Below are 1,153,433 nucleotides of genomic sequence, written 5' to 3'. Positions count from 1 at the left end.
TCAGCATGGTCATGCTGAATAGCTGCGCGTTTACCGCTACGGCTATCTGGGCCTCGTTTGAGTTGAAAATATTATTATTTGCAGCGTTGCCAGATCTACGGAAATTTCCGTAGATCTACGGAATTGAGCACTTTCTACGGATCCGTAAGATAGTTTAGTGAGATAAATTACTGAAACAAATGTAAACCTGAAGTTACGAACACTAGGGTGATTTGGAGGGCCTAGAATACCCCAAACGTTCCTTGAATTAGCCTATTGATCCGTGACAAGGTTCAGTAAACTTGGTAAGTTATATATCTTTACTCAGTTAAGCAAGAAAAAATACTGGAATAAGTTTAGACCTGAAGTTCTGAACTCCAAGGTAATTTGGAGCACCTATAATATCCCAAACGTTCCTTGAAACAGCCTATTGATGCATGAGAAGGTTTAGTGAACAGCAAAGATTTTATGAATTCACTCAGTTTAGCGAGATGAATTTCTGGAATAAGTGTAGCCCTGAAGTTCTGAACTCCAGGGTAATTTGGAGGGCCCGAAATACTCCAAACGTTCTTTAAAACATCCTATAGATACGTGCGAAAGTTCAGTGAACATGGTAGATTATATAACTTCACCCAGTTTAGCAAGAAATACTACTGGAATAAATGTAGACATGAAAATCAGATTTCCAGGGTAATTTGGAGGGCCTGGAATATCTAAATCGTTTCTTGAAGTAGCCTTTTGATCCGTGAGAAGGTTCAGTAAACATTGTAGATTATATAACTTCACTCAGTTTAGCGAGAACAACTACTGGAACAAGTGTAGACCTGAAGTTCTGAACTCCAGGGTAATTTGGAGGGCCTGGAATATCCCAAACGTTCCTTGAAATAGCTCTTGAGATTCTCAGAGGTTGGTAGATTCTATTTGAATTTGCAATGTTATTGTTTTTAACCCATACAATTACTGTTACGGTTGTAGATTTCAAAGAGTGTGCTTCAGGACAGTTTGGACGTCCTAGAACATCCCAGGACATAGCAAAGCAAGTGAAATAGTGTTTTCGTTAAAAGAGTAATTCTGTATTATCTAGCCTGAACATCATTTATGTTCACAAACAGCATTTCACGCTTTGTATGTACTTATAGTTCAATTTTCCAAACTTCAGGATGTTCAGGATGTTCTAGGTTGTCAATTAGGTCATATAGGCATATTCTTCATATTTTTCTCTGATAAAAGAGTATATTTGGGACAAATTTGCCGAAGACAGTATATTTATTTGTTCATTGGTTCTTTTTTTACAGCCTTTTTTGTACTGCGGTCATATATGACCGCGCCGGCCCCAAAGGGTTAAAGAATGAAAAACAAAATATCGACTTTCACTTGATTAAGAGTTGCTTAATCCATTGCCGTTTACAGAAATATCATAACAGATATTGGCTGTAAAAAATGCTAAATTTTACTTATTCTGCCAACTAACATGCAAGTTTGCAAGCTTAGATGGCAATTTATGTGCTTAATTTGCCACAGAGTTCGAACTTCAAACTTTTTGATGGATTTGAAAAGTATTGTATTTTGCAATATAAGGAAAAAACAAAGAATTTTATATGAAGATTGCAACTCAATCAATGATCAATGGATTAGATCAAGGAAAATCATACCTTAAATTTTATGTTGAAATTGTTTATCGGCATATCGGTCTATTTTGCTCGAAGTAAGAGGGAGCATGGAGAAGAAAGCAATGAATACTAGATGGATAGGTACCGTAAGGGAACGGCGAGAGAAATTGGATTAGATGTTGAAGAGGGCATACCATATGAAACAGTACTACTTGAAACGTCACTTCCTTGTGGCTAACGTCCCCTATGGGAACGGCTTGGGTGTGTTTTGAGAATGACACTACCAAGACAGCCTGTCTTGGTAGTGTCATTCTCAAAACACACCCAAGCCGTTCCCATAGGGGACGTTAGCCACAAGGAAGTGACGTTTCAAGTAGTACTGTTTCATATGGTATGCCCTCTTCAACATCTAATCCAATTTCTCTCGCCGTTCCCTTACGGTACCTATCCATCTAGTATTCATTGCTTTCTTCTCCATGCTCCCTCTTACTTCGAGCAAAATAGACCGATATGCCGATAAACAATTTCAAAATAAAATCATCACGGTCGATACCTTTGTATGTTAAATTTTATGTAAACATTAATGAAACCAGTGTTTTATACAACTTTAGCGACCCACAGCTAAAAATTGTGACGTACTGGAATATGTCTTAGAATGCTACAATATTCAACAGCTAAAAATCTACCAGAGACATGTAATTTAATCCTAGAGTGACGCAAAAATGTAATTTTAGTTACGATGCAAACTAATGGTGAATGATAATGTGGTCTCCTACGAAATGGCAAAACATGTTGTTCGCAACTTGTTGCAGAACTCGATTTATACAGCACTCGTCGTACTTATCCAACTCGGCGAGCCTCAATGGATAAATGTCTTACTCATGCTGTAAACATTATCATTCTGCAACTTGTTGCGTAAACTAATATTTTTGGATTGTCCAACCATTAAACCTAGAAAAGTTAAACTACCTTATTTTACAAATTTCCAACCAAATCGGGATAGAACAATCACCTCAGAGTTCCGGACTTTTCGCAACGAGAAATGGCTGCAATTTCCGCTCTCCGTCCTAACCGCAATCTTTTGTTTTCAATTAAGTCACCCAGTGCACTGTAATAATCTATACGAACGTAACAGCAAACCGCTTCATTTCCTTTCCATTGCTAATTGTAATAAAACATTTTCATTCCAGTAGGCGCAAAAAGGAAACCCATAAATACCGATCTGCTTTCATCGTTGCTGATCTTGGTAACAGTATTGCATGGATGATTGCTCACCTGTGCTCTTATAGGCAGTCGTTGTGGTTTTCCTCCCTATGTGGAGGCCCTCAAGAAAGTTTCAGCTTCCAAGAACGAAATTCTATTCAACAAGATAACTGAACTGTATCGGCATGGTCTTGTCCGAAGCGTGGTGTCGACGTCGAGTAAGTAAGACAACAAGGCCAACAATCAAACTGAAGCATACGCCTGAAATGAGCCAGAAACATAAATTAGAAATTAGCTCGTGAAAGGAAAATATGGTTCTGTGTGTCGATTTTCTTGCTCCACCTTTGGTCCTTTGTCCAGGAATCGTCATGGAGGAAATGACCCGACCTCCCATCGTCTTCTCACAGCGCAGCGTGTTCATTGCAGCAGGAGGTTGTGGTTCTCATCTTTTCATTATCACGTCCTTAGCCATGCATTTATATAGAATTAATGTTAATAACATATAGGCACACAAGTGGCCACCAATGGACACAGCAGAACACACTTTATTTAATGCTCACTGACTTCACGGTAATATTGTGCTGCATGCGATGCGTGTAAGCAAGCGACTGAACAACTGTGAAGGTTCTCACATACAATTCACGTGTTTGGGGATGGCTGTAGCATAGCTAAAGCCCAGTCAAGAACAAGAAATCGGTTTGAATTGAAGACGTTGATATTAGTGACAAAGGCATGCATCGGGAAATTAAGTAGGGTGAAAATCTGAACTTGACCGAATTGAAGATTACAAAGAAATGCTTTGTTCAAATAAATTCAAAATTTACTCCAGAAATTACCTCTAACATTCTTTCGTGAACTCCTTCAAGAAGTCTTAGAAAGTTCCTCCAGAAACTTATTTATGATTTCTTTCTTGAATCACAGATTCTTGCAGAAATTGCCACTAGGATTTTGACAGGAATGCCTCAATAATTTATTTTCTTAAAAAAGCTGATTCCCTCCAGGATTTAAAACGTTTCTTCTATATTTTACTAAATATACTCTAAATAATCATTCAGTTACTCTACCGTGATTATTTTTTTAGAAGTTCTTCCAAAAATATCAACAAGAGTTCTTCTAATGATTCCTCATGTGATTTTTTAAGAAATTCTTCCAAAGATTTGCCATAGTTCCCTTCAAGGATTTCTCATAAAACTTTTTCTGGGCTTTCTTCTGGGTTTTTCTTAGGCATTCCTTCCAAAATTATTGCTGTGAACTCATCAAGTAATTTTCCATAAATTTCTTCGAATAATTCCAAGGGTACATTCAGGAAATCCTCCGAAAACTTTTGAGGATTACTCCAGAATATCATTAATTTTTCATCCAAGAATATACAAAAAGTTATTTTAGAAACTTTTCCAGAAATACTATAAAAGATAAATCTATAACTCGCTCTGACATTTTCAAAGAAGCTTTTCTTCGGATTCCTTCCGTGATTCATCAAAATTTTTTTTTTAAGCTTTCGTCAGAAATTCCGTCAAAAACTACTTCTGAATACCTCCAGCAAATAATCTGCAAATTATAATTAAAACATCCACAAATTCGGAAGAATTTTTCAAAAAAATCGTTACATGATTCCTTCGATAATTCCTCTTGAGATTAGTTTAGGATTTTGCCACAAATTCCTCTAGGCATCCCTCAAAGATTAATTACGAGATTCTTTTAGGCATTTTAGTTATTCTTTTTGCAATCCTTCTAGATATTTGTTCTGGGATTTCTGCAGGATATCTAGGTATTTCCATGAGAATAACTTCGGATATTCAGAGTTTTTTTGGGAGGATTCGTCCAGGGATTCTTCTAGAAAATGCTTTTAGATTTCTTCCAATGATTCCTCGAAAAACTAAAAAGTTCTTCTAGGTATGTTTTCCAGCAATTCCTCCGAAATGTTTTGTACTTCTCTCAAGTACTCCTCTAGTGATTATTTTGAAACTTAATCCATAGGTTCCTTCTGGGATTCTGTTATGGATTCTTTCTTAACTGTCTCAGGAATTTCTCCAGAGATTTTTTGAAATTTCGGCTAAAGTTCATCAAGCAAGGGTTTTGTCCAGATATCTCTTTAGTTTTTTTCCAGTGCATTTTCTAGAAATTTATTAAGGCATTCTTCCAATGTCCAGAAATTCCTTCAGGGATTCGTTCAGAGATTACAAGAGGAACTTCTTGTTTTTCAATTATTGTGTAAATTTTAATTCACGTAATCGTACAAAAATCCATCAAAAATTTAGGATTTTTTCATAGAATATCTATAAGTATTGTATAAAGAATTTCTTCAGGTTTTCTTCTGAATTTTTAACGCACAACGTCAGTGATGGTGCCTTCCTTAGCTGAGTGGTTAGAGTCTGCGGCTACAAAGTAAATCCATGCTGAAGGTGTCTGGGTTCGATTCCTGGTCGGTCCAGAATTTTTTCCTAATGGAAATTTCCTTGACTTCTCTGGGCATATCATCGTAAATGTCACACAATATACGAATGCATAAATGGATGATAAAGAAAGCTTTCAATTAATATCCGAGAAGCAGGCTCTGTCCCAATGAGGACGTCAATGCCAAGAATAAAAAGAAGAAGTCAGTGATAGTGTGTGTTTTGACATGACAAGGCATTTGGCATCGAAAGGCTGATATTTTGGAAATGTCCCTTTAGGGCCCGTACATTGTGTCAAGTAGATCAGAATTAATGTGATTTTTTTTGACAAGATCTTGCATTTCCCCATAGTTTTCATTATGAAATTCCCTAGTTACCCCAAAAAAAATTTACACAAGTCAAAAACCATTTCCGAATTTAAAATTACCAATCAATGAATGAAAAATGTAACACATATGTGATATTCCCTGAAAATTTTATCGAAATCCTTCCAACGATTGGGGCAAACGTAAAAATCAAGTTACAGTATTTTGAATCTTCGATGTTGGCACCCTGTACTGTGAACGTTAATATTGAAAGAATAAAAAAAGATTGAAAAATTTATTCAATGCACAGGAATGGAATGGAAGGTTGATAAAGAACGAGCAAAAACCTATTCGACAATTCAATCTAATCAATAATTCAATATATTCAAAAAATCAAACAAGCTCTATTTGCATCAAAACAAACTATTGTTTAGACCACTGCCACTGGTCTTAACGTTAGTTTGATCCAGGAAACAGTTCAACGCGGATATATGCTTTTTGAGCTTTTGAATAAAACATTAGACAAAAATGGTCTTCAATAAAGTTGTTTGTATTAGTTAGGCCCTTCATTTGTTGTTATTGAGCATCAGTGTGTTTCATAGACATGTAGACGAATTCCGGCGCGTATTTTCTTCGAAGAGAAGAAAAAATTCTTGCTTGTGAGAAATGGAAGAAAATTTCTTCGTTTTAGGTTATTGCCTTCAGTCTATTATGCTCAAAAACGGATTTTAAGTTTTTATCCGACGTTTCGGACACATTTATTGTGCCTTTTTCAAGGAGTCTGTGGAAAATTTTCTTCTCTTCGAAGAAATTGTTAGCCGAAATTCAGCTAATAGTATGATAAACTTTCTCATTTGTAGTAATTGTAGTATACGTGCTTCAGCAAAATTGTAGACCATAACGATTTAAACAAATTAAAAAAAAACTAGTTTGTAGCTCGAATGCTTGGAACTGACACCTGACAGAAACCTCAGAGTGGTTAAACTGGTTCCCCGAGGGAAAGACGTAACTACTCTGAATTCGTTCGTTCAAAATTGGGATTGGTGAACAAGCTCTCCTGTGATTCATGGTCCAAATATATCCAGTTTCGTCAGTTCGAAGATGGTCGGGCAAAAAACTTACCGAGGATAGTCAGTCTTCCTACCACGTCGAAGATAGAGAATCTGGAGCCAATCAGTATGGACGCATGAAATATGCCGAAGCACCAGAACGCACGAAACAAAGCATGATGGGAGCCTCCTCCGATCCCGTCATAGTCGAGTCATTATTCAGCGTGGATTCCAACGTTTCAACCGATTCAGTCTCCTGCCACCACCGCCGTCCTGGTCCTGTTTACGATGGTTTGGAAGGGGTCTCCCAGCCTTCCAGGAAAGTATGCGTGTATTACCAGACGTTGTTTCCGTGATGAATTGACAAATTTCAGCACTTTATCCGCTGCTGATGTAACATGAATGGCCCTTCCTTAGCCGAGTGGTTAGAGTCCGCGGCTACAAAGCAAAGCCATGCTGAAAGTGTCTGGGTTCGATTCCCGGTTGGTCCAGGATCTTTTCGTAATGGAAATTTCCTTGACTTCCCTGGGAATAGAGTATAATCGTGCCTGCCACACGATATACGCATGCGAAAATGGCAACTTTGGCAAGGAAAGCTCTCAGTTAATAACTGTGGAAGTGCTCATAAGAACACTAAGCTGAGAAGCAGGCTCTGTCCTAGTGAGGACATTAATTCCAAGAAGAAGTAACATCAATGACTCCTAAATGCAACCCAGTCACGTCTTCAAAAGCTCAACAACCGGGCCGCACTGAAGAAAGCCTCATGGAAGCTCCTGATCCTTCCGACCCTGTCAAGTGTAAAGCAGTCACCGTTCTTCATAGCCGTCCTGGTCCTGCGGTCGGTTGTGGTACGGGAGTCTTCCAACCTGCAACCTCAGGCGAGTACTCTTCCGTTATTGACAATGCTCCCGCGCCGATCGTCGGCTGATTTACTATCAGAACTCTGGCGAAATAAATTGTTGTGGGCTTCGTGCCCGTGCGGTTAGTGTTACCAAGCATTTAGCCGCATCGAATCAAGCAGTGTGGGTTTGATTCCCGCTCCAGTCCGTATTCCCCTTTCAGTAACATATTTCGACTGTGCCACTGGGCGTTGCATGTTAGTTCGTTGTCTACAAACTTGGAAATAATCATGTAATTTTGTGTCATAAAGGCCCGACATATTAAAGCGAGCGAAATGACATAAAATTACGTCTTGTTTCAGTTTTGCGTCAAGTCTTGGAAGCCTGAATTGTAATTTTACTTGTAACCAACTCGCATCTTGTAATTCCAAAATATGACGTAATTTAGTATAAACATAACCTCAACTCTCAGAATACATACCATTCCTATTTCTTTCTCATACATGTATTCTTTATCAATTTAATATAAGGAATAAGAACACTGCATGTATTTTTCATTATAATTTATTTTTTATATGCAGAAACTGCAACACAATTCATATTTCATAGAAAAGCTAACGAATTACTTTACCTACAGTACACTTTTGTTTCACTTCGCGTTAAGGATTCGGTGCGATGAGGCGATCGGGCTGTTCCGCACTCCACACACACGGCTCCGATGATGACGATGTGAAAATCAATAAACAGCAACTCAATTTCTTCAAATTACTTCAGCTGATAGAATAAACTAATAACGTTGCAACACCAAACAATCTGTTCAAAACAACACTTTCATCTTGATTCCGATGACGTTTCACATTCTCCCGACGAAATTGTATGATTGAGTCACTGTTCGTGTAATTTTCTGTTCCTTATGATTTAAAATCAAGTCAGGGGATGGAATATTGAAATGATTCGTTGATGTTTGTGTTTACATCATCGATGATTCAAAAATGAATCATATTTTGATTTATGGCACGATTAATTGTGTCAAATTTAGCTATTGTGTCAGCCTTAAAAATTATATTTTTTTAGTGTGTAGTGTGGTACTTCCTTCAAAAGACATAATCGTCCACTGGAAGCATTAACGTGTCCGTGTCTTTAAATTGCGACATAGATACATGCCTCTTAGTGACATCCGACGATTGCTACGATATTATTGTGTTGACTGAGACCTGGCTCGACATACGCGCTATCTTAACCCAGGTTTTCACAGCGGAATACGAAGTCTTTCGCTGTGACCGCAACTCAAGAAATAGTCGTAAGTTTGGCATTGGCGGCAACATACGGCTCTAGCTCATTTGGCATAAAGCCATTTGGCATAATTTAAAAAAAAAATGTTTTTTTTTAGTTTTTTCTTTGACATTTCAAAATGTTGAGCCATTGAAATTTTAGTGCCTGAAATTAGAATAATGTTTGTCTACACACTTCGAAAAAATCATGTAATTATGTGTCATTTAAGACCGACATATTAAAGCGAGTAAAATGACGCAATTTTACGTTTGATTTTATATCTCACTCGTGGTTTTGTGAGCAAATGTAGTAATTTTACTAGTGTTCTTTTTGAGTGATGTAAATTTCAAACATGACATAATTGATAATTACATATCAACATAACCTCAATAATTTCAATATATTCCCCGCTCATTTCTTTCGGACACTGATTGTGATTAATAACAAACACTTGTTTCAATAATTATTTTCACATTTCACATCGTTTTTTATTCTTCGATATGATATTTTACAATGAATTTCATCCTGAAGGATTGATTGCTGTATCGCTGGATCCAAGAGGAACATCTTCCATGAAGTCGATGCAAGCTGCAGCTCCACGCCAACACGGGCACGATGATAAATACTGATAACTTAAAACCCTTCATTATTCACTTTTTTTACTTAAAAGCTGTCAAGTTAATTTCTTCGCACTGAATTTACATCAAAGATTTGACTCAATAGAAAAAATTCACTTGCCTTCTGCATGCTGTGTTTACTCCGATGGCGTTTGACGTTTCACCGACGTTCTGCGTTGGAGCCATCGTTCAAGTAATTTTAAGTCATTATGCTGTAAAATCCAGTCAAGTGTCAAAGTACAGCAGGTCATGTCTCCAAACCGAACTGAATTTACTTGATTTCATGTTTATGTCATAGTGCATTTAAAATTGATTCAAATTTCAATTTGTGTCATGATCAATTATGTCAGTATCGATGACTGCGTCATCCGCAAAAATGAGATTTTTTTTAGTGTGTAAGACAAATAAATTTACCAGAAAAAAAGTCGAATATTGGTCATGATTTTTCAGTACAAAAAAGTTAATATCAAGCACAAGGAAAAACATTAAGAGATACATGTGGCCTTTTCAAGGTTTATCACTTAAGATGTGATGTTGAGAATATCGTTGGAGAATTGCCATCTACTCGTTCAACGATTGCAGTTGATACAGCTGTCCCTTTATGTGGAAGTTTGTCCCTCATCGCATAGATGGAGAACCGTTGTATGTAAACTAACTAATTCCAATGTAGTATCATAAGCAAGATTTCCAGTTCAAGTATGGTGAGACACAAACTCCGAATCGAATCGTTGGGTATAATTCGAATAAAAGAAATAATAGGCTTAAAACCCCTTGTGCGTCGTTCAACTGTCCACCTTATTAGAATCTTTTGAGGCTAATGTGTATACATTATATATGTATAGAATAAGTTGAAGTGTCAGATGTAACTCTCCTGTCTTTGCATTTCAAACTAAAAAATATCGCAGTTGAATTTGTTACAACTTTCAATATTTGTTTCAAAAAGCGTTATACGGCGCACAAGAATTTATTCAGATTAGTAAATTTCACTTTCTTTCTCACATGAGCTGTTCTTTTGGGTTTGCAGCTAAGCAAATCATAACTTTTATATCGTCTTGATTCATAATCCGGACACTTAAATTGAAGACGCATCGAAGCCAAACGTCGTATTTTCCAGAGCACAAATATAAAGAATTAGACTAATGTTTGGGCTGTAAAGTTGATCGATTTATCACCATCAGCGAGTCACCAATCGAACAAATTTTCTGCTCATGGAAATCATAATTAGTCAAACCTCAATTGAAATCATTCAACCACTAAAGAGACATCTAAGGTGGTTACCACAACTGGGTTGTTCAGATGTAATTTTCATAGATATCTATGACACATGCTAATTAAAACGAGCCATGGGAGTAGGATATTTTGAACCACAAATAATATATCCTAAATCGCTCCGCTGCTCAAAAGAACAGCTTATGTTTGAAAGAAGGTAAAATTTCTAATGCTGAATTACACTGCGGAACACGGTTTTGTCTCAAGAACCAAAATACCACTATTTACGAAATTAAGGGTTGCTGAGTCCATTGCCGTTTTCAGAAATATCATGGCACGTCTAGTTTTTGAGATATTGACGGTTGAAAATGCTAAATTTCACTGTTTCAGCCAACTTGCATGCAAGTTTTCTAACTTGTACGGCAATTTGTTTGCTTAATTTGTCACAGAATTCAAAGTTTATGTATAGAACAATAATTATAAACGAAGTTCATAATATTTTCGATGGTAAAAAGTTATTTTTTGGTGGTTCAGAAAAGTATTGTATTATGCCATATAAGAGAAACGAAGAATTTTAAATGAAGACTGCAAACATGTTGAAAAAAAATCAATTTAGCCTTAATTTTATCGTCAAATTTCAACTGATTTGTGTCTAAATTGAATGTTCAAGTCCTATTTATCATGTTTGGTAGATTATATCACAAAAATGTTTAATGAATCATATTTTAAATTTCATGTAAACATCAATAAAAGCAGTGTTTTATACAACTTTGGCGACCTGTAGCTAAAAATTTTGACGTGCTGGAACATTTCTGAGAACGGCATCAGATTCAGCTACCCAAAATCTACTAGAAACACATAATTTGATCCTTGAGACACGCGAAAGTGTCTTTTTTGTTACGCTGTGTTATTGAACGTGTATCAACTGATTTTCGTTGTGGTTAAAACATCTCTCTGGGAATCTTTCTTTTTTCAAACCTTGGCAGTTCTTCATAAATAATTTCTGTTTTCCATTAAGGATTGGGATTAGCAAATAGCTAAAACGTTAAACGAAAAAATCGTGGCATTAACATTGATTTGAGCGAGCTTTCTTGCTGGTGTCAAATAGTATACTTCTCATATCATTATCTTTAATGAAGCGATACGAATAAGTTGGTCTTATTCTACGTGTGGCATTGGGTGAAAATTCTTGGTCTTGTATACAATACTCGAGTCGAGTGAGGTGAGTCTTCATTTGATTTGCACGATGAGTCACTTAATTGAAATCAAGTATTGTCACCTCGCTATAGGAGATCGACAACTCTCACCTTACCCCTCCCGTAGAATAAGCCCAAGTAAAAAGTATGACTTGAAAAGCGCTGGTCGGTACTTGGACGTGAATCAATTCTGCTGTCTGAAGGTGAAGATGACTTAAATTTCGATTAAGGACCCATTCACAAATTTCATAACGCTGAAGAAGGTGGGTGGGTGTTCTTGAGTTGTTACAGCTCATACAACATCCTAAATATAATCATACAAAATGTGTCACAAGGGGTGGGTGGGTGTCAAAAATGACCAATTTCGGAGTTCTAATATTTGTGATAAAACTAAAGCAGATCATAAAAAAATCCAATTACAAGAAAAATATTATTTTGAAATGTGTTCTTAATATTATGCCAAATGGCCGTTATGCCAAATGGCCATTATGCCAAATGACTATTATGCCAAATGGCGTTATGCCAAATGGCATTATGCCAAACAACTTTATGCCAAATGACTACTACCACCGCGCGCTAGTAGAAGAGAAGTTTTAAACAAGGACTCAAAATATCTTATAAAGACACTATTTTTTACGGGAGATTATTCTCTTTCCACATCACTCTTTGTTTAAACCTCTAAGCTTGCTCATTCTATAATCATGTTAAGCAAAACTTGATGATTGTAATAAACAAAAGGTTTGTGTGATGGATTCAGTTTTTTTGCAATCAATGTAAATTGTAAAACATGAACTGCAACTGACAGACAACAAAAAAAATGTGATGATTCTCTCATAGGGAAATTTAATTATTAGGCAGGTTTGCTTTAATCGACGGTAATGGATCTTTGCGCAAAATTTTATCGACACTTTTTCAACAATTTCAGAAACAACAGGTGATAGAAAATGAAACATTAATGAATCAATGAATGATTTGAAAAACAGGAAGTGAACAAAAACTATATCGACGATTACATATCTATATGATAAAACATCTGAAAAAAAATAGCATCAAAAAAATCAGAATTGATGGAGTCCTTTACTTATCTTTACAAGGCCAAAATATCCGCTAGTCCAGTCTATCTGAACATCGACCATATGAAGTCTGTTCCACTGTTCCACAGAATTTGGCCGCTTCTTATAGCTTCTTCTCTAGCCATTCGCTTATCGTCAAATTTCAAAAATGTATGCAACCATGAAAATGATTTTAAAATTAAAGCAGAATGGCACTTTTTCCCAACCTTACATAGAAAAGGTCCGTGTGATGGTATCGGTGGCAACATTAAGCGATTGGCTAGAGATGCTAGTATTAGAGAGTCAGCAGAAGTTAATAACGCCAAACAATTTTTCGATTGGGCTGTGTCACAAAAGGTGAAAGACCAATTTAAAAAAGATTGGGAATTTATCTATGCAACTGAAAATGACTATTCAGAGGCTGAAAAATTTCTTCAGGAAAGATTTTCTAACCTTGTTCCAATTCCTGGAACAAAAAAATATCATTCATTTATACCAAAAGACGAACGAAGCAATTTTGCTAGTGAATTCTCAGATGCACATGAAAACCAAGAAAATACAGCATGCTTTGTTTATTATTAAGAAGCAAAAATCTTCTGGTGTTAGCAACCAAAGACAATCTTCCCGGTTGAAAAAACACACCGACTTACACTTCATTAAAACCAATCCCATATCTTTTTTTCAGATGTTTTAGAAAATTTGCAATTGCTTTGATAAAAAATCTTTGTTTTTCCGATGCTTTGATTGAAAAATGGGTTTTCAAAGAAAAGGCTTATATGGTCATTTTCCACAAAATTGGCCATAACTCAAAAACGAAAAAAAAGTACATTTCGAAAATTTCAGCAATTAAAGCTTATGAAATTACCTTCTCAAAAATATATTTTTGAAAATTTTCCACGAATTGAAACATAGTTTTTCCGGCTTTTCTTTACGAATTTTTTCAACGGTGGAACATTTTGTGGAAAACTGTTTCCAGTTAATATTTTTTTTTAATCCTGAGAAAATTTGCTTTCATTTTCATAAAAAAACTTTGTTTCTACGATGCTTCTTTCTTGAGTTATGATTTTTCAAAGAAAAGGCTCAAAATGGCACATTTGCACATTATTTACAAAATTGGCCATAACTCAAAAACAAAAAAAAGTACATTTCAAAAATTTCAGCGATTAAAGCTTATGAAATTATCTTCTCAAAAATATTTTTTAAAATTTTCCACGAATTGGAGCATAGTTTTTTCCGGCTTTTCTTTACGAATTTTCTCAACGGTGGTAAATTTTGTAGAAAGCTTCTTCCTGAGAAAATTTGCTTTAATTTTTATAAAAAAAAACTTTGTTTCTACGATGCTTCGTTCTTGAGTTATGATTTTTCATAGTAAGTAGTGTCTGGGGAAAACAAAAAAAATCCAACTGAGTTTTCCGGAAAAATAGGCGAACCTGAATTTTTCTCAACTTTTTTTTATTCATATATTGATGAGCCCTGCCTGTGGAAAAAGTTTCATGAAAATCTGAGACCTTTTGGCCCAAACCCGTACGGAAATAAAAAAAAAAACCCAGCTATCACGGTCGCGATGTCATAGAATGGTATTAGAAGAATAATGTCAATTTTATTGAGCAAGTATACTCCAACAAGACCAAATTGTTCACATATGCCACCGATTAAAAAATGTTAGACAATTATGAAGCGTAAATCTAAGAAAGAAGTCAAAATAATGGGAATACCGACTTATTTTTAAGTATTCTTGGAAATTAGCAGAAAAAAGTAAACAATAGTACCTACTGTACAAGCATTTATTGGAGGAATCCTCAAAAAAATAAGAAATATCAACTGGAAAGCTGAAAAATATTGCTTCTTATATTCTTTTATTCAATCCTAATAAAAAAGCGCATCAATTTGTGCGCATAAATATTTTTGAGCGTTTTCTCCTTTATGGAGAAATCACTCATTTTATGCATCCAAATTCTAAGGCGAACAGACTCAATGGTTTTAAATAATAAAACGGTTAACATTTTCATCACATACAAAGTATTCCAACAGTAAGTTTGATCTATTTTTAATACACCTATGATGAGGTATACACTATAATCTCAACACAGTATAGCGGTTATTTAATACCAAATTATAAAATACATACTTATCAGGGAGGCGATTTAAAAATATATTAATCTCAAGAAAGGCAAAAAAAATAAATAAATTGGGAAACACCTAGATCGACCGAACCCACGCATGAATTCCCAACAACACCACTGGTATCATTGTAAGACTACAAGACAATGTACTTCAAGGCGAGAACAGATCCGGATGCCGGTCAGCGTGTAGGCTCACATACGTGTATTCTACAACCTGGTCAAGGATGAGAAGCATAAACACAGCCTATCAACATAATCATGCGTTCAGAACGTTACGTTGGAAGACGTTGAAGACGAGCCTCTCTGTCTCTCTGGGTCCAGTCGGTTCTGTTGCCACTTTCGAAGCCTGGTTGAGCACAATAATCAATTCATTAAAGCTTGCAGCCACTTTCGAACCGTACCAATCATCCTCCTCCTAGTGCTGCTGAGTCAGTTTATCATGCTGGTGAGAATTATTGCAGTTGCCTCCTGCTGGGACAGGATGCTGCTAGATTTATGCAAATTTTCAACTCAACTGACGTTTAAAGTACGATCCACTGCTTCCCAGTTTTAGTCAGTCGCAAATGTGTTGCCTTTCAGTGTCGAAAGAATAAACCAGCTCTATGATATGTAATACTTCTGTGAAAGTTTGCTCGCCATTTCTTTGTTGTCGCTTCGAATTTCATCAGTTAAGCCTTCACATACCGTGCTGCTGTGGCACCTCTAGTAATTATTGCATAGAGCAGCCTGCCCCAAAGATAAATGAAATCACAGTTCATATTTCACGTTTCATCGCAGTGTTCAACAAAAGAGCCTCTAATCTGACCTCATTACTTCCTGCTAATGCTTCCATTCATTTGCCGGAAAATTCATCGTCCAGAGCAGCAGCAGCAAGAGCAGAAACCGTGGTGGACCATCGACCAGGACTCAGGAGTTAAACCACGAAAACGGGTTCAGACGACGATGCCCTCAAAATGCCAGCCATTATCATGCAGACCGGTGCCAACGCGATCCATCACACCCATGACAGCGAAACTCTGCAAGTGCATCTTTCACGGTTCTTCCCAGACTGTTATTATATGGAAAAGATCCTTCGAAACTGTGCTCATCGGTTGGTTTCATGGTTTAGCTGCATGTCTGGGCGAAATTTTTAAAAATAAGATTGTTGAACCCGCTGTGAAGTTACGCCCTTTTGTCCACAACATCAAAGAAATCAGAGATATTTGAACAGTTTTTTATTAACGTTGTATATCCGAAAATATATTGGATCATAGTTAGTTTGTTTAGTTAATTGAACTTCTGGATAAAAATGAATCAACAAAATTTTAAGTCAAGCCTCTTTTGTGACTTAATTATTGAAAACAATCTTTTCAAATAGATATATAAAGCATTTTAGGGGGTCCGGATTTTTGATGATAATAACGGTTTAAGAAGCACCGTGTATCTCCCTTCAAATCATTCCCTTGCTATTGCATTGGGGTGCATTTCGACATACAAAATTGCTAATGATTTTCGAAATTACATATAGAGCAACCGACGACGACGACGACGACCACGATGCTGATCTAACCTTTGCGTCTGACGGTCCCATTGAAGCCCATTCCAGAAGGGATGATCTCGATTTGGCGCCGAAAAAGGAGGAAATGGGGCTGATGCGCTGCTACTGCAAGGCGTACCAACTGTACACCATCACCATCATCATTATCGTCTAAGGGTATGCGATATGGATTTTTCCCATGTCGATACGAAACGAAACGATACGCGGAATATCTTGCGCTGATAATGACGAAACGAAACGAAATTTTAAAATGTTTCGTGTAACTCGATACGAAATCAAATATCTCACGGAATTTTTCGAAACGAAACGAAATTTTTGAGTTTGTTTCGCGGAATACACGTTTTAGTTTTTTTTTTCTTGTCAAAAGCTGGAAATTTGACAAAAGGCTTAAAAAACGTATTTTTAAATCCTCTACCATATGGAAACCTTAGTGTTGCTCAGCGGAATCCTTAGATGTTTTGGTAAGACTCTTGTTTGTTTGAAATCTTCTCAATAACTTTATAAGGTTTCATTTCAACATATCTGACATTCACACAAAGGAATGAGTGGGTTAAATGCAGGGTGGGTGTACGGCTGTCAACTACAAACAAAGCTCGCCTAACATCATCTCTCACGCGAGCCGGCCCAAACAGCATCATCTCTCACGCGGGCCGACCCAAACATCACAGGACGAAAACGTGGGCCATGCCAGGCAGCAAATGCTGATGCTTTTCAACACTTAAACAGCGGGATGTCTAGCAGCGTTGTAAGCCGCACGAACACATCCACAAAGCATGAACGGTAGGCGCACCTCGTTGCGTATACCCCCCTGGTTAAATGTACTAAGAAGTAGATCGAAAAGCAGTTACAAACATTTAACACAATCTCAAAAATATTGAGTAGAGCCCAAAATTAATTTAATTTTTAGAAATGCCTTTTTTTTAATCATGTGGATGTGATGTTATACCAGTATATACCATGAAACATGGAATAATGATTTTAAATTTTTTTTTGCTGTGCTGTATGCTTTGTGGCTTGAATGAATGTGATTGGGGACACAAATCGATAAGTGACCATGAAAACAATAAACTGAGAAGCAGACTCTGTCGCAGTTGGAACATAACGCCAGAAAGAAGAAGAAGAATAAGTAGAACAGAGGAATCACTGGTATATTTGTCTATACTGGAGTATTGAATTAAATTACATTTTAAAGAATCCATCAACAAATACCTAAGAAATCAATCAAGATGAATTTAAAAGAACTGCAATAGTAATAAATTCCAAGAGATATTGCGGCAGCAACTTAACCAGGATTGCCTGTTGGGGTTAATTTCGAAGTTCCTAATATTTTTTTGGAAAAACCTTGCATAACCTGTGAATTAATTCATGGAGAGATCACTCTGGAGGATCAAATCTGGATGAATGCAAACTTTTAGAAGTAGATGAAAAAAACGAATTTAGTACTATACCATTTAATTCCACTAGAGTTTGTATCCTTTGACAGATACGCGTATTTCGACCTCAACTGTAAGGCCGTCTTCAGTGTCGTGTACTAGACTCGACTTTTAGAGTAAACCTTGTAAAAATACTGAAGGTATTTCTATTATCTTGTAGAGCAAATACTGGAAAAATGATCCTATTCCAAAATCTGTGAAGGAATTTCTGGACGATTTCTGGAAGAATTAAGGATTGTTGATATTATCTCATTTTCAGATTATTTGTTTAAAATTGACTACAGAACCACATTTTCACTAAATTTTGAGCCTCGAGAGTATTTTGAAAAATATTTGATAATTTCAAAAAAAAAAAGTTTTGAACCTGGACTACATAGCATCAGTGCTGTAAAACGGTGAACAGAGTCTGTTCATGCACACCAGAAAAATGCTACCGCATCGGTGGTTCATTTTGTGCGATTGCGTTCTTGCTTTCTTTGCTCACGATCGCACGAACACGTATACTGTAGAGGGCATCGCATCATTTTATTTTGACATGCAATCACGCGTCCGATTCCCTGTGATATTTCTACAATAACACAACATATCGGTCAATTTCCTCAATACTGTCGTACATGAGTTTGTAATCTATCTATTATAATCGTAATCCTTCCAATTATTCACAAAAATAGCTATTAACGGAAAAAAGAACGGCTGTGAGCAGACTCTGCTCATCCAGCAATCACGCTCTTTTTTACATTTGTTTTGTTCTGGTTCTCCGATGCAAGAATCTGTGACCAAATCGGTCGATGTTGGTTCGTGAGCGTGTGAGCGTGGATCCTGCTTCATATTGGTTCATTTTGCGTAAACGGCATGATTCTTTCCACCACTGCATAGCATAGAGGAACCGCAAATAAAATTGACAAGTTCACCCATTTTCGTTCAGACAATCCGTCTTTTAATAAGTAAATTTAATGTTTGGCTTTTTTTTCTCGAAATTTAGATCTGCGAAAATCGAAAAAAAAATTGTTGTGCTTTTCCATTGTGAAATATTCTAGGTACCGTAATCCGGGGTAACATTGATCAGTTTTTGGGATATTTCTTGAATTTTTCATTTGAAAATGCAAATGCCGCATGTTTTATATTTTTAAAACAAGTACTGGCACCCACCGCTCGTGACCATATACTGCATTTTGGTTTACAAAAGATTTAAGTATGTTTAAATAAATGTTTTAAGTGATTTTTTGATTTAGCTGATATGGGGTAACATTGATTTGAATAACGTTCGGTAATATTAAAAATGTCGTTGCTTACTTAAATCATGGCCCCTGAAGCCGAATTTGAAGACCAAACTTTTACAAGTCATTTACTTTTTGAGTTACCGTAAAACGGGGTAACTTTGATAGTTTTTTCGAAGAAAACTTGAATATTTATGCATGCTTTTTCAAAGAATTATAATTTGTATTTTTAAAACAAGTACTGGTATCCCTACTATCGATTGCAGTTGATAGATTGCCAAAAGATTTATTCTGAATGGATATATAATTTTTCATATAATCGTAAGTCGGTTTTCTGTTTTGGGGTAACTTTAATAATGGAGTATAAATCGAGCAAAATAGAACGGATTACGGAACATTTATAAGGCGTTGCATACCCCTAGGCGTTTAACGCTATATGGAAATTTCTGACTTAAATTACAAAAATGGTCTCAGTTTTTAGAAATGGGTTTCGCTAAGAGATTTGAGACTGCATTCATGTTCTACTACAACTAGGCTGTCAAGGATAAGTGACGAACTCATTATAACTTTATCTGATAGTGATCGTAGAACAGATTGTTTGTGAGCGTTTCAAAAATGCTAAAATCTTATAAATTTTTAATATTTGCATATAAATCTTCCAATGTACTTGATTCCAACGAAAATAGCTTTGACATAAAGTGTCATACTAATACTCTTTACTATTACATTCGTTTTGCTTAACTGATTAATAGATACTTTGTTGTTTCGTTTAGTATTTTGTGGGTATCGCACTATCAAAGTTACCCGCATTATCAAAGTTACCCCGTTTTACGGTATTTCAAAAATAAAATCACTTTGAATCACTTTGCCTAAAGGTAGGCAATTTCCTAAGGAAATTCTAAATACCTAATAGTAGTTCGTTAATGTTGCTTAATTGAATAAAATTATGAAAGATTTGACAACGGAATCGTTTTCGGCGATGCCATTTCTAGTAACAATCACATTTTCCTTGCTCATACCATTTGCAGAACTTGTGTGAGACATGAATCTTTGGTAGTGTAATCCATAGAGATAAAGATCATTGATTCAAAATGTTAAGAAATTTACGCATGAAAGAAATGCAATTTTCACAAAAACCTTAATTTTTATTAGCTTATGAATGTAAGAAAGAGAGGCATCATTCATGCTTTGGAAATATTTCATCGATAAGGGGTCATGCACAAATTACGTCACGCTCCAAAGGGGGGGAGGGGGTCGAGCCAAGCGTGACAAGCCTTACAAAATTTTTGGAGGATTCATACAAAAAGTGTGACAAAGGGGGGGAGGGGGTCGAAAAAGTTGAAATTTAGCGTGACATAATTTGTGTACCATCCCTGACGATTTTAACTTTTTACGAGAAGGATCATACCGATCAATGTTACCCCGCTGATCAATGTTACCCCGGATTACGGTACCCCGACAAATTTGAATCTAAATCCGGAACCAATTTTGATAATGCATGCAATGCATGAATGAAATTTATAACTGATTTGTGAGTTTTCCTTAAAAAAAATCATCAAAATCGATCGAAAGATGGCGAAACTAGAGAATTTTGAAACTTTGATGTCGGTATTGAAAAGGTTAAGGTGATTATAAAACGAAGCCACACCTGAAATTTTCAAGAGCACAAGACTTGAGAACTAAACAGCGCTGCACGTTAAAAATCTATCCCATTGGTCACCACCAGCAAGCAAGTAAGATGATTGGTTTTCAACGTGAACTGTTGTCAGATACTCTCATCTTGTGCACTTGAAAATTCAAAGTTTGGCTTCGTTTTATAATCACCTTGCGGCAATTGGCTTCCAATACTTGTGATTATATATTATCAATATTAAACAATCCGAAAAAATCGCATTTTTTTTAATTGGGGGTCGTGAGGAAATTATGTCACGATATAAGAGGAGAGAGGCGTTGGTGGTGTGGTACAGCGTGAATAAACCTAGATTCATTTTACGATATAAAATAATGTAAGCATCTTCCTTGTTTAAGGTGAATATAAATCGAAAGCATGCCTCAGAATTTCAAGAGCACAAATCTAACGAACCCGACAGCCAACGAGTAACCAATCGATAAAGTTTTCAGCTTGAATGGACGTCTGGTTCTTTAGATTTGTGCTCTTGAAGATTTGAGGTGTGGCTTTGGATCACCCAAATCAACGCGATTTTTTACGGCGACAGCGACAAACAATCGCTGCGATTTCGCTGCTACATGTAGAGTTTTATGACACAACAACAAACTCGCGGCGATTTTTCGTCGCCGTCGCGGAAAAAATCGCGTTGATTTGGGAGAGCCTTTACTCATGTGGCGCGAATAATTGATGCGTTCTTTTAGTTTTCTCTTCTATTCTCCCGCTGTTCTTATGCAAAGTTAAAAGTCACGTCACAGCGGGAAAGCAAGAGAGAGAACTCAATGATCTGCACCACCTGAGCAAATCCAGAACATCAGGGACTCACGCTCCGCAGCTCTTTTTGACATTTGTGTATAAACAATTTTTGAGATAAATTAACGGATTTGCTCAAAAGGACACGCGATGTTCCCCGGAGGAAACGAATAACCGTGGTTTTGCTTTCTTCATTCTTATGGAAGATTGCGGTTGTTCATCAAACGCAGTTGTTCCTTTCCTGGGCTATTCGCCGCGAGGAATTTAGGGCAAATGGGCGGTTTTTAAAACTTTACAACAGCAGTGCGGTTTATCATATCCTGCGGACCAGTCAATACTACAGTCACCCCACAGTTATGGATAGCACACAGACAGGGATGCCAAGTCAATTTTTCGAAAATCTGGGAGATTTTGAAAATTTGTCTGGAAAAGTCTGGATCGCTTATCTCGTATATGGAGTACCTTACAAATTATTTACAAAACCTTAAAAATTCGTTTCAATTTTTATCTGGATCTTCCAGATTTTTGTAAAATGGGGCCTCAAAAATCTGGAATATGCCAGACAAATCTGGAAGGTTGGCAACGCTGCACACAGATATGGGGCAAAGTTGTATTAAACGGAGAATATCTCATCAAATAGAGTTGCAATTACGCAGAACCCATTTTACCTACGCGAACCATAAATCTATACAGCATCGTAATCAACAATAACATGCTTAAACACATTTGTTCCGTTCGTAGGAAATAAAATGTCATACATATACCTAGAAGCGTTGATTCATATATCGTCCCCTTGATGCTACTACTAGATAACTCGAAATTTGAAATTTTTGACTTCAATTTGTCAAAACAGTTTTCTTAATTAGATCTGCAAAATATCCACAGGTCTTAAGCGTGTGATTCAAAATATACAAGTTAAAGATCATTTTTCAATCATAATCTCTGCGATTAACCATCACCTTGTTAAATGGTCATACTTTCAAAGTTGCACATCTCAAAATTTTGATTTTCGAGTTATCTAGTTGTAGCATTAAGGGGACGATATGTGGGGCATTGGAACCCATACCACAGTTATGAATCTAAGATAAGACGATTCCTAAAGAAACGCCAAAACGTATGCTTTCACTGGCACACCATTCGTTTGCCTCGCAGATAGTTTGCTGTTATAGTGTTGTGATCCATGATATGATTCGATTTGATCCATAATACGGACCCATTTTTGACTGTAGCTTGAACTAGAAGCGAGCGCTTTGGCTTTTTTTTTGTTCGAAATTAAACTAGAATTTCGCGAAATTCCGTTTTATTCCGTTTGTTTTCAATTTTCCGTGGAAATATTTTAACAATTTGGCGAAACGAAACGATATAGCAAATTCAAAATTTCGCCTGTATGAGTTCCGTGGAATTCCGCGGAATTTCGTTTCGAAGCGTATTTGACGGAATCATTCGGTATTTCGCATACCCTTATTATCGTCAGCGTGGTCGTCGCTGCTTCAGTATTCGCTGTAAAGCGAATGGTGCATCGTCATTTTCGCTTTCAACAGCTTTTTATTTTTCCAAAACGATGCTCTGTAAAGGAGATGCAATAGAAAGCGCACCGGTCGCAAATCGATACCAACATGAAAATGTAACTTTAGTACACTGTAAAGAGAGAAGACGTTTTTTCAATCCTGCTTACTACCTTTTTAACCAGTTTGCATATTAGAAATCTATTACGTATTCAGTCTTGGTGATTTTTGAAACAAAACAAAACCAAACGAGAGAGCGCAAATGAATTTCGAGTCCTATCATAAAATTGGAAACAAGCAGATTCTGTGGTAGCTTTGTAATATAATTGAAATTTTATTTTTTGATTATATCACTTTAATTGTATCTTATATATATCAACATTTTAAACAAATAACTTTTTATTCGGTTCCCAGAGTTGACACGTGGTCGGAGAAGGCAGCGTACATTATTTCCGCGCCCTTGGTAGACAACAGGGCCGGTTTCCACCGGCGAGGTTCTCAGCTTTGACGACATGACGACCGAGTGAGAAACATTGAAAACTAAAAAGTTCTTTGACCGGATTTGATCCAGTGACCAACAAAGTGAGAGGCGAGGACTGTATCCGCTACCCCCCGGCGGTGTCGGTCGTTAGTGAGACGGCCGTTCTCCGTCGTTGAAGACCACAAATCTACGTGGGATGCGCCGTTGAGAACGGCAAGATGACCAATAAGTGAGCGAGAAGCACTAAGAGTCAAGTACGGGAGAGGAGACCGATCATTCTGTTTCGGACTGCCGTTCAGTTCGGACGTATTTTTCCGATTCGCTCGCTTTTCCGCCCGTTTTTCCGCGATTTCGCGTTCCCGTGACTGCTCCCCGGCTCTAACATACTTCCTTGGTATGGCTAGCGATAGAACCTCCCTGCAGCAACTAGCACCAGACCAACCGCGGCCCATAGCATTTGCGATGGGTCGCAACCGTAAGCAAAGGGCGGATTCCGCCTCGATCCTTGCCTCGCTGGCCGACAACTGGCAAACCAGCGTGCCGAAACGCGCACGAAATGAGGGTGCCAACCCGGTGGCGTACAACAGGTTGCTGGCAAACAACCAGTTTGCCTTCCTGCCAGTGTACCAAGTCCACCAGAGGGCGAAAGTTGCCCCCCTGTTCAGTGTTCACGCACATTGCGGCACTGTGGTCCGAACTAACGGCCTACAATATCAAGCCTTTGTTCAAGCTGCGCCACGAAGGTCATGTGCGACTCACACAATGACTGTGAGAAGGCCGGCAAGCTACTCAAGGCAAAGAGATTAGAATTCTACACCCACGATGCCCCCGGTAGCAAACCGATGAAGATTCTAATTCGAGGGCTTCTGGAATACTCCCCGGAGGCAATCATCCAGGAGATTGTGATGACCGGACTGAAGCCGACGAACGTGTTCCCCATCCGCCGAGTTCAAAGAGGATGGCATCGGCCTCTACCAGGCCCACTTGTAGAAGGGATTCATGGGCAACTGCCTCGCGTTCAATTCGCGGCAAATTTGCCGATGCGCAAACCACAACGACATGCCAGCTGATGGAGGAGGGCATTGAACCGAAGTGCACCAACTGCGGTTATAACCACGAGGGCAGCAGTCGTACGAGCAAGTATCCGCCAAGAAGCAGAGACGACAGGGCTAGTGCCGGCCACCCCCACCGCTGACTGAGGAGCACTTTTCAACTCCCCGTTCTCAGGTGCTCAATTTGCCACCGCTTTCACCAAACTACTGGCAGGCATCACACCAGTCGGCTCCCTCCGTTCAGAAAGTGGATGGGGGAATCCTGGACCCAGTGCTCCCGGCACTCCTCCCTCCGACGACAGCTCCCTGTACACACCGGATCAAATGTTGGAATATACCAGGAAATTGTTCCAACGGCTGCGCGCCAGCCGTTCCAAGGCGGAATAGATCGACGCCGCCAACTCGGTGGTATTTGCTATCCTCTCCAAATATGGCAATATCGCAAACTGGAATGCTTGTTCCATCCGGAACAAAGCTATCGAGTTCGTCGACTTTCTCGAGGAGAAAGACATCGACATCGCCATCATTACGAAGACGCACCTCAAGCCTGAGTTGAGCGTCTTCATTCCCAACTATCGACTTGTGCGGATATATCGGACCGGCTCTGAAGGAGGAGGAATCGCCAACGCTTTGCGCCACAACATCAACTGCCGCCTGTTGCCGAGCTTGTGTTTCCGGAATACAACAGCTTGTGCTGTTGAACGCATTCTTCACATCCAGAGTGACAACCGCGCATTAACGGATTCCGCTCCTTTTATTCTCAATTACCACGTTAGCTATCTGAACGACCGACTGGATAGCGTCCAGAGTAGATTTACCTTTCCTGAATCCAAACTGGTTGTTGGACAGGCCGTCCGCATCTTCCGTATACGGTACTAGCCTGTTGAGGATCAACCGCTGCAACAACTTGCCCATCGTATCTAGAAGACAGATAGGTCTATACGCAGACGGGTTACCAGTTTCTGTCGCTTCAATACATCCGGGTAGATTGATTGATGCATCCAGGGTTGCATCCTGGTTCTGAACATGTCCAGATCCGCAATCACTGCTGCTTCTAGGGCAACATTCGGGATGCCATCGGGTCCCGGTGCCTTATTTGACGTGAAAGGATTTCAATTATTTTTGTCAGTATACTCGTACACATATCTAGTTTTTAAAAGTGGTCAAAGGAATTCGGGAATGTTCCTGTGGCCGGAGCTATTGCGGTTAATCATTGGGTCAGGTCGGGTGACAAGGGTTCTGTGCTTTCATATCACAAATAATTTCCAGAATTGGCTATAATGTGGCCACTATATCAAGGAGTTTAAAAAAACACATCAACGTAAACCTTCCGATAAACGATTAAATTGATTAACCTTTACTCCTGCTTTGATTGATCCTACAAATGCCCATTTTCGGGTCCCCGGAACGCCTGAAATTCATGATAGAGTGGACAATTTGTATCTTAACATCTGTGTCAAGCTTATGGGAACGCATTTTAGTGACCTATTATGTTCGACCTCAACATTTAGAGAATTGAAACGATTTAGTTTCCTACAAATCTAGAGCTGGTTCTTCAGGGCATTAAGTCCGAGTAGCTGCATCCGATACTTGCTAAACGTTGCAAAACTATTCATTTATAATGTTGAATGTCAGATCTTAAGGTGAAGATCAATCAAAGCCAAAACTCAATATTTCTAGAGCCACGAATCTGGAGAACCAGACATCCGTTTGATCTGAAAACTTAATCGATTGGTCACTAGCTGGTGGTGACCGATCGATTAAGTTTTCAGCTCAAACGGATGTTTGGTTCTCCAGATTTGTGCTCTAGAACATTCCCGAGTATTGGCTTTGATTCATCTTCACCTTAACGGCTTGTGAAAATTAAAATTATTGCCATTGGAAATAAAGATAACTGGGCGTGTCCCAAAAAATCATCTTTTTTACCCGACTTGACCTAGTGACTCACCGCAATAACTCCGGCCACAGGAGTATTCCCGAGTTCCTCCGGCCACTTCTAGAAACTAGATATGTGGGCCAGTATACTGACAAAAAATAATTGAATCCGTTAAGTATTCGCTGAGCGGAGAGTTTTAGTATTTTTGATTTCGCCCAGGCCTATACGGGTTAATAATAAGTAAAGCCAATTATTTTCAAATGTACGGCACATTCGTTGCAAGGCCTTCAAGGCCTCTGATCCAAAAAAACACCTTCCCTGACATTCCTTCAAAGTGGTTTTCTCCTTGATTTGCAGAAAATATTTCAACAATGGCACCTCTTTTGCGCTTTCAATGATCGTTATCCCTATTTTTCACTAAAACTGTATAATCATCCATCAGCGGGCTCCATCATTGGCGTATCGTCACCGTTCGTGGATTACTTCGAAGCCATAAACATTGCTCACCGCTTGTCATGTTGCCATCATCCCACCAGACAGACAGCAGCGAGCAATGAAAGACTTATCTAGGTTTGGAATATGTAATGACTGGAGACTAGAGGGTCGGTCTTATCGTTTGGCGAGATCAGAATAGCGGTTCACCTGTCGTCCGCTTGCAATTCCCTATATGTCGGTAAGGCTGCTGAAAAATGAGCACAGTGAGGGAGGATTATTTATTCAAATGATTGATTAAAACTCATTTAATGTAAATGTGGGTGCAGGTTTTACATTATGAAGTCTGCACGGTTATATTGATGCCGAGTAATGTTTGCTCATATGAACGAGGAGGGTGGAGTTATTTCAAGTAAACTGACAGTTTCGATATGATTGCGATACAGTTCGAGCGAGTCGGTTTAGTTGAAGAGATTTCCTGTAAGTCCCTTTATGGGAATGTCACGGAAAGTTGGCTCAACGCTGAACCTCATTCAGATCGGGTTATAGATAAACTATTTTAATACCTTCGACAGCATTCGATGCAGCAGCAGAACAGTACTCGGCAGTTTCTATTCTGCTGGTGTCGCTTTCACGAATCGCAAGTGTACATGACCTCAGTTCAATAGATTCGTTGGGTCCAAATGAGATTCACGAGTGGAAAACCGAATTAAACTCTCCAACGGTAGGGCGATGTGTGTGTTTCTAGAGGAGAATGCATTAGAATCAAGGGGAATCGATGCGGTGGGGTTTGGGGACTTTTGTTCAAATGTGTGTTTGCACAGTTTTAGCAGCGAATAGAAACGGATGCTTCTGGCGCACTCAAATGGTCCTCGTGCACAGTGGTTTCATTTATCCTACGAAGCGGTCATGCATAATCTTATACGAAGTCTTGTGATAAACTGTAGAGATGGTCGTGTTACACATTTTTACAACTAGACAACTTTTTGCTTTTTGGCCTTCGAGCAGTACCACTGTGCAGTGTAACTAGTCGTGGTGCAATGAACGGCCCAGGCCACCAGTTAGGTATCCAACAGAGAAACGATATTCCGATTGACGGGTCCCGGAGATTTTAACCTGATTATGCGATACTGTTTGAGTAACCTCCAGTCAGGCAAAGCTTCAATCAAATGCCGGCTTACAAAGTGTAATGCCAGGCGTGAGTTTGGTCTATAGTTTTGGTGGCGGCGGAAATTTACTAAGCTCTTCGGTGATCTGGTGAATGGGATTAAATTTTCAATATCCAGTGTGTGAGATTCTGGATGGAATAATCATACAAGCTACGATGTACTTCATATGCAAATTGATCGGAGAGATTTCTTGAATGCAAATTTTTGGTCTTTTATGCGCTTGAGATCGTAAGGTACGAATACTTGGAAATTTTAGGTAAGCTACACTTATTTGAAAGGTTTCACTGTATATTTACTTTCATAGCTGCCTATTTACCCTTTCAAAACACTGGACAACAATTCATTTGATTCTATATTAATTGCAAAAAGTATAATTTTTGTCACTGAATGTTCTTCAGGATATTTCTAAATTGAATACTCTGATAGGTCTACTTATTATTTCTCTTTTAGAAACTCTTCTACCTTTGGTTTGGTCTTAACTCTAGTCAGATTTTTATAGTCCCTCTGGCACTAAACCGAATAGCGCCTTCCGCTTTTTTACTAGCGCTGCTTCCATGTACGTAAAACATAATATCGGAAGTAGTACGCTGTATAGCACATAGAAGCACTTTAAAATCTTAAAAGTTTTAATAAAATAGGACTGTCATTGCAAGAAGAGATGTTCTTACGAGTTATTCAAGAGACGCTACTCAGAATCAGAAGCATCCTCAATGTGTAAATACTGGTGGTCTCATTATTAGAACAAACAAAAACGGCGCTGGCTGCGTCCAAATGCAGGTCTATTAGGATAGGAAGGATTTGCTGATGTGTTACTTGCTTTATAGAAGGCGAGGAGTTCTCTGCATTTCCACATGAAAGCATTGGGATATGGAAATGGGTTTTTCAGGGATTCGTTAAATTAAACTATAAAGACATAGATTATCTATACTCTTTTTTGATTTTTTTTTATTTCCGTACAAAGTGGGCCGAAGGGTCTCAGATTTTCATGAAACTTTTTCCACAGGGAGGGCTCATCAATATATGAATAAAAAAATTGAGAAAAATTCAGGGTCGCTTATTTTCCAGGAAAACTCAGTTGGAATTTTTTTGTTTTCCTCTGGCACTACTTACTTTGAAAAATCAGAACTCAAGAACGAAGCATCGTAGATACAAAGTTTTTTTTTATGAAAATGAAAGCAAATTTTCTCAGGAATAAAAAAAAATAATAACTGGAAAAAGTTTTCCACAAAATTTTCCACCGTTGAGAAAATTCGTAAAGAAAAGCCGGAAAAACTATGCTCCAACTCGTGGAAAATTTTCAAAAAAAATATTTTTGAGAAGATAATTTCATAAGCTTTAATCGCTGAAATTTTTGAAATGTACTTTTTTTCGTTTTTGAGTTATGGCCAATTTTGTAAAAAATGTGCAAATGTGTGATTTCGAGCCTTTTTTGCGAAAAATCATAACTCAAGAAAGAAGCATCGTACAAACAAAGATTTTTTTACGAAAATGAAAGCAAATTTTCTCAGGAATAAAAATAAACTGGAAACAGTTTTCCACAAAATTTTCCACCGTTGAGAAAATTCGTAAAGAAAAGCCGGAAAACTATGTTCCAATTAGTGGAAAACTTTCAAAAATATATTTTTGAGAAGGTAATTTCATAAGCTTTAATCGCTGAAATTTTCGAAATGTACTTTTTTTCGTTTTTGAGTTATGGCCAATTTTGTGGAAAATGACCATATAAGCCTTTTCTTTGTTCCTGTTATTTTTTTTTATTCCTGAGAAAATTTGCTTTCATTTTCATAAAAAAAAACTTTGTTTCTATCATGCTTCGTTCTTGAGTTATAATTTTTCAAAGTAAGTAGTGTCAGGGGAAAACAAAGAAATTTCAACTGAGTTTTCCGGGAAAATAGGCGACCCTGAATTTTTCTCAATTTTTTTATTCATATATTAGTGAGCCTTGCCTGTGGAAAAAGTTTCATGAAAATCTGAAACCTTTCGGCCCAAACCCGTACGGAAATAAAAAAAAAATCCTCTTTTCGTAAAGGGAGGTAATAAATATGTAATTTTGTATGGGAGATTTCGTACCATTTCCAACATCCCGCTTCTAGGCATAATGAAGTTTGCCAGAACCACTAGTGGTTAATAAAATTCATCAAACGCTAATACAAAAACAAAGCATGATTGTCAAATGCCATTTTGTCGGCCACTTTATAGGGAGTCAGATCCTATTCTTGGCACTTTTGATTCACTTCGGTAGTGAGGTTTTTTGAAAGCTACAGAGCTAATATTTGGCCACAATATGTATCATACTGAAACGTTTCTTATTGCAAAGTTTGGCACAATTTGGTCGAGAAAATCCCCCCATGCCAAAGTGAAACATGGAAGTGCCCAAGTGGTTCTGCACCCTATCAACATTTACCAATTACCCCCATGTTTCGACTGCCTACTGGTTGAAAATTTAATGCAACACTTTTATATCGGCTCACAATTTGGTAGAATGCTTTATGTGCAGTTTTAAAATGTTAATGCTCCAAATGGGCTTTTCCCCTTCGACGGTTATTAGGAGCAAATTTATCAAACGCTCGTTGTCTTGTCTCCGGCCGTTGCGAGGTTTGAATTTTTCTTCATCACTTTTACGACCGCCGAAAGAGGGAACCGGAGAGCCATAAAAGGGATTTCGGTGGTCGTTTCGGTGAGCTTTTCAGATGGGAATTCGAGCCACCACCACCACTGGAGTAGAAAGGGGTCGTCCATTGATGGTAAGATGCACATTCGATGCATGCATAAGAAGACATTGTTCGCCCGAAATTGACAAGAAACCGGAAACGAGTACCGGTAAATGGGCTTTTATGACACACACATATCGTGGATGGTTTATCTTTCCTCTGCAGAAACTCGGGTGGATATTAAACGATAAAGCTGCTGTTGATGGCACATGGATATTGGCAAGGGAAAGCAATGTATATGTCGTGCATCACACGATCAAATTTAATTGACTGTTAACAGCGTAGATTATACGACCAAAACTGTACGTCTCAAGTAAGGGTATGCGAAATACCGAATGATTCCGTCAAATACGCTTCGAAACGAAATTCCGCGGAATTCCACGGAACTCATACAGGCGAAATTTTTAATTTGCTATTTCGTTTCGTTTCGCCAAATTGTTAAAATATTTCCACGGAAAATTGAAAACAAACGGAATAAAACGGAATTTCGCGAAATTCGAGTTTAATTTCGAACAAAAAAAAAGCCAAAGCGCTCGCTTCTAGTTCAAGCTACAGTCAAAAATGGGTCCGTATTATACCACTGACAGACATGTGATACCAGTACAATGATTTTCATACCATGCTGTACGCGTACAGTGGGAGGGTGACACACGTATTTTGCTCTCGTACATTGTATTGCGTTTGACAGCTCTGACCTAAACAAACTGTAGTTCTGTTAGGGATGTTACACAAATTATGTCACGCTAAATTTCAACTTTTTTGACCCCCTCCCCCTCACCCCCCTTTGTCACGTTTTTTGTATGAGCCCTCCAATTTTTTTGTAAGGCTTGTTACGCTTGGCTTGACCCCCTCCCCCCCTCGGAGCGTGACGTAATTTGTGCATGACCCCTTATTTGAGATAAACAAGTCAGATTATTTTTCAAAATGCTACTCAGAAATATCAAGATACTGAATATCATTCAGAAAAATAATCTAAAATTACAAATGTTGCTGAAAAAGCGGAATAAAAGCAAAATAATGGCTATGCGCTTTAAAAGAAAATCAAATTTCTATGCTCAAATGGCAGCCTGTGGAGCACCAACAAAAACACGTAGAATTTGGTCAATGGTAAGTGTTTTTTATTATTTAAATTCATTCATCTGTAGCGATGATTGGCAATTTATTGATGTTCCAGGTTGAGAAATCGTCATATTGGGAGGTGGGAGTACCCAAATATGCCGGAGAGTGATAGAAAACGTCTTCGGTCATCTTAAAGCACGCTTCCGAAAGATTGGGTGTGGACTCGAAGTAGATGTTAACAATGTTAATCGGATCATAAAGGCATGCTGCATCCTGCATTACCTGTGCAACGATCGAAATGATAAGATTAACAAGTCATGGATTGCAGAACAGCTGTTAAGATTGGCTTTGACCAAATAAGAAATGAAATATTATTGTGACATCTTTCCAACCATAAAAAAAAACCCCATCGGATTGTTAGACAGAATTGATTTTCTCATAAGCGGTTTGATGCGAGATCAATTGTATTTAATGAAAAAAAATTTAACTCCGTTTGATTTCTTTTAACTACTCCCAATAAAACAAATATAATCTATTTCGTGATTAAAACTCATTTATCACTTGAAAATATGATATGGCTGGTAGCGAGTCACTTTTCAGTAACTTGGTCACTTTTTTGAAGCCAGTCACTTTAAAGTCTCTTTTTTAAAGCCATTTCAACTAAAGTCACTTTTTTCGTCAAAAAGTCACTTTTTTCTACTGTTTTGAACTAAATTTTCGGGAGAAAATTATGAATCGGACTTTTTGAATCTAGGCTGTTTTAAGTTAGGCCATCGTTTTCTTGCGAAAAAAGCTTGGAAAAAAGTTAATCTTTTATTGAATTTCACGTAATTTGTTATACTATCTAAGTTATTATTAGTATTATTTTTATTATATATTTATTATTAAAAACACTTTACCAAACATATGGCATTCGTGTCTGATAGTTATTATTATTAGTACGGTGTAAGTTCATTGTTATGAAACTAAAGGTATTCTTTTTTTAACATCTCGTGAATTCTTTTATATCTTGTGGTGGATAATTAGATGTTTATCTTCTATTTTTCAACACTACGTTTTAAAATATGCATCCTAATTATTCTCTTTGTCTTCAAAACTCGTTTTATTAAACAAACCATCCTGGTATAAAGCACATAGATTCCTTAAAATTTTACAAAATTTATAATATATGTATTTAGCACTAAAACGCAAAACAAAAAAATAATTATTGAATATTCTATTTGAGAGTAAAAACTTATCATACTTCTTAGGATAGACTTTATTTGCAAACCAGACCTTTAAAAATGTCCGGATAGGTCTTAGCTAGAGTATACTCTAAGGTCGGTCGACCTTCCGCGTAAAAAAAACGTGTTATTTAAAAAACGACGTAAAAATCGCGTTATTTGAATAAACACTTTTTTGTAGGTCTTACCGATTTCGAGTTATACGGGTTTATAAAAAAAGTTAAAAAACTTTGACCCTTTCCAAATGTTAGTCTAGATCGATTTTGAAAAACAAAATATGCAAAGTATTGAGCTCTCGCCGAGCGGTGTCACGAACACGTGCGCAAATTTGCTGGTTGAAAAAACTGCCATTTGATTTTGCTGGGAACAGCTGATCTTTGTTTATATTTTCAACCAGCAATCCTTAAGTAGTGTTGGTGACATGTAACGTGTATGGACACGAGCGCAGAAACCACTATTTTAGTTTCACATAGTCTTCACACCCAGAAAGTTTCATCGAATTCTGAAGGGGTGCGGCCAATCCCTTTGACGAGTTGGCGTGAAATCCGTCATTTACCATCTCGCTAGTGCTAGATTGTTTTGTATTTTTGTTTATGTTTACATTTCATAAACGTCAAGCGAATGGAAATTTTTAGTTCACGGTTTCGCTACTGGTTGGAAAAAGCGCTGATGGCACTTCCATTTGCTGTACGTTGGTACAGTACAACGCCCGCAGACCATGATACGGTACTAAAATGCTTGCGTGATACCACCGTGATACTGGGTGACAGACATATGATATCACGGTGTACAGTGGTTTTGGTATCACATGTCTGTCATAAGTATTATGGATCAAATCGAATCATATCATGGATCAGAACACTATAACAGCAAACTATCTGCGAGGCAAACGAATGGTGTGCCAGTGAAAGCATACGTTTTGGCGTTTCTTTAGGAATCGTCTTATCTTAGATTCATAACTGTGGTATGGGTTCCAATGCCCCACATATATGAATCAACGCTTCTAGGTATATGTATGACATTTTATTTCCTACGAACGGAACAAATGTGTTTAAGCATGTTATTGTTGATAACGATGCTGTATAGATTTATGGTTCGCGTAGGTAAAATGGGTTCTGCGTAATTGCAACTCTATTTGATGAGATATTCTCCGTTTAATACAACTTTGCCCCATATCTGTGTGCAGCGTTGCCAACCTTCCAGATTTATCTGGCATATTCCAGATTTTTGAGGCAACCGCAATCTTCCATAAGAATGAAGAAAGCAAAACCACGGTTATTCGTTTCCTCCGGGGAACATCGCGTGTCATTTTGAGCAAATCCGTTAATTTATCTCAAAAATTGTTTATACACAAATGTCAAAAAGAGCTGCGGAGCGTGAGTCCCTGATGTTCTGGATTTGCTCAGGTGGTGCAGATCATTGAGTTCTCTCTCTTGCTTTCCCGCTGTGACGTGACTTTTAACTTTGCATAAGAACAGCGGGAGAATAGAAGAGAAAACTAAAAGAACGCATCAATTATTCGCGCCACATGAGTAAAGGCTCTCCCAAATCAACGCGATTTTTTCCGCGACGGCGACGAAAAATCGCCGCGAGTTTGTTGTTGTGTCATAAAACTCTACATGTAGCAGCGAAATCGCAGCGATTGTTTGTCGCTGTCGCCGTAAAAAATCGCGTTGATTTGGGTGATCCAAAGCCACACCTCAAATCTTCAAGAGCACAAATCTAAAGCACCAGACGTCCATTCAAGCTGAAAACTTTATCGATTAGTTACTCGTTGGCTGTCGGGTTCGTTAGATTTGTGCTCTTGAAATTCTGAGGCATGCTTTCGATTTATATTCACCTTAAACAAGGAAGATGCTTACATTATTTTATATCGTAAAATGAATCTAGGTTTATTCACGCTGTACCACACCACCAACGCCTCTCTCCTCTTATATCGTGACATAATTTCCTCACGACCCCCAATTAAAAAAAATGCGATTTTTTCGGATTGTTTAATATTGATAATATATAATCACAAGTATTGGAAGCCAATTGCCGCAAGGTGATTATAAAACGAAGCCAAACTTTGAATTTTCAAGTGCACAAGATGAGAGTATCTAACAACAGTTCACGTTGAAAACCAATCATCTTACTTGCTTGCTGGTGGTGACCAATGGGATAGATTTTTAACGTGCAGCGCTGTTTAGTTCTCAAGTCTTGTGCTCTTGAAAATTTCAGGTGTGGCTTCGTTTTATAATCACCTTAACCTTTTCAATACCGACATCAAAGTTTCAAAATTCTCTAGTTTCGCCATCTTTCGATCGATTTTGATGATTTTTTTAAGGAAAACTCACAAATCAGTTATAAATTTCATTCATGCATTGCATGCATTATCAAAATTGGTTCCGGATTTAGATTCAAATTTGTCGGGGTACCGTAATCCGGAGTAACATTGATCAGCGGGGTAACATTGATCGGTATGATCCTTCTCGTAAAAAGTTAAAATCGTCATTTAGGGATGGTACACAAATTATGTCACGCTAAATTTCAACTTTTTCGACCGCCTCCCCCCCTTTGTCACACTTTTTGTATGAATCCTCCAAAAATTTTGTAAGGCTTGTCACGCTTGGCTCGACCCCCTCCCCCCCTTTGGAGCGTGACGTAATTTGTGCATGACCCCTTATCGATGAAATATTTCCAAAGCATGAATGATGCCTCTCTTTCTTACATTCATAAGCTAATAAAAATTAAGGTTTTTGTGAAAATTGCATTTCATTCATGCGTAAATTTCTTAACATTTTGAATCAATGATCTTTATCACTATGGATTACACTACCAAAGATTCATGTCTCACACAAGTTCTGCAAATGGTATGAGCAAGGAAAATGTGATTGTTACTAGAAATGGCATCGCCGAAAACGATTCCGTTGTCAAATCTTTCATAATTTTATTCAATTAAGCAACATTAACGAACTACTATTAGGTATTTAGAATTTCCTTAGGAAATTGCCTACCTTTAGGCGTATTGCACAGTTCAAAGTGATTTTATTTTTGAAATACCGTAAAACGGGGTAACTTTGATAATGCGGGTAACTTTGATAGTGCGATACCCACAAAATACTAAACGAAACAACAAAGTATCTATTAATCAGTTAAGCAAAACGAATGTAACAGTAAAGAGTATTAGTATGACACTTAATGTCAAAGCTATTTTCGTTGGAATCAAGTACATTGGAAGATTTATATGCAAATATTAAAAATTTATAAGATTTTAGCATTTTTGAAACGCTCACAAACAATCTGTTCTACGATCACTATCAGATAAAGTTATAATGAGTTCGTCACTTATCCTTGACAGCCTAGTTGTAGTAGAACATGAATGCAGTCTCAAATCTCTTAGCGAAACCCATTTCTAAAAACTGAGACCGTTTTTGTAATTTAAGTCAGAAATTTCCATATAGCGTTAAACGCCTAGGGGTATGCAACGCCTTATAAATGTTCCGTAATCCGTTCTATTTTGCTCGATTTATACTCCATTATTAAAGTTACCCCAAAACAGAAAACCGACTTACGATTATATGAAAAATTATATATCCATTCAGAATAAATCTTTTGGCAATCTATCAACTGCAATCGATAGTAGGGATACCAGTACTTGTTTTAAAAATACAAATTATAATTCTTTGAAAAAGCATGCATAAATATTCAAGTTTTCTTCGAAAAAACTATCAAAGTTACCCCGTTTTACGGTAACTCAAAAAGTAAATAACTTGTAAAAGTTTGGTCTTCAAATTCGGCTTCAGGGGCCATGATTTAAGTAAGCAACGACATTTTTAATATTACCGAACGTTATTTACATGGGTGATCAATGTTACCCCATATCAGCTAAATCAAAAAATCACTTAAAACATTTATTTAAACATACTTAAATCTTTTGTAAACCAAAATGCAGTATATGGTCACGAGCGGTGGGTGCCAGTACTTGTTTTAAAAATATAAAACATGCGGCATTTGCATTTTAAAATGAAAAATTCAAGAAATATCCCAAAAACTGATCAATGTTACCCCGGATTACGGTACCTAGAATATTTCACAATGGAAAAGCGCAACAATTTTTTTTTTTCGATTTTCGCAGATCTAAATTTCGAGAAAAAAAAGCCAAACATTAAATTTACTTATTAAAAGACGGATTGTCTGAACGAAAATGGGTGAACTTGTCAATTTTATTTGCGGTTCCTCTATGCTATGTAGTCCAGGTTCAAAACTTTTTTTTTTTTTAATTATCAAATATTTTTCAAAATACTCTCGAGGCTCAAAATTTAGTGAAAATGTGGTTCTGTAGTCAATTTTAAACAAATAATCTGAAAATGAGATAATATCAACAATCCTTAATTCTTCCAGAAATCGTCCAGAAATTCCTTCACAGATTTTGGAATAGGATCATTTTTCCAGTATTTGCTCTACAAGATAATAGAAATACCTTCAGTATTTTTACAAGGTTTACTCTAAAAGTCGAGTCTAGTACACGACACTGACGACGGCCTTACAGTTGAGGTCGAAATACGCGTATCTGTCAAAGGATACAAACTCTAGTGGAATTAAATGGTATAGTACTAAATTCGGTTTTTTCATCTACTTCTAAAAGTTTGCATTCATCCAGATTTGATCCTCCAGAGTGATCTCTCCATGAATTAATTCACAGGTTATGCAAGGTTTTTCCAAAAAAATATTAGGAACTTCGAAATTAACCCCAACAGGCAATCCTGGTTAAGTTGCTGCCGCAATATCTCTTGGAATTTATTACTATTGCAGTTCTTTTAAATTTATCTTGATTGATTTCTTAGGTATGTGTTGATGGATTCTTTAAAATGTAATTTAATTCAATACTCCAGTATAGACAAATATACCAGTGATTCCTCTGTTCTACTTATTCTTCTTCTTCTTTCTGGCGTTATGTTCCAACTGCGACAGAGTCTGCTTCTCAGTTTATTGTTTTCATGGTCACTTATCGATTTGTGTCCCCAATCACATTCATTCAAGCCACAAAGCATACAGCACAGCAAAAAAAAATTTAAAATCATTATTCCATGTTTCATGGTATATACTGGTATAACATCACATCCACATGATTAAAAAAAAGGCATTTCTAAAAATTAAATTAATTTTGGGCTCTACTCAATATTTTTGAGATTGTGTTAAATGTTTGTAACTGCTTTTCGATCTACTTCTTAGTACATTTAACCAGGGGGGTATACGCAACGAGGTGCGCCTACCGTTCATGCTTTGTGGATGTGTTCGTGCGGCTTACAACGCTGCTAGACATCCCGCTGTTTAAGTGTTGAAAAGCATCAGCATTTGCTGCCTGGCATGGCCCACGTTTTCGTCCTGTGATGTTTGGGTCGGCCCGCGTGAGAGATGATGCTGTTTGGGCCGGCTCGCGTGAGAGATGATGTTAGGCGAGCTTTGTTTGTAGTTGATAGCCGTACACCCACCCTGCATTTAACCCACTCATTCCTTTGTGTGAATGTCAGATATGTTGAAATGAAACCTTATAAAGTTATTGAGAAGATTTCAAACAAACAAGAGTCTTACCAAAACATCTAAGGATTCCGCTGAGCAACACTAAGGTTTCCATATGGTAGAGCAGTGATTCCCAAAGTGGGCGACTTCGCCCCCTGGGGGGCGATTTTTGGGACGAAGGGGGCGAAAATTTTCAAAACAGAATTTGGGGGGCGAAAAAATCAGTAAAGGGGGCGAAAAGTCTAGTATGGGAGAAATTGAAAAATGACTCATAACGTTCGGAGGACACACGATTTGATAGAAATTTATGCTAATGCTTCTGAAGGACAATCAATTTCATTCTAAACTATTTCTAGTTTCACCTTAGATCGAATATACCTCTGATCTAAGCATGGCCATTTTAATTTATTCTAGATAACACTTGATGATTGTCAAAAGAAAATATTTGTGTTATGCATTCAGATTTTTTTCATATCATAGTTTTAAGAGTTTTAAGAATTTTAGGTTTTCTCAAGATCAGAATGATTTCAAGATACGGAGAGCATTGATAACACACATTGATACCGTCTCCAGACATTTAGCTGCACAGACTGTAACTTAACACTAGACAACGGACAAGCATGCTCCAGTGGCACAACCGCGAAACATTTTTGGCGAATAGTGTCAATGGCTGAAGCGGGAATCGAACCCACACCCCATGACACGATGCGATCACTGTTTGACGATACTATCCACTGGACACAAAGCCCACAATACTAAATCTGTATAAAAAAGTGAAAAAGTTTTGTATGCCATGAGTTGGCTTGAGAACGGATCAATGGATTCGAAACACTTTCACTGTTGCATTTGTTCTGGACTTTAAAGTAATCGTCCGAAGAAAAAGTTCAATAAAATCTCTAGAACAGTCGGGAAACGTAAGAAAACTAATCTGTAAATTCGTTTAGGAAATTTTATGACTTGATGGCAAGACGAAGTTTTCCAGGATCACTACTATTTAACATAAATATTTTTTTAATATTTCAATTGCTAGCATCCAGTTTTTCACAGAGAAAAATATGTTGTACCCTTTTTATGTTATTTAGGTTGCACTTTTTCTTACCATTCTTACTTCTTATGGTACAAATATTTTAATTAACAAATCTCTGAAAATTTGGCTGACTAAATCAGGTTCTAACGATGAATTAAAGCCATTTTGTGGAGTGTATATGTTTTCCAAAGCAAATATGTTTGATGTTTTTAACACTTTTGTAGTAATATACGAGTAAACTTGATAATTTGATCGACTTCCGTACGCCTTTTCTATAAGGTGATTATAAAACTAAGCCAAACTTTGAATTTTCAAGTGCACATGACCAGAGAATCTGACAACAGTTCGCGTTAAAAATCAATCAAATTGCTTACTTGCTGGTGGTGACCAATGGGATAGATTTTCTACGCGAAGCGCTATTTGGTTCTTAGTCTTGTGCTCTTGAAAATTTGAGGTGTGGCTTCGTTCTATAATCACCATAATATTGATCAAATGTTTAGTACAGTATATAGATTAATTCAAATATATGAACCATTCATCAGGGGGGCGATTCCAAAAAATATTGGCTTCGAGGGGGCGAAAGTCGAAAAAGTTTGGGAAACACTGTGGTAGAGGATTTAAAAATACGTTTTTTAAGCCTTTTGTCAAATTTCCAGCTTTCGACAAGAAAAAAAAACTAAAACGTGTATTCCGCGAAACAAACTCAAAAATTTCGTTTCGTTTAGAAAAATTCCGTGAGATATTCGATTTCGTATCGAGTTACACGAAACATTTTAAAATTTCGTTTCGTTTCGTCATTATCAGCGCAAGATATTCCGCGTATCGTTTCGTTTCGTATCGACATGGGAAAAATCCATATCGCATACCCTTAGTCTCAAGCAGAGTGTGTTGGCACCATCTTAGCGATGACATGGTTTTCTTCATACATGCGGTTTGAAATTTCAAAAAACTGTTGTAGAGTAAATTTGAGGAAAATTGTGATTTGATTATTTGATGGTTCTCACATAATCAGCAATTGGTCGTAATAATTGGAACAATTTCAAAAACAGTCATATATGTGTCTTACACTGTTAGGACTGTATAATTTCTTCAATAATTTTACCCTGTCTGAAACGCAGTTCTCATTAGATACACTAAAAGGCCCGGACTTTTAAGGAGCATATCGTTAAAGCAGACTCCACCGACTTTCGCAGCCGCATCCCAAATCATATGGATTTTACTTGGCTTCTTGGGATTTATCACTAGTCCTAGCGGTAAGTACCAGACCCTGTGAGAATTGAGACTTACGACCTCTTCGGTTGATGCTTTAGTCATGTATTTCTTCTGTTCATAATTGTCGATCAATTCGTTCACTCTTCTACGAAGCTCTGAGTCCCTGGATAAACGATTTTCTAGTCCCCGGAGTCGGCTCATCGCCATCTGGTAGCTCTCTGGAAAGTGAATGCTCTTCTTTTGCCACACGAACCAGTTTTGAATCTAGATCCTCGGTGCACTGTGGTTGCTTCCAAAATTCTACGAGCTCGTTGATCTTGTTCAGACTCAACGGGCTTTACCACAACGGCTTCCTCGACGGCGAAAAACTTCTTCATCGATCCATACAGGTTACTACTGCTCATTTCCTGCTCAATGTGTAGACTCAGCTATTCTACGGTTCCTTGGTTCCCAGAATTTCTGCCGTAGACACATCAGTCGAGGCGAGTTGGCTGCAACTGGATCATTTTGCCTCCTTCGCGAACGGTACATGTTCAATCCCGGTGATAATACCAGGTATGGCGTTGGTATAACTGTAGACTCTCAGACCCCGTAGGTGGGGGTAGTCCTTCGACAGCTCACTGTAGTTCAAACATTTACTGGGCTGTCCTTACTCTCGCACCGTCCGTACGATGCTTATCTCAAACGATTCCCGCTTGCCAGCACCAGAAATTTCTACGCCAACTCGTTTGGAGCCTCTTTCATGTTCCGATCTTGACCGGCCATCCTAACCGAAGATTATTCGGCTCTCCTTCAATCGATAATTCCAAGAATGTCGACGATGATCCATCATCCAGGAAAGCGTATGTTTCCACTCGTTTTCCGTTTCCAGAGAAAGTAACTGGCAGATAACGGAAAAGGGAAAACGACTTCGTGTGGGTGGTAGTTGTGGTGTACTGCTTCGACCGGCTTCATTATTTCAACCGGATCAATTCAAAGCTGGGCTGACTACGGTGCAGATGCTTGTGATGCCAAATACGACAGACATCTACCCCACACTTCTTCTTGGAGTGGCATGACCACTTTCGATGAGGAACTAAACACCACCGACACAAATTCTTCTGGCGCATTTCCTTCAATGTCGCTCCGATGTTTAACAGTTTGAAACTGGAATAGTTTACGATTTGAAAGTTTTCGTTTGCACAATACGAGCAGCCTATGGACCAATGCACGAGTTCACTATTTGACGTTTGAGCGGTGTCGTGTTATTTACGTGACCATGGCAACTAGTGAATTCGGCACCGCTCAAACGTCAAATTAGTGAACTCGTGCTTCGGTCCATGGACCTATGCACGAGTTCACTAATCTGACGTTTAAGCGGTGCCGAATTCACTGGTTTCCATGGAAACATAAATAACGCAGCACCGCTAAAACGTCAAATAATGAACCCATGCATAGGTCCATGGACCTTTGCACGAGTTCACTAATATGACGTTTGAGCGGTGCCGAATTCACCGGTTACTATGGTCACATAAATAACACGGCACCGCTCAAACGTCAAGGAGTGAACGCGTGCATTGGTCCATTGCGTTTGTCTTTTCAGCTGACGCTTCCTTATCTTGATTCGATGCATCAGATGGTTCATTGGCGTGAGTGAACAGCTTCTCTCTGCTTCGAATTATCCGTTCTGACTTGTTTCTGATGATTCTAAACAGAGTTAACATCGATAGTCCGATCTAACGCCTGATTTACAAGACCTGCCATGAAGCTGTTGAATGTGGCCAAGTTGACGATCGCAAATGGCAGACAATTAATAGTTCCATAAAAAATATAAAATTTCCATAAAAAATGCAAAATTTGCCAGTAAAGGAATAAGGGTAACCAAGACAGGCTGTCTTGGTAGTGTCATTCTCAAAACACACCCAAGCCGTTCCCATAGGGGACGTTAGCCACAAGGAAGTGACGTTTCAAGTAATACTGTTTCATATGGTATGCCCTCTTCAACATCTAATCCAATTTCTCTCGCCGTTCCCTTACGGTATCTATCCATCTAGTATTCATTGCTTTCTTCTCCATGCTCCCTCTTACTTCGAGCAAAATAGACCGATATGCCGATAAACAAATTCAAGATATGATTGAATTTTACTTTCGGCATCCTACCTGTTCAGTCCTCGAATAGCCATAGCGTTTCAATCAATATGGTATCGACACAAATGTGAAAATTTGTGACAGTTATGCCACTGCTCTGAATCACAGCCTACGTCATGAAAAATGTACGACTCGTGCTAAAAAATATTCATTTTGCATCTTGTTGCATAAATAACTATTTCCGAAAGAATTAGCTTTTCATCCTATTTTGCTTGATATAATTTTTTTCAATACAAATCTTCGAATCTTTAAAAGACACTTCCAAAATTTAATTTTGTGCAAGATTTTTTTTCTATGCTCTATAAACCTTGTTGTATTTACATTAAGACTACATATTGTTCAATATTTTTTTGGTGCTTCAAAACTTGATGACATAATGAAGACATGCGTGAAAAACGATTTTAAAAAGATAAACTATGCTCTGAGATATACCTTTTTGAATGCTTGCGACTACTTACATACACTATTCGATACAATCCTTACAACAAATTAAATAAAAAAAATTTTTGACTTTGATTTGAACAAAAACTACGCAAAATATCTTGTAGTGAACGAAGCGATTAAAAAAAAATCAGCAATGGATCCGGAGACTATTCAAGATTAAAGTTCATTTTTGGGTTTTTAGATGCGTCTATCTAACATTATTCAGCAAAAGGCACTTCCTAGTTTTTTAAAAAACGCATTTTCTTCACAATTTCAACAAAAAAAATAATAAAACGATGATATGTAGTTTTTTCAACATTAAATTGCTTGTTTGAGTGTAGTGAACATTTTTGAGCAGAGATTGACATTTTTTATCACACTCAAAATTTCTTTTGTTTAAATAATATATACAACCCCTAATTTTTTGGACCCATATAACTGTAACTCAAAATTCAAAGAGATGGCATATAGTTTTTTTAGACAAGAAATTGATTTTGATAGTCAAGTGAACATGTTCGAATACAAAAATAAATTTTCAATGATACTCAAAATTAATTTTACCCAAAAAACGTATTTCCTGAGCTTTTTGTTTGTAAATCTAAATTAAAAGCTATGACTTGTAGTTTTTTCGGCATGAATGTACTTTTAGATGTCAAGTGAACATGTTTGAGCAGAAATTGAAATATTTGATTACATTAGAAAAAAATTACCTAAAGAATAACGAAAGACCCTAGTTTTGGACCCGTTTGCCTGTTAATCAAAATTCATTGCTGTGACATGAAGTTTTTTCAATGATTGTGAAAGTCAAGTGACCATGTTTGAGTAAAAAAAAATATTTCCAAATATATCTCCAACACACTTGATTCGTAAAATCTTGAAGATTGATATGTCGCAAGCCCTGCTTCATAACCAGTCCGTAAATAGCCACTTCCCCAGGGGAGCCAAGTGTCCGGAAGACTACCGAAATGCAGCTAAAGTGGTCATAAAGGTCCTTAGTAGTTTAAAGTGAACATAAGTGATAAGAGTTAATATATTAATAATTAGGAATTCCCAGACATTTCAATATTTTATGCTAAGAATTTCTATCATTATTGATTCTAATAAGAAGTTGAATTATTGTTACCGATACGGAGATCTCTAAATTTATTGTTAAGAGCACAAATCAAAAAATAATTTGCAATGTAACGTCATGCAATGTAAATGTGATGTCGTGTTGTGAGTGTAATACAACGCAATGTTTACGTACTGTGTGCTGTGCCACGAAATTTATATGATATCACTTATATATTTACTTTGTAAATAGATCTGGAATTGTCGAATTATGAAAAAAAAAACTGTACATTTCAAAATGGTAAAATAAATGAAAGCACTAATAATTTTCTCCCAAAAATTGATAACAAAAGTTTTAAATGTTTTAAAAGAACAAATTTCCGATGGCTTCCGCGAGAACAAACGTAAACAAACACGAAATTCTCATTTACTTCCTTAAAAGAGGTTTCAGCCATACAAAATATAAACAGGAAGCCTTCAAAAACATATCAGAAATAAAAGTGCAAAGCAAACCACAATTGTATATGCTCCACCAAAGTAAAGGCTGCAAATCGTTTTCTGGCTCTTCCCCACATTTAACGAGTCCACCGGAGTCTCGCAGTTCCCATTTTGGCTTCCTGCAATCAGAAGCAACCGAAAGCCTCACAGTAACTAAGCCAGCAGCAGCTGGCTGGCAGAAGAATTCCAACAGTGGCGACGACGCATCATCATATAAGAAGCAAACGGCAGCGAAAATCCCCAACAAAGGAAAACCCCAACCGGCGGGGTGGCACTCTTCGAAGCAATCGGATCGGTTCCGCTGATGCACTAAGGAATGTTTGGCGAATGTAGCTGATCAAAAGTCACTTTTAAATTTGCTCATGTTTAATAATGTTCTGTGTATAAAGCCTAAACAGTTATGGAATAATGCCTCTTACTCAGAAATCCTTTATTCAAGTCTGTCTTAGTGATATTTTTTCCAGATCGTACATAATTGTTTTCTGTTTGCTAGCTATAATTTCAGTTTTTGGCCAGCTAGATTGTCCAAATGCCCCTTAGTGTGACGGTGGGGGAAGTTTGAACGATGCAAACATAAAAATCACAGCGGCGGAAATGAGTTCTTTCAGAAAGGAAAATAATTTTTAAGTCTTCAAATAGATTTACATCCGCTGTGAAATTTATTTTTATTATTATGAATAACATGAACTTCTTTTATGATTATGGGGTGTGTATATCGGAGACTGACAAGGACGACTGCAAATGGCAAGAAGCAGGGGTGTTCGCAGAATGAACGTGTGCTGTTTGCATGGGCTTTTGAAGAAACTAACAGTCATACACCATCACCAACGAGATGAACAGAGCTAGCTGAAGCATCAGACCGTATCGCGCTCGAGATGCCAGCAATGGCGATGACTAAGACGAAGACGACGACGAGGACGGGGAGATGGAGAAGCAAACGGTTTCTTTTGACGGACTTGTTAGTCGAACCGTCGTCGTCATTGTCGTTCTGCATGCGACATAAATATCGTCGTTAAGCAGCGGCAGCGTTGGCGGCAATGGAGATTTGTGCTGCCAGGAGTTTTATGAAGCTTTTCCGAATTGGAAATTGTTTGCGATTCACAGTCAGTGAAAGAGTCGTCGTAGAATGAAAAGTTACCGAGCATAAAGTTCAATCGAGCTGAAATTCAAAGGCGTCGCATTCCTTTTCGGCGTGTTTGGAATCGGGACAAGAAGCGACAAATCTACGGCGAACGGCTTACAAAATGACACGCCATGTGATAAGAAGGACACCGGAATTGAATATTGAATGCTGGGTAGGGCTGCCGGTGCCCACAATGGCTTCGAAAATGATTTGAGAAAGGGAGCGTTGATTGGATTGACCATTGCCGGCGCCAATTTGTTGCTGGGTATGAATTTGAGAAGGCTTTAAATTGGATGAGCCTTTTCCAAAAAGTGGGCTTGGAATTAACAGGATGGTTGAGATCATTTTAAATGTAATGCATTTTGCACCAACTTACAAAGATGTTTGTAGGTAGCCGCTTTCAAGATTTTAAAGAATCTTCTTAGATATGTGGGCCTTGATTCTACTTGTTGCATTACAATGTTGTACTCTATATTGCACTCTGCTCTACTCTGTGCAGCTTAATGGCTATATAAGATGTGTAGAATATTTCTTCCAATAGTGGAGGCAAAAAGTCAAACCTTGAAAAAATTTTTACGAAAAATATTTTAAATTTTTCAATTATGGGAATCTTAGAGAAATATAAAAAAGAACTAAGGTAGGAATTCCTGAAAATATATATTTTGCTGTGATTCCATACCATTTTTGCAAGGAATCAATCGTTGAAAAGATCTCCTGCTGATAATTCCATTCAAAATTTTTGAATAAATTTTGGTGAGTAATATATCTAAAGTAGAGGGGTTAGAGTTATGAACATCCCGTAATGTTAGAGCTAAGATGTAGGATCTTCTCTGAGTGAAATAGAAAAAGTAATTTCTTAACCACTCCACACTTTTTGGTATGACATTTGCTACGGCAAGGGACTTCACAGAGCAATACCAAACACATAAATCTCAAAATCAACAAAACAAAATTAATCCTCGCGCAAATTATGTTTGCACTTAAAATTGCGATGGTCTAATTGAAAGCAACGACTCTCGTGGTAGATTTGCTGCCTGTTTACCCATTTCAATTGCGTCTCATTTATCTGTGGCTTAAAATGTGGTCCCTCGTCGTTGATTTGGTAAGCTCCTAGGCCACCATCTAAAGAGATGTACGATTTGATTAAGTAACATCGAATTTTCAGTCGATAAACCCAACAAGTGCGAGAAAGATTTGCACTTCCAAGGTGCCACAGAAACGGAGTGGGAACGGTTATGAAAGCAACAGCCAGTAAAATGGCAACAAACGCTGCTGGTGGCGAAACCTTCGGGATTCCGTCATGTTCGATGCTCTGCCACCGGGAGTTATTGTCGGGTTGCGATGGGAATTCAGTCGTTTGATATCGGCACGTTCCGCAAATATTTGCACCAATTGGAAAAGCAATCTATTAGTGATCGCACTCGATTCGCTCCTTCCGTTCCGATCCGGCCGCCCACACTCACACACACACAGAGAGAGAACCGCAGACCCGCCGACCCCTCACGGTGCACTATGGGTTGGAAATCAAATTTTTTTGATAAAATCGGAAATATTTTTAAAGAACGAATTGTGTAGGAATAATGTTCATAATTGACAACATGTGTAATTGTATAGACTGGATTGTTTTGCGCAAAAATTATTAAAAAAAGCTCAGAAAGGATTTCTTTTTTAATTTGTTTTGTTGAAATAAATTAATGAATAAAACATAAATAAAATGAACACTTTAGTGGAATGGAGTGAATACAATATTATTTTTTATTGTTAATAATTATGACATTTAAGAGGGCCAATTTTTCAATCAAATTAGCAAGAAATTAGCTTCTATTAAATTATAAAAGAGTTAAAGTTAACCCATATCTTCCCAGAGTTCTAAAAATAGGACAAAGGCCCCGAATGTAAAAGTAAATAGGAGAACTATCATATTGCAAATATCCTGAAAAATAAGAGATTTAACAGAAAATTTTATTTTGCTGTGGAAGTGAGTAATGTTTGAATGTAGTGGCGTGTTTGACAGTTTATGTTTTTGATGAAATTGATCAACTAAATGTGAACTTTTTTTTTAATATTATTATTTCGGAAATCACTCCCCGATTTCGGGGGAGGGAACTTCCGGTTCACAGGCGCCTAGATGACCATTTGCCGGAGCTGTTTCGTGATCTACTCAGCTAGTCCCCGGCGGATGACGCAGTCTACTCCGAAGCGATGTTGGTCGGTGCTGTAATGCCGATTAGGGGATGACTTTTGGTTTGCAGGCGCCATCGGGTTTACTACCGATACTGCACAACGCGCTACTCAGTCTAGTCCCCGGCGGAGGATCAAGCCTATTCTGGTCGCGCCCGATGGTCTCCTTCATGCTCTTTCTTCAACAGACTGACTGATTTTACTGTTTATCGCGTCCCATTTTTCTTCACACATAATATTCTGAACATTAACGTCACTGCCGACGACGGCTCTTATCTCGGCTCGCTCATGTTTGAAGGGTAGGCATTCAAAGAACACGTGCTCAGGGGTTTCCTCGACATTGTTGCACCCGGTGCATAAAGACGACCTTGCGTGCCCAAACCTATTCAGATATTTCTTGACCTGGTAAAACCTGCGTCAAGCGGAAATTCACTTCTCCGTGTTTTCTGCTTACTCACATCGACAGGCACGAAATTATTCGATGAGTCCATCTACTGTTCTCTTTGCTACCCCATTGCTATTGCCATTTCCTCATGGTTTCATCTATGGATCTTTTCTGAATTCCCTGTGTGCCTCGGTCCATGTAGCACTTGCTGTCCTCTTCGAGTTGAGTCGATGGTACACAGTCCAACCGAGATTCTCACATGCTGTAATGCCTTTCGGTTGCTTATCATCACTTATTCGGTTTTGTGATGGGCTATCACAAGCTTCTTCTCTCGCATCCATACTTCCACGGCGTCTACTGCCTCTCAGTAGCAAATATCTCTACTTTCTCTAGTCATTCGCCGATGACTACGAGCACCACGTCAATCGCGAAGTCGACGATCTGTACACCCCGGGGGAAGCTCAGCTTCAACACTCCGTCATACACAGCGTTCTAGAGAGTCCGACCAAGACACATTTTACTAGCGTCTGTTTCGTAGATTAGTGTACAATTCTGAAAGTAGCTCCTCAAAATCTTACAAAGATACTCGGCGATTTGGTGATTGCAGCCCCACACTGTTGAAGACATTTTATGCGTCTAGTTTTCTTCCAACTTCTACGACCGTTTGAATGACATCAACGGTAGATCTACCTTTCCGAAAGCCGAACTGCATGTCGCATAAGCCGTTTTCTTCCTCCGTGTACTTTATAAGCCTGTTTAGGATAACTCATTCCAGCACTTTACCAACTGCGTCCAACATACATATCAGTCTACATGCTGAAGGATCTCCAAGAGGCTTGCCTGGTTTAGGCAGCAATACCAGCTTTTGTTGCTTCCAAATGTCGGGAACTTACCCAATACATGATAGTCGATACATTTTTGCAGCAAGAACCTGAACATATCCGGCTTTTCTTGGATTGCTGTTTTTAGAGCTACGTTGGGGATACCGTCTGGTCCCGGATCTTTCCTGGTTTTTAGGGCTTTCGCCACCGCGATCCACTCATCGTTCTTTACCTGGGATTCTTCTTCACCGTCATCCTGACCTCCGTACGGCGTGGACGGCCAGCTTGTCGATTCGTGCTTCGGAAATAGCGCTTCGATGGAAGTTTTCGTTTTCTCCGGACACCTATCGGGTGGTACAGCTGAGCCCTTTAGTTTCGCCATTGCAACTCTGTAGGTGTCACCTAACGGGTTTAAATTGGCATTGCGACAGAGCTCCTCCAGGAAGGCTTGCTAAGCCTTATTTCCCTGTTTAGAGCGATTTTTGCCGCCTTGTACGCTGGTCTTCGATCTGATCTTTCAGTGTCGTTGCGCCCAGTAGACTGGGTGGCGACAATGTCTCGGTTTACCCTCCCTTGATATGGTTGCATCGCACGCTCGTCGAACTGCCACGTTGTTCACCTGCCGTCCGCTATCAATATTGTACCGAATCGCTTGGCAATTCAAATTTCCGGACAGCCCAGGGCTACAAAAGGTTACGTCAATAATTGACCGTTGGCCATCCCGACTGATCTGGTGGTACCATCGTTGGCAACATCTACATAAAGCTTTACTAAGGCTTAACTTAGTTGACCCCCTTGAGTTGGTGAAGCAACTGCCCCATTCTGTGGCCCACGCGTTGAAATCGCCGGGTGTGACGACTGTTCTACGATCTGTAAGCTCTTTAGTCAGCATCTCGTTGAATTGGTCAATAGTTCATCGCGGGAGTGCGTAGCAGCTACAAAAAGAGACTCCGGTTATTTTGGCTATAACAAAGCTATCATCTGCACGATGTACCACTTCTCGGAAAGGGTATTTTCTTACCGTCCAATATCGCCACTAATTTTGCGTTGTCTGCTATACAGTACCCATCGCCGGTCGGGATACGGTATGGCTCCGATATGATTGCCACATAGCATTTGTACACCACCACAGATACTGTGTTGTACTGTGTCACAGTTGTTGAGGTTAATTTGTATTACTTTCACTGTGGTTTGGTAGCAGTTGCCTTAATGCAGGCTGGGCATTGCAGGCCTCCCGTAACATGGTTGTTACTCTCTTCGTTAGCGCCTTGTGGCCTTCTTCTCCGCACCTTCTGCATAAATTACCTCTGGCAGGCCCCTTGCAGAATCTATGAAGATGACTGTACACGTGGCACCTATAGCATGCTTCCGGCTTTTGAGAGGCACTCTGTGGACATACCGACCAGCCTACTTTTATCTTCTCAATTTTTAGTGACGGCCGCTTCAATTGGAAGCTTGATTGATGCTATTAGCATTCCATATGGCCCTTTCTTATGTGGATCAGCATCTGCACTTCCCCTAGCTCTCACTGCTCTTTCATGGCGACCCTTACATCTTCGTCCTTAGAGATTGCGTTCAAGTTCTTGTATTCAAGGGTCGCCTCCGAACACACGGCTCCCACTTCTACCGTATACCCATGGCTTACTCGGCGAGCTATTTGTAGGAAGAGCTGCTAGCCATCGGGTCTCTTTTGAGCTCCAGGATCATATCTCCGGTGCGGTTGCACCTGATATTACGCACGTCTACACCTAGCTGTTCGAGCTCCAGGTTTGTCCGCATTGCACGATGATGTGCATGAGCAAGTATGATTATGTATGTGTGTCTGTATATTTCTCACGTGGCAGGGAAGGAAATTTAATTATAGCCATTGAACAATTTTAGCGCTGGTATGTGTCAATCGGTTTTGATCTTTTCAATCTTCATGTTTCCTTATTCTTATCAGGGTTATGGCATGGTTATAACAAGCAAAAGATGGATATATGTAGATGGATCCGGCTTTCTTCCCAATAAATCACACTTTTTGTAAGGACTCTATTTTTATATGATTCGCCGCATTTCCCTGAGAAGGGGGCTACCCTCCCTTAGTGTGTGACGTAATTCATTAACGACTTCTATCATGTAGATTTTTTCGACTTCTTTACATTGTAATGGATCAAATAGCATGGAAATATAGTTGATAAATCTTGAAAATAATCTAATAGAACAACTAGATATAGACAACAAACTTTATATAATTTTTTGGATTGCCAAAAAATGTGAATTATGGTTTAATATGGATAAGTAGCCACTTATAACTGTGTTGTTCAGTCGTGATTTTCCGTCGCTACAACAATGTTTGCATCAATTTCATCGAAACCGCCACCCGAAATTGCTTAAAGCCGCATTGTACTACCAGAATGTCAGAGACATCCGTACTAAAACAAACTTGCAAGTCTGTGGCATTGCAAAACGGCGAGAACCTTGCACAGGCTGTTGTATGCATTAAACTCCAGAAGTCGTCGGTCTATGTATGTTACGTCCCAACTCAGCAATCCAGCGTGTATGTGAAGGCATGTTAGAAGTAGATATGATCGTCGTCGTGGGCGAATATAATCTTCCCCGTCTTAGCTGGGAAATCAATGACGATATTATGAAGTGCTTCCCTCTAACGCATCATCCGAACAAGAAGTTTTCTTTGTTGAAACGATGGTTGCGTGATGTCTACCGATGCAGATGGTATATCGATAGTACCGTTTTGAATCATATTACGGACAGCTTCAAATTCCGGACACTCTACTTTGTATGGGAAACATTTCACACGAAATGTTTCAGTTTTTGCAGTTCAAAAGTTCTCATTTTTGGAGCACGTTTTAATAAGCTTTTTCCATAAAAATCTATGCAAACTTATAATATCCAACTGCCTTGGACGTCTCTTTAGTGGCTTAACGACTTCAACTGATGGTTTGACTTTTCTATTAATGATTTTCATGAGCTGTCCGGAATTCAAATCAAGGTGTCCGGAATATGAGGCAAAAGTGAGGAAGCGTCCGGAATAAGAATCATAAAAAGGCCCCACATTTCGATTTATTTAAAATTATTCAAGTTGCGGAAGTGTATTCTTTACCTACCATTCAAAAGTTAATGGTTTCCGACCTTCGATAACGCTGAAAAGTGATACATAATGATTTATTTTGTATTCACTATGCTGAGTTATACTTTACTAAGGCCTTAAGTGTCCGTAATATGAATCAAAACGGTAACCTTGGGCAGTACTAAAAACTCAGCAACAGTAAAAAAGTTGCCGATCCTTGAATGGATGGAAGCGGAGATCGTGTAGCGAGCGTATGTTGATGCTTGTCCTATACCCGAAATAGGAGTTGAAACCTTGCGGCGCTGTGCCTTGACAAGTTGAGAGAACGACTCCGTAATGAAACAACATTCACTACCGGAGTCAAGAAGTGATCTGGCAATGTGTGCTGTACCATAACCGTCAACCAGTTTGACGATTGCTGTGGCCAGAAGTACACCCTTTTGCATTTGTACTGTGCTTGTATGACTGGTCGACTCATTGACGTTGGCTGACACAGGTGCCCTTGGTAGTTCTCAGATCGTTAGCGTCGACGATTCAATGGCATTGTAGTTCACGATGAATTTATTCCTTGAGTACAATTGTGTATGATGACGACCTTAACATTTCCTACTCAAGCTGGACGAGGGTAGTCTTTTTCTGATGGCCCTGTCGAAAACAATTTCGTCAAATTTGACGACGACGAACCTCTTTCTTTTTGGCTTCTGCAGTGAGGCTTGCGAATGGTTGACACATATAGAGCGGATGATGGGGCTGAGCACATCACACATTTCCGACCAGATTTGCCTTGGCCCCATGGCTAGTGAATGAGCGCATTACTGGCCTTTTGGTTTGTTGAGGAGTTGATGGAGTTTCGACAGCCTTCTCCTGAAGAGTTTGCAATACGTCGGATAAACGATGTCAAATCCTTGAATGTTACGACCCGGTTCGATGGAGAGAATTCTTCCCAGTCCCTTCGCGTAGTTGGGTCTAACCTAAAACTGAGCATGCGAATGAGAATGATATCCTAGAATTTGGTAAGTTCGCCAAGCTGCTTCAGAACCTTTACGTTGGCTTCAAAGTTCTCCATCAGCAAATGTAGTTCGGCCGCTGATTCACGTTTCAGTTTACCAAACTCGAAGAGCGCATCTAGATATGATTGTTTAAAGCGTGCGGGGTTTTGGTAGTGGCCAACTAATAAGTTCCAAGCTACTATATAGTTGTTTGCGCTGATGATTATTGATTGAATCAGCTTCAAAGCGTCTCCCGACAATGACGATCGCAGGTAATAAAACTTATGTATGCATGATAACTCGACCGAAGAGTAGACCAGCGAAATGAATAGGTCATGGAAATTCAACCATGTGTCGATATTTCCACAAAAGATAGGTAATTTAACGTCGGGCGTACATGCGACGATGGAGCCGGGACTTGCGAGCCTGAAGAAGAAGACGTACTCGCAGGAGATGATACGAGAGATTTATTCACCAGTAATAGTATGCCCTTTACTCGATAATAGGCGGTCTCGAAATCGATGCGATCCTTGATCTGCTTGACCGACGGAGGCTTCGTCGAGTGATTCCAAATCGAATTGCGCTCTTTGGATGTGCGCCCACAGTTTGTTGAGGTTTTCCAAGCGAACATGCAAACATAGTCGTTTTACTAAAAGTTCCATACTTTTAAAATTATTTACGCGTATTTATCGATTTACAGCCAATTGTAAACTTTTTTCTCCAAAAAATTCAAAAGGTAATTTCAGAATAACATATTATGAAGATAATACATGGAAAATGATATCGATTTCATTACAACAGTGCTGCCAATTTTGATGATTGGCATTGTGCTTTAAGAGATCTTCTAAAAATAAAGCAGTTGTTTTTCTATTGTACTTTAAATGTGACGCGAGGTCTAATTCAGAAACTCTATGAAGCCGTAGGTTATTTTTCATATTAAAACTATTTAAATACTTTCGTCAGAACGTACTTTATACCTAAATATTCTACCCATATAAATTAAAAAAAAAAACCAAATAAATGAATGAAAAACGATTTTATGATACCTGTTGCTAATTGTTGCTCATAAGCCTCTTTTGAAAATTAAAAATGTAGATTGAAATCGACCGTTGTAAACGTTGTTCCTTACTCTTGTAAAATATAATCATTTGGAGGCATTTTTAATATAACATTTTTTTATAATATTAGTCTAAGGATGTACAGAAAACTGAAGGCAATTTCATTGATAAATTAAAAAGATATAGCATGCACAAGGTGTCCACTTTATAAAAGGAACAGTCCTTAATTATCAAACAAAACACAACGATTTATGTGTTGTACTTGAGTTTGCACTACTTTAAGGTGAAGACGCATCGAAGCCAAACCTCGAATTTTCAAGCGCACAAATTGTTCTGAAAACCGACCGCACTGGAGATTGGATCGATTGGTCACCACCAGCTAGTGGCCAGTGAGTTTAATTTCCAACACAAACGATTATCTGTTCTCAAGATTTGTGCTCATGAAAATGGCTTCGATGTACCTTAAGGTTGATTTTTTCCTCATACTGAAAGCGCTTGGAATTTTGTCGCGAAATGTTGATTTCTGGCCCACAGTGCAGTGACGCAGTCCACATTCAGTCGGGTGACCGTTGGCTTGAGGATCTAGTGTTTCTCACGCTTCGGTCATCATCCCCCGCAAGGCTATCCTTTTCGGCGAATGATGTGCGGATATTGTTTGTGGAATGGAGGGTATTATTGTGCGGTTTATGATGGATAAATTAATTCCTTCGGACTGCGAACTGCTATTTCTCCCGACGAATGGTTATCATGAGCGTTTGATTGTTGGAACGCAACGGTTGCAGCGGATTGTGATGAGGAGATGAGAAACGATCGTTATTGCCGAAGCCGTTACTCATTTTGATGGCATCGTTACATTTGATAAAGTAAACCATATTTGGAGGCCAAATACTGTTGGTTCGGTTTCTTTTTTGTTTAATTTACGGATCATAGTATTAATGGCTTTGCTGTAAATGACTTTTCTTCATCGCGTGTGCCTTATCTATTAAGTTAGAACTTGAGTATCCTTATTGGCTATAAATGGAAAGAGGAATACATTATTTGGTATCCCTCAATCTTCGGAACTTCGAAGCTGTTATCATGGGCGTAGCCAGTACATTACACATTAACTTATATACGATAGATAAGAGTACAATCTACAGTCATATGCTATGCATACTTATTCATCTTCAGAAGAAGATGAATAAGTATGCAGGGATTTGAATTTATCAATAATGTTGTGAAAACACTGCTTGTAAGTAGTTTTTCTGCAGGCTCTATTCCCAAATCATGGTGTGTTCTTACTGTGAACTTTATCCCGAATCAACATTCTTACCGATCTGGAAAGTCCACTGTTAAAGTTGGACACGATCTCGACACAGCATAGTTGTAATCTTACTTGGGTGGTTTTTTCTGGATAGTGAGATTGTTTTTTATAACTTTCAATGTCACATTGCTTATATGATTTATTATCTAAAGAATCCTTTTTGAATGATTTATTGACTATTACATTGGCCATTCTTCTCCTTTAGATTTATTTCTAAATAATTGGTCATAAGAGCTAAGGCAGATTCTTCAAGAATTACATAACAATAGTTTTTTGCAGATTCCATCCAAAATTCGTTGACTGTTCTTTTTCCAAAATATTTGAATGATTTCTGGAAAGATCTTTGGACTCCATGATTTCCTCAATAATATTTAAGTTGTTCATGGACTTTTTGTGTATTTGAAAAAGCTTAACTTTGAAAAATTTAAACGAAATTCGTTTCTTTGCAGCAAACCAGTTGTTTTTTTTTTTCTTCTTCGTCCACTCCCCCACGCCCCTCTCTGGCAACGCCCATGACTAATACTATTTTACTAGAAAAAGGAATCCCTTGAATGCAAGCGGGAAACTTTTTATTTTCTGAGAAATTACAGAACAATGTTGCACATTTGTTCCGCTCTTCAGTTCGCTCCCCGTACGGAAGATTAAACCGAACGCACAGCTCGAGCACAAATAAAGATGCTCTTGTGCAGAAACGTTTCAAATTTAATACTGTTAGCAGTGAAATTTAATAATATCCAAACCGGAAGAAACTGCCGGCACGAGAGAAAAGTTGATTTGCCCTATTCGGTCCCGGTGTGAAGGTAAAGTTGAATACAAGAGATTCGGCAGACATCTGACGAAACCTGGAGTGCCCCAGAGTGGGTTCGACATACATTTCAACTTTCCGCATTGGGATGGAATGGAAGCGAAGGAAGGGTTTCACCTCGGATGTTGCATACAGTGCACTTACATTCACCGCCTAGTTCCTGCCACGGTTACTGTACTGCACAGGGCCGTGTTTGAAGGGGGCAAGAGGGCATGGCCCCCGGGTCTCTACATTTTATGGGCCATAGTAGGTCCGACTTTTATATCATCAGTAAAAATCGGACCTACTATGGCCCATAAAATGTAGAGCCTTCGTATTTCATGGCCAATGTTGTTATCAACCGCCAGCAAGGCATAGCATAGCATAGCATAGCATAGACTGACTGTACATGTCAATGGTTGCTACTCCGTGATTGATCGGAACTGGTAAGAATTGCACTGGGATCCAAATGAATAAGGGATGGGAGTTTCCGCTTACTCTCGAAGTGCAATTTTAGCAGATCTAATATTATTGATCAATAACGGCGCCGGTCAAGTCCTTACAGTCAGTTGGGATGGGGAAGGAATGTTAGGGTGTAATGATTGTTGCTTCTAGAGACCGAGAATACCTCTGCATCTCCACAATCACCACGGGAAGGGTGTTTATTAGTGAGGGAGGAAAAGATCTGGGAGTCACCTCTGGTCGGTGATGCGATCCATGGACAAGGGGGAAATATACGACTTATATTTAAAGCTAGTTTTGTATTTTTGTCTCTAGAAGTTTTTGGAAGAAGCTTTAAAAAATACGTCAACATCTATAATGTCGAACAATTCAAAAGATGTTTTTATTAATGACGAAAACTTAAAATTACATGTTATTATTTTAAATTATATGAAACAGGAATAATGCCGACACTTGTAGTGACTAACTATACATAGTTTGTTTGAAAATTACATATGAGTATTACTGTGCATTTTGTCTCGATATGGTAGAAGTTTTATAAAATATGTCAACATTCACAATGTCGAACAATTCAAAAGATAATTTATAATAATGTAAAAAAGAGAAAAATATATGTATATTGAAATTGTATAAGAAAAAAAGCATAATGCCGACACTTATAGTGACGAACCATACAAAGTTTGTTTCAATATTACTTAAAAGTTACGCTTTAAAAATAAAATGTGTCGTCACAAGGTAATCCATCCTCGACTGAACACAAAACTTCTTGGCGTCCCGAAAACAAACCGTCTTGCTTGGGCCTTCCCAAATACCTACCCAGCAAGACGCTCCAAAACAGGAAAAAAAATCTCCGGCGACGAAAACACGCGCGAAACCGTGAACAATATCTATCGGACGACGCAAAACCGAACCTGTTGTTATCAACTGCCAGCAAGGGCCCAAGGTAGACGAACTCGTCAACCACCTCGAAGGTATCCCCGTCTACTTATCGGAACACTGCTTCCTAGGCAAACCCTTTCGCGCTAGACTCCACCTACTAGCATCTTGGACGCATTCACCACCAGTCCAACTTTTGCTGCCTCGCGTTTTGAGTGAGCGTACAGATCTGCCACCTTATCAAGTATTCGGCTGACAATGTCTATATGATCCGCGAAGCAAACAAATTGACTGGATCTCGTGAAAATCGCAGTTAAGTCCTGCTCACCGCATAACACCTTCTAACAAAGAACAGCAAACTGAAAAAAATAATTAAAATTCAAATCAAAATTATCCTTTAGTCCAAAATAGCTTTCTGGCAAAACGGCCACCACTTTCTAAAATCCGCCCCTGGTACTGCACCACTCTTTAGGGTAGGTGTTTCCAAAGTCTGTTCGGGCTTGCGGCTCTGTTGTTGTCTGTTTCCCAGGAAAAGTTTTCCTCTAAAAGTGTAAACAGTTTGCCGGTGCTTTTTTTCTGCTCCAATAGAGTAAAGAATAAATAAAATAGGTTTCTTGTTTGCTTCCGCTTCAGTTCCGCAGCAAAGTTTCTTCGCCGAGGAGTGCGGCCATCATCATTGCGCGCTGCTCTGTGGTGGGTTTTCGGCTTCACAGCAAAATTTCGACCATTTAATTCAATTATTAGTAGCAAACTTTACGGTGCATTATGGTTTAATCAAAAACAATGTAGTTTCGGGTTTAATTTTCCTATGGCACGATAAATATGTCTGTATATGGTGGATTTTTTTAAACAATGGACTACAATTGTAACAATGATTACGAAGTTGGAAGAATGTCTCCTGGAACTATCTCCGACTAATAGAGAAGATATTTAGTTCCGATAATCAGATAATTATATGATATTTTAAATCACATTTCCTTTACCTTTAAGAATTGTATGCGGTCAAACTTTAAACGATTCCAACTATATTTTTCACTATACTGTCCAGTTTTGCATAGTCGACGTAAACACCACTGACGCTTTCAGCATAAGTTTGTCATTTTATTGGCAATTAACAAATACCTTAAGATTACAAATACAATCTAATTCCATTTTTGGATCTAATTCCTACGTTTCCTCTGCGCAGCCGCCTCACACACAGGTAGAGACGAAGAGCTCGTGGATGTTTCTTGCTGCTGTTGTTGATCAGTCCATCAGGAGAACGGGGTAAGGATTTCCATTTTCATTGCCATTTGTCGGTTGCCAATTATCCGGATCAGTTAGAGCAGATGCTCTAGAAAAGGGGCCAGTGTCAAATTTGTGTTTAAGCAAATTGATAAAAAGTTGTTATAAGGGGGCTGGGAATCAAACCCATGATCATCCGCTTATGAAGCAATCGTGAAGCAAACAACGCCACGTTGACCCCTAATAAGGTGGGTAGAATGCTGAAATGTCAATGGCGCTTACGTCGACTATGCAAACATGGGCAGTAGAGTGATGCAAATTTTGAAATGTTTGCTCTTCTATGCTTAAACAATTTTAATGATGGTAAATAGCATCCTCCCAAAGTTTGAAGAGATTCGGAAGAAATTTGACTGTGCACACGCCATCTGAAGTTTATATGGAGATTACTATGAAAAAGGCCAATTTTTTGTGTTCAGCTCTCTATCTCTTCGTCATAATATTTTTTGGAAAAGTGAACAAATTCTTCTAATGTGGAATCCTCCCAGCTACAACTTTGCCGAAGACCACTTTTCGATTAGACCTCAGGATAAATTGTTATTCATCATCATAAAGTTGGTTTGCATGTAGCATGATTCATCAACTGTTCGGCAGGCTACAGTGGTGCTCCTGGCGGGAAGAATAGATCAAAGTAATCCAGGCTACTATGTTCTACAGCAAATAAGCAGTGTTGCTCTGAAAGTAATTGAATGATCATCTCAGCATGATTTAGACTTTGTTATCAATAATAACCAATTATCCTTACGTCCCATCGAAATGTGGTCTTCGGCAAAGTTGTAGCTGGGAAGTTTTCACATGATATAAGTGTGTTTACTTTTTCATAGATTATTATGACGAGCAGTCACAAGACTGAACACAAAAGGTTTGTGTTTTCCATAGTAATCTCCATATAAACTTCAAATGGCGTGTGCACAGTCAAATTTCCTCCAAATCACTTCAAATTTTGGGAGAATGATTTTCATCATAATTGACGTCAATTAAGCATAGGGGAGCGAAAACTTCAAAATTTGCATCAGTCTAATGGGCAGCATAGGTGGCACTGTAGTCGATGATTTTCTTTTATTATTAATTCAAAGATTTTCCAACCAACAGAGAAAAGACTGCAGAAAACCAGAAATTTTATTTTGTCATTACTCCCTAAAACCCAACCCCGTTTTTAGACGGGGCACACTTTGGAATGTTGTGTATTTTTTCGAAGCTTGAGTATCATAATGATTTTATTTTAGGCTTAAATCTTGACTCATAACATGTATATAAACAAAGTTTTTTTTTATGATTTTTTAATTTTTTTTGTATTTTAAAAATTGTTTGAAAAATTGTATTCTTATAATATATTATAACCTTCAAATGCCTGGGGTTTATTTAACGTGTAATATAAAAAAACATATCTTTTTTATTTTATTACGATCAGCCGATCACAGAAGAAAAGGTTGGTGGTATTAAAATAATCTCAAGTCTGTTTTTTCGTTAATAACACGAATTCAGAATTTTTTTTTAAGTACCGTAATCCGGGGGCAAATTGATTACTATTTCACAACTTTCTGTCATGTTTTCTTTTGGAAAATTGTCAAATTTATTTCGGTAAAATCAGTACTTTATTGTTCTCTATCAGTTTATGTTTGGGTCACCTTAATCTGAAAATGATGTCACAATTCTAACAACTCGTGTAACATCATTTTATTACAATATTAAAATTTGTGAATCTGCACAATACGCCAATATGTATGCAATATCCCTTGAAATAAGCACGTCCAGAATAGGGATGTTCAAAATATTTGTTTTGGACCTTGCTTAGGCGAGTGATTAGAGTCCGCGGCTACTGAGCATAGCCATGCTGAAGGTGTCTGGGTTCGATTGCCGGTCGGTCCAGGAACTTTTCGAAATGGAAATTTCCTTGACTTCCCTGGGCATAGAGTATCATCGTACCTGCCACACGATATACGAATTCGAAAATGTCAACTTTTGCAAAGAAAATTCTCAAAATAATTACTTAGTAACTGTGGAATGCTACTAAGAACACTACGCTGAGAATCAGGTTCTGTCCTAGTGAAGACGTAATGCCAAGAAAAAGAAGAATATGTTCAAAAATGGCACGGTAAATTGCTGGGCATGGCGTACAATTGGTACCTCGCGTACCTGCAGGAATAAAATAGACCCTTTTGTGTGATCCTTAGCCTCCTGGCCAGCAACTCCTATCCCTACCTCCTCGTGGTACTGGCCGGGGTACGAGTAACCTTGAGGAAGATCGGGTAACCAACCTCGGTGGGAACTTTGGTCGTATGCTGACAGGGAAGGGGGGTTTGCTTTAGCTTTCACTTCTGCAAACCTGGAACGTCTGTACTCCATGTTAGGAGCGGCTCACAACCAAAGAATGGCAGAAAACTCGGAGCGGTGCAAAATATGCATGTGCTGCACCCGACTTTTGCGTGCGTCTCCTGTTTTTGTTGGGTGACACAAAAGAAGGTGCGAGTATTCCGCAACTGTGTGAGAGACAAAAGATAGCTCCAGCTCTACTCTTTGAAACTCATGGAGTAAAGCACAATGTGCTTCGTTTGGTGCTTTTCATTGAAAGCATAAACGAGAACGAATGTGACTGACGGCGGTGTTGAATCATTTTTTGCTTGCTCTTCACTTCAAAATCATTTTAGGGTTTATTCACAAATTTCATAACCCCGAAAATTGCCATTTTTGACACCCACCCACACCCTCTTAATGCATTTTGTATGAATATTTTTCGAATTTTGTATGAGCTGTAACATCTTAAGGACATCCACTCACCCCCTTCAGCGTTATAAAATTTGTGAAAGGGCCCTTAAGTAGAGAGTACGTGAATTTGAAACTAGGACGTAGGACATTTCTTACAATGTTCGGAAATTATTTTGTAATTAGAGGCCGTTCATTAAGTAAGGAGTTATGTGTAGGGTGAGTCATGTGGAGGAGGGGGGAGTTGTTTGTTACGAGCCACACCAATTATTTTTAATTTCATACAACAAATCTTCCCTCGGGAGAGGGGGTGTCAAAAACTTCTGAATCACAGTTTCAACCCCATCAGGTTCGACCGAACTACAATTTATTTGAAGTTACTTTGTTTATGTGTTGATCGCCGACCCAGTTCCTAAAAAACAAAAACGACAATAAACACAACGATCACGCGAAAACTTTGTCAGATATATTGAATCTAATCAAAGCAATCGTTTGTTCAGAAAATTGTCAAAACTCCTGGTCAACACGAACACGCTAAGTCTGCTCAACGCAGCGCATGTGTTAAAACTACACAGAATGAGGCATCCAATGCAGGACTGGCTGGCTGAGTGAAAATTATGTGCAAGTTGCACTCATGCTATGTGTAACCAATGTGTTGGTCATTGGCTGTGCACGGATCGAGATGGAAATGGAACTGACAGTCATTTCCCGCACGGCAGCAAACAGTTGGCCGTTGGTGAGATGGGGAATTTTCTAGGATTTTTTCCAGCGAAAAGGCTGAAGATAATCGCAAATGCAGAAGTTTTTTCCCAATTTGCTTCCGCTTTGGCCATTCGAATGAAAAAATCTCTGAAAACTTTAAAATTTGAATGTATTTTCAATGTTTTCAGAAGCAAAAACAAAAATGGAAGCGTATTACGCATTCCAAACGTTCCTCCTCTGTGCGCATTTCACTCATTCGGTTTGTTTACCACCGTTTCCACAAAACTGTGTACAGCCCCCTTTGCACAGAATCTGTACTGCATGAAGAGAGGCCGATTTTGTGTACTCAGCACTCATTTTTGAGCGGATGAAGTTTAGCGTGATGGGAGTTTTAGCACACAAAAAGGAATGGGTGGAACACAATTCATATTGCACTAGCACGTCTCTTTCAAATTGAACGTGCTGTCTCCCGGCAGCGCGTGCAGCACCAAAAGAGTTTTGAGTCGCACCCTATCCCTGCTCACAACAGCGTCTGTTTCCCATGTCGGGAGCGGCTGATCTTCATCCAAGTGCCGGAGAAGGACTCTAAGCTAGACTGCGCACTATGGTCCTCCGAACATTAAGGGGGAATGGTCCTCCGGAAATGTAAGGGTTCAATGTCAGGCCCTGTAAACCAGCCGTAAAAAAATCAAACAACGAATAATCAACGAGAGAATACGAACCGAGCAATCGAAGAAGACCACAGCGACGTAGAGGGACTAGCAATTAAAAGCTCGATACGTGGAACCGTAAATCTCTCAACTTTTTTGGGAGCACACGCATACTCGCCGACGCACAGTGCGTTGAACGTTTGGAGATGCGGGACAAAAATCAAATCTTGAACATCAAGCCATTGGTATGGAAGGGTAAGTTGTTTCTGATCAAAAGAGCAACAATTTTCATAAATGACATATACTAGACGCATTATTGCAAAACTGTCCCAAGCGCCAATTTCATTATTTGCCCAGAAAAGCCTTGCAATTTGTACTTTTATTGCTTATAATAATGTAAGAAGTTATTTGCCAGTATGTTTCTTCTCACTCGTAGCTGCCAAAGTGACTTATACACCTTTATGCGACAAAATCGCATTTTTTTTTAATTTTTCAGTTTTTAATATGAAATTTGAATAAAATCTTGGAAACTACATCTATATAAATAAAAATGGAGTGTTGTTTGTATGTCACGAAATGGCTTGAGAACGGGTCAACGGATTGACGTGAGTTTTTCACTATTGCACTCCACAAGGGATGCGACGTATTCGTGTGAGTAAAGCGTTTGGAAAAGTCTCCGAAACAATCGGGAAACGGGGAAGACTAAGGTGCCATTTTGTTTGGGGGATTTCTTGACGTTTTCCAACAGCCTACTTGATGGCAAGACGAAGTTTGCCGGGACCACTAGTTTAAAATATATTATTTTAAGCATGAACTAGCTCTGGTGTTATGTCTGGTTGAGCCAAGACTATATAGCGTTGCAAGATTTTCGGATTTTTTTTTATCACAAACAACTAATTTTCATACTTGTGCTGGTTAAGAAGTATACCTAAAAATAGTCAAAAGTCTCGAAGAGTTGCAGAGAGTTGCAGCTATATCTTTCAGACCTCTTAGAGAACACTCTAAGAAACATGTCTGTGAGTGATTTAGCTTGGAACTCGGTGGAACTTTTTTTGAATCGATAATCAAAGTTACATGTTAGTATTTCATAAGTTTGATTTTATAGCCAACCCAACGTGCTAATTTCTCATATTCAAAGTTAAAATTGGTGTTCTTATCACATCAAATATACTTTACCAACCTTCAGTCATATTCTCTTTTAGATTTTGATTGAATAGATTGATTACGAGACTCTCCGTGCCAGTTGAAACGAATGCTGAAAACATGCGACAAAATTTGGTTTTTCTGCTACTTCGACAACTGTCTGTTTCGACGCTTGTTGTAGATGTTTTAGTGCTTTGTAAAGCTTATAAATACTTGTTTCGATAACGGATGTTATCTATAAACACTTGTGGATACTTATTATCGCGGGAAAAAATAACTTGAAATTTGATTTTTGTCTATGGAGCAACGCACTGTGCGACGTGGTGAAGGACCGCGGATTCAGCAACGTAGCGTTGCATGAGGTGTGTAAGAAGGGATCAATGGTGCGAACGTTTAGAGGTAATTATACCATCTACCAGAGCTGCGGCAACACACACGAGCTGGGAACAGATTTTATAGTGATGGGTGATATGCAGAAGCGCGTGATCGGGTGGTGGCCGATCAATGAGAGATCCTAACGCTCAAATTGGCAAGGAGGAGGAGTTCAGACCGACAATTGGAAAGTTCCGCTCAGCGACTGACGAACGAAAACGGTGTTTGGGCGCATCGCCCCTAGACACGCCAGTGGAAGTTTCTGCTGTTTTGCCCATCCAGACAGCTCGCCCAAAACCCAGACGGTATTGTTCAACCGATGGAGTAGTCGACGGAGGGACAATAGGTCGTCGCAGTCCATGCTAGACGGCTACGGATGGGTAGATGGACAGACGACTCTTATCTCCATCATGCCCATGCGATTGTTGCTGCTGTCCTTGTCCAGCGTATTGCGATGCGGAGAACATTTAACCGAGGCTTGGATGCGGCGATGATAGACAACCAACGATGGCTGGGATGCTATCGCACTGACCAAGCCGATCGTTGTTTCTCTCAGTGGATGACGTCACTGATATCGATCATCAGAGCACGGTGGATGGATGGCTTGCTCTGATGATGATATCAAACGCATCCACTTCTCAGTTCCACTTTAGCTACACGGCGCGATCGGTCGCTTATTTAAATTGCATACCCGTGAATACAGTTAGGTTTATTACGTAGAATATAGTAAATAGTAATAGTTGAGAACTATTGGTTTTATTTGAACGGTACGAACTGAAATTCCCGCGTTCGCTCGGATTGGCTCAGGGTGTCTGTGGTTCTGCTGCGACTAAATTGAAGGTGATTCGGGAGCTAAAAAGAGTGTCGTATTGTGGACGATTTACTGGTACTGCATAGTGGAATTGCACGATCGAGTGGCGGTGATTGCGCCAATTTGTGACCAGAAATTTATTGTCGGCAACTGGAGCCTAGGCGAGAGTGTGGACCCTTTTTGCCAGAATTCGAAGGTGGGTTCCGGATCCGACATATGGTCCTTCGAGCCGGATGGTGCTGAACTGGAGTGGTCACGGATTGAGCGTGTAGGATTTTCGCCATCACGGTTTCACATTACGACGCTTTGTTACCGTGCTGTAATAGCGCGTCGCCATTCTTTCCGTGGATGAATAAGAGTTTAGCGGACAAAGGAAGAATAGGCTCTTGGCGCGTACCCAAGCCAAGCCAAGCCTGGATCACCGCCCTGTTGGTTTCCTGTACTAAGGATTCGGGACGGCCACTGCTAGCATCGGACTTGGAAGGCAACACTAAGTTTGCTCCGCCTGTGGGTTTTCCAGGTAATTAATTAGACACTTAGTGTATGTCTTGTCGGAGCTAGGCATTTCCTTTTGCTAACACCATTTTCATTCATCTGCACTGCGCATCGCTATTACGGAGCCATCATTGCTCTACGAGGATCGTCGGTTTCTGCAAGGATCGTCGTTCTGCTCAACCAGATAGGAAGCTCTGGAGTTTTGGATATTTGCTACACGATTATCAACCCGGATCGGAATCGGCGCTGGAGCTGATCGATTCCTGGGACTACTGCTCATCGCCTGCACGACCGACGGGTGGACTCAAGCAAGGAGGCAGCAACGTGGAACGTTGTCCAGGTTAGTGAACATTTAGTGTATGTCCGCCGAAGCGTGGGCGTTTGGATACTCCACAATTTTAAATAAAATTTATCCTCCTTGGCTTGCGACATCTACACCCACACATCCCTGCATTATACAACGTATTGAGGCTATATAAACTATAATTGAACGTTTTTTGGATACGTTCGGCTTCATTTGGCACGGGCATTGGTACACCGTTGTTTTCTCCGGGTGAGTTGCACGGTATATGTCCCGTCGAAGCAATTTTTTTGGATACTACAGTTAACTTCCCTCCCTTTCACGCGACTGATGAAATTGAACAAGATTTGATCCACATCTGGCTACGCTTTGCTACCAAAGTTGGACGATTTTACCCTATTGCTGCACCCGTGACGCTGTTCACTTGGTTAGGTGAGTCGAACAGTATATGTGCAGCCGAAGTTAAACTTTTGGATACTACCGCCACGATTCTCTCCTCTATTCACATCAATCCATCAAATTACCCTTGAGATTCCGAACAATCGACGTTGATTGCCACAACATTGTGTGGCCGAATACCGCCGACTGCGTAGGGTGTCCTGTATCACTCTTATAGGTTAGTTAGAGCATGATATATGTCCTAGCGAAGCTAGGCAATTACGCAGTATACTACACCATCATTTTCAACCGTTCAACAACCGATTGATTTCGACGAGTCATCATGTCGCTGGCATCGTACAAGGTCCTGGTGGCGAAGCTGAGCGATGTTCAACAAACCTTCAACGATATTTGGAGCTACGTTGACGATCTGCCGGAGGATGCGACCATCAGCCAAATGACTGTTCGTTTGGAAAGGCTGGACGACCTGTGGGAGAAGTTTTCCGAGTATCTCATCGAAATCAAAACTCATGCCGTCCACGACAGCGAGAAGAATCCGTACACAAAGGAGAAGAAGGACTTCAGCGATCGCTACTACCATGCGAAAGCGTTTCTACTGGATGCGATCAAGCTGAAGCAGGAACCAGTGGAGTTGAACACGTCGGCTAGGTTCCTAAATACGTCCGGTGGTGGGAATCTTGATCATGTCAGGTTGCCACAGATCAAGCTTCAAACTTTTAGTGGAAACATTGAGGAGTGGCTTAGTTTCCGCGATCTTTTCTCCTCGGTCATCCACTGCAAGGCGGATCTCCCTGAGGTAGAAAAGCTCTACTACCTCAAAGGATGCCTCCAAGGAGAACCGAAAAATTTGATCGACTCTCTCCAAATCACTAGCGCCAATTACAAGGTCGCTTGGGATCTTCTACAGAAGAGATACGACAACAGTAAACACTTGAAAAAGCTCCAGGTGCAAGCACTTTTCAAGCTTCCCAGCTTGACCAAAGAATCCTCATCGGATCTGCACACTCTCGTGGAAGGTTTCGAGAGGATCGTGCAGACCTTAGATAACGTCGTCCAACCTGGTGATTACAAGGACCTATTGTTGGTCAACATTCTCTCTGCGCGATTGGATCCTGTGACGCGTAGGGGATGGGAGGAGTTCTCTTCTACAAAACAACAGGATACGGTGATTGAACTCACCGAATATCTCCAGCGACGCATCCGTATGCTGGAATCGCTGCCAGGGAAGCAATCGGAGGCTAAGAACTCAGCTCAGTTCCACCAACCCGGGAAGTTCAAGACATCTTCGGTCAAGACGAGCTTCAACACCGTCCAAACATCCGGAGTAAATTGTGTTGTCTGCAGTGCCAATCACCAGCTGTTCCAGTGCAGTGTATTCCAAAGAATGCCGCGATCGGAAAGGGAGGCAGTTCTCAGAAATCATTCTCTCTGTAGAAACTGTTTCAAGTCCGGTCATCACGCTAAGGATTGCCAGTCGAAGTTCTCTTGCCGGTATTGCAAGAAGCGTCATCATTCGCTGGTGTGCTTCAGGCCTGACAAGGACAATTCTTCGAAGTCGGTAGTGGCACCGAAGCCGACGAGGTCCAACAATTCGAGGGATGAACAGGATTCTACGGAGACGGCTACCCCAGGTTCCAGCACTACGGGTAATTCTACATCGCAAGTATCCAACATGGCGGCCACCGATGCCGTGGTGGCTCACGGATCAGCCCAGTATTCCAAGGTACTGCTGGCGATGGCTATCGTGATTGTCGAGGACAACAGTGGGCATCGCTATCCAGCACGCGCTCTGCTAGACTCAGGGTCAGAGAGCAATTTCGTTACGGAGAGGCTCAGTCAGCGGTAAAGGGTAACTCGCGGGAAGACAGATGTAAAGGTCCATGGAATCGGCCAAGCAAGGACCAACGTTAGGCAGCAGATCCAAACCACCATTCGATCACGCATTTCGGATTTCTCCCGACGGATGAACTTTCTCGTTCTACCGAAGGTGACAGTCAATCTACCTACATCTACGATCAACGTTTCAAGCTGGAGGCTACCAGATGGCATCGAATTGGCTGATCCATCGTTCAATGTGTCCATGACGGTAGATATGGTTCTGGGAATCGAATCATTCTTCGATTTCTTCAGGAATGGACGGCAGATTTCGTTAGGAGAGCGACTGCCAGCACTCAACGAATCTGTATTCGGTTGGGTGGTTTGCGGTGGAGTATCGGTTCCCAATCAGTCGCTGAACATTAGCTGCAACGTGTCGGCTTCAGAAGGTCTAGAGGAGTTGATGGCCCGATTTTGGTCCTGCGAGGAGGTCGGGTCGGCTGAAAACTATTCGCCACAAGAAGCGCGTTGCGAGGAGCACTTTGTTCATACCGTACAAAGAGGGGAGGATGGCCGTTACACTATCGCTCTACCGAAGGACGAAGACGTTTTGGAGCGGATTGGTGAATCAAAGGAGATCGCAGTTCGACGTCTTCAGGCTACGGAGCGTAGATTGGCGAAAAACGCAGATCTTCGTACGCAATACTGCGCCTTCATGGCGGAGTACTTTCAGCTTGGGCATATGAGCAAGGTCGAGGATGTCCCAGGTTCGGTGAAACGCTGCTATCTGCCACACCATCCAGTAGTGAAGGAAGCCAGTACTACCACCAAGGTTCGCGTTGTATTCAACGCTTCGAGTGAAACGTCCACAAGGGTGACGTTAAACGATGCGCTACTGGTCGGACCGATCATTCAAGATGATCTGCGATCAATCATCATGCGGAGCCGAACGAAACAGGTGATGCTTGTCGCGGACGTTGAGAAAATGTTCGGTCAAATCCTGGTTCGTGAAGAAGATAGACCGCTGCAATCGATTCTGTGGAGGTCATCACCGGAGGAGGAAATCAGCACGTACGAGCTGAACACCGTCACCTACGGAACTAAACCGGCACCCTTTTTGGCGACTAGGGTCCTGAAGCAGCTCTCGGATGATTAGGAAGGAAGATTTCCGCTGGCGGCTAAGGCAGTCCGGGAAGATACATACATGGACGATGTGATTACTGGTTCGAATGACGTGGATGAAGCTGTGCAGTTGAGGGTACAGCTGCAGGAACTTATGAATGCCGGAGGATTCAGGCTTCGTAAATGGGCTTCCAATTATCCAGAGGCGTTGGATGGAGTTGGAACGGAGGATTTAGCCATTCCTATCACGGAGATCAGTCTAGACCCAGACCCGGCGGTAAAAACTCTCGGATTGACTTGGATGCCGAGAACCGACACTCTGCGATTCCAATTCACGATTCCAGCATTAGAAGACGTAGAACCCTTGACCAAGCGTAAGGTTCTATCGACCATCGCCACTCTTTTCGATCCACTAGGCCTCATAGGAGCTGCAATCACATCATTCAAGGTGTTTATGCAGCAATTGTGGACCCTAGAAAGCGAGGATGGAAGGCGATTGGATTGGGATCAACCATTACCTCACACGGTGGGTGAGACATGGCGAAGTTATCACCGACAACTACTGATTCTCAACGAGATTAGGATCAACAGGTGCGTTATGATTCCACAGACTGAACGAATTGACCTTCACTGCTTTTCGGACGCCTCGGAGAAGGCGTACGGTGGATGCGTTTACGTACGGAGTGAGGATTCAAGCGGAAACGTTCTGGTTCGTCTGGTCGCGTCTAAATCAAGAGTTGCACCCTTGAGTTGCCAGACAATTCCCAGATTGGAGCTATGTGGAGCACTTTTAACTGCGGAGCTGTTCGAAAAGGTCAACCAAGCAATCAGACTACCAGCAGATGTACATTTCTGGACGGATTCCACGTGCGTCTTAGACTGGTTAGTAGCCACTCCATCTACCTGGAGTCCGTACGTCGGAAATAGATGCGCAAAAATTCAACGGTTGACGGAGGGTTGGCAATGGCGGCATGTTCCAGGAGTTCAGAATCCCGCTGATCTGATCTCACGAGGAATTACACCGCAGAATATCTCAGGGAATCGTTTCTGGTGGCACGGGCCGGACTGGCTGTTAGGAAGTCCAGAAGGATGGCCACACTCAACAGTTTCATCGAACGCCGAGGAGGTGGAAAAGGAAAAGCGCCGAACTGTAACAGTAGTCACAGCGACAACCGCTCCGGAATTTGTAGAGGAGTATGTTGCGAAGTTTTCATCGTATTCGGAGATGATTCGGACTGCTGCAATCTGGCAACGATTGATGAAGCTCCTCAGGAAACCCAAGGCGGAGAGAAGAGGTGGATTTCTCTCATCGGATGAACTTAAAGATGCGGAATATACCATCCTTCGGCAAGTTCAGAAGGTAGCCCTCGCCGATGAATGGCGGGCCTTGTCAGAAGGAGTACCAGTGTCACTAAAATCGTCACTACGCTGGTTCCATCCTTACATTTCCTCAGATGGTTTAATTCGTCTCGGTGGCCGATTGAGACATTCGGCAGAATCTGAGGACTTCAAACATCCAATTGTTCTTCCAAAGGGGCATCGGCTGACTCGGCTTCTCGTTGAGCAATACCACGGAAGACTACTTCATGCTGGACCTCAGCTGCTATTGAGCACCATTCGGCTGAAATACTGGCCATTAGATGGAAGAAGCATCGTCCGCCAGGTTGTTCATCGTTGCCACAAGTGCTTCAGAGCCAAACCGTCTCCAGTGAAGCAGTTCATGGGTGAGCTGCCGGCTGAGCGAGTCACGATATCGCGCCCATTTTCCCGGACAGGCGTAGATTTTTTCGGACCAGTTTACGTTAGGCCAGGTCCTAGACGTACCGCGGTGAAAGCGTACGGAGCCATTTTTATATGTCTTGTGACAAAGGCTGTCCACATAGAGCTGGTCTCCGACTTATCGACGGATCGGTTCATCCAGGCGTTACGACGGTTCGTAGCAAGGCGAGGAAAGTGTGCCGATATATTTTCGGACAACGGCACCAACTTTGTGGGTGCCCGGAACCGGTTGCAAGAGCTGCTGCGTTTGTTGAAGGACAAGGGTCACAAGGAGAAGGTCAACAACTTTTGTTTGGACGAAGGAATGCGTTGGCACTTTAGCCCTCCAAGTGGCCCCCATTTCGGTGGACTTTGGGAGGCGGCGGTTCGTTCCACTAAGTACCATCTGCAGAGAGTAATTGGAGATACCCCAATGTCCATAGAGGACATGGTTACGCTGTTGGTTCAGGTGGAAGGATGCCTCAACTCTAGACCAATCACTCCACTCTCAACCGATCCTAGTGATCTAGAACCTCTCACGCCAGGCCATTTTCTAATCGGTTCGTCAATACAGGCTCTCCCAGAGACCGACGTAACCGATATTCAGTTGAACCGACTAAACCAAATAGAGCTGGTGCAACGGAAGGTCCAGGATTTTTGAAAGCGTTGGAGACAGGAATACCTGAGCCAACTTCAAGGACGAAACAAACGCTGGCGACCGCCAGTTAGTATTGAAGTTGGAAAACTGGTAGTAATCTGTGACGACAACCAACCGCCCATGCGTTGGAAGTTGGGCAGAATCGAGGAAACGCACCCCGGAGCTGATGGCGTAGTACGCGTTGTTACGTTGAGGACAGCTTCTGGGAACTTGAAACGACCGGTAGAAAAAATCTGTCTCTTGCCGGAACCAATCACGGAGCATGAATTCCACTCCAATTCCCAAAATTAAAATTCCTTTCCCAATCCAAAATCCATCTCCCGTCCTAGCCGAAGAGGAGTTTTTTTTTTTCTTTCTTTTCAGAAATTCATGGAATTTCAGGGTGGGTGAGAATGTTTGGGCGCATCGCCCCCTAGACACGCCAGTGGAAGTTTCTGCTGTTTTGCCCATCCAGACAGCTCGCCCAAAACCCAGACGGTATTGTTCAACCGATGGAGTAGTCGACGGAGGGACAATAGGTCGTCGCAGTCCATGCTAGACGGCTACGGATGGGTAGATGGACAGACGACTCTTATCTCCATCATGCCCATGCGATTGTTGCTGCTGTCCTTGTCCAGCGTATTGCGATGCGGAGAACATTTAACCGAGGCTTGGATGCGGCGATGATAGACAACCAACGATGGCTGGGATGCTCTCGCACTGACCAAGCCGATCGTTGTTTCTCTCAGTGGATGACGTCACTGATATCGATCATCAGAGCACGGTGGATGGATGGCTTGCTCTGATGATGATATCAAACGCATCCACTTCTCAGTTCCACTTTAGCTACACGGCGCGATCGGTCGCTTATTTAAATTGCATACCCGTGAATACAGTTAGGTTTATTACGTAGAATATAGTAAATAGTAATAGTTGAGAACTATTGGTTTTATTTGAACGGTACGAACTGAAATTCCCGCGTTCGCTCGGATTGGCTAAGGGTGTCTGTGGTTCTGCTGCGACTAAATTGGAGGTGATTCGGGAGCTAAAAAGAGTGTCGTATTGTGGACGATTTACTGGTACTGCATAGTGGAATTGCACGATCGAGTGGCGGTGATTGCGCCAATTTGTGACCAGAAATTTATTGTCGGCAACTGAAGCCTAGGCGAGAGTGTGGACCCTTTTTGCCAGAATTCGAAGGTGGGTTCCGGATCCGACAAACGGCATACGACTAATTGATTTCGCCACCTCCAAGAATATGGACATTCGTACCACCTGCTTCCAGCACAGATTTCCATACCGATACACCTGGAGATCATCACAGCCGACAGAATCACCAATCGTCTACATTCTGATTGATGGACGGCACTTCTTCGACATTATCGACGTCAGGACCTATCGTGGCGCTAATATCGACTATGACCACTATCTGATGATGGTTAAACGGCGCCCAAAACTCTCCATCGCTAACAACGTACAGTACTGCGGGCGATGGAAACCAACCAGGCCCCACTTTGAGGGAGGTTAAGGATGCCATTCACCAGCTCAAGAATAATAAAGCTGCTGGTAAGGATGGTATCGGAGCTGAACTCATAAAGATGGATCCGGAGAGGCTGGCTTGTCTGCATCGGCTGATAGGCACAATCTGGGAAACAGAACAGCTACCGGAGTAGTGGAAGGAAGGGGTAATATGCCCCATCTATAAGAAAGGTGACAAGTTAGTTTGTGAGAACTTCCGACCGATCACCATTCTAAATGCGGCCTACAATGTATTATACCAGATCATCATCCATTGTCTATCGTCTGTAGTAAACGAGTTCGTGGGAAGTTATCGGCATACGACAGTATCAACCACGTAGAGCTATGGAAAATCATGGACGAGAACAGCTTTCCCGGGAAGCTCAGGAGACTGATAAGAACGACGATGCAAGGTGTGCAAAATTGTGTGAAGGTTTCAGGCGAACACTCCAGTTCGTTTGAATTCCGCCGGGGACTACGACAAGGTGATGGACTTTCGTGCCTGTTGTTCAATATTGCGCTAGAGGGTGTTATGCGGAGAGCCGGGCTCAACAGCCGGGGTACGATTTTTACGAGATGCAGTCAATTTGTTTACTTCGCGGATGATATGGACATCTTCAGCCGAACATTTGAAAAGGTGGCAGACCTGTACACCCGCCTGAAACGCGAGGCAGCAAAAGTTGGACTGGGTGAATGCGACCAAGACAAAGTACATGCTAGCTGGTGGAGCCGAGGGCGAGGGCTCACCTAGGTAGCAGTGTTACGATAGACGGGGATACGTTCGAGGTGGTCGACGAAATCGTGTAGCTTGGATCTTTGATGACGGCTAACAATAACGTTAGCCGTGAAATGCGGAGGCGCATCATCAGTGGAAGTCGGGCCTACTATGGCCTTAACAAGAAGCTGCGGTCAAAAAAGATTCATCCCGCGTCAAATGTACCATATACAAAACGCTCATAAGGTCAGTAGTCCTCTGCAGGTGTGTGGTGGCGAAGGATGAACCACGAGCTCGCCCAACTCTACGGCGAACCCAGTATCCAGAAGGTGGCCAAAGCTGGAAGGAGACGATGGGCAGGGCATGTTGCAAGAATGCCGGACAGCAACCCAGCAATGATGGTGTTGGTACAAGAAGGCGTGGAGCGGAGCGAGCTAGGTGGGCGGATCAAGTGCGTATTGATTTGGCGAACATGGGGAAGAACCGAGGATAGAGAGATGTGGCCACGAACCGAGTATTGTGGCGTGAAATTGTTGATTCAGTGTTATCTGTCTAGTCTAGATGTTAACTAAGTAAATGAAAAATGGTTAAGTTTTTGATGTCGAATTCAAAGACTTCTTCTTCTGGGCATTAACGTTCTCACTGGGACAGAGCCTGCGTCTCAGCTTAGTATTCTTATGTGCACTTCCACAGTTATTAACTGAGAGCTTCTTTGCCAAACTTGCCATTTTCGCATTCGTATATCGTGTGGAAGGTACGATTATACACTTTGCCAGGGAAGTCAAGGAAATTTCCATAACGAAAATATCCTGGACCGACTGGGAATCGACACCTTCAGCATGGCTTTGCTTTGTAGCCGCGGACTCTAACCACTCGGCTAAGGAAGGCCCCAATTCAAAGGAGCTTCAAAAGAAATCAAAGGAAATTCAAAGACTGTTGCTGGTAGAAAGCTTAGCTTAGCTTAGACTGACTACACATATCAATGGTTGCTATTCCGTGATTGACCGAAGTCAGTGAAAATGCACAAAGAATCAACTAGAAGTTCAGCTGGGATTGGCCATAATCTTCTTCAGTGTGCATAATTCAGTGCCTCTATTTATACAAGGTCAAAACGGCGCCGGCCACGTCCTTGCAGTCAGGTGGGATTGAGGGAAGGAATGTTAGTGTGTAACCTTTGCTATTTGGAGATCGTGTTTGCCTCTGCATCTCCACAAAGGTTACTGGGAGGGATGTTTGTTAATGGGGAGGATCGTTGGGTCAAAGGATTCACTTTGATAAGCGATTAGACCATGATAAACAATGATTTGTGAGATATATATGTACATGCTTATACGTAAATATAATTGTTCATATAATTTCTATGTAGAGGAAAATTATGCCGACACTTGAGGTGACGAACCATTCAAAGTTTGTTGAACAAATACCTAAATGTAACATTCCTACAGCTGTCAGTACGAAAGCATGTGTTATTATATTTTACTCATTTGAAAAGAAACAAAAGACTCAATTGGTTGGGACATCATAGAACACTCTTATTCTTATGCCGACACTTACAGTGGCGAACCATCCAAAGTTTGTTGAATAAAGTGAACCTTTCGCAAGTCTACACTTGTAGTGTCGAACCATTCAAAGTTTTTTTAATTACAAAAATAAAGGTATATAAGGGATGTTCTGAAAAAAAAAATGTTAAACATAAATAAATCATGAATCAGAGTTTGTGTCGACACTCACAGTGACGAACCATCCATAATTTGTTGAAACATCATATTTACATCCCACCATTGTAACGATTAAATGTGCAGTCATACATATTTTATAGATTAGAAATAGTAGCATGAAACGAGCTCACCAATTGATCCGTTATCCTTGACTAAGCAGCCACAATCCACTTTTAGCTTTACTCGTTTGCTCGGCTAGCACTCAGAAAAAAAAAAAAAATTAGCGCGCGACCCGAAAAAAAAACACGGACGACAGCTCGGGCTTTCTTAACGCACTGCCCAGGAGCAAGCGTCAAGGTCGTCGAAAGATCAAAAAGAACGAACCGATTGCGGCACTTTTTAACTTACTCCAACCGAACTCCCCGATCACGCCACTTTTTCACTTACGAGACCGACGCGCGACATGTTTGATCCTGCCCTCGTCGCTCGCTCCGGCAAAAACAAGCGTCAAGGTCGAAAGATCAAACAGAACTCTCAAAGACTGTTGCTGGTAGAAAGGACAAATTACTGCTAGAGTTCAATTAGTCAGATCTTACTTCGTAACACATCTACATACTTGCATCATGGGACGGAACTTAACCTGCGAACTAAAACAACAAGAGTTGCTCAAGTAGTCGTTTAAATGGAATTACTCATTCTTACCCCAAAACCCTCTCAAATCTGTGATCGTTGGTGTGAATTGATTGCACCTAATAAAGAATCCATAAACGCGCAGTCAAATTTCTACGCTGGGCCCCATTCCGATTTGCATCGAAAGTGATTTTCCATCTAACCTAATTGCAGTCAATGCCCGGCGCCTTCTCTCATCTGGAAAATGGCTTTCCCGTTCCGCGCCACCGGCCCAGCGGAGGAGCCAGATGCAATACATGGATGTATCACTGAAGAACATAGCCGCCATCATCGATGCAACAGTGTTTGTAGGGTGTTCCGAAAAAAATAAAATTCGGAAAAGTAATGGTGCTTAGCCCTAGAATGATATGCTTATTTATACAGCCACCTCTCCCTTGCATATTGCATATCTTGATGTTTAGCTAGAGAATCATAGTAAAAGTTGATTTTCATGGTCACCTCGATGGACCTTTGGATTGCATTTGCATCGATTTTGTGTTCTATAAATCGATACCTCCCTAACTCGATAGCTTCTTCATAATTGAGTTACGGGGAGTTGATTGTAGCAACTTTCTATAAAATGGTTTGGGGATTCCCCCAGATTAATTAGGTTTATTTTCATTTTTGATTTATTTTTATGATCATGGATATTCGTACTTAAAAGTGTTTGAAATATTATTTTTTGCCTGCAAACTATTTCAAACCTAGAGAAATGGGTCATTCATATTATATACTCAATCTAAAACATATGGTTGTTTTACTTATCTCCGAATGTCGGTTCCCCGAATGTCGTTTCCGCTCATGCCAGTTCCACGAATATCCCGTTTCCCCTAGTTGCCCACTCCCCTGAAAATTTGTTGACTCTAGTAATTGTCTTGACTTCATACATTTCAAGGTGGAGAACGAACTGGTGATCTGAAATGCATCCTTCTTTATGCACTTAAAGCATGTTGAGTACTTCATAATTTATTGGGGTTTAGCTCATAATTCATTTCAAGACATCCAAAATCCATGCTGAGGGTCGTGGGTTCGAATCCCGCTGGTCGAGGATCTTTTCGTAATGGAAATTTTCTCGATTCCCTGGGCATAGAGTATCATCGTACCTGCCACACGATATATACATGCAAAAATGGTCAATCGGCTAAGTAAGCTCTTAGTTAATAACTGTGGAAGTGCTCATAAGAGCACTAATCTGAGAAGCAGGCTTTGTCCCAGTTGGGACGTAACGCCAGAAGAAGAGAAGAAGAAGATCCACAATTTAATAACATTTAAATTCGATAAAAAGAAGATACATTAAATCTGCTTTGAATGAATAAATTTTGGGCAAATATAAAATAGACCAAACTGTCTCAGCTAAACATAACATTTTCTTCATACAAGATAATTAACAAAGTAGGAAGCTTTTATGGAACAAAAGCGTTTCCCAAAAATGTTTATTACACCTATGTAGAGTCAATTACGTTTATTGCCTTTTTTCAGATGTAAACATCGAAAAAATAATATTTTTCTCATTTATCCAAACGGCTATAATTCAACTTACGCTGACAACATATTTTGTATGATCTTTTTCCCACGAAAATGTTTTTGTTTATAAATAGTGCTATCCAAGTAACCTAATAGTACTTTAATTCGCCCTCCTTGCTGATACAAGGCTTTTAAGGAGCTGACATGCCCTATATTAGCCGTATAGCAGCCCTATAAGCTCAAAAAGGAGAATTAGCGGCCTATTGGTTTCTTGGGTATCGCATATGGATTTCAGTTTGGGAAAAAAATTAAACATTTATTTAAGAAATTTCTGTTGACAAGAAAATAACTCTTACAAAATATTCTAACAAACGAATGCCCAACAATTGTCATAGAAAAATATAAAATTGTCACAGATTAATAAAAATAATAATGGGATTTGAAAACGTCTGCCAAAAACCTCAATATATAACAATTTTCATAATAAACGATTTTTTAGAAAGTCCATATGTTTTTCAAAATTGCAATAAGTAAGCTTATCTTGCCTTTTAAGGTTGAGTTCCATGGCGTTTTGGACTTTGATTTTTTTTTCTGAAACACCCTAGTGTCCATATAGGTACTTTGCCTTCCTGGTGGGCATTTCCGGGGCCAGCTTCCATGTCGTCCATGCTCGTTTCTCATGTCGAACTGACCGTGGAATGACGACACCGAGGGGTGTTGGAAGCGGTCAGCAAAAGGTGAAAAGTTAAACCATTCCGATTAGACAGCAGCCGGTGAATGGCTATTAGGCATTTCAGGGAAATTAATTTGAACGATGCATTTCGGGCTCGGACACACGCTCGGAAGTCTGCTGCAGGCCCTATCGATGATTACAGAGCATCAGAGAAGGTGGCTTTCCTGGCAAGGTGCAGCCAGCACTTTGTGCAATTGCATTCGGAGAGAAATGTCCAAATTGCTACAAAACAGAATCATGCTGGCGGTTACGAAATGTACCTTGCAAATTGTAGAAACAGATCGAGGTCATTGATGCGTTCTCATTTAGCTGGGAGGGTTCGATACATTATAAGTCCGATTGATCTTCCTGATGAGTGCATTCAGGATGTTTACAGTTTGAACTCTTTTACTGGTCGGTGACGGTACTAAGGGTATGTGATATATATTTTTCTTGTAGATACAAAACAAAATGAAACACGGAATTCCTAGCACTGAAAATTCCGAAATGAAACGATACATGAAAGTATTTAAAGTTTGGATATTTTTTCTTCATACTTGCAAAAATGGAAGATTTCTCCTTATGCTTCCAAAACTAAACTAAAAATATTCTCACATAAACCATAAGCTCTTTGTTTGAAACCGCCGATTTCGTCCCATTGTGCAACTGATTTTCAATGTTTTCAACAGTGTTCTATTCTGTCTCTCAACCAACCCATTCTGAAAAGCCGCGTAGGGGACTGTATGATTGATACTGATTGCGTTGGTGGTACAAAATCTGGAAAATAAATCTGAAGCAAACGGTTGACCGTTGTCACAGACAATTTCTAATGGATATCCAAATCACGCGAAAATTTCCCTCGTTTTCCTGATTGTTGGTCTTGCTGTTATAGATGTTTGAATTGCAACCTTCACATATCGAGAATAATAGCACAGCGCAACAAAAATGACATTTTTGCGTGTCTCAAGGATCAAATTATATGTCACTTGTAGATTTGGGGTTGCTGAATCTGATGCCGTTTTCAGAAATTTCCCAGCACGTCACAATTTTTAGCTACAGGTCGCCAAAGTTGTATAAAACATTGGTTTTATTGATGTTAACCTAAAATTTGAAGTATATTTTATCAATCTTTTTTGTGATCTTATCCACCAAGCATGCAGAAAAGGACTTAAACTTTCGTTTTAGATATATTTTGGTTGAAATTTTAAGATTAAATTTAGATTAAACCGATCTTTTTCAACATGCTTGCAGTCTCCATACAAAATTCTTCGTTTCTCTTATATGGCAAAATACAATACTTTTCTAAACCATCAAAAAAATAACTTTTCCTCATCAAAAATATTATAAACTTTGATGATAAGTATTGTTATACACATAAGGTTTGAATTCTTTGGCAAATTAAGCAAATAAATTGCCTTACAAGCTGGCAAACTTGCGTGCAAGTTGGCTGATATAGTCAATTTTTGCATTACAACAACCAATATCTCAAAAACTAGACGTGCTATGATATTTATGTAAACGGCAATGGCTTCAGCAACCCTTAATTAAGTAAATAGAGGTATTTTGAAGCTGGAGACAAAAACGTGTTCCGCAGTGTAGTCTGTGATTACTAGTAACTGATAACCGCCAGGAATCTCCATGAAATCTGCTGCTAACTTTTGCCACGGACTATTGGGTAACCATTTCATAAGTTCTCGCAGTTCGTCGTCCGAGCTGGTTGCAGTTACAGAATATGCTTCGAATCCAATACGTTTGAGTTTGATCCAGTCAGGTTCACTTAAAACGTCTTCATCAGCTCCTGTGTCGATTACAAAGTCCAAGTTGACACTGCCTACTGATACATGTCAGACTTGATTATCCGGAATTCGATTATCTGGAATTTTAGACTAGATTATCCGGAATTTGTTTTTTGATATTCTTGTTTTTCAGTTTTTATGCATGAATTTGAGATAATTTGTTATTGTAATATACAATATTAATGGTTTTGCAGTTTTAGACGTAGGTAAGAAAAGAGGTTTTTTGTGCATGCTGGTAAAAAAAAATGTTTTCTTCTCAAGACCCCTAATATGCCTAGAATTTATTTCTGGCTACGCCACTGCACAGGCATATAAATAAAACATAATAAAAAGATAATATTAAAGTTCTTTCATCGCAAATTTTAATTTTTTTTAGTGATTCGATTATCCGGAGGATTCGATTATCCAGAATGAAAAAAAAACGATGCTTCAGGAAACAGCAACGGAAAAAATGGTCGATTTGACCACAGCTCCTACACTCAAGCGACCTGGCCGGACATGATGGGTCTTTCGGATCGTGTCTTCCGTTACACCGGAAACATCTGAACCGCCTTAGTTTACTGTTATTGGAATGCATCTTCAACATAGAATCTCTCCCTGATTATCGATTGTACTGACTGAGATAGCCCAGACAACCACAAGTCGCATCAAAGTTCACGTATTAACTCATTTATTCATACATATTACATCAAACCCGCAAAACACGGAGGATAAAATCGTCAGATCGATGAGTTTCCTCGCATAAAACGCTTTTCTTCTGAGCTCATTTGCTCATTTTGTTTCGTTCCGTACATTCGTGCAAAGAAAGTCGAATCAATCCGTAGCAGCTGTCAAATCAACATTTGTTATCATAAGTTAAGTCGCCAAAGATCACAGATTAGTTCGGTACAAAATTTATGCACTCGCATTGTATGCTATTATTCATCACATAATATATGCACGTATATCGCCTCCAGTTTTGTACGTAGAAGGCCTTTTCGCGACATCTGATTAGTGAAATTTTGCACATACAAAGCTTCCAGGTGATTTCGTTATACGAACATTTTGGTTGTCTGGGAGATTTCCATTTCAAATGTCCAGTTCCCCAATCTGCATTTGAACTGACTTGTGGGTACGTCCAATCTTCAGAATTTCTTCGAAAGTGTAGAACTTCTCTAGGTATTTCCTCTTCAGGTGCCTGTCCACAGTGTTGTTTATGATTTAGTCTACCACTATGCTTTCTACTTGATCACCATAGTCGCAATATGCCGCCTACCTTTTCAGCCGAATGACAAACGTATCAAACTTTTCACTCGTTGTTGGTTTCATTTCACGAAATTGTTGACGTTCATACGTTTTCGACAGCTTTGAAATGAAACAATCGTCCAGTAATGTCATAGCAACATGATAACGATTATCTACGGCATGATTTTCGTCGACTTGAACTTGTTTGACCACTTTGCGTATGTCCGGTCCATCAAACATCATCAACGTTTTGAATTTTTCATCATGATCATCAACGCTTCTCCACGCCAGATACGCTTCAAACTATTCACGCCATTTTCCCCCGGCAAGCCGGCACCGGTCCATCGGCGTTTTCGGAAAATGGTGAAATCAACTGGTTTACCTGTAAGCAAGTGCATTAGGCGGGTCTTGTCAATGGACCAATGAACGAGTTCACTAGATTGATGCTTGGGAGGGGCCAAATTCACCCGTTACCATGGCCATGTAAATAACACATCACCGCTCAAACATCAAATAATGAACTCATGCATTGGTCCATAGTAAAACTATTCTTTCAAGAGCCATTTCTAAGTGGTTTTGCATTGAAAATTCATGTTTCATCCCGCTTCATATTGTAAATTCATCCCTAAGAATTTTAATCTCTGATAATGACTTTATTCTGCATTGAATGTATGTTTCATCCCCAAGGGACTGTGCCACTTGCACCTTGCCAGGAATCCTATGTGTGCTGTATACTTACCATAGGTCAAGCCATTTTAGGGAATGCCAGCGAAATGAAATTTAATCGAATCGGTCGAAAACTTTTTCTTGTTTCGCCAAAATGTAAAGACGTCTGTTCTGGTCTGTGGAACAACTTACATTGAATCTTTATTCATGGAAGCTAGACATATTATAAATCAAGGATTGCTTAGATCCTACAGTATGAACCTGGTGTTCACGACATTTTTGGAGAATTTGCCGTACAGTAAAAATCTGGTCCGTTGTCGATCGGCCGTCAACGAAGCCGGCATGATAACTTCCCACGAACTCGTTTACTACAAGTGACAAACCATGGAAATTTATTTGAGATACAGTTGACTCTCCCTTACTCGATATTCCGTATCTCGATATCGATATAGTAAAAGTTGGTTTTCATGGCTAACTCGATGGTCCCTTGGAACGCAGTTGCACCGCTTTTGTGTTCTGTAACTCGATACCTCCCTAACTCGATGGTCCCTTCAATATCGAGTAAGGGAGAGAGACTGTAATACTTTACAGGCCGCATTTAGAATACTGATTGCACGGAAGTCATCACAATCAAACTTGTCACCTTTCTTGTAGATGGGGCATATTACCCCTTCCTTCCACTCCTCCGGTAGCTGTTCTGTTTCCCAGATTGTGCCTATCAGCCGATGCAGACAAACGTCCAGCCTCTCCGGACACATCTTTATGAGTTCAGCTCCGAAACCATCCTTACCAGCAGCTTTATTGTTCTTGAGCTTGTGAATGGCATCCTTAACCTCCCTCAAAGTGGGGGCTGGTTGGTTTCCATCTGCCGCAGTACTGACGAAGGCATTTCCTCCGTTGTTCCGTCCTGCATTACCTGTGCTCTCAGCGCCATTCTGGTGTTCGTCGAAGTGCTGTTTCCACCTTTCAATCACCTCACGTCAAGATGCTCCTACCCTTATTCCTGCACATCTCAGTTCGCGGCACGAAGCCGTTGCGAGATGAACATTGGCGCAGCTGTTCCATCTCCTCGCACTCCGTCTCCTCCAGGCGGCGTTCTTTCCCCAGAAAGAGGCGGGTCTGCTGTTGCCGTTCCCGTCTATAGTGTTCCACGTTCTGGCGGGTCCCTCGCTGCAGCATGAGCGCCCGCGCTGCATTCTTCTTTATTCTTTATTCTTTATTTTGTTACATTCAACGGATCTTATAATGATCTAATTGAATAATTTTCTTAAAACTAGATGAATTCAAATATTACAACACATAACACACACAAGAAAACTAAATTGATTTGAACCGAATTGAACAAAACATGTTCATCATACATAAGGTTGCCATGTGTTACAGTTTTCTCTGAATTCTCTATAGAAGACTCCTGTAGGCCAAGTTGAAGCACGCATGGCACGATGTACGGAAGCTGCGACGGGTCCATCCAATTCGATACTAATTTTCGCACAATGATTTCGTCAGCATTTTTCAGACGCTCTGCGACCATCGATCGAATTTCATCCTCAGTGACGTTATTTTTTACGCGGGAGAAAAACATCCAAAATTTCTCGTTGCAATTCGCTTGATCAATGTCCATTTGTCGTGGAATTGCATCTATGCCTTTATGTGTACAACACCCTTGCGTTGAATTGTACGAAAGTGGTGTAGGTGAGGATTGGGCTAATGGCAGTTCGCTTGTAGTAGCACTAAATACACTCATACGCGAAGCAGTGATCTCAGCAAGCGCTTCGGGGCGGTCCATTAATTACGTAAGACAATTTTCGGGTTTTTTCAACCCCCCCCTCTTCCCATGGTAAGATTTTTTGTATGAAAATTACAAATAAATTGTATGGCGTGTAAGAAATCTTAGACCCCCCCTCCCCCCATAAACCCTTACGTAATTAATGGACAGCCCCTTTGCGAATAGAGACGATTTCTTCTTTCATTTCTGCAATAGCATTGCTAGTTTCATTGGATGATGAATGTTTTGCACCATGATTATTTTCATTATTTCCTCGTTGCGTATTAGGCAAATTCGTAGTACGTGATTTGAGTTCGGCATTCATAGTTTCCGAGTAACGGATGTCTCGCAACATTCCACTGCAGACGGCGCAAATCCAGAACGTATGAGGACTCTTCAGACAGCTAATTTTTTCTTCTTTCGATAAATCAACACATCTAGCGTGGAACGATCCAGCACGAAATCCTTCACAGGCGATTGCATCTTCACCAAAAGCTATCGACTCTTTGCAACTCTTACAGGCCATACCGATGTGTGCGTTTGAAGAAAAATAGATTGCAGCGGTCAGTTTTTTGATGCAGAAACGAGCGAATTTTATCTTCACCATGCACTTTAACTGCAAGTTACGGCAAAAGTGACTTAGAGTTAGCAATACTACGTAACTTAAGTACAGCAGACTCCTCCAGAATCTGCCTACATTCCTCGTCAAACCAATCGTTCCGTTGACTCCGTCACGTCGTTGCTCTCAGCTGCGTTGTTGATGGTTGCTTTCAATGTTCTCCAGCTAGCCTCTAGAGGGGCTTCATTCAGCTCACCCTCTTCCGGTGATGCAGCCTCGAGGTGCTGCGTGTATGTAGTTGCGACATCTGGTTGCTTAAGCTGCTCTATGTCATACCAGGGCGGCCGTCGGTACCGTACGATGTTAACGACGGAGAGTTTTGGTCGATTTGTGATTCTGTCTGCTGTGATGAATCACCACTGGTGATCTCCAGCTGTATCGGTATGGAAGGCTGCGCTTGAAGTAGGAGCTACGAATGGCCATATTCTTGAAGGCGGTGCAATCAATTAGTCTTAAGCCGTTTTCGTTCGTCAGCCGGTGGGCGTTGAACTTTCCAATAGTCGGTCTGAATTCCTCCTCCTGGCCAACCTGAACGTTTAGATCTCTTGTAGTGATTTTGACGTCATGACTTGCGCAGCTGTCGTACTTGCGTTCGAGGTGCGTGTAAAACCCATCTTTATTATCATCAGTGCTTCCGGAGTGATGGCTGTGCACGTTTATGAATCTGAAGTTGAAGAACCGGCTTTTGATCCTGAACCTGATCAGCCACCACCCGATGACGCGCCTCTACATATCACGAATCACTTTAAAACCTGATTCCAGCTCATGTGTGTTGCCGCAGCTCTGGTAGATGGTATGGTCACATTTAAGCGTTCGCACCATTGATCCCTTTTATTACACTTCCTGCAACGCTACGATGCCGAATCCGCGGTCCTTCAGCACATTGGCGTGTATACGTGTGCTCCCGATGATGTTGAGAGATTTACAGTTCCACGTACCGAACTGCCAATCGCTAGCCCCTTTACATCGCTGTGGTCTCCATCGATTGTCCCGGTTCGTTGATTATTCATTGCTTGAATTTTTTACCATTCCCCCCAAATGTTCGGACGACGCTCCTGGTTTGCAGAAGCAAAAGCAAGCACCCTCCTTTTCTGTCAGCATACCACCAAAGTTCCCACCGGAGTTGATAACTCAATCTTCCCTAAGGCTGTTCGTAACCCGGCCAGTACCGCGAGGAGGTAGGGATAGGAGTTGCTGAGCAGAAGGCTAAGAACCGCACAGAGGGTCTATTTTATTTCTTCAGGTACGCGAGGTACCAATGAATGGTACGCCATGCCCAGCCATTTACCAACCGCTTCGTAGTTACACTCCATTATTGATCAGAACAATAGAAGTTGTACAGAGATTCAATGAATGGGACTTGGGATTACCAAACAATTATCAATGTACACAAATCAAGATTTAAAAGTCAATGACGGCGCCGGCCACGCCCAATACGGTCATCGATGAAGGGAAGGAATATTAGTTGGAACAACCGACCATACCTCTGCATCTCCACAGCTGTTATAGAAAGAATTCTGGTTAAGTGAGATGAAGTCTATGATCTAGAAGTCAATTTTAGTTGGTAATGCGATCCATGATATAATCACGCCTAATCGGATTCGCAATATTGCCAAACACTACGATCAAACACTATTCTATTACGACATTGCACAATTCAGTACAGGAAGGTAGGCCTTTTCGTGACAGATTGGCAAAAATATATTTTGAAATCATTTTGGAGAATCAAAACAAATTTAGAAAACATACATTTCATCTGATTGAATTCCGTAGAATTTCGTTTCGAACGCTATTTGACGAAATCTTTCGATATGCCGCATACCCTTAGCCGTTACATGGGACATTTTCTATGTTGACAGGTATAATTGAAACTTCATAAGATTTCCATGGATATGACGTTGATAGGTAAATTTTACAGATGGAATGTATCGTTTCTGAAATCAAAGCTTGATGAGCCCAACATATCTATTGCTAAGGGCTCATCGGTTCTTTGTTTTCTCGTCAAGCCCACATGCACTGCATCAACATTTTGCAATGGCTCCGAAATAACAAACATTGCCTTGCTTCAGACCTATGCATCGACCATATCGGCAGTCATTCCGGCAGGCATCTCTAATAATGGCTAATGGCAATGATGTTCTTGTGTTTCCATTCCCTGGAGGCCGCACTTCAAACAAACCACATCGGCTACTGGCCCGCCGAAGAATGTACTAAAGGTGGAATATGGTACGATTTACGAAAAGCAGTCGTTGCTTCGCCAGCCGTAAAAATCGTAAAAATAACGACCTCCTTCGAGAAACAAAAGCATACCATCATCATGGAAAGATGTTGCGCTCAGACAAGACAAAAACCTCGACAGATTGCACTAGGATGAAGCCAAGAAGAAAAAGACTTCGACTGGCGAGCGATGGGATCTGTGATGCACAAGGACCAAAGAGCTTCGCTTCGCACTGGTTACTACCGAGAACCGTCTGCGGGGGGTTTTCTTTTTTCAGGAGATTTTTAATAATGTCGTAAAATGCCACAACAAGTGTATTTTGGAAGAATAAAATGCATAAAGTGGGTTGTTAAGATGGCAAAGATATATTATGAATCACCCCTCTCGTGGGGCTTCAAGTTTCGCTTCGCGTTGTACCATTACTCCGATCTCCGACATTGGCTGGAGAGCTTCTCGTGTGGCAGAGTGCCATATGCTGCTGGCAAAGATATCAAGAGGGTCTCTGGAATGGTCTTTGAGTCTTTATTGGACATTAGCACCTTCAGCTCTACGTCTGTGTCAGGGCTTTTTATTCTGCTACAGAAGCAAATAGAGCCATACCAGAAGTCACACATGTCCAGATATTTTCAACGTTAATTACATAATATGATTATGGGTAATTCTTTTTATCGCCGACACATGGGGTGTTGAAATTGAATCGCTTTTAACGCCTATGGCCTGACTTATTTGTTTCTTTATTGTAACATTCGCCGTAATTGCTGATATTGTGAAGTTTTTCATATGAGGTTTAATTCGTACATTTAAAAAAATAACATAATTTTGCAGTAGTTTGAACGATCTCGAAGCAATATCAAACCAATGTCTAATCCTTCTGATATATGAATTCGGAAGTTTTGATTGGAGTAGGTGAAAAATGCAAAAAAAGTATTTAAGAATACCTGTTATCTAGCAACTTAAGTCTTTTATCAATGTACGGTATAAAAGCAAGCCTCTTGTGTATTCATTTTGATTATTTGCATGCTTTGAATTTCACATTGAAATAGATCACAATATGATATGTTTACAGGCATATGCCGTTGATCCAGAATCCCAAATTTATCCCATAGAGAATAAATCCACCAAATGCTTCCCAGAATTCACCACAAAACTCATAACAGTGTTTTCGATTAAACTCTTTCAGCCAACCGCTCGTTAAATTCCCAATTGAACCGGAAATGCCTCTGAATCTAATTTCAATGCTCGTCCATAAATGTCACCCCGCTAAATGAACGGCAACGAAAACTTAATTACTGCCAAATAAAGCGAAACTTGCCTCCTCTATGCTGTGCCATTTGAATACGGCTTCCGAGTACGACGACGACGACGACGGTGTGACGATGGCGACCAAACAAATAGGATATTAATTTAGTTATCCTTTCAAGTGAAAATCTTTTCACCGCATCGCAAATTTGCCTCCGCACCGCCACACGATTGAGCTGTGCACATATCTACTACACCTACCTTCCTGCAGACGATAGTCGGTTCATTTCGAATATTGTCGGCAAGCAATAGCTCTTCCAGAGCCGTATTGAGTGCATTACCGGAGCAAAAACTATCCGAGTCAAAATGGCGCACAGTGTGACGAATTTTGGATTTTGTTTGTAATTCACTTCTTCAAGCATTATGAATGCTTAAAATGAGTATCAGAATCGTTTAACGCCAAAATATTCAATCCGAGTACTGCTTCATCTTGAGCCTCACGATTCATCCCCGTTTGAATGCAATGGTTAACACGAAAGACCTTGCATTTCAATTAACACCAGCACTTAAGGTAGATAAACTAGGAACTCCCATCAGCTTCAGACTTGACTGCTCGAAGCATCTGCAATCAATGGAAATGGAGGCTCTCATAGTCACTCTCTTTCGCGAGCTGATGAAAAAGTTGCTATCCAAATTGAATTTCGACAGATGACAGTCATAATCACTCGAGAGAAGCGAAGGTGTTCAAGGGTAAGTTCACCGGTTGGTTCCAAATTTTTGGACCTTGTTAAAAATTGGAGCTTGCACCGGTGTTGCAAATCATGAACCCATATTTTTTTATACCAGTTTTCTGGTCTATTTGTTTGTAACAGGTTAGCTGCGTTACCCATTTTTGGTCGGATTAGTAGCAAGATTTGGGCAATTCAAAACTGGTTTGACACAGTTTGTTTACCGTATTTCATTCCTACTCATTTGAAGTAAGAAGGAATAGGAACAATATTCAATCGATGCCGTTTTTGTTAAACAATATTTATTCCTCTACAGCAATTCCTCCGTCAATTCATTTAGCAATTTCTTCGGGGAATCCTACAGGAATTCATACAGAGATACCTTCCAGAATCGTCAGTTTCGGGTTTTTAAGAAAATTTATCCGGGGATTTAATCCAGGAATTTCCCCGGGGAATTCTTCAAGGATTATTTCAAAGGTTCAGGGTCATTTGGCCGAACGCCATTTGGTCGAATATCGTTTTGCCGAAAATGTAAATTATAGTGAACTTCTGTTATCATGCATGTTTCAATTAATTGCAAAATTGAAGAACAGCTTACTATTGAATAAGAATAAATCATCAAAGACATAATAATTGACTCTTCAGTGCCAGATTAAGAAACAGCCAGAGCTGAAAGAAGTACCTCCTAAGGCTGTGAACAGTTTCACCTATTCGTTTAACTTTTAGTTAAAATTTGACAGCTCGATAGTTATTTTCCCTCCGGTTAGAAATAACCCTGCTCTGGAGCACGGTTAAACTTGACAGTTCGAAATTTATTTTTTGCTCTGTCAACTTTGTTCTGAAATACCGTGGTGCATCAATACCCGGACGCTTAAGGCGCCCCGAATGTTCAAAGTCAAATATGAGTGTGTTGTTTTGGGAAATCCTATATTTAATATTGTTTCAAAGATTGCTTCAGGCCAGATCTCCATGATAGTGATAAACTTTCTAATAAAAACTATGATTTTAACATAAAAATCAGTCAAATATTGAAGCATGTCTTGTCTTTAAATCCGTACACCTCATGCAAACGATGTCTTTAAATCCGGACACTTTTGGATCAAAATCCGGACAACTGTGTTACAGCTGCAATAGCCGTTTGATTTGAAAGGAAATAATATCGACACGCAAATGAACAACAATCTCTAATAAACTTGATATCTGCGTTTGCCCTACAATGGCAAAAATAATAGCATATTTGTAGTAATATTAGTACGATTACCTACCTTAGCTGAAGAACATGTGGCTTACACTACATCAGATGCAGCTTTTGAACTGTTATCATTGAAGATATAGACTATTTATTGATAAATCAATTGAATTCTGAAAACTCACTACGCTATCCATAGTTGTTTTTCAAGTTTTCACTTATGCTTTCTTTCAGAAAGCTCACTTACACCAGTCAAACGAGGGTCATTAAGACGATGTCCGGATTTTAAAACACTGGCTCATAATCCCGGGCAGTCTTTTTACACACCGATAAATGTATATTTCCAACATATTCAACAATCGTGGAGTCACTTAACTTTCAAAATATCTCTTTTCAAACACTTTTAGTCAAAACATTCTATGAAAATTCATTTTACAAACTTTTCCTTTCACTTTTCTTTTTTCGCGCGTTAATCGATCGTTCAACTTGAGTTGAATTTGGATCGCGACGACATGACGTCCAACGTGAGCAAATTATTTGTTTTTATTTTTAATAATTATTTGACAATGGTTACTAGATAAGAAATGAAAGTAAAATAATCAGCAATGTTAATAAAAAAAGGAATGAATGAAAACCAAACATCACTAAATTTTAGCTCTAATTAGTTAATATAATCAGAGTGTCCGGATATCGGTACCGTCCGGATTTTGATTCACCACGGTAACTACTCGACTGTCAAAGCTCAAATGGGTCGACTGCGAAGTTCAATTTAACCATTTGAGGTGAAAATAATTATCGAAATGTCAAATTTAAACTAATAGTTGAACGAATTGGTAAAACGGTTCACAGAATAAATGTAAACAACTATTCACTTCTCTATTAGCGGCAATAGCTGCCAGTACAGTTGCGTTTGTAATCAACTTTTGACAGTGACTCAATCGGTTTACGATATATTAGTCCTTCTACAGGATCGGTTTGCTTTGATTCCTTAATAATCGTATTTAGTAAACTATTTTATAGTACTGGCAATCAAACTAACATGCACCTCTTGCAAACACGAAATTTTGGCTTATTCTTTACACAACGGAGAAACAGAGAGCTTCTTTGACGTGAGTGTGTACCGAGTAGTTTGGTTTACTGTACACGTCGCAATCTTAATTTTGGAAGATAATGACATCTCTATTAACCCTTGTGGTGCTTTGAATAAAACTCTTTATGAACGTATTATAAGCCCTAATTTCAATAATTATGAGAAATACTATTATTTCGAAAGAACAGCCTTCGATCAAAAGGAGGATAAATCTTATGAAAACAAAGGCGAGTGTAATGCAAATAATCGTAATATCAGTATTACTACAAAGAACAGCCGAGGATTTAAAGAGGGTAAAATTTCCAATTAAAATATGAGTGAAATTATTTCCAACAATAATAAAACCAATAGAACTCAAAAGAATAGCCTATGATTGAAAGAAGGAAAAATGTCAGATGAAATCATTGAAAATCACTTTAAATTTCAGCACACCGCACATTGGGGCAGAATCTAAAAAACGCTGAAACAACCTGTAGTGCTTCGGAATGAAAAGATAGACGTTCGGTGTCTCTAACAAAAACGATCCTTCCAATAAGGTCGATGTTTTGAGATAATCTTATTTTTTTAGTGTTATTCGTATACATGGCTCAAATGCCGTTTCTGTCAAATGGGAGTTTAACTGTATTTTTTTTTTCTGCAAAGTTGATCGTCAAATGCTGAAGACGTCAAATTTGCAAGGCCTACTTTATTTGAAATATAGACTTCTTTCGATCTTGCATAGGCGAAAAATGGTATTTAAATTGAAACAAATGCTCAACATGTACAACGGTTTAAAACGAAATTTCTTTGTTCAAGTTTGCCAGTTTTTCAAATATAGTAGGCGTTGGAAATTTCACATCGTCAGCAACTGTTTTCAGCTTAAATTATCGATCGACTTTGTCGAAAAAATTATATACCTAAATGTCATTTGAGCCATTTATGTAAATAACACTTAAAATATGACATTATCTGAAACCATCGGCCTCATAGAACGAATCATTTTCGTTGAAGATACCAAACGTCTATCTCTTCATTCCGAAGAACTACAGGTTATTTCCACGTTTGTTCGATTCTGTCCCAGTGTGCACCGTTGGTAACCCAGAGACGAAGTATGAGTCAAAGTATGTTTTTGGAGATTTTGAGGCTTCTCCGAGAATTTTTTCCACGAATTGCTTTGAGAATTTACTCTAAAAATTGTTCTAAAGATTTCCTTCGCAATTTTCCCCATAGTTCTTCCAGGAATTTCTTGTGTTTTTCTATTAATTTTTTTCCGCAGTTCCTCCAGCATTTACTTTGGAGTCCCTGCTGGAATCCTTTTGGAGTTTTTTCAAATATTTCTCCAGAGGTCCTCATGGACTTTCTTCGTAGTTCATCCGTGAATTCCTTCAGATTTCCTCCGGCAATCCTTTTCGAACTCCATTGTTTTTTCTCTTTCGGATTTCCTCGTTAGTTCCTCCTGATTTTTTTCGGAATTCATTCGAAGTTCCTCTAATAATTCTTTTGGAATCCTCTGGAGTTCAACTGGGAATTTTGCGAGTTACTTCTAAAATACTTGACTTTTGCTCCGGGTAATCCTCCAGAGTTCCTTAAGAAATCTCTCGAGAGTTTCTCTGGAAATTCCTCTGGACGTCCACCGGTGACTCCTCGTGGAATTCCTCAGGAGTTCCTCCTGGATTTTTTAAGTCCTTCCAGAAATTCTTCTGGATTTCATCCATCAATTCCTTGGAACTTCCTCTGGATTTTGATTGAAAATTCTTCCAAAAAGCTCCACCGGGAGTTCTTTAGTATTTTGTGTTTAGTTTCTGCAGTCTCCGAAGTTCCTCTAGGAATAGCGTAAGAGTTACTTTAGGATTTTGTCCAGAATTCCTTCAGGTATTCCTCCGGAAATTCCTTCAAAGTTCCTTCAATTACTCCAAAGTTCCAGCGAGCTAGGTGGACTCACCAGGTGCACCAGGACCTGGAGAGCGTGGGTCGCAGTCGAGGATGGAGAGAAGCGGCCATGAACCGAGTGAATTGGCGAAATATTTTTAGCGAAGTTTTATCAAGATAATTGATGTAAAACCAAATAAAAAAATAAAAAATAATATATCTTTCCGCATGGCGTAGATGCAGGAGTATATCCGGTCTTCTGTTGGCCATTTTGAAATGCATCATCAATTCCTTCCCCTTTCCCTTTTCCTCATTGGTCAGCATTCTGACGTGGCTGGTGCCATTGCTGCCAAAAAATAGAAGATCACAAGCACTCATACAATAAGACTGTCTGTTAGTCCCGAGCAGCAGGGTTGGTTCCTTGTGTTAGTGCAGCTGATTTGGCGATACTGGACGTGCAACCACGGGCGGCCAATCATAGTCAAGCATCAGAAAAATATGTGACCATTTATATCTAACTTTTCCACTTCAACTTTTGTCTTTTCAAATTTCTGTCTTTTGACCTTCTTCTTTTCCACCTTTTGTATTAAGATCTTTTGTCTTAGTTTCAAGTTAACAATACCACACAAAAAACCATTTAATCCAATTTTCATTTTATTTCACAACTACAAACACCTGCACTCTAGCATCCCACACTTTTTATCCACCTTAACACATTGTGCACCGATAAGGTTCATGATTCAATAGCAATGATTTCCCGGGACATGATTTGGGCAGGGGACTAAGTGAGATTGGATTCAATTTTTCAAGCAACTTTCCCATTAACAACAACCGGAGAGTTTGCTGATCTCTTCTCGGGAACCACGCTTGTCGAAAGATTCCATCGGTAGTGGATGATGGTGCGAAGTGCAAGTAAATAAATTGATTAAATCCGCAAAAGGCAGCATTCACCCAAACCATCGTGCGTCATTGTCGTGCTTGTCGACGTCGTCATCGTCGGCGGCATCCAGAAAGTAGTAGGTACACTTCATTGCAAAAGTTTGGGCTCCTCCCTACAATTAGACTAATGTCTAGTTTTCTTAAAGGTGAATTTGCATCGAAGTGCAACCTCGAATTTCACAGGGCACAAATCTTGAGAATTAAACAACCGTTCGGACTGAAAATTTTATCGATTGATCACCACTAGCGAGTGACTAATCCATTAAATTTTCAGTGCAATCGGTAGTGTGGTTCTCTAGATTTGTGCTCTTGAAAATGGGATGTTTGGCTTCGTTGCATGTTCACCTTGAACAAGCATAGCATAGCATAGCATAGACTGACTGTACATGTCAATGGTTGCTACTCCGTGATTGATCGGAACTGGTAAGAATTGCACTACGATCCAAATGAATAAGGGATGGGAGTTTCCGCTTACTCTCGAAGTGCAATTTTAGCAGATCTAATATTATTGATCAATAACGGCGCCGGCCAAGTCCTTACAATCAGTTAGGATGGGGAAGGAATGTTAGGGTGTAATGATTGTTGCTTCTAGAGACCGAGAATACCTCTGCATCTCCACAATCACCACGGGAAGGGTGTTTATTAGTGAGGGAGGAAAAGATCTGGGAGTCACCTCTGGTCGGTGATGCGATCCATGGACAAGGGGGAAATATACGACTTATATTTAAAGCTAGTTTTGTATTTTTGCCTCGAGAAGTTTTTGGTAGAAGCTTTAAAAAATAGGTCAACATCTATAATGTCGAACAATTCAAAAGACGTTTTTATTAATGTCGAAAACTGAAAATTACATGTATATATTTTAAATTATATGAAACAGGAATAATGCCGACACTTGTAGTGACGAACCATACATAGTTTGTTTGAAAATTACATATGAGTATTACTGTGCATTTTGTCTCGATATGGTAGAAGTTTTAAAAAATACGTCAACATTCACAATGTCGAACAATTCAAAAGATAATTTTTAATAATGTCAAAAAGAGAAAAATATATGTATATTGAAATTGTATAAGAAAATAGCATAATGCCGACACTTATAGTGACGAACCATACAAAATTTGTTTTAATATTACATAAAAGTTACGCTTTCAAGAAAAAATTTGTTATCATAAGCATGAAACGAACTCACCAGTTGGTAATCCATTCTCGACTGAACACAAAACTGACACTGACAGCAAAACTTCTTGGCGTTCCGAAAACAAACCGTCTTGCTTGGGCCTTCCCAAATACCTACCCAGCAAGACGCTCCAAACAGGAAAAAAAAGAAATTCTCCGGCGACGAAAACGCGCGAAATCGTAAGCAAAATATATCGGACGACGCAAAACCGAACTGTCCTGCTTGGGCTTCACGAAGCACTACCCAGCAAGACGCTCCAAACAGGAAAAAAAAAGAAATTCTCCGGCGACGAAAACGCGCGAAATTGTGAGCAAAATCTAACGGACGACGCAAAACCGAACTGTCCTGCTTGGGCCTCACGAAGCACTACCCAGCAAGACGCTCCAAAACAGGGAAAAAAAATATTCTCCGGCGACGAAAACGCGCGAAATCATAAGCAAAATATATCGGACGACGCAAAACCGAACTGTCCTGCTTGGGCTTCACGAAGCACTCCGTTGCATGTTCACCTTGAACAACGCTGAAAAGTCAAAAGGTCGAAAACGATTTTCTAAGTGGGAAATGTTTCCTTCTTTGATTATTTCTCGACCGTTTGTCCCTTCTTTTCTACTCTTAAATCAAACTTTTGCATGATGACTTGAATGTCTGTTTTGATGATTTTAAATAGTTTCCAGATTTGTCCGCCAAAATCTTGCTGGTACTCTTTGAAAATATGGTTCAAATAGTCATGTTTCATATTAGTTTTTGAAAAATGTCACAACTTCAAGTAAAAATTTAATAATTCAAAGAGAAAAAAATCGAAATACCTACGCAAGATTAGTAATAACCTTTTAAGTGAGCTATAGGGAGTTTCAGTTGGACCTGTAATCCCAGACACATGAACAAAACACTTTTGTATGTTTTTCAACGGGTGACCCGAAACTTTTCCACTGCAGTGTACATATCCATCTACATTCGGGAAGGAAAAACTTTTACTCGACACTTCTTCGCCGCCTTTATCTCGCATCTTGTGTCAATAGCGTTTCGTGTCTGGTTGATGATTTTGTGTGTTGAAATTTAATGACTCAACAAATTGCTTCATTTGTCGATGCCAAATGAAATGTGAAATCTGTTCGGTAGGATAAGTTCGCATCGCACTCGGCTGCGGTTTTCCTTGGGGAGGCAAGGCTATGCAAAGCAAATATAGCAGTTGGGAGGAATGTTGATCGAAGTATGATTTGGGAATCAAGTCAAGATTTGTATTTTTCTGTTTGATTGGTGGTTGGCGAGTGTGATCTGCATAGTAAGATCTTCAATAAACTAAAGAATAATATGTTTTGTTTCTTTACAGGTATGTACATTGAGTGACACTGAGGTGCTTCTATTGAACAAACGGGTCTAGAACTATGAGTAAGTAATTGCATTTGCAATGTTGTAATGTATGTCCATAAACTATACTGCATTTCATGAAACAGTGCAACGCACAAAATGCAAACAACATTCTGACTGCAGTTCCTGAAAGTACGCACCATCACTAGCAAAACTCTATTTGGGTTTTCAAAGCTAAGTTAGAAATTTGAAGTTCGCCCTTGTCAGTTTTCAAACTTTTTTTTATTCATTTATATTTTCCTGTATACGAAAAAATATCGGTGGAAATATCAATATAAAAACCAGTATATTTAGCTTCTAATTAAATGGGAAGTAAATTCATTTAACAATATTGAATGCACTGTTTTCGCTGACAAATCTGTTCCAATTCATTTGAAAAGGCCATTTTAAAATTCCATTTCACTGATCTGTGTCTTGAAATAAACTGTACCGTGCCTAACTTATCGTCGATAAAAAGACCACGCTCGTCTTAACACCCATCTTCCGGAATTTCTATCCACCAGAGCCGTTTTCTATTTCTGTATACGCAGAGCCAGTTGTTGTCGCGAGTTGCGAGATACGGATAGGAAGTTGAATAATTTGTTGAAAATACAATTACCATCGTTCCGCTTTCGGTTTTCGTTTTCCGGAACAAATGGAAAGCTGACTTCCAACTGCATTTAACGGCTAGTTGAAGCTGGATGCAATACGCAGTGATATATAGCGTTGACAGCATGGACGCATGGACGTTGCTATGGACTGAAAGCAAGTTGATTTGGAAACTTCTTCTTCTAATATGATTGGATTTTTGCGATGATGCTTGGAATAATCAGTAGTTCAAAGCAGAGTGTCGCGGAATAGTACTGAATCTCCTCTTAACTAGAGGATTTCTCTAAAATATCTTTGTTTGAATTAATCCAATGCAATTTATTAACCTCTCTAGTAGGTTGTGCAACATTTTGGCCAATTCAGTATGAGATAGCATAGGTAAGAATTTGCCATTGCATGTGGAAAGTGCATATGTCTCTAAATAAATAGCTGAAGGAAATATATCCATGATAGCGTTTTTAAATCAATATTCGAATAAATTCTCAAGAGTATGCATAACAGAATTAACGGTTAAAAACTAATAAACGTTTGCCAACACTTATAGGTTTTTTTAAGAAAAGTTCCTGACAAAATTACTTTGTTTAATTAAGAAAAAAAAAACCTTTCGATATCAGAAAAACAAATTTTGGGATAAAATTTGAACATTTTTGGAGAAATTCCTGAACAAGTTATTGTCATAAGTACAAACATTAAAAATTCTTAGAGAAGACAAAAATTTTTGAATTTGTTTCGAGAAATTTCTGATGATTTATGGTTCTGGAAACTGTAGAAATGTTCGTGAGAAATTCCCACAGAAGTTCCCGATGGAACTATTAAAGTTATGTTTGAGAGGAACTAAAATTAGTCCATGGAAACGTTCGGATCAAATGGAAGATATCCTGAAGAATCTTAAGGGATCCCTGGAGGAAATTTAAAGGGATTCCGCAGAGAATGCATTGGGACAATCCTTAGAGGAACGTATGTTATGCCAAATCAGATTAATGTAACAATATCTATGAACTAAATAAAAATTTGTTACAATCAGCAAATTATTTTTACATTTGGTTGTGTTCACCGATTAAAAATTTTGATTCAAACTTTTGAAACTTAATACTATTATAATGAACTAAAAATTACAGCTAGGAATAAATAGGTTATAATTTATACTGTTATACGCACCACAAAACACATAACATGAAACATCTATATAAATACACATGCAGGTACTGATAACTCTGATAAAATGATTACACAACACAGAGATAGCACACGAATGATAACAATCATATGTGTAGGTAATAAGCCGAACCGACAAGAAGCTTGTGTGGCTAGGAAAGCAGTTTGCCTCAATTAGTAGCCAACAGATTGTCAGGCAATAGAGAACAGTAGCGTGTATTAAATAAACAGATTATTTCGAATAAATAGGTAGTTGCATATGAGTTCGGAGTTTCAGTGGATTCTAAGAGAATAAAGAAGTGCCTACAAGTATCTAACAACTAGGTTTGAAGAATTCGTACGGTATTTTGTGTGGTGGACAAATTTCTCCAACGCTGAATAGCTTGGAAGGCGTTTTGATGCCTTTGCGCCTATTTTTTGGTATAAAAAACTGACTAAGTACAACAACAAGGCTCTTCGCTTATATTACCTTTGATTATTCTGGGAGTAGAACCTACGCAATGTTCATGAACAATTGCTGGGGCTGCTGCTTGTATTCTAAGCTCGGTATTCTGGTGCTGCTGATATTTCTCTGGCTGTTAATCTTGGTTGTTCTCTCACATTGTCATCTATTGCTCCTCGTCTGCATCTTAGATTTGTTTAGGGGGAGTACAGGTCTAGGGAGTGATGGGGAATACAGATTCTGCGTCAAGCTGAAGCAGTGCAGATTCTATCAATCGGAAATTGAATATCTAGGATAAATTGTCGACTCTCAAGACATATATCAGAATGCCGAGAAGCTGAAGGCCACTGCATAAATTCCACCCCCAACCAACATTTCCGAGCTTCGATCTTTCCTTGGAGCAATCGATTTCTATGGAAGACTTGTTCTCAACATGCACCTTCTGTGACATCCAATGGACAAACTGCTGAAACAAAGTGTCAACTCAACTCAACAACTCTGAATGCCAATATTCTTCCGATGAATTCGAAAAAAATCTTCAATTCAAGCTGCGAATCACTCATTATGACCCCAAGCTACCGATGATTGTTGCAGCAGACGCATCAAGCACAGGGATAAGCGCAGTTACACTCCATGAGTTCCCGAATGGCAGTTTGAAGGCAATCCAATACGCATCATGCTTACTCACACCAGCGGAGAGGAATTATGGTCAACCGGAGAAAAAGGCACTTGCTCGAGTGTATGCTGTCAAGGAATGCCACAAGTACTTGCTGGGACAACGTTTCGCTCTATTGGCGGACCGTACGCACCAAGAACAGGTACCGCATCATCAGCTTCAAACTGCAATCCAATGATCAAAGTGCCCTTGACGTATCGCAATATGCGTTTTAGATGAGCATTGGGCCCGTCGGTTGGACAGCTTTGGAATTGACTACAGTAATTGACTGCCGCATACAAATCAGGACGAGTTACATTAAGCAGCCTACCAACTCTCGATACGGCTTGGACGTGCATTTCGATTCTTCGCCTTTCTGCAATCGGAGACGGCTCTCCATCGGGACGGATATCGGCTTGCACTCGGACATGTTGAATCTTTCCAAATGGCTCTCCAAATATCTGCACAGGCTTATTCGCATGATTCGCTGATCAACGCTCCTTGCAATATTCATTCCGAGAAAACAAGACACCTCATTTGAATCCGTCATTCTGAACTCCTGGGACGAACAACTCTTCATGATCTTGATCTGCTTCAAATCGTGGCCTATTACCAAAATGTCATCAACATACAATAACAAGAATACTTTCTTGCCATTTTGATCTCTAACGTAGAGATACGGATCATTTTTACTCCTCACGAATCCGAGTTTGGTAATGAAACTGTCAAACCTATCATTCCAAACCATTGAGGCCTGTTTTAGGCCGTGAAGAGACTTTTTCAAACGGCAGACTAACCCGTCACCAACTTCAAAGCCTTCGGGTTGTGACATGTAGATTTCCTCTGCGAGATCTCCGTTGAGGACGGCCGATTGAACATCCATCTGATGAATATCCATGCGTTCTTTTTTTGCCACATCTAACAAAGCCCTCAGTGTGTCAACTCTAACGACTGGAGAGTAGGTTTCAGTGTAGTCGAAACCCCGACGTTGGCTAAAGCCACGGGCCATCAGACGCGCTTTGTATTTGTCCGGCTCATCTCCGTTTCCAGGCTTGATCCTGAATTCTCATTTGCAAGACACTACACGCCATCCCGTAGGAAGCTTCACTAGTTGTGGCCAGTCATCCCTCTTCTTCAACTCTGCTACAGTGCTTGGTAAGTTATCAACGTACTCGATCGCTCCGAAAGCATACCCGGCAAACATCATATCATAATCCCGCTGCTACGCAGGAGGCTTAATATTCCCGTTGTTTCTTCACCACTGACTCCAGCTCAAGCACCATCACCATCGTTTCCGATCCACCGGATACGAGAACCATCGTTGTCCTCGGCCACTCGCTCTCACTATAGCTTCTATTCTAGCATTTTCATCAATGATAACATCGCGAACGGTCACAATCCGCTTCTCATTGGGATTCCAGATACGATACCCGTAGCCCCGATACTCCATAGCCAACAAAAATATCTTTCTAGCTCTTATCGTCCAGCTTCTTACGGGTTTCTTTTGGAATGTGGCAATAAGCTGGAGAACTGAAAACTCTCAACTTCGAAACCACGGGTCGTTTACCATTCCACATCTCCGCAGGTGTTATCTTCTGCCCAAACGCATTGGCTGAGCTCCTGTTCGCTAGAAACGCTGCAGTTTCTACCGCTTCTTCCCTTGTTTCTCCTCTTGCTAATACCGGAGACATCGAACGGACTTTCTCCACTAACTTTCGATTCATTCGTTCACACTTAAATTATTTTACGGATTCCTGTAAAAATCTCAACAGCTGAACAGTTCGGTGAAATAAATAAACGGAGTACGGTAAATTTTTACAGTATTCTGTGAAAAGTCACCGGAATCCGTAAAATTTCGACGGAATTACGGTGTTTTATTTCACCGAACTGTTCAGCTGTTGAGATTACGGTGAAATTCACCGTAAGAGCTTAGTGTGTTCGCTTACTCCGTTCTGCTCAGGTGAGTAGGGAACGGTGAACTCCAACTTGATTTCCTGCTGTCGACAAAACGTACGTTTCAATGCTAGTAATGGACCCCTTAGTAGCTGAAATTCATTCTAGACGCTTTTCCGCAATGATATCTCAGACTCATATACGTTTTGTGGAGTCTAATAACAAATTCAATGTCTTTACTTCATAGTATGTCTATGAAACATACAAACTCATTCGATTTTTCCAGCGAAATATGCATTTGGAAAACTGTTGTCCGAATGCCTATTATGGACCCTCCCGGGGTCCATAATAGGATTGTTTACAAATTTGACTTTGCGTATTAAGGACCCTCCATTTGATTCCCATGTAACCCGGCTCGCTGCCGACGAGCCTATTATGGACCCACCTGGAAATGCGTATTATGGACCCTCTTGTGTGGTTTCATTTACAAAACTGTTCAAATATCTGTATTTATGCGTCTCAAACCAAATATTTTGCCTGAAACTGCTGACTAACAATGTAATCGAAGTTCCCCCGGTGGATTTTCATAGGAATAAAGTTGCTTTGAGTGTTAGTTTTATGTTTTTCTGTAGGGGGTCCATAATACGCAAAGGGTCCATAACCGGCATCGACTCCCTATATCTTTGCCAACATATTCCCCACCGTTATCCGTGCGAATACGAGAGATTTTGCACCCAAAATTATCCGTCGCTTGTGACTCGTAATCTCTAGAGCAACTGGCAACGTCATTCTTTGAATTGATCGAAACACAACTGTGAAGCGCGACCAATCGTCAACAAAGGTGACGAAATATTTTATTCCACTCCAGCTTGCAGGTGTGACTGGCCCATAAATATAGGAGTGCACCAGCTCCAACACTCGGCTTGATCTCCTTTCCCGCCGCAACGTGTCTGTTTTGGCACAACGCATGTTTCACAGATACCAGCTGCTTCTCGCCCTGCACAGCTTTCATGCCGTCGACCACATCTCCGTTCAACAGGCTTGTCAGATTTCTCTCTCCCAAATGTCCAAAGCGCCGATGCCAGAGCTCATTCGCCTTATTGATCTCCCCAGAAAATAATCGAGAATCGTGCGTACCTTTGGGTGTGTAGAATATCATTCGACTCTGTGTTTACATCAATCAATGAGCAAGCTGTTCAAACCCTCACATGATCGTCTCAGCAAAAAAATATTGCGCTTGTATCACAATGAAGCATAAAAGCCTTTTGAGTGAAATTTCATGCCAGTAAACGTAGTAGACAATAAAAATTACTAGTATTGTGTTTATATTTATCAACATCTTAGGAAAATCTGCTCCGCTGAATAAGATTTTCAATAACAATTTTTTTCAAATACAATACTTTTCATTTTTTCAGCAATAAAAACGACGGGCTGCATTTGACGTTGTGACAGCGGAATCTGGCTGCATATGACGTTCGATTGTTTCCTCTTCGCTAGTCTCTCCAGATTTAAGGGGGGAAATGTTGGATCATAGCAAGTCAGATGTTGGAGCAACTGAGGTGCATAGCAATGAGGCCTAATGCCATTAGGTCAAATGCCGTTAGGCCGAAAACCGTTATGTCGAAAGGGCCATTAGGCCGAAAGGGTTATTAAACCAAAAATAGCCGGTAGTTCCAATGGATCGTATAGCACATTATTTTAAGATCAAATGGGTTGCATTACCTAGAAGCTGTCAAAATAATTTTAAGGTCAAATGAGTTTTTAGTTGTTAGGTCAGGATATTTTGCATTACCAAGAAGCGCACAATACCACTGTAAAATATAACTAGAAAGAACAGCCTTTGTTTAAAAGAAGACAAAATAAGGAATAAAAATGGCGTAACAACCCTTTCGGCCTAATGATCTTCGGCCTAACGACATTCGGCCTAACGGCATTCAGCCTAACGACCTGCTCCCTTCACTCTTCACGAGTCTAGTTCAGGATTTAAGGGGGATATGTTGGGTCATAGCAACTCAGATGACACAGTCCTAAAGGCTAAGCAGCCCGTCATTCGTTTTAGCAGCCATGTTGAGATTGCAGCTCACAATTTTGAAGTAATAAAACTTAATCCTAACAGTTTATATTGATTTGAAAAAGTATCACTGTATGCGCTTACATGCAGAAAGTATGTTGATACTTTTCCAGCCGAGTCAGTGCTATACCAAATGATTGTCTCTAACACTTCAGTCGTCGCGCTGTTGTATTTTGTACAACACTGTTAAAAAGTCTCGCTTTTCGTTCACAACAGCAGCGTGGTGGTTCTGAAGGTGGCAAACCACGCGACGACTGGAAGGTTAATTCAAAATTGTGACAAGATTTAGCAAGAATCATCAACGACGCGTACAAATTTAACTGATTTCGCCTTAATAGAATACCGTATTCAATGCTGGATCGGATCTAGTCAGGAATTGACATCTAAGCCGTCTAAGATTACTAAAGTAGTGGTTTTTGAACGTCTTTAAGGTGAAGATCGAAGCAAATGCTTAAATTTTCAAGAGCACAAATCTGGAGAACATCCGTTTAAAGCGAAAACTTGATCGATTGGTCACTAGCTGGGTGAGACCAATCGATTAAGGTTTCAGCTCAAACGGGTGTTAGGTTCTCCAGATTTGTGCTCTTGAAAATATGAAGTTTGACTTATGCCAAGGTATATTGAGAGGGGGCTACAGCCCACTCGCTGTTTTGGAAAGGTTTCATATGACCTAACTAGGGAGGTAGAGATGGTACATCTGTCAGCTCTATAGTGTTTGTTGATCTTACCGTAATATTTTTTCCTGTTCTATTATAGTCAATGGAGTTAGTATTCGGTAATCAGGTTTTACTTTTACCTTTCCTGATGCGCTGGTTGAAATGTGACAAGGTTGTATGGATCAAGGTTGGAGGGATCTCGTTTTCGCAAGATTTAACAGAGTCCACTCTTGAGCTTTTGCCCCATCCTAGGTTAAAACCTTCTTTAATGTTTGCAGACCAGAAGTATTACCATCTTCCAAAGGAAATGCCAAAGGTGATGTTTAGCACGGTACAAAAAGCATTAAGTATCGAACATCGAAGTATCGATATCTGTGATCGGGAATCACATGTCCCATGAAATATTCTTCAAGGAACACTGACAGTATTTATTAGACTGGCCCTTAAAAAAAAAAGTTGTAAAACTCAACGGGGCATCCTCCAGATATGTGCTTTAGAGTGAGAAAAAAGGTCTCTGAAAATTTCAACTTAATTGGTTGCGCCACAAGCTGGCGCTTCAATTCGAAGTTTGTATGAGATATTCGTTTCAAATATATTGAAAATTAACCCTTTGTTACTGTTTCCCTCTGTGGACTAATAGATCGTGTTCGAATGAGCCCAAAATGACAAAAACACATGTTGATACCCTAATGAACATAATTACAGAAGGTTGTATCTGGATTTAAGGTTGTTTTCATTAAACTTTCAGTTGTTGAAAGTTTGGCTTGGATCAGCACTCCACTCAGCAGTACAATCAAATATATGCATGGGCCATGATAACCATCATGCCTTGTTGAAGAAATTCAGAGCTGTATTGCAGATCTATTTTAGATAGTGAAAACAACAACTTTATCAGTTTCATTCACAATATGACCTTCTACAATATTGTTCGTTATGGTGTCAAGTAGTGTTTTTGACACTCTGGGTTCAATTGAACGCGATCATCAATTTTCCTGAACCAAACAGTAGATGATGTGTTGTTTCCCATATGTTTGAGCTGAAAATCCCATATTAACTTCAATTCGATTGCGCCAGCTCATTAAACGACCAATTGTGCTGAAATTTTCAGAAAGTCTGCCTCTAACCATAAGGAATAATTCTAGGGGGTGCCCCGTGGAATTATACAACTTTATTTACCTCTCATACTGAGCTGGGCCAGTCTAGTGTTTATAGTACGAAGGTAAAAATTATGAGAAAAGAAGAAGAAGTCAGTTGCTGTTGTATGGCAAACGAAACCAAAAAGAAATTGTGGAAATATGCTTATGCTTAATTGGTAAAAGGAGTCAAAATTTATTTAAAAAATATAAAGAATTAAAATATTTATCCACTTGCGTAGTGTAGTAAAAATCCCAGAAAATATTGAAAATTTGTCAACTAATTATTAGCGTTATTAGCGGTCAAAATCATTTATCGTGACATCCCTTAGTTTTAGATTTTTTCTGTTAGACTGATCCACACTGGCTTCGTGGCCGTGCGGCTAGTGTAACCTTGCAAATAGCCGCATCGAGTCAAGGAGTACGGGTTCGATTCCCGCTTCAGTCCGGAAAACTTTTCGTCAGGAACGTATTTCGACTGTGCCACTGGGCGTTGCATGCTAGTTCGTTGTCTAGTGAGGTGCTTCCTTCAAAGGACATAGCCGTCCACTGGAAGCATTAACGTGTCCGTGTCTTTAGAAGCGATTCCCATGCAGTTTGGGTACATATATTTTGTTCAATTTAATTGATCTTTATTTTAACACCTCACAAAAATTCCAATCCTTTTGAATCAGAAATTAACGGAGGTCGTTTCCAGCAGCTCTGTTAACAACATGGTAAAAAAAAACTTTGAGCTGAGTCAGAGTGCATCCGAGAATGGCATGGCAGGCATCTAGTTCCGCAACTTTGCTCTTGGCCGTGCGATTCTGGGTTGTGTTGTTCATTGGAAAAGTTTCCACGGCGCAATTTTCAGCTCGCGGTAGCTTTGAAGTTGAATTTCCGGGCCGAAGTGAATAGTAAAAGTCTGTCCGTGGTGACCAAGACAGGGGGAGGAGAACGTGTTTTCGCTAACTAGCCTTTTGCGGTTGACTTTTCTGCTTCTCTGTGGCATAGTTCTTGCTTTTTGCGGTGGCCTCACTTGACAGAAGATAGAAAAAGTTCTCGGCCAGTTCGAATGATGTCGCCATGGAGTGTAACAAATGCTGAAGTGGAATTTCTTAATTAGCTTCTTTGTGGATAGCGGCCAAGAAAGTTGGGATTGGGACTGCGATTTCGAATCTGTTTCATCTTTTGCTCTCGATGAGTTGTAATTATGGTGACGAGTTTTGAAGTTACTGGCCTAATACGAACGAGCAAATTTCTTCACACGGGCAAATGCAATATGAAAACAAAATTTGTTATTTACTCCATTTATGAACCTAATATCATTAGTTTAGAATGAGTCAGCAATGAACGGAGTGAACTTTATGAGTAACTTGTTTGTTTTCCTCTTTTTTCATCCTTTCACAATTTCTTCTCCGACAGTCCGGAAAAACTCATTGAATTTGCTTTACGATAAGATCTCCCCTTTTCCACTTTCGCGTAGTTCAACTTTTCTGCCATTATCTTCCAACAACTCACATCAAAATAGGAAAGATGTCATTAATTTTATTTGTTTGCCATAAAGTACAGGAAAAGCAACGAAAGGAAGTTCCACGGTGTGCACACTATCACAAAAAAAAATCGAACTTCAGCCCGACCGGAAGACAGGGTGCTTAAGTTCAGTTCGACCCGTCCTTGTACAGATCTCTGCCGTTTCCATCGTCATCGTAATCGTATCAGGCCGGCATCCAACTGGCCAAGGTGCTGTTGGGGAGTAGAGAAGAAAAACTTTTAATATGCTTATTGGCTTCCTGCCAGTCTCCGTCAATATCGTCGCCGTTCGTTATTCGGTCGACAACTTCCGCTGGCAATCAACTTGTGTCTTCCTCGAACACCATCCCATGTCTACAGCTAGCTCATCGATGACAATCAATAAATTCATAACCCTGGACTGACACTCGAAACTTCGCCATCTTATCATTCAATTGGATGACACGCTCCAATCCAACCTTCAACAGCAAGTACAGTACAGCACTAGCTTCCGATCGAAAAATACCTCCCGGCAAAAATCGGCCTGAATAATTTTCCAAACATCGCAATCTACAAATGTACGAGGTCTTGCAAAATAAACGCATGGTTGAAGCCGGGTGGAACATGAGCCAAACACACCTCCGAGCAATTGTATCAGTTTGCGAAGTTCCATCCCCATATTATTGACGGCAACGGATACTCACTTTGGTCATACTTTCTCTCATCGCGCGCTCGGAAAGCGTAAACAGGAAAAGAGGATAGATAAACATCCGGCCAAACGCGGACACAGCACTGGATTCTAACTGTACCGAGCGACCGACGATGGTTCGGCAATTTCTGAACAGTGAAATCTCCATTTGCGTACTGGGTTGGGGGTACATAAAAAATGTTAAGTAAATTAAATAATTACGCAAATCGAACTTGAAGATACGTTAACGTAATTCTCGCCCTGGATATTCAGTTAGACCAAAAATGACTTCTTTGACAACGCTTCTGAAAAAACATTTCAGCTACCGTGTTGAATCGAATTGCCGGATGCTTCGAATCCCGCACACCAACCTCAACTCACTCAGATGCATTTTTTGCGTCAATTTTTATGAATGCATGATGTAGAAGCTGTTGATACTGTTGAAGCTGTTAATACATTCTACCAAGATTTGAGCACAAACACGGTCTAAGATTATCCTAACTTTGATTGAAGTATAGGTCAAAATATGAACAAGCACAAGTAGTGGTCATTATTTTTTTTTATAAATAAGATTTATAACTACATATAAAGTTTTCTACAGTCATGTTATATCAAGATTCTAGTTTAACTACTGATGAAAGCTATCCAAGTACTCCTACAGTCAATGGCACAAGATATCAACCAAATGCTAAAAGACAAAAGTTGGAGATCAGTACCTCATCGTCTGGAAGGCAGAATCAGCTGAAATTTCAACGACAAACTACAAATAATATGAAGCTGATTTATTTTGAAATCGTTACTTCTTCTTCTTCTTTCTGGCGTTACGTCCCAACTGGGACAAAGCCTGCTTCTCAGATTAGTGTTCTTATGAGCACTTCCACAGTTATTAACTGAGAGCTTTCTTTGCCGATTGACCATTTTTGCATGTGTATATCGTGTGGCAGGTACGAAGATACTCTTATGCCCTGGGAATCGAGAAAATTTCCTTTACGAAAAGATCCTCGACCAGTGGGATTCGAACCCACGACCCTCAGCATGGTCATGCTGAGTAGCTGCGCGTTTACCGCTACGGCTATCTGGGCCCCGAAATCGTTACATTGCAGTCATTTTTTAAAGAATTTCAGAGAGTTGTTTTAAGATAAAATTTAGGACCGCGAGATTTTTTTTAATTCGTAATTTGTAGAACACACCAACTTACTGACTCCAAACTTTATATATGGATCCGCACGAGCATTTATTTTATTCATAAATATCTGATAGAGCTTTGGTTACGTCCATAAAAAATCTCTTTGAAGTTATCTTTCCTTTTCTGTTCAGATGAGCCATTATTTTGATCCATTATGGCATAACCCGTATTCTTAGTGTAAGTGTATGTCTCATAATTCCATTTTTATGAATCTGTTATGAAGTATCGATTTATGTACAGTTTTAGTTTCGATTCCTCAAACTTTGATGGAAAAATCGAATGTGATGAAAAGCCCAGCAGTCCTTTGCAGAGGGTTACATCTCAGTGAAGATACACCCCTTATCAAAAGTTACTTACTTTACTTTTGATGGCATCACGTCAAAAAACTCGGCTTCTCGCTTCCAGTTTCTCGATCGTTCCACACTTCCTCGTCCACCACCTCGAAGGTATCCTCGTCTATCATGACACTGCTTCCTAGGCGGGCCCTGTCGCGCTCAGTTCCGCCTACCAGCATGTACTTTGTTTTCAACGCATTCACCATTAGCCCGACTTTTGTTGCTTCGCGTTTAAAGCGGGTGAACAAATCTGCTACCGTTTCAAATTTTCTCCCAATAATATCGAAATCGTCCGCGAAGCAAACAAATTGTCCGGATCTCGTGAAAATCGTGCCTCGACTGTTAAGGCCGGCTCTCCGCATGACACCTTCTAGCACAATATTGAACAATAGACACGAAAGTCCATCGCCTTGTCGTAGTCCTCGCCGAGACTCGAACAAACTGGAGTGTTCGCCCGAGATCTTCACGCAGTGTTGCACACCGTTCATCGTTGCTCTAATCAATCTTGTGAGCTTCACGGGAAAGCTGTTCTCATCCAGGATCTTCCATAGCTCTACAGGTCAATACTGTCGTATGCCGCCTTGAAATCGATGAACAAATGGTGCGTAAGGACCTGGTACTCACGGCATTTCTGGAGGATTTGCCGCCAAAGATCTGCTCCGTTGTCGAGAGGCCGTCGATGAAACCTGATTGATAACTTCCCACGAACTCTTTTTTCCATCGGTGATAAACGACGGAAGAGAATCTGGGATAGCACTTTGTAGACGGCGTTTGGGATAGTGATTGCACGATAATTTTCAAACTCCTGTTGGGTGACTTTTTGTAGATAGGGCATATAAAGGAGGGACTTCCACTCCTCCGATAGTCGTTCCGTTTCCCAGATTCTGATTATCGTCCGATGCAGACAAGCAGCCAATCTGTCCGGGTCCATCTTGATGAGTTCGACTCCGATACCATCCTTGCCAGCGGTCTTTGCTGTCCTGATCTTCTGTGCCTGTGTTCTCTGTACCATTCAGGTGTTCATCGTAGTGTTGCTTCCACCTTTAGATCACCTCGCGTCCGTCTGTCAAGATGCCCCCATCCTTATCCCGGCGCACGAAGCCTTTGCGGGATGTGTTGAGCTCTGATAGAACTTCCACGTTTCTTGAGAACGGTACAGCAACTTCATCTCTTGGCATTCCACCTCTTCCAGGCGGCGCTTTTTGTCCCAGAATAGGCGGGTTTGCTGTTTCCACTTCAGTCTGTATCGTTCCACGTTTTGCCGCGTACCATGCTGCAGCATTGCAGCCCGCCCTGCATTCTTTACCTCCAAAACCTCCTGGCACTCCTCGTCAACCAATCGTTTTTTGAGCTTCGTTCCACATATCCGACAAAGCTTACGGCAGCGTCGTTAATGGCTGTTTCAGTCGCACAAGATTGTACCGAGGCGAGCGTTGGTACCGTACATCGTTGATGATGGATAGTTTTGGGCGCAGTTGCACCTGGTGATTCACCAGGTAGTGGTCGGAGTCAATGTAAGCGCCACGATAGGTTCTGACGTCAGTTAGTGGTGGTCCAAAGAGGTTGCTCTTAGGGGAACTCATTGAAGTTTTAAAATAAGCATAAACAACCTTTGAGCTCTATCGAACTTGTTGTGGTTTGAGCCGTATTCATATAGGCAACAGATTACGTTTGTAGGTTTTTCTCCTTCTTGGGACGGGCCTGGTGTAGTGGTTAGAACACACGCCTCTAATGCCGTGGACCTGGGATCAAATCACATCCCCAAGATAGTCAATTATGACGTGAAAGGTTCAAGTGACGACTTCCTTCGGAAGGGAAGTAAAACCGTTGATCATGAGATGAACTAGCCCAGTGCTGTCAATAAAGACAATTAAACAAAATACTTAGAACGAATTCGTGTTACCAAAAGTTGCGTAAATCGAGGTTTCACTGTACACAGTGACGATAGATTCTGTATCTTCATACCAAACCCTCATCCCTAGCAACTACATTCACCTTGACATCGTCCGAGAGACGAATACTGCCACCGGGCAACATGGCCACGGAATAATCTCACTGCCGCCACCTGAATTGTTGAGTTCACTGGGAATACCGCATGGCAGCAAGCAACTGACGAAAACATGTTGCAAACTCCGATGTGGGTAGATATTGATGCCTGTGTGCACTGATTGGAAAGGCATGATTGACCGGCGGTAGTCAGTAGTCGTTCACGCGCTGCGAATTATGGTTTAATCAGATTTGCAACAAGTCGATGACGTTCCCGGAATTTGTTGTCGTGTTGTACATAATATCAATATTCAATGAAAGGTCAGACAGAAAAGACAAGTGAGCAATATGAATTAGTTTAAAAATAGTTGTGCATTCGTGCCATACATAGTCTTGTCATACAAAATAATACTCTGCGATAGCAAAGAGGCACTAGTACAGCGCTTTTATATGCAATAGTTTATTAGAAGGATAATTTCGGAAATAATATTCATGCACGGCCGTGCAAAAAAGATTTCCATGCATTTTTTTCCGCCAAAACCTTATTTTTGCATAAAACGTCAAAAAATGGTGTAACTTTATCAGAATAGTTTTTGAAATTTTGAACTGAAAAATTTTGCACAGTACGCATCTCCCGTGCGAAAACAGAATCGGGTGGACTGATATATACTTATTGAAGGTTTTCAAAGTGTAACTTCAGATTTTTACATAAAAACCACTAAATTGAACAAACAAATCTCAATTCTATCAATTAAGGTACAGTGGAGGAAGTGTATCAGTGGGGTAAGTGGATCATTCGTCAATATTAAGCATAAATACTTGAATATGTTGAATGTTTTCGCACCATTGCTTCGATTTAGGTTATATTCTTACGCCCACACTGATACTATTGCTATTGTTTTCCATCAATATAAAATCCATTGTATATCTGTCTAAAATCGAAAAGTATTATTTTTTTCGACACATTGTATGCATTTCAGTTCTAATTGAATGAATAACAACGAAAAATATGTGATTTTTATAAATAAATACAGATATATTGTACATGGTACGCTTACCCCTACTTTTTTAAGGGGTGGGGTAAGTGGATCAAGTATTATTATTATTTATTGGCAGACTGCTTACGAGAATTTTAATAAGTTCTAATATCCGCAAATGTTGTACTTCTATATAAAACTTGTGTGTATAAATGGATGAATTTTCTACAGATTATTCTAGTTACAATGTTTTTTTTTGTTCGAATAAATGTGAACTATGCATACACATTATTCATATGTATGTTTATATATGATTCATTATATTTTAATTAAATAAAGGTACTTTTTAATTTATAAGTATTAAAATGTAACATTACTAGCACTAATAACAAGAATGAGAGTAATATCATTCTTACTTTACATAATTACACCACATTTATTTTGAGAACAGATTTTTTAATTGGTGATCCACTTACCGCACCGTGAACGGGCAAGTGGATCATTTGGCGCAAATTTTAAAGTCCCTCATACTCAACACATAACAATCAGGAAAATCGGAATAAATGACGATTTGAAGTATATTAGTCCCTCATTAGTTATCCACAGAAAAAAGTTTGAATTACATTACTCACGTTAGCTGTACATAACAATGAAGTTGACTATTGATTTTTCTGTATCCACTTACTCCACGGTACCTTACTGCAAACAAATTCAATGGATCGATCTCCCAATTTGATACATCAATACGTCATGGATTTAATACATCAAAAAGTCTCAAATCATCCTCACACCCTAATCCATGGCTTCGGAATCAAAGGCTAACCGAAGCACAGATTCCAATGGAAATTAACCACAACAACCAAAGCATGCATCCAATATCAACCCTTATCTTCCGGAAACCATAGAAAGGAAATAATTAGAATTCAGTTTCTCGTTTTTCCAGCGTAGGCACCAAAGGAAGAGGCTCTGTCGTTCTGTTCGAACGTTTTTCATCCGCACTGGATTAGGCCTCTCGCATTGGACAAAGATCTCTCTATTTTTGCTCCACTGCAGGCTCACGTTCCAGTCATGAATCACAGGGAAAAAATCAACAATTGGTTGAAAATTGATCTGGTTCCGAGAAGTTATGCCACAGACAATTTACCACGGAAAGTTTCCATTGAAACTTTGTCTTGTGCCGTGCCTACCTCATGTAACAGGAACGAACGTCGTGTCGAGTCGATTTGGTATTCGTCCATGACTTACGTAGGGTTGATGTGCCGGTAATCGCCATAGTACGAGTATTTGCCACCCCGGATTGTACATCGTTTTAGTTCCAAACTTGGCATGAACCAGTTAGAATTCCTTCAATCACTTCAAAATGCTGTGACATCATTCTCATAAACTGAAGAACTTGCTAGGTAAATAACAGAAAAAAATATTTCAAGAATATTTGCTCCTTTGCTACTCATTTATCCATAGCGTTTCTGAATTCGCCACCCTCCATATGAAATTAATAGATAATACTGAAGCAGGTGATCCAGTATTCGCCACTCCAATTTTCAATGAAAAAAAAAATGTTTCTAACCAGTTCCTATATTTTTGCTGCTAAAAAAACAAAAAATATTTTCGTTAGGATGTCCAATACAGGTACACCTACCCTATGAACGGTTGGGTTGCACGACTAGGTTACCAATAATTTTGTGCAAAATTGTCATTCCATACTTGACACGCACGATCAGGCAGCGCAAGGGATGATAGTTCGGCCGGTGTTGCATAGCTGATGAATCTAGAGGGAGAATCCTGTTGCTTTCCAGGACATCGAGAGATGCCTTCGCCAGAAAATGAGCCATCCCAGTGAATGGAAATATTGATTATTATCTCCCACAAGGTATGGTTCAGTGTCCTGGAGGGAGGGACGAGCTTGTTCGCATTATTGTCACAGTATGTGCGGTATGGAAACCAGCCTGCCACTGTTCTAACTGAAGCTTGTAACAGCTTAAAACTGTGTTTATTGCTTTTATACAAATAAGTGAGTGTTTAACAAGCATGGTGAAATTGATCTGACTTTTATGATATATGAATAATGTCCACAAAAGTTTCCAACTATTCAGAAAAAAGAATTATCTAATTATGCATATCCTTAATAGAAGTTACTTTTATTATGTACTTCTTAAAAAAATGGTATGACTATTTGCAAGAATTAACATGTCACAATCACAATGTCAATCTTCAGCGAATGTCCAAATTTAGAATCAGGTTCATGTTGAACATGAGCATGAGCATGAGCATTGATGACCATACAATTCGTAGTTGCTACTCCGTGATTGACCATAATCGAAATTGTACAGGGAACCAACACATGTAGCTTGGGAGTAGCACAGCATCTTCAATGTACATTTTCGAGGACTCTGAAATTAGTAATGTCAATAACGGCGCCGGTCACGTCCTCACGGTCATCGGGGAAGGGAAGGAATGTTTGTGTGACATCCATTGTTACTAAAGACCGAGTATACCTCTGCATCTTCATGGTTGCTGCGGGGAAGAGTTTTGTTAGTGGGAGGGCTTAAAAGCTACATGATCAGGATTCATCTTGGTAAGTGATGCGATTCATGTAATCTCTGTTTAAAAAGTTATCTATCAATGCGTTGACATCCTAAGCATTGAACTATTTAAAGGTTTGAATCTCGAAACTTTTCAAAACATTGTTAAGCGCTTATGTCAACATTTGAGTGTCGAACCATCCTAGTTTGTTCAACAAATATATGAAAAATACATGTCATGGTACAAATGTGTTATTACTAACATGAAACGAGTTCACCACCATGAAACGAGTTAACGAGTATTCTATTCTCGACTGAACAGTCACAACCTCAGCGTCAACAAGCTTAATCAGGGATACGAAATCACTCCGATGGAGCGCGAATGAAGTGCTAACTGAAAAAAAAATCGCTCCTAGCGCTCGATAAATGAATTAGACAGCTTGGGCCTTCGCAAAGCACTACCCAAGCGAACGAAGCCAACCGAAAAAACACAAGTGATCAAAGCCACTGAAAAAACACCTTTTGTTGCAAAAATCTTTTTCCGCAAAAACAGATATGACAATTATCATTTACCACGTGCGTAGCGAGAAGCTTTTTCCGTGTTGGTGAACATTGCTACATTACCGAATAACAATCATAAATCAAATTTGATTTTCTTTATAAAATAACTGATTAATCGTGCATTGAAAAGATTGCAACAATACTGCTCCCTGTGTTCGTCATGACAATTTTTCCTGAGATTGTATCCCAATACGCAAAAGTTGGAACAAACAATTGTTAGAGCGCTTGCTCTGTTGTTTGCCTGTCGTCTGTTTCAATGACAATTTTATTCACTGCCCATACTCACAAATCTGTTAAATTTCATGAAAATTATACACCTCTCATAATTTACATTTGAACACGCTATTACCTACCAAGATATGGCAGAAATATTGATAAAAATTATTTTCGTGCGGCTCTTGTAACCCCAAATATTTGTTTGATGTTCGGGGAATCTTTGAGAATGCGACTAACTTTGATAGTGGGGGACCCGAAACATACTGAACTCAATAACATAGGGATCAGTTAAAAAAAACTATTATAAATGTAAAAAGTATTAGTGTAACATTTCATGTCAGTGCTGTTTTCGTTGAAATCGACACTCCGCCGCTTCTCGACATCTCGACGGCTACAGTTCAGCAACTCTTCGACAAATTAACCACGTAACCAACAAGAATCTCCGAAGCCTCGATCTTTGCTTCATTAGAGCTCAAGCTGGCTCCATTAGTACTCCATTGGACGTAAACTGACGGTTACCATTGAAGGTTTTTAATCCAATGAATATTTAGCCCCATCCGGAATTCCTCAAGGCTGCCACTTGGGACCGTAAATATTTTTGATATATTTCAACGGGTTCTATCCCGTTAGGCCGAAAGGGTCGTTAGGCCGAAAATGGCCGATATTTCTAATGAACCTAGAAGCCCACAACAACCGCTGCGAAATACAACTAGAAAGAACAGCCTTCGATTAAGAGAAGGAAAAAACACTGATGAATGCGTTAGCCATTTGAAATAGTACTAAATCATCAAATGTTATTTCGGCCCAACGACCCTTTCGGCCTAACGGCCATTTCGGCCTAATGACCTGCACCCCCATCACACATCCAAAACACGTTGTTAGTGTTCTGCATCAACTGTTTGTGAAACGTCAACGTTAACGCAAACCGCATGAAACGATGAATCACAGTAGCCTCGACAAAAAACGTTCTCAACACTTCGAATTGATAAACGAAGTGATCAAGCTAGGTAAATAATTAAACTACGAAAAACTGATACGAATCGGCGACGATCAAAACATCAATCCAAACAAACACAAACTTACAACTAATTCTTTATTTATATTCGAATATTTGAAATTTATAAAAATCAATTTGCACCATCTGTTCTATGATCATTATTTGATGAAATCTAAAATGATTCTCCACTTGTCCTTGACAGCACAGATATATTGCTGTGCGTTTGAAATGCAAATATCAAATGCGGGAACACCAAACGCGGTAAGATTTTTTACAAGAAATGCGATGTCAAAGTTAGATTTTTCTTGCTAGGGCAGCGGTGATTTATTTAATCGTTGCTAGGTGTACTTTTATTGTTTTGTGTTACCGCATTTGGAGGACGTTTAGTCTAGATTTGCATCCCAAATGCAAACAGCAATAGTAAAACATACATCCGATCTCAAATCTCTTAGCAAAAACCTTGAATCCTTCCTTTTCGAATGAACCATAGAGAGTTTCAAATGAATGTATTCATAGATATATGCACAGAACACTTCTAAGTTTTTTGAGATGAGCACGCTTGTGCACTGGAGTGTTATATTCTAACACGTTTTTTATCTATTTAATATACGCATATGACTTAAACTAAACCAAATCTATTGTAATGCCAGTTACTTTAAAAAACTAGGGAAATTTCTAAAACTAAAGTTTTATCAAAAATACATTATAATGGTGTTGGTTCTGGCAATCTAGCAACACTGCTTTTCTTATTTTTAAAACATTATACAAATTATATTCGAATACGGTATTTCCAACACTTTTTCCAGCTTCATCATAAGTGTTGAGAATTTTGCAAAGAATTAATTTATATTATTTAGAATAAACAGTTTACCGTAAGTGTTCATATTGTATTGAAAAGTCCAATTTGTCAAATGAAGTATGTAAAAAAATATCCACCCCTATGTTATTTTTAACTTCTTTTAAGACTATATGAGGAACAGGTGAGTTTAAATATGGATCAAAACAGACATCACTCAAGGTTATTTCTAAGATTTTTTTTCGGGAATTCTCGTAATTCAAGCAAAATTTCGGTTCCAATCGAAGTAATTTTATTGATTATCCCAAACAAATCTTCGGGAATTTATCCAATAATTTGTTCACGGTCATCGAAGATTCGTGCAAGAATGCCTCTAATTTTTAAAAGAAATGACTCATGTAAGTGATCCGGCAACCGAGAATTTGTCATAGGAATTCTCACAAGACATTCGTTTAGGTATTCTGCAAGAACTCAATCAGTAATTCTTTCAAGGATTTTTTCAGTCATAGTTCCAGAATTTAAGGGTATTTTGAGAAATTCCAGAAATTCAAGAAATTTTCTAGGGATTTTCCCGAAAAGTTAATACAAAATCTATCAAAAATTGCTCCAAAAAAATGCGAAGAATCATTTGTTTTTTCAGAAATGTTTCGAGGACCAATATCATGTCATCCGGGAAGACTGTGGCAGGAAATAATTTATGCAAGGATATTTGAAAGAACTTATGTACCTTCGAGGAAGATACGGATGATTCTCCAGGAAAAATTACAAATTTTTATTGGTAAGCTTACCAAACAAAACCCCTCTGCATTGTTTTCTGGAGCAATCCTCCAAGGACAATGAACGAATTTAAAAGAGACCAAATAAGTAATTGCAGAATGTATTGCTGCAATTCATGGAGAAACTTTATAATGAAATCTCATTAGAATATTTAGATAGAGGAATTCATGGAAGTGTTCCTAATAGATTTCGTGGACTAATTCCTGGAGAGATCAAAAAGTCATTCCTGGTTGTATCCATGAATACTTGAAGGAATTAATTTATGAAAACTTGAAGGAATGCTATGACTGGAAGAATTATTAAAACACACGCTATGTCTAAACCAACAGATTATGCAAATTGAATGTACCTCGGATTTTCTTCCGCTAGATATCAGTATTTGATCAATAAGTTCATGATCGGAAGGTTTCAAAATATTCTATCGCTGAAATTTTTCCCATACATTTTGTATGGACTGAAATGTGTAGGAAAACGTGATTTTCATTGACATTAATAGGCTGTATATGAAGAAAATAGCTAAAAGTGGAAAAAATCAAAATTTCACCGATGGAATATTTTAAAACTTTTCGATTATAAATATATAAACTAATTACTGAACTCTAGTGGAAAAAAATTCGAGGTACATTCGATTTGCATAATCTGTTGGTTTAGACATAGCGTAAAACAGTCACTCAAAGAACTTCTTGAAGAATTCTTGTGGCATTCCCTGGAATAATTCCTACATGAATTTCTTTAATTCTAGAAATATTTGTTGATTCAGTAGAAGATGTCCTGAAGACATTTAGCAAGAGCATGATAATAAGAGCATTGATGACCAGCATTGCTTCGTAGTTTCACTCCGTAATTGACCATAAAAATCGAAGTTGCCCAATGCGATCATCTGGGAAGGGAAGGAATGCTAGTTAGACAACCATTGCTACTAGAGACACTTGTGTTCATCGCTCGATTCATAACGCGATCCGGGACACTATTGTGCTGCACTAGCGACGTGCTACCCGATTGATCCTGCTCACATCACCCGCCCTCGCAGGAGCATGTGACGCGACCAAAGGATCAAATACTGCTCTACAAGAAGTCCTGATGACATTTAGTAAAAAAAGTCTTGAAGCCATTCTAAATTTCTGTAGAAAAATAACTGTAAGAATTTCTAAAGAAAATTTTGAGGACAACTCTTGGAGTGATCCTTGTGGACATTTCAGGAGGTACTGCGATCAGAACATTTCCATGCAATATATAATACCCATCATAAGTATGAAAGTGTGCATTTAAACAATCATATTTAATGTTGCAGCACCAGTCCCTACGATTTTGTTTACCATATTCGGATAGTGTAACAATTCACGAACCATAACAGTTCGTGGCACATCGCAATCGGAGAGCCCTATGAATGTTAACATTCCACGGTGTCTTTTTCATGTAACTTTATAACAAAAAAATCGGTATGTCTCAAATTTGGACCAATGAAAGACAAGACCTTCCTATTTCATTTGCTGCTAAAATGAAAATAATCCATCGGGGGGTCTAGTGCTTTTTTTTTGTTGAAATTTTGTTATTAGTAATATCATTTTAAATGCACCGTAAATTAATAAATTTTGGTGAGGTGAACTGTTGAAACGGATTTAGATAAAAATGTTGCAAAAATCTAGTGTCAATATCTTGTAGATTATGTTTTAGACAGCTCTAGACCTAAAAATTTACAGGCCGAGGCCGAAATTTAAATTTTCGAGTTGCCTCTCTTTTGCTTTCATCCATTGTTGAAATTTACATTGCTTTTACAACTAAGTATGTCAAACTACCTGTTTTCAATTTTTATTTGTAGCTCAAGAGCAATGTTCATCTTTCTGACTTGGTATAGGAACAAGCGATCGAAAGACAAAAGGTCGAAAGGACAATAAGTCGAAAAACAAAAAGAAGACATGACAAATGGTCGAAAATGCAAAAGGTCAAAAGGACTGAAGGTTGAAAGTGATTTGCATTATGGGAAATTAAATAATTTTTGAAAGAAGATTTTTGACCTTTTATCCCCTATTTATTCCTTCTCGAACTTTTGCCCTTTCGATCTTATGTCAAAGATTCTAGAGAATTGACAAGTTCACATTTGTGCCAATGACAGACGTAATATAATATTTCATGAATCCAATATTCTAACCCAATTGCAATAGCAATGCAATGTTGACACTATTGTCCATTGGAAAAGTCCAAATGAATTCATACAAACATCGAAAGGTTTCATTCATAACAAATCTACCTGTGAAAGATTGATCGTGTGATCGTAACATTTTGCTTAGAAAACTCAATAAGTGCTGTAATGTTCAGTTTTGGCATAGTTTTATTAGAGTTGTACGGAATTCTACAGTAATTCATAAAACAAATACATTAAATCAGTTCTGAAAATGTTACTCAGTAACTCTACGATTTTGCTAGCTTAATAACGAAATCATACGAAGCGTTAACAAAAATATCAGGTGAATCATAAAAATAGCCAAAAACGGTGATCTTTAGTGCATACAGACTTGTTTGCTATTTATATCCAGCAGATCTCAAGTACTATGTTTCGTATAGCTTTCTTGTGTTCAAAACTTTTAAAAGTGCCAGCTCGAATGATTAGCATCAAAACTTCCATCAAAAGACGTTCAAGTTAGCGCTGTAATTGAATTAGAAGAGTCACAGGGATTCAAAATCATGAAGTTTGAGCCGTCACATGCCTAGTTTTGGTGCTAAAATTTAGTGGTCCCATATTACGGGTTTGCCGGTGGTCATTTCGGTACCCAGAAGGACCAGAATAACCATCAATTTATTTTTTTGGCAAAATACATTTAAACATAATAAATCGTTATGAGTTGGACACAAGTCATTAAGTTTTTTGGCATCATTCCGAGTAATTTCATCGAATTGTCCAGATTGGGTACCTTCCGGGTCTCCAGGAACCGGTTCTGCATGGACCATACTGGACCGAGTTTTTCAACGGATGTGTACCTGTAATTGGTTCCTTATTACAGAGAAATTTTATGATAAAATATTTATCAACCGAATAGTACCAATGTGAATTACATACACAAAACTGCGATGGAAACTTACTTTTCGGATGTTTCGGGTTTCCGGAACCGGTTATGAATTACTCAATGATTTGAGAATCTCTATTTATAGTCCACGTAAATACCTATTCAACAATATGAGGACGGTTCAGATTACTTGTTTAGTTACGACACTACAGGTAGTCAAAGTAAGGGTATCTAAAGGGATTTTTTTCAGATGTGGCAGGTTCCCGGTGGCCACAGTGACGCAATTCCGGATCTCCGGATGGGTTTCCGAAAATTGACATGTGTACCTTTCATTTCAACCCAACAGAACTAAATTCGGTCAACACACTGATTTTTCGAGCTCTTTGAGTTTTTGGGTCGAAAACGACCCTAAGTCACAATTTGTAATTTTTATTTATGGAAGCTTCGTAAGGGGCCATTCAAAACTTTTGTCTCCGAAAAAATAAATGTTCCCACAAAAAATACCTAATTGTCAGAAAACGTCAAATTGCAAGGTTATTTTTATCAAAAGCTACAATGATTTGAATTTTGAAATGGGTCGAAAACGACCCAAGGTCCTTAATAAGGTTAAGTTATATCCCAAACTCGGTAAAAAAAATTGAAAACAAAAAATATTGTTCTAGACCCCCCGACCGATTATTTTCGTTTTGGTCGCAAATGAAAGGGGAAAATCATGGCTTTCTTGTGTCAAAATTTCAGACATGCCGATTTTTTTGTTTTGAAATTGCTCTACGAAACACACCGTGATTCACTCTCTCGTTTGGTACGTGGCACGAGAGCGTCCAAGAGCAGGAACTCTCCCAGACTGCAACAGTATCGAACCATTTGGGTGATTTATGTTTTGCATAAAATTAGTAATAACTTTCATATATTCTGGTAATGCAGCATTTAACAACCTAATTATAATCTATTGGATCATTCACCACCCCTTTGGTAGCAAAGAAAATGGAAAATATTCGCCTTTGTTTCTTGGTCAGAATAAGAGTGGGTCAGCAAATGTTTCAAGTGTTGACACACAGTGATCGGCGCCAAACAGTGGGTGGTGTGTGTCTGTCTTGTTAGCGTTCATGGCTCATTATCTTCCACAAACGATAAGGGTCATGCGTGTGGTATGAATGCAGGCGAATAAATGAGATGAAATTATGGCTCGTGTGTCAATGATCGTCAAATTTTCCAAAGCCTGCTCTGCAATCTTCAACGATTTCATACTTTCAATAACAATATGATTGTATTAGCTTTTGAAAGATGGCTAGGAACATCATATTTCAAGAATTGGATTTGAATACGTATAAATTTTGTTCGTTCCATGCTCTACGGAGCTTTCCAGAAGCCACTGAAAATTGACATCTGCTCCTGCGAAGCCAAAACGGTGCATCCATCCTTCGAATTGATGAATTCATCAATTGGCATAGTGACTGACGAAGGCAGGTTAATGATAGGAATGTCTTTGATCTTACCGTCTCTACAATTTTACCAGCTTCCCTAACAGGGAAGATATTTGACTTGAACCAACCCGGCAGACCAATTTATGGACATTTTTCAGCAATTATCCCACAGTGCTAACTAAATACATCGAGTAGAATGTGTGTTCCGGGAAGGTATCACATGTTCGCTGATGCATGGTTACATCTTTGTCAAGTTACGAAACTGAAAACATCAAAACATCGAGCTCCGAGCTATCGTTGGTTGGGTTCACGGAATTGGCGGACTGATGGATGATTGGGGGATGGGTTGAGGCTGCTGCTGCCACCTAGCGTGCACAAATGTGTGGGTGTCATTTTCATCCGATTCATGGAGCGTACAGGAAAATAGACTGATAACTGATGTAAAACCGCATAACATGTCATCCGAGCATACAAACGAGTTTTGAGGTGACAGTGGTGTCGAAACATGCTGCCATACACTTATAGTTGCTGCTGCCATTCCAAAGAGTAAGGTGGGGCAAAGGTTCTTGTGTGGAATATTTCTGCATGGAACAAAACGAAAATGAAATCTAATTCGATAGTTTATTTAAGGGCATAGCTACGGCTATCGTAAGGTTACTATGAGGTATGTTAGATTTTGCATAAATGTTAGGAAACAATTTTTGGACCCTAGTGGGGCACAAGTTCGAGTCATATATTATTTCATGTAAAAACTTGTGAATTACATAATATAAACATATAACCTTTATATATAACTAAATATGCTTGATCTTGTGGAAATAGTGACCTGAATTACCAGTTTAGCTTAGACTTTTAAGTATATTAAGATTAACTATATTTTGCTCGAATTCCGATCAAAATTGAGTGTGTATTTTTATGCAAACATCATATCATGATTAATCAAATTTTGACACAACACTGTTCAGTAAAATTGTAGCCAATATTCTAAAGGTTCAATGTGTGGTGTATGTTTTTTCAACTGTTCTAGTTTTTCTTAAAATGTTGATAATAAATCTTCGAGCTGTTTAGTGGAATACCTTTATGTAAATAAAAAACCGAATTCAGTACTATACCGTTTAATACCACTAGAGTTTGTATCCTTTGACAGACACGCGTATTTCGACCTCAACTGTAGGGCTATCTTCAGTGTCGTGTACATTACTCGACTTCTAGTTAAGTACACGGCAATTAAGACGACCTTACTGTTGAGGTCGAAATACGCGTGTCTGTGGAATTAAATGGTACAATACTAAATTCGGGTTTTCATTTACCTGAAATATTGATTATCCCACTAAGATCGATCTTTTGCCCCACCTTCCCCTATGTGTCCCACAACGAGCATCCCAACCATAGCATAGGATGGCAACTGTTCTGTTCATGGCCCATCCAACGGTGCAAAGTGAGATAGAAATCATAATATGTCACACACTGATTTCATTCGTCACCCAAGCGAGTAGTGTGACCTCAACCTCAACCCCCAAAGCTGCCTCCCACGGGGTTTACATAATGTGGCATCGAGGCGCTGCAGGAGTCACGCTGTTTGAGGTTTTCGGTAGACTGGGACAAGGCTTCAGCTGACGCCATTCGTCATGGTGCACCAGCTGAGCTTCACACCTTTATGGAAGCTACTCATGTTGCCGGAGCCTCGGTGTGACGACGAAATTTTGTATTGAAAGTGGGATTCAATTTCGTTACGGTAGCTATTCAAAAGAACTTCAGTTATTAAATTATGTGCAACTATTTTGTAGACTGCCACTAATACCTAATTGTTGTGGAATTTCTACTGGTGTATTGAAACAAGTGCACTATGGTGGAAATCATTCTAGCTTTTTTATAACGTATAATAACTCACCCTGCTAGAAACAGGAGACTGCACAGCAATGTGAAATATTTCGTACATCCGCAACCTGCTAGCCACAGCAAGTCACTACCATGAATCACCTTACCTTTAATACCAATACATTTCCGCATAAACTCTCGTAGATGCAGCGGTACATATAGACAACATTAGGCGAGCTAAATGTAACATCAAGTCTATCTCCTTCCCCTCAGTGGTCGGCAACCTGACCGTGATAGGCCAACTTGTTGTTTTATATTGAAGATCTTCTGCAATTATACACAGAAGATCCCCAAGCAGTCATCTGGTGAAGGAATATACATATTCATCTGATCTGGAAATACTATGTAGCAACCACAGATGACCTAAAAAGTTCATACTCATTTAAGGTCCTTGAATTTCATGCCTGTTACCATTCTGGTACGTTTACCCTATAATCCCAATCCAGAGCTAGTGAGCAATAAGGTAGTAGAGAAGAGAGCTATGCCATACTAGATTTCGGCAAGAAATTTTTAGAACAATATATGTATAACAGTTTACTATTTGAATTATATAATATAGGTAAGCCACTCCCAAACAACCAACCGCCAAATTGAATGTTAGAAATTATTGTTAGCACACTATACATACTACTCAAACAACTTGACAATATATATCACGAGATGACAGAAAGATAAGGTGGGCATTGGAAGTTTGGAATAGATCAAGGAGAAGAGTGGTGGACAAGGGGGTGTCTCAGAAGAGGAGGGGAGGGGCTTAGAGGTTAGCTCCGAGGTCTGATGGATGAAATAGTGCTTTCAAATTTAAACCATCAAAGTGTAAGTAACTATTACTATTACTATTCCTAAAAAGTTAAAGTTTGCCTAAAGTCACTGAAGTACTTTGTAGACCGTTCAGTGGTAGGTCATTTGGCATAAAGTCGTTTGGCATAAAGTCGTTTGGTATAATGGTCATTTGGCATAAAGTCGTTTGGCATAATGAGTCTGAAACCAAGAATTTCTTAAGATGACATTCGTTCTTACGTTTCTATTGAATCTTTCTGATGACATCAGACTTGTTGTGGAGTCAATTGATACAAAATGTCACTTTATTCAACAATCATATGCTCTTGAATAAACTTATGCATATTGGGAAAGTCATTGTCAATAGTATTTTATTAATTATCCAGAAATCTTTCAAATATTAATTCGTCTTTTGAGTTCTGCTATTTGAATATATTTTTGAGCTGAAGATTTTGATATATTAAGCACAAATTTACCCTTCTTTCAAACATTCTATTTTTTTTCTTAATATGATGTAACCATAATTATAGGTATAAAAAATGTAGATTTCAAAATAAAATTAATTTCACCTTCTTTCATGCTATTCTTTGGAGCTATATTTTTTGTTTCCAATCGACAAAAGGGCTGGCAATGAGACAATGGGATGTGCTACTTTTCCCGAATGTCGTTACTCCGAACGCCAGTTCCCCGAATGCCAGTTCTCCGAATATCCCGCTTCCCCGAAAAGTTTTTGCGCTCATAATTGTCGTAACTTAATACATTTCAGGGTAGTGAACGAACTGGCCATCTGACATGCAACCTTTTTTATTTAATTGGTGGTTATTTCGAGTTTAACCATCTTCAGCATTTTTGTCAACATGTGTATAGCCGAGAATGATAGAATACCTCCTTCTTTTGATTGCTTATCGTTCCTTCTCATTCACCATCCATTCACTGAAGACTATTATAGCATCAATTTAAACTGCACCTCTTTTTCGGGGAAACGGGCATTCGGGGAACTGGTATTCGAATAGCCGACATTTGGAGAAACGATATTCAGGGAAATGTAGCACAATCTTTTCGATAATTCTGAGCACAATTTTTGATGTCTTTTCTTTTTATTATGCCGTAATAGTTTTTGGCGTCCTATCTTATATTGGTTTAGTCATAAATTTTGCCTTCATTTAAAAATAAGCTCATCTTTATAGGTATACTGTTTGAAATTTTATTATTTAGTTAAATTAAATGTTAGCCTCTTTTATATTTTGCTGCTTTATCAATTCTTGCAAGACGTGCTGTTAGGATGATTTTTACTTTAGGATCATCCAATATTCAACCTAATTTTTTATTTGCAAACACATGTTCTCCTTCCGAGATATGCTGGAAAAAATATTATTTCAATCACAAATTTTCCTTCATACGATAATATACAGTGTTTTTGATGTTTTTGCGTTAGCCTTAAGCATTTTAAACGAAAAATAATCTGATCTCGTTTATGGACTATTTTTGCATTATGCCTCAATAATAGATTTTTGGATAAGAGCTTTTAATATTTTGCAAGTAAACTTTCCCTTTTTAACCAAGTAATATTCATCAAGTGTTACGTCCAAACTGGGACAGAGCTGAATCTGCAGCGAAATATTCTTCGAGCGTTCCCCTTTTATTAATAACTGCGAACTTTCTTCACAAATTAACTATTTTCAAATAAGTATATCCGTTCGGTGATTTCTTATTTCACAGAATGATCAGTAAAACTTGATAGAGCTCATCTGTCAAAAAAAAACCGAAGTTTTTGGTGAATTTGTACAAATATTCCATGAATTTAATATTTGTTTTTAGATGTTTCACCGAACAGTTGTGTACTGTTTTACAAATTTACTGTGATTTATTGGCTATTCAATATGCATTTCACCGGACGATTCGGTATATGTTTACAGAGTTCCTGTTAAATGGAAAAGTGTTTTTACTTCGTATATTCAGGGATATGATTTTATTCAAATCACTTCGAAGTGGTGCTGCTTTCCAAATAATGAACGACGCAGATGTACTTAGAGGCTCCAACACAATAATTGGAATTTCAAACACCGTTAGAAAGTGAAAACACTTAATCTCTATTTCCCACTAGTCAAATGTTTATTCATATTTATAACAATAAAAGTGATAACTACAAAAATATCAACCACTTTAGACTTATGTTGGAAGTTCCATCCAAGGTTCTAACTACCTTACATTTTAACATTGCAACACTATTTTTTCACTTTGTCTAACGTTCTTATTGTTAGATTAAAGAAGTATTCTGGATCAGCCAGTGGTTGTCAATATGGCTGACAATTGATTTCGCATTTTTTTAGTGAAAGTAGTAAACTGTTCCATTTTCATCGAACTAAATGTGAAATTTCCACAGAATTTTGTGTTTTTTCGCCTTTACAGAACATTTGGTGAATATTTGACAGTTCAGTTGAAAACATTTGTGTGTTACCTAGAATTTACAGTGATAGGCCAAAATTAGTGAAATTTATTCAATGACACGTTAGTATTATAATTATTTTGTTATACAATATTCATGTTTTAAACCGTTCCTTAACAAAACAGTGATACTAATACGACAGATTGACGGACATATGTTAAGACAGACATTATTGACGATAAACAGATCACTAGTAAGTACAGCACAAGACAAGAACTATGTAAACTATCTATTATGCAACAACATTTTCAGTTTTCCCATTGTAGAAGGCAAAATACAGTTGCCAAACGTCGGGCAGTAGAAAAACACTGTTTTAATTAAGGATTAAAGACTGCAAGCCATAAATACCTTCACTTATAATTGTCATTAAAGAAATTCTTCACTTTCAGTGCTATTTATCCTGATGCACCGTTCCGTACCCGTAAAATTGGTAAGGGCGCCACGATCTTCAAAAGTTGAGGAACCTTCTTCCCGTCTTTATCTAGCATTAGCATAAAGCCATTCGCAAAAATTTGTAGGTGGTCCCATCCGTTACCAAATACAGAGAGTTGGGACTTATGCTTGATTCTTAGACAAGATTGACGCATCCTTCAATAATCGGGAGGTGTCCTGGCCACGTCTGTGCAAATGCTATGGAAAGGGAAGGGATTATAGGGTTTCCCAGAAACTGTGAGCACGACTTTACCATACTGCAATTCAAGAATAGTGCAAATAAAAATCTGATTTTCACAAATTTTATTCTTGCACTTATCAAAAGCAAATTTGAATTTTTAAGCAACTTATTTTAATTACTGATTTTAATGGAAATTATAAACACAAGAATTTAAAATTTGAATGAAAACTTAAAAAAGATTCCAGTTGTTGTCGATTTCAAAGAAAAGAGTCAAAACCAAGTCCTGATATTTACGGTAAAATATGTTACGATCTAAAAGTATAGATATTTGACGTAAGAAATCTGAAACATATAGTTTTTTATATTGAAAATAACTGAAAAATTATTTTTGATTTATGAATTTCGTGATGTTATGTTATCTTATGTGGAGAGAAATACTAGTAATTTTTAGAAATAAACCATTTTCTCATGTGTTTTCTAGAAAAGCCAAATAAAGTTTAGGCACAAAATCTTATGGAACATCTTAGATACAATGCGGTAACTTCAACCGCATAGAAGGCTAAAACGATTCATTATCAGGTTTCAACTTCTTCTTATTATTATTGGCATAAAGTCTACACTAGTAGACTGCTTCCCAGCTTTCCAGTGTGTAATGTTCACGGTTATGAACCGAGAGCTTTCTTTACCCAAGATGCCATTTTACGGTACGATGATACTCTAGGGAAGTCAAGGGAATTTCCATTACAAAAAGATCCTGGACCGACCGGGAATCGAACCCAGACAACTTCAGTATGGTTTTACGTTATAGCCGCGGACTAAGGAAGGCTCCTTAAGTTTCAACGTGACACAAAAGTAAAGTCTTTGCTGACTAGATAGGAATTGATTTTCATAAATTGAAAAATTTCAATGTTCAAGGTTGTTTTGTCGAAAAAAATTTTCACAGGCAGTATTGAAAATTCCTCGAGGTAAAATACAATAATATCAAAATATTTTATTGTTTGAAAAAATATTATGATTCGCGTTATCAAAGTCGTGCCCATACTTTCTGGGACACCCTTAATTGATTTAAGTATGTAGGTGTTGAGAAAGTTGCTTAGGACTCTACAATCTCTAAAGTATTATGGGATATTGTCGAGTGTTTATGGGCAGGGTAAGACTATCGCCTTACCCTATACGTTCGGTAGACGTTCTGGTAAATATGTGAATAATCCTGGCTAAAGACCAAGCCAAACTCACAGAATTCATCGTTTGCTTCCGTCCTTATCAATGTTTCCGCTTCAGTCGGTATCGTTTCGCGTTTTACGCATACTGTGCTGCAGCTAATCCTCTTAGATCTTCTCGTCAAACCAATCGTTCCTTGAATTTTGCTCCACGTATCATCCGTAGTCGCTGCCTTAAGATGCTGCTCATATACATTGGCGACACCTGATTGTTTAAGTCATGCTACATTATATTGAGGCGGGCGTCGGTACCGTAGATCGTTGATGACGAATAATTTTCGGCGCATTTTCACCATCCCCAGATATTGATCGGATTCCCCACGATAAATTTTGACGTCAGAGGAGTGCCGCCCATCAATTAAAACGTGGTCAATTTGTGATTCCGTCTGCTTTGGTGATCTTCAGGTGTACCAATACGGAAGGCTCTGCTGAAAATAAGTTGCCAAACTCTATGAATATTCTTATTTAAGGAGGCGCTGATGTCTATCAACCCAAGACCACACTCGCTCGCAGTCTATTTTTTTTGTCGTCGATCTGTTTAGTCAACCAGGTAGAACAGTATCGTGGATCGTAGTTCGCTGAACGGGTTAGTGGTTTTTAATCTTTTGGCCATGTCGCTTGCTCCTGCGGGGGCAGGTAATGCGATCAGGATCAATCGTGTTGCGCGTCACTTGCGTAGCACGATAGAAAAGTTTTGCGGATCGCGGAACGGGTTAGTAGTGTTTGATCGTTTGGTCGCATCGCTTGCTCTTGCAAGGGCGAGCGATGAGCACTTGTTTGGCGTACAATGCGTTTATCGAATAATATCACGAATCCGGTTAGGCGTGATTATATCATGCATGTGGGAATTCCGGGTTGATACGACCAATAAGTCATGATACTTAAGTAAACTTCGGACTATGACACGCGAAAACCGTAAACTATAATTCGATCATCTTTATTTAATTCAATGCGATAGCGCACAAGTTCATACACATACTGATTTCACAATTCAATCTGATACATTGGAATAGGGTGACCCCAAAATATTTGAAGCGTTTATTTCAAATCACAACATTCGGCCGTCCTGACCGCCAACCGACTCGGGTGGCGCAGGTTCTGTTCCATGCTCCTTTTTCGTTCATCCTCGAATGTCTCATTCGTGAAATCGTTCAGTTCATGCTTCCTATTCCGGCTCACATAACTTCTGAAGAACCAAAAATTAAGGATTCCATACAAATTGAACATTTTCTTGTATCGCTGGTATGGGAAAAACCCTTTTCTCCAACGCTGCTTTCGTACGTATTTCTTTAAACGAACCAAAGGAATCCTGCCGAATCGCTTCTGATGTTTGTTCTCTTCATTTGTGTTGTTGCTCTACGGTTGACGATTCAGTAACATATTATGTCTAGTTTTAACAACCTTTTGCTCTGCAAACGATTCTGCTTTGCTGTGATCATCCGCTTCCATGCAACCAAAGGTTATCGATATTGGATCACTATTGCCTACGTTTGTGTTGGCTATAGGATTATTGTTTTCATGATATTTACACATTTCTTTATCGTTTACTTTGGGATTGCTGCACCTACTATCAATAATTGAGCCTAACGATGCTGTCTTTATTTGCAAATCATAGAGTTCTTGTCTCATAGCATAAGCCTTATGCACTAATTTCGACTACACATAGCGTCATAGTAACTGTCCTGTGGAATTTCCGACCACCACTGGTTGTTCACGTTCATATCACTGCGCGACACTTGTCATTCGTTCCAGCAACCGGAGCCTGGAATTCCCGGACGAGCCCCCAAATTTGTGGGAATTCCGGGTTGATACGACCAATAAGTCATGATACTTAAGAAATCATCGGACTATGACACGCGAAAACCGTAAACTATAATTCGATCATCTTTATTTAATTCAATGCGATAGCGCACAAGTTCATACACATACTGATTTCACAATTCAATCTGATACATTGGAATAGGGTGACCCCGAAATATTTGAAGCGTTTATTTCAAATCACAACATGCATGGCATCACCAATTGAAGACGATTCCCAGATCTTTACCTCATCCCACTAACCCAATATCCTCCCCATGACAACTGTGAAGATGCAGAGGATTCTTCGGTCTCTAGCAACAATGGTTGTCTAACTAACATTCCCAACCCTTCCGATGACTGTAGGGACGTGGCCGGCGCCGTTATTGACTATTTCATTTTTTTCTTTTTTTTTTATATAGGCACTCCGTGCTCGTGGCCACTGCTGTGCCGGAATCAGTTTTATCTGTATCTTCCTTACCGATACAGTTCTATTTTTAACTAATCTATATTTACATCTGCTTTCACTCTCTTCTGCTCTTTTGCTCTCGAGCAGGTAGGAGAGTGCTCTGCTGTTGGTCCAATCGATTTCCATAAGCCATAGTCCATTGCTCTTGCGGTGGTTCGTTTTGCCGTGTTCCTGAGTCGTTTGAGGCTGGCTGCCTGCGAAGTGGGTCAATTTGTCTCAGTCACCATCTGATACTGACGGAGGATGGATGTGCTCCCCTATGCACGGTCCTTCGTGCGGCGTCTTCTGGTGGCTGGACGGGTTATTTTTTGGAAGGGCTGGGAATTGAATCCATGACCTTCCGCTTATGAAGCGAAAGCGTAACCTCAAGGCTACGGACCCCCCTACACTATTTCATTTTGAGCTCTCGATTTGTGCACATCAAGAATGGTAAGCTAACCAAGCCCCATCCATTAAATCTCGTGTAACTTCGATTGCTCGAGTCAATCACGGAGTAGCAACTACGAATTGTACGGTCATCTATGCTCATGATCTGCTCATGCAATTTAAGAAGTATGAATACAGAGTCATGAAGAAGGACAGTAACAATATGATTTTACTTTAAATTTTATTAACTACCCCTCACTTTCGACACCGTTCTGTTCAATATGTAGTAGCACATATACCTTCATCCAGTGCAATTTAATGCGACGATTGCAGTGAATTGTTTCCGAAGCAATCCTACACTTCACACCACAGTTCAGTTTCAACCCAATCGGCACAGCTTTTGCCGTCGGATGACCGGAGTGCAATTATTAATGAAGCTTTTATAAATCATATAAAACGCATGAGCGCGAGGTGACGAAGCATGAATATTCATGCTTCCGCTTCGGGTCGATTGTTATAATGGTTTTGCGAAAGCGCTTTCAATTGTTCTCGCTACGTGTTGTTTCCAAGGGTGGCGATTGGTTGCTACGGAACAATGCAATTCGATTGGGATTTAAGAGACATCTTTAAAAGTGGGGACGTCCATGGGATGCTTACTGGAAATAAGTGTGCATGTTCAATATTCTTTCAGGTTGACTGAACTTTTAATTTTGTTATTTATAATGATGCAATATTTACCTTTTTTATTTTGGTAGATTTCTATTTAGATTTGAATTTAGATTTCAATTTAAAATTAAATCAAGCATTTCCTTAAAAGGAACATTTTTTACCAATTTAACCTACCTCTAACTGCTAACGGAAAGTGGTTGGATGGAGATTTGCGTCAATTAAAAATAACCAAATGATCATCATCGTCAAAACTTGGACAGGACTGCCAAACGATGTACAAATCCGTGGGGCAAATTCCACGCCAATCACGTTCCAGTTGCTGCTTAATCTGAAAGCAAATGGAAAACGGGAAAAGAGTTTTTAATTTGCCGTCTCCTTTCTGGTACTTGATTCGGGAGTTTTAGCGGGAAGGTGTGGGAAATGTATTTTAGGACATGGTGAGTGAGGATTCCTGAGAAGAATGATTTGAAATCTTTTATAATAAGATGAAGGAATTATGTTTCGTGTCAAGAGATTTTCCACGAATAATCGTTAAAAATATCGTTTGGTAGCGTTACAAAACGAACTATAGAAAATATGGGATATAATAATTGCATGATGATAGCAAGTAAAATGAATTGATGTGCTATTTGATAACTTGATGAGAAGGCACATTACAGTGAACAATACATAATAACGTCTTGAATCATCTCTACGACATAAATTTACTTTCAAACAAGGGTTGTTTTGCCCCACGCTTGCCAAATCGATGCACACTTGATCCGCCCACCTAGCTCGCTGCGCTCCACGCCTTCTTGCACCTACCGGATCCGAAGCGAACAGCATTTTTGCAGGGTTGCTCTCCGGCATTCTTGCATTATATCCTGTTCATCATATCCTTCCAGCTTTGGTCAACTTCTGGTTCATCCTTCGCCGCTACACACCGTTTTCCTGCACACCGCCAAAGATCGTCTTATGCACCCGACGTTCGAAGACTCCATGTGCTTGCAGGTCCACCTCAAGCATCGTCCACATTTCATGCCCGTAGAGGACTACCGGCCTTATAAGCGTTTTGTACATGGTACATTTGGTGCGGGTCTGTGTCTTTTTTGACCGCAGCTGCCTCTGGAGGCATAGTGGGCCCGACTTTCAATGATGGTGTTCCTCCGTATTTAACGGCTAACGTTATTGTCAGCCGTCAGCAAGGATCCAAGGTAGACGAACTCGTCGATCACCTCGAACGTATCCCCGTCTATCGTAACACTGCTACCTAGGCGAGCCCTATCACGCTCGGCCCCACCAGCTAGCATGTACTTTGTCTTGATCGCATTCACCACTTGTCTAACTTTTGCTGCCTCGCGTTTCAGGCAGGTGTACAGGTCTGCCACCTTTTCAAATGTTCGGCCAACAATGTCCATATAATCTGCAATTGTTTGCCTTGCCTTGACTGGATTTCGTAAAATCGTACACCGACTGTTAAGCCCGGCTCTCCGCATAACACCTTCTAGCGTAATATTGAACAACAGGTACACAGAGTCCATCACCCTGTCATGCCCCCCGGCAGGATCCTAACGAACTGGACTGTTCGCCTGAAACCCTCACACAATTTTGCACACCTTCCATCGTCGCTCTTATCAGTCTCGTGAGCTCCCCGAGAAAGCTGTTCTCGGCCATGAGTTTCTATAGCTCTACGCGGTCGATACTATCGAATGCCGCCTTGAAATCGATGAAAAGGTGATGCGTTGGGACCTGGTATTCACGACATTTTTTCAGGATTTGTCGTACAGTAAAGATCTGGTCCGTTGTCGATCTGCCGTCAACGAAGCTGGCTTGATAACTTTTCACGAGCTCGTTTACTAAAGTTGACAGATAACGGAAGATGATCTGGGATAATAATGTTGAGGCTGCATTTAGAATGATGATCGCTCGGAAGTTCTCACAATCTAACTTGTCACCTTGCTTGTTGATGAGGCATTCTTTCCACAATTCCTTCCACTCCTCCTGTAGCTGTTCTGTTTCCCAGATTGTGCCTATTAGACGATGCAAACAAACGACCAGCCTCTCCGTGTCCATCTTCAGATCCGAAATCATCCTTACCACCAGCTTTATTGTTCTTGAGCTGGTGAATGGCATCCTCAACCTCCCTCAACGTGAGGGCTGGTTGGTTTCCATTGCCCACTGTGCTGACGAAGACATTTTCTCCGTTGCCCCAACCTTCATTGCCTGTGCTCTCAGCGTCATTCAGGTGTTTGTTGAAGTGCTGCTAACACCTTTCGATCACGTCACGCTCATCCGTCCGTTCTGATAAAACTTGCATGTTTCTTGAGACTGGCAGAGCTGTCCTATCTCCCCACACTCCGTCTCTTCCAGGCGGCGTTTTTTCTCCCAAAAGTGGCGGGTCAGCTGTTTCCGTTTCCATCTATAACGTTCCCCGTTCTGTCGGGTTCCTTGCTGCAGCATGACCGCTCGCGCTGCATTCTTCTTCTTTTGTCGAACCAATCGTTCCGTCGACTCCGTCCCACGTACCCAACGTTGCTCTCAGCTGCATTGTTAATGGCTGCCTTTACTATTCTCCAGCAGTCCCCAAGAGGGGCTTCATCCAGCTCACCCTCTTCCGTTAATGCAGCCTCGAAGTGCTGCGTGTATGTAGTTGCGACATCCGGTTGCTTAAGCCACTTTAGGTCATACCAGGGCGGCCGTCGGTTCCGTACGTTGTTAACGTGTTAACGGCGGAGAGTTTTGAGCGCAGTTTAATAATCACCAGCTAGTGGTCAGAGTCGATGTTGGCGCCACGATAGGTCCTGACGTCGATAATGTCGGAGAAGTGCCGTCCATCAATCAGAACGAGGTCGATTTGTGATTCTTTCTGCTGTGGTGAGCTACAGGTGTAACGGTATTAAAGGCTGTGCTGGAAGTAGGTGCTACGAATGACCTTATTCAAAATCAATTATTGTAAGCCGTTTTCGTTCGTCAGCCGGTGGGCGCTGAACTTTCCAATAGTCGGTCTGAACTCCTCCTTCTGGCCAACGTGAGCGTTTAGATCTCCTATGATGATTTTAACGTCTTGACTTGGGCAGCTGTCATACTCGCGTTCGAGCTGCGCGTAAAAAGCGTCTTTTTCATCACCAGTGCTTCGGGAGTGAGGGCTGTGCACGTTTTTTATACTGAAGTTGAAGAACCGGCACATTCTTTCATTGATCGGACTCCACCTGATCAAGCGCCTCTGCATATTACCATCACTATGAAAGATGTTCCCAGTTCGTGTGTGTTGCCGCAGCTCGGGTAGATGTTATGGTTACCTCTAAACGTTCGCACCATTGATCCCTTCCAACACACTTCCTGCAACGCTACGATGCCGGTGCGTCAGCATGTCGGCGAGTATGTGTGTGTGCTCCCGATGAAGTTGAGAGCAATGCTGTAAACATTCGACACTTTGCGCGACTTCGTTTCGTTGCCATGGTCAGCAGTCACAGCATGAGCGTTAGAATGAACGTCGACAAATACAAAAAAGTGTCAATTGAATGTCGTCTGATACGATGAAATTTGCATAAATCATAAGTTTTGCATAGAATTAAACCAATGGATCGTAAACAACATGAATAGTTTGATGTTCTATGTCGAATGTGACACACATACAGTGAAAGCAGAACAGAAACAAACAAAACCGTAACGTTAACTAGCAAAGTTATCGTGGTCGGTGGCATTCAATTGATATTTCTCTTTTCGACATTAGTTTGATCACTCGTGTTGTGAATGTTTAAGGGAAGTGCTGCCGAATATCAGCGAAAACGTGTCGACTACCGTGATTGCTTACAACACTGGTTGAGAGATTTGCAGTTCCACGTACCGAGCTTCTAATCACTAGTCATTTAACGTCACTGTGGTCTTCGCCGATTGTCCCGGTTCACATTCTCACGTTGATTATTCGTTGCTTGATTTTTTTACGGCTGGCTTGCAGGGTCTCACACCAACCCCCAGATGGCAGGAGGACCATTCCCCCTAAATGTTCGGAGGACCATAGTGCGCAGTTTAACTTAGAGTCCTTCTCTGGCACTCGGACGATGATCAGCCGCCCCTGACATGAGAAACAGATGCTGTTGTGAGCTGCTCCTAACATGGAGTACAGATACTCCAGGTTTGCAGAAGCAAAAGCAAAAGCAAACCCCCCCTTCCCTGTCAGCATACGACCAGAGTTCCCACCGGGGTTGGCTACCCGATCTTCCATAAGGTTAGTCGTACCCCGGTCAGTACCACGAGGAGGTAGAGATAGGAGTTGCTGGACAAGAGGCTAAGGACCACACAAAGGGGTCTATTTTATTCCACCAATGGTTGTTATAATAGTTGCCAAAGCTAGTTAAAATCTCAATGTCTAGCCTGATAAGTTTCATTATTGTGACAAACACATCTTTAATCACTTACACCGAGCATGAGCATGAGCATAATTGACCGCCCGCAGTTGCTACTCCGTCATTGCCAGAACAGCTGTACTTACACAGGGAACCAACACACATTACTCGGGATCAGTAGCATCTTCAATATGTAAGTACTGGTGCTCTCATTATCATAAAAAACAATACCGGCGCCGGCTGCGTCCGAATGCAGGTCAATTTGAGGATGGGAGGGAAATGTTGACGTGTAACTTGCTTTATAGAAGCCGAGGAGTCCTCTGCACTTCCACAAGAAAACACTGGGATTTTGGATATCGGAAAGGATTCGTTTTGGTAAACGATAAAGATATAATTTGAAATGGATACGAAAGCATTGACACGGATTATCGATACCGATAATACGATTACTACGCAACCCAACCACAATTGAGCCGGATTCCGTCGCTCGCCCACAGAGGAGCAAGCAACAGATTCAACGGACCAAACACTACTCTCACATCTTTAATCACTTACACCGTTCAAAAACCGAGTATTTATTTGATGCATCAATCTACAAAATGAAATGTCACAAATCCAACTCTAACCGCATTTTGCACAACTGCCCTCTATGAAGAATGTCCATATTATTCCAATTTTCTGCAGCAAATTACGGAAATAAATAGAAACATGTTCCCCAGTCTCCTGCACCGGAAACGAAATGAGATCTGGTGGCTTCTGTTCGCCGATAGGTACGTATGAACTGCAGAACCCTTGGCCATGCCTACCGCAAACCAATCTCATTTCCACTAATGTCAACGCCAGTTCGGCGCCACACAAGCGAAAGACCGACGACGACGAGAGCGACAGAAATTGTTTACGTACATTTAAATTACTTTTTTAAAAGCCATTTTTAAAGTGTCGTTCCGTGGCATCGCTCTGCTAAATTGCATGCCATACAATAAGTGGCAGCCCAATAAGGGAATTCTCCTGCGATGGATGAAGGCAAAATGTGCCACAAAAGTATGACACAATACCGAGTGCGACGGGCATAATTAATGTAATATTTCTCTCATTTGGATAAAATATGACTGTCTCTGTCTTTCACGAATCTCATTTTGCCAGGGAGACAATCCAAGATCCATCGTTTCGCGCTTAAATGTGTTGCTTTGCTTCCATTTTTATTTCGCGCTATTTCGAAAGACCATTTCGCTTGCCACAGTCTACCGAAGAGCTTTTCCAGGATGTGTTATGCCTAGGTATATGCAATGCATCCCTCCGAATCACCCAAAAAGGTACTGGAGCCATCGAGGGAGAGCACAGTTTGTTACGCTGATGATTTATGCACTAAAGTGGCACATTATAAAGTACAAATTGTAGAAGTTGGTAATAAATGTCACATAATAAAGTGAGAGCGAGTTTCTTCCTGTGCTGAAGCTATCCACAGCCACCTTCAAGCGTGGAGCTTTGTTTGCGAGAGAGGCTTTGGATTTTGCAGCTGGAAACTCGTCTGCGGCTGTTGTCTCCAGCTGCCAACTTTTCGGAAAATGAAAAATAGTTGAAGGTGCCAAGAAAAATGACTAGTCTAAGAAGGTGGAACAAAAGGAAAGTGATGCTTTTGTGTATCTGCTCTCTCCTTGGCGTAGACGGCGGGAGGTGTTCATGAGGTTGTTGTTTTTGACAGTAAATTAACTGCAACCGTGACAAGCTACCACTGAATGAATGGGTACTGCCAATCACATAGTGTTTCAACTAAAGGTGCATGAAAATGCGCGACTTTGGGCTGAAAGTTGTGCTGTCGCAATCTCAGGGTAAAGAAGGGTGACTTAAAACGGCTAATGTACAACTGCGTCTATCTTGTCTGACAGATCTTCTGATACGTACAAAACAAGTTACAAAACCTTCACGACTTACCCCGATCCGGCTTAGAACACTCAGCTCTGTAGAATTGTGTCAACCATAGAATGATTTCATTGCGTTTATATATAATCATAGGATCATGAAAGCTTAGAGCGAGTGAAGATAGCAATCTAGAAAGGAGTCCACCAGAATGGAGCAAACAGGAAACACCAACTGAGTTAGAAAGACAGGTGAAACAAATGAGTACGCATTCGTGTTTGCAAGTTCATGAAAAACTCACTGTGCATGGTGACGAGCATCAAGTCCACCGTAGCGAAGTCCTGATAGTCTACAAGGTTAACCCAACGACAAACGCAAAAACCATCAGGAAAGTGCAGGAAGACCCAGAGCTGAGGAGTAGAGGAGTTGAGAGAGAATCTAGGGAAAAACAGGAGCATCTAAAACGCCGAGATGTTCTTTAAACTGAAGAAGAATCCAAATACGAAGATCTCGGTCTCCATAAAATGATTGCAACATTTTTGGGCACGAAAAAGAGCCAAACTGAATTAAAGATGCTACAGGCTAAGGATTTGAAGGTGAAGAGAGCTCCTAGTACGGATGGAATTCCTTACTAGATACTCTTCAAAAAATTTTGGTAAGGCAGACGCTGTTTGTTTTTTTTTTTAATATTAGAATTTTCGCACTTTTAGCAAAGCTGGAAACATTCATTTACCTCGGTTTTCTGAGATACTAATGGTGTGGTACGGAGAAAAAAGGGGAAACGACTCTGTACCACGCCACTTTTATTTGACTTGGGCTACAAGTCCGATGCCCCCCTGGAACTACTTCATAATATTACTTCAGGGGGCTGAGTCACCTCTTACTCTATTTGCTCTGGCTGCGATTTGTCTCTGCCACGTCACTCACATTTTGGGGCCGGCCACACGCCTGGGCCATGTGAGACTTTTTATGATAGATGCTCCTGTGCTTGTTGGTTCTCTGGACTTCACTGCGCTGCTCGTCATGCTCCTCGGGCGGACCGGTTGGATGCCGAGGTCGGTATTGCGATTCCGGTTGAGGGGTAACTTATGGTTCGCAAGCGCCCTAACGACCCAAAGCCGTGCGATTCATCGTGATCGATACTACTTGACATAGTTCACCATGGCGAAGTTAGCCTACTTCAATCGAGAGTTCCCCAACGGAGAAATATCTCCTGAAACCGGTAACGTTACGCGTTGTTCTTACTCCGTTATTGGCAGGTAGAGTGCCGAAGTCTGCCTAGCGATTCCGGTTGAAAAGTGGCTTTCGGTTCACTGGCGCTCCTACGACTTAAGCCGGTGATACGCTAAAAACTACTCACAAAATTCCTTGTCAGTGGATCCACCCTAATCAGACGAAGATTTCCTCCCAAACCGATGCTATACGTGCAGATGCCGAAAACGGTACTGCGATTCCGGTGGAGGAAAGCTTACAGTGCGCCTGTGAACTTGGTTCAAGTATATGTTTTTCAAAAAATGGTCACAGTATGATGGTTTTTTCTACCTTTTTTTCTTGATGCTTACAGAGCGTGTTTTACTTCCTTGTGGTGCTAAAAAAACAGCACTTTCTAAAAAAGTGGCACAAAAAATATACAATATTTGGTAATTACTTGAAATGATGTCCTACTGAGCTTGATCTGTCCTATCGTTTGCCGATGTCGTTGTAACGCGATGCGATTAATTGACTACCAGTTCCCTGAAATACTGTTCACGGTTTGTTTCCACTTATCTTAACTTGCTTGCGATCATTTGCCGGTGTTACTACGTGATCTACTTCACAAGTCCTCAACGTTGGACTTAGCCTATTCGTAGCTGGTCGGACAGATACGGAAGTCGGTCCTGCGATTCAAGTGGAGGCTAACTTCCGGTACACAGACGCCCCAACGACCATTTGCCGGTGCTGATTCGTGGTCTACTCAACTCAACCGGCGGCAGATCGATCGTTAACTCGATGTTGGTTAGTTAGGTGCCGGGGTCAGTTCTGCGATTCTGGTAGAGATGCCCAACTAACCATCACCGATACTACGTGACGCTCGAACTACTCAGCCCCGTCCCTGAGAGAGAACCTAGTGTACTCCGATCGCGGCCCGATTCCCTCTGGTCTTTCCGGTATTCTCCTTCGCTGCTTCCGAGCATTTCGTTTTGCACTTTTGTGAATCTTGAGCAGTCAAAAACTACACTGTTAAAAATAATGAAGATTACACGTCATGTAAACTTCATTCATGCAATGTAAACATGACGTCATGTAAATTTAAGTCTGAAATCATGTAAAAATGTGTTATATGTCATGTAACCACTCAGGATTCTGCTGGATTACATGACATATAATTGAAGTTTACATGACATATCATGTAAATATCCATGATACTCCACGCTCCAATTATGTGCATTATATGTCTCAGAAATTTACACGTTTCGTTCGAACTGTGTACATGTTGCGGTGTCTCCTCTATGTTTTGGTAATCTGGGCAGTGTGGGGACTCTGCGTGCCCGAATATACAGAGATACTTTTAGAAATATCGATGACCGGATAGGAACTTGACAGTTAAAAGTTTCCATCTTCATGTTCATCAACATCGCCAGGACTCGATACCCTCCACCTAAGTGATGCAAATGGGAATCATACCGGGTATATCGTATACAGTATCTGGCGAATCGTTCTATACGCACTCGCGATTCGCAATGCCATAATTTGAAACGCTCCGTCCAACTTTAAGTGGTTTCGCTTTGTTTTCAGTGTTAAGCAGGAACTCCATACTTCAGTATTGATGACGAGATATTGGCTAGCAGACGGCTCTTACTAAACCGCTTAGCTTTGGCATGATTATTATTATGGCCTCTACTGTACGTAGGAGACGTCTTCATTCTACTTGGTCCATGGCAGCTTGTCGCCAGTCACGTATTTTGGGAGGGTCCGTAGATCGTCTTGAATTTGATCGACCCATTTTTCTCGCTGCACATCACGTCATCTTGTGCCGGTCGGATTAGTTTTCGAGTACCATTTTCACCGGCTTGTTATTCGACATTCTGGTGACATGCCCGGCCAAACACAACCACCCCTTTTTTTTGCGAGATGAACGATGGTTGGTTATCCCAGCTGGTACAATTCACGGTTCATCCGGTTCACCACGTTCCGTCTTTCATCTGCACTCCGATGTAGATGGTCCGCAACACTTTCCGTTCGAGAATACCAAGGGCGCGTACCGGACTAATCAGCGTTTTATAGATTGTTAATTTCATGCGATGACGAACTTTACGCAATCGAAGAGTTCTGCAGAGTCGAAAGTAGGCACGATTTCCAGCATGTGTTTCTGGATTTTTCTGCTGGTGTCGTTGACGGAAATCGGGCCAAGTACACGAATTCTTCGACAACCTCGATTTCATCGCCGTCAAAATGAATTCGAGGTGGGAGGGTCCTCGCTAACTTGTACTTTGTCTTCGACGCATTGATGTTCAGTCCGATTCGCCTAGCTTCAGCCCTTAGTCGGATGTGCTCAGATCATTGCAGGGGAAGAAGGTGCTTCAGACTACCATACCATGAGAAGCTGCAAAGTTGACGCATCGTTGGCCGTTTTCGTTCGATACGGCGTGCAAGCTGTTCCGCCCGATCACCGGTCTCTACATCTCCTCTCGTCCTATCTGTGCGTTCATGTCACTAACAACGATATTCACAACTACCGAAAGCTAAACATTACATATATTTTGCAATTGGATTAAATGGACAAATTGATGTGAAGATTTGCGAAAAAGTTACACGTCTTCTCAGTGAGAATCGAACTCACGACTCCCCGATCTCTAGTTGGGGCGCGTTACCGCTACGCCATGAGAGGACTCATGAATGCAGAAGTTAACCTGAATTCGATTTCAGCTCAATAATCACGTGGTCCTTTTTCGCAAAGTGCACCTCTTCCGGAAGAATTAGATGCCCATCCAAACATAACGATTTCTATATATATATCCAATGCCTAGCCCGAGAGCGCATTATTTTTTATGTATGGAAATAGCACACTACACTAGCCAGCAACTGCGCTGGCTGAGGTGGGCGCCCCAACTAGAGATCGGGGAGTCGTGAGCTCGATTCTTACTGAGAAGACGTGTAACTTTTTCGCAAACCTTCACATCAATTTGTCCATTTAATCCAATTGCAAAATATATGTAATGTTTAGCTTTCGATAGTTATTAAACTTCCACTCGGCTGGTTAGCCGTAAACCACGATTCATAATTAAAAACAAGTAACGATATTCACGCCACGTGGCAAGCGTCCTTCATATATCTGTTCCAGCTGCACGTAAAACGTCTCCTTCTTGTCGTGTGAACAGTGTACGTTGATAATGCTGTAAGGTACCGCGGGGCAAGTGGGAACGAAAAAATCGATAGTTCAAACAAATTGTTCAATCAAATTTTCAAATGTCAATATTTTTCAAATCCAACAACACAATCACGTTTTGGCAAAATATTTGCTGGTGTGTGCATGAAACTAATCGAATAATTTCAAAATTGTGAAAACCTTGGAAGAAAGTTTTAGAATGAGCCATTGGACGCAGTTACTTCACTAAACGGGGCAAGTGGGACACATCCAGTTTCATGCGTCAATCCAAATCAGTAAGCCAACCATTACAATAATAGGATTGATAATTCATAGATTTTTTAATTTTAAGTACATATTTGATACATAAGGGATCAACCATAAAATACGTTACGTTTTAGGAAGAAACCCTTTATTTAATAGTATGTCACCTCACATTTAATATTAACTGAAAATTCCTCAATAAAAGCGTAAAGAGGAATTAAACATGTTCAAAATATATCATTTATAAGTTGTTTATTAAAATGTAGCACATAAACAATCAATAATTGATGAAACTATAAATATGTTTTGTTATTAATTACACTCCCGTGCATAAGTTTGGGTTCACCCCCTAAAAAACATGCAAAAGTGTTCTGTCCATATCTCTGTGATTACACGTCCAATTAAAACTCTCTTAGTCGCATTCGAAAGGCAAAGAGTTATTCTTACTTCGTATGTATTTTTTCAAAAACATTCTTTGAACTTTGTATACTAAATTTTTACTTAAAGTTGTGACATTTTTCAAAAAACACACTGAAAAATCATATTTAATTTCCTCAGGATTGGGTCGACCAAAATTTTCAATCAAAGTGTCATTAGAATCATAAACTTATATTCTTTGAAGAAACGCCACAAAATTTTGGCGGAAAAATCTGAAATGTATTCAAAATCAATGAAACAGTCAGTCAAGTCATCGTGCAAAAGTTTGGGTTCACCCCTCAGTATGGTGTATCGTGCAAAAGTTTGGGTTCACCTAAACTGACTTAAATCTGTGAAATCTCAAACCAATCATGTACACGCCATTATTTGCGCTCAAAAAAGCTTTAAACTATTAAAATCGGTTGAAAAATGGCAGAGATATTGACAAAAATGATGTGCGTGCGGCTCAGGTGAACCCAAACTTTTGCACGATTTGCATCATACTGAGGGGTGAACCCAAACTTTTGCACGATGACTTGACTGACTGTTTCATTGATTTTGAATACTTTCCAGATTTTTCCGCCAAAATTTCGTGGGGTCTCTTCAAAGGATATAAGATTACGATTCCAATGACACTTTGATTTAAAATTTTGGTCGACCCAATGCTGAGGAAATTAAATATGATTTTTCAGTGTGTTTTTTGAAAAATGTCACAACTTTAAGTAAAAAATTAGTATACAAAATTCAAAAAATGTTTTTTGAAAAATACATACGAAGTAAGAATAGCTCTTTGCCTTTCGAATGCGGCTTAAAGAGTTTCAATTGGACGTGTAATCACAGAGATATGGACAGAACACTTTTGTATGTTTTTGAGGGGGTGAGCCCAAACTTTTGCACGGGAGTGTATATGCTTGGCAGAAAACCACCTTATGGAATGGAATTGTTTTCCATCTCTATTTAATTTGGTAGAAATAACAAATAAAGTTCAAATAAAATAGAAAAGTAATCGTTCTCATGATGCATTTCAAATTTCAGCTGTGTGTTTGTTCAATTTTGAAGTCGTATTGCAAAAATAAAAAATAAATTTAAAAATAAAGTATAATAACACTTTTCTTCTCCCTCCTATGCAATTACGTAATTTGAGGTTGATCTTTTTTGATAAAAATCATTTGTTTGAATGTTTTAGTGCCATTCTCTAGGAGAATGTATGAAACGTGTACGAAATGTTTTTATTCTGGTTTTTGTTTTGATAGGTCCCACTTACCCCAGGTACAAATATATTCTGGGGTAAGATAGACCATCGAAAATTTCATATGAAATGAAAACAAAATACTGGTTTATCGTTAGCAGCTTGTAAAAATACTCAAAATTATAGCATACTGATGGAAATTCGATTTAAAACACATTTATTTTTTGCGAGTCAATGCAAGACGTGGAACGTGTCACAATTTGTCATGCAAGTTGAAAATGGCACTGAACTGACAACTGTTACATGAACCACATGGTAATAAAAATAACAATATGTTTAGTACTAAATACATTCCTTGTCATTGTATCTTCAACTTTCTAGAAGAATACCCCCATGAAAAACTTTTCATAGTTGAGCTATGACGAAACGCCCCACTTACCCCGTATTCTCACTTGCCCCGCGGTACCTTAGTTGACGAAACGGCCTTTTATACTCATCTTGCACATCCTTGTTGAAAATAATAAACTACAAAACAACCACGAGCCAACCGCTCCATACCACAGGTTACTGACTGATATCGCTCAGCACTGATCAGCTCAGCACCTCTCTTTTATTTCATGCCTGGGTATCAACATACTTACGATCCAACTCTCTTACCTCTACAGTTCTTACTTCAGACATCTCCACTGCAGGGTATGTGATGTGCCTGCTCTCCAACACACCTCTTCATCACACATCCTTTGAACCGCATACCCACCACCGAGCTCCTTCTGTCCTCTGAACTCCCATTGGCAATGAGCTCCTCTTAGATACTCCTCCTCCTACCCTTGAGCTCCTCCTGGTCAGCTGCACCATCATCCTCTTGGTTAACCGCACCATCCTCCTCTTGATTTCCGAGTTCCTCCAGCACTTCTGAGCTCGTCTTTTCCGATCAACCAGTACCCACATCCAGCCTCGACCGCACTCTGGCTTCCATCTCTTGGGCACTTCGTCCAAGCCACTTCCCGTCCAGGCTCTAACTCCTCACCAAGATTCTGCCTCCTCGTCATTGGAGCCGCCTTATCGTCCTCCAGGGGTTCCTGGGCCCATAACCTTGTAACAGCCTTTTTACACGGTTCGCTAGCTCGCATGAAACTCAAGGAATACTTAGGGTCGGCTCAATTCCTTGCCGTTGAAGAGACGCGGATAAGAGAGAAAACCACAGTGATCTACGGAGATGGCACGTTTATTTTTCAATTGCCCTACAGTCCCTAATCACCTATCGTCCTAACTGCGACCTACCAAGAACAGTTTTATTCACGGTGTGTATGTGTGGATATGTGGTCCCGTACGCTGCGCTTCGGCTAGAGGTCTGTTGGGTAGCACGGCCTCCTGTCCGTCTACGTGGGAACTCGTGGTAGTAATCTGCCTCTTCGAAGTGCTTGGTCGGTATTGGCTTTCCGGAAACACGGTGACTTGCAACGTCTCCTGCTTTTACTCTTGATGTGGAGTACTCGCTTCTGGGTATCGGACGCCTATTCGGATGAGCGATGTCCGGCCTTGGATGGGCAAACCGTTGCGGTTATAAACCACTGGGAATAATGGTCAGCAGCACCGCGACTTGGATTTTCGGATCACCACCGATAATATTCCTATCGAAAACGTGGGATAGGCTTCTGGGTTCGTCACAAGATACTTTTTAATTTAGTTTAGACATTTGTAATTTGTTTGGTGTTCTCGAACCAAGTGAACGAGGCGATCTCATTCGCTGGCTCTGGGACCTTCGACCGCCCATTCGAAGGCGTTCCTTTTGAGATAATATGGGTGTAAACCACCCGGAACCTCCCAAACAAAGAAGTTAGGTTACCAACGAAGTTCAGTTCCGTTGACATTATTGGTTGGTGCTGGAATTGTGAGTAGTGTCGCCTGCTGTATATAATGCCTATATGTGTATTTAATTTGCACGTTATGCCTATCTTGCTGTTTTCATCAAACTGTTACTGTTATGTTGATTATATCAAGTATTTTTTTTATTTTGTTTTAAGGATAGTTCGCATGATTTTTTTAAATTTTTATGCTATAATATTTCCCTACTAGCTAAACTGTTTACGTGTGGTTTTTTCTCTAATAATATATGCGAATAATTTAGTACGTATGAACCTTGATATCACACAAGTGGTGAGCGGAGTAAAACGACTGGTCACAACCTGTTGAAATAAAAAACTACAAAACAGCCACGAGGCTACTGCTCCATATTTCAGTTTACTGACTGATGTCTCTGCCAGCACCTCTCCTTTATTTCATGTCTGGGTATTAACATATTAACAATTCAGCTCTACAATTCTTACTTCAGACATCTACACTGCAGGGTGTGCGATGAATCTGCTCTTCAACAATCCTTGCGTTGATCGGCTGCCACTCGATAACACGTTGCCGCATCTTGCTCGACACTATGAAACCAGTTTTTAGCTCATGTGCCACAGCTTTGGTAGAAAGTAATCGCTTGATCCACACCTGCTGTCCAGTCCAATGAAGTTCCTGCAGCAGTACGGGGTTACGGAGTTATGGGGATCTAGTTTGTCATAGATTAGCGAAACCAAGTTCCATGTGTAAAATCGTTATCTAGCTCAAAGATACCCTATGTCTCTATTCTGAAAATGTGGGGATTCGTACCCGCGACCAACAGAATGGTTTTGCTGAATTACTGCCCTACGACTATTTGGGCTTGTACCTCAAACGACTATAAGTCTTCATCCACATGGAAAGAAATCAAACGTTTACCACCGACTTCATTCAAATATAAACTCGCATAAACTAGGGTTTTGTTCTTCTTCGTCGTAAGCGCTACTATTCGTCGTATCAAACTTTAAATGTTCCACTACAGCGGATATTCAAACTTACCTGCAACATAGATTCATTATCCAAGTGTAATTTTGTGAAAGCTGTTATGGATTGTACACTTGTACACCAAAAATGCAATAAAACTACTGTATTTCGGTAAATAACTTCAGTTCAATTATCCACTTTGCACTTTTTCACCGAAATCGCATGGACGAACACGATTTGAGAGAAATGCTTAGCGATCGACTGAGCCATACCACTTTCCAACACAAGTTTCTTCTCGCCCCCGTGGGTGACTTACTTCGCCGGGCACTTATTTTCACTATGGAAAACCTTCGTACTTCTTCACTAAAGGATTTCATTCCAATCACACGCCGTAAAACTTCAATAAATCACCAAATTTTACGAAATTTCCTCAACCGCCGCGTATAATCAGCCCTGTCGTCGTAAAATTTGAGCTTCTTAGTCGTCCCTTTTTGAGGGGGGCGTTGCTATAGCCCAGAGGGCGCTTCTATTCCCAGGCGTTGATGATGTCGTCTCATAAGAAATATCACAAATATTTTAATATATAGGGATCAACTGTGATGGAGGTTATGTAGCTATGGGTTTTCGACTTTCAGTCTATATAGATCATAAAAGAAAATCCGAAAACCCTTAGCAACATTTTGATACATCAAAATTACAAATATCACAAATACTTTAATATACATTCCTAACGAACGAAAACTAAAATGCATTTGCACGTATTTAGTCTGTGTTCCATTTCTATTGAAATATGGAACGAAGAGATCAAGTACATGGGCAGTGTTGACCAGACTCATTTCCCCGAAATTCGAATTGTGAAGCCATGAACAGTTATAACTGTCCGTTGTATTCCTGAGATGAAGGGGGAGGTGGTTGGGCTTGAGTGTTGCACATGGGATCCGACAGTTTCGATCTCGGTGGGCCGCAATTCAAGTTTCGGTGAAATGATTCGCACTCACTCACTCACTCATCTCATTTCACCGAAACTTGAATTGTGGCTTTCTGGGATCAAAATTGATCGATTGTCCTAGTATCAATTGAATCTACCTTAACAATACCTACTGTATATGCTATGTAACGGTTCGTAGTACTCCCTCAGCAGGTTATAGAGGTTTTGTCGCTGGTTAGTGTAGTTTTCGTGTCATTTGAATGTTGATAATTCAGGAAAGTGTTTGTGTTGTGTGTTTCTACTTCTTGTTTGGTCACCCGATAACCTCGCAGCCAGCCAAATATCTTCCATAATTGACAACCAGATGGCGTGTGCGGCATACAAAATTGGTAGCATACATTGCACAATGGTCCAGATAGCAAGTTTAGGCGGACATGAACTTTTCGACGTCATTTTGTGGTTTTAGAGTATAGGTTGCTTCCCAGAAGTGTCTCGAAATTAGTTGTACTACAATTCGTACGAAAGGGATTTTTTTCTGCACTAATCGCAATAGTGTCCTATACGCCAACTTTTTTATGTTAATAGATAGCAAGTTGGTATATTCAGCAAAGTTGTAGCATATTTTTAATACGAAAAACTTTGTAGAACAAACTTTTTCTCTATCTCTTATACTTTCTGAGATAATTGACTTTTTATATGAAAAACTGAAGAAAATCATTTTTTCACTCATAAGTCATTTATTTACTAATTTTAGCGGCCTACTATGTTCTACAAAGTTTTTGGTACTATTATATTCTAGAACATTGGTGAATGTACCACAGTTGTATTTCTTCTCGTTTTCTTATTGTCTTCTTCTTCTTCTTCCTGGCGTAACGTCCCAAAGAAGATTTTAATTTAAAATCATGCCGTATTAAAAGTCATAAATGGTAATATGTTGCAAGAGTTGAGAGGCATTCAATTTATTTATCTTGAGTCTTTGATTTATGTATAGCAGTAATTATTACAGTAGTTAAAGTCGTTATGAAATCAGTCATAGTAACCATGTCAAAAAAATGCATCCATGGTTTCATAGAAAAAATACATACATGGTTTTATAGTTTTAATTGCAATTTATGTGTTCTAATTGCAAATCACCCGTCATTGAAAATGGTCTTAAAAATATATATAAACATAATATATTCACCAAATTTCACTCAAATACTCTTTAAGGGGTGTAGAGCCACGGTGTGACAGGTAGGTTAATTTTCAAGTGCATCTTTGCGAGTTATTTGGCCTGTAATACGGCATGATTTTAAATTAATATCTTTTACAATAAGAAAACCAGAAGAAATACAACTGTGGTATACTTACCAAAGTTGTAGAATATAATAGTACCAAAAACTTTGTAGAACATAGTAGGCTGCTAAAATTTGTAAATAAATGACTTATGAGTGAAAAAATGATTTTCTTCAGTTTTTCATATAAAAAGTCAATTATCTCAGAAAGTATAAGAGATAGAGAAAAAGTTTGTTCTACAAAGTTTTTCGTATTAAAAATATGCTACAACTTTGCTGAATATACCAACTTGCTATCTATTAACATAAAAAAGTTGGCGTATAGGACACTATTGCGATTAGTGCAGAAAAAAATCCCTTTCGTACGAATTGTAGTACAACTAATTTCGAGACACTTCTGGGAAGCAACCTAAACTCTAAAACCACAAAATGACGTCGAAAAGTTCATGTCCGCCTAAACTTGCTATCTGGACCACTGTGCATTGGGCAGATTCCGGCCATCGCTACATCAGGCCGACGAGCAGGATGCTACCAGATGATGCAAGCCTTTTGTCCAATACGCTCATCCCGTGGTCCAGGTATAACGGCAAAGGTCGCAGGAAAGCCATGGATCGAGCAGGAACAGCGAGGACATCGGCAAAGGGGCCCCAGACGAGAAAGAGATAAGGTCAGACTAGCCTTAAGAAAGCTTCACACACCCAGAGAAAGGTAGATAGCGAAGCTAGAAAGCTAGAGAAGAGAACAGTGAGAGAGAGAAGAAGTAGAAGTAGAAGAAGAAGAATGAACAGGAGTGTGAAATGGCAACCCAAGTGTTTTCCTGAACCCGCGAAACCGCAAAGGATAAGCGTGCCGACCCTAGAGATGAGGGAGGAATACAGAGTCTCGTTAGCCGCTGGGAAGGGTCACCTTCTGTGATCCCTCCCTAAGCTGACTGTAGCTGCCGGTGATGAGTCGTGAGTTACAGTTATGTGACTATTTCCTAGAGTCATACAACTAATACAATTACGATGTGCCCTTTATATAGAAATCTTAATTCATGAAATAAATTCAGTCTTGTAGAACCTATCACTCAGTGTGAAAGGAATCATCTAGTTCCAATCTAAAAACCGTTTTTGTGTCTTGTCGTTTTGTGTCAGACAAGAAAAAATGTAGACTTGACTAGAATGCGAAGAAAAGTTTTGAAGTTGAACAAATATAAATTAATACCAACGATTCGATGTTTCAAATGTTTGATTATGTTTGTACGTAAAGTTATATATGAAGCTTACTTAGAGAAATATATGATATATTTTCTTTAAAAAAAATGAATCAAAATCATCAGTTTTCCAAAAGCAGAACATCTAGAACGTTTGAACTATTCTTTTACATAAAGAAGAGGTGTTCGATTTTCAGTAAATATATGACTTAAATTACAAATAAAACATCGCTGTTGAAGTGATAACATTGTAGAAAAAATCAACAATTTCTCTGGATTTCAATATATTTCGCATTGGTTTTATCTTTTGTAGTTTTACGTTAGTTATAAAAGTGAATCTTGGAATTGCCAAGTATCAATTACAGATGATTTTCAAACTTATTTCATCAAATTTAAAAACACAAAAATGCTGCTCTTGGTGCAAACTTGATTATGAAATTTATCACTATCACATGAAAATTATTGGTCTAGAATAAACAAGGGTATGAACTGACTGTCTTAAGAACATATAAGTTGAAGATTTTTTCATTTTTAAACTATACCATATTTCATCAAACTTCGAGAGTGGTCTTACGCTTCTCAATGATCACGTGCTTTTATCAAAGGATCTCTCGAGATAATTTAACCAACAATTTCTTTAACAATACCGAATACTAGAGATCAAGCGCATACAACCAATAGAAATAATAAACCATAGAAGAATAATGTCTCTGGTGTTCCCTTTGTTCTCGCTCAGAAACATGTTGGGTATATAAGTGTCAAATTGCATACATTTTCGCGTTGACATTTATAGCCCCGCCTATCTCCGCCAGCAAAAGATGTTCCTACTGCGACGCCAGCGACATTCTTCTTCTATGGGTTATTACTTCTATTATACAACCCTGTAGGCAAATGCTTTTATATAGTAATATCTATTAAACTAAGGGATTGTGCTACTTTGCCTTAAATATTGATTTCTCAAATGCCGCTTCCTCGAACGCCAGGCCCTTCAATGTCTGTTCTCACATCCTCATCCCGTTTCACAACTTCCCACATTTTAGGGTAGTGAACGGACCAGACATCTGGTATGCACCCTGACACTGAGAACTATTCTTGCACCTTCATGAACTGCATCACTTCTCGAAGAGACAAATCATTCGAAAGAATGGCATTCGAGGAATAGGGTTATTCTGGGAACTGTCATTAGCGGAAACGAAATTCGAGAAAAAGTAGCACAATCGTTCGATATATAGTAAAGACAAAATATAGATATTATAAACAATGTATAGAACGGAAAGAACCAAATACTACTCTTCACTTGATATACATTAGTTAAGGTCATAAAGCAAACAAAATTAAATTGGTTTCCTACAGGGCGTTAAGTTGCAGCTAATCTACGTGAAAAAAGTTATAATAACTTCAGGGCGTTGATACAGATTAAAAAATTGATTGATTTTTACAGGGCGTTACGATTCATCTCATTAATGTGAACTAAGGTAAAATTACTGCAGGATATTGATAGAGCTTGGAATTTTCAATTAATGTCATACAGGGCGCTGAGATGTACCTGATCTTCATAGGATAAGTTAGTTACTCCAGTCAAACTACTCCAGGGCGTTGATACTGCTAATAAATTTCAATTGATTTTCAATAGGGCGTAAATATGCTCCAGATCTCGCAAAGATCAATATGGAATTAAGTCAAATTACTTCAGACCGTTGATATAGCTTGATCGATTGATGTTATACAAAGCATTAAGATGTTTCTGAACTATGTGAAAGAAGGCCAAATTACTCCAGGGCGTTGCTAGAGCTAGGATTTTTTTATGTATGTCCCACAGGGTGTTGAGATGTACCTGATCTACATAGAATGAGGTCGAATTACTCCAGGGCGTTGATACAGCTCGGAATTTTCAATGGAAACAGAGCATTAAGTTGCACCTGATCTACGTAAGACAACGAGGTAAAAACAAGGTCAAAATACAAGGAAAAAAGATATCGAAAGGTATTTGCATGACACAAATCCAAATTACTCCAGGATGATGATACAGAATGGAATTTTCACTTGATGTCCTACAGGCCGTTAACATGCACCTTATCTAAGATCTACGTGAGACAAGTTCAAATTACTCCAGAACATCAATACAGATTGGAATTTTCAATCGATACAGGGCATTGAGGTGTACCTGATCTACGTAAGACAATGTCAAATTTGTGGAGGGCGTTTATACATCTTGACATTTGTCCCACAGTGCGTTAAAATGCAACTTATTTACATGGAACAAGGTCAAATCACTCCAGGGCGTTATTAAATCTTGGAATATTCGATTGATGTCCTACAGGGCGTAAAGATGCACTTGGTCTACGAAAAATGAGGTCACATTACTCCAGGGCGCTGGTAATGTTTGAATTTTCAATTGTTGTCCTACAGGGCATTGAGATGTATTTGATCGATATGGGATTAGGTCAAATTACTCTCCGGCGTTGGTAGAGTTTGGAGTTTCTATTGATGTCATACAAGGCGTCAAGATGCACTTGATTTACATGGGATGAAGTCAAATTAATCCAGGGCGTTTATGCAGCTTGAAATTTTTAAATAATGTCCTACGTAAGACATGGTCAAATTAGTCAAGGGCATTTATACATCTTGGCATTTGTCCCTCAGGGCCTTAAGATGCAACTGATTTACATGGCATGAGTCCAAATTACTCCAGGGCGTTAATAATGCTTGGAACATTCAAGTGATGTGGGGCGTAAAGATGCACTTGGTCTACATAAGGTGAGGTCAAGTTACTCCAAGACGTTGATGAGGCTTGAATTTTTAATTGATGTCATATAGGGCGTTAGGATGCTACGGATTTATATGGGACAAATTACTTAGAGTTTTCGATTTTGATCTAAGGTCAAATTACTCTAGGGCGTTGATAAAGCCTGGAGTATTCATTCGATGTGGTGAAATTACTCTAGGGCGTTGAAACAGCTCGTAAATTTCGATTGTAGAAAAGGCGGTAAAATGCCCTTGTTATATATGAAATTCTATGCAAATAGGTTTAAATTAGTATAGGGCGTTGTTAGGTACAAGTTCGAAATTTCGATTGATATTTTATCGGGCGTTAGATTGTTGTTGATTTCGCACATTTTTTTATGTCTTCGGGTGAAACATTCTAAAAAAAACTGAGAAAAGCTTCTTAGTCGTCGACTAAGCGCGACTAAGCAGGACGACAGGGCTGCGTATAATTGGGAATGTAAACAAAGTTTAATCCGTCGTACTGAGAAAAAAAAGCTTTTGCGCATCAATGTGTGCGCGACGCGCGATGTAAAAATACGGTTTCTTTGATTGTGTTGTTTTCGCTGTACTGTGAGCAAATGCCATAATTGTACGGTCAAAAGGAATTGTGTTCATATGTTTGGGCTGAATTTTGATAACGAACAATGAATTTTAAAGGAAATTAGTATATTCCATCATGCTGAAGGAATAGAGGGAGATGCCAATAGATCTATATATTCTAGTAAAACATTTTATTATAGCGTTGATATGTTGTATTTTAACCATTCAATACACACAGTGAGCCGTAAGTTGTGAGACGAATCTGGAAACTGATTGCGACGGAGTTGAAAACGATACGACGGACTGAGAATACGGTAAGATGCATTTTCTTTGCATTATTTCCAAAAAGAGATCAAGATTTATCAAAATTTTATTGTACAATGCTAAAGCCGTTTTGAGAATGAATTGTTTGCCATCGGTTTGTGTCAGCATCATTCACTGCAATACTGGGAAAATTGCAGTTTTCACTGATCAATGCTTAATACGATGGATACTAGCACATCACCCTACTAACTGTTTCTCTGATCCGGCTTCACACATACGATATTTACGGCAATAGCAGCAGTTGGAAATGCCTTCGGATTTCTCATGCAAGAAGTCAAGTCATTTTTTTCCCACTGCCTGACACCACATTTTCTCAACACTTTCTACTGAACTGGTGAATTTCGAGTGCATTGGATCAAACATACAGGGAGTAGGTATCATCGTTCCACACGAGCATTGCAGTTCGCAACACTTGGAGCGGTAAATTTTGAAACGCTCCTTTTTAGAGGAAACATATTCCTGCAGTTGAGCTTCCACATAAAAAAATGCACCCGGAATCGTACTTCGTACGGCAAACGAATTTTTATTCACTCTAATATGTTACTCTTTATTTCAAGTGTTCTGGATTATTTTTTGTATCTTTTCGGGGGGTTTCAAAAGAGCCATTATGCATGGATTCGCTTCTGTCGGGGTGCTAAACTCTTTGGTTCCGTCTTGGTTCATACGTTGGCACTTTTTTCTTGGCTTGCCTTTGCTCCTACAAGGTAGAGAAGGGACGTATGAGCATCGTTCTAAATTCAATTTAAAATGAATCAGTTCTTATTTTTTCGGACCATGCTCGGGCTTTTCCCTGGTTGCAGCCAAGTGTGGCAAATGTATAGTTTTTCGGCAGGGATTTGCAGTTCGCAAATGAATATTTATGAAGATTATCTGACTGGTTTTTCTGGTTGAGGGTTTCTTTCCCATTTCCAATGATTTTGCATACCTACATGTGAAGATTTTCGGGTGCCGATGGAGTCAATAAAGAAACAGTGCACTCTGTTAACGGAGAGGACATGCTTAGGGTTAGAGGGAATATATTTGGGGATTTCTGTCAACCTTAGCTTGTGATTTTGAGTTTAGAACTGAGGGTGCCTTTGGAGTGGTCGATGTTTGTGAAATGGAAACCGAGATGTGCAAACCGAGTTTCACTCAGAGATGACCACCACACGCCGCAAGGATTGAAATTCATCCTGTCTCTGCGGATGCAATGATTAACCAAGATTTTGCTCCAAGGGCCCTCTCACTGACTGGTTGCTCTAGGATAGGATGACAACACCGAATCCTACCACCTGTAGGCAAAGTAAGGACTGCGTGATGAGAGTAGGTAATGCAAACTGAACTGTTTTGGAATGCTTTTGCCAAACCAAACAAACACATTTACAGCTGTGGTTTTTCACCTGCACTGGATGATGGGCGTACTGTTATTAGAACAGATTCGGTTACACAGGTGGGGTCGTACCTTATGAAACCGCACACAGATGTGGGGGTTTGATGAGCTGGTTCACCGTGCGACATGCATTGCTAACCAGTCTATGTCTATAATATAAAACTATTTTGTACAGGTGAGAAATCGATTAATTTATGGTAGCTGAAGCAGATAATAATTCTGCTTCGTGGATAAGGACTTTCTAATATGATTTCCATTTAAATTGAGTATACCTTTACAAGGACCATAACGTAATTTAGAACCCTAATGCATATTATCACATCGGTGCTTAAATACCCTATTTTAATAGGGTTTTTCCCTTATAATCAACAGATCTAAAAATTAAAACACTCAGTTGTTCCTTGCAAACTTTTCTATAATTTTCTCAATGCTGGAAGTGTTTTTGATTTTCCCCATTAACGCAAAAATCCACATTTGTATTTTGTTCGAAATTTTTGATAATGTTTATTAAGACTTCAAAACAGAATCTATATGTGAGATTTCATTTTATCTCTTTTAATTTTCGGTTTGCTAATTTTGAAAACAGATACAGGATCGCGAGAACGTTGGAACTACTTTCTCTTCAGTTTGCAATAATGTCGTCTACAATACAAAATATATTTTTGTTGCAAAGCAATGTAATCATCAAGATTGCTATCAATATTCAGTCAGGTTATATTAGACGCTGTCAAATACTTTCCAACCTTGAACTGTCTAAGGTGAAGATAAATCGAAACCAAACTTAAAATTTTCAAGAGCACGGATCAGGAGAACCAAACACCCGTTTGAGCTGAAAACTTAATCGATTGGTCACCATCAGGTAGTGATCAATCGATTAAGTTTTCAATCTGACCGGATGTTTGGATCTCCAGATTCGTGTTCTTGAAAATTTGAGGCTTGGCTTCGATTCATCTTCACCCTAAAGGACGTCTGATAGTATATTAAAGTTCCATCCCTATTTCAGATGACTGAAAACAAGGTTGGTAGTGGTAAGATTGAGTATCGTTGAATAGGAAATTTCAAAAACAACGAGATCAAGATCAAATACAGCGTAAGTTTTGTTGAAGATGAAAACAGTCAATGTTTTGTAAAGCCCAAGCAAGCCAGTTCGTTTTTTCGTGACACTGTTGAAAAAGTTTTTATTTTATCGTTCCGTTTGGCGAAATTGAAAGTATCTTTTAGCAGCCCTGTTAACGATGGAGTATTAATTGGTAGAGCTTGTTTCATGCTTGTGCTACAAATGAGTGAAATATGATTACACAGTCATATCGTGACAACGTATTTATTTGTTCATAAACATTGTTTCGACACTCTGTGTCGGCATACTAAGCATCATATTTTTCATACTGCATATTGCAGGACACTTACTTTTCGTTTCTGTTTTCTTAATTACTGAAAAACTTTGTATAGCTCCAGCAGTGTCAACGTTTGGTTTGTTAAATTTATTGGGAAATATGTTGATTCATAATCTATGATTCACTTATCAAACTGATTATATATGATGTAACTCTCGAATCCTACCTCATAACAGAAGCTTTTTCCGCGATAATCATGGAGATACTATCAAGGTAAATTTTTCAAATAAATGATCCGTTTATGCCTAGGAGTATGCGGTCATTACTCAGTCACGCTAAAAAATGTACTCAACAGTTGCGTAATGAGAAAGCGTTAAGTTTTAGTCATTACGCAACTGATTTCACTTGCGTTGGGCGGCTTCCACAAATAACGTAACGCTCTAGGGGGAGGGGGGAGTAGGTATCAGGTATCAGAAGGCCAGCTCCAAAGGCACGTACCCCACCAGTTGGGAGATTTGTGCCATCACCATATTTGAGCCTATTTCATCATCTACCCGATGGAAGAGGAAAGGGAAGGGAAAGATGTGAGGAAATAGGAGTGGGATCCCTTGAAGAGGGAAGATCGCATAAGCGAAATGAGAGCATGTAGCTCCATACCACAATGGGTTCAAACAGCGCCCTAAAAAGGGCACTGCAAAACGCATGAGCGTAAAGAGAGCTCATTACCACAGCAGGTTAAGAATAACAGAATGTCCTGAAGATTCAGGCTTCTGAATTCAGTTTCTCTTAATAAGTGTTTACCAAGTAATTGGAATCGCATTTGCGAAAAAAACTGGACAGTTACATATCAGGTGATACGAAGTTACATAATCGGAGTCACAACTATCACACACAAATGAGACAGCACGCTAAATATTTGCCATGTGATAGTTGAGTCGGCAGTGGCCTGTAAACGCTCTGACCAAGAAACTGCAATTTTGCTTTGACAGATTTGTTAAATACTACGCCACCTTTTGAGATGGCTCAGTAATGTACAATTCTGTTTGACGACATGACTCCAAACTATTCCAATATTGCTTGTGCTGAGTTGCCGCCCAAGAATGTATCTGAAGCTTCACCCAGCACTTCGAAATTGGAATAGCCGGCTCAGGGCCAATGAAGTCATGCGATGCTCTATCGCGAGCTAGCTCATCAGCCAATTCATTTCCAGCGATGGAAGAATGGCCAGGTACCCATACAAGGTTTACAGAGTTGACTGACTTCAGTTACTCAATTAGAGTTCGACATGTGATAACAAGCTTCGACCTTGAGTTGGCCGAAGCAAGAGCTTTTATAGCAGCCTGACTATCTGAACAGGAGTATATAACTTTACCCATTACGCGCTGTTGAAGTGCTGATTGCACTCCACACATAAGAGCAAATATTTCCGCCTGAAAAACGGTGCAGTTTCTACCAAGTGAGTATAACTGATTCAGCCTTAGCTCACGAGAATATACTCCTGCACCAACTCTACCTTCAAGAAGGGAGCCATTAGTGTAACATACTACATTGTTTGACATACTTCTTTCCAAATAGCCAGACGTCCACTCTTCCCGTTCTTGAACTAGCGCCACTTGGGCTGCACCATTTTGCATGAGCCTGCAAAGATTGATCGTTGCTGTTCTTTTATGCTGAAGATTGATCTGAGCTAACCTAACCGTAGCCTCTACAAGAAATTTACAACATATTTTTAGCTGTGTAGCCATAACAAAATAGAATGAAAAACGATCACGGTCGATACCTTCTCCTATGTCTTTAACAGTTCACACTCAAATTTTATGAATTATTTTAGACGATCGAGAATTCATGAAAGTTGTGAATAAACTTTTGAGATTATTCATATTCTTCTTACGGAAAATCTGTTCATGTTCTTGCTTGGTCGAAAGTTAAATAGTGAAATACTTCGACGTTATATTGTTCACAATCGTTAGTCACTGCGAGCTTGTGTTGTCAATTCTGCGACCGAAGATCTTACAGGAGCAGTATGAATTTGTGTAATAGTTTCGACCATATCATTTGGTTAAACGTATAGTAGCCCAAAATTTCCGAATCTCAGGGAAATTAATGCCAAACAAATTCCATCTGTTCCACTTATCATTACACGCTGCATTGAACGCACATTTAGTGTTAAGATAAGCTACCCATTGCTTTCACTCTACTCGCTAGAGCAAATAACCGTAGTCATTCGTAGTATAAAGCGAGTTCCAACCCAACCGGATCGAGATTAGGTGCACCACGGCAGTTCATCCAGTACGATGCCAAGTGAGCCACCTCAAATCGGCTGGTAGCTTGGGAAATCTGATAAATATAAATGCAATGCAATTTATACCAATCAAAACTAATTGATTTTCGAGATAAATTTTGCGGTAGGAAAACTTGGAGAGTAGCAATAAATTTCAATGTATCCTTTGCAGTGCGCTCTTTTGCCGAATGGTGCGTTTCATTGGGTGGCGTTTGCAATCCTATGTGCCTCCACACTGAAAGCGACCCATCAGAGGAAAGAAGGGAAAACTTTCCTCACGACAACGCCGACGACGACGACGACCCGACAGTTCCGACTATCTAAAAGTGTTTTTGCGATTAAATTAAATTCAATATATATCCTTTCACCAAACGTAAACTTGGCTGCGTGAGGAGAGACTGCAGACTTTTCCAGTGTCAGCGGCATTGCCTCAATCGCGGTGTGTCTGAAAGCGTTATTAACGAAATTAAGCTGACCATCAATTTGGTACCCACCATTCAAAAGATATAGTATTTGAGCATCTTCTCCGCGAATTTGACAATAGGCCTCTTCACTGTTTTGATTTTGTATGGGATTTTGACGTTTACTGGCCTTGTTGTTTACTAAATTCATGGGAGAGTGAAAAAGAGAGAATGATTTTTGTGCAGAGCCCCATACTTCAACAAGAGAAACACAAATTATAGCCGAGAGTTAAGGTTTCTAAACTGAAGCAAACATTAAGTTAAAATTTGAATTTATTTATAGCAGCATCTATGAGTGCCGTTATCATTAAAAGTCGCTTTTCCTGATATATCAGCAAATGATTTTTCTACCGAGATTTGCACAATAACACTGCGGAACACGTTTTTGTCTCCAGCACCAAAATACCGCTATTCACTTAATTAAGGGTTGCTGAATCCATTGCCGTTTTCAGAAATATCAAGCACGCCTAGGTTTTGAGATATCGACCGTTGAAAATGCAAAAAATGACTGTTTCAGCCAACTTGCATGCAAGTTTGCCAGCTTGTAAGGTAATATATTGGCTTAATTTACCACAGAATTCAAACTTTATGTGTATAACAATACTTATCATTAAAGTTTGTAATACTTTCGATACGGAAAAGTTATTTTTTTATGGTTTAGAGAATTGTTGTATTTTGCCATATAGAAGAAACGAAGAATTTTGTATGGAGACTGCAAGCATGTTGAAAAAATCGATTTAATCGAAATTTAATCGTGCAATTTCAATCAAATTATGTCTGAAATGAAAGTTCAAGTTCTATTTGGCATGTTTGGTGGATTAGATTACAAAAAAGTTTGATAAATTGTACTTTGTACATGTAAACATTAATAAAACCAGTGTTTTATACAACTTTGGCGACCTGTAGCAAAACATTGTGACGTGCTGTAACATTTCTGAGAATGGCACCAGATTCAGCAACCCCAAATCTACTAGAGACACATAATTTGATCCTTGAGACACGCAAAAATGTCATTATTGTTACGCTGTGTAATCTCTGAGTATGTATCATTGCTACTAATATAACAAATACCTAGTAATGAATCATGCTTGCAAAACTCTTTATATAAGATATAATCTTTTCAATGCTGAGTGCGAATCATGATAACTTCCGTTTCCTTGGATGAAATATTATCGAATTCACGGAGAAAATTCTCGAATACTTTATACTTCTTCGCGACTAACAATGGATGAACTAACGTGTGAAGTTCGATTTTTGGACCAACTTCGCGCGTCGCGAGTCACTTCGCTATAGTGCGCACCTATCCGCACTATTTAGAAACGAGTCACTTCGCTATAATGTGCATCATCCGCACTATTTAGAATCGATTTGCGACTCAGCGAAGTTAGTCAAAAATCAAACTTCGCACCTTGGTTAACCCATTTTCTAACGCGAAGCAGTATAAATATCGATGAAATTTTCGATTTTTCAGTGCCGTATCAATTGGCCACATTTTCCTCGTTAATAACGCTTTTAGCCACACCGTGTTACCAACCCGCCTTGGTTTTCTGGTATACTCACAAGTTGGTTCGTGGCTGGAACTTCCCACCCATAAACTGCACTATAAATTCAATTTAGAAACTTACTTTTTGCAATCAAGCCACCCTTTCGGGAGGGACTTTTGCTTGAAATCTGATTTCGTTATCACAACTAATTGCACCTGAACATCGGGTGGGTGCATCGGTGATGTGGCTTGGTGGGAGGATGTAAGAGTGTGCCACCCCCTTTTTCCAGATCCAGCGCCAAGTTGAAGACGACTTGGCTCATTCCCCTAATGAATATTGCTTCGTTATTTAGTCCTTCAAATTCGGTTACAGTTGCACAGCTCGAGACACTGTGCAAGTATCAATGATCTGTCGTCGTCGTCGTCGTCATCTTCTCTGGTGCTTGTCCAGTTAGCTTCTACTAGCGATGATGCAAAACAAAACCGGACACTAAATGGATTAAGACTATCAGTCTAAAAACAGCCAAAGACAAATAACATCAACTGTTCGTGTTCGACAATCGTTGGACCGGATTTTATAAGGGTGGCAGATAAAAGTTGGTTTGTTCTCTCGGTGATTGCTAAGTTGTAATTATGTTATGTCTGGCTATCTGCATTGGATGCTGAAGTGAATGACATTTTCACAATGAGTCATTGACCCTTCTTTTGAGCCATTTCTTCGAGAGCGTAGCTGGATTTAGGTCAAGTAATGTATTACAAAAGTCGTTATAGATATACAATTAAACAAATGGAAATTTGTTTACTACATTCATTAGAATAACCGATAATTACCTGTTTCTTGGAACTCCCAGCTTTCTCGAAAGATTTATTTTAAGGAACAGCCATTGTATAATTTACTTTTAACATGATGTTAATAAAAGTGCTCACTAGAAACAAAATTAAACAACTCTTTTTTGTTTTATAGTTGGTAAAAATTTGGGTGGTAAATGACTGGACAATGCGTTTCATTGGTATTTCGCGTACCTGCAGGTATGAAATAGACCCCATTTGTGGTTCTTAGCCTCTTATCCAGTAACTCCTAACTCTACGTCCTCGTGGTGCGCCTGGGGTACAATTAACCATAGGAAAGATCGGATAACCAACCCCGGTGTGACTTTGGTCGTATGCTGACAGGGAAGGGGGACTCCTCTCTGGTATGATGTCTCCGTGAAAAAGTGGCATCAGTTCGTCGCGAAAATATCCGTTGAAGACGAATTTATCTGAACTGGGATACCAGCTCATCCCAAGAACGCATTCCGAGGTCTAAGCAGTATGGGTTTTGAAGCTTGTCTGTTGTTCCTCTGCGGAATCCCCGTCCCGTAAGAAGACTTCCTTGGAACTAGACATCCAGTTCCGTATATGGAACCCGGACTTTTCATGAACCGTTTTGACTAGCAGCGCAAGATCTATTGCCTCCTCGACGGTATCTTATTTATTAATTATTTATTTGGTTTTACATCAATCAGCTTGATAAAATCTCGCCAACAATATTTCGCCAATTCACTTCTTTCATGGCCGCTTCTCTCCATCCTCGACTGCGACCCACGCTCTCCAGGTCCTGGTGCACCTGGTCAATCAACCTAGTTCGCTGCGCCCCACGCCTTCTTGTTCCGACCGGATTTGTAGCTGTTACAGCTAATGAAAAAGAGAGCAAATTTAGGGTTAATTTTATGAATTAGTTTTGCTTTTTTGTTTACGGTGTAAAGCGCCGCTTTTGCTCAACCGAGCTGTCAGATGAATTTCCGTTTCCGCTACAAGTTTTTCACTTGCTCTCGCGAAGAGAAGACGTGATAAATCGATTCTTAAAACCGCGTGTGAATAAAGAATTGAATTACAGTCCACATGTTTTATTTGATTTGAGCTATCCGAACATGGTCGTTTTCGATCCGGATATGTTCGAACAGTGAATAAGTTTCCGACACCGGTGAAAAGTGCCCTGAAAGTGGATTCCGCCTCGTGAAACGCGAAGTTTTCGCTTGCGGAGTGACAGAAATCTGCTTCTTGTCGAATCGTGTTAATGGATTCCGCCACGCGGTGATTGTGTTCCGGAATGGGACTCCGCCCTCTGTGACTTGTTTTTGGGCAACGCAGAAAAAGTTCAGGAACACGTTGTAACGTGTCGGGAGTGATTTCGTCATGGCTGAGCCATTCGAAAAAGTGATTTGGTGTTGATCGCTGCAGTTAGGTATTTTGACCGCTGCACGGCGGAATTTTGGAAGAAAGCTCAAGTAGGCAGTTTGAACACGGAAGAACCTCGCACGAGATAAGTGATCGGCGAAAAAATCGGAAGAGCAATCGCCGAAGTGAAGTGAACATAACCTCACAAATTGAGAAGACGCTGTGATTGAAGTGCTAAAAAACAAAAAGAAAAAGGCGAAAGAAAGTGATGTTTCTCCGTTCCGGACGTCCTGTAAGGCTGAATTTTTCTCTTCCGGCAACACCCCATCTTCCGACGATATCGACACCGGTAGCATCCGTCGCCGAGCAAAAAATTCAGCACGTGGAGGAAATGGCGAAAACCAAGATAGCGGAAAGCATTGCGTCTTTGAGCCAATGTTTCGAGAGAGCACAAGGTAAGGTTACTCGTATTCAACAAGCTGTACAAGCAGCTAACCTTGATCATGAGAAGTTTAGTATTCACGCTCTGAAGCTGTACAAAAAAACAGTTGAGTCAGCCTATGAAGAATACAAAGAGCACCTGAACAAGATTTACCTTGTCGATCCTACGCGTAAAACGGAATTCGAACCTAAATTCGTGGATTTTGAGGAGCTCTACGAGTTTACCTGCATAGCGCTATGTAAAATGATTGAAGCTTATGAAGTTTCAAAGAAAACCCTAGAATTGGTTAACAGACTTGATGGGCATGCGGCGCCTTCGAGTTCCTTAGTACGATTCCCCCCGACCATTGTATTACAGCAGGCAGCACTACCGACATTTGACGGCAAATATGAACACTGGTTCAAGTTCAAGCAGATGTTCAGAGATATTGCCGACAAATGTACTGCCGACTCTGCCGCCACCAAGCTCCACTACCTTGATAAGGCATTGGTTGGCAAAGCGCAGGGTGCGATTGACGCTCAAATAATTCGTGATAATGATTACAATAGTGCGTGGGGAGCCTAACCCAACAGTTCGAAAACCTGCCGGCCCTGATTAACGATACGATCAACGAGTTCTTGCATTTGAAACCAATTACGTGTGAATCTTACCAATAATTGAAGGCACTAATCGACGACGTAGACAAGTGCGTTAGCTCGTTGGAGTTCCACGGTTTGAATGTAGACAAATTATCAGAGGCCATATTGACAACGCTGATTTCTACGAAACTGGACGCTGACAGTAGAAAGGTTTGGGAATCGAATGTTAAAAGAGGACAACTACCTGTTTACAAGCAGATGATGACAGCACTTCGTGATCACCTGAACATCTTGGAACGTTGTGAAAACGCGAGGACCACAAGGTCGCGGACCGCGAATCCTCCAACTCGGGCTCAACAAACTGCAAGCAAAGTGACGACTACCCAGAAAGCCGATGATACCTGCCCTCTGTGCTCAAGCAAGCATAGTGCTGAAAATGCGACGAATTCAAGATCTTGTACGTGAAGCGACGCTACGACAAGGCCAAGCAATTCGGGCTTTGCTTCATGTGCCTTAAGAGAGGTCATAGAACGTTGAACTGTAAAGATACCGCAACGTGCTTAAAATGCTTCAAACGCCATCATTAATTGATGCATCCGGAAGAAAACTTTACGAAGGAGAAGTCTGCTGCACCGGTGAAACCTGCTGCCGGAGATGCTACCGGAGAGAAACCTGGTATCGGTAGAAGCAGTGAAACGACAGTGGCGCAGTGTTCGGCAAAGTGCAGTGATGATGACTCGAAACAAGTGTTGCTAGGGACGGCAATAGTGAATATATTTGATGCTGCTGGAGTGGGGCACAGATGTCGTATGCTTTTGGATTCTGGTGCAATGGCAAACTTTATGTCTCAATCGCTGGCCGAGTTTCTACGAATTCGAAAACAGAGTGTAGATCTACCGATCGTCGGAGTAAATGGAATGAGAAGCACCGTGAGGCATAAGGTGCACGCTAATGTAAAGTCGCAGTATTCGGATTACGAGTTCTGTCTGGACTACCTGGTGGTTCCTCGGGTTACCGGGACGCTGCCGCAATCGACAGGTAACGTGGAGAACTGGCCTATACCTACCACCTTACGTCTGGCGGACCCGAAGTTCTACGAACCCGCCCAAGTCGCCCTGTTAGTCGTTGCTGAAGCATTTTATGAAATCTTGCGAGCCGGTAGAATCAGGATGCCTCCTGACCTTCCAATGCTGATAGAGAGCAGGCTAGGATGGCTGATATCCGGGCGAGTGAAAACTGCAACGCCGATCGGAACAGTGCGAGTGTTGCAAGCCACAGTCGACGAAGCAAACGAAGATCTCGTGAAGCTGATGAAGATGTTCTGGTCGATCGACGATCCGTCGGTTGACGTTGGATCCCCAGAAGACGATTGTGAGCGACATTTCGTGGAAACGCACAGCAGAACTGCAGACGGACGGTACAAGGTACGACTACCGTTCAAAGGAGATGTTGGAGATCTTGGAATGACTCGGCAAATGGCCGAGAAGCGTTTCGTAATCTGGGATATTACACTGTGTAATCCGCCCAGACAGCTCAACGACACGACTAAGAGTTGTCTTCGATGCTTCCATGAAGAGTTCTTTTGGAACTTCACTCAATGATTGGACCACAGGTGCAGGATCCATTGTTCAGCATCATGTTGTGTTTCCGTCTACCTAAGTACGTCTTTACGGCGGACGTGCTGAAAAAGTACCGGCAGATTCTGATACACGACGACGATACGAAATTCCAGAAGGTATTTTACCGAGAACAGAGTTCGCAGCCACTGAAGGAGATAGAATTGACAACGGTCACATACGGTACTGCGACTGCGCCATTCTTGGCGACCCGAGTCCTCAATCAGTTGGTTGAGGATGAGCAGGAAAATTTTCTTAAAGCGAGCAAGGTTGTGAAGGAGAGTTTTTATGTGGATGATGTACTTTCCGGAGCTGATACGTTGGACGAAGCAAGGGAGATTCAGCAAGAGCTCCTGGCATTGTTGGCTAGAGGCGGCTTTGGATTGCACAAGTGGTGCGCGAACGATTCTGAACTACTACAGGATATTCCAATCGAACTCCGAGAGAAGCAGATGGATTTCCAGAACCACGATATCAATGTAACAATCAAGACGCTTGGTTTGTCCTGGAATCCTGTAAGCGATCATTTCTTCTTCCAAGTGAGGCCAATGGACGGTGAGAATGTCAGCGTGACTAAGCGTCAAGTGATGTCCGACATAGCGAAGCTTTGCGATCCGTTGGGGTTACTGGGTCCGACAGTCGTAATTGCTAAACTGATCATGCAGGATCTTTGGAAGGGCCGACTGCAGTGGGATGAGCCGTTAGCTGAGAGCCAACTAGCAACGTGGACGAAGCTGAGGCGAGAATTACCGGAGATAGTAGGAAGGAAGATTCCACGAAGAGTGACTACGGACGCTGCAAGTTATCAAGAGCTGCATGGATTTTCGGATGCCTCTCGGAAGGCCTACGGATGCTGTGTATACATACGGAATGTGCAATCGGAAGGACCAGCTGTTATGAATTTACTGTGTGCGAAGTCACGAGTGGCTAGTGAAGGAACTAGATCGACAAGAAAAGGACGACATGAAACCCGCCGAATTGACCACGCCTCGATTAGAGCTTTGTGCGGCGTTACTGCTAGCTCAACAGATTGCAAAGGTGACTATAGCGCTCGAGATAGATGTGAACCGCGTGGTACTCTGGTCTGATTCAACGATTGTGTTGGGTTCGATAGAATCCATGAAGCCAGACGTTCCCGTCTTTGTCCGGAACCGTGTTCTGCAAATTCGTAAGTTGGCAGGGAAATTCGAATGGAAGTATGTGCCGACAAATGCCAATCCAGCGGATTTGATTTCGCGTGGGTTGTACCCGAAGCAACTGATTAAAAGTGATTTGTGGTGGGGAGGCCCAGTCTTCCTGAGATCGAACGATGGTGAATCTGTGCTGCTTTCGCTCTTCGAAACCGTGGATGCTCATCCTGGGCGAGCAAGTTGTGGAAGCTGCGAGTGAAATAGTGGCGGCAACGGCAGTTGCCGAAAACCGATTGCTGAAGGTGATTATGAACAATAGCGACTACCGTAAGTTGGAGAAGATCTTCGGATTCGTGATGAGGTTTATTCGAAACTGCCGTGTAAAAATTGAAGAACGACGTCAAGGAAAATTGACTAGAGAAGACTACCGAATGGCACAGCACGCTATGGTCAAGATTGTGCAAGCTGAAGTGTACCATGAAGAAATAAAGTGTGTGAAGAAGAATGAAGCAGTGAAGGGCAAACTAGCCAACCTGAAGCCCGAATTGGAGAATGCAACTAGTTTGCTCAGGGTGGGCGGCCGCATTCGGTATGCCTTTCTCCCGGAAGATCAGAAGCACCCATTGATTCTACCGAAGAAACATCATTTCACAGAAATACTCATCGAAGCCTTGCATCGTGAAAATCTCCATGTGGGATTGAACGGATTGTTGGCTGTGATCCGCAAGAATTTTTGGCCTGTTAATGCAAAGAGGTCTACCAACCGAGTGCTACGGCGTTGTGTGAAGTGTTTTCGGGTGCAGCCGAAGGACACCGATGTGCTTGACCGAGACTTGCCGAAGTGCAGAGTCACAGTTGCAGATCCATTCTCTAGAGCTGGCGTCGACTACGCCGGACCAGTCTTCCTCAAGCAAGGGAGACTCCGTGCGCTAGTGAAGGGTTATATAGTGCTATTTGTATGTATGTGCACCAAGGCCATACATCTTGAATTGGTGACATCGATGACAACGGAATCGTTTCTGGCGGCCCTCCTGCGATTCGTAGGCCGGCGTGGAAACGTTCATGAGCTGTATTTTGATAACGGCAAAACTTTTGTCGGAGCCCAGCGGCAGCTCAAGGAGCTGATGAAGGCGTTGAATTCCCAGCAACTTAAGAAAGGCATCGATGACTTTTGTCAACCTCGTGGCATCAATTGGAACTTCCTTCCTCCCAAGGCCCCACATCAAGGTGGTCTTTGGGAGGCCGGAGTAAAATGCGTGAATTATCACCTGCATTGAGTGCTCAACGAGTCGAACCTAACGTATGAAGAAATGAATACGCTGCTGATTCCAATAGAGGCGGTGCTTAACTCGCGCCCCCTTTGTCAACAATCGGATGATCCAGTGGACTACAGAGCGCTCAGCCCGGGACATTTTCTCATCGGGCGAGAGCTGACAGCAATTCCCGAGCCGCTGTATCACGAGGTAAGGGATAATGCACTAACGAAGTACCTAATCATCCAAAAGAGGAAGCAGGCATTGTGGAGAAGGTGGCCTGACGAATACCAAACCGACCTTCAATGACGTGGAAAGTGGTTCAAGACACCGTCACTCATCCGGACCGGCATGATGGTGGTCTTGAAAGAAGATAACATTCCTCCGAAGACCTGGAAGCTTGGTAGAATCACTGCAACGCATGCCGGCAAAGACGGCATAATCCGAGTCGTCAAGGTGCGTACCGCTACTGGAGAATACTGTCGACCAACAACGCAGGTAGTTGATCTACCTATTGCAGACAACGAATAGAAACAGTAGAATTAGAATTAGAATTATTTGTTTTATTATTCATTTTTTCAGCAAGGGGAAAAGCCAAGATGGAAACATTTTCATATTCATTATTATGTTTCAATCCCAGGCGTAAAAACCCCAATTTAAAGAGTGTACAAAGTTTCTTAAAACTAGTTTACAATTATTGTTTTCCCCTAACTAATAGTGCAAAATGTTAATCATAATAGACCTCAGACAGCCAGAAGACTGATTTGGAGGTCTTACTTCTCCTATATGTGTGCACAAGAGAGTCATCAAATCATTAGTTTAGTTCCTTATAAAATGTTATCCATAACAAATTTTTTAAGTTCTTTTTTGAATAAGTATAACGAAATTATTTGTTTTAAATTCATTGGCAAATTATTGAAGTTGACAATTGCTGGATATATGCATCCAAATCTAATGTAATTAGTTCTGGGTGTCACAAGGTTCATATTACCTATATTCCGTGTATTATGTTGGTGTAATTCATGCGATGATTGAATATCGAAATTATGCTTAATTAAATTACGTTTTACTTTGAAAATAAACAAAACTGATTCAAAAAAACTTATTTGATTTAAGTTCATTATTCGATTATTTATGTATAAATCTGGCGTTCTTGTGTTTGGATCTAAATATTGTTCCCAAAAGATAGTCCGCATGAATTTATTCAATGTGGTTACAATTTTGTTCATGACGTAAATAGGAGCATTTTGCCATATAATGTTCAAATAACTTATTTGCGAGTGAACGTGAGCATAAAAGAGATTCTTCTTCTCTTTGACCGGAAGCATGTAACTACTATGCCTTAGGACTCCGAGAAATTTAACTAGCTTTCTATATACATGCTCAACGTGCATATTCCACTTCAGATTTTGTTGCAATAAAAGCCCTAAATAGGATGTAGAGTCAACTCTTTCGACTTGTTCGTTACCTAGCCATAAACTATAATTTATATTATTAAAACGATCAGTGCTTGAAAAAATGATAAACTTAGTTTTTGTTGCATTTACTGTTAATCCATTGTCGTAAAACCACCTGTGAATTATGTCCAAATCATGTTGCATGTCCGAATATAATGATTCAATATTATTAGCGTTATAAACAATGGAAGCATCATCAGCATATAATTGGAGTTTACCTTTGAGTGGCAACTTAAAAATATCGTTTATGAACACAATAAAGAGTAATGGTCCTAAAATTGATCCTTGAGGAACACCATACTTGACTATTTCTAAATGGCTAATCTGATCATCAATAGTTACGCATTGTTTTCTGTTCTTAAGGTAAGTTTCAATTAAACGAAAAGCGTTTCCTCTTATACCATAGCTGTACATTTTTCTCATCAGTATATAATGTGGTACGCAGTCAAAAGCCTTAGAAACATCTATAAAAATGGTCGAACATATTCGCCGATTGTCAATATTATGTTGAATTAGATTAACTAAATTAACAGCAGCACTTGTAGTATTGGATTTTGGTTGAAACCCGTATTGATTCTTATCAATTATATTGTTTCTAGTGAAAAAATTGGTTAATCTGCTATAAATGATCTTTTCCAGTGGTTTGGACAATGTGGGAAGTATTGAAATAGGCCTGTAGTTTCCTAAGCAACTTTTTTGTCCATTTTTATAAATCGGCACAACTTTGGCTGTTTTAAGGCAACATGGAAAAACACCGGTTTCCAACGATACATTTGCAAGGTCTGTTAAAATAGGTATAATCGTTGTAGCATTTCGTTTGATAAGTTTGGCGGGTATTTTATCAACTCCAACAGCGCTAGTACAATTGAGTTCTTGAACGAAATTACTCATTTCATTATATGAAACTGGTAACATTATAATAGAATTTGGAATAGTATTATTCATAGTAAATTTTTTTGTTTCATTATTGAATGCCAAAGATAAATTATCGTACAGTTTATTTGGTATACTAACAAAGTATTTGTTGAAAGCATTACATATATCCAATTTGTTTTTTAATGTTATATTATTAGATACGATATCTGTAATACTTTTCCTTCGATCACAACTATTACCTCCATAAATAATTTCATTTAATATGTTCCAAACCTTTCTGATATTGTTCCGATTTTCAGCAATCAAATTATGATAATACAATTTCTTTTTATGTTTGATTAGTTTAGTAACATAATTCTTCTGTCTTTTATAGTTACATTTAATAATATCATTTTCTGGCCACTGAATCGTTCTTCTGTAAAGTTGATCTCTCAACCGAATTTCTCTTAATACGTTTTCGTTGATCCATGGTGCCCTGTTATCAATTCTATTACTTGAACGAAGCTCATATGAGTTACAATTCATAGAGTTTGTAATTATTTCTGTTAAACTCTCGAAACTCTCCACACCCTCCAATGTTTGTTGTAAATCTATAGATATACGATCAAAATCCAACCGAACACATCGACTTAAACCACGATTTACAGTAATACGATTACTAGATCCGAAGCTGATTAGTATGGATTTATGATCAGTAAAACTAACATCATCTAAGCTCATGGAGAACGTATGATTACACAAATCAGTTACAGCGTGATCTAATATTGAAACTACATCGCCATGTCCATATGTAGTGTAATTTCTATGAATACGATTTAAACACGTAAATCCATTCGATTCTAGCATTGATAGATACTGTTGGGAATTTGTACTGAGCAAATTAATGTTAAAGTCACCAACACAAAGCATTCTTCGATTCGATTCAAAAATAGAATCTAAATATTCAATACTTTCCCTGAAAGGAGCATGTGGTGGTCTGTATATTACAGATACTTTTATGTTCGGTTCCTTCAATGACAGAATGATTGCACTACCTTCACAAAATTCTTCAATCCTTATCGTTTCATACTCTATAGACTTATGAATAAATATACAGGCTCCACCACCCGATCTGCTTGATCTAGGACAGCAGACAGCATCGTAATTTGGTAGGTTACATATATTTAACTCATCACTACTCAATCTCATCTCCGATATACATACAACGTGAATAGTAACTTCAAATTGCAAAATATACAACAACAAATCGTCGATTTTGTTTCGGATTGAGTTAATATTTATATGCAGTAAGTTGATCTTAGTATTCGAGAAAGTATCATTAGCGTTAGGATAATGTATATTCAAATTGTCGATTAATTGCACATTACTGATAAAATCATCATCATTGGTATCCGTAGAGTCCACCGTATTGGTTCAACAGAATAGTCGATACGAAACTAACACCATCCACAGCAACCACACCACCAGCAACAACAGCAACAGCGCACACTAGGAGATTTCAAGCCTTCCTGGGAGACGAACGTAGTTTGTTGATGTCATCAATGGAATCAATGACGTAGACTTCGGCAGCATCATCGCGTTTGCAGTAGATGTTACCTTTGGTACACCACACATACTTGTATCCATGGGAAGCTCTGAGAGTCTTCGCCTCTCTGAAAATCTGCCTCGTTTCTCTGGTCAAATTTTCGTTGATGTAGATGTTTGTGTGGTTACGCTTGTTGTTCGGTGATGATCTGGAGTTGTTGGAAGATAGCCGACCAGGCTGCACCGCATTGCCGAAGTCAATTTCATCAAGATAGATTGACTTCCCCTTACGAGCGCGCAGAATATCATTTCGGACCTTCGAGTTACTAAATTCAACAAGAATCATCCCATTTCTGGCACGCTGAGCCCTCTCGATATCGGTAGAGAACAGCTGAACCCCAACAGCAGCAGCAACTTTCGTAACGATGGTCGACTCGCCCATTGTGAGGTCCTTAGGTATACCGTTAATAACAATTTCGTGTTTTAGCCCAATTTGCTCAGCTAAACGTAGTCGTTTCTTCATTTCACCAACTGAGTTGCTGAGAGCACGGATCTGGAGATCATGGTCACTCACGGTACTCAAGCAACCGGCAAAATCCTTCTTCATTTCTTCATGGAGCGATTTTATGTCCTCATACTGAGCGGAGATAAACATTTGAGAAGATTTCACATCTTCCATCGAACTTCTCATTTCATTTTGAGATTTCGACAATTCGCCAATAGACGCAGCCAGTTTCTTCATTGCTTCATCACTTTTTTTCTGATTAAGACCATTTTCATCACATTTGCCATTGATTTTATCAACCGACACTTGCAGGCACTTCATTGTAGTTAGCAGTTCGTCAATCTTCTTATTGGTTGTGTGTGAAAATTCACATTGGCTCGAGCAATAGTAGCAATGGCTCTTTTGAACTCTGTTGTATCGAGATTCAGAGATACCGGCACATTTCATATGCAACGAATTGCTACAGTAAACACATTTCACTTGCTTTTCATCTGGCTTAAGGTGAAGCGGTGTGTAACTCAAAGAATCATTAGAATCATCATTGATGTAACAGTAGTAGTGTCGCCTTTCCATGTATATTTTCAAAACAAACAAACAAAAAATATAACATTTGTGTTAAGCATATTTTTATGTAAACACATGGGAAATTTAGTAGATTGACGAGTATTGGAAATCAAAATCAACTGTTCAATCGTACATATCAAAAGAAAACATTACAATTTAATGAAGGGCAACGGAATTTCTCTGTTTTTATTGGATTTATCGCATATTTTTGTTATGCATCGGTACGGTTTATGTTTGCAAGAGATGACGGTGTTGCCAGGTGATTGGTGACAGATTTTTCTGGCAATTGTTATATGCTTGTTTTTGGAACATTTGCTGCATATTATAAAAACTTATCATTTGGCAAATAGTTTTCCATCATAAGATCACTGATTTAATAAAATTTTAATGATTTTTGTGATCAATCCACATCAAATGCTATGATTTTACAGATAGCAACTCTGACATCACTGCGCTCAACGATCGCGATGATTGTGCACACACGATAGACGCGTCCCGATGCATCCCGACGCATCGCACTGTGGAGCTTTTCAATTATTTTGGGTGGTCCAAATTGATAAACACTTGATATGATTTTATGTTTCGTAGAGATGGTTTCTGTAATTTGAGAGAATCGAGAAACAAACAACGTATGAGTTTCAAGTTTCTATGTTTTGCCCAACCTTTCCGCACTGAAAATTAATACAACAGAAAAAAAAATTGGATATTTTAGACTATAAACACAGGCATGCCTCAGTGTGCGGTGGTAGCGTCGATCGGCAACAAGTGAAAACCATCGCCATAATAGTTTTGAGTGATGCGGTTGATAAAACTTTATAAATATTGAAATCCCGGTGGAAATGTGCTCCTATAAGGAAAGTGAATAAAAGATTTGTTTAGTGGAAGTGTAGTGAACGCAATATGGGATCCAAAACACAAATGCTTGCCGCTGAATTACAATCGAAAAGGTAAGCACCTTCTATTTACAAGTGTAGTTGTGTGAGGCAATGAAATGCGGCATGAAATCGGAGATTTTTTTTGAGAATATAAATCTCATGTATATTGTCGCTAAATTGATAATGCTGTATCTGAAAGTGTTGATTAAATATTGAAATACCACCTGAAGCATTTTTCTTCGCATAAATTATCCATTAAATCATGTGATAAGCAGTTATATTTCATCGATGTTGCAAATACCAATACTATCATAACAATATGTTAATGATTTTGGAAGAAGCCATTTTGTGATGACGCACCAAAAGGCCTTAATTTCGTTATGGCATGTTTGACATTCTTCCATGGCTAGTCTTTTGTTTCGGCCAGCAACGACACTCATTACCGAAAGAGATACCAAGTCTTGCAAGAACAGAACTTCAAAGTCAAATCTATAGCTTGTTCACTAATTAGATCCGCTAAAAGCACTTTTAAACGAACCAGATATAAGAAGTTTTGCTAACTGTAGAGTTTTTTTGAATTTTGGAGCACTATTTTAAAGAAAAATACGAATTTAGTAGCGCGATGTATCGTAGCGTGACTTCGACTCTCAATAGCACTCACAGAATCATTGAGTAACCCAGGATTGTGCCTAGCCAAAGGGGGGTGTATGTTACAGCTAATGAAAAAGAGAGCAAATTTAGGGTTAATTTTATGAATTAGTTTTGCTTTATTTGTTTACGGTGTAAAGCGCCGCTTTTGCTCAACCGAGCTGTAAGATGAATTTCCGTTTCCGCTACAAGTTTTCCACTTGCTCTCGCAAAGAGAAGACGTGATAAATCGATTGTTAAAACCGCGTGTGAATAAAGAGTTGAATTACAGTCCACATGTTTTATTTGATTTGAGCTATCCGAACAGTAGCAAACATCATATTTACAGGGCTGTTGTCCGTCATTCTTGCAAAATTCCCTGTCCAACGTATCCTTCCCGTTTTAGCTACCTTCAGGATACTGGGTTCGCCGTAGAGCAGAGTGAGCTCGTGGTTCATTCTTCGCCGCCACATGTTGTTCTCCTGCACGCCGCCGAAGATCGTCCTTAGCACTCGGCGTTCTAAAACTCCAAGAGCTTGCAAGTTCTCCTCGAGCATAGCCCACATCTCATGCCCGTAGAGAACTAGCGGTCTTATGAGCGTTTTGTATATCGTGCATTTGGTGCGGGGGTGAATCTTTCTTGACCGCAGTTTCATCTGGAGCCCATAGTAGGCACGACTTCCGCTGATGATGCGCCTTTGTATTCCGAGGTAGACGAACTCGTCCACCACCTCGAAGGTATCCCCGTCTATCGTAACACTGCTTCCTAGGCGGGCCCTGTCGCGCTCAGTTCCGCCAATCGAACTTCCGCGTTTCTTGATAACGGTACAGCAACTCCATCTTTTGGCATTCCACCTCTTCCAGGCACCGCTTTTTATCCAGAAATAAGCGAGTTTGCTGTTTCCGCTTCAGTCTGTATCGTTCCACGTTTTGTCGCGTATCATGCTGCAGTATTGCAGCCCACGCTGCATTCTTCTCCTCTGAAACCTCCTGGAACTCCTCGTCGAACCAATCGTTTCTTGATCTCCATTCCACATATCCGAAAATGCTTTCGTCTGCGTCGTTAATGGCTGCTTTGACTGTCCTCCAGCAGTCCTCAAGAGGGGCCTTATCGAGTTCGCCCTCATCCGGCAACGCTGCCTCAAGATACTGCACGTTCGCATTGGCGACATCTGGTTGTTTCAGTAGTTTATATTATCCAAATAGTCGTCCACATAGTGATTGTGTACGATAGCGACAGCTGCCTCGGGGTACTTGGCCTCGAAATCTCTGGCGTTCTGATTCTTGATGAGTTGTGCTGGGGAGGGGGAGCAAGTTGCCCCAAATGTAGCAACGTTCATGACGTACATTTAGGGCTCCTTGTTGGGATCGCTTCTTAAAACGTTGAGCCTACTTATCTTCGGGCCTGATCGGGAGCTAGTGAAATATTACGTCATAATCCCGGTATTTCAGCACTCCAACTCATTTTTAATTCCGTAAGTTGAATTTAAAAAAAAATTCATTTGATAAAATAGTACGATGTTGTTGCGCCCGAAAAACAGTTGCTGGTTTGAGAAGTAGTCAAAATGCGTTGCATTGTTACTCAATGAACGGAATCCTCAAGTAGACTTGTTTGATGTTTCAGCGATGCTGTATTTAGAAAGAATAAACACATAATAATGAAGATAGAGTACAAATGACACCGTAGAACAGCAAAAAAGTAGTCTTGTGATTTCATTCACCATCGTTCTTCCTTGACCCAATCTCACCCCCATTTTTAATGTTTTAGACACCGTACCGAAAAAAAATATTTTTTTGTAGAATAATCAAATAGATTCCGGAAAATACGTGTGAAGTGTATTGAAAAGACGTTCAACATTCTACTAATATAACAATAGAGATTAAAGAACATGCGTTACACTTTTCACAGGAGAAATTTAATGTTGTTAATATTGTCTAGTTTCAACACATAAGTTTATTGATATATTCAAAAAACTACTATTTCTAAAAATGTGTATTGTGAATTATTATGCGTAATAATAGATTCCCTAACATATGAATTAGAAATTTTAGTAATATCAGCGTTATTAGCTGAAATATTTCATTAATCGTATTTTTCCATTTTGACCCAATCTCACCACCCAGACCTATTGTCACCCCCATCGACGGTACATTCGATTTCCCATAAAATGCTGAAATGTGTATTTTTCTGTCGCATTATTGGTCTTTATTGATTGTTGCATTCTGCCTTTTCTTTTTGCTGTTCCTATGGTAGTTATTTCTAAGGTAGGCCTACCTCCAAATCTCTTATCAAAACTAGACCCACTATACTAAACTTGGATTTAGGATTTAATTTAGAGATGTTACCTACATTACAAATTTCAAAATGACCTGTCAATAAGGACTCAATAATGATATTTTCTCCCACAGCATGCATATGTTTCGTTGCATTCATGTCGAAACAATGGATTACAATTTGCCGCAAAATTAAACAAAATTCAAATTTAAATTGCGTCATTGTTCATGGTGATTTGCCGTTATGCGCTCTCGATGATTCCCTCAGCAAAAATACAACTTCCACCGCCCCAACCAAAACCATCGCCGCCAAATCCATTAATAATACAGCGTCCTCGGCTGCCAAAGCTGGTATCTGCCAGTGCCACACGATGGAAAGTGTTTATTAACTATTTCCATCCAATGGTTGTCCTGTCCACCTCGTCACCCACAGTGGGATCTGGGCCCAAGCATAGCAACAGTTTTTCATTTTTCCATAAGCTCTATGAAGTCGAATTAGCTATGCCCTCACGTCTCCTTCCACGAGCTTGGTTTCCACGGTCGCCGAGCCGCTGTCATCAAGTGCCGGAATCAAGCTGGACCAGGACCATGGAAACGAAGCAATTTAATGATGACTATTGAACACGAGAGAATGAATATTTATTTTTCTCCCATGGCCCTCTCTCTCTTTATCCACCGCTTCATATCTCCGATGTCTATTCATGTTTCACTTTGGGCGATCGAAGGGTCAAAATCGGAAAAAAAAAAATGCTTGATCCACGTTTTCCTTGTCCATCCATACTTTTATTGAGAATGCATTTCTGAAATATTCGAACAAATTTTTGTTGATACCATGCTAAAGCTAGGGCTTGTGAGAAAAATGAGAAATTCAGTTGAAAGTTGCATACCATCTTCAATGTACAATTTCGAGCACTTCAAACATAGAAATGTCAATGACGGCACCGGCCACGTCCTTACGGCCATCGGGGAATATCGAGATCACCTGTGCATCTTCGTGGTTTTAAAAGATTTTTTTTAGTGGAAGAGTTCAAAAGCTACATGATCAGGATTCACCTTGTTAAGTGATTTTTAATGCCGAACTATTCAAAGATTGCTTTTTGTAACTGCGGCAAATAAATAAAACCATACGTACGTGTTTCTCATTTTTCTTTAAACAGGAATAAGAGCTTATGCCAAATCTAAAAATGTTAGCCTTAGCCCTTATTCTGACATCCATAGCATGTTAAACGATTAAATAAATTCTGCGACGCAGGAAAAACACGAACCGGCTTGCTTGAATTTCACCAAGTGCACTCTATTTCATGCATGTCAATGTTTGTTAAAAAAAAAACTAATTCAGAAATTTAAATAAAATAAAAAACGTTCTTAAGTACGGGTAATGTAAGAACGACACTGAAGTAGAAGTATTTGATTTTTATTGAAAATTTTCACGTCTCACTCTTTTTTGCCCAAATTATACCGCTCTAAAGTTATGCCGTTGAAAGCTATAGATTTAATTAGCAATTTTATATTAGATGCCAAACCAATTTTGACCACCAAACAGTATAGAAACCGCCTATAGTATGTCAGTTCGGTGCGCCACGAAGTAGAGGGCGGGCGAAGTGCTCAAAAAGTTGTTCTCTTGTTCCGATGAATAATTATCGACCATATTCAACACGGGCCAATTCGCGCTGCCATTCTTCTGTTCAATTTCGAATTATATCGAATGAATATTCGATTCGAGGTTTGTGGGTCCAATTTTGCGGAATTTGATATTGCATTTCCGTCCAACTCTGACACAATTTAACTCGCTCAATCAGTAAGATTTTGTTTACCCAAAAGGAGATACCTCTCCAGTCCGCCCACCCCAGCGCAACGATGTCAAATTCGTGGAATTTTTGGCACAAGTTTACAAAGACTTTCATGACCAGCCGGCATCTAACTTGGGACATGTTTACAGATTCCGCAACCATACCGAGCAGGAGGGTTCGGAGAAATTGACTGTGTTTGTCATTTCGTCAAAAAAGTTTTATGGCACGGTGCCAATCAGGAAGCTAGTGCGCCACCAATGGTATTCGCTTTGTGAACGAGTCGAACTTGGCAGCAGATTTTAGTGAAAGGTGAAAGTTGGCAGAAAAACACTCTTCTTCGCCATTACCTATAAATAGTGGTCCGTTCAGACTGGTAGGTTGATTGAGCATAAACAACGTATAATTGATAGTCTGGGTAAAATTTTGGGATATGCCTCTCATAATCGAAGTAATGATGCTTTGAAACATCAACTTGAAGAACTACGGTATTTATAGGAAAACATGCTGGTTATTATGTTCTTGGAACAATAAGTTTACATCAGTTCCAAATTTGATAAAGAAGAATGCCCTCAATGCGATTTTCTAAAGTTGAATTTTTATCTAGCATGAGCCCTTGATACATAGAGTAAAGTGGGGCAAAAGTTCGAGTGGGGCAAGAGTTTCTTTTTAAGATTTCTAGCTCAAATCAAATCAAAACTTAGAAATGTCATGGTGGTTCGAATGCTATTCAAGTAAGAGACTTTCACTCCAAATATCATAAAAATCGATTGAGATTTGGAAAAGTTATGGCTATTTGTTGTTTTTCGACGTAAATATTGTAATATTTGGTCAAACTTTCGATGCATGGAACCAAATGAAGATAAAATATTTTTCAATATTTTATGTAAGGGCGTTTCTAGGCCTATCATAAGGATGCTTTGATGTGGATTTGATTTCCATAAATAATTGTAATCAATTTTTGGCCCATAGCGGGGCAAAAGTTCGAATCTGCGGGGCAAAAGTTCGACCCATGTATGAACCTACGGAAAATGTTTCAAATTTCCTGAAATCTACATATTATCTTCAAAGGAGATTGGGCAAATCTGGGCCCGGAATGTACACAGATGACCCATATGTCATTTGAAAGATCTAAGTGAGACAAGAAAAAGTTTGTATGGGGTCAAAAATATTCGTCGTGGGAGAAAAAAGTTATTTCGCATGGTTTGAGATGGATTTTCTATGTATTTTATTATATTTTTGCTATATGTTTTATCGAATAAAAATAAAACATATATGTTTTCTGCACCTCTATGATGTTGAAAAGCTCTATGTCTTAAAGAAGTGAATTAGAACTTTGGTTCAGAGATGAAAAAAATACATGGTGATGTTAGACCATAATAACATTAAAATCGTTATAAAATATGTATGTATATTCAGTTAAGTTTTGTACCAGACCCTGCTACTCACATTATACTAATCGCAGTTTTTTGACCGACCAATTATTTTTTTCGCAATAAGGTAACATTACGACTTGTTTTCAAATAAAAAAAAAGTTAGCCTCATTCGATGAAAAACAATTGGAAAACAGCGGTGATAGAAAAGTGTGTGATGTCTTATAAGATAACTGACTTAATTGTTTTTGCTAAAGTACATATTTCTCCAGAACGGATTTTGCGAAGAGATCAATAAACTATCAGCTCAACCTCAATGAACAACATAATCAGCCTTAAAAACGTTAATGTGAATTGAAATGCTCATTTGAACTTATCAGTAACATATGCGTAATATTAGGATTTCATCTGGTTAAATCAATGACAATCTATAAACCATCTCACGCTGTATACTGCATACGTGGACCTTTAGTGTCACATGTACTCCTACATTATCTAACCAGTCTTAAGTTAAAATGTCAATCAATATCGTTTTACGAGTGGTATACGGAAGCCGTGGAGCCAAATGATTAACGCACAATGATTTCACCTGTGAGTGTATAGCTACTTTTACTGTAGTAGAACAACTAAGAAGGGTTTCAGCCAGCAAAACCAATTCCGGTAACGACTGCTCGAGATGCGGAGCGATGCTGTGGCGATATCCTTCTACTTCGGTCGCTGAAGGTCTTGCTGAGGCAAGCGTCGGTACCGTTCGTCGTTAATGACAGAGAGCTTTAAGCGCAGTTTTATTATTATCAGGTAGAGGGTAGAGTAAATGTTAGCACCACGATAGATCCTGACGTTGATTATGTCGGAGATGTGCAATCCATCAATCCATACCTAATCGATTTGGGTCCGTTTGCAGTAGTAATCGCCAGTTATATTAGTACGGAAGGTTATCTTGAAAGTAGGTGCTGCGAATGACCATATTCTTGGAGACGGTAAATCAATTAAGCTTAGGACATTAATGTTCGCCAGTCGGTGAGCACTGATCTTCCCTATAGTCCATCTCAATTCCTCATCTTGGCGTTCTAATCTCCCATGATGATCTTGACGTGGAAGCTTGGGTAGCAGGCCTACTTGCTTTCGTCGTCGTCGTTGCGTCTTTGTCATCATCAGTCCGTTGATCCTCAACCTGCACATTTTTTTGTTGATCGACCATCACCTGATTTCATGTTTTTGCATGTCGTTCATCACGATGAAAGTTGTTCCCAGCTCAAGTGTGGTTACTTCAGAACATTCACATTATTGATATCCTCATGAGTATTTAGCGATTTTAGCGAAGCATTTGTGGAGGCACATGTGCTAAAGCGTCGCCAATGGAACTGACATTGATAGCAAACTGAAATGGTTCTGTTCGGATTATTGGCAGTTTATTCACAGCAAACAGTCAAATACTACAGTTACTTCCAGTTCAATTGATTCCCTTCTCTGAGAGGCAGTAGCATGACAGTATTATGTTATTGATATCAAAGATAGAAGTGTGGTAACTGTCGCGCAGATTTCGAGCACGATTAAGCTGTGTACGACAAGCGAGGTATTTCTACCAGTGTAGAACAGAATCCAACGCAACCACAGTAATGTTAAAACGGATATAGTCTGGAAATTCCTTCCTGAGTACATAAACCGCTGGTTTATACAAACATATTACTAGAACACTGAATTAGGATAATACGATTTGATATTTGTGTCCTGTTACCTAAAGCGACGTGTTTGTCAATCGCACATACCTATATCCTTATTATTTTTGTTTATCATCGTATGTCTTAATTACTCACATTGCAGCAATACATCTGTGTCAAATCACAATGTTTGATAAATCTAAACAGTTTAAATAAAAACATGCATAAGTACATACATACGCACGAGTTCAAAGCATTTGCGCAAGAAAATATTATTTAATAGAAAACTGTTCAAAACATACCCCTTTTCATATCTTTCCAGCACACATAACTTTTTTCTCCCACGACGAATATGTTTGGCCCCATATCAACTTTTTCTTGTCTCATTTAGATCTTTCAAATGATATATGATTCATTTGTGTACATTCCGGGACCAAACCCCATACATTTTTGCCCAATCTCCTTTAGCGAAATTTGCCTGATCGTGCGAAAAATGTCACAAAAATTTTACATTTCCCTTAGTTCTGCGAAAAACTGCTATTTTTGGGGTGTATTACAATTAACCCTGTTTTGGGCATTTTTTGATGAAAATTTAGTGTGTATTTTTTGGCAAACATAAGTTTACGGCTGGTAGAAAGTATGCCTGGCATTAAAGTATTGATATTTTCTATTTTAGCCAACGAACTTTTGCCCCGCACTAGATTCGAACTTTTTCCCCACCGGTGGGGCAAAAGTTCGAATAAGACAAACAATTTTGAAACTGTTATAACTAAAAATGGGTAAATATTTTGACACAAGTTTGTTCAGCAAAGTTATAGCCAATATGATGAAGGTTTGCTGTATGGTATTTGTTTTGTTTCATCTGCTATTATTTTCCTGGAAACTTTGATTATACCACTAAGGTTGAACTTTTGCCCCACCTTACTCTAACTTTATCTGAGCAATTTATTGGAACCCCTTTGATGGTGACGGTATATCTACTTGAAGGTTGAATAGTTTGAGGTTTATGTGGGAATATTAAAAAATGAGTTTTGGAAGCATTAGGGGATATCTTTCATTTTTGCAAGTATGAAGAAAGAATATATCAACTTTTTTGCAATCTACTACACATGGCATGCTTCGTACTTTGACGAAGAGCCCTGTGTCATTTGCGAACAAAGATTTTTGACATCCCTGAGGTAACCCAGGTAAGTCAGATGTGGTTACCAAAGTCAGTCGCATTCATAGTAATTTTCACAAATTTTATAGTTCGCATAATTTTGTATTGATTTTATTTGTTTGTGATTTTGTCTCATATTGCTGCACATTAGTGATGCTTGTAAATTTATATTTTCACTTCGGAAAATATTCATACTTTGGCTAATCTTTCAAAAAATCTTCCAAGAATTCTTCCAAAGAACTCACGAGGAATATCACTTTGTGTTCACGAATTTTTCAAGTATTGGTGATTTGATCGTGAATTATTTCCGTACTTTTCATGTGCATTCTCCATGAACTCTGTTAACCAGTTTTCACTGAGTTGGGTTCTCACGGAAAATCATTCCAGGGATTAGTGGTTATTATTCAACATATATTTTCCTTAAGTTTCTTCAGGCTTTCTGATCTTAACAGACAGTTTATCGAAGAGTCTGTATCAAATTACTTAATCTCTTGAAGAATTCCGAATTGCATGCATTTCGAAAGGGCTAAGCTTACTGATTTCATATAAATTCAAATTGGTAGTTTAAAATATCATTCAGTTGTTCATTAATAATTTGATTAGGGGTCGTCCATAAATGACGTAGCATTTTAGGGGGGAGGGGGGGCTTCTCGTATTTGTGACGATGTGTGACGAGGGGGAGGGAGGGGTCCCAACTTATGGACGTAGCATTTTAATTTTTTTTTTTTGAAAAGAGTAGAAAAATTTGACAAACAGTTTTTTATCAAACATCTTGTTTGAATTTTTAACCTTAAGATAAAATTAAAAGATGCAAAACATCAATATTATAAAATTCAAAAATTTCTATGAAATTTATAATTTTGCTGACAATTAAACAGATTTTATGAAGCTTCTAACAGTTATGTGAATTTTATATTGTATTTGTGTCCAAACTATTTTATTTATGAATTAACAAATTAAAAGTTTAATAAATTAAGTAAAAATCAATGCTTTATTTATTATATTTATTGAGACATAGAATCGAATGTTTTATTTTAATTCACATTTTTTGCTGGAGCCTTATTTTCTCTAAAGAATACAATATGCTCATTTAGGTAAATATTAACATTATTATAGTAAAACAGGATATTTTAGTGCGTTCAATGTTTCAGGAGATCTCCACTCAGTCAACTCAACAATTCGTTTTGATATATCAATATCAATGATCTTGATGGAACAGCCTGGATAATCTTCCCAGGGCTACCAGAATACTCTTTTACCATTATTTTCAGGTTTTTTTTTGCATTTTATCTTCTTTTAGGTTGTTCATTACAAATTAATTCCAGTATTTCTTTACAAATTCTCCCAGCAAAGATACTTGAACTTATTTATCTTCAATTTGTGTAGGAATATTTCAATATAGGTGACGATGATGAAGTTTAGTTTAAATACTAATAGAGTTGATTGCATAAAAGTCGCTTATTTTAAATATTACAATTGTTATTTTTTTCTCTATCTAGCTACTGTTAGCTGAATGGATTTGAATTTAGTGAATAATTACGGACAAATTAAGGTATTTTGTTGATAATTTTCACTGAAATCTGTTTCTTAACCACGAAAAATTAAAAAAAAAAAATCCTCTAATATATCAAAATTTCTGTTTAATATATTTTAAAATATTTCGAACAATGAAAAGTACTGCAAATCAAATTTAACCTAAATTTAACAAAATAAAGTTTAAACTGCGAACCAAAATTATGTAACTTAAACATTAAATAAGTTAGTTTAAACTGTCTTCCAAATGATTTTTGAGCGCAACGGTATATCATATCAAACTATCATTCGTCAGATTACCCTGACGTGTCAGTCAGTAATTAATATCAACATTTGAATTTCTGGATTTTCAAAGTTAAAAAAATAATGGAGGGGGGGGGGGGGGTGGTGTCCTTGATATGCTACGTATTTTCCAAGGGGGAGTATCAGCATTTGTGACGAAATGCTACGATGGGGGAGGGGGGTGTAAAAAATCAGTGAAAAAATGCTACGTCATTTGTGGACGGTCCCTTATCACCAAAATTGTCTTCAAAATTATAGAGAAATGATTTTTTTCCACAAATTCTTCAGAGAGTGCACCAACAGCTCTCCAAACTTTGTCTTTGAGATTCTTTCTAAAGTCTCTCTTCAGATTCCTTCAACAAATCTTTCAGAAAATCTCTCAAAAATTCTCCAAGGATTTCTGGAAAAAATCGCAGCAAATATTATCCAAGACTTCTTGCAAAAAGCATTTAATGATTCTTCCAGGTTACCCTAAGGATTCCTTCTAAGATTTCTCAAGATTTTCATAAACAAAATCAACTGGGCGAATGTTCTTACCAATTTCTCGGAGAATTTACTCCAGGAAAACCTGAATATTTGTTAGGATTTGTTCACAAATTTCTCTACCAATCACTGCATATCAATATCCGATTCATATCAGATATTGAAAGTTTTGGGAGAACATTCTAACAATTCAGTCGTCGCGCTGTTGTATTTTGTATAACACTGCTGAAAACCCCTCGTTTTTCGTTCACAACAGCAGCGTGGTGGTTCTGACGGTGGCAGAAAATCCACACGAACTTTTTTGATGGACTTTTTTTAGCTATTGTGATAGAACTGCAGCTGTTGTGGTACTGCAGAAGTTTAACGAGAAAATATGTCAAGGAAGAAGAAATAACAAAATGTTGAAACAGATAGAAACAACAAATAAAAAACGGAACAACTAAAGAATAGTGATTATGAAGCTAGTAAAGTAATGTTAAAACTGAATGGCTATAAGCTTATTCAAACCTATCAGATAAATGAAAAAAAAAAACAAATTTCTTCTTGCAAATCTGTTTTTGAATTTGTTAATAAATCCCTTCCCAGTTATTATGATAATTATTGCTTCACAAATTCCTTGCCCGCTTAGCTCATTTTGGAATCAAAAGTATGCCTAGGGTTTTCCAACAAAATTCCTCTGAAGATTCGAAGGCAAGAAAGACGTTCTAAAAACACTTTATGTATATTATTCCTGTATAATCCAGGGATTTGAAATAAAATATACAGAAAAATAAAAATAAGGAGGATTTGTGATGTATTTTAAAAATGTTTCTGAAGATCTTTTGATGAACTTCGTGAAGAAAAAAAAACAAATCGTGATAACTAAAAAAAATATTACACCTTTGAAGAGTATTCTTTTAGTTGAATTCAGGAACGTATGCTGAATGAATTTGTGGATAAAAAGTAGACACAAGATGCACGGATGTCCTCTGGAAAAATATCACAAAATTATTTAGCTTACATTTATAAATTTTATTTTTTTTATTACTTTTCCATAGATTTGCAGAAAATGGTTTGAGCTCCCTCTTCAATATTCCTTGAGGAATTTGATTGTTCTAATTAAAAAGAATTAAAACTTTTCTTTGGAAACACGTAGTTTAGAGTTAAAACGATACGTTTACTCATGCGAAATTATATAAAAAAGTTAAGCGAAATTAGAGAAAGAATTAAGTTCTGGAATAAAACACAATGGCTGATATTATTGGACTTTTCTTAAAGTTCTAAACCAGGTTGAAATTCCATAGAAGATCTGTTATGAATAAGGCCATATTTTTCACCATAAATTGCATCTACAGTTTGTTTAAGAAGCTGCTTTAGTAATTTTAGCTATATTTGAAATTTGTCAGACATTATACGAGTTGTAGTTAAATTAAATTAGTGCATGGATTTTTTTGTAAAATTCCTATAAGGGCAATCATCATCACCGGACACCTCGAGCAGCAGACCCACCAAAATAATTGGGAATTGTAATGCAGTGATAATTGAAGCTTATGCTTAACATTTGAAATAGTATTGTTGGAATTTAAGGAACCGAACTTCCATGATACTTACGCGTTTTAGTGTAACGGTATTCTTTGCAACGGAGATGTCGAAAAGTTGAACTTATCGCAAACAATAACAAGCTGGATCTAGCGGCAATCTATTGAATGACAGCCAAATAATAAATCTTTCGGATATCACGCGATTCACCGAAGTCAGAACTGTCACACTGGTGATGTGTGCGACAGGCGAAGTTTTCTAACTATTCTTGTATAAAGTAAAAGAACGTAATTACTGGGGAAAAAATGGACAAAAGATTCTGAAGACTTTTCTTCACGTTAGAATCAAGTAAATTAATATTCTTTTAATTTGTTTAAATATCATCCACAATTTCTGGAGGGGGAGTAGGAGGGCTGGCCACCCGCATCTTGTTCCTACGCTAATGAACCTTGGCATTCTTGCTTCTGTAAGAACAATAGTCCAATTGTAAACATTTGCTAAATATATCAACAAAGAATGATAATGTACCTATAATGAAATCACCTTTTGCGTTATCCGATGCTTATATGTGCAAATTTTTCGTATAAGATGTCGTCAAAAGGCCTTATGCGTACAGAAGTGGAGGCGATATACGTGCAAATTTTATACGATGAAAATTGACATGCAATGCGCGTGTGAAGATTTTATTGCGATCTATTGTGTAATCTTATGCGACTTAACTTGTGATAACAAAGTTGATTTGACAGCTGCTATGGATTGCTTCGTACGTACTTTGTACGTGTAAACGAAATGAAACAAAATGCACTGACGAACTCGAAAAATATCGTTTTATGCAAGGAAACCCATCACTCAAACGATTTCCAACACCGTTTTGTGCGGGTGTGATGTTATTTGTACAAGTAAACGAGTATTCAGGAGAACTTTTATGCGACTTCTGGATGTCTGGGTTCTCTCTAGAAGTTTCTTGAGGTGAGAATGTTAAAAATTCCATCATCGCCATAGGCTTTCAATTTTTTTAATTTTTTTTATAATAGTTCTCATATTTTCCATATCAGTCCCATGCAAAAACAATAACAATTTTGTTAGTTTATATCAACTTCGGTTGCTTCAGACATAGTGGTGAGTTTGAACCATACATCAATTATTTGATTCAATTGTTAAGGTAAAAATGAAAATCAGAGAGGGACTTGTTACTAGAAGTGGTTGTATTTTCTGATGAATTCTTGTTGAAGTTTTTCGTTGATAAAGAGACGGAATAGAAGTTAGATGAGGCGACATAAACACGGGTATTTCAATTTGATTTTAAACAATTTGAACAGTTACTAGTAGGCAAAAAAAAGTCAATGAAGGAACTGAAATTCCTGCGACAACATAAGAATAGGAATTTTTTTTGGGTATTTCCGTTCAAATTTAAAAAAACTCAAACGGTTATCCGACGGTAGACAATTAGCTTGTGAATGAGCATGATTACAATTTTCCTGCTGGATATGATTATAAAACAAGCGATCAATAACTGAAAAAATAGAATCGTTGGAGATTCTGCCTGGGGAATTCTGGCTTCGAAAAACGTTGCCATTTATCTGCCTGGTACGAGCCTCAACGATTTGCTTGTGAAAAGGGCGATCCCAAAAGTAAGACATTTGGATGCCCCTCAATTTTCGCATACAATTTTTTTGTATTCCTTCACAGGACAGACGTTCTTAACATAAGAAGAACCTCCGAAAATTATTTATTCAGCATCACTATCTTGAGCACTTCCAGTCCTGTGGTTGTTTTCACGTCCAAAGCTTTCGCTTCCGCAAATAACTCCTTATTTCAAATACGAAACTCTCCAAGAATTTGTCATCCAAATTGGTGCTGCATGCTACGCGAATAGCCATTTATGGTTTGTTGTTTGTTTTTTTTATTAACGACACTTTACACGTAAACCGTGCATTCGTGTCGGATATTTATACAAATTCATTAATTAATTATTCTAAGCACCTAATTCACGAATCATATACAGATCAAATTCATTCATAAATTTTCCTACACTTTCTCGATATAGTAACTCTCCAGCCTAAATCAGGAGACTGTTTTCTGCCCACTTCATTGCCAGATTCTTCGTCTGCACCGAGTGTTTGCGTTCCTTCTTTCTCTTCGCTCGATGTTCTAGTTGACAGTCGCCGTTTCGTGGATGTTTCCAGTTCGCTGTCTCGTTCGCTGCCGTCGTTGTCGTCGTCGTCGTCATGCGGTGTTGGTGAGTGTTCGTCGCCGTTGTTCGTATGGTTCGTTCCATCTGCAACAGTAGAGCTGGACGTTCATTCTTGGTGTGTTGTTGTGCTGTCCCCTTTCTCGTGACGGACTGGTTTCGATTTGTCGTCTTTTGAATAGGTGACAAGTGTATGCTGTTTGTCTATTGTTATTCGCGATGGCACCGGCTTCTCCATCCTCATTCGCACGACTCGCACACCGTTCGGAATTCCCGCAAAATACTTTCTCCATAACTCGTTGTGGATAGAGATGACTTTGCCATACTGCTGTAAGTAGTCGGATATGGTGTTGTTAGACATCTGCGGTGGTTAATCGTGGATTCTAACAGTGGTAGTGGGACCATCCACGTACATCGGGATGTAGTAGAGTATCCCCTGATACTCAAGGTAGTGTCGCAAATGATGCTTTTTTGCCAGGCGTGGGGGTACGCCTGCGTCACGCATTTCGATGTACAGGCAGTTGTCAAGGTTGTGCAGCTGGATGTTCCTTACATCGGTCATGTCAAGCTTAACGACATCCTTGAGGAACTCCTCCACCTGATCCGTTAAAATACGATGCGGCAGAACACTGAAATCTACAACAAGAGTGTTTTTGCGGTGCGAAGACATCTTGTTTCTTGTTGCAGTGATCACGGAGTACTTGTAAAGACGGGAGAGCTATGTGAGCTCTTCGAAAACACGTCTAACGCGCACGAAAAGCGGCTGTCAACTGCCATTTATGGTGATTTTGATGTTTTCCAGGCAAGTCTTGGGCAAGTGCAGCGCTTATTACTTTAGAAGACAACGTTCGTCTATTGCAGCGATGTGGTGGTCTCTTTTTACTCTCTTTTTGGTCTGAGGTTTAGAGTAAAACGCTCTGGTCTAAGCACTTCAATGAACAGCTACCGGTTGAACTTGGTCATCTTTCATTTCCACCTTGTTACAAACAGCTAACAGTACGTACTTGCGTAATACCAAAATAAAGAAGTGATTAATGGGTTCCACGGTTCAAATAGCAATTCAAGGAGAAACAAAATTGAAATTAAGCATTATAATGAAAATATACTTGAATTCCAAACGAAAAGAAAATAAATTGAGGTTATATTAATGTTTTGCTAACGAAGCTCATACAAAACTATACGCTGTCTCTAGAATCTGTAACGCAGCGCTTCACTCGTGTCCAGTCTTGAGTTATTATGTATCCCATGTAGCAAACAGAAGTACAGAATCATAAATATGTATGAGTCTTGAATCCAACGTGACACCTTGACGTTAAGAAGAAAACTGTTGGTTTCGATACGACTGAACGTGCTGAAATATATATTCCATCAGAGGAGCAAGTAGCAGGAAGCATTTGAATTGCGTGTGACCCATGGATACTGCTGGCGCTTGAGTAGATTAGGACAATGATAGATGATGTCCACAGTGTGAACTAGAATGGAATTGCACTCACGGATAGAAAGGGATTTGCTCGATAGTCTTTCCATTGCATTTGTGTATTCATTTCGGTCAGAATTTTTACCTTCTCTACAATATCCTTTGCCGCACGGTTGGTGACCAACAACGTTCAATGAAACAGTTTTTAGTCTTCCGAAATGGTGCAACTGTCCGATACAGTTGAGCGGACATGCATCCATGAATAAGCTGCACACAAGAGCGAGTGATTCACTTCCAGGGTAGGGTTCAGTGCGAGGTGAATGAAATCAATTTTCAATTTATTAAATAAACAATCTATGCGTGATTGAATGGTTTCGCTATTGCAGACCCCCCCGTTTTTGCAATCATGCTCAGTGTTCTCACTTTGTATCGACGTGGCCATGTGCGGATGATTGTGATTGGGTGTCTCTTTTTGAAACGCGTGACCTCTGATGTGGTGTGGTGTATTCTATTATTGGAGTTCAGCACGTTCGTTGGTTTCTGGTGTTGTGTTCCTTTAAGAAGCTGAGATGGCAAACCGCAGTATTTACTCTGTTCCTGCTTGGCATATTCCTATTGCTACGTTTTTAAGTGTACTGGCATTTTATTTTGTCCTAGTGCCAAGATATTCTACAAATAAAAACCGAAGAAAAACTTCCAAAATTCACGTTTTATATAATAGATTTTTGGATAATACACATTGAAAACTACGTATGATTATAACTGATACAATAAATTGGGATAGAACTACTAATTATTTCTTTCTTGCTGTAACAACTTTCTTTTAAAAACGAAATCTGACTCTAAGCTAGTAGAAGTATTTCTACTTCAAACTCTTCAGGTGATGCGATGTGTCCAACTAGCATAAACCTTCACAGTTGTTAACTGAGAGCATTTAAGTCAAAAAACATATTGAAAATCCATTCAAATTGATCCGGGTGTTGGTCCTACTCCAAGATCTACTCTTCTTTTTACTTGTAGAGAAAAAAAAATCGGAAAAATTAACAAAAAGTATTCGAAAACATAGTGTTTCTAATCTAAGTTTTTACGCGTTTACTCAGTACACCAGTGCAACCGGTCGTGTAACTTATTTTTCCGGGCTCATCACACGAACGGTCGCATCGTGTACTGAGTACACGCGGAGCAATTTTTATTATAAATCTAAAGCTTGGCAGGGCGCATCGTACCTTCGTGCTGTGCGTACACGAATTGGTCATGGAATAATTTTCAAAAAAAAAATTATCCTGATAGCCCTACATGTTCTACGATTGATTTGGTCTTAACCGACTCTAGTCATCTTTGTAGCCAATTAGTTACTCATTTTGATTCTGATCATGTCCCTGTTACATTTCAAATTTCATGAAACGATTCTCAATCATATCAGCTCCACTTTCAATTATTTTCGAGCTGACTGGAATATATATGAAACATATATTGACTCTAATCTAGATGTTAACATTTCTTTACAAACAAAACTTGATATTGACAATGCTCTTGAAACTTTAACAAATTCCTTTGTTGAAGCCAGGAGCATTGCAATTCCAAAATGTGAATTTTGAATCCGTAATTATAGACGATGATCTTAAACTCTTGATCCGTCTTAAAAACGTGAGGAGAAGACAATTTTAATGCACTCGCGATCCTGCTATGAAAATTATATGGCAGGATTTGCAGAAAGAAATCAGGAAACGCTTTTCACTATTAAAAAACAAAAATTTTGAAAATAAAATTTCTCAATCTCTCTCTAAAATTTTGAAGTAAACCTCAGAAGCCAATACCGGCATTGAAAGAGGAAAACAAATTATTACTGACTAATTGCGAAAAAGCTAAAAAACTTGCTATGAAGTTTGAAAGCGCAAACAATTTTTATTTAGGACTCACTAGTCTAATTGAAAATAAAGTCACTCAGGACTTCGAAAATATTCTCAATCAAGAGAACGTTTTCGATAACTTCTTGGAGACTGATTTGGAAGAAGTGAGAACTATTATAAAAAATCAAAAATATGAAAGCTCCTGGTGATGATGGAATTTTCTACATCCTCATCAAGAAACTTCAATAAAGTAGCTTATCATTCTTAGTTGATGTATTTAACAAATGTTTTCAATTAACATATTTGCCTGACAAATGGAAAAATGCTAAGGTTGTTCCAATTTTAAAACCAGACAAAAATCCTGCAGAAGCTTCTAGCTATCGTTCAATCGGTTTGCTTTCCTCCATCAATAAAGTTTTTGAAAGGTCATTTTGAACAGAATGATGGCCCACATCAAAGAAAATTCAATTTTTGCCAATGAACAGTTCGGATTCCGCCATGGACATTCGACCACTCATCAACTTTTGAATGTAACAAATTCCAACTAATCTGAAAGCTATTCGACTGGTTTTGCTCTTCTAGACATAGAAAAAGTATTCGACAGTGTTTGGCATGAAGGTTTGATCGTAAAATAAAAAAAGACTTCAATTTTCCAGCATATTTTATTTAGAATAATTCAAAGTTGTCTGTCAAATCGTACACTTCAGGTTAATTATCAGAAATCTAGATCTGAAAGACTTCCTGTAAAAGCTGGTAATCCCCAAGGCAGCATATTGTGACCAATATTATACAATATTTTCACATCTGACTTACCTGAGTTACCTCAGGGATGTCAAAAATTTTTGTTGGCCTCTCCGCCAAAGGACGAGTTCTGCGTGTCATCTGAATTCCATTGCAAAAAAGTTTGGATATTTTTTCTTCATACTTGCAAAAATGGAAGATTTTTCCTAATGCTTCCATAACTCAACTAATAATATTCCCACATAAACCCAAAGCTCTTTATTTGAAACCTTCAAGTAGACATGTTGTCACGATGAGAGGGGTACCAATAAATTGGTCAGATGAAGTTAAGTATCTAGGGCTCATGCTAGAAAAGAATTAAACTTTTAAAAATCACATTGAGGGCTTTTTAGCCAAGTATAACAAATATGTAAAATGTCTCTATCCCTTTATTAATAGAAAATCAAAACTTTGTCTTAAGTACAAGCTTTTGATATTCAAACAAATTTTCAGGCCAGCCATGTTGTATGCTGTACCAATATGGACCAGCTGTTGTAATACCACGAAGAAAGCTCTACAGAGAATTCAAAATAAAATTTTGAAAATTATTCTGAGGCTTCCTCCCTGGTATAGTTCCAATACACAGAACATCCAATGTTGAAACATTGGAACAAATGGCATATAAAATAATTGATAATTTCAGGCATAAATCGTTACAATCTTCTATTGCCACGATTAATGCGTTATATATTTAGGTAAAGTTAGGTTAAGTAAATTGAAAACGTGTTTTTCTCTCATAAGCTGGTCAACTCACCTGTAAAAAATCTGAACTGCTACGGCAATTGAAATGTAATATGATGTTAATAAATTGGTTATAAAATCCTAAATTCGTTTTACCAAATTTGGATGATAGTGTTGTCTAATTACACAGAACACCTAGATATAAGAAATGAATGTAATGTTTGAAATGATACTTATAAAAAAGTCGCTGTGGTCTTTGCCGATTGTTGCGGTTAGTATTCTCTCTTTGATTATTCGTTGCTCAATGTTTTTACGGCTGGCTTGATGTTTTTCCGGCCCTGCAACCTGACACCAACCCGCTAGATCTCCGATGTTTGGATGTTTGAATGTTTGTAGGGCAAAAGTGCACGGTTTAGTTTGGAGTCCTTCTCTGGCACTCGGACGATGACCAGGTGCCTCTAACTTGGAGAACAAACGCTGTTGTAAACCGCTCCTAACTTGAAGTACAGATGCTACAGGTTTGCAGAAGCAAACCCCCCCTTCCTTCGTAGGTTGCTTGTACCCCAGCCAGTACCGCGAAGAGGTAGAGATATGAGTTGCTGGGCAGTAGGCTAGAAGCCGCACAAAGGAATCTATTTTATTCCTTCAGGTACGCGAGGGACCAATGGTACGCCATGCCCAGCATTTTCCAACCAACCCCTATTTCGAATATTATTTGATCCTGGTTTCTGATATATTCAGGGAAATACTCGGCAATTCCCGTGGAGTTAATCACATGTTGATTGCATATAACACCCCGCTTGATTGTGATACATCAAACTTCATTATTTTGCAATATATGTACATTGGGACTCATATTGAGTCTTTTGGCCACATTGAGCTCAAATATGGACACTTCACATTGAATACAGTACAGATCGACAAAATTTTATGATATATGCATAGAATACCTCCATATAATTGGCTCGTTTCATAAAAATCAATCAGTGTTGCCATCTACTCAGGAATTTTATAACTTGAATGGTTATTTTGGAAAGTGTGCAATTCATGCTTCAACTTTGCCGAATATCTTGAATCGGTATTATGACGACCGATTCGTTTCACGACTTCTTGATAACGGCCATAAAAAGCGAACATAGAACATCCAATGTGGAAAAAAATAATAAAAATAAAAATATTAGACAAAAATCATTGCAATCTTCTATAGTCACGATAAATGCGTGACATATTTAGGTTTAGTTAGGTTAAGTTTATTGAAAGCGTTTTTCCATAAGCAGGTGAAATCAACTCACCTGTAAATATTCTAAACTTCTATGTGATATGTTGTTAACAAAATGTTAATAAAAGCTAAATTTGGTTTTATCATATAAGTATGCTAGTGTTGCCTAGATATAAGAAATGAATGCAATGTTTGAAATGACACTAATGAAGGAATTAATTAAAATGTTTAAAGTCTACCTACGATTGACGCAATCAAAAAACGCGTATCGACAAGCTCAGGATACTCTTCTTTCGGGATATATATTCGTTGTGGAACTCTCCACTGGAGTTGGTTTGCTCCACTGTCGGGGACTAGGCCAAGTAGCATTGAAAATAACAAATCATCAGTTTTAGGTTTCAGTAACCTCAGTCCTGGTTTACTAAAAGAGTTTGAAGAGCAGTGAATTAGCAGCAATTTGTCACCGAATAAAAAAAGCTCAGTAAGTACAGAAGCGACCAGTAGGATTTGTGATGGGCTCCAGTATGATGCCTGCCATTGACGTTAAAAATTACATGCGTTGATGAATAAGTATCAAGACAAGTGTTAAGATTCAAATAAATACCATAAATTCAAACTAAAGAAAAAGAACTTCACAATTCAAACATACTGAGAAATATTGAAAATATGATCTGATTATACACAAACATTCTTCCACACTCAACTCGTAGCCTGTCGTGATTTTTTACAAATTTGACTTTAAGTAGCTTCCAGAAGCACCGGCACCGCAACCCAAAACGTGACTGGAATCATCACTATCTCTGCCAAAGCCGTCATGATTCATTTGGTCCCATCTTCGTGATTCACCCCAGCTGAGCCCACGTGTCAGCAATTGGCCACTTTGGTTGCAGCTTCCTCTGAACTTCTGACGACTGTGTTCTGTGCACAGTTGGTACTCTAAATAACTGGCACCTCATCACGGTGCCAGTCACAGAAGCAACAGTCAACGTAGATGGCCCTTGTTTTGGTGCTTCCGTTTCGTAACCCAGTGAATGCCATCGCGCCTGGTGGGGAAAAATAGATAAGAGACAGCGAGTTTCCAAGAAAAAGTTTCCTCAAATGGCATATATCATTCGTATCGCGCCCAAAATGCCCACATTGAATACTATGGACTAGGACGTCCCGTAAAAGCAGCCGCACACAAGAGCACATCAGTTATGCGACCCTACTGATAGACATTCATCACAATTCCTCTCATATTTTGTGTCGGAAAATATGCGTGGTTCTTGCAAATATTCCGGCAAAAAAGCAAAAACGAAGCCACCCTTGCAGCTGCGAACAGTCATTGAGGGTAGGCCGTGTAAGGTTTGCCAAACGAAATGGGCGATGGAACTGAAGCACAAAGAAAATAATCTACGAGTTGAAACAAAAAACCTCTTCGGAAAACATATTTATGTGTTTAACTCTGAACTGCGGTTTGGTTATTTGGGTCATAAATTGGAAATATTTTATGATCTTTACAATCGCACAGCTTGCAAACCACGCTTAGTTAATAGATTCTTAAAATTTTTCAAAGATTGGAATGCTCGTTCTTGAAATGATAATGAGAATGAGTTGACTAATTTTCTAACAGTTAATACCAAACACACACTCCCGTGCAAAAGTTTGGGTTCACCCCCTAAAACATACAAAGTGTTTTCTCCTAAATCATTGTGATTACACGTTATTCTTATTTATTTATTTATTCATTAATATTACCAAAGTTTTGAAAGAGGGAAAAACCCCTTTGAGTGATTTCCTTTCGAAATCTTTCTCAAAGAGGCACATGAGTTATTCTTACTTCAAAGGTATTTCTCCAAAATATTTTTTTTAAATTTCGTTTGCTACAGTTTTACTTAAAGTTATGACATTTAAAAAAAACATTTCCTCAGCATTGTGTTGACCAAATTTTTTAATTAATGCGTCATTAGAATCGTAATCTCATATACATTCAAGAGCGCTATCAAAATTTTGGCGAAGAAATCTGAAAACTATTCAAAATCAATGAAACAGACATTGAAATCATCGTGCAAAAGTTTGGGTTCACCCTTCAGTAAGGTGTATCGTTCAAAAGTTTGGGTTTACATGAACTTACTTAAAACACGAAAATTATTTGAAATCACAGAGATATGGACAAGACACTTTTGTAAGTTTTTTAGGGGGTGAACCCAAACTTTTGCACGAGAGTGTATAACAGTAATTACTGGAACGAATTTCAAACGAGAATTCAAACGCAAAATGATTCATACTTTTTTGTTTCGCAAAATGATTCAAACTTTATCGTTCGTTTCGAAATGGATAGAGCATGGATGGATAGAGTTGCTTTCATCCTTCATTTATAGGCGTATCATTATACATTACCTTTTTTTCGTCACTTGAAACTAAAGTTTTTAAACGTTGGGTTGGGATAGTTTTGTTTTCATAGCATTTTTTCCCATTCAATGCAATTCAATTGTAAAAACCTGAAGAGATAATTTCGGCGATGAGAGAGGAGAATAATATGTCACGCTATTGCGGATCGTATTTTATTGCTCCATCATCGTCGGTCTTCTTCAGTTGCTCCGAACGTTTGGGGTCGCCAGCCAGCGTATTTGTGGTCTTCCACAATGTAGCCGACTTCTATCTGGCTCCCTGCTGAATTATATTTTCGCAATTCTTTCTTCCGACATTCTCACTAAGTGACCAGCCCTCTGAAGTCTGCCGTATTTTATACGCTATATACACTTGATTTAATTTGTGATTCATGCGTCTGTGCCACATACTATTTTCGAGTTTCCCACCGAGTGTTGTCCGCAGCACTTGGCGCTCGAAAACACCGAAGGCTTTTCGGTCTGCTTCTATCAACGTCCAAGCTTCGTGCCCGTAGAAAGCCATCAGGAGAATGGTATCGCAATCCTTAAACGGACTTATTCGCATCCACAATTCGTCTTTTTGCTTCGCTGGAAAGTTCATTGTCACATTTCACAAGTGTTCCAAGGTATACAAGCTCTTCAACAACTTCATGGGGATCTGATCATATGCTACCTTAGCATCAAACTCACTAGGCTTACCTATCTCCTTCTGCAACCATGTACTTCATTTTTCACAAAATATGTTGACACCTCGTCTACAATCCGAACATTAGATTTCAAACCATCTAGCACGTATCAGCCTGATTGGATTCGTCGGAAAACCATGTTCAACCATATCTCTGGAAATTATTCCCTCAGTCGACAGCATTCCTCCGAATCTGGAAATTATCTAATACCATTCGCAAGGTAAACAACTCCCATTGTCGAGCTGCTTTATCGAAAACCAGCCCGGTATTCTCCGATGAAGGACTCCTCGAGCGGTCTGAGTCTGCTATACAGGATGCGTGACGCTATATTGTACGCCAAATTCAACTGTGTAATACGTCTGTAAAAGAACTGTACGCTTCCTTGTAGATTTGGCGTATGAGGCCATCCAACAACCGGTAGATATTTCTTCATCCTCCCATATCGTCAGAAGTACTCGGTGGATCGATTGGTAAAGTTGCTCACTTCTGTGCTTGATAAGCTCGACCGGTGTTCGGATAGAACTACAGACAGTCCTCAGAGCAGTATTGATGTTGACAGCTTGAAGCTATAATTAGATTTATTTTAAATAATTTCATCAATAACTTAATTTATATACACTTACAACAAGTGTTTCTTCTAATTTCCTTAGGCAGCCAAGAGTTAATTCCCAACACTGGTTGAAAGGTCATCTAAATGACCTTTATAGATATAAGAACATGTAAGATCAGTGGATCATTTCAATAATATATATTGTATAGACTTACTTTGCTTTTAAGGATTTAAGTTACTTAAATTACTCTTAAGAAATCTCAGCCGTTTCACGATTATTAGTGTCAATAGGTTCAATCTAGGTTATCAAATTATAAATGTTTAGATAGGATGACAAATTCATAATTAAATTCATAAAATTTAGTATATGTTGCACGAAAACTAACATTAAACCATCATAACAATGAAGAAATATAAGTGAGCATTGAAATAAAAAGAATAACACCTATATTAAGTTCAATAATTTAATATTCAGAAAAACGTGAATAATCAATTCTAGCTTTCCCAATTTTCTCCTTTGGTCGTATCAGTTTTTGCATATAAAGGGTGTATAGGTAGCCTTTCTGACGGATCGTTTGACGCACGTCGATTGTCTCATCGTCGGTCGCAACTCGTTGTACATTGAACAGGGGAATCGGTAAGCTCGGCGGTACCGGCTTGTTCCGATATTCCGAACAACCGGGATCTCCTCCTTCCCGGCAGCCTTACAGTTCTTCAGCTTTCTGGCAGCATTTCTAACCTCTTCAACGGTGGGTGGGTCCAGAGCTTGACCGCCTTCATCTACATCCACCCTGTTTCTCGCTACATTTCCACCTTCACCGTTCAACGACTGCTTAAAGTGTTGCTTCCACTTGGCAGTCACCGCCGTTTTATCGGTCAGCAAATTCCCCTATTCATTGCACAAAAAAAATGCAAAACGATCTTTTTACATAACCTTTTAGCATAAAACGTTAAACTTTGAAGGTCATCTACGTCCACACGTTAGCAAAATGGAGTTCGAAACGTGTCTTGGTTCAACTTGTTGTCTGAGTAATAGGTGCATTAACACCTTAAAAAAATCCGGGATGGAAAACGCCTGAATATTGGATTGGTAAAAGTCCCATTGAACGGCAGTCAAGCCATGGGATACCGTTTTGTCTCAAATTCCGAACAGACTCAAATTCCGAACAGACTCATATTCCAAACACTTAGTTTTTGTATGGCGATTTGGTTGAAATGTTTCGCTGAAATATGGCATCAAATGTAATTCAATTTGAACGTCTCCCAATCTATTTTATACATCGGGAGTAGTGATGATTCCCTAGTTCGAGACTAGATAAGCTAGCTGCAGTCATTTTACATAGAGTTTCAGGAGGTAGTTCAAAGACAAAAGTTTTTTACCGAGATACTTTTTAATTTAATTCGAAAACGGTAAGTTGTGGGTTGTTGGTCTGTTCCATAAAGTTGTTCAATTTCAGAAGTCACACAAATTTGCAGAAAACACCAACTTTCCACGACTTACCGTTTTAGAATTAAATTAAAAAGTCTCTCGGTTGATTACTTTTGACTTTGAACAACCCTCTGAAACTTTATGAAAAATGACTGCAATGTAATAATTCCCTTACAGGCAAAATTTCAAGTTATTTTTAGTTCGTAATCCAAATTTCAGCCAATTCGGACTACCAGAAGCTGAGATACAGCACCCCAAACTTGGGCATTTTGTGTGGAAAAACAGCATTTGGTTACTTACTGATGTCACGGACTGTATATTCTGAAAAAAGTCCTACGAATATTGCAGAGGAAGATTTGCTGTTCTAAGAGGCATTGATAGATCAATGATAGTAAACACTGAATGAAGCATAAGTTGAAGTACTGACAAATCTTTGAAACAATTTCCAATGCATCTATGGAATGGTTCATGGACAAAAGGTCGAAAGACAAAAGGTCGAAATTGATTTGCTTGGTGGGAATTTTTTCCTTCTTTGAAAAAATACTTTCGACCTTTTGTCCTTTCATGCTTTCCAGGCTGTACAGCTAGTCCATATTTGCTTGACTTTTAGTAATAGAAACTTCTTCGACTTTCCTGGCATAGAGTATAATCGTATAATGTGAATGCAAAAATGACAAATTTTGCAGAAAATGCTCTCAGTCAGAGGCAGTCCTTCCAGCAGGATGTAGGTGGCCTGTCGAAGACTCTTCAACAACCAAAAAAGGCAAAACTAGATCCAACCTTAATCGACGAATGGGGCAGCTGCACAGTATCGTCAGCCGCTAAGCGAGCAGTTGAAAAAAATCAACTTTTCTAGAGATGTCAACAGCCTACGGAACCCTACCCATGAAACTGTGACAAAAGGTCGAAAATGATATGCTTGGTGGGAATTTTTTCCTTCTTTGAAAAAATACTTTCGACCTTTTGTCCCTTCATTTTTGTTCTTTGACCTTTTGTCCTTTCGACCTTTTGTCTCTCGACCTCCTGTCCTTTCGACCTTTTGTCATAGATTCCTGTGGAATAATTCATGTTTGAATATTTAGAGAAATCCTCAGACTTATTCTTGGAAAATTACAGGATTGATTCTTAGGCGAAACAATTCTTAAATTATGTCACCGAAGGAACTCGTAAAATATTTTTAAATCTCTCCTGTTAAAATTTGGATGATTAAACATAATCCTAATAAAGAACCAAAATTTCATCAAGAATGTATCGAAAAACTACCAAAAGAACTGCAGGATTGACGAAATTAGAAAAAAAAACTGCATTTCGCTATTGAATCTTTTTTTTTTTTCAATAATGCTCAAAAATATATTCAGCAGAAATTCCTACACAAACTGCAACTGTCGAAGGTACTCTGCAAACTTCTTCGAGTTAAAAAGGCATTTCTGCAGACATTTTTACTAGAACTTTAAAAATAAATTACTCTGAATTGGAAATTTCTGGAAGAATCTTTGAAAGAGTTATTGGGAAAGTTTTAACAAGTATTTCTTAATCAAGAATATTTAAAAGAAAAATAATCAGGGATGTTGAAAAAAATGATGAATTGGAACACTATTTTTGGGATCCTCCTTATAAGAAGGAATCCCTTATAAATTTCAAACAATGTTTGAAGGAATATCTTGAATTAACTAGGAAATAAAAATAATACTAAAATGATTCCTTAAAAATATATAAATCCAAAAGCGGAATTCCGGGTTCATCTTCTGACCTCTAAGTTCGAAAGGCAACGCATTAAAAATGTCTTTTAATATATGCAGATGCATTTCCAAAGGTGCCATCTTAAGCTATTTTTCCTTTAAGTTCTTTGTTAGAACTCTTAAAACATTTCATGAAGCCTGCACATGAAAGTTCTGCTAGTACTACAAAGATACATTTCCTCACAAAAACTTTGAGAAGACTCATTGAAGAAATTCGAGGTATACTGAGAAACAGGTTCTGGAATAAACCTTGCAGTGATTATTTATGAAATCTTTGAAGAATCGAAAGAAAAACATCTAGAAAAATCTGAGGAGTAATTCCTAAGGAATATGTGGAGCTATCTCTTATTAATTTTTTTACATATTCTTTGATGTATTCCTGGGGGAATTTGTTTGACGAAAACTTGGAAAATCATTTTGAATTCCGTAAAATACTGTTGACAGATTACACTCAGGCTGATAGAATCGTAAAATGTTCTCTGGTAAGAAGGTTGAAAATTCATACAAAAGCTCAATCTCCGGGGCAATTTTTTTTTTCCATCGACCAAATAACCAAAATGATTTCTGGAGAGATCTTTGACAGTCTAATTTTGACTCTTAGATTTATTACTTATTATTCAATAAGCACACAACTTTTTTACAGATATGAATGCTGAAAACAAATTTTGAAAAATCAAAATAATATATTATCCTTCTTAGCAAACTATTTTTTTCGTCAGTCATAGGGGGGGGGGGGGGGGGCTACGCCTATGGCTTTAGATGACACACTTTCTTAGTGCTGTGTTTTCTTTTTGCTATTGATTCACATTTCTTCGGCTCTCGCTGCCCTGTACCGCTCTCTGTTCTGTCACGTACCAGCCACAAGCATACGGCTTCTGGCGACATTCTTCACGTATGTCACTCTCTGGCACTCTTCATCGAACCAGTCGGTTCGCCTTCGTTGTTGATCAGTGCCAATCACATCCCGCGCCGTTGTGGTCACAGCTTCATGGATAGGGTTCCGTAGGCTGTTGACATCTCTAGATAAGTTGATTTTTTTTTCAACTGCTCGCTTAGCTGCTGGCGACAGGCCACCTATATCCTGCTAGAAGCATTCTCTGCCGAATTTGTCATTTTCGCATTCACATTATACGGTTATACTCTATGCCCAGGAAAGTCAAAGAAGTTTCTATTACTTAACGTCAAGCAAATATAGACTGGCAGTACAGCCTGGAAACCAGAACTTATATTCAAAAATAATTCAATTCGAAATAACACATTGAAGATTATTCTGAGACTGTAGTTATGGTATATAGCACCAATGACTTTCATAGAATATCCATTGTAGAACATTGTTTTCAACCTAAGCTTTTTTTCGTGATTTATATTGATCTATTTTTACCTTTAATCTTTTTTATTTTCTCTTAAAAATATCTGAACTGGTATGGCAAATAAATATGTTGTGTCTCTAGTAGATTTGGGGTTGCTGAATATTATGCCGTTTTCAGAAATGTTCCAGCACGTCACAATTTTGAGCTACAGGTCACCAAAATTGTTTAAAACACTGGATTTATTGATGTTTCCATGAAATTTGAAGTATGATTTGCCAATATTTTTAATCATATTTTCCAAGAATGCAAAATAGGTCTTCACATTTCATTTAAGACATAAATTGGTTCATTGGATTAAACTGATTTCTTCAACATGCTTGCAGTCTTCATACAAACTTCTGAGTTTCTCTTATATGGTAACAAACAATACTTTTCTAAACCATCAAAAACTATCTTTTAAGCATTTAGCATATTATGAAATTTGTTGATTACTATTGTTTAACAAATGCAATGTGAATTATGTATTAAATTAAGCAAATTAATTGACATACAAGCTGGTAAACTTGCACACAAGTTTGCTGAAATCGCTCTGCATTTTCAACAGCAAATATCTTAAAAACTAGACGTGCTATGATATTTTTCACAACAACAGCCCTAAATTAAGTAAACAGCGTTATTATGTTGCTTTGAGACAAATACGTGTTTCGCAGTGTAATTCACAACTTTAAATGTTGAATCAACTCCATCCCTTTCATAGTAAACTCCCTAAAATGAAAAGCCTAATTCTATCTCAATTTCATTTCTGTTTTCATAACAGGTGAGTAATCGATGGATCACGTGCAGCCGTGGCTCCTCGGAAAAACCTTAATAGAGTGCGTCTATTTCTCAACCATCACCTGGTATGTCAGATATCAGTTTATGTGAAGCTTATTACACCTTCGTCGAGCGTCGTTCCGAAAATTCCACGCTTATCAAACGAGAACCCTGCAAGAAGCACGGCAGAAAGATTAAAATTTTATATGATTTACAATGTTACGAAGGTATCATCGCGAGCTAATGGCATACCGAAATTCGTTCCAATCCGAGGGCTTCTCGCAGTGCCGTAACGTGTTGCTAGCGATGATTTGTATGGCAGTCAAATAGCGCTACTTAATTGAAAGAATCTGGCTCATCCGGCAGTTTTCCGATACACATCGCAACCCAAGTTCTGACACCTGCTAAACAGATAAGGTGAAATTTATTGAAAATAATTTAGACATTTTGGCGAATACACCGAGCAACCCCGAAGACAAGAGTACCGGCCTCGTGTTCTCCGTCGTTCTAACTTTGCACCGAACCAACTCCCAAAGGCCGTGGAAAAATGTTTAATAAATAAACAAATCCCCTCTAATTACATTGTATAGCCGACTATAATCAAGAAACGTGATGCCCCGGTTTTTTCGCATCATCCATAATCCACCGTCCACCCGGTCAATGGTGCACGGTGGGATATATCCGAAAATTGAAGGTCAAAACTTCTTAGAGGCATTTTCGATTATAGGTGTCTTCGGGACATGGTTAAGAAATTTAAATTCGAGTAAAAGTATTATAATAATTTCCAGTACAGGTTCAACAGTGCAGCCGAGCAATTTTTTTCAAATATTTTGTTACAGTGTTGATCTTGGACATCGTCTTGGAAAAAAAAACTCTAAGAAAGTTACTTCTTCTTTCGTTTATTCACTGAGTATGGTTGCTATCACAAATAAATGGATTGGTGCATCTCTAAATTCAGAACTTCCTCCCAAAAAAGCGGGATTTAAAAATATCACTAAACGTGGCAACGATGGAAAAAAGGGCATTTCTCTGGAACTTTCTTCCAATGGTGAAATGGGTAATGTTGATAACTGCATCGGAATGAGCACTCAGTTCGATACATTAGACAAATTTTCCGAATATCAAAGTGAAGCAGCTTCTAGTTCAGACACACAGCTCAGGGTCAAGTGAGAAACCAAAGAGTTCCGCCAATCGTTGTCAGTTGTTCCGAATTTGAAGGATTTAGGCAGAAGATCCTGAACTCCATTAGGGTAACCAAGGTTTTCTTCCAAATCGCAAAGAAAAGAGACTGTCGCGTTTTGCCGAAAACTCTTAAGCATCGCAAATTTCTTCTCAAACATCTTGAACAAAAGAAGCACATATTTTACTTATGACGAACAACTGATCTTCGTTCTAGGTCATCTTGAAAGTTGTCTCAAGCAACTATAGTGACCGTCTATTTTAAGTTTCGTCCCACTGTGTGATGGTGCTTCGAGCACATTGCTCCAATGCGGATGATACTCTGTGGGTGACCTGTCGGTTCCTGGCTCCTGGGTACGAACCCCAATTCCTTCCCTAACCCCCAACCGACAGGGCCAGCACATATTTCATTAAGTGAGATCATTTGGTATGATACACTTTCTCATATCGCCTCCTCCATCCGCATCCTCGAGAGCTCGAGAAGAAGAATGAGCCGGTAAAAGCGCTAGTAAAATGACTAGAATAACAAAATCACGCTAATAATATTCATCAGGCACGTTTTCAATTTGTTGAGAAATGTTTCTCTTGGGCCGATTGACAGTGTTTTTTTTTGGTGGTGGGCATTAAAGTATGTTTGGGCCACAAATTCCTGGGAGGCATTTCTGAAGATTTATGTGAAATTATGAGATTTTTATGAGAAACAAGAAATTTATGGTAAAGGTGTCCGATATTAAGTGGAAGATACGGCAATAAGGCAGAGGGTATGTATGTTTAGTAGATTGTTGGAATATGCCATATTCTTTTTTTTTTCTTTACCGTTTTTTTGGTATTCCTTCCCCATTGGGAGCATGCTTTTAATCTTTTAATGTTCTATGAACACTTATACAGTTTTAAAAAGGATGTATAAAGTTTGTGGGCTTCGTGGCCGTGCGATGAGTGTTACCAAACATATTAGGCGGCATCCATTTATTACGTAACGCTAAAATTGAAAATTTTTGATCCCCCCCCCTCCGTAACGTTTTTTGTATGCATTTTTTTTTTTGTATGAGCCGTAACGCTTGAGCCTGGCCTAGCCGCTTGAGCTTGTGGACGGCGCCTTAGCCGCATCGTAAAGTTCGATTCCCGCTTCAATCCGGAAAACTTTTCGTTAGGAATGTTTTTCGACTGTGTCACCGGGTGTTGCATACTAGTCCGTTGTCTAGTGTGGTGCTGCGTTCAAAAGACAAATCGTCCACTGGAAGCATTAACGTGTTGGTGTTTTTTTAATTGCTGAAGTTTGCATTCTTGTACTTCAGATCCAGGAAATTCAGGCACTACGAAAATATTTTCTTAACCTTAGTAAGGACCTTGGGTCTTTTTCGTACCATTTCAAAATTCAAATCATTGTAACGTTTGATTAATTTAACCTTGCAGCAATTTGCTAGGTTTTTGTGGGAGATTTTATTTTTGCGGAAACAAACGTTTTGATTGCTCCCTAGCAGAGCTTTCATAAAGAAAGTTACAAATTGTGACTTACGGTACTACATTTGAAAAAAGTCCCTTTAGAGACCCTTACTTTGACAACCTGTAGTTTCGTAACTAAACAAGTAATCTGAATCATCCTCATATTGTTGAATAAGTATTTACGTGGACTGTGAATAGAGATTCTCAAATCCCTTAGTTATTCATACCTTGTTCCGTAAACCCGGAACATCCGAAGAGTGAGTTTCCATCGCAATTTTGTATATATAATTCACATCGGTACTATTCGGTTGATGGATATTTTTGCATAAAATTTCTCTGTAATAAGGAACATATTAGCGGCGCACATTCCCTGAAAAAGTCGCTCCAGTATGGTGCATGCGGGACCGGTTCCTGGAGCCCCAGAAGATGATCAATAGGGCTGTGCACAATGACGATTTATCGGTATCGGCGATATTCCAATGTTTCAATATCGGTATCGGTGATATATCGGATTTGACATTATCGGCATCGAACCGATATCCGATATTTTTAAATGATGGGATTTTTAAACAATATCGACTATTTCGGGCTCATTTGACACCAACTTTTGCATTGTGGAATCAATTATCTGAGTTTTGAAGTTATGGTATGCTATGTTCAGCGGATATCTGAAATTCCGTTTGACTAGTTTAAACATAATCAATTAATGTTGTCCTGATTATCGGACAGACAATAGTTTTATCGATACCGGAAAATATCGTGTCGAGAGATATCGGATATCGTATCGATAAAATCAAGCCGATAATATCGATATTATCGATAATATCGATATTATCGATAATATCGATATTTGCACAGCCCTAGTGGTCAATCTGGAAAATTAGATGAAATTACTCGGGTTTATGCACAATAACCAAATAAATTGTGTCCAATTCTTCACGATTTTTTATGTTTTGATGTATTTTGGCAAAAATATGAACAGATGGCTATTCTTGTCCCTTTGGAGCACCGGAATGGCCACCGGGAAACCCGTATTGAGGGACCACTATGTATTAGTACCAAAAGTAGGCATGCAACGGCTCAATCTTCAAGATTTTGAATACATGTGACTCTTTTAGTTCAATTTGAGATTAATGACCACTCTGGCTCATTTTGTCCACCGAAATAACCCAGAAATGGCCACCGGAGATACTTATATTGTGGGACATTTCGGATTTTGCACCAAAACCAGGCATGCGACGGCTCGCTCTTCATGATTTAAAATCTCTGTGACTCTTCTAGTTCAATTTTAGATGAATGACCACTCTGGCTCATTGTAACCACTGAAATAACCCAGGAATGACCACCGGAAATACCCGTATTGTGGGACATTTCAGATTACTTACCAAAACTAGACATGCGTCGGCTCAATCTTCATGATTTTGAATCTCTGTGACTCTGCTAGTTCAAATTGAGATGCATGACCACTTTGGTTCTTCTGAACCACCGAAATATCCCAGGAATGACCACCGGAGATACTCGTATTGTGGGACACTTCAGCTTGTGCACCAAAACTAGACATGCAACGGCTCAATTTTCATGATTTTGAATATCTGTGACTCTTCCAGTTCAATTATAAATGAATGACCAAAAAAAACTTAATTCAAAGACACAAAAGTCAATTTAGACAAACTGAGATGTAAAATTGTGAAAAATAACGGAATTGTTCTGGTGGGCTTCGATCCCACGACTCTCAATACGCTAGACTGGGCGCGCTAACCAACTACGCCACAGAACGGGTAACGATTCTGCAGCGCTGTCGGCAAAACCTGAGGACCTGGGCGGACATTTACTTATTATTGTGTGAGAAAATAAGTGTGCCAGTGAGAATCTGTAAGCCACCCCCATTAGCATTTTTAATATCTGTTCATTCATCTCTTCGGCTCTCTGGTCACATCAAATTTAGTCAGTTTTTATCATTATCTTATCTCACCCTGGAAACCGGCAACATATAACAAATTTTAACCCATAAAACAACCCAGATGATAATAATGACGGAATATCATGGCTCTTGTCTTCTGCCAAATTTAATCATTTGAATTTAATGATTTTGATGATCGTAGGACATCTTTAATGGCGACCATTTCGCTATCTAGACTTCACCCTATGGTTTCACGAGAGACGAATATTTTCAAGCATCCATCAAATTGATTGGTTTTTTTTCGGCTCTTCGATGCTGGGGATTGGGGATGATTTTACTGTTGTGATGAGTTAAGTGGTTTTGTATCAGTATGCTATGAAGTTTTATTTTGATCATCATTTTTGGCAGCTCATCTTGCCAGAATTTGAAGGAAATGAGTTTTACAACGCAAAAAATATTCAAGACAACAAAAAATAACGCACAGATGCAATTTATAGCGGGTACCGTGGTAGTGATGTCTTAATACTAAAAACAGCAATATCCACCGCTTTAAAGCGATAAGAAGCAACAATGAAGCCAGTAAAGTGTAACCCCGATTCGAGCTAATATCAAAGCTATCATAAGGAATCATTACCATTAAAAAAATGTCCCAATGACAGAACAACAAAAGGGCACCGAAAGTGTCTAGAACTCAAGAACGTGCCACTACGTGCAGCGGAAAAAGTTGACTGGAGATCCCTTCCCGTAATGTTGTTCTCGACTTCTGGCAAAAATAGAGACACCGTGACGACTACGAACGAGAACACAACCCGGTTTAATTGAACGTCGTCTGAATGGAAACTTTCTTAATTACAATCTACTATTAACACTCCGGGTGCGCACACACACAGACAAACACGGGCAACACAAACCAGGACTGAAGCTGTACATTCTATGTAGTTTCTTTGTTGCACTTTTTGTCGCTATCGTGTCCCAGAAGGAGCTTTACTTTCCTCCCGAAGGGATAAACACCGCAGACAAGTTCTTATATTACATCGCCGTCTACGTCGTCGACATCGTCTTCGGTTGGGTAGTGTTATAGTCGTCATCGAAGCCCTTTGCGCCTAAGGTAAGCTCATCTCATTCCCAGCCGGAAGGTGGGGTGGATTGAAGAAAGTTCATTTTTTGTGTATAAGAAACATTCTACCTGTCTTGTATCTACAGCACGTAGGACGTGGGTGCAGGCCACTTTTGAATCAGTGAAGTAAGCATGTATGAGCAATGAAATTAGAAACTCTAACGTGCGATTAAGTTTTAAGCCATCCGAAGCAGAAGTCACATTTTGGTAATTATGGTTCAGTTTAACGGGATACATTTTGGAACTATTTAACTGATTATCTGCTTTAAATAAATGAGTGACTAAAGAGCAAGCTGTATATGAAACTTGGCCTAAAAATTTCTATGGATTTGATTATTTGGCCACATTTACACTCAGCACAACATAACTTAGTAATCGGTTTCGCATCACAGTTTGTTTATAAATAATTTAGATCTCAGCTGAGTCAACAGAAATATGATTCATACTAGACATGGTCGGGTTTCACATTTTCCAAACCCGAACCCGACCCGTACCCGACTTATTTTATTCTTTGAAACCCGGACCCGACCCGAACCCGAGACAAACATTAAAAAGCAAACCCGGACCCGACCCGAACCCGAAAAATGTTCGCTGTTCAAACCCGAACCCGACCCGAAATCCGAAAAAGTTTTCTAAGAAAAACCCGAATAAAACCCGGGTTCGGAAAAATGATAAATTCATCGTTTCTGATGCATTGGGAAGGTTGTTACTTTGTGAACAATTCTCACCAAACCTGACCCAAACCCGACTGAACCCCACATTTTTCAAGCTCGAACCCGACCCGTACCCGATATTTTTTTAGCCTTCAAACCCTACCGGCACCCGAACCCGAAAAAATAAAAATTTTAAAACCTGAATTTGAAAACCTGAGACCCGACCATCTCTAATTCATACCAATGTAAAACTTATCACTTATTCAGAGACATCTAATACCTGTTTAGTTTAACAAACTTTAATTCGAATTGATTATACGTAAACACCGTTGCACTATGGTTCGGAAGCGGTCAAAACCTCACAAATCAAAGTTGTTTTCTCCGAACTGTATTATTTTTCCCGACTTTTTTAACATATTGGTGTTTGAAATCCAAAGTTTGAAGCAGATTCACTGAATTTTGACTTTTATACAACTCTTTGAGTGGACCGTGGACATGATTTTTAAAGAAAATTAATAATTGCGATCCATAATTCACCAGCTCTTTATGAATTTAAAACGAGCTCAAACCGCAATGGTTTCTTCATAGAAGTTGTTTGTAGATACATAAAGTACACCTGAATTGAATAAAAATTCTCATAGAATTTATACAAAGTAACTTAGACAAAAAATTCGTCAAAAACATACTATTTTTTATAAAAGTACCCTAAGACACAAGTAGCCCACGAATGCCCGCGTTGAGAATAAGTTCATCTTCTTCTTTCTGGCGTTACGTCCCAACTGGGACAAAGCCTGCTTCTCAGCTTAGTGTTCTTATGAGCACTTCCATAGTTATTAACTGAGAGCTTTCTTTGCCGATTGACCATTTTAGCATGTGTATATCGTGTGGCAGGTATGAATATACTCTATGCCCTGGGAATCGATAATATTTCCTTTACGAAAAGATCCTCGACCAGCGGGATTCGAACCCACGACCCTCAGCATGGTCATGCTGAATAGCTGCGCGTTTACCGCTACGGCTATCTGGGCCCCTAGAATAAGTTCATTCGAAAGCTAAAAACAAGAGCTTTCAGGTAGGGTACAAATCATCCAGCGAAAACTTGCGATAGGTTACTTTCGACGCGTTGGATGGTGCACGGAGTGCAATTTTAGATAAATAATAATGGTCTTGTGATACGCCAGTACGTGCATTGCAATCGTAGTAGCCATGAATGGCATCCCAGGAAGGAACTAATAACTCGCACCTATCTTTTTCTTCATATTCTTTCTGGCGTTACGTTCCAACTGGGACAAAACCAGCTTCACAGCTTATATTTCTTATGAGAACTTCCGCAGTTATTAACTGAGAACTTTCTTTGCCGATTTTTGCATGTGTATATCGTCTGGCAGGTACGATGATTTTTTATTATTTGCTGAATAGCTGCGCGTTTACTGCTCCGGCTCTCTGCGTCCCCATGCATACAATATATTGGTATTATACCTTAATTAAATATTGTCCACACCTCTACTTGGTATTTCAATAGTATTGAAGTGCTTCCAAAGAAAATTTTAACTGGTACTAAATGAATTCACAAAAAAAAAATAACACAAATTATCTTGACATGGTCTAACGAAACTCTTTCCTTGAATACTGCCTCCAGATAAAATTAAACAAATTGGAAAAATCGTGGTCATTCTCCCATACGAAAATTTTAAAATTTATGTGGACCATGGTCATTGGCCAGAACCCCCCTATCCCCCAATAAATGTCCACGTGGTTTCTGTACGACCCCTATAGACTTGTCAAACATGCTAAAACTGATAGAATGGATGAGACTTGCATTGAGGAAGGGTTAGATCTGAGATATATATCGATAAATTTACATGAATTTGCACAATTTTTCAGACTTCATATGATTTGCAACATATATTTTTGAAGGATTTTTTTCTAATCACAAGTTCACCATAGTGATTTTTTTACAAATTTGAATAATCGGCATATCAAAAAATAAAGTTGTAAATTTATGCGAGATGAACAAATTTGCTTATGATGGTTTTTGTGTTGAGCTTTCATATTTTTGGATAAATCGTTAAAAGTTTCCTTCATAAATTTCACTTTAGTCAAGTTGTTTTTACTATTGAAGTTGTGTATGGAAAAAATACTCAAAAATATACTTATGTTGAAATTATGTTCAAGTTATGCCCGACACGTAAAAACTATATTTAAATCCGTCAGTAACTAACATAGAACTAGCCTGAGCAACTTGATCATTTTGTATGGAAGGTTGAAAAAGTTGCAAATATATTGTCCAAACCTGTTAATTACAACTATCAGTCCAAAAACTGAAACATTTGAAAATTAAAGTCCATAATACTTATATATGGCATAAAATATGCCAAATATATGATTCAGCTATTTAAAAGCTATTTTAAAGAGAGTTTGAGGTTTTGGCTGATATTTGTTCTAGATCGAACCATATTGTGCGTTGTTCATATGGTGGAAGATTAGAAGCGTCCCTCCATGGTACATAATCGTACATAATCGTACGAACCTCCGCTGCACAGCTTCAATGCGGTCTATCCAATTCCTGTTATAAGGACACCATACCAACATTGCAGACTCTAAGATGGAACGCACTAGAGCACGATACACCCGATTCTGTTTTTGCACGGGGGATGCGTAGCGTGCAAAAAAAAAAAGTTTTCAGTTCAAAATTTCAAAAATGGTGCAAAAAAAGTAATAACATTTCTCGACGTTTCATGCAAAAATAAGGTTTTGGCGGAAAAAAATGTATGGAAACTTTTTTTGCACGGCCGTGTAAGAAAAATCCGTGCAAAAACAGAATCGGGTGTATAGTGCATTTAAGCATAATGGATTACGGAATCCATCAGCGGTCTTGAACATAAATCCGAGTTGTTTATTTGTCTTGGAAATACCACTCTCTAAATGTGGTCTAAAATTAAGTTCCTTGTCCAATATTACTCCAAGGTCTCAGACTTCATTCAAACGATCTAATGTTTGGCCAGACAGAGAATAGTTGAATATAATAGGATATCGTTTTCTGATAAATGAAATAGCACCACAAAGTTCTAGAGTCTTGACAGTCACGTGGCAGTACGTACGAAACATCATTGATAAAGATTGAGGGCATCAGCGGACCGAAGTTACTTCCTTGTGGAACGCCCGAAAGTAAAGCAATTGCGTTAGAATATTCAGCACCAATTTTCACTTTTACCGACTTCGTTGATAAGTACGGTTCGAACCAATGAAGAAAATTCAACAAGGTTTGTACTGACGGATCGTTTAGGAAAGAAGCAATGCTGCAAAGTTGAGATACAATTTTACAGGATTCAAAAAGTAATGTGTTGATGATCAATTCAAGTAACTTCGAACAAGCGCTTAGCGAAGTAATCCCACGACAGTTCGTAATATTACTTTTGGCGCCTTTTTTATGGACAAGACTATGGAACGACTGCTTCCTTGCTGTAGGAAATACCCTTAGTTGTAATGAAGAATTGAAGAGCTTAATCAACGGAACAATTATCGCATTCCTGCAGTTCTTCAGTACAGATGAGAGAATACCATCAGGATCAGGTGATGCAGAGTGTTCAAGTTTACATAATGCAGTTGGTACATGATCTTTAGTAATTACAAACGGACTAAAACTGAAGCTATCTGCAGGAGTATCACAAATTGCAGCAACTATTTGCGAAGGTGTAGCTGGAACGGGTGAACATTAACTGTGAAAACTATCCTAGCTGTTTCCTTCTGTAGAGGCACGAAAAAGGGGCTGACATGCGATCGATTCCAAGGAGATTAACGTCGTCCGCAAAGCCAAAGAGCATTTGCGACCGAGTGATGATAGTGACTGTTGCAATTTGCAACGAAACTAGACAGACAGTTTTCCGATTTCTTAAACGTTTTTTCAAGTTGCGATTCAACGCGATCGACAACGTTAAAAATCCCTATTAACGAGAGACAATTGTAGTTTTCATGTAATTTGTGTTGCACATAGTATTTTTAGGAATTTAGGCGTAATTTTGTACATATAACGGATTGAATGTGTAGATGCGACACAATGAATGTTGCGACAGTGACGTTTCTCTTCATCCTAGTTCACCTAAAATAACCATATCGAGTGCAATATTAATCTCAAATTTGTAAGTGCGTGTTCTTGTTTCAATCCGTTCATTGCAAAAAACGAAGTTGACACCTCATTTGCGATCCGTAAATCACGTGAAAATTTATGGAGGAGGTGGGTCACACAAATTTTATGTTTACTGTATGAGTAAAAAACCTCAAGCCTAATATTCAATTAGCATCATGTATATAATAAGGATTTCGAGTTAATAATTGTTTGAAGATAAGGTATATATATATATCTAAAAAAATATCTATTTTCAACTAACAGCTTTTTAAAATTGAAAAAGCTGTTAGTTGCAAATAGATATTTTGAAAGTTTTTGAAGGTTTATTAAAAATTGAAATAATATTGCATTTTATAATATATTAAATATTATTTCAAAGAAATTCAGTTGAGCTCTCTATCAATACTGATTTCGTCGGATTGAGTTTGACAATTCTTCAGGATACTTAAACAACAAGTTACGAAATAGTGATCAATTTACTCCCAGATAACGTCGCCGAAGTTCAACAAGCTTGATATGTTCCATGCCGCGAGTTCAAATTACTAGCAATAGTTTTTCAATAATGATTCGATGTAACCAAATATTTCCGCAACCCACCAACTGTCCCTACAACTCATATGAGTACTTTCACCTGAAATTTTATGGCAATATCCAACGGCGTCTGCTAGACGCCTTGTTATCTTTCGCCTGAAATAATTTTGCATCGTATAATATCAATAATTTCTTACAATCTCGCCGTACATACCCTGCATTCCTCACCCCAACTTTCCCACGCCATTAGTTCCGAGACATAGAAATTGTTGAAAGGCATGCTTGCTCGAATAGCAAAAACGCTCGCGGTTTTATGCAAGTGGGTACCTACATCTATAGATCGAGCTTGCTCTTGGAAGAATCCACATCCAAACGATTATATGGAGAAGAAGTGTTATCTCCATGCATGCTTTTCATTAAAGCCTTTGGCATCCACTCCCGGCCCAGCCTCCATGTCGCGAAAGCAGCACCGTGATTGTACCACATCGCACTCCATATGCGAAAGTATAATGAAGAAACATAATCCGTATTTTTCGCGTCGTGTAATTCTTTCGGTGTGACAAAGTGTTTCTCAACTTTCCATTCACTTTAAGAAGCTTTCAGCTAAACTAAATATAAAATTTATAAATTTGGAGGAAAATTGGGAACCCCTGATTGTCATACCGAGTAACACGTCTGTCGAAACGAAATGCTCACATTATGCTTGCGTTTCATGATTCCATCGTTGCCTTCAGACGGTCGTCGGATTTGAGATTGCATGGTTTTAAAGACAGTTTGCTTTTACAACGAAATATATCATGCAATCTGATCTCAACGAGGTTATTAAACCGAAAAAGGTGAATTCATTTGAGATTCCTAGTCGTTGCAGCTTTGATGGGTATATTTAGGCTGAAATAAAAGCTTAATTCTTTTGGTTCTCACAACATCCATTACCTCGAATGAAAAATGGATCCATCTGTATTACTCATTCACAAGCCATCACAAAAGTTGAGAGCATGAAAAAATAATTGACGTAAAAAGTTTGTTGATCCACAAAGAAAAGCTCCTCAAACAATAGCCGATAGAAATCTTTGCTTTTAATAGCTCTCGAGCAAATCCTTACAAACGCCTGGAAGGGGAAGGCCAATGCTACCTTTACGGATGAGGCAATGCAAGGTAAAAGTTGCCGGTTCTGCTCTTGTCGAAGATAAAATACTTTATTTTACGACGAAAATCTAAAATTCAAAATCCGCGGCATTGCTTCCAAACACGTAAAAAGTAGCTTTCAGCAATCGTAAAAGAAATTTAATTGCCTACACAATCTACCGCATACCAATTGATGCGTACGCGGGGTGAAATCTAGACGAATCAGGACACGGAGAGTTTATGCTTCAACCTGATGTTGCCTTGGGCTGCGATGCTTCGACCGAATCATGCAACGTATCGAATGCTAATTGAGCAACTCGTTGCCGCGAGGGCCAAATCACGGCAGAGCGCGCAGTGACTAAGAAACAAAACAATTCCAAGAATGGGGATGTTTGGCACCCTTTGGGTATCAGTGTCCTAGTGTCAACATACAAAATCATTTCTTGAAGAAATAAGTGAAATATCGTTTAAACTTGGTAACACTGTTTTTAAATAATAAAAATTCAATCTATTGAAGACTTATTAAGGATCCATGCGATTTCTTCATTTTTCTGAATGTGAGGTTGTTGGAAGTAATATTCTTTAAATCTTCCATTTTGAGCTATCAAAGTTTGGATTTTTTGTTAATAAGTTTATATATTTGATACACTTGGCATCAATGCCTTCAATGTGATTTTTGAAAGTTAAATTCTTATCTAGCATGAGCCCTAGATACTTAACTTCATCTGACCAATTTATTGGAACTTCTCTCGTCGTAGCAACATGTCTACTTGAAGGTTTCAAATAAAGAGCTTTTGATTTATGTGATAATATTATAAGTTAAATTTGGGAGCAAGAGAAATCTTCCATTTTTGCAAGTTCAGAGAAAAAATATCCAAACTTTTTTGCAATCGACTACAGATGACACGCAGGCTTCGTCCTTCGGCGGAGAGGCCTGTGTCCTCCGCAAACAAAGATTTTCAGTTAAGTCAGATGTACCTTCAGATTTATTGAAACGAATCAAATTTGTTACACGTAAAAGTTGATGATTTGTCGAATGTCCATCCGAATCCGAACTGTTCATTGGCAAAAATTGAATTTTCGTTTATGTTGACCATCATTTTGTTCAAAATGGCCTTTTCAATAAGCATACTTATAAAGGAAAGCAAGCTGATTGGACGATAGCTGGAAGCTTCAGCAGGATATTTGTCTGGTTCTACTTGGGCATTTTTCCATTGGTCAGAAAAATATGCCAACTGCCATTCAAATAACGAGCATTCCAATTCAAAATGTTTGAAAAAATATTAAGATCCTCTAGAAAAACGTTATCCAATAACAATAGTGTAGTAAATTTTTATCAACACGTATTACTTTTCTCCTCATGGAAAGGCAACATCTTTTCTTATATTTCTTTGTTTTTATATTTTAATAACAAGTAAAAACTGAGTAGAAACGAGTATTTCCGAGTTTATGTGGTTGATGATACACACCAAAACGACTCTTTCATACTTCAGATATGAAGTTTCCGCTGGGTCGAAATGGGTCAATTGGTTTACATTCCACAATGATAGAACAATAACCAGAAAATCCCCCAAAAAATGCCTTCATTCACCAAAATGGTTCACAATGCTCTCCTAGTCCTTTCCCAGTCACCATGGCATTGCCCGAAACGAAACCCACCCACGAAGAGGATCCACGCAAGTGGTAGGAAATCCGATAGACAACATTTATTGCCAATTTCGGTGACTTTTAATTTCGTCTCGTTTGATACCGATTGCTGTGTTCCGAGGGGTTTTACGGCTTGGATTTGATTCTGCTCAAACTCCTGTGGCGCGCGTTCGTTGCATTGCGATGTTTATTTTATTGCCTTCTGGTCTCAGTCTTCTATGTTCTATCTACCTGGGCAGAGCGAAACGGATCTGATTTCACTTTAGGGGAATGGTAAAAATACACAGCCATTCGGTCAATGGTCGGGTGATGTTGCCATTGTAGTCAGTTAGTTTAAGCCGTGGAAAATTTATGCTTCAAAAATCGATGCACCATTAAACATATACAAGTTTGAGTTTCATGTAACTAAAAACGACAACAAACCGCCATGTGGGGTGAGAAACCTGCAACCAGATCCCTGAGAAGCTAGATCAGGAAATGTGAGACTGGTAGATCAAATCACCAATGATCCAGTAAAACCAGCCCATGATCTGCGTTGTGGGAAGGGAACCGACAATACCCTTGTTTTCTCTCCGAAATTACCATACGGTAGTTCTTTAGGAACAGGGCAGTATGTAATACACTGTGTATAGCATTTTAACACATGTAGCAAATGTAGCCTTATTAAACTGCTTATCCTAACCGACTTAAACATTGTTACATTAGACCAGTCTCGGCTTAGCCAACCCTTGGTAGTCGAGACTTGATCAGCGCATCATAGGCGATGCAAGCTTTGCATTATCTGAAGACAGCCGTAGTTATCGAATTCCAGCACTTAGCATCTCTACACAATTCCTGAATTACATTGTACGGGGACGTGTCACTTCCATATGTAACGAGCATACGTTCTCTCACAACAATGAAACGTTTGCTATTGCATACCATAGGCTTCGCTGTTCCTTCCACATCAGCACAATTGGGGCACTCAGAAGATACTACGTTTCCTAACCTGTGCAGGTACTGCCTACAGTAACCATGTCCTGACAGAAACGGCGTCAGGTGGAATTCACTTCCCCATGGTTTCTTTGTATACCAATCTGACGCATTCGGTATATCCGATGGGTCCATCTTCCTTTAGTGAAGTTATCCCGTTCCTGCTGTCAACCCATAAGCACTGTATCTTTTCACGCGTTGCGGACCCCTCTGGTATCTCTTTGGTTGCAGCATTGAACATCTTCCCTGATGATGAGCCCGATGGGAGTCATTCCGGCAATGATGCATACGGCCTCTTTAGAAACCGTTCGGTATGCGCTTGCTACTTTTTAGCAGGTGATCCTATACGTGCTTTCCAACCGCTTTAGGTTTCTGCTCGTTCTAAGCGCTTTTGATCAGATTGGTCCTTCATACCATGTATGGATAGCGCCACGCCTGCCAGGAGCTACCGTTTGCTGGCAATTATAGCAGAGCTGTCAGACATCATCCTCGAAAGCGCCGCAATAGCCGTAGATCCCCTTTTACAGGAATATTCAACGTGGCTAGCGAAGCTGAGCTTGGCATCGATCATTACTCTAAGATGCCTAAGGGATCGCTTGAACTCTATGGTGTATTAATCAACCGAGATAAGCGCCCGTTGCTCGGACTTGCGGTTGTTAACCACCACCTCCTCAGTCTTGTAACGGACCAGTCCTAGTTTCCTAGACTTCATCCATTCCTCAACTATGGAAATAGAGTGCACTGCTGTGGAACTCTACTTCCTTCATCGATTCACCATAGACCACTAGGGTGATATCGTCGGCGAAGCCAACAATCTTAACACCCATCGGAAGGGGCAGCCTCAGTATGTCATCGTACATCGCATTCCATAACAGCGGGTCCAGAATGGAACCTTGAGGAACTCATGCGGTAATTCGAACGCTTTTCTGCCCCTCCTCTGTGTCATACAGTAGAATCCTACCATCAAAATATCTTTCTTGAAGCATACACAACTGCTATAGCTTTCCAGCTTGCGCTGTTGAACGCATTCTTCACATTGAGAGTGACAACCACGCAGTAGTGGATGCCGCTCCTTTTATGCTCGATTACTACCTCAGCTATCTGAACGACCGACTGGATAGCATCCAGAATAGATTTACCGTTCCTGAATCCAAACTGGTTGTTGGACTGGCCGTTTGCACCTTTCGTGTCCGGTAATAGCCTGTTGAGGATCAATCTCTCCAACAACTTGTCCGTCATGACTTGTAGACAGATAGGTCTATACGCCGACGGATGGTTTCCTTTTGGTAGTACCTACCAACAATATCTGTCGCTTCCATACATCCGGAAAGATTCCTTGATCTATGCAGCGTTGCATCGTAATTCTGAACATGTCTGGATCCACATTTACTTCTGCTTTTAAGGCAAGGTGGGCTTCGTGGCCGTGCGGTTAGTGTTACCAAGCATTCAGCCGCATCGAGTCAAGGGGTGTGGGTTCGATTCCCGCTTCAGTCCGGAAAACTTTTCGTCAGGAAGGTTTTTCGACTGTGCCACTGGGCGTTGCATGCTAGTCCGTTGTCTAGTGTGGTGCTTCCATCAAAGGGCAAATCGTCCACAAGCAATTAACGTGTCGGTGTCTCAAAAAAAAAAAAAAACATCTAGCATACCATCGGGTCCCGTGTCTTGTTTTACGCGAATGATATCACGACATCTTTTCGTTCGTTACCCTCGCCACTTCTTCTCCTTCATCTGCCACATACGGCGCTGGGGGGGGCATGAGCTTGTGGGATGATGCGGGAGTAGTATATCAATTATCGATCACAGTAGCTTGGGCGACTTTTCTTGGGGCGTTATGGCACCTTTGGTCTCAGCCATTACCACTCTGTAGGCGTTACCCCACGCACTTGAGTTGGCATTCTGGCATAGACTATCAAAGAAAGCCTCGTTTTTGACTCGTGATTTCCTTTTTGAGAGATAACTTCTCTGAATGCATCACTGCGTTCTTCTCTTTTTGCTTCTGCGCGTGCGCGTTGCAATCTTCGTTTATTCCGAAGGCAGATTGCTCGAAAATTTGCAATTGATTCACACCACCAGTACACCGGCGGCCTGTTCTCTCTGGGAGGGGCTTTTCTCGACATGGAACTATCACACGCTCGTGATATAACAGCGGTAGCTCTTCGCCGTTTAGGTCCAGAGTGTTCCGTTTGCGCGTCAGGACTTCAGTGAATACTTCGCCGCCGAAGCGCGCTGTTTTTCAAGCTCGGGCATGGGTCGAGTTACATCGCACTGCCCTTCGGCCGCCTGCTATTATACTATAGCGAATTGATTGATGATCGCTATGTGAATATCCGTCATCAACGCGCCAGTTCATGATACCTTAAAGGCTAGGACTACAGAACGTCACTTTCTTTAATTGACTCTGCACCATTTCTGCGAAAGGTACTAACTGAACTCAAATTTGCCAGCTCTACATTTAATGCGACCAGGGATTCCAACAATAGTTGGCTTCTTTGATTAGTGCAGCGGCTGCTCCACTCTACTACCCATTTATTAAAGTCACCAGCCATTACTACTGGCTACCGATTAACTAGTTCGGCTATCATCCTGTCGACCATGTGGGAAAACTCCTCAATCGACCATCTTGGGGGCGCGTAACCGCTACAATAGAACACGCCGTTGATTTTACCTATCGTTTGAGATTGTGACTACTTCTTGGATTGGATATTGTCCTGTCGTCTATAGCTGCTTGCATTTGAGACCTATCCGCCACCCAGTTCCCGTTGTTCGCTGGTATGTGGTATGGGTTCGATAGTAACACCACGTCGGTCTTCGTTTCCTAGGCTGCATCATAGTGGCTGAAATTTAACTGTGTTTCTTCCGTTTTGGGTCATTTGGGTCCACCCGTTAAGTGTCCGTTGCCGGCTCTGTCGAAACATATTGAGCAGTTAGCGATTTGCTTGTAATCGCTTGCCCTATGGCCTTCGGTGCCGCATTTTCTGCACATCTTACTTCTGACGGGACCATTGCAATTATACAGCTTATGGCCCTTCCCGAAACGCTTGAAGCAAACTTCTGGAGGCTGTTGTATGCTCTGCCGGCAAACCGACCAGCCTACCTTGAATATGACCAAGTTATTCGCTTCGTTGGCCTCTGCAACCGGCAGCCTGATCGCCGCCACCTGGGTGCCATGCGGGCCTACTGGCTACGTCGATGTCACACTGCTTACTGAGGGCAGCCGAGACCTCCGCTGCATCGGCGACAAGGATGGAAAAAAATCTCCAATAGCGACTAACAACATAGTATTTGAATGGTCTAAGAGGGCCGTTGCTCTTGCAGAAGCATGATTTGAACAGCTCATCACGCGCGCATAGTAAGGATAAATGGAGCATCCGATGCACTGTTTGTCGCGGGACAAACCGTTTGTCGGATGTTGTAACAAGTCGCGATTAACATGAATCAGAACGCGTTCACGGCATAATTTTTCACTCAAACCATACCCGATTGACATTCGAATCTTAAATGACATACCACAGGGCAGATCGCGGAATAAAAACGTAAAAATCCCCCAAAAGTTATGACTTTGGTTTGCGAACAATTGATCGTTAGCACACATGCCGAGCAATTCATTTTTCGCGGAGCGCAATTTGTTGTTAGGACCTGACGACTAATGGTTAATCGTTGTTGCTATGATCGCACGATAAAGAACAACCGCGATGCATCATTTATTTTGTCATGATCACTAGATTTCCATCCTTGATCGGTGACCTTGTCCAGATTTTACACTGGAGAGTCGCTTTCCTAGTCAAGGGTCTCACATCAACTCTGTCGCCAAGTAATTTTTGTGCTAGTTGCCTATAGACTGCACCTTTTTGCTTGGCGTCTTTCTTTAAAGCTAGGATGCCCCACACATCTGTGCCCAATGGCGATAATTTCTCCGGGCTTCGCATCGCCTTCAGAACCACGGCGTATTTCGCCTCCTCCGTTTTGATAACGAGGGCCTCGCCTTAGTTCCTTAGTTCCGTTTCACTGTCCTCGGTTTTGGATTCTCCATGGTCTCCGTTTTTAGTTTTCGCTGTTGTTTCTTGTTTCCAACTCGTATCCACGGGTTGCTGTTGCTTTGCGACCGTGGTTCCTGGGGATGCATTGCCTGGTTCGGGTTGTTTTTTCTTGGCTCTCTTGGCCCTAGAATTGGTGTTGGCCTCTCCATTGCTGTCATGTCCTCTTGATCGAGGAGCTTGGCTCGTGCCAGCTTTTCCGTTCTGAAGGACGAGCGCATACACTCAGGCAAATAAACTATCAAAATTCATTATTTTCACTTATGTTTATTTGCCACAAGAAATCGGTAAGCATTTCATTATTTTGCCTTATGACTTCATCTACATTTAGCTAAAGCAGTATCTTGTTTATTTCATAGAATAGCATTATGAACATTGATATGAAATTTTAAGAACTCAACACTTCGCCAGTATGAAGTACATTACTATTTATGGCGGAAATTATTATTATTAACAGAATGTTGTTCAAACCGTATTTTAAAAAATGTTTAAAGGATATTATTGATATTCTGATTTTACTAATAGACCACGCTGTAGTGAGAAGCGGATTTTTGAAAAATGCGCAAATGAAGTAATCAGATCTTTTCGATGGCGTGTATTTTATTTCATAAGATGTAAGATGGTTCATCATTTTCTATTTATTTCAATTTGCTTTCTGGTGTAATCTTCATCAGCATAATTACAGACTTTCTGCTCTGAGGGAGACAGCATTCAAGGTGTCCATTAATACACTATATTATTAACACTGGTTGCTGGTCGTGCTGATAGTATGAAGAAATTCAAAATAACATTCGTAGCTGAGATAAGCTCACATTGCCCAATTTAAACAATCTCGATGATTCTGGCAGCTGAAAATTGAAATTCATATTAACTTTACATTCCTTAATATATTTACTTAAATATTACTTTTACAAATTTCGAAGAAAATTAGTCAGCGAGTAATGAACGTAAGCTGTTTCAATTCTTACAGAGCTAGCCATTTTACGTTTTCATGATACTAGCCTTATAAGTTTTTCACACTAATAATAGCATTGGAAATCATTAGGCGCGCAATGAAATTTGTGAAGTTCATTATGTTCAACTATTTGTTCGCTTATGATCATCATTCCAATGGAAATGACTAACGACAGCAATGGAAATCGTAAGGCACGCTATGAAATTTGAAAATTATTATTATGTTAAACTATATTCTCGATTATGATTATTATTTCAATGTTATGAAATCCATAATAGCCTTTTGAAATCAGTTTTTACAGATTTTTCAAGGCTTCATACGGTAAATTTTATGAAGTTCGTTAATTAATTTGCCTGAGCGTAGGTCACATTTCTAATAACAACCATACTTCTTTTTGTCACGTATTCATCCTCGGAATGACTCCGTTTTAGCATCGCGTATCGAATAATATCATCTGATATATTAGCGTTCCCCGTAAAGAAGCACATTTCAGTCTTGGTGTCTTTTTTACTAAGTTTTGCTTTGGCCTTCTCGTATTTTTGCTTTTCAGCAAGGCTGATTGTCGCAATTTCAGCAGCTTTGTTTACAAGTCCTTGTTGATATTGCTTTTGCTCTTAACAAACTCGATGATGGCATCGAGTTGCTCAGCAGCCCCCTGAATTCTTGGGAGGTACTCCCAATTGCGATCCATGGCCACGATTAGTCCCTGGCCGTCAATCACCCCACATGTTGCACTGGAGCGGCCAATGCCTTCCATCGTCACAGTGTCTAGGCTTTTGGCCACACTGTTCTCACTTAAGTTGGTGATATTCACCTCCTTTCTTAGGAATGGTAAAGTAAGGTGGGGCAAAAGTTCGACCTAAGTGGTATAATCAATGTTTCCAGGAACACAATAGCAGTTAAAACAAAACAAATACCATACAGTGAACCTTCAACATATTGGCTAGAATTTTGCTGAACAAACTTGTGTCAAAATATTTACCTATTTTTAGTTATAACAGTTTCAAAATTAATTTTCTTATTCGAACTTTTGCCCCACCGGTGGGGCAAAAGTTCGAATCTAGTGTGGGGCAAAAGTTCGCTGGCTAAAACACAAAATATCGATCCTTTTATGATAGGCATACTTTACACCAGCCGTAAACTTAAGTTTGACGAAAAATACACACTAAATTTTCATCAAAAAATTGCCCAAAACCGGGTTAATTGTAATATACTCAAAAATAGCAGTTTTTTACAAAACTATGTGGAAATGTAAAATTTTGGTGACAATTTTCACACGATCAGACAAATTTAACTAAATTTGAAAATAATATGTGGATTTTAGGCAATTTGTAAATTTTTCCGCGATTTTATACATGGGTCGAACTTTTGCCCCGCTGATTCGAACTTTTGCCCCACTATGAGCCAAAAATTGTATTCAAGCATTTATGCAAAAACTATTACACCTCAAAGCAACCTTATGATAGGCCTAGAAACGCCCTTACATAAAATATTGAAAAATATTTTATTGAAAAATATTTTATCTTCAATTGGTTCCATGCAACGAAAGTTTGACCAAAAATTACAATACTCACGTCGAAAAACAACAAATAGCCATAACTTTTCCAAATCTCAATCGATTTTTATGATATTTGGATTGAAAGTCTCTTACTTGAATAGCATTCGACCCACCATGACATTTATAAGATTTGTTTTGAATTGAACTGGAAATCTTAAAAAGAAACTCTTACCCCACTCGAACTTTTGCCCCACTTTACTCTACACAAATTATGTCACGCTAAATCTCAACTTTTTTTACCACCTACCCCCCCCCCCCCCCCCCCCCCCCCTTTTTGTCACGTTTTTTGTACGAGTCCTCCGAAATTTTTTAAGGCTTGTCACGCTTGGCCCCCTCGGAGCGTGACGTAATTTGTGCATGACCCCTTATCGGGAGCCGGATCGGCGTCTGAGCTTACTCCCGCCCAGTTGGAGACGGATTTGGAACGTCTTCAATGCCTTCCACGGTTTTATAAGACGGGACAGCCTGCGCCGTTAGCCTACTCGCCGTTTCAAGCTATAGAATGTCGACGCTGTTACGCCTTCAGCCCCTGGACTTTCGTCCCTGCTGCCCCGTATATGAATGGGTTAATGACCGATATGAGTATAACCATCATCAACGCGCCAGTTCATGGTTCCTTTAGTGTTAGGACTACATAAACTCACGTCATTTCTGAGGAAGATGCTCGCCGTGTTTATATTTTTCAGCTCTTTATGAAACGCGGTCAGGATCTTAACCAATAGTTGGTGTAATTGGTTGGCTACCCCTTCTCACTTCCCATGCATCGCAAGTCAATACTATGGGTTGCCGACTGGATAGCTCGGCTATCATCTATGTTACCATATGAGTAAATACCTCAATCTACTACCTTGGGGATGCGTAGCCCGAACATTTCTCGCGTAACATTACTAAAGGACCTATCTAACATTGAGAGGCTCTCTTTGTTTACTTTCTCTTTCATTAATAACTGAGTCACATTAATCTCTTCTGTTGCGTTTTTTGTATGAAACGCTAGTCAAGGAAATTGACTTTCGATCTATAGTGAAAAACTTCCCAAAATCTTTAGTGTTCCACTGTTATAATCGAAAGAGAACGAGAGAGGAGAGAATCTCTCATTTGTACATAGGTCCTTTAGTAATGTTCCGCGAGATTTTCACTGGGATGCATAAGTTGCTGTTGTAGTGATCCTTATGTTTTCGATAGGCTTTGCAATGTTCAAAACGTGTGCTGCAATACTCGGTAAAGCAATTTCATTCTCTTGGCGGGTGGTGTATTTATGAGAAAATATAGTTTAGAAACGTTTAGAATTTAAATCGAACAGAAACTCGAAGCGGTTGATATGCACATATAAGTGTATGTGCTTGAAAGTGGAAATCTAGCATCAAACGGTTGCTCATCGGTTTCATCATCAAGAGAAATTTTAAACGTAGAAGTACAATAGGACTCCGCAACGCTTGAGAGAAGATGGAGACATAAACACATCGGCTAATACCAAATGTGTCAAATTCATACAAAAGAAACCATGGGAAAGTGATAGGGACCCAGATAGCCGTAGCGGTAAACGCGCAGCTATTCAGCAAGACCAAGCTGAGGGTCGTGGGTTCGAATCCCACCGGTCGAGGATCTTTTCGGGTTGGAAATTTTCTCGACTTCCCAGGGCATAGAGTATCTTCGTACCTGCCACACGATATACACATGCAAAAATGGTCATTGGCATAGTAAGCTCTCAGTTAATAAATGTGGAAGTGCTCATAAGAACACTAAGCTGAGAAGCAGGCCCTGTCCCAGTGCGGTCGTAATACCAGAAAGTAGAAGGGGAGGGAAAGTGATCTTCCATCTTACGCAGTTTTTGTCATGACATGATTGCTGTTGGCAATATGTGTCCACACATTTTCGCGCAAAAAGATGGTTTAAAAAAATCAATTAAATTCAGTCCATGCCTGAATTTCTTTATCGATGACATCTGGCGAGGCGTTTAAACAAATGTGTTTTTGCTGCCGCAAGTAAAACAGTTTCAAACTTTTTGGGTGGCAGCTTTTAAGCTAGAATGGAACTAAATAAAGGTGTCATAAGTTGATCCTATTAATTCACAAAAGAAAGATTTCCTCTTGCGAAACACAGATGTTCCTTCTATCAATTTTAGGTCTCCTTGTTGGGACCATCCCAACAAAAACTTTTCCAGTTTGGCTTCAGTGATTTATTGTTGGGTTCGTTCGCGTATGCCGATATTGAAAATATGATTGTTGGGTCAACGCTGGGAAAAGTTTTTGTTTTCTTAGCATTTCGTATAACAGCAGCAGAAACTGTATAAAATCTTGCGTGGGTTAATATTCTTTTGGCACTTATGCTATGTTTCAAAAGAACTTCTTTGCTCACGCAATATATTTTGTATTTCGACCATCAATATAGTATAATACGCTGCCATTCGTTTTGAATTCCCCAATTGTCTTTTTTTTCATGTTTGCATACGTATATCTTGTGGCAGGTACAATTATACTTTATGCCCAAAGGAGTCTACGAAATTTCCATTATAAAAAGATCTTGGATCAACCGAGAATTAAACCCAGACACCTTCAGCATGGCCTTTATTTGTAGCTACGGACGTTATCACAAGGCTAAGGAACGCTCCTGAAACACATCTCAACAATTATTAATTGATTAAAAATCGTTTTCATCATTTATATATTTTATACAATGAAATAAGTACATCCAGCAATTTAAGCATATAATTCCTTCTATACATCCCACATTAACACTATTCAGCCTCGGATAAGTTTTATGCGCTCACACAGTTGAATCATTTCCCCAAAGGGAAAGCTCACCTTAAGATATCTACCAACGCGTGGCAACAAGCCAAAGGGTTGAAATACCAACCCTGAAGTCAGCAACAGGTTGCCTACATATCACGGAAATTCCTCCAACCGATGTCCGTATTAGCGACTGAACACAATGAACGAGGGCAGCAATTTTGCATGGTGTTTATGGTGTTTCCGTGCAGCAAGCAACAAACTTCCTCCTGACCGGGGACTTTTACTCTTGTGCATGTGTGTTGTGTCAAGACGAAGAGTCCCGACTAGCTGAAACTATCAGAATTGTAACTCAAATTAAGTAAAAAAGTGGTATTTTGGAGCTTAAGTGAAAACTGTGTTCCCATGTGTTATACATAAATATGATAAAATATAGATATAGTCTGGCAGTCGGGTATGATTACACCCTAGGCGCAATCCAAAACTAGCTAAAACTGTCCAAGTTCACCTGGCATATCGGACGAAACAGACCACAAGACGGACCATGGGCGATTGTTTGCATTGCCGGCCGTAGTTCGTCTTTGCCACTCCTCTGCGTCTTTCCGAGAAATAAAGGTGAAAGAGCAAGCAGTCAGCCGACCGAAAGTCGCAAAAGCTAAATGGTCTCCCGAGGAACATTAAGTCCAATAAATTTCCACAAGATGAATGAACGTAGTTTATGTTGAAATCGACTGTGGGTTGCCGGCTTTTCTCTGGTGGCTGACCAGTTGGGCTTTTTTCAGACCGTTTCCATGCTGCATTTCACGCGAGGGAAGGTTTTCTGAGAAATCGGGGGGAAATAGAAATGACATTGAAATAGATTTTGAAAGTTTTTTATGGCTTCAGAATAGAATTTGAATGTCGCGTGGGAGACCAACAATTATACAATGAGGTTTGTTGGTAAAATGGAGCCAATTCATTAGAGAAGGAAATGTTGTATTATACAAACCTGCGAAAGCAGTAAATGACAATATAAATTTTAATAGTAAATTTTGCAGAATTATCTGAAACATATTAAATCAAAAATTGCCTAAAAAATATTAACGTCTCTCTCTTGGTATGACTTTGTTTGTTTCTTAACGTTATCATTGACAACAGCACAACCTATTATCCATTGAAACACTTTTTCCGTTTAGCTCTAAGGAAAACATATTTTGACATCTTTTGGCAATGAATACAAATTAAATTCTTCTATGAATGATTTTAAAAGTCAAGCCATTTTTTCGATTTATTTGCTATTGTAACTTTTCACATTATTTATGTAAAACAAAAATTATGAAACGAATTTTGGGTCAGAGATGCAATATTTTTGATTGTGTTCGGTCGAATAATGCATTCAGTTAAATGGATCTATTGCATGCCAAAAACAGCTCCATCTACTAAAAACGAAAAATAATTAATTCCTTAATCTTCCGCAAACCCATTCAACTATTCAACTGTCACTTCAAGATTCCGACTTGTGGAAATCCCGCGAAGAGACAATTTTCAAACTTCCTGTTGATTCCTGAGCACTTTTCAAAGACAAAGAAATTCTGCCCCATCCAGCCGCCGTTTTCTCATCAAAGAAATTTGCACCTCTAGCTTTTACTATGTACCTACTACACTACCCAGTTAACCAACCGAAAGCTATCCACGAGAGGTTCTTCGCTTTATTATCCTATCACTCGCAGGACACTTTGCTTCACAATCATCTCAAGTGCCATTTCGACTGAGCGCCATTACTTCTCTACACACTTTCGGAACTTGGTGCGCGTTTGGCTGGGTCCCTTGGCAAGCGACAGCACGGTGCTCCCTAGACTGTTATAATCAGAAAAAAAAATCCGTTAAATTTGTGATGATCAGTCGATTTCTATGGTTAAGCTACGTTTCTCGTAAAAACTTATCGTAAGGCCAGTTATGAAGTTAGGCCTTTTTGATGGTATAAGTTCATAAATTTAAAGGATAGATATTTAAATGGTTTTATTTTCTTTATCGTGATTACAAGAGGAAGCATACCATATAATTTTAGTTCATAGTTAATTTTTCCAGTTTTTAATCTCTGAGTGGAGCTTGTGGCGGTTAGGAGTTTTGTATATATTTCATAAATATATATGTTATAAATTTTGTAAATATTGTCCAAATTTGTATATAAAATAAGATAGAAATAATAGACTATTCCAAGTAACATTGGTAACTGGACAACAGCTTATTCAGATAAAATGCTATTTATAAAGCCTCTTTTCAGCTGAACAAGCTGATATGCAGCTACCAATGTTACCTGGGATGTGCAGTATTCAAATTAGAGAAAATCCTTTAGAATAGGTAATTACAAGTTGCGAACATTTTGCTGAATCTCTCCTAGGGCGGGGTTGTCGGTTTGTTCGAAAGGTTGGAAAGGGACAGCTGCACAACCATCGTGCCGAGTTATCCTTCCTGACTGTATGGTCACGAATGTGTACGAGAAAGTTTTCGGGAATTGACGAGTATCCGGCTTGTTCGATATTCACTTTCCTTAATCTGAGAAGTCACAGATTCGTGCACTACCCAGCAAACAAGAAGTGTGCGCGTTTGTAAAGTGTTTGTTTTCCGTAGTGAATTCGTGAAAAATGTACGTAGTTAGGATTTGTGTGCGAGAAAGCGTGAAAGCCAAATTTAAAAGCCGTAAGGTCGTTTGATTCGCAGCAACTAGACCCGCACCCAAGCGCGAGAACTTCCCCCTCCACGGACGAAACCCATTTCCAGCAATCCGCTAACCGGCTGGAGGTCGGCTGATCTATCACCAAATCGACCGAGTGATGTTCAGGGGCCCTCTAGGACTCGCAGGTCGGCCAATTCACCCAACCGACTGCGAAGCTCGACCATTGTCGCCGCCATTGCAAGACCCCGGCTCCTGTGAATGCGCGCGTCATTGAGCAGAACCGCCATTAGAGATCGCCGGGCATCAACGCTCGTCTAGACGAGAACACTGACCTGGGTCACAGGTCAGCGACAGCGTGAAAAGCCAACAAACTCGATGAGTCAAGCCATTAAAAACATTTTTTCGGAGCGGAGTGGGGCATCCGGTGAGGGCGCCTCGGAGTGTTTTTGTCCAGTCTTGGACTGAAGAGTATGAAGTTCTGTTTGATCTTTCGACCTTGACGCTTGTTCCTGCGGGGGCGGATCAAACATGTCGAGCGTAGGTCGAGTACTGAAATGAAAAAGCGCCGCGGATCGTTAATAATGTTTGATCCATTGTTTGAGTCGCTTGCTCTTGCGTGGGCGAGTGATGAACACTTATTCGGGGTACAATGCGTTTATCGAATTATATCGCGAATTCGATTAGGCGTGATTATATCATGGATCTCATCACCTACCATTGGTGACTCCCCCCCCCTAATCCCACTAACCCAATATCCTTTCCATGTCAACTGTGGAGATGCAGAGGTATACTCGGTCTCTAGTAACAACGGTTGCCTAACTAACATTCCTTCCCCCCGATGACCGTAAGGACGTGGCTGGCGCCGTTATTGACTTTTAAAATTTGAGCTCTCGATTTGTGCACATTGAAGAATGGTAAGCTAATCCCAAGCCCCATTCATAAATTCCCTGTGCAACTTTGATTGTTCTGGTCAATCACGGAGTAGCAACTACAAATTGTATGGTCATTAGCCTGGGACACGGTTATATGAAAAATTTAGATTCTCGCTCCAGTCCATTTTTTTGGATTGCACAGTTGTTATGGGACCTAAATGCAATCCAAAAAATGGACTGGAGCGAGAATCTAAATTTTGTCCCACACTAATGGTCATCTATGCTCATGCTCAGTCTTAGACTGAAGAGTATGCGCTACTAAAGCCATACTAGTGAAGAAGTGAGGATCATGACGCGTGCGTAACGAATTGCCGCCGCCAGCTTCGATTGTCACCAGGAGTGCAGACTGGCCCGCAGATGCTTTGATAGGACATTGAGCACACGAGCACAGAATAGATAGAGATAGAGAGAGAAATCGCACACAAGTTAGAGAGATAAAAAGAACGAACACACTCAAAAACTGATTTTTTTTTAATCTTTATTAACGAGATTTTTAGCCCTGGGCTAGTTCATCTCGGGACCAACGGCTTTACTTCCCTTCCGAAGCAAATCGTCACTATAACTCTTTTATTATAAGGAACTATCTGGGGGATGGGATTCGATCCCAGGTCCTCGGCGTGAAAGGCGTGTGTTCTAACCCCTATACCAGGTCCGTCCCCGCTGAAATATATGCTAGCATGGATTAAAGATACGTTTCAAATATAGATAGTTTCTTAATCAAATAAACGTTAATCAAATGTGTTATTGTTGTCCTAGTGTTTGATTAGTTTCATGTGTTGCCCGACACTATGCGTGTTTAGTTTTCGTTGCCCGTCCTCTTCATGGAGTTTGACTTTTGGGTTCTCAATCCGCTTCCTATTTGTTGATGCGTAGCGCGTCGAATGAAGAGTCTGCCCGTGATGAGAAAAAGCGAGCGACAGCATATGTTGGCTCGTATGGAGAATGAGTGATTCTCTTACCAGAATCTTTGAATGCCTTCTTGATTGTGTGGTTGCGTAGCGATAATGGGGTGAACCCCGTTCGGTCGTTTGGTTCGAAAGTCAGCTGAAGCGATCTGTAAAATGCCTTTCGGGACAATTCAATAGACTCGCCCTCAGGAGAGTCTCGACCGGGCAAATCAAAATTGGGCATGTGGTCTCCCTTGTGGAGTTTTGAGACAGATCGTCCGGGCTTGTTACAAGCTTTGAATTGGAATTCCTTGTCACCAACATGTTACAATTGAGCCATATCAACTTATATACGATCAGATTTGGTAACATATCATCTGCTGTAGACTTAATATAATACTGCTTAGGATATTCGCAAAATTTTGAGCTCTGCCCTTTCGGCAGCGTAACCATCTAAGATTCTAAAGCATTACATTTAAATAGATTAACCTTTACGTACCCGACATCCGACAAGGCATTTTCAAATAGCTGCCATTTCGTCAATATCCATTCGATTTTTTTGAAACCACCCTCAGTTGACTTCAAAAAGGTACCAGTTATTTGTCATCAATGGAAAATGCTGAATTTGGAACCATGACGGTGATATACTGGATTGTAGTGAGGTTACGAGGATGCCAAATTTTGGAAATGTGATTATTTATTATATAAATAACAAAATATTACCGTGTGACGTCACAATCGTCATGCATTCGAGAGAACTTGCCAATAAATCAAGAATAAACTCGGCAAGAACAGATTTAGCCACTTCAGAGCTCCTGGCTCAAGATCCACGAGGGCCTCTTTGAGACATTTCCGTTTTTTGTCCAAAACATACCGTGTAACGTCTCAATCTTTATGAATTCGACATTTCCGTTTTATGAAGCAAAAATATGTTAATAAATGGATCAGATCTGGTCATTCCAGAGCACAAGATACAGGTTCTGCCAAAAACTTCTTTGAAATTTTTCCGTTATATGCACAAAACAAGGTGTACCACAAGTTAAACATAATGAATTCAAAATGTATTCTAATAAATCTGGAATGAAATGTAAACAAAATGATGTGGCTTCTCTTTGCTGGTGCAGTCTTAGGCAGGATCTCTCAAAACATATGGTTTACACGAATTCGGAAAAACTGTCGACTTTCTTCGCTTGTGTTGTATAAAAGTTTAATTCTCTTGTGTTCTCTTCCCCAGTTGTTTGTGAGTTGTCCTCTTTTTTGTTGGAATGAAGTTCCTAACCATTGGGCAGTCGAAACCCCCGAAAGAAGTTGGTACCAACGCCACGATACGACAATTCAGTTGGTTCGGGATACGTCTCGGATGAGATACAGTGAACCCCGATACCCTCCCCACCCGGAATATCCTTAATAACATGTGACCATTAACCTCGAATTTTCACGAGTACCCTGGCTCCATCCCGTACTAACTTTGACATCTAGGAAATTATAAAATGTTATACAAATACAAAAAAAAAATGAATTTTGGCTCCGTAAAGCGTCAAACGCGTTCGAGCCTTCATTAAATGAAACAGTAAAAAAGGATCTTATGTGAACTTTATCACTCAGGGTTTCTCAATAAATTTCTCCAATAACTTAAAAGATATCCACTATGGAACACCCTGTGAGTAAACCATAGAAAAAACTTTTATGAATGGTAATCTCCCTTTGGCACACGTACCTTTGACATATTTACGGCCAATAATTATTTAAACTGTGTAGGTACATTAAGAGTACAACCTAGTACCCATTTAAGGAGAAAATCCAACCAAACGTCCATTCCGCTTATATACGATTAAAGGAATAATTTGTCAAGAATTTTATCAGGAATTAACCCCTGTACCGGCAGCTTCATGTTTTACCAGAATAAAAATTTTCAAACCTCGATAATTTTTTCGTTTCTCGATATTTTTGCACCTTTTTTTTCACAAGTACTCAAAGAGCTCTTCTAGATTGCGAATCCATGTCCCCAAACATACCCTTGCTGAACCTGGGCCATGTTGTCTGGAATGATCATTTTTGTTGAAACCGATATTATCTTTCGTTTATCGACATGTTCTATCGAGTGCACAAATATTGAGAAAACGGACAACGTGTTTTGGACATAAAACGGGAAAATACCCGATGAGGTGCTCGTGGAACCTGTGCTAGGTGCTCTGGAGTGGTCAAATCAGTTGATAATGAACTGATTCTTCGTTCATTAACGAGTTACCTCGAATTTATGAAAATTGAGACGTCGCACGATATGTTTTGGACATATAAGGAAAATGTCCACAAAGAGGCCCTGCCGGAACCTGTGTCAGGTGCCCTAGAGTGGCCAAATCTTTTGATATTTAGTTTATTCTTCATTATTGGCAAAAATTGATGAAATGGCAGCTATTTGGAAATTTATTGTCGGAGGTCGGTTACGTAAAGGTTAATGAGGCATTCCAATACCTTCAATCATGTTCAAATGTTGTCCATGATAATCCAAAATTACAAGCTATACAAGTTTCATACAGTTAACTGATTTTGCATACTCTCAACCGCTATAAGGCATTACGGAGCCAATTCAATCATGTTTTTTAAATTAGTGTTTGTAGTAACATATGCCGAAAGTGTGGTACACCAAAGTTGTTATTTTCGCATTTGTATATCGTGTCGCCATTAAGATGATATTCTATGCCCAGGAAAGTTAAGGAAACTTCCATCCCGAAAAGATATTGGACTGACCGGGAACCCAGACACCTTCAGCATGGCTTTGCTTTGAGGCCGCGGACTCTAACAACTCAACAATGGTCCAGAGGTGACCAAAACATCACAAATCAAAGTTGTTTCCACCTAACGGTAATATATTTCCCGACTTTCTTAACACTTTTGTGGTTTAAATTCGAGAAGCATATTCATTGGGTTTTGAATTTTATACAGCTCCTTGAGTAGATCGTGGACATGATTTTTCAAGAAAATTGATATTTGCGATTCAGCTATTTATAAATTTAAAGAGAGCTCAAGCCGTAATGATTTCTCCATAGAAGTTGTTTGTATATATATATATAAAGTACGCCTGAGTTGAATGAAAGTTTTCATTTAATTCGTACGAAGTGAATAAAGGTAAACATTTTTCAAGAAACATTTTTTTTTTCAAAAACGTTCCCTTGAACTTCAAGAGCACGCGAAGGTGTACGGAACGCAATTCCTATCAAATAATACTTATCTTGACAGTTATATGAATAATGGTGATAAACGAGTGATAAGGTTACATCATGCTGGACATGCTATCAACATTTCAACTATTCAACAATTTCCTTCTGCTTTTGGAATAAACAAATGTATAAGAAGAAAAATCATGGATACATATAAAAACTCAATTTCACCAGCACAGAGGAAAACTTGAACTACACGAGGCTTCTTCCCATGTTTTATCAAAGATGCAGTAATTGTGGTCGGAAGCAGGGCTGTTAAGTATCGTGACCGGCTTGCGACACTGACGAAACGAATCAACTCACTGTCGCAAGTCGAAACTATATCTCATGTGCTCACTTCTTCAAGTCGCAATGACAAAGCTCTCACGAGAGCTATTTAAATGTTGTTTTGATATTAAAATTTCTATCTCATTTTAGAGAATTTTGAGAAGTAAATTCGTTTGAAACGTTAATTGGATATCCTTCCTTTATTCCAACAATATAAACAACAATTATACCAGATAATTAACTGAAAAAAGTTAAGTTTGCGGTTCCGTCACAGGCCGTAGTCACGGAAAGATGAAAGAGAATTTAGAGAAAATCTCTGTCATTGTCTCGCCGTCCAATGACAGCGAGGTAAGCAACTATGTAAAAGTCGTATTGTATTTACATTGACGCTTTCCAGCCCTGGTCTGAAGGATGAATTGCATACATGTTTAGAAAGCAAGTTTGGTCCATTGTGCAATCTACTACAGATAACACGCAGGCTTCAACCTTTGTCATCCACAAACTTTTTATTTTGGCTTCCCTGTGGTAAGTTAGGTGAATCAGATGTGAAAATATTGTGTAATATTGATCTCAAAATGTTGCATTGAGGAACACCAGCTCTAAGTGGCGGTCCATCAATTACGTAAGGGTTTACAAAAAATCGATGGGTTGAAATACCCTGGAAATTGCCTTACGAAATAAATGGACAACTCTTAACATGATGTCTTTCAGACTTGGAGTTCTGATATTAACCTGAAGTGTACGATTTGACAGATAGCTTTAGATTAATCTAACAATGTACCTATGTTAGAAAATAAAAGTTTTTTTTTCATTTCACAATCTAGCCATCATACCAAACACTGAAAGAGCAAGATCAGTAGAATAGCCTTCAGATTTGTTGGAACGAATCAAATTTTTTAATAGGCAAAAATTGAATTCTCACATACACGTTTAAAAGCACACAAACTTTATGAACCTCCAAGGTTACTTTGGTTGAGTGTTGAGAACGACTGACCAGTACAGAATCATTGGAGATTTTTCCTTATAATAATGGTCTGGGGAGCACCGTGGGCCGGCGAAAAAGGAAGGCCACTTTATCCTGCCAAATGAAGCGCACTTTTACTGTGACTTTCAGCTGATGGTGGATTCGTCTCTCTGGATCTTTTTTTTTACGATTTGATTATTGAGTTCGCTGGCTTGCACCAAGCCAGGCGCCCTCTTCATACTTCATAAAGCGGGAAGCTATAATTTAATAAAATTCTCCACTTCCTTCCGAAGGCTGCTGGTGGAACGTATAGTGTTCAGCTAAGCAATTTGGAGTTTGTCAATGCTGTGTCATTCCGTTCTGGGGCTGTCGTAGCTTCAGTCAGAGGAGAACCAGTCAAGAGCACCCAGTGACGAGAGTAGTGTTGCTATGCTCTTAATAAGGATACTCTTACAGCCATTCTGGAGCTCGGTACCGATCCACTGGTTTGGTGAAGGACATATTCAATACCGAGATGACTCCGGCGAAGAACTCCACTTTGCGATAGAAGAACCGGCTTCAAGAACATAAAAGCAGTTCATATAAAAAATGTCGCCCTAGTCCAATAAAACGCGTATCTCAACTGTTGCGTTACTTTGGTTGGCTGGTTAGGGGTTCAATCGCATGATAATCAATGGTGGTAAAGATAGAGCAAGAGTCGAGATGTCTTTGCTTTTTCAGTATCTGCACCATCAAATGCAACAGTTTTAGGCTGTCGTAAAACATCGTACGAGCAAATGATGCGACGGAACGACTTGAGAAATGAAAATGTGGTACTGAAAAATAACTAAAAGTGAATTTTGATCAAATGTTCATTCAATCAAAACACCCAAACCTCTTTTTACGTAATTCTATTTAAGTTATATTACGTGATGATAATGATTGTTTATGCATTTGATATTTGGTCTCTTCAAATTGATACATTCTTATAAGCATTCATAAGAGTGTATAAGTATACTCTGGACATTCCAACAGGCACATAATAATAATAGCATAATATACAATAGGTGTCTAACGTAGATTGGTTAATCTTTCTGCCTCCTTCAGAATGACTTGTCAATGCGTTTTCCAGATGAGTCAAAAATCTTTAGACACTTTAATCTCGCAATTGCACTCCATACAGGAGTTAATTGGTTAAAGCATTCCACCACTAATCATTAAATAAAACAAAAAATCAAACGTTCCGAACTTCCTGGAATCAAATGCAAATGAAAGGTTCAATTAAACTCATTTGCTTCTGCTTTCTAATTTGCCCACCACCAAACAAAAACCGTCAATTATAATTTTTCTTCTCAATCAAACACACTTTTCCCAGCCCCTCCCCTCTCAATTCAGAAAGAGCCGTGGTTCCTTTCTTTTGATCGCCCATCACGGCCAGACAACTTTCGAAGTACGAAAAACACAAAATCCGAGGGGAAAATTGCGAGAAAAATTAACACCTCTCGACTTGGTCACCACACCCCTTCATTTCCGGAGGGCGACGCGCTGAAGCAAGAAATGCGAAGGCGAAGAAAGTTTGCTCGATCTTTTGTGCACGGCGAACGATGACAACGCGGTGAACAGGTGTAGGTATAGGTGTACCGTAAACCGAGGCAACTGTGATCTTGTTTACTGAACATTACTTGAAATTAAAAAAATAAAGATGTTTTTGTGTGTTGTGTTCATATACTTTTGTAAATTGTGACTGTCAAGTGATAACCATTGAACTTTTATTGTTATTGCTATAATTTTTGTTTAGGAAAATAAAAAAAATAAAACATCTTAAAGCCTGAATGCAGAAAAATCTCTCAAAAAAAAAAAAAAAACAATCAAAGGTACCCTGATTTACGGTACATACTTACCAACTGTGTACACTCACTGCCAAGCAAACGCAAGAGTGGTGTCACTCCCAAGAAACATAAACTTACTCGTGCAGTTGCTTTTTTCCTCGGTGGTTACCTATTTTTCACCTCCTCAGAAGAGTTGACTCCGCTGCTGGCTGTTAGCAATCAGCTCCAGGTGACTCTTTTTGAGGTGCTGGCGCTTGTACTTTGTTTCTTCGGTCACACTTCACTCTTTGAGGACAGACAAAAACGACGACACTTGGCGAGATTTTTAAGAATTTAAATTATGAGAAGATCTCCGCGCTTAAGTAGTGTCATGGAGTTTGGGTGCTTTTTTCGGTTAAGGATAACTTGCGAGATGAAGAACCAGCTAACGGCACAAAAGAATTTTTAATTAATTAGCCTGAATAATTCTTAAGATGACAGTTTCTTGAACTGTGGAGAGCGTTGGGAAAGTTTGAGGAGAGTACGGTTGAAATGCAGCATAGTAAACAATGAAAGACTAAGGTTTCCTAAAGACTCAGGATACAAATAATACAATTTAAGAAAACTTCAGAAGAGAGCAACATTTTGAAGCCATACAAGCCAAGTTATGTTTTCTAAAAAATGTACTTCAAGTAGACAGAAATAACTTCTCATGTCAGAAGGACTGCCTCAGAAGCACGTTTTTTGCCAATCGAGAGATTTGTGCCATTGATATATTTGATTATATTTCATAATCTACCCGGGGATGGAAAAAATCTGAAAACTATTCAAAATCAAGCCACAGGTAAATCATTTGTGTCAATTTCGTGTTTTTTATTAATTAAGGTGAACCCAAACTTTTGCACAATGACTTGAATTACTGTTTCATTGATTTTGAAAAGTTTTCAGATTTTCCCGCCTGTACACTTTTGTATGTTTTTTTAAGGGAGTGAACCCGAAGTTTTGCACGGGATTGTGTCTAAGGTAGCGAAAGAGGTCGATATTTCATCCGCAACCCGCATACTTGATTCCGGTTCATCTAATGTTGCACGAATCAGTCTAATCAGTTTCGTCGTAAAACTGTGTTCTATTATTATCGGCCATAACTCATTTTTCTTTACTGAATTGTACGCCGCCTTGAAATCAATGAACAGATGGTGAGTCTGCAAGTTCCCGGCCCGGAACTAATCAAGGATTTGTTGCAAGGTAAACATTTGATCCGGCTTTGATCGGCCCTAACAAAAACCAACTTGAGCAATTGAAGAGCGTTATTCCTCGATAATTGGCGCACTCCAGTCTTTGACCCTTCTTGTACAGAAGGCAGATGAGCCCTTCCAGCTAGCTAGAAAGCGATTTTTCTTCGTCCCATGTCCTTAATAGAGTACGGGGCAGTATTTTGTACAGCTGCTCACAACCGTGCTTGAAAAGTTCAAAAGCGAGTTTGTGTTTTCCAACCTTACTGTACTTAAATTCAAGGATTGCTTTTCTAACCGCATCTATAGTCGAGAGCTTCAGAGCCTGTCCATAGCTGCTGATGGTCAATCTGTTTTCAGACGCGCTAATGCTCTCTCAGTTCAACAAGAGCATTTTTACTTCTTCCACCTAGTAGCCACCATGATTGGTCTGCAGCAAGGATGGAAATCTAGTGATCATGACAAAATCCATGGTGCCTCACGTTGTTCTTTACCCTGCGATCATAGTAACAACGATTAACTTTTTGTCGTCAAGTTATCACAACAAACTGCTTTTCGCGAATAAAAGTTTAATGATTTTGAGGATTTTTCCACTTTTACCTAAGGATCTACCTCCATGTATGCTGTTTGTGATTCTAAAACCATTCGGACATTGGTTGAGCAATCAATAAAAGCGCGAATGCGGCATGTTTCAAGTTGATCGCTACTTGTAACAATATCCGATAAACCCTTTGTCCCATGACAAACAGTGCATCGGATTCTCCATATATCTGCTCTATGCGCGCGTAATAAGGTGTTGGAATCATGCTGCTGCGAGAGTAAAGGCCCTCTTAGATTATTCCAATACTGTGTTGTTGATCGCTAGAGACGATTTTTTTCCATCCTTGGTCTGCAGACATGTCAGCAAGTTACCTTCATGGTCATGAGAGACGGCGCTGTTTTTTCCTCACGTCCATTGACAGTTTAGTAAAATCTCTGCATATCACTTTTTTCCAAGCTGTTTTGTGTTTCAATAATGATGTCTGTGATGTTTTTTTTTTCAGCTGTTCTCGCTTACTTTTGTTATTTATAGTAGAGTACACAAAAGCTTCAAATGCCTGTTGTGTGTTGGCACGGTGTTGGACTCGCGATAGGCGTGTTTAACCACTAAAAACCTTTCCCTTCTGCTCCTGTGTCTCGATCTCCACCGGAACTACCGTTTCGATTCATACTACGGACGTATGACTCATCGTAATAAATAAATCATTCTGTATGATTCCTTCGCGTTATTAACTCTTTAAAACACTTAACTTTCTAATGGTGGGAGAAGATTTCGATTCATCTACATGAACAATTTGAAACTAAAAGAAATGTGTGGTCTTTTCATGATTCTCATTCCGGACGCTTCCTAACTTTTGCCTCATACTCCGGACACCTCGATTCGAATTCTGGAGAGCTCATGGAAATCATATGTAGGAAAGTCAAATCATCAATTGAAATCGCCAAACCACTAAAGAAACGTCTAAAACAGCTGGGTATTATAGATTTGCACAGATATCTATGGAAAAAGCTTATTCAAACGAGCTTCGAAAGTGAGAACTTTAGAACGGCAAAAATTGAAACATTTCGTGTTAGGGGCTCCTGGGGTAATATGCACTGCCGAGGCAAAACGCACCCTGTCAGTTTCTCTGAAATAAACGAGTTTTGAGAGAAAAACACTATGCGGATCGATGGAACGTTGCAAATTGTTGACACCCTGAGAATTTGATACATTTTGGAAAACTTAACAAGGAGATAGAGCAATAAATTCGAAAAGCACGATTCTGATGTAACTTTCCAGATCATTTCACTTGTTGTTTTGAGAGCGATGAATTGAGAATTTTCACAACCTTTCACCATAAAACAGATGATTAGAGACTGGATAATATGTTGATTACATGATTTGGCGAAATAACACAACGATTTCTATTTTTCATAACATTTTCTGTTAAGCGCCCGGTTGGGGCAACATGCACTCCATCGGTTGGGGCAGAACGATCCAGTCCAAAATAAACTACAATCACGAAAGTTAGGTTATTTGAAGTCTTTACCAACGTATTTATGCACAATTATATCATCTTATACACGAAAACTATCAAAAACTCGTGTTTTTACGATAAATAAAATTACGTTTAAAACACGATGGTGCATCTTGCCTCATTGTTGTAGTGCATCATGCCCCTTTGTTTAGGTGCGTCTTGCCTCAATGTTGTGGTGCGTTCTGCCCCAAAAAGCGGTGCATCGTGCCCCACATAAATCCTAATTCACACAAAAGTAGTGTTTGAAAAAAGTTAAATTTCCCAACAATCTAAATTTATTATGATGAAAATTCGCTCAACACCATGTAGAGTGAACCCAAACCAACTAGATTCGTGTATTAAAACACTACATACATGTTGTTTAGTATTCATTTCGGCACATTTTCCTTAAGTGGTGCATATTACCCCAGGAACCCCTAAATGTTTCCCATACAAAGTAGTGTGTCCGGGTTTTGAAGCTGCCCGTAATATGAATTAAAACGGTACATCACGCTATTTCATCGGGCGAGGGCTGTGCTCATGCAATTCTGTGCTTATGCACTTCGTCAGTCTGTTGGAGCTTTTAATGTCGTCAAAAACGCTGCTCTCCATGACATTTCTACGGTGTCTCTACGGCTACTCGTTTCGTCCAATTGGTGGTTGAAAATCTCGCCAGGACTTCTCTTGGGCTGGCCTCACGTCAGAGCCCTGTGGAAATTCTACTGGACGCTCATGTGCATTTCGTTGCTCTACGACGACTCGTTCTACACTGATGCTTTCTGAGCTCTCTAGGTTGACCAGTTGGATGCCGAGGTCGGTTCTGCGATTCTGGTGGAACCATTTGCCGGTGCTGTTTCGCGAATTACCCAGTTAGACCCCGGCGGTGGACTCAGCCTACTACGACTGTCAACCAAGTGCCAGGGTCGGTTTTGCAATTCCGGTTGGAGGATGACTTCCGGTTTGCCAGCGCCCGACCACTTATTACCGATACTACGCTACGCCCACTCTACTCGATCTAGTCCCCGACAGAGGATCTAGCCTGCTCCGATAGCGGCCCGGAGCTCTCTGGTCTTCACGCCATCTCCTTGGCAGCAACAATATAATCTGCATTATCCCTCTGTTCACCGTATTCCAAGTACTTTTATGCTGACACATGTTCTGCACGATGTTGGCCGAATTTGGGACGCGTGCGGTTTCTGACATCATCTTACTTCGTTTATCCCTGAATCAAGGGAAGTCGAATATAATGTGCTTCGGTGTCTCCTCGATATTTGGATAGGCCGGACAATTTGGAGACTCTGCGTGTACGAATCTGTTCAGATATTTCCGAAAGCATCCATGGCCTGACAAAAAATTGGATCAGGAAGAAATTACCATCTCCATGTTTCCTGACCGTCCACACCGGCACGTAAGGAATGAATCTGTGAGTCCACCTTCCTTTCTCCGTGTTATTCCACTCTTGCTGCCACTTGGCCATTGTATCCAATATGATGGAGATGATATTACTCACATTCCTTGTGTCCCTTTGCTGGTAGCATGCTATATCCTCAGCCAGAATGATTCAGATAGAGATCATTCCGGCGATAACTCACACTGCCTCCGACGATATAGGAACTCGCCACCCGTATGGCCATGAGCCGGAATGTACCTGCCAGCTTCTCTTGGTTGCGTTTGGTTCTCAACGCTTGTACCGCTCTCTATTCTGCTTGATTAGTACCAGACATTAACATTCGGCTTCTGGCAACATTCGTCTCATCCGTTACATTCCGGCACTCCTCATCATTCCAACCATTTCTGAATCGTATTTGAGCAGTATCTCTCGCACTGCTGTGCTCATCGCACCGTGGATAGACTCCCACAGATTGTTGAGTTTGTCGTCTACATTGGTTCCCCTTACCCGGTGGTATTCGACTGCTACACCTTCTGTTGATAAGCGCTAGATATTGAAACGCAACGGTCGCTGTGCTCTTGAGTTAGCCACGGTAGACAATCGTTCGTACACTGATTCGTGACTGATAACGAGAAAGTGATCAGAATCGATGTTTGGACCTCTAGAGGTCCTCACATAGAGGACATCCGAGAAATGCCGGCCGTCCATCAAAACATGGTCTATTTGGTTGCAGAGCTCGCCACTTGGGTGCTTCGAGATGTGCTTTCGGATGTTTTTGCGTTCATAGTAGGTGCTGCTGATGGCCATTCCTTTAGCTTCAGCGAAAGTTATTAGTCTCAAACCGCTACCCTTGGTAGCGGAGCGAATGTTCTCCGTACCAATTATTGGACAGAAAAATTATCACAGATAACAATTTTCATGTCTTGTCGAGATAATCATAAAACGCATCATTCGTGTCGTGTCGTGGAGTTTATCGTTTGTGGGCGCATAGATGTTGATCAGACTATAGTTGAAGAATTTGCCACATATCCTCAATTCGTTCATTAATTGGTTTCCATCTCATAACACGCTTCATCTGTTTCCTGATCACTATGAATCCGACACCATATGCTGCCTTATCCCTGCCACTATGGTTGATGATATATTTGAAAGTTGTTTTGGCGACGGGATCTGAGCTCACCTCCTTGATGGACAGACGCTTGAGATGCACCTCCTCACTCTAACTGATGTCAGAAGGGCAACAGTACCCAGGCTGTACTACCAGCTAACTACGCTACCCTTAGCCAGGCTTTATTCTGCTCATCTTGATCTGATAGATGAAGCGACCTCGTACGCTCACAACAATTATGAACCAGCATTCGCTGTTGGTTGAATAATCCGTGGCTGAGAGAGTCGAGAGAAACGTTGGCTCTATCCAAACGCACATCTTCCATTTGACAGCTCTAGCTTACTGCGAGGCTCTGCAAACACATCATCATTGCTTTTGGGATGAACTGAGGTTGGTTTCTCCGTCAACACAAGAGCATGATTTCGCTGTCCTCTTTGCCCTTTTGGGCAAAGAGCTCAAAGAGACAACGAAGAACTGTCTGGAAATGCTCTTCCCCGAACTGAGAAATGGGAAAACATGCTCTCCCCCTAACTGAGAAAGGGAGAAAATAATCTCCTTCTCTTTTAAGCACTGAGGTTGTCAAAACAAGCTCTTCACCACTGTGGGAATGAAAATAACAAAACACAAACGTGTGAACTCTTCATCCCGCAGAGCTCGTACGCTCAGTTTGTGTGTGGGTAAAATCGCTTCTCTTTTGTAGTTGATCATTAAAAGGGGGAGAAAGAGGATAAGCCAAGAGCAAGGAAGAAGCCTGCCCTTAGCTGGCGGTCTTTTTCATCGTTAGACTCGTGGAAGGGTGAAGTAGGAACTCCTTTCTGGTTATCGGATCACCATTTCACAGCTCAAATTCGGAATAGATGGTTCCTGATTTCCGTATGATCTGACTAGTTAAGGTTTTCCAAACCTTACACATGAGCAATTCTCGCTGAAATCAGGCCACCATCAGCACACATCATTAGAATTCCAGTTTTAGGTCACTGATCGCTAGTATATGCTAAAGCTAGAAGCTCTCGTATGCCAGCTAGCTAAACAGTTTACGGAAAAGACCATTATTTTATAAATTTTTGGTATTCATTTACGTGATATGTATCATATTTCCCTTGGAACACAAAACAAATCTAGTGTCATCGTATAGAGGAAGGATGTTACCTTCATTTGAAGCTTAAACACATTTTTCCGCCATCTAGAATTTTGCAAAACAAAAACGATTTTTCACCATTAGCGCACCGCTTGTTTTAAATTCTGAGATCAACTTCAGAAAGTTGAGAAAAAAACTGAGTTACATGGGCTACAAAAACTAGGAAAGCAATGAACGATTTTTTATTAATATTCAACGATTTTGACGTATATGACGAGTGCAATCAATGCAAATATCGAATTTTGTATAACAAAGAAACAAGTTTGCAATCGTTGGTGTTTTCTTCGAGTCGAGTGAAAAATAAGAGCATAAATTTAAGTGAAAAAATCAGGAAGCCATCTTGGATTTTGACGCCATCTTGGATTTTGACGCCATCTTGATTTTAAGTAGTAGAATGAGTTTTTCACCTCAACATTTGTAAAAAGATTTATTCAGCCAAATCGTTCAGTAGATCAGAGAGCCAACTGACTTGAACGACTCTAATCCAGTTAAACAGCGTTTGTTCCAACTTCTACTCAGATCGGAATACCACCATGAGGTAGCTCTTTTTGTCTTCACAGATCGCACAGGACATGCTTCTTCAAAAGATTCCATAATATAGGATGTTGTATTCATGGAATTTGGTCGGGCTGACCGTTATACTTCTTTTCTAGTAGATACCATGAAGGTTAGGCAATTGCCTATACTAAGTTCTGTACTACTCAAGTACCGTAAAACGGGGTAACTTTGATAATGCGGGTAACCTTGATAGTGCGTAACCCACCGCATACTAAATGAAATATCATAATTTCTGTTAATCAGTTAAGCAAAACGAATGCAAAACTAAAGAATATTAGTATGACACTTCATGTAAGAGAGGTTTTCATTTTAATCAAGAACATTTTAGGCTTTTTATACGAATTAAAAAAAATTACACAATTTCAGCATTTTTCAAACGCTTACAAACAATCTGTTCTACGATCACTATTTGATGTAGTTTTGAATAGTTGGCCACTTATCTTTGATAGCCTAGTTATCATAGAACTTGAATACGGTCTCAAATCTCTTAGCGAAAAGCATATTCACAAACTGGGAACATTTTTGTAATCTAAGTCAGAAATTTCCATATAACGTTAAACGCCTAGAGGTATGCAATGCCCTACAAATGTTCGTTATTCATTCAATTTTGTTCGAATCATACTCCATTATCAAAGTTACCCCAAAACAGAAAACCAACTTTCGATTATATAAAAAATTATATATCCATTCAAAATAAATCTTTTGGCAATTTATCGACTGTAATCGATAGCTAGGATGCCAGTACTCGTTTTAAAAATATAAATTGTAAATCTTTGAAACAGCATGCAAAAATATTCAAGTTTTCTTCGAAAAAACTATCAAAGTTACCCCGTTTTACGGTACTCAAATTAATATATGAGATACCACAGAGGATGTGATGAAAAATTGCATCGCTGCTCAAAATCAGCGGAAGGCATTTTACTACACAGTGTACGACAACTCGTATGGAATCATCCGTTGAGGATGGTACGTGGTAAATAAACCAAACAATAGACGTTTTTTCTATTGAATTCTCCAACAGAAACATCAATAGGGTAACGACTGTTTATTTTGTTCTTAGACGCTAACAGTTGGCGCCAGCGGCAAAAAGTACAGGCAACAACCTTTCCCTTTCGAACATTCAGTTTCTTTCACTGGCCGCCGTGCGACGACACTGTTGTTTGTATTCCACCCACTGATCGCGCTACACTGGATTCTCAAATTTCTCGAACTTTCTACACAAGGTCATGGAAGAATGGTAGTCGGAGAACTGTCAAAACGTATGGAAAATAATGAAAAACGTAAATTACTTGCAATTAGGAAACTGGATCAAAAAAGTAGTGATTAGAAATCAAGTGCATAGTGAATACATAACTTTTTGTGTTAAGTTCATCTTCCGTGGTGCTTTCTTTGCTTCAGGATTTCGGTTTTACTACCACTGAAAAAGAGCCATCTATTGCTTTTTCAGTTTTGAATATCGCCCTATTGTGACAGCACGTACATATCTTGTTGTTAACTCCAATATTAATGAAGATTGCTTTATTATCGAGCACGCATGCACGAGGTATGGCACGTGAGTTCGTCATTTCATGTTTACTGAAAGTAGCAAAAACTGGGTCCACAAGGTTACTTAGAAGTTTTCTTTACGGAAGTAAGGTTTCTGGAATATCACCACTTGGGCTGTACCATTTTGCATGAGTCCACAAAGGTTAATTGTTGCTGTTCCCTTATGCTGAAGATTGATCTCAGCCATCCTAACAGTAGCCACTACCCAAACTAGGCAGAATTCAGCAATTTTGAATCTCGGCACGAGAAATACCAGCTACAAAAAAACCAGATTGATTTTTATTAACCCTCTATTACCCAAACCCGCTTTTAGACGGGGTACCCTTTTTAAATTTTGTATATTTTTTCGTAGCTCGTAAATCAAAATGATTTTATTTTTGGCTTAAACCTTTGCTCATGCCACGCTTATAAGAAAAGTTTCTATGACTTTTGAAACTTTCTGGTATTGTTTTAAAATGTTTGAGAAATTTTACTTTTTATAACCTACAAATGCATGGGGTTTATTTGACGTGTAACACAAGAAACACACTACTGAGGGTAGTACAGGAAAGCCACAATACTGTGAAGGAGCCCTGATACTCCACAGGATCCGTTAGTGATTAGGTTTTATTAAAACCCCCCTAACCATTCGTTCCTAGGTACAGTAAGCATGAAGCCGTATCAAACCATGAATAAAGGATCGCCTATGAGATGGACTGTTACCACTGGACCAGGCAGCCCGTAGTGTTAATTCTTAGCGAATTAAAACAATCGCTACCGAAACTACGCGGCTACCTTTGCTGATCACGAAAAGGAGATTAATATCAATGGTTAACTCCTGACGTGCCCAACCAGCCACTATCGTATCCAAACATTCACAAAAATGCAACAAAATTAACAATAAAAGACAAAATGGTACGAAAACTTCAAAAGAAAGCAAAACCTTAAAAATAATTATTCTAATATGTATTTACTATTACTTACTTCTTATATGTTAAGAAGAAACAATTATCAATAGGCACAATACATGTGTCCGAAATGTCGGATGTGAGCGAAAAGCCTTTTTTTGAGTTTTATTTAAGACTGAAAGCCAAAACCTCAAACACCGACATAACAGTCGTACCTCCAAGTTACTTCTCATACATTAGGACATATTGATAATTGTTTCTTAGCCTGCCGCGAGAATGATCGAATGAATATATGATTTTTACATGAAAACAAATGACCATTGTGTTCCATTATATTTAACCAAGTTCACTTCACCACCTTGGGCGCTAACTTTCCTTCACTATTTTACACCTTATCACTCTCAAGATGAGCTATGGAAAACTTTTACGATCTTCATCATGTAGAAAATAAAACTTTACCCCTACTTGAATATGCAAAAAAGAACAAAAACGGAAGGGACATCCTATCAAGGTCCCCAGAGATTTCAATTTTCCAGCAATATCTCATGTGCCAGCCAAACTTCCACAAAACACCCGTGGAAATCAATGGAGCGGGAGTGTCCTGCAAGCAAGGGGAAAACAATGCGCGAAAAAATTACCCACGTTGAAGGGAAAAGCAAAAACTTTGAAACCCCACATGGATATGAGTTGTTCCGAGGAAAGTCTGAGGAGGAAAAGTTTTGCGATAACAAAAGTGCGCCTTTGAAATGGACAGGAGAAAAAAAAAAACTCCAGTAGCATTTCCCATTCGAAGAGGCAGAAAACTTCCGGCATCTTTTGTTTTCGTTACCGTTTTTGTCTTATTTTGAGGCTCGAATATTTCACTCTAGTGGCACTAATAAAATAATAAATGTTCCCTCAACGTTTTAGGATGCCGACAATAGCTCAAATACGAAATGGCAATGATGTGGTGTGGTTATTTTTCCAATTTTTTCACTTGTTGTTCACTTTTTTCACCATAAGAAATACGGAATGGAAAACTATATCAGCTGAGCTCCCGGTAGACCCATTTACCATGAAATGGATAAGGTATAGAAAATGTTTTGCAAAAGTAGATTCCCTTGTCGGTAATTGGTGTCGATTTGTCTTCATTCAATGCTTCTTCTATTTATACAACTATTAAACGAAGTTGTGTTTAATTTACTGTCTTATTTTGTTGTAAGTTACAAAGAGAATAGGACAAGTTCTAAGTTCAACTTTGAATTATGAGAACGATTCGGCATTGATGAGAAAGTGAACCCCTCATGTCAGGTGGTTTTGAATTCCTTTGAAGAAGTGAAAAAATATTATAGTTTTCTAAGACATAATTCAACATTATGTTTCCTCGTTCATGAACAATTTACATTGAAATGGATTCTATGTGGCCATTTAGCACATCACTTTGACACCTGTCGCTTGCAGTTGACACAGCTGTGATTTCATTCATACGAGTATGAAAAAAGCATGACAATCTTGTGGTTTGGATTACCAGAAACGTACAAAAATGATTTCTCATTTGGATTCGAAGAAAGTCTCCTGCGGTGTATCTCTTCTAGAAGAAAGGCATAGAAATTTCTCAAAGAGTTGTCGTTTATATAAATTACTCGTACTTTGATCATCTAAAGCAGGTAAACTGAGTAGGATACTACTAATGTCGCTCAGTTTAGTTATGGAGCTGACATGTAAATGGGATTTGATAGTTTCCTATTGGACAGGATCAAATAACATGGAGGAGACTGCATTAGTTTTCAAATGTAATGTTTTATGAACCATAGAGTAAGGTGCAGTAGAAGCTTCATGGTATAATCAATATTTTATGTAAAACTATAACAGTTGAAAATCAGTGAACACCACACATATTAGAAATATTGGCTACAATGTTGCTGAACAAATATTACAAGTCAATGCAAAAGTTCACACCAGGGGTCTGTTTATCGTCAAATGCTACAGCTGTATCGGAGGGGGTGGGGGGGTATCAATGCATGATAAAACCGAGCTGAATCGCTCTTTCTTTCGGGATCTTTTTCGCAGCAGCTGGTTTTCATGACACGTCGAAGATCATGATTGTTACAGAGGGCGATAAGTGAGAGATTCTCTTAATTTTCTCAGAATTCAAACCATGCTCTTTCTTTATTCATCCACTTCCCTGGCCACAAAGCATCAAAAAGGTGCTTATGACATTACATTCCAATAGAGGCACAGGCTATTTTTCGGCTGAATGATCTATGAGATATTCTACAATTACCGTAATCCGGGGTAACATTGATCATTTTTTTTGAATATTTCTCAAATATTTCTTATGAAAATGCAAATGTTGCTAATTTTATATTTTTAAACTAAGTACTGCCACCCATAGCTCGTGACTATATACTGTATTTTGTTTTTTGAAAGATTTAATGATGTTTTTAAAAATGTTTTAAGGGGTTTTTTGATTTAGTTATTATTATTTACTTATTTAACAAGAAATAGTGAGTCTTATGGGAAATCAATGTAAACCCACGGTGCCCCGACAGACCGTTATTATGAAAAAAAAAAAATCCATCAAATCTGAACATATGGCTCGGTTCCTAAAGTCATCCTGCATCTCTAGGCCATTTCAAAAAAATAGACGAAAAAAGTTAAAAAGTAAACAATAACATTGGGGTTTGGCAGATTATCGATGGATCGCGTGATTGAATTTATTTTTAGTGGCATGAGCGTGAGCAAGTGACTCTGCGTCAAAATCTAATGCGTGAAATCTCGAATGAGTCTGCTCTCGTGGGAGAACTCTTATGATTGAGATTTGAGTATGAGTCTACCAACACTGATTTCTGGAACATAATTTATTAATGGAGGTAGTGCTTCCTTGAAAGGTTCAATGATTTTAATATTCATAGATTTTATTTTATGTGGAAAAAAATTGAAATACTTTCGACTGACGTATTCCGGCAAATAATATTTTTGGCGATTTTTCATTCCTCAAACCGTTACTGCTACTTCCATAATCAATTGCTTTTTGCTACGCCATAATCAATTGCTTTTTCTTACACTCTTAGAACAAAAAGTTTTATATTTTGTGCTTTATTTCCAAGGAAAGTGAAAAAAACAAAAAAAAATACACAGTAATCAGATAATACATTCATCTTCAAAAACAGTGAAAACAGCTCTTGTATGAGCTAGATTCAAGCTCGTACCATTTTTAATATATTTTTCTGTGCCATTCTGTAAGCTGTAATGTTTTTGACAAATTTAATTACGCCACAATGACCTTTCATGAAACCTACTTACCTCATCGTGACCTTCTTGTAAGAATATTATACAATTTGTGTCAAGTCGAAACATCTCAAGACCACAACACGCTTCCTCTAGCGTTATTTAACTTGTAAATAAGGCACAAGTTAGAATACCAACATCCTCTACTTGTTACGTAATTTGAGAATACATAATTATTAGTGTTCATTAAGAGCCCATGTTATTGAGTGTGGTAAGCTTGAATTTCGTCCGGTGGAGAATTCTTTCGAGGTATACAATTTGCTAGATTTGCCAGGACACAGAATGCACGATACACAAATGCGAAAATAGTAAAATGGTTAGGACAACTCTGAAATGTGAAAGAATGTTAACTACGGTGAGGAGCAGGCTCTATCATAAAAGAGACGTTTAGCCAGGAAAAAATGTTGTTTAACTTCCATGAGCATTACACTCAAAGAAAGCGTCCACTTATTACGTAACGCTAAAATTAACAATTTTTGACCATCTCCCACCCTCCGTAATGCTTTTTGTATGGAAAATTTTAAATTTTTTGTATGAGCGGTAACGCTTGGCCATACTCTCCTCCCCCTAGAGCGTTATGTAATATGTGTACGACGCTTATGTTGTATATCACATAAACCATTGTTATTCTGGCGTTACATCCCTATTGGAACAGATACTGTTTTGCAGCTTCTATTCTGATAAGCTTATTAACAGTTTTCAACTTATATCTTTTGATTGCCAATTGACTATTCTTGTTTTTTGTTAATTGTGTGACAAGCAGGAAGATGCACTTTGATGTGGGAAGTCAAATAATTTCCTACTCGTAAAGATCTTCGGCCTGCGGGATTTGAACCCGGGATCCTTAGCATGGTTATGCTGAATATATTTGCCGCTACGGCTATTTGATCCCCTGTACGTGAACTATTAAGTTCAAAAGTCTACATTGTTCTACCCATACGAAGAATCATCGTCATCGTTGTCGGCATTGACGTTCAGATACATCACTCGAGTGCACGTTTCTTCCCAGATGACATCCTTTAAATTGCCTTTGTGTTTGAGCAGGCTCAACGCTGTATCATAGGCAGGCAACCTTACAGTACTTCTCCCCATTCCTGACAAAACCCCTTCACGTTGAGGTTTTTTGTGCTCCTTCAACATGGAAACCAGAAGAAAGCCTATTACTTCCCAAAATTGCTTTCGCCCGCTTTCGGCCTCCAAGGGCGACGAAAATGATTACTTAGGTGCTAAAATGATTCCAAACTGGCACGCTTTTTTGAGAGGAACAAAACGTTTCGTCTTTATGCAGGAGCTTCTCCCCGTTTCGTCATCCCAACGAAAGCGGTTACCTAAATCACAAGTACCGGAGCATTCGAAATTAATTAAAAATAAATGAAATTTTAATTGAAAAATATATTCCTTCTCGTTTTTCCACGATGGATTTCTGACTAGCAAGGGCAAGGTGTTCGTGCTCGTGATTTCCTGGAAAAATGGGAATTTGAATGCCCCCCTTACTTTCTTCGGTGGCACAGATTTGTGGGACAAGGGGACCAAGGGGTTCAGATGGCCTTAGCGTTAAATGCACAGCTATTCAGCAAGGCCAAGCTGAGGGTCGTGGGTTCGAATCCCACAGGTCGAGGATAGCATGAAAATTTTCTAGACTTCCCCGGACATGAAGTATCCTTGTGCTTGTAACACGATATACACATGATCAAAGAAATCTCTCAGTTAGTAACTGTGGAAGTGCTCATAAAAATACTTAATTGAGAAGTAGGTTTTGTCCAAGTTGGGACGTAACTCCAGAAAAATAAGATAAAGGGACCGACACAAAGGCACTCAGCGTGGGGAGACGTGAATTTAATTGTAGGTCTCAGCTGGTGCACTCTGTTACATGTGTTTAAAAAGGACCGCAGTTAACGGTGCCAGTAGCCAACCGAGAAACATTAAGAATTCGGTGGGGATTTGGTGAAAAATAGGAAAATAATATTAATTGCCCAATAAATCGGTTTCCCTTTCCACGAAGGGGAGCAGCTTCAGGTGAGGGAAAGGGAAAGAAAAATGGAATTCTTCTCATACTTTGGGCTGCCGTGAACGCGATTTTTTCAGTTTTGCTACAGGTGAAGTGATTTGAAATTTTGTCCGCACTTGGTGGATTATTGACGGTAATTAATTATGCTTGAAAATTTAGGATTACCTTGTCGGAATGGAACTAACCCCTTTTATTCTAAAGCAATATCGCACTGTTTCAGTTAAGCGAGATTCTAGCTTACAATCCTGATTGATGAACGTATTGAAACTTTTCCAATAATTTTACGTTTGAACGCACCTGACTTGTGTATATCAGAAGCAACATAATGATTAATTAATGATAAGCTCCAACGTGGTGTTTGGTGATTGTAGATTTTATGATATTTTGGAAGGCATTTTCTTGTTTTTCTTGTGTATCGGTAATGTTAACGTCGTACTGGAAGACCCTCTCCTGATGTAAAACCGTCGAATCTATTCCGATAAGACATCGATCAAATGGAAAGTGTAAATGACAAAATGTTCAATATTGATGAATTACTCTATGTCTATCTTTGAAATATAATCCAAATTGGTGCTAGTATTGTAGATTAACGATTATAAGTTTAATTATTACTAAATAGAAGAATCCAATATGTATTGACAGGTCGAGTACTTCAATAGTTTGAACTAAATATTTCACACTAATTTAATCTCTCGCATGACATGAATGCAAAGTACGAGTTCGATACCGACAAATGATTATTATGCAAACGTAAATGAAACTTCAGTTTTTGTTCAGCTCAACCACGTGGAACAATAACACGTTTCAATAATTAAAAACAGCGCTGGCTCATTGTTGACTTGCATCGCAAATAATCAGCAAGAGTGTATTTGCATTAACGAATTATTTAATGTAATGCAAAGATAAATACGCTCATACGTTAAAAAAAACCTCTCATCTCGACAAACAGCCACTTTTCATCTCGCAGTTCGTGTGTGAAGCATCTATCCATAAAAAAGTGAATCGTTTTTAACTCCAACTATACGGAAGTGACGTACTTTTGTAGCAAACGAATGCTGTGCTTCTCATTTACGGTGCGTTCGGAGTAGGTCCACCACATTTTCAGACGTGGCGTTGGGCTTCCGAAACTGGAATTAAATTCCCGAAAAAGTAAGTTTTAAACAGAGATCTCGCTCCTCAGCACGCTCTGCCAGTGGGGGTGGTTTCAGGCGAAGGGAACATGGGGTTGGACGGAATGTTTAAAAAGTTGATAATTTGTGAGACATTTTGAAAAAATGATTCATGGCAAGGAAACAACCACTGACTACTTAAAACATAAAAAAACGTTTAGAAAATATCAAAAATTTGAAGAAATTACTGAACCCATTTTGTCCCCAAAGACTACCGACTGCCAGAAACGGAGCACTGAATAAACATCGAACAAAAAAAAACTCGAAAGCGTTACCTGAACGAACAACAAGTGGAAAACATTTTCCAGCCATTAATGAAATTGTAAAACCAGCGTTTCGTGTTTTCGCCAGAACTGGAACCTCATGCATGGGCGTAGCCAGGATTCCCGTCAGTGGGGGGTTTCAGACAACCTCAAAGGCCAAATTTATACTTTTTTTTTTTTTTTCACAATATTAAAACTTTTAACACCTTCTGCTTGTTTTTTTTTGTATAATTGTTCTGATTTTTTGCATGACATGTTACACTTTGAAGAAGAATTGTCTCGTCATTCTGTAATAGTGAACAAAGAAGAGTGCAAATGTAAATTTAATTTCATGACTAAGGAACGAACTCAGTTGACGGTTTGAACGAAGTGAAGATGTCTGATGTTGGTTGGGTGACAAAACGGAAAATTCTAAAACATCGAATGACAAAACGTCGAAAGGACGTAGCGTAGAAAAAAGAGGCTTTAGGACATTTCGTCGAATGACATTTGGTCAAATGACGTTTGGTCGAATAACATTTGGTCGAAAGTACATTTGGTCGAAAGAACATATGGTCGAATGGACATTTGGTCGAATTTCTTTGGAACATTTATTTTGGTAGGATTACGTTAAGTTGGACGGAAATTTGTTTGTAAGCTTATTTTCCAATGTTTTATTGAAAGCTCATTTGGTAAAATTGATTATGATGTTCTAAGTGTTTTGAAGGTTGTAAGATAACGTATTTTTTTAAGTAATCTGAATCATTAACTTTGTTGAATAAAAATGGAACATTTCATGTAGTCTTAATTTTAAATTTCATAATAATTTGAAATTATGCCAAAATCTAGGATTTTGATGATTGTTCAAATGAACTTTTTAGAAGTAATTTTTATGTACATTGACTGAAATATTTATCTTCTTCTTCTTTCTTCTTTCTGGCGTTACGTCCCAACTGGGACAAAGCCTGCTTCTCAGCTTAGTGTTCTTATGAGTACTTCCACAGTTATTAACTGAGAGCTTTCTATGCCAATTGACCATTTTTGCATGTGTATATCGTGTGGCAGGTACGATGATACTTTATGCCCTGGGAAGTCGAGAAAATTTCCAACCCGAAAAGATCCTCGACCGGTGGAATTCGAACCCACGACCCTCACAGCTTGGTCTTGCTGAATAGCTGCGCGTTTACCGCTACGGCTATCTGGGCCCCTTTATTTATTTATTTATCTCTAGTGAAATTATTATTTTTTTGAAAATGTCATCATTCTTTGAAGAACCGCTCATCAAGAAGCTTATGTAGTAGTTTGTTGATGTTGAAAATATACAAAGTGGTACTGATTAAATTATCAAGAGACATGTGCTTATCAATATTTATCATATTTATGGAGTGTGACAGAAGGAATTCCTGAAGAAATGTCTAGAAAAATGTCAATAAAATTTCCTGAAAGAGTCCTTATAATTGTTGTTGGATAAATTCAGGTAAGAATGCTACCAAATTATATATTAATAATATTTGCATAGAGCAATGAAGATTTCTGATTGCATCTTTGAAAGATTCCTGTCGAATTTATTTATTTAACATAAATTTCAATATATTCTCAGGCTACTGTTTTTCTTTTTTTTAAGCCTTGGGTTCATATTCAATAGTTACTTGACAAATTCCGGTTGAAGTGCTAAAGAATTTGAAGAGCAAATGCCCGAAAAAAATCAATAGGTTAAGAGGTTGTGCTTCTTTTCTCCGAATGTCGGTTTCTCGGATGTGATTTACCCGAACGCCAGTTCCCCGAATACCTCATTTCCTTGAATAGCCCATTTCCCCGAAAAATATTTGGCACCCATATACAGTTTTGGAAAAAAATACTTGCATTTTTTTCGATTTTCTGTACAAAATGGTCCAATTTGGAAGCTTGGATCTCAGTTATTTGTGGACCGATTTGAACGAAATTTTCACAGTACGTCAGACATGTTATGGTTGTTGAACTCGCTATTGGAAAAATCTCTCAAAAATATATGTTGAAATTCAAGTTATGTCTGACGTGCTATAAAAACAACAACTTCCCAGTGGCGCCGCTAAAGTTTTGGGGGCCCGGTGCGTAGGTAGGTTTGCAGTTCCTATAATAGTGGATTTCAAAATATGCTTTTTATTACCGAACTCACACGTTCTTTCGAAAACGTTTAATATTTGGAAGAAAATTTCGTGATTTCCACCTGGAAGTACTTTTTGATGCTATGTCTAATGGAATCAAAAAATACATATGAAGCAACCACATTATAAGTTTCAATATGTTTCTGCTTAAAGGATCTACAAAGGTATTCTTGGACAACTTTCTGTATGTTGTACAGTATTTACCGTTTTTATTTTAATTTTCTCTGGTCAATTTGATAAATTTAAGCTAGGAATGGAAAAAGTTAAAGGACAACAACATTTGAGGATATTAAAACTTATTCAAATTCTCTTAAGTGGTCTGTCAATGTACGATAATAATAATTGATCCATTCCATTAAAAAGTATGGGGAAGTGTACCATGTCCAATATATCTGTATTTATTTATAAAAAATCCATTGTGATTCATTTAATTATAACTGAATTGTTTAGCATGAGTTATTATAGATTTTTGATTGATAGAAAACAATTTTGAAAGTAAGGTACCCCGGGGCAAGTGGGACATAAAAAAACGATAGTTCAAACAAATTGTTCAGAATAATTTTCAAATGTCAATATTTTGCAAATCCAACAACACGGTCACATTGTTGCAACATATTTGCTGGTGTGTGCATGAATTTGATCGAATAATTTCGAAATTGTGAAAACCTTAGAAGAAAGCTATACAATGAGCCATTAGACGCAGTTGCCTCGCCAAACGGGGCAAGTGGGACATATCCAATTTCGTGCGTAAAACCACACCAGTAAGTCAACCGTTGCAATAATAGGGTTGATAAATCAAAGATATTTTATTTTGAGTACATATCTGATGTACAGAAGGGATCAGCCATAATATACGTAACGTTTTAGGAAGAAACTCTACATTTAATAATATGTCATATCACATTTAATTTTAACTGAAAATTCCTCACAAAAAGCGTAAATATGTATAAAACATGTTCAAAATATATCATTTATAAGTTGTCAATCGAAATGCAGCAAGTAAACTTTCAATAATTGACGAATTTTTGAATATGATGTGTTATTGTTGTTATGCATGGCGGAAAACCACTTAATGGGATGGAACTGTTTTCCGCAACTACTGAATTTGGTAGAAATAGCAAATAAAGTTCAATAAAAAAAAAAGAAAAGTGATCGTTCTCAAGATGTATTTTAAATTTTATTTCTATCTTCGCTCAATTTTGAATTCGTATTTAAAAAATAAGAAAAACAAAATATGGCATTTTTTCTCCCTTTTCAGCAATTACGTAATATAAGATTGATTTTGTTTCAGATAAAAATCATTCGTTTGAATGTTTTAATGTAACTCTCTAATAATATGTTTGAAACGTGTAGGAAAAGTTCTAATTCTGGTACTTGTTTTGATAGGCCCCACTTACCCCGGGTATTAAGATATTTTGGGGTAAGTTAGACCATATAAATTTTCATATGAAATGAAAACAAAATACCTGTTTATCGCAAGCAGCTCGTAATAATAATAAAAGTTGAAACTTACCGATTGTAATTCGATTTATGACACAATTATTTTTTGCGAGCCAATGCAGAACGTGAAACGTGTCACAATTTATCATGCAAGTGGAAAATGGCGCTGAGCTGACAACTGTTACAAGAAGCACATGGTAATAAAAATAATAATATTTTTGGAACTAAATACATTCCTTATCATTGTATCTTCAACTTTCTTGAAGAATACCCTCTTGAAAAACGTTTCCTAAACAAGCTATGACGGTAGGTCCCACTTACCTCATATTCTCACTTGCCCCGGGGTACCTTAATTGATTTAATCGGCTAACAAGTTTGCTTGTATTAGGGAACGTATAGTACCAATTTTACAATAGTTTCAATGTGGACGTGAGAATATAACCTTAAACGAAACATTGATGCAAAAACACTAAAAACATTCAAGAATTTATGCTTAATATGGACAAATGGTCCACTTACCCCACAGGTAAACTTTTCCTACTGTATCTTATATTCAAAATAAGTAAAACAAGTGTGGAAGAATCGCTGAGTTTATTGGTAAACGAATACTTTGGTAAACGATGGGGTTTTATGGCCAAGGGCCCGCCAAGAAATTTCTTCAGTGGATTTCTAGGGAAAATGCTCAGAAGTCTCCCTAGTAAAATTCTTGGTTGAAACAAGTATAAATTCCTAGAATGATTTCTGTAGAACAATCCTTGGAAGAATCCGGGTAGAAAGATTCAGAATTTATGTGGCAATTTCTTTAAATATTCCTTAATACATTGACTTTTATACTGGAACACAATACAGATTATTACTAACAATGTTATAGTAGTTTTACGTCCAACACGTTTTATTGAAAGAAATTACTAGAAAATTCCTGGTGGCATTGTTTAGTATACTGTAGTATAGAGTTTCTTCATGAAAGCGCTGAAAAAAAGTTCTCTGGTTTTGTTGCTGAAGATGATTCTGAAGCAATCCAGTTTGAAGATTGTGCGATATTTGCCAGAAAACCATTCGCCAGAAAACTATTCGCCAGAATGACATCCGCCAGAAAGTACCATATGCCAGAAAACCATTTGCCAGAAAGTACCATTCGCCAGAAAACCATTCGCCAGAATGTACCATTCCCCAGAATGGACCATCCCCTAGATTTTTTTTTCAGATGAATCATGTTGTAGGAGAAATAATCGAGCCAGAGCAATAAAAAAATGTGAGATTGTTTTTGTTAGTTAGTGTACCAGTTATGGCTATAGTGGTTCCCTATTTGGCCATATGTGTTTCTAGAAAACTTTCACATTTTGAATAATTTTGAATGTTTCAACATCAAGATACATTTGATATCAAACTACTTAAACACACAGAATGATTAAAAATTTGAAGAAAAAAAAATTTCCCGTATAGCGTAATAGCCCAGTCAACATTTTGGTTGGTATAACTTTTGTAATACATCATTCTATATGAACCAATTCAATCGTATAGATTGCATGAAAAGGCTATATACCTACCAAAGTGGAGGCTATACTTGGCACGACTTTTTCAGACTTTCTGCAATCAGATATACGATGCCACAAAATTTGGATGAAAATATAAAAAGTTTCCAGCGAGTCTCGAAAGCGGGACCTTTGGATCAGTAATTGGACACCTTACCACTGTGCCACTAAGGGTTACTCATCAAAGGGTGATTATTTGCCAATATTTGCCAATGTTTCATGTACAGCAACACATACTTTGTTATTCTTTGAGGCCTATCGTCAGCAGATATAAAGTTTGGGTGGCAATTTTTGCTAAGTTATTGCGATTTCATACGATGCTTTCTGAATTTATATATGATCTGTCAGTTTATATAACATGACGCGATTCTGTGTTGCACTATTTACGACATGTTTTGTTGTCAACACAGATTGTCGTTTATGAATCGTATTTGGGATTTATCTACAACTTGTATTAACATTGGTAACGCTTTGTCTGGCACTGGGAGGGAACCATTATGTCCATAACTGGTACATCTACCATACTTAAAAAAGTACAGGGTATGTTGGACACCATCTATAATCGACTTAGTGAGCCAGCTTCAAATATCCGTTTTGGGTATTGTGGTTCTAGTATTCTACTTGTTGGACTAGGAACACATGACTTCCTTACGGTTAAAAAAAATCGATTTCTCGGTGGTTCAACGATCAACATCATCATTTGAAGCATTATAAATATAAATTAAAAATACAGCACTTAACCCTTTGGGACCGTGGAACTAGAAAGAAAAAAACATACAAAAGAATCACAATACCATTCATTAGACGCTGTTCCACTATGTATGAAAGATACTGCTTACTGATGTAAACATCTGATATTCAGCATGACGGATAAGATAAAAAAGTACGTTTTTTTTAATACATGTTTTCCCTGTAAAATGGTATTATAGTTTGGAAAACTTCACAAGAGATTCGCCCTTCTTTTCATCCTAAGCTGTTCTTCAAAGTTGTGTTGCTTCTTATGGACTAATTCATTGAATATTAACGAGACTTTAATATACGTTGCAACTATTGTTATGCAGATGTTGTAGCATGAGATTGTTTTTTTATAATTAGTAAATTCCATACGATTTTCTTTCTGAATTTTTCAGTTTCAATTAAATGTTTTTCTATTTTAATATTATTAAGTTTTACAGGGGATTTTGATTTGGAATATTTCACAAGTGGTTCTCCCTTCGTTTCATCATAATCTGTTTTATAAAGTTTTGTTGTTTCTTAAGGGCTAGTTCATTGGATATTTACCAGGGTTCTGAATTATCCTATCAATGATGCGAAATCTACGATTTTTCGCACGTAAGGAGAATGCTTTTTCGCTTCCTCGCGTGAATATCTTTTTTCGCTCACACTTATTTTCCCTAGAGTTACGATGGAGGATAATCAAAAATCGTTCCACTCCGGGGATAATTTCTTTTTCACCCCATCATATTTTCGCTCACCAACTACTCCCGAGAATTATCACTATGTGGATAAACAAAAACTGGTGCCGCCGACGGGATTCGAACCTACAACATTGCTAAAAACAGCCGCGATACGTGCATGCTATCCATGCTACCACATCAGCTTGACGAAAGTAGCAGTTAATTTGATGCATAAAAGCAACTGCTGCTTGTGGCTTTGGACACATGAAAAGTTCTCCATGGAGAGGAGAATGATAAAATAAAATTCTCACAGCTGTGGAGTTGTGCCATTATCTATTTTCGCTTTGTTTTGTAGACGGATAATTTCGCAAGGCAGCTTTTCGCTGAAAATTGTGGTGATGGAGAAATCCATTATCGTGAGAGTGAGTGAGAATTCGGAAGCTTGATATTTACAAGATTTCGATAATTGTGCCGTCTGTTCTGTGAAGTAATTAATGCGTCCACTCGCAAACCAAAGTTACATATACTATAACAACTTTAAGGAGCTTTCTGACAAATATGACAGTTGTAAAATTAACAAGAACATCCTATATATGAAGAATGGAGAATTCTTATTTGCCCCAAACTATATAAGTAGTGATAGGCAATGACTCTTTTTTGAATACTTTTGCATGTACTGAAATTTAGGTGACCATTATCACTAAAAATCTTTTGGTCTATTTTTACCCGAAAATTGTACCCTCGAATATCATTTCCCGAACGCCAGTTATCCGAATGACACTTTTCCCCGCAATCTGTTCTCCCGAATGACCCAAAATTTGTATGGATCGTGGTATTAGAATAGAACCACCCCTTTTACAATTCCATCCCCCCTTTAAGGACCACGTGGTTTATGACCGGCACCAAAATAGATGCAGTGCAGAACGAATAAGAAACAATCTTAAGAGTCATCTTAAGAGTGGGAAACTAGAAAGAACGATAAAGAAAACAAGAAAAAATGCTGAGTTCGGAGAAACTTCAAAGAACCGCTGATCACAAAAGAAGTGTTCATATCATATGAACGGTTCATCACCCTGAAATATACAATAAGTTATGGTAATTATGAGTGCCAAAACATTGAGAAAACGGAGTATTCAAGGAACTGGCATTTGCGGAACTGGTGTTTGGAGAAAGGACATTCGGAGTATCGATACTCGGGAGAAAGTAGCACAGCTCCAATAAACTGCCCATTGAAAAGCAAAAATTATCTGGTAGTTGTACAAGAAATTCTGTAAAATACAATATTCTGAGGAAAAATAGCTTGCGGTGATAGGAAATACAATTTTCTCGAAGTTAAAACAAGGAAAAACAACTTAGAATATTGTATCAAAATCTCATAGGCAAAAATTTCGCAAGAGATGTAGATTAACAGTGTTATATTGTCTCCACTCTGTGCACTAGCAGAAAGCTTAAAATGAGAAGAACGAGATTGTTACCGCACTACTAGTTATTTAGTGCTCTTGAAGATATGAAAAGTGTCACCGTCGAATATTGTGACGGCCTTCTTTGGATTCCGGGATATTTCACCATGCATTAGTTGATATAAATTGAAAGAAAAATAATTCTGGGGAATGGTACTTTCTGGCGAATGGTACATTCTGGCAAATGGTTTTCTGGTAAATGGTACATTCTGGCGAATGGTTATCTGGCACATGTCATTCTGGCGAATAGTTTTCTGGCGAATGGTTTTCTGGCAAATATCGCACAATCCAGTTTGAATTTCTATAAACTATTCTGAAAGAATTCCAGAAATAATTCTTGGAAATATTCTTTTGTTATATCATCTTAGGGGAGTTTTTGGATACGTTTAATAAAAAAATGTTGGTAGAATCCATGGCATAATTTCATCTGAATAAGCAAGAGAAATTTTCAAATAAATATCCTGATGAATAAATTTAGGTGATTTCTGGTAGGGATGTTTGGATGATTAAAAAATTAATACGTCAATGACTGTTCAAAATAAAAACAAAAAATCAAAATTTGAAATATTTACTTTTTTTGTATTTTATTTCTTTATACCCCAAATATTTTCCCGGCTTTGATACCACTTGGAACTAGGACATAAAAGATAATTAATATTTGCATCAGCTTAAATAGGTCATAAAAAAACTAAATAATTGTCTTACTAATTCTACAAAATTCATGACTTTGAAAACTTTCTAAGTTTCTACATCAGGGACGCATTTAGCTATTAGAGGACACAGTTTTCTCTTGCGTGTCGGACTTCAATCCTACATGGAGCTATTCAATACCAAAACATTTCCTAAAATCTCTCCTCCCATCGGTCGGATTGAATTGCTCTCTTTAGTAACATCTTCCTAAAGGTTTATAGAATGAGATTTCTTTTTGTGATATTGTGAATTTCCGCAACCATAGAAACACCCACGACTATTGAATCACTAACCCTTAAAAAATTGAAATTAGATTTTTTTCGTGAGTCTCCCTTATATTGACATATGACCCACATTTTGAAAAACAACCCTCTAAAGAAATACGAAAATATATTTGCTGTAGTAAATTTTTGGAGGAAAATCGTTGGATGTATATCCAGAGAGGAACCGAGTTGGAGGTTTCTTTACGAGTCCATCGTCCCTTCCCTTTGATTGGATTTTATTTGAGATAACTAGGATTCTGATATATTTCCTAATATTAGCTTTTTAGCGATCCAGTTTTTTTGTGGATACTTGAAGATATTTTGGGACAATTTCTTCAACAAGTTTCAAATAAGTTTATCATTAATCCTTTCTCATGAATATCAAATCAGTTTCGGAAAACTCTAGCAAAATATTGACCTGTCCTGCAGATAATTTGGCTTTCGTTTAATTTTTCTTCGCCCCCTTTGGCTACACCCTTGAATTTACGGTTGGGATGCGATATTGCCGACGAGAGTAAGTGGAATGTGCGAGAAAATATACACGGATAGTGCTTGTCCATATCACAACCCAAATAAATCAAACAATTTTGCACTCGTAGTAGCAAATGAGCCACCACCGGGTCCATGGAAGAGAGACAGTGCGAGAGGAAGGATACGGAACAATGAACAATGATATGCTGGCGAGCAGCTAATTAATTTGTTTTACCATGTTATGTAAGTACTTTTTATCAGTGATTTCACGCTACTTTTCTGCGAGATGCTTTCCGAGCATGCAATGAGGAATGTTCATATTATTTATGCTCTGTGTTTTTATAGCACACAAAAAACGTCAGTACAAAAAAATCAAAAAATTACAAAACATGTAAACTAATGTGAAACTCAAAATTTGTAATATTTCGAAAATAATTGAGCTAGAGGTTTGGGGCTCATTCATTTAGGTAATTCCTTTTTTCCAGTCATACATTTCCTACTTAACTCACCGATATATCTACCGGCGCATAAATATTAAATTGCAGCATCATTAATTCATGGAATGCTTTTTTTTCCTTTTTACCTCAGTCCATTTCATCGCACTCCGTTACTCACCGTTCATTTGTGACACTGCTGGCTCCCATTCTACCGGGGGAATTCATTTTATTGTTCCCTGAGCGCCTCCATCCTCTTTTTTTCCGTAGCAGTCCTCCATTCCGAAACCTTAATGGCATCCGATCCTGATAAGTTTTGAGTTATATTTGATGAGAGTTTTTCACTTTTATGGGTAATTTACATACGCACCTTTTGCGGGTTTCCCAGCAGTAAATTCGAAGAGCAACAGCCGTCACGCTATTCGAACGTAACTTCCCATGGGAAAAATACTGCTGTCGTTGCTTTTCGATGTCTTTAAAACTATTAAAACGATATTAGGGCCACTTAGGCTCCAATGAAAGAAGGTTTCCCTGTTTGTTATTAGGTAAGAAGTCAGGTTGGGAAAATTCGGTCGTCGGTGGAAACTTTTTGGAACAAGTGGATAAAGCGTGGGAAATGGAAAGAATAGGAAAAAAGAAAAGTTTTTTGTGTGAGTGTGTGAATTATTTGGATCTGTATTTTTATAAAGCCCATCATTAATAACTAAGCTACTGAAATATTCATCTGGCAATCGCAAAATAATGTCACTTAAAAGTTTCCAATAGATGTTCTATTATTCAGTTTATGGCTTTCTAATATTTTTCCAAGTAAGGCAATTTCATAGACAGCAGTCCAAAATTGAAAAAGGATCGTCTGATAATTATGTGACAGTACATATTATGATCGGAGCCCAGATAGCCGTAGCGGTAAACGCGCAGCTATTCAGCAAGACCAAGCTGAGGGTCGTGGGTTCGAATCCCACCGGTCGAGGATCTTTTCGGGTTGGAAATTTTCTCGACTTCCCAGGGCGTAGAGTATCTTCGTACCTGCCACACGATATACACATGCAAAAATTGTGATTGGCATAGTAAGCTCTCAGTTTATAACTGTGGAAGTGCTCATAAGAACACTAAGCTGAGAAGCAGGCTCTGTCCCAGTGGGGACGTAACGCCAGAAAGAAGAAGAAGACAAAACTGAACGTTTGTTCAAAGTCGTCTTGAGAGGTCTCTCGTTTTGTCGTCATAAGTAAAAAAAATGAGCTTCTTCTCTTCAAAATGTATAAGAAGAAGCTCACGATCTTTAAAATTTTCTGACACCACGCGACAAATGGATCCTCCAAAATCGGAACTTTTTTTTCTATCTTTATTAACGAGATTTATAGCCCTGGGCTAGTTCATCTCGGGACCAACGGCTTTACTTCCCTTCCGTGACTATCTCGGGGCTGGGATTCGATCCCAGGTCCTCGGCGTGAGAGGCGTGTGTTCTAACCACTACACCAGGTCCGTCCCCAAATCGGAACTACTGATCACGATAGGTGGCACCCTTGGAACAAATAATAAAATAAAAAGGAGTGATTTCTTAGAGGTTTTTCCCCCAATACGCTTTCGCTTATGGGTCCAACGAAAAATCTAAGGCACGGGTCCAAACAAGGATTGAAAAGGGATCAAAAAGTGGAAAAAGCAGCTCTTAAAAGAACTGAGAAGTACTCTTTGATTGTAGGTTTTTGTACGCACAACACGGGGGTATAATGTGCACTGCTTAACCCTCACATAGCAATAACGACTCATTATCACTGATCAAGCTGGTATATTTTCAGGTTATCATATAATTAACATCCACCTTATACCCCTGAACATCTAATAAATTATAACATTCTTACAAATCCGAGTCCGAACTAAATAACTGTATCCCAATGAAATGTCACTTCAATTGACAGTCTTCTTCCTAGAAGGAATGCCCTTGTGTCGGTTGTTATTATGTTTCACCCTGAGAAACCTGCAGAAATAATCTTCCAACTCATCAAATCCTGTCCATGGCAGAAATTATTTTACAGAGCTTAGAGGAGAACGGAAATTGACAACGGTTCGACCATGATTGCAAATAAGAAAATCAGCTCATCCCATACGGGTATACGTTCGTACGTGTATGAACTCGTATCGCCTTTCCGCTCTTTACTTTGTACATATGATGTCATCTTTCACTTCTTTCATCTTTCCGAGCTTTTCAAATGTCAGCTCTTGGAAGAATGGGAAATAAAAAGACCCGACACCTGATTTGCTGCCGATGGCAACTTTCAATTTTCTCCACTCAAAAGTATCAGCAGGGGAGAAGAGGCCTTATTTCTGTTTCATCGAGCATTTTCAGCGAAACCTGATTGAAACTGACAGGGCCTCCCTTTTGCACGGGAGTAGCTGAGTGAACGATTTCCTTCCCGCAGAAACCAGAAAGTTTTCACCATTGAGCAATATACGAACTTGGCATCCGGGTATAGATAAATTAAATTTAAATTAACTTTCTCCGGTATCTTTCGGGAACGGTTAAACGCAATTCGTAAAAATACCATTCCAGCGGGAAGATAAATTCGATGGTGGATAAGATTGCCATATTTTTGTGATCACTTACCATGTAATGTGCTTGTAACGAGCTGATAGTATTGCTGCCATAATATTGCTGAACTGCTGATTTGGTTGACCCCAAATGGAGAGTCCTGTTTTATTTTCATTTATTTATTTAACATATAAACATATAACACTGAATCAACAATTTCACGCCACTATACTCAGTTCGTGGCCGCATCTCTCCATCCTCGGGTCGGCCCCACGCTCGTCAAACCGACGTGCACTTGATCCACCTGGCTCGCTACGCTCCACGCCTTCTTGTACCAACCGGATCCTAAGCGAACATTATCTTTGCAGGGTTGCTGTCCGGCATTCTTAAAATATGTTAGGACATGCCATACTCAACGTATCCTGCCAGCTTTGGCCGCCGTAGAATTGGGCGAGCTCGCAGTTTAACTTTCGCCGCCACCCACTTTTCTCATGCACACCGCAAAATATCGTCCTAAGCACCCAGCGGGACTCCAAGTGCTTGCAGATCCTCCTCGAGCATCGTCCACGTTTCATGTCCGTAGAGGACTACCGGCCTTATGAGCGTTTTTTACATGGTACATTTGGTAAGAGCGTGAATCTTTTTTGACCGCAGCTTCTTCTGGAGGCCATAGTAGGCTCGACTTCCTTTTGATGATGCGCCTCCGTTATTGTCAGCCGTCAGCAAGGATCCAAGGTAGACGAACTTGTCGACCACCTCGAACGTATCTCCGTCTATTGTAACACTGCTACCTAGGCGAGCCCTATCGCGGTCGGCCCCACCAGCTAACATGTACTTTGTCTTGGACGCATTCACCACCAGTCTAACTTTTGCTGCCTCGTGTTTCAGGCGGGTGTACAGGTCTGCCACCTTTTCAAATGCACGACCGACAATGTCCATATCATCCGAGAAGCAAACAAATTGACTGGATCTCGTGAAAATCGTACCCCAGCTGTTAAGTCCGGCTCTCCGCATAACACCTTCTAGCGCAATAATGAACAACAAGCAAGTAAGTCTATCACCTTGTCGTAGTCCCTGGCGGGATCCAAATGAACTCGAGTGTTCGCCTGGCACCTTCAAGCAATTTTGCACACCTTCCATCGTCGCTCTTATCAGTCTCGTGAGCTTCCCGGGAAAGCTGGTCTCGTCCATGATATTGCAGAGTTCTACGCGGTCAATACTATCGTATGCCACTTTGAAATCTATGGAAAGGTGAGGCATTGGAACCAGGTATTCACGACATTTTTGGAGGATTTGTCCTACAGTAAAGATCTGCTCCGTTGTCGATCGGCTGTCAACGAAGCCGGCTTGATAACTTCCCACGAACTCGTTTACTATAGGTGACAGACGACGGAAGATGATCTGGGATAATACATTGTAGGCCGCATTCAGAATGGTGATCACTGGGAAGTTATCAGAATCTAACTTGTCGCCTTTCTTGTAGATGGGGCATATTGCCCATTAGCACATGTAGGGGCGGATAGTTTTTGTCCGATTGAAGTATCCATGAGTCGAATAGGGGCTTAGTATCTGCCACACAATATACGAATGCTAAAATGACAACTAAGCAAAGAAAGCTCTCAGTTAATAACTGTGGAAGTGCTCTAAGAACACTAGGCTGGGTTGCCGGCTCTGTCCCAGTGAGGACGTTAATGCCAAGAAGAAGAACAAATAAAGGCAGGGATCCGAGTCGCACCGTTTGAAGCCCATCCGCTCCAATTCGGAGTGCAGTGTGCTGTTCCATGATCTGGCCGCTTGTTTCAGGCCATACAAGCTTTTTCTCAGCTTGTATACTTCCCGTTCTTCCCCTTGCATCCTGGAGGTTGACGAAGAAACATTTCTTCATTAAAGTTGCCGTACAAGAACGCAGTTTTGACGTTGAATTGTCGTATCTTCATACCGTGTTTCACCGCCACGGCGCAGCCAGTAGAGACCAGAATGTTTTTGGCGAGCAACTGGAGCAAACACCTGGTCATAATCTGTCCCATACTGCTGGCTGTATCCCTGTGCGACGAGTCTTGCTCTGAAGCGGGCCACGTCTCCTTCTGCATTGCGCTTGGTTTTATACACCCACTTCGAGCCAACTACTTTTCGACCGGCTGACAGGTCCACCATCTGCCACGTTCCGTTCCATTCGATGGACTGCATCTCATCACCCATCGCTTCGTGCCATCTTCTATGATATGGACTATTCATTGCTTGGCCAAATTTCTACGGTTCCTAATGGACACCTGACACTTCGGCGGACCAGGAATTCACGACCAACCGTTGCGGAGGCACACCTTTCGTCGTTCGCTTGGATCACCGTAGTAAAACTTCATAGGGAAATCCTTCGAACTCGCTCTCCGATGTACTGGTATTGCCATCATCTTCTAGTTCAGCATCAGGACACTGGAACTCATCTGCGCTTGCATCATCGTCACATGAGCCAACATGGCTTGGTCACGCAATGTAACTCATCTCGTCGTCATCGTCATGGTTATCGTGCACAACCGCATCGTTACCTTTCATCTCGTCGAATTTGGCTTCGCGGCTAAAAGTGATGTTGCAGTTTGCCGAGTTGAGGAAACGATATGCCTTTCGTCCCTCGGCGTAGCCCACCAGTTCCATTTTGTTTACCTTCATCCAACTTTCTACGTTGTTGCTTTGGAATGAACACGTATGCGACGGATCTAAACACTTGTAGATGCTTGTAGGACGGCTTCCTACCGTATCACAACTCATATGGTGTCGTCTCGTTACACGCTGTTGGGAGTAAACTTAGGAGATAACAGGCAGTTACGATTGCTTCTCCCCAAAACTTCTCCATACCTGCATCGGCAAGCATACACCGCATCATTTCAGCGGTTCTTCCTCTCGGTCACTCCATTCTGTTGTGGGCTGTAAGGAGTATGTATGTATCCAAGGGGTGGATCACTTGCTCAATGTACATCAAATGCACATCGATTTGCATTAAATGCATTTTTTAGTTATGCACATCAACTTAGCTTTGACCTGTACCAGCGTTTTGAGCTATAGCAACGAGACATTGTTTGTTGTGAAAGTTTCGAAACTGTTTATCTGGTGGTTTGACTTTTCCCAACAAAAATTAACTTTCTTAGATGTTCTGCCACTAATCACAATGTTTTTTTTTTCATTTTAGGTTATCCAGCTGAAGTTCTGAAAATTTATTAATTTCGTATTATATGCCTGACTGATGCAGCTAAGTGATCTGTGAGTGCACAGTAAATATAATGGGAAAGAAGATGATCGCTTAACAAGCATATATTGTCGCACTGCCCCTTAGAAACAGTGCCATTTGGATTAAGGATTCATCGGAACCTCCTCTCCGAGAAATGCGTAGCCTTACTAGTCTTATCACTGATGGCAGTTGTAAATCTGCATTAAATTGAAATAGAAAGTTTTTGCATATTATTTATCCAAATAAATTGTTTAATTCAATGTAACTTCAGTTTGGGTTTGGAACAGGGTTTGAAAGATAAACTCTTGAGATTGATTTATCCATTAATTTTAGAGAACACGGTTACATCTATCCTTTGAAGTAGGGATACTTCATCTACGGGGTTGTAAATGGTGTACCCATGGCATATGGGATTAGAGTAAATAGGTAAGCTAGATTTTTAGCCGTTCAACCATAGACGAATTACCCTAGCGGTACTCCATTGTACGCCGTATCCATCACTATGGAGGGAAATGTTCTCCAGTTGTTGAAAGGACTACATACGGGTCACATCGGTGCTAGAATCATTATATTGGCGGGATACAACGGCACTGGATTATAATAAGAAAGATGGAGAATTCGTCAATTTTAGGAGTCATTTATTTCATGGCATTGTAATCACACATTCATGATTCACAAACTTGATAAGAAAAAATCGCAATACAGGTTATTTCAAACTCCTTCGTTGCATACTGCTCAATGTTCAATCAACAGCTTCAATAAACAATTAAAGCTATTGTGAACAGGTTTGCATTTTCGCTGAACACGCCAAAATGCCGTCTTTACGATGCCTTACTAACTTTATTGTCCAGTGAGAAATTTGAAGCTCTTTGGTAGCTAAGTGCCGATTCCAGAAACTTCATGAGTCCTAGGAAAGTTGAATCTATTTTTGTGAAACGAGTTTGACACTTCAAAACAGTCAACAGTTAAACTGTTCGAGCAAGCCATGAATTGAAATTTGTTGAGTGTGCATTTAAATGCATTTGAATGTTTGAAATTATTTCGATGCATCAGGAGTAGACCTGTTCATATTTGAAAAAATGTCTGAAAATCTACCGGTCAAGCATTATTCCGAATTATCATGCTAAGAACAATGTGTAGTTAAATTTTCAGCTCATTTGATAAAGATTTCAATATGCTTCAAGTTGAAAATGTGTTTTTGAGCTTATATCAAGGTTTGAAAAATCATAACTAGCATTTGGAAAACCAAAACCACTTGCTATTACCACTACTTGAAAGCTAATTCTATTCTCTTAAAGTTTGTCGAACACGCTAATAAGATCAAATTGAGTTTTAACATTGTTTGATCGAGATTTGTTCTCCGCAGTACCCTGAAATCACAGTTTTTTGAATATATATGGTACAAAAAACACACATTGACATTATTTTTTCAGACCATAGTCAACGGGAATAGAACATTGTAAAGCTATGAATTCATTAACGATTAACAGGTTACATGTTACTTAAGGCAATAAATTACAAAAAATGCCCAAAGATCGAGCACTGCATCGCAACCTGATGATAGTTAAATCACGCATGACACATGTACCGACGAATGAATGAATTGAACAAGTTAGCATTGCTTTTTCTTTCCGATTGATGATTGTTTTAATCGCATTTCATTGACGATTCAGAACGATTTGAAAACAATCATCATCATCGACTGAGAAAAAGCAGTGCTAACGTGTTCATTTTTTACATTCCACAAAGCTCACGATGGTGATCTTTGCTCCCCCACAGCGGATTCACATCTGTGCTTCCTAAGTTACAATTTTTTACAATTTATTTTCGTAAGATAACTTGTAACTTTCAACGGGATTGAGTTATAGATATGTGTAGTAGAGTGGTTCAAAAAATCGTTTTTGCTCCACACCGCTCATTCGATTCTAGATCAAATTCTGAGTGTCCTCCCAAAATTTGAGCTCATTTGGATGAAAACTGAGACTGCACAAGCCCTTCAAAGTTTATATGGGAATTACTATGGTAAAAGCAACCAATTCATTCAATCGGTCATAGTATTTGCCCATGTGCTCTTGGCAATTAGAACTACGTTGATACCGTGAGATACATTCATTAGCTACAACTTTGCCGAAGACCGTTTTTACATCGGACGCCCCAGTAATTAGTTATTGATTTTTGAATGAGTTGTAATTATTGGTCTGCTCTGCAGGCATCACTGGATATATGCAGTAAAACATAGTAGCCATGATTTGTGCGTGCTATCTTTCGCGCCAGGTGCAGCAATGTTGCCTGTTCAGAAGTTAAATGAGCACTGCTGAAGAATTTGTGACTGGATATAAATCAATAACTAATTACTGAGGCGTCCGATTTGAAAACGGTCTTCGGCAAAGTTGTAGCTGATGAATGTATCTCACAGTATCAACGTAGTTCTAATCTCCAAGAGCACATGGGCAAATACTATGACCGATTGAATGAATTGGTTGCTTTTCCCATAGTAATTCCCATATAAACTTTGAAGGGCTTGTGCAGTCTCAGTTTTCATCCAAATGAGCTCAAATTTTGGGAGGACACTCAGAATTTGATCTAGAATCGAATGAGCGGTGTGGAGCAAAAACGATTTTTTGAACCACTCTAATGTGTAGTCATCATGTTCTGGAAGATAAAAATCCTAAATTTTTATACAGGTATGTTTTTTAGAGAGAACACTTCCTAAAAATAGTGATTTTCAAGAACCTCGAAGCACAAACCTCAACCAAACTATGATAAAACTTGCTCCAATCGTAAAATCATGTTCGACAAAAGTTCGTAAAATTGAATCAACTACTGTGTAGAGGTATTTCCAATAATTTTTGGTGTTCCGTTCGGTAGTAATGATTTTTTATAGCTTGAATTTATCCTGAATATACATAATTGATTTGAAGCACACCTAATTTTTCTCCAAATTGATTGAAATTTTGACCATAAGTTCATTTCAACATGAAAAATCTAAATATTGGTTGACTGGTTGATTTCCAGACATTCTTGAAAATATGAATAGGTCTAATCAGGAGTGATCCACCCCTTGTATGTATCAGTATATACTGAATCTCCTACCGCCTCGCTTCGCCGTTCAGAAGACTTCGGGAATGAGCTCCGGGCCATTTTTCCTTCGCAACAAGTTCTGCACACGGTTTGCATTTCACACCGTTGGAGGTAAATACCAGTTCCTAACTGGTCACGCACGATCATCGCAATGGCATCCGCATTTCGATGGCCCAAACGCCTGTGCCACAAGTGTATGCACTCCTTCGTGTGGCTGACGGTTGTTATCATGGACTGCTCCGGGCTGAGTTTCAGGAAATACAACCCGCCTCTCCGTTCGCCGACGACAAGCACTGATCCATTCTTGACAATTTTGCATTGGTTTTTCTTGAACATAACGGTGAATCCTTCATCAACAATTTTTCTCCCCGACTTCTGTAATGTTCTAGGTATAATTTAGGACTAATGCATTTTTTTACAATTTTAAATAAAGGTTGCTTAGATGATGTTGATTACATTCATTACGCGTTGCTAACCAGCCTGGCTCCATGAACATTATCTTCATTACATACTCGATGCGTCGTTCCGAACATCCAATGGTTAGACTGCCTTTGATGTAATGGACCAAAGCACGATTCCACTTAATTGACGTTTGAGCGGTGCCAAATTCACTCGTTGCCATGGTCACATAAATAACACGGCACCGCTCAAAAGTCAAAAAGTTTACTCGAGTATCTGTCTATATAGTTTAAATCGAATTTTTTTAAGCTGATTGCAAAGAATTTCGACAGATATTGAACTGCACTATTGATGTCACTGATGCTAACTGCAGAACAGTTGAAAGGTTTCTGTGATTCGGTGAAAAATTCCATCTAGGTGTATAAGAGAGCATCAAGTCCAAGGGAATCCGATGCACTCCAAATTCCTTCCCGTTTCAGTGCAAGCGATTTCACGAAACCTGTCTGCTACTTGACTGTCGATTAACTTTCATTGCTATTTCGAATCCAAATCCACACAATATTTTCTCAAACCGGTGAACGTCGATGCAGGGATTCGATTACACTGCTAGCCGGATTATCTTTCTGTTGCCGTGTCTGTCCGTCGAAGTCCTTCACTGCTCAAGTCAATAACTTACCCTTTCAATTATGGTGCAATAAATACCGGGTGAAATCATCGACAATCGCTCGAGGATATCCTCCACTTGATTTTTTTCTCTCCACGCCGTATTTCTCCATTCTCAAGTTAACAAGTCGAAGTATGGTCGGTTCGAACATTTCAACATAGCATTGGATGAAAATACCAGTTGCTGCCAATAGCAAGCAAGAATCAAGCAGTGAAGAAGCCCATTCGAATCTGAAACCAACCTTGCAAGCTTTCGGTCAGAAGATCTGTTGAATCAAAAACCGTTATCAACACAAAAGACCTCTGGCATTTGAGAACAAACCATTCGCCTTTTTCCGATATTAAGAGCAACATGAGCCGATTATTATTTTCGTTGCCACTTTCTTTCAGAGCAAAAGCCCAATTCTTACGAAAGCTAAATTCCAACAAAAATATCAAAAGGAAAAAAAAAACTCTTAGTGCTTTGTTAAATTAAAATAAAAATTTGATTTCCCATTCCCGAGTCTGTCCGTTTCCAGCTGCCCTCATTTTTTTCGATTTCCCCTTAGTCGGTTGGATTTGGTTTTTCGTTCCAGGTCCTTCAATTCACTTAGATTGGACGCATTTGTTCCTTATGGACACAACAATGGCGGTAATGCGGATAAAAATATTACACTGGATGACGATGATGATGGAAAAAAGTACCCAAAAGGGGACGAAGAAAATCTTCCTTCAATTACTTGTACCTTCTCGACCCCCTCCCTTCAGAGTTCGTTGATATCTGGGCGCTCGCTGTCCTTCCGATTGGACCTGATTGGAGGCAAAAAAATGACGAAGGAAAAGGCGGTCAGTAGCAATCGGTTTTGCATTAAATCTGTTCGATTTTTTTTGTGCGGGTATGGTTCCCTTTCGGTTCAACATAGAAATTCATTTCTGACAATTGTTTTACATTTTATGGGTGATTCAAAATGGACCATTGATTTACTCCATTGTGCTTTAAAGAGAACAAATCAAAATTCTTCTTTTGGATGCATGGAATGAGAAGCTTTCAAAGTTTTGATTGTTGAGCTTCATGCTTTGTTAGAATAAATGTAAACTCAGAATAGACCTTTCAACAGATAACACCTACACTGCCATTTTACGCCTACTTGTCCCATGTACTATGTAAACTTTATGGGCTGTGGGAAAAGTAAGCGTAGAACGGCAGTACAATCCTCAATTAAACTAGGTAATTGAAATAGAATGTTAATAGGCTTCTACTTTAAGCAGAACCTCCATAAAGAGATTAAAGCAGTATCCAATTGGATGTAAGTTAAAGACACCGAAGAAAGTAGTCTAATACGCGTATCTGTCGGAATATAAGCAATTTGTGCGAAATTTGAAGGTACAATACTCAAATCTACTTTTAAGGTTCTTTTCTGGAATAGAATTTACATGTTTAACGCATCAGATATTAGGATCTTTTAGGCCAACTACAGAGGTACAATTCCGTTTACTAGGAAGTTTTAGTTATCATAAATAAATGATACAATACACTGAAAGTTTGCTACTTGATTGAGTCGGCAAAGGCTAGACACTGCTGATTTGCCAGCAAAGAATTAATCCGAGGTTCCATCCAAAACTTTGATATATATTGCTTGTTTTTCTCTCTCCGCGCCTTTTTTTCTGTTCGAGGTCGAACTCCTAGTACCTTTCCATTTGGTTAAAATTGGGAATACAGTCATCTCTCCCTTACTCGATATTGAAGGGACCATCGAGTTAGGGAGGTATCGAGTTACAGAACACAAAACCAATGCAACTGCGATCCAAGGGACCATCGAGTTAGCCATGAAAACCAACTTTTACTATGGTTCTCTAACTCGATATCGAGATACGGAATATCGAGTAAGGGAGAGTTAACTGTATATAAGCCAAATTTTTTATGGGAATAACAATATTGCGGGGAAATTTAAAAATTTGGATTGCTTCGCGGAAATAACGCGCAGCTATCAATCCCCGCACAGAAAAAATTAATCACAGCAACCGTTGAGGTTCTAAATACAATTCAAATCGTTGACAACTTACAGCATATCGATTGGTGCAGTTCGGCATGTTGTTGGAGAGATTCTGCAAAATAAAAAACTCATGCTGGTTCGTAGTTGCTTGATTTTCGTAGACTACGGTTTTGCATGTATACGGTTCAACTACACATAACTACGTTCAAGACCAACGTAGCTGGAAACCGTGGATGGAGTGTTTCCTACATCGGGAATTGTGTCACTATCCATTTTAAAGAATGATTCTCAATGGTTTCCCCCTCCAAGTATTTTCTATGTATTTTCCATGTATGCGGTATACCTATTACTAACATGCATGCAGCTGTATTTACAATTGAATCATTTTTGAAAAAGATGTACTATCAACGAAAGCTAAACCTTCCCATCAGCCCTTTAGGATGTAATGGCGCAATTAATGCATGAGTTCTGAACTAGCGGGATCTCCTCTTCATAGTGGTTCTCCACAAGTTCTCGTGTGAGAACCGAAAGAGTGAGAGATTAAACAAAATCTGTCGAAATCATCGAATTCATTGTGATAGTTGATGCAAAATAAACAGCCATAATGGACCAGTGCACGAGTTCACTATTTTGACGTTTGAGCGGTGCCAAGTTCACTCGTTCCCATAGTTACGTAAATAGCACGGCACCGCCCAAAAGTCAACAAGTGAACGCGTGCATTGGTCCATATAATCTTTAAAGTCATCGGTGACTATGATAATTTTGTTTGAAAATTTGGCAATCAGTAGCTCTGGATTTTCCATGAATCAAAATTTTTCTTGCAACGCGTAATAAAACAAATAATTAATTTGAACGCTCATAGAGTTTTCCCTTATGCCCTTCAGAGTTATCCTTATGTTGATACTTGATGGGCTACGTTTCACTACGATGAAACTATGCCGAAATGATGGATCTTCTTTACTGGGCTCGTGTCCTTATGTACTCCTCAACCAAAGACAAATTAAAGACCCCGATGTCCCTTGTAGTTGCCCAAAATTTTATGGCTCATAAGGTAATCTAGAATGCCGTTCAAAGTGTACTGCGATCTGTCAAACTTGGGTACGTTTTGCACTACCGAGGGACCGAATGCAGTACTAGAAGTGGTACCCAATCTGAGCCCGAGTGGGAAGGACCTGCCTCAACCGCAAAAAGCCATCGTGTACGCGGCCAACCACGAAGTCGATGGCCAAGTTCTGATTCTCGGTTGAATATCATCTTTACTTGTCCTTCTTCCGGTATACGGACAACGTAATCAGCTTAACGCAGCCTGCCGTGTTTTGTGCGATTGACAATATCTACCTCTTTATACACTTGGCACAACTCGTGTCGACTTCCTTCAATGTCCACGATTCATGGCCATATTAGAAAACCGGAAGGATTGGTGTCTAGTATAACGCGAGTTTTATTTTCGTTTGCTGGACTTCAGCTGGTTACGGAGTCCGTAGAAAGCGCTACCTTAACAAACGTCACTAGTGTTCCGAGATACACGAATTCTTCCACTACCTCAAACTTTTCACTACCTAGCACAATTTCGCTACCACTAACACGTCCGGACCCACGTTGACCACCATCTATCATGTACTTCGTTATTGTGGTTCTGATCGTGAGTCCGTTCCTCGATGTCTCCCTCTTGAAAGGCATGAACGCCTCTTTCACCGCCCGACGATCAATCTCAATAATGTCAATATCGTACGCAAAGCCAAGGAGCGTATGAGAACGTGCGACATGGTACCGCTTCTCTGTACACTGGCTCTCCTGATTGCATTTTCGAGCGATATGTTAAACAGCAAGTTAGAAAACCCTGTTTTTATCCATCTAAGTTTATGAACGATTACAAAATTTCGTATACCACCCACACACGTGCTGTCGATTCTTCAAGCGTTAAACGAATCAGTCTAATCGGCCTCGCCGGATAGCCATGTTCGAATTTGCCTCAGCTCGTTTCTCTTCACCTAATTATACGCTGAATTGAAATCTACAAACGTCTCCCTCGATAATTGGCGCACTCCAGTTTATGCCGTTTCATGTATAAAAGACAAATGATACCATACTAGTAGGCATTCTTTCTTCCTCCCATATCCTCGGTGACATGGTGAAGGAGTTCATGCAGCTGCTCACTTTCGTGTTTGAGAAGTTCGGCCGGGATCTCGTCCTTCCCAGCAGCCTTGTTGTTCTTCAGCACATTCATAGCTCTCATTACCTCATCTTGCGTTGGAGGTTGTACAGCTTGTGCATCTTCATCGATTTGAATTCTGCTACCATATCCACTTTCGTAATCCACGTTCAACAGCACTTGATAATCCTCGTCGAACGCCTTTTAAGCGGCCGTCAAGGAATGGAAAACCTTGGATGCGAGGACTGATGCATCCGAAAAAGAGCTTGCGGTGACAAAGTCCGCGTTTGAAGCAATGCGAACCTGTAGACGTGCACCCACGACATCCCTGGCGACAAACCCTTCAAGGCCGTCATCAGGGGTATGCACAACACTGACCCGAAGAGGATCCAAGCGGAGCTTTGGAACCGCTACAAACTGGACGTGACTGCCGTCCACAGAATGGCTCGGCCTGACGAGCTTACGAAAATGTACCCGGATTACCTCTATCTGGTGCATTTTCGTAAGGGCTCGATTTCGCTGAATGCTTTTCAGGCGGTGCGCACCATCGGAAGCATCATCGTAAGCTGGGAACCCTATCGCGGAAGCCGCCGCGATGTTACCCAGTGCCAGCGGTGCCTCAACTACCCGAAACGAGAAGCATTCAAGCAACTACGAAAGGCGGCTTCAACATCAAACCAGCCGGGACGAAGGAAAGAAAAGGCTCCGGCGTTCAGGCCCGAAGATTTCCCACCGCTTCCAGCTGGTGTCAATTTCCCACAGGCGCCCCCACCTGGCCGTGTCGGCACCCCCCCCCCCCCCTTACCGCTGCGAATCTACCGTCCGATGAGGCCACGGATCAATCTCTACCGGGCCCTGGAGGGTCTTCATCAGGTCATAACCGTGGCTGACGAGACGTGTGTGAGGCGAGTTCCAGTGAGAGGTAAGTTTGTTGCCATCGATTCCCACACCCAAATGCTTATCCACCTGCGCAATTCACGTAGAAGCCAGTTTCAGAGGAACGGAGATCTGAGTTTGAAAAGAGAGACGGCCTTTCTGAACAGGCAGATTGCTTCCAGAATGGCTTCAATCCGCAATGAAAGTTTCGGACGTGTTATCCACAACCTTGACCGATTTAGACCATTCTGGAAGGTAGCCAAAGTCCTCAAAACCCACCCAAAAATTGTTCCACCACTCAAGGTCGGTGATTCGCTTCTGATCACTCCGCTCGAAAAAGCCAATGTGATCGACGATCACATTGCTTCATCCCATCTGCTTGGATCGCAAATTCACAGTCCAATGGAAGACCAGGTTGCGCAATGCGTCCACGATATACAAAGCTCCCCTTGTGCTGTCCTACCAGAAGACAAGATCACCTCTGAACAAATATCCTCAGTGCTGAAGCAAACCAAGATCCGCTCTTAAAAGCGAAATCAGGCTTAGCAAACATGCTTGTCTTCAAGAACTGTATGACAAAGCAAACGTGAATCCATGGGGCGACGCGTACAGAGAAGCCATGGCGAGGTTAAAAGGATCAATCATGCCACCGGAAACGTGCCCGGAGAAAATGAAGGTCATTATTGACGCGTAACACGAAGCTACAACCTGCCCCACCGTCCTTACGGCAGGAAGGAGACTACGAAGAATCTCGAATGACAAATGAAGAGTTGATCGGTTTGGCGAGAGCCTTGGCCACAAAGAAGGCCCCAGGACCAGATGGAATCCCAAATCTGAAAACAACGATCCTCGAGAAACCCGACATGCTCATTACCACACTATTGAACTGCATTGACGATGGCAGCTGCCCAGACTTTTGGATCGCAGAAGCGCGCGAGGCAGCCGTCAGGGGAGGAGCTACCCGGCGGCGCTCGTAAGGCCAGGCGGATACTGACCCCGAAAACCGGCAGAAGTGCCGGAAAATCGGACCCCAGCCAGGCGTCCCGGAAAGCCGAGAAGGGTGGGCCCGAAAAGGCTGGCCCCTCACGGAGTGATGGGAACAGGGGGTTGCGACCTTTGAGAGGTCCTCCATCACCACAGGTCAGGGCGGAGCAGGGGGGGGACGCCCCCTGGACAACCGTAGTGAGGAAGAAGAAGAAGGAGAAGCAGGAAGTTCAGGAGCGCAGGGATACCAGACCTAAGAAAGGTAGGAGGGTAGGTGCCAAGCGCGAAAAGGGTGATGCGATCATCATCAAGACGGAAGAGTCCAAGTACTCGGAAGTCCTGAAAGCGATGCGCAGTGACGCGAAGCTTGCGGATCTAGGAGCCGACGTACGCAGTGTCAGACGCACTCGTACAGGTGAAATGATCCTCGAGCTTAAGCGCGACAAGGAGCGCAAGGGCGCCGCCTACAAAAGTTTGGCGGAAGAGGTCCTTGGCGCTGGTGTTGAAGTGAGGGCTCTGACGCAGTCAGTGACTCTGAAGGTGATGAACCTTGACGAGATCACTAACGCAGAAGAGCTCGTCACGGCACTGCGGCAACAGTGCGAAGTGCAGGTGCCCACCACCGCCGTTCAGCTACGGAAAGGTCCGGCAGGTACTCAGGTGGCCTTAGTACACCTACCTGTGGCAGACGCAAATAAGTCCGCTAAGGTAGATCAAGGTTGGTTGGTCAGTATGTTCACTGAACATACATGAGCAACCAGTGATCTGCTTTAGGTGCAGGGAACCTGGACACAAGTCCTGGGGCTGTAAAGGCCCTGATAGGACCAAGTTGTGCAGGCGTTGTGGTGAGGAAGGTCATAAGGCACTAGGCTGCAAGAACCCTCCCAAGTGCTTGATTTGTTCCGGCAAGTCCGTGAACAACAATCACCCAACGGGAGGCTCAAGGTGCCCGACCTTCAAACGAGCCATCAACGAAAAGTCATAGTGCAGGTAACGCAGCTGAACCTGAACCACTGTGACGCAGCTCAGCAACTGCTGTACCAGTCAGTTGCTGAGTGGGGGATGGACATCGCCATCATATCGGATCCATACCGAGTACCCGCCGGCAACGGCAACTGGGTCGTGGATGGATCCGCAAAAAATGGCGGCGATATGGACAACGGGTAAATACCCTGTCCAGCAGTTGGTGTCTACTACCTACGAGGGCTTTGTGATCGCCAAAGTAAACGGGGTCCTCTTCTGTAGCTGCTATGCGCCTCCGAGTTGGTCGACCGAGCGGTTCACGCAGATGCTGGACTGTATGACGACCGCGCTGACAGGGCGAAGGCCAGTTGTAATAGCGGGTGACTTCAATGCCTGGGCCGTGGAATGGGGAAGCCGTAACACGAACCAGCGAGGTCAAATCCTGCTAGAGGCACTGGCCGTGCTAGATGTCGATCTGGCTAATGTTGGTGCCAAAAGTACCTTCAGCCGTAACGGAGTGGAGTCGATTATCGACGTTACTTTTTGTAGTCCTGGCCTAACGAGTAGTTCGAACTGGAGGGTAGACGATGCCTACACTCACAGCGACCACCTGGCGGTTCGCTACAGTATCGACTACAACAACAGCAGGCAGCGGGTTGAGGAAGCGGCTAGGTCAAGGCCAAGCCCTCGTAGGTGGAAGACATCGTACTTCAATGATGAAGTACTTAGGGAGGCGCTCCGCCGTGAGCGTAACCTACTCGGCCTAAGCGGGGACGAACTGGTAGCGGTGCTTACGCGTGCATGCGATGCGACCATGCCTAGAAAAGTCCACCCTAGGAATGGGAGACCACCGACATACTGGTGGACTCAAGCTATTGCGAACCTGCGCCGTGCCTGCCTACGGGCCAGGAGGCGGATGCAGCGAGCACGTACCGAGCAGGAGCGTGAAGAACGACGGGCGGTGTTCACCGCTGCCAAAGTCGCGCTGAAGTCTGAGATAAGGGCAAGCAAAAAGGCCTGCTTCGAGGGACTCTGTCAGAGTGCCAACGCGAACCCGTGGGGTGATGCCTACAGGATCGTAATGGCGAAGACAAGAGGTGCAATTGCTCCTACGGAGCAGTCTCCACAGATGCTGGAGGGGATCATCGAGGGGCTCTTCCCGCGCCACAACCCTAGCCCATGGCCTCCTTTTGTAGGACAGCCGGGGATTGGGGCTGGTGATGAGGATAGAGTAACTGATGAGGAACTTGTAGGGATTGCAAAATCCCTAAGCATGGGGAAGGCACCAGGTCCGTACGGAGTTCCAAACCTGGCCCTCAAAGTCGCAATCTTGGAGGCTCCCGGTATGTTCAGATCTGCTATGCAGATATGCCTGGACGAGGGAGTATTTCCAGATGCGTGGAAGAGGCAGAGCCTGGTACTATTGCCAAAGGCGGGGAAACCACCCGGTGACCCGTCGGCGTATAGACCAATATGCTTGATTGACACGGTGGGGAAAGTGCTCGAGAAGATCATCCTCAACAGACTGTCGAGGTACACCGAGGGTGTAAATGGTCTCTCAGGCAACCAGTTCGGCTTCCGGAAAGGGAGGTCCACTGTAGACGCTATTCTGACGGTTAAGAAAACCGCCGAGATAGCACTCCAGCGTAAGAGGAGGGGTATTCGCTACTGCGCAGTAGTGACTCTGGATGTAAGGAATGCATTTAATAGTGCCAGTTGGGCGGCTATTGCTGATGCGCTCCTGCGTCTGGGGATACCCGAGTACCTGTTCAAGATTCTCGGAAGTTACTTCCAGAATCGGGTATTAGTCTATGACACAGAGGTGGGTCGGAAGTGCTTTCACATAACCTCAGGAGTCCCGCAAGGTTCCATCCTGGGTCCGGTGTTATGGAATGTCATGTACGACGAGGTGTTGAGATTAAAATTCCCGGCGGGTGTGGTCATCGTTGGCTTTGCCGACGATATTACGCTGGAGGTCTACGGTGAATCGATCGAAGAAGTGGAACTGACTGCAGCCCACTCGATCGCAATTGTGGAGGAGTGGATGAGCTCCAGGAAACTGGAATTGGCTCACCACAAAACTGAGGCTGTTGTTGTCAACAACCGAAAGTCGGTGCAGCAAGCGGTGATCAGTGTAGGCGACTGCACAATCACTTCGAAGCGCTCCGTCAAACACTTGGGGGTGATGATCGACGACAAGCTTACCTTCGGTAGCCATGTCGATTATGCCTGCAAGAGAGCCTCCACAGCTATTGTGGCACTGTCCCGGATGATGTCCAATAGCTCTGCGGTGTACGCCAGCAAGCGTAAGCTTCTGGCCAGTGTCGCCTCGTCCATACTGAGGTATGGTGGCCCGGCTTGGGGCACGGCTTTGTGTACCGATAGCAAGCTAGAGAGTACTTATAGGCTAATGTGCCTGAGGGTTGCGAGCGCGTACCGTACCGTGTCACACGATGCACTTTGTGTCATCACCGGTATGATGCCTATTGGTATCCTTATCATGGAAGACATAGAGTGCTTCGAAATGCACGGCACAAGAGGCATACGCAGGACTGCCAGACTGGCCTCCATGGTCAAATGGCAGCGTGCGTGGGACAGTTCCACCAAGGGAGTGTGGACTCACAGGTTGATTCCGAGGTTAGATATCTGGGTCAATAGGCGCCATGGGGAACTAACATTCCACCTAACACAGGTCCTTTCGGGTCATGGATGCTTTAGACAATATCTACACCGTTTCGGTCATGCGGGTTCTCCCGAATGTCCAGTTTGTGCAGGTTTAGAGGAAACGGCGGTACACGTTTTGTTCGTGTGCCCGCGTTTCCGCACAATGCGTGACCGCATGTTTGCCACATGCGGTCGGGACACGACTCCGGACAATTTGGTCCAGAGGATGTGTGCAGACGAGTTTGGCTGGAATGCCGTTTCATCGGCTATCACCCACATCGTCTCGGAACTCCAAAGGAGGTGGCGTGTGGACTCGAGGAGTGACTAGTGCAGGCGCTAATCAACAGGTGGTCCAAGGGTTCGCAGTCGGCTACGTAGGTCATACCGGTGCCCTACGGTCGAGATCGACCCTTACAGCGATTAAGTGGCCGCGGGAGAACATCCTGGTAGCGCTGCTGTCGTGGCGCCGGCCTACTGGGTGGATACGAGCCTCTGGTTGTTCGGGGCAGGTGGAGGCCCCTTCGTCAGCAATCCCAGCTGATGCTAGCTGATAGGGCCTGAGCCTTCAGTAGGTCAAATTGCGAAGCCCGCAGTATCAGTTCTTGATACCTGCGGTGCAGCTGGGCGCGGGCTTAGTGGTCGACCCTGCCCGCCTTCAGCGGACAACGGGAGGTGAGGACCACCCGGGAAGCTGGCAATGCGCCAGCATGCTACCTTGGTGGACCCCCATAAGCGTGTCATCGATGTTCGTTGCTGCATGGCTACGCAGCTAACCTGGAGGATGCGATGTGCAATAGCCCCTCTCCGAAGCAATACCTTCTTGGTGGTCCCGGAGAGACGAAGGGTTTGGCGGCAATGGAAATGGTTTAGTGGGTCGGGGGTGTAGTCCTGTTTACTGCTTGTACGTAGTAAATGGTCCCCAACCCCACACTCCCGGACCTCGGTCCGGAGTCTGTTGAGCAGATTATCCCCCCATTGCTTAGAAGGAAAAAAAAAAAAAAAAAAAAAAAAAAAAGACTTTTGGAAGCGACAAAAGTTGGCGATGCTGATGAAGCCGGGGAAACCGCTTGGCGAATATTCAGAGTATAGACCGATATGCTTGCTGAATACGTCCAGCGAACTGCTCGAAAGAGTAATCCTAAACAGGCTTACGAAGTATGCGGAGAGTGAGAACGAGCTGTCGAATATGCAGTTCAGCTTCCGGAAAGGAAGGTCTACTGTGGACGCCACCCAAACTGTTGTGGAAACCATGGAGACAGTTTAGAAACAGAATAGGAGAGGAAACCGTTATTGTGCGGTAATCACACTAGACGTGTAGAACGCTTTCAACTGCGCTAGCTGGAAAACAATCGCCTAATCGTTGAATAGCATGAGAGTACCTGAGTACATCTGCTGAATTCTGAAGAACTATTTTCAGAACTGGTTACTTATATACGGAACAGGCCAAGGAGTGCGAAGTACTCCAATTACACGGCGAGCGTTCCTCAGGACTCTATTCTCGGCCCGACTCTGTGGAATATTATGTACGATGGTGTCCTGAAGTTGAATCTTCCCAGAGGCGTAAAGATTGCCGGCTTTGTGGATGATGTGGTGCTATTGGTAGTCGGTGAACCAAGAGAGGCGGTGGAGGCCTTGGCATCGAGACGATTGATATGATAGAAGATTGGATGCGGGACAAGAAGCTGGCGTGAGCCCACCACAGAACTGAAGTGGTTATGATCAGCAATCGTAAGGCAGTGCAGCAGACAAGAACTACGGTTTATGGTTGCATCATCAACTCGAAGCTCGAAGGTAAGCATCTGGGGGTGATGATTGATTATCATGTAAATATCAACTAACATATCGACTATGTCTGTGAAAAGCAGCGAAGGCGATATCGGCGTTATCCCGAATCATTACAAACGACGCGTCGATTAAAAGCAGCAAGAAGCGGCTACTAGCGAGCGTCACAACATCGATATTCAGATATGGAGGTCCAACATGGGTGACTGCACGGAAGACCGAAAGGAATCGATCTCGTCTGAGTAGTACATATAGGTTATGGCTATGTGGGTTTCAAGTGCGTACCGCACCATTCCATTGGAGGTAGTCTGTCTGATAGCAGAGATGATACCTATAAGCCTTCTTCTCGAGGAAGATAGCTAGTGCTAAGGGACCGTAACACAAGAGGAGGCCGAGAAAGGGAACGTGCTGACACCATCAGGAAATGGCAACACCAGAAGGCCAGCAGATGGACACAAAGCCATTCTTGGTGACGATGTAAACGTTGACAATGTCATCCAACGGAAGTGCAACGACGCGGATGAGTGGAATGCGGTGAACAGGACAGTGACACAGAAAATGTCGGCACTACAGCGGAGGTGGAGAGTAGAGCAGCGAAATGAAGCGTAGATATCAGTGCCTGGCTTCGGGTCGTCGGAGCGCCAACGAACCGGAAGTCATCCTCCAACCAGAATCGTCGGAAAGGGCTGATACACACTGGACGGACCAGAAGGTTCAACCTGAATGAACTTTAGATACATCTTGTTAGTAGCTGTCAAATTCTCAGTGAATGAACGGTATGACAGTGGTCACTTATACATTGTGCAAACTACTATATGTTGACTGGTCACTGCGTCACCAGCGCTACTTCGTATCAGGTTCAGCTTAGTCGGTACATGTCATCCTGCGGATCGTTTTTGGTGACTGTGGCTTGGAAACCTCTTCCTTAGCAGACTCCGACGGATAAAGAATCCAAAACGGCTTCATAAATTTGAATACTTTGCTAGCCCAGTCCCGCTTGAATAGGTTTCGTCACTACGTTACTCAGTATTTTCTGACAAGACTGGTTGAAGTGCTTTCTCTGAGCAGACACCAACTGGTATAGATTGCAGATCCTATCCGGAAAACTTTCAACGTTCTGAGTTATTGACGTGCGTGGTGTTTATGTTGGATGCTGGCACAAACATTCCAGTTGGTGTGGAACGTGCCTTCAGAGCCGACCTTCTTATACTTCATATACTGCGTTTTTGCTCTAAGCTACCTTTGTCCGACTTCCGGCAGCTATCTAACTAGTGCTTTGGCTAGAGGTTAACAATAGATTTCATTGCGGTATGGTCGCTTCTTTCTGGACGGACTAAGCTTCTGAAATCACAGCATGAATACCAGTAGCGAAAATACAAGAGAAACTATATAGATTTGATTTTCTCGAGACCGATTAGCTGAAACCGGTAGCATTACAATACTCATTTAAGCAAACTTTAATAAATAATTCATATAGGTACAGTCAACTCTCCCTAACTCGATATTGAACGAACCATCGAGTTAGGGAGGTATCGAATTACAGAACACAAAACCAATGCAACTGCGATCCAAGGGATCATCGAATTAGCCATGAAAACCAACTTTTACTATGGTTCTCTAACTCGATATCGAGATACGGAATATCAAGAAAGGGAGAGTTAACTGTATGTTAACTAAAATTATTCCTTAATACCGCTTTTAACTTGGCTTGGTTTTGAAGAAGATCAGCCGATTATTTCGAAGAAACACAAGGTTTAAATGTTTCGGTATGCACAGCAAGAGCAAAAGTTCTTTTTTTTTATAAAAGAGAAGAATATTAAAATCAGATTATCTTAAATTCCAAACCGCATATAATTTTAATCAATAAGCGCCCGATTTTCATACATTCAATGAAAAGTTTAAGGCTTTGCCTGTTCTATCTAAAAAAAAATCTCTTCAAGCATTTTTGATAGTTGATAACAAAACTTGTAAACCAGAACATATGTCATGAACCAATTTTTGTCTTCCGCAATACAATTCTTACTTCTTGTTCCGGTGGTCATATGTCGAGGTTCACATCTGTTCCGGAAAATAAAAACTAGCAAAGATGACGACATACATCATCCCCTGCGATGAAAGGCCATACACGCTCTGTGAACCGCAAGGGGCGAAGGGTGTGACTCTGGCACACATAAATTTTATAGGAAAAGCATGTAGCTTCGATAATGAAACCAATTATCGGAATAAAATTTTCTTCGTTCTCTTCAACCGTCGATGGCCGTCCGATTCAGGCCAGAGCTTTATGATATTTTTTCGCCGCACACATATGAGCACGAACAGATCCTTTTTCTCCTACAGTGCACTGCACTTAAATTTGTTCGGTACCGTAATCTGGGAGCAAATTGATCACTGGGAACAATTTGACTAGCTCTGAACTGTGTTATAGTTCTGAATTACAGCTCTCAAGTATGCATAACATTTCGTTCGCATTTCAGATGTTCAATGGTTTGATGCCATATGATGATTTCAAACTAGTTTGTTCCTCGAAAAGGTTAGTTTGCATAAAATTATTCAAAGTTTTTAAAGGTGTAAAGAAAATACTGATGCTAACCCTGCATACAAAGAGCGGGTATTTGAAATTTTGTTTTAGCATCAGTCTGACCTGCTTACCCCAGTTTTAGATTTTTTGTTTTGAGAGACCTAACTGTAGGCATATTATTCGGATTTCTAAGCTTTATTTGACCGATTGAAAGGTTACTACACTAATTGCAGGGGTTTTGACAATTTTTCCAAATCCGTTTGACCCAAATTAAGCTGATAAGTTAATTTCTTATTCTTAAAAATGTGAGAATATTTGTAGTAAATATAGTGAAAGTGTACCAGTTATGAACACAATGCTTCCCTATTTTGCCATACGTGGCAATGCAGATGTTTTCAAATATTCAACAGCATTCAAAATGTGGAAGTTGTTGAGAACTTTCATATGGTCAAATAGGGAACCACTAAAGCCATAACTGGTACACTTTCCCTATGGTGATAAAGCATCAATATCAATTTTTCGAAGTTGTTTTGTCAATTGTTAAACATTTTTTGTCAATAATCAAGTACATAGCCAGAGCTCGGCAAAGTATTGATTTTTTCAAAATAAGTTTGACAATTTTTGGAATTTTAAGGATAATAAAACAGAAAATTCAGAAAAACTGATCAATTTGCCCCCGATCAACGGTACCTATCGGGGATAGAATCGGCGAACTCTCTGCCCGCCAAGGTTTAGCAGTTATAGTTTGGCGATGACGCATTTGGCACTTCATATTGTGTCATAGCGAAAGGGGCACTGCTGGCTGGGGATCGAAAGTGCCGACAAGTTGGATTTATTGAAGGTACAGATACCGGCAATAAAATTGATCGCTGTGCTTTGAGGCACGTAAATTGGAAGCATGGTTCCACACATTTGGAAGTGCAGCTCTCGATCTCCGGAGCAGCTCTCGAGGAGGACTGCACTTTCAGCACGTGGGTTTCCGTAATCAGCACTCGTGCATATGGCCCGCACTATCGAGATGGGTGAGATATGTTCGAGCGTAAATCCGAAATTGAGTGCCGCACAATTCCAACACGTTCACGTGCTTCATTCTTTTTGCTATCAGTGCTGATTTTTATGTTATATTGTGTGCGAAAATTGGCAGATTTATGATCCTTGGCGGTTTAGCGGTAATGTGGAATAGATCCATGATGTGGTACATGCTCAGGTTAAGATATGCAGAATATATCTCTATTAACGTAGCTTATTAAAAAAAAGTCTGACTTATACTTTGAGGTGCCTGTTCAAGCTTAAGTTGAAGTTAATCAAAAGTTAAGTTAACCGTTACAGCACTGGGTACTGACATAAAAGTTTCAAAATATTTTAGTTTTGCCGATTTTGATTAAATTTTCAGCAAAAATGACAAAATTTAATGAGTTATATTTTTGATTCAAGCAATAAAAGTTTTGAGATGGTTCCGGATTTAGGTACAAATTAGCACTTCCATGATTCAGTTTGGCATGGGGTTTTGTCAGCTAAATTGTCAAAGTGTCAGCAATAAGAAGTTCTGTAGTACTACGCGTATTGTGTCCGAATATGAGCTCTAGAGTGATGCAAATTTTGAAATTTTGGCTCCCCTATACTAAAACGATTCGTATTATTATAAATAGCATCCTCCCAAAGTTTGAAGTAATTCAGAAGAAATTTGACTGTGCACACGCCATTCGATGTTTATGTGAAGATTACTATGAAAAACGCCCACCTTTTGTGTTTAGCCCTCTATCTCGTCGTCATAATATTTTATTTAAAAGTGAACAAACTCTTCTAATGTCACATCTTTTCAGCTACAACTTTGCCGAAGACCACATTTCGATTGGACGTCAGGATAAACTGCTATTCATAATCATAAAGTGGGTTTGCATGCTCAACCAACTGCTCCACACTGTAGCCGTCGCTGAAAAAACGTGATCGAAATTGTTTTGACCTTGAAAACATGATTTTAGTACTATAGTGTCTTCGGGAAAGTTTTTCCATAAAATAATCGCTATTTTATGAAAGTGTCAATTTGGTGATTAATCCACCTAAAAGTGAGAACGAAATTTTATTTTTCGTATTTATGAATTTAAAAATAAACTTTATTCGGGAAAGTTGTAGGTAATATTAAAAGAAACAACTTCGCTGAAGACACCGTATGCATATTTTTTTGATTTTCATGTACATTTATGGAGTTTTTTGTGGAACACCCCTAAAAATCACTTTTTTCATCATAACTTGGTTGGATGATTTTGTACAATTTTCAATTGTTCTAGTGTTATTTGTTACTTGCAAAAACGCATAACTTTCTCCAAAAGAGCATATTTTTATCTCTCATACTTTTCGAGTTATTGAAGGTTTTATATAAAATTTTGTACCTTTTTGACACTAAAAATCATTAGGTCGCGCACATTTCCGCAGTCTGAAACATGTTCATCCAATGGTATACTATGAAATGCAGAATATGAATGAAATGCAGAGAAAGCCGCTTTTAGCCTGCTTTAGCATGACGGTCAAAAGAAAGTCTGAAAAAATGTTTACTTACATGCAGATGCACCCTATATTGGCTTAACTTGAATATCTGGCATCACTGTATCGAATATTATGCAATCAAATCAACAATGACATCAATCAACAACAGATCGGAATAATCTGTTCAGACAGGTTTACCACAGACTAACAGACTAAATATCATACACTCTTTTCATCGTTCACTTTTCTAACGTTAGTTCCATATATGAAGTAGGTGGTCAATTAGGGATTCCGGCTCCGACTACTTTTGCTGAATACCGATTCAACGGTACTACATCGATCAGTATCGGTAGGGCTTATGGACAAAAGGTCGAAAGACAAAACGTCGAAAGGACCAAAGGTCGAAAGACAAAAAGTCGAAAGGACAAAAGGTCGAAAATGATTTGCTTGGTGGGAAATTTTTCCTTCTTTAAAAAAAGATTTTCGACCTTTTGTCCCTTCTTTTTTGTTCTTCAACCTTTTGTCCTTTCGACCTTCTGTCCTTTCGGCCTTTTGTCTTTTGACCTTTTGTCATAGATAGTACTAGTAAAATACCGATAATGAATTTTTTTCCCACTAAACCAATAGAAAATGTTATAGTTTTCGTTTGTTCATAAGAAATCCCCATATTTTAGTTTTATTCACAATTATAACATTTATGTATTTTACAATAAATAGTTGATAATTTGTGGAGAATGAAAAAAAAAACATTTGTTGAAATATGTTTTTGAATATTAGTGATAGTTATCGGAAATATTTACCCTCGTGTCATGTGATTTGCCATCACCAAAACCGCTTGATTGATGATACGATTGGCGAAGGTTATTTATCAGCATCATACAAAATAAAACAGCGGAATTACTGAAATCTTAAGATATTCATATTAAATATCATGTAACCAAATTTGTTCATACATTTTTCTATGATAACATTCTGTTGAATTTGTTCATTTGTGGTGAACGAACCCATGTATAAAAGGGACCATTAATAAATTACAACCTGCTAACACTGCTCATCTACACTTACTTGTCCCATTTTCTATGTAAACCTTATGAGCTGCGAGCCAAATATTCGTAGAACGGCAGTACACGAAAGCGATTGTGGATTGTTTCTTCACAATTGTGTAAATATGTTTTAATGCGAGAAAATCGGTAAGTATTCATTTCAAACTGTTTAATTGCTTTTTGGTTTATATGAGTGGCACCCAATATCAGCATCCGTACTAGCTTTGGCTGAGTTTAAATTGATATTTCGAATATTTAAGTTGTCATTACGATTAATCGATATTTTGAATCGATGTTTGGAGCATCTAGAATCGAATGAATTGATTTTCTTAATTCGAGTTTTTGATTCGATACATTTTGTAGAAATCGATAATTATTTTTTAATGAATCGATGGGAGAGAAACCAAATTTTTAATTAGTGAATTTGTTGTATCGAATATGAAACTGATTTTATTGAAAGATGTTGGTGTCGACTGCTAATTTATTTGATCCCATCCCAAACTTCATAAATTTCAATTCAAATATATAGATACAAACGATTCGATTAAATTAATAAATTCACGGGCTGAAAATCTCCCTAATAAAGCTAATAATAATAATAAAATCAATAAATAGATTCGACAGTTCAAATGTGAATCGATTCAGTAACATCAATGCTATGGAGAAATTTGCTCAACGCTTTAAAGGAAAAATAAATGTTTCATAGTTATATTATACATTTTAGTTTTTGCTGCGAGCTCCGAAAAATTCTCAAGAAAGGACTGAGAATTCCTGCAGAAAAAAATAGCAATAAGTGTTTTTCTGCAAAAAATAAACAGCTAACGTTGGAAAGGTGAACGACGAAAAAAGTGTTGGATATGTTGTCTGTTTGGATTGAAGGTAAATACGTCGAAGACGAAATATCTGCTGGCTGGAGGAACCGAGCGCGATAGAGCTCGCATAGGCAGACGCGTGACGATCGACGGGGATGAGTTCGAGGTAGTGGACGAATTCGTCTACCTCGGATCATTGATAACGTCGGATAACAACTGCAGCAGAGAAATTCGAAGACGTATCATCGCCGGAAGTCGTGCTTACTATGGACTCCACAAGACCTTGCGGTCTGGTAAACTTCACTTCCGTACTAAGTGTACCATGTACAAGACGCTAATAAGACCGGTAGTCCTCTACGGGCATGAGACGTGGACAATGCTTGAAGAGGACCTGCAAGCGCTAGGAGTTTTTGAACGACGTGTGCTTAGGACGATCTTCGGCGGAGTATGTGAGAACGGCGTATGGAGGAGAAGAATGAACCACGAGCTTGCGCAACTCTACGGTGAACCCAGTATCACGAAAGTCGCCAAAGCTGGAAGGGTACGATGGGCGGGACACGTTGTGAGAATGCCGGACAACAATCCCGCAAAAATGGTGTTCAACTCAAATCCGGCCGGTACAAGACGAAGGGGAGCGCAACGAGCTAGGTGGTTTGACCAAGTGGAGCAGGATCTTGGAAGTGTGGGGCGATCGAGGAATTGGAGGTTAGCAGCCATGGACCGAGTTAGTTGGCGTAACATTGTGGCGCAGGTCATGTCTTGAAGGACGTAGCGCCAGCAAAAGTAAGTAAGTAATGTTGTCTGTTTGTGTGTGATAAACTTGTCTGAACAGATTATTCCGATCTTTTGTTGATTGATTATATTGTTGACTTGATTGCATAAAATTCGATACAGTGATGCCAGATATTCAAGTTAAGCCAATATAGGGTGCATCTGCATGTAAGTAAACATTTTTTCAGACTTTCTTTTGACCTGGCTAAACCAGGCTAAAGCAGGCTAAAAGCGGCTTTCTCTGCATTTCATTCATATTCTGCATTTCATAGTATACCATTGGATGAACATGTTTCAGACTGCGGAAATGTGCGCGACCTAATGATTTTTAGTGTCAAAAAGGTACAAAATTTTATATAAAACCTTCAATAACTCGAAAAGTATGAGAGATAAAAATATGCTCTTTTGGAGAAAGTTATGCGTTTTTGCAAGTAACAAATAACACTAGAACAATTGAAAATTGTACAAAATCATCCAACCAAGTTATGATGAAAAAAGTGATTTTTAGGGGTGTTCCACAAAAAACTCCACAAATGTACATGAAAATCAAAAAAATATACATACGGTGTCTTCAGCGAAGTTGTTTCTTTTAATATTACCTACAACTTTCCCGAATAAAGTTTATTTTTAAATTCATAAATACGAAAAATAAAATTTCGTTCTCACTTTTAGGTGGATTAATCACCAAATTGACACTTTCATAAAATAGCGATTATTTTATGGAAAAACTTTCCCGAAGACACTATAGTAATAAAATCATGTTTTCAAGGTCAAAACAATTTCGATCACGTTTTTTTAGCGACGGCTACAGTGTGTGCTCGGCAGGCAACATTGGTGCTCCTGCCGGGAAGAATTGATCAAAGTAATCCAGGCTACTATGTTATACAGCAAAAAAGCAGTGATGCTCTGAAAGTAATTGAATGATCATTCCAGCATGATTTGGACTTTGTTATCAATGATAACAAATTATCCTAACGTTCAATCAAAATGTGGTCTTCGGCAAAGTTGTAGCGAGAAAGAATTCCCATGAGAAGAGTATGGTCACTTTTCCATAGATTATTATTATGAGCAGTTAGAGGACTGAACACAATAATTTTGCCTTTTCCATAATAATTTTTATATAAACTTCAAATGGCGTATGCACAACCAAATTTCTTTCAAATCACTTCAAATTTTGGGAGAATGATTTTTATCATAATTGACGTCGTTTAAGCATAGGGGAGCAGAAACTTCAAAATTTGCATCAGTCTTATGAGCTCCGTAGCTTTCAAAAAAAAACCACTGCGCAAGTGAATCGAATTAGTCAATAATAGAATCCGGCTCCCTACGTAGAGTATTTCGAAATGGAAATTATGTGAGAAATGCAAAAAAAAACTTCATCCAAACACTATTGTATGCATTTTGGGAAAATGGTCACCGGATATAGGTTTCGATAGAGACAATACTTCCAAAATGTCATGCACTGTTGCCATTCGACGGCTCAAATTCACCATTTTTACCCAGAAGCGGATAAATATCATGTATTGAATTTGAAAGTGGTTCTGAACATCTTCGGACTAGTGCTGTATAAATTCGACACTTTGCGCGACGTTAGGGTTTTGGTACCGGGAGTACCGGTACCGAAAGTACCGGTACTACCGACAATTTTTTGGTACCGAAATACCGGTACTGGAAAACATTGAGTACCGGTATTTTCGGTACTGATGTAAAATATAATAATTAATTGGTTCAATAAATTCCTTTACAATGAATGTTACGTGAGTTTGGTTAAGTTCGTTAATGGAGAATTTCGCTGGTCAACCAAGGAACGTATTACATAATGGCTTATTCTAATTATCATCTTTTCATCACGAAGTATGGTTTATCTCCATACATTAAAACGTTGAAAGTACGCTCATAGTTTGCATATTGATTGAATTATGTTTTGGAACATTTAAAAAGACTGAAGATAAAGTTATTTAACGGAAATTATTCAAATAAAGCTGCTGATGGTGAATATCAAGCTTTCTAGAAAACTAGGCACATATATAATGGTTTAAGGATATTGTAGAATTTAGAAGTGTTAAGTAATATGGTACAAATATTGATAGAAATTATTCGAATTAATTCGTGTATCATAAGTCTGTTCTAAGCGAAATATTTGTTAACATTTCACGATACATGGGCAAAAATTCGAGCAACATTCGGATAACACTAAAAGAGCTTTGTACGTATCTGAAAGTTTTGTCATAAAAATACGCAATCGAATGGCAGTTGAATATTGATGTTTAACACGCTTTGCCTTTTTAGTAGTATTTTCATGAATGTAAAGGTGATTATTAATTTTGAACGATTTTTTTCACCACATACAACATTACACAATGCATCAGCAACTTTTTCGAATTTCCTAGAAAATGGTCAACTGTGGATGGTTAAAGGACATATTTGAATAAATAAGATCCATCCAGTCAGAAAAAAAAAACTCTAATTTCAACACATATTTTATAAATTTAGAACGGTTAACCAATTATTATTTTAGGACCATATTTTTAACTGTGATAATTCATAAAAATGAAGACTAAGCATTAGCAAACTTGTGTTTATTGACGAATTTGAAAAAAGTTGCAATTTTTGTCAAATACTGTATGCATACAACATGTATGCATGCAACATAAAGTTCATTGCAAAAAAAATCTTCCAGTACCGGTATTTTACCGGTACTACCGGTACTGAGAGTGACAGTACCGTAGAACCGGTACTCGTCAAAAGGGGTCGGTACTAGGAACCCTACGCGACGTTCGTTTCGTTGCCATGGCCATCTGTCAATTTATTTTACTGCATTCATGTGCTAACGTCACTTCTTACATAGCATGAGGGGTAGAATGAACGTCGTGAAACACAAAAAAAAACTGTGAATTGGATGTCGTCTGACACGATGACATTTGCATAAACCATTAGTTTTGTATAGAATTCAGGCATATCGGATCATGAACAACAAAAATGAACAACAAAATTTGACGTTTGAGCGATGCCGAATTCACTCGTTACCATGGTCACGTAAATAACACGGCACCGCTCAAACTTCAAATAGCGAACTCGTGCATTGGTCCATTGTTTTTATTGCTTGTTATGAAGAATGTAACAGACATACAGTGAAAGCAGCGCTGAAAAAAGACAGAAATAAACAAAACTGCAATGTTTCCTAGCGATGGTATCGTGAAAGGCATTCAATTGACATTTTCTTCTCGACATTCGTGTGATTGCTCGTGTTGTGAATGTGTAAGGCAAGCGATGTCGAATATCAGCGAAAAAGTGTCGACTACCGTGATTGCTTGCAACACTGCTTCGGACACCCGGTGACAGGTTTCAATAAGCCATGTCGCTGTCTGGCATGCCGCTCATTTTTATCGTTCGAAAAACTAGCATGATATATGGATGGCACTGATCACATTTTTTGTTAGGAATGACGTTCACGTGTTTTTCTGTGCGTGTTTCTACTCGTTCTCATGGTTGATGTTACCGGTAGATAACATAAATGCCTGCAGATTTTAATGTTACATGGAAAGATTAAAAAGTATGTCGCATAGTCACCAGCGCCATTGTTAAATGAGCTCTCCCAAATGTGACGCATAAAAAACGTAAATAAATGGACCAGCCAAGAAGTTTTAAAGTTGGCTCCGTCCTCTTCTATCTGGCGTTACGTGTACGTCCCAAACAGTTCAGTGCATGCTTCTCAGCTTACCGGTTTCAGGTGAATCAAAAGTGCAAAGAATAGGATCCGGCCTATGGGTTTTGAATAAAAAGTGCTCTGATTACTAACTAAAGAGAAGAATATTAAATACAAATGATTTTAAAAACTTTAAACAAAAAATTGAAAATATGGTCAAAGCTTCTGTTTTTTTACTGTGTTGATAATTATTTGCAAAACGATAAAATTACAATTGCTAAATAATTAAACATTGTGTTTTAAGTGGTAGGTATAAGGTAACTATCCATTAATTTAATTTTTCGTTTTTCGTTTCAGGTATGGTATTACTGGATATAAAAATAACTTCAAGATAGCAGTACAGATGAGTATACATTACATTACCAGTCCATAGTGATATCTGATTGAACGACTTTATAATGTACATGGTTGTAGTTAAAGGGTAGGAGGGGAGGGGGGGGGCAATGCAACAATCCAACAAATAACAGTCTTCTGAAATAGGGGGAGATCCCCCAGTGCCGGACAGCACCCAATACCGGACAAAGTCGAAACATTGAGAAATCATGGTCCAATCAAGATGGTGTATTAGTAGAAAAGAAAGCTATTATGTAGACTAATGTTTGCGTAGAATAACACATCCTTGAAATATGCATCCCTTTTTAAAAAAGTAGAAAAGTTTGAAAATCTTTAAAAAATTGACGTATTTTCTTAATTTTGAGCCTATTTAGTAATTATTATGAATATGAAAAAATACTTTGGATCCCGCGAGCATGATCGAACACAATCCTAATTTGATAGTATGAATGTATTTTGTACCAAAATTGAAGTAAATATGGACAAATTACAATTTTGGTTAAGCACCTCCTGTCCCTCAGTTTCGGACAGCTTGATTTGTTATATGATATCTTTGTAATTATTGTATCAGTGTCTCAAAATACTTTCATTTTTCATGGGTTCCGTCGACCATGGTATCAAACATGCAATAAAATTAAGAAGAATGAACATTCATAACAACATCGTAAAATGTGCTATTTTTCATCATATATGAAAGAGGTTTTTGATAGGCATCTTGCAAACTAAGAAAAACTCAAATTATTTTTGTAAATGTTGCAATTGCATTGAATTGGTAATTATAAACTATTTCTATAGTGTACACATTCAATGATGTTCAAATTTACAGAATTCGAGGCATTTCCAGATCGTGTCCGGTATTGGGTGCCACCTTTCAAGATCGATCAATTTGGTACTAAAATACATCATCAAAACTCAATGTCAAAATTCATATTTATATTTTCAAATTTATTTTTGTACACTATAAAAATGATAATATTTATCATAAATGGGTAACACGAGCCCATCAAATCAATATTTTTCGAATTATGAATTTAGTGGCTTAAGTGTCCGGTACTGGGGGATCTCCCCCTATATACTGAACAATTCTTACAGATCTTATAAGCGTAATCTTTGTGTAACTTAAACGATTTAAACAACAATGTAACTAGTTCTGTTTTAAAATTCATCAAGAAATTTTCTTAAGGATTCTTCATCAAATAGTACTTTCTTAGATATATGCCTAAATTGAAATTTTGAATTCTTCAAAAGTACCGCCGTGCGGGGTGACATTGGTCCTAGGGGGTGACTTTGACCGCCCTTTTCGATGCATCTCTTGACTAGCACGGGAGGCAAAAAACTAATCCATGACCATCCAGTGGCTATTTATTACGTATTCTTGAAGCTTGCCATATTGTTTTCATTATTCTGGTTTTAGTTTGCTGTAAAAATCTTGGCCCAAAGTCACCCTTATGGACCAATGTCACCCCGCACGACGGTACTCTTATTTTTCCATTTGGCGACAATTAAGGTTTTTTAGGAATTCCTCTGTCCACGCAAGGGAACCTTCTTCGACAGATTCTTTGCCTACAACGGCGGAGCGGAACAATCCGGAATAGGTCACTGGTTTTTGGGGGAAACAATTACTGCACTGTGGGTTTTCGATCGAGAGACAACATGAACTGCACTTCGTCATTTTTTCACAACGGCGTGTATTTAATCGGACGGGGAGAAAGTGCGATAATAACTAACTTGCTCACTGAGTGTGATACACCAATCGGGATGCGATTTTTCGAAAGATGGGATGCTGGGAAGTGCCCTTAGAGATATTGAGAGCGTATGATAATGATGATCATGGGTGTGGGATCTGCCGTGGGTGATAGTGTGGAGTGTATTTACAAATTTGGTGAGGTTTTGTCGCGCATTCTTTTGCGGTGGACGCAACACCCTCTGAGAATTCTATCGAAATTTCATCCATAAATTCCCCTGAATGGAAAGAAAAACTTGCATGAGATTTTTTTTTAATTTTTGTAGGATTTTGTTTAAAACATCTAGGAATAAATTGTGAATTTTATTTAAAAACTGAAAAAAATGGTTTAGAGTTGAAAGTTTATTGAAAAATTTATATTATCTGAAATTTGTTGTCTAAAATGAACCGCAGGACCATATTTTCAATAATTTTCTAATCCCATGAACATTTTAAAATGCATTTAAAAATTAATATATAAAGTGAGTTTCAGAAAACATGGTATTGGCGAACAGTTGTTGTTCACTGTAATATTACTTATCACACACAATTTCTTGATTTTTAAAATGCAATAAAAAATTGAGCAATACTGATGTGCCTAGAAAGTTTCGCCAACTTTTACTCAAAGAAAACAACCCAGCTAGTTTTGTTAGTACTCTTTTAAAAATTCTACTAAAGGTGCCTTCAGGAATTGTTTTACTTCATTCTTCTTAATATTTTTATATCGCTATTGGATCGTTTGTTCTCAATAAAGTGTTGATCTTCTCCTCATGGGACGTCATCATCGTCTGAATTGAATCCAGCGCCACCTAGTGGTCGGTGACACATATCCAGCAAAGCTTTCTTTTTGGATCCCGTCCCTCTATCATCTAACACCAGCAGTATGGATTCAAAATGTTATCACTGCACCAAGCAGGTGAAAACAATCGAGATTCTACAATGCAGTCTTTGCAACCAAGCAGTTCACATCAAATGCGTCGGTCTCAAAAGGCAGGATATGGAATTTGTGAACGAGCACAAAAATGTGGAATGGTTTTGCGACTAATGCATTGATCAGCTGCAACATGTAAAAGACAATCTCATAAAGTCAACTGTTGATGTCGTCCGAGAAATTTCAGATTCAATCAAGGTCTCTTTAGACGAATTGAAGATTGAACTTCGTGAAACCAAGGAACTAATCAAGTCACTTGCTGAGAAGAAACAATCTGTTGAATCTTCTGGGTTCTATCGAAACCGACCATGGCCAAGTATAAAACGAACTCGTGAGGCTGCTATACGGGATACAAAAAAAAACCTTGTCCAGATGTCAAGGTGATCAGCGGCACGAAGTCAGTTGAGGCAGATAATATTATTGTCGAGACCATTGCGAAACCAGCTGAGAAATTCGGGAAATATTTGTCTAGGATTGCTCGCCATGTAACCGAAGCGGATATTTCAGAACTAGTCAAAACCTGTCTACAGACCAAAGACGAGGTTGTTGTTCGAAAGCTCGTCTTGCGCACGAATTTGAAACGCCGATTTGAAACAATTTGCGTTCATCTCGTTCAAATTTGGCATTAACAAAGACCTGAGAGATACTGCTCTGGATCCATCCATATGGCCAAAGAATATTTTCTTTAGAGAATTTGAGAACCTGCAATCCGAACGGGATTTTTGGGGACCTATGAAAGTTCCCAGAATCGACGACAGGACCCCAGCGATGGAAACCTAAGCAACGTTTGTTCTATCAAGCTGTGACTACGACATCCTCGCCTTCACCGAACTATGGCTTAGACCGGACATCGATAACACTGAGTTTTCATCCGGTTACACCATATTCCGTTGCGACCGCAGTGCATTATCCAGTAATTTTCTTCGAGGTGGAGGAGTTCTTATCGCCGTCAAGAAATCATTCCAGTGCGAGCTGGTAATATGCACTGGATGCTGGTAATATGCACAAATCTGGAAACCGTAACCGTATTGAAAACTACCGAGGTATCACGCTGTTATGCTGCTTGAGTAAGGTACTCGAGACGCTCATGTACAACATCCTGTACAACTCCGCATTGCCAATCATATCGAATAGTCAGCACTGGTTCATGAGGAATAAATCAACTTCAATGAACCTGATGTGTTATGTCACCGCATTATCTCGCGAGGTGAAAGAGAAACAGCAGGTTGATTCAATCTACATAAATTTTGCAAAGGCTTTTGACACTGTACCGCATCTCTTAACTGTCGAAAAGATGTCGCACCTCGGATTTCCAGAATGGACAACTCAACGGCTGTTTTCGTATCTCTCTAATCGAACAGCATACGTGACCGTCAACTCCGCAAGCTCTAGCGCGTTCGAAATAACTTCGGGAGTACCGCAAGGAAGCGTCCTCGGCCCGCTGATCTTCATAATGTTTGTGAAAGATCTATATCACCTATATCGGGTAATTAGCTCTGCTTTGGACTGCATAGCTATGCAAGCGGATGTCGACGCCATTATTGTGTGGTGCAGTGACAACGGAATGCGAATCAATAGCAACAAATGCAAAGTGATATCTTTGACTCGCCGCAATCATCAATACAGGTATGAATATACCGCAGGGTCTGCCGTAATTTAACGCGTTCAATCAATCTGCGATCTTGGAGTTACAATCGTTTCAAAAATCAGATTTAACGAACACGTCGCAATTATCATTGCTAAGGCTTGGTCAGCGTTGGGGTTCGTTAGACGACACGCCTCAGACTTCACCGACATCTACGCGCTGAAATCCTTATTTTGTGCACTAGACCGGAGCATACTAGAGTACGCAGCTTCCGAGTGACGCAAACGTTGATGATTGAACGAGTTCAGAAGAAATTTGTGCGTTTTGCATTGCGCCACCTATCAATCCTACCAATCTTCCTCATTACCCAGACCGCTGCCGATTTCATCAATTTGGAAACTCTGTCGGCTAGGAGGACCCAACTGCAGCAATTGTTTATCTTTGACACCATATGTGGCAACCTCGACTGTCCTACTCTTCTTGGTGAAGTCTCTTTCAAGGATCCTTCTCGACGATTCCGAAGTACCTCTTTCTTGACAATTCCTTATCACAGGACTGCTCATGGTCAAAATAACTCTTTTAGTTTGTGTGTTGAAGCTTTTAATGACGTTAGTGATCGGTTTGATTTTAATTTGTCGAAAGTGATGTTCAAAACTAGGTTTAAAAATTTAGGTTAATCAAATCTTAATTAACTTTAAGACAGTCTGTACGTCGTAGACGAAGACGATGGAATATAATAAATAAACTCGTTCGATAATTACAACCAAATTATTTACAAGGATTATTCCATGATTTTATAGAAACTCAAAAAAACAGTTAATTCAATTTCTCGATGTTTTTTTAGGTAATCGGTCTGTTCTCCTTAACTTGAAGTTCTCGTTTTTTAACATACTGACGATTAAAGTCCTTAAATTGAAGGAACAAATATTTCTATTTGTAATACTCAGACCTTTCTTAAAATCTAGTGAAATGAACTAGTGTCCGAAAAGTAACGTTTTTACTGACAATCTATATTTTTATTTCAATTATTTTCAAACTTAATTTTATTTGCTAGTCAGGAAGGATTGTTGAATAGTTTTCGAGTTATAGAGGAAACATTGACTTATAAAGAGCGAAATGTATGGAAACATGATCAAAAAATCTGATCTGAGTGTTGCAAATGCATTCAATTTTCAATAAAATACTATTCCTGAAGTAAATACATTCAATGAAGTACGAATTTACAGAATTCGAGACTCTTCCAGATTGTGTCCGGTGTTGAGGTCCACCTTTTAAGATAAGTCAATTTTGTACTTAAAAACATCATGAAAAAAGCAATGTTTTAATTCGTATTTATATTTTCAATCTATTGTTCGAACGCTACAACAATTAAAATACTTATCATAACTGAGCAAGAATATCTAACAAAATCAGTAGCTTTATAATTACGAATTCAATGGCTTATGTGTCCGGTACTGGGAATCTCCCCCTTCACTATGATGAAGCTTGTTATTGTTGTTTAATCAGTACAAGTACACAGTATATATATACTAGTTTATCCAATATATTGTTTTTTAATATTCGTGTCTTTTAATAAGACACAGATTTTGAAGCTGCAAATACAATAAGGCCCTAACCAAATATGCATATAAAAATAAGTTTTTTCAAGTGCTTCAAATTTCCACCATTCTTTCACCACGAGCGACATTTTTTCTGCTGCCTTCGAGTACCCATTTCACAACTAGAATCGGGAAACTCCTCAGAATGGGAAATCCATGCGGGTAAAGCATTTTTTCCACACACTTTTCAATCCGATCCGCGAGAGTTCGGCTCACATTGCAAGTTTAGTGGAAAAAATATCACATCTCGCAGCAGAAAACACCAAACGTCAACTAAAAACCCGCACCGCACAATTCATCAAGCGTAAAAGGATCCATGGCCCGTCCTTCGTTCTAGTTGGTTCCCAGCAGTCGTTCTCGAGTTGTGCAAAATCAGCAGAAGGGGTTGACGGAAAAATATGGTTTACGATTATGATTGTCATATCGTTTTCACTTCGGCGCGAAACGATGTGTTTTATGCGAATGTGATCCTGCAAACGGTCGGCCCACGTCCTTCCTTTCTTCGAACTCCACTCCAGCGTGATTTTTCGGTTGAGGGGGGCGGCTTACGGGTTGTTATGGGAACATGGGCCACTTCATCACTGGAGCACAGTTGGGGATGAATGCTGGGGAAGAATTGTTGATTCGATTTTACGGTTCTATTTCCCGAACACCAATATCGAATCTGTATGGATCAGGGGTGTCACTAGATGCAGGTTCAGCGATAAAAGTTTTATATCTATGAACTACATCCTGGGGTTTTATATTAGACCAGCATTTGCACTAACTTTAAAATAATGCTTATACGATCAATTCATATTTTTGTGTGTATCGTTACACGTACTATAGAAGTACATTTTCAATAATCAAGTTACACGTATTCCCGGTGAGAATTGAACTCACGATTCCCTTTCCACTAGATAGGGCACGTTACACCTACACCACGAGAGGACCCATGTACGTTAAAAATAACCTGAATTCGGTCTCAACTCAATAATCACGTGGTCCAGTTAATTATATGAGTACATACTTAAGCCATGTAAAATCCCATTTTACCGTCGAAATTCTAAATCAAGTATTTCCGAATAAGCTACACTGCTGGTCTGGATATCGTAGTCAAAAACCAACAATCCAAACGAATCGCGAGTGTGAGTTGGTTTATATGTCATCAATTTTATCAGCGCCGAATATTTGTCAATAAATTATAGTGAAGAATCAAACAGGGGTATGAGCGACGGTCGTTGGTGGTCGATGGAGAAGGAAACAAATCATCGAGCTCACATTGTAGACTTTGCACCCTTCGCTTCGGTCGGGTGGAGAATTGTCCTTTTGGTTGGTGAGACTCGGTCCCCCATTTTCCGGACCGGGAACAAAACGGATCGTCAAATAAAGAAAGGATAAACAAATTCTCTGGTGATGTGAGCTCTCGACTATGCAATGGAGCAGACTGGACAAGAATTGTGAGCAAACGACAATGGCCTTCTGAAATCCGGTGAGGGTCAGGCACCCGAGATTCCCCTATAATGTGCTTTTTGCTGTTATTTGTTCCGGCCATAGTATGCAGATGTTGTCGGCTGAAGGTCGTTACGGAAACTATAATCATGCTTCTTGTTTCTTGGCTACTTTTCCCGGCATGAGAGGAGTTATGACTGTGAGCTTTTCAATAAATTGACTGCATTTGTGCATTGGTGACTATCTGGATTACGTCTGCGGCTCTGAATATTGATGGATTGATGGCAATTTGGCAGAGTTCAGTGCGAGCATGTTCGATGAGAATCAATTGCTTTATTTGCTTTTTGCAAAGGATATGATCGTTGAAAGGATGTTTCATTTCTATTTTGGATTTTTAAATTCCACTATAAAAAAATAAATTTCATGTTTAGAAATGTAGATTGCTTTTATTTTAGTATTTACTTGATACATGATGGGCCCACTGGTGTTGCTAGGAATTGCTTCTATAGGGAGCCTAGCAAATACTTGTTTACAGAAGTAATGTTGGTCGCAATAGTCAAGTTTTTCAAAAACTTCGTAGTTTTTATCGATTTGTATAAATTTGATTTATTGTTATTTTGTCTCACACATCAGTAATATTAATAAATTTCAATTTTCACTACGAAAAAAATCATTCTTTTTGCAATTTAGTCAAAGACTCTTCAAGAACTCTACCAAAAAAATCACAAAGAATGTAATTATTCAACGATTTTTTCAAATATTCAACCATGTGCTTTGAAGAGATACCTCCCAAAAAAATTTTGAATGGTAATGTCAGGATTCTTACATAGATAATATTTAAAAAAATTTCCACTCTCTACTATTTGTTCAAAAACTGCTCCAGTAAAATCTCAATATTTTTAGGGACTCTTTACAAAAATTCTCTAAGAATCACTCCATATCAGATTTCAAGAGAAACACACACCAAAAAGGTTTGAAAGAACTTTGTTGGCAATTTTTGAAATGACTGCAGCTTAAATATATTTCGGAAAAATTACTCAATTCCTGTGGCAAAATTCAAGAATTAATCCATGGAATTTCTGAAACTTGTTGACAATGAACCTCACAGAAAAGCTCAAGTGGTCCTTGTAGAATGTACTACAAAAACTCTTATTATTTTTTCTTCGTCTTTTATAATAGAAAAAAATTAGTGTTACAACGGATGCAATTTCTACTTAAAGCATTTGTAACTTTCTATTTTTATAAATTTCAGACAAACTTATTTGAAGGGTATTTTATCAATTATTTTGTAGTACTGTAATGGTAATGTAGTGGTAATTCGTAATGTAAGACTTAAAGAAATTAAAATCCTATGGGAAAATTTTGCATTACTTTTGAAATTCGTTGAGGAATTTCTGATGGACTTTTTGTATTTTTTAAAACTTCTTCAATTTAGAAACTTAAAAGGAGGATTCGAACATTCGAACATCGAACATTTCTAACGTAAAATAACGTAACTACTTTCTTTCTTGATGGCTACAGCGTAGCGTCACGTCATTGCCGGGCGTATTGTAGAGCTAGGCGTATTGTTGTATTGGGCGAAACTTCTTCAGTTGCCCCGAACGTTTAGGGCCGCCAGGTCTTCTTCCACTGCGTACAGCCAACGTATTCGTGCTCTTCCCCGAAGGCGCCGACCTTTACCTGGTTTCCTGTTGAATATTATTGAATACATTGCTGAATTAAATTTTATAATTCGTCCGACATTCGCACTAAGCGACCAGCCTACTGGAGTCTGCCGTATTTTTCACGCTTGAAAATATTCGCATCTTTGTACATTTGTTGCATCGTGATTCATGCGTCCGCGCCACACCATTTTCGAGAGTATTGTCCGCAGCACTTTACGCTCGAAAACACCGAGAGCTTTCCGGTCTGACTCTTTCAACGTCCACGCTTCATGCCCGTAGAGAGCCACCGGAAGAATCAATGTTTTATACAGGGCAAATTTTGTTTCCGTTTGCAAGCTGCGGGACCTAAGCTGGTTACGTAGTTCGTAAAAGGCCCTGTTCGTAGCCACAACACGTCTTTTCACTTTGCGGAAAACGTCGTTGTCACATGTCACAAGTGTTCCAAGGTTAACAAATTCTTCAACAGCTTCAAACACATCCCCATCAAACACTACCTCAGCACCTACACCACCAAGCCTGACTCTCTCTACCTGCAACCATGTACTTCGTTTTAGTAGAATTGATGCTCAGGCCTATTCTCGCTGTGTCCCACGTCAGAGGCCCAAAGGCCTCTACCTTTGACCTGCGATCAATTCCAATTAGGTCAATATCGTCCGCAAAGCCAAGGAGCATGTGCGACCTTGTGATAATAGTGCCATTTCTCTGCACGCCAGATCTGCTAATAGCACCCTCGAGTGCAATGTTGAACAGTAAATTCGAAAGTGCGTCTCCCTACTTCAATTCGTCTAACGTCACGAACGAGGTTGACACTACGTCTGCGATCCTAACACTTGAATTCGAACCATCCAGCGTAGCACGGGGGGGGGGGGGGCAGATAGCCGTAGCGGTAAAACGCGCAGCTATTCAGCAAGACCAAGCTGAGGGTCGTGGGTTCGAATCCCACCGGTCGAGGATCTTTTCGGGTTGGAAATTTTCTCGACTTCCCAGGGCATAGAATATCTTCGTACCTGCCACACGATATACGCATGCAAAAATGGGCATTGGCACAGTAAGCTCTCAGTTAATAACTGTGGAAGTGCTCATAAGAACACTAAGCTGAGAAGCAGGCTCTGTCCCAGTGAGGACGTAATGCCAGAAAGAAGAAGAAGCGTAGCACGTATCAGCCTAATTAGTTTCGCCGGAAAACCATGTTCAGACATTATCTGCCACAGCTCATTTCTTTTCACTGAGTCGTACGTCGCCTTGATATCAATAAACAGATGGTGAGTCTTCAAGTTATACTCCCGGAATTCTTCTAGGGTCATTCGCAAGCTAAACATCTGGTCCGTTGTCGAACGGCCCTCACGAAAACCAGCTTGGTATTCACCTACGAAAGACTCCTCAAACGGTCTTAATCTGTTAAACAGGATGCGCGACACAATTTTGTACGCCGAATTCAGCAGGGTAATTTCTCCGTAATTGGCACACTCAGCGCAGCGTTCTGTCTGTTCTATAACTCGTGACGCTGGATAACCGCGCCGGAATTTTAGCTTCAACGAAACATCAGACGAGACGATGACATCTGAGAAATGTCGCCCATCAACCAGCACGTGGTCTATTTGGGAGTAGGCATCGCCACTAGGATTTCGCCAGGTGTGTTTGCGGATATTCTTCCGTGCGAAGTAGCTACTGCTTATTGCCATCCCTCTATGCTTATTGCCATCCCAGCTGCGAAAGTTACTAGCCGCAGGCTACATGGGTAGAAATCAGAATCCAAAAACAAGATTATGACTCATGATATCATGATTCCAGTGTGTTTTCGTCTTATGAAAATACACCATGATTTGGACTCATGATATCATGAGTCAGATTGCCGTAACGCAACACACGCGTTAGGTTTTTGTAGCTGATTGCTCGGAATCATGAATCAAATTCCGAAAATGCTGAATCGCGCATCCGTTTATGATAAACAAAATAAAAAAAAAAGTTAAAAATAGAATACATTGAGATTCGAGCCAAGAACCTTCCGATTGTGAGCCACGTACTCTACCACTCAACCCCTTCATCATCTTGAATTAAGAGTGATCGATACGAATGAGATGAAGCAAAGTGCGCCGCTTAGTGTTTTCACACTGGATGTTACGCTTATGAGAAATCATGATTATGACTCCAGGAACCATGATTTGTGATCCTGATACTATGACCTAACCAATTTATGAATTTCATGATTTGTTAGTCATGGTGTGGGGATCAGATTTTTATCCGTGTATTATCATTGGTAACGATTTCCGTTTCAATGACAGGTTGGAAGAAATCTTCTTTCCATTTCTGCGCATTTGCGTCGCCGATGACTATCTTAACGTCTTGTTTTGGGCACTCTTCGTAGGCCTTATCCAGGCTCTCATAGAACTCATCCGTCATGTCATCGGGCTTATCGTTTGTTGGCGCATATGTGCTGATCAGGCTGTAGTTGAAGAACTTGCCCTTCATTCTCAACACACAGATTCGGTCGCTTACCGCTTTCCGAAAAATTCGCTTGATCTGCTTCCCAATCACTATGAAGCCAACTTCACGTTCTGCTCTGTCGCCACCGTTGTAGTAGATGTGGTACTTGAATGAAGTGTTAGTGATGGGGTCCACTGCTCGGAATTCACGTTCTCCGGTTCTCGGCCAGCGAATTTCCTGGATACCTACCACTTTCACGCCGACATTCCGCAGTTCACGAGCCAGGAGTCCAACACGCGCCGGTTCATTCAAAGTTCTCACGTTCCAAGATCCAACTTTCCAATCGTTGTCCTTTATTCGGGTCTGTTGCCGTAAAATCAATCCGTTTGCTTTTCTTTGGCCTTTCTTGGTTGGTGAAGAGTCTTTGATAGGCCACCTAACCAAAGTTGCGCTACCTACATCGTGCTAGAGGGGCTGCCTGCTCGGTGCTGACACGATACAGCATTGTCCGTTTGTTCTTTACATGATGACCACGGTCACAGCCATCACAACATTTATCAGGGCTTTGGACCTGTAGCTCTGGTTCTCAATAGTTATAAGTTCTTTCGGACATGCTACTATGGTGAGCCGTCATGCTCTAGCGGTGTACGTAACTAACGTAACGTAACTACTAAAGATATTAAAACAAAACAAGAGTCATGTACATTGATAAAGATGACTTTGCATCATGTATGATTGTTTTTTTTTTTGTTTTAAATATCACAAACAATTTTGTGGGGAAGGGGCTGGATGTTTCTGGAGGAAGCCAGGGGGGCCTTTGCCAATGGATGGACCACAATTGACTTCTTTTAAAATATACCAAATGGATAATTCTTCTCCACTGGGCAGCGGCATGTCATCCTGAAATGTTAAGTGTCATTACATCCTCTTCAAACCCAACGTGTGTGCGGCCTACACGAAGTTAAGGCTTTGTCTGGTTTTCTAGAGAATACTATTTTCGCATGTTGTTAATCCGGCAATCGTTCAACGTGAACATCCCAACGCAGCCTAATTTCTTACTAGCAGCTACGCTCACTCCAAAAGGCTCACTCAGCCGCATTCATTTTACGTTATGATATACCAGGTATTGAGTTTCCAATCAATCCTTATTTCGTTCAATGCACAACATGACCAAAAATTGAAGTCTTTTTTTATGAAATTGACGTTTCTTTAAGCTGTTTGTTGGTGAAATGATTTCGGAGATCTTAGAAGCAACTCGTCTGTGTTCCCGATCAAGATAGCTCAAAGCTGTAAATTTATTGCGGGTTAATTTTTGTTTACATTGAGTTCAATTAAACTTACATTTATTCTCCCTTTAGTTCGCCAACACTTCAATTCTACCAACAAAAACTCTACAATTAAATATTTCCGCTTTGCTTCTGTAATTATTTCAAATTTAGTTCAAACTCGGTAAATCTAGTATATAAATTTATGTTTTTATAATTCTTACGTAATAAACAATATTCTGCTAAATTGCATAAATCCAATGACTTGACAAATTACGTATTCATGACATTTCATGCCTGACAGATCATCTGACAGTTTTGAATCTAACGTTTATCCATACGCACACTAGGTAAGCTGGCGGGGGACTCCCCAGTGACAGCGTTGCCAGCAACATCCTCCCCCCCGTGGCGCCTGGAGTCCTTTCCGGCGTCACCATCTGGAACTACATCTAGAACTGCAAGTTTGTTGACCGGTCTGCATAATACTCCATTGGGAGTTTCCACGTCTGCTCTTCGCACTATTCCATCTTTACCAGGGTATGTACGGATCACCCGACCTCGTATCCATTCATTACGGTTACCCTGATCTGCAATCACCACTAACATTCCTTCCTTAATCGGTGGTACATCTTCGAACCATTTGCTTCGTCTTGCAATAATTGGCAGATACTCGACGATCCATCGCTGCCAAAATGTGTCACACATGTGTTGGATTAAATTCCATCCATCTACTATCTGGCTTACAGTTTGGACCTTTTCCCCATTTCGTTGCCTCGTCTGCTACATTTGCCTTCGTGCCTAGCCATCGCCACTCTTCAACTTTTGACAAGTTCAGAATCTCGTTGACGCGAAATGCTACGAATTGTCGGTAGCGTCGCGTGTCTGATCTTATCCAGGATATTACTGTACTTGAGTCGCTCCAAAAGCAAGTTCGCTTGATCCTTATAGAATGACCTTCTTCTATTGTTTTGCGCAGGCGTGCACCGATGACAGCTGCTTGTAGCTCAATCCGGGGGGTTGACAACAGTTGTAATGGAGCAACCTTTGTTTTTGACGCAACTAATGAGCATCGTATCCGTCCTTTATCCTGCACGCGAAAGTAGGCGACAGCGGAATAAGCTTGCGCGCTTCCATCAACGAAAATGTGGAGTTCCATCGAATCGTAACACGCAGGATCGTAGCCTTGGAAATAACAGCGTTGAATTTTCACGTTGTCTAATTCCTTCAGAACTAGTATCCACAATTTCCAACGTCCGAAAAGGTCTTCCGGAATTTGTTGACCCCGCAATTGACCGTTACGTTCAAATTCCGGGAACGACAAGTAGCATTCTCCGGGGACATCCAGGAGACGTTTCTTCAAGTTGGGATTAGAGAGCAAGATCGGAGTGCACTTCTCTTTGTTTTCCGTGACTCTCCCTCCCAGCCCATTATCACAATGGCATCTGATGTAGCTATTTTTGGAGCGACGTGTTCTCCAGCACAGTCGCAGTTTGTGAAGAATCTGAATGCGGCAGAGCACGCGCTGGAGCATCCACGTGCGGCTGCAGCAATTACGGACAGACATTATGTCGATGACTATCTCGACAGTGTCGATACAGAAGAAGAAGCTATCGAGATAGTCATCGACATAATGTCTGTCCGTAATTGCTGCAGCCGCACGTGGATGCTCCAGCGCGTGCTCTGCCGCATTCAGATTCTTCACAAACTGCGACTGTGCTGGAGAACACGTCGCTCCAAAAATAGCTACATCAGATGCCATTGTGATAATGGGCTGGGAGGGAGAGTCACGGAAAACAAAGAGAAGTGCACTCCGATCTTGCTCTCTAATCCCAACTTGAAGAAACATCTCCTGGATGTCCCCGGAGAATGCTACTTGTCGTTCCCGGAATTTGAACGTAACGGTCAATTGCGGGGTCAACAAATCCGGACCTTTGAGTAACATCGTGTTCAACGAGATCCCATTCACCTTGGCTGCCGCATCCCAAATTACGCGCACTTTTCCGGGTTTATTCGGGTTCAAAACCACTCCAAGCGGCAAATACCAAATGCGGCGTGGATCGAATTTGGCCTTCTCTTCTTCTGTCACTATGTGTATGTACCCTTTTGACTCATAATCCGCCACCTGTTGACGCACACTGTCATACAATTGTGGATTCTTCGCCAAACGGCGTTCAAGACATTTTAAACGGCGTTCCGCCATTGGTCGACTATCAGGGAACTCGAAGTCGTCCTGTTTCCATAGCAAACCAGTCTCGAATTTTCCATTTGTCTTTCGCACGGTCGTTTCTTCAAGAATTTGGCGAGCACGTTGATCTTCTGTCCCTTCAAGATTCGGCGCAACAGCGACACCTATGCTTTCCACCGAGAAAAACTCTCGGACGTAATTGTGAAGATCTAGCTCGGTTGATTCCGCGCAAATGTGCATTTGGCGATGTTTAAGTTGACTCTCTTCTCCGCGCAAATGTCCACAAACTACCCATCCGATACGTGTCTTCGCTGCTATTGGTTCTTGTTCTTTCCCTTCACGCACTTTAGATGTTGTTAGGAGATGAATATTATTGACTCCAATCAGTAATCCAGGGTTGGCTCTGTCAAAGCTCTTTACCGGTAAACGCCGCAGATGTTTGTACTGCTTTGTCAACTGGATATAATCTACTGTCTGCTCCGGAAGTCCCAGATTTTCCACGGTGTAGACTTCTGACAACTGCAGCACCATATTACTCCCGAGTTCAGAGATACCCAGATTTGCGATTTGAGTTGTAGCAACCTTCTTATCGATTCCACCGGTCCACTGCATGCATAAAGATAGCATTTTACCGTCCATCCCTAATTTGTCAGCTATCGCCTTTTCCAGAAGTGTTGCCGACGAACCATCGTCAAGAAAAGCGAACGTGTCGATGGAGCCAGTTTTCCCATAAAGCGTTACCGGTAGTACCTTGAACAAGGTCGAAGCAACAGGTTGTCGATGGATCGTGACGGTAGCGTTCGCAGTAACCAACAGTTTTTCTGATTCGGGATCGTAATGAAGCAGTCGATGGTGACGTTTTTGACATTCGTTCACTCCACAGATTTCCCCTTCACAAGGCCAGCGAGTGTGTGCGATGAGACATCTTCTACATAGCTTCTGCTCTTTCACGAACTTCCAGCGCTCGTTCACCGACAGTTGCTTGAACTCAGTGCACTTTTCAGCGGTATGTTCGTGAGATTTGCACATCGGGCAGTCCCTTATCTCTTCACTTTTGCTGCATCTCGTATTTGTTGATTGCTGATACTCTCCTTTCCGGATACCATTAGCAGATCCAGACTTTTTTTCGTATGCTGAATGAGTGTTCACATATGCCTTTTCTTTCATCCTTAGATTGTCGTCCTTCGGATGCTTCGTAGTCAGAAAAACGTTAGTTATTCCACTTGTTGCGGCGGTTACCTTTGTCATGTAGTCGCCAAACGTACTCAAGTTGACAACCGGTTGTTGCTCTTGATACAGAGCCCAGCTGAATTTGATATTAGGCGGAAGTTTCTCTACAAGTTCCTGTAGCAGAATGGGATTTGAAAGGTGACTATCCATTCCAATCGCTTTCAAATGTCCACAAAGGTTTTGGACAACTAGACCAAACTGGACTAACGTTTCGAGGCGGTCCGCTTTTGGAGCAGGAGTTGCGCGGACCTTGGCAACCATATGATGCACTATTTGTTCTGGTCTACCGTACAACGTCTGTAGCGTAGACATAATTTGTGACACCGTTGACGGATGAAGCAGAAAACTACTAACTGATTCTTTGGCAACACCCTTCAGAGCCCGCTGTAGACGAAGTAGATTTTCGGAATCTGAGTAGCCGCAAGAGATTGTTGAGTGTTTGTAGCTACTAATGAAGAGTGGCCATTCAGTTGGGTCCCCAGAAAATAACGGAAGCTCTTTTGGAATCACTTGCCTAGCTGCTAATTGTTGCCTAGTAGGTTCGAAATGTCCCTGCAGAAAATTATTGCTATCAAGGCCGTTCAACTCTGGAGGACTATACGGGTTGAACTGATTTTGAACGTGGTGCCCTACATGTGTCGGTCCTTGATCTTGGTTTATATTGTAAGTGCAATATGTTCCTGCCCTGCCTGACATACTAGAAAAGGGTGTATCTCTACCAGAGTAGAATCCTGCACATGAATCTAGCTCCAAACGATTACATAGGGCGTCACTTACCAATGTTCTTCGCGGATTACTCACGTAACTACCTGGCCCTATAGAAGGCACATCACTTTGCTGAAGAGGAACTGCGGCATCTCGTGTCTGCAACCTAGTAGCCTCTTGTGATCGAACCGACTGTAGTTGTTCGTGTTGATCGTGTAGACGGAATGATTCCAACTGCTGAGTAAGGCGATGCTCTCGCTCTCGATACTGGCGTAGCTGTTCTTCTTGTGTTGCTAGCTGCTGTTGTCGCTCTGCCTCCAGGGTTTGGAACCGGAGTTGACTCTCCTCCAGTTGCCTCCTCAACGCACATTCCGCATCTTTCGATTGTTTCCGTTCTTCCGCATGTTGGTCTTCCAGACGATTCAATCGATTTATCAATTCCATTTCTCGTCTCCGCCTCAGTTCGTTCTCTTGCAGGTGCTTCTGCTCCATCTCTCGTTGAACTTTCAAGCTAGCTTCGATTTCCTGCAATCGAGTTTCATAGCGCTTTCTCTCGTCGTCGCCTTGGTATAACATCTCTGATTCACGTTGCCGTCGAAGTCCGCAAGTTTCACGATGCCACATTTCAAAAGGGGTGGGGTTCGTTATCTTTTTGATAATCTTCGGATTGGTTCCGGTCATTAATTGCTCAGAAGTCGGCACGAGGTTTGAAACGGATTGTGACTCCTCCAATAGTCGTGCGTATTGTTGAACATTCACCATCTCTAACTTTGGGAACTCCACATCAGTACGCTCTGGACTTTCCCCGATCGTAACGCTACCTATTGTACGAGGTAACGATGCTCGCTGCGTAGTGACGGCCTGACGCTCACTGGTACCGACTTCACTGCTTCCCAGCGGCGTAGACGATACAACCGATGGCTGCTTTGTTGGCTGAACAGGGACCTTATCGTCGTTGGGGCCACTAGCGGAAGTGACATGTTGCTGAACCCAATCCTCCACTTTCTTTATGCTGCTTCTGCTACTACGTCGGCTCAACTGACTTCCGTTTTCTTCGTCCTTTTGGCGGAGTAGTTCATGTTTTCTCGCTATGAACTGCTTTTCACGGTCTAATTTTTCCTTAGCGGCTTTCTCGATAAGAATTCTTTCTTGCCGCAAGCGCTCTCGTTCTACTTCTTCCTCAGCACGCCTCTCCTCTTCCAAACGTTGGAGTTCAAGGTCAATGTGCGAACTGCGACCGCTTGTCACGCTAGACCGGCCAGATACAGATCTAAATGACCGCCCTGAACATCGCTTCGATGAACACTTCGCACAGCAAAACTCCTTCGAATTAACGGTATTGGTATCCACTCTCGCACAAGTGAAATGGTGCCAACGCTTGCATCTTCCGCATTGAACCATATACAACTCGGCATTGTTGGGACGTGTGCACACCGCACAGTCGAGGTCCTCTCCGTGCTCGAAATCGGTTATAGATGGCACAAACTCGTCTTCCGACAGATCCAGGTCTTGGCCTACAGGTCCCGAAGCTATTTCAACATTCGCGGCCTGCGTCTTTGAACGAGTTTGACGAACGAATGATTTCTCCATTCTCCAAACGGTCCGTAATAAATCTTTGAGATTATGTTGGTGAAATGATTTCGGAGATCTTAGAAGCAACTCGTCTGTGTTCCCGATCAAGATAGCTCAAAGCTGTAAATTTATTGCGGGTTAATTTTTGTTTACATTGAGTTCAATTAAACTTACATTTATTCTCCCTTTAGTTCGCCAACACTTCAATTCTACCAACAAAAACTCTACAATTAAATATTTCCGCTTTGCTTCTGTAATTATTTCAAATTTAGTTCAAACTCGGTAAATCTAGTATATAAATTTATGTTTTTATAATTCTTACGTAATAAACAATATTCTGCTAAATTGCATAAATCCAATGACTTGACAAATTACGTATTCATGACATTTCATGCCTGACAGATCATCTGACAGTTTTGAATCTAACGTTTATCCATACGCACACTAGGTAAGCTGGCGGGGGACTCCCCAGTGACAGCGTTGCCAGCAACACTGTTCTTTGTTGAATTTTGTAAAATTTTCATTACTGTTTCAAACAGGAAAGAGACATTAATTCGAAAAGCTCATGAATCATAAATAAACCATTTTCCTAATATTTGTGACTGTTTTGGAACATAAACAAAAATTTTAACAGACAGGTTGCTTTCAAAACAAACACATATATTGATACATCCTTACTATCCAGAGAGCTTCCATTTATATGCTAATGAGGGATAGGAAAGGCATCTCGGGTCAGCTTTAAATCATCACTCATCGTAAAATATTTTAAAGCCGATGAAATATGTCCATCCATCTCCATTGTCGCTTCCATTTCCATAAGTTGACCAGGTTAGATGCGTTCGGACAATGATCTGAATCAAACAAAATCCAACAGAAAAGTTTATGTTCGAGTGATAGTCCTGTGTCGGCCGGTCTCATCCTAAATAACTTTCTGAGCCCTTTTCTCACTTTCACAAAATCATCCGAACAGCCGGCATCATCATCACTTCAATGTCTGATTAAGGGAATCGCCATAAAATATGCCTCCTCACAGGAGCAGGATTAAAAACATACAAGTTGGAACGCTTCCAAATCCCGGTCCAGGAGGCGGGAAGTGAAATAAAAGTTTACTACCATTGTTGAGCTCTGTTTGTTTTCATAATGTAATGCCTTAATTATGGGAGAAGATTTTCCGTTTGTCATTTAGGATGAATTCCGGTCCGGATGGGAGCCAAATCATGTGAAAATATCATGGCCGGGTTTGGATGAGGCAATTTTGCACACGATTGAGTCCATATTATTACTGACAGATGGAATTAATGTAGAATGCAAACCATTAACGTGTTAGCAAATTTGAGAGGTCCTTTTAGAATAAAATGAGGTTCATGGTAATAATTTAGGATCCCTTTTCGTAGAAACTCAGTTAAATACCGAATTCAAACGATTCGTGCCATCAGCCTTAATGGTGCAGTAATAAATGATATTGCATTAATCCGTTCATCTTTATTTTTCTAGCATTACGTCCCAACTGGACAAAGCCTACTTCTCAGCTTAGTGTTCTTATGAGCACCTCCACAGTTATAATTTGAGAACTTTCTTTTGCCAATTAATCTTTTTTGCATATTTATGTCGTGGGGCAAATACAAAGAGGGAAGTCGAGAAAATTTTCAACTCGACCGGTTGGATTTGAACCTACCACCCTCAACTTAGTCTTGCTGAATAGCTGTGCGGTTACTGCTATGGCTGTCTGGGCTCCACATCAAAGGGAACATGAAAAATGTACATTTTGCGTCTCTTATAATTTTAAAAGTCCATAATTCCAGGAAACCAAATTATGATAAAATAAACACCACGTAGTATCTTTACTCGGTGATTAGGATACCAGATTTTATTTGTCTCATCTGAATTCTTAAGTTGTGCATCCATATAGCTATTGAGTTGAACAGTTTTGCAAGTTATCCCCTTTGACGGTATTCTATGCCCTGTAAAGTCGAGAATATTTTTAACCCAAAAAGATCCTTTGACGGTGGAATTCGAAACCAGAAACATTTCGATTAAAACTATCTTTGACGTTATCCCTTCACCTTCAGAATATAAAATGCTCCATATTGCGCATTTTATTATTACTATTATCATAGAAATCTACCGCTAATGCAACAAAAAGTGTTGTTCCGTTCATTCCACCGTCAATTTAATTCGACCTTGATATGAATCGATATAAAGAGCTTAGCCCGGAGAAACATGTTTCCTGACAAACTCCTCGGCTCCACTCTGGAAGTGGTGTCTTTCGAAAACAAAAACACATAAATTTTCATTTTCTTCACATTAGACAGTGATCGCCACTCTTCTCTGCCGGCGAAGATTGCCCCGGAGGCGTTGGAAAATACGTGCCGAAGTAATACTTCCTGTCAAGTGATATGGGGGTTGTTTACTGCCTTCGTTGTCGTCGTCGTCATCGTCTGCTACATTATTGGAAACGAACTTTTTGCGAACGCATTGGCTCAATTTTCCTCTGAAGACATATGTTGCCCACTGGGGATGGACGCCGCCAGGCAGTTCGGAAGCGTGAATATAAATTCATTTACCACTTGCTATAATTATTGGTCGGAAAATCCTTTGATCCGGCTCCGTGGCAGTATTTTTCCAGGATGTGGACAAATACACGCAGGCACGGAAAGAGATGGAGCGAGAGAGAGCGAACGAAGTCAATTTAAAACACTTTGACCTCGCCGCTTAATCACACTTCGCTACCCAGTGATGTCAGAATTCGTGCTCAATTATCTTCGATGTGGAATAAATTTAACACATGTAGTCAAGAAAAAGAGCTATTCATGATAAATCGATCATTTTGACTCAATCAACTTCTGAAAATGGCCAATGATGTTTAGCATGTAGCAAAGCATGTTTTTATTTGATAAAACAAAACAAAAATGGCTTTGAAACTGTTGATTTAGGAGAAAAACGTTCTATGTTGAAGTCGTTTGGGTAACAACAAATAATAAACAATGAAGAAACATTTTCTATAAAGAAAATTTTAAACATAAAATTTAAATATTCAGCGACACATAAACTTCATTTATTATATATTTTAAATGCTGCCATTTTCAATTACTCAAAATTTAATGCAAAAGTTATGAATCAAATAGAAATAGACCATCTTAGTAAGTAAATCTTGATTCCTCATAATGAATAATAAGTCAGAAGGAAAAAGTATGAACAAAACTCTCGAAAACTTAGTGGTTTTACGGAAATTAGCGATTAGCTGATTAAAATAACCTTTTTTATTATTTTATTTAAAAATTCATGCGTTGTACTTGAAATTACACAATAATAGCTACTTCCAGAGATGTGATCATAATAACCATAATGGTTCAGAATAAATTCGAAATCCTTATTTTGAGTAAAACTTTTTTTATTAAAAAATTCTCCATCGCGAAACATTGTCCGGAACATTTGTTTCCCATAACGATTCTATGGTGTAAATTTAGGAAATATGAAAAATAAGGCTCTTGTGGAATTTAAAATTCTTGTTTTGTTTTTGAAATTTTTCATGATAATTTTTTTTTTCAGTGTGTATATTTCTTGTAGCTCAAACGGTTCGCTACAACTTCTCTTAGGAAAGTTTTTTTTTCTAAAATCTTCAAAATAAAAGCTATATTTTGTATTGATAACATGCATGAAAAACCTCATAGGATATTTTTAAAAGTTATTCTTGAGTTGAAATATTCGATTAGTCAAAGAAAATTCTTATCCTACCATACAAAAAATATATGCAAAATATAATTCAAATGGAGCTGTCCATTAACTACGTAATATAATTTTGGCGGTTTTTCGACCCCCTCTTCCCATGGTCAGATTTTTCGTATGAAAATTTAAAATAATTTGCATGGTGCGTGAGAAATTTCATAGAATAGAAGTGTTTTCCAGTATACATATCAGTTTTCTTTCACATATAAGGAAATACATTGTACAATTTTTTTTAAATAAAATTTACTAATTTCAGTACCAGTTTTTTTTCTCTTTTTTTATTACCGATATTTTTAGCTCTGGGCCAGTTCATCTTGGGACCAACGGCTTTGTTTCTCTTCCTTAGGAAGCCGTCCCCAAACTTATGTCTTCAGTGATTATTTTCGATCCCAGGTTCTCGGTGTGAGATGTGCATGTTCTAACCTCTACAACAGGTCCATCTTCCCGTAGCAGTTGTTTTATGAAGAATGTCTTTCAATTCCATAAATTTACGAAACCCGTAGATCTGCCATCACTGCCGCTACCGTTGCTGTCGGTGGTTGGTGGCTTGGCTTTCGTGAGTGCCGTTTCGCCCGGATCAAAAGGACCCAAAGGATAGCACTTTCCGACGAACGAACGGGACCGAAAGGAAAGACGGAACTCTAATTTGAATTTATATTCATTACATTATTGTCGTTCGGGTCGGCATATTCTGGCTTATCCTCCTTGGGCACTCTGGGATGCAACAGAAATTTAATGAGTGATCAGCATTGGCCATATAATTAAAAATTACTTACGCCAACCCCGTGTTGCCTGGCGAGTGAACCTTTCGGGAGACGTAAGGCAAGTGGACGTAAGTCCAGTCCAGCCAGCGATACCGGGGTGGGTGCCGATGGGTGCTGATTTATTTGCATACAATTATTTTGCAATTCATCGAAACGAGACAGGGAAAGATATATTGGGGGTTGATTTCTTCGGTGCGGATCGGCTGTCAATTAAAGTGATGGTAGAAACAATGATTGCCTTGTGACGCATTAGTTGTAGGGTTGCACATCGTCAGAGCAGGATTAGGCTGATTTATACACAGTTGTTTTGTGATGAGGTTAATGGAAACTCACTGAAGCAGCTAATGTATAGGAATGGCTTCTAGCGAAATACACTGAAATCTGCATTTGTGTAAATTCCATTTATGACTGCAATTCATACTCACGCGGGTTCAAACGAATCTTATATATTGTGTTCCTCGTATTGAAATTCAACCTGTGATCTCTTCGAGGTTAACGAATTAAATTCATACTGAAACAATCTGGTGAATCTTACCGCCAGGCCGATTTTCGTTTCCCTACGTTGTGTTTGATTTGCTTCTTTTCAGGTCCCTTTTTTCTCCGTGCAGATAGATCACAGCAGCAACAGGTAAGTTGATTCTCTTCAGCAGGCAACAACAGTAATACACATGGAACACTACTTCTACAGTCCACTTTATTCCAATAAGAAAAAACAACTTTCACTTTCTTCTCTGTCACTTTACTTGCACACTCTTCAACTATCAAAATCAATCTAATCCTACTGTCCTACAGCTGATTTGCTAGAGGTCGGCTAGTGGGTATCCCATGTATATAGAAGTATACGAGCAAAGCAGATCGGGTTCAGAGTTGCCAGAAAAACCGGGCGAAAACACAAAATAGCTCAAACTGAATCGGTTATTCCATGAGCCGCGGTCAAACTGCATGTATATTTTGAGCAACTGATTCTAGTTTCTATCATACCCGCCGCCTTGAATGACATTCAACTTTCAAAACAACAACAACAACAAATGTTACAAGACTACTCGCAGAGGAACATAAATCTTAATTCTAATTTTACAGGAAATTTTACATCTATTTAGCTGCATTTGGCGACACATCATCGCACTGACTTTGCTGATCTGCTGGGCAAGTGATTTCGTTTGGAGCCGGTGAATCTGCTGGGGCAAACGGAAGGATGCAAACCTTTGTTACCGGACGCTTGATAACTCCTTTTGCGGTGCGCAGAGTGACAACACGGGTGATATTGTCCGTTCCTGGATGCAGTTTAACGATGCGACCTAGTGGCCAACGTGTGGTTGGCTGCTGTTCATCCAGAATAATGACGAGTCTACCGGGTAGGATATCATCGTTCCGGGCGTAGCATTTGGTGTCCTTTTGCAGCTCTTGGAGATATTCTTGCTGCCAGAGAGTCCAAAACCGCTGCATTAGATGCTGTAGTTGCCAATAATGATCCAGCTGACTAGTCGGAATCCGGCGCAAATCTGGGTCGGGCAGGGCCATTAGCGACGTACCAATCAGGAAATGTGCCGGAGTTAGTGCTGCTAAATCGTTAGGATCGTCAGTCATCGGGAGTAGTGGCCTGGAGTTCATGACGGCTTCAATCTGTGCAAAAAGTGTGGATAAATCCTCGTACGTATATCGAGACGAGCCTATCACTCGATAGATGTGCTTCTTCGCTACCTTCACGGCGGACTCCCAGAGGCCACCGAAGTGAGGAGCTTTAGGAGGTGTAAGGTGCCAAGTAATCCCTTCCGAGGCGCAAAAGGAATTGATTTCATCAATATGGTGGGCAGCTGCCAACATTGCAAACAACTGGGCAATTTCGTTCTTGGCTCCTTCAAAATTTTTCCCGTTGTCCGAGTGGATGTGTATCGGTCGACCTCGACGGGAAATGAAGCGACGGAGTGCTGCCAAAAAGGCGGAAGTGGAGAGCTCGCAAACTAGCTCTAAATGTACTGCCTTTGTCGAAAAGCACACAAACAAGCAGAGATACGATTTTGCAGGTGCGGCTCGTTTGTGAATCGGCTTTAAGTAGAAGGGACCAGCATAATCAATGCCTACAACGCTGAAAGGACGACTTGGGGTAACTCGTGACGCTGGAAGTTGGCCAATTTGTTGCTGAGCCGGTGCTGGATTAAGACGTTGACATCTGAAGCAATTCCGTACTACGCTGCGTACCAATCTCCGACCATCTATTGGCCAAAATTCTTCTCTGATCACTGTCAGGAGCGTGCGTCCACCGGCGTGTTGCAACTTTTTATGCATATATTCCACAAACAGGCGGGGGAATGGATGCATCTTAGGAAGTAGGGCAGGGTGCTTAGCTTGATAGGGGAGAAGCGAATGATTTAACCGACCACCTACTCTCAACACTCTCTCAGAATCTAAAAATGGGCTCAACTTTCGAAGGGGGGATCGTTTCGCTACAGTACGCTCTTGTTTTAACTCACGTAGTTCATCGGAGAAGCAGTCTTCTTGTGCAAGACGGGTCAGGAAGGCTTTTGATCTTTGTAACTCCTTAGGATCCAGGGCAATTCTACTTAGTCTAGACAGACTTAACGATTGCGATCGAGTTTTGTAGCGGCAATTATCAGCGAATCGAAAACAATATCCGACGACATGCGATAAACGAGAAAAGGAGGACCAGCGTAAGAATAATGGGTTGATTGGCGGCGTCGTGATCGTTGCAGCCACAATACGAGCTTCGATATTTTCCTCGGGTACTGTAGGAGGGGTTGAACTTGGCCAGTTTTCCTTCGGGCAGGCTAGCCAATCGGGCCCGCTACGCCAAAGCTTGCTCTTGACGAAATCTATTACCGCCATCCCTCGGGACACCAAATCAGCAGGGTTTTGATAGCCGGATACGTGATTCCATGCGCAACCATGAGTAAAATGCTGTATCTCGGAGACGCGGTTCGCTACGTAGGTTTTCCAGTTGTTAGGAGGGGATCGTATCCATTGCAGCGTGATGGCTGAGTCTGACCAAAAATACGATGCAGCAATCTCGATGTGTATGGATTTTCGAATTCTCTCGTACAGGTGAGCACCTAGCACCGCAGCGCTTAGCTCAAGACGTGGCAGACTTACACGCTTGAGAGGTGCTACGCGAGACTTCGAGGCCAATAGGCTTATACGAACTCGACCGTCAGAATCCTCGCATCGAGCATAGATGCACGCACCATACGCAACTTCTGAAGCATCGGAAAAAGCATGCAATTGAACACAAACGCATATCTATCGGCTCGATAGGTTGAAATGGTAGGAAGCTCGCTGCGTATACCATCCCATTTTTGGCGAACGGAATCTGGCACTGCGTCGTCCCATCCACAAGAAAGTAGCCAAAGCTCTTGCATGAGAAGTTTGGATTTCACAATTACCGGTGCAATGAGCCCAAGGGGATCGAAGAGACGAGAAATGCAAGAAAGAATGCTTCGCTTTGTTGGTGGTTCGTCACACGGGCTGATATGGGAGTCAAATCGCAGCGTGTCGGCTTCTGGTTCCCAGCATATTCCTAATGCTTTAATAGTTTCATTCGGATTAAATTGAAGCGATGACTGCTTTCCAATTTGTTCATCTTTCAGGCCACGCAAGACTTCTAATTCGTTTGAGGTCCATTTGCGTAGCTCGAACCCTCCTTTGGCCAATAGTTCACTCATTTGTAAACGGAGTTGAATTGCTTCTTGAACATTTTGAGCACCTCCAATAAAGTCGTCCACATAGAAATTCTTGCGCAATGCTGGACCACCAAGAGGGTACTTGTGACCTTCATCGTCTGCGAGCTGGTGGAGTGTGCGTGTCGCAAGAAAAGAAGACGGTGCTAGGCCGTAAGTAACGGTTTGCAGTTCATAGGTTCGAATCGGGGATTGCGGTGAGAAGCGGAAAAAGATTCTAACTAATGGTCGGTCTTCCGGGTGCAGCAATACCTGACGATACATCTTTGCAATATCCCCTACAACTGCCACCTTGTATGTACGAAAACGCATCATAATGTCGAGAAGGTCGTCCTGTACCACCGGGCCCACACAAAGTGCCTCATTGAGCGAGTATCCGGTCGACGTCTTCGCTGACCCATCGAATACGACTCGCACCTTAGTTGTCGTACTAGAGTCTTTGAATACTGGATGGTGAGGCAAGTAATACGCTACGGGCGGATCCTTTTCGCTTTCAGCCACCTCACGCATATGCCCAAGGTCGATGTATTCTTGCATGAAAGCATGGTAGTCCGTCTTGAGCTTGGAATCTCGTTCGAATCGCTTTTCCAAAAGTTCGAATCGTCGCAACGCATTCAGTTTTGAGGATCCGATCATTGCGTGGAAATCTGGTTGACGTGGCATGCGCACAATATAGCGACCTTCTTCATTTCGAGAAACGGTTGATTGATACAGAGTTTCGCATCGCCTTTCTTCTACGGAGTAGTTGTCGTTCATGACGAGTTCCTCATTCTTCCAAAAACGTTCAATGCTTTCTTCAAGCGTCACCATAGAAATTGTAGTCGAACTAGGTCTAGACTTGTTCGATGAGCTTTCAGGACAAAAAGGTGACGAAGAACCAGCTACGATCCAGCCAAATACGCTATCCACAAGAACTGGAAGATTTTCGGACAGCTGCAGGCGCGCCGCGCTAGGGAAAAAGGAGTAAAAATGCTTGGCTCCGAGAACAAGATCAATTGGCTGGGATTGGTTGAACGATGGATCGGCCAGAACGAGATCCTTTGGGATATTCCACCCAGCTGTGGATATATTCCTTGATGGAAGGTCAGCCGTGACTTTATCCATTATCAAGAAGTTAACACCGCATGAAAAGTGTTGATTCCTGGATCTAACTTCTGTGTAGACTGACTGGCGCACCGGCTTGGATAATTTACCAGCACCCTGGACTGTAATATTCACATTGCTGCGTCTCAAGCGAAGAATACTTGCCAGCCGTTCTGTGATTAGATTCGGTTGCGAGGCGCTGTCTAGTAGAGCGCGCGCTGGATGCTCCTGCCCGAACGAATCAACGATGTGTACAATGACGGTCAGCAAAAACACGTTTTCCCGATTATGTTGCACCGGGACACTGGCTTCAACAATGGGATCAAGCTCCGCTGCAGTCACAAGGGAATTCTGGGATGTCTCTGACGAAGCCGACGGACTGGATTGAGCCACTGGTGTTGGAGAAGACGTAGAGGCTACTGAAGTATTTCCGTTCGTAGATCGACGGGTGGAATCAGGTGTCGAAGTATGCAGAAGAGTGTGGTGCCTCCGATTGCAATGCCTGCAGCTCATTTCTGATGGACAGTTGCGGTAAGAATGGTCAACCTTAAGGCAGTTAAGGCACAGGCGCTTCGCATTAACTATCTGTAGACGTTCAGAAAGTGGAAGCCGCTGAAATTTAAAACATCTGACCAATGGGTGGGTTTGGTTGCAGGCTAGACATCGTTTCGAAGTACTAGTAGTGGAAGAGCACGATGAAAGATGAGCAATCGGTGATTGTTTCTTCGACAAAGGCGTAGACGAAGCGGAACCCGATGGCACGTGGTGATTAACAGAAATAGACTCCAGTACCCTGATCCTCCGTCGCAGAAACTCGATGAGACAGGAGTAATTTGGATCCTTGACCGTTGACGCATGGTCCTCCCATACCTTGAGCGTGTCGTCATGAAGTCGAGTACAAAGCAGGTGCTCGAGAAGAGAGCTCCAGGAATCAGTAGGCTCCCCTAGCTGGCGCAGTATCTTTGTGTGTCTCTCGAACTCGTCCACTAAACCGTGAAGTGTCGTAGCAGATTCCTTTTTCATTCGTGGAATGTCAAACAGCGCCTGCAGGTGTCGCTTCTTCATCAAATACTCGTTGGAGTACCGACCTTTCAAAGTTTCCCACGCCAGGTTATAGTTTGCCGAGCTGATTGAAATCGCTTCAATTAACTGTGCTGCCTCGCCTTTAACAGCTGCCCTCAGATAATGAAACTTTTGAATGTCCGGCACCTCAGCATTCGAGTGGATCAGAGCGACAAAGGTATCATGGAAAGTTAGCCACTGTTGGTAGTCCCCATCAAATTCAGGCAACGAAATAGTTGGTAGTTTGATTCCAGAGAGAGCATGAACGTTAGTGGAGCAGGGATTGCGAGCGTTTGAAGAAGTAGGAGTCGGTAATTTCGATATCAAGCTAGCTTTAATTGAGAAAAGGCGCGGTTCATAATCCGCACGAACACCTGCATGCATTGCCCTACCTTCCTCTGACGTAGCACAGTCCTCCAGTTGGGCTTGAATCGCTTCTAAATTGGCCCAAATGTTGTCGATGTGGCTAATCCTCAACTGAAGTTGCGCCTCGTCACGCTCAGCTACGTAGTCAGCAACAAAAGCCTCTGCCCGACCCAGCGATGCCAGTATCGTGTCCCTTCTGAAGAGCAATTGCTGTTGCGTAGCCATTTCCGGTGCGGTGGTCATCAGTTATGGAATGCAGCAGTCAGTGAATCTGAGAACAATAAGACCACGGTAGACCCGAGGGTGGGACAAAGTAGCTACTTGGAACGGTACTCACCTGTTCCAAGGCAGTAATATGCCTTGAATTAATCAATAAATGCAGCAAAAACCAGACGAGCACCAAATCCTCCGAATGCGTATCGGGAGCGGAGCAGCTAATACCAGAAGCCGTCGAAAGCAGTCCAATTTGCCGTAATAGGCCCATAGGAGAATCACAATCGACGAAACGGGATGGAAAAATCTTCGAAGAAATCCTTAGCAGCCACTGACAACGTCGTATAAAATCCAGAAGCGCAGAAAAATACCGTGTGGGATCACTTCGTACGGTCACGCTTGATGATGTCACAATAGCACTGGTATTCACTGACAGGAACAGAAGAGCATCAAAGGCAATGGCCGACTTCGAAAGGCGGCAACAGGAGGTCAATGTCCAGCTATTCACTTGGCAAACAATGCCAACATCCAGAAGCTTCTGCAGGAATAATAGCTACGGGGAAGCCAAGCCGCCAACTTCCAAGAATGGCGCCGGATGGCACTATGGCGACAGGCGAGTGATTGTTTGACGATCCCGGTAGAATGGCCAAATGAGAGCAACGAAGAGTGTACATGCAAGAAAAGTAAAATCTAAAGGGCACCTGTGCGGCCAGCAAACATACTCGGACAGCTAATTACCTGCTGCCCGATATAATCGAGCCTTGAGAAAATAACTATCCTCCGGGTACAATGGCTGTCGCAGTGACGAACAATGCTCAGTGTCGAAATGGCGGCTCCCAGGTCGTTTTTAGATGATCCGATGGCGGAATCCTGGTCACGGCACCAAAATTATGGTGAATCTTACCGCCAGGCCGATTTTCGTTTCCCTACGTTGTGTTTGATTTGCTTCTTTTCAGGTCCCTTTTTTCTCCGTGCAGATAGATCACAGCAGCAACAGGTAAGTTGATTCTCTTCAGCAGGCAACAACAGTAATACACATGGAACACTACTTCTACAGTCCACTTTATTCCAATAAGAAAAAACAACTTTCACTTTCTTCTCTGTCACTTTACTTGCACACTCTTCAACTATCAAAATCAATCTAATCCTACTGTCCTACAGCTGATTTGCTAGAGGTCGGCTAGTGGGTATCCCATGTATATAGAAGTATACGAGCAAAGCAGATCGGGTTCAGAGTTGCCAGAAAAACCGGGCGAAAACACAAAATAGCTCAAACTGAATCGGTTATTCCATGAGCCGCGGTCAAACTGCATGTATATTTTGAGCAACTGATTCTAGTTTCTATCACAATCTTAATATTCAAGTTTTTAGGCAATTCAAATGACACATGGTTCATAATTGATTTTATAATAAAAAATAAGCTGAACTCATTCGCTCCCATTATGAGACCATTTCACCCAACTCTATAAAATGATACTGTATGCCCGGGGAAATGAAGGAAATTTAAATTATAAAAAGATCCTGGATTGCCTTTCGCGCAAATGAATCGTTGAGGCTCGTAAAAGGTAGATGAACGGCAACGTTTTCCGTATCCAGATTTCCCCAGGCAGAATCTCCAACAATGCTCATTTATCAGTTAACGAACGTTTGCCTAATAATCATACCCATCATTTAAATTATAAAAATGCTCATTCACAAGCGTATTTTCTTCCGTTGGATAACCGTTCCAATCTTTTCAATTTGAAGAAAAATACCCGAGATAAATCCTATGCCAATGTTGTCACTCGTGGAATAGTTTGCCAACTAATTCTAACGGCAGAATTTTATTTGATGGTGCCCTTCAGGATACTACTCATTTCAGTGTCCTGATAGTTCTTCTTGCTTTCTACGATTGATTTGGACTTCTGTGCTCGGAGGTTTGTTGCTTCTACTTTGTAGAGTTTGGATATTCCAAACTATATAATTTATACATCCAAACATTCAAATTTAATTTCAAACCAATTCGAAACTCTTTTAGTCAAACCCCCTAAACACACACAATGATGCCATGCGAACACAAAGGAAACCCAATCAACTAATCCACTCAAACGTTACAAGTCAACTCGCGTAGGTACCCACCGAACAAGGAAAGGACCCGCCGCCGTCGCTGCTTGGTGATTGCTGAGCTTCGTACAAAATATGTAAATAAATTGACAAACCCGGTGCAGCATGTGTGTCACAAAGACCATCCACGACCAAACCACTGACTGTGCCATGGCTCGAAATTTCCCAATGGAAACGATTCTACATATCGCAAAAAAGCGCCCGGCTCCGCCACCACCATGCTTGTTCATTTACACGCCCCGTCACAGGAGTAAATTTCCATAGAAATTACATTTATCATTGCTGTTTCTGTGGCATAATTTACTATCTGCCGAAAGGCGAACGATTCGACATTGACGGGCGCTTCGTATGTCTTCCCGATTAGAAATTTACTATTAATTTTATAGTTGAACTTCAACCTATGGTGGGCTTCAACCTAACCCACCATTCAACCTGCGGTGTATACTAGAGTCCTTAATTAATATATAGTAATTTTTTTTATCAAGGCAGATTTTTTTTTATTTTTTCAGAACTCGAAATTCGATAAAGTTTTTATTATAGGCATATACTTGATTATATTTCTTCTATTTTCCAAAACTGTTGGGTGAAAATACAATCAAACTTTAGTTCAATCATCCAGGTTGACAAACTTCTGAATTCCAACAGATTATTTCAACAAAAGTAGTTGAAAACCATATAGTATTGTGAAAATGTAAAAAATAGCAATAAAATGTTACGTAAAAGTAGAATAGTTGATAATGAAATTGTAAAAAAAATGCTTTCAGTTGATTGATAAGCCTGTTGGAAAATTTGGTATTGTTATAACAAAACTTATTGTATTTTCACAATATTTTTATCAGGCTTACCTGTTTCACAACGAAACACGTATCACGATTCTGCAACTCTTCGATGCTTGATCGGTATCAGCTCAATCCGGCACAGAGGGGCTCCGCTTCTCCTTCATCGCCCAATCCTCACCCCCTTTGAAACCCTGTCAAGAATGCAAACAGGCACTCTGGGAAGCACGGCACCGTATACATGTGGTTATGTTTACACGTAATAATCATATTCATAAAATGGGATCGCACATAATTACATACGTTCTCTCGCACACACTTCCATCTCTAATACCTCCTTGATGCGCAGTCATAGAACCGTCGTCGTCTCACTGCTGTGGAGGTTTGCAGGAAATGCGTGGAAGTAAAGAAAGGTTTTATATTGGATTCAATGAAAATTGTCTCCCCAGTTAACAATAAGAGGATATGTGATGGTTTTATTCGAAGGAAACCTGTTGGGCGCTTTATACGTAGGTAAATTGTTAATATGAATAGCACTTTGTACCTTTGACGTATGAGATGAAAGAATCGTTAGAAGGAATAAAGAATTGAAGAGCTCAAATATTTCGTTGACATTTACCAGAAAATTTCGATTGATCAAAATTAATAAAATTATTTAAAAAATACACTTCAATCTCTAATTATTCTTTCTTCTTCTTTCTGGCGTTACGTCACAACTGGGACAGAGCCTGCTTCTCAGCTTTTTTTATGAGCACTTCCACAGTTTTTACCTAAGAGCTTTCTTTGCCCAAGTTGCCATTTTCGCATTCGTATATCGTGTGGCAGCTACGATGATACTCTATACCCAGGGAAGTCAAGGAAATTTCTTTTACGAAAAGATCCTGGATCGACCGGGAATCGAACCCAGACTCCTTAAGCATGGCTTTGCTTTGTAGTCGTGGACTCTAACCACTCGGCTAAGGAAGGTCAATCACTAATCATACAAAAAACCAATTGGCAATCACCAGCGCACAGTGGGACGAATGACCAAATTCGTGTTTTTTTTTCTTTAGTGTATTAAAACTTGCTTTTATCAGTATGATGTCTTCGTATGAAAAAAATTAAATTAGGGGAAGTGGTGATAAAATGGACACCATGTCTATTATCGAGGAAAAACAAATATCAATATTTTTAAGAGCGGAAATCAGAATGTCCGGGTTGATACGGAGGTCAAGTGAAGTAAAAATATCAACGAATTTTAAGATTTGAGAAAACCACGTTTGAAAATTTTAACTGACGTAACTCATAGCTCGGAGGTCTTGAGGTTTTTCAGTGTAATGAACATCGTTATGATATAATGTCAAATCTGATACTTTTAGATTTCTATTTGAAGCGGTTACAATCATTTATGGATATTTATTCGGTAATGCAATGAAAATTTTGAAAAATATTTGTTTTGCTGACCTTTTTTGCATGATGTCCAACAAACAAGAAAAAATATGGACAATTTTTGGTAAAAAATAGCTATTTTCATAGTGTTGTTGTTATCAGAGTACCAAATGGATGCAACTTGAATCTTCCTGGGCTCAAACCATATTATAATTAGTTGCATATTCTAACGGTTTCACTTGAGTCCATGAGTATCACACGAGGAAGCTTCGTTATATCTGATATGGCCACCCATTTGCAATGGTGTTCGTCTTTGAAAATGAATGCATTTAAACTATTTACACTATTGTTGCAATTTATCAAATGTCATCTCTTCCGAATGATTAAACTTGCTTAAAATACAGGTGAATAAATGCGATGATTGATTTATTGATGTTGGCAATCATTTATGAAGAGCTATCTTTTTTTTAGTTTGGCCTAGAATATTCAAGCTTCCTCATTTGGATACCCATGGAAACTGGTGAAACCATTAAAATATGCAACTGGTTATAATATAGTTTAAGCTCGGGGAGGCTTAACCTGCATCCATTTGTCTTGCCGATAACAACAAAACTATGAAAAAACTGCCTTCTTCTTCTTTCTGGCGCTACGTCCCAACTGGGACAAAGCCTGCTTCTCAGATTAGTGTTCTTATGAGCACTTCCACAGATATTAACTGAGAGCTTTCTTGACCGATTGACCATTTTTGCATGTGTATATCGTGTGGCAGGTACGAATATTCTCTATGCCCTGGGAATCGAGAAAATTTCCTTTACGAAAAGATCCTCGACCAGCGGGATTCGAACCCACGACCCTCAGCATGATCATGCTGTATAGCTGCGCGTTTACCACTACGGCTATCTGGGCCATATTGAAAAAACTGCCATTTTAACTAATATTTGAAAACATTTTCTCCTGTTTGCGTTTTAGAACCCTATTCACTTCCACAAAGTTGTGTATATTTACAATTTACATAATATTTTAGAAGTATTGTATGAGGTCCTTTAATAAAATTTCTTTGTATTTCAGTAGAGTGACAAGCTTGTTGAAATTTCATTATTTACAACTTTGTCAAAGACTCCATATTTGAAAATCATCAAACAAAATAAATTGAGATGTGCAGTGCCACCTGTGGCGGGATTCAAAACTAAATTTTCTGGTCACCCGATGCGCCATGTGAATAAATAAAAAACATACAGAAATACCTAAGATTTGTAAAAACAATCGCTTTTTCGCATATGTTGGCTACCCAACAGTAGAGAAACACACAATTATAACTATTGGTGTTATACATTTACTTGGTTTGTAACAGAGTGTTCTATTAATTTAGCTGATAAGCTGTTAAAATAACAAAAAATATAACAAAATATACACTGGCTGTAATCGTAAACTCAAAATTGAATGAATCGATTTTCTTCATTAGATTTTTGATTCGATTCAGAAAGATAAAATTGATTAATATTTCTCAATGAGTTGATGAACCATAAAGCTAGTTCTGAACCAGCCTAGAAACATTTCAAACGTTATTTAAATGAAAGCATTCAATTGTCAATTACAATAGCATTTGGTCTTATTTTGTAAATTGATTTGAAGGATTTGATTAAATCGGTGAATCGATTCGACCTAACGAATTTGAACCGATTCAGTAACATCGATGTTCTGGTCAAACTTGCCTAACGCTATCAGTGATACCCGACCAGTGGATCACAACAGAGTTGTAACAGGTTTTGTTAATCAGTTAGCACGTTTTTTCCTACAAAATATGTTATAATTTTGGCTGGAAGGTAGTTAAAGTAACAAAAAATATAACACAATTTCCCCTAAACTAAAAATGTTGAAACAAAATATGTTATTATTAGAATGAAACGTACCTTATTATGTTTCAAATCAAACAAAAATTTAACTAATTTTGTTATTTTCCATGACAGAGTGATAATTAAATTTGTTATAAGCAATTGATCTTAATATTTTTATAACAAATTGTGCTATAATTATGCTTAAAATTTAAACAAATTTCAAACAGACTTTGTTATTAGCGCTGATTTTGCTTTAATTAACACAATTTTCTCTACTCTAAACAAAATTGAAATAAAATGTGTTATAATTTGAACAAAAATAAAACTCATTATGCTTTAAATGAAACAAAAAAATAACTAATTTTGTTATTTTTCATAACTGAAACACAACAAAATTTGTTATTTTTACGGAAAGAAAATTGCACAAGTGTAAGTAATTGCACTCACAATTTTCATAACATATTGTGCTATAATTATATTTTAATTCAAACAAATTTAAAACAGCCTCGGTTATAACAACAGGTTTTGTTTTAATTTTGTTATAATTTCCTCCCTGAACTAAAAATGCTACTAACAAAAATAAAACAACATTATGTATGTAACAAATCTTGATATAATTGAGGTACAATTTTGTAATCGACTAGTCGGGTGGTGATAGCATTTATAAGCATTTACATTTACGTTGCCCGACCAGTGGATTACATCAAAGTTTTAAAAGATTTTGTTACCTCAGTTGGCACGTGTTTTCTAACAAAATATGTTATAATTTTAGCTGGTTAGTTGTTAATGGCCGGTACGCTGATCATAAGTACTGTGCAAAAGGATAGGACAAGAAACGATCAAGGATTGATTCCGCTACCGAAATTACTTTAGCTGTACGCTGCTGAGAAGTAGAGCTGATTTCATAACGTCGGTAACGCCTGCCGTAACAAATCAGAGGGAGCAGTCACTTTTCCGAACGGAATGATGTGCCGCTCAATTATTCCGCAAGTAAAAGTGATATTTCACTCATGCTGAATCAGCTGTCAAAATTACTTTGGTAAAAAGGGAAAATTTTACTTGAGTGATTTACGTTTCAGGTCCGTACTTGGCTTAAGATAACACAAATTATAACACTATTTCCTCTATACTAAACAAAAATGAAACAAAATATGTTATTATTAAAACAAAACATAACTGTTTCAAATTAACCGAAAATGTAACTCATTTTGTTATTTTCCATAACAGAGTCATATCAAAATTTGATATAAGCATTTGGTCTCAATTTATAATAACAAATTGTGTTATAATTGTTATAGTTGTGATTTTTTTTTAAATAGACTTTGTTATTAGAACTGATTTTGTTTTAATTATGTTATGATTTCCTCCATCGACTTAATATGCTTCTAACAAAAATGAAACAAAATTTGTTGTTTGTAACAAATCTTGATATGATTATGCTACAATTTCGATGTAATCCACTGGTCGGGTATCCATACCCAACTAATATTAAATGAAGATGTAAACATTTTAGAAGCTTTTTTTTATACGGCTTTGTGGTCAGTAAATGCGCTGTACGTACATGCCAACAAATCTGGCGAACCTACTCAGCTGTTTTTAAGCTGTGTTGGCAGCTTTTGATCAGTACATTACTTTGTCACGACTGTTATAGAACAAGTAGCTGTATAACATCTTCGGAAGGCGCTTTTTTTGCAACTATTGAATATTTTTTATACAGCTTCACTGCATTATCGATGAAATACTATATTCAAGCTGTGTCTCAGCAACCAGAACTCGATTCATAAGAATCTGGATTGTATGTTCCCAATGTTACACATTAAGAGTATCCGCCACCGCTTGCGATCGATTCAACTGCTATACAGCAGAAAGCAAATAATCAAGGCTAATAGCACAAGACAGCCGCAATTTTCCAAAATATTTAGCCAGAAGATCTCAACAATTAAGAATTGGTGAAATTGCTTTGCGGTAAATTCCTAAAATATTCCCAAAAATTATTGATGTTATTTAAGGTGGTAGATTTCTCAGATCAAAATACAGATCAGGTTTTCTCAAGCGAGGGATACGCACCGTGTTAAAAAAAACTTGATCCAAACGCGTAAACAAAATTATGGTGGTTCACGACAAATCATGGAAAAGTAAAACTTATTGATTTTTTTATATCGATAATCGATTACATTTACAGACATTTACGGTGTCCAACGTGATTACAAAAGGAATTACCAACGGAATTCCTAGAGAAATATGTTTAGCGATTCTTCAAGAATTTTGCAAAGAATTTTTGGAGAATAAGGTGCAGATTCTTGGGCACTTCCATGATTCACTTTGGCATGGAGGGTTTTTCTCGGCCAATTTGTATGTAACTTTGCAACCAGAAGCGCATCAATACGATGCACATTGTGGCCAAATATGAGCTCTGTAGCTTTCAAAAAACCTCACTGCCGAAATTAATCAAAAGTGCCAATAATAGGACCCGGCTCCCTACTCCGGCTGATTTTTTTTTTCAAATTTTTTTAACCCTCTAATACCCAAATTTTTATTTTCGATTTAAGTATTATTTTTCGTTATCTAAAATCGTTCTAAACACGTTCCGGGCAATTATTTATTTTTATTCGCAAATTTTAAAATTTCGGTTTTTGATTTTTATAATTTTTAATTTTGAACATCCCTAGCTTTTTTCATTTTTTCTTGAAGCCTTTTCTAGTTGTTCATTTTTGGCAATAATAAAAATTTAAATTTTGACGGCACTTTTAAAAACATTAATTTTTTTATTATTTTTCGGAGCGTATTTTATTTTCCGTGTAACTAACGGAAAAACAGCTTTGAAATTATATTAATACCACCAGGCTCTTTTTTTGTGATAGGTTGATCGTAGAAAAATATAAAAAGTACATTTTTTTATTTTACACGTTAAATGAACCCCAGGCATTTGTAGGTTATATTAGAATGCAATTTTTCAAACAATTTCTAAAAATACAGAAAAGTTTCAAAAGTCATAAAAAATGTTTTTAATATGCCTGTTATGAGTCAAAGTATAAGCCAAAAATAAAAACATTTTGATTTCCGAGCTACGAAAAAATATACAAAATTCCAAAGTGTACCCCGTCTAAAGGCGGGGTTGGGTATTAGAGGGTTAACAAATTCCAAAATGTATCTCTGTAAAAAGAATCTAAAGAAGTGAGTTATGGGTGCTTTTAAAATATGAGAATTTTTTTTCAATGATTTTCAATGTTTTTTTTTTATTTAGAACATAATGTTTTTTTCTTTCAAAAAAAAAACGTCAATGAATATTAGAGAAGGGGCCCTGATCCGCCGTACAACACAACTTAGTCGTGATACACTCACAAGAGGGTTGGATGACTCTGACGTCCATCTATCGGATAGGACACTGATTGAGCTGAAAATATTCTCAATGGGACGGCGCTGGGGCAAGTTGGTCGGTCCCTTTCTTTCGGCACGTTCGTAAAACTGTAAAATCATACAACACGCTCGCGAAGTGCTTGCTGTTTCGACACCATCTTGTTTGAGAGCATTTCAAAATTGCTAAAGTTTTATAAATTTTCCATATTTGCATATAAATCCTCAAATGTACTTGATTCCAACGAAAATAGCTATAACATGAAGTGTCATACTAATACTCTTTACTTTTGCATTCGTTTTGCTTAACAGATTAGCAAGCACATTGTTATTTCGTTTAGTATGTTGAGAGTCTCGCACTATCAAAGTTACCCCGTTTTACGGTACTTTGGATCTCTTCCATCCAAGCATACTGGTACTGGTACGGCTCAAAGTTCTCTGAAGGCTTTTCGGTCAAACTGAGGTGCTTTATCAAACCGACCATCCACTATCACTATGGATTGCGTTTATGCTCATTGCTCCAAAATGGCGCTAAAGGAAGCAAAGTTTACGAGTATCACATCGCCTTTGATGATTTCATTTTGTATTGGCACTCTTGAACTTAAAGAACTAGCAATAGAAATGTATAGACGCGAAAAGGGGTGGATGGCTGCATTCCATATTTCCTCATATATGAAAAAAAAAGTGCATCATCGAACCTTATCAACATTATTAAGCTTTCTGCTAGTGCATAAGCCTCGAATAAAAAGGACACTTCCGTGAGTTTAGTTCTTTTTAAGTTTCAATGGAATTCTTAAGTTGGATTATGTGCTATTTCACCTTAATTCACGCAATGCAAACTGATATTTAAAATTGATAAATAACTGTTTTCTTCTCTACCATCCACTCCTGCACGTGAAACCGAATGCTTATAAAACTTAAACCTAGCTATTGGCGTCCCGAGGCCCAACATCATAGGGGATCCATATCGCACCAAGAATTCTAATCTTATGACATAGAAACCCACGTGAAAACCCCGTCGAATCGTACCAACAATGGAAAGCCTTTCCGTGAACATTTTTCTTTCCCATTCTTCTGAATGAAAAATCGCCAAAATTTCCCGGTCCATCCATACGTGATTCCGGACCGATATTTGAGTGCCTATCCGGTGCCAAGACGGTTGATGTATGAATCTTTTCCCCCATTCCTTTGCGCTGTTGGATTACGCTGGCATTTAAAAAAGAGCAACCATTCGGTGGCACAATCCTACGACGAATACCTACTGTAGGCCTATTCCGGAACGGCGAACGGCAGATCTATGATTGCGTTGCGAGCCTAGCCAAACATTTGTTTATGATCTTCTCTGGTATGATGAAAACATCGACCGGAAGATTGAGAGCTACCTACCGAGTTGGACAATTGTTTTTGTCCTTTCGAATTGTTCAAGTTGGCTGAATTCAGTATGCTGGACGATCACGTTTTTGCTCTTCGATGTATGAAAAAATAAGGATGAATTCCAGTAGTGGGTAATTGCTATTTGAATTGCAATATAATTTCACATTATTTCAACCACATTTGCCCAAATCATATTTAATTACTGAAACTCAATAAATAGACATCATCATCAAACAATCAAAAAGCCGTTATGGCAGAAAAAATCTACCATTTTCGCAAACAGAAACATGATAAATTACTAGTCTCGGCGACAAATCAAATTAATTCAAACTGGAATAAATTGGTTTCATATCCGTGGCTCCGGTCTCTTTTATTTGGTATTTATCCTTCGACCACTTTTCTATTTACTCTGGCACAACACACACTCTGGGCCGGATTTAGTCTCTTCATGTGAACGGTAAATATTCCATGTGTGATTTTGATGGATCTACCTCTGTCCAAATGCCCTGCCTCCATTGACGGAAGCGACTGTATTGACTAGGGTGGGCTATCGGCACAGGTTTATAACGATTTTTTAATTGATAAACTTGGAAAAAAGAATAATGCAATCCCTCAACCCTTCCCAGGGGAGCGTACTTTGTCTTGTAGTAACGTCCGTAGCTACGTAGAAGTGTTATGCTGGGGAGATGTTGGTTAGATTCCCTGCTTATCCATGATATTTAAGAATTATTATGTATATACATTTCTTTACTAGAAATTATTGTGACCCAGAGGTACTGGTCCAAAGCCCTGTTAAAGGTTGTGATGGCTATAACCGTGGTAATCGTGTAAAGAACAAATGGTCAATACTGTATCGTGTCAGCATCGTGGAAGCAGCCCCTCTAGCACATGTAGGTAGTGCAGCCCCGGCTAGGTGGTCTATCGAATACCGTAATTTCGGGTGAAATTGATCATTTTTCACGGTTTTTCTAGTCTGTTTTCTATAATGTAAACAATCCCAAACAACTAAATGCAGGAAAACAAGTACGAAGGTGAGCCTCATCGACTTATGTACCGAAATTTTCTAACAAATGTCATTATAGTATTAACAAATACCTCTAAAATAAAAAATCAGAGGATCTCATTTCGAGGTGAAATTGATCACTTGTCAATGCCATTATTGCTAGTTTCCAAAACAACTCTATATGATAAATTTGAGCACCCTGAATCCGAATATGCTTGTAAAATTCTTAACAATGCAATATTTATATAAATAACGAATAGTTAAATTTCAAGAATTACGCTGTAAACGCCTAAATGTATGCAATATCCTAAGGAATTCAATGATATATAACAGAAATTCAATTATTTCAACCATATGAGCCAATTGGTACGAGTTTTGGTGATGAAATCTGGTTTGAGGATATATCTCAAGCATCCTCACAAACTTTCAGGTTTATACCATGTTCAAATCCTTGCTTATAAATAGAAGTTCATAGGTGTTTGTCAATACTGCACCGTGCATGATTTTGAAATTTTACGTTATTTTCATAGTAATAAACATTCTTTAACGCAAAAAACTTCACAACACACAATTCGACAATAGTTACGACAAGAAGCGTTCATTTACTGCAGCTTATATTAATATTTGTGCTCCATTACAAATAAATAAAATCGTGTGATACGATGATCAATTTCACCCTTCTGATCAATTACACCCGATTTTACGGTACTCTTCATCAACTATGAATGGCAGGAGTAGAGCAAAAAGATTGATTTTACGTAAAAAGACCCGGCAACGATTGGGAAGTCGGAGCTTAGATCGTGAGAACTTTGAATAAACCCGCGCATGTTGGACTCCTGGCTCGTGAAACTGCGGAATGCCGGCGCGACCCTGGTTTTGAGAATAGAGAGCATATAAGCGCCAACGAACGCCAATTGGCATTGCAGATGAGTTCTATGAGAGCCTAGATAAGGCCTAAGTAGAGCGCCCAAAACAAGATGTCAAGACAGTCATCGGCGACGCAAATGAGCAGATCGTGAAAGAAGCCTCCATTCCGTTACCAATGATAATGGCCTTCGGCTAGTAATATTCGCTGCTGCTTGAGAGATGGCAATAAGCAGTAGGGGGTAATTTGGTCATAGTGGGCAAAACGCGCCACCATCGATTAGGACGAACGATGTGTTTTAGAATGCTTTTTTTCACCCTAGATCATGGAAAATGGATAAAAATGCGTTTCCATATATGTTTTAACATATGTGTTTTTCTCATCCAAATCGATAAAATCGTATAAAAACGATTTTCGTTGTTTTCGTTGCAATTTTGTGCGATTTTCAATGTCATTTTTTAGGTCGATAACCAAATTTCTGAAACTATTGCCGAGAGCCAACTTGTGCACTGTCATAGTTTATATTACTTGCAAAACATATGTTAAATTTGCCCTCAAAAAGCTTATCGAAGGACCTAAACTCTAATCAACTCATGGTGCAAAACGCCCACCCCTATTTCATAACACCATAACAGCCGTTTGAATTAAAATTCTACCAAACGTAATGCCACGTTGAAGTTACGCAAAAATTGGAACCTTACAAATGTACATTTTTGGCATCAGCATGTATACTATTATTGAAAATTAACATCTGAACAAACGCCCGGATGTATGCAACACATATAAAAGCATGTTTGTGTGCGTTCGTTTACAGCATGGCTAACGCCGAGCTCAAGCGAGGCGTTTTACCCCGCAAAACAATACATACGCAGTTAAGCAACCATTTTTTTTTAATTAATTTATAAACCCCAGTAAAGTTAAAATCGATAGCTGTTTCTACTATTTGGTAGAAAACATGTTTGTCTATCCGACCATAATAAAAAAAAAACATAAAATAATGTTTTTCACATCTAAAATCGCTGTTCTCCTTAACGTGGGCAAACTACCCCCAGTCCCCCTACCTACTTCGCACGCAAGAATATCCGCATACACACTGGCACACAAATAGACCACATGCTAGTTGATGGGCGACATTTCTCAGATATCATAGATGTCAGGACCTTTTCATTCTCAATAATTTAGTTAACATCTAAACAGATAACACTGAATCAACTATTTCACGCTGTAAACATAGTCAACTCCAACCTTTGCGATTGTTCCCTGAGCTACGAAGACATTGATCACACTATTTGGCAATGTGAGAAATTCGAAGAGACAAGACCATCCCTGTTACAACAATTGGAACGAGAAAATCGAGGTCCGCAACCCATCAGAGATGTTTTGGGAAATATGGATATCATCTATATGCAAATCGTTAATAACTTCATCAAAAAGTCAAAAATTCAACTGTGAACTGTTCTTATAATAATAATACACCATTTTTGTTCATTTTGTGCAAAAAACTAACAAAAATACTATGTGTAAATAGATTGTAAACAACTAACATGAACAATCGGCTCCGTTAAGGTCTTCCAATGAGCCTAATAAACTATTTAGTAAATAAAAAAAAAACTATTTCACGCCACAATACTCGCTTCGTGGCCGCATCTCTCCATCCTCGGTTCTGTCCCACGCTCGCCAAATCGATACGCACTTGATCCGCTTACCTAGCTCGCTGCGCTCCACGCCTTCTCATACTAATCGGATCCGAACGAACGCCATCTTTGCAGGGTTGCTGTCCGGCATTATTGCAACATATCCTCCCCATCGTATCCTTACAGCTTCGGCCACCTTCTAGATATTGGGTTCGCCGTAGAGTCGGGCGAGCTCGTGGTTCATCCTTTGCCGCCACACACCGCCACCGTTTTCCTGCACATCGTCCTAAGCATCCGATGTTCGAAGACTCCAAGTACTTGCAAATCCTCCTTGAGCATCGTCCACGTTTCATACCCTTAAAGGACTACCGGCCTTATGAGCGTTTTGTTCATGGTACCTTGGTGCGGGTGTAAATATTTTTGGTCGCAGCTTCTTGTGGGAGCCATAACAGGCCCGACTTCCACTGATGATGCGCCTCCGTATTTCACGGCTAACGTTATTGTCAGCCGTCAGCAAGGATCCAAGGTAGACGAACTCGTCGATCACCTCGAGCGTATCCCCGCCTATCATGACACTTCTACCTAGACGAGTCCTGTCGCGCTCGGCCCCACCAGCTAACATATACTTTGTCTTGGTCGCATTCACCACCAGTAAAACTTTCGCTGCCTCGCGTTTCAGGCGAGTGTACAGTTCTGCCACCTTTTCAAATGTTCGGCCGACAATGTCCATATCATCCTTGAAGCAAAGAAATTGACTGGATCTCGTAAAAATCGTACCCCGGCTCTCCGCATAACACCTTCTAGCGCAATATTGAACAACAGGCACGAGAGTCCATCACCTTGTCGTAGTCTCCGGTGGGATCCAAACGAACTGAAAACCTTCACACAATTTTGCACACCTTCCAATGTCACTCTTATGAGTCTCGTGAGCTTCCTGGGAAAGCTGTTTCCGCCCATCATTTTCCATAGCTCTACGAAGTCGATACTATCGTATGCCGCCTTGAAATCGATGAGAAGGTGATGCGTTGGGACCTGGTATTCTCGACATTTTTGGAGGATTCGCCCTACAATAAAGATCTGGTCCGTTGTCGACCAGCCGTCAACGAAGCCGGCTTGATAACTTCCTACAAACTCGTTTACTACAGTTGACAGACGAAGGAAGATGATCTGGGATAATCCTTTGTAGGCCACATTTAGAATAGTTTTCACAATCAAAATTTTCGCCCTTCTTGTAGCTGGGACATATTACCCCTTCCTTCCACTCCTCTGGTAGCTGTTCTGTTTCCCAGACTGTGCCTATCATCCTTACCAGTAGCTTTATTGTTTTTGAGCTGGTGAATGGTATCCCTAACCTCCCTCAAAGTGGTGGCTTGTTGGTTTCCATCGCCCGCAGTACTGACGAAGGCATTTCCTCCGATGACCCATTCTTCATTGCCTGTGCTCTTAGCGCTATTCAGTTGTTCGTCGAAGTGCTGCTTCCACCTGTCGATCAGCTCACGCTCGTCCGTCAAAATGCTCCCATCCTTAACCCTGCATATCTCGGCTCGCGGCACGAAACCGTTGCGGGATGCGTTCAGCTTCTGATAGTACTTGCGTGTTTCTTGAGACCAGCACAGCTGTTCCATCTCCTCGCACTCCGTCTCCTCCAGGCGGCGTTTTTTCTCCCGAAAGAGGCGGGTCTGCTGTTCTCGCTTCCGTCTATAACGTTCCACGTTCTGTCGGGTCCCTTGCTGCAGCATGACCACCCCCTTGCTGCAGCATTCTTTTCCTCTAGAATCTGCCTACATTCCTCGTCGAACCAATCGTTCAGTCGAGTCCGTCCCACATACCCGACGTTGCTCTCAGCTGCATTGTTGATGGCTGCTTTCACTGTTCTCCAGCAGTCCTCAAAAGGGGCTTTATCCAGCTCACTCTCTTCCGGTAACGCAGCCTCGAGGAGCTGCGCATACGCATTGGCGACATCCGGTTGCTTAAACCGCTCTAGGTCATACCGGGGCGGCCGTCGGTACTGTACGATGATAACGATAATGTCGGAGAAGTGTCGTCCATCAATCAGAACGTGGTCGATTTGTGATTCTGTCTGCTGTGGTGATCACCAGGTGTATCGGTATGGAAGGCTGTGCTGGAAGTAGGTGCTACGAATGATCTTCGCCGATTATCCTGGTTCGTAGCTCTCGTTGATTGTTCGTTGCTTGACTTTTTTTGCGGCTGGCTCTCAGGGCCTGACACCAATCTGTTTGATTTGGACGGTGAAAGAGGCAGACGAAAACACCGAATTCGATCGTAAAGTGTAGCGAACAATACCCGGTATGAAACTCGAAAATGGTGTGTTGCAGATGCATGAATCAAGAGTTGTATGAACTGTACAAAGATGCGAATATTATCAAGCGTGTGAAATACGGCAGGCTTCAGTGGGCTAGTCACTTAATGCGAATGTCGGAAGAAAGAATTGCGAACATAATGTTTAACGGGGCTGTACGCCATGTAAAAGGACCTGGCGACCCTAAACGTTTGGGTCAATTTGAGAAGTATCGCCCAAGATTGACTAAGATGGAGCTCTACAATACGCTCGGCAATGGCGTGACACTACGCTTTAGCCATCAAGGTACAAGGTAGGTAAATTTCTTTGCCTTTCCAATAACATACACAGGATTCCCGTCAGGTGAGAGGCAAGCGACCTTATTGATTCATCGGATTGATTTCCATTTCCTGGGTCCCGGAATCGGCTCCAGAAATCTACTCTAGACTTATTAGTGAAATATTTCAAGGAAAAGTTGTTGGCGAAATTCAATATATTTTCGTATTGAATTTCGCCAAAAATTAGGAAAATCACTAAAGGAATGATGGGATGATGGAAAAATGGAAATTACAAAAATATGAACCACTATTCTAAAGAATTCAAAGCAGATTTATTTAACAAATTTTTGGAATATCTAAAGAATTTTCTTGCAAAATGTTTCGTCAAAGTCAAGAGTTTTACTAAGAAAAACTGAGTAAAACATGTCAAATGTAGAGTGTCTAAGAGAAAAAGCGACGTTATGTTTCAATATTTCAATTTTAAACTTATTTGAATCACCCTATTCACCAAAAATAGGCAAAAGATTTAGTCTCTACTCCTGTTCAAATATACCACAGCACTATACTGGACCATGTTGGCTTGATTCCTTTATTGATTGAAGGCTCTATATCCATTCTGAAAGACAAGCCCCGGCACACGTTCAGGTCCTATAACGTTGCGTATTACGCTGCGTTTCAGTTGATTACGAATAAAAATCATTGCAAACATGTTTTATTCATCGTCACTACTGGTTGCGCCCTTCCACTTTTCGGACTGGCAGTAGAGTAAGGTGGGGCAGAAGGTCGACCTTAGGGAATTAATCAATGCTTCCAGAATAATTATAACTGTTGAAAGAGTTTAAATACCACATAGTGAATATTCAACATATTGGCTACAATTTTACTGAACATGCTTGTGCCAACAGTTATAAAATTGATTGTCCTTAACAAACTTTGGGTCCACCAGTGGGGCATAACTTTGAAACAAGTGTGGGCAAAAGTTCGCAGACTGAAACTCAAATTATCGATACTTTTATTAAGAAATACTTTATATTATTCATAAACGGTTGCTGGAAAATACACAATTACATTTGATCAACATTTTCCTAAAACATGGTTAATTGTAATTTAATTAAAAAACAGCATATTTATAGCAAAACTCAAATTAAACGCGTCTTTCTTCGTGCGATCAGGTATATTACATACAAATTCTAAAGGGACTTTATTTTTATTTAGTTCCCAGCAGTTAAAGTTCATTCGAAAATTACAATTGTCACGTCTAAAACCAACAAACAGCCATAACTTTTCCTAATCTCAATCGATTTTCTTTGTTATTTAAGTGAATGTATTTTTCTTGAACATCATTTGAACCAAAATGACATTTATAATATTTTTTTTCTGAATTGAGCTACAAAGTTCAAAAAGAAACTTTTGTTCCACTGAATAATCCCCCTGTTTACTCTACATAGATAGCCCGTCTCGTTGAATAGATTCCGTAATGACAAATCACTTTTAACGTTTGACCAACCTGGTTGCTCGTTTTGGGAGGATGCACTGCCACCGACGTAGGAGGAGCCAATTTTTCCACTAATATAATTTGATTCCGACTCCACATCGACGCTTTCCAGATGGAATGAGGAAGCCATCTCCCGGAATGCCAAGTCAGGAAGTTGAGCGATACCCACACACACACTCACAGACCAAGCCCATTGTAACCGGTGGAGGCCTCTGGATTTCCGAAATGGAAACTAATAAACCACAATTAGATTACGTTTCGTTCCGACTAAATCAAATTATACAACTAAGCGATTTTTTCTGCCTTATCGCTCTACGTGAATGCCGGCTGGCTTGTCTCTTTGTTGGATGACAGCAATGTGTAGCCTTTCTATTCTGAAGGACGGATTGACCGTAAGTGGATGCGACGGAAGGCACTACCTCCCCTGAATATGGCAATCACTCGGATTATCTCACTTTTGGGTAAATCGGATTTCAGGCGAACGAGAATGATTTGACGAAAAACTGTAAATTGAATTGATTCTCCGTATTGAGATGAGAGATTGCATTTTATAAACTTGTTATATGGCTTATGCTATTATGGATTTAAAGAGAATATTAAATTATATGACAAGCTATTGAAACGAAATATTTCACTCAACATAATGTTTTAGAAGGTATCGTCATGAAATGGTCATCGTTTTTGTTAAAGCAATTGGTGAGTTTTCTGTGCTATGCAACGCTTTAATGATATTAAAGCACACAAAAACTCGAGAAATTATTGTATTTACTTGGTGATTTGAGACTAAAATTCAAGTTCTACTATATCTAGGCTGTCAAGAATAAGTGACGAACTTTTCAAAACTTTAAGAAGTTTAATACAAAGAGGTGATAAAAGTGATTATTTTTGTTTACCATGTGAGAAATAGTTTTGGAGGTAGGTCATTCTCCGAAAATCACAAAGTGAAAATATGTTGATCGCATTCTTATTTCGGGCCTACGGCTAATGCACAAAGCTAAAATTGAAATTTTACGGTTGTTCAATGCGTCAATTGCTTGATTTGTATTTTTCATGTTTTGGTTAAACGGTCAATTAACAAGCAGCATATTTTAACGTTCAAAAGTTGTTGTTCTTATACTAAATTGCTTTGTTAATAAAAAATCCCTACCCAAGCATTTCAAAACCTCTTCGACACTTGGTTAATGTTCATCATAAATAATTTCCTATCGATAACCTACATTGAAATTGTCGAAAGCTACTAACCCTTTTAGTTACAATAACGCACCAACGACGACACATGGTTTGATGTTTATCCATATCACCATATCGATGCTATCGACATCATCACTAGCATTGAATGTAGGCTCAAAGTAAGTACATACACCTATCGAGAATGGTGCAATCGGTTGTTTGTTGACTTACTGGCTTCCCCTTCCCACCGTCAGTTCCACCGCCTACAACACGATATCCACTCTCCATGCCGTCACCATAGAAATCCATCATGAGCACTAATACTTTGTAGGTATTTTTTTCTGATTGTCCCTGTTCCCCATGGCAGGGTGTTTTATTCCGATGAAAATTTCAATAAGCTTGACTTCGAACCGACTAAGATTGATAGCGGTAAAAATCAGGCACCAAAACTAAAACGCACTCGCACACACCCCCAATGTCCGATCGGTGCTCTTGCCATTGCACAGTGGCCCAGAAATCGTGGCAAAAATGACTAATTCTTTATATTTTACAAATTTTGATCACGACATGTATTGTTGAAAAAGTTTAAGGACCTATTTTGAATATAGTAACATTTTTTGGTTTTCATGGAACCCAAGTTTAACAAAATTGCAGTTATTCAAACATTTTGAGGTTTCACGTTAAAAAAAACCGGCTTTTAGACGTCCTTAGGCAAGATGATTTATCTTCAATCGATTTCTTAGGCTTTAAACGACGCTTGAGCAAGATATAACTTTGTGAGTAGTGGAGGGCGATTTGTACGATATGAAGAAATTGTTCTTTCATAGTTTGTCATACCTACAATCATAGCTGTTGATTTAATAGGGTAATGACAAATGAAAATTAATTTGCGTTCAGGAATTTTGAATCTAGCAAAAAGTGAGTGCACGAGCTTTGGCTAAGATTAAATAATGAAGTTCTCAAGCAAACGTTAAGAGTTTTGAACATTATCAACTATTTAAAAACATTGTAATGTTGTGCAACTATTAAGAGATATGTTGGGAAATTGTGTTTAACTAGCTTTTAAGAAAACTGGACCCCTGTGCGCCAGTGGCGTCGTCGTCCTTCTCGTCATAGCCACAAGCCTGTCGGGAACCTGTTGGATGGGTTGATCAGGGATAGAGGAGTGATTTTTTCTACGTTCGCTCTACTCGTTTCCGTTGCTGGGTGTAATAATGCGAGGAAAAGCGGAATAAACACAACAAATATGTGTGTACATACCTACTATCAGACAGGGCCGGATCATCAACCTTGAACCGAGGTATCTAATTTATAAAACAACATTTCGTGTGAATCTGCAAACATTACCAAAGCTAAAAAAATACAAGGGACATTCTTGGATGACTTGTTTTTCGCCAGCCTTCTTATTTTCTTCAAGATGGGAGATTTTATTAAATATGTTGAAATTTACATAAATAGTTTTGGCATTGTCAAATATCAGTACATATTGTAAATAAAAGCCAGGAAAGTAGCGGAGCCTGATCCCTTAAGCTCTAAGGTTGTTATGAAATACTTTAGAGCTGTTTGTGTTATTTCCGTGCAGAATCAAATTTAAGATACTTTTTGTTTTACTTTATTGATGTTTAAGATTTAAGATATTTTTCTATGAGACTCAGGAGATTCAATCAAACTTCATTTAGCTCATTTTTCAACGGATAAGACCGTCACCTCTACTTTTAGTTTCTACAATTTTTTTGAAGCAATGATTGCAGTAAACGCTATTAGTTCAAAGTGATGTATGGATAACATAAGGTTTATTCACAAATTTGACGTGAACTATTATGCAAATATCAGATATATTAAATTATAATCGATAGTTTTGCGAAAATGACAAAAAAACTGCATTGCTGGATGGTAGGTTTGCTTCGAAACAGTTGCAGGCTTTAAAATTTGAAAAAAATATTTCATATTTTAACCTTCACTTCAGTTCTTGACGGTCGTACTTGACAGTGAGCTATATACTGTGTGTGAGGGACATTGCCCCAAATCGTTTCATGCCACCTGTGTTGGTATCACAGAAACCGCCTTATGTGCTCTATCGACCAATATTATTTGGATCTGCGATGCTTGTATGGTGTTGTTCTGTAGAATAAGAGAGCGATTACATGTCTATACGTCTACGACCACAGAAGCACTCATATCTACTAAAAATAAAATTAACTTCTGTAGCAAAAGTTTCCCAAACCATCGAGAATGTTGTCATCGCTCAACCTTTTGGATGGATGTGATGAAATTGTCTCTTGTGGACAAACCGAGACGTCGCAGTGTTCCGAACATGCCTGAAGGCGAATCGTTTTCGATAAACCTTACCAATATCGATAGAAGCGCAACTGAGAGTGCTGCAAGTGAGATGAAATCTCTTTGAACATTCCTATTTCGTGTTGTAAAGAAGTGGTGAACCTTGTTTCGAAACATAAGAATACGAATACGTTGGGTTACGTATCTTTCAAAGTCCTGTTAAATGTGCAGCTTAAAACACTATCATTGAGCGCTTCTACGTGGGCGAAGGGAATAAAATTTCGCAAGTTTCCCAGTCGAATGAGTGAAACGTGGAAGCATACTATTGAAATGTAGACTCTAATTATATTCAATTCATGATTTTGATTGTTGAATTGATATTAAGTGTTTGTTCTTCTATAATATGTTCCAAAATAATATTGATTTTTTATCGCTAGATTTGGGAATGGGAAAAATTAAGCTAAGATGTTAATAAATGTAGTGAGGTATTTGAGACAATTTGATTTTAGATAGATTATAGTTGAAAAGTGTTTCTGTTTTAATTAACCAAGGAGAACTGTGCAGCTTTTGCTTTTCCTGCTTATTTTATGTTCGAATGTTGTCTCTATAGCTGTAAATGTTGCTCGCAATATTAGAACGTATTGGAAAATTTGGTTGCATAATCTTAAGTTATAGTCTGTACGGATTTTATTTGAAGGCAGTGATACAAATAAATAAATTAATTAAAACGAGAGCAAAGCTATACTCCCGAATGAATGAACCGATAGCATCGTCGAGAGGCTTGTGAGAGCCTTCTTCAGAGGGAGTGTTCGCGCATTCTGCCACTCAGTCAGGTTCAATTCTTACATTCTTTGAACAGTTAATGTTGCGATTGGGGAGGAGTGCAAGCAGCAATGAACGCTCACTACGAGTTTTGATGAACGCTTGCCGTGAGTGGTAGCGAACCGGTTAGTAGGACCTTGGAAAGAAAAATTGTTGCTCCAGTGGACCTTGGATGAAAAATGCCAGTGTTTTTAAATTTTTTGCCGGTTAAATATTATCTTTAAAGCTGAAACTAGTTTTCTCATTTGTGAAAGCTTTGAGAAGGACTTTGCAATAATGTTTGAATAATTTTGTAAAAAATTATGTTCGCATATGTTAAAAAATATATGCATTATTCAACTCGTAATTAAGACAAGATGCTTTATAAATTTAAGTTATAGAGAAAAATGCAATTTCCGGAAAAAAACTTAAATAGTCCAAAGAAATTTCATTTTTTCATTAAAAAAAATATGTTTTTGGGTAGTTATCGTTAAATAACTAAGTCAAAACCATTTTTATGAAAATGTGTTGTATGAACAGTTTGAAAACAACTAAATTTGCTCCAAAAACATGTAAAAAGATTTGGAATCGATTGATTATTTATGAAGTTATGGTCTAACATAGATGATTGTTAAAGTAAAATGACGAAACATTTGGATAAGAGAACTTTTCACTAAGACTAGTTTTGATTTTAGACAAATTTAATATTGTGCAAAGTTTTCATAAATATAATTTGGAATATAAGAGTAAAAGTAAATTATCGGTTGAAAAATAACAAAATTATGTTTACTTCACTGAAGGTCATTTTTTATAACTTGACAATTCACCTTCAAGACGCTTGCGCCTCCTCTAAATGTTAATATTTTTGGTTCAGATTTTGAGATTTCTCTTAGAATTGATTTGATTTCAGTAGAGCACACGAATTTTTGATTTTAAGACCTTTTGAAAAATAAGCCGCACCCTAATACTGAGTGGTACTGTTCATATTAAGTTTTAATTAGTCACCGCTCGATATATCTGACCCAATGGATTAGAAAATCGAATATCGGTTTTTTTTGTCGTTAGAGATTATCATATATTGAGATATTGTCTGTTGAAAATGCTGAATTTGACTATTTCAGCCAACTTACATGCAAGTTTTCCAGTTTGTATGGGAATTTATTTGCTTAATTTGCCTCAGAACTGAAACTTCATGTGTATAACAATACTTATCAATAAAGTTCATAAAACTTCTGACGCTCAATAGTTATTTTTTATTGGTTTACAAAAGTCTTGTGTTTTGCCATATAAGAGAAACGAAGAATTTCGTATGGAGACTGCAAGCATGTTGAAAAAATCAATTTAATCTCAATTAAATCGTGCAATTTCAATCAAATTATATCTTAAATGAAAGTTAAAGTCCAATGTTGCATGCTTAGTAGATTAGATCATAATATTTTTTGATAAATCATTGTTTAAATTTTTTTTGAATATCAATGAGACCAATGTTTTATACAAGTTTGGCGACCTGTAGCTAAAAATTGTGACGTGCTGGAAAATTTCTGAGAACGGCATCAGGTTCAGCAATACCAAATCTACTAGCGACACATACTTTGATTCTTGAGACACGCAAAAATGTCATTGTTGTTACGCTGTGTAATTGATTGTAGCTGTAGAAGCTGTTTCAATAATTAACATACTTTTTCAAAGCGTTTTACCGATATTGACACACAGCGCTAAGCAAACATTCCTGACGAGACTTCAACAAGTGTGGTATATTGTCAGAGATTTGTTGAGCACATGTCGGAATATGTTGTTAAACATCATTGGAGTAGCTGAAGTAATGTTTAGTACACGTCGAGTCCAGTACACGACACTGAAGACGGCCTTACAGTTGAGGTCGAAATACGCGTATCAGTCAAAAGATACAAACTCTAGTGGCATTAAATGGTATGGTACTAAATTCGGTTTTTCATCTACTTATAGGTATTCTACTAAACTGCTCGATGATTTGTTATAAAGTGATTTGTTTCTATACTTTTTTTTTTCTAATTGAACAGTTTAATTAACCTTATTTCAGTTGGAAGTAGTTGTGGTCTTTTTTATTTTGCATTGTGAAATCCAATATCCAGACAACCAAAATGTGCGTATAATGAAATCACGTGGAGGCTTTGTATGTGCAAAATTTCACTTATAAGATGTCGCGGAAAGGCCTTCTACGTACAAAAGAGGAGGCGATATGCGTGCATATATTATGTGATGAATAATAGCACACAATGCGAGTGTATGAATATTCTGCCGAACTAACCTGTGATCTCATGCGACTTAACTTGTGATAACAAATGTTGATTTGACAGCTGCTACGAATTAATTTGACTTACTTTATACGAGTGTGCGGGACGAAATAAAATCTACAAATAAACTCAGAAAAATAGTGTTTTATGCGAGTAAACTCATCAATCTGACGAGTTTATCAACGGTGTTTTGCGGGTTTGATGTAATTAGTATGAATAAACGAGTTGTGACGTGAACTTTCATGCGATTTCTTGTTGTCTGGGTAAACTCGACTATGTTTCAAGTGTAAACCAAATAGAACATCGGTTAAGTCTTATCGATCACCACAGTTACGACATACAAGTACAATACTTAATGCTAGATATGCATAAAAGAGGTATGTTCATAATTAATATGATAAACAAAAATCTGATCATATGTTTTGCAGCATAACAGCCCGAGAGAATAATTATTGTTTCTTTGAAATAAAAATTTTGGATTATAACCATAACAGCTTCATAGTTTCAATTATGAGGATAGCTCACTTTACCACAATAACGCAGCTCAAAGGAATAAGTTACTCAATAGGTTACCAAAAATAATGTATGTTGATTTCATTTTGCTCTCAGGATTATCCAATATATTGATACAAAATTACATAAACCCCTCTACCGGCAGCTTCATATTTTGACGCTAATAAAATATGCAAATTACAATAACTTTTTTTTTCTCAATATTTTTGCACCATTTTTTCACAAGACCCCAAAAAACTTTTCTATTTAAAGAATCCATGTGGATATTAATTATTGATGATCTAGTTTTGAAGATATTCCGATGTTTCTTAGGGGAATGACATTCTCCATTTAAAATGTATTTGATGGCCATTTTTTGTTTGGTCAATTTATCAAAAAAATAAAATGTGTACTGTACAATGCCAGATAATTAAAATCTAATCTGAAAAAGTCATATAAATCGGTTCAGTATTCTTGGAGAAATCTGAAAATTACGATTGTTTGTCCAGTGTGGTACCAGAAACATAAATGCTCATTACTTAAAGACGACTGCACCAAACTGCTTCATTTTTTCACATCATACTCGCATTAATGTATCATTCCGCGGAGTAAATATTCGAATAAAATATATTCGTTTATAAATTTCTTACTTTTATATATTATAAGCAAAAGTATTGAACAACGCTTACATCTTCAAAAACTGTGAAAACCTTAATGAACATGAAACAGATCAAAATTATCATTAAAAAATCTAACTATAACTCGAAAACATAAAATGTCTGTGATGTCAACGAATCATTCAGCATCCTTGGAAATTATTTATGGAACCGACCTGATTAAATTCACCCCAGTGATCAATTTGCCTCCAGATAACGGTATTCCATACAAAATATAGAGCACTTCCTTAATAAATTTCGATATATTTTTTCAGATTTTTTTTCTGGAGTCAATATTTCCGTGAAGAAATTTTTGGGAGATTTTTATAATTTTTAATATGATTTTCTACAGCATTTCATTACTGGGAAACCGTTCTTCCCAAGTGTAGAGATGTAACCTCAGATATATAACAAACCTAAGATTACTCATAAATTTGGTCCAATATCGAGAGGGTATATATGATTGAGCATTCAAGCGAAGTTTTCAGAAAGTATTTTGAATCTTATCCAAGAATATGCGGAACGAATCCTTGGAAATGAGTTACAATTCAAAGAGGGATTCCAACTCACGCCCGTGTCTTGACAGGCTGAGTTCTTACAATAACGCTAAGCCAGAGAAACTTAAAACGAAGGAATAAATTTCCTTGAAATGAAAGGATCATCACATTCTTTTTTAAATATTTCATAGTTGTATATTTCTATCAATCAAGTGTTGCAAGAAAGCACGATGCTTCAATGAACGATTCTCACAAACATCCTGATGATTTCTAAAACTACCCTACATAATAATTTTCTGCATAACCAACATTTCTTGATTTCGCGAGACACTAAATTTAATAAAAAGGAAGATATTGAATTATTACACAACATCATAACCAAGTCTTTGAGTCTTCAAAATCGTCGCTGACTAAGTTTATTATGTTCGTATCAGCTTTTCTATTGATGTAGTCTTTTTCAAAACAGGCCTGAATAAATATTAAATAGAAAAAAAATGCTTTGGTTGATTATCAAATGTAAGATTTAATGTAATGCAGCGAATCTGCGGAAGAAATCCATGCCCTACCGATTTTCCGAAAATTATTTTACCGCGGCCCGATTTAAGAACAAAAAGTTGAAAGACAAAAAGTCGAAAAAACAAAAGGAAAGGGACAAAGGGTCGAAAATGATCAGCTTCGGGAAACTATCCCTTATTTGTAATTGGACTATCGATCATTTGTTTCTTTTTTCTGCTTTGATAATTTTTTGTACATTTTTGCATCTTGATATTTTTTGTGTTTTTGCTTGTAAAACTGACCATTAATCATTGTAGAATATCGTATTGGCTATTAATTAAGATGGCTCGATGATATAATAAGGTTTAAATTAAATTAAGATGGGTGTTTACTAGGGCGGTTCAAATCCTAAAAATGTATGAAAATCCAATCTTCCATATGCTCCTTACCACCCTTACCATAAAAATAGTGATCTGTGAAATTGCCAGCTTTCAATGTGGTGATTCAAAAGTGACCCTAAGACAATGTAGGTTTAGATGGAAATAACTATGGAGAAATTTTGTACAATATTCCAAACATGCTAGTACTGTAATGTAAGTAGAAACTTATCATCCCATATTGAAAAATTACTCTTCAAACCTTAATGAAGGATGTTGCTGAATTACCCTATCGTATCATTTTTGGGTGAAACAATTGAGAGTGCGGATTTAACGCATTAATCAAGGCAATAGAAGATTCCAACGATTTTTACCTGAAATTATTAATTATTTTATTTGTCGTTTGTTCCAATGTTTCAACATTAGATATTCTATGTAACTCATTGGTACTATACCAAGGAGGAAGCTTCTGAATCATTTTCAAAATTTTATTTTGAATCCTCTGCAGAGCTTCCTTCCTGGGATTACACCAACTAGTTCATTTTGGTACAGCATACAATATGGCTGGCCTGAAAATTTGTTTGAATATCAAAAGCTTAAGAACAAGACAAAGTTTTGATTTTCTATATTTGTTATGTTTGGCTTGAATGCCCTCAATGTGATTTTTGAAAGTTAAATTCTAATTTAGCATGAACCCTAGATACTTAACTTCATCTGACCAATTTATTGGAACTCCTCTCATCGTGACAACATGTCTACTTGAAGGTTTCAAATAAAGAGCTCTTGGTCTATGTGGGAATATTATTAGTTGAGTTTTGAAAGCATTAGGAGCAATCTTCCATTTTTGCAAGTATGAAGAAAAAATATCCAAACTTTTCTGCAATCGACTACAAATGATACGCAGGCTTCGTCCTTTAACGGAGAGGCCTGTGTCATCCGCAATTAAAGATTTTTGACATCCCTAAGGTAGCTCAGATAAGTCAGACGTGAAAATATTGTATAATATTGGTCCCAAAATCCTGCTTTGAGGAACACCAGCTCTTACAGGAAGTCTTTCAGCCCTAGAGTTCTGGTAATTAACCTGAAGTGTACGATTTGACAGATAACTTTAAATTATGCTAACAATGTATATTAGAAAATAAGAGTTTTTTTTTTTTAAATAATACAATCAAGCCTTCATACCAAACACTGTCGAATGCTTTCTTTATGCCTAGAAGAGAAAGACCTGTAGAAATAGCCTTCAGATTTGTTGGAAGATTTACATGACTTTAACCATATGTCTTTACGCTACATTTTGGTGCATGGTAAAAAAGAGAGTAAAAAAATCTTGGATTTTTAACGTTACGTAAAATAAGTACCATGTTATGTATCATACCAAAAATCACTAAAAAGTTGAACAGCAGGATTCATCCTAAAAGAGATGTTATGCCTTATGGAAAACAATGTAAGCAATGATGCTGACATAAGGAACGCATACGTCATTCATCCATACTCCTAAATCCGAACCTGTCTTCAACAGAGCAGGCTACCAACCTCGGAAACTGACAAACGTGCGAGCGTGTCTCACATGTGCGTGTGCAACTTTATCGCCCTGCTGGTTGGTCGGACTCTGGTCTGAATAGCAACACCAATAATGCACTGAGCAGAGCGGCACATGTTACGTATGGGAGGACAGTACGTGTGTGTTCTGATGAAGGTTGTGATATCATTGGAACTCGGCGAAGGGGGAAGGGGGCTGTCGTATGCGTAGCGGAAGCAACAGATCCCATCTCAGTAGGGTGACACGTGATTGATGGTTTTGTTTTCCATGAAAAAATCAAAGACATCTCAGGTGTTACGTAGCCGTATCGGAAGTACCCATCAACCGATTACGATAAGAACCTCCCAGATTCATCTTGGACTCACCCTATCGTGAGCCCCCTACAGCACAAAAAAGACCTGTTGGCATTGCTAGCGCAAATTGTCCGGGCAGGACGAGGGAAAGAAATCAAGTCCAAGGAAATGAGGGAAGGATATTAAACAAGAGGAAAAAATAAATCAACATCACTGCCATTGGCGCGCTACAGCTGTCGGGTGGTGCCGCGTTCTGGTAGGTAGATTGGTATACCTGTTGCCACCAAATGAAACGGAACCAATTCCGTTGATTTGTTTACGAGCATTAAAAATAATTTATTTGCAGGCGGCATTGATTTGCTTCAGCTAGCATCGCGGTGAGTGATGACGTAAACTTGACCATGTGTCTCCAGGCGGAAAGCAGAATGATTGATAATTCCTCTTGGTGGCTGATTGGATTCCAAGCTGTGGATTATCAATTGTTATGCATGTTAAGTAAATTCGTATATGTAAGAATGTCATTATATACGCTTTTATTAGCTTCATATATAGGAAAATAGAAGCACTTACGAAAAACAAACTTGTTATGGACTCGTTCTCCCGATTAAAGAAAGGGAAGGAAAAGATGGGAGGAATTAGAGGTAGGGTCTTTACAGTAATATCACGCCAGGATCTGGGAATGTACCTGGTAGCAAAACTGCTTACAAGTAGCAACAACATGTTTGATAAACTCGAATCCCTTTTGGAGCAGAACAGTATAAATCCCATCCGCTCCTGGAGATTTGAAAGGAGTGTAGCATGTTTATCTTAACGCATTTCAAAAAGATCATAATTTAAGGATCATGACAACTTACATTGCTCAACTTCTAGGAAAACATTCCCACACGCAAGTTAGCTGTACTTGCATCTTCAAAGCATTTGGTACATGTCATTTTTCAACTAATCGACTAGGTTTCATTTTTCACAACCCATCGATTATCCACATACCACACAACTTGAGCAACTTATTTTGTTCTCATGACGAAGCGCATTCATGCTGAGAAGCTTCATATTTCAATTCCCATAAAGACAATTTCTACTTTTGCCTTTGCACTGATTTGACCCGACAGTGCAACGGCCCAGCGAACACACATGTAAACGTTTACCCATCCGTTTGGTAAACGCCTTCTTTTAAATTTGTATTCTATGATTGGTTAATTAATATTGGTTGTTTCAGCCTTCTCGTAATATAGTGGAGTACTAGATTAAGCTCGAGGTTAGCTGTAAGATCGACTTCAAAATAAAAGACAGAACATAATCAACAACCATAGAGTCAAGTTGACTAATTCCGATATGTCCTTTATGGTATCATACCAGATGGCGACCGGACTGGTTGACACTTTGTGAAATATTCACAGTCAACAAAGTTTTAGTGGAAAAATTGACAAAGTCTTAGTGGAAAATCAGACAAAGTTTTAGTGGAAAAACAGTGATATTATAAGTGATAATGGGCTTTTTCAGTAACGATGAGATTGTTGCCAATGCATCCACGCCCGAGAACACAGTAATTGCATCTACACTCGTAGTGATTGTGGCAGTTTTAATTCTTTTCGTCATAATGAGGATGTACACAAAGTACATGCAAGGAAAAGTGAAAGAAGAAGCGAGGAGAGAAGTACAATTAAGTAACCTCCGCACAGTTTGAAAAGGTTAAAAGGTGATTACGAACAAAACATTCTTGGTTCCAGTACAGTATGTGTGCAAATGAAAATCTAATACCGCCGTACAGTGCACAATTATGTGAGCATTTTGAGAGTTCACGGAAAAAGTTATTTCAGAAAAGTGGAAAAGAATGACTTTACATGGTTCAAGGTGAAATTGCGAGTCGTGTAAATTTGAGATTTTTTGCGGTGGAGCAGTGGTGCAACAATTCAACGTACAGGGATGGTGCCAGTGTCCAGTGATTCTAGGCAGCTTAATAAGAAGATGATGCCTGCTTGCTGCCGCGGAGATTCGTGGTTGCGGAATGCGGACCAGTTCGTACGTAAGATGATTCCGGCTTACCGTCGCTGAGGTTTGTAGTCGCGGACCAGTCGACTAGATGAGGTCAGTGTATCTATTTCTCTACGTGCAATTACATCACTATTACATCACCATCATATACTGATTTAGGAAAAATTATTATGTAACACATAGCAAGCATCACAAATTTATTGTTATTTTAGTAATTTCATTTATAGTTAATAATTTCCAAAGATTTAATAATCTTGAATTTCAAATGAGTGAATATGAAAAATTAAAACATTTATATAATTATATAAAAAAATCAATTAACACTCCTCTCACAGAGAACACCCTGAGAGAGAAATCAGATTCTTGTAAGGAAATTTATGAAAATTTGCAAATTTATTTTAGTGAAAACTCTGTGGATGAAATTTTAATAAGTAATGCAAAAAAGTGGTATTTAGAAATAAATCAAGTTTTAAAAGTCAAATTAGATAATTTAAACACCAAAAACCAGTTGGACGAAACTACGATCAGTATGGTGCAACCGGAAGTGGAACGTCAGTTTGACGTTAAACAAGCAACAGCGCTAGTGCAGCCCTATGATGGTAGTGCGGCTGGTTTGGAATCGTTTATCGATTCTGTAAATTTTTTAAAAGAATTGATTCAACCTAACCATACGGCAATGGCCGTAAAATTCCTTAAAACACGTTTAACAGGAAAAGCTCGCTGTGGCTTTCCAGATACGATAGTAACAATTGATGCATTAATTGAGCACATTAAAATAAAGTGTCAAGATACTTTAACACCAGATCTGATTGTTGCAAAATTAAATGCAACAAAACAGAGAGGGCAAATATTAAATTTCTGTGAAGAGATTGAAAATCTCTGTAGCAAACTCGAAAATAGTTACATTTCTCAAAAGGTCCCGGAAAATGTAGCAAAGGCAATGACCACAAAAGCAGGCGTAAATGCTCTCATTAATGGCATTAACGCTAACGAAACTAAACTAATCCTAAAAGCTGGCAATTTCTCTTCGATTAGAGAAGCCTTGCAAAAAGCACAAGAGAGTGCTACTGATAATACATCATCGCAAGTTTTCAATTTGCGGAATAAACAATTTAACCCAAATGAAAGGAAAATGAATTTCCGAGGTAATGGTTTCAACAGAAACCGAAATTTTGGAAATTGCTATAGAGGAGGTTTTTCTCAAAGACCCCAAAACAATTATTATCATAACTCTTCGCGTGGAAGATACCAACGTGGTGGTTACCATAACGGATACAATAATCGTGGAAGATTTAATGATAATCGTCCACGATATGACAACCCTAATCGAGTATATGTGGCAAATGTGGATCAACCGTACGGTCCACCACAAAACCAGAACCGCGATGCTCCAAACAGAGCTGCTCCCCAACAACAACAACAACAAAGTCAAAGAAATTTTTTAGGTCAGTGTTAACCATAAACCTTTCTGCTTCTAATTTTATCAAGATTGGAGTAGAAATGGCAAATTCAGTTTGTACTTTACTTGTAGATTCCGGTGCGGACATTTCTATATTTAAAACTGACAAAATTTTAACAAATCACAATATAAACTACAAAGTTAAAACAAGAATTACAGGCATTACAGAAGGAGAAATTGAAACAATGGCAATAACAGAGACAGTGTTGAATTTTGGAAATGGGATAAGAGTTAATCATTCATTTCATTTAGTTGATGCGAATTTTCCGATTTTAACAGATGGTATTTTAGGAAGAGATTTTTTGTCTCTTTTTAGATGCAATATTGATTACGAATCTTGGCTTTTGAATTTTAATATTGATAATATAGCTGTATCTGTTCCAATCCAAGATACAGTAAATGAGAATTACATAATTCCGCAGAGATGTGAAGTGATTCGGAAGATCAAAGATTTAAAAATCACGGAAGACATGGTTTTATTTTCTAAGGAAATTAAGCCTGGTCTTTTCTGTGGTAATGCAATAATTTCACCAACCTGTCAGTATGTAAAATTTATGAATACTACATCACGACCCATCAATGTTTCAAATGTTGACCTAGAATTTATGTTAGAACCATTAACCCGTTATCAAATATTAAATACTAGAAAAATTAATAAACCCGATGACACACAGAAAAGAAATAATGAAATTTTGAAGGAAGTTGACTTAACAAATGTTCCAGATTATGCAAAAAATGATTTAAAACAATTAATTACAAAATATACAGATATTTTTTCACTACCCGATGAACCAGTAACTACAAACAATTTTTACGAACAGACCATTAATTTGAATGATCCAGTTCCAACTTATATACCAAATTATAAAACTATTCATTCTCAAAGTAATGAAATACAATCCCAAGTTAATAAAATGTTGAAGGATAATATTATTGAACCCTCAGTATCCTCATATAATAGTCCAATACTCTTGGTTCCGAAGAAATCAACAGATGATAAGAAAAAATGGCGTCTTGTCATAGATTTTAGACAACTCAACAAAAAGATTTTAAGTGACAAATTTCCTTTACCAAGAATTGATTCCATATTAGATCAGCTTGGTAGAGCGAAGTATTTTTCAACTTTAGATTTAATGTCGGGATTTCACCAAATCCCATTGGATGAAAATTCGAAAAAATATACAGCTTTTTCGACCCAATCAGGTCATTACCAGTTTACAAGATTGCCGTTTGGACTAAACATTAGCCCAAACAGCTTTCAAAGGATGATGACAATTGCAATGTCTGGGTTGACGCCAGAACTAGCATTTGTTTACATCGATGATATAATTGTTGTAGGTTGTTCAATGCAACACCATTTACACAACTTATCAGTTGTTTTTGAAAGAATTCGAAAATATAATTTAAAATTAAATTTGTCAAAATGCAAATTTTTTAATACAGAAGTAACGTACTTAGGGCACAGAATAACCGATAGAGGTATTTTGCCTGACAGTAGTAAATATGATACCGTAAAGAACTATCCAGTTCCCAAGAACAGTGACGAAGTCAGAAGGTTTGTAGCTTTTTGTAACTACTACCGGAAATTCGTCCCAAATTTTGCAACAATTGCATACCCGTTGAATCAATTGTTGAGAAAAAACATAAAATTTGAATGGTCATCAAAATGTGAAGATGCTTTTAATGCTCTAAAATCATTTTTGATGTCACCAAAACTATTACAATATCCAGATTTTAAGCAAACATTTATATTGACTACCGACGCATCAGATGTAGGATGTGGTGCGGTATTATCACAGAATATTGATGGCAACGATTTACCCATAGCGTTTGCCAGTAAAAGTTTTACGCCTGGAGAAAAGAATAAATCAGTAATTTTGAAGGAATTGACAGCAATACATTGGGCTATCGATTACTTCAAAGCTTATTTGTATGGACGTAAATTTGTAATTCGTACAGATCATCGTCCATTGGTATTTTTATTTAATATGAAAAACCCAACATCCAAACTGACCCGGATGAGATTAGATTTGGAAGATTTCGATTTTACTATTGAATATATTCAAGGTAAAACAAATGTTACTGCCGACGCGTTATCACGTATAGTAACGACGTCAGATGAATTAAAATCTAAAAGTATATTTACTGTTAATACACGAGCCATGACAAAAAGAAAACTGAAAGAGTCTAAACGTAGTCAGGAACTACCTGATGAAAACAAAAGTCAAAACAATGCCGTTAATAATAAGCCTGATCAACTTGTTATTTATACGACAGAGAATCCGACTGAAACTAGAAAACTACCAAAACTTCGAAGTGCAATGGAAAATGAGAATTTAATTTTTACATTACATGAAGCATCACAAAAGAATAAAATAATAATACGAATTACAACACAACTGCGAAGTATAAGACAAACATTAGTGTTTGCACTTTCAGTGTTAGAAAAAGAAATGCAAATGAAGAGAATTACAAAAATCGCGCTATCGAGTCATGACTGTATTTTTGAATGGGTACCCAAAGAAACATTTAAAGAACTAGTTTTGAAATCTATAAAAAATTTGCAGATAATAATATATAATCCACCCAAGTTCATTAGTGATCTTGATGAGATTAAAAGAATACTTGAAAATTACCATCAAACACCGACTGGAGGACATATAGGTCAGCACAGACTATACCTCAAGTTGAGAGAAATTTATAATTGGACAAATATGAAAAGTTCAATAGCACAATTTATAAAGGCCTGTGAATTGTGTAAACTGAACAAGATTACCAAACATACAAAGGAAAAATTAACAATTACAAATACACCGTCTAAACCGTTTGAAGTGGTATCTATTGATACTATAGGACCACTTCCCAAATCAAACAATAATAATAGATATGCTGTAACGATACAGTGTGAATTAACTAAATATGTAGTTTTAGTCCCTATTCCAACAAAAGAAGCAAACGATTGGTTCGTTGGAAAGAAATCACAGGTGTTTAAATGAATACCTGCGAAATTTTGTCAACGAACATCAGTCAGATTGGGATGATTGGTTACAATTTTATGCATTTACATATAATACTAGCCCACACACTGATCATGGTTTAACACCATATGAATTGGTTTTTGGAGTTAAAGCAAGAGTACCACACGAAACATACACAGATAGAATTGATCCTGTTTATAATTTTGATCTCTATAGTAAAGAATTAAGATACAAACTTCAAAAGTCACATGAAATAGTTAAACAAAAATTACTTGAACAAAAACAAATACGAAAGGAAATAAATGATCGTTCGATAAACCCATTACAAATCAAGATAGGAGATATAGTTTATTTGCAAAAAGAAAACAGACGTAAATTAGATTCATTTTATTCAGGTCCATATAAAGTAAAATCAATAACAGAACCAAATTGTGAGATCATCAATTTACAAACAAATCAATTATCTTTAGTTCATAAAAATAGGTTAATTAAATCCTAGGAAGTGTTAGTTTTAAAACCGAGCCTAATCTCATAAAAAAATAATGAAAATCAAAAAACAGTAAAAAAATGAGATAGGTCAAAATTCTTAGCGCAAGCTGAGAAGTGAGAAATTCGGATATTTAATTAAGCATTTTTTCTTCTTGTTTTTGAATACATTTACCAATATTCTATCAAAATAATATAATCTAACATTGTAAAGGAGATTGAAACAACATTTTTTTTTCATTTATATCACATATGTTGACAAGAATTGAATGTCTTCACTACGTTACGTCATTCACCCAAAGGGGGATGGTGTAGCATGTTTATCTTAACGCATTTCAAAAAGATCATAATTTAAGGATCATGACAACTTACATTGCTCAACTTCTAGGAAAACATTCCCACACGCAAGTTAGCTGTACTTGCATCTTCAAAGCATTTGGTACATGTCATTTTTCAACTAATCGACTAGGTTTCATTTTTCACAACCCATCGATTATCCACATACCACACAACTTGAGCAACTTATTTTGTTCTCATGACGAAGCGCATTCATGCTGAGAAGCTTCATATTTCAATTCCCATAAAGACAATTTCTACTTTTGCCTTTGCACTGATTTGACCCGACAGTGCAACGGCCCAGCGAACACACATGTAAACGTTTACCCATCCGTTTGGTAAACGCCTTCTTTTAAATTTGTATTCTATGATTGGTTAATTAATATTGGTTGTTTCAGCCTTCTCGTAATATAGTGGAGTACTAGATTAAGCTCGAGGTTAGCTGTAAGATCGACTTCAAAATAAAAGACAGAACATAATCAACAACCATAGAGTCAAGTTGACTAATTCCGATATGTCCTTTATGGTATCATACCAGAGGAGCAAAACTATTAAGTGCCCATTGAATCGATTCAGTAGTTACGATACTGCGAGCCGAAGCCAGAGACTCGTAACTACATTAAAAGACATTTGATTCATCCATGTCCGCTAGACTGGCCCTTAAACAAAAATAAAATTCAACGGGGCACCCCCTAGATATGAGCCTTAGGGTAAGAAAAAGGTCTCTCATAATTTCAACTCATTTGGTTACTTTCCTAGCTGGCGCATTCATTTCGAAGTTTGTATGGAAGTTTCGTTTCAAATATATTAAAAATTAATTCTATGTCACTGTTTTGTTCCGTATACTAGTTAATCGAATTCAATTGAGCCTAGAATGACAAATTCACTAGTTGATACCCCAATGAAAATAGTTGCAGAAAGTTGTATCTGGGTTTAAGCTAATTTTCATTAACCTTTCAGTTGTTGAAAGTTGGGCTTTGATCAGCCCTCCCGTACAATCACATATACGCATTCGCCTTGTACCGCAGCTCGCCCAGCGTCATAGGTGGCTATGATGCGCTTAGTGGCTACCACCCAGCTATGTTGAAGAAATACTAAGCAGTATTGCGTTATTACTTCAGATAGTTTAAACACCAACTTTATCAATTTTAATCATGATACAACCTTCTACAATATTGTTTTATTCGGTAACAAGTAGCGTTTTCGACATTCTGGGTTCAATTGAATGCGATCAACAATTTTCCTGACCCAAACAGGAGATGATGTGCTGTTTTCCATATGTTTGAGCTGAAAATCCTATATAATTTCAATTTAATTGCGCTAGCTCGTGGAACAACCAAATGAGCTGAAATTTTCAGGAAGTCTTCCTCTAACCCTAAGGAATAATCCTGGGGGGTGCCCCGTGGAATTATACATCTTTATTTTTCTCCCATACTGAGCTGGGCCAGTCTAATGTCCATACATCCGGGGAATTTTATTTTGAATAAACATTCTAAAACTTCTTCATCTGTACAAGTAAAGTCACCATTAGGTAAGCGAATTTCGTTCACTTGAAAATCCTTAGATTATGGAAGAATTTTGTTCAGCCGACTGACTTAAATCAAACTGGATACATTTATCCAAAGTTTTTTCCAGCCGGATCGTTCAGCAAAACGCAGAGCAGCAGAGCCTTCTTGTAAGCCTTGCGAGCCGACATGAAAGACTCTGATCCAGTTGAACGGCATCTGTTCCAACTCCTTTCACATTATTTCCTAAGTCTAGTCAGATCGGAATTCCACCATGGGGTCCCTTTTGTAGTCTTCACAGACCGCAGTGGACATGCTTCTTCAAAAGCTTCCACAATGTAGGATGTTGTAGTTTCAATGGCATCATCAAAATTACATGGATTTTCCTTCGGCGGGGAGTATTCATGAAATTTGGTCGCAATCAATTCAATATAGAGTTCACAGTTTGTTGATCGGGGATTCCTAAACGTAAAGTCTACGAAGTTACATTCGAAAGTTCAAAGCAGAGATAGCGATGATCAGATAATGATTCCTTATCTGATCCATGCCAATTCGTCAATTCGTGACTGATTCTGTTTGAGCAGAACATTATGTCTAATACTTCTTCTCTAGTAGATACCATGAACGTTGGGCGATTGCCTATATGGGGTAATCCAGATCTGAACTGCCCTAGCCGCGTAGTTCCGGCGTATAGAATAGAACTACGGACGACCTGTTCCGGTGGTAAGAGTCCACCAAACGGGGTAACCCCAATTCAAGGTGTGATGCGAAAAACCGTGCTGAGGAATGAATGGTCGGGGTGAAAAAGATGTTCGGCCATTAACGGAGCCTGTGGGGCACCTGGGCACCCCTCACAGTATTTTGTCCCTTACCGCGTTAATGCAGGGCTCTGGCGTGGTGGACCTCTTTTCCCGTGCTACTCGTGGGATCCAATCATGAATACAAATTTAAACCAAAATCAAAATAATAGTAGTAGTGCAGGTAGTAGCAGTAGTAGGGAAGCGAACCCCTTCGCAAGAAATGGGTTAGCTAGGTCTCCGTTGAGGAGAGCGGAAGCAGGAGGAGGCAGCAGTGCACGTGCTGGAAACCATATTTCATCCCCGGCTAACGCATCGGGTGAGGTTATGGATGGAGCGTGATTGATGAGGGCCATCAATAAAAGTAGAGATGGGCTCTCTGCAGTGGAAGTGGCTGCACGGCAGCTCGACTCCATAATTGACTTTGCGTCCTCGAAGTCTAACATCAGCAAGGACCTCAAGAAGGCCCTGTTCAGACTTCGTAAGTCGATGTTGGCGGCCAAGCAGAACCATGCTAAACCCATGGCGACTGTGGCTGCGGCAGAACCCGTGGAATTGAAGGTGCCGAAGTCTACCCAGACGGAGCCCTTCGTCTTCGCGGGTAGCCCCAAAAGTGCGGAAGCGAATGCTTACAACAAGCAATCGCAGAAGCGCGCGAGGCAGCCATCAGGGGAGGAGCTACCCGGCGGCGCTCGCAAGGCCAGGCGGATATTAACCCCGAAAACCGGCAGAAGTGCCGGAAAATCGGACCCCAGCCAGGCGTCCCGGAAAGCCGAGAAGGGTGGGCCCGAAAAGGCTGGCCCCTCACGGAGTGATGGGAACAGGGGGTTGCGACCTTTGAGAGGTCCTCAATCACCACAAGTTAGGGCGGATCAGGGGGGGGGGACGCCCCCTGGACAACCGTAGTGAGAAAGAAGAAGAAGGAGAAGCAGGAAGTTCAGGAGCGCAGGGATACCAGGCCTAAGAAAAGTAGGAGGGTAGGTGCCAAGCGCGAAAAGGGTGATGCGATCATCATCAAGACGGAAGAGTCCAAGTACTCGGAAGTCCTGAAGGCGATGCGCAGTGACGCGAAGCTCGCAGATCTTGGAGCCGACGTACGCAGTGTCAGACGCACTCGTACAGGTGAAATGATTCTCGAGCTTAAGCGCGACAAGGAGCGCAAGGGCGCCGCCTACAAAAGTTTGGCGGAAGAGGTCCTTGGCGAGGGTGTCGAAGTGAGGGCTCTGACGCAGTCAGTGACTCTGAAGGTGATGAACCTTGACGAGATCACCAACGCAGAAGAGCTCGTCACAGCACTGCGGCAACAGTGCGAGATTCAGGTGCCCACCGCTGCCGTTCAGCTACGGAAAGGTCCGGCAGGTACTCAGGTGGCCTTAGTACACCTACCTGTGGCGGACGCAAATAAGTCCGCTAAGGTAGGCAAGATCAAGGTTGGTTGGTCAGTATGCTCACTGAACATACATGAGCAACCGGTGATCTGCTTTAGGTGTAGGGAACCAGGACACAAGTCCTGGGGCTGTAAAGGCCCTGATAGAACCAAGTTGTGTAGGCGTTGTGGTGAGGAAGGTCATAAGGCACTAGGCTGCAAGAACCCTCCAAAGTGCTTGATTTGTTCCGGCAAGTCCGTGAACAACAATCATCCAACGGGAGGCTCAAGGTGCCCGACCTTCAAACGAGCCATTAACGAAAAGTCACAGTGCAGGTAACGCAGCTGAACCTGAACCACTGTGACGCAGCTCAGCAACTGCTGTACCAGGCAGTTGCTGAGTGGGGAACGGACATCGCCATCATATCGGACCCATACCGAGTACCCGCCGGCAACGGCAACTGGGTCGTGGATGGATCCGGAAAAATGGCGGCGATATGGACGACGGGTATATACCCCGTCCAGGAGTTGGTGTCTACTACCTACGAGGGCTTCGTGATCGCCAAGGTAAACGGGGTCCTCTTTTGTAGCTGCTATGCGCCTCCGAGTTGGTCGACCGAGCGGTTCACGCAGATACTGGACTGCATGACGACCGTGTTGACAGGGCGAAGGCCAGTAGTAATAGCGGGTGACTTCAATGCCTGGGCCGTGGAATGGGGAAGCCGTATCACGAACCAGCGAGGTCGAATCCTGCTAGAGGCACTGGCCGTGCTAGATGTCGATCTGGCTAATGTTGGTACCAAAAGTACCTTCAGCCGAAACGGAGCGGAGTCGATTATCGACGTTACTTTTTGTAGTCCTGGCCTAACGAGTAGTTCGAACTGGAGGGTAGACAATGCCTACACTCACAGCGACCACCTGGCGGTTCGCTACAGTATCGACTACAACAACAGCAGGCAGCGCGTAGAGGAAGCGGCTAGGTCACGGCCAAGCCCTCGTAGGTGGAAGACATCGTACTTCAATGACGAAGTACTGAGGGAGGCGCTCCGTCGTGAGCGTAACCTACTCGGCCTAAGCGGGGATGAACTGGTAGCGGTGCTTTCGCGTGCGTGTGATGCGACCATGCCTAGGAAAGTTCACCCTAGAAATGGGAGACCACCGACAACCCTAGCCCATAGCCTCCTTTTGTAGGACAGCCGGGGATTGGGGCTGGCGATGAGGATAGAGTAACCGATGAAGAACTTGTAGGGATTGCAAAATCCCTAAGCATGGGGAAGGCACCAGGTCCGGACGGAGTTCCAAACCTGGCCCTCAAAGTCGCAATCTTGGAGACTCCCGGTATGTTCAGATCTGCTATGCAGATATGCCTGGACGAGGGAGTATTTCCAGATGCGTGGAAGAGGCAGAGCCTGGTACTATTGCCAAAGGCGGGGAAACCACCTGGTGACCCGTCGGCGTATAGACTAATATGCTTGATTGACACGGCGGGCAAGGTGCTCGAGAAGATCATCCTCAACAGACTGTTGAGGTACACTGAGAGTGTAAATGGTCTCTCAAGCAACCAGTTCGGCTTCCGGAAAGGGAAGTCCACCGTAGACGCTATTCTGACGGTTAAGAAAACCGCCGAGATAGCACTCCAGCATAAGAGGAGGGGGATTCGCTACTGCGCAGTAGTGACTCTGGATGTAAGGAACGCATTTAATAGTGCCAGTTGGGCGGCTATTGCCGATGCGCTCCTGCGTCTGGGGATACCCGAGTACCTGTACAAGATTCTCGGAAGTTACTTCCAGAATCGGGTATTAGTCTATGACACAGAGGTGGGTCGGAAGTGCTTTCACATAACCTCAGGAGTCCCGCAAGGTTCCATCCTGGGTTCGGTGTTATGGAATGTCATGTACGACGAGGTGTTGAGATTAAAATTCCCGGCGGGTGTGGTCATCGTTGGCTTTGCCGACGATATTACGCTGGAGGTCTACGGTGAATCGATCGAAGAAGTGGAATTGACTGCAGCCCACTCGATCGCAATTGTGGAGGAGTGGATGAGCTCCAGGAAACTGGAATTGGCTCACCACAAAACTGAGGCGGTTGTTGTCAACAACCGAAAGTCGGTGCAGCAAGCGGTGATCAGTGTAGGCGACTGCACGATCACTTCGAAGCGCTCCGTCAAACACTTGGGGGTGATGATCGACGATAAGCTTACCTTCGGTAGCCATGTCGATTATGCCTGCAAGAGAGCCTCCACAGCTATTGTGGCACTGTCCCGGATGATGTCCAATAGCTCTGCGGTGTACGCCAGCAAGCGAAAGCTTCTGGCCAGTGTCGCCTCGTCCATACTGAGGTATGGTGGCCCGGCTTGGGGCACGGCTTTAAGTACCAAGAGCTACCGTAGCAAGCTAGAGAGTACTTATAGGCTAATGTGCCTGAGGGTTGCGAGCGCGTACCGTACCGTGTCACACGATGCACTCTGCGTCATCACCGGTATGGTGCCTATTGGTATCCTTATCATGGAAGACATAGAGTGCTTCGAAATGCGCGGCACAAGAGGCATACGCAGGACTGCCAGACTGGCCTCCATGGTCAAATGGCAGCGTGCGTGGGACAGTTCCACCAAGGGAGTGTGGACTCACAGGTTGATTCCGAGGTTAGATATCTGGGTCAATAGGCGCCATGGGGAACTAACATTCCACCTGACACAGGTCCTTTCGGGCCATGGTTGCTTTAGACAGTATCTACACCGTTTTGGTCATGCGGGTTCTCCCGAATGTCCAGTTTGTGCAGGTTCAGAGGAAACGGCGGAACACGTTTTGCTCGTGTGCCCGCGTTTCCGCACAATGCGTGACCGCATGTTAGCCACATGCGGTCGGGACACGACTCCGGACAATTTGGACCAGAAGTTGTGTGAAAACGAGTTTGGCTGGAATGCCGTTTCATCGGCTATCACCCACATCGTCTCGGAACTGCAAAGGAGGTGGCGAGTGGACTCGAGGAGTGGCTAGTGCAGACGCTAAACAACAGGTGGTCCAAGGGTTCGCAGTCGGCTACGTAGGTCATACCGGTGCCCTACGGTCGAAATCGACCCTTACAGCGATTAAGTGGCCGCGGGGAGAACATCCTGGTAGCGCTGCTGTCGTAGCGCCGGCCTACTGGGTTGGTACGAGCCTCTGGTTGTTCGGGGCAGGTGGAGGCCCCTTCGTCAGCAATCCCAGCTGGTGCTAGCTGATAGGGCCTGAGCCTTCAGTAGGTCAAATTGCGAAGCCCGCAGTATCAGTTCTTGATACCTGCGGTGCAGCTGGGCGCGGGCGTAGTGGTCGACCCTGCCCGCTTTCAGCGGACAACGGGAGGTGAGGACCACCTGGGAAGCTGGCAAAGCGCCAGCATGCTACCTTGGTGGACCCCCCTAAGCGTGTCATCGATGTTCGTTGCTGCATGGCTACGCAGCTAACCTGGAGGATGCGATGTGCAATAGCCCCTCTCCGAAGCAATGCCTTCTTGGTGGTCCCGGAGAGACGAAGGGTTTGGCGGCAATGGAAATGGTTTAGTGGGTCGGGGGTGTAGTCCTGTTTACTGCTTGCATGTAGTAAATGGTCCCCAACCCCACACGGCGTCTGTTGAGCAGATTATCCCCCCATTGCTTAGAAGAAAAAAAAAAGATCTGAACTGCCCAAAATGATGTGATGAGCATCTGCATCACTGCACACAATCGGCGGAAGGCCTTTTGTTACACAGCGTTTGAAATCATCCGTTGGGAATGGTTCATCATGTGGTAAATAAAGCGACCAATAGACGTATTTCCTATTGAGGTCACCAACAAAAACATCAATTGTGACGGCACATACATCTCTGGTTCTTATCTCAGATATGCGTGTAGCAGCGATTTCTTTATAACGAGAACGCATGCACGTGGCATTACACGCGAGTTTGCCATTTCATGTTTACTGGAAGTAGTAAAAACTGGGCCCATAACCTTACCTTGATAGAAATTCCCATTACGAAAGTAAGGTTTTTGGACTTACGCCTCTTTGGCTGTACCATTTTGCACGAGTTTGCAAAAACTGATCGCTGCTCTTCTCTTATATTGAAGATTGATCCTAACCGTAGCTACACCCAAACTAGGTAGGAATAAACTTTTTGCAATCCCAGCACGAGAAAGACCTGCCACGAAAAAAGCAGATCGGTATCTATTAAAAGTCGTCAAAAATGAAAAAGCACAGAATACACTGAGTAAAACGCATAATGCGAATCCTTCTTCTTCTTTTTGGCATTACGTTTACATTGGAACAGAGCCTGTTTCTCAGCAGAGTTATTAACTGCGAGATTTCTATGCCAAAGTTGCCATTTTCGCATTCGTATATCGTATGACAGGTACGACAATACTCTATGCTCAGGGAAGTCAAGAAAATTTTATTATGAAACGTTCTTGGACCAACCGGGAAGCAAACTCAAACACCTTCAACATGGCTTTGCTTTGTAGTCGCGGACTCTAACCACTCGGCTAAGGAAGGCCCATAATGCGAATCCATAGAGGTGATGATTTACACTAAATATCTGCATATTCATAATACCACCCTTATTTAGCCTCAAGACTTGAGTCTGCACAATTGCCAGCCCAAGCCTCTACTTACTGGGATAGTCAACTGTGTGCCATTTTCATTCGTCCGCTCATTGAAAAAGGTACATATATCTGTTAAGGTGTCCATAACTCCAGTCTCTTGTTCTAAGGAAATTTGTAATTGAAGAGCCTTTGTATTGGTTCCCGAACCTGATTTACTTCTGAATCGACGATTTCACTGCTTTTTTTTTTCTGAACAATGAGTTTAAATTCAAATTGATACTGGATGTATACCTAATAAGGTATTACACACCAGTCCATTATATCAAGCAATGCCAGTCAGTATCAATCACAAAATCTAAATATTGTGACGACGTCCATCTAAGTCATCATTATAACGATGCCAAAGCTTAGCCCACGTCCTCCGACAAGCATCGCTGTTAGTATAAAATATTTAGATAAACCAAAAAATCCCCGAAACAGTTGAGCAGCATCAGTTCTGCTCCAGGGAAAACCTCTGCTTTATCGTAGATTCAGCCCGATAAGACGCCGTATAATAAAGAGAGGCAACGAGGCATCCATTCGGCTCGGACTCCGGTGAAGGCGCGTCGCAAAAAAGAAAACAAAAGCGTTGAATCATAACAAGCACAATAAAAAATAAGCGCAACGAATAATGCCACCAAAATCGTCAAAGCACGAAAAAACTTTTCCGGCTGAAGAAGATCCCGAGCGCACCGCCGTCCACTGCTAGGCTTCCAACACGCCAAGCTAGAGTTGTCCTTTGGAATAAAATTTCTTATTTCACGCTTTGATGAAATTATTATGACATTTCTAGATCATTTTCAGATGATAAGATTCTGATATATCTTCCTTGTTGGCTGCCCTAGGGTGTCCCAAAATTGCGATTAGTCGGAAAACAAAGTTTTGAGTGGGTAAAATCATGAAACATAGCAATAAGCGGTTGCCCCATTGAGATTTTCCAAAACGTTTCGATTTTTGTGACACTTTCAGAAAAAAAATCTAGTTTCGAAAAATTTTATGATACCCAATGATTTTTATATAACTTGCGAATCCCTCGAGGTTCAAACTATCTGGAGAAAATCATTCACTTTAAATCCCGGAAATACCACTGAAGCATCTCGAATCCCATATCTATTATCTGAAATCAACATGGTTTAAACAAATTCAGAAAGAATCTAGAAAGCTTCAGAGGTTTTTCCTTTTTTATCAAAAAATGTTTAATACCCAATACTACTTGAATCTCAGGCATTTACGGTAGAAATTAAATAATTGGTTGCTTTAATCTCAAGATCTTCACAGAGTCGAGAGAATTTCCAACTCGACAAGATCCTCGACCGGTGGGATTCAAACCCAGCTTGGTTCAGCTAAACAGCTGCGCATTTACTGGTACGGCTGTCTCAGAGTTCTCCTCTCACAACAGTTTTTTTATAACTTCTTTAGTTACCATTTGTAGATTACACCCCCAAGTATTCTGACAAAGTGCAATTTCAGACCACCCTATTTCTTACGGATCCAGTTCAAGAAAAAGGAAGAATGAAAAAAGAAACGGGAGGAAAACTTGTTGGTGCCAGTCGAGGCGGCTGGTTTGCCTTATATATTTTTCGCAGGCCGCTCATTATTATTTGTCCGGAGCTGTTGAAGATTTCCGTGAGCGATATGGTTTTGGGGCCGAGTTGTGTTTGGCTGCGTCTGGGCCGTTATCATTCCGCTTCGCTTTTCCGGCAATCGATAGGAAGTGTCACAATGAAACCAAGTCAAGCCGAAACTCTGCCCAAGATGGGCCCAAACATGGCAACGGACAAAGAAACCATCCGGATGACGACGTGTGAGCTAGAAATATTATCCCCGTCATGGATGAACAGACAACAAGGACGGTTTTGGGTTCGTTTTTCATCTCTCGTTTTTCGGGATCGCGATGGTGTTTGGATAGTTAGGTATACAGGACAAATTGGCCGATAACACAAGCTTGGTGACTGTGGAAACACTTGAATGGGACAATCGGAGCCGGACAGCTTTTGATGTGGCAAGATTAATACGTTTTGCTTATAAATGACGTTTGCTTTCATGATGCTCAAAAAATCTCATTAATGCTAATGAAGGATCTTGACCACATCGAAAGCTAATGAAATGGTGTCACATGGCGCAGACTTCAGATCTGCTAATTGGTGATGGATGCTACGTCCGCTTCTCGGATTTACTGGCTTCTTCTTCTTAACATAAGGTCCCCACTGGGACAGAGCCTGCTTCTCAGCTAAGCTTACTAGGAGCAATTCCTCCTGTTTTTGACTGAGAGCTTTCTTTGTCGAAGCTTCCATATTGCATTCGTATATTGTGTGGCAGGCAGAATAATATTGTATTCTCATGGTATTCAAGGAAATGGTCATTTTTGAAATGGCTTCGCTATTTAGCCGTGAACGTTACCATTAGACTAGGAAAGGACTCATAGACGTGTTTTGAGATTGCACGTATGGTCTCAAAGATCCCAAAATATGGATCAATGTGATCAGTGCATTCTTAGAACCGTTAGTTCATAATTGTGGGGCAGTAAACCAATACCATGTTATTAATCAAAAATAATTCGATACGAAAAGGAACTATAAAAAACAAAAATGGCTTTTCATAAGCATGACCTTAATGTGAAAATTGCAACAGCGGTGAAAATAGAGATAATAAACTATAGAACAACAATGTGACTGGCGTCGTAGTAGAAGCTTTTTTTACTTGCGGAAATAGGCGGGTACATAAATGTCAATGCAGTTTGACACTTGTGTACTCAACATGTTTCTGAGCGAGAACAAATGAACAGCAGCGACATTCGTCCTCTGTAGTTTTCTGTATCTATTGTCGTTTACTAACACGGAGCAACCGGGGTTGGTGCGTAAACCTAATTGAGTTGATGGGGCTGAATTTGTTTTCATTTGCAGCCATGCGAAAAAAATACTTATCGACTAAGTTTGTTTTTTCTCAAGCAACCGATCAATAGGGCAATATTCAAGGCTGAAAAAGCAATAGATCGCTCTTTTTCAGTGGTAGTAAAAACGAAATCCTGAAGCAAAGGCTGAGCTGTTTGTGGGCTTCGTGCACATGCGGTTAGTGTTACCAAGCATTTAGCCGCATCGTGTGGGTTCGATTCCCGCTTCAGTCCGGAAAACTTTTCGTCAGGAAAGTATTTCGACTGTGCAACTGGACGTTGCATGCTAGTCCGTTGTCTAGTGTGGTGCTGCCTTCAAAAGGCAAATCGTCCACTGGAAGCATCAACGTGTAGGTGTCTTACTTATGTATTCACATTACGCTTGATTTCTGATCACTACTTTTTAGATCCAGTTTCCTAATTGCTTGTAATTCACGTTTTTCATTATTTTTCATACGTTTTGACAGTTCTCGACTTCCATTCTTCCATGCGCTTGTGTTGGAAGTTTAAGGAATTTGAAAATCCAGCGTAGCGCGGTCAGTGAGTGGAATACAAACATCAGTGCCGCCGCCTTGCAGCCAGTGAGAGAAACTGAATGTTCGGAAGGTTTTTGTCTGTACTTTTAGACGCTGGCGCCAACAGTTAGCGTTTAACGCTCAATGCTCCGTCATCGTAATCATCGTCATCATCGAAACTTCAAAAGCAGTTTTTTTGTTCAAACCTAAAAATTATTCGATGAAAATGTGTTCACTGTGTTTCGGTTGGGGAATAGAATACAGTGAACACATTTTCCTGTTAAATTTCTTGATTTTGAACGAAAAAAACTGCTTTTGAAAATTCCAAAATCAATGACGGATCCTGCCCCCTTAAGAACGAAATAAACAGTCGTTACCCTGTTAACCCAACTCAAATTTGATGTAACTCATTATGGATCGATTTTTGGATTGTTTTGCTCTTTGCTCTCTGACAGCAATAACAGGGGCCGTCATTCGGAAGTGGAAAATAATTAGTTTAAAAAATCCTAATGACGCATATACACTACCCACCATAAGTATGGAATCGCATCAACTAGTATTGCGACACCCCAGTTGAAAATTGCAGCACCCCCTAAAAGCTTAGCATACTCATTGGTCTCAACAAAAGGGACCTCAGCACCTACACCGCTCTAATAACTGGACACTGCCCCAGCAGATACCATTTACAAAAGATCATAGCCATCCAAAACCCAATTGCCGATTCTGTAGGGAAACGTGCAAAACCTCCCAACACCTTATCTGCTCTGTCCTTTTTTGGAGCCGGCCTGTTGACAGTCTAATAATTGTTTTAACAGTATAAAAAAACAACCTATTGCCCGTTTAAAGAAGAGTAATTTCGACCAAACGTCGGTTCCGTCAATCGTACCGCTTATTCATAAATGGAGGAATTCCATGAGCAACAGAATAAAAATTTTGCTTAGAATATGTTAAGGATTTCATCAGAAATTCAACAATAATCTAGCCAGCAATTATCTTGTTTGGAACCCATTCGAGATTTCATCTATTATCCGCAAAGGGTTTTCCTACAGATTAGTGTTCGGTCCATCGATTGTGTCGCTTTACCCTTCGGGGGAGAGCGATGCAATAGAAATCAGACGTGTCCAGTTTGCGTAGTACGAAGAAAAAGTGGTGTGATCCAGTCATAAATATTTGGTCCATCGATTGTATTGCTTGCTCCAGCTGGAGCGAGCGATAGGACCGGAAACACACACTAACCCAATGTACTTTCCATGACAATTGTGGAGATGCAGAGGTATATTCAGTCTTTGAACTTTCGATTCGTGCTCTTTGAGAATGGTTCGCTAATCCCAAGCCCCATTTATTAAATCTCTGTGCATCTTCGACTGCTCCGGTCAATCACGGAGTGCAACTACGAAGGTGTCATCTATGCTTGAGCTCATACTCATTATCCGCAAGGGTTTTACTTACAAATTCTTCATGCATTTTTTCTTCTTTTATTTTGAAGCTTAACTCTTAATAAGCTAGTTTATTCGCTTCAATTCAAATTATATTGTGTCAGGCGCTCTGGAGTGGCCAATTCTATGAATATTTAGTTTATTCTTTCTATATCGAAATGTTCTCCCGTATTCTAGTAAATTGAGACGTCGCACGGAATGTTGTGGACATAAAACGGAAATGTCCCCAAAGACGTCCTCGTGGAACCTGTGCCAGAAGATCTGGAGTGGCCACATCTGTTTGTACCAGGGGTTTTCTTCTTTTATTGACATGTTCTTCCGAATTCATGAAGATTGAGACGTCGCACGGTATGTTTTGGACATGAAACGGAAATGTCCCCAAACTGGCCCTGGCGGAACCGGCATTAGACCATTTTCTTATATTTTCCATAAAAACTTCAGTGTTGTAACTGCAATCAATAAAATAATAATCAAATTTCCCAAATATGGCACCGAATTCAGCATTCTCCATTTATGACACATAACTGAAACCTTTTTAAAGTAAACTGACGGTAGTTTCAAAAAATTCGAATGGAAATTGACAAATTGGTAGCTATTTGAAAATGCCTTGTCGGAGGCCGGTAACGTAAAGGTTAACAATAGATGCCCTACACACATTCCTTCCCTTCCCCGATGACCGGAAGGCCTTGGCCGGCACCGTTATTGAGTTTATAATGCTAAGAATTCTCGAAACTGTACACTGTAGTTCCGTCTGTTGGTTCCATATGCAATTTTGATTGTTCTGTTATATGAAAAATTTGGATTCTCGCTCCAGTCCACTTTTTGGATTGCATTTAGGTCCCATAACAATTGTGCAAAATTTCAGCTCGATAGGTGAAACTATATTTTAGCGCCAGCCGTTCAAAGTTTGTATGGGATTTAATACCGTCGATGGGGGTGACAATGAGTCTGAGGGGTGAGATTGGGTCAAAACGGAAAAATATGATTTATGAAATATCTCAGCTAATAACGGTGATATTACTAAAATTAATAATTCATATGTTAGGGAGCATATTATTACACATGATTCATCACAATATACATTTTTAGAAATAGTAGTTTTTGTTTACTATATCAATAAACTTGTATGTTGAAATTAGATAAAATTTACAACATTAAATTTCTCCTGTGCAAAGTATCACGCATGTACTTTAACCTCTACCGTTATATTAGTAGAAGGTTTAAAGTCTTTTCATTGCACTTCACACGTATTTTCCGGAATCTATTTGACTTTTCAACAAAAATTTTATTTATTTCGGTACGGTGTCTAAAACATCAAAAATGGGGGTGAGATTGGGTCAAGCAAGAACGACAGTAAATGAAATTGCAAGTCCACTTTTTTGACATTTTACGGTGCCGGTAGTTCTCTTTTTCCATAAGATGTGTTTATTCTTTCTAAATACAGCACATTGATACGTACATTGAATAACAATGAAACTTTTGACAACTTCTCAATCCAGCAACTGTGTTTCGTGCGCAGCAACATCGTAAAATTTTATTAAATGGATTGTTTTTTTTTAATTTAATTATTTATCAGTGTTTTCATATTATAGAAACATCTCCTGGAAGTACAAATGAGTTGGAACACTGAAATATCGTGATTATGACGTCAACATCTGCCTGAAATGTATTGATCGTGGAATGTCGCTCCGAAATTTAACTATTTGCGAAGAATTAAAATAATCACTGTTTCAGTACACCTTTGGGGAAACTGAATAGGCTTCATGGCAATGGGGATGAGACTTTGAAGACAATTTGAGGGAAAAAAATAGAAAATTTATGTAAACTTGACGATGAATGTTGGGTTTACATATTTTTTCTCATAGCTCTTCAATTTTTTAATCGTTCTTTTAAGTGGGTTTATCATACTTGTGAAACATATTAGATTTCTTTTCATCTTGTTTGCATCGTATTTCATCAATATTCTTCAGCTGTGATTGGTTTTGCAACCATATTATCAAAAAGAATTTATTTCAATTACAGTGACCCAATGTCACCCCCTCTATGGGGTGAGATTGGGTCATTTTTCATTCACTTGTGGTGCCGCTGTGAATAAATATTTTTCTTTAATGTTTTGAACAGTTGTTAATGTACCATCAAAGCACATACACACCAAATTTGAAGTTTATTGGAGTTAAACTGCGATAGTTATTCAATAAATAATTCGTACACATTCCTTTTTGACCCATTGTCACCCCCAACGACGGTATGGGAAAACTTACTTTTGCAAATAAAAATCGCTAGAGATCGCCCATTGTCCTCTATAAAAATTATGAACAAAGATCTCGATAGGTAGTTCTACGATGAACAATATTGCTGAAGACTGCAAAGCAATCCGATGCTTGTAAAAAAAGTTATTAAGCATGGACTATTTGGAAATTTTGCCTAATTTTGTTATTATTGTTATTCCTTTAAGTGTTAATGAACGCTGCCTTGCCAATAGGTTTTCATTGAATAACTTATTTCACAAGTGTCGGATTGTTTCGTAATCTTCGGCAGTATTCTTCTTCGTATAAATACCTGTCGAGGTATGTGTTCAGAATTTTTCGGGCGATTTTAATTTACAAAAGAAAGTTTTCCCATAGTAAATCCCATACAAACTTTGAACGGCTGGCGCTAAAATATAGTTTCTCCGATCAAGCTGAAATTTTGCACAGCTGTTATGGAACCTGAATGCAATCCAAAAAGAGGACTGGAGCGAGAATCTAAATTTTGTCTCACACTAATGCTCATGCTCATGTGTTGGTTAGTTCATTTAATGTTGTTCTTCAATAATGATGCCATGAGCTATCCGGATATTATATCTGTGTCCGTATTAATTTAAAATTACCGACTCATATTCCTAGCACTCGACTTAAAATAGTGATATCCTATTCTTTTACATTCTAATTTCACTACAATAAACAAAACTGTGATAATAATACATTTAACCTTTGAAATTGCCGCTGCTTGGAACATGAGTCATGTTAGAAATTTTAGACAAAACGGTACTCCTTCGGAATCATTCCTTAAATGAGTCCAATCAAGCATTGTCTCTGCCTTGAAACCTACACTTTGCTTTTCTAGTAACGAAATGTACAACTTTTCCATAAACGTTTTTCCGCGAACACTGAGATTCATTCGGAAAACTCAGCCGATGATTTAATTGTTCCACAGCAAGTTTCAAGCTCGAAACCAAATGCTGGTCTTCATTTGTTGATGCCTAACTAATGTTTGCCTATTTGTTTATCAAACAACCCTCTTCTATACGCACTTCTAAAACGGTGAGCCAGCTAAATCGAGAAAAATCAAAACTTCTTGGAAAAGGTGGGAGAATGGGAAGCACCAGCTTCGTACACGATGTGTCATTCAAAACAAATCAAAAGCGATTACATAACACTTTTGGCTAGATTTCTTTCTCATCAGAGGAGGAGAGGAAAGAAGAGATCAGTAACAACTCTTTACCATATTCCATTTAAATATGCATTGTCTGTTAAGTTTAGCTTTTTGGCAAGATGTTTTTTTTTTTCAAACATCGTTCCAAGTTTGTTAATATGCTGCAAACGTCAGACACATAGTTTATTGAGAAAAATTCACAGAACTTCACTCATGAAATTTAAAACAAATTTCTTGCTGAATTTCTACATAAACATTTTTTTTTATAAATATACTAATTTTTACATTCAAGCCAAAATTGGTGAGGGAATTCAAGAATGTAAAATTAATCTTTTTAGACTTTTTGATGATATATTATTTTTGTTTGCCATCATCTTCCAATGATTTTGTCATTCGATTTTGGAGAAGATATCGAAATAATTTCCAGTTAGTTTTTTTAGTTTAGTCGGTCGATGTTAACTTACTGTTTGCTGTGGAGCGCAAGATTAAGATTAGGCAAGTGTGTGAGCTTTAGTGAGTTTCTCTATTTTGATGTGTTGGACAAGTGAACTACAGGTATATGAAAAAAACTTCTATATATCGCTGAAGAAACCACAACATACCATATGTTCGAAGTACTACAACATAATGTCAACGTTTAAAGGATTCTCAAAGCCTTTCAGCAACACCATCATATGCTGCATCAACAGATTAAAGAATTACTGTAGAGATTGACAATTTTACTAATGACATTTTGTTTCTCTTTTCCCATTTCAGGTAAGTCCGACTACTAAAGGGTATGCATTTAAGGAGGGTCGAAGGCGTATAATATATGAATATTGTCGTGCCCAGACGAACACCATTCTGGTCATTCGATTTATCTACCATTCACTACCATTACAAGAACACGAGACGAGCTACGCAACTGTCTCGCAAAAATACTGTACAAAAATATGTTTTTATTTGAAGAAGAATTATTTTTTGGAACGGAATCCTTCAATAGTATTCGGATTATTTTTTGTGTGGATAGACCCATACCCTATTTTTATGTTTTGGACTAGCTTTACATTTACATTCCATGAGATTCCCGTGCGTTCTCTTATATTGCAACTTTTCAATCAACGTTTTCCTTTCAATCGGCTGTCCGGATTAGACACATCAATATCGTCTGGCAATCTCTTTTAGAGAAGTTCCATGATTGGTAATAGCTTTTATCGCTTTGAGTATTGTGTTTCTTGAATTTGAAGCACGTTCCGATTTTCTATGATAATTGCGAACCTTGTTTACTAATAGCTACCTAAAAAGAAAACACAAAATCAATCTCTAATGAGAAACTTTTTACTTGCCCCACGTGATTAGAAAATTGATGGTGTTTTAATTTAGTTATTTTTATGTCTAGGTCGAATTATTCCCAAAACATTTATTTTCAGTTTAAAACTGTCAGAGAGTACAACTTAGATGTGGTACAGAAAATTATCTTCTGCAACTTTTTTCTACTGTAACGGAGTAATAGTTGACAGGTAGACAATCTTTCACTCTATAATGCAATAATGGTTGGAAAATCGCAGGAATCTCTTATCTATCGTAATGCTTTGAATGGCCTCAAAGGTTTACGCATGAGTTTGAAACGTGAATACATATCTTCAGTAAAATATTCAAATTATTTTCACTTACCCCATTTACCCACTTGCCCCGCGGTACCTCACATAAATTTGGTTTGCGATTGGCATCTTGGCCATTTCATATGTAATTTCGCTTTTGAATATTTTTAGCAAACCTTATGTAATTTTCAAGTTTGTTCTAGAAAACTTGTATGCAACGTTGCCGAATAAAGATTTCTGATCAGAAAAATGTTCGGAATTTATTATATTTTGCTTGGTTTCTATATAGATACTGAAAGATAAGTTAATCCTAATTGAACCATTATACGGGCCTCTGATTATTGTTTAATCATTACTGTTATGTGGTTATAGCAAGTTTGCATAATTTTTCAATATAGAATTTTAAATAGCGCTGTTTAAGGAACAGACATTTAAAAATGTATCATTTTCAACGTTTAACCTAGTCCCATAATGAATAAAAAAAAATTAAAAAAAAAATTCTGAAATATTGTTTTAACTTCTTTTGATCGATTCTATCTAAGACATGTGACACCTGACTTATTGTTAGATTTGCTCCTCTTTTATGATCTATGTGTTGTCAGAAAACCGAAAAAAAAATGAAAATTGAAAAGCTGGTGCTGAAGTTGTCGCACAAAATATTGCTGGCAACGCTGTTTGGCAGACCAATCAGCGGCTTATTAGTTTTGGCACAAAACTCAGATACGTTTTGTCGGGTCTCTGTCTCAGGTTTTTATTATTGCAGTAGTGCTGCATATCGTAAAGTAGAGAATAAAAAAAAAATAGTCACTTGGCAAATAAATCAAGCTAATAGTTGATAAATGTGGAAATGCTCATATCATAAGTACATAAAGCTAAAAGCAGAATCTGGCCCAGTAGAGGTGTAACGTTAGAAGAAAAGAGCATTTACGATGCAACGTGCGCAGCGAAACACCAAACATAAATTACAGCTTGTGTTAAGAATTCATATTATAATAATGTTTTGCGTGCATCAAATAGTTTTCAGAATAAAATTTTCATGTTATAATTTGAATAAGGTCACCCCAAGAATAGCCTTACTTATTACTTATTATTTATTTGAGCCATTCGCAAGCTTTTAGAATATTTACAATATTTCAAGTGAGTAAAATTACTCACGAGAGAGTAAATGTTAGCCGGAAACTCACTCACGAGTATGAGCTGTACAACTGAAACTCACGACTGAGTATACTCACGCGAGAGTTCAAGCTGTACAACTCATACTCGCGAGTGAGTTTGCAGTTTTCAGTGAGTACTCACGAGTTTCCCAACACTAATATCAAGTGCATAGAGACGTGAATCCTGTTTCGTTTCATCTGGAGAAGTATCGCCCAAGACCAACGAAAATAGAGCTCTACAATATGCCCGACAATGGCATGCCGCTAAGCTATGGCCAACGAGATATTAAAGTAGATATTATTAATGCTTCCACACAACATGTTTCAAAGTAAGCATAATACGAGAGTACGATGCGCAAAAAGCTCCATGGTTTTGATTAAAGTCAAAATGTTCACGAACGACTTTAGCTCTTCACAAATGATGTAACGATATTGCGAATATTAAAGCTGAAAGTTAATATTGTGAGCTAGAACAACTGAAATCTGAAATATATTCCATGCTTCTTCTTCTTCTTCTTCTTCTTCTTGGAATTACGTCATCACTGGGGCAGATCCTGCTTCTCAGCTTAGTTTTCAATGAGTTCGCCAAAGTTGCAATTTTCGCATTCGTATATCATGTGGCAGGTACGATGATACTCCATGCCCAGGGAATTCAAGGAAATTTCCATTACGAAAAGATCCTGAACTGACCGGGAATCGAACCCAGATACCTTCAGCATGGATTTGCTTTGTAGCCACGGCCTCTAACCACTCAGCTTAGGAAAGCCCCTCTTCGTGCATCCCGCGCCCTTTCCATGACATTTCCAGAAACTAGTGCTAGAATAACTTGGTTTCAAAGAACGTTTCCATCGGTAAAGGATTCTGAGTGGGAAAACAAACAAAACAAAACCGTATGAAAGCTTCGCCTACACTTTCTGGCAATTTGGTCCAAATCCCTGCACCACCACTCTCCTCAGATTGCTACGTATACCCGTGAGAGCTCACATGCACGCTCTCCGTTACCCCGCTTCGGAAGAGTTGATGGATTTGCCAGAGGGATACGATTTGTGTGACGATTCCGATTGCGACGGCGAAGATAGGATCACCACATCTCCCTCTCAATTTAACTTTGCTAATTTATTTAATGACTACCGTAGCGTAATGAAGTCATAGAGACGACGGACGAGAGAAGTGGTGCGAGTGCGACGCGGTAGCAGGACAGAAAAATCAGGTTGCGATCCTTTCGTGTCCTCCCGCTCAGTGGGGTGGTAAAGATACACGGGAAAGGGGTGGATGGAATATTGGGGGTTGCTCGGTTGGAAAACATTCACTCATACCTCGCGGTGCCGATGCGATGGTCGTCGGTTTTGCTGTTATCGGTACAACGCATTTCGTCATGCACCACTACGCACGAACTCACGCACAAACACAGAGCGCGCATACACAGATATACGCACACCCTCCTCCCGCCTCACGACCACCCACGCTCTAGACTGGTTCGGTGGATTGTTGACTGCGGGATGGTTACAAACGGTTACAAGTGTAAGTTGGTGAATGAATTTTCAATGATTATTGTTAAAATGAAGCATTATAAGAACAAAACGCAAATTGAATTGGCATTTTAGATCGTCTTTTTATAATGTAAATTACATTTTGCGCATGTATTTATTGCTATACAGTGCCCGTTCGATATTGGCATGCTTAGATTTTGATAAGTTTTAAAATGATTAGCGTAGCATAGGATTAACGACTGTACAAATCGTGGGTGGCTGCGCAATGCTCATCTCTATTAGTTTTGAGAAATCTATATGTAATGTGAATAAAACGTTTAGGATGTACGTCTTTTTGTACATAAAAGAAATAAACAAAAAAGCATGCCAAAATTGTGTAACAACATTTATAGACAGCCCAAGTTTATCTCAAAGTTCCTGTGGATCTTTTTAAGACTATTAAGTTCAAAACCGTCAAATTAAACTTCATTGAGCCAACGTATTTTTCACATGCTAAAAAATAATCTAAAATGTGCATTTTTTCTTCTATTTGAATAACGACATTTTACACCGAAGGTGCATTCATGTCAGGTTTATAAATATACAATTCAATATTTCTTCAAACTGGCTAAAAATTCATCGTTTTGAACGTTTATTGAACTTTACAATCCATCCATCAATGTCATCTGGAACGGGATCTGGACCGGAATCATCTTCGTCAGAAGCTTTCATTTCATCGTCTTTGTTGTAAGCTTAATTCGAGTATCAGTCACTTCGGCTATCGGATTTTGAAAATTCTTCCATAATTATGTTCCTAAAGTATTCCGACGTGTTTGTGCATATAAAAAGCATAGGACAAAGAACATGAAAGTCGGAATAACGGAAGTGAACTGAACTGTAATTTTGCACTGGACGTTTCATGGCGGTTTTTAACAGCCTACTTGATGGCAAGACAAAGTTGGCCGGGTTCACTAGTATTCCAATAAAAAGATGGGTAATTGAGGACCAGCTTAAAATTAAACTCATGGACATTTAGTCAAAATCAAAGATGTACTATATCGACATTGACTTATAATAAGAGCTTACTTACAATATTCGATTTCTCTCATTCGCTTTCCTCCTCGCATTATTACTGGCAATTTATTAATTTTTTGAAACACTTCCAATGTTGTATGATAACGGATCATCAAAGCTAGCATCATAAGCTAGAAACATAGTGGTAGTATTTATAACTGCGAAATTATCTGCAAAAAAGAGGATCAATTAGAAGAAATCAATTAAGTCAGATAAGCACACGCATACTCGCCGAAGTGCTGAATGACCGTGGATTTGGCATCGTAGTGTTGCAGGAAGTGTGTTAGAAGGGATCAATGGTGTGAACGTTTAGAGGTAACCATACCATCTACCAGAGCTGCAGCAACACACACGAGCTGGGAACAGCTTTTATAGTGATGGATGATATGCAGAGGCGCGTGATCGGGTGGTGGCCGATCAATGAGAGAATGTGCAAGTTGAGGATCAAAGGCCAGTTCTTCAACTTCAGCATAATAAACGTGCACAGCCCTCACTCCGGAAGCACTGATGATGATAAAGACGATTTTTACGCACAGCTCGAACGCTAGTACGACAGCTGCCCGAGCCATGACGTCAAAATCATCATAGGAAATCTAAACGCTCAGGTTGGCCAGGAGGAGGAGTTCAAACCGACGATTGGAAAGTTCAGCGCCCACCGGCTGACGAACGAAAACGGCTTACGACTAATTGATTTCACCGCCTCCAAGAATATGCCCAGAAAACCAAAAGGTACGTATAACGAAATCACCTGGAGGCTTTGTATGTGCAAAATTTCACTTATAAAATGCCTTCTACGTACAAAAGTGGAAGCGATATACGCGCATATATTATGTGAGGAATAATAACTTTACAATACGAGTGCATACATATTCTACCGTACTAACCTATGATCTTATGTGACTAAGCTTATGATGACAAATATTGATTTGGCAGCTGCTACGGATTGATTCGACTTACTTTGTACGAGTGTACGGGGCGAAAAAAATGTACAAATGAACTCAGAAAAAAGTGTTTAATGCGAGGAAACTCATCAATCTGACGATTTCATCCACGGTGTTTTGCGGGTTTGATGTAATTAGTATGAATAAATGAGTTATAACGTGAACTTTTATGCGATTTCTGGTTGTCTGGGTGGCCATTCGTAGCACCTGTTTCCAGCACAGCCTTCCATACCGATACACCTGAAGATAACCACAGCAGACAGAATTACAAATCGACCACGTTCTGATTGATGGACGGCGCTTCTCCGACATTATCGACGTCAGGACCTATCGTGGCGCTAACATCGACTCTGACCACTATCTGGTGATGGTTAAACTGCGCCCAAAACTCTCCGCTGTCAACAACGTACGGTACTGACGGCAGTCTAGGTAAGACCTAGAGCGGCTCATGCAACAGGATGTCGCGCAGCACCTCGAGGCTGCATTACCGGAAGAGGGTAACTGGATGAGGCCCCTCTTGAGGACTGCTGGAGAACAGTGAAGGCAGCCTTCAACAATGCAGCTGAGAGCAACATCGGGTACGTGGGACGGAGTCGACGGAACGGCCCATAGTAGGAGGTAGGGGTAGTTCTGGAGGACTGACTGATGGACGTAGCATATTGAAAGAATTGGATCCAAAAGTTTAAATTCATTTTTTTTAAACGTACTAGTTTTGTCAAACTCAAAAGCAGTTTGATGGACTTCAAATTAGTAGGTACCAGTACCAGATAACGAAAATGCTGATTTTTTTTTGAACTTAAGGGGAAGATGCACCGAAGCCATACCTAAAATTTTCAAAAGCACGAATCTAGAGAACCACCATCACCATCATCGTGTGACCAATCGATTAAGTTTTCATCTCAAACCACTGTCTGGTTCTCTAGATTTGTGCTTTTGAAAACTTGAGGTTTGGCTTCAATGCATCATCACCTTAAGGTTGAATATGACTCTATATTAATGTATTTTGAAGTTTGACAAGTTAATAAGATTTTTTTAAATTACCGTTAAACTTATTAAATGAATTCTTAGATTTTTCAGCCTGTAATCAACATTAAACTTTTGTTTTTGAATATCTAAATGTCAATATATTTAACACTTAAGTATTGACGCTGTTGTAATGTATACAACAATAGCAGAAAAACCTTGCTTAAAAAAAAAAAATAAAAAACGAGAAAGGGGTTAGCACTCCGGTCGTTATGCTACGTGATTTCCAGGGACAGAATTTGTGACAAACTGCTACAAGGGGAAGGGGGTGTAAACATTTAATGAAAAATGCCACATCATTTGTGGATGGTTTTATACAATCTAACGTATTACCTCAGTGTATGTGTGTTGTTTTTTCAATTCTCTTTATTTTTTTCCAAAAACTTCTTCGAAGACATGATTTTAATCAAATGCACCGTTTTTGTGTCATAATCTTTTGAATTAAAAAAAAATGTGCATTTTTCGTTTAGTGTGATTTCAACGGCAAAATATAGTTGTATGTTACAGTTTTGCTGAACATTAATATGTTAGAATCATAATCTATCTTAAGGTTTTTGGGAAGTGGTAGGAAAATGAAGGGGTGAATACCGTGCCTTTTAAATAGGTAAAAATAGGTCAAGACATTCTGTAACGCATGGACGAATTAGAGCATAAACTAGAGTGTTCCGGTTGAAACGGAGGTCAATGGGAGTGAAAACATCAACAACAAACTACGTTTGATAATCACGACTGATGTAATTTTAAGCTCGAAGGTCTTGAGGGTTTTCAGTGAGGTAAATATCGTTATAATATGATGTCAAAACTGATTCTTTTATTGAATGAGTTGCAATCTTTTGTGGATATTTTTTTTTAATGCAACGGAAATTTTGAAAAAAAAAATGGTTGACTCACGTATTTTGTTCATTCACGGTGTTAATATTAACACCAAAGGCAGTTCATTTTACCGACTTAGTGCAGGTAAAATTATTTTTTCCATATCTTAATGATAACGATAAAAAAATATGTAAAAATTTTGTCTGAATTCGTTTAGCATTAGTTGACAACCTTATTATTTATGTTGTGCTCTAGAACTATACAATTTCATCGTTTTCCATTGGATCCAAGATGATATCCTAATTAACTCATTTTACCACTCTTTCCTCTAACAGTTAGCACCTCAGAAGTTACTTTGTTATATTTCGTACAACACAAGTGAAAAAATATCTCTTTTCGTATACAGCACCAGCAAGATGCTACGGTCAACCGCGTGACGACCGGAAGGATGTAATTGATTGTCCAAAATTTGGGTGAGGTTGGACTTTGCTAATTGTGTGAATACGTTGTACCATCAAACACGTTAAGTTAACATAAAAATGAACAATAAGTTTTATTGAAACCTCACCCAAAATAGGGTTAATTGTAAAATGTCTAAAAGTAGAAGTTTTTTTTGCAAAACTAAGATATATCTTGAAATATTTGTTAATTTTGTTAGCGAGATTCCACGTATTTTGCTTTTTTATTTGAAGATAATATGTTCAAATTTGTATATTACATATAAAGTTTTTATGTCGGATAATATGTGACTAGACCTTTTGTTTCGCTTATTCGAACTTTTGCCCAACTATGGACCAATAGTGGATTCCAAACATTTATGCAAAAAAAATCAAAAAGCTACCAAACATCTTTATAATAAAATCTAAAAAAAATATCCGAGCTCGAAGCTTTGTCCCACTTTGCTTCTACAGATTATCTTAAAGTTGAAACTGACTGAAAATCAGTAGAAAATTGCCTAATAAACCGGGTAGAACATTACCCACTGTGTTTTATTAGAATGTGTAACTAGAGTCACCGAACCAGTCTAGCCATCATCTACTACAATCACATCGACATGACACGCACTGGAGGAACGGTGCGGTTGTTTTCGAAGAGAATAGGTCACGAGCAGCATTCGAAGACGTAAAAACAGTCGCACATTTCATCCCCAGTCGTCCCCGGTGTCCTGTTTGATGGCAAAATCGCGCGGACAGCTGGTTTCCATCAGGAGTTTGAGAATTTTCCAATTAGCAGCCGAAAGTAATTAATATTTGAGCTCCGGAGTTTTGCGGGAATGTGGGCATCGATTAAAGTTGTCGTTTTTCGGAAACAAATTTGATTAATTGTCTGCAATATGGTCTGGGATGGATGCGAGTTTGAATGATGGGGTGGGTGGAACTAGGTTATGGAACTTGGGAATTTCAGGATTCCGAAACGGTGAGGGAAGAATAAGAATGACACAAGAGTTCGATGCAATTCGGAGCGAGCGGCGGTGGGAAACGGACGGAAGAGACAATTACTACACACTTACAGGGCCCACTTACAACTGCATTGCCCGAGGGGGTGACGGGTTGAGAGGGTTGGAGGTGGATATGATGCAAGGTGTGTGCGAGACGAGGTAATAAGGTGCTGCGCATGTGTATTTGAGGGAAAACCCCGCCTCTGTGTGCAGCAGTATGAGGATCCCTGTCGGAAAGTGAGCGAGGAACTCTGGTCAGGATGCTGCTATCTGTATAGGTCACCGTGTCGTGTCGTCGTGTGTCCTATTGATGTCCTATAGATGTGTCGGTCGATTGACGAGTGTTGCGAAGAGCCGAAGCTTCGGGCTCCGAGCTTTCGAATAGGACTTCGTTTCGGTGGTTGTAGTTGTGCGGGTTGTACGTGTGATTTGAGACTTCGGGGCTTCAGGGGGGTGAAATTATGTAATTCTTCGAGCAGAATCAACAGTCTGTTGTTTCGAGTGAGGGTTCGGGAGGGTGAACGGGGATGGAAGCCAGTGGGTTCGGCGGAAGGTGGACATGCGCATTCAGAAGGCTCACGGAAGGTTTCACTAGTGGGGGTGGAAAGGTTTCAGGTTGTTTTCGTTTTTTACGTTCGACCGGTGTCGGTACAAAATTACTTTGTTGGCGCCTCTGTGGTTGTGTAGGTGCATCGGTTTTGAGGGGAACTGCTCGAAATGGTCGTACCTGCTCGAACGATAACTCTTTCACAGTTAATGCTCCGTAGATTGACTGTCGAATTCCCCCTCGTCATAGTCGCTTAGTCTTTCGGTGCAACGTGTTTCAAGTGGTTCAGATTCCTTTCCGCTTTGTCGTGTTTTATCCTCTCGAGTTCAACCAAAACGGAGGCACGTGTGGTTGTGATGAGCCATCGCTGTGTGTGGGCGAATACTGTCGTATCAACACGTACACCGTCGTTTGCGTGAAGGGGACTTTCGGCTTTTCCTAGCCCGACGAAAGGAAACTAGGAAAGAGTAACAACGGAGACTGATTTCCGAAGTCGACGTTCGGAAGCACCCGTTTTCCCCGGTGTGTTACTACATACTTACAAAACAACCGACGTGCGATCCGTACTTTAGTCTACAATTGAGTTTTGTATAGTTAAGTCGTGATCATATACACTTGTTGTTTGTTGTTATATTTAATTATCTGTCTATAAGCTGTGTCTGTGTTTTTCGGAAACCGTCACAAGAAGTGGAAGATCGCGATTTTTGCGGAAGAATCTAGGTTGACACCTGATTCTTCTCCAAGGGGGAGTTCAGAGAGAGTGAAAATTCTTTCCAGCCTCCTTCCGGCCAAACAGCGAACCGACGACAGCAGTCAATAAAGCGTTTTTGAACTACACAAGTGCAGGAGATTCGTCCGCTCAGCTCAGAACGTGTGTTTCCAAGCGAGTCGCGCGATCCGCCGTTCTCAGACAGATCGTTTCGATCTCCACCAGTTTGGTGATTTTGAAAAGTAATTCGGGCGTTCGCAGATGGTCAGCTGTTCTACAATATGGTCGACTGGTACTTCGTTGATAGGCGTTTCTCGAATGTATAGATTTTAGATTGAAATTTAAATTTTACGAAGTATAGTTCTTTATGTGCAATAGGAATTCCAGTGGTGTGGTTGCTAAACAAATTTGAAGAGAAATTTTCAAGTGATTGCCACAATTTCACGAGACTTTTCATGAGATTTCTCGTAGCATATGGTACTTTAATAGTATAAATTACAGCCTCGAAATATTTATTGAAATTAACTCTACTCATATAGTGCATACTTTTCTTTGTGGTTTTCCTTTTTCATGGCATTCAATAAACATAAAGTTTTTATAGAAAATATTCAATCATATAAAAAAAACATCATTTTTTGATGATCACTTTTTTGTGACCCAATAATACGATTTTGGCCTTCTTTTAAGGGAAACCATAAAATTGACACAGATTTTTTATAGGTCAAAAATGCGTGCTTTTTCCCTAAATGTTTTTGATCTCATTTGCATATTTTTAAATTTTACTGAAGAAATCAGCTTATTCGATTACAAATTGGCTAACTAGCCTCGATTACAGCGCAAACTATCTTTGACTCATTACTTATCATCATATTGTAGAACCTGACCGATCAAATGATAGACGAGATTGTAATCAAGTTGAATTGTGACTTGCACATCAAACATAGAGAAACTAATATTCTGAACCGTTTCTGCCATCCACAGAATTAAAAAAGCAGCAAAAACTTTCCCACCAAGTGGCAATTTGAAAACAATTAAATTTGTGCTTTGCATAAAAGAAGGCGAAGAAGCAGTGAGTTGTGTTTGATGAAATATCAACCATCCAGTGCGGGGTAGAAAAAAAAACTTGAAGTGTGCATCGCGAGTGAAGTGAGTTTACGCCAAAAAAATATAAAAATCTATAAATCGTCCTTAGAAAAAAATAAAAGTTAGTCCAAAGAAGTTGAAACTGTTTCTCGTCTCTACGGTTTGAGCTCAGCAGCAGCAACAGAGAGTATTTGCGCGTTGAAAAGCGAGGCAAAATTTATCGCTCGTTAAAGTAGTGGGTGTCGAAACGGGCGGAAATTCTGCCGTTCCAACCAAAGCCGAAAGCAGTTCGAAAAGATTGCACGTGAAGTAAGAGTAAGAAGAAGAAGAAGAAGCTGAGGCAGCAGAAGAGATCTAGTATAAATCATAAATACACATACCGCAAACAAGAATTCCCGAAACTCCGAGACATCCCATCGAAAGAAGTGTGGTGGTGACTGAGTGAGAGAGTGCGGCGAAGAGCTTCGCACACCCCAGAGCCCCTTTCATCGGTCGGCGGGGGAGAAAACGCATTCTCTTGTGTGAGTTTAATCAATTTAATAACATTCACCCGAACCACCCCCTCTCTGTGGGTTAGGAAGAAAAACCGCTCTCTGATAGAAAACAGAAAAACATACACACAGTTTTAGTGAATCGCCAACAGCGAGGAAGAAGAAGTTGATACCGAAATATAGAAAAAAAAAACTCTCGTAGTTCGATTCGATCCTGGAGCTCGAAGGAGACGACGAATAAAGCAGCCGCAAAGCTACTGCTACCACTCCGAGAAAAAAAAAGAAGAACACGCAGAAGAAGCATCCAAAAGAGAAGCCTGAAGTTATTCCCATATTAATTTCGGTTCCTGCAAGTGAATTCAATACATTCCATATGGTTCACATGATAGAAATCGTTCGTCAAGGGAAAGTTGACTTTCCTCAAGTGATTGTAAGTTGATTTTTCGCTTTCTTATTCGCTTGTACCCTTTTCACTAGTAGGTAGCTGACTTATGATATGATATTACCCGCATTCTGATATCCTTCTTGCATCCCTCTGGCAGAAGTTCCCACTTTATTTGAAAAATGTAATATTTCATTTTATTTACAACTTTCTATCTTTGCTTTTTCCATATAAGATACTTGTGATATTCAAGCAATATAGGAACGAACTCTTTTCCAGAAGATTTTGATAATTAAATACGGCACAGCATTTGAATAAGAGTTGTAGAAAATATTTTTTATTCATCTTTTTTTCTTTCCATTCAATTGCCTCGTTTTAATATGCAGGGTTAGTTTATATTTTAGAGGAAATTTTGTTCGCGCGGACGAACAATAACCTATTTTTGTATGGAAATCGAATGGAAAAACTTTTTGAATAAAGAAAAATAATTGATGTTACTGTTTAGGAATGATTTAATTTGACAAATTCTAGATACTTGTGATTGTTATCATAAAATAATAAATAACATCAAAATCTATGTAAAACATAATACAGAGTATGAGTAAAATAATTGTGAAATGAAAACATTTCTGCCATATTCTTAACATTATGTAAATACTTCTAAATGACCTAGATATTTAGCTTTAAATTTATTATCTATTAGCTACTGATCAAAATTTTTGGTGTGGATCAATAAGTGCTGAATCTAGTTTTTTAAAATCAATACAAAAATTATGACAGGGTTAAAAATAGGCCTTGTAGTTAGTGTTCAGAACGCAAGGTACTTTGGAGTGCGATTGCCACTCCAATCTGAAGAATTGTGTGCGAGTAGTGTAGTGCTGGGAGGGAGGCACAGATACTACACACGAAATATGATACAACACTTTTCCAAATTGCAAGATAACTCCCGCTCACCAACGACAATCAAGGCAGGCTTGGGAAAAATTGCTAGTTTTCTTTTATTGTGTACCTTCGATCTTTCTGGACAAACTTGGAAAAAGCGCCATAGTTTTATGTGCATTCAATTTTAATTTCGATTCGAAAACAGTAAAAAGATGCGTGTTTCAATACTTTATATTCGATCAAATTAAAAAGTGCTATCACCAGCACTATTGGTTTTGGGTGTGCAAGAAATTGATTTTCAACCGATCGTTGTCAACTTTGCTGAAATGCAAACATTTATTTTGTTCAATTACGCGCTTTTATCAAGTTTGTCCATTCTTCAAGATCTGGGCTCACAGTGACAGTTTGTGACAGCAGAATCTCGGCTCACTATGACGTACATAAATTCTGTATCGGTTTCTCCCTCTCAGGTGTAATGCTTTCCTCAAAGGGAAAGTCGTTCATAGGAACCATTGGTATTTCAGTTTTTTGTGATATATTATGGATCACTAAACAACATAAGCATTCTATCTTGACATTTTTGATTCACTTCGGCCGAGTGATTTTCAAAGGCTACTAGGCAACAATGAGCTCTGTCCAAAAGTGCATCCCAGTGCCAAGTTTTAGAAAAAGAACAACTCAATCTTCCACGAATTATGTTTTTTTTTGTTAAAATTTACTAAAAACTTAGAAAACAGAAGAATGTTCTAGTGTACTTAACTGTGAGCTTCGTGGCCGTGCGATTAGTTTTACCAGGCATTTAGCCGCATCGAATCAAGAAGTGTGGGTTCGATTTCCGCTTCAGTCCGGAAAACTTTTCACCAGGAACGTATTCCGACTGTGTCACTAGGCATTACATGCTTGTCCGTTGTCTAGTGTAGTGCTTCCTTCAAAGGACAAATCGTCCACTGTATCGGTCACTTTAAACACAAAACCAAACAAAATGTCATTTCAACCCCTTTGCGCGTTTCGGGCTCTCAATTCGTACAGCAAACACTTTAATATTTTTTGAATAATTAACAGTTTTTTTTGCAAATAGAACTAGGATGTGAATACACATATAACTTTTGAGAAAATCATGTGAGAAAATATGAAAAAAATGCGATTTATTTTTATTTGCAGCATCAATTGTTGCCCTTCAATTGTTGATCTAGGCATATATTATTAGGAAATTTGAATTAAAAAAAAAAAAAAAAGAATCGCAAAGTTTGTAGATACGTGAACCATTTTGATGCAGCAAGTAATGATATGAATACATAAAATTAATTGAATAAATTATGATAACCGTTTGATATTGTTTTTTGTTACACAATAAATGAAGAAATGACAAACTTTTTGAACAAGGTTTATTGTTAATGATTCTCAGTCCTCAGAACAGTAAATTAAACAGTAAATTCTGTCTCAATTTCTGTAATGTACAACAATCAAATTAACATGTATATTTTATCAATTCTATATTATATTTTCTATGAAAATTTGATGTTATAATGATGTTGCTTAAAATAAACTTGTAAGAAATATAAACTAAAATAACTTAAATTCGCACTTCATTTATATCGACATAATATTGAAGTATTAAGATTACATATTCCACCTCAAAGTAATTTGTAAATTCAATTCCTCACATGTCATGTCAACACAATTCTACTTGTTATAAGTACGGAATTTCGGTAGTAAAGAACTCAAACAAATCACATTCTTTGGATTTCAAATAAATTGAACCCAAACAGTGTATAAGCATGTAGAACCATAAAGTCAGATGAAAGCTTAGGTTTAGGGAATTCAATTATAGAATTGAGTTTCAGCTGATTTCAGAAGTTAGGAAAAAGTGCTTACAGACAGTACACCAGAGCAGCTTAAAACTACATTGAACATGGATCATTCCCTCCAAAGTGTCCACATCACGTCGACCATCAAGGAATTGGATCAAATGTTCATCATTTGAAACTTGCAAAATATCTAATTTTTTGTCGATCGGATCACCCTTTAACCCATGGAACTATTCCTCGTGATTGAAAATTTGACAAAACCCACGACTTTTAACTTGCTTAATACTTTTCTTATCTTCGAAATTATTGGAAAGAACATTCAGCATTTTTCAAGAAACCCAGATTTAACTAATTATTGATATAGTTTTGACTGTAGGTATAAACAGTTTTAAAATTTGGTTAATTTTTTTCACGGATGAATATTTCTTTTCCTTCATTGGCATTACGCCCTTACTGGAACATAGCATAGTATGTATCGTGTGGCAAGTACGAAAATACTCTATACCCTGGAAATTTTACATATCGAAAAAATCTTCGATCGTTGGGATTCGAACCCACGACCCTCAGCTTGGTCATACTGAATAGATGCGCGTTTACCGCTATGGCCACCTGTAGATTTAAAAAAAAAAAAACAAAATGATTTCAGCGGTATTTTATGGCTTTTGCATGCTGAAATCACCAAATTCCCTTGGAGTTATGAGCTACAAGCGTTTTGAAGTAAAAATGTCCATGTTATCGCGATGACCTATACATTTTATGATCTTAAAATATTCTCATATTTAAAGCCATCAAATTTGCAGAACACTGTTAACCCTCTAATACCCAAATTTTTATTTTCGATCTAAATATTATTTTTAGTTATCTAAAATCGTTCTAAATACGTTTTGGGCAATGATTTATTTTTATTCGCAAATCTATGAATTTTGGTTTTTGATTTTTATATTTTTTATTTCTGAACATTCCTACCCTTTTTCGTTTTTTTCTGGAAACCTCTTCTAGTTACTGATTTTTGGCAATAATAAAAATTAAAATTTTACGGTACTTTTATAAATATTAAATTTTTTAATATTTTTCTGGAAATATTTTTATTTTCCTTGCAATTAACGGAAAAACAGGTTTGGAATTGTTTTAATACCACCAAGCTCTCCTTTTGTGATAGGTTGATCGTAGAAAAATATAAAATATACGATTTTTTATAATACACATTCAATGAACTCCGGGAATTTGTAGGTTATATAAGAATACAATTTTTCAAACAATTTTCAAAAATGCAAAAAAGTTTCAAAAGTCATAAATAACTTTTCTTATATGCGTGTTATGCGTCAAGGTTTAAGCCAAAAATAAAATCATTTTGATTTCCGAGCTACGAAAAGATACACAAAATTCCAAAGTGTACCCCGTCTAAAGGCGGGGTTGGGTATTAGATGGTTAATACATTTCTGTTGGAAAAACTACAATAGTTTCACAAAATAGTGAAAAATACAGAAAAATACAGGTTGTCATGTTCTAATATTTATCGCGATGACTCATCAGTTTTATAATTTTAACTCTTTTTATGTTCATAAGAAACTAATTTTCTGCTTCGCGACCTTGTCAATTAAAACAATGCTTGAATTGTTAAGGTCTCGAGGTCTGTTAAAAAAATATTCAGTTATTTCACGATTTCGTCAGCCTCATCGGAAAAGAGCAAAAATCGGAAAAAAAATCGACTGGTTTGAAGTTTAATTTTAACTTAAGGACTTATCTTTATGATTAAGTTTTTTTTTTGTGTATTGACGACACTTTACACCATTCGTGTCGAACTAAAGTGATTTGAAATTTTCAATTCTTAAAACAATTCTTGTTTTATAACAATTTTTTGTTAAGCCCTTTTTCATGTAGAAACTGTAATAAATTTTTCGATTATATTAATATAAACATTGTTTTTTTTACTTAATTTTTCTATGTACCGTAATCCAATGTAGCATTGATATATTTCTTGGATAATTATAAAGAATTTCAAAATTTCGGTCTTAAGATGATTGTTCAGACGTGGCCAAGGTCATAATTGACTTTATGCACCCAATATTGCCAGTATATATTTGTTTAGTCTAATTAAAATAAATATAAATTTTAGGCTGACAAAATCGGGTCAAAAAGGGTTCTAAAATTGGGGGTAGATTAAATCGGGAGCTGACAAAATCGGGTCATTGCTGTATTTATTGAACATTTTTAATGTTTTTCAAAGAATTGAAACATTTTTTACAAAATATTAGGAAAAATACAATCTTAACAACAGTTTGAAATTTATTTGCAATGATCCATGTATTTTGTGATTTCAATGTATTCTCATATTTAAGGTTGTCAAATTTCCACTACTTAATCGATGCAATTTTATTGAAAGAACTACAATATTTTCACAAATTCAGCCATTCCATGAAAAACCGATAAAGTGGGTCACCGAATTCCTGTGAAAATTTGCTATTTTGTTCCTTATCCGAAATAAGGATACACGTATTTTTGGATTTTTTAATAAGGGTGACCATTTCCGAAATAGGGTGACCAGAAAAATCGCGATTTTGCAAAATTTTTATTTAAAAAAAAATATAACTTTTGAACCGCTTGACCGATTTTCAATCTTTTTGGATGAAATGAAGGCTAGAGATTTTGAATTTTCAGGAAAAATATAGAATTTCACAAAAAGTGTGTTTTTTACATAAAAAAAACTCAATAGTTTCCGTTTTTTATTTGTGTTTTGAAGGCCTCGGGGCCAAAGGGGCTATTGCTGTTCTCATTTTTTCAGAAGTTCAGAAAATTTTACGTCTACTGTCAAATTTTCAGCAATGTATGTTTTTTAGTTTTTGAGATATATTTTTTTTTAAATAAAAAATCAGTCATTTTTCATCGTCACACATCGTCTCAGCGCATTGGATTTTTTATTTAAAAAAAATCATAACTTTTGAACAGCTTAACCGATTTCCAATCTTTTTTTATAGAATGAAAGCTTAAAATTTCAACTTTTCAGACAAAATTAAAAAATATGATATAAATATGTTTAAACGTGAAAAAATATAAAAATTTCTAGTTTTTTTTTTGAAATTTTCATATATTTTAATGAAAAAAAAAAAAGCTTTTCAAAGTTTTCTATTTTTTCTGAAAAGTTGAAACCTTAAGCTTTCATTCTATAAAAAAAGATTAGAAATCGGTTGAACTGTTCAAAAGTTATGATTTTTTTTAAACATTACAAATCTAATGCGCTGAGATCTACAGTGTGTGCCGATGAAAAATGACTGATTTTATATTTTCAAAAAAATATATCTCAAAAACTTAAAAACATACATCGCTGAAAATTTGACAGTAAACGTAAAATTTTCTGAACTTTCAAGAAAAAATGAGAACAGCATTATTTTATTTATTTTGGAAATGGTCACCCTAATCAAAAAATCCAAAAATACGTGTATCCTTATTTCGGATAAGGAACAAAATAGCAAATTTTCACGGAATTCGGTGACCCACTAGATCGGAATGGCTGAATTACGATATAATACAAAAATATTCTGTTGCTACGAAAATTTGAAAATTTTACGATCTATATATTTTCTCTAAATCGTTGTATATTTTCAAGAAAAATAAGTGCGCTCAAAATTACTAGTAGCTGTTTGTTGCATACACTACAATATTTTCACAAAATCATGAATAATACAGGAATATATAAAATTTCTCTTGTAATTTTGGAATTGCCGAATCGGCTTATATTCTCCACGGTTTAAAATTTTCCCAAATTCATATAATGCAATTGTCAGAGCGTTCTTGATATCATCAAAAAACAACAAACGTTGAACGCCAAAACGTCTAAAGGAATATAACATTGAAAAGAAAAAATATCAAATTATTTATTTTTTCGGAATAAAATCACCCATCAAAGAACTTTTTCTACCCTTTTGACATTTTATTCCTTCGACGTTTTGACATTCGGCATTTTATTTTCGACGAGTTCAGTGAGAACTGCAATTAACTGAATGCCTCCAGACCATATCATTTTAAAGGTTTGGAACATTCTTAGATAAAGAAATAAATAATTAAAATTAAACTTTTATTTACAGAACGTTTTTGATGATTTTAAGAACTAATACATTTTCACAAAACTGTGGAAAATACCAGAAAAGTTTAATCAAATAACAACCTGAAGTTTACCACAAAGTTCCATGGATTTTATGATTTAAAAATGGTTATTAAAATTTCATTATTGAGAGTAATCATCTTCATTGATTATGTTGTGCAAACCTGACAACCCTAAATTTGAGAATATTTTAAAATCACAAAATCCATGGATTAATGCAGAAAACACCAAACTGTTGTAAGGATCGTAATTTTCCTATTTTATTCACAGTTTTGTAAAAATGTTATAGTTCTCTGAAAAAACGTCTAAAGATTTCTGAAAACATTATCTTTTTTGTATCTAACAATGCTTCATATCTTAAAAATGATAAGATTTAGAGATCTTAAAATTGATAAGATTTAGAGAAATTTCAGAATTTTCTACTTTGTACAAGATTTTGTGAATGTATTGTAGTTGTTTGAACAAACAGCTTTCAACGATGTTCATTAAATTTGTTTCTCATGAACATACGAAGATTTTAAAATTATAAAACTGATGAGTCATCGCGAAAAATATTAAACTACTGTAGAAAAAGTGTATTTTTCACTTTTCGTGAAAAATTGATTTTTTTATCAGTGTTTGCGAATTTGATGGCCTCTTTGAATGGCTAACAATCAAAACTTCAATGCTTATTGTTTGGTTACACCAATACGATCATCATGCAACCAAAAAAAACTGTAGGTTTCATGTAAATCTCAAGTACTACCGGTTACAAAATTAATAAGGACTTGCTCCGGTGTTTTAAATACTACAAATCAAACAATACTTCCTTTAAATATTTCAAAAATCTGAGATTATATGAGAAGCCTTTACATTTCCGAAGGTGCAAAAATTTAAAAAATTGGACTTAGAATAGCCGAGATATGGTGGGTTGAATTTAGCATTCCAACTGATTTTAGGGCTTCGTCCTTGGTGTGTTAATATATTCGAACCCTCCGAACAGAATCTCACTAAATAAAGAGAATCTAAAAGTATCACTGACCAGTTTTAAAGAGCTTGTGGTTATACTTGCAAAAGTGGAATATTTCACTCATTCTTGAAAAACTAAACTAAAAATATTCCTACATAATATTTTTAGTTTAGTTTTTCAAGAATTAGTGAAATATTCCACTTTTGCAAGTATAAAGAAAATATATCCAACTTGTTTGCAATCTACTACAGATGTCACGCAGGCTTCGTCCTTTGGCGAATGTAATATTTGTCCCGAAATTCCGCCTTGGGGAACACCAGCTCTTACAGGAGGTCTTTCAGACTTGGAATTCTGATAAATAACATGAAGTGTACGATTTGACTGACGATTTCAGATTATACTTGCAATGTATGTTGGAAAAATAAAGTTTTAATTTTATAATCAAACCTTCATGCCAAACAGTGTCGAATTTTTTTTTTCTATGTGTAGATGGATAAGACCAGTATAATAGCCTTCAGATTTGTTGGAACGAATCAAATTATTATACACGTAAAAGTTGATGAGTAGTCGAATGTCCATAACGGAATTCAAAATGTTCATTGGAGAAAGTTGAATTTTCGACAATGTGAACCGCCATTCTGCTCAAAATGACCTTTTTCAAAAAGTTTACTGATTGAGAAAAGCAAGCAACAATAGCTGCAAGCTTATTCAGGATTTTTGTTTGGTTTTAAAATTGGTACAACCTTAGCATTTCACCATTTTGCAGAAAAATATGCCAACTGACAATATTTGTTAAATATATCAACTAGGAATGTTAAGCTACTTTCTGGAAATTTCTTGATAAGGATGTAGACAATTCTATCATCGCCAGGGACTTAAAAGTTTTTAGATTTTCCAATAAGAGTTCTCACTTCTTCCGAATCAGTCCCAGGAATTTTCGAAAGCGCTCTCTTAATTGAGAATGCTTTCGAAATCGTGAGTAACTTGATTGTCAATTGGATTAGTGAGTCCTTAATTAAAATTATACGGACTTTTAAACTGCACAGTAAGTTTTTGAGGTTTCTTGGGATCAGTGAGTAATAATTTGTTTTCATTTTTCAATGCTGAAATTCGTATCTTAGTTTTTTTTTCGAAATTATATAATTTCCAAAAGGGCTTACAGCTAGTTACGCTACAGCGAAGTGTCGCTTTCGGAAACGTTTTGGAACCTCTGCTTTTTCAGTTTACCTATTTATATTTTCATACAGTTTCCTTACTGTACTTGCATCCATCTCGTCCACCCTACCCCAAGCAGCTCGACAAAGAGCTTTTTTCACCCCGAAACCCATTGCATGCAATAAGGATGCCTTTTTACTTTCCCAAGAATTTCGCTTCGTCCCATCTTCCATTCTGCTTCTGCTTCGCTATAACCCGAGCCGCGTATAAATTTCAATGATCGATCACACGACCCTCCCGAAGAAGGCCATCATTCCGGAGCGGAGTCGTTTGCTTACACCACTAACCAACCACCGCGCCTTCTATCGTCGTCGTTTTCCGAAAAATCGAACTTGTCTCTTCCAAGACGTCGACGAGCAAACAAAAGACTACAAAATAAATATGTAGTCCGTCCGAGAAGCGAAAGCCGCTGCTGCGATTATGCGACGAGATCGGTTGCTTGAAAGGGTATTTGGTCAGCAGAGAGACACTAGAGCTTCTGCAGAACACACGTTAAAGTTTCTTCAACATTCCGGTCTGGTTGCTCTCCCCTATCGACGTACAAAATCCACAAACCGTCAACAGTATGTAACGCTGGCGGCCACCCCCATAAAGCATTCCATTCATCCGTTTAAATTTTTATCGATTTTCATATTATTTTCTATATAAACATCTCGGCGATCCCGGTTGATGCTGGCTACGGAGCAGAGAAGAGAGGGTTTTCCTTCTTTTTTTTTCGCCGTAATCCATGTAAACAATCCGTCCTCCACAGTCGGGGGGTGACTCTTCAAGGAAAACGGATTGAGTAACGGGTTTCGCAGCCGAATGAGCGACCGAGTTTTCGCTTTTCGCCTGCCATAGATGTGTGGTAAGGTTCAAGGGACCGAAGTGTGTACACGGGTTCCGAAAAACGGTTTATTGTGGGAATTTTTCGACTCGATTTGCAGAGAGGTTTATGTGCCCAGGCTGTGGGTCGTGTTTTTGAGTGTGAATACTCGACAGCAAACAGCAAACGATTTTTTGGTGCTTGAATATACAGCCAGTTTGGACATGCTTTATGATACTAGCGTACTATTTCGTTTGAAGATGCCTTTTGAAATTTGGAAAATTTCAAATGAAATATGTGAAGGTCAGGTGGAGAAAACGCGAATCATTAGGGTGAAGATATCGTACATGGGACCGTTCTTAGTTTTGTGAGTCCGAGGCTACGAGGCTCGAAGGTGAGTTCCGTGAATTCCCTAAACATATAGTATCATCGTGGCTGCCACTTTTATTTATTTATTTATTGTCATCAATCATGTTTGTAGACCGTTACAGAGAGTTTCTTATGCGCTAGTTACACTTCTACAATCAATTACCTAATTTTTCTTCTTAAGATAATGTGCGGAAGTATTGTTTTAGCTTCGCTTTGGACCAAGTTAAGTCGATTGAATTGTAATGTTTATTATAAGTAGTCATCATTTGGTTCATTAGCCCAAATTTTGCATAATTAGTACGGTGATAGTTGATTGTAAATAGTTCTCGATGGCGTAAACGTCTGGATGGTACATAAAAGTTTAATTTAGATAATAATTCTGGTGAATCACCTTTATGGGATACAATATCGTTTATAAATGAAATCATTGCATATTCACGACGCTCTCTTAGTGTTTGAATATTAATCAACATACATCTAGCTTTGTAAGATGGTAATGGAAATTCTGTCCAACCTAATTTGCGAAGAGCATATAATAAAAATTGTTTTTTCACCGACTCTATCCTTTCATCATGTACTGTTGAAAAAGGTGACCAAATTATGCTGCAATATTCAAGTATTGATCTAACATAGGCAATAAACAATGTTTTTATTGTGTATGGATCATTGAAGTTATAAGCGAAGCGTTTAATGAAGCCTAACATATTATTAGCTTTATTTATCATAGTGTTATAGTGATCAATGAAAGTAAGTTTTGAGTCTAAAATTATGCCTAAGTCTCTGATTCTATTACATTTTTCAACATTTTGATTGCCTAAAGTTATTGTTACATTGGGAATGTCTCTTTTCCTGTTAAAAGATATCAGGTTACATTTTTTACATTCGGTTGTAGTAGGCTTTTCTGACACCACGTGTGGAAGATTTGTACTTCGTGTTTAAAAGTATGTATGTCCTGTGCAGTTTTTATTTCCAAATAAAGTTTCATATCGTCAGCATAGATTAATACTTTGCCCTGAACGGGCGATTGTCCCTGTTACAATTCCGTATTTACAATAGTGAAATCATCGATTTTCTTAATGTTTGTTATTTGGTAAAATCCTGGAGAATTTCATGAAAAAATATCTGAGGAATTCATGCAGAATTTAATGAGCTTTATCTAGGATGAGGTGCTCTGGAATTTTTGGAAAATGCCTTAAACAATTTTTGTAAAAACTTAAAAAGCCTAGAAAAACTTAAGGAAGTACACTTTTTAAGGAATATCTTCGGAATGAAAGTTATCTTCGGAATGAAAAAAAAAAACAAAATAAATGCAGGAATGTTAGGATAAACATCCTTTGGAAAATTACAGACTAAATCTTTGAACAAACTCTTGAATCACTCAAAACAGAATCGTGGAAGTCTTGGTGTAAATCATACCAGCAATCTTTAGCGTAAATAGGGGGGGGGGTGCGGTAAGTGCGGGCCACACTGGGCCCGAGCTCCTAGGGGCCCCAAAATTGCGTTGCGGATTTCTCATAGCAAGTTCAAGTTCAATAAGTTTTGGTTGAGATTTGGATCAGGACCCGTTTTATAGGTATGTACTGGGCCTCTGAATTATCCCTTATTGTTGATACGGCTAGGTTTAGCGTAGATTGAGGAGCCCGAGAGAACCGTTGGCTTGGGTCCCCACACTTTGGATGCATTTTAAATGGTTGAAAATGTTTTGTAAATTATGCTACTTGTAGTGAACAACAACCGCACGAATAATATGGTATCGATTCTCCTCATGGCTAAATGTGGCCCTGATGTACCCAACAAACATTTTTGCTAAATAAGAGTTCAACAAATCATTTTCAAGCTAACTTCGGTAGAATAAACTTTTATTCGGCTCTTAATGTTACTTGGGTAGATACTTAAGCGGGTTCTGGTTCGAACTTTGAAGATGTTCAGTTTGAATCATGGCTTTGTATGCACAATTGTTTTTTGTTAAATTCTGATTTCTGATCACTGCAGACGCTAGTGGGCATGTAATTTGGTCATGGATGAGCTAGAGCATGATCCTGAGCACCTAGAAAATTCATGTCTTCAGCAAAATTGTTCAGAAGCCTAACAGTAATTTAAAGTAGCACAGTTTGGTTAGTAATTTCGCTACGTGGTGCTAGGTGCATGGAAATTGGGTTATACTTCAATATTATACTCTAACTCATGATCCCGACCACCTAGAAATTTCCAGTTTTCAGCAAACTTGTTCAGAAGCAATTTGAGGCAGCACTGTTTGAACATTAATTTTGCCGCTACGTGACGCTAGTGTGCAAGAAAGTTTGGTCATATTCAAGCTCTAGCTCAAGATTCTGACCACCTAGAAGGTTCTTGTTTTCAGCAGTGTTGTTAAGAAGCTTGAAAGCTGTTGCAATTTTTTTTTGTTGATTGTTGAATGTTTGTCTATTTGCGTTAAATCACTAAATAGTGTGTAAAAGTCCCTAAGGTTTCAGTCAATCCTTACAAAGGTATAAACATTAAATGTTCCAAGAAAGCACATGGTTTGTGTCTTGTTCAAATAGCCCGAAATAAGGCAAATTTAAGACTTGATTAATATGTGTCAATACATGTTCGTGCAATTTATTGCTTTCCGACCACAGACATCAACTTGTTAATGTCAAAGGGTCGATTCAGGGTGCCCAGTAGGAGATGGAATCCTAGACAAAACTCAGCTATGAAGTCAGAACTTCTACCACTGTCGTCTGCAAGCAATAAAGCTTATTAAAAGACTTGTATTTACGGAAACGACTTGAGGACTCAAAATTTTAATAAGAAACCTCGTCATCCCGTAGGGCTCAAATAGAGACGTTCTCCATAAAAGTAATATTGGGAACTTGACAAATGTAAATTGATATTCTGTGATTTGCCTGCTCGTGTAATTGTCTTTATTATATTTTTTTGTAACAAAGCATTATTTGGCTAGACATTTTGTTGCTACGTGGCTCTAATGTGTATGTACATTTGATCATAGTATAGCAGGCCCAGCTCACGATAATGACAAGAAAGTTCGTATCTTCAGCAAAGTTGTTCATAAGCCTTAAAACTGTTTGTAGGGGGACTGGGGGTAGTTTGCCCACGTTAAGGAGAATAGCGATTTTAAATGTGAAAAACATTATGTTATGCTCTTTTTTAACTATGGTCAGATAGACAAACATGTTTTCTACCAAATAGTAGAAACAGCTATGCATTTTTACTTTTCTGGGGTTTATAAATTATTTTTTAAAAAATGCTTGAACATGTGTTGCATATATCCCAGAGGACTGACACCGCTGTCATCCTGCATACATTTTGGCTCTTCTTCACATCGTTTTTGGTACTTCGCGTTTTGGTACCCACTTTCTGGTCGGTTTGCCCCAACTTGCTTCTGATTTTCGAGTATACGGCTCAAGTGCTGCTAGTGCTAGTTTCTGGCAATTAATTATATTGCGTTGTATCGTCATATTTGATGACGTTTTTCCTCTTTTTAATATTTTGTTGAATGTTTAACGCATCAGTGAGGTATCATTGATGTCTCCTATCCAAAAAATCATATGTTTTGTTAGTCCCAAAAGAATAAAAAAAAAAAATACACTGGACGCCATGTTGAATCAATGTTGGGTAGCTAATTATTGGCTCATTTCACCCCCCTTATACATCCGGGCATTTGTTCAGATGTTATCATATATATATATATATATATATATATATATATATATATATATATATATATATATATATATATATATATATATATATATATATATACAATCCCAGAGTTGTCTGTCTGTCAGTAACGCTCTGAAATATTTCATCGAAAAGTTCCATGAAGCACTATAACAGCAATTTAGGAGCACCGCAACAGTCAATTTTAATATTAGAACAATACAATTGCAAATTGTGGAGCAATACAATAGCTCTTTGACAGAATATTCTGGAGTTTCCTGGAACATTGTTTATCCCAATGCGTAGAATTTTCTCGAACCCTTCATCAATGTCGTTTGGTTGTTGACTAAAACGTAAACAAATCAACATTAAGCAAATTGCAGTACGGTCGAATTTGAATCGGGTTGTAGTTGAAAATGTGAAACGGGTTTCTTCAGTTCCAACTCAGGTTTAAAAACGAATTCGACATATGCAAAAGCAAGATAAACACGAATGAGATAAATGTGCGCCAATTATCCGAGTGTTATTAATTTACAGCGAAACCTCCATGAGTCGACGTTCCATGACTCGATATCGACTAATGGATGCATACTTAAAACAGAATTTATGCTTACTATAATAATCCCTGAAAACAGTTTTCCACGGTTCGATATTTCCTTGAGTCGATAGCCTTTTCATCACAACTGTTATATTAAAATATAACAATGAATCATACTACACTGCAACAGCTATTCAGGAGAATATGCTAGAATTTTTGGTGAGATTCTACTCCCTGATTCATAGAATCTTCTGGAACTTTAAAAATATTTCACATCAGAAGAAACACTATAACAGCAAATAAGGCTGTAATTATTTCAGATTAGAACACTAAAACAGTAGTCGAGCACATGAAGGAGTATGGCCCGAGCATAAATTTAAGCGATTTGACGATCATCAGTATCATGCGATTTGAAAGATTCTACATAGCTTTTCGCTTTAAAATTTCGTTGGAACGTGGCTAGCCACGTCGGGTAAGCTAATGTGTGTGTGTGTGTGTGTGTATTCCATCTAACACCCACTGTCCGGCAGTGATATTATGGAAGAAACCTATCTGCAATGCTACTTTGCTTTTGCAGATAGCTTCAGTCCAGGAGTTAGAAGGTGATAGCTCTATTGCAGATCCAGTGACCCATTTCAGAATGGCTGGAGCGACACGTCCATTCAGAAGTCACCTTCACTTACAATAAGCCCCGCATGTATGCATTACCGTTATCAAATGGATAATGATAATACAAACACACTTCCAAATTCTAAAAATATACTCTTTAGAATTGGCTCGTATTTAGTTTATCAAAGCAACAATCATAACCAGAACAATCTCACCGAATTCATCCAAGTCGGTCGCGGCCCCGTCATCACCATGGAAACCTGCCAAGCGCCTCACTGATCTTTTTTTTCATCATGCCGTAGATATTCGCAAATATTCAGCGAACGTAAAACACACGGTTAATTTTCTCAACATTGTGATGAAAAGCATACGCAAATATTATTTCACAAAACAGTTGTTTCTGCAACATATGACGGGTGGCATAGCACCATTAGACAACCACGTCGGGTAAGCTAGTTGTTCAATAATAGTATACAGGCAAAAAATGTACATTTATAAGGTTCCAATTTTTGCGTAACCAACGTGGCATTACGTTAGGTAGGATTTGAATTCAAACGGCTGTTTTGGTGTTATGAAATAGGGGTGGGCGTTTTGCCCCCAGAGTTGATTAAAGTTTAGGTCCTTCAATAAGCTTTTTAAGGGCAAATTTAACATATGTTTTGCACGTAATACAAACTATGACAGTGCACGAGTTGGCTCTCGAAGGGGCCCCAGATAGCCGTAGCGGTAAACGCGTAGCTATTCAGCATGACCATGCTGAGGGTCGTGGGTTCGAATCCCGCTGGTCGAGCATCTTTTCGTAATGGAAATTTTCTCGATTCCCAGGGCATAGAGTATCTTCGTACCTACCACACGATATACACATGCAAAAATGGTCAATCGGCAAAGAAAACTCTCAGTTAATAACTGTGGAAGTGCTCATAAGAACAGGCTGAGAAGCTCTGAGAAGCAGGCTTTGTCCCAGTTGGGACGTAACGCCAGAAAGAAGAAGAAGAGTTGGCTCTCGACAATAGTTTCAGAAATTTGGTTATTTATCGGCCTAAAATTTGACCTTGAAAACCGCACAAAATTGCAACGAAATCAGCAAAAAACGTTTTTATACGATTTAATCGATTTGGTTGAGAATAACACATACAAACATATTAGAAGAAGCATTTTTATCCATTTTCTATGATCTAGGGTGAAAAAAAGCATTCTAAAACACGTCGTTCGTCCAAATCGATGGTGGCGCGTTTTGCCCCCTGGGGGTAATACCAGTTCCCCTACCAACACATTTCGGTAAGGAATTTTGATGTGAATGCAATGTTTTATAATTGGTACTAGTCCATGATCCCAAATACTGAGAAAGTTCTTGTAGCCAGTAGGCGCCGTCCACAAATAACTTAACGCTCTAGGAGGAGAAGACTCAAGCGTTACGGCTCATACAAAGCTTTGAAATTTTTCATACAAAAAGCGTTACAGAGGGCGGAAAATTACCAATTTTAGGGTTACGTAATGAATGGATGCTGTATTGAACGTTGGAATCTATTAGAAGCAAAACACTTTGAAGCGTACTTCTTCCGCTACATAGCGTTAGCGCACATCTGATATTGAGTAATTTTGAACATGTCTAGCTCATGATCACGATCACCTCAAATGTAACTAAAGTTCCACCATAGCAATATGCCAAAAATGTTAATACTTGAACCGTGTCGAAATCGGACTAATCTTTTATCACCATAATAATGACAATTAATTAAATTACTGAATTAAATTTACTAAATTAAATTAAATTCAATTTACTGAGTTAGAGCCTGATAAAATACAACCAAATTTACATGTAGCATCGAATTGTTATCAAAACGTGTTTCCTCAAGTTGCTCTCAAACTTCTGAACAATTTTGCTGAAAACTTTGACATTTTCGGTGGACAGGACCTATTGTCTGCTAAAATATGACACTAACGCCACTTTGCGGCAAAATTTCTAATCAAATAGTGCTACTTCAAATTGCTTTCAAGCTTTTGAAGAAATTAGCTGAAGACACGAATATTCTAGGTGGTCAGAATCATGAGCTAGAGCTTTTCATAATATGACACAAATTACATGTACACTAACGCCAAGTAGCCGCAAAATTGCTACCCAAAAAATGCTTCAAATTGCTTTATAATTGCTCCTGAGCAACTTTTCTGAAGACACGAACGTTCTAGGTAGTCTAGATCAAGAGCTAATGACTGCTGTAATATGACCATATATTGTACCCACTAGCGCCAAGTAGCGGCAAAGTAACTAACCCAATAGTGCTGCTCCATATTGCGTTCAATCTCTTAAGCAATTTTGCTTAAGACATGAACTTTCTAGGTGGACAGGATAATATGATAGAGCCTGCTAGAATATCACCAAATTACATGCCCACTAGCGCCACGTTGCGACTAAATTACGCATTAAAAGTTTCACCAAAAGAACGCCACGGCCACGGCATCTAAACACTTTGCCACAACTTTGTTGCAAGTAAAGATTTCGAAAAATTGTATCATAAATATTGTAGTTTCTGGGTGATGCTAAACTTTAATGGATGTTGCAATAGTCAACTGGGGTGTTGCAATAGTAGATGGTGCGATTCCATACTTATGGTGGGTAGTGTAGGTCTAGTGCAGAATAGATCAATTATTATTATTCGGCAATCGGAATAATAAAACTACAGAATGAGGTTTTGTCTCAAGCAACGAAGTACAGTTATTTACTTAATTTGAGGTTGCTGAACCAATTTCTTTTATCAAAAATGTCATAGCCAGGCTTGATAAAACTCCTCAATATCACCAGAGTTTGGTAGCATGACCACGCAGTTTGCTATATTTGTCCCATTGTGAGGGAGCGGAAAAATACTTAGCAGAAAGGCAACAAAAAATGAGCAAGGAAGATTCGACACGAAACACAACGGAAGAGAACTCTGCGAGGCGAGTACTAGAAAAATCCTCGCATTTCGAAGCACTCTAACTCCCATCGTTTGAAGACTCGTGTTGTGAATTTTAAGTTCTACTTTTTTAGATACATACATAGACGAAAGTGAAGGGGGTCCAGGACTTCCCTAGAATTGTTTTGGCCTCCTCAAAAATTTAAACTTACGAATCTAGACTGCATTTTGCTGAAGAAATTTTGACATCGAATGGGTCAAGCCCCTTTGCTTTGTGCTCAGGTTACGCATATGGATATCGACGGTTGGAATTCATTTTAGCGATTTCAGTCAACTTGCATGAAAGTTTATCAAGCATGAAGCTTTATGTGCCTTATTACTACAGAAAGTGGTTAGAACACACGCCTCTCACGACGAGGACGTGGGATCGAATCTTATCCTCGAAAAATAGTCACAAAAAGTTTCAGTGACGACTTCCTTCGGAAGGGAAGTAAAGCCGTTGGTCCCGAGATGAACTAGCCCAGGGCCAAAAAGCTCGTTAATAAATATAGAAAAAAAAATCAGTAATCGGATTCTAAAGCTTACGAATCGAAGAAGATTGCAATATTTTTGTTACTTAATTTTTTTTTCTTTGATGTTTAGAAAAGTAGTGCATCTGGGCATATAAAAGAAATGACGAATTTTCTGTGAAGGATGCAAGCATGATGAATCATTTGATTGAATCGATTTGAAATTGTGGAATTTCATTAAAAATACATCTTAATCAAAAGTTCAAGTCTTATTTTGCCTGCTTGGTTAACTGTACTACTAAAAAATAATAAATCATTATTTCAACTTCATTAACACATCATAAAACTAGTAATTTACTAAACTTTATAGGCCTGTAGGCCAAAATTGTGACGTGCTGGAACATTTCTGAGAACGGAAACAATGTCAGAAGGTTCAAGTTTGGAAACATACGAAGTATGTATTTTTTACGGCAGTATAAATTAACAAATTTTTGAAGTGAAATTCATTCATACTTGATTACGATTTTGAGAACTGTGAAATTAAAAACCAGCACCTATTTAAATGCCAACAAGCTATTGAAAGAAAATCTTTTTCGTCTAACCTTCTTCTGCTACGAACAGTTAAAAAGAAACCAGCACGAGCGAGGTAACGCTACATTCAACGATGGAGATAGGAATTTGAAATTAATTTCGATATGTCGTTTTGACTCAAATCCCAGACTGCTTCAAATTCTGAGCATTGTCCACCTGTCTAAGACGACTCTTTAATAGTTTGGTGAGTTCATCAAAAGATTTGACTATTCTAGTTATAAATTTCATGATTTGTACGGAGCACGAATCAAAGTGTCCAGAATATGAGGCAAAAATGAGGGATGATGAAAAGAAAGAAAGTTAGGAAACTACATATCATAAGCTGTAGGTTTCCAAGTACATTACAAAAAACGATAATTTTAAAAAAAATAATTTGCTTTTTTAATAGAGCCAAACCTACCCCTACTCTTCAACCATCCGAAGGTCAAACTTATGGAGATATTTGTATCGGCCTTATTTAAAATTATTTCAATTGTAGAAACGTATTTTTTCCATTCGATAAAGAGGGTTTCCAATGATAATGCTGAAAACTCATATAGAATAAATTATTTTATATGCTTTATGCTGAGTTACACTTCACTAAGGCCATAAGATAAAGATGAATCGAATCCAAAACTCAAATTTTCAAAAGCACAAATCAAGAGAGCCAGACAGCAGGTTAAATTAAAAACTTGATCGATTGCTCACATCTAGCAAGCGATTAATTGATTAGGCTTTGAGCTTGAATGGTTGTCTGATTCATTATTCCCTTAATCCCCATAGATCATTTTGTGACAAATTAGCGATTACTCATAGGTTAAATCGACGAATATTTCACAATCGGAACCAATATTGCATCAACACTTTCGCTGTTTTCCTCATCGTTGCACTCACTAAAATTGCATTGATACTCAAACCCGGGTAAAAAGAAGCGAACAGCCTATTTCCAATGCAGTTGCCACTTCACGGCAGGCAAACAAGCGAACAGCTCGAAAGATGCATTGAAGTCGTTTCCTGTGGAAGTTCTCTTTCGGCGGCGCACCAGCCTTGGAAGGAAATCTTTTTCTTCCTCTTCATATTCCACATTTCCTTTCAGTTCGGCCGGTTTTCTTAGCTCGCTCACTGCGCCCCGGTTTGCCGACTCACACTCTTCGCTGCCAATAGGAGGCCAGTGTTTGCAAGTTTCTCTCACCACTCTCCGGGCAAGTATGCTTTTCAGCTCTGCCAATTTTCATCTCTCGTTCACATGAAAACAGGCCGACCTCGGCTCAGGCCTCGTTTCCCTTTTGTCCTCATCGTCGGGTTTTCGGCTGAAAATCGGGCCGGGCTTGGCAGCCGCTGTCATATTCTGTCCGTGGCCACGCTACTGGTGCAGTGCCAGTGCTCTGGGCCGGGATTTTAGTTGGCGATTCGCTGCCATGAAGAAGTGGAAGACCAAGACTTGGGCGAAGCGAAACACCGGAATGACACCAAAATAGTTTTCATGCACTATCCAGCAAATGACAAAGACGATAACAGCCGGAAAATCTCGGCCCCCTTTGGTATGAGAAACTGTACGGTTTTTTGCTGCCGGCTCGCTGCCTTTCCGCGCTCGTACATGTCCGAAAGAAAAGTGGGTGGATCCTTGTCCGATGTGGGGATGAGAATTTCATTTTTTTCATGTTTTATAACCCTTTCGGCTGGATGTGTGCTCTTTTCAGCTCGGTTCGGGTACGCTTTAAACTTGGATGTAAATCACTGCATCAATATGTTGGGTGCCCTAAAATGGCGATAGTTTGTTGATACACTGGTAATAGAAAATTTGCTACTCTACTAGATTTTTCCCCCCGGAGTAAAACGATGGGAATTACGTCACCTGGTGGAACAGCTGATTCACCTAATGCTCTGCTGCGCATTTACGCAACCGTATCGTTGAGTAGAAGGGTTTGAATAGCTTGTTCGTGTTTGGGGCTTAGGAGGAAGCTTGCGATCGATACTAGGGGGATTTATATTCCCACAGCTGGTGCCGATAGACGAATGTCGTTGGGAGTCTATCCGACACATTGGGGCAGCAAGATGGGCTGGAATATTTTCTTGGATGAATGAGTTAGTCTATTGGTTAGAAAATCATGGTGCAATGCGTATCAAATATTTAAGCATAATATTAATTGTATGGATTTGAAAGTAAAAAAACGTCTTAAGTAGTGAATTAAGGTGTGTTAAGTTAGAACTGAGCTATAAAAAGAATCAAGACCTAGCAAAGTGTAAATAACGTGTTAATAGTTAACAAGCTTGAATTTAAACGTTTGCTCAATTATCCTTGAACTTAAAAGACAAATTATTGAAAATTATCTCTTGATTAGCATAATTGTGAAAATTACATTCATTTCTTATATTGAGGTGTCATGTGTTAGACAACAATATTCAAACCTCCATGAGTCGACTTCTGAAGGGACCATTGGCTCATGGAAATACTGAATTAAGGAACTGAAATGATTTGGAAAGCTGATTGGACGGACTATCAAAGTAATGTATTGATTCATATTCCAAACACTTAAGAAATACGAATCAAACTAGTACTACGATGGTCCCTTCCATAAGCGTTCCAAAGCATTTTTGTTCCTTGAATTCAAATGCATCTGACAAGCATGACCTGCTGATAATTTGAAAGTATTTTATTTCCTTGCAAAATAAAACTGTAAACCATTGAGTCTAGTAAAAAAAATAATGCATCACCTTTTACTATAAGCTTCACTCAAAAGTATGAATAATTATTTCCGAACTATGTGTTCATACCGTCTCATGATCCGAACACCTTGATCAAAATTTCGAATAAATAAATAGTATTCAAACAAATAATTTCATAAATAAATTTATATGATTTGGTTTAACTGACCTCAAACTATCGAATCATTTTTTGCGACTCATTTTTAATGACTTTAAACCTATTTTATAAACCAGGAGTTGTAGGTTTATAAAATAGGTTTAAAGTCATTAAAATGAGTCGCAATAATTGACTGTCATTTTCTGGAGATTCCATGACATGTTTCAGCGAAATATTTCAACCATATCGCCTTACAAAATCCGAGAGTTCGAAATTTGAGACAAAACGGTAACCATGAAGTTTTGTTTTAGGAATGGTTTTATGAGTCGATACTGGTTTGTTTAAAATTCCAAACAGGAATTATTTCGAAACTATCAGGCGAAACATTTTTTCGCTGAAATATGTCAAACATATCCAGGAAATGGCACTTCATTTCAATTAAACTTTAATAGCTTATTAGTTTTTTTATACTTTAAAGGTATAATCTATTTTCTAGTTCCAGGCCAGTTAAACTAGTTCAGATGAATTCTTTTGCAAAATAATTCATTTCAATACGATTTATTTGTGTTGTTCAAAATTTGAATCAAAGACAGAAGTAACACAGTGTTCGACTTTTGAATAAAATTGTTGTTCTATGTTTTTGCGTACAAAAAATACTAAAATAATCAGATCAACATTTTTATCAGCACAATCAATAGCCTGCAGTTAAGTTTCGCGAAGAAACTAAAATTTTAGTAAATATCAACTTTTTTATGCATTTGAGATTGCTGTTGGCCTTAACTGCACGGAATACGAATCAAAACGGTATCAAGTCATGGAAATCAACCCATGGAGGTTTGACTGGAATCCTAAGACGGTGAAACAAAAGTTGGCTATCACTAACTTTTTATTGAGAACACGATGAGTTCAATTTGTCGCAGTTCAGAATTTCTAGAGGAAAATTAAAATGACCTACTTACCGTATAATTTGTTTATCAGGGCAATGAGATATTGATTGCAAAGATTTTTGTCTAAACTTATTAAAAATCAACCCCAAAAGTTGAAAAATTCTATTTTCTATTCTTACTTTCCATACTTGTCATGTTATAAAGATTGTTGTTTGTCGTAAGCATCGATATTTTATTACCATTACGTTTCGATAATCTTATTATAGGCGATCTAAAAAGATTCAATTGATGATCGATCAGAGCTTCCATCAATAATCAGCAACAGGTCTTATTTCTTGAAATACTCAAGATATTTCAAGGAATTCTTTAAAAAATTATAATCAGAAATATTCCTAATTTTTTCTCAACAAATATTTTCAATTTCCTCTGAGAATTTCAGCAAATAACTCATGAATTCTTTCAGAAAATATCCGCTCCATCCATCACTCCGAACGCCATTACTCCGAACGCCACTACCCCGAATTTTTTATTTATTTATTTATTTGTTTAATTATTCATTTTTTCGCTAGCCCGAAAGCCGTTACCTCGTATGGGTCATTACTTCGACCGTCAATACTGCAAATGAGTCATTACCTCCGAACAGTATGAGCTACAGTGATGTATCTTGATTTGCGGGTTAAAAAGTTGACCAAACTGCTGAAAAGGCTTGACTTTTCATGTATGCGTTTGTAGTATAAACTGGTAATTAATTGTGTATAAAATTCGTCGGTGAAATGTTCGGTAAAATGGCTGCCATTTTTTAAAATGCAAGTTTATTAACGTTTCTATGGCACAGCGGAACGATTGTCTATCAGGTTGGCCTTAAAGCGGGTTCCATAGAACAACACTTTCAGCAATAATATCAGGGTGATCTTCCATTTAATTTCATCGTTGTTGAAACAAAAACGTCTAGAAGATCTTAAAGCTAGTAGTCTGACATCTTAAAAAAAATACAAGTGAAGGAAGTCGGTAGCAATGTCCAAAAGGAGATTTCACTACATCCTATTTTTGTGAATATTATAGCTATCCGTTTCATAATAAATTAACCATTTTTTTGGTAATAGGCTGTTCAGAGTATTGCAGTGTGGCTGTGTGAATCTCACCAAAGTAAGAAACATGTAAAAATTCTTTTTTATCTTCTCATATTTGAAAAAGAAAAAAGTTAAGCCAATCTCATTCGGGGTAGTTGCATGCGGGGTAATAGCGGTCGAGGTAATGACCATCGGGGTAGTGGCGTTCGGAGTAGTGTCATAGAGTCGAACATATTACATGAATATCACCGAGAATTCTAGAAATTTTGGAAGTATTGATCTAATAATTCGTCTAGGAATCCCTGAATAAATTTTCTTCCAAAAAATAAGGAAAATATCTCTTTTTAATTGTTGTTTTCGCTAAGATGCCTCACATATTCAGTATTTTTCCCTGGGGCTTTAGCAATTACTTATGTATTTTTCCCGAACTATTTAAAAAAAATCCATGACATGCTCTAGAAAACTACAAGAGATTCCAAAAATATCCTTAAAAAAGCCATCAGAGGATTTACCAATCAGTTCCAATTATTTTGGCTTCGGAAAGCTTCCAGAGTCATTCCATCAGATATTGTTACAAGGATTCTAGCTTAAACATCTTCCATAAGCTTTGAACAAAAACCCACAACCTGACAATATTCTTTAACTAGTTCCTCTGAGGACAGCTTTTGATTGTATCAAATCATTTTGCAAGAATTTATCCGGATTTTTATCTGAAGTTCTTCCATACATATATTTGAAATTTTCCTACATTACTATAGAGAATTTTCCAGAAACTTGCTTTATATATATTTACAGATGTTCACTCAAAAAAACTTTCCTAGAATTCTTGCTTGCATCTCGCTAGGAAATGGATTGGAGTTTATAAAGGGGAGTCTCTTCATAATTTTTCAATTAGTCCTCTTCGAATTCTTCCAGGAATATCATTAAAAAATTATCGACAATTTCTTCAGCAATTTCTAAGAGTTAATTTGAATAAATCTTGAATTTCTTAAATTATTACGGGGATTTAGAATAATATATTACAAAATATCTGCGAGAGCTCGCAATTCATCTAGAATGAGTCGCAAAAAAAAAAATGCAAATTGTACTGGATGAGATTCCAGTATGTCAGAATAATTGTTTTCCGTAATCGATCATTTTGACTAAAGAATTAAAAATGAATTTTAAAAATGAATTTAAAAAATGGCCATTATTTTCATGCAATTTATTTTAAAAATTTCAGTTCCAAAATTTTTGATTCTAGAAAAAAATTGTTCTTTGATAAAGTTGGTGGCGTTAAGGCTACAAGAAAGAAATATACACATAAAAAATGTTTTATTTTTTATCATGGAAAATAAAAAATTAAACTTTAATTTCAAGTGTCACAAGACCCCATTTTTTATTTTTTTCGAATTTTCGCCATACAATCTTGATAGGAAACAGATGTTTGAGACATACATTTTCATGATGGGGATATTTTTTCCTTAGAACAGCTTTCGGTTCATTTTCAAAATATTGATTTTTTTTTGTAAAATAAATACGTTTTGATGGTACATTTTGTATCTGAAAATTTTAAAATAGGCCATTTTCATTAGTTATTCGCGGTTCTTCTTCAAGAAAAATAAGTCAGTACAGAGAAATATGACCTATACTCTCGTACACTTATTTTTCATGATGGAGAATCACGAATTACTAATAAAAATTGCCTATTTTAATGTTTAATCAATAAATATTTGCATTTTACCAGATATAATTCGAGAATGGCTACATTAAGAGAGGAGATGTTGATAATAATTATAATTTAGAATTATTTCAACATTCTAAAAACAAAACTTTGATAATTAATCGAAAGTTGCTCTTATAAAAAAGAAAATATTTGAAATTTCTCCATCATGAAGGTTTTCCATCTGTTTTAATAGAAGATTCCATGATTACGGGATTCAATGATTAGGTTTCGACACGAATACACCCTTCAGGTTCACACAATGCTGTTGATAAAAAAAGATTCCATGATTAAATTTTAAATACCCTTACCCTCTTATACCCAGACTCGCCTTTAGACGGGGTACACTTGATTTTTTTTTTTTTTTTTTGGAAAATTCACGTAGGTATACATTTTTGAATAAACTTTGAAAGCGACTTTTAAGATATGATGTACTAAATCGCAAGAGAATCTTCTAAAGAAATAACTTTTGTTTAAATTTGCACATACCGTGCTGCTTTGAATTGCCACGCGTTTTGAATGCCGAACGCCCGCCTTTTTAACGGCGTTTTTGGACTTTATTCTGATTTTTGTCACTTGGGGTTTATAATTAGATAGCCTTCTATATGCTGCATTAATAAAAGTTGCACAAACAATAATTTTAAGGTGATTAAAGGCCGGTGTCCGGGGTTCGAACACGGTAAACAGTTATTTTGTTGTCCAATCCGCATTATTATCAAATTAATTAACTCATTGCGCGTGATAAAGATGGATAAATTACAGTTGAAATTATGAAAAAATCCACGTACTCAAGTAGGATTCTAACCCACGACTCTTGTATGCTGGACGAGTGCTTTACCAAATAAGCAACTGAGCCACTTGTCGAGCCAATAACTCTGAAGGTTACAAGCTTACACACGTGCGCAGAGCGAGTGCTATTTATTTAGCGTTGAAATTGCTTGCCTATCATATCCACTTTGCATGCAAGAAAGCATGCAATATTGACGAATGTTGATTGCAAGAACATGAAACGTTTCAGTTTCGCTCGGGATTGTAAGAAGTTTTAAATGAGATGGGTCTTTTTACAATACTTATCGTTGAATATTCAGGTATATGTAACTTTTACGTGCCGTGTAAATTTAAAAATTCTTGAATGTTGGTGTGTGTGTTAATTCATCTCAAGACCAACGGCTTCACTTCCCTCCCGAAGGCAGTTGTTACTTTCAGCTTAACGTCATAAGTGACTATCTCGGGATAGAATCAAATCCCAGGTCCTCGGCGTGACACTGCGACGCCTGGCTTGTTCCCTGGATTGAACGTGTAATATATATTTGAAAATATTTTATCATCCAGAAGATGTATCTATGACATTAGAGTAGCTTCCGGTGTTGATTTAGCAAAAACCTGAAGAGGAAACAATAGTTTCTACCACTGTTTGTTCGCAGAAGAATCACTGGATTAAGTTATGATATATTTAGATGCATTTAATTCGGAATTAAGTGAAAAAAAATCCTCGGTTAAATGGTACGATAAGGAATTCTTGAAGTGATTCATGACAGAATCTCAACAATAAATATATTTAAGCGAAAATGCACACAGTATCCGTTGAGAAATTCCTGAGGAACATAATACTTCAATGCACAGGTTAAGAATGATAATACGAAAAGGTTGCAAAAACTGTCATTCTGTGAGATACTGATGAATAAGCGGTTCTCCGACCCCTCCATGTATACAGTATAAAATGAGATTGTTGCATGTTGTGTACTTCATTTTTGAACACTAAGCAGAATAGCTACCAAAAATCATTTAGGCCAAAGGCAATATCTGTTTTTGATTCAATACCTGCTTGAGGGAATTGCAAAAACGACTTCAAGGAAAATTCCCACCGTGCATCGTACGACCAAAGTAATGACTACAGTCAAATGATTGCACTTGTACTATTATGCTCATCGAAAGCAACTCCATCTTCTGGATCACCCACTTACTGGAGTGCATGCGTTTCCACACTAATGATGCTATCACCGTAGCGCACAACAAAACCCTTGGCATTAATATTCATTCCTGTTTTGTCCGGGACATCATTGCAAGGCAATCATCACCATCGTTGGCTTGAAAACACGCACTCAAGTACTTTCCCGGAGTACCGTTCGCTAAGCTCCAATCAAAACCACTTTACTGCCGAGAGCAATGCTAACCGCAATGCTGCCTACCGGAGGGCCCAACTGGCAGGGGACGACAACATTCACCGGGAATTGAGTTGAGAGCTGGTTCAAGTGATGACGACCAAGACCAAGACCAAGATGACGCATGGTGCGTACAGAAGAAGAGGTATACAATTTTATGACGAATCGATTTAGCCCCAAAACGAAGGGAAACTGCCCGCAATATACCAACCGAAACCGAGTCTGATTGACTACCATTTTGGGAGCTCTGAACAGCCAATCGGAATTTATTTGTATGCCCCTGTTCCGGCTCCGAGTGCGTACATCTCCGGATCGATAATGATGGGTTTCGACATTTCGGTACGGCAGAAAAAAAGGTCTCGGATATTCTCTTATTGGCAAATCTGTGTGTGGTTGAATGCTGTTTTGCTCCAATCCTACATGCTGTAAGTACTTGATAAGCCTTTATCCTTCCGCTCGTACCGTGATCCTTCCGACGAATCCTCCGGGCTGTGCGTTGGCGGAGAGCAAAAATTCCCATTGTTATTTTAGCAGCCATCCGAGGAAAAAAATAAACGTCGAAAATTATTGCCTTCCTGGTCCTCGCAACGAGCCGAGTTCTTTTCTTTTATGTGCTGCCAACCTCTCCCCTCGGTAGCTCTGATCAGCGTTCGTCTCCGCTCTAATGCATATGTATTAGGTCCCGTGCCTCGGTAATGGGGTGAAAATATCGGCATGCACACCGCCATCCCCTACAAATGTAACCACCCACGCCACCCGACTCGTCCTTGAGCTTCTTTGCAACACCCGAAGACACGGAGAGATAAGCAGCCACAGCTTGGCAATTCAGAATATTCTACTGTTTGGCGCAGCAGTTCAAGAGTTCACCTTTTTACATCGACGAAGCAGCTGCCTAAAGAATCCGAACCGAGTGCTTTGAGAGAGATAGTACCGTTCTTCCCGTGGCAGCTGTCAGCTCTAAACGCGAATAAAATGGAAATAAAATAAAAGATTGGAGGATGTAAATCGCTGGCAATGCCGCTAAGAAAAATATAAATGGAATTGGAGCTTTTCCGCGATAAGTCGGACGGGGATTGATTCACCTTTTTTGCGGTATGAAGTGACTGTGTTGGACTGGATTAAAAACAGGAATACTGCTTTGAACCTACATTTTATGCTAAAAATGTTTCATGTCCTTTTAAGTCGGAAATAAGTTGTTGTCATGCTTGTCGTTTATTGCCTGAGAATATCTCTTTATATCGGATAAAAATTCTAATAATTTTGGTGAAAATAACAGAAATCTACAAAAGGAAATCTGGCTTACTCATAGTCCTTACCTCCTCGTCAAGTATTTGACCAACTTGAAAGATTTACATCATGGACGATTTCCTGCTTAGGCATTGAACTAAATCAATTTAAGTCGATTTCTATTGTTTGTTTGTCGAGACTGCATCACCTTGAGCATCTGGTTCTACTACTTCTACTGCGATGCCCTTAATAAGATCATCTAGCTTACTCTGTATGATAAATGAGCGCTATCATCCAATTCTAGGTCATGCTAATGGACTTCTATAACAACATTCGGTTTGGATTAAGTATGGTCAATCGCTTAAGAGTACCTTGCCCTCTCCAGTAAGACCCGGATGTGGTTGAACAGGGCACTTCTGCTCCCAACTGCACACGTCAGTACTTTTTTTCAATTGGCCGACGACTTTGTTCCTAATGGTCAACCTTTTTTTCTACTAGGGGGCAATTTGCAATCAGACCCCTGAGAATGTAACTTAGGGAGTGAAGGGATGCCGCACTACCGACGACACACTAAATCTAGCCCATGCACTGCAATTCTCGCTGAATTGACAAGTGGTGTACAGAAGGCACAGTTATTACCGCTACGCATTCTGCGAAGGGTCCGCAGATCATCCTCAACTTGATCGACCCATCTTCAGTGTTGTGAAAAACTCAATTTCTCACAACTCATGCTTGAGATTTTTCATGCGTGAGTTGTCAATCATGCAACTCAGCAGTCAAAAAATCATGGATGAGTTGGCTCACCTTTTTAACTCATTTTCTCGTATTCCCATAGTTTACTTACACACGGAAATAATTTTTTGTTAGTCTGGTAATATTATGTTAATTCTTTCTAACGTAAACAACAACATTCGGTTTTCACGAGATTTTGCCGGGTTTTGCGACAGAATCATTATTTACGGTTTGAGTTGATTGAGTTGATTTTGCATCACAATCTGAAGCGTGAGATTGGCGAAGCAAATCTCTAATGAGTTTGCTCTCACGGCGTATTGCTTGAGATTTTGAGTGTGAGTCTATCTACACTGCCCATCTTGCTTGCTGCTTCACGTTGTCTTGTGCCGGTCGGATTGTTTTCAAGAAACATTTTCACCGGGTTGTTTTCCGACATTCTGGTGACATGCCCGGCCCACCGCAGCCTCCCAATTTTTGCGAGGTGGGCGATGATTGGTTCTCCCAGCAGCTGATGCAATTCATGGTTCATTCGCTTTGTCCACGTCCCGTCTTCCATCTGCACTCCGCCGTAGATGGTCCGCAACACCTTCCGTTCGAAAACACCAAGCGGTGATCCTCTGCATGTAGGGTCCATGTTTCGTGCTCATAGAGAAGTACCGGTCTAATCAGCGTCTTGTAGATGGTTAACTTCGTGCGATGGCGAACTTTGCTCGATCGGAGCGTTCTGCGGAATCCAACGTAGGCACGAATTCTTCGAAAACCTCGATTTCATCACCGTCACTCGAGGTGGAGGCGTGCCATGTCTTCTCTTGAGCCCCTCGCTATCGTGTACTTGGTCTTCGACACATTGATGTTCAGTCCGATTCGCCTAGCTTCAGCCCTTAGTCGGATGTACGTATCCGCCATCGTCTCAAAGTTGCGTGCAACAATATCAATGTCGTCGGCGAAACCAAGTAACTGATCGGACTTTCTGAAGTTCGTGCCACTCGTATCTATCCCCGCTCTTCTTATCACACCCTCTAACGCAATGTTGAACAGTAAACACCTTGCCGTAACTCTCTGCGAGATTCAAAGGAGCTGCATACAGCACTTAACACATGTAGCAGAAGTAGCCTAGGGAAACTGCTTCTCATAGCCGACTTTAACAATGTTATAACTGTATACAGTGCAACAGCCTCGGCGGGACCAGACCAATCTTCTGCAGCCAACTCGCGGTTGGCACGCCATAGGCGCTGCAATTCTAGCATAATGTCAGTGACAGCCGTAGTTACTGTATTCCAGCATCCGGTATCCGCACACATTCTCTGGATTATATTATCCGATGAAGTGTCCCCTCCACATGTAACGAGTATGCGGTCTCTCACAACAATGAAACGCGGGCAGTCAAACATGACATGCTCCGTTGTTTCCTCCGAACCAGTACAATTGGGGCAAGCAGGAGGTTCTGATTGCCGAATTATGCAGGTACTGTCTATAGCAACCATATTCTGACAGAAATTGCGTAAGGTGCAAGTTCATTTCTTTTATACCAATTTGACACATTTGGTATTATGGATCTATCTACCTCAAGTGGAGTTATTCCATTCCTGCTGTCAACCTCTCAGCGTTTTCTCTTTATATGTGTTGCAGATTCATCTGATACCATTGAACTTTGGTTGAAACATTGAACATCTTACTTGATTATGGGCCCGTCGTGCGTCCTTCCGGCTATGATGCACACGGCCTCTACAAAAACCGTTTACGTGCTTTCCAACCGCTTTAGATTTCGGCTCGATGCACGCGCATTTGATCAGATTGGTCCTTCGTACCTCGGTATGGATAGCGACACACCTGCCAGGAGCTTGCGTTTGCTGGCCACTACTGCAGAGCTATTATACATCATCCCCAAAAGCGTCGCTGTAGCAGTAGATGCCCTTTTAATGACATATTTAGCGTGGCCTGCGAAACTGAGCTTGACAAGATGCCTAAGGGATTGCTTGGACTCTGTGCTGCAATAACCTAAGAACGGGCCATAAGAACCTTGAGGCAATCTTACGGTAATTTGAACGATTTTCTGCCCTTCCTCTGTGTCATTCAGTAGAATCCTACCATCAAAATAGCTTTCTAGAAGCTTACACAACTGCACCGGTACCTTGAGGCGGTGAAGTACGAGGGCTATCTAGATCTATACGTCGACGGGTCTTCAGTCGCTTCCATACTTCCGGAAAGATTCTTTGATCTATGCAGCTGCTGACAGAGAGTTTCGTTAATCTCCATCTGCAACCTGTTCTAACTTTGCACTGAATCCTTATCAGTTATCGCATATAGTGAAATCAACTTTTTGGATATTTTCACTATAAGGCCTTATATCCAAATGTCCTTAAAAAAGGAGTTTTGTTAGATATTTCAGAATCAAAATTTTCTAGGTTCTTTACGATGTTATACTTCATATCGCTGTTTCTATCTTCAGCAAAGAAGGAGCTTTAATATTGATACGGGTAATGCGTATTTTACACTTGCAAAATTTTTTCGAAGTGATCGATCAACGATACGGTTGGTCAGCTGCCTCGGAAAGTATCTGTTCTATCTTTATCATTCACAGGCAACGTCGCATTCATATTTCCCCCACTTAGGAGATGTAATACAGAGGGTCGATGTCGCTGTTTGCGCTGACTTGCTCAACATCATCGGTTGGAAAGTTTTCACTCGCCTACATGAGGACTGAGCTTCCTTTTCAACAAGCAAGACCTCTGTAGATAGAACCCTTACGACGATAACCTAGGGAGTGTAGAGATGACGCTTCTCCGTCCACCGAGTTAAATCAACAGGTGCACAGAAAATTGACATTACCCTTGATCTCAGATCCTTTCCGCCCTGAACCCTCATTATTATCATAGTAGAATGCCAGTAGAAGTTCTTACCGGCCACATCGGTGTCATTCTGCTCTTTAAGAGCATCCTTATCCTCCGCTGTGTCGTTGATCATTTAGATTTTTAACACTGGAGAGTCGCTTCTGAAATCTCACTATGACCTCATCGCTGAGCACATGTTGTGTCAATTGCTTGTTGGCTTTCACCAATGCTGAGTTCTTTTTGCTTTGCATCACCCACAGGACTTTGGCGACTACGCTAACGCTAATGTATCACCCCCAGGACTATGGAGTATTTTGCCTCTTCCGCTTCAATAACAAGTTTCTCACCTTTGTCATTCCGGTGAACTGTTTTCGGTTTCAGCATTTCTTGGTCGCATCCTGGGGTGCTTTTTCCTTGGCCTTAGATGTGGTCCGCTTCATAAAAACGTGGCTTAAGCGCCACTCTACAAGGGAGACCACGTGCCCAGTTTAAAGTTGTCCGGATGAGACTCCCCTGAGGGCGAGTTCTTTTATATTCCTCGCAAGGATTTATGGTCCGTTCCAGCTGGCTACGAACTAAAACGGCCAGACGGGAAAACACTATTATCTCAACATAACTGTATACCACGACGAAACTCAGAGAATCGGTGAGAAACCACCCGTACCCCTAACATCTCACTGGAGAGAAGTTCTCATCATCGGCAAACTCACTGAACTCACCACTGGTCATCTCACCGACCTTGTAGAAGAATTGAAACCACTCAAACAAACTCGATCACGTGAGGGACGGGACATCAAACGGAAATTGCGCTGTGACGTTAAATACAATCAAATAATCAAAATTTGATTTCGCTGAACATTACACTCTTAAAAATAATGAAAATCACTCCGAATTACGACATTATGACTGAATGACACATGATGTAAGGGGTGGTCCATTAAATAGGTAAGACATTTATGGCGGTTTTTCAACCCCCCCTCCTCCGATGGTAAGACTTTTTGTATGAAAATTAAAAATAATTTGTATGGCGCGTAAGAATTCTCAAACTCCCCCACCCCCCCATAATTCCTTACATAATTAATGGATGGCCCCTAAGTGATAAAATGACGTAAAAATGGGTTCTGAAAGATGTATTGAAGGAAAAATATAATTTTACATGATAAAGGACATGAAAACGATGCCGCTATGATTGAAGTTTCCTGAATCAGACCATCGTATTTAAAATGTGACACACATTCACGTCATTTGGCTCGCTTCTTTTATGTGCATCTAAAAGACATAAAATCGCATGATTTTTTCGGAGTGTGTACAAAGAACCTATGTACAAATGAGAGATTCTTTCCTCTCTCGCTCTCTTTCGATTGTAACAGTGGAATACTAAAGCTTTTGAGACGTTTTTCACCATAGAGCAAAAGGCAATTTCCTTGACTAGCGTATTATACAAAAAAAACGCAACGGAAGAGGTTAATGTGACTTAGTTATTGATTAAAGAGAAAGTAAAGAGAGGCGCTCTTTCTATCAATGTTAGATAGGCCCTTTTCAAACGTTGCGCGCGAAATTGATAGGAAAGAAACTCATATCGCATAACATTAATTGGACGTACTATTGGGGACAGATATATTCTACGTTCTACGTGGCGTAACGTTCATCGGTAGCTGCATAACCGTCTGAGCTTCTGGTGACAAGCTTGCTCTGCGCTGGTCACATAGACGAATCACGCACATATTTTCACGGGTCCGAAAGCGGATCCCAAGACGCTATCGAAAAAGTGTTTCAATCTTCAAAACTAGCTTGTAGATGGTTGGCGCTAATAGCACATTGAGTTTTCAGTCTTTGACTGGCCCAAAAATTCCTCCGCGACACCCTCACCGGACGTCGCACTTCGTCCCAAAAAAGAATGGTTCGATTCACCGGATTGCTATCGCTTACGTAACCGGCAGTCGATGACCTGCCGGCTTGGTTGATAGCCAAGCGATGGCCCTCTCGGGTGGTCAATACTGCCTTGCCGGTCAATTGACGGAGCAGCTGGTGGTCCGTCTACGTATTGGGCCTGGGCTTCTTCGGACCGATATGGTGACGAATCCGTCAACTTCTAGCTGTTTGGCGATAGCCAGGAATTCCTCGTCCGTTGGGGAGAGAAATGATGCGCGTGGGTGCGAAGAACTGTGAGCGTAAAATACAAGCTAATCTGGCAGGAAATGGAACGTAAGCACTGTCGAGCTTGTGAAGCGTCAGATAAGGAAAAGTGTTTCTCGAACGCACCCGGAAGTACGTCATTTTCCGCAACTCTTCGTGTACTGTCGTGACTACCCAGTTACATTGGGTAATTTGTATGCTAGTCGTGCTGCCTTACTTTTCCCACCTTACCAATGAAACAAATGGCTTCGAGCTAGGGATGCGTTTTCAAATGTTCGTTTGCCTACGCTCAGGGAATGCTCTCCAATTAAAATTCATACTTCGAAGACTACATGTTTTTACAACCTGTTCTCACAAATTTTTCACACAAACTATATACAAAATACTGACAAATTTCCTGACTGCTACAAAGTTGGCGCAGGCATTCCCCTTTCTTGGCGGGAAGCTTAACCAGCAACTGATGTCTTCAGAATCTCCTCTTCGGTTTCAACTATGGATCAATTTCGATGGGTACCCACAAACACCGCTACCCAACCCCACTGAAAATGACGCCATTGTAATTCCATGGTCATCTGTGTGAGCAGGGAAACCTTGCTAGAGTTGACACAGTTGTTCATAAGGTGCTACAAATGGTCAATGTGCAACTCATTTGGTCAAATCTAGTTTCGGATTTGGAATGCCTGCAACCATTTTGCGGAACGCGGAGTCTGCGCCTTTAGCCCTCTCGTGGGTTCAGGTCAGTGTCACCAAATCCTATTAAGGGTGAATATGACCACTACTACACGTATGTTATCCAGTACATATATCGTCAATAACACTGGCATTGGTCCCAATGTGCTCCAACTAGAGATGAGCGAAAAGAGTCGGAGCCGTTCAAAATATCCAGATCACTAGAAATCCGTGGCTTATTTTTAGCGAGAATCGTATTCTCGTATTCTCCTTCGTTTGTTGCTCGACTTATTCTCGATTACTTTTTCAAATCAACGTAAGTAACTTTCATACGATTTTGAGAAAGTTAATTAAGAAGAATCATAACTCGTCTTCTCAAACTGTTTTAGAATAAATCCCCTTTTGAGCATTGTGTCGCCGTGTACTTGGCCTAAATTTTGTATGCAATCAGCTCGCGTTAAAACACTAGGTAGTTCCTATCGTTTCCCACAAAAATTGTATGACAAAATGATAAGCCGTTTTATTCAGTTACTTACGAAGTTTTTGTACCAGTGTAAAATCGACTTAAGTAGTGTTTTGTCTTGATTTGAGGTTAAGACACTTTGTCTTTCCATACAACGGAGCGGCGAAAGTAAGGGTAAGGTAGTGAAAGTTGGAAATCTTACTAACGCCGTTTTGTAAATCCTGAAATTAAACTTTCTCAAAGTGAAAAATCGAGTTGATTTAGAGCGTGTAGAATTTTGTCTGCAAAACACGTAGGATTAAAAAAGTAGGTTTGTTAACTTTTCTAACTTGAGTCTGTTTGAATAAGTATTTGAGATTTGCTTTGCGCGCCACGGCACACATGCAAACACAGTTTGCTGCAGCTCCGTACTCTCAGCATACTCCAGCAAACAACTAATTTGCCCCGCCTACTGACATACAGGCAGATGAAAGATAGAGAAAATAAGTGAGAACATGAATGACAAAGCACATTTTGCTTTTTCCTCTTGGTTCGGGTAGGGAAAATCATCCGCATAGGTATATCGTGAGTTTCTGGAAAAGTATGCACTAAGAATGAGAGAGCGTAAGAAGATATGAAAGGTTCGACGTATGTCTCGCAAATGGGAGTGTGCCGCTCTTTCTTCCGTTCGCTCTTCTTTTGAGAGCCGCTGAGCTACAGAACTGTTCAAAAGATCCGGTTCACTAAAATGAGTGGTTTGGATCGGATCCGTTCACTAAAATGAGCCATTTTTCCCATCTCTAACTTGCATCAATACTGATATGATGGCTGCAACCCTTTCTAGTTTGGGCTAGAGTACTTGAGACGGTACCAGACGTTCCTGCTGACCCCAAACGGATGCACTGTGGATGTTCTCATAATACACTGCTGAAAATGTAGGCTGAGTCCTACCTAAGATGTAACGTTCGAAACTTAACAAGAGTAAGAAGGTATGCCTATACGCTGACCAAGAAGTCAAAAAGTCGATGACTGGGAACCAAAAGATATTAAATAACTTACACTGATGATGACTACAAGTTTTAATCGAAATGCTCGTATATTTGGAGACATTAAAGTCGAAAGAGGATCCTTGTATCAAATTTCCCAGTTGTTTCAACACTAAGTCCTATTGAAAGTAATGTATAGACCCATTAGTGCCTAAATTGTGTTTAATTTTCATGAACATATGAACACCTAATAAATGAAACGTTAAAATCAAGTTTCACATCAAACATTGATCTTGTTCATCCCTGATGGATGATGAAATCCCATCTCTCCCATTTCACAATCACGACTCCAAGGTCGTTAAAAAATCCCGTTAAGCATTTAATTTAATCAATTTCCGTGCTCTTTCACCTGCTTCCATTTCAATTCCAAATCTCGGAAAAACGCAGTTTTTCTTCTCAATCGACTCTAGCGCTCAATAACCTCATCGTCCCACAAAATTTCGTCCCCTTCCTTCCAAGTCTCAGCCATTGAGCTCGTGTGTTTGCTCGTGCTCTTCTTATAAAATCCGCAAGCCGCCTTAAGCACCGGAATTGCGATTTCTCAATGGCCCTAAAAATAGCTTGAGACGGGCAAATTTAAATATTTTCTTGACCTTAATCTTCATTTGCATAGGAAACTAATTTTTCTCTCAACTTTATATGCGAAATGTAGGCGCTTCTTCCGTTCGATTCTGGATCCGCTTGTTCCGCTCGTTGGGCAGACGACGACGACTTGAACGACTATTGAAAACGAGCCCACCGCCGCCATCATCTTCGTCCTAGTCGTCGTCGTCGGAAAATGGTTTGTTTGGGGTCGGAAGAATCCCATCGACGAGGACTCGTTTCGACACCTGAATTCAACGACCTAGAAATGATGTCAAGTGGAAAATTTCCTCCCAGCCCCAGCCCCATGAATGGATGGATAGGAACCACACGTTTGGCTTACCCACTTCATTCGGTAGGCGAGTGAGAAATAATCCCTAATACGATTCCCTTCCCGCTCCCAATCACCCTCACCACCAGTGAAGCCAACATGGTCGATTCGATATTTATGACACGGAAACATTTTGTAGGAATTTTTACGGCCTGAGGCGCCCGGAAAACTGGCGAAAATCTCTTATAAAAATTGATTTTTCGTTATAAAATATGCAGTAACCTTAACTGTGAATGTGTTGTACGGTGTTTCCTTTGCCGTTATTATAAAAAATAGCAATCAAATCTTTCAACGGCAGTTGTTGTTTGTATATTTGTTCTGTACCTCTTGACTGAAAACTATTAGATGAAATTTTGAGTTGATTTTAGCACATGAACGTTGTACAGTCAACTCTCCCTAACTCAACTCTAAAAACAATCTTACTTTGAAGTTTTTGGCTTGGCGATGGCTATTTTTTTCTATTATAACGGTAAATGACCCACCGTGGTTCCTCGGATTGGCAGCGGTGTTAGGTGAGAACCGACCGATGAGTGTTTATGTCATCTTTTTGAAGGATTCCCTTTTTTGGCCAAATACACATTTATTTGCTGCTTCTGAACCGGAGGATATATTTTGTCGTGTCACAAGGCGGCAAAGAGAGCACGGTTGCGAAATAAGCTGACGGCTAAAAGAGTCCCCCGTTGTCGTTGAACTGGGTGGAAAAATTGAATGCGAATGTCACACGGTGCAAAGCAACAGCAAAAAAAAGCAGCGCATAAAATATTAACACGATATAAAACGAGCACTTTTCGGCGTTTGCGTTTTGCTCTCCGGGCCCACCCACCTTTTGGCAGCAATGTGCTGCGCTATAAAATATGAACCCTGAAAACAGCCATTTGACACCGTAAAATTTACATTTTCCCATTGCGAGATGGCAGTGACAGAAGCAACCAAAAAAAAATGTAAGTCGCTGAACTAGATGGCTCGCAACTTCATCATCCGGATGGCAAGGAGCAGGCGACGGGTATTATTCACTGGGAACCAGCCGGTTGTTACGATAAGCAAGGTTGGAAATTATTTGATGGAAAACCATTCTGAATTAATGCGTTCGTGAAGCGAAGGAGACACATTCTGGAAACGAATTTGTATCAGAGCGTCGGAGAATTTGAAAATTTGGCACTTTTAGGCTACTTTGGTTGTATGAGCATTTTTAAGTGATCATAAAATTGTGACATTACGTATTGTTTTCATAAGTGATTCTAAACACATGCGTTGATCTTTCTTACCAGTTACCGTTGCATTGAAGCTGCAGTACCGCCACTATTGTTTAAGTATGAACATACGTATAACCTTAATTCAGGAACAAAAATGCCAATTCATAATAAATCAATAATGGAAAGTGTCTGCTGAACAGGAACACAAACAATACAAAATGCTCGCGAACACAAGAATGCTGATTCAATCGCATATGTCATGCTCGCAAGTAAACAATGCCAAAGTGATTCGTGAACGTGTTAGGAGCTGTTCAGAGTCAATTGCACTTTTGAAAAAAAAGCTACTTCTTCCTCGAGCTTTCCGATTTTTTTTTTGACTACAAAATGGGAATTTACTGCCGATTTCATGGATACACAATTGGTTTGTCTGTCAAACCCGTAATAAATCACACCTTTTTTGGTTATTCGCGACTAACTGTTCGCGACCTTTTTGATATATCTTTTGGTATGGTCTCGCGAACAGGTGGGTACGAACTGACTCACACCAAGCTTTTTCGCGAGTCTGTCGTGTTTGTTTTGCGTTTTTTTTTTTTACTCTCGTGAGGTGCTTCGTGATGCGAGCATTTCTATCACTGATCACAATCAACATACATTTGTTAGTAAAGATTCCACCAGACTATGTTGTTTTAACGGTAGGATCTGCAGTCCGTTCAAATATTATATCTTCAAGATACATATGATTCGCGAAGCAAAGAAACTGACTGGATCTTGAGAAAATTCTATTTTGGTTTTCACTCAGTTTAACTTTCTGTATGATACCCTCTAGCGTAAGGTGGAAAGTCCATCAGCATGTCGATGTCCCGGGTTAACGAACTAGGGTAACCAATATATTTTGGACCCCCTGGGCCATTTTCCTGCAAATTTCCCAGTTTAAATCGAAAGATCAACTCAATTCAGATCCCGGTTCATAAGGAAGGATGCAAACGAGAAGTAAATAATTATCGTGGAATAACATCGCTGTGTGCAGTTTCGAAGTTATTCTAACTAGTAGTCATGGGACCACTACTTTCCCACTGTTAACAGTATTTGAGCGATGATCAGCACGGGTTCATCGCTGGTCGCTCTACAAGCACCAACTTGTTGTGTCTCACTTCATACGCAACTGAAAGTATGACCCAAAGAGCGGAGACAGATGTGATTTATACTGATTTGTCCGCGGCCTTTAAAAAAGCATAGTTTAGCCATAGCGATCGCAAAATTAGAAAGGCTTGGAATTAACGGGAATCTTTTACAATGGTTTCATAGCTATTTGACAGACCGCCATCTACTTGTTGCCATTGGAGACTGTCACTCCGACACTTTCTCTGCATCATCGGGTATTCCTCAACGAAACCACCTGGGCCCCCTGATATTTCTCCTGTATTTCAACGATGGGAATTTGGCGCTTAAAGGACCACGATTGTCTTACGCGGACGATCTCAAAATATTTCTCCGCATACGTTCCATCGACGATTGCCGTTTTCTGCAACAGCAACTTGACGCCTTTGCCAACTGGTGCAGTGTGAATCGTATGGTAGTCAACCCTGACAAGTGCTCTGTGATAACCTTCTCAAGGAAAAAGCAACCGTTTGTCTATCAATACACTCTGCGTGGAACGGACATAGAATGAGTAGAGCATGGGAGTAATTTTGGATTCCAAACTCACGTACAAACAGCACATTTCGTACGTAGTAGACAAGGCATCCAGAACCCTTGGGTTTATTTTTCGCTGTGCCAAAAACTTCACCGACGTTCATTGTCTGAAGGCACTTTTCTCTTCCTTAGTCCGCTCCTCGCTAGAATACTGCTCAACTGTATGGAGCCCATCCTACAGCAACGGCGCGGAAAGAATAGAATCCATTCAACGGCATTTTCTTCGATATGCCCTTCGAAGACTACCCTGGAATAATCTTTTTCGTCTGCCCAGCTATGAGAGCCGATGTCAGCTGATTCGTTTGGAGCCACTTTCATCCAGACGGGATACTGCTAAGGCTCTTCTGATCGCTGATGCACTGGGTAACCGGATTGACTGCCCATCTATATTGGAACAGATAAACGTCAACGTTCAACCTCGGGCTTTGCGTAACAGTGCAATGCTGCGGCTGCCCTATCGTAGCACAAACTACGCAATGCATGGAGCTATCAATGGACTCCAACGAACCTTCAATCGTGTTTCGCCACTCTTTGACTATCACTTATCTCACGAAGTACTCCGTAGTAGATTCTCATAATATTTTAGTAGATAGTTGTATTTAAAAGTCTGTTCTTGCTTTTATTTGTTTGCAAATTTTGTTCGCTTTTATTGTTTGATTAGTGACGTTTCATGTACTTATTTTTTTATCATCATTTGGGCAACTCAGCCTGTTGATGAATATCAATAAATATAAACAATTCGCATGCCATTTGAAAAGATAGGACTATTCCGCACTGGCATAAACCGTTTGTACATAGAAAATATGTTTATTTTATCTGAAATTAATTTAATTTAATCAGTTCATCCATGCAACCGTTACAACACGTTACACACAGAAATTGAAGCCTTCTGAAATTTTTCGCATGTAAACAAAAACAAATTTTTGAACTAAAAGCGTAGAATTTCTTCAGTTTTCTATTGTCAATCGATTGATAAGACTATGGGCAAGCATATTATACAACCAGTGTCGTGGACTTTGTCGCCAAACGATAAAAAAAATGCCGGGTGTCCAAAATATATACTTTGAGGGTCCAAAATGTATTGATGTGTCCAAAATAATGAGAAACAGTGCTTCACAATTCAATTATTTTCGACGTTGGATCCTACATGACCGTATGGGCATTTTTATCTCGTAGAGGAAGTTTTTCTCTACATTTTGGCATGTTCTTCAACTTGGTTACGCTGTGCAACTAATTAATTGGGACAAACAACTAAAATCATTTCCTTAGGGGGTCCAAAATACGACCGTTACCCTATAGCATGACTCGAACAGCTGCCTGTGATTATGCATAGACCAATACAGCGGGTTCTGTTGTACGCCGCTTCAAGGTCGACGAACAGATGATATTTTGCGGACTAGTATTTAAACATTTGTCCATCTCAGATTTCAGTAAGATGCTTTGATGTATATGGGGTTTTCTGTATAATCTCCAATTCTGGCTGCCAGCTGATGTAGCATTAAAGCTCTTAGGTCCCATTTTGATTATTTTTCTAATGCTAGAGGAATTTCTTGATTTTATTTAAATGGCAACTCCAGTAATCTTAGACCCTTGTAGATCTCTGTTTAAGGCGAACAATGACCTTCCAGGTAACTCATTCAACATATGTGGTACTTCTCAGAGGCGCGTCCACCTTCAAAATCATGGGTAATATTTTGTGCATAGTGAAGCTAAGAAATATTTTCAACTCTATGGATCCCTAAACTTGTAATTGAAAGTTACTATATTTTAGGGACTTGAACGCAAAGTATACCAGTCGTCACCACAGGACTAGTATAGCTTTTTGTACCTTAGAAATAGTATATTAAAGACCTGTTGTCCGAAAAAAGATACCTAAAAGGAATCAGAAAGAGGTCAAAAAGAAAACAAGGATGAAGTAAGAAAACAAAACCTAATAGGAGCCAAGATATAAGACTTGATATCATTATGCCAGACTTTTTTGAGAATTCCTCGTTACATTGCGACAAGTATTACTGCTCGTATGTGTTATTTCCATGATTTGCTATAGAAATTTCATGAGATATTATTTCAGGTATGCTCAGGAAATGGAATTTCTTTATCATCAAAAAAATCCCTCCAAAAATTATGTGAGATTTTTTTCAAGATCAAGATTTTATCCAGTGATTCATCCATAGAATTCCCTGGGACATCCTCCAAGTTTCCTGGGCAAAACATCTTCTCAAATTCAATCAATAACTTCTTCTGAAATGCCTCCAGGAGTTTCTAGGGGTTTCTTTCAAAATTATCTTTCTGGCTTTATATAAGATTTAAACTAGAAATTTATCTGAAGATACTTTCAGCAGTAGCTTCAGAGATTCCTTCTAGGATTTCTACAGATATTATTGCACTAATTCTATGAGATTTTCTAAAGTAAGTCTTGAAAGCTTTTTTTTTGCGCTCCACCATAAGCTTTGCGACTGTGCTCGTGTCGGCCCGGCTTGGATGGTCCTACAGCAGAGGCTGGCAGTCGAGATGAATGGATGGAGAAGACTGACGTTCGAGGACTTGGCAAGACCTGCCTTGGAAAGAGTAAATAGACGTAGACGGGTTTTTGCTTTGAAAATGTTAGTAAAGTACATCACTTTTGTTAACGAGTGTAACGATGGCATCGATGTTAGAGCAATAAATTTTCATCTTGATTTGTAAATAACTGTTTTGTAAACCGCTGAACTGACTGTAAATATATTGAACTTTAACACACAAAAAAATAGAATGCCTTACAGGAAAGGCCAAGAATTTTTTCTGAAAAATAAATCCGTGAGGCATTTTTGAAAAAAAAAAAAATCTTAAGTTACCTCTGATAAAACCTGTGCATGTTTTAAACTTGTCCTTAATGTACGAGGACCTCTGAAAGAACTCCTGGACTATTGAGGAAGTTTTAAAGATTTAATAGATAATTTGGTGAGATGATCGAAATTAAAAACCAATCATATCTCTGGACAATATTTAACAGGATTTTGTTAAGGTATTTCTCGGAAAACATTGAAAAGAATCTCGAAAAAAAATGTTCATGTATGATTGGAGGAATTATTGGAAAAATTGCTGTAGTAAAAGCTGGTATAAAAACTTAAATAGACTTTTGAAGATTGTATGGAAATGTTTTGAGAAACTTTTTAAGAAATATTTGGAAAATCTGCAGCGGTAATATTTGAATTGAATGCTGGAAAAATTTCAAAAACAAAAAATGATTTGTTCTAATAACCCCTCAAGGATCTCCTGAGTTCCTGGGAGGAAACGTGGATGAATTATTGAAGAAATCCACATAAACAGGCGGAGAAATTCTTGCATGTCTTCTTGAACAACCTTTAAGCTATTAACAAAAAACTACTACAGGCGACTCGAGAAAATCCACCAACAAAATCGTAGCATCAGGACACGACAGGGCTGGACAGCATTCCTATCTTGTGTGTGTTGTGCTAACAATCTCTACGAAATCCGGCAGACTTGAGTGGGCTGGTCACTTAGTATGAATACATAGGAAAAGATGTTAGGATTCCAGTAGAGATGCATGTAGAGATCGCTGATTCCATGAAAGATTGCAATTGTCCTGTAAAACAGTACGTAGAACGAAGTATTTGAAACAATACCGACAAAGATGAGACTCCGAGATATCATCATCGTGAAGCTGAGGTGTTGTTCAAACTATGAAAGCCAAAAACTTGATGATACTTACAATTTAATACTGATTATAATTGTATTCTAGAATGTTGCCAAAAATGGATCTATTTTGTTGCCAAAATCGAGGGGGTGCCAAAAACGGAACCCTACTGTATTTTTGTTTGGAATACATATAAAATTCAAGACTTTTCTGTTTTTTCAATTCAATACTAACAATAACATTATTTTTTTGTTCCTTGAAAGAGATCCGCACGCTAGAAACCGAGATTTAAGTTTTAAGGTTTGAATGTTTAATAAAATCATGTTATATTATGTAAAGGAAAATGCCGCATATAATTTTTTTTTCACGATTGATAACATTCATCAGCCCAGCTTGTCGAATAACCAAGATCAAAACAATAAGGCAGGGTTGCCCAACGAACTGACCACGGGTCACAGCACCCCATGGCTTTATTTTATGCGGCCTAAAGAATATTAATACCCTCCTCATGCCTGATCAATGATTATGCACTCAACAACAAACCACAGTCTCAAACAAAAAAAGAATAAAGAAAAATCCGGATTGGATTCTTCTAATTTTACAAAATTTCAATAGAAAAAAAAATTTCAAATTTCTAAAAATGTCTAACATGGTGATTCAAAAGCAGAATTTTATTATGTTCGAAACTAGGAAATAAATGTTTAAACAAAATGCAATACATTCCTGGGCATGAGCATAACTCAATTTATGGGAAACTTAGTGCAGAATCGTGGATATGATTATTTCAAAAACTAAATGTCTTTTATGTTTCTAGACTTCTTTGTCACATTTTTAAGGTACATTTTTGAGTACAGTTTTCGAACAATCCTGCGCAGCATTCCAAAGAAATCTGCAGTCAGTAGTCTGTAACAAATTGCATTGATCTTTTTTGGAATTCTTGGTAAATTTCTGTCAAGATCGGTATTGAATATCTTTCCAGAGAGTCTCGGAAAAATTCTACGAAATTTTTAAGCCACTGTAAACGATAAGGTCCCTGTTGGTGTTTTGGTACGATCCTTAGCTGATTTTTTTGATCTTTTGTTGTTGTATGTTTCGAAAATCGCGTTGAAAATCTTAGTGAATTAGATCCATTAATCATGAGATATATGCATATATGCATCAATAACTTTGTTAGCTTCTTGTCAGATGTGTGGCGCAATCTGTTGATATGAATTTTTGGTACTATCTATAGCTGCCAGCATTTTTAGCACAATTTCTCACGACAGAACAATTCTGTTGAGATGACGACCTACGAAAAATGAAACTGAAGGACAATCTTGGAAACAAAATTGATAAGATCGAAAATATTTAAATTTATTAGTTTCACGAAGCATAATATTATGAAACGTGCTTATTTTTCAAATAACTATTGACCTCACAACAAATCAAAAGTGAAACATCACTATTTTAAACTATGTCAGATTCGAACAAATTCATCTACCCAAAATCAACCCATTGAAGGATTTGTATCCTCGCCGCACTAATCGCAACCCATGAAAACTATTAAGATAATAGACTGATAATGTCCATGCCCTCGTGCGTCAACCTAGACAGCAAGTATGTAAGCGCTAGCTCTCCTAACTGCAGGAAAAGAAATCATTACACAGTAGACCGCCTGAATCCTGTTCGCTGTGCCACCCCTACTTTGCCCCTTCTCCTCCCTTATAGTCCACGCGACGACAAAAGCCATTGGCAGGGGGTTAGAGCACTCATTGTTCGGTTTTCCCTGTGTCGTTACGGTCGTCGGTATCTGTACAGTTGTGTTCAGAATAATATTAGTGAAGGCCGATTAAAAGGCGATTTTCATACAAAATGGTTAAATTTGGCATTTCATCATTTCTCTATTAGCAATCGGCAAGAAATGTTGACTCAGAACTACAAACATGTTAAATTTCATTATTACACCTGCTATGAAGTAAGACCCCATGTAAATCATTTAAAATAATAGTAGTTTCTGTGTTCCAAATGTTTATACAGAAACATTTTTTTTAAATGGCTTGTCTTCACATTGAAGCCATGTTTCTCAAAATGGTTGCTGAACAAACATTTTGAAATCAAAAACTAATATCATTTTTAACGATTTCACCTGTTGTTTATTATTTTAAAAGATGATTCGAAAATGATGATGAAATTTAACATTTTTTTATTTCTATATGAAAATTGTATGCCGATTTTTCATAGGAAAACAGTAGAATACATGTCTAGATATAGCATTCTGTATAAAATTAAGCATTCACTACTATTATTCTGAAAACTACTGTACATACACTTTGCAAAGCGTAGAGACTCCAAGCAAAGCACTTGAGCGACTAGCTCCACTATAGGATACGAAAGGATATTTATGCACTCACTAAACATAAAACCGTAGAGCCAAGTAATGGGCGAATTGTAGCGAATAAAACACCCTCCCACCCGTGGAGACCGAAAGCACAGTGGCATTAAATTAAATACAGAAAAATGCTATTTGTCTTTGGGCTGCCGTTAGCCTTCCCTTTCTGGGCAGCCGGATTTATGTATAAACACTCCATAAATATTAAATTCTTATTCTCTGAGACCACTCTCCACCGTCAACTCGGCTCTGGCTCTGCGGCTAAGTCGAACAGAGGGCCTCAAAATTAATAGAAAATTAAAATAAAAACAGAAACAAACTCGTTCCGTTTGTCGCGCCGGTTGGAGCAGGGAGAGCAAAAAAAAATCACTAAACCCGTGAATTTATCGTTATTGTCCAAAGCCGGGGCCATTCGCGCTCTATTGTTGTGCGAGCCTTCGTTGGCCTCATCCGGTCCGACTCAAACACACACTCGCACACATGTGGATACGTGGGCAAATATTGAGAATAATAGTTACCATACATAGTTTTTCCACCCTCGCCTCGGCGCAGACAAAAGCAACACTCATAAATTCTGGCACAATAAAGCGCTGAAAACATGAGCTAGTTTCTGGTGATGTTCTGGACAGACGGGAGAAAAACAAACCACATCCATGGACGTAGAAAGAAGGAGTGGCAGAGGGGGTCAGCACTTCTCCTCCTGATCGATGCAAAAAAATTGTCAGAAATATTAATAGTTTGTTTGAATTTCAAGATATACCGTTTTGATTCATATTACGGACACTTAAGGCATCAGTGAAGTATATGTAATCAGAAAGCAAATAAAACAAATCATTCTGTGTAATTCCTTCGCGATATTATGCCTTCAAAACACTGAACTTTAGGATGACGGGTGAAGATTTTAATTCTGCAGCATAAATAATTAAAAAAAATATAAATGTGATGACTGATTATGATTCTTATTACGGAAACTTCCATTCTTTTGTCTCATATTCCGGACACTTTGATTCAAATTCCAAACAGCTCATGAAAATCATAAATAGAAAAGTGGAATCATCAATTGAAATCATCAAACCACTACGGAGACGTCTAAGGCATTTGGGTATTATAAATTTTCATAGATATCTATGGAAAATGCTTATGAAAATGAGCCTCAAAAGTTTGAACTTTTGTACGGCAAAATTTGAAACATTTCATGTGAAATGTTTCCCATACAAAGTCGAGTGTGTTTAATTTTAAGCTGTCCGTAATATGAATCAAAACGGTTCTTTGGCTTTTGCCAAAAATCCTCCAAATTTTCTTTAGTAATGTTCAAAAACATATTTTGTAGGATATTTTTGGAAAAATCCTGAAAAATGAGTAGGTATGCTTTAAACTATAATCTACGAAGGTTTACCTTAAAGTATCTATTGTAAAATTCCTTAAGGAATCATCAGGGTAAATCTTAAAAGAAGGTTTTATGCAATTCCAATTAAATCTTTGAAGTATTTTATGAGGGATCTTTACTTTAGAACCTAGAAGAACGCATGTAGTTATCGATCAATAGCAAAACCTTTAAAAAAGCAAAAAAAGTTTACGAGAATGTTGAGTTAAAATCCTAATGAATTCCTGACGGATTCTTGAAGGAATTCTTCGAACAAAAATAACTTTGCCTGCTGAATTCTGGAGTAATTATTGGATGGAAGGAATTTCTCCTGGAGATCTCGTTAGTTTGATTTGGCTCATGAACAAAAGGTCGAAAGGACAAAAGGTCGAAAGCACAAAAGGTCGAAAATGATTTGCTTGCTGGGAAATTTTTTTTCTCACCGATCTAACCTTCAGATCCCCTTATAGAAATCCTGTCTACGCCCATGACCACACCACCAATCCACAGTCCACCCTGCGTCAAAAACGAACCCAACGAACCCATAAGAAAGTGGCAACTATTCAGTATAGAAAACGGCGACGACGGGCAGCTTTTGTGCAAAACTTGACATTGTTAGCGAAAAGTTAGTCCGGAAAAACTGCACACATTTAATGACGTCATCAATTCCACCGGCGACGACGTGCCTCTGGTTGCCTTTGGGTGCCCAGTGAAAAGTTGTTCTTAAAGACTGCTTGTCGTGCCTTTTTCCAATTCGTCCTTTTTCTTCTCCAGCGGAGTGTACAAAGTGTGTCTTTCCCGGAGCTAGATTTAGACGACAGCGAGGGCGATGTGATTGTTGTTTGCCGTCTTTCCTAGGAGATGGTTACGTGCTAAGGAGCGGATCTGTAAAGAGTTATCTTCCTTTAGGTGACCTCCTCCACGGCAATAATCGTTAAATTATATGATTTGACGGAATAATCGTAAAAAACGAACGGTAGCGAAGATAAACGGGACCGTGGTAGTTGCTATAACGAAGGAATTTACTGTGACCAGCAAACGAGAAGAATGGAAACACTATGACACAGCATGGTGGGGAAAGAAGTTCATGGTATGGCAAATGCGACTCTTGGATGACTATCAGTAGTGCAATGGTTAAGGCTCAGCGATGATCATCGATATGCAAATGTAACAACCACATCGGAATACAGATCAGTTTTATTTGGTCTACAAGAAGGACTAAAGACAAAATGCCGTCATTTCGGAAGTATTTGACGAAAGCGGTTATTCATTATGAAGGAAACACCTGTAGTACTGTGGGGTGGGGCTCTAGAAATTAAGGAGTATTTATTATTGCTTTATTATTGCTATTCTATGATGTTATGATAATACAGTATCTAACAAAATGCTTTAAGTCGAAGAACTAAAAGTTTTTTGAAAGTTCCTAGGAATAGCATTTTATTATCTTTTTTTTTATTTATGGATTTTCTGTGGTAGGCAGGTTCATCCTCGATTCTAGGAAAAGCTGTTCTTCGAAGTTAAACGATATTTTTCGGATAACAAATGTCCTTAATTTAATGAACAAATTTTTCATCGGTATCCTTTACTACCTAAGTTGAGCTTTAAAACCAACAATTATATTCCATCAATTTCTGATACGAAGTCACTTTAGTGATTCACCAAATTTACTGAAATACCACCCTTATTTCACAGCAGAAAGCGTGTTTGAAATTGGTTAAAATTTCTTTTCAGATTCCTCGAGGAAAAACTTAAAGAATTCTTCTAGTGATTTATGCAAAGATCTCTTCAGGTATACTTCTGCGATCTCCTTCAGATATGTCTCTATTGATTCCATCACCAAGTCTCCTTAAAAAATCTTCCAGCGTTGTTTCAAGAGATGATTAGAGGGTATTTTTTGTAATTTGATCGAGGAAACCCATGATCACTACAACGCTTTTCTTGACTATTTTGACTTCCCCAGTTATAAAATCATTCTACGTTTCTTAAAGAAATTCATTTGATTTGGGGATTTTTACAGAAAGATCTACAAGAATTCCTATGTCAGTTCCTCCAGTTATCTTTTCAGTAATAATATGGATTTCTTAAAACATTCATCCACATTTTCCCTATGAATTGCTCCTAAAATTCCTCATCTGAGGATTTATAATCAAAACTCTTCCAGGAGTTCCTCTCCAAATTTAACCTGGGATTTCTCATGAAACACCTTCATAAATTTCTCTAAAGATTTTTTATTGCGAAATTACTCCTGCAGTTTTTCCAAACAATTGCGCGTTTATTTTTACAAGTGAAATCTAGGCCACAACTTTCATAGGTTTATCTGAGGTTCCACACTACAGCTAAAACTATAGTAAATATGCCATTAATTCCAATCATCTTAGAAATTTACTTACGAAGTACTTCGAGACTTCCTCAATAGCCTAAGAGTTCTTTCAGAAAACTTTGTAGGAGTTTATCAAAGGTTATTTTCAAACTGCATCGAATTTCATTAGATGTTACAATGAGATTTCCTTCTGAAGTATCTCCCGGATTTTTGAAAAATTCCACTGATAATTTAAAAAAAAATCCTTGATCTTTTTCTGGAGATATTCCTGATAAAATGATTGAGAACATTCTTTGAAGACATATTTGGGAAATTTCAAAATCACTGGGATAACTCCTGAAGGAGTTCTCTGGTTGAAGTCTGCACGAAAATTATGAAGGAAATTCACTGGAAGTCCTCTCGATAATTATCAGTAAACTAATGTGTTTCTGAACATTAATTAAGAAAACAAGAACTGTATGCTCTTTAATTGACATTCTTACATAACCGCAGAAAGCGCAAAATCATCCCCTTCTATGTTAACTATTCTGCAAAAACTTATTTGAACATCTCCGGTACATCCATCTTACGAAAGTACAATTACCCCGAAGACCATCACCCCGAATGCTATTTCTCCGAATTTAAAATTTTCTTGACATGATGACATTTATGACATTTCCCCATGATATTGGAATTCGGGATTATGGATGATTCGGGATTTTGGAATTCGGGGTAATGACATTCGGAGTAATGGGGTAGAATCCTCTGAAACGTATGTATGGATGTCAATGAAACTTTTATTACTGGATAAACAATTCTTCTGGATCATGAGACTGTAGAAAGTTTCTCGCTTTCACATCCCATAGTAATTGAAAAGAAAAAAATTAAATACTAAGTGGAGCAGACAATCTGATCTGCAAATTTATTTGAAAAGTTCTTGCAGGATTTCTAGAAGAAATTAATGGAGTAATTTTTAAAGTAACGATGTTTGAATTTTCAGAAAATTTCATCAATAATGTGTGCTTGGAAAACCATTGATGAACCAGGATACATCTTTGCAAAAATGTGTCAAAAAAATCTACCAGGAATCTGTGCAGGATTTACTGGAGAAATTCTTCAAGAACTGGTTTGAAGAACAATTGAAAACAAAAAAAAGTAGGATTTCATCAATAACAACCCTGAAGAACCATTGCAAGAATGTTCGAAGCAAAATCCTATTGGATTCCTGAAGAAATTCATGAATAACCTAGAAAAACGATTATCAGCGGTCTATCGAGAAATTCCCTGAAGACTTCTGAAAATAAATGACAAAGAAATTCTCTGAAGAACTGCCAGAAAACTCTTCTGAGCTTTACTGTAAATATTACTGATATGGGATGTGAGATGTGTTCTAAGGTAATCCCTTGGAGGAATTCATTACAGGATCCCAGAAGAAGTTTTTGGAAGGATTCTTGTAGGAACAAATTGAGCAATCTCTGGATGAATTCTTACAGTATATCCGAAATAAATGTATTCAAATATCTCTGGAAAATCCTTGAAGAATCACTGTTGAACAAATATCTGGAACATGAGAAAGGAAACATTGTGGAATGCTTGAAAAAATCTTATACAATATCTGGAGGAAATCTTTCTTTTTTCTTTAAAATAAAGAATTATTGTTGATTTACTCCCGCGTGCTTGTGCGTGGTCGTTTTGAACATTTTACATGCGGTGATATTGGCATATTTTTTCTACTGCATTTGCTAGCTTTAAATCCTTAGCATCCAAATGCAGGTCGATTTGAGGATGGGAAGGAAATGTTGACCTGTTTCTGGCTTCTTGGAAGCCGTTGAGTCATCTGCACTTCCACAAGAAAACGCTGGATATGAGAAATGTTTGTTTGTATGTAAGATTTGTCAATTCGACAATTTTAAGGGCAAAAACCCAGGAAAATGGAACGTTAGAGTAAACGGGATATTCGGGTTGGAGAACCTACAATCTTTTATCCGACGTTCGTAGAAAAGTAGCACCACTACGATGAAAACTTTTAGTTCTCACCCATGGCATCATAGGCATCATCATCTTCATAATGTACGACTCATTCCGAGCATGTCACCGACATGACCAAACTGTCAAACAACTCTTTTGTGCTTCACAAAATTCAATAACCCGCACCACCGAAATTCAGCGAAAGACAGGCGGCAGCGGCGGTTCGGAGGTCCAATCAATAGCACAAAACGGTAAACGACGCCATCGGAACAAACAAGTGTCGTAACTAAAGTGTGCTCCAAAATAGCTCTTCTGTCACCTGGCGTAATTATTTCCAGCCACATCGTCATCATCATATCGAATGGCGCGTGCTGGCGAAGGAGCGGCATCTCCCGAACCCCCTCGTTCAACTTTGCATGGCGCTTTTAATAGTGCGCGCGTAAAACCAAAATGACGTTCCCTTCAGGTTCTGTAACTCGTTCCATTATTGCGTTCGGCATGTTTGCCGTGCTTCTTCAAGTGGGGTCTTTCGGGCTAGCTGCCAACAACAGTGAACGATTAGCGCGAAACTACAAAGTGCGTGCCTGAATTGCGGAATGAAACCATCCGGCCGAGAACCGAAGGACCTAGCTAGTATGATTTATGGCGATATTCCTATGATACAGTCGTTTTCAACCTTTTTGACGCTACGGCTCCCTTTGAAATTCTACAAAGATCAAGTGGACTGGAAATGAATGAAAGTTTTTCACAGATTCTATTGTGATTTTATTTGCAAGCACCCCAAAGATATTGACCGAATGTTAGCATTAAGCAATTTTCAAAAAACCGTGCCTCGTTACCGAAGTCAGATAAAAAAACCGAAGTCGTATATTCCTAATATATATCCATCAATCAAGAAATACGACAGTTATTAGAAATAGTTGTTTTGACTTCCTGAGTATTACTCACGACCCCCTAAGGATTCGCGTATCGCCGTTTGAGAAACTCTGCTTTAACGGTATCGCCTGGCTCTATGCCAGTCATTTCGCCGTTCCCCCTCCCGAGACATTTTATACCACCACCAGGAAAAGGGGTGGAAGTTTTCAATAAATTGATACTGTGAGGAATAATGGGTGGTTTGGCGCGAAAAGAAGTTTGGAGAGGGCATGCCATCGAACACCCGGGAATAATGTTTTGAGTGGAATATGATACGTGCTGCTGGGCTTCGGAAAGGGAAACTGAAGACATGGAAATACATAGTAATTACTATCATTCTGGTTGAGAACGCAGCTGAGACGGCAGTTGACAATAATTAAAACTATGAGTATCACTGAGAGGGCCCTAATAGCTGTAGTGATAAGCGTGCAACTCTTCAGAAAACCATGTTGTTGAAAGTTGTGGATTCGAATCCCACCGAATTTTTTTTAAAGCGAATTTCCTTGACTTCCCAGGGCATACAATATCTTCGTGCTTTCCTCAAATGACAATGGTGAAATTGAAAACTGTGTAAGTGCTCATAAAAAACTACATTTAAAACTCACTCCTGGTTGGGATGTAATGCCAGACAAAAACAAGAAGAAGAACAATATCAATAGAAAAAATGTAATTCTTTCAAATGAAGGTCGAACGATACAAATAGGCAGCGATGGATAATTTAGTCAAAGAGTGCGGTAAGATGGACAAGTTGTCAAACGCGTGTCCCTCAGTCGCACTCCTCCAATGCCTTCAATCACTCGGAGACAGATAAAAAATTCATGTGCGGCACCTCCTAATGGTACGGTATTGTCACATCAAGGACGAACCTTCAGGTATTTTCCTTTGTGGCACACAAAAATCCCGTGTTCGTGGCGTGTGCGGAGTTGCCGTCGCCTGTCGCTTTTAATTCTCAACTCTAAACCCCTCGTTTTGTGAGCACAACAAAAGCACACTGTGTCGATGATGATGATGATGTTGATGGCATCAACCCACCAACCTATATTTTTCCTTAGCGGGGTGTTCTGTTGAGGACGTCTAGCTCGTCTAACTCGACATCCATCACTACCGACATCCATGGCGGACGTGTCCCCGTTCGTGTCTTCACCGTCAACCCCTATAATCTTCTTGAAATAATTTAAATTATTGATAGCGCCAGCAGCAGCGGCAACGGCAGCAGTGACGAGCGACACAAATCGGTCAAAGTCCGTTTGCGAGAGTTTAAGGGAGGTACTTGTGAGGCAAGAAAACCAGGGTCGGACACGTTTTCGGTTGCTTTAAATTATATGTACCATGCCCACACAGTTACGGATCACCCACAGTGACGGATCACTTTGGCGTTCAACATCGGATAACTCGCTCAAAACATAAACGTTGACCTAAAACATATTTTCCCATGTTATACTATTTGTCTTCTACCATTTGTAATGTCAAGCACAACATTCAACCGCTAAATAACGGTGTATTTGACAAATGTTTAGTTGATACCACACAGCTATCATTATATGGTCGTTTTCTGTAAGAAGTGCCGTCAGCATTCATAAGCCCCCACAGGTGGTAAAATTCAAATGTTATACTATAGAACATGCTCGTTCGTTTCGATTTAGTATGAATTCATCTTTGGAAAACATTTTCCTCGATTGTTGATTCTAAATACCGAATATTAGCACTTCTAACTAGTGATCCATAATATGGACCAGGAAATGATTGTTTACCACGGTTATGAATCACTTCCAAATAATGTAGATTTCTGCCATTTTAAGCATTGGATTCGACATTTTCAGACAATAGCACTAAGAATAAAATTAATAAAACAACAAGGTTTGTAAATTTCATTTTTTAGCAGACAAAAATGGGTGAAAAACTTGGTGTGGAGCGAAAACAGTACATGTCTCACTTACTACAATGCAGTATCACAAAAAAATGTCATTTTACCCTTGTTTCCAGCTCTAACTCTGCTATTTTTTGCAGTAATATGTTACATATTGATAACTTTCGCCAAATCATGGAATACAGATGCATTGAGTTAAAAATCTCTTAAATTTGCGCACTGATCCGTAATATGTCACAATTTGATCCATAATATGAAAATTGATTCATAATATGGTTTTCAGAAGCCTATACAATTTTTATGCAATCCTATGTAGATATTGCACTCAAAACAGTTTACTAACCGAAGTTCCAATTTGAAACGATTCAATTCGTGATTTTAAATTACAATTTTACGTTTTCCATGTCGTTTTATTAAATTCTATAGGTTGGACTCCACACTATTTGATCCATAACTGTGGGGTCATGGTAAATTGAGACGAGATTAGTGGTCTAATTTGAATCGCTTCTGCTTTACATGCGCATGAGTGTGATTGACCGCCGCAGTAGCTACTCCGTTATTGCAAGAACAGTGGTACTTACACAGGGAACCAAGAGACACTAATCAGGATCATCCTTAATGTGTATTGTAGTAGCAGTAGCATCCTTAATGCGTAATGTGTAGGTCAATTTAGGGATGAGAGCGAAATGCTGACGTGTAACGTGCTTCATAGAAGCCGAGGAGTCCTCTGCACTTCCACAAGAAAACACTGGGAGTTTGGATATGGGAAAGGATTCGTTTTGGTAAACGATAAAGATATGAATACGTAAGCATTTCACGGATTGATCGATACCGACAGTGCGGTCACTACGTGAACCGGACACGATCTTTAGTTCGATGCTCGCTCCACAGGAGTATGTAAGAGATTCAACGGATCAAACACTACCGACGCGCAGCGTTTTTTTTATCCTCATTTATTTTCGCACAACTCGAAACGGTTTCAATTGATCCGGATTTCATCGCTCGCCCACAAAGGAACATGAAACTCCCAAATTGAATTGCTTCTGTTTTATAATCAGAAAATCATGGGTTCAATCCCAGGCCAGTTCCTTGTTGTTATAGTTGCTTCTGTCTTTTTCTATCTTACATAATCTACACATCCATAGCAATTACTAGAATGAGAGACGTTTCCTTCGCTTCCAGTTTGTCTTTCCTTACGCCTGATAGCTGACCTAAAAGCGAGTCTCCCTGCCATAAAACACCCTTATATACAAGTTCCATACAATTCCTCATGAACTCGCGAAAATACAGAGGTATATACGGTCTACGGTGGGCGAGCTAAAAGCAACATACATACGGCTCAAGATGATTGTGCTATTTTTCCCCGAATGTCGTTTCCCCAAATGATCTGTTTCTCCGAAAAGAGGAGCAATTCAAAAAGGCGCAATAATAGTTTCCAGTGGCACGATGGTTAATTTGAAAGAACTGTATGCAATCAAAAGAAGGAGATATTTGGACATTCTATACACATGTAGCCAAAAATGCTGAAGACGGTAAAACTCGTAAGAACCGCCAATCAAATAAAGAAGGGTGCATAAAAGATCACCAGTACGGTCACCACGCTGAAATGTATAAAGATATGAAAATTATAAGTTCCAAAAACTTTTCGGGGAAGTGGGTTATTAGGGTTAATGGGATATTCGGAGAACTGGCATTCAGGGAATTGGCGTTCGTGGAAACGACATTCGGAAAAAGTAGCAAAACCGCTCAAGATGCTTGTTAGTTCCAAGCAATCCTGGTTGGATTCCTGTGTAAGTACTGCCGATCTGGCAATATGGGAGCTGCAATCACGGAAAGTGTATCAATCTCAAACTCTGGAAAGTTAACGAAAGTTGAGACATGAATGTTTTCATGAATATTTTTGATTACTTCAAGTATGCGGAGTAGCTGACATTCAGATTCTCCAGGTTATTTTTTACTAGTTCTTCCAGAAATTATCTCACTCTCTTCGTCTTTTATATACACACGCAGTTCTTTCTGGGATTTTATTTGAAGAGAATGGGGAAATTCTTCAAAAGGATAATGTACGAACTTCTTTTGTGATCTCTGCAGGAATCGTGCTGATTCTCTTCTTAGGTTTTCGGTAGGATTTCTATCAGAAGCGTTATATTCAATGTAAATCTCCAAATTTCTTAAAAATCTTTAAATTATTGTAAATAAATAACCTGACTTATTTCAAAAACCGGAGAAATCTCTTAAAGCATTCCTGGAGCCTTGAACAAGAATCTGTAGGAACATTTCTGAATGTTTTTATGATGTAATTGATTGGAAGATTATGACCTGTTCAGCATATCTGTTTTTATTTATATCTGGATAAATATCCCAATTGCAATCGCTCATATCGCTACCTCTAAATATTACCTATTTGTAATTTGTAATTTGAGGCAGGAGTTTAAAATGGTTAAATAAAAATAACAAAAACCAAGAATCTCTAGCAAATTTTAAATCTTATATTGTGATAAAATGTATGGTGCGTTTGATTTGACCTGAAAACTTAAGAATTTTTGGAAGTAGACCTATTTTTGTTACCTCGGCTTTGGGCAAAGATTCGTAGACGCCGTACGGCAAAAGTTCGCACTAGATTTTCAATGCAAAACAATCAAAATACCTCCAAATGGATGAAATGTACGAAACTAAGATATAAAACAATACAGTCAAACGAGGTGACTTGCAACGGCGGGGTGACTTGCAACACATTGCAAATTACAACTAAATTTCACTATAAAACACAAATTTCAAAACAAAATTTGTTTTAAATGCGTGTGACTCACAATTCAAGTAGGGGCCACGACTAAGGCTATTATTATAAATATATTTATACATTAAACATAATTCTTTTGAATATCTTGAAAACTGATATTTGATGGAGGTTCAAAATCGTGACCTGTAAACATGACATAGATTTAATTTACAAAAGTAATACTCTGCATGGTGTTTCTATAACTAGTAATTGATAATATGACGAATTTTCAGTTCGATCTCTGCCGTCGTCAGACACAGCCAAAGGCAAATGTGCGCTCTACACTGCGGTATTTCTTTGTCATCAGCAAGTGCTGTTTAGGAATCCCTTTTGTACTCGATTTTGCACTTTTACCCAGTTCGTCGGTGATTCGTTGCTGTATAAATTACATCTGTACATCATGACTGATGTGATGATAGTGAACACCGTTCAATTTCGTTTCCCAATGGGAAGCCCACGACCGTCTTGGATCAAAATCGCCAATTTTATCAAGCAATTGGAGACGGATGTGGCACTAATGGAGACAACATACCGAACAGCGCGTGATCGATCGTTGTTCATCAAGTTTACAACCCAGGAAGCTATGATGAGTTCACTAGAAAGGAACGCGGGACCACGATCGTTTGTCTATACCAGTGGAACAACAGTTGAGGTGCGAATGACGATCGCAGGTGATAATATGCGTTATGTACGTGTATTCGATTTACCACCGGAACTACCTGACGATGAACTAATGTCTGTCCTCGGAGAATTCGGCAAAATAGAACGTGTGGTACGAGAAAAATTCCCTCCGAATTTGGGCCTCGACCATATGTTCACAGGAGTGCGGGGAGTTTATATGGACGTCAACACAGATATCCCACCTTCAGTCGATATGGTGGGTCGGAAAGCTGAAATTTTCTACGACGGTCTGAAAGACTCTTGTTTTCTGTGTCAAACTGTGGAACATCGAAGGGACTCCTGCCCAAAGCGAAAAACTCGGGAAAGGAAGCAGGAAAAGAAGAAGTAGGATAAGTCAGCGAATTCATACGCTGCAGTAGTTTCCGAAAAGCAAGCATTACCGGCAGAAGAAGTGATACCGACGAACGAAATAATCGAAGTTCTCGATGAGGAGTTTATCGACATGCCTTCGGAAACAGACGACATGGAACAAAACGAGTTAACATTGTGTGGAACTGAACCGGCTTCGAAGGAGGAAACGCAGCGGCAGGAGAGCATGGAAAAAATGAAAGCGGCTGCCCTTGCCATCAAAGAAGCGTTTGAAAACGAAACAGCAAACATACGGCGAGCCAAATTTGCGAACTCGAGTTCCAGTACTGATTCACAGCCTAGGAAGAAGAGTTCCCGTAGATCATATAATTGAATTTCTTTGAAATAGTTTATATTTAGAATAACACATTTTGTAAACAAGATCACAGTGCTCCAATTACCGTTATTATCAAATAAAATATACCATTCATACGGCAGTCAGCAGTTGATTCCTAACGTTGTTCTGCACCTCTGGGCCGATTTTGAAAAAAATCCTTAGGCAGAATTTTGAGTTACGCCCTTTTGAAGTTTATATGATAGAAATCACACGAAATATGCCATTTTTACTTGTTTTAACAAAGAGATTATACAAAAAATGTAGTTTTGATTTTTTATCTGGTTTTATATATTGAAAAACATTTTCATAAAAAAATTCTAGACCGACATTTGGAAAGGGCCAATGCTATGTTAAGTTATTACTTATCAACCAATACACGAACAATTATATCTAACAATCTAACGCCTGATAGTGATTTAGGAAATTGTCCCAAGCATTCAAATATGAATGAATAATTCTTGGACAGGATATGCAGATACGCCCTTTTGAAGTGTATGGAAAGAACATTGCATGGTGAATTCCGTTTCATCTATAATCAACGGTTAGGTGCATACATAATCATTACACCTCTGCGGTTGTTCTTATTTCATTCAATTTAGTAAGTTGCACAAAATTTACACGTACACATATTGTCTAGATTGACATTATAAAAGGGCCAAAGTATAATTGAAATATATACACATCAATATAGCTGAACTTGATCGCAATATTCGAACATGACATATCTGTATCTACATAATTCTATATTCTATTCAATTCTATTTAATTCTATTTAATTCTTTTCTATTCTAATCTGTTCTATTCTATTCAATTTTACTCTACTTAAATTTATTCTATTCTGATCCACCCTACTTGTTCTTATACATATTTTTACAAATGCCAATGTTGTAATCAAAAACTGCGCGCAAAAGAATTGAACGATACACTTTCGATGTTTGTTCGACTTTATAGCGCAGACAGGTCTGTGAAACAGCGTTATGCACAGCGTTGTCCGACGCCAGCTCATTATGTCAACCTAGTCCTCGACCAGTTGCATTGCAGACAAGCATGGGAAATATTCACTCGAATATTGCATTTCTCTCGCTCACATCCACAAGCGGTCAAGAGCGAGATTGCCGTTTCTCCGACCAAGCTGAGTGTTTCAATTTCCAATGCGCTTTCTTCTTGTTCGCCGAGCGACAAGTTAGACAAAAACGGCAACAGAATGATTCACTGCCGACTCCTTGTGTCGAAGGCATCCGATTACTGTAGCGAATGATTCTTTACATTCCGATTCCGTACGAGTGGCATTCGTATTTGAGAGCTGAAGAGCGTTCACTGACTGGTAATACACAAGGCGAAATGTTTCAGTGAACGCAAAATCTGTACGTTTCGCAGGAAGCTTTCAGTGATCGAATGGCGAACGCGTTCTTTCGTGTCTCCAATTTAAGAGAGGATAGGTGCTCTCTCCGCTTCGTATATCTTTTCATTTTCGGTTTATCTCAATCGTTTACGATTCGTCGGGATTGCGCTCACCCTAGTAGCGTTCGGCAGTCATTGAACATTCAGTGGCAGCATATACTTTGCAGATATCTTATCGGTAGCGTTCGGGTGAGTGAGTGAATTTTCCCATGCTTGATTGCAGAAGTCTTTTACATTAAACATGGTGGTATGATATTTCGAAGATTTTGTCAGACTCTGCTCTTCCCAGCTCTCGACAAACTTGTTCAAATTACCTTAAAAACAAGGATCCAGCTCAAATGAAAAGCATTTAATACAAAATGCTTCAGTTCCTTAAAAAACATAAAAACTATCATATATAAGTTGAAACCCTTATTTGGACTTACTGTGAAATAATAATTAAAATCTTCATTTTTATGGATCATATGAGAAGCACGCATTAGGAGTCAGAATCTGTGCATAGCATTTTTTACTGAGCTGGGAGCACTAAAAAGCCGTACAAATATCGAAAACGTACCGTTCAAATCTATTGCGCGCAGTTGGTAATTTTTACAGTGTCTATTTGTAAAAATATGTATAAGAACAAGTAGGGTTGATCAGAGTAGAATAAATTTAAGTAGAGTATAATTGAATAGAATAGAACAGATTAGAATGGAAGTATGTATGTATGAATGTATAATATAGATAAAGATAAGTGATGTTCGAGTGTTCCGGTCAACTTTGATACTGCCATTGTCCAGCTATATTGAAATGTGTATATTTCAATTATACTTTGGTCCTTTTTCAATGACAGTATAGACAACATGTGTACGTGTAAATTTGGAATCGTTCAAATGTTACGTAACGAGGAGGTTCGGTAGTGTTACGGTTCATACAATTTCCATACAAAAGCTGTAACGTGGGGGAGGAAAGGGGGTCTCAAATTGGAAAATTCTGCGTTACATTTGAATACAATTTGAATCATTCCTTCTATGCAACTTGCTAAATTGAATGAAATAAGAACAACCGCAAAAGTGTAATGATTATGTATGCACCTAGCTAATCGCTGATTACAGATGGAGCAGAATCCACCATATCCCATATTCCATATTCTTTCCATACATTTCAAGAGGGCGTATCTGCATATCCTGTCCAAGAATTTTTCGTACAAATTTGAATTCTTTGGACAATTTCCTAAAATCACTAACAGGCGTTAATTTGGTAGATATCATTTTTCGTGTATTGGCTTATTAGTAATAATCAAACAAAACATTGGCCCTTTTCAAATGTCGGTCGAGAAAAATTTTAGAAAAATGTATTATTTAATATCTAAAATCATATAAAAAATTAAAACTAAAAAATTTTATAATAATTTTTTTGTTTAAACAAGTTAAAGTGGCATATTTCGTGTGATTTCTATCATATAAACTTCAAAAGGGCGTAACTCAAAATTCTGCCTAAGGATTTTTTTAAAAATCGGCCCAGAGGTGCAGAACAACGTCAGGAATCAACTGCTGACTGCCGTTTGAATGGTATATTTTATTTGATAATAACGGTAATTGGAGCACCGTGAGATCCTCGGCTCCGTGGAGTTTTTAATTAAACAATTGAGCCACTCAAATAAACGAAGTAGATAAAAACAAATATATGACGAATTTTATTTTAAGAAATTGTAGCAAAAACTTTCTAATAAAAATCTTTTTTTTTTAAATGTACCTATACGGGGTTACTTGCAACACTTTATTTCTAAGTAATTTAGAGTTTTATATTCGTGAAAAACTTTTGTGATAGGTCTACTTTATAGGCAAAAGGGTAATAATTCATTTATCAACTACAAACACTTGTTAAAAATATTGTTCAGTTAAGATATCGGACCTTGATGATTTAACGCCTCTTTTACCCATACAAAAAAAGCTTGATTATTTTCTTACAAAAACATATTCAAAATGCTCTTGTACTGGTTCGAATGCTTTAAATACACGAATAACAATACTCAACAAGTGTGACTAATAAAAATATCAACATTTTGTTGGCAAAAACAATATTAGCATTGAGTGTTGCAAGTCACGTTTAAAAAATTTCACCTTTTTGATGACTTTTGATATAACAAAATAATTCGCCTCAATTTTCTGTCATCCCATTCTATATGCGGGCCAGCCATTAAAAGTTCTACAGGGAATTTAGATTTTTAGATGATGTTTAGATCATGGTTTTGGTTGATTGAAGTTGAAAAGTGTTGCAAGTCACCCCGTTTGACGGTATAACAGGGAAATTTTACGTAAATTTAGAAAAGGGCCGAAAAACAACCTTTTTTGAGACTTATTGGCAAACATTTCTTCCAAACATTCTGTAGACAGGAGAAGTAATTGAGTGTAATTACAGCAGGATGCTCCAAGTAACCAAACAGCACATTCGTTCGCTCTGCGTGCTAATATAGTGCTTCGATACAGCTGACATGCCCTATATTAGCCATACAATAGCATCTCTTTCTGAGCAGCTTTTTTTCGAAAGTTTTCAATAATTCGTGTGCTCTTCTGAATTTAAATCACATTAAAAGAGAAACCTAAGTATTTGAGTATAAAATATTGATATTTAGAGGTGGTGCAAGCAACCTAAAGGTGAACTATCTAGTTATTAAATTGAGTGACCGATGAAAAAAAAAGCTCCGATTGGGCTGAAATTTTTACCGCAACTAGGAAATAACTTGAAATTTGTGCAGTGAAAAATTCACAGCATTCTTGGGGTGATCTTCAATGTAATCGCAAATACTCCATTTTGTAAAAAATGCTGAATTTTTCATTTTGATCTATTTTTGACACGAAAGAATTTTGAGCAATATACCTTATGGCAAAGATGTTTGATTCAGCAAGAGAAACATGTAGAACAAAATTTTACTGAGAAATTCATACTTTTCAAAATATATCAAAACCAAAATTTTGACATTTCTTTCAGTATGGGATATTTGCGATAACTTCAAAGTGTGTGATCAAAAAGGTGTGAGTATTTTCACTAACTTCAAGTTATTTCCTGATGGCAATAGAAATCAGAGCCTTAGGAGTCAAGACCAAGTCACCAAACTTGGCCATTTTGTATGAAGTGCGGCAAAATGTTCTTTGTTTTTGCTGGTCACTGTATGACGTACAGCTAAGTCTTCACAACTTTGTTATTTTCTAACCAATTGTGAAGCTCTTTTCAAAAGCAATATCAAATTTGTCTAAGGTTCAATCTTGGACTTAGTTAAAATAAGTTTTCTCCATGTTTTTCCTTTACTTACTAAAAATCATCTTTGTTTGAACATAATTCATAAATAATTACCCGATTTCAAATAAATTTACATGCTTTTGAAGCTAATTCAATTGTTTTTTTTTAAACTGCGAATAAATTTTTTTTTTTTAAATAGGTTTGACTTTGTTATTAAACAAAAACTGTCCATAAAACAATTTGTTTCACGACATATTTTTTATTTTTTTTTCGATTTGAATGTTAATATTTAAACTGTAGCTGTTTTTTCTTAGTTTTGAACTTTGAAAAGGGTTTAGAAACAATTTTTCATAAGTAATATAACATTTTTTTTTGTTTGCCGTTTTTTGAAAAATATACGTAATGAACTTCAATTTAAAGTGAAAATTGTAATTTCCGGCGAAAAAGGATTAACAATCCAAAGAAATTTAGTTTATTTTAGTAAAAAAATAATGTTTTTGGTTGATTATGTTACATAACTATGTGAGAATATACATTTGATAAAATGTATCTTACACATGATTTAAAACAACTCAACTAGATTCAAAAATATGTAAACTGATTTAGAATCGTTTAAGTATTCAACAACTTTCAACTAAGACAAGTTTGATTTTCTACAATCTTTTTTTTTAATTCAATATTGAATAGATTAAAAGACAAGGTTGGTGGAAATGACGTGATTATTGGTCTAATGGCTACCGCTTTTGCTCCATAAGCAGAAGGTCATGGGTTCAATCCCAGGCCCGTCCTTTTCCTCGTACTTTTAGTTGTATATCTGTCACTTGCTTTTGTTTTCCATTCTTAATCTATCACACTCAAACTATTCGTTCATAGCAGACGGACGAGAAACCGTTTCCCTAACGCTTCCATTCTCCCACGCGCATGCCTTTCCTTACGCCTGATATATAGGCAGTCTGCTAACCACAAAAGCAAATCTCTCTGCCATGCCTTTCCCCCAATCCATACACTTCTGCATGCACTGGCGTAGATGCAGTTGGACTTAACGGTCTACAGTGGGCCAGTATAAGTGCAACATCATTTTCTCCCCCTTCCCCACGTTGGTCTGCATTCTGACGTGGCAGGCGCCATTGTTGCCAAAAAATAGAAGATCACTTATACACTGAAGGTGTCTGTTAGTCCCAAGTAGTCATTCGGTAGGTTCCTTGTGTAAGTGCAGCTGATCTGGTGATACTGGAGTAGCCAGCCAATCAAGCTCATGCTCAGTATTTTTTTTTAATTCTATATATAATAGATTGATCAAAAGAGCATCAAAAACGATTAAAAAATAAACAAAAAAGTTTTGAAAACTTCACTGAATATCATATTTTAAAGCTTGAAATTTACCTCCAAGCCGTGGCGCAAGCGTAATATTTTGACTCTATCTTTGAGTTTTTTTTTTTTAATGTGATTTGAATTCAAAATGGCACACGAATTTTTGGTTCTGAGAACTTTTGAAAAATAAGCCGCTCTTTAATACAGCTATAATAAACAATTTATGCACCGTAATCTTGTCTTTTGTTAAGTTTGAACTTTTGTCTTGTATGATGATAAAAGTTGCCCCACTTAATATCATATTTATTTAAATACAAATGAAGCTTAAGAAAATATATTACTGCGTTTGAAAGGTAATATGCTCAGGAATAACTTACTCTACAAGCTGGAGCTGAAATACATTTATAATACAATTACTTTCCTTGCCCAATGAACCAAAAACTTTCCTTGCCCAATCAAAATAAAAATTCCTGTAGAAATCCGTAAAAAAGAATCTGAAAGATTCCAAACAGAAACTATAAGCTGAAGCCTTGGAGGATTTTTGGATTTAATCTCTTGAGGAATTCCTGTACAAAAATTTAGTAGAATCCTTAAAAAAAATACTGGAGGAACCTTTAAGTTTCTGGAGAAATTCCATGAATATTTTTGAAGAAATCTCTAGAGAAATTTCTATAGCAACTTCTGAAGTAATCTCAAAAATAATCATTGGAAAAATACCTGAATAAATCGTAGAAAGAACAACTGAATGAATCTTTTGAGGAGTTCCTGCAAAATTACTTTGAGAATCCTTTGAGGATTTTCTGGTAGAATCCATTGAATCATACTTGTAGGAATGTAAGATGGTATTTCTGAAGAAATCTCGAATGAACTCTGTTTAGAATCTCAGAGTATTAAAAAAGGTTTATGTAGAAATGCCTTGAAAAATTCCTGCAAAAGTCCTTGTTGGTTAATATAACGAGATTATTCCTAGAAGTACTCAAGGACGAAATTCTGGGAGAACAAAACTTGGAACTATCCTAATAAGAATTAGTGGAAAAATCCCGAAAAGAAACTCTGGAGAATTTAGGGAAGAAACTGAGAGAGTCCTCGGTACAATCCTTTAAAGAATCTCTTAACGAATTCTCGAAGGAACCTCAAGAGAAGTTACAGATTATGATAATGAAGTTATCTCTGGAAGTGTTTCTGGTAGGCTTCCTGTACAACTTCCTGCAATTTCTGTTCTAATCCCTAGAGATACCCTGAATCAGGAATGACTAGAAGAATCGCTGGTATAATCTCTTGAAGAAACTCTAGACAACCCAAGGGAAGTGTTTAATAGCATCTCTGTACGAATTCCCGAAGGAATCTTTGGAGATATTACAGTATAAAACTGTGAAGTTATACCTGGAGACCTATTTGGAAGGCTTCCTGTAAGATTGATTGGCAAAATACCTGAGGCAATTCTTATAATAATCCCAGGAGAAACTTTGAAGGATTCAACGAAGAAGAATCGCTGGTAAAATTTCTTGAAGAACTCTGAAAATCCCTTGAAGAGTGTCTAAAAGAATCCCTGAATGAATTCCCGAAGGAATCTCAGGAGAAATAATAGTATAAAACAATGAATGAATTGAAGCTATACCTAGGAACCTTGCTGGAAGGCTTTTCAGAAGACCAAATTTTGGAATACCTGGAATAAATCCTGTAGTAATACCTGGAGAAATTCCTGAAATTTACCAATTCTGGAAGAATTATCACAGAAGGAGTTCTGCATAATTCTAGGAGCTATAGCTGGAAAAACTCATAGTAGAATTGCTTCGAAAATCTCTGGAAAATTTTAAGAGAAATCTGGACGAACATCTGAAGGAATCCCTGGAAGCATTTATGATGAAATTTCTGGAAGACTTCCTTTCAAAATATCAGAAGAAAAAATTGAAGCATTTCTAGAAGAATTCCTATGGTAATCCGCGTGAGGAAATTTTGGAAGATATGAAGAATAATTTTAAAAATTCATGACAGAATTCATTGAAAAAATAAATTGTTCAGGAAATCCTGGTGAAATCCTTGAAGGAAGTTCTAGAGTAATCTCAACAGTTGTAAAAGGATGGAACTCTACTCATTTCACCATTGGCTGAATTGGTAATTAAAGGAGCGAACTCAATCATCCGTTTCCCACAACAATCTTCACAAAACTCTTTAGTGTTCCCGAGCAGAAGCGAAGTACTTACAGGCAAAATTTGATAAGTAGATAAAAAACCGAAATTAGTACTATACCATTTAATTCCACTAGAGTTTGTATCTTTAGACAGATACGCGTATTTCGACCTCAACTGTAAGGCCGTCTTCAGTATTGTATAGGTACTAGACTTGACACATCTGGTATAATCCATTTTACGAGGTGTTTTGAATCGTTTGTTTACCAGCTTTTCAGAGACAAAATTTTGGTTGAATCAAGGAAGAATAACTAAAGGAATTCCTGGTCAAAACCGTTAAAAAATCTCTGAGTAATATTCTAGAGGAATGTCTGAAGGAATCTCTGTAATAATTTCATGAATAATTTTTAATGGGATCCCTAGTGAAATCTTTGGATTGGCTGACAATTCAAAATAAGCAATATTGAAATAGTTTGGTGTCGTATTGTCCCACAAAGTTTTACATTACTGAGCTATCTTCAAGAGTGGAAGCATTGACTAGCACTGGAGGCTCAATTATTAATAATCATACATTCAGCTAGCTGATTCATTCGGATGCGATAAATGTGAATCCGAATGCGGGGATTCGTATCATCTGATCTCTTGAACACCTTACCAGAACAAAACCAAATTTCTATAAAACACACTCGAGCCTACTCTGTGCAAATAACACCAACGATAGCATTTTTCGTTGTTTCTGTGTTTAAATTATTAAAGTCTTCTCAACGTTTCCTCTTAAACCAAAAGACGAATGACACCGTCGTCTGAGAGTTGTGGATCGCTTCGAGTAAGGTTCTAAAATATCGACCCTCAGTGTTCAATTATTTTTCATTCCGATTCCTCCCCGCCGCCGTATACAGTGACAACAACTCCCTCAGTTCGGAAATACGGTGAAGATACAAAATTAGAATACTTTATCGTGACACATTCCCGCCCCGTTTCCCGTTACCAGGATTCCACTCGTACACATTCAGGGTGGGTCGGTCACCAGGGAGGATGGAAATTAGAATTTGAGAACTTCTCTATCATTCAGTTGTTCTGAGGGTGACAAAAAAGAGAGAGAAAAAGAGACTGAAGCCGGGCTTTGCGGTGTATCATTATTAGTGTCCTCTCGCAGTCGCAGGGGAGCGGTCGAGGATTTCAGGATTCACGCTTTTTCGGGAGAAGGATCACACCTCACCGTACCTATGCCCTGAGGAAAGTAGCTTAGATTGGGTTCGTTGTCTCCTAGCAATAAACCAGTCACTCCGACGCTTGCTGGTGACCGCATTATTGAGCAGAAGAGTAAGGGGAGACTGGGTAATATGTGTCTAAGGAAAAAAAACTCAATTTTAACTGGATTCCATCGAAAATTCTATTCTTGTCGGGTTTACAGGGAAGTCGCATAAATAAGTTTGCAATAACTAAAACAGTCATTTGATTGTGGCAATCATATTTAAGAACTTTAATGTCAATAAACAATAATCACTATGCAGTTGTTTAAGTTTCAATGATGTTCTCAGAAAAAACATTGCGTATAACGTATTTTCTTCCACGTTATTCACTTCCAAGGTTGCCGACTATGAATGCGTATTTTCTTATGTAGAAATTGGGAACTGTTTTTCCGTGAAAGTCTTTAAAATTTATAGCGATCTCGTTTCAAATGATTCAATTTGAACAAAATACCTTTTATCTTGCACATATTTTGGTGGCGCATTCCACACCTAGTTCCCCATCCACCAGGCTCTAGCTAGACTTTGAAGCACCGACCGACCGTTGGGATTCACCACACCATCATTTGCATTTATCGATTTTTGACAATTTCAAGGGATAATTTGAAAAGTTTTCCGATCGATAGAACGAGAGTGGTGTCGAAAAATAAATAACTCTCGAGGTGGATTCCTGCTTCAGATGAACGTTTTTTTTTCGCTCTCCGTTCTCCGGTCTCTCAGGATGTGAGGGCGGGCAAAGGTCTAGGATCGTTTTTTTTTTTTGGTACTTTGCCCAGAGATGGGTACCGACCCAAATTGAACATGGGTTTTCCCGAGATGGAAATTATGCTAATAAAGCAAACCAAATTGAATCCTACCAAAGGTGACTTGGAAATGAGTTTTCCGGTGGGAGAATACAAACAAACGTATATGAGAGATGTGTTACGTGATGAAATTGTGAGGGTTGGGGAGGCGGGGTTGCTGAAAAGTTTAGCCGACTTTGAGTATGTGTTTTGTGTGTTTTTATTTCGGTTGGATTATTGATTGTGGGGTTTTTGTATGGTAGATGATGATGGGTATTAGGAATGTGAAAAGTTGTATGTTTTTTTTATTGATGATGGAATATTTTAAGAGTTCATTTGATTTAGCTGGAATTCAGCTACTGATTTCTAAGTGATCATCAGTTCGTGACGTTTCTCAATGTCAGGAAAATGTGATCAAATTTTGTTTGAATATGGTCGACGTAAAGATCATGCAATCATTACGTAAGATTTAACAGGAAGAGCTAAAGTTTGTCTCACAGCCAATACATTTGAATATCCTTGAAAAGTAGTGTGTAACGATCGCTTGCCTCATAATAACAGTTATCATTGAAACTTTTTTGTAACCTGGATCCAAACTGAAAAGAGATTTAAACTTTTTTTGTTTATCGAAATGATCAACTTGATGGGACATCTGTGGCAGTTGCAATCATCATTCATAGGCGTATAAAACATCAACTTTTTTCGTCATTTGAAACCAAACGTTTGAAACTTTCGGAGTTTCTGTTAAAACACAGCTTGATAAATACACTTTTATAGGTGCCTGCTTGGTAGCAAGTTAATTTGCATCAAACTGACTTGCAGAAATTGACTCGCAATAAGTCAAAACATTCTGTCATTAGTGACTTCAATGCAAGCGATCGCTCATGGAATAATTCACAAAGCTACTCCAACGGCAGGATATTTATCAATACAATACCCTGATAGCTATACTTGCTTTTCCTCTTTTAGAAACCTTTCTACGATTGATTTGGTCTTAACCGACACTAGCCACCTTTGTAGCCAACTGGTAAATTACGCTGATTTTGACTCTGATCATGTCCCTGTTACATTTCCGACATGGACATTCGACCACTCATCAACTTTTACCTATAACAAATTTGGTTCGTTCCAACAAATCTGAATGCTATTCTACTTCTATACATAACAAAAAAAAAACATTCGACAGGGTTTGGCATTATGGCTTGATTGTAAAATTGAAAAACTTCAATTTTCCAACGTAGAATAATCCAAAGTTAACTGAAGGGAATAAGAAAACCAGCATAAATCCGAACATTTTCAAATGCTGGGATGTTCCATTTACTCCAATGCACCCTACCTTTATTGATAGGCGATTTTTTCGATTTATATTGATCTCGTTAATATTAGACATCAAATATGTGTAACAAAAAATATCTTTTCTCTTTTTTTATTCTTGCCTGTAATATTAAGTTTTATAGCCTAAAGTTGAAGATATAGTTTTTCGATCTATAAGGAGCCGGATCCTATTCTTGACACTTTTGATTCACTTCGGCAGTTGGGTTTTTCGAAAGCTACTTAGTTCATATTTGGCCATAATGTGCGTCGTAGGGCCTCTTTTTGCAAAATTTCAGATAATTCGGCCGAAAGAAACCAACCATGCCAAAGTGAACCATTGAAGTGCCCAAGTAGCTCGGCACCCTATCAGGCGATTCTTTTCTAATTAAATCCCGAATGAATGACATGTGCCACTAAATTTTGGTATCGTAATATTCGTTGCGGCAAAGTGAAGCTATTCGAAAGATCAAGCTGAGGCTGATAGAATTGAATACCTCCGGTTCGAAATTATTTCTGGTTGGAAATTGGACGACGTTTCAGAGCTAGAGTACTTACATACTTGTCAAATTATGAACGAATGCAAAAGTGGTCGATTGACATAGGCTCTCAGCTACTAACTGTGGAAATGCTACTAGAATAACTTTGTTCCTGTTGAGTAGTAACGCCGGCAACAAGAAAAACATATTTGGTCCATAGCTGTTTGAAGATGTCTTTTGAAAAAGTGTTTATGGAAACCGAGGGAATCAAGAATTTCCATGGTCAGCGTTACATAATTTATACTTAGCATCAATGAAAGAGAATAAATATTTTATACAAATGTACTGAAAAAGGTCGTCGAAAATGGAAGATTTAGCTTTCCGAGTAATGGTGCGTTCCGGTAAATGGTACATGCCGGTAAATGGTTTTTCCGAGTAATGGTACATTCCGGGTAATGTTATTCCGGTTAATGGTATAGAATCCTTAATCTCGTAGTTATCTACGTATTAAATCTGTACAAACAACTTCACGAGCAATAGCATGATTGATAAAATCATTCAAGCAACAAAATAAGCCGTAGTTATTTTAAAAATTGTCAATTTTTTTTACTCACCCACTTAAGTTATAGATTTTTTTGCGGGACGCTTGTTAATAAATAGGATATAAATAGGATACGGGACTGTGCCTATAGACGTTAAGTTACTTTACTATGGAGATTAAGCTTTGGTATTTCTCTAAAAAACCATTACGTGATATTATATGTTAGGCAATATTTTTTCAATGGTATATTCCGCAAGTGATTTAAATCAGCATAAATGTCTGTGAATAAAAGCTATTTTTCATTCGATTTTAGCAACACGTCCTTAAGTTTTATGTTGCCAAAACAAACAGTATTTTCATGGTGCATTTTTATAACACAGCAAAAATAATTGATAATGATTGTAAAAATCTAACAAGTTTTGGAAAATCGTTCGATTTTGGCACAATATTAAAATGTATGACAAAATCTAACGGCTTCGCGTTGCCGTCAAAATTTAACCGTGCTTAAATTGAATAGGCACTGTGCGTGTTAGAAAGAAATCTAAAAACGGATTGGAAATGAATGTGTAAAAAAATAATAATATTAATAATAATAATAATGTAATTGCAGTGGTCAAAAACCGCACAGTCTCGTACTTAAAACTCGCACTTTTTTAAATTTGAATTATATTTTCTCCGGGATTTTTATTTTACATGGTATTGTCTAAAGGGAACATAAAGATGTGGAGAAATATTGAACAAAAATATCCAAAAGTTCCAAAATAGCAAACTGTTCAACTTTGATCTCATATAGGGTAGAACCTCCGGTTTTGGCCATACGCCAGTTGTAGCCTTAGTGGATTATACATTGTTTTGCATAGTCAATCAGTATGAAACTTTTTGTGTTCAATGGATTACAGTCACATGATAGAACTACATTAATTTACTCGTCCGTGTTGATTAAAAACATAGCAAAAAAGCAATTGATTTATTCTTATTATTTTAACTCCCATACCAATTTAGGAACCAAAGTCAAATATCCACTGGTTCTGGTGGCCTTTATTACCCAACGATATTTTCAAAGAGAAAAAATGGTTTGAACTCAGTTTTGATATTTTATTTACATAAAATGGATTGAAAGCTTGCATTTGACATATTTGTTGTAAAAATAGGGCTTCCCATATAATTATTGAATTTATTGAAATTTTCTCTTAGGCAGGCCAAAACCGGTGCTTTAAAAAAATGAATTTAAGTTGGAGTGAAAATTCGTTGTCGACAATATACACTTTCAATCAAAGATGAATATGTGATCAAAATTGAAAACGTGGATGATAAAACAATACTACTTGTTAAGATTGAATAAATGGATAAAACACAACATTTCTTTAATGAACTCCATTATCCTTCAAACAATCATCACTAGGCATAGTGCAGATCCATGTTGTATCGTTACGACAACTACTTGCTCTGATGCACAACCCTCTCTAGCAAATGGAATAGCTCGTTATTTTATATGCACTACAGCATCATTCCAGTTATTCTCATCACTACAAGGGTGTTTATCCCTCTTATTCGCTTCCAGTTGCAATCAAGATAGTTGTGTATTATCCCGAGTTGATAATCAGCAGCAGTCGACAGAGCTTGTGTAACGCAACGATCACACATTAATTAACGCCAAACACATCACCGAACCGTCCAAATAGAGTCTCGTCATAGCTCGAAAACGAGATTAAAATAAATATTTTAATTATGACAATCGATGCGAGTAATGGCGAAATGCAACCGAGCGTTTTCACCGCTCTGCTGAGTCGTTCCATCCCCTAAGCACCTCCGAATATGAACAAGACTGGCTCGGGTTTGCTCTTGGGTGGGATTAATTTAGGCACCAATCTGATAAATTACTGCAACTTGTGCGCGAATTGTATGTATTGACGCTCTGTCACAAAACGACATCAGCGGATGTTGTTAATGCAAACAGCCGCTGACAGTTAGTTGCCTCGGGATAGATGCACTGACGATGACGACAACCATCCGTTCGTTCGATGGTTCCAATTCACAGTGGTTGCAGCTCATACAAATGTTGACCATAAGTACAAACCTTACTCAAATCATTCGAATGCTCATATTCATGGACAGAACATGGTTTTTGAAGGAAATTTTCAGGAATTGGTCGAAGAAAAAACAAATCGGTTTTCACCAGAATCGGTTTGAAACATACAAATTTTGTTTATTTAACCAATAAAACTGTATCAACCTCAAAATTGATTGAAAATCAATTTTTTGTTCACATCATTATTTTTCTCAGAACTTTTTGTGGCTTCTGAAATTGTTTGGCTGCTGATTATGACAAAAATGCGATCTCACAAAGATTTACTATGTAACAAATAAGCGTGTGTAAAAAAAACGCAAATTAGGCCATAGTATACAAAAAATATTGTAAAAATTGAAGCGTAAATGATTATTTAAGAGCGTTTTCTATATGCATTGAACCAGCTCGAAAAAAAAAAAACAAAATTGTTGGTGGAGTACTATATCATACACTTTTGGACATTATCAAATTGTAAGCATGTCAAAAATGACTCTACAAAACAAAGATTTTATTTTCGAATGATACAGAATGAGCTAAAAATGGTTAAAATTTAGTACAGAAACATTTTTTTTTTTGGCGCGACATTCAAGAAATTTGTAAAATTCAAAGAGATTTATTATTCATATTCTCTACATGTTGTAATAAATCTAAATATAAAGCGATTGATCTCAAAATCTGAAGATTTGTAATTCCTTACTCAAACGCCAAAATACACCAGTGAAAGAATTGGCAAACTACATCTGTTGAACTTTTATGATTTTTGTCCATCTTGGGACCACTGTGCAACGTGTCATCCAGAGGAAAAACTGTGCACTGTGTTGTCATTGTCGCTGAAGCGAAAAGAAAATAGATCCGCTATTTACATGAACCAGGAAATATCGACCAACCCTTTCCGTTCAGAGCGACACCGACGATGACGACGACGAGACATAACGGCGAGATCTGGTTCTGCCAGTCGGTCTTTGCGTATGCATTCCGGAATGCCATACACCGTCTGCATTAGTGTTTATGTTTGAATGATAATTATTATTATCGTAAACAATTGCGTTGACGTTTATAAATGTACACCGCAAACACAGACGCGCACTCGGAGCCGGAGTCGGAGGTCGGAATGTTCTCACGTCGCAACACTGGGATGCTTGTTTTCCGGTCTGTTCTTCTCGACCTACACCAGCCAGCGCCAGGATTGTGCTGAATCCCATGCTAAGCGTGTTACATGGCAGCAGTTCGGGGGATGGACCAACCATTCTGTCGGAGCCCGAGAACATGAATTACGTGGCAACATGAGCAAGTGTCAACCGACCCGGCACAGATGAGACTGGGTTTCCGTGATTCGCATTAAAAAGCGTGATTAGGTAAATACAGCCGGGATTTTTAATTCAACTGGTTTCTGGGGAATTTTCCTGGCATTTAATCTTGACTATGGACGTAAAAAAGGAAAAAAAAACATGTTTGAAATTGTTTAGGGTCTATTTAATATAAAAAATGAAGTTTGGAGGAATTTTTGAAATTGTAAACGTACGAAAAAAACAAACATTACAAAGTTGACAAATCTTACAAAATTTACAAATTTACAAAAAATCTTGTCGATTGAGACTATACTAGTTTGTCCTTCCCTTCAGTTTCAGGTAACTTCTGCTCTCCTGTTTCTGACGCAGCTTTAACATTTTTTCTTTATGTTTACATTACGATAGGAACGCACATGTATGCAGAATGCACTTGAGAGTTTTCATGCTGCATTCATTTACACATTTCTATTTCCCCTGCATTTCATACCTAACAGCTGAGGGATGAACAAAAAAAACGAAAAAAAAAAATCTAGGAAGCTGATATAAACACATTCCAACGCGCGCTCCGCGCTGCTTGCACTTGATATCTTCTCTCGTCACTGCTGCTGCTGCGCTTCGCTATCTGATGCCCTCGGGGTGCCATATGGTGGTTACGTGTCTGGCACAGAAGCAAAAAAATATACACAGAAACTCGGTCCCTCGCCTCGCGCTGCGCTTCCACTCACCACCTACATTCTTATAAACCATGCAATTTTACAAGTGCATCATCTACATGAATAATTTTATAATTTTTGATTTTATCATTCACATTCTCTTGTTGCATCGTCGTCATCCTCGTTGGTTCCGAGTGAGGATGCGAACCTAGTGCCAGTGCACACAGGATTAACTGAACACATATTTTGGTCATAATATGGAACTTCGTTTCGGGGATATTCACGTGTCTTCTATATTTATTTTAAGTAACTGATATGCTAGGGTTGAAAAAATGATTCCAAAATGCTGCCTTGAGGAAAATCACTTTTTCGGATTTGTGGTCCAAATAATTAACCTACAATGTACGATTTGACAGATAGATTTGGATTATTCTAACAATCAATTGCAATTGATTTGCGAAATATTCCATGAGTGCTGTTTGGCATTAAAGCCACCAATGACTTTTTTTTTATTTATTGCGAGTCAGTTCTCGCAAGTTAATTTGAAGCAAATCAACTTGCTGCATTGCATTGAGAAGAAAAATAGGCAGCTATGAAAGTCTATTTACCAAGCTGTGTTTTAACAGAAACGACGAAAATAGAAGATGTTTCAAATGCCTTTGAATGATGATAGCAACTCCACCACATTCGTGCACATCGTACTTCATGCTGTGCGTACACGAATTCTCTCTGCTCTTGGAAGTTTTATATAAACTACCTAAAGCATTAAAACAGTGCTTTTCAGTGCTAAAATTAAAAACAGTACTTTTCAGTACTATTTTTTCTACTATTGATCCCTTTACGATCCTTGTTTGGACCCGTGCCTTCGATTTTTCGTTGGACCCGTTGACGAAAGCTAGCGGTGGTAATCCTTCTTGGACACCGTCTTGGAAAAAAAAACCACTGGGAGGTCTCGCCTTCTTTCGTTTATTCACTTAACATAGTTGCAACTACAAACAAAAGGAAGGATGAATCTCTGAATTCACAACTTCCTACCAAAAAAGTGGGATTTAAAACTTTTACTAAACGTGGCAAGAATGGCAGGAAGGACGTTTCTTCGGAATGCAAACTTTCATCCAAGGGCGAAATGGATAATGTTGATAATTGCATCGAAATGAGCAAACAGTTCAATGCTCTAGACAAATTTTCCGAACACCAAATCGAAGCCCAGGCTCTTTGATTCAAGTGAGGAAGCAAAGAGTGCTGCCTATCGTGGTCAGTTGTTCAGAATTTGTAGGATTTAGGCAGGGGATCTTGAACTCCATTAGGGGAATCAAGGTTTCCTTCCAAATCGCAAAGAAAGGAGACTGTCGCGTTTTGCCGGAAACTTTTAAAGATCATGAACTTCTTCTCAAACATCTTGAAGAGAAGAAGCACAAATTGCTTACTTATGATGACAAAACTGAACGTTTGTTCATAGTCGTCTTGAAAGGTCTCTCAAGTGACTACAAGTCACCTGAAGAGATCAAAAATGGAATAAATTTGGATTTTCCCAAGTCCATTACAAAAAAAGAGAACCCAGTTAGGCTTTCTCATGAATATTGTTTAGTTTGTTAAACAAAAAAGATCTAATTAGTATTAAAGCTTTATAAAAAGCTAGACTTATGTTCGATGCCCATGTGACATGGGAACATTTCCCGAAACCTGGAGGAAATTACCAGAACCCACTCAGTGGGGTCATGGTCCAAAAAATTGCCGCATGGATGTTAAATTCATGATTTGCGGAGGTTCTTCTCACGCTAAGGACGTCTGTCCAGTGAAGGAAGATACCGATAAGTCCATATGTGCCAATTGCGGGAGCAATCATAAGTCCAAGTTTTGGGCTTGCCCTTTGGGCGTGCGAGTCGTCGAGGCCCGAGTAAGGGAGATGAACGGTAATGTCCATTATGATAACGGTCGTTTCGGGAATTTTCCAGGTAAAGTATCGAACAGTACTCATTTTTCAGTTAACGATCGCTTGATTAGGAATCATACCCATCAGGGAGATCATAATCATGCTCATTCACAAACTAATTTTAATCCGTCGGGTAGCCGTTCGGATCTTCCAATTTCGAATGTATCTACCCAAGGAAAATTCTTTGCCGATATCGTAGCAGGTAATTTGAACTCCTTTCCTATTCATACTACGAGTATCCATTCTAATTGTTTCAAATCAAATGGGAAACACCCTGCCACCACAGGAAACTTCTACTCCGTCTCTTCATCTACTGGAAATTCTAACGGGAAATAATCAGATAATGAACCCACTTCAAGTGATATGTCTGCCTCTGATTTTAATTTTCTAACCTAACAATTGAATCTAATGATTGATGCAAAGTTCAAAGCCACCACTATGACTGAAGCAGTCCAAGTTGGTGTAAAATTTACAAATCAAATTGTTATTGGATTACGTTTTTCTTATGGATCCAATAAATAAGAATTTAAATGTTTGAAATTGGAATGCTCGTTCTTTGAATGGTAAAGACGACGAGCTGTTTAACTTTCTTACAGCTTATAACGTGAATATAGCAGTTTTTACTGAAGCATATTTAAAACCTGAATGCAAACTAAAAACAGATCCTAACCTTTTTTGTTTATCGTAATGATCCACTTGATGGGGCATGTGGTGGAGTTGCAATCATCATTCATAGGCGTATAAAACATCAACTGTTTTCGTTATTTAAAACTTAAGTTTTTGAAACTTTAGGTGATTCAGTTGAAACACAGCTTGGTAAATATTATTTCATAACTGCCTATTTGCCTTTTCAATGCTCTGGACAGCAAGTTAATTTGCTCCAAACTGACTTGCGAAAATTGACTCGCAATAAATCTTTTTTTTGTCAATGGTGACTTCTATGCCAAACATCGGTCATGGAATAATTCTCAAAGTAATTCGAATGGCAGTATTTTATTTGATGAGTGCTCTTCAGGATATTCCCAAATTCAATACCCTACGTGTTTTCCTCTTCTAGAAACCCATCTACAATTGATTTGGTCTTAACCGACTCTAGTCATCTTTGTAGCCAATTAGTTACTCATTGATTCTGATCATGTCTCTGTTACATTTCAGATGTCCCATGAAGCGATTCTCAATCCTATCAGCTCCACTTTAAACCATTTAAGAGCGGACTGGAATATATATGCACCGTATATTGACTCTAATCTTGATGTTAACATTTCTTTACAAACAAAACTTGTTATTGACAATGCTCTTAAAACTTTAACAAATTTGGTTGTTGAAGCCAGGAGCATTGCAATTCCAAAATGTGAAGTAAAATTTGAATCCGTGATTATAGACGATGATCTTGAACTCTTGATCTTAAGACGGAGAAGACGTGAGAAGAAGGCAATTTCAACGCACTCGCGATCCTGCTATGAAAATTATATGGCAAGATTTGCAGAAAAAAAAAATCAAAAAATGTTTTTCACAAATAAGAAACACAAATTTTGAAAATAAAATTTCTCAATTGGACCCTGGCTCTAAGCCCTTTTGGAAATTATCTAAGATTTTGAGAAAACCTCAGAAGCCAATACTGGCATTGAAAAAGGAAAACAAGTTATTATAAACCAAATGCGAAAAAGCACAAAAACTTGCTATGCAGTTTAAAAGCGCGTACAATTTCAATTTAGGGCTTACTTGTCCAATAGAAAATCAAGTTACTAAGGACTTCGAAAATATTCTCAATCAAGAGAACGTTTTCGAAAATTCCAGGGAATCATACCCATTATGTAGAGAACTATTATTAAAAAATTCAAAAATATGAAACCTCATGACAATGATGGAATCTCATCAAGAAATTTCCAGAAAATAGCTTATCATTCTTAGTTGATATATTAACAATTTTTTTCAATTAGCATATTTTCCTTTAATTTTTCACCATACATTGTTAGAATAGTCTAAAGTTATCTGTCAAATCGTACACTTCCAATTAATTATTGGATCTCCAAGTCTCAAAAACTTCCTGTAAGAGCTGGTGTTCCTCAAGGCATCATTTTGGAACCAATATTATACAATATTTTCACATCTGACTTACCTGAGTTACCAAAAATCCTTGTTTGCGGATGACACAGGCCTCTCTGCCAAAGGACGAAGTCTGCGTGTCATCTGTAGTCGATTGCAAAAAAGTTTGGATATTTTTTCTTCCTACTTGCAAAAATGTTAGATTTCTCCTAATGCTTCCAAAACTCAACTAATAATATTCCCACATAAACCAAAAGCTCTTCATTTGAAATCATCAAGTAGAAATGTTGTTACGATGAGAGGGGATCCAATAAATTGATTAGATGAAGTTAAGTATCTAGGGCTCATGCTAGATAAGAATTTAACTTTCAAAAATCACATTGAGGGCATACAAGCCAAATGTAACAAATATGTAAAATGTCTCTATCCACTTATTAATAGAAAATCAAAAAAAAATCGTTACAATCTTCTATTGCCACGATTAATGCGTTATATATTTGGGTTAAGTTAGGTTAAGTAAATTGAAAACGTGTTTTTTTTGTCTTATAAGCAGGTCAACAACTCACATGTAAAAAGTCTGAACTGCTACGGAAAATGAAATGTTATATGCTGTTAACAAAATTTCAATTAAATCTTAAATTTGTTACACAGAACCTTACACTTACACTTACACAGAACTTTCACAGAACACCTAAATATAAGAAATGAATGTAATTTTTGGAATGATATAAAAAAAAAGAAAAAAACTCAATTACATACGACATCCTGTCGATCAACACGATAAACAAAACATTTTGGATCTCTTTTGATTTTTGATCCAGGTTTTAAAATCAGTTTTAGTAATAACTGCTACATGCATGTTATCCGCTGATAGCAGCGGAACAGCTCGTCCGCTATTCCATCGAAAGAACGAAAGATTGAAAAATTTCAAAGATTTATTTGGATCTATTAGAAAACCGAAATCCAATAACAATTGTGTTTGCATCTCACAATTCTGTTGTAATTCCCTTTTTGTAATAGACCATTTAAACAAATTCAAACATTTTAGCCATAAATTTGATCAAGTTACTCCCAAGTGCTACGCTGAGTTTCCTCTCTTGCTGATGGCGTGTGTCCTCGGGCGGACTCTGTGTGGCGGCCGTGTATCGTGAAATGTACACGCTATACTGTGAAAGCATTTATCGTCGTCGTCGTCGTCATCACGCCGCCATTGTACACGACAAGGACTCAGTGACTGACTGTTGCAGCAGCTATCTGTGCTGCCTCTGTGCGAGAGAATGCATATGTTTTAAAACGATTCACCGGAAGGAAGTTGCAAATTTCGCTTTGTGCGCTTTCAGCCCTTTTGCTGGCGATGGTTCTCTGCATTAATGGTACCAGGCTCATTGTGTTCATGTTAATATATCCTTCCTGGTGGATGCAACACGATCAGTGTACAACTTTAGCAGACACGGAAACGGAGGGCTAAGCGATAAGGCAATGCCGACCCGTTGTAGGAGGGAGATAGACGCGGACTCTGTCCTTGGTAATTTATTTCTCTGGATGGGAGCGACTTTAAAGATTGGCGAGATGTTTAATATGGTAAAGTAACTGTGATAAGATGAAGTTCTACTATTTGAGAAACAAGCATTTTGCATCCTAGTATATTTTCAGGGTCCAAATCAGCTGAATCCTAAAAAACATTTGAACAATATTTGTAAACTTGTCTACAGACTTCGAATAAAATTTGATATGATTCTGTGTGATATACTCTTTGTTCAACTTGAATCACAAGTCTGACGTCACCTCGGGGCTACCTTCTTCGGAAATCAAGAGGACTTACAACTCACTAAACCTAATGATCGCCTTGATGGTCTATAGCTTTAATTCGTTAATGATAAATCTCTATCTTACTCACGGGGACAGAGCCTGCTTCTCAGCTTAGCGTTCAATGAGAACTTCCACAGTTATTAACTGAGAGCTTTCTTTGTCAAAGTTGCCATTTTCGCATTTGTGTATCGTTTGGCCCAGACTCTATGCCCAGGGAAGTCAAGGAAATTTCCATTACGAAAAGATACTGGACCGACCGGGAATGGAACCCAGACACCTTCAGCATGGTTTTGCCTTGTAGCCAAGGACTCTAATCACTAATGCTCCGTTTGTAATAGTTCTGAAATTTTTGAACACTTTTTCATGGTAGAAACATTGACGAAAATCGGTCCAAATCGCTTTCCCCCGCTTCCTGCATGGAAGCACCCATAAAAAAAGCAACGGACGGGTATCGTTTTCCTGCATCGTAATCCACCTGTCAGCTAATCGTACAGGTAAAGGCAAAAAATCGATACCATTCCTATCAAAGCCGTCCACTAACACCACACACTGTCTAAGCTAGCACTCACGCCAACAAGACGTGATCCAACAACCCCATCTGGTTTTGCTAGGACAGACAACCAACAACCAACCAGCGTGCGTTTTGATGTATTACCAGGGCTATTGATTTATATTTTATTACACCCAAATAGAGCCATTAGCCAATCTCACTAAATTACCATTACGCCACGATGCTCACCGCTAGGAATAAAGGAAAAATTCCCCCTTCGCCATCGGCGTCCCCACCCTCGCTGCTCGTGAACGAGTGCCTCGTGGAAGTGACTGGTGCTGGCTGAGCTGGAGAAGACATATGTTTTCCACGCACAGGTGATCGCCACCCGCCCCGGATGCATCCGGACCGAAGAGAAGAGAGGAAAGTGCTCGCTTATTGAACCACGTTTACTGACAATAGGCCAAACTCATCCATTGCGTTATCTATTACGAACACTTTGTTATAATCTGAAACATAATATAAATGGTAACTAATTACGTTAATGGACGTGTGTTTGTGTGCGCTTGCGGAGGCCCCAGACACAATGGCCTATTCCGGTATTGGTGGTGCGGGGTGGTGAGTCAGGAAAGGAACGTTCCCAAGTACCATGGGCGTATGCAGAGAGGGGTAGAAGGGGACATGTATTGCCCACCGTCTGGTCGACGGGAACAAATTAAGGCACTAAACTCAAATTCAAAATATTATCCTAAAATCAACGAATTCAAAGCTTAACTATTTTGCTTAAAAAGAAAAAAAAACGTCCCAACGTTACAATCACCAGCAATCATCGAAAACGAAAAACCAGTTTTATCGTTCAAATTTAAAGAAATCCTCATGAAAATCTATCAATGAATTATAGATAGTAAGTACAATGCAATGATAGATTTTCTTGAATATTGCATCAATTTCGAACGAAAACACTGGTTTTGAAAATTTGAAAAACGATGATAGTTATCTTCCTCTTGAAGCTCAATATTTTAACTGAAATGTTCAGATTGTTTTCAAAATGGAGCAACTTTATACACATGGTACTGCCCATATAATCATACCTGTCCCATATGGATTTTTGAACCAACACATTTTTTTCATTGCAACATTAATATGTACTTTATCAAGCATATGTAAATTAACACATTTTGTTTGAAACAGTTGTAGAAAAATATAAAGTTGGTGCAGCCCCATGTTGATTGCACGGCAGAATTCTCTCTCTGTCGCTCTTCAACTAAACAATGTCAACTTGAACAGGTACTGGCACCTTTGTTTTCAGATTTCCCGAAGGAGGGAAAGAGAGATTTTCTGATGACGTCACTGTGAAATGGACAATTACGTGCCTTGCTTTGCGCGCCACGTCACACATGCAAGCACATATTTCTGCTGCTCCGTACTCTCAGCGCTCTCACATGACGCGTTCACCATGGCAGCGCCTATAGATATACAAATTTGACCCGCCTACTTGCAACAGGCAGATAATAGATAGAGAGAGAGAAAATGTGCTCACTTGAATGTAAAAGCACTATTTGCTACTTCCTTTTGGATCGGGTAAAGGAAATCGGCCGAGTATGGTGGGTTTCTGAGGATAAAAATGAGAAAACGAAAGATACGTAAGGTACGGCGAGACGCACGTCGGCCAACCCATTTGAGATAACCGCTATTTTTTCGTTCGCTCGGTTCTCGGTTCAGTCCGTTCTTTATTTGTGAGCCGCTGAGCCATTGAACCGTTAAAAAAATCCGGTTCACTAAAATGAGTGATTCGGATCGGATCTGTTCACCATTTTGCCCATCTCTAATCTAGAGAATGATTTATTTTGAATTTGTTTTAGCATTGATACATTCATTCCAGCCAAAAGTTCGCGGTTGAATATTTTCGGTTCACACAACAGAAACCCTGGCAACACTGTATGGATTTGACACCTAGGTCCTAGGTCAGCCGTTTACAAATAGAAACATAAAAATTTTCATCTAATTACTACAAAGTTATAAATTAATTAATGTTTTGAACCGTTCTGATCTATTATTCAAAAAAGTGTTTAATAAGAGTTTCCGATGGTAAATGTTAACAAATCAAAGAAAATCGTACATTTTAGAGACACATATTACACTTGATTGCATTCTTTTGATTTGACGTAAAAATTAAAGTACTTTTGCTAGGAGAAATTTTTGTTGTTACCTTGGCTTCGGGGCAGGTAGCTTTGGGGCAAAAGTTCGCGCTAGATTGTCAAAGCAAAACAATCAAAATACTTTCAGCCACTTGAATTTGACACATTAATGAAAAAAACCTACTCGAAATTGATGAAACGTACCTTTGGCAGAACATTTTATATGAATTCGACAAAGAACTGAATTTTGGAAGGGACAGAAACACAGCTTTCGTCCTTTATTAGACATGATGCCGAGAAATTCTTCTTAAAGTTCAGTAGACACGAGAAGTACAGGAGTGTAAATGAAGCTATTACAAGCAATTTGCGAGAGGAGATGAGATTTTCGACAGATGTTTGTAGCAATGATCCTTTAAAAAAATATAAAAAACAGATTTTTGAACAGTTCTTGATGAATATTTCAACGAATTCTTTCAACGGATTTTATAAAGGGCATTCTAGAAATCAGATCACTAGAATGCCCTTTAGAAAATATTTATTTTAATATTCGAAGAAGCTTGCAGAGGTGGAGTTATAACATATCTTCGAAAAAAATGTGCGAATTCTGATTGAACTGTCGGGTATACCCGGAGAAATATTTCTAATCTTGTAAAAATCTTTGAGGAAGTTTCTTAGAAAAAGTAATCATCATACTCCTGGGAATATTCATGGCAAATTTCTGGCAGCAATTTTTGTTAAACTCATCTTAATCAACTAATGTTTTTTTTATTTTGGCAAGAACTTTTAGAAGTTTCTTATTGGATTCCTGGATAGATGTTCCTGGCAAGATTCATAATAGACCTCGAATGATCTAAGAAGAATTCTTGCATTATCAGTGGTGGATTACAGACAACCTTTTGAGTGTTTCTGTCCAGGAGCCAACAAATGAATCAGGCGAAGGATCTTGCCTAAAATAATTCATCGAAGATTTTGCGAGCAAAGCACAAAATTTATCAAGCAGTTGTGAAGGTTCATACCAGGAAATCTTCCAACAATTCTTCGTATAATTTGCCAAGGAATCTGATAAGAGATAGATCTTCACATCCCCTTGAATTTACCGAGCTAATTTCAAAGGAAGCTCCAATAATGACGTTTATTGTTTTTCGGAATTTCTAGACCCCCTCCACCCTCTGTCGAACATCTTCAAATACTTAATACATGTATTGTCGCACTTTCGTAGACCCTCTCTCCCCCTAATGATAAATGTCATTTTTGAATGATACCTAACATCAAAGAGAAAGCAAATCGAAAACATATCTTGTACCCAGCATGATAAAATAATTTGATAACAATTTATTCGTTCTGCTATCATTTAAAAGAATGCCATTTCCCCGAATGCCGTTTTCTCGAATGACCCGTTTCCCCGTAAAGCAGAGCAGTTCTAATAGGTGCCATAATAGTTTTCAGTGGCAGGATAGTGAATTAGGAAAAACGATAAGCAATCAAAATAAGGAGGTATTGAGCTATTCTCGACATTATACATGTTTCCAAAAATGCTAGGGACGGTAAAACTCGTTAGAACCGCCAACCAAATAAAGAAGAGTTCATAACAGATGACGTACGTTCATCACCCTTAAATGTATAAAGTTATGACAAATATGAGTGTCAAAGTGTTTTTGGGGAAGTGGGCTGTTCGGGGAAACGAAATATTCGGGGAACTCGCATTCGAGGAACTGGTATTCGGAGAACTGCTTTTCGAGGAAACGACATCGTGGAACCGACATTCTGGGAAAAGCAGCACAACCCATATAAACTTGTTGTAAATTTTAAAATTTAATATAATCATAAGTTTTGTAGTGCTGTATTCAATTTGCTGTCACTGATAGCAACAGTTATCTATTTGATTTGATGGAACACCTCGAAGCTCTCAGTTTTAATATTAAAACGGTTTTAACAAACAAATAAACTGAGTTATCAAATTCTGCGACATCATAGCACCAAAATTAGTTTTCAATATGTTCTCACACTTTGCTAGGGTCCTTTTACGATTCCTCTTTATATTTCACTATTAGTTTCTTCAACGAAATTCCTTTTCAAAAATCATTCCTGGGTTGTGATAAAGAAATCATTCGTAGGAGCATTTTGAATTTCTTATACAAGTCTTCAGTTTTCCAGAAGTTGATTCATGGATTCCTACGAGAATTATTTGGTGATTTTTGAGTGAACACATACTGACAAAGATGCCGAGGACGGTTAAACTCGAAAAACGCCAATGAAATAAAGAAGGGTGCATATCAGATGACCAGTTCATTCGCCACCCTGAAATGCGCCATAAACTTTTCGGGGAAATGGGCTATTCGATAAACGGGGTATTCGGAAAACTGCCATTAGGGGAAAACTAGCACAACCGTTAAAAGAATTCCAAGAAAAGCTTCTGAGGCATTTACTGTTAATATTTTGCAGGTATGTCAAGAGAAAGGCGTGGAGATACGCTTAAATTTGAAAGAATCCCGGCATACTTTCCAGAATCACCCGAAAAAAAAAAAAAAATGAGTGAACACCTCTCTAAAAGCAGCATATTTTTTTACCACACAAAACTTTTGAAATCTCATTTTTTTTTTGTTTTCCGATATTTTTGCTCTATTTATACACAACTTCTCAAAAAAATCTTCTTTTTTAAGAATCTGTATCTGTTTTTAACATTGGTCATCTGGTTTAGTAGATATCCCGAAATTCTTTGGGGGTGCAACGCGTAGCCAACAACGTGGGTTTTCTCGGGCTACAGATTTTTTTCTTATATTCGGCTACTCGTTTTCATAACATTAGTAATTGGCTTTTCATAATATTAGTAATTGGCTCAATCGTTTTTTTTTAATCGAGATCGAGAATTTACAGTATTGGACAAAATATTTGCAACTTTTTCGATTTTCCATACAAAATGACTAACTTTGGTAAGCTATATCTCAGTTATTTATAGACCGATTTGAATGAAATTTTGGCAGAACATCAGACATAACTTGAATTTTAACATATATTTTTGAGTAATTTTTCCAATAACAAGTTCAAAAGCAGTAACGGTTTGACTAAAGTCAATTTTTTGACGATTTTTTATAAATGACATAACTAAACATATTGAAGGAATAGCTTCATGGTATCTAGCAAAGTTGTAGATTTTAACGAGGTGAACAAGTTTGCTGAAGACAGTTTTTGTGTAGGGCTATCAGATTTTGAGATAAATAGTTTTGAATTTTTCGTCGAAAATTACATTTTAGATAAACTGTTATAATTTATAAACCCGTGATTGGAAAAATCACTCAAAAATATATGTTAAAATTCAAGTTATATCTGATATTCTGTGAAAATTTCATTCAAATCGGACGATAAATGACTGAGATCTAGCTTACCCAAGTTGGTCATTTTGTATGGAAAATCGAAAAAGTTGCAAATGTTTTGTCCAATACTGTATGTATTAGATTCAACATTGGCCGTAAAACGTAATAACTTAAAATAAACTTCAATTATTATTTTTAGCTTTCTTGAAGACAACTCAATGGGGAGCTTATTTATACCTGAGACTCAACTTATTTATACCATGCTAACATTTTTTTATTAATTGACTAAAACCAAAATTATGGCCTAATGAGATTTATATGGAGAATATCGTTCTCTCAAGGAATTCCTGAATATCTCAAAAACCAAGTAACCAAGTAACCAATGACCACTATCAATTCAGATTCCCACAACTAGTGAAAAAATGGTGCAAAAATATAGATTTACTAAAAAAGTGAACGCAATTCAAATTTTGTTTGTGTAAAACTTAATAAACATCACAAGAATAGTTTCCAGAGATATTCCTAAAAATCATTGTAATAAACCTTTATGAAACTTGTGAATAATGTATGTCATTGAGACCCGGAGAAAATACCATGCAAAATAAAGTCATTAATTCAATCATTTTTGAAACCTCAAGGTTAAATTCTTTGAGGAATTTCGAAATTTGTGTGTGGTTCTTTGCAGGAATACTTCGAAAGATTGTTTAAGGATGCATGAAAAATACAAGAGATGTTCTTGAAAGAAAAGCATGTGTAATATATCTTAGGGAATGGGATTTTTTCCAATTAAATCTTTAGACTTTTTCCAATGTTGGGTATTCCTCCAAAACGAGAATGGTAAGCTAATCCCAAGCCCCATTCACTAAATCCCTGTGCAACTTCGATTGCTCTGGTCAATCATGGAGTAGCAACTACGAATTGTACGGTCATTTATGCTCATGCTCATGCTCATTCCTCCAAAACATTTAAACCAAGATACATTGTATACTTCACTTCAATCACTGTGAATGAAAAAGATGGTGAATATCCTTCATAGACAAAGATTTTATGCAAACAACGTGTATAATAATCGTTTTTGCGTGAAATTCGTGAATGAATTGTTGAGCTCACTCGTCCACCCCTGAAAACCTGTTTACGCCCATGCCCAGCACTATCACACCGCACAGTCCATCGGTTGCTGGTGTGTTGTTTGCACTGTGGGAAACGAAGGATGGAGGCATGGATGGCTGCCACCAGCTCTCTAGGATAACCACACTTATTCACAAGCCTGTTTCGACCGAAAGTGTGTGGCTTAACGATATCGTTGAAGCGAACAAAGTCCAATCAAGCGTGAAGAACTTTGGTCTTTTGGATGACCGGAATTCCAGCTCGCCATTAGGCGAAGAACGAAACCAGACAAAGACATACTGCGCCCGCTCATCCCTACTATATCATTCACTTTGAAAATTTATTTATTACGACGTCTCACTCCTCGCTCCTTTTGGCCCTTCTCGGTTCAGCAGTACAGAACGAACCGAGATCGATCTAGTAATTAATTAATTAGAGCCCCAGCGTTTTGCTTCTTCCACTTGACATCTCCGGTTGAAGATACTTCAGCCTTCAATCTCCGGAGACCCATCGCTACCGCAAATGCTGCGCTGAGAATGCCAAGAACCGAATTCCAGCGATCTAAGAAGTGAAACTTTTTTCCGAGCGAAAACTTTCACCGCCTCAAAGAATCCGGAACAAATTGTCTCCCGAGGTTCAATTCGAGCAGAAACCCAAGAACGCTCGAAACAGAGTGCATTAAAATATTAACGAAGTGTCTTCGGAACAGAAGGACAACTTGCCACGCCGAATGATTGGTCTCACTATTTGCTCAACATAACTGAATGAATTGATAGCCTCTGTTCGTTTGTTCGACAGCAGCTATTGCAGCTCGTAAGCTCGGTTGAATGGTGACGGAATCCACCGGGGAAATAATTAAAAGTGGCTTCCTCGATTTTCATTTATTACATATGGTGTGGCGTAAGGAAGGGATGGAGCAGACTGAGGGGGAATCCACTTGAGTAGATGAAAACGTCGTTGTCGTCATCCTTTGTCATTGGGACTCCGGTGGCGATTGTGCAATAGGGATGGGCAACACACGATGCAGCTTAGGAAACGGTTGCACGATTTTCACTTTAGTTATAACGAATGGCTAATGTCCCAGGAGGGAAGCACTGTCTGAGCTGAAATCTGCCTCGGAACTGTTGAACGTTTGAAGTGTGTATGATGGAAGATGATTTATGCGATGATTTTCTCTAGCTTTATTTTGACACCGAACCTTAATCGCTTGTACATTATTAAAGGTTGTTTAATTTCAGTGATTGAACGTAGATTATACTACTTAACATAATATTCGATGCGGATGAAATATCGAAATTATCTTTTGTCATAGTTTTGCAGACAAAAGCCACGTTTCAGAACTGGACAATTAGATTCCTACCAATAAAAATTGAGCAACTTTTTCCTGGTTGAACAGTAGATTTTAAAATTTTCGTCTCACTCAAAAACGTTGGAACCTTACGCCAATTCAAAAGTGTATAAATTTAATTGTTACTCCGGAATGTTTGGATGGCTTTTACAGCATAATATTGTTTCACTCTATAGATCAATAATGAAAAGAATCATCTATCACTTTGTAGTTAAAATTGCAATGACTCTTAAAGCCTCGAATCACGGCAATCCCACAAACGTCGGTGATGTTCCGCTTTAAAACCGCCAATTCCATCCCGTGGTTTATCAGTCTATCCCGCACATTCAACAGGCAGCCATCAGCCAACAAACAAGCGGCCAACAACGGCACCAATTAGCTCATCTGTCAGAGCATTCCGCACCCGCATTTTCCAAACCAGTGAAAACCGACTTGTCATTCAAAGCCATCAGCCAGTTGGAAAAGTGTCACTTAAAACTGCATAATTGACGACAACTGGCACCGCTTTCGCTGCAAACAATACCCCAAGTGACGTCCAACAGCTCGCTTTTCGTAGCTAGTGAATCAACAGCTCCCCAGATCCTTAATGACAACATTCTACTTCTTCGAGAGGGCCGGGTGCTGCAATTGCCATTGTAGTTGTTGAATGGTGAAAACTTTTCCTTCCGCAATTGTTTTTTCTAGCGCTTCGCCGTTTTCTTCTCTCGGTCCGCTCTTAATGCTTGTTGGGAAACTTTAATCCCCCTTTCCGAGTTGTTTTCCGCGCGGCTTTTCTTGTTCGCTGCTGTACTCATCTTAAAGACAATCAACGGGAACAATGAAACTATTCAGGATTTTTCTACGAGCAGTAAAGTTCCTTCTACTTTCGCCAACCAGTGCCAGTGGCTGCAACATTTTTATCGTTATCCTTTTCGGTTTTAATTGTTCACCTCCGTCCCCCATTTTTCCGGGTGTTGAGCTGAAACTGGAGCTCGTCCAGAAAAGCGCAAAATTTCACAATCAAACTGTGAATGCGCTTCCGTCCGAGAAACTCCATTCTTGGGCGAAAGGTTGCAACCGGCGGCAATCGTTGGAGGAATGCTCATTAAATGTTTCTCACGATCCACGGGGTCATCCCTCTTGGAGCGATGCGGGACCGAGACCGGAGATCGGTGCAAAATCAACACGCTTAAGCTCACTGTGAACTGCATTCGAAACGAGTGCCCCGTGCTAAGGGTATACGACATGCATTTTTTTATGTCTATATAAAACGAAACCTTAGCCGAGTGGTTACCCAGTAAACACAAACTCGTATACAATAGCGCATAAGAGTACAAATGTGGAGGCGATATACGTACATGCGCCATAAGGCTGAATGCAAGATGTACGTATATCGCCTCCACATTTGTACTCTTATATCTCATCATAAACGATGGTGTGTTTACTGGGTAGAGTCCGCGGCTACAAAGCAAAGCCATGCTGAAGGTGTTTGGGTTCGATTCCCGGTCGGTCCAGGATCTTTTCGTAATGGAAATTTCCTTGACTTCCCTGGGCATAGAGTATAATCGTACTTGTCACACGATATACAAAAGCGAAAATGGCACCTTTGGCAAAGAAAGCTCTCAGTTAATAACTGTGGGAGTGCTCAGAACAACACTAAGCTGAGAGGCAGGCTTTATCCCAGTGAGTACGTAATGCCAATAAGAAGAAGAAAATGAAACGAAACGATTTATTTTTGGAAACTAAATTAAAAATTTCTCCCGTAAAATATTACTTCTCCTATTATTCGTGTTCTAAAATACATTTATAAAACGACAACACTGATGATATTGCTGTTACTTTCACACTTTACGATACCGCCTTCTGTCAAACTTTCATTCATAAAATAAGAGATCATCTGTTCAAAAACGTCTCGTAAAATGGACTTTTATCAACTTCACCTTGATGTCTACAGCAGCGTAGCGTCAAGTTCAATCGTCAACAATATTTGGCGATACTTCTCCAGTTGCCCTGAACGTTTAAGGTCGCCAGGTCCTCTTCCACAGCGTATAACCAGAGTATTCGTGGCCTTCTACAAAGTCGACGACCTCTACCTGATTCTGTGTTGAATATTATATTCCAACACTCGCACAGTGACCAGCCCACTGAAGTCTGCCCTAGTAATCCTTTATAAGAGAGATTCGCGGAAGCTGACATTTCTGTCAAAGTGTGAGCCAATCGAGCAGCGAGAGCTGTCAAAGTGTGAGCCAAACGAACATGCGTTATGTTTGTTTTGAACTCTTCATGAGGAGTAATGTAATCCGCTTGAAATTATTTCTGTAAAAGTAATTTTGCATGAAGAAAATATATATATATATTTTTTAATTTTTGTTAATGCGATTTTTAGTTGTTGATTTTTTCGGCTGTTAATTAGTTTACATATGTAGCTCAAAGATCGATAACGGAATGAGGAAGTCATGTCCATGTTACAATATTATTCTCGACGCCGAGCAAAATTCAGCACTGCTGGTCTGTTGCCCAACCATTCCATTTTACTTCCGCTTATCTCTCTATGAAGGATCACTAGTCTGCCCTATTACACACGCTAAATAATACAGGACAAATGTTGCTTGTTCGTATTTCTTTTCACTGAATTGTACGCTGCTTTGAAATCGATAAACAATTTGTTTGTTCATTAGTGACACTTTCAACTAGAAGGGTGCATTCGTATCGTGCATGGTGAGTGTGCATTTTGTACTTCCGGAATTTGTCCAAAATCATTCGCAAGGTGATTATCTGGTCATTATCAATAATAAAAATGAAATTTTTCTTACGCTATTGAAAAAACGTATCGAAAAAACCCAGACACCTTCAATTTTCTTTTGTCTAAGAATCTGTTTCTAATCTATGGGAGCTTAAGGGCTAAGTAACCCGTAATTTGTGTTGGCAGCCATATTGATTTTGCAGCTCACAATTCAAAGTAATAAAACTTAGTCTTCATAGCCAATATTGTTTCTGTAAATTATCACTATATGTGCTTAAATACAAGAAGTAAGCTGATAGTTTTTCAGCAATTTCAGTGCAATACCAACTGATATTAATCACTCTGAAAACGTGAGATAAATTAGCAACTGTCAATAATATCTCGTACTAATTTCAATAACGGTCTTCTTCGCCCTGAGAGGGGTAGAAAAACAATCTGACCAAAAATTGAATAGATTACAATACATAGAAAGGTCGAAGATGTCCAACATTGTTCACGAAAGAATAAAAGTATTTGGGCTTTATAATATCGGACATTTTTTTTATTCTTTTTTTTTACATAACGAACATCTACAATTTAGTCTAAAAGGCCTTTTTGTTTAGAAACTCTTTCATTACTAATTTCATATACAAGCCACATGTATGTATAAGCGTATGCCAGTTTGTAAGTGAGTCTTCATAAACCTCTTGGTGTCAAAGAAGAGAAGGAGTGCGTGTCTGCTCAAAGATCCGGAACTCAATCAATTCGGGATAATAAAGTCCAGTATCAACATTTTCTCTAATTTCCAGCTATTTCAGCCCATTTTCCTGAACATTAATTGAACGTTTATGTTTATCACATTCACAACAAGAATTTTTAGAAGCCATAGTATACAGTACAAGGCAGATTAAAATACGCATTGGCTTTTATTTTTCATATCAAATCCAGACCATTGTCTTTGCTCGGATCTCAGCTCTTAGAGCTCCGATTGACGAGAAATTTTCACCGCAGCTCGAAATTTGTCAAGAGGCATGGATCTTGGCTGAAGATTCACATTTTTTCACATCCAAAGTTCTAAGTTATCACAAATCATCAATTTCAATTTCAGTGGGCTCGAGGCCGTGTGGTTAGTGTCGTCAGCCAGTAAACGCTTTGTAAACGGTTCGATTATCGCTGCAGCCATTGACATTTTTCTTAATGTTTTTCTACTACATCATTGGAGCATATTTGTCCATTGTCTAATGTTAAGTTACAGTCTGTGCAGCTAAATGACTGAAGACGGTGTCCATTTCTTCTAGATTTTGATATAGAAATAAAATTTGAATTGAATTTTCTGGAGCAATATGCTTTACTGTTAAATTGTTCAATCCGGTAAAAAAACAAGAGTGTCAGTAAATCACATTTTTGCACAAAATAAGATCTAAAATATATATTTATTTGTGTTTAAAAATATTGTGCATTCTCTACTAAGTGAAATTTATGTAACTTCTAAACTGCAATGAAAATTTCAGGTCAATTGGAGCAATAAGAGCTGATATCCGAGCATCGAAAATCCATGCCTTCAAACATGACCATATTGTATGAAAAAATGGCCAATGCCTACTTTTTTCGGTCTTGTACTGTTTAAGAGAAAAAAAAATGCTTTGCGACTCTCTAAGGCTGTGAACTGTTTGGCCGATTCGTTTAACGTTTAGTTGAAATTAGACAGTTTGAAAGTTATTTCCCCTTCGGTTGAAAATGTTGCTCTGCTCTGCAGCATCTTAAAACTTTATAATTTTAAATTTATATTATACTCCCGGTAATTTGAAAATAACTAACCATTTGTATATCAAAGTGCAAAAAGGTCCACCGCAGAGTTTAATTTATTCATTTGAGGGACAAATAACCATCAAAATGTTAAATTTGGACGAATAGGTGAAATTGTTTGAAGCCTTATGCATGTATTCAGCTAATCACAATCTTCATTTGTTTCAAGGACGTGGCCATTGCATCTTTTGAATGTTGAAGGATGCGTCAATCTTTTCTAACAGCCTAAGTTAAATTTGAAAACCCTGATTGGATAGTGGGCGGGAAGGAGATAACACTCAATGAATGCATTTTTGCATAGTTCTTACGTTGCACAAAACCCAAAATAATGAGTGACTCAATTAATGGTTTGGAAAATGATGTCTACTATACATATGGTCAACACTGACATAATGTCAGTTCAACCCTGGAGCATTTGAAAAACATATAGCTTGTTCCATAAATAAGATATTCATTTATATTCTAAGAATTCAGAATTTTTGATTATTTTATGTTGATAAAAACGGAATTATTTGTTGACGAAATCGGAACGTGATAAAAACTGAACATACCTGCACAATGAAATTATTGAACTTATTATGCTCTAATTTCAAGTTGGTGTACGGGCCAAATATAAGACAAACTCTCCGCGGTCCGCACAAAATGAAGACGTGGGCCGGATACGTCTCGCGGATTGAATTCGGAGAAAATTGAGAGTATCTCTCACTTATCGCTCTCTGTAACAATCATGATCCGGTACACATCATGAGAACCTGTTCATCATCTACTGGTACATCTATGATGCAATTGGGGGGCTAACGCTGAATGATAAATCTCATACATGCAAGCTCCAAACCTGGGGAACTCTATTGCTATCAGATGTTCGAAGATCATTAGTCATGCCAGTGAAATAAAACACCTACCCCCAAAGTTAAATGAACGAGAAGAATAAGTTTTACCATTTATCTCTCTCTTTGGGTCTCTCGTTCGCAACTGTGGTTCATCATGCTTATTACAATTTGCGAAACATTACCAATCTTGGACCCATACAGAAAGGATGCGTGTTTCGAAATCAAATGAGAACGAATTCTGCAATACCTGCTGACTGTTCATGTTAATGATTGCTACTCCATGATTGATCGAAACTTCAATCCAAATGAAGAAAGGGTGGGACTTTCCGTTTGTTCTTGCATATATTAGCAGATCTCATATTATTGATCGAGGCCGACCAAGTCCCTACAGTCTGTTGGAATGGAATAAGAATGTTAGGGTTTAACGAGTGTTGCTTGTAGAGAACGAGAATACCTCTGCATCTCCACAATCACCACGGAAATAGTGTATATTGGTGAGGGAGGAAATGATATGAGAGTCACCTCTGATCGATAATGCGATTCATGTATGATGATGAAAAATAAGATTCATTTAATAAACTAGTTTTAAATTTTCGTCTCATGATGAAAAGTTATTGGTAGAAGATTAAAAAAATACGTCAACATACATAATGCCGAATGAAAAGATTGCACAACGCAAACTTGACACGATAGATTCAAGGGTCCCAAAAACAGACCGTATTGTTTGGGCTTTCAAAAACACTTCCAAGCAAAACGCGCCAAAACGAAAACTTTCCCAACGAACACTACGTCTAAAAGCAAAATTGGGAATATCAACGTAGCTCGTTGCTACTTGTCATATTTTAATGAAGCAATCGCAAAGAGAAATATATGCAGAACCAAACTTCAGTTCGAAGAACACTATTTCAAATAATTCGAGAATCGTGTACGCTGTAAATTTGATCGATCGGCTTTTCATTTATAATCTATCGACCAAATTTTCAGCGAAGAGTACTTATTCTCTAAATTCATTTTTCGAATACATGAAGTGTGGCATTCATTCATCTTCCCTAAGTTTTCGCATTTCAGGCGATAAAATCAAGCTCATTAACGTCGAGATACAAAATATCTTAAGTCAAGAAAACGGATTGTTTTGTGTTTAAGAAATTTTCACAGCTCTATCATTTTTTTTTTTTCACTAGAAACAAGAACAAGAAACATTCAGTCCTGATGAAGTTCATTTCGGCTCACGGAAGAACCTTGTCAACTTGCTGAAGATTCGTAAGTCAGTTAAACCACTAAGAAGCTTTCATCGTACTCTCTTGGACGTACACTTGAGCAGGAACTTGTATTCTATACCAGCATTTAAAATTAATCGTTGTAACAAAATTGTACCAAAATAGAATAAAAACTATGTTTAACTTCGAATTCATCAAACAATAGGTTTAAACATCTGAATATACTGGTTGTTTTTTTTTTTGCATTGAGAGCCAAAGATTAGTAGAACAGTTCATAGCAAGTTTCTGTACATCAAATGTTGATGTAGGTATTTCAAATTACATATTTTTTGGTTCCACTTAAACTAAACAGATAGCTCACCAAAAACTTTCAACAATTTTTCGATTACATAATGAAAACTTCATGCCTGGTGGTTGCTTATTAGTTTTACGGTTTTTGAAATCATGCTTGACGCTAAATATTCATTTCAGATGCTTTGCGTCTGTTGTTATACGGCAAATTTGACTGTAACTCATAAGAAAATCACAAAAATGAATAAATCCAATATTGTTAGAAAATGTATTGTTTTGTATAAGCAAAACAAAAAAGAAACTCAGCTTAACATTTGGTGGACGTTTTAGTATTTTAAGCATTCAGTTTGGTTTTTCGCAACATTCAATTTTATTTCACCTGTTACCAAAAAAATTGAAATTCGAAACAAAATCGGGAATAGCAAAATTTACCACACTCCACGGTGTTCCACGAAATTTTGTTTCCGCGGTACTTTGCGAAAACTATTCGAAATCTCGCATACCCCTAGACCCCACCAGGCGATTACTTTTCCGCGGAAGGATAAGACCAAAGAAAAATAATCGGAACCCTTAATTTTTCTTCCCTTTCGGCGTTGAACAGTAGTCGGGTTGAAGGAAAAAGAAAACCGGACAATGGTCTGAGGGGAAGGGCTTACGGACTTCGCCCAAACCCGAGGAAATGAATGAGCGAACGAAATTTTCCTAACAGAGGTAATCAGAGTGGAGATACAAAAAGATTTTATGCGCGGGGATCGATGAAGGTCCAGAGAAAACGCGCGGTGTATGGAGAGGGGTATAATTTAAATTGTATTATGGCTGGGGCTCAAAGAGAAATGCTTTCCCCTTGTCGTCATCGGATCGGGCATTGCTGTAACTGCACACACATTGCCACGTCCGAGTCCAAGCCGACAACGCCGAGTGCCAGGAGAAAAATGTTTTAATTAAAGTCGAAGGGTTTTGTGTTGTGTTGGGTTCGGGGCTTTGTTGTGGACTTGGCGGTTGGGACGAAGAGCCTCCGTATTGTTTCAGGCGTTGTAGGCGAGAGGTCACTGAGGGCGGGAAAATGGTGGACTCTGTAAGGTGTGATCAAACGATTCCGAGAAGGATAACGAATGATCCTGGTGGGATTGGTTGGTGAGCACGTGATGTGAATTGAGCGCTGCATTCAGTGGTTTAATTTAGTTTGTCTTGCTTGTGACCTAAATAAATAATAGTGGTCTGGGGATTGAAATGGAATACTAGTAGTGGGAAGAGTTGATGAAACATGAGAATAAGCATAGTTTATTTTCATGTTTCCATACAGTTTTTGTAGGACAGTTAGGTAAAGATATATATATATAGTTTTGATTTGCAACATCTAATTGATAAGAGAAGATACGCCTAGTCTATTTCCACAAATTATATCACAATTTTCTTCATATCAAAAGCTTCTTATTCGTCTCCGTACTTGTTTTCAATATTCTTGCAAACCCCAACACAATTTTTTCAAATCGTTTTATTAAAGAATCAACATTAAACCATAAAGTTCTTAGTTTTTCGAGTGACTATGATTAAAAACAACTTGAAATCAACTGAAATCAGATATACAAATTGCGACGGGCCTGGTCTAGAGATAGAACATAAACCTATCACGTCAAAGACCTGGGATCGAATCCCATCCCCAAGATAGTCACTTATGATCGTAGGGTTAAAGTGACGATTTCCTTCGACAGGGAAGTAAAGTCGTTGGTCCCGAGATGAACAAGCTCAGGGCTAAACATCTCGCTAATAAAGATGAAAAAAGATATTCAAACGGTTTGTGACGTTTATTTTATTGAACTCTTTTACTCAAAACACATTACCCCGAAACAAGGACACTGCACCATTTCCCTACCTCCCCCTTAATCGTTAACCAATCCCACTTATCAGCAGACTACAATTACTCCGCTATTTGCAGCGATAAGATAAAAGCCCTTCTAGTTTACGACTCAGAAACATTCACTTTTACTACCGCTTTTCTCAATTGTATAACCTACACCTATCGGTTCCCCTTCGTCAGCGAGTGAGTGAGTGAATGAGAGGCTTGTGGCTGCAGGAATCGGTACCGTCGAACAGCGGCTCAGGAATAAAACCATTTCCATGTATATTTCCATCCATCCGCTGTCGTCCTCGTTGTCGTTGCACAGTGGTCTAATGAGAAAAATGATGGCAAAATCTATACACTTCTAATATTTAACAACTTCCGATGTAATCTGCTGTGGAACATTTTTTAAGAGCCGCATACTTTTTTAGATTTGACACCAGAACAAAATTTAAAAAAATTCCAGTTGTTCATTTCAAAATTTCATCTTTGAAAGAAAGATTTGATCTTTGGGCGCTAAATGCCTTCACTTGCCTAGTAGTAAGGACCTTACCTTGGATAACGGTTTTATGGATTCTATGGCTGAACAATCCAGGGCCCTTACACCGAAAGTTCAAACATTAAGAAAAACAATAATTTTTGAAATGTTCGTGTGTGTTTTAACTATTTGATATTGTGAATGAATGTTTGACTTGGTTTTCCAAAAAAAAAAAGCGTTTGAAAAACACTTTTTCACCTGCTTTTTTGGCGATCAGACCACTGTGCATCGTCGCGGTCGCTCTTTGTCCCGTTGTCATCGTTTGATAATGTTAACCCGCGAGCGCGAAGAAATTAAGAAATAAACCGTCTGCTTCCCGTTCCGCTTCGTGTTGCAAACAGCCCGCGCTCGCAAAATGATGAAATAACTATTAAAATTTATCTAAAGCTAGCGAAAACATATAAAATATTGCACTCGAGAGCACTCATTATACCTTCGCGAGGGCGGGGCTTTCTTCCGGCTGGGCGTGGATGGGAAAATAACGCACCGAAAATTTGCTATAATGAAACGAAAACATTGTTGCGGCTTTGTGAATGACGTAAAGGAGGATTAAAATGAAAATTACTCTCGCTCGGTTCGGGAGGGAAAAGTCTGTAATGGATGCCACACGGCATCGCGGCGCTCGACTCAATCATGTTTGTAAGGATTCAGCTTTCGGTAATTTCGAGGAAAAACGTTGGCTGAGGCGGAGGCGGCTATATTTTCCTCGTTGGATATTTAATTCCACTTTACCTACCTACTCTTTTTGTTCGCACAAGATTTCCAGAAGAGAATGCTGACGACGGTAGGCTATGGTTAAAGGATTGTGCTGAAATTGAAAATGAATTAAAACTGAACTGAAGTCATTAAAAGCTTTTTGAGAGCTTCTTTCCTTATGTACTCTGGTTTACCTGTTTGGGAAGGAAGACTGAGAATGATAAAATACTGGGGAGGCGAACCAAAGGGAGATTTTAAGCATAAATATATTACTGTCATAAAAAATACATTTTTGTAAAGCCTTCTTATTGGTATTACAATTGCTTGTCCATATTGATACAGCATACAACATGGCTCGCTTGAAATTTGTTTGAAGGTCAAAATCTCGCTAATAAGACAAGGTTCAATTTTCTGTTAATAAGTAGAAACAATAATTTAAAATGTTTTTAACTGTTGGCTGGAATGCCCTCAATGAGATTATTGGTATTTTTTTCATCCACTACTCAAAAATGACCATTTCTGTCACATGAATTTCGCCAAAATTATACAGAATTGAATAAGAACATTATTCTACCAATTTCTATTGAGTACTTCCATGTTAAAAATTACTCATTGAGTAATGCCATTCAATGACAATTGCGCCCCTTCGATTCATGAATTATAACTTTTTCCCGCTCGCTTCCGCTTAATAATTTGAATAACATGATGGAAATTGCGCCCTTATGATTCTGGAATTCTGACATATTTTTATGTATCCACAAATTAAAAATTCTTCGCCTATAATTTTGTTGAATATAATCATGCAATAAAAATTACACACCATATTCAAAAAAATTGTTTCAAATTTTGTATTAAGTTTTCAAGAGGTCGTGTTTTTTAAAATTGTGACATATTTTTCATCGAAGAAAGAGCATTTAGAAATGTTCTCTTACTCAAAGTCTATTCATACAATCCACTAGTATTAGATGGGTTTTTATGACGGATGTTGAGATTTTATTATGTGCATCTGCTTTCAGTATCCCTTTTAGGGGTGCTGAAAAAGTGATTCGCATGAGCATCTCATGCGGGGGGCTTGTGTGAAATATATCCTCTCTTACCTTCTATTTTCCTAACTTAAAATCTATCTCTTATTCTTCATTCTTATTTTCCTGTCGGGTAAGTGATGATTGGCAATGAAGTGCGATGCACAAATCTCCCAGTTGTAGGGGAACGTGTCGCCTGAGCCGTAGATCTGATACCTGATAGTATTATTCCAAACATTACATTCATTTCTTATATCTAGGTGTTCTGTGTTGGACAATACTATCATCCTAATTTGGTAAAACAACTTTAAGATTTTATTAACATTTTGTTAACAACATATTACATTTCATTTGCCGTAGCAGTTCAGATTGGTTACAGGTGAGTTGATTTCACCTGTATATAAGAGAAAAAAACAAGCTTTTAATTTACTTAACCTTTCTTAACCTAAATATATAACGCATTAATCGTGACAATAGGAGATTGTCACGATTTTTGCCTGAAATTATTAATTATTTTATTCGACATTTGTTCCAATGTCTCAACATTGGATATTCTATGTTACTCATTAGTGCTTTACCAGGGAGGAAGCTTCAGAATCATTTTCAAAATTTTATTTTGAATTCTCTGAAGTGCTTTCTTCCTGGCTTTACAACAGCTAGTCCATATTGCTACAGCATACAACAAGGCTGGCCTGAAAATTCGTTTGAATATCAAAAGCTTGTTCTTAAAATAAAGTTTTGATTTTCTATCAATAAGGGGGTAGAGACATTTGACATGTTTGTTATATTTGTTCATGAATTGTAAAAATTTTTCCACCCATCTCCACACACTAAAAAATATCATCCAATGAAGATGCGCACCTTTGATAAATGAATCATAGTTATTTTCCGCCCACCTTTTCTCTTTAATTTTGATTATATAATGGAAAATGCACCCTTCTAATTCTGGAACCCTTGCCTATTTCTATCCACATAGTTACCAGCACCATAGTTAATGAGTTTTTTACAAGTTTATTATTCAGTTCTCATATGGGTTCTATTATTTAATGAAAATACCGTTAAATTTGCGCCACTTTGAATCGAGGATAGCTACAATTGCCCCTATTATCCAAGAATAATTAATTTATTTTTTCCGCACACCTCTTAAGTAAATATGACTATTTTTTTTATTAAATTTTAAGAAGGTTTCAATCATTTAATGAAAGTTGCACTCTTCTGATGTTATCCTCGACTCAACGAGCCACCTTAATTGAAAATTATCATGTAAAGAAAAACGCCCCTTGTGAATATGACAATATTTCCGCCCACATTAAAGAGTAACATTAAGAAAAAAAAGAACATAACATTTTATCCTGTTAGATTTAGAGATAATGACACATATTTTCATCCATTTCTGCAGAGGGTTCCATTTTCTAATAAAAAAAATGCCCCTTTGATCCAAGCATTATGTTTTTTTTTCCGTTCACTCCCATAATTGAATTAAAGCATGTTATGCAAGTTGCTTCCCTTTAATTAAGTTATTATGGCATTTCGCATAAACATTTATTACAATATAAATTACGCTCCTATGAATCCATCCACTGGTGATCAAGTCACTATATTAAAATGAAAATTGTTTCCCAATTATCCCGCCCCCTCAGAATCATCTAGGCCCTTCCAGAATTTTCGATGATAATAAAAATAAAAATTTAAATAAAAGCTATGAAGCAAAATCTTCTTACTCAATGTACATTACTCTTGTTATTAACAAAAATGTCTCCTGTAGTTACAACTTTAGTGAGAAAACCTTGCTTGTCTTTTCGGCATGGCGTTTCTGACATCGATGAATCGCACGACAACAGTCCGGCCGTCGATCGAATGGTTATTTTTTAGGACTAGCTACTTGTTGTATGCGATAAGCGCAATTTTTCGACATCTCCGTTGCAAAAATATCATAGTACAAAAAAGAAGCGTCAATATCTTGGAAATTTGATTCCCAAAATTTGTTTTTTTTTTCTGAATAATTCATAGAACGTAACAAAATCAACTATAGTATTTTCGCCTGAATAAATTTATTGCCTAAAATTTATTTTTCCAAGAAAACTAAACAGATTTGGAGCATTTTTATCAATATTTGATATTTTTTGTTAAATTTTAGTTTAATGAAATTCTTTAAGAAATACTGAAGGGTGGCTTCAGAACTTTTGAAATCTCTTGAAAATTAGTCAAGTAATATTGTGGGACTTGTTCATACTTTCAAAGCAACTTTTTCCTGACGGATATCCATTCCTTCTGTGTCTTTTTTTTTTTGTTAGCAAGTTGATTTCGGAATATGTTCATTAGGATTTTCCTAAAAAAATGTTATTTATCCTTTCAAAAATTCAGTTTTTCCTTGCAATCCCTCCAAAAAATAATTGATTCTGTCAAATCTCAGTATAAATATTTCGCTGAAATTCTACAAAAAACTCTTCTGTGAATTCCTCTAATTAGCTTTCCCGAATATTTTGTTAGAAATTTTTCCGCGAAAATCATCAACAGCTCTTAAGAAATATTTCAAAAATACATTAAATAAAAATTGCGTCAAAAATTCTTCGATGTTTTTTTGTGTGTTTCCGGCAATATTTTCGCGTTAAACTTCTACAGTACTACAAAACAATTGATAATAGACTATTCCAAAAAGTTTGTTTTGTATTGTTAAAGGTAAGAGAATGGATTCTACATCAATATGTTCACCAAAGTATCATGAAACTGTCGAGTTCATACACAATATTATCTAAGATTTTAGTTACAAATACTTTCAGTAAAAATTCCATGCATTTTAACACCATCATTTTCTATTATAATAGAAGAAGGAAAAAGAGTAAGAATTTTTGTAGTAACTCCTACTTGGACCGCTTTTCTCTGAGGTACATTGTCAACAAGTTTCAGAAACTCTATGATTCTTGAACTTCACGACAGGAATTAAGTATTTTTTCTAAATTATATTTAAGCTGCAATTCTTAAGAAAAATACCAAAAAAGTTCTTTCAACTTTTTTTGTATGTGTATTTTTATGAAGTGATTCGTAAAGGAGATTGCAAAGCAATCCTTTAAAAGTATTGAGATTTTATTGGAGTTGTTTTTGAACCAAATAATGGAAAAAAAATAATATTTATAGAAGAATTCTGAGATTATCATTCAAAAAAAAAAGAGTTATATCTTCATCCCGAAGGAATACTTGACGTAACTGTAACTCTGATGAAAAATTTATTCATAATATATAAAATTTATAGTATAAAGGAAATGGACTCATGTTCCGTAACCGGTCGTTTGAGAAGCCCACACAATAGAAACCTCAGCCTGCGCAGTTGCTAGCTTGTGTAGTCTACTATTTCAATAACTAAAAAAATAATGCGCTCTCGGGCTAGGCATTGGATATATATAGAAAGCGTTGGGAAAGGATGGGCATCTAATTCTTCCGAAAGAGGTGCACTTTGCGAAAAAGGACCACGTGATTATTGAGCTGAAATCGAATTCAGGTTAACTGCTGCGTTCATGAGTTCTCTCATGGCGTAGGTGTAACGCGCCCTAACTAGAGATCAGGGAGTCGTGAGTTCGATTCTCACTGAGAAGACGTGTAACTTTTTCGCAAAACTTCACATCAATTTGTCCATTTAATCCAATTGCATACTATATGTAATGTTAAGTTTTTCGGTAGTTGTTAAAATAGAACATTTTTCTGAGAGGGTTTAGCAGAATTTGTGGAATGAATGCTTGCTTAGTGATCTGGTGATTTTGGTGAGGCTCCTAGGTTTTGTTTGTACTATTTTTTGGAAAAATTCTCAGTAATCCCTAAAAATCCTACAAAAAATAGTAACGAACTTTTTGAGGATTCATTAAACTAACAATTGGAATTTATATGTAATAAGTTCGTAGAGGACTTTCCAGGAGAAATCATTAAAATAATTTCTAATGCATTCTCTGGCTGAAATTTCCAAAAGATTTTTTAGGCAATTGGATTCTTCGAGAAATTTTCTGGTGAGATTAGAAAGTCTGAGGACGAACTCAGTGAAAACTAGCAATTGAGTTCTTGAAGAAAGCACTGAAAATTAAGAAAATAATTCATGAATAAATCCCCGTAGGAATTCTCAGAGGAATCTCGTCATAGCACATGTTTGAATACCTGAAAAGTTCGTAGAAAAAGGGGCATTCCTTGGGATTTTTTTTTAGAATTCTTGAAAGATTTTTGACTGGATTACAAAAAGAATGATTTTTTTTTCGTAGTGTTAATTGAAATTTGCAATTATAACTGATAAGCCGCTAAATGAAACAAACTAACAAATAAATAAAATCAATACCAGTACGTCAAAATTACGAAATTTGTTAAAATCGTGATTTTTGCTATCGATTTTTTTTAACAAGTATTTGCTAGGCCCCCCCTAGATCCCCTCCAGAAAAAAAAATCCTAGCTACGCAAATGCTGCTCAGTAGCTGATTTTTAGAATAATACCAATTAACATGTTCCATTCTTATCTTCTCTTATTTCCAGATGAACCGTGCTATTCAAGTTAAGCCAGCGGATAGCGAGAACCGCGGTGGTAAGTTGGAACCTTTTTGTTGCCTCGACGCCCCTTAAATTCAACTCTTTCACACAAACCGATTACGATACAGCTTCGTTGCGATTACAAAATCCTCTCCTATCATTTATCTCTTCGATTTGCGTTATTTCAATCGCCCTGCGATTGGTGGTGATTTTTTTTCGATTTTTATTTCTCTATTCGAATCGATTCGATTCGACGATCATTTCCGATTTGAAACACAATATTGTCTTCTTCCAGTCGCAAATTTACAGTTGAAATCCGAGCAGCAATTGGAGTGGAGCGTGCGGAAAACAAATGGATTTTTTTCCTCAAGCCCCCACGTTCAATGGTTTTGGTGTCGATGGTGTCGTATGACTTGTTCTTGGCTTTTATCGCATTCCAGCTTTTCTTTGACCAACCGAATTACATCAGCAAAAGCACTTTTGGCGAACGCAAATCGCTTCGCCATCCGTAAAACTCGCACTTTTCGCGAGATTGAACAAAGATTTTCCATTTATTAAAAGTAATTCTCCCGGTCGGTGGCTTCGCTGCCCTTTTTTTCTGATGAGAGTGGGGTTTCTTCTCTTTCAAGCAGGCTAAATTTTGTTTTGCAATCGGATCCTGGCCTGAGGGGAGGAGCCTTTTGTGCAGGGAGTGTAAGGGGAGAAAAGTTTTCTTTCTTTTTTGCCCTCTCTCGGCATGGTTTGGAAATCGAGGAAAGAGCAGCCAAAAATCATAAATTTAAATCAAATTCAATCTGGCAAAACTAGGCAATTTATCTTCTTTTTGTGTACTTTGGTGACAAAGTCAGAGCATTTGTGATGTTGGTCTGTTTTTCTTTGTCTTACTTTTTTCTTTTCAGTTTGTGTTGCTCTTCGTTTGGACTTTTTATTGTTTTAAGAAACGAAAAATTGACTTCTACTGAGAATCAAATTCATAACTGGATTGAAGGTTGCAAGTCTTAGAAGTTTGTCGATTTCGAAAATATGTTTTGCTTTATTTATCCCTTGCTATTTTTATATGCAGGTTTTTCTCCATGGTATTACATCTGAGATAAAGACTGTGTCCCAAAACATCCACAGTTAACAATTTTAGGAATTGATGGCCTTTTTTACCCGAGTGGTTAGAGTCCGTGGCAAAGCCATGCTGAAGGTATCTAGGTTCGACTTTCAGTCGGTCCAGGATCTTTTCGTAATGGAAATTTCTTTGACTTCCCTGAGCATAGAGTATCAACGTACCTGTCACACGATAAACGAATGTAAAAATGTCAACTTAGGTAAATAAAAGCTCTCAGTCAATTACTGTTGAAGAGCTCATAAGAAGACTAAGCTGAGCAGCAAGCTCTGTCGCAATAAGAATTTAATACCACGAAGAAGGAGAAGATCCGTTCAAGGATAATTTTGGAATTTATTAAAATTTGTCATGAAAAGAGACTTAACTGTACTGTACTAACACCAAAATTCAACTAAAATGTGATAATCGAAACGGACAGGTCATAACCCATCCACACCAATTGCGCTCGAATTCATTCGTCAACTCAAACTGCTCTAAAAACTATTATATTTCATCCAGAAATTGTAACCTTAACTTACCGAACAGAAAATCAGTTGCATACCATCCATCATCGCTACGACAAATATCTCTAGAAATTCGATTTCCCAGAAGAAGATCAGAAAAACATCGCCATCGTTCTCTTCGAACGCATCGCTGTTTTCAGGTTGACAAAAACCATGTCCAAACCATTACCGCCCTTCTAGCACCTAAATACACTGAGTTCCATTTTAGAAACACGCGCCATCGAGGGTCGCCTTTCATCTTCCTAATTACCGACAAGCTGATTGCCAATAAACGTTTGTAAAAGCGACCCTTCGGAGAGGGAAAACCCTCCGCGTCGTCCTGTATTAGTTGGCTTTCGCATCATTTTTCCACGTAGGATCATCATTTTGCTGCTACTACTGTTTTCCTCCCCCCGAGTCGTCGTCGTCGTCGTTTTTGTTGCTAATGAGGGTACATGTGTACTTGACTCCTCGCTATAGCCGTAGCGACTTCGTGCCCATAAACGATACGCTAATGAAATAATTTTCGTAATATATATTATCTAATGTGCCATTTTCACAAAATGAAGAAGATAAAAATTTTCCACTACCGTTTGTCCGAATAAAAAGAAGCGGAAAAAACGCAAGTCGAGAGAGTAATAGTCTGTAAACAGCGAATCTGGTTCGCCACGGTCGCATTACCATGGGCGTAGCTCAAGAGGGGTCGAGGAGGGTTATCCATTGCTTGGCCCCTTTGGCTATAAAAAAAAATCAAAATACACAGGTTTTATATGAAGGATACAATATTTTTCTAGATTTAGAGACTTTCATAAATAACGGGTGGTATGAATAAAACTCGGTTAACTTTACTACATCCACTTAAAACAAAATCCACAAAGTTTACTACACTTTTTGTATGAATAAAAAACCTTTCGAACATGTAGTACGAACTGCTTCCAACTATGAGATTTTAGCACAGACAAATAGACGTCACACTTTTACTATTGTCCAACGAATTTATTGTAAGTGTTCGCATCTACCTTGATCGCGTTTGACGTTTATACACTACCGCCATCTGTGGCCCATCGCATCGGCCAAACACACCGATTTTAGCTGTGGGCGTAATGTTCTCCCGACTCTTGATTTGTTCTAAGTGTTACGTCTGTTTGTCTGTGCTTTTATTACATACGGATAGCAACGAGCTGTCAACTGATTCTGCACGTTAAGAAAAAGAGTGCAGCATAAAATCAATAAAATCATTCAAATACTTGAACTTTTTTCCATTGGCTGGGCGGATACGGTTTAAATTTTGGAATTCAATTTTTTTTTCAATGTAGGTTACAAATAAGATTTTTTCAGTATTTTCATTCAAAAAATAGTCAATTATCTACAAGGCATCCATGTAATACTTTTCTGCAGAAGTTTCCTTCTTTTGATTGCATTATCTTCAACAAAAAATCGGGTAAAGAAGTTTGGCCTTTTTTAAAAGACAGTTCACTTTTAATATAGTGAGTTTGGAACAACTAAGGATGAAAAATGGCTTCCTTAGTCAAGGTCTGCACATCCACAAAATTTCATTGAAATCTGAGTGGGCAGAGTAAGGTGGGGCAAAAGTTCGACCTTAGTTGTATAATCAAAGTTTCCTAGAAAACAATAGCATTTGAAACAAAACAAAAACCATACGAACTTTTGTCCCAATATGGGCCAAAAATTGTTTCCAAGCAATTATGCAAAAGATACACCTCAAAGCATCCTTATGATAGGCCTAGAAACGCCCTTCTATTAAATAATAAAAAAGATTTGATCTTCATTTGGTTCCATGCAATGAAAGTTTGACCAAAAATTACAATATTCACGTCGATAAACAACAAATAGCCATAACTTTTCCAAATCTCGATTGATTTTTATGATATTTGAAGTGAAAGTCTCTTACTTGAATACCATTTGCACCACCATGAGATTTATAAGAATTGTTTAAATTGAGCTTGAAATCTTAAAAAGAAACTCTTGCCCCACTCGAGATTTCGCCCCACTTTACTCTACTGCCAGCTCGGAATACGATTTGGCACGAAGTTAAAGTTCAAGTTATTTCTGACATTTCATTACAATCGGTCTATAAACAATTGAGATATATCCATGTAACCACATAGCACTTTAGTTTGCCCTGCGGCGTAATATAGTGCTATTATACGGCTGACATGCCCTATATTAGCCGTATAATAGCCAAAAAGAAAAAAAAAACAAATTACAGGGCTCGTAGTTACTTGGTTAAACCTTTAAAATTTATCATTTTGTATGGAAAATCGAAAAAGTTACAAATTTATTGTCTAATACTGTATGTATTGCTGTGTGCATTAGAAATGCGAATATCAAATGCGGGAATACCAAACACGGTAAACAATTTTCGCAAGGAAAGCGAAGTCAAATATAATATTTTTTTTTCTAGGTTGGTGGTGATATGAATCACTGTTACTAAGTGTCCTTTGATTAGTTTGTGGTTCTGCATTTGAAACACATTTGAGCAATATAAGCACGTAAAACGCAAACAACAATATCTTGGAGATACATTTAGAGGTACTCAAGGATGCATTTCCTGGGAAATTTCTTATCAAAAGGATTGAATGAGCAATTCGTATCCTGAGGATATTTTAAGACAATGATTACATAATTTTTGAAAGATATTCTTGAAAAAATCTTACATTGATTCCATAAACACTACATAAGGCCACCGGTATCCTTAAAATAACTCTTAAAGGAATTCCAGGTATAATTTCTAAATGAATTCAAGAGAAAACACCTTGACATATTATTACTTGATAAGACCAACTCATTAGTAGAATTCACCGACGACTACTCAGTGCAACTCGTGGAAAATTTCAAAAGAAATTATTGACGTAGTTCGTGGAGAAATCATTACCAAAAATCCTGCAAAAAGTCATGAATTGATTCCATCAATAACTTAGATGGGATACTTAGTAGTTCCTGTACCTAGAATAGTCTCAAGTTCCTGAAGGAGTGGAGATTCCATAAAATTCCTCCGATTTTATTTGCAGTATTCCAGCACAAATTGTGGAACTATTACTGGAAGATACCTTGGACGTATTTCTACTGACGCCTAATAAAGTTTCGCCACCAAACAAATCTTTTGGCGAAAACATCTGAGAGGTCATTCGCTCTCCCCCTGATGGCAATCCTGACTACGCCCAAGTTCCTTACCATTTGCTATTTAATCTCGAAAACTGCTTTCGGCACCCTCTCCTGCAGGATCCGGAGAATACGGCAACAATTTTACTCTAAATCAGCAAAATTGTCCTACTTTTCCGTCAGGCCCCACTTAGCATGTGAGCGTCTCTGGTCCATATCTTACAGATCTCCCCGAAGGCAGGGGGAAAAGGACGAACCGTGTCGTCGTCGTCGACGTCCACGTCGTGGAGGTCCTTCCTCCTGCTTACGTTATTAAAATTTATGTACACCGAACCGAGCAACAAACGATCTTGGGCTCGTTTTCCTTTTTTCGTCGCCCACCACTCACTTCTCGGCGGCGCTCGTCCATCAGAGTTTGTCCAAAACAAGTTTTTTTTTCTGCCCATGCCTCTGGGCTGGCGACAACGAACTGAATAGAAAAGGTAGAAGCCCGACGACAAAAGCGTTGAAGAATTATGAGAATGCTAATAAATCTCCATAAACATTACCGAAATATACACTCGTTCGGCCGTTTTCCTACGCATAAACGGCTGGAGTGGGGACAAGGAGGACGGTTCTGTGGAAGAGTCGTTCAGATATCAAAAGAACTGGCAAAAACCCAATTTCCAAATAATTTTTAGTTGAAAAACAAATCAAACATTCATCTACAATATCAGATAATTAAGAATGCGTACAAAAATTTCAAAAGAATATTTTTAATTTTTTGTCGTGTCGTGTCGTGACCCCCTTAATGCACATGTCCAAAAACCTTATGTTTTGAAAGTACCTTCTAATTCCGACCTAATTTTGTAAACATTTTTTTTTTTTTACACGAAAACCAAAAAATTGTGACTTTGCCCAAAATATGATCTACGACACTTGAAAATGTTCCACACATATACTTGTCAAGATCAAAACTTAAGAAATAAGAGAAATTCGTAATTTTTGCAACGATTTTCCAAATCTAAACCACTGTGCGTCGGTCAGACTGACTTGTATTGGGCCGGCAGATATTCTGATGTGGGTGTGGAATGACTCTGCCGCCAAGACTACAAATTGCAGGGACTTACAACAATCTACTGCACGGGTCGTGTTGACGTCTTCGCCGGGTGGACGATGGATTTCCGTGTCTTGGCTGCCTTGGTGGAGGTGATGATGTTGAAAAGTTGGACGGAGAAAAGTCGCCTGTTGGACCTGGGATGTGTGCGGCTGGCTGTGAGACTGGCGTAGACAGATGGTAAGAAAAGCGAGAGATGGTTGTGTATGTGTGTGTGTGAGTGTGCTAATAGAGGGAGGATGATATTTTTTTATGGTTGGTGCATGATAAATGAATTCAGGGCAAATGACCTTATTGTGCGGATGGGATCCCTGATGGAATCGGGCTCCGCAGACAAAGAGAGGCAACAGATGTTGGAAAGTTGCTCTGTTTTGAAAATGGATCGAGTCTTGGGCTGAAGGAACATTTTTCCTGGTATTGTTGAAGAACAATGAAAATCGGAAAATGTTTAGCCCCAATTCAGCTTGACTTCAGGCAAAGTTTTATGGATTGTTACTTTCAAACTATAGTTGATGTTTAAAGGAACGTTTGAGCTTGAAATTATGTTAGTAAATTGTTATACTCTTAGCACCGTAGTTAGGCGTATCATGGAGTCTACGTCTTGACCAATATTTTTATCAACTACCGAAAAGCTAATCATAACATATATTTTGCAATTGGATTAAATGGACAAATTGATGTGAAGTTTTGCGAAAAAGTTACACGTCTTCTCATTGAGAATCGAACTCACGACTCCCTGATCTCTAGTTAGGGCGTGTTACCCCTACGCCATGAGAGGACTCATGGCCGCAGAAGTTAACCTGAATTCGATTTCAGCTCAATAATCACGTGCCATCCAATCACAACGATTTCTATATATATCCAATGCCTAGCCCGAGAGCGCATTATTTTTTAGGTATTGAAAAAAAAAAACAAATATGAAATGAAAATGAAATGGGTATGAAAATACCTTTTTTATTTCTGTAGTAATATTTCTGAGTGTAGTTTAATAATATATGTATATCTCATTGGACAGTGTTTTCAATTCAACTTTTATATTGATGTTCCAGTAACATACAAGTTTCCTTAAAAAAAAATTAAAAAAAAATCTCTTGAGGTGCCTTAAAACACTTCTCCATTATAATTTCATGAATTCACTTGCGAATGATTTTTTTTTTAATTTCAACTCTTCTTCTTTAGCAGAATTGTGAAACACTTCTAAGTAAATTTAATTATTGTTATTCATATCTGGATCAAAGTTTTTCAAGAATTCTCAGATAATTCTCCATTATTACCTACAGAACATTATTTTTACATTTATGAACTGAAATATTTTTGTGCCAATTGATCACTTCTGCATGTGTATATCGTATGGCAAGCACGGAGTTCCCCTTTGCACTGGGAAGTCGAAAAAAATTCCAAAAGATTCTAGACTGGTGTTAATGGAAGCTACAATCCTTTGTGCCATAAGCTCAATATAGCAACTTGACAAATTACAATTCATGTTCGATAAATTTCTGTTCCAATGTCTTAAGATTCCCTAAAAGGTAAGCTACTAAGCAACCGCAAACGTGCCCTTCTCATTAAGCTTGCGGCAACTGTAATGCTTCGATTAGATCCCAATCCGTCCAGCCACAAATAAAGGAATCCCATTTAAATTCAACCTTCTCTTCTTAGTCGGAAGTCATTCTTCTACTTCTTTCTACCGAGGTGGCCAAAAACCTTTCCTGGGACTCGAACCCGTTTCCCATTGTACGAAAGAAGAAAAAATGCTTTTTGACAAAGAAAACAGAAAAAGGTCCACGGAAGAAAAGCTTTCCTCTAATCAGGAAACGTAAAATAACCATCATCGGTTGTCAATCCCACACACATACGACCGATTCAGGAACCTCGATCTAGCTTGCTCCATTCATCGCCGTCTATTGGGACTTTTTCAATCAAGCAGAGCAAGATTCCCGCACTTCAAAAGAAAGACTCTTTAAATCTTTCATCAAATTAGGACAAAAGCATCCTTTTTCGAACCCATCTCAGTAGAGTCTCGTTGCTCGTTCCAATATCGTCCTGCAGTATCCTTTTCTCCCAAAGCGATCTTTATTTGAATTGATTTTATTATCTGTCGAACAGAATCACATGACACACATTCGCCAACCTACACACATGCACGTGTTCCCCGGTCTGGTGGTGGTCAAATCAACTGATCGGGCTCCCTCCTCCGGATGTGGGTTAGTGGCGGTGGACGGGTACGGAACAAAAAATCAATACCATCCACCTACATTCGATTAGAAGCTGAGGAAAAACCCCCAACCGAAACAAAGAAATCCATCCGTCCAGCTCTGTCCGTGTGCGTGGAAACGCATTATCTCTGGTCCAGGGGTTGCCTTCCCTTTACGGTTTTTTTTCTTGCGTCTTCCTTCTCCGGTGTCCGGTGAACCACTTCCGACAGCTCGGGAAGATGTCGATAAATTTACGGCGAACAAACATCCGCTCTCTCGGCGACTCGCTTCCACTATAGTTGGAGCCGTGTTGATACAGAGCTGAAGCTTGTCGACGGTTAGGTGATGATGTGTCATCGAATAAATATTACGACACGGGGTGACGAGGACAGCTGCTGGTATATGTGGGACGGCACCAATGTGCAGCGGTCGATTCAATATCAGTGTCCTGTGGCTCTGGTGTATGGAGTTTTTGTTTTCTTTGACTGATGCGCAGTGTCACAGCAGACATTTTGATGGGTGACTTTTCAAAAGAATAGTTCAAGGTGAAAACACTTTTCTGGCCTACGAATAAAATGAACATTTACATTGAACTTAAGAGAAGATTAGAAGCCTTTTGGTATTTATGGTGATTTTGTTTTGAGATTATTTAAAACAGTTCTAATGAATGAACATGTGCATAGCCAGAAAGATCAAAAATGTTACCAAGAATTCTTCGAATAATATAAAAAAATTCTCAGGGGCAGCTTCATATATTGCTTCAGAAAATCTCCCAGGATTTTCAAGGATTTCTTCAAGAATTACTCTAAAGATTCCACCAGAATGTTTTGATAGAAGTACTTAGAAACTCTCCAGAGAATTCAATTTATTTTATTGAAAATCTCTCGAAGTTTTTTCAATTGAAGTTCATGCCTTCTTCTTCTTCTTTTTGGCATTATCATCCTTACTGGGACAGAGCCTGCTTCTCAGCTTAGTGTTCTTATGAGCACTTCGACCGTTATTGACTGAGAGCTTTCTTTGCCAAAGTTGCCATTTTCGCATTCGTATATCGTGTGGCAGGTACGAAGATACTCTATGCCCAGGAAAGTCAAGGAAATTTCCATTACGAAAATACCTGAACCGACCGGTAATTGAACCTAAACACCTTCAGCATGGCATTGTTGTGGACCCACGGACTATATCCTCTCGGATAAAGAAAGTCCCTATGCCTATATAGAAGGTTCCTAGTTCATGCCTATATTTTTAAAGAACTTTTCATGAAATTTCAATGTTAAAACTCTCCCAAAACTACATCAGTGAAGGCAACTGAACGAATTTCCACAGATAATTGATCAAAGGTTTACACCAAAGAACATGCTAATTTTTCTAAACGTTCTTCGTGAAATTTCATTTCGTCATACTTCTCGAACTCGTTCAGAATCCTATTTAGAATTTTTTTTTCATTTCTCTTAAAATTCATCCTGCTGTTTAATGACATCTTTGATAAATTCTCAAGTTCAATCAAACTGGTGAGCTCGTTTCATGTACATGGTAATACATTTGACACCATTACGTTTATTAAGTTTAAAAAAATATGCATGGTGTATAACTACAAGTGTCCACATACATTATTTTTCCTGTTGCAAATAGTTTCTATATATAAATGCTTTCTATGTTTGTCATTACAAAAAAAAGAATAGTACGACATTATGAATGTACTTTTATAACATACTACCAATATGTACCATTACGTACATTCGAGATAAACTTTCCAAACCAGATTTGAGTAACAGTCGTATTATAGGTTCCTAATACCAACCCATTTTGAAGAGTACTGGTTATACGGTACTGTAACTTTCTATAGCGGTAGTGGAATACTTAATTGCAATTAAAATAAAGCATATAGTTTTGGACAAAAATTTGTTTTCTCTATTTCGTCAATAATAGTTTGCTGAAGCTTATTCTTCATTTTCATTAAGCAAAACACTAGCAAAATATAGCCTAAAAATAATAATGAGTTAAACGTTCTAACTTCATAATTCATAAAATACTCAAAAATATATGTTGAAAATGGAATTTTGTCTGACGTGGTAGACTACATTCATTCAAATCTGTCCTTTAACAATCCACAGTTGACCGTTTCATAAAAAAAAAACTTTAAAAAGTAGCAGACGCATTGTGTGATATTGCTTGTGATGCGAAAAATCTTTCAAAATGAATAACTTATCGACAATTTTCATTGTATCACCTTGCTCTTCTTTTATCAAGAGGGTTTTAAAAAAGTGAAGCATGTTCATAGCTCAACGTTTAACCGTTATTCAAACAACACAACAAAAATGTTTTAATAGACACGTAATACACGCATTATTCCGATCAATTTCTATCAATCTTTGTGCCACAATTGAAGTACATTTAAATGCTTCAATATTCTGAAACCGTTTTTTTATGTTTTTAATATTTGTATGTACGGAGATGACCATCTTTAATGATGAAAAGATGATTGTTAAAGAAGCCTTTACAATTCGTTTCTTGAACGACCTAAGAAATTCAAACTGTACCAAACTTACGTAAATTGTAGAAAAAATATATTGATTCAAACGATTATAAGATTTGTCATGAGTACTGAAAATACGAGTACTTAATTGTTTCCAGTACCGGTATTTCAGCACCATAAAATGATCGATATAACCGATAGTATCGGCATCGGTATTCACGGTACCAAAACCCTCGTCGTATTCCGGTACCAAAACCCTCCTTATCCATGAATCGCATCACAGATTAAAGGTGACTCCCAAATCTGTGTCCTCTCTCATTAATCAACACTTTTTTATGTCTTTATTAAAGAGGCTTTCCACTTAAGGCCGGTTCGTCTCTGCCTAATCAACACTCTTCGCGTGGTGATTATGAAGATGCAGAGGTATTCTCGGTCTCTAGAAGCAACAACCACTGCACACTAACATTCCTTCCCTATCCCAATAAACTGTAAGGACTTGGCCGGTGCCGTTATTGATCAATAATATGATAGCTGCTAAAATGTACACTTCGAAGATGAGCAGTTCCGATGAATCACGGAGTAGCAATCATTGTCATGTACAGCCATTCTAGACTATGCTTTGCTTCAGTTTTCAAGAACTTGCCGTAGCACAGTAGCTCCTCAAATTATTGAAATATTCCTTGAGCAATCATACCAGGATTTTTTCAAGGGTTCGATCAATAATTTCACTGAAATAAAAATCATTGCAGGCATGGATTTTCGATGTTTCCCTTAAGAGATTTTTGCTGGCATTACATGAACAAATATTTCAGGAGTTCTTCCAGATTTGTCTTGAGTTGTTACGAGTTACAATTTTTTTTCCTATATATTCCTCTATGAGTTTCTTCTCGAATTCTTCAATGAATTACTTTAGAAATTATTTCAAATGGAATAGGATTATATCAAGAATATTATACAGCAACTATCGATGAATTTCAACAAGCGGTTTCATCCAAGAAATTCCTTTAAAAGTTCCTTGAAACGGGTTTGCTCCACACCGCTCATTCGATTATAAATCAATTTCTGAGTTTCCTGCCAAAATTTGAGCTAATTTTAATGAAAACTGAAATTGCACAAGTCCTTCAAATGTTATATGGGAATTAGTATGGGAAAAATAATTTCCGATTGGATATAAATCAATAACTAATTACTGAGTCGTCAGATTTGAAAACGATTATCGGCAAAGTTTGTAGAAGAGAGAACTTGTTAGGCTTGGTGGTCTAATAACAACCGGTTTTTTCTTGGTCAGCAGAAGGACGCGTACGTCCAATACTTAGCGCTGTCGGCAGATAAAATATTTTATAAATATATATCTTAACACTTCAACGGACAAGTAATTTTGCGCACGAAAGAATTGAATGAAGCGGGAATCGAACTCACACCCGGTTCATGTGCCTAACTACTTTATGTCACTAACCGCACAGTCACGAAGCTCACAAAAAATCTTGGATTAGTTGCTAGTTTTTATTTTGTAAGCATCTCTGGTAAGGCATCTCTGGTGAAAGTCCCAAAAGGTGTTTCAGAGATAAGAGATAAATTTTTTAAGGAGTAATTCTTTATGAAACTTATGGAATACTTTATAGAAGAATTGTCAGTGGCAATGTCGAAAAAAAACATGCCAGTTTCCATGGAATAATGGATCTTTGAATATCTGACGTAATTTTGGAGGAATTTTGATGAAAATATGGATAAATTTATCTAGCAGAATCTAGAATTTATGTAAGAAACATTTTGGATGAACTGTGTCATTGTCAAGAATCGAACACAATTAAGTTCAAATGCGATTCAAAAACATCACTCCTCTTCCTGATTTAAAACTGGCTACGCCCGTGAAATTGTACCACAGATTTTCAAACAAATTTCCAGCAAAGTTTTAACGCTGGACAAACCGCAACTGTCACAAGCTCAGCTACAAAAAAGCCCGGAAGCTCTTGTTTGTGTTGGTCATCATCGTCGTCCTGCCCTGATCCGCAAATATATCTGCATTTGATTGCGGTTTTCCCCCGCCAACTCTTGGTCACTGAACTCAGAATATCCGATGGTGGTGCAAATCATTCACCAAGATTTAGTGCTAGGTATGCTGTCAGAGCACGAGAAGAGAAAAAAAAAGCGAAAACTGATTGTCGTCGTCCGCAAATGCGAAGGCGGAATAGCCAAAAACACACACACGCAATATAGTGCACATTTTTCCGAGCACGTTCCGGGTGGTGTTAATATTGTCGCTTTAATACGCTTCCGTATGTTTCGGTAGTTTGGACGAAGGGTAGGTGAACGGATCTGTCCAAATACCTTCACTATCTGCTTCGACAACCACTATGAGATGGAGGACAGCCAGCCGAACATCGACGAGGGGTGAGAGCGGGTAGGGCACTTCCAGCAGACAATGGTCAATCACCTCCATTAGACGCACTTATAGGCTCATTTCTCCGTTCCTTAGTTGCTACACTAAACACACATTGCACTTAAAACATTTATTCGCGGACAAACTAATTTTTTATTACAACGGGCACAACATCTACTTTATTCTTAATCTATCGGTTTCAACTTAATCTAAACACATTAAAAAACGCAATTCGCGCGCGCAGGAGTAGCTCCTGTTCTGGACCATGACCTTGTCGACTCTAACGTAGCTTCTCTGTCTAGATGCACAGCAGACCTCAAAACGACGAACCGTACCTCATCGACCTATGGTTGTATATCGTTCGGGTGAACTCCGACAGCAGCGATCCTCCAATATTCCCACACATGATAAGCCATCGCCGAGACGACGGCGATAAAGGCAATCATCTAGATAGATGATAGGTAGCTGTGTACACCGATCGATATCTGTAGCTCAAGCATGGTGTTGGTGGTTTGTTGATATCCGTCGATGAAAGTGAAAGCAGCACAACGGCGATAGTTCTGCACTGCTAGGGTTGAAGTGTCTGATGTGAGCCTGGTGCGAACATTCTCACCCACCCAGAAAGTACTTAGTTTCTGTAAATAAGAAAAAAATCCTCTTCGGGGAATAGGGAAGGGAAGGTGATCACTAGTTTTGGGTTGCTGAATCAGACGGTTCCTCGATGCTATCATCTGCTGGAACTGGCAGTATGCAAGTTTTCTCGACTGGGCGAGTGAGTAGGCCTGTGGCGGTTTTTAAGGTGACCACTCTAACGGTTCCATCGTCTCCGGGATGCACCTTAACAATTCGTCCTAATTTCCATTTTAAAGGAGGCAAATTATCATCGTGGATCACGACAAGTGTTCCAACATCAATGGGAATAGCAGGTTTCCAACGCTTTGCCCGGCCTTGAAGCTGACATAAATATTCCCTTTTCCATCGCTTCCAAAAGTCTTGCAATCTTCGTTGCATCAGCTGCAGCATATTGAGCCGATTAGTTGGAACGATGGTCAGATCGGTCTCAGGAAGTGCATGCAAAGATTCTCCGATTAGGAAATGGGCTGGGGTTAACGGCTGAAGATCATTTGGATCATTGGAGAGGGGAGTGAGTGGGCGGCTGTTAAGGCAAGCTTCAACTTGTACTAGCAGCGTGCAAAGATCTTCTGGGGTTGCTGGAGTCTCTCCTAAAACCTTGATGAGGTGATTTTTGGCAGACCGTACAGCAGCTTCCCACAATCCGCCAAAGTGTGGCGCGCTTGGTGGATTGAAGTGCCATTGAATTCCTTCCTTTGCCAACTCACTCGATACAGTTTCGTGATGACTACTATCCTTGAGGATTCTCAGAAGTTCTTGCAACTTATTTCGGGCGCCGACAAAATTTGTACCGTTATCGGAGAATATATCCGTACACCGACCTCTCCTAGAGATAAAACGTCGCAGAGCTTGAAGGAACCGGTCAGTTGACAAATCAGAGACGAGCTCCATATGTACTGCCTTCGTGGTCATGCATATAAAAATCGCTACATACGCCTTAACCACCGGACGTCTTGGACCAGGTCGTACGTACAATGGTCCAAAGTAATCTACGCCTGTTCGAAGAAACGGTCGCGAAACGGTTACTCGAGACGCAGGTAGATTTCCCATCAGTTGCTGAACGGTTCTAGGATTCGACCGATAGCATTTCAGGCATTGGTGGACGATTTGTTTTACTACACTTCTTCCTCCTAAGGGCCAAAATCGCAGGCGAATTACACTCAACAACAATTGTGGGCCCGCATGGATCAAACGTTCGTGATAGTGACGGAGTAACAAGCGAGTGAACTGGTGCCTAGCTGGAAGCACCGCTGGATGTTTGGTTTCCTCGGACTCCAATGAATGCTGAAGTCGGCCGCCCAACCGAATTAGTTGATCGTCGTCTATAAAAGGATTGAACCACCGTAGTGGGGAACCCCTTAGAACCGGATTTCTGCTAGCTAATTGCCTCCATTCCATCACGAAAACTTCCTTTTGCACCAAACGGACTAATGTATTTTCAGCTTCCCTTAGTTCGGCCGTCGATAAGAACGTGAAACTCTTCCTTTCCTTCTTCGGAGTTCGTAGAATCTTCATAAGGCGAAGCCAATATGCAGTGCGGCGAACAAGATCGGTGTACGACGAGAACTTGCTGAAATACGATTGGTTGAACTCGGAGATGCTCGAAGATGCAGCGGCGACAACTGTACGTCGTTTTTGGTCCTCTTCTGGACCAGGTGGTAATACTTCCGATAAGCATGGCCATTTTTCTTCCTCTTCCTCCAACCAAGGTGGTCCTCTCCACCAAAATTGGTTCTCTACGATGTCCTCCGGGGTGATTCCTCTAGAGATAAGATCTGCCGGATTTTCTACGCCTGGAACGTGATTCCACCGAGAATATTCGGTAATGGACTGTATTTTAGCCACTCGATTGGCAACGAAAGTGGTCCATGTAGTTGGAACTGCCTCGATCCAACGTAGGACGCAAGTTGAATCCGTCCAGAAAAACGATTTTCCCGTGAATCGAATCGAATGCTTGACCTTTTCGAAGAGTAGTGCAGCTAAAACTGCTCCACACAGCTCCAACCTTGGAATTGTTTGACATTTCAATGGTGCAACTTTTGATCTGGAAGTTAATAAGCGTATCTTCACTTCCCCTGCAGCATTTAGGCTCCTCGCGTACAGGCAAGCTCCGTAGGCCTTTTCGGAAGCGTCTGAGAAGCAATGGAGTTCCAATGAAACGGCCTTCGGAATGATGACACAACGATCAATCCGAATTTGGTTGAGCAACGGAAGTTGCTCGTAAAGCCTCTTCCAAGACTCACCCACCGTCGGAGGTAGTGGTTGATCCCAGCCAAGCCGTCTATTTTCGCCGTCATGGAGAGTCCACAGTAGCTGCATGAAGATTTTTGCCGACGTTATAGCTGCTCCCAGGAGCCCCAAGGGGTCGAACAAAGTCGCGATCACAGAAAGGACGCAACGTTTGGTGAGTGGTTTGCCAGGATCTAAAGTTGGAATTGTGAACTGGAATCTCAAAGTGTCCGTACCAGGCATCCAGGTCAATCCCAATGTTTTGATTGAGGGATCTGGGTCCAATTCGATCCCCTCCGGTGTCCGAATGGCGCGATCTTCTTCTGGCACACCTTCCAATACGGTAGGACAATTTGACGCCCATTTACGTAATCGAAATCCACCACCTGATGACATTGCAGACAATTGCCTTTGCATTTCGATTGCTGTCTCTACCTCGTCGGCGCCAGTGATGACGTCATCCATGTATGTGTCATCTATAACGGCCTTAGCTGCGAGCGGAAACGTCTTCTCCTCATCTAAAGCCAGTTGTTGCAGCGTTTTGGTGGCCAGATATGGTGCTGGTTTGGTGCCATACGTTACCGTATTAAGCTCGTAAGTGTGAGCAACGTCACTTGGTGAAAACCGCCACAAAATGCACTGCAGAGGACGATCCTTTGGGTCAACATAAATTTGTCGAAACATTTTTTCTACGTCTGAAACGAGCATGATCTGCTTCGTTCGGCTACGTAAAATGATTGATCGGAGGTCTTCCTGAACTGTTGGCCCTGCTAGCAGTACATCGTTGAGGGAAACACCGGTCGCCGTTTTACATGACGCATCAAACACCACCCGTACCTTGGTAGTGGTGCTTGCCTCTTTTATCACCGGATGGTGCGGCAGGTAGCACCGTTTGACCGCCTCCATTTCTGTTCTTTCCACCAATCGCATGTGCCCAAGGTTGACGTATTCCTCCATGAAGTCGTGATATTGTTTCCGTAGCACCTGATTTTGAGCCAGCCGTCGTTCCGTTCCTTGTAGACGCCGATATGCGATATCCCTTGATTCGCCCAACCGACTGATGGCATCTTCTTGCTTCGGTAGTGAGACGGTATACCGACCGTCGGTTTCCCGTTGAACTGTCGAGCGAAAATTGTCTTCGCAACGCTTTTCTTCCAAAGATAGCGCCTTTCCTGATTCGATTTCCTCGCAAAGCCAAAACCGTGAGATCAGTGCATCCAAATCGTCCAGTGTTGATGCATTGCAGCTGATCTGTAGTGAATGATTCGATGTCGAAATACCGCCACTCACTATCCATCCGAAAACAGACTCGTTGAGAGTTGGATTCCCTACGCCCAAGGAAATCCTCTGACCGGTTTGGAAGAAATCAAAAAAGTGTTCTATTCCGAGTACCAGGTCCACACCGTTACGTTCGAAGAATGCTGGGTCGGCTAGTTGAACTCCACTTGGAAACGACCAATTTTCCGTTCTTGTTGTGGTGGTTGGAAGGTTCACCGTCACCTTCGGGAGGATGAGAAAATCCATTTCGCGTGCAAACGAGGACAGCCTTGATCGAACCATTGCACGTATCCTATGTTTTACCTTAGTTCCTGTTTGTCCGATCCCAAGAACCGAAATATCAACTCGATTCCGAATAACCTTCATTTGCTGACTCAATCTCTCCGTGATGAAATTAGACTCCGACCCAGAATCCAGAAGAGCGCGAGCCGGAAAACGATTACCCTTATCGTCCTCGACAACAACGACTGCTGTAGCCAACAAAACCTGAACCGAAGGCTGGTGAGTTGTAGCGGACACTACAGACTCCGAGGATGCAACATTAGCAACTTGAATAGAAGATGAATTGGATGAATCCCGTTGATCCTGAGTAGTCGACGGCTTATTACCCCCAGCAACTGCCGCAACCTTGCTCTCCTTCTCTCTTTCCGATTTGAAACACACTAGTGTGTGGTGACGTCCTTTACAATTTTTGCAGCTGTACTTGGACGGGCAATCCCTGGCCAGATGCCCCGATCTGAAACAGTTACGACAGAGTCCATTCGATTTCAAAACGTTATCTCTATCGGCGACTGTTAACCGTTGAAACTCCTTGCAATGATAGAGGAAATGATCCGATGAACAGACAACACAGGTCACTCGCGAAGATTGCGTGGAGTTGTAGCTGCTTTTCAACTGTTGCGTTTTTGGTCTTGTCTGTTGCTGCACCGAGACGGTCCCCTTAATATTGGACGATTTCGACGGTAAGCAGTCCAAAACCTGGATCCTACGCTGCAAAAATTCCCGTAAATCCTCAAGTGTATCCTGCTGCTTGGTGGATGAGACCTCTTCCCACCCCCTCCGAGTAACTGGATCCAAACGAGCCGTGAGGATGTGTACCAAGAGCAGATCCTTGTAGTCGACCGGTTGGATAACTTGATCGAGAGTCTTCACAATTCTCTCAAAGCCTTCGAGAAGAACGTGTAACTCGGTTCCGGATTCCTTGGATAAGGAAGGCAGCTCGAAGAGGGCTTGCACCTGCCGCTTCTTCAGCTGTCTGCTGTTGTTGTACCGTTTCAACAGCAGATCCCAGGCCACCTGATAGTTGGCCTTCGTTATTGGAAGAGGATCTATCAATGCTCTCGGTTCTCCTTGCAGGCAACCCTTCAGATAGTGGAACTTTTCCACTTCGGGTAGTTCCGTCTTCCAATGGATGAGCGACGTGAAGAGGTCCCTAAAGCTCAACCATTCGTCGATGTTCCCATTGAACGATTGTAGCGTTATCTGCGGCAGACGCACGTGATCCATGCCTCCATGGGTCGATCCATCACTGCCTCGAAACGAAGCCTCGAGCTCCTGTGGCTTCTGCATTTCCTTGAGCTTGTCCGCCAAGAAGGTCTTCAGCTGGTAATAACGATCACTGAATTCCATACGTTCCTTCTCCAGTGACGCACTGTCCGGGTTGTAGTCATCGTGGGAAAAGATGTCGACCAAGGCCTCGCTGAAACTCTCCCACAGTTCATCCAACTTAGTAAGGCGGATCTCAACTTCGGTAGAAGAGGTAGTTTCTTTAAACAGTTGTACGAACCGGTCGATGTCGCTGAAGGATAACTGGATTTCCTTTAACCTGGCAGTCAACGCCCTCATTGTTGGAGATTTCTTGACGTCAGGTTTCATGGTTGTCATTCCCTCGTGCCGTACAAACCGGAGCAGGAAGATAAAGAGACGTGGTGTAGTATGCAAAGGGTAGACCTAGCCTCGGCTAGGCATATACTGCATTAAATTACCCGGAGAAACGAGCAGTGATACTCCAAGCAGTGATACTCCAACGAAATACCCGCATATGCAACGTCACTTCATCTCACGATTAGCAATGGCTCAGCAAATGATGTGGATTTGAAGAGGAGATAAATCGGTGTAGTAGGCAGAGTGTGGGCCTAGCTTCGCTAGACATATACTGTGCAAATTTACCCGATAGAATAGATTACGATGCCCCAGTAGAAAACGATAACGATATTCCAAACATACGCAAGCAGTCTAGTGACGTTACATCAATCGGTTGATTCAGCAATGGCTCGAGAACAGAGATCGACGAAGAGGAGGAATTGAGGTGTAATATCGAGAGTATGTCGGCTTCGGCCGGGCATATACTGCTGCAACTCACCTGGAGAAACCAGCAGCAGTGCAAATCCCGGAGAAGTCCGATATACGAAGAGGATCCAAATTTTCACAATTAAGTAGCTCAAACGAGCATTCAGGGCTCAGCAGGAAAATATCAAAGCCGAAGAGGATAACATTTGATTTAAAATGGTGTATTTTCTGCGTCTAGCTTCGGCAGTATACTAAAGCTCACTCACCCGAGAAATCTTGTGATGGCGCCACCTCTTCGTGCTGATAATCCTGAGTAACCTGATGGGCAGCAACAACGTAAGAAACTCGTCCCGATGTTCTGCAAGATGGTTGTATCCACTCCACAAATGCAATGAAGCTGGCGAAACTCCCTTCAGCGCTCGTATCGCATTGGTTTCCGTTGATTGGTTTCGTTGGATATCAATCTGGGTGGGATGTCAAAGGCTCGTCAATGGAACGGCTTCCCTTGCCGTTGATCAGAAGGTCGTAGGTCCGAAGAAACAGGTCGAAATGGTTGCATTAGTAAATTGAAATCCTTGCTTCGGCTGGACATACACTATTCTAATTTAATTTACCTGGGAAAGAATTCGTTGCGCTAGTCCAGCGTTTGAAGAAGCAATCCGTGCACAAGAAAAACGTCCAGATTTCCTTCCGTGTTTCCAATGAAGGTCGTATCCTGGTTCCAAAACAGCCTTGGCTGATCTTGAATAGTTTGATATGGTCTCACTGATGTTGTGCTTGCAATGTTACAGTTGATTTCCAGTTCCTAAAATGGCTATCCTTGCCAAGCCGGTGAAACTGCTATGGCGATCTAGTCCTTCACTGCGCCGGTTGACGAGCGGTAAAGCTTTGTCCAAAGTGCAATGGCAGTTGTGCATTCAATGACCTTCGTAGTGACTCCATCCAGTGCAGAATCACGATGGCGAAATAGAGCCTTGTCCGAAACGAGCGTTTTGATCCAGTGTAAGCGAGAAATGCTGGTTTCCTTAGTGGGTCCAGGATCCGGCTCGAAGGACCATAATGAACGGATCTGTCCAAATACCTTCACTATCTGCTTCGACAACCACTATGAGATGGAGGACAGCCAGCCGAACATCGACGAGGGGTGAGAGCGGGTAGGGCACTTCCAGCAGACAATGGTCAATCACCTCCATTAGACGCACTTATAGGCTCATTTCTCCGTTCCTTAGTTGCTACACTAAACACACATTGCACTTAAAACATTTATTCGCGGACAAACTAATTTTTTATTACAACGGGCACAACATCTACTTTATTCTTAATCTATCGGTTTCAACTTAATCTAAACACATTAAAAAACGCAATTCGCGCGCGCAGGAGTAGCTCCTGTTCTGGACCATGACCTTGTCGACTCTAACGTAGCTTCTCTGTCTAGATGCACAGCAGACCTCAAAACGACGAACCGTACCTCATCGACCTATGGTTGTATATCGTTCGGGTGAACTCCGACAGCAGCGATCCTCCAATATTCCCACACATGATAAGCCATCGCCGAGACGACGGCGATAAAGGCAATCATCTAGATAGATGATAGGTAGCTGTGTACACCGATCGATATCTGTAGCTCAAGCATGGTGTTGGTGGTTTGTTGATATCCGTCGATGAAAGTGAAAGCAGCACAACGGCGATAGTTCTGCACTGCTAGGGTTGAAGTGTCTGATGTGAGCCTGGTGCGAACAGTAGGCGTGGGTGGAGGTCGTTCTATTTTCCTAAATTCTTTTTACATGCTGCATACTGAACATGAGGGAATCCACGTGCTAGGGGTCGTCGTCGTCGTCATCAGTATTGTCGTAGTCGTTGTCGTTGTAGGCGTCGTCTTCGTTGTAGACGGATAACTTTTTGTGGAGTATTGTATTACCAAGAATGGCACACCGTGGCCAGCGTATTAGCTTGTCACAGACAGAAAATTGGTACTATTTATCCTCTGGAAATGACTCACTTCGTGCTCGTGTCGCTTTAAGCATGGCAATTATGTGATTGGGGAACAATGGGGTCACATGTATTGGGGCTGATGTATGGGACTTGTAGCTTGAGGTAAAAGTAGATGTTATATGTGTCTAAGTTTATTGTGGCTCGGTTATCTAGGATTTACTATTACCGTTAGCCTTCTTTTTCAGCTCACCCTGATACCTGTAAGGACCGCCTGCTCTGATGGTAAAAACCCACCGTATAAGTGACCCTTCATTCCACCTTGCGTAGAGGAGTCGTCAAAGAATCTAACTGAAAACGGAGCCTGCGACCCTTCCTAATATTGTTCCCTTACTGCACTACCCAAAGAAATGGTTCAGATGACCTTGTGTTTTTTTTAGATAATCAGTTGTACTTCTTCAGGTTCAAACCTGAGGATAAAAAAGGGTGGAATTATTGATATAATATCGAGGCTATCACTTATTCGGTTTCGTATGGTGCGTCTTACACAGTGTGTTCTGTGATTCTCCATCATTGGAGTCTTTCAATAGATACCGATTTGATTTTCTCGACATTATTCTTATGTGTGCTGTGATTGCGTTAAGCTTAAACCTGCCTTGTTTAGGTAGTGGCTACATGTAGGTTAGTTCAGGTCAATCTTGAACACAATAAAACAGGAGTAATCTAGACTCATGTGGCAACTAGCCTGAGGGATGATAGATTGAGAAGCATGAGGAAATCAACCTCTTGAGCCTTCTGATGCCTTATGTTATGTGGTTAGTTAATCAATTCAACACGATAGACTATCTAAACTGAAAATGAGAAAATGTTTGGTTAAGTTCATGTTGCTAAAAGATCATAGAATGATAGGTCGAAAAAATCCGACGAAACTGCCTTACGATACCTAGTGCTAAGTTTATGACTGCATTTATGATATGACTGTTGCAAAAGTAACGATCACAATCACACTCCCATAACCCTATATCGTGAGAAATAAACCACACCTCCATACCACAAACGAGAGACAATTTCAATCACACTTTTTACGAGACTTCATCGTCCATGACAAAGCAAAGCGTCCCTTACCTGACATGCAAGGCTAATGCCCAGAACTTTCCCCCATTACACTCTGGCGATAGCAATGCTGCCCACCAGTTTAGGTCACCGACTGTTTCCCATCTGTGAGCACCATTTGAAAAACCTGGCCCCCAGAACCAAACTAAATTCCACCAAATGAATAATTTATAAAAATAAATAATTTGCTATCAATTTGTACTGATGAGGATTCTGAAAGTTTTATAAGATGCTGAAGTAAGTGGCACCTTCCACCATTCAAACTTCTCACTGCTGGAAATATACGTCGAGTAGGAGCTATCATTTACGTATGTGCCAAAGGAGAAAGTTTTTGTGAAATGGAAATGTGAAAAGATTCGACCGTCGCTGTGGGGAGTGTTTTGTATTTTGTGCTTGGAAATGGAACCGCCGGTGGTTTGAAGGAGGAAGACCCATCCCTCATCAGTGTCACTATCGAGATTTGGAAGCGTCTGCTTGGGAATGCAAAACATCCCCCACTGACACTGACGAAACTGGCTGGAGCAATCATAAATTCATCATCTTTATTGAGCGACAGCAAGATTGGCGTTTTGGCGTTCATGTATGAACCTCTTTCTAAACAAGGGTTCATCGATAGACGGGTTTAAAGTTTCCCGAGTAGCAGGAGAAGAGTGATTTGGGTTTTGCTCTCGAGCGAGGATACCCTGCCAATTATCCCCTATTCCAGTAACCTTTTGGAATAGTGCTGCTGAAGAGTGCACGGGAGAATCCAGATATGCTTGGCAACCCGTCAACATCAGTCTTCAATCTTCATTAGATACATATATCCCTGTGTTGGCGCATTTGTTCGGGATCCATTCGAGTGTGACGTCTACGAGGATGATGAAACTTTCGAAACCTGTTACTCGCGGGATGTGGAAAAACGAGTCAAGTGTGAGCTGAGAACCTCTACGTGTGTCTATGACAAGCAAGAAGCAAGGTACATACCATAATTGCCTTAATCCTTTTCCCTTCTCTTCTGCCACGCACAGGTGCCTCAAAGGGGTAGAGAAAGCTGTCAGCATGACTGATAATTTGATGAAATTAGGATTGTCGAAGTTGCTTTCGACCGAGTTTCTGCAGAGCTATCGAACATCGACGAGGAGGGTGTACTTCATTCAGTTCAGTAGCTAGCAGATAAGGACTTTATCTATTCGAAGCGTTTCTGAAGGTGGATGAAAACTGGCCTTTGAGTGACAGCACTATCTTCACGGTTCGAGTGAGTGAGTTCTTCAAGTGCTTCGCCAAATGCTTGACTGTAGTTGGCATGCGAATAGCTTCAGGTGAACCAATTGAATGATTTAATTAGGACCGCTATGAGGGGTTGAATGATTTAAGAAGATTGGGATTATATTGTCATTAGCAGGTGTTTTTGATGTGCTGCTAACTCTTGCTATGCTTTTCAATGTCCATGTTTAGATGAAAGCTAATTGAGCCTTAGATTGATATGTCGTCCATAATTTCTTCCAGAATTCTCATATCAGTTCCAATCATACAAATATCCACATGATTACTTGAGTTTAACAAGTACATAATTGTCAGTCAACTGTCACGTCAAAATGCAGGCCAATAAGGAAATGATGATGAAAATGGTGTTGCATATACATACTCATGTGACACCGTATGTATCATTTTATCTATGAGAGTTCATGCGGATTGCATAGACATCGGGATAAGGAGTTCATGTCACAGATTTGTTTTGGTTATCGCGTAAGTGATGCATACTTTAAACATAAGGTAAAAACCTTTGGCGTAGGAACATGGGGGTCACTGGGCTCAGGCCCACCAGATTCATTCAGAACCCCAGAATGTTTGATGATAATAAATATAAAAGATTAAAAACAATTTACACAATTCTAACGTGAAGAAAAATCTTTGGAATCACATTACTATTGAAATATGTCCAATCTTCTGTAATTACATGCTTTTATTTTGTACAACAATAGTGGAAAAACCTCGCTTATCGTATGCAGCGTCATCGTGGCGGTTTTAACTTCGGTGAATAACTTAGCAACCGAAAGATTAACCATCCAGGGAATCACTAGAGCATGCTTGTTATTTTGATGGAATTGTTCGACATATTAGTTGCGAAAAATACCGTGGTAAAAAAAGTGTCAATACCCTGAAAATTCGTTTCCCGAAATTCTGATTTTCTAAATAATGCATTTTTGAATAATTGAGCATATTCACTGCACTACGATTTCTTATGTTTTTGGAAGATGTACTGCTTAAAGTATCTGCTGGATTCCAGTATAAGAATTTACTAAAGAAATTTATAATTTCCGACAAAATAATTTTAAAATATGCAAAATTACTATAGGAATATGAACAAGTCTAACAAAATCGACCAACGTTTTTTATTCCAGCAAATGATTTTTTCTAAGATTTTCCTTCAATTTCTAAAGTAATTTTACATAAATAAACTTCTTGTTTTAACTCTAAACAATACTTTTTTTAAAAAAATGTATCTGTTATGTTTTTAGTTCTTAAGAAATTTTAAAAATTATTTGAATAATTTCCAACAGATTTGTGGCCAAATTCTTGAAGTCACCCTTCAATATTCCTGGAAGAATTTTAGTTTAATAAAATTTCTCAAGGCTCAAGGAATATCGAAGGGTGACTTCAGAACGTTTGCTGCAAATCGCCAAGAAATACGTTGCGATATTTGTTCATACTTTCAATGTGAGTTCCTCCAGGAGGACAACTTCTACTTACATGTCTACTTTTTATCCACAAGTTGATCACGGAATATGTTCCCGGATTCAACTGGAAAAAAACATACCGTTCAAAATTTCAAAGTTTTTCCTTGTAATTTATCTGAAAAATCATTGATTTTGTCATTTCTTTAATTCATAACATATGCATTATTCTACAAATTATTCTATCTTTTTTTCGGGATACTCTTCAAATCACCGGATAGTACAAGACGGTTTTTGAAATGTCTGTTGCCTTCGAAGCTTCAGCGAAATTTGTTGAAATCCCCAGGAATCCTTTTGCTTCAGATATTAGAATAGCCTTAAAAGAATTTCAGGAGACACATTTAGCAAAGTAACTGAGAAGGGGGAAAGGATTTATTGAGATATTCACAAAGATATCTGCATGAATCTTCCTTGAAACATTTCTTTGCAAATAAGTTTATCTAAAATTGGCCGAATCTATATTCTTCTTCTTGCACTTGTGCAAGGGCTTTCTGGTTGAATTCTAAGGAGTACAGAAGTCAAGGAAGGAATTCTGCCAGATCTCAAGGATAATTTTAAAAGAAAAAGGGAACTTCTTGAGATTTATTTTTGATTAATTAGAGAGGTTTTATTTTTTTATTATCATTCACCTCAATAGAAAAGATTATAGAATTTCACTTTTCTCCATTGTCTATCTGTTGTTTGTACTTGCTTCAACATTATGGGTTTAATCCTTCCATCGCACGATGCTTTCTTAAGGGATTACGTGCAATAATTTTTCCATACTCCAAAAAACAACACTCCAAAGAAACTAGGTAAATTTAAGGAGATTTGAAATATTGGAGGAAACTTCATGAGTTAAGGGCATCTATAGATTTCATGGTTTTTTACTTAAATTTGCCTCTTACTTTGAAATTTCAAGAATTACAAACTTGCAATAATCAGCAAAAATGTGTATCATTACTTCCTCTACAACTCTTCTGAAGACCTCATCCACGTAATACTGTAATGTTAAACTAAAATAACTGATTTTTTGGGTCCATCCTAAGTTAAAATTTTCAGAATCAATTTACTTAGCTCAAATGAATAGTTAGATCCAAAGTGTCTACAACAAAGTTGATCAAAATAACATTTTCTGAAAGTTTTCAGGAGAGCGCAGCCACAAATTTTGCCAAGTAAAAAAAATGATTCATATTTTATACCTAAATAAGGGCCACCCTATTCAACTTTTTCTAGACATCGAACGTCTCAACTTTACGAAAACAGAGAAAACACTTTTTCCTGGTAAAATGTCGATTCGGACCGTTGCATTGTAACTAGAGACTGAGATCACCTCTGCATCTTCATAGTTGCCACGGGAAGGAGTTTTGTTGGTGATGAAGGATCATGGCTGCATGATCAGGATTCACCTTGGTAAGTGATGCGATTCATGCAATCTCAGTTAATAAAAATCACCTGACAGTACTCTGAAGACAACGATAACATACGGTAAGTCGAGTGAAATCAGAAAGCCTTAAGAAACTTCAGAAAAAATCTATCCCGATCAATAAAATCTACCAGAATCTTGAATCCCGATAAAATCTACCAGAAGCTGTCACTGTCTGTATGTCTTCTGGTAATCATTTTCTTTTATCCTAAATGCTATCATATGTATGCTCTTAAAAATTCTATGAGTTATATCCATTGTACTGCTCATTGAACTTTCAAGAGCATACATATGAGAGCATAAGATAACCAAATAATTTGGAAATTTGGTCGAATTGTCATTACAAGTAGGTGACCAATCGATCAGGTTTTCAGCATGAACGAATATCTGGTTCTCCAGATTTATTCTCTCAGAAATTCAAGTTTGTCTCCTGACAAAATTTGAAGTTCTTGAATGCAAAAGTCGTCATAAAAGTCCTAGAGTTTTCAAATATGTGAGGACATTACGAAGGTTGCATTGCATTTTTAAAATACTTTAAACATCATAATAACAATAAATGGGCAAAACCATACAGAAAATTGCAAGATTTCCTTCAAGAAATGGATATAATTTTCTGCAAAAGCACTTGCACAAATAAATAAAAAAATCACTTAATTACTGTGCCTAGTACACAACTCAAGATAAGCCTAATTACATTCTCACAATAGTGTACAACAGCTTATAGCCCTCAATCCCGCAGCACTTAAACATCCTTCCTCAGTTCCCATCTCAACCCGTTTCGCCCCCCGACCGACTCTAATGTTAACAGATTAATTTTTACGACGCTTTGTTCCACTGCCGATAAGAATGCATAATTTTGCATTATAAATAATTGCCTCCAATCAAAAGCGAGATTCAACAGTCAATGTGGAGCAGAACAGAAAAAAAAGTAAAAGAAATCCCCACACATCATTTATCGGTTCGGTTGCAAGCGCTTTGATGTAGGTACCACTGCCTTCTCGGAGGGGAGGTCCTTCCAGGTGGACGTGGCGGCAAAAATGAGCAGTAAAATTTCAACACATTACCCGCCTGATTGCAGCCATTAGTGATGAACGGTTGCTGGCCACTGGCAGGCGCTCTAAGCACATATCCGGGCTATCCAGCCGTTGGCATTGCTGCACTGTGGGAAGATGTTGATGATATGTGGTCAATTTTCTGGGCTTGAATTTTCTCATTCACTTGTTGTGTTGTAGAATTTCAATGGACCGCAAAATCTTACAAATACTTATGAAGCATTTTTCGAGATATTTCACGTGGACAAAAGAGAATAAAAAAAAACATTTTTATAGCAGTTATTGAATTTTAGGATTAACTAATTTTTTAAGCTTTCTGTATTTATCAAATTAACCATCCGACTTTTCTTTTTGGAATTATTTAACTTATTTACAATGTTTGAGAACAATAGGGAGAAATTTAAAGGCATTGTAAAATTCGTGTTCTGCCCCTTATCAACAAACCCTATCCCATAATGCACAGGCCTTCACTCCAATCGACAGGCAGCTACATGCAGCCGTATTCACATGTATAGCAAGTACCCGGAGCGGCAGCAGCACTTTTGAATATTTTATGAGATTGTCAGTCATTTGCAGAGACCTGTCGAACGTTTGTATGAGCACCTACCTGCAACCCATGGATAACCGTATGTACCGGCACGAAGGTGAACTGAACACATTTAAAAAGTGCAATGCAACAGTTGGAAAAGCACTGCTCCTGTCGAACCGAGGGGTTTTTTGTAAGGGAATGAAAATTTCCCCCCGCTTTTCAGGAACTGCCGAACAGATCTCCGCCAGACAGGTGATGTGTTTTTATGATTCTGCTGCAAAGGACTACCAAAAGTGGGAGGTGCGGTTGCAATATCGCTGACTGGTTCGCCATTTGGTTCAGGGTTCGAGGTTTGAGGTTTGGGTGTCTGTGCATTGGATGCCCTGGCGGAAAAAGCGATGATTGAAATTGACTGCGGTGAACGATTGTTTGCGGGAGCGGAAGTGGCCAAATTAAATTACGATTGATATTTCAACAGTTCCATTTCGCATTCGCTTCCTGTTGGGGAGACCTGTTCATCAATCGCCGGGGAATATATAGACAATGTTGTGACGGGAACAAACATATCGGTTTTCATTCGGTTAGGAAAGTGAATGTTGGAATTATGAGGGCAAGCTGTTGCATCAAAATGCACAAGGGACATGATTTTCATTTCTTTAAACATTTCCTCATGATTGAGACTTAAAACATCCATTGAATCAGGATTAATGAACTCGATTATCAGCGCCGAGAAACAACAAAACCCCGAAACAAATCCCCAATAAAATCATCCAACCGTAAATCTCATGCAGCCGTGAAAGTCTATCTAGGCTTAAATGGACTCATTCCACGTTGAATGGAAGTAAGTGGACATTAATCAGCCTAAAAGCACCGCCGAACACCATAAACCTAGAAAGCCTTCTTGTCCAGCGCCAAACTTTACAACCTTCGCCGAGTTGCGTCCGTTTGGCTCGTTACGTGAGATAATAAAAATCGCAAGGTGCGACCTTTCCGGTACAATGAAGCGAGATACAGACCACCTAGAAGTCGGAGAGATAGTGTAATAAAAAGTAAAACAAAGAATATTTTTCGACGCTGGTGGTCGTGACTGAATTCGGAAGGGCCGAAATTAACCAATAAATAGCATCGCGAAATTAGCCGTAGCCGATGGCGATAAACAGCTCTCGTCACCCTAGACAAGCTTTTTATCAAATGGCGGCTCCTACAAAAAGGATGTATTTTTTCAAATTTTAAAACTGGAATAAGAACATACATCAACTTCAAGTATCTGGAACTCTGCTTAAGAGCATGCTAATATAAATGCTACATCATGACTATTTCGTTTATTAAATGTCTGCATTCGATAATTGTAGTTTACGAAGATAAAACTTTTTAAAGTTTTCATCGTTTCTACAATTTCTTACAAGCCTTCAGCCTAAGTTATCATCCGCAGCATGTTCCCATCCCCACATCATTCAGCCTTTTAAAGTTTTCCTTCGCATAACAACACAAGATGGCTTGATGATTTCATGCGAATCACCCCCGCAGCTTCATTGCAATTCATAAAAGCATCGGAGCGAAAAAACAACACCCCAGACGGCCGAAGGTCGACCTCAGCCAGAAGATAACATTGAAGCTGATTTGTAATTCATAAAACATGTATGAGCAAACGCAGAGCAGCAACTCGTAACATTACAAAACTCCCATATTCCTCGAACAGGACGTGCATAAATGCTGAGGGGGGAGTGAGCCATCGAACAACATCATTTTCCTATCGACACAAAGCCTTCGGCAGCCATCAAAAGGCATGCAAATATAATGACGCATCATCGCTCGTTTTCCTTCAGCCACCAACCCTCCAAAGCCGTTTTACAAGCCACACAAGGATTCACCTTGCGTGATTGAACACAAGGCGAGCAACGAATATTGATGATTTCGGTTTATGTATATTTTATGTTATTTAATTTGTAAATACATACATCACAATCAATTTCGTGATTTTTTACGCTCGGAAAGTCACACGCGACTCGGATGGGAATGAGCACTTTGGTTGCAACTGAACGACCTGATACTCGAATGAAAAAAATCACTCGTGGAGTCTGCCTTGATTACATAATTTATCTTCATTAATGCGATGAGCAAAAGTGAAGTCGGATCGCGAAAGTGAGTGAATGAGTGCCCGGGGATTTGGTTGTTCGCGGATGTGCGTTCTTTTTTCTGTTGCTGTTCGAGTTGCCAACTCGAACGGGCTCTTTCCGGCAGGAACGTGGTCGGAAGCCAAGAAAGCGAAGTGCTTTTTAGCGTCAATCACAGGCCTCCCACTGGGACCACAGCTAGCTTGCGTCGGATACAAAAATTCGAAAAAAAAGGAAAACGAAACGCAAACAAAGAAACGCGTGTTCTTTCCTTTTTCCGAATACATTTGGGAATTCCGTAATCAGAAATTCAAGGAAGGATGCGAGGGGGGGGGGGCGGCTGGCTTGTGAGCGGAAAATTAAGAACGCATTCAAAACATCTGCCAAGATATATGGGTAAGATAATCGCTTCTTTTCGGATGGATACTGATTGCTTCAATAATAGTGGCTGATGTAACGTTTATGGAGTGCAATCAATTTGGGAGCACGGATGAATGGGTCGTAATAATTTGATCTGATGCTTAACAAAAGATATTTAAGCTGTAACAAATGCTGTACTTGTTTATGATTTTAATGAACTTTGTAAATGCAATCAATCAATTGTAAATACTATCAAAAAGTTCAACAATTCTATTAATTTAAGGTTCTACAGCCTTCTTGTATCCAACGGATCCGAAGCGAACACAATCTTTGTAGAGTTGCTGTCTGGCATTCTTGAAACATGGACACATCGTATCCTTCCAGCTTTGGCTACCTTCTGAATACTGGGTTCACCGTAGTTCATCCTGCACACTGCCAAAGAATGTCCTAAGCACCCGACGTTCGAAGACTCCAAGTACTTGCAAATCCTCCTCGAGCATCGTCCATGTTTGATGCCACTATAGGAGTACCGATCTTATGAGCGTTTTGTACTTGGTACATTTGGTGCGGGTGTGAATCTTTTTTGACCGCAGCTTCTTGTGGAGGCCATAGTAAGCTCAACTTCCACTGATGATGCGCCCCTGTATTTCACGGCTAACGTCATTGTTAGCCGTCAGCAAGGATCCAAGATAGACAAACTCGTCGACCACCTCGAAAGTATCCCCGTCTATCGTCACAGTGCTACCTAGGCGCGCTTGGCCTCACCAGCTAGCATGTACTTTGTCTTGGACGCACTCACCACCAGTCCAACTTTTGCTGCCTCGCGTTTCAGGCTGGTGTACAGGTCTGCAACCTATTCAAAATGTACGGCCGACGATGTCAATAAAATCCGCGAAGCAAACAAATTGACTGGATCTCGTGAAAATCGTACCCTGACTCTCCTTATAACATCTAGTGCAATATTGAACAACTGGCACGAAAGTCCATCACCTTGTCGTAGTCCCCAGCGGAATCCAAACGAACTGGAGTGTTCGCCTGAAACCTTCACACAATTTTGGACACCTTCTTTCGTCGCTCTTATCAGACTCGTGAGCTTCTCGGGAAAGCTGTTCGCGTCCCTGATTTTCCATAGCTCTACGCGGTCGATACTATCGTATGCCACCATGACATCGATGAAAAGGAGATGCGTTGGGACCTCGTATTCAAGACATTTTTGGAGGATTTGCCGTACAGTAAAGAACTGTTCCGTTTTCGATCGGCCAACAACGAAGCCGGCTTGATAACTTCCCACGAACTCGCTTACTACAGGTGACAGACGACGGAAGATGATGAGGGATAATACTTTTTAGGCCGCATTTATAATGATGATCGCTCGAAAGTTCTCACAGTCTAACTTGTCGCCTTTCTTGTAGATGGAGCATATTACCCCTTTCTTCTACTTCTACGGTAGCTGTTCTGTTTCCCAGTAAGTGCCTATCAGCCAACTCAGACAAATGTCTAGCCTCTTCGGGCCCATCTTTATTAGTTCAGCTGCAATACCATCCTTACTAGCAGCTTTATTGTTCTTGAGCTGGTGAATGGTATCCTCAACCTCCCTCAAAGTGGGGGCTGGTTGGTTTCATCGCCCGCAATACTGACGAAGACATTTCCTCCGTTGTCCCGTCCTTCATTACCTGTGCTCTCAGCGCCATTCAGGTGTTCGTCGAAGTGCTGTTTCCACATTTCGATCACCTCACGCTTGACCGTAATAATGCTCCCATCCTTATCCCTGAACATCTCGGCTCGCGGCACGAAGCCGTTGCGGGATGCGTTTTGTTTTTGATGAAACTTAGGTTTTTCTTGAGACCTGCACAGCTGTTCCATGTCCTCGCACTCCGTCTCCTTCAGACGGCGTTTTTTCTCCCGAAAGAGGCGGGAGAAAAAACGCCGTTGTTGCCGTTTCCATCTATAACGCTTCACGTTCTGCTGAGTCCCTTGCTGCAGTATGACCGCCCGCACTGCATTCTTCTTCTCCAGAATCTGCCTACATTCCTCGTCAAATCAATCGTTCTGTCGACTCCGTCCCACGTACCCGACGTTGCTCTCATCTGCATTGTTGATGGCTGCTTGAGCTGTTCTCCAGCAACGCTACGATGCTCCTTCAGCACATCAGCGAGTATGTGTGTGCTCCCGATAAAGTTGAGAGGTTTACAGTTCCACGTACCGAGCTTCCAATCGCTAGTCCCTTTACGTCGCTATAGTCTTTGCAGATTGTCCCGGTTCATATTCTCTCGTTGATTATTTGTTGCTTGTTTTTTTTTTTTTTTTTTTTTTTTTGTATAATCTGACACCAATCCCCTAGATATCCGGAGGACCATTCCCGGTCTGGCATTTTTAGAGCATCTTATTTCTATGACCATTGTGTAGCAGGTTCCAGGTACCCTAAAAAAAGTGGTCAATTGACGTGTTTCGTCTGGAACCAGATCAATATGGGTGTCAAACTTCAAGATTTTCGAAGGGAATGCTCCCAGGTGCATTTCCAGCACCACCGACTGCCAGACCGCTGTATAACAGGTTCCAAGTGCCCCGAGGGATGTGGTAATGTTGCGAATTTGCCTCTTCTCTAGCGGTTCCTAGAATCTACAATAGAATGATTATTACATCCTGTGATTCTAAAAATGCTCCACATCCTCGAAGGCACATGGCTCTGTTCATGGTAGACGGTGATTCTAAAACGGCTTCCAGAAGCATGAATATTAAAAATTTTTAAGTTTGTTACCTGTATTGATATGATTCCATGCATGTGTGAAATTGGCCATTTCTATCGGGGTTCCTAGAGCCCACTATATAGTGGTCACGGCAGCCGGTGGTTCTGGAAGTGCTTTTGGAAGCATCATCTTCAAAAATCTTGATATTTGATACCCATATTTATGTAATTTCGGACTTGTTGTGAATTGGCCACATCCCCCGGGACACCTGGAACCTACTTTAAAGTGGTCATTGCAGTAGGAGGTTCTACAAATGCTTCCGGAATTATCACCTATAATCATCTTGAAGTTTGATGTCCATATTGATATGGTTCCAGATATGTTCCTAATTGGCCACTTCCCCCTTACTATAGAGTGGTCAGTGTGTCTAATAATTCTGAATATGCTGCCAGAAGCATCACTTCAAAATTTGATTCTCACTCGGTTATAGCTCCGGATATCATATACATGATTGGAAATACAAACATGACTGACCATATTTTCCGGCACCTGTTTTACGGAAATAGCCATATTTCGGAGTATTTTCAACGAATCTTAATGCGTCCACCGGCATTCAACTTCATATTAGTTCTAGTTTCTAGAAAAATTGTAAACATCCATACAAGTTCACATCGCACAGAAATACAATCGACAGAAAAAATGCCATTTGGACATGACCTTGGAAAATCCGTTACATCTCCGGTGTTCGGTGGCCAATATGCATCGCCAAGCAAGTTCCTGAAACTAGACCAAATTTGCCGTAGACTGCTTCCAGATTCATTCAATTTTATCCATTTTTCATAAAGTTATAGGCATTTGAAATTAGGCAAAATTTTACCTATCTCAATCATTTTGCCTATCCCCTGTAGAGCTCTCAGTTGGTCGACAGGTGATTTCTTATTCGTGGCTGATTGTGTTCGAGTATAACACTTCTTCTCTAGTAAATACCATGAAGATTGGACGATTGTCTTTTTAAAGTAATCCAAGACCATGCGGAGCTTCGTGCCTTCCACGCAATTTACACATGTAAAAATGTTCAATGGAGAAACAAATCACTGAGTTAAGCTAGGAAGTGCTCTTACAGGAACTGTATGATGAGAGGCAGGCACTATCTCAGTTGGAACCTAAAGCCAGAAAAAAAACGCAGCGTTTCAACCAATGGCCAATATTTGAAAAGAAATAATTCATAGTTGTAACACTGGTAAACCCAATCTCAATCACAGAATAAGTTAGTGACGTCAATATGGCAAGTACAATCTAAAGCTAACACAACAAAGTACTGTGTTTACCCTGAAAGTTTATTGAACTCTCTACGACTAGGATATCAATAGTATCACTGTGCATAGTTTTCTCTATTTTGTCGTACCTCGCAAAAATAACATTGTGTCCCACGGTAAATAGCTCAGACCGTTTTCTCTATCGAGCATCGGGTGTAGATCGATCCCAACATATGGTCCCGTGTCTGATTACGGTTCAAGCTTTTCTTCCACCTCGTATTCAGCCGAATCAGCCCCCGCAGTTGGGGTGGGAGGGTACTCTCAGACCGGCGAGGAAACAGTATTACAGATAATCACAAACATTATTGCCGAAAAAAAGAGGCGAAAAGACGCCTCGTAGTCGAACAAGTCTTTCCCTAAGCATACACACTTTGCAAACGTGTGCCAAGAGGACCAAGAGCAGGAAGGGCACACATATGTGCGGGTGGCTTTGCAAGAGATTAGGCAAACAGCCACGTTTGGAGCTCGGGAAAATGTATGCGCCTTGTTTGTTAGCTTCCACACCCTCTCGGAGTTTGTATGTTGCGTCAGCCACCCGACCGTCACACCACATGTGTGTATGTTTTGATGTGACGGGTTATTCCCCCCCCCCTTGGTTCAGGTTTTGCCGAGTTGTCAGATATGGGAGAACTTTAAGACGGCTCGCTAGCGCGTCAATGTCGATGTCGCGCACAGCCACGATGTTGGTAAGCTCCATTTTCAATTTCAATTTTCGTGTCTAAGCCCGGATGGCTTAGCAGAATCGATTGGATGTGAAAGTGTGTGTGCGTAGGAAAGGGGTTCTTTTCAAACGGAATATGCAGCTGCTGGCTGAACATAACACAATGGGACGGCACTTCGTGGAAGATTGAATTTTCCATGAATTTGGCCCCGAAGCTTTCTGCGAAGGTTAACTATGCTAAGTTAAAGGAGAAAACGATGCCTCGATTTGGGAAAGATTTTCTCGCGAAGAAAATGTTTGTGTTCAACATATTTGCTGTAAGAAATGCTCGAAAGATTCTTTGATTTTGGTTTTTTCATACTGAGTTGAGAAATTTTTAAAACTTTGTTTGCTCTAATTTGATTTTACTAATATCAAGATGAATTAATCAAATCTATTTTAAAATAAAAGGCCACACATTTGTGCAATCATTCATCATAATATCGGAAAACTTATCACATTGTGGTTGAGTTTTATACATCTTGGTTCTGAATATTCGACATAACTTGTAATAATCATAAGCAACAGTTGCCGTCCCCTACATATCAATTACCACCTTCAAGATGATGTATTAGTTTCAATTTTCACTGACTTTATTATGGCAGAGAAGCATTTTTCACCGGAACACGAACCACGATAAAACATCACAAGAAGTGTAGAAACTTCTTTCCGTGTTCTGCCCGACGAGGAAGTCAGCACGAGGCAAGTTTTATTGTACATTGCTTAGCTTTTTTCCACGCAACCCACCAAACATAACAAGAGGCCAGTTCTCTGTTGACCGAACCGAGAGCCAAGATTCGTAGCGTGTGGTTCCTCGTCCGGACACGTTTCCCACTTTGTCTTTTGATCACGTGCCGCGGACGTGTTCATTAGACTAATATTTCTCTCTGCAACAAACACCATCACCATCCGCCACCGAGACGTCCAGAGTCCGGAATGTGTGTGTATCGAATTTCAAATTATGTAATATTTTTTCCCCTTTGCCGAGCTTTCGGGACGACGACGCTCCCTCGGGTACTGGTCCTGTACCCTACTAACCTTTATATAAATATCTCAGTCGGGTTGTTTTTCTCGCTGATAGAACGTCTTTTGCAGCGACAGCAAATTTGCCGAAAGTAAGTTTACAGCCTGGAGCGAAATAAATCAATCGATCGGATTTCGGAGGCAATAAATAATACCTGGTGCGTCGACAAATCTTCGCATTCTGTGAAAAACAACTTTTTGTCGTCACCGGCGGCGCATTTGCTTTTGCTCTGGCTGGAGGTTGATCAAATTGAATTTAAAGTGGAAGCGGAGTTTTGGCTGATAGTGGTGATCTTGGCTGGCATATAAACAAGTTACTTCTGCGATGGTTCTTTCTTTTATGAACTCTGTGTGCAAAGGCATCATGTTGGAAGAAGAACAGGGAGCAGTAAATTTTCACCCCTTTTTTTCCAACGCTGGGAAAACTCCGGTGACGTGCGAAGTGGCGTGAAGAGGAAAAACTTTCCATCTTAGGTTTATCACATTCACGTTCGACTAGAGAATGAGACTTCTGCCCGACTCAGCGAGAAGATTAATGCAGTGGTTCTCAAATCGAGGCTGAAGGTTTTACTCCAAACCCGTTTTTAAGGAAGATATCTGCAACCATAATTTAGGAGTGTGATGATGGCTAACCACTAACGAACCGTAAAAAACAGCCCATGCTCTGCGTTTAACAATATGAAAGATACATTGAGATTACCTAAGCCTCAGACCTTTTTCTATCCGTAATAAGCTTACGGCATTAGTTTGGGGAGGGGCCAGTACCTGTGGCACTTTAACATATGAAGGGGAAGTACTATCGGCCTCTGAAATTGCTTCTTATAGCCGGCTTGAACACTATTACATGAAACCAGCATCGGCAGGGCTAACCCTCTGCAGCTGACTCATGGTTTGTGCGCCATAGGCACTGCACTCTGGATTAAATTCTCCGGGGACGTTTCTGCTCCATATGTTGCGACTGTGTGTCCGAGCCTGTGCAGGAATTGCATATAGCAACCATGTAAAATAAGAAACTGTGTCATCTGGAAATACAAATCCACATGGTTCTGTTATACCAATCTGAGACATTTAGCATAAGCCAAGGATTTCATCTACCTTTAGTGAAGTTATCCCATACCTGCTGTCAACCTTTACACGCGTTGCGGACTCCTCTGGTACCTCATTGGTCGAAGCATTAAACATCTTCTAATCCGGTGGGTGTCATCCCGGCTATGATGTACACGCCTCTTTAGAAACCTTTCGGTATGCACTTGCTACTATTAAACACCTGATCTTATACGTGCTTTCCAACCGCTTTAGGTTTATGCTCGTTCTAAGCGCTGTCAACCAGATTGGCTCTCCGTACCTCAGCAACACATCTGCCAGAAGCTTGTGTTTGTTGGCAATTACAGCAGAGTTCTTAGACATCATTCTTTAAAGCACCGCTATAGCTCTAGATGTCATTCTACAGGCATATTCAACGTGGCTAGCAGAGCTGAGCTTGTCATCGATCATTTTCCCAAGATGCCTGAGGGATCCCGTGGACTCTATGGTGCAAACACCTACCGAGATAAGCGCCCGTTACTCAGACTTGCGGTTGTTGACCAACACCACCTCAGTCTTGTACTGGGCCAGCCGAAGTTCATAGACCTCACCCATTCCTCAACTACGGAGATAGAGTGCGCTGCCGCCAACTCTACTTCCTCTATCGATTCGCCATAGACCATTCGTGTGATGTCGTCGGCGAAAGCAACAATCTTAATACCCATCGGAAGAGGCAGCCTCAGTACGTCATCGCACATCGCATTTCATGACATCGTTCCCAGGATTGAACCTTGAGGTACTCTCGCGATAATCTAAACGCTTTTCTGCCCCTCCTCTGAGTCATACGGTAGAATTCTACCATCAAAGTAGCTTTCTAGAAGCTTCCACGACTGCGCCGGCACCTTGAGGCGGTGAAGTGCGTGGGCTATCGCTTTCCAGCTTGCGCTGTTGTACGCATTCTTCACATCCAGAGTGACAACCACGCAGTAACGGATGACGCTCATTTTATGTTCGATTGCCACCTCAGCTATCTGAACGACCGCTCGCCCAGAGTAGCCTTTCCTGAATTCAAACCAGTTGTTGGACAGGCCGTTTACACCTTCCGAATACAGTACTAGCCTGTTGAGGATCAACAGATTTTTCATAGATTTCTCGCATTTTTCTAGCGAAAGCTAGAAAAATTCACCATCCAATGCTGTCTGGGCGCCGATTTGGCTCTGTAGAACTACTCTACTGTATTCTATGATTACTCCGGTTCGCTGGAGTTGTTGTGAAAGAGCAACAAATAGGAGAAAAAACTCAATCACACCACATATAATCGGATTCCAGGGGATTCTATGTGTCCTCCGGAACTACCTCATGGTATTACTTCGGGAGACAGGAACTTCAAATTTTAACGCCGCAATAGTTTAAGCTCTCCGCTTCTGTTTATTGTTTTCTTAAGCTGGCTCCCGCTCGCTCTGTTTGGTCCATCTGTCATCCCCTGGTGACGGAGGTTGTCCACTAGTTCCGGTGTGCCGCGCCTTTCGAAGCACTCTATGTCTTCCATGATAAGGATACCAATAGGCACCATACCGGTGATGGCGCAGAGTGCATCGTGTGAAACGGTACGGTACGCGCCATTATTTTTTGCTAACGCAAAACCATCAAATCATCATTTGAGATAGAGATCGAATAGTGACACCACTGCGCCTCAGCTGTCTGAATTGCGTCCAGAATAGGTTTACCTTTCTAAGTATCCTCATATTGCCAATAGCAACAATTTTAGTAGCTTCCATGTATCCCGGAGGATCCCTTGATTGATGCAGCGTTGCATCGCGGTTCAGAACATGACCAAATCCATGATCATTGCCGTTTTAAAGGCAATATTCTTGATACCAATTGGGACGCGATATTACAGCAACTAGCTTTTCAATGCCCAGGTCCAGAGTGTCCCGTTTGTATCTGAGGGTTTTTACTCTAAAACACCCTCAGCCCGCCAGGTCATCAATGTACCAGTTCATGGATTCTATAAGGTCTACATAGCTTCATAACGTCACGACGATAACAAATTTGGTACCAGTTCTGCGGAAGATGCTCAGCGTTCCCACATTTGCCAGCTCTAAACTTAGCACGGCCAGCGATATCTACAAGAATGTTTCTTCTTGCTGGCGTTACGTCCCCACCGGGACAGATCCTGCTTCTCAGCTTAGTGTTCTTATGAGCACTTCCACAGTTATTAACTGAGAGCTTACTATGCCAATGATTATTTTTGCATTCGTATATCGTGTGGCAGGTACGAAGATACTCTATGCTCTGGGAAGTCGAGAAAATTTCCAACCCGAAAAGATCCTCGACCGGTGGGATTCGAACCCACGACCCCCAGTTTGGTCTTGCTGAATAGCTGCGCGTTTACCGCTACGGCTATCGGGGCCCCATATCTACAAGAGTTGGTCTCTTTGATTGGTGCAGGTACTACCACTTGCAACTGGCCATGCCTTAAAGTTACCAGCTAATACTACTGGCGGCTGTTTAGCTAGTTCGGCTGTCATTCTGTCAACCATAAGGGAAAATTTCTCAATCTACCATCTTGGAGAAACGTTACTACTTCACTGGAACACTGATCCGCCGAGTTGGGAACCTTCCGAGCGAGGGAAGATGATTATTCAACCCGATGATGCCGCCGCAAGGATAAGGATACATCAAAGTCAGTGAGTGCACGCTACTCGCCTCCCGTCCAACCAACCAACCAAGCAGGAAAAGCGATATTTGATCATATATTTAAATCACGTATTTTTGGAGGATTTTTTCCCCAAATCCGCTTCTTCGCCACAGTGCAAGTTGGTCCGTCCTTTTTCTCGGAGATGGATGTTGTCGTTGGCGATATAAATAGAACTTGCCGCTACCTGCTCCTCGGTAAGCTCACCCATGTCACCTTTCCATGTGAACTTTTGCGTGTGGAGTGCGAGAGGGGATGTGGATTCACGATGAGCAAACAGAACCAATGCAGGGCTTACCGACCTCCTCCTCCTCAGATCGAACCCTCCCCTCGAGTGAAATGGGTATTTAGGTAAGCGAAAACATCCAGACCATGGCGACGGTGGCAGCGGAGGGATTATTAAGGCAGCGGATAGAATTTAATCTAGGAAAATCAAATATTCGCACGAAGCTGCTTCTCGACGGAAAAAGCTATTCACTGCACGAAGTCACAAACACCGGCACGTGAGTGAGAAAAATCGGTTCCTGCTGACACAGGAGGACTTGTAGCTCTTCTTCGTCACCGCTTCGAAGCGGTATTGGTAAATGAGCCACCCGGTCCGAGGAGGGGGGATCCTTTGACAAAAATTCTATACGGCTCGGGTGACTGATTAAATCCTGTGTCGGAGATGAATGGAACCAAATTCATACAAATGGCGTGGTTCACCTTCGGATGGATGGGGAAGGGAACTATAGCACCGGAGTCTGTTATTTTGATGAATATGCTTTATTGGGTGTACGACACATCGTATTCACCGGTAAGATGACGATGATGATGGAACAAGATAAATGGCACGAATGGAGGCTTAATTTTGATTTGATTAACGTGATCGGAAAGGTTTCGTTTGGACGAAATTTTGGGAAAATTGGATAATATTGTAGGTGCACAAAGCTCATATCGAAGGAAAAACGATTTTATCGGATTATGGTGAAGGTCAATTTGATGGATTGTACGATGGGCATCATGTACGAACGAGGGCAGCTTGATTTTAGGCTTTTTGGATTTGCGTCTCTACTGGGTTTCAAAGCACCTCCACAACTATTACACGATGTTTTTCGTTTCGTACCGAAAATCTAATCAGCTCTTATAAGTTCACTAGGCAAATCACTCGGCTTTGAATACATTTCGTACCTAAAATTGTAATCCTTTAAAGCTAAAGGCAAGCATTTTGGTTAGTAGCTCACTGAAGGGTGTTCTTATTCTTTGCACTCAGCTTGTTACTTTTCTAGTTTTTCTTCAGCAAATGAGCCTACTCTCTAAGAAAGACGTGAAACTACGCCCCAAAGTTTCAGGAAATAAATTACACTCTTTCGTCGTTCATCATCCCATCCGTGGCCCTGCCTGATGTGACATTGTGTCAAGCCACTTCTTCAAGGGCCCGTTGTGCGCGTTCTGTCGTAATTTCAGAAACTTATTCCGCACTAAACACGTAATAAATTGTTGTTGCAAAACAAGTCTAACAAAACTACACCGTATTATGACAGGCTCTCAAGTGTTTTTGATGCAGACAAGGATGGCGGTTGACAACAGAGAACTTGCAACTACCAATGCGGGTGAATTTTCCACTTGTTCCGTCATCGTCGAGCGTAATCGTCACTCGTTCACCATTGTCCCTTTATAGGACACGACGGCTTGTGCAGTGCTTTCATTCTCACCCAGTCATCACACCATCATCAACGCTGCTGTCGTCGTCGAGGACGCTAACCTCTCATGCTCAATTTTTCACACGTTTCCACCGACGTAAATTCCACCAGAACAACTGCTTCAGTTGCAGAATTGCACACTATTGTAGAAGCAAGGCTGCTGTTGTTGTCGTCTTCTGAACTGCAATTCATCATAAAGTATACCCTCTCGCAATGGCCCTCCATAGTTACATTTCCTTTCTGAAGAGCGGGGAGCCCAACCTCTTCATCACCCCTAGCAGAGCAGCAAAACTCCTACATTCATTTCTCATTATACCCCGAAGCAGCCAGCGCCGTTTCCTTCTGTAAGCGCACTCGTGTGAAATGTTTTGACAGGCAACAATCACCCCTTTTAACCTCCCCTGACGAACCCATCCCCCCAATTCCATCAACCCTCGAGCACCTACGCCAGACGACAAAATGCCACTTTGGGTGCAAGTTTGACTCATTCCGTCATCAGCTCCCCCGCTCCGAACGAGGACAACAAGACCACCTAGCATAAGCCGAGCCGAACCATACGAAAACTACTTTTCATTCTTCAAGTGCAATCCATCGATCAAGTTGTTTTACAGGAAAACAGCAAAAAGGAGACGGAAAAGCGCTTTTCCTACTTGGCTACTGCTGCGCTTCTAACAGGCAGTCATAGACACAATAGAGCCTTTCGTCGTCGTCCTCACGGGTCTTGAGAGAGAGCGGCAATGGCAGACAAGCACGAATTAGACGTATTATCCCACCACCACGACCAACACACTCGAGGAAAGCTGACGCGAAGTGGGGGGACGACGTCAACGCTCGGTAATATTTCTATTAAAATTCAAAAGAAATTGATGAAGTTTCCGGGGTTCTTTTTCTTCGCCGCCCGAGTTTCGCCGGTTGTTTTTGAACCGAGCTCGTTTGTTCGCTTGGGCTAGGTGGCCCTAATGCTCGCGCGTTCCAATGTGCAGTTTTCCGCGAGCGAACGAGCGCTAACAAATGGCTTAATTTGCTATTGTTAATGCCCTCGGAAGCGTAACCTCACGTGCGCGGGAGCTATTCAAAATTGAATCTTTTCACATCCGTGATCCGCTTGAGGTGAGCTTTTGCTTGGTAAGGTTGGGCGATATCTGGTTTAAGAGAGGCAATTATATCCAACTTCAGCTCACTTCGTAAGTCTTGTTAGTTGTGTGCTGTTTATGAACAGTGAAAATTTTCAGGATCCATCACATACTTTCATTTAAAGAAATATATAGTAAGGTGGCGTAAAAGTTTGACCTTAGGAGAATAATCTACATATCCAGTAAAACTTTAGCTGTTCAACTGAGAACCTTCAAACTATTGTCTACAAATTTGCTGTATAAATGTATGCTAGTATACATCTCTAATAAATTCACTATGAAATTCTGAAGATTTTTATGTGTCGCATGATATGGTTCTATCAAATGTATGAATTGTCTACCTTTCCGGGATTCCCAAAAGAACCCAAGATTCAACCCTTGGAACCATGTGGATAATATTGTCATATAAAAATACGAGACATTATAAAATCGTAACAAAATTCTGCAAATATGGAACCGTTTCATAGCCTTTTGCCTACTACTTGGTAACCAGAAGGGCGGAGCAATATCTGATTTTTCTAGTTAAAATCTAAACAGATAACACTGAATCAACAATTTTACGCCACAATACTCGGCAAGTGGACGCATCATTCCACCCTCGGTTCTGCCCCACGCTCAACGCCTTCTTGTAAGAAACGGAACAGTAACATATTTTTTGCAGATTTGCTGTCCGGCATTCTTGCGACATGCTCTGCCCATCGTATCCTTTCTGATTTGGCCACCTTCTGGATACTGGGTTCACCGTTGGGTTGGGCGGGCTCCTAAGCACCCGGCGTTCGAAGACTCCAAGTGCTTGCAGGTCCTCCTCGAGCATCGTCCACTTTTCATGCCCGTAGGGGACTACCAGCCTTATGAGCGTTTTGTACATGGTCCATTTGGTGCGGGTGTGAATCTGTTTTGACCACATCTTCTTGTGGAGGCCATAGTAGGCCCAACTTCCACTGATGATGTGCCTCCGTATTTCACGGCAAACGTTATCGTCAGCCGTCAGCAAGAATCCAAGGTCCGTCTATCGTAACCTTGCAACCTAAGCGAGCCCTGTTATGCTTGGCCCCACCAGCTAGCATGTACTTGTCTTGGTCGAATTCACCACCAGTCCAACTTTTGCTGCCGCGCGTTTCAGACGGGTGTATAGTAGGGCGGTTCAAAATTTAAAAATGTTTGAAAATCCGATCTCCCTTATGTTCCTTACCATCCTTGCCATAAAAATAGTATTCTGTGAAATTTTCAGATTTCTAGGTGATGATTAAAAGGTGGCCCAAAGACAATGTAGGTTTATATGGAAATTACTATGGAGAAATTTTGAGAAATGTTCCAAACATGCTAGTACTGTAATTAAGGTACAAAATCATTATCCCATAGTAGAAACTCATTCTTCAGACCATATGAAAGAAATTTGCTGAAGAGAGAAATTCAATCCGATGGATAGCAGAAGAGATATCACGAGTTTGTTTGCTATTATTTAGCCTAATATGGGATTACAGCCCTGCAAACATGTGCAAAAATCTCAAACAAAATTAGCTCAAAAGGGATTTGTTTCTTCAGCATCATCCTTCATTAAGGTTTGAAGAATTAGTTTTCAATATGGGATAATAAGTTTCTACTTACTTTATAGTACTATAGTGTTTGGAACATTTCTCAAAATTTCTCCATAGTAATTTCCATATAAACCTACATTGTCTTTGGGCCACCTTTAAATTATCACCTAGAAAGCTGAAAATTTCACAGAACACTATTTTTATGGTGAGGATGGTAAGAAGCATGTGGGAGATTGAATTTTCAAACATTTTTAAAATTTGAATCGCCCTAGTACAGGTCTGCAACCTTTTCAAATGTTCGGCCGATAATGTTCACATCATCTGCGAAGCAAACAAATTGACTGGATCTCGTGAAAATAGTACCCCGGCTGTTAATCCCGCGCTCCGCATAACACCTTCTAGCGCAATATTGAACAACAGGCCTGAGAGTCCATCACCTTGTCGTAGTCCCCGTCGGGATCCAAACGAACTGGAGTGGTTGCCTAAATCCTCCACACAGTTTTGCACACTTTCCTTCGTCGCTTTTCTCAGTCTCTTGAGCTTCTCGAGAAAGCTGTTCTCGTCCATACCTTTCCATAGCTCTAAGCGGTCGATTCTATCGAATGTCGCCTTCAAATCGATCAACAGGTGATGCGTTGGGGCCTGGTTTTCACGACATTTTTGGAGGATTTGCCGTACAGTGAAGAGCTGGCTCGTTAACGATCGGCCGTCAAGGAAGCCGGCTTGATAACTTCTCACGAACTCGTTTATTACAAGTGACAGTCGACGGAAGATGATCTGGGATAATATTTTGTAGGCCGCATTTAGAATGGTGATCGCTCGGAAGTTCTCACAATCTAACTTGTCGCTTTCTTGTAGATGAGGCATATTACCCCTTCCTTCCACTCCTCCGGTAGCTGTTCTGTTTCCCAGTTTGAGCCTTTCAGCCGGTGCAGACAAATGGTCAGCCTCTGCGGGCCCATCTTTATGAGTTCAGCTCCGATTCCATCCTTACCAGCAACTTTATTGTTCTTAAGCTGGTGAATTGCATCCTTAACCTCCCTCAAAGTGGGGCTGGTTGGTTTCCATCGCCCGCAGTACTGACGAAGACATTTCCTCCGTTGTCCCGTCCTTCATTGCCAGTGCTTAAGGCGCCATTCAGGTGTTCGTCGAAGTGCTGCTTCCTTTCGATCACCTCACGCTCGTCCGTCAAAATGCTCCCATCCTTATCCCTGCACATCTCGGCTCGCGGCACGAAGCCGTTGCGGGATGCGTTGAGCTTCTGATAGGAACTTACGTGTTTTTTAAGACCGGCACAGCTGTTCCATCTCCTCGCACTCCGTCTCCTCCAGGCGGCGTTTTTTTCTCCCGAAAGAGGCGGGTCTGCTGTTGCCGATTCCGTCTATAACGTTCCACGTTCTGTCGATTCCCTTGCTGCATCATGACCGACCACGCTGCATTCTTCTCCTCCAGAATCTGCCTACATTCCTCGTCAAACCAATCGTTCCGTCGACTCCGGCCCACGTACCCGATGTTGCTCTTAGTTGCATTGTGGATGGCTGCTTTCACTATTCTCCAGCAGTCCTCAAGAGGGGCTTTATCCAGCTCACCCTCTTCAGGTAGTTCAGCCTCGAGGTTGCGCGCGTAAGCAGTTGCGACATCCGGTTGCTTAAGCCACTCTAGGTCATACCGGAGCGGCCGTCTGTATCGTACGTTGTTAACGACGGAGAGTTTTGGGCGCATTTTCACCACCACCCGATAGTGGTCAAAATCGATGTTAGCGCTACGATAGTCCTGACGTCGATAATGTCGGAGAAGTGCCGTCCATCAATCAGAACGTGGTTGATTTGTGATTCTGTCTGCTGTGGTGATCTCCAGGTGTATCGGTATGAAAGGCTGTGCTGGAAGTAAGTGCTACAAATGGTCAATGGAATGAGGGCTGTGCACGTTTATTATGCTGAAGTTGAAGAACCGGCCTCAGAACCTCAACTTGCACATTCTTTCATTGATCGGCCACCACCCGATCACGCGCCTCTGCATATCATCCATCACTATAAAAGCTGTTTCCAGCTCACGTGTGTTGCCACAGCTCTGGTAGATGGTACGGTTACCTCTAATCGTTCGCACAATTAATCTTTTCCATTACACTTCCTGCAACGCTACGTTGCCGAATCCGTGGTCCTTCAGAACATCGGCGAGTATGCTGCCGATGAAGTTGAGAGATTTACAATTCCATGTACCGAGCGTCCAATCGCTAGTTTTTTTACGTCGCCGACTGTCACGGTTCGTATTCTCTCGTTGATTGATCGTTGCTTGATTTTTTTACAGCCGGCTTGAGAGCCTGACACCTACCTCCACCATTTCTGGAGGACCATTCTCCTTGAATGTTTGGAGAACCATAAAGCACAGTTTAGCTTAGAGTCCTTCTCTGGCACTCGGAAAACAGACGCAGAGAAGATTCTGATTAGAATTCCGAGAGAATTCCGGTAAGAATCTTTAGAGGGTTAAGTAAGGGTTGGTAGATAAGAAGGTTTTAGATAAGAATCTTGATAAGATTTTGATGAGGATCCTCGTATTTTAAAAATAATCAACTTGAGACGAGTTAGATGTTAATTCTGACAGGATGTTGATAAATCTCCTTAGAGGATTATGATGCGAATTCCAAGAGGATTCTTATGCGAATCTTAAGAAGATTCTGATGAATATTCAATGAGGAGTCTAAAAAAAAACTTTGAAAGAATTCTGATGAGAATCCTTAGGGAATTTAGAAGAGAATCCTGAGAAAATTTTGATAATCATTCTACGAGGAATCTGAAAACGTGATAAAATTTGCTTTAACAAAAGAGACACCTACACCTTAATGCTTCCAGTGGACGATTTTTCCTTGGAAGGAAGGACCACACTACACAACGGGCCAGCATGCAACGCCCAGAATTGAAATCACACTCCTTGGGTCGATGCGATTAAGTGCTTGGTAACTTTAACCGCTCGACCACGAGGCCCATAGCTTTTCGATGTGGCCTGCCGTGTTTGTTATATTTATGATGGTTTAGTTTAATATTTTTCTACATTTTTTACAGCAGGAATTCATAGTATTTAGATGAAAATTGTATTGCAGTGTTTCAGAATACCTGAAACCACTATGAATAAAATGAGGGCCCTAAAAGCATCAAAATATTTATTAGAACTGATGTTGTTGACCGAAAAAAAGACTATAACAATATAATTCACTAATAATTGTCGACAAGAGCATAATTAATTCATAGAGATACTTGGCACTCTTCCCGAGCAAAATCAAATAGCATAGTGATAACAAGATGTATTACATTATAACATTATTACATTTTGTTATTTTTTGTTATCAATACGAAGGCTCTTGTTATCAACGAATTTAAAATTGTCAGATCGAGGATGCCACCGACGAGTGAATGACGTCAAATGTTTGTTATCATTGATAACATAATGAGTTATCAATAAGGGAAATTGACTGAATAACAAAACTTGTTATCAATGTGTTTCAAATGATAACATAATCTGATATTTATATGATATCTTTAATGTAAACTTTTGTTATCATGTTCGTTATGTTGCCTGCTTATTCAACCAAAATGAAAACAAACTATGTTATCAAATGCTTGTTATCGAATAACACAACTTGTTATTTTTTTGTTACCCAACTTTGCTCAGGTTGACCTCATACCTTTTGAATTCAGCGGTTCGAAATTAGTGCAATACATTCATAAAATTTGTTTTGAAACGAGCTAGAAATCTCAAAAAAAAAAAAACTTTTGCTTCACTCTACTCCATTTCATAGAAATTCCGTTCTTATATCGCACAGCCTTCAACTGTCCAAGACGGGCGACTAAAGTGGGTGGAAGTGCAGCAGACATAATCAGCTTTGGAAGCATGTATGCAAAACCCCCAATTTGGTTGACGATGGCTCAAAATTCACTTCTGACTCCTGGTTGGCTGCTGCGTCCTGAAACAGGCAACCCAGTGAAAGAAATCCTAAGGGTAGCTACCCACCTACCACATGGACTGGGTCTGACATTTGATATATTAGATCTCCTTCCCTTTAATTTTAATATGCTCCGTTATGTGTGTGCATCAGTGAATCAGGCAAAGGCGGTCAGGGTTCCTTCGGTCTCGTTCCCAGGGGTCGCCTGTCAGTATCGTAGCTGCAGCGCTTCCTCCACCACCGACTGCCAATGTGTTCTCTGCATGGGACGGGACATTGAAGACAGAATAGTTTGTATGCAATTTACATTGTTCCACTTCATCTTGGTCTTATTTTTCGCTCCGGTTTGCCAGGAATCTGTCGGATCATGACTTATCCTCTCGGTGCGGTGGCAAGCCAGTTGGGGCTTCCTTGGCAGATATGGAAGAACCAGCCAGCATCGTATACATCTGTAGAACGTCGTCGTCGGTAAGGACTTCAATCAATATTAAAGTCAGCAACGATGACAGCTTGTATTTGTGAGCGTTTGTGGATGTATGTGCTGAACGGTTCCCTATTGCTGCTGCAGGAAAATGAGAGGATTGTTGTCTGATGTCACCGGGAGCTTATGTCGTCGTCTTGGCAGAGAGTGATTTTCTTCCTACTGCCTGAGAAATGCGACTGAGCTCATGACTTTGATTGAAGGTTGGAAAAAGGAAATGAAATAATTGAATCCTTTCTCACTTGTAATAGGAGAAATCAGGCTGGCGGTGGTGCTGCTGGTGCTTGCTGGAGATGACCTCAATTGGATCGTTGAGAGGTTGCTAGGCTCCGGAGGCCAATCCAATCAGCACCACTTGACCTCGCTTTGTCAGAGTCTTCTTCCACACTGATTAACATTTTAATAATGTGCCATCTTGATTGAGTTGCCACTTTATTTATCTACGGGATGGGCATGAAATTGATGTGTCATGTGAAATAATTGGAATTCACGCAAAGGTAGGCTTACTGTAAGGCCTTACTAGGCGCATTTTCATTTGTTACAACAAGAAGCTCATTATCATTTCTTTGATGTTTTACATTGAACTCTATTTTTTTGTGGTTTCAAGTAGCAATCTAGTTATGCATCAATTATCTTGATAGAGCCTAGTTAACAATATTTCGCCAAAATATTGTGTAGCCATATAGGTATACAGGTTGGAAGATATTTTGATATGTTTTCATAGATTTGTTGCCAAATCTATTGACACCAATTAACAATATCTTTAGCACTTCATGGTCCCTATTGTTTGTAACATAAAAAAAATGAATCCTTTTGGTTTACTATTAAGCAATTCACGATAGTACCACCATAGGGCTTTAAATAAGCAGTTTCAGAAGAAATACAACCACATAAACTCGAATTTAATCTCTATGCTTTTTTTCCGATGTATCAGTGCTTTATCATTCAATTTGAAGATTTGATTTGAATACCTTAAATTTGTTAACCTTAAGTAACTTCAAAGCATTTGTACAGTGAATATTATTAAAGCTGCTGATGATACTTCATTGTTTGCAATTAAAATGTAGCGAATCGGTGCGACTGTTTTAGTGTAATGAGCATGCAAATTTCTGATACCACTGGGGCCTTATAAAGATCTAGAAAACTTCTAGCAACATCATTACCAATATGACGCCTTGAACAGAACAAATCGGACTCTGTCATGCTCTAATTTCCCTTCTCAGTTGATTACTTTTCACAATACTTAAAGTCCATTTAGCTTCCGTTTAAATCGGTCCAATCACCTGAGTGCATATAGTCATAAAAACACATCCGTGGATCAGAAGGGTACCTCGGGTTCATTCGCTTTCATCGCAGCTACAATACCGACGACGTCCATGTCAGCCATTCACTACTGGGCCAAGAGAGAGAGTCCAGTAGCAATAAACATGACAGCGCCAGTCAAAACCCATTGACGTCTCCAGTAAGCCAATTCCGCCTCCCTACAGCTCCCACCGGAATGGAATTTAAATTAATTAGAAAATTGCATGTTTCAGGCTTGAAGCTAAAGTCCGTAGTTTTCGATCCTTTTGGGTCGTTTCTTCTTTTAAGCGTTCTACTAGGTAATAAATTAGAGCCTTCCGGGTCACCTCCTCGGCCGGGATCTTCCACAGTTGGTCTAGAGAAAATACGGTGCACTACGGCTGCTATCAAGATTAAATGTATCTGATGTCGTACACGATATTTTACCGGCATCTAGACGAAGTACCGACCGACCGAGGCCACCGCGCGCCGTCGAGTTCAAACTTCATGTCGGGTTGTCGTTTCGGTAAACACACATCCAGAACACCTACGAATAGGTACCTACGATGAATCGATCCGGTTCGGTTCGGTCGATTCCAGTCGTCATTGCAGGCGAAAGAGATACTGAAAATTTTTCAATTGCTGCCTGTCCGAACCTAACGGGTTTTCCAGGGCAGTGCGATGAAGGGATACAGGGTACAGGATAAAAAAAAGTTGACTGTGATGGGCGGGAGATTGACGAACTGACAGTGACACAAGCGGTTTGCATGCGGCTTTGCCAGGGCCGGACTTAATCTTGTGTTACTGAAGTAACATAGGTAAATAAAACTCACAACTTAAGGGTGTTCTTACAAAGTACGATAGAAGGGACGAACGTTGGATTGAACCCATGACCTTCTGCTAATTAAGCAGAAGCGATACCAATTAGACCACCAAACCCTTACATAGATTTGAATTTAAAGTGCCAAAATCTATTCAATCCCTTGAAAATGGTCAAAGTGCTTAAACCAGTTTTGTATAGTATAATTAACATAGAATTCTTAGATATGTTAATGACTGTATATCGTATAATAAAAAAAATCCATTCACAAGTAGGGAGCTGGATCCTATTATTGGCACTTTTGATTCACTTGGGCAGAGGGGTTTTTTTAAAGCTACAGAGCTCATATTTGGCTACAGTATGCGTCAGGGCCCAGTTAGCCGTAGCGGTAAACGCGCAGCTAATCAGCAAGACCAAGCTGAGGGTCGTGGGTTCGAATCCCACCGGTCAAGGATCTTTTCGGGTTGGAAATTTTCCCGACTTCCCAGGGCATAAAGTATCATCGTACCTGCCACACGATAAACGCATGCAAAAATGTTCATTGGCACAGTAAGCTCTCAGTTAACAACCGTAGAAGTGCTCTTAAGAACACTAAGCTGAGAAGCAGGCTCTGTTCCAATGGGGACGTAATGCCAGAAAGAAGAAGATGCGTCATATTAAAGCGCTTCTTACTGCAAGGTTTGAGACTATTCGGTCGGAAAAAACCCTTCCTGCCAAAGTGAATCATGGAAGTGCCCAAGTGGTTCTGCACCCTAATGGATTTTTGTGGCGGAAAACTAACGTGGATCAAATCCGGTTGAAAACTAGAATTTTACTTATGTTTTAGATCAGAAGTTCTAGAAATTCATCAAGAATAACGCCGACTCTGGCGATTGAGTTACACTGGTAACGATGGGTGGATTTAAGCCCCGGTTTGGACTTGCAACAATCCGCCACACCCCCCACATCACCACCAAAATCAACCGTTCCGTGCATTTTTATTGATTGTTGTTATGCCAACTTCGAAAGGCTTCCGGGGATTCAGCGAGCATTCGAGAGGGCACGTCCTTCACGGTGAACCGATTTTTTAATCCATCGACGCTGGGGCCTCTGTTCGTTTGTTCGTCGTCACCCGGCCGGGGTATTCCGTTGATTTTTATCGCTGAAATTCGGAGCATGTGGACAGCGTTCTCGTTTGAGAGAAAAAAAACTCGACCGAGAAACGGATCAACTGCCCGGCAAACTCCGAAACTCACAGCTTTTGTCAACTAAGCAGCTGTAATTACGAGTGATTTGTCTCGTTCTGTGCTGTGTTGGCTGTTTCTCGGTGTTGTTCGGGTGAGGACTTTCCAAAGAGACGCTAACACGGCAGACAGGACGAATGCATCTACAGAGAGTGCTGGACAAGTGGTGATGGTGATTTGCATCACTCGGTTTCATTAGAAGGACGAGGATAACGATGACGGGAGTCTCTTGAGTTATTTGCTTTGGGCTAGAGAGTGAACGAAATATATTGCCACGGTAATTAATCATACGAGTGAAGCATAAATTGTGCCACTGCAGTTGATTAATATAGTTGGTCTTGTTGCGGGAACGAATTTATCGGTGGGACTTCTCGGGGATTGCAACATTGTTCTTAACGATGAGCAGAAGGTTGAATGGTCTCTTTTGAAGGTGAATGTATATCCTTTCAATAGCCTCTTGGAATGTTTCTGGATTTTGAATGTCTAGAAGTCATTTGATTATTGAATACAGATACGTTAGTACAGACCTGCCTCATTTTAATACCATGATTTACAATAGAACTTAGGGACAGGTTTAGCAGTTTTTGACTTTTAAGTATTTTACTTTACTATTTTGCCAGCTGCAATTGTTACACGAAGATTAGTAAATTCCTCAAGCCAACTTAAAACTGGACAAAAAAAATCGTTAGACTATAATTTCTACTAAAACTTTTCTCCCGAACCGACTTTCTTTTGGGAATCGAGTTCTTTTCTATCAAGCCAGTAGAAGAATTCCTCTCCATTTTCCAGTTCCTCAAAATCTCAGCAAATAACGCCACTTGCACTGAAGTGTCCTTCTAGCTTACACAACCGAACTCAACTCTCGAAGCAAAGAAACCCCAGCCTTCCGTGGAGCATCTGGAGGAAGCATCCATTTGCCAGCAGAAGCCCTTTGCGGACGAAGTCGTTCTCTGATCAAATACAAAACCATTCAGCGAAGCACTTTAAAATTCCTTTTCTCGTGTCTGAAAAGCGCAAGTGTCCAAGGCACACTCAAACAAACAACCGGCTCCCCGACGACTGTCTCCTTAGCCCGAGTCGAGACGAAGGATAACGAGCATCCATCAGCTTTGGGAAATTTTTCCACAGCGCTGAAGAGCTGCTTACACATCAACTGCAGTCATCGTCGGTCGTCGTCGTCTCGTATCACCAGTACCCGAGCAGATGAAAATTGCTGCAGAATACCAAACTAAAGTGTTCCATATTAGATCATTTTTTAAACTTACCACCTTATTACACTCTTTTGCTGCAAGCCCCAAATTACCTCTATTTACTTTGTTTAAGTGAATTCATGGCCCTTTTTTCCAAAATATCATAGGACGTCTAGTTTTTTTTTTGTAAATGAAGAATTTGGCGTTGCCAGATAAGTTGTATGCAAATTTTGCTTAATTTGCAAAAAAACAAACTGCATGTGTTAAATAAAAGTTTTCAACAAAGTTTATAATGCTTTCGTTGCTTATAAGTTATTATTTATGATTTAGAAAATTATTTGTAGAAATTTTTGAATGAAGATTGCAAGTATGTTGAAAATTGATTTAATCTAAACTTAATAGTGAAGTAAAATCAAATTATATTTTAAATAAAAGTTGAAGTCCTATTTTACATGCATTGGATTAGATAAGTATTTCAATACCTCAATAGATAGGAACGAGTTATTCGTTCCTGATCGGGTAGTGACTTCGACTCTCATTCCGGCACAGGGGATGGGCTGAAAGCCATTTTCCTTCCCATAAATTATAAATAGGAGAAAAATGTGTATTTTCCTCTCGGACTCTCTTGGGTGCACAAAAACGAAATGAAAGTAAGAGGCAGCAAAAAATCAGGCTTCAAGTGCTGCTCATTTATTCATACTCACATATTAAGTGCGAGAAATGGCTGTCTCTAAAACGATTTACAGAATGGGCCCCCGGGGGTAGACTAAGAGCCACCACTGTCAACTGGTTGCCGGTCGTAAGCGAGCTGTTTTACTATGCCCAGCCAGAACCAGAACGCTGCGCACACGGGGGTGATTCGGGTCAAGCATGTCCAAAATTATTTTCATCACAGAACTTCTTCTACCTTGTACCGTGATGGCTACAGCGTAGCGTCACGCTATTGCCGGGCGTATTGTAGAGCTCCCTCGGAACTACATAACGCAACTTCATCCAGAGAGGGCTGTGCTCATGCACTTAGTCACTCTCAGCTTCTAGCTGTTCTACACTTCTGTTTGTGCAGCTTTCTGTGCGACGACGACGCGTTTCTCCATGTTTTGATACAGGCCGATGGAGTGCCAAAGTCAGTCCAGTGCTTTCGTTTTAACGATGGCTTCCGGTTCAGTGGCCGCTCCGACAACTCAAGCAGGTGATACGTTACGTACTACTCAGAGTAGTCCCCGGCGGTGGATCTATCCCCGGCGGCAGAAGATCTCTCGAACCGATGCTATCCGGGCAGATGCCGAGGTCAGGTCGGTCCTACGATTTCGGAGGATGAAAGCCTCCAGCTCACAGGCGATGATCATTTGCCGGAGCACTGACTTAGCCTACTCCGAAGCTGACCGGGTAGATGCCGAGGTCGGTCATGCGATGCCGATGGAAGGAAACTTCCGGTTCATAGGCGCCCCGACAAACTTTTGCCGGTGGCACTATCCGATATACACAACTAATCACCGACGATGGACGTAATCTGGTCTGTCATTGGTCACTGACTCGTCAGAGACCAAGTGCCAGGGTCAGGGTCGGTTTTTCAATTCCGGTTTGAGTATGATCTCCGGTTTAGAGACCTGACAATCTTAGGCGTTTGCTCCTTCCTCGTCGACATACGATGTGGGTGGCCACGGCGTCAGATCATGCGTTGAGAAGAGACCCTCTATAACCTTCAGCTTTTCAGCACACGTTTCAACCGGCATTGATGGACCCTTGATTTTCGCCATGACTACTCGATTAGCGTCCTCTCCAGGGATTGGCGTCCGCTGCTCGGCACAGCTCCTTGTTGCACTCGGACTTGCTCAGTGTTATCTCGCATTTGAAAGCAGCTTTGGTTGCTCGGAATACGACCTTTCGCTCCTCTTTAACTTCTACGTTCCTTGCTCTCTGGTAACGCCTAATGGCTTTAAGGCCTTGAGTGCCTCGTTCCACCAGTACGCGGGACGTCGATCGTTGCGGGGCTCCCGTTTTCGTGGCATCGCTGTATCATGCCCTTGCTATCGCTGTTGTTAACTCTACCGCATACAAGTTCAAGGCATCGCTGTCAGAGCGAAGAGCCTTAACGAAAAGATATACCTCAGTTCTCAACTGCCGGTTGCCAATTGTGCTCTTCTGCACTGTCGCAGTGTTTTGCTGGTCAATACTGTAGCGTATCGGCTGGTTATACCTATGGGTGTGCTCTTCACATTTCGTGTTGACGGCCAGTGATGGACTACAAAAAGTTAGGTCGATGATCGATTCCCGTCCGTCTTTCCGAAATGTGCCAACGGTACCTTCGTCGCACAATCGTACGTCTTTCCGAAATGTGCCAACGGTACCTTCGTCGCACAATCGTACGTCTAGCGTTGCTAGAGCCTCCAGTGGGTTGTAACTACTGGCATTGGTTACCCTGCCACCTCACTACACTGCCCATGCATTGAAGCCACATCCAATCAGCACTGGTTTCCGACCAACTAGCTCGTCGGTCAACTCCTCCAATATCCAACTCAATTCTTCGAGTGTCCATCTTGGAGGCGCGTAGAAGCTGTAAAAGTAGATTCCGTTGAATTTGGCGATCACGAACCCCGCGTTTGAGCTGACAACCACTTCCTGGATAGGGAACATACCCGTCACTTGTATCGTCGCTGCTATTCATTACCCAATTGGCGTTATTTATTGGTACTATTACAGTTCAGCTATTATTGCAACGTCGCACTTAGTTTCTGTTGTCAGTTGCTGTGCGGTGTCACAATGATTCAGGTTGATTCTTCGTTACCTCCGTGGGCTGAGATTGCCTTTTGGTAAGCGTGGCAAAATTCATCCGGTGAGCAGAGCAAAGACCTTGGTCGATTCTTGCAGTGTTTCCCAAAATTACCTCTTTCTCCGCCTTGCCTGCACTGTTCGGTTCTGTCCGGACCTTTCAACCACTCACACTGCGGACGTCTCTCCGGTTTCTTCGGTTCGTCCTTTTTCTGCTCCACCATCTCTTTCTGTTTCTTTTTTTTTAATTTTTGGCGTTGATGACGGTTTCGTCATCGATCCCATCCCCTTCCGGCACACCTTTTCCTTGCCCATCGCAGCGCACTTCCTCTTCTCCTGGTGACTATCTGTCTCGCTTCTTCGTAGGTTTGTCACCTCGTAACTTCAGGGTTCTAAGCTTATCAGCCGCTGCTTACTCCGTAACCTTTTTCATTGCCTTTTCGACAAGCTCTGCTCTCATCCCCAGCGCTTTCTGCTCGTTCATGGCAGCGTTGACAGTGGATTTGATGCTTGTCAACTCGCTCTTGATCGTGGTATGCACATTATGCACAACTGGATGAGTTCATCGACCTTATTCTTTACCACCGTAAACCTCGAGTTTTCAGATTGTTGCCCTCCTTGGACAGCGCTGTTGCTCGATTTCGGTGTGTACACTGGACTTTGAATCCCTAATCCTCCTTATTGTCTTTGTGTCTCACATTGCTTCGAGCTATTGCTAGGCGACGGTAAATGTTGAGCTCCATTGTATCGGAGAAGAACGTAGGCTTGCCAAGGTTTAAACGGGACGTGGACAACCGTACCTTCAACCCACTCACCGTTTCAGGGAGGTGTCATCCATCCTTGCTATGGGATTAGAATTGCACTTCCTATGCGTGTTCCGTTGTTGTGTCCATGTTCTTATGCTGCCCGTTTTCCATAATCAGGATCTTGCTGGCCTGGATCCTAATGCGCCGGGTGGCGCTCCTGGTGATGGGCTTAAGAACTTTGAAAGCGGTACAGAGATGTGCTTGTGGACCTGTGGATTCTTGTAGGAGTTCAACAGAGTCCTGCATTGAACCCTCACCACGTCCTAAATAATCTCTCCATGGGCTGACTGGAAACCGGTTAACCGAATCCAGGGCCCGGTCAGGCCAACTCGTGGTTTTTTATTGGTGCTAGGGAACAAATCCCTATCTCTCACCGCAGTTGAAGTTTAGCTTGTTTAGTTTGACCATTACTCCAAGGTGTAGCATGTCTTCCACATTTCATTGAATCCCGCATAGTAACTGTGTTGCTAACGAAAATTACACCGTTGGCACAACGCCGAAAAAATCCAATACGTTCGCATAGTATCGATCTACTTAGGCCACAATTGCAATGTGTGCATAACTAAACCGATTCTGATGTGAGAAGCTCATGTATCACTTTCCCAAGGCACGTCGTAAAATAGTTACCAAGCGCCTTTGGCCTTGAACCTGCCTTCTCCATATATCCGCTCTTTGGATTCTCTCTCTAACTTTCCGATACCGATCGCCGTCGATCGTTTACATAAATGACATCCAACTACCTCCAGTAGGAATAATTGTAATTATACCGAATTGCAATAAAGCCCAAAAGTCTAAATCCAACCGTAAGCGAAGCAGGTCGGTCTGCCGATAGTAATATCACGCTCCGATGAAGAGCAGTTTTAACAAAGGTGCTTTAGAGAGCGCTTCGATGAGATTGCGTGTCCTCCGACGTTGATCTCGAGCTGCTGAACCGCCTTGCAATTGCTGACCATTACCACTTTTGTTTTATGATGAGCCAACTACAGCTTGACTCCAGTCATCTCCACCAGTTATCGCTAGAACAACATCATCTGCACACTCAACGATTTCGACTCGATTCAGCAGTGTCAAGCTTAGAACTCCATCGTACATCATATTCCATAGTGTTGGATCAAGTATAGATCCCAGTGGAATTCCCGCCGTTAGTTTGGATGACATCCGTCCCTGGTTTTGTCGTAAACCAGTACCCGGTTCTGAAGGTAGCTTTGCAGAACTTTACCAAAATATTGGGTGACCCGCATCCTGAGTAGGGCTGCGGCGATAGCCTCCCAACTGGCACTATTGAACACGTTCTTAACATCTATCGTTACCACTGCGCAGTATCGATTGCATCTCCTCTTCTGCTTGGACGCTTTCTCCGCGCACGCAATGACCGTCCGAATAGCATCCACCGTCGAAGTCTTTTTACGGAACCGGAACTTCCTTTTCGACAATCCGTTCTCGCCTTCCGTGTAGATTGTCAGCCTGCCGAGGATGATCTTCCCCAGAAGTTTACCAAGAGTATTCAGCAAGCATATTGGTCAATATAAAGCAGGATCTCCCGTCGATCCCATTCCATCTGTCTGGAAAGCAGCCTTTCGCTAGACACTTTTCCAACGCTGTCCTTAATATACCTGCAAACGTCAGATTCTGATCACATGTACCAGAAGCTCAGCCCGTAGGAAGTGCCAAAGGTGGTATTCCATACGGCAGTATGGGCAATTTTCGCATAGGAAACGCAAGAAACCCTGATGTCAGAAGGGCAACAGTGGAAGCAAGAGGTGGAGGCTTGTGAGGACCAGAGCTATGTTGGACACTCCTTTCTGATTGTGAATTCACCTTTTTTGCAACCCAAAAGCGAGGCCTATCCTCGCTGTTTCCCCCTTTAGAAGCACGAAGGCCTCGTCCATTGACCTGCGATCGATTCCAATAAGCTCTATATAGCCCGCAAAGCCTAGGAGCATATGCGATCGTGTGATAGTAGTGCCGTTTTTCTGCACGCCATATTTTCTTATAGTACTTCATTCGAAACCATCCAGCGTATCACGTATCAGCCTAACTAGTTTCGCCGGAAAACCATGTCCATGATTCTGCAACAGCTCATTTTGTTTTAGAGAACTGTATGCTGCCTTGAAATCCACAAAAAAAATGTGGAGTCTGCGAGTTATACCGGAATTTGTCTTAAATCGTTCGCAAGGTCAACATATGGTCCGTTGTCGAGCATTCTTCACGAACACCATTCGTGGTATTCGTAGACGTAGCACTCTTCGTGCGCTCTCAGTCTATTAAACGGGATGCGCGACAGAATTCTGTATTATGAATTCAGCAGAGTAATTCCTCTCTGATTGTCGCACTCTAATCAATGCTCTCAGTTTTTGAAATTATTGTCACGAATTTGTCCTTATTACTCCTCTGTGCCGCAAAGCATCGGTCGGTTCGTCGATTGGACGGCCGAGAGCAGAGAGCAGATTTTCCTGCCGACAGAATCCACTCACCGCCTCCGCTCGTAATTGAGTTTGGCAATTTGCGATAATTATCCGGATAATTAGATTTACTAGCTCGTTCCGGCCGTCGTCGTCCGTTCTGGTATGAGCCGGAGAGATTCCCGATTCCGAGAGTCCACTTACCCAAAATAGAAGTGCCCTCGGGGCGGCACATGAAGAGCCGGTAAACTCACGGACCGGGAAAATTAGACTACGAATGAAAGGATGCGTGTAAAAGTGTGTAATGAGATTTCCACTATTTTCTCTCGGAGTTCGTCGCCAGCCAGCCACTAAACAACCGGCAGCTCGACATGTCGGCCAAACGGAAAGGCATCCGGCGCCGGTTTCCGGCTAGAGAGCACCACCCAGCCAAAGGAGTAAAATCAATTTTCTCCGAGTCAAGAGGTGCCGCGATGGTTTCCAACCTGGCATAGTTCCACTTCTCGACGGCAACAGCAACAACGAAAGCCATGTGTCATGGCGGCAAACGATGTATAGGGATAAGGGAGTTTTACAACTTATTTTCAGCACTCAGGCGGACATAAAAGATGACCCGGATAGCCGATGACCTAGTAAATCTAATTACGTCCCCAACGTCGTCTTCGCCCGTAATCCGGATTGGTGAACGAGGCATGACAGAGTGGAGAGAGGTCAGGAAGGTTCCATCGTTGACGTGTTGAAATGTGCTTAGGCGTATAATGATGACACTGCAAAAGTGCGGGTAAACTTAGCATTTCGTAAATGATGATGAGATATTGATTGGATGCCGTTTGATAACGGGTTGGATGCCCTTTCGAGTATTGCAAGGACGACAGAAAGCACAGCGAAAGCGATCTTGATGGTGGATTAGGAATTTATGAGCAATCGAATATCTATTTTGTTCAACTGGATGTAATGAGTCGTTGATGATTCCGTGACAAAAACGGGTTTGTTACAGTCTGAATTTCCCAATCCCAACTCAACAAGGTAAATCACACTGGAAATTTAATAAGCTCTCATTAGATTGGGGCCAAACTTACATAAAAAAAACTACCTTATCCATATACTTTCCTGCACGAACTGGCGTAGATGCAAGGGTATATCTGGTCTACTATGGGCCAGTTATAAATGCAACATCAATTCCTCCCCCTTCCCCTCATTTGTCTGCATTCTGACGTAGCCAATCAAGATCAAGCACATGCTCAATTGATTTTAAATAAACAACAAATGGAAATAATGCTTTCTTTTGAAACTACTTTACGCAATACTATTTACTGAAATGAAATTCGGTTTGCTGTAACAGATAATACTAATCGAAATGTATTTTGTTTGGATTGTATGTTTGAAGTTTACCGCAACTGTATTGATGATTCACACGTGTACAAAAATATCGGCAATATCATTTTGGGTAAAGCTTCGTATTGCCTTATTTCATGAGCCATCTAAATTTATCTACGCTCTTCAAGAAACGAGTATTCAAAAGCTATCTCTAGGCTACAAAATGTCTGAGCAAAACTTTAACAATAAAATACAAACCACAACTCTGGTTTCTCAAATACCACCCGTGTAAAATTGAACAGCCCTGTACAGCCCTCACATTCTTCGGCAGCTGGTTCCGCACACCAAAGCCCCATTCGCCAACCAATTCCACAGGATTTGCCCTCAAAACATGATGTAATGACCATTTCATAGAGTGCTCTGCTCTGGTGTAGTTTAGAAGCATCCACCACCATGGTGGAAGGTACTTTATCTCTCGCTCCACAGTTGGACATGGTTTCTACGCCAGTGACTGCCGTTGAATGCTCTGCTGCTGGTATTCGGACGCCCTTCTCCGACTGACAATAATGCAATGGCCAAGAAGTGTGGCTGATGGTGGTACATATTCGTCCGAGACTATTATGCACATGACTGCATTATTCAAATTTTATTCCACACACCGGCAGCCGACCAACGCTCGTATGCAATGTGTTTGTGTGAGATGAATGTTGGTACCGTACTCAGGGGTGAATACGCCTTAACGTAGGAAATGTTCATAAGAAAATTTTACATTCTGCAATAGTGTCATCCATTATAATGGAATCGATTGCTCCAAAAATATGAAAATTTACGTTAATTTTAGCTAAAACCATATTTTTATATGCTAATGAATTTAAGAAATAGAACCATCAATCATGCATTGGAAATAATCCATCAATCTGTTGATTCGAAATGCTACAGTTGATCAATGATACCCCGTTTTACGGTATCCTGGAAATTGTCGTCAGGCAGGCACGCACCCACCATTCACCGAGCACAGTTGCACACAATTTCCCTTAGTTTGTCGTTCGAGTTGTGTGCGATGATATCACGCAGCTACCACCGATGATGATTCCCGGACACTCTGATGGCACTGCTGGTGGCGAAAGAAAAATGACAATAATTAAATTGTGCATAATGGTATTAAAATGTAATAATGATTCTCTTTTAAAATTTAATCATCGTTTAATGTATTTTTAATTAGCTTTATTTGCGTGCAAAACAATCTAGATGCTCTATCTCGGGATTGGCCGGGGCATTGGATGGTTTGGTGAGCACTCTTGTATGGTATCGTGATATATTAGATTAGGGTGGTCCAGATACATCTGCTCAATAGTTTACAAGTACATTTTTGCTCTGTTTGCAAACCAACGATTTCGTATGGAAATTTAGCTAAAATTTATCAAACCAATAAAAAATCATCAAACTTCATTGTGCTTGACCGAAGCGGAAATAAACCTGTTAATCATAACATAATATTTCCTTAAGAGCTGATCATTAGGGCAATTCAAAATTAAAAAATGTTTGAAAATCTAATCTCCCATATCCTCCTAACTATTTTTAACCCGTATAGGCCTGAGTGAAAGCAAAAATGCTAAAACTCTCGCCGCTCAGCGAATACTAAACGGATTCAATTTTCTTCGTCAGTATACTGGTATACATATCTACTTTCGAAAAGTGGCAAAAAGAACTCGGGAATATTTCTGTGGCCAGAGTTTTTCTGGTGAGACACTGAGTCAGGTCGGGTATAAAAAGGCTGTTTTTGGGAACATGCCAAGATATCTTTTTATTTGCAAGGAAAATTATATTAATTTCCATAAATCATTATGATATGATTTAAAACATTATAAATTAAGAGGTTTAAGAATGTACCGGATGTGGCCACTCGGACTCAATGTCCTGAAGAACCGGCTATAGGCTTGGTAGACTCTCAACCGTTTCAATTTTTGAAAACTAGAGATCAAACATAATCGTTCCCTTGAGCTTGGCACAGATATTAAAATACAAATTGACCACTTAATCGTCAATTTGAGGCGTCCCGGGGACATGCAAATGGTCTTTTATATGGTTAGTCGAATGCAGGACAAATGGTTGTCCAATTTAATAGTTTCTCTAAAGGTTTCCACTTATGCGATTTTCTTGAAATTTTTTTGATATAGTGACCACTTCATAGCCGATTTCGGAAATTACCTGTGACTTGAAATTTGCCTACCTGTAGCAGCACAAAAGCACCGAAACTTTTTCCCCCGACCTGACCCAGTGACTGACCGGAATAATTGCGGCCACATGAACAATCCCGAGTTCCCTTCGCCACGCTTAGAAAATAGGTAAGTATAGATACAAGTATACTGTCAGACAATTATTGAAATTCGTTAGGTATTCTCTGAGCGGTGAGAGTTTTAGTATTTTTTCTTTCACTCAGGCCTATATGGGTTAACGACGAGAACTATCAATATTATACAAGCAACAAACAGATGGAGCTTGAAAGTAGCTTACCATTTTCAGTGTACAATTTCCAGAATTCCAAATAGTTTAAAGTCAATTCTGGCACCGGCCACGTCCTTACGGTTCATCGGGTAATGTGACAGCCGTTGTTGCTTAAGACCGAGTATACCTCTGCATCTTCATGGTTGTCACGGGGAGGAGTTTTTGTTAGTAGGAAGAAATCAGAAGTTACAAAACTTGGAATCACCTTGGTGAGTGAAGCAATTCATGTAACCTCAATTAGATAAGTTTGCCATAGATAACGATAATATATGAAATATGACGAACCATTCAAAGATTTTGTAAATACATGTGGGATGTCTTTTTATGTAACGGTCGTAAGGTAAAGAAAGGTATGTTTGTGACATTAATTATAGTTAGAGATCGAGAACAGCTTTACATTTCCATGGTTATCACTGAAAGAGGCTTTTTACCAATATCGAATGAAAACACCGGCATTACTTGTAACGAAACTTAATTTTTATAATTCCAAAACTCCTGTTTATTTCAAAACATGAATAAGAATATGACGAAGCAATCAATGTTTTTAAATAAATACATTAACGTAAAATTAGAACCATTGTCACAAAAGAGATGTGTAATTACATATTTAACTCGTTTGAAACAGAAGCATAGAACAAGCTCACCAATTGATAGTACATCGTTGATAGGACAAATTTTATCTTCTTCGGGATTTTGACTTTTGGACGTCTCATAGATATTGGACTTCCGACCTCATATTATAAATTCGGGATCCCAAGTTGTACACAGTGATTCTCAATGAAACTTCAAGGGCAATCAATATCGATCAATCAGGCATACTGCAAAGCTCCTGAGATTCCTTGAAAGCTTTTTAAAATCAACTTTAAACAAAAACTACTTTTGAACAGAGAAAACTTTCAACACTACGTAGGATTCGCGAAGAATCGCAAAGATCCTCAAGATAATCACAAATTACTCATTGACAACTGAGAACTACAGAACGCCTGTTGCGTTGCTGCAAAAATGCAGGAATTGTTTGGGATTAGTTTGAACCTCTAATTAACTCTAAGTAAAGTAATGGTATTTCTTTTAGCAACTTAACCTCGAAACATCGTCAAGCAACCTCAGAAATCCTTTAAACTTCTTGAAGTCATTTAGCTTGTCTCTTGGAAACTTCTTGGATTTTTTTTACATAGAAACTACTTTCAAGCCTAGGGAATCTCTTAAATTTATATTTACAATCCCTTGCAAACTTCTGTGAACACAGCCTCTTAGGATCCCTTGGGACACTCGTTAGACACTGTTTGCAGGCTGCTTGTAAAACATGTGGAACCTTGACATGATTTGGCTCTTGAACGGTTTCGCATCTAGACTAAACCAGAAAATATTATTGTATTAAAATTTATTTTGTTTTCCGTCACAGAAACAACGTGGATTAACACATATCATTGCCAACATTCCAATCTAACGGCTGGTATCATCTCCAAGGCTGCGAATCAACTAATAGATATAGCTGAATTATACAACACATTTCTGTAGAGGTTTTACCAAACTTTGTGTTGTATTTGATACTTAAAAAATCTACTATGAGTTGGATATGGATATGAAGTGATTCGTAGAGTAATTTGCAAAGGAGTCTGTAAAAAAAATATTGATGTATTCCTGGAGTAGTTTTTGAACCAAAAATGAAGAGTGATTTCTAGAATAAAAAAGAACATCTGATGGATTTTTTGAAGAAATTTTTTGCTAAGTTCAAGAGTAAATCGCAAAATCCATCAGTTGAAAAAAAAATTCAAAACATACCCAAAAAATCGCTAGTGCTGTTTGAGTGTAAAAAATCTCTGGAAAATACTAGCATTCAGCCATTCCATGAAAAATCGATCTAGTGGGTCTCCGAATTCCGAAAAAATTTGCTATTTTGTTCCTTATCCGACATTAGGATATACCCCAAGTAACCACTAGCCCGCTAATTCGCCTTTTATGGCTCATAGGGCTGTTATACGGCTGCTATAGAGCATGTCAGCTCTGTAACAGCCCTATATAAGCACGAAGGGCGAATTGAAGTGTATTAAGGTTAAAGTTTTTATTAAGGTGACCATTTCCAAAATAGGGTAGCCAGAAAAATCGCGACTTTTATTTTTTTTTAAATCATAACTTTTGAATCGCTTGACCGATTTTCAATTTTCTAGGACAAAATGAAAGCTAAAGATATTTTCACAAAAAAAGTTTTTTTTACATGATAAATAAAAAAAAACAGTTTTTCGTGTTTTCAAGGCCTTGGACCAAAAGGGCTATTGCTGTTCTTTTTATTTCTTGAAAGTTCAGAAATTTTTACGTTTACTGTCAAAATTTTCATCGATGTATGTTTTCTCGTTTTTGAGATATATTTTTTTGAAAAAATAAGTTTTTTGTATCGACGGCCAGCGCATTAGATTTTTTATTTTTAAAAAATCTTAACTTTTGAACAGCTCAACCGATTTCCAATCTTTTTTTTATGGAATGAAAGCTTAAGATTTCAACTTTTCAGAAAAAATAAAAAATCCTTAAAAAAAGTACATGAAATTAAATAAAAAAATTTTTGTTTTTAGGATTTTTTTAAAGTTTTTTTGGGTTTTTTCTGTTCTGGAACCAAAGAGGGTATGACTGTTCTCAGTTTTTTTTAGAAACTTCAGAAAATTTTACTTGTATCCTCAAATTTTCAGCGATGTATGTTCTTTAGTTTTTGAGATATATTTTTTGATATTTAAAAATCAGGTATCCAGCAATCAAACACTCAACATTAAGGGTTCCTCCTTATTATATTTTTTCATGTTATTTTTTTAAGAGTTTTATATTTTTTTCTGAAAAGTTGAATTCTTAAGCTTTCATTCCATAGAAAAAGTTTTGGAATTGATTGAGCTGTTCAAAAGTTAAGATTTTTTTTTAAATAAAAATTCTAATGCGCTGAAACCAGTGTGTGCCGATAAAAAATGACTGATTTTTTTTATTTTTTTAAATATATATCTCAAATACTAAAAACAAGCATTGCAGAAAATTTGACAATAAACTTCAAATTTTCTGAACTTCCTAGAAAAAATGAGTACAACAATAGTCCCTTTGGTCCCGAGGCCTTCATAACACGAAACAACTGAAATTTTTGATTAATTTTCATGTTAAAAATAATTTTCTGTGAAATTTTATACATTTATTGAAAAGAAAAATCTCTAGCTTTCATTTTGTTCATGAAAATTGAAAATCGGTCAAGCGGTTCAAAAGTTATAATATCGAAATAAATAAAAATTTTGCAAGGTCGTGATTTTTCTGGGCACCCTATTTCGAAAATGGTCACCCTAATCAAAAAATCCAAAAACACGTGCGTCCTTATTTTGGATAAGGAACAAAATAGCGAATTTAGACGGACTTCGATGACCCACTAGATCGGGTTTTAATGGAATGGCTGATTATTTTTATCATTGAACAAATTTCTAGGGGAATTTTTGAGTTTTTTTTTTGCGGAAGAGTTTTTGAAAGAACAGTTGAAAGTATCGGTATACTGAACTTAATTGGAATGTTTAATTTTTTTTCTCATGTGGGATATTTTGTAGAAAATTTTAAAGCAATATTTTTTAAAGAGTTTTGAAGGCAAGAACGGAGCAATACCATATTGATTTATTTGAGAAATCTAATGAAACACTTAAAGAATTTTCTGTGAAAAAAGGAAAACTTCTCTGGGAAATCACAAAAAACATTTTCCCAAATGAAACTGTTCAACTGTATATGAAAATCTGGTGGAATATTAGACTTAATCCTTACAGTACCACCTGGAAGAATCATGTTATATTCTTTACCGGAAGTACTGGATATTTTTGGCTGTAATTTTTTAAACAATTCTTGAAGAATTTTCGAGAAGTTTTCTTAAAGATTTGTTGGAGAAAGATGAAGATAGACTTTAGGAAGTACCTCAAGGAAAAAAAATGTTGGTGAACTCTTTGAAAAATTTGTGTAGATGATCCTTGTCTGGTGAACTTGAACTTCCGTGGGACTCCTAGAATATTCCTTGAAGAAATCCTTAGTTATTCTGGTACATCCTTAACAAACTGCTAATGAACAACTATGACATTTTAAACCAACAATTGAAATTTACATATAATAAGTACGTAGAGGAACTTCCTGGATAAATGTTTAGAATCGCCCAAAATAAACTTCGGTGGAACTTTTAAGAGGAACTTTGTTTAAAAGAATCATGAAGAAACCACCATGGGAATACTCAGAGGGATCTCTCAAAAGCACATGGCCAAATACCTGAAAAGTTTGTGGAAGTATCATAAGGGACATTCCTCTAGAATTCTTGAGATGTATTCTTGAAGTAGTTTTCTACTGAATATTTTCCGCAGTAAAAATTGGAACTTTGATGCAAAATTACAAGTTAATTGAATCAATAAAAATCTCTGCAATTTCGTAGTTAATTTGTGAAAAATATGATTATTACGATCTACATAACTTCCGTAAAACAATAATTTGCCTGGTAAAAAATATTTGCTAAGCCAATGTCTGCCATTTGATCAAAAAATTAGCACTGATTTCAGTAATTGATACTATTTCCGTCAATATTGCGAGCGAATCCTAGAAAATATAGCAAGTGCCCATCGGAATTCTTATCTTGAACACAAATCACTCTATCTTTCGCGAAAAGGTCTGAATAATGATAGAGCTGCACACGCAATGCCTTTGTGATAATCTCTCAGTTTTCGTTGACATTGTTGTTGGAAACTGGAAGTTGGTGACGATTTTTTCCATCCATACGCCACTTGGGACGGAGGTTGATCGGAATATTCCCAAGTAACACAACTTGTTTTATAAATGAATAAAATACTTGATTCATACAAATTTGTATGTTTTGTGGTGAATATGGATAACTTTATTTTGTACACTTATATCACCGAAACAGCGCAAAAAATGACGGCTTATAAAACATCTTTCATGTCATAGAAGATGTTTCCCAATACATTATTAGAACATACAATTATGTGTTAAAGATGTATTACATAGCATCACTAATACTTACTAGTTATATTGAAGCTAAGAAGATGTATTGTTTTACAAATTACATCTATTTTTGTTTCGATAGCATCAGTTCAAAACAAAATCAAAATAATGAAAGCGATTTTTCTTCTCTTCACGAATTGCTTATGGTGATTATTAAATTTTCTTCTGTTAATTCCCAATAGCGTACTCAAACTGTGTGCGGATCCAGATTTATTGTGAAATGCACAATTTTATTAATTGAAAATTCATGCGCCTCAATAAAATGGAAAAACAAAACAAACTATCCTAAAAATATGTGTGAAACACAATATGGTGTCTTCCTCACGAAGCCTGCAGTGCCGTCAAAAAATGTTCGGATGTTTATCGATTAAATATTCTAAACTATATTATGAAAATTACGTTACTTATTAGCATCCACATTAAAATCAATCAAACTACCCCGAATAACACACTACAGTGCTGTTCTGAATAATAGCAGCGCATGTCGATTTTCATACAAAATGCTCAACTTTGACATGCTGTAGTTTTGTTCCCTTTCAAGCAATCGAGCTGAAATTTTCTCCACAGAACTACAAATATGATCAATTTTGTAACTACAAAATTTCAGTTTTTTCTGAGTCCCTGCCGAAAATTGAGACACTAGGTGAAATTTTTCAAAAAAAATAGCAGTTTTTCATTTTAAAATTTTTCTTCTACAAATATTTTAAACATTTTCGGTTTAGGTGTAGGTTTGATAAGTAGGAGGAGATTGTTCCAATGGTAAGTGATATACAATTTAAAACTATAATTTCAAGCAGAAATTCAAATTTTTAAAACTGCTATTTTTTCGAACAATTTCACCTAGTATCTCACTTTTCGGCAGGGGCTTAGAAAATTTTAAAATTTTGTGTTTACAAAATTGGGCATATTTGTAGTTCTGTGGAGAAAATGTCAACTCGATTGCTTGAAAAAGATCAAAACTACAGCATGTCAAAGTTGAGCATTTTGTATGAAAATCGACATGCGCTGCTATTATTCAGAACAGCACTGTACTTGTGTATATTCACAATGTGTTTATTGCGCTAACTTCTCAAATAAACATTCGGACAGCATAAATCAAACGACTTTATATACTGTGCCGTGGCAATTTTTTGGACCGTCAATGATGCCCCCGGCAAATTTTTACTTTGCATTCGTATGTGTCACGTAGCAACTGCGAAGCGCTTCTATAGTTAGGTTGAACAACGTATTTAAGACGTAAAAATAACATGCATAAATCTCAAACCATCAAGTTTGCTCAAATAGGTATTAATAATGCGCTAATGACGTTTTACTTAGCATCTCATTTTCAAGAAAGGTAATGAAGTCATATACTTGTACAATCATCGTATTCAATACGCATCAGAAACATATGTTTTTTTGATTGAACGTTGTGAGGCAACTTGTAATCATCAAACCTTACAATGACTGTATTTCACCCCAAGATGTTTTTCAATAGGATTATAATACAGTTGTAACACATCATATGTCAATCTCGAATAACATCGAATGCAATCGCTGTAGCTGAGCTGTGATGACGATGGACTTCATAGAATAACAGAGCATGTGCTACTGTATAGAATGCTTGCATTTATGTTGGTGCACAATCTCTTCTCCACTATGCATTGCTTGGTGGTGTAGTGATAAGGTGTTGACTTCTGAATTCAAAGGTCACGTTTTCGAGACCGGGTGAAAACTTTTTTTTAATTTTCATCAAATTTTTGTGGCATCGTATGTCTGATTGTAAAAGTGTGGAAAAGTCGTGCGTAGTGCTTAGATAGCCTCCACTTTGATAGGTGTAAAATGATTTGTAAAGTTTATACCAGCTGAAAATTGTCTTTTCGTCACCTTAAAAATTAAGATTCAAAACTTCGATCGGCATACGGGAGTGGGTTAGAATGGCCGGGGTCAATATGAACAATTTGCCTGATGTTAATGCATCTTCATGATGTTTGCATGTTATTGAAAACTAGTTCAAAACACTTTTTTAGCGCATACGTTTTGATAACGAAAACATGTGTGGTTTAAACCTTAATAAAGTTATATTGACGCTCATTAAGCTATAATAATACATAGACAGTTTGTTTTATTTCTAGTTCATGCATGACATGTTTTTCGAATACTGTACTATAGCTCATATATAACACAAGATGTTATATAATACTCAAATCGAGCTTCAATATAACAATATATCGTCAATGCTGCACAAAAGGATGTATTTGGTGTTACTTGGGTTGTTGTTCTTCAATTATTTCTTTAACAGTCAACAAAAGTTTAACACTTCCTCGAAGGATGTTGTTTCAGTATCTGTTAGATCTTCTGAGTCGCAAAAACTAGCTAATGCTTATCACCATCTTCATTTTTCTCGATAGATTTAGTTTCTTTCCATCGTTTGCTACCCGGCTTATCTCTGTATTGGCCACAAGTCAATAGTTTTGTCGTCGGTCACTCTATGGCACTCTACATCAAACCAGCCTTACCATTGAGCAGAGAAAATTACGTAGTTATCTACTGTAATTCATTCGTGGATAATTTCGCTCAAACTAAAGAAATAACCGAATAGGTTTATTCTTTCAGAATAGATGGCAAGCTTCGGGAAGTCTCACGAGTGTTGATTGTGTCTCAAATCGCTCATAAGTTTATTCTGGGATATAATTTTTAGGACGTTTTTAATATGAAATCAATGATTAAAAGTGGAAATGGTTCTAAACAAATTGCATCAATTTCAGTTTAAATCAAATCAGCTGTAACGATTCGACTCTCTTTGTGTCTCGTTGAAACCTTGCCGATCATTGAGAAGAATGAGCCTGATGAACTCTGGTTATTCCAGAAGCTTCAAGGACGACGCCAGAAACTATTGAAATCGAACATAGTGTCTCTGAGGCAGAACTAAATGAAGTAATCAAGACTGTTGTAGCATTTTCGTGCATTCCTGAACATTGACTCGGTAGAACAACCTTAATTGAGCATGAAACCGTTTTTGAAGAGGGGGCAAAACTAAGACGGCAACCATTGTACAGCTCTTTAAGCCGAAATAGAACTAGAACTTCAAAGGCACTGGTTAATGGACGCAATTGAGGAATACACTCCAGCGCCTAGTACCAGTTCACAGGAACTCGCACTCTATGCAGAACATCGGAAGAATCATGCTTTTACCGTGCTGCATCGAATTGCCGGACGCTTTGAAAGCCGGACACTGGCCTTTTTACGGTGTTTTTGTACCGAATTCCGACTTTTTTCGCCTAGAATCTACATTTAAGATGTCTTCTAAATTCTCCATGTACTATACAAGTTGTCGAAAAACAATTTTTTGTGTGATGTAAGGCCGGTGTTTAGGATTCAAAGCATCTGGACACTTCGAATCAACACGGTATATTCTATCATCTCCAATCGCGCCTGCTCGTTCATTTCACTCATACGGTCTCTTGACCAGTAAGGTTTGTCCTTGTGATGAAGTCTCGCACGTTCCGCGTTTCCTCAGCAGTGGATTCAGTTTACTCCGAGTTCGCTGGCCAAGGAAAGTCTCCCGGAACCGATTTTTATACTTTTTTGTAGATAACATCTTTGGATAGACTGGCAGAGCTCAAAGTCAATCTGGTGATTTTGGGTAGAGTCTGGTATCCAGTATGCTGAAACTTTATCCACCCAATACTTGTGTTTCATCTCGTTGTACTCAACTAGTCCCGGCGGTGGACCAAGTCTACTTCGACAAAGAACTCCCTGGCGAAGTAAGTTAGGCCGATACCGGATCTTCGCTCAGCAACTCCGGTTGGAACATAGCCTCCCGTTTATTGGCGTCCAGACAATCCAAGACAGTAGTTCTGATCAGTAGAATTCGTTCGCTGGTCAGCTCGCTTTTTTGCTACAATTTCGTCAGAATGTGAATCACCCTATATGCATCATCCACTCGGATCATTTGGATCAAACGCTAAATTGGGTGGGTGTCTGATTGCTTCCCATTTGAAAATGTCCCTGTGCCGATACATCTATCCTCACTGTATGTGCGACTGTTGTCGCCGATGTCACCGAGGTAATCCACGGGATTGTCTGGTGGCTTTAATTATGCGCTAAAAATTAACCTGCCCCGTTTTAGGAGCGGGAGAAAGGGGTGTCGAATCTGCCCGGTCGTCGTCAGCCTGGCTGGAGCCTCCCGCGGTTTTCCGGTGGATCACGTGCTGCGTATTACCGGGCCTTTCGCTGCCAGAGCACAAATACGAGAGGGCACGGCGGATTAGGAGGTATTAAATTGAATTAAAGTTCGATGAAATTTAAATAAGCTGGCATTGTTTCGGAACGGGTTTCGATTAAAATGCGAACCTGATTAGACCTTTCGCGTCGGAATGGATTTTGGGAGGGCGAGAAGCAGAAATTAGGCACTTTGAAGCTTTGATTCGAGTTTTGTGGTTCTGCTACTCAAATATAATGGGATGCTCATTATCGATGTCGGTAGCAGATAGCGAAAGCGTTGTTTGCCACTCGGCAAACAATAATCGATCTTCATTAAATTGGAAGTTTTATGTATTTTTGCGCGCTCCCAATTCGGATGAATCTGGCTTTCGAAAAACCTTCATTTGCCATGACGGGGAGTTAATAAATGAATAACCATTCGTGTGAATGACTTAATCAATCATCCTCCATCGACATTGTCGAGTTTTCAATCATTCTGCTCTGTGGCTAACGCAGTACACGAGCTCGGAAGCCTACACTCTACAGGATAGACAGGTGGCTAAAAATTAAACTGCTCCTTATCAGCGAGCTTCAATCAAGCATTAAATATGCAAAAATTACGTTCCTTTCGCGCTTGACTGCCGTTAACGTTATCGATTTTCCATCTACTCGAAGAGGACGTCGTCTAGTCTGATAAAAGATGTTCACCATTCATTGTCGACCTGAATACGTCGTTACCCATTTCTAAGGCACCACCGCATCTCGGCAAGCTAATATTTATGAGATGTCTCAGCCAAACCAAGTCACCAAGATCAGGCAACGACACCGGCTTGGTACTAGTGGAAACAATATGAATAAACGTCAATAAAAATTCTTCACGTTTATAAAGGCGTCTTCAATTTACGGAAAAAGGACGACACGAAAAATAGAGCACAAACGATTCATTTTTCATGATTTCTGCACCACCATTAGGCACCATCCAGCTCCGTTTCGGGGAGCCATACGACACAAACCAAGACGGGTAGCCTTACAAAAAATTGAAAATCATGTTCCTCCCCTACCAAACCTTCCACAACAAAAGATGACTACGACGACAAAGAAAACATGTGAGTCCGTTTTCCCTTTATTAAGATGAATGTTTGTTTCGTTCAAGCGAATCTGCATCACCTTGGATACCCATCCTCCTCCGAAATGCTGCTCCGACAGATCCATGTTGGTTGACTTGACAACCAGGGCTTCGCAGAGGGAGGGAGAGGCCACCAATGGCGTAATCGTCGGAAGCGCTAAGGGTAATCATTTAAGATTTGGAAAATCAGAATAAGTAAAAAAAATAAGTAATTTAAATACTTAAAAATTTGAAAATAAAAAGCTCTGAATATCGAGTCAAAAATATTTAAATTCCATATTTAAGTATCGAACATATCAAATTGGATATACGAGTATGTTTTTGGGTTTTCGGCTTTCAGTCTCTAAGGATCATAAACAGATTTCCGTTCTACACCTGACGTTTCGGTCACATTTATTGTGCCTTTTTCGAAGGATAGATCGTACGATCGTAGGAGGTACACCAAAATTCAACCGGTAGATTTAAAACGAGCGTAGAAGAAGGGAACTCGAAACACTTATGGTCCGACGTACAATTATGTTTAAGACATACATGAAACGAGGAAACGGAGTGATCGTTGTCTATCCTTCGAAAAAGGCACAATAAATGTGACCGAAACGTCAGGTGTAGAACGGAAATCTGTTTATGATCCCTAGAGACTGAAAGCCGAAAACCCAAAAACATAACCTCCATCACAGTCGATTCCTGTACATATACGAGTATGTACGTATTTCCAAGATAGTTACATGTTCCATCCACCTACGTCCATGAAGCGAGCACACCTCTTTTGCCACGGACCAAAACAAGCAGCACAACAAGATGAGGCCAGAATACAGACGACCAATGCAAAGAAATCATGAGCCTTTGATGATAAGAAGCTGGAATTTCTTTTCCTTTCCGTTGGGTCGCCGTCGGGATACCTTGGAATGGGGAGGTGGGAAGGGGGGCCAACTTGAGATATGATTTTCACCGGAAATGAAGATGAATTGGGCTTCCACAAAATATGGGAAGGCATTTGTTTCCATGGTGTTTCCAGTGTCACCTCTCTTTCAGCCCTAGGGCTGGTCCTCAAATCCAAAGGTTCAGCTTTCAATGTTGTCGCTACCGTTGATGCCGCTGCTGGAGTGAATAACTTTATGAAATTGAAAACCACGCCGGGAAGGTTGTTTGCGAATGCTCTTCAAAGGAGTTCCAAGAACTCCAACTGACGATAGATTACGTTACTTTGACGATTGTGTGACTTATTGACGTGTAGATTTAGCCCTTCCAAGACGACTGTTTTTGTGTAACATTATACGTACGGATTCAAGCATTGCTATTATATATAAAATAAAAATCTAAGAAAAGGCAAAATATGTTCCAGTCGATTATTTTGGGATATTCCAGGTTAACCAAAATATCCTGGAATATATATATGTAAGTAAACATGCAAATAAGGGCCTTCTTTAGCCGATTGGTTAGAGTCCGCGACTACATAGCAAAGGCCTTGCTGAAGGTGTGTGGGTTCGATTCCCGGTCGGTCCAGGATCTTTTTGTAATGGAAATACTTCGTGATAAGATAGTCTTCGTTAACAAGCAGATTAAGATCGGTGAAAAATATAATGCTAGATGGCAACAGTTTATCTTCGCAAAGTTGTTCAAAACCTTGCGAGAATCTCAAATCTCCATATCTGTTGTTTTAAGTCAACTGTTGATTCCAAGCTAAAAGAAATGCCTCGCAACAAAAATTGTAGTCTAGTCTAGTATGTTATTATTATGCAAAAGAATATTCAAAGATCTATCATACACTTGAGGTACATCAAACAATTGCATTAAGTCTAGGATAGCACCATCCACCAAAAAAACTTAACTTATTCTGCGAAACAAAGCAATAACTTCATCTTCCATCATCCATTCCATGCAAAAAAAAAACAGCCAAAGCTGCCAGCCGCCCTTCCCGAAATGAGCAGGTGTAATGAAGAATGACAGTTGTAAAGCGAGGAAAACGCTGCGGCGCGGCACAACTTTTCGCTGTTGTGGAACGAGGATGAGCCTCATAAAAATGCAAAGCTGTGTGGATCCAATAGACCTCATCCACTTGCCATCCGCCGCAGCCCAAATGAAAGAAATTAATTTTGCCAAATTAAGAAAAGTGGGAAGAAAAATCAACGCTCAAACAATTATGAAACTTGCAAAGTTCTGTTGGTGTTTTTTATTTTATTAAATATTTCTTGCCTCACTGAAGCTGCCTTGCACTTGCACCTATCCCCGTCCCCCTTTTGGAATTCATCGCAGCGGACGGTCGGAACGATTTTCCTGCCCCGTTTCCGGTCCGCGTTTCAGTGAGCAATTTCCACGTGGCATTCACGCCCTCTTCCTGCTTTCATGACTGGCATTCATGGAAATTAACACTAAACCCAGATAGCGCAATTCTTTTGTCCGGATCCGGATTCATGGCGTTGGTGGGCGCCAAAGCCATAAAAGGGACTCCATTTGGGTTGGTACCTATGCGACGACAATACGTTTGTCCGTCCGGATTTCGCTGGTGTATTACGTTGTCGCGGTGGAGCGACAACAAAAACATAACACCATAAAATTTATTGCAATTCTCACATGCAAACTCAATAAACATTCATAAAATGTAAACTTAATAAAAATGTCAATTATTCACTTTTTCCGGCCCGGTCCTCTGGCGAAGTAGAGCGACTTCTCGGCTTTGGCTGTCGAAGACTTCTTTGTTGTGTGTAAGCTGTTGGTTTGAAGGATTTCCTGAGGGGTGCAACGAAGCTTCGTGAGTGGTTTCACGGAAATGAAACAGAATCAGTACCCACTAACGCTGAGGCTAGCCAGTAGACTACGAGCAGGGGCATTTGTGGTACATTTTACTGTTGTCCGCCACAGTTTTATGGAATGCTTTTAGCGATGGATGGCCAGGACGTGCTTGAAGCAGTATTTTACTTGCAAGAAAATGTGTAGTTGGGGCGAATGATGCAAAAATAGCTTACCTTTTTGAAATAAGAATACTGATTCATCGGAAATTGATTTAAAATATCTGAAGTCCTTCAAATTACTTAGCAAAGTACTCAGACAACTCTTAAGGTGATACCTAACATTTTCTGCTTCTTTTTCCCTCTTCTTCTTGGCATTACGTCCTCACTGGGACAATGCCTGCTGCTAAGTTGGTGTTCAATGAGCACTTCCACAGTTATTAACTGAGAGCTTTCTTTGCAAAAGTTTCCATTTTTCACATTCGTATATCGTGTGGCTGGTACTACGCCCAGATAAATCAAAAAAATTTCCATTACAAAAAGATCCTGGACCGATCGGAAATTAAACCCAGACACCTTCAGCATGGCTTTGCTTTGTAGCCGCGGACGCTAACCACTCGGCTAAGGAAGGTTCCGTTTAAACGAGTACTTGAAGCAAATTTTTGAAAAATTATGCTATAAAGTTTAGACAAAATTAAGTCGTTGAGAAAATATCTGAAATGAATCTCCTAATCATTTTTTTTTCTGGCAGACCAAAAAATTTTGCAAAAAATGCTTGATAGAATCTTGTTCTGATGAAATAGGAAATCTTCAAAGCAATGTTTTGAGTAGATCTAACTATTCCTTGTTTCAGCCAACTTGCATGCAAGTTGACCAGCTTGTATGGCAATTGATCTGCTAAACTAAATCACAGAATTCAAAATTCATGTGTAAAACAATACTTATCAACAAAGTTTGTAGTATCTCTGATGTTGAAAAGTCGTTTTGATTATTCAAAAGTTTTGCCATACAAGAAAAACAAAAAAAATTGTATGAAAACTACAAGCATGTTGAAAAAAATTGATTTAATCTAAATTCAATCATGTAATTGAAACCAAATTATTTCTTAAATTAGTTCCTATTTCAGGGATTCCTCTCGAGATTCCATCAAGAGTTCCCCTAGCAATTCCAAGTTTCTCCAGGAGTTCCATCAGGAGTTCCTTCAGGAATTCCACTTAGAATTTCTCTGGGAATTCTATCAGGAGTTCCTCTAGCAATTCCATCAGAAGTTTCTCAAGGGATTCCATAAATAGTACTTTCAGAGATTCCACCGAGAATTCGCCCAGAGATTATATCAGGAGTTCTTTGAGGAAATTCATCAGGATTTTTTAGGGATTTCATAAGGAGTTCCTTCAAAGATACCATCAGGAATTCCTTCAAGAATATAAACAGGAATTACTCAAGAAATTCCAATAGGAGATCCTTCAGAGATTTCACCTTGAACTCCTCTAGGGATTCCAACAGAAGTTCATTTAGCAATTCCATCAGATGATTCTCCAACAACTCTATCAGGAGTTCCTTCAAGGATTCCATCAAGAATCCCTCCAGGGATCTCTATCAAAATTTTTCTAGGAATTTCTCGTGGAACACCAACAAGGATCCTTAGGGGTTATCAGGGATTTCTCCAGGGAGCGTACTAAAAGTTTTTAATGAATATTATGCCAGTTATTAGAGAATCCACCAGTATATCCTCCAGTGACTCTATCAGGAGTTCCTCTTGGGATTCAAAAACGGAATTCCTTCAGGGATTCCTCTAAGAATTTATTAATTAATCCCATCAGTAATTCCTTTAAAACCTCCGCTAAGATTTTCTCCCCTAAATAAATCCCCCAAAAAATTTCTTAAAGGTTCCTCCATGGATTTCATCCGGAATTCGTGTACGAAATTTCCAAAGATTACCATTAAGAAAACCTCTAAGGACTGGGGAGTTTTTGGATAAGTCCCCGGAAGAATTCGTGGAAAAATTTCTAGAAAGAATCGCTGAAGAAATACCTGGTGAGATTTCTGATGTAACTGCTGTAATTTAAGGAGGGAGCCCTGATAAAAGTCTCTGGGGGAATTTCTGATGATGAAAAGTTTGAGGAATCCCTGGTCAAGTTTTTCAAATAATTCGTGATGTGATTCCTGAGTAATGCGTGATGGAATCCTTGTAACTTACTTCTAGAGGAATTCCTGATGGTATCTCAGAAGAAAGTGTTATATTTTTGGATTAATTCTTGGAGGCAGCCTTGAAGTAAGTTCTGAAGAATTACTGAAAAAATCACTTGAGGATTTATTTTGGATTGATCGTTGAAGGAATCAGTGAAGGAAATCCTAAATAATTTGTAGAAGACCTTTGAAGAAATCTCTGGATTCCTGGAAGCCAGGATGAATGTCTAAAAGTATTCCTCAAGGATTTCTGTTTGGATTTGTGGATAAATTCTATCTAGTGATGGATAAATTGGATCTGCAGGAATTGTATGTATGTATGTATGTAGGTAGCCACCATCCTTGCTTGAGTCTTGCTCTGCTTGTGGTTCCACTCAACAGTGAGGTCAAATTTCATTACCGACCTGATTTCAACATACTGCTGTATGAAGGGCCAAAAGGGGGGTGGCGGACCCGTAAGCAGAGACACTTACGCGAAACCCGCGGGAAGTAGAGAGTCTCCTTCCAACAGTATGATCCAACAGATTGAGTATTGGAATTTGCAGTACTTGTCGAGCTTTTCACGGGATGGTTTGTTAGAAGAAGGGCGCGTCAAATCGATTACAACTGTTGGAGAGAAAAGTATTAATCGCAAGCGACTAACATTTTTCCTCCTGACTCCGATTGGCACTCCACTTCATTGTCCAGTTGCAACTTCAATGATGCCCTGATGCTCCCTCCCTTCCCAGTATATTGTCAATGTTATATAGTTTAATATGTACTATATGTAATATATTATAAAATGTTATATAATCAAAGGTAATATAATATAATGAAACATTATATGATACAATATAATGTAATATAATATGGTATTTATAATCTCCCAACTCAGTATCTTGAAAATGGCGAATGCCGTAACGCTGTAAAGAAAGTTTGTGTCACGTACAGTAACTCCACTTTATTGTCTAGTTATAACTTCAATGATGCTGTGATGCTCCATCCGCTTTCTAGTATAACGTCAATACAGTACATATGTTGTATGGTATAAAGTATTGAAATACGAAATAATTTAATACAATCGTTGTAATATAATGTGATATAGAAAACTTAATATGTTATAATAAAACATAATATAATATTATACAATACGCCAACCCCAGTATACTGAAAATGACTAAAACTAGAAGTGTCTTCCCCTGATGCTTCTTCTTTTCCCAGATTCCGGCTGGCGTTTTAGACGCCTGCTGGCACTCCACTCCATTGTCCAGCTGCAACTTCAATGATGCCTTAATGCACCCTCCCAATACCCAGCACATAATAAATTAAATAGTTGTAATGAAATATAAAAAATTGGAAATTATAGCTATACATGAAATAGATCTTGATGTTTAGTTTAATTTTATTATTTAAATGTGATGAATTCAACCTTATTAAGTATCTCCAAACTAAGGATGAATTACAATTTCTGCAGTAGAATGACATGCTGAAATATGAAGAGCAGTTATTAAGTTAGTGTCTCAGATATGTAGACTCCATGGTGCTTCTGAAAGTTAAGCCAATTAATTAAGATAATAAATATATGTGCGTAACGGCTGGTCTGGTAGTTATTAGGAATAAAAATTATTAATTAATTTTATTGGTGAAATTAATTATCTGGATACCTCTGTATTCTATATAAAAGCCAAATTACGACGCATGAAGATGCTGTTCATAAAAACAAACGTAATACCTGCAAAAATTCAAAACTTTAGCCACGAAAAAGTTTTATCTATTCCATTCCCTAAACAATGTATGCTGAAAAAGAATCATATAAGGTTACGAATCATTCTGGAATTGAAAACACACTGAAGTAACACATAGCAAACCAGAATAGAAACTGTACTGAAATCGAAAGTGATTAAATTAAGCTGTGCATCCATAAATTACATCACGCGAGACTTGGCCCTTCTTAGCCCTTCACCACATGTAGCACTTTATTCATGAAGATTTCCAAAATATTGTAGGAATCTTCACACCCTTATAAAGCCTTAAAACGTGTCGTAATTTACGGACGACCTCTTACTGAAAATATTATGTAGGGATTAAAAAAAAAAATCATTTTGATTACTGAGCTACGAGAAAATACACCAAATTCCGAATGGTACCCCTGGATTGAAAATTAAAAGGGTCATTAGTGTAATAGAAGACATGTAAGAGAGTTGAATACACCTATACAAATAATTATATATTGAATGAGATTTGATGTAACGAGTTGGCATGATATTGGGTCAATGATTTTATCTCATTCTTTCATTGTTGCATGTGTCTAGAATTCCGACGTCTACGTGCAATGAAGATTTTTTAAATCCACTGGAAAAGTTGTAGATTTATGACAAATAAAACTTTAGCTATGAGCAATTAAAGTTTAGCTTTAATAATGCCGGAAGGAGTGCGTGGGTGTACTTGATTGCTGTAATACATCAACAAACCTACTTTAAAATGCATCAAAACGAGTGTAATCAGGGGGTGGGTGAGAGTCCAAAATGATAATTTTGTACGTTATTAAATCTGTTATCAAGCCCAAGTCATTAATTATAACATCTCATTAAGATTAGTTAAGTTGCACATATGAAACTAGTAACTTAATAAGGGCGCGGCCAGGGTAGACGCGAAACGCGAAGCGAAGGTAAAATTGTATGCGAAGGAATAAAAATTATTGATAATAAAATTTCAAACTATAAACTTTGCTTCGCGTGACGCGTCTACCCTTACCAACCTCTTACACATTCAACCCTCCAACGAGCGACTACGAACTCAAGCGCACAAAACGGCACAGCGTCAAAATGGGATTAGTACTCCGCCACTACACCAATGAACTCAAGCCCATTGCTCACACTGCGCTTAAAAAAAAGAACTATTACATACACACACATCTCACTTTGTGCACCTATACTAGTAATGACTCTGATATTACTGCAATGTTTTGTACCACCAAGGTGGCGCGCCGCAGTTCACTTCTACTTTTCCATTGAAATCATGCTACTCAAGCAATTTCGCTACTATTTGCATTTCATATGTGATCAGGAGCATAAGTGGAATACGACAATGATCCGCGCCATTTCCGTTCATCCAGAAGATTTGGTGGTGACGAGAAAGCAATGCTAGAGAAATGCTGGTGCTAATGATTCTTCATCGAGCCACGGTGCCTGTTAATGTTAAAGAAATGTGTGGATTCAGGCGTTCGTCGACACTCCTATATGAAAATCGCATCTACATGAACCACACACTGACCCGAAGCTCATAACGGTTTAAACACCAGAAAGACGGCAAAAAGTGGTGAAATAATATAAAGTATACTTAGCTTGTTTCCATGTTCCCTGTAGAAATTTGGCAACAAATTAGCATCCTTTGCGCAGTTTTCCAAACTGCAAAAGCATTTTGGGCACCGTCGCCGGCCCTAACTTTTCATTCGCTGCTGCACATGTACGAATCGTGTTTCATAACGATCCTAACACTAGTACGCCAACCACCAAATGATGTTTGTATGTATTGCCGGTTGAACACGCACTAACACTACATAATTGCACATATTTATAGGCATTAGATTCTTCATTCATGCCTCGTCGATGAATAACACTCATACACGCAGAGTACCAAATTCCAGCTATGAAATGGCCATGAAAGAGAAAAAAAACGGGCTAATACTTCACTTTAGATTTCAATGCGACTAAATCATATTATAAGGAACATTCACTATTCTGTAATATAATTTCACTTGAATATCACATTCCTCAATTAATTTTTATTTTTATTCACTTAACTTTTCCAAAAACAAACAAAATCTTAGATGCGCCTCAGAATTTGCTCCGATGCTTGTCAGTGCTGCCAAAAAACTGCTAAATTGGATCTGCAGGAATTATTGATAAAATGCCCAGGTAGAATTGCTAGTGAAATCCCTAGTATAACTCATAGTTTCCTGAAAAACTTCAAAACTGAATAAATAGAGAAAATCCCTAAAAGATTATGGATAGAATGTTCTGAGAAATTCCCATAGCCATTTCCATGTCGATGATTGTTCAGAATCATCCTCGAAAGAGCCTTTCGTGCGAACTATAACTGAAATTCCTCATTAATTTTCATTTATTTCGGTATTTGATCTTCCAGTCGTCGCGCGGTTTGCCACCGTCAGAACCACCACGCTGCTATTGTGAACTAAAAGCGAGATTTTTCCAACAGTGTTGTACAAAATATAACAGCATGACGACTGAAGTGTTAATTTTTGAGTCAATGTGGGTCACACCGTCTGAGCGTCTGTAGGCTGCATAATATGTGTCGGTAGACTGGCCCTCAAACAAAAAAGTTGTAAAACTTAACGGGGCACCCACTAGATATGAGCCTTAGGGTAAGAAAAACGCTCTCTCAAAATTTCAACTCAATTGGTTGCTCCACCAGCTGGCGCAATCGTTATGAAGTTTGTATGGTATATTCGTCTCAAATATATTGAAAATTAACCCTATGTCACTGTTTCGTTCCGTATACTAATTGTTCGCGTTCAAATAAGTCCAGAATGACAAATATACTAGTTGATACCCTAATGAACATAATTGCAGAAGGTTGTATCTGGATTTAATCTAATTTTCATTACTTTTTCAGTTGTTGAAAGTTAGGCTTAGATCAGCACTCCCGTACAGTCACTTATATGCATGCGACATGTGCCTCAGCTCGCCCAGCGTCATAGGTGGCTATGATGCGCTTAGTGGTTACCTCCAAGCTATGTTGAAGAAATACAAGCAGTATTGCATGATATACTTCAGATGGTTAAAACACCAACTTTATTAATTTCGATCGTGGTACAATCTTCTACAATATTCTTCGCTATTATATCAAGTAGTGTTTTTGACATTCTGGGTCCAATTGAACGCGATCATCAATTTTCCTGAACCAAACAGTAAATGATGTGCTGTTGCTCATATGTTTGAGCTGAAAATCCCATATTAACTTCAATTCCTATGCGCCAGCTCATGGAACGACCAAATGAGCTGAATTTTTCAGAAAGGCTTCCTCTAACCCCAAGAAATAATCCTGGGGGGTGCCCCGTGGAATCATACAACTTTATTTTTCTCCCATACTGAGCTGGGCCAGTCTAATGTGTCGGTTTGATCCATAATTGAACTAAAATTATGTTTATGCAGTTTATTTCAGCTGAAAAAAAACTGTTTATTCAGTTATCAATGTTACTTGGGAATAAAGTTAAATTATATTGACAATTTCTCGAAAGATTTTAAAATAAAATATAAAAATTTATTATGAACCTCAAGTTATTCAAGAAAGAATGCAAAAAAAAAATCTGGTGCTTTTTGAGAAATCTGTCTTGACCAACATCCTAAGACAGAAAAAAACTTTAGAGAAAAATGATAAAAAAGAAAGCATCCTGAGTGAAAGATTCATGCAAACCGTTTTCCGGGAATTCTAGAGCCTCTTTCTCATATGCCACGAAGTTCCAATATCTAATACACGTACTGTCACACATGCCACTACTCGAACTAGATTGAATTAAACTTTTTGTACTCACTACACGAAAAACGTCAGATCGAGATATATTGAAAGACGCTAAAAGTAAAAGAGCACGGGATACACTGAGTAAGAAGCATTATTCGAAAATATATAGGTTATAATTTAAGGTAATCCACAACCTTTGCATCCCACCTTCATAATGCAAGTGACCGGACATTGTACCACAGCCGAAGTTCATCATCGCGCGCCGCATTCTCGTTTGATGAAACCCGCCAGGCAAATGAAAAACTCTAACCCAAAGGTGATTTTGATAAGTTATTTCCTTTTCACCTCCGAGTCATCCTGCCACCACCAGCCATCATCAGTAAGACAAAGTTTTTAATTTACTCGAATCATACCGCACCATGGCACCGAAAATTTGCCCCCAACTACTTATTACTAACTACCCGAGCAGGAACGAATATCCCGAGCAGATTCATATAGCAATGTTAAAATGCATTTCTATCAACAGCAATTGAGAGTAAAAAAGTTAATATAATGTTGTTATTGATGTGGCTTGTTTCTTGCTTTTTCGTTTTTTATAACACATATATAACAGCATTTGTCATATTCTTGACATTGCATTTGTAAGTTTGTTGTAAATAACATCCGAAGTTACATGATTTGCAATTATTCCGTCCACCTTGAAACACATTCTGTAAAAGTTTTCTCATAATTACAATAGACATTGTTGTGTTTTTGTTTTATTCTGTAAAAATGTTGGTAATATTTTGTTACTTTTACTACAAACTGTACCTCCACGCAGGCTTGATAATACTCCTCAACATCATTATAGTTCGATATCATGCTCTAGAGCAGCAAGCTGACTTTGCCTCTTTGTGAGAGAGCAAAAATACTAAGCACAGAGGCAACAAAAAATGAGCTAGGGAGATGCGAAAAAAATACGACGGACCAAAAAAGATTCCAACTTCGCGAGGCCTGTATTGTTCGAACGGGTCACTCAAAAGTTCTTTTAAAGTGTGAGTAGGGGTAAGCATAGAAGCAAAAGAAAAAAAGTAGCAGAAAAAATCTCGCATTTCGTTGCACTATCACTCGAATCAAGTGAGGAATCGTGTTGAAATTTTTTAGTTTAATATCTACTCCTCACATAAACCTCCAAATTGCATTTCTGCATCGCAGATGGGTTTTTATCAAGCATGCCTACAGGTTTTATATTAACTGGTGATATAAAAATATTATACCAGGGAAACACATTCTGTTATAATCTTCTTTCTTTTTTTCTATATTTTGGTAGTACACCATTTTCCTCCTACGTAGGTCTCTTTCATACGTTTTTAAGCTAGTCAGTATTGAAAATAATCTAGTTTGGTACGCAGCAGAAATTTTCTTCTGCTCGGGATACCATACCTATGATGGTCGTCTCCGTGCCGAGAGATGGAATTAAAAAGTGCTTTCAACCTTTTCCCGTGGTTGATGCTTCCTCTGCTACTGCTGACGACGATTACCTACGATTGCTGCCATGTGGCCACCTCAGTGAGGAAGGATGGGTGTGGTTTTATTTCGCTGGCACTATATCCGGCCCCCAGTAAAAAGGAGGCGAGGCAGGATTCGTGGTAAATTTGAATAATTTTTAATTATTGTAATTATGAGAAAGTTGAAAAGCGGAAGGAAATTACACTTTTGTCAGCGGTTTTCCTCGTCGGTGGTTGGAGGGCTTTTTTGTGATGCTTTATAAGCTGTAAAACTCTGTCAGTGACTGTTGTTTTATGTGAATGAGTTTATTGCCTTCTTGTGCTCTCGACCAATGGAGTTTTTTTTCCACTAGTGCAATTCATTTTATGAGGCACAAATTGATCGAAATGCTTCAAGGATGTAGAAAATTTAACACATTTGCTTTCGATTCCGGTTCACTGACCTGGCCCTTTAACTTTACGTCGTCGTAATGCTGGCAGGACCTTTTAAAGTACTCAGACTGACGGTGCCAAGCGACGTCGATCGTTCCGGCGAGATTGCGTTTTTTAATACGAGATTTTCATTAACGTTTCGTAACAGAGTCATAAAAGCGTCACATCCAATGACGACGACCATGACGACGACGACGACGACAACTATGGACAACATGAGCCCCGCGGAGAGTTGTAAAATGGCTGGCAAAACATTGTTCTGCAGCTGAATCAGCGCTTCTCGCCGCATGTTGTCTAGATCCGCCAAAGGGCAAATGTTTTCCACGGTTAGCTGGTAGCCTCCGACCAACACAGTGGGACGAATGCTCTGAATCGTGGGTTTCAGTAGCTTGTTAAAGATTTTTTTATCGATTTGTTCGATAAAGCTGTTTTTTTTTCATTTTTTACACAATTGTGTAGAACATCGAATCTTAAATTTTTTGAAATATATGTGACGGAATTTATCCAAAAACATGCTATTGACAAAATTTTGAGCAATCGTCCCACTGTGGTATCCCCACCCCTCTCTAAAAAGCGGAGGGCATGCAGCATCCGTTAAACAGTGTGAAGCAGGATTTCAATTCTCCGCTTGGCGCAAAAAAAGCTTAAAATTTGATATTCACTGTAACACACACGTATTTTTATGCAAATGAACGTTTGCCGGGAGGTATCGCTGCTCGCGCCATGTCGCGCTTGGTTGCCACTGCCAACCGTTACCAGTCCAGGTCATGATGGCCAGTAATGGGATCCAACAGGAAGTGAGCTCTCGCCAATGCCACTTGCCCCAATCCATAGGGTTCCCCATGCTTAACGAACAACAGATTCCAAACGGAATCCACACTGCGAAATCTCTGCCATTAGAATGCAGTCTAACTAGGGTTACCATAGGTACTCTTGTTAGAATACATGGAGATCTGTTTCTAGCCTTATTTCTAAATGAAATAAGGAGTACTACTTCCCAGACATCACTCAGAAATGATTAATCCGGAGCATTTATAGCTCTCTGTAACAATTATGAGAGTCCAGGGATTGAACGCTGAGAAAATTGAGAGTATCTCTCACTTATCGCTCTCCACAACAATCATGACCCGCAACACATCAATAGAGTTTGTTTATCATCTTATGCTACAGCTCTGATTAGATAACAGGGCAGGATAAAAACCATCAAAACAAGCTTCAAACCTGCGGGACAGTGTTGATATCGTATGTTCGAGGATTGCTTATCATGTCAGTAAAATAAAACGCCAACGCCTAATGGGAAATCAGCGAGAGAAATGGGTTGTATAATCGTTCTCTCTTTGGGCTCTCGCTTTCTTCCGTTATCTATCAAGCTTGTTATAACTTGCATACAGATATAAATGCTGATGCGGTTTATCTTCGCTTGCTTTGCTTCGAAATCAATTGAGAACAGATTCTGCAATGCCTGTTCATAAATAAATAATGTTCATCATTTTGTAAAATTGCATTTTTAATTTTCGAGAGTTGGCTCAGTGTGCTCTTTTACAAAGTTAGAAATCCTCTTGTCGATTAGAGCAAATATGGTAACCCTAAGTGCAATGCATTGCCCAGCTCGGGGTTCCAAACTATTCAACGGACCCCGAAGGGGGGTTGTGTGGCGAAATGTATGCATTCTCTAGTTTTTACAAACCGTGAGATTCTCAGCGCTCGGAAAGCTCCCTTCCATTCACTGGCGGCTTAAATCCGGAAAAACGGAAAGTTTCACTGCAGACTCGAATGTGTTTGGAATTTTAGGTGATTTCTTTTTTTTTGTGCCCCCAAAGTGGCGAACTCGTCACACGGTGCAAGTTTACATCGTTTTTCGGTTGCGGAGCTGGTTTTTTCTGACACTTTCGGCATGGTGGATCAAGTAAAATTCTAAATTCAATTTAGTTTTATTCGGTGCAGCGAGGATTTTGAACTTCCAGCGGTGGTGGTGTGTTCCGTTCAATGGCAGTGACATCCGCGGCGTTGTGGAGGTAAATGGTAGGAAATTGTTTCGAAATTGCTTTTAACGTTGTTGAATGGAGGCAGGAAATGGATTTAGTTTTTTTTTGTGCGAGGAAGTAATTCAATACTTCGTATTAAAATGTGTACAAGATATTTGAGAAAATTTAAAGTTTAGCTGTCAGGATGAAGGTTGTATTGTATCAATGTGTTACAGAGAATATGTACCGTCGATGGGGGTGACAATGGGTCTGGGGGGTGAGATTGGGTCAAAACGGAAAAATGTGATTAAAGAAATATTTCGACTAATAACGGTGATATTACTAAAATTAATAATTCATATGTAAGGGAACATATTATTACACAAAATTCATCACAATATACATTTTTAGAAATAGTAGTTTTTGTTTACTATATCAATAAACTTGTATGTTGAAATTAGATAAAATTTACAATATTAAATTTCTCCTGTGCAAAGCATCACGCATGTACTTTAACCTCAATCGTTGTATTAGCAGAAGGTTTAAAGTCTTTTCATTACACTTCACACGTATTTTCCGGAATCTATTTGATTTTTCAACAAAAATTTTATTTTTTCCGGTACGGTGTCCAAAACATCAAAAATGGGGGTGAGATTGGGTCAAGCAAGAACGACAGTAAATGAAATTGCAAGTCCACTTTTTTGACATTTGACGGTGCCGGTAGTTGTTTTTTTTCATTAAGATGTGTTTATTCTTTCTAAATACAGCATCTCTGAAACATCAAACAAGTCTACTTGAGGATTCCGTACATTGAATAACAATGCAACGCATTTTGACAACTTCTCAATCCAGCAACTGTGTTTCGTGCGCAGCAACATCGTAAAATTTTATCAAATGGATTGTTTTTTTTTAATTTAATTATTTATCAGTGTTTTCATATTATCGAAACATCTCCTTGAAGTAAAATAAGTTGGAACACTGAAATATCGTGATTATGACGTCAACATCTGCCTGAAATGTATTGATCGTGGAATGTCGCTCCGAAATTTAACTATTTGCGAAGAATTAAAATAATCACTGTTTCAGTACACCTTTGGGGAAACTTAATAGGCTTTATGGCAATGGGGATGAGACTTTGAAGACAATTCGAGGGAAAAAAATAGAAAATTTATGTCAACTTGACGATGAATGTTGTGTTTACATATTTTTTCTCATAGCTCTTAAATTTTTGGTATAATCGTTCTTTTAAGTGGGTTTATCATACTTGTGAAACATCTTAGATATCTTTTCGTCTTGTTTGCATCGTATTTCATCAATATTCTTCAGTTGTGAATGGTTATGCAATCATATTATCAAAAACAAGTTATTTCAATTACAGTGACCCAATGTCACCCCCTCTATGGGGTGAGATTGGGTCATTTTTCATTCACTTGTGGTGCCGCTATGAATAAATATTTTTCTTTAATGTTTTGAACAGTTGTTAATGTACTATCAAAGTACATACGCACCAAATTTGAAGTTTATTGGAGTTAAATTGCGATAGTTATTCAATAAATAATTCGTACACATCCCTTTTTGACCCATTGTCACCCCCAACGACGGTAATATAGAAGCATTGGAGCAAATATCCAATAAAATCATTAATAATTTTAGATAAAAATCGTTACAATCTTCTATTGCCATTATTAATGCGGTATATAGTTAGATTGAGTTTTTTTTTTCTCTTATAAGCAAGTGAAATCATTTCACCTGTAAAAATTCTGAACTTCTACAGTAAATGAAATGTAATATATTGTTAACAAAATGTTAATTCACGCTTTATATTGTTTACCAAACAAGGATGATAGTGTTGTCTAACATAGAACAATAAGAAATGAATGTAGTGTTTGAAATTATACTAACAAAGGAATTAAAAAATTGCCATACTCATAAACAGTAAAATGCTGAAAAAATCACAGCGTCGAAACCATTTGCCCTCAGATAATGATCTCTTGAACCACCTCCCAGAATAATCCACAAGTATGGCACCCATGTCAACGTGTGAAAAATCAGTACCACAAAAGAGCAGCATAAAATCAGCATGAAAATGGTTACGATTACATCGCTGTTTCGCCTAACGCGTCATGGTTTTGGAATAAATGCTTTCCAAAGACCAAGAAGCAACCATGGGAGTAAAAAGTAAAACGATGCAATAGGTACCTCCTATACCTACATCCAGGGGTAAGGGGGTATGACTATGCAAAACAGACCGAGCGGATCGCTGACTCCAATCGAGACAACTCTGATGGCGACGCTGTTGATGCACTAGGGTAAATGTTTCATTAGTGGGGGTAGATTCAATAGTGGAGGTATTTTTTTATATGTTTCACACATATAAACTACTATAAATTTATCCTTAGAGATATTCAAAACAATTATTATAAAAAAATGTTTGTCAAACAAATTTCCATAAAGAGCTCTACTAATGCTACATTTGCCCTAATGATGACGGCTGGGATGATGATGTTGGCGACAACGACGACGCCACCCTTCCGTCTCTCAATCTCGCGCCGGTTGTAAAGCGAGAGCAATGTAAATGAAAATGTTGTTTATATATGTAGATATAAAAAATAAAATTCGGTGTCATGAATAAATAATTTGCTTATATTTTATGTATTCTCAACCGCAGCCTCTCCTCTCGGCAGTCTCGAAGACGAGCCAACGCCAACGATGGGTCGTACCCGAACCCGTGTAGAGCTCCGGTAAGGGAAAATGCTCCTCTCGCTCCGAATGGCAATTTTGTTGTCACTCATTTTGCCGATGGCTATTTTTCTTTGCCGTTTTCACTCATTTAATTTCGGTTTGCTCTTAGCTGTTTACTTTTTCTCCGGGACCAGCAACTCTCGCGTCCATCTCCTGGCAGTACGGTTTAATATCAGCGTTAACTTTTTCCTTTCGGAATATATTCATTCTTGAAAATTAATTTAAAGCTCGTAATGGTTCGGGAGCCAGCTGGTGGAACGATGGCGTTTCTTCTGTTGGTGACACAGTACAGCAGTCGACCCGAGAACCGTTTCAACCTTGTAATGTGGACATGATGAAAATGAGAAAAATGGAAATCGCTTTCAAATATAATGTGTTTATTATGTTTTTTATGCTGTGAAAGGAGAGAACGAAAACATGCTTCATTTCTATTGTTTTTTCACAGCTTTGTTGATAGTTGTTTACATCAATAGTTGATGTAAATTTATACGATTATTTTACAATTTAATGCAAAAGCATGGGCCTAGATAGCCGTAGCGGTAAATGCGCTGCTATTGAGCAAAACAAAACTGAGGGTCTTGGGTTCAAATCCCACCAGTTGAAAAGAAAATTTTCTCAACTTCCTTGGGAATACAATATATTCATACGTGACACACGAAATAGAATGAAAAAATGATCAATTGGCAAAAAAAGCTTTAAGTTAATTTCCTTAGCTTCTCGTGAGAACCCTGAGCTGAAAACTTAATCGATTGGTCACCACCAGCTTAAACGGATGCTTGATTCTCCGTTTCGTGCTCTTAAAAATTTGAGGTTTGTATTCGATTCATCATCACTAAAAAGCGGAGGGCATGCAGCATCCGTTAAACAGTGTGAAGCAGGATTTCAATTCTCCGCTTGGCGCAAAAAAAGCTTAAAATTTGATATTCACTGTAACACACACGTATTTTTATGCAAATGAACGTTTGCCGGGAGGTATCGCTGCTCGCGCCATGTCGCGCTTGGTTGCCACTGCCAACCGTTACCAGTCCAGGTCATGATGGCCAGTAATGGGATCCAACAGGAAGTGAGCTCTCGCCAATGCCACTTGCCCCAATCCATAGGGTTCCCCATGCTTAACGAACAACAGATTCCAAACGGAATCCACACTGCGAAATCTCTGCCATTAGAATGCAGTCTAACTAGGGTTACCATAGGTACTCTTGTTAGAATACATGGAGATCTGTTTCTAGCCTTATTTCTAAATGAAATAAGGAGTACTACTTCCCAGACATCACTCAGAAATGATTAATCCGGAGCATTTATAGCTCTCTGTAACAATTATGAGAGTCCAGGGATTGAACGCTGAGAAAATTGAGAGTATCTCTCACTTATCGCTCTCCACAACAATCATGACCCGCAACACATCAATAGAGTTTGTTTATCATCTTATGCTACAGCTCTGATTAGATAACAGGGCAGGATAAAAACCATCAAAACAAGCTTCAAACCTGCGGGACAGTGTTGATATCGTATGTTCGAGGATTGCTTATCATGTCAGTAAAATAAAACGCCAACGCCTAATGGGAAATCAGCGAGAGAAATGGGTTGTATAATCGTTCTCTCTTTGGGCTCTCGCTTTCTTCCGTTATCTATCAAGCTTGTTATAACTTGCATACAGATATAAATGCTGATGCGGTTTATCTTCGCTTGCTTTGCTTCGAAATCAATTGAGAACAGATTCTGCAATGCCTGTTCATAAATAAATAATGTTCATCATTTTGTAAAATTGCATTTTTAATTTTCGAGAGTTGGCTCAGTGTGCTCTTTTACAAAGTTAGAAATCCTCTTGTCGATTAGAGCAAATATGGTAACCCTAAGTGCAATGCATTGCCCAGCTCGGGGTTCCAAACTATTCAACGGACCCCGAAGGGGGGTTGTGTGGCGAAATGTATGCATTCTCTAGTTTTTACAAACCGTGAGATTCTCAGCGCTCGGAAAGCTCCCTTCCATTCACTGGCGGCTTAAATCCGGAAAAAACGGAAAGTTTCACTGCAGACTCGAATGTGTTTGGAATTTTAGGTGATTTCTTTTTTTTTGTGCCCCCAAAGTGGCGAACTCGTCACACGGTGCAAGTTTACATCGTTTTTCGGTTGCGGAGCTGGTTTTTTCTGACACTTTCGGCATGGTGGATCAAGTAAAATTCTAAATTCAATTTAGTTTTATTCGGTGCAGCGAGGATTTTGAACTTCCAGCGGTGGTGGTGTGTTCCGTTCAATGGCAGTGACATCCGCGGCGTTGTGGAGGTAAATGGTAGGAAATTGTTTCGAAATTGCTTTTAACGTTGTTGAATGGAGGCAGGAAATGGATTTAGTTTTTTTTTGTGCGAGGAAGTAATTCAATACTTCGTATTAAAATGTGTACAAGATATTTGAGAAAATTTAAAGTTTAGCTGTCAGGATGAAGGTTGTATTGTATCAATGTGTTACAGAGAATATGTACCGTCGATGGGGGTGACAATGGGTCTGGGGGGTGAGATTGGGTCAAAACGGAAAAATGTGATTAAAGAAATATTTCGACTAATAACGGTGATATTACTAAAATTAATAATTCATATGTAAGGGAACATATTATTACACAAAATTCATCACAATATACATTTTTAGAAATAGTAGTTTTTGTTTACTATATCAATAAACTTGTATGTTGAAATTAGATAAAATTTACAATATTAAATTTCTCCTGTGCAAAGCATCACGCATGTACTTTAACCTCAATCGTTGTATTAGCAGAAGGTTTAAAGTCTTTTCATTACACTTCACACGTATTTTCCGGAATCTATTTGATTTTTCAACAAAAATTTTATTTTTTCCGGTACGGTGTCCAAAACATCAAAAATGGGGGTGAGATTGGGTCAAGCAAGAACGACAGTAAATGAAATTGCAAGTCCACTTTTTTGACATTTGACGGTGCCGGTAGTTGTTTTTTTTCATTAAGATGTGTTTATTCTTTCTAAATACAGCATCTCTGAAACATCAAACAAGTCTACTTGAGGATTCCGTACATTGAATAACAATGCAACGCATTTTGACAACTTCTCAATCCAGCAACTGTGTTTCGTGCGCAGCAACATCGTAAAATTTTATCAAATGGATTGTTTTTTTTTTAATTTAATTATTTATCAGTGTTTTCATATTATCGAAACATCTCCTTGAAGTAAAATAAGTTGGAACACTGAAATATCGTGATTATGACGTCAACATCTGCCTGAAATGTATTGATCGTGGAATGTCGCTCCGAAATTTAACTATTTGCGAAGAATTAAAATAATCACTGTTTCAGTACACCTTTGGGGAAACTTAATAGGCTTTATGGCAATGGGGATGAGACTTTGAAGACAATTCGAGGGAAAAAAATAGAAAATTTATGTCAACTTGACGATGAATGTTGTGTTTACATATTTTTTCTCATAGCTCTTAAATTTTTGGTATAATCGTTCTTTTAAGTGGGTTTATCATACTTGTGAAACATCTTAGATATCTTTTCGTCTTGTTTGCATCGTATTTCATCAATATTCTTCAGTTGTGAATGGTTATGCAATCATATTATCAAAAACAAGTTATTTCAATTACAGTGACCCAATGTCACCCCCTCTATGGGGTGAGATTGGGTCATTTTTCATTCACTTGTGGTGCCGCTATGAATAAATATTTTTCTTTAATGTTTTGAACAGTTGTTAATGTACTATCAAAGTACATACGCACCAAATTTGAAGTTTATTGGAGTTAAATTGCGATAGTTATTCAATAAATAATTCGTACACATCCCTTTTTGACCCATTGTCACCCCCAACGACGGTAATATAGAAGCATTGGAGCAAATATCCAATAAAATCATTAATAATTTTAGATAAAAATCGTTACAATCTTCTATTGCCATTATTAATGCGGTATATAGTTAGATTGAGTTTTTTTTTTCTCTTATAAGCAAGTGAAATCATTTCACCTGTAAAAATTCTGAACTTCTACAGTAAATGAAATGTAATATATTGTTAACAAAATGTTAATTCACGCTTTATATTGTTTACCAAACAAGGATGATAGTGTTGTCTAACATAGAACAATAAGAAATGAATGTAGTGTTTGAAATTATACTAACAAAGGAATTAAAAAATTGCCATACTCATAAACAGTAAAATGCTGAAAAAATCACAGCGTCGAAACCATTTGCCCTCAGATAATGATCTCTTGAACCACCTCCCAGAATAATCCACAAGTATGGCACCCATGTCAACGTGTGAAAAATCAGTACCACAAAAGAGCAGCATAAAATCAGCATGAAAATGGTTACGATTACATCGCTGTTTCGCCTAACGCGTCATGGTTTTGGAATAAATGCTTTCCAAAGACCAAGAAGCAACCATGGGAGTAAAAAGTAAAACGATGCAATAGGTACCTCCTATACCTACATCCAGGGGTAAGGGGGTATGACTATGCAAAACAGACCGAGCGGATCGCTGACTCCAATCGAGACAACTCTGATGGCGACGCTGTTGATGCACTAGGGTAAATGTTTCATTAGTGGGGGTAGATTCAATAGTGGAGGTATTTTTTTATATGTTTCACACATATAAACTACTATAAATTTATCCTTAGAGATATTCAAAACAATTATTATAAAAAAATGTTTGTCAAACAAATTTCCATAAAGAGCTCTACTAATGCTACATTTGCCCTAATGATGACGGCTGGGATGATGATGTTGGCGACAACGACGACGCCACCCTTCCGTCTCTCAATCTCGCGCCGGTTGTAAAGCGAGAGCAATGTAAATGAAAATGTTGTTTATATATGTAGATATAAAAAATAAAATTCGGTGTCATGAATAAATAATTTGCTTATATTTTATGTATTCTCAACCGCAGCCTCTCCTCTCGGCAGTCTCGAAGACGAGCCAACGCCAACGATGGGTCGTACCCGAACCCGTGTAGAGCTCCGGTAAGGGAAAATGCTCCTCTCGCTCCGAATGGCAATTTTGTTGTCACTCATTTTGCCGATGGCTATTTTTCTTTGCCGTTTTCACTCATTTAATTTCGGTTTGCTCTTAGCTGTTTACTTTTTCTCCGGGACCAGCAACTCTCGCGTCCATCTCCTGGCAGTACGGTTTAATATCAGCGTTAACTTTTTCCTTTCGGAATATATTCATTCTTGAAAATTAATTTAAAGCTCGTAATGGTTCGGGAGCCAGCTGGTGGAACGATGGCGTTTCTTCTGTTGGTGACACAGTACAGCAGTCGACCCGAGAACCGTTTCAACCTTGTAATGTGGACATGATGAAAATGAGAAAAATGGAAATCGCTTTCAAATATAATGTGTTTATTATGTTTTTTATGCTGTGAAAGGAGAGAACGAAAACATGCTTCATTTCTATTGTTTTTTCACAGCTTTGTTGATAGTTGTTTACATCAATAGTTGATGTAAATTTATACGATTATTTTACAATTTAATGCAAAAGCATGGGCCTAGATAGCCGTAGCGGTAAATGCGCTGCTATTGAGCAAAACAAAACTGAGGGTCTTGGGTTCAAATCCCACCAGTTGAAAAGAAAATTTTCTCAACTTCCTTGGGAATACAATATATTCATACGTGACACACGAAATAGAATGAAAAAATGATCAATTGGCAAAAAAAGCTTTAAGTTAATTTCCTTAGCTTCTCGTGAGAACCCTGAGCTGAAAACTTAATCGATTGGTCACCACCAGCTTAAACGGATGCTTGATTCTCCGTTTCGTGCTCTTAAAAATTTGAGGTTTGTATTCGATTCATCATCACCCTAACCGAAGATCCTGTAGATAACTCTATACATTGATTGACCATTTAAATTTATCCTTTTTAGAAATTAGAGAGAAAAAATCTGTAAAATGGTAAGCGGTCCTCAGGAATAACGTCTCCGATAAATTTCAATTTATTTATCGCTATACGAAGCTATTGTTTTGAAATTATGAAAAAAACGTGTGGTCCCGGCAAACTTCGTCTTGCCATCAAGTAGGCTGTTAAAAAAGGTCATGTAATACCCTATACACAATGACACATTTATCTTTTCTCGTTCTCCCTATTATTCGGGAGGCTTTCCCAAACTTTTCTCTCACACTATCACGTCGCATCCCTTGTCGGGTGCAACTGTGAAAATCTTACGTCAATCCGTTTATCTGTTCTCAAGCCATTTCGTGACATACAAACACCACTCCATTTTTATTTATATAAAAGAAGATAGATATATGTATTTCCTTCTAGCATCATAAAAAAGGTATATTGACATTGTTTTTCATCCGTTTTTGATGAAAGATGATTTTATCATATTTTGTGGTTCGGAAAATTTGCGGGCACCCTGAATATTAAAATATAATTCTAATGTTTTAGTGAAAGTGTATTTTTGAAGTTATTCAAATTTTTATTCTGAATCATTTTTTTATCTTAAGGCCAGAGGAAGATCTGTCAAAAGCCACATTGAATGACAGATAAATTATGAGCTGCATTAACCTCTTCTGTTGCGTTTTTTTTGTATGAAACGCTAGCCAAGGACATTGTTTTCCGGTTAATAGTAAAAAAAAACTTCCGAAAGCTGTAATATTGCACTGTTATAATCGAAAGAGAGCGAGAGAAGAGAGAATCTCTTATTGTTATGGAGGTCGTCTTTGAAAGTTACGCGAAGAAACATTAATAATAAGAGGCTTCCACCTCGCTTTTGAATTAACCTCTTTCTCCCTCTTTTAACGATCAACTATGAATCAACGATTCTACTCATACATAAAATGAATCCACGTACTCGGCGGGATAAAAAGTTTACACGTTTGTGTTTGCTTATTTTCATTCCCAAAGTTGTAAAAATTTTGTTTTGACAACTTCAGTGCTTCAAAGAGATAGAGATATTTTTCGTCTCTCAGTTTGAAGAAAATAATTTTCAGATTTCCATCACCTCTTTGCAGCTCTTTGCCTCAAAATCTAAGAGAGGTGGTTGAACTTTTTATTCAAATAACTGTCAATTTTGAAACAAAATCTACTTTTTCTCAGCTATAAATTCATTTACCGCCGTGCGGGGTGGCATTGGGCCTAGGGGGTGACTTTGACCGCCCTTTTCGATGCATCTCATGGCTAGTGCGGGTGTCAAAAAACTAATCCATGACGATCCAGTGGCTAATTATAACGTATTCTTGAAGCTTGCTACATTGTTTTCATTATTCCGATTTTAGTTTGTTCTTTCTTATGGTTATTAATTTGGCCCGAGTGCGTTAGGTGTGTTGATGGCGAAAGTGAAATTGATTTGTAGCAGACCTGCCAACAATGGATTACCAATTGGTGAACTCGTTTCATGTTTATTTTTTACAGATGATGCTTCCCACTAGAAAAATCTCATGAATCATGAAAATACAGAGGTATACTCGGTCTCTAGTAACTTTGGATATCATTCTCACATTGCTTCCTATTCCCAGATAACCGTAAGAACGTGGTCGGTGTCGTTATTGGCTCTGTAGTGCTTTGAACTATCGTATTTGAACTTGTACACTCAAGACGGTAAGCTACTTCCAAGCTCCGTCTGTTGGTACCGTAATCCGGGGGCAAATTGATCACTATTTCACAACTTTTTGTCATGTTTTCCTTTGGAATTAAAAAATTGTTAAATTTATTTCGGTAAAATCAGTACTTCATTGATCTTTATTAGTTTATGTAATCAATTTTTTTATGAAATAAAATTTAACATTTTCTGAAATTAGTTTTAATATCAAAAATTGAAAATGACACATTGAGGCGAAATTGATCACTTTATAATAAAGCATATTTTAGAATGTAATTTTTTTCTATCTACTAAATTTGGTTCTCCTGAATCTGAAAATGATGTCAAAATTCTTACAACTCGTGTATATCATCATTTTATTGCAAAATTAAACTAAAAAATAAATTTGTAAATCTGCATAAAACGCCTAAAAGTATGCAATTTTCCTCGAAATAAGCACGTTATTCAACAATAAACGGTTTTATGAGCAAAAGACTATTTTTGTAATGCTGTACGATTTCAAAAATGAGTTCAGCAGTTTACACTGAAGCTAACACAACATTTTTAACACTCAAAGTTTACATACTGGCTTAGCACCAACGGATTGTTTAGTACCGACATTTCCAACAGTATTGCTAACACCTTCAAAAACTGTGAATATTTCTATGCAAAACTGACCTTAATAAAAATAAAATAGCTTAAATCATCATTAGACATCTATAAATTAGAAAACATGGAATGTCTGTGATGGCAACGAAGCATTAAGTATTCTTGAAAGGAAATGCTATTCGGTACCGACCTGATCAAAATCACCCCAGTGATCAATTTGCCCTTGGTTTACGGTACCTTGTGCAATTTTGTTCATTCTGATCAATCAAGGAGTAGCAGCTACGAATTGTACGGTCATCATTGCACATGATCCTGCAGCATCGGAACAAAATGAATAAAATAAAGCTTGTAAATAAATTCAAAAGTCTTATAAGGAGAGAAATGACTAGAGTGATTTTTGGAAGTAGCAAAGGATTTCCAAAGAATAAAGATAAAAGCAATACAAAGTAACATTAATACGTGGAGAAACTCCTGGTAAAAAACTTTGAGTTATTGGGAAATGAAAGGAGTAACTTTTATGAATTGTGCAAAAAATGCTTAGGGCGATCACTGCTTGTACTAAGAGCAATCACTGAAAGAAAAATTATGAGCAATTTCTTGAGGAAAATCAAATAGACAATCGAATTAATATTAAAAAAATTAAACTGAAAAAAAAATTTAGAGCAGGCCTGCCCAACCTTTCTGCATCACTGGTAAATTAAAAAAAAATGTGCCGTGGGCCAAAATTCTTTTAAATACATTTTTTTTTAATTTTTGGGGAAGTCAAATAAATGTAATAAACCTTTCTAATGAACAGATTAAAAATAGATATTCACTACTATGAAAATCTTACCGAACATTCTGTGGGAATTGTGCTCATGATGACGTCAGAATTCAGCCCAACATTCTGTAAAAACATGTCCTGAGCCCTGTGAGTATGTTGTCCAGGATTTTATAAAAAAAAAAAAGTATTCAGAATTCATAGCGTTCGGTCAGAATCCCATTTATTGTGTTATTTGAAAAACCTCTCCAGGGTTTACTAAGAATTAATTCTCAGATTTTGCAAGAATCTAGTGCAGTTTAATGTTGAAATTGTTCTTAGGAATCCTTAAGAACCCGACCTAAAACTTATTATAAATTACTGTTCCTGAATCTGAAGAACACTGTCTTGCCCAGAATTCTGTAAAAAAATCATTAAAGATTTCATGAAAGCCTGCTGTGAAAACCTACGAAAAATTTAGAATTATGTGAAATCGCACGAAAAAAAATTGGGAAATCTTCCTCTACCTTTGGTCAAAATCCTGCCAAAGTTTTCCATCAAATTGATGTGATAATTCTCTACTTTTATGATCTGTTATAATGCATCTAAATCTGCCTCATAATAATTTTAACTTTGCTCCACAGCTCAGGAGCTGGACCTTAACTTTTTGTCGACAATATTTGTTCGAATTTAAAATTTAGAAATTTTTTTTTTCGTTCATTTATTAGTGAAAAAAGTTATTGACTACATTTCTTGTGTTTATTCCTCATAAAATTTAGCAATACTTTTGAAAATGGACCGCTTTTTTATTGATTTGAAAAAGCATGCACATTAAAAAGGATTGAAACATATATTAAGAGTCATTAAAATAAAATAGCCTATAATTTAAGAATCTTGAGTTGAATTTATCATCCTTGGAATGTTGAAAAAGGGCCAGATATGTGAATGGTTTCAAAACTCTTCCCGAGCAGCACGTTGAGCAGGCCTGATTCAGAGCAACAACTTAGGAATTTCCTCTTGAAGGATATATAATTCTTGAACAAAATCTTTGAATGATTCCTAGTGGAATTGCTGAGGAACGCCTAGAGTAACCGTTGAGTAAATTCCGTCAGTAATTCGTCATTACAATCCTTGAAAAATCATGAGACGAGTTTCTGGTTCAGGCAGGAATCTCTAAAAGAACTCTTCATGATTATGTTATTTGCGGATGACGTTATTCTACTGATTAGATTTTTTGCAGTAAATCCTACTCACAATCTGGTCGGCTGGCTTTTCTTTTCATGGGAAACTTCATTGTCACAGGACACAATTGTTCCAAAGCAAAACTTTGGATGTGTTTGAAGTAGCTAGTACAGCATCAATACCTCTCGACCTAACTCTTTCTCTACCTGTGACCATATACTTCTTTTTGGCAGAGTTGATGATCAAGCCCTGAGACAAAACTCACGAATCCGGTTTTCCTTCTCTCTTCTGTGTTTACACAATTTAATGTGCATGTTTGCGAATCAAACTGTCAGAGAAACAGACGCAAAACATAGAACAAAAGAAATTGTCATGACAAACAAGAGTATTTTTTATGAAAATCCAAAGTTTATCTGTATCTTCCTTACCGATGTAGTTCTATTTTTAGCTAATCTATATTTACATCTGCTTTCACTCTCTTCTGCTCTTTTTGCTCTCACACCGAGCAGGTAGGAGAGTGCTCTGCTGTTGGTCCAATCGATTTCCATAAACCATAGTCCATTGCTCTTGCGGTGGTTCGTTTTGCCGTGTTCCTGAGTCGTTTGAGGCTAGCTGCCTGCGAAGTGGGTCAGTTTGTCTCAGTCACCATCTGATACTGACGGAAAATGGATGTGCTCCCCTAAGCACGGTCCTCCGTGCGGCGTCTTCTGGTGGCTGGACGGGATATTTTTTGGGAGGGGCCGGGAATTGAATCCAAGACCTTCCACTTATGAAGCGAAAGCGTAACCTCAAGGCTACGGACCCCCCTTAATTAGTGCCTTTTCTCTGCAATAGATTCTAAAACGTATAGCAAAGCATAGTGCACAATCGAAACAAAACGGAAAACTAAGTGAAAGAAAAGTATTAACCCACATCGACATCGTCAGGAGTTGTATCTCGTATAAAAATTCGCAGGAGAATTGTGTGAACTTAATATCAAGACCCATTTCGACAAAGTGTCGCTATTTAAGTTTAATGCTCTGGAGACCCTCCCAAACGTGAATGTTCATAGGTAACCGGCACACTCAAGATGCTGATCTCGGAAGTTGAATGTTCCTAAGAGTTGAGTAAATTAATTCTCTGATGAAACCACAATTCCCACCAAAGCCATCCTTTGAAATTCATTCCAGCATCCTGTGGAGGATGATGACGACTTCCACCTACTAAGTCTGCCAATGGCTTTGAAAGTTAAAGACACACCGAAAAAGGGGTAGCAACTCGTTTCGAATTTTCCCTGGACGGTTGTTAGGGGATTTCTCCAATTTGCCTAAGCATTAATAAGCAACTTTTTGGCTGAGTACCTACCTTCGTCGTCGTCGTCGTCGGCAAACACGGAGAATCTGTGTTGACAAATCCCGTCCGTACCCGGAATACCCGCGTGCCCCTTCGTGTATGTGTGTGTTTGAGTGCCAGCCGGGGAGAATGCGCCGTTTGCTTCAATTAAATAATTAGGAAAATAATTTATTCACGTTCCCATAATTGCAGTAATTGCTTACGCGAGTGCGGCGCGGGTGCTATTCCAGGCACTGTAACAAAGTGAGCGCGAGCACGGTAAATTTGTGTTATACATTGTAACGGGTGTGTGTGTTCGTGTGTGTGGCGAGTCCTGAATTCCAACAGTCAGCAGAACGGCGGTGTGTTTGTACCTCGTTCATTATGAATGTCTGTTTGATGAGAGAGGAGCGATCTTCTCCCAACGGGAGCTTCCCTTTTTTCTGCCCTTGGCTCGGTAATGAAATGTATGGAATTCATAATTAGTTAGATATATTCATGGTGGAGTATAGTACGATTTGCTAAATTGCTCCACACATGAACAGTGAAATTGAGCTGTTGGCGACTTCGTCTGATGGATGGAAAATCGGTGAAGCTATGTCAGTATTTGCATAGGAAAAATGGTTGATAGGGATTTAGATGTTATAACAATTTATGTAAGCGTTAAAACTTTGTCAATAATACTGCGGGTAGATATAATTTTAATTCCGCTTCCCTGAAATGTACCATCTTCTAGTAAAATGAGAAATGTTGAGAAGTGTTGCGGAAGTCATATCCTTTCATAATTATTTTCGGCAATTGAAATTGTTTCAAACTTGTTGTAACCCACTTAAGATGGACATCACACGAAATTTGAAATTGTAATCAAAATTTCAGCTCGTCTTCCATCTAGCCATCGTTCCTCCCATCCATACTAGGCGGAAAGAAACGAGCGATGAACCTGACCGGAGAATTCCTTTCATCTCTATTCCCTCATGCAGCTGTAATTAATTCGCAATTAAAATTCATGAAAACCGATACCGCCTAGCAGCTGACTGGCTCTCCGTAGCAAGCGAAGCACAGTTCACCCAACAATCAAGTCAAAGATTTTTACTGACTTGGACTGGTTCCGAGAACAAGTACCCAACAGTTTCAAAAAACCCCTGCAGCACTACAGCTAACTTCGTCAGATCGATGAAGGCATCATCACTTTAGTGCTGTTTCGCAATTTTCCAGATGAGTTAAGATATTGTGCATTTATAATTTACAAAGTCGGGCAGCCACAGCACCACTAAGGCGACTGCTTTGCACACTCAGTACGTCATACCAGAGCGGTGACGAACAGCAAAATGCTTTCAAATTTCGCAAGGAAATCCTTCAATAAGATCTCGGAGGTATCGGATAACAACAACTTGCTTACTGCTCGAGTGCTAAGGAAGGATGAAAAAATCCGAGAAGTCGGATCAACTTTTCCCTCACCCAAGAGCCGAAGCCGACAAAGAACGGAAAATTGTTGCTTCTTGCACGACGAATCCTGCTTCCGAAGACGAGCCCAATCTAAATGAATTGAAAATTTTGTGAATAATGAATAATTAACAGCACCTTCAGGACAGGATTGTGGAAGGGTTTCGAATCGTAGCGAAGACAGCACCTACACGACTGTCTGGTTGTTCCACATCTTACATTTTTTCGTTCAAGTCGAGTTTTGTAGACCTAAGGGCGAATTACGGAAACACGATGTTGATTAAAGGAATCTCGCTGGAAGTAATCATTTTCCAACTCGTTGCTCTTTTAAAGATGTTCCCAGAAATAAAGATGAAGTAAGTACACTGGAACCTCCATTAACTTGATGAGTCGGGGTACGTAAATGGATTCAGCTTTATCTGGGGAAGCTGGAGTTGAGTGACAATTCATCTTCAGCCGTCTGCCATAGGTCATGGTAGTGAGACACACTTCGATGGTTGTCTGTCCTAGTCGTATGCGTTCAGTGGACTGATGGTGGGTGAAGGCCTCCGGGCCTGGTAAAAGTGCACGATTCTACAAAACATGGGAAGTACAATGTGCCCACGGCACATTGAAGTCGATTCCATCTTCTAGTGCTGCATTGACCAGTGCGTCTTGCTGCTTATTCAGCTGCCGACGAAGTACTTCGAGCTCCTTGTTCGCTAATATGAAATTGGTCGTGTTGTCTCACATGACCAGTTGTGGCTTACCACATATTGCAACGAACGGTTTGACAGATCGGTGACTATCTCCATATGAACGGCCTTGGTTGCCGAATATGTACGTGCAACGTCTCGAGCACGTGCTGGCCAGAACTTTTCTTTTACAGAGTCGTTGTCCGGCATGGAACAGTTTTCGGTGGTAGTGATCCATTATCTGTTTCGTCAGTGAATACTATGATGAAGAATCAGCGGATGCTTGTGGCTTTCTGCTATAGGAGCATTATGCAGCCGGCCGCTGATACGAAGTACGCTTTCAACCAAGAAAGGATTCGCAGTAAGGAGCTTGTACGATGGACTGATAGGCTGGTTCTTGGATAAAGCAGCTATATCCGCCGGAAAGCTTTCCGACTGGGATAACCGGACTAAGTTCCGATGTTGACAGGTTACTCGGGATGAATGCGAATCGACACTTGACTGTCATGGAGTCCGTCCAGAAGTTGGCATTGACTGAAATGTGGACGCATTTCCGGGATTTCTTGAAGAGATGGCTCAGAAGTAAAGCCGATTAGGGTTCCAGTCGCGGGAAGTCGCTTCTTCTTTCATCGGCGCTATGCGTGATTTCGACGTGATGAGGCGGACCGGCTCCACCGATACCAAACTGCTACGGAAGTCTGTTCATCTTGGAACCGACAGAGTCTCGAGCGCACCAGCACTCCGACGAAACTTATTCCAAACGGCCTAAAAGTTTTCAGGTAAAGCCTCCTCCCAATCTGACTTCTGCTTCCACAGTGGCTGAAGAAATATCTTCGTTTGGAAGTAACTCTACTGATGAAGCCCAGTGGATCGAAGATGCGGGCAGTGTCGGAGAGAACAGCTCACTGATGGTGATGGTTGGCTCAAAACTCCAGCACGGTACGGTGAACTTGAAGATGTCCTTAGTCGGTTCCCAAATAAGCCCAAGAGTTTTAACAACCGACGTCACAAATCGTGTTCAAGGGTGGAGCGTTCGTCACGAAGTTCTGCTGAAATCTTGGACAACATCTCGGAACTGTTCGAGCTATACTTGGGCATCATGTAGAATGCTGAGTTCGTCAGGCAATGAAGGCAAAGCGAAATTTAAGATGATCCTTCGATTTAGCAAAAGGTTCAATGTTCTGAAGTTAAAAAAAATCACGAGTAGGGGGGCTGGGGGCAAGAAGGACACCTTAAGATATATAGGTTCAAATCATGGTTGATTAGCACAATTTTTGAAGATTATTCCAGTGTAGGGGCAAGCTTCCCTCTTGTTCTAAATGATGTTATCGATAGATTTCAAAAATATAAGAAACACATGATGATTTGAGATTTTTGAAAATGTCCCTTCTTATGAGGTTTTTAAACGAGGCACGGGGCAAGAGCGCCACTCGTATGGGGCAAGAAGACCACTAGAGCAAAATGCCACAAATTTTATATATTATTTTTTCCCCGCCTAAACGATAAATTGTAGAGTAAGTAAAGATAAAAACTGAGGGATAAAAGTTGACTTATGAGCTTGAGCTTGATTGGCCGCCCGTGGATGCACTCCAGTATCGCCAGATCAGCTGCACTTACACAAGGAACCAACCGAATGACTGCTTGGGACTAACAGGCATCCTCAGTGTATAAGTGCTGGTGATCTTCTATTTTTAGGCAACAATGGCACCTGCCACGTCAGAATGCAGACCAATGAGGGGAAGGGGGAGGAATTGATGATGCATTGAACTGACTCCCACGTAGACCGTATATTCCACTGCATCCACGCCAGTTCATGCGGGAGTGTATGGATTGGGGAAAGGCATGGCAGAGAGGTTTGCTTTTGTGGTTAGCAGACTGCCTATGTATCAGGCGTAAGAAAGGCGTGCGTGTGGAAGTAGGAAGCGTTAGGCAAACGGTTTCTTGTCCGTCTCTGGTTCTAGCGTTTGCTATGAACGAATAGTTTGAGTGTGGTATATTTAGAATGGAAGATAGAAGCAACTGAGAGATATACAACTACAAAGTACGAGGAAAGGGACGGGCCTGGGATTGAACCCATGACCTTCTGCATATGAAGCAGAAGCGGTAGCCATCAGACCACCAACCCCGTCTATTGAGGGATAAAAGTTGACTTATAGTTAAAAAGTAGTAATTTTACGAAATAAATTTAGTTTTCATCTTATTTAACTGTAACAATAATAGTAAAAATTTACAGAAACCATTTTGAATGTCCAAGATGGTTTATTTTGATTTAATTTAGTAGGAAACATTGATTGAATGCAATATTAAACAAGAAAAATGAAAGTTCATTCGATTTTATATGAGAAAATTGCGGTGTCCCTCTTGCACCATAAGACATACTGTTTTTATATATGTAAAATTTAATGTCAAAAGGACTTTTTCGAAAAAATTTCCTCACAGCTACATTAAACAATTGAAAATCATCAATACTGTGCGGAAAAATCAATATGTTTTATATTTATTGGGAGTCAAACCTTGTTTTCCAGTCTTACATTCTTATAATATTTCGCATATTTTGCGTTGTTGAGTTAAAGACATTTTTCTAATTTTTTGTACTAAACATTTTTAACTGTAATATTTACACAACCTTCAATAAGAACTCAATGTATTCTTATCCTGCGTTAAACATCAAAAAATTGTAGTTCAACGTGAAATTATAGGTGGCACTTTTGCCCCGGGTGTCCTTCTTGCCCCATGTCCCCCTATGTGCTCGATTTGTGTGCATTTGAGGCTACGTGGAATTCGTTTGCCACGTAGCCTCAAATGCACACAAATTCGATTTACGTGATATATTACGTAAATAGAAGCTACGAATATGGAGCTTTCAATGTAACACAAAACGTTCATTGTCCTGGTTGTTTTTCGTCGCATTTTCCCGCGGATAGTCATCACTTAACCGCGGCGAAGTGCTTTAAGCGATTGTTCGCCATCAAATAATGGGATCTGGGGGCGGTCGTCGCGAGTGCCTTAATGTAGGGACGTTCCGATACTGCGAAGTATCGATATTTATTTCGATACGATTATCGAAACAAAGTATCGATACCACCGATATATTGATTCAAAATATCGATATATCGGAATATCATATGATATATTTAAATGGAGCAAGATTCCCATACCACTTAGTGACCTGCCATTTAGTTTCCCTCAATTCGACAAAAAAAACCTTGTAATGCTCAAAATTATTGCTGTTTTGACTGACATTTACATAAATATATTCTCTTAACATACATTCTAGTACAATTCGAAAGGAAACTGCTTTGGTTTTTCTCCAAATCTAATTTATTTCTTATATTTAAACAAGAAATACTTGATATTTAGAGAAAAACCTACATTTTTTTTTCACTTAGAGCATGTAGAGTTCTCTACAACTTTCGTCCACGCTTTCAGAGAATGTTAGATCGTTAAATAATTTTTATGTATGCAGATTTTGAGAAACATTCCGGCGATTTTTCTGCTGGGTGTAAGTGGGTATCCGGTCAATTATCATTTCCCTCAGCTTTCACAAGAACATGGCTAAGATAATTCCCGACTGCTGAAGGATGCGTCAAATTCTTCTAAGAGACAGATTTATCTCAAATATTTGTCTATGGTAAAGAAAAAAAGGAGGCAACCCGCCACAAGCAACTAATAGTTCGGATTTTACTTAAGCAGTGAACTCAAAAGTTCACTTCTAGTAGATTTTGAGTTCAAACGAAACTATATCGCCGAATAACAGAACATAACGGATACTAACAGAACTTGATTCTTTAAAAAGTAACTCATGAGCTTATCAACAACTAGAAAGTTCCGAACAAGTTCAAGTAGAACCTCGCCCGTACTTTATGGTAAACGTCATTCTATTTAAGCATCTTAAATGAACTTTATGTGAACTGAAGTTCGGTTAATTACTTGAAAAGTGAGCTGCTTAAGCCAAAACATGCCCTTTTATCTGAACTTTTGGTTGCTTGGGTCATATAGCGGTCTGGGCTGTACCACCTTCAAATGCTTAACGTTTTTGCTAGTGCTAATGCTAAAACGCTACAATTGTTTTCTATACCATGCCCACACAGTTACGGATCACCCACAGTGACGGATCACTTTGGCGTTCAACATCGGACAACTCGCTCAAAACATAAAAGTTGACGTAAAAATTATTTTTCCCAAGTTATACTGTTTGTCTTCTACCATTTGTAGTGTTAAGCACAACGTTCAACCGCTAAATAGCGGTGTATTTGACAATTGTCAGTTGGTACCACACAGCTATCATTATATGTTCGTTTTCTGTAAGAAGTGCCGTCAGCATTCATAAGCTCCCACAGCTGTGTACAGGTAGTAAAATTCAAATGTTATAGCATGAAACATACTCATTCGTTTCGATTGAGTATGAATTCATATATGGAAAACATTTTTCTTGATTGTTGATTCTAAATATCGAATATTAGCACTTCTAACTAGTGATCCATAATATGGATCAGGAAATGATTGTTTACCACGGTTATGGATCACTTCCAAAGAATCTAGATTTCTGCTATTTTAAGCATTGGATTCGACACTTTCAGACAATAGCACTAAGGATAAAACTAATAAAACATCAAGGTTTGTAAATTTCATTTTTTAGCCGACAAAAATGGGTGAAAAACTTGGTGTGGAGCGAAAACATTTCATGTCTCAGTTGCAATGCAGCATCACAAACAAAATGCATTTTACCCTTGTTTCCAGCTCGAACACTGCTATTTTTTGCAGTGATATATGACGCATTGTTAACTTTCGTCAAAGCATGCAATACATATGCCTTGAGTTGAAAATCTCTTGATTTTGCGTACTGATCCGTAATATGTCACAATTTGATCCATAATATGAACGTTGATCCATAATATGGTTTTCAGAAACCGATACAATTTTTTATTTTTATGCAATCCTATGTAAATATTATACTCAAAATAGTTTACTAACCGAAGTTCCAATTTGAAACGATTCGATTCGTGCTTTTAAATTACCATTTTACGTTTTCCATGTTGTTTTATTGAATTTTATAGGTTGGACTCCACACTATTTGATCCATAACTGTGGTGTCATGGTATATTGGTTTACGATATATCGGAAGGAAATATCGATATCACCGATATATTGAATAAAAAATATCGATACCAAAATATCGAATATCGAAAGCAAAATATCGATATTCCGATATATCGGAAGTATCGGAACGTCCCTACCTTAATGGCCTTTTTCCTGTGGGCGCCAAAGTGAATTCCAGTAAAATGCGCCAAGGGCTTTAATTCCATTATCATTCTACTGTCAGGCGAAGCCCGCCGAAGATGATGGCGACGACGACTACGGGACAGCACCTGAACGACAACTACTAGCATTTCTCGTGTGACTCGGCGATAGCATCTTAGAATAAACACAGGAATAAATTGCTTACTCTGTCGGGTGCCGTTGTTTTCGTCCCAGTCGTCGTCCTCGTCGTTGCCGTTGAGCACGCGATAAGTTTTCGGGCAGGGGACCAGCCGGAATCGTGCGATGCGGTTTGGCTAATGTCCCATTTTAGTAAAAGAGTATAAGCCGGCACGCCACAAACGACATGCCTTGGAAGCCGTCTTTCCGTGCTCAGCTCATCGGCCAAATGGAGAGAATGCAACAATTTGGTTATGCTAATATTTGGTTTAATCATATTCCCGTGTTTGCAAGTGGGTATTTTCGTGCGGATGTTTAATATTGCGGGGGAAAGGAAGAGGTGGGCGAACGGTAATTAGAGCTTTTAGAGAGCGTTTAGCAGCGTTTTGTAATGGAGTGCTTGGGACACAAATTGGTGCATCTTAAGGATATGGGCGGACACATTGCTGAGTTGAGGATGCTTTCTTTGTCTCTGGGGTTAAATGCACTAGTGCATAAAAGTAAAAAGTAATCCTTTTCTTCAACGTGATACTTTATTTGAGCTTCGGCAGCTCAAAATAAAAAGATATTCATATCGCGATCTTTTTTTTGCTTCTCGATATTTTTGGACCATATTTTGAGTCCTCAAAAAACTCTTCGACTTTACTTATTTTACTATATCGATATTGAGCATAATACGTTACAAGTTTATCGCTCACGGCTATTTAAGCTATTTTGGCCTTAATCTCAATTGAGCGCGCTTTTAAAATGTTCAAAAGTTTCGTAAGATTTTCGTTATTGATTAATTATAACTTTGTTTGCCTCTTTCAATTCCAAAATAGGCTTTTAAGGGTTTTTCTATATTTTTTAAGGAATCAGAACGCCAAAATATCAACGTATCCGGTCTGTCTGAACATCGATTCATTGCGAGATCTTATTTCGAATTGTTAAATTATCAATTCAAAGTTGTTGAATCTTCTTTTTGCAGATCCTGAAATTCAATTTTCATATCAGGATCACGAGTACGTTGAAATCACCGTAACCTCACATTTTGAAAACGGATCAAGGTTTTGGGTCGTTTCCTATAATAAAGGAGTCCACTTCTCCCCCACGACAATGATGTTGTGCTACACCTATTGAGATATCGATTCCCTCTGAACAAACTTTTCTGATTGATCCTGATTGATGGGTAACAGCTCTTTGCGAGATAATTTCTTACGACAAACTTATTCAAACCTCTCCTCTGAACAATGTCAAAAGTCCCCCTTGAAAAGCGAGCCGACTGCAACTTCATTTGAAGTCAAAGTGCAGAAAATTGGCAGGATTAAGTGCTTGCCTAGCGCAGAAGAGTCCCATTTTTTTATGTGTCACCTTTACTAGTTGTGAACGAACTTTTCTCGGCCAGGTTTCACACCAGCAGCAGAATCTTGCACTCTTCCAGCGGCAGATGATATTCCTAAGATAGGTTAGAGTTCGTGTGCAGAATCTCAAGCTTTCTTCTGCAAGCGCCATAAAAAACGAAAAGAACTTACGGGAAAACTTTGCTCCATTGTCAAAGTTATCGAGCGATAATCTCATTAGGGAAAATTTTCTGCAGAAGGGCTCTCGAACATCTCAAATTCACATTGCTGTACCAAGGGGTTTATTATTCTTCATCGCCATCAGGTTGCAGATTCTCGGGAGCAAACTCATCACTTTTGTCTTAATCCGCCATATTTTAATACAGTTTTAGGAAGAATAAATGGTGCCTCTCCATCTGATACATCATAAATTTTCAAACTTTCTTCCCCATACGAATGGGGCTGATGGGCGTACGAAAAGGCCTGGCAGTAAACGCTCCAGTTGAAATTTCATCTCCTCTGATAAATTTACGACCGGTAAAAACGTCATCTCCTGACTTGAACGAGGGAAACGGCGGAACAGGTCGAGACAGAAAGAGGACCGAATGCTGCGCCTGGAATTCGCCTCCAACAGTTGCTTATCAGTTGCTGACTAGTGAAGCCCATAAGATTATGCCCCGCCTCTGCCTCCAGTTGTCGTAGGCCATAACGAAGCTGACGCTACCCAAATCAATCATGCTTGGGATGCGGCACGGCTCGACCTTTCGCCTGCCAAAAAGTTTCAGAATAAAAATCGCACATATCCGAAAGCCTGGCGCAGCCTCGCAAAGGTAATTTGAATAATTCTCAAATTTATTTCCGGAAGCCCGGAAAGTTGACTCGGACCGGCGGCGTCCAATGGCTTAGGCTGCTTCGTCATACCCATCCTAATGATGATCATCATCATCTAGTAAGGAAGTGACCGAAAACGGAGATTCTGCCAAGTGGAATCACGAGAAGGAAATAGTCTTGTCCAAATGTTTCGTCCCGGGGGTATTTTCGGTCACCGGTTTCCATTGGATGGCTGACTCGGTGGCTCGAGTAGGATGACAAAAGTTTTCGGTTGGAATTTCTGGCCGCCAAATCTCCGGTCCATTCTCGGGTCTGTCACTCAGAATAGTTGACGTGTAATTTGGGATTTCGGGTAAAGGTTGTATAGGAATTTCGGGCGAGGGGTCTTTGGATGGTCACATTTTTGAGTTGTCTTAGAATTTGTTTTTTTTTTATTCGAGGTACAATAAAGCCAAGATTTACTTAATTTCCACTTATCTAACTTAACGTTAGTAAAATTCTGATGAATTTGAAGCTATGTAACATTTGTTTAGAACATACCCATGGGTGTTTTTCAAATTCGGCACAATGAAGCTTTTGTTAGAAATAATTTCATTCATCGTGATGATCTAAGATAGGTCTCGAACTTCTTTAAATGCGAATATTTAGATTTACAAATACAACCAGTGATCATCATCATGAATAGCTCCCCACTGCAATTCATGCTCAAGCAAGATCAAACAACAGTGATCTGTGATGGTTTGATTTCTACGCCTATCTAAAGTAATCCTATCTGAAAATAGGACTTTAGATCAACACACAACGAAAGTTTATAACTGAAAAAAAAAAAATGATTAACTTGATAATTTGGTCTCCTCATGATATTTATATTCAATTTATTCGCTTCTCTTCAGGATGTTTTTTTTTTTAATCTGATAAATATCGAGTGTGAGTAAAAACAACCATTTTGTGCATTAACATTTTTTGCATTACACATTTTTTTATTCAAAATTTACGTTCATTTTGGGAATTCCGGGATTCCCGGGACGTCAGATTTAATATCCCGGGAAACGGGATATCCCGAAATACCTCAAATCCTGGAAATTTTTGTCCAAAAACGATTTATTTTTTCGAATTTTTAATTTTCTTGCCGGAAATTACATTTGTACTGTTAACGTAAAGTTTTTGAAGCATCTTGTTACAACTTCAAGTTAAAAAATTTCAAAAATATTTTTGTTACAAATATATGAAAAATGGCTTATAGAACCTTTTGAAAGTTTAACAAATGAGAAAAACCAGTTTCAGCTTAAGAATGAACGTTTAACTGAAAAAAAAAACAAAAAAAATGGAAAATATAATATTATTCATTGAAAATTCATATTTTTGCGCAGTTTTGGCTAAATAAGTAAGTCAACAAACTTTTTAAATAAATGTGCTGTGCCACAATTCAAAACCTACAAATTATATTAAGAAACATGTTAAAAGATTTAGGAACGGTTAACGGTTAGCACCATTTTTCAGAGCTTCAATATTAGTTGGAAAACAACAAAGTTATGAAAACTTCACTGAAGGTCAAATGTCATAACTTGATAATTTTTATTCAAGTTGTTTGCGCCACCTCTAAATCTTAATATTTTTGACTAAAAATTTGAGGTTTCCATTTTTATGTGATTTGAATAAAAAAAACACGATATTTTTGGTTTTGAGACGTTTTGGAAAATAAGCCGAACTCTACTGGGTAGAGTTATCAAAAAATCCCGACGAATACAGGACTTTGGATCAACAATTATGACCAATAATCTATAGGAGGTAAATCAACAATGATTATGCGCTTGCAGTTTTGCTATACCTCGTTTTGATTATAATTTTGCTTCATTAATAAAATTCTACGAATGTTTGCCTTCAGATTGGTAAATGTTATCTGTAATATCTTGGATTTCAATAAGGTAGATGATGAGCCTGCGTAATTATAATCATATGAAAAATCTTTGAGAGTCAACTGGATACAGTAGTATCTGTTTTTCTCTCGCAGTTCTATAATATTTTTAATCAGCAGTTGGATTCGAAAATGTACGCAAAACAACTGTATGACCCATTATGGTTGCAAACCTTATTGAAAATTTTTGAGAGATCGCTGATAAATCCTGTACATTTTATGAGCTACACTTCTATGAGATCTTGGACTGAACGTTCGTTTACCGTAGAATTTAACTTCTTGATAGTAGGTAGATTTTTAAAAGTTCATGAAAACCTTCGAAAGATCACGCTTTTAGATCTGAAGGTATGTTTCCCACGGAGTTCGCGGCTGACTATAATCAAAAAATCAAAAAATAAATACATAGTTTACAGAGATTTTCATAAGTTTTGTTCCACAACTCTTATTATTATTCTATTTTATATAAAACTACAAATTATCATTAAAACTGAATTTGGAAGGAGAACACTCCATTTACACTCCAAATTCCTTTTCATAATGATTACAAATGCAAAATTAAGGCGTAGTTGTCAGTTCTAGAACTTCTTTTGGTGTTTTGGTACTAAAAAAAGTTTAAAAGTTATAAGTTCATTTTTTCCACCATTCAGATCTAGATCTATTACCTAATTCGTCATTTTATGTCAGGCACCTGCAAAATACAAGAACGTCTTGATTTGCTCAGGGGTTGAAATCTGAGAAAATTAAGGTGAAGTAGGCCGTCATTGAAATTTGTACGCGTCGTTAATGATTGTTGCTAATTCATCTCACGATTTCGAACCAAAGAAAATTAGTTGGATTTGCATTGACATAGCTGTAAAAGTATCAGCATACTTTATGCATGTTAGCGCGTACAGTGATTCTTTTTCAAGTCAATATAAACTATCAAGACTGAGTTTTATCACTTTGAAATGCATGCTGAAAAGTCATCATTGTTGCCAAAACGAATGACGGGCTACTTAGCCTTAAGCGCATCTCTCACTTATTACTCTCTGTAACATTCATGATCCGCAATACATCCTGAAAGTCTCTTTATCATCTCCTGCTACAGCTCTGAATAGATCGGGGGATAACAGTGCATGATAAAACCCATGTAAACAAACCCCAAACCAGGGGGTCACTATTGCTATAGGATATTCGGGGATTGTTTATCATGTCTGTACAGTAAAAACCCTACCCCAGTGGTATATAAAGTGAGAAAAATGTGTTTTGTCATCGCCCTCTCTTTGGGGCTCTCCTTCCCGACTGCTATTTACCATCATGTTACAACTTGCGAAATATTGCCAAACATGGACCGATACTAATGCCATGTTTTTCTTCGTTTGCTTTGATCGTGCTTCGAAATCAATTGAGAACGAAATTTGCAATACCTGGATCACTTTAAATCAGATGGTTTCAGCGGAATCCATATCAAAACTAAGAAAATTAAATCCAAAACTATTCATGCTTATCAGTTCTAGAACACTCCTAAAATTTTCGCAATTTTTCTAAAATAAAAATCCTGCTTGGGAGTTAAAAAGAAGGAAAAGTTATGCTTTTGACCACTGTCGCACCCCTCGACTTTGGTCGAAACTCATCGCTTCAATCGGCTCAGACAAGGGATCCGGAAAACTTTAAATTTTATTTGCACAATATTATTAACTTGTCTTCCGGGCTGACGGTCGACTTGCTTTCTGAAGGATAATCTTGTCTTCTACCACCACACATCCTCCGTCCTTTGAGCATTCCACAACGTCCGATGTAACTATCCCCTTCTCAAATGGGAAAATTTCTTCCGCTTGGAACGTCTTCCCTACAATGACTCTGATTCAATCATAATCATCATGGATTCCACTCACACATCCTGTGTGCAACGACGTCCCCGCTCATGTCATCATTGCGTGGGATGTTCCTCGGGCAATAAAATTCCCCACGCTTGAATGCTTCGGCTGACGGTGATTTTAATTGGTCCATCCGAGCAGACGACAACCGGATTTACATTTTTATTTGTTTTAGATCCAGTTTTAGTTGTGTCGTCACCGTGGCCAGTGAAGTTTCTGTTGATTGTCACCAGCAGCCAGCAGCACCGTCATCACTACAAAACCACCCAAAACAGTCCCGAAATTCTGGAGGAAGAAACTTTTATTGAATGACGACGACGACGGCCGACAGACGTGGCACAGATTTTGGGGCAATAAAATGGCTCGAAAGTGGTTTGGTGTGATTTGATTCGATCAACCAAGTCATGTCCCTTCCCTGCGTCGACCAGCAGCAGAACTCAGCTGTTGTTGACCGTAGTAGTCTGCTAAACCGAAGAACCATTCCGCTCTAAATTGATGCTGGCAGATGGTGACATAAAACGATCATTGTCCCGAATGTCCTGCTTTTTTATCTCGCATATTCTTCGGAGTGTTGTTTTCTAGCTGGACAGTGGAAGGACAGTCACCCCCATCTGGACTGGATGTATCGATTGTCTGGACCCCATTGGTTACAATTCGCGACCGATTGCTATACGGTTCAGATGATGACGAGATTTAGGAGGAGGAATGACATTTTAGACATACCATGAGTGCCATTGGTCATCGAATATATCGGAGGGCGTTGGGTTGGGGGGAGAACGTGGAAAAGTTTGTCGTCAACGGATTTTCGATTCAGGTCAGTCATTTAATTTTATTGTCTTCGATTTGGAAGCGAACACAAAGCTGAGATTGCTTTTCAGGACTTATTTTTTCTGTTTCGTCCGTTTTTGGTTCGTATGTGTGCATCGGTAACGATGAGTACGAGTTTTATATGCTGGTGGAAGATTGGAGAATATCTCTTTTTTGATGGCTTTAAATATAGCCTTTTGATCTGTGCTTTGGGACGATAAATGTTTCCCATTTGGATTGGAAGTGGCTTTCTCAAGGTTGAAGGGTGGTTTGTTCATTGCCCGGGAAATGACAGCATGTGAGTGATTTTGATTAGCTTCTTGAAGGGTCGGTGGTAAAGTGTTTTGCTATGGAAACAATGAATTTGGATACTTAAGAGCCATAAAAGTATGGATTAAACGAGAAAACGCTTTAAAAAGCTCTTTGGACAGTTTGGGCAGTTTTTGCCTCTGAAAAAGCTTGACCTTCAAAACGAAGTACATGATTGCAGATAGAGATAGAGGTAGGCCTAGTGGAGTTAGTGCTGATATAGTTGTTGATTTTTTCATAAATCACTTGTATCGATACATCAATAAACTTAGCACAGAAATCGAGCGGTAGCAGAAAATTATGAACAAACTCTCAAGATATGCTGCTGATCATGTTTGTTACAGAGAGCATTTTTTCTGGATTCAATCCCTGAATAGTACGATTTATATACTTCCAAAAAAAAAAAAAATAATTGTTTTCACAGCAGACAACAGAGGGGCCCAGATATCCGTAGCGGTAAACGCGCAGCTATTCAGCAAGACCAAGCTTAGGGTCGTGGGTTCGAATCCCACCGGTCGAGGAACTTTCCGGGTTGGAAATTTTCTCGACTTCCCAAGGCATAAAGTATCATCGTACCTGCCACACGATATACACATGCAAAAATGGTCAATTGGCATAGAAAGCTCTCAGTTAATAACTGTGGAAGTGCTCATAAGAACACTAAGCTGAGAAGCAGGCTTTGTCCCAGTTGGGACGTAACGCCAGAAAGAAGAAGAACAGACACGTTTTCAAATTGCCCTAAAAGCATATTATTTTTCTGGCTTAATTAGTTTTACCTAAAACCTAATTGATTACGACGCATAACGAGTTTTCCGCGTAAGCTCTCACGTATATTTTCTCACAAATCATGCTGCATCAACGTTGTGTGGTATAGTTTTACCTATAATGCCATTATCTCCGCATTGTTTTCCCTATATCAAGGCCTTCTTTCATCACCGAAGAGTGCTCTACTTTCCGCCAGTAAGTTGAGCAAAATTGGATTTGCCCAATTCCAAGCTGGTATGAGTAGAAAAAAAGTTTTCATTACTCGTTCACCGAACATCGAAACCATCCGTGTCGTCGTTGTCGTCGATCTGCTTGTGTATGGCCGATGTCATGCCGAAGGAATTTGATTCATTTCACTCCACCTTTCCGCCCACCCTTAGGAGTAGGTCTCATATCGTGGCGGTTAAGGTGAAAGTTCAGACATCACGCCCTCTGGCGGCGGCGGCGGCAGCACGATATTACCATTTGCCGCTCAGGAATGGCTGCCAGCCTGAGTGTCTATAAAAAGATTAATTATGTGTGTTTCGGGGCAAAGTTTTCCCACCGCGTTTGCTTTGCCTCACCTCAAGGCGACGGCTCAGATTGCTGCCTTGCCTTGCAGGTTCGCCAATTTGAGCATAGACAAACAGACGTAGACATGGAACAAAATTTTCTTCAATACATCGCCCAGTTCACACCATCATCGTCTAGTGAGATTGTACGATTGCACCATGATATGTAGATGGAGCTAGTGTGAAACGTCAAACACGAAGTGTTGTTATATTTGAAACAGAGCGAATTTCGTCATTGTAACGTCTTTTCGCCTGTGATTTAAGTGTGTGTTCTTATAAGCCCGCTCGTCGTTTGGTTGATTGAGCGGAGGCATCTTCTCCTGAATGGAGGAACAACAGATGTTGCTGATATTGCACATAGAAACAGAGGTACCTTCTTACCTTGGCATCTCACACACAAAACGCGGCTGGCGCAGATTGATTGAGTGCGGTGGTGTGAAGGCAGCAAAAAGTAGTACCACCTACGTTTCCTTCTCTTGGAGGTAAAATTTGCTACGATTGCACGGCGAAAGTTTAGCCCGCAAGATGTGGGAGTTTTTCGCGTTTGTTCGCAGAAAGATGTTCCCGTTTAGGGTCGATTAACGATGGGTGGCGGCTGTTTTCGGGCGGATCTTTTCTTGCTTTTCCAAGACTCAAGTTGCTTTCCGGATGATTGACAACAGGAGAATGAATGATGATTGAGTGAGTGATTGCGAAAGAATGTTGTGCGGTGGTACTTCAGATTGAGTGTTTTGCTGATACTAAGTGTGGTCGGTGTACTGCATATGGAGGATGTGGAGATGGATTAACACAATATTATGGAATAAATCCAAAAGACGGATCGCCTTGTGATGTCCGATTAATGAAGAATTCGTTTTCCCTACTATATATGGAAATATAATCCACAGTGTATGAATTTTCAAGCAAAACAATTTTCAGAACTTCAACAATCACACTTCAGACAGAGTTATTGTCGTACGAGCAGAGAGGAATATCAGGGGGCAACCATCCTACTCCTAGCAATTTGTCATGGATTTGAATATGAGCGTGAGCAAAGATGGCCGTACAATTCGTAGTTGCTCTTCCATGATTGACTAAAACACACCAATTTTCAAAAGTAACCAACAGATGGAGCTTGGGAGTGGCTTACTATCTTCAGTGTGTAATATCGTGAGTTCCAAACATTACATAGTCAATAAAGGCGACAGCCACGCTTACGGCCAACGGGGAAGGGAAGGAACGTTAATGTGGCATCCATTGTTACTGAAGACCGAATATACCTCTGCATCTTCATGGTTGTTCACCTCGATAAGAGATGCAATTTATAAAACCTCAATTGAAAAAGTCATCTTTTGACATAGATGTAGACAAAATATTAAAAATGTCGATACCTATAATGACGATCCATTCAAAGATACAAAAACTGACAAGTATACTTTTGCATCTGCATGATGATCATACAGATTATCAGATTTTTTTTGTAGGGAGGATTTATACGTTATATCATATAGTTTTAATATATAACCCTTTATCAGTATCTAAAGAAACCACCAGAAATCTTAGTACCAAACCTTTCAAAGTTTTTTTCTTATTGCAAAAACAATTATTTTAATTTGTTATGTAAAACATTAATAAGAATGCCGTGCACTACCGCTTATTTGAACGGTACCTCATGCAAACCATTGGGGTTCATTTTTAATTTGAACAGGTCACCCAACCATCAACAAACAATCGTACTTCTGATTCCCATTTGGCTCTTTTGTTTTGATTCTGCGTTTCGTTTCACAGCGTTCCCTTTCACTTTACTCCGTTCCAGGAGCTCAATGACGTTTGAACCATTTTTAATCTGAACGATGTGCAAATTAGCGGGGTACAAATTAAAAAGTGTCCAGATTAAATGCGGTCAAACCAACGAGGTACCCGGTATGTCGAATTTTGTAGTGGCGAACTAATAAATCTTTAAAAAAAAAATGCATAAGCTTAACATCAAAGCCGTAGTCACCAAATAAAGCATTGTTTACATACAGTACTGAACAGAATAAAGTACGCATTGGCTGTTTTTTATGCAACATGGTCAAGTTTGGAGGCCTGGATCTCGGCTTATAGTGCTTAGATTGACCTGAAATTTTCACCTGAGCCTATGAAACTTGAAATTTGCTCAATTGAAAATTTACAGCATTTCAGAGACAAACTTTTTAGTTATCGTAAAACTCACATTTGGTCAAATATGGCAATTTTTTTCGAAAGCAATATTTCTTAAATGAACATATTTAGTACAATATTAGTTTCTGCAAATATGATCAATTTTGTAAGACAAACTAGTTTGTAGGATAACCTTTTTCTTTAAAACAGACGGTTTTTAAAATATTTTGAATTGTGAAATCTGTCGTTTTTTGCAAAATTTGATATTTGCGATAAGGCTGATACAAATATTAATTTTCTTTTATGTCCGAGACCTCATGGAAGGTACGAGGGGGAGCTAGCTGGTGATATTCAGGAAAATATAGATACCAGAAATCTAGGATAAAATCGTAGAGTTACAATTTGTTGACTCCTTATGGGTATTTTTGATTATTGAAAAATGCTGGAAGGAATTCAGAAGAAAGTTTTTTGTGGAACTTTTTTAACAATTACTTTGACATATTTTTGTGAAAATTTTGGCATAACTCATGAAGTTTCAAAACAAATAGATTTTTTTACTGGTGAGATTACCCTAATTTATTTTCGAAACGCAGCAAGAACTTGTTAAGAAACCTCAATTTAAAATTTTTCAAAATTTGAACAAATGTACCGTTTTGAGTTTTCTAATATGGAATTAATGGTTATGTTCTTAAGAAATCTCATCCAAATTCTTCAAAATATTCATCGCCAGGTCTTTTAAGAACGTTGTACAATTTCCCCATTCAATAAAAATCTAGCAATATAATTTACACGAATGTCACCAAAGATTTTTCCAGCAACCGTTATCAAGAATAAACAAAAGAAAAGTAAAAGCAATTCTTCATTCAAATTTGACATTGAGTTTACTTATAATTTCGTGAAAAAACTCTAGTAGGAGCTTAATCATATTTTGTAATTATTTCTGAAAAAAAGTTCTTTTTACAATTTTCTGTAGTAAATCTTGAGCTGTTTAAAATGTTTTTTTTTTTGGAAAAAGCGGCGGAATTTTTGTGTATGGTTTAACAAAGGTGAAATGATTCCCAGAACAAAAAATCCGGAGTATTACGAGTTTTTGGTTAATCTCTTGACATGCTTGTAGCCTGGAGGAATATTTGTTACGAAGTAGAAGAATCTCTATATTTAGGAATTTGTGTACCAATTTAAGGATAATGTCGCAGAATAAACACTGGAGCAGTTCAATGAGAAATAAATTAAAAGAAACTAGATGAACGATAATTGTTTTTTTTTGTTCCTGGCGGAAATAATTGAAAAGTCTGTCAAGGCTACTCCTCTCTAGATGATTTTGGTATTATGAAATGGAGTAATATGTATTGATTTTTTTAACTTGAATCAAAATTGTTGGAAAACCTTTGTAAAATCTATTTCTTGAATAAAATGTTGCAATAATTGTAAAAAAAATCCTAAGAAACTACAGGAAAACTATTCACAAGTGTAAACGATTGATATCCAGAAAAAAATGTGAAGTTCGTAAGTGCCTGATGAGATCTGGTACATTTTTTCCGAAAAACTAATAGAAGAACGTTCAAAAATTACGTTGATCATTTTGGGAAAGGTGGTTTTCTTCGAAAGTTTGACAGTGCATGAATTAATTACAGGAAAGTTAAACAAATGAGAGAGGGGGGGGGGGGGTCGAACAATCCCGAAGAATGATTTGTTTGTCAAGATAATACTTAAAGAGGAATATCTGAAAGAATTTTTAGAAGAATTTCAGAAGTTCTTGTAAGAAAACGCATTGAAGATATTTTCAGTTTCAGAACTTTTTTTAAGAAGTTCACAGAAAAATTCTTGCGAAATCCTTGAAAGAACTCACGTCTTATTCTTATTGGCATAACGTTCCCACTAGGACAAAGCCTGCTTCTCAGCATAGTGTTCTTAGGAGCACTTTCTTTGCTAAAAAATCATTTTCGTATTCGCGTATGGCGGGAACAATAATAATATAAGTCCAGGGACACATAAATAAAATCTCATGTTAATTTTTTTTAAGCGTAAAACCATGCACATAAAAGAAATATCACATTTGCTGCAAATTTACACTACGCATCGTGTGAAGTTACATAATTATCATGAAAATTCAACTTAATATCACGTATTCAAGCATGGATGCTAAACGATTGCTTGATAATTTGCATATATTCACATGATCGTAATGTAATTTTACACAATTGGTAGTGTAAATTTGCTACAAATATGGTATTCCGTTATTATGCTTGATTCCACGCTGAATTTTACATGAAATGTTTTTTTTTCTGTGGAAGTTAAGATAATTTCCATTTCAATCTCACTTAATCTCTCTCCCACCAGTTTTTTTTTTCCACAAACTATATTTAAATCGCGATAACTTTTTTGTTAGTCGACATTTTTTACCATTTTTTCTTAAGTAAAAATATTTCATCAAAAATTCCCATTCTTATTGATCATTGGTCTTCTAGTTTTTAAGTTTTACCTTCCTCGGGGGACCAACTTCTTCATATAAAATTGATTTTGTCGCCATTTTCTTTTTAGACAATTTATCAGAAAAATAAAAGTTAAATATGGGCGATTTTTTTTTAGGTAAAACAGAGTTTCTTTGAAATAAATCATACAAATCGGTTGTTTTTCCCAAGGATTGTTTTACTTTTTCCCGAGTGTCCTTTTCTCGAATCACATTTCCCCGAATGACCCGTTTCCCCGAAAAGCGGTTCAGTTCAAATAATTTTCAGTGGCAAGATGTTGAACTAGAAAGAACGATTAGTGTTGATGGCTAAAGGAGATATTTGGTCATTCTCGACTATACATTTGTTGTCAAAAATGCTGAGAACGGTAAAACTCGTAAGAACCGCCAATCAAATAAAGAAGGATGCTTATCAAATAACCACTACGATTACCACTGTTGATTGTATAAAATTTTGACAATTAAGAGTACCGAAAACTTTTCGGGGTAGTGGGATATTCGAAGAAATGGGATATTCGGAGAACAGGCGTTTGGAGAAATGACATTCGAAGAACCAAAATTCGGGGAAAGTAGAACAACCGCTTCTAATACATCTCAAAATAACAATATGTCGTGTTTTGAAGTCGTTAAACCTCTAATACCCAACCCCACCTTTAGACGGGGTACAATTTAGTATTTTGTGTATTTTTTCAAGGCTCTAAAATCAAAATGATTTTATTTTCTGCTTAAGCCATGGCTTATAACACGTATATAAAGAAAGTGTTTTATGACATTTGTAACTTTTTTGTATTTTTGAATTTTTTTTTTGACAGATCGTATTTTTATATAACCTACAAGTGCCTGGGGCTCATGTTACGTGTAATATAAAAAAAATCATACCCTTTATATTTTTCTACATTGCAATATAGAGCACAGAAGAAAAGTCTAGTGGTACTTAAATAATTTCAAAACAATTTTTCCGTTAATTACACGCAAAGTAAAATATGTTCCAGAAAAAAATTAAAAATTTAATATTTTCGAAAGTACCGTAATAAATAGAATTTTTATAATTGCCAAAAATCAGTTACCAGAAGAGGCTTCAAGAAAAATAAAAAAGGATAGGATTGTTCAGAACTAAAAATTAGAAAAATCAAAAACCATTATTAATAAATTCGCGAATAAAAATAAATCATTGCCCAAAACGTGTTTAGAAAGATTTTAGATCGAAAATAAAAAATAGGGTATTAGACGGATAAGATACTTATACAGCCAAAGTGGTACCACACACTGCTCATTTCTCAAAAATGATTGCACCACATGGTTTCATTTTTTTCATTACAGACACTTATCAAAGTATTGTTTGAAAAAGTCTCGAATATTAATGTGGGTTATGGCTACGCATCGGACGTTCAAGGAATTTCGGAGTACCTCCGAAAACAGATGACCAACGATAAAAATCTACCTATTAAAAATTGAAGAATGTTTTTGAGAACTTGTGAAAAATGTATACAAACATAATCAAAAACAAAAAAAAATTGTCGAGATTTAAATACTTTTTGTTGGAAAAAAATATGCTGACAATAGAGGGTTTAGAGTTAATCTGCTTAAATAAAAAAATAATAATTTATAAACTATGAAATCTATGATTCTTGTATGAGCTTCCACTAAGGTTATTCTATTGAAACAATGTTGGCTAAGAAGTCTTTATTGAAATAATCACACAAGTTTTCTATATTTCTCGACGTTTCAGTCCTTTTTCAAAAGTTTGCTGCCCATATAACTCCATATTTGTCAAATTCGACATTTTTGACAATTTCTAGTTATCAAATGATAAATTCTTTAGATCAACTCACTTAAATCTGTGAGTTTGTTCTAGAAAATCCGAAAAAATACCAAGTTGTTTTGTCGCATTGGTAATTGTTATCGCATAACAGACACACTGATATTACTCATGCGTCCCGTAATGAAGTAGCGATGAAATTTCTTTCAGAATTATTTTCTGACTATTCACCCAGTATGTGATATGAGTTGTACAAAATTTCAGCCTCTAATAAGCACTTTTGAATCCTTGGTAATTTTAAGAAATTTTTGTTTTGTCCCATACTAACAAAAAATTCACACTTAGTATTCCATTTTGTCAATGCCTACTTTTGTCGAATGTTACAAATATGCAGTTATGGGAAGTTTAATCAGATGGCTTTGCTAAACTTTAAATCAGATAGCGAGTTTCTTCACTCACCAAATTACGCATTTTTTAAAGTTCTAAAAGTTTTTCATAGGCTACTTTGATGAGAAATTTGAATTGAAAACTTTTGAGCCAGAAAACCAGTTTTGTTCGGACCACCCTATGTCACCGTAGGAAAAAAACCTCTTTTTTTTCTCTCTTTATTAACGAGATTTTTAGCCCTGGGCTAGTTCATCTCGGGACCAACGGCTTTACTTCCCTCGGTCAATTTAAGAGAAACAAAAAAACTTTTTTGGCAAAGTTGCTTGAAATTGAATGGTCTACAGCTTTGCTGAAGCATTTATAGTATAATTTCTACAAATAAGAAAATTAGTTACACCATTTCTATGAAAACGTGGACCACCCTAATTTTCAATAACACCAAACAAAGGGCCTTATTAATACAAACAACTTTGTAGAAGACCGATTTTGTCTAATGTTTCATTCTAAAGCTCAAAATGCATCTTTCCGCGTAAAACTGATTCCTGGACCACTGTGCAATGGACACAATCATTATTTGAAACACTTTCATCCAATGCAAATAATGAGAGCAAAAGTTTATTTTCAGTTACAAAAACAAGCCCAGAGGTGGTTATACACTTCAAAAAGAAAATACTCACCAAAACGCTCACTAGCCGCTAGCCATAATTTTTGACGGATTGCTACTGCTAGTGGAAACGAGAGGAGAGTCCGCCGTACAACATTTTCCAACAAAGTGAATTGAAAGAAAAACATTTAACTGCGCATTCGCTTCGCAGAACTGTAAGTCCAGCACGGGTAGGGTAACGGGTTCGAAGTCCATGCGGATGCCAAATATGAGCAAGAGTATGGAAAGTTGAACAACCTGCAATATTCCCCTTTTTTTAGATTCAACTGAAAAGCAATATCATTTCAATAAAGTATGCTTTCAATCATGTTCTGGATTTGTAAATTGTGTGGAAAGTTCGATCATACTTCCATAACCAGCGAAGTTACAGGATTTTCCACTACGATTATGTCCTGGAACGTCCTAAAGTCGAATCCAAACATCTTTAGCGAGGTTTTGAATTATTCGCAGACGTTACCACAATTAAGGCCGTGAAATGCACCTGACGAACGTTGAACCCTTCACCATACTCCCAGTAGTAGCTAAGTGAGGCAAAAAAACCGGCCGCTCAAAGAAAACCAAACAGTCAAAAAACCAACACACAATTTCGACAGCACTGCAAACACACTTTTCCGCTCAGCTCAGAGGAGTGATTTTCGTGCAGAAATGTAAACAGAGTGCGGCGAAGGATATTTGCGAAAGTGAGCCAGCAGCACCCGTGAAGGAAATGGTTTCCTATAGTGGGAGAATTTTTATTCCACTATGAGCATTCTTCGAGCGCAAAACCGTTACGACAAAAAGCCAAGGCACTGAGAGATAGTGGAAAATCGTGGTAATAGTCGGGAACACTGGAATAGGCTAAAGTGCGGTGCCATTCCGGAAGCATTCTTTGGGAAGGGGAAATTAATGGCTGAAATGCAAATTTTGGTTTTGTGGATCCATTTTCATCTCATTCCGGAGAGAGAGAGAGAACCCTTTGCTTACTAAGAAGTGGCAGGTGCGCTAGGGACACATCCGAAGGTAAATATACTCCTCAAAGAGGTGGATTTTTTTTAGTGTCTGTCAGAGTAGAATCTCTTGAAATGGTCATCCGTTCAGCTGACCATCCCGAGTGTTTGCCATTACTATGAGTGAAGAATGCAAATTGAAACTGTTTACTTGAGCATTTTAATCATTCGTGGTTTTACTGTGGAATAGAGGAATGAAGATTTTCTTTGGTCAAGGTAGAAGAGTCTAACTACTGCGCCAAAGTTGTGTTCAGTTCACTACCATATTGCAGACATTACGAATTCATTAGGAAAGCAAATCAGGACAATTTCCACTCCAGTGATGTGAGCGTTAAAATAATTTTGCTAACAAACGTTTTGAAGCTAGTTAAGAGAAACCGACCCGATAGTGCTTCCAGTGGACGATGGCTTATGGTGCAGGCACAAATAAAAGAAAATGCGTTTTATTTTTTTCAAATTCCGCATTTCATCCAATGTAAGAAATGGACATTGCTATAACTGCTCTGAAATGAGCAATCAGTTCGAAGCATTTGATAAATTAAGCGAAATCTATGAAATATGAAATATTTTGTTTCCTTTTTCTAGAAACGGAAAAAGCATTATAAGTATCAGTCGTAAAGGAATATAGGAAGATTAAAAAAAACTTTTTTTCCTAAAATCTGAATTCAGTTAACAATATTTAAAACAAAAATCGTTTTTTTTTCTTTGGGAAATCTATAAATTTTGTTATTCCTTATTTTGTCTAATGTTATTAGCAAATCAGTTATGTTCTAAATACTGAATCGAATTCTTCACGTTTCCATGAATTCTACCCCACAGTTAATGATCATATGATTAAGTAACTGCAATCCCATTAGCAGCAAATGCTTTTATGTATCCTCCGCATTTGAGTGCATCAAAGTAATTCAAGGTAAACGAGCAAAGAGCACCCGGCCCTTAAGCGTCGTCACTCAACCGCCATTGCGCTGCCAGTAAATTCCACGCTTTAATGAAAAGCGGTGCAACAGGGCTCTACGAAGGGAGGAAACTTTTACGATAGATAATAATCATTAACTTCTAACGACACATAAATTCAGCCCACCGCCTACCGATCCACGGCACACTGACTGGGTGACGAGCAGGAGCCCCATATAATCGCATCCTTGTGATAAGCGCTCGAAGAACCGAAAAACGAAATCATTGGGAACGGGAAGCCCAAAGAGGCAGACATAATCATAAGCATCGTCCTGTGAGCTCGTCATCATCATAGTCATGGTAGCAACACACCACAAAATAGCGCGTTCGCTTTTTTGATTCCGAACAAACTGCTTTTAAGCAACAAAACACTCTGTTGAATGTCCTTTTCGGCTCTGAATAGCCCTCACCCTCCCCCCAAGGACTCTTTGGAGCGAGATGCAGCGTAGCAGAATGATTTACCCTCAGCTTAGGCGGACGCTTTTTATTACCCTCTTCCAACTAGCAAGGAAATGATCTGGTTTGACTATAAAAGACATTCCACGGAACGACGGAAGTACAATGCAAGATGTGCTTGGTCGCTTTGCTGAATGGGATTAGAAGGATTTCGCGCTTTGGCCTATAACAGCAAACGCAGACTCTTTATTGAGTGAGAATCGAAATTAGGAGTAATGACGTCGTCGTCGAGAAGTTTGGATGAAGTTTAATGCGCTGTGTAGAAACAGGTATAAAAGATCCGGATGATAATCCAATGGAACACTCAGATGAAATGATAGCGGGAAATTATATTCTTGCCTTTCTGCTTTTCGCGTTTTCCCCAAAAACCGGAACAGCTCGATTATACTCTTTCTAATCAAAATACGATTATTCATCGCTTTGTATTGGAAGCTTGGTTCGACTTGGATCGATTTCGGAGGGAGAAAGACAAAAAAAAGACACAACGAACGATCAATAAATCAAGATGGGCGATAAAAAAGCAGTGACGTTTTGTCGCAGGGCAAAATGGATAATGAAAATGTGCGGTTTGAACTGGAGGATTAGGCTCAAGTGACGATGGTTTTACGATTTCCTGCAGTACGATAGCGAAGGAAGAATGATGATTTTCCATTTCGCTAATACCACTTATCGAATGAAAACTCAATTGAAAAATTTGCCTTAAGTGCAAATGGAATTTGCAGTTGTTCGATGGACTTGGAGACATAAATTTTGAAGATTTCGAAAGTTTATTGAATCGGGAAGTTATGAAACTTATCAGAGAAGAAGTAAGCTTCAAGAAATACAGAGACTTAAAATTATGGACCCATGCCTATAGTGCCACAGACAGCATTAGCAGCATCACACTTGAGTGCTTAATTAGCTTCAAAGAAATTCAACACGCTCGTTACCATCATCCAGATGCCTTCGAAATTCACCGACAGGCGCCTCGCCGGAATGTAATTATCAGAATCTCATTTAAACCAGGTGACACACCGAAAGGCGTACGTCGTGAACCGTGAACTCAACCACACGGCTCCTGTGCTGCTGATGCCCGTTGAGCATGTGAGATGGAAAATTAAAAGCACGTGCGTCACTTTTCGGTTCGTGGGAAACTTGCACAGTTTCCACAGGCAATTTTTGTAGGTACCTACTTGAAAAGTCGACCTTATAATCACCGGTTCCAAAACGTGGAAGCCGTTTACCGTTTGTCGCCCACCGCCGTAGAGCGTAATGGAATATTGTGGTGACTGTCTGGTTGACGGTGTGCTTCATCGTTTTCATCTGCGAAGCAATTTCAGACCAAAGCCATGTGCCGTCAGAAGCCAGTCAGTCGGTGGATACACGTCATATGTGTTTGGCTTTGCTCCGCTCTACATCTAGGGATTTGCTCACGGTTAAGGTTAGAAACAGGTGGATAAACAATAGGGTGTCTTAAAATTTGACTATGTCAGAAATCTTGGGGCTATACCTAATGGTAGCTAAGGATGACACAAATAAGCGTTTGTGTGGGACAATATAGCATGTATGAAATAATATCACATTTGTATGATATTAAAAGACGATGGACGGTGCGCATAATAACGTGAAAATATCGAGTAGATACTACAGTTCATTTGAATTCCGCCGGAGACTTCGACAGGGTAATGGAACTTCGTGCCTGCTATTCAACTCGTGCCAGAAAGTGTCATGCGGAGAGCCAGGTTTAATAGTCGAGGTACGATTCTCACAAGATCCAGTAAATTTGTTTGGAATGGTGGCATTCTGTACATCCATCTGAAACGCGAAGTGACAAAAGTCGGATTGCAGGTGGATGCTTCAAAACCACAAGTAGGCTCACCTGCGAAGCAGTGTTAAAGTAAACGAGGGTATTTTCGAGGTGATTTATAAAGTAGTCTACCTTAGATTCTTGTTCAAGACTGATAACAAGTTAGTCGTGATATACGGTGGTGCATATCCAGAGGAAATTGTACCTATTGTGGGCTCTAGAAGAATCTGCGGACAAGAAATATTCAGCCCCGTACCAAATATACAAAACGCCAATAAAACTGGAAGTCATCTTGAATTATCTTTGGCGATGTGCAGGAGAACAGTGGAAGATGAATCACGAACTCGCCAGATTCTACAGTGAACCCAGTATCCGGAAAGTAGCTAAAGCCGAAAGGGTACGCTTGGCAGTGCGTGTTGGAAGACTACCGCATAACAACCCTGTAAAATTGGTGTTCACGTCGAATCCGTTTAGTACAAGAAGACGTGGAGAACAGCGAGCGAGATAGCAGGATGACTTGGGCCGAAATAAAAGTGGGAGAGCCTCTACCATGGACCACGTAAATTGGCGTATCATCGTGGACGAGATTTTATCGAATCATTGGTGTGATACCAAGTAATTTAATAAAATATTGTATTATTTTTTATTTAGTTCTATATCAATCTACTTGATAAAACCTTGCCAACAATTTTCGCAAATTCACTCGGTTCATGGCCGCTTCTCTCCATCCTCGACTGCGACCCACGCTCTCCAGGTACTGGTGCACTTGGTCAACCCACCTAACTCGCTGCGCCCCATGTCTTCTTGTTCCAACCGGATTCGTTGCGAACACTATCTTTACAGGGTTGTTGTCCGGCATTCTTGCAACATGCCCTGCCCAGCGTATCCTTCCAGCTTTAGCTACCTTCACGATACTGGGTTCGCCGTAGAGTTTAGCGAGCTCGTGGTTCATCCTTCGTCGCCACACGCCGTTCTCCTGCACGCCTCCTAAGATCGTCCTTGGCACTCCGCGTTCAAAAACCTCAAGAGCTTGCAAGTCATCCTCGAGCATAGTCCACGTCTCATGCCCGTAGATGACTACCGGTCTTATGAGCGTTTTGTACATCGTAGACTTGGAGCGAGGGCGAATCTGTCTTGACCGCAATTTCTTCTGGAGTCCATAATAGGCACGACTTTCACTGATAATGCGTCTTCGTATTTCCCAACTAACATTGTTGTCAGCCGTCAGCAAGGAGCCGAGGTAGACGAACTCGTCCACCACCTCAAAGGTATCCCCGTTTATCGTAACACTGCTTCCTAGGCGGGCCCTGTTGCACTCAGTTCCGCCAGCATGTTCTTTGTTTTCGCCGCATTCATCATTAGCCCGACTCTTGTTGCTTTCCGTTTCAGAAGGTTGAACAAATCTACCACTGTTTCAAATTTTCTCCCAATAATATCCATGTCGTCCGCGAAGCAAATAAATTGTCCGGATCTCGTGAAAATCGTGCCTCGACTGTTAAGTCCGACTCTCCACATGACACCTTCAAGCGTAATATTGAACAATATGTACGAAAGTCCATCTTATCCTAGTCCCCGCCGAGACTCGAACGAACTGGAGTGTTCGTCCAAGATCTTCACACAGTTTTGCACACCGTCCATCATTGCTCTGATCAATCTTGTGAGCTTGCCGGGAAAGCTGTTCTCGTCCATGATTTTCCATAGCTCTACACGGTCAATACTGTCGTATGCCGCCTTGACATTGATTAACACATGGTGCGTAGGGACCTGGTGCTCACGGCATTTCTAGAGGATTTGCCGCACGGAAAAGGTCTGGTCCATTGTCGAGCAGTCGCCGATGAAACCTGCTTGTTAGTTTCCATGAACTCGTTTGCTATAGGTAATAGACGGCGGAAGAGAATCTGGGATAGCACTTTGTAGGTAGCGTTTAGAATAGTGATTGCATGATAATTTTTATACTCCAGTTGGTCACCCTTCTTGTAGATAGGGCATATAACGCCTTGCTTCCAGTCCTCCGGTAGCTGCTTCGTTTCCCGGATTCTGACTATCAACCGATGCAGACAAGCAGCCAACCTGTCCGGGCCCATCTTGATGAGTTCGGCTCCGATACCATCCTTGCCAGCGACCTTGTTGTTTTTTAGCTGTTGAATGGCATCCTTAACCTCTCCCATCGTGGGAGCTGATTAATTTCCGCTGTGCTGACGTAGCCATCGCCCTCGCTTTCCTGTGTTCTCTGCGACATTCAGGCGTTCATCGTAGTGCTGCTTCCACCTTTGATCATCTTGCGTTCGTCCGTCAAGATGCTCCCATCCTTATCCCGGCACATTTCAGCTCGCGGTACGAAGCCCTTGCGGGATGTGTTGACCTTCTGATAGTACTTTCGCGTTTCTTGAGAAAGATACAGCAACTCCATCTCTTGGCATTCCACCTCATCCAGGCGGCGCTTTTTGTCCTGGAATAGGCGGGTTTGCTGTTTCTGCTTCAGTCTCCAGTCTTCAGTAACGTTTCACATTTTGCCACGTATCATGCTGCAGTGTTGCAGCCAGCGCTGCATTCTTCTCCTCTTAAACCTACTGGCACTCCTTGTCGAACCATCGTTTCTTGAGCTCTGTTCCACATATCTGACAATGCTTTCGGCAGCATCGTTAATGGCTGCTTCGACTGTTCTCCAGCAGTTCTCAAGAGGGGCCCTATCGAGTTCACCCTCATCCGGCAACGCTGCCTCAAGATGCTGCACATACGCATTGACGACAACTTGTTGTTTCTGTAGCGCTAGATTGTACCGAGGTGGGCGTCGGTACCGTACATCGTTGATGACGAATAGTTTTGGGCGCAGTTTCACCATCACCAGATAGTGGTTGGAGTCAATGTTAGTGCCACGATAAGCTCTGACGTCGGTTATTTCGGAGAAGTGCCGTCCAGTGGTCGAATTGCAATTCTGTATTCTGAGGTGATCTCCAGGTGTACCGATACGGGTGGATGTGCTGGAAATATGTGCTACGAATGGTCATACTCTTGGAGGCGATAAAACCTGTCAGTAGGCTGTTCTCGTTCGTCAGCTGGTGTGCGCTGAACTTTCCAATCGTCGGTCTGAACTCCTCCTCCTGGCCAACATGAGCGTTCAAATTTCGTTTGATGATCTTGACGTTGTGGCTTGGGCAGTGGTCATACTCACGTTCAAGCTGCGCGTAAAATGCGTCCTTGTCATCATCAGTGCTTCTAGAGTGTGGGCTATGAACGTTGATTATGCTGAAGTTAAAGAATCGGCCTTTGATTCTTAACTTGCACATTCGTTAATTGATCGGCCACCACCCGATCACGCGCCTTTGCATATCACCCATCACTATAAAAGCTGTTTCCAGCTCACGTGTGTTACCGCAGCTCTGGTAGATGGCATGATAACCTCTAAACGTTCGCACCATTGCTCCTGGAAGGGACGGACCTGGTGTAGTGGTTAGAACACACGCCTCTCACGCCGAGGACCTGGGATCGAATCCCATCCCCGAGATAGTCACTAAAAATTTTAGTGACGACTTCCTTCGGAAGGGAAGTAAAGCCGTTGGTCCCGAGATGAACTAGCCCAGGGCTAAAAATCTCGTTAATAAAGATAAAAAAAAAATTGCTCCTGTCCAGCACACCTCCTGCAGCGCTACGATGCCGGATCCAATGGTCTTCAGTACATCGGAGAGTATGCGAGTACTTCCGATGAAATTGAGAGATTTACATATCAAGTTTCCAATTGCTAGTCAATTTCTGTTGCTGTGGTTTTTGCCGATTGTTCTGGTCCGTATTCTGGTCCGTTGACGTTTTTACGGTTGGCTTGCAGGGCCTGACATCAACCCCCAAGATTTCCGGAGGACCATTCCCCCTGAATATTCGGAGGACCATAGTGCGCAGTTTAGCTTAAAGTCCTTCTTTGGCACTCGAACGATGATCAGCCGCCCCTGACATGGGGAACAGACACTCCAGGTTTGCAGAAGCAAATGTCCAAAGTTCCTACCGTCGTTGGTTACCCGATCTACCCTAAGGTTACTCGTATCCCGGCCAGCACCACGAGGAGGTAGGGATAGGAGTTGCTAGGCAAGAGGCTAACACAATGAGGTCTATTATCATTCTGCAGGTACGCCATGCCCAGCCATTTACCGTGCCACATTATTGTATTATATTCAGCAATCAAAATAAAGAAAGTAAGTTTTTGCTCTAAGTAAGTTTTAAATAACTATCGAAAGCTTGCAAGTTTTCTGACAAAGTAAACTTTTGGGGCACCCTATCAAACAAGACTCCCGGGTGGCTTGCAGCACACGGGTTCTAAAATACAAAGTTAGCAGCATAAAATTGAAATGTAATAAAAACTTATTTATGCATGTTTTCCTCGTTTCTGTTTTTTCATGCCAAAGTGAGATCCTCACCATGCAGGACTTATCCCAAAGTCGGGCGTCGTTATTAGCTTTTGACGAATCCCACCTTTTGCATGCATCCTGCCGAAGGGGACCAAAGTTAGAAAGGCACACTTGAAACCACTCACTTCGCCCAGGACAGGATGTATGGCAAAGGCACCTCACGGAACAGCGAAAGAGCTTAACTTTTTGATGCTCGCCACTTTTGGCTGGGTGTTGTGTGCTTTGTTCATAACATTCCACTAAGTGAACTCTTTTAATTCTTCACTTTCGTTCTTCGGGTGGCGTTCGGTCGAGAACAAGAGTTCTCGAAAAGAGATTTTTGCTGCCGCCGTCAAAAGCAGATGATCCCACAGACAAAAAGCAGCTTGGCTGAATTTTCCCTAGCAAACATGCGCTACCTCTCGTTGTTTGGATACTCCATTTTTGGGTTTCACTTCTTGAGAAACGTACACCTTTTGATCTGGTAGAATAAAAATAGAAACGAGTTTGACGCTGGCTCCTAAAGCGAAGGAAGTTATTTGTATCACACACTTGCTGATGCTCCTATCCACTTCCGGTGAAAAAGTTTCACCAGCCAAAAAGTCTGCAGTTTCTCACTCACGTGAACGCCGCTCAAGAAGCAGTTTTTGTTTTCTTAAATTTACAATGAAGTTAGCCTTCTTCCGGGAAAAGGAGTTGCATGAGCTTATAAACCCTCTATCTGCTAGACCGCGGCATTCTTTCCCGAAATTCTTTCTCACTCGCACTCATGCCACCTACCGAACGACCTAATTGAGTTGAAGATTAAGTTTCGACACCGGAACGCCGCCACAAGGTTGGTTTCGATCTTTGCTTTCCGCTCAGGTTGCTTAGGAGATGAATGGGAAAAACCGGTAAAATCGCTCCGGGCAGGATATGGTATCAGGTGTATCGTTCTCAAAGTTTTATGCCTTTCCTTCCGGAACAAGTAAAGTGTTTTTAGAGCAGTGAAATTTTTGACCGTTGTGAGATTTCTTTCCAGTTCATTAGTGGGTAAGCTTGGTCAAGAAATCATATTAATTTCCTTATATAACAACAGATAATCAAAAATATTCTTCATAATAAATGTATTTCTGGGAATATACAATTAAGAAATTCATGGAATTGAATTTGCTTAAGAGGCTCACCATGCAACTCTTATGAAGTTAGAAGGTATAATTTAAAACTTATTGATCAAGCTGCTAGATGGTTTCTCATAGAACTTTATCCAAATCACTAGAAAATCTCATCAGCTTAACGATGTCATCTGTTCCAACTAGGACTGAGCCTGCCTTTTAGCTTTCTGTTTAAAAAGTCCTTCCAAAGTTTTTCTTCGTGTTTCTTTATCAATAGACTAGTTTTTCATTTAAATATTGTTCAGTATGCAATAAGAAACCATGTTTCCTGAGAATTCTGGGAAGTTTCCATCCTTATATGATTCTGAATCATTAGAAGGCCGGCTCCAGAGACGCCAATTGGGAGATGTGTGGCATAATCATACAATTCAACGACAAATTCTGTTTCATATGTTCTATCATTTATTGTATCATCACTTTTTCATCGATTCTACATGCACTTCTCATTGCCATCAATATGACAGAACAGACCTCACCATGCGCTTTCAACGATAGCCATCAGCCATTCTCTCCAACACTTCTTGGCTGGCATTCCTTCAAACAGTCACTCCGACAACCCATCTTTCAAAAGCTCGCCCTCAAAACAAGGCACCCAAACAATCTAACTTATCTCTTCCATTAAGGCGCACCATCCGGATACCCATCCTGAAGTTTATTACCGAAAGATACACAACCATAAATAATACAATTTATTTTATTCTCAAGATTTATTCTTAAGAATAAATCATCGCTGCCAACCGGGTAGAGGAGGCGATCCGATTCGGGCGCGGTTGGTTGCTGGCTATAGCCAGGACAGGACTGCATCTATCTCCTTGAGGCGAGCAACGTCCAGGAAGCCAACCCACCAGAAGGTGGCAATTTACCCAATGAGCCAAGCGACGACGAGTGCGCCGCCAAAACTAATGGGAACAAAACCACTTAGCCCGTGGCACAACATCCTGGGATATTTTGGCGCAAATCTGGACTAACATTTGAAAATGCTGTATGTAACGAATATTATAAATTGGGGATATCAATGATTTGGTGCATTTGGCAGAATTATTGTTTTATATTTTTCACAAATTAAACCTATTTATATGTGCGAGAGATCGTCCTTGATTAAATTCAGGTGTTTTCAAATGTTGATCGAGAAATGTGGATGAAGCGAGAGGGTGGCTCACCTTGTCCGCGTTCAGTCCTTAATGTTAGTTCAACGTCGTTTGATAGATGCCTCTTTTAATCAGCAGACCCTTCCGCGATATCTCCGGACAAGGCTTGAAATGCCCTCCCTTCCCATAAAACCAGCTGCAACTACCACTTGAAGGAACATCGTGAGTGGTAGCGGGTATCAAATTTGAAATAATTATATTTCTTGATTAAGCCCCGGGAAGCGGAGAATGAATGCTAATGCGAGTATTATGGGTTTGTTTGGCGGCCATGGTGGGACAGAATCGTTACGGAAAGCGAAACTGTGTGGTTCCGAAACGAGAGACGAAATAGTTTGCATTACTTGCGACTTATCATTAGAGAAAGGATTACTTCTTTGGAGCGAGGAAAAGATGTCTTGTGAAAGTGATCCGAACTCGGTTGGTGGTATCGTTTCGGATGCTGTGGCGGATTTTGTTACTCTCTGTGGGGATTAGGGTGGTATGCAGGTACGGAATATAGTAGAAATACTTTGTGCTGAAGTAGAAATGAAAATGTATTCTGACAAGACATGTTTTCCAGATTTCATTGAAAGATTTATTGAATTTTGGAATAATATGAGGACGTAACTCAATTTTTTGTCTAACGATTTTATTCTTAAAAGGTGTTGAGGTGTAGATATAAAATCATCACATATTCTTAATAAAAACGATAAACGATGTATCTTCAAAGCTGTATACCACCCTGTCCACGTCAAGGCTGAACATCTGCCGGCATCCGGTGTCTCATCTTTGACTTTCGAGAGTCATGCTGGATTCTTTGAACCCACATATTTCCAGCTCCAGCCCAACCTCTTGAAATCTTTCCATTATATCAAAATTATAGGAAAACATCTCTCCGCCCGCTGTAACCTGGCCCTTTCCCGACGAGATGTAACCATATTTTGGTCGTTTGGATCTGTTTGAATATTATTTTAGGGGCTTAACACAGTTTCACATGCTGAGAAACGACCACCGGAGAAAGCACAAAAACACACACACGTGGTGTGGCAGCTGAACGTGATACCATCCCGTCGTCGTGTCAAGTTTTCTTTGTTTTAGCTTTTGACTTTTGCCTGACGAGGTGGTTCAAGCTTCTATGGAGACCTCTTTCCTCCTTCACAGCCCTCAGACATTTTGGCGATTAAGAACGGCCCCCATCTCCGGCGATGAAATTTAACTATTCCGCACCACAAAGTCATCATCATCATCATCGTCAAATCCCGGGTAGAGGAGAATGACGAATGCATATCAAATTATATCATTAAAATAAAATGTTTGAATGTCAAAATTTTCTATTCCTTTGTTTGAAATAAGAGATAAAATAACAACTCCAAAATAATAGCTCAGTTTGTATGGCATACAATCTATTAAATAACTTACTCTGCCATTGCAATAAGAAGCTAATAAAAAAAAATACAGACAACACAAAATAACAGAATAAGTTTGAGATATGGAGAACAAACTAATGACTACATGAGCTCTTTACGTGTGGATTCCTACCTAAGCTGAGTGGTTAGAGTGCACGGCTACAAAGCAAAGCCATGCTGAAGGTGTCTAGGTTCAATTCCAGAACGGCCCAGGACCTTTTTTAATGGAAATTTTCTTGACTTCTCTGGGCATAGAGTATCATCGTACCTTCCACACGATATACGAATGCGAAAATGGCAACTTTGGCAAAGAAATCTCTCAGTTGATAAAAGTTGAAAATACTCATTGAAGCTGAGAATCAGGCTCTGTCCCAGTGAGGTCGTAATGTCAAGATGAATAATGAGAAGATGTTTTTACAAATTGTGTTCCTATTCGATCATCATTTTGTTATTCATCTCTACCCGGGATGCCGACAACCAAGGCCACGTTCCTCGATTCAAGGAGTGAGAGGATTGTCACTCTATACTTCCTCTAACGACAAACTTGTTATCAGATATTTTTGAACAAAGCTGAAACAAAGCGTTAATGACTTTTCTTTTGCTTTGCGGGAAAGTTTCGAATTGGGTTGGTGGGAGGGGGAGGGGGACTAGGTGATGGAACAACAGGCGGGCGAACTTGAGTCGACAGTTTCATTCGAAACCATTATTACGCGTCATTATGGGGAACCGTTCGGTTATTATTAAGAGAAAGGCTAAATGACTTCTTGGAGGGGCGATCCGGTTGCAAACGGGAAGAAGTAGACGTTTTCGGTGGAAAGGGAAAGTCGACTAGTTTCTTTGGTGTCCTTGTCTACAATGTCGGCGTTATGGTTGTAAAGTTGCGGATTATTGGAATTTTCAGCTGCATAGCGATGCTCCAAATTTGGATAGTGTTTATGGTACTTTCCAGAAGCGAAGAAGAGCGTAACATTTGTGGTTTTTGATTGCCGATTAACTAGAACAAAATTTGTAAATAATTTTGTGTTCTGTTTAATCGGAAAATGAATTTAGACTTTTGGAAAAGACTGCGACATTGCTAAGAATGTGGTAAATTGAATTCTTCTTGAATTTCTCCTGTAAGTATAATCCGAATACCTCAATAAACTATTTTTTAAATACTGCCGGAAAGTGCTTGGTAACTTCATACAAACTTCTTTACTACATTTGACGAACGACGCAAGATGGTCTCGATTTAGAATGGTGATCACTCAGGAGCTCTCCCAACTCAAGTTGCAACTTTTCATGTAGATGGGAATATTGCCCATTCATACGATGCAGACAAATGAACAGCTTCTACGGATCCATCTTAATGAGTTCAGCTTGGATGCCATCCTTACAGCAGCTTTATTGGTCTAAAGCTGTTGAATGGCATTCTTAACTGCCCTTAAAATTAAATTGGCTGGTTGAATTCCATCGCCTGATGAACTGACGTAGAGATTCCATACGTAATATTGACCTTGACTAACTGCGTATTTAGCACCATTCAAGTGTTCATCGTAGTTCTTCTTCTACCTTTCAATTACCTTGCACATCTCGCGGCACAATTATAGTTCGAGATGCGTTGAGCTTCTCATAAAATATGCGAGATTCTTAGTTGTCAGATTATCCATCTCATTGCACATTTTGAACAGGTGCTGTTAGTCTTTCTCTCAAACAGACGCTATCATGAGTTTTCTAAAATGAAGTTCAGGTTTGCAGAAGTAAACCCCCCATATCTGTCAGCACATAACCAAAGTGGTCTCCTAAGTTAGTTACTCGACCATTCCAGAAGACTAGTCAACTGATCATGCACAACATGTTTCCACTATTTATTGAACTACAATCAGTAGGGTACATGTACCAATAGTGGAGGTAGAAAGCACGATTGAACTTCTTTTAACCGCCTAAATTCTAGCGCAATTAATGCACATGTTAATGTTGTAACGGAAAGTAACGACCATTGACTTAATGGGAAAAATGATTTCATCGCAGTAACCCACGGCATGTCAGTGAAAAATGATATCTCCACTCTTGGTATATATACACTATAGTGTTCCTTTAGTTGCGATATATTTTTAATTTGTGTTCCTATAGTTGCGATATTCGTGGTTTTCTTATGGGATCCTCCACTATAGGAACACTTTACCGCAATTATAGGTACAAGTAAGAAAAGTTTTAACATTTTTAGTGATATTTCAACATTTTTAAAGCAATTTGAAGGCTGTTTTCAACTGTTCCGTGTATCAATAAGCCGTCGATTGGCAGTGTCGGTTCTGTGGCTAATGGCATAAAATCAGTGAAAATGGCACTACCACAACTATTGGAACACCCACAACTAATGGATCACTTACCCTAACTCTTCAAAACTTATTTAACAACTACAGTACACTGAGGGGACGGACCTGGTGTAGTGGTTAGAACACACACCTCTCACGCCGAGGTTCGAATCCCATCACAGAGATAGTCACTAAATTTCAGTGACGATTTCCTTCGGAAGAGAAGTAAAGCCGTTGGTCCCGAGATGAACTAACCCAGGGCGAAAAATCTCGTTTATAAAGATAGAATAAAGTACAAAAATGACAAAAATTATCGAGCTGCCTAAATCGGAACGCATTAATTTTATTGAAACTTTTACGGGATATTTTATTAAAACTTTTATCACCGTAATAATGACTATGGATTGAATTAATCTATTTTTAACATGGTAAGCCTAAAAAAACCACAGAAACATTGAGACAATCGGGATTGGTGACTGACATATGATCCATTATGTTGAAAATCCATTTTCGTGTTACCTAAATCGAACGATAAGGATGTTCTGCTTCATTGTCGCATCCAGGCTTTGTCCTGGAACTCAGGGTCATTTATGCAATACCGGAAGAATTGGAGGCGGAAGAACTTCACTTTAAAAAGGAAGCAAGATAGACCGACCAACAAAAGAAAGACATAAAGCAGGACTTTCGCTTGTTTATAATGGGTGACAAGTGAAATAATTTAGATATAGTCGACTCTCAACATTTCGATGTTCTATATCTCGATATCTCTCCCTATGTCGATGATTTCTTCGGTCCCTTCATTCTGCATATATTTTCTCTCTCCTGCTTCGGAAAGCAGGCACAAATCACCACTTGTCACTCATGAGTTTTTCACTGGTCCCTCCTGGACGACAGCCGACCTTTTCATGATGGCGTTCGCTAATAGAGGCAGATTCTGCGTTGACCAGGCAGTTTTATCTCCCTCTCGGCGGATGACAGTCAGCTGTTGGTACGACAACAGTGACGGTTGTCGTCTAATGTGGTAGCGGAGTAGATTTGGGTAGGGTTGTTCAAAACGTTACCATTCTGGTATTACTTCTGAGATTCTTTCAGATATCCCTTTGCGATTCTTCTGGACATCTTTTTGGATTTTTTTTGCAGAACTTTGTATGTGATTTTGCGTGTATCTCCTTAAGGATTACTTTTTAAATCCAGGAAATTAAATTTTTTGAAATTCTTGAAAATTGTTTTGGAAATACTATGGAAAATTTTACCAAAAATATTGATGCAATTCTTTTGGATATTTTGAGAGGATTTTATCAAAAAATGTACTACTCTACTTGAAATTCTTTGAGAATGCCTCCGAAAATAACTCTAGATTTTTTTCCGGAAATACTTCTGGTATTCTAATGAGAATACCTCTGGTATTCTTCCGAAAATCACCTAAGATGCTTTCGGAAATCTGTTAGAATACTTTAGAAAATCTTTCTGAAATTCTTCTAGAAATTGTACTGAGATTTTTACGTCAGTATTTTTGAAATACTTCTGGGACTCTTCCAAAAATCCTGTTGGAGATTTTTTTCGGATATCTTTCTATTCTTTCGGAAACCGCTCTGGGATTCTTTCGAAAATCTTTCTGAGGATCCTTCAAATACTTCTTGCTAGATTTTTTGAGGATTCATGCAGAAATTCTTCCCGAATTACCTCGAGGATCCAGGAGCATGCTGAATTTTTCATAAAACTCTCTATTCTTTTGAGTATCTCCGTAGCATTCTTTCGATTTTTTTCTCTGAAATACCCCCAGATTTCTTTCTGTTATCCTGCTGGAAGGCTGCAAAATATCTTTCAAAGATGCTATCAGAAATTTTGCAGGAATTTTTCAATAAATTTTGCTGGGATTGTACCGTAAAACCTGCTGAGATTCATCTAAAAATACGACTGTCATTCTTCCGGATAACATTCAAGAATTCTACCGGAAGTTTTTGTGAGATTCAACTGTAAATCGTTCTGCTATTTTTCCAGAAATTCCATTGAGATTCTTTAGATTCTTAAAAATATCCTTCTGAAAAATCTTCTGAAATTTCCAAAAGAATCACAGTTTTTTTTTCACAAAAAATCTTACAAAAAAAAAATCGAAAGAATCACGAAGGAATTTTCGGAAAAAATTCTGGATATACAAAATTATCACAGGCAGAAACAACAAATCAATAACAATAAATCTGTAAGCATATAAGAAGGATTTCTTGATGAGTGCTAGGAGAGTTTCCAAACAATTTCAGAGGAATTTTCGGATGATTTCCATAAATAATTATTAAAAAAAAATCCCCGAGAGACATCTGGAAGTTTCTTAACAGTGGAAGTATTCCACAGGGATTTCTGGGAGAATTCCATTGGGATTCACAAAAGAATTCCAGAGGAATTTCCGAAAGAATCCCAAGAATTTTCACGGAAGAAAGTGAAGTGAAATAATAGATTTGTTTTATTATAGTCTCAGGCGTCTTTCCGAGAGTATTACAGAATAATAGGTATAATCTAAGACAGGGGTTTTCAGCCTTTTTGGCTCGGGGAGCACCTTTTGAAATAAAAATGTAGCGCGGAGCACCTGCTCTTCATAACCAATCCGTTAAAAATTTTGGCGATTTTTTTTTCACGCTTAAATTGACCCTATATTTTCTACGAAAATTGTGAAGTATGATGTTTGTTGATCAATATTTTAAGTTTTAATTTCTGACTAATTGTCCACGCAAACGTTGTATTTCCACGAAGTAGGCTGTCCTTTATTGCTATGCAAAACCTGAGAGAGAGGAGACAGCTGGCCTAGCAGCTTTCTGAGATTGTGAGCTCCAAAAAGTCAAGAGAACCACTCACCAACTGTCACTAGAAAACCGCCCATTGGAAGCGTGAAAACACGTCAAAATTCAATAAACTAATTTAAATTTGTAAGTGTTTTCGATGATTTCACATTTTAAATAGTTGAATATTTAAATATAGTTGTGTGTTGGCTAAATTCTATTGATTTGTATAGAATAATATCCTTTTCCATAGTGATCAACAAGAATTTAATATGGCTTTAATCTAAATAAGTTCATCTGACCGTTGTGCACAACCCAAGAATGAGAGAAAGAAGTTAAAGAAGAAAAGAAAATATGTTGTTGTTCGTAGACACGCTTAGGAGAGTCGAATTGGGCATCTCAGAGAGCCGAAGGAGGTGTAGGGTTGTGAAGGAGAATATGGGGTCGTGACGGACTTTGGCTTCAGGTTGGCCGATTGCGCTGCAGAATCGTTACCCGGTCTGTGGCGTAGTTGGTTAACGCGCCCAGTCTTGCGTATTGGGAGTCGTGGGATCGAAGCCTACCAGAACGATTTTATTATTTTTCACAATTTTACATCTCAATTTGTCCAAATTGACTTTTGTGTCTACGACCTTTAGGTATTTTCAAAGAAAATATTCCAACTGTCAGTAAGCTATCTCCTCTCCCCCAGTGCAAAACTACCGTTCAAAGTGACAGTTTCGTTTCCTCTGGTGCTTTGGCTTTCCCGGTGAGTTTCCTTAATCTTATGTTCACACTAACATGTTGCCACAATCAACAAATATGTACAACAGTGGAAGAATTTTCAATTCAACTTTCAACAGAGTTTTCTAGTCGTGACATACAAACACCATTATATTTTTATTGTTAAAAATCTGAAAAGATCTGTTTCATTTGATTGAGCAAACTTTTTATTTCAGGCTGCGACAATATGGTACTAAAGTCCTTTCCCAATTTTTGTACCAATTGCTTAAAGTTTAGGCCAGAAACACACGATTACTCAATTTTCAAATATTTTCCGCTAATTCAAACAATTTTACCCGGTTATTTTAGATTTTGTCACACCCCTTGGCCCAAATTTTGGATGTATTTTGTTTTCCGTATTCTTCACGAAAAACCTCAATGTTGTTAACAAGTTAATCCCAGAGCAAATTTGTCGGCGAGAAAAACGTAAAACATGGTCAAAAGTGTTAAGGTTCAAATTTGGAATGATCCTCGAAATTTAAGCTTAAATATGATTGAGTCATTATTTGAGCAGAAAAGTTTGCCAATAAAATAGCAAGTACACGCGTTGTCGTGTTATCCAACAAAACCAAGATTTTGTTAAAAAAAATTAGGACCCATTTTCAACACTCACGGAGGGGACGGACCTGGTGTAGTGGTTAGAACACACGCCTCTCACGCCGAGGACCTGGGATCGAATCCCATCCCCGAGATAGTCACTAAAAAAATCAGTGACGACTTCCTTCGGAAGGGAAGTAAGCCTTTGGTCCCGAAATGAACTAGCCCAGGGCTAAAAATCTCGTTAAAAAAGATGAAAAAAAAAACACTCACGGAAATAATCATAATTGTGACAAAACTCGTGAAATATTTCTAATTTTTTATCACATCTCAAAATCTCGATTATCATCAGAATTTTCTTTGGACTTTTTAGACGATGGTAGGTATCCAAAAAAATGTCATACCCTGAAAGTTTCGAAGTATTCAAGTAAAGAAGTAAATTGTATTCCTTCAACTTTCCTTGCTAAATTCAAGACATCTCAATTTTGACCAAACCAGGTGTACTAGACTCATTGAAACCATGTTTTGCCAGAACATCGAAAGCATCATAAGATGGAAACGAATTCAAACCACTTCCAAATTTTAAAGTGCACAGATCAGAGAACGAAACAGTGGTCTTATATGCAAATTCTATGGATTTCTCGATCAAATTGCAGTGCGATAGGTTGTTTCTTTCTCTATATTCGTACACTTAAAAATGTGACTTGGCAAAAAGCTAAAATACTTCCAAGCATTTGCACAAATGTTTAAAACTGATGCGGAGCACCTGCCAAAACTTGGCGGAGCACCAAGTGCTCCGTGGAGCACGATCTGAAAACCGCTGATCTAAGACATTTTTCTGAAAGAATCTCATAGGGATTTTCGAAGTAGTTTCAAAGAGTTTCACGGAAGAAATACTGAAGGATTACGAGGAAAATATCAGAATTTAAATAATAATTTCGAGAAATTTTGTGAAAATCCCCGAACCCAGATGAAACCCAGCTTTTTTTTAAATAGATTTCATTCCACTGGAAAGCAATCATTAATACCTTTTGGGAGAATTCCAGGGAAATTTTACGGAATAATCCTGAAAGGATTTCCATAATAACCCAAGATGGGTTTCCGGGATAATCCAATAGGAAGTCCCAAGGAGGTTATTGGAAGAATCACAGAGCGATCAAAGAAATAACTACATATAATAATTTCTGAAAGAATCTCAGTGGATTTTCAAGAAGTCCTCTAGCACTACAACTAATTTATTAATATATAGTATACATACGTCACGTACATGAATGATGAGCAATGCTCAATACATACCGTTTTGATTCATATTACGGACAGCTTCAAATTCCGGACACTCTCGTTTGTATGGGAAACATTTCACACGAAATGTTTCAATTTTCGCCGTTCAAAAGTTCTCATTTTCGAGGCTCGTTTTATTAGGTTTTTTCCATAAATATCATTGCAAATTTATAACGCCCAACTACCTTAGACGCCTCTTAAGTGGTTGAACGATTTTAATTGATGATTTGACTGTTCCATTAATGATTATCATGAGCTGTCCGTAATTTGAAGCAAAGCGTCCGGAATATGAGGCAAAAGTGAGGGAGCGTCCGGAATAAGAATCATGAAAAGGCCACACGTTTTGTTTTATTTAAAATTATTCAAGTTGCGGACGCGAATTCTTTACCCACCATCCGAAAATGAAGGGCTTCTGACGCTCGATAACGCTAAAAAATCATACAGAATGATTTATTTTGTATGGTCCAAGCTGGGTTATACTTCACTGAGGCCTTAAGTGTCCGTAATATGAATCAAAACGGTACTTATAAATTGCGTTAAGCTGAGTGATTTGTACGCCATCGAGTTTGGGGGCGGATCGACGGTATCGAAGTGGATTAAAAACAATTATAGGAGAGCATGTTGAAAATAATATGAACAGCGCAGAATCAGACCGATTTTCCATTGCCGCGCACTTCTAAAACCAATTTATTTTTATAAATAATATTGTTTGCAATATTTTTTTCACGCAACGTTTGATAATAGTAGAACGACAATGATCATCAGTTAATTTTCCCCTACAGATTTGTTTTCAATCACAATAGTTATTTCCGTGCACGCGCTCGGGAAATGAATCTGGCCATGGTGCAACAACCGCGCTACATTCGATGAATCTTATGCGACAAAAATTGTCGGCGCTATCCGTCAAATTCACTCACCAAAGCCATTTTGGTGGATTTACCATCACAGCTTAGGGTTGTTCCTATCTGACATTTCGGAAGGGACACGGAAAACAAAATACAGCTAAAATTTGAGTTTAAGCCAAGGGGTGCGACAAAATCTGAAAAAAATGTTATTTGGACTTAAACAAAGAAAAAACATTAAAAAAATCAATAAACATGTATTTTTGGCCAGAACTTAAGCGTTTGGCACTAAAACTGAGACAGGGCTTTAGGATCCTATTGTGTCTTCTAGTACCAGATGTTCCAATAAAACGGACATGCAGTACATAATTCTAGACCTAACGAATTGTTTAACCAAAACCACTAGCGTTCTTTCTTATTTGTACTCTGAGGTAAAATATTTAAAGCTCACTGTGGTTTCCTAGTGGAGAAATTTACAACTGATTGAAATTTTGCCAAACAACCCTTAGCCTTTTCAAGAACTGATTTCTCTTTAATTTCAAGAAATAGCTCTTCTGTAATTAAAGTAAAGAGCGTACTTTTTTTCTCGCCAAGAGAATTGCTCTCTGGACTTCCTATAAATGGGTGGCATGTTTCTTATCGCTCGGGTGCTGTTAGTTCAATCGAAGATGGCGTCGAAAAGCAAGCATTCTTCGAGCGTGTTGTACGTTTTTAAGAAACGCATGATTATTATAGAAAAATGTTCACGGTAGACCACTTTTGAGAATCGAAATTTTGGGAGGATCATTTTCATCATAATTGACATCGTTTAAGCATAGGGGAACAAAAACTTCAGAATTTGCATCAGTCTAATGGAGGGCATCATCTGTCGGAAGTAGATTCGGCTCCCCGAGCACACGGTACATGAGCAGATAGCGACCGTGAAATCGCAGTGCCGGTGGATGACAAATAACTACCACGGGACGTTGTTCGTGCTGGACGACGAGAGCTACTTTTCGCTCTCGAAGACCCACATTCCAGGGCCCCATTGAAGCTCCCTCAGTTTACAAAAATAATTGGCGGACCAAGCATACAGACCCAATAAGCAGTTGACCACAAGGATCCGAAATTGTATCCGAAAGACGGACGTAGGTGCCGTTCAGCGCTATTAGGAGAACATCGCGACTACACGCTAAACTTGCTAAACTCAAAAATGAGTGCCGAGCGTACAAAATCGGCCTCTTTTCGTGCAGCACAGATTCTGTGCAGAGGGGGCTGTACACAGTTTTGTGCAAACGGTGATAAACAAACCGAATGAGTGGAATACGCACAGAGGAGGAACGCTTGGAATGCGTTTGCTTCTGAAAACATAAAAAAAAACTCAATTTTAAAGTTTTTCAGAATTGTTTTCATTGTAAAGAAAAAAGACAGAAATTTAGTTATTCACAACACTAGTTACATGTTTGCCAAAATCAGTCATGTTTTTGAAAAAAAGTATTAATTGTGACCTAATTAAGCTTGAGGATTTCCCCAAGAATTACCTTAATGAAGAAATTCATCCAATGATTTTTGTAATTAAAACTCTAGGAGTTCCTCCTGATGTGTCTATAGGAATTATTTTAGATTTTATACAATCAAGAAAGTGAACTTAAAGGGACTAAAGAAGTCAGAAAAAGGGACAGATTTTTTAAGAATCCTCTTGGAATTGCTTCGTGCATAAAATACATACGTGCATAAAATACATAGATCACATTCTATAATAAACAAATTAATTATTACTAGATATAGTGTCTGCATCTCCACCATTTTCGGAAAAACGATATTTCCAAAAGAAAAAAAATATCTACACCGAGGATATTTTGCTAAAAATGTATAAAAATGGGAATAATTATGCGATTCATTCGTTTTCAATAATAAATTTTGCCCCATGTTGTGTAATCATTCCGCTCCCCAACGTTCTCTCAATTTCCATATTTTTGCACCCCGTTAATGTAGGCTTCTCCAAAATATTCTTTCCCACTCACAATACCCCCCGGTAATTTATGCGAACCAAACAACCTCCCACCGATCATCTCAAAAGGATCTAACCCAAGGGGGGCTCCATTCTAACATGTGTGTATCTGGTTGTGTGTTTGCGTAACCGGGCAACTCGTGTGGAGTTCACCTTGGCCACGTGTGAATGCCGATGTTCTTCTTCTCGCGCCCGCCTTTTTACCATCCCAAGAACCAACAGTTCTAGATTTATGCGTTTCTTATGCTGCTCTGCAGATGAGCCTTGGAGGAGCGCTTAAACCCTCACCTTGAGCCAAAGGTAAGACAAACGCCAGGCAAACAATGGCCGACGTGCGTGACGTGGCGTTTGCTCAAGTGTATTTTGAAAAACGACGTGGCGAATAAATTTAATGTTCATAAATTTTAACCACTTCGGCTCGGGTCCTGGGAAGTCCGGGGAGGTGTCATGGCAGCCGGTTCCGATGGGTTCGGGTTTTGCCTTCTATTGCGGTTGTTGTTGTTCTTTGGCTCCACGGAAGAAAACATGTGTGCTACCACAGTGGGCAAAAATGGATTCAAAACCGCTACTTTTAGAAGCAGAATAACAGCTAATTACATACGTATAGCAGTTACGAAACTTATTTAAAACCTGGATCCAAACTCGAAAGCGATACAAACTGTTTTGTTAATCATAATGGTTGACTGGATGGAGCATGTGGCGGAGTTGCAATCATCATTCATAGTCGGATAAAACATTTGTTTTCGTCACACTGCTTAGTTAATTTACTTTCATAGCTACCTATTTGCCTTTTCAGTGTACTGGGCAGCAAGTTAATTTGCTTCAAACTGACCTGCGAAAATTGACTCTCAATAAGTCAATTTTATATGGCGATCTTCAAGAATATTTGCTTGGGTTTGGCATCCAGTCCCATGAAATCAGAGGACAAAAACAGCGGTTCGCTATAAATAGTAAATCTCTGTTTTTTCGACTGATTTCATGAGACTGGATACCAAACCAAAGCAAATAAAACTATTAACAGTCGATAGATCTTCAAGATATTTTTCAATTCAACACCCTGATAGCTGTACATATTTTCCTCTTTTAGAAATCCTTCTACGATTGATTTAAGCATAACTGATTTACGTTTGTTACCTTTGTTGTCATTTGGTAGCTTCTCAAAATTACGGTTTTGAGTCCGTTTTTGCCCACTATGCATTGGCGGTAGGAAGGGGTGTGAGGAACCTGAGAGACGGAAATTTAGACTGACTTTATCTGGTGGAATAAATCAAATGCCTGTCAGCTCGATTCTTGGCAGCAGCAGCAGCGTGGTGGGAGAGGTGTGGGTGGAGGTGTTGTTTTTGGAGTTTTTTGTTACATTTCCATGGTTGTGGCAGACTGGAAAAGAGTGAAGGCGTGGTGTGTGCATGTATGTTGTTACTTTTCCTACAGGTAGGGGATGAATTGCGCTTTAATTGGGAGTTTAATATTATTGTCGGCGATGTGGATTTTGAGGGGTGATACGGTTTTGGGGGATGGTTATGTTCAAGGTAAGTATTCATTAAATCTTGAAATAAATCAAGCGGAAGAATGTTATCTGATGGATTTTGAATAACCGTGAAGCTTATGAGAGTTTTGCTACGCGATGGATGGTTTAAGTGTATGCAACTGATTTTCTAGAGGTAATCTGTTAATAATTGCCTATCTGTCCCACATGATTTAGGACCACAAGCATGGATGGAACTGATATGAGATTACACACAGTGAAGGTCTGCGAATAATTGTATAAATATAATGATCTTACTCCCTCAAACTATAACCAGTTCAAAGCTTATCTAAACCCCGTTCAATGCCACTCCAAAGGAAATTAAAATCCCAGCCAAGGGCAACGCAGTCCATTATCAATTCAAATCCAATCAAAAGCTAAAAGTTGCCCATAAAAGCAAATCCATAACTAATCCGAATTCAATCTGAAAACAATCCAAAACTAAACCAAATCCAATCCAGAGTCAATCCAAAGCTAATCAAGATCCAGAATTAATCAAATGTCAATACAAATCCATTCAAAATCAAAATCCAGACCAAAGCCAATCTAGAAATAATCCAATTAAAATCCAGATCCAAGCCTAACAAAACCTTATCAGCCCAACGCTAATCTAAAGCAAATTCATGTCCAATTCGAAACCAATAAAACCTAATCCAAAAGTCGACCCAAAACAAGTCCAAATCCAATCCAAATCCAATCCAAATCCAATCCAAATCCAATCCAAATCCAATCCAAATCCAATCCAAATCCAATCCAAATCCAATCCAAATCCAATCCAAATCCAATCCAAATCCAATCCAATCCAAATCCAATCCAAATCCAATCCAAATCCAATCCAAATCCAATCCAAATCCAATCCAAATCCAATCCAAATCCAATCCAAATCCAATCCAAATCCAATCCAAATCCAATCCAAATCCAATCCAAATCCAATCCAAATCCAATCCAAATCCAATCCAAATCCAATCCAAATCCAATCCAAATCCAATCCAAATCCAATCCAAATCCAATCCAAATCCAATCCAAATCCAATCCAAATCCAATCCAAATCCAATCCAAATCCAATCCAAATCCAATCCAAATCCAATCCAAATCCAATCCAAATCCAATCCAAATCCAATCCAAATCCAATCCAATCCAATCCAAATCCAATCCAAATCCAATCCAAATCCAATCCAAATCCAATCCAAATCCAATCCAAATCCAATCCAAATCCAATCCAAATCCAATCCAAATCCAATCCAAATCCAATCCAAATCCAATCCAAATCCAATCCAAATCCAATCCAAATCCAATCCAAATCCAATCCAAATCCAATCCAAATCCAATCCAAATCCAATCCAAATCCAATCCAAATCCAATCCAAATCCAATCCAAATCCAATCCAAATCCAATCCAAATCCAATCCAAATCCAATCCAAATCCAATCCAAATCCAATCCAAATCCAATCCAAATCCAATCCAAATCCAATCCAAATCCAATCCAAATCCAATCCAAATCCAATCCAAATCCAATCCAAATCCAATCCAAATCCAATCCAAATCCAATCCAAATCCAATCCAAATCCAATCCAAATCCAATCCAAATCCAATCCAAATCCAATCCAAATCCAATCCAAATCCAATCCAAATCCAATCCAAATCCAATCCAATCCAAATCCAATCCAAATCCAATCCAAATCCAATCCAAATCCAATCCAAATCCAATCCAAATCCAATCCAAATCCAATCCAAATCCAATCCAAATCCAATCCAAATCCAATCCAAATCCAATCCAAATCCAATCCAAATCCAATCCAAATCCAATCCAAATCCAATCCAAATCCAATCCAAATCCAATCCAAATCCAATCCAAATCCAATCCAAATCCAATCCAAATCCAATCCAAATCCAATCCAAATCCAATCCAAATCCAATCCAAATCCAATCCAAATGCAATCCAAATCCAATCCAAATCCAATCCAAATCCAATCCAAATCCAATCCAAATCCAATCCAAATCCAATCCAAATCCAATCCAATCCAAATCCAATCCAAATCCAATCCAAATCCAATCCAAATCCAATCCAAATCCAATCCAAATCCAATCCAAATCCAATCCAAATCCAATCCAAATCCAATCCAAATCCAATCCAAATCCAATCCAAATCCAATCCAAATCCAATCCAAATCCAATCCAAATCCAATCCAAATCCACTCCAAATCCAATCAAAGCACGTAGTTGGTCAACATTACAGTGAATACAGAACAAAAACTAGGGTTTTCAAGAACTCAAATCTAAAGATCAAAATAACCGTTTGGGCTGGAAATGTGATCAATTGGAAACTCGATGAAGGCGAGCAATTGATCAAATTTTCATTGAAGATCGGTGTTTAGTTCCTTAGATTTGTGCTTCTGAAAATTCAAGGATAAGCTTCAGTTCATATTCGTCTTAAACTTATTTCTGACAATGTTTCAGGTGAAGACGAGTCGAACCCAAATCTCAAATTTCCGAGAACACAAATCTAGAGAACCTAAAAGCAGTTATAGCTTACAATTTGATCGATTGGTTACCATCACAGAGTAACTAATCGTTCAAGTCTTAAGCTTGAACCGTTGTCTAGTTCTCTAGATTTGTGCTCTTGAAAATTTGAGGTTTGGCTTCGAGTCATCTTAACCTGAAATTCAACATCGTTGCGTGAGATTCAAAAGAATCATATTCATAAGAGTTTCGAAAAGTTTAACAATTCTCATTTCACCATCAATCTGCTGATAAAAAGCCATCATACCGTAAACTGTTAAACAGTGTTATTTTCCCATTATCAGATCTCTTATTTTCCTCCTTTTCTTTTTTTCTTTCTCATTCTTGGACTGCCTTCTTCCCGGTACATGAAAACCATGCAAATATTGAAAATTATACTCACAAATCCGTTCGTATACGTGTTGGACTAATCGGATTTCACATTGAACACCATACCCAAAAATTACCATTACACGACTCACACACTTTTCTCTAAATACGTCACGTTTGTTTCCAAAATGTTACGACTTGACCCCCGAAAAGACGTCATTATGATGAAGTCGATGTTCTTGGTATCGCCTTCAAAACAATTTTTCGTACCACAACAATCGGTCAGCAGCGCAACATCGGCAATTGTCAATGGTCGCTCGTGTTAAGTAACAGAAAGATAGCAAGAGAGACAGATATTAGAGAGGCTTAGTCACAAACAAGGGCTAGGATTGAGGAACTCGCAAACAAATTAAACAAAAAAGAAACAAAGTAACTCAAAACAGTGAAAGCCAGCAGAAACAGTAGAGCTTTAAAGCAAGTGTGATATCTAGGAAATAGGAAAATAAGAATTTTTAGGGAAAAACCAGCCTAGCCAAAAAAAAACAATTCAACAAAGAAACACAAGAAAATTGTTTTGAACAATATCAGCCGCATCAACTTCAAAAGTTAAGCAAGCAAGCAAGGCACGAAAGGGAGCGCAAGCGAACACACAGATTTATAGGGAATTAAGAGTTAGCCAATTTTTTTCCGACGAAACGTAAGCCAATTCTTCAACTTCAGGACTTTATACTCTACGATTACAAACAAATACACCCCATTCTCCGTAAGTACACACGAGATCAATACAAAGAACTTTGGTATCGCGTCCGCAAAAAAAAAAAAGAAACGAAACCGAAAGTGAATCCGGGATTTCTTTTGAGGATTTGCCGTTCCATCGAAGTCAGCAACAGAGCTAGAGCTTGAAAGGAGAGGAAACGCGGAGGCTTCAGAAGTAAGCACCCTAGAAACTTCATCCCATTACACCACGTTGAGACCTTCGAATTGCAAGCGATGGAAGTAAGGTGCGTGTGGCTTCGAACGATTCCAAACCAATGCTCCCTCAATCTCCCACCCCCACTCGGGTGCAATGTGATACAAGGAACTTTTGGCCCTCAAATTGAAAAGCCATAATTTACGGCCGTAAATTACTAACCAACTGGGACACGACACAGGCAAAGGGCTCTCTCCCGCAGCGAAGAGTGATTCCTTCCGAGCAACATCAAACCATGAAATTGTGGTTCCCTTCTTGCTTCTACCCCAAAAGACCGATGGTCAGGAAACGATGCCTACACACTAACAATAGCCGGGCGACGGTTGGAGGAAAATTTTAATATTCATTTAACACCACCAAGGATCGTGACTTAAATATTTTGTCGGACCCTCGTGCTCTCGTTCTTCTTTTCGGAAAGTTTTCCTTTCTTCCCGAAACTGTATCACATCGCGCCTAGTGGGATTCTTCTGAAAAAGCGTAGAGGAGCGGAAAATTCGGGATCGAGAAATGGCCACCCCCTTGCCCTTGTCTTGCTGTCGGGGCCCCTCCACGGTGTTGTCGTTTTCTTTCATTCGTTGTCGTAACTTTAAGGTGTCGTGCGTGATTTATATCTTGCCTTAGGGTGTTGTCTGTAATTATTTGGTAGTTTTCTGTTTGTTCGTTTTTCTTTTCTGTTTTTTTGTTGTTCAATGATTTTTGGTTTGATTTACAGTTTTTTAATCTCTCTCGGAAATTTGATAGCTTTATTTCTGGTAAATGTGACAGCAATGCAACAGATTCTACGCGGCACCCGCAGAAGCAAACGCATTTTCAATTCTAGATGCAAGTGTTTGTTAGAAGCAATCTAACCAAGAATCAGTTTCGTTTTATGTTTTCTTATCAGTTCCTTTGAGTTCTCATTATTTCCAAACTCCTATGTATTAGCCAACTCGTCAAAGGGTGTCACTGCCTTCGTACAACACATTTGGCCCAAGAAAAAATGACTCAAAATTTTCGTCTTGACGAAGCATTCCGAAGAAAGTTAGAAGAGACACACCTCTGAGAGAGTTGAACTCCTAGTTGTTCGTCTATTCTGTGTGCGTGTTGTGTGGATGTACCTTTTCAATCGATACAATAATGTTCTACTCTACACCATTCCGAACGTGCACACCATACACCGCCGTGGCCTTGATGACGAATATATACCTAGCTTGAAATACTATGAAGCAATATATAAACCAGGAATAACAACGCGTATTCATATTATTTCTTGTGTCGAGCAATCGTCAGTATCTTTTGGTATACTTTGTATTGAAATCCGTCAAGAATACAAGGAATGGTAAATAAACTAGGGACGTTTGAGCATTTATTCGCGATTTAAAATTATTCTGCGACAAATGTTTCATATCATCTGCGAAGCAAACAAACAGACTGGATTTTGTGGTAAATGTGCATCTATTGTGAAACTAGTGGCACTTGAACACATCATGCTCCATTGGCTCATCCACATCAGTACAGATTATCCTCGCAGAAGACTCTGCTTGCCCGAACTGCAGCAACCATGTTCTAAAAAACAACGGAAGTTCACGCCACGTTTATTTTATACAAATCTGACACATTTGGACCCGTCGTCCGTCTATCTTTAGTGAGTTAAAACCATTCTCTTTACCAACCTCTAAACGAAGTCTCTGCACACGCGATGCCTTTGACACATTTGATGCATCTTCCTTCATTGATTATCCCGATGAGCATCATCTCGGGGCATCCGTCCTAAACTTACGCATACTGGAAATTACAGCAGTAGTATTAGGAATCAAGCATATTCAACGTAATTAGTGAAGCTGAGCTTGTAACCATGACTCCGAGATGTTCAAAAGTTTCCATTTTATATTCCTCAACTATCGAGATAGAGTATGTCACATAAACACTACGATTTGGATTTACATGTACCACTAGAGTGATGTCATCTGTGACGTCTATACTGCCCATAACTGCATATTTGTAACATTCGACAAAAGTAGGCATTGAATAAACGGGATACCAAGTTTGTATTTTACTGCAGTATGGGAGGAAACTAAAATTTCAAAAAATCATTAAGAATTCAAAAAAGCTTATTTGAGGTTGAAATTTTGTACAACTCATACCGCATATTGGATGAATAGACAGAAAATAATTCTGATAGAAATTTCGTTGCTATTACATTACGAGGCTCATTTATAATCTCAATGTGACTGTTATGCGGTTACATTTGCCAGTGTGACAAAACAACTTGGTATTTTTTTCGAATTTTCTAGAACAAACTCACAGATTTTAGTAAGTTGATCGAAAGAATTTATCATTTGATGACTCTCCCCGGTATTAACTCCAATTTGTCAAAAATGTCGAATGTGACTGTTATGCAGTTATGGGCAGTATAGTAATCCGTCGAAATGGGCAACATCATTATCACAGGGTTGAACCTTTAGGTACTCATTGTCATGTAGTAGAATTTTTAGCATCAAGATAACTTTTTAGAAGCCTGAACATCTGCACTGGAGCTCTAATGCGATGAAGCTGAACGCATTCTTCACATTCAGAGTTACATCCGCGCAGTAACGAATGCCCTCCATGTATGCTAGGCGTCGTGGATGATAGACCGGATTGAATTCAACGTAGATAAACCTTTCCTGTATCCATAATGAATGTTGGATAGGCCATCCGCACCTTCGGTAAACGGTACAGGGTTAAGGGGACACGGGAGACCGTGTTATTTTCCCTATCTTTCGTCTCACTCTAACAATAATCATCAAAACTTTGTGGAAGCAAATCTCGAGTTTTAGTGAACCGATGAAGCTGAAAATTTATCGGGTTGTGCACTACATATATAGAATCATAGTGATACATTTTCGCATCGATATATGGAGTGGTTCTTGAGATTTGCTTCTTGAAATGGATAGGGTGATTATGATGACGTCCCGTGCGGCCTTAATCTCTCCATTTGCTTGCACGTCGTGATAAACAACAGACAATAGGTGTATATGCCGACTGGTAACCTGGTAGACCTTCAACCAACCATTTCTTCGTCTCCTCATACCTTCAGGGCTACTCAACGGTACCTCGATATCTTCATGGCTACAGCGTAGCGTCTCGCCATTGCCGGGCGTATTGTAGAGCTCCATCTTCGTCGGTCTTTGTCAACGCTGCGCCAGTTCCCTCCAACGTTTAGGGTTTCTAGTTCCTCTACCACGAAGTCACCGACCTCTACCTGGCTCCCTGTTGAATATTTTTGTTCGCATTTTTTTCTTCCAACATTCGTACCAAGTGACCTGCCCACTTATGTCTGCCGTATTCACCGCGCTCAATAATATGCGCATCGTTATAAATACGATGCAACTCGTGATTCATGCATCTGCGCCACAAACATTTTATATTTTCGCAACGAGTATGTCCGCAGAACTTTACGCTCGAAAACACCGAAAGCTTTTCAGTCTGCTTCTTCACTGTTAACACTTCTTGCCCGTAGAGAGCTATTGGAAGATACAATGTTTTATACAGGGCGAATTTGTTTCCGTTAGCAAGTTGCGGGACCTAAGCTGGTTGCGTAGTCCGTTTAAGGTACTATTATCAGTCACAATTCGTCTTTTCACTTCGCGGGAAACGTCATTGTCACATTACACAAGTGTTCCAAGGTAAGCAAACTCTTCAACAGATTCAAACACATCCCCATCAAACACTATCTCAGCACCAACACCACTAGGTCCGCCTCTATCTCTACCTGCAACCATGTACTTCGTTTTGGTAGAATTGATGGTCAGGCCTATCCTCACTGTCTACTTCTTCAGAGGCACAAAGGCCTCCTCCACTGACTTACGATCGATTCCAAGAAGGTCGATATCGTCCGCAAAGCCCAGGAGCATATACGATCGCGATGATAGTGCCGTTTCACTGCTCACCAGATTTCCTAATAGTGCTCCTCGTGTGCAATGTTGAACAGCAAATTTGGAAGTTCGTCGTCTCGCTTCAATCTGACTATCGTTACAAATGAGATTGACACCTTTTCTGTCATCCGAACTCTTGATTTCGAACCATCCAGCATTGCACGTATCAGTCTAATTTGTTTTGCCAGAAAACCATGTTCATGCATTATCTGAACCAGCTCATTTATTTTTGATATTTATTTATTTATTTATGCTGTTATACATGTAGAGTAAGGAATCGTAAGTTGCCTTGAATCAATAAACATATGATAAGTTTGCAAGTTATACTACCGGAATTATCTAAGATCATTCGCAAAGAAAACATATAGGCATAAACTGGAGTGCGCCAATTGCAGAGGAAATACCCTGCTGAATTCGGCGTACAAAATACTGCCACGCAGCTTGTTTATCAGACTGAGGCCGCTTGAAGAGTCCCTCGTCAGCAAGTACACAATGGATTGATTGGTAAAGCTGGCCAGCAGCCTTATAGTTAGATTCAAAAGTCATCAGCTTGTTGACAGCTTTTTTTATATTTCCTATGATCAGTGGGTCTACAGCTTGACCATTCTACAATATTCAGCTTGTTTCTCGCTGCAATTCCATTTTCAGCTATGATCAGTGGGTCTACAGCTTGACCATTCTACAATATTCAGCTTGTTTCTCGCTGCAATTCCATTTTCAGCTTTCAACCACAACTGAAAATGCTCCTTCCACCTGGTAGCCACGCCTGTCGTTCTCTGGCATTCTTCATAGAACCAGCCGTTTGGCCTTTGTTGACTAGTGCCAAACACACTCTACACCGTTGTGGCAACATATTCAAGTTTAGGATCCCACAGGCTGTTGAAATCTTTATAAACGTTGATTATTTTCAAGTGCTCCATCCGACGATAAGCGTTGGATATTGGATATTCTGTTATTCTTCCGTTCCACTATCGAGTGCACCTAGCCATCTTCCACAAAGCGACTACGCTTTAACGTTTTAAAAACATATGGAAATGTTGGGACTGCTTTCTTTGATGAAGCAGATCGAATCTTCCGTGAGATTGCCAATCCTGTAGCTAGAGTCCACTGGCATGGAGTGAGCAGTTTGCAGTTACCCCGTCCAAACGTAGACAAGCAGATAAAACATGTCTTCCTTAGTGGTGATGACTCCACGATGTTCAGAACGTCCGTACCGAAACTTCTGCGGACCCAATACCATACATCGTTACACAGATGGCTCCTTTTTTCAACGAGAAGTAGGCACCGATCTGACACTTCGTCAAAGTCTTCCTTTTTTCCTACTGAAACAGCGGTCATCCTTTACGCACCATCTCACGAGTGAGTGCTCCACCCAAGTAACAATTTCAATGCTTTTTGATCTTAGATGTTATTTATTGAGGTTTTATTAGAGATGCATTAAATCCTGACAGATTTTATATAGCATTGAAAAGTGATAAACGGTCTTTTCAGCAAAAACCACTTTAAGATGCTCTGTAGATACCTATAAGTGCTTCCGTTAAAACTTATTTGTCGGCCAAATTTGTTGATAATAAATTGTATTTTGAAGGAGCTGTGTAGTGTCTATTAAAACCTATACTTAAAACCTCATCAAATTTGTCTTTCAAAGACATCGATAAAACTGAGATTCTACCCCATTACCCCGAATGCCATTTCCCCGATTGCCATCACCCCGAATTCCATTACCCCGAATGTACCATTACCCCGAATTCCATCACCCCGAATGCAATTTCCCCGAATTTACAATTATCTTGACATGATGATATTGATAACATTTCCCCGCGATATTGGAATTCGGGGTAATGTCATTCGGGGTGATGGGACGTTCGGGGTTTTGTAATTCGGGGTAATGGCTTTCAGGTTAATGGCATTCGGGGTAATGGGATTCGGGGTAATGGGGTAGAATCCTGCGTGTGATTACCAATATCATTATGTCGATAATGACAATTCTCTACATGGAATATCAGTTAATCAGAACACGAAAATAGAAATGGCAAATATTAATTTCGTACAATTATCTGATTACCGTATTTAGCTATTTTTCCCATGCTCGCCTTAACTTCCCGTTCTAGTGAGACAACGATACCGCACACAACAGATGAGCTACACGAACAAACTTTCACTTTTCAGGCACCTATCACTTACCGTTTTCTGCATCAGTACAACCGATGAACCACGGGCCTTATCACAACAATTCATTCAAGTAAAACCATAATTAGATACGTAACAAATCAAATTTAGTTCATTAAATTACATTACAAAATCCTATCTGCCGATTTGTTTATCTTTTTGACAGCACTAGCTTTCCTGAGCGCATTAAGTTTAAGCCAAGGGTCCCAAAAAACCTATTTGTCTTAGCGCAGAACAAATAATCTGATTTAGGAATATTTTAGCCAGTGGAGGGTTTTGCGAAAGGATTCATAAGATCAAAAGCACTCATGAATGATTATATTGTACGGAATAATCATCAATTAATCTTAACCATCCCAGACAAAACCAGCAAGATTTAAATGGATGGAATCCATTTTTACTGTCGCCGTTTCGGGTTCATACGTAGGAAATTTCAATTTGTGATTATGAAGAGCATGCCATCATTCTGAAAAAGGAATTAAATAAAATATTAGATAGTCAATTATGATGTCGTAATTGTGGCGCGTTGTTGTAAATCCAAAAATTTTGAGTCGTTCCACCAGTAAATTTTCTTTGGCATAAATTTCACGCGAGGGAAAGGAAATTTACTGCCACGTAAGAAAATATGATATTAATTTATTATTATGCTTCGGCAGACATCATGATGATTTCAATATTATAAAAAAGGTTATGATTTATGAACAACTTGTTGGCTGATGTTTGTTCAATCATAAGCTCTTAACGTTGGATTTATTCCGTATTTTAGGATATCGCAAAATATCTAATACCGCTAGTTGAGCTCAATAAGACTATACAATAGCTCTTATGTATGTTTTATAGTACACTACAAGAGTAAATGTATGCATACGATGCAAAACTAAAAAGTTTAGAAGCGGTTTTAAGGTATAGTCTTAACAACCTCCTGTAGTGTGGGCCTCTTCGGGTTTAACGGAGTTTTATCAAAGGTTCATTAAGGTTGTTAAGTCTAATAAGTTCTAAAATGAGTTTTAACGATGTGATGGTAACAACAGCTTGTAGTAAACGAAAAAACTAAAAATGTTACTTGGGCAATTCTCATCCTCACCGATTTCGCTAGCGATAGAACGCTAGCCTTACAGTCAGAGAGGCTGTCTTACCAGTGAATACAGGGTATACGACCTCATACTCCTGGGACAGTCCCCTTTACCTGAGTCCCTGGGCATTGCGGTGTCCAAGGAAATGTGGCTTCAGATAACGAGCGCATCCCTCGCTATACCCTCTCCGTTCCACTCCTAGACGTAAAACGCTGGGTTGCAAAACCCGTCAGAAACTATTGAGTCCAAAACTTACATTAAAATAATTCGGCTCAGCTTTGGAAGGTGAAAGGAGATACCTCTAGCTGGGAACAGCTCTCCTCGCTACCCAACCATGATGTCGCCTCTTGGGACCGGACATACCCGTTTTGCTTACAACTTTGATGGCAGATTTCTCCATCAAGAGTGTGAATAATGCGGTGTACACAACTTTGGTCACTCGCCAGTTTTCACCAAGTCATCTGCTTCCCAATCACTACAAAGCCAACTCCAAGCCATAGTCTGTCACCGCTTCTGTAGTAGATCTGGTGCTTGAATTAGGAGTTGGCAATGATGGCTTTTATCGCCCACTCCTTGTATCCGTTGTACCTTGGCTTCTCGAAAATATATTCTAGTTCCTTAGTTTTTCCGTCTTCGCTGAGGGGTAGAGTCTGCATCCTGTGGACCATGTGGTGAAAATCTGCGTTATTATGCCATATGCTGGAACCAGGCTGATAATACTCTTCAACATCATCAGAGTTTGATGACATACTCTAGAGCAGCGTGCCTTTGCCTCTTTGCGAGGGTGCGAAAAAATGCTAAGCAGAGAGGCAACGAAAAATGAGCGAGGAAAATGCAGCACAAAACATAACATCGCAGAGGAGTTTCTATCAAGCCTGGCTGGAACGAATGATTCGATGCGTAAGAGATAACTCGCTGGGTGTTCGTAGGCTTCTCATAGATTTCAATGTTGAACGATTAATTCTTCCAGGATGACAAGTAGATCCAAAAACGTTCGTTTTTTCCTTCTCCTCCTCGTGGGTGAACTTGAAATCCTTGTGTACGCTGTTGATTTTATCCTGCATTCCAGGTAGACACTTCCGTTTTATATCGCTGAAAATGTCGTCGACGTATCTCCACCATTTATCCGGTAACACTCATTGTTTCTTCAAATTTCCCTCAAGATTCGCAATGAATAGCTCGCACAAAACTAGACGACTCTTTTTTATGAACGAATCCGATCCAATCCGACTCAGTCACTTTTTTGAATTGGATCTATTGAACGGGTCAGTGGCAAATCGGCTCGTAAAGGAAGAGCGAATGGACCCAGTGGTTCATTTGTGTCGCACAACTCTTTCCAGAAACTCCCGATTCAACCATACATGAACCGATTCGGCCGATTTCTTCTATCCGAACCGAACGAAAGATGCAAGACTATGCGCTTTATCGTCCAAGGAGGCCCTCCTTATCTTCCGTTTGTTTGTAACTAATGCAAGTATGCTGGGAGCGCTGAGAGCACGAAGCAGCAGCAAAGTGTGCTTGTATATGTGGCGTGGCGCGCAAAGCAAAGAACGTGTCAAGTGTTAAATACGCGTCAAGCGTGTCAAGCGAAGAACATACGAGCGAAGAAGAATAGGAGAAGAGAATCGATGCGTTTTTTTTACGGGTTGTTCTATATCTGACCCATTGTGTGACTGTTGATCGAATGAACCGATTCTCACCGAAAAAGATCCACGGATCACTCATTCTGTACGCGATTAGCGCACCCAGCGGCAAAGAGTTTTCTAATCGTAGCCACCTATGTAGCTACGACTAAGCAAGTCAACAACCACGTTAGCAACAGCCACGCGACAGATGGGCTCCGAAGTTTCTGGATAGAAGCCGGAGCACTATAAAAGGAGGGCACCCAGCTCGAGCAAGTCAGTCTCAATTCGGAAGCCAACCAGTGAACATTAAAGCAAACCAATTGTAAGCCATTAGTAATAAAAGTCTAGTATTAGCAGCAGTACAGTGTGTGTTCCTGATTCCCTGCCCGGAATTGGTCCTAATTTTCCCTTTCCACCAGTTCATCGCTCCTCCTACAAACGTTGGGTTCACGGCCGAGCCCAAACATTGGTCCTTCGAGCCGGATCTGGACTGGAGTACTGCTGCTAACGTGGCCCACTGCGCAGCAAAGTTTGAAAACGAGAAAAATTCAAGTTTGTGTTCCGTTTCACGAGGCTGACACGCTGTCAGTCTTCGTTTGTGCGTTAAAAAAGCGTTTCGCGTGGCTTTGACAACGCGAAAGTCCGTGTTTGATTCCGACGCCGTTAAAATAACCCTCCCGGTCGTGACGTTCGCGAAAGTTTCTTGTTCCATCACGTATCATAGTTTATCGGAAGGATATTCCGTGCAAGTGTTCCACCTTCACGATTGATACTCGAACGTTACCCGTGTTCCTGTCCAGCAAGTCAAAGCTTACGTGTAAGGATGTCGTTATGCCGTACCCCGCCCCGGAGGACTGAAAATCCGGATGATGTAAGGTTGCTGACAAAGAAGCGTGGCCAAATCAAGGCAAAGGTCACTCGGATCTCCAACTACTTTGATGCAGCGGAAGAAGAAGATAGAAGACTTCCCCTTCCCGTCTTGAGAGTGCACGCTAAAAATCTTCAGGTGATTTACGAAGAATTCAACAATATCCATGATGCCATCATCGCCTCCGTCGACGAAGAAAACGTTGATTTCCAAGAGGAAAAGTACGTCGAGTTTGAAGAACTTTACAATGACACCCTGATCAAGGTAGAAATGATGATAGAAGCGCTTGAGAAAGAGAACCGAACCACATTACCCATGCCCGTGCCACCGTCATCGTCAGCAGTGAATCAATCGTCGGGTCAACCATTAATTGTAAATACCCATTCCTACCGCACTCCCTTACCAACTTTTGATGGTCGTTATGAAGCATGGCCACGCTTTAAAGCCATGTTTCAGGACATGATGCAACGATCCAACGATTCCGATGCCGTGAAGCTGTACCATTTGGAGACTTCATTGAGAGGCGAAGCTGAGGGTGTCATCGATATTGAAACGCTGCAGAACAACAACTACGCAAGAGCATGGGAAATTCTTGAAGAACGTTTTGGCAACCAGCGGCTGATCATCGAGTCCCACATCCTTGGCCTCCTGAGTATGCAAAAGATCTCCAGAAAATCTTCAAAGGAATTACGAAATTTGGTAGATGAGTGTTCCCGTCACGTCGACAATCTCATCAAGCTGGATCAGCAGTTAATCGGAATGTCTCAGCTATTCGTCGTGACCTTGTTGACGCGTGTTTTGGATAACCAAACCCGTGAGCTGTGGGAAGCTTCCATTAACCAGTCCGAACTTCCGAAGTACGAACAAATGATCGATTTCCTGAAGCAACGCTGTGTGATTTTGGAACGATGTGAAAATGCTACTCCAACATCAGCTTCCAAGATTTCGAATCCGAAGATCCTTCCAACCAAGGGTGGATCCTACAAGTCACATGCCGTGACAGCGTCATCGGAATACACTTGCGACTTTTGTTCCGGTCAGCACCAGAATTTCAAATGCCCAGCCTTCCAGAAGATGAATATTGAACAGCGCCAAAGCAAATTGAAATCAGCTAATTTGTGCTTCAATTGCCTGAGAAAGGGCCACCGCAGCGCAGCATGTCCTAGTGACAAATCATGTGGAAAGTGTTCCAAAAAGCACCATACCCTGGTGCATTTCGAGCAGCAAGAGAAGTTAGATGCGAGAGCAAGTGAGGCACCCAACTCGGTTGAAGCGAATCCACTACCAGCAGTATCGGAGCGACCTGTGAATGCCTCCTATTCCAGTGTGTTCCGTCCACCAACCAAGCAAGTATTTCTCATGACAGCTATGGTCGTTCTCCGTTCCAAGAGCGGCCATACACATCAAGTTCGAGCGTTACTGGATTCAGGATCACAGGTCAACCTTCTGTCGGAGTCTGTGGTTAAAAAGTTAAACCTACCCAAATATCCTGCCAATGTTCCTGTAGTCGGTGTTGGAGGTGTGCGATCCCAGATACGTCATCGAGTAGCAGTGGAAGTTACATCCAAGACCAGCAACTTTACTGTTAACATTGACTGTCTCGTTACACCGAAAGTGACTGGTACTGTTCCGGCCGTAAATGTCGATGTGGATTCTTGGCGTATTCCCTCCGGAATCGAACTAGCGGATGATTCGTTCAACTATCCAAGAGAATTGGAAATGCTGATAGGTGCCGAATACTTTTTCGACGTTCTGAAGCAAGGACAAATCAAGCTGGCGGACCACCTTCCTACCTTGTACGAAACGCAATTCGGATGGGTAGTTGCAGGTTCTTACGAGGAAATCGAAGAAGATTCTCCAGTGTGCTCCAACCTGGCCGTATCCGATGGATTGGAAGCATGCTTGCAACGTTTTTTCGAGCAAGAGGAAATCGCTGAGCCAGCATTGATGACGAGCGAGGAAGAAGACTTCGAAGAACATTTTCAACGAACCTACCGTCGTAATCAGGATGGTCGATTCGTGGTCCAGCTGCCCTTTCGTGAATCAGTGGATCAGCTGAAGAGTTCCAGATCCTTGGCATTAAAGCGATTTCTGCAGTTGGAAAAAAGATTGGCCCGAGATCCAGAGTTAAAGGAACAGTATGCGGCGTTTATTGACGAATACCAGTCATTGGGCCACTGTCGTGAAATCAAGGAAGAGGAAGATCCACCAAATCTCCAGACGTACTATCTACCGCATCACTGCGTCTTGAAGCCTTCCAGTAGCAGTACGAAACTTCGTGTTGTATTCGACGCAACAGCTAAAGCAAGCGAACTATCCCTGAATGACGTTCTGATGACTGGATCAAACAGCCAGAGCGACCTGTTCAGTATAGTGCTACGATTTCGAACTCATGTATTCGTTTTCACCGTGGATGTAGCAAAAATGTATCGGCAAATCCTAATCGATCCCGCCCACGCTCGATATCAGCGAATATTCTGGCGAAATCAACCGTCGGAAGCACTGAAGGTTTTGGAGCTGACAACTGTAACGTATGGGACTTCAGCGGCATCGTTTTTGGCTGTAAGATCACTCATCCAGTTAGCCAAGGACGAGAGTGAAAATTATCCAGATGCAGCAGAAGTGATTTTCAACGACTCGTATATGGACGACATCCTGTCTGGATCGAACTCAATTGAATCAACCAAGAAACTTCGTTATGATCTGGAAGAAGTGATGCTGAAGGGTGGATTTCGAATACGGAAGTGGTGCTCCAATTCAGAAGAGATACTTGAAGGGATTGCTGAAGAGGATCGAGAGAACCTAGTACCCATCCAAGACTCCAGTGCAAATGAAGCCATCAAGACCCTAGGAGTTTTGTGGGATCCTAAGGAAGACCTGTTCCTGTTCCACAAGCCGTTCAACTCAACTGAAAAGGAAGACAGGATGACAAAGAGGCAAATCCTGTCCGCGATAGCCAAGTTATTTGACCCGTTGGGACTAGTATCACCGGTTATCATAGAAGCAAAGATGATAATGCAATGCCTGTGGACCACCAACCTTGACTGGGATGATCCTGTGGAAGGTGAATTACTTCGGCGGTGGGCTGAGTTCCAGGATTCGCTGTGTCAGCTCAACAGTGTCAAGATTCCAAGATGCGTCGTGTTCGCTGATGTAGAGGTAATGGAGATCCATGGTTTCGCTGATGCCTCTAAATTTGCGTATGGTGCTTGCGTTTATCTTCGTTGCATTCGTAAGGACGGAACAGCTGATGCTCATCTTCTATGCAGCAAATCCAAGGTTGCTCCTCTCCGTGAAATGACGATTCCTAGATTGGAGCTGTGCGCTGCGGTACTGCTAGCCAAGTTAGTAGATAAGGTGGTCCCGACTCTGAAGTTAAACATCCGTGATATCAAGCTGTGGTCCGATAGTCAAATCGTCCTGGCATGGCTGAAGAAATCCCAGGATAGGCTGCAAGTTTATATTCGCAACCGTGTTACCGAAATCAATAGACTGAGTGAACGATGCGAATGGAATTACATCAAGACAGATCAAAATCCAGCCGATATAGTATCTCGAGGAATGAAGCCAATCCTGCTGAGCAAGTGTCAGTTGTGGTGGACTGGTCCAGATTTTCTTCGTGTGGTCGACTATGAAATGGAACCGATAGAAGAAATTTCCGAAGAATCCATTCCCGAGTTAAAGGATGTGGCCATCGTCAACCCGGTCATAGTTAGACCCGAAATCAACTTTGATCAGTACAATTCGTTTTACAAACTTCAGCGTATTTACGGTCATGTTGCTCGATTCATTCGCCGTATTCGGGCTCCCAAGAATAAGCAAGGTTCATGTGGACGATTAACGGTACAAGACCTGCGTCAAGCAATGAGATACATCATCCGACTTCTCCAGCAAGGTGAACTTCAAAAGGAGATACAGTGCATTCAACGAGGTGAAACCCCAAAGCATCTGGCTGCATTACAACCATTCATAGACGAGGATGGTTTCCTGCGAGTCGGAGGTCGTCTGCAAAGCTCGAAGTTACCTTATGAAGCTAAACATCAATTGATACTTCCTCAAAAACATCGAATAACTGAACTGCTGATCAAGAAAATCCATGAAGAACGACTCCACGAAGGCCAATCTGGAGTTTTGGCAGCTATTCGACAGCATTTCTGGCTCATCAACGCTCGTTCAGTCATCCGAAAGGTAATCCACAACTGCATGAAATGTTTCCGCACTAAGCCGAGGATGATTCAACCTCCAATGGGAAATCTTCCTGAATGCCGAGTTAACATCGCTGCACCGTTCGAGTTGACTGGCGTCGACTATGCTGGACCAGTATCAGTAAAGGAAGGCAAGTACAAACCCAAGATTGTGAAGGCATACATCGCTCTATTTGTGTGTCTAGTTACAAAGGCAGTTCATCTAGAACTTGTATCGGATTTGACATCCGATGCGTTCCTGGCTGCATTGGATCGATTCGTCAACCGACGAGGTATGGTGAGGAAGTTGTTCTCCGACAACGGAACAAACTTCGTTGGTGCACTCAAGGAGCTGCGAATCCTGTTTAACAACGAGGTCGAGAAGAATAAAATCAACGATTCCCTACTGCGTCGTGAAGTGCAATGGGAGTTCATTCCACCAAGATCGCCCAATTTTGGAGGATTATGGGAAGCAGGAGTGAAGGTGGTGAAATCACATCTGGCCAGAACTCTGGGGAACGCCACATTAACCTTTGAAGAGTTCAACACCGTACTAACTCACATTGAGTCAATAGTTAACTCTCGACCATTGTTTAGTTCATCCAATGATCCAAATGATCCGCAACCAATAACTCCAGCTCATCTAATGCTAGGAAGACCACTGGAGCCAATAACCAAACCAACTTACGAAAACATCGCTACTAATCGACTATCGAGATGGCAGTATTTGGATCAGTTGAGGAGCCATTTTTGGAAAAGGTGGTCTCGAGAGTACCTATCAACGCTTCAAGCAAGAGCGAAGTGGACGAAGAAACAGCCCAACATCAACATCGGCACGATTGTCCTACTGGCAGAAGACAATCAACCACCACAAACCTGGAAATTAGGAAGAATCATCGCCGTTCATCCAGGAAGGGACGGTATCATACGAGTTGCTGACGTACAGACAACAACCGGCGTGTATCGACGAGCGGTAAGCAAATTAGCTCCTCTACCTCTGCAGGACAACAGCGAAGATCTTCAACCAGTATTGGAATTCGATTCCAACGGGGGGCAGAATGTACGCGATTAGCGCACCCAGCGGCAAAGAGTTTTCTAATCGTAGCCACCTATGTAGCTACGACTAAGCAAGTCAACAACCACGTTAGCAACAGCCACGCGACAGATGGGCTCCGAAGTTTCTGGATAGAAGCCGGAGCACTATAAAAGGAGGGCACCCAGCTCGAGCAAGTCAGTCTCAATTCGGAAGCCAACCAGTGAACATTAAAGCAAACCAATTGTAAGCCATTAGTAATAAAAGTCTAGTATTAGCAGCAGTACAGTGTGTGTTCCTGATTCCCTGCCCGGAATTGGTCCTAATTTTCCCTTTCCACCAGTTCATCGCTCCTCCTACAAACGTTGGGTTCACGGCCGAGCCCAAACACATTCAATTGAGTGATTCGGTTCTTTTGAACGATTCTGATTCATTTTGTTCACCTTCAACAAATGCCAAGAGAGAGAGGGTTTCCCATGGGATCTCCAAACGTCTGATTGTAGAAGTTTCCTAGAAATTGGAAGTAGTTTTCGTCCATGCACAACATTGGCAACCTCATATCCTTTCCATGTTGCATCCGTCCTTTGGGGCAATAACTAGTCCTCGAGAAGGTTTATGTAATCCTTTACTGGGACGCTGGGGAAAAGAGCCGTTATGTCGAAAGACACCATCATCTCGTCATCCTCGATGTTTCCTGACTCCGATTGTTTTTGGGAGACCTCCTGCATATTTTAAACCGATCTTGTGGGTAAGGAATCGGATTTTTTAAACAAATATTCCAATATTCCTTGACCAACCATTTCGCCAGTTTTTGGGTGATGGATCCGTCTGCCGAAATGATTTCTCGCGTCTCTTTTCATGGTTGGGAGTTTTCAGAATTCCTTCGATTCCTGGAACAAAAGGGTTTACTTGTTTCAAACGAGCCTTGCCAATGATCGCCTTGCAGTCCTTCAGAGTTTTGTTCGTAAGCCTCATGACTCCAGTAGTGGATCCACTCCACACACAAATGTCGGTGAAGTCTTCGTTTAGCTTTTCTCCATTTGTTCGTCTTAATCCGTCTAGCCCATGATGACGACCGTATTGCATTTATCCGCCTTGACGTAGAACACTCGTTTCTCCTTAAGTTCCTCCTTAAGTAATCGCATATCCTAACCCTTTGTTGAGGTGTGTCAGTTGTTCCACAGTAAACTGTTGCGTCGAACGATTAATTACGAAATCTACAATGGGTTCTAGCACCGGAGTAAGAATGCGGTTATCCTCCGTCGTCTTGGACGCAGATTGGCCAGCTTCTTCATGCGTATCGTTCCTCTGGAATCCAAGAATTTCCCCCAGAATCCCTGGATTCCTACCAAAATAAAGTTCTAGGACTTCCACCGGATCCAAATTGAAATCGCAGGATATGCTCTCAAATTAGATCGTGAAATTTGAGAGCATATCCTGCGATTCTGCATTGAGGTTTTCTAGGAATCCTAGGATCCACACAGAAATCACAGGATCCACACTACAATCTCATGATCCTCTCTGGAATCCCAAGATCTCCGATGGAATCTCAGGATCCACATTGGAATCCTAGCTTCCCAACTGGGACCATATCTTGAATCCAAATCTTCACTGGAATCCCGGAATGTGCATTTTTTGTGAGTTTTTTTTTTCTTGAGATTCATACTGGATTCACAGGATCCCCTTTAGATTCACACTTGTATTATAGGATCTGTACTAGGATCTCACAATCCACACTGGAATAACAGGATCCATATCGCAATCGTAGGACTCACACTGGAATCGTGGGACTCACACTGAAATTTTGGGAATCACACCAGGATTTCAAGACCCACGTTGGGATCCCAGGATCCATAGTGCAATCAAAGGATCTACACTGGAGTCACAGGATCCTTACTGGAATTCTATGCTCCATACTTGAATTCCAGTAACCTCATTGTTATCCCAAAATCTACACTGGGATACCAGGATCCACACTGGAACCTCAGGTTCCACACTGAATCCCAGAATGCACACTATAATCACAGAATCCACACAGAAATTCCGTGATTCACTATGGAATATTGTGATCCACAATGGAATCCAAGGATCCACACGGCAATCACATTGCCTACACTAGAACATCAGGATCCACTCTGGAATCCCAGAATGTACACTGCAATCACAGGATTCATACTGGAATCTAAGGATGCACACTTTTATTCTAAGATGCTCGGAAATCCCAGAGTCCACTCTAGGATCCCATGACCTACATTAGAATCTCAGGAGCGTCACTGGAAAACCAGGATCCGCACTGGATTCATAGGGTCAAAATTGCAAGAGCAAAATTCACACTGTTATATAAGGATTCACAAGTTATTCTCAGGATCCACATTGCAATCACAGGATCCATACTAGGATCCCAGGATTCGCACTAGACTCTGAAGATCTACACTGCTATCACAAGTTCACAGTGGAATCTTAGGATCTACACTGTAATTCCAGGATGCACACTGGAATCTCAGGAACTACACTGGAATCTAAAGATCCACACTAGAATCCCAGAACCTTAATTGGAAAACTAGGATTCTTTGCTCTGGAACTCCGGGATTCTTTCAGTATTCTCTTATTCGTACACCACATTTACTGTAATATATATAACGCGAACGTGGTGGTTCTGGCAAAAGCTGCAGGCAAAACAGCTGGAAAAGTTGAAGTATTTCATGCTCCAAGCGCAATCCAGTGTAACGGAATGAATTGAACAACCTGTCAATGGACTGTTCTTGATCTTCTCTACAGCTTTGCCGAGAATACCATCCTTTCAACTTTTCAAATGAATGAACTGATCTCAAAATAGATCACTGGGCGTTGATTGATTAAAATCGACATATTTTATTCGACCACGGTCAAAGTCAGAACAACGATCCTTATTCCTTATTATTTGACAAACAGATAGTTTCAAAGTCCTTTGCAAAGACATGCAACTATAGTGAACCTTCATGTGCTAGCGGTCATTCTGTTTGAAAAAAAAAATCTGTTATGAGCAATTCTTTCAAAAATCTTCTATTTTCTAATTTGACATTCCAAACACTGCAACGCACCTACCTGAAAAAAACCCATGAACCTATTATTTTCCGCTTGACCTAATCACTCCTTCATCAGAGTCGCCCAACATTATAAAAAACAAACTTTGCTCCTCTCATCAAGCCATCAAAGCCACTGACAGGCTCTCAATGGGGTACCAAAGAAGCAATTTGTTGCACCACAATCCCACAGCTCACCGGGACTCGTCGGCCATAAAACTCAAATTATGACCGTCCGCAAAAACCACGGTTCGTATGGCCGGCTCCCCGAGGAAAAAAAAGGGGCACACCACCACCCGTAAAGAAACGACCACAACCTCGACGTCCATTGCAACGGAAACAAAACATCGCTCCGGACGGACCGAGCGAGAAAGCATGAGCTCATTAATTTTATCTGTCGCCTCATTACACTCGTAAGTCAAACAAACTTTGTCAGCATCTTCACGCTCGTTACCCAAAGTGTCTCCCGGAGTCGACTCTGTCCTCTGTAAGGGATGACGGCCTACGTATTTGCAGTCAGTCGCGCTCGGGGTCGTTAACGTGGCCACAAACGGCTTCGCAATTCCGCTGCAGCAGTTGATTTATCAGAATTAATTGTGAAAATTTAGAAATAAATGTCGACAAAATTGCCACTCCGGATTTCGATTCCTAACGAAGAGGCTTCTGGTATTTGGTTTTTGTTCTGGAACCAGATTCCGACGATATAAATTCTTCCACCAAGGTTATCATCACTCATCCGGTTGGTTGGCAAAGGGTGTGAGAAGGCAGTCGAACGTAATTAACGATATTGAATTCAGCGAAAGCCGTCGCCGCCAGAGACCATAAATTAGACATAACGATCTAAATTACATCTAAACGGCTATAAAATCTATTTCAAATGGAAAGCAGAAATACTTTTTCAGCAGTTCAAACGCTGGGAATCAATCGATTAGGAACTTTCTTATCCAATTCACTTGTTGAAAGGCAGTTTTGACGCGTTCAAGCTCTGTTGAACGATCATTGGACACGTATGGGGGAACATCTTCCAAGTGGATGATTTCGCCTTCTTCCATCACATCCAGAGAGTAAGCTCCGGAGAAGCTACACCTACTTTCTACTCGAGTGCACTCTTTGATGCACTTTTAATGGAAAGAACAAAGAAAGAAAACCTTTCCCGGCGCGGAAGACAAAGACGCTGGCCAGGAAAATCAAGCTGCAAGCAATGGCTGAGGTTTCGTCCTAATAGCTTACGAAAACATCGTTACCCAAAACGCTCACGTCCGGCTGCTCTCGAAGCCACAGACATCTCCACGACGAGGTTCCATCCAAAGTTGATTCCCCGACGACCGAAGTCGATGGGGGACGTGACGTGAAGCTCACACCGGACAAAGAGCTGCTTGTTGGGATGCTGCACAGTGGACCAACATTTTGTCCCTAAACCGGCAAAAAGATGGTCAAAAGTCGAAAAACAGTTTGGGAAGTCTCTCAATGCTGATTTTTTCTGGCTTCATTAAGTATTGAATAGCATTTCTTCAAAGTTCCAGAACGATTGGTGTATTTTTTTTTTTTATTTTTTTTACATCAATTGAACTGGAGAGATGTCAGCCAAAATTTTGAATTTTTCCAAAATTTTTGGATGCTGTTTTATCGAAACTGCTGTGTATGTGCTCAGCCACAGCCAAATCTGGCACAGTCGGCCCCATTCTAGAGAATATACATTATTCTTTGTTTTGAATTGTATTTGAAATGTTTATCATTTGTGATTATCAACAAGGATTTAGCATTTTTTTCATGCTTGTATAAGATATTTGGGAAACACTCCTAAATGGCCATTTATCCTCCAATATGTCACAACTTCGGTCTACTTTTTCTTCATTTGCTTCAATATTTGGAATTCATATGTATTCTACTTCAATTGCCTAGCAAATAATCAAATTACAGTTAGCTTTGATGTAGATACGATTTTATCCAATAAAATTCTCAATTTTGTTTATTTTAATCGGATTCTGACAAATGTGCCGCGTGTTTCAGCGACTATTTTCATCAACTTCCTTGAAAATTCATGTTTTGTCCATGAAAAAGAATATAAAGGCATTGAGTATGATCTTAATTTTGGCCAACATTTATATAAAATTCAACTATCGTGCACCGTCGCCAAACCTAAAAGTCACCATCTCTTGTCAGCATTCGAAGGCGCCGAAAATGGGAAAATTATATTTGATTAGCATAAAAATTTTCCTCTCAGCCCTCGTCCACCGTCCCTCTTCAGTTCCCAGTCTGAAAGACGATTCGGTACATTGTGTACAGTCGTCCGTCGCGCTCATGGCTGCTCCAAAGCGAAGACAAAGGCATTTTTTCGGTGATCAAAAACATCAACCAAAATCGGAAAATAGGACCGATGACATTGTCGAGCAACAAGAACAAGGAACGAACGATGCTGAAGTGAGGATAATAGGGCTGCTTGTGGCAGTCTTTGTTTGCAGCTTTATGGTGTTTTCCGGAGTAAGGAATTTTACTTTTGAAATATGCTTGAAGCGTGTATGACTTTAGAGACTGTTACATCTGATAAGTTTTATGTGCTAGTTAAGGTTTAGAATATTCAAACAATTATATTTTTGTCTTAACAGGACTTTTTGGGGGGAATTGAAATTAACGGTAATTCGGAGATAAGAAGCACAACCGCCTCAATGAGCTCGATTGATGACTGCCCCTTCCGGGATCTCACACCACCATACCACACAAAACCCAATTTCACCGTTCGACGAAACCCACAGAACCGAACAAAGCAACGCAAATTCGGCTCCCTGTGTACCCCGACGAAACGACTACGAAGAGCCGAATCGAAAGGGAAGCCATAAATTATCCTAATTACATGATGACGCTGCTACTGCTTAAGTCAAAGCGAGGCGAGTGGTCTGGGGCTTCGCAAGAATTTTCCGCAAATCAGCAGTGTCAGCTGTAACGAATTTGCCCGGTCAATTGGTGGTGTTTTGATGAGTCGCGTTTTGTTCCTCGGGAAAATCGATAACGATTGCCGCATTGTTTCAGTTGAGTGTCTTTAAGAGTAAGGCGACTAGCTGGTTCTATTCTTCGGAGATCTCTTAAATCTGCGCCCTGTAATCGTCTTATCGGAGGAAATCGTCGGCAACAATGAATATGAAGAATGGTTTTTCAAGTTCTTCAATTGGCCCTCCCCCAAAGGACCAATTTGAACGCTCAAAGAAAGCACTCAGCATCTGTTTTCGTTTGAACTTTCATCGCACTGACTGCTGTCTCTAATTAAAGCATCCCATGCTCCCATTTAGGCAAATGACGGCATGATCAATTCGCTTACGTTCAGGGAATGGGGGTCTAACAATGCTTCCATCCAATCAAGGGCCATTTTCCGGCTTTTGTAGGTCAGGCTTTTTCCGCTGAAAAGCTCTCCAGGGACACCGTTTTCCAACCGGCGGTGATGGTGGTGGAAGGGAACGGCAAACAACATTAAATCATCTAATTACCTAAATATTTCCTTGTATCGGTGCGGAAGCGAATCCACTTTCATTACGGGCCCTTCTTGCCAGTTCCTCAAGTGAACTGTAGTTTTTACAAATATTCTTCCACTTGTGCGAACGGTATAGACTGGACAACTGAAACATTACATATTTTCAAGTGCCTTTGGTGTAAAAAGATGGTCATGTGACTGAAACGATTCTCGCCCAGTAGATTACAACCAAATTTTATCACAATTATATCAAAATTTGTAACAATTAAGATGAAGATGCATCGAAGATAAACCTCAAATTTTCAGAAGCACAGATCTGGAAAAGTTAACAACAGCTAGTGACCAATCGATTAAGTTTTCAGCTCAAACGGGTGTTTGCTTCTACAGATTTGTGCTCTTGAAAATTTGTTTGTTTGGCTTCGATTCATCTTCACCTTAACAAATTTTGTACTATTTAGGCTAGAAGCATTTTAAGTTGGTGAAGTTAATTACAACATGATTAAACCAAATTATTTGTAATAACAAAATTTGTTTTAAAAGTGTTTAACTTAAACACAATTTGTTGTATTGACTTTGAGTCAAAAGCTTATACATGACCAGTTTTATTTAAAAAAAAACAAATTTTCTAGTAATTCAGTAATGAAAAATACAAAATGAGCACAGTATGTTCGTTTGCTTCAAAACACAATAAGTTATATTTTTAAATAATTTTAATCACATTAAATTGATGTTAAGGAATTGTTGTTATATTATTGTTATTTTAAAAATTACCCAAACAAAAAATATATACCATACGTGCGAATTGAATATAAACTGAGTACAACTCTTACAATTAAGTTGTAATCCACTAGTCGGGTTGCCAGTCCAATGTTCTTGCGTTGTGATTTGATTGCTGTTCTGAATGTTTTTTCAAAGAGAATCCATTGCCATCCTATCAACAGTGGTGACAAAACCTCGCTAATCGTACACAATATCAGCGTGGTGGTTCTGGTGGAGGCATACCACGCGACGACTGACATGGTATACTGCAATCCGATAGTCATTCATTTTGTTTCTTTAAATGTCATTCGATTCCCAATAGATTGCCATTCAGTTGTCGTCAAATGGAAATCCAAATGAAATTTAAATTTTCTTATACAGTCAATACATGACTATTTGAATGCTGTGCAATTCTGAGATAAAAGCTAGTCTATTGCTATTCTTTTTTCAATAAACCACTGTTCAAAAATCGTGCAAAAGTTTTTGATATGATTGTCGTCGAATTTGTCCATTATTTTTTCAGTGCTAGTCAATTACATTGTATTTTGATTTATATTTGATTGCAACATAATCAAATTCATTTCGAGATTTCAACCATAACCAATCGATAGATATTCAAGTATTTTGTGAATATCGTTTTATTCCAATGTGATTGTGGATTGATTATTCTTCCATAACTATTTTCTTACTTCACGATTGCCATTCACTTCAACTGCCATTAGATGTCATTGGGTTTTCTTTTGATTGTTATTAGGTTAATATAAAATTGCTCGATTGAGATTAGATTTTCTGAAGCCATTTAATTGCCTTTAATTTACCATTCAATTTCTGTTCTACATTCATACAACTGCTGTTCATTTTCCTCTGCTTGTTATATGATTGCCATGCGATTTCCTTTCAATTGCCAATCGATTGTCGTTCATTTGACGCCCATTTTAATTGATTCCAATGGAATTCCACTTTTAATCTATTGAGATTCGATAATTATTTGATTTCCATTTGCTTTTTGTCCAAATGCCATTCGTGTTCTTTTATCACCATTTGATTGTCCTTCAAATGCCACTCAACAGCCAATTACAACAGCATTGTTCAAGAGTTTGTAGCTCAGATAGCACATATTTTCCAACAAAATATATTATAATTTTGGCTGGTTAGTAGTTAAACAACAAAATATATAACAAAATTTCCTTAACATTAATTTAAGCTAAATTTGTTATAATTTTAACAAAATTATAACTCAATATCATGTAATTTAAACAAATAAATAACTAATAGTGTTATTTTTCCTTTTTTATAACAAAATTTGTAATTTTCTTAACATGAAATAAAACTGACCATGTGAGAGACTGTCCATTATTTGCGTAAAACAATTTTGGCGGTTTTTATAAGAAAAATTAAACAATACTGTTTTTATTGGCAACGAATTATATATAATTGTGATGCTTTTTTTGTAATTCAATTTCTTTTCGAATGTCGATTTGTTGGATCCAAGAATTATTGCATTATATTGTCATAAGACATTGTAGAATTCGCTCTCATTTGATTGTAGAGCACGATCAAAACAAGCTTGATAAATAACAGCAGCAAACGAGAGCTCTAAAGAGGAAGCGATGGATGATAAAACCCCTTTTTCGCGTTAATTCACTATATGGAGTATGTATGTTATTTTAATGTTATGTTAAACCATCCAGGAATAACTGATATCAAAAGTGTCCACTAGGGCGATCAGGTGGACTTATTAATAAATGACTTATTCTGATAAGTTTTTCATGTTCATCGTTCCATAGTAAACACTTCTATTAAAATATTCCTGAAATACCAGAGTAAGATGTTTTGTAGTTTCATTCTTACAAGAGGTCAAGGTTAAAGTTTTGTTTTTAATATAAATAATTCAGTGTGAACACAAAGTATACGTTCAATAATACTGCATAACCATAATATTTTATACAGATTTTTATACACTGTTCGAAAGCTCACTGATAAAGCTATCTAAGAGAAATAAAATTAAATAAACATTCGTACTTTAGTTCAGGTAAATGTGAGGCACACATGTAAAAAATGTACAATAATGTTTTATTGAAACTTTAGACATCCCATATTTTTGCATATATTTGCTTTTTGGGTTTTTTTTTAATTTAACAATATTCAGGGGATAATTCAACATCGCAAAATTATTTATATCATCATGTATGTTCTAATATTTATAGTGATTTTGTCGAAGTTAATCTCATAAGTAGCCAATATGCAACATAAGAAACAAAACTTGCTATAGGCCCTATTCAAAAGTTTGTCTGGAAATCTTGTTTTTGAAACCAAATCATCAAAGCTCATAAATATGACATGAAATGACAAAAATGATGTTGGTCCCTAGTCTATATGGAAACGTCCCATAGTGGTGTCCCCCAGATTTGGAGCTTGTTTAGATGGGTTTTAACATGCACTGTTATAAACAGGTTTTCATGATGTGCAGTGGATCATGATTGTTACAGAGAGCAATAGTCATTTGACTGTCATTGATTTTTGATTCTATTACATAGCTATCTAAAATCCTTTTGATTGCCATTCGATTTTCATACTTTTGCAATCCAAATGCTAATTCAAAACCATTCCAATTATCATTGCATGGTTGTTTCATGATCATTACATGGTAATTTCATGCCTATTCTATGACAGTTCCCATGGCTATTTCATGACTTTTCCATTGCCATTTCATCTCCATTCCATGAATATTTCATAGCTATTTTATGACTTATTCATGACCATTTCATGGCTTTTTCATGATTATTTCATAACAACTCAATGTTTCAATCATAAACGCGACCATTAATTTTTGAAATAACTACAAATTCGTATAATGTTCGAGGACAGTTATTAATCTTTCAAATGATAGTTTTGAAGCAATGAGTCATCGAAAACCCTCGCAAACTTTTTCCGGAATTTAACATATTTTTTAAATTATTCTTGCTTTCATGATTTGTTATCGCCTAAATTTGAAGTGCATACAACAAAAATAAATCCCAATAATTTTTATTAGAGAAAGTAAAGTTATTAAAAGAGTGAAAGTTTTTATTGTAGGTCCGTATTTAATTTGTAGCATTTACAAATGTAAGATATATTGAATTTTTTTTTTATGGCAAACTATATAGGCAGGTACTTCAGAATTTGTTCTTATTTTCATTGGACAAATTTGATTTTTTTTCAGTGTGTATCTTTTTTTTTCTAGTCCAAACGGTTCACCACAACTTCTATAAAAACATTTTTCTCTAAAATCAACATTTTTGGAGTTTTTCAAACTAATGGCATGCAAAATTTTGATCGATTTTTCTATGGAAAACACTTATTTTACCATAACGAAAACAAGTGCGAAATTAACCGAAAATGAAAGATGGTCGAGTTCTGTTAGTGACCAATTTGAGATGGAATTCATCAGCAGCGAACGAGAGCCCCATAGGGAGAGCGATGATAAAATATTATTCTCTCTCTTGTTCACCATAGGGTAAGGTGGGGCAAAAGTTCGACCTTAGTGGTGTCATCAAAATTTCCATATTTTTTTTAGTTTGAACAGTTTTGAAATTGGTTGTCTTAAATGATTTTTTGCCCCATTTTTGTGGAGCAAGAGTTAGAATCTAGTTTGGGGCAAAAGCTCACAAAATATCGATATATTTGTGACAGACATACTATAAACCTTTAAAATAAAATTATGTTTATAGATAAATACACATAAAATTTTCAGAATTAATTGTATTATATCCTAAAATATCAGTTTTTCGCAAAACTATGTAAAAATGCGAAATTTTGGATTTGAAACAATTTGTAAATTTTTATTTGGTTCCATGCAATGAAAGTTTGACCAAATATTACATTTAACATGCCAAAAGCATTCGAACCACCATGGCATTTATAAGTTTTGCTTTGAATCGAGCTAGAAATCTAAAAAAGAAACACTTGTCCCACTCGAACTTTAACCTCACTTTACTCTGTGGGATAGGTGTTTTATAGTGTAGTCCCCAGGTTTGATGCTTGTTCAGAGGGGTTTTATCATGCACTGCTCTTCATCCAATCCAATTAGAGCAGTGGCAGTATACGATAAACAGGCTCTCATGATATGTTGCAAATGATTGTTACAGAAAGTGATGATTGGGAGATTCTCTCAATTTGCAATGCATATCTTGCATACAAGATATGTGCATTAAAAATTCAATAATGCTCTTGAATTCTCTGTCCATACTAAACCTTAATTTTTCCAATCCATTTTTCTGAAATATTCGCTTGTCCGAGGATCTCAAGAAACGCACTTCACTGAACTCCACTCTATTTCGTATAAATAGAAGCATAAAGAAGGGCCACAAAACGGCAGAACCGATAGGAATGCTAATAAAAATTGAATGGAGGAAGGGAATTCTTGCCCTCTTACTGCACTTTCTCCACTTCCCAAAATTTTCCTCACCAATTCACCATCGCCATCATAAGAATGTCCCTTTCCCTCCGCGAGAGGATGCCATTAGGAAGATTGTCCCTTTTCCCCGCAAAGTCCGCATCTGCCTCCGTTTTCAATCCCTGGCGTGTGTCCAACTCACCGGAAAGATTGAACTTGTGCGAAATATTTTAATTTACATATAAATTTAATAAGAGCGTGCTGCTTTTTCGTGATTCGGTCACTTCACTCCGGCTCTAGAAGGTGGAAAAATCGTTTGCGAAAATAAACAGTGAATTGCCGGCGTAAGGTTTACTGTGACTGAGGTCGACTGGAGAGCGAAGATAATCATTGACTACCGTAAAGTCGGGTAAAATTGATCAATAGGGTGAAATCAATCAATGTCATGTATAATGTTAATGTGTCAAACGATTTAATTTTTACAAAAGGAGTATCAAAATCAATGTAACTTATGCTTAAGTTTGTCTCAACTTTTACCGATTTAACCCTCCAGTCGTCACGTGGTTTGCCACCGTCAGAACCACCACGCTGCTGTTGTGAATGCAAAGCGAGGTTTTTTTAACAGTGTTGTACAAAATACAACAGCGCGATGACTAAAGTGTTAAAGATGTTGCGTTAAAAAAAGGTTTATACCTTTGAAATTTGCTGACTTTTTTAAACTATATTCAATATGGTATTGAAAATGGTTATAAACTTAACATGGATTCACACATGGCCTGAAAATTTTAGCAGCTGCCTGGAATAGATTTGTGAATCCCCATTTAATAAAAATTCACGATGTTCTATGACATATTTTTATATATCATAAAAAAATTGCATACTTCCAGGCGACTAATGTGATACTCTTTAAACTTAATGATTGAATATTTTCATAATACGAATGTAACAAGCATATTTGGATCAAGGTCCCTTAAATTTTTCAAATTGAATTGGTCTTGTTACAAATGATTAACATTCCAACAAGTGTTGATCCTTTGTTTCACCCTGAAATAAGAAAAATCGAATTTATTATTTCGAAGATCATTTTCAACATGAAAATAATTTTCGATGAAATTGTTTGTACGTGAGCCTGGAAATTCAAACAATGTACTTGTTCTCCAGCATCTAGTTGATGAAATTAAAGTCATTACGTAAACTAGATTTGGAAAACTGTCAAACATCATAACTTCACCCAAATTAACGGTACGAGAAGAACGTCCATTCTGTCGAGTAAGTTCCATCCTTGTCGGTACCTGTGTGGTGTGGGTGGAAAGTCGATGCTGGGTCGTAATGGTTATGATTTTTTGTGGTGGTGATACATTTTTTTCTCTCCTCGGCTGCAAATGTATGTTGGGGGCTTATCCGGAGGATGGTCCGCCACACGGATAAGGTTGGGTGAATTATGAATAAAGCAAGCACATCATGAGCACATTAGGGGGCGAGATGGAGCGCAAAATAAAGCCAGGAAGGGAGTGGGGATGATCGTTTGGTGGTCGGTAATGGACGCGAAGGTTTGCAGAATACATATTTTTAAAGCACTTTGCCAGATAGGTGTAGCGATCCAGAAGGTTGCGATGAGTGGTGTTACAAATGAGCATAATTATGAGCTTAATTAGTGATTAGCATTTTGGCGGGATATAAAGGCATGGAGGGTGGAAATAAAAGCTTTAAATTTGGTCGACTGTTGTTCTCCATCATAAATGTGAATGGAATTGAACCGAATAATTTAATCTGATTGAATTTCGTTTTTATTAAAAAAAATATTATCTGGTCCAGATCCATGCATGAAACACATAGAGGAAATCTAGAAGATGCAAGACCAAGTGTATTGCTGCATCGTCTACCAAACAACAATCAAGCAAAATTGACTCAGTTCCTCTCGGTGACGTGCTCTGAAGATAAATGAATCTGGACAAGTCCAAACAACCGCTGTTACGATACATGCTTCGTGTGGGTAAAGCTTAACCATTTTCATTGGGCAGATGCCGCTCTTCTTCGATCTACAGTTTGTTGCTTTCAGATGTTGATGTCCTGTACGCTACAAAGAGATTCTTCAATATCGGTATATATAAGTTTTCTTAATTTTATTTTTTTTATTCAGCGATTCAGCGATTTTTTTTATTCAGCGATTTCTTACCAGAATTCCTGTCGAAGTTTTAATTAATTACGGTAAGGTTAAATTTTTCAAAATAATTAAAATTTTTGAATTTTTTGACATTTTAACAAAAAATTGGAAAAATCAGAAACTATAAATAATGTATAATCTGGTATCATACATGTGACAGAAGGAGCACAAAGTTTGACTTATTCATCGAGCCAAAGTCAAGTCAACTTTGCAGACTTAGTTAAAAATGGCTAAGATATTCGAAAACTTCAATAATTTTGAAATATTTAGTTTGAATCCTATGAACAGGTCAAACATTCCTAGACAGCCCATGCCATTAGATCAAACATGGAGCAATCCCAATAAAGCCAACTAGTCAACCCATGCGACGTTACCGTCTTCTTTTCCAACGTCTTAATAGAATTACGAGAGAAATTTTGATTTATGATGTTATTTTGTTTACGGTAGCAAAGTTTCGGTTTTGATTAGGACTTTCTTCTGTTGCTCATCCGGTTTTAATAAATATCATCCATGCTCCATGGACGATGGACTGACGGCAGCCGAGCGGACGGACGACCATAAATCTTTGTTTCGTCGTCGTTATGACTTCGGGTTTCCATGATGGAAGGTGGGTGGGTTTCTGGGGACAGGAAGGGACCAACGACGGCAGCCTGATGGCAAACAAAAAATTGATGAGATAATTTCACTGCTCCCGGACTCTAGGCGAGATAGATGCGCTTATATTTCCTTTTCGTCTCACACTTTTCGCACATTGCAAGTAAATTATTACCCCACAGCAGCCTTATTAAAGATTGAGCAAAAAAAAAGTTACCCGCGTACAGGATGAGCTTACTTCCAGCTAAAAGAAAAATAAGTTGTATGTGTTGCTGTTGTAGACCGTTTTTACTTGTTACTTTGAATATGGATGTTGTTATTTTGATCGTTGTGGATTAGACCTTGTGACCGGGTTGCGAACCAAACAAATCGATAGCTACTCTCTAGATTTGAACGTGACTGAGATTCTTAGATATGTTCGTAATTTGCTTAACAGTTTTATACACTTTCTTGTTTTATTTTCTTTATATATTATACGTGTAATTTTACAGCATTGATGGTGTACATGTACCTTATATTACATCCCGAGTTTGTTTTTTGTTATGACCTTATTAACAATCTTATAATCTCTTAACCGATCCAGTGTTGTGTTTTCAGTTTTATTAATCCTCTTTGTATTTTCGTGAATCCAACCATTCCTGCGGAAAAAACGTATTGTAAAAAGCTGTTTTCTGAATGTTTGCAACACTTCCTAGTGTTACTAGTTTACTTTCTTCTTAAAATACAATACACCATATTTCTCAGCAGCAAAATTAATTAATTTACTTTTCTCCTTCTTTTCTCTTTTCTTTTTACGTGATTCCTTTTGTGCTCACCGTCCATCCCATCCAACCTCCACACCCTCTCCGCAACATCCCACCTCTTGTTCCTCTTGTTTGTTCTTGAAAATCACACACGTGTGCCACATCTGAACCTCAACATTGCCACCCACCAACAACCATCGCTAAAACCTAGATCGAAAGCTTTTCGTTGGCATGCTTAGCAAGCAGCAAACCGAGGAGGATGTAAGACAGTTGTTTAACGCATTCGGAACCATAGAAGAGTGCACGATACTGAGAGGACCAGACGGTGCCAGCAAAGGTGAGTGACGAAGATTTTATCCATTCGATTGTATTTGCAGATTTTTTTTTTAGCCACTGATTCGGTGATTTTAAAGAAATCGTAAAATCTTCACAGCCAGGGGACCAGTGAATTGCAAGTTGACCGCTACTTTTTTATTTAGTTGTACACGTTAAATGTAGTGGATTGTGGTTAATTGTTTGAACGATTGAATTTTGTGTACTTTGGGATGAACTGTTTGTCGTGTGTTGTTAGAACAGATCAAGCTTGTATTTCTTTAGCTGGAATTTCAAGGCAAACCTCAATGCTGTTTTTACAAAAGAAACCAAAAAATTCTATAAACAATATGTTTGAGATTTTAGGTGGGAAATTAATACTGCGCCTTAAGTTTGCATCGAAATGCCGATGAATCCATAAAGTTTTATATGATGAATGTTAACGAGGTGAAACCCTTATTTTGATAATCCAATATGGCCACAAGATTTTTTAGAAATTAAATTATAGTCTTATTCTTAAGCGATTTAGTACTTGAAAATTGTTGCTACCAAAAACATTTGCATTAATTGCACTTCTCATATATGACAAATTCGGAGAACATATTTTAGAAAATCATGCATTCCGTTGAGCAAATATCATTGTTCAACTGGTTTTTGTAGCTATTCTTACTCAGCTTTCTGATGCAGCACACATAATTAAAAAATAGCGATGAAACATGTGTTCCAAAACAAAGTTCAAGAAGGCGGTCAAATACAGCGTGGCCACCAAATTTCAATTTAACTTAAAATAAATGGCCTTTTTTTGTAAGCTAACTGCGCAATGGGCGAACATGTAGCCAATCATAGAAAACATAGACTTGTTCTGGTTGTGTATTAGCTATTCCTGGAATATCAGAGCAAGATCTTCTGAAGTTTAATTGATATGGTTGTATGAAAGTTAGAGCTTTAGGGAAAAAAATCAGTACACGTGTTTTACGTTGATTGAAGTATACTACATAGTCATTGTATTTCATGCAGATCTTTATGCAGTCTGAGAAAGCTTACTCAAAAAACTGCCTAGGAAAAATAAAATTGAATAGAAACTTGTGGTTGGGGTTGGATAATTTTAGGGACTACACTGAAAAAAAAAAATCGTTTCGTTAAAGAAACATTACGTGCTATTTTGTCCTATGTCGTTTAGGTTAAAATTATAGTGAATTTTAAGAGTTAAACTGAAGGATCGTAAAGAAAAGTTAGCTGCACATTGTTACCCTATTTTGATCCAAGGCTTTTTGACTTTTCTCTGTATGTTATTCAATTTATCTTTCATAACAGCTAAATAGTTGAATATCGCAAAATGACTCACTCCATCAAAATTGTGTAAATTCTTACATGTATAATGGTTTTCGCTACATTAATCGCATAAATGGCCTATATGCATTATCAGTAACATAACTCATTATTTCACTATAGGCCCTGTTAAATAGTTTGCCTTGAAAACTTGGTTTTTGAAAAAAATAACATCAAATTTGTATTACAAAACTCATAAATATGACATAGGATGGCACAAATATTTTTTTTTGTCGTCAGTCATTACGGAAACTGTTCATAGTGTACTGGCTTGCTGGCGTACGAAGGATCCATCAGTTTGCGTTGAGAAATAGCCTTTGTTCTAGTTCAAGCATATATTTACTAGCGAACAGCGGCAAAAAATTGATTTGTAATGACAAGTAAAAATCGAAAAATTATTTTTAGAACACGCTTATGGTCTTCAATAACATTTTTGAAATGTTGGACAAGATATCAAATTAGTTTATCTATTCTCGACCACTAGATTACAACAAAATTGCAGCAAAATTATTTCGAGATTAACAAACAACAAATTTTGTTTCATTATTGTTACAAGCATTTTGATTTAATGGAGGAGATTATATCATAATTAAAAAAAAACAGTTTTAATAACAAAGGATGTTTCAAATTTACTTCAATTTAAAACTCAATTATAACACAGGTTGTTATAAAAATTTGAGAACAATTGCATAAAAGAAATGATATTATAATTCAGTTATGGAAAACAACCAAATAAGTTATTTTTGTTTGATGTATTAGTGTTATAATTTTTGTTATTTTAACTACTAATCAGCTAAAATTATAACATAGTTTGTTAGAAAAAACGCGTTAACTGAGTAACAAAATCTGTTACAACTATGTTGTAATCCACTGGTCTGGTTCGAACAGCTTTTTTTTACATTCGTTTAGGGATGGTTCTCAAATTATGTCACGCTAAATTTCAAATTTTTGGACAAATTTGTAATAAATTTGTAACAAATCTTGATATATTTTTGCTTCAATTTTGTTGTATTCCACTGATCGAGTACAAATCAGTCATTTGCTCTGGAATAACGTGTTACACACTTATTCACCAACGGATTTTAGAGCATAATCATAAATTATGTGAATATCTTCAATTTAAATATGAATGAATAAAAAATAATCCGAATTTGATAGGTTTAAAAATAAATGAAGTCGATAGTGTTTTATCCTTCTACTCTGCTTCATTATCCTGGGACAGTGTCCAGTATTTGCAAAATTATTAACATGTGTCCATAATTAAAAAAAAATCTAATCATATTTTAATCCCTATCCAATATATTGATTGCTACCTAATTGTCATCAATTTAATGAAATACCATATGATGAATCACATCTTTTCGAAAAAAATAAAGTTAGCACTTTTTGCCTATAAACGCATAATAGTCCCATGTGAACAGGGAATCCAGCAAACATGAGACTGAAGTGCATTTATGGGCTGTATATTGCTGTATAGTCCAGTTTTTGTAATTTCCTAATGATCTAAAAGATTGTATTTAAAAATTGGCTTAATAAGTGCAGATGTAACATGACATAAGTGGGTATTGAACATCTAACATTTCCACCTAATTATGAATTAACCTCGCTATAAAATATTCCGATAGATCTAATAAAAATATAACCTAGGGCATCTGTATCGGTAAAGAAGCTACAGATCACCTGATTGCGGCACAGTAGTGGCCACGAGCACAGAGCGCCTTAGTGCCTAAAAAAAATATATATCTGAATATTTGCTCATACTTCGTTTGGGGTTCACAATATTTAACCCTTTAATGTCATTGATTTTAAACTATTTCCAATAAGGATAGATCATCCTTCTTTGCTGTCAAAATACTGTCACTGACATCGGCTTTTTACAAGTATCTCAACTCTCCGACATCAAACGTCATTTTTTTATTTATTACAATTTACACATTACAGCTAGCATGAACATTGTTGGAACCGCCATATGCTTGACAACTGGTCATGCCAAATAGTGGCAAAAATTTTTTTGATGGTACCAACCTTGATAAAAAGCTTTTGAACATATTAAGATTCCACGCTGAGTTGAGTGTGTGCTAGTTGGAGACGATGTGATTCACATTCATGAAACCTTAGAAGTCAAAATATCCGGTCTTACCTTGAAATTTAACTACCTATTTTTTAAGATAAGTCCGTATTATAAATTTTACATGACTTTATGAATAAAGGCATATAATTAAATTATAACAATACATGTTAAAATCAATAATTTTAACCGCCATCTCTCAAACCTTCCTAACGATCCTTAGTAAAATTTCCAGTTTTATAGTTGGTGATTTAAAAGGTGGCCCAAAGTCGATGTAGGTTAATATGGAAATTACTACACACTTAAATTATTTCACCGACCTCAGTAAAATTTTTCGCCGAGAACCCAACAGCTGAGAATTCGGTAATTTTTAACGCTGAATCTCGGTACTTATTTAACCGAGATTTCGGCAATCCGAATTTTTTACCGAGATCTCGGCAAACGTTACCGAGATTCGGTAAACATTTACCGAGATCTCGGTAAAAGCTTTACCGAGAGTCGTCAAATTATTACCGAGATATCAGCTGTTGGGTTCTCGGCGAAACCGTTTAAGTGTGTATGGAGGACATATGAAAAATGTTCCAAAATAGTCCTTATCATCCCATAGTGAAAGTTCATTCTTCAAACCATAATGAAGAAATTAGCTGAAGAGAGCAATTTGGACATGAAAGCATTTATTCGACACAATTACTCACTGATAGGTGGATGGGTGCAAGACAGTAGTTTGAAGTTAATCCTTGTTGAGCAAAAACCGTTTTACAATCAACTCTAGGGCATAAGAATTCAATGGAAAGCAGAAAATTCCCAAATTATTCTTGTGTGCAACATAACAAATCCATGGAGACGCATGGTTGATTATTAGCGATCTTCAAAGGTTTTTCGATCGTTACTGATCGTGGTGTTGTTGCTAATATTCAGCACAAATGTCGAGGTTAACTTATTTTTGTATTATCCAACAAATAGACCGTGTACTAATTTTCTTTCATACACAATTATCTTGAAAGCAAACTTCAAAAGAATCAATGGCTGGAAAAGGTTAATCGGAAGGTATCGGAGAATTTTCCCCACAATCGGTAAAACTTAGAGCTTCGATTTTTTTTGCCAATCCTCCATCACTCCTATCAGCCTAATCTTATCGTTTCGACCATTGTGTAGAACTGTGGCTTCTTCGAGCCAATTTTCCAATTCCGGGTAGTTAAGAACAACAGAAAAAAAGTTCAGACCATCACAACAATAAAACCAATTCATTCCAATCGACGGCCGTTTCGATGCGGCGTGGTGTAATTTGAACCGATAAAAACCGACAGCTTTATTCGAAACCTTCTGTTTCGAAGGCCGGATTTTTTTTTCCCTCTCAAGCATTAGGTCCGGCACTTTATGTTCAGTGGAAACAGATCCGAGACCGCTTTTTTGTCAGTTGATCTGTGCTTGAAACTGAATTAAAATCCGGTAGCAAAAGATGCTTCGACTTGGTGTCATCTTGCAGCCCGAAAAAGCGTTTTCCCCTCGAGTCAAGCAAGAAATAACGAGAGGAACGTGATTTTGTCACCACCAAACCGAGGCAAAGTTTGTCGTTTTGTAGGTGAATGGAGTCCTATGGGTGGTAGGCGGCAATAAACTGCTCCGGACGGATCATAATTAAAATTTCATCGAAGCTTGTAAAATTAGTTTTTAATTGAAGCTGTCAAAGTGAACAAAATGCTGCTACTAGTGCTAGCAAACGATGTTCTCTGAGAGGCAGAACACTTTTTTCATCGTTACCAACTGCTGGTTTCTTTCTTTGACTTAATCCCGAAAGAGGATAGCGATCCTGAGCTAATTTCCGGTGTAAAATCAATTTTAATTTTCTTCTGTTAAGCTTCACTTTGTCATTCTGCTACGGAGCAAAGCTTAAATTTCGGCGCGGAACAAAGCAGCGTCGTTTGTTTGAAGTATTCCCCGCCTGTGGCGCATGGTGTCCCAACTTTTTTTTTTCGAAGCGATTTCCTTCGAAGTTTTACCAGACACATAATATGGTCTGGTCTGCAAACAGTGCACAGTTTACTATTTTGAGGAAAACAGCGGACTCAATTTAACTGTCATGAAAATAATGCTGCCATAGGTGATGAAATGCTGGAAATTGAGTGATTGAATCGATATTTAATCATGAAATTTCAATCAAACTATACAGTACTGAACAGAATAAAGTACGCATTGGCCGTTTTTACATATAAAATGGTCAAGTTTGGAGATCTGAATCTCAGCTTCTAGTGGTCCGATTGATCTGAAATTTTCACCACAGCCTAGATATAACATAAATTTTACTCAATTAAAATATCACTGTATTTAAAACACAATCTTTAAAATTATTTAAAATCTCTTGCGAAAAATTGCATAATTTTGTTTTGAAAACATTTTGAAAACAATCAGTTTTACCGAAAAATGATGTTCAGCAAACTTGTGTGTCTTATCAAATTGCAATTTTTTGCAGAAGAACATATTGCTCTATATATTTTCATTTAAAAATTATTTCTATTTCAAAATTTTGTCATTTTTATCAAAATTTGAGATTTGCGATAACTTAAAAGTTTGTTAATGAAAAGCTATGAATTTCTGGCCTAGAAAATTTGTGATTACTTTCAAGCTACGGTAAAAATTCCAGGTCAATCGGACATCTAGAAACCGAGATATAAACCTCCAAACTTGACCATTTTGTATGGAAAAATGGCCATTGCGTACTTTATTCTGTCCAGTACTGTATCTCGTCCAAAAGTTGAAGTTCTATTGTGCATACTCGGTGGATTACATCACTGATGAATTATAATTAGTTATAGTTCATATATAGTATTTTACGCATATTTGGTGACTTTTTGCTCAAAATTATATAGTGTTTTAAGAGACGAATGCCCCTTCTGGGTAAAGTCTCTATAAAAAAAAAAAAAAAATGTATAGTGCTACCTGATATCACGAAAAAATAAGCTACCAAAGTTTCATTATTTAGCTCAGTCTTTCGAAAAACTGCCCTTTTTGGTTAGATTACATCAAACTTTGGATTCCGTTGCATGTTCCAGTAGAGCGAGCGTTTATGTAATGTTCAAACAAACTATTAATGGTTTGTAACTAGAAGTGTGGACATAGACCCATATTCCTGTGTAATTAAACTTTAATGTGAACATACCTTTTAATTGTTCCGTTTTAACTAGAAGCAACCTTTGAAAAGTTCGACATTATGAATTGTGTTTACCATGTCCTGTCTACCAATATATTTTCACCAAGAGAATGTAAAACTTTTTAAGTAAGAGATATATTTTTCCTCCTTACCCATGGATCGCATCATCGACCTAAGGTGACTCAGAAATATAATGAAAACTACAATTTTGAACGCTGATTATAATTCTAAGATAGAACTCTTGCCCCATTATTTTCTTCACAATGCAGTATATAAGGTTTATTATTAGTGTACATGTTTTCAGGTGATTGATCTTTACAATGAGTTTTACAAAACAATTTGAATTCAGTTTCATAGTTCTTTGGAATCAAATGTATTTACTGATTTCCCATTGCATAATTCAAATTCACTCCTGAAAACGTTGAGAATCACTTTCCCATCGCAAATCTCCTTAAAAACGTAGTCTCTTGTTCTCTTTATAAAGCAGCAACGTGTAACAAATTCCGACAGTAACCGAAGCTGCCACAAAGGCATTTCCTGCTCTGTGCATAACGAATCCTCTTGGCAGATTAATTATCAACAAGGAAACTTCTTAAACGGATTTCCCCTGCCCTCGGGCCAACGGCTGGTGGCTTGGTACTGACCGGCAAATGGGTTTTCTCCAAATCCACCCGGTACTGCACTCACACATACCCTCCAACCACAGACGTTACGAGCCCTTAACAGCGGAAAAATGCTAGTCATTTCTCCAAACTATTCACTATCACTTTACCAGAGCGACCAAACGCTCGAACGAAACCTTTCTCGACACTAGTGGGAACCAACGACGACTGACTGACGGATGAAGGAAGAGAAAAAAAAGATATTCCATTCATCTGGTACAATTTTTCTTCTTTTTCTCGGCTGGAAAAAGCCAGCAGACCATTTTCAATTACTTCATACCATTTGTCCATCCGTCAAGCAGTCACTTGGACCGACCATTTTCCGCCCCAAACCTTTGGCAGTTCATTCTCGCCCGGTGTGTCGGTTCCCGTTGTTCTCCGTGGCGAGGACTTCGCAGTGAAAAAATAATTGTAATATTACGTTATTTTAGTTGCATATCAGTCCCATCTCAAATGTGGTTTACTATCACATCTTTTAAATGTAAAAATATCCGCCTGTGACAGTAAAAAATCGGTCTAGTAATCGATAGAACCGGGTTGAGATATTTTTAAAAAGTATAGGAAAACTTATGTGGGATTTGAACCAAGGTCTAACGAATGAGAGCTTCGTCCGACAGCTCTCGGTCATCTCACCACGCTCTTACTACAAGTTGTTACTTGGAATGGGATTCTAGAAACTTTCGTCAATCAAATCCGATTACGCTTTGAGAGGAGTATTATTGTAAAATAGATAAGAGCGTCAGTCGATATTAGGTTATTTTTTTACTGTGTTGGTGGCATGTATTTTTTTTTCTTTTTTTTTTTTTTTGCATCCACCCAAACCCAAGCCAGGATCCTGCGGGAAGGTATTTTCGGGATGCTTTTATTCACCTATTCGGGCTTGTAAGAGGATTTTCTCCTACTTTTTGGGGAATGTTCTTTTCCCTGACTGAGCGCTACTCAGCATCAGCACTGCCAAATGGCTCTCGGTTGCATTTTACACGCGCTTTGGGCAGACCACGGTTTTCCCAGAGGCTCCCTTCCCCAAAGCCCTGTTCCGGGATCCTACCGCACCGAACGTTGACATCATCCGTTCGGGATTTTTTTTTGTACTGACGAGTCATTATTTAGATTTGAGTGGTAGCATGGAGTGAAGTCGCTTCGAGGCTTTGGTTGGTCAACGGCTGCCATCCATGGTTGTGACCATGTTCGAAAATGAAACTAATTAAAAATTCCCTTTGGCGTTTGGAAATGTGAGATATCCAGTTTTCTGGATTTGTTTCAACTCGATGGATGGAATTGTGGGATTGTGGCTGGTGGATGTTAAGCTACGTTCGGCCCTATTACATAATATTTATATCTAGTGAAAGCTCTACAACTATTGATTCAAATTGGAGACTTAAAAAAAGTCATTTAATGTGTTGGATGATTAGAAGTTGATGAATTTAAAACATTTGTATTTGAATATTTGTTAATTCATCTGACTATGTAACTTAATGAACAATTAAAGTTTAAAAAAAATCAACTGTTTGAAACGCATATTAAAGACATAGACAACGAATAACTTAATTCTAACACTTTAAAAATACGTCAAACAAATATCAAATATCTTCCCGTTCTTCCTCGCGTAACACTCGTTCAATCCGTTGTCGAAATGTAGAAGTTGTCAAGCCGAAATCGAGGAGATGATAGTGCTCGTTGAAGCGTACTGCCATGTATCGAATAGGGTCATGTAAACCGTAATTCACTGTCCGTCCGCTGTTGTACGGAGTGGCCGTTCTGGTGCATATACTGACAGATTGGCAAGAATTTCAGGTGAATTAATTTCGCCTACCAAAACTTTAGCTACAAACACTGATTGAGCTGTAGACCTTCTGCTCTCAAGAGTGTCAATACCCAACAGCTGACACCGATGTTCATATGGTGGCAGAATTGTGTGGTCTCTCCACGGCAGATGCCGAAGGGCATAGCGCACAAATTTTGTTTGTACAGTCTCCAGTCGCATTATCCAACCCCTCCAAGCTATCTATTAGCTTTGGCGATAGTGTCCAGATAATGGGGCTTAAAAGATAGAGCTGAATCTAGCGTGATACCTAGGTCACGAATAGTATCTACACGATGTAGTGGCAGATCATCAATGGTATAGTTGAAGATAATTGGCTTTTACTTGCGGTGAAAACTGATTACGTTGCATTTCTAAACACTTATGGTGTCGAAATTCCTATCGCACCATTCGCAAAAAACGCAAAAAAGCAAACAGAATTCTGCATCCAGTAGGAAGAGCGAATCCAATGTCGTTGAGAAAGATGGAGAACAACAGCGGCACTAGGTTGCTGCCTTGGGGAACTCCTGAGGTGTTTGTAAAGTAGCCCGAATTTGCTGAGCCTAGCTTTACACCCAGATAGCCGTAGTGGTAAACGCGCAGCTATTCAGCAAGACCAAGCTGAGGGTCGTGGGTTCGAATCCCACCGGTCGAGGATCTTTTCGGGTTGGAAATTTTCTCGACTTCCCTGGGCATAAAGTATCTTCGTACCTGCCACACGATATACACATGCAAAAATGGTCATTGGCATAGTAAGCTCTCAGTTCATAACTGTGGAAGTGCTCATTAGAACATTAAGCTGAGAAGCAGGCTCTGTCCCAGCGGGGACGTAACGCCAGAAAGAAGAAGAAGAAAAAGTTTTACACAAAGCTTCCGGTGCACTGTGTTTTATTTTCTTGTTTTCATGCGCTTTTTGAATAGCGCCCAAACCGTTCATTTAAATCATTTAAAATCATTTTAGATTATAACTTTTTACTTAAATTTTTAACATTTTTCATGTCTTCTACAAAGTTGTTAAACATCTTAAAACGCGTGTTTTTGCTGAACATCGCACCTCTCTATCTCTTGAAGTAAAAGAATTATCAGTCGAATTCGTTTTAATAATGCTTATTTGCTTGATAGTAAAAGCCTATGCAAAGACGCTTATAGACAAAAGTTTTTATCAACTGCCGAAAGGGGAGATATGGTACTTTCATGATTTGTAAGAGTTGTCTGCGCCATTTTGCGCCGAAGCCAGTTATAGGGGCCTAAACTACCCCTTGAAAAAAGAGTAATTCATGAATAACTTTGTTTTTTCAAAAGATAGGGTGATGATATATTCAGCAAAAACACGAGTTTTTCTATGACAAACAACTTTTCAGAAAACACAAAAAATGTTGAAAATCTTGGAAAAAAATTATGATGAAAAATATGATTTTTAGGGGTCATTCACATACAACGGCATATACCGTCAAGCTACCATTCACCGTGCATTTAAGAAAAATCTGGACTTCAAAAAATTGTATAACTTTTCCAAATAGTTTAAAGCGTTTTAGAATACCACTACGAAGCGTACATTTATACCATAATTCAGGAAAAAATCTAAAACTACTAATGCATAACGAAAAATACGCAAAAATTATGTTTACAAATATCATGTTAAGGTCGCCTCATACCGTTCTATGTCACCATTTACCGTGCACACTAGTGCACCATTCACCGTGCGTATAGTTTTCGTCATGATTTAATTTTGTATTTTGAAGAAACGTTGTTGGTGGAATAACTATGTCGCTAGTAGTGTTCGCCTTCATTTTTAAAAAGTATTCAAATCGTTATTTACTATAAAAGCAATGAAAAGTTTAAAATATGGCTAAATCATTAATTTTTCATTTAAATCGTTATAGTGGGTTTGACTGCATTGTCCAAACCATTCCATATTCGCTCAAAAACTGAATAGGAAATAGTTAAATCACGACATAACAATATATCTAATATTACCCAACAATTTCATGCCTTTTATACTAATGCACGGTTATAGGAACCATACATATTGAGAAGGGTCCATTCACCGTGCATTTGGGTTTCGACTGAAACACAATAAAAAAATTATTTGCATAAAATCTTATTGCTCATACGATGAAATACATCTTGCTTGTAGTATCCACAGCGAAAACTTTTCGAAATTATGGAAAATTTGATACTCTAACGTTAAAATGAAAAATGTGAAAGTTTGGCGTTTCTACTAAGAGTGTTAGGAAATCTCATTATCAAACAGAATTCACACGATTTTGACTACATAAACTATTTTTTTTCGAAAAGCATTGTTACAAGAACTACTTCATTTAAACAGTTTTGTATTATTTTGCTAACAAAACAATAATTTGTATAATTTTTATGAATATTCTGTGGGAATCTGTATATGTGCACGGTGAATGGAGGCCGCACGGTGACTGGTGACTAAACGGTATCTCAAAAAGTATAAGAGATATAAAAATTGTGTCTTGGACAAAGTTGTTTCAAATTGCCAATTCTTCAACTTTGTCGAAGACACCATATGTCTATCTAAATTTTTTGAAAAAATAGTTTTTCTATCTCACTGCTAGGTGGATTGATCACAAAACTTTTTTCGTCAAAAGTTGCGCTTTAATATACCAAGAAACTTCTCCGAACAAACTATAGTGCTAAAATGAACAGTTAGGGCGCTATTCAAAAAGCGCATGAAATCGAGAAAATAAAACACAGTGCAGTGCGTTAAATATTACTGGAACCAGTGAACCAAATCGGACGATACGCCAAGTTTGCCTAATTTATTTATTATTATTATTATCGTCAATCAAAGTAGACTACATATTAACTTTTAAATCTATATACTGCTATATCTTACAGAGTTAAAGTATATTCTTAGGTAACTACGTGACATTGTTAAGTCTATTGTTTCGCAATGTTGATTATATAAACTCATCATTTAGTAGGGGTAGAAACCATGTTGGTCAGGTAAAATGTAGTTTTTTCAACAGAAGAGTAGGACATCGTAGACAATTATCTCAAAAACCTTGGAACAAGCGCAGAGTGATGTGATGCCACGATAGTTTTCCGCATTCTTCTTATCTCCTTTCATGTATACTGGAAACATGTAAGAAAACTTCCAGAATATTGCTACTTATTTATCCTTGTGAGGCTCTCAATATGGAACATCACAAATTTTATGATGGTTATAAGAGTCAAGTTTTGGTTTTATGACTGACATACAACGTGAGGAAAACCAGAATCATTGAGAGTTTCAAATAAAGATAACAGATTAATCCTGTGAATGATAAGAAACTGATCAAGTCAACCTCTTACTACTTATTTTAATTTCTTCTGGAAATCTAAGAATGTTATTGAAAGACATACAACTAAAATTAATACTAGGATGCAAGTGCGGGTCATTTTGCATAGAATATAAAATTTATAAATCAAAGTGTTAATGTTTCATTTTCGATTCGGGAATCTATGACATTTGGTCGAATCACAATTAGTCGAATGACGTTTAGTCGAAAGGACATTTGGTCAAAAGTAGTGTAAAAGCCTTAAGGAGCATATAACTTTTTGTCGAAAAAGCCATTGTCGATAATTTAGTCGAATAAGGATTTTTCAGATTGTCTTTTTAACGTTAATACACAGTGATTGGGTCATTGAAAAAGGGGGCAGCATATATACGTGATAAGTAGTATAACTGGCGGCTCAATATGCATATGCAAGAATAACATTGTAGAGTGCAAGAAATCTGCATATTTGTACCTACTGGGGAAATTTCTTGAACAAACTTCAAACCTTCAATATTGGAAGAGTGATATTTTGGGAATCCAGTTGGTCACCCAGAGTCCCCTACACAATCTAATGATCCTTAGTGTTGTTGACGTTACTTGATGTCATTACTGTCATTCAAACTTATTCTGCGAGTCAGATAAATTGCAACGAGCTGATCTCATATGGAATCAAATTAACTTTCATCTAAGTCGACTCATCTCACCTCATGTGACTCACATGATAACCATACCTAATTCTTTCGGTTGATATTTTCGAATGAGTTATCAACGTATTTTCAATCAAAGTCTACGACAACGTCATCAAAATTTGTCCAAGGTATGTAACTTGTCGCAAAAAAACTGATTCACCATGAGTAGGAAACGTATTCTACATGTTGAAGTTTTGATGTAGGGGGACATGGGGCAAGAAGGACACCTGAGGCAAGAGTGCCACCTCTAAATTCACGTAGTTCAAAAAAAAAAAGACGCGGACACCGTCTTCAGCCATTTAGCTGCACAGACTGTAACTTAACACTAGACAACGGACAAGCATGCTCCAGTGGCACAGCCGAGAAACATTCCTGACGAAAAGTTTCAATGGCTGAAGCGGGAATCGAACCCACACCCCATGACACGATGCGCTTAAGTGCCTGACGACATTAACCGCACGGCCACGAAGCCCACAAAAACAATCAAAACAATTTTTTGATGTTTAACGCTCGATAAGAATAAATTGAGTACTAATTGAGGGTTGTGTAAATATTACAGTTAAAAATGTTTAGTACAAAAAATTATAAAAATATTGTTTGCATGCAAATAAAATATGGTCGGCCGATATAGCACTCATCGAGCGATGCGACATCCCGAGTAGAACCCAGATGTATCACCACCCCACGTGTCAACCTGAATGATACCCTACTGCCTTAGTGGTCAAGCCATCCAACACCTCTATCATGAGACCGGCAATGTATGCGAGTATGACGATGTAACGACGGCGCAACGTTGGCGCTATTACAAGGAGCAGGTCAACCAAGAGCGGGAGAGCTGGAGCAAGAACGATCATTATCCGAACGAGATCTCACTTTATGGGTGGAAATCGGGGTCTACGAGCTGTCGGGAAACCCATCGGACGGCAGTGCGCCTTCTATACTTCGCCGGGATCGGACGTCTATTCCTAAGTTCAGTGCAGATTTCAATCAATTACCTCTTTGCGTAGAATATGTGCAATAAAATAGATTTTAAGTCGTTTAAGTGGTTATAAAACCGATTTCCATTAAGTGATCGCCAATAAACTGTGAGTTAGTGTTGCAAATCGCGATAATTTGCCTTTACAAAACGTTTTATACAACTACTCCGAAACTAACGGTGATTGGACCGCTCGCGCTAAGTGTCGTCGATGAGACGAGAGATATCAATTTGGATGTAAGTCTACTCCTCACCCTGACCGCTACAAATATATTTAACTCACCAACGCAAAAAAATGCGAAACATTATAAGAATGTAAGACTGGAAAATAAGGTTTGACTCCCAACAAATACAAAACATATTTGTTTTTCCGCACAGTATTGATGATTTTCAATTGTTTAATATAGCTGTGAGGATTTTTTTTCGAAAAAGTTGTTTTGACATTAAGTTTTACATATATAAAAACAGTATGTCTTATTGGGCAAGAGGGACACCGCAATTTTCTCATATAAAATCACATGAACTTTTATTTTTCTTGTTTAATATTGCATTGAATCAATGCTTCCTACTAAATTAAATCAAAATAAACCATCTTGGACATTCAAAATGGTTTCTGAATTTTTATTACTATTATTGTTACAGTCAAATAAGATTAAAATTACTTTTTAACTATAAGTCAACTTTTATCCCTCAGTTTTTATCTTTACTTACTCTAGAATTTATCGTTTAGGTGGGGAAATAATAATATACAAAATTTGTGGCATTTTGCTCTGGTGGTCTTCTTGCCCCATACGAGTGGCACTCTTGCCCCGTGCCTCGTTTAAAAACCTCATAAGTAGAGACATTTTCAAAAATCTCAAATCATCATGTGTTTCTTATATTTTTGAAATCTATCGATAACATCATTTAGAACAAGAGGTGAGGTTGCCCCTACACTGGAATAATCTTCAAAAATTGTGCTAATCAACCATGATTTGAACCTATATATCTTAAGGTGTCCTTCTTGCCCCCAGCCCCCCTACTTCGACAGAAGCGGTCTCTAATATCCATGGCAATCAAATTTGACTCATATATTCTACGTATAAAAGTGCATTATATGCAAATAATTCAAGGTGATTCAGTTGTTCTACGCTCACCAGTATCAAGTCTGGTCCCCGCATTCAAAATTCTTACAAACAATCAACTTGAAACTTTATAATTGATAGTGTTGCGAGCACTAACACTGAAAGTTTTCTTTAGGGATAAAGATCAGCAGTTGTATGTTAAGAACGATGACATGTTAAAGGAATAATAAATTCACAATACTCAATATTTGAATAACTGAGCAACAACAATATTTAGAATTTATTTTTCCAGAAAATGATGCTATTTTGAAAGAATAATAAATTCTAAAGCCATTCTACCAAATGTCCCTTAGACAAATGTCTTTCAACCAAATGTCCTAAAGCCCATTATCCGTATCCTTGGTGTATAGTGCATGTTGCATTACTCCATTTCCATTGACAGTTAAAGAATTATCGATTTCTGCACTGTTTTTGTTTTAATGTCTCAAAGTGTGATGGAAAAATCGGTTTGCATCACAGCGAAGCCCGATCAGGAGAGCATAACAAAATTACAACACAATTATATCAACTCTTGATGTTTACATCAAGTCTGATATTATTCTGATATACTTGTAAGGGGTCTTCCTTAGCCGAGTGGTTAGAGTCTGCGGCTACAAAACAAAGCCATGCTGAAGGTGTCTGGGTTCGATTCCTGGTCGATCCCGGATCTTTACGTAATGGAAATTTCCTTGACTTCCCTGGGCATAGAGTATAATCGTACCTGCCACACGATATATTAATGCGGAAATGGTGACTTTGGCAAAGAAACCTCTCATTTAATAACTGTGCGAGTGCTCATAAGAACACTAAGCTGAGAAGCAGGCTCTGTTCTAGTGAGGACGTAATGCCAAGAAGAAGAAGAAGAAGAAGAAGAAGAAGAAGAAGAATATTTGTCAAACGTATTCGGCAAGCATTTCATCAAAATAAGCATTACCTACACAATTATAACGAAACAAATAGTAATTTATTTTCAATACGTTAAACTGTTGGAATTCTGTTGTTTTTAGTCACAATCGACACAGAATGGATTTGACCCGACATAGACTCGAAATCGACCCACCAACATTTTGATCACCGACTCGACTTCAATCCGACCCAACATCTGGTATACATATCAGGTGTTAATCAGCCCATATGTTCACTTTGTGAACTATTTATCATTCACTCATTTTCTCTTATAAGCAGATGAAATCAACTCACCTGTAAAAGCTGAACTGCTACGGCAAATAAAATGTATATGTTGTTAACAGAATGTTAATAAAATCTAAAAGTAGTTTTACCATATTAGGATGATAGCGTTGTCTAATGGGGATATTTTTTTATTTCCGTACGGGTTTGGGCCGAAAGGTCTCAGATTTTCATGAAACTTCTTCCACAGGCAGGGCTCATCAATATATTGATAAGAAAAAAAAATTGAGAAAAATTTAGGGTCGCCTATTTTCCCGGAAAACTCAGTTGGAATTTTTTTGTTTTCCCCTGACACTACTTACATTGAAAATCATAACGCAAGAACGAAACATCAAAGAAACAATTTTTTTATGAAAATGAAATTAAAGTTTCTCAGGTTTTTTATTCCTGGATAATATTAACTGGAAAAAGTTTTCCACAAAATTTTCCACCGTTGAGAAAATTCGTAAAGAAAAGCCGGAAAAACTATGTTCCAATTAGTGGAAAACTTTCAAAAATATATATTTGAGAAGCTAATTTCATGAGCTTTAATCGCTGAAATTTTTGAAATGTACTTTTATTTCGTTTTTGAGTTATGGTCAATTTTGTGGAAAATGACCATATAAGCCTTTTCTTTGAAAACCCATATTTCAATCGAAGCATCGGAAAAACAAAGATTTTTTTTATCAAAGCAATTGCAAGTTTTCTAAAACATCTGAAAAAAAGATATGGGATTGGTTTAAATGGAATGGATGATATTTTTCATGAAAAATTACACCGCTAAGAAAAACTGAAAAAAACTGTTTCTGCCTCAATTTTTCATTACACTGAAATGGGATTTTTTCTTTTCTATGGAACAAATAAGATTATTATTATTATTATTCTTTTAATTTTTTTTATTAAATTATTCAGTATATAACCTACATTTTCATCTTGATACTATCTATTTTTTCAATCGGGAATAATATAATAATTATAATAATAGGATTTTTAATGATGAGCTATGGAGAAAACAATATTTTTCAACATATTTTATTTGATACATACATTATTGGATCCCAATTCGAATCCACTACCGGGGACGATTCTTAGGAAGTGGCCATAACTTGATTGTTTATGGACCGATCCTTATACTTGGCACACTAATCGCAGATTGCTTTGCTAAATAAATGTCAGAATTTTATTGCATATGACATGCTTCCGGAAATCCAAATTATCATCAGTATCCGGTAGTCATATATCATCTCAGTGGAAACATCTCAAAACGACATCAGTTGACCTGTCCAGTACTTCTTAAAGAACTTAAATCGGTCAATATTTAACAAATTTACAGTCTTCCGAAGTTGGCCCAATTTTCGACTGTCCCAGTAATTTTGACAACTGTAACTCTTTTTTTTTTTTGCAATTTCTCATCGGCTGTTTTTCATCACGCCAGTCTGACATGAAACGGCCTACTTTCCAACACTAAATAATGCAGAGTAGTAATAGTCGTTACCTAACTGAAATCAGTTGCGTTATGAATAGTACGGAACGCTTTTTCATTACGCAACTGTTTTGAGTTGCGTAATGAATCATTATCCAACTATTTTCAGAAATTGCAAAATGATGGTGCATGCATCTAGATGTAATTTCTGATACGCTAAACTGGTCTTCTACGAAATTGCAAAAAAAAATGTTGTACGCAACTCGCTGCAGAACTTGATTTTTACAGCACTCGTTGTAATTACCCAAATCGGCAAGCCTCGTTGGATAAATGTACGACTCATGCTGTAAATATCATAATTCTGCAACTTGTTGCGTAAACTACTATTAATATATTTGAGTCCTCTGATTCTGCTCAATAGAGAAACTTAAAAGTAGATTGGAGCACCATTTAATTTCGCCAGTAAGTTGTTTTACTGTAGTTTTGGACTTCTTCGCTATGGGTTAAAATAATTTTTTTCCTCTCTCTATGCCAAAATCAAGTTTTGAGGAATTTTCAATAACTAGGACCATTTACATAAATGCTTGATGTCAGTATTTAATTGTGAATATTTATTTTCGTAGTTTTTATTTTTCAGTTCAAAGAAACGGGTAAAAATTTCATTTTGCAAAGAACTGCATATTTGTCACATTCGTGAGATTGTTATAGAAAGTTCGAAAAAAAATACCAAGTTATTTAGTCACATTAATCATAACCACCTATCGGTCACATTGACATTATACATGGGCCTCAAAATTGTACAATTTTATAAATGAAAAAAGAATTGGGTTTGTATGTCACAAGTTGGCTTGAGAAGGGGGTTAATGGGTTGTATAATTCTTTCACTGTCGCATTCGTCCAGGACTCCGACGAGTTCGTATGAGGTAAATGTTAAGGGAAGGCTCCACATTAGGGCAATTCAAATTTTAAAAATGTTTGAAAATCCAATCTCCCATGTGTTCCTTACCATCCTTACCATAAAAATAGTGTTCTGTGAAATTTTCAGCTTTCTAGGTGGTGATTTAAAGGTGGCCCAAAGACAATATAGGTTTATATGGAAATTACTATGGAGAAATTTAAAGAAATGTTCCAAACACTCTAGTACTGTGATGTAAGTAGAAACTTATCATCCCATATTGAAAACTCATTCTTCAAACCTTAATGAAGGATGTTGCTGAAGAAACAAATCCCTTTTGAGTTAATTTTGTTTGGGATTTTTGTACATGTTTGCAGGGCTATAAATTAAGCTAAATAATAGCAAACAATCTCATGGATATCTCTTCTGCTATCCTTCGGATTGAATTTCTCTCTTCAGCAAATTTCTTCATTATGGTTTGAAGAACGAGTTTTCAATATGGGATAATAAGTTTGTATTAATATTACAGAACTACCGTGTTTGGAACATATCTCAAAATTTTTCCATAGTAATTTCCATACCAACCTATATTGTCTTTGGGCCACCTTTAAATCACCACCTAGAAAGCTGAAAATTTCACAGGACACTATTTTTATGGTAAAGATGGTAAGGAGCATATGGGAGATTGGATTTTCAAACATATTTAAATTTTGAACCACCCTACTCCACATATTCGGAAAAATGAGAAAAACTAATCTGTAATTTTCTACGAGACGATTAGTGGCATTTATTCGAAAGCCAGGGCTGATAGCGGATTGACAGCAAATTAATTGTGACTTAAGTGGCTAAAATTATCAGAATACACACTCAAACAGAGTGTGAGAGTTCGGTGAATAAGTTTACCGAAACAAATCTGTAGTTCACAGAATTACCGAATTTTCGGTAGTCGATTATTTTTCAACAGCTCACCAGAGATAAAATTACCGATCTCCGGTGATCTGTCGCTGAACTGTCAAAAAAATTACTGAACAGTCTGTAAATCGACACTTTTACCAAGGACGGTAAAATGTTTAACTGAAATTTAGAAGAAAATATGCTCTGGATATTTTCTAAACGTAGGAATATATTAGAGGTGAGTAAAAATAGTATACATACAAACGATTTATTTACGAACTGACATAATCATTTACGACAGGTCGCTGCTGACCGCTACTCTACCGTAACTCTGCTGCTGCTCTGCACGAGTCCCAGTTGCATTGAATAGCTAATGTATTATGGATTGATTTCTGCTGTTGGATCATTCATGCCTGATTCCTATATTACTTTGTTCAAAGTAGTAATCATAAGTATAGTATTATAAGATGAAATAAAAGTGAAACATTGGTGAAATACGTTGTCTTATTTCCAAACAAGAAAGTAATATTTCGGGGGGAGAAAACTAGCACCGTAACTACAGATCTCCAATAAACGTTTACCGAAGAATCGGTAGTTTTTACAGATGAGCTTTAAAATTCAAATTACCAAATGGTCGGTAATCGACTCGTTTACCGAAACGATTACCGATCGTTAAGCTGTTGAGATTCCGGTAATGAGATTACTGTATTCAGTGATTTGATCTAAATGTGTAGTGTTCAAATAGTGACCAAAAGGTGATCTCAAATCTACAAGTTGCAGAATGATGATTTTTACAGCACAAGTCGAACATTTATCCAACGAGGCTTGCACACACAAGTTTCAGGCTTCTTCCTTAAAAGAGTTTGGTGAGCTTCTTTAAAGGAAGATAAAAGATTCCCTCGGAATATCCACCGTTCATTGCTTCAGAAATTTAAAAATAAATTCACTAAGCAGATAAGTCAGGTATTTTTCCTGGTTTTCTACCAAAACCCATTCAAGTACCTTCGCCAGAAAAATCAGCCAACATTACAATTTCAGTGCTCTTAAAAGACATAGCTGAGATGAAAGCTCTGTAGCAGTGGGAAGGGGATTTAATGCCAAAAAGAAGAAGAAGAACTGATATTCAAAAGAAAAAAGCTTGAAAAAGTTGTGAAGATCACATATTCAAACGAATACTTCCATGATCGACTCTGAAAATCATGAAGTCTTGGGTTCTTCAAACCTCTTCAAACGTAAACCAAACCCACTCCTTTCGGCGATGACATGTTTCTGCCCAAACATGTCCGAATGCCGATCCAGCGTATGCTATCAAATTCCACAAGACGTGTCCGTATTACGCAAGACACTGTTTCAGTTAAGGTTCGGTTGTGGTATCTAAATAGTTAACGACACAGAAGACGCCAGGCAGGCCAGTCATCTTCCACATAGGGCAGGGTCACCTTCGTTCCACGAAGGATGACGTACATACGTAGTTTGTGTTACTTCAAAGCGTGGAATAACAGAAATTTAATTACATTTTGTGTTTTTGAAAGGTATCGACAGAGTAATCTTGTGTGAGATGCCTGGTGAGTGGAAGAGAAAGTGTGTGTAAATGTGTGTTGCTCGATACGTTCCTAAGACAAACTGTCGAGTCCTAAGGAATGGCGATGTGGGAAAAAGGCCAACCATGCCAGGCAAGACCTGCAAGAGCTTCTGGCCAGAACGGAAAGAGCCTGAATGCCTTTTCCCATTTGAAATGGTTGGGTATGGTGTAATGATGTGGGTGGTGGATGGGAGGGTAGGGGTGAAATATGACGCGAGTTTCCGATGCAGTGGAGAGGAAATTATGATTGCTATTTCATGCTCTCGAATCGGCAGGCAGGATGGATGGAATTATGCGATGGGAAGGGCGACGAGGGCAAAAAGGATGGAGCTGTATAGATTTATAAGAACCTATTTAATTTATATCCAGTCATCATTTTCATGGAAGCCTGGCTCTGGCAGAGAGCCAGTGGATGTTAAAAGGTCTTTTGTGTGTTGAGAATTTTCAAGCTTGTTTAAATTTAAGATTGAATTTCCAGCTCTCAGTAACTGCAGAGTTTCTCTGGATGCAAGGAGGAGGAAATCGATTTCTTCAAGAAGCTTTCCGGGGTGGCATTCTCATGAAAAATATATAACAGGAAGCTCTTTGAGCAGGAAGAGGCCAGACGTAAATCATTCCACCAGCCGATATCTGTCAAAAATGAGCTGCCATATTGAATCAAGACTTAATTTCTCTTCTTCTTCTGTGAGCCCACATCCTCAGGCGAACCATCCGTTAGTCAGGGATATGGCAGCAAAAATGGAGACCCAAGATGAGGAAGAAAATCGAGCATCATAATTCACCATCTTCTGTCAATACATTCGATTTCGATTGATTCCTTCGGCTTCCGATGCCCTCACTGGTAGGGGCGCAAATTGAGCGCAATACATTTTTCCTTCGCATTGAATTATACATGTAATCTTTCAGCTCTAGCTGTTCGACTTTGACTTTCCACTCCCACTCGACATTGCTGGAGGATTCGTCTTTTTGAACGGCGATGCCATAAATTATGTATTTACAAGAGTAATCTCCATTTAAATGGCTTCAATCAAATTTGCGACAGCAATTCTTTCGAACTCACTTGGGAAGGACTTTGATAATCGTTTGAGGAGTATTAAACATCAGCTTTTGTAAAATTGTAGTTTATTTTGCCTGATAGAAAGATTAAGTTAAAGCCAGCTCGATACGGAAAAGATAACCGAAGAGTAGTTGGTCAAATCGTGTAATGACAATTAAGATGCTATTGACATTTTTCCACGAGCCAATTAGTTTTCACATGAACATTTAAATTGTTCAGGAATGTGAGAAAATTCAAGATCAATATGGTTATAATTTCTTGAAGAATATTTTAATACAATAGACAGGAAGACGATCATAGCTCAGTGGGCAGGAGTACCTGCCCATGTGCATCAGTTGAAACATTCTACAAGAAGTAACAAACTTCTCCATTAACATTGATTTCAAGAACATCTTTAGAGGTCCGTATGACGTTTGAAAAGCTCCAAGGGGGTCGCAATGTTGGAAATCACTGATTTATATTATCTCAATCAATTCTTCTTCAACTACTTCGTCTCGCCTTTATAGTTGTTCGTTTACCAACTGAGCAAAAGGAGGCTTCCAATTTTTGAATTTGCTTATCCACACTTTCCCATCAGTTCAAACGGCAGCAATAAATCCAAATGAAGTTTTGCGCAACTACTTAGCTCAGACTTTTTTCCTTGTCGCGACACTTGAGTTCGACAGACGGATGAAGAGGTAAAGATTGACTTGAACGAATAAAACACTATCCACACAGGGAACAGCAAGCCTCAACCACAAATCAGAGCACCGACTTGATAAAAAAAAAACCGTATTCTAGGCAAGAGCTCCACCGAGGAAAACTTTTCCTCAACTCATTATTTTCAACAGCCAGAGCGAGTTCAGCGCCAGAGGCGAAAAGACGGTTTTATAACTTCAGCTTCGATGTCTACGCTGTCGCACTTCGACACAATAGGTAACGACACACAAAATCTTATCACTGTCGGGGTTGGATTTTTTTTCCCTCTCAATGTCTTAAGATTTTCCCGCGCTGTAGTTCGGTGGAGTGGGGACCGCTCTCTCTATAACTCGTCAGTCAAGTTGCCAGTAGCCGAGGGGTAATGTCTTCGAGAGAGCCTGTTTGCTTCGGTCGTCGTCTATAATTCGTTTTTGTGAGCCGTGTTCAAGGGAGCAACTCCTTTTTGATCCCTTTGTCTCAACCTTCCTTCTCGCGATTCTCGAGTGGTTGACGTCGGTGATAAGGGGGGAGGGGGGCTGGAAGTGCTTCGTTATCCTGACAGTTTCTCTGCGCTCGGTTCCGAGATTGTTATCAAAGACAAGAGTTTCTTTTTTCCGGCATGTCTTCCAGTCGGTACATTGCCACTGGGCCGATGTAAAAAGTAGCCAGAAATGGACTTCGAGACGATACAAGTTATAAGCAGAAGGATAAAAGCACTCCTGACGAGCGAAAGAGGACTGCAAATGAGCTCATTTTTATCACGACGAGAGTTAGTCAGCTCAGCACCACCGACGCGGATAACGAAGAGTGAGGATTGTAACATTTGCGAGGGTTTTTTCTTCGCAGTCCTTTGGTCTTTTTTTGAGGGGGAATGGGGTTTCTCGGTTGCTTGTTTTAACTTTTAGCCAGAAGGGATTGCGAATACTTCAGGGGGACAGGTCCATTAACAGGACGACTGTCCGCGCTTCTGCTACAAGGAACTTAAAATTAACGATGCTTTGTATTGTCGGCGAGTAACTATAAAAGCGAAATCCTAGTAGCAGTACAACGCAGAAGATTATCCGTCTTGTCGAATGGTTGGGGAGGGGTGCGACGATTTAATGAAAAAATTTGAACAATCAGGGATTTGCTTTGATCGTTATTGCTGGTTCTGCTATTTATTTGAGAGTGATGAAAATTTTGGAAATTGTTTTCAATCTGACAATTTGAGTTTTTTTTCGCAATGAAGAAATACTCTGTGATTTGCTCATAGTTTCGTTATGACAACTACGACACCTGAAATTTCAAGTACTGATGATGACAGAACGGAACAAAATAGCAAACGCAAGTTTTGGAATCGATCATTCTCATATAAGTGTTCATAGTACTGTAGTACATTTTAAAAGGAAAAGGAGGCAAGAACCCAATTGTGGCATTGGCCGTCGTTCAAACTAGTTCTTGTGCTGATTTGTTCTCTCGATACCCCCGCTACAACAAGTTACGCCGAGTGGTGGCATTACTTTACTTTTGCTGGCTCTACGTCCTTCAAGACATGACCTGCGCCACAATGTTACGCCAATCAACTCGGTCCATGGCTGCTAACTTCCAGTTTCTCGATAGCCCCACACTTCCAAGATCCTGCTTCACTTGGTCAAACCACCTAGCTCGTTGCGCTCCCCTTCGTCTTGTACCGGCAGGATTTGAGGTGAACACCATTTTTGTGGGATTGTACCCTTCCAGCTTTGGCGACCTTCTGGATACTGGGTTCACCGTAGAGTTGCGCAAGCTCATGGTTCATCCTTCTCCTCCATACGCCGTTCTCACATACTCCGCCGAAGATCGTCCTAAGCACACGTCGTTCAAAAACTCCTAGCGCTTGCAGGTCCTCTTCGAGCATTGTCCACGTCTCATTCCCGTAGAGGATTACCGGTCTTATCAGCGTCTTGTACAAGGCACACTTAGTACAGAAGTGAAGTTTACCAGGACGCAAGGTCTTGTGGAGTTCGTAGTAAGCACGACTTCCAGCAATGATACGTCTTCGAATCTTTCTGCTGCAGTTGTTATCTGACATTTCCAATGATCCGAGGTAGACAATTTCGTCCACCACCTTGAACTCATCTCCATCGATCTTCACGCGTCTGTCAATGCGAGCTCTATCGCGCTCGATTCCTCCAGCCTCCAGCAGATATTTCGTCTTCGATGGATTAACTTTCAATCCAACCCGTTCTGCTCCACGTTTCAGCCTGGTATACTGTTCAGCAATCACCTGGTACGTTCTTCCGACAATGTTCAAGTCGTCAGCGAAACGGATGAACTGGCTGGATTTATTGAAGATCGTGCCCCGCATGTTGAAGTCCGCCCGATTCATAACACCTTCTAGCGCCTTGTCGAAGTCCTTTGCGTATTTCAAACGGGTTCGATAACGCACACGATCTTCACACAGCACTGTACATTATTCATCGTTGCCTTGATCAGTCTAGTCAGTTTCCCGGGAAAACCATTCTCGTCCATCATTTTCCATAGGTCGATGGAACCAAAGTCCACTTTGAAATCGATGAATAGGTGCGTAGGGACTTGATATTCGCCACACTTTTGAAGGATCTGCCGCAACATAAAGATTTGGTCTGTTGTCGATCGTCCGTCCACGAAACCAGCTTGATAACTTCCCACAAATCTGCTTGCTAGCGGCGATAAATGGCAGATGATGATCTGGGAAAGCACTTTATAGGCTGCGTTAAGAATGGTGTTCGCTCGATTGTTCTCACATCCTAGATTTTCACCCTTTTTGTATATTGCATATATTGCTCCGTTCTTCCACTCCTCCGGTAGCTGTTCTGTATCCCTGATCCTGATTATCAATCGGTGCAGACAAGTAGCCAACCTGTCCGGGCCCATTTTAAGGTGATTATAAAACGAAGCCAAACTTTGAATTTTCAAGAACACAAGACTGGAGAATCTGTCAACAGTTCGCGTTGAAAATCAATCAAATTACTTGCTCGCTGGTGGTGATCAATGCGATAAATTTTCAACGCGGAGCGCTGTTTGATTCTCAAGTCTTGTGCTCTTGAAAATTTTATGTGTGGCTTCGTTCTATAATCGCCATAATAAGTTCCGCTCCAATTACACCCTTTCAAGCTGCTTTGTTGTTCTTGAGCTATTTGATAGCATCCTTAACCTCACCTATTATGGGAGTTGACTCGTCTCCCTTATCCATCTTACATATGTAGCAATTTCTCCCGCTGCCTTGATCTTCCTCCTTTGCGCCATTCAGGTGTCCATAGCAGTGATGCTTCCACCTTTCAATAACCTCACGTTCGTCCGTCAAGATACCTCCATCCTTATCCCGACACATTTCGGCTCGCGGCACAAAGCCTTTTCGGGATGCATTGAGTTTCTTGTAGAACTGACGCATTTCTTGAGAATGATACAGCTGCTCCTTTTTTCGCACTCTAACTCTTCTAGGCGGCGCTTTTTATACGGGGAATAGACGGGTTTGCTGTCTTTGCTTCTGTTTATATCACACCATGATTTGACGGGTGCCTTCTTCTTCTTGACATTAACATCCCCACTGGGACAGAGCCTGCTTCTCAGCATAGTGTTCTTATGAGCACTTCAACAGATATTAACTGAGAGCTTTCTTTGCCAAACCTGCCGTACATCGTGTGGCAGGTACGATGATACTCTATGCCCAGGGAAGTCAAGGAAATTTCCATTACGAAAAGATCATGGACCGACCGGGATTCTAACCCAGACACCTTCAGCATGGCTTTGCTATGTAGCCACGGACTCTAACCACTCGGCTAAGGAAGGCCCTGACGGGTGCCTTGCTGCAGTATAATCGCCCGCGCTGTATTCTTCTCTCCCAAAACCATCTGACACTCCTAGTCGAATCAATCGTTCCATCGATTTCCTTTCACGATCTCAATGACACCTTCCGCTGCATTGTTAATGGCTGCCTTGACAAAACTCCAGCAGTCCTCAAGAGGGGCTTCGGTGAGCTCTCTCGAATCCGACAACGCTGCTTCAAGGCTTTGTGCGTAATCAAATGCGACTTTGAGTAGCTTGAGTCGATCCAGATCGTACCGTCGGTACTGAATGTTGTTCACTACGGAAAGTCTTTGACGCACTTTAACTATCACAAGGTAGTGGTTCAAATCAATGTTGTTCAATCAAAACGTGGTCGATTTGCGATTCAGACTGTTGGGATGGTCTCCAGGTTACCGATATGGGAGACTTTGCTGAAAATAGATACTACGTCTGGCCATGTTCTTGGAGGCGGCGAAATCTATCTGGTTAAGGCCGTTTTCGTTCGTAAGCTGATGAAATTCCGTATAATCGGTCTGAATTCCTCCTCCTGACCAACCTGAGCGTTGAGATCTTCGATAACGATTTTGACATCATGACTTGGGCAGCGATCGTTTCTTCAATATCAGCACGTAATATTCACGTTCCAGCTGCGCGTAGAAAGCGTCTTTATCGTCATCGTCACTTGCTAGGTGAGCACGTTGTGCACGTTGATTATGCTGATATTGAAGAAACGGCTTTTGATCCTCAACTTGCACATTCTGTTGTCGATTGACCACTACCCAATCACGCGCCTCTGCATTTCGCCCATCACGATAAAAACTGTGCCCAGCTCGTGTCTGTTGCTGCAGCTCTGGAAGATAGTATAACCATTCCTTTACATATGTATACTGATGACCTTTTCCAGCAAACATCCTGTAGCGCTTCTATGTTGAACTTGCGGACCCTCAATAGTTCGGAAAGAATGCGAGTGCTTCCCAAGAAATTAAGAGACTTGCAGTTTCATGACCGGCATTGATCGATTGTTCCGGTGCGAATCTACATTGTATGCTTCCTGTACTGACGATTTTTACGGCTGGCTTGTAAGACCTGCACCAATTCCCTGTCTCGCCGGAGGACCATCGTGCACAGCACTGTGTAGAATCCCACGCTGGCTCTAGGACGATGATCAGCCGCTCCTAACATGGAAAACATACGCCGTTTTGAGCCGCCCCTAACAGGGATGTCAGACGCACTGATGAGCTACACCCTCAAAAGAGGGGAGCCCCCTTCCCTGTTAGCATACGACCAAGGTCCCACCGGAATTGATTACCCGATCTTTCCTATGATTCCACGTACCCCAAGCATCGCGGGGAGGTAGGGATAGGAATTATGGACAAGAGGCTAAGGACCACAAATGGGTACGCAAAGTACCATTGGTACGCATTGACCAGTCATTTACCACCCGATGAAACATTTATAAAAATCAAATTAGTTGCAATTGTTAGTTGGGCTGGTTCCATCCTGTACTACATATAATAAAAAAGGAAAATCAAAATGTGTAGATAAGTACAAACAATGAATCTCGGATCTATGGAGCGTGGTAAACTATTGACTCAAATGAATAAATTAGTAAAATATCTAAACTGTATAATATTATGTAAAAACGTTTGTACCTGACAGACAACACTGTAACAATCAACACAGCACACATTCGTAAATTGTATTTGCTTAGAAATTCAACAAACGTACACCGATTCGAAGCACGGAAAAACAACACCCAACTGTGCAGAATGTAATTATCGACAACAAAGTTTTCCACTGCAACATCAGCGTCGACTCGTCCATCGTGTGTTGCACATTTTCCCGGAGTAGCTGTCTATCTTATTTGTTTATTTGAGCGGAAAATTTGTCTCCCGAACGAACGGGAGCATAGTTTTATTCCGGCAACTTTGTGCTACGTGTTCCGGGTGTTTCTATTTCGGAAAGCTTTTAGTGGTGCTACTTTTTGTGACGAAATTAAATTAGAAAAGTTTACAGCATTTGGTAAACATCGCCATAAAAATATCTCCGCAATGGGTTGCTTATATGAGCAGAATCTTTTAAAGGGATTCTACAGGCCATATAATGCAATGCTTTATGAATGTTGGCACATTTCTGCCCATCAGCTTTATTCGATAGAGTCGAATTCAGAAATTCTATAGTTTCTTTTCGTCTTACCTACTGTCAACCAATGCTGATGCCGTTCTGAGCTTGAAGTAATTCTATCTAAGATAGTTCCGAGTTTTATTGCATCTATCATAGCCGCCCATCAGCACATTGGCGAAGCATGAAGATCATCTAATGTCGTAAGATGAAGACGACGAATGGCAGCAGTTCAGAGAGAAAGTCTTAGTTTCACCCGGAAGGCAAAACTAGAAGAGCATCAGCAATGGCGAAAGTAATCAACAAAGTGTTACTCTGTTGAATATTTTGCTCTGTTGCACGCCCTAGAGAAGCAACTATTTCTTGGTCCTTAAAACTTTTTATCGTTTCTTGTGTCTCACAGCGTGAGGATTCTTCAGCCCCGAATCACCGAAGCACTACTACAATGTATGCGAAATTCTTTCAAACGGAAACTTTGAAGTCTTCGGAGTCCCCCCGAACACTGAGCGGAAATGGAAGCCATCATCAGTGCGATGCTTCGTTGTTTGGCTTCCCCGAGCAGAAAAGGCAACTTGAAGTGGCTGGGGCTCTTTCTCCTGGACGATTTCGTGTCGTCAAAAACTCGTAAAACCCAGAAACAAGTTTGTAACGACTAACCACCGAAATTGTTTGTCCCATTGGTCTGTCGTTGACACTGTCTTCGGGTTCAGCTTTTCAATACTGGCGATGGGTGAGGACAGAAGAAAAAAAAAATCAACGTCAGCCCTATTCCAGCCACTACTGAGCTGCTAACAATCAAGTTGGTCTCGGTCCAAAAACTATGAGCGAATATCCAATGGGTATCATCAATACTTTGGAACAGCGTTTCGCAATCTGTCACGCTCAACAGTTGGGCGATAAGTCAGATTTGAAAATGTATATAATTTCGTCCATTATATCATTATGTGTAGCTCACCAGCGCCTCCTAGTTATAGAATTGAACTGAGCAAACAAAGCCAATTAATGGATGCCCGTTTAACGGAACTGAAATAGAAAGTAATAACATGTTAATTGCATTTAAAATGATTATTGTTGGTGCAAACACAATTTGAGAACCACTGCACCTCAACTTTTGCACATGGACGCCCACCGGGCCAAGCTTGATATGAACAGCATTCTTTCCAATCAACTTTTCCTCACGAGGATCATCAGCTCCAACACATTATGTCACTTTTGTCGCCCAAAGATGAAGGAAAACTTTGCACTGTCCTAGACCAAAAAAAAACTGTCTCTGAAAATAAAACTTTCTTTTACATGCCACCGCTCCACAAGTGCTTGATCCTGACGCAACCGAAGCTCAAACTTCAGATATTGAACCTTCCCTGCCCGGCATATTCTTCGTCTTCGGGCCATGGTGGAACCGGTCCAGTGTTCGATTACTTTGGTTGGCTTTCACCCCGAGAGATGAGTTGTAATAAAATATATTTACTGACATATTCGCATAAATAAAATGATGTTACCGAGACAGGGTGGAAAGCGGAAAGAAAGAAACTCTACAAAGAATGGCAAACTTTTTTCCTGTTTTCTCCCCATTCAAGTACATTCGACGAACCACTATCGACTATTTGAGGACAACTTTCCGGTCCTTCGGATTCGTCTTGCGTCGGAATTGTGGAACCATGCGGGTTTGTTTGTGTCGTCCATTGATAGGGAGTCAGACGACGACGAAGACGAAGACGATGTAATATCAAGAAAGTCGTAACAACTATTACTGCCACCGGAAGTTGAAATGAGTTCGTAATAGGCCCAGTCTCCGGTTGAAAGAGGATTTTTTCACTGGATTTGCGCGAACGTTGGAATTCTTGGGGAATAGTTTTGTGTTATAAAATGCGAGGATGGCACAGCAGGAAGCCGCTGAATGACTTGGCGGCTTCCGATTTTGCGATAATGTATCTTGAAGGAATGACGGGCCTTCCCACAAGTTTATGCAGTATATGCGAATATTTCACGGCCCGCTGTTCAATAGGACACATTCTTGCCACAAACACGAAAAATGAAGACCTCTTTCTTAGAGCGTCAATTATTTTAATATTTTAAACGAATTAAACCGTTGCACATGTACCACGTAAATTCAATAGCCTACCCATAAAATAATAAAAAACTAATAGCATTTATTTTCTTCTATTTTCAGGTAAGCAAATCCAATTGTAAAATTTACTCGAGTAAGTAGAATCGACAAAATCACATAATTGATACTCCAAACAATCGAAATTAACTACGAATTTTTATTTAGTTTTATTTAAAGTTATTAACCTACAATTCAGACACTGAATAAAAAAATTAATTTTATTTCACGGTCTAAAAATTTAGCTTTTCTCCAGTAGCTGGTACGAAACATGTTGAACAAACACTTCGCAAACTTTGTGGAAGTTGAAGCGGACTTTGAGTCATAATCAAACGTTGATTATTTTGAATAATTGCTAAAGTTTCGATCTAGTTGTTAAGATCGTCTTTAGGCTTTGATGTGTTTTGTTTTTAATGTAAATAGTAACGTGTCTCTTCTACTCACTCGACAGGAACCGACTTGTCGATTAATCATAATTTTGTTATTGAGTTACAGATCGCTATGATAAATTTACTTCATTAACAGAACACTATTTTTTATGTTGAGTGGTTTACGGTTACTGGTTATGAAAAAGATTATTAAGATTAAGAAAACCAAGCTATAGAACAAAAATTAGAACTCTAACAAAAGACGAAATAAAGACCTCCATATCCCTTGCAATGGTCCAAAATTGTATGGCACATAAGGTAATAGAGCATAATCTAGAATGCCGTGAAAAATGTACTGCGATCTGTCAAACTTCGGTACCTTTTGCAGTACCAAGGGATCAAATGCAGTACTAGAAGTGGTACCCAATTTGAACCCGAGTGGGTCGGACCTGCTCCAACTACTTACTTTGAGCCCTTTCTGCAATTATATAAATCTTCATATCGAGTCCTATAAACTAATACAAGATGTAAGGAATTTCTTCTGTGTTTTTCTTGGAATATCTTAGCTAACCAGACGACCAGAAGTCACATTACAGGTTACGAACAAGGTCGTTTATTTCTACGAATACAATCATAAAAGGTTAGTCGGATCAATCCGTATAATATATTAAGTCGCATAAGAGTACAGATTAGTTTGCTATAAAATCTACACACTCGCATTGCATGTTAAATTTAATCATTTAAAATATGCTCGTAAATCGTCTTCACTTGTGTACGTATAATGCCTTTTTACGACATCTTACACATGAATCTTTGATCATATAAGCATCGCATAACACAAGAGATGATACGTACGTTCTGGTAGTCTGGGTATGTTGTTTTGGTATCTGGCCATTTGGCCGTATGCCGTTGGGCCGAATGCCGTTTGGCCGGATGCCTTTTGGCCGAATGCCGCTTGGCCGAACACTATTTGGCCGAACGCTATTTGGCTGAATGTCATTTGACCGAACGGGTCATTTGGCCGAATGTCGTTTGGCCGAATTACGAACAAAAAAATAATCAAATTGCTTCAACGCTGATGAGCAGGATTATAAGTGTGGCCCTTAACTTATCAGGTAATAAATTTGTTTATTTTTATGATGTGGGCGAACGTCATGTTTATCGACAATAAGTGCTTCAAGAGTATAATTAAAACGATCTATTAATTCAGGACAAAGTTGTGAACTCGTGTCAAGACTCAAATCTGATGGTTGGTAACCCACGATTTGCAAGGGTTTAGAGTGATTTTCAATAGATTTGTTTCCTTCTTCTAAACATAAGCTTCGATTTGTACTGGTTCCATAACTATTGGCAATATTTAAGCTTATATATTAATTGAGAATTTTACCTTGTTTAAATTATCGGCAGTTCTTTGTAGTTATACTATTATAATAATTATTTGCATTACACTTGCTTAAAATTTAGAAGAGATTTATCCTTCTTTTGCTTGGCTGTTCTTTCATATTTAAAAAAAAAAAGATTAACTCTGCACCGCGTATATCAGTAAATCGAACGACTCGGTGGAAATTTACGCCAAATAGGCTCACTGTTTCTCCGTTGTGAGAAAAAGAAACCAAAACTATGAATTGATTTACTAAGTACGATACGAAGCATTGGATAAAACCGATGCTACAGAAGGACGAATAAGTCGTAAATTGTTTTAGATACTGCCAAAAGCTGACTACAAATTCTATGCAAAAATCTCTCAAAACTATTAAAATCTCTGCATGAGAACTATACAAAAATTGTAATGTGTCTGCCGGTAGCTCATCGTATTTGAACGTTTAATTCAATTTTATTTAATACTTGCAAACATTCCCTTACAGCGTGGAACGCTAAAGATATCGTCGCTCCTCTTTTCGAATCAGTTGCGTTTCCTTTTCAACGCATTCTTACAACGCGAACTTCAAAACCAGTGAATATATTGTGAATACCAATGAATATCTTCTGAGAAGTTTCAATACTCAGTACGTTCTAATTTTAAGAGTGAAGATCTTCTTTTAAGTTGAGAACTTGGCCTATATGAACCTTATGGGACATATATGTAACATATAATATCTATACACACTAAGCTGGGCTCTGGAATTCCGTGTGCTTGGAAATTTATCAAACTGAATTTCAGCAATAAATAACGTTTGTCAGCTGGCTTTCAGTAAAATATTTTCTGTACATCAGCAAACAAACACAACGCATTCTGAGATCTCGTCGAATTGAGTTTCAAGCGGTGTTTTTTCAGAGGGGCATTCTGTATTCTAGTCTGAGCATAATGTTGTTAGAACTTTTACGTTATCCCTTTACCCCGCTTCTTAAAATCATGTTTAGTTAACAATTTTTAGGAGAGACTTGTAAGATTCTAGTAGGGGTGTCAGTGGAATTTGAATTGATTACTCACTTTTCTGTAACCCTTTTACACCCCCATGATTTCCTGCATTGTGGTACTTTCTGCCTTGGGGTTTCCTGCCAAACATTTCCAGTTTGTCTTTCGTTTTTTCTACATATAATGGAAATTTTAGCCAAGATTATTTCCGCCTTTTGATATATTATGTTTGAAAATCGAAAAAATTGTATTACATAATAAATGGACATATGTTACATATTTGTGGGAGCCCAGATAGCCGCAGAGGTAAACGCACAGCTATTCAGCAAGACCAAACTGAGGGTCGTGGTTTCAAATCCCATCGGTCGAGGATCTTTTCGGGTTGGAAATTTTCTCGACTTGCAAAGGCATGAAGTATCTTTCGTACATTCCACCGATATAGACATGCAAAAATGGTCAAATGGTGAGGACAGCTCTTAGTTAATAACTGAAAAAGTCCTCAAAAGAACACCAAGCTGAAAAGCAGGCTCTATCACAGTTGGGATGTCACGCCAGAAAGAAGACGAAAATACTTCTCATATAAGGTTCATATTAATCTACTTAGAAGTAGCACTCTCACTGGCCAAGTTCTCACCTAAAAGGATGATCCTCAACTCTTCAAGGTAGGTCGTACTGTGTACTTAAACATCGCCAAAATCAGTACTGGAAATATCTTCTAACACATATCAGATATTCTGGCAATGTTGTCGAAGATGAAATCCCATATATAACGTGGATATTTATTATGCTCCTTAACCATGTGTCTGTTCCACCGGAGAGTGGAAGTAACTATAGCCAGGTCTCCATAGTTACTTCCACTCTCCGGTTTCGCCTACAGTAGCCGGGTGTTGTTTATAATTGTCTTCAAACATGTTCTTGTACAGAGACTGGTATTACCTATTGCAACGTGACGTCATCAGAAAAGTGCTATTTTCCTTCCTTCGGGAAATCTGAAAACAACGGTGCCAGTACCTGTCAAAGTTGACAGGGACTGGCACCATTGTTTTCAAGTTTTATTGAAGAGCGAAAGAGAGTGAAATGCCTAATAGCCGTGATGGATGGCGCGTGTCATATACTGGATGATTAGGCTAAGACTCCCGGTTCGATTCCCGACCGAGATGACAAAATCTGTTTTTAATAATTTGAACTCATAACGCAGCCATGAGAGTCATGATGCAGCCAACCTGTTTCTCATGCATCTCGAACTCGGCGCGGACTCAAGCGTTTTTTTTTCCTCTTTAATGAATGTTCGAATCCTCTGAGCAGAATCTCAAATAGAGAAACCTAAAAGTAGATGGAGTACCGTGTACCTTTTAATTCCGCTCCGATTTCTATGGTTTTATTCCATGTTCTTTGTTATACAATGCCTTGTATTGTCGACCATAACAATTTCTTCTTCTTCTTCTTCTTGGCATTACGTCCCAATTACTACAGAGCCCGCCATGAACTATAGTATCATCATTACACCCGCGGAATAAAATAGATTGGAAGACATTACAACTGAATTGCAATTGACTGCCATTCCCTAGTAATTTGATGACCAACCAAATCGCCATACAAAAACCGAATGTTCGGAATATAAGTCTGTTCGGAATTTGAGACAAAACGGTATGCAACGATCTCATACAATTTCCGTATTAAAAATGTAGATTTGTATTGAAATCTTACAGGCTCTGGTTGCGTAGTTATAGCAATTTTAGTGATTTTGCATGTTTTGAGACATGAACTTATTGGGGGTAATTTTGTCCCATTTCCTCCTTATACCGTTTTGATTCATATTACAGACAGCTTTTGATTCCGGACACTCTGCTTTGTATGGGAAACATTACACACGAAATGTTTCAATTGATGCCGTTCAAAAGTTCTCAGTTTCGAGGCTCGTTTTTATGAACAGTTTCCATTAATATCTATGCAAATTTGTAATACCGAACTACCTTGGACGTTTCTTTTGTGGTTTGACGATTTCAATTGATGATTTGACTTTTCTATTTATGATTTGCTTGAGCTGTCCGGAATTCGAATCAAAGTGTCCGGAATACTAGGCAAAAGTAAGGAATCGTTCGGAATAAGAATCATGAAAAGCTCACAAATATCTATTTATTTTAAATTATTCATGTTGCAGAATCAAAATCTTCACTCGCGATTTGAAAGTTTAGTGTTTTGGAGGCTCGATAGCGCAAAGGAATCATGCAGAATGATTTATTTATATGCATTTTGATGAGTTATACTTCACTAAGGCCTTTAGTGTCCGTAATATGAATCAAAACGGTATAAAAATCTTAATTTTTTTAAACATCATCTTTTATACATAAGAACAACCCCTGAAAATTTCAGCCTGATCGGAGAACATCAATCCAACCTCCCTCCCTTAGCCGAGTGATTAGAATCCACGGATACAAAGCGAAGCTATGCTGAAGGTGTCTGGGTTCGATTCCCGGTTGGTCCAGCATCTTTTCGTAATGGAAATTTCCTTGACTTCCCTGGGCATAACGTATTATCGTACCTGCCACACTATATACAAATGCGATAACGGCAACTTTGGCAAAGAAAGCTCTCAGTTAATAACTGTGGAGGTGCTCATAACAACACTAAGCTGAGAAGCAGGCTCTGTTCTAATGAGGATGTATGTAATGCCAAGAAGAAGAAAGACAACCTCCCTTGGAAAGGAGGTTGCGGTTCTCGCAAACTGGCTCTTAAAATTATAAATGATTCAAAACAATCTGAGGTTTACATCGCTGTATCACAAACACTTTAATGTAGACTAAACATTCAGCCAACCCATTTTGGTATCGATCCTCAAAATTAGAAAAAGTTTTACCAAGCATTTTTGGATCCAGCTTTATTGTCAAAACTTTCCCAATATCTATTACTCTGGCGCCACTTGATGAAGTTGTTTCCGTCTGTGATTTTCTTTCGTCGTTTCTCGACCATCCGACGTCAAACTTGAGGACGTCACTACGCGCAGCTTTTAAAGTAACACCTACAGCGAACATTGAGCCACTTCACCAAAAATCCAATCAAAATGAAACGATTGGATTTATCCTCTTGAAATCCTCGGTGGCTTAACTCGCAAATCAGCTCCAGCTGGAACTAAAGCTGAAGTAGCGTCTTTCTTAAGGCGTTCGCCTGTTTTGCCGTCTTCAATGTTGAAGCCGGCTGAAATGGGACCATGGTAAACAAAAGAAGGGCACGACACAATCCACTTGCAGATGTCGCTCAAGTGTCAAATAAATGCAGAAATTGCCGCTTTCGGGGCAAAATTCAGGGATAATTTTCGCACAATCGCACAAAAGCGCACGCCACGGCACACTACTAAGGACTGTGACGAAGTAAACTTGGAAAAATCAAACAATGATAGCTTTAATAAGCAAAGTAAGCAAACTACAATTACAATTAAAGGATGGAAATAATCCTATATGAAAGGATAAAACACTTTGAATTTTCCAACTTCAGTTCGTCACAGTCTTAAGCTCTCTCAGCTGATATAAATGGGCACACCATCATATCGGTTGATTGTGTTCCTGGCCTGGTGGGAGTTGGGGAGTTGAGAAAAATTTGGAAATTCAAACCCGTGAGGGGTGTTTTCCTCGTCGTCGTGCAGCGGCAGTCCCAACTTGTGGTGTGTCGGAGCTCGTTTGTAATTTTTCTCGGCTCCATTTTGCGCAAACCTTCGGAGTGATGACGAGAGCGAGCAGGTCCCAAGTCAGGCACAAACAGCAGTCCTGAATGTTCTCGTACCGTAGAAGCAGGAAGGAAAATGAAGCTGTAAATGTGGCTTGAAGCAAGAACGCAATCAACGCCAGCCGTGCTCTGGTGGAAAGGACAATTTTCCTCTATACTTGGAAATTGAAGGTGGCTGGACGACCATGCAAAGACTTTTTGAGGGATCGGGGTGCACTTTTGGGACAGTGTGATGAAATAATGTGGAATTTTCGGGAAATGAATGGAGGTCCACATTTGGGAAATCTTCCACCTATTTCAAGGGGTTGAGTTCCATATTTGCGAATTAAATATCGCAAATGCTAAAGCTTGTTGCATTATTTTCACCATTTTGGTACTAGAAAGCTCTAAAACTGGCCTCAAGTCGCTGTAAAAATGTTGGCCCCGCACGATGGTACTTCGTATGAAGTTTTTCTCTTTAAAATACTACATGTTGCTGTATGGAGCTACTTTCTGTGAAACTTCCATTATGCCAAACGTCCTTATGCTAATCGTCTTTATGCCTAATAGGTTAACCCTGATTTTATCTTCCTCAAATGAGTTGACAATGTGAACATTTTCGGCTTTTATTGTTGATTCCCCAGGAAGTTTTCATAGTCCTTCTTCTACCTGAAGAGAAATCGTTCATCGCAAGGTATTTTTCCACTACCCCAAATGCTTTAAATCGAACACTAGTTGTATTTTAAAGCTAAAAACAGCATTCGAACCCTCAATGTCAGCATGAAACTTTCTAACTTTCATCTTCAGAAGCCCTTTGTAGTAAGACGTCAACGGAGCACTGGCCTCCTCATGACGATCCCCTTGTCCCCATCCAAACTGGGGAATTGTGCCAAGCCAAATTGAAAAGAAGAAAAACGCAATCACCCTCGGCTTCTGACTGTGAGAGGAAGCAAACTTTAGGCTTTTCACGTCATGCTGAGCGCCCTTCCCGATAGCCCACAGAGTAGAGGCGTAGAGAACGCGATATGATGTGGGTAAGCTTTTGCGAAAAGCCGAAATGACAGTTTCTTCCTTCCTGTTTGCAAACACACACTCACATGTCATCTGGGGGTTTTGGCACGCAATGGGGGGGGGGGACTTTTCCCAAAGGATGGCGACGACGTCAACGATGTGTGGTGCCAACATGTCATAATAATAACAATAATGCCAGTTTTCTTCCTTGCTGAAAACGCAGCTTTGGTGCAGCATATTCTTGTCTGCCTTCATTTTTCTGGAGAAATAAGGCCTTGTGGACGGTGAAAAGAAACTCAATAATAGCGCATAGGTTTAGTCGCTGCGTCAAGGAAACGAAAGAAAAACATTTTTCGAAACAGAAAAATACCATCAGCCGCTGTCATGAATACGATACAAATGTGAATTCGAAGAAGATGGCTTATCTGCCAGGAATACGACGGGACATGCCGAAAGTTGCCACAAGTTGGAAGACATCATCAAGACAGCCGCCTGTTCGAAGGGAAAGTTTCTGCCGAAGAGAGGCGTGGATGTTGGGTGTTGGAACTGACACTGTTTCTGATGTGTTGTCGTCTTCTGCTGCTCCTGCAAATGATTCCCGTGATAGAGATATATCAGCCTCAAACACAAAATACATATTTGTATGCATTATGTTGTCGTTATGTTTGTGCTCAGGATGGTAAGAAGTAGCAACAGTGGAAGCAAAAAAAAAAGCACATCTTCAGCCACTTGGCAAGATGGCACTCTGGCTTCAAATAGACTTGCAGGTTTCCTTTTTCAGAGGACGAGAGCAATGCTGACAATATGATTCATGAAGCAAGCTTTTTGTTGGTGGGCCGAGTTTCTCTGTGGCGCACAAAGAGGCTCACTGACAAATGAAGGATCCTCCGTTCTTCTTTCTACGAGAATGGTTGTCGGCAGGAAATTGTGCGGATGAAATAATTGCTTCGACGTGGGTGCTTCCTTGGCTGCTTCCGACAATTTTTCCTGCACTTGTTCTTCTGCCTTAAGCACACATGAGACACGGGAGGAGCACAAAGGATGTGGTTGGTGTAATCGTTTGTAGAAAGAGGCTCATTTTCGGTGTGATTGTTGACAAATTGAGTGTGAGACGGAGCCGTTCTTGTTCTCTGGTTGGACATAAATCGGTGTAATTAACACCTTTTGGTGGTGTTGGAATTCGTGCTTGAATGCTTGTCTAGAATCTTCATGAGGATGCTGTGTGAAAAGAGGTGAATATCCGTTGAACGGCATGTTTCTTGACATTTTCATATAACATATTGTATTCTTTGTAGGTATGGTAGATGATTCACTAATTATGGCTTTGTTAGAAAATTTCTCATTTATTACAGTCATAGTTTATATTCAGATTGGGGTGACCCATAATCATAAAAGTGCCAAATTTTCAAATTATATCCCCGAAATTTGTTCATTCTGATCCCCAAATGCAGCTCAGGAAATTTCAACGGATTCCATCAAATCTAAGGTGGGCCTCAGCGAGCTAAAATTGCGCATGAGAATAAAGTTGTTAAACATCTTAAAACGCGTGTTTTCGCTGAACATCGCACCTCTCTATCTCTTAAAGTAAAATAAGTATCAGTCGAATTCGTTTTAATAAGGCTTATTTGTTTGATGATTAAAATCCATGCAAAGACGCTTATAGACAAAAGTTTTTATCAACTGCCGACAGGGTAGATATGGTACTTTCATGATTTGTAAGAGTTGTCTGCGCCATTTTGCGCCGAAGCCAGTTATAGAGGCCTTAACTACCCCTTGAAAAAAGAGTAATTCATGAATAACTTTGTTATTTCAAAAGATAGGGTGATTTTCAGCAAAAACACGGGTTTTTCCATGACAAACAACTTTGTAGGAAACACAAAAACTGTTAAAAATCTTGGAAAAAAGTTATGATAAAAAATATGATTTTTAGGGGCCATTCACATACAACGACATATATCTTAAAAAGTGTAAGAGATAGAAAAATCGTGTCTTCGACAAAGTTGTTTCAAATTGCCAATTATACAACTTTGCCAAAGACACCATATGTCTATCTTAAAATTTTGAAAAATAGTTTTTATATCCCTCTGCTAGGTGGATTGATCACAAAACTTTTTTCGTCAAAAGTTGCGCTTTAATATACCAAGAAACTTCTCCGAACAAACTATATCGCTTAAATCAACGGTTTGGGCGCTATTCAAAAAGCGCATGAAATAGAGAAAATAAAACACAGTGCGCTGGACTTCTCCACCACCATCTGACGACGATTCGGTGGACCTTGAGACTTTGCTAGAACGGTGATTTTATCGGTATAAGCCATGACCTAGGCTACCTTCCATAGCATTTCCTCGGCTCGTTGTAATTTACCACTGTCTAGAACGCCGAGCTGCAGTTTAAGTCCTTGCTCTTTACGGCGAATGTTGCCGAGAAAACGCAGCACGTATGCTGATAAACGATGCGGTTTGGTCCAACTGCTGAACCGAGCGAAGTCCGCAATAGGGTCGAAATGAACGAAGAGAAAGTGTGCAGGTCGTAGTTCTTCGATTGTTAAAGTAACCGAACTTTGTTGCGGCCAGCTCTCTTCCGAGTCATGGATAAAGCACGGCCCCGAAACCAAGGGGTTTCCATGATTAACTGTCTACTCGTTGGCTAAGTCGCCGTCGTTGAGTTTCGTTGTAACCCAGCTACATTCCGGTGGCTTGGTAGACGTGAGGATTTCACCGACACGGACATCGACAAATTTGTGGAAACTCCTGTGGAACATTCCCACAATATCTCCACACACCGTGACTGGGAACTGGCGAAACTGACGAAGATCTTGTGGAAGAGGAGACAACAAGTCCGACCCGTTGAGTAGCTTGGAGTTGAAGGAAACGTTTAGCCGTTGCCTCCCAGAGTAGCCGTACTTTCGCTCTAATTCTGGCTCCTTTCGCAACTTGCGTTCTAACGTTTCTAACCGACGAACAGCCATGGGATAACTATCCGAAAACCTAGGGTTGTCTGCTCTCCAAAGCAGTCCGGTTAAGTAACCATTTGCAGCGGACATTCAACGCGTTGTGTCCATCAGTAACTGTCTAGCGCGCTTATCTTCTTCCGACTCTAGGGTCACACGTGGACCCGAAACGTCTGTAATCTCACGAAATTGTTCGTTCAACTTCCGATCCGGATCAGATACCGTTCCGACATGGAAACTTACCATTGCAGTTTCAGACGAATGACTGGGTATGCAGCCGTAAATGCTTCATCCTAGTCTGCATTTCGCCCCGATTGGATCGCTCGGTCCTCCTTCTCGCAGTTTGAACTTTTGAAACCTTGAAGGCTATTTCAACTTGGACACGGTGTGATTTTTCTTCTTCCGCTGTTCGAAAGACACTTCACTCGCCGCTGTTACCAGTCCGGCCATGAAGTCCCCGAACGTTTCGAGGGTCACTGGCTGGTTTCTGTTTTTGTAGATAGCCCAGTCCAGTCGCATGGATCCAGGCAGTTTTTTAAGAAGTTCCTGCATCAAAGTCGGGTTCGTAAGATGACTTGGCTGGCTGCTGCTTTGAGGTGGTTGACCATATGTTGCACCGAAAAACCGAAATGTATCAACGTTTCTTAACGGTCATGTCGAGGAGCGATCGAATGATACAGTTTATGATAATTTGCTTTATAATAAAGGTTGTACAATTTATTCACTTACAATCTTTTCTACGGTAGAAGCTAGCTCAAATAATTCCAACAAATCTATTTTTTATGTACAATGACTTTGGGAAATTTCAAACTTCAAACGTTTGATAAAAATCTTACTTTTATCAAAAAAAAATCGAAAAATATTGTTTACTGCTTTAAGTAGTTCAAAAACTGTCATTAGAAAAAACGAAAAAAAAATGTGTACTTACAGCACGAGATTAAATTAAACTTCACTCAATCCTTAATTCTACACAGTTTGAATAAAACGGTAGCCTTCAAATTAAAAATTCTCTCTTACATTTAAAAAACCCACAAACATCTTTTCGAATAATATCTCATCCCTCGGAACAGAGCCAAGTGTCGAAAATTTTTATTGCAGTTTGATTCCCGACCAGAGTACCAAACCAACCAGCAACGTCTGCTTTCGGCGCGCGGAGCCAATATCGCAAATTGATCCGCCCAACCGGATGTTCATTTCTCACCGATTTGCAATGCATACTTTTGCCATACTTTTACTAGAGTACGTCGACGACAACGTCGATGGGAGGAGATGAAAATATCCAAAAAGGTAATTGAAATATATTGACTGGAATATCATCGACCGGGTTTGGTTCTGCTCTGCTCTTTGCCAAATTTGCCCAATTTTTTCCTACCGCACTTCCAATCATCTATCCCAGTTGGCAGCCGTGGACCGGGTTTCTTGCTTATGGCTCGGAATGGAGAAAAACGTTCTGCATATCGTGCTCCAGTGGAGCCGAAACCGAGTAGAAAGACATGGCAAATGGTATTAAAATTGAGTAACAGCATACTATAGTACTACTACATATTATATTATAAATTTCTTCACATGCGCAGTAGCAAGCTGAAGTATTTTTGTAATGAGTACATAACAAGCCATTAAAAACGTTCTCAAGAGCTAATCAAGCAATTGAGAAGTAAATCTATAAAAAAAATCTAAACACGCTATGTTATTGGAACGGTTTTCAATAAAAATTCAAGCTCTAAAGTTTTTCAAAAAAATAAAAAAGTTTAGCTTATTTCGTTCTGAAAACACAATTTCCTCTAAGTGAGGTCTCCACATTTATCAAGAATAAGTGGAGATATTATAGATCATCATGATATGTAACTGTTATATGCTTGCTATTCTCTTCTGATCGGGAAGCCAAGTCACTTTGCACGAAAAGCTCTATCACCGCAGGGCCAAAGGGAATGATTCCCTGACGTACATTCATGGCTATTGCTTCGGACGGATATTGGTAAGAGTGAGGAGAAAAAATGGTTCGATCCAAACGGCATAGGCAGATGGAAATTACTTTGTTTCTTTTCGACCAAGCAGATTTCGGAATAGTGGAAATATGCTTCCGATTGTACGGTATTCTCGCGGATCGCTTGTTCAGTAGATTATTCTCCATTTCCATTCCGCTTTATTGATGCAATTATTGTTCAGAATTCGATTGGTTCATAATTCAGGAATTAGCGGTGAATTGTGGAAATTTCTCTTGGTACACGTTTCATGCACCGCCAGCGATATACTCATCAAACTCGGAGATTTACCGTGCTTTGAAGTTGAGCATCAAGAAACCAAGAATACCACAGTGGCTAATAAAGTTAATAAACGACTGGCCTAATAAATCACCGGCAAACAATTAACCGCAAATATTTACAGAAATATTCGCCCCTTCCCATTGGATCCGCCGTCTCGTCTACGCTCGCAAATATTGACAGTTTTCAAAGGCTGAGGAATTTCGCTACGAACCGCAGCGCAAGCCGTGCATATATTCCGCAACCAGCTCCATTCTCCTGACACCCAGTATCTATCCTATATTAATCCCGCGAAAACTTCATCGTCATGTGCGTTATCAAAGTAACCATTTCTGCGGTGCACATAGATCGCCATAACCGCCATAATTATCATCAATAAATTTGTGGAATTTCCGGCGGGCCAATCGAGCTGCCAGCGGGAGATATGGATCGACTGGAATGTGCCGTTGCCGAACCAATAGCTGCGTGAAGCTCGAAGATTAACCGAACCGTACGGGGATGGTTGCTGGTTGAGTTCAAACGCTGACCCAACGGGGAAAATTACGCTGGACGATTTTGTTGTATCAAACTAGTTAAATTCATCAGTTAAAATGTGCAACTCCACACAAATTCATTACATATTGGAGCTAATTGTTGAATAAAACCTGAACTATTGTATCGACAAATCTACCACCTATGAAAATATTTGGCTGATAATGTCCATATAATCCCCGAAGCAAACAAAATGATTGGATCTCGTGAAAATCGTACCCCGGCTGTTAAGCCTCTACTCGCATAACAGCGAGCGATATTTAACAACATACACAAACATTCATCACTTTGAAGTAGTCCCCGACGGGATTCGAACGAACTGGAATGTTCTCCTGAAATCTTCACACAATTTTTTACATTTTCCTATATTTTTGTTGCTGTTATCGGTCTCATGAGCCTCGTGGTAAACTGTTATAGTCCATGATTTTCCATAGCTATACGCAGTAGAAACTATCGTATGCCGCTTTGGATCCGATGAAAAGGTGATGTATTGTACATGTATATGTATTCATATATGCTGATGACCTGAAACTGTTTCTTGAAATAGTAAACGATGAAGATATACATACTTTTCAAAATGAAATTGATATGTTTTACAAATGGTGCAATAGAAGCCTTCTTCAATTGAACGTGAAAAAATGTAATTCAATATCCTTTAGCAGAAAGCGTAGTATACCTAACACAACAGTCTACCTAGGGAATCAACTAGTAGAAAAATGCGTAAGAATAAGAGATTTAGGAGTGATTTTAGATTCCAAAGTTACTTTTATAGATCACTATAATACAATTATCAACAAGGCAAACAAGATGTTAGCATTTATAAAACGATTTAGCTATAATTTTCACGATCCATACACTATAAAAACATTATACATAACCTATGTGCGTTCAATTTTAGAATACTGTAGCATTGTTTGGTCACCATTTTCATCAACCCATGAAAATCGTATAGAATCAGTTCAAAAACAATTTCTGTTGTTCGCACTTCGAAAATTATTCAAACATTGAAGAAACGTCGCGAATTTGCAATGGTCTCGTTCGTAAACGATATAGTTTCGCATCGTATTGACTCGATGACACTTTTATCAAAATTAAATTTTTATGCTCCTTCAAGACAACCGCAAAGTCGTAGTATTTTTTATACAAACCATCACCGCACAAATTATGCCAAATTTGAGCCTTTAAATCAAATAATGTCTGTTTACAATAAACATTGCGAAACCATTGACTTTACTATGACGAAATCGGAACTAAAACAAAAATTTATGTCATATCAAAATTCGAACTAGATTAAGAAAATAACGTTTTCAAACTATATAATATTAAGTGTAAAATTGTAACAAAATGGTCTACTTCTGATTGACGACATGAAATAAATAAAAATAAATAAAAATAAAATAAAATAAAAATTGGGATCTGGTGTTTACGAAATTTTAAAGGATTTGCCGCACAGTAAAGATCTGGTTCGTTGTGGGTCGGCCGTCGACAAAGCCGGCTCGATAACTTTCCAGGAACTCGTTTACTATAGGTGATAGACGGGGGAAGATGATCTGTTATGATGCTTTGTAGGCCTCATTTAGGATGGCGATCGCTCGGAATTTCGCACAACCTCATTTGTTGGGGCATATAACCCCTCACTTCCACTCCTCTGGTAGCTGTTTTGTTTCCCAGACTGTGTCTATCAGCCGATGCAGACGAATGGCCAGATTGTCCAGATCCATCTTCATGATCTGGTTGGTTTCCATCGTCCAAAGTACTGTCAAAGGCATTTCCTCCACCATTCAGGTGTTCAGTGAAGTGCAGCTTCCAGCTTTCGATTACTTCACGTTCATTCGCCAAGATGCTCTAATCCTTATTCTTGCACATCTCGGCTTGCGGCACGAAGTAATTGCGGATTGCGTTGAGTTTCTGACAGAACTTTCGCGTTTCTTGAGACCAACACAGCTGTTCTATCTCTTCGAACTCCGTCTCTTCAATGCGACGTATTTTCTTCCGAAAGAGGTGGATCTGCTCCTACTCCTAGATTCCTTGCTCACTAATAAATACCCTTCCCGTGGTGATTGTTGAGATGCAGAGCTTTTCACTGTCTCTAAAAGCATAAATCACGGGGACCTTCCGCAGCCGAGTGGTAAGAGTCTGCGGCTACAAAACAAAGCCATGCTGAAGGTGGCTGGGTACGATTGCCGGTTGGTCTAGAATCTTTTCGTAACGGAAAATGCCTTGGCTTACTTGGGCAAGGAATATCATCGTACTATATACGAATGCGAAAATAATAACTTTGGCAAAGAAAGCTTTTAGCTAACCCGTTAACGCCCAGCGTCCTATTTTGAGGACAGATGCCCCGAACGCCCGAAATAAATGCGTCTACCCAAAGTTATTTAGTAATGGAAGCTTTCCAACTTGTTGAAAATACATTCAACAGTAAAACAAAATTCAAAGCGATGACATTTAGTTTTTTCGTCATGAAAGTTATTCTAGAAATGCAGGAACAATGTTTTAACAGAAATATCCCAGTAAACACAAAATCTTATACGTTTAGCGCATAAGTGTTCAAAAGTGGAGGCGATATACGTACATGCGCCATAAAGCTGCTCGTAAAATGTACGTATATCGCCTCCTCATGTGTACTCTTATATCGTATCATATGCGATCGTGTGTTTACTGGGATAGTTTTTCGGTTGTACTCAAATATTAAAAAAAAAACTTTATTTTGAACTGTTTGCTTATAAAATAAAATTCAAAGCAATGACATATAGTTTTTTGACATCAATTTGACTGCAGTACTCCAGTGAACATTTTGTGGTGCAAATATAAATTATTGATTACACTCAAAATTTGTGTTACTCAAAAAACTACGAGACACTTTGGGTTTCCAATCTGTTTGTAAGAAAATCAAAATTCATAGCGATGATGTCAAGCTTTTTCGGTGTAGATTTGCTTGTACAAGTGCAAGAACATATTTAGGCGGACATAGAAAGTTCGGAATACAGTTAAAACATTTTTTACCAAAAACCTACCTTCAAATCAATATATGAATATATGAATCAATGACATAAATTGTTTTGGCATGAACTCACTTGTAAAAATTCATCGTGTATCTTTTAGAAGAAATAGTAAACTTTGAAAACACTCAAAATTTATTTTACAAAAAAAAAAGAACACTAAAAAAACTTTATTTTGTATAACGGTTAGCCCATAAATTGAGCAAAGCAATGGCAATATTTAATTTCATTGTACAATAACAGTGAATAAATTTGAGCAGAAGGAGAAATTTATGATAACACTCAAACATATTTTTGCTTAAAAAACTACAGGAAACCAAAGTTTTGAACTTGTTAATCTGTGAATCTAAATTTGAAGGGATGGTATTTATTTTGTGGTATTGCTTTTTTTGGATATTAAAGTTCGGTGAACATGTTTAACCCCTTAAATGAAAAATTCAGATTACACTCAAATCTTCTTTCGCTAAAAAAGTGAGAATTCCCCCATTGTTTGAAATCATTTACTAGTAAATCCAAACTTGAAGCGATGACATTAATGTTTTTCGAAATAAATTTCATTTTAGAAGTTAATTGTATTTTTGTTTTTCATAATTTCTTGGTTGTAGAAGTCTAAGGACTGTTCATTTTGTTAAGTGGACACCTTGATTATGCTGCATCTTTTTCATTTATTGATAAAATCGTAATCGGTTTTCCGTGTATCATTCAACTATTATTCTACAATGCTTTAAAAATATAAAATCTTACAAAATGCATTTGGTTGAAGAATTAGATAGATTTTTCAAAGACTTTAAAGAAAAACTTCTCATCAAAGTTAAGTATTTTTTTCGCATAAAAAATCCTTATTTTTATGGACAAATTGTGTGTTGGTATCCCTTACTATATTAATATAGGTAGACCTTTGAAAAAAATAATAATATACCACCATTCTCTTACACTGGATCTTTCTAAGGATTTGTCCTTTAAGGCCATATTTGCTAATACACCATATTTTTACTCCCAGCAAAAAAGGAAAGTAGAAAGCGTGTCAAAAATTGAATTGCACAGTGTTGATAGACTCAGACTTAAATCTCAATCAATACGCTCTCCCGTGAGAGCAAACTCATTAGAGATCTGCTTCGCAAATCTCACTACAATTTTACCAGATTAAAAAGAAATTGTTGCCGTGTGTAAGTAAACTGTGGAAATACGAATGAATCAAAAAGGTGAGCCAACTCATCCATGATTTTTTGACTGCTAGGTTGCGCGATTGACAACTCACGCATGAAAAATCTCAAGCGTGAGTTATGAGAAATTGAGTTTTTCACATCACTGGGATTGCATTAGTAAAGAAACTATATTTGTATAAATGAGAGTTAAATCTAGAGTTTTAACCGCATTCCCAGGTATAAATTTTACTCTAAAAACGATCTACAGCGAATTGTAGGAGTTTTTCTCCAAATATTCTGATCGTAGATCTCAGAATAACATTATATTAAAGTAAGACGAGAAAAATAAATTTGATTTAATTACAGCAGTGTTGCCAGTTCTGATGATTGTCATTGTGCGTCGAGAGGTCTTCTGAAAATAAAACATTTGTTCTTTTATTGTACTTTAAATGTGACAAGGGGATAAAAAAAAGTATTTCTATGAAGGCTTTGGTTATTTTTCATATTAATACTATATTTGTTCTTCCGTCAGGACGTACTTTGAACCATAAAATTATACTCATATCAGCTACACTCCAATTTAAAATATGTTTCTTCAAAAAATCGATGAAAAAATGATTTTATGATATCTGATAAATTGTTGCTCCAAAAATAACTTGATATTTTGCAGCAGGATTTTGATTGATGATGCTTACGAAAATCAACCTTTTTGAAAATAAAAAATATATATTTTCGAATTTTCCTGATTTTTTTTTCAATGATCGTTGGTTTTGATAATCTCCAAAAATCGACCGTTCTTTGTGCCTTTTTCGTGTGAAATTTCATTATTTTGATGGCTTTTTTATTATCACAATATTGCACAACATTAGTCGAACAATGTACAGAAAACGAATTGCGATTTCATTAATAAATTAAAAAGATATTGCATCTACAAGGTGTCCACTCTATAAAATAAACAGTCCGTAGTCAACGCGTCAGTGCAAAAATAAATCTTTTTGTTCTCACTATTTTTTTTTTTCAACTAAGGAGCTACTAAAAACTCAAAGTTTCAGAATGCAAATCAATGGTATGTTGTTTTTTGAAAATAATTTGCTTTAAAATGTCAAGTGAATATATTTGAGCAAGAATTGAAGTTTTGGACATAACTCAAAATTTATTTTATTTTAAAACATCCTACTATTTAGTTATTTTTTCATCGTTAATCAAACCACAAAGCAATGACATGTTGTTTTTACGAACTACGAATAAAGTAAATAAATTTACAAGCCAACGCATTAAACGACTTCAAATTTCTAACCAGAAATTTTCACTGGTCTTCTATTATGTCAAAAAAGTTACATGTCGTTGTTTTATTTACTTAATTGGATGGCATCAACAGACAAACATATCCCAGTGATGTATAACTTATTATAGTTTAACATTTATTACCAGTTACAAACTGAAACACAGTCCATTAATTTTCTTCGGGGATTGTGAGAGTAGAAACAATTATTTTTAATTTTTGTTTTGCAGGCAAAAAAGTTTACAAAACGGATTTTTGAAGTTTATGAAATAAAATTAATTTTGAATGCACTCAAAATTATAATTTCTGGCCAAAAGTGTTCACCAGATTTGCTTTTATAAGTTTTTTGGCTACAAAAACAGATGCCATCCCATTAAATTTTTATATACTAACAAATTTTTCTAAAATCGGGGTTTTAAAATTTTCAAAATTTGAATTAATTCAGAGTGTAATAGAAAATATATTCCAGCACAAACATATCAAGTAGACTTTATCAGCCATTTTTCAGTTGCGAAAACCATCAGTTTTAGCTTTCAAGTTTGCTTTATGGGCAAACGGTGTTAAAAAAATGAAATATTTTTAGTGTTTTTTTTTTTAATTAAAATATGTTTTGAGTGTATCAAAAATTAATATTTCTGCACTAAGATGTATGCTGGGGTTCTACAATAAAATTTATGCTAAAAAAAAACTACATATCATCGGATCAAATTTTGATTTATAGGAAAACATGGTAAAAAATAGATTTTTTGGAGGTATCTTCACCAAAACAAATTTTGAGTGTAATCAAAAATTCATTTATAAACCTAAACATGTGAATTGAAGCTTTGAAGCTTTTTTTATTAAGAAAATCATAATTTATCATCTCAAATATTGCTTAAATGTTCAATTTGTATTAACTTATGTAAAAAAAAAAAACTTTGGGTAAACTCATTGTCTGATTCTATTGCTGCAAAAATTCAGAAAATCTCTTTGAAAACGACGTAGATATACATTGTCAAAGTTGGACTTGTAGCGTTCTCTGCACCCTTTGTAGTAAACGTAAGTTTTTTCCCTCGTGGTAGTAAAAGAGTTGAACTTTTCCCACTGAAAATAATTTTGACAACACTTACTGTCTCTGAAGGATCAATTTGCATTAATTTTGACGTAATAAAATGCAAAATTAATTTTATGGAGCTATCAGATATCGGCGGCACACCGTCAAGATTTTTTTTAGATCCTCACCATAGACTTTGATTTTTTTTTTATGAAACTGTGCTTATTTTATGTGAACGTAACTATTGACAACAATGTCACAACATTTGGACAATTGTGGGATAGCTTGGGCGTAAACGGATGAATAACTGCTGAAGTGCTCATTGAACACTAACCCAAGAAGCAGCCTCAGTCTCAGTGAACGATTTTAAAAGTTTCTTGAGAAGAGTGTCAGCAAACCAGACGCTGAGAGACTCTCTAATCAAGACAACCGCAAAGAAAGGAAATTGCCGCGCTTTTTCGTAAACTCTTGAAAATAGCGAATTTTCTCTCGAACACTTTGAAGAAAAAAACATGAATTTTCAGAAGCATAGAAATGCGCAAATAGAAAAAAGTATTCACTTGATCAAAATTGATTTGTTCAAGTGATATATTGTCCCAAAACTGTCGTCCCAAATGTAAGAATGATTGACATATTCCGAACATCGAGAACATTCTTCTTCAAATTTTGCAAAACATCACTTCAAGTACCGCTTTAACATTGTTGATTTCATCTCTATAACTCCGAACTCACGCCACGTTCCAAAGTTTAATCGTGATCAACGTCCCGACCCTGGGGACATCGACCTCGCCACACATTCCATTGTCTCGAAGCAAATTCCAGTGAACGAGTCACGTATTTAAATATGGCTTATAACCTTCATAACTCGATTACCTTTGCTCTCCGTTCTGGCACCAAAAGTTTAAGACCATCTGAGTGAGCTCTGGATGGCAATCATTTGTGTCATCCGTTCGTTGGCGAGGCTACAACTCCACCAAAGCCATGTGCACTCAATATCGTGTCAGTCAAAACGTCAAACGCGGAGATGAGACCGGAAATTCTCCAAGCAGATTTCCGCACGCCTCAAAGTCCCAACCCAGGTTAAATGTGCCACACTGACAAATGGCAATCGTTTGCGCAATAAACTGAAAGTCATAAACCCATTTTAAGATAAAAGCCAAACCTTCAACTTTAAACCCCGGCAGCGCACAGCAGGGACCAAATCTAAGGTCGTCACTCACATCTTGGCCAGGGGGGCGGGGAGAGGAAAAGACCAAAGTTTTTGCCAAACGCACTTCCCGTGCTCTCTGGTCCTCGCACACGAAGACCTTACTCATTTCAAGGATCAACGCGTGGAGTTTGTGCGTGAAAAGTTCCTACCTTCGCACTGCGGGACGGAGCGGCGAATGCTTTGAGATGACAGAACAGAGGCCGAGTGATTGATATAAAAAACGTGAAAATCTTTTCACTACGTGCCTGAGCCCAGTTCCGGTTCCTGTTGTGATGGCTGGCAGCAGAGGCGTAGCCAGGATTTTCTCCTGGGGGCGAACGATATTTGAAGTTATTTCACGCAAAAATTACCATATTTCACACCCTCTGCAAATGCAATACAGATTTCATTAAGCGTATACAGAAAACATGAAATAACGTTTTGGTCGAAGTCTGCAGAAGTTTTGAACAATATTTTTGAGAAAATATACGGAGATATCATTAGGCATTATTCAGTGAATCCTAGTGAGAAATCATTACGATGCTTTGCAAGAATATTAGGAGAACTATCAAACGTAAGCCTTGTGTTTTGGTGGACACTATGAGTTATCAAAGGATTTTTGTTTGAAAACTTTCCCTGCCCTCCCCCTATCTACGTCCATAGTGGGCGGTGCCTCATTCGACACGGTAGGAGGAATATAAGCTGGGACAACCTAAACAACACTTACGAGCCGAGTCAAAGCCGAGCCGGCAAAAACACGGAAAGTGCCCTAAAGCGAACGATCTTTACTCCCTACTAGCTAGCTTTCGACCGAATGGAATGGAATGACTTGTATCGGAAGAGACAGCGAACCGACTTTAGCACTCCATACACCGACTGGAGTCAGCCCGTTCCGACTTAACATAAGAGAATAATTTTTATGTCATATCCAATTTATTTTCAGCTCAGTAGTCAGGCGGAATTATAAATTTCCCCTCGTCTCTCATCCGATCTCTTGGAACGACCAGAAAAACAAGCAAAAAATCCTACTCGTATCACATACACACTTTTCCCCTTAGCCCTAACCAGGAACAGAACTGTGAATTGCTGTCTCTGTTATTTAGGCGCAAGCATGCGAGAAACGAATTATTTCAAACGTGTGTTGTTACAATCTGGGATACTTCCACAGCTCATCTTCCATTCCAGAGGGCTAGCCGCTTATTTTTCCAACCCCCCTCCAGCTATAGAACAGGGGACTTATCAACGGCTGATCTTCCAACCTCGGAGTAGATGGGTAGACAAACGTTTGGCCTTGGAACGGAAAATGGGGGTACGGCGTTGATGAAGAAGGCATGTGCAACCCCCACCAGGGACTACGAATATCCTTTTTGATTTATGAGATTTAGAGGAAATGAGCGTGGTGGAAAGCGACGGGCGCTGTCAGATGGTGAAGAGAAGAATTCCTTGCGAGTTGAATGATAGGGGTACGGTACAGCAGCCGGTAATTGAGACTGTGGTTTTCGCTGGAAGTAAAATGGGTCAAATTGAACTCGCAGAACGTGGATTGGAAACTATGGTATTTTTTGCCAATAATAAAGCGTTTAAATGATAAAACCAAAATCAAATCCATGTAGTTTTTGTACAATTTGGATTGTCGATAAAAAATGTCAAAACCAATTACTATGGACAATGCTCTTTTCAAGTACGTCAATCAGGTAACTGTTGTTTGTCAGCCCCTTAAAAAATTTCAGTCCTTAAGATGTTGCAGCCTACACTACCCGTCATAAATACGGACTTACTAAAATAAGTATTGCAACATTCAGATGAATATTGAAAGTTTAGCATCACCTCAAAACAGGTAAATTCACATTGCTATAACTCGAGATTCTTACGATTTGCGAAGGAGCGATCTTGAGCAAAGTTGTTCGAGGGATAAAAGGACGTCTAGAAAGCAAATAGTTTGGCTCGCGATTTTGCCACTAGGTGACGCTACTGAGCATGTAAAATTGAGCATTTTAAACTAGTTCTAGCTTGCGATCCACAACAGATAGAAAGTTTGTGTTCATTAGAATGCTTGATTTAACAGATGCCAAAGATTTGATTTTTCTTTTTGTATTATACAGGTTTTAAACGACAGGCTCATTTGCGTCTGATATGTTTCTATATCTAAAAGCTTTCTAGCGCTACTTAGCTGAAGAGTTTTAAACAAAACTGTTTGCTTACCTTAAGTCTTTCAATTTCTTAACAACTTTGGACTCAAACACACTATCTCATCTAAAGCATAAGATAGAACTAGCAAGAGATGTTATATTGTACATGCTGAAAGTAGTTGAAATTGTTCAAATTCACATGCTCACTAGTGCAAACCAGCGGCAACACTACGAAACTTACTGATTGCTTTCTGGATGTCGTTGACCTGTTGAACAACTTTGCTGAAGACTTAAATTTCCAATCTCATCTGGATAACAAAATAGAACTGATATGAAATGCTCAATTTGATATGCTCACTAGCGCCACATAGCGATAGAATTTCAAACAAAACAGTTTGCCTTCTAGATGTCTTTGACTTTATAAACAACTTTACTGAAAACTAGAACTTGCTACCTCATCTGGAACACTAGATAGAAGTGGTTGAAATTGTCTAATTCTACATGCACACTAGCGACACCTAGTGGCAAATTTTCGAACGAGACTGTATGCCTTTCGAATGTCATTGCTCTTCTGAACAACTTTGGCGAAGATTCAAATTTTCTATCTCATCTGGGTCACAAGATATAACTGGTATAAAATGCTTAATTTTACATGCTCACTAGCGACGTCTAGCGGTATAATTTTGAACTTCTGTTGAACTTTCTCATCTGGAGCACAAGATAGAAGTAGTTGAAATTGCACAATTTTATGTGCTCACTAGTGCCACCAAGCGGCAAAATTGCGAAACAATCTGAATGTTTTCCGAATGTCCTTGATCTTCTGAACAACTTTGCTGTAGACCGCACCATCATAGATAGTAAGCATCACGAGTTATACCATCATAAATATTCTTGTATTGAAGTGATACTAACCTTTCCGAGGTGATTCAGTATTCAGCTGAGTGTTGCAATTCTTATTTTAGTGAGTCCGTACTTATGACGGGTATATACACTACAGTTCTAAAAATATTCATGGGGGTGTTTAAAATTATATTTTTTGGCGTTATGAAATTTGTGATGTCACATGATGTCTTGAATGATTGATTGAAGCACTCAATGTCTTGAAAGATTAGTACATTATTGGCATAAAACTGTCATCATCTACTACAAAATTGAAGAGCATTGTGTATCGATTTTGACCGAATATCAGTTTATCAGCACCTCAACATGTTTGCCTTAAGGAGTTGGATCAACCAATTATCACCAATGCGGTTTGAGACTTACCATTTCTCCATAAACCATCATGACATAAGAAAAGGTGCTGTTTGATGCGGTTTTGGTGCTGTTTGATGCGTGAAATCGACTAACGTAACAGCAGTACAATGAACTGTTTCACCAGCAGCAGCTTCAATGCCGCAGACGCAGGGCAGCTCGTGGTTCGATCGACTTATAACTCAGACTGAGAGCAAAGTGGCCCAAAATGCAATAATTTAATAAAATGGCCCAGTTAACATTGTAATGAAATTAATAATATTTACAACATTTTCCGGATAAGAAATAATTAAAGTCGCACCATTGATAGCAAAATACCATTTGAGGGGCCTAAAAAAAGTGAAAACTCGGTCGGTTTTTAATTAAGTACACTATAAAACTCTACTGTTTCTAAGCGTTTTTTTTTTTTTCGACGAAAAGTGAAAATAACATAGTTTATAGATAATTGATTTTTTTTTTGTTCCATAAAATTTGTATAGAATGGAAAATTGGCGATAAAACTTCAAGCTTGGCCGCCCGTGGTTGCTACTCCAGTATCGCCAGATCAGCTGCACTTACATAAGAAACCAACCACATGACTGCTAGGGAATTGTATCCTCAGCGTATAAGTGCTGGTGATCTTCTATTTTTAAGCAACAATGGCGCATGCCACGTCAGAGTGCTGACCAATGAGGGGAAGAGGGAGGAATTGATAACGCATTAAACTGGCTCCCACAGTAGACCGGATATACCCCTGTATCTACGCCAGTTGATGTGGGAAAGTGTAGGGGTGGTAAATTTATGGCAGAGTGGCTTGCTGTTTGGTTTCAGATTGCCTATATATCAGGCATAAGGAAAGGCGTGCTATAATGATGGAAGAATAGAAGCGTAGGGAAACGGTTTGTTTTGTCCGTCTCTGGTTCTAGCAAATGCTATGAACTGTGATGGATCAACTGTAATGTATTATAAGTGGAAGATAGAAGCAAGTGAAAGATACAACTACAAACCTTAACCAGACAAACAAATGATCAGAAGACACCAAAACCCTATCTCTGATATTTTTCAAGTTAGTAATTAATTCCACTTAATTTCGTTCCGTGGAGCAATGTGCAGTGGATAAGAGCAGAGGATGGAGAGTTGCGGCTATGAACCATGTTTTGTAGCGTTAAGTTATTGATTTAGTGTGATATTTCTACTAAAACATAACATTAATGGACAGTTTTCAAGTTGCATTCCATCTCTTCAATAAATAAAATGAAACGTATTTTTTTCAATTTTTTCTAAACTTTTTGGAGGATTCCTAATCAGAATTTCGGTGGATTATTGCGCTCAAGTCTGAAGAAAGATAGTAGAATTCGTAATTGGATCTCTGGTGAATTTGTGAGAATATATTTGCAAAGTCATTAGTGGATTACATTATTCATCCTGTAGTCTTCTTCAAAGCAGCTTTTCTATATTACGGGGTTATCTATATGTTTATTACTGGAACAATTTCTTAAATAGTTAATCATTTTAAATGTGCTATAATGTTTTGAAAAGAGAGTTTAATTTTCTAGACCTCACAGGGCTAAAAGTATGTTTATGCTTGCCACACAATCTACAAATGCAAGAATGGTCAATTGGCAAGGAAAGCTCTCAGTTAATAAAATAGAAATATTAATAGTAGAACGCTAGTAGCGCTGTTGTCACAAAACTGATTTTAAACATTGTTACCTTTAATTATGGGTTTTCATTGTTTGTTCAATGCCTTGTTGTTGTTTATGTTTTTATAATGAATTTGACACTTTGATGCCCGGTACTCAGGCTGTCAGTTCGTGGCAAACTAGATGTTGGTAACACGAACAGCAGCGACATTAGCATTCTTAGGTTAATGCTTCAACTGTTAATAACTGTAGATGTTCTAATATGAACAGTAGAGTGATGTAAATTTCGAAATTTTTGCTCCCCTATGCTTAAATCATTTAAATTATGGGAAAAAGCATCCTCCCAAAATTTGAAATGGTTTGGAAGAAATTTGACTGTGCACACGCCATTTGAAGTTTATATGGAGATTACTATGGAAAACGCCAACCTTTTGTGTTCAGCATTATATCTCTTCGTCATAATATTTTATGGAAAACTGAACAAATTCTTCTCATGTGAAATTCTTCCAGCTACAACTTTGCCGAAGACCGCTTTTTGATTGGACCTCAGGATAAATTGTTATTCATCATCATAAAGTTGGTTTGCATGTAGCATGCTTCGCCAACTGTTCGACAGTCAACAGTGGTGCTCCTGGCGGGAAGAATAGATCAAAGTAATCCAGGCTACTATGTTCTACAGCAAAAAAGCAGTGTTGCTCTGAAAGTAATTGAATGATCATCTTAGCATGGTTTAGACTTTGGAATCAAGAATAACAAATTATCCTTACGTCCCAACAAAATATGGTCTTCGGCAAAGTTGTAGCTGGGAAGATTTCACATGGGAAGAGTGTGTTCGCTGTTTCGTATATTATTATGACGAGCGGGTAGAAGACTGAACACAAAAGTTTTGGCTTTTCCAAAGTAATTTCCATATAAACTTCAAATAGCGTGTGCACAACCAAATTTCTTCCAAATCACTTCAAATTTTGGGAGAATGATTTTCAACATAATTGACATAGGGGAGCAAAAACTTCAAAATTTGCATTAGTCTAATGAACAGTCAGTTGAGAAGCAGGCTCTGCCCCAGTTGGATCGTAACGCCAGAAATAAGATCACTTCATATGTTTTCAACTACAGTCATCTCTCCCTTACTCGATATTTCGTATCTCGATATCGAGTTAGAGAACCATAGTAAAAGTTGTTTTTCATGGCTACCTCGATGGTCCCTTGGATCGCAGTTGCATTGATTCTATGTTCTGTAACTCGATACCTACCTAACTCGATGGTCCCTTCAATATCGAGTAAGGGAGAGATGACTGTATCATATTTTTCAACACTACATATTCTCGCGATACCATAAATCACAAACAGAAACCAAACAAAGTCACCTAACTGAACAGCAATTGAAGATGATGAATTGATCATATTACTGTATTTTCTCGCAACATCACATGTGTGAATCGAATAACGTCTCCCAAGTCGGGGATTTTCACCGAAGAAAACCTCTTTCTTTGGTCGGCCCAGATTCTCCTTTCGTTCGAATATCGCCCTCGAAGCCCTCCATACAGGAGCAGAAAAATATGTTTTTTTTCTCGTTCTCGAAAAAATCTTATTCTCAACAATTTCATCATGCTACTATCCTTTCAGTGTCGAGTCTTATCTTGACACAAACAGACGGCAGAGGATTCGACATCGACGAGCGAGGAGAAGCGTGCCTGTTTGTCACTCCCTGCTGGATGATATGCCCCCGAAGCGATTGAAAGGATTTCTGTTATCCTCGCGGCAGTAGGGTGGTCCATACTGATCTTAAATTTTCAAGATACAACCCGTCAATTTTATTCATTTAGACCTCTAGCAGCTACAGTGCGCTCAGGGGTGCGGTTTCGAACACTTTGGCCATTCAATTTGAACACAAATTTTTCCACCAGTGCTTATCGTTGTTTGTTTGCTTGTATCTCAGAAAACCATTTTCAAGGTGCACACTGAAAATGCTTCACACTAAGCTTATGCAATTTGATGACGGCAATAAGTCCAGTGAATGAACCGAAACAGATAGTTTCTGACCTATATTAGTATAAATATATTTCACAAAAGTTCTGAAAATACGTATCAATAAGACCAACAAAAACGTATTTTCAATAGTCGATTGTTTTTGTGTCATATAAAATGTATAACATTTTTTGCGTGACGAAATAATGACCGCACGCTTCTAGGCATACTCGGATCATTTTGATGAAAATTTGAGCTTGACAGCAGCCTGGCTGCTTGTTGATATCCAATTCGCACCCCCTAGCTGTGAACAGTTGAGCAGGATTCCGTTATCTAAAGGGGGCTAAACGAGCCTTCAGTTTGTTAAACGGGCACATTTTGAGAGTAAAATCATTTTTCGAAAATATTAGACCCCTTTTTTTTATTTTGGCGTAAAGGTGTCCTTGGTTTGGTTTGGAAGGTCTAAAAAATGTGTTTTTCTGCCAGTTCCCCCCAGAGAACACCGAATATCAGTTTCCTTAACTTCAACTTTTTTGATACTTAAAACTTTAAGTTCGTTCAGCCTCCCCTTTAGGGTTGATGGATTACACTCAAAATCTTCACAACAGCTACTGGGGGCTGAAATGAACACATTTGGAGGTTTATCGTAATATTTTTACACTTCGATATTTCTCACATTATAATGGGCTACCCCATTGTGGCAGCCTTTCGCAGCGCTACTCTGAAGAACTAACTGAGACGACTCGAGAAGATGCCCGCGAGTGAGTGACACTTTTTCTTCTCACCCTCTTCTTGTCAATCGGAACCGGAATGCGGTCGGCCCAGATGGGGAAACTTCAGTGCGAAAAAGAACAACAGTATTTTGCGAAAAGAAAGGTTGCCGGAGCAGATAAGCACACTTGCTCCAAAGACCTGCAGGCCATTTACTTGTTTTCTGCTGAATATTGGTCCTGATGTTGGCTATGCTGGGGTAAGTAATGCAATTTGAACACTTTCAGCTCAATTGTTGCCATGTGGGACTATGTAGGATAGAAATAGCTCTAAGCTGTTGATTCGCAATGAAGTTGGTTTATCTTGAAGTGACTGAAGAAAGTAAAAAGAAGAGTAGGGATTGTAATGTCTGCCTTAGTTTTCACATACATTTACATTACATACATTTTAATATATTAAACTGAATAAGCTAACTATTTTGTCATCGTTTCAATGAAATCGACAACTCGTGTTCCCCAGCAAACGTTTATTGGATTTCAAGCCCATTATCGATCAACTCAAGCGTTGCAACACTTACGAGCTACGTGCTTTTCTGGCGATCTGGTTCGCACCCTCGTAAATTGTGCTCTGTTCTCGTATGTGTATCACTAGGGTGGTTCAAATTTTGAAGAAGTTGAAAAACTCTATCTCCCATATCTTTTGTACAATTCTTACAACTAAATTTAAGGTGAAGGTCCATTGAGCACGTAAACATAATGTTGCCACCCACTCGAGCCAACCGCTAAACCACCCTCTCGAGCCACCCAACACTGCGGAGCACAATGTTATGTGCGTCGGCCAAAAATAAATCATAATGTTCCATGTATGCCTCCACCTACAGAATTATGTAGGCAGTATTACTTGCACACGTTTCATACAAATGTATTATTGTCGATATGAATTCTTCAACAACTTCCTTAAAGCTCATAATCATAATTGATTTCATTAGATAGTAGAAACATGTTTTTTGACCAAAATTATAAGCATTTTTCACACCATGCGTGTGTTGTTTACTTTTTTTGGCAGTTTTCTCCTCTCTTCTCTCGCTTCTTACGGACGGAGAAAGTTGCCATTTGAATTCTGCAGTCAATTGTACTGTATAATATCTAATATTCATTTTTGCTGTTAAATTGCGTCGTACATTGTTTTTCTCTGGCTTAAAAATGTTTTGCAACACTTGTGACATTGTACACCTTCTGAGTGATATGAAATTGTAAAATACGTGGTTGTAGCAAGTGTATGAACATCCAAACAATTTTAATTCCAAACATAAAAACTGACATCACTTCCAATCAGTGAGAGCTGCGCATCCGATTCATAAACAATGTTGGCCCTGTGAATTCGTATTCCGGTGTTTTTTTTTGAGCACAAATCGGTGAATTTAAGTGTTTTATTGCTCCCAGCAGTACGGCGCGAGAAAACATAAAGTGTTACAAGTATCGCATCAGATTTTTGAATTGTCACGGTGTGTAGAAATATCATGAAAAGTGAATTTTAGAACGGGCACCGAAAAGCCTTCAAACAACAACACGGTGCGTGAAGAAGAAGTGATTCGGTAGTGCGTGATATTGAACAACACAAATCACAGCAATAACTACTTGTTTGCATTCAAAAACAGGTAATTTGTGAAAAACACATTATGGAATGCTTTCAGTTAAGAAACCACCGCTCTACAATAAGGTTAGTAACTTCAAATAATCATTTTTTGTGATCGCTCTCCAAAACACTGTGAGAAGCGTGGGAGGAGGGAGTGGAAAGTGAAGGGGGAAGTAAGGTACCATATTAGAGGCCATTTTGGTACTCTTGGAGATATGTCCTTAAAGCTCCGATAAATTATCAGCCATTTCGATGTAGGTTTACAGGTAGCCCAAACTTAAAAAAAAGATTATATGTCAACATCAAAATAATACGTCTAACATTGGTAAAAATATCAAATTTTTGTTGATGCTCGTATAAATTAGGGAACCTTTATTTCTCAAGCCACAATGAAGAAAGTAACTGAAGAAACAAATATGAAGGTATTAGAAACAAGAGGTAAATTTGCTCTTAAGAAAAACGAGTTTGAAGTTTTTTCAACCTTATTTCATACCACACAAATGGTATGGAGACCAAAAAATTAAGCTAATCTTCAACGAATCATGTTATTTTTTGTGTTTGACGAAAAAATCACCTAGTAATATCGTTAAAACGTTAAAAGTTTTCAGCGTACTCATCTCAAAACCAATCAAAATGTCACTTATACCCCTTTGGACCTCACATTTAATTTGAGTTGATTTTGTTTGGATATTGTTAAGAAGCTTACTGCTACTCTACGCATGTTTGTCCTACAAGGATCACACAGAACATGGTACAAGTAGGCGTAGAAGGGCAGTTTACTGAATTATAATTGCATATGGAGCTGAATAAACCCAAATTTTCGGATATCTCTTTTTCTTCTCTTTTTCTTGACGAAAAAAGCCGTGGATAAGAAAGAGTTAAATAACTACCGAAAATGCTTACAATTTCACAGCACACTATTTTTATCATAAGGATTGTAAGGAAGATACAGGGGATTGGTTTTTTCAAACATTTTTGTTATTCGAACTGCCCCAATGTGCCACCCACGTCAACTCTCGCATATAAAACTTGCTTCCCGCAACAAACGTGTTCATATTGGTTGCCAACTCTCCTACCTAGTATCCTGTAGTAATTACTCTATAAATTGTATAAACGGTACTCCCATATCTGAACGTTGCCCGGCACATATCGAAAAGTCACATCTGAAAATGTCAGCATCCAATGTTACGGTAACTAGTGTTAGGAGGAAATTACACCGGTGTTTAAAGCTGGACAAATGGCCTGTCGCCAAGTGAAAGTGTTTTTTTACATTTTCATGATGTCAGGCGTGGTTGGAGCAATATTGGTTCTGATGTTGGAGTGTTCAGTTGTAGAACAGCTTGGTTGATGACCACTACCAGTCAATGAAGTTTCGGTTGACCGAAAATGATAATCGTTGTACGTGACAAGTATGGGGATGGCGATATTTGCTGTTGAAAGAAGGCATGGTATCAAGACGTCAAGTTTGAGGCAGAGTATATAAAAGAAATCGTTATAAGGGTATCCAAAAATGCAATCAGTAGTTTCCTTAAAAGTATCTTTAGAAAATTTTGCTGAAATCTTTGGGAGGTCCAACTCTGATTCCACCGTGAGTGACAGTTAGTAATAGGGCCGTCTATTAATCACGTAAGAAGTTATGGGTGGTTGACATTTCTTACGTGGCTTTTTATCATAGGTGAAATTGGGCAAAAAACCGTAAAAATTGTCATACGTTGCACTATGTTTTATTTTCCCGATTTCATGCGCTTTTTGAATAGCGCCCAAACCGTTGATTTTAGCGATATAGTTTGTTCGGAAAAGTTTCTCGGCATATTAAAGCGCAACTTTTGACGAAAAAAGTTTTGTGATCAATCCAACTAGCAGTGAGATAGAATAACTATTTTTTTCATTTGTGTACTTTATGTTAAAAAACTCGTAACTCTTTTACAAGACTTTTAATATTTTTCATGTCTTCTACAAAGTTGTTAAACATCTTAAAACGCGTGTTTTTGCTGAACATCGCACCTCTCTATCTCTTAAGGAAAATGAATTATCAGTCGAGTTCGTTTTACTAAGGCTTATTTGTTTGATAGTAAAAACCCATGCAAAGACGCTTATAGACAAAAGTTTTTGTCAACTGCCGAAAGGGGAGATATGTTACTTTCATGATTTGTAAGAGTTGTCTGTGCCATTTTGCGCCGAAGCCAGTTATAGAGGCTTAAACTACCCTTTGAAAAAAGAGTAATTCTTGAATAACTTTGTTATTTCAAAAGATAGGGTAATGATATGTTCAGCAAAAACACGGGTTTTTCATGACAAACAACTTTGTAGAAAACACAAAAAATGTTAAAAATCTTGGAAAAAGTTATGATAAAAAATATTATTTTTAGGGTCCATTCACATACAACGGCATATATCTCAAAAAGTATAAGAGATAGGAAAATCAAGTCTTCGACAAAGTTGTTTCAAATTGCCAATTCTACAACTTTGCCGAAGACACCATATGTCTATCTAAATGTTTTGAAAAAAATATTTTTTCTATCTCACTGCTAGGTGGATTGATCACAAAACATTTTTCGTTAAAAGTTGCGCTTTAATATACCAAGAAACTTCTCCAAACAAACTATATCGCTAAAATCAACGATTTGGGCGCTATTCAAAAAGCGCATGAAATCAAGAAAATAAAACAGTACGTTGTTAATAAATAGCTCTTAATTGTTGATAAATTTTAATACGGGGGTTTCTAGAATAAAAAATATGAGAATTCAAGAGGAGAATATTTACAATAAATGTTGAAGGGGAACCTATTTGTGGGAAATCAAAATATATTTTCATAAATTTCAAATTTTGGGAGAATTGCTGTGTGTGAAAATAATAAATAGTTCTGCTAGAACACCCTCTAGCAATTCATTTAAGCATTTCTTGAATAATTTATTATAGAAAGACCTAAAATTTGTCAGATGCTTCTAGAAAGACAGTTCCAAGAGTACTTCAAGTAGTTCATCCGTAAATATTTTCTCGGTTTGTTTCAGTAGTCTGCTTTGTACTCAACCACTGTATTAAAATTTCAACCAATTTCCGTCGAAAATATGATTTAAAAAAAACGTGTGCATTACTCTTCCCTTAACGGCTCGAAGAATACAAAACAACAGAGATAGACTATTTCACACAAAGATTTCATTATTAAGGCCGCACGGGACGTCATCATAATCACCCTATCCATTTCAAGAAGCAAATCCCAAGAACCACTCCATATATCGATGCAAAAATGTATCACTATGATTCTATATATGTAGTGCACAACCCGATAAATTTTCAGCTTCATCGGTTCACTATAACTCGAGATTTGCTTCCACAAAGTTTTGATGATTATTGTTAGAGTGAGACGAAAAATAGGAAAAATAACACGGTCTCCCGTGTCCCCTTAATCTTGATTACTTTTGTATCAATGTTTTCAGTTCTTCTTGAGTAATTCTCGCTGAAACCAGGTCGCCATCGGCACCCATCGTTAGAATTCCTATTTTATGTCACTGATCGCTAGTTTTCGTTAAAACTTAAGGGTGGTCCTTTCTGTTTTTCTCAAATTAGTGGACCCCTCGTACGCCAGCTAGCTAAACAGTTTGAGAAAAAGTCCATTTTTTGATAAATATAGTGTATTTCTTCACGTGATATGTCTCATATTTCGCTTGGAACACATAGCAAACTTAGTGGCATCGTATAGAGAAAGGATATAGCTTTCGTTTAAAGTTAAACAATTTTGGCGGCCATTTTAAATTTGAGCGCCATCTTGAACTTTCGTTGAGGACCACTGGCTTGGATTGGTCGTGGTGATGGAGATCGAGAACCGTCTTCATGCTGCGACCAAGCATTAGCTGTTATGGCCATTTAGAACACGACTGGGAGTGGTTCGGAAGACCGGTAGAATCGTCTGGAGGGCTTCTGTAATGCTTCCCCCCCTCGACCTCTTAAAGGTGTCCACTATTCTCTCCGGCTGGCCATTAGACTGCGGGTGGTACGGCGATGTTCGTAAATGTAAAATTCCGTTCTTCCTGCACAAAGCCGCGAATCGTTCCGGTGTGAACTGCGTACCGCTGCCGGAAACGATGACGTTGGGAACGCCTAAGCAGGCAAACGAATTTTCAGCCACTATGTGAAGGTGGCTACCACTATGAGGAAGTGCCACGACTATAGGGGAACCTTGGACGGTGTCTTCGAATGTGTGGAACAGCTTTCACATTGTTAGACGAAATCAGACATTTCGATCTCCGGCCAGTACACGTGGCAAAGTGCAATAGCTTTCATCCGCTCCATTGCCGGATGTCCTCGGTGGAGTTTCTTGAGAATCCGCCGACAAACGAAGAACGGGCGTACTTCAGGGTTAGCGATGTCATCAAGTTTGGAAGGCTTTCCACGCTGGTTGTACTGGATGACAAGAATTGGACACTGAAGGGTAGCGTCGCGCACCGAATGTTACTGGCAGCGAACTGATGACTTCCTGGAATGCAATCTCAATGTCGTCTTCCAGTTGAATCGAGGCGATGATGAAATCCTCCTCCGATTTAACGTAACTGTCGATGAGGCGGAACAGAACGTCGGCGTATCCAAACTGCGTAGTGGACACGTACTCGATGTCGAACTTGTAGCACAGAAGCGTCAGAGCCCAACGTTGAAGTCAGTTGGTTGTTTGAAACGGAAATCCCTTCTTCTCTCCGAATATCCGCAGGTGTGGCTGATGATCCTTCTGGATGGTGAACTTGCGTCCTAGAAGCATGCGATGGAATTTTCGGCAAACACCAGCGCGAGACCTTCCTTCTCAATCTGTCCGTAATTTGCCTCAACAGGGATACGTGAGTGCGAAGCGTGTGCGACGGCTTTGACCGAGCCATCGGGGAACCTGCGAAGAAGGCAGGCACCGATTCCGGACTGCGAGACGTCGGCAGCAGGACAAATTCAGCAAAAATTTAATAATTCCAATAGGTGCATATGAACGTTAGAAGTTACAGACAAAATCCGCATATTAAAAAATAGCCTCATATAATTTTGAAAGCATTTGTTCGAGTTGGCTTTATTATTATGGGAAAAGTGTTTAAATTAACGATATTTTACACGAAAAAAAACTTTGATGGATTCTAAACCTATCTCCTAATGGTTTCAGATCTGTTGGCCGAAAAATCACTCAAATTCATATATGACATCAGGCAAGCATTGCCATGACTAGAACCCAAACCACTCCAACGAGTCGTTGGGAATGCCTGACTGGCCACTGTTACTTGACAAGGATGGGTAAATACCTCGACCGGGTGTCCCACGGGGAGACCCACAAAAAAGGCTTTTTCATTACTGGTTGGTCAAACGGTTGTTCGCTGTCGCTTTTGTTGGCTTGTTGGTTGAGGTCCAGAGCTCTAGCATTTCCACCACGAAACGATGCGAAGCAATGGATGGATGGATGAATGGCGACGACTACCACGAACACAAGCGATTTATGCCTCATGCATATTTCCCGTTCGATTTTCTGTTCTGCTTCGGTTGGGTCCATAATTGGATTTTAAAACACTCTCCCAGTGGCCGGGAGTACGCTATTCGTTAAAGTGTAATAGCCACGAGGGGGAAACGGGGAGAAGTTGGAGGGATGATGCTTTTAGTATTTCAGTTCCCAAAAACCCGGCTTTTCAGTGTACCGTTGTTCGGGGTGAAGTTGATCACTGCATCAACTGTAGAACGAACTACAAATTCATTTTTATCATCAATATTTTTGTATATTATTTGACAATTGCTCTTGATTTTCTAACATATCGTTTGAGTAAAACGTAGTAAATTGAAAATGAGCAACTTCACCCCATTCCAGGTACTCCAAGAGGGATGGAATCGTATGGTGCGAGGCAATTTTTAATACACTCGGTGAAAAGCATGTATTTATGCTTTCAACAAATGGGGAACATCCGGTGGACCGAAGAGAAACCGACAAAAAGCTTTTCATGTACTACAAACAAATGCATTGATTCAACATAGCGGGAACGTGTAATTACAGTCACTCTTGCTGTGTGTAGTGTCGAAAAACGAGTGACCGTGTCCGAAGTGGAAAAGAGCGTTCATCAAATATGTACAGTTACTCTTATATCCCGATGCTTTGCGTTTTCCAACAACAAGTAATTATTTGCTATTCATTGGGCGTTTTCCATTCCCGTCCGTTTTGGATGGACAGCTGCAACTCTGAGGCGTTTCGAGGGCTGGCGTGTTACATTGTGTAGCTAGTTGACCGAGTGAGTGTGATTTGACGTGTAAATGAGATTGTATGTTGTATTTTGTTCCCACAAGGGCCACAGGATGTACTTATCCAAAACTATGTGATTTTGTTGAAATTATGGTCGTTGTAAAACAAACCGGAAGCGGTGTTGAACAATCTACTAATTAAAGTTTCATTTCTCTTTTATTTGCAGGTATGTTGGAATGAGTCAACCCTCATCGAGGAAAACCAGCTCTTTCGTAACTACAGTCATCTCTCCCTTACTCGATATTGAAGGGACCATCGAGTTAGGGAGGTATCGAGTTACAGAACACAAATGCAGTGCAACTGCGTTCCAAGGGACCATCGAGTTAGCCATGAAAACCAACTTTTACTATGGTTCTCTAACTCGATATCGAGATACGGAATATCGAGTAAGGGAGAGTTTACTGTATATTTTCATGTATTTGTTCTTAAATTAAGATAAATTTCACCATCACAAGCTCCTCATCAAAACATACGGCTAAGGCACTCAAGAAAATCTAATCCATTAATCCCAACATCATCAAAAACTCGCTTCCTTCGCTATCGTGAAAGCACTTTTCTCAAGCTCTAAGCTTAATCCAATTCCAATCAAATCTCATCTCCGTCCGCACCATCTTCACTGGATTTGAATTCAATTCGAAAACGAACAGACAACTGCTCCTCATCCGACCAGGCGAGTAGGTATAGGTTAGGTATGTAGGTGCCGAACGCGTGCCTCTGCATAAAAATACGACCTCTTCATCGACGTCAGCCGTCCAGAGGTTTTTCCCACAGCAAAAAAGAAGAGAAAACCCATAGCACCTTGCATCAACGAAAAGAAAAACCGGCTGACGATCGATCCGTAAGGAAAGGTGGGGCAAAAGTTTGAAACTAGTATGGGGCAAAAATTCGTTGTCTGCAACTCTTAATGTTGAAATTCTTGTGTCAGTAATATCTTTAAGTAGCCATAAAATGATGACGGAGTTGGTGATCCAATGGCTACCGCTTCTGCTTCATAAGCTTAAAGTCATGGGTTCAATCCCAGGCCCGTCCCTTTCCTCGTACTTTGTTGTTGTATCTTTTACTTGCTCCTCCTCTCTGAATATAACACAGTTTGTTTAACATAGTTCACAGCATTTGCTAGAATCAGAGACGAACAAAAAAAAAGTTTCCCTACGCTTTCATTCTTCCATAATTATTGCACGCCTTTCCTTATGCCTGATACATATACAGTCTGCTAACCAAACAGCAAGCCTCTCTGTCAGAAATTTTCTACCCCTACACCTTCTCGCACAAACTGGCGTAGATGCAGGGTTATATTCGGTCTACTGTGGGAGCCAGTTTAATGCATCACCAATTTCTAAATCTAATTCGATTAATACAATATCTTGAACAAATGCCACTAACTTGAATATCATTCGTATAACCATAACATTGATAACACCGGTTTTGAATCAAGCTGGAAATCTTGCAGAGAAACTTTTGTCCCACTCGAATTTTTACCCCACCTTACTCTATTTGAGGTGAAAACCGGAGATGGTGCACTCGCGAGGAAAATTCGATCATGCCTCTGCCGCCGGTGCAAATCTGTGTCTTCCGTGTGGCACTTCTCTCGACCAAATTGCTAGTTTCCGTTCGATAAGAGCGTCAATATTTGCTCGTATCCTTCCGCTTCTCTTCGGCTTCAGTGGTTGGTTGTGACACTCCATACCGGGTCTGGTCTAGGCAAGACTTGGCACTTCGAGGAGTAGGTACGTGCCGCAAGAGTGGTTTATTCCGATACATAGTTTGTGCGGTGCATATGGCCTCTCCTCGCGCGCATCTGGGAATGAAAAATGGTTTAACATTGGCGATGGGTGGAAAAGTGGAAAAATGTTGCGTTTCCGTTTGGAAGAAGCCTTTCAACACTGTTTTTATTTCAAGTTAGTTATTTGCGTTAAGTTGTGAAATGGAACAAAAAAGCTTGCACATTAAAACAATATCTTGATATTCAAGTATCCTAAATTACAACCTTGATAGTAGCACTTTCAATACCTAATGCCAGAATGTATTCCGAGTAATATTATTCGGACAATTTGAAAAGTAAAATGCTTGGCAAATTTAAGTAATTTCAATATCTTTAGAAATTTATTAGATAGGTAACATATCTTCTTCTTCTTTCTGGCGTTACGTCCCCACTGGGACAGAGCCTGCTTCTCAGCTTAGTGTTCTAATGAGCACTTCCACAGTTATTAACTGAGAGCTTACTATGCCAATGACCATTTTTGCATGTGTATATCGCGTGGCAGGTACGAAGATACTCTATGCCCTGGGAAATCGAGAAAATTTCCAACCCGAAAAGATCCTCGACCGGTGGGATTCGAACCCACGACCCTCAGCTTGGTCTTGCTGAATAGCTGCGCGTTTACCGCTACGGCTATCTGGGCCCCTGGTAACATATCTCTACGGTTGTTAACTCTTCAAGCCCCGGGATTGAAAATGTTCTGTGCTTTTTCACCTTTGGCATCTTTAAATATAAAACAATTCGGTTTTGGAAATTTCCTTGAATTGCCAAGGGACATAGAGTATCATCGTACCTACCACAACTTATGGCAGTTTAGTGCACATTGATGAAGCAGGCTCTATCCCAGTTAGGACGTAATGCCAAGAAGAAGATGTATTGAGAATGAGCATTAATATCAGCATAGACCCTACAACCGCTTGTCGTACGGCCTTCGTTATCAAATTTTCTGCACAGCTTCCTTCAGTCGAACTGCATTTCTACGCCTCCGAACTACTTAGGAACTACTTCAGAAGACTGTTGTTAGCTCAGGAGGCAAACCGACAAGTCTACCATGAATATGCCCAAGTTCTACGCTTTCTTATCCTCTGCAACCAGCAGCTCAATAGCCACCAACTGGGTGCTCTGCGGGCCCTTTCTGAGGTGGATGTCCTCAATCGACTATGTCGATGTCACTCTGTTCTTTAAGGGCAGCCGAGGCCTCCGTTGCATCAGAGATCTCACTTCAATCTCATCGCCAGGTATGCCTTTTGCTAGTTGCTCTTGGGCCCTTTGCTTGGCATCTATCTTTTCGGCTAGGATCATTCCACCAAAGCTTAGTCCACTATATGCTTCGCAAGCGTCCAACTTCTCCGTGCTTTGCATCGCCGTCAGAACTTCGACGTATTTCACCTCTTTCGTTGTGGTAACGTGAGCCTCTCCTAAGTTTCTCCATTTCTCTGTCTTCGGTGTCAGATTTTCCTTGCTCGCCGTTTTCACGTTTCTCTTTACTTACTTCTTTCCCACTTGTACCTACGAGTGACTGTTGATTTGCCCCCGTGGTTCTTGTGAAAGAGTTGCCCGGTTCGGGCTATCACGGAGCTCATTTTTCTTTGTCTTCATCGGCGCCCCGAAGACCCAAGGCTATACTGCATTCATTACTTCTTCTACCTTCGTCAGGCTGGCATTCAAATGCCGAAGTTGGTCCAACGGTTCCGGTTGGAGGATGACTTCCGGTTCGTTGGCGCTCCGACGACCCAAAGCCAAGCATTGATCTTTTTGCTTCATGTCGTTGCTCTACCACCATGTCCAGACAAAACTTAAAATTTACTTCACCATGTGGTCTTACTATCCACACGCCAGACTTGGAATAAGACGATGTGTCCATCTGTACTATCTCTAGAACTCCTCTTGTGTGGCGGTCCCTGTAGTACTCGCTATCTTTCTAGAGAAGAAGGCTGATAAGTGTTTTTTTTTATTTTAGTAGGGTACAAAAAAGGCTTCAACAGCCTGGCCCGTTGCGTGTTGACACGCTACGCCCGCTCTACTCTATTACACAGACTGCCTCCGATGAAATAGTACGGTACGAACTTGAAACCCACATAGACATCAACCTATACGTTCTGCTCAGACGAGATCGATTCTTTTCGGTCTTCAGTGCAGTCACCCATGCTGGAACTCCATATCTGATGATCGAAGCTGCAACGCTCGCTAGCAATCGCTTCTTGCTGCTTTTAATTGACGAGTCGTTTGCCATAATATGAAGTAACGCCGATATCGCCTTCGCCACTTTTACACAGACATATACGATTATCAATTTTCACCCCCAGACGCTTAACTTCGCGCTTCGAGTTGATGATGCAACCACCCACCGTGATTCTTGTCTGCTGCACTGCCTTACGGTTGCTGATCATTACCACTTCAGATTTGTGGTAGGCTATCGCCAGCTGCGCGGCGTGTGAGGTGACACGAGTCGAACGAGGTGTCAATTGTCGAATCTCTCCAATTTGAATAACATTAGTCGTTTCACGTCATTCGAGGTGAGAGATACTCGTCTCGACTCACACGCCGCGCAGAATAAGCACAATTGAAAGCGTTCTTCACGTTTAGTGTGATCACCAATAACAATAACAGTTCCCTCCTCTTTTCTGCTTCTGAGCTGTCTCCATGGTTTTCACAACAGTTTGAATAGCGTCCACAATAGACCTTCCTTTCCGGAAGCCGAACTGCATATTCGATGTTCTCGCTTTCCGTATGCTTCGTAAGCCTATTCACGATCACTCTCCCGAGCAGTTTGCTGGACGTATCCAGCAAGAATATCGGCCTGTACGATGAAGATTCGCCAAACGGTTTCCCCGGTTTTGGCAGCAGCACCAACTTTTGTCGCTTCCAGGAGTCTACGAAGCTGCCCTCGTCAATGCAGTTCTGCAATGTGGTCCTAAACATATCGGGGTTCTCGAGAATCGCTATTTTCAAAGCCAGATTTGGGATTCCGTCTGGTCCTGGGGCCTTCTTTGTGTCCAAGGCTTTTGTCACACCGATCAACTCCTCATTAGTTACTTGAGATTCATCGTAGTATCCATCCTGCACTCCTTAAGGAGCGGACGACCAGGTTGTAGCTTCAATCTCTCCGGGCTCCTTTCCGGTGGCATGATTGGTCCTTTTGGCATCGCCATGTCTACTCTGTACGCCCCACGGAATTGCGTTTGCCTTGTCGCAAAGTTCTTGAAGACAAGCTTTTTTGCTAAGCCTGATTTCACTTCTAAGTGCTGATCTTGCCGCTTTACAGACGAGCCAACGTTCCACTCCTTCAGCGTTGTTGCAAGCCCACCGCATCCTCCGTCTGGCTTGAAGGCAGCTTCCACGTAGATCGGCAATGGTCGAGTTCCACCAGTGGGCTGGACAGCGACCATTATCTGGTTTCCCAACTCTCGGCATGGTTGCACCGCACGCACGAGTTAATGCTGCCAATAACTCGTCTGCACTGAGGTTCAAAGTGATGCGTTCAAGTCTAAGCGCTTCGACGAGCATGTCCTTCTAGAAGTCGGTCGTTTTCCACGTTCGTACGCCTGTCTGACTTTCGCAATATACTGGATAATTTGATTGTCGCTGCCGGTAAACTTTTCGCACCCTCTCCAGTACATGTGTCTTGCTAGCCCCGGGCTGCAGGAAGTGGTCGATGATGGACTCTCTGCCTTCCTGATATGCACTGATGGTACCTTTGTTGGCTAGATAAACATCTAGCTTTTCTAATGCTTATAATAGACTGCATCCTCTTGCAGCTTCCCCTCTCGATCTCCCAAGCATTAAAATCGCCGGCTATGACGACTGGTCTAGGATCGGTAAGCTCTTCCGTTAATCTATCTACCATGCGGTTGAGCTCTTCTAATTTTTTATTGGAACGATTCCTAATGCGCACTGCTCTGCATGGCTAACCTCAGATCTTCCTCCGTTGAAATCTCGTCCATAGTTTTACATTCAAGAATCGTTTTTCAACTCAAGAATCATGTCGCCATTCAGGGTACGTCTGACTTTTTGCACGTCTTCTCCTAGCTCTTTGAGATCTGGATTCGACCGCATGGTATGCAAAATTTCCAAGTACGAATCGTCGCATGCTCTAAGAATTGACGCTTTGCCCTTGTTCCACCCCTTAATGGGCACACGATTTTGGATGGGTTCTTTTTACTCATCTTCTCTTTTTTTCTTTCCGACCACTTGCCACGGAGTTTGACTATTTTCCTCAGTATCTTCCTCGGTTGTTGGATATATTTAACCCAGTACCGAGGGTGTCCTTGTGCTTTTTTAAGCCGCCTGGTCTAACATCTTCTGGTGTCGCTCTTGCTTTCTTCGGCGTTAAAAATGGCGTGGTTTACACGCTGTTCGCAATGCTGAGGCTCGCATTGCTTCTAGCGCAGACTTGGTCACCACAAGCTCTTTTTCGGCTGCCTCAGTCCGGCAACTGCCTTCGGTAATTGCTACTCTTGCTGCTGATGCACATGTTGGATTTGAAGCATTGGTGATCTTACCAACCCGCTTCTGACAAACGGATTTGCGGGGCCTTCTCCGATGTTGTTTATACTCTCCATACTACAGGGTCCTTCTCCAGACCGCTATTGTGAACCGCCGTACGTAGTCCCCTTTCATGATCTCATGGTTATCTATGCAAGCAGGGAGGACATGCTAGGATTGACACGATCCCTTATGATGGACCAACGCATTTAACACATCGCATTTTATAAACACGAGATCGATGACAGAAAACAGACAGACAGAAAACAGTTTAAATCCACGCTTATCAATTTCTACTTATCGTGTCTTGTTGTATGATATAGTAATTTCTTCTGTTTTTTTTTCATAAAGTTACTGCTAAATGTTACCTGATATGTTGATCTTAGTTGATCTACTTGAATAAAAATATGTATTTTAGCATCAAGGGTTTTGCGATTCGTACCAAGAAGTTCCATTTATGGTGGTAGAAATTTATCCGCGTAGATTTCAACAGTTCTCTGTCTATCTACTTTATGCCATTATTTGCACCTAAGTTTAAACCGAAGTTTGAACCGTAGTACACATGGCGTGGTACACTGGTACAGAGACGAAGCGCGTTCGCGGTTCAACACAAGTTGCAAGGTCCAAACCAAAGTTGAACATCGGTTCTGTTCATGAGCAGACTGGTTTCTTGTCATCTGATATGTAATAGTTCACTACGCCTTTAAGATTATGCAATTGGTCCGAATCTGTCCAATTGCTGGAAACGTGCCGCTGGAGCCAGTTTTCAGATATCTGATACTTTCATAAATGTTGTCATCACAATTAGCTTTTTTCTAGGTATCTACACTAGGGCGATTCAAATTTTAAAAATGTTTGAAAATCCAATGTCCCATATGCTTCTTACCATCCTTATTAGACTGGCCCACCTTAGTATGGGAGAAAAATAAAGTTGTATAATTCCACGGGGCACCCGCCAGGTTTATTCTTTAGGGTTAGAGGAAGACTTCCTGAAAGTTTCAGCTCATTTGGTCGTTCCATGAGCTGGCGCAATTGAATTGAAGTTAATATGTGATTTTCAGCTCAAACATATAGGAAACAGCACATCATCTCCTGTTTGAGTCAGGAAAATTGTTGATCGCGTTCAATTGAACCCAGAATGTCAACAACACTACTTGATACTATAGCAAACAATATTGTAGAAGGTTGTATGATGATTAAAATTGATAAAGTTGGTGTTTTAACTATCTGAAGTAGATTTGCAATATTGCTTAGTATTCCTTCAACTTAGCTGGATGGTAGCCACTAAGCGCATCATAGCCACCTATGACGCTGGGGAGCTGCGGCACGAGGTGCATGCACATGTATAATTGTACGGGAGTGCTGATCTAAGCCTAACTTTCAACAACTGAAAGCTTAATGAAAATAAACTTAAATCCAGATACAACCTTCGGCAACTATGTTCATTAGCGTATCAACTAGTGAATTTGTCATTCTGGGCTCAATTGAACGCGATTAACTAGTGTACGAAACGAAACAGTGACATAGGGTCAATTTTCAATATGTTTGAGACGAATATTCCATACAAACTTTGAATTGAATGCGCCAGCTGGGGGAGCAACCAAATGAGTTGAAATTTTGAGAGAGCTTTTTTCTTACCCTAAGGCACATATCTAGGGGGTGCCCCGTTGAATTTTACAACTTTTTTGTTTAAGGGCCAGTCTAATCCTTATCATAAAAATAGTGTTCTGTGAAATTTTCAGCTTTCTAGGTGGTGATTTGAAGGTGGCCCAAAGACGATAATGGGTTTATATGGAAATTACTATGGAGAAATTTTGAGAAATATTCCAAACACGCTAGTACTATAATGTACGTAGAAAGTGATCATCTTATATTGAAAACTCAATATGTAAACCTCAATGAAGGTTGTTGCTGAAGAAACAAATCCCTTTTGAACTTATTTTGCTTGTGATTTTTGTACATGTTTGCAGGGCTATAATCCCATATTAGGCTAAATAAAAGCAAACAAACTCATGAGTATCTCTTCTGCTATCCGTCGGATTGAACTTCTCTCTTCAGTAAATTTCTCTATTATGGTTTGAAGAATGAGTTTTTACTATGGGATAATAAGTTTGTACTTACATTACAGTACTAGCGTGTTTGGAACATATCTCAAAATTTATCCATATAAACCTACATGGTCTTTGGGCCACCTTTAAATCACCATCTAGAAAGCTGAAAGTTTTACAGAATACTATTTTTATGGTAAGGATGGTAAGGAACATATGGGAGATAGGATTCTGAAACATTTTTAAATTTTGAACCGTCCTAATCTACACTAGTGATAGACTTCTCTATCTTTTACCATCACATGAGGAAAATGTAGGCGGATACAGTCTAAATCGTCAATTTCTATTTTCGCTGATATGTGCACGTTTGCCTTTCCGTAAGCAGTTAGCTCACTAACAACTTTACCCGTTTCAACAACCCGCTCTTGCTCGATGAGTTGAACTGACTGCTGAATTGAGCGATTCTCGGGGAAAAAATAATTCCCTTCAAACCTGCTAACGAACACCGAACCGAAAATTGGAAATAACAAATCTGTCAACTTTGATTGCCAGTTTCGCACAGCATCAGGTTCACGTTTTCCATCGCCAGCCGAGGAAAAGATGTAAGTTGCATCTCCATCGTTCAAGCTGATGTTTTTTTTTTGTGTTCTCTTTCTATCATGCAAGCCGAGAGCAAAAGGACTGCAACGTCACCATCATTCAGTGGCAATGCGCGAGATATTTTCTCTGCCTCTGGAACTCATTCTCACCGTCCATCGTCGCCGCTTTTCATGGCCCACAACTTTGCTGAACACGCTGGAAATGTGAACCCGAGCCAGGACATATTCGTTCCATAATGAAAGTGGATTGGAAATTTCAGAACTTGTGCCGCACCCACCAATATCTACCACCTCAGAACGGTGAGATCTGGTTTTTAAGGGTATGCGATAAGGTTTTTTCCATTTACTGTTTATGTCCTTATGACGAGACAAAACGATATATGGGAATATTTCGTGTAACTCGATATAAAATTCGATGAAATCCGAAATAAAAAGATCCAGTCATTTTGTGTGCTTCGCGGATGATATGGTCGGCCGAACATTTGAAAAGGTAGCAGATCTGTATACCTGCCTGAAATGCGAGGCAGCACAAGTCAACACTTATATAACAGTTGAGGTTGCTAGAAGTTAGAAACTAGAATCTAGAAACTAGAAGCAAGAAGCCAGAATCTAGAAGCTAGTAGCTAGAAGCTGGAAGCTAGAAGCCAGAAGCTAGAAATTATTTTCTAGCTTCTAGAAACTAGAAGCGAGAAGCGAGAAGCTAGAAGCTAGAAGTTAGAAGCAGGGACGAAAATACTCAATCTACCCTCGCCTACATTGATACTTGCTGTAGATTGACAAAGCGCTTGCGCAAGATTTTCAGTTTCCTTTTAACCTGCTGATACTCAACCGCTTTGTGATAATCGGAAACAAAAAATGATATTCATTCTAACTAGCTTGACTTTTTTGCATTTCGCTTCGGGAAATTGTAATTTTTGCACGAGGCACACTAAAGACGCGTCAATATAATCGATTACGTGCATCAGATCGTTCATTATCCGTATAGCAGCATATTTTTTAATTAATATAAACCTCATTGATACTCAATTTTCTAAAACTGACGCTCTTCTGCTTCTGATTATCAAAAACACCAACGACATACGGGCATCGTTGTTTGTTTTGCCAATCTACTTTTGTGCATCTTCATTGGTACAATCATATTGGTGGTGGTGCGGTTATTTTGATGGTGGCATAAATGTCGGTGAATTGAGTATAGTGAGCATGATTTTTTTCGTCCCTGGTTAGAAGTTAGAAGCTATAAACTGGAAGCTAGAAGTTAGAAGCTAGAGGCTAGACGCTAGAAGCTAGAAGTTAGAAGCAAGAAGCTAGAAGCTAAAAGCTAGAAACTAGAATCTAAAAGCCAGAAGCTAGAAACTGGAAGCTAGAATTTAGAAGCTAGAAGCTAGAAATTAGAATCTAGAAGCAAGAAGCCAGAAGCTAGAAGCTAGAAACTAGACACGAGAAGCTAGAAACTAGTAGCTAGAAGCTGGAAGCTAGAAATGAGAAACTAGACACAAGAAGCTAGACGTTAGAAGCTAGAAGATAAAAGCTAGTAACTAGAATCTAGAAGCAAGAAGCCAGAAGCTAGAACCAAGAAGCCAGAAGCTAGAACCAAGAAGCTAGAAGCTAGAAGCTAGAAGCCAGAAGCTAGAAGCTAGAAGCTAGAAACTGGAAGCTAGAAGTTAGAAGCCACAAGCTAAAAGCTAGAAACTAGAAGCGAGAAGCTAGAAGCTAGTAGCTAGAAGCTGGAAACTAGAAGCCAGAAGCTAGAAACTAGAAGCTAGAAGTCAGAAGCTAGAATATAGAAGCTAAAAGCTAGAAACTAGAATCTAGAAGCAAGAATCCAGAAGCTAGTAACTAGAAACGAGAATCTAAAAGCTAGTAGCTACAAGCTGGAAACTAGAAGCCAAAAGCTAGAAACTGGAAGCTAGAATGCAGTCAACACTTTTATAACAGTTGAGGTTACTAGAAGTTAGAACCTAGAATCTAGAAACTAGAAGCAAGAAGCCAGAATCTAGAAGCTGGAAGCTAGAAATCATTTTCTAGCTTCTAGAAACTAAAAGCGAGAAGCGAGAAGCTAGAAGCTAGAAGTTAGAAGCTAGAAGCTATAAACTGGAAGCTAGAAGTTAGAAGCTAGAAGCTAGAAGCTAAAAGCTAGAAACTAGAATCTAAAAGCCAGAAGCTAGAAACTGGAAGCTAGAAGTTAGAAGCTAGATGCTAGAAATTAGAATCTAGAAGCAAGAAACCAAAAGCTAGAAGCTAGAAACTAGACACGAGAAGCTAGAAACTAGTAGCTAGAAGCTGGAAGCTAGAAATGAGAAACTAGACACGAGAAGCTAGACGTTAGAAGCTAGAAGATAAAAGCTAGTAACTAGAATCTAGAAGCAAGAAGCCAAAAGCTAGAACCAAGAAGCTAGAATCTAGAAGCTAGAAGCTAGAAGCTAGAAGCTAAAAGCTAGAAACTAGAACCTAGAAGCTAGAAGCCAAAAACTGGAAGCAAAAAGCTAGAAGACAGAAGCTAGAAGCCAGAAGCTGGAATCTGGAAGCTTGAAGTTAGAAGCTAGAAGCTAAAAGCTAGAAACTAGAATCTAGGAAGCAAGAAGCCAGAAGCTAGAAGCCAGAAACTAGAAACTAGAAGCTAGAAGCCAAAAACTGGAAGCAAAAAGCTAGAAGACAGAAGCTAGAAGCCAGAAGCAAGAAGCTAGAAACTAGAAACGAGAAGCTAGAAGCTAGAAGCTAGAAGCCGGAAACTAGAAGCCAGAAGCTAGAAACTGGAAGCTAGAAGTTAGAAGCTAAAAGATAGAAGCTAAAAGCTAGATTCTAAAAACTAGAAGCACGAAGCCAGAAGCTAGAAACATACGGAATCATCCAGAATATCGCATACCCTCATCCGGTTTGGACAGCGACTATGCCCGGAGCGAAGGCAGCACATTTCAATGTGGCAACAACCTGGTCACATGGCAACTGATGGCTACCTGCTGGGAACGATGAGCCCTGTTATGTGGAGAATGGCATCGGAGGGAAGTGAACAAAAAAAAAGCTGTCCGAGAAATCCTAGTGCAACCTGCTGCTTCAGATACATTCAATTATAATTTCAAAGTGAAAATATGTTGCACGAGTGACGGGTGCGCTGCAAATCGACAAAGAGCTGCAGGAGAACGGGCTTCAATCTGTTTGAAATTTGTCAACTTTTTCCCGAGGATTGAGGAATAGGGGTGTCGAATGGGCCGGAGAGATACAATTTTCTGACGGGGAGGATGTTCAACTAATGATAAAGTACAAAAACTTTTGCAGCAGAAATTAAATGCGTTATAGAACAAAAAAAAAGATATCTTCAGAATATGCATGCTATAAATGTTTAAAAAGTGCATTCTGCAATACTCTCCCCTATGTTTTACAGCATTTCTGCATGCACTGCAATCGAGATTGCTTGGTTGGTTGAAATTGGATTCGACTTAAATCCTGACGGGTGTGACGAAAGCGTATCAGCAGCATATAGGGAACGATAGATTTTTTTTATTTCTCTAGCTGCTGTTCTCATTTACACCCCTGTATGTGTTTGTTCACTGTTGTGTAACGTAATTGGAACTGACAGCGTCTGTCATTGATGATGACGGTCTTTGCGTATTTGCCAGTAGCATATTTATGCTAATCGTCGTACGTGGAACGACGGGTCTCGCTATTCGACCTCGAAGGACTTCGTAGGAAACTAAGCAATATCTAAGCATTCAACGAGTCGAAGCTTGCCAATTATAACTATTTTTCTGTAGGGATGCAAACCCCTATGGAGCCCATACACCGATGATGAGAACGAAGTTTATGCAAATCCTGTTTATGCCTTTTAGATCTGCTGACCGAAGTTTATGCCTCTTAGATCTACTATTGGTGGAGTTCCGGCTCATTTGTGAACCACTCGTCTATAACAATTAGAAACCTTTCAAGTTTTGCTCACAGTCGAACCATCCTGAAGAGAAGTAACGCATTTCAAACTCTATCAATTTGGGCCCACTGGATTACCGTGGAAAAACTCAATTGGTGGTAGTTAAGGAGCTGTTCATAAGCTCAACATCACCCCTGGGCCAACTCCATATTTGCCGAGGCTCTGTTTGTCATTATTTCAACATGCTCTGCGTACCATATCATTCTTACTTTCACTACCTTATGAATACAAGATTCGCCGTAGAGCTTGGCGATTTCGTTGATCATACTTCGCCGCAACACATCGTTGTCCTGCCCACCGCCAAGCACACAAAGTGAAAACTCTCCAAGTGACTGCAGCCCAGACAACCATAAGTCGGTGTAGTTCCCCACGGTGAAGTTATGAATCAAATATAAGATCATTCCGAAACAAACGCCGAAATTTATGCTTTCACTAGCACACCATTCGTTTTTCTCACAGATAAATTGCTGTTATAGTGTTTTGATCCATAATATGAGTCGATTTGATCCATAATGAGGATCCTTCTCTCCTACTGATCCACATCTGTGGGGTGGACAACCTTTGAAATTTCTGCAGAAATCAACACTTCTTTGTAAATAACCGCGAATTTTGAGATGTATTCTCGAGAACAACTATATTCTGCAGTGCCTGGGAGGTAATTTTGTTTTGTACAGCATCACCATGTTTTAATCATATTTTGTTCTGAAAAATGACCCTTAGTTGGTCCATAACTGTGGGGTGACTGTACGATTCTTTTTCGGATTTTTTCCTTCAGATCCGAAATATTGCTAATCAGCATTTTAGATTATCACCTTACATAACCAGAAGGATGCTCTTAAATTGGTTGGTATTAGAGCAAATATGTATGCGCAAGAAACATGCCTGCTCTAGAGTGCTGGCCATTCTTGAGGCCAACTCTTCCCCTGCATTGAGACAACAGACCCTTAGGTATGTGATATAATGTGGCATAGTTGATAAGTATCCTTTGGCTTGCTATTCATCTAACAATAAGGTTTAAAACCTCTCTAATAAACGCAAAAAAAAAAAAAAATCTAACAATAAGAGTTCAATTCCCAATCAAAAAGGTATTGACAAAAACAAAACATGATAAACATAAACACAAGGTGGTCCGGTTCCCATGTTCCCAAATGTTTTTGATTATTGATTAATTTTTTGAAGATCGATAAAGCAGAGGATGCCCGCTATTTTGGTATCGAAATTTTGATAACATTTATCGAATATGCAGTTATTTTTTTATGAATCGATGACGATCGCTATCGATTTGTTATATGAGCGTCTTTAAATGTAAAGAAATTTAAAAATATGGTTGACCGGGTTCTATTTAGCATTAAACCGAAAAGCGCTTTCCGCTTTTTTACTAGTGCTACCTTCCCTGTACGTTAAACCTAATGTCGGAAGTAGTGCGCTGTATAGATCATAGATCAGGGGTGTATATAAATTCACAGCAGAGTGTAAATAAGGCACATAGAAATTAGTTGTTAATGCATAAACTTTAGCAATTCGATTACTGTATTTTATAGATTTGGAGCGAAATAAATTTTCCCGTGGTTGGTAAATTTTGTTATTATTCTCGTTTTAGTGTATTTCTCCGTGCATTGCATATCCCAAGATATTTCGGTGAATTGAGGTTAGCGTGTATTAACAAATTTGGACATTCTGTCAAACTGATTTACAGCGACCGGTCTGTTTGTTTGAGCGCGATAACCACATTTAGCGTTAACGTTTATATTTTAAAAAGTGCTGCCCCGCTTTAAACCCTCCAAAAAATGGTAAGCATCATGGAGGATGAGTTCGGTCAAGTGGGCGACTTGTGTTTTGAGTGCGAGATGGTCCGCACTCGCATGTTTTGAGTATGCTGCGGCCACGAAATGTGCTTGGACTGCCATCATAAGGAACACCGCTTCGGCAAAAATTTTTCACAGCATGACCTAGTCGAGGTTCGGTCGAAGACAGAAGCGTGCTGTCCGGAAGTTCTGTAACCTACGTTCCGAGGTTCTAGCATCGATAGAACCCTACAACAGCAAATTAAATATCGAGGCTAACTACAAATCACTAATCCGATTCGTGTTCGACCAAATTACAATTTGCCTGGTTGTTTATTTTTTAATTGTCGACCAAGTTTAAAAAAACGAAAACGACAATCATGAAAAGTTTGAGAATATTCTACGAATCGGGAAGAACAATGTTCCAAAAGACTATTATACTGTTTTAAATAGCTGATGTAATGTTCCACATTTCGCAATTGTAAAGTTCTAACATTAGGATTGATTGATGCAGTGCTCTTGAAATGCTGTTGTAGCTCTCAGTTTTTCGATAAAACATTTTTAATCAGAGTTGTCTACTCTGTGGTTTTATACATTTTTAATACAGGATTCAGAAGTTTGTGACAGTTATTATGAATTTGCAGGAAGTTTTATTCCAGAGACATTCCGCACATTTATTTTTTCTTGAAGAAGTCATTCAGCATTACAATTTCCAAGAAACGTTTCACGTTCGAATGAAAACACTGTATGGTACAAGTCAAGTCACTTACATAGCTTGCCACAATGTGCTACATCAAAGCGTCGCACATCAAAGTTTGATTTCATTTTCAATTACTGCGGAACCTCTCTGCCTCGTTCTATTGCCCCTCCCCATCTAACCCCCGCATCCAAACATTGGACAACGATTCGCACATTCTTCAAATACTCTGGCGCTGTGCTCGCATAAACCCATTTTGATCAACTGCAATTTTCCAGTGCATACACTCCGACAAACGGCGCTTGGCGATCAACTTTTCCAATAAAACTGTTTTCCACAGTTTTTGCACGTCGTCGCCATCAGCCGGGGAGAGCTACCAAACATGGCCCAACTCCGGCGCTTAATTCTGTTTTATTTGATTTCATTGCCACCCGCCTTTCCCCCGGGTCACCTTCTCCCGGGTACGGACCTCGGTAAAGTGAAACTGTTTCTTTTTTGTGGAATTTTATTTCCTCTGATAAACATAACGAAAACAATGTGAAATCGACATGTTGTACGTTACGAGAGGACTCTGACGACTCTGACCAGAGTACGAGGACTGGATCAGCTCACACATGGGGACCGAGTGTGACAAAAAGCAGAACTCAAATTGCACGACGTAGAGGAAGATGGAGTACAATGATCCCTTTTGGTTTACAGACTAATTGTCGTACAAAGAACGGAGTTGTTATGTAATTGCTTTTTTAATGCGCTGCGAGAGCCAAAATATATCAAGAAAGGAGAGATTCTTTAAAAATCAGGCATTTTTTTAAGATTTTTGATATCTTTGAGTACAGAGATTTGCTAAATAAGCATTGTATACCAAAGAATTTTGTTGTGTTTTATTATGGCTATATAGTTCAATTTTTAATATTAAAGCAATAATAAAACCCTGATTAAACCTGGAATCTTACTTGATTCATGAAATAACCATGATCCATAAAAACATTTAAGGTTTTGTTAAGTATAAAAACTTTTTATTTTACTCTTTAAACATCACCAGTGCACTTTCAACCAATTTACTCCTTATGCTCCAATCGTTCGTAGGAATGTCATGTGTCCATTTGATATAATTGTTTATCGATTTCTGATGCCACGAGGACGCTTGAAACCTCCACTGTGCGATAGGAATTTTCTCGTATTTCTTGATGGTTTTCCGCCAAGAAAAGTATTGTTTTTTTTTTCATCTCATCATGAATAGTAAAATTGTACCTTTTAGTAGATGTGTTACACACTTAAGTAAAGGTAGGTTCAACACTCAATCTTGTTATGGAATTGAAGTATTTCATGCAACAGAATACTTCAGCATCAAAAAAGTAGCAAAACCCTAGAAGATGGATAAATTTGGTTTCCCCTGTTCACGGAAATTTCTAGCGGATGCGTTGGCATTTTTTTTTTTTTTCAGAGTGTGTCATCATTGTTGTGGAGGCCGAACTTTTATTCGAACCGTGGCGAACAGAAGAAGGAAGAATGCAATCAACGGGGGTGTTATTGTTTATGCTCTTTGTTGGCAACGTTTATTTGCTGCGCTTTGTTGGTGTGAGGGAGCAATGTGGAACGTGTATGACAATCAATGGCAATGATGCCTAGCTCTAGGTTGGATGGATACTTCTATACAGGACTCTGACTGGGCCCGACACAATAATGGACAGAGAGGCGCCTGGCGATTGATGAGGAACGAGATTTTATTACCTGTAGGAAAGAAATGCAGGACTTTTGTGGCAAGGCAGGATGATGAAAGTACTATTGAGGATGATGTTCATTGATGTATCGCAACTAGGATGGTGAAATGTGATCCAGATGGCGCTTTTGATGGGTTATGTCTGACGAAAAACAAACAACATTATGCGAGTTACTTGTTGTTTAGTTTTGATTGAATTTATACTATTTCACATCAAGAAAGATCTATTAACACATGTTCACTTCCCCGCAAATTACGTGCACGTGTCTTTTTTTGTAAATTCCAATACAAATAAAAAAAAGTTGTCAGTTTCGATTTCTTGATAGGTATTCCTGATACAAATTAAGATTCCATATGCTGCCAATCTAATCAACCTTGTACCCATCGCGTCCGAATCTACTCTGCTCAGTGTACCCTTGCAGTTTATCGTACTCCTATGTTTGCCGCAGAGTTAGATAAGCTCGTGATTGAACTCCTTAAGAAGTTAAGTGTTTTCGACTGTAAACACGTCGATAAACACAATGAAACCGAAATGACCATATAACCACAATGGAACAATATATGATTTGTCGAATGAGTATGCTTTATTTAAAAAAAAAATGATTTCATCGTGTTACGCACACGTTTTTCTGCCGAAAAAACTTTGAATTAAAAAAGTCCGAATTGTCCATTTAAAAGCATCCGAACAATATTAAGTTCAACGCGACGGAAAGCTAAGTCATTTGAAACCAAGGTTTACATCATTTTACTTTAAAAGGCATTTCGCAAGAATCTCAACCCCATCTTGTATCGATGTTCTTCGCTTCTTCGAACATTTTTTTCAAGGTTTGTTCTCTTATGTACATTACATTACATATTTTCAGATTTTTATATTAGGGAGAAGTGGGACAAAATAACCCCCAATGATTTTCTGTCACAGAACATGCAAAATCACTAAAACTGCTGAAACTATAGTAAATATGCGCGGATTAAGTTACAATTTGGCAAGAGTATGGTATTTTGATAAAAAATAAATGCTTCATGTAAAAAAAAACCTGTTTTCATGAAAAAATAAGTGATTTTTTAATCGACTTTTTTTTCTTACGAATCGAACTATTACATTTTGTAGGGTAATTTCAAGGACTTTTATTTGAGGTATAATCCAGACAAGCCGTTTCAAAAATTTCCTATTATTTTCGGTGCGGTGTTTGAACACAATCAGTCCTTGATAGCCGCTATTTCATATTGTGTCGATGTTCTCAGATGGGTTTGAAATTTTCAGGGATATTAGTTCATATAAAAGAAGATGTTTCGCAAAATTTCAAATGTTTGTGTAAGGGAAAAGTAGGATCAAATTGCCCCCAAAAAATATCGTGTTGAAAAAAATCAAACAAAAATACTATAACTTCGGAAAAAAATACCAACTTCTGCACCAATACTCTATTTCGAATTTATCCAAATGAGCATAGTTTCAAAAATAAATATATGATCACATTTCGAATTCAAATCCCCACAGATCACGTAGACCTTTTTCATAACCCACATCCATCCATCTCATGTTACTACAAACGCGCGCAGAGCGAGTGCGATTTATTTAGTTGTTGAACATGAGATGGATGGATGTGGGTTATAAAAAGGGTCTGCCTGATCTGTGGGAATTTGAGTTCGAAACTTGTAACCTTCTACGATACTGGGTCACCAAGTTATTCGGTAGCTTAGTTGATAAAGCGCTCGTCTTGCATACAAGAGTCCTGGGTTTGAATCCCAGCCGAGCACGTGGATTTTTTATCATAATTTCACCCATAATTTATCCATCGTTACCCCGCGTAATGAGTTAATTAACTTAATAACCATGCGGATTTAATTAACGAACAGCTCAATATAATCGTCAATTTGTGCTTTGTAAATTGGTTGCCTGTTTAAGTTCAATCACTACAACGATTTTTGACCTAGTTCGTTTGACAAGAATAAAGTCTATTTTAAAAACACTTAATAATGTAGGGTAGATGTACCAGTTATGGACATAATGGTTCCCTATTTCGCCATACGCGATAATTTCATTGTTTTTACATTTTGAATAATTTTGTATGTTTTAGTAGTTCGATATGAAATTGATCTTAATGGTAAAGCATTCAAAAGAATTCAAAATGAGAAAGATTTTTGAGATCTCACATATGGCCAAATAGGGAACCACTATAGCCATAACTGGTACACTTTCCCTATTCAAAAAACAGGTTGAAAAGAAACATTTTTTAAATCCAAATAGCATGTTAATTTTGAAGTTTATATAACGTATAGTTAACTCGTCAAATTGCATACAAATCAGTTCATTTTCATTATAACTATAGCAGTTTAATTGATTTTGTAATATATTTTCTTACATCATCATCAGGGGTTATTTTGTCCCACTTCCTTCCAATATAAAAATGTGATATTTTGCGAAATATTTTCTCTTATATATAAAAACAATTCCTGTAAACTTCAGCTCGATCGGAGAACAGCAATACAACCTCTCGAATGGATTACGGCTCTCGCAAACTGGCTGAAATTCTAACACTACTCCGAAAAAAAATTAAAGTTTTTTGTTTTTTTTCAAACGGCGTTTCTGTATAACACCTCAAATGAAATCCCGTGAGTTGCCCTACAAAATGCTATATTTAGTTTTTTGACCAATTTGACCGTTTTGAAAATCACTATTTTTTTTATGGAAACTTGTTTTTCACGATTTAAGACTTTTAAAATCCATATAGGGAGACTTACGGCTTCGGCACCTTTCGACTATTATCGGCAACCGAATTTCAAACACCAAATACACAGCATTTTTCTATCAAAATACACCAGTGAAAGCATTAAATGATTTTTTGTACTGTCAGCTTCTCTCTGACGAGATTTTCGAGACGGAACAAACAGCCAGAGATGTCATCAATTCAAATGACCACGCCACAAAATGCGACTAATTTGGAGCTGCCGAACAGATTCGCCTGCAGTTCTTACGGGAAAGTTGCCGAACAAAATGAGGCTGCCGACAATAGTTATACTGACAAGAGATGGTCGCAGCGTTCTACAAACGTTTCCAGAAAGATTTTAACAAGTCTGTCGGTGTGAATCGATAGAGAATTGAGCAGCGCATAAATGTAAACAAACAAACACGCAATTTACTAATTTACATTTTACTATAGTTGCAGCAGTTTTTGTGATTTTGTGACATGAAATCATTGGGGATCATTTTGTCCCGCTTTCCCCCAATATAAAAATCTAAAATTTTGCCAAGCATCTTCTTTTATATAAAAGAAAATTTCAGGCTGCTCGGAGAGCATCATACAACCTGAAAAGGGGGTCGTGGTTCTCGCGAACTAGTTCTCAAGATATTGGTGACCTATGACGTAAATTTCTGTAATTTTTTTTTCTAAATGTGTATGCAATATTTATTTTAGTTAATACAGTGCCCGTTCGTTTTTGACACCGTTCTTTTTTTTTGGCACGGTGCAATCTTGGCAACTTAGCCGTTTGGTTTTGGCACAGTTCGATTTAGGCGACATTAAAACGTTTGTCATGCACGGAGAAAAGTCTTGAAAAATGGACGTAATTTTTCGATTGTTTTTTTTTTAACATGTCTGAATACAATCGTTACAAGCATATTATCGGTACTTCCAAACTGACAGCATGGATTGGCAAATCGTTACAGTGATTCTAAAAATGTGAAATATGCCTCAAACATCGAAATGTTGTCATTACGTTGATCATAGAAAAAAATGTAATTTTTGATTAATTTTGTTAATCTCTGTTAAGGTGTAGATCATAGTAGCATTTGCCAATCAAAGCAACAGTTGACCAACTGTCTTATCATATAAATAACTGTAACACTGTTCGACAAAAAAAATTTTTTGGCTGGATCAGGGACACGGGGCCTAGATAGCCGTAGCGGTAAACGCGCAGCTATTCAGCAAGACCAAGCTGAGGGTCGTGGGTTCGAATCCCACTGGTCGAGGATCTTTTCGGGTTGGAAATTTTCTCGACTTCCCAGGGCATCAAGCATCTTCGTACCTGCCACACGATATACGCATGCAAAAATGGTCATTGGCATAGTAAGCTCTCAGTTAATAACTGTGGAAGTGCTCATTAGAACACTAAGCTGAGAAGCAGGCTCTGTCCCAGTGGGGACGTAACGCCAAAAAGAAGAAGAAGGGACGCGGTTATATGGGTCTTGAAGTGCAAGAAAAATGTAGAAAGAGGCCGTTTTCAAATGATTTGCAGCACCCCTGGATTAGTTTTTGACAAATTTTGAAAATTTTGCATTTTTCATCAAAAAAGCGTAATAAGCAAAATATCAATATATTTTCAAATTAAATTATTCAACCATTGAATTAGTCAAATCAATATTGTTTAGCCCTAGATCGCTTCAGGGAAACGTGCACCATTTCAGAAGAATATTGGCATCATTTTTATATATGAATTTGGAATGTTAACGATCAATAAACAAGCATATGATGATGTTTACCATATAAATACTACTTATTTTTCTATTCCACACATCTGGTTTATTATATAATAATTATTATAGGTTCAAGAAGACGCTTGATTAGGATTTATTTTTTGCTCCATTTTATAAAGCAATGAGCAATGCAATCCAGTAACATTTGATTTCAACAAGGATACGAATACGGAAAATTGATGTGTCTGTTATGTTTATATGGGCTGGTTGGTCTAATAAACTCTTGGCAGTAATACAAAATTAGGTTGGACACTGACATGTAAGTGGTCTTACTTGAGCTAGTCGGTTTATCAGGAGCCGATGGTGAAGTCTGTGAAAAATGTCATAATAATGTTATTTGCGATTTCCAAAGATTTTTAAAGGTACTCATTAAGAATAGATTACCTATCGTGAGGTCCATTTGTTATCAGAATATCCCTAGAAATTACAGACTAACGTAAAATAGCAACCAATAATTCAGTAATCAACATTTCCACATTTTTTGTGACAACATTCGACAGCCACTCAGGCAGGCATGAGATCTTTTTAATTCAGTTTGTGCACAATACTAATCATTTGTGAAAACTGATTTAGTGGTAACATGCCTACTTCTTACTTGTAAGATGATACAATTTCTGGTTAATCCATTTCCGATTTTTTTGTTTTGGTTCTACATTTTACATATTTTTCGGCATTTTTAATCAAACTTTCAAATGGAGCGTTAGTTTCTTGTTCAATGGGATGTTTTCTTCAAATGGGTTTAGTTGTAAGCATATTGGAAACATAAAGAAGTCGACCATTAAGGTTAATTTTAAACTCGTCTCCCATATAAGGACAAACGTGTCCATTTATGAGCCCCCATTCCCATATCCTCGAAACGAGCAAAAATGCTTTTCAATTAAGTGAAGAAACAATTTATCCATACATTTGTGATGAACAATTTTGCGAAACTTCACGTAATTTCTATTTTTCTATCTTTAAACAAGAAGACATAGAAAAACAAGTGTTCTACTCATTTTGAATATATCGCAATTATTTGTGAAATTCATTCCAAATCTCAAAACTGAAAGTTTGATTAAAATTGCCAAAAAACATGTGAAATTTAGAACCGAAAAATAAAAAAAATATCGGAAATGGTTTAAGGTGAAGATGTATCGAAGCCAAACCTCATATTTTCAAGAGCACAAATCTGGAGAACCAAACATCCGTTTAGGCTGAAAACTTAGTGGATTGGTCACTAGCTGGTGGTGACAAATCGATTAAGTTTTCAGCTCAAACGGGTGTTCGGTTCTTCAGATTTGTGCTCTTGAAAATTTGAGGTTTGGCTTCGATTCATCTTCACCTTAACCAGAAATTGTTTCATCTTACAAGTAAGAAGCAGGCATGTTACCACTAAATCAATTTTCACAAATGATTAGTATTGTGCACAGACTGATTCAAAAAGAGCTCATGCCTGCCTGAGCGGCTTTCGCAAAAAATGTGATAATGTTGATTACTAAATTATTTGTTGCTATTTTATGTTATTGTGTAATTTTCCTAAGGATATTCCGAAGAAAATGAATGTCACGATAACTAAACAATTATTAATGAGTACCTATCGAAATATTTAGAAATTGCAAATAACAATGTTATCACTTTTTTTTTACAGACATCGTCTCCTGATAAACCGACTAGCGCATGTAAGACCACTTACATGTCAGTGTCCAACCTATATAAATTTTGTATTTCTGCTGAGAGTTTATTAGACCAACCAGCCCATATATTCACATCACAGACGCATCAATTTTCCGTAATCGTATCCTTGTTGAACTCAAATTGCATTGCTCATTGCTTTATAAAATGGAGCAAAAAATTAAATCCTAATCAAGCGTCTTCTTGAACCTATAATAATTATTATATAATAAACCAGATGTGTGGAATAGAAAAATAAGTAGTATTTGTATGGTGCACATCCTCATATACTTGTTTAATGATCGTTCACATTCCAAATTCATATATAAAAATGATGCTAATATTTTTCTGAAATGGTGCACGTTTCCCTGAAGCGATCTAGGGCTAAAAAATATTGATTTGACTAATTCACTGGTTGAATAATTGAATTTGAAAATATATTGATATTTTGCTTATTACGCTTTTTTTGATGAAAAATGCAAAATTTTCAAACTTTGTCAAAAACTAATACAGGGGTGCTGCAAATCATTTGAAAACGGCCTCTTTCTACACTTTTCTTGCACTTCAAGACCCATATAACCGCGTCCCTGATCCAGCCAAAAAATTTTTTTGTCGAACAGTGTAATCGTTATACTTTCTTTATAAACCTTCGAACATGAAACATCAAGCTTTCAATAGGTTATGGGCCCAGTCTGGCCCACTGGAGAAAATTTAAGCAACCGAATTCAAAAGTCCTGAAGAATCACGAAGCGGCCGATTTAGAGACGGCAAAGGCCTTATGGGAGTTGATTGCCAATACGTTCTCGAAAAAGGAATTTGCGTCACAAACGTACATTTACCGATCCCTGGCTTACTTCGGATGGATGACGGAACGGCGCTGGCGGACCACTTTCGACGATACGATGTGCTGCAGCTGAAGGATGGTGCAACAGTGACAGAACTTGATCAAGTGAGTCAACTTTTCATTTCGTTACCAGCCTCCTACGATGTTGTAACAACGGCAATAAAAAATTTGCCAGACGACCAAATCAAGCTGAACATCGTGAAGACTCGCTTACTGGCGGAAGAAAGAAAATGAGCAGGGCTAGATTTTGCTGCAATCAATGGATCTGAAAGATTGGTCCTGGCGACGAAGACCCCGAAGGTGTCTGGTGAACGTCAGAAGTTTGCTGGAAAGTGCTTTGGCTGCGGTGCATTTGGGCACAAGCGTGTGGCGTGTCCCAATGGAAATAATCGTGTTCGAGCTCAAGCAGTGGATGTTCTGGTAGACCGCACAGTTAAAAATAATGAAGATTACACGTCATGTAAACTTCATCTGTGCCATGTAAACACAACGTCATGTAAATTTAATTCTGAAATCATGTAAAAATGTGTTATATGTCATGTAATCACTCAGGATCCTGCTGGATTACATGACATATAATTGAAGTTTACATGACATATCATGTAAACATCCATTTTATTCCACGCTCCAATTATGTGCATTATATGTCTCAGAAATTTACACGTTTCGTTCGAACTGTGCGTGAAGTGGCTTTGGTTTGTCCTGACGACTCGAAAAGATCTACGCAGCTGTAAAAGATTCTTGTCTCTGAGGCAAGCAGGCAAATGGTGAACTCGGAGAAGCTTTTGTCAACGGTGGTGATGCTAGAAAATCCTTTCACCATCGACAGCGCAAATACTACGGCTTGCATGGAAGCAACGAAAGGCAGGAACCGTAAGAGGAAAGGTGATGACCGACAACGGTAAACTAACGTTGTAAATCGGCAGAGTGCTGTACGTACCCAATGTTCAATTCATTCTGCTATGCGTGGAAACCTATTCTACTTTACGATGGATGTGGATCCCGAGTTGGCTTTGAAGACTGCACAGTTCGAACGAAACGTGTAAATTTCTGAGACATATAATGCACATAATTGGAGCGTGGAATAAAATGGATGTTTACATGATATGTCATGTAAACTTCAATTATATGTCATGTAATCCAGCAGGATCCTGAGTGATTACATGACATATAACACATTTTTACATGATTTCAGAATTAAATTTACATGACGTTGTGTTTACATGGCACAGATGAAGTTTACATGACGTGTAATCTTCATTATTTTTAACTGTGTGGTCAAGCACAGGAAGAAACTGTAGAGAAAGAGGGGGAAGCTACGCAAGAAGTTGTTGACGTCCATCACAATATGCAAGCTAAAACAGAGGAAGTGGTGGCCCGTCAAATTGTGGCTCTCATTGGCGTTGATGATTATCGTATGGAAGCAGCTCAAGATGCTGATGCAACATTCGAGGAATGTGATGACGATTCAATTGAGCTAGAGGAAGGACCATCGGCACTCCCGCCACAACATGAAAGGGGTAATTCTCAAAACGAGACTTTTTCAAGGACCAGCGGTCGGGAGTACAGGAAACCAGGTTGGTTCAACGATTTTCTTACTTCATATGGAGCATTTTCTGCTGTAGACCGTTCCCCTCAGGTTCTTGCCACTTTCAACGAAATTACTGATCATCCCGAACGAGAAAAATGGCTCCAAGCAGTAGGAGAGGAATTGGCAGCGCTGGCGAAAAACCAAATCTGGGTGATGGTACAGCGTCCTGAAGTGGTTGTTCCTGTTCCAAATAAATGGGTTTTTAGCCTAAAGACGGACGCCGAAAGAAAACCGATTCGCTACAAATCAAGATAAGTGGCGAGGGGATGCGTGCAGCGGGAAAACATCGATTACGATGGGCCATTCGCCCCGGTAGGTAAACTACGATCGGTACAGTTTTAGCTGTTGCAAACACTGGGGGAATGGAGATCCACCAATTGGATGTGCGGACAGCTTTTCCCAACGGAAAATTAAAAGAGGAAGTATTTATGAAGATAACAGATGGAGCACAACCACAAGAAGTTTGTCTGTTGAAGCGATCGTTATACGGTTTGAAGCAATCTCCAAGATGTTGAAACTCACGATTCAACGAATTTCTTGAGGAGCAGAGATTCATCCGATCGCGCTCTAATTACTGTCTGTATGTAAAACACCAAGAAAGTGGGACATCCTAAATTGTAGTATGCGTGGATGATTTGCTGGTCATAGCGAAGGAGCAGTCAACTGTATTGGAAATCAAGAAACTGTTCAAACGTGAAGTCGACATGACTGAAATGAACGAGTTGCATGATTTTCTGCGTATCAAGATCAATCGAGATCGCCAACAAGGAACAATGAAGTTATCACAACAAGGATTAATCGAGAATATACCGCTTTTGAAATAAGCAATTTTAAGCCATGCAAGATGCCTGCTGAAACCAAACTGCAGCTGCAGCGAAGTAATAGCCGATGTGAGCATCCTTACCGCAAATTAATTGGTTGTCTTATGAACCATGATACCTCTCAAGATTTCAAGATGCAGCGAGTGAAGAGCGCTGGAACCAAGCGGAACAAGTTCTCAGGTATGTTCAGAGAACGTAAAAAATAAAATTAGTTTAACGTTGCAGCCGAAATAACGTTCCTGTGATGCCGATTATGCCAATGATGTAGAGGATCGAAAGTGTGTTTCTGGATACCTGATTAAGGTGTTTGGAAGCACGGTTGCTTGGTCTTCGAAGAAACAGCAAGCAGTAGCGATGTCATCAACCGAAGCAGAGTATATAGTGATGAGCAGCTGAGTCAGTGAATCCATTTGGCTGAGCAGATTGATGGGTGATGTAGGAGAACTGAAACTGGTTTACCCTGTTCCGATTTTGGAGGACAACCAAGGAGCCATAGAAATGGTACAGAAAGAGGAAACGAAGAGAGCGAAACATAATGACGTAAAATTCCATTTTATTCGAGATGCCGTAGCAGCAGGACGAATACAGTTAGTATACATTCCCACCGATCAACAAGCAGCAGATATACTGACGAAGTCACAAGCAGCCCAACCATTCTTGGCCTTACGAGGAAAATTAAGTTTAGAAATAAGCAACTGAAAGGAGGTGTTGATCATAGTAGCAATTGCTAATCAAAGTAACAGTTGACCAACTGTCTTATGATATAAACAGCTGTAATCGTCATACTTTCTTCATCCTTCAATAAACTTTCGAACAAAATACATCAAGTTTTTAATATGGAGTATGGTAATTTTTAATAGAATTTGATGGATTTCTTTGTAATTTTTATACATTTTGATAAACATATTGATAGATTTTGATAAATTTTGATAACTTTTGATAAATTTTGATGAATTTTGATAAATTTTGATAAATTTTGATAAATTTTGATAAATTTTGATAAATTTTGAAAATGTTTGAAAAATTTTGATAAATCTTAATAAATTTTTATTAATGAATTTTGATAATTTTTTTATAAGAGAGTGGTTAGAGTCCGCGGCTACAAAGGAAAGCCATGCTGAAGGTGTCTGGGTTCGATTCCCGGTTGGTCCAGGATTTTTTCATAATGAAATTTCCTTGACTTCCCTGGGCATAGAGTATCATCGTACTTGTCACACGATATACGAATGCGAAAATAGCAACTTTGGCAAAGAAAGCTCTCAGTTAATAACTGTGCAAGTGCTCATAAGAACACTTAGCTGAGAAGCAGGCACTGACCCAGTGAGGACATAATGCCAAGAAGAAGAAGAAGAAGATTTGATAAATACTGACCTGAAATCTTCTTTGCAAATGAACTTTTTTTACATGCGTATGCAGTATTTTTTCTATTTATTTTTTTAAACTAAAACAGGTTTCACATTATGTCAAGTAATTCACATTGATTTTTAATGTTTTTGATAAAATTTCTTGTAATTTTGTACCATTTTCGCTTATAAATACCTCAGTTACATAAACAAAAATTGAATCTTAGTTCAAAATCATCAATTCTAAATTTTCAATGCATACATGGAGAAACTCAATTGTTATTTTAGCTAAAAATTTCACAAAAATCGATCAAACGATGACGAAGTTACAGAATTTTAAAACTTCAAACAGACCATATTAAATCATATTTTGGCGCTTCTATATGTAAACCTTAACTTTGTATAAAATTAAGGCTCTGGATTCTATTGACGGGGTTGGTGGTCTGATGGCTACCGCTTCTGCTTCATAAGCAGAAGGTCATGGGTTCAATCCCAGGCCCGTTCCTTTCCTCGTACTTTGTAGTTGTATATCTCTCACTTGCTTCTGTCTTCCATTCTAAATCTATCACACTCAAAATAAAATATTCGTTCATAGCAAACGCTAGAACCAGAGACGGACAAGAAACCGTTTCCCTAACGCTTCCATTCAAAAATTAAAGAAATCCTCATCGAAATCTATCATTGCATAGTATGCATGATGTAATGATAGCTTTTTTGGAACATTGCTTCGATTTTTAATAAAAAGCTGGTTTTGAAAATGTGTCAAACAATAGGGTCCTAAAATGTTGAATGAAATCTTGTTTTTATTTAATAACACGAAAGAGCTTGTTACTGTAACTACTTTAGCAAGTTTTCCCGCTCAAATAACGGCTATATCATATTTAAACTTTAATTTAAAAATTGGGTCCATAAATGAAGCTTGACACTTTTGATCATGTTTGAACATGATTTATACTCCGAACAGTGACGATTTCAAAGGTACCGTTTTGTCTCAAATTCCGAACAGACTCATATTCCGAACACTCTGTTTTTGTATGGCGATTTGGTTGAAATGTTTCGCTGAAATATGTCACCAAATAACAAGGAAATGGCAATCGATTGCTATTCAATTTTAACGACTCCAATATAATTAATACCGCGGGAGTAGTGATGATTCTCTTGTTTGAGACCAGTAGAACAAGCTCAGATAAATTTATTTGCAAAATTATTCATTTGAATACGATTTATTCGTGCTGTTCGGAATTTGAATCAAGGTGTTCGGAATATGAGACAGAATGAACACAGTGTTCGGCATTTGAATCAAAATGTTGTTCCATACTTTTACGTGAAAACAATACTAAAACTAATTAAATCAACATTATCACTGGTACACCCAACAACTAATAGTTAGAATTTGTGAAGAAATTAAAATTTACACAAATATCAGCCAAACACAAACCAATCAGATACATTTGAAGTCACTGTTGGCCTTAAGTGTTCGGAATATGAGTCAAAACGGTAGATATTTTTACTTCTGTTTTAATATAGAGGACTTGAATCATTGAAAAATTGATCATTTTGTGAAAAAATGTCAGTTGTTTCTTGAAAAATCATTGTAAAGATTCGGAATATGAGTCATGCTCGGACTTTGAGACAAAACGGTATTAATATTTTCAACTTCCAACAACTTATGACGGAAACAAACTTTCAACACCATGAGAAAACACATAAATTTGCTTATTTCATGCTTGACTCCACCATACACCGTCTGCAGTTGCCGTTGTTGTGGTGATGCAATAAGCCATAGTCCCCTCAAGTGCTCCGCATTGTGTCTACATTTGATTAGACCAAAAGTCAGGACACAGGACACGACCCCAATATGCCGTCGCAACAATCTTTAAAAGATGCCATAAGAAATCCCACTCCCTCCACTAGTTGACCAACCGCACTTGACTTGCACCCTCCCACCAAACAGATGATGGTGCATGTTACTTGGAGTACGATGGAACCGAAGGGAAGGAAAGGAAATGAAAACGAACCCACCACACGAAACAACAAAGGAACGCCGCAGCTTGTCTTGTCTCAGATCCTGTGGTGGTGCAACAGCAACTGCTCGAGCAGGACGAAGAAGGCAGGTGACGAACCGGAAGTGGAACGGGAGTAGCCCAAAGGAAAAATCTCATTTGGAAACATGTTTCCCCAGTTCATGTCGTCCGTCGTTTGAGGTGCAATGCTGCTGTGGAGATGTTTGCTCACGTGTCGCTCGGAACAACCGTGGCAACGTGAAACAGCAGGGAGCTCAGTCTTTCTGAATAAGAAGTTAATGAAGAAGTAGAAACGCAAAATCACGACCCACAACAACGGGAGAGATGTGTAAGAACCGGGGATCCTCCTGGATGCGAAACGTAAAATGGGAATCCAGAGCCGTGCACGGGAGAATCGTATCCTGTTCAGTGTAAGGAAGACATTGAAGACGTTGAGGGTATGTGGAAAACTGATATTTTGAATGCTGTTTTTAACGTCGATCTGATTAAAATCCTTGGTACGCCCATGACCTCAACGTGCTCTCAGGCAAACGGAAGATAAAACACTGTAATTTGGGTTATATTCATTTCCACCAACGGCAAAAGTGACTCACACTAGCTCAAAATGCTCCAATGTGTAGCGAAGACCAAGGTTAAATGGAAAACAATTTCATTATATCTTCCAAAGGTTTTGTTTTTTATCCACTTATTTGTGTGCAGCCGAGGTTTCCGCTTTCCTTTTGAACTTTGGCCGGGGATTTGTACCGGTGCAAACAGTTTCCGAAGTGACGCGCGCCCCTTCCCGGATGGGAATTCAAATCCAAGCGCAAAAGACGAAATAAGATAATTAATTTTATTCATTTTCCTCGCTGTTTTGTTGTTGTTCTTCAGCCGATGAAGTTACCAAGGAGCTCAGGAAAAAAAGATAAGAACTCGTGCAAGAAACACGTTGAGCACGTGACGAACAAGAACTCTCCACGGGGAGTCTTTGCCTCTACGTTCAAGAATATTTCTTTCTTCCACGAAACGGGTGAGGGTGGAATAAAACTCGTGATCTGATTTGCTCATCAACTAGCTGTTCAATTTCCGCTTTCTGTTCACCGGGAACGACGAAAAAATCCCGATGAGAAACAATGATTTATGCCCGATTCAATCAGGATCACTTTCCATCCGTATTGACCTTTGCAAAAAAGGATTACTCTGCCAGTCGATAGAGATAAAATCTTGAAACCTTTCATCAAAACAAACCGTAATTTCCAATCCGATTTGTTCGCTAAATAGAAAACATTCGAGCGTCAGTCTCCACCAGCGAAACAACTAAGCTTTTCCGAGCGATGACGTTCGAAATGAAAAATAAACATGCCACTCAACTAGATTCCCGTCTCGACAAGTGCCACCCACCACTCTGGGTAGAGCCAGGAACCGCCACTTCAGCTCAAATCTCTTCCAATAACATTGTGCTCGAACGGTTTGCTGTGCACTTTGGGCATCGTCCTCCTCGATCCAGTAAGTCAGCGAGTGTGTGTTTGGAAAATTCACGAGAAGAATCGATTGTGGAAATCCCGTGGCGTTGTTCGTATGCTGTATTTGAAATATTTCCCCTTGGAATGGTCGTGTTGTTGTTCCTCCGAAGTGGATTGTTTTTACACTAAAGGATCTTCAAAAAAAAAAAAAACAGCTACTTATTGATTGAAATCATAACTTGACAATTATTCATTGAGTACCTGTACTTGGATATCGTTACAGGCTTCAAAAAAAATTGTCATGTCACAGAAGATGTTTCCGAATACATCATCAGTAATTATGTGTTCAGGATGTTTTAAATTACATCTCTAATACTTAGGCCGGAACAAATATGATATTTTACCCCTCCCACTTCAAATTTTACAAAAACTGGGAAGGGGAAAATAAATGAGATGACCTTATTTTCAAGGCAGGTTTTCTGTATGTTTCGTGTTTAAACTTGTTCTGTAGCTCATCCCTTACGATATGTATCTCATACAAATAACAGGTTTTATGAAGAAGCCTTATTATGTTTTTCGATGCTAATAATTGCGGGGTTTTACTTGAAAGTTTTTTATTTAGAATGACACTTATGTAAATATTTGCTGCCGCAGTGTAGCCTTCCAAAATATTATATTTTAGGGGTTTTCATAAATAAAGAAACCATCCCTAGATTATCTTAAAAACTTTCAATGAGTATCTAGCCAAATCAATCATGCAGTTAATTAATGTATCTTTTTTAAGTGACTTCTCACCCTTACCGCTCGCCTTTAATCAATCTAGCAGTTACGAACCAACATTTGAGTATCAGTTTCCTTGTAGATTCTACTTGCTCTGGATTAATTTCAAGTGTACTGGTGGTAATTATCATCAACAAGCTGTAAATCAAGATGTAGGTGAAACTATATATTGTCTTCATTGTGATTCCTTATGATTCTATTTATCATATCTATTAGAAACATTAATCCATTAGTATAAAACTGTGAGTGAAATAATTGACCATAAATTTGCTTTTTAGGTAAAAAAAAGATGTTTAACTTACGATAACTAAGAGATTCTCTTTGCTTTCCGGTGAGGTTTCAGAGGTGCACAACAGTTTTCATTATTGATAATAGATTTCAAAGAAATTCGAAAATTCTTCTGATTCAATGTACATGACTCTTGTTACACGGGTAAAAATCAGAATCCCGAAATCATGATTAACCCTCTAATACCCAAATTTTAATTTTCGATCTAAACATCATTTTGAGTTACCGTCAAACGGGGTAACTTGCAACAATTGTCAACTTCAAAGCTATGTGGATGAAAAATTTGAGTTTACAGATAAGACAAAAACCATCAGGTACCCTAATCGCCACGTAAAGAATACCATGTGGTATTAATTTTGTCAGTATTTGGTTTTCTGAGATCAGGAAAGACGAAAAATATACATTTTTAATGCTACCCCTGATGTGGGGTAACATGCAACGCACAGTGGTACCTAAAGTAAACTATTAAAAACTTAACCTATATCGTGTTCTTAAGATTATTTAATAATTGTCTGCAGTAAAAGCATGATGATAATCAGAAACAGGCTACTCTACCCTTAAAAAAACTAACTATCATTGATTAAATTATGAGTAATATATCAATTCCCTTGAAAACTCCATTGGCATTGCAAAGGGTGTACACACGGGGAAATTTTAGCGTATCATAAGTCTTAAAGTTATTGGGAAGCCATTGAAACGTTTTAATGCAACTTTTCTACAAATACAATGGTATTTTAGGTTATACTTCACATAACTTTTTTTTTAAACATATTTAAATCAAAGCGACGTACTACAAAGCGTCTTAAAATGCTGTCTGTTGGTGTTTTGACATAACTTTCATCATATTTCATGCAGAACGTTTCAAGTGGCTGATCTGCAAGTTGATTTTTATACAGGTCTTTAAAATTATTCATTATTTTCATGAAGAAAATAAAACTAAATCTAATAATAATGTGATTTTTGTAAATTTACTAATTTTTAGTATTAAATATGTATTGAATTGAATGAGGTGCAAAAATTTTAATGCTATTCAACAAATGTACGTTCAATTTTGCCTTTTCATGTGTTTTCGATAACAAAAGGCAAAAAAATATCAAACAATTGAGATCAAAATTGCTGTTGCAAGTTACCCCACAAGGGTAGTCAAAAACGTTTTTGAATTTTTATAGTGTTTAACCATCAGAATATCAAAACTTTTATATTGTCGATTTGTACACTACTAAGTACAGTAACTGATAGTAAATACCTCCAATTACATATTTCTACCGTTTGTGTTGTACGAGGAACGTTTTTCAGTATTAATTTCATACAATCCAACGTGTAATATGATTTTCACCTCCAGCAAACCAACCAAAAAAGAAACAATACCCAAATCCTCGCCAAAATCTTCTGTTGTATATCTAAGGTCAATAAATGGCGAAATAAATTATAATAATTTAACTCAAGGCAGACCGAAACGACAATTCGGTAACATTTCGAAGTGTTGCAAGTTTCACCCCTGTTGCAAGTTACCCCGTTTGACGGTATCTAAAATCGTTCTAAACACGTTTTGGACAATGATTTATTTTTATTCGCAAATTTATGAATTTTGGTTTTTGATTTTTATATTTTTTCATTTTTGAACATCCCCATCCTTTTTCATTTTTTCTTGAAGCCTCTTCTAGTTATTGATTTTATGCAATAATAAAAGTTCAAGTTTTTACAATACTTTTAAAAATATTAAATTTTATTTTTTTTTTCTGAGATGTTTTTATTTTCCGTGTAATTAACGGAAAAGCAGGTTTGAAATTGTTTTGATATCACCAGGCTCTTCTTCTGTGATAGGTTGATCGCAGAAAAATATAAAAGGTACGATTTTTTATATTACACGTTAAATGAACCCCAGGCATTTGTAGGTTATATAGGAAAACAATTTTTCAAACAATTCTCAAAAATAGAAAAAAAAGTTTCAAAAATCATTTTAAGGGTATATAAGAATACAATTTTTCAAACAATTTTAAAAAATACAAAAAAGTTTCAAAAGTCTTAAAAAACTTTTCTTATACCGTCAAGCTACCATTCACCGTGCATTTAAGAAAAAATTGCACTTCAATAAATTGAATAACGTTTCCAAATCATTTGATGCGTACTAAAATACCACTACGTAGCGTGCAATTATAAAATAATTCAGGAAAAAATATAAAACTAGTGTTGGATAACAAAAAATACTCTAAAAATATGTTTGAAAATGTTATGTTAAGGACGCCTCGTACCGTTCTATGTCACCATTTACCGTGCACACTAGTGCACCATTCACCGTGCATATAGTTTTCGTCATGATTTAATTTTGTATCTTGAAGAAACGTTGGCAATGGAGCAACTATGTTGCTAGTAGTGTGCGCACTCATTTTTAAGAGTATTAAAATCTTCATTTATTATAAAAACCATAAAAAGTTTAAAAATTTACTAAATTAATAATTTTTTATTAAAATCGTTATAGGAGGTTTCACTCTATTGTCCAAACCATTTCATATTCACTCAAACACTCAATATGAAGTTTTTTAATTACGACATAACAATAAATCTAATATTACCGAATAATTTCAAGCTTTTTACAGTAATGCACGGTAATGGGAACCATACATATTGAAAAGGGTCCATTTACCGTGCATTTAGGTTTTGACTGAAACACAATAAAAAATTAATAATTGCAGTGTAAACTTGTTGAAATTTTGAAAAATTTCATACTCCAAAGTTAAAATGAAAAATGATAATTTTTGGCGTTTCTACTAAGAGTGTTGAAAAATCTCATTATCAAACAGAATTCACATGATTTTGACTACATAAACTAGGTTTTTCAAAATGCTTTTTGACAAAAACTACTTAATTTTATCAGTTTTATCTTATTTTGCTGACAAAAGAATAATTTGTGAAAATTGTATGAATATTCTGTAGGAATTTGTATATGTGCACGGTGAATGGAGCCCGCACGGTGACTGGTGACTTAACGGTATGCGTGTTATGAGTCTAGATTTAAGCCAAAAATAAAATCATTTTGATTTCCGAGCTACGAAAAAATACACAAAATTCCAAAGTGTACCCCGTCTAATGGCGGGGTTGGGTATTAGAGGGTTAACCCCTCTACCGGCAGCTTCATTTTTTACCGCAAAATTCAAATTCAAATCGTTATAACTTTTTTGTTTTTCAATATTTTTGCACCATTTTTTCACAAGTTCTCAAAAAACTCTTCTTGTTTTAGGATCTGTGTCGATTTTGATCATTGGTCATCTGGTTTTGAAGATATTCTAAAATTCCTTGGGGGACCGACCCGTAACTGGAATCCCCCATTAATTTCTCGGGCTACAGAATTTTTATCGTATTCGGATATTCACTCTTCGGAACAATACATTAATGAGAGTATATTGTGAAAAAATGAAGCAATTTGGTGCAGCCGTCTTTAAGTAATGATCATTTAGGTTTCTGGAACCACGCTGGCCAAATTAAGATCTTAAAAACTTCAAAAAACATCATATCGTAATTTTCAGATATTTCCAAGAATACTGAACCGATTTAAATGATTTTTTCAGAGAAGCTCCTTATTATCTGGCATTATTCAGTCCACATTTTATTTTTTAGGTAAATTGATCAAAAACAAAATGGCCGCCAAAGACATTTTATATGGAAAATGTCGGTCCCCCAAGGAACATCGGAATATCTTTAAAACCAGATCACCAATAATTAATATCGATACGGATTCCTAAACTAGAAGAGTTGTTTGAGAACTTGTGAAAAAATGGTGCAAAAATATTGAAAAACAAAAAACGATTTTAATTTGAATTTTGCGGTAAAAAATGAAGCTGCCGGTAGAGGGGTTAAGCACTCTGATATCATAATTCTAGAGCGTTTTCATCTTAAGAAAATACGCCATAATTCGGTCTCAGAGGAATTTCTCAGACAGTATATAGCGGGATTTTTTGTCCAAAAATAAGGTTTGACTTTCAAAAAAATTCGGCATGGCCAGGTTTTCTTCAGTTTCAGGGCCTTCCTTAGCCGAGTGGTTAGAGTCTGTAGCTACTAAGAAAGCCCAGGCTGAAGGTGTCTGGGTTCGATTCCCGGTCATCAAAAGTCAGTCACAGAACTCGACCATCTTCAATTTGCAGTAAATTTTGCACATGTTTTTGGTATGATACAATAAGTGTCTTCCTCAGAAAAATCGATCATTTTGACTCGAGAATAATTTTTGAAAATGACCTATACATTTTTGCATGCGTCTTATTTGAAAAATTCTAACTCCGAAACTGTTGTTTTTAGAGAAAAAATTTCTATGTCAAACAACTTTTCCTACAATACAAAAATACACACTGAAAAATATTTTATGTTTTTTCATGAAAAATTCAAAAATAAAACTTAAATTTAATATCACGCAAAAAACCAGTTTTTATTATTTTTTTAAACTTTTGCCATAGTATCTTGATTGTATTCAATCTTTCTTCGATCAGTGACTACTTATTTTTCATTTCCTCGGGATTAATTTGCCAACTTTAAATCATCCTCAATTCATGAACTTGATTATTATGTAGTTAGTGCCAATGAATTTAAGTTTTTCTATCAAGTGATAATTCAGAGACCAGCAAATAAAAGGTATCTCATGTGAGATGTTATGAAGGTTTTTTTTTTTTGAATAATGGAATGTGTGGTACAAAGCCAAACTGAAATCTCAATAATAGAAAGTCACAAACTAATATCAGTGACATTTGTTTGCATGTCCACAAAGATTCTACAGTTTTGGATCTCTATCGTCCGTTTCAACAATACCTGGAAAAATATTGTCCATCACACTTCCGCCCGGATTCGTGTGACATGTTCGATCCAACATTCGGAAACACACACGCTTGATTGACACATGTCCTGAAATTAGCATTGTTGTACCAAGTTCGTTAGGAATTTATGCTTGTCTTCTCCGATGAACCTGAATGATACCCGGTTAGGTTGGTACGACTTGCACAAAACCTGCTCGTTATGAATTCACATTCAGTACCTTTCTCAAACGAATCCAGCAGATTTTCAGCCATAGCAACCACCACGGTTTCGCCACATGGAGCATGGGAAGTCAAACCCATCAACCAGATCTCGGTTACATACCCGGAGCAGGAAGCAGAATCATTTCAAAGGATTCCCTCTCATGTTGAACGCTTGTTTGTGCCTTGCATGGCATCTATAAATTTTCCAGCATTTGACCGATCGATCGTCATGGCGACCAATTGAAATGATTTCACTTTTGCTTCTAGCCTTTTTTTTTTGCTAGGAACAAGCACACGTCGAGAAACATGTGAAATATTTTCATCATTCCAACGAAGCCATGCAACGTTGATTTATTTTTTGCCACACGGAACGATGAGCGAGGATGGGTAAAAACATCCGCTAGAATCCGCGCTTGTAATGGAATGTGTATTACACTCAGTCCCTTGGGGCACCACTAGTTGTCCATCAGGTGGATGCCCGACCGTCCCATCCTCTCTCCGTTTCAAATGGTTTAACCCTTTCAGGACCACTTTTTTCTTCACGTAGATTACGTACGGATTGGAGTTTAATGTTACAGAAAACTCGAAACATGTTGTTTTTTTCTGAAAGTTCTAGGTCATCCAAAAAAAAATCTACAATACCAATGTGGCATATGTACATAAAAATAGAGATAAGAAAATAACTTTTCTTCCACAAGATTATGTCCAAGTAGCCCCATTGAATCATGAGAATATCCTACTTGACATTCCGAAAGCTGAAAAACTAATCAAGATATTACAGGTGAAATTAGTTTTGAATTCAAATTCTTCAATTTGCAAGATCAGCCATCCAAGTTAGTTAAATTCATGCTGAATCCGAGGTAGTAGCCCGTCGTAGTGTAAGTTGGGATGTTTAACAGAATGATGGCGCTCCGGCGAGACAAGTACGACGAATCACATCCCCGTAACTTCGATATTAGAGCGCTTCAGAAACTATTATGGAGTGGACATTAGGTATGGCTAGCTTGTAGCAAAGCTGTGGCATCCCAAATGAGCAAGAGACTGGATTCATAGTATTGGGCAACATGTGGCAGCCGATCAACGCAAGGATATGCAAGATGAGGACAAAATGCCGTTTCTTCAACTACAGCATTATCAACGTACACTGTTCAAACGAAGGGAGATCAAACGACGAGAAGGAGACATTAAACACGCAGCTGGAGCAGATATTCGGCGGATGTTTCGCGTGACTCGAAAATCGTTGTTAGTGACATGAAAACACAGGTACAACAAAATTAACCCGTAACGCAGGCAGATCCCCAGTAAACACACCATCGTATATGATGGTATATAAGAGTACAAAGGTGGAGGCAATATACATACATCATGCATGCAGCCTTATGGCGCATGTACGTATATCGCCTCCACTTGTGTACTCTTATGCGCTATCGTATACGAGTTTGTGTTTACTGGGTCACCTTTACGTGGTACGTTACGAGGTAAGATCTACCAAGGCAACAGAGACTCCATGGGCTTAAGGAACACCCCCCCCCCAGAACCTCTGCTAGTTGGGGAGTTGTCCAGGCAGTAGGGGGGGTTTACAGTGGGCTCTGATGAACCTTCATAAAAACCTCAAACCAACACCAACGCCAATTATGTATACTGGCAGCGCACGGCAATTATGTATACTAGCAGGATAAGTAACGGTTTATGTACTGAATAATATGCGTTTAAGCTGACAGCGGCGAAATTCTACTCCCTTATTGGGGTCGGATGACACTGGCTTGAAACGGCGAGTGGCTAATGGCGCAGGCTGCCCCCGTCCTGTAAATCCGAGGCAGCCCTTAGAGTACGTTCCGAATTCGTCACCTGGTTGGCTCATATGCCATTACCTGACTTGCGCTGATCGGGCACTGAACAAGACAAACAACTAGTGGATTATGGAGGAGAGGCTTCTGGATCCATCAATAACCGGCTAAGGTTCCCGCCAAGAAGGAGGTGACTAACATCAACTTTAGTGAGAACAGTGTGAGCAAAAGTCTAGACACTGTGACGACGGCAGGCATTGGCCGCTCCAGTGCAACATGTGAGGTGATCGATGGCCCGGGACTAACAGAGGCCATGGATCGTAATAGGGAGTTCCGAAATTGCAGGTAGCTGCTGAGCAGTTCAATGTCATCATCGTGTTGTAGGACATTTCCCAGAATGACATTCCCCAGAACGCCATTCCCCAGAATGACGTTCCCCAGAAATCCATTTCCCAGAAAACCAAATATCGTCATCGTAGAGCTATGGAAAATCATGGGCGAGAATAGCATTCCAGGGAAGTTCACGAGACTGATAAGAGCGACGATGCAAAAGTGTGCAAAAGTGCGCAACTGGACTTGCTTAGGTACGTTCGAGGTGGTCGACGAGCTCGCCCACCTTGAATCCTTGTTGACGGCTGACAATAACGTTAGCAGTGAAATACGCAGTGAAGCTGCGGTCAAAAAAGATTCACAACCGCACCAAATGTGCCATGTGCAAAACGCTCATAAGGCCGGCAATTCTCTACGGGCATGGAACGTGGACGATGCTCGAGGAGGACTTGCATGCACTTGGAGTCTTTGAACGTCAGGTGCCAAGGACGGTCTTTGGCGGTGTGCAGGAAAACGGTGACGGCGAAGGATGAACCATGAGCTCGCCCAACTCTACGGTGAACCCAGTATCCAGAAGATGGCCAAAGCTGGAAGGATACGATGGGCAGGGAATGTTGCAAGAATCCCGGACAGCAACCCTGCAAAGATGGGGATCCGGTTGGTACAAGAAGGCGTGGAGCGCAGCGAGCTAGGTGGGCATATCAAGTGCGTAACGATTTGGCGAGCGTGGGGCAAAACCGAGGATGGAGAAATGAGGCCACGAACCGAGTATTGTGGCGTGAAATTGTTGATTCAGTGTTATCTGTGTAGATGTTAAATGAATGATGTATATCCGAAAAAAGGCTGAAGCTAGGCGAATCAGATTGAATATCAATATATCGAAGATTGAGTACACAATAACGAGGGGCTCAAGGGAGACCATGGCACGCCTCCGACTTCATATTGGCAGTGATCAAATCGAGATGGTCAAAAAATTCGTGTACTTGAGCTCACTGGCGACAGCCGGCGACGACACCTGCAGAGAAATCCAGAGACGTATCGTTGCTGGAAATCGTGCCTACTCTATGCCTTTAGGTATGAAACATGAACCCTACGTACAGAGGATTAACGCGTACTTAGTGTTTTCGACCAGAATGTTTTGCGGACAATCCTCGGTCGAATACAGATAAAAGACGGAACGTGGAGAAGGCGGATGAACCTTGAATTTCACCAGCTGGGAGAATCAACCATTGTCCACCACATAAAAAATGGGAGGTTGTGGTGGACCGGGCATGTCCCCAGAATGTCGGATTACAACCCGGTGAAAATGGTTCTCGAAAACAATGCAACTGGCACAAGACGACGTGGTGCGCAGCGAGTCAATCAAGCTGAGGATGATTTGTGGATCCTTCGCAGACTGCGTGGCTGGCGACGGGCAGCCATGGACTGCATCGAATGGAGACGACTCCAACATACAGCAGAGGCAACTGACGCCTTAGTCTGACTGGTGAAGTAATCAATATGGGATGGGGCTCTGAGATTTTTATTCGCTATAGGGAAAGACGGGGAAAGAGCGCCCGCCGGGGTAAGACGGACCACCTTCAGTTTGGCATGAAAATGGCATTCTCCTTAAAAGTTCACCAAGCACTTTCCATAAACACAAGATTTTCAACATTCCGAACCATTTTGGGTGATATTTATATAAAATTTTCCATGACAAATATCAAAAACAAAGTTTCTGCTCATCGATATTGAATTTGATCTAATTATAACAGATGCTCTCTTAAGGATTTCAGAAGGTATATTTTTCTAAAAACATAGCAAATTACCTGTCTATGCTTTAACAGAAATGTAAAATATGCTTCAGTGAAGTGACATATGAATTGTAAATATTTAGCTTTGAAATAAAGCCATAGTTGTAAAAATAGCGCAAGCGGGGTAAAACCGACCACTGTTGATGGGGTAAGACCGCCATCCCTAATTTATACCAAATAAAATGTCTAAACATTTTAAATGTTATAGCTACGTTGTACATTACTATTCAAGTAAAATGAAACCAATTTTGTAAAAAATACAAGCCAAATCGGCAAAAATTTTCCAAAATATGGGTGATTCAATGTGATAATAAGTATATATTTAAGTTTTTTGAATAAATTGAACCTTAAAGTAATCCAATATCCTCGTCAATTAATGTAGAATTCGTAAAACATTATACTTTTTAAAATCACAGAGAACTGATACATGTTTTCGCAAAACTGTGTATGAAAATCGTGATGGTCGCTTTTACCCCGTGGGTGGGCGGTTTTACCCCGTCGTTAAAAATAATCGTGATAAGACATCACTTTTTTAAGCTTCAAGAACCAAATATTTTTTTACAAATACAACACCTGTGATATTTTTTGATCATGCCTAATGCTTCAAAAAACGACATGTTGCGTTGAAAAAGTTTTTGATGATTTTTGATTTTGACATATGAATTAAATTGCTTAGGCGGGCGGTCTTACCCCGTCTTCCCCTACTAATTATTTTTAATATTCATGCAAGAAACCTTATCATAGAGGAATAATGGTTGGTAAATCGCCAAAATTTTCTAAAAGTTGAGAAAATTCCCATTATTAAAAGATTTTTGACCAGTGGGATTAAAGACCAAAAATTTCCCGAATATTTTGGATTTCTGGGCTTTAAAGATGTATTCAAACTTGTTTTCGCTACATAGATTGTTCGCTGCATAGATGATCCGTCCCGAAAGGGTAAAAGGTGGAACGTTTTCACGGTCCGACTCCCATTCGCTCCGGTCCCCGCACACACACACGATATACTAATCAAATCATTTCGTAATTGATTTCAATTTCATTATTTTGCATTTCATTGATTTTGTCGACAGAAGTCCCCGGTTGGCGATACGGTCCACTTCAGAGTGATGCACAGCCGATAGGGTGCGCATGGGACGAACCAATTTCGAAATCATCCAACAGCAACAGAGAGAGAGAGAGAGTGCAGAAAAAAAACCGTCCCGACACTCATTGAAATGATTGAAAATATTTGCCGTAGGGAAATCTGACTCCCAAACAAGCCGTATGATGAGCGCGCAACAAGCTCCACGTGATGGGTGGTCGATGGAAAAGAGGGGGAGAGGGTGGCAGCCCACATCGAAGAGAAAAATTGCCTTGACTACGAATGAAACCCCACGGCGGAAACTCAGCCTAGCAAGGAGAATCGGTCGGTTGAAGTCGAGCAAAGTGGTAGACATTCCAATTTTTCGTTCCCGGGGCAAAATTGAAAATTTAGCTAACGCCAGACTTGAAGGGCTTCATCTGATGGTGTTTTTGTGTGAATGGTTTCCCTTCCGCTGGACCCTTTATCGGAACCAGAAGGCGGGGGAGGAGCAGAAGTTGAATTCCGAATAGGAATGTTTGCGTTGCTGAGAAACCCATCGGAGGAATTAATTCCTCGGAACGAGCAGTGAGATGGGCTGTGGACTGGTAGCCATCCGTAGTCCGTAACTGGTTACGACACATCAAAACAGTCTGTTGATGGTTTTAATTAGCTCGTTTTATGTCCGACAATGTTTTACGATTGCGGATTCGGGGGTCACGGAAGGCTAGATGTTTTTGGAAATATTCTTTTTTTGGCTAGGAATTGCTACTGCTTAAAGTAGTTAGCAAACATCAATGGATTATTGGTATATGTCAGAATGTTGGCTGCAGTCAGTTATTTAAACATGATATTTAATAGTAAAACGCAATGCTAGATTTAGTTTTACCTTATTAGGATGGAAGTGTGTTCTTACACAGTACACCTAGATATATGAAATGATTGTTATGTTTTAAAATTTGTAAAAGGAAAACCCAAATAGCGAAATTATGTTGTTTTAGCCACATAAGTTGAATAAGATTGTCATTCAATTTTATACCGAGTACACAGAAAAGGTTTTTTCAACCTCACTTAGTCCCAACCGCGTTACAACTACTTGAGAAATCTCTTCTTTTCATCGCCACTTCAACGGCTGCTATTTCTCTCCACTAATTAATTATCGACATCGTCAGGAAGCATCCACGCCCTTCAACCCCACCTCCCAATCCTAGTTCAAATGTAGTTCCATTTCCACCGCACGCGATCATTATTTCCACGTAAACAATTCCATCGAAATCGTAACCGCGTGCTCTAACTGTTTTCCCGAGATTCCTTACAGATCCTTACCATTAAGCCGTGTCTGCCTGCGCCCTTAGTAACCATAATTACACAACCCGTTCCTCCACCCCAATCAGTTTGATGCCTTTCCAACGTGGGTTCTGATTTTTCCTGCTTTACAATCTCCTCCTTGTCGCAAAGCTAAACTAAAAAGACGTTCCGCTTCTTTCGTTCTCCTTTTTATTTCCAGGTTGCGCCTTTGTGAAATTTACCTCGCATCAAGAAGCTCAAGCTGCTATAACAACTCTTCACGGTAGTCAAACTATGCCGGTAAGTACCACCAAACCCTCCTCAAAAGGAAAGAAAGCTTTCTGGTTCAAGATTCGCATTTGTAGTGCCTCTGCGCTGCTCTGAAGGGGGGGGGGGATCTTTAAGAGTCCAGAAAGAATCGGTTGCTGTCGACGCCCAATCGTGTCTTTTATTTAAAGAAAGTTGTGGGATTGCACTATGGGAACTGAAAGAAAAGTTTTGAAGATTACAATTAGGTTGGGATACGAAGAATTGTTTGTAAAGTAAACCAAATTTCAGGGCTGAGAGCGACTAAAAAATTAGAACCTTATGACTAGAAAGAGGTCCAAATAGAGACCGACTTATGCTCCTAAGTTTCAATTAGAATATCTGACTTTAGCCATCCGACACCTTTCCGAGGTTCTTCTTCTTCATGGCATTACGTCCTCACTAGGACAGAGCCTGCTTCTCAGCTTAGTGTTCATTGAGGACTTCAGTTTCTTAAGTTACAGTTATTAACTGAGAGCTTTTTTTGCCAAATTTGCCATTTTCGCTTTCGGCAGATACGATGACACCTGGATCCTGGTCCGACCAGGAATCGAACCCAGTCACCTTCACCATGGCCTTGCTTTGTGGCCGCGGACTCTAAAATTCAAGAACTAAGGAAGGCCCATCCATCGAAAACCCAAAAAGGTAGTTGTAGAGATCAAAGAGTCCTTTCCTTCTAAAACTGACTTTGCATTAAAATAATGACTAAATATTTAAGATAAAGCCGTTACCACCCCTATAATTCAACTTTAGTTTGAAAATTTCATTGGATGAATCTCCTGTTTTGTCCACCACTCTTCAAGTATAATCCCACAGTAAAACTGTCATTGTTCTTACTCGCTCAACCCTGCCAGCCGAAACGCTTCACCTGAAACGAGGAACAATTTCAGACCCAACCGTCTCAAAGTAGGTATTTCTTGGCAAGCCCAAATCTCGGCGTGAGGCCCCGGGTTGGTAAGGAATTGAATCCAAGCAGGAAGCCCAAAATGGAAAGTGATTGCGTGTCACTTAATTTAATTTGCAACCCTTTTCCACTCTGCTCTGCACGGTCTATAGGCGTGAAACGCCACGAACTGTGAAGCGCGCCACAGCGGAACGGAACCGGAAGGCAAACACTTTCACCGTGGCGTGGCGTACGACCTCTGGCGCGGACAATTGGCGACAACCCGGGGAACGGAAGTGGGGGATAGGAATTTGAACACGATTTTTTACTCACGGTGAGCTCATTCTGGGACTCCCCGAGTGGAGTGGAGAGCGTCGCCGTCGTGCCATTTTCATGAATAATTTAATAAAATTAGCTCCCATCTATGCGTGAAGTTTATGAAAATGTCAAACATCGTTGTTAATTCATTTAATTTTTACGCGAACGCGGCGGTGGTGGTGATGGTGGTACAATAGAGGGTGGGAAACTATGGACGGCTATGGAGTTTGAACGAGGTGAAACGATTGGTTTCGGAAAAGGGGGCGGGTGTTCTTCACGGGGTGACATTTAGCATAATGTAGTCGCGTAAAAATCGTTATGTTTTGGGAGGTGTTTTACAAATAGGTTGATCGTGATTTTTGTGTTCATGTCGTGCATAAATTTAAGTAAATGTGGCGGAAATTTGTGAAACTTTGAAGACGAGAGGGATGCAATCTAGAGATGGATATAATGGTAGATGACTTACTCACAAAAGTGAATCGACTCGTTTATTACTTCCCATGAACAATCTTACTTGTCGCCCTTCTTGTAGATGGGGCATATTACCCCTTCCTTCCATTCCTCCGGTAGCAGTTCTGTTTCCCAGATTGTGCCTCTCAGTCGGTGCAGACCAATGACCAGCCTCTCTTTTTCCCAACTTTATGATTTTAGCTCCAATACTATCCTTACCAGCAGCTTTATAAATCTCGAGCTGGTGAATGGCTTTCTTAGCCTTAGTCGTAAGCCGTTTTCTTTCGTCAGCCGGTGGGCGCTGAACTTTCCAATAGTCGGTTTGAACTCCTCCTCCTCGCCAACCTGAGCGTTTAGATCTCCTATGATGATTTTGACGTCGTGGCTTGGGCAGCTGTCGTACTCGCGTTCAAGCTACGTGAAAAAAGCGTCATTATCGTCATCAGTACTTCCAGAATGAGGGCGGTGCACCATTATTATGCTGAAGTTGAACAATCGGCTTTTGAGACTCAACACGCATTATTCTTTCGTTGATCGATCACCACCCAATCACGCGCCTCTGAATATCACCTGGTAGATTGAATGATTCCCTGTAAACGTTTGCACCATTGATCCATTCCAACACAGCTACTGCAACGCTACGACGCAGAATCCGCCGTCCTTTAGCACAAAAATTCTGAGGACCATAGTTCACAGTTAAGCTTAGAGTCCTTCTCTGGCACTCGGACGATGATTAGCCGACCACTGTTGTGAGCCGCTCCTAACATGGAGTACAGACACTCCAGGTTTGCAAAAGCAAAAGCGAACCCCCCCTTTCCTGTCAGCATACGACCAAAGTTCCCACCGGGATTGGTTATCCGATCTTCCCTAAGGTTACTCGTACCCCGGCCAGTACCGCGAGGGGGTAGGGATAGGAGTTGCTGGGCAGGAGGCTAAGGATCGCAAAGAGGGGTCTATTGTATTCCTTCAGGTACGCGAGGTACAGATGGTACGCCATGCCCAGCCATTTACCAACCAGAGCAGTTAGACACCATTCTCAAAAGCGCCACTATAGTTGCATATTCAACGTGGCCTATGCATATATAACGTGGCTAGCAAAGCTGAACTTGTCATCGATCATTACTCTAAGACGCCTAAGGGATCGCTTGGACGCTTTGGTGCAATCACCTACCGAGATATGCGCCCTTATCGGACTTGCGGTTATTGACCACCACCACCTCAGTCTTGTAATGTGCCAGTCCCAGTTTCCTAGCCCTCATCCATTCCTCATCTATGGAGAAAGAGTGCGCTACTCTACTTTCTCCATCGATTCGCTATAGATCACTAGGGTCGTGTCGTCGGAGCCAACAATCTTAACACTCGTCGGTATTCCATTCTATAACATCGGACCCAGGATTGAACTTCGAGGTTCTTCCACGGCAATTCGAATGCGTTTCTGTCCTTCCTTTGTGCCATGCAGTAGAATCCTACCATCAAAACAGCTTTCTAGAAGCTTACACAACTTCAACTGTACCTTGAGACGGTGAAGTGCGTGGGCTATCGCTTCCCAGCTTGTGCTGTTGAACACATTGTTCACATCCAGAGTGACAATCGTGCAGTAACGGATGCCACTTCTTTTATACTCGATTGCCACCTCAGCTGTGAGAACGACCGGCTGGATAGTGTCCAGAGTAGATTTATCTTTCCTGAATCAAAACTGGTTGTTGGCCAGGCCGTCAGCACCTTCCGTAAACAGTACTAGCCTCTTGAGGATCACTCTCTCCAACAACTTGCCCTTCGTATCTACTAGACAGATAAGTCTATACGCCAACGAGTCTGGTTTGACTGCATAATCCGCAAATCCAGCACTCTCGACTTCTTTCGGTAGCTTTTGAGTAAGCACTCCGTTATAGAATTTCAGAGTATTTTAACCAATATTGAGCGGCACTTCCTAAGGGGCTCTAGTCGTCTTTCGTCCCAAATTTGTATCGCAGATTAATTCTCGGTTCTGGAAATAATTTATTAGCTTTATATACAAGCAGTCCAGGCTTCACATGCAGTGCAATGCTTCACCCAGCTGGGCCTGTTGTATTGTTTCTTAAGGCCAACCATTGTTCTTGCTCCTTACGTCTAACGCTTCATTACTTTCTTTGCGTTCTCAACAACGTTCCACAAACCGTTCTTGCTCTCCGCATACTCATTTACGGATACGGCTGTTTGTGCCTAAAAAGGTCAGGTTTATCGACTGCCAAACTCATTCGACTTTTAAAAAAACCAAATGGTATAGCTAGCATTGTCATGATTTTATGATAAACTGAAACTACAACCAGTTTTATTAGGATTGTTGCGAAAAAGGAGTCTTTTCAGTATTTAATTTATATAAATTTGATGTTTTTTTATATGTATGGGGCCCAGATAACCGTAGCGGTAAACGCGCAGCTATTCAGCAAGACCAAGCTGAGGGTTGTGGGTTCGAATTCCACCGGTCGAGGATCTTTTCGGGTTGGAAATTTTCTCGACTTTCCAGGACATAGAGTATCTTCGTACCTGCCACACGATATACACATGCAAAAATGGTCATTACCATAGTAAGCTCTCAGTTTATAACTGTGGAAGTGCTCATAAGAACACGAAGCTGAGAAGCAGGCTCTGTCCCAGTGGGGACGTAACGCCAGAAAGAAGAAGAAGAAGATATAGCCAGGGGTGATAAAAGGAATCATGTGGTTTCTGACGCCTCCATATATACTTCAGACAGTCAACAGTAAACTGATATTATTGCCTTTATTGGTGTTATTATTGCCAGTTCCGATGATAATGCATATTCCATAACGCTGATTGGTATTATGTTAAAACGCGTTCCACAGCTACCAACGAGTACCCAGCTGCGGTTCAACGATTCGCTTTGTGCCACAAGTGTTTCAGCGGGAAGAATATCGCGTGTTTCCATTTCGACAATAATGGTGGCACCAGATGTTAATAAAGTCCAAACGACTTCATTTGTATTGTGTTTGCGTGGCTCTTCAATGGCATTGTCACATGGATTAAGAGTGGAATATTAGATTTTCTTTTGAATTATTCCTGATTTCTGAGAGGAGGAGTCTCAAAGACTTTTCAACACCAAATCAAAAATAGGAATTCTTTGAAACATATTGCTAGTATGCTCTACACTCCTTCAAGAATACTATGTACACAATTTTAATAAAAAGATATTAACATGTAATCAATTATTTAATTTTTGGTGACGACTAATGGATAGTTGCCTATTGATCATGTCGTTCTGCATAAAAGATTTGATAAGCAAGTATTATCTACCACAAAGAGTACGAATAATTCCTATCATCAAAATAATCGACAGCCCCAACAAAAGATTCAAATGATTACCCAGGTAGCTGTTTCTTGAGCATACGAACTCTTATAAGGATTATTCTCCGTCCTGTTGTTCTTTCGAATCGGATCGACTTACTATCGTTGTGGGAAGAACACACACCCTGGCACAGAGTTTTGTGTGAGCTGCCACAGCAAGCAGACACATTTGCTAATATCTATCAATCTGCTTTTTCAGTTTCACACAGCCTTCCCTTGACCCGCTGTATCGACCCATATCTAGTCCAACTTCCGCACACAAGAGCAACAGACTCGATTGGATCAGGGGTCCTGAATCGGCTAGGGTGGTCCTGAATCTAACGAAAATCAATTTAAGCTCTGCCTCCGGAACGAATCACCATCGCCACCCGGGTTTACATTCCTGCACACATATTCCTTTTCTTCCGTTCGGACTTACGTCCCCACTGGGACAGAGCCTGCTTCTCTGCTTGGTGTTCTATGAGAACTTCCACAGTTATTAACCGAGAACTGTCTTCGATGATACTTTATGCCCAGGGAAGTCAAGGAAAATTCCATCCCAAAAAGATCTTGAATCAAACGGGAATCGAACCCGCTAACGTTACCACTAGGCTAAGGAAGGCCCCCTACACACATCCGGTACGGTTCGAGCTGGTTATGGTGAGTGCGCGCTGCCGGCGAGAAGCAGGATAACAATGAAAATTACTAGTTGGAGATAGATTGAACCAGTCATGTAAGAAGAGAGGGCACTTTCATCCTACGACGAAACGGCCCTTTAGTACACTGATAAACGTTTCGGCAACATGTGAATTTGGTCTCATCCTCACGTCAGTTGCGAATGGGTGGCTCTGGAGCTTCGGAATGGGAGCAGCTTTTCCGTTTCCATGGGTAGCAACATTATCATTTTGGACGGAAAACTCTGTGTCCGAAAGCGAAAAACCAACCGCATCTGTTGTTGATTTGGTGGCATTAGGAGAGAACGTTTCCCGTCTTTGGGTCCTGAAGGGTGGATGGCGATGGCAGATTGAGGTGAAGCGGGGTTATGTGGCATTGTTGCTCCTGACACAATCTAGTGGTTGAATTAGGAGCATGTAAAAAGGGCTCAAGTATTCGGTGGAACACTCTTAGAGTGTTGCAGAGGAGATGGATTGTATTTGGCCTGGACGCTCGATATCTCGCCGGGGCATTTGTTCGTGTTGGCAGGGGAGGATTTGCAGGAGATATGGAGGTTGAGAAGGGATAAGTTATTATCATTTCGGGTCCTGCTAATGACATCTGGCGATTATGATAAACGTTATTGAGCTTAACAGGTGATGAATAATAAGACACGCACCGATGGAATTTGCTGTTGTAGGTGCCGATCAAATTGGAATGGGATTTGCCGCTAGTGTGTAAAAGACAAAGACGCCCAAATCCATGAGTGGTTGTAATTAGACATTCTGGACCTGTCGAAAACTGCTCGGAAATAAGGTAATACACAGCTTGGACAGGTAGATTCTTATTTTCAATACTCTAATACGGAAAATACACATAGCTCATATATTAAGCTATTACCTTAACAAATAACAATGCACTAAATCAACGAATTTACGCCACTATGCTTAGTTCAAAGGCGCAAATTTACATCCTTGATTCTGCTTGACATCAAATCGTCAAATCGTTGTGCATTTGGTCTGCTCACCAAGCTCGATGCACTCCAAATCTTCTTGTCACATCCGCATACAAAGCAAACACCATCTTTGCAGAGTTGTTGTTAAGCATTCTTGCAATATGCCCAGCCCATGGTATTCTTCCATCCATCGTCATCTTCTAAATATGGTGTTCAGCGTACTGTTCGACCAGCTCGTGGTTCGTTCTACGCCGCTGCATTACCTTCTCCTGCATCCCGCTAAAAATTAACCTAAGCTGCTAGCTTTCTAATGCACCAAGAGATTGCTGGTCATCCTCGTTCATAGTAAACATTTTGTTTTGTACTTGAAACTTTTGGTGAGAGGACGAATTTCTTTTGACATAGCTTATTCTAGAGCCCGTTTATGTTTGTATTTGTACAGATCATGGGTATCTAGTATAGATATGGAAAGCGTCACTCTTGCCTGGAGCTTACACTTACTGACAATAACTGCAGAACTGTTAGACATTATCTCACAATTGTCGTAGTGCCATTTTACAGACAAATCCAACGTGATTTGTGAAGCTCATAGTGTTTTCGATCATTACCCCGAGATGCCTATTAAATATCTTGGACTCTGCGGTTCAATCACTTACCAGGATTAGCGCCCTTCACTCAGACTTGAGATTATTGACCATTACTACCTCAGTTTATGATGTGCTAGTCGCAGTTTCCTAGACCTCGCCTATACTTCTACCACAGACAAACAGACGTAACACTCTCATCATTGTCCATCGAACATCTTTTTAACGGTCGATTCAAAAATATGATAGGTGGCCAATCCGCCACCCGCAGCGCTCGCATCGTTTTTGTTCGCGTTTGACGTTTACACACTACCGCCATCTGTTGGCCCGTCGGCCAAACATATTAATTTTAGCATTAGGCGTACATGTCCTCGTGACTATGATTTTGATCGAAATATGTTCTAAGTGATACGTCTGTTATTATGTGCTTCTTCAGTGGAGATAGAATACACTGCGGTCAATTCTAACTACTCCAGCAATTCAGCATATACCTCCAGGATGATGTAATCTGTCGAGAGGATCAGCCTCAGCACGTCATCGAATATCATAACAATCATAAAACGAGGAGGAAGGATTTAAAGTTGAGGTGTTTCACATTGTAGAATCCCAACATAAAACTAAATAGGGGAACTTACGTATTCTTGGCAGTCTAAGCCGATGCCGCGCTTCTTATGTAATTTTCTCGGGCATCAGCAGACAAATTTCGTGTTTGTCTGTTTACATTTATACATAACTCAATTCTCTATCGATTCACACAGACGGACTTGTCAAAATACTTTTGCAAACGTTTTTACAACGCTTCGAACATCCCTTGAAAGTGTGACTATTGTCAGCAGTCCCATTCTCTTCCCATAAGAACTGCTGGTGAATCGCTTCGGCAGCTCCAAATCAGTCGCATTTTGAGGCGTGTTCATTTGAATTGATGACATCTCTGGTGATATTGTTTATTCAGTCTCGGAAATCTCGTCAGCGGGAAGCGGGCAGATTAAAGAATCATTTGAATGTTTTCATTGATGTATTTTGATAGAAAAATATTGTGTATTTGGCGTTTGAAATTTGGTTGCCGATAATAGTCGAATGGTGCCGAAGCCGTAAGTCTCCCTATTTAGAAGAATCCACAAATGCACCGGAACACTCTGGCCGTTGCAATCATGCAGCAACTGACCCCGTCTTTGTACTGGATTTCTACCTCGGATGTACTGGATGGCATCCATAGTAGATTCACCTTTCCCGAATCCGAGCTTGTTGTAAGACAGGCCGTCCACATCTTTCATATGCGGTACTGAACAGCCTGTTAAGTATTAATCTCTCTAATACGTGCCCGTCCTATCTAGCAGATAGATGGTGTTCTGGCAGCACTGCCACGTCGCTAAGGCGTGAGATGTGAGCGCCCGTTGACAGCGAGAGATGAGATAGAAGCGAGCTTGAAGAGGGTGAAAACGAAAGTCAACGTGAAGATAACAAACTAAAATTGTGAGTAAATTGATTGAGAATTTGTTACACTTTAAGTCTGTACACGTACAAACATGAAAATTGTATACAATTACAGTTTGATCTACCTGTAAACAGGATGATTCACAAAAAACGTTTGTATCTCCGATATGATCCGAACAGATAGGTCTATCCATTTCGATATGGACGAGCTATTTATGGTAAAATTTCTCTTGCTAAGTGGTAACGCTTTAAATCGGATTGTACCTACTCTTTGAGGTGTTAATGTAACTTTGTGATACCCAACCTTTTTAAAACTGCAGCCCGTTCAAAGCTCTTGGGATATCTAACGTTAAAAAAGGTTCATAGAAACATGTTCCTTTACATCCCTTGAAAAAGATTGAAAATACAATCAAAACGTTGGGTGTAGAAGAAATATTTTAGTTCTGATTGCCGTTGAGACTGAAAGCCGGTAAGAAAATCCCCGGAGAAACATTCCGTGATCTTATTTTGCCCTAACAGCTATCCTCGCCAAGCACACCCAAAATTAAAGTAAGTGATCCATCACTGATAACACAATAATTGGTCTAGAGTCCACTAGATTCTCAAAAAATCTTATCTGGAGCTTACCGATGAAAAACATTTAAGATCTTGATCTCCTGCAAAATTCTATCCAGATTGAATTTGCCAAAATTCAACAAAAAAATCCGATAGTTGATTCCTCATCAGTAGCACGATGAACATTCTTCACCAAAACTTGAATGAAATTGTCGAATATCTCTAAGTTTTTCACCAGAATCTACACAGTTCCCACCAACACATTTTTGCAGGACAAATGGAGCATCCCTCATGCGTCACCTCTGCAAGCTGTTTTGAATATTTGAAGAAACTTGGTAATGGGATTCTTAAAAGAAGCCAACCAAAAGGCATTGAAGGCATACCATGAAGAATCAAGAATCATAGTATAAATCTTTGAATGGTCACCACTACAGATATCTGTAAGATATAAAAATCTCATAAAATATCCCGCTGACAGATCCGTGAATGTTCATCCAATGCATTGGGAGGAGACAGTGAAGAATTTCGTATTTCTCCAAAACCGTCAATATTTTACCAGGCATCATCCAAGAGAATTTCAAATTTTTCGACAAATTTGCCTAAGATTAAGCTTAAAATATTTCTGAAATTTCCGATGGATGTCTCTTGGAACATTATAGATTTATTTCCAAGTTCACCCTGAAAACATGTTGGGCCGGTGAGGTAAAATTAAGTTTAAGTAAATGTGCAAAATAAGTAAAAAAATTTAAAATATTATATATACGTACAATATCGAACCCCGATGATACCGTATTGATTTATATTACGGATACTGAAAACCTCAGTAAAGTATAACCAAACCCACCAAAAAGCATATAGATTAAATCATTCTGTTTGACATCTAAGCGTCATCACCGCTGGAAATATTCATAAATGTGATGCTTTTTGATGTTTCTTATTCCAAAAGTTACCTCTAATAACCCCTCATGATAGAATAATTAGAAAAACTGATGCTACTTCTGCCCATCACAGAGACTTCTAAGATAGGTTCTATGAACCCAGAACCCCAACCCCTCCCCCCCCCCCTTGAAAAGACATTACGGCCCATAGGGGTCCGCGGACCACCGGTTGGGAAACCCTGATGAAACTCATTCACTATGCAGAATTGAAGACGGAGAGATAGTATATGTGAACCTGACCCTGAATAAACCTTTTAAAAACTACTATTTAGCACAATTGTGCTGCTTTGACCCGAAAGAGCTATATGTCGACGGATCACCTGGTGGTTTCTGTACTATGCAGCGTTTCATCGCGGTTTTGAATATGTCGGGATCAACGACAAGAATGCAGAAAATCTCACTTAGAGTACAAAAATGTCTTGTCCACTATCTAAGTTGCAATATACGAAATGAGAAGACCACAGTCGGATTTAAAACATTTCATGATCTGCACGTAACTTTTCTGAGAACTGCATGCTGCACGAGGACCGCAGTTGGCACTACGTCAACAAACCAAAACATGGTTTTGCACAATCCAACGTTGCACGTGTCATCCTAATTTGTTTCGCCGGAAAACCATATTACTAACCGTGTTCACTTTTCAACACATAGCTATGGAATTCATTAAAATGGAGAGTTTGCAATAGGTTATATTTCTGCAATTTATCTAAGATCACTAAATGTGAACATCTTGTTCGTTTAGGTCCTGGCTTAGGGCCCAGATAATTGTAGCGATTAGCAAGCAGCTATTCAATGAAACCAAGCTGCGTGTCACGGGATCGATTGCCGCGAAACGTAGATCTTTTCCCAAAGTGAATTTTTTCGACTCCCCAGGTCATGGAATATCTTTGTGCTCTTTACACGATAAACAAATGTGAAAACGGTCAATAGGGCGATATTCAAAACTGAAAAGGCAATGGATGACTTTTTTCAGTGGTAGTAAAAACGAAACCCTGAAGTAAAGAAAGCACCATTGAACATGAACAAAACACAAAAATTTATGTATTCACATTACGCTTGATTTCTAACCACTACGTTTTCTATCCAGTTTCCTAATTGCTTTAATTCACGTTTTTCATTATTTTCCATACGTTTTGACAGTTCTCGACTACCATTCTTCCATGCGCTTGTATTGGAAATTGGAAAAACTTAAGAATCCAGCGTAGCCGCGATCAGTGAATGAAATACAAATATCAGTGTCGTCTCTCGGCGGCCAGTGCGAGAATGTTCGAAAGGTTGTTGCCCGTACTTTTTGCCGCTGGCGCCAACTATTAGCGATTATGAACGAAATAAACAGTCGTAACCCTATTGATAAAAAAAAGCTCTAATTTAATAACTGAGGTTGTGTTTTTAAGAAAACTGAGCTGAGAAGCAGGGTCTTGTTTAGTTAAGACGTAACGCCAGAAAAAAAAAAAACAAAAAGAACATTAACGAATGTTGGTTGGCCCCATATTTTTGAAAAGAATACTTTTTTGAATTTATTAATGTTATAAATGCATGAGAAAGAAACGAAAAAAGTAACGACTATTTACATGGTTCTGCTAACAGTTGGTACAAGCAGCAAAAAGTACAGACAACAACCTTTCGAACATTCAGTTTCTCTCACTGGCCGTCGAGCGACGACACTGATGTTTGTATTCACTCACTGATCGCTTCTCAAATTTCCCAAACTTTCAACTCAAGCACATGCAAGAAAGGTCAAGAACTGTCAAAACCAACGAAAAATAATTAAAAACGTACATAACATGCAATTAGGAAACTGGAACGAAAAAGTAGTGATTGGAAATCAAGAGTAATATATAACGTTTTGTGTTTGCTTCCTTTGCTCCAGGATTTAGTTTTTACTACCACTGAAAATTAGCCATCTATTGTTTTTTTCAGTTTTTAATATTGCCCTACTTCTCGTTGGTGTTTTTACGTATTTGAGGATTTCATATATCTTTCTAATGTCGAATTCGTTTTTGAACCCAGGTTGGAACTGGCGTAACCCGTTCTGAATCACAGTTTCAACCCCAACCCGATTCAGGTTCGACCGGACTACAATTTGTTTGACGTTTGTTTGTTTATGTGTTGATCACCGACCCAGTTCCTAAAAACGAAAACGACATAAGTAAAACGCCACTAGTCACTGAGCACACACAACTATCGAAATAAAATAGCACTCAACTCTATTACGTAACATATCCAAGTCAACAGTCTCAACGCGGGGTTAAAAATGATGAAAACATTGATTCTTGAGTCAACAAGTCCATCAAAAGCTGAAAAACGCTCCGATTATTGGCAAACATGAAACTTTATCTACGTATTTTCCGGTTGTTTATCAGCATGACACGTGCCAATCCCAAAGATCGCTTCCACAGGCCTATAGTCGTAAACTCAGAATACGTCTCACCTCTCTCGCTATCACTTTGTGTCAATAGAGGCATAAAATTCGGCTACTATCAAATATTAATAAAAGAAAAAACGAACGATCAACAGTGACTTTTATTGATATTTGCCATAGAAACGAGCCAGCATACACAAGGAATAAAAGTAAAATTCGTTTTCGAATCAGAATCGATGTTTATTTTTACAACTTTCCCTCGCTCCGAATCGAAAGCTTCCGCGGCTCATCCTGATCCCGGGATGCTTCCGAAATTTTCATTTGCTTTCTTATTGGATGTTTACTATTTGAGTTTTATCTCCAAGACGTGGCATGTCGCTTCTTCTATCGAGATTGGGCAGAATCACTCTCGATTGGCAACGGCCGGAAACATGGAAACAAGTAAGGAGCAAGTAGGTACTTGCGGGCTATGGCAAATCACTTTATAAAAGCAATTTTCCTCCCCCTGGGCTGCTCGGTTCCATTGATGGCGAGCGTATTTTTTTCTTGCACAAAGAATGCTTCAAGAGATTGAACGGAACGAGCTCGCGTCAAAGAGAAATTTAAAATTTGTACAAGTGCAGCTGCTGTTCCATGCCTTGTGAAAAAATAAGAAACCCAAGTCGAGAATGGCGTGCAGAGAGTAAATTTTAATAAGAATTTACAAGTCGTAAACAAATACAGTAAATTGAAGCAATTCTTGAGCGACAGGCTTTGCCATTCTTGGGAAACCGGATCGATTCCGGATAACCGGTGCTGACGTTTGAAGTTTTTAATGAGATTTTTTTTCGGTTAGGAAGCAGGAGATTTCCGAAAACCGTCTCCGCTGAAGGGACAAAAGGTTCCTCTGAACAAAACCGAGTGAGAATGATTGGTCCCTTGCATCGATTATTTGAACTAGGCCAGCAGCAATCAGCCATCAGCCAGCAATCAAGTCCAGAAAAAGCCTAAATCAATGTTTACGCGTTATTTGCGTTTGTGGACCCATTTTTCATGGCATCGTCCTTAAACCTCAGACCGTTGTCGATTATTTATATTGTTTCTGGGGCGCTTGTGGCCTTCGTCCTTCCAATCAACGAACGTCAGTCAGTTCAGTTTGCCGACAACAAAATCGATTTCAGATGGGATGGTTGTTGATGAACAACACCAATAGCTTTTATTGCTTCCCCAACTCTCCGATTGATGGTTTTGCTGCACATCGGCCAAGATCCAAGGAATGTCTGTTTATCTTGTTCAAAGTTTTTTCCCTCTATCCTTTGTACGGCGGCCTGCGGCCAGAAAGCATTCCAATAGCATGTGCAGAAGCGGAAAAAAGGTCCATGGATCCAAGTTTACTGAAGGAAGATTACTTTCATCTGCTATTAATCGTCTTGGACTAGTTTCTTCGTCTCTTCGTGGAAGAAGACGCAACCACCGGCTAATGTACCAACAAACTGAGGGTTTTTCCGATCGATTGGAAAAAAGTTCATCAACCCACATAATGATTGCGCCGGGAATTACTTTGGTATTCATGATGCACAAGGTTTACTCGGAGTAGTTTAGTGGTGACGTGGTTCGATGCGTAGCGTATTGATACAAGTTGTGATAACCGGAAAAAAACACCACAACATAACCAAAATATTAGGGAAAACTCAGGGACAGCAGTGATTAACGATTGAGACTCTTTGTAAATAGAACTTGTTCAAGTAATACGATGATAATAGTTTTATCGCATTTCAGAAAAGAATGAAAACTTAGACTATTCTCAAATCAACGCGATTTTTTCAACGCATTTCAGCTCATTGAGGTTAGTTATTGTTTTTCTTAATTTGGTTATTCTTGACATTTTAAATATCATACCAGGAAAGCAATTTTAAAATTATCTTTAAAACTTTATTTTAAATCTTATGGATTAAAAGTTTGTCCTTTGAAAAAAAATTTGATTTAATTTTAGTGAGGGATACTGACAAGGGAGCCTTCCTTAGCCGAGTGGTAAGAGTCCAAGGCTACAAAGCAAAGCCATGCTGAAGGTGTCTGGGTTCGATTCCCGGTCGGTCCATGATCTTTTCGTAATGAAAATTTCCTTGACTTCCCTGGGCATAGAGTATAATCGTACCTGCAATACGAATGCAAAAAATGGCAATTTGGCAAAGAAAGCTTTCAGTTTATAACTGTGGAAGTGCTCATAAGAACACTAAGCTGAGAAGCAGGCTCTGTCCCAGTGAGAACGTAATGCCAAAAAAAGATACAGACAATTCATATTTTCTAACAACTTCAATGCCCTCAGTGTGATTTTTGAAAGTGAAACTTTCATCTAGCAGCAGTTCTAGATACTTAATTTCAGCAAATAAATAGCTTTTGGTTTATGGTTATTCCATTCCAGCAAGTATGATAAAAAATATCTAAAAATTTTTGCAATGTACTGCGAGCAGGCTTCGTCCTCTGGCGGAGAAGCTTGTGGCGTCCACAAACAAAGAGTTTTAAAATTCTTGAGTTAAGTCAGATTTGAAAATATTTTACAACATTAGTCACAGAATGCTGTCTTAAGAAACAACTGCTGGAAGCCTTTTTGAACTCCGATGACCAACTTGAATTATTCATCTAATTATGTTAGAGAATAATTGTTTTTGTTTTACAATCAAACCATCTTGATTGAGCGATTTTGCAATTTTTTGTCAGGTTTTAAAATTTATGCAACCTTGGTATGTTATCTTAAAAGGATTACCACCACTTACAAAAAATCAAAGAAATAAGTCTTAACAAGGAACAGAAGGTATTAAAAGTAACACTGAGAAATGCCCTTCAGCTTTAGGTATTGTCATAAATTCCGTACAAATGCATGCACAGCACGAGTACAATGAGCGGAAAAAATCTCTACTGTCGTAAATAATGGTCGATTATTCAAAAACCGCTAGTAAATTACGATCCAAATATATTACAAACAATATTTTGGACTTTTTTTTGATCGCATTACGGTTTCGATTTTCTTCGTCACAATGGCTATTATTCGTCGTATCAAACATGAAGCAACGATTCATTCCAAGTGTAAGTTTGTGAAAACTGTTATGTTCGGCCACTTGTACACCTAAAGAACAATGAACCGACTGTTTTTTCAATAAATAACTTCAGCTCAATTATTCACTTGGCACTTTGGTGCGAAGACGTACCGAAGGAAACCTGATAAGCGTTGGAATAAACCATACCACATTATGATCCAATTTTGTTCCCGTCACCCTGTGTGACTTACCTCACCAGGCACTTATTTCTTTATGGAAAATCTTCGTACATCATAAATGAAAGATTTCCTTCTCATCACATGCCGTATAACTTCTATAATTCACGAAATTTTAAGAAATTCCCTCATAGACCGCAAACTATTGCGATCGTAAACAAAGTTTTTCACCCGTCCGGATGCAGAAAAAAAAGTGCGCCTTCAATGTTTGCGTGATGTTCGGCGTAGAAAACGATACCTTCGATAGTTTTCTTTGCACTGTGAACCTCATGTGCAAAGCCAAAGGGGGGCAGTGGAGGCCCCCTTCACACGACGAAAAAAAAACGATCAGTTTGCAACGAAGATTACTATATTGTTTGATTTTTTTTTTTTGCATTATTTCCGGTAATCACATTGCGTCTTGTATTTAGTCATGTATCCAATACATATTGTATGAATCTTGAAGTTCCTTAAAATAAGTATTCTGTCAAACATCAATCCAGAAAATTTGGCGTTTTCTCGCCCCTTCCAGGTTGATGGAAAAGTTTTAAAACGGAAATTAATCTTGTATTTCCATTTTGCACTGTTTGTCTTCAGCATTTATCCAGTGTCAGCACTATGTATAAAGGGGAATCTACCAATAATATATTATGAAACACGAAAAAACGGATTTTTTTATTTTTCCCTTATGTAAAACACCAATTTTTGTGAAGTTTTCATTTTTCTTGAAAACTCAAAATCTTATGCTTTCATTTCGTCTAAGAAAATTTCAACTGGTCAAGTGGTTCGAAAGTTATAATATTTCATAAAAATAAAAAAAATTGCGAAATCGCAATTTTTCTGGTCACTCTATTTTGGAAATTGTCACCCTAATCAAAAAATCCCAAAACACGTCTATCCTTATTTCTGATAAAAACAAAATAGAAAATTTTCACGGAATTCGGTGCCCCACTAGATCGGTTTTTCATGGAATGGCTGAATTCTTAGACGAACTTGTCAAAGCATTTGAAAACATTATAGTATCACATATTTCCCAGGAATTCAGCCTGGGATTCTCCTGGATGTTTTTATTTCGATTCTTCAACGAATTTCTTCAGTAATCACCCCAGGATTTATTACCAGAAATACTGCCGTTATACGCATAACTGTCCCATGTTCCAAAATATGCAATCGAGAAAAACGCGTTTAAAGATTCTAACACATTTAGGCCTCGTATTGACCAGGTGTGTGGTAAACTAAATTAAAATCATTACAATAGTATAAAGAATAGTGTGTTCATTAGAGTCAAGAGTTTGTATTATGGGAATAAAGTAAATTTAGCTACGAATTTCAAAGTGGGACTGTTATGCCTAGAAATACGAGGATTTTGATGAATTTCTACGCATAACTGTCCCACTGAAAGTAGTGACCAATTATGTGCTAAGCATACTGCTGTAGATTACCGTTCTTACGTATATATTGTACCGAATGTGGAGGACGTATAACCTCAAGACTATGTTAAGGCACCTAATAAAGGCTCAAGTGTCATGTGCCAAACGGAGCCACGTGTGGGGAAATAAAGAAATACGATTTTATAGTATGGGATGGAAAGCAAAGTTTTCTGTATGTGTGATAATGAGAAAATGTATGAGTTAGTGATAGAAAGAGTGGATAAGTAAGTTAGAGAGTTTATAAGATGTAATAAATTCCTATATCGATTCTTCCAGCTACAGGTTTGACAGAAACTCATCTGCGAATTCAGGGTTATTCTGCGGAATTAATATTTAACTCAAAATTCACGATACAAATCATCACACGATTTGACATTTCTTTGGACTTGGTTTGCAAAGTCATGATATTAGATACATCGCAAATTAAGTTTAAGAACCGCCAACATATTTGCCACTTGCACCGAAGAACCAGTTATCCGTAATAACCCAGTATGTGGTCAGGTCATCTAAAACCTCTTAAACTATTCTTCTTTTGACTTGATTTGTAAATTCATCATGTTTGATATGTCGCAAGTCTCAGAACCGCCAATATAATAGTCACTTTCTGTGGGGAACAGGGAATCCAAAACAACCCGGCATGCTATCAAGTCATCCAAGAACCTTTGCCAACTAGGTTTCAGAACCGACAGTTTAGTGGCCATTTTCCCCAGGGAACCGGGAATTCCGAACAATCCGACATGTGGTCAAATTATTCAAAAACATTTGAACCACCTTAAGACTTGATTTGAACCACCTTTGACATTGATATGTCGCAAGGTTTCAGATTTCAGGTACTTACTTACTTCCAGGATTCAGATTCGCCAATATAATGGCCACTTCCACCAGTGAACCGGTATTCGGAACAACCCAGCATGTGGCCAAGTTATCCAATATCGGTCGAGCTATTTTTATTTGGACTTCATTTGCTAAATCATGAAGTTGGTTAGTCACAAGCCAGCCACTTGAAATTCAAGTGGTTACTGATTCTTCCCGTGGGATTATTTCAGTACTTCCCGTGATGAATCCAAAATTATGATAAATTTCTAATCGATGACCACGGTTCCAAAAACTAGAAGAATTTTGTGATCGACCCTGAAAATTCAACTGAAATTCATGGAAAAACTGATGGGAAATAATATTTTGATATTGAAAATTTCAATCAAATTTGACGTCAGGCTCGCATGAATGATGAATGTATCCCGATAATTCAAACACATAAAACGGGTTATGTCCCACATGGGATGTAAAGCCAACATAAGAGAATGTTTTAAACGATTTTCCCAAACACCAGCTAATTCAAAACTGCCTACTGAATATTTTGCTCGAGTTCAGCGCAGCGAATTGTATAGTGTGACAGTTATGCGTAGAAATACCGTAGTGGGACAGTTATGCGTGGAAATTCAACAATGGGACAAATTGACTTGGCTTGCTTTTCATTGAGTTTCCGAACAAAGTTAATTTTTGGTGGGTGTTTTCTAAAACTATACGTAAAGATAAACTGTTTGATGACAAAAAGTCAAAATGCACAAAAAGTAACATGGGACAATTATGCGTATAACGGCAGAATAGGTCCTAGGAGAATATCGAATTTCTCAAACTAGTTGTCAGCAATACCTCAAGCCATATTTTGAAGTGAATTTTTGACATCTATTTTTTTGATGCATTCGAATAACGTCGGCAGTTTCACCCAGAATTTTGCTTATGAAATTATATATGTTAAGGATTACTAAAGTTTTTTCAATTATTCGTCAATTTTGTTTTTGTTCAATATTTTGTTATTCCTCAAGACATTCCTATAGAAAGTGCTCCTGATACCGCTCCTGGAATAACTATTATTGTTTTATTTATAAACGTGGCTTTTCACCTGCCATTCATGAAAATCTCTTGAGATTCATAAACTTATTTAAGGATGTCTAGAAAAATCGCATTGTCATTGCATTTTTTTTGTAAAAATCCTAAATGAAATGCAACGTAAGAGTTATCAAATAAAAATTATTGATGAATATTTCTGAGAGCTCCTCCTAAAGCTGGTTCAGAGATTCGTACAGAAATTTCTCTAATTTTCCTTCTAGATTTTTGTATAGTTTAATTCAAACCTCATTCTTTCTTATCATTCTGATCAATACTATCACAAGCTGTTAAGATAATTGAAGGATTAAGATTTCAACTTTTCAAACAAAAATATATAACACTGAAAGATATTTTTTTACATGAAAATACAAAAAAATCCAGTTTTTTAGGAAATTCTTATGTTTTCAAGCAAAACAAAATTTTTTTCGGAATTTTATATTTTTTATATTAGCACCTTCACCTTGTGCTTTCCGCTATAAAAAGTATATCGATTTTTCTCAGGATTCGTTCAAATAATCAAATAGAATACTTTCTAGAGATTTACTTGGAATAGTTTGAAAGATATTTTCAGGACTTCGTCTTTTGCTTACTACAGATTTTACTATCATTTATCTATTAATACATATAAACATTATCTGTATTATTCAAAGGAAATTTCTCAACATATTCCTTCTTAGATTATACAAGTTTCTGCAGAAGATAATTGGAATAAATAATTAGAGGATTGCCTATAAAAAATTCTTGAGTATGAATAAAACATATTTTTTTGAGAAACACCTGCATGAATTTTAGAAGCATTTTTGGTAAAAAGTAATGTAGAAATTCTGAAGAAATTATTTCAAATTATTCTTAATTATATCCCATCAATTATTTAAGAAGGAAATACTGCAAGGATTTTCAGAGTCTTTTTCTGAGACACCTTTGAATAAAAAATAATGAAATTAATCTCAAGAAAATAAACGTTAAATAAAATTCAAATTATTTTCATTGGAAAATCTCAAAATGATAACTGAAAAAACCCATGTTGTATGCTGTACCAATATGGACTAGCTGTTGTAATACCAGGAAGAAAGCTCTGCAGAGAATTCAAAATAAAATTTTGAAAATGATTCTGAGGCTTCCTCCCTGGTATAGTACCAATGAGTTACATAGAATATCCAATGTTGAAACATTTAAACAAATGTCAAATACAATCATTAATAATTTCAGGCAAAAATCGTTACAATCTTCTATTGCCACGATTAATGCGTTATATGTTTAGGTTAAGTTAGGTAAAGTATATTAAAAACGTTTTTTTTTCTCCTATAAGCAAGTGAAATCAACTCACCTGTAAAAAAAACTGAACTGCTACGGCAAATGAAATGTAATATGTTGTTAACAAAATGTTAATTAAATCTTAAATTTGTTTTACCAAATTAGGATGATAGTGTTGTCTAATAACACAGAATACTTAGATATAAGAAATGAATGTAATGTTTGGAATGATACTAATAAAGAAATTAAAAATAAAAAAAACTGAAAAAAACAAAGCATTGACTGTATCCCTGAATCAATTATTAAGTAAATTTTAGTGCAGTTTCAAAAAAAAAATACCAGGAAATTTTTGAAAGCATCTGTTAAAAACTTAAATGTACATGTTGGATTTATTGAAAAATATTCAGAGGAATCAAACAAATTAGGAATCTATGGAATAGTTTTCAAAGGAATCTCTGCAATGACGGTCATATTGAACTCAAAAACTCATGTTAGTTGTCTACAAATCTATCGATGTTGAGAATACTTTGAGGAGTTTTTGGAAGAACTCATTAAAGAATGCAAATTGCCTGAAGAAATTCGGGAGTCATTAAAAGATATAATGATCGTTTTGCATAAAATTCTTGAATATACTTTTGAGGTCGCTTGATGAAAATCCTGGCTACACCCTGAGAAGGAAGCATAGATACTACACACGAGATATGACACAAAGTTATTTCAAACTGCAAGAAAACTTCAGCTTGCCAACGACAATCAAGGCAGACTTGATGAAAATCGCTAGTTTTGTTTTGTCGTGTACCTTCGATCGTTCTGGACAATCATGTAAAAAGGTCCAAAGTTTTCTATGCATTTCATTTTTGTTTTTATTGGAAAAAGTAAAATGATGCGTGTTTGAATACTTTATATCCAATCAGACGTGACATTACTTTTGAATAAGTATGAAATCAATCAATCGGTTTCAATCGATTTTTTGTCACATTTGATAAAATGCAAAAATATGTTTTGATCAATTACGCGCTTTTATCATGCTTGTCCATTGTTTAAGATCTGGGCTCACAGTGACTGTTCGTTACAGCAGAATCTCGGCTCACCTTGACGTACAAAAATTTCGTATCGGTTTCTCCCTCCCAGGCTACACTCATGGTGGGCCTTTCTGCATTTATTTGATCAAATGTATTTGTGGTTATAGGGAGTTGGATCGTATTCTTGGCACTTTTGATTCACTTTGGCAGTGGGGATTTTTTTTAAAGCTACTGTGCTCATATAACTTAACAATATGCGTCGCAAAAGTGCTTCTAATCGCAAAGTTTTATACAATTCGGCCGAGAAAAACCCCCCATGCCGAAGTAAATCATGGAAGTTTCCAAGTAGCACTACACCCTATGTTTGGGCTGTATTTTGATAGGGCCAATGAATTTAAGGGGAAATACACAAATTCCATCATGCTGTGGGAATGGAGAGGGATGCCTCTCATTTAAGTTGTGTATTTTAACTACTCATTGCATGACAGTGAGCCGCTAGAGACGAATCAAAACTGATTACGACCGATGTGAAAATGGATACGACGAATATAGTCAATGGTAATTAGTAATTTTATTGCATTATTACCAATAAACGATCAAGATTTATCAAAGTCTTATTACACAAGGCGAAAGCTACCATCTAAGTCGAGTGTCTGATATATCTCGCTTTCATGATTCGTAATTATAATAAACGATCAATATTAATATTTTCGAAGACGCCTTGCAGTAGCCATTTGTTCCACAAAACTTGCCGATTTCCAGAATGACCCATCCGTACTTCCCGCAGTTTCCCATCCCATCCGCTCACCAATCTATCTCGGTTATCCTTTTTCCGCACAGCGAGGCGTGATCTTTCAAGCATAAAGAGCCTGTCCTTTCGTCGCGGTGCTCACTACCGCTGCTTGGCCACACAAATACACTCCTCCGATATGACTGTTTGTTGTTTGCTCAGCGCGTTTGTGTGAAAATGTCCGCTTTAATGATTCAACAAACATAATCTGCATATTTCCCCTCTTTCAATCTTCTTTCCCACATCCCCTCAATCAACAGAAACCCGGCATCCATCCGTTTTTCGGGAGGACATTGTAGCGGGTGCAGAAGTGCGAGGACTCAATCAATCCGATCCCTAGGACAACGCCGGTCGGTCGCGGTAGCAACTCAATTTGTGCGCTCCCATCACCAACTTCGGGTGGTGACCAACCATCTTTTTGTCAAAGACCAATCTATCCACAACAGTTCACAGTGGTTCGAAGACGGCCAAAAAAATACTATCATAATCATATAATAACAAAACAAGTGTGTAAATATTTAAAATTGCGGTTTAATATTCGAAATAAGGTGAATATGGCAAGATTTATTTCAAATAATTTTCAAATATATTAGTTAGGCAAAAATACAACACTTGTACAAAAGAATTTCTTCTTCTTTCTGGCGTTACGTCCCAACTGGGACAAAGCCTGCTTCTCAGATTAGTGTTCTTATGAGCACTTCCACAGTTATTAACTGAGAGCTTTCTTTGCCGATTGACCATTTTTGCATGTGTACATCGTATGGCAGGTACGAAGATACTCTATGCCCTGGGAATCGAGAAAATTTCCTTTACGAAATCTACGAGGATCTACCAGCGGGATTCGAACCCACGACCCTCAGCATGGTCATGCTGAATAGCTGCGCGTTTACCGCTACGGCTATCTGGGCCCCTAAAGAATCTGGGGTCCAGATAGCCGTAGCGGTAAACGCGCAGCTATTCAGCAAGACCAAGCTGAGGGTCGTGGGTTCGAATCCCACCGGTCGAGGATCTTTTCGGGTTGGAAATTTTCTCGACTTCCCAGGGCATAAAGTATCATCGTACCTGCCACACGATATACGCATGCAAAAATGGTCATTGGCATAGTAAGCTCTCAGTTAATAACTGTGGAAGTGCTCATAAGAACACTAAGCTGAGAAGCAGGCTCTGTCCCAGTGGGGACGTAACGCCAGAAAGAAGAAGAAGAACAAAAGAATCTCAGGTTCTGACCGAAATTTGTTCTAGATCGAACCACTGTTGGGCCGGGATCAACCAATCGACACAGTTTAGTCAGTGACAGCGAGTGCCATCACTGTCCAACGAATGGAGGACGATCGGAAACGCGGTCCGCATTGTGTTTGTTTGCTTTAGTAAAATTGAATAAATCCTAAAACAACATAAATATTTAAATACCTTCTGCCGCCCGGGTCCTCGCACTAGAACACAAAGTTCGCGACGATGCGATGGACAACCGACCGAACAGAGCGAGGACCGGAATCACTTGAGCAGCACAGCAGCGACAGAATTTGACGAACTGTTCGTTGGATGCTGGGTGTTGTTGTTCTTCGTCGATAAACGAAAGGACTTTGTGTTATTCTCGTTGTTCCACGCCAAAGTTTGCAGGGAAGGAAGTTTTCAGTGTGCTGGGGACCAAATGCGTGCAAAGTGAACTAAACGAAGGCTGAATGATTGCCCGTGGAGCGTGCGAGCCTTTAATCTTCGGGCCACATTTTTGGACACGTCCCGTGGATTAGAGGTCGTTCGTTAATGTCGATTTTGGATGCCGGAATAAATTGTACAGAGCATTCTGTGTGGGTGCACAAACACACTATGATGAGGGTGACATCGAAGGGACAGTTTTTTTTATTACGTTTTAAGTGTTGGGTAATACATAAAAAGGCATCACTCAGCGAAGTTTTGGGATTAAATCTGCGTTCAATGAGCACTTCCAAAATCAATTTTCAAGACTTCGTTATGAGTAAAAATTTCCGTCCACAACAGATGGAGTGTCCGTTCGATTTTGGCTATCTATAGTAATTTCAACCTCCAAATCTTGTTTAAACTTATTTCAAATAACACCACACCATAATGTCTATTGTAAATGTGTAACGCCATATCTCACCATTTCTCTACGAGTCCAGATCCAGAGGAAAACCAACCCAATTTCCAATCAAGTATTGATGCCACTCGTTTTCACTTTCGTATCGGGCGAAGTGATTCGTTCATCCCGACCCTTCACAAACATCCGAATCAGATCGATGGGAAAAACACAAACGAATCCGCAGAAAAAGCTGCTCTCGTACATCGTTCCTTAATAGTTCAATATTTAATATTTGCCCGGGAGTATTTGGGGATCAGACTGTTGCTCGCTTCCATCCATCCGGACGTTCCTCAGTCGCTCTGATTGGTTATAATCTTGCACCACATCGCACCGTGTGCTTCGACATGAGCTTCGTTTAGCAGCACTTGCACACGCGACCGGCTGAGAACGGAGACCGGAAATGGATCTCCAAGGTGAGCTTTAAAAAGGATGTTGATGGTAATGATGATGGCCCGGGTCGAGTCGACTGTCGGCGGAGGAAAGGATATGCCAAAGAATGTTTAATGTGGAGAGCCAAACTGCGAGCATGGCGAGAAAAAAAAAAACTTCCATTTTCCACGGCTGAAATGCGGTGAAATGGCACGAGCAAGAGAGCAGAAAAACGGAAAACATTAAATTAAATGTTAACGATCGTAATGATAATGGTGATAATTTCGATGAAAAGAGGCAAAAAAAACCGGCAGCTCCAAAGTGAGGCATTCCTTCGGGATCGTCCTCGTGCAGGAAAAAGTGCAGGAAGGTAAAACATAGCAACGTGAAAATGGTTTTATGGTTTGCGGGGTTGACTTTTAAAGGTGTCGGGTAAATTTAAGATTGAAGTTTGGTCACGATTTTCTTGCTTTGAAAAATTTTCAGTGCTGTTTTCGTTCAGTTTACTTTTTTTACGTTTGGAAATTAATACGCCTCATCTCAGATTAGTGTTCTTATGAGCACTTCCACAGTTATTACCTGAGAGCTTTCTTTGCCGATTGACCATTTTTGCATGTGTATATCGTGTGGCAAGTACGAAGATACTCTAGGTCCTAAGAATCGAGAAAATTTCCTTTACGAAAAGATCCTCGACCAGCGGGATTCGAACCCACGACCCTCAGCATGATCATGCTGAATAGCTGTGTGTTTACCGCTACGGCTATCTACGCCTCTGATTCTGTTTTTCCAGTTTAGCGCTTGTCAGTGAAGCTGCAGCTTGATAAAATGTCTTTTGAACACAAGTATATTCAACCCATCCAATCCAAATTTGACAATGCTTAGCCCTGTTGCTTCGAAGCGATTTTTAATTCTTTCAGAAACGGAACCGGTAACTTTTAAAGATCGTCTTTTTTAAGTTTCACGGCATACATTCATCTACTTAATGTTATTGAGAAAAAGCACTAGTTATTTTCTTACACGCAATGAAAAATCCCAAGATTTCATAAAATAGGATTTTACATTACTTGGGACGTAGAATCTGACGTATCGAGAAATTGAACATTGAATTCATCATAAATCAATTGATTTTAGAATAAGAGTAAGTATATTTTGAATAAAATCGAATTATTGACGATAATTGTATATGGCGTTGCATACCTCTAGGCGTTTATCCTGATATGCAATTATCTGACTTTGATTACAAAATTGGCTCCAATGTGTAAAAATGCTTTCTTATTGATTTTAGCTAAGATTTTTTTGTATTTTTATTAACGATATGTTTAGCTCTGAGCTAGTTCATCTCGGAACCAGCGGTTTAACTTTCCCTCCGAAAGAAGTGGTCACTATAACGTTTTGTCATAAGTGACAATCTCGGGGATAGGATTCGATCCCAGGTCCTCGGCATGAGAGGCGTGTATTCTAACCACTACACCAGGTCCATCCCGCTAAGAGATTTGAGACCGAATTTAAGTTTAACTACAACTAGACTGTCAAAGACATCCGACTACAGTAAGAACCCGGTTTTGTCGGACTCTTGATGAATTTCAGGCTGACAAAATGGGATGCCTGACAAAATCGGGGCATTTTACTTTTGTTCCTGTTTTTCAACTTTTGACGTGTACAAGAGGTTATGGGTTAAAACTATACAAATTGAGTTACATTTTTTTTAAATGTTTGAGATGAAATAATATTGAGATGACAAAAATATATAACGGGATGGTTCATTCTTTACGTAACGGCTTATATTGAAAAGAGGTGATATATAGTTTCTTACATGCCAAACAGTTTATTTGTGATTTCCATACCAAAAATCTTACATTTGAACATATCTGGCTCAGACAAAAAATCGCTTAAACGTTTTTGAGAAGAAGGCTTTGTCCCAGTTGAAACGTAGTGCCAAAAGAAGCACATGAATAATCAATAGTCAAATGTTCAATTGTACAACAAAATTATCTGAGTTTGTTTTAGTGGACCGAACCAAGAAATTATTACTACTTATTGTGTTCAAAATAGATTTCAGACAAAAATATTGAACCAAAATTGACCATCATTTCCAGGTTATTTGACATATGCAGTGAAATATTTCAACATATTTTTATCTCTATGCAAAATCCAGTTTTCACAATATGAGTTTGTTCAAAATTTGAGATCAAAATAAATAACTTGCTTTTTATCTCTCTTATCGTTATTGTTATTGCGATTTTTAGAGCATAATATATATATTTTTCTATATTCTAGCCCATGTGGAACTATATTCTAGGTATTCAAATTCACATTACCAAGTATATCAGTATAAATTAAAACTTAATGTTATATCCAGCATTAGGAGTTTCCGTAATTTTCATCACGCTTTTTAGGAGAGGAGTACTTCAGTGAAACGTGACGACGATCCATACCAAATTTTTGAAGTCTTTTATATAAGCTATGACCAAAAGTATTCTGTTTTTAAAAGGCTGACAAAATCATATCAAAAAGCTGACAAAATAAGGGGCTAAACAAAATCGAAGGCTAACAAAATCGGGTACTGCATATTATAATTTAAACGAAATTATAACACACTATGTTTAAAACTAAAAAAAATAGAACTCACTGTGGTATTTCTCATACATGAATGATAACGAAATTTGTTAGCAATTATTATGTTAAAAAATCTCACTCAAATATATTGTTGCAAAAATTAAACAAAGCTTGTTAATTGAAACAAATTCTAATATAATTGTGATAAAAAATTGTTGTAATTCACTAGTCGGGTAAGTTTCAAAATTTAGGAGCGTTTAAAAAACTCTAATATCTTAAATCAGTTGCGTATTGAATATTAGGCAACGCCTTTCAAATACGCAACTGTTTTCAGTTGCGGAATGAATCATTACACAACAGTTTTCACAAATTACAAAACAAAGATGAATGCATTCTGATATAGTTTCTGATACCGTAATCCGGGGTAACATTGATCATTTTTTGTATATTTCTCAAAAATTTCATTTGAAACTGCATATATAGCAAATTTTATATTTTTTGAAAAAAGTTCTGACACCCAATGCTCGTGTCTATATTCTGTATTTCGTTTTCTTAAAGTTTATGGCATGCTTAAAAAATGTTTAAAGTTATTATTTTATTTAGCTGTTATGATGTAACATTTTTTTTTTGCTTTATTATAGAGAATGTTCGCTAATATTAAAAATATCATTCCTTACTAAAATCATGGTCCCTGAAGCCGAATGTGAATGCCAAACTCTTACAAATCGTTTAGTTTTTATGTTATTTCAAAATTAAAAACACCTTGAGTTGTGAAATTAGCCTAAATGTAGAGAATTTCGTAAAAAATTTCTGCATTCTTTATAGTAATTTGTGAATTATGCTAAACTGAACATATTTATGATAGTTTTGATAACGGAATCGTTTTCAGCGATGTCATTTATAATAATAACTGCATTTCTTGTACTCATATCGTTTCCAGGACTCATGTGAGACATGATTCTTTGAGCGTGTCAGGCATAATCATGAAAATAATTGTTTCCAAGAGTTGAAAAATTTACGCATGAAAACAACTCATTTGCAAGACCCTTATTGGTTATTAGCTCATGAAAAGAAGGAAGGGAATCACCGTTCATGCATTGAAAATATTTCATCGTTAAATGTTGAATTGAGCTTTTTTCGAGGGTCATTGTGTTCAATTTTGCCCCGCTGATCAATGTTACCCGGGATTACGGTAATCTCAAGTGGTCTTCTACGAAATTGCAAAAAATCTTGTTCACAGCTCGTTGCAGAACTCAATTTTAACAGCACTTGTTGTAATTATCCAACTCGGTGAGCCCCGTTGGATAAATGTGCTATAAAATTCATCGTTCTGCAACTTGTTGCGTAAACTTCTTATCCCGAATCGCAGACTAAGTCTAGTTAAATGACGTAACAAAAATCGAAATGACACTCAAATAATAATAACTTTAAAACATTTGATCCAAAGTTTATTCGATTAAAGTTTATGTATTTGCCAATTTATCACAATCACATAACGGGCGGAAAACTTCCTCTAAAGATATGTGATTATCTTGGATTCTAATGGTAATTTAATTGAAGTTTTCAAAAGCATTTTTTTGCTTATCGAATAGAATATTTAGTGAATTTGTTATTCTTTTAAAAAATCACCATTGATAGAACTGCTAGAAAGCTTATTTCATTTTGATGCAATGTAAACATAATGGTCTTTTAGTTTATTATTGTTTTAAAATATTATCGTTTTTCGTAATAAATTATTGATCTTCATCTGACGGAAAATCGCTTGTTGTTTGGGGAAATTTTTGAATGCGGAAATTATACTTAAAATGACACGAAAACAACTCCAAAAAGAATCTTAACGGTCAGTTTCAGGATGCGTTCCTCTAAAAAAAGAAAATGACTCATTGAGACTCTCAGCTTAATATCGTTCCTTAAGAAAATATTTGGCTTTACTGAGGGTGTTGAGGACTTTGAATGAATAACAGAATGTACGGGTGACGCATTAAATGGTTACAATGATGGCGACGAGCAATAAATTTATCGAAAAGCTAAACATGAAAATTGCGTTCTCTGTGCCTTCTGAGTTAACTTCAATAAAACATTCTAGAGCAAATGGCTATTCGACGAAATGTCCGTTCGACAAAACGTACTTTCGTGTCGATGTCGAGTGGCGTAAATGTCATTCGATTAAACGTCGTTGATCAAATATCATAGAATATTTTGGGGGGCTTTAGGACATATTGTCGAAAGACATTTGGTTATGACGTTTGGTCGAATAACATTTGGTCGAAAGTACATTTTCTCGAAGGGCCATTTGGTTGAATGCATGTTTGGTCGAATGGATTTAGAACATTAAATTCACTTTGGGCTTCTATGTATGCTTCTATGCTTCTTTTCAGCAGAATTCAATACCGATACTATCTACGCGAAATTCAATACCGATACTAACCTACGCTTTACAACGTGGTTGTTTATGTACAGTCAAATCTCTTATTGGACGCTGCCACCCATTTTACGCCCACCGTTATTTCTTAGCTATTCCCCTATCGATTCTGATGAAATTTGGTGGATGATTTTGCTCATACTATGCCTCCGATACATATAAAAAATCAGTTTCATGCCATAAACAACTGCTGAGAAACTGCCGTGGGAGAAAAGTGGGTGGCAGAATCTTATAGGGGATCTGACTGTATCTGTGACTATATAAGAGAAGTTTTTCCTGTACAGTTCTTATAATTTTTGGATTGGAGCACGAGATGTTAATTTTATCCTCTTTCATAGAAGATCAAAGGTAATTGTGTTTATTTATAGATCAACGTTGAAAACATAATGTTGAATTTATCATTCTTTCAAAAACCGTGGGTAAAAATTTTGAATGCGGTGACCATACCTGGAACAGTAAGATATAGTACAACTTGGGCACTATTGTAGCGGTCCGAGGCACTCGCGGCACTGCTTTTTCGGATCATTGAACAAAAAGTAGGTTTAACCCGAACGCCACACCTCCTGGAACGGAACTGGGGCCTCACCGCCAGCGATCGCGCTCCCGCGGGGAACTCAATCTCCCAATCTGAAAATAAAGAGAGAAAAGAGAAAAGCCAAAACGAGCGTCGCTCTGGCTCGGTTAGTGCAGCCATGTGACTGAGACCTTGTTGGGGCGTTCAGTCAGCGCTGTCGGGTGACACACAAACAAAATTAAAACAAAAACATTCTCCGGCATTGGAGCACGTTAACGAGCAACAAGCAGTAAGGTTCTTCTCTTCTGCTTACATCGCTTATTTCTAGTTAACCTAGTGAAACCCCACATCTGATGTAATCCACTAACTTGCGTGGAACATCATCGAAAAATAAAATAATTCTTTCTTAGATCAATGGTGATCATTGATCTTTCGAATTATTCAATACGGGGAGGGGAATGCTTCCTTCGATCGGTAGGACCGCTACACTGTTAATTGCCTGCATGTAATGCATTGTTTTGCGCAGAATAAAGAACACGATTTTGACGAAGGGTATGTATCAAAAGATTCGTCTGTAAGATACGTTTTCCTACTCAAGGTGAATCAGTATATTGTGACATCCAACTAAATGATATTCCTTGGGCAAACAATATAGATTCAATTGATATTGAATTGATAATTGATTCAAATGAAAGTAATCAAACAAGAGAACTTAATTAATTCTGTGCATGAGGTGAGACTGGTCGACAAAAGTGACAAAAGTTCATTTGTTTCTATTTGAGATCAGCTCGTTGCTATTCATCCGACTCGCAGAATAAGCCTAAATGATAAAAATGACATTAAGTAACGTCAATAGCGCATAGGATTAATAATTTTTTTAGGGGAGACTGTAAGATCAAATGGGATCCAAGAATAATTCAATTGCAGTTTGTTTGTTTCTTGCACACTTTCACGCTTTTCTAGCATATATAACCTCCAGTTATAATACCTACCACATATGCTTTCCCCTGTTTAAATAATTCTACTAAATTTTCGACTAAATGTCATTTAGACCAAATGTCATATGCTTCTTAAATCAATTAAATTATGTTCGACCAAATGTTCATTCGACGTAATGTCCATTCGACCAAATGTACTTTCGACTAAACGGCATTCCACAAAACGTCATTCGACTAAATGTCATCCGATCAAATGTCATAGATTCATATAAGAGGTTTGGACACGAATGATGTTTCGTCGAATGACATTTAGTCGAAAGTATATTTAGTCGAAAGGACATTTGGTCGAAAATCTTGTCGTCGTACGGCATTTTTTCAAATGACGCTCCATGGAACGTAAATTTGGTCGATAGCAGTTTAGGGACAAAATTTTGAAATACAAAACATCGAATGCCAAAACGTCGAAAGGGACAAAACGTTGAAGAGACAAAACATCGAAAGCGAAGATTTTTGGATAGCTTGCGTTGCTAAGGAAAAGATGGTTGCGATGTGGATGACGTTGCAAACAGCAAAATTTTCAATTTTCATCATAGTCCCATAGAACAAATCTTCAGAAAAATGTCACTCTTCAACTACAGTCAACTCTCCCTTACTCTATATTGAGTTAGAAAACCGTAATAAAAGTTGGTATTCATGGCTACCTCGATGGTCCCTTGGATCGTATTTGCACTTGTTTTTTGTTCTATAACTCGATACCTCCTTAACTCGATGGTTCCTTCAATATCGAGTTATGGAGAGTTGACTGTATTTCTGACGATGAAAGAAGCACCTTGTGAAGCTAATAGAAATTGAAGCTTTAGATATTCAGAACCGATCAAATTAGTCAACCTTCAGCAACGCGTTCCACAGATCTCAACGTTGTGTGAAAAATCGTATTCTTTTCCTTTCACAATGACTTCAATTTTTTTGCAACTCTTCCCTTACAAACAAATGCCTGTCGATTGGATACTGACTTATCTATTGGTTTCGTCCCTCCTCGTGTTCCGTGAATGTGTTATTGTGTGATAGTTACAAGAGTGTTTGCAGTTTGCGTTATTTAGCCAATAAATTAAATTATAACAGTTTATTCAGGGAGGTATGATTTAATTAAACTGTATAATTTGCATGTTTAACTAATTCAATGTGATTTAAAGAAAGTTACCCATTGTTATCTCTAATGAGCACAATTCGATCGTTGATTGATTTCAGAAACAGATATTTAGGATTACATATATAAAAATCCAGATCTTCAGCAAGTTTCCAATGTGCAGTATCGAATTGAATTCTAAATATTGTTTTTTTTTTAGAAACTTTTGTAGTTAAGAAACATAGTACTTGATGGTAGAAACGACACAATTATTAATTGATAAGTAAATGAAAACCAAGTTAAGTAGTAAGTTAAATCAAATTAAGTAACCCTTGAAATCCAACTATAGTTAATTGATAGTTTATTATCAATACATGCCCTTAACATTCTCTTTGCATTATTTGACTTTAATAAGAATTTTGATAAGAGACTGCGATAATGTTTTTGTAACCTGAAAATTAAAAATATATGACTTAAAAACTCCGACAAGTTTTGGAAATTTTCAATTTGATTTTTTTACGATCCCTTCTAAGACCAACTAAAAATTATGGTTTCGCAGTAATAACATTGAAGGAATATATGTTTTACTGCATTGACTATTCAAAACATTATTAAGAGAAAATTGTAAATATTTTACGTTATATATTCATCTATTTTCTTTATTTTCCTTCAAGTAACATCGAACAGATCGAGGTTTTATCAGACATTCGCATTGTTTCTTTCTTTTCGAACTTTTGTCCCTTTCACATTCGATTTTTCTGAAGTTTTGGCATTCGGGACACGACGTTTTGTTCCTTCGACGATTTCTCCTTTCGACAGTTTGTCACCCAACCGTCGATAGCTTAGTTTGAAATGGTTTATCGAAATTCACTAAGATCCCGAAAACAAAGCCCGAACTAATTTTTGAAGCACAATCAAATATTTTGATTTCTGTCCGAATATGTTAAGTTTACTTTCAAAATCAAAGTTATGTCGAATCATTTGGATGTCTTTGCTTTGAAATTTGATTCAGAGGCCTTTCGTAGTTTTTAAGACAAGAAAATTGTGCGTAATTGAACTTCTGTGTTCTAGTAGGTCAGTACGATCAAAAAATTCTGTTTTACCCTGTTTAGTTTAGGAAAGTTTTTGAAGTGAAAACTTTGTAGTATGCGGAGGTTTACACCCCTCTGATAGCCGGAGAGCTTAAGTTTTCCAGCCGCAAATCTTTTTAACGGTTATTACGGTTTTGAAGGGATCAACTAGCTAGAGTTTTGTCTTCATCAAATGCAAAATTAGTTCTATGGAGGTGTCAGATATCGACGACACATTTTTTAGTTCCATACCTTAGACTTCAATGTTTTTGCTGAAACTTTGATTATTCTATGCGACGCCAAGCATTGATGACAATATACGGACTTCAGTACAATTGTGGCATTCCTTGGCCGTTCATGGATTAAGTTATCTATCCAATATCAATGATATAGTTTAGTATCTACAGTTATACTCAGTACACATTCAAAATATTTAAGTTATGTCGATGTGTTGTAAATGATGTCTATGGTAATTCAACCTATCGATTGGCCAGCTCACTTATGTAGACTATAATAAAATGTTGAATGGCTCAATTTTCTCACACACTTAGGTCTCTCTGAATCATCCTTCCAATGTAATTTCATATTGATATCAACACTCTCCTTCCACCACACACAATACAAAACATACAGCAAACCGAAATCTAATTTGCCAACTGCAGACCATCTGGCCTCCGTTGGGTTTGGGAGTGCTTCCCCGCCGTGCCGACTCTAGGCTAGCGGAAAAAGGCCAAGTGGCGCAGTCGATGGCGTGTGTTTTGCTTCACACGCACATAATTTCTCGAATATTGAACCCAGCATGGTGCCACACTTCCCGAGATTCCATGGACAACAAGGCCGCACATTGGCACCCAAACACAATGTGTACACATCGTATCCTGTTCAATTTTCGGCTCGTTTCGTACGTATCCTTCTGGTAGAATGGGGCTGAAGTAACCCACAGCTTCCATTGTTCATATATAATGTTGTATTTATTTCATTTTACTCTTCGGTGAACCGTTTGAAACGGTGTGTAGCGAAGAATGCCAAAAACACCGTCGTCGTCGGAACACCAGGTGTCCCTGATAGGCTCCTGCCAACCTCGACGATTCCTCCCAAGCTTCCGATGCTTATCTATTTGGCAACGTAGTGCTCCAATCGAAATCGAAGATTCCAACACACCACGCTATTCTCGTGTTGATCTGTTTGCTCTGCACAGTGGTATCACTCATAGACCAAAGAATAAGTTGTCTTGTTTTTCATTCCCTTGCTTTTTCATGGATCATTTCAATAATTTAAAAACATAAATTTTAAACACGCTCCTGTAGAATATTTATAGCAAGGCCATGAATGGTGGACCAGATTTTTCTGTTTTAAAAATCTGTGAAAAATCTGTTTATTGTCTTTGTAAGCCAAAATAAATTGAACTTTCAAACAATCCGAATTAAAGCAATACAACAGATGTATATCTATTACTTCCAGTAAACTTTCGTGTTTTGCAGCGTGGTCGTGGAAATATCAGGGTTGGCTAGGATCGCTGTATTGAGTACTTCCAGTCCTGTTGTCGTTTTCACGTTCAAAGCATTTGCTCCCGCAAATAACTCCTCATTTTGAACACAATACTCTCTGAGGATCTGACGGCCATGCTACGGGAATAGCCATTTATGGGGCTCTTGATGTTTTCCAGGAATTATTATTATAGCAAGTCTTGCACGAGTTCATCACTTTATAAAAGCCTTTTCTTGGCCTTTTTGATTCACTTTGGTTGGGGTTTCTTTAAACCTAATGAGCTTATATTTTTTCACCATTTGCGTTGCATGGAAGAACTTTTTATTGCAAAGTTTCGGCCGAGAAAAAAAAAACTCTCTTACTAAAGCGAGTTATGGAAGTGCTTAAGTTGTTATTTAGTCTAATAAGTCCCGAGAGTGTTTATAATAGTCAAGACATAATTGATTTGGCAATTTCTAAGTGTATTTTCATCAGATATACTATAAAATGATTTATGACCACTTCGTAGAGAAAATGCAACCACTGTCCCCTGCTTCCCTCCACACCAGCCAGAAGGGGATGGGATATGTGGTAAAATCGAAGATATGGCCAAAGCTCCCGGGCGCAGGGACCTCTCATGATGCACATGTAGCACTCAATTTACTTTTATTATTCCTTTGTTTTTTCGCTTTTATTCATTTTATTCCGACTGGCTGCTTGCTCGTTCTGGTTCTGGGGGATTTCCATTGTCGTTATTGGATTCCGGCTGCTTCCTCCACATCGTATCCTTGAATGGGGGATTCGGTGCCACAGTCATACTCTTCTGAATAGGTGCGATATTGGTTTGGTTCAGTTCAACATTGGCTCGTCGGTTAGCTGTTTGCGAAGGACGACGAGCTGAGTGTTTTGGGAGTCGCTTTTTGGGACAAAACATTGCTCGCAGGAAAATATACCAAGAGATCCGTGAGTTTCAGCAAAAATACACTCTTGGGTATGCTAATGGGCTACTTTTGCATACAGAAATAATAGCGGAGGATGTTGGTAATGATCACCGCAATGAAGATACTTGGTAGTTGAACGAAGCACATGTATTATAAATTCAGGAGGTCCATGGCGTCATACTTATGATTGTATTTCTAACTAGATCAATGCTCAACGCCAGCTGGATTCAATAAAGGATTCCTGAGAAAAAAATTTGATATGCTTTAGGGATATTTGTGAATTTTTAGTATAAATTGCTCTCCATCTTTTGACATATTATATATGACATTTTTAATTCATACTTTGACAGTTGAAAGAGTTAATATACAATTTTATTTGTTATGTTCAGGGTGGTTTCCTGCCAAGATAAAAGCAGGAGAGTAGTTTGGTGAATCTATGACAAAAGGTCGAAAGACAAAAGGTCGAAAGGACAGAAGGTCGAAGAACAAAAAAGAAGGGACAAAAGGTCGAAAATCTTTTTTCAAAGAATTAAAAATTTCCCACCAAGCAAATTTTTTTCGACCTTTTGTTCTTTCGACCTTTTGTCCTTTCGACGTTTTGTCTTTCAACCTTTTGTCCATAAACCTACTAAGAGCACTTCCACAGTTATTATGAGCTTTTTTGGTCAAATCTCTTTCAAAGCCCAACTTTCGCATTCATATATCGTGGCAGCTACGATGATACTGTATGTCCAGGTAAGTCAAGGAAATTTTTATTACGGAAAGATCCTAGAACGACCGGGAAAACCCAAACATAATTATCATAGCTTTGCTTTGTCGACACTAGACTAAGGTTGTGGTTTGAACCGTGTTATCATAATTTAATCATGGGCTCCTTTTTTAAAACTTCAATTTTTACTTACTTCCAACCTCAAAAATTGAAATGGACTGTATATCTTACCATAACAATTTGCCATCACTTAATCAACTAAACCCAATGTAGCTGATCAGAATTCACCCGCAGCTACCAAACCAACTACTTCAGTCTATTTTTAGAGTGCTCCTTATTGAGTAATAATATGCCCACTCTTGATAAAAATGGAATCCAAAAATATCTTCATTGTCCATTTGCATCAAGTGTATTTCCAAGCACTCCAAATGGAACCAACGCATGAATAACCAAAGGGAAAAAAACATAATCATAAAACAAACCTACAATTTCAATGCATCCACAGACAATGCTCGCACACAATAATGCCGCGGCGCACTTGTAAATGAAGCCCTCCGTGAATCGATTCCAATAATTTTGCACTTGCATTCCATCATCATCGGGTCCACCCTCCCACCCGATACCTGACTGAAACCACTCACGTAAGTACATGGCTGGTCGAACCTACCGCGCGACGGCCACCAGTTCCATTAATACCCTCCTTGGAACGATGCGTTGGCGGGCTGATTGCGTTTGTGTAATTCAAGTGCTGCATCGTTGGTTGCGCTTATTAAAAGCCATTTACAAACGATGAGTTGGATTACTTTTTATAACCACCCACGCATCCCACACACACGCGCACTCATGGATAGGGATGAATACAGGTCCCATTCAACGAGCCGTCAGTGTGTGGTTTCCCTTGGGGTCAAAGCCATCGGGGCGCGCTAAAGGATATGATGGGCGTAGGCAGGATTTCCAGCGGGATAGTGACCTCAAAAATGGTTAGAGTCCGCGGTTTCTGAAGGTGCCTGGGATGGATTCCCGGTCGGATTCTGTATCTTTTCGTAGTGAAAATTTCCTTGACTTCCCTGGGCATAGAGTATTACCGTACCTACCACACGATATGCCATACAAATGCGTACTTGGCAAAATTGGTAAAAAAGGTCTCAGTTAATAACTGTGGAAGTGCTCATTGAACACTAAGCTGAGAAGCAGGCTTTGTCCCATTCAGGACGTTATGCCAAGAAGAAGAAGAAGAAGAAGATCAGCCTAGCCAGATATTTCAACGGGATATAAGGATTTAATATGGTTCCTTCAAGAATTCTCCTTAAAAGGTTGCACCAGATATTTTTTTACAGAAATAACTTCCGAATCTTGCAAGGTATCTTAAAAGAACATGCTCCAATTAGTCGGATATCAAATGTCCCGATGAAATGGCTAGACAACGGACTACCATGAAACGCCCAGTAGCACAGTCGGAAAACGTTCCCAATGAAAAGTTTTCCGGACTGAAGCGGGAATCGAACCAACATTCCTTGGGTCGATGCGACTAAATGCTTGGTAACACTAATCGAACGACCATGAAGCCCACAATTTATCAAATTATTTTCTGCAAAGACACAATGCATGAAACTCAAACTCAGTCACTAACATTTTTTCCAGAGATGCTTTTTAAATATTTCCCTTAGAATTTCTCAGAAGTCTGAAGTTTTATATACTCGATTTTTAGGAATCAATTTACGAGTTTTTAACGAACTATTTCAAATATCATCTAACATTTTTCTTGAGATATCCTCAAATATTTCTTAAGACTTTACTCACAATATTTTTTTCTGGGATTCAGTCATAAACTTGGTGATCTTCCATCGATCTCTTCCTTGAGGATTTGTTCTGGAGATTCTCTATGTAATTCATTCAAGGATTTTATTAAAAGTTATTTCAGAAATGTCCTTGAGAAAACCCCAACAAAATATTTAATTATTTCCTATACTAAATCTGCATGTCACACGTTCTAGAGTTTATTTGAAAGTAACATCAAGTATCAACCGATATTAGAATTGGAATTCCTTTGACTATCATTTGGAAGAATTCTTTCAAAATTTTCTCTAGAGATTTCTGCATGGATTTTCAAAGAATGTTTCAAAAATTCACTCAAAAGTTCTTTTGAGTGTTTCTCCAACGATTACTTCAGGATATTTGGAAAATTCCTTGCAAAATCTTGCGGAATTCTAAAGAAATATCATGAAAAATTCCTACTGGAATCGCAAACGTATATTTTTATGGCATACCTTAGGTTATTCGTAGAATTATCCGGGAAGAACAGCTTAAAAAAATTTACAGGAGAAAACCAATTAACGGCGGTTTTCGCCAAACTTCTTTTAATCGCTTTAGTATTGGACAAAACACATGCAACATTTTCGATTTTCCATACAAAATTGTCAACTTTAGAGGTTTAGATTTGAGATATAATTGAACCAATTTGAACGAAATTTTCACAGTTTTTCAGACATAAGGCACCGTCCACAAATTATGTAACGCTCTAAGGGAAGGGGGAGTAGACTTAAGCGTAATGACACATACAAAAAATATAATAACATCTGGATTTTTTTAAATTACTACTTAAGGCCATGTTTCTTCGTTTCTAATGAGATTTCTAATTGAATACTTGAAATGTTGGGATTCCTTCGATAATCTGAGCAGCTTCTGAAGGAATTTCTCAAAAGTATCGTAAATAATTCGGTTGTGCTACTTTTCCCCGAATGTCGTTTCCCTAAACGCTAGTTCCCCAAATGCCAGTTCTCCGAATATCCCGTTTCCCCGAATAACCCACTTCCCCGAAAAGTTTTTGTATCACCTATAGCAAACGAGTTCGTGGGAAGTTATCAAGCAGGTTTCATCGACGGCCGCTCGACAACGGACCAGATCTTTTCCGTGCGGCAAATCCTCCAGAAATGCCGTGAGTACCAGGTCCCTACGCACCATTTGTTCATCGATTTCAAGGCGGCATACGATAGTATCGACCGCATAGAGCTATGGAAAATCATGGACGAGAACAGCTTTCCCGGGAAGCTCACAAGATTGATCAGAGCAACGATGGACGGTGTGCAAAACTGCGTGAAGATCTCGGGCGAACACTCCAGTTCGTTCGAGTCTCGGCGGGGACTACGACAGGGCGACGGACTTTCGTGCCTGTTATTCAATATTGCGCTTGAAGGTGTCATGCGGAGAGCCGGACTTAACAGTCGAGGCACGATTTTCACGAGATCCGGACAATTTGTTTGCTTCGCGGACGACATGGATATTATTGGGAGAAAATTTGAAACGGTGGCAGATTTGTTCACCCGCCTGAAACGCGAAGCAACAAGAGTCGGGCTAATGGTGAATGCGTCGAAAACAAAGTACATGCTGGTTGGCGGAACTGAGCGCGACAGGACCCGCCTAGGAAGCAGTGTTACGATAGACGGGGATACCTTCGAGGTGGTGGACGAGTTCGTCTACCTCGGATCCTTGTTGATGGCTGACAACAATGTTAGTCGGGAAATACGAAGGCGCATCATCAGCGGGAGTCGTGCCTACTATGGGCTCCAGAAGAAACTGCGGTCAAGAAAGATTCACCCCCGCACCAAATGCACGATGTACAAAACGCTCATAAGACCGGTAGTCCTCTATGGGCATGAGGCGTGGACTATGCTCGAGGAGGACTTGCAAGCTCTTGGGGTTTTCGAACGCCGAGTGCTAAGGACGATCTTCGGCGGCGTGCAGGAGAACGGCGTGTGGCGGCGAAGGATGAACCACGAGCTCGCTCAACTCTACGGCGAACCCAGTATCGTGAAGGTAGCTAAAGCTGGAAGGATACGCTGGGCAGGGCATGTTGCAAGAATGCCGGACAACAACCCTGTAAAGATGGTGTTCGCCACGAATCCGGTCGGAACAAGAAGGCGTGGGGCGCAGCGAGCTAGGTGGATTGACCAGGTACACCAGGATCTGGAGAGCGTGGGTCACAGTCGAGGATGGAGAGAAGCGGCCATGAACCGAGGGAATTGGCGAAATATTGTTGGCGAGGCTTTATCAAGATAATTGATGTAAAGCCAAATAAGTAAGTAAGGCAATGTTTCTTCGTTTCTAATGAGATTTCTAATTGAATACTTGAAATGTTGGGATTCCTTCGATAATCTGAGCAGCTTCTGAAGGAATTTCTCAAATGTATCGTAAATAATTCGGTTGTGCTACTTTTCCCCGAATGTCGTTTCCCTAAACGCTAGTTCCCCAAATGCCAGTTCTCCGAATATCCCGTTTCCCCGAATAACCCACTTCCCCGAAAAGTTTTTGGAACTCATAATTGTCATATCTCTATACATAGGGTGGTGGTCGTACTGGTTATCTGAAATGCACCCTTCTTTATTTGATTGGCGGTTCTTATGAGTTTTACCGTCCTCAGCATCATTAGCAACATGTGTATAGCCAAGAACGTCCAAACACCTCCTTCTTTTGATTGCTTTCCCGAGCAGAAGAAAATAACTACTGAATACCAAATTGAGGTATTCCATACCAGATAATTTCTAATACTTACAACCAGAATGAGGTATGAATGAGCCCTGCATAAGAGGTAAAATACCTCAAATAACACCTTCTGCATATTCTATAAATACCAAGCTGATAATTAGATCAGGTTTTGTAATACCTAAATAATACATGATGGATTTTCATATAAAAGTGAAATTTTTCAAAAGTAGTTCAATACCTCCAGCAGGCGTCAATAGCTATCGAAAACCAAAATGAAGTATTTTGAATTGTTTTAAACTTTTTTTTCAAATGCCATACAATACCAAAATGAGGTATTGACAACTGAACAATACCTAATTATGGTATGATACCAATATATGGTATGCATAAGTTATTGCGAGTTATTCTTTCCTCCTCAGGTATCGTTCTTTTTAATTCACCATCCTGCCACTGAAAACTATTATAGCGCCTATTTGAACTGCTCCACTTTTCGGGGAAACGGGTCATTCGGGGAAATGGGTCGTTCGGGTTTTTCACGATTCCATTCGGGGAACCGACATTCGGGGAAATGATATTCGGGGAATGTAGCACAATCAAATAATTCAGTTCATTATAATTTCTATTAAAATTCCAGCAGAAATTTTTGTGATATAGCAGTGAGAATTTCTAAGGAGGAATTCTCAGCAAATCCCCAACATTTTTTTGATAATTTCTCAAGTTGCATTTCAATAGTATATCTAGAGAAAATGTCAGAAAAGTGATTTTTTAGGGATCCTTGGATTGCCTATGGACTTATTCATTGATATAAAGAAAGTTATCAGGATCAATTCCTAAAGAAATAACTTAAATATCTTGATCAAAAAACTGGACGAGCTTTGCAAGAAATAGTAGAAAACAGAACTCCTTGAATGATTCCTCAACGTATACAGCCAAACCTCTTTTCACGCTCATAACTGGGAGGAGCGTAATAGAATTGGAGCGTGAAAAGAGAGCGAGCTGTAGCGTATGAGAGCGTAAGCTGGAAATTGGAGAGTAAAGAAAGGGATCGTGAGCGTGAAAATAGGGAGCGGTAGTTCGAATCTCGAGTGTAAAAAGGATAGAATGCGGAAAATAAATAGTCGGATGTTCTTAAGAAGTTTTGCGAAGAGGTGGAGTTTACCAGTAGTTCTTCTCAAGGGTATCTCATAGGAATTGCGATATCTGACGCCATTTTGAGTGATATTGGAACAAAACGGTAAGTGGATGATGGAAATCGTTGTCTTACGTCATTTTTGGAAATAAGATTGACGACCTTTTCAATTTTTTAATAAATAAAAATATATAAAAACCCAAAATATGTGAGTGTTTTTGGATCGGGATCGTTGGGTAAATGGCGGAAGTCGTAATTCGACGATACATTTGAGTTCACAATGGCGTCAGATGCTGATTTTCGTCATCTTCTAATCGGTCCCGTTCCAAAAAATACCCAGATTGAATGGATTTCAAGTGATTTCAACAAACCTGGAGGCTGCTATCTTGGATTCCGAAATGGCGCCAGACATCGATTTCCGGTAACTCTTCATCTGTTCCGTTTTAAAAATTCCCATATTACACTAGTTAATTAGTTGCATTAACGGAACGTAAAAAATAGAGCGCAAGTTGAAATTTTTAGACCGTAAAATAGGGAGCAAAAAAAAAGTGAGCGTAAAAAGAGGTTTGGTTGAATATTTCCCGAACACAATGAGAACGGCAGCACGGTACAACGGCAAAACGGAAAGTCCATCCGGCCCACGACCTGATTTTGAACGGCCCGCGGAGGGTTCGAAGATTCTTATAATATTTTGCCCGTTGAAAAGACTACCAACCCAAAGTTAAAACATACTAAGCCTATTTGATTTTCAATATAGTTTCAACTTAACATTTTAGATTAGTTATTTTTCAAATTGTTTTGTTTTTTTTAATCACCTTAGATATTTAATTTTATGAATGATTCATATTCTTAATCTCAAATTCTGGATGTTTCAACCATGACTTCCTTCGACATTCATCCTTGACAGGACTATAGAAAAGGTAGTTTTTTTTTAATCTTGAACAGGATTTTTTAAGAATTCCGGACACGACTTTCACGGATAACATTGCCAAGTTTCTCACAGAGTTTTTACCAGGATTCCATAGCCTTACTCATACATGTTAAGTTGCTTGTGCTACTCTGCCGAAGAATTCCAGTAGATGCCATCTTGAACAAATACTATGAGGAATCCATCATAAACTTCTCAATTAGTTTTTTTCTGCTAGAATTCTTGAAAACAAATTCTTGAAGAAATTTCTGGTAGGCTATGAATTTCATAAAATATTTTGGCAGATTATTCTTTTGATATATTGTTGATAAAAACCTTCGAATGATTTCTGATATGATCATTGGTACACAATAAGAGGAATTTTCAGGAAAGTTTTGGGAAATTCGAACACAAGATTGATCTCTAAGGCAAAATGTTTTTCATCAATCAGGGAGGGAGAAGGCAATGCCAAAATCTTTGAATGACCTTTGTTAGAAATATGATTTTAAGATTAAGTGTATGCTGAAAACAAACATTGAAAATTCGAACAACATATTCAACTTCGTATTAAACTATTGCATATAGATTTGTTTACATCGACGAGGAGGGAGCAACGGACCTCTTGAGCCCTCTCCCCAGCTACGCCCACGATAAACCCCACAGTAACAGGAAGCTCCACAAACACTCGGTTATTAAAGGGGCTAGGCGTTCGTTCGGTGCTCTTCATGATTAAGTGATTATAAATATTTACACAATAGTGTATTTATGTGTACGGCTACAGCGTCGATGTTTATTGAAGGCTCGTCGTCGTCGTCGTCCTGGTGCGGTTTTGCCAAAGGTTCCAAGAAGCGAACGCAGCGTGAAGTTCAACCGGTCAACATCGGCCACACTCCGGAATGTCCAACAGTGCCAAGCTGAAGTGTACCTAGAGCGTAGTGGCTGCAGTATTAGTAGTCACAAGTGGATTTACCACGCGGCTTTGCCGAGGATGACGACGATGTTGTTCTCGAGTCGTCCCGGAGAGATGATTATGGGCTTGTGGCACACCCTCGGCACAACCCATCCTTACATTCTGCCGGAATCGGAAGCATCAGCAGAATTAATAGATCAGTGAGTACAGACACACGTCGACTGACCGGTTCGGTGGTGGGACGATGATGCCGGTTGGTGACGACCCGACCGAGGATTATAATTCGCATCGCCATATCCAATAAGTGAGTTTTGAATACACAATGCTTAACCATACAACCGGTATCCCGTCCAGATAGAGAGTGTGAGGAAGAGATAGAGCTGCTTGTCGCCTTCGAGGCCTATTATGCAGGGTGGCTGTCTGCAGAAGGTATATATCTGCTTTATGCTACTGTGGATTTAACCCACATGGCTCAGTTGAGTAGATTTGGGGCGCGTTATTGGAAAGGTGAATGAAGGGAGAAGCTGGTAGGAGCACATCTTTTGTTATGTTTTAATTAAATTTAAATTATAATTATGCTTTAATTGGATTAAGATAGCGTTATCAATTATTGGCAGTAGCAGCGTGACGACGGTGGCTTTTTAATTGAAAGCGCATTACGGTAAGTGGTAATCCTTTGACCGTATGCCACAGGCTATGCTGCTCGAGAATGGAGATGTCTAATGAATTGTCGTCACAGAATTTAATAGACCAACTCACTGAGCTGGGAAAGATCCACGTTGAATCGGACGTGGAAGACATTCGTAAAGGGATTCCAATAGAGGTAATTATTTGAACATTATTCGGAACAGATTACCCGTACGCTTTTGCAGATCTATGTTTGAAAAGATCCTTTAATTCCCCTCTTATGTTCTAGTGTGTAACCAAAATACACACATGCTGGAGCTAACTTCCTTTGTCCTTCCAGAAGTCTTTCAAATGAAAAATCGGTTTCGTCAACCTTACGATAGTAGCCGCTATTTAAATAAGTGTCTTATATTAATTATTAATCCTCTAAGGACAAATTTCACATTTTACGAACGGATTTTAGCATATTCCAAAGTAACATGAAGGTTGCAGAAAAACCAAATAAGTTTAAAACGATTTATTTCTGGATGTTTTAGGTTACTCAATTGTATGTCATTAGTTTATATCAGTGTATTTGTTTAAACTTTTGAATGCTGCATATGCTGGTTAATCTAGTAGATTATCTTACATGAACTCTCGGATATTCAACGGACATAGAACATCTTATACTGCATATAAGTTGATTGATCTTAATACTGATAGACTTTTGAAACATGATTGGATGTGTACTGTTTTTATTTTATTGCATCCAAAAATAGAAGCAGGGTCAATATGACCCTCCCGCCCTGAAAGGGTGAAAACTTCGCCAGCCCTCCGATTATCGATCCGCACCTGGCAATTCGACGAGCAGTATATCTTGAGCATCCACAAAATTTTCCACTCCAGCAACTTTTCCTGTCATCACTTACCAGACCAGCAGCCCGCAGCCAACCTCGAAATTCCGGGAAGCACCCAGGCACGTGTGCTGCACCTTACTAACTTCATGTGTATGTGGAGATGTTATGATGGTTACGGTTGGATTGCCAAAGTGGTGGGAAGCTTCCGCAACCGCCCAAAGGGACGCATGGTTCTCGGTGGTGATGGTGGTCTGCGTGTGAGGGTGTGAGTGGCCACCAGCGGATCGAAACACGCCTTATCGATATGGATGCATGGCGAGCTTTTCAACATCTAGCGTTCTCGGGGTTGTCGTCTTAGTCGTCGATGTGCCGTAGTATCGAAAGGAAATTGAATTATATTCCATTAAAGATTGTTCCTTCGTCGTGGTAGCCGTTGTAACATCGGTCGGTATGATCCAGATTCGGATAGTGCAAGACTCAAGGCCGTGCCTTCGACGGGTAGCAAAATAAATCAATATTTTTGATGATGAAACTTTTTCTTCTTATCGGTAGCGAGATGCTTTTTTTTTGTTTTCGTCGGTGGGATTTACTCTTCGGGAAAGGGCTTCCACGAAAACAAAGGGTCTGCGTTGTTGTTGCTCTTCTCGTGTAGGAACTGATGCTTGCTGGAAGCTGCTTCGTGGAAGGGTAAATATTGTTCTTCGAACCAGAATCTGCCTGCGGACGTGAAGTGATCGAACGCTCTTTAATACAGTTTTTTGTTCGGTCATGTTTCATTTTGCGTTGAGAGATTGGCTTGGTGCAGAAGTTCGCTAGCAAGTACAGAAAGTTACTTTCAGTAGTTGTTACAAGTTAAAAATTCGAATATTTTTTATGGAAACTTTTAACCTTGATGGAAAAGACGTTAAAATGATGATGAGTAGAGACGTGGAGTAAAGTAGGACAAGAGTTTATACTTCTGTTTTAGAACACAAGTAAAACTGAATGAGTCTAAGCATGGTATTTGATCGACCATCGCTGTTTAAATTATTGATTTTAATTCAAAAATTGAAAAAAAAGATCGGGATTTAAAAAAATGTATAAAAAATTGATTGGTTTAGACATAAACATTGAAAGTTCTCCATATAGAGGAGGGGATAGATATTAAAGAAATATTAATATAAGATTTTGATTTGTTGATGAACGTGATTGCTTTTACATTATTTACGAATTAGATGAAATAACTGAGCTATTTTGTCTACTATTACACAGCTTTGTTCTAAATATATATGTTCTAAATATTTTAAGTACTAAAAATTTCATTCATTATTTAATCCACTCCAGAAAAGTCCCGAAACGAAACTGAGCAATAGGCCAATCCCACTCCAGTTCAAAGCATCTGACATCTATTCAATATCCCCCCAGAGAGCACCCTTACAAAAAACCCGTGTAATGCAGCACAAAAGCCATCATCCCATTCTTCTTTTGAAATCCGTCTTACCAGATCCGTCCCATCATGCAAATCTGTCGAAGATTTTAATACTGCATTATATCCATCCATTCATCGCTGCAGGCTCTCCGGTTGTTCTGGGATGTGCTTTCGATGAAAGATCCTCTTCCGAAAACACTATTTCAGGATCGAACGCAATGCAGAAAAAAAGATGAACGTTGCACCCTTCTCTCAGCCCTTGCACCGATACACAAAGGGAACCGGACGAGACCCCAAAAACGAGAGGGATAATAGATTTCGATCCGTTCGGAAAATCTCTCCTACAGACAGATGAGCTTAAAGCCTTCATAACCAGAGGAACACTGCGAGTGTAAGTGCACTATGCCAGTGGTTCCCAAATTGTGCGCCGAGGCTTTATCAAGAGGCGCCGAAAATTGATTCAAATCTCGATTACTTTTTCAAATCGACGTAAGTAACTTTCATACGGTTTTGAGAAAGTCAATCAAGAAGAATCACAACCTTTCTTCTAAAACTGTTTTAAAATGAATCACCTTTTTAACATTTTTTTACCGTGTACATCGCTAAAATTTTGCATACAAGCAGCTCGCGTTAAAACACTTGGTAGTTCCTATCATTTCCCACAAAAAAAAATTATGACAAAATGATAAGCCGTTTCAATCAGTTACTTACGACGTTTTTGTAACAGTGTAAAATCGACTCAAGTAATGTTTTGTTTTGATTAGTGGTTAAGTCACTTTGTCTCCAATATAACGGAGCGGTGAAAGTAGCGGTTAGGTTGCAAAAGTGGTGAATCTTACTTTCGTCGTTTTGTAAATCCGGAAATTAATCGTTCTAAAAGTGAAAAATCGAGTTGGTTTAGAGCGGAACGTGTAGAATTTCGTCTGCGAAACACGTAGGATTGTAAGTTTGTTAACTTTTATGACTTGAGTCTGTTTGAATAAGTCTTCGAGAAATATCAATTTGGAAATCAGCTACCATTTTAAGATATTTTTATAAATCCACTAATAGCACTGCGGAACACGTTTTTCTTTCAAGCATCAAAATACCGTTATTTAGTTAATAAGGGGTTGCTGAATCCATTGCCGTTTTCAAAAATATCATAGCACGTCTAGTTTTTGAGATATAGGCTGATGAAAATGCAAAATTTATTTATATCAGCCAACTTGCATGCAAGTTAGCCAGCTTGTAAGGCAATTTATTTGCTTAATTTGCCACAGAACTCAATCTTTATGTGTATAACAATATGTATCAGCAAAGTTCATAATACTATCGAAAAAGTTATTATTTGGTGTTTTAGAAAAGTATTGTATTTTGCCATACAAGAAAAACGAAGAGTTTTGTATGGAGACTGCAAGCATGTCGAAAAAATTGATTTATTTATTTTGAAACCTAACCTTAATTATCGCTTAACATTTCTAAACGACCTAAGTAACAATTATTCTCTTTTCTTTCGCTCACTTCTGTTTATGACAGTGAAATATTGAAGCTTTTGGAAAGTTTTGCACAATGGATCGAAGTACAACATCCTCGGATAGCGATTTGCACTTTGCATTTCACTTTCAGTGGTGTATTTATTGGGACGCCGCGTCTTTCCCAGAAAATTCTTAAGACCTCCACGATATTCAATAGTTTGGGAACCTCTATCACTATTTACATGTACAATGTTGGGCGAGCGGATTCCACTATGAAAAGGACCGTCGTCGTCGTCGGCTGGATGGGTGCAGCTTATAATGCAAAACAGCATGCAGTGTCCGGCTTCGGATCAGGCGATGGAAGGCGATCCCGGTCCATATAGTTTTATATTCACCAGAGTGACTCTCCAAAGAATGAATACAATATTCTCTGCCGGTGTTGGCCTTGGTGAACCTCCTTCCGGTCCCATGGGAAGGGGAGAGGAACTGAAGCGACGCAGGGGGATGTTTGCATGACCGTTAGCGTATCGGGTAGTTTTAGTGGGGTTCCGGAGAAGACAAGCATGCAACAATCGACCGAGGAGGTCAGTACGGAACGGTTTCATTGGTGACGTTTCGTCAAGACAGGGCCGTGATTAGGGTTGGAAAAGTTGATAAAACATATGAAAGTTACTTCCGATCTAGTTCGTAAATATACATAGGTTGTAGTGTATTTTTTCCTTGGTGCCATTGCCTGGAAATATGGACATGGTATCATGTCCAAGCTTGTGACACTGCCGTGCCTAAAATTCTTTCAAATTGTAGGCGACCCATTTCTCACTCCTATTATGTGCTAATGGTCAATGTACATTTAAACAATTTATCAGATTATTAGATCTTCATGCAGTAATCCGAATCAATTTCTAGCATGTTTAAGTGCCCAACAGTCGAGCTAGCCCTGAGCATCGCCATGAAAAACTGATGAAGAGGGACAAGCTGAATGCCCAATGAGTATTATGTAATAATGGACAGGACCAGAATGAATGGCTTTTCACCAGAAGAGAACTGTGCCGGACTGATTGCAGCCAGACGCTTGCACAGCCCCTCGCCCTCCATACTAACACCGCAAAGCTTTTTGCCAACCAGATCAAGTAACGACGACGTGCAATGGATGAAAATGGAATTTTATGGCTTAAAAACAAATCTACATATAAATATTAAGTGCTTCGGCTTTGTTGTTACTTTACATATACTTATTTTTTGCGTGCCCTTGTGTTCAATCCAAAGCCTTCTATCATCTATTCTTCGTCCATTGCTTGCTGGGCTCCTCTGGTGGTTCCCGTTGTCGAGTCGGTTTACTCTCCCATAGAGTGATTGCTATTATTCGCAATTTTCCAACAACGACGACGAGAACGACGAGAGTGCAGAAGAACCGCCCCGGTATTGTCGTACACTCGAAAGGCACACTATCATTATTGCCTCTGCCTGCCGATGGGACTCGGTTTTTCAGAGCGCAGCATCCTTCTCGGGGTTTGCTAGTTTAGTCTGACGGATCGAGCAGAGGCCTCTTCAACGAAGGAGGGCGGTTGCATGAAAAAATATCCTCCGACCCTATCCCCGGGGGCCCGCAATGGCACGCAATGACAGTCGAGGTGAAAGCGAACATATATCACTGGAGGGAATTCTCATGTTCTTACAAAAATACCATTCTATTCGGACGATGGAAACGTGCGGAATAGGGCGGTTCAAATTGGACACAAGTTTGAACATTTCATCGCCAGCTTGACAGAAGCTCCTCTGCGTTGCAAAAAGGAGGCGATTTCGAGGTTTTACTGAGGAGTATAAATTGGACTCAAAATTTAGAACACAAATCCTCGAATGATTCAAAAAAAGAAAGCAAGAGTGCAACAAAATGCGAGGATTTTTGTTTGTTACTCTTTCTCTTTTGCTGCTATGCCCACTTTTTCTCACACTTAGAAAAAACTGCGGGTCACCGCAACAAAACAAAACAGGTCTCGCGGAGTTGCGATGACATTCATTTTTCATGTAATTTTACTCTCTTCCGTTTTGTGCCGCATCTTCCTCGCTCATTTTTCGTTGTTAAGAATTTTTAGCTCCCTCGCAAAGAGGCAAAGACAGTGCGCTGCTCTAGAGCATGCCACAGAACTCTGGTGATGAGGAGTATTATCAAGCCTAGGCTTAGGAGTCATTCACCGCGCATCCTAAATATGAGGCCCTAGCTATAACAATATTTGGAATCCATTTACTTTCATTAGCTGGTTGTTATTTTTACACTTCAATACGGCTACATATTAAACCATGACAGCCAAGAAGCATTTTTCAATCAGTTTTGATTAAATCAATGAGCAACTCATGTTTACCACCTTAACCAGCCTAAAATTTCTATTTTTTTCTAAAAAAATGTGTAATAAAAATTATAGAAGCTAGAAACTTTCTCCTAATCTGGCTATCTGGGGAGCTCCTAGGGTTTAGGCTCTGTTCTTCACACTTAACGATCTATAACGTTCAATTACTTAACGGTCTATTGCGGATGCACGCCTCGAGTGTAGTAACAAAGAAAAAGAAAGCGAAAAACAACTCTGCACCACGCCAACTTTCTTAAGCTTGGACTACCTCATGTTATTACTTCAGGGGACTGAGGGCTTGTTGATGTCTCGAAGTCGGCCTAGCGATTCAAATTGAGGATGCCTTCCGGGTCACTGACGCTTCGACGACTCAAGCCGGTGATACGCTCGTACTACTCAAGATAGCCCCTGACGGTGGATCTATCCTACTCCGACAAAGATTTCCCCGGCGGCGGAAGCGAAACGAATGCTATCCGAAACGATGCTATCCGGGCAGGTTCTGCGATGCCGGTTCACAAGCGCTCCGACGATCATTCGCTGGTGCTGTTTCACGATCTACTCAGCTAGCCCCGGCGGAGGATTTAGCCTACTCTGACCCGATGGTGGTCGGCCAAGTGTCAGAGTTGGTTCTACAATTCCGATTGGAGGGTAACTTCCGGTTTACAGGCGCCCCGACGACTCAATACCGATACTACGTTACGCTTGTTCTACTCGGTCTAGTCTCCGACGGAAGATCTAACCTACTCCGATCGCGTCCGATAGTCTCCCTTCACCAGCAGACTGACTTGTCGAGTGTCGAGCTCGATCCGTCGATTATGGTGGAAGGTTGGCTTCAAGTTCATCAGCGCCCCGACGTCCCGACGTCAAACGCTGCTCTCTATGTGTCGTTTTGCAGCTCTGCTCGCCAGTTGCGCTGTAAGCCAGACATTATTTGTACCACCATGTTGGTCATCATGTTTGACATTGCATTCCACAGTGTTGGACCCGGTATGGAACTTTGGGGGACTCCAGCTGTTATTTTTAACTGCTTCGGGTCGGCGTCGGTTTCATACCTCAGTCCTCGAATTTTGAAGTAGCTCTCCAAAATCTGTCAGAAGTAGTCGGGAATCCGCATTCTGTGCCTCCCAACTGGCGTTGTTGAACGCGTTCTTTACATTTATCGTGACCATGGCACAGTAACGATCCCCTCTACGCTTTTGTTTCAATGCTTTTTTGGCCCTCTCCAGTCCGAATAGCATCCACCGTTGATCTCTCTTTCCGTTATCCAAACTGCCTTTCTGATAGTCCGTTATCGCTCTCTGTGCATTTCATCACCAGGATAACCCGTTCCAAAAGTTTACCTAGTGTATCCAGTAATCATATAAGCTTATATGGTCCTAGATCCCCGGGCGGCTTTCCTGACTTCGACAATAGTACCAGTTTCAGAATTTTCCTTATTTCTGGAAATTGACCTTCGCCCAGGTATTTCTGCATAACCTTCCTAACCATATCTGGATACGCAAGTACAGCTGCTTTTAAAGCCACGTAGGGGATTCCATCTGGACCCGGGACCTTGTTCAGCTTCAGCGCTTTCACTGCTGCTTTAGACTCATGGTTGGAGATCTGACGAGCTTTGGCATTTACTGCCTCTTCATTGCCATATTGTGTGGCCGGCGACATTGTAGGGTCATGCGTTGCGAAGTCCCTCAACGACTCTCAGTTTGTTCGCACACGTTTTGACCGGCGTCGACGGGCCCTTGATTTTCGTCATTATCACTCGGTAGGCATCCCCCCAAGGATTAGCATCAGCTGCTCGACACAGCTCTTTGAAGCAGTTAGACTTGCTCAGCTTAATCTCACGTTTGCTGAGACACACCGCTCTTCTCAGACTCCCTCGTATCTCACTCTCTGATATCGTCTCCTGGCTTTAAAACAAGCGGCGCGAAGAGTGCAGAGTGCCTTGTTCAACCAGTATACGGGACGACGATTGTTTGGTGGCTTCCATTTTCTCGGCATTGTTATGTCACACGCCCTGCCCTTCGTCCTTGAAATCCGTCTACACGAAGTGCTTCGACCAAAAAGGTCCTTGTCTTCCACTACTGCACGATAGTCGTATTTCTCGGCGTTTCCGCGCTGTCCCGCTGTCCCCTCGACCAAGTTTATAGCGGATTAACTGGCGATCGCTATGGGTATATTCCTCACTTACGCCCCAGTTCATGTTGCCACCCAGCGATGGGCTACACCTTTTAACCCGTATATGCCTGAGTGAAAGCAAAAATACTAAAACCCTCACCGCTCAGCGAAGTCTAAACAGATTCAAATGATTATTTGTCAGTTTACTGGCCCACATTTCTAGTTTCTAAAACTCGGGAATATTCCTGTGGCCGAAGTTATTTCGGGGGTTACTGGGTCAAGTCGGGTAAAAAACGGATATTTTTGGGACATGCCAAGTAATCTTTATTTATTTGCAATGGCATCCATTAAAATTTGCATAAATCATTATGATCTGATATTCAGCACTAGAAATAAAGTGTTTTGGACCGTTCAGAATGTACTGGATTTGACCACTCGGACCTAATGCCCGAAAGAACCGGCTATAGATTTGTTGGATACTAAACCGTTTCAATTCTCGAAAAAAAGAGATCAAACATAATAGTTCACTAAACATACAAATTGGCCATTTTATCGTAAATTTGAGGGTTCCCGGGACCCGAAAATGGACATTTTTAGGATCAATCAAATGCAGAAAAACATGGTTATCCAAATCAATCGTTTCTCAAAAGGTTTACACTGATGCAATTTCCTCAAATTCCTTGATATAGTGGCCACATTATAGCCAATTCTGGAATTTATTCGCTGAGCGTTGGGAGTTTTAGTTGTTTTTATTTCCCTCAGGCCTTTATGGGTTAAGAACGATGATCCATTCTCGTTTGTTTTTCCTAAATGTGCTAACGGTACCTTCATTGCTCAGTTGGAGATCTAGCTTTGTCAGGGTCTCCAGCAGGCTGTAACCTCTGGCATTGGTTATCCTGCTACCCAATCCACGGCCCATGCATTGAAGTCTCCTCCAATTAGTACTAGCTTAACTAAAGGAACCAACAAAACTAAATAATGACTAAACATTAAACGTAAAAAAGTAGAGTCGTTTCTAATCCGAATTCGAAATAATTATTAGAAAACAAGGTAAATTTAAACGAATTTATTACAAAAAATAACTTAGAGTTTTTTGTATAGGACCTATTGAAAAAGTAGGCAAACTCTCAATTTATTGTGATAATTCATTGAACCAAGTATCTAGTCTGGTGACGTCACGCATTTAACTTGACTTTCTTATTCTAGCAGTCTACAACTTTCGTTTTCTTCCAAAATGTTCAAAAATGTCGGTGTAGTCCTCCAACGGCGATGGCTCGATCGTCCCTCCACGGCAGGAAAGCTTAGTCGGATTCTAATTGAAACCACGTGTGCTAGTCAGTTGACTCGCGCGTGGGCACGATCATCAGGGTAGATGCGTCCCTGGAGGTTGGTGGAGTGAGAGCAGGTTGCTATTGCTCTACGCCTCACAATCGGCCCACTAGCCGACACAATCTTCGGCTAGACGCTTGAAGGGAGCTCGGTTTGGAACACGTGGTAACTCTAGCCACTCCATGATTCACGTGCACTAGCTCGAACATGCTGCCTATTCAACGTGACAAATTCTCACTAACTAAAGGCTACCTGAATAGTCACAATCATTCATTCATTTTACTTCTATATCACCAGGTCAAACTATTCGACTCTGTAAATTCAAAAAACAACACAACTTGATTAATCTGTTTGTTCGAGTAACTACTAGCTTTACAAACTCGGAAAATGATCCTTTCGCTTTCACTGACTCCACCAGAATAAAATGGTACGTGTTCAATACACTTGTACGATCCCTTGCACCTTATCGTATACACTTTTTTTTGTATGATGTTTCTTATTGGTCAGCTTTGGAGAACTTAGAAGGAATCTAAAAATTTTCCAGTGGTTCACTTTCCCGATTGGTGATTTCATCAAATTCAAAAGACCATGTACAGTCACCCCACAGTTATGGATAGCACACAGATATGGATCAGATTTGGATTAAAACGGGAATATCTCATCAAATAGAGTTGCAATTACGCAGAACACATTTTACCTACGTGAACCATAAATCTGTACAGCATCACAATCAATTGTAATATGCTTCATATTTTTCATATTTTTCATATTTTTTCCGTCCGTAGGAAATAAAATGTCCCAGATGCGTAGATTCATAACTGTGGGGCATTGAAACTCTTACCACAGTTATGAATCAAAGATAAGACGATTCCGAAACAAACGCCAAAACGTATGCTTTCACTAGCACACCATTCGTTTATCTCGCAGATAAATTGCTGTTATAGTGTTTTGATCCATAATATGAGTCGATTTGATCCATAATGCGGATCCTCCTCTCCCACTGATCCACATCTGTGGGGGGACATCGTTTGCAATTTCGATTGAAATCGACACTTTTTCGTAAATAACCGGGTATTTTGAGGTGTATTCTCAGAAACAACTATATTCCGCAGTGCCAGGGAGGTAATTTTGTTCTGTACAGCTTCATCATGTTTTTTAATCGTAAATTATTCTGAAAAAGGCCCTTAGTTGATCCATAACTGTGGGGTGACTGTACAAATTAATTTGTGGGAAATTCTATAACTCTGAAAGCTTCCTAATCTTTTGATTAGGTACGGAACGGGAATATTTTTAGACTGGCAGAAAATATTCAAATGTTACAAAGACGTTAGCAAGAATGCAGTATTTGTCAAAATTTTAAAATCAATTTTCTTCAGATAGTTCAACAAATCACAGCAAATGCACGGTTCTTAATACAGTCGAAGCTTGCTATAACGACATCGCAAGGGGCCGTCGTAATAGAGGAAAGTCGTTATAGAGAACAGTTATAACATTATAATATTGTTCAAAGGACCGAAAAATATCGCTATAGAGAGCTTTTGTCACCATAAAAGTTGTCGTTATAACGAGCTTCGACTGTAGAATCTTAATTTGGTTGATTCATTGTGAAAGAACATCTGAGCTGGCGGCCAATCAAGCTTATGTTATAGTGGTATTATTTTTTTTATTATTTTGTTTAGATTCTGAGTTTCTGATTTTGTTCTGATTACAATGAAGCTTCATCAGAATATTATAGTATTGAGCTATCATATACGACAATATCACAATATTAGAATAAATATTTTTCAACTAACCACGGTCAACACACATTTTTAAAATTTTGTATGGACAAATCTCCCCTCGCGGTGGGAGGGGCGGTTCTCAAAAAGATGACTACGTGATTAATGGATAGCCCCTTACCGAAAATGCCAACACTTTGACACAACTCTTTATTATCATAATGTTTGTAACCAAATTATTAGAGATAGAATTTTCAAACTTTTCTAAGCCTAACCACCCTAGTGCAGAACGACGGACGGTGTCGGTTGAAGGCACAAAAAAAGAAAGAAATGATAGGTTAGGTTGCAACAACTGACTGGAACAATTTGCAACAACCTCAAGCTACGGAGCAGCAAGTGCCGCCGGGTCACAAACGGTGGGTCGTCCCCTCGGCTGCAATCCATGAATCAGACTAGGCATCTAGGGGAAGAAATCTACACTTGTACTTCCCATGGCCATGGCACGGATTGAGCAGAACCACAACATACTCCCCTACACACAAACGGGAGAGATATGTAGAGCCCCGAGTCGAGAAGAGAATGAATGATTCCGAATGTTTGCATTTTTCATTTTTTTTCCTCAACTCATACTCCTTAACCATTTCTCATTTATAACGCACTTTAGTCTGTATGGTGCGGTAGTGGTCTGAAGCTTTTAAAAAGCCTCTTCTCTGTTGCGCGGAGTTTGCGAACAATCGAGAAGCTTAGCATCCCCCGGGTCGGTACGAAGAGTGCGCGCGATGACTCTGGTGGGCACTTTAGTTTCGATGTGGAAGAGGACCCGGCAGTGGGTACTTTATCATGGAATTAATGGCACTCAGGGAAGGTTTCTAGGATTTCGCAATCGAGTGGGCTTTCCGCAGGGATTGAGTGGTGCAATTTTTATTTTTTTATTTTTTTGCTGTCCCTGTCTACTGCTTGTATTACTTCACAGGGTGTTGTTTTTTCATATTTTTTTAAAATTTCTTTTGGAATTCAACGTTGTAGTATTTAAAATTTACCTTCGAGCAGCTTATTTGAGCAGTTTGTATCATGAGAGTACGATGCGCACCAACAATGCTTTTTACCATGGTCTGTGCATTTTTTTGTAAGAAAATTGACCTAGATTTAACAGTTTAATGATATTGTTTGCTAATGATATTTTTTCTTCGTTTCAGGTAAGCATCAATTAAACAAGAAGTGCATCGCGTCTCAAGTAAGTGATTGGCATATTACATCCGCAACATCTTTAAAATTTTGGATACATCGTATTTTGAATAGAACTTTAATTTAAGCGTTTATCCTTTGGTTAGCATTACCGCTGAGTGCGAAAATAATCGCCCATTTATTTTTTATTTATTTCATTGACAGCAGATACGAAAGGGCCGCATGATCGCAGTAAACGACGAATTTTACTCCTTCTATATATCCCCTGAATTTTTCCACAGCGCGAATTACCGCTAGGCACTCCCGCTCAGTTACAGAGTATTTTCGCTCCGAGGACGATAGTTTTTGTGAGAAGTAGCTCACCGGGTGTTCTTCTCCATCTACTTCTTGGGTTAAGACCGCACCGATGGCGATATCACTGGCGTCACATGCTACCGAGAAGGGCTTGTTGTAATCCGGCATGATCAAAACTGGTGCCGATACTAGCGATGCCTTGAGGTTTAGAAATGCTTCTTCTGCCTTGGCCGTCCACCGGAATTTTGTCTTGGTTTTGGTCAATTCAGTTAGTGGTGCTGCGATACGGGAAAACTCTGCGATGAACCTTCTGTACCAGTTGCATAAACCAAGAAACCTTTGTACTTCCTTCCTAGTTGTTGGAGGTGGATACTTCACAATGCAGGCTATTTTGTCCTCGTCAACCTTCCAACCCTCTTCATTCAGGACGTAACCCAAATATTTTATTTCTTCCCTGCAGAATTTCGATTTATCCGGCGATATGGTTAGGTTCGCACGCCGCAGCCGAGCTGCTACCTCTGCCAGCATTGCTAAATGTTCGTCGAATGAGCGGGAACAAATGATGATATCGTCCAGGTAATGAAAGACTTGTGGCTCTAGGTCCGCAAATAAATGAGTCATCAACCGCGACAGCGCTTGACTGGCGGTGCAGAGTCCAAACGGAACAACCTTGAATTGGAAGTGTCCTCTCGAAGGTACCGTGAATGCTGTCATAGGTCTGGATGCCTCCTCCAGTGGAAGTTGCCAGAAGGCGTCCTTCAAATCAATTGAAGAGATGTAGGCACAGCCACCGAGATTGTTGATGATGGCGGAGATCTGAGGAATCGGGTATCCTTCATTGGTCATGATCGAGTTCAGATGTCGTGCATCTAGGCACACCCTGCAACTACCGTTCTTCTTTCTCACCGCAACAAGCGGGTTGTTCCATGGCGAGAACATCGCCTCCTCTATCACATCAAGCGCGAGCATGCGGTCGATTTCCTTGTTGACTTCATCCAGCACGTACTTTGACATTGGATAGTGTCGCTGCTTTTTCGGTTTTGCCTCACCGACGTCAATCCGATGCTCGTAAAGTCTGGTTCGACCCAGCTTGCCTTCCTTAGCTGTGGGAAAAGTGGCGATGACCCGATCTAGCGCTTCTTTCTGTTGTGGTGTTAGCTCCTTCATTGGTTCTTCTACTGTGGACTCTACGACTTCCGACGGTTCGATGATCTCGACGTCCGCTTCCTTCAAGGCAAAGCACACAGGTTTAACCCCAAAAGTATTCCAGAAGTTCATGCCGAGCACTACACATTCTGGTAAGGAAGGAGCCAGCAATACTGCGATTGTCTGAATCTGCTTGTTGAATGCTATGGGAAGATAAACGAAGTTTCGTATGTTGTGCGCTGTACCATCGACCGTTTTTATTTGACCCCTAGCTTCGCCTTTCCGTAGTCGTAGCTCTTCGATAATGTTGACCGCGTTACCACCAAACAAGGAACAGCTTGCTCCACTGTCCAGAAGTCCACGTACTTTTTTGCCTAGGATTGATATTTCTGCATGTGGGCGTTCGTCGTCTTCGGGATTGATGATTATGGTGTTGATCATGGTTGGGTTCGGGATTTGTGAGGGATTGTAGAAGTTTTGCGAGGATTTCCTTCCCTCTATAGCTGGTTCCCCGCAGCAGCGTTTCCCAAACCAGTTCGACAAGTGGGACAATTGCGTAGTGAATAACCTTTATGCCCACAGCGGTAGCAAAACATCACCGCTTGCGGTTTTGGGCAGTCCATAAACCGGTGCCCATCTTCATCGCAATTCCAACAGATCAAACCAGTTCTCCTTTGATCGCCAGGTTGTTGCTGATGGTGTTCTTGCAGCTCATGTTCCTGTTGATGTTGACTGCGATATGGTCTTTCCTCCCTGTTATATTGTCGAAGTTTCAGCGCATTCACTTGCTCCGTCAGTTCCAGAATTCGCTGCTGCCAGTTGTCCTTTTCTGCTGCGGATTGCGTTTCCGTTGACTTCTTTTGACTCTCGCTGACGTTCGCGTGTTTACTTGTGTGGGCTTGTGGTTGACAGCTGCAAGCTTCTAGAGGACTCAAATCCTCCTCTGAATTCAGCGCGTGCACTCGCCCGAACCGCGGATTTCCTCGATTTAACGACGTTGGACGATTCGCTGGCGTAGCTAAGTTCGGTTCTAGCAGGCTGCTCTGCGGAAATGGAACTCGTTTTTGTCGGTTTAATAGCATGCGTGTTTCATCATAGCTGCTACACACTTCCACCATGTCTTGCAGCGAGTCCGGTCTCGCTGCCGTAACAATCGTTGCATAGTCCGCATTCATGTTTTTCTTCACAATGAAGAATTTTTCTTGTTCGCTCATTGGTGGTTGTACGAAGCGGAATAATGCGGATATGTCACGGTAGTACTTTGCGAAGGACTCATCCGGAGCTTGGAATCGGAAGATGGCTTCTAATTTGAGAATCTGCTCGTAACTACTGGGCAAGTATTCCTTTCGTATCTCGTTTTTGAAAGCTGTCCATGTTATTAGCAGGTTCTGTGATATCGCTCGTCCATACCAGTCCAACGCATCGTCTAGAAGTAGATGTTTGATGGACTTCAGAAGCGTATCATCGGAAAGGCCTTCTGAACGTGCGAATGTTTCCACTCTGTCGAGAAAGGTGTTGAGAGATGTGGTATCCTTTTCGCCCTTGAACTTGAACGGCCAGTTGTGAACTGCCTTGAGACCTCTCCCTGGGTCTTGCCGATCTTGCGTGTGTTGTTCTCGTTGTAGCAGCTGTATAAGCAGTTCATCTCTCAAGCGATCGGTTGTGCTATCGTGAGCTGTTTCTGGTCTCGCTGGATGGTACGCTGGAGGAGGTGTGCCTCTCGGTTGCGATGAATTTCGCCCCGGTAGCGAGAGATTGACCGCAACTCCACGTCCTCTTCCTCTGCCGGGTCTAATCGGCGAGCTCGTCGCACGGATGAAATCGTTGTTCAGCCCTTCATTGCTTTGCCTGGTTGCAACACCTGTTTGCGCTGCTGACTTCTGTGGTTCGTTGATTCGACGCTGGTTTTGTTCTCTTTCCGGCGATAGAAGAGTGTTGTAGTGCTGTTGATATTCTAGCGATCCCGCTCCTTCCGGTGGCGGTAACACTTGTTGACTACTCTCGCTGATCAACGGATCACCAAGTCTGTCACTGATGTCTTCTATTAAGAACTTCACTTGCATTGACACCGACGCGTGCATATCGATCAGGTCTACCGGAGGTTTTACGATTGACAGACGATCTCGATAATGGATCATACGAGATCGAGACTGAATTAGAAAATCTGTGTTACGTCTTTTGAGTGCCGTTTCAATCATTGGAATCAGTAGTCTGACTTGCTGTTCACAACGATGAATGTTCACATCTGCCGGCATTGCATGCTCGGATGAAGTGTATTTTACATTTTCGGCAAACTCTTTTTGAATTAGCGCTCTAAGCTGCGTTCCTTTGATTCTGCGTGTGGCAGAAGTAGGTTGGTTGCATCTGCGCAGAGCCAACTCGTAATTTAGTTCCTCATCACTGAGGTACAAAGGATCCATACTGTCTAAAGAATCTTCAACACGAAAATATAGCCAAATGGACAAAACTAAAATCCCCACAAATTCTTAAATGTTATTATGTAAGCTGATAATACTACGGGTTCGTTTTGGTTGGGCGCCAATGTTAGGTTTGACCTAGCGAGACTGAAGCTTGGTCGGACCGGCTAATAAACTGGACACCTCAAAAAATCGGATTACATCGTACGCAAACTTTATTTAGCTTCTCCCATCTTCCAGCCTACCTTCTGACTACCCTAACTAGGCCCTAATTCTGGCTCAATCTTTCTTATCTCTTACAATTTTCTTTTACTCACGGTTCATCACTAGGGTGCACCCTTTCTTCTTCTGGGCTTACGCCCGGGAAATCCAATCGGCCGAACGTTGACGGAAGGGCAGCATGATGGAGCGCCGAGGCATTGCACTCCTCGTGTCTCACTGAACGCTCGTCGACCGCGCTGGCTCTTGGCTTGCTCACTGTGCGAGGACAAACGGCTGTCAGCCCTATGCTGGTGAGCTTACCCTATATGGATGGCTGCTTTCCCCGACAGTCGACTACTGCACCTTTCCGCAACCGGACTGCACGCACGTGATGCTGTTTTTTGTCACCGGGGAACCCAGCCGAATGGATCTGACGTGTGTGGGCCTGCCAGTGACCGCTTTCGTCAACGCCGATGTCGCTCCGTCGCTTCTACGGCCACGCTCGGATGCCGCCCGTCTTCCAAGCACTTGGTTCCTCCGTGCGGACCCGCTGACTGCACACTAAGCCGACAAAAGGGTAAGAGAAAAAAGCCCTAAAGGGAACCAACATTAGTTCCTTGTCCGCCTAAACTCATTAACAAGCACTTACTGCTTTTGCAGGCTTTTTCTGGTTGGCTGTTTCGGTTTCTCACCGGTTCTATGTTCCGATTCCAGTGGCTTTCTTTTTGTCCAGCGTGGCTGAATAAAATGGCGGAGGTCACTTGTCGGTAATCTGGCTTGGTATGTTGCAACTTACCGACAGCTCCGATGAGGTGGTTTCCTTTCCCTGATCTTTAGCCGCCGGGGCTGATAGATGTTGGACAGACTGTGCACGGCACGAGGAGGTTGCCTGTTTGGTCGGTTTCGGAACAACGGGATGTTGGCGATCGTGTTGGCAAGTCAGGTGAAATCACGTGCCTGCAGTGAAATCGGGAAACTCTCGTTATTTTTATGCCACTTGCTGCGTGAGTTCTACCAGCAGAGTATGTTTGCGGCTGTTCGATTAACTTACGTTTTTTTTTTCCACTTTGTGTCGTGCAGAGGTGTGGAATTTCTAATTTCCCAACCGCCAACGCTGCTCTCTGCCCGAACCGAACCGTTCACTTCGAGGGTGTATCACTTTTTGCCAGTCTTCCCGTCAGTTTGTTCGTGCTGCTTCTGTGTAGCGATGTGTGCGTGTCGGTCTTCCGGAAACGGTTATAACTGTCATCCGATTGACAGTTGTGACATCTCCTTTTTCTGGTTCGTGCCCATGCAGCATTTCGTTTGGTTCAACACTCTTAAATTTATTCACTTTTCCTCGCCCTTCGTTTGCATACTAAATTTGAAGTGGTAATCTTGCCCAATCAAAATTCAACGTGAAGTTTAACGAAATAATAATCGAACGCTACACAACTTCACTGTGGGGATTGAATTTTTCATGAATCGGTAATAGCGATTCATGAAAAATTCTAAACTATCACTTCCTTTAAGAAGTTTTCTAGAGACTGAACTGATCTGATGTTTAGTTTCAAAAGACATACTAAACGGCACAAATACCAAACATAATCACGCAAGTCTATCCACTTGCCAGAGGGAGTGCAGCAAATCCAAAACTCATAATGATCTATATACGACAGCGAATCCTGTCAGACAAATTGATCAGACGCCAACGAGGTCTTGGCAAATGGTCTCTAGAGAAGTTCTTGTCCATCATCTCTATGCTAGCTGTCCCACAGCGAAACATTCAAGTAGATTATCTCTAGTTGTAACTAAAACTAGAAAAATCTTACATCTACACAAGTGACATAGAGGTATATTGTTGTATTGGCTAAACTACTTAAGGCTAGGACATCATCGATGGTATGATTCCTTATAATTGCCTATTTTCGTGCCTAATGGCTTAGTCACTGCCCGAAGTCGAGTGCATAGCTTGTGTAGTTAGTTCGGAAAAGAGCGCATTTCCTCGCCCTCGATATGCATGGGTCCAAGAATAGGGTTCACAATTCCAAGTTGCCTTGGAATATCCGCGCCCCTGGTCGCGTTGCTTTTGGGTAATACCCGGGATGATAATGCCATGCAATCGCCCGAACACTACGAGGTGCCGAGAAGACCTTTATTTGACAGATTTACAGGATTGCGTAACACTCTGGACCTGATCGATATATGCTGTTGCTGCTATCATCAGTACCCCACCCAGGGCTTGTGACATCATTGCTTCCACGCTTGTGTGTTTCTCGAGCTGAACTCCTCGTAACTGGTGTTGTTCATAGCTGATCTTATTTGGTATTTGGAGCCACCTTACTCACTACAGGCTTTCAGGGTCCCAATCTCCCATGCCTTCGGTAGGCTTCGCCTTGTCTTGTTGTCGCTTCAGTTGCTGGTATTTGGAGCCTCCCTACTTGCTATGAGCTTTCAGGGTCCCAATCTCCCATGCCTTCCGTAGGCTTCGTCTTGTTGTGTTGTCGCTGCAGTTGCTGGTATTTGGAGCCTCCCTACTTGCCTTGAGCTTTCAGGGTCCCAATCTCCCATGCCTTCCGTAGGCTTCGCCTTGTCTTCCTACACCCTCAGCATATCCAGATGATACCTCGCTGCGCCTGATAGTGGCCGTAAGCTTCGACTCCGCGCCGAACCGATTTTTGGTCGTCGAACTCCGGGTCTCAACTCCTCCTATCCAAGACACTATCTGGTATACTGGCGAGTTCCCTGCATCCCGTTTCCAAGAGTACAGGGTACGATTTCTCCCGGATCGCGAACGGCAAACGGTCTACTTCCTGGCGCGACGGAAGCGTTTGATGACCGCAAAGAATCTTCATCATTTGGTGAGAGTCATGGGCTTTGAGTCTGAGGTTGTAACCGCATTGCGTGTGTTTTTATCTTCGGTAGGAAGAGCGTGGTCTGCAACAAAGCTGCGTTCATAGCTGACGGTTTTGTCAAGGTGGAGAGGTAGTCATCTAGAAGTTATTGCTCATCACACCTGACTTGGCTGCCATTTTCCCGATATGGCTCGGATTTTAGGAGCATAGAACTCATTGTTGACAGGCTTTGCCTGTGGACATAGCTTAACCAAAAATGCTTAATCCGCCTTGATGTCCTTTGCATGATAGCGGCCTACTTTTCCATCAACGACGTCCTCCAGCAAGTAGATGTTCTTCCCCAGGATTTGCTTCACCACAGCTGGAACAAACTTCGGATCCAGCTTCTTGTTTATACGATCTGCTTTGGAAGATTGCGTAAAGGTGCGTCTCCAAACTACGTCGCCAAGCTTGAAATCCACCCGCCGCGTTCTTAGATTGTATCTTTGTTTCACCTTCTCGTGGTTTTTCTCTATTCGCTGCAGCACAAACTCCTGGATTCTTTTCACTGTCGATAGACGCATGTCCTGTGCTACCTTTGGATCTTCCGGTGTATTCATTTTCTCCTGAGTGTACAGATCTGTGTAGAGTAGAAGGTCTCTTCCAAAGTTTGCGAAATGGGGACTCACTCCCGTTACTTGATGTTTGGCGCTGTTGATCGCTGCCGTTATTGCAGCTAAGTTGTCATCCCATCCTGCGTGATTCTCGTCCAGAAGCGCACGAACACAGGTAATAAGCACCCGATTGACACGTTCGGCGTTGTTTACCATCGGCGAATAGAATGCTGTTTTCATGTGCGTGATTTTGTGCCGAGAAAGGAGGGATTTGAACGCCAAAGACTCAAACTGTCTCCCGTTATCTGAGAGAATGATTCTAGGACGTGAGAACTTCAGAAAGACCTGCTGCTCCAGGAACTCTACCATTTTGCCTGAATCCGCACTGCGCATGGGATGAGCGATGACGTACTTCGTTATCCAATCCACCACAACTAGCAGGACTGTATTACCACGCTTTGAGCGGGTCAATGGACCAACAAAATCTACCGACACTAGTTCCCACGGTATTCTGGCAGGTTTCAGACTCCCCATATTCGGCATCATGGTGGAATTTGGCGCTTTGCTTGCTTTGCACACTTCGCAACTTCTGACATACTGTCCAACGTTTTCTCTCATTTTAGGCCAATAGAAATGAGCATGAATTTTGTCGAGCGTCTTGTGTAACCCTAGATGTCCAGCAGTTGGCGCATCATGGTAACGTTTTATGATTTCTGCGCGGTTCTTCACCGGCACAACTCGCTTCCATCTGTGTGCAGTCACTCCACCTTCTGAATACAAACAGTTCTTGTAGAGTTCGTTGTCCACTAGCCTAAAATCAGGAAATTCTTCACCTTGCGTTTTTATCTTGTGCAACAGCGCATCGTACCATGAATCCTCAGAGTCCGTCTGCAAATTGAACGTGGTGGCCGCAGCCACTCGCGAGAGCGCATCTGGTACTACGTTGACGCTTCCCTTGCGGTACCTTATTTCATAGTCGAACGCGCTCAATCGAAGAATCCACCTGCTCATAAGTGCCGTTGGGTTTTTCATTGACAGCAGATACGAAAGGGCCGCATGATCGCAGTAAACGACGAATTTTACTCCTTCTATATATCCCCTGAATTTTTCCACAGCGCGAATTACCGCTAGGCACTCCCGCTCAGTTACAGAGTATTTTCGCTCCGAGGACGATAGTTTTTGTGAGAAGTAGCTCACCGGGTGTTCTTCTCCATCTACTTCTTGGGTTAAGACCGCACCGATGGCGATATCACTGGCGTCACATGCTACCGAGAAGGGCTTGTTGTAATCCGGCATGATCAAAACTGGTGCCGATACTAGCGATGCCTTGAGGTTTAGAAATGCTTCTTCTGCCTTGGCCGTCCACCGGAATTTTGTCTTGGTTTTGGTCAATTCAGTTAGTGGTGCTGCGATACGGGAAAACTCTGCGATGAACCTTCTGTACCAGTTGCATAAACCAAGAAACCTTTGTACTTCCTTCCTAGTTGTTGGAGGTGGATACTTCACAATGCAGGCTATTTTGTCCTCGTCAACCTTCCAACCCTCTTCATTCAGGACGTAACCCAAATATTTTATTTCTTCCCTGCAGAATTTCGATTTATCCGGCGATATGGTTAGGTTCGCACGCCGCAGCCGAGCTGCTACCTCTGCCAGCATTGCTAAATGTTCGTCGAATGAGCGGGAACAAATGATGATATCGTCCAGGTAATGAAAGACTTGTGGCTCTAGGTCCGCAAATAAATGAGTCATCAACCGCGACAGCGCTTGACTGGCGGTGCAGAGTCCAAACGGAACAACCTTGAATTGGAAGTGTCCTCTCGAAGGTACCGTGAATGCTGTCATAGGTCTGGATGCCTCCTCCAGTGGAAGTTGCCAGAAGGCGTCCTTCAAATCAATTGAAGAGATGTAGGCACAGCCACCGAGATTGTTGATGATGGCGGAGATCTGAGGAATCGGGTATCCTTCATTGGTCATGATCGAGTTCAGATGTCGTGCATCTAGGCACACCCTGCAACTACCGTTCTTCTTTCTCACCGCAACAAGCGGGTTGTTCCATGGCGAGAACATCGCCTCCTCTATCACATCAAGCGCGAGCATGCGGTCGATTTCCTTGTTGACTTCATCCAGCACGTACTTTGACATTGGATAGTGTCGCTGCTTTTTCGGTTTTGCCTCACCGACGTCAATCCGATGCTCGTAAAGTCTGGTTCGACCCAGCTTGCCTTCCTTAGCTGTGGGAAAAGTGGCGATGACCCGATCTAGCGCTTCTTTCTGTTGTGGTGTTAGCTCCTTCATTGGTTCTTCTACTGTGGACTCTACGACTTCCGACGGTTCGATGATCTCGACGTCCGCTTCCTTCAAGGCAAAGCACACAGGTTTAACCCCAAAAGTATTCCAGAAGTTCATGCCGAGCACTACACATTCTGGTAAGGAAGGAGCCAGCAATACTGCGATTGTCTGAATCTGCTTGTTGAATGCTATGGGAAGATAAACGAAGTTTCGTATGTTGTGCGCTGTACCATCGACCGTTTTTATTTGACCCCTAGCTTCGCCTTTCCGTAGTCGTAGCTCTTCGATAATGTTGACCGCGTTACCACCAAACAAGGAACAGCTTGCTCCACTGTCCAGAAGTCCACGTACTTTTTTGCCTAGGATTGATATTTCTGCATGTGGGCGTTCGTCGTCTTCGGGATTGATGATTATGGTGTTGATCATGGTTGGGTTCGGGATTTGTGAGGGATTGTAGAAGTTTTGCGAGGATTTCCTTCCCTCTATAGCTGGTTCCCCGCAGCAGCGTTTCCCAAACCAGTTCGACAAGTGGGACAATTGCGTAGTGAATAACCTTTATGCCCACAGCGGTAGCAAAACATCACCGCTTGCGGTTTTGGGCAGTCCATAAACCGGTGCCCATCTTCATCGCAATTCCAACAGATCAAACCAGTTCTCCTTTGATCGCCAGGTTGTTGCTGATGGTGTTCTTGCAGCTCATGTTCCTGTTGATGTTGACTGCGATATGGTCTTTCCTCCCTGTTATATTGTCGAAGTTTCAGCGCATTCACTTGCTCCGTCAGTTCCAGAATTCGCTGCTGCCAGTTGTCCTTTTCTGCTGCGGATTGCGTTTCCGTTGACTTCTTTTGACTCTCGCTGACGTTCGCGTGTTTACTTGTGTGGGCTTGTGGTTGACAGCTGCAAGCTTCTAGAGGACTCAAATCCTCCTCTGAATTCAGCGCGTGCACTCGCCCGAACCGCGGATTTCCTCGATTTAACGACGTTGGACGATTCGCTGGCGTAGCTAAGTTCGGTTCTAGCAGGCTGCTCTGCGGAAATGGAACTCGTTTTTGTCGGTTTAATAGCATGCGTGTTTCATCATAGCTGCTACACACTTCCACCATGTCTTGCAGCGAGTCCGGTCTCGCTGCCGTAACAATCGTTGCATAGTCCGCATTCATGTTTTTCTTCACAATGAAGAATTTTTCTTGTTCGCTCATTGGTGGTTGTACGAAGCGGAATAATGCGGATATGTCACGGTAGTACTTTGCGAAGGACTCATCCGGAGCTTGGAATCGGAAGATGGCTTCTAATTTGAGAATCTGCTCGTAACTACTGGGCAAGTATTCCTTTCGTATCTCGTTTTTGAAAGCTGTCCATGTTATTAGCAGGTTCTGTGATATCGCTCGTCCATACCAGTCCAACGCATCGTCTAGAAGTAGATGTTTGATGGACTTCAGAAGCGTATCATCGGAAAGGCCTTCTGAACGTGCGAATGTTTCCACTCTGTCGAGAAAGGTGTTGAGAGATGTGGTATCCTTTTCGCCCTTGAACTTGAACGGCCAGTTGTGAACTGCCTTGAGACCTCTCCCTGGGTCTTGCCGATCTTGCGTGTGTTGTTCTCGTTGTAGCAGCTGTATAAGCAGTTCATCTCTCAAGCGATCGGTTGTGCTATCGTGAGCTGTTTCTGGTCTCGCTGGATGGTACGCTGGAGGAGGTGTGCCTCTCGGTTGCGATGAATTTCGCCCCGGTAGCGAGAGATTGACCGCAACTCCACGTCCTCTTCCTCTGCCGGGTCTAATCGGCGAGCTCGTCGCACGGATGAAATCGTTGTTCAGCCCTTCATTGCTTTGCCTGGTTGCAACACCTGTTTGCGCTGCTGACTTCTGTGGTTCGTTGATTCGACGCTGGTTTTGTTCTCTTTCCGGCGATAGAAGAGTGTTGTAGTGCTGTTGATATTCTAGCGATCCCGCTCCTTCCGGTGGCGGTAACACTTGTTGACTACTCTCGCTGATCAACGGATCACCAAGTCTGTCACTGATGTCTTCTATTAAGAACTTCACTTGCATTGACACCGACGCGTGCATATCGATCAGGTCTACCGGAGGTTTTACGATTGACAGACGATCTCGATAATGGATCATACGAGATCGAGACTGAATTAGAAAATCTGTGTTACGTCTTTTGAGTGCCGTTTCAATCATTGGAATCAGTAGTCTGACTTGCTGTTCACAACGATGAATGTTCACATCTGCCGGCATTGCATGCTCGGATGAAGTGTATTTTACATTTTCGGCAAACTCTTTTTGAATTAGCGCTCTAAGCTGCGTTCCTTTGATTCTGCGTGTGGCAGAAGTAGGTTGGTTGCATCTGCGCAGAGCCAACTCGTAATTTAGTTCCTCATCACTGAGGTACAAAGGATCCATACTGTCTAAAGAATCTTCAACACGAAAATATAGCCAAATGGACAAAACTAAAATCCCCACAAATTCTTAAATGTTATTATGTAAGCTGATAATACTACGGGTTCGTTTTGGTTGGGCGCCAATGTTAGGTTTGACCTAGCGAGACTGAAGCTTGGTCGGACCGGCTAATAAACTGGACACCTCAAAAAATCGGATTACATCGTACGCAAACTTTATTTAGCTTCTCCCATCTTCCAGCCTACCTTCTGACTACCCTAACTAGGCCCTAATTCTGGCTCAATCTTTCTTATCTCTTACAATTTTCTTTTACTCACGGTTCATCACTAGGGTGCACCCTTTCTTCTTCTGGGCTTACGCCCGGGAAATCCAATCGGCCGAACGTTGACGGAAGGGCAGCATGATGGAGCGCCGAGGCATTGCACTCCTCGTGTCTCACTGAACGCTCGTCGACCGCGCTGGCTCTTGGCTTGCTCACTGTGCGAGGACAAACGGCTGTCAGCCCTATGCTGGTGAGCTTACCCTATATGGATGGCTGCTTTCCCCGACAGTCGACTACTGCACCTTTCCGCAACCGGACTGCACGCACGTGATGCTGTTTTTTGTCACCGGGGAACCCAGCCGAATGGATCTGACGTGTGTGGGCCTGCCAGTGACCGCTTTCGTCAACGCCGATGTCGCTCCGTCGCTTCTACGGCCACGCTCGGATGCCGCCCGTCTTCCAAGCACTTGGTTCCTCCGTGCGGACCCGCTGACTGCACACTAAGCCGACAAAAGGGTAAGAGAAAAAAGCCCTAAAGGGAACCAACATTAGTTCCTTGTCCGCCTAAACTCATTAACAAGCACTTACTGCTTTTGCAGGCTTTTTCTGGTTGGCTGTTTCGGTTTCTCACCGGTTCTATGTTCCGATTCCAGTGGCTTTCTTTTTGTCCAGCGTGGCTGAATAAAATGGCGGAGGTCACTTGTCGGTAATCTGGCTTGGTATGTTGCAACTTACCGACAGCTCCGATGAGGTGGTTTCCTTTCCCTGATCTTTAGCCGCCGGGGCTGATAGATGTTGGACAGACTGTGCACGGCACGAGGAGGTTGCCTGTTTGGTCGGTTTCGGAACAACGGGATGTTGGCGATCGTGTTGGCAAGTCAGGTGAAATCACGTGCCTGCAGTGAAATCGGGAAACTCTCGTTATTTTTATGCCACTTGCTGCGTGAGTTCTACCAGCAGAGTATGTTTGCGGCTGTTCGATTAACTTACGTTTTTTTTTTCCACTTTGTGTCGTGCAGAGGTGTGGAATTTCTAATTTCCCAACCGCCAACGCTGCTCTCTGCCCGAACCGAACCGTTCACTTCGAGGGTGTATCACTTTTTGCCAGTCTTCCCGTCAGTTTGTTCGTGCTGCTTCTGTGTAGCGATGTGTGCGTGTCGGTCTTCCGGAAACGGTTATAACTGTCATCCGATTGACAGTTGTGACATCTCCTTTTTCTGGTTCGTGCCCATGCAGCATTTCGTTTGGTTCAACACTCTTAAATTTATTCACTTTTCCTCGCCCTTCGTTTGCATACTAAATTTGAAGTGGTAATCTTGCCCAATCAAAATTCAACGTGAAGTTTAACGAAATAATAATCGAACGCTACACAGCATAGGGTGCTCATATCGCTGTTGCCAAAGAAATGCGTTCTCCGATACTTCTCCGGTTACCAAAGCTGGCTCTATGTCACTCTCCTTTCAATAAACTTTTAACTGATAGATACTTCAAAGGTTATTGATGGGAGCAGATCGCTTGCATCTTACTGTCCTTGGTGGTTCGTATTTGGCCGTTCGAAAGCCCACTTGGACTCTTGCTCAAATACCCTTTCCTGAAGACGTCCCCGAAGTAGGATCTGTTTGTAACAGCCAGCGGGATCTGATGTGATCCTCCCGTTTTCCGTCTCTTTGTGTCGACATTTTATTTTCCGATACACACAGCATCCTCATCCTCAGCAGCTCGGTGTCACGTCTGGATTTGATGTATCCGCTCGGGCTGGTGCATCCTGGTGCAAAACGTGCAAACAACGACAACCTGAACCGTCGGGTGGAAGAATTTCGATGCAGCCAACAACGCTGCAGGCGGGAGGAAGCGACGCAGATGAGATGCATTTTCATTTTCTAATTTACATAATCGCACCCCGGCAAAATTCAGCTGAAGTGTGATGGTTGAAGGGGTGCTTTCTGAATTTTGGCGCCGTTGCACTTCTAATCTCGAGAGAAACAATCTGGATTTTCACTTATAATTTGTTGATTATTTTATAGCGTTCGTTTCATGCTCGGAATGTTTCAAAAGGAGGCAAGATGCGGAGCGTTGGCCTGGCGCAGTCAAACGGGAGGAGATTATGTTGTTTTCACTTCCAAATCCCTGGAAACTATCTCACTGTTGCCTTTCGGGGAAGAATTTTCTCCTCTATCAGTCTGTTTCAGTTTCGAAACAGAGCACTTAAATCCAGGATTAGAAGGATCTTTCAGCTCGTTTCATGTGCTGATAGAACTTTCAACAGTTTGATGCTTGGTTTTTCACTAATACAACAAGCTGCTGCCTGCCAGAAAATAGACATGAAGTGAGTCTTTGGATTCAAAATCGAGGCCAAGGGGCTAATCGTCTTGAAATGGAGACGCATGGTGAATCAGTTTGTTAATTCTTCTATTAGTTTTGTTTCAAACATTACATTCGTTTGTTATATCTGTGTTATGTGTTAAGCAGAACTATCATTCTAATATGGTAAAACTAAACGAATGTGAAAATATTCTATAATATGGGTCTTAAAAGCTGCCTTGAGGAATACTTAAACTTTTGGTTTCAAAATTTGTGTTTCCCTAGTGTTTTTTAATTATCTTTACATAAACACAAATGAAAAATGTTAGGCTGAAATTGATACCAGATGTACTTAAATATGAGGCTTCCCTTAGCTGCCATTAGCCAAACGACAGAAATATATTTTGTGGTTCTGGGACCCGGAGAATCACACTCAAATGAAGTTATCTATACTTTATCGTTTTGTGTCTGGAAAATCCATATGGTCCCCTCTAGCACGACGATAGTACACGGGTGCCCCAGTGAAGCGAAGTTCAGCACACGACGACGTCGAGCGCTCGGGGCCAGCAAAAACTTTCTCTAATTCGATTAAGCTCCCAAAATAATGAATGCACATCACATAGGATATCTTATAATTAAAGTGTTTTTCTTTCGTCCAATGATCCGCTCGGAGAGCTTAAGCTCCACATGAACCTCATCGACAAAGTTGCTATCCAGAAGCCCTGTCCATGGCAAGCAAAGGCAACCAATCTCTCGATTTTGGAACTCGCCGAAAGCGCAAAAGTTTTTAATCTTGCCTCTAAAATCTACCGACGGAACATGATATTTGCTCCATAAAACTATCTTTCTAATATCCCGCCCTAATTTAGGGTAGTTTGAAGCATGTTTTCCAACCAAATTGCCTCACCCTTCGGGACCCGGAGATATGGGCACACCATAATAGCGCCCACTTCAGTAAAAGGGCTGCCAGCGACAAATTTTATCATCCCATTTAGCCTCAGCGTCTGGTTCGTCGTGTAGAACATATCTTGACTTTCTAATATCTCTCAGTTCCTTCCTTGCTCCTCGTGTAGACCACCCACCCATTCGTCCTGCGGGGCCACAGTGTTATCTGGAAAGAGTTTAACCCGTTTCCCACCCACCCTATCGGCGTTGGCATTTTCGGGCGATTAAATTAGTTGCCTCACTAAAGGCAAAGGCACTGGTTGGTTTCAAAGTAGAGCAAACTGAGGAAACGACGACGGAAGGCGAAAGGTCAAGTTAATTTCGAGGCGAAATCCACCGCCCCCCCAACCCCCCTTTGCAGCTTTGGAGGACAGGGACATTGACAATCAAATACGTTACAAGTTAATCCCGAGTGGGAAAAGCATTTCCGTTGGAATTTAGATGTTTGAAATCGGAAAGGATTTGAGTTTTATGGGATTCGAAGGGGCCGGAGGATCGGGTGGAGTTGGCTGATTTGACATTAAATGCGGATTTGATAGCATTTTTGGATTGGTGGAATACAAGCTGAGCAGTTGGGTGTAGTTTAGAAGCTAATTTGCTGAAAATATTTGAATGTAATTGTTTTATAAGCTGTGGTGCTTAATTCAATTATCCTTATTCAAATCTGAACGCTTTGACGTGCCTACTTACAAATTCAGTTTTGATTCTCCCGTTCAGTACTTTTTTGTGACATAAGAACAACAGAGTCATAAAGGTTTGACATTATTTTATCGAAATTCAGGTAATTTTGGACTACTCATAAATTTTAACCCTGGTTTAAAATGGATTCGTTTAAAAACTTTTATATATTTTATGAATTGCATTAAATAGCATTCCCATTAAACATATGAAAACTTTTTTGATAATTTTGGGTTAATACCATGGAGAGTAGACTGGCCCAGCTCAGTATGGGAGAAAAATAAAGTTGTATGATTCCACGGGGCACCCCCCAGGATTATTTCTTGGGGTTAGAGGAAGCTTTTCTGAAAAATTCAGCTCATTTGGTCGTTCCATGAGCTGGCGCATTTGAATTGAAGTTAATATGGGATTTTCAGCTCAAACATATGAGCAACAGCACATCATCTACTGTTTGGTTCAGGAAAATTGATGATCGCGTTCAATTGGACCCAGAATGTTAAAAACACTACCGTTTTGATTTATATTACGGACACTTAAGGCCTCAGTGAAGTTTAACTCACAAAAAAGCATGTAAAATAAATCATTCTGTATGATTCCTCCGCGTTATCGAACCTTCAAACCCCTTAACTTTCTAATGGTGAGTGAAGATTTCGATTCCGAAACATGAATAATTTTAAATAAATAGAAATGTGTGGACTTTACATGATTCTTATTCCGGACGCTTCCTAACTTTCGCTTCATAATCCGGACACTTCGATTCGAATTCCGGACAGGTTAAACAAATCACAAATAGAAAAGTCAAATCATCAAATGAAATTGTAAAACCACTAGAGAGACGCCTAAGCAAGTTGGGCATTATAAATTTTCATAGATATCTATGGAAAATGCTTGTTAAAACAAGCCTTGAAAGTGAGAACTTTTGAACGGCAAAAATTGAAACATTTCGTGTGAAATGTTTCCCATACAAAGTAGAGTGTCCGGAATTAAAAGCTGTCCGTAATATGAATCAAAACGGTACTTGATATAATAGCGAAGAATATTGTAGAAGATTGTACCACGATCAAAATTAATAAAGTTGGTGTTTTCACCATCTGAAGTATATCATGCAATACTGCTTGTATTTCTTCAACATTGCTTGGAGGTAACCACTAAGCGCATCATAGCCACCTATGACGCTGGGCGAGCTGAGGCACATGTCGCATGCATATAAGTGACTGTACGGGAGTGCTGATCTAAGCCTAACTTTCAACAAATGAAAAAGTAATGAAAATTAGATTAAACCCAGATACAACCTTCTGCAATTATGTTTATTAGGGTATCAACTAGTGTATTTGTCATTCTGGGCATATTTGAACGCGAACAATTAGTATATGGAACGAAACAGTGACATAGGGTCAATTTTCAATATATTTGAGACGAATATACCATACTAAATTCATAACGATTGCGCCAGCTGGTGGAGCAACCAATTGAGTTGAAATTTTGAGAGAGCGTTTTTCTTACCCTAAGGCTCATATCTAGGGGGTGCCCCGTTAAGTTTTACAACTTTTTTGTTTAAGGGCCAGTCTAATGGAGAGTCATCAAATTATAAATACTTTCAATCAACTTCCTGAAAATGCAAAAAAAAAATAGAAAGTTGTTTTGTCACATTGGTAATTGTGTATGCGGTAACAATTACCAGTGTGACAGTCACATTCAGATTATACATGAGCCTCGTAATGTAGTAGCAATGAAATTTCTATCAGAATCAGTGAATCAAATTGTCATCAAAGGAGACGAAAAACCAACAACAAAGCAACAAATAGCAAGGGCAATCATAAGTCAAATTTTTGAACTGAATCTATTGATTGATGCAATGTTCAAAGCCACCACTATGACTGAAGCAGTCCAAGTTGGTGTAAAATTTACTAATCAAATTGTTATTGGATTGCGTTTTTCTACTAGATCCTACAAATAATAATTTAAATATTTTAAATTGAAATGCTCGTTCCTTGAATGGTAAAGAGAACGAGCTGTTCAATTTTCTTGCAGCTAATGATGTGCAAATAGCAGTTATTACTGAAACATATTTAAAACCTGGAACCAAACTAAAAATAGATCCTAACTGTTTTGTTTATCATAATTATTGACTTGATGGGGCATGCGGAGAAATTGCAATCCTCATTCATTGGAGTTTAAAACATCAACTGTTTTCGTCATTTGAAATTAAAGTTTTTGAAATTTTAGGTGTTTTTGTTGAAACGCAGCTTGTTCTCAATGCTCTGGACAACAAGTTAATTTCCCGGTTTGGTATCGTAGGCTTCTGCTGGTCAACAAGGCGATCAGTAGAAGTAGAGCCCTTGCTCCCTGGTCAACAAGGCAACCAGACGAGGAAACCCCAGCCGATCAACGAGTCGATCGGTGCCAACGGTGACATATTTGCCGCCGACAAGAACACCAAGATGCAGCATCTCTGCACACCAGACCGTGAGAGGTTCATACCGATCAGCCAGAAGATTGGTACTGTCGATGCCTTCTACTGGTCATCGAGGCGCACAGCAGAAGTATTCGTTCTCCCTGGTCGACGAAGCGGCCAGTCGAGGTAATCCGCTGATCATCGAGAAGATCGGTACCTTCGAAGTCACTGGTCAACGAGGCTAGCTTGTGAGAACTTTCGAGCGATCACCATTCTAAATGTGGCCTACAAAGTATTATCCCAGATCATCATCCGTCGTCTGCCACCTGTAGTAAACGAGTTCGTGGGAAGTTATCAAGCCGGCATCGTTGACGGCCGATCGACAACGGACCAGATCTTTACTGTACGGGAAATCCTCCAAAAATGTCGTAAACAGCAGTTCCCAACGATCACCTTTTCATCGATTTCAAGGCGGCATACGATAGTATCGATCGCGCTATGGAAAATCATGGACGAGAACAGCTCCCGGGAAGCTCACGAGACTGATGAGAGGTGGTCGACGAGTTCGTCTACCTAAGATCCTTTCTGTCAGCTGACAATAATGTTAGCTGTGAAATACTGAGGTACAACATCAGTGGAAGTCGCGCCTACTATGGCCTTCATAAGTAGCTGCGGTTAAAAAGATGCACACTCGCACCAAATCTACTATGTACACATCGCTCATAAGTCCTGTAGTCCTCTACGGCCATGAAACGTAGAAGGTCAAGCACTTGGAGTCTTCTAACGTCGACGATCTTTTGTGGTGTGCAGGAAAACGGTGTGTGGCGGCGAAGGATGAACCACGAGCTTGCTAAACTCTACGGCAAACCCAGTTTCCAGAAGGTGGCCAAAGCCAGAAGGATACGATGGGCATGGCATGTTGCAAGAATGCCGGACAGCAACTTTGCAAATATGCAAATGGTTTTCGCTTCGAATCCAGTTGGTACAAGAAGGCGTGGAGCGTAGCGAGTTTGGTGGGTGGATCAAGTGCGTATCGATTTGGCGAGCGTGGAGCAGAGCCGAGGATGAAGAGATGCGATCACAAGCCGAGTATTGTGGCGTCAAATTGTTGTTTCAGTGTTATCTGTATAGATGCCCGAGCAGAAGAAAATAACTTCTGAATACCAAACTAAGGTATTCCATACCAGATAATTTCCAATACTTACAACCTGAATGAGGTATGAATGAGCCCTGCATAAGAGGTAAAATACCTCAAATAATATCTCAAGCATATTCTACGAACACCAAACTGATAACTAGATCAGGTTTTGTAATACCTCAATTATACTTGATGGATTTTCATATAAAAGTGACATTTTTCAATAGCCAGACCTCAATAGCTGTTTAATACCTCAATGAAGTATTTGCAATTGTTTTAAAGATTTTTTTCAATACTATTATAATACCAAATTAAGGTATTGATATCTGAACAATACCTTATTTTGGTAGATACCAAAATATGGTATGCATAAGTTATTGGGGAGTTATTTGTTCCTCCTCTTGTGTGAACTAAATAAATTAATGGTCAACGAGTCGCACAGTAGAAGCATCCGTTTTCCTTGATCAACGAGGCGACCAGTCGAGGAAATTCTGCCGATATGCAAGATGATCGGTACGAAGAGCGACATTCTTGTCGCCAGCAAGGGTACCAAAGGAGGAAGAAGCATTTAGCAGACAGCGAAGGTCCTCTTCCGATGGATAGGGAACGTATGGCACTTTTGCGAAGCGGTCGATAATAGCGAAGCCTTTTGCTGATCAACGAGGGTAGCAGTAGGGGCAAAACTCGTTGCCACTGGTTAACAAGTCGTGTAACAGAAGCGGCTTCTATGTCCCTTGGTCAACCAATGAGATACAGAAACTTATCCATCTATGTGACCCAGTCATCCGAAAGGTCACGTACGTGCGTGGAGGAGGTGAAGGATGACCTATCTAAGACGAGATCAGCACTGCTGCGAGCCTACGAGAAGAAGCTGGATACATGTACTATCGAGAGTACACCAACCTTCATCGGGATATTCTGAGACGGGTTCCAGCGATAAAGTTCGGAGAGCATGAAGAGCTGCAATTATGGTTCGACCAGCTCCATGCCGAAGCATTGCTGAGGATCGAGCAGCTATCCGCGATGCTGGCTGGTAAGTTGGCCATAGGTGAGAATAAAAGCCTAGTTTTGGAAAACTTCAAAAATAGACAGCGGACAGATTACGACCATGAGAAGCGCTTGGACATGTTCAGCGTGAGAACGCCACATCACGCTACGACGGCCGATAATCTAATGGAGTACAAGCAACAGTACCGCACTGGAATCCCTAGCAATCCATCAGACGAATCACGAGTTAGACTGCTGCTTGAGTCCGCTCAGAGAGAGCTCTCTGACTTACCAAGAGCCAAGACGCCGTACGGCACTGTGAAATCCGAGATCCAGTAGGATCCACAAAAACTTCGTCCAGCATGAGCACGCTCGTTGAGTCTATAGCCAGTGATGATCGATTTTCGGAGAGGATCCGGAGTTGGTACCGCAAGGAGTCTGCTCAGAGAGAGTGATACAACCCGCCACGTGTAGAAGTATCGAGTAATGCAGGAACACCAGGTCGAGCAGTCAAGTCCCAGGCTAGCGAGGTATCTCAACTTCCAAAGGCATTTCGGCATGCCAGAGCCCACCGAAGAAGAGGTGCTCGTTTCTCGTCGTGACGACACACTCAATCGCATCCCGACTGACATCCAATCGAAGAACGCTAAAGAGGATCGATTATTCTCCGATTCGACCAAGGATTCGACAAATATGGATATTCTTAAACTACAATGACGTGCATGCCAGCAATCATGGAATCCCAGCAAAGAGATTGCCCTGAACACCGTCAGAAGTCGGCTCAGGAGGAGCCGTCTAAGCAGACGGCTGTGGTGCCATTGATTCTTAGGGTGACATGTGCTGACCATGTTAAATCCGCTACCATGGAGCAATCCACACGTTCTGGTGGAGAGCAGTCACACCATTCAGTTGATGAGACTGTGATAACTGCAACCTCAATGTATCCAGGGTCCACTTAGGTGGAGCTCTCTGGCCTGTCTAGTGTTAACCAGCTCTTCCGCACTGCGACTTCCGTCGATAAATTGGATTTCACTCCGAGAGCTTACACAAGACCTAAGCAGTATGAAATGAGGACAATGAACTCCGATATGGTTACCAACGAGTCTCATGCTACCAAGAAGTGGCCGTAAAGAGCGTTACCTGGCATCCAGTAGTATTCTGCGAGATGGCACTGTGGCGAACCAAGTGGAGTCCATTTTAGAGGAGGTGTATAAATATTCCACCCGTGTTTTCATTCCTGCGAGAAAGGAAAATCCAGTTTGAGGTACTGCGGCGTTTAACGGGTATGAGTATGTTTCTACCATGTAAAGGCCGTAGCTATTTCTAAGGCTCTTTCCAGTTTGTCGTCCAGGCTGTACTTTCTCAGCGAGATTCCGCCTCCTCGTCCAGGTGCTTCTTAGTAGTCCCTTATCGGAGTCACCTCAGCTTCTGTCCAGGGCCCATGACACCAATCTGGTCATATGCGCGTAGAACGAGTAGAAACCTGAAGCGGTAGGAAAGCACATATAGGATCTAGTGGTTAAAAGTAGTTATCGTATACCGAACGGTTTCTGAATAGGCCGTGTGCAGCATGAAACATGAAACCTCCAGCATGGCTTTTTTGAATAGCTGCGCTCTTACCGCTACGGCTTTTTGGGTCCGTTTCTCAAGCATTTTTGCGCTATGAAACTTAAAAACCATCTTTTCTTCAGGAAGATGTCCCCAATAAATCGCATCTCTTGGTTCAAAACAACCATCTCAAATTTACAGAACACTGCACTCAAAAGGAACAAGCATCAATTTGGCAGAAACGAGCACTATTCACTTCACGTCATCGACTTCGCCAGCCATCAGTCGCCAATGTCGTTCCTTCGAAGCCACCCTCTCCTGAAAACGACGATATGACGACGGAGTAGCAGCACAGCGTTTGAAAATGATACGTCATGCTCGATTGGGTTTTATATGAAAATTGAAAGAAAATGGTACACTCCAGTTCTCTCCCTGTTCGGTCCCGAGATTCCGCTCCGAGGTTGTCTCAAGCACACAGGGATAGCAGTCAATGGGTGGAAAGCTCATGCTTGAAAATATAAATTACGACCGGCTGCCGGGTAACGACTGTGCGCGATGACTTCCAAGAGTACGACGACGACGACGGAAAACGCATTCAGTTCTGTGACATGCCACCTTCTGTATGAATACAGTCTGGTCTCCTGTTAGATATTTCCACTCATTTTCCTTCCATCGTAATTTCTCCGCTTTTTTATTAGGATGAAGTATCGTCCTTTAGGAGACCTGACTGTACTCTGGTTGAGCAGGATCTGCAACTTAGTTTTGCTTTCTACTTTTATCGTGGAGGGTTGTCATTTTTCAGACATCATTACATCGGGGCTGTGTCTTTGCTGCCAGCTACATGGCCATTGCCAGCGACATACGAAGTCAATTGGGTGAAAAATAAATTTCCTCTCCATTCAGGCGAAGCAACAGTTTGGAAATTTAGTGGTTCGTTATGAGAGTGTCTCAATGAAAGCAAAGGTATATTTTTTCTTTGCAATTATTTGCCTTGAAATTCTTTCAAGATTACTTTTTATTAGCTTCACTCTCCCAAATGCCCTAATAGTCACTATAGGTTATTTTAAAAAATGGTCAGTATTTGCTGATATCTGAATGTATGAAGAGAATCTGAAATTTTATTTGTGGAATTGAAATTTCCTTCCAAATCGCAAAGAAAATCGTGAACTGCCTTTCAAACTTCTTGGAGAGAAGAGGCATATTTTTTCCACTTTCAAAGCCAAAACTAAACACATGCTCTAGGTTGTCTTGGAAAGTCACTCACGTGATAACAAATCAGTTGGAGGATTCTGAATAAATTTCTTTCTAGGATTTTTCGAGTCCAAGTATGTTAGATATACTAATATTAGCGATATAACGAATTAGGAAAATAGTAGGCAACAAAAATGTTGCGTTTCTTTTATTCAATATAAAACAAGTGTTCCCGGCAAACTTCGTCTTGCCATCAAGTAGGCTGTTGTAAAATGTCATGTAATCCCCATTACGAAATGACACATTAGTATCCTCCAGATTTCCCGTTTATTCCGGAGACTTTCCCAATTTTTTTCTCTTACGCGAACACGTCGCATCCCTTGTCGAATTCAACAGTGTAGAACTCATGTCAATCCGTTGATCCGTTCTCAAGTCATTTCGTGACATACAAACACCATTCCATTTTTATTTAGATAGATAGATAAGAGCCAATATTCATACTACCGTTTTGACTCATATTCCAAACACTTAAGGCCAACAGTGACTTCAAATGCATCTGATTGGCATAAATTGGCTCATATTTGCGTAAATTTTAATTTCTTCGCAAAGTCTAACTGTTAGCTGTTGAGTGTACCAATAGTAATGTTGATCAAATTAGTTTTATTATTGTTTAAACGTAAAAGTATAGAACAACATTTTGATTCAAATGCAGAACACTGTGTTTATTATGTCTCATTTTCCGAACACCTTGATTCAAACAGCACGAATAAATCGTATTCAAATGAATAATTTTGCAAATAAATTTATTTGAGCTTGTTCTACTGGTCTCAAATTATAGAATCATCACTACTTCCGTGGTATAAATTATATTGGAGACGTTAAAATTGAATTGCAATTGACTGATATTTTCTTGTTATTTGGTGACATATTTCAGCGAAACATTTCAACCAAATCGCCATACAAAAACCGAGTGTTCGGAATATGAGTCTGTTCGGAATTTGAGACAAAACAGTATATGGTATGAACTTGGTATTTGAAAGATCATTACTGCGATACACAGTGGAAATCAAATATTTTAAAATATTTCATCACGCATATGTTTCTATCTTCGCAGATTTCCAAAAGTTCACTGTACAGATAGTTATGTTTTCTTCCAGTAACACTACTTCAACAGAGGGAAAAAGTGCTGTTTTGAGAAAAGAAATAAATAAATTAACCGTTTTTAGTTGTTAATCATACTATAATCACTATGGTGATAATTAACACAAAGAGTTAATAATATTTTTTTTTTCTATTTTTATTAACGAGATTTTTAGCCCTGGGCTAGCTCATCTCGGGCAGTTAATAATATAAATATAAGAAGTAAGGACATTTTACGGGTGACTTCCATGACGAGATGGTTTGGACAAAAATTATCTTCGAGGTTTTGCTCAGTTAGAAGCAGGCTTGATAATACTCCTCAACATCATCAGAGTTCGATGACATACTCTAGAGCAGTGTGCTGTCTTTGCCTCTTTGCGAGGGAGCAAAAAATGCTAAGCAGAAAGGCAACGGAAAATGAGCGAGGAAAATGCAGCACAAAACACACCAAAGTAAAATTCCACCAAAAGAAGTTTTCCAAAACTATGCTTTCACTCTCACCTGTTGCCAATTTATTAGCCAGGATCGCGGTTAGCTGCTCCATTCTCAGCAGCGCTTCGGTATGGAGGTGGTCGAACCTTTATTGCAGCTCATCATGCTCCTCGAACTCTATTGCTGAAACCCGTTTCAGCATATCCCGATGAAGGTTGGTGTATTCTCGATAGTACATATCCAGCTTCTTCTCGTAGGCCCGCAGCATGATCTCGTCTTAGATAGGTCATCCATCGCATCCTCCACGATACGAATGACGACCTTTCCGGTAACTTGGTCACATAGATGGATAAGTTTCTGTATCTCATTGGTTGACCAAGGGACATGGAAGCCGCCTGTATTACACGACTTGTTGACCTGTGGCAACGAGGTCTGCCTCTACTGAAACCCTCGTTGATTAGCAGAAGGCTTCGCTATTATCGACCGCTTCGCAAAAGTGCCGACCGTTCCCCACCCATTGGAAGGAAACCTTTGCGGACCGGCAAATGCTTCTCCCTCCTTTGGTATCCTTCCTGGCGACAAGAATGTCGCTTTTCGTACCGATCATCTTGCACATCGGCGGAATTTCCTCGACTGGTCGCCTCATTGATCAGGGAGAACGGATGCTTCTACTGTGTGCCTCGTTGACCATACATTTATTTAGTTAATATCTAAATAGATAACACTAAATCAACAAAAATACGTCACAATACTCGGTTCGTGGCCGCATCTCTTCATCCTCGGTTCTGCTCCACGCTCGCCAAATCGATACGCACTTGATCCATGCACCTAACTCGCTGCGCTCCATGCCTTCTTGTACCAACCGGATCCGAAGCGAACACCATCTTTGCAGGGTTGCTGTCCAGCATTCTTGCAACATGCCCTGCCCATCGTATCCTTCCAGCTTTGGCCTCCTTCTAGATACTGGGTTTGCCGTAGAGTTTGGCGAGCTCGTTGTTCGCCGCCACACACCGTTTTCCTGCACTCCGCCAAAGACCATCCTAAGCATTCGATGTTCGAAAGCTCCAAGTGCTTGCAAGAGCTCCTAGAGCATCGTCCACGTTTCATGCCCGTATAGGACTACCGGCCTTATAAGCGTTTTGTACATGGTACATTTGGTGCGGGTGTGAATCGTTTTTGATCGCAGTTTCTTGTGGAGGCCATAGTAGGCCCGACTTCCACTAATGATGCGCCTCCATATTTCACGGCTAACGTTATTGTCAGCCGTCAGCAAGGATCTAAGGCAACGAAAAATGAGCGAGGAAAATGCAGCACAAAACACACCAAAGTAAAAAGAGATCACAACTCTCCGAGGACTGCTTTGTTCGGGCGGCACACTCAAGAGTTCTTTTGAAGCGTGAGTAAAAATGAGCATCGCAACATGATAGAGGTAGAGAGAGAGTACCCGAAAAAATCCTTGCATTTTTTTGCACTCTCACTCGAATTACTTGAGGATCTGTGTTGAAAATTTTGAGTTCAGTTTTTACTCTTCGAAAAAACGGCAAAATACTCCGACTAGATCCGTAAGGCTTCTTGACTCTTAGTGAGTCAGCGAGCTCTCTCTGAGCGGACTCTGGCAGCAGTCTAACTCGTGATTCGTCTGATGGCTTGCTAGGGATTCCAGTGCGATACGGTTGCTAAGACTCCATTAGATTATCGGCCGTCGCAGCGTGATGTGGTGTTTCTACGCTGGACATGTCCGAGCACTTGTCATGGTCCTACTCTGACCGTTGCCTATTTTGGAAGTTTTCCAAAACTATGCTTTCACTCTCACCTATTGCCAATTTATTAGCCAGGATCGCGGTTAGCTGCTCCATTCTCAGCAGCGCTTCGGTATGGAGGTGGTCGAACCTTTATTGCAGCTCATCATGCTCCTCGAACTCTATTGCTGAAACCCGTTTCAGTATATCCCGATGAAGGTTGGTGTACTCTCGATAGTACATATCCAGCTTCTTCTCGAAGGCCCGCAGCATGATCTCGTCTTAGATAGGTCATCCATCGCATCCTCCACGATGCGAATGACGATCTTTCCGGTAACTTGGTCACATAGATGGATAAGTTTCTGTATCTCATTGGTTGACCAAGGGACAAGGAAGCCGCCTGTATTACACGACTTGTTGACCTGTGGCAACGAGGTCTGCCTCTACTGAAACTCTCGTTGATCAGCAGAAGGCTTCGCTATTATCGACCGCTTCGCAAAAGTGCCGACCGTTCCCCACCCATCGGAAGGAAACCTTTGCGGACCGGCAAATGCTTCTCCCTCCTTTGGTATCGTTGCTGGCGACAAGAATGTCGCTCTTCGTACCGATCATCTTGCACATCGGCGGAATTTCCTCGACTGGTCGCCTCATTGATCAGGGAGAACGGATGCTTCTACTGTGTGCCTCGTTGACCATACATTTATTTAGTTAATATCTAAATAGAAAGGGCTCTACTTCTACTGATCGCCTTGTTGATCAGCAGAAGCCTACAATAGCGAACCGGGAACTGTAAGCCTGTTCCACTCCACAGGTATGGTATACGTTTTGGGCGGACCAAATGTTGAGGCGCCGCAGTACTTCAAACGGGATTTTTCTTTCTTGCAGGAAAAGTGTTGGTTGGTTCCCTGAGTTCATTAACTTAGGGCATTATTTGCCAACTTTCACGCGTATATCGTGTGACTAGTACTGGAAAACCGAGCAAAATTCTAATCTCGAAAATATCTTCGGCAGGCGAGATTTGAACTCGCCGCCGTCAGCATGGTCTTACTGAGATGCCATCCCTTCCCTAAGAACTTTTATTGAAGAAACCAATATTTGCACCTCATATACATCTCCATCCAGCTTCCAAATGTCACCTTCGCAGATATCATGCACAAATTTCGTGCAAACTGGATGAATACTTACATTTTCCCCATTCACGTAATATGTCAAACATTCCTTCCTGCTTCGTCATCCGGTGCACCCTCGCCAAACCTCACTTCCCCACAAACACTCTCGACTAGGTATGTCGTCCCCATTGCAGTGCAAGGAAATCGAAACTCCAAGAGTTTCTCGGAACGTTTTCCGTTCCATTACCCATCACCTTTTTGCCTTGGAGCCCAATCATCGTCATCGTCGTCTTCATCGTTCATTCGCTTCTTATCTCACCTCCCCCTCCCAATTCCTCCCCATCCGGATGTTGGTTGCAGTTTTGCCGATTGGATGCACCAATCATTCTTTCCTTGCCCCGACTGCCTTCCCCATCGTTTTGCTCTGTCACGGAGAGCCGGGAGGTGAATTTATGCCGGCGAATGGCTGAAGTGTTTTTGTTTGAATTTCAAATTTATCCATCTTCAATATGCATATGACAGACGGGGGGAGGAGAACGAGATGAGAGGAAGGGGGGATTGGTTCGTAGTTCGCAGGGTGGGACATAAAACACAAAGAAGTTTTTGGGAAAAGCTATTGGAAGGGGAACGTTTGGCACTTTTGCTCGCTAATACGGAACCAATATCCGGACAAGAGCATCACTGAGGAATGCATGCATATAGAGCATTTCCAGTCTAAAATGCAAATCGCGTAGACGACACCTTTTCCAAATTGGATAAAACTTTGTTGCCTGGCTCCAAGAACTTTCATGAAAACGTGCCGGTAGTTCACAGTGTATTTTGGCAATCCACTTTAACTGAAACTCTTTTTTGGGCGTGTAGACTTGAACCTTCTCAAGAAAAAATATTGAAAAAATGATTTTTTCACTCGGTGTATTTTTTCTGACACCTTTTTTTCTTTTGATTCTCAACATCACACTTCTGCTTTTTGCACTCGTATATCGTGTGGAAGAAACGAAGATATACTATGCTTTGGGAATCGAGAAAATGTACATTATGAGAAGATCCTCCACCAGTGGGATTCAAACCGACGACCCTCACTACGACTATCTTTACGGCGTGTTTTATACACGATCCCTAGAACAATCGCTAAGTTTCATGAAGATTGAAGATAGTCGGTCTGAAAATGTCATTTTCATTTGCGTTTTAAGCTGGACGGGCCCCACAGCAATTGGGTGCGCTGACGTCGCAAATATTATAAGGTGCGGGCATTGGACCCATTGAATGGGGAACGGCAGAGCGGTGAATACTTTCTCTCCGCTGGAACAACGTATTTATTTCCAATCGAATGCTTCCCCAAGTGGTTCAAAAAGATGAAATGAAGAAGGCTCTTCTGCTGAGGCAGACACCGGAGCTTCAGTTTACATCTAAATAAGAAAGACTTGGGGAAAGAGGAGGATAGGGTAGGAGATGAGATGCACAGGGATTTAGTCTCCACAGGTTGTCGTCCTCGTTTTCGCTGGATATTCGCTTTGAATTCCTTCCAGCTTTTTTTTCTCTCATTCCTATTGCTGCAAGCTGTCTTCATTCGACTGTCGAGCGAGCCAAGTATTGAATTAGGTAGTAATTTGATTAAAAATTGAAGTACCGTTCCGCATCGGATATTTTCCGTATCTGGTGTTGATTTTGTCCCATGGACATGAGGGACATCGCCTGTTACAGATGAATTCCTAGAATCGATCCTAGATTTTTCGACGCCGTTGGTATTTCTGTCTCCACTTCACGTTTTCCGCCTTTTCCGCTGTCCCATTTCAATGATTAGTGAAATTTAATTCCCAATATTGGCAGGGTAGATTATATCTGCCAGAATGGACAGGCGAGTTCTGTCATTGGTACAATTTTCTTCTTGCTAGTGAACGGAAACCACACGAGCATCGCTTTGACGTTTAGTGAATAAGTGAAAAATCCCCGAAGGGTTATCAATGGTTCCGGATCGGCGACTAGAATTTGTTTTAGACAAAATTGGACAGGCAAAATGGTTATAAACGTTTTTAAATATGTGTCTGTCTGGTTGTGAACATTTATTTGACAATGTCATTCAATTTGGATATCGTTCGGAATTTCAGTTAAGATTCTCCATCAATTAGTGGAAATCACATATTTGATTTAAATAAGAGTTGTATTCACATTCAGCCCTGAGAAATTCAGTAGCTAATATGACACCTTACAGTGTGCATTGTACTGTCTGATGAGCGTACACAAATTCATTCGTATGACATCAGTTTTGACACTACCCAAATAAAACAGTATTTCTCAGTAATACACTTTTCATCCCTATCAATCGCTCTTTTGGCGTCTTCCTTAGCCTGGTGGTAAAGACCGCCACTATGAGGCAAAGTCAAGTTTTGTAATATAAATTTCCTGGACTTCCCTGGCCGTAGAGTATCATCGTGCCCCTGCTACACGATATGAATATACAAATTTGAATTTTTGAAGAAACAGGCTTTAACAATAAAGATTAACTTCCTCCAATTTCTGGCGTTACGTCCCATCAGATTAAAGCCTGTTTCTCAACTTACTTCTTTAAGAGCACTTTCACATAATTCAGTGATGCTCAGGTGTCAGCATGTTGCGGGCCAATTAACGTTTTTCTATCAATGCTGCGGGCCGCAATTTTTTTACAATATAGACGAATTTTAGTGTACAATTTAAAATGCATGTTTCTCAATATTCAATATAGTATAAAAAGATTAAACCTGCCCTTGTGTATTGAAAACATAACCAATATTGTTTAATTTGATTTATTTTAGAATTTAAATGGGTAACCAAACATATTCATACAGAAATATATTTTTTGCAATTTCTCATCGTAATAGGCTGATTTTCATCACGCCAATCTGTCATGAAACGGCCTACTTTCCTGCACTGAAGTATGCAGTGCGGGAATAGTCATTACGCAACTGAAACTAGTGCTGTTATGATTCATTACGCAACGCTTTCTCATTACGCAACTGTTTTGAGTTGCGTAATGAATCATTACCCAACCATTTTTCAGAAATTGTAAAATAATGGTGAATGCATTCCGATATTATTTCTGATTCTCTCAAGTGGTCTTCAACGAAATTGCAAAAAATGTTGTACGTAACTCGTTGCAGAACTCGATTTTTACAGCACTCGTCGTAATTATCCTGCTCGGCAAGCCTCGTAGGATAAATTTACGACTCGTGCTGTAAAAAACATCATTCTGCAACTTGTTCCGTAAACTACTATATTTGCTCTTTGCTTGAGCCAGTTTATCCAGATTAGCATTGATACCGGAGGTCTAAATACGAAGGGAGTTTTCCAAATAATCGTCTGTAATCTTACTCCTCGACTTTGATTTAACTTGCTTCATTGTGGAAAAAATTGCTCACAGATGTAAGTGGATCCAAACAAAGATGCAACAAAAAGAGCATGCCTCCTCAATACTGGGAATCGGGCTTCCGAAATTAATTTGGAATAGAAGTCCAGTAGAGTATGATTATTGAACTTGTCTCGCAACTCTGAATCACACTGCAATTCAATATTTTCCATTTGCGTTTTCTCAGAATCTGTGTGAAAAATCAGTTTCAACGTATTTTTTAGTTTACGTCACTCTGTAATTTTCCAGTTGAGGAAATGAGCAAAATTAAAATTTTCGATCTGTTTTTTTTTTCTACAGAACAAGCTTGTTTTCGAATTAAGTTACAGTAATGTCCCGATTTTGTTAGCCCCATGCTGCATTAAGGGTTGACAAAATCAGAAAAGAGCTAAAATTGGGATAACATTTTTCGACTGTTTTCAAGTTTTATTTTAACTTGAGGGCTTAGTTTTATGATTTTGTTTATATAAACATTATTTTTTATTTCCATTTTCTATGAACCATAGTCCAAGGTAAGGTTGATAAGTTTTTTTTGGATTATTATTAAGAATTTTAAATTTCAAAAATTCGATCATTAGATGATTATATAGACGTGACGAAAGGTCATAATTGACTTTATGCACACAATATTGCCAGTATAGATGTGTTTAGTCTAATTATAATTATTATAAATTTTAGGCTGACAAAATCGGGAAAAAAGGATGCTTAAGTCGGGAGTAGATAAAATCGGGGGTAAACGAAACCGGGGGCTGACAAAATCAGGTCATTACTGTATAAGCAAATTTAAGTGAAAAACTATGAAATCCTTAGACGACCATAACTCATGGAGTTGGTACGATACATTTTTTTTCTTTTGGCGGCACTCAAAAGGCCATAAAATAGGCAACTTTTGCTGCAAAAACTGTGAGAACGTAATTTTTGTAAATTGAGAAAAGTCACTTCAAAAATACACTTAAAAAACTCGAAATTTGCCTGTAACTCACAAGATTTTAAAGCTAACGGCGTGCTGTCTTCACCAATGTTGTAGGTTTTAGCTAGATCTACAACTTTTTCATATGGAACTATATGGATAAATGTGAAACAAAATATATAGAACTTATTATACATTTTCCAAAATTATTAAAATAGTAGCAATATAATTGTACTTTTATTCTATCAATAATTTTCCAAACCTGCATACTTTTCGATAAACTTGGTTTTTTGAATAATGCTAAATTATTCCACCATTTCCACAGTTCTGTACTCCAGGGCACTACCGTATGTACTCAGTCAGAATAATAGCAGTCACAATGGCGAAACATTTAAAGTTTCTTAAGTTGCATTTTCACCGTTTTACATTTTGAATTATATGCAAATTATACCACAGAGTACTGATAAAATAAGAATAATATTTTAATACTATACAAAGTACTCAACAGCAAGTATATGAAAGCTACTAGTGATTTACTAATTTAATTTTTCATAGTTATAAATATAAGGTGACCTATATCTGAATCGTATCATCATTTCCAAATATTTTGTTTCACATTTCTCCAAAAAGTGGTGTATAGGAAACTTATAGATCTAGTAGATCGAGTTTTTTAAGTGTATTTTTGAAGTGTCTTTTCTCAATTTACAAAAATTACGTTCTCACAGTTTTTGCAGCAAAAGTTGCCTATTTTGTGGCCTTTTGAGTGCCGCGAAAAGAAAAAAAATGTATCGTACCAACTCCATGAGGTATGGTCGTCTAAAGATTTCATAGTTTTTCACTTAAATTTTCCTATAACTCCAAAATCACAAGAATTACAAACTTGCGATGTTCAGCAATAAATGTGTATCATTACTTCCTCTGCAACTCTTCTAAAGACCACATTCAAGTTAAACTGAAAATAAAAAAGTTAGACTAAAATAACTGATTTTTCAGGTCCACCCTAAGTTAAAACTGTCAAAATCAATTTACCGTCAAGCTACCATACACAGTGCATTTAAAAAAAAATCTGCACTTCAAAAAATCATATATTTTTTACAAATAATATAAAGCAAACTAGAAAACCGCTACGAAGCGTGCAATTATATCACATTTCAGGGAAAAATCTATAATTAGTGATACATGACAAAAAAAATACTAAAAATTATGTTTACAAATGTCAAGTTAAGGTCGCCTCGTTCCGTTGTATGTCCCCACTTACCGTGCACGCTAGTGCTTCATTTACCGTGCGTATAGTTTTCATCATGATTTAATTTTATTGTTGTTGGTTGAGCTACTATGTTGCATGTAGTGTGCGCAAGTTTAAGGGCATTCACATTTTAATTTACAATACAAACCATAACTAAAAATTGCTTAATTAATATTTTTTCATTCAAATCATGTTGAGAGGTTTGACTGTATTGTCCAAATCATTTCATATTCGCTCAAAATCGAAAAAAAACACGACATAACAATAAATCTAATATAACCTAATAATTACATGTATTTTAAACTAATGCACGGTAATAGGAACCATACATTTTGAAAAGGGACCATTCACCGTGCATTTGTGTTTCGAATAAAAATCAATTAAAATTCTAATTTGTACAAAATCTCATGGCTTGTACGATGAAATACGTATTACTAGTAGTATCTGCAGCGAAAACTTATTGGAATTATAAAAAATATATATACTCTAACGTTAAAGAGTATTAGAACAGCTGCACCGTTCACAAGAAACGCGAAAGTTCTACGAGAAGCTTAACGCATCCCGAAAAGGCTTCGTGCCGCGAGCCGAAATGTGTAGGGATAAGGACGGAAGCATCTTGACGGACGGACGTGAGGTGTTTGAAAGGTGGAAGCAGCACTACGATGAACACCTGAATGGCACGGAGAACACAGGCGCCGAGGGTCACGACAGCGGAGGAAGTGGCTACGTCAGCACGGCGGATGAAGGAAACCAACCTGTCCCCACATTGAGGGAAGTTAAGGATGCCATCAGCCAGCTCAAGAATAAAAAGGCCGCTGGTAAGGATGGCATTGGAGCTGAACTCATCAAAATGGACCCGGAGAGGTTGGCCGCCTGTCTGCACCGGCTGATTGTCAGAATCTAGGAAACGGAACAGCTGCCGGAGGAGTGGAAGCAAGGGGTCATATGCCCCATCTACAAGAAGGGCGACAAACTGGAATGTGAAAACTATCGTGCGATCACTATCCTGGATGCCGCCTACAAAGTGCTATCCCAGCTTATCTTCCGTCGTCTATCACCAATAACAAATGAGTTTGTGGGAAGTTATCAAGCTGGTTTCATCAACGGCCGCTCGACAACGGACCAAATCTTCACTGTACGGCAAATCCTCCAGAAATGCCGTGAATACCAAGTCCCAACGCATCACTTGTTCATCGATTTCAAAGCGGCTTATGATAGCATCGACCGCGAAGAGCTATGGAAAATCATAGACGAGTACAGCTTTCCCGGGAAGCTCACAAGACTAATAAGAGCAACGATGGACGGTGTGCAGAATAGCGTGAAGAATTCGGGCGAACATTCCAGTTCGTTCGAATCCCGCCGGGGACTTCGACAGGGTGATGGACTTGCATGCCTGCTGTTCAACATCGCGCTAGAAGGTGTCATGCGGAGAGCCGGGTTCAATAACCGAGGTACGATTTTCACAAGATCCAGCCAATATGTTTGCTTCGCGGATGATATGGATATTGTCGGCAGAACATCTGGAACGGTGGCAGACCTGTACACCCGCCTGAAACGTGAAGCGACAAAAGTCGGCCTGATGGTGAATGCGTCAAAAACAAAGTACATGCTGATAGGCGGAACCGAACGCGACAGAGCCCGCCTGGGAAGCAGTGTTACGATAGACGGGGATACTTTTGAGGTGGTTGATGAGTTCGTCTACCTCGGATCCTTGTTAACGGCTGATAGTTAGTCGTGAAATACGGAGACGCATCATCAGTGGAAATCGCGCCTACTATGGGCTCCAGAAGAAGCTGCGGTCGAGAAAGATTCACCCTCGCACCAAATGTACCATGTACAAAACGCTTATAACGCCGGTGGTCCTCTATGGACATGAAGCTGGAAGAGGACCTGCAAGCACTTGAAGTGTTCGAACGAAGGGTGCTTAGGACGATCTTTGGCGGAGTACAAGAAAACGGTGTGTGGCGGCGGAGAATGAATCACGAGCTCGCTAGGCTTTTCGGCGAACCCAGTATCCAGAAGGTTGCGAAAGCCGGAAGAGTGCGCTGGGCAGGGCATGTTGCAAGACTACCGGACAACAATCCTGCAAAGATGGTGTTCGCGTCGAATCCGGTTGGCACAAGAAGGCGAGGAGCACAGCGAGCGAGGTGGCTTGATCAGGTGCGACAAGATCTGGAGAACGTGGGCCAAAATCGAAGTTGGAGAGACACAGCCATGGACCGAGTAAATTGGCGTAACATCGTTAACGAGGTTTTATCAAATTAATTGATGTAATACCATCTAAATAAAATAATAATAATAATAACTCTAACGTTAAAATAAAAAATGTGAATCTTTGGCGTTTATACTAAGAGTATTAAAAATTCCCATTATCAAACAATATTCACATGATTTTCACTGTATGAACTAGGTTTTTCAAAATTCTTTGTGACAAGAGCTACTTCATTTTATGAGTTTTATCTTATTTAGCTGAAAAATGAATAATTTGTGAAATTTGTTTAAATATCCTGTAGGAATTTGTATATGTGCACGGTAAATGGAGGACGCACGGTGACTGGTGGCTTAACGGTACTTAGATCAAATAAAAAGTAAGATCAAAAGTGTCTTCGTCAAAGTTGTTCAAAATGACATTCTCGGAAAGTTTGCAGAAGAGCGCAGCCACAAATTTCATCAAACAAAAATGTTTGAGTCAAAATTTCAACTTGAATAAGGGCCACCCTATTCATTTTTTTTCTCAAAAGATGCACAAATCGATTACGAATAACTTCTCTGAAAACATCGAACGTCTAAAATTGACGAGAACAGAGAAAATACTATTTTCGGGCTATTTCTCTCTGTCACTTCACAAAAAAAGTTGCTGATTGGTCAAATGCTCCTTCAACTCATCACATTTCTCAGCTCTCGCCTCTCCAACAAATATGTCAATTTTCAAGTGTTTTGATTCATAATGACGCTTCACATTGAACTCTTTCATAACTGCGATGGCTGATTTACTTCACACCAACATGATTTTTGTTTTTTTTTAACCAAAAGTCTGCTTTCCATGACACACTGAACAACTCTCTCTGAACCCTGAAGAGAAATAGTTTAGCACGCTCAATTTTACATGCTCACTAGTGCCACCTAGCGGCAAAATTGCAAATCAAACTATTTGCTTTCCGAATGTCCTTGACCTGTTGAACAACATTGCCGAAGACTCGAACTTTATATCTCATGTAGATCACAAGATAGAATTGGCTCTAAATGCTTAAATGCTAGCGCCACCTAGAGGTAAAGGGTGATTGTGTTACCTTAATCATATATTGTAATGTTTGAAATTGTACGAACAAAAATAAATTTGACGAATAAAGATCGTTACAGAAAATCCCTTGATTGAAAAAGCCCTTCACAAAAACTCAGATGTACCAACAAATTCTCCTGGTTTCTTTTTATTGCAAATGTTTACCTCGTACTTCAATCAAATGTCGTTTGCCACTATCGTGCCTGAGTGGCGCCTTTTCTAATGACGCTTTCCACTTTGCCCCACAACCCCTGCATGGTGCACTTTTCTGGCAGACCTCAGAATTTCTAAATGGTGTTATTTGTTTGCGAAGAGAAAAAAAGTTTTCCCTTCATCTCAAAGGAAGTCGACAACTAACGAGCCCTCCTTCCACCAAGGCCGGAAATAAGTTTTGTCCCAATTGTTGTTTGGCAACCGACTGTTCCGAGCGGCACCCATCTGTTTGTATGAACTTGCAGCAGCAAATCTGTCGTGTGCATTTCTTTGCCTTTAAAAAAGGAAAATCCATTCAAAACTAAGCGTACTGTTGGAATTGGAATCAAACTTTCCCAAACAGCAGCCTCACAGACAAACAGATGAAACACTTAGAACAGTTTATTTTGAAACGACTTATTTGAAGCAAACAATTTAATTTGACTTTTTTTCACACCTGGTGCACGAAATACGATTAAGTGGATGGAAAACTGGTCAGTGCTCAATCTGTTTGTCTGTGGCCTCCAAGTCCCGGCGTCCCGGGTAAGCCTCAGTCCAGCCAGTTGGACGTGAATCGAGAGGGAAGAAAAGTTTCATCTTCTTAGAGCTACTTTCGGGTCGATTCTCTCGTTATGGGCCCCGCTTTTGTAACACAATTTTCAGCGGCTTAAGTGCTTAAAGGACCGAAATGGGGAGCAAACAACGTCCGCTACCTACTTACTTGTAGCACTGCGTTCAAATAGGATGGCAAATTTGCACGGCTCAATGAAGAGAGGCTCTTGTTCGGCAGCTTTTTTTTCCCCAACGATATTCTTTTGTATTTGCAAGTACTTAAACAGTTTGGGCGGGATTTTGCAAGCATTGTCCCGGTTAAAAGTGATTGAAAATTTAATTCATTCCTTTGAACGGATTATCCTGGAGTAATACTTTGAAAAACAATTCCACGGATTCGGTGGACGGTGATGTTCCGGAAAGTTTTCAAAGTTTTGCGTTGAAGCGAATAAAAAGGTGTTTGTTGGAAAGGATTTCAGGAGAAAACAGTCGGATTTTATTTGCTAATAGCAATAGCTGCAACGCATTATGAGATCATTCTAGAAATGTTGTCCAAACGACGAAGGCATTTTCATATGTGTATTAAACGTTCTGTCGGTGGTCCAAAAACGATTTCCATTCTGGCAAGCTATCGACAAACTTTCCCAACCCCATGGTTTCAACTGTCACAAACTATGCCCGCACATAACGACCCTTCGTTAAAATGCAAGAACCGACCATGCCCCTGGTGATGAGAGTATTGGACGAACTATAAACTAGCTTTTCAAATTAAAATGGGAACGATTAAAAAAAGTTTAAATTTAAATGCTCCCGCTGGAGAGTTTTCAAGCCACGGCACCATGCACCGCACAAAGGATTCTGTGGGAAATTTTCTTTCACAAGAATGTTTTTTTTTCCTGGTACTCTTCTCTGGGATGAGGTTTTTTATTATAAGGTCGAGATTTTCACCCTCAAAGCTTAATTAGGTTATTAGACTGAATTGGAGCTTTAACGCTAGTCAGGGTGCTCTCTGTTCCTTTTTCCTTCTAAACTGAACACTCTGAGGAATTTAAATTGAAAAGGGGAAAAATGGAAAATCATGTACCGTTTAATATTTAAGCCACGCCATGAACGATGGCGGCAGCATTATGAGGCAGATTTGAAGGAATTTTTTACGCGATGGGCGCATTCAGAAGGCATTTATGGCAGTAGGGTAGGTGCAATTTTGCCTGTCATGGAAATCGATCATGACTGAAAACGGCTTTAACTCATGAATCTGAGCTGAATTGGATTCCCAGCATGAGTTGACAAGTAAGAGATCAGATTGAAGCTCGTGTCATGTCGACCATGATGGATGTTTACACCCATGGGCTGTGAAGGGCGACACTGGTAGAGCATTTGTTGAAAAGCTACGTTTTTTAAGTTGAAATAATTCCTCCATTTGAAGATGAGTTGATTGGCATTCCAAATTTGAATTTGGATTGGATTTGGATTGGATTTGGATTGGATTTGGATTGGATTTGGATTGGATTTGGATTGGATTTGGATTGGATTTGGATTGGATTTGGATTGGATTTGGATTGGATTTGGATTGGATTTGGATTGGATTTGGATTGGATTTGGATTGGATTGGATTGGATTGGATTTGGATTGGATTTGGATTGGATTTGGATTGGATTTGGATTGGATTTGGATTGGATTTGGATTGGATTTGGATTGGATTTGGATTGGATTTGGATTGGATTTGGATTGGATTTGGATTGGATTTGGATTGGATTTGGATTGGATTTGGATTGGATTTGGATTGGATTTGGATTGGATTTGGATTGGATTTGGATTGGATTTGGATTGGATTTGGATTGGATTTGGATTGGATTTGGATTGGATTGGATTTGGATTGGATTTGGATTGGATTTGGATTGGATTTGGATTGGATTTGGATTGGATTTGGATTGGATTTGGATTGGATTTGGATTGGATTTGGATTGGATTTGGATTGGATTTGGATTGGATTTGGATTGGATTTGGATTGGATTTGGATTGGATTTGGATTGGATTTGGATTGGATTTGGATTGGATTTGGATTGGATTTGGATTGGATTTGGATTGGATTTGGATTGGATTTGGATTGGATTTGGATTGGATTTGGATTGGATTTGGATTGGATTTGGATTGGATTTGGATTGGATTTGGATTGGATTTGGATTGGATTTGGATTGGATTTGGATTGGATTTGGATTGGATTTGGATTGGATTTGGATTGGATTTGGATTGGATTTGGATTGGATTGGATTTGGATTGGATTTGGATTGGATTTGGATTGGATTTGGATTGGATTTGGATGATTGGATTGGATTTGGATTGGATTTGGATTGGATTTGGATTGGATTTGGATTGGATTTGGATTGGATTTGGATTGGATTTGGATTGGATTTGGATTGGATTGGATTTGGATTGGATTTGGATTGGATTTGGATTGGATTTGGATTGGATTTGGATTGGATTTGGATTGGATTTGGATTGGATTTGGATTGGATTTGGATTGGATTTGGATTGGATTTGGATTGGATTTGGATTGGATTTGGATTGGATTTGGATTGGATTTGGATTGGATTTGGATTGGATTTGGATTGGATTTGGATTGGATTTGGATTGGATTTGGATTGGATTTGGATTGGATTTGGATTGGATTTGGATTGGATTTGGATTGGATTTGGATTGGATTTGGATTGGATTTGGATTGGATTTGGATTGGATTTGGATTGGATTTGGATTGGATTTGGATTGGATTTGGATTGGATTTGGATTTGGATTGGATTTGGATTGGATTTGGATTGGATTTGGATTGGATTTGGATTGGATTTGGATTGGATTTGGATTGGATTTGGATTGGATTTGGATTGGATTTGGATTGGATTTGGATTGGATTTGGATTGGATTTGGATTAGGATTGCTAAAGAAATATTTTGTACGTTCGAAAAAGTTAAATGCTAAAAATCTCAAAATGCAAAATTGTACATGTCTGTTTATTCTTATGACACATCTTGTCCTAATCCGCAGCTGCATCACAAAAGTAATATCTGTCTAAATTAAACGCGTTGATCTCATGCTTTGCACGCGGATCCCATTAGTTTGAATTTTACATGAATATCGCTCACCATACTTATTATAATTCCACCCGAAGCCACATCAATCAAAATTGCGCTTCCAACCCAACCAAATGGCGCCACGGATGAATAATGTATTTTCTAGTAAAATGACACACACCTACTCCCCCCCATTTGGAAACTATACCCCAATCGGAAAGCCACCGCTCGACGAGCCACACTCGTATTAAATTTAATCCCGATAATTAAAATTTTCTACCATGTTGTAATTATAGCCAGTGGCCAGAAGTACAAACCATCGTCGTTGCACTATGGGTCGATTCTATATGTTTATCAAATCATTCTGTGGCATTCAAATAAGCCCTGTAGTAATCTTCAACTGTTATTGGAGAAAAATTGTTGAAAATATTGAAAGAAAATCAATAGAAACTTAGTTTACATCTAAAAAACTACCATTATCGAAAGTAAATTTTAGCCTGGGGTAAAAAGTACTGAGAATCGACAGCAATCAAATTAAATATTGCGCAAATTCCAAACATGACTCATATTCCTTACACTCAATGAAATTGCTAAGATCGTTATGATATTCCAAGAACATCTTAATGAAAATGTTTGCTATGGAATGATGAACAAGAAAACCTTATCAGAATGTGTATTTTTTCTTGATTTTTGGCCACCTGTTCGCCCGCAGTGCGTTGTCGTCCCCTTGCTCGATGGAATGCAACCAACCCCGTTCACCGTCTCCAATACTCGCCTTAAGCCGGGGAATAATGTTATGTTAAAACATAATCGTAATTGCACATAATGAGGAAATTTTCGTGCTATTTCCGCTCCCCACCCCCTCCCTCCTTTTTCCACCATTCAACTTCAAACCGGACTTATCTGATTCCGATATGCATCAGCTGCAGTTGCCAGACACTAGTGGGGCTTTACTTGCTAGCAGTGGGTATACAAGGACTGACACATTCGGAAGTGAGATTTTAATGACAAAATTTCCCCTTGGGCACGAATCGTGTGTGTCGGTGTGATAGCGTGTGGATGTGTATGAACAGATAACTGTCGTTGATCCGGAGGATACTGTTAGGGGGCGGCAGCCCAGAAAATCTCTGTAACCATATTCGGTCTCATTTTTGGGTAATGCAAAAAATGTCACACCAAATGGATGGGTATGGATTTCGGGATTTTCCCTCCCAGAGTGGTTCATCAGGATCTTTTCGCGGTTATACTTTTATGATTTGTGTGTTTATAATTTCGTTTGATTGAGCAAATCAGTTTGATTGTGTTTAGCGTACATAGTCATTTATTTTGCTATTCTCCTACGGTATTTATTTTTTCTTATTGTTATCATTTCTGTCCGGAATTCTTTCAACATGCCCTGCCTATCGTATCCTTCCAGCTTTGGTCACCTTCTGGATACTGTGTTCGCCGTATAATTGGGCGGGCTCCTGGTTCATTCTTCGCCGCCACACACCGTTTTCCTGCATACAACCAAGGATCATCCTAAGCACCCGACGTTCGAGGACTCCAAGTGCTTGCAGGTCCTCCCCGAGCATCGTCCACGTTTCATGGCCGTAGAGGACTACCGGCCTTATGAGCGTTTTGTACATGGTACATTTGGTGCGGGCGTGAATTGTAACACTGCTACCTAGGCGAATCCTGTCGCGCTCGGCTCCACCAGCTAGCATGTACTTTGTCTTGGTCGCATTCACCACCAGTCCAACTTTCGCTGCCTCGCGTTTCAAGCGGGTGTATAGGTCTGCCACCTTTTCAAATGTTTGGCCAACAATGTCCGTATCATCTACGAAGCAAACAAATTGACTGGATCTCGTAAAAAAATATCGTGCCCCGACTGTTAAGCACAGCTTCTAGCGCCATATTGAACAACAGGCACGAAAGTCCATCACCTTGCCGTAGTCGCCGGCGGGATCCAAACGAATGTTCGCCAGAAATCCTCACACAGTTTTGCACACCTTCCATCGTTGCTCTTATCAGTCTCGTGAGCTTCCCGGGAAAGCTGTTCTCGTCCATGATATTCCATAGCTCTACGCGGTCCATACTATCGTATGCCTCCTTGAAATCGATGAAAAGGTAATGCGTTGGGAGCTGGTATTCACGACATTTTTGGAGGATTTGCCTTACAGTAAAGATCTGGTCCGCTGTCGATCGGCTGTCAACAAAACTAACTTCCCACGAACTATAGGTGACAGATGACAGAAGATGATCTGGGATAATACTTTGTAGACCGCATTTATTATGGTGATCGCTTGAAAGTTCTCACAAGCTAACTTGTCGCCTTTTTTGTAGATGGGGCATATTACCTCTTCCTTCCACTCCTCCGGTAGCTGTTCTGTTTCCCAGATTGTGCCTATCAGCCGATGCAGACAAATGACTTGCATCTACGGGCCCATCTTGATGAGTTCAGCTCCGGTACCATCCTTACCAGCAGCTTTATTATTCTTGAGCTGATGAATGGCATCCTTAACCTCCCTCAAAATGGGGGCTAGTTGGTTTCCTATGAAAATTGAAAAGAACTGAAGAAATATTTCGGAAATTCAAATCTATTGCGTCTTAGAGAATTGACCAGAATTTCTCTCGTCGCTCCAACTAGATTGCGCAGATGGGCTAAAATGAAAATTCCCAAATTAGCCAATTAAACGAAAACAAAAGATAGTACAACCTTTGTACGCATTCGGGTGGAAATTGTGTTCATCTAAATTGGCCCAACCCTTTTAAGGTTTAGATCGCGATTGTTCCTTTATTATAGTGGAGTGCGTCAAAGCGAATAGATCGCAAGTTGTCGAAGTGATTTCGAAAGTTAATTAAAGATAATTCAAGTCAGTTTTTGAGTAGTGAGTTCAAATTTAAACTTAACTCGTTTCGGGTTTATTTATTTATTTTTTGTGATAATTTCAGTTTCTGTGTCTTTAATGTTGAATATTTAGAACTATATAATCTGTCGAGTTGATTTGAGATTTTATTTAAAAGTGCCTTATAATCAGTGTTTTTCGGCTAATACGAATTCAGGTAAGCCTTATTGCATTATTAAGAGAGAAAATAAGTGAGCATCCGCGTTGAATAGGTCCTCCTTACCCAATCAACGTGGGCGGCTAATCTGGGCTGATATCAACTAGAAGCCCTCCATCGGATACGGCTGGTACTACGATCGGCCGTCGCCAAGAAACTGTGAGTTCCCGAGAACGGCACCGGTCCATGAATTGCTGTGCAACATCGGCTACCAACGCTCGTGTGACATTGCGCTCGCCAATAAGTCGTCCGGCGTGAGCATCGTTCTTATAAGAAGCTTTTCCCTCCACAACAAGGGGACGCCTTTACCCCGTTATCAACGGCGACACGCGAATCACATGTTGGCTTTACCGGTACATGGAGTAAGTTGGACCCACAGCAATTAGTAAGTAAGTAAACGAGAAGTTTCAATCCTTGGACCACGTGGGACATTTGACGAGGTAATGTAGCAAAGAATAAGGTCAGATTTGACTACATAAAATAAAAATTTGCTCGAAGATAAAACCAAAACCGAATTAAATCGTGACAGTAGGGATTAGGCTTGTTTGAATTTAAGCAAAAAATAACACGTTAAATTTAAGGCAATCGATTTCAACTCGATAAATTTAGATTTGTATCAAATAAAGTAACTTTGGATTGATTTTTTAATTCAAATAAACTTACTTCTAGATTTGTTAGATAACTCCACTAGTTTTATTAATATTCATAAGCGTTTCCCCCATTGGTTGATTTTGGATTTATTTTTCGGTTTTGGTTTTTTTTTTATTAATTTTGGTATTGGTTCTGGTTAGTTTTGGAGACGTTTTGGATTGTTAAGTGCGACATCAGTTCTTATTAACTAGGTGACTTGCCCTAAAAGGATAGTTTCATGCCGGGTAATTAGAAAGAGCTAGCAGTCCTCCTAATTTGAAGGTGGCGCTTAAGCCGTTTGCTTAACGAAATAGAACGGAACGTTACAATTTTTAATCCCCAAAGTAGTTTACTGACCAATACTGCGGCCGAAAGTTTGCAATGATTTACGATTACCTATTGGTTTAATGTCTTTCACTTATCGCTATAATTAACCCGTATAGGCCTGAGTGAAAGCAAAAATACTGAAACCCTCACCGCTCAGCGAATTCTTAACGGATTCAAATGATTGTTTGTCAGTTCACTGGCCCACATATCTAGTTTCTAGAAGTGGCCAGAGAAACTCGGAAATATTTCTGTGGCCGGAGTTGTTCTGGTGGGTTACTGGGTCAAGTCGGGTAGAAAAGGGCTATTTTTTGGGACAAACCAAGATACCTTTATTTATTTGCAAAGACAATCATTTTAATTTGCATAAATAAATAAGATCTGATATTCAACATTATAAATGAAGAGTTTTGCACCGTTTAAAATATACCGGATGTGGCCATTCGGACGTAATTCCCGGAAGAACCGGCTGTAGATTTATAGTATCCAAACCGTTTCAAGTCTCGAAAAGTAGAAATCAAACATAATTTTGCACTAAAATGCGTTCCCATGATCTTGGCACAGATGTTTATTGGCCACTTTATCATAAGTTTGAGGCGTCCCGGGACTCGAAAATGATCATTTATAGGATTAATCAAATGCAAAACTCATAGTTACCCAATTTAATCGTTTCTCAAAAAGTTTACACTGATGTAATTTTCTTAAAATACCGTCATGTAGTGGCCACATTATAGCCGATTTCGGAAATTATTTGTGATTTGAAATTTGCCTACCGTGAGGGGCACAAACGCACAGTACCCTTCTCACCCGACCTGACCCAGTGATCCACCGGAATAACTCCGGCCACAAGAATATTTCCGCTTTCCTCTGTCCACTTCTAGAAACTAGACATGTGTGCCAGTATACTGACAAAAAATTATTTGAATCCATTAAGAATTCGCTGAGCGGTGAGGGTATAAGGATTTTTGCTTTCCCTCAGGCCTATACGGGTTAATCTGCTTTCAGTTTACTCCTTTACGAAGTTTAAGTGGCTTACGGAAAGATTCGAATTCATTTTTTGAAAGGAGTTGGCATTCCTGAGACTGTTACAGGGTTTCCTGATGTACAACTGTTTGGAATCGAATAGGAATTCTATTTCTTAAAGTCATTAATTCTAGATCCATTTTCATCAATTACAATTACGTATCATGAGCAACATTCTTAAACAGCACAGTTTGTTTCAAATCAAGAATAAAATTATCTCTTGAAACTAATCAGAGTTGTCAATTGTTGAAAATATGACTTACAATTGCACTGAATAGCAACGCAAAAAGCGCAAGAGGTGGAGTCTGTTTGCAACATATTTAGGTTATATCGAACTTGCTTATTTCTTGCAAAATACATAAAATAATTAAAACAATAATATGAACGAGAATCGAACTTCCGACCTCAAGATCACCAATCTTCTCCTCTACTCACTACTCCACCAGCTCTTCGAACAATTGCTTCACCAATGCAATATGAAAGCGACCATATGGCCCATTAATCAAAGCTTGTTGCTTATAACGTTACTGCGCTCTTCGGACTAAAAGCTCATTACTGGCAAAATTATGGGCCACGCCTGAAATAATCTAAACTTTTCGCAAAAACTTCCACGCAACACATGAGAAACATCTTTTAAACAAACAAACTGTTGCTAGACCATGTTTTCGTTGATAGATGATACGTAAGGTGCAACTCAACCATATTGCAACTGGATTGAAACAAACAGACTTCTAGCTGTCATACACGTAGTTTAGTGCAACTTTCTCGCAACTGGGATGGATCTTCTTGAGTTGTTGGAATGGGAACGAAAATTGAATGCAAGTCGCGGATGCTTTACATGAAAGTAATTTGAAACATAACATTAAAACCGGCGTTTTTGGAGAAGTTTCAAGAGTTTGTTTGAAAAGTTGCTGAAAACATCTTGATAAACTTGACTTCATTACTATTTGCAAAGGGCATTTGCAGCAAATCTCGTCGTTTCAAAAATTTTGAACGTCAAACAAGACCTGAAATGCATGTTCATTGGAACGGTAATGAAAGTCAATGAGCCTTGATATTGATATGCAACCGAACTAGAATCAGGTAAGTGACAGATGCTTTTATTGTTACGCGATTGAAACCATTTTTGAAAAGCATCTCCTTGGAAGATGTTTCGCATGCTTCTTGGGATTTCAGACCACTGTGTACGGCTCTCAATACTGAATACCAAAGCCACTAGCAGTTGTTCCGGTGGTTTGACCGGAGCTAAGAACTGACCAATTCGAACAAATTCACACCACATAAGCACATTTGCTTTGGTAATAGGAAAATAATATTGTCAACAAATTTAGATATATTACTTCATTTCGGTTACGACGACCTGGCCCAAAAGTTTAAGACACCGGCTGGCTGGCTGGATGGCTGATGCCGGTACAGATAGACACGAACATACCATACCGGTACCCAAACACAACGACACTGAGGGCATGTTTTTGGCTCAGGTTCAAAGGCTTGGACGTGTTTTGGCTGCACTTTGGTTCATCCTTTTGCCGGTCGCTTGGGATTGGAACCGAACGGGGCATTTATTTTTATTTACGGGACAGATTTCCGTCCGTCGACGATGCAGGACACTGAAAATAGAATTGTGGGATTCCGGATGTCATAAACCAGCCAATCGAGATAAGAAAAATGCACTTGTGCTAAACGTTTTGAAATATGAAACGACCAATAATTCTTCGGGAGTTTTTCCAAACCACCCAATTCTACCCAATCACAATTGAGTGTGTACTGTAAGCACTAGTTGCACTTTTTCGTTCACGGGGCCGTTGTGCATTCCAGGCGAATGGGTTTCCAAGCCGTGCACGAAAGAAATTGTTATTTTCCCTCTTGAAGAAGAGATTTCTGCTCCAGGCAGCTAAACCGAAACCGTTTTCTGAGCTCATGGGTGGTTTGAAGCATCCTTCAGTAGTTCCAACAATTGTTTACACGTCTTGCTGGCGGACGAGATCCCAATAAGGTGCACAAACCAGCCAGGTAGAGAAGGAACCCAACCTGGAGTGTTTAAGTAAAAGTTTTCCCATATCTGTTGATTTTAGGGCGACGGTAAAACCAGGAATGAATAAAATATCCTTAGCTTTTGTGCTAAGCCTCTCTGGGGCCTTTCTTATTCGGAATCTGCACGTTCGTTACTTCACCTGGCCTGGGCTTGAAGGCGAGGAAATGGCATTTAGAATACCACTTTGTTGCATGATGAGAAATAGTCTGTGAGGCTGCCCTTCGGGACCAGGGGCAAATAAAACAACTGAAATAAAACGAATTCTTTTTGTCTGCTGCCGAAGCTGCTGCTGCTGTTGCTGGAGGTGGAACAAGAGGTGAGTTTGAAGTGCCTCTCAAGGAGCGATCTGGTTCAATTCAATTACGAGAAAAGCTTCTAAATAAAATATATTATCCGGCAGGAAGAACCGGTGAGGTGGCAAGAGGCAGATGGGAGAATTTCTCGTTCGCATTCGTGTTTGAATCCTGCTTGGAAGGCAACCCACACATATGAAGCCACGATGATTCCGAAGATGTGGGAGCCAGCGAGTGCATTGTTGAAAGAAGTGGCTTTTGTTTTTCCAGCCTTTTTCCACTTTTCCGTGTCTCGTTCCGGTTGAGTCAATATTGTTGAATGGCAAATGGCTAGATTGGAACTAGCAGAGTGGTATAATAGGGAGACTAAGAGGATCTGATTTTGATGTTTTCGATGGTGCTACTAGGGCCGGAAGCGGTGTAGATTTTGAGATTATGGGTGGCATAATTGCGGATCCAACAAATTCCTTACGGGAATTGAATCAGCTATGGTTTTTCGAGATATAGTGAGGCAGATACGAAATTGATGGGGAAAAATCTTTGTATGATCAAACTATGATCATTTCTATATTTTCACTTGCATTACGTTTCAACTGGAATAGAGCTTTGAGCATTTCCTACACTAAACACGTTTTCAATTATGGAACAATTTTTGCATTCTGAAAAAATGATTTCTAAATCTGGTAAAAACCTAACCGTACACGTGCACCATTATCAAAATTGTGCCTTTCATGCGACACCTGTAGCAATGGTGCCGGTAATTCAGTGTTCCTCTGTGATACACTTCTGCCTTCATTCTGTCTCAAACCTGAGAGGGTAAAATAGGGTTAGGATTATGAATAAGAAGCATAGCTCTGTTACTTTTTTTCGTACTAGGACAGTATCAAATTGGATACTGACTAGTATGAGCATGACATGGCAAACTCGCGTGTCATGCCATACTAGTAATAAAGGTTTTACACAGTTTAAAAAGTTGTTCGTAGATATGATTGCATAAAATTTATGTTATTCCTTAATCGATTTCAATAATTTATACTGAAAGTGTTTCTGATGAAGAATTTCGTATGCATTTTATTTATTTTTACCAGTTGTTTATTTATAGAGCTCATTTGTTTAATCAAAAACTTTACGGATCCGACATCATTGTTATCATATAGTTACGAATATATTCCAAAAAACTCAATAATATTTAATGCAGAGCTTTACGCGCAAACTTTTTCTTCGGTCTTGAACCTGATCCTGAACCAGAACTGGAGAGGGAAGGCGCAGATTTAGTTCGTCGCTGGTTGGGGTTTCCACTCAGCTCTTGTATCGTCTTAGCAGCAAGTTCCACCCTTTCCGCCGTTAACGTGAAACACCTCCTGCTTCCCTGAGAATTCATCTCGTCCGATTTCACAGCTTCCTGTTCCGTATCGGAAGCATTCCGTATGCATTTGAATAATATCGTTTTGTATAATTGCTCAAAATGACCCCAATGTTCAAGAATTAACTTAATATATTTAATACACTCACCAAACTAAAGTTTAGACCAGGCCATCAAATAAGTGTGTCACAAGCTTGGATAGACAACAAACCAGAGATTAAAAAAAATTGAGTGTATATTTTTCTGCATAAAAGTAATTATATTTTATGTTTCAGTCTGAGGATCTTTGCCCACACTAGATTTGAACTCTTGCACCACCGGTGGGGTAAAAGTTCGTTTTTAGACAATTAAGACAAACTGTTACAACTGAAAATGGGTAATTATTTTAACACAAGTTTGTTCAGCAAAATGTTTGCCAATTCGTTGAAGATTAACTGTGTGGGATTTATTTCTTTTTAAATGGTATAGTTTTTCTGGAAATACTGGTTATCCCACTAAGGTCAAACGACAACCTCCAGAGATTTCTTCAAAAATTCTCTCGAAATATCTCCAAAGACTCTTCCACAGATTTCATCAGGAATTCGTTTGAAGATTCTTCCAGAGTAGAAAATCTTCCAAGGCAATATCTGCGTAATCCCTACAGCGATTTCTCCAGGAATGCCACTGAGGCTTTGGCCAGAGATTCCTCCAGAGCTTTCGTTCGCCATGAAACATTTTAAACCGGTTCTTATAAAGCTCTAGGAATACTTTCAGCTATTACGATTCGACAAGGCATTCCTTGAAAGGTTCCTGCAAGAAAATATCTACAGGGATTCCTTTAGAGATTTTGCAAGAAGTTTTTGCAGGGATGTCTCCAGTGATTCCTCCAATTTCCTAATTTCTCCAAGGATTCCTTCAGAAATTAGCCCATGAATACTCTGGAATTTCTCCGGAAATTTCTCAAGGAATTTGTCAAGCGATTCTCCTGTTATTCCTTCAAAGATTTCTCTAGAAAATCTTTAACAAACTGCTCCAGGAAAATGTCTACAAGGATTCTTGAAGACACATCTTGAGAGCTTTTTCTATCAATTCCTTCAGGAGTTACACTAGAACTATCTTTTACAGTATTACTCAAGATATTTATCTAGTAATTTACCACGAGTTTCTTTCAAGGATTCATACAAAGATATCCCCAAGCAGTCCTCTCGAGATTTGTTCAGAAATTATTCCGGAGATTTTTTTTCCGGGATTCATCATAGAACGCTCAAAGATTCTACCAGGAATTCCTCCAGGTGTTCTACAACTCACGAATTTCATTTGAATTTCCTCCAAGAATTATCTCAGAGGCCATAAAGGAAATCGCTACATGACTTTCTCCAAGGACTTCTTCAGATAATTATACAAGGAATCTAAAGGAAACCTCCAACCGTTATTCCAGCGACTTCACCGATAAAATCTCCACAGGGGGTTTTTCAGGTTCTTTTCTAGTGATTCCACTACCAAAATCTCTACAATGATTCTTCCTGGGATACTTCCAGAGATGTCTCCAGGAATCTCTCAGTGATTAACTCAGATGATCCTTCAGAAATTCCTACAGGAGTTGCTCCTGCTCTAGAAAAGTCTCTAAAGAGATTCCTGCAGAGATTTATCCAGCCTTTTCTTCAGGAATTTCTCCAATGATTGCTCCAGAAAATTCACTTCATGGTGTACTATAGAAATTATTCCAGGGATAAGCTGTTAGATAATCGACTGTATATTTTCATGAATAATTTAATGAAAATATACAGTATTTGTCTACGCAGTCTTTATTATGATAAAAGCCTTTAAAAAAAAAAGTCTACGTAGTCGAAAAGCATATTCAATATTTCAAATATTTCTTCAGCAATTCCTACAGGGATTTCCTTGGGAATCCCTCTATAGGCTCACTCAAGAATTTCTCCAGGGATTCTTCTAGGAATATAACCGAGGAATCTTCTAGGGATTACTTAGTCGGCGTAAAGTCAGAGTGGACCAAGTGACATTTTTCATATTTTGAGAAAAATTAGTTTAAAGCAGTGGCGCGGGAAGTGGGTAGGACAGGTAGGACATGTGACACGCACACAAACACCTGGGTAAGACAGTCAAAGGATTGTCCTACCCACGATACAAGAAAAAAAAGATTTGTAGAAAGCTTGGAAAATAAATTAAACTATTAATCATCTGTTCAATATAAATACAATTTCGATCAACAATGTACTTATTCTAATGAAGGATGGAAGATACGAAAAGTTTTTCCATGATATTCTCATGTCTAGTTAAGCGTAACAAGGTGGCACTAATATGAGGATGGCTGCTCTTTCTTCTTCTGCTTTGATGACCCTAACGCCATTCAGAGTGCTTTGTGAAGCCCAAGCAGGACAGTTCGGTTTTGCGTCGTCCGATTGATTTTGCTGATGGATTCGCGCGTTTTCGTTGCCGGAGAATTTTTTTCCCCTGTTTTGGAGCGTCTTGCTGGGTAGTGCTTCGTGAAGCCCAAGCAGGACAGTTTGGTTTTGCGTCGTCCGATTGATTTTGCTGATGGATTCGCGCGTTTTCGTTGCCGGAGAATTTTTTTCCCCTGTTTTGGAGCGTCTTGCTGGGTAGTGCTTCGTGAAGCCCAAGCAGGACAGTTTGGTTTTGCGTCGTCCGATTGATTTTGCTGATGGATTCGCGCGTTTTCGTTGCCGGAGAATTTTTTTCCCCTGTTTTGGAGCGTCTTGCTGGGTAGTGCTTCGTGAAGCCCAAGCAGGACAGTTCAGTTTTGCGTCGTCCGATTGATTTTGCTGATGGATTCACGCGTTTTCGTCGCCGGAGATTTTTTTTCCCCTGTTTTGGAGCGTCTTGCTGGGTACGTATTTGGGAAGGCCCAAGCAAGACGGTTTATTTTCGGGACGCCAAGAAGTTTTGCTGTCAGTGTCAGTTTTGTGTTCAGTCGAGAATGGATTACCAACTGGTGAGTTCGTTTCATGCTTATGATAACACATATTTTCTTGAAAGCGTAACTTATATGTAATATTAAAACAAACTTTGTATGGTTTGTCACTATAGGTGTCGGCATTATGCTTTTTTATTATATAATTTGAATATACATATATTGTTCTCTTTTTGACATTATTAAAAATTATCTTTTGAATTGTTCGACATTGTGAATGTTGACGTATTTTCTAAAACTTCTACCATATCGAGACAAAATGCACAGTAACACTCATATGTAATTTTCAAACAAACTATGTATGGTTCGTCACTATAAGTGTCGGCTTTATTCCTGTTTCATATAAGTTAAAATACATACATGTAATTTTCAGTTTTCGTCATTAATAAAAACGTCTTTTGAATTGTTCGACATTATAGATGTTGACGTATTTTTTCCAAAAACTTCTCGAGACAAAAATACAAAACTAGCTTTAAATACAAGTCGTATATTTACCCCTTGTCCATGGATCGCATCACCGACCAGAGGTGACTCCCAGATCTTTTCCTCCCTCACTAATAAACACCCTTCCCGTGGTGATTGTGGAGATGCAGAGGTATTCTCGGTCTTTAGAAGCAACAATCATTACACCCTAACATTCCTTCCCCATCCCAACTGACTGTAAGGACTTGGCCGGCGCCGTTATTGATCAATAATATTAGATCTGCTAAAATTGCACTTCGAGAGTAAGCAGAAACTCCTATCCCTTATTCATTTGGATCGTAGTGCAATTCTTACCAGTTCCGATCAATCACGGAGTAGCAACCATTGACATGTAGGGTAGATGTACCAATAGTGGAGGTACTAAGCGCGATTGAACTTCATTTAACCGCCTTAATGCAAGAAGCGCAATTAATGCATATGTTGATGTTGTAACGGAAAGTAACGACCATTGACTTAATGAGAAAAATGATTTCATCGTAGTAATCCACGGCATGTCAGTGAAAAAATAATACCTCCACTATTGGTACACTGTTTCTTTAGTTGCGGTATATTTTTAATTTGTGTTCCTATAGTTGCGGTATCCGTTGTTTTCTTATGGGATCCTCCATTATAGGAACACTTTACCGCAACTATTGGTACAAGCAAGAACAGTTTTAGCAAATTTAGTGATTTTTCATCAGTTTTCAAGCAATTTGGACGCTCTTTTCAACTATTCCGTGTATCAACAAGCCAATACGTCGATTGGCAGTGTCGTTTCTATGGTCAATGCAATAAAATCAGTGAAAACGCAGCGAAACGCAACTACCGCAACTATAGGAACACCCACAACTAAGGGAACAATTACCCTACAGTCAGTCTATGCTATGCTATGCTATGCTATGCTTTGATGACTCTAACGCCATTCACCGATTCTCTCCACCGGGAAGCTGGTATCCATTCATTACCAGTCATTCGCTAACGTCCTGTGCAGCAAATCCGTTTCCCAACGTTAAATCACTCTTTTCCAATTTGTTACTTCTCAGCCGCCCGCATTCAATGCAATCCAACAAAATAGCAGACCGGCTAGCCAGGAAGTTCAAGATTCTGCTTGCAACAGCAAGTGACAGCAACCAGCAGTAGCAGCAGCAGCAAGAGTCCTGTAATCTGTTCCCTGAATAATAAATGAACTTCTCAGATTTGATTTGAAATATTCAAAGGCGATATTAGATTTGCGGTTGCAACATACAACTCGAGAGCTCGAGTCCCATTCTGCTGGCGCCTGGTTGGTACGAGCAGCTGTGAAATGCAACGAAGAAGGGGTAGCAATACCGTGCATGTGCGGTTGCCATTGGCGTAGGAACAGGGGGGGCCAGGGGGGCCTGGCCCCCTCCAGAGTCATCCAGGCCCCCCCCAGAAATTTTGATGACAAAAAATATAGAAGATGAAAAAAAAACAATTTAACATGAAGCAAAATCTTATGAATCTATGTACATGACTCTTGTTGTTGACACTAGAATCTCTTCAGTAGTAACGTTATGCTATGTTGTACAACTATGAGAAAACCTAGCCTGTCTCACACAACATCAGCGTGGCGGTTCTGGCTTTGGTGAATCGCGCTACAACCGAAAGCTTAACCGTCCGACTGTCGATCGAATGGTTACTGATAGAACTTGTTTGTATGCGACCGAGATGAGCCAGCCTCGGGCTGCAAATCTCGTTGATGAAGATAATAATATTTGTTATATTTGTTCTATGAGATTTTTTGACGTCTTGCAAAAAATACCGTGGTATAAAAAAGTGTCAATAAACTGGAAATTTGATTCCCAAAATTCGTTTTTTATCTGAATAATCCAAATAATACTGTTTCAGCATAAAGCAGCATATTCACTGTCAAGTGATGATAATTTCCTCATGAGAATTCACTAAATAAATCCGTACATTAATCAACCCAAATAATGCTCGAAAAAAAATAATTGAAAAGATAGAATATTGAAGGGCGACTTCAGAACTTTTGCAAATCTCTTGGAAATTAGTCATATAATATTGTGGGACCTGATCATACTTTCAAAGTGAATTCCTTCTGGTGGATATAAATTTATTCTGTCTACTTTTTATTAACAAATTGATTCCGGAATATGTTCTTGAATTTACCTAAAAATGACGCTCACTTTTTACTATAACTTCTTTCGTGAATTCCTTCAAATATTTCTTTCAAAAATTTTATTACAAATTTCGAGAAGTTCATCTAGAGTCCTTAATAAATATTTCCAAAATACATCACAAATTGCGTCAAAAATTCTTCTATGTTTTCTTTTTCTAGAAATTTCGCTTCAAATCCTCGGAGTTCAAGAGAACCAAAAGTAAAGGAATGATAGATGACAAGGATATCTTCTAAAGAAGTTTCTGATGGAGCTTCTTGATAGATTTGTTTTATTTGTAAATTCATTGAAGAAGTCCTAACTATCCTGTAATTTACCTCTAGAGAAAAGATTATAAATAAAAACTTATCATTCATTGTACCATTGCCCATCTATTATTCTACCAGCTTCAACATTTTGTTGTTTCCCTGGATTTAAAAATAGGAAAATTATAGGAGTTTCGAAAAATGGTAGAATTCTTATACGTGTGTTTCCTGATTTCTTAAAGTCCATCAGAAATTCCTCAACAAATTTTCAAAGTAGTGCAAAAGTTTCACCTGAGATTTTAATTCATTAAAATCATACATTACGAATTTAACCAAAATACATATTCCGTAATGTTCTTAAAACATACAGGCAATGCTTTCGCATTAAACTTCTACAGTACTGTAAAATAATCGATAATAGACCATTCAAAAAAGTTTGTTTGGATTTTTAAAGGTAGGAAAAATTGTTTACCATAGTATAATGAAGTTTCGGAGTTCATACAATATATTAGCTAAGATATTAGTTACAAATACTTTCAGTGAAAATTCCATCCGTTTTAACAACTAAACAAAACAAGATTTTTTCTAGTAAATGCTACAAGAAATACTAAAGCTTTTTTGTGAGGTACATTGCCAACAAGTTTTAGAAATTAAATTTTACGATAAGTATTTAGTAAATTTTTCCGAATTACCGTTTTGACTCATATTCCGAACACTTAAAGCCAACAGTGACTTCAAATGCTGATAGACATAAATTAGCTAATATTTGTGAAAATTTTGATTTCTACGCATAGTCTAACTGAGAGTTGTTCGGTTTACTGTTAGAATTGTTCATTTAAACTTTTGATTCAAATGCCGAAAACTGTGTTTGTTCTGTCTTATATTCCGAACACTTTGATTCAAATTTCGAGCAGCTCGAATAAATCGTATTCCAATGAACAATTTAGCAAATAATTTCATTTGAACTACTTATACGTTAAAATTGAATTGCAATTGACTGCCGTTTGCTGGTGATGTAATGACATATTTCAGTGAAACATTTCAACCATATCGCCATACCAATACCGAGTGTTCGAAATTTGAGACAAAACGGTAAATTTAAAGCTACAATTATTCAAAAAATTACCAACAAACTTCTTTCAAATCTTTTCTGTATGTATTTCTCTAGAAATCCGATATGGAGTGATTCGTAGAGTAATTTGTAAAGCAATCCCTAAAAATATTGAGCTATTCCTGCAGTAGTTTTTGATCCAAATAATGTTGAGTGGATAATTTTATAACGCTATTTATGGAGGAATCATTAGATAACCATTCGGAAAAAATGACAGTTATTTCTAGAACTGAAAGAATATTTGGTGGAATTTCTTGAATGAATAAACATTTTTTGAGAAGTTCAAGAATAAATTGCAAAATCTTAGTAAATCTGATGAACAATTTCTTTAAAAACTTCCCAAAACAATCCTTAGAGTGTTTACAGAAAATTTTTGGCAAAATACTTAGATCTCTGGTAATTTTTTTTGAAACGATCTTAGAAAAACAATAACATAATTCTCTAAAAAATTCCTGAACAAATTACTCGGAAAATATAAGAGTATTTTCGCGGAAGAGATTTTGAATCAATAGTTAAACCTATTTTGCTAGGAACTTTAAAGGCATATTAAAATTCCTTAAACATTTCTTTGTTAGGCATTTCTGAAAAAAAAATCGAGGGTTTTTAGGGATGCGGGATTTTGCTTCTTGATTTAAAAAAAATCTAAGAAATAATTATCTATGAAAAACGCAGATAGATCTGTGGGTAACTTCTCTATGAAATCATGAATATTATTTTTTCCAATTGGATTCTATTTGATTGCTCATGAAATTCTTGTGAAATATTACGAAGAATTCTTAGAGTAACAGCTGGAAGAATCATTCAATTTTCATGCAGAAATTTCGGATAATTTTTGCTGCCATATTTTCGAACAATACTGTAGAGAAACTCTAGGAAGAACTTGAGGAGCAAAGTTGGAAAAACTGTTGGCGAACTCTCTGAAGAATTCGTTGAATGAATCCTTGCTTGATGATCTTGAAGACATTGGTGACACTCCTAGATTTGTTTGTAATATATTTTGGAGAAATCCGGAGTTTACTTTAAATTGACAACTGGAATGAATATTTAGTATGTACGAAGAGGTCCTTCCAGGAGTAATGATTAAAAGAATTTTTAATGCATTATCTGACTTTTTCAAAATTCTAGTGAGGTCAGAAAATCTGGGAATGATTTTCCGTGAGAATCCCAGGACGAACTCAGTAAAATTGGTAAAGGAGTTCTTGGAGAAGGCACTGAAAAGTACGAAAATAATTCAAATTCTCGCAGGAATTTTCAAAGGAATCTGATCAAAGCAGATAATGGAATACCGGAAAAGTTCGTGAAAGAATCATGAAGAACATTCCTTGTGAGTTTTTTTTTTGCATGAATACTTGAAGGATTTTTTATTGGATTACTGAAAGAATGAATCTTTTCCGTAGCGAAAATTGAAATTTACAAATATCACTGATGTGCCGCGAAATGAGTAGAGTAACAATTAAAAAAAAACGTGACCGACATGCTTTTGAAAACAAGAATTTTCCAGGCCCCCCCTAGGCCCCCTCCAGAAAAAAATCCTAGCTACGCCAATGGCGGTTGCAACGCTTTTCCACAAACTATTTATCATTCAAGTGGAAAATGAAAGAAATGTGGCTTGTAAGCTGCAGCAGTCGGAACGAATGGAAGAAGGTGGTTTCCGTTTGTTGGTTGTCCTCATCATCGACACTGCTCGGTTCTGGACTAAACAGCGGTGGGAGAAGACGCTTCCACTTGACTGAAGTCGCAACAGCATCATCAATGGTGCAGTTTGGCGTCTCCAAGTCCCCCTTTCCAAAACCAACCATCTTCAAACCGCAAACGTGCCTGGAGATAGACCTCGGTAGATCAGTCCTCAGCCTAGCATCCGAGTTGGGAGTGTCAATGTAGTGTGCTGACGAAGCGATGGATGGGTGAAAACTCATTTAAGTGTCTATTCAGGTCTACCTCCAAAAGTGAAGAAGCAGTGTTCGACTGCTGCAGGGAAGCCTCTCGACCAACTCGTTGAATGGAGCGGGAAAACTAATCAACGCGGTTATCGATTGTGCAAATCGGAGAAGGACCGTTTTATGTGCCACTGAGTAGACGCCGTCCTAATCCGGGATACCAAGTTTGACATAGGTTAGCGATTGCTTTGACACGTACTTGGTATTTCCCCTTGCTTCTCACGACCCTTTCGAGGGCAAGGTGCTCGAAAAGTTGAATCACCTTCTTTTGATTGTTGGCAATTGGTATTCAGGAGACGTATATCGATTGACGGTGGCTGTGGAGTCCTATCGCAACGTTACAAATTGCATTGAATTGATGCATCCATTGTTCGCGATTTCTGATGGCTTCTATGCTGACGGTTTAACCTGTATTTATGAGTTCCGAGAGAATATCCCCGTCCGAAATTTCATCCATTTCATCATAAGTCTGGTGTAACCGGATCTCCTCAATCAATTACTGCCAATCGACAGCTCATATACTGTCCAATTTGTTACAACAAACGACACGCACTGAACCCATCGTATTCAATTAATCACTGCCACCTTTATCAGCATAAGCCCAATCATACATGGGAGGCCTACTCCCTCCCAGGGCCAAACGAATCAATAACAGCTCAATTTTCCACCAAACGAGCGCGAGAACACGACTCTACACAATGGAAATATCATATCATGTAATTTATCGCCATTGCCGTGTGCCCTGCTGAACCTCGGAATCGTGTGCTACCCAACACAAAGAGAAGCCGCCCTTTGCCACCACAGGACTTCAACAGACTGGTAAGACGATATATTGCCCTGGTACGAGAGCTCCTTCGAGAAGGCACTTCCTTTTTCCGGAGTAGTCATCGCCGTTGTCGGTGGTCGCTAGTTGGTTAAGGCGGCTCGGTCGATAGCTACTTACCTACTACTTCATTAGAGGCCTGCCGTGCACGCGGTCGGAAATCGCCATCATTAATAATGCTCCCATTCACGGTTGGACACGAGAGACACGAAAATCATTTCACCAGGCACCCCCAACAATAACGCCAACCAACTCTCCACGTGGCTCCTTAGGTCGTTGTCAGCGCTTCCGTCACAGCTGGTCCTTTCATCTAGCTACTTGTGCTGGAAGTCATCCTTCCCTGGGTGATTGTGTCACCCGATATCATAATCGGAATGTTCGTTCTGATGTCGTCCGGATTGGGATGATGGAATTTATGATTTCTTGTGGCATAGTGTTGAATTTGTTTAGTAAAGACGATTACTCCATATACACATAAATACTCATCATTATGGAATTAGTTTTAGCATTAATTTCTCATCCTCGAAATTAAGTGTGTACACAATTTGTTAGATTGAAATCAAACAGATTCAAAATTATACTTTCTTTTCGTCTGTCCCTCTCTGACACTCTTCATCGAATAGGTTGTTTCAGTCGTAGAACAGTAACAATCACATCCCTCATCGTTTTGGTCACAGTTTCGTGAATACGATTTTGTTCGGTTCAAACCCGAAGTTTAGTTTTAAATATTTTTGTAATTTTCAAACCGTGAACATCAAGAATAAAACGCCAAGTGAAATAGAAGCCAGCAGTGTTCCTTTCTTCCACCGGAGAAGATCATCCAGTTCCTATACTTCGCTACTAATTGAGCCGATCGCTGCTGCTGACGAAACCACCGACTAGATACAGTTCGTCGCTGGCAATTTGAGTTGGTCCGTTCGTTGCTGTCCACAAATTGATCCCGTGGTAGTCGATTGTGGACACGGTTCGAATGCACACGAACAGCTGATTGTCCAGTAGTAATCGAGTTCCACCGCTTCTGGAGCAGCTCAAGGGTTAAAAAGTAGCGTTTGTTCCCTCGATCCGATCCACGGTCAGACCTTTCCGGTAATCTGCTGTGGACACCGTTTCGACTGCACACGGACAACCTACTAGCCCTGGCCGGTTGCTGTTAGCCAGTCGCTGGAACTGATTGCGCACCCGCAAGGATCCCGTTCCCTTCCCGTTTGCCATTTTGTGCACCGCACAGATTGTTCATCTCATTTATAAAGTTATCATTTAGCAGACAACTCTTTTAGCCAACTCTTGGTAGACGCGCAATAGGCGCTGCAATTCTGCAATTCCGCACACATTCTCTCTATAATGTTGTCGGGAGATGTGTCCCCTCTGCATATAGCGAGCATGCAACCTCTCACAACAATAAAACGGGGGCAATTGAACATGACATGCTCCGCTGTTGCCTCCACACCGGCACACTTGAGGCACGCAGGAGATTCGGAGTGCCCGAACCTATGCGGGTATTGTCTAGAGCAATCATGTCCTGACAGAAACTGCTTCAGGTGGAAGTTCACTTCCCCATGGTAGCTTTCACCAATTTCAGTCGCTTCCATACATCCGAGAATATTCCTTGATTTTTGTAGGGTTGCATCATGGTTCTGAACATGTCCGAATCCGCATTCACTGCCGCTTTTAAGGCAACATTCGGGATACCATCAGGTCTCGGTGCCTTGTATGACGTGAATGATTTCACGGCCTCTGCCAGCCCTTGGTTCGTCACTCTTGCCATTTCTTCTCCTTCGTCAGTCGCATACGGGGCCATGGGCTTGTGGGATGATGCGGGAAGAGTATCGATATCGATATATCGATATCGATCACAGCAGCTCGGGTGACTTCTCTTGGGGCGCTCCTTTAGTCTTAGCCATTACCACTCTGTAGGCGTCACCCCACGGACTCGGAACTCTGGCATAGACTATCAAAGCATGCCCGTTTTCGGCTATGAGGGCAGGATCAAACATGTCGCGCGTCGGTCAAGTGAAAGTGAAAAAGTGGCGTGATCCTTTAGTTGTGTTTGATCATTTGACCTTGACGCTTGGGGTCGGCGATGAGGGCAGGATCAAACATGTCGCGCATCGGTCGAGTAAAATGAAAAAGTGATTCTTCGACGTTGACGCTTGCTCCTGGCACGGTGTGCTGGAACACACATATTATCGAACTTACATGAACCTCAGATCTTTTTTCACTAAAAGTTAGCCTTGGTAGTCAAAAAAAGCTTGCGGCATATTAAAAAATCTTTCATCGGCAAAAAATTGAAAAAAGTAGATTTTTGCATTTTTGACCTTTCCTCATATATGGATTCATAGAAGAATATTAGAGTTACTCTAATTTTGATGAATTTCAACGGATAAAAACCAATTTGACATATCTTGAGGACGAATGAATTATCCGAAGTTTAAATTTGAGCATCATTTTCTACGTACACTAACACTATATGACCAGCCCATGGCGGTATGCCGCATTTTATATAACCATAATAATAACTTTGACCTTCAGAATAGTATTCTTTTCATAAAAACACATTGTATTCTTTCTGGTGAAACGTTTCAACTGGGAAAGAGACTGCTTGTTCCATGAGCACTTCCACAGTCATTCAGCATATCGTTGTAACTATTCTAAATATTTAGTTTCCGATCTAACGATTTGGAATTCTGTAGATTGGAGAAAGCCTTGATTTGCTGTGTTTTACATAAAAAATAGATCTAAATAATAAGCCTAATATGAGCAACAAGATGATAAAATGCGGTGAAAATCAATGTTTCCTCTAGAAATCACAAATTATGAATATATTTTACATCTGGTGTTTTGTTTCCATACCCATGGATTATATTGTGTGTCATATTTTGACGTATGCGACCGAATTTCTCAATCAAATTATGATATCCTAGATATGGAAGCACATAAGCTACGCACTGCAGTTTATAGCCTCTATTCATGTATTTATACACAAAAGTTTTGAAAGGGGGTTCACTATAACACGATTGACAGCGAATGGCGAAACATACAGATAGATTTATACACAAAAGTTTTGAAAGGGGGTTCACTATAACACGATTGACAGCGAATGGAGCGAGATTATGTCATAAAAATGAAACATAAATTTAAGTACACTAAAACCTCAATTTATGAAGTCTTTTTTTACGCTGCCTCAATTTAAGTCACTTTTTTTACGAAGTAAACTCAATTTACGTCACTTTTTTTACGCAGTGCGTAAATTGAGTTTTGACAATTCTGTGGGAAATTATTGATCTCCGGTTGGGGAAAACCGTTGGAAACCCATACAATATGGGTATTTTCGGAACGGGCACGACAAGGGGATAACGGAAAACTATGTCCGACGCCATTTTGGAATCCAAGATGGCGACCTATGGTTTAGGAAAACCGTTGGGAAATCGTTGGAAACCCATACAATATGGGTATTTTCGGAACAGGCACGACGAGGGGATAACGGAAATCGATGTCCGACGCCATTTTGGAATCCAAAATGGCTACCTCTGGTTTGGGAAAACCCATACAATATGGGTATTTTTGGAATGGGCACGGAAATCCAAGATGGCGACCTCTGGTTTGGGAAAACCGTTGGGAAATCGTTGAAAACCAATACAATATGGGTATTTTCGGAAGAGGCATGACGAGGGGATAACAAAAATCGATGTCCGACGCCATTTTGGAATCCAAGATGGCGACCTCTGGTTTGGGAAAACCGTTGGAAACCCATACAATATGGGAATTTTCGGAACGGGCACAACGACACGAGGGGATTACGAAAACCGATGTCCGACGCCATTGTGGAATCCAAGATGGCGACCTCTGGTTTGGGAAAACCGTTAGAAAATCGTTGGAAACCCATACAATATGGGTATTTTCGGAACAGGCACGACGAGGGTATGACAAAAAGCGATGTCCGAAGCCATTTTGAAATCCAAAATGGCGACCTCTGGTTTGGGGAAACCCATACAATATGGGGATGACAAATTTTGGAATTCAAGATGGCGACCTACGTTTGGAGAATATTGTTGACGAAAATCTATGTCTGACGCCATTCAAATTCATTCACCAGAACCTCAATCAACGAAGTCTGTTTTTACGCAAATTCAATTGACGTCACTTGTTTAACGAAGTAAATTCATAAACATCAGTTCAGATCAGTTAAATGATCCATTTGTTTATAGCGAAGTAGGCCGTCATTGATAATTGTACTGGGTATCGATGATTGTGGCCAATCCGTCTCACGATTGCGAATTAAAGAAAATCACTAGGTTTTGCACTGACATTGCTGAAAATGTATCAGCATATTTTCTGTATGTAAGCGCAAGTAGTGATACTTTTATGAATCAATATTACTTAAGATTACTGAGTTTTATCACTTGGAAATTGCAATCTGCAAAATCAACATGGCTACGAATGACGGGATACTTAGCCTTGAGAGTTTAGATTTTATGCTATAAATAAGTATCATCAATGTACAACTACTTAAGTTTGTAGATACTCAGGCTTATATATCGTGGAGTCCTTGGAAGTACAAAAACATCGACACAACTCAATACAACACTTCGTTTGCTAATATGGATAGTAAAAGGCCTTTGCAATATTGAAGAACTATCTATTGATGATTGGTTACGCTTGTATATCCTAATGCCCATATTCAATAGAGATCTTAGAGGACCTAGGACATCCTCACAAATTCATACAATTCACCGTTTACCCACAGGAATGGTAAGGGGCCTTTAGAGTATTTGAAAACTATCTTCTAATCACTTATTATGGCCGTAGATCTAAAGGCTTTTATTCAATGGAGTCCTTGGAGCACCAAAAACATCCGTATAAATCAATAAAATATTCTGTTGACTTGAATGAATAGTTAAAAGACTGCCATATTAAAAAACTACCTATACACCATTGATCACGTTTGTAGATTCAAAGGCCTATATTCAATAAAGTCTTTGGAGGACCTAGAATATCGGTACAAATTATAACAATACTCATTTTACTGCCACATTTAGATAAGGGCCTGTGCCATATCAAAAAATCATCTATTGATAATTGGTTACGCTTGTAGATCCTAAGACCTATATTCGATATAGATCTTGGAGGACCTAGGACATCCACACAAATTAATACAATACACTGTTTACTCACAGGAATGGTTAGGGATTTGTGGAGTATTTGAAAACTAACCTCTAATCTCTTATTACGGTCGTAGATCCCAAGGCCTATATTCAATGGAGTCCTTGGAGGACCTAAGACATCCGCACAAATTATTACAATACACCGTTTACTCACAGGAATGGCTAGGGGTCTGTGGAGTATTTGAAAACTAACCTCTAATCTCTTATTACGGTCTTAGATCCCAAGGCCTATATTCAATGGAGTTCTTGGAGGAACTAGGACATCTGCACAAATTATTACAATACACCGTTTACTTACATGAATGGTCAGGGGCCTGTGGAGTATTTGAAAACTAACCTCTAATCTCTTATTATGGTCGTAGATCCCAAAGCCTATATTCAATGGAGTTCTTGGAGGACCTAGGACATCCGCACAAATTATTACAATACACCGTTTACTCACATGAATGGTTAGGAGCCTGTGGAGTATTTGAAAACTAACCTCTAATCTCTGATTACGGTCGTAGATCTCAAGGCCTGTATTCAATGGAGTCCTTGGAGGACCTAGGACATCGGCACAAATTATGAAAATACTCATTTTACTACTATGAATAGATAAGGGCCTGTGCCATATCAAAAAAACATCAAAGGATCGCTAAATATGCCAGTACATTGCAGGTATATATTCCAGGTAGTTTTTGGATGAACTAGAACACCTGTTGTACTCACTTAATTACCAAAACTTGGATCTAACAATACAAACGCTTTTTAAAAATATAACAATCTTCTAGGGTCCAGTATTGTGAGATATTCTTCTACATAGAAATGATAAATTGATCTCCGTTAACTCATGTAGAATCACATGCCCAAACTCGAAGGGATCTTGGAAGACCTTAACTTGCAGACATTCCAGCCTGATTTAGAATCCAATGTATTAATAATATGTCAATGGTGCTAAAAGAACACATTTTTTCTTAATAATTTAAATTAATTTCAAACAAGTAGACTCCAAACGGCAAAACCTCGTTTTACGAACTGAGCTCCCTCGTTTTACGCACTGATTCAATTTACGCACCAACTCAATTTACAAACCCCCGATCTAGTTCGTAAATTGAGGTCATAGTGTATTTAGTTTCAAGTAGGTGAATGCCACAAAGGATACGATAATGATGTGAGATTCTTTGAAATGCACCCAACCAGCGGCTGCAAGATTTTAATACAATTTTGCGTGAAAACTTCACATACATTGCATAAAATTGTAACACATGTAACGCTATCATAGATTTTTTTGGTTTGAAATCTTACATGTTCTGTATCGAAACCTTACTTTTCCTGTAAATGCAACGTTATTTTACAAAAAATGTATTAGCTCTTATTTTGGATGTAAATATATCGCATAGAGCTCAACTTAAAAATCTTTCTTTATCTTCCACTATTTCATAAAAATTTTAAACAACGAGCCCAGTAAGAGTGAAAATGCTTTACAAGATCAAAACAGAGTAATGCTCTTTTTGTTTAGCTTTATATAATTGTATAATTTATTTACGTTTCTACTATCTTTATAAAGTTTCATATACAATAAAGAAATCCAATGATTTCCAATTTTTTTTAGCATGCTCAGATTGATGAGTTGTAGTATGTTAACTCTAAATTTTTATAACGTTATATCAATAACTGAAGTCGATGAAAAACGGCATACCACGATGGGCTGGTCATATTGTGTGATTGTAGGAAGAAATTATGCCCAATTTGAAATGTCTAATAATTATTTTATGTTCAAGATATGTCAAATTGTTTTTATCCGTTGAAATTCATCAAAATTAGTGTAACTCTAATATTCTTCTATGGATCCATACATGGGGAAAGATCAAAAATACAAAAATCGACTTTTTTCAATTTTTTGCCGATAAAAGATTTTTTAATATGCCGCAAACTTTTTTTGACTACCAAGGCAAACTTTAAGTGAAAAAAGATATGAGGTTCATGCTAGTTCGATAATATTTGTGTTCCAGCACACCGTGCCTGGGCAGTGCGTCAAGAAAGCCCGAGCAGTCGTCAGTTGTTTTCCCTCTCGGGTCGCGCGCCTATTTTCTCTGAGTGCTTTGATATAGCCGAGCTAACGAGTGAAGCTGAAAATGGATTTTTGCTGCTCAAGAATGACGGATCAATTGGTGAGCTCGTTTCATGCTACTATTTCTAATCTATTAAATATGTATGACTGCACCTTTAATCGTTGCAACGGTAAAACGTAAATATGATTTTTCAACAAACTTTGAAAGGTTCGTCACTGTGAGTGTCGACATACACTCGAGTCTACGAGTGTAGACTTGCGAGAGGTTCACTTTATTCAACAAACTTTGAAAGGTTCGTCACGTCAAGTATCGGCATAATTTTTCTCTACATAGATATTGTTCATATCATATGAAAATATTATATTTACATATAAGCATTATATCTCACCAATAATTATTTATCATGGTCTAATCGCTTATCAAAGTGAATCCTGTAACGCAACGATCCTCCCCATTAACAAACATCCCCCCAATCCCACCTGACTGCAAGGACATGGCCGGCGCCGTTATTGACCATGTATAAATGGAGGCACTGAATTATGCACACTGAAGAAGATTATGGCCAATCCCTGCCGATCTTATAGTTGATTCTTTGTGCATTTTCACTGACTTCGGTCAATCACGGAATAGCAACCATTGATATGTGTAGTCAGTCTAAGCTAAGCTAAGCTTAGCTGTGCGTGAACGTTGCATTCTTCGTCTAGCCCAGAGGCAGATTGCTCGAAGATTTGCAATTGTTTCATCGCCGTCGAAGCGCGCTGTTTTCCAACCTCGAGCTTGGGTCGAGTTACATCGCGCTGCCTTCCGCTAGCCTGGTATTATACTATAGCAAATCGATTGATGATCATTATGAGTATAAGCGTCATCAACGCGCCAGTTCATAATACCAAAAAGGTTAGGACTACAAAACGTCACGTCGATAATCGATTCTGCACCTTTTCTGCGGAAATTCTCACTGTACCCACATTTGCCAGCTCTACATTTAATGCGGCCAGGAATTCCAACAATAGTTGGCCTCCTGGGTCGGTGCAGCGGCTACCTTACTCCACTGCCCATGCATTATATCTGTACTTGGGTGTCGCCAGGTGTGTTTGCGGATATTCTTGCGTGCGAGGGGCCCAGATAGCCGTAGCGGTAAACACGCAGCTATTCAGAATGACCATGCTGAGGGTCGTGGGTTCGAATCCCACTGGTCGAGGATCTTTTCGTAAAGGAAATTTTCTCGATTCCCAGGGCATAGAGTATCTTCGTACCTGCCACACGATATACACATGCAAAAATGGTCAATCGGCAAAGAAAGCTCTCAGTTAAAAACTGTGGAAGTGCTCATAAGAACGCTAATCTGAGAAGCAGGCTTTGTCCCAATTGGGACGTAACGCCAGAAAGAAGAAGAAGAAGCGTGCGAGGTAGGTACTGCTGATTGCTAGAGGGAGCATCGAAAGTTACAAACCGCAGGCCATTATCATGGGTAACGGAATGGCGTAGCAGGCCTTATCTAAATATATCAGGCTCTCATAGAACTCGTCCTCCATGTTATCGGGCTTATCATTTGTTGGCGCATATATGATGATAAGGCTGTAGTTCAAAAACTTATCCTTCATTCTTAACACACAGATTCCGTCGTTTACCAATTTCCACCGATTAACTCGCTTCAACAGCTTCCCAATTACTATGAAGTCAACTCCACGTTCTGCTCTGTCGCCGTCGCTTCAGTAGATGTGGTACTTGAATGAAGTGTGGGCGATGGCGATGGGCGTTCACGCCGACATTTCGCAGCTCACGATCCAGAAGCCCAACACTCGCGGGTTCATTCATAGTTCTTACGTTCCAAGATCCGACTATCCAATCGTTGGCCTTTATTCGTTGCCGAGCCGTTGTTGCCGTAAAATCAATCCGCTTGCTCTACTTTTGTCTTTTTTGGAAGGAGAATAGTCTTCGATAGGCCACCTAATCAGGGTTGTGCTACCTACATTGTGCTAGAGGGGCTGCCTTTTCGGTTCCGACAAGATCAGCATTGTCCACTTGTTCTTTACATGATCAGCACGGTCGTAGCCATCACAACCATCCACCTCTATCAGGGCGTTGGACCTGTAGCTCCGGTTCTCAATAGTTGCATTATAGTTCAGTTCGAGATCTTTCGATGGAAGTCCGGGGTAGCACATTTGACATTCAGCTGCTGGATTCCAGAACAGACGCTGTTTGAGCCGTGTTGCGGCGTGCAACTGGGACTTTGGCTCGGGTGAGCGGGAACGGAAAGATCTGTTGATCTTCCGTCCACCTGTTGCCGGGAGCAACAGGGCACAGGACCGATAGCTCGACTGGAGGGGGGCTCTTGCAACTCTAGCCTTCAAAAAGGCTGATTGGCTTCCACTGGTGGAGGGAAAGGCGGTTTGGTAACTTTAACTTAAACTTCTATATTATTCCTCTTGATGTTTACAGAATGGTGGTTGAAAGAAAACTGAATAATCTCCTTGCGCATGCAAGCTCCCTTTATAGGTGGCAGGTAGCCAAAGGCGTTGCATGCACAACGTTGTGGAGACGAGGGTGGAAAATTCCACTGCCTGTTATTTACTACATACTGGATGCTGCAATCGGTCTGCTAACTGGTGTCTGTTGTGGTGGTGGTAGTGGAAACTCTTTTGGGTGCTGCTTCACGCTGTACATAGCTGGATGGTTGGTCGGCTTGACTGCGTACAGGTACATGTTTGATCATGTCGCTCGAATGGATGGGGTGCAAGGCAAAACTAACGACGTGGTGTGTGTGTGTGTTATTTGGGTGGTTGTTAGTGGTCGGGATGAGAGGCCGAAATACTCGCGGCGGCTCGAGGTTACATGGGACAGGGGTGGGAAGGACTCACAGCTCAAAACTTCGCGTTGGCGCGAACATACTCCCCGGCCAAAATGGAAAAGGGAAGTTGCATTGATAGTAAGGACGAACATGATTGCAAAAAGTGAACTCAGGAACTCAACTCTAAAGGACTGTCAGGGTGGAAACAATAGCTTACTACGTATTAACAAATAAGCTCAAAGGGATGGAAGGAACTACGGACTGATTTGCGGAAGGAACTGCTTGTTTCACAGGAGATGACAAAAATGGAATCATCAACTGGTGACACACTTGAGGCAGAAGAAACTCTTCACAATTCTGGAATAGGTCAACTTTGGTGGCTGTATGTCACAAAGGGAAATAATCGAGATAAAAGGGAATTGTACTTAAGGCACTGCAAGGAGCCTTTAATTACACAAAGGGCACAGGTGTTGAAGAAAACATTGGTGGGCACGGTATCATACATCATACAACTTGGTAGGAAAAGATTCAACGATAAAAAAACTCAATGGGAGGAAAATTCACTTGGACTCACGGATCACAATAATCATATCTTGGAATTTGGAATTAATGGGCAAACACTTCACAGGGATTCGTATGTTACTTGTTGCAATACTAGACACTCATATTAGGATAAGGAATCAACATAAGGGAAACAAACTCGGTAAGGCACAAAACTTGAAAGATCGTTTGATGGAATTATCATTTCTTGTGGGACTCGTCAAGTGGACTGTATTGTGGGTGGAAATCTTACATGGATACACATCTTACTCAATGGAACAAAACTTCAAGTTGGCAATGGAAACTCAACAACACTAATGTTTCTATGGGATTCTTCAAAGGTGGACTGGGGAAACCACTTTGAGCCAGGATAGGAATAGGCACACACCACAAATCGAAAGCTTGCTTAGCACTTGATGAACATCTTTGAGTGGATGCGCTCGGGACACGCACTCCGGGATGACTTCGCTGGCTCGACGTCGCATGGGGGCTTCATCTGGTGGTTTCTCCGGCCTGGACTTGGTAAGGGGTTGCTTGGAATCACCAGTCGGGTTGACCGGCGGCATCATCTTCTTGGTCAATCTCTGGTTTCGGGCTTCGCTTAATACCGGACGTTTTCCGGTGGGCATCGGGGTTGACTCCTTTACCGGATGGATTCCGGCTGTTGTTAGGAATGGCATTGCTATCGGTGGAATCGTGGTTGAACACCGCAACCACTTGGATACCGCATGGCTTCCGGTTGACACTGGACACGGGTGCTTTGCTGTACATATCTCGCTCATCTTCAGGATTGGCTTGCTGATCGGAGGGATGCTGGCTGACATCTGAATCGGCTTGAATCTCGCAGGCATTTCTGTAGACGGCATGGCTAGCTTGGATACCGGAGGGATACCGGTCACACCTGGAGGCTTGGGAACCGGAGGAGGGATACCGGTCACATCTGGAGGCTTCTCTGGTGCCGGATGGGATCCGACACTAGGCGGGAATTGTTTCAGAACCGAACAAGGACCGGTCGCACAAGATGGCTGCTCACGAATCAGATGGATGCTGGCCAAACATTGGAACTTCTTGGCCACCAAATGGAACACGCTTGCAGCTGGAAATCTCTGGGACACCGGCTGGTATCCGATTACACTGGACGGCTGCTTCATTACCGGAGGGAATCCGTCCACATCCGGGAACACACGCTGGAAAGGCTTCACTACCGAATTGGATTCGGTCAAGTTGGAGGAATGCTTCAATTCCGGAATGGATCCGGCCACACACGGGAATCGCTGCGGCGTTGGATGGAATCCGGTCAATCGGAATGACTGCTTCGGCGCTGGACTGAAACACAATCTGATCGCACTCGGGAACTTGATGGGAATTGTGCGGAATCCACCCACACAAGGGAACCGCTGGAGCACCGGACGGAAACCGGTTGCGCACTGGAACGACTGGGAACTTGCTGCTGGATTCTGGAGTATCTTGGGCACGTCAGTTGGCATCGATGCCAACCTGGGCGGTGGATGGAAACCGGGTGGCATAAGAAACGACTTCGGTAACGCTCCACATTCGGAAGCTCTCTGGAACGGCGTCGGTATCGGATGGGTTCCAACCAGGTTGATTGAAACTGGAATCGGGTTCGTCGCTTCCCAGGATGGAATGTTGTTCACGTTGTTGACAAATTGGGTTGATGCATTGCCGACATGGAATTCCTCTGGGTTGGTCTTTGCTGGATTAGCAGAATACTCACTCTGCTTGCACGGAGGATTGGGCTCGTCTTCGTAGGCAACGGTTGTCACATCTTCACACGTCGTTGGCATTTTTCCACTGTGGGTGGAATCTTCTTCACGATGGCACTTCTGAGCTATTGGAGCAACAGAAGGCGGGACAATCGGCATTGGTGCCGACTTGCTCTTGATGACCTCGGCGAGATCACCCTCGGAACGGACCAGGGCTGCTCCACACACAGGATTTAACTTCATGGCTGAAGTTTCAGCGCTTGGTGGCTGCAAGGAGTGGATTGGGTTGATGGCAAACTGGCTCACCTTCAACTCGTTCGCTTGGGCTGGGAACAGCTGCTCTGGGGACAACTCTTTCGGTGGCGACGTGTTTGGCTTCTCCATCACGTCTGGAATCGGAACGGACTGTTCCGTCGGTGGATTCGGTGATCGGCTTCGTATGATCGGGGTGCGCCAGCGTGGCGCAGTGGTCGCAGCGAAATAGTCGTATGATAACGCTCGACTGTGCTGGTACTTGTTACCGGTGGTCGGAAAGGATAGCAACAACGTTTCCACCAGTAAGCAGGCATCAAAATGGAGGTCCTCGAAGCGCTCATAATTCTCGTCAAGATCTGCATACCGCTCGGCTGGAAATGCAGACAGCAACTCGCCATACACTCTCTGGTATTCTCGATACAGGAACTGGAGCTCACTTCCATAAAGCTTCACTCGTGCAAAGCTTGTTCGGTTGGTACCAGCCCTGTCAACCAACTGCTCCTGGAGTCGCTTCACTTTTGCCTCGACGAGGCTACGTTGGGCGAACAGCCTTTTCACTTCGGCCATTCTGGAACCACTTCACACGCGCGCGACTTACTTTCGGGGTGGAAATGATTCGGACTTCGGGACTTTTTCACTGTCTCTGTTCACTTCACTTAGGGAATTTCGTCTCCTCTACGCCAATGGAAACCAGGAATATTCTTTTCGCTCTTGTGTCGAGCTACCGGGCAGGAACAACAGCAATCCTTTGGTAGGAAAGCTGATTGCTATCGGCGATAGCAATTGGAATGGATTTGTCTCAATCTGTTGATTGACGACTGACTCTGCTGCTGTTGCAGCCTTCAAGGAACTGGATCCTCTATCCGGCTCGAAGGACCAAATGTTGCGGCGTGCAACTGGGACTTTGGCTCGGGTGAGCGGGAACGGAAAGATCTGTTGATCTTCCGTCCACCTGTTGCCGGGAGCAACAGGGCACAGGACCGATAGCTCGACTGGAGGGGGGCTCTTGCAACTCTAGCCTTCAAAAAGGCTGATTGGCTTCCACTGGTGGAGGGAAAGGCGGTTTGGTAACTTTAACTTAAACTTCTATATTATTCCTCTTGATGTTTACAGAATGGTGGTTGAAAGAAAACTGAATAATCTCCTTGCGCATGCAAGCTCCCTTTATAGGTGGCAGGTAGCCAAAGGCGTTGCATGCACAACGTTGTGGAGACGAGGGTGGAAAATTCCACTGCCTGTTATTTACTACATACTGGATGCTGCAATCGGTCTGCTAACTGGTGTCTGTTGTGGTGGTGGTAGTGGAAACTCTTTTGGGTGCTGCTTCACGCTGTACATAGCTGGATGGTTGGTCGGCTTGACTGCGTACAGGTACATGTTTGATCATGTCGCTCGAATGGATGGGGTGCAAGGCAAAACTAACGACGTGGTGTGTGTGTGTGTTATTTGGGTGGTTGTTAGTGGTCGGGAAGAGAGGCCGAAATACTCGCGGCGGCTCGAGGTTACATGGGACAGGGGTGGGAAGGACTCACAGCTCAAAACTTCGCGTTGGCGCGAACAAGCCGCTTTTCTTTGGTAAGCAGATGTCGAGACACTCGGTTTAACTGTAAATGCATGTGGTAGGGGCTTGTGGGACTCACCACCAGTTACAGATTACAGTTCTTCAAATCTGCAAAGAATATAGTTAACATTGAGATGTTCCCTTGATTAAGCACAAGCATCAATGCTTTGAGTTTTCATAAACGAAGGTTTCAGAGCAATAAGCACAGTAAAATATGATTTAGGAATTGTGCGAGGGACTTTGTGGGATGTCGAGAAGCTCTATAAATTTCCACACCAAAAAGCTTCATCCACCTGTTAGGTGAGTCAGCATTATTCTTTCTTGCTCCCCTCCAATTAGTCAGCAGCCTTTCAAAGTCACCAAAGCCGGAGATTTGTGGTAAACGAAGGAAATAGAAATTCCTGCCGGGTTCAATCAAATCCATCAGGTGTGCTTTTCGGGTTAACAGCAACACAATAGGCAGCGTTTTAGGCCGGACAAAGGCGAAACAGAGTGACGTAGAGTTGACAGCTTCATTGAAACTGAGCCGAAACGGGTGAAAAAAAAAAGTTTCGTCGCATGCAACAGTTTGTGCAGAGACAGAAACTGTTCGGTCGTTGTTAAAAGTTAGATCCTTGATGGGGAGGACCAAGGGAGGGAACGGCGGATGAGTGGTCGGTCAAAACATGGGACGAAGCCTACACAAAGCATAAGCATCAGCAGTAGGGTGTCCCAGAAAAATTAAATGTCCAAAAAGTTATCTTATAATGAAAGATATGCTCACTTATAGAAATTTTGAGTACTACGTACTACAAAAATGCTTAAAAATAAGCGCATCTCTCGTACAAGGGTTGAGCATTATGGCTCTTTGAACAATGTTATTTTTGGGCCCTCCTAATCAGCAGAGCCGGCCGGAGCAAGTGGAGCGAAGCGAACAGAAAGAGGAAAAACATTTCCATTTGGCCGCCGGAACTACCGCTTTTATAGTCATAGTTTTTCCTCGGCACGTTCCCTCCGCTCGCCGTTTCGTTCCTGCTGCAGCCAGATTCGCTTTTTGATTTTATGCTGGCTGTTGTAGTGTTGAAATTCGTTCCTGCTTTTTTTTGTTCATGGTATTATGCGGGCAGAATGGGGTGAAGCAACACGTTAGTTGAGCGCTACAAGTGCCCCGAGCTAATGGTCTCTGGCCTCCTGCCTCTCATTCCGCTGATGACTGTGTGCATATTTATGTGCGGGCTTGTTTCGTTTAGTTCGTGTTCCGGACTCCGGTTGGGGCTTAAAGGCGGGAGGATTTTCATGTTGGTTGCATAAAACGGTCTCAACAGGTGGATCGGGATATTATAGAGCCATTTGAAGGCTTGCTTTTGGTAGAGCACTTTTTCTGGGTCGATGGCGCCGAGCGGGGATGGGCTGAGAGGTGCAAGCAGGATGTGAAACTCATTTCGGGAGATAATAAGAGGATTTTTTGTGCTTTTAAACTTAATTAGAGATAATTGAGGACGGACATAGTTTTTCGCATAAAGTTTCTGATTCTAGTTATAGAAGTTTATGAGTTTCATACAGATAAAATTATTGCGGGATAAGTTTGCGAAATGGTTTTCTAGCTTTTTCCAAACCATCAAAAATTACGCTATAGGAATACTTGTAGGGTAATCTAGGACTACCAAACTATTCTGAAGTTATAGCCTTTTGAATCTACAAGTCAATTGTAATTCATATTCAATCCTTGCATGCAGTAGACATCCGTTTATGCCTATAGTATGTGCAAATAATAAAAATAGACGTTCACTATGTTAGTTAGATGTTTCAAATTATTCAAATGTCTGTAAAAAAATGTTGAAGTTATTCCCCAAAATTATACTTTGAAGAATACTCTACGTGATGAGTGACTAGGAAGATTTTAGTAGGAAAATTCTTTTAGAAAAAATAAATCAATGAAAGCATTACAGAATTGAAGCCTTTGGTACCTATAAGCTATACTGAAATGGCTGCTTGCATAACTCATGAGGTTAACATTGGTTGATGTCCACATATTTCAAAATAAAGTATTGAAATCATATAGGTTTTGAAATCATATATGCAAACTGCTTCGGTTATTGCTTCTGTCTAGTAAGCAGAATATCATGAATTCAATCCCCGTCCCTTTCCTCGTACTTTGTAGTTGTATCTATTTATAACTTGGTTTTTTTCCATTCCTAATCTACCACACTTAATATATTCGGTGATAGCAATCGCTAGAACCAAAGACGGATAAGAAATCATTTCCCTACGTTTCGATTCTTTTATTAGTATAGCACGCTTTCCTTACGCCTGCTAATCAAAGCAGGCCTTAATTTCAAAAAATACCTGATCTTCAAAATACCTATACACTCTCGCATGAACTTGCGTAGAAGCAGGGGTCTATCTGATCTACATTGGGTTAGCTATAAATGCAACATCAATTCCTTCCCCTTCTCGTCATTCGTCAGCATCCTGACGAGGCAGGCGCCATTTTTGCCTAACATAGAAGATCACTAGCATTTACACAGATAACTCTCCATAACTCGATATTGAGGCGACCATCGAGTTAGGGAGATATCGAGTTATAGAACATAAAACCAGTGCCATTTTTAAAGAGTTTCCTCCAGAAATTTTCCCATAAACCCTCTTTGAGGATTTCATTAGGAAAATATCTACAAAAAATCTTGGTTTTATCCAGGAATTCTTCTAGGGATCGTACAAAATTACTCCTGTTTTTTCTTCAATGATTTCTGCAAGCATACTTGCAGAAATTTCCCCAGGTAGACCTATCGAGATCCCTCTGAGAAAAACTCCGGAGATGTTTCTAGGGATTTCTTTAGAGGTTCCGCCAGGAATACCTCCAGAGATTTTACCAGAAATGACCTCAAGATATTCTTTCCAGAATTATCCCAGGGATTTCTCCAAGAAAATCGCTTCATGGATCACTCCATAGTTTTTTCCAAGTAATCTTTCAGGAATTACTCGAGAAATTTTTACAGAGATTCGTTATTGTCCTACGAAAATTCTTGTACAAATTCCTCTAGAGATTCGCTTATGGGTTCTTCTAAGGATTCAATCAGAAATTATCATAAGAGTGCCTCCAAGGGGTTTCTCCAAGAATTTGTCCAGGAATTGCTCGAGGAACTCCTATACTGATGAAGTTTTCAAAATGCCTCTGGATAAATTCCTGGAGGAATCGGCGGAAAAATTTGTTGAGCCATCCCTGAAGGAACCTCTAGAGAAACAAATATGAAGAAATCCTCAGAGTAATCCCTAGTGATCCGTATCCCTCTAGAAACAAATATGGAGAAATATCTGTAGTATCACACGAAGTAATCCTTAGAGTAATATCTGGAATACCTTCTGTGAGAATTCCTTGCAGAGATATTTCTGGATAAATCCACAGATAATCCTTGGAGGAATCGAAAGAAAAAATTATGGAGAAATCGCTAAAGAATTCCATGAAGGGATATTCCTAGAGGAATCTCGGTAAAGATTTGCCTAATGTAATCCCAGAAGAAATTCTTAGAGTATTTTCTGCTAAAATTAATGTAGGATGATTTCTAGAAGAATTCTCAAAGGAATCCCCGGAGAAATACTAAAGAGGTGGTCAGAACGAATCTCTGAAAGAATTTCTGAGGGAATCCCTTGGAGATTGCCTGAAAAATTCATTGGAGTAATTCACGTTTTGACAAAGAAAGTTCGCAGTTATTAATAAAAGGAACGCGCATAGAATATTTCTTTGCAGAAGGCAAGCTCTGTCCCAGTTACGTCCAAACTTCTGAAAAACACTCGATGAAAATTACTTGGTAAAAGAAGGGAAAATTTATTTTCAAAATATTAAAAGCTCTTATCCATAGATCTATTATTGCAACATACTGCAAAAATAGCCTAAGTACGAGAGCAGGTTATATCTTCTCACAACATAACTCAAACGAACAACACATTTTTGAAAAAAAAAAATATTGGTGGCATAACTTTTGAACGATGCAATATAAATTTTAATTTTGAAAGTGTACATCAAAAACACTGTCTAATATCAAAAGAAGGAAAAATTTGTGATTGAAATAAATTATTTTCCAGCATATCTCGAAAGGAGATCTTGTGTTTGAAAAAAAAGGGGATAAATATTGGCAGATTCTAAAGCAACTATCATTCCAAAAAATAAAAATGGTGAACATTTAGCTTAACTAAATAATAACATTTAAAAAAGTGTAAATATAATGAACAGCCCATTATTAAAAGAAGGCAAAATTAATGATTAAACCATCAGAAGCCTGGACGCCAAAAGTTATTGCGGCATAATAAAACGAATTATAATTGCGTTAAGAATCATCGAAGTGATTTTGCTACTTTTCCCTGAATGTCGTTTCTCCGAATGCCGGTTCCCCGAATGACCCTTTTCCCCAAAAAGTGGTGCAGTTTAAATAGGTGCTATAATAGCTTTCATAAGCAATGAAAAAAAGAAGGTTTTCTGTAATTTTCGGCTATACACATGTTGGCAAAAATTCTGAGGATGGTAAAACTTAAAAGAACCGCCAATTAAATAAAGAAGGATGCAAATCAGATGGCCATGAGTGCCACAAACTTTTCGGGGAAGTAGGCAATTCGGGGAAGCGGGATATTCGGGGAACTGGCATTCGGGAAACCGACGTTCTGGGAAAAGTAGCACAACCCATCGAAGTAACTGCAGTAATCGATTTCTCTTTTCGCTTATAACTTGAGCAGATTAATGGTATCGATTGTCGCCTTTTTGTTAGTTGGAAGCAAAAAAGTATCTTTAAAAATATAGCTCCAAAGAACAGCCAGTGTTTAGTAGAAGGTGAAATTTATTTAAATTTCAAATCAGTTTTTTTACATTTAATTATGGTTACATCATATTTAGAAAAAAAAATCTTTGAAAAAAGGGTAAATTTGTGGTATATATATCAAAAACTTCTGTGCAAAAATCTATTCCAATAGCAGAACTCAAAAAAAGAATTAATATTTGAAAGAAGGGTAATTTCTGGATAACTAATAAAATACTATTAGCAATAACATTCCTAATATGCTTTAGTTTGTTCAAGAGCATATGATTGTTGAACAAAGTGACATTTTGTATCAATTGATCCCACAACAATCCAGATGTCGTCAGAAAGATTCAATTGAATCGTAAAAACGAATGTCATCTTAAGAAATTTTGGTTTCAGACTCATTATGCCAAACGACTATTATGCCAAACGACTTTATGCCAAATGAGCATTATGCCAAACGGCTTTATGCCAAACGACTTTATGCCAAATGAACCACCGCCGTTTTGGCACAATTTATTTATTGAATTTCCTCCCCCAAGTTGAATGCTTGTACATTTCTCTTAACACTGCACATGCGATCTTGGGCGAGGCTTTGCCCATCTTTCTTACACAATTTTTCCTAGTTTTTGTTTGAAGCTTAATCGGTTTTGAATGTTTTCCCGCTTTTCTTCAACTTCTTCTTCATTATCATCCAAAGCTTTTCGATTGGACGAAATTCTGCTGTATTTGGCGGGTTTGCCTCCTTCGGGACCACATTAACGCCCTATGCTTCGTACCAATCCATTACAGGTTTGGCGTAATGGCACGAAGCGAGATCCAGCCAGAACAGCGTGGGACTACGGTGAGAGCGGAGGAAGGGCAGCAAACGCTTTTGCAAGCATTCCTCTCGATAAATCTGCCCGTTTATGGTGCCGGTTGTAACGAACAGTTTGCTGTACCTTCCGCGCTCGCAGATCACCTGCCACAACAGGTACTTCTACGAATTTGTCCATCTTTCTCTTCCGGAACTTTTCCTAAACCTCTATGCGGGACGAACCGACACAAAACTCGAGGCCGGGTTTTTTTTTTGGTGTCCGCCTTGATGTATGTCTCGTCGTCCATGACTTGACCAGTCACTCACGGTACAGATCCGCGCACGCAATTTGGCCATCGTGCTTTGCTTATCAACCTTCTTGACCTTAGTGGATTCCAAGACTTTTGCCGGTCCAGCTGTGCGACTGATCAGAATTATCGATCACCGCGCCCAAGATTTGCTGGCGTAGCTCTTCTTGCATCTTGAAAACTACTTGACAGATAGCGATAGCGCACGTAAACGTAACACTCTAAACTAGTATTACCCGAAATTTCTTTAATTTTTACCCACGCGATAAAAAGTTACACCCAAAACAAAGTGTCGCATTTTTTTTCGAGTCCAATTTTTATATCGGGAGGACAAACGTAATGCCACGCAAAATCTACGCGCAAATTGGAACCTTACAAATGGGCATTTTTCGCGTCAGCATGTATACTATTGTTGAACAATAGAATCTGAACAAAAACCTATAATTATGCATTATATATGCAGACATGATTATGTGAATATGTTTAGGGACGACGAACACCGTGGTCAAGCGGGGCGTTTTACCCTGCATAAAAATGCAAGTGTAATAAAGCAGGCATTTTTTTAATGACCTCAAAACCCCAGAAAAACAAAAATAAATGGCTGTTTCTACTATTTGATAAAAACATGTTTGTTTATTCGATCCTAATTAAAAAAGAGCATAAAATAATGTTTTTCACACTTTAAATTCTTTTTCTTAATATGGACAAATTACTCCCCCTGTTGACTATTTAAGATTTGGTCGATCTTTACAGTATTTTGGATGCTATCAAATAACCTTGAGGTCAAAACTTGAATGGATTTTGATGTGAATAATTAAAAATTGTTTTACTGTGATCAAAAGAGATAACTTTTGATAAATAAATATACTGACATATAAAAGAGAACAATTACGAAATGTAAATAAAAAAAATACATTCTATGATAATGGTAGAAACTTCGTAATTACCGAATCAAAAGACAACAAATTAAAATTGGTTACGGTGGCAAAGCCCATTTTCTCATAATAAATCATACTAATCAAAATAATGCTTATCACCGCATGATGAAGCCTTACTATTTGTTAAACACGTTATGTAAATTGCCCAAAAAAAGGCCAGAACACTGTCTGCTACCCCCAAACAAAGCCATGGATTATCGTGCCATCGTATAATGGATTGTCCTGTTTTTGTCTGGACACTTTGTTAAACGCTATTAAATCGTAACCTGGAACACCGAAGTTGACCGGCCGGCAGCAACATCGTACCGAACAAAGAAACCAACCGAAAACTACAAAACCATAACTTCCATATTGGTTGGTTTGTTTGTGTGTAGTTTATGTTTGGTCTAGGAAAAACATATTCTTCCATGTTCAGCTCCACTACTCTTCCATGTTGGTGAATTCATTCTACCGCCACGATTAATCATCCCCGAAAAAAGTCGCTCCACCCTCTGCATGTCCCCGTGGAAAGGACCCGAACCGACCTTTTGCGTGTCTCTCTCACTCTCTCTGTTCCGAGCGAAAAAAGATGGCAAACGAATGCCAAATCATGGTATTCAAATTTAGTATCAGCATACTGTAGTATGGTTTTCACATTATAAAAATGATAAAAAAAAACAAAAATATAAAAAAAAATGAAAACTATTGAATAACAAGCCAAGCTTTGAACATTTTCAAGATATATTCATTATTACTCTTATAGTACTGCTAAATAAGAAAAAAACTTGTCTTAGGTTAATTCTGTTTTGGTCTTCAACGGCTCTCTACAAACCAATTATATGGCAAATAAAAAATAGATCACAGCTCAGGTGGTGTGTGATTTTCAAAGGCTTGTCATTTTTGTCTGGTCGGGATGTTGCAGCCTGCCCACCACAATCTCGTGTAATAATCATAAATGGATATAAATTATGTTGCGGTGTTTAGCCTCCACTTAAGCAGACGATGATTTATACGAGCGAATTAAAATCCGACCATACCCTCACTATGAATGATTTATATAATTAACGCGTGTGTCTTTTTTCTGTTTCCTATCAACTATTTTGCAGGGTGCGTCCTCTAGCTTAGTGGTAAAGTTTGCGGACACTGAGAAAGAGAGGCAACTCCGTCGTATGCAGCAAATGGCCGGTCATATGAACCTGCTGTCCCCGTTCGTCTTCAACCAGTTCGGACCGTACGGTGCCTACGCACAACAGCAACAAGCAGCACTGATGGCCGCGGCCACCGCACAAGGAACCTACATCAACCCGATGGCCGCCCTGGCAACACAAATACCTCATGCGTTGAACGGTAAGTGGCTACAGCTGGAATACCGAAATTCTACACTCTATTATAATGAATGCCATGGCCTCCAAAATAAAAATTGAATAGTGCATTATCCCGAATTTCCTATCTCCGAAGGCTGTTACCCGTAATCCACGATTATCCCCATGTGGTAATAGGACCAATGAAAAATATTGGGTAATGGCACTAGTATTCGTTAACCCTGAATTTCGACTAAATTCTGATTTATTCACTTGATATATGGGCCTTCCTTAGTCGAGTGGTTAGAGTCCGCGGCTACAATGCAAAGCAAGCCATGCTGAAGGTGTCTGGGTTCGAATCCCGGTCGGTCCAGGATCTTTCCGTAAAGAAAATTTTCTTGACTTCCCTGAGCATAGAGTATAATCGTACTTGCCTCACGATATACGAATGCGAAAATGGCAACTTTGGCAAAGAAAGCTTTCAGTTAATAACTGTGGAAGTGCTCATGAGAACACTACGCTGAGAAGCAGGCTCTATCCCAGTGAGCGTAATGCCAAGAAGAAAAAGAAGAAGATGCAAATGAAACAAATTTTGCCAAAGTTTGACCATGCATTAAATGACTGTTATTTTCCTAGACATTGTTCAGTCAGAGTGAACCAACCCAGTAAACACACCATCGTATATGGTGAGATATAAGAGTACACATGTGGAGGCGATATACGTACATCTTGCATTCAGCCTTATGGCACATGTATGTATATCGCCTCCACATTTGTACTCTTATGCGCTATCGTATACGAGTTTGTGTTTACTGGGAAATCACTGAACGGTGTTCTTTGGTTCAGTACGAGTGGGCCAAGTGCTCTTAGTCCATAAAAAAATGTTCTATTGGAGGTTTGGATTATGTCTTCCTATGATTATCATTTCACATTATATTGTTTGAAAGTAACACAATGATGTGTGGAAATATAGAACCAAATTTTTCACGACTTCAAAAATTGCAAAGTGTTTGACTTTGAGCCCATTTTTCTCAATGTAATAAAAATGTCACTTGGTCCACTCTGACTTAACGCTGACCAATTGATCAACTTCAGATAGCAATATCTGCAGTGTTTTTCATTCGATTGGTTTCATTTTTTTGTGAAGAACTACAAACTATATATATTTTTTAAAGCGTTATGTTATGTATAAACTATTCATTCAAAAATTACACATAGGTTGAAATTTTACAAAAAAAAAATGCACCAAGATAAAACAAATATGGAAAACCACGCGTCGAATAGTCTTGTTGTCTTTAGTGTTTTTGTTCCTTCTTACTCAAATAAAATAGCTGACGAAATTCTTGGAGACATGGATAAAAGAACCTTCGAAGAAATGTGCTTAACTGAGGAATCCTGTGTGGAATCCTTAGACAACATTTTAAGAATACTCGAACTGTACCACTAAGGTCGAACTTTTAGCCCACCTTACTCTACTCTACAAACGATTTGTCTCGATCACGTCTGCATTTATTTCAATAAACGATGGAGTTTGCCACCAATTTTTACAGTTTGAATGGAAACTAAAAATTACCTACCTGGGACCGGTTCCTTGCAAGCCCGATAATGATCCAAAATAAAGCCGAATATCACAGCTGATACAATAGCCTTATTTAGTTCTCACAAGTCATCCGTAGTTCAAAATAAAAAAAAACAAGTTGAGTTGGAGTCAGAATTTTTCCAAGGATAAATATTGACAAAAAAGAAGTTGTGGTCGTTAGACATCCGGACGATTCCATTGGAGCTGAAATAAAGGAAATCCAACAAATGCGCTGATACGGGATAACTTATTCTATATTAGAAACCCATGTGCATTTATTTCCTATCTGTGCTCTAGTAAACTTTTTCATTTCCTCCTTTTAGGTTCAGGACAACCCGTGAACGGTACCATCCCATCGCTACCCTCGCCAACGATGCCAACCTTCAACATGGCAGCACAAACGCCGAACGGGCAACCGGCCGGCTCCGAAGCGGTCTACACGAACGGAATCCCTCAAACCTACCCGGGGCGTAAGTAGTCCGCGGTCGTCCATCCGCCATATTCTGTACCATTGCCTCAAAAATCACAGTAATGTATTGATTTAGCCATTTACGTAGATGCGCTCCACCTGTCGATACCGGCCCAAGGACTTCCAAATGGGGACGCTGCCCTGCCGCATGCGGCGTATCCCGGCATCCAGCCCTATCCCGGTGTCGGTAAGTGCAAGTTTCACCCCTTTGTTAACCAAGTACTCCTAGTGCTAAGATTAGCTTTGTGCACCCTGGTTCTCGTACATATATACATATATTTTAAATAGCTGCAATAGAGCCGTGTTTTCCTCGTATTATACATATCTATTTTTTATCTTTCTGTTACGCGTCGTCGTCCGGTCGTTCATTGTTTATGTGTCGATGTTTATTATTGCTCTCTTTTCTACTATACATATATTTCTGTGAGTTTTCTCCAAAACCGAACCCGACCTGCCAAAGATACAATCGCTCTGTTTTTGTTACTTCGTTTAATCGCTCTATTTCGATTCGTTTTCGTTGTTCCAAGCTCTCTAGCTGTCTTTTAACTCCCCCGTTCTAATTCAATATCGATGTGGTTTTCCCTTTGTTAGTCGATAGAAATAAGGAAAAAAACAGCTCAAGGAGAAACGTTATTCGTTTCCAATTACTTTCCGTTTTTAATTACTGTCTAAATCTAAAAGGTTCCATTTCTCAATCCCCCTTACCAATTAAGGGTACGCGATATGCATTTATTCATGTCAGTTAAATTAGTTAAGACCAAATCAATCAAAGAAGGGTTTCTAGAAGAGAAAAAACAAGTAGGACTATCAGGGTATTGCATTGAGAAATATTCTTAAGAGCACTCATCAAATAAAATTCTGCTGTTGGAATTGTTTTGCCATGAGCGATGTTTTGCGTAAAAGTTACCAATGATAACAAAAATTGACTTATTGCGAGTAAATTTCCGCAAGTCAGTTTGAAGCAAATTAACTTTCTGCCCAGTGCATTGGAAAGACAAATATGAAAGCATATTTACCAAGCTGTTTCAAAAAATATGGTTGCAAAAGACGAAAAAAGTTGATGTTTTTTAAGCCTATGTATGGTGATAGATTCTTTTGAATTAGTATCACCTGTTTATCAATAATTTCAAATTGTTTTGATTATCTTGAATTTCTCAAATGAAACCTGGTCTAAAACAGGAATTGGGTATTACAAAACAGTGCTATTTTTCCTCAAATAGGTACCATTTCCTCCTTATATGTCATTTTATCCTGAACGGATCGTTGCCGTTTCCCCGAAAAAGTTGCCATTTTCACTCGCAATTTTGGTTAAGAAATTATGAAAAATAATCCAAAATTGTAGTTCGGTATATCTCAAATCTTGTTTCGTTTCGTTTGTTTTCAAAACATTCCGTTGAAATGTTATGAAGGCTCCGTGAAATTTCGTATGACATAATTTGAAATATCGTATACTCTTACCTCCCACTACCACTTTGGGGGGGGAGGGGGCATTGCATTTCACCCGAGATGACGAAGGCGACGTTTGTTGAACGAACGGAAAAACACAAAGCGAATAGATTGTCAGATAAAGCGTGCATTCAACTGTCCTCGCAGGCGAAGCGCTTGGACCTTCTCCCCAGTTCTTCGACGATTGTCCACCACTTCTACCTTCCACTAATCGATAGCAACGAATCGAGCTCGGAAATCATCACGTTCCCTTCTTAATTACTTTCGATATTTCGTTCTGGTATTATTTTTAGGTGCTTGTAGCTTGAATCCACCCGCCTATAACTCATTTCCGAGAAGAAGACAATCGAGAACGGCAATGAATGGCATCATTCAGGCTCCGGAAGGGGAGTAAACTTTTGATTGTTATGACTTTTGCTCTTTGGTCCTTTCGAGAGCACAATCAATCGCCTTGCACCATCAGTTGGAGTTGGGTTTCTTCGGAGAAAAACAAACGAACGGAAAGTTGAAAACTTTTCGTGAGAAAAGTATTGAGTGTCGTTAAAAATTTACAATTCAAGTAGGATGCTCGACTTTCAATCAAATTATGGTTAGACTGGTGGGGTGCAAAAATGATGCATCAGTAAAATAATAAGAGATGAAAAAATTCAGATGGTTTTTCACACCCACACTTGAATGCTTTTAGTGAACATTTTTGCACTTAACCAGAATATACGTATAATGAAATCACCTTTGCTTTAGTATAAGCTTAGAAAATTGTGTAGGGTGCCGGTACCAATGGTTGTAATGTACTGGTAGATTGGACTATGGAATAAAACGTACATTTTTCGATAAAAACAACATGTGTTATTTTTGGTGGATAGATCGCGTCTAGTTTAGTCGTTTTGCCAAATTTCAGCTTTTTATTCTATCAAAAAGTCATATAAATAATTAAGTTTACGCAAAAAAATTGCTCCCGTGCACCAATAGTTGCCGTCGTGTTCCAGTAGTGGATCAACGGTTGGAAGCAGTTTTTAAAATGGATGTATGAAAATGAAGAATAGTCCCAGAGATGATCTTTATGCTTCATTCGAAAGATATTAGTTGCTGTTCCGAGGAAAAAATGTTAAGCCTATGTAAAAATTTACCATTTTGTTTAAAATTCCTTGCATCACTCTCGAACGTCTACTACTGGAGCACTAGCGCAACTACTGGAACACGTGTACCAATAGTGGCTCAAGCGATTTAATGTTTAAAAAATAGTTTTATCACTCTTTTTATATTTTTCCCATATAGTAGAGGTTGAAATCTTTCTGTTGACGCCAAAAGATCTCTGTTAAGGCTCTTCGTTGTTTTGTTATGATTTTTTATAGCTTAGGTAGTCCACTAATGGCATCGGCATCCTAGTAGGAAATGAAACCAAATTATTCATTCGTCCTGGTAAGATTAATAATGAAAACATTGGTGTTGGAAGAAAATTTCTCCAAAGTCTCTTCCAGAGATTTTTCCCGGATTATTTTTTTTTAAGATTCCTCCGGGAACTTTACCTCAAATTCATTAAAGATAATCTCTACAGTGACCCATACAACAATTTCCTTCACGAAGAAGTTTTGATCGCATCCAGATTTTGTTAAGACCGGATTAGATATGACTCCAGATGCTTTCAGCTGTTCCTCCAGAAATTCCAGAAAAATTTCTTCCATGTTTCCTCCAAGGAATATTCCAGGGATTTATCCAGAAAAATAGCTACTGGAATTCGTACAGAGATGTCTCCAAGGATTTATACAGAGATTCCTCCAGGGGTTACACTTGGACTACTTCTTTTAGGATTACTTCAGATATTTTTTCAGAAATTTCTTCGAGGATGGAGTACACTCCACAGGTAGTCCTTTCGAAATTACTCCAGGGATTATTCCGGAGATTTCCATGATAATATTTTTGGAGAAATCCGTAAAGAAATTTCTAGAGAAATACACGGGAGAATTCCAGGAGCTATTCCAAGATGAACCTATAGAAAAAATATTAAGAAATCCCTGTAGTATTTAAGGGAGAATCCTTAGAGGAGTTTCTGGGAGAAATCCTGGAAGAATCTCTGGAGAAATGCTTGCCGGAGTTTTTGGAGAAATACCTGGGAAAATCTCTGGAGGAATTCTTGAAAAATCCTAAAGACAACTTTTGGAGAAACCATAAAATGACTTTTCTGGAGTAATCTCTGGAGAAATACCTGACAAAATGGCTGGAAAAATATCAGAAGGATTACCTAGGTAAATTGCTGAAGGAATCCTTGCAGACATCTTTGGAGAAAACTCCTGGAGTATCCTTGGAAAAATGTCTGGAATAATTTCTGTGGAGATTTTGCTGGAGAAATCTCTGTCTTTATTTTTTCTGGGCAAATTGACAAGTTTATGGACAATTACCTGCAAAATTCTCTGGAAATTTTTCTTGAGGAAACACCGATGGAGTCTCTGGAAGAACTATCTAGAGAAATCTTTGGAGTAATGAAATGGAGCTGGTCCATAAAACACGGCTGTGATTGAAAGTTATTCCTAAGGGAATTTCCTTATTTTTTTTTTTTTTTTGAGAAATTTCTTGCAAAATTATTTGAAGAATTCCTGGAGAAATATATACTATACAGATTTGGAAAAAAATATGAATAATAAAACGACCTACTGGGTGGCAATGCAACGTTAACTTTCGACAGCAATCAAATGACCAGTGCAAATGGGGCTCCAGGTGTCCTTTCAGAAAAACCTCCTGGGATTCCTTCGACAATTCTTCTCGAAATATCTCCAGAGATGTCTGCAGGGATTTCATTAAAAAATCATTCAAGATAATCTCTCCAAGCTTTTGCTAGAGATTTCGCCATGAGACAATTCAAACCGTTTCTTATAGGGCACCAGGATTACCTTCAGCAATTCCTCCAGGAATTTCTCCCAGGTTTATTCCAAGAATTTTTGCTGTGGTATTTCTACAGGGATTTCTTTATTTAAAGATTTTGCAAGAAGTTTTTAAAGGAATGCCTCCAGTGATTCCTTTATAGATTCCTCCAGTAAAATCTTTATTGAGTTTCTTCCAGGAATTTCTCTAAGGATTTCTTTAGGATTTGTTTCAAAAATAATCCGGAATTTTCACATAAATTTCTATATAGATTTTTCAAGCAATTTATGCTTGTATTCCTTCAGAGGTGTCTCTAGAAAATCTCTACCAAGATTTTTGCAAAGATATCTTCGAGGCATTCTCCAGGAGTAACACTAGAATAATTTCTTCAAGGATTACTAAAGATATTTCTCTAGTGATTTCTCCAGAGTTTTCTCCTAGGATTCCTCTACGGATATATACAATCATATCCCCAAGTGGTCATCTCGAGATTTGCCTAGGAATTATTCTAAAATATTTTTTTTTCGGGATTCTTCCACGACTTGCTCAAGAAAATTAGAAGGAATTCTTCCAGGGATTTCATCAGAAATTCCTCCAGGTATACCACAACTCACGAATTCCTCAATGGATTCCTCAAGAATGTCATCCAGGAATTCTACCAGAGTTACTACCAGAAAAATCGCTCCATGACTTACTCCAAGGATCTCTTCAGACAATCCTATAGGGATTTCTTGAGAGATTCGTTCTGGGTCTCCAAAAAAGCATCCAGGGATTCCTCTAAGAGTTCCTCTTGGGAATCTTCCAGAGATTTTCTAATGAATTCTTGCAGGAATTATTCTAACAATTCCTCCAGGAATTAGGAAAATGTATGCATATATATACCTCCAGTGAAATCTCTACGTGAATTTCTTTTGGAAAATCTCTTCCAGGGTTTTCTTAAGACAAATCTCTACATGGAGTTTTCACGGAATTTCTGTAGGGATTCCACCAGCAAATTCTCTACAGTGATGCTTCCTGGGATACCAAGGATTCTTGAGGGATGCCTCCAAAGATACCTCCAGGAGTCCTAAAGTAATTAACTTGAATAATCCTTCCTACGGAAGTTTCTCCAGTGACTCCTCCCGGGATTGCTTTATCACTACAGGGATTCCGACGGGACAGAGATTTCTCTAGTTTTTTCATGAATCCCTCCAAGGCTCCAGAAAATTTCCTATTATTTCCTCTTGAAATTGTTCCGGGAATGAGCTGGTAGAGAATCGGTTGTATATTTTAATGAAATATGCTTTTCGTCTATGCAGTCTTTATTATAAAGAACCATTAAAAAGTAAAAACTACGCAAAAAAGCATGTTTTTTGTTTTGATGATTTCTTCAGGAATTCCTTCAGAGATTTTCTCAGGAATCACTTTATATGCTCATGCAAGAATTTCTGCAGGATTTTCCTAGCAATTTCATTAAGGATTCCTCTAGAGATTACTCTAGATTTTTTCGAGAGGTTCCTGAAGGGATTGCTTCAGGAATCCCTCCAGATAGATTTCTCAGAAAACTTCTTCGGGAAAGGAGGTCCACGAAGCATCTCTTAAAAAAATCGGAGTGGAAACCTGGAGGACTTCTTAGGAATTTATAGAGGAATTCTTAGAGGAATTCCCAGGAAGATTTTTTGAAGGCCCAGATAGAATCTCTGAAGAAATTTCTATAACTGAAGGATTACATCGAAAAAAAAACCATAAGAATAATTCATGTAGTGAATTTTCTGGGAGAATTTCGTTAGGAAACTTTTGAGGAACTCTAATTCATGTAGTGAATTTCTGTTTGAAGTAGTGAATTTCCTGGAGGAAGGAAACTTTTGAGGAATCTCTATAAGAATTTGTGAAGTTATTTTTTGTAGAATGCTCAGATGAATTTAGGCAGAATCTCCAGAAAAATTCCTGGAATGTCAGAAACAATTCCTAGAAAAATGTCGAAAACGCTACTTGAGGAATTTCTAGAGAAATCACTGGAGAAATGTCTGAAGCAATCCTTTATGCAATTGTTGTAGTGTAACCTGGATCTCTGCAAAAATCCCTATACAGGTTTTCCTAGAGGAATTCTTTGGTGTCCCTGGAATATGTTTTGGAGGAATTCAAGGAGAAATCGCTTAAAGAATTTTTGGAAGAATCTCTGAAGGAGTAATAATTCCTGGAAAAGTTTCCTGATGAATCCTTTGATTTAATAAAGATTTTTTTGGATGAACGTATGGTGAAATCGCTGGAGGCATTTCGGCAGAAACTCCTGGCAAAATCGCTATAGCAATTCCTGTAGATATATTCTTAAAAAAAATCAGGAACAATCCTTGGAGGAATCCCAGGAAAAACTCCTGAAGGAGAATCGATAAAACATTCAATAAACACATATCCTTGAGGAAATTCTCAAAATCATCAAATTCTTGAGTTTCCGACGGAATTTCCAAACGATTTCCTCGAGGTTTTCATTGGGCCATTCCTGCAGACAATTCTTCACATCCCCGCATTGATGTTTGCAAGGGTCTCTGAAGGAATTCGTAATAGAATTTTAAATTAATATCTGAAAGTAAAGAAAGATTAGTTGAAGGAAATCGTTTGTGATAAAAACAAACTTTGATAACAGCAGCAGCAGCAGTAACATTTCGACGAACTATTCATTGGTTGGTACGATTAACAGTCATGGAACCAAAGACGTGTTGGTTCGAACTGTGTAATACGTGGGCGAACAGTTCGTACTTACAGAACCTCGAACAGTTCACGCGAATATTGAACGATTTTTTTTTTAACAAATGTTCGTGTATTTTGCGCATAGTATAATCACGTACAAAAGTGGAAGAGATAAATATGCAAGTTATTTTTTACCAAATTATGATGATAGTATTTTCTAATACAGAAACCCTAGATGCAAGAAATAAATGTTATATTCAAATTAATACTAATGAATAAAAAACAAACAAATTTTTAAACATTCGATCCATTTGTAAAATGTTACACTAATAGCTCCAAGCGAAAATCTTCAACATCACTGTTTTCACCTAGTCGAAAAACTCATTTGTTCAATAAAACCATTTACAGCAAACTTCGGCCACTCGATTACATCGAACAATTTGACTTCGATTACATCAAACAGAAAATTTTCCCCCAAATGACCGATAGATACCTACCATAGGACGATGTGGCGTGTGTTGAAACACGGTCAGCAATTGGAAGCGGAGGAGCCGGGGCTGTTTGATTACTGGTCAGCACCAGTCATCAGACAATTGCCACACAGAAACGTTAGTGCCTAGCCCTTTTACCAGAGAAGTCCGAAGCCAGCCGGATGGATGACTTTCAATATTTGCCCTTGACAAATAGAGAGTGTCCAATTGCCCAGAGTTCGGAACCCCGGGGAGAGCCCACCGAAACCGGATTCCACTTAACCAAATTTCCAAAACCGAGGCGGCCGGATTCGGTGTCCAAGCGCCATAAATTCATGTACAACATTTTTGTAATGTGTCGACGACGAATCGGTGGGGCTGTCAGACGGTGGTGCGGGTGTGAAAATAAAGGATTACTGAAGCTGCTACGTGTGTCGTAGGATCATTTGCCAGGATGTACAGTGCTGCTTAAAATAATAGAGGCGCATGTCAATTTCCATTCATATATATATATATATATATATATATATATATATATATATATATATATATATATATATATATATATATATATATATATATATATATATATATATATATATATATATATATATATATATATATATATATATATATATATATATATATATATATATATATACAGGTCAGACTCGATTATCCGGAGTATCGATTTTTTTTTCATTCCGGATAATCGAATCCTCCGGATAATCGAATCACTAAGAAAAACATTGAAATCTTTGGTAAAAGACCTTAAATATTATCTTTTTTCGTTGATTTATTTATATGATGCGGTGGCGTAGCCAGAATTTTTTCCTGGGAATAGTAGGGGTCCTTACAAGAAAATAAAAATTTGATCAGCATTCACAAAAAAACACTTTTTCAACCCCCCTTTTCTTAAATACGTTCTTAACTGCAAAACCATTCATATTGTACATTGCAATACCAAATTATCTCAGATTTAAGCATAAAAATTGATAAACAAGAACATCAAAAAACAAATTCCGGATAATCGAGTCTAAAATTCCGGATAATCGAATCCCGGATAATCGAGTCCGACCTGTATATATATATATGTATATATATATATATATATATATATATATATATATATATATATATATATATATATAATATATATATATATATATATATATATATATATATATATATATATATATATATATATATATATATATATATATATATATATATATATATATATATATATATATATATATATATATATATATATATATATATATATATATATATATATATATATATATATATATATATATATATATATATATATATATATACATATATATATATGTTCATTTATAAAACCAAAAATTTCAGATCTGTCTCAGTTCCTGTGAAAAGTGAGATACTAGGTAGTATATTTTCTATATTAATAGCTAATTTTGATTCCAAAATATTTGTTTTACGGATACTTTTGTTTCTGGTTAACTTTTATTAATTATGTGAAGGTTGTTCAAGCAGTTAGTGGAAAAATACCGAAATGATAAGTCGATAGTCTAATACAAAAAACTGTTATTATTCCGAACAATCTAACTTTTCGGAAGAAGCTTGAATAAGTGTGAAATTTGATTACAAATTTGTTTGTAGTTTTCTGATGAAAATTCATCTCAATTGCTTTAAGAGAACAATACTGGAGCATGTCAAAGATGACCATTTTGTATTGATTGACTAATGTTGCCATTATTCCGAACAGCACTGTTGGTATGGAAATGCACATTTATATGTTGCAGTTGCAGTTGCAGATACGTGAAGTGGAACGGATGAAGAATGCATACGATGCAATGCATGAAAGACATTTTTGACATTGGAAATGCTGGGAAAGGGCCTTGCATATTCGTGTCATGAAGTGCACGAACCGAGTGCGTTTGGCTTTTTGAGGCAAAATGTTGCTGAGTGTGGCGGTGCAGCAATATTTGAACTCTTTTGAAAAAACTCATAAGATGTAACGCAGAATTTCGATTTTGGGGAATCAACGTTAATTGCGGATGTGCCCTACTGAGTTTAATTTTGGGTTAACCGTCTTAAGTCCAAATTGTGTCTACCGTCGACTTTCCCTTTCGGAATCCGAACTGCCTTTCTGATAGTCCGTTAACGCTCTCCGTAAAGTTGGCTACCCTGTTTAGGATGAACCGTTCCAAGAGTTTGCCCAGTGTATCTTATAAGCATATAGGCCTGTATGATTATGGATTACCGGGTGGTTTTCCTGGCTTCGGTAGCAGCACCAGCTTATTTCTGCATCACCTTCCGGAACATATCCGGGTACGCTAGGATTGTCGCTTTAAGTGCCACATTCGGTATTCCATCCGGTATGGGGGCCTTTTTCACAATTCAATGCTTTCGCCGTTACTACAAGCTCGTCATTGGAGACCTGACGATCTTCGACGTTTGCTTCTTCCTCCTCGATACACGGTGGGGGTGGCCACAGTGTCGTATCGTGCGTTGAGAAGAAATCCTCGACATTAACCCTCAGCTTTTTAGCACACGTTTCAACCGTCATTAATGGAACCTTGACTTTTGCCACTCGATAAACGTCCCCCTAGGGGTTGGCGACAGCTGCTCGGCACTGCTCCTTGTAGCACTCAGACTTGCTCAGCGTTATTCCGCGTTTAAAAGCAGGTATGGCTGCTTGCAAAACGACCTTTTGCTCCTCTTTGATTCCTACGTTCCGTGCTGTCTATAACGCCTCCTGTCTTTAAGACAAGCAGCGAGGAGGGCATTGAGTGCCTCGTTCCACCAGTGATACATCACATGCCCTTGTCATCGCTGTTGTCAGCCCTACCGCATACAAGTTCTTGGAGGGCATCGCCGTTGGTGCGAAGCGCCTCAACGAAGAGATCTTTGTCAAATGCCTTCGTCTATCACTGACGGTCGCCAATTGTGTTCCTCTCTACTGCCGCAGTGTTCCACTGGCCAATCCTGTAGCGTATCGCCTGGTGATCGCTATGGATATACTCTTCGCTTACCCTCCAGTTCATGTTGCCCGCCAGTGATGGACTACACAATGTTAGGTCAATGATCAACTCCCGTCCATCTCTCTGAAATGTGCTAAAGGTGCCTTTGTTGCACAATCGCTTTGCTAGAGCGTAGGTTGTAACCTCTGACATCGGTTACCCTGCTACCTCACTCCACGGCCCGTGCTTTGAAGTCACTTTCAATCAGCACTGGTTTTCGACCAACTAGCGGTAAACTCCTCCAACACCAGACTAAATTCTTCAAGCATAAATCTTGGAGGCGCGTAGCAGCTGCAAAAGTAGATTTCGTTGATTTTGACGATCACAAACCTCGCGTTTGAGCTGGCAACCTCTTCCTGAATAGGAAACCTAGCCTTCACTCGTATCACCGCTGCCCAATAGATGTTTTTGAGTGGTACTCGAAACGGTTAAGCTTTTACGGCAACGTCGCACTTAGGTTCTGTTGACCACTACCACAACAGTTGCTGTGCGGTGTCGCAGTAATTGAGGTTGCTCTGCGTTACCTCCGTTACTGTTGGGCTGCGATCGCCTTTTGGACGCACGGCAATTGAAGCTGCCCGTCGGATGGGTGCTTCCTTCTTCCGGTGAGCAGAGCAAGCACAATGGTCGATTCTTGCAGCCTTTCCCAAAGTGACCTCTTCTTCAACATTTCCTGCACAGTTCGATTCTGTCTGAACCTTTACAGCTAGCTGCTGGGTGTCCGAAGCCCATGCATTTGAAGTATCGCAACGATGGCCTATCTGCTCGTGTGACAAGTCTTAGGCTAAGAAAGGGGGCTGAGCCTATCGACCAGCCATTTCTCTTTTTTTTTCTTCTTCCCTTTCTCCAGTTTGTTCGCCGTGCCAACCGGTAGCCGAATCACGTCCAGATAACTGCACTCAACAACTGCTTCCTGAGTAAGTGCTCTTACGTCCGCCTCGTTCGCCAGAAATTTCGCGACTAGCTCTTGATAGGCCGAACTCATGATCGCTGGGTTGCTCTTCAGCTCAAACAGCATCTCAGCTTTCAGGGTGCGCCACGTTCTAACCACATTTTCTCCGAGGCCCTTCAGACTCGGATCGTCATTAACTTTTCGAAGCATATTTGCGTACGTTGTTTGGTCGTGTGCCTTAACAAGTATGGCATTCCCTATTGACCACTCACGCTGCTGGTGTTTCTTCGCTTTCTTCGTCCCGTCCTTTTTCTTTCTCCACTTTCTCTCTCTGTTTTTTTTTTACTTTGCGTTGACGACGGTTCCATCTCCTCCAGGCGAGTATGCGTGTGCTCCCGATGAAGTTGAGAGATTATCAGTCCCACGTACCAAGCTTCTAATTGCTAGTCCTCATACAACGCTGTGGTCTGCGTACAGTAATTCTAATTTGAACCACTTAACCACTTTGTATTCCAAAAAATGTTCATTCCGTCTCTTTGTCAGGTTTTTCAAAAACGACATTTTTGTTATATTCTCTGCCTTTTTTAATGCTTTATGTATACTAATTATGCGATGAAGTCACCGATCTCGTTCTCGAGGTTTGGCCCAATTGAAATACAAAGTACGACTTTGTTCGTGGAACGGCTTGATTTTTATTTTCAGATTGAATTTCAATTTGTACATTTGTCGCGTGTTGTTCGTGTAAATGTAAACATCAAAACCTTAATTACTCCAGAAAATTCTACAAATATGCCTTTTAGATTTCAGCTAAAGAATCAGCAAACGGGCCTTCCTTAGCCATGCGTGTGAGTTAGATTCCTGGACAGTCCAGAATCTGTTCTTGATGAAAATATCTTTGAATTTTCCGGGCGTAATGTATCATCGTGTAAACACCGCCCTCGCAGATTGCCTGCCAAAACAGGTACTTCCTCGCGAATTTGTCCATCTTTCTCTTCCGGACCTTTTCCGGAACCTCCATGCGGGACGTACCGACAAAAAACTCGAGGCCGGGGATTTGTTTGGTGTCCGCCTTGATGTATGTATCGTCGTCCATGACGAAACAGCCTGGCTTGGCCAGCCATTTATGGAACATCTTCCGCGCACGCAATTGGGCCACTGTGTTTTGCTTGTCAGCCCGGTTTGGCGCCTTCCTGACCTTAAAAACACGTAGTCCAGCTCGCTTCATGGTCTGCTGGACAAACCACTTCGACGAATTGACTTTTTGGCCACGTCTAGGGTGGAAAGGTTCGGGTTATTCTTAAAGTACTGCCTTATCTTCCGCGCCTTCTCTGCGTATTTCGTTTTCGGGTTTCGGCTGCTTCCAGCGCGCCACTCGATGGTCTTCGTCTCCTGGAGCATCTTCACAATGGGGGACCATGTGGAATGGTGGACTCCAAGCCTTTTGCCGATCCATCTGTGCGACTGACCAGGATTATCGATCACCATGCCCAAGATTTGCTGGCGTAGCACTTCTTGTTTCGAATGCATCTTGAAAACTACTTGACAGATCTCGATTTTGCACACATGAACATAACACTGTAAACTAGTGTTACCCATAATTTCATTAATTTTTACCCACGCGATAAAAAGTTACACCTAAAATAAAGTGTCACATTTTTTCCGAGTCATATCTAATCTAATAAAAGATGATAAATAGTTTTGGCGCAAATCTTGCATAATCTTCTAAAAAAATGTCGATATCTTCAGAAAAATAAGTTTTGTGTCATTGAGCTTAAACAAAAATTCAATACATATCACATAAATAATGTTTGGAAATTGCACCATATCCACAGTTATTTACATACCGATATGTTACGGTCACACAGAGGAAAGTTTGGAACTTGAAGTTGCCTGCCATCTATTCTATTGCACTCAAGTATGACTAGTTTAAGGTGAAGATGAATCGAAGTCAAAGTTCAAATTTTCAAGAGCACGGATCTAGAGAACCAAACAGCTGTTTGAGCTGAAAACCTAATCGATTGGTCACCACCAGCTAGTGATTAACCGACTAAGTTTTCGGCTTAAACGGATGTTTGGTTCTTCAGATCCGTGCTCTTGAAAATTTGAACTACTTCGATTCATCTTCACCTTAAGTTTTAGCTTTGATATGCAACTTTTGTGCAACTATTGTGAACAACTAGTACTATCTAATCAAATTTATTGAAAACCACCTTCATAAGTCTTACCGCTGTACCTGCAAACAATGTAACCCGGCTCTCCGGAGTTCACTTTCCGTCCCACGTCCGCCGACACCGAAGAGAACATACGAAGTGATATCGAGACACCATACTTCCTATACAGTGAACCAACCTGGTTCGATGCAATGGGGAAATGCTCAGCTCCTGTCGATCGGACGTGGAATAGATACAAACGAGACTCGAGTTCTTCGAAGGGTTCAAATATGTCGGATTCCCATCCAGGCGGGGCAGCACTCTTCCCTTTACTCCACATTCCATCGCCCAGACTTCAACAACGCATGCCGTCTCTCTTTCTCTCTCTCTGTCGAACACCCCGAGCCAGCCTCGATGGGAACGAATTTTATATATTAAAATAGAAATTGAATGTTTGGTATTACAACAAAATGAAAATTTATGCAATGTGTGCTCTTCCTATGCAAATATTTGCAGTGTTAGACGAGTGAGGATTTTCCTAACTCCGGGTCCGGGTTTGGGAAACTGACAGGGATGATGAGCACAGTCTGGGTGCACTTTGGGGGGGGAGGGCAAATGAGCACAGAGACTAGTGTGAACCCGAAAATAAATATCCGTATTATAATGCCCCGGTAAGCTCTCAGTTAATAACTGTGGAAGTGCTCATAAGAACACTAAGCTGAGAAGCAGGCTCTGTCCCAGTGGGGACGTAACGCCAGAAAGAAGAAGAAGAAGAAGAATGCCCCGGTGCATGTCCGCAACGTGCTTGAGCTTATTTCGACAAATGTTCAAACCCACTCACCCCTGGATTGATATTTCTTAATTGAGTTTCCTCCACCGTTTGAAAGTGGACGGACAATCCAGACGGATGGAGAATGGCGACTCTTCCGGCAGGCAGATATTGATTTTGAGAGCGGAGCATCTGTTGTGCTGTCTGTTTGCATATAAATATAATTAATATTTCAATTACAGCACATTGATTTGCCCATCCATATCCGGTTTGTCTGCCGCTCGTTTCTTGGAAAGCAAATTTGCCAACGAAATTCCGGGAGCACGTTGATGAATAAATTTAGCTTTGCTTTCATCTTTCTTATACTGGGTTCCCGTCCCGTTGGCGAACCGGAAGCTCCAAAGCCGACGACTCCAAGAAGTATCTGCGCTGCAAATTTGTTTATCCATGGAAATGGGCCTGCCTCCGCTTCTACATCTCGACCGGTGAAAGACGGCTGAAGTGTGCAAACATTTAATTCTATTAGCAATTCCTTCATCAATATTTGCAACATTTCGGTAGCGTCGTGGTTCGGATTTTGGGAAAATCCAGCGCTGCCAAGGGAGAACCGATATCTTGGGACCAGAGCCGGTTGAAGAAATTCTATTCGAAAAAAATCTGTATGTGTCATACAATAATTGTCATAAGATATGTAAGTTGGGAATCTTCTAAAAATCTTTTGTTAAAAAAATCTCTAAAAGTACCTGCACGGTTCTACTAAATAAAATCCGGCAAGAAATTCCTGGGAATGTTTTTAGACGCATACATCTTTTTTATTTTTATTAACAAGATTTTAAGCCCTAGGCTAGTTCATCTCGGGAACAACGGCTTTACTTCTATTTACAATTTATCTTGTTTGTTATAAGTGACTATCTGGAGGGGGGTGGAGTTTGATCACAGGTCCTCGGCGTGAGAGGCATATATCTAAGAATTCTTGAAGGAATACATGGCGCAACGAATGTAGAGAAGCTTCAGTGGATTTTCTAGATTTTTTGAAAATATCGATGAAGAAAAAAATAGGAGAAGATCAGGAGTTTTGTTTAAAAGAATTAAAAAAATATGTTTTTAGAAATGCTTGGAGAAATATATTAAAACATTTTCATGAGAAACTTCTTTAAAAATTCCCTAGAGAAGCTACTTGAGTAATTCAAAAGTTGCAAAAATTGTTGCAGGATTCCATTAAACAATACTAGAAGAAGTACCTGAACTAATCCTGAAGAAGAAACTGAAAAAATCCTGATGAACTTCCCAAAAATATTATTTGTTGAGTAGCTGAAAAAATCATAAAACAACTGGTGGCATAGCTGAAGAAATACAAGAAGGATTTTTTTAACAAACGCTTGAAGAAATAACGTGAGAAATTTCTTGAGCAATACAGGATGAAATCCTAGAAGTAGTTTTCAGTAGTAGATATTGGAAGAGTAGCAGTAATCGGCCTTGCAGTAATTCAAGGAGAAGTTCCTGAAAGATTTCTTAGTAACTCTTGTAGCAGTTACCAGAGGAACCTTTTGGACAACTTTTGGATGGATCATTTAAGTAATTGTTGGAGAAATCATTAAAGAATTTCAAAAAAATGAAGTCATTGAAGTTTCCATGAAATCACTAAGAATATCACAAGAAGTCAGCTATTGATGTTGGATGGCAAGTGGTAGCAATCTACTCAGGAATTCGCACAAAGTCTCGTTCGAGATCATTCAAGGAGCTTGTCAAAGGTCAAATAATCCATTAAAGGCCTATTCAGGAATTATAACACGTATAATCAATTCTCCATAACGCGATATTGAAAAGTCCATCGTATTAGGTTGATATCGAGTTATAAAACATAAAAGCTGTTTAACTCTAATTCAAGAAACTTTAAAGATAGCCATCAAAACCAACCAACTTTAACTATGATCCTATGAATCGTTGAGAAACGGAAGTTATAGAGAGTTGACTGCGTATGCAACTAACCATTAGTCCAGTGAAAAACCTGGGCGTCTGCCAAAGATCTGCTACGAAGCCTTTTAAAAATCAAGCTCTAGATCCAACGAAAATCTTGCAATCATTCGTAAAGGTTTCCTCCAAGTTTCAAGACAGAAGCTCAAACAGAGATATGTCAAGCATCTCACCAGAAATCCTCTAAAATCTTGTAAGAAACCAACCTAAGATCTCACCAGCTACCTGCTAATACGCTGCATAATAAATATAAGGCTAGAAGTTTTCCAGGAATTAACCCAAATTCGTTTAAAATTGTCAACGATTTCCAAGAGGGGTTTCCAGAAGCTCGTTGTGGGGGGAGAGTTTCACAATTCTCGCAATTCTACCTTTTGGTCACTCGTTGACAATTTACGCGGAGATTTTCGTGCATTGCAAAGGGCGAAACCGTAACTCACCTAGACTGTGAAGGATTGCCAGTCGGATCGTGAACATCTCCCCTCCCGTTTAGTTACGGCTGAATATTCATGTTCGGGAGCCTCGATAGTACCTCGAACATCTAGGATTGCCAGCTTGGTCACTAATCTGTTGAGTATTCCCCTCGACGTCCCTAACCACAGCTCTGTGGACTTTACCGTCCTTACCCTACAAGTTCCTCTATTCGTCCTCGCAAATAACCATTTCGTGTCGCTTCCTCATCTACCACCACCAAATCTGTGGCGCTGCCTTTTCTATTCGACAGTCTTGACACTGCCTGGATATTTTCAAGATTGCTGTGCGAAGCCAAGGAATCCGAAATCGTTGCTCTTAATTAAGTTTCGCTGACATCTTGTATGAAGTGCTTGATTTAACAATAAGTTTATGTTCTCTATCCGGATCATGTCTGTCGTAGATGAGCGTTGCGTAATCATCTGGATACTGTGCATCTGCGCTTGAAGCCAGATCAGAAATTCTACCTTCTGCAATTCTTCATGCGTCAATAGACGTTTTGCTTTCCAACCGAGGAATAGCTTTACTGCCCGCACAACGTATCCCGCGGCCCTGTTGAGCCTTGACCATTTGGAGAAGTGATTAAGATCATTCAGCGGTGCTGGTAAAGACTGATGGATGTGTAGGAAGATGTTACGCAAATCCAACGACGTCTCAAACATATGATTGGTTTGCTTCAGCCAACTGTCATCCGGATCCCTTAGAAACGTCGGTCCTGCGTACTATCAGTCTTCGGGATTAAAACTGGGTCCATCTCTCCATTTGGTAAAGCTACCAAATCAAGCGATCAAGTGATCAGGCAACATTTATCTTAAAAGAAACTTTGCACCATTCGTTGATAGTAGTTGAGCTCAAAAATATTTGTCGCATTCTAAAGCCGACAAATTGGTGGTATCGTCAAGTTTCGGATATAAGCCAGGCAAGTGCGGTCGTCGAATCTGACCAAAGCAATCGAGCGACTACAGGTATTGTTAGCGCTTTGCAAATTCTATCCAGAAGACGGTCACCAACTCAAGCTGCTTATTATTCTAGCCGTGGTATTGAGAGTGGCTTCAACGGTGCCACTTTCGTGTTTGCCGCTATCAATGTGCACTGCTGAGCTTCTGAGCACAGGGAGTTTCGCAAGCATATGCATTCTCGTGGATCTCTGCATCTTTTGCATGGGCTCCCGTGTCCGTGAAGAAACACCTTAGAAATTTCGAACATCTAGAATTTCACCGGAAATGGCATCGACGCAACCTGCACCGGTTTTCCCTACAGTGACATAATTGTACGAAGAACTTGAAGTTTGGTTGGTGCTTGCTGCCTTTCTATGATGTTCCAAATGCGTTTGGGAATTTTTCTGCGTGCTCCTCCGCATACCGGTTTTTTAGACACTGTGCGATGCATGGCGAGCATGCAGCGACGAAGAAAGCGTCATACTTCACAACAATTTGCGGCACTTGTCCAAGGCGTTCTCGAAATATGAAATACTGTCTCTCTGATGAATAAAGAATTGGTGGAATATTCTCCTGATATCTTCACTGAAGGTAATTGGTTTCTGACGGAAGCGCAGCAGAACGATGTAACCATAAAGTAACCACAGCGCCACCACCAGTGCAGCGGCGGGTATTGAAATCAAATAGTAAAAAAAACTGCCGATATTGAGAACTCCCGTAGATTGGGTTCAGACGTCACTACTTTTTTGATGGTTCTTGTTTTTGTCAAAATCGTATGTTTTTTTAAACTCTGTTGCACAACATCGTATGATGTTTTTCTGTCCAATCACAGCAGGACACGTTTAACTTTAAGTTCGTGATCATTTTTTACGAAGTGGACAACACAGGTCCACCTATACGATTTGATGAAAGCTAGATCATTACTGTGAGATTTGTACGAGTGTTCGGATCGTTTACTCAGGTGGCACAGAAAACCGATATACAGAGTGTATGGATTGATATCTAGAATTCATTAGAAAAGTGAGTGATAGATATAAAATGTGCTAGCCTCAAAAATTAACTGAAAATTTCTTCTAGCCGTTCTAAAAGCTTTTTATTAACAGATAGTGCGGAAAACGCGTGATTACAAACTTTAATGGAAAAAGGGAGTACAGTGCTGAGCTCAGTTCGCATTTCTAAGATTAATAATCGAAAAATTATAAGATCAGGTTCCCACTAAACGGCAACGAGTGTTAAGCCAGTAAGGCCAGCTCCTACAATTAAGCCCAGTGAGCAGACATCATGTATACGTGCTTCATATCAAGAGCTTGAGATCAGCTTGCCATGAGCGCACAAAAATAATCGCGCGCTTGGGCACGTGCTATGATGAATCACATTTTTTAGATCTCATGTAGCAAGGTAGTAGCGTGTGCATCTCTGGCACTGTAGCAACCTATTCGCCGTAATTCAACGAAACACTAAGTCGACTAGATACTTCGGAATCAATATAGCAGGTTAGATCGTAAAGATTAGGCCATTGTTAATGAAACGTGCACGTTAGAGCAGTAGCACAGAACAGATAGCCATCTTAGAACAAAAAGTAATTTTCATTTAGAGTACAGGAAAATGTGGAGAAGAGTAGGCGAATAAAACATTCTTTGCCTCACTGGAATTTACAGTGCAGGATATTGACGTTAATTTCGTCTAAAATGATCAGCCTCGCTCGTATAATTTGTTTGACGTTATGTCAACACCGTTGATTCGCCAGCATAGTAAGCCTTGCAGCCTTGCAGTGCACCTGAACCAAAACATTTGGCAACAAAAGCCTGACACGCTTTAAATTGCAAACATGAACATTTTCCGCTAATTATTGGCTTTTGACGTTACTTTGGCTTTCTTTGGAAATGTGTTAGCAAAATGGTGTGGTAACTGGTAGTATTCTTTATGTGCGACTGTAGTTTTCCGACTTCAAAAAACAATTACTAACCTCCCCCGCCCCTTATTGCACTGTGAATGAAGTTGTTATCAAGTTTATATCGGAAAAAAATTACGAAAATTTCAATCATGTGCAACTTTTTCGTCCAACGTTTATAAAGCAATAAATAGATGTCAAGTTTTTCTACTGGCGCATTTGCTCAAAAGGACACGCGGGGTGCCCCAGAGGAAACGAACAACCGCGGTTTAGCTCCCTTGTTACTTCATTCTTCTGGGAGATAACATTGGGGTGTTCCATCGAACGCGGTTGTTCCTTTCCTGAACCATTCGCCACGTTGAATTTCGAGCTAATGCGCGTTTCAGGAAACTTTACAACACACGTGGCTATGTATTATATCAAGTTCAATTCCAATGTATTGACTGTGAATTAGATGTGTATGTGTATTAAAACTAAGTTGGAGGTGATGATTTCGCATTTTTGAAGAAAACTCCACCTCCAAACATTAGCGATTTTACGATGGGATGTTGACGTTTGATCACGAATCCAGTTTTGTTTATTACTTTTCACCAAAGGACTACTATGATGTGAGTGAAGCAGAAACCTCCGTCTGATGTGTAAATTTTTAGACGAGTGCAAGGTTGATTAATTTTTCGCGATGTTATGTTGTTTAGTTTCCTTGAATTAAATTATTTCAATTCTACTCTGCTTTGGCACCACAGTTTGGAATGCATACAAAACATTTGTCTCGGAGTCCTCAGACTTAGTGCCTGACATAGCACGTTGTATAGCGCATCAGATCCGCTGTCCAGCAAGAATACAATGGCAGACGTTTGAGGAGAAGAAACCATTACCTAAATCCGGTGTTCAACCAGAGTCGCGTTCTATAAAATCATAAAAATATACAAAGTAAATTTTTAGTTGTTGTCTTTTTGTTAGATGGAATTTACACTAATCTTTGGCCATTTATGTATTCCCACGAATTAATTAAATAGTGCGGATGACGAACGGATCGATTAGGTGTCTTAACTGCACAGGTTGAGCTCCTAAAGTTAATATATTTAAAAAATGCTTGACTTCATAACATTCATTTCCAACAACATTTAATAAGTCACAATATATAATGAGTTAAAAACTTGGTTGAAAAATATGCTTATGAGTTAAAAAATATTAATGTTTATGACGATGTGTTTTTCTTAAAAAAATGTTTTGTGGGACACTGAAATTTTTTGGCGTTTATCAGACTTAAAAGTTTCTTCCATTAAGGATTCAAATCCCCAATGACATATTATCCTGGTTATCGGTTATAGTTTGAATCAATCCGGTACGATTGTTTACAGAAACTCTTATGCTATTATGCAGCTTGTGAACAACTTAACATTTGCTCAGTTGGAAATCACCAGCATTTCATAACCAAACTTTTGAGTTATCACAAAACTCAGATTTAGAGAAAAATGACAACATTTTGAATAAGCAACAATTCTTAAATGAACAGACTAAGAGAAATATACCAAATCATAAATGTGGTTAGTAGAATAACATTTTCCAGTAAAACTGCTTGTTATCAAAATATTTTTAAATAGAAAAAAATACGAATTACGATAACTAAAAATATATGTGTAAAAACTGTGAACTTTTAGCTAAGTAAAATTAAAATTATGTCTGGTTATGTTCAAGGTCATTGGAGCACTAAAAGCCGAGACTTTGACCTCCAAACTTGACTATTCAACAAACATTCATCTCATTCATATTGAAATTCATTTAAATAAACTACTGTATGATCTGACTACTAAAACAAGGAGAAAATGCAAAACCATTTTTCGTTACCCTTAAATTCAATGAAAATATTTCACTCTTTCTGGAGATTACCTTTTTTGCAACAACCTTGGATTAGAAATCTAACAAAAAGATTGGACGAGTTGTCTTGTCTAATTCTGTACATTTCTCGAAAAATTTACAGTGTAAAAAGCTTGCCCGCCGCCACCAGGTGCGCTAGTGTTCGCGTTGATTTTGGCAGCTGTTTTTGTTGTCATCTTTACTATCTGTTCTGTGGCAGTAGGATCCATTCATAAAGGAATAAAAGTTTTTATCTCGCTTACGATTTCTCGTCATTCGTTGAGTTGATCAGTGAAAATCTTAGCTCTCATCAAACCTTGCTTAGAATCTCGTTCAGTTTTGGGAATTTGCCCTTTAGTTTGGTAGTTTTACCTTACCTGCCCTGAGAGGACTAGCCGTTCTACACTTGAGGATATAAAAACACGTATGATTTAGTGGATTTACTCACGGTTTTGCACTGTTTCCGCTCCACAATCCACAACCTGTTACAATGGTTGGTAGTGCTGTAAGAAGGTCCAGTCCCTTCAGCATCCCATCATTGAACGACACACCTTAAGCTCGTGCTGCTGCATCCTAAATTAATCGGACTGTTTCCGGCTTCCGTGGGTTGCGTACTACTCTTAGAAGTGTATACCATATGTATCATGAATTCGTGGACTCTACTTCCGCTGCAGTAATTCGATGTGCATAGCCTTTTCCAACGTACTCCGCTGTTTGTTCTCTTACCTTTCCGTCAAAATAAGGATCTTTCTCCAATTTTCTCTCTAATACTTCCATAAGACGAACCACCATAGGGAAACTGTCAGGCAGACATTGATCATCATATTTCCATAGCAAACCTGTTTCGAACCTTCCTGTGACACTTCGTGTTATTTCATGCATTATGTTCAAAGCCCGCTTGTCTTCCTCAGATTGCGGATTATGCTTGATTAAAGTCTCTTCTACCGCCAAAAACTGTCTTATTGACAAATACAGGGGATAGGCAAAATGATTGAGATAGACAAAAATTAGCCCAAATTAAATGCTCATAACATTTTTGAAAAGTTGATGAAATTTTATGCATCTGGAAGCATTTGATGGAAAATTTAGTCTAGTTTCAGGAATTTTCTTGGCCATGCATATTGCCACCGGACACCGGAGATGTTCCGGATTTTCTGAGGTCATGCTCAAAATACTTTTTTTCTGTTGCATGTAATTTTGTGCGGTGTGATGTTCTATAGATGTTAACATTTTTCCAAGAAACTAGATCCAATCGAAGATTGAATGCAGTGGACGCAATAAAATTCGTTGGAAACCTTCCGAGATATTACTATTTCCGTAAAACTTGTTCCGGAAAACACGTCACGTTTGTATTTCCAATCATGTATATTTCAACTGGAACTATATCACAGAACAGATAGTAAAGATGACAACAAAAACAGCTGCCAAAATCAACGCGAACACTAGCGCACCTGGTGGCGGCGGGCAAGCTTTTTACACTGTAAATTTTTCGAGAAATGTACAGAATTAGACAAGACAACTCGTCCAATCTTTTTGTTAGATTTCTAATCCAAGGTTGTTGCAAAAAAGGTAATCTCCAGAAAGAGTGAAATATTTTCATTGAATTTAAGGGTAACGAAAAATGGTTTTGCATTTTCTCCTTGTTTTAGTAGTCAGATCATACAGTAGTTTATTTAAATGAATTTCAATATGAATGAGATGAATGTTTGTTGAATAGTCAAGTTTGGAGGTCAAAGTCTCGGCTTTTAGTGCTCCAATGACCTTGAACATAACCAGACATAATTTTAATTTTACTTAGCTAAAAGTTCACAGTTTTTACACATATATAGTTTTAGTTATCGTAATTCGTATTTTTTTCTATTTAAAAATATTTTGATAACAAGCAGTTTTACTGGAAAATGTTATTCTACTAACCACATTTATGATTTGGTATATTTCTCTTAGTCTGTTCATTTAAGAATTGTTGCTTATTCAAAATGTTGTCATTTTTCTCTAAATCTGAGTTTTGTGATAACTCAAAAGTTTGGTTATGAAATGCTGGTGATTTCCAACTGAGCAAATGTTAAGTTGTTCACAAGCTGCATAATAGCATAAGAGTTTCTGTAAACAATCGTACCGGATTGATTCAAACTATAACCGATAACCAGGATAATATGTCATTGGGGATTTGAATCCTTAATGGAAGAAACTTTTAAGTCTGATAAACGCCAAAAAATTTCAGTGTCCCACAAAACATTTTTTTTAAGAAAAACACATCGTCATAAACATTAATATTTTTTAACTCATGAGCATATTTTTCAACCAAGTTTTTAACTCATTATATATTGTGACTTATTAAATGTTGTTGGAAATGAATGTTATGAAGTCAAGCATTTTTTAAATATATTAACTTTAGGAGCTCAACCTGTGCAGTTAAGACACCTAATCGATCCGTTCGTCATCCGCACTATTTAATTAATTCGTGGGAATACATAAATGGCCAAAGATTAGTGTAAATTCCATCTAACAAAAAGACAACAACTAAAAATTTACTTTGTATATTTTTATGATTTTATAGAACGCGACTCTGGTTGAACACCGGATTTAGGTAATGGTTTCTTCTCCTCAAACGTCTGCCATTGTATTCTTGCTGGACAGCGGATCTGATGCGTTATACAACGTGCTATGTCGGGCACTAAGTCTGAGGACTCCGAGACAAATGTTTTGTATGCATTCCAAACTGTGGTGCCAAAGCAGAGTAGAATTGAAATAATTTAATTCAAGGAAACTAAACAACATAACATCGCGAAAAATTAATCAACCTTGCACTCGTCTAAAAATTTACACATCAGACGGAGGTTTCTGCTTCACTCACATCATAGCAGTCCTTTGGTGAAAAGTAATAAACAAAACTGGATTCGTGATCAAACGTCAACATCCCATCGTAAAATCGCTAATGTTTGGAGGTGGAGTTTTCTTCAAAAATGCGAAATCATCACCTCCAACTTAGTTTTAATACACATACACATCTAATTCACAGTCAATACATTGGAATTGAACTTGATATAATACATAGCCACGTGTGTTGTAAAGTTTCCTGAAACGCGCATTAGCTCGAAATTCCACGTGGCGAATGGTTCAGGAAAGGAACAACCGCGTTCGATGGAACACCCCAATGTTATCTCCCAGAAGAATGAAGTAACAAGGGAGCTAAACCGCGGTTGTTCGTTTCCTCTGGGGCACCCCGCGTGTCCTTTTGAGCAAATGCGCCGATTGTATGACATTTGCCAGAAAACCATTTGCCAGAATCAATTTGCCAGAATGATTTTTGCCAGAAAACCATTCCCCAGAATGTACCATTCGCCAGAAAGCCATTCCCCAGAATGGACCATTTGCCAGAAAACCATTCCCCAGAATCATTTTTTTGTAATTTATTTTCAACCTTTATATCTATTGATCGACAAACTTATAGACAATTTAAGGCTACCCAATTTTCCGATACTTGCTATGTTAGTGTCTTGAATTTACTCATATTATTTGTACTTAGATCATAAAACATTGTAAAGCCAACTTTCAGATTATTTCATCAAGAGAATTGGACTATTAGCACTATATAAAAGCATATAAAACAAAGCAATTGATCGATCCGTGTAATTTAGGCTATTTTGTTACATTCCTTCGCAAACAATTTTCAACGTGAAAGATGTGTGGCAGAACTGGCGTAATATTAACTTTTTTTGCTACATAGCTGACCTGAGGAAAAAAAGCTGAGACGTTGGGACGAATTAGTTTAGTTGAATGGATTTATTGCTGAATAGTGTATTTTTGCGAACTATCGTAGAAAATTTAAAAAGAACAATCTTTCATTGAAAGAAGGGAAAATTATGCTTGAAATATGATAAGTTTAGCGCGAATAATTATTTTAACAGTATAACTATAATGATAATAAATTTATAAACATTATTCAAGTCTTGAATTTGAAAAACGTGTTTTTTTGTTTAAAATAATTTTACACAATTTGTGACAGGCTACCGAAAAACTCTTCAATATTCAGTATTGACCCTGATTTTTTGTTTCTGCTATCTGGTACCAGAGATATTTAGAAATCCCTTGGAGGACTGCAACGTGGACATGATTCACGGTGGATACCGAAAAACTCATAGATTCTTTTTATATTCAGTCACTTGCTGTACGAAACAAGTCGGTTATGAAGATTGATGTTTTAGAAATGACTTGAGCCATTGAAGATTACAGATTGGATAAAGGCCATTGTTAGCAATCCATGATCGACTCACTTTCAATACAGCTCCTTTTTTAGGATTGTCAGTGACTCTTTTTTCCGTTTTTTGCATTTTTTTTTCATTTCACTTAAATTCTCTTCGCAGACATCTTCATTGTTACCAGTCTATTTCAGATTTGTTCCTAAATACTCTTATTATTGAAAATGGAAATGAGACAGTGTTGTTAATTTAACTTCCATTGCTTTTGTTAGCTGCATGCGTTTTGCTGCACCTTTTCAGTACAATTATGAAGAACAGCCAATGATATAAAGAAGGGTAAATCTCATATGAAGCATATAAGTCCTTGTATTTGTTAGCCCTGAAGAACAGCTTAACATTTAAAGAAGGGAAAATCATTATGAAAATGTTGAAAATACAGTTGCCTATAATAGCTTGAATAAAATAGTCTGGAAGATGATCATCAGAACATTGTAAAAATAGTTATTTCTTAGAAACTATGAACACTTCGGAAGTTAAACTTCTTATCTGGCGTTACGTCCCAACTGGGACAGAGCCTACTTCTCAGCTAAGTGTTCCTATGAGCACTTCCACAGTTATTAACTGAACTTTTATTGCCAATTAACCATTTTTCATGTGCTAATCGTATTACAGGTACGAAGATACTTCGAAGGGGAATCGAGAAAATTTCCAATCCGAAAAAATCGTAGTCTATAATACTATTTGTTAAAAATATGTTTTTAAACGAAAAACTCATCTAAGAACACAATTATTTTCTATATAAGGCAAAATATATAACAACAATTTCCATATATACCGTACACTCAAAAGCATAATCATTCGAAGGATTTGACACGCCTAAGTATTGCTACGCATAGCATAGTAATGAAGTATTTTTTTCTGGGAAATGGTCTTTCTGGGGAATGACTTTCTGGGGAATGGTCCATTCTGGCAAATGGTTTTCTGGCAAGTGATCCATTCTGGCAAATTGATTCTGGCAAACGACTTTCTGGCAAGTGGTTTTCTGGCAAATGTCATACAACCAATGCGCCAGTAGAAAAACTTGACATCTATTTATTGCTTTATAAACGTTGGACGAAAAAGTTGCACATGATTGAAATTTTCGTATTTTTTTTCCGATATAAACTTGATAACAACTTCATTCACAGTGCAATAAGGGGCGGGGGAGGTTAGTAATTGTTTTTTGAAGTCGGAAAACTACAGTCGCACATAAAGAATACTACCAGTTACCACACCATTTTGCTAACACATTTCCAAAGAAAGCCAAAGTAACGTCAAAAGCCAATAATTAGCGGAAAATGTTCATGTTTGCAATTTAAAGCGTGTCAGGCTTTTGTTGCCAAATGTTTTGGTTCAGGTGCACTGCAAGGCTGCAAGGCTTACTATGCTGGCGAATCAACGGTGTTGACATAACGTCAAACAAATTATACGAGCGAGGCTGATCATTTTAGACGAAATTAACGTCAATATCCTGCACTGTAAATTCCAGTGAGGCAAAGAATGTTTTATTCGCCTACTCTTCTCCACATTTTCCTGTACTCTAAATGAAAATTACTTTTTGTTCTAAGATGGCTATCTGTTCTGTGACTATATCCAAGTGGGCATCAAATTTTAAGATAATGCTTGCGGGAAGGTATTCAGAACCATTAGATGCTCTGACCAATTTATAGTGGGTTTTAGGTGCCCTGGGGGAAGATAGATCCAATAACTAATCACAATGATATATGGGATTCGGACGCTAGGACAGAAATCAGTTCTCCAATGCTGTGCTTGATAAACACTTGAAATTACAATAAAATTGATCTTAAAGTATTTCACAAAATTACTAACACTTTATGTTACGCTCCGACGCAAACAAAATATGGAAACAAAGACTTTGCCTACAAAAAAAGAAACATGCATTTGACGTTTCGTCTTTACTTACAACAGACAAACGTGCGCCATATGACTAGCCTACAAGTTTGAATCAATCAGCTTGTAAGCCAGAAAACTACATTGCCGTCCGTTGTTCTTGAAACATGCGAACAGGCCCTGTTTTTTAGTTAGTATTAGTTACTTCATACAAATTGTATGAGAAAAATAAATCATTACCCGACGTGTTATGTGGTTTTTCGTACTAGACGGAAAAAATACCAGAAAACATTGGCGAAAAGTTTTAAAAAACTTGAATATCTGCCTAAAAAATCCACGCGTATTAATTTCTTCAATCATATATGGAACCTATTTATACAAATCACAAGACCCTTGAGCCATGAATTAATGTTTAATTCAAACAGATCAAGTAAGAACAATATATTAGGTAACATTTAGCAGTAACTTTATAAAAAAAAATAAAGAAATTTATTATATCATATAACAAGATACGATAATTAGAAATTGATGAGCGTGGATTTCAACTGTTTTCTGTTTGTTTGTTTTGTGCCATCATTCTGAACCTCGGATGCAACCGAAGATTTGTACCAAAATTTGAGCCGCTATTGCAAATAAACCGGCGATCGAACCGGAGTTCAAACCGATGTTCAATTTACACATGTTTGAATATAGATTCAGGTTCGAGCGTTTAGGTTTGAACCCAAGAACAGAGTACAAGGAGATAACGAAACCACCTGAACCAACGTGTTTGTTGTTCGTTTGGGAAGGCTGTGCTAAAGTGATCGAAACTGTTGTTCAAACAAATATATAAATCTATAGTTATTCTGATAGTGGCAAACAAATGTATGGAGTGGCGCTAGATCCCAGCCAAAAATTTGACACCATTTACTAATGGCATAAGCATTCCATCATAATACTTCGACGATCCCTACATCTGTCACAAGGGATAAGTCATGAAGTGGCAGTGACAACCAGAATAAACATATAGTGACATCATCTTTTCCGTTATGAGATGCTTATATACTCCCGTGCAAAACTTTGGGTTACCCCCACTTACAAAAGTGTTTGTCAATATCTCTGAGATTACACGTCGAATTAAACTTTCTATGGCGCATTCTAAATACAATGAGTTTTTCTTACTTCGTAGGTATTTTTCCAAAAACATTTTTTGAATTTTGTTTGCTAAATTTTTACTTAAACTTGTGACATTCTAAAAAACACACTGTTAAAACATTGCTTATTTCCTCAGCAATGGGTGAACTAAAATTTTAAACCAATGTGTCATTAGAACCGTAATCATATATTCTTTGCACTTATGAAATTTTGGCGGAAAAATTTTAAAACTATGCAAAATCAATGAAATAGTTATTTAAGTCAAGGTGCAAAAGTTTGGGTTCACCCCTCAAAATGGTGTATCGTGCAAAAGTTTAGGCTCACCTGAACATTCTTAATATACGCAAATTCTGTGAAATTTCAAACTGAGTAGTGTTTGATCCTTCGACCTTGACGCTTGCTCCTGCGGGGGCGAGCGATGAGGGCAGGATCAAACATGTCGCGCGTCGGTAGTGAAGCAGTGAAAAAGTGATCGGTTCGTTAGTAGTGTTTGATCCTTCGACCTTGACGCTTGCTCCTGCGGGGGCGAGCGATGAGGGCAGGATCAAACATGTCGCGCGTTGGTAGTGAAGCATTGAAAAAGTGATCGGTTCGTTAGTAGTGTTTGATCCTTCGACCTTGACGCTTGCTCCTGCGGGGGCGAGCGATGAGGGCAGGATCAAACATGTCGCGCGTCGGTAGTGAAGCAGTGAAAAAGTGATCGGTTCGTTAGTAGTGTTTGATCCTTCGACCTTGACGCTTGCTCCTGCGGGGGCGAGCGATGAGGGCAGGATCAAACATGTCGCGCGTTGGTAGTGAAGCATTGAAAAAGTGATCGGTTCGTTAGTAGTGTTTGATCCTTCGACCTTGACGCTTGCTCCTGCGGGGGCGAGCGATGAGGGCAGGATCAAACATGTCGCGCGTCGGTAGTGAAGCAGTGAAAAAGTGATCGGTTCGTTAGTAGTGTTTGATCCTTCGACCTTGACGCTTGCTCCTGCGGGGGCGAGCGATGAGGGCAGGATCAAACATGTCGCGCGTTGGTAGTGAAGCATTGAAAAAGTGATCGGTTCGTTAGTAGTGTTTGATCATTCGACCTTGACGCTTGCTCCTGCGGGGGCGGGCGATGAGGACAGGATCAAATATGTCGCGCGTCGGTAGCGAAGCAGTGAAAAAGTGATCGGTTCGTTAGTAGTGTTTGATCCTTCGACCTTGACGCTTGCTCCTGCGGGGGCGAGCGATGAGGGCAGGATCAAACATGTCGCGCGTTGGTAGTGAAGCATTGAAAAAGTGATCGGTTCGTTAGTAGTGTTTGATCCTTCGACCTTGACGCTTGCTCCTGCGGGGGCGAGCGATGAGGGCAGGATCAAACATGTCGCGCGTCGGTAGTGAAGCAGTGAAAAAGTGATCGGTTCGTTAGTAGTGTTTGATCCTTCGACCTTGACGCTTGCTCCTGCGGGGGCGAGCGATGAGGGCAGGATCAAACATGTCGCGCGTTGGTAGTGAAGCATTGAAAAAGTGATCGGTTCGTTAGTAGTGTTTGATCATTCGACCTTGACGCTTGCTCCTGCGGGGGCGGGCGATGAGGACAGGATCAAATATGTCGCGCGTCGGTAGCGAAGCAGTGAAAAAGTGATCGGTTCGTTAGTAGTGTTTGATCATTCGACCTTGACGCTTGCTCCTGCGGGGGCGAGCGATGAGGGCAGGATCAAACATGTCGCGCGTCGGTAGTGAAGCAGTGAAAAAGTGATCGGTTCGTTAGTAGTGTTTGATCATTCGACCTTGACGCTTGCTCCTGCGGGGGCGGGCGATGAGGACAGGATCAAATATGTCGCGCGTCGGTAGCGAAGCAGTGAAAAAGTGATCGGTTCGTTAGTAGTGTTTGATCATTCGACCTTGACGCTTCCTCCTGCGGGGGCGGGCGATGAGGACAGGATCAAATATGTCGCGCGTCGGACGAGTAAAGTGAAAAATTGCCGCGTTCGATAAGTCCTTATATGTATATATGATTTTTCAACAAACTATGAATGGTTCGTCACTGTGAGTGTCGACATAAACTCTGATTCATGAATTATTAATATTTAACTTTTTTTTCAAAACACCCCTTTCTTTTTACCTAAATTTTTGTAATTAAAAAAACTTTGAATGGTTCGACACTACAAGTGTAGACTTCCGAAAGGTTCACTTTATTCAACAAACTCTGGATGGTTCGTCACTCTAAGTGTCGGCATAAGAATAGGAGTGTTAGGAATGTTACATTTAGGTATTTGTTCAACAAACTTTGAATGGTTCGGCACCCCAAGTGTCGGCATAATCATGTTTATATGTCACAAATAATTATTTATCATGGTCTAATCGCTTATCAAAGTGAATCCTGTGACCCAACGATCCTCCCTATTAACAAACATCCCTCCCAGTAACCTTTGTGGAGATGCAGAGGCAAACACGGTCTCCAAATAGCAAAGGTTACACACTAACATTCCTTCCCTCAATCCCACCTGACTGCAAGGACGTGGCCGGCGCCGTTATTGACCCTGTATAAATAGAGGCACTGAATCATGCACACTGAAGAAGATTATGGCCAATCCCAGTCAAACTTCTAGTTGATTCTTTGTGCATTTTCACTGACTTCGGTCAATCACGGAATAGCAACCATTGATATGTGTAGTCAGTCTAAGCTAAGCTAAGCTAAGCAAATTCTGTGAAATTTCAAACCAATCATTATTTCTGTAGAAATAAACTCAAACCGCGCCATTATTGTATTCAAAAAAGCAATGAACTATCAAAATCGGTTGAAAAATTTCAAAGATACTGACAAAATTGATTTGCGTGCGGTTCATGTGAGCCCAAACTTTTGCACGATGACTTGAATAACTGTTTCATTGATTTTGATTAGTTTTCATATTTTTCCACCAAAATTCCGTGAGTGCTTTTCAAAGAATATTAGACTACGATTCTAATGACTCAATGATTTAAAATTTTGGTTGACCCAATGCTAAGTAAATTTGCGATGTTGTTCGAAAAAATGTCACAAGTTGAAATAAAAATTAAGTATACAAAATTTAAAAAATGTACAAAGTAAGAATAATTCATTGCCTTACGAAAAGAGAGTTTCAATTGGACGAGATATCGACAAAAACACTTTTGAATGTTTTTAAGGGGGTGAACCCAAACTTATGCACGGGAGTGTGCAATGTTTCCGTATAAGATGTCGTTAAAAGGCTTTATACGTACAACAGTGGAGGCGATATTTGCAAACATTTTATACGATGAAAGTCTGTTATTTGTACAAGTAAACGAGTTTTTACGTTGTCTCATGCAACTTCCGGTTGTTTGGGGAATTGGCAGGCAGAAAAATAAGACAACTTGACCCATATTTTGAGATGGTTCAGAAGGATCTGTGCGTTCTGTTTACCACTTATAGATTTAAAAATGACAGAAAGTGTGTTGAGTATAAATAACCACTAATATTTTTCCATGTACACTATGGAGATGGGATGGGCTATAGTATACAGGAGACATGTCTATCACGCCGTGGATCTAAAATCGAATCCCATCCGATCCCATAGTCACATATGACCTCAAGGTTATATCAACGTCTTCCTTCACAACAGTAGTAGAACCACTGATCACGAAATGGCCTATCTTAGTGTCAAAGGTCTTGTGCATGTAGATAGAAAAAAAAACACTGGGCCTACAGGGATGTTTAGGTAAATTCTGCATTGCTAGAAGCCCATAACAATCCACATTAGACAAATTTCACAAAAAAAACAGTGCATGGTGCAAAAAACCAACAGTTCTTCGAGTAAAGGCTTTCAACAGCTCCTACTTCGGTCGACCCTGCTCGCAGAACGCAAAATCCTAAAGCCAAGACCAACTTTTGCCGACACCACACTCGAGCGGTTCCGCCTTCCTTGGCGCAAACCGCTCCACAGCCCAATGATACGAGAAATCACATTTAATTTACTTCCACCTCATTGAAATTCACCGAAAATGACAGCAAATCTGCTTTTGGCTTTCGCCATTCCGATTAGAAGCTCAACGCCTAGCCGGCTACCGGCACTAAGGGTGGGGAGAAATCGGCAAACTAATCCGAAGTGCTTGTTTTAAACACAATTTAAAATTTTGTACATTTAAATGTCGTCAACAATTTTATTTATACCCGGTGTGGAAACTGTCGACGAACCGAAAGGCTTGTTGTTTTCCGTTGCATTACGTTGCCACCCTGCGACGTCACCCACCGCCGGTTTCAGCATCAGGCCTTGTCCGGAAGAGGGAAGGCAATGTGACAAAAAAACCAGAGTGCACTTTTTACCCTTGCCTTGGTCGGTGCGGTGTTGGGAAGCTCAAACGAAAGGAGATTGTTATTTACAGGAAAAGTTAGAACGTTGAGAGGTCTCATTGTTACGGTTCTCGAAGCTGTTGAACACAACACAGCAAGGAGGGGAAAAAATATACAAACAACTTGGTTGTTGGACTGTGATTTTGGCAAATAATACAAAAACATGATTAATCCACCTGGGAATTAATGGGGATGTGATGATGTTATGAACTTCACAAAATATCCAACAATCTCTAATAGGGTTTCAACAGATAGCATAAGAGGTGTTTCTGCAACTCCTGAGTAAACTGAACATGCGATAACGTAATATAAAAAATTGAATGGTATTTTGGCTCTTTTGATACAATCGAGCAGTGTTGCCATTGAAAATCAGAATGTTGAATAATGCAGGATTATTTTAGACAGTTCTCAAACCATTCTTGACTCCGATTTTTTGTATCAATATTTCGATATCTAGACGTTGAACCTACATATAACGGTCGTAAAATGAGGTTGGATTGCATCTTCAAGCATGATAACTATTCTTCTCATTGCTCCTACTCATACAAGAAATGTAACGTCGAGAGAAGCATCTCTCCGAAATGATTCCGAACTGTGTGTGCACCAACGCACATCTCTCCCGGTCAGAAAAAAAAGTTTCCCTTTTTACCCACCCAGAAGCAGCAGCTGAAATGCAATTAAACTTTGTTATTTGTTTTCGGGTGAGAAAGTTTATATTTTTAATGAAACATGACTCGCCCAGTAGAGGTACCTAGTCAAGCGGGCTCCGGAGGCTATCCCCCATCAACCCCCCATCATCCATTAAAGTGGCTGCATCAGCAACAGAAGATATTCCAATCTGCCTGCAACGACAACGAGCTCTGTGACAATGCCGGTCAGTTGGAGTTTTCCGACGACTCTGCGACCGAATTCATTGGGAAAAAGAAAACATTCACCGGGTGCAGGGCAAGATATGATGTCAACTTTTAGGACCAGGAACATTGCATTACACACACCGTACTGGAACTGGAAGGAAGTCGTTGCTTGGCAACTCTCGTAACTGCTAACTAGCTGCAATTAGGAATACTACAAATTGGGATTTCCGGGGAAAAAGGAAAGCAAGAGCAATTTTTGGTTGAACATTTCGTTTGCATCTTTTCTCGGTTGGTGACCATTGAATGGGGCTGAGATTTGTCATTCTTGAGAAATGGGAACAAGCAGTACAAATACGGTGGTATTCATAAGATTCGTAACACTAATTGGTTCGGTTTGGTAAAATCTTGTAAGTCTATTGAATACATTGTTCATGAAATTTCGTTTGAAGAACCTCCCAAGACAGTTTGCTAAGCTTATTTAATTTCGTAATTTATAAAATTTCGTGATGATTCAACTGCACTAACGACTAGGATATTACAATCCTTTTGAAAAATGTTGGATCAATGCTGGGAGATTTTTGAAGTGAGAGACGCATTTCGGTCTGCTGTTCTGCAGCAAAGGATATGGTAGCGATATTAAACGAAACAAAAGCAGCAAACCCGCTTATTCCAGGGCAAAAAAATTGCCTACAACATACCATACATTCTTCAAAGGAATACAAGAGCTTTACGAAAATCTTAAAGCAGTTCGAACAGGCTAATTGTTGCGAACAGAAATGATGGATGGATGGAAACATCTTGACCAACGGACGTGAGGTGATTGAAAGGAAAAAGCGGTACTGCGACGAACATATGAATGACAAAGTGGAGCCAGGCACATATAGTAATGAGAGCAGAACATAGGACTATTGCTCCCGCATTGTGGAAATGTGAAGGTGTCATCCATCAGTTAAAAAACACCAAGACTATTTGTAAGGTGACATTAGAGCTAAATTAATCAAGATGTCGTTTGTTCGTACCGATTGACAGTCAGTATCAGGTAGATAAGGCTTCAATATGCAAAATAGGGTTACTTACTGAACATTATAAAAGGCGTACGGTTCAATAAACAGAAATGAGTAACGATACATGATAGTTGAACATGGTTTTCCGACGAAACTAAATATGCTGATTCGTGCAACGTTAGATGGACCAAAATAAATACAACATTAGATGGATCATATAATATGGGATGTGAATTAGACTTCTGATTCTTTATCTACCTACTAGAATTAGAGACAAAAAGCACTGAACTGAAAGACAGGGCCTACTGTGGGGAGTTTGAGCATAAATAAGACCATAGACCGTACAATTTTAAGTTGTTACTCCGTGATTGAGAAGAGCAATCGAAACTTTACAGAGATTCAATGAACGGGGCTTGGGATTAGCACGTCCTTACGGTCATTGGGAAGAGAAAGAATGTTACTTAGATAACTATTGTTACTAGAGACCTAGTACACATCTACTTCTCCACAGTTGTCATAGAAAGTATATTGGGTTATTGGGATAAGGTAAACATCCATGGTTGGTGATGCGATTCATGATATATTCACAGTTTACCAGATTCGCGATAGAATTACACAGAAAGAAAAATCCATGTTAAGTTCAGCGTGAAATCATGCACATGAAGGGAATGCCAGATATGTCGTAAATTAACACGTCACATCGTGTAAAATTACAATAAAATCATGTAAGCTTCCGCCATGCATAGTGTAATCTATCATGGATTCTAACCGATCATGTGACAATTCGCATAAATTAACATGATGCTGATGTAATTTATAAGATGTATCATGTAAATTAACGGCAAATCTAGCATTCCCTTTTCTTTCTGTGTAGATAATCGCGTTGTACACCGACAAAGTGTTAGTCGCTCGCTCCCGCAGAAGCAAGTGACATGATCAAACACTATTTAATCAGTGGCGCGGAAAGTAGGTAGGACATGAACTACGCGCTACAGAAAGCTTAATATGTTTTATCTTCTGTTCATATACATACAAACTCGATCAACATCGTACTTATTCCTATAGAGGATGAAAGACACGATAACGTGTTTCATGGTATTCTCATGCCTAGTAATGCGTGACATTGTTTGTGACATATCTATAGTGAAAGTCCTGGAATACTAACTGTTATAATTGATACAAGAAACTTGTCTAGTCGTTCAAGCAACCCTCTAAGATATTTTTGAATAAATCGACGAATGGTTTCCTAGAAAATCTACGGCAAACCCTGTATATGTTCTGCGGCAAATTGCCATGAGCATTCCTGGAAATAATTTCTGGATCATGCACGGAGATTTATCAGAAGATTAATGAAAAAAATTTGGATGAAGAAAGAAATTCTAATACAAGTTGCATCATGTTATTGCTAAAGGTGCGATCACTCTTGATATAATTTATCAAAGCATTGCTGAATCCTTTGACGATTTTCAGAACAATTCCTATAGATCTGCACAACACACTCGCTAGAAGTCTAGAAGTTCTTGGTTGATTCAGAATTATCCTAGTAATGTCGGTAAGTAGTTCTTAGTTAATTTTTGAAAAATGGATCGATCAAATTCCTACTGATATTTTGTGGCATCATTCATGAAATTATTTAGAGCACAATTTTCTGAAAGGTTTTGTTGCAAAATAGTTCCAGCGAAATATTTGTTGGAATTTTGAAACATCTTTAAGGCATCTTCAGTTTCTCCTGAAACAAAAATAATACATACAAGTTCACAGAATTTTTGCTGGTTATCCATTTGTTATCTAGAAAAAGATGAGGAAATGAAAACTGGTTGTTAAGGCAAAGAGTTTGGTCTATTTTTGTCAAATTTGCTTAATAAAATTGATTTCAAAATAATATAAATATAAAGAATGTTTAAATTGTTTTTACATGAATGATAACAAAAGTTGATCCCATGAATGATCTTAAAGACAAGATTGATAGTAGGCTTTTTTTCAGATACTTGGTCTCTATTTTAATGCAAGTCTTTATTTGTAATGCAAGGTCTCTAAAGTAACTTTTTGCCAAATGGTCTCCGAAGTCTTTTTTATTTTACTTATTCTGCTTGCCTTGAATCCTGATGCAAAATTGTATAGTCTCCCATCTCGGGTTCAACAGCCTCTTCAAGAATTTTGTTCCAGATGCCTCGAGAAAATGATCCACGAATTATTATAGTGATTTAATTTACAATATTTTCAGGATCTCCTACAGGGATGTTTCCAAAAATTCTTCTTGAGATTTTTCAACTAATTCTCCCAGAAATTCTTCCAGCGATTTTTTAAAGGATGCTTAGAAGTTTTTTTCTAGAATTACTCCAGGAAATTATTGAGACCTCTAATGCTACCACCTCCAGTAATTTTCTCAAGAGTAGCTTAAATTAGTTCCAAAACTATCATAGAATTTCCTCCAGATATGTTTTCACTAATCCTTCAACCAAATTCTTCAGTTTTTAGTCTAGTAAATCTCCTAAAGATTTCTACAGAAATTATTGCAAGGGGATCCACAAAGGTTAATTCCAGAGTAATAAAAAGTAGCGAAAGGGTTTTTTCAATAAACCCAGCAATAATTCCTCCACCTCCTAATGTGGGTTCCTTGAAGAATGCATCTCAAAAATTCAAAATTCTTTGGGGGGTTCACGAAAAAAAAATTGTCTGGGATTTTTTCAGCAATATATCCAAATATTACTCCTGCAGTTGTACCCAGCATTTCTTAAAAAGTGTCTAAACAATTTTCAAGCAATCTCCAACGTTTTTTTAGTTTTCCCACAAGTTTATACTCAAGCAATTTTTCCAAACAATTCCTCCGATCCTTACACAAACTCCTACAGAGATGCTGTCTGTTATTTTTTTCTTTGAGAAATTACTTGAGAAAATCATTTGGAATACTATCCCGAGATCGGATTTATTTTTTTGATTACCTCAGTAAATTATCTAAAAAAATTCTAAAACTTCCTCAAGAGTCTAGGAGCTATTTCAGAAGTCCTTGTTCATTTAGGGTGACTTTGAAACTAACCTAAGTATTGTCAAAGGTTACTCTAATATAGTCCCAAGGCATTCCTGGGATAATTCCAAAAAAATAACTTTCAAGATTTACTTTACATTCAGAAAATTTCAAAGACTTACTGGATAAGTTTCTGTATGAATGTTAGAAGGCATCTCTGAAGCAATTGTTAAAGGTATCTTTAGAGAAATTTCTAGTTGAAAACACATACTTGTCGAAATGTCACGAGGAATTCTTAAAACAAATAGTTTAAGTTCTTAGTGAAATGTCTGCTACGAAGAATCGCACTCTTAATTTATGTCTCCTATAAGGTTTTATTTTGTTGTCCTATTTGCTGTTTTGTTCCTTTCCAGCTAGTTTTTGATCCTTTTAAGTCCTTTTGGTCTCTTATGACTGCCAAATGGTCTTAAATTTCCTATTTTTAAGGTACTCAGTCGCTACCGGTGATGCACAGACGGAAAGCTTTCTAAGTCTTGTGATAACGACTGGCATGAAAATGAGGTGACAAAAAAAACTAGTTTTGTGATAATCTACTCTTAAACAAATTGTATGGAAGTCAAAAACAAGCCAGTTTTCTACAAATTATGTTATTTTTTCTGTAAAGCGGAAAAATCACCAGAAATCGTTAGAATGCTTGTTAAAGTATTCTTAACTCAACTCATCTCAAAACCGACCAAACTGTCACTTAATATTTGCCAACGTTTGTCCTACCCATGACTTCGAACATGGACGCGCCTCTGTATTTAACAAATAGTTCCTAAGGAACGTTTGACCTGCAAAATTAAAGGGAACTAATTCGAACTTATCACATACAAGCTCTAATGTCATTTCCTTTCTTTATCCAATTTGAAGGTTTCCACATCAACATTTTAAAAAGGTGCTTTCAGCAATTGGAATATCATTTCTTTCAAACCACAACGAACGACACTAAAATTGACACAGCTCCAAGCTCAACTTGTCGACACCAAAAGTCGAAACCAATAAAAAGAGCACATTTCTAACGAACCACATCCCAATTTCTTACCTTGCACCAGCTCCCTGAGGACCACTACCTATCTAGTTTATTTGCCTTTTGGAAAGCGGTCGCCATTTGGCAAGATTTATTCCCGGGATCGATACATATTATCTGACTTTGAACCCACTTCAGCTCCAGCAGCTGGTTTCGCTATCCAATAGGGGAACTCGGTGTAAAATGCACCGTCGGGATAAAACGTGGCACCGTAATATCTCCAAGATATCTCTATTTTAGTCAAAGTTGATTATTTCATTCAATATTTCTATAAATGTTAATGCCTCCCGCGGAAAAAACATTTCCCGATGTCTACATCAAAAACAATTTAAATTGTTTTGGCAATCTTGGGAATAAATGAAGTGGAGAAAAATGTGCTATTTAAATAACTTCCAAGAAACTGTCGATGAAATTCAAATTAATCCGTTTAGAAGTGCGTTGTTAGATTAAATGCGTTATTTGCCGCTATTCTTTATTTTCTTCATTGACTATGGGTTTATTTGTCCTAAGTTTTTCAATCCAATGAGTTTTATAAGTTATTTCAAGCTTAATTATTCCACTTCCCTGTCAACCCAATTAGAAAAACGTTTTCCTCCAAATTCACAGTTGAAATTGAGTTCCCCTTTTGGGGGCACATATTACCACATCATTCCCTACGTGTCCCTATGTTGGACGGTTCGGTTTGCGAAAGGAGGGTCAACTCACCGTCGGGTAAATATTCGCTCTCTTTGCGCCGAAAGTTATGATCTTGTTTTTTCTCGACTCTAGTCATTTGTTTTGGTGGCGATCTTTGTCTCTCCGCATGCCACCATCACCACACCCTTGCCAAAGCCGCCACACGTGCACTCGTTTATCATGGTCGACCGAGCCTTGTGTGCCTTGGCCTTGCCTTGCCTTGGCAAGCATATTGTCGCCATCCCTTCTGGACAGGGGGTTGGCGGCATCTCGCAAAGGTACCCTTATAGTTTTCCATATGTTTCTCCAGCCAACTGAATTGGATTTTTTTCCTCGTTTGCTCCACTGTAGAGTTAACCCAGAGCAGTGTGATGGCCATCGCAGCTTGCCTAGTTCTGTTTACGGTTACGAATTTTCCATTTCATTTAACAATACTTTTAGGCAATTGGTTTTTACTAGGTGAATTATGTTTTTGGCAGGCTGCTGTTTTTCCGGTGCCTTGCTGCGCTTGTATGGGATGAGTGGACCGCTTGAGTGGGTTTTGGCGCTGTCAGGTCTTTGTCTGGCTAGCGTGGACATATTGGCGTTTCCTAACGAGAGTCGCGCCGAAAAGAGCCTGCCTCTTTAGCATCACAAGTGGATGGGAAGTTATGATTATGATCTGGTTCGTTTCGATGTGTTTGGGTTGTGCTGTTATCTTATTCATTTATTTAGATTTTTTTAATTTCGTTAAACAGCTTCACAGACGCTTCACATACAGCAATCCCCCAGGCAGGATATAATTCACCTAAGGGTTCGTCCATAAAACACGTGGTCAGGGGGGAAGAGGGGGGGTCTGTTCAAAGAACATGATTCATACAAATTTTTACTTTGGATGGACAAAATACCACAGAAAGAGAAACTTTTGAATAGGACCTACAGTGAAATGAGTTTTGTTACTTATGATACATATAGGCCTCTTGTGCGATTAACATTGCAAAACCATTATGAATATAAGAACTTACATAGCTACGATCATATGAATCATATCGCGATGTTCAATTATTCCCTGTAACCTGTAACCTGTAGATATGTGCAGCTAAATTGTTTACTATCCTTTGCTTCGCATCAGTGTTTCTCAAATTTTATTAAACATTCGCCCCTTTGCGGCCAATTTATGTTGGAATCGCCCCCGGACGTATGCTTTACATCAACAAACTGATTTTGTTTTCCACGGAGCTATATTTACTGAGATTATATTCAGCCATTAATGCGTCGTATTCAAATGCATCTTATTGCAAAGTTTCAGACAATTCGGGTGAGAATAATATATAATATACAATATCTCACTTTCCAACAGGAGCTGAAAAAAACTGAAATTTTTATGGTTAGAAATTTTGGTGTACAGTAAACTCTTCCCTACTCGATATTCCATATCTTAATATCGAGTTAGAGAGCCATTGTAAAATTTGGTTTTCATGGCTAACTCGATGGTCCCTTGGATCGTATTGGTATAATTTGTGATTGCGACGAATTTTTATATTTTCTAAAAAAAAAAACTTCAACTTTTACATTTAGTATTGATGAAACTACAACATATTATGCTGTCTTTTCCAGGAATATCTTCATAAAAGTATTTATTATGGAATAATATATAAGAAGTCCCTATCAGAACAAGTCCTTTTTTCAGTAATTGATCACCTCATAGTCCGTAGTGAACAGTGTCCATTTTTTAAGTGTGAGCTTCTGAATTCTTCTCAGTAATTCCAGCAATATTTTTTTATATATGATGATATTTCCAAGGAATACCCCAATTACTCAACTTAAAATTTCACTTATAGCACCTGTAGACAATTCATTAAAAATTTTTGAAGACATGTTTGTGCATTTTCTACCGAAATCCATAATAAATTACAATAAGAAATTAGTTCTCAAGAAATTTATAAAGTTTCAGTCGTCGCTTTAGAAAATATTTCAATAATTAATTTCTTGAATAATGCCTCACGGCGTTTCTCAATTCCATTTATCACCTTTTTCTAGACCTTCTTCTTGCGGCCTGAATTCTATTTCTGTTCAGTTCAGGATCATTTCGTAAAGAAAATATCCTTGCCATCCCTGAGTTTATAGAATATTAGTACCTGTAACACGATACAATAATGCGAGAATGGCAACTTTTACGAAGAAAACAAATGCTTTTACACTACTTGTCAAAGGATTTTTGAGCCAATCCCGAAAAATAGCGATTTGGAGTAAAAAAAAAATTATTATGTGAAATCATATAAATAGGATTTTTGTACAAAGGAAGCTGATTTGCTGTTAAAATTCTTCCATTTACCCTTATAAAGACTATTAAGAGACCACTGCATAGGCTTCATGATTAATGCCTGTTGAAAATACTTGAAATTTCAGGGCAACGACGCATTCTACTTTTGGGCTGGACTCACGTCACAGCCCTTTTGAACTTCTACTGAACGTTTATGTGCACGTCGCTACTCTAGTACGTCTAGGTCTCCGCTGCTACTTGTCGAGCCCAGTTGAATGCCGAACTCGGTCCAACGATTCCGGTTGGCGGCTGACTTCCAGTTCTCTGGCGCTACTTGATCTAGTCCCCGACGGTGGAGATAGCCTATTCCGGCTACGCGTTTCTTCATGCTTAGATTCTGACCGGTGGAGTGCCGAAGTCGGTCTAGCGATTCTTGTTGAAAGAAGGCTTCCGGTTCACTGGTGCTCAGACGACTCAAGCCGGTGATTTATTACGTACTGCTCAGAGTAGTCCTCGGCGGTGGATCTATCCCTACTTTGACGAAGATTTTCCCGGCTACGGCAGATCTCCCGAACCGATGCTATCCGGGCAGATACCGAGGTCGGTCCTGCAATTCTGGTGGAGGGAGAATTCCGGTTCCCAGGCGCCCTGACGACTTACCGATACTACGCTACGCCCGCTCTACTCGACCAAATCCCCGAAGATGAATCTAGCCTACTCCGATCGCAGCCCGGAGCTTTCTGGTCTTTACGCCATATCTTTTGCAGCGACGACAGAATCAACGTTGTCCCTCTGTTCACCCCATTCCAAGTGCTTTCATGCTGACACATGTTCTGCACGGTGTTGTCCAGATTTAGGACGCTGGCGGTTTCTAACATGATCGCGCTTCGTATATCCTTGAATCGAAGGCAATCGAATATACAGTATAGCCCATAAAAAAATGCGAAAATCGTCATATCATGTTTTATGGCAGTTTTTACATAGAAAATGTGAATGAAACATAAATATTATTCATTACTTGTATTGTTTAATCTATTTAGACTCAGTTTTTCGCTTTGGATATGATTTTTATTTGTTACTTTCACGTTACCAGAGAGGAATTGGACACATACCTTCAAATTTTATCATGCGGACGTCGAGTCATCATGTGTGATAAACGGCTCCGTTTTGCTCAAAACCTTTGAGATAGTATTGATATAAGTTATCTCTAACCGAAGGAACAAATTTCATCTCCTAAAATATGTAATAGGCCTCCGTATTTATTTTCTATTCAACCTTAACAAAAAATAAAGGCATACCAAACCTATAAGACACAAATACCCTCAAAACTATGACCCTGGCAAAATATTTTATTGTGATCATGAAAAACACGTTCTCTAAGAATTCCTCCAACCTCTGATACCACACACTCTAAAGTTTTCAACAAAACAGTTTGATTTTTGAAGGTGGAAAGTTTATCACCAGAGTATACGACAATCAGACGCTGTTTCTAGCTTTGGGCGGACAAAACCTTTGAACTTATTTGCTTTATTACATTATTTAGGACAGCAAGAAAAATATGACAAAAATTGTTTTGGATAGCGAAGTTGTGCTAGAACATACTACAATAATCAGAAATTACATTCACTACCAAAAACAATGAAAATAACACTTGTGGATTCACGTTCAAACAATTTTCACATTTTTTATGGGCCATACTGTAACATGCTCCGGTATCTCCTCGACATTTAGATAGACCGGACAACGTGCAGACTCAGCGTGTCCGAATATGTGCAGATATTGCAGGAAATATCCATGACTTGTCAAAAACTGTGTATGGAAGAAGTTAACTTCTCCATGTTTTCAGGTCGTCCAAACCGACATAGTAATGAGCCTATGGCCCTACCTTCCTTTCTCCGAGTTATTCCACCAGTGCTGTAAACATTCGACACTTTGTGCGACGTTCGTTTCGGTGCCATGGTCAGCAGTCACAGCACGAGCGGTAGGATGAACGTCGACAAACACAAAAAAGTGTCAATTGAATGTCGTCTGATACGATGAAATTGGAATAAATCATTAGTTTTGCAAAGAATTCAGACATCGGATCATAAACAACATGGATAGTTTTATCTTGTCTGTTATGTCGAATGTGACACACATACAGTGAAAGCAGAACAAAAACAAACAAAACCATAACGCTTCCAAGTGAAACTATCGTGGTCAGTGGCATTCAATTGACATTTTTCTTTGCGACATTCGTTTGATCGCTCGTGTTGTGAATGTTTAAGGGAAGCACTGCCGAATATCAGCGAAAATGTGTCGACTACCGTGATTGCTTACAGCACTGTATTCTTCACATTCCTTGTGTCCCTCTGCTGGTGGCATACTATGTCCTATGTGGGGATTATTCCGGCGGTAAAGCACGCTTCCTCCGACGATATAGTGCGGTTGGCACTTGCCACCGTTTGGTTCTCAATGCTGTAACCCAAGCCGGCACTCCGTTTCTCAATATGAACGATGATTTGGTCGCCAAAAGACACCTCGTAATGGGTATTCGTTAGAACTCGAAAATATGATTGAAACAGGGCGTGATAAAACCCAAACGGCACTGTCCTCGGATGGAATTCTTGGACAATCAAGAATATCGGAATAAATTATAACAATACTTTTTTCGTTCATATAAATTTTTAAGAGCTTGTGCCATGGAGAACCATCAAAAGATTACTAATTACGCTATTAGACTTAAAGTTTAGCGGGAGTTGTTGAAATAGAATACCTGTTGAGCTCAGTTGTCATAATGGAGATCTTGATGCAACAAATGATTTTGCTTAAAGTTTTATACACCGATGCAGTTCGTAATATAAGGTTTCAGTGTAATCAAGCATAAACAAGGATTCGGAAGGTATCGTGAATTTTCATCATGTGAGTATTGGTCATTCACCGCCTCCAGATAAAAATCCTTGTTACGCTCCTTTGTGGTACCAATTAGCGTTTCACAAGACGGCATAGCTGTACTATGTTATTAAACTTCTTAATGAAGAGTCACTAGGATTACTTGTGGAAATAAATAATATTAATTGCGGGATGCGAACCCCAATTAATATCCTTAAAAAAATAAAATGTGCATTAAGAACCTGAGGAGGCAGTCCAAAGACCACGATAAATCATTTGGGGGAAAGAGTTCGGAGCTTATCGCAATAAAACTAGTTTCCATACATCTTTTGAACCATGTTCCTTCTTTTTAAAATTACGCAGATATTTGAAGAAATTATTTTGCGTCTATTTTCACCTAATTTGAGATGAAACTTTCCGAACACAATTTGACAATTAAAAATTCTAGATCCTTCATATTGGCATGTAGGGCTCTAACATCAATTCTTTGAAACAAGCGCCATAACCAGAAGCATTCGATGCCATAAATTGCATTTCGCGATGAAAAATAGGAACCATTTTTTCGTTATTCTTTCTTTGAGCATTCAATACATTCCACGTCATTCTGCACACAGAAATAGAGAGAGAGAGCACTCCTTTCAAGTTTGCAACTAACCCTGCTGCACTGGTCGGTCCCTCACCAACATGAAGTCGTAAACAATATTTATGACCTTTGGATAAAATATTGAACAACATTTCATATGAAATGTTTTCTTTCTCTTTGTTTTTTATCTTCTCCTATTTCTTCAGTAACGATGAGTTCGGTCTCCTAAGTTTGAATTGTGAGAACATGTATAAATACTAGAGCGATTACAATCCCCTGTAACACTAAGTCTGTAAAAACACAAAAGCTAGCGCTAACGAACCAACTAAGCTAACACCCAAATTAAGTCACACGAAAAAAAAAACGCTTGAACCCATCACAATATTTCCTCCAGAATCCCCTTTTTCTAGTTATCCACTACTTTAACTGTGTGTTGTTGATGTATATTTGTTTTTTGATTGTAAATTTGTAAATTTAACAGCCTACCCAGCCGTATATGGACAATTTCCGCAAGCCATACCACAACCGATTGCCACCATTGCACCAGCACAACGTGAAGGTAAGCATCGCCCAAAAGCGCTTCTTCCTAATACTACTACAACAACAACAACAACGACATCAACTGCCACGACAAGCCACTACAAATTTGTTTACCCAGGGGGTCCTCTTTGGCGACCCCCTTGTCGGACAAATTTCGCGCTCGGGACAACTTTGTGTAGCATTCCGCTGTTTTCATTTTTTATCGATAACTGTTTTATCACACTTGTCTAGAAAGCGTACATATATTTTCCGTTCTGGTTATTTCTGCATTCTGGAAATTGTATGCCCCGAATCGGATTTACCGTTTAGTATTCCCAACTTATTGTTGCTATTGTTTTTGTTCGTTTTTCGCAGATTTTACGTTTTATGTTGAATAGATGTCTTAGTGTGGTTATTTTGTTTGAAATTCAACATTGATGCGCTACACAACGAAACAACACATGCACGAAAGGCACTCCACCCTAGATACAGAGAAATTCACCAGTCATGAGTTTGATGTGGAAACATCTCACCGGGCTTTGAACCGACTCGCATTGACGAAGCAACAGAAATGCTTAGCTTTGTATCCCTGTTCGAGTGATAACTGTGTGGCAAAATAGTAAAACTGTACAGCTCTGTTTTATTTTACTGCCGGAAATAAAATCAAAATACTGGGATGGAAAGCAACCTCTGCCGAAGCTTTCATGTGTGTGTTGTTGTGTTATGTGGAGCGATCCTTGGATAAGTGTTGTTTTTATATGTTTATTTATGTAGCATAACCTTCACTGGATATTGAGTCGAATGATATTTATTTTCTGGTAAATTGATGTTTTCGGTTATTCTCAGACATTTTTAGATATCATAGCGATAGATTTCGTCGATATTTGATTTTACTGCCTAGCCTAGATTGACTTCGGAAAATGGCATTTTAAGCAAACATTTCTGGACAAACAGTGCAATGAAATAAGTTTAGTTTTTCCCCAACCTTACCCATGCAGGGGCTTTCAACTGGCATGAGAAAGCTCTTTTGTGGTCTCTCAAATAGCATAAGACAACTGCAGATGATTTGTACGCCCTCTGACGTACACCGTTGACAGCGGCTCCTAAATGTTTTCCTCTAACCATCCCCATACAGGCTGCTCCATATCAGGCCCGGAAGGCTGCAACCTGTTTATCTACCATCTGCCACAGGAATTCGGCGACGGAGAGCTGATGCAGATGTTTATGCCCTTCGGTACTGTGATAAGTTCGAAAGTCTTCATCGATCGGGCTACGAACCAGAGCAAATGTTTCGGTAAGTATCGGTTTTCTAATGTTGGTAGGGAATATTTCAATTACCAGTGAATACTACAATCACCAACACTTCATTACAATAAAATATAATAAAACCACTGAGATAAGAAAGTCTTCAACAAAATATGATTTTCAAAAATAAAAAGCATTGCATCAAAGATTTTATTAAGTAGAAAGCTGAGAAGTAGGCATTTTATTTACAATAGTATAACCGACATTGGGACCTTTCTTAGCCGAGTGGTTAGAGTCCGCGGCTACAGAGCAAAGTCAAACTGAAGGTGTCTGGGTTCGATTTTCGATCGGTCCAGGATCTTTTCGTCAAAGAAAATTTCTTTAGCTTCCCTGGGTATAGAGTATCATTGTAGCTGCCACACGATATACGAATGCGAAAATGGTACTAATTCGTACAGTAGAAAGCGTAACCTAATCAGATTTCCATACAAGCTTTCAGGAACGACACTTGAACGTGTGCAACGGATTCGTGACTTAGGCGTCGTTTTAGACGAGGAACTAACCTTTAACTACCACTATGACGATGCCATCTCCAGAGCAAATAGACAACTCGGTTTTGTGTTGAAATTGTGTGATGGGTTCAGGGACCCACTCTGCCTAAAATCGTTGTACTGTGCTCTAGTACGTCCTATTTTGGAATTTGCTGCAGTTGTGTGGTGTCCTTTTCACGCTAGCTGGATCACGCGAATTGAATCTGTTCAAAGGAAATTTGTACGCCGAGCTCTCAGAAACCTGCCATGGCGTGATCCAAGAAACTTGCCATTGTACCACGACCGTTGCCGCCTAATTGGAATCCAGACCTTGGAGAACAGGCGACATGTTGCTCAAACAGCTTTTGTTTCCAAACTGCTGAAAGGTGAAATCGATTCTCCTTCCCTGTTGGCTGATGTAAATGTGTATGCACCAGAACGAACATTGCGTAGGCGTCACTTCATTAGTCTCGGAAGTCGGAGTACTCTTTATGGACAGCATGATCCTGTAAGATTCATGACTGCAAAGTTCAACGAAGTTTACCATTTATTCGATTTTAACGTGTCGATTACAACCCTTCGAAATCGTTTTGTGGAGTACTTTAGTAGAAATTGACTGTTCATGTTTGTGTTATGTATAATTTGTTTATGTTAGTTTATTCATTAAGACAACATTATGTCAGATGGATTATTTGAAATACAATACAAATGAAATAAGGGAAAGAAAGCTATCAGTTAATGAATGTGGAAGTGCTCATACACGCTAACATAAAAGTACCCATTTAATGGGTTTCTTGTACCCATTTTTATGATCAGTATGGAGTTGTCAGAAAAAGAGTATCTACTTTTTCAGTGACATAAAAAAGTAACCTAGGGTACATAGTACACATGATGTAGTTTGCAAGGCAATAGCGCCATTTTTCAATTTCAGTTGTTTTTCCGCTCGGTGTTAATGAAAAAAGTCAGGGTTTATTTTATTGTTCGACAAATAATTATGGAGGAGCAGATTGCACGCACTCTTTCCGACACGTAAGTAATATCAGCAGATACTTCTCAGAAAGTAGATCTTTTAACAATCGTTTTTCTGATTGTAGATTTTTGGATGACCGTAGCAGAGTTCAATGCCAACTGCAGGGATTTCCGTAGTACCGTTAAGTCACCATTCACCGTGCGGCCTCCATTCACCGTGCACATATACAGATTCCTACAGAATATTCATAAAAAATATACAAATTATTGTTTTGTTAGCAAAATAATACAAAACTGATTAAATGAAGTAGTTCTTGTCACAATGCTTTTTTAAAAACTTAGTTTATGAAGTCAAAATCATGTTGATTCTGTTTAATAATGAGATTTAATAGTATTCTTAGTAGAAACGCAAAAAATTCATTTTTTTTATTTTAACGTTAGAATATCAAATTTTCCATAATTTTAACAAGTTTTCGCTGTGGATACTACAAGCAAGATGTATTTCATCGTATGAGCAAAGAGATTTTATGCAAATATTTTTGTTTATTGTATTTCAGTCGAAATCCAAATGCACGGTGAATGGACCCTTCTCAATATGTATGGTTCCTATTACCGTGCATTAGTGTAAAAGGCATGAAATTATTGGGTAATATTAAATCTATTGTTATGTCGTGATTTAACTACTTCATATTCAGTTTTTGTGCGAATATGGAATGGTTCGGTCAATACAGTCGAACCCACTGTAACGATTTTAATGAAAAATTGATGATTTTGTCATATTTTATACTTTCCATGACTTTTATTGCAAAAACGATTTGAATACTCTTAAAAATGAGTACGCACACTACTAGCAACATAGTTGTTCCACCTACAACATTTTTTCAAGATATAAAATCAAATCATGACGAAAACTATACGCACGATGAATGGTGCACTAGTGTGCACGGTAAATGGTGACATAGAACGGTACGAGGCGACCTCAACATGGTATTTGTAAACATAATTTTTGAGTATTTTTTTGTCGTGCATCACTAGTTTTAGATTTTTCCCTGAATTATTATATAAATGTACGCTTCGTAGTGGTATTCTAGTACGCTTTAGATTATTTGGAAAAGTTATACAATTTTTGGAAGTGCAGATTTTTCTTAAATGCACGGTGAATGGTAGCTTGACGGTACCTGGGTCGTCTGCTAAATGATCATATACATGTTGAATTATTGTTTTGTTAAATTATGAAATAAATGCACGGTGTATTTTATTAATTCCGTTATTTATGCTGTTATTCATTATATGGAACTTTCTAAACCAAAGCTTTAATCATAATCTCAATCCACTGCTTCGCTCATAAAATAATGGGGTTTTATTACCCATGTCCATATCAGAGGTCAAGAGTCATAAATACCCATTTCTTGAAGTTCGAAGCGAATACTCTTTAATGAGTAAGTCGAGTCTACTCTTTAAATGAGTTAAACCACTTTTCTTGAAAATGGGAACTTTTTACCCATTAATGGGTACTTTCATGTTAGCGTGTAGAATAGACTGGCCCAGCTTAGTATGAAAGAAAATTAAAGTTGTATAATTCCACGGGGCACCCTCTAGAATTATTCCTTAGAGTTAGAAGAATACTTCCTGAAAGTTTCAGCTAATTTGGTCGTTCCATGAGCTGGCGCATTTAAATTGAAGTTAATATGGGATTTTCAGCTCAAACATATGGGATTTAGCGCATCATCTAATGTTTGGTTCAGGAAAATCGTTGATCGCGTTCAATTGCACCCAGAATGTCAAAAACACTACTTGATACCATAGCAAACAATATTGTAGAAGGTTGTATCATGGTTAAAATTGATCAAGTTGGTGTTTTAACTATTTGAAGTAGATTTGCTAAGCTCATGCTATACTGCTATGTATTTCCTCAACATAGCCACTAAGCGCATCATAGCCACCTATGACGCTGGGCGAGCTGCTGCACAAGGCGCATGCCTATATGTGACTGTACGGGAGGCTGATCTAAGCCTAACTTTCAATAACTGAAATGTTAATGAAAACGAGCTTAAATCTAGATACAACCTTCTGCTATTATGTTCATTAGGGTATCAACTAGTGTATTTATCATTCTGGGCTCAATTGAACGCGATCAACTAGTATACGGAACGAAACAGTGACATTGGGTCAATTCTCAATATATTCGGAACGAATATTCCATACAAACTTCAAATTGAATGCGCCAGCTGGTGGAGCAACCAATCGAGTTGAAATTTTGTGAGCGCTTTTTTCTTACCCTAAGGCACATATCTAGGGGGTGCCCCGTTGAGTTTTACAACATTTTTGTTTTAGGGCCAGTCTAGTGTAGAACACTACGTTGAGTAGCCGGTTCTGTCCCAGTGGGGATGTAAATGCCAAGAAGAATAAGAAGAAGTACTAAATTCGGGTCTTCATTTACTCATAGGTATTGCACTAAACAGTTCGAAGATGCATTATCAATTTGATTGTATTCGTGCGATGGTTAAACCAATACTGATGTATGCGGTCGAAACGGTCGCGTATTTATATCAACGTACACGCGTTCTATATAGAGCGCGAGGCGTGTTCCAGACGCGCATGGAACATACGCGACGCGTCTGCATTTCGCTGTTGAGTGGTGAGTGCCTGGATAATGATGGAAATTCCGGCGCGAATCTCTCACGAATAATCACTGGTGGAACTCACGTCAATTAGAATAACTCACGATCTCAGTATCGTAGACAGGCTGGGTCACGCCGGGGATTTTATTCAATGAGTGTTCCACTACATTTCGATTGGGTTTGCGAACGGATCGTCGTTTACGTACGGAACTGTATCCTTTGATTATTTTTTCTAGTTTTTTTTTTCTTGGGAGATCTGAAGTTTTGCTCTTATAGGATGAAATAATCTAGCTAAGGAATATAACACTTTCCAGGGAATTTTTTTTTTACTTTTTAACTTTTGTTGAAATGTGAAACAAGCCTAAAAAACCCTTTTTACTTACTTACTTGATGGGCTACAATCCGCTACGTTGAATCTACGTGGAATGGATAGTTCTTCTCCACTGGGCTCGGTCCTGAGCCAATCGCTTTCAGTCGTCCTGAACGTTAAGTGCCCTTAAGTCCTCTTCTACTGCAAAAATCCAACGTTAGCGTGGCCTACCCCGAAGCCGACGGCCTCGTCCGGGTTTTCTACTGAATATTAGTTTTGCTTGGCATTCGTACCACGTAACCTGCCGTGTTTTATGAGCTTGATAATATCCACTTCTTTATATACTTGGTGCAACTCATGATTCATGCGCCAACGCCAGATGCCATTTTCTTAATTACCGCCGAGTATTGTTCGCAGCACTTTACGCTCAAAAACTCCAAACGCTTTACGATCGACCTCTTTTAACGCCAAGGCTTCATAGAGCAACCGGGAAGATTAGTGTCCTATATAGCGCGAATTTTGTTTTCAACTGCAGGCTACGGGACTTAATCTGGTTACGGAGCCCGTAAAAAGCCCTATTCGCACAGTAGTCGGTTTGTATAAGAGGTTTCAGCTACTATGTATAACTGAGAATCTCGGCATTACAGAAACTGAAATCTCAGTAAAAATAAAAAACAAACATTTACAATATCAACCCTCATAGAGGTAGAAACTATGATCACCTCTATGAAAGAATTGTATTTATTATAGTAATTTTCAAATAATGCTTGAAGGGCTTGTGTAGTCTCAATATTCATCCAAATGAGGTCAAATTTTGCATGATACTTCAAATTTGATCATGGGGTAATATTTCTCATTGTACATGAACCTGAGCGTCCAAAATATAAACCAAATACTTGCATTTTCTCTCATCCTAACAGGTTTTGTGTCATTTGACAATCCTGCCAGCGCTCAAGCTGCAATCCAAGCCATGAATGGTTTTCAGATTGGTATGAAAAGACTGAAAGTTCAGCTGAAGAGACCAAAAGACGCCAACCGACCCTATTAACAATCAGAGATCAAAAGCGCTTTAAAGAGTGCTTCTGGTAAGTTTACTTCAAAAATTCTTCGTTTGATTTTATTAAATGTTTAATTCGCCAAAAGTAGCAACCACAAACTAGACTAACTGTTGCTTCTTTTACTTTTTCTTCCTCTCTCTCAATTGACGACACCTCCAGCTGAAGCTTTAAAATACGAAGTTAATCCCTAGAAAAAACGAAACACTATATCATCAATTAATGAAAAGTGAAAAAAATGCAAAAAAAATCAGAAAATCCGAAAACCGTTTAAGAAATACAGTAAACTGTCTACTGTAAGCTACTACCACACTGACATGGCGCACTTTTGGATGCTATAATCATGCGAGAGGTATTAACATCGTCTCCCCTCTAAGAGCAACCATTACAGTTACCATCACCACCAACAGCAACCTTCTCAGCAATCGTGCGGTATGAAAGGCGCAGAACAAAGTCCAACTCTAGTCAAAAGCCACAAACCACATAAAAGTCATTAGAAAAGTTACCCCTCAACCAAACCCCCCACTCATCGTGCTCATTCTCCATCGAAGGACATCACCTCTCAGTCCCAACCCCCCAAAAGCCATTTTTTTTATCTATGCACAAAGTTTTCAGTTTGAAAAGTCCTCCCGAAAACTGACAAACAGTGTGTGATTAGAATCATTCTGTGAGAGCACGTGAAATGAGCCTAGAACCGAACCCATTGAATAACACTTAAGAAATGGAGATATCTCTCAGTTGAAATCCTTCATGCTATGTAAATTAATAGATATATGATACAAAAAAACATATATTATATATACAATTCCTAAGAATATTTATACATTAGGTCGTAACGAAGAGGCAGGATTTAGGTGAGATAGAAAGAGAGGGTTTTGTTTGGTTTGAACCATTTTTATCGTGCCATTTCGGGGAAAGGACGCAACCAAAAACAGGAAGATTAAAAGTAAAGTAAGTTTTTCGTTTTCACGTGCTAGACACGGAAGTTCGAGTTAGTCTTAGGAGAGCTGCGTACTATTTGGCACACCCACACACGTAAAGCGGGAGAGGACTTTTCCTATCAACAGGATACTGTGCAAACTAAGATCATACACATTAAATTCAATGAGGAAAAATGGTAAAGGACTATCGCGTATGAGCAACTAAATTTAAACCTAACCACTAGACCACTGAAGTTCTATATACATTACTAAGCAAACATACCATTATATAGGAAGTTAGATAAACAGAACTTATAAAAAAGGAGTATTTAAATTTAAACTCACAGCACTAGCGACGTAATAGAGCAAATGATTGGGGATGACCTAAGTGGAAAATTTGGACTGTGAACCGACAGAAGGACAAAGAAACGTGCTCTTTTACAGCGCATGAGGGCGAAGCTAAAAAAAAGGACGGCCGTAAGCGAACGAAACGCCGGTATGAAATTGCCCATTACTTAGTATACTAGCTAGAAGTAATTTACCTACATTGATAAAATGAAGAAAAAGGACGCATCTACTTACACCTTTACACACACAAAACATACACACATACCAATGTCACAATATTTGCATTGCACGGCAAAACGTAAATATTAAAGTATGGGATGATACAAACCTAGTGATCGAACATTACCTAGAGAAATGAATTAGAAATTTTTAGAGCTCATATTTGAAGCTCAGTTTTTAATCTTATACGTCTAACGACATTGTAGAATGCTTAAAGGTAGTTTGATTGTTTTTAAGTTTCGGCTTTATTTATTCGCTGTTTGATTATCTTCACCATTAGAGCATCATTTTACCTGTTTCAGTATTAATTTATTCGATTCTTAGACATCTAACCAAGTTTAATTTAAGTTATTTGGTCCTATCCCTATCTTCCTTGTCATCTCCGTCTCCGATAAAATAATTTTGTGATTTTTAAGTGCAATATCGTTTAACTGTTTTTCGACTTGTCTTCTTAGAAGAGCGAATTTACTACTTAGTAATATAAATTTGTTAGAAGCATTAGAGTTGTAATAAATGAACTAGGTTTAATTGACTATATTTGATGAACATACAAATGAGATAGTAAAGTTCAGCTTGCAACAAACCCAACTAATAGAGACCCGTGAACTTCGCGTTATATGCTAATTAACCACCAAAACAAGTAATTGAACAAAACTACATTCATTCGAGATGAATCTACAGCTAAGTAAAGCCAAAAAATGAGATAAACTTGTAAAGAGAGGTTAAAAATGCCAGAAAAAAAAACACGTTAGCGAAGATTGAAAAAATACCGCAAACATGTATTTACTATGAAGAAAATAATCTAGTTCGAACTGAATGCAAAAATACGAATAAAGTAAACCAAACTAGTCAAGTTAGAACCCGTAAAATTAGGGCGCCTCTCCGTCTCCTTCCCAAAGTTTCAGTTTTTCCAGCATCTGTCAACCCTTCTATCTCTAGACCCGCAGGAAAAGGAACCGTGTAAGTTTATGGTCATTAGGTTTCCTCCCCGGCAAAGCGTGGCATCATCACAAGTCGCAGCTTTGGGAGAATACAATACAGAGAATAGAGGTAGAGTTCTCCAGTCGCCAAGTTTTCTATCCTAAAACCCCAACGCTGCACAGCAAATAGCCCGTCCCGTTTGATGACTGCTTCGGTTCTTATTTTTTGTTTTATATCCAACCGTCATGGCCGTAAGTCTTTCATTTCGAAGGCGCTGGTAAGTGTGATCTCATATCCAGTAGTGGCGGAAGGAATTTTATCCCCGAACCGAGAAGGAGCTCGCCAAGTCGGCTGCCGCTTTAGATCGGGACTATGTGTATATTAAAATTTGCGCTGCAGGATGGTGGGTTCCATGGTGAGGATAATCTTTATACTTTTAATTAGAAATGTGAGAGGATTAAGTGTGGTTTATGCATCAATATGGAAGGTCTCGTCAGCGCACTGAGACGGTGTGATTTTTTATTTTTGGAATTAATATCTTTTCGAATGAGAGATAAAGTTATTGTATTGAGGTGTTATGTGTTGGATTTATGTTTCACCAGGACACATCCAATGCTTCAACAACGTTTTTTTTTTGTTATAAATAATATCTCAAATTTAATTACTCGATTCAACATTCGCTTGAAACTAAATTGATGAAATTGATAAAACAATTTATCTAAATCCAAATATGTTATATTGGTACATATAGAACTTGTTCGGTATTCCAATTCGCATGCTTAATCAATTATTCAACTAATTGCATGTATGTAAAGATGGACAAATTGTGAGTGTAATTGTGAAGAAAATAAATCCACGTGTTCAGGTGGGATTCGAATCCATTAATCTTGTATGCTAGAAGAGTATTTTACCAACTAATCTACTTAGTTATGGAGTCATGAAGTAACTCAGCAGCAATTGGTGAAGCGGAGTCGTGGGTTCAAATCACACATGAGCACGTATGTTTTTTATCATTTTTCCCATAATTTGTCATCTACATACGTGCAATGAGTTATTCAATCCAAATATGGTGTTTCAATGGTTACCACTGAAAATCTGAGACCTCTGAATATGTTACACAACTCGAATGTCGAGTCTTAACTAAACAATTTGCTGTCATGGTTACAAATTTGAACAAATGATTTGAATTCGATAGGAGAAACACCACGAACACACACAAAGAATTTGTTTACAGATAGCTTTCCATCACTTAACGTTAATTTTGATCAGATGCAGATACCACCGTATAGCAGATTTTAGAAACTCTTAACCCAGACCATACTGGAGCACAACGCACATAGAAGCGCAGAAATTACTTTGTTGGATTAGATATCATTTAAACATTAGGAGCGAGAATCAAATAAAAGTTACGCGCACAATTTTTCAACGGTGATAACGAAAAAGTGAAGCTTTCTTCCGAACCAATGCTATCTTCCCGTTGGTCAAAATCGCAATGATCCCTCTGAATTCACACAAAAGTAACACAACAAATTAAAAAAAAAGAAAAACTAGGTAATTCAACAAATGGGCTGTGATTTAAATGTTTTATTTGTGTGACAACTCGGACTATTTTAACCTATAACCACTATCGACGCTGGCGAAGCTTTGTGTTCCGAACCTGTTTGATCCGAAAACATGAATGTGTATAATCGAACGTCTGTAAAGCGATGCTAGTGACACCTACAGTCTGCCCGCAGAAGCTGCCAATCAATTGTAATCTATGTACAGCTGTACAGGCCGTTGGATGGTTTGGCAAAATATGAAATCTGGCATAGTTACTCGATGATTTTTCACAAAAAAGACATAAATAAAAGAAACACCATTCTCGATGTTTGCTTGTAAAACTGTCTGTTGAAATCCATCAACCTCAGTAAAACAATAACCGAGATGCGATTGTTTAGTGGCACTATTGTTCTCAGTGTTTCCGTTGTTGATGTGCAACTCGAAGTTAATTACTACTACCACGTGATTAGAGCTGTCGATGCTTAATGAGCGAGTGGAATTTGAAACAAACCAGTACCTTAACACCTAATAATTAGGAAATAATGCGAAAAACTTTAAGAAATTTATTTACATCAAATCAATGTCGTAATCTAACAATAGTTGTCGAGGAGATTGATCGGGTTTCTTTCATAATTCCATCATCCACCGAGAGGGAAGGTACCATTGGTTCAAAGTTTGAAGCTTCGTTTCTTACAGGGAAAAAGTCACCATTTTTATGATAACGTCTTGTTCCTCTTCCATCGAATCCACCACCTGCAACCTAAACCCTATTGCCAAACTTTAATTCGAGCATTTAGATCGTGTAAATACTGTACATTCATATTCTCGTTATATATAATCTCTTTAAACCGAAAAATACTAAACACTTATACCTACTAGGAATAGAATACCACATAAAAATGGAAGGACGCGAAAGGATAAAAGTTGATTCAATCATATCAGTTTGAAAATAATTATTTTAACAAAACAAACATACCTAAACCTATACACAAAACAAAAAACACCGATATACTTAACGAAAAAAAATCGCATATATAGCATATAGTTTTGAACAAACAAGTATAAAAAGAACATGAAAGGACTACAGCCCAACGAAAGTGAACCCACCTTTTAACGAGCATGCTTTTGATTGGTTTGTCCCTTCCTCGTCCAATCTCCAAACCCTGGAGTACCATCCTACCCCCCCATTTATTCTTCCTTCAATTGCTTTTCAGTTCCGAAAATTGGTATTTCAAACCAATTCTGTTCAATAAGCTCCGCTATCAATGGTAGATTGTCCAGTAGACAGAGCTAAGTAGATAAAAATTCCTGTTAGTAGTTGATTGCCCATAGCTCGCTTAGTCACTGTAACCTGCTTCCGTTAACCTCCCCGTCCCAACCGTTCAGCCCTCCCCTCCTCCCCCTCTCTTAGTGCTGCTCTACATTACATAAAGCATGATTAATCTCGTAGAAGACAATTACATCCCCTTACCAGAACCACTCCTCCCACAGCAAATTTTCTCGTGTTGTGTTGTTTCTAGGGAAAGCAGCAGCCAGAAGCATTTTACCGACTGGAAGAAGGCGAAATCGAGAGGACAACACACTTAACAAAAAATCAACTTTATATATATGCCCGTATCAAATCCGTACTGAGATATACAATAAATTAGTGACGAAAATGGTGCAGAGTTTACTAGTGAACTTTAGGAAGGGTAGCGCACTTTGGGAAACGCCTCCTGTTCCCTCTACTGGCGAAGGAATAACGATCCATTCATTACAACTGAGACAACAGATCAACAGCGACTGATTGTTTGATTTTGCTTCTGTGAAGAGCTCCTGGTCGGGATGGTTATTGGCTGAAATTTAGGTGTATGCATGGTATCCAATCGTCATCAAGCTTCAGAAACATGTTCAACAAGCTACTAAGCTATAAAATATCTTTCAAGTCGAAATTAATGCGTTATTCGTGATGGTTTCTGGTGAAGTTCTTAGCAAATTCTGAGTATGGACATTGTTGAGTCCATGGGAAAGATATCTTTGATAGATATGTCTGAATATTGCCACATAATATATACATTTCATTATAAACATCACAAGGCGAAGTCGAACAAGAATTTCATCAAATGGCCTCACAAGGAATCTGCGCAAGTATCTCACAAATCACCAAAAACTCGTCAATTATTTTTCTGAGCCTTAGTCAAGGTTTAACCAAGGGAGTTAATTAGATGAGAATCTCACAAGTTTTTCCGAAAACTTGCTGAAGATGTTATCAGGCTTTGATCAAGCTTCTGGCCAAAAGACCAAAACGTGGTTCATCCTTCGCCGCCACACGCTGTTTTCTCGCATACCGTCAAAGATCGTCCTAAGCATCCGGTGTTCGATGGCTCCAAATGCTTGTAGGTGCTCCTCGAACATCGTCCACGTTTCACGCCCGTAGAGGACTACCGGCCTTATGAGCGTTTTGTACATGATACATTTGCCAAGTATTTGGGCACGATTACGAAGTTTTTCGCTGTGATCGTAATCCCAACAATAGTAAGAAATCCGTCGGTGGAGGCGTAGCCATCGCTGTAAACAAGAAGCTGAAATGCAGACGTATTGAGAGTGAAACATGGAAATGCGTCGAGCAGACATGGGTTGCCATCAACCTCGGTGAATGTATCGTTTATCTGTGCGTCGTTTACCTCCCTCCTGATCGTATACGCGATATCTCTATGATCGATGCTCATACTCAATCAATCTGGCATATTATGTCTGAAATGAAACTGACGAGATTATTGTGCTGGGAGACTTCAACTTACCAGGAATAGCGTGGAAGGCGTCCCATAGTGGTTTCTTGTATCCTGACCCGGAGCGATCAGTGATTCATCCAAATGCCATGAATTTACTTGACAGCTACAGTACAGCGACCCTGAAGCAAATTTGTGATGTAATCAACGAAAACAGCCGCACTTTAGATCTCTGCTTTGTGAGCGTCCAAGACGCAGCTCCAATAGTGTCCATTGCTCCTGCTCCTCTCGTTAAATTTGTTCCTCATCATAGACCTATAATTTTAACGCTTAATCAACGACTCAGCAGTTCAGTAAAAATCCACAAATCACAAGTATACTACGATTTTAAAAACACCGATGACGAAGGAATGGCCAACTTTCTCCTGACCATAGATTGGGACGTTTATCTCGACCGTAACGACATTCAATCTGCGTCCCAAACGTTTTCCAATATAATGCTGTACGCTATTGACAGATACGTCCCAAAAAAAGTGATACGTTGCGAGAAACAACCATGGCAGTCAAACGAACTTAAACGACTGAAAACAGCGAAACGAGCAGCATTGAAGAAGTACACGAAACGTCGCAACCAATCTTCCAAAACTAATTACGTGCGGCTCAACAATAAATACAAGAGAGTCAGTAAACGTTGCTATCTAAACTATCAGAATAAGGTACAAAGGAATCTGAAACATCGACCAAAATCGTTCTGGAAGTATGTCAACGAGCAACGCAAAGAATCTGACCTTCCATCGTCGCTAGAACTGAATGGTGAAACAGCATGCAAAGTTGACGATATCTGTCGACTGTTTGCCGTTAAATTCTCAAGCATTTTCGCCGACGAACAACTATCAACAGAACGAATTTCGCTCGCCGCAAGAAACGTTCCAATGCAAGAACAGTCACTCGCAGTTTTCACCGTGGACGACACCATGATCATCCGAGCAGCACGTCAACTGAAATCTACATGTAAACCTGGGCCTGATGGAATACCGGCGATTCTTCTGAAAAATAACATCAGCTGTTTGTTGTCTCCTCTTCGCCACTTGTTCCAGACATCGCTAGCGAACGGCGTCTTTCCATATTGCTGGAAATTCGCTCATATGTACCCAGTGTACAAGAAAGGTCGCCGATATGATATCAACAACTATCGTGGTATAACATCATTATGCGCAGTATCAAAATTGTTCGAACTTGTCGTTATGGAGCCACTTTTTTCTCATTGTAAACACTATTTGAGCGAAGAACAACACGGTTTTATGCCTGGCCGATCGACAACCACAAATTTGTTGTGTCTTTCGTCCCATATCACTACAAGTTTGGCAGAACGAAATCAAACAGACGTTATCTATACCGACCTATCCGCCGCTTTCGACAAGATAAACCACGCTATAATGATCGCTAAGTTTGAGAAGCTTGGAGTACACGGTTCGTTTCTGAGATGGATTGACTCCTATCTCACCGATCGACGGATGCTCGTATCCATAGGGGATTCTCAGTCGGATGTTTTCGTAGGAACTTCTGGAATTCCACAAGGAAGCCATCTCGGACCTCTATTTTTCTCGATATACTTCAATGACGTGAACCATGTGTTGAAAGGGCCTAAGCTCTCGTTCGCAGACGACCTGAAAATATTTCAGCAAATCCGCACGACCGCCGATGCAATTACGCTGCAAAATGAGTTAGATCGTTTCGCATGGTGGTGCGATCTAAACCGGATGCTAGTGAACCCAAACAAGTGCTCGGTGATTTCTTTCTCCAGGAAAAAAGAGCCTGTTCGTTTCAAGTACACCTTTTCTGATGTGGAGATATGCCGGGTTAACCATGTGAAAGATTTAGGAGTAATCATGGATTCCCAGTTTACCTTCAAACAGCATGTAGCGTACGTCGTCGATAAGGCATCGAGAACATTAGGCTTCATTATGCGATTATGTAAAAAAGTAAACGATGTTCACTGTTTGAAATCGCTGTACTGTTCGTTAGTGCGTCCTATTCTTGAATTCAGTTCACCTGTATGGAGTCCAATTTACCTTAATGGTGCGGAACGCATCGAATCGGTTCAACGGAGGTTCATTCGATTCGCACTACGCAGATTACCATGGCGAGATCCTTATCGTTTGCCGAGCTATGAAAGCCGTTGCTTGTTGATCGACATCGAGACCCTTCGAACACGAAGAGACATCTCGAAAGCGATGTTCGCCGCCGACGTTCTTCAAAACAGAATAGACTGTCCAGCGATTCTCCACGAAATTGACCTCAACGTTCAACCTCGAGCACTTCGGAATAATTTAATGCTACGACCTCCATTGCGCAGAACAAACTACGGGATGAACACCGCTATCGATGGAATTCAAAGGACTTTTAACCGTGTCTCATCTAAGTTCGATTACCACATGCCCCGGACTACATTACGCCGCCTATTCTCAGATGTTCTGACTGAAGTCAGAGAAATTTAGTAAATCATGCTCTCTGTTTATCGTTAGGTTCATTTTAATTGTTGACAAGCAATGTATGTTTCTTTTAAGTATTTTAATATTAGGGCAGAACCATTGGGGCCACTGTCGGCCTGTTGGTATATCTAAATAAATAAATAAATAAATAAATTTGGTGCGAGGGTGAACCTTGGACCACAGCCTCTTGTGTAGGCCATAGTAGGCCCGACATTCACTGATGACGCACCTCCGTATGTCATGGCTAACATTATTATCAGCTGTCAGGAAGGATCCAAGGTAGACGAACTCGTCGACCACCTCGGACGTATCCCGTATGGTTTCTAGGTGAGCTCTGTCACGCTCGGCTCCAGCTACTAACATGTACATGGTTCGGCCGACAATGGCCATATCATCCGCGAAGCATAGAAAGTGACTGGATCTCGTGAAAATGTGGCAGTTAAGCCTGACTCTCCGAATAACACTTGCCAGCGCGATATTTAGCAACAGGCACGAAAGTGCATCACCTTGTCGTAGTCCCCGGAGGGATTCAAACGATCTGGAATCTTCACTTAAAATCTTCACACAAACTTTACAGTAAAGATCGAGCCCGTTATCGATCGGGCTTGATAACTTCTCATTAACTCGTTCACTACATGTGACAGACGACGGAAGATGATCTGGGATAACACTTTGTAGGCCGCATTTAGGATGGCGATCGCCCGGAAGTACTCACAATCTAACTTGTCCCATTTCTTGTTCATGGGGCATATTACCCCTTCCTTCCACTCTTCAGGTAGCTATTCTGTTTCCCAGATAGTGCCTTTGAGCCGTTGCAGACAAACGAGCAGCGTCTCCAGCCAGCCATTTTTATGAGTTCAGCTCCGGTACCATCATTACAAGCAGCTCTATTGTCCTTGAGCTGGTGAATGGCATCCTTGACCTCCCTCAAAGAGTTGGTTTGTTTCCATCGTTCGCAGTACCGACGAAGGCATTTCTTCTTTTGTCTCGGTCATAATTGCTTGCGTTCTCAACCCCATTTAGGTGTGCGTCGAAGTGCAACTTCCACTTTTCGAACAGCTCACGTTCGTCTATCAAGATGCTCCCATTCTTATCTTGGCACATCTCGAATCGCGGCACGAAGCCGTTGCGGAATGCGTTGAGCTTCTAATACAACTTACATGTTTCTTGAGACCGGCACAGTTGTTCCATCTCCTCGCACTCCGTCTCCGGCGGCGTTTTTTCTCCCAAAAGAGGCGGGTCCGCTGTTGCCGTTTCTGTCTATATTGTTTTATATTCTGCCGGGATAGTTGCCACAGCTTGATCGCTCACGCTGCATCCTTCTGTTCCAGAATCTGTCTACATTACTTATCGCACCAACGATCGTTCAGTCGCATCCGTTCCTAGTACCTGACGCTGCTCTCAGCTACATCTTTGATGGCTGCTTTCACTGTTCTCCAGCAGTTCTCAAGAAGGGCTTCATCCAGCTAAGCCTCTTCCGGTAATGCTGCCTCGAGGTGCAGTGCGTATGCAGTTGCGACCTCTGGTTGCTTTAGCAGTTCTAGGTCATACAGGAGCGGCCGTCAGTACTGTACGTTTTTAACGACGGAACGTTTTGGGCGAAGATTAACCATCACCAGATAGTGGTCGAAGTCGTTATTAAAGCCACGATAGGTCCTGACGTCGATAATGTCGATGAAGTATCGTTCATCAATCAGAACGTGGGCGATTTATGATTCTGTCTGCTGTAGTGATCTCCAGATGTATCGGTAGGGAAGCCTGTGCTACGAATGGCCATATTTTTGAAGGCGGCTAATTCAGTCATAGGCCCTTTTCGTTCGTCAGCTGATGAGCGCTGTACTTTCCAAAAGCCGGTTTCAATCGTCCGCAGTACTGACGAAGACTTTCCTCCGTTGTCTCGACCTTAATTGCTTGCGCTCTCAATGCCATTCAGGTGTTCGTCGAAGTGCTGCTTTCACCTTTCGACCACCTCTCGTTTTTCTGTCAAAATTCTCCCATCCGTATCCCTGCACATCTCGGCTCGCGGCACGAAGTCATTGCAGGATGCGTTGAGCTTCTGATACAACTACCACATCCGTTTCATCTCATCGCACTCCGTCTCCTCCAGGTGGCGTTTTTCCTCCCGAAAAAGGTGGGTCTGCTGTTGCAGTTTCCATCTATAACGTTCCAAGTTCTGTCGGGTCTCTCGCTGCGACATGACCGCCCGCGCTGCATACTGCTTCTCAAGAATCTGCCTACATTCCTCATCGAACCAATCGTTCCGTCGACTTCGTCTCACGTACCCGACGTTGCTCTCAGCTGCATAGTTAATGGTTGCTTTTACTGTACCCCAGAAGTCCTCTAGAGGGGCTTCATCCGGCTCACCTTCTTTCGGTAATTGCTCATCTTTTTTTGGTAATGCAACCTCGAGGTGCTGTGCGTACGAATCTGCGACATCCAGTTGCTTACGCCGCTCTAGGTCATACAAGGGTGGCTGTCGGTACCGTACGTTGTTAACGACGGAGAGTTTTGGGCGCAGTTTGACCATTACCAGACAGTGGTAAGTGTCTATGTTAGGGCCACGATAGGTCCTGACGTCGATAATGTCGGAGAAGTGCCGTCCATCAATCAGATCTTGGTCGGATTGTGATTATGTCTGCTATGGTAATCTCCAGGTGAATCGGTATGGAAGGCTGTTCTCAAAGTAGGTGCTACGAATGGTCATGTTTTTGGAGGCTGTTTTTGTTCGTCTGAATTCCTCCTCCAGTCCAACCTGAGCGTTTAGATCTCCTATGACATTGGCATCGTAGCATGGGCAGTGGTCGTACGCGCGTTCGTGCTGCGCGTAGAAAGCGTTTTTACCATCATCAGTGCTTCCAGAGTGAGGGCTGTGCACATTTGTTCATTTTATACTGGAAATTTCCGAGGCTTATGGACGCGTTTCTGGAAAATCTTTTGACAAATGCAAGAGTATTTCTCAGGTAATGCCTTGAAAAAAAAAATGAAATAACTTGAAAACTGAAAAATCCTGGTGTAATCCATCAGTACACTCTACAAAGATCCTTTCAGGAAAGTATCCTGAAAACGTTCTTGGTGAAAATTTTGGCAGCCTTCCAAAAGGAAAGCCAGCAAGAATTTCAAGTGGCAATGATAAATAAAAGTTCATGATATGGACTCTGGACGAAGTTTTGATGGAAATCCTCAAGGAAATTTTGGAGCTTCCAGGAATCGTTGAAAGGGTTGCCCGGAGTAGTTCTTTGGAAAGATTCTAGAATATTTCCAAATGAAGCTTCGCGAATTTACTGAGGAAACATTAAAAAACACACCAAGAGACCTTTAAAAGATTCCTTCTATGTTCTCTGTACTGGAAAAACAGAAGGAGTTTTTGGCAAAATAATTAAGGGTTTACATTCTGTAGAAATTGCATAAAATCTGTGCATAATCCAACATATACCATGAAAGAGTTTTATGGAACGGATTTTCTACCGTAGGCTGAAGTGTTACTAAAAGTTATTGCACGGAGTTAGGTGCAGAGTTGTGAAAAAGGTAAGAACCAAAAAGCACTGTCCAGAAAGTTTGAGACAGTTTATTGGATTTCCATTCATAATACCTATTTGAAAACCTCATACGGAGAGTGTTCCATCTGTATTTTGCCCTTGGTATCCTGCATAAACTGTTCGGAAATTCTTCACAAGTTTGTCGCAACCAAATAGAAAAATCACCAGCCCTAAATCTTTAGCTGATTCTACCATCGAATTCAAGATTTTCTCAGGACCCCTGGTCTGAATCGTAAATTGGGAACCTTCCCTAGCAAGTTGCTGTGCAGTCCTGGATTTAGCGCGGTCCTCCCGATCCGCTTCCGACATTTCATAGCTCGTTAATCTTGATCCGCTTAAGAACTGTAAATTGCGTGGTCCTCCCGATCCGCTTACAAATAATTAGGGCACGGTCATCCCGATCCGCTTTCAACAAAGCGCGGTCATTCCGATCTGTTTGCAAACAGTTCATCACGGTCATCCTGATCCCCATACAAATAATTTATAGTGCGGTCATTCCGATCCGTTTTCGACAATCTATAGCGCGGTCATCCCGATCCGCTGCACTCACTGTGGCTACTGTCAATGTCTGCTATACAATTCACTGCGCTTGTCTGCAACATCCGATGCACTGTTGAATGTCGTGTCACCTCCTAACACTGACGCATCACTTGCATCCAGTGTCGTTGCAAGCCAAATATGTCGCGCAGCCCTTGATGTCGCGGGCCTTCTTGTCGCACGGCACAAAGTGACGTGTCGCACCGATGCAGGTGTTCTTGTCGCACTACGCCGATGTCGCTGCCCTGATACACTGATAGCTTGGATGCAATCACGAGGAGGTCCACCCATCGAATGAAGATTTTGCTTGTAGATCTTTGCGCCGGAATGCTGGGCCCTTTTAGAGTGATCTCCGGCGCAGCAGGATCGGTGTTTGAACTTGAAGCTGGAAATAAAAGGCCCTCTATTGAGGGTAGACCTTTTTAGTTCACTCCCAGCGGATCTAAAGGTTCATATGTTACCTTGTGAAGGCCTTATGTTCCGAACGATTAGGAAATTTGTTTGACGTGCCCAAATTTCGGTATTTTTTTACCTGGTTAGAGACCGTCAATGGGATTTAATTAGCGTGGGCTGTGAACACTTGTACGTTTTAAAGCCTGGTACCTTGCATTGTGGAATCAAAATTAGTGTCTGATTGTGAAATTGAACACATCATTTTACCTTTTCGATCGTAGGGTTTTTGGGCATCAACTTTGCATTAATCAGGCACTATTTCACCACACAGTATTGAAGGCATGCACTTATTTTGGTTTTCGGGGCTTTTACTTGGTCATCCACACTCGAGTATTGTTCGATCTACAAACTTTGCAATAAGATGCGCTTCAGTACGACGCACACTGTTTCTAAATATGAGCTCTGTTGCTTTCAAAAAAACCCACTGTCGAAGTAAATCAAAAGTGCCAAGAATAGGATCCAGCTTCCTATATAGGCACATATTTTTTCACATTTTTGACATTTTTCAAAATAAATTCAAATATTAATGTATGGTTACAGCAAATCATCGCTTAATGAGCCAAACAAAAATCAGTCGGAGTGATTTTAATACTCGGAAATACAGTGAAACCTCCATGAGTCGATATTGAAGGGACCATCGACTCATGGAAATATCGAGTCATGGAACAGTAATCTTTTGGAAAGCTGTTTCTAGGGACCATCATAGTAACCATGAAATTATGTTTCTAGTATGGTTCCATGAGTCGATATCGAGTCATGGAACATCGACTCATGGAGGTATTACTGTAAATATAAAATGCAATGAAAAATATTCACATCAAACTTTTTCAAATCAAACAATCTGGGGATTGGCCCTTTCGTATTGTTACGCGAGATATATGAAAAAAAAAAAATAATAAAAAAATAAAATAAAATAAAATGAAATATGCTGATCCCGGGATTCTCAAATAATGGATTTGCGGTGCTCCGCTTGTTTCTGGCTCACTTGTTTGAAAAAAAGAACATTCAAGTGAATTTGCGACAAGCAGAGGTGCCTCGAATCCACATTTTGGGGAGCAAGGGTCTACTACCAAATTTCTTCTTTCAATCTCACGACATTCATGTTATGACACACATGGCTATCTAAAGCCACTACATTTCGTATTCAATACGCAAAGCAGTTGGTTTTCATTATTGACACATTAGACATTCATGTTTACGTCACACGGAAATCTAATGTAGATGCACATGTAATTATATTGTGAAATCCATGATGAAATCCATATGGCTACCACACTCGAGTCATGTGGGTTTTCTTATTGCCCAAATCTGTAAGTAAAACACACGACCTTGAAGTGTAGATTTTTTTCAGTACAGTGCTCCAAAGAACGAGATTGTTTTTCCTCTTTCTTAGTTCGGGGAAGAGCATTTTTTCCATTTCTCGGTTAGGAGAAGAGCATTTCCAGACAGCTCTCGTTGTCTTTAGCAGGAAAGCGAAATCATGCTCTTACGTTGACGGAGCAACCAAGCCCAGTTTATCCCAAAAGCAATTGACTTATCCATCGATGTACTAAAATCACTCGATCCAAGAATTGTGACACTAGAGCGGGCCAAAACACGTGGGGCTCATACGGAAGCGTGCCCCACTCAAGTGTCACAATTCTTGGACTGAGTGAATTTAGTACAGTGAAACCTCCATGAGTCGATATTGAAGGGACCATCGACTCATGGAAATATCGAGTCATGGAACAGCAATTCTTTGGAAAGCTGCTTCTAGGAACCATCATAGTAACCATGAAATTATGTTTTTAGTATGGTTCCATGAGTCGATATCGAGTCATGGAACATCGACTCATGGAGGTATCACTGTACACCGATGGATAAGTCGATGGTCTTATCCACTGGTGTACTAAACTGACTCGGTCGAAGAATTGTGACACCAGAGCGGGGCCAAAACACGTGGGGCTCATAGGCTAGGAGAAGTGGATGAACAAGGATGAATCTGTCATTCAAATACTTGTCAAATTTCATACAAAATCTACTTTTTCTCAGCGATAAGTTCATCCCTCATTCATGCTAGGTGAACCACTTCCTCTAGCCTATACGGAAGTGTGCCCCACTCAAGTGTCACAATTCTCAGACCGAGTGAATTTAGTACACCTGTGGATTAGACCATGATGGTGTGTTTGCAGAGCTTCGCAGTAAGCAAGAGCTGTCAAATGAAAGATATGCATTTGGCTAGAGCCAACGTTCCTCTCCACTCTTGTTATACAATGCACTTCGAATGCTGACTCTTAATTGTTGGGAGCGTACGAGTTTGCTCCATCTATCCGATCATGATGGGCAAAATAAAACCTGCCTGGTGAGGAAGTTTTGTGCGAAATTTGGAAAACAAATGAATACAAGCTCTGCTCAACAAATACTGAACTTTTTGACCACATCCATACATTGGCGTACACACAGCGTATTGTATACCCAAATGCAACGCTCACCTCGCTAGGCATACACAACACCTAGTAAACTAAGCATGACATTTGTGGCGTACAATCCGCTCTGGCCACACCATTTTGCCATAAAAATCCTGCAAGCCCTGAGCTCTACGACAGAATGAACATCAAACCATTAAAATGTCAGCCAAACCATCAATCTATTAATAGAAATCAGTGAACGCCCTCACAAAATAGTTAGCCAGAACATTCTTCAGTTATAAAAACATTATCTCTTCTGTTCCCACTATCTATTTAAGCTCAAGCTGTCAAAGGCTTAGTTTGCGTTGAATCTATCAAGCACTGTTTCGAATCTTCGAAGCACTTTATATCGACGAATGCTAGAATCTAATCTATAGAACCTAACGCTATCACTTCTGCTATCTTTATTATACTCTAGTTTATTTGTTTGGAGGAAAAACTAAACAAACCAAATATAGGAAAAGTTTTAAATAAAACTAATGTATACTTTTAGACCCTTTGCAGCACGTCTACATGCACGGTTTGATCAAAAAATAAACGCTCCTCCAAAGGAAATCAAGAATTAGAACAAACTAAAACATACAAGAACAAAAAAAAACTATATATACCGTAGATCTAGGCTCAAATGGTACTGCTAAGCTAAACACTTTTGCATATTTGCTCTTCACAACACCACTTTCAAAAAGTTTCCTTTTGTTTGTTTCATTCACTTGAACACGCACACCTACACACATATACAACCGTGCAAGCAGAAAGTGATCAAACGAGCGTAAAGAATTTATTCGAACAGTCTAACACGCTCACACGAATACCCACAGGCGCGTACACACTTCGTAGAGAGTAAGTATTTGATGCTAGTAAAAAAAAACAGAAAAGAGATGCGACGATAAAACTAAACCAAACTTATTAAAGAAAAACTTAACATTTAGCATGTAGGATGCTGGTGCAAAAGAAGCAAGAAAATATAACATGAAACATTGTATAAATTATAGGATACAGGGTATTTCTTGCAATTATAGAGAAAAACATGTTGATTCACGAAACTATTATTATTGAAAAAAGTGAAAAAGAATAACATTTTAGAAGAGATAATTATTGATGACGATATCGATCAGCCGTTTTTTCCTTTTTTTATGCAAGAAACAGAAGCAAACATTGTTTGACAAGGCGAAAATGTTCCGTTTGTGATAGGATGAGATAAAGAAAAACTATTAAATTTACTATCTAATTATCATATTCGCGAGGAAAAAGAAATGAGAAGAGGAAAGCAGAACGGAAAGTATAAACAATAACAATTGATGAATTTACTTTAAATCAACAGTATATGACTAGACAGCAGGCTGCACACAGAACATTTTCTTTGTCGCGAAAAATCGATTATTTTTTGAAAACCCTTCCGCCCATTTTCTCCGTATGTTAGGTATATTCAGTTTCAGTCCTGTCCCCAAACAATCTGACCTTAACTCGATTTCCTATTTCAGGACCCTCTTTCCAAAGGACACAACAAGTATCCATGACATTTCTTTCGTATTTCAGCCTATTCGCTATTTTAGAGCTAACTAATCGAATTACAAGAAAATAGCATAGATCATTAAATCTGAGCAAAACCAACCTAGAAGGAAACCAAAAATCCAGTTAAAGTGTAGCAAACCACTTTGCATTATGAAGAATATACTAGATATATACAAGTAATTGAGAGAAGCGAGCCAAACCGCGGAAAACATGTAGCCGCGCAGCACTATTTGAGAAAATGATGATAACAATTGTAAATTATGCGATATTCAACGCTTCATATATATTTAGTATAAGAAAAGGAGGTAACCAACAAAAGGCAGAAATACAAGCAGCAGTAAACAAAACTACTGAATTAAGACAAATTTTTAGAGAAATTTTTCCATTTGTTCTCTCGGCTGACGATATGTGAGAAATGTGTTTAATCCTAACTTTTCGGTCACGGGAAAGCTATGCGGCGGAACACTCAGTAGAAGACAGCGAAAAAATGGATGCCACCCACAAAAAGATCTCCAGGAAATTTATCGTTATCCACAATTTCATTTTGAACTATGACGATGACCGGCGTTTAACTGAGAATCAAAATTTCAGCGCACAAGTAGAGGTCCTGAATCCTAAGCTCTCGCAAATCAATCCTCCATCGACGGATATTTTTGATTGATCTTCACAGGCACCATGGCATCCGTTTCCTCTATTTGAATGCTGTTTGTTCCGCAGCAATACCTTGAAAACTTCTCATCATCAGTTGAGCCACTTTTTTGAATTGACCTAAAATCGGCCCTTCTTTCCGTTTACATAAACCCACTTTCAATATACACACATTCTCACACAATAACAAAAAGGAAAAAAAAAACAGAAATTTAAACATATATGGAAGAAAACTTTAATTATTGCGACAATATCGTATTATAATAAAAATAATTAAAATTGAAATGAAGCCTTAAAACATGTATATGCATCATAGAAAAAAATGCCAATTGTGCATGACTTAAAAAGAATATGAAGATTAGAGCGCAGCGCAGGAATAAAATCGGAAAAGTGATTACATACACACACAGTCACTGACAGGAAAAGCGAAAGCGAGAGAGAGTTGCAACTAGTTCCAACCAACATGCTGTAGGGTAAACAAAATCCATCAAGAAAGCACGAACACAGGCAACATGCCCTTCTATTCGACCATTTGAATGGTTTCAATCAAAGAATTTTCTCTAAACAAAAAAAAATGATAACATACTAATTCTATGAACAAACAAGCAGCTATTAATGGTGTTTAAAAACCAATTGAACATACAAGAAGCAAAAAGCCATTACAACACTAACAAACAAGACAGAATGAGAGAGAGAATGAGAACCGAACAACATGAAAAGGAATCGAAGCTGAACCCATAATGTTCTTAGGTTGTTATTGTGTCCCTACCGATGAATTATTTCCCTTCCATTGTCCGCTGTACTTATCAATTATGTTTTCCGCTCTACAGATTCATATTAACTTCTGCCAACCTCCTGATACCCTCCGTTTTTTAAAACTAGTCAATGGTGTCACACTGCTCCAAATCCCCTAAAGTTTTTCTGGCTTTCGTTGATCAATTTTGATTGTACATCTTCACGCTCAATTTACGGCGTGAATAACTGCAGTTTTCAGCACTCTAACGTTTAATGAAGTAGAAGAGAACATATGAATTTATTTGGAAAATAAAGTAAATAAGAAGAATAACACGGATAAAAATGAGTATAGTACATAAAAGTATATATTTATAAAAATAAAATTATTTATATTGAAAGAAAATCTAAGAAAACAAATGTAAAAAGAACTATGATCTAAATTTTAAGTACAACAGTATTAGAGTAATCATAAAATATAAATTAATGAAAATACTGGAACTAGTTTAAATTGACCTATTATTTAGCGCAGAACAAGTATTCGTGAAAAAAAGAGAAAATCCATTTTGAAGTCCTAAGAGGAGTACTTAGTATTCATGAAAAGTCCTTGGAATTAGGTAATTTCAATGAAATTTTATGAGATGATAAACAGCACACCGCGATTAAAACAACATTCAACAATTGAAGGCGAAAACGGAGAGAAAAGTAAATTCAGAAGTCATATCAGGCAAACTCTAAAATTAACTTTTAAAAAGTAAATTAATAGTAAAAATCAGCTTACATTCTTTCTTTCATTTTTAGGACAATTTTATACGTACTCGATCAGAATTGTAACACAAGCATGTCCCTATAATGAAGAACACATTCTCCGTCACACAAACCACACAGACACAAAATTTCCGAACTCATACAAAGCGTCCAGAAAGAGCAAATCATCATCAACGTAGTGCAACGCTGTAGCTGCTTCATATCAGAACAAATAGTTTAAAAAAAGAAATAGATTCACGCATTTTGATCAATGGAAAAGATATTATCCAAGCTAAATTATGACTCCATCGGAAGCATCAGCATCTCTTTCTGTTCGCTAGTGACCTACTACTACTCAAACTATTCCATGAGAAACAAACTACAACAATAGCAACGGAAAAATAAACTAACACAAATATAACAAGGGAATATTTGAGGGACGGACGAAAAGCGTACTAATCAATTATCGACAAGAAACAAACTAAACTAAAACGCAAGCCATATAATATAAACACTAGTCACAGTGAAAAACCTAAACCATGAACAAAAAGTGAAACACATTTCCTTAGAACAAATGTAAACACAACCGAAAACAAACCTAAAAACTATGAACAAAAAATTTAGGGAAATGCATTAAGCCAGCATCATTATGAAAAATAGCATAACATACAAAATATGAAAACAAAATGAAATCATATTACAAATAGTTAATGAAAAAAAGCTTCATTTCGAATGAAAGTCCCCCATATTGACCTTAAACTAATTCGAACAAACAATACAAAATATAAAAAACACTTCTCCATGGAAGAGGTAAGAAAAATATAACTAAAACAACTATATTTGACCACACTTTATACACAACAAAAAAAAAACACACTAAAATATACAATAATTATTATTTAAGACAAATTATATCTATCAACTTTTGTCATCAATTAAAATTTAACTAAAAATTGCGATAAAACAGGAATATTGATACTACATTTGGCAGACGAAAAACTACCCGGGGTAGGATCCGAGACCGGAACAAACACTCCCTAACCACCATTTTTCGTTAGTTTGGCTCAAATGAAGGCGGACGAAATTCTCCACCAAATCTTTCTCTCTCTCATATAAATATCTGCGCACCTTCCTGATTATAAAATAATCCTGTTGCCATTGAGCCGACTTCGGATCGACCTCGGTCAGCCCAACGCCTAGCCGATTTAGAGACTTACATTCTTATTAGTGAAAAAAGGAAGGAAGATAACACAGTACTAAGTGAGGATAAGAGCTGAACGCTGCGAAATGTAACAAAAAATAAAAATAAACGCAAATCGAAGCGGAAGAGATTTAAATACACACATATTTAAGGTAAAGAGGAAATTGTCTTTACAAAGAAGAAATCCAACACAAAAGCACGGAGAAGGAATACTGAGAGAGAAAGAGAGTAAATGAATAAAATGCCAAAACAATTTGTTTAGTTACAAACAAAAAAACCCTAGAAAAGAAGATAAGGAATGAAGAAGTTAAAATATTATAAAAGAAAAAAATACCAAAAAAACAACTTTGCCATTTTATTGATAAAAGGACGAAATGAAAAAGAATAATTATTATCAATTATTATTAGAATGGAAAAAGGCAGCAGGAAGGCGAAGCAAAAAATTAACTAATTTTATTATAAAATTATTAATTATTGATTATTAGTATGGTTCTATTGCAATTATTATTATTAAACTGCAAGAGAAAAAAATGAAAACGCGATACAGAGGAAACAAAACATAAAAAATCATTGAATAATTTTGTATAGTGGACAAACCGAGCCGGTGGCAAGCCAAGAACCGCTCGCAAGATGCACTCCGTCACATCCCGTGTTAGATTTTTTGTGCGACCAACAAGTACATCGTTCCACCTTGCATGGTCCCGTGCAGCATTGACTCATTAAGCAAACATAAACGGAATACAGGAAAATTAAAAAAAAAACACTAATCATCGTTCGTTAAGTTATCGATGCCGGCTGCATATAGAAGTTGATTGCAATTAGTGCGCTACATAACAAACACACATTAACGCATAGACAGGCACGATGAGTCGCAGATACCATGAATTCATTCAAACATACTTGTGCTAGGCTTATTAGGACGATTGGAATTGATGCGGAGGCTGGTCACGGTGGAAACCGACTGGGCTTGTCCAGAGATCAAATATATTATTATATATGAAGAAAACATATTATTAACTTTATAACAAAAGAAAAGTAACAAAATAAAGTTAAAAATACACTTTTAAGCGTGTTCTGTTCAATTCACTTTGATGACATCTCCAACTACTATTGCTATTAAAACTTACATAAAAGGGTGTTCAAATAATACCCGACTCGATCAACAAAATATTTGAAAGATTTTGTTTCATCAATATGTGTGACGAAACCTCGTTATCGATGTTACGCCAATTTACTCGGTCCATGGATGTGTCTATCCAACTTCGATTTTGGCCCAAGCTCTCCAGATCCTGTCGCATCTAATCAAACCACGCTCCACGCTTTCTTGTACCGATCGGATTCGACACGAACACTAAGGTTTGTTGTCCGGTAGTCTTGCAATATGTCCTGCCCAGCGTACCCTTCCGGCTGTTCCACCTTCTGAATACTGAGTACGCCGTAGAGCCTGGCAAGCTCCGCCACCGCATACCGTTTTCCTGAACACCACCAAAGAAAGCGTCATTTGAACAAGTGCTAGCAGCTCCTCTATCAGCATGGTCCATGCTTCATGTCCATAGAGGTCCTCCGGACTTATTATCATTTTGTACATGGTACATTTGGTGTAGGAGTGAGTCTTTCTCGATCGCAGTTTATTTTACATGCGTCTCCATATTTCATAACTTTCGTCACTCCACGGTTCAGCCGGGTGTACAGATCTTTCACCGTTCCAAATGTTCTATCGACAATATCCACATCATCCGCGAAGCAAACAAATTTGATACATCGTGTAAAATGGTACCACGCTTGTCAAACTAGAGTTTCCGCAAAGAACCTTATAGCGCGATTTTGAACAGCAGGCACGAAAGTTCATCATCCTGTCGAAGTCCCCGGCATCGAACGAACTGGAATGTTTGCCCGAAATCAGAACGCTGTTCTGCATACCATGCATCGTTGCTTTTGTTTTTCTCAGGAAATAAATATAAAATCGATAAAAAGATGAAGCGTTACGACTTCACGGCATTTTTTAAGGATTTGTCGTACAATGAAGATTGGTTCCGCCGTCGAGCAGCCGTTGATAACTCCCCACAAATTCATTAGCTATTAGTTGTAGACGATGGAATATAATCTACGATAGCATTTTGTAGGATGCATTTAGGATAGTGATCGCACGATCATATTCACATTCAAGTTTGTCATCCTTTTTTGTAGATGGGGCATATCCCAGACAACCAGAAATCGCATGAAAGTGCACGTTACAACTCGTTTATTCATACTAATTACATCAAACCCGCACAACATCGTGGATAAACTCGTCAGATTGATTAGTTTCCTTGCATAAAACACTTCTTTTCTGAGTTCATTTGTACATTTTATTTCGTCTCGTACACTCGTACAAAGTAAGTCGAATCAATCCGTAGCAGCTGTCAAATCAACATTTGTTATCATAAGTTTAGTCGCATAAGATCACAGGTTAGTTCGGTAGAATATTTATACACTCGCATTGTATGTTATTATTCATCACATAATATATGCACGCATATCGCCTCCACTTTTGTACGTAGAAAGCCTTTCCGCGACATCTTATAAGTGAAATTTTGCACATATAAAGCCTCCAGGTGATTTTGTTATACGTACATTTTGGTTGTCTGGGATGACCCCTTGCTTCTACTGCTCCGGTAGCTATTCCGAAATTCATTTTCCGACAATCAGTCGGTTCATCTCCGAAACTGCTTTATGCGAAACGTACATTATGCCAAATGTTCGTCTGCGAAACGTCCTTATGCGGAATGGGTCACCCCCCACCCGCCTTTACCCTCCGTGCCATTCAGATGTTCGAGGTAGTGCTGTATCCACCTTTTAAACATCCCATTTTCAATCGCCAAGATGCTTCCATCCTTATTCTTACACATTTTGGCTTGTGGCACGAAGTCTTTTCGAGATGTGTTAAGCATCTCGTAGAACTTTCACGATGCAGCTGCTCTATTTTTTAACATTCCGCTTCTTTTAGGCGGTGCATTTTGTCCCGGAATAAGCGGTTTTGATGCTTTCTTTTCCTTTTATATCGATCCATGTTTTGTCGCGTTCCTTGCTGCAGTATTGCAGCTCGCGCTGCATCCTTCTCCTCAACCATCTGTCAGTATTATTTGTCGAAACAATCGTTGCATGTCCTTATTTCCATGTGATTGATGGCTGCGTCGTTGATTGCTACAGATTCCAGCAGTCCTCATCAAGCTCGCCCTCTTCCGATAACACTATCTTATTCTTGAATGCGGCCAAATCTATCCGTCGTGAGCTGATCTCGTTCGTCATCCGGTAGGGGCGCAATATTTTACAATCGTCGGTCTGTACTCCGCCTGCTGGCCAACCTAAGCGTTTAAATTTCCTATGATGCTCTTGACGACGTGGCTTAGGCAGCGCTCGTACTCTCGCTCGAGCTATGCGTAAAATGAGTCCTTGACAGTGCTTCCGGAGTGAGAGCAGGGCTATGCATGTCTATGATACTACCATTGAGAACGGCTTTGGGACATTTCGTCGAATGACATTTGGTTGAATGACGTTTGGTCGAGTGACATTTGGTCGAAAGTACATTTGGTCGAAAGGACATTTGGTTGAATGGACATTTGGTCGAATTGCTTTGGAACATTTATTTTGGTCGAATGGCCAAGTTTAACGGAAATTTAGTTGAAAGCTTATTTTCAAATATTTTATTGAAAGATCATTTGGAAAAAGTTTCTAAGAAGAAATCAAGGTTACTATGATGGTCCTCTCAAACAGCTTTCCAAGTAATTTCTGTTCTATTACTCAATATTTCCATAAGTCGATGGTCCCTTGAGATATCGACTCATGGAGGTTTGACTGTAGTACTCGGGATTTTTCTTTGAATTCCGAGTTTTGCAGCTAACGGATGTGAGTAATAATTTTTAATGCGGAAATCAAAATTGAAACAGCAGGAGAAATTTGGGCCCAGATAGCCGTAGCGGTAAACGCCCAGCTTTTCAGCATGACCATGCTGAGGGTCGTAAGTTTGAATCCCGCTGGTCGCGGATCTTTTCATTTAGTAAATTTCCTCGATTCCCAGGGCATTAGAGTATCTTCGTACCTGCCACACGATATACACATGTAACAATGGTCAATCGGCAAAGAAAGCTCTCAGTTAATAACTATGGAAGTGCTCATAAGAACCTTAATCTGAGAAGCAGGCTTTGTCCCAGTTGGGACGTAACGCCAGAAAGAAGAAGAAAATTGCTTTAAGGAAAACCTTTATGGCGAAGTGAATGTTAAATGTCAGTAACTCTACTTATGACCAATTGGTTTATTGGAATCTATGACATTTGGTCCAGCTTATTAACATTCCTCAAGCAAATATATGGCTTTGCTGATAGTGTTGATGACCTCGGGTGAATCACAAAGTTTGCAGTAGAAGCTTTGAATTTTTCAAAATGAAAATTATGCTAATTCTTTGTTTCGGGAAAGGGAAGACGAGTTGAATGAAGCGACAAAAGTTGGCTTGCTTCCATTTAAGATCTGCTTATCTTGAGTCGCAGAGCATGCATGAACAAAAAATCACAATGAAACGTCAAAAATGCAAGAGGTTGATAGATATGTCGGGTGAGCGTCTATCAAATTGAATAACAAAATTTTGCTAATCGCATATAGATTGTTGGTAAAATGACTGTATGATTTTTTAATTATTCAACCACTCTTCTATTAGCATCAGCATTAGCATTGAGCAATTCGCACAAATACGTAGGTGATACAGTCCTAAACCGTTGCATGAGGGTTGCCTCCTTCCCGTCCGTTACCTTAGTCAAAGATCTGGGACTAACCCTTTACTCATAGACAAGATTGACGCATCCTCCAACAGTTGAGAGCTGTCCTTGCCACGTCATTGCGAATGCTGAGGAATGGGAAGGAATGATTAATTGAACACCTACTAAAGAAAGATGCAGAGAACTCTACGACCTCTCATAGGTGTTACGGGATATTTTGGAATGTTGATGGGATGGGAAAGGCATTGGTTCATATTGGAACAAACTCACCGGATTCTGCATTTGCAACCTCTCTGCAATTCGAGATTCAATCGACCGTTCAAATAAAATTTCTATACTCATGGTGGTGTAAACGATCCTGATGGCATTAGTCACCGTAGTAATACACTGTACGCGATTATTCAACAATCATTCCCACGGAATGTTGGTTCGACCAAATATTATATACATTCTGTTGTAACTAAAACCTTTCGAAGAAATGTCCGTTCGACCAAATGTACTTCCGACCAAACGTCATGCGACTAAATGTCATTCGACCAAATGTCTTTGGACCAAATGTCATAGATTCTGTAGAACATGCATTCGATCCTCAACTTGCACATTATTTCGTTGATCGACCGCCACCCGATTACCCACCCCTGCATATCACCCATCACTATAAAAGCTGTTCTAAACTCACGTGCGTTGCCTTAGCTCTGGTAGATGGTATGATTTAAATAAATTGTCCGCGCTACACATTTTTACTACTGTATACATGTTTTGCATTATACAGCGGAAAGCGTAAAATATTCTGCTTATTTTCTTAATTCACTCTTGGAAATATTCCTACCTCCACTTTCAGTGTTTTCTTGGTCTGCTAAAAGTATCTCTTGAGATTCTTCCACATTTTTTAACGAATGTTTACAATTCATTTATCAAAAATTCTAATAGATGGTTTTTGCTTTCTTTGTACATCGGGGTAATTTTTAGATATTGGCACTGAGAAGAGATAGTTCTAAATTTTTTACTTAGGAAAACTAACTTTAGAAAACGAACAAATCCATGCTGCAAAAATCTTTCAGTGACCTCGGGGAGCGGCGCTACAATGCTTTCAAATGCTCTCAAAAATCCATTTTTGAACCGAGTTTAGTTTTTTTCGCTCTAATGAAAAGGTATGAGACCCTAGAATAGAGTTCTGAAAAGTTTTTGATTGATCATGTACACAAGGAAGTGGTATACACCTATGGTCAAAATTTCATAAACGTGTATGGCTCACATTTTTGATCTGATTCACAAGAGCATCATGTCATGGACGATTGGTTTTGGCCATGGTAGATCTTTGGGGCCTTCCTTGGCCGAGTGGTAAGAGCCCGCGGCACAGTCATGCTTGAGGTGTGTGGGTTCTATTCCCGGTCGGTCCAGGATCTTTTCGTCATGGAAATTTCCTTGACATCCTTGGGCATAGTGTATAATCGGACCTGCCACACGATATACGAATGCGAAAATGACAACTTTGGCAAAGAAAGCTCTCAGTTGATTATTGTGGAAATGCTTATAAGAACACTAAGCTGCCAAGAAGAAAAAGAAAAAGAAGAAGAAGATCTTTGTGTGGACATTTTCTGAACATCATGTTGTACCATCGACAGCTCAAAATCCATGATTTTTATCCACATTCAGAGAGACGTCATATAATAGCAAACATTGAATAGGTTATATCCGAATCCTTCATTTTATGACAAAACATCAAGATAGAACGAAATTTATATTTTTTTTTATACAAAAGTAAAAAAAACACATAAATTCTGCGACCAATAACTGAGATCATGGAATCAATACAGATAGTGCTACAGAAATTTATCCAAAACAAGCTAACAAATGTTTAACAAATATTGCATGAAAAATTTCCAGAGTGATTCTCCCGACAGTTTATCCAGAAATTCCTAGATTAATAAACTTGTATGGATCTTTCCATAGATAAATCCTAAAATTGCTCCAGGAATCACACTGCGAAGATTTTTTGTAAAGAGATCTCTAGGAATATTTATAGCTGTGTAATAGCTGTAGATGTCTGTAGGAACTCAATACGAAGCGCAAATATGAGATTACTTCATATTTTTCAGGGATTGCTACAAAAATTCCATCATGGATTACTTCCTAAATTATTTCATGATTCAACCAGGCATTTCTTCAAATGATTCTTAGAATTTATCCAGGAAGCTGGTAGAGTTTGTCCCGAATTTTATTTTAAGCAATCAATTAAGAATTTTTATGGAGATTCCTCCAGGTGTTGCTACAGTAATACCGCTTTTCTACATTCCCAGATTCCTCCAGGCATTACTTTCAAGACTACTGCTCAAGGCATTTTCCAAAAAGAAAAAAAATACTGTCGAATTAATCACCAGCGATTCCCAAAAAACATTCCAAAACATTTCTCTATCACTTCCATCTGGGATTCCTATGGAACACTCTACTAGAAAACCCTCATGAAACCGTACACGACGTCCTCTATGTGCACCTGCAGTATTTTCCCTAAGAATCCTTACCGAAAATCCTCCAAGAATTCCACCAGGAGCCGTCCACAGATTTCTTCTGATTTTTTCTAGAAATTGTTCAAGGGATTCCCCCAAAAAATCCTATTAGGATTCCTGCGAGAATTCCTTCACAATTTTCTACGATTGCAAACAGGATACCTAATAAAAACTTTTCCTCGGATTTCTTGCAGAAATTCTTGGAGTATTTACTGAAAGAATTCCAGGAAAAAAATCTGGAGGAAATTTTTGAAGAAAACAGAAGAAATAACTGGAGAAATTCCGAAAGAAAAAAAAACTGTCAATTTCAAGAGGAGTTTTCAGATGTATCAATGTAATGGATGAATTTTTACAGGCATTCTTCAAAGAATTTCAGGAATAATACTTGCTGTTTTTTTACTAAAGAAACCCTGGAATGAATTTCAGGATGAATTTGTTGAGGAATAATCGGTAGGCTTTATGGAAATCTTGCAAGAACAAATAAGGGATTTCTGAAATAAAAACAAAAAAACATGAGAAAATTCTGGTCGATTTTAGGAGGACTGACTGTAAAACAGGTAGAATCCCTTGAAAAAAATCTGGAACAATTCCTAGAATAAGGCGTAGAGTAATCGCTGGATAAATTTATAAAGGAAAGTCGTAGGAATTTCTTGGGGGATTTTTTTAACTCCTGATGGAATTCCTGGAGGAACTCTTGATAGAACCACAGTAAATGTTTTGGAAGAGCCAAGCTATATTTTTGAAGCAATGGTTGGAGAAATCCCTAAACAAATTTCTAAAAGAATTCTTGAAAGAATTCTTCTTCTTCCCTAAAGGAATTTCAAACAAAATACTTGGGCATGGCGTACCATTGGTACCTCGCGTACCTGAAGGAATATAATAGACGCCTTTGTGTGGTCCTTAGCCTCTTGCCCAGCAACTCCTATCCAAGCATGGGAAAATTCACTCACTCACCCGAACGCCACCGATAAAATATCTGCAAAGTATCTGCTGCCACCGAATTTTCAATGACTGCCGAACGCTACCAGGGTGAGCGCAATTCCGACGAATCGTAAACGGTTGAGATGAACCGAAAATGAAAAGATATACGGAGCGGAGAGAACACCAATCCTCTCTTAAATTGGAGACACGAAAGAACGCGTTCGCCATTCGATCACTGAAAGCTTCCTGCGAAATATACAGATTTTGCGTTCACTGAAACATTTCGCCTTGTGTATTACCAGTCAGTGAACGCTCTTCAGCTCTCAAATACGAATGCCACTCGTGCGGAATCGGAATGTGAAGAATCATTCGCTACAGCAATCCGATGCCTTCGGCACAAGGAGTCGGTAGTGAACCATTCTGTTGCCGTTTTTGTCTAACCTTGTCGCTCGGCGAACAAGAAGAAAGCGCATTGGAAATTGAAACACTCAGCTTGGTCGGAGAAACGGCAATCTCGCTCTTGACCGCTTGTGAATGTGAGCGAGAGAAATGCAATATTCGAGTGAATATTTCCCATGCTTGCTCCTATCCCTACCTCCTCGCGGTACTGGCCGGGGTACGAGTAACCTTAGGGAAGATCGGGTAACCAACCCCCGGTGGGAACTTTGGTCGTATGCTGACAGGGAAGGGGGGGTTTGCTTTTGCTTTTGCTTCTGCAAACCTTGAGCGTCTGTACTCCATGTTAGGAGCGGCTCACAACAGCGTCTGTTCTCCATGTCAGGGGCGGCTGATCACCGTCCAAGTGCCAGAGAAGGACTCTAAGCTAAACTGCGCACTATGGTCCTCCGAACATTTAGGGGGAATGGTCCCCCGGAAATCTAGGGGGTTGATGTCAGGCCCTGCAAGCCAGCTGTAAAAAAATCAAGCAACGAATAATCAACGAGAGAATACGAACCGGGATCGGCGAAGACCACAGCGACGTAAAGGGACTAGCGATTGGAAGCTCGGTACGTGGAACTGTAAATCTCTCAACTTCATCGGGAGCACACGCATACTCGCCGACGTTCTGAAGGACCGTGGATTCGGCATCGTAGCGTTGCAGGAAGTGTGTTGGAAGGGATCAATGGTGCGAACGTTTAGAGGTAACCATACCATCTACCAGAGCTGCGGCAATACACATGAGCTGGGAACAGCTTTTGTAGTGATGGGTAATATGCAGAGGCGCGTGATCGGGTGGTGGCCGATCAATGAGAGAATGTGCAAGTTGAGGATCAAAGGCCGGTTCTTCAACTTCAGCATAATAAACGTGCACAGCCCTCACTCCGGAAGCACTGATGATGATAAAGACGCATTTTACGCGCAGCTTGAACGCGAGTACGACAGTTGCCCAAGCCACGACGTCAAAATCATCATAGGAGATCTAAACGCTCAGGTTGGCCAGGAGGAGGAATTCAGACCGACGATTGGAAAGTTCAGCGCCCACCGGCTGACGAACGAAAACGGCCTACGACTAATTGATTTTGCCGCCTTTAAGAATATGGCCATTCGTAGCACCTACTTCCAGCACAGCCTTCCGTACCGATACATCTGGAGATCACCACAGCAGACAGAATCGCAAATCGACCACCTTCTGGTTGATGGTCGGCACTTCTCCGACATTATCGACGTCAGGACCTATCGTGGCGCTAACATCGACTCTTACCACTATCTGGTGATGGTCAAACTGAGCCCAAAACTCTCCGTCGTTAACAACGTACGGTACCGACGGCCGCCCCGGTATGACCTAGAGCGGCTCAAGCAACCGGATGTCGCAGCGGCATACGCGCAGCAACTTGAGGCTGCATTACCGGAAGAGGGTGAGCTGGACGAAGCCCCTCTTGAGGACTGCTGGAGAACAGTAAAAGCAGCCATCAACGATGCAGCTGAGAGCAACGTCGGGTACGTGGGACGGAGTCGACGGAACGATTGGTTCGACGAGGAGTGCCAGGAGGTTTTGAAGGAGAAGAATGCAGCGCGGGCGGTCATGCTGCAGCAAGGGTCCCGGCAGAACGTGGAACGCTATAAACGGAAACGGCAACAGCAGACCCGCCTCTTTCGGCAGAAAAAACGCCGCCTGGAGAAGACGGAGTGCGAGGAGATGGAACAGCTGTGCCGGTCTCAGGAAACGCGTAGGTTCTATCAGAAGCTCAACGCATCCCGCAACGGCTTCGTGCCGCGATTCGAGATGTGCAGGGATAAGGATGGCAGCATTCTGACGGACGAGCGTGAGGTGATCGAAAGGTGGAAGCAGCACTTCGACGAGCACCTGAATGGTGCTGAGAGCACAGACAATGAAGGACGGGACAACGGAGGAAATGCCTTCGTCAGTACTGCGGAAGATGGAAACCAACCAGCCCCCACTTTGAGGGAGGTTAAGGATGCCATTCACCAGCTCAAGAACAATAAAGCTGCTGGTAAGGATGGTATCGGAGCTGAACTCATGAAGATGGATCCGGAAAGGCTGGCCATTTGTCTGCACCTGCTGATAGGCACAATCTGGGAAACAGAACAGCTACCGGAGGAGTGGAAGGAAGGGGTAATCTGCCCCATCTACAAGAAAGACGACAAGTTAGATTGTGAGAACTTTCGAGCGATCACCATTCTAAATGTGGCCTACAAAGTATTATCCCAGATCATCTTCCGTCGTCTGTCACCCATAGTAAACGAGTTCGTGGGAAGTTATCAAGCCGGCTTCGTTGACGGCCGATCGACAACGGACCAGATCTTTACTGTACGGCAAATCATCCAAAAATGTCGTGAATACCAGGTCCCAACGCATCACCTTTTCATCGATTTCAAGGCGGCATACGACAGTATCGACCACGTAGAGCTATGGAAAATCATGGACGAGAACAGCTTTCCCGGGAAGCTCACGAGACTGATAAGAGCGACGATGGAAGGTGTGCAAAATTGTGTGAAGGTTTCAGGCGAACACTCCAGTTCGTTTGGATCCCACCGGGGACTACGACAAGGTGATGGACTTTCGTGCCTGTTGTTCAATATTGCGCTAGAAGGTGTTATGCGGAGAGCCGGACTCAACAGCCGGGGTACGATTTTTACGTGATCCAGTCAATTTGTTTGCTTCGCGGATGATATGGACATCGTCGGCCGAACATTTGAAAAGGTGGCAGACCTGTACACCCGTCTGAAACGCGAGGCAGCAAAAGTTGGACTGGTGGTGAATGCGACCAAGACAAAGTACATGCTAGGTGGTGGGAACGAGCGCGACAGGGCTCGCCTAGGTAGCAGTGTTACGATAGACGGGGATACGTTCGAGGTGGTCGACGAGTTCGTCTACCTTGGATCCTTGCTGACGGCTGACAATAATGTTAGCCGTGAAATACGGAGGCGCATCATCAGTGGAAGTCGGGTCTACTATGGCCTCCAGAAGAAGCTGCGGTCAAAAAAGATTCACGCCCGCACCAAATGTACCATGTACAAAACGCTCATAAGGCCGGTAGTCCTCTACTGGCATGAAACGTGGACGATGCTCGAGGAGGACCTGCAAGCACTTGGAGTCTTCGAACGTCGGGTGCTTAGGACGATCTTCGGTGGTGTGCAGGAGAACGGTGTGTGGCGGCGAAGGATGAACCACGAGCTCGCCCAACTCTACGGCGAACCCAGTATCCAGAAGGTGGCCAAAGCTGGAAGGATACGATGGGCAGGGCATGTTGCAAGAATGCCGGACAGCAACCCTGCAAAGATGGTGTTCGCTTCGGATCCGGTTGGTACAAGAAGGCGTGGAGCGCAGCGAGCTAGGTGGGCGGATCAAGTGCGTATCGATTTGGCGAGCGTGGGGCAGAACCGAGGATGGAGAGATGCGGCCACGAACCGAGTATTGTGGCGTGAAATTGTTGATTCAGTGTTATCTGTGTAGATGTTAACTAAATAAATGAAATGACTTGCAGCCATATCAAAAGAAATTTCAGAAGGAGACCCATAAGCAATCCCTAAAAGTTCTACTAGTGCAATTTATGGAGGAATCCTTGGATGAATTATTTAAATACTTGCAGGGATTTTTAGAGGAATCTCGAAAGAAATTCATAGTTAAATCTGAAAAAGAGAATCTGTAGCATCAAAACAGAAACGACTCATATAATTCCAAACATAATTCTTAACCCCTCTACCGGCAGCTTCATATTTTCACCACAAAACAATATTCAAATCGCGACAACATTTTTGTTTCTCGATATTTTTGCAACACTCAGTATTTTATTTACTGATAATTTCTGAAAAAAATCCTTGATGCTTCTTTGGAGGCATCCTTAGGAAAATGACTGGGAAATCTTATTTATATTCAGATGAAATTCCTAGTGAAAATCATGACAAAATGCAAACAAAATATTACGAAAAGTAACACTTATGGTAATGTCACGAGCAATGCAAAAAAATCTTCAAGATACTCTTGAAGAAATTCCTTGTCAGATTTTATGATAAACCGATCTCATATCCCCTATTTCTTGTTAAGTTTCTCTTTGTTTTCTTAGTTTTTGTTTGTTTTTTTTATTGTTTTTATTTCTGGTTCCAGTTTAGTGTCTTTTTTAAAGGAATGACTAAAAAGATCCAGTGCTCCTGGTCAAGAGTTAACATGGCAACGGGTCAAAGGAATTGCTTATTTTACTAATGCAATTTTCCAGGACTCCGACGCGTTCGTGCGAGGAAAATTCTATAAACATTAAAGATAACGTTAGGAAATTGTGTGTTAAATTTGTATAATGAACGCCCATAAACGCGCAGTATGCCGGGATAGTTAGGTTGTAATGTGAAAAAAAACGAATGGATTAATAGTAAAAATTTTATTAATCTTTGCCGTTTTGCTCCTAGCACAATCGTGGAAAAAATATTCAGCAGGTAGAAAATTCTGAAGGAACTAAACAGAGCTTACCTGAGAAAACTGAATATTGCCGATGTAAGCTAGAAATTCCCGAGTCAATCTAAATATTTTTAGTAGGTATTAACAATTCTTGAAAAATTAATCAAAAGTTCATTTGAATATCGTGCAGAAACTCATTTCAAAATATTCCTTGAATTTTGTTACAATCTTGTAAACATTCAAGTGGTTCTTATAAATACGAATTGTTTTACAAATTATTTTAATTATTCCCTACAATTTACAATGAATCATGACACAAAATATCAATGGAAATTCGATCAAATTATTCTCCAGAAATAAGGGAAGCAAAATAAAAATTTTCTACGAAGCTCATTCATGTATGTTCTACATGGGTCAGTTCTATGTGGGTTTTTTCTTCATTTCATTAATAGAAATCATGAAAAATGGGAGAGGGAGGAATTGAGAGCAATTCTCAAAATTGTTTTTCAATTACATTTCGGGCAAGTTAAAACGGCTGGGGTTACATTAAATGTAAAATTTAACTACAGAAACATTGTGCTAACTAAAGTAACAAACTTTAAGGAACGAAAAACCTGCTAATACTTATTGGCATCATGTTTAAAACTTAGTATTTAATTTTTCCCGACCCGTTTTAGCTTACTCCGGTGTACCTTATGGCAGTAAGAACTCATATTTACAGAAACAATGTCGATTAATTCGATTAATCGAAAAATACTAGTCGATTAATCGTGATCGATAATCAGAATTCTTGGACTATAATCGATTACCAACTAATCGATTAATTGAGATTTTGCGACAACCCTAGGTGTGCCTGTCTGTCCGAGGTTTTTGAGATTTTTGCGATTTAGTGTGATTCGTGTATAGTTATGTTTTAAAAAACCAAGAAGGCGTAAGCATCACCACCCATCGCCCACTGGACAGCATGCAGCCACATCAAAACAAGTTCCACTACTCACCACCCACTATGGGCGGTTTCCATACAGACTGGCGACCAAAAATATTGTTTCCATCTCATGTCGTATTCATGAGTTTAGTGATAAAAAATTGATGTTTCATTTTCAAAAACAATTTTTCGAGACTAACTTTTGAATAGGTACTATAGCGAAATAATAAGTTTTGTTACTAATGATATATATACGCCATTTATGCGATTAACGTTGTGCAAACCATTAAAAATATTATGACTAACAAATAAACGATGATATGAATGATTTTTTAGCTGGATTGAATTATTTTTTAGCTGTTTTTGATAGAAAAAGGTTAAAACATTGGACAAATTTAAAAAGCCCTGAATCAAAAAAGTGCAAATTTGTGCAGCTAAATTCTTCACGATTCTTTAATTTACATCTCAAAGTACCCTTGGAAATAAATTTTAGCCTGGGACAACTTGGGACACAAAAGTATGAGATGTGTAAAGTGTCGATAAAAAATCAAATATATTTTTTTCAGTGCACTCCCCGCATTTTTCCGACCTAAGCTACGAATTTTTATTTCGTTAAATTTTCCTAAGATAGCTATATGAATAAGCTTTCGGACAGTGTATAAAGATCTATGTAAAATATTACGATTATGCAGTATATTGTATTCAATATGCACCTTGTGTTTATACTGAATTTTTGCTTATTCTTAAAAACTCTAACTTAGACATACTGCATCAATTGAACTATAGAAGATCTTGCCCTTATATTCCAGGAATTTCTTGATAGAAGTGTTAACTATGGAATGATGTACAAGAAAAACCTATCAGAGCAAGTCATTTTTTCGATCATTGGCCACCTGATCGCCCATAGTGCCACCAGGCATCGCTGGACGAGCAGAATGGGCGGCCATTGGGGGTGGTGTAGAAGGAGCCATGATGGGGCGAATTTAGGAAACTTCGGTAAACTCTAGGTCGAGGGCTCTGAAAAGGATATCCACCATTGCTCTGGATCATTATCGAGCCATAAGATAAGCGAGATAGACGTCTGTGGAAAAAGTTTTAGAAAGTTCGAATCCAACCTGAGAAGGAAGTTTAAGGAGTTAGACAGTGATGAATATAAGAATTCCTGATCATCCAGGAGTGACCTCGGAGTGACCTTGGCCGTTACTTTGGCGTAGAGCGTGGGCCGTGAAGTTGACCCGAAGACATTGGTCCTACCGCCTCTAAGTGCGCTGCAGTGCTCGTCCGTTACACCCGAGACTGACAAACGAGCGAGGAAGTGCCTTGTGTCGCAGCTGTACACGCCATTTTGTCAGCAGCGACGCTACACCCTCCAAGCCAAGTCCAAGGAAAGCGAAAGAAAGAGAGGAGGAAGCCATTGGAGAGAGGAGTCGCGGTCGTAATCCATCCGAGAAGAGGAGCGAACCGGCGACGACGAAGGAAGGACGAAGTTGTGGTAGCGGAACGAAGAAGGGGCCCCGACACCAGAAGAAGGAAGTAGAAAGAGAGTGGAAGATAGTAGATAGCCAGTAAGGAAGTGGGAAGCCAAAGGTACCTGTGTGCAAGAAATCAAATAAAGTGAGTTTAAGTGTCGCTTAATCAGTATTCAAGTGTTTTCTTGGTCGCGGTTAATCACGCGCATATGTCGACCCTGAGGCAATTGTAGAAGGGGTCTCATTGATGCCGGATAGGGGGCTGCCCCATTAGTTACACTTGACGACCAACTGAAATTTTTGTGCAGATTCTCAGTGCCCGGGTACACTTTAATGCCAATTGCGTGTCTGCAGAAGTCTCTGGGAAAACACCCAGACTTCATTGACCAATCTTTACCAAAAGCACACAAAACAGGTAACCGACTGGAAATTGAGCTTCAATATAGCTTATTTCATTATTGCGACGTGCATTATTGATCGTCAATCAGTTCGGACGCGTTTTTAATCGCTCCCGGTCGCGCACTTTTCATTGTTATTGCTAACGTTTCGTTTTTTTTTTGTACGTGCTAGATACCGGTGTAAAGTGTTTTGTGAAAATGAATTGTGAAATTTGCTTGTTGGATTCCGTTTCCGACTCAATTATGTGGTCGTGCATTGGGTGCTCACGTAATTTCCACCCTGCTTGCGTGGGAGTCAATATTCAAAGAGGATCGCTCCGGAAGAAGGAAAGAAGAATGGACACTTCATCCTTTGTGTTACCATGCTGCAGTTCATGTCAAACCATGGTTACTGCAAGCTTTGAGTTTAAGTCGCTTGCTGATCAACAGGCGCAACTAGCAGAACAAATTAACAAGAACACAGAGGTGATCCATCGTTCGACTCAACCGAACAGTTTGGGCGTGATCGATGAAGCCATTGACCGCTTGGAAGCTCTAGTGACCGATGTCAAAAATCAGCTCGCGACGGCAAAAAGCAGTTGTTTTGCTGGCAATGTAAATGCTGTTAAAAACCACATCACTGCGATGTTTGATGTTGCGCTTGAGTCGTCCAAATCAAGCATATCAACGGCAGTGCAATCAATAGCAAACAATATCACTGACGAGGTGAAAGGTCTTAGCAAAGATGTAAGAGAATTAGCATCTTTGACCTTAGACATAACTTCGTTGGAGCCTATGAGAAACAACCCATTACTGGAAATAGATATTTTGAATGAGCTGAAAGCCATATCAGCAAATATTATGACGAACTCCAGCACCGAAGTTGAATCACTAGACCCCACATTGGATTCACCTCCCAGTTTAAATGCTGAATTGAATGCAAAAAAAGAGGACAACTCTGGCTGGCGACTTTTAGGTACGAGGAAAGTATGGAAAGCGAATTGGAAGGAATACGACAAACGCCAACTCCGCCGCTTGGATCAGCAAAAGCAGGCCGAGAAGGCTCGAAGGCGACGTAAGCGGAACGCAACTCGAAATTCTACAACCAGCAGAAACAGCCGTTTGGAAAATAATGTAAACAACGATTGCAACAACAATTACACCAATGCCCCGCGCCGCACAGTTTTCGGCAGCCGTAGATATGATAATGACAACAGCAATAAATCTAATATGAACGCAAATTATCTTCCACCCGATCGTGAACTCCTTGCGGCGGCAAAAAATCAATTTTCTCGACCACCATCTAATTATCGCCCAACTATTCGATTTGAAAAACGGGAAACACTCAACCCTTATCAACCGGACGGCCTCACGAATCCACAACACATCATAACACAGAGAAGTCCACCTTCACCACCTTGCGAAGCATGCGCATGCAAACATTCGTGTTTTCGTCGGACTTGACGCTCTCTTCAGAGGAAGTAGATGACAACTTGACGCGTTCTTCAGAGGTAGAGTATAAGCAAACGACCCAGATAGCATTAGATAGTTTTAATGAAATTAACTCATCGAGTTCTTCAGTAAACTCATCAGGTGCTTCAAATGAAATTTTAACATATTGTCAAAATTTTAACAGGATGAGAAGCGCAGCCAAATTGAATGAAATTCATCGTAAAGTATCAGGTTGCGCATACTCTGTTATTCTGGAAACTGAAACGAGTTGGGATGAGAGTATACGGAGTGAAGAAATTTTTGGAAATAATTACAATGTTTATAGAGCGGATCGTAATTATCAATGGTCTGAAAAAAAGTCGGGTGGCGGAGTTTTAATCGCAGTTTCAGCAAAATTGAACTCTGAAATTATCGTTACCACTAAATTTAAAGAATTTGAGCACGTGTGGGCGAAAGTGCAATTGTCTGGCGAGACACATATTTTTGTCTCCGTATACTTTCCTCCTAACAATGCGTGCAAAGAAACATACGATAAATTTTTTAGTGTAGCGGAAAATGTTATGTCTAGTTTACCCCCTGAAGTTAAGATTCATATTTACGGTGATTTTAATCAACGCAACATTGATTTTATACCAGATATAGACAATGATTATATATTACTCCCAGTCATTGGAGAAAGTGAATTGCTACAGTTTATATTTGACAAAATTGCAAACTTAGGTCTTAATCAAATCAATCATGTAAAAAATCAACAAAACTGTTATCTTGATCTCTTGCTGACAAACGTCTCTGATGACTTTTGTGTTAATGAGGCTTTGACTCCACTTTGGAAAAATGAAGTGTTTCATACGGCAATAGAATTTTCTCAGTTTATTTCTGATACAGATTTCTATATTGACAATAAATTTGAGGAAATATTCGACTTTAATTCAGCTAACTATGACAACATTAGAAATAAATTAAATAACATAAACTGGCAATCGATTTTGAGAAGCAAAGATGATGTAAATAATTCAACAGAAGTTTTCTACAACTGTTTGTTCAAAATATTATTAGAAGAAGTACCAATCATTAAAAGAAGGTATAATGGTTTTTCAAAACATCCTGTTTGGTTCAATAAAGAAATAATAAATTTGAAGAATCGTAAACAGAAACTACATAAAATTTACAAAAAGCATAAAAGTCAAGAGAATTTACAAGTATATTTGAATATGAGCGTACAACTCAACTCAGCAATGCGATTGGCATATGAAAGCTACAACTCCAAAACTGAGCAAGAAATCAAAAACTGTCCAAAGAATTTCTTCAACTATGTTAAATCTAAACTAAAATCCAATAACTTTCCTTCTACAATGTATTTTAATGAAAAGGTTGGCCATACCTCACAAGATATATGCAACTTATTTTCAAAATTTTTTCAAGAAGTATACACAACATACTCTGAAGCTGATCGTGATTATGAATATTTCGATTTCCATCCTGAATTTCCTAACGATGTTGGTATCAGTCATATAAATGTGCATGAAATATTGAATGGTTTGAAAAACTTGGATGCAACCAAAGGAAATGGACCGGATAGAGTTCCACCAATCTTCATGAAGACTTTAGCAATTGAATTAACTACTCCCTTATTTTGGCTCTTTAATATGTCACTGGAGTCTGGAGTCTTTCCAAAGATGTGGAAAAGCTCATACCTTGTTCCCATTTTCAAATCTGGCAAAAAATCTGAAGTTATTAACTATCGTGGCATTGCCCTTATTTCGTGCATTCCGAAGCTCTTTGAGGCTATCATAAATGAAAAAGTATTCATCCAAATCAAAAACAGAATAACTACAGCGCAGCACGGCTTTTTTAAAGGGCGTTCGACAGCCACTAATTTGCTCGAATTTGTAAACTATTCATTGAGTGCTATGGATAATGGAAATCATGTAGAAGCTTTATACACAGATTTTAGTAAAGCATTTGACCGTGTTGATATACCCATGCTTATATTTAAACTACAAAAAATTGGTATTGAAGCCAAATTGCTGAAATGGATTGAATCATATTTAACCACTCGCGAGCTTATAGTGAAATTCAAAGGAAAAAAGTCAACTCCAATACATGCCACTTCAGGGGTTCCACAAGGCTCTCATTTAGGTCCGCTTTTGTTTATACTGTTTGTGAACGATTTGTCGTTTATTCTTGACAAAATAAAAGTATTAATCTATGCTGACGATATGAAACTTTATTTGGAAATTAAAACTGCACAGGACATACATACTTTTAAACACGAAGTACAAATCTTCCACACGTGGTGTCAGAAGAGCCTACTACAACTGAATGTAAAATGTGAATGTAACCTGATATATTTTAACAGGAAAAGAGACATTCCCAATGTAACAATAACTTTAGGCAATCAAAATGTTGAAAAATGTAATAGAATCAGAGACTTAGGCATAATTTTAGACTCAAAACTTACTTTCATTGATCACTATAACACTATGATAAATAAAGCTAATAATATGTTAGGCTTCATTAAACGCTTCGCTTATAACTTCAATGATCCATACACAATAAAAACATTGTTCATTGCCTATGTTAGATCAATACTTGAATATTGCAGCATAATTTGGTCACCTTTTTCAACAGTACATGATGAAAGGATAGAGTCGGTGCAAAAACAATTTTTATGATATGCTCTTCGCAAATTAGGTTGGACAGAATTTCCATTACCATCTTACAAAGCTAGATGTATGTTGATTAATATTCAAACACTAAAAGAGCGTCGTGAATATGCCATGATTTCATTTATAAACGATATTGCATCCCATAAAGTTGATTCACCAGAATTATTATCTAAATTAAACTTTTATGTACCATCCAGACGATTACGCCATCGAGAACTATTTGCAATCAACTATCACCGTACTTATTATGCAAAATTTGGGCCAATGAACCAAATGATGACTACTTATAATAAACATTACAATTCAATCGACTTAACTTGGTCCAAAGCGAAGCTAAAACATTACTTCCGCACATTATCTTAAGAAGAAAAATTAGGTAATTGAATGTAGAAGTGTAACTAGCGCATAAGAAACTCTCTGTAACGGTCTACAAACATGATTGACGACAATAAATAAATAAATTAGGAAGGGTCTTGAATGTATGTAAATGGTCTGATTAGCCGCCAACAATTGAGTAAAGCTAACTAAAAGAATACGAGTTATAAAGTTGGAGAATTTTCATTTCATTACAACAAACGATGGTGGAATCCAGAGCTTCGTCACCTTCGTAATATTCTCCGTAAGATGCGCAACCGTTATTTTAATACGAAAAACGATCACAACAAGACTAGACTGTGTGATTTTGAGCAGCAGTACAAAGAAAGTCTTTACGCATCCCATGAAAGCTGTTTAGCAAGCATCCAAAGAAACGTCAAGCAGGATCCTTCCCGTTTCTGGGTTTTTGTTAAGCAACGCAAGGCAGGTATTACCATTTCGAGCTCTGTCTCTTTCGAAGGAGTCTGAAATATGTTGGAACCACTGATGAAGAAACTGGAACCCGCGGACCACTTTTGGCTATACTTACGAACCGAACACTACAGTCGAATCGTGGACCTTATTCACTAATTGGCAGTGATATAGATTAAAAACCATTTGGTTGGCATTGGTCCGAAGACCTGATGGAACTGCCTCCTGCTGGTGCAGAAGGCGCTTTTATTCACACATTGTCACCAGTCATTACTATCATCAATGATGAAACATTTACGAATTTGCCTAGACCATATGGGCCAAGACCTTTGGACTCGGTTACGATCGATGATGGTTTAATGATTGGCACTGCGCGAAATGCCACCGAACAGTCGCCAACAGGTGCCGGCAGTTCGGCCGGACATTTCGCGTGTGTAATCAAAACAATTTCGTCGATGCTCCAAGTGAGCACCGGATTAATTAAATTTGCATGAGCACGTCTTTGATTGTGCACCACAAGTCACCGCCCATTCAAACACCGTAGCTGCAGATCTTGTCGCTACCTTTTTCGAGAGAGTTTTTAGTGAGCATCGCCCGTTCAACGTCGTGATAGTTTCGAGCAGATACCAGTTCATAACATAACTCTACCGTTCGTTCAGTTTTTTGTCGAGGAAGTTCAGAATGCTCTTGAAGATCTGGATTCTACAAAAGAACCGGAGTGAAGAACTAGCCATATGTGTTAAAATTCACATTAATAAAGGAAAAAAAAAACAAAAGAACCTGGTACAGATAATCTGCCCCCTTTGTTCTGGAAAAAATGTGCAGCTACGCTCGCAATGCCTATCACTGCTGTTTGCAATCGCTCGCTTCGTGACAGGAGGTTTGCAAGTGCGTGGAAGACGACATCTATAACACCGATCCACAAGTCCGGAAGCTACAATTGTGTCGCAAATTATCGCGAGGTGTCTATATTTTGCAGCCTAAGCAAAGTTTTTGAGAGACTGATACACGCAGTTTTGTACCGAGCTGCTATGTGTCAGCTGTATCCTGTAAACTTGAATCAAGGCGACAAATCGATGCAGTGTATGTAGATTATACAAAAGCTTTTGATTCAGTACCGCATGATATCATCTGCAGAAAACTCAGTCATCTTGGTTTTCCGGCGTGGCGTGGCGTAAAATGAACACCTTAAGGAAATCATTTTGCTTCTGATAGAAAAACGAGGATTTTTTATAGTTCTATCGCACAACATCAAAAATAGGGATGTAATCTATAGCAACGACAAGGATTCAGACTAAAATTGCTAAATTTTCTCATATTTTCATCGCTATCAAAAAGGGATGCAAATGTTCATTTTACTTGCACTATGTGGGTAAAATGAACAGCGGTTGGTGGTAAAATGAACACCACGCAAAAAACGTGAGCAAAACAAATATTTTTGAAAATTTTCATTGCCCCACCGAAAATACATCCATTAATGATTGTAACCCATTCAAAAATAATTCTCAAGTCTTCCGAGCTAAAAGTTACGTCAGTTCAAATTTTTAAACGTGGTTTTCTAAAATCTTAGTTTTCGTTGATATTTTCACTTCAATTGACCTCCGTATCAACTCGAACACTCAGATTTATGCTCTACATCATCCGTGCGTGATAAAAATTCATCGAAATTTGTTTTTTCTCGGTGAAAGGCACGGTGTTCATTTTACCACCCCTGTTCATTTTACCACCACTTCCCCTACTGATTGGCCTTGCTCCTACTTAACCGATCGTGAAGCTTTCGGAAAGTGAAATCCACACGCTCCAGGACATTCAATATTCCATTCGGCGTCACGCAAGGAAGTGTCCTCGGTCCGTTGATTTTTATTTATCATTTATGTAAACGACCCTTATAAGCTGCTTTCTTTATTTAATCTTTCATATGCGGATGACTTAAAAATTTTCCGTTTGATTGCCTCCTCTGCAAATTGTGTCGAACTACAAGAAGACATCAATCGACTTTTTATCTGGTGCGACGATAATGGCATGCGCGTAAACAGTAAAAAGTGCAAAGTAATTTCCTTCTCACGATCCAATAGCATTTCGCTCCATCAATATAACATGGGAATAGATTTTTTGAAAAGGGTTGACTGAATTTGTAATCTGGGTGTTAAGATCGACTTAAAATTGAGAATTAACGAGCACATAAGCATCATAACTGCCAAAGCATTTACCGTTTCATCCGTCGCCATGCTTCCAGTTTTACTGATATTTATTGTCTTTAAACGTTATTCTGTTCTCTTGTACGCAGCATTCTTGAGTATGCTTCACCGGTTTGGTTGCCATTCTACGCAAAGCATAATCTGGCAATAGAACGTATCCAAAAATGCTTTCTAAGGTTTGCTTTGCGTCATCTTCTTTGGATTGATCCGATAAACTTACCTAGCTATCCGGAAAGACTTAAGTTAATTAACTTAGAATCTCTCTCTGCAAGGCGCATCAGATCACAGTGATTATTCATTTTTGACGTCATCACAAACAATATAGACTGCCCTGATCTGTTAGAATTGATTCCGTGGAATGTTCTTACCAGACGTCTTCGTAATTCAGTGTTATTAGTCATTCCTTTTCATAGATCTAATTTTGGAAATAGCAACTGTTTTCATATGTGTTTGCGTTCGTTCAATGATGTTTGTGACGAGTTTGATTTTAATGTGTCCAAAAATGTATTCAGTGTTGGAATAAGAGGTTTAGATTAAGTAGTTATTAAGAAATCAGTCTGTACGGCGTAGCCGAAGGTGGTGCATAAATAAATAAATAAAAATCTAAACTGCAATGCAGAAAGATGCTTGCATATATAGCTTTTAACGTATATTTTCGAAACATCATTAAAGCACAAAATAGTTTTTAACCAAGTTGGATTTACTCAAATTTGGCTTATTGAGCCAAAGTACCCCTATTGAGTAGATGCAGCTCTCTATGTTTGACTACATTCGTGAAGGAAGAATTTTGGGTTGAAAGAATAATCGATATATTTAATTTTTGGTAAAGTAGACTCAAGTTTAAAAAAAGATTCTCCTTGTACGCATTGGTCAAAAATAAGTGCTTTTACACTATTTTGGATTTGTTTACGAACAAAATAATCAATAAATGAGGTAATTCTCACAATGTTTAGTGTGTGAGTCACCAAGTCCAAGCTTCGTGACGTCACTTTAACATCGATTTGCACTAAAACTTATCAATCGTCGCTTTTCTGTAACATCTTCCTGAAACTCGTTGTAGTTTCTCGATTTGGACTGAATTTGACAGCTCAATTGAAACCTTTGGTTTCAGTATTCATACGGTATAGTATCACGGCGCTCATTTAAATACACATTCAACGTTGGTGGTAACGTGAAGACAATATACGCGCAATTGGGTCCTAAAATTTTTAATGAAATCTTGTTCTTATTAAATAACACGAAAGAGCATGTCACTTTAACTACTTTAGCAATTTTTCCCGCTCAAATAATGGCTATATCATGTTTAAACTTTAATTTAAAAAATTGGTCCATTAACTGTCACGCTACTGTGAGAAAAAAACACCCGTAGACTACGGTGACCCCAAAACAGCGTTACACGGACTTTTCAAAAAATCATAACTTCACATATATTTGTCCAAATGCTGAAAGTTTTTCACTAACGAAAACATTGTAGTCAAACACATATAGAAAAATAACACACATGGTCGTAGCAAGGTAGACGGTCCGTAAGGGGCTGGGCAAAGATGGTCAACCTGAGATAAAACAGCGTTACAATGGTTCAGGGCTCATATCTCAGCCATCACACAAATAAATTTTAGTTTTATTTCACCGTTGGAAACATTCAGGACCAGCACTGCATGGAAAAATAACAAACAGCGTCGTAGCAAGGTAAATGGAGAATGGGGGGCTCCCATTTGGAATGTTTACCAAACCTATAAAAAAATATTTCTGTTCCGTTATGCAATCAATTTTTGATTTTATTTCACGATTCAATACTTCTAGTGTAGATTTTCAAAAGAAAAATACTAAACATGGTCGCAGCTAGGAAATATAGAAGTAAGGGGCTTCCATTAAAAAATTGCCATAAAACTTCAAAAAATCATAACTTTATAATGAACTAATCGATTTTTGATTTTCTTTCACCATTTGAATGCTTAAAGTAATGTCTTTCAAAGAAAAATAATATTATACATAGTCGTAGTAAGATATTAGGTTTTTGAGGGACATTCTTTGTTTATTGTTTTTTTTTTTTTGCCTGGAAATTAAAAAATAAGGGATGACGTAGTTTTATCTCGATAAGATTGATTATAAAAGTCTTGTTAACAAATTGGTATAGAGGTTCACATTTTTGAAAACACTCTAAACTGATTTTACCCTAAAACTACAAAAAAACTTATTTTAAATCTGTTTGCCTATGGCTGAAAATTCAAAGCAATGGCATGTATTTTTTCGATATACAATTGAATGAAGAAGACAAGTTTAGATGTTAAGTGTATAAATAGCAGTTTTTAATAACACTCAAAATTCATTTTACCTGAAAAGCTACGTAAAGTCCTGTTTCATAAACATGTTTAATTGTAAATCGAAATTCGGCAACGGCATTTAGTTTTTTCTTCATGAAGTTGATTGTAGAAGTCAAGTGAACATGTTTTAGAAGAAAGAGGAATATTTGATAACACTCAAAATTTATTTTACCTAAGAAGCAATGAAAACCTTTATTTTATGAATCTGTTTGCTAAAAACCCAAATTTCAAAGCCATGGTTGTGTGTTTGGCATAAATTTACTTATAGATATGGAGGGATCAAAGTTTTCTATTTTTTCTGAAAAGTTGATATCTTAAGCTTTCATTCCATGAAAAAAGATTGGAAATCGATTGAGCTGTTCAAAAGTTATGATTTTTTTTTTAACATTAAAAATCCAATGCGCTGAGATCTACAGTGTGTGCCGATGAAAAATGACTGATTTTTTATTTTCAAAAAAAAAAATATATATCTCAAAAACTAAAAAACATACATCGCCGAAAATTTGATAGTAAACGTAAAATTTTCTGAACTTTCAAGAAAAAGTGAGAACAGCAATAGTCCCTTTGGTCCCGAGGCCTTCAAATCACGAAAAAACGGAAACTATTGAGTTTTTTCATGTGAAAAACACACTTTTTGTGAAATTTTATATTTTTTCTGAAAAGTCAAAATCTTTAGCCTGCATTTCGTCCAAAAAGATTGGAAATCGGTTGAACGGTTGAAAATTTATAATATTTTTAAAAATAAAAATTTTGCAAAATCGTGATTTTTCTGATCACCCTATTTTGGAAATGGTCACCCTAATCAAAAAATCCAAAAAAACGTGTATCCTTATTTCGGATAAGGAACAAAATAGCAAATTTTCACGGAATTCGGTGACCCACTAGATCGGTTTTTCATGGAATGGCTGTATATTGACATTACATAAGCAGTTTGATTTTACTGTAGTGATCCTAACTATTGGAAACACTGCGAACCCGAGCAATGTTGAATAACAACCGCATAACGCATTCTGCCGTTATAACTAATTGATGAAGAAATAAGATATCAATCGGAGAGACAAATTAAATATAGTCTGTTTCCATGCGACGTCATAATTTGAGATTCTTAAGATACCATTAATTTTAGTTTTTGTTATCATGTTTGTTGAGTTGCCTGCATATTTGTAAGGCATGCTAGTTATCAGGCAACTTAATGTATTCTCTAAGTTTAAGCTAAGTTAAATGACAAAAACTTTGCTCGGGAACACTAGGCACATTGTTACAATGTGATGATAACTTAGATCCTGCCATTTGAAGCAATTGAGAAGTTTCCTGTAAGGGTGAAGGGTAATATAAATGAGTAAATTTTCATTCTCTTCCAATTAGGGTCACATTTGCTATCTGCGAACTATGAACCACCATTGACAAAACGCACTAAACGAAATAAAACGGAAGCTCCGAAAAAACCTCGTGAGGAAAATCAAGGAATGAGAGTGGTGCTGGACGCTGTCGATAATGTTGTTGGCACCGGCAGAGAAATCGTGACCGACAATTTTTTTACAAGTTATGCGTTAGCAGATAAGCTACTTGAAAGGAATCTACACTTAACAGGAACAATGAGAAAAACACGGCTTGAAATTCCTAAAGAATTGATGCCTAATCGAACTCGGGAGGAACATTCGACGATTAACGTATATCATCAAAATACATTACTAACCTCGCATGTACCTAAGAAAAATAGAGCTGTAATTTTGTTGACAACTAATCCAGAACTACAGACTGAAGAAGAGGATAGCGGCAATATTAAGCCGCCCGTTAATCTGCATTACAATACCGCCAAAGCAGGCGTAGATAACCTGGACAAAGTTACCAGGGAGTTTTCATTTGCAAGGAAAACCTCACGCTGGTCGTTGCGACTTGTGTACGATCTTTTCGAAATAAGTGTATATAATGCATTTATTATATACACTCTGAAAAATCCAACAGCAAGAACCACTAAGCACAGTCGCATCAACTTCATGAAGCACTTATCCTATGAGTTGGCCGCAGATTATGTAAGGATTCGAGCTTGTGAAGCAAAAAAAGGAAATATCCATGCGGAATCATTATACACTATTTTTTGATGCCCTTACAAATCTGCAAGATGGACACGTGGAAGGTAAGGTTATTGACGATGTTAGCTTAAATATGGCTTACATATTTGGAAAAGTTACGGCTATTTGTTGTTCTAATACGTGAAAATTATTATTGTTGATCGAACTTCCATTGCATGGAAGACTATGAATATCCTCATTCTCGTTTACAGCGAATTCAACTTTCGATTGGATTCCATTCATTCGAATCCATGGCCCACTTGATTTTACTGGCGTAAACGAAAATCTCGATCGAAGAACATTCGAACATAAACAAGAATAGGGGTTATAATCGACTTTTAACGTATGGTGTCTTAAAATTATTAATATTTTGTATTTTAGTCAACGAATTTTTGCCCAATACTAGTTTCGAGCATTTACCTCATCGGTGACTCCCAAATATATTTTAGACATGTTTATGTTTAACTGTTTTAATTATTATAGAAGTATTGTTCCAATAAGATCGAACTTTTCCCACATTACTTTATATGAAATATGAAATAGAATAGATTACTTACATATTTAAAAAAATACTTTCAATCTTCGCTTTGGATTTCAGCTTCCCACCCAAGATGTATAACCTGCAACAAGCATGAACCTCTAACGACATGTATTAGGTGTGAATCATTCATTTGCGATAAACATAGATACGTCAAGACCGCATATGAATGTTATAAATGCCAAGGAGATCCTATCCAGCATAGGCAGTACAAAACCACAAGTTTTTGTTATTACTGTACCGGACACAATGTTCGCAGTAGAGTTAAGTGTCATAATTGTGACACATGCTGCTGTTTGAAACACCGTGTAGAGTTGAAACAAAATGTTTGCAATTCGTGTCGATAATATAGTTGATTTATTAGATAGTTTTTTTCACAAAAACTTCAGAGCAGAATAAGAATAATGACAATATGTTTTCAAAAGATTTTTCATCATTGTCGCTGGAAATTTGCAACTCTCGTCTTCGGTAGAGAAAAAGCTCAATGGATTTTGAATAAGTGTTTAAGCCTTTGGATAATGAAAAATATATTCTTTCAGTTTGGAATCTTATATTGTTATTTATAGTTAAGTAATTTTTTTTCAGTTACAAATCAGGATACTTTAGCAACGGCTTCCCTAAATTGAATATATTTTTGTTTGAAATGATTATTCGATGTTCCAAATATTGAAATAGTAAATACATTATTTTAAGCATTGCATAGTTTTCTTTTTAATATTGGCACGTTTTAAAAGAAAATACCTCCATTCTGAGACAAAAAAATCTGATAAGTTTGGTGTGCATCAATTAGCATGGAAGAAGAAATTTTACACTTTTTTCTAATTATCGAAGAAGATTATGATTCTGAATTGAGAAATGCTTATGTGGAAGATAAAACCATTCCTCCCCCTTTTGATACTTTATTCCTAGCTACGACCATGACTGATGACAACTTTCAAATCTGATGTGTTCTAGGGTATGACTACTTTTGCAGACAAAACTGTTTGAATAACTGTGTATTTTTACGTTCCCATCAATCAATCGCTTAGAGCCCAAGCAAAAATACTAATTTATTATTTTTTTTAGACATAAAACATAAATCAAAACTATTATATATGTAAGATTTTTCTCGTTACACCCCTTAAAAACCTAATTCTAAGCTTTCAAATTGTAAAAGAAAATTGAAGCTCAGTGAGTTCATTGTGAAGTTATGATTTTTGAAGTTATGGGGAAATTTTATAATGAGAGTCCCTTAACCCTGTTTTCTCTAGCTACGACCATATTCATTTTTTTCAGATCTGCACTGAAAGTGTCGAATCGTGAAACAAAATTAAAATTTTCTTGAATAACGCACCGATATATTCTTTATAGGTTTGGTGAACATTTAAAAGAGGAACCCCCCATCCACCATTTTCCTTATTACGAACATGTCGGATATTTTCCCCTGAAATACCAGCGGTTTTGATGGTGAAAGAAAAATGATATTTTATTGTCTGAGAGCTGCAAAATAACCTCTGAACCATTGCAACGCGGTTTTTTTTTTAAGGCCTGTTTTTATACTCCCCTTAAGAAGCATTGTAATTTGCTACGACTATGTAGGATATTTTTATTAATTACTTATAGTGTCAAGGTTTTGAACTATGAAAGAAATTGGAGATTGAATGCCTAGTTGAAGAGTAATGATTGTTCAAAATTTGTTGACCGTTAATTTGTGGCACCGTTTCCTGACAGCTAAACAGTTTCTTAGGTAAAATAAATGTTGAGTGTAGTAAAAATACTGTATTACTTCTTAAACATGTTTGCTTGACTTCTAAAATCAATTTTATGTTGAGAAAAAACGACATACTGTCACTTTGAATTTCGATTTTAAAATATATATGTTTATGAAATATAGTTTACCTATTTTCTTGGGTAAAATAAGTTTTGCGTGTAATACAAAAATTCTATTTCTGATCAAACATGTTAACCTAATTTCTATAAGCAAATTAATTCGGAAAAGCTACATGCCATCGAATTGAATTTGCATTTATAGACAAACAAGCACATAGAATAGGGTTTTTCGTAGTTTCTTAGGTAAGATAAATTTTGAGTGTTATCAGAAAATTTATATTTCTCCTCAAACATGTTTTTTTCCTTCTATAAGCTGTATCATGCCGGAAATAATATTTGTTATTGCTTTGCATTTTGATTTACAGGTAAAAAAGGCTAATGAACTAGGGTTTTAGCAAATTCTTGGATAAAATAAATTTTAAGTGTAATCAAAAACTCCTATTATTATTCAAACATCTAAGCTTGACTTCTACAATTGATTTACTGTCAAAAAAAAAATGCAAGTAATTGTTTTAATTTTAGGATACAGGCAAATAGAACAAAAAAATATTTTATGTTCTTTTTAGTTAAAATTAATTTTGAGTGTTTTCAAAAATGTACACCTCTATTCTAATTTTTAACTAGATTTCTACAATAAATCTTTAGAAGATAAAGCTACGTCATCCCTTTGATTTTTGATTCATAGATTCATTTTGATTTATAGGCTAACGGAAACACGAAGGAAGTATGCCCCTTAAAAACCTATCATCTTGCTACGGCTATGAATAATATTATTTTTCTCTCAAAGACACAACTCTAAGCATTCAAATAGTGAAAGAAAATCAAAAATCGGTTAGTTCATTAAAAAGTTATGATTTTTTGAAGTGAAAGGGCTCATTTTTAATAAGTGCCCCTCAACACTGTTTTCCCTAGCTACGACCATGTTTAATATTTTTGCTTTGTAGGTCTACATTAAAAGTGTGAAACAAAATCAAAAATTGATTGCAAAGTGGCGCCGAAATATTTTTTTATAGGTTTGGTAAACATATCAAATGGAAGCCCCCCATTCTCAATTTCCCTTGCTACGACTATGTCTGATATTTTTTCTCGAAAGGCTAGTCTTGGAAGTTCCCAACGGTGAAATAAAATTAAAATTCATTTGTCTGATGGCTGAGATATGAGCTCTTAACCATTGTAACGCTGTTTTTTTAAGAGGAGATACTTTCACAGCCCCCTTAAAACTCTTTGGTCCTTGCTACGACTATGTAGAATATTTTTATTTATTAGTTGAAGAGTCAAGCTTTACTACTGTGAAAGAAAATTGAAAATCGAATCATTAGTTTCAGAGTAATGGCTGTTCAAAAATCTGTGTAACGCTATTTTTTAGCACCGTATCCTGACAGTTAATGAACCTTGACATTTTTGATCATGTTTGACGTTCGATTAGTCGACAAAAACACCACAGGGGTTTTAGTTCGACCACTGGGGTTATTCCTATCTGACATTTCGTAAGGAACACGGAAAACAAAATACACCCAATATTTGAGTTTAAGCCAAAGGATGTGACAAAATCTAAAAAAATGTTTTTTGAGCTTAAACCAACGGAAAACATTAGAAAATTGAGTAAACATGTGTTATTGGCCAAAACTTAAGCGTTTGGCACTAAAATTGGGACAGGGCTTTAGGACCTTATTCATACGCAACGTAGAAATTTCAGTAGGCTTGGATTTTCGTTCTTCAAGGACGCAAATGCTATGAATTTGCAAAATCATTTGATGATTTTCATTATCACTGTGACGGTATGTCGACATTTTCAGATAATCGTGTTCCATGGATTTTTCTCGCAGGGCCAACACATAATTTGTATAAGGCGTTGAAAGCTGATGTTTTGCAAAAATAGAGTTGGTATGTAGCGTAAATATATTTTTCTAGTGCAGTTGTTATAAAAAAACGAAGGGTGTGGCTTTGAGAAGAATGTTGATATATTTATACTAACATGCACTCGCTGTTATTTTCCTATAATTTTTTTGTTGACGTTAACCACGTCTTACGGCAATATACTTACTGAGTTAAATTGAAAAACTAAAATTTTGCGACCGTCACGAAATTATGTTAGATTTTTTACGTTGATAACTCAGCTTTTTATCGAAAGATGGTCAATATTTTCCCGCCAATCGGTCGAAAAATTATACAACAATTTTCTCGAAGAAAACTATTGATTATCGACTATAAATTATTGAAAATTGGGAAAATATCGACCCATTTCTTACGCAACCAATCACGTTCAAGCAGTTTTCCACGCTTCTTTTGCGTTTCGCTTCGCACTATAAAAGCAGACTGATTCCTGCTTCTTCGCTCTCTGGCTGGCGACCTGAACGCAATGCACGAGACATGGGGAAACCCCCGGCGAAACAGGAATGGCCTCATCCTGCAACAGGACCTGGAGTAAGGCCACTACACCATCCTGAGCCCGGATTCACCTATCCGCCTGAGCCGGTCCGCTGCCCACGCAACCATCGATGTCTTCCTGACCAAAATGGACGGCAACATCTCCCAACCGGTAGTTCACCAGGACCTCAGCTCGGACCACTACCCGGTGGTGACAGAATTTGGTTCCCTGGTCTACCGGCATCGGGTTGCCCAGCGCACCACCATGTCGACTGGGGCCAATTCCAGTGGTGTGTCGACGCCAACATCCGGTACGAGGCTCCTCTGGCACCCGTGGAAGATATCGACCGACAGCTGCAGAGCGTCGAAGAGACCATCTCCATGGCCCTAGACCAGCATGTGCTAGCATCTGATCAGGTGAGCAACATCCTTTCTATCGATCGTGTTACCAAAGATCTCATTCGTTTACGGAACACCAAACGCAGGCAGTACCAACCCACTGGTCTGCCTGCGTTAAAAAGCGAAGTTAATCGCATATCCAAAATTATCATGGTCAGGATGGTGGGCCATAGGAACGAACACTTTTTCAAAAAGATCAGCTCTCTCCCAGATTGTGCTAGGCCATTCTGGAAGATGACCAACATCCCTAAAACCAAACCCAGACCAATTCCACCGTTGATCCCATTAGACAACACCGACTCTAAGGATCGCTGGATAACCGCTGCGGAGAAGGCTGCTGAGATAGGTCGGCATTTCGTCAGCTCCCACAATATAGGGTTAGACATTCCTTGCCCACACGAAGCTGCTGTGTCCGAACACGCAGCTAACCTACACCGATCTCCCAACGATTTCTCGATCACTGCTGACAAATTGCAAATCTCAAAACATTCAAAATCCTGAACTTGGAGCTCAAGCAATTTAGTCTCCAGTTCTACCAACATCTCGCACTGATTTTCAATCAGTGCCTCCGACTTAGCTACTTCCCCTCGTCGTGGAAGTCAGCAAAAGCCATCCCCATCAGGAAACCTGGGAAGGATCCTTCCTCCCCCAAAAGCTATCGACTCATCAGCCTTCTTTTAGGGTTATCGAAGCTTTTTGAAAAAGCGATCAACAGACGGCTGCTTCCGGAAGCTTTTTTTTTTTTTGACTTTATTAGTGTGAATTTTAACTCATCCGGCTAGTTCTTCAATAACTTTCAGCAGCTGATCAAAACAACATCTTACTCGAGGAACAGTTAGGCTTTTGATGCGGTCGTTCAACCGTGCACCAACTGACTCGAGTAACCAACATGCTCAGGCGGAACAAGTCCCTCTCCAAATCCTCTGCCATGGCGTTGCTCAATGTTGAAAATGCATTCGACAACGTCTGGCATATTGGCCTGGTGTACTAGCTGCATCGATACAATCTTCTCACCTATTTGGTGAAAACCATAAAAAACTATCTGTTAGACAGGACGTTCAGGGTCTTCCTCAATGGAGTCAACTCAGACCCACTCAACATCCTCGCAGGTTTTCCAGAGGGTAGTATTTTAGGTCCCCTACTATACACCCTGTTCACCTCGGACATGCCTCAGCTCCCTGAACGCGGCTATCTATCGTTGTTCCCTGACGACACCTCAGTCGTCTACAGCGGCAGATATACGAGAGCGTTAACATTTCGACTCCAGAGAGGCCTGAATGTCTTGTCAGATTATTTGAACAGCTGGAAGATCTGTATCAATGCGGCGAAGACCCAGGTCATCCTATTCCCCTATTCCAAATCCCCCAGACTTGTTCCGGCTGAGGATTGTAGAATACCCTCGGCGGATCAACGGTGGAATGGTATGATGTAGCCGACTACTTTGGTTTAACGATAGACAGCAAGCTTCTCTTCAGACAGCAGGTTGTCAAAACCGTCACCAAAAGCAACATCCTGCTAAAAGCACTATATCCACTGATCAACCGGAAGTCAACTCTGTCTTTGAAGAACAAGCTTGCTGTTTACAAACAGGTCATTCTTCCGGTCATCGAATATGGCGTACCAATATAGGAAACCTGCGAAGAAAACCCACCATCTGAGGCTCCAAAGGACCCAGAATAAATTCCTACGGATGATCCTAAACAGTCCTCCGAGAACGAGGACAACTGAGATCCACCGTCTGGCAGAGATAAAAACACTCGAGGAGCGCTTTGGTGACTCGATCGTTAGATTCAGGACTCGTTGCCACCAATCTGGCCAGCAGGTCATCCGGGACCTCGTTCCCCCCTAGCTAATCAATTTTTTAGTTAGTCTTGTTAATAGTAGTTAGGATATCAAATTTTATTTAAACTACCAGAGCCTATAAGGCCGAGCTAAATTCAAGGTTAAAACCAATAATATGACCAAACCAAAAATAAATGTATATAACAAAGCTGAAGGACCTCTCGAGTTCAACCTTTTAAATTGTAAATTAATTTCTATGTCAAACAAAATAAGTCAATAAACACGAATTTAATGCAAAAAAATGCTTATTCGCTCATTTTCTTTATGCCGTCAGACGGTGGTAGGTCATTTGGCATAAAGCCGTTTGGCATAAAGCCGTTTGGCATAAAGTCGTTTGGCATAATGGTCATTTAGCATAAAGTCGTTTGGCATAACGGTCGTTTGACATAATGGTCGTTTGGCATAATAGCCGTTTGGCATAATGAGTCAGAAACCAAGAATTTCTTAAGATGACATTCGTTTTTACGTTTCTTTTGAAACTTTCTGATTACATCAGGCTTGTTTTGGAGTCAATTGACATAAAATGACACTTTGTTCAACAATCATATGCTCTTGAATAAACTAAAGCATATAAGGAAAGTTATTGCCAAAAGTATTTTATTATTTATCTTGAAATTCCCCTTCCTTCAAATATTAATTCTTCTTTTGACTATCGCTATTGGAATAAATTTTTGCACTGAAGATTTTGATATATTTAGCACAAATTTACCCTTCTTTCAAACGTTCTTTTTTTTTCCTAAATATGATGTAATCATAATTATAGGTATAGAAACTGTTGATTTAAAATTTAAATCAATTTCACCTTCTTTTATACATAGGCTGTTCTTTGGAGTTATATTTTTGAAATATTTTATTGTTCCCAACTGACAAAAGGGCGGCATTCGATAACATTGATCTGCTCATTTTATCAGCGAAAAGAGACTTCGATTACTGCAGTTACTTCGATGGGTTGTTCTATTTTTCACCGAATGTCGGTTTCCCGAATGTCGTTTCCCTGAACGCCAATTCCTTGAATGCCAGTTCCCCGAATATCCCATTTCCCCGATTAGCCAATTTCCTCGAATAGTTTTTAGCACTCATAGCTGTCGTTACTTTATAAATTTCAGGGTTGTAAACGAACTGGTAATCTAATATGCCCCTTTCTTTATTTAATTGGCTGTTCTTTCAAATTTTACCGTCCTCAGCTTTTTTGCCACCATGTATAGCCGAGAATGACAGAATAACTCCTTCTTTTGATTGATTGTACCCCGTTTGGCATAAAGTCGTTTGGCATAAGGTCGTTTGGCATAAAGCCGTTTGGCATAAAATCATTTGGCATAATGGTCGTTTAGCATAATGGCCGTTTGGCATAATGGTCATTTGGCATAATAGCCGTTTGGCATAATGTTTGACTTAGAATGAATATCGGCATATTTGAATATTTTACCGAGATCAACATCACCGAGCCCATAGCAAAATGTTTTGGTAGGTTCTCAACAAGTGTGCTGTTCATTCAAAGATTTTCCAAGCAATGAATGTTAAAAATTGTTGTGACATTAGAGAGCATAACTAAATAAAACTCGTGACGGGTCTGGTGAATGCTCTTTTCGGAATAATAATTTTCTCTACATTCCAGAACATAGAGTATCCTTGAACTTGTTGCGATTTACATATTTGAAAATACAGTTGACTCTCCCTTACTCGATATTCCGTATTTCGATATCGAGTTAGAGAACCATAGTGAAAGTTGGTTTTCATGGCCAACTCGATGGTCCCTTGGATCGCAGTTGCACTGGTTTTGTGTTCTGTAACTCGATACCTCCCTAACTCGATGGTCCCTTCAATATCGAGTAAGGGAGAGTTAACTGTAGTAAATTGGCAAAAAATGTTCACAGTTATTATTAAAGGGAACGCTCATAAAAGAGTTCGCTGCAGAACAAGCTCCGTCCCAGTTTGGACGTAACACTTGATGAAAGTTACTTAATAAAAGAAGGGAAAGCTTATTAGCCTAATATTAAAAGCTCTATTATTTTGTAATAATACAAAAATAGCCTTTATACGAGAGCAGACTAGTTTAAAATGTTTGAGGCTCTCACGCAAAAAAGTCTTTCACAGCATAACTCAATTGAACAACACATTTTTAAAAGAAAATATTTGTGGCAAAACTTTTGAACGATTCAACATAAATTTTAATTTTGAAAGTGTACATCAAAACTACCGTCAATTATCGAAAAAAGGGAAATAAATGTGATCGAAATAAATTTTTTTCCAGCATTTCTCGAAAAAAATATGTTGAATATTGGCATTAGAACCTGCCAGTAATTATCATTTTAAGAACATGTCTTGCAAGAATTGATAAAACAGCAAAATAACATAAAAAATTGCGTTCAGAATCATCGAACTGATTGTGCTACTTTTCCCCAAATTTTGTTTCTCCGAATGTCGGCTCCCGAATGCCAGTTTCTTGAATGAACTTTTTCTCCGAAAGCCATTTCCCCGTATGACCGGTTTCCCGGATATTCTGTCATTCTCGGCTATACACAAGTTGACAAAAATTCTGAGGATGGTGCAACTCGAAAGAACCGTCAATTAAATACTTAAAGAAGGGTGCATATTAGATGGCCAGTTCGTTAAACACCCTGAAATGTTTAAGGTTAGGACAATTATGAGTGCCAAAAACTTTTTGGGAAAGCTAATCGGCAAACGGGATATTCGGGGAACTGACATTCGGGAAAAAGTAACACAACCCATCGAAGTAACCAGTAATCGATTTCTCTTTTTGCTGATAATTAGAGCAGATCAGTGTTATCGCTCTTTAATAAATTGGAAACAAAAAAATATCTAAAAATATAGCTCCAAATGACAGTCTATGTATGAAAGAAGGTGAAATTTATTTAAATTTTAAATCTACGGTTTCCATACCTATAATTAAAATAACATCATATTTCGGAAAAATAGAATGTTTGAAAGAAGGGTAAATTTGTGCTAAGTTTATCAACATTTTCAGTGCAAAAAAATATTATAATAGCGAAACTCAAAAGAAGAATAAATCGGCTATACACAAGTTGACAAAAATTCTGAGGATGGTGCAACTCGAAAGAACCGTCAATTAAATACTTAAAGAAGGATGCATATTAGATGGCCAGTTCGTTAAACACCCTGAAATGTTTAAGGTTAGGACAATTATGAGTGCCAAAAACTTTTTGGGAAAGCTAATCGGCAAACGGGATATTCGGGGAACTGACATTCGGGAAAAAGTAACACAACCCATCGAAGTAACCAGTAATCGATTTCTCTTTTTGCTGATAATTAGAGCAGATCAGTGTTATCGCTCTTTAATAAATTGGAAACAAAAAAATATCTAAAAATATAGCTCCAAATGACAGTCTATGTATGAAAGAAGGTGAAATTTATTTAAATTTTAAATCTACAGTTTCCATACCTATAATTAAAATAACATCATATTTCGAAAAAATAGAATGTTTGAAAGAAGGGTAAATTTGTGCTAAGTTTATCAACATTTTCAGTGCAAAAAAATATTATAATAGCGAAACTCAAAAGAAGAATAAATATTTGATAGAAGGGTGATTTCTGGATAAATAATAAAATACTATTGGCCTTTTTTTATAATATGCTTTTGTTTATTCAAGAGAATATGATTGGTTAATAAATTGTCATTTGGTATCAATTGACTTCAAAACAGCCTGATGTCATCAAAGAGATTCAATAGAAACGTAAAAACGATGTCATCTTAAGAAAATCTTGGTTTCAGACTCATTATGCCAAACGACCATTATGCCAAACGACTTTATGCCAAATGACCATTATGCCAAACGACTTTATGCCAAACGACTTTATGCCAAATGACCTACCACCCTTTTGATTACTTATCGTTCTATCTCGTTCACTATCCAGCCACTGAAGATTATTATAGCACCTATTAAAACTGCACCACTTTTCGGGGGAACCGGTCATTCGAGGACTGGCATTCGGGGAACTGACGTTCGGAGAAACGACATTCGGGGAAAAGTACCACAATCACTTCGATGATTCTGAACGCAAATGTTAATGTCTTTTCATTTTATTATGTCGAAATAGTTTTCTACGTCCAATGTTCTTTTGGTTTAACCATAAATTTTGCCTTCTTTTAGAAATAGGTTGTTCGTTATATTTATACTGTTTATTTAATAAGTAAAGCTAAATTTTAACCATTTTTATATCATGCTGTTTAATCAATTCTTACAAGACGTGCTGTTATAATGATAATTACTTTAGAACCTGCCAATATTCAGCTTTTTTTTGCAGGCGGATGATCTCCTTTCGAGATATGCTGGAAAAATATTGTCTCAATCACAAATTATCCCTTCTTTTGATAATAGACGGTGTTTTTGATGTTCACTTCCGAAATTAAAATTTATGTTGAATCATTGTTTTGCCACAAATATTTTCTTTTAAAAATGTGTTGTTCAATTGAGTTATGATGTGAGTAGATTATTTGCGTTAGAGCCTTAAACATTTTAAACCAAAAATTATCTGCTATCGTAGAGCTTTTAATATTTTGCAAATAAATTTCCCTTCTTTCATCAAGTAAATTTCATCAAGTGTTACGTCCAAACTGGGACAGAGCTAGATCTGCAGCGAAATATTCTATGAGCGTCTCCTTTAATAATAACTGCGCACTTTCTTTGCCAATTTACTATTTTCAAATATGTATATCGCAACAAGCTCAAATATACTCTATGTTCTGGGATATAGAGAAAATTATTATTCCGAAAACATCTTCCACCAGACCCGCACGATTTTTAAATAGAAATGCTCTCTAATGTCACAACCATTTTTGAAAAATCTCTGGACGAACACCACGCTCGTTGAGAACCTACCAAAAGTTTTTGCTATGGGCTCGACGGTGTTGACATCGGTAAAAGCTTCAAAAATGCCTATATTCATTCTAAGTCAATCATTATGCAAAACGGCCATTATGCCAAATGACCATTATGCCAAACGACTTTATGCCAAACGACCATTATGCCAAACGACTTTATGCCAAACGGCTTTATGCCAAACGACCTTATGCCAAACGACTTTATGCCAAACGGGGTACAATCTCGTCAGACTATGAACACGGTCAGCGAGCAAGTCTCGAGTGCCTTTCGCATTCTCAGCTCAGTTTTCAATGGGACGCGAATGGAACAACATGTATATCGGAGCCGCCGGGACTAAAACCACTTCACACACCGCGACTAAAGCCGCTTGTCGAAGCGCCCATCGTCATCGCCACCGCAAACCTCATCGGGCGAGGAGTATTTCAACCAGTGCGCCGTCAAAATGTTTCCGTGCTATTCGAATTTCACAGTTCAATCAGCCCTTTTCAGGGCCACCAAATGTGTACTAGAGTTAATTCTCGAAAACTTATTCATATAGACTCAAGTGAAAAAAGTATACAAACCCACTTTATCAATTCTATGTGTTTCACAGACGAAATTCTACACGTTTTGCTCTGAACCAGCTCGTTTTTTCACTTGTAGAACGTTTAATTTCCGGATTTACAAAACGACGAAAGTAAGATTTTCAACTTTCGCAACCTAACCACTACTTTCGCCGCCCCGCTGTATGGAGAGACAAAGTGACTTAACCACGAATCAAAACAAAACACTACTAGTTTTTGAACGCGAGCTGTTTGTATGCAAAATTTAAGCAATGTACACGGTGAAAAAAATGTCAAAAAGGTGATTCGTTTTAAAACAGTTTTAGAAGACAGGTTGTGATTCTTCTGAATTAATTTTCTCAAAACCGTCTGGAAGTTACTTACGTCGATTTGAAAAAGTAATCGAGAATTGTGTAATATTTCCCAATATGTTTACCACACCGGTCCACACGCTCCAGGACATTCAATATTCCATTCGGCGTCCCGCAAGAAAGTGTCATCGGTCCGTTGATTTTTATCATTTATGTAAGCGACCCTTATGAGCTGCTTTCTTTATTTAATCTTTCATATGCGGATGACTTAATTTTCCGTGTGATTGCCTCCTCTGCAGATTGTGTCGAACTACAAATGGCGTAGTTAACGTCATGCGGTCGTGTCTTGTTCACAACCCCCACTGTTTTTTTTTTTTTCTTTTACCCTTGCTATATTCTGAAACTTTTTTGAAAACATCATTTTGAAAAAAAAAATATTTGTTTTCAGTTGTTTATTTACATAAACTCTAAACAAATAACGGACTAACTTTGGGCAGATAATAATTCTCGATTTATTCCCGTAAAGACTGTGTAGCCGTTAAATCAGAACGATTAAGTTTGAAGGTCAATTCCCACCATATAACTTCATATGAAAAAATGTACAATTCAATATTTAGGTCTATTTGACATTGAACCAATATTGTGAATGTGAGGTTAAGGAATAAAATATTTTCTGTCTACTAGAAGAAAGACGAATAAGTGCATAAAATGTATAAAAACGAATACATACAGATAGCAACACAAATATCACCCATCATCAGGGCACTTCCAGATTTGCAGATCAAGTTTTGGATATCAAATTATCCACCAATTTGAGCGCCACATTTGCTTTAATTATTCATCAGCACCCCGCCAAAGCACTTCAAACACTCATAATGGAAGCACTAAATTCTGTCTCGACTCGACACATCCAAACCAACACGAAGCATCTCATCTTTGCGCGTTCCGTCCCGGCATGGCAACTCAAACACACAATTTTAAATATTCTAGAAATTAGCATTCAACAGGTAGGGAATAACGAAAAATTTCAACACATTCGGGTAGGTGTCTTAACCCCAAAGTCAGAGGCAGTTAGTGTATGATATGACAGCCATCCAACAACTGAGCCCGTCTGGGTTGGCATAAAATGAATGCTTAGCGTGAAAATTTAAACAGCGCACAGATCTTTGCAAACTCCAGTCGAGCAGTGAAAAACAGAGCGAGAACATACCGCAACATACTGTTGAACGCTCCCTGCGTTCGGTACCTACCACCCATTGACTGTTTTCGTATTTTGTAGATATACGTTAAACCATGGGCGTAGAAAGGGACATTTGCAGCTTGGGTTCTAGTTAAAATATTTTGGCTTTTATGCGCGGAGTAGGGCACTAAATTAACCTCTATACCGGATGATGAAATTTACTACATCGTCATCAAGAAACTTCCAGAATGTAGCTTATCATTCTTGGTTGATATATTTTACAAATGTTTTCATTTGGCATATTTTCCTAACAAATGGAAATATGCTAAGGTTGTACCAATTTTAAAACCAGACAAAAATCCTGCAGAAGCTTCTAGCTATCGTCCAATTAGTTTGCTTTGCTCCATCAGTAAACTTTTTGAAAAGGTCATTTTGAACAGAATGATGGTCCACACCAATTAAAATTCAATTTTTGCCAATGAACAGTTCGGATTCCGACTTGGACATCTCATCAACTTTTACGTGTAACAAATTTGATCCGTTCTAACAAATCTGAAGGCTAATCTACTGGTCTTGCTCTTCTAGAGATAGAAAAAGTATACGACAGTGTTTGGCATGAAGGCTTGATTGTAAAATAAAAAAAACTTTAATTTCCAACAAACATTGTAAGAATCATTCAAAGCTATCTGTCAAATTGTACACTTCAGGTTTATTATCAGAACACCAGGTCTAAAGACTACCTGTTCCTGTTCCTGGTGTTCCTCAAGGCAGCATTTTGGGACCAATATTATACAATATTTTCACATCTGACTATCAGGTATACCTCAGGAATGTCTAAAATCTTTGTTTGCGGATGACACAGGCCTCTCCGCCAAAGGACGAAATCTGCGTGTCATCTGTCAGACGTCGGATGTTAGTGTCTGATACCAGGCAGAACAGAGAGCGGTACAGGGAAGCAAGATCAGCCGAAAAACGAATCCATCGCAGGAAGAAAAAAGAGTATAATGAGAATGTGGGTTGGGTGACAAAACGTCGAAAAACAAAACGTCGAATTCCAAAACGTCGAATGCCAAAACGTCAAAAGGACAAAACGTCGAAAAGACAAAATGTCGAAAGACAAAATGTCGAATGCCAAAATGTCGAATGCCGAAACGTTGAATGCCAAAACGTCGAAGGTATAAAATGTCGCAGGAATGAAACGTCGGAAAGAAAGAGATATGTGAATCTATGACAAAACGACGATCGTTTCGATCAAAATGAAAACTTTTTGGAATTGTTTTTAGAATAGTTTTTAATATTTTGTATAAAACAATTATTGGAATCCCTCATCAAAGAGCTTATTTAACCTTAGTTAGATACTGGGGTCATAATGACCCAAAATCGAATTTCAACCTGCAATATCTCTGTTGTTATCAAACGGATCTTTCTGAAATTCCCTGACTTTTAATATTTTGTGGAAACGAAGCGCAAGACCAAAAATTTTTTTTCTTAAGGTGATTCTAAGATGGTGCCACAAAAAAACAACTTAATAAGATACTGGGGTCATTATGACCCAGAAATGTATACCCCTATAAATCAGCGAAATATCAACCGAATAATGAAATTTATGCCGTATTCGAAAGATATATTCCTCAAAATTCTGATTACTACCTGGAATACCTGTTCCGGATCCAGTGGCCACCGGGAATCGGCTACGAAGGGGACCATGTTGGCCACGTGGAATTTCAGTACACTCAGTCCAGAAATCTGCAGTCATCACCAAATTGTATAAGATGCAGGCCATATAGGAATGTACTGTTTTCAGCAAACTTGCTTCGGGGACCAAGAACTTCCACATGGGATACAATTTAGTTCAGAACTCGACCACTGCGTGGCGCTAGCGTCGATATGAACTTCCGGTAGAGGCTAATTATGCGATAATTCGAGATTGCGAGCACATAGAAGGATGCAGTCTTCGGCAAAGTTGTTCAGGAGGATAAGAACTTCCACATAAGACACAATTTAGTTTAGAACTCGACCGCTGCGTGGCGCTAGCGTCGATATGAAATTTCGGTAGAGGCTAATTATGCGATAATTCGAGATTGCGAGCACATAGAAGGATGCAGTCTTCGGCAAAGTTGTTCAGGAGGATAAGGACTTCCACATAAGATACAATTTAGTTCAGAACTCGACCACTGCGTGGCGCTAACGTCGATATATACTTCCGGTAGGGTCTAATTATGCCATAACAAAGGACTTCCACATGAGATACAATTTAGTTCAGAACTCGACCACTGCGTGGCGCTAGCGTCGATATATACTTCCGGTATGGGCTAATTATGCGATAACTCGAGATTGCGAGCACATAGAAGGATGCTGTCTTCGGCAAAGTTGCTCAGGAGGATAAGCACTTCCTCATGAGACACAATTTAGTTCAGAACTCGACCGCTGCGTGGCGCTAGCGTCGATATATACTTTCGGTAAGGGCTTATTATACGATAACTCGAGATTGCGGGTACATAGAAGGATGCTGTCTTCGGCAAAGTTGCTCAGGAGGATAAGGACTTCCACATGAGATACAATTTAGTTCAGAACTCGACCGCTGCGTGGTGCTAGCGTCGATATGAACTTCCAGTAGGAGCTAATTATGCGATAACTCGAGATTGCGAGCACATAGAAGGATGCGGTCTTCGGCAAAGTTGCTCAGGAGGATGAGGACTTCCACATAAGACACAATTTAGTTCAGAACTCGACCACCGCGTGGCTAATTTTTAATGAAAACAAAGAAACAAATTGTTGAAAGAAATTTGTGAGAAACTCCAAAAAGACCTAAACAGTAATTTAAGGTGTAATTTTTAAAGTCATTGGATAAATAAATAAATTGATAAACTTACGCCTCGAGGAGTACTAGGGGTGTCTCTCCACGGAGATAATTTATAAGGATGTCCCGAAAAAAATTCTGGGGTGTATCCCTAGAAGAAATAAGAGATAGAATTCCGAAAGAAACTCTTGAGCACATTTCATACGAAACTTCCTACATTTTCTTACCCCTACTTAAAAAAATGCACATCATAAACTTTAATTTGAACGTAATCCTCTGCTTGAGTTGTGATTATCTTATCACCTACACTATTCTTCGCAAGTTAGAGTAAGTAGATTTGCGAGCATGACTTGAAGTATAAAGATGTGAATGTGTTCGGATAGTGATAATTATCAATATTATTATTGAGATAAATAAAAGTTTATAGTACAGTGAAACCTGTTGATATTGAAAGGACCATGGAAATATCGAGTCATGGAACAGCATTCCTTTGGATAGCTGCTTCTAGGGACCATCATAGTAGGGGAAGGGGTGGTAAAATGGACACCTTAAGGATATCATCTTGTTTCTGATAGAAAAACGAGGAATATGTATAGTTTTATTGCACAATATCAAGAACAGGGATGTTAGCATAAGCAGGAACACGAATTCAGACCAAAATAGCTAAATTTTCACATATTTTTATTGCTAGGGTAAAAGCACCGGTTCTGGCCAGCTTAAGAGAAAATGTCAATAAATATTAACTGGGAAGCCGTATTTATACTACAAATATGTCAAATGCAAGCTTTCAATCCATATTATGTGTGTAAATATCAAAACTGAGCTAAAAACATTTTTTTGCTTTGAAAATTCCGTTGGTCAATATAGGCCAACGGAACCAGTTTCGGCCAGAGATTTAACTTCGGTTCCTAAATTGGCCAATCGCATTGATTTCTCATGAGAGTGGCCAAATTAGGAGTGTCCTGGCCAAATTGATGTATGGGAGTTAAAATTATAAGGAAAATGAATTGTTTTTCTTATGTTTTGAATCAATTTTGGACGAGTAAATGAATGTAGCTCTATCATGTGGATGTGATCTACTGAACACAAAAGGTTCCATGCTGATTGGCTATGTAAAACGGTGTATAATCCCCTATGGCTACAACTGGCGTATGGCCAAAACCGGTGCTTCTACCCTAGCAGAAAACAATTGAAATGTTCATTTTACCTGCACTATGTGTGTAAAATGAACAGCTGTTGGTGGTAAAATAAACATCATGCAAAAAACGCGAGCAAAACTAATATTTTTAACAATTTTCGCTGCATTCCCGAAAATATATCTATAAATGATTGTAACCCATTCAAAAAGAAATGTTAAAGTTTCAGATTTGACATCACATCACAACGATATTTCCATCACTGAAAAACCTCAACATCTGAGCCAAAAGTTACGTCAGCTCCAATTTTCAAACGTGGTTTTCTAAAATCTTAGTTTTCGTTGATATTTTCACCTCAATTGAACTCCGTATCAATCCGAACACTCGGATTTATGCTCTAAATCGTCCGTGCGTGATAAAAATTCATTAAAATTGTTTTTTTCTCGGTAAAAGGCATGGTGTTCATTTTACCACCACTTCCCCTAACCATGACAGTTTGTTTTTACTATGGTTCCATGAGTCGATATCGAGTCATGGAGGTATCACTGTAAAATCAATAGAGTGTGTGAATTTGATTTAACGTAAAATTTAGTGCTGAAGTAGTTGATTTGATTCAGAATTTGTTCATCAAAATTCAAAGTAGTTGATTGATTCTGATTCTGATCAATTATTTTTGCGTAAGTAAAAATAATTAACAGGATAGTAACGTCAACATAAAACATTCTTCTTTGTTAACTTCTGGACATTTCTTTAGAATCAGCTTCTGCAGAAATTTCAACAAATCTTGCGTACAAGAATTTGCATAAAGGTTTTGTATTATAACAATATTGCCAGGAAGAACTCAAAAATACTTTGTCAGATTAACTTGAAAGAAGATTTGAAAAAAACCAAATTAAGCAATTTCGCAAACACCAATGAAAAAATCCCAATAATCAAAATTTCTCGTAGAATTCCATAATAAAGTATTAGAAGAATCAAATTAGACTCATGTAGAACTTCGAGGAGACTTTCAGTAGATTTCTGGAACAATTGAATAAATGACCGTGGAGGAATTCATACATTAACTCGAACGAATGTTGGAAATATCTTATGGACTAATACTAGCTGGAGGAATTCCAGAAATAGCTTCATTGGGACGCATTATTAAAAAGTACTCTGAAGTGTTTTAAAAAAATCCTCTTGAGAAAATTCAAAATCATCCTTTAGAAAAAAAAATCAGACTATTATTCCGTCAAATCCAAAAATAATAACTTGAGAAATACCGAAAACAATTTTTAAATCAGATCGTAGAAGAATTCAATAAAAAAAAGACCTGTGAGGGAATTGCAAAGACTCTGAAGAATTTACTCCAGATAGATTTCTCCGGGAGTTAATCCATCATCAGGGAACTTTTCCAGGACTTATTGCACAGATTACTTCAAGCACTTCTCCAGCGAATCTTCCAAAGATTCTTCAAGCGATTTCTCCTGACATTCCTCTAATAAAAAATAAGAGATTCCCCTGAGGTTTCCTCCAAGAAGATCTCTACAGAGATTTCTGCAGAATGTCAGAGGTTTCTCTAAGTAACATTTCTTTAAGGATTACTTAAAATATTTCCACAGTGAATTCTCCAGACATTCCACTGGTAGTCCTCTCAAGATTCCTCTAGGATTTATTCCTAAGATTTCCTCCAGGGATCGCTCCAGGAATTCTATAACGAATTATTCCAGAGATTCTACTATTCAATTGGGGATTTAACAAGAAATTATTTTATGAGTTCTTATAGGGATCGCTGGAGAAATTCTTGCAAGAGCCCAAGAAGGGATTCTCGAGGAAAGCTATGGAGGAATTCCTTACAAAAATCCCCTGAACATCATATATGCTTTTCAGTTACGCAGTCTTTATTTTTTTCAACGTTCTATTAATAATGAAGACTGCGTAGACGAAACTCATTTTTCATTTATATATACAGTCAAATCTCTACCAGTTCATTCCTGAAACGATATCTACAGGAAACCATGTAGAGATTTTTCTGAAGCGATCCTTGGAGAAATTCCTGAACAAAAAGCTGGAGAAATCTCTGCAGGCATTCCTGTAAAGATTTGCATAGAGAAATCTTTGTAGGAGTCTTTGGATAGACTCCTGTACTGCCCATAACTGCATGTTTGTAACATTCGATAAAAGTAGGCATTGAGTAAATGGAATACCAAGAGTACATTCCATGGCAGTATGGGAGGAAACTAAAATTTTTAAAAATTACCAGGAACTCAAGAGTGCTTATTTGAGGCTGATATTTTGTACAACTCATATCGCATACTAGATGAATAGTCAGAAAATAATTCTGGTAGAAATTTCATTGCTGTTACATTACGAGGGTCATTTATAATCTCAATGTTACTGTTATGCGGTTATAATTACCAATGTGACAAAACAACTTGGTATTTTTTTCGAATTTTCTAGAACAATCTCACAGATTTCAGTAAGTTGATCGAAAGTATTCATCATTTGTTGACTCTCAATGGTATTAACTCCAATTTGTCAAACATGTCGAATGTGACTGTTATGCAGTTATGGGCAGTGTAGGCATCCACGAAGGACTCTTGGAGACATCTTTGGAGGAATCACTGACGAATCCTTGGAGGTATCCCAGGAAGAATAGATGTAGAAATTTTGCTGGTGGAATCGATAGAGAAATCCCTGGAAAAACCCCTGTAGATTTTTTGCTGGATAAATCTCAGGAAGAATCCTTATAGGAATATTTAAATGGAAAAATTTCTCGAAAAATCTAAGGAGAAATATCTAAAGAAATCCATAAATAGATTTTCTAAAAAAAAAAAAATTAAAAAGATTTTACTGGAGGATATGTAGAGATATTTTTAATGAAATCCATGGAGAAATTTTTAGCATAAGTTCTGATAATATTCTAGCAGAAATTAATGGGAGAATCTCTAGAGAAATTTCAAGAAGAACTCTTGGGGGAATCCATGGAGTATTATTGGAGACCTAGTACGAATCCCTGGAGAAATTCTTGGGGAATCCCTGGAAGATTATCTTGAGAAATTCTTGGAGCGTTTCATGTAATTTCCTTGAGGAATTCGTGAGGTTTAGAACACCTGCAGAAATTCCTTGTGGAATCCTTGTAGAATTTCCGCGTAGAATCATCCCTGGAGAAATCCCGGAATAATTTCTGAACGATTCTTGAGAGAACTGCTTGGGGATATCTTTGTATGTATCCGTGGAGGAATCGTCGGAATAAATTCTGAAGATATCACTAGAGAAACATCTCTAGTAATCCTTGAAGAAATTGTTTTAAGTGTTACTCCTGGAGGAATTCCTGGAGAAAGCCTTGAAGATATCTGTGCAAGAACCCTTGTAGACACTTTCCTGGAGGAATCCTTGCAAAAGTCTGTGGAAAATTTTATAGAGGAATACCAGGAATATTTAAAAAATCCCTGGAGAAACTCCGGAGAAATTTCGAAGTATTCCTGCAACGAATTCTGGAGGAATCCTTGGAAAAATTCCTGAAAGAATCCTAATAAAGATTTTTCTGGAGTAATCTATGAAGGAATCACTAAAGACATTTCTGCTGGAAACCTTTGCGAAATCTCTAAAGAAATCCTTATACATATTTTTTCTTGTAGGAATCCTTGTAAAAATTCCATGTCAACTCCCTGGAGGAAGCTATTCCATGCATGGCGAACAAAAGTTCTTCCTGAAAGAATCTCTGGCAAAAGTTCTAGGGAACCCCAGAAGAAATCATTGTAGAGATTAAGGTGAAGAATAGCTTGGATTATTTTCTGGTAAAATCCTTGGAGGAATCTTCGAAAGATTTCCTGGAGAAATCTCTGGGGGAGTCTCTGGAGATATTTCGAAAGGATGAGGACAGAAGGGCTTGGGTTTGTATTCCATCGGATGAGCTCTCGGTAAATAACTGTAGAATCCATCATACAAATCATCTAAGGTTATTGGACTATATCCTTTGAATAACTCCGATGTGAACTACGTCTTGAGATCCAGATAACTTTTTGGAAAAAATCAAGAAGGAAATACTGGTATAAAGTCATAAGATTCCTCCGGATCCAATTAAAAACTAAAGTGCACAGTTACTGCAACAACTTCTAAAGAAAACTAGAAGTAATTTTTTTTTGCAACTTCATGACGTTATCTGTATCTGAACTCTTGTTGGAATTTTAGAAGTGACTACAATATAGTTCATATCATATCATAGAGCTCATTTCATATTATATACGAATCTATGACATTTGGTCGAAAGACATTTGGTCGAATGACATTTAGTCGTTTGGTCGAAAGTACATTTGGTCGAACGGACATTTCGTCGAATGGACATTTGGTCGAAAAGGTTTAGTTGCAACAGAAAACATATAATATTTGGTCGAACCGACATTTCGTGGAAAGGATAGTGGTAGAATCAAAATACTATGGAAACAAAGTTTTATGTTTAGTCTGACTATCCTCGAGAGTTGCATTTTGTCGCTAATACAAGAGAGATTGAATAATTGAAAAAGTATCAACTATTTTACCAAAAATCTATAAGCGATAAGCAAAATTTTGTTATTCAATTTGATGGACGCATTCCCAACATATTTATCAACCTCTTTTAAACATTAGACTTTTGTCGTCTCTGTCAACTCGATTTCCCTTACCCGATACATAGGATTAGCACAATTTTCATTTTAAATATTTCAGAGCTTCTACTACAAACTCTGTTATTCACCCGAGGTCATCAACACTGTCATCAAAGCCATATATTTGCTTAAGGCATGTTATTGAGCTGGAAGTCTCAATAAGCCAATTGGCCATAAGTAGAGTTCCCGACACCTAACATTCACTACGCCATAAAGGTTTTCCTTAAAGAAAATTTTTGCTGCCGTCTCAATTCTGATATCCGCATTCAAAAATCTGCAAGACCTGCAATTCAAAGAAAAATCCCGAGCACTTTCTCCAAATGCTTCCATTAGATGAAGATCAGCAGCTCATTACGAAGAACGATGACAATTCAAAAGAATAAAAAATGAAACCATTATGTTCACAACGTTGAGTAATAAAATTACTCGTTAAGCACAAAGAATGATAATATTTTCATAATAAATTCACTTGAACAAAATATTACAGTCAATTAAAAAACCCCCGAAATCCTAGATTATGACATAACTTCAAATTACAAATAAATAGATGTATGATATAAAAAACCCAGAGTACATTAAATGTCCATTCAACAACTTTTAATGATTCAGATTATTCAAACCAATACGTTATCTTACCAACTTTGTAAAACTCAGAACAATTATAATTTTACCACATGATCTTTCAATAAACCAATTGAAAAGCTTTCAACCAAATTTCCTTTCAACTAAACGTCATTCGACCAAAATAAGTGTTCCAAAGCAATTCGACCAAATGTACTTTCGACCAAATGTCATTCGACCAAACGTCATTCGACCAAATGTCATTCGACGAAATGTCCTAAAGCCTTATATACAATCGACTCTCCACAACTCGATATTCTATAACCCGATATACTCTATAACTAGATGGATTTTCCGGTTCCTTCAAATTTCCATACATTGTGCTCTCCATAAGTCGATATTTCTGTAACTCGATATCTCCAGTTGATGTTACGTGAGATGTGAATTTCTCTCCATAACTCGATATCTATTTTAATTTTTTCTTTTTTGGGGATACGTGATCTAATTTTTGTTTGAAGGTGAATAAATACTTACAAGTTGTAATGACATGAAAATGATAAAAACTATTGCCAGTAAAAATAACGTGATTTTTCGAGCACTTCGAAAAATGTTTTCAAATAATAGTTTGTAAAATACTATCAACAAAATAATATTGCTTTCTTACAAAAATGATAATAAAAATATTGGAAATACAGAAATTTGTTCCTTCGATTTTGTGTCGGTATATTCTATTATTCGATAATTCTATAAGTCGATGGTCCCTTGAATATCGAGTTATGGAGAGTCGACTGTAGTTTATATCGTAACATATATTTCATGTCGGATCGTGTAGTTCATATCATATAAGAGCAATATAATGACGAGCGTCACGCGGAATTTACTACGCAGAATTAAAAAAAAAACTGAACAACTTCAAAAACGAGTTCCTTCTGGAAATACAGTGAAACCTCCATGAGTCGATATTGAAGGGACCATCGACTCATGGAAATATCGAGTCATGGAACAGTAATCCTTTGGAAAGCTGTTTCAAGGGACCATCATAGTAACCATGAAATTTTTTTTCTAGTATGGTTCCATGAGTCGATATCGAGTCATGGAACATCGACTAATGGAGGTATCACTGTACATATAGACGCCAGCACCACATGCTGGTTAAATTGTGAACGTATGTTCATGACTAATTCCATATTCTTTGAACAATTTTACCGCAGACAGCATCCTTCTACTTATAAGTAGGGTCTCGGGTTGCGGTCGGCAGCGAATGGTTCGGGTCGGATTTGAAGGCTAGAAATTTTTTTTCGAGTACGTCGGAATCGGGCTTGTAAAAAATCGGATTTAGGTGGACTTTGGTAAGAGTAACAACCAGAAAGCTTCCTTATGCGTCAGAAACGATGAATTTATCTATTTTTAAAACTCGGTCTAACCCGGCAGATGCGGATTTGAACAGCGGATTTTTTTTTCAGGTTCGGGTCAGGTCTGAGTACGGATCGGGTCCGGGTTTAAAAAAAAAAAGTAAGTCGGGTACGGGTCGTGTTTGGGCTCAAAAAATGTGAAACCCATCTCTAATAATTAACCTCTATTGGAAATACAAATCGACGTCAAATCCACCGGGTGGTCGAATTTTAAACTGAACTGTAGCCCATGCGGAATACCTTATTCTTTTGTGAGATGTACCCAAATATTGTGGTTGGTTCACAAACCTCTCACGCTGAAGACCTGGGATCAAATCACATACCCTTGATGGTCACTTTTGATCTCAAAGCCGTTGGTCTCGAGATAAACTTGCTATGGGTTAAAATCTCATTATAAGAGACAAAAATATATCCTCTTGCGCAACTTTGCCAAAGACAGCATCCTTTTATATGCACGCAATCTCGAGTTATCGCATAACTAGCCCTTACCGGAAGTTCATACTGACGCCAGCGCTACGCGGTAGTCAAGTTCTTAACTAAATTGTAACCAATGTGGAAGTCCTTATCCTGCTGAGCAACTTTGTGGAAGACAGCATCCTTCTAAATGACCCATAACGCGGGTACGTCACATTTTCGTGGTGCATTATGGAGAAAAGATATACCAGTGAACCCTAATCCTGACTGCTTCAAACGAAGAGAACAGGATGTTCGAGTAATGAAAGGAACACTCATTAGTCTTTGTTACATTTCAAACCTTGTTGAAAGTGACAAGTCTTGGTTTTCCCAGTTGCCGAAAATGATCTGACAATGATCGAGACAAGGAAAAAAATGGAATCGAATTGAAAAATTTGTTTCATAATCCTTCATTCATTTGATTCTCTAGTTTGAAGAAGTAGGGACTATGATTCTGATGCACGGACAATATCTGTGTAATTTCTACCGAAAGTTCATATCAACGCTAGCGCCACGCAGTGGTCGAGTTCTTAACAAAACTGTATCTCATGAGGAAGTCCTTATCCTCCTGAGCAACCTTGCCGAAGACAGCATCCTTCTATGTGTTCGCAATCTCGAATTATCGCATAATTAGCCCTTACCGAAAGCCCATATCAACGCTAGCGCCACGCGGTGGTCGAGTTCTAAACTAAAATGTATCTCATGTGGAAGTCCTTATCCTCCTGAACAACTTTGCCGAAGACTGCATCTGTCTATGTGTGTGCAATCTCGAGTTATCGCATAATTAGCCCCTACCGGAAGTTCATATCGACAATAGCGACACGCAGTGGTCGAGTTCTGAACTAAATTGTATCTCATGTGGAAGTTCTTATTCTCCTGAACAACTTTGCCGAAGACAGCATCCTTCTATGTGTGCGCAATCTCGAGTTATCGCATAATTAGCCTCTACCGGAAGTTCTTATTGACGCTAGCGCCACGCAGTGGACGATTTCTGAACTAAATTGTATCTCATGAGGAAGTCCTTATCCTCCTGAGCAACCTTGCCGAAGACAGCATCCTTCTATGTGTGTGCAATCTCGAGTTATCGCATAATTAGTCTCTACCGGAAGTTCTTATCGACGCTAGCGCCACGCGGTGGTAGAGTTCTGAACTAAATTGTATCTCATGTGGAAGTGCTGATCCTCCTGAACAACTTTGCTGAAGACTGCATCCTTCTATGTGTGCGCAATCTCGAGTTATCGCATAATTAGCCTCTACCATAAGTTCTTATCGACGCTAGCGCCACGCGGTGGTCGAGTTCTGAACTAAATTGTATCTCATGTGGAAGTCCTTATCCTCCTGAACAACTTTGCCGAAGACTGCATCTTTCTATGTGCTCGCAATCTCGAGTTATCGCATAATTAGCCTCTACCGGAAGTTCATATCGACGCTAGCGCCGCGCAGCGGTCGAGTTCTCTACTAAATTGTATCTTATGTGGAAGTGCTTATCCTTCTGAGCAACTTTGCCGAAAACTGCGCAATCTCGAGTTATCGCATAATTAGCCTCTACCGGAAGTTCTTATCTACGCTAGCGCCACGCGGTGGTCGAGTTCTGAACTAAATTGTATCTCATGTGGAAGTCCTTATCCTCCTGAACAACTTTGCCGAAGACTGCATCCTTCTATGTGTGCGCAATCTCGAGTTATCGCATAATTAGCCCTTACCGGAAGTCCATATCGACGCTAGCGCCACGCGGTGGTCGAGTTCTGAACTAATTTGTATCTCATGTGAAAGTCCTTATCCTTCTGAGCAACTTTGCTGAAGATTGCATCCTTCTATGTGTTCGCAATCTCGAGTTATCGCATAATTAGCCCCTACCGGAAGTTCATATCGACGCTAGCGCCACGCGGTGGTCGAGTTCTGAACTAAATTGTATCTTATGTGGAAGTCCTTATCCTCCTGAACAACTTTGCCGAAGACTGCATCCTTCTATGTGCTCGCAATCTCGAATTATCGCATAATTAGCCTCTACCGGAAGTTCATATCGACGCTAGCGCCACGCAGCGGTCGAGTTCTAAACTAAATTGTGTCTTATGTGGAAGTTCTTATCCTCCTGAACAACTTTGCCGAAGACTGCATCTTTCTATGTGCTCGCAATCTCGAGTTATCGCATAATTAGCCCCTACCGGAAGTTCATATCGACGCTAGCGCCACGCAGTGGTCGAGTTCTGAACTAAATTGTATCCCATGTGGAAGTTCTTGGTCCCCGAAGCAAGTTTGCTGAAAACAGTACATTCCTATATGGCCTGCATCTTATACAATTTGGTGATGACTGCAGATTTCTGGACTGAGTGTACTGAAATTCCACGTGGCCAACATGGTCCCCTTCGTAGCCGATTCCCGGTGGCCACTGGATCCGGAACCGGTATTCCAGGTAGTGATCAGAATCTTGAGTAGTATATCTTTCGAATGCGGCATAAATTTCATTATTCGGTTGATATTTCGCTGATTTATAGGGGTATACATTTCTGGGTCATAATGACCCCAGTATCTTATTAAGTTGTTTTTCTTAACATCCGCGGAAGGTTAATTCAAACATTGAAAGGAGGATGCACTAGGTATGTTTTGTAATAAATCCATCAATTAACTCGTGTTGTATTTTTATTGTATCGTACCAAATTCGGTTTTTATTTACTTTACAATTGATGCTTGCATTATTCTTACTACTTGGTATTATCGTGTAAACGCTTATGTAGCTTTAATTAATTATTTACACAAAAAATAATGTTTAGAAATCAATTCAAAAGTACATACCGTTCCAATTCGAATTGCCGGACCCTACAAAAGCTGGACAGTGGCCTTTTTCATGGTGTTTTGAACCTAATCCCGATTTTTCCGATTGTTATACAAATTTATGATAAATTTAATTTTGATGAGAATGATGCTTAAAGCTTCAAAATTGGTTAGAAAATAACAAAGTTAAGTTGATATTATTAAAAGTAATATTTTATAACTTTAAAATTCACTTTCAAGCCGCTTGGCTCTAACTTTGAGGTTTCTCTTAGTTAGGTTATGTGACTTTCATTCAGAATAGCAAACGAATTATTGGTTTGAGAACTTTTGAAAAATGAGCCGCATCCTACTGTGTGGTATTTAACATTTTTTCATGCATAGGAGTTGTTGAAATGATAACTGAGGGTCCCAAATTCAAAAGGGCGTAAAGTACATTTTGGTGGGGTTTTTAGTTGAGAATACTGAAACATTTTTCAAGCTTTACAATAGTTTTTTTACGTGATTTTTCTATACATCTAAAATATCAACATGATTCGAGGAAAAATGGCTTGTTTTCATGGCTTCCATACAATTTGCATTGAATGAAAAATTGCTGAAAGAACTTTAAAAGTCGTTGTTTGCGCTGGTCACCGATTGCATTAGAATTTGTACTGATGTCTATCAGTCACCACTACAGGATCACTAACTCTATCATTAGTGTCCGAATAGATGACCAATAGTTGCACTCTTCTGTCTGGTGTAGTTTATAAACCCTTTTCAACAACCCATACAGTACTGATCGTGTAACGATCACCAGTAGGGCCGATAGCAGGTAGCAAAATGCTACTCAAAAACATCGCACTCGGTCAGCGATCAGAACCAATGACTACATCTAACCAGTCGAAAATAAACCAGCATTAGATACAGTCCGTTGCTTACCATTGTTGTACCGTGTTGCAAATTGTACAGTTGTGAACCGCAGTTAAGTCCAATATAGCTCAGCAAATTAAAGTGTGACGCGTGTGAACTTAGTACGTATCCGACGAATTAGAACCAGTGCGAAGTACGAGGAAGAACATTTTGGTCCGAATCGAACCGGATCGTCGTGAATCGCGAAAGTTAAGTGATTAGTGGTTCCTATTGTAAGCTACCGCGTGGTCGCTAATTGTTCTTCACGAGGGAGAATAATAGGACACGGGAGTCCCCATCTTCAAGTGCGTTCCTGCCATCTGGCACCTTCCTTGAGTGGTTTTTCGGAGAGCTGAGACGGATTCAACGGTGTCATCGTAGCTTCGACCGGAGCCGGACGAATTTGTGAGGTGAAATCAGGATAAGTACTGAGGGCTGAGCAGGTTTGTCTGTCGCGTGGTACTCTGATGCTTGTGAGACCATCGCTGGCGATTGCATGTGAAGTGAGCTTATTGACTCCCAAAACGATAAATTAGAATCAATAAAGATTTTTATGATTGCTTGCATGGAAAGTTTGTGTAGTCCAAATCATTTCGCTGAGTTGAGCCCTGGCCAGTTCGCTACGTCTGTTGGTTTGTCCGCTTCGTTGGTGGGTTTGCTTTGTTCTGTTCCCAATCAAAAGCCTTAATTGTCCAGTCAAACCGCGTGGTCGAGTAGAGTATCGCGATCGAGTAAAGTGTTTAAGTGCAAGTTTGACCCTTAAAGTGATTCATTATGCCAGCTAGTGAAGATTTGCGATTGTTCTGCAAGCAGGAGCGTGCGTTGCGTGTTTCCCTGGAGAATATGAAGGAGTTTGTACACGCCCACCGTGATCGGCCGGATCGGCGGGCATTGGACCTACGAATCAACAAATTGGACGAAATCTGGGAGAAATTTAGTAATGTGCGAATGCGAATCGAGTTGCTAACCGACGATGCAGCCGAGGATGAGATTTCAACCGATACCGAAGAAACGGAGGAGGCAAAGCTGCAACGTCACATTAAGATCAAAAGGCAGCATGATCGTGACAATGCAAAAATCCCGAAAGACTTCGAGAACGAAGTGTTCGATCTGAAGCAGCTTATGTTTGAGCAGCTCCAAGCAGGCTCTAGTTGTGAGCAACAGCAGCATCGAGTGGCGGTTGCACAAACTGCATCGCAGTCCAAAGTGAAGGTGCCCGAACTTAAACTTCCAACCTTTAGCGGGAAGATGTCAGACTGGGTCACATTTCGTGATACATACAAGAACCTGATTCACAATGACATCAACCTTTCCGACATGGATAAATTTACGTACTTACGCACGTCTCTCACCGGCGATGCTCTACAGGAAATCGCCTCAATTGAGATTTCCTCCGTCAATTACGAAATCGCATGGAAGTCGCTCGAAAGCGTTTTCGAGAACAAGAAGTTGCTAGTGATGACGTACCTAGATTCTTTGTTCGCTCTTGAATCACTTCGTCAAGAAAACTTCGAGACGTTAAGTAAACTCGTTAACGGTTTTGAAAAAAAACCTTCAAATGCTCACAAAGATTGGTGAAGATACGGAAGGTTGGAGCACGCTGATGCAGTACATGCTCTGCAAGCGTCTTCATTCAAGCACACTGAGACAGTGGGAGTCGCATTATAGTTCAAAGGAAGTACCGAAGTACAAATATCTGATTAAGTTCCTTAAGAGTCACTGTTCGGTGTTACAGTCCATCGCCCCTGGAAGGCAGGTCCAGAGTGAACAGAAGAAGTTTATTCGTCCATCCATCAGCCATGCTGGAGTCCAGTCCTCAAGTAGCTGTCCGTTTTGTGGAGAAATGGCCCATTCCGCCTTCAAGTGTACAAAGTTTTCGAAAATGAGAGTTCCGGAAAGGGTCGACGTCGTGAAGAAGCATTCGCTTTGCTTGAATTGCTTGTCATCGGGACACATTGCACGATTCTGCACCCGTGGGTCGTGCTTCCACTGTGGTCAACGTCACCACTCGTTGCTTCACGCGAACTCATCGACCACCGCGAATTCACCGACTAAGTCTGGACAGTCATTTGGGAATCAGCCATCTAAGAAACCACAAGGACAAAATATGCAACCCCCACAAGCTAAGCCAACACCAAACGGTCACTCAACACACACTCAGCCTACACAAAGCGGACGCAATGATCCACAGAGTCCCACAAATGCAAATAACGCTCATTCACACAATTCCGCCACAGTACATCCCTACATACTGCTCCTCTCGCATCACAACGACACGTTCCACACACTGTTTTGCTCTCTACCGCGATCGTAAATCTCTACGATCAGTTCGGTATTTCTTTGCTCGCTCGTGCATTGCTAGACTCTAAGTTCAAACGTACTCGTGAGCATTTACCGATCGCTGGAATTGGTGGTTCACGAACGGCTTCCACCAAAGCAGTTTTCGCTGTGGTTCACTCGCTTGTCACGAAATACGTGACGAACCTCAAATTTTACGTGTTGCCGCGAGTTACAGTCGATCTTCCCACGCGAAGCATTGATATTCGATCCTGGAACGTGCCGAAGGAACTGGTATTTGCCGATCCAACATTCCACGAGTCTGGAGCAGTCGACCTGATAATCGCGGCTGAAGTGTACTTGGAGCTGATGATCGCCGAACGGCAAATCAAGTTAGGAGAGTCTGGTCCGATTCTGCAGAACACTCTGCTGGGCTGGATTGTTTCTGGAGGCGTTCAGAATGAATCTACATCCACACCAGTCGTGTCCGCATGCACAACCGAGCAGATTGAAGAAGGATTGGCACGGTTCTTTGAGCTGGAATCGTGTCGCACCACCAGCACGTTGTCGTTGGAGGAGTCAGCGTGTGAAACATATTTCGAGAGAATGACGAAACGGGACTCAAGTGGCAGATTCGTCGTTCAGCTACCCAAGAAACAGTTTATGCTTGATCGCCTAGGAGACACCCAAGCTATTGCCACTCGTCGCTTCATGGCACTAGAGCGACGATTGAATGCCGATCCTGTCTTGAAGAAGATGTACACCTAGTTCATCGACGAGTACCTCCGGATGCAGCACATGCGAGAAATTTCACCACGAGAATTGAGCACCTTTCCGGTCACGTATTTCTTGCCGCACCATGCGGTACTTAAGCCCGACAGCACAATGACCAAACTGCGGGTCGTGTTTGATGCGTCATGCGCAAGCACTACAGGAGTTTCGCTGAACGACGCTCTTATGGTGGGTCCTGTTGTCCAGGAGGATCTCACCTCTATCACGCTTCGATTTCGTTTAAGAAAGTACGCAATGACAGCTGACATCGAAAAGATGTACAGAATGATCAAGATGCACCCGATGGACCACCCACTCCAGTGCATTTTGTGGAGAGAAGATTCAACCAAGCCACTTCGATTCTTCGTCCTGACAACAGTCACGTACGGCACATCCTCAGCGCCATATTTGGCAACACGTTGTCTGAAGAAGCTGGCGGAGGATGAGAAAGCCAATTTTCCCGCCGCTACAAATACGATCATCTACGATTTTTACGTTGACGATATGCTGAAAAGCGTCGACAGCATCGAGGAGGCAACCCAGCTCTCGAAAGACCTGGTTCATGTGCTGGGTACTGCTGGACTCACATTAAGGAAATGGAGCTCTAATTCTCGTGAACTGCTAGACCAAATCCCACCCTATCTGCGAGATGAACGCTCGTCTTTGGACCTCGAACTTTCAAATCCCACCGTCAAAACCCTTGGAATCAAATGGGAACCCAGATCGGACATATTCCGATTCACTGTGCCTCAGTGGAATCCTGCTACTGAGTTCACCAAGAGAATCATCCTGTCGGATTTTGCGAAGCTCTTCGATCCGCTAGGCCTAGTTGAACCTAGTTTGGTTCCAGCTAAGGTATTCCTCCAGGAGCTTTGGAGATCAAAGTGTTCCTGGAACGATATTCTGCCCGACGAGCTTCAGAAATGGTGGAGAGAGTTCCGAGGAAGTTTGGAAGGCCTCACTCATCTTCAAGTTCCTCGTTGGATCGCTTTCGGGAGCGACACAATTTCCGTGGAGCTCCACATGTTCTGCGATGCTTCCACGAAGGCTTATGGTGCTTGCATTTATTTGCGCTGCACCTCGTTCGATGGCACGGTCACCTCGACGCTATTGACTGCGAAATCTCGAGTAGCTCCGCTCGAAGATCTTAAGAAGAAGCGAAAGCAAGCCTCCTTACCCCGTCTAGAACTGTCGTCTGCGCTCACCGGAGTCTATTTGTTCGAGAAGGTCGTCCAAAGCATCAAAATCACTGCCCAACCGTACTTTTGGACTGACTCAACAATCGTTAAGTGCTGGATTGCTGCTCCACCATCACGATAGAACATGTTCGTCGCCAATAGAGTGTCTGAAATTCAACACATCACTCGAGGAGGAATTTGGAACCATATTGCGGGACTGGAGAATCCGGCTGACGTCTTGTCAAGAGGAATGACTCCTGATTTGCTGAAGGACTTCAAAATGTGGTGGCAAGGACCACCATGGCTGCACCTAGACAAATCTTCCTGGCCGAGAACGGCTAATATCAACCCGGAGGATTTGGATCCTTCGCTACTCGAGGAGAGATCCACGGTCTCAGTTCCAGCTCATGTTTTCCATCCTAGTCCTGTCTTCAGTCTACGATCGTCACTCCAAGAGTTGGTTCGAATTGTGTTCTTCATTCGGCGATTCGCCCACAACTGCAGAAATCCTGGCGACCGTAGAGCAGGCTTCTTAAGGCATGAAGAACGAGCAGAGGCATTACATCAGCTGCTGATCCTTGCGCAACAAGAAAGTTTTGCTGAAGATCTCATCACACTTCGCAGAAACGGAGAGGTTAAGCCAACTTCAAGATTGAAGCAACTTAATCCACGTCTAGTGAACGGATTGATACTGGTCGGCGGCCGGCTACGGAACGCCAACATTTCGGCTGGCCGGAAGCATCCGGTCATACTAGACTATCATCATCCTCTCTCAGTCCTCATCGCCGTTCACTATCACCAGAAAAATCTGCACGCTGGGCAACAATTGCTTGTCGCCAGCATGCGGGAAAGGTATTGGCCGTTGGCAGCCCGCACCTTGGCTCGAAAGGTCATCCACAGCTGCGTAAAATGTTTTCGGGTCCGTCCGAAAGCGCACGAGCAACTCATGACGGACTTACCAGCAGAACATGTCAATCCAGCTCCACCGCACAGTGGGACGAAACTGAAAATTGACGGTCAAAACCTGTTAGAGGCGTTTCAGCCCATAGGTGTCGTTGGAACATAGTTTTGAATTAGCATCCCGAGTAATAATAAAAAATAATTTTTAAATTAGACTAAATAGGGCACCCGAGCAGAAATATTTTTTGAATTTTTTTTGGGCGATCATTACTTTAGCAAAGTTTTAGTTCTTTTCATTTTCAACAGCTTTGCTGAACATACTTGATATTTTTTACTTCGTTTTCACGGTTAAATTTTTTAAGTTTAACCTATTTTACCATAAATATCGGTTTTTGGACCATTTCTATGCTCAATGTGCAATTTACGAACATGACATGTTCTACAACAATTTATATATTACAAAAATACACAAATTTGCCGAATATACCAAAGCTGTGAAATCATCACATTCCAAGATACAGTCATCTCTCCCTTACTCGATATTGAAGGGACCATCGAGTTAGGGAGGTATCGAGTTACAGAACACAAAAGCAGTGCAACTGCGTTCCAAGGGACCATCGAGTTAGCCATGAAAACCAACTTTTACTATGGTTCTCTAACTCGATATCGAGATACGGAATATCGAGTAAGGGAGAGTTAACTGTATAATGAAATTATGTTAAAATTTATATAATTTTCGACCATTTTTCTAAGCAAGTTTCTCCTGAATCGGCACTTTTCGGCAGCCATATTAAGCATACTTTGATGCCTTATTATATCAGTTAAAGGCCCATGGCAACAGAATGATCGGGTCTCACAGGGCTTATTGATTTCAATTTTTTGACAGGCATGGAATGTTATTTTCACATCAAATAGTTTTTGACCTTTTTATGCTTATGGTGCAATCAATAAACTTGGGATTTCTTATATCACAAATCTTAACAACTATGTTGAACTCATCTGTATAAACTGACAAGCTATCAAAGAACAATGTTTTATTGAAATAAATACTATTTTTGAGAATTTACTAGGTAGGTTTCTCATGTACCAGCAATTTCGGACACAAGTTCACTTCGGCCGGCACAACAAATTGGTTGAAAAATGAGAGGAATTGTGTTCAACAGGCTAAATTATGTTTTACTCTCAATTATTATTTGCTTTTTATCATAAAATACATATGATCGGTGTTCAGACAGACTGGACCAGATGAAATTTTGGTGTCATAGAGATATGTTGGTAACACGATCATTTTTGATTTTTCTGATGGTATTTTGATACAGACGTATCATCAAAAAGATAAGTTCCATCATCACAACAAATAATGCAAATATTTTGATATTTTGAATGCCTGGGGTACATTTTCCTAAAATCATTAAAAAAAAACACTTGGTTCAGTCAGTTTGAACATCGACCATATTATTATTTGTTCTTAAATTTTTCACGCATTGTGACCGAAGCCAAATTATCGTCGACAACTGCGATTTGATGCTAAAATTGAGCAGTTTTAGTGTGATAAAGGTGTTTTCTAATATGCTATTTTATAATATAACTAATACAGAGTATTGCACTGTGAGTATACAAAAGGTCAAAAAATTATTTAAGATCAAAATTCCAAGCTCGTCAAAAAAATGGTTGAAATCAATAAGCCCTGTGAGACCCGATCATTCTGTTGCCATGGGGCTTTATCTGATACAATAAGGCATCAAAGCATACTAAATATGGCTTCCGAAAAGTGCCGATTCAGGAGAAACTTGCTTTGAAAAATGGTCAGAAATTATATAAATTTTAACATAATTTCATTATATATTGGAATGTGATGATTTCACAGCTTTGGTATATTCGGCAAATTTGTGTATTTTTGTAATATATAAAATGTTGTAGAACATGTCATGTTCGTAAATTGCACATTGAGCATAGAAATGTACAAAAATCTGATATTTATGGTAAAATAGGTTAAATTTAAAAAAATAACCGTGAAAACGAAGTCAAAAATATCAAGTATGTTCAGCAATGTTGTTGAGAATAAAAATAATTAAAACATTGCTGAAGTAATGATCGCCCAAAAAATTTTTTTTTTTTTTAAATATTTCTGCTCGGGTGCCCTATTTAGTCTAATTTAAAAATTATTTTTTATTATTACTCGGGATGCTAATTCAAAACAATGTCCCGAAGACACCTATGGGCTAAAACACCTCTAAGAGGTTTTGACCGTCAATTTTCAGTTTCGTCCCACTGTGCACCGTTTCTACGCGTAGGGGTGGACTACTGTGGTCCGTTCTACATACAGTACCCCTACCGCAAGGGCGGTCCAATCAAGTGCTTCGTCGCCGCGTTCGTTTGTCTCGTCGTAAAGGCCGTTCATCTGGAGGTCGTTGGAGACCTCACGACTCAAGCCTTCGTCGCCGCTTTGAGAAGATTTGTCTCCCGCCGAGGTCGCCCAGAAATTATCATGTGCGATAACGCAACAAATTTTGTCGGCGCACGCCGTGAGTTGGATGAGCTGCGCAAGTTGTTCAACCATCAAGAGTTCGTGAAGGCAGTTACAGAAGAGGCTTCCTGGGAGAATATTGACTTTAAGTTTATTCCGGCGAAGTCCCCCAACTTCGGAGGCCTTTGGGAGGCCGCCGTCAAGTCAATGAAGGTACACTTGAAGCGGACCCTTGGCAACACAGTGCTCGTGTCGGACGAAATGGCTACCCTGGTGGCACAAATTGAAGCCTCCCTCAACTCGAGACCAATCACACCCCTTTCGAACGATGCGGACGACCTAGAAATTTTAACTCCCGGTCACTTTCTGGTGGGGAAGCCGCTCACAGCGATACCAGAACCCTCGCTGCAAGATCTCAACGAGGCAAGATTGTCAAGGTGGCAGCGAGTGCAGTATTTTCTCCAACGAATTTGGAATCGCTGGTCAACTCAATACCTATCCAATCTGCACGCCCGCACGAAATGGACCAGGCAACGAAATAATCTGTTTATTGGCACGATGGTGCTGCTCTGCGAGGACAACGTGCCACCCCTCAAGTGGCGAATGGGTCGAGTCACAGAGATTCACCCGGGGAATGACGGCAATATCCGTGTCGTCAAGGTTCGCACGAAGGACGGCAACTTTCTTCGAGCGATCTCCAAAGTTTGTGTCCTGCCAATACGGGACAACGAAGCGTCGCCCTCGTCGGCTCATTAGGAGGATTGATTCCTTCTGCAACGAGCGCCCAACGGCGCTGCCGAGGCCTTCGGATCTCGGCGTTCCAGTTAAGTTTTTGTATATTAATGTATTGTCAAAAAGCTTAGAGAATGTTTCATCCTCAAGAGTCAAGTTAACCCACGGCGGCCGGAGCCGCCCATCCGATTGTTCGAAGTTCCGTTTGTCATTCCACTACTACGATGTCTGATCCATCCATTTGCTAGCCGTTACTACAATCTCAACTCAGTTACTGTGGTCGTCTATTTATGGAGTTGACGCGTCAAGTATTCTGTGGGGGTTGAGGAATCCCCACACAAAGTTACGTGTATTGCATGTCTTTAGTCATTTCGTGCAATCAAACACCATTCCATTTGCTTAGCAGGATACAGTCACACTTCGTGAATTCACCTGGCGGACGACGGCCTACATCATTATCCTCACAGGAGTCACGATGCCCAATGTCGTTCTGGTGTTTCCAACCAGCATACCCACGTTAACCCTGAGGTTCCGATACCAGGAACATTCATCCAGTCTACAACCGAGAATAGACCGACGGAGTCATCGATGGTGCATAGGCGCCTGCGGAGGCGGACGGCCTCCGCGACCCAGGGATGTCGTTTTTTGTTGCATTTTTTCATTTAAAAAATCGCCTCTCATCTCATTCATAGTTTGTCGCCGAAGAATCCCTCAGCCGAGGTAGATTAATCTCCCGCCGAAGACAACTCGTGAAGGGATCCGTGGCCTCCAACTCATGTGACAGATAGCACACAGACCGTGTGAGCATATCCGATTACGATGGAAAGACGAGGTGACGAGATCTAGAATAAGCAGCACCAGTGGTTCTCCAATACATGACAAACAAAATGCAGATCATAAATTATCTATCAATTAGCCATTAAGCAATTCTTAAACAGTCAGTAGGTGTAACAGTAAAATAATAAGCGTGTATGTACATGTGTATGTATGTAAACCAGCATTAGATACAGTCCGTTTTTTTTTTTTTTTTTTTTTTTTTTTTATTTTTTATTTTTTTTTTTTTTTTTTTTTATTAGTGTCATTCCAAACATTACATTCATTATTTCTTATATCTAGGTGTTCTGTGTTATTAGACAACACTATCATCCTAATTTGGTAAAACAAATCTAAGATTTTATTAACATTTTGTTAACAACATATTACATTTCATTTGCCTTAGCAGTTCAGATTTTTTACAGGTGAGTTGATTTCACCTGCTTATAAGAGAAAAAAAAAAAAGTTTTTAATATACTTAACCTAACTTAACCTAAACATATAACGCATTAATCGTGGCAATAGAAGATTGTAACGATTTTTGCTTGAAATTATTGATTATTTTATTTGACATTTGTTCCAATGTTTCAACATTGGATATCCTATGTAACTCATTGGTACTATACCAGGGAGGAAGCCTCAGAATCATTTTCAAAATTTTATTTTGAATTCTCTGCAGAGCTTTCTTCCTGGTATTACAACAGCTAGTCCATATTGGTACAGCATACAACATGGCTGGCCTGAAAATTTGTTTGAATATCAAAAGCTTGTTCTTAATACAAAGTTTTGATTTTCTATTAATAAGGGGATAGAGACATTTTACATATTTGTTACATTTGGCTTGAATGCCCTCAATGTGATTTTTTCCATTTGTCAGGAAAATATGCTAATTGAAAACATTTGTTAAATATATCAACTAGAAATGATATGCTACTTTCTGGAAGTTTCTTGATGAGGATGTAGAAAATTCCATCATCGCCAGGAGCTTTCATATTTTTGATTTTTTTAATAATAGTTCTCACTTCTTCCAAATCAGTCTCCCAGGCATTTTCGAAAACGTTCTCTTGATTGAGAATATTTTCGAACTCCTGAGTAACTTCATTTTCAATTGGACTAGTAAGTCCTAAATTAAAATTGTGCGCACTTTCAAACTGCATAGCAAGTTTTTGAGCTTTTTCGCAATTAGTTAGTAATAATTTGTTTTCCTCTTTCAATGCCGGTATAGGCTTCTGAGGTTTTTTCAAGATTTTAGATAATTTCCAAAAGGGCTTAGAGCCGGGGTCCAATTGAGAAATTTTTATTTTCAAAATTTTTGTTTCTTAAATCTGCAAAACGTTTCTTGATTTCTTTCTGCAAATCATGCCATATAATTTTCATAGCAGGATCACGAGTGCGTTGAAATTGCCTTCTCCTCACGTTTTTAAGACGGATCAAGAGTTTAAGATCATCGTCTATAATCACGGATTCAAAGTTTACTTCACATTTTGGAATTGCAATGTTTCTGGCTTCAACAATGGAATTTGTTAAAGTTTCAAGAGCATTGTCAATATCAATTTTAGTTTCTAAAGAAATGTTAACATCAAGATTAGAGTCAACATACGTTTCAATATATTCCAGTCGGCTCGTAAATAATTGAAAGTGGAGCTGATAGGATTGAGAATCGCTTCATGCGATATTTGAAATGTAACAGGGACATGATCAGAATCAAAATCAGCATGAGTAACTAATTGGCTACAAAGATGACTAGAGTCGGTTAAGACCAAGTCAATCGTAGATGGATTTCTAGAAGAGGAAAAACATGTAGGGCTATCAGGGTATTGAATTGAGAAATATCCTGAAGAGCACTCATCAAATAAAATTCTGCCGTTGGAATTATTTTGAGAATTATTCCATGACCGATGTTTGGCATTAGAGTCACCAATGACAAAAATTTTTGACTTATTGCGAGTTAATTTTCGCAAGTCAGTTTGAAGCCAATTAACTTGCTGTCCAGAGCATTGAAAAGGCAAATAGGCAGCTATGAAAGTATATTTACCAAACTGTGTTTCAACAGAAACACCTAAAGTTTCAAAAACTTTAGTTTCAAATGACGAAAACAGTTGATGTTTTATACGCCTATGAATGATGATTGCAACTCCCCCACATGCCCCATCAAGTCGATCATTACGATAAACAAAAAAGTTAGGATCTTTTTTAAATTTGGATCCAGGTTTTAAATAAGTTTCGGTAATAACTGCTATATGCACGTTATTAGCTGTAAGAAAATTAAACAGCTAGTCCTCTTTACCATTCAGAGAACGAGCATTCCAATTTAAAATATTTAAATTATTATTTGGATCCATTAGAAAAACGTAATCCAATAACAATTTTATTTGTAAATTTTACACCTACTTGGACTGCTTCAGTCATAGTGGTGGCTTTGAACATTGCATCAATCATTAGATTCAATTGTTCAGTTAGAAAATTAAAATCAGAGGCAGACATATCATCTGATGATTTCCCATTGGAATTTTCGGTAGACGAAGAAGCGGGGTAGGAGTTACCTGTGGCGGTAGGGTTTTTTCCATTAGATTTGAAACAAGTAGAATGGGTACTCATGGAACGAACAGGGGAAGAGTTCAAATTACCTGCTACGATATCGGCAAAGGATTTACCGTGGGTAGATACATTCGAAATTGAAAGATTCGAACGGCTACCCGACGGATTAAAATTTGTTTGTGAATGAGCATGATTATGATGTTCCTGGTGGGTATGATTCCTAATCAAGCGATCGTTAACTGAAAAATGAGCATTGTTTGATACTCTACCAGGCAAATTCCGGAAACGACCGTTATCGTAACGGATATTATCCTTCATCTGCTTGGCACGAGCCTCAACGACTCTTTTGCGTGAAATGCATTCCCAAAAGTTAGCTTTGTGAGGGCCCTTGCAATTGGCGCATTGAAATTTTCTGGTATCTTCTTTCACAGGACAGTCGTCCTTAGCGTGAGAAGAACCTCCGCAAATCATGCATTTAGCATCCATGCGACAATTTTTTGTACCATAACCCCACTTTTGGCACCGACGACACTGAGTGGGGTTCTGGTAATTTCCTCCAGGTTTCTGGAAATGTTCCCATGTCACACGGACATCAAACAAAAGTTTTGCTTTTTCTAAAGCTTTAATATTATTTAGTTCTTTTTTGTTAAAGTGAACTAAATAAAATTCTTGAGAAAGCCCTTTCCGAACAATGCCAGATTGGGTTCTCTTTTTCATAATGATTACTTGGACTGGGGAAAATCCAAGTAAATCATTTATTCCATTTTTGATCTCTTCAGGTGACTTATAGTCACTTGAGAGACCTTTCAAGACGACTTTGAACAAACGTTCAGTTTTGTCGTCATAAGTAAAAAAAAATTGTGCTTCTTCTCTTCAAGATATCTGAGAAGAAGTTCGCGATCTTTAAGAGTTTCCGGCAAAACGCGACAGTCTCCTTTCTTTGCGATTTGGAAGGAAACCTTGATTCCCCTAATGGAGTTCAAGATCTCCTGCCTAAATCCCCCAAATTCGGAACAACTGACCACGATAGGCGGCACTCTTTGCTTCCTCACTTGAATCAAAGAGCCTGGGCTAGAGGCTGCTTCGATTTGGTGTTCGGAAAATTTGTCTAGAGCATCGAACTGATTGCTCATTTCAATACAATTATTCATTTCACCCTTGGAAGAAACTTCGCATTCCGGGGAAGCGTCCTTTCTTCCATTCTTGCCACGTGTAGTGACAGTTTTAAAACCCACTTTTTTGGAAGGAAGTAGTGAATTCAGAGATTCACCCTTCCTTTTGTTAGTTGTTGATACCATGTTTAGTTAATAAACGAGAAAGACGTGACCTTCGAGAGGTTTTTTCCCTAGACGGTGTCCAAGAAGGATTACCACCGCTAGCTTTCGCCAACGGGTCCAACGAAAAATCGAAGGCACGGGTCCAAACAAGGATCGTAAAGGGATCAATAGTAGAAAAAATAGTACTGAAAAGTACTGTTTAAGTAGCACTGAAAAGTACCGTTTTTAATTTTAGCACTGAAAAGTACTGTTTGTGTAGCACTGAAAAGTACTGTTTTATTGCTTTAGGTAGTTTTTAAGAAAACTTCCAAGAGCAGAGAGAATTCGTGTACGCACAGCACGAAGGTACGATGCGCACTGAGATACAGTCCGTTGCTTACCATTGTTGTACCGTGTTGCAAATTGTACAGTTGTGAACCGCAGTTAAGTCCAATATAGTTCAGCAAATTAAAGTGTGACGCGTGTGAACTTAGTACGTATCCGACGACTTAGAACCAGTGCGAAGTGCGAGGAAGAACAGTCGTTCTCAAAACCAATTTTAAGCCACATACACACCTTTGCTTCTAAGGCCATTTATTTTTGGATGATATAAGGTCTGTCTCCGGGATTTGAAGCGTTCGGGCAATTAAAATCAACACGGTACTTGTATCCTGATTTCCTGATCCCAAGCCTGTTCTGAAAAAGAAAGTCAATCAATCGATTAACCTGCACCATTGAACAAAGGAATGAATAAATTTTTAAAGAATAAAAAACTAACTAAATTTGCTTCACAGGTTCTGTTCTTCTTTTTTGTCATCAGAATGGCATGTAAGATTGACATTTTTCTGAATTCTAGTTTCATGTGACAAAATTTCTAAATTTTGTTGTTTCCTACACCTTCCGCATCGCAATCGTATTTCCCCCCTAGCAACGCTAGTTCAGAGAACCTTTGCTAGAAAAATGACTGCTTTCGACGTTTTGTCCCTTTCGACGTTTTGGAATTCGACGTTTTGTCTTTCGACATTTTGTCCCTAAACCGAGAATGTGATAGCCGAGGCGCAAAACTGTATGGAACAGAACGATATGCGACGATTCTATGAAACTGTCAATGGCGTCTTCCGCCATATGCAACCATCGTAAAGGTAATTTGCTGACAGATAAAACGATGGTGGCTGTCAGGTACTTTAAGTACTTTGAAACGTTACTTAAGGTGAAGATGAATCGAAGCCATAGCTCATATATTCAAGAGCACGGATCTGGAGAACCAAACATCCGTCAGCGAATACCATGCTGGTTTTCTTGAGGGCCGATCGACGTCGGATCAAATGTTTACCCTGCGACAGATCCTCTATTAATTCCGAGAGTACAACTTGCAGACTCATCATCTGTTTATTGATTTCAAGGCGGCGTACGATTCAGTTAAAAGAAACGAGTTGTGGGAAATAATGATGGAACATGGTTTTTCAACGAAGCTGATTAGACTGATTCGTGCAACGTTGGAAGGATCGAAAACAAGTTTACGTCAAGAAACATAGCGTTAGAATGAGCAATAAGGAGAGCTTGCGTGCATAGGAATGGCATTATTATCACACGTTCGTATATGTTCCTTGGCATTGCGAACGATATCGACATAATCGGGATTGATCACCGAGCCGTGGAAGAGGCATACGCGCCTTTTTTAAGGGAGACAACGCGAATTGGGCTCATTATTAATACCACAAAGACAAAATACATGGTCACTACTAGACACCGTGGGCCCATAGGTGATGTTGGTAGTGAGGTGGTGATAGGTGGTGATGTTTTTGAAGTAGTTGAAGAACTTGTGTACCTTGGAACTCTAGTGACTTGCGATAATGATGTTACCCGCGACGTAAAAAGGCGTATTGCGGCTGCGAGTCGGGCTTTTTACGGACTTCGAAATCAACTAAATTCCCGCAGCTTACAGACGAAGACCAAACTCGCGTTGTACAAGACTCTAAGTCTTCCGGTAGCTCTGTACGGCCACGAATCTCGGACGATGAAAGAGTTCGACCGGAGAGCTTTGAACGTAAAGTGCGCATGAATCACGAGTCATACCAAGTCTATAATGAAATGGATAGTGTTAAGCGTATGAAATACGGCAGGCTGCGGTGGGCTGGGCATGTAGCTCGGATGTAGAAGGAACGTCAAGCTAAACTAATATTCAGCAGAGAACCAGGGAGAGGCCGTCGCCTCCGTGGAAGCCCGCGCACCAGATGGCTTTATGCAGTTTAGGAGGATTTAAGGTCGCTTAACGTTCAGGGCGACTGGAAGTGATTGGCCCAGGAACGGGTCCAATGAAGAAGGCTCCATTCGGCGTAGATTCAACGCAATAGCAAGGAATTGTTGCCCAGAAAGTGTCAAGTAAGATCACTAGTATATGCTAAAACTAAAGAATGGTCCTTTCGGTTTTCTCAAATTGGTGGACCCCTCGTACGCCAGCTAGGTAAACAGTTTGAAAAGCCCATTTTTTGATGAATCATAGTTATTCCTTCACGTTACATGTCTCATATTTCCCTTAAAACACATAGCAAACTTAGTGGCATTGTTTAAAGGAAGGACATAGCTTTCATCTGAGATTTTTGGCTGAGCGGGGCGCTAATGGCGAAAAAACGGTTTTTTTTAATCAAAATTTAAGATGGTGGCCAATCCTTCCGATAAACTATACCATTAAGTTTGCTGGGGGGTTCAAGGGAAATATGAGATCTATAACGTGAAGAAAAACCTATGATTTATCAAAACATGGGCTTTTTCGCAAACTATTAAGCTAGCTGGTGAACGAGGAGTCCACCAATTCAAGAAAACCGAAAGGACCACTCTCTAGTTTTAGCATATACTAGCGATCAGTGACATAAAATTGGAATTCTAACGATGGGTGCCGATGGCGACCTGGTTTAAGCGAGAATTGCTCACTAATGAGTTACATAGAATATCCAATGTTGAAACATTGGGACAAATGATAAATAAAATAATGCTAAATGACCTTGCTACTACTTTAGCAAAACTTTCCCGCTTAAATAACGGCTATATCATGAATAATATTAATTTAAAAAATGGGACAAATTTGAACCATGACACTTTTGAATATTTTTAAAGTTCACTAAGGCAACAAAACGTTTTACTTTCAACATATAAGTTGTTCCTATCTGTTTTTCTTTCTTTATTAACGAGATTTTTAGCCCTGGTCTAGTTCATCTCGGAGCCACGGCTTTACTTCCCTTCCGAAGGAACTCATCACTATAATGTTTACGTCATAGGTGAATATCTCCTGGATGTGATTCAAACCCAGTTCCTTGGCGTGAAAGGTGCGTGTTCTAACTACTACATCAGGACCGTTTCCCGATAGCTCCTATCTGACATTTCAGAACGAACACGGAAAAGAAAATAGGGGAATTTCTCAGTGCCGGAACGCTTAAACCACCAGCATATTGCAAAAAAATATTGGTTGGACCTACAGTGTGTGCCGATAACAAATGACTGATTTTTTATTTTCAAAAATATATATCTCAAAAACTAAAAAAACACACATCGTTTTGACAGTAAACGTAAAATTTTCTAAACTTTCAAGAAAAAATGAAAACAGCAATAGCCCCTTTGGCCCGAGGTCTTAAAAACACGGAAAAATGAAATTTCTGATTTTTTATAATGTAAGAAAAAAAACAATTTTTTTATATATTTCTTGAAAAGTCAAAATCTTTAACTTTCATTTCGTCCGAGAAAATTGATTATCGGTCAAGAAGTTCAAAAGTTATAATTTAAAAAAAATTGCGATGTCGCGATTTTTCTGGTCACCCTATTTTGGAAATGGTCATCCTAGGCAAAAAATCCAAGAACACGTGTATCCTTTTTCGGATAGAGAACAAAATAGCTAATTTTCACGGAATTCGGCGACCCACTTGAACGGTTTTTCATGTAATGGCTGATGTATAATAAAACAACTCCACATTTCATTGGAAGAATCCGTTTAAAGATTTAGAATTTTATAAAATAGCCATGGTGTTAAATTGTACAATTTCTACCCAGAGCTTATGCCTCCCTCCAGAATGCCTGAGTACACTACTGACATTACCGAATTCGGACTGCACTGTGGGCAGAAACCAAAGTTTTTAGATAAAACTGTAAAATTGAAATTTTGTGACGAAACTGAAAACAATACGATTCATGCCTACTCATAATTAGTTTCCGTGAAAAATACTATTTACTAGTGAAAAGTCATAAAATTTCCAAAAATGTATGATGAAATTTTTGTGTAGTGAAAAAACTATGAGATTACATCTCAATTACATATCAATTTCAAGATCATTTTCATTTTATAATGAAATATTCAAGTTGATCCTTAACGTTCTGTTAAAATCTTGATAAGCTTATAACGATTTTTTTCATTGTACGTGAACAATGTTATTTTGTTCGCTTATTTTTGCTATCTGATCCACAGTCAATTGGCATCCAGAATCTCCCCACCCGTTGCTATGATGCATGTTGAGTTTTAACTTTCCCATTTTGGATTATTATACACGCTGGAATCATCCCCGCAGTCGAGAGTGCAAAAAAGCTTCTCTCCCCCCGCAATCCCAACGGTTCCAAAATTTCAATTCGTTTCCCAGACTGTTTGCATCCTACGCGCTGATCCCAAGCAGTGAGCATGTAGACACGTCTCTCTCGGAACAACACCAACATACAATCTCGCATCAGGCATCACATTCCCAAAATTGATGCAGCTCGCCGTGCTTTAAATTAAAAAGGGTACGCCAAGCGACTAGTACAGTGATCCTCAACTTAACTAATTTTACGCAACACATGCAAACTTTCACATAAACATGTCACAGTCATGACTCGGAGTTTCATACATTTTTTTTATTTAACTTTCTGGGTATTGACAATTTTGTTAGCAAAGTACCAGGAAGAAAATCCATTTGTTGTTCAACTTTGCATTGGCGACCACATTTTACCGACTTGCTTAATCAGTTCGTGGGCCGCACAAAACCTCTCTGATGGACGCATTTGGCCCACGGGTAGCAATTTGGCAACCTCTGTATTAGTAACTTTCCCCCACCCTTGCTGCCTTCCCCACCCCCTCTCGTTGGGTATGGTGTTGAAATGTTTGATACCCTCAGTCAGTCGTCTGCACCCTTGTACTAGTTGATAGAACACAGCATTTTCACTCACTTCACTATCCCAGGATGGATCCAACTGGAGCGCTTTTTGTGCGGAGCATTCACTCACATCGCCATCACGGACGGCGGTGGTGCCGTATTAACTTATAACTGAATTACATGGGAGTTAAAACGTTTTATAGCTCACTGAATATTTTATATGAAATGGCAGTTGTCGACGGCTCGTATGAGTTATGTGAATGCCAACCAACCAGCCATAGCGAACCATTCGGACAATCTGCACTGAGTGCAAGCTTTGCTACCTTGTAGTACTTTCAACAAGAAGAAAGAGTTATAGTAAATGAACTTGTTTTACTTTTTGGGAAATGAAAATGATAGGGAAAAGATCAAAATCTCAAGCCGCTACGAATTGCTGGAGGATAGGGTGGTTCTTTGGAGACTGAACAATTGGACAGAAATCATAAACTCATTACAGTGCACAATTATGATTTGCTGCTTCATAGTGAGTGTTTCATTTTCAAGGAACATTTCACATAAAATGGACGAATTGTTGTAAAATTTATCAAAATGTTGTAGAAAGATCGTATTTTTTTATGTACTACAATTTAATATGTTAAAAATTATGATATTATAGCCATGTCAAAGGTTTAAAACAAATCTTTTAAATAAAGCCTGTTGAGCTTAGATCGGTTATGATTTCGTTGTGATACAGCTGTTTGAAGTTTGCTAGGTGAACCATAGTCGATGAATTTAAAGCAGTACAATTTTGCTGACTTTCCCACACTTACGATGCTGTCAAAATTCAAAAACAAAACAGATCAATATAAAAATTTGAGGAATCGTTACTCAATGGTATATAAGTCTATAAAAAATATGAGCAAGTGATTTTGAAAACATGATTATTTGAGGTTTTGTCCGGCCATGGGCCAGTGTGGAACGGTCCCTTATTTGAAATAAAGCAGAGTTTCCTTAGGAAATAACATACTTTTAGGTTTATTCCACGGTTCATGATGTTTTAAATTTAAAAATTAGTTGAAATGTAAATGATTTGTATGGTTTTGGCCCTAATAATCGGTTTAAGATCTGGCATGCAGAGAAACGGAAATATCATCAAATGATCGCACATGCTCCTTGGCTTTGCGGGTGACATCGGCCTTAGTGGAATCTATCGCTAGTCAGTGGAGGAGACTTTCGTGCCTCTGAAAAGGGAAACAGCGAAGATGGGCCTGACCGTCAATTCTACCAAAACGAAGTACATGGTTGCAGGTAAAGATAGAGGTAGGTTTGGTGGTTAAGGCTGGCCGCTTAGTGCGAATATCCGAAGAAATAATTGCGAAAAAATATTCAGCAGGGAGCCAGGTAAACGTCGGCAACTTCGTGGAAATACACGAATACGCTGGCTGTACGCAGTGGAAGAGTACCTCGCGACCCTAAACGTTTGGGGCAACTGGAGAAGTATCACCCAAGACCGACGAAGATGGAGCTTAACAATAGGCCAGGCGACGGTGAGAAGCTACGCTGTAGCCATCGAGGTACAAGGCACAAAGACGGTTGGCTTCAGAAGCCATAATTTTAGGAAGTAGCGTTTTTTTCAATGTTACCAAACATTGTTCACATCAACGGTACCTAGATCACGGTACTTGATAGTATGGTTGACGGAAAACTCCTCCGCTGAAGCTTGTTCCGCAAATATTCATCAAAAATCTCGGAAAACCTCAAAGAATCGGTTTACGATTAGGAACAACAAATATTTTGACTATGAAGATGGTATTATGAATCCTAACTTTTTGGTGTCATGTTAATATTAAGAGCTGATCCAATCATCTCATAATACAGAAAAATATAAAAAGAAATACATTCATTCTCAGACAAATGTGAAAGGGTTGCCATCATACTATCTTAAAATCAGTACATTACAGTCAGTACACAGCAGGCTTTCCATATAAAGGAAAGAAAGTTGTCGGTTGCTCCTAATGGCGTAAGCGCCGCAGATATATTAAAAATGTTTGAAGTACTGGTTGCTGATCACCTCGAAAGGAGGTAGTTAATCGCACGTTCAAGCTAATTTTTGTCTTTCGTTTTTATATGTAATAATTCCTGTAATCATTACTTCAAAGTCAGTATGCAGTCATATAACTAACATGGACCACTAGAGTGATGCAAATTTTGAAATGGTTGCTCCCCTATACTTAACCGATTTCAATTATGGTAAATAGCATCCTCCCAAAGTTTGAAGTTATTCGGAAGAAATTTGACTGTGCACACGCCATTTGCAGTTTATATGAAGATTACTATGGACAACGCCAATCTTGTGTGTGCAGCCCTCAATCTCTTCGTCATAATATTTTATGGAAAAGTGAACAAATTCTTCTTATGTGAAATCCTCCCAGCTACAACTTTGCCGAAGACCACTTTTTGATTGGACCTCAGGATAAATTGTTATTCATCATCATAAAGTTGGTTTGCATGTAGCATGCTTCACCAACTGTTCGGCAGACAACAGTGGTGCTCCTGGCGAAAAGAATAGATCAAAGTAATCCAGGCTACTATGTTCTACAGCAAAAAAGCAGTGTTGCTCTGTAAGCAATTGAATGATCATCTCAGCATGATTCAGACTTTGTTATCAAAAATAACCAATTATCCTTACGTCCCATCGAAATGTGGTCGTCGGCAAAGTTGAAGCTGGGAAGTTTTCACATGAGATGAGTGTGTTCACTTTTCCATAGATTATTATGACGAGCAGTTAGAGGACTGAACACAAAAGGTTTGCCTTTTCCATAGTAATTTCCATATAAACTTCAAATAGCGTGTGTACAACCAAATTTCTTCAGAATCACTTCGAATTTTGGGAGGATAATTTTCATCATAATTGACATCGTTTAAGCATAGGGGAGCAATCTGACATATTTGGTATTAGCCGATGGGTCTATCTACCTTAAGGTGAAGATGAATCGAAGCCAAAGTTCAAATTTTCAAGAGCACGGATCTGGAGAACCGAACATCCGTTCAAGCTAAAAACTTAATCGCTTGATCACTGGCTGGTGGTGACCAATCGATTAGGTTTTCAGCTCAAACGGATGTTTGGTTCTCCAGATCCGTGTTCTTGAAAATTTGAACTTTGGCTTCGATTCATCTTCACCTTAAGTGGAGTTATCCCATTCCTGCTGCCAACCTCTGAGCGTTGCCTCTTTACACGCATCGTGGACTCCTTTGATTGAAGCATTGAACATCTTCCTTGGTGATGAGCTCGACGGGCGTCACCCCGGCAATGATGCACACAGCCTCTTTAAATACCGTTCAGTATGCACTCTTAAGCACATGCTCCTGTACGTGCTTTCCAACCGCTCAAGGTATCTACTCGTTTTAAACGTTTCGACCAGATTTGTCCTCCATACCTTAGTATGGATAGCGCCACGATTGCCAGGAGCTTGCGATTGCAGGCAATTACAACAGAGCTGTTGAACATCATCCTCGATAGCACCGCTATAGCTGTAGATGCCCTTTTACAGACATATTCAACAAGGACTAGTGAAGCTGTGCTTGTCATCGATCACTACCCCAAGATGCCTAACGATTCGCTTAGACTTTATGGTGCAATCACCTACCGAGATAAGCGCCCGTTACTCGGACTTGCGGTTGTTGACCACCACCACCTCAGTCTTGTGACGGGCCAGTCCTAGTTTCCTAGACTTCATCCATTCCTCCACTATGGAAATAGAGATAGCGATTAAAACGTAATGTTTTTTCTACGCCCGACGTTTCAATGGGCTATGCCATCTTTTTCAAGGGTTCTAAAAAGGTTGAACAAGGCTTAATTTAAAATTACAAATGCACAAATGGAAACATTAACAACTTACAGAAAAATACGTTCTTTGTCTGGTGGTCTATACATAACATAGATAATCGTCAAGCAAACAGTTTACATCAATTTCCTAAAAATCAAATTACACACATTTAGATTTACAGTCACAAAAATGATGGATAAATACTAACTATATAATTGGACACAGAAAAACTAAAAATTACAGGCACTGGACAACTACTCGATCTTATTCGTCACTTTACTATGATGTTCAAACTGTCATTTTGAACTTATTCTATGAAAGTTATGTTGAGGGTTATATATTGTTTGCAAGTCCAGTGGGCACATTTAGTACTGAAAGTGTTCAACAATTATAATCCCAACATACAATTCACCCATGAGATAGAACATAACAACAGACTTCCATATCTGGATATGGTGTTGATTCGACTATCGGACCAATCCATCAGAATAGAATGGTACTCCAAACCAATGGCATCTGGGCGATTCTTGGACTTTCTATCGAGTCACCCACTACACATGAAGATGAACATGGTATTCAATTTCATGAAGCGCGTTCAGAAACTGAATACAAATCTTCCCCAATCTGCAATTAACGGCGTAATTGATCAGCATCTACGAGTAAATCACTATCCAAAATCGCTACGGCACAGCCTCATCAATGAATCGAGTAACACAAGCAGAAGGGACAACACTAGGAACAACGATGACGTCATCTATAAACCAATGGTGCATGTAAATCATCTGACGAGCAGATTGGCGAAACTTTTCAAAACAGACTTTCCCAATACTACATTGGCGACTAGGTATGCATATACGATCAAAAGTCTGTTCACACAGACCAAAGATCGCATACCAGCAGAACAACGCAATAACGTGATCTACAAGATCCCCTGTGGAGACTGCGAGGCAAGCTACGTTGGGCTCACCACAACTAGTCTGAAGAAGAGAGTTTCACATCACAAATCCGACGTCAACAAACTAAACCAGCTAATGACTGATATGGACGAACACACCAACGACAACGAAAATTACAACAGCTATGAACTTGGCCGCCTAAAAGAGAGAACGGCTCTCTTACTGCATTCGGCCGATAACCAACATCGCTTTGCTTTGGATAGAACGGAGATACTCGATACCCACAGACGGTACTCCGCTCTTCCCATCTTGGAAGTGTGCCACATCATCAACACGGACAAGACGGTAAACAAACGAAGCGACTGTGACAGTTTGAGTACAACTTATGCAGGGATTTTACACACATTTAAGACGAAAACCAAAACAAATCACATAGACAGACAGATATCCAACTATCAGACCAATACAAATAATAACGACAATAATACCCAATAGCTAAATGTGCCCACTGGACTTGCAAACAATATATAACCCTCAACATAACTTTCATAGAATAAGTACAAAATGACAGTTTGAACATCATAGTAAAGTGACGAATAAGATCGAGTAGTTGTCCAGTGCCTGTAATTTTTAGTTTTTCTGTGTCCAATTATATAGTTAGTATTTATCCATCATTTTTGTGACTGTAAATCTAAATGTGTGTAATTTGATTTTTAGGAAATTGATGAAAACTGGGACCCAGATAGCCGTAGCGGTAAACGCGCAGCTATTCAGCATGACCATGCTGAGGGTCGTGGGTTCGAATCCCACCGGTCGAGGATCTTTTCGTAAAGGAAATTTTCTCGACTCCCAGGGCATAGAGTATCTTCGTGCCTGCCACACGATATGCACATGCAAAAATGGTCATTTGGCAAAGAAAGCTCTCAGTTAATAACTTAGGAAGTGCTCATAAGGACACTAAGCTGAGAAGCCGGCTCTGTCCCAGTTGGGATGTAACGCCAGGAAGAAGAAGATGAAAACTGTTTGCTTGACGATTATCTATGTTATGTATAGACCACCAGACAAAGAACGTATTTTTCTGTAAGTTGTAAATGTTTCCATTTGTGCATTTGTAATTTTAAATTAAGCCTTGTTCAACCTTTTTAGAACCCTTGAAAAAGATGGCATAGCCCATTGAAACGTTGGGCGTAGAAAAAACATTACGTTTTAATCGCTATCACTAGACTGAAAGCCGAAAAATCCCCCGGTGTTAACTATAATCAGTCGAAAGCATCAACATATGGAAATAGAGTGCGCTGCTGTCAACCCTACTTCCTCCATCGATTCTCCATTGACCGCTAGGGTGATATCATCGGCGAGGCCAACTATCTTAACACCCGTCGGTAGGGGCAGCCTCAGTACGTCATTGTGCATCGCATTCCATAAGATCGGGCCCAGAATTGAATCTTGAGGTACTCCCGCGGTAATTCGAACGCTCTTCTGTCCCTCCTCTGTGTTATACAGTAGAATCCTACCATCAAAACAGCTTTCTAGAAGTTTACACAGCTGCACCGGTACCTTGAGGCGGTGAAGTGCGTGGGCTATCGCTTCTCGGCTTGCACTGTTGTACGCAATACGCATTCTTCACATCCAGAGTGACAACAGCACAGTATCGGATGCCGCTCCTTTTATGCTCGATTGCCACTTCAGCTGTCTGATAGACCGACTGGATCAACCTCTCCAATAACTTGCCCGTCGTATCTAGTAGACAGGTAGGTCTATACGCCGACGGGTCACCTGGTGGTTTCCCCACCTTTTGTAGTAGCACCAAATTCTGTCGCTTCCAAACTTCCGTGAAGATTCCTTGATCTCTGCAGCGTTGCATCGTGGTTCTGAACATGTCCATCCACATTCACTGCCGCTTTTAAGACAACATTTGGGATACCATCGGGTCCCGGTGCCTTTTTGACACGAATGATCTCACTACTTCAGGCCAGCTCTTCGTTCGTCACCTTCGCCACTTCTTCTCCTTCATCTGCCGCATACGACGCTGGGCTTGTGAGATGATGTGGGAAGAGTACATCGATTATCGATCGCAGCAACTCGGGCGACTTCGCTTGGGACGCTAATGCACCTTTGGTCTTAGCCTTTACCACTCTGGCATAGACTATCAAAGCATGCCCGTTTTCGACTCTTAATTTCCCTTTTGAGTGCTAACTTTGCCTCTCTGGATGCTGCACCACGTTTTTCTCTTTGTGCTTCTGTGCGTGCGCGTTGCATTCTTCACCTAGCCCGAAGACAGATTGCTCGAATATTTGCGATTGATTCGCACCACGGCGGCCTTTTCTCTCTAGGAGGGGCTTTTTTCGACATGGAAGCATCACACGCGCGTGATTTCACAGCAACTAGCGAGTCGATTGAACGGCTACCCATCAATTGCCCATGCGTTAAAGTCACCATCTATCACTATTGTATGCCGATTAGCTAGTTCGGCTATCTTGTAGAAAAATTCATCAATCGACCTCAATCGAAATGCTGGGCTGCATCACAGTGTTTTGAATTTAACTGTGTTCCGTTATGGCTGCTTTGATATTACTTTTGGGCCCGGACATTTGAGTCCGCCCGTTGAGCGTCCAATGTCTGCTCTGTCGACACATATTAGGCACCTTGCTTACAATCGCTTGCCCTATGGCCTTCGGTGCCGCATTTCTGCACATCTTACTTCTGTCGGGACTATTGCAACTTCACGACTTATGGCCCTTCCCGAAACACTTGAGCAAACTTCAAGAGGATGTTGTATGATCAGCTGGCAAACCGACCAGCCTACCTTGAGTATGCCCAAGATCTTCGCTATGTTGGCCTATGCGACTGATAGTCTGATGGCCGCCACCTGCGGGCCCTTTCGAAGATGGATGGCCTTACTGGCTCCGTCGATGTCACACTGCTCTTTGAAGGCAACCGAGACCTCCACTGCATCGGTGACCTCATCTAGATTTTTACACTGAGAGTCGCTTCTGTAGTCAGGAATGTTACATCAACCTCGTCGCCAAGTAATTCTTGTGCCAGTTGTTTATAGACTGCACCCTTTTTCTTGGCATCCTTCATTAAGACTAGGATCATTTCACCAATCCTAGACCGCCTTAGGCTCCGCACATCTGCGCCCAATGGCGATAACTTCTCCATGCATCGCATTGCCTTCAGAACCTCAACGTATTTCAATTCCTCCGTTTTGATAACGAGGGCCTCGCCTAAATTAATACGTTTCGCTGTTTTCGATTTAACATTTTACTTGGGCTCCGTTTTTGGGTTTCTTCTTTCTTTATTTTTTCTGTATCCACGGGTTGCTGTTGCCTTGCTCCCGTGGTTCCTGTGGGTGCACTGCCTGGTTCCTATCCCATGGCTCTTTTTTTTTGCTTTCTTGGCCTTAGGCTCTAGAGGGTGGCTGCGTAGAACACTTTTCCCTTAGCAACCATACGTCTTTTCGCCACGTATTCATCCTCAGAAGGTCTCCTTTTTCGCATCGCGTATCGAATAATATCATCAGATATATTCGCGTTGCCTGTGACGGAAAACATTTCGGTCTGACACGACTTAGTGTCTCTTTTGCCTTCTACATTCCCAAATTGTTCCTTGGCTTTCTCGTAGTCCTGCTGCAAAAGGACTGATTGTCGCAATTTCAGAAGGTTTGTGTTCAAGTCTTTGCTGATATTGCTTTTGCTCTTAACAAACTCGATGTTGACATTGCTCAACAGCTACCTGCAGTTTCGCTAGGTATTCCTTATAACGATCCATGGCCTCGATTAGTCTATCGATCACCTCACATGTTGCACTGGAGCGGCCAGTGCCTGCCATCATCACAGTGATGTCTAGGCTTTTGCCCACAGTGATCTCATTCAAGTTGATTTTGGTCGCCTTCTTTCTTGGCGGGAACCTTAGTCGGTTACTGATGGGTCCAGAAGCCTCTCTTTCACAATCCGCTAGTTGTTTGTTTTGATGAATCCCTCTAAGTGCCGCTATCCATCTCCGCTGGAATAGTCGCCTTTGTGATCCCATGTTTAGCTATGCAAGCAGGGAGGTCGCGCTAGGGTTGACACAGTCCTTCATGAGGTCAGGTAATGGGATCTGAGCCTACTCCCGCCTAGTTGGAACAACCAGGCGACGGATATGAAACGTACTCTAAGGCCTGCCACAGTTTTACGGGACGGGGGCAGCCTGCGCCATTAACTCACTCGCCTTTTCGGGCCAGTATCACTCGACCCTACTAAGCGAGTAGAATGTCGCCGCTGTCAGCCTCAAAGCATATTATCCAGAACATATACCGTTACTTATCCTTAGTCGTGCGCTGCCACAATACATAATTGGGGAAGTACTGGCGTTGGTCCCAATGTGCTCAAAATACTCCTACTCGTAGTTCTATGCCTTGTCCTTTTGTATCGCGATCAGTATGCCATAATCAGGATATTACTGGAATCAATCCTGATGTGCCGACTCATGTAATTTTGGGCTAGGGTTCTTTGGTACCTAATCTAAGCTGCACCGGTCGCTTTAACAGAGTTGCAATTGGTGTTTTGTGGTTTTTATGAAGGTGCATCAGAGCCCACTGTGAACTCCACCACATCCTGGGCAACACCCCAACTCGCAGAGGTCTTGGGGGGGGTCCGTTTAGCCCCTGGACTTTCGTCCCTGCTGCTCTGATAGATTTTACCTCGTGATGCACTACTTAAAGGTGATCTACCTGCGTTACGGGCGCACGTCGTACAAGTATCGTAAAACGAGGTAACTTTGATAGCACGAGTCCCACAACATTATAAACAAAATAAACAAAAATGAAGGGTTCTAGTTTGAAACTGCATGTCAAAGCTCTTTGGAATCGAGAACATTTGAGGCTTCTAATTCGAATTTTAAAAATTTATGATATTTTAGCATTTTTGCAACGCTTGCAAACAATCTGTTCTACGATCGTTATATGATGAATTTTTAAATAGTTACTCACAGTTATAGTTGAATTTGATTTTGATCTCAAATCTCTTAGCAAACAGCCTTTTTTACAAATTGGATCCATTTTTTGGAATTTAAGTAAGAAATGTCCGTATAATGTTAAAGGCCTAGAGGTATGCAACGTCCAATATACTTTATGTAGTTCATTAAATATTGTTCGTAATAAACTTAATTGAATTTCTAAAACGATTTATGTTGAATTCATCGTTGAAACATGGGAATTATGTATGTTAAAAAAACACGTAAAACACTTTTGCATGTGATTTTTTTTTTTAATAAAATCTGAATTGAAATGCCCAAAATGGATTCTAAGTTCTCTAATGCCATTCTACAATCTAGTTCCAACTACAATGATGTTGAACATTAGTTCGGTTGAGGATTCCCATTTGTCAACATACCCCATATCAAAGTTACCCCAAAACCAAACATGGACTTCCGATTATACGAAGACTTATAATCGCATTAAAAATGAATCGTAATGCAATCTTTCAACTGCAATCGACAGCTAAGATATGAGTACATGTTTTAAAAATGTAAATTAAAAATCTTTGAGAAAGAATGCAGAAATAATAAGACTTACTTCCGAAAAACTACCAAAGGTGTCTCGTTTTACGCTATCTTATGTTATTCGCATATGAATATGGAAATTTTTAACATTGATAAGTATCCTGGAACCCATTGCTTGCCTTCATTCTTGGTTTTGCGTGATTGTATGACATTGGTTAACTTTTAATGTAACTGCAAAAGTTCATCAAAGATCTTAGTTGTTAGAGAATTCTTCATAGAAACAAAAATTAGGAAGCTGATGTTTATGATGGATTTTCTATAAATTCTTTATTGAAATTGCAATATTAGGTAAAATTAGAAAGTTGAAGCATTTGAAACTGTTGTATATTTCAAATTGTTTATTTTGTTTAATGAGATTCTTATCTTATGGAATCGAGCCAAGAATTCTTTGAAAGTCACCTAGAGCATAAAGATCAAAACATAATTTTATACAATATTTTCAAGGGATTCGGTCGACATCCGCTAACAATTCTCAATCATATAACATTGTGCTGAATCTCTGGCCAGGATGACGTGAAAATTCTATCTCACAATTTACGTTTGCTCTAAGGAATGTCGCTAAGGATTCCGTGATTATTCTGGTCATAATTTACAAGAATCCAGCCAAGGATCTTGGATATATTGTTTTCCTATCGTTGATTAAGTGAGAACCCTTTTCAAACTTCTCAAAAATCCTGCCACAATTATGTTGGTGAACACGAAGTAAAGTAAACTGTAGGTTGAACATTTTGACCGTTTGCTTGGCCTCTTGTAAATTTTCTACTTTTTGATCTAAAAAATCTCGAAACATGTAGGATTTCAGTGCTAGTAATGGACCCCTTGGTAGCTGTGATTCATTCTCGACACTTTTCTGCAATGTAATCTTAGATGGATAAACGTTTTGTGTAGCCAAACAACAAGTTTCATGTTTTTTCTCCATAGCGCGCCTTTAAACATACAAAATCAGTCGATTCATCCCGTGAAATACTTATTTGGAAAACTGTTGTCCTTGTGTCTTTTATGGAACAAGCTGGGGTCCATAATAGGAATGTTGACAAATTTGACGTTTCCTATTATGGCTGCCGACGTGCCTATTATGGACTCACCTGGAAATGCTAATTGTGGTTCCTCTTGAGCGACCAAATGTTTTGCTTGAAACTGCTTCCTAACAATGCAAACGAAGTACCCCTGATAGATTTTTAAAGGGTTAAGATTGCTTTGAGTGTTAATTTTATATTTTTTTTTTCTGTGGGGGGTTCATAATACGCAAAGGGTTCGTAACCGGCATCGACTCCCTACTCCACTTGAATCATTGCACTTATCAACAGAATAAATATTGATGCCCTTATCATTCAGCAGAAAATGTCCATACTCTAGTTAAATTAAAATATATCTTACTGTCAAACCTAATTATATCCACTGAACTGAAAAATTAAATAAAATAAACCATTGATGTGGAATATATTGCTTTTGTTTGATAAGTTCCATCTATCTATGATCTATTTATGTAGATGTCTGACCCATCTTTGGCCACTCCATTCTCCAGGCTTTGTTATTGTTGCATAAAATGTCATCATTGAACATCATTCGTGTGCTTTATTCATGTCCTCCGATGATGCAACACCGACCCGACCATAGTTGATTTTTCGCGAACGTATTCGAGTGGAAATGCTCGTGTTTTTCACTCAAACCAGCCGTGTGCAAATGTATGGATTGTCACGTTCTGCAAATATTTGCGGGAAATTAAAAGCATGCTTCAACGATTGCAGTAGTGAAAGCATCGGACGAACACAAACGATCAATTTGCACAAGGCGAATGTTTTTGAAAGCTTCATACGGTTTTCAAACTTTGTAGCAACGAGAGAACGATGTTCTAGGCCTTTATCAATCATGGCTTTCGTTAGTTGGGACTTAAACATTTATGCCGTTTCAAATTAATTAGCTTGGTGTAAAACTTCACGTCCAATTATTTCAAAGAGGATTTACCAAAAGATACATTTTCCAGGATTTACATAAATACTCGAATGCACTGAAATCTGTTTCTCTCCGAAATAAGTGGCACTTCGAAAAGTTTCATCCTACTCCGATTATTGCTGGAAATTTAGGATGCTTCGATGCTTCTGTAACCCTAGCAAGTGCGAATCAAAGTTTGTGCGAGAGATGCATTCAAAGCACATAAACCCCGGGGCTCCGCTTTGTATACTGCATTCAAAAACATAAGATTATTGGAATTGGAGCTAATTACGCTGGCACATCTTGAAGATAATTGCTTTGAATTTATATCCGATTAAGCGCAGTGGAGTTCCCCGGCACTGCCTTCAAGCTATTTATTGGCAAAAGTCCAAAGCAAGTGGGAAGACCATCCTGTTTACTGTTTGTTCCGTTTCCTGGGATTGAGCTATAAAATGATTTCAACGAGCTGAGGAAGATAAGAGTTCCTTCCAAAGGATTACGGGTATTTTGCCCATCGTTGGCCTATTAATGCAAATCAAGCGTAAGTGCATGGCGGTACCTTTTGCAACAAAAATGGACACAGAAACAAGTGTAAAATTTGGACTGTTTAAACCAAAATAACAGAAATCTTGACTATTGGCAAACCGTGACATTCGAAATCATTTAAATTCTCGATATGAATAAATCAAAAAGATGTGAACTTACGAGAATCTTCAACATCATTAATTTGTTAACCGTTAAACGGGTGATTTAAAGCAGTTGGTTATCCTGTGGTACACTTTGTGGTATCTCAAGCACCTAAACACCGCCCTTTACTTATAAAAGTATTGCTAAATCTTTTGCCATTTTTGAAAATATCACGGCACGTCTACTTTATAAAATATTGTCTGTTGAGAATGAAAAATTTGAGGATTTTTATCAACTTACATACAAATTCATTTGCTTTTGTGGTGATTTATTTGCTTAATTTGTCATAGAATTCAAACTTTAAGTGTCGGACAATACTACTTTACTATTATATGAGAAAAACGAAAGGTTTTGTATGGTGACTGCTATCATGTCGAAAAGTCAATTTAATCGTGCAAAAACAAGTTGAAGTGATATTTTGCATGCGTGTTGAATTAAATTATAATACTTGGATTAAAATTGTAATAGGTATTTCTGACAATGGCATCAGATTCAGAAACTACGGAAATTTACTAGAGACAGATTTTTAATTGATCTATGAGACACGCAAAAGTTTTGTTTTTGGTACGCTGTGTAATTTATCACGTTTTTTTACATATGACACAATATTTGAGTAGAGAACACGATCAATGCCGTTCATTGTATTTTTCTCACATAACAATAAGACAGCACATTTTTTTTGTCTGGGAACCAAAATGGCTTTCAGACGTTTGGTCGAATAGCATTTGGTCGACAGTTTTAGACAAAGAGACATTTGTTGAACTCGACATTTAGTCGACAATCTTGAGAAAATTTCGTCGAGTGAAGTTTGATCAACAGGAAATTTGTGTCGAAAGTTTATCTGGAATGGCTTATTGACATAAAAGAGGTTCATAATTCAAAAAAGTTTGAAAATTCATTCTCTTATACCTTTATTACCATCCTTACGATAAAAACAATGTTCTGACAGACTGAATTAAGGACTATGGAAATAACTATGGACATGATGTAACAACACGGTAGAAAAGTTAGGTCATGACCAGGGTTGGGAAAAGTTCTGATATTCACACTACAGTAGGCAAGCGCAGCAAATCACAGTCAGCGGAGCCAGTGAAACTCACGCCTATTGCTGCTGTAGGCAAAATGCCTTGAAAATAGCAAAACACCCGTTGCTAAGAGCAACCCAAAACTACTGTAGAAAAATGTTCTATTTCCCGTTCCATTTCCCGCATTTACAGCCTTCAATGACACTACTGATTTAGGAAATTAATGTACCCAACATAGGCTACTTGATGAGATTCACAATTTTGAACTACTGTATTAGAAGAGCCACGTGATTTTCGTAAAAACTCAAGCCTACTACTATTACCATTCCCAACTCACCAGCAGGAAGACTTACAGACTTAATTTTTTGATAATTAACCTGAAGTGTAAGATTTGGAACATAACTTTGGATTATTCTAACAATGTATTTTGGAAAATTAATAACTTGCAATAACTAATGCATACCATATTTTGGTATCATACCATAATTAGGTATTGTTCAGTTGTCAATACCTCATTTTGGTATTAAAATGGTATTTGAAGAACATGTTTAAAACAATTAAAAAAAACTTCATTTTGGTATTTGATAGCTATTGAGGACTGCTGGAGGTATTGATAAATTTCACTTTTATATGAAAATCCATTAAGTATTATTTAGGTATTACAATACCTGATCTAGTTATCAGTTCGGTATTTGTAGAATATGCATGAGGTATTATTTGAGGTATTAACCCTCTTATGCAGGGCTCATTCATACCTCATTCAGGTTGTAAGTATTGGAAATTATCTGGTATGGAAAACCTCAATTTGGTATTCAGTAGTTATTTTCTTCTGCTCTGGTAACACTATCGAATACTTGTTCTATGACCAGAAGAGCAAGACCAGTAGAAAAGCCTTCAGATTTTGTGAAACGAATTAAAATTGTTACACTTAAAAGTGGTCTTCTTCTTGCCATTAACGTCCTCACTGGGACAGAACCTGCTTCTCAGCTTAGTGTTCTTATGAGCGCTTCCACAGTTAATAATTGACAGCTGAGGGATTCCACGGAGACATGCAAGTCGATTCTGATCGACCATTTCAAAAATATCTGAAACTTTGCACAGTTTTTCAGTTCCATCTAAATCGTCATTTTCCGATATCAAATCTTCAAGTTGAGTCACGTCTAACTTTTCAAAAGAGTGTATGTGAAAATGGTTCAAAAATATTCAAAAAGCTGCACAGCAAAAACGGTTCGTTCGATTGTTAGACAACTAAAGAAACAAAGTTAGACAACTAAATAAAGATTCCAAAAAAAATACACACAGTAAAAAATATTTTTTTTTGCATTAAAAAACATCATTTTTGTCACAAAAACTCAAATATCTCAAAACCCTATCGGAATACCAACGTAATTTTTTGAGGGAAAACGGTCCATTATATTAGCTATCTACCATAAAAATTTGGTGATGGTAAGCCAATAAACAAAAAAGTTATGACATTTCAAATATTTCACAAATTTGACACTTAGTGAAATTTTTTTTTTTTTCATTGTTAATTTTTTTTAGGACCGCAGTTTGTTGCTGAATTTTTTGTTAAGGGTACCACATGAGGTTAACAAGTTGTTTTCATGATATTTTATTTAATTATTCATAACTATTATAGCATCTATTAGAAAGTTAGACGCGATCCAGTGTTGTGATCTAAAGTCTTGATAGTGTCATATTTTTTATTGTACGTAACTGAAGAAAAAAAAATCTTCAGTCAAGCAAACGACACCAAACTAGTCAGTAAAAACTTAAAAGTGATTTTGTTTATTAAAATCTAACGAGCAACATGAGCAGTCGCTTTCTCAACTGTTGCAGGCCGTTTGCAGAAAAAAAAGTGTTCGAAAGAGCTACGAAATCTCACCGAAAGCACCATAGATAAACTGAAAGCGGCTGGTTATGCTCCAATGTCTACATTGAATACAAATTTACGCATTTGTACGTCCTGCCGTTTAAACGTTGACAAACGGGCAATCTGTACATCATCGGTGGATCAGGTTGCAGGAAGTTCGAAAACAACAACAACTGAGGAATTACTAGATGCACCGACAACAACTGAGGAGTTACCAGAAGTACCAAGTGCAGATAGTCTTGCCACGGTACCATCAGCGACATCTGTTTCAACAAATCAATCAGAAGATGAGTGCATCCAGAAGGTCAACATCGAACGCTTCAACGAAGGGATAGCTGGAATAAAAGTGACTCCGATTAAATGGACGAAGATGGGTTACGTCAATTATCCCGAGAAAAAATACCGTGAAATCAACGAAGCTGTACGAAGAAACCTCTTCAAATTAGGACCTGAGGATGTGGAAAATACAGACTACGATGAGGTAATTATGAATATGAAGGAAAGGTTCTCGAATCTAGCCACGACAAGGAAAGAAAAATTATTGATTTTGTCGATGCTGCCAAGCTCGTGGTCTATTCAAGACGCCATTGATGAGTTCAAAACCAATAGAAATACAGCAAAAGAGGCAAAACAATTCAAAAATAACTGTCTTGCAACCAAAAATGCTAGGTCGAGTACTTCATTAACAGATGAGACAAAAGAAAAAATAATTCAATATTTTGAAGACGATGAAGTAAGTAGAGCTATGCCTGGCCAAAAAGATTATGTATCTGTAAAAAAAAGATGGAAAGCGTCAAACAATCCAAAAACGATTAATGATGACTACTTTGAAAGAAGCGTATACACGCTTCAAGGAAATTAACGAAAATATTAAGGTAGGTTTTTCCTCATTTGCAAGCCTTCGTCCAAGGCAATGTAAGCTTCTATCCAATTCAGGAACACATAATGTTTGTGTGTGCACAACACACGAAAATATTAACCTAATCTTACATAGTTTGAAAAGAATCAATTTATCAAAGGATATTAAAATGTTAACTGGTAGTCTTTTGTGTGAAAATACAACATCAAATTGCTATCTACGATCTTGTTCGGATTGTCCAGATTCTTCATCATTGGAAAATACTTTATTCGCTGAGTTTGAAGAAAATTATATTGATCAGTTATCATTTGAGCAATGGGTGACCACGGATAGGTGTGACCTAGAAACTATTGTAAAACCTGTAGATGAGTTTGTGACATTTTTTTGCTTGAAATTAGAAAGTTTAATTCCTCACGACTTTATTAAAACAGAGCAATCCCGCTTTTTTAAAAAATACGAAAAATACATTACAAGATGGTGAATTTTTAGTCATTTGTGATTTTTCCTGAAAACTATAGCTTTGTATTGCAAGATTAAGTGCAGTCCCATCACTGGAACGTACAACAAGCTACAATTCATCCATTCGTTACTTATTTCAATGGAAGTACGCAAATTGAACATTTTTGTTTTATTGTAATTTCCGAAGATTTAAGCCACGAATCAGTATCTGTAAATTTGTTCATTGCCAAAATGATTAACTTTTTACGCGTTGATAAGAATAAAGAAATCAGAAAGATATATTTCATGTCTGATGGAGCAGCATCGCAGTACAAAAACCGTAAGAATTTTTCGAGCCTATGTCAATTTAAATCAAAGTACGGAATTGATGCAGAATGGCATTTCTTTGCTACGTCACATGGCAAAGGTCCTTGTGATGCTATTGGAGGAACCACAAAGCGCATGGCCACAAGAGCAAGTTTAGCCAAAGAACGTGAGCATCCAATTAAAACTGCAAAATAACTATTTGATTGGGCGAATCGCAGAAAAGAAGAAGATTTAACAAAATTATCATTTTGTTTTACTACTACTGAAGAGTACCAATTAACGGCATCAGAGCTCAGCGAGCAATATAATAACGCGAAAACGATCCAAGGAACCCAAAAATTTCACTGTTTCATTCCATTGTCAGAAAATAAAATTAAAGCAAAACTATACTCGAACTGTACTGATAATGATGCAAAAGTGTTCGATATTGTAAAAAATTGAATAACAATAAATAAATAAATAAGTATTAATAAAATGTTTTCATGATCTCATAACGCATATCCAAATCCAAAACTTTTAGAAACTCATCGATCATACTCTAAAAAAAAAATATCCTGGTAAAAAAAAAATTATTTTCGTGTAATCTGTTAATTCATTTTAATTTATACATATATACATATACATATAATATTTATACATATACATAATATTTATACATATAATATACATAATACTAATGAATACATGAAAACGACTTGTTTAATTCACGCAAGGCCCTTAACAATAAAATCAGCAACAAACTGCGGTTCCCGTATTAATTTACACCGAAAAAAAAATTTTCTACTAAATGTGAAAATTGTGACATGTTTGAAATGTCATAACTTTTTTGTTTATTGGTTTACCATCACCAAATTTTTATGGTAGATAGCTAATATAATGGACCGTTTTCCCTTAAAAAAATACGTTGGTATTCCGAAAGGGTTTTGAGATATTTGAGTTTTTGAGTCAAAAATTATGTTTTTTAATGCAACAAAAAATCTTTTTACTGTGTGTATTTTTTTTTGGAATCTTTATTTAGTTGTCTAACTTTGTTTCTTTAGTTGTCTAACAATCGAACGAACCGTTTTTGCTGTGCAGCTTTTTGAATATTTTTGAACCATTTTCACATACACCCTTTTGAAAAGTTAGTCGTGACTCAACTTGAAGATTTGATATCGGAAAATGACGATTTAGATGGAACTGGAAAACTGTGCAAAGTTTCAGCTCAATAGAAAAAAATGAATTAAAAAATTTACCAAATTTTGGTACTGTTGCTTGGAATCACTCAGCTTTCTTTGCCAAAGTTGCCATTTTCACATTCGTATATCGTGTGGCATGTGCGATTGTACTCTATGCCCAGGGAATTCAAGGAAATCTTAATAACGAAAAGATCCTGGACCGACCGGGAATCGAACCCAGACACCTTCAGCATGGCTTTGCTTTGCAGCCGCGGACTCTAACCACTCGGCTAACCACTCAAAAGTGGTGGAGTGGTCGAATGTCCATGTCCGAATCCGAACTGTTCATTACTAAAAATACAATTTTAGAATGGTTCAGAATGGATCACTTCTGTTCAAACTTGACCTTTTCAAAAAGTTTACTGAAGAAGGAAAGCAAGCTGATTGGACGACAGCTGGAAACTTCTGCAGGATTTTTGTCTGGTTTTAAAATTGGTACATCCTTGGAATGTTTTCGTTTGTCAGAAAGATATGCCATTTTTCCTGAAGTTTCTTGATGAGCAAATAAATAACTCTCAGGGGCGTTCATATTTTTCAATTTTTAACAATAATATATCTTACTTCTTCCAAATCAGTCTTCCAGGAATTTTTGAAAACGTTCTCTTGATTGAGAATGCTTTCGAAATCCTGAATAACTTAATTTTCAATTGGACAAGTATGTCCCAAATTAAAATTGTGTGCGCTATCAAACTGCATAGCAAGTTTTTGAGCTTTTTTCGCAATTAGTGTGTAATAATTGTTTTCATTTTTCAATGCCGGAATTGGCTCCTGAGATTTTTTTTCAAAATTATAGATAATTTCGAAAAAAAAAATTGGAGTTCGGGTCTAATTGAAAAATTGTTTTTATTTTTTTTTGAAAAATTTGTATTTCTTAACTAAATAAACGTTTGAATTTCGTTCTGTTATTCCATAGCAAGATCGCGAGTGCGGTAAAATTGACTTCTTTTCATATTTTAAAGGCGAATTCAGAGTCGTGTATAATCACGGATTCAAATTTTACTTCACATATTAGTATTGTAATGTCCCTTGCTTCAACAATGGAATTTGTGAAAGTCTCGTGAGCATTGTCAATATCAAGTTTTGTTAGCAAGATCAAGATTCCTATCGATATTGTTTCATATATATTCGAATTGGCTCGTAAATAATTGAAAGTACCAGGAACAGTACTGAAAGGGTTCAGTTATGCTCTTCTCTTCAAGATGTTTGAGAAAAAGTTCGCGATCTTTAAGAGTTTCCGCCAATACACCACAGTCTCTTTTCTTTCCGATTTGGAAGGAAACTTTGATTTCTAAATTGATTGCGAATTTCGATGCAATTATCAACATTACACATTTCACCGTTGGGAGAAAGTGCGCTTATCTGAGTAATGTCATTACTTCTATTTTTGCACCTTTAGTAACAGTTTAAAAACCGGAAAAAGTGTTAATTCAGATTTTCACCCTTCCTTTTGTTTGTAGTTGCAACCATGTTGTTACGTTAAAGAAATTATAAGCTATTTTTGTTATGTGTGCATAACTTAAGGTTCAAACGGTTGCATATAACTTCACTGGGAACCTGCATGCCGCTGGGCGTACTAGTTTGAAATCAAGCACAATACACGGAGTTTGCTTGTTAACATCAACCATCGCATCCGGTCTTCCTTTCACATCAACGCTGGACAGCGAAAACGAAAAGCGAACGAGTAGTGAAGTGACTGTCATAGAGTCAGCACGCTGCTGACTAGAGCGAAATCGGCCTCCAGTGCAAAAACGATCAATTGCAACCGGGAAAATCATCCGCTTGCACGGCATAGTGCAATAAATTCGCACAAGACCATCACCGGTACACGATTTCCCCAATCCACGAAGAACACATGTGCACCATCTGGAATAAAGCGCCGAAGCAGCTCCAAACCGACAACCTCACCAAACAATCCCCGACGCCGTCAGACTCCGAGTTCGTAACAGAGAAAGGTCTAGCTCCAACAAGCGACAGTGTAAGTCGGAACAGTCCGAATTAGAATCGCGTCTCGTGCATGCGGCACGCGGCACAGGAAGGATTCCGGGTATCACGCAGTCCACCAGTTGCACAAAATTGGACACCACCGCACTGTATTGCAACAAAAATCATCGCCAGATCGACAAGCACGTGAATAATTCCCGAAGAAGGCCGACACTCTCCATATTGGCAACCGGCTGCACTCATAAGCTGTGTGGAAACGAAAAGCCTTCATTACGAAGGCTTTTCTTTTTTATTTCACAGCCTGCGATCTTTCGTAGCGGAGACATCTCGGGCGGTGGGGAGTTTTGATTGGTGCAGCATAGAACGTGACGGATCGGAGCAGGCTTTCACTACTGTGCGAAGTGCGACAGCAGCCTGAGTCCGATAGGAAAGCACTTCTTCCGGCTCAGAGGCCGCCAGCCAAGGTAAGGAAGCACCTCGAGAAGCGGCGTCGCACGTAAGAGACCGGAGCAAGCGATCACCGGCGTGTGAAGCGCGATAGAAGCTTGGATCGCTTTGGAAAGGACCATTACTTCCGGCTCAGAGGCCGCCTGCCAGAATAGAGAATCACTCCGAAGAGCGAGGCATCCCAGCCGCAATTTCGCAGGCGACCTCCTTTGAAGATTTGTCCGAGCAGCGTCACACTCGTTTCTGGCCCACGCCCAGGGGCATGGATGCCACAAGGAAGCAGCGAGAAAGCAGGGTGCACCCATGCAGACGCGCGTGAGTACTAATATGCCAAGAAGAATGAATAAGTACTAGCTTAGTAGTTAGCGACTAGCAGGAGAGAATAAGTGATGTCTAAGTAGATGTAATAAAAGGTTTGCACACTAAATATTCTAGTTTGTGGCGTTTTCATGTTGCTAGCCCTTTTATCTCGGTAGAGATCGTTTCACAACAATGTTTAGTGTCGATATTACTAGTTCACCGCATTGTACACTGAATATGTGTTGTTCCCGCGGATACGATCCGGTAGGGAATAATTACTCGAAGAGATACGTTTGAATTCACGGTTTATTTCTGACTGATATGTAACAGATTTTGGCCTCCTATTTATATTCCACTCTTCCCTATTTGGTTGCATGGAACATTCTAGTCGCCTATTGTTGTATACAAGAATGTATTGTAGCCTAACTGTTATACAATAAGAATCTTCTGGAACTGTCAAGAATGAATGTCAGACAATGTAAAAGGTAAACAATAACATTTTATCTCGATCTAGAACGATCGAATGGTAAGTAGTTTTACTTTGCCTAATAATTATATATTTATCTAATATTTTGTGTGTTTCAGGTATGATGATGAGTATGTAGGTAACATGACGAACAGGTAAGTAACAGTGATGCTGGTTTGGTGGTGAGTTTGTGTAGTGTTTGTGGCCTCAACATGAGGCATGTTTGTCCACCGGTGTGGTGCGGAATGATGCACCCCGGTGGCTTGTTGTTGGCCACAACATGTGTAATACGGATTGTTTCGCAGGAGCCTGCCAAATAATAAATGGATCAAACACTATTGATGCGATCGTGACACCTTTTCTAAGTACACTACACTGAGCGAAAAACAATTCGAACAAGATTATTCCTGATTCAATCCACAGGCAAAGCTAGAAATGTTTGCTAGAGGGTGCAAAACCTACAAGAAACTCGCATAATCATGGTGAATTCGCGTAGGAACAATAGTGGGTTCGGTGGGGCTCGGCCCCTTCAAGAATCCTCCAGAACCTATAGAGAAACATGTAGATGGGGAAGGATTTATTGAGGTTTTCAAAAAGAAATTTGTATTCACCACCCTGAAAACACTTCTTTTGAAATAATATTACCAATTATTAGCCGAATACATATACTTGATTTGAATTTTTGTGCTACACGAGGGCGGAATTTCTAGAGAATTTCTAGCAGAATTCTAGGAAACCAGAAGTCAAGGAAGGATAGATTTCAAGGAGGATTTCTTAAGAAGATTCTGATGAACCTTCTTGAGAAATTTGTTTGATTTGTTAATTCATTAGAGATGTGCTAACTATCCTGTAATTTACCTCTAGAGAAAAGAACATAAATTATCTTCCATTGTATCTTTGGCTATATTTTGTTCTACCTGCTTCAACATTGTGTTGTTTCTCCTTCCTTCGCATGACACTTTGAGGAACTTCGTACAAAAATCTTTCCATACTCCAAAAAACAATATTCTGAAATGAGGTAAATTAGATGAGTTTTGAAAAATTGTAGAATTCTTATACACTGATAGGCAAAATAAAGTGCCCACCTTACCAGTTTTCGAATTTCTCTCATTGATTTGGTTCAAATTAAAGTTAACACACTTAAACCTTTTTTGATATTTTATTTCGATATTCTTTCAAAGTTGCACTTACGAAAATTTGATAAAAAAAGGGTTTAATTCTAAGAAAAAGAAAATCTATTTAAAAAAACAAAAATAGTGACAAAAAAGTGCCCACTTCCTTCTTGGCCCCAGAAAAGATGATTTAAGAAAAATAAAAAGCAATTTAATAGTTAATGTGTCCTCCTTTGGCCTTAAGGACTTGCTGGAGGTGCTTCGGCATGCTTTTCACCAGGTTTTGTAGGTGTTGTGGATCTAGTTCTTCCCAGGCGCGCTCCAAGGCTTCAAAATAATTATTTTTGTTGGTAACACCAGTTTTGTCAACCATGGCATCGAGAATCGCCAACAAATTCTTGATGGGGTTGAGGTCTGGGCTTTGTGAAGGCCATTCCAGTGGTTTAATCCGACAAGACTGGAAGAAAGACTTGGTCTTCTTGACAGTATGCTTCGGGTCGTTGTTCTAGAGAAATATGAATTTCTCTTCAAGGTCTGGATCAGCGAAACCTCCAGCCACAAGATGTTGATGTAGAAATCTGCCGTCATTATTCCGTCGATTTTCACGAGGCTTCCTACTCCACTCCATGAAAAACACCACCAGACCATCACATTTCCTCCACCATGCTTCACCGTTCCTTGGATGTAGCGCTCAGCACCACACTCGATCCCGCTTTCGGTTAAACAGCTCGAGCTTCAGGAGCGCCACATCCAAAGAACGGTAATGCATGGAGGTGTTATGTGATGAAATGTGATGGTCTGGGGGTGTTTTTCAAGGGTCTATTCTTCAAAAAAGTTTGTTTGAAATTTCTAGAGGTAGGAAAAAATGGGTTCTACTTCAATATGTTCACCATAGTATCATGAAAATTCGGAGCAGTGTTGGTAGACTCACACTCAAATTTCAATAATTGAGTTCTCCCACGAGAGCAAACTCACGCTCATGCCGTCAAAAATTATTCTACCATAAAACCCATCGGAAATCTGTTAAAACCCTATGTTATTGTTTACATCAGAAAAGTGTTTTATATATCTGGCAGACAACCAAAGAATAAGCGCTTTGCGTGAAAATATGGCAGAAATAGAAGCCAATGAATCAAATGGATGAGCCAACTTATGCATGATTTTTTGGCTGCTGAGTTGCGTTAGTTACAACTCAAGCGTGATAAATCTCAAACATGAGAAATGAGAATTAGAAATATTCGCAACACTGCTTCGGAGCTCATACAAAATATTTTCTATGATTTTAGTTACAAATACTTTCAATAAAAATTCTATCCTTTTTAAAATCATAGAAAAAGAGCAAGAATTTTTGTAGTAAATCCTATAAGGACCTCTTCAACTTTTCTGTGAGGTATATTGTCAACAAGTTTCAGGAATTTAGAGGTTTTGTTCTAGAATTTTACGAATGGGTTTTCGTAAATTTTTCAGAATTATATTTAAGCTGCATTTACTCAAAAAATACCAACAAACTTCTTTCAAACCTTCCATTGTATGTGTTTTTTTAGAAATCTGATATGGAGTGATTGGTAGAGGAATTTGTAAAGCAATCCCTTAAAAATATTGAGATTTTCCTGGAGTAGTTTTAGAACCATAAAATATTAGGTGAATAATTTTTTAAATGTTATTTAGGAAAGAATCCTGAGATTACCATTCACAAAAAAATTGGAATTATTTCTAGAACCAGAATGAATACTTGACGGAACTTCAAAAAAAATCCCAAAAGCATAATTAGTGCGGTTTAAAAAAAATCTTTGGTTTTTTTTTTTTTGATAAATCTTACGGGAACAATTACATGATTTTCTAAGAAATCCCTGAACAAATTAATAAGGAATTCCTTGAGTATTTTCGCGAAAAAGTTTTTGAAAGGACAGTTGGACGTATTCCGTTAGGAACTTTATAGGACTCTAAGAATTCTTTAAACATTTTTGGATAGGCATTTTTGAAAAAAAAATGTGTTCGGGAGTGCTTTGAAGGAATACGGGATGTTGCTCCTTGGTTTTAGATTAATCCTCAAAATGATTATCGGTGGAAAATTACAGATGGATTTGCGGTGAACTTCTCTGAGAAATTATGAGTAACATTTTCTCAATTTAATTCTTTTTAATAGCTATTGAAACTCTTGTAAAATAAAACGAGGAATCTTTACAGTAACACCAAGAAAAGGAAGAGGAATTTGCTACGTTTGTTTCAAAGAATCATGTGAAGAACTTTAGAAAAAACTTTAAAAGCAAAGCTGGAAAAACTGTTGGCCAACTCTCTGGAGAATTCGTGGAATGAAACCTTGATTGGTGATTTTGAAGACATTTTTGGTGAGACTCCTAGAATGTTTTGTACTAGTTTTTGGAGAAATCTATAGAAATTCCTGAAAATCTTTAACCAATTATAATTCAACTCTTGAGGATACTTTTAATAAACAATTGGAATTTATATGTAGTAAGTACCTAGAGCACCTTTCAGTTTGTTGATTGTTGGAGAGATGCTTGATAAATCCTGAAGTATTCTCCCCAAACTAAATCAAGATTTTCAGTGAGATCCTTTGCCAACTTCAATTAACTTTCTATGCAGATGTCCAACATATTTGTTTATGGATTTCTGACAAGCGAAAAGTGAGATATGTATTTGAGAAGATTTCTGGTGAGATTATTTGGGGAATCTTTCTTTGTGTTATCCTTATTTTATTTCAAAGACCAATAATGTGAGGCCACCAACGGGATTTCGTGTGGATTAATATATTTGTAGGGGATGTACAGTACCCCAAGCACTTTCATTATACGCCAAAACAATCAATGGACCAAACACTATTCCAATACCTTCTTATGTGAAGATTTCATAAAAAGTAGTTATGCATGATGTGTAATATGATTGCTTTTGTTAAACTTATAATTCTTGACATCAACATTAGATACATATGATGCATTTTTTTAAATTTTAACTCCACTATTTTTTTTTCTTCTTCTTCTTCCTCTTCTACTTCTTCTTCTGCATTCCAGCGTTATGTCCCAACTGGGACATAGCCTTTTTCTAAGCTAAGTGTTCATATCAACTTTTCCATTGTTATTAACTGTGAGCTTTGTCTGCCAATTCATTATGGTCGTATGTTTATATCGTATGGCAAGCACAAATATAAGATATACCCTGGGAAGTCAAGAATAATTCCAACCAGTGGGATTTGAATATAAAACCCACATCATAGCTGCGTACTTTTTACTAAGCCAGTCAATTTTTTATATTGGAAGAAAAAAAAACGAAAATGTTTGCCAAAATTAACTCCCAACAACGTTAAACAAATTTATACCTTCTGATCCTGTGAACAAAGAAATAACAAATTATCCATTGTCTTTACCCAAAAAAATAATCTGCCATATGCAAAGCCGAAGAAACGATGCAATTCAGCAAAAGGCAACAAATCGTTAATTGCTGCTTTAGATTTTAAACGAGGCTGTCTGCCTTGCTCGGTTCTCGGTAATCGGTCTGAAGATAAATAGATGGTCCGTTCCTGTCTTGTCCTACGGGAGCCTGAAGAGATAAGCGCAAAGATTCTACCGAAACTGCAATCCTGGAAATGGTTGAGAAGGGAAAAGCGTGCCCCGAGGTGAAGTCTATTTGCAATGGGTAACGTGAAACAAAGAAAGTTATCTGGAAGAGAAAAGATCAACAATTAATTATTTCAAGTTTTTCAGTAATTAATTCCGGTCCAAATTTATTGCGACGATTTATCTGAGCTCAACCTTCTCCAGTAGTTTTAATGCTGCTAAGGGATAATGTAGGATTCAGTTCGATAGTGGAAATGGATCATGATATATCAAGAGTTTAGATTTTATTATATTTCAAAATAAATGTCCGATGTTAACATCAGTCGCAAATTTTATACACGTAAATTTTTGTAAGCTTTGTTCAAATTTAGTTTCATTCAAATTGATATTGAATGAAGATGAGATTGCTTGATGCAATACGCAGAATAATAGCTTAGCAAAACTCATTATTTACCGGTTGGTATGCATACCTATCTTGTACTGCAATCATCGTAACAGTCATTATGTTAAACTCAAACAAAATTGTACCGTCATGCAGTCATAAAGAGTTATGTCGCTCCACGATAAAATTAAATCCAATTGTACAAAACAATGTTGCTGAGAAACGAAACAATATAAATAAATTGCAATGATGAAAAATTCAGAGTGCATAATTGATTTTAAATTTTATGGAGTTGTATGTCCTGCTGGGTCCAGTTCCACGCCCACGGCGATCAGCACCGGTGTGGTTCCTCCCATGGAGGGAGAGCTACTGGGTGCCATTAAGTTGTTGTTTTTTATTCGATAATGCATTTTTTAAATGTCAACTCAAATGATTACCCGGTGCATTAACGCCGATTGTCAGATTTGGAGTGTTGGGAGAGGGGACGGGGTCGCCATCGAAATCAGTCATCGGGATGGGCTACCGCAAGGGGATCCAGCCTCGGACATGACGCCACATGTGTTCCGAACCGAGACCAACGCTGTTGCATTTCACACTGCTGATGGTGAATCCGAGTGCTCCCACGGTGCTCCCCAGACCGATAGTATCAGAAAAAATATGTCCATCAAAGGGGCTGGAATTTTACATACACGATGCCCCCGGTAGCAAGCCGTTAAAGGCTGCCGGAATACACCCCGTAGGCAATAATCGAGGAGATGGAGGTTGCCGGACTGAAGCCAAAAATGAGTTGCCCATCCGACCAGTGCAAGAAAGAAGGCATCGGGACAACCACTATCTGGCCCACCTGGAGACGGCATCCATCACCATGGCGGGCCTGCTGAAAGTGAGAGCGCTCTTCAACAGCATGGTTGAATGGAAGCGGTACCGCCCAAAGAAGAAAGACGTGGCGCAGTGCGGCAACTGCCTCTCGTTTGGTCACGGAACGAGGAACTGCTACATGAAGCCCCGCTGTGGCAAATGTGCCGGTGCGCACGCCAGCCGATGGATTAGGGTATCGAACCAAAGTGTGCCAACTGCGGTTCCAAACAGGAGGGCAGCAGCCGTAATTGCCCCAAACGAGCGGAGTTTCTGGCGATCCGTCAGCAAGCATCCACCAAAAAGCAGGGACAACGACAGCGTCGGCCACCCTCACCGCTGACTGAGGAGCACTTTCCAGCTCCCCGCTACCAGGTGCCCAATTTGCCACTGTTTCCACCGAAACACCGGCAGGCATCCCATCAGTCGACCCCCTCCGTTCAGCATCGCTTTGCGGACGCCGCCGCTGCTCCACCGGTGCAGAAAGCACCCCCTTCTGGATGGAGGAATCCTGGACCTAGTGCCCCACTCCTCCCTCCGACGACAGCTCCCTGTACACACCGGAGCAAATGTTGGAGTACACCAGGAACTTTTTCCAACGGCTGCGCGCCTGCCTTTCCAAGTAGGAACAAATCGACGCTGCCAACTCGGTGGTATTGCTTTCCCCTTAAAATATGGCCCGTGAGGCCATCAATAGGATCGCAAACTGGAACGCTTGTTCTCTCCGGAACAAATCCATCGAGTACGTCGACTTTCTCGAAGAGAAAAGCATCGACACTGACGGGGTTGGTGGTCTGATGGCTACCGCTTCTGCTTCATAAGCAGAAGGTCATGGGTTCAATCCCAGGCCCGTCTCTTTCCTCGTACTATGTAGTTGTATATCTCTCACTTGCATCTATCTTCCATGCTAAATCTATCACACTCAAGCTATTCGTTCATAGCAAACGCTAGAACCAGATACGTACAAGAAACCGTTTCCCTAACGCTTCCATTCTTCCACGCGCATGTCTTTCCTTACGCCTGATACATAGGCAGTCTGCTAACCACAAAAGCAAACCTCTCTGCCATGATAGGGGGGGAATCCATACGCTCCCGCATGAACTGGCTTAGATGCAGTGGTATATACGGTCTACGTGGGAGCCAGTATAATGCATCATCAATTCCTCCCCCTTCCCCACATTGGTCTGCATTCTGACGTGGCAGGTACCATTGTCGCTCAAAAAAAAAAGATCATCAGCACTTATACACTGAGGATGCCTGTTAGTCCCAAGCAGTCATTCGGTTGGTTCCTTGTGTAAGTGCAGCTGATCTGGCGATACTGGAGTAGCATCCACGGGCGGCCAATCAAGCTCAAGCTCAAGAAAAGCATCGACATTGACATCACGGAGACGTTCATCAAGCCTAAGTTGAGCGTCTTCATTCCCTACTTGTGCAGCTAGATCGGACCGGCTCTGAAGGAGAAATAGTCGCCATCGCTTTGTACCACAGCATCAACTGTCGCCTTCTACTACAGAACTACTGATGGCCCGATCACCATCATCGCTACATACTACCCAACTCAAGCAAACCACAATGATGGGTCGGCAACGGCTCTTTGGCAGAACATCACCAAGCTAACTCGGCGGCGCGGGCGGTACATCGTTGCTGGCGACCTCAACGCAAAACACGAAGCCTTAGGGAACCTTCGAAGGAACCGAAACGGAATCATCCTGCTGAGTCAGCTACAGGCCATCGAAGAGGCGAACTCCCAGGCCAGAGAACGGCACGTGCCGGCAACCTGACAGGTGAGCAACAATAAACCAATCGATAGGCTTACTAAAGATTTGATCAAACTTCGTTATACCACCCGCAGGCAGTACCAGCGAACTGGACTACCTGCCCTTAAATCCGATGTCAATCGGATGAACAAAATTATCAAGGCCAGAATGTTGGACCTCAGAAATCGAAGTTTTTCTAATATGATTCGCGCTTTCCCAGCCTGTGATCAGTTGCTTTGGAAGCTAACAAAAATTTTCAAAACAAAGCTTGATCGCTTGATAACGCCTGCTGAGAAGGCAACCGAAATAGGTCGACACTTCGTCAGCTCACATAATCTTGGACACAACATCATCTGTCCGCATGAAGCTGCTGTTAATGAGCATGCATACAACCTCCATCGAATTCTCAACGACTTTTCGAAGTTGGAGATCACAGCTGACGAATTCTCGACGTATTTAAAACCCTCAAAAAATATAAAAACCCAAGGTTTCGATAGCATCATGAGTGTCCAGTTCTATGATCACTTTGCGGTGGTCTTCAACCAGTGCTCCGGCTAAGCTACTTCCCATCGTTCTAAAAATCAGCTAAAGTCGTCCCCACCAGGAAACCTGGCAAAGATCCTTCCTCCCCCAAAAGCTTTCGCCACATCAGCCTCCTCTCAGTGTTATCAAAGCTTTTCAAAAGAGCAGTTTATCGCTGACTTCTTGCTTCTGTTGAGCAAAACAACATTCTGCTCGAGGAACATTTTAGTTTCCGACGCGGTCGATCAACCGTGCACCAACTTTCCCGAGTCACCACATCTTCAGACGGAACAAGTCCTTGTCCAAAACCTCTGCCATGGCTCTGTTCGATGTTGAAAAAGGATTCGACAACGTCTGGCATGATGGACTGGTGATCCAGCTTCAGCTGTCTGGTGAAAATAGTGCACAACTATCTGCCAGCGAGGACATTCCGGGTCTTGCTAAACGGAGCAATTTCCGATGTGCACGACATCATCGCAGGCATTCCCCAAGGCAGTATCCTTGGCCCCTGCTATTCAATCTGCTCACCTCCGACATGCCCGCACTCCCAGGAGGCGGCCTGCTGTCTCTGTTCGCAGAACACCTTCATCGTCTACAGCGGAAGTGTGATCAGAGTGCTCACAGCAAAACTCTAACGATGCCTGGATGTCTTGACAGCATACCTCACCAGCTGGAAGATATGTATCAACGCGGCGAAGACTCAGGTCATCATCTTCCCCCACTCCAAATTATCCCCCAATAAACCGAAGGTCGAAACTGTCTCGAAATAACAAGCTTGCTGTCTACAAACAAATCATTCGTTCCTTGATTGAATACGGCATGCCGGTCTGGGAGAGCTGCGCAAAAACACAGCATCTAAAGCTCCAGAGGGTTTAGAACAAGTTTCTGAGAATGGCTCTGAATGCCCTTTGTTGGATGCGAAATTCTGAGTTCCACCGTCTGGCCGAGATACAGACTCTCGATGATCGCTTTTGTGATTCTATTGAGAGGTATAGGACTCATTACGGTGCATCAGACCAGCAGGTCGTCCGCGCTATAATCGCACCCCCCTAGGTTATCAAATTTTACTTATGTACATAGTAGTAAGGTTATCAAATTGCTTCAAATCATTAGCGCTCCAGAACGAGCCGATTTGTAAGACTAGGATAAAGTAATCAAAATAATTCAAACACCAAAAAAAAAAGCAAGACCAAGATTAAAAGGCCTTTAGGCCGACCATAGGGGAAGGAGTGGTAAAATGGGTTTATGGACAAAAGGTCGAAGGACAAAACGTCGAAAGGACAAAAGGTCGAAAGACAAAAAGTCGAAAAAACAAATAGTCAAAAATGATTTGCTTGGTGGGAAATTTTTCCTTCTTTGAGAAAAGATTTTCGACCTTTTGTCCCTTATTTTTTGTTCTTCGACCTTTTGTCCTTTCGACCTTTTGTCTTTCGACCTTCTGTCCTTTCGGCCTTTTGTCTTTCGACCTTTTGTCATAGATTCTCAAAAGTAGGGATGTTATCTAAAGCTGCGACACGAATTCAGACTAAAGTAGCTAAATTTTCACATATTTTTATCGCTAGCAAAAAACGATGCAAATGTTCATTTTACCTGCACTATGTTGGTAAAATGAACAGCTGTTGGTGGTAAAAAGATATCATGCAAAAAACGTGAGCAAAACAAATATTTTTGAAAATTGTCATTGCATTTCCGAAAATATACCCATTAAGGATTGTAACCCATTCAAAAAGAAATTTAAAGGTATCAGATTTGACATCATATCATACCTCACTGGAAAACCTAAAAACCTCCGAGCAAAAAGTTACGTCAGTTCTAATTTTCAAACGTGATTTTCAAAAATCTTAGTTTTCGTTAATATTTTCATTCAAATTGACCTCCGTATCAAACCGAACACTCCGATTTATGGTCTAATTCGTCCGTGCGTGATAAAAAATCATAGAAATGTGTTTTTTATCGGTAAAAGGCACGGTGTTCATTTTACCACCACTTCCCCTATTAGTTGTAGGCAGGCTGGAATAATCTGAGAAGCGATTTGATCAAGATTGTACTGTTGTTTGTGAGCAGTCCCACAAGCAGAGACACTAAACCCACTACAGGGAAAAAGAATCTTCTTCCAGAAGAAAGTTTTCACGTACAGCAGTAAAATCAAGCCCTCGTTTAAGGTGAAGATGAATCGAAGCCAAATCTCAAATTTTCAAGAGCACGAATCTGGAGAACCGAACACCCGTTTGAGCTGAAAACTTTATCGATTGGTCACTACCAGCTCGTGACCAATCGATTAAGTTTTCAGCTTAAACGGATGTTCGGTTCTCCAGATTCGTGCTCTTGAATTGAGGTTTGGCTTCGATTCATCTTCACCTTAACAGAATATTACCAAAAGATGGGGTCGAAGAGCCCGCCGTCGATCCACGAGATGTTAACGACAGGAAGCTCCCTGTCCAAATAGCTTCATTCAGGTACCCTAATGGACCTTCCCAACCCAAAATATAGGCAGTAAAATACAATAATATATATTCTTACCATCTTGAAAAGATATCACCGGTTTTTATGGATTCTCATGTAGGGTTTCAAAACTCATTTTTCAAAACGTTCTGTCGAATATTTCACTTCAAACCATAATGTAAATAACACTTTCACAAGCTTCACACTTTTATCAGAAATCGTTTTTTGAAACTGGAAACAAACACTGTGGCTTTCAACTTTTTTTTTATACATATTAAAATGGTAAAGCCATTTATCCCGAAAAATACAAAAAATATAATGAAATATCACCTGAAAGAAGCTATACATGAACAGACAATATGTTTTTTTATTCAATTGTCAAGGTAATTTCATTCAATTGTCAAGGTTATTTAAGGTATTTTTGCAGGTTTTATAGGAGCTTCCATCACATTTGCTGGTTCTATAGCGGAACACACTTTTTCTGATTAATTTGGCAGATCACACATCTCCACCAAATGTTTTTATTATTCGGATAATAAAGAGCGCGGCTTTGCCATTCTTTCGCCTTTGGTCAAATCGCACTGCAAGCTCAATGAAAACCGAAAAAAACGAAAAAAAATGATGGACTCCTAAACCACGCGAAAAAACGAAAGTTTCCATCCAAATAGCCAAAACGCATTCATCCATTTTCTTCTTCTCGTGATGCTAATGCTACTTGTCATTGTTGAACGGATGAAGCTGAAAATCTAGTTTTACACTACATATATGGAATTATATGATAATTTTTTCACATCGATATATGAAGTGGTACTTGAGATTTGGTTGTTCAAATGGATATGGTGATTACAATGACGTTTCGTGCGGCCTTAATGGAATATGAGAAACCGTGTAAATATCACTGTTTGTATAAATTATTTTTAGACTTATACCATAAAAATAGCGGAACTTCAAAACGGGATTTACGATTTTTATTTATTTTACCTGGCTCTATGGAAATCGATTGATGGACACAGATTTGATGGTGATATTTTTTTTCTGAATACAACGGTCTGGGGAGCACCATGCTCCCGATAATCATGGTGGTCCTGTGGGTATTGCGTTAAAAAAGGGTTTTAATGATGAGATTAAGCAGTAAATTTATGTGAATATGATGTACAATTAAAAGCTAGACAGGTGTTGCGCCACAAATCTGGATTTAGGGAGAAAGGTGATAATTCAATTCATATGTAGTCGCAAACGCGTAAAGCGTAAATTTGCTACATCGGTCGGTAGGAAAAAGGGAAATGATGGGTCGGTCTTTTTATTTTGTCATTCCTGCTATAATTACAATTGCACACTGATCAGCATGGGACTGAAATTCCGAAGCCTCGCTTGATTTATGAGAGAACGAAGAATAATTTTTCAAATTATTTGTCGCTCAACTGAGTACGATTTAATAAACAGTTTCTTTTGCTTATAGTTAGTTTTATCGATTTTTAAAGATACCCAGAGAAACGGAAATGTGTTTTGTGTATAATATTCATTACGTTGAATTGACCGGGATTATGTAGCTTTGCATGAACTTGAATAGCATGCAGTGCTAAATCAAACACACTTAAATAAAGTTACACAAAATTGAGTATGGTTCGAACAAAATCGAGCTCTTCTGGGTCAACACATCCAGTGTGTAATTTTAACACATACTGTAAAACCTGCTCCTGGGATATTTCTTCTTCTTTTTCAAAAACTTATATGACACATAAAGAAGCTCCGCAGTATCAATCACCCCAAGTTTAAACAAAATTAGCAGAAATCAGAACTCAATCGATTTCGAAATGTGTGAAAATAACACATATGATGTGTTGGTCCACAAGTTCCCGATTCTGTGTAACTTCATTTTAGTGAAAAAAGATGAGGAATTTCAAAACATGAGAAGCGAATTGTAACCACTCACTACGATAATTGTTTGCATTTGAAAAGGCATTATAAAATTTAAAAAAAAAAATCGTTGTGTCATTATGATTATTATTGCATCCAAATGTTTGAAAGATCCACCGACAAGTCGTCCGGGACGAGTTCTCACAATGACATTTTCATTATGATGTCACTGCCAGTATGTGGTGAAGAGGTAACAGCTCTTGCTAAGTGCCCACATGAAATTGTTCTTTTTCCATGCTTGACTAATGAAAACATTGTCGCTGTGTGGCGGACGAACAGAGTGCGTTTCTTTCGGGGGATATAATTGCATTTTTCGGCTGCTGTATTGCTGGGAAGGGTCTTTATCGTCATCGTTAGCTGCAGCAAGGATAGTACGAAAAGAGCTGCATATACCTACACCGTAAAAAAAAGCGAATCACATCCTTTTTACAACAATATTTCGCTCGAAACGTAGTTGGATTCAAACCGACAGAAATGACCGATAGTTATCGGACAAGACCAAACTAGGCAAACTTATGTGTCTTTTTTGCGAACTTCATTAACCGATTGATCTATTGATTACTAGACCTCGATTTTCCACTTATGACGTAGAATGTTATAGTGACGGCTTCCTTTGGAAGGGAAGTGAACTGCCATTATACGCATAATTGTCCCATGTTACTTTTTGTGCATTTTGACTTTCATCAAACAGTTTATTTTTACGCATAGTTTTAGAAAACACTTACCAAAAATTAACTTTGTTCGGAAAATCAATGAAAAGCAAGCCAAGTCAATTTGTCCCATTGTTGAATTTCCACGCATAACTGTCCCACTACTGTATTTCTACGCATAACTGTCACACTATACAATTCGCTGCGCTGATCTTGAACAAAATATTCAGTTGTGAGTTTTGAATTAGCTGGTGTTTGTGAAAATCGTTTTGAACATCTTCTTACGTTGACTTTACATCCCATGTGGAACACAACCCGTTTTATGTGTTTGTATTATCGGGATGCATTCGTCATTCATGCGAGTCTGGCGTCAAATTTGATTGAAATTTTCAATTCAATAATATTATTTCCCATCGGTTTTTCAAAGAATTTCAGTTGAGTTTGCAGGGTCAATCACAATTTTTTTGAACCGCCGTCATCGATTAAAAATTCACCATAATTTTGGATTCATCACGAGGAATACTGAAATAATCCCACTTGAAGAATCAGTAATTATTTTAATTTCAAGTCCATGGCTTGCGACAAATCAACTTCATAATTTAGCATACCAAGGCCAAATAAAAATAGTTCGACCATTTTTGGATGACTTGGCCATATGCTGGGTTGGTCCAAATACCGGTTCACTGGTGGAAGTGGCCATTATATTGGCGAATCTGAAACCTGGCTTGCGACATATCAATTTTCATGAATTTGCAAATAGGTCTACAGGTGGTTCAAATGTATTTGAATGACTTGACCACAAGTCGGATTGTTCTGAAGTCCCGGTTTCCTGGGGGAAATGGCCTCTAAACTGTCGGGTCTGAAACCTAGCTGGCAACATCAAACTACATAAATTCACAAATCAAGGCTAAAGAAGGGTAATTCAAAGGTTCCTGGATGACTTGATAACATGCCAGGTTGTTTTGGATACCCTGTTCCCCAGAGGAAGTAGCCATTACATTGGCGGTCTTGAGACCTATCTTCCGACATATCAAACTTGATGAAGTCAAGACGAAGTCAAAGTCAAGTCAATAGAAGAATAGGATGACCTGGCCACATACTGGGTTATTCCGCATAGTTGGCTCTTCGGTGCAAGTTGCAAATATGTTGGTGGTTCTAAAACTTAATTTGCGATGTATCAAAAATATCATGATATGTATTGAGCTTGGGCTTGAGCTTGAGCTTGAGCTTGAGCTTGATTGGCCGCCCGTGGATGCACTCCAGTATTGCCAGATCAGCTGCACTTACACAAGGAACCAACCGAATGACTGCTTGGGATTAACAGGCATCCTCAGTGTATAAGTGCTGGTGATCTTCTATTTTTAGGCAACAATGGCACCTGCCACGTCAGAATGCAGACCAATGAGGGGAAGGGGGAGGAATTGATGATGCAATGAACTGACTCCCACGTAGACCGTATATTCCACTGCATCTAAGCCAGTTCATGCGGGAGTGTATGGATTGGGGGAAAGGCATGGCAGAGAGGTTTGCTTTTGTGGTTAGCAGACTGCCTATGTATCAGGCGTAAAAAAGGCGTGCGCGTGGAAGTAGGAAGCGTTTAGGGAAACGGTTTCTTGTCCGTCTTTGGTTCTAGCGTTTGCTATGAACGAATAGTTTGAGCGTGATATATTTAGAATGGAAGATAGAAGCAAGTGAGAGATATACAACTACAAAGTACGAGGAAAGGGACGGGCCTGGGATTGAACCCATGACCTTCTGCATATGAAGCAGAAGCGGTAGCCATCAGACCACCAACCCCGTCCCAAAAATATCATGATATGTATTGCAAACAAAGTCCAAAGAAATGTCAAATCGTGTGAAGATTTGTGTCGTGAATTTTGAGTTAAATATTTACTCGGCAGAATAACCTTGAATTCGCAGATGCGTTTCTGTCAAGCCTGCAGCTGGAAGAGTCGATTTAGGAATTTATTACATCTTATAAACTCTCTTACTTACTCACCCACTCTTTCTTTCACTAACTCATACATTTTCTCACTATCACACATACAGAAAACTTGTTGTGCTATATGCACTGGTCCCTTCCCGAAGAAATACCGTAAGGTGGTTCCGGGGAGATGAGGGTCTGAGTCCAAGGGTCATGTCGATGCACTGTTCACCACTTGAGCAATTCTAAATGAATTGCTCAAGCACAGTGCATAGGCTGGTTTTAGCGGGTCGTCGTTGGTGCGTCATCCCCGCATTCCCTGAGTTATCTTCTCAGGGGATCTGTTTGCAGATTTCCCCCTTGTAAAAAACAAAAACAAAAAAAAAAAAAAACATACAGAAAACTTTGCTTTCCATCCCGAATTTGGAAACTATAAAATCTTTTTTTTTCACTTCTCCACACGTGGCTCCGTATGGCACATGTCACTTGAGCCTTCATTAGGTGCCTTAACATTTTTTTTTCTCTGTTTGGATGCGCCACTGCGACCAGTATTTAGATCTATTGTGGCATTACCCGTATCCTTAGTGTATAGTGCATGTCGCATTACTCCATTTCCATTGATAGGTAATGAAGCATCGATTTCTGTACAGTTTTTGTTTTGATTCCTCAGAAATTGATTAAAATCGACTATGATGAAAAGGTCCCGCTATTTACACCCTTCATAGAAATTTACATCTCAGCGAAGGCGCGCCCCTTGGCAAACATAATCGATTAAATTTCTGAGGAACCAAATCGGTACTACTGATATTTGACCATGCAACGGAACTCTAGTCACATCCTTGTTTCGCTTTTAGTTTAGTCCCAGAAAAATACTAGAAAAAAAGGGGCTTTATGCTAGCAGCAAAACCGAATCAAGCTAGAAAATTTGTTTAGTAATCGGAATTCACGTGAGTCCTTGAATTACCAGTACTTACAGTCCTTGTTGAGTTAATACTCATGATTGTTATCCTGGCTTCAAGTGTAGTCTCGGGACTGACCAACTCCGAGTCTTTAACCATCTGCTAGGTAAAATAGATTAATTTTCAGAAACTGTTGCCAGTAACAAGGACTTTGTACCGCGAATCCTGGAATTACCAGAACATATTACCCTAGCCTGACGAACAAGATGAGACTAGAGTTCAAATTGGTAGATCTTACCCCGTAACGCACCACGAAGAGGTGATCTACCCGCGTTACGGGTAGTGCCTTAACATAGTCTTGAGGATATACGTCCTCTATATTCGGTACAATCTATACGTAAGAACGGTCATCTACAGCAGTATGTTTAGCATGAAATTGGTCACTACTCTCAGTGGGACTGTTATGCGTAGAAATTCACCATAAACCCCGTATTTCTAGGCATAACAGTCCCACTTTGAAATTCGTAGCTAAATTTACTTTATTCCCATAATACAAACTCTTGACTCTAATAAACACGCTATTCTTTATACTATTGTGAAGATTTCAATTCAATTTACCACACACCTGGTCAATACGAGGCCTAAATATGTTAAAATCTTTAAACGCGTTTTTCTCGATTGCATATTTTGGAACATGGGACAGTTATGCGTATAACGGCAGTGAAGCCGTTGGTCCCGAGATGATTTTTAGCCTAGGGTTAAAAATCTCGTTTATAAAGATAGAAAAAAATGTGCAGCTAAAATGAGGTGATATTACAATTTATTTTTTGCTGTGTACCAGACCGGACATTTCCGAATGATCGTTGTGTCCTCTTGGGATGCTGTAGCTGAACTTTGCGTGTGAGCACATAAAGATTGTTTTGTGCGGTTCCTCGCTGTCCATTAGCTGTTGGAAGATATTGTATGTAGAATGCGAGATAGTACAAACGACAAATGATAACTATAAAGGTTGACATTTGCCACTCTATCTTTCAGTGAGCAAAAAGGTCTTTGGTGGCACTTTGTGCAAATGCTTTTAAAAAAAATAGCTTCGTTTTCGAATAAATACAAGACATACAAATGACAAAATAATTGCTTTGTTTGTTCGATAAAGTTTAAAAAAATACGACGCATCATTACCTTGAAAGCATTACGATGGATAAAATGGTCATAAGCCGTAGATGAAAAAAAAAATAAACACAAAGTTGGTATTTGCATGGCTCTCATACAAAATCATTAATCAGTGTTAAGGCTCCCCCAAATCAACACGATTTTTTCAGCGACAGCAACAAAAACTCGCCGCACTATCTTGTTGTTGTGTCGCTGTAAGCACTTTTAAATGGAACCATATAGACCAGAGGCCTTTTTGGCTCGCGGATCACTTTTTGTTGTGCTCCTGATGAAAAACACTTCGTTCGAAATCCTACGAAAATGCTGGTCAACAACATTTATTTTTTCGGAGACAAAAATGCGTGGCTTGCGGCCAAATTGCTTGGTTGGGAAAATCTATCAGTGAAAGTTGGATTTGTTCTATTTTCTTGTTGGATCTTATACTTTATTCAAGAATACTAAATATTGCATTTAAAACTGTCCCATACAAAGTGCATGGGAAAAATTCTCCGACAGAATATTTTTAACCTTTCCTTTACAAAATATTAGCCCAAAAACTGAACATTTTTATAAAACTATCTCCGAGGTACATAAGTGTATGGTAATAATTGAGATTTTAGCATCGTGTTTCGTTATCCACCATAGAGAAAACATCATAAGGAGAAGATGAATTGAAACCACTTATAAATGTTCATAATCATACCCAACGAGTTACTAATCGATCCTATTTTAGTGTGATCGATTATTTTGTTCTTTAAATTTGTACTTTCAAAAACTCTAGATCTGGCTTGCTTTGGAACAATACAAAGCGTGTTTCAAAGCAAATAGTTTAAATATTTCAAAGCATTAGTGTAAATTTTTTTTTTAATGTCACGGAGCACCTGCCAAGGCTTTGTGGAGCCCCATGTGCTCCACGGAGCACGATCTAGAATCCTCTCTAAGCCACTGTTTCTCAGCCTTTGTGGCGAAAAAAATGAATCGTGGTGAGGTGTTCGTTTCAGCGTGCTTATAGCATAGTCGGGGCTCCGCGGATCTTCTGTAGAGAAAGGTGAATCTATACTGACGTGACGAAAATCGCTGCAAAATCGCGTCGTTGTGGCTTATATACATGCAGCGGAACAACAGCGAAATCGCGATTACTCGTTACTGTCGCCATAAAAAATCGCTTTTATTTGGGGGAGCCTTTATACGCCTCTCCTCACGCCCTGAGTAGCCAGAATTTTTGAGTGGGTGATGCAACCCGATGCGGAAAACATGACAGAAAAAAAAACTCAATTTTATCAGAATTCGTAGTTCGTATTAAAGTGTATTCAGTTCAAATATTCTCCAGAGTTCCAATCTTTGATGATATTAAAATTGTTGTATGAGTTTTTATAAAAATAATAAATGTCATGAAAGAGTATGTTTTGCTTATTGATCAGTTACTCATTGCTCTCAGAGCTCCACTTTTTGTTTTCGAGTAATAGTGTTTCATATGGTATGCCCTGGGCTGCAAAACGGTGAGTCGACAACTAGGAAGGAGCGTTAAAACACAGCTCTGGTTCTCACAAGTTCTTCACGCTTGCATGGGTCAACGATGACAAGGACCGCCAACTAAGGGTTGCATACTTAGCTGGTAGTGCAGCCTGTGCACTGTTGTCCTTCTGACATCAGCTAGATTGAGGAGGTACGTCTCGAGCGTCTGTTCAGCAGGAGGTACGGCTTAAACAGCGTCTAAATGCTGAATCGTCCTAGTGTTAATTGAGACGTTAAATAGAGCACGACAGCGCTCCGGCGAGACTTCACTTCTTGCGAATAACATAGGAGAAATTACGACCCGGAACAATCGGCAAAGACCAACGCTTCGAAATAAGGATAACGATTGGAAACTTGCAACATGGAACTGCAAGTCACTTGGTTTCGCAGGTTGCGACAAGATAATCTATGGCAAACTACATCCCGTAACTTCGATATCGTAGCGCTGCAGGAACTTTGTTGGACTGGACAGAAGGTGTTGAAAAACGGGCATCGAGCGGCTACCTTCTACTACGGCTGTGACAACACAAATGAGCAAGGCACTGGCTCCATAGTGTTGGGCAAGATTCGACAACGCGTTAACGGTGGGCAGCCGATCAACGCAAAGATGTGCAAGTTGAGGATAAAACGCAGTTTCTTCAACTACTGCACCATCAACGTACACTGCCCACTCGAAGGGACACCAGACGACGAGAAGGAGACGTTTTACGTGCAGCTGGAGCAGATATATGACGGATGATCGCAACGTAACGTGAAAATCGTTGTGGCGACATGAGCGCACAGGTAGGACGAAAGGAGATGTACAGACCGGTGATCGGGCGGAACAGTCTGCACGCCATATCTAACGACAACGGCCAACGATGCGTCAACTTTGCAGCCTCTCGTGGTATGGTAGTCCGAAGCACCTTCTTCCCCCGCAAAGATATCCATAACGCCACCTGAAGATAGCATAGCATAGCATAGCATAGCATAGACTGACTGTACATGTCAATGGTTGCTACTCCGTGATTGATCGGAACTGGTAAGAATTGCAAAATGAAATTCCAAATGAATAAGGGATGGGAGTTTCCGCTTACTCTCGAAGTGCAATTTTAGCAGATCTAATATTATTGATCAATAACGGCGCCGGCCAAGTCCTTACAGTCAGTTGGGATGGGGAAGGAATGTTAGGGTGTAATGATTGTTGCTTCTAGAGACCGAGAATATTTCTGCATCTCCACAATCACCACGGGAAGGGTGTTTATTAGTGAGGGAGGAAAAGATCTGGGAGTCACCTCTGGTCGGTGATGCGATCCATGGACAAGGGGGAAATATACGACTTATATTTAAAGCTAGTTTTGTATTTTTGTCTCGAGAAGTTTTTGGTAGAAACTTTAAAAAATACGTCAACATCTATAATGTCGAACAATTCAAAAGACGTTTTAATAAATGACGAAAACTGAAAATTTCATGTATATATTTTGAATTATATGAAGCAGGAATAATGCCGACACTTGTAGTGACGAACCATACATAGTTTGTTTGAAAATGACATATGAGTATTACTGTGCATTTTGTCTCGATATGGTAGAAGTTTTAAAAAATACGTCAACATTCACAATGTCGAACAATTCAAAAGATAATTTTTAATAATGTCAAAAAGAGAAAAATATATGTATATTGAAATTGTATAAGAAAATAGCATAATGTCGACACTTATAGTGACGAACCATACAAAGTTTGATTTAATATTTCATAAAAGTTACGCTTTCAAGAAAAAATGTGTTATCATAAGCATGAAACGAACTCACCAGTTGGTAATCCATTCTCGACTGAACACAAAACTGACACTGACAGCAAAACTTCTTGGCGTTCCGAAAACAAACCGTCTTGCTTGGGCCTTCCCAAATACCTACCCAGCAAGGCGCTCCAAAACAGGAAAAAAAAATCTCCGGCGACGAAAACACGCGCGAAACCGTGGGCAAAATCTAACGGACGACGCAAAACCGAACTGTCCTGCTTGGGCTTCACGAAGCACTACCCAGCAAGACGCTCCAAACAGGGAAAAAAAATCTCCGGCGACGAAAACGCGCGAAATCGTGAGCAAAATCGATCGGACGACGCAAAACCAAACTCTTTATAACGCCACCTGAAGATAACTCGATAAACTAACCGAGAACCAAATTGACCACGTTCTAATCGACGGAAAATTCTTCTCTGACATCGCCAATGTTCGCACATACCGCAGTGCGAATATACATTTGGATCACTACCTAATTGTGTCGAAGCCAACCGCTGCAGCTTAAAATTGAACGGCTTCGGGACTCAGAAGTAGCCCAACAATACGCGCAGCAATTGGAAGTGGTCCTACCAACGGAAGAGCCACTCTTGAAGATGGCTGGAGGCACATAAGATCCGCCAAAGTTAGCACCCCGGGTAGAGGTGAATAACAAAATAATGATTAAATAAGAACAAATTTTGCAATCATATCTGGTTTAACCCGTATAGGCCTGAGTGAAAGAAAAATGACTAAAACGGATTTCAATTATTTTTTGTCGGGGGACGGACCTGGTGTACTGATTAGAACACTCGCCTCTCACGCCGAGGACCTGGGATCGAATCCCATCCCCGACATAGTCACTTATGACGTAAAAAGTTATAGTGACGACTTCCTTCGGAAGGGAAGTAAAGCCGTTGGTCCCGAGATGAACTAGCCTAGGGCTAAAAATCTCGTTAATAAAGTCAAACCAACCAACCAACCTATTTTTTGTCAGTATACTCGTACACATATCTAGTTTCTAAAATTGGTCAAAGAATCTCGGGAATGTTCCTGTGGCCGGAGTTATTGCGGTGGATCACTGGGTCAGGTCGGGTGACAAGGGTTTTGTGCTTTTGTGCCACTGGAGAAAGGCAAATTTCAAGTCATAGATAATTTACAGAATCGACTATATTGTGGCCACTATATCAAGGAGTTTTAAGAAAAACGCATCAGCGTAAACCTTCTGATAATCGATTACATTGAATAATTATGTCAACTGCATTTGATTGATCCTACAAATGACCATTTTCGGGTCCCCGGGATGCCTCAAATTTATGATAAAGTGCACACTTTTTATCTTAACATCTGTGTCGAGCTTATCGGAACCCATTTTAATGAACTATTATGTTCGATCTATACTTTTAGTGTTTTGAAACGGTTTAATATCTAACAAATCTAGATCCGGTTTTCAGAACATTAAGCCCGAGTGGCCGCATCTGGTGCACTCTGAATGGTGCAAACCCAGTCATTTATAATATTGAATATCAGATCTTATTGATTTATGCAAAATAAAATTAATGCCATTGGAAATAAATAAAGATAACTTGGTATGTCCCAAAAAATCGCATTTTTCTACCCGACTTGACCCAGTGACCCACCGTGATAACTCCGGCTACAGGAGTATTCCCGAGTTCCTTTGGCCATTTCTAGAAACTAGATATGTGGGCCAGTATACTGACAACAAATTATTTGAATCCGTTATATGTTGTCTGAGCGGTAAGTTTTAGTATTTTTGCTTTCACTCAGGCCTATACGGGTTAACCATTATTATGTTATTAATATATGACATAAATATCTCATCAATAGCAAAACATACAATCATAGCAAAATTTGTCATTGGTATGTTATACTTGAAAGTCATGTAATAATTAATCAATAACAAAATATACTATCATGGTAAAATTTGTTATTTGTGCAAACATACTAAAAAAACATTAAATATCTAAAGAATAACAAACATCGCCATCACAGTAAAATATGTCATTATTTTGATATTTGATAACTTGATTTAAATAATTCATGAGAACAAACCAACATCAAATTTTGCCATAATAGCTCATTTTACTATTCGTATGATATTCATTGAAGATTTAAAAAGAAAATGTTTTTTGGCAGGATAGCAAAAAGTTCATTATTCAATCATGATTCATTTATATATTAATGTCAAAGAACTAAAATTACCATTATTTCGATCTACTCGTATAAGGTACAGTGGGGGAAGTGTATCAGTGGGGTAAGTGGATCATTTGTCAATATAAAGCCTAAATACTTGGATATGTTGAATGTTTTCGCACCATTGCTTCGTTTTAGGTTATATTCTTACGCCCACACTGATACTATTGCAAAACTGGTACTACACGTACACTAACACAAGCAAACTTGTTAGCTGCAAAAAGTAATTAATTTGAAAATTGTTTTCCATCAATCAAAAATCCATTGTATCTCTGTCTAAAATCAAATTCTATTATTTTTTTCGACACATGGTGAGCATTTCAGTTCTAATTGAATGAATCACAATGAAAAATATGTCATTTTTATGAATAAATACAAATATATTGGACATGGTACACTTACCCCTACTTTTTAGTGGGGTGGGGTAAGTGGATCAAGAATAATTATCATTTATTGGAAGACTGCTTAGTAGAATTTTAATAAGCTTTAATACCTGCAAATGTTGTTTTCTTTTATTTTGTTCCATTCACAGCTTGAATTTGTTAAGTTGACCATAGAAAATTTGAAATAATCCACTTAAAAGTTTTTTCAACCTTTCTGGTATAAAAAAATATAAAAAGAATAATAATTTCAAAATTCACATGAAACTTTTTGTGGTTTATCTAAGCTGAGTTGTAAAAGAGCAAAATATACTAATTTTCCAATCGAAAGCATAGTCTCGTACATGATTTGACCATATAAATTGTTCTAGACAGATGATACACATATATTCATAAATAAAACAGAAGGATTTCAGTTTGTTATTCAAAAGTAAATGTAACTAATATTTTTAAACCAAGAGTGCTTTTCAAAAATATTGTTAGGAATAATCCTACAATACTTTTGTATAACTTATGCGTATAAATGGATGAATTTTCTCCAATTTTTTCTAGTTACAATGTTTTTTTTTTGTTCTAATTAGTATGAACTAATATATACATACTTTTTATTATATTTTGATTAAATAAAGATACTTTTTAATTTTAAAATAATAAACTGCAACATTACTAGCACTAATAACAAGTGCGAGGGTAATATCATTCTTATTAAACATAATCATACTACATTTGTTTAGAGAACAGATTTTTTTTAATGGTGATCCACTTACCCCACCATGGTGCGGCAAGTGGATCATTTGGCGCAAATTTTCAAGTCTCTCATTCTCAATACATAACAATCAGAAAAATCAAAATACGATTTGAAGTATAATAGTCCCTTACTTGTTATCAACAGAAAAAAGTTTGAGTTAAACTATTCACGTTAGCTGTACATAACAATGAAGTTAACTATTGATTTTTCTGTATCCACTTACCCCACGGTACCTTATAGCTTATATAGTTATTATGATGTTATCAATATCTAAATAATAACATGTTTTGTTATTTCTGGTTGCCTATATTTTTGCTATTGTTTTGTTATTACAATGGCAAAATATGATATTATTTAGTTTTTGTGCCATATAAACTTAGTTATTATTTGGTCAGTCACTTACATCCCTTTGCTTTTAACCACTTATGGCCTAGGAAACCTAGTTTTTTTTTCAAATTTAACAGGGGTTTATTTTAAAAGCTACTCCTAAGCCTATATTTATCAACAATATGCCCCTTTTTGTGAGTATTACTACTCTAATTAAAATAATTTTAATTCTCAATAACTCGATTATTTTTTCCTCATAAAAATGAAAAGCTCTTTAAAGCAAACAATTCGTTATTATTCATTAGGCTTTTGCTGTCACGTTTAATCTCGGTTCCTCATTTTTTTTTCTGATTCGGCACGTGTGAATAGTGGCGTTATGCCACCCGGAAGTGTATCAAATTGTGAGAAGAAAGCGTTAATTTACGAAAAGGATTATTTAGATTCTGCGTCAGTAACAAGTTCGCCCGAATGAAAATTGAATCGGCTGGTGGTGCTATGCCACCCGGCAAATAATGTGAAGAAAGTTGATTTGTGATTGCCGAAGCCGCGGGGTAATTTTCGCGTTCCTGTGAGAATTTTCCTCTTTTCTTCCGAGCGTAGAACGGGGTTGTTCGACAGTTTAGCGATGAATTTAATAGGGACATCGAAGGAGAAATTCGATGAGGTTGTGCGATTAATGTTTGATTGTCCGTGTGTGTGCGTTGCTTAAGCGAGTGGGGGAGTAAAAAAAAAATCAGGATCAACCATGTTCAATAAGCATTGTGCGTTGAGCGGTATCCGAAGAGTAGTGCGGATCGCGTCGTCTTCGATCTCTCGAGTGTTTAGCTAACTCTTGCGGGGATGAGCACAAGAGCGGGTTCCATAAGTCAGCGATGGAAAGATCAACAAACGGGTGAGATCGTTCTTAATTATAAAACCTTTTGAAACCATTAAATACGTGCCAGAGTCGAAAATTTAATTTTCGATTCAGGAAGTGTGAACTCATTTTAGATATCCATTTGATATCTAGGTGTTTTCATGCGGGGCTTGCTGTAGTGAAAACGACCTCAGAATGTGTGTGTATGAACAGCCATTCTTGAAATGGGTCGTTGGAATTGCAGTAGAGCTATCACCTTCCATCTCCAGGGCTAAAGTTATCTGCATCTATATAGACATGTAAGTGTCTCGATAAATAGATGCAAACAAATTTCTTCCATAAAAGCACTGCCGGTCAGTGGGCGGTGGATTGTAGACACACACACACACACACACACACACACACACACACACACACACACACACACACACACACACACACACACACACACACACACACACACACACACACACACACAGGGTTGCAAAATGGTGAGTCGACAACCAGGAAGGAGCGTCCAACATAGCTCTGGTCCTCACAAGCCCCTACCTCACGCTTCCACGGGTCTAACGATGACAAAGACCGCCAGCTAAGGGTTGCGTACTTAGCTGGTAGTGCAACCTGGGCACTGTTGTCCTTCTGACATCAGCTAGAGTGAGGAGGTGCCAGGTGGAAGCTTGGGATTTTTACCCTTTCCAAGCGAAACTCATACATACAGCCGTATGGAATACCACCTTTGGTACTTCCTTCGGGAGGTGGCCGAGCGTCTGGTCCATCTGACCAGGGGCTCAAGCATGGTCTACCTAGGATGTGGCGGGGGTTCATCAGTGGGCTCTGGTGAATCTCTACAAAAAACCACATATCTGTAAGTAACCCTGAACAAGCGACCTGGTACCGCTTTCAAAGTGCCTTAGCCCAACCATTGGAGTGCCAACCGGCACATTAGGATCGATGCCAGTAAGATCCTAATTACGGCATACTGGCTGCAAGGACAAGGACAAGGTCAAGGACTGTATCAACACGACGTTATAGAGCTGACAATCGCTCTATTCCACTTCCTTAGTAAGAATGGGTGACACTATTCTGAAACGGCAGGTGGGCTAATGGAACGGTTGCCCCCGTCCCGTTAAAACCGTGGCAGGCCTCCTAGTACGTTCAAAGCTCGCCACCTTAGCTGGTGGAAGTAGGCTCAGATGGATATTCCTGACTAGCGTCGATCTGGCTCTGAACCCGGTACCCCATGAAGGACCGTGTCAGCCCTCGCGTGGACCTCACTGCAAGCAAAGGTACCCATGGGATCACAAGGACGACTACTTACGACGGGTGGAGATAGCGGCTTGGAGGGGGGACCCTTAAGCATGGAAGTTAACAACATGAACGTAGGTGAAACAGCGAATCCGTTCGCAAAAAGTGGCTTGCCGAGGTCGCCACCGAAGCAATGCCAACAGCAGGAGCTGGAACAGCAGCAGCTGGAACACCAGCAGAGCGAAGATGAACTGCACGAGCAGCGAACACGTGAACAGGAGCGGCGGGATAAGTCGCAAAGTGAGCAGGAGCAGCGTGAGAGACAGCAGCAACATCAGCTGCAAAGTGCGTGGAAGTTACCCCCGAGGCAATCGAAGGTGGAAGCGGCGAAAACCGTCGTAGATGAGCTTCGGGAATTCGTCGATAAGAGGCACAACGTGCACAAAGACATTAAGGACCTCGTGGCAAGGATTCAAGGAACCCTCGGATCCGCCGTCAAGGACTGGAGGAAAGTGATGCAGAGGATTGAAGCTGTTGAAACCGAGTTAGCGGCGACCAAAAAGGCCCTGGCAGCTGCGGTAGTGCAGCCGGAAAAAACCGGCATAGCCCCTCGGAAAGACAGCAAGGGGAAAGAAAGGTCAGCGGGAATAGGAACTACGCCAAGTTTCACCCCCAAAAGACATAGGTCGTCACCAGGAGACGAAAGACAGGCTGTATCCAAGAAGCCGAAAAACGTAAATCCAAAACCGGCGGATGAAGTGCTCAGAGGGGGACCTGGCGATATCCCATGGCAAGAGGTCCGGAACAAGAAGAAGAGAGGCAAACAGGAGAGTGCCAGAAAGCAAAGGCCAATCAGGAAGAAGGCAAAATGCGAAGCTGTTGTCGTCAAAACTAGCGAGGACACTTATGCTGAAGTCTTGCGGGCCATGAGGACGGACCCTCAACTAAAGGAGTTTAGTGCCGACGTTCAGAAGATCAGACGCACCCAGACGGGAGACATGCTCATCGAGCTAAAAAAAGACTCGGTGAACAAAAGCTCGACATACAAAGAGCTAACCGAGAGAGTCATGGGCGAAAAGGTGCAGGTGAAAGCCATGTGCCCTGAAGTGACACTCCAATTGCGGGATCTGGATTGGATCACCACCGAAGAGGAAGTGAGGACCGCCATAAAGGAGCAGTGCGATCTGGAAACGGTGCAGATGACAGTACGGCTAAGAAGAGCACCGCTTGGTACACAGGCGGCGTCCATAAAGCTCCCAGTAGACGCAGCCAACAAAGCGCTGGAAGTCGGGAAAATTCGAGTCGGTTGTTCAGTATGTCCACTGAAGATCTCCCAGAGACCGGAGGGATGCTACAGGTGCCTGGAATACGGCCACCTGGCACGGAACTGCGAAGGACCAGACAGAAGTAAGCTCTGTAGATGGTGTGGCGACGAAGGTCACAAGGCGCAAGATTGCAACAATAAGCAAAGGTGCCTGATCTGCAAGGACAAAAGTCGCAACAGACACGCGACGGGAGGCCCTAAGTGTCCGGCCTTCAAGCAAGCGAGAAATTCTAAACCGCAGTGGAGGTAACTCAGCTAAACCTCAACCACTGTGACACAGCGCAACAGCTGCTGTGGAAGTCCGTATCGGAATCGAAGTGCGACGTAGCTATCCTTGCCGAGCCGTATCGAGTACCAGCTGGAAACGGTAACTGGATCGCTGATAAGGCGAAGACAGCGGCAATCTGGACGATGGGGAGGTATCCTATCCAGGAAATAGTGTTCCAGGCGGACGAAGGCTTCGTTATTGCAAAGCTTAACGATGTGTACGTGTGTAGCTGCTACGCACCCCCCCGCTGGAGATTGGACCAGTTCAACGAGATGCTGGACGAGCTAACCGATAAGCTAGCCGACCGGAGACCAGTCGTCATCGCTGGCGACTTCAATGCTTGGGCAGTTGAGTGGGGCAGCCGTCTCACCAACCCAAGAGGGCGTAGTCTACTAGAAGCGCTGGCAAGGCTGGACGTAGACTTGGGTAACGAAGGAACAACCAGCACCTACCGTAGAGATGGCCGGGAATCAATAATCGACATCACTTTCTGTAGTCCTGTGTTGACGGGAGGCCTGAACTGGAGAGTCTGCGATGGGTACACTCATAGCGATCATCAGGAGGTCCGGTATAGAATTGGTGGAAGAACACAATGCTCACAGAGAGCGAGTACACCTCATGAGCAGATGTGGAAAACGAAACGTTTTAACGAAGAGCTTTTCGTGGAAGCCCTCAGAAGAGAAGAGCAGGTTCTGAACTTGAGATCGGAGGAGTTAACGGCTGCGATGGTACGAGCATGCGACATTGCCATGCCACGGAAGGTCGAGCCGAAATACAGACGTCGTCCGGTATACTGGTGGAATGAGACACTTGGCAACCTCCGCAAAAGATGTCTCCAAGCCAGGAGACGGATGCAAAGAGCCAAAACCGATGGTGAGAGGGAAGAGCGAAGAGTAACATTGAGGGCGGCGAAAGCCGATCTGAAAAGAGAAATTTCGCTGAGCAAGAGAACGTGCTTCAAGGAGTTGTGTCGCGATGCCAATGCAAATCCGTGGGGAGATGCATACAGGGTGGCGATGGCCAAGATCAGTGGTCCAGCCATACCCGCTGAAACATGCCCAGAGAAGTTGCAGATTATCGTCGACGGGTTGTTCCCACAACACGCGCCAACGGTCTGGCCAACGACACCGTATGGCCAGGAAGGTGAAGAAAGAGCAATCATTACCAATGAGGAGCTCATAGAGGCGGCCAAGAAAATGAAGCCGAAGAAAGCGCCTGGCCCTGATGGTATCCCCAACGTAGCGTTGAAAGCTGCTATCACGGCCAACCCAGATATGTTCCGGACATCACTCCAGATCTGCTTAGATGAGGGACATTTCCCAGCACAGTGGAAAAGGCAAAAACTGGTTCTGCTACCGAAACCGGGTAAGCCCCCCGGTGAACCAGGCTCGTTTCGGCCGATATGTTTGCTTGACACACTCGGAAAGCTGTTGGAGAGGATCATCCTCAATAGACTGATGGCGTTCACTGAGGGAGAGCGTGGACTGTCGGAGTGGCAGTATGGATTCCGGAAAGGAAAGTCAACGGTAGATGCCATCAAAACAGTGATTGACACAGCCGACAAAGCAAGGACAAAAAAACGTAGAGGTAACCGTTACTGTGCTGTCGTGACGATAGATGTGAGAAACGCCTTTAACAGTGCAAGCTGGGAAGCCATTGCTGTGGCGTTACATAAAATGAAGGTTCCGGATTATCTGTGCAAGATACTAGGAAGCTACTTTGAAAACCGGGTCTTGAGCTACAGCACTAGCGAAGGACAGAAGACGAGGTCGGTAAATGCGGGAGTTCCACAGGGCTCTATCCTGGGTCCAACGTTGTGGAATGCTATGTACGACGGAGTGCTGACGCTTAGGCTGCCAACAGGCGTCAAAATCGTTGGATTTGCAGACGACATCACGCTTGTGGTCATTGGTGACTCACTGGAAAGGGTGGAGGTTCTCGCTACAGAAGCAGTGGACGCAGTCGAAAACTGGATGTACGAGAAGAAACTGGTGATAGCCCACCAAAAAACGGAGCTGTTGCTTATCAGCAATCGAAAAGTGGTGCAGAAGGCTGAGATTACAGTGGGAGAACACACCATAGCCTCAAAGCGGGAGCTAAAACACCTCGGCGTAATGATCGACGATCGGCTGAACTTCAACTGCCATGTCGATTACGCGTGCGAGAAAGCAGCAAGGGCAGTCACAGCGCTGTCCAGGATCATGCCGAATAACTCGGCGATTTGCAGCAGTAAGCGGAGGCTATTGTCTAGCGTGGCTACGTCGATCCTGAGGTACGCTAGCCCGGCGTGGGGAACCGCAATGAAGACGAAGAGGAACCGAGTCAAGCTTAGCAGCACGTATAGGCTGATGGCCATGCGGGTAGCGAGTGCCTACCGAACCATATCTTCGGAGGCAGTATGCGTGATTGCCGGAATGGTCCCTATCGGCTACGTTTTGGAAGAGGATAAGGAGTGCTACGAAGCTAGTAGTACTAGAGGAGCCCGGAAGATTGCCCGAGCCGACACGATGGTGAAATGGCAACGCGAGTGGGATACCGCTGAGAAGGGAAGGTGGACTTATCGCCTTATTCCAAATCTGGCGAAATGGGTGAGCAGATCCCATGGAGAAGTCAACTTCCACTTGACGCAGTTCTTGTCAGGTCACGGCTGCTTCAAGAAATATCTGCACAGGTTCGGCCACGCAGAGTCGCCGCTCTGCGCTGAGTGCCCAGTCGTAGAGGAGTCGCCGGAACACGTCATTTTCGAGTGTCCACGTTTTGCTGCGGAACGTAGCGAGATGACAGCGGTCTGCGGTGCTGACGTAACCGTAGACAACGTAGTGGATAGAATGTGTAGCGATGAGGTGATGTGGAACGCGGTGAACATGGCGGTGACGAAAATAATGTCATTGCTTCAGCGGAAGTGGAGGGAGGAACAAGCCGGTGAACCGGAAGTCAGTCTCCAACCGGAATCGCCGAACCGACCTCGGCACCCAACCGGTAGGTAAGCTTGATCCACCGTCGGGGACAAGACCGAGTAGATCGTGGAAAAGCCCCGGAAATTGTAGGCTTCGTGGCCGTGCGGTTAGCGGCGTCAGTCGTTTAGGCATATTGTGCCATGAAGTGTGGGTTCGATTCCCACTCCAGTCGGTGGAAACTTTTCGTCAAACGAAAAATTCATCATTGGGCTACTGGGTGTTTCGTGTTGTCCGTTGCCTAATGTTTGTGATTGTTCAGTCTGTGCAGCCTTGAGCTGAAGACGGTGTAAATTGTCTTGCCAAATTGGTCGTCAGGGCACCTGTGAACCGGAAGTCATCCACCAACCGGAATCGCAGGATCGACCTTGGCACCTATCCGGGCAGCATCGGTACCGGAAGAACTTCCACCTCCGGGGAAGTCTTCGTCGGGGTAGGGTAGATTCACCGCCGGGGACTATCCGAATAGTGCGCGAGAACCTGGAGTGCTAAATGGCATGCGTCCAGCACCGAGAGAACTTCCTTCGTCAGGGAGTTTCTGGCACCCATGGTATCGGGAGCCGAATGGCTGAATATGGCATGTTTAGATCACAAACAAGGAATACTAACAAATTATTAATGGGAGCCGAAGGGCTCAGCATGGCATGGATTAGGAACTAACAAATTAATGATTGAGCCGAAGGGCTTAATGAAGGGTGCGCGTAGCATGTGTCGCCTCTTCTTCGAAGTAATACCGCAAGGTGGTGCCGGAGAAGAATTCTTTACGGTGACGGTGTACCTAGGAGACTGTTTTTTAGTGGGTAGGCGCCCCATTGCGAATCCCACACAGTGCCAAACCATACACTGTGGCATGAGCATGAACAAATACAGGCCAGTCTTGAGAAGATTTTTTAACTCCTAGAGATGCATGAAAAAAAAAAAAAAAAAAAAAAAACACACACACACACACACACACACACACACACACACACACACACACACACACACACACACACACACACACACACACACACACACACACACACACACACACACACATAAACTTAGTTATTATATTTGTTATTTTATCTTTTATCTCAAACAAACAAAGAACAAATGTTGCTATTAAAACATTCTATTTTAATGGTAAGTTTTGTTATTCTTTTGCAATTCTCCTCTATCCGGGACCGCAACAGCAGCACTAGGTCCAGCGGCCTCGAAACAGAGAAACGACTGGTAGGACGGCGAATGCGAGCAGTTGAAGAATGAGAAGAATGCAGCATAGGCGTGAATGCTGCAACACCGCACGAGTGTGAACAAGCCACGGAATAAACAGGCACGGAACAGACAAAACTCGATCTTCCGAAGAAAAAAGCGCCATCAAGAAGAACGAGATCGCGAAGCGATGGAAGAGCTGTTCCGCGCTAAAGACACACGGAAGTTCTACGAGAAGCTTAACCGTTCGCGCAAAGGCGTTGCGCCACAAGCCTACATGTGCAGAGACTGTGACGGAAATCTTCTCACGAACGAACATGAGGTGGTCGAAAGGTGGCGGCAGCACTACGACGAGCACCTTAATGGTGATGTGGCCAGTAGCGGAGGTGGCACGGAAATAACTTTGGGAGCACGCGTGGACGACGAAAGACTTCCGCCTCCAGATCTCCAAGAGGTAGAAACGGAGATTAGACGGTTGAAAAATAACAAAGCCGCTGGAGTGGACCAACTACCGAGTGAGTTGTTGAAATACGATGGTGATGCACTGGCAAGAGGGTTAATTCCAAGATTTGGGAGGAGAAAGTATTGCCGGAGGAGTGGATGGAAGGTGTCGTGTGTCCCATCTACAAAAAGTGCAACAAGTCGAATTGCACCAATTATTTTGAGCGCCGCCTACAAGGTACCGTAAAATCGGGTGTAATTGATCAGATGGGTGAAATTGATCACTATATCATACGATTTTATTTATTCGTAATGGAGCACAAATATCATTGTAAGCTGCAGTAAATAAACGTTGTTTGTCGTAACTATTGTCGAATTGTGTATTGTGAAGTTTTTTCCGTTAAAGAATGTCTATTACTATGAAAATAATGTAAAATTTCAAAATCATGCAGGGTGCAGTATTGACAAACACCTATGAACTTCTATTTCTGAACAAGGATTTGAACATGGTATAAACATGAAAGCGTGTAAGGTAAGCAATACCAGGCAGGATTTATGGGGAACGAGCAACAACGGACCAGATATTCGCCATCCGCCAGTTGTTGCAGAAATGCCGCGAATGCAATGTACCCACACATCATTTATTCAGCGATTTTATATCGGCCTATGATACAATCGATCAAGAACAGCTATGGCAGATTATGCACGATTACGGTTTCCCGGACATTCTGATAAGATTGATCAAGGCGACGATAGAGCGAGTTATGTGCGTAGCCTAGTATCAGGGACACTCTCGAGTCCCTTCGAATCTCGCAGAGGGTTACGGCAAGGTGATGGCCTTTTGTTTTTACTGTTCAACATTGCGTTAGAGGGTGTGATAAGAAGAGCAGGGATAGACACGAGTGGCACGATCTTCAGAAAGTCCATTCAGTTACTTGGTTCCGCCGACGACATTGATATTGTTGCACGCAACTTTGAGACGATGGCGGATACGTACATCCGACTAAGAGCTGAAGCTAGGCAAATCGGACCGAACACCAATGGTCGAAGACAAAGTACATGATAGCGAGGGGCACAAGAGAAGACACGGCACGCCCCACACCTCAAGTTCATATTGACGGTGATGAAATTGACGTTGTCGAAGAACTTGGGCTCACTGGTGACCACCGACAACGACACCAGCAGAGAAATCCAGAGACGCATCGTTGCTGGAAATCGTGCCTACTTTAGACTCCACAGAATGCTCCGGTCGAGCAAAGTTCGCCATTGTACGAAGTAAACCATCTACAAGACGCTGGTTACCCCGGTACTCCTCTATGGGCACGAAACATGGACCCTACGTGCAGAGGATCGACATGCCCTTGATGTTTTCGAACGGAAGGTGTTGCGGACCATCTACGGCGGAGTGCAGATAAAAAACGGAGCGTGGAGAAGGCGAATGAACCATGAAATGCACCAGCTGCAGGCAGAATCACCAGAATGTCAGATAAAAACCCGGTGAAAATGGTTCTTGGAAACAATCCGACCGGCACAAGACGACGTGGTGCGCAGCGAGCAAGATGGGTCGATCAAGTTGAGGACGATCTGCGGACCCTTCGCATAATGCGTGGCTGGCGACGGGCAGCCATGGATCAAGTCGAATGGAGATGTCTCCTACGTACATCAGAGGCCACCTAGGCCTTGGCCCAGGCCTGACTGGTCAGTCGGTCATGGTTTGCCCTCTTCAACATCTTATCTTATTTCTTATGCCGTTCCTTTTCGTTATATATCCATCTAGTTTTCATTGCATGACCGATATGCCGGTAAACAAATAAAATATAATTATACCTGTGCGGACGTTATAGACGGAAACGGCAACAGAAGACCCGCCTTTTTCGGGAGAAAAAAAACGCCGCCTGGAGGGGATGGAACAGCTGTGCTAGTCTCAAGAAACACGTAACTTATATCAGAAGCTCAACGCATCCCGCAACGGCTTCGTGCCGCGAGCAAAGATGTGTAGGGATAAGGATGGGAGCATCTTGATGAACGAGCGTGAGGTGATTGAAAGGTGGAAACTGCACTTCGACGAACACCTGAATGGCGCTGAGTGCACAGGCAATGAAGGACGGGACAACGAAAAAACTGCCTTCGTCAGTACTGCGGGTGATGGAAACCAACCAGCCCCCCAACCAGGGGAGGTTAAGGATGACATTCACCAGCTCAAGAACAATAAAGCTGCTGGTAAGGATGGTATTGGAGTTGCACTCATCAAGGTGGGCCCGGAGAGGCTGATTATTTCGTCTGCACCGATTGATAGTCACAATCTGGGAAACAGAACAGCTACCGGAGGAGTGTAAGTAAGGGGTAGTATGCCCATCTACAAAAAGGCGACAAATTATTTTGTGAGAACTTTCGAGCGAACCATTCTAAATGCGGCCTACAAAGTATTATCCCAGATCATCTTCCGTCGTCTGTCACCTGTAGTAAACGAGTACGTGGGAAGTTACCAAGCCTGCTTCGTTGACGACCGATCGACAACAGACACCGACACGTTAATGCTTTCCATGGACGATTTGCCCTTTGAAGGAATCACTGCACTAATCAACGGACTAGCATGCAACGCCTAGTGGTACAGTCGAAACACATTTCTGACAAAAAGTTTTCCGGACTGAAACGGGAATCGAACCCACACTCCTTGACTAATGTTTGGTATTACCAACCGCACGACCACGAAGCCCACGTTTCAGGCGAACATTCCAACTCGTTTGGATCCCTCCGGGGACTACGACAAAGTGATGGACTTTCGTGCCTGTTGTTCAATATTGCGCTTGAAAATGTTTTGCGTAGAGCCCTGCTTAACGGTTGGGGTATGATTTTTACTAGATCCAGTCAATTTGTTTGCTTCTTGGATGATATGGACATTGACGGCCGAACATTTGAAAAGGTGGCAAACCAGTACACCCACCTGAAACGCGAGGAAGCAAAGGTTGGACTGGTTGTGAATGCGGCCAAGACAAAGAACATGCTAGCTGGTGGAGCCGAGCGCGACAGGGATCGCCTAGGTAACAGTGTAACCATAGACGGGGATACGTTCGAGGTGGTCGACGAGTTCATCTATCTTAGATCCTTGCTGACGGCTGACAAGAACGTTAGCCGTGAAATACGGTGGCGCAATGGAAGTCGGGCCTACTATGACCTCCACAATAACCTGCGGTCAAAAAAGATTCACACCCGCACCAAATTTACCATGTACAAAACACTCATCAGGCCGGTAGTCCTCTACGGGCATGAAACGTAGACGATGCTCGAGAAGGACTTGCAAGCACTTGGAGTCTTCGAACGTCGGGTGCTTAGGACAATCTTTGGCGATTCTACAGCGAACTCAGTATCAAGAAGGTTTCCAAAGCTGGAAGGATACGATGGACAGGGCATGTTGCAAGAATGCTGGACAGCAACCCTGCAAAGGTTGTGTTCGCTTAGGATCCGGTTCGTACAAAAAGGCGTGGAGCGCAGCGAGCTAGGTGGGTGGATAAAGTGCGCATCAATTTCGCGAGCGTGGGGCAGAACCGAGGATGAAGAGATGCGGCCACGAACCGAGTATTGTGGCGTGAAATTGTTGATTCAGTGCAGTAGCGCAACCAGGATTTGGCTCTAGGGGGGGTTTTGTGAACTTGAAGGTAATGTGTTTTTGGGAAAGGTGTCATCCATTAATAACGTAAGGGATTATGGAGGGAGGGGGGTTTGAGATTTCTCACGCGCCATACAAATTTGTTTTTAATTTTCATACAAAATGGTAACATGGGGGGAGCGGGGTCAAAAACTGCCAAAATTGTTTACGTAATTAATGGACTGCCCAAAGTAAAACGGGTGTAATAGCAGAAAAAAATAAAAAAATATTGCTAGATTAACATTAAACAAAAAACATAACACCGTATGCAAACTTTAGCTTTTTTCGTCCACCCAGGGCATACATTTTTATATAAGATTACAACTATACTTAAAAGAAATCTTTTGTGAAATTCTTCAAAAGTACGTTTGTTGGGTATGAAAAAACGTTCGGGTTCCAAAGAACATTTCATTATTTACAAATATTGTCTTAGATTCTACGTTAAAATGGTTAAACGAAATAACAATATTCTGATTCTGTTCCTTGCATACGTTTTCAAGTTATTCAATGAACAGAATCTTTCAGCGTAAGTTGCAGTAAGAAGCGTTGCGGCTATCATCAGCAGTTTGTCGAAGGCAAATGAGCATGATTTTTTCAAATTGAGGCATTTGCAGATTGTAATTACTTCTACGTGCTCTCTGTAGGTCTTAAAATTCGGCTAAATGCTGAGCCAATGGTGAGATTTTTCAAAACATCGAATTTTTCATCAAACAGCTTTTTAAACGGTATCAATACGCATGCATATCTGCATGTTTGTTTGACAAACTTCTCTTCAAAAATATGTAGCTTATTTGTCAGAAAAACTGAAAAAACTACGTTTTTTAGATCCTTAAAGTTCTTCAAATTAGAAAGCCACAACTTAGAACAACATAATTGTAAATACATTTTACTGATCAGGTGCTAGTGAATTTTAGCGTTGAATTTCAAAAATATATTTGATAATTCTTATAAAACAAATTTGCTCTGGGGGGGGTTTTGACCCCCAAAACCCCCCCTTGGTTGCGCCACTGATTCAGTGTTATCTGTTTAGGTGTTAACTAAATAAAAGAAAAATAAACCTTTGCGTGTAAAATAACAAAATTAAGGTTAAATTCTAGGAAGTACTCTAAAATATTGAAGAAATTCCATATAAAACAAACGAGTATTGGACATACTTTATCATAATTTCAGAAGGGTCAAGATTAAGATAATTTGGTGAAAACCGGAAGAAAAATTTCTCGTTAAAATGCTGGATTATTATTCAGAGGAACTATTGGAAAATCCTTAAATCTTCCTAAAAAAAACTGGATTATATTATTATGGAGTCCTTAGGAAAACTCGAGCAAGCCTTCCTATACAAAATTCTCGTAAAGATGTTCAAAGGATCTCTTTGGGCATCTCTGCCTAGAGCAATGCTTGAAGGTGTCCTAAGTAATGAAATTCCTGCTTAAAATTTGAAAAACTTTGGTGGACTCCTGAATAAATGTTGGAAGAACTTGTTGTATAATTGCTGGAATATATCCTGGAGGGACTATTGAAAATTATTGAAATCTCTCCTATTTTTGTCGATTCAATTCAAGAGTCCTAAGGAGAACTTCAATAAGAGTTCTAACGAAATGCCTTTAAATAAATGTCTGGGAAACTGTTAAAATAGTCCTTGAAAGAGAAGCTTGGAAAAATGTTCAGAAGAAATCTTAAAAAAAGGAATATTTCCAATAATTTAATTTAATAAGGTCAATTTATTCTAAAATTGACACCCTGGTGTATTATGTAGGGACCTACGGTAATATTCTCAATCAATTTAAATTGACTAACATTGTATAGATCTCATATAAACGATTCTACGTCAAAGTCATATTGAACTAAAATTTTAAATATTAAAAAAATAATAATTTAGGGTTGTTCTACTGAAACGATCATTATCGGAATTCGTGTGAGTTTCGTACAAGATTTCTGACAGAATTTCTACTAGCTACATTGAAACCCGTTGATAAAGTTTTGAAATTGCAGACATTTTCACGTCTGTAGAGCTATCAAACCATTGGTTCCATATTTTAGGATAAGTTATTTTATGTGGTGTTGATGAAAAATACTTCACAATTGAAATATAATATACATTGCTACATTGTATTTGTAACACCCTTTTCGTAACTAACAGCCAGCACAATAATTTGCCATTCGCAAAACAATAGCATTTTCGTCAACAAAAGCTCCCAACGCAAAAAAAAATAGATGTCCCGTCTGGGACACACGAATCAATGCTGTCGCGTCTGGCTAAGAAATTATCCAATTTGCTACATTTTCATTACTTGGAAACCAGATTACCTGGAAATAAATGTTCCAACCGTGAGAGCCGTCTCGAAAAACAAAAGCGGTCAGCTTGTTTATGACATAGAGTCTGTGCAACGATCCTTTCGGTTAGCCAAGGAGGAGATTAAAAATAATGGTTTAATATCACGACAAAGTTGATATTTCTTAATTACACTTTTTCGGACTGCAACGACGTCCGTCGCCATCAAAAACAACTAACGGAGCTAGCTCGGATGACCGGCACTAGTGTTAATTCGAGCTCTCTATACCTATTGTCTCATCATGCCTTGAGGGAAAATTATGGGAAAAACGATTTATGGCGTCGTTTATTAAATCTTATTCTTGTTTAACTGCGAGACATGTCGGTGTCATTTACGTTCGCACATATATGGAGACATAAACACCGTGTCACTAGGCAAGAATGTATTAAAATTTTAATGACACAAGGGCTTTCATTACAAACGTAGGGTTCAACTTAAAATTACATCGTGAGTCATATTATTTTGACAATGAACTTTTGATACCATGTTGCAATCTTGGAGGTCAGATAGCCGCATCGGTAAACGCGTAGCTATTCGGCAAGACCATGGAGAGGATCGTGGGTTTGAATCCCACCAGTCAAGGATCTTTTCGTAGAGGAAATTTTTTTCACTTCCCAGGGTATAGAGTACCTTTGTATCTACCACACGATATACACATGCTAAAATGGAAAATTTGCAAAGAAAGTCCTCAGTTAAAAACTGTGGAAGGGCTTATAGTAACACAAAGCTGAGAGAAAGCTTTTGTTCCAGTTGAGGCACGACGCCAGAGAAAAGAAGAAGATTTCTTAGGATGGCGAAAATATTGGTACACGTTTTATACTGGTTCAGCAATAGACGAATTCCATCCAGAATGAGTCGAAAAAAATAAAAATCGTGCTCGATAGTCTTCGATTTGGATTAAATTTTGCACATGTTTTTGATATGATATAATAAGTGTTTTCCATAGAAAAATTGATCATTTTGACTCAAGAATAACTTTTGAAAATAGCCTATAAATATTTGCATGCAACTTATTTCAAAAATTCTAACTCCAAAACTGTTGATTCTAGAGAAAAATGCTCTATAAAGAATTTGTAGTGAACCGTTTGGACTTTGGGAAAAAATATACACTGAAAAAATATGTTATGTTGTTTCATGAAAAATTCAAAAATAAAACACAAATTTTAAATTACCTCATTTTTATTATTTTTAAAATTTTCATAGTAAACAGATGTTTGGGACAAAATTTCATGATGGAGAAATTTTTAATAAAATTTTATTTCTTTGAACAACTTTTGGCCGATTGATGAAAATTTTATTTTTGTCAAAATTAATACGTTCTTATGATACTATAAGAATCTTGAAATGATTCTGAACCATACTGATTATATGGATAATTTCTCTAGAAATAGCCATTGTCGAGAATCGCGAATAAATAATGAAAATTACCTATTTTAATATTTAAATAATATATTTTGCATTAAAATCGATATAATTAAAAAATGATTCATATTAACATTATAGTTCAGAATCATTTCAAGAATCTTATTGTATCATCAGAACCCATTTATTTTAACAAAAAACCAAAGAATTTTTCAAGTAAGTTGCATGCCAAAATGTAAAGGCCATTTTCATTAGGTATTCTCGAGTCAAAATGATCGATTTTCCTATGGACAACGCTTATTGTATCATACCAAAATCATGTGAAAAATTTACTGCAAATCGAAAGTGGTTGAGTTCTGTGACTGACCGATTTGACATGGAATCAGTGCTGGAAAAGTTCGCATCACGAAGCAGCTCACGAGTGTATACCAACGCATAAAAAACATCACAAATTCGGGAACTGGCTAGGCGTGAGTAAGTCCGCATCCGTCTGATCGGGAGAACATGTCAAAAGAAGTAACAACAAGCTCGGGAGCGTTTACTCGCGAGTAACCGAGCAAGGTGTGATTTATTATGGTTTTGACAGACGAATTGATTGTATAACCATCATATCGATAGCAAACTACTAGTTTGTAGTCAAAAGCCCTTGAAAACCATAAATCTCGGAGTGGAAGCAGCATTTTTCCCAAAAGCACAATATGACTCTGAACAGCTCCGAACAGGTTCGCGAATCACTTTTAGCTTACTCGGGAGCCGACAGATGCGAGTAAACCAGCGCTCTGACGCTCGGGAGCGTTTAGTTTTGTTTTTGTTCCAGTTCAGAAGAAATGTTCGTCACTTTCCATCACTGCATGGAATTCGTCAATAGTAAAACTATAACGATTATTTCACTCTTAAAGCTGTTTAAAATTGAGTTCTGATAATTGAATTGAAACCTTACCCAGAACATAAACAGAAAAAGTGAATAATGAAAGTGTCATTTCAGTTTTATCAGCCCCACTGCTCATCGAATTTCCTTATTGTTCCAAATTTATGACAATCATATGGAATGTAATACACCACAAGTAACACCTTAGTATAGAAAAGACGGTTAAATATGTTGATGGGCATTCGGTACTATTTGAAATATGTTTGGAACAAGACGTGATATAATCAAAACGGTACTGTATTATGGAAAAAAAAGTTTTCTGGGACAAGGCCATAACAAAGCCACGGGGCCCCCAAATTTGTGCATCGGGTCTTGACTATATGATAATACTCATATAAGCCATTAAAATGCTGTGTCACATGAATCCAACCACGTTGTCTGAACACTACCTGTCAAAAATAATAACTAGAATAAAATATGAACCAGTGAGGAAATCCTAGACGTTGCTCGGCCACTTTAAAACAAACCACGGGTTTTCCAACAGCCAGCAAGCACATGACGACAATCAGCAGGAGATGTCTTACTGCAGGTCCTGTGAGTTTCTAAGAATGAGACACTAGCATAAGTTCAGCATCATATCTCGGCACAACCAGAAGTGATTTGTATCCTTCACAATCATAATTTTCTTACTTTATTGCAATAATGGCTTAAACCCAAGGCAGGGACGTCTTTGCTTGGCGTTTTAGTTTCAGGTCCACCTACAGCCAGAGGACCGTCAGTTAACTAGCTGCTCAGACGAGAGATGTCTTTGGACTTGTGCCCAACAACGAAACTGATGGGCAGCCGACAAGCTAACGAACTGAAATGTAACCATCGCACAATGGTCGGGCTCCACACAAAGTGGTGGCCAGAACTAACAAAAATTGTTTTGAGTTTTTATTTTTTTTCCATAAATTCAAAACATATCTAATTTAATACATTATTATGATTATTGATAAAAATTCTGCTAAAGCCAAATTACTTGAACTTAAGGAAAAAGAAGAAAGTATAATAAAAAAAACTCTTATATGATGTACATCATCTGAAAGCTTATGTCTTAACGATTTAACCGCAAACACCAGGATTAAAAAAAATTGTTGAAGTTTCAGTAATACTATATTTAAGAACTAAGTCTGGTTTTCACTGTTGAAATATCAATATTTAAAAATAAGAGCATATTAAGGTGAAGATGAATCGAAGCCAAATTTAAAAATTTCAAGAGCTCAAATCTGGAGAACCGAACACCCGTTTGAGCTGACAACCTAATCGATTGGTCACCACCAGCTAGTGATCAATCGATTAAGTTTTCAGCTTAAACGGATGTTTGGTTCTCCAGATTTGTGCTCTTGAAAATTTGAGGTTTGATTTCGATTTAAGAAAAAAGAAGAAGAAGAAGCAGAAGAACAGATATTTTCCAAGTGAGACTATAAAACTCGTTTCGCCCTAACTTTATTGCTTTCCGACCGTTGTGCATCGTAAGACAGGGTATGATGAATCCGGCCGAGAGGGTGACCCGACTGCTGATTACCAAACGAACCGTAAGAACAAAGGGGTAGGAACCTACAAAGGGAAAATGAATGACACAAATGAGGAAGAAAAGAATGAGCCCTTTTCGGTCCCAACGGAAGAAAAGCAACCGGAGGACGGAAGACGATGCAATGGAATGATCTTCCTTGGATGGAAAATTCTTACAGAGCACTGTAATCTGGTACGGGAAGGGGATGAGCTTTCACTTTGAACGTTGGGGTAGCTTTGCTGGTAAGGACTTCAAATGTGTCCGCTAATAAACCGATTACTTTATGATTCCTGTGAAAGTGTAAATTATCGTATAATGTCAAGAGCATTTATGAACCTAAATTGTACCCCTACTGGTGCTCTAACTTTTCCATGTTTTTGACATGGAAACGACAGTTCATATGACACGGACTTCTTCTTCTTCTTCTTCTAGACATTAAAATCCTCACTGGGACAGAACCTGCTTCTCACTTAGTGTTCTTATGAGCACTTCCACAGTTATTAACTGAGAGCTTTCTATGCCAAAGTTGCCATTTTCGCATTCGTATATCGTGTGGCAAGTGGCAATACTTAATGCCCAGGGAAGTCAAGGAAATTTCCACTACGAAAAGATCCTGAACCGACCGGGAATCGAACCCCGACACCTTCAGTATGGCTTTGCTTTGTAGCAGCGGACTCTAATGACTCGGCTAAGGAAGGCCCCTCAATTATCATATATCAAAATTGCATCGGAAAAATTAAAATTATTGAAGTTCTTGACCTATCTTTACAAGGCAAAAATATCATCAGGTTCGGTCTATCTGAAATGTTCCTAATGTTCTACATCCATGTCAATTGCACAAAGCAACCTTCTATGCACAGTCACCAAATGGGAAACCACTTATGATTCAAGCTTTCCCTCTTCACAAGAACGAACATGGCAAATAGCACAAAAAAAATCCAATTATTATTCAGTTTCCACATTATGGAAGACATATGTTTTCGATACCGCCAGAAAATTTTCCGACAAGAGCGCATAGCTCAAGCCATAATATGCATATGTGGCCTAGGCACCAGCCTCCAATGAACCGTGGAGGTTGCATGATTTTGTGGATCGGTACCTGTTGATTGCAACACCATCATCGTCGCATACGTTAAGCGATAGACTTGTGGAAGAGAAAGTTGATATCGAAAAATACTTAATATTCAGTCTAGCATAGAAGGCAAATAAGGCACACTTTTACCTTCGACGAGGCTAAGAAGAATGAGCATGATTGTGAAGAATATCAATGACAACAGAGATTGTTGCAAATTTTGTGATTGAAATTAAAATGAGATGATAACCACGAGTGGTCTAAAACATATGAATGACCCCCAAGTGGGCTTCCACAAAATAAAGCTACACACCAAGAATATCATAGATTTACACGTAACGTAATTTTAGCTTCAATCATGCAAAGTCATTTCTCATGTATTATTCAATGATAAAACATACAAACTCATCTATTATATCCAACATTGCTAGCAAAATCCTAAATATTGAACACGAAACGTCTTCTCTTAAAGAATGTTGCATGCAAAACGGCTCGGTTTACATGATTTTCCCGCTGAAAATTCAATCATATATAATGCACATGGAATGACACGCCGTCGATCCATCCATGTGCATTATTTTTGGCAGAATATTCAGCGTGGAATCATGTAAACTGAGCGATCTTGTTTTCAATTTCACTTTCAAGATGCAGGAAAGCATGCAATATTGGCGAATGTTGGATGCAAGATCATGAAATGTTACAGTTTCACTCAAGATTGCAAGCATTTTCGAATGCAATGAGAAAGTTTACAATATTTATCGTTGAATATTCAGTTATGACTCGTTTTACATGATTATCATAAAAGTTTCCGTGTCACGTAAATTTAAATTTTTTTGCTGTGTACAAATTGTGACTTAGGGTTGTATTAGACCCAAAAATTCAAACAGCTCGCAAAAAGACCGATTTAAGTTCTGTTGAGCTTACTTTGACAACCTGTAGTTTCGTAAGAAAACATGTGTTTTTTCTTTTGTATTGGATTTTCCGTTCATATTTTGTGTCTGCAATATTATGTATAATAATTTAGGTAAAATAAGAGTAGTCAATATGAATCAATCGAAGACGAATCAAATTAATAAATGCTAAATAAATGATCTTGACGTCGTGGCTTGGGCAGCGGTCGTACTCGCGTTCGAGCTGCGCGTAATATATGTCATCATCAGTGCAGGTTATGCACGTTTACGATACTGAAGTTAAAAAATCGGCCTTTGAGCCTCAACCAGAGTTGCTTAATATCAATCATATCTGCTGATGGGTGATGGTCTAAAACTATCAATATCACTTGCGAGCTATCAATATCACTTTGATTTGACAACCAACAGCAGTGATACGACATCGCACTCTAGATCATAATCACTGCGGAATGAGTGATCACGTGGTAATTATCCATGCTATGAATGTTTTTCAGTGACATGTGTTGGTTTCAATCTATTTGCAACACTGTCAAAAATGTCGTACTGATAAATTGCCATTTTATCTGCTTAATTTAAGGTTAAACTTAACCCATCAGTGATATCCATAGTCTATCGCCATCAATGCACTGGTGATGGAGTAGATAGCATGATTTTGATGTGATATAGATTGATCCGAATTGTATTGCAGTCGGCCTGTACTGCCCATAACTGCATATTTGTAACATTCGACAAAAGTAGGCATTGAGTAAATGGCATACCAAGTGTGAATTTTATGGCAGTATGGAAGGAAACTAAAATTTCTTTAAATTACCAGGAACTCAAAAGTGCTTATTTGAGGCTGATATTTTGTACAACTCATAAAGCATACTAGGTGAATTTTCAGAAAAAAAATCTGATAGAAATTTCATTGCTATCACATGACGAGGCTAATTTATAATCTCAATGTGACTGTTATGCGGTTATAATTACCAATGTGACAAAACAACCTGGTATTTTTTCTCTAATTTTCCAGAACAATGTTACAGATTTGGTAAGTATTTATCATTTGATGACTCTCCATGGTATTAACTCCATTTTGACAAAAATGTCGAATGTGACTGTTTTGCAGTTATGAGCAGTGTACAAATCAGCAAATTTTAAGCGTTGATAGTGACAGCGAGCAACTCTGGCCTCAACTTGCACATTCTTTCGTTGATCGGCCACCACCCGATTACGCGCCTTTGCAAATCACCCATCACTATAAAAGCTGTTCCCAGCTCACGTGTATTGCCGCATCTCTTGTAGATGGTATGATTACCTTTAAACGTTCGCACCATCGAACCTGTCCAGCACACCTACTGCAGCGCTACGATGCCGAAACCGCGGATCTCCAGTACATCGGAGAGTATGCGTATGCTTCCGATGAAGTTGAGAGATTTGCAGTTCCACGTACTGAGTTTCCAATTTGTGGTCTTAGCCGATTGTTCTGGTCCGTATTCCCTTGTTGACGTTTTTACGGTTGGCTTGCAGGGCCTGAAACCCCTAGATTTCCGGAGGACCATTCCCCAAAATGTTCGGATGGCCATAGTGTGCAGTTTAGCTTAAAGTCCTTTTCTGGCACTCGGACGATGATCAACCGCCCCTGATATGGAGTACAGACGCTTCAGGTTTGCAGAAGCAACCCCCCCCCTTCCCTGTCAGCATACCACCAAAGCTCCCACCGGGGTTGGTTACCTGATCTACCCTAAGGTTACTTGTACCCCGGCCAGTACCACGAGGAGGTAGGGATAGGAGTTCCTGGGCAAGAGCCTAAGGACCACAAAATGGGGTCTATTTTATTCTTGTAGGTACGCCATGTCCATTCATTAACCGTGCCATTTAAGCTCAACAGAACTGAAATCGGTCAACGTACTAGATTTTTGCGAGCTAATTCAAACAGCTCGCAAAAAACGACCCTAAGTCACAATTTGTAACTTTTTGTTAGGGAATAGGGAAAGTTCAAATATTTATACAGGAAGGATGAACGATGAAATTGCCTTAGATATTCTCAACCATTCCTCTTAGATATTCTTTCAAGTGTTTTTTTTAAGTTTTATCAAGAAATTTCTTCATTCAAGAAACTTTTTTACTTTTAATTTATTTACTCCAACAAATTTCAATGAATCAGCAAAGTATTTTCACTCAAATTTTCTCACAAACATTATATTTTTTTTTCTTAAAATTGGTGAATTGTTTCAGAAAAGTTTACATGCTTATTTTGTTATTAAACTCTTCCTTGGTGAATAACCAAGTGATTTATAGATGTTGCTATTAAAATAAAAACATAAAAACAAAGAAATCAGAAAATCCCTACAAAAATTTTTTAAGAAGTTTTCCTGAAAGCACATAAAAATATTCTGAAGGGCTCCTCCAAGTATTCATGTAGCAATTTTTCATGAACTCTTAAGCAATTTATGGACATATCCTTTTCAACTCTTCTTAGATTGAAAACTAAGATAAACAATGAATTTTGTGACAATCTTTAGTGAATATGCTTAAATATTATTTCAAGCAAGCTTTCTAAGGTTTTCGAAGTAGTACTATTGAAAACTTTGAAGAATTGCACCAGGAATTTCACTTTGGACACTACACAGTAGTTCTCTTGGCAGAAATTTCTTTAGAAATAAAACATTTCTCTAAGCATTATCTCTATTTTTTTTTTCAAAAAAATCTCTTGATTTGTTGTATTGCTTTTTCTGACATGGTTTACTCATAAATGTTTCCACAATCATACAAACTCATCTTATAATTAGTCGAAGAATCTAAAGAAAACAAAAAAAAATAAAATGGATCCTGCAAGTTAATACATGTTTGTGTTATTAATAACATCAGAAGAAATGCCGGAAACAGTAACCGATATCTTATTAGTCAAAGAAAACAAGGAAGTGAAAACGAGTTTTTGTCCTTTCTTGGAAACGTTCAATTGGTTTGTTCCATTTGTTTCTGATTGCCAAGCATCTGCAAAAGTCATTAAAATGCTGAAAACAATTCCTGAATATTATTGTTCTGCTTACTGTCTTCCTCAGTGGTACGTTGCAAAAGAAATCCACTTAATTATCCACGAAAAAAATGGTTGCACTAGCGTAGCAATGAGCAACTGAAAATTAATTGATATTTTCTTGTTGCTCAATCCTACCTTTCTCTTCGTCGGGGATCCCATTCATAATTTATTTCAAGTTTTCCTCCACCAAGTCGCGGAATATCGACGGTTTAATGATGTTCGCCATCGAAGGCCAAACGCTTGGTAAAAATAAAAGAAGTGAACATTTATAGCTTCCTTGCTTTTTTCCCGATACCTATCCTAAGAAAACTTTGCAGCGGGAAAAAAGGATAGTAGGGGGGCTGGGGGCAAGAAGGACACCTTAAGATATATAGGTTCAAATCATGGTTGATAAGCACAATTTTTGATGATTATTCCAGTGTAGGGGCAAGTTCACCTCTTGTTCTAAATGACGTTATCAATAGATTTCAAAAATATAAGAAACACATGATGATTTGAGATTTTTTTAAATGTCCCTTCTTATGAGGTTTTTAAACGAGGCACGGGGCAAGAGTGCCACTCGTATGGGGCAATAAGACCACCAGAGCAAAATGCCACAAATTTTGTATATTATTATTTCCCCGCCTAAACGATAAATTCTAGAGTAAGTAAAGATAAAAACTGAGGGATAAAAGTTGACTTATAGTTAAAATAGTTATTTATGCAACAAGTTGCAAAATGATGATTTTTTCAGCACAAGTTGTACATTAATCCAACGAGGCTCGTCGAGTTGGATAAATACAACGAGTGCTGAAAAAATCGAGTTTTGCAACGAGTTGCATACAACATATTTTGCTATTATGAAAAATCCGTTAAAGCTGGATCATTTCCAAAAGCACAAACAAACATTTCAACAGAAACCACGTGGGTGTACATCCCTACACAAATCATTTCAGTATTTTTCAATCGCGTAGGCTGCGACTTAGTAGTATTCACGAACGTCACAAATTTCTCGTTCACATCATACAGACCCATATTCCCTATTGCGGAACAGAATAGATGCGTACAGTCGCGGGTTCTGCTGTCCTGTTTCTGAAGTAAGGCGTATTAGAGCGCATCCGGATGCGAATCGAATGCACCACTTCCGAAGTTAGGTATCTCGCATAGATTCTGAGAAGAATCTAGCTTCGGCGAGAAGCTTATTCTAACTTTGTATCGCGCCGAAAACATCACCAGTCTTGTATCTGGATCACACATCACATAAAATCAGATGCTAAGTATGGCAGAATAGACTGCGATATTTGGCTGACGTCTTCCAAACAGTATCGAAAAGTGCTAATTTTCAGCTCCGAAAACAGTGCTGAAAAGTAGCACTTTTCAGCATTGTTTTTTTTGGTAGGAAAAGCAGGCCATTATGTAGTGCATCTCATCAATGAAAACTTGATTGGTTTGCAACGGAATCGCAAAAAGTAATTTTACGAAATTAACCTTCCTTGTGCATTGGGGTCATTTTTGGCCAATCGGCACGGTAAATAAGCTGTAACTTTGTAGAGAAAAGAGATATAAATCTGAAATTTTCTGACTTCTCCTAACTTTTGAAAACGAACATTTTCGTGCTAAAAGAAGCTTTCAGCGACCTCTAGGAGCGGCGCTACAAAAAAAGTGACACATTATGCATTAAGGGTCAAAAATGACCCATGGCTTTAAAACGCTCTCAAAAATCCATTTTTTAACCGATTTTCGTTCTTTTAGCTTTAGATGAAAGATATGGAACTCTAGAATGGAACCCTGGAAATTGTTTGTCAGTATGGCCATTCTGGGCACAAGGGCCCAAGGGAACCTGGAACCTGTTTCAGAAGGAACTGGCATATATCATATTCATCAGTTCATACACATGTATATAACGACGGTTCGAATTTCATGGTTTTTTATTCCGATTTACAAGAGCACCAAGAGGACCAACATTTAGATTTGGCCGGTATTTCGGAGTATTCCGGAACCGGTTCCGCTAGGGTGTGATGTGGACATTTTCAGACCATCATATAGTACCATCATGCGACGGCTCAAAATACATGATTTTTCATCCAGATGTAAATGGAAACCATGCCATATATCTGGCGTTACGCACCTAGTGGAACAGAGCCTGCTTCTCAGCATTTATAAACGGAGAGGTTTGCCATCTGACTATTTTTGCCTATGTATATCGCTTGGCAAGCATGATGATATTGTATACCCGGGAAGTCGAAAAAATTTCCAACCCGAAAGGATCCTCGACCGGTGGGAATCGAACCCATGTCCTTTAGTTACCGCTGGGCTTCCCAAACATAAAAATATTATATTAGAATATAATTTCCGTTACGACCAAATTAGGAAAAAATGTAAAAGCTAGAGTAACCTGACCAGTGGATTACAACAGAGTTGAAAAAATATGTTATAATTTTTAATGATTAGTAGTTAAAATAATAAAAATTATAACACAATTTACTCTACACTAAACTAAACTGAAATAAAATATGTTATAATTCAAACGAAAGTGTAACTCATAATGTTTCGAATCAAACCCAAATATAACTCATTTTGTTATTTTCCATTACTGAATTATAGCAAAATTTGTTATAAGCAATTGCTCTCACAAATTTTATGAAAAATGTGTTATAATTATGTTCTAACTAGTAACAAATTTGAAGCAGCTTTTGTTAATATAACTGGTTTTGTTTCAATTATGTTTAAATTTCTTCCACGAATTCAAAGTACTTCTAGCAAAAATGAAACAAAATTTGATATTTGTAATAAATCTTGATATAATCGTGCTACAATATTCACTGGTCGGTAGTAGATAAAATAACAAAAAATACAATACAATTTCCTTTATACTATACAAAATTGAAACAAAATATAATATAATTTAAACAAAAATGTAACTTATTATGTTTCAAATCAAACAAAAATATAACTCAGTTTGTCATTATTCATAACTTAATTATAACAAAATTTGTTATGTTTTTTACATGAATAAAAGCGCACATGTATAAGTAACTTCCCTCAGATTTTTTATCACGATTTGTTTTATAATTATGTTATAAATTTAAACAAATTTGAAATAGCCTTTGTTATTATAACTGATTTTGTTTTAATTATGTAAGGACATTGTTACAGCTCAACGTGCATGAACAAAAATGAAATAAAATTTGATATTTGTAACAAATCTTGATATAATTGTGATACAATTTTGTTGTAATTCACTGGTTGCATACTGTGCACGTGCTGCAGCCTTATGTGCAGGAGCCATAAGATCCAAGATAATCTCTACTGTAATCCTAACAGCGGGTTCCATGGGTTCCACAAGCGGTTACCCTGAGATTTCTCCAAGAAACTAATTTTGTTCGCTACCAGACCGTTTCCGATAGAACTCCAGAAATACCAGCAATTCCATCAGGAATATTGCCAGAAGTTCCCCCAGGGATTTTTCCAAGGATTATTCCAGGAATATCTGCAGGGATATTTGTACAGGGATTTCGCCAAGACTTACTGCGGGAATGTCTCCATAGATTCCTCTAGTAAAATTTTTACTAGAATTTCTCAAACGATTCCTCAGGGAACTTTTTCAGATATTACTTTTGGGCCACTCAGGCTTCTCAGACACCCGTCTAGAATCACATAACAAGATTATGAAATATCGTAACAAAAGCTGTTAAATTAACAGAAGTTCATATAACTTTGTCAAAATGGCTTTGTTCTTAACTTGTCACTTTTTTTGTATCAGATTAATTACATGACATTTGTTATATTTCTTACATTGCATGTGTAAGTTGGTTGTAAATAACATCTAAAGTTATGAACAATAACAAAATTTGCAATAATGTTGTTTTGTTGTGACAGGACGATAACACGTTATGTAATCATATCGGTATAATTTTAATAGAATTTGTTATATTCTTTATTTATTTGGTTTTAAATTTTTTATTCCAACTACTAACGGTATATGTTTTATAACAACTGGTCTTATAATAAAATCATATAAGAGCAAAACTATTATAATCTTGTTTCTTCTATCTGGTCGGGGACTCTTCTTGGCATTCCTCCAGGAATATTTCTACAAGGATTTATGCAGTGATGTCTTTAAGGCTTCCTCCAAGTTACAATACAACGATTTCTTGAAGCATTACTCCAGATATTTCTCCATCCAGAATATTCTCGAGTCTTCTCGAGATTCTTCTACGAATTATTCCTGAGATTTCCTCCGGTATTGCTCCCAAAATTCTCATGGAGAAATTCATCTAGGGATTCTACAATAAATAACTTTAAAATTCCTATAGGGATTCCTCAAAAGTTTACTTTAAGAATTTCCTCAGGCATGCATCCAGGAAATCGCTGCATGAATTCTTCTAAGGATTTTTTCAGGTAATCTTTCAGGAATTCCCCTTCAAATTTCTTTAGAGACTCGTTCTGGGCCTCCAAAAACTCCTCCGGGCAATTCTTCAGAATCCTCTGTAAATTCCTACATAGATTTACCCATGAATTCCTCCAGAGATTTCATCAAAATGAATAATAATTCATCCTGAATTTCATCTGCGATTTTTTTAAAGATTCCTCTAGGAACTCCTTTTCTCAAGAAGATGTTTGAAAGA

The 1,153,433-nt window shown here is 39.4% G+C and overlaps 1 protein-coding gene across 6 annotated transcripts; it reads left to right on the top strand.

The window, feature by feature from the left end:
* The first annotated feature begins 390,867 nt into the window (after nt 1-390,867).
* LOC5579195 (CUGBP Elav-like family member 4) lies at nt 390,868-990,496 on the top strand. Of its 6 annotated transcripts, none has more exons than XM_021843722.1 (12): nt 390,869-391,565; nt 392,305-393,327; nt 498,313-498,361; nt 681,578-681,703; nt 792,584-792,663; nt 930,412-930,652; nt 932,509-932,655; nt 932,731-932,841; nt 978,332-978,409; nt 979,505-979,663; nt 984,965-985,129; nt 985,262-990,496. In XM_021843722.1, exons 2-11 carry the CDS (start codon nt 393,271-393,273, stop codon nt 985,090-985,092), a joined length of 1,176 nt encoding a protein of 391 aa, XP_021699414.1. In that variant the 5' UTR covers nt 390,869-391,565; nt 392,305-393,270; the 3' UTR covers nt 985,093-985,129; nt 985,262-990,496. The 6 variants fall into 6 exon arrangements, with proteins under 6 accessions (XP_021699419.1, XP_021699414.1, XP_021699415.1 ...); XM_021843723.1 differs by having other exon boundaries at nt 390,870-391,565; nt 932,743-932,841; XM_021843726.1 differs by lacking the exon at nt 390,869-391,565 and adding an exon at nt 650,602-651,319 and having other exon boundaries at nt 393,263-393,327.
* The last annotated feature ends 162,937 nt before the right edge of the window (nt 990,497-1,153,433 follow it).

This window comes from Aedes aegypti, chromosome 2, assembly GCF_002204515.2.
Source record: "Aedes aegypti strain LVP_AGWG chromosome 2, AaegL5.0 Primary Assembly, whole genome shotgun sequence".
NCBI classification, from domain to species: Eukaryota; Metazoa; Arthropoda; class Insecta; order Diptera; family Culicidae; genus Aedes; species Aedes aegypti.
This window is presented reverse-complemented; position numbering and strand designations above follow the sequence as displayed.

Excerpts from the sequence above, each read along its gene's own strand:
- LOC5579195 (XM_021843722.1), top strand. The coding sequence starts at position 393,271 with ATGGTTCACATGATAGAAATCGTTCGTCAAGGGAAAGTTGACTTTCCT. Across the intron at positions 393,328-498,312 it reads TTGACTTTCCTCAAGTGATT|ATGAACCGTGCTATTCAAGT; the intron begins GTAAGTTGATTT and ends TCTTATTTCCAG. Across the intron at positions 932,656-932,730 it reads CCCTCAAACCTACCCGGGGC|CCATTTACGTAGATGCGCTC; the intron begins GTAAGTAGTCCG and ends GTATTGATTTAG.